The sequence below is a fragment of the Pleurodeles waltl genome, chromosome 9 (assembly GCF_031143425.1).
Source record: "Pleurodeles waltl isolate 20211129_DDA chromosome 9, aPleWal1.hap1.20221129, whole genome shotgun sequence".
Classification (NCBI taxonomy): domain Eukaryota; kingdom Metazoa; phylum Chordata; class Amphibia; order Caudata; family Salamandridae; genus Pleurodeles; species Pleurodeles waltl.
Window position 1 is genome coordinate 800,744,741 of NC_090448.1, and position 1,153,433 is coordinate 801,898,173.

Genomic DNA, 1,153,433 nt, shown 5'->3' on the forward strand with positions numbered 1-1,153,433 from the left:
TTCTCACTGTTTCTAAACCTTCTTCTATCATGTCTAATGTAGGGGCTGCTCTTGAAAATGGTCAATACTACCTATGACAATTTACATTTCAAGAGCCTAAGGAGTCTCTACATAGATAGAGGTTTAGTGATAGGAAAGAACCCTTCAAGAGAATTTCTGTATAACACGCTCATTGAGAATGATAAGTCACTAGCAGGCACTTCACCTGAGTAGTTAGTAGATAGCTCCCATTCTTACTCAGGGAAACCCCTTGAGGGAGGTGTGGAGGGTTCTATTCCAAATCTGCCCCTCAGCAGACCACAAAGCAATGCTGGTAGTAATAGGAGCTCCCATCATAGTAGGGTTGCTTTTATTCCTGGAGGCCAGGTTGTTGGAGTCCAAGCCTTTAGGGACAGATCTCCCTCTGTTGTTTCCAATTTGTCCTCAGTGTCCAAGCATTCCCAACCCACCCACCCTGAAGACAACTTGTTAGAAAGGGAACTCAAAACATTGAGAGTGGAAGAGACCAGACTGAAGCTTAAACAGCAACAGCTGGCTCTAGACAGGGAATCCCTAGACCTGGAGAAGGAGAGACAGAGATTGGGGTTAGGACCCCATGGTGGCAGCAGCAGTATTCCTGATAGTAAACCTGTTAGAGAGCATGATTCCAGGAATATGCACAAGATAGTTCCCCCTTACAAGGAGGGGGATGACATCAACAAGTGGTTTGCTGCACTTGAGAGGGCCTGTATGGTACAGGAGGTCCCTCAAAGGCAGTGGGCTGCTATATTGTGGTTATCTTTCAATGGAAAGGGTAGGGATAGGCTCCTTACTGTTAGAGAAAGTGATGCTAACAATTTTTCAGTTTTGAAGGATGCACTCTTAGATGGATTTGGCTTAACCACTGAACAATACAGGATTAAGTTCAGAGACCCCAGAAAAGAGTCCTCACAAGACTGGATAGACTTTGTTGACTGTTCAGTGAAGGCCTTGGAGGGGTGGTTACATGGCAGTAAGGTTTCTGACTATGAAAGCCTATATAATCTTATTCTGAGAGAGCATATTCTGAATAACTGTGTGTCTGACTTGTTACACCAATATCTAGTGGACTCAGATCTGACCTCTCCCCAAGAATTGGGAAAGAAGGCAGGCAAATGGGTCAGAACAAGAGCGAACAGAAAAGTTCATACAGGGGGTGACAAGGATGGCAAGAAGAAGGATGGTAAGTCTTCTGACAAGTGTGGGGACAAAAGTAAAACTGAGTCTTCATCAGGCCCACAAAAATCCTCTGGTGGGGGTGGTGGGTCCAAATCCTCTTCAAATCAAAATAAAAAGCCTTGGTGTTATTTGTGTAAAGTCAAAGCCCATTGGACAACTGATGCCACTTGTCCAAAGAAAGACACCAAACCTCCCACTACCACAACCCTTACTGCAAACTCTAGTGCCCCTAGTAATAGCAGTGGTGGTGGGAGCAAACCTACTAATAGCCAATCCAAGGGAGTAGCTGGGCTCACTTTTGGTAATTTAGTTGGGGTTGGTCTTGTTAGGGAGACCACAGAGGCTGTGTTAGTCTCTGAAGGTGCCATTGATTTGGCCACCTTGGTTGCTTGTCCCCTTAATATAGATAAGTACAAGCAACTTCTCCTAATAAATGGTGCTGAGGTTCAGGCCTACAGGGACACAGGTGCCAGTGTTACCATGGCAATAGAGAAACTGGTACACCCTGAACAACACCTACTTGGTCACCAGTACCAAGTGACATACGCACATAACAACACTCTTACCCACCCCATGGCTGTTGTGAATCTCAACTGGGGGGGGGGGTGTTACTGGTCCAAAGAAAGTTGTGGTTGCTTCAGATTTACCTGTAGACTGTCTACTAGGAAATGATTTAGAGACATCAGCTTGGGCAGAAGTGGAGTTGCAGGCCCATGCAGCAATGCTGGGCATTCCTGGGTATATTTTTGCTTTGACAAGGGCTCAGGCCAAAAAGCAAAAAAGACAGGGTGACTTGGATCCTGGAACAATGGACCAAGTGCTTCCTAAAGCTAGGGGTAGCAACGGTAAATCCCTACCCACTATCCCTCCCTCTACAGATGATTCTCCTTCTGAGGAAGAAGAATTTACTCCCTGTGCAGAACCTTCACCAGATGAGCTGGCAGCAGACACTGCTGAGCTTTTGGGTGGAGGGGGGCCTGCCAGGGAAGAGCTGAGTGTGGCACAGCAATCCTGTCCCACATTAGAGGGTCTCAGACAGCAAGCTGTCAAGCAGCAAAATGAGGATATCAGTGACTCACATAGAGTTTACTGGGAGGACAACCTCTTGTACACAGAGGCAAGGGACCCAAAACCTGGAACAGCCACTAGATTAGTCATTCCCCTGCAGTACAGAGAGCTCCTCCTAAGTCTGGCACATGACATTCCTTTGGCTGGGCATTTGGGCCAGATCAAAACATGGGAAAGGCTTGTACCCCTGTTTCACTGGCCTAGGATGTCAGAGGACATAAAAGATTTCTGTAAGTCTTGTGTAACCTGCCAAGCCAATGGCAAGACTGGTGGCACACCAAAGGCTCCCCTTATTCCAATACCTGTGGTTGGGGTTCCCTTTGAAAGGGTAGGGGTTGACATAGTTGGCCCCCTTGACCCTCCTACTGCTTCAGGCAATAGGTTTATCTTGGTGGTTGTGGACCATGTCAAAAGCTATCCTGAAGCAATTCCTCTATGGACCACTACAGAACCTGCAGTGGCAAAAGCCCTCCTGGGAACCTTTTCCAGGTTGGGTTTCTCAAAAGAGGTTGTATCGGACAGGGGTAGCAACTTTATGTCTGCATACTTGAAGGCTATGTGGAAGGAATGTGGTGTAACCTACAACTTCACCACACCTTATCATCCACAGACTAATGGACTGGTAGAGAGGTTTAATAAAACTCTCAAAGGAATGATAATGGGACTCCCTGAAAAACTCAGGAGGAGTTGGGATGTACTGTTACCTTGCCTCCGTTTTGCTTGATCTAGGAGTGGTTGAACCTTCTGAAAGCCCATGGGCGTCTCCTGTGGTGCTTGTACCAAAGCCTCACTCAAAAGATGGAAAAAGGGAGATGAGGTTTTGTGTAGATTACAGAGGTCTCAACCAGGTAACAAAAACTGATGCTCACCCAATACCCAGGGCAGAGGAGCTCATAGATACACTGGCATCTGCCAAGTATCTAAGCACCTTTGATTTGACTGCAGGGTATTGGCAGATCAAATTGGCTGAGGATGCTAAACCTAAAACTGCATTTTCAACTATAGGAGGGCACTACCAATTTACAGTGATGCCATTTGGTTTGAAAAATGCACCTGCCACTTTGCAGAGGTTGGTGAATACAGTCCTGCAAAGGTTGGAGGCTTTTAGTGCAGCATATCTAGATGATATAGCTGTCTTTAGCTCCACCTGGGATGATCACCTGGTCCACCTTTATAACGTTTTGGAGGCCCTGCAAAAGGCAGGCCTCACTCTCAAGACTTCAAAGTGCCAGATAGGGCAATGGAAGGTGATTTATCTGGGACACCTGGTAGGAGGAGAACAGATTGCACCACTTCAGGGGAAAATCCAGACAATCATGGATTGGGTTCACCCTACAACACAGACCCAGGTGAGAGCCTTCCTAGGCCTCACTGGGTATTACAGGAGATTCATTAAAAACTATGGCTCCATTGCAGCCCCACTTAATGATCTCACTAGCAAGAAGATGCCTAAAAAGGTACTGTGGGCAGCTAGCTGTCAGAAAGCTTTTGAGGTGCTCAAAAAGGCCATGTGCACTGCACCTGTCCTAAAAAGCGCATGTTACTCCAAGAAATTAATTGTTCAAACTGATGCATCTGAATTAGGGGTAGGGGCAGTCTTATCATAACTTAATTCTGAGGGCCAGGATCAACCAGTTGCTTTTATCAGCAGAAGGTTGACCCCTAGAGAAAAGCGTTGGTCTGCCATAGAGAGGGAGGCCTTTGCTGTGGTCTGGGCACTGAAGAACTTGAGGCCATATCTGTTTGGCACTCACTTCATTGTTCAGACAGACCACAGACCTCTACTTTGGCTAAAACAAGTGAAAGGTGAAAATCCTAAATTGTTGAGGTGGTCCATATCCCTACAGGGAATGGACTATACAGAGGAACATAGACCTGGGAGTACCCACTCCAATGCAGATGGACTCTCCAGATATTTCAACTTAGACAATGAAGACTCATCAGGTCATGGCTAGTCTTATATTCCTTTTTTTTGGGGGGGGGGTTGTGTAGGAAAGTACCATCTTGCCTGGCATGTTACCCCCATATTTCACTGTATATATGTTGTTTTAGTCTATGTGTCACTGGGACCCTGCCAGGCAGGGCCCCAGTGCTCATAAGTATGTGCCCTGTATGTGTTCCCTGTGTGACGACTAACTGTCTCACTGAGGCTCTGCTAACCAGAACCTCAGTGGTTATGCTCTCTCTGCTTTCCAAATTTGTCACTAACAGGCTAGTGACCAATTTCACCAATTTACATTGGCATACTGGTACACCCATATAATTCCCTAGTATATGATACTGAGGTACCCAGGGTATTGGGGTTCCAGGAGATCCCTATGGGCTGCAGCATTTCATTTGCCACCCATATGGAGATCTGACAATTCTTACACAGGCCTGCCAGTGCAGCCTGAGTGAAATAACGTCCACGTTATTTCACAGCCATTTACCACTACATTTAAGTAACTTATAAGTCACCTATATGTCTAACCTTCATCTGTTGAAGGTTGGGTGCAAAGTTACTTAGTGTGTGGGCACCCTGGCACTAGCTAAGGTGCCCCCACATCGTAAAGGGCAAATTCCCCGGACTTTGTGAGTGCGGGGACACCATTACACGTGTGCACTATACATAGGTAACTACCTATGTATACCATCACAATGGTAACTCCGAACATGGCCATGTAACATGTCTAAGATCATGGAATTGTCACCCCAATGCCATTGTGGCATTTGGGAGACAATTCCATGATCCCCCGGGTCTCTAGCACAGAACCCGGGTACTGCCAAACTGCCTTTCCCGGGTATCCACTGCAGCTGCTGCTGCTGCCAACCCCTCAGACAGGTTTCTGCCCTCCTGGGGTCCAGGCAGCCCTGGCCCAGGAAGGCAGAACAAAGGATTTCCTCTGAGAGAGGGTGTAACACCCTCTCCCTTTGGAAATAGGTGTGAAGGCTGGGAGGAGTAGCCCCCCCCAGCCTCTGGAAATGCTTTGATGGGCACAGATGGTGCCCATCTCTGCATAAACCAGTCTACACCAGTTCAGGGATCCCCCAGCCCTGCTCTGGCGCGAAACTGGACAAAGGAAAGGGGAGTGACCACTCCCCTAACCTGCACCTCCCAGGGAACATGCCCAGAGCTCCTCCAATGTGTCCCAGACCTCTGCCATCTTTGAAACAGAGGTGTTTGTGGCACACTGGACTGCTCTGAGTGGCCGGTGCCAGTAGGTGACATCAGAGACTCCTTCTGATAGGCTCTTACCTCTCTTAGTAGCCAATCCTCCTTCCTAGGTAGCCAAACCTCCTTTTCTGGCTATTTTGGGTCTCTGCTTTGGGGAATTCTTCAGATAACGAATGCAAGAGCTCATCAGAGTTCCTCTGCATCTCCCTCTTCACCTTCTTCCAAAGGATCGACCGCTGACTGCTCAGGACGCCTGCAAAACCGCAACAAAGTAGCCAGACGAATACTAGCAACCTTGTATCACTTCATCCTGCTGGCTTTCTCGACTGTTTCCAGGTGGTGCATGCTCTGGGGGTAGCCTGCCTCCTTTCTGCACCAGGAGCTCTGAAGAAATCTCCCGTGGGTCGACGGACTCTTCCCCCTGCAACCGCAGGCAACAAAAGACTGCATCACCAGTCCTCTGGGTCCCCTCTCAGCACGACAAGCGTGGCCCCTGGAACTCAGCAACTCTGTCGAAGTGACTCCCACAGTCCAGTGACTCTTCAGTCCAAGTTTGGTGGAGGTAAGTCCTTGCCTCCCCACGCTAGACTGCATTGCTTGGTACAGCGTGATTTGCAGCTGCTCCGGCTCCTGTGCACTCTTCTAGGATTTTCTTTGTGCACAGCCAAGCCTGGGTCCCCGGCACTCTAACCTGCAGTGCACAACCTTCTGAGTTGTCCTCCGGACTCGTGGGGGTCCCTTTTGTGACTTTGCGTGGACTCCAGTTCAGTCTTCTTCCAAGTGCCTGTTCAGGTACTTCTGTGGGTGCTGCCTGCTTCTGTGAGGGCCCCTGACTTGCTGGGTGCCCCCTCTGTCTCCTCATCCAAGTGGCGACATCCTGGTCCCTCCTGGGCCACAGCAGCATCCAAAAACCCTAACTGAGACCCTTGCAACTAGCAAGGCTTGTTTGCAGTCTTTCTGTGTGGGAACACCTCTCCAAGCTTCTTCATGACGTGGGACATTCAACCTCCAAAGGGGAAGTTCCTAATCCTCTTCGTTCTTGCAAAACACCAAGCTTCTTCCATCCGGTGGCAGCTTCCTTGCACCCTCAGCTGGCATTTCCCGGGCTCCTGCCCACTCTCGACACTGTTGCGACTCTTGGACTTGGTCCCCTTGTCTTACAGGTACTCAGGTCTGGAAATCCACTGTTGTCGCATTGCTGGTGTTGGTTTTCCTTGCAGAATCCCCCTATCACGACTTCTGTGCTCTCTGGGGGTTGTAGGTGCACTTTACACCTACCTTCCAGGGTCTTGGGGTGGGCTATTTTCCTAACCCTCACTGTTTTCTTACAGTCCCAGCGACCCTCTACAAGCTCACATAGGTTTGGGGTCCATTCGTGGTTCGCATTCCACTTTTGGAGTATATGGATTGTGTTGCCCCTATACCTATGTGCTCCTCTTGCAATCTACTGTAACTTTACATTGCTTGCATTACTTCCTTTTGCTATTACTTGCATAATTTTGGTTTGTGTACATATATCTTGTGTATATTTCTCATCCTCATACTGAGGGTACTCACTGAGATACTTTTGGCATATTATCATAAAAATAAAGTACCTTTATTTTTAGTATATCTGTGTATTGTGTTTTCTTATGATATTGTGCATATGACACCAGTGGTGTAGTAGGAGCTTTACATGTCTCCTAGTTCAGCCTAAGCTTCTTTGCCATAGCTACCTTCTATCAGCCTTAGCTGCTAGAAACACTTCTTCTACACTAATAAGGGATAACTGGACCTGGCACAAGGTGTAAGTACCTCTGGTACCCAACACAAGCCAGGCCAGCCTCCTACAGATAGGCTCCTTACTGTCAGACAAAGTGATGCTAATAATTACAAAGTTTTGTAGCATGCACTCCTAGATGGATTTGGCTTAACCACTGAATAATAAAGGATAAAGTTCAGAGATACCAGAAAAGAGTCCTCTCAAGACTGGACAGACTTTGTAGACTGTTCAGTGAAGGCCTTGGAGGGATGGTTACATGGCAGTAAGGTGACTGACTATGAAAGCCTGTATAATCTAGTCCTGAGAGAGCATATTTTGAATAATTGTGTGTCTGACTTGTTGCATCAGTACTTGGTAGACTCAGATCTGACCTCTTCCCATGAAGTGGGAAAGAAGGCAGACAAATGGGTCAGAACATGAGTGAACAGAAAAGTTCATACAGGTGGTGATAAGGATGGCAAGAAGAAGGGTGGTAAGTCTTCTGACAAGGGTGGGGACAAAGATAAAAACATTCTAAGTCTTCATCAGGCCCACAAAAATCCTCTGGGGGTGGTGGGTCCAAATCTTCTTCCAAGAATCAAAAGAAGCCATGGTGTTATATATGTAAAAGTAAAAGACATTGGGCAAGAGACTCTACCTGCCCAAAGAAAAACACCAAGGCTCCCACTACCACAATCCCAAATACGTCCTCTAGTGCCCCTAGTAATAGAAGTGGTAGTGGGAAGTCTACTACAAATAGCCAATCAAAGGGTGTAGCTGGGCTCACCATTGGTAATGTAGTTGGGGTTGGTCTTGTTAGGGATACCACAGAGGCTACTTTAGTCTCTGATGGTGGTATTGACTTTGCCACCTTGGTTGCTTGTCCCCTTAATATGGGTAAGTACAAGCAATTTCCCCTAATAAATGGTGTTGAGGTTGAGGCCTACAGGGATACAGGAGCCAGTGTCACTATCATGATTGAGAAACTGGTTCACCCTGATCAACACCTACTTGGTCAGCAGTACCAAGTGACTGATGCTCATAACACCCTTAGCCACCCCATGGCTGTTGTGAATCTCAACTGAGGGGGGTTATTGGTCCAAAGAAAGTTGTGGTAGCCACTGATTTACCTGTAGACTGCTTACTAGGCAATGATTTGGGGACATCAGCTTGGGCTGAAGTGGAGTTAGAGGCTCATGCATCAATGTTGGGAATTCCTGGGCATATCTTTGCTTTGACAAGGGCTCAGGCCAAGAAGCAAAGAGGATAGGGAAGCTTGGATCCTGGAACAATGGACCAAGTGCTCCTAGAAGCTCGGGTAGAAAGAGCAAATCCTTGCCCACTATCCCTCCCTCTCCAGAAGATTCCCCTTTCGAGGAAGAGCAATCCTCTCCCTGTGCAGAACCTATACCAGATGAGCTGGCAGCAGACACTGCTGATCTTTTGGGTGCAGGGAGTCCTGCTAGAGAAGAGCTGAGTGTGGCACACTAGACCTGTACCACACTAGAGGGTTTAAGACAGCAAGCTGTCAAGCAGCAGAATGGGGATGTCACTGATAGCCATAAGGTCTATTGGGAAGATGACCTTTATACTGGACCTGCCAGCAGATTGGTTGTCCCTTTGCAGTATAGGGAGTTTCTTCTGACCTTGGCACATGGCATTCCGTTGGCTGGGTATTTGGGCCAGAGCAAAACTTGGGACAGATTTGTTCCATTGTTTCACTGGCCACACATGTCAGAGGACACTAAGGTGTTTTGTCACTCCTGTGTGACCTGCCAAGCCATTGGCAAGACTGGTGGCACACCTAAGGCCCCCTTAATTCCTCTCCCAGTGGTTGGGGTGCCCTTTGAAAGGGTAGGGGTTGACATAGTTGGCCCCCTTGACCCTCCAACAGCTTTAGGCAATAGACTCATCCTTGTGGTGATTGACCATGCCACTAGGTATCCTGAAGCAATTCCCTTAAGGACCACTACAGCTCCTGCAGTGGCGAAGGCCCTCCTGGGAATCTTTTCCAGAGGGGGCTTCCCTAAGGAAGTGGTATCAGACAGAGGTAGTAACTTCATGTCGGCATACCTCAAAGCTATGTGGAAGGAGTGTGGTGTATCTTATAATTTCACTACTCCTTATCATCCACAGACAAATGGTCTGGTTGAGAGGTTTAATAAAACTCTCAAAGGTATGATTATGGGACTCCTGTTGCCATGCCTCTTTTTTGCTTACAGGGAGGTACCCCAAGAAGGAGCAGGCTTTAGCCCCTTTGATCTCCTCTTAGGACACCCTTTAAGAGGTCCCCTTGCACTTGTAAAGGAGGGTTGGGAACAACCTTTAAAAGTTCCAAAGCAAGACATTGTGAACTATGTACTTGGCCTAAGATCCAGAATGGCTGAGTACATGAAAAAGGCCAATAATAACCATCAACCCAGCCAAGAGCTCCAAAAGCAATGGCATGACCAGAAAGCTGTCCTGGCACAATACTGCCCAGGACAGAAGGTGTGGGTATTGGAGCCTGTGGCCCCAAGAGCACTCCAGGACAAATGGAGTGGACCCCAACTCATTGTTGAAAAGAAGGGTGAGGTTACCTATTTGGTAGACCTGGGCACTGCCAGGAGTCCCCTTAGGGTGCTCCATGTCAATCGCCTAAAACCCTACTATGGGGGTCATTCTGACTTTGGCGGGCGGCGGGAAACCCCCTTCCATGAGGATGCCGGCTCCAAATGGAACCGGCGGAGTGGAAGGGGTGCGACGGGTGCAGTTGCACCCGTCGCGATTTTCAGTGTCTGCGTGGCAGACACTGAAAATCTTGGTGGGGCCCTGTTAGGGGGCCCCTGCAGTGCCCATGCCATTGGCATGGGCACTGCAGGGGCCCCCAGGGGCCCCACAACACCCGTTACCGCCAGCCAGGTTCCGGCGGGCAAAACCGCCAGAACAAGGCTGCCGGTAAGGGGGTCGGAATCCCCATGGCGGCGCTGCTTGCAGCGCCGCCATGGAGGATTCCCTTGGGCAGCGGGAAACCGGCGGTACACCGCCGGTTTCCCGTATCTGACCGCGGCTGTACCGCCGCGGTCAGAATGTCATGGGAGCACCGCCAGCCTGTTGGCGGTGCTCCCGCGGTCGTTGGCCCTGGCGGTCCATGACCACCAGGGTCAGAATGACCCCCTATGTCTGGGCTGACTTAACACTGCTCATGGCAACTGATGAGGGGCAGGAAGAAGCGAGTGACCCTATCCCTGAGCTCTTGTCTACCACTGAAGCTGATGGCTTAGTGAAGGGAGTGGTGCTTGCAGTTTGCCTTACTGCTGAGTAGAAGGACAACTGTATAAATCTCCTAGGCCAATTTCTGACCTCTTCTCACTGATACCAGGTACCACTGCCTGGCGTAAGCACACAATCAACACTGGAGACAGTTTAACTGTCAAAAGTAAGATTTATAGGCAGCCTGACCATGTCAGAGATTGCATAAAACAAGAGGTACAGAAGATGCTGGACTTAGGAGTGATTGAGCCTTCAGAAAGCCCATGGGCTAGCCCAGTGGTGCTTGTCCCAAAACCTCACAGTAAAGATAGTAAAAGGGAAATGAGGTTTTGTGATGATTACAGATAACTCAATCAAGTAACCAAAACTGATGCTCACCCTATACCCAGGGCAGATGAGCTAATAGATACACTGGCTTCTGCCAATTATCTAATAACTTTTGATTTAACTGCAGGGTATTGGCAGATTAAATTATCAGAAGATGCTAAACCTAAAACTGCATTTTCCACCTTTGGAGGGCACTGTTATGCCCTTTGGTTTGAAGAATGCACCTGCCACTTTTCAGAGGTTTGTGAACACAGTCCTGCAAGGTTTGGAAGCTTTTAGTGCAGCAAATCTAGATGATATAGCTCCACCTGGGATAAGCACCTGGTCCACCGATGGAAAGTTTTGGAGGCCCTGTGAAAGGCAGGCCTTACTATCAAGGCTTCAAAATGCCAGATAGGGCAGGGGAGAGTGGTTTATCTGGTCCACCTAGTAGGTGGGGAACAGATTGCACCACTGCAGGGGAAGATCCAGACCATTATGAAATGGGCTCCCCCTACAACACAAACCCAGGTGAGAGCCTTTTTAGGCCTCACAGGGTACTATAGGAGGTTCATTAAGAACTATGGCTCCATGGCAGCTCCTCTTAATGACCTCACTATTACGAAGATGCCTAAAAAGGTATTGTGGACACCTAGCTGTCAAAAAGCTTTTGATGAGCTCAAACAGGCGATGTGCTCTGCACCTGTCCTAAAAAGTCCTTGCTACTCAAAGAAGTTCATAGTCCAGACAGATGCTTCTGAATAAGGGGTGGTGGCAGTGCTATCACAGCTTGACGCTGAGGGCCAGGATCAACCTGTTGCTTTTATCAGCAGGAGGTTAACCCCTAGAGAAAAGCGTTGGTCTGTCATAGAGAGGGAGGCCTTTGGTGTGGTCTCAGTACTGAAAAAGTTGAGACCATACCTGTTTGGTACTCATTTTATTGTTCAGACAGACCACAAACCTCTATTATGGCTTAAACAAATAAAAGGTGAAAACCCTAAATTGTTGAGGTGGTATATCTCCCTCCAGAGAATGGACTATACAGTGGAACATAAACCTGGGAGTACCCACTCCAATGCAGATGGACTCTCCAGATATTTCCACTTAGACAATGAAGACACATCTGGGCAAGGTTAGCGTTATTGTCCCTCCTTTGATGGGGGTTGTGTAGGAAAGTACCATCTTGCCTGGCATGTTACCTACATTTTTACTTGTGTTCAGTTTGTTTTTGCCTGTCTCACTGGGATCGTGCTAGGACCCCAGTGCTCATAGTTTGTGTCCTGAGTGTGTTCCCTGTGTGGTGCCTAACTGTGTCACTGAGGCTCTGAGTGAAATAACGTCCACGTTATTTCACAGTCATTTTACAGTGCACTTCAGTAACTTATAAGTCACCTATATGTCTAATCCTCACTTAGTGAAATATAGGTGCAAAGTTACTAAGTCTGAGGGCACCCCGGCACTAGCCAATTGTGCCCCCTCATAGTTCAGGGCAATTGCCCCAGACTTTGAGAGTGCAGGGCCACCATTACACATGTGCACTACATATAGGTTAATATCTATATGTAGCTTCACAATGGTAACTCCGAATATGGCCATGTAAAATGTCTAAGATCATGGAATTGTCCCCCATGCCAAATATGGTATTGGGGTGCCAATCCCATGCATCCCCAGTGCTCCAACATGGACCCCGGGTACTGCCAAACTAGCTCTCTGGGGTTTTCACTGCAGCTACCGCTGCTGCCAACCCACAGACAGGCTTCTGCCCTCCTGGGGTCTGGGCAGCCCAGTCCCAGAAAGGTAGGACAAAGAATTTCCTCTGAGAGAGGGTGTTCCACCCTGTCCCTTTGTAAATAGGTGTTAAGGGCTGGGGAGGAGTAGCCTCCCCCAGCCTCTGGAAATGCTTTGAAGGGCACAGATGGTGCCCTCCTTGCATGAGCCAGTCTACACCAGTTCAGGGATCCCCAGCCCCTGCTCTGGTGCGAAACTGGACAAAGGAAAGGGGAGTGACCACTCCCCTGTCCATCTCCACCCCAGGGGTGGTGCCCAGAGCTCGTACAGTGTGTCCCAGACTTCTGCCATCTTGAATGCAGAGGTGTGAGGGCACAATGGAGGCCTCTGAGTGGCCAGTGCCAGCAGGTGACATCAGAGACCCCTCCTAATAGGTGCTTCCCTGACTACGTGGCCAGTCCACCTCTGTGAGCTATTCAGGGTCTCTCCTGTGGGCTTCTCTTCAAATAATGAATGCAAGAGCTCACCAGAGTTCCTCTGCATCTCCCTCTTGCCAATGACTTTTGCCAAGGATCGACCGCTGACTGCTCCAGGACACCTCCAAAACTGCAACAAAGTAGCAAGAAGACTGCCAGCAACATTTTAGCTCCTAATCCTGTCCCCTTTCTCGACTGTTTCCTGGTGGTGTATGCTTTGGGGTCTGTCTGACTTCACCCTGATCTGGAAGCCAAGAAGAAATCTACTGTGGGTCGATGGAATCTTCCCCCTGCCAACACAGGCACCAAACGTCTGCTTCACCGGTCCTCTGGGTCCCCTCTCATCATGATGAGCATGGTCCCTGCAACAAAGGGACTTTTGCAAGGAATCCTTTGTGCACAGCATAGCCCAGGTCCCCAACACTCCATCCTGCATTGCTCAACTCGCTGAGTTGACCACCAGCTTCGTGGGACCCTCCTTTGTAGTGTTGAAATGACTGCCGTGCTCAGTTTTCTTGAACCCGTATTCGGCAGGTGCTGCCTGCTTCTGTGAGGGCTCTCTCTATTGCTGAGCTCCCCCCTCTATCTCCTCCTCCAAGGGGCGACCTCCTGGTCCTTCATGTGCCCGAGCAGCACCCATTTTCTTCAACCACAACCTTTGCAGCTAGCAAGACATGTTTGCGGTCTTTCTGTGTGGAAACAACTCTGCGTTCTCCAGCACGCCGTGGGGCATCTTCTGTGCAAAGGAGAGGTTCCTGGCATCTTCCGTTGTTGCAGAATCTTATGCTTCTTCCACCCAGAGGCAGCCATTTTGCACCTTTATCCGGGGTTTAGTGGGCTCCTGCCCCCCCGGACACCTTTGTGACTTGGTCCCCTTCCTTTTCAGTTCTCAGGTCCAGGAATCCGTCTTCAGTGCTTTGCAGTCAGTTGTGGTCTTTGCAGAATCTCCTATCATGACTTTAGTGTGTTTCTGGGGAAGTATGGTAACTTTACTCCTACTTTTCAGGGTCTTGGGGTGGGGTATCCTAGACACACTTTGTGTTTTCTTTCACTTCCAGCGATCCTCTATACACTACACTAGGCCTGGGGTCCCAAAGTGGTTCATATTCCACTTTCTTAGTATATGGTTTGTGTTGCCCCTAGGCCTATTGCATCCTGTTGTATTCTACAGTGTTGGCACTACTTTTCTAACTGTTTACTTACCTGATTTTGGTTTGTGTGTATAATTTGTGTATTTTACTTACCTCCTACGGGAGTATATCCTTTGACATATTTTTGGCACACTGTCACTAAAATAAAGTACCTTTATTTTTAGTAACTCTCAGTATTGTGATTCTTATGATATAGTGCTATGTGATATAAGTGGTAGAGTAGGAGCTTTGCATGTCTCCTAGTTCAGCCTAAGCTGCTCTGCTATAGCTACCTCTATCAGCCTAAGCTGCTAGAACACTACTAATCTACTTTTAAGGGATAACGGGACCTGGCACTAGGTGTAAGTACCATCAGGTAAGCACTACAAGCCAGGCCAACCTCCTACATCCATCCTGCAACGCTCAACTCACTGAGTTGTTCTCGGGTGGCGTAGGACTTTCTTTTGTAGTGCTGCAGCAACCAAAATTTGTACCTTCTTTGTCCCCGTGTCCTGGAACTCCTGTGGGAGCTGCCTGGCCATTTGTGGGTTCCCTCTATTGAGGGCGATCCCCCCCTGCCTCCTCAGTCCGAGTTGAGGCCCCCAGGTCCCTCCTGGATCCAGGCATCTCCATTTTGACTCAAACCGCAACATTGCTTGAACCAAGGCTTTTGGGACGAATCCAGCACTGCAACTCGCCTGCATCCAACATCTCTAAGTGCTTTGCACCACGCAGGAACCCGCAGCCATCTTCTTTGGTGCACTTCTACAGACTTCTTCTAACCAGAGAATACTCTTTTGCACCATCTTCTAGGTTGGCAGGGGCTCCTGTCCTTCCTGGAATCTTCTGCGACTTCTGGACTTGGTCTCCTCTTTTTAAAGGACTTCAGGTCCAGGAATCCACCATTTGTTGCTTGCAGTCTTTCTTGGTTCTTGCAATAACTCCAATCACGACTTGTAGTGTGTCCTGAGGAAACATGCAATACTTTAATTCTCCTTTCCTGGGCTCTTTGATGGGGTATTTTGCTCACCTTTGTGATTTTCTTACCAGCGCCCCTCTACACGCTACACTTGTCTAGGAAGGAATTCGTGATTCACATTCCACTTTCTTAGTATATGGTTTGTGTTGCCCCTAGGCCTATTTCTTCCTATTGCATTCTATGGTCTTTTCTACTGTTTGCACTGTTCTGTGACTATTTACTTACCTGATATTGGTCTCTATTGTATATATTGTGTTTGATACTTACCTCAAGAATGAGTATTGCCTCTAAGATATTTTTGGTCTTGTGTCACTAAAATAAAGTACCTTTAATTTTAGTAACACGGAGTATTGTCTTTTGTGTGTGGAAGCACTGTGTGACTATAGTGGTATTGCAGGAGCTTTGCATGTCTCGTAGTTCAGCCTGAGCTGCTCAGCTACAGCTACCTCTAACAGCCTAATCTTCTAGAGCACTGACTACATTTCACTATTAAGAGATAACTGGACCTGGTATAAGGTGTAAGTACCTAGGGTACCCACTACAAACCAGGCCAGCCTCCTACACTGGTAGTGCAGCAGTGGGATAAGTACTTGCAATTGCTTTACCACTTTGTTACTAGTGCTTTTCACAAGAAAAGCTTGCTTCAGTACTTAGAGCTGTACATATTTGTACCTAGAAGTCACTTTTAACTTTCAAAAAAGTTCTTTAAAACTTTCTAAAAGTTTCTGAAAAGTTTTCTTTTCCCTAAATATTTGGCCTAATAGCTTACTAACTTTTTTCTCTTTTTCCTAAACTCTTTCTGTCAACATATCTATTGTAGAGGCTACCCCGAGAGTTGTGAAGACAACTTATGAATGTTTGAATTTTAAAAGTTTGAGGGGTCTCTGCATTGAAAGAAGTTTAGGGATTGTGAAGAACCCCAATAAGAAATTCATGTTAAACATCCTCCTGAAGGGTGAATAGGGACTTAGCACTAGTCGGGTACAGTCAGAGGGGGATGTAGAGGAAGATTCCAACCAGGCAGACTCAGGAGAGCATTCTGATAATCCTGGGGAGGGTTCTTCCACTGATCTTTCCATCAACAAACCTCATAGTGTAGCTGGGAGTGGAAAGGGGTCACACACCAGTATGGCTCCCTTCACACCTAGAGGCCAGGTAACTAGGGTGACTCAAGTTAGGGAAATATCTGCCTCTGCCAAGTCCAATGTCACTTCTGTCTCAGAGGTGTCACACACATCTAACCCTGAGGACTAGTCCTAAATAGGGAACTCACAAAGCTGAGGTTAGAGAAGGCCAGACTGAGGCTACAGCAGCAACAGTTGGCCTTAGACAGGGAATCCCTGGCTGCGGAAAGGGAAAGGCAGGGGTTGGGGTTAGTTCCTCATGGTGGCAGCAGCACTTTCAGGAACTCCAGTGTTAGGTAACCTACATTTGATTCCAGAAATCTGCACAAGGTTGATACCCCTTACAAGGATGGGGATGACATCTATGAGTGGTTTGCTGCCCTTGAAAGGGCCTGTAAAGTTAAGAGGGTCCATCGAGCACAATGGGCTGCTATCCTGTGGTTGTCTTTCACTGGCAAGTGGAGAGAGAAACTCCTTATTGTCAGAGAGGATGACTCAGACAACTATCACATATTCAAAAGTGCACTCTTGGATGGTATGGGCTTAACCACTGAGCAATATAGAATAGAGTTCAGAGAGACCAGAAAGGAATCTTCACAGGATTGGATAGACTTTGCAGACTGTCAGTGAAGGCCCTAGAAGGTTGGTTAAATGGCAGTAAGATGACTATGAAAGACTGTATAACTTAATTCGGGGAGAACATATATTGAACAATTGTGTGTCTGATTTGTTGCATCAGTGTCTTGTGGTCTCAGATCTGACCTCTCCCCAAGAATTGGGAAAGAAGGCAGACAAATGGGTCAGAACAAGGGTGAGCAGAAAAGCTCATACAGTAGGTGACAAACACAGCAAAAAGAAAGATGGTGAAAAATCTCAGGACAAGCATGGGGATAAAAGTAAGCATAAAGATCCTTCTTCAGGTCCAAAAAGGTGGGGATAAGTCATATTTTTCATCTTCTTCTCACTCTGCACACACTAAAATGCCCTGGTGCTATGTGTGCAAAGGTAAAGGCCATTGGCCAGGGGATAAAGTCCTGCCCTGGCAAAGCCCCTGAGTCTATCACCAGTAATACATCAAACTCTAGTGCCCTTAGCAGTAGTGGTAATAGTGGTGGGACTACTGGAAATAGTCAAACTAAAGGTGCAGTTGGGTTCACTTTTGCGCCCATAATTGAAACTGGGGTAGACAGTCCCAAGACAGTTTCTGTCACACCTGGTGGCATTGGCCTTGCCACCTTGGCTGCTTGTCCCTTTAACATGGATGAGTATGATAAGTACAGGCAGTACACTTTAATAAATAGTGTTGAGGCCCAGGCCTACAGGGACACAGGTGCCAGTATCACTTTGGTGACTGAAAACTTGGTCTCACCTACACAACACCTGCTTGGATAGAAGTATAAAGTTACTGATGTCAATAACTCCACTCAGTCTCTCCCCTTAGCTGTAGTTCTACTTAGTTGGGGTGGAGTTAATGGCCCAAAGCGGGTGGTAGTATCACCTTGCTTACCTGTAGATTGTCTCTTAGGAAATGACCTAGAGGCCTCAGGTTGGGCTGAGGTAGAGTTTAGGACCCATGCATCCATGCTGTGTATCCCTGAGGAATTTCTTCCTCTCATTTCTGGTGAAATGAAAAAGCAAAGGAGAGAAAAAGGCCTGAAATCTCAGGATCCCTATCTACCAACAGGTAAAAAGTGTATCAAAGTATCCCTTCCCCACCCGGCCTGTGGTTGGAGAAACCTCTCCTGGGGTGGAACTTGTACCAAAGGAGCCCTCAGCTACCACAGTTGTATTCCCAGAGGTAAAAGTACCTCTCTGTGGAACCACTAAAGCAGATGTGCAAACTTGCACCATTTTAGTAAATATGGAGCAACCCTCCAGCCCTCCCAGGGGAGCCTTGCACTGCCTCTAAACACTTAGGACAGCTCTGCCCTAGTGTGGAGCCTATAGGACAGCAGCCCTGCCCTACTCCAACTCAAGAGAAACAGCAACCCTGTTCTCTCTTACAGCCAAGTGGCTAACTTTTTGCCGTGCTATGGCTTTATTGAGACAGCATCCCTGTCTAGCATTCTCTTCATTTGATAGGACCAATCCCACTGCCCAACTTTAAAACATACTAATAGAAACTCTGAGAATTTAAACTCACACTGTTGGTTAGGTAAAAATCTCCAAACAGGGTGGTTTACATCCCCACAGGGAAGTAACTATACAGTGGATGATAAAGGGGGTAACCACTCTGTTGCAGATCTACTCTTAACTTATCAACACTTAGAGAATAAAGGGGGTCATTCCGACCCTGGTGGTAAAACCCGCCAGGGCCGTGAACGACGGAAAGCACCGCCAACAGGCTGGCGGTGCTTTCCTGCCCATTCTGACCGCGGCGGTAAAGCCGCGGTCAGAAAAGGGGATCTGGCGGTTTCCCGCCGGAAAACCCCTGGAAGGGCTGAACCTCCATGGCGGCGCCGCCATGGGGATTCCAACCCCCTTCCCGCCACCCTGTTTCTGGCAGTTTTTACCGCCAGGAACAGGATGGCGGGAACTGGTGTCGTGGGGCCCCTGGGGGCCCCTGCACTGCCCATGCCACTGGCATGGGCAGTGCAGGGGCCCCCTCACAGGGCCCCAGCATGATTTTCACTGTCTGCATAGCAGACAGTGAAAATCGCGATGGGTGCAACTGGACCCCGTCGCACCCCTGCAACACCGCCGGCTCCTTTCGGAGCCGGCCTCTGTGTTGCAGGGCCTTTCCCGGCGGGCCGGCGGGGGCTCCTTTGGCGGGCGCCCGCCGGCCCAGCGGGAAAGCCAGAATGGCCTCCGCGGTCTTTTGACCGCGGAGCGGCCAAATGGCGGTGACCGCATGGCGGGCGGCTACCGCTGCCCGTGCGCGGTCAGAATGACCGCCAAAGTCTCAACTGGCCAAGGTTAGCCTTATTGTCCTTCATTTGGGCGTATGTGAGAAAGTAGGCTCTTTCCAGCATGGCTACTCCCACTTTTGGCCTCTTTGTGAGTGTGTGTCAGTGTGTTTTGCCTATCTCACTGGGGTCTTGCTAGCCAGGCAAAAGTGCTCATAGTTTGTGGCCTAATGTGTGTGTTGTCAGTATTACTTAACTGTGCAACTGAAGTTCTGCTACCCAGAACGTCAGTGCTTATGCTCTCTCTGCTTCTAGATAAGTCACTATAGTTCAGTGACTTCATTTACCAATTCCAATTGGCACACTGGACCCCCATTATAAGTCCCTAATATATGGTACCTAGGTACCCAGGGCATTGGGGTTCAGGGGATCCTTACGGGATCTCCTGGAACCCCAGCATTTCTTTTGCCACCCATAAGGACCTAAGACAATCCCTTTCATATGACTCCCACTGCAGCCTGTGTGAAATAGTGCACACACTATTTCACAGCCATTTTCACTGCACTTAAGTAACTTATAAGTCACCTATATCTCTAAACTCCATTTACTGAAGACTAGGTGCAAAGCTATTAAGTATGAGGGCACCCTTGCACTAGCAAAGATGCCCCCACGCTGACCAGGGCCAATTCATCGGACCTCGTGAGTTTGGGGATACCATTACACGCGTACACTACATATAGGTAAATACTTATACAGTATGTAGCTTCATAATGCTAACTCCGAATATGGCCATGTAAGGTGTCTAAGATCATGGAATTGTCCCCCCATTCTAAATTTGGTATTGGGTGGCCAATCCCATGCATCCTGGGGGGCTCCACCATGGACCCCAAGTATTGCCCAACAAGCTCTCTGAGGCTTGCACTGCAGCTACAGCTGCTGCCACCTCACAAACAGAGTTCTGCCCTCCTGGGGTCTGAGCAGCTCAGTCCCAGGAAGGCAGAACAAAGCATTTCCTTTGGGAGGAGGGTGTTACATCCTCTCTCTTTGGAAATAAGTGTTTACAGGCTTGGGAGGGGTAGCCTCCCACAGCCTCTGGAAATGCCTTGAAGGGCACAGATGGTGCCCTCCTTGTATAAGCCAGTCTACACTGGTTCAGGGACCCCCAGTCCCTGCTCTGGCGTGAAACTGGACAAAAGAATGGGGAGTGACCACTGCCCTGTCCATCACCACCCCAGGGGTGTTGCCCAGAGCTCCTCCAGTGTGTCCCAGGCATTAGCCATCTTGCTTTGCAAGGTGTGGGGGCACTCTGGAGGGCTCTTAGTGGCCAGTGCCAGCAGGTGACGTCAGAGACCCCTCCTGATAGGTCCATACCTGATAAGGTAGACAATCCCCCTCTCAGGGTTATTTAGGGTCTCTCCTGTGGGGTTCTCTTCAGATTCTGCTTGCACGTTTCCTTCAGGACTCCTCTGCAACAACTTCAGCATCCTCTGACCTCGGGTCAACCGTACCCTGCTCCAGGAACCCCTGTAACAGCAACAAAGTATCCACAAGAGATACTTTTCCTCTGCAACTTCAACTTCAACTAGCAACTGCAACAGTTTCCATGGTGTGCACGCTCTGGGGACTCCCAGTCTTCATCCTGCCCCAGAAGGACCGAAGAAATCTCCAGTGGGATGACATAATCACTCCCCTGCTCACGCAGACACCTTCCAAGACGACGACCAGTACCCTTGGGCTCCTCTCACAGTGACGAGTGTGCTCCTAAAGACACATAGGGGGTTATTACAACTTTGGAGGAGGTGTTAATCCGTCCCAAAAGTGACGGTAAAGTGACGGATATACCACCAGCCGTATTACGAGTCCATTATATCCTATGGAACTCCTAATACGGCTGGTGGTATATCCGTCACTTTACCGTCACTTTTGGGACGGATTAACACCTCCTCCAAAGTTGTAATAACCCCCATAGTGTGGACCCCATCGACAGAGACTATCCTGAGGTCCTGCTGACTCAATTTGGAGGAGGTGAGATCTTGCCGCCCCTGAGAGTGACAGTACCCCTGTATACTGCATCTTCTTCACCTCCTGAGGCCTCTGTGCATTATTTTCAAAATTCCTTCATGTACAGCCGGGCCCAGGTCCCCAGCACTCTATCTTGCGATGCTCAACTCGCTAAGTTGTTCTCTGGCACTGTGGGATCTTCCCTTGTTGTGCTGCACCAACCGCATTTTGCACCTCCTTTGTCCCCATGTCCTCTGACTCCTGTGGGTGCTGTCTGGAATTCTGAGGGATCTCTAAAGTGCTGAGAGCCCCCTCTTCCTCCTCAAACAGAGTTGAGGCCCCCTGGTGCCTCCTAGGTCCAGCCACTGCCATTTTGACGCAAAATGCGTATTTATCGTAACCTTGTTGGCGGCTTCCAACACGAAATCATGTCTGCATCCATCTTCACCTCGTGGGACATCTTCTGCATCATGAAGGAACCTGCTGGCATCTTCCTAGGGTGTATTCCTGCAGTCTTCGTCCAACTGGGGACTCTTCTTTTGCACCCTCTTCTGGGTTGGCAGGGTCTCCTTCTCTGCCTGGAACTTCTTTCGACTTCTGGACTTGGTCCCCTTCTTTTGCAGGTCTTCAGATCCAGGAATCCAGCAGCTGTCAATTGCAGACTTGGTTAGTTACTGCAAAATCCCAATCACGAGGTGCACTGTTTCCTAAGGAAACTTGAGGTACTTTACTCCTGCTCTTCTTGGCTCTGGGGTGGGGTAATTTACCTACCTTTACTGTATTCTTACTCTCCCAGCGATTCTGTACACACTACACTTGTCTTGGGTCGGAATTTGTGATTCTCATTCCACTTTCTTAGCATATGGTTTGTGTTGCCCCTAGACCTATTTTCTCCCATTACTTTTTATAGCATTTCCTATTGTTTGCACCATCCTATGTCCAATTACTTGCCTTAGTTTGGTGTCTAACGTATATATTGTGTGTAATACTTATCTCCAGAAAGAGTATTGCCTCTAAGATATTTTTGGTACTGTGCCACCCAAATAAATATCTTTATTTTTGGTAACACTGAGTATTGTCTTTACTTGTGCATAAGTACTGTGTAACTATAAGTCGTATTGCATGAGCTTTGCATGTCTCCTAGTTCAGCCTAAGCTGCTTTGCTATGGCTACCTATATCAGTCTAAGCTACTAGAACACTACTACTTCACTAATAATGAATAACTGGACCTGGTATAAGGTGTAAGTACCCAAGGCACCCACTACAAACCAGGCCAGCATCCTACAATCACCAGCATCACCACACCAAGCAGCTCACTCACCCCACTAGCAGACACCTCCACAACTTCCATGCATGCATCCCCTCTGTCCTCTCCCACCCTGTCTACTGTCACCCCTCTCCTAAAGGACACAAAAGCAAGCACTCAGACACCCAACAACCATCCACCTCACATCAGCATACATCCCATCCACCTGCACCCAAATCCAGAAGACATACACCTCCTACAACTACTCCCTCTACCTCCACTACCATCACTAGAAAGCTTTTCCTTGCCCAACTTGACCTCTTCCCTCCCCCTCCCCCATCCTGCCCGTATGAGCAGTATACCAAAGACCCAGCTCAGCACCTCAGCCAAACAGTCCACGGGGACAGTGGTGACACCACCTCCTCATGGTAGTAAGGATACCACACCTCCAGGCTAGAAGGGGGAGGAGCCTGCACCTCCAGGCAAGAAGGGGAAGGAGCCTGCACCTCCATCTAAGAAGGGGAAGGAGCCTGCACCTCCAGGCAAGAAGAGGAAGGAGCCTGCACCTCCACCAAAGAAGGGAAAGGAGCCTGCACCTCCATCCAAGGAGGGGAAGAAGCCATCAATCCCTGCCAGGAAGGGTTAGGAATCCACACCCCATGCCATGGAGGGGACGAAGCCCTCTACTCCAGTGGAGGCTGTCAGGGTGACACCTCCACCACCACCAGTGGTCACCAGGCCCCCACTGCCAGCTGAGGAAGGGCTGGCCATCGCCACCTGCAGAGGCTGCCCAGGAGGCACCTCCATCTGCCACCACACTTCAGCCATCACCAACTGCAGAGGCTGCCCAGAGGGCACCTCAATCTGCCACCACACTGCAGACATCACCACCACCGGACGCCAAGTAGGCCACCCCCCAGGGGCTGCTGTACGAGGGGCCCCCTCCAGAACCAGTGAGCAAATCACCCACCAGAGCGCCTGTGGCCTTGCACTCCCAGGACAGAGCAATGGGCATGCAGCCCCATCCAGAACCAGTGGGCAAATCATCCACCTGAGAGAATGTGGCCTTGCACCCTCCAGGACAGAGCAATGGCATGTTGCCCCATCCAGAACTAGTGGGCAAATCACCCACCTGAGAGACTGTGGCCTTGCACTCCCCAGGACAGAGCAATGGGCATGTTGCCCCTTCCAGAACCAGTGGGCAAATCACCCACCTGAGAGACTGTGGCCTTGCACTCCCCAGGACAAAGCTATAGGCATGGTGCCCCATCCAGAACCTGTGGACATTTTCCCAAATCCGGCTGAGGTGCCCGCCCACCCGCTATCCCCCTGAGGTGCCTGCCCACTTGAAAACTGATGCCCTGCAGAGTTCTATCCGGTTGAAGTCAGGATTCGAGTTGGGCCAGTGTGCCCTGTGGCCATGTGGGCCCTTGGAACATTGGACTGGGCAGTGTCCCTTTGTGTAAATCTGAACATATTTGTTTCATTGACAAATTTATAATTTATTGGCCGTTGATATGAATACATTCACTTTAGTGGATTACTGTTGTCCTTGCATTATTCTGCTGTGTTTTGGGTGGAAATTGTTTTTCGTGTGCAGCTGAACATGTGTATGGTGTGTTTGTGTATCGGGTGTGTGTTGTGCGTGTGAGTGTCACCCTTGTTTTCCTTCCTCCCTCCCTTGTGTGCTAGGCGGCTGTACTCACCATCATCGTCTTCGTTGGCATTGGTGTTCCAGGTGAAGCATACCATAGAAGATCAGTGCGAAAACTTGCAGTTCAGGTCTCATGGCGGTGTTCTTCCCTGTGTCTCCGATGGTGAGTTGGTTCTCTTCAGTGATGTGTTTCCGCCAGGCTTTTGATGGCGTTGGTACCGCCCCAGAAAAGGTGGCGGTTTGCAGTGTCATAATATGGTGGGCAGCACTTTGTCTCCGGCTTGGCCGTTGGCAGCTACTACCGTGGTGAGTGTTGTTTCCACCCTGGCGGTTGGTGTGGTACATTGGCTGTTTATGGGAGTTATCACCGCCATGGTCATAATTTGGAGGTAGTTACTGGCAGCCAGTTGGCGGTACTACTGCCAATTTATAACTCACCACCAGGGTCGTAATGAGGGCCTTTGTCTTCTTGTTGCGCCATGTAACACACCCCTGGGGTGGCATTAGTTTTGGCACTGCCTCAGATTTACATTTCCTTGTAAATCTGGGACAGTGTCAAAAAGCAATGGGTGTTGCATGGGTAAGTCCACAGCAACATCCATTGCACACCCCACTGCAGAGGAAAACTGAGTCAGGTGGCCCATATTTACAAGGCAGCGTTAAGCCACAAATAGTGACTGAACTCTGCCTTGTATATACAGTATATATGGCGCAGGGCACAGCGCCACCGGAACGATGGAGCTACGGGCTTGTAAATGTTCCCCTACATGTTTATAAAAACCCTAGCCCTTGAAATCAGCATAATCATTTTGCTCAAAGTGCTAAAGGAAATTTATCAACCACAACATTTTGTTGAGGTCTCTCAAGTCTACACTGAGACAATAGTTACTATTATAGGAGTTTCTGTGTCTTCAAGGGGTCGAGTCATTCTCACATCACAGCATTTCTCCAGTTGTTCCCCCGTCCTCCCTCGCATTGATTAACAACCATTGAACTCTGATGAGGACAGGTTTCACATCAACATTCATTATTCTGTAAACATAATTCATCAAACACTTATATTTTCACAGGAAAATTCTGGGAGGTCAATCAGACATTTTCTCTGTAGTATTAATATTATTATCTTGCAGTTGAAATCCAGTATTCAGATCCATCTTGACTTCTAACAGCTTCTCATGTGGCCACCACAAAAAAAGCAATGACCTTTGATTTCCTTCTAAACCTTAAACACAATGGGACATATTTATGAAAAATTATGCACAACTGTGCCATGCCGCACAGTGGCGTAAAGAAAAGGCTAGTGTAAAATAAAAATTATGCTAACCTTTACGACAAGTCATAAACAGAAATGACACTAATGCTGCAAAAGTGGCCCTAGCATGGTTTGCGGCACGTTTTCTGACACTAATCATGCTGGCGTCATTTTTGCTTCAAAAGCGTAAAACAAAACCTGCTAAAATGCCAAACACAAAAAATACAAGGACTCAAGATGGAGAATTCAGGAGAAGAGAGACCCCAGAGAGACCCTAATCAGCCCAGTACAAGTCTGGATGGACAGACAGACTCACAGGAGAAGGGGAAAAGCAAGAGGAAGTGTTGCTTCAGTCAGGAGGAGAATAACATTTTGGTCAGAGAGGTGACAGAGCACCAACATCAGCTCTTAGTCATCTCTAAATTGCCAATAGGTAAGAAGGAGGCCATATGGGAGTCGATAGTCGATAAAGTCAACAGTGTAGCAGAGGTGAAGAAGACTGTGACCGACATTAAGAAGCGCTGGCATGAGTGCAAGTGCAGAACTAAGGAGAAACTGGCCAGCAAACGAAAGGCAGTACTGGAGACCAGAGGTGGAAGTTCAGTACCCCAGGAGCAGCTGGATGAGCTGGAGGAGATGGTGACAGAGATCATCCCAGAGGAGTTAGTCATTGGAGTCCAAGGACAGGACATTGCAGCATATGAAGAACTACCACAAATGCAGGGTAAGTTCCAGTGGGGGCAAACTGGTGACTAACAAATGGTAGAAGGGGAGGCATTGGACCCACTGTATGCATGCAAAAGGATTGCAAGGGGGCACAGTTATGACTAAACACTTGTAATGGGCACACACCTCCCATCCATATGCACAGGCCATTTCTCAAACCCTCATATCACTGTGGCAACTATGTACCATCTGGCCATGTGTAATCCTATGAGACAACAAGTACCAGGCCTTTTGCGCTTGGTGGGCCATCAACTGCCACATGCCTCCCAGCACCATTGGGAATGGCCACAAATGTGTGAATACACCACATATGAGGCATGTCTGTGATTATCATGTGTGCAGCTGTACAAGTAGCTGCCATGTCACCATGCTGCAAGGGTGCCTGTGTACTGGGGATGGCTGTTGTCCTGCATAATATCAGCTGCAAGTGGTCTTACCACTGCACTAAGGGCCATATCTACAAGGCATTAGAGCAATACTTTCATCAGTGTGAATGATTCTAATATGGCCCTAAGTTGCCTATTTCCTTTTGCCATATGAACAACGTTGCACCATGCATGTATATCTTCACTTGGTTAATCCCTGACCCACAGTATTCCTGTGCCAAATATGATATATGCAAGGGAGAAGTATCTACGCAGGGAGTGCAGATAAAATGCTACAGTTAAATCTGAAATATTTCACTGTGCGATATTTTGAAGTCATATGTAAGCCCTGCCAAAGGCAGACGTTCAAGTGACGCGCCAATTGTGATCAATGGTTCGCCCTGTGCTTAGCTGCACTGGTGCCAGAATTTATGTTGCTAATGCTGTGGAAATGTGTGCCATGGTGCACCATATTGGAAAATGGTGCTACCGTTATGTCATAAGTTAAGGGAAAAGGGGGGTGCAAGAAAAGTGTTGCATCAACAGCAATCCACCACTGTTGTGTAAATTGTACCCTATGCATGATGCACAATGCAACACACATTGAACAGCAAACTTCACAGGACATGCAAAGATCTCTGCACACCCTTGTCACTCCTACACCACCCTTGAGTCATTGGACAAATCTGAAGCAAACATAGATGTAACAAATGTGGAAGCCTCCAGAAGCTGGGTGGGTTTCACATGTGTTGCATGGGAATATCCCCAACAATACACATGAAATGCCAACTACATGAATGTCAGGTGTGAGTGGGGCCCATAATTACCAGACCATGAAAAGGTATGCAAGGTGCCTTTACTTGGCATGGTAAAAATGAGCTACTACACTGCACCACTGGAGTGAATGGATACAAATATACACTGGTGGAGCACTGTGATGCCAGTGTCTGGAAAATGTGTCTCATATGTACCCATTTAAGATCGAATGATGCAGTGCAGTAAAACAGCCCAGCTTGCTGGGCTATGGTAGCCACATCATTTCAAATGTGTAGGGATGTGTAGTAGACACTGACATGCAATGCATTCCTGAACTACCCTTGATGATGGGCCAAAAATATCATGGCCAACACCAATACAGCCACGCAGTCAGCATGGTGTAGGGGTGTCCTTGTTGCAGTTCCAAATGCACATGTGCAGGAAGGGACACATCCTGCAACAACAACTGCCTCTTACAACTACTGATAATGATTTCAACACATTGGAAGATGCAAAAACTAGGCCAACAACATCAGTCCTTTGTAGCACTACTACAATGCCACCCCTGAGAGAGTGTTGCAAGCTGATGTACCCGTACTTGAACAAGTCTGAAGATATGTTAGGTCCCTATGCCACCACCACCACATGTTGTGAAAGTGATTGAGGTGGGTGAGCTGTCCATGTGGATCATCCTTCTCACCTTGAGTCATGTGTTCTGCATCCTGCACCACCTCTTGTAAGGAACAACCACCTCTTGTGTATGTGTTTTACAGTAAGGTCTCCCATCCTACATGTTAGAAATGGTGGTTCTGTTTGCCTAAGGTATGCACCTAAGACAGGCAGAACCCACCCACTCTAGTCAGGGTGCAAGCAGTCAGGCTTTTCCCAGAGGCAATGTGTAAAGCGATTGCACAACACACATAACACATGTAACACAATAAATACGCCACAAAGGAAACACAACACCAGGTTATATAAAAATAAACTGTATTGCACAAAACATCATTAGACCAAACACATGTCAGTAATACCCTGCTATATAAGCAGTTGTCAGAACATCACACAGTTGTAGGAGGCTAGCCTGGTTTACAGCGATACAGGTAAGGGGATACTTCCTTAGGAGGTAAGTATTATACACAAATATATACACTAGTAACCAAAAACAGGTAAGTAAACAGTCAGAAAATAGTGCAAATAGTTAAAATCACAATAGGTTGCAATGGGCCTAGGGGGAACGCAAACCATATACTAAAATAATGGAATGTGAAAGTCAGTTTCCCACCTAGGCAAGTGTAGTGTGTAGAGGGCGCTGGGAGTGTAAGAATACACCAAAGGTAAGTAAAATACCCCACCCCAGAGCCCAGGAAAGCAGGAGTAAAACACAGCAAGTTTTCTAAAACACACTAGAAGTCATGATAGAAGATAATGCAAGAACCAGAAGAGACTGCAAGAAACCAGTGATGGATTCCTGGACCTGGAGACCTGTGGAAGAAGGGGACCAAGAACAAGAAGCACTGAAGAGTCCAGGGAGAACAGGAGCCCCTGATAACCCAGATGAAGGTGCAAAAGAGGAACCACTGGTGAGAAGACAAAGTCAGTATTTCACTAAAGAAGACAGATACGGGTTCCTGGTTGGTGCAGAAGATGTCCCACACCAGTTGGATGAATGCAGTTTGGTTTGCGTCACAGGATTCTGCCAAAAAGCCTTTGTAAGCACAAAAATCACGCTTTGTGAAAAATGGTGCTGCCTAGGCCCAGGAAGAGCCAGGTCGACTCTGCCCATTAGAGGGGGGGCAGAGGGGGCTCTCAGCAACTCAGAGAGCCCTCAGAAGACCTGACAGCACACACAGGAGTCCCACAGCATGGGGACAAAGGAGTTGCAAATGTCAGTCATCACAGCACTACACAAAGGGATCCCACACTGCCGGGGAACAACTCATGGAGCTGAGTGTCGCAGAATACAGTGCAGGGTATCTGGGCTATGCTCTGCATGAAGGATTTCTTGGAGAAGAGCACCGAAGTCCTAGGAGCTGCAAAACACTTGTTGCACGGTGGTACAGTCTGCCACGGGGAGGCAAGCTCTTACCTCCACCAAATTTGGACAGCTGGAGTTTTGGACAGTCATGGTCACTTTAGTCTACAACCTGTGTTCCAAGATCCACGCTCATCATCGGGAGATGGGACCCAGAGTACAGGTCATTGCTGCAGTGAGGTGCCTGCTGAAGCAGGGAAGTGACTCCATCACTCCACATTAGATTTCTTTGGTTCTTCTGGTGCAGGATGAAGACAGGCAGTCCTCGGAGCGTGCACAACCTGCAAACTGTTGCAGTTGCTGGCAGGAGCTGAAGTTACAGAGTTGCAGTAGCCTTCTTGGATACTTTGTTGCAGCTATAGAGTTCCTGGAGAAGTTCTGCTGTTGATCTGATGGTAGAAGATGAAGTAAAGGATGTAGAGGATCCCTGCTAAAGTCTTGCAATCTGAATTTGAGTAAACACCCACAGGAGAAATAGCCCTCAAAGGGGATTGGTCACCCAACCAGGTGTGGACCTATCAAGAGGGGTCTCTGATTTCACCTACTGGCACTGGCCAATCAGATGCTCCCAGAGTATCCTAACACCTTGGAATCCAAGATGGCAAAACCCAGGGACACTCTGGAGGAGCTCTGGGCAGAGAGGAGTGGTCACTCCCCTTTCGTTTGTCCAGTTGCATGCCAGAGCAGGGGCTGGGAGTCCCTGAACCGGTGTAGACTGGATTATGCAAGAAGGGCACCATCTGTGCCCTTCAAAGCACTTCCAGAGGCTCTGGGAGGAAACCCCTCCCATGCCTGTGACACCTATATCAAAAGGGAGAGGGTGTAACGCCCCTGTCCCAAAGGAAATGCATTGTTCTGCCTTACTGGGATTGGGCTGCCCAAGCCCCAGGAGAGCAGAAGCCTGTCTGTGAGATGGCAGAAGCTGGGGCTGCAGTGAAAACCTCAGAATACTGGTATGGCAGTACTGGGGTTCCATGTTGGAGCCCCCAGGGTGCCTGGAATTGCCCCCCCAATACCAGAATCAGATTGGAGTACAATTTCCAGTTCCTAGATACCTCATGTGGCCATGTTCAGAGTTACCACTGTGAAGCTGCCTATATGTATTGACCTATATGTAGTGCACACTTATACTGGCATCCCTGCACTCATGAAGTCCAGGAAAATGGGCCTTGTCGATCTTGGGTCACCTCTGCTAGTGCAGGGGTGCCCTCACACACAGTAACTTTGCACCTAGTCTTCAGGAACTGAAGGTTACAGATGTAGGTGACTTATAAGTTACCTGGTGCAGTGAAAATAACTGAAATAGTGCTTACACTATTTGACTCAGGCTGCAATTACAGTCCTGAAGGGGTGTTTGTATGAGTTCCTTATGGGTGGCAAAAGAAATGCTGCAGCCCATAAGGATCTCCTGGAACCCCATGCTCTGGGTACCTAGATACCATATACTAGAGACTTATAAGGGGGAGTCCAGTATGCCAATTTGGAGTGGAGTACTGGGTTACCTGTATGTAATTACAAATTTGGAATTATGAAGAGCATAAGCACTGGAGTTCTGGTTAGCAGGATTCCAGTGACACAGTCAAGGGTACTGACAAAACAGTAAAACATAGTGACATATAGGCCACAAACTATAAGCACTGGGGTCCTGACTAGCAGGATCTCAGTGAGACAGGAAAAACACACTGACAAACAGGCCAACAATGGGGGTAACCATGCTAGAAGAAAGCCACCTTCCTACAACAGTTTCTAGTACTCTGCAAAAGCAGCAGTAGTCACATAAAACACATAGGTTACTGGTTATTCTGCAGCACAAGCAGAAGTCCGATGAAGTATATAGATTACTGGCATTCCGCAACACAAGCAGTAGTCAGATTGTCATCATTATTACCCAAAATACACATGGCACAGTAAACACATCATCATAAATGCCAAAACAATACCATAAATGCACATGAAGTGAAACATCATCAAAAATGCGCATGAAGTATAAACTCATGAGCATGGAGGTCACGACCTCACCATGAAACCCATTCCCCAAATGGTATATGTCAGGGCCAAAGAAAATGCACATATCACCATAAACATAAGTCTAAAGGAGCCACAAACATCGTCTGACATCTACCTGCGCTTCTCTTACATGCAGGGTGGTAAGCCCCAGACTCACATTTGAAGAGCGGGAGCTCCTATGCTCCTATTAGAAGAAAATAGGTAGTTTGTCCAGCACTCAGGGCACCGAGGAGCTCATGCGCTCCTACTATGTGGCACTAGAAGAGAGGGATGAACAGGCCCGGGACCACCTTGACCACCTTGTTGCTGAGTGGTGGGAAAAGAAAAGAGGGGAACTGGGTGGCAGTGTCCACCGGTATGGCTGATGTCTTGTGCACAGTGCGCCTCCTTCCTTTTTGTCTGCCTGGCCATGATGGGGAATGCACCCAAAGCGGGTGCCAGCCTGTGCCCCGGGGGCACCACCCAAAGCTCTTTCAGGAATGAAGCAAAATGCAGGGGAAGAGGGGGCATGCCACACAGCCACTGGAGACCAAAAATGGGGCACAGGGTGGCAGGCCCGAAGCAAGCAGGCCAGCACAAAGGTTTCAAGCAGTGGCAGTTCCTCTTAGTGACCCAGCAGGTCACAGATCAGCACAATAGCAGCAGTCCAAATGCAGTCCCTGGCGAGTCCCTGCAGCAGCATCCTGTGTCCAGCTCAGTCCATTAGTGTCTCCCAGTTTGGGGAAACCCCCCTGTACTTATACTCATTTTGTGCAGTCTCCAAAAAAGGGGAGAAGATGTTCCAACCAGTGCCAACTGATTCCAGGAGTGTCACCCTCTCTCCTTCAGCACACGCTCCAGACATCAGTGGTGGATAAACAAGCCCTTTGTTTGAGGCCAGGGCACAGCCTTTAAAGATGCAGGTGTGCCCCGCCTCCCCTCTCTCAGCCCAGGAAGACCATTCAATATGTATATGCACTTCTTTGACACTTCCACCCTCCCTGTGTACAGGTTGTATGAAACGTATGCACAAAGCCCAGCTGCCACTCTGCCCCAGTCAAGCTGCAAAACACCAGAGTTATAAGCACAGTGACATGCCCACTTTCTAAAAGTGGCATTTCTAAAATGGCAGTACAAATTTCACCTACACCAGTAAGCAGCATTTCTGACCACCATTACAACCACAACAAACATGCATATTATACCCCTCATAGCTCAGACAATACCACCTGGACATTTCCAATGCAATCCTGTAAGAAAGGCAGCACTCACAGCAGTGAGAAACCAAATGGGCTGTTTGTAACTACAAGGACAGGCTACACAACTAGGCATGTGTCATGCCTTTTACATGCAGAACACCCTGCCCATAAGCTAGCTAAGGCCTACCTTAGGGATGACGTGTTTGTAGTAAAAGGAGAGTTCCAGGCCTGGCAAGCAAATTTAGATGCCAGGTCCATGTGGTAGTAAATTGTGCAAGCAGGCCCTGCGGTAGCAGGCTTGATACAAGTTTGAAAGGCTACTTCTGTGGGTGGTGCAAGCTGCGCTGCAGGCCCACTAGTAGCATTTAGTTTACAGACCATGGGTATAGGGATACCACTGTACAAGGGACTTACAGGTAAAATATATGTGCCAATTAGTAGTAAGCCAATCAAACCTAATGCAGAAGGCAGAGCACCTGCACTTTAGCACTTATCAGCAGTGATAAAGTGCTCAGAGTCCTATAGCCAACAACGAAAGGTCAGAAAAAAATAGGAGGAGGAAGGCAAAATGTTTGGGGATGACTCTGTATAAAGGGCCAGGTCCAAACCAGCACAGCAACAATCAGCCCTGAAATGAAGGCATCCTTGCACCCATGCTGCAAGGAGACCTGCATTGCAAGGATGAGTGTTGGTGTGCAGGAAGGCACACCTTCTTGTTTGCAAATCAAGAGGCCACCCTATTTAAATAAAACTAACCATTTGATATTGGTATATCTTATTAAGTGCATCTAGAACCCATACATATGATACATCATTTTCTTTTTACTTTATTTACACTTAAATAATATATAGAAAAATATTTTTCACAAATACAAATGACACTCATTGGTATACAAAATATATGGTACAAGATATCAATTTGATATATAGTACAACAAAATATAACTGTACTCCAACATGTACTCTAGCATCCCCCAATCTAATTCTATCACACTTCAAAATAAAAATCCACTCACCTCTTATTCATACTAAAATAACTATACATACTCAATCACACATCAAGGCACTCATATCTCAACAACCTCTAACGACTTCTATACAAGATTATAGCAGTTCATCAGTAAAATCCAACATGCATAAAATCATATGCTATGTTCATTCATAGTCCGTTTCATCCTTTATTTGATTTGTTTAGTCTTATTATATAGGTCACATGATTTTAACACTAATCAATGTTTGTAGAAAGCTGAAGTGCTGATTCACGTTTTGGGGTCTCTCCTTCTAGGGAACCACCTTCATCAGGCCGGAGCCATCCTTCAACGCAAAAAAGTGTGGGGGGGGGGGGTTTATGGGTTCTCCAATTTGCTATATGGGAGGATATAAAGTTTCTCTCTAGAAACAAGAAAAGCAGAGGGCTCATTACAACCAACTAAGGAGATACCAATTGATGTCACAGGTAGTTGATTCCGGCAAAGAATACCACCACCACCGGTGTACATGCACTACTTTCCAACTGTGCAAACCATACATCTCCAAAAAAGGGTGAGTGAATGTATCCATAACTAGCACCCACTGTAAATAAATGACTGTATTTCACCCAAATTATGATCAACGTATAAAGCAACCGATCCAAAATTAAAGCTAACATGAAAAGGATAATATAATAATCCCCATGCATCCCTATCAGACTGAAAGTCCTTAAATAACCACAATGGTATTACCTTCTAAAGCAGTATTCCGATAATTATATATTATATAGATCATACAATGACCTACTGGGGACCTTATGCTGCTGAGGAAATCACTTCTTGAGTTCCTAACCAGGGTAGAATGCATCCTAGTGGGAGTCCAGAGGTGCCTTAGTCCCAAGAAGGAAAATTCTGCTGCCATCAGAGGAACCCACTCTGTGGTACGTGGACTCTAGCAGTCTCTGGCTGACATAGCTGGTGTCCTGAGGCAGAGGTGTGACCAAATACCCTCCCAAAGTGGCACCAGCATGATTGACAACAGGCTGGGGCTATCCAAACTGTTTTGGAGTCCATGCAGTAGATGCTGGGCTCCCTCACTAATAACCTGGCTGTCCACTACTGTGATGTAGCTGCTGTGCTGCGAAACAGCAGTTACTCCTTGCTGCAGTGATGCCTTACATCTTTCCAGAGATGACAGCTGCCTGGACCTTGGAAACAACATCTCTATCCCCTGATGTGTGTGTGTGCCCCTCAACTTCAACACCACCACCACCTATGGCACAAGAGGCACCGCACACATCAGAGGATAAAGATGTGGAAGGAACATCATTCACCCAAAAAAACACCCAGTAGCTACAGTCTGTGGCACATGGGCAGTATCTCCTTAGTTCTGTGCTTGAGATCATGCCAGTGTTATAACAACTGGCAACACCCCCCTCTTCACTGTCCCACTGTTGACTTATTTTAATTGTCATTGTAGTTGTATTTATATAGCGCTTACTACCCCTGATAAGACATTGAAGTGCTTTTTGGCGAGTAGTACGCTACTCGGGAACCCAAGAGGAAATAGAGGTGTATTAGTATAGGGAAATATGAGTACAGTATTAGTATGATTTGAGCGGAGGATATGTGAGTTTGTTAGATGGATTGACTAGAGTAATGGAGGGAGAGAGGAGGGAAGAGTCCAGAAGTGTTAATTGGGAGTTTATAGTAATAGGATGAGGCTTGGGATGAGGAAAGGATAGGTGGAGGAGGAAGGAGTCTGTGGAAAGGGGTTAGAGAGATTATAGTAGCAAAATAGGTTTTGGATGAGTCAAAGGTGAAATAAGTGAGTAAGAATTTGGTAGGGTTGTTTGGGAGATCATAGTGGTAAATTGAGGTGTGGGATGAGCCCGAAGTGGTAAAGGAGGGAAGAGCTAAGGCAGGGTTATTTAGGAGATCAAAGTAGTAGAATGGATTTGGGATGAGTCAGAATGGGGATGGAGGATATATTGATAGGGTGATTGGGAGGCAAAGTGAAGCTTACAAGAGAGTACATTTTATTTTATGTTTTATTTATTTATTTTTATTTATTTATTTATTAAGATTTATTTATTTAATTAATTAATTTGTATTTCTTTTTTCTGTAGTACAGTAGGACTACAGTAATAAATAGATATGGAAATGCATAGTAAGTGAGTATATGTGAAAGGAATATAATAATGGGTGTAATAATATGAGAAATAAAGTTGTATTGTATACACACAGACTTTCAAGATTTGTAATATTTGATGTTAATTAATAAGTGTATTTTTCTAACATTCATTTATCTTTCCTCAATTTTCAGTAGCAAAATGCTTGCTGTTAAATAGTTAGGATAACATTTCCTCATTGTGATATAAAAAAGAAAGCAGGGGCTCATAAGTATCTAATTTAACAATTTATCTAGGAGATATGCAATGACCTATGAACATGTTAAGCATATAATAATATATACATATATATGTATATACACACACATCTACATATACAAACACACGCATTCACACATGTATATATTTAACCACAAGTAAATATATATTTGTTAAATAGGCTTAAAGAGTATGTGTATAATTTATTATTATGAAATAGTAACTATACATATTTCGTAAAGAACTATACATATCTAGGATACACACATAATCAGATTCTAAGGCCCGTATTTATACTTTTTGACGCTAAACTGCGCTAACGCAGTTTAGCGTCAAAAATTTTTGCGCCGGCTAACGCCATTCTGAAGCACCATGCGGGCGCCGTATTTATTGAATGGCATTAGCCGGCGCAAGCAGACCGGCGCTGCCTGGTGTGCGTGGAAAAAAACCACGTACACCAGGCAGCGCCGGCGTAGGGAAAAATGGCGTTAGGGCGTCTTAAAAATGGTGCAAGTCAGGTTGACGCTAAAAAATCGCCTCCACCCGATTTGCGCCATTTTTAACGACGCCCAGACGCCATTTACATGACTCCTGTCTTAGTAAAGACAGGAGTCATGCCCCCTTGCCCAATGGCCATGCCCAGGGGACTTATGTCCCCTGGGCATGGTCATTGGGCATTGTGGCATGTAGGGGGGCACAAATCAGGCCCCCCTATGCCAAAAAAAATATATAAAAAAAAAACAAATTTATACTTACCTGAACTTACCTGAATGTCCCTGGGGTGGGTCCCTCCATCCTTGGGTGTCCTCCTGGGGTGGGCAAGGGTGGCAGGGGGGGTCCCTGGGGGCATGGGAGGGCAGCTGTGGGCTCATTTTGAGCCAACAGGTCCCTTAACGCCTGCCCTGACCCAGGCGTTAAAAAGAGGCGCAAATGCGGGGTTTTTTGCCCCGACCACTCCCGGGTGTGATTTTTGCCCGGGAGTATAAATACGACGCATTTGCGTCGCAGTCATTTTTTTGGACGGGAACGCCTACCTTGCATCTCATTAACGCAAGGATGGCGTTCACGCAAAAAAATGACGCTCTTTACTCATACTTTGGCGCTAGACGCGTCTAACGCCAAAGTATAAATATGGCGTTAGTTTTGCGCCGAATTTGCATCGAAAAAAACGACGCAAATTTGGCGCAAACGGAGTATAAATATGCCCCTAAATATTTATCAACACAGTCATGTGCAGTCCATTGCTGTTTGGATATGGTGGTTATGTAGGAAAGAGCCAACTCTTGAGTAGTCTTCTGAAGACAAGATAATTGTCCGTGGATCTTATATTTGGGGGTAATGAGTTCCATAGTTTGGCTGCTTGAACAGAGAAGGATGTACCACGTATTGACTTTTTCGTGTATGGTGGTGTTTTAAGGCGGGTTGCCAATCTTGAGCGGAGACTTCTTTGTTGAATGCATTTGGTTATTTTGTTTTTGATGAAAAGCGGTCCTGTTCTATGTATAGCTTTGTGAGTAATACAAAGCAGCTTGAAGGAAGATCTTCTGGCAAACGGTAACCAGTGTAGTGCTCTCAAGACAGGGGAAATGTGTGCTTGTGGCTTTAAATGTAATAGTAGCCTGGCAGCTGAGTTATGAATACATTGTAGTGTTTCCATAATAGATAGAGATTATTTATGGTAGAGGGCATTGGCATAATCCAGTTTAGATAGTACAAGAGAGATAGTAATCTGCACCTTGTGTGGAAATCCGAGATGGGGGAAAATTAATTCAGAGACTTCAAGGTGATGAAGCATGACCTTGCTAATTTGTGCACTTGCTCGTTCATTGTTAACTTGGATTCCATCGTAATTCTAAGGTTTTTTAACTTCCTGGGATACTTGAGGAGGTGGTCCCAGATCGTCAGGACAGGCACCCAGTGGGTCATAATTTTCCCAGTCGCCACATGGGAGTATTTCCTTTTTGGAAGCATTCAGTTTGAGATGGCTCAAAGTCATTCACTGATCAACGACTCTGAGGCAACTGAATATATGTGAGTTTTCAATGTCTTTGTGGCATTCCAATTAAAGTAGTATTTGTGTGCATAGTTGTAGCATGTGAGTTGAAAATCATTAATCAATTCTAGTAATGACATCATTGTAGATGTTGAAAAGCATAGGTGAGATGATTGATCCTTGGGGGACCTCAGCTTTTGTGAGGTAGGGCTTGGACAAGAAGGGGGGGAATAGATAATATTAGTTCTGTTTTGAAGGTAGGATGTAAGCCAGTTGAGAGCAGTCCCTTCTATGCCGGCTTCGTGGAGTCTTTGAATTAGGGTGTCATAATCAACAGTATCAAAGGCAGCTGAGAGGTCCAAGTGAAGTAGTGCAGCAACTCCATTGCAGTCCACTATGTTTTTAAAATCATCCCAGATTGCTATGAGTGCCAATTCAGTGCCTCTCCAGTTTGGTAGTCTAAGAGTATGGAGTTGTCTTCAATGAATTGTAACATCTGGGCAAATGCTGCTCTTTCTATCAGTTTGCAGAGGCAAGGTCCATTTTTAATTGGTCTGTAATTGTTGGGGTCATGCGGGTCTAGGTTTGTTTTCTGTAATAACGGACGTATGTATGCCTTTTTCAGGTCTGCAGGAAAAGTTCCTGTAGTTAAAGAGTTATTGATGATTCTTCTTACAGCTGTGGTAGCAGAAGTAGATAAAAGAATGTTCTTGAAGATGTGTGGTGGACAAGGGTCAGAAGGGCAGCTAGAAGACCTGCTTGTTTTGACCACATCCATAAATTCTCCTTGTGATATTTGTTTAAAGGAGTGCAGAGGCTGGGTTGGTTTGCTCTTGGAGGGGATTTTAGGAAATGGGTTAGTGCTGATGGTTTTCTTCTGTTTTAAATAGGAGTTCAATGCATCTGCCTTGGTTGTGTAATGAATTACCAGTGTGTTTGTGAAACCTTTAATAGTGGGATTACTTCCTTCAATGCATTTAGGTTTTCAAAATTAATTGAGAAAATTATAAAATTGGTGGACTGACCGTGTGATTGGTGCGATGCTTTTAACAGTAACTAGTTCAGGGTTTGCAAAAGTGACATCTAGGATGTGTTCAGTGACGTGTTGTGGGATTGTGTACAGTCTGATGTAGGTTTAATGTGACTAGGGCAGTGGTTATAGCTTTTGGATTGGGCATACTGGGTTTCTCATACCAAATGTTTAGGTACCCAAAAATGCATAGGTTTGAGTATAATGATATAAGGGTTGAGACTGTCTCAAGAAAAGTGTCTGGGAATGTTTGTTAGGTGAAGGTTTGTAAAGGAAAAGAAATTATTGGAGGAAGTTGCTGTAAGGTTGCATCTGGTGAGGAGGGCCTTACAACCTTGTATGGAATGTTGTCTGTTTTACTGAGGTTTATTTCTTGCTTGAATATAATAGCTAGTCCACCTCCTATTTTGCCTATACGATTTTGTGTGATGGTTTGATAGCCTGGAGGAACGGCTTCATGCAAAACTGGAGCAATGTCATCTCCCAACCATGATTCCATTACAAATACTAAGTCAGGTTTTGTGTCAGTGAGCAGGTTGTAGATGTGATGTTTGTTTTGTGAGAGTGATCAAGCATTTATGAGTGGGCGGGTTAGAAAATGTGTGTTTCAGGTGGTGTCATTTTGTTTTGGAGAAGGGTGAGCAGTGTATTTTGAGCTTGTAGCAGGTGTGTTGTTAGTTGTGATAACCATATGAGGGGCACAATAGTCCTGTTTTTCTATATAGTGTTCCTCCTTCCTGCAGGCTTAGGAGGCATTTTGTTGGGGCTGTGTGTATTGGTGGTGGACTTGGTGAGTGTAGTTTTTTTGTACAGGAGCCTTATTGTGTAATAGACAAGGGGATGTGAAGTTGTTAAGAGTGGCGTGTTGTTTAATTTGTTTGCATCTGTTTAGTGTGGAAAGAGTGTGGGTTAGGGGTGGTGTAGGAGCATGTGGATCATAATGTAAGGCTCTAAATTGTGCAATGGATGAGAGGCGGGTGATTGAATGCTGCTGTGTTGGGGTGCTTGTGGTAGATGTTTGTGAAAAGTGAGAATGTAGGAGGAAAGATTGGTCAGGATTTGTATTATTTGTGTAGTTGTGAGGGTGGGAGTGGGTGTGATGGAAAGTATGAAAGGTTGTGTTATTTTGATGTGCTGATGTTTGTGGTTTGTGTTGTTTTTGTGGAATAGTGAGAGGATATATTGATGTAGTGGTTTTCTGTGAAGGACTTGTATGTGACTTAAGGCTGGTGAGTGGCATTAGAATATTTCAGGGGATGTTGATGTGCTTTGGAGAAGATTCTATGAGGTGTGTAAGAGGGGATGGACAAGAGCTAGGGATGTTTGTAATCGTTTTTTTTCACTGGAAGAGGTAATATGTGTGGTAGAGTGGAGTGTAAGGATTGTAAGGTTGTGTGTAAAAGGTGAAGAGAGGGGGAAGGTGTTTGTGGATGGTGTGATGGAAGGCTGGGTTTAGGTATTGTCATGATAAAAAGGGATCCGACAGGAGCAAACAGAGGGTAGTGCTGTTGGTTTATGATAACAGACAGTGTGTGTCCGGATGGCTGAAAGTAATGTATAATGTGGTTTTGTGTTGTGTGGGCGATGGCAGGATGTGCTAGTAGGAATGGACAGAGTTGTGTTTGGTGTGAGAATACAGGTGCCTTAATGTTGTAATTGTGGTGTATATGTGCATATGTGGTATGTGGGGTATTGTGCTGGTTGATGAGACATTGCAATCTGTATGTGGTATGATTCTGGTAAATTAATTGGATGCCTTTGCTGATATTGTGTTTGAATGTTGGAGGATGTGTAGAGAATAAGGTCCTTTCTGGTAAATGGAAAATTGGGCAGCATTTCTGGCCCTAGGCCCGGCTAGTCCCAAACAGGCCACTTACATTGTCCTCTCTGGCTTTAACCTCGTTGCCCGGGCTGAGACGTCCTGAGCCCTAGGCTTAAATAGCCCTATTGGCCACTAGAATCCTAGTCCTAAACCTAACCAATCAGATTTGTAACCCTAAAGTCTAGAGCCAATGGGAGACCTAGCCCTATTAACCAATCGCACCCCTAATCCTGACTACCAATCACAACAGTAACTTTAAAACCTCAGTCTAATAGGAACCCCAGCCCTAGTACCGATCACAATAGAATCCCTAAAACCACAGACTAATAGGAATCCCAACCCTAGTACCAATCAAAATAGAATCTCTAAAACCACAGACTAATAGGAATCCCAACCCTAGTACCAATCAAAATAGAAGCCATAAAATCACGGGCCAATAGGAATCCCAACCCTAGCATCAATCAAAATAGAAGCCCTAAAACCAAGACCAATAGGAATCCCAACCCTGGTACCAACCAAAATAGAAGCCCTAAAACCACAGACCAATAGGAGTCCCAACCCGAGTATCATTCAAAATGGAAACCCTAAAACCACAGACAAATAGGAATTCCAACCCTAGTACCAATCACAATAGAAGCCCTACAACAACTGTCCAATAGGAACCCTAGCCCTAGTGCCAATCAGAACGCAAACCGTAATCCTTAAACCAATAGAAATACTAGTCCTAGCAACCAATCACAACAACATATACAACAACCAATAGAAACATATATAAGGGCCAAGTTAACTTACGCCCAATCCCCTGTGGAAGGAAGGAGGGAGGTGCTGCTCTATTCAGCATCTCCTTAGATACAGACACACTTTCAAGTTAGTAGAGTCTATTTTCCAGATGAGGGACAGATTGAAAAGCACTGAAATACTGCTTGTCGCACTCTCAGATATTTGGCCTTTTCAAGGCAAAAACAAGTGGTGCAGACACTTTCTAAACACAGTTTAAATCACAGAAGCAGAGCAAGCAGTCTCCTTAACATACTCTGGTTAGCCACTGAGGTGTATGCAGCCCTTTTTTAAAAGAAAAGTGAGGTGGCGGTTGGCATTATGCAGTCTTTTGCCTCAAACTAGGAGAGAAATTTCAAACAGTCCCAGGTAAAAACAACAGTTTAAAAAGACCAAGCCGGCTGAAACACAGGGAGCCTACAGTAAACAGGCACGGGTAGTAGTACAAACACTTCTTAACAAATAACAAGAATTCCCAGAAAGTCTGGGGCTCTTAACGGTCTCCTAGGATTTCTTGATCACTGGGCTGTATTAGGGCACAGAGAAAGCTGGGCTCAGAAAAAGGCAGTGCAATCACGCATCACACATGGACTGTCATTGTGGCCAGTCTGACCTATTGCCAATTTGAACACCTCCTCACTGATGTACTACTCTCCTGCACGTCTCATGACGTTATCCTTGGACTCTGACGAGACATCCAATTGTTTGGGATCTATCATAGGGTCAATCTCTTGTACAATATACATCATCAGAAACAAAACTTGCACATGTAAATACTTTTACTAAAGTTACATTTGTGTTGATACTGTGTCTGGTGCCGTAACTGTTTGACCTGTATGCATTGAGTGAAGCCAATACACTGAGTACTGAACAAAAGGAAATGGCTGGTTTTGTGTCACACTAAAAACCACACACAATGGCTGAAACATGATTAAGCTGACCGATAGTACTGTGAACTGGCAAGTACATTCTGAGTCTCCTAAACATGTCATACAACAGGTGGCATGCCAGTTTTGCTATGGCTTGCATGATATACTACATAAGTGTCTGGGAAAAACTAGGATCGTAGCACCAGTAGAACACTGATGAAAAAACCATATTAGACATGTGTAGAACTGTGAGGGACAGCCATGTGTGTCCCAGTAACAATTTCCCAATTTAAGGGGAGTGCAATGACAACAAACTCTAAATAACGAAAGCCTCAATACTTACGAACACAAAGGAATGGTGTAAGAGAACCTGTTTTGGGATGTGTATCCATGAACAACCACAGTGTCACGTACAGTGCTGAACAATGGCTTTAGTAGCTGATATCATACCGTAGTCAACCTGACAGGTACTTGGACATAGGGGATACATAGAGTCACACATGTAAAGTGCCACTGGATGCAAATCCAAAGGCTTTTGTCTTACATGACCTGTGCAGACCTGATACTACCCAGATATAAAAGCATGATGAAGACCATAGTATGCTAAATAACACAATTTAATAACATTAAAACTTTCTTGCCTAAAAAAATTCCTAAACTACTGACTAACCTACACTAACCTGACCTATACTATATTAACATAACTTATCCCTACAGCTAACTTATTTTATCAAAACTTATTCTAAACATGTAATGTCACATGATAAACATCACCCCCCAACTCCCTTAAGAGACATCAGTAAACAAGGACAACGGTGACTAGAGCTAAACATTGGCTAACTAAACATATAGCCTAAACAAATATATTTATTTGCATTTTTTTAATGTTCTATTTTTTTTATTTAAAACCCATACCCACACATGTCCCACCCCTCTAAAAACATCCAAGAACAGTAAAAACACCCAAACCACCCACTAAGATTTGAGACAATGTCTTAAAACTAATCGACCATACGCTAACTAAACTAAACCTAGCAATCTAAAACCCCCAGTAAACAAAAACCTTTAAAACATGGAGAAGGGAAGGTGAGGAGACAAGGAGGGGCAAAACATAAGTGCCTTGAAAGTTTATTTCTGATGTAGCAAAGCATGCAGTACATCTTCTCCTGCCTTGCCTCCAACTTGTGAAGCCTCAACTTGACATCTGCCATATCCTGGTGCATCTCCTATTCAAAGGTCTTTGCCAAGCTTGTGACATCTCCTGAGTACTAAGTAAAGATTCATCATGCTCATCCGATACACCGGTTTTATCACCAAGGACTGTCAAACTTATCATGCTACATAGCTCATTAATGTCCCTCTGCACACATCAGTTACCTAAGATCCATAGAAATTTACCACATTCATCAGAGTAAGGCCTGCAACATATGTGTGGACTCAAAAACTATGGTGCTTCTCCACAAGACCCTTGTGCAACAGGTGCGTCACTGTTTCCCATATAAAAAGTGATGTGTCAACAGTGAAATGGCCTTTTAAGGAATCCCCTATGTGCGTGATCAGACAAGGACAGATGTCTGGACACACTGCTACATTGAATCTACATGTAACATGTATTTTATGTAAGACTGTAGGGTGAATTACTTTCTCATGTGACACAGAGATATATGGATCCGTTCCAATATCCACTCAGCTCACTACATGATGGGCTGTGCCATGACATCATGCATAGTCCTAATGCAACTTGATGGGTCACACAATACTGCCCAATGCCTTTATATGTGTCAATAAGTTCAGGGCCGAGCGTAGGACAACAAAATTCTGCAACACCATCTTATATGTGGGTGCACGCATGCCACACATACTATCAGCACAGTGATCTAGCAACAGCACTGGGTGATACTGCTCATTGTGTGGAGCTGTTTACATTACATCATTGGACATTCTCAGGGCCTTAACTTCTAGAAAATGTACTGAGTTAATGCATACCTCATGAGAATGTTGTATGGAGAACCCTCATGTCAAACGCGCATGTCAAGATCGATGAGGATAACAAGGGTTGTCTATGTTGTCACATCAAATATAGAGGTATTAACAACATGTGTGTTATATGTGGTATAAACAACATGTGTGCTAGTCACAATCAGTGTTCACATGTGTTATGATGGTCTTTGTCCTAACTATCAGAAGTGCTTACATATAGGAGCCACTTGCACGACCGGTGTGTCACTATTCATAGGGGAAATATTGAAGCATTGGCGGCGCAAGGGTCACAATGATGAGCCTCTTAGTGACCTATTCACATATTCCCTATTTATTACATGTCCTGAGACACTGTGTGCTACATGTGACACACAGATCTGGCTAATGTACTGTGACCAACATATTTGCATCCTACATACACATTGTTAAACCAGCACTTCAGGCACATGTCTTGACTGTTCGCATTGTGGTTGTTCACATATGTACCTATTCCAACAATCACAAGGCGCTTGCAGCACACCATGCCACCAATGCATCACTTTGTTGTACTCCACATCCTCTACATGACATCTGACATACTGTCATCTAAGGATGGATAATGTCATCCAAATTGTCACACATGCAAATTGTACATGCTATCAAACACATTATACATCACATACAACCCTTGCACTACACATTAAACATACAGGATGACACTTACTGGTAGTATCGGGGTCCGCAAAGCTTTCTACCTCATTGATGGTGTATGAGGCGGGTCGACCTGCAAGACATGACATGAGACATAGCACTGTGAATGTTGAAATATAGACACCATGGACAAAAATTACACATCAAGCATGTTTTTGGATGGACTTAGGATAGTCAGTTTAGGAAATATTCAAGTCAACCCTACACCATGTCTTTTTGACATCCATTGGTATGCTAGGTGAACATGTACAGAGATGTACTTGAACCATACGTACATGTCTCTGTTACATTGGTAACATTTTCTAGAGGACAGTCCACTGACAATTTTCATAGACGTAGCACATTGTTGTCTCACTCTGCACATGCATGAGTCATGACACACTCATCCATTACTACCTATATTCATGAGTCATTTTTTACATCAGATGTACATGACCATGCAACATACCAGAGTGGGCAAGGCCTTGATGGACATACACCGTTGTGCCTGGTAGCCTTGTACTCTTGTACCATGACACGTGTGTTGGCTTTATGGCACTTCAAAATCTTCTGGCTAAACACAAGGAACAAAGTCAGGAATATGCCATATATTATGACTGAAGTTTGGCGCAGACACACTACTCGCAATCTTGGCCTCTGTCATGACCTGGTGAAGTAACTCCTATTGCCTACATTCATACAAATGCAACATTTTATTAGGTAACATATGAGCTGTACTTACTAAAATTTTCGCCAATCTCTATTCCCAGGTGATCCAGTAGGTTCTGATCCTGGGCAATCAGGTTTGCCCACTGCTGCTTGAGCTGGTGGTATGTACGCTCAACATCAAAGATTCTGATAAACTGCAACACCTCCCCCACCTGCAGCTTCCAAGAATCCATCCTGTGTCCCTGTATCACACGCTGATCCATGGCCACCATATTAGGGAGGTAGTGGCAGACCAGCCAAATGTACCCTCCAAGTTCCTCTGCACTCACCTTCCTTGCGCTTCCCTTCTCTCACATTTTGCACCCAACTATAACCCCTACTAAACCCAACTACCCCAACAAACTTAACTACCCCAAAAACAATACACAGAAAATTACAGGACAAAATGACAATAAACATTGCAAAAAACACTTTAAGGATACAACACAGACAGCAGACAACACAAAAGACTCCGGAACCACCACTGCTCGCTCCAGCACCACACAACCCCTTCCAAGCACAGACAAAAAAGACTGTAAAGGGAAAGCGAAAGTAACTTCACTTTTCCATGGGTCCAGCAAGGAAGTTAAATTGAATCACTTCTTGTGCCTGTGCGCCATGTTTTGATGTAATGCATTAGTTTTTTTTTTTACATCCCTGCGTGTTTTTTGGAGGAGGGCTGACAGGGAATAACGTATGAAATTTTCACACACAGGTGTGTCGCTTCATGGTTTTTTAGGTGTTTGCTGTAAATGAACACATGAGTTTTTTCTTTATCTTTTTGTACACAAATGGTGAAATGTGTTTCTTTATGTATGTTGGTCTGTGAGAGGAGTGATATTGAGTGCAAGTGTACACGTGTTTAATACAATTTTCCACATGCATGTATTCACATGTGCACAATCTGTGTACTGTAAGTGTACATATGTGAGGAAAGTTGCAGTTTGTACATGTCCTCTGTTTGTATCACAACACAGCTTCTGATAGCTGGCCCATGTGTGAAAAATGTTCATGCATATGTTACCTTTTACAACAGTATACCTGCAGATGCTGGTTATGTAGACTGGTATATGATCTGCTGACACAGACCTGTGTAGGTGCTTGTGTGTGACAACATATGGTGTGTACCAAGGGCCTGACATCATGATGTAAGGCAACATGTGTGAAATCCAGTTCCACATGGATGCACATTTCTGGGAGTGACATGTGTTATGCTTGGTATTCATGTTAAATGTTAGTGAGTGGAATGTGTTATCCATGTGTGATGAGTAATTCCTACTACAGTGGTTTGTTTAGAGATGTAACTTCTACAAATGTGCTATAATTTACAGGTAAATGGGAACCATTGTAGCAAAATGCTTTACTCATAGCAATGTTTAACATATTTCCCTATATAGATACATGTGCACTGTATGTAAACGTTAAGAGCTGTTTATTCATAAACAAAATGACATATGTTGCCTGTTTTCATCTGTCCATGTGCTAAGTTTCAGGCCACACCAAGCCTGGCCCACCTGGGGAGGGGCATGTGGTCATTATTGTAGTGTACAATTTGTTAGCACATACACGTTGACTGCACAATTACTCACCATGTAGTTTTGCAAGGACTTCCCTTTTACAACACGAGCTGCATGGGAGGAATGCTGTAATATAAGAATGGCAGGTGACTCATCATTGCACTACCGGCATTTTCAACGCCCCCACAGCCCCATTAGTGCTGGTGTGGCCCGGGATCAGGGTGGTCCCCTCTGCACAGTTCACTGTGCACAGATGGCAGGCCCCCAACTATGTGCATAGTGGATGGAGTCCCCTCTGGGAATTTTGTGCTATTCGGTCTCTCATCCTCAAGTGACATATTGGCACTGCATTGCACAGTCAAGTCAAGAAATCCAAAACAACACCTGAAGTCCTCTGCCCCATTATGTACTGGAGACTCACAAGTTGTTGCTGTCAGCCTTGCCCTATTATGTACTAGGGACTTACAGGTTGTTGCTATCAGCCTTGCCCTATTATGTACTAGGCTCTTACAGGTTGGTTGTGTTTGACTTGTGTTATTGTTTACTCAGAATTAGCATGTCTATGTTTAAATTGTGATTTTTGTTCCCCTTATGCATTGTTAGATCATTGGTAGGTAGTGGAACTGGGTCATATCTGCAGACCCAGGGTACAGATGGTGTCAATTGCCACTTGCATCAGTCACCCTTGTTTGTGCTGGCCAAGCACATAGGTGTAGTTGATGGAAACTTGACCAGGATATTTACTGTCCTACACTATGTGTGTGAATATGTGTCTGGACTTACATGTCTCCAATGTGTTTTTGGTACAGTGAGTATTTGACAATGTGTGATCATTCACACACATTCAAGCCAGTGAGGTAGGCTTCTAGGTGTATGTTTCTGGCACAGTTTCTACAGATTCTCCTTGTTACCAATCTTCCTTATCCTCACTGTCCCTTCCTTCATGCACGTCATGGTAATTTATACCTGTGAGCTTTCCAAAAGGCTGTTGCTTCTTCTACAGGCTAAGTAATATGTGCCACACCATTTGCATTGTTTGCAATATGAGATGACTGACCCCCACATATCTCTCTACACCAGCCACAGCTCTTGTGTAGTGTCTAAGTCACCTCCACATATTGGCCGGAAAAGGTATATATATAGGAGTGTCTCAGCTGTCCTTCCACATTTGTTTGTTTGACAGAAGCACTCACACAGAGCTTCATTCACCATTCATTGTCGCATGCACTATAAGTATGTTTGGATTGTGTTAGTACTCCTGACAGCTATGAGTTGAATATGCATGTCTCAACATGTCTGTCTCTTTACTCACATGTGCAGTTTGTCAAGGCTTTGTGGATTGATTTGACATTGTTTGGCATGAATGCAAGATGATTAAAAGCAGAGTGTGGGTAAGGATTAGAAGTAATGTCTAGTCCACCCTCAGAAACTTTTGTTTTTTTGGTTAAAGGGAGGCTACCATTGTTTTCAATGGGCCTATGGGTGCTTTGCTTGATTAGCATCAACATTTTGTATGCTAATCCTGCAAAGTGTCGGATTAGCATAAAAAATAATGATGCTAATAAGCCTGCCCACGCCCTGGTGCGCCGTATTTTAAATACAGCACACACATGATGACGATAGGGGGGCACTAAGGGACGTAAGAAAGGTGGCGCTGCACTATGTGCAGTGCCACTTTATTGAAAGGTAGCCTCTTTCTAGCCTTGTTACCTCCACTTTTGGCCTGTTTGTGAGTATATGTCAGGGTGTTATTACTGTCTCACTGGGATCCTGCTAGCCAGGGCCCAATGCTCATAGTGGAAACCATATGTTGTTAGTGTTTTTGATACGTGTCACTGGGATCCTGCTAGCCAGGACCCCAGTGCTCATACGTTTGTGTCCTGTATGTGCTCCCTGTGTGGTGCCTAACTGTTTCACTGAGGCTCTGCTAATCAGAACCCCAGTGTTTATGCTCTCTCTGTTTTTAACAATTGTCACTGCAGGCTAGTGACTAATTTTACGAATTCTGATTGGCACACTGGAACACCCTTATAATTACCTAGTATATGGTACCTAGGTACCCATGGTATTGGGGTTCCAGGTGATCCCTATGGGCTGCAGCATTTCTTTTGCCACCCATAGGGAGCTCAGACAATTCTTACACAGGACTGCCACTGCAGCCTGAGTGAAATAGTGTCCACGTTATTTCACAGCCATTTTACACTACACTTAAGTAATTTATAAGCCACCTATATGTCTAACTCTCACTTGGTGAAGGTTAGGTGCAAAGTTACTAAGGCCCTCATTACAACACTGGTGGTCCGAGCCCGCCAGGGCTGTTTTGGCTGAATCACCGCCAACAGGCTGGCGGTGCTTCAGAGGGGATTACGACCGCAGCAGTAGATAATCCGCCAGGGATTACGAGTCCCCCTACCGCCAGCCTTTTCCTGGTGGATTGAACCGTCAGGAAAAGGCTGGCGATAGGGGGAGTCGCGGGGCCCCTGGGGGCCACTGCACTGCCCATGCCACTGGCATGGGCAGTGCAGGGGCCCCCTGACAGGGCCCCGTGCAGCTTTTCACTGTCTGCATAGCAGACAGTGAAAAGTGCGACGGGTGCAACTGCACCCGTCGCACGGCCGCAACACCGCCGGCTCCATTTGGAGCTGGCTCCCATGTGGCTTCCCACATCCCCGCCGGCCCACCGGGGATGTCATAATGGGCACCGCAGGAGTGTGGCCGCATTGGCGGCCGCACGGCGGTTACAACTTGCCGGGCGGCGGTTGCCGGCCGCCAATGTTGTAATGACCCCCTAAGTGTGCAGGCACCCTGGCACTAGCCAAGGTGCCCCCACATTGTTCAGGGCAAATTCCCCAGACTTTGTGAGTGCGGGACACCATTACACGCGTGCACTATACATAGGTCACTACCTATGTATAGCTTCACAATGGTAACTCTGAACATGGCCATGTAACATGTCTAAGATCATGGAATTGTCACCCCACTGCCATTGTGGCATTGGGGAGACAATTCCATGATCCCCCGGGTCTCTAGCTCAGAACCCGGGTACTGCCAAACTGCCTTTTAGGGGTCTCCACTGCAGCTGCTGCTGCTGCCAACCCAGAAGACAGGTTTCTGCCCTCATGGGTTCCAGGCAGGCCTGGCCCAGGAAGGCAGAACAAAGGATTTCCTCTGAGAGAGGGTGTAACACCCTCTCCCTTTGGAAATAGGTGTGAAGGCTGGGGAGGAGTAGCCTCCCCCAGCCTCTGGAAATGCTTTGATGGGAACAGTTGCTGCCCATCTCTGCATAAGCCAGTCTACACCGGTTCAGGGATCCCCCAGCCCTGCTCTGGCACAAAACTGGACAAAGGAAAGGGGAGTGACCACTCCCCTGACCTGCACCTCCCAGGGGAGGTGCCCAGAGCTCCTCCGGTGTGCCCCAGACCTCTGCCATCTTGGAAACAGAGGTGTTGCTGGCACACTGGACTGCTCTGAGTGGCCAGTGCCAACAGGTGATGTCAGAGACTCCTTCTGATAGGCTCTTATCTCACTTAGTAGCCAATCCTCCTTCCTAGGTAGCCACACCTCCTTTTCTGGCTATTTAGGGTCTCTGCTTTGGGGAATTCTGCAGATAACGAATGCAAGAGCTCACCAGAGTTCCTCTGCATCTCCCTCTTCACCTTCTGCCAAAGGATCGACCGCTGACTGCTCAGGATGCCTGCAAAACCGCAACAAAGTAGCCAGACGACTACTAGCAACCTTGTATCGCTTCATCCTGCCGCTTTCTCTACTGTGTCCAGGTGGTGCCTGCTCTGGGGGTAGTCTGCCTCCTTCTTGCACCAGGAGCTCTGAAGAAATTTCCTGTGGGTCGACGGAATCTTTCCCCTGCAACAGCAGGCAACTAAAGACTGCATCACCGGTCCTCTGGGTCCCTGGAACTCAGCAACTCTGTCCAGTGACTCCCACAGTCCAGTGACTCTTCAGTCCAAGTTTGGTGGAGGTAAGTCCTTGCCTCCCCACACTAGACTGCATTGCTGGGCACTGCGTGATTTGCAGCTGCTCCGGCTCCTGTGCACTCTTCCAAGATTTCCTTTGTGCACAACCAAGCCTGGGTCCCCGACACTCTAACCTGCAGTGCACAATCTTCTGAGTTGTCCTCCGGTGTCGTGGGACTCCCTTTTGTGACTTTGCGTGGACTCCGGTTCACTCTTCTTCCAAGTGCCTGTTCAGGTACTTCTGTGGGTGCTGCCTGCTTCTGTGAGGTCTCCCTGACTTGCTGGGCGCCCCCTCTGTCTCCTCATCCAAGTGGCGACATCCTGTCCCTCCTGGGCCACAGCAGCATCCAAAAACCCTAACCGCAACCCTTGCAGCTAGCAAGGCTTGTTTGCAGTCTTTCTGCATGGGAACACCTCTGCAAGCTTCTTCACGACGTGGGACATCCATCCTCCAAAGAAGTTCCTAGTCCTCTTCGTTCTTGCAAAACACCAAGGGGCATATTTATACTCCGTTTGCGCCGGAATTGCGTCGTTTTTTTTACGCAATTCCGACGCAAAACTAACTCCATATTTATACTTTGGCGTTAGACGCATCTAGCGCCAAAGTCCATGGAGTTTGCATCATTTTTTAGCGTGGACACCTGCTTTGCGTTAATGAGATGCAAGGTAGGCGTTCCCGTCTAAAAAATTGACTCCGAGGCATGTGCGCCGTATTTACACTCCTGGGCAAAATTCACGCCCGGGAGTGGGCGGGTCAAAAAAAATTACGTACGGCCGCTTTTGCGCCATTTTTTAGCGCCTGGAGGTGCCCTCCCATGCCCCCAGGGACACCCCCTGTCACCCTTGCCCACCCCAGGAGGACACCCAAGGCTGGAGGGACCCATCCCAGGGACATTAAGGTAAGGTCAGGTAGGTATTTTTTTTTTTTTTGTGGCATAGGGGGGCCTGATTTGTGCCCCCCTACATGCCACTATGCCCACTGACCATGCCCAGGGGACAGAAGTCCCCTGGGCATGGCCATTGGGCAAGGGGGCATGACTCCTGTCTTTGCTAAGACAGGAGTCATTTCTATGGGGGTTGGGAGTTGAAAAAAATGGCGCAAATCGGGTTGAGGCGAAAAATTTGCCTCAACCTGACTTGCCCCATTTTTTGGCGCCCAAGCTCCATATCCCCCTACGCCGGCGCTGCCTGGTGTACGTCATTTTTTTTCACGCACACCAGGCAGCGCCGGCGGCTAACGCCGGCTAACGTCATTGAATAAATACGGCGCCCGCATGGCGCTTCAGAATGGCGTTAGCCGGCGCTAATTTTTTTGACGCAAAACTGCATTAGCGCAGTTTTGCGTCAAAAAGTATAAATATGGCCCCAAGCTTCTTCCATCTGGTGGCAGCTTCCTTGCACCCTCAGCTGGCATTTCCTGGGCTCCTGCCCACTCTCGACATTGTCGCGACTCTTGGACTTGTCCCCTTGTCTTACAGGTACTCAGGTCTGGAAATCCACTGTTGTTGCATTGCTGGTGTTGGTTTTCCTTGCAGAATCCCCCTATCACGACTTCTGTGCTCTCTGGGGTTTGTTGGTGCACTTTACACCTAACTTACAGGGTCTTAGGGTGGGCTATTTTTCTAACCCTCACTGTTTTCCTACAGTCCCAGCGACCCTCTACAAGCTCACATAGGTTTGGGGTCCATTCGTGGTTCGCATTCCACTTTTGGAGTATATGGTTTGTGTTGCCCCTATACCTATGGTGGTCATTCTGACCTCGGCGGTAAAAGGCGCCTACCGCCGGTCAGAAATCCTCCATAATCCCGCCGCGGTCGCAGAAACCCGCCACGGTCATTCTGACCCGCAGAAGGCAAACCTCCGAAAATCCGACCGCCACAACAGACCGCCAGACCAGCGGTCGGCGGAAAGGTGGAGGTGACCAAACCTCCACCGCCACGCCAACAGAAATACGCCCATCCCATTACGACCCACGAATCCACGCGGCGGTCATTCAAACGCGGTATTCCATTGGCGGGACACACCGCCGCGGTCAGAATACACACAAACGAACAAAACTCAGCCACATTGGACGATTTGAATCCCACACACCTGATACACATACACACACCACTCCCACACACACAATACAATATAAAACACACACCCACATCACCCACAAACCCCTACGCTAAAAAATTCGTCAAGAAGGCAAGAGCGAGACACCAGCATCCAAAAAATAACAGCCACAGCCACTCAACACCATCACCCACACACTATCCACACACAAAACAACACACACCACCACACTCAACTCACTTAAATACACATACTCCACCCCACACATCATACACACCACCCCATGGCACCCCAAAGACAACCCCGCTTCACAGACGAAGAACTCAGGGTCATGGTGGAGGAAATCGTTCGGGTAGAGCCCCAGCTGTTCGGCACACAGATACAATACACCAGCATTGCCCGGAGGACGGAGCTATGGCAGAGGATTGTCGACAGGGTGAACGCAGTGGGACAGCACCCCAGAAATCGGGAAGACATCAGGAAGCGATGGAACGACCTACGGGGGAAGGTGCGTTCCATGGTATCCAGGCACAACATCGCCGTGCAGAAGACTGGCGGAGGACCCCCACCTCAACCCCCACAATTCACATCATGGGAGGAGGAAGTCTTGAACATCCTGCATCCTGACGGCCTCGCAGGAGTCGGCGGAGGAATGGATACTGGTAAGTTGAAGCTTCAATACTGCTTCCCCCCCACCTGCATGCCAAACAGACCCCAACCCTCACCCCCATCCTCGAACCCCACCCTCACCCCCACCCCCATCCTCACCCCCACCCTCACCCCCACCACCATCCTCACCCCCACCACCATCCTCACCCCCACCCCCAGCACACCTATTCCCCGCCAATGTCTCACCATCACAACCCACACATCCCAAAACCTAGGCCTGCATGCGTCCACTAAGCATGGACACCCATCACCAAAGCATGCCCAATGCATATACACATCCCCCCCACAAGCCACCCTCACCAAAGCCCCCACACACGAATGCCAGCACTTGGGGACACGAGAACCCATAGATACACCCATATGCCACACATTGAAACTATAACCATACCTCTATACCCCTGCAGGACCCGACCGTCAACACACCGCGGCGGAGGGGCCAGAATTCTCCACACCCCCCACCCAAGAGGCCGTCAGCGATGACAGCAGCTCTGTTGACCTGGACACCGATGACCAGCCCGGACCATCGGGGACCTCTGGACAGTCGGTTCCCCTCACACAGGCCCAGGCCACTACAGACCCAAACCCCTCTGGGAACACCAGCACAGCTCCCACCCAGCGGGCCCATGCCTCTGTCTCCAGGGCGCGTCAATCTGCGGTGTGTCTACCACTACAGGGCACCCAGGATAACCCACCACCCCAACAACAACAGGGACCTGGGGGCAGTGGTAGTGGGCACACCGGCCAGGGGGCAGAGGCCCAGGGAAACAGGGGAGCTCGGAGGGCAGCTGTGCGACAGGGGGGGGAGGAGAGGCCCAGGGAACCCACTCTCCACGAGGTCCTCACCACCATCATGGGAGCATACAACCGCTCCCAGGAGACGATGGCGACGGTACTGGCCCGGTTCCAGGAGATCCAGGTACTGCAGGAGGAACACTATCGGGGGTACAGGGAGGACATCAGAGCCATCAACACCACCCTGGTTACCATGGTAGGGCTGCTGCAGGACCTCGTCAACAACAGGGCGGACACTGAACAACACCCAAGGGCCCCTGCCACTAGCCTGGAAGAAGAACAGCCAACCACCTCCGCCGGCGCTAGTGGACAGGAGGCCCCCGCACAGCAGCAGCCCACCAGACCCCCACCTCCTGCAGGAGAAGAACCACCCCGCAAGAGGGCCCTGAGATCTCGCAAGAAGACAGAGTAGGATGTCAAGACCCCCGCCAGCAATGGATACCACCTGATGTCATCCCACTGTCCCACATTGTCACCCTGTCCATCCTTGAACTGCCCATGCTCCATCTCTCCACAGGCCTCTGGACAATGCACCTGTGTGACTGTTACTCTGGACTCTGCCATGGACATTCCTTCACCATAGCCCCCACCCACTTGAAACCACCCATCCCATTTTGAGCACTTCAATAAACACCTATTTTGCACCAAAATATCTGGAGTCTGGCTGTGATTTCAATAGATTGTAATTGACATGACAGTGCAAATATGTCCTTGTACATGGTGAAGTCAACAAACAGCTGCCACAAAGCTGTAGTCCATGGGGAAACGAAGCACAGGACTCGTAGTGGGGACCCCAGATCTGAAATAGGGAGGGAAAAGCCAAAACTCAGTCATCATACACTGGGGCAAATAGACAGGCAGCAGAGATGCTGGAGAGTAGTTAACATTTACTAAATTATCTTTGAAATGTTACCTGTGTCCTAATGGAAGTACTGTTCAATGATTCTGTCCCTGTTGTCTGTTTCAGCCCCGTCGTCTTCCTCCTCGTCACTCTCCTCAGGTTCCACCGCTGCCACAACACCACCGTCTCGACCATCCTCCTGCAGGAAAGGCACCTGGCGGCGCAAAGCCAGGTTGTGAAGCATGCAGCAGGCCACGATGATGTGACACACCTTCTTAGGTGAGTACATTAGGGATCCACCTGTCATATGCAGGCACCGAAACCTGGCCTTTAGGAGGCCAAAGGTGCGTTCGATCACCCTCCTAGTACGCCCATGGGCCTCATTGTACCGTTCCTCTGCCCTGGTCCGGGGATTCCTTACTGGGGTCAGTAGCCACGACAGGTTGGGGTACCCAGAGTCCCCCACTAGCCATACACGGTGTCTCTGTAGCTGTTCCATCACGTAAGGGATGCTGCTATTCCTGAGGATGTAGGCGTCATGCACTGACCCTGGGAATTTGGCATTTACATGCGAGATGTACTGGTCAGCCAAACACACCACCTGGATGTTCATTGAATGGTAATTTTTTCTGTTCCTGTACACCTGCTCCCTGTCTCTTGGGGGAACCAAAGCCACATGGGTCCCATCAATGGCACCAATTACGTTGGGAATATGTCCAAGGGCGTAGAAATCACCCTTCACTGTAGCCAATTCGCCCACCTCAGGGAAAATGATGTAGTTCCTCACGGATTTCATCAGGGCAGACAACACTCTGGATAACACCTTCGAAAACATGGGCTGAGACATCCCAGAAGCAATTCCCACGGTTGTCTGAAATGACCCACTTGCCAAGAAATGGAGTACTGACATGACCTGCACCAGAGGGGGAATCCCTGTGGGTTGGCGGATGGGGGACATCAGGTCGGGCTCCAGCTGGGCACACAGTTCATGGATAGTGGCACGGTTAAGACGGTAGGTCAGGATAATGTGGCGTTCTTCCATTGTCGACAGGTCCACCAGCGGTCGGTACACGGGAGGATTCATCCGTCTCCTCGCCCAACCCAGCGGACGGTGCCTAGGAAGGACAACATGGAGCACACAGTCAAGCAACCCACAGGTACGTACTCACAGCTAGCACAGTATACGATTCTCTATGCAGTGAATGGCGTGTCTGAGTGGCTATGCAAGGCCTAGGCCTGTGTGACGCAGTTGAAATTGAGCCATGTGGGCCCTGGAAATGGCGGCTGCCTGACCTGTGAAGTGTGACAATGGGATGTGAGGTCAATGCGCTGGCGTGGCACACCGCGGTGGGCGGCGGGCGAAGACCGCGGCGCGAAGCCGCATTGGTTAACATTGAAGCCTATGGGTTTCAGGAGCCAATGGCGAAGGGCGCCGGCGGTGGCGGGACGCACCGCCGCGGTACGCACCGCCGCGGACGTGCCCGCCATTTTCTATCTACTTATCCACTTGCGACTTGAACTTTCACAGGAGAGGACCTATACTGCAAGTGTTGCTGTGACCTCGGTCTGGAAGGGACAATGGCTGCTGCGCCTGGGGAAAGGGCCCCTGCCTTCACTGGAGAGGAGTTGGAGAAACTTGTGGATGGGGTCCTCCCCCAGTATGCGCTACTCTACGGTCCTCCAGACCAACAAGTGAGTTTAATTCAATACGGATTTGGAGCCACTGGCTGGCTTGGGGCCTGGCGGGGGGCCTGGCGGGGATGGGGGGCATGTTGGGCCTGGCGGGGGGCATGGCGGGGGGCCTGGCGGGGATGGGGGGCATGTTGGGCCTGGCGGGGGGCATGGCGGGGGGCCTGGCGGGGATGGGGGGCATGTTGGGCCTGGCGGGGGGCCTGGCGGGGGGCCTGGCGGGGATGGGGGGCATGTTGGGCCTGGCGGGGATGGGGGGCATGTTGGGCCTGGCGGGGGGCATGGCGGGGGGCCTGGCGGGGATGGGGGGCATGTTGGGCCTGGCGGGGGGCATGGCGGGGGGCCTGGCGGGGATGGGGGGCATGTTGGGCCTGGCGGGGGGCCTGGCGGGGATGGGGGGCATGTTGGGCCTGGCGGGGGGCATGGCGGGGGGCCTGGCGGGGATGGGGGGCGTTGGGCCACTGGAAAGGAAAATGCTGAGAAACTTGAACGTGGTATTTCTCCCTCCCTGTACGTGTCACATAGGTCCGCGCCCATGAGAAGATCGGGATTTGCCGTGCCATCGCCAAGGAAGTCCGGGCCCTGGGGTCCACCATCGACGGGGCACCCACTGCCGCAAGAGGTGGGAGGACATCCGCCGCGGGACCAAGAAGACCGCCGAGTCTCTGCTGGGGATGGCCTCCCAACGTAGGCGGGGTGCCTGCCGTCAACTGAGCCCCCTGATGTTCCGGATCCTGGCGGTGGCCTACCCTGAATTGGATGGGCGCGTGAGGGCAGCACAGCAGACACAAGGGGGTGAGTACAAGCATTATCTACTCTGTTGTCGCGCAGTGGAGGTGTCTGGGTGGGGGAGGAGGGCTGGGGGTCCCCCTAGGCCAGGGCGATATCTGTAGGCTGGGCACCCCCGTAAGCCCCTGTGTCCCCAGCCACCACCCTCAGTAGTTTGTCAGTACAGCCATCCCTGGGCCGTGTCATCCATGGGTGCAGTTGTCAACTCTAGGCGTGTAGGGCATGTTCCACGGAATGCGTAGCGTACCCCAAGTGCGCAACTTAGTGCAGGGGGCATCTGTGTCTGTCATGTCCGCTAACTGTACCGGAGATCCATGTACTCAATATCCCTTTATTTCTCTCTCCCCCCCCTTTTTGTTTGTCTTTCTGTGCTTGTGTGCATCAGCATCATCAGGCGGAGGAGAAGTGGCATCGGGGCAGGAGGGAGCTGCATCTCACATGGCCCAGGAGGGCCATGCCACAGAGTCAGACTGGACCAGTGAGACGGAGGGCGAGGGGAGCTCCACGACGGGGACGACTGGACCCTGCAGCGACACGGACACGTCCTCGGAAGGGGGCTCCCTTGCGGGGGTGGCACCATCCGTGCCCCCACCATTACAGGTACAGCCGCCACCCAGCGCACCATCTCCGCCCTCCCAGCAGCCCCTCAGCGTTCGCCCCGTGCCCGCTCTGCCAGGAAGCCGGGCATCTCCTTCGCCCCAGGCACCTCAGGCCCTGCCCCTGTTACCCCCGCTGCCCTCAGTGAGGAGGTCATTGACCTCCTCCGAACGCTCATTGTTGGGCAGACTACCCTTTTGAATGCCATCCAGGGGGTGGAGAGGGAGGTTCATCGCAGCAATGCGTACCTGGAGGGCATTCATTCGGGTCAGGCTGCCCATCAGCGATCGTTCCAGGCTCTGGCCTCAGCACTGACGGAAGCCATTGTCCCTGTCTCCTGCCTGCCTCTACTAACTCCCTCCTCCCAGTCTCCTGTTCCTCTGCCTGTCCCACCCACACCATCAGACCAGCCTGCACACACCTCAACACCCAAGAGAAGCTCATCCAAACATAAGCACCACAGATCACGCAGACATTCACACACGCAACATTCCGATGCAGACATGCCAACAGTCACTACCACCTCTGTGACCCCCACCTCCTCGTCTCCCTCCTCCCTCCCTGTGACGTCTACACTCACACCTCCATTCACCTCACCATCAGCCAGTGTTTCCATCACCAGCACACCCTCCACTCCAGTCCGCACACGTGCAGTCACCACCCCCACTGCCATTTACACGTCCCCTGTGTCCTCTCCCACTGTGTCTGTCACCCCCTCTTCCACACCACACAAACGCAGCCACCCACCCACCCAACAGCCATCCACCTCACGACAGCCTATCCCTCCTGCACCTGCACCCAAAGACAGCAAACGTGACTCACCTACAACCACATCCTCTCCCTCCACTCCCATTCCCACTGTACCTACCACTCTCCATTGTCCCAAGAAGCTCTTCCTCGCCACTACTAACTTCTTTCCTGACCCTGAGCCCCCCCCTCCTTCTCGTCGGGGTAAGAAGAGCACCTCAGCCACCACCAGCCCTGCAGCCCCCTTGACAAGGGTGCAGGGGTATTGGAGCCCGCCAGCCCGCATGTCTGGATCTTCGCCCAGCAGCAAGGGGACAGCCAGCCCACCCCCTGGGAAGAGAAGCAGAAGGAGGAAGGGGCGCCGCAGGAGCCCGCCTTCTACATCCCCCCCGGACACCACCCAGAGACAGTCACCAGCCACAGCTCCAAAGGGAGGAAAGGGCCACAGGCCCACGACTAAGGAGGGCAAGGGCAGCAAGTCGGAGAGGTCAGGCAGCAGGCCTGCTGCCCAGGAGGAGCCCACAACCCCCATAGCCGCAGCCCCGGGAGGAACCGGCACAGCTGCCCCGGGAGAGCCCACCACCCCCATAGCCGCTGCCCAGGGAGGACCCAGCCCAGCTGGCCAGGAGGGCCCCACCACCCCCAGCCCAGGTGGGCAGTGAAGGAGCACCATCCCCGCTGCCCAGGAGGGCACCACCAGGCAATTAGCAGTTGGCCATAGACCGGCCGCCGTCTCAAGAACCGCTGAACTGGGCCCTTCAGGGCAAGGACCGCTGAACTGGGCCCCGCCGTCTCAAGAACCGCTGAACTGGGCCCCGCCGTCTCAAGAACCGCTGAACTGGGCCCTTCAGGGCAAGGACCGCTGAACTGGGCCCCGCCGTCTCAAGAACCGCTGAACTGGGCCCTTCAGGGCAAGGACCGCTGAACTGGGCCCCGCCGTCTCAAGAACCGCTGAACTGGGCCCCGCCGTCTCAAGAACCGCTGAACTGGGCCCTTCAGGGCAAGGACCACTCCGCTGGGCCCCGCCGTCTCAAGAACCGCTGAACTGGGCCCTGCCGTCTCAAGAACCGCTGAACTGGGCCCTTCAGGGCAAGGACAGCAGAACTGGGCCCCGCCGTCTCAAGAACCGCTGAACTGGGCCCCGCCGTCTCAAGAACCGCTGAACTGGGCCCTTCAGGGCAAGGACCGCTGAACTGGGCCCCGCCGTCTCAAGAACCGCTGAACTGGGCCCTTCAGGGCAAGGACCGCTGAACTGGGCCCCGCAGTCTCAAGCACCGCCCCGCTGGGCCCCGCCGTCTCACGCACCGCTCCGCTGGGCCCCGCCGTCTCAAGAACCGCTGAACTGGGCCCCGCCGTCTCAAGAACCGCTGAACTGGGCCCTTCAGGGCAAGGACCGCTGAACTGGGCCCCGCAGTCTCAAGCACCGCTCCGCTGGGCCCCGCCGTCTCACGCACCGCTCCGCTGGGCCCCGCCGTCTCAAGAACCGCTGAACTGGGCCCTTCAGGGCAAGGACCGCTGAACTGGGCCCCGCAGTCTCAAGCACCGCTCCGCTGGGCCCCGCCGTCTCACGCACCGCTCCGCTGGGCCCCGCCGTCTCAAGAACCGCTGAACTGGGCCCCGCCGTCTCAGGAACCGCTGAACTGGGCCCTTCAAGGCAAGAACCGCTGGCCCTTTGGCAGACGTGGCAGGGCAGGATCTATCTCGGGCAGGGCTGCAGGATGTCCTCTGGCCAACTTGCCTCCTCCAGTGGCAGTGGGGTCTGTTATGGACTGTATGGACTGTGGCTTTGCTCTCCCCAGGATGGCCCAGTGGGCAGGCCACCCACTGTATGGACTGTATGGACTGTGGCTTTGCTCTCCCCAGGATGGCCCAGTGGGCAGGCCACCCACTGTATGGACTGTTTGGACTGTGGCTTTGCTCTCCCCAGGATGGCCCAGTGGGCAGGCCACCCACTGTATGGACTGTTTGGACTGTGGCTTTGCTCTCCCCAGGATGGCCCAGTGGGCAGGCCACCCACTGTATGGACTGTTTGGACTGTGGCTTTGCTCTCCCCAGGATGGCCCAGTGGGCAGGCCACCCACTGTATGGACTGTATGGACTGTGGCTTTGCTCTCCCCAGGATGGCCCAGTGGGCAGGCCACCCACTGTATGGACTGTATGGACTGTGGCTTTGCTCTCCCCAGGATGGCCCAGTGGGCAGGCCACCCACTGTATGGACTGTATGGACTGTGGCTTTGCTCTCCCCAGGATGGCCCAGTGGGCAGGCCACCCACTGTATGGACTGTATGGACTGTGGCTTTGCTCTCCCCAGGATGGCCCAGTGGGCAGGCCACCCACTGTATGGACTGTATGGACTGTGGCTTTGCTCTCCCCAGGATGGCCCAGTGGGCAGGCCACCCACTGTATGGACTGTATGGACTGTGGCTTTGCTCTCCCCAGGATGGGCCAGTGGTCATGGAGTCCCCTCGTGGATCTGGCGTCGTGTACTCAAGTGGCTGAGGTGCCCCCCTTCCCTTCCCCCTGAGGTGCCTGTCCTATTTTCTTTCTGATGCCCCTGCAGTGTTCTCTCCGTGGAGTTCTTGTCGTGGGACTGGGCCTTGCCCCTTTGCACAGGACCCCTGTGATCCACGGACAGTGGTTGGACTACATTTAGTAGCTGTATATATTTTGTACATAGTTTATTTATTTATTGGGATTACTGGTGTACATATTTCAATATATCTGCCCGTTTATGATCTCTTCTTTTGGTCTTTGCATTATTTCGGAGGGGGGTGGTTTGTGGGTTGTGACAGTTATCTGTGGGAATGCATTGATGTGTGTGTTGTAGTGGGTGTGGGTGGGTGGGTGTGTGCCGGTAATCTTTTCCCTCCCCTGTGTCGTAGGTGCAGTACTCACCGATGTCTTCCGCGCCGCCGGGCGTGCTCCTGGTATATGAGCAGGAATAGGAGTGCGGGGATGACCTGTAACTCTGGTTCCATACTGCCGGAATCTCGCGTGGAGTGCGTAGAGGTGAGCGTTTTCCCGTTCGTAGTCTGTTTCCGCCGTGTTCTTATCGGCGGTGCTCCCGCCCCGGAAAAGGTGGCAGATTGGTGGGTCGTAATAGGGTGGGCGGTACATTGTCTGCCGCCTGGCTGTTGGCGGGAACCGCCGCGCTGTTTGTTTGTACCGCCGTGGCGGTCGGAGTGTTAAGTTGGCGGGCTGTGTTGGCGGTTCCCGCCAGGGTCAGAATTGCATATTTTAGACCGCCGGCCTGTTGGCGGCTTGGCCGCCGCTTTATCACCGACCGCCAGGGTCAGAATGAGGGCCTATGTGCTCTTATTGCAATCTACTGTAACTTTACACTGCTTGCATTACTTCCTTTTGCTATTACTGCATAATTTTGGTATTGTGTACATATATCTTGGGTATATTTCTCATCCTCATACTGAGGGTGCTCACTGAGATACTTTTGGCATATTGTCATAAAAATAAAGTACCTTTATTTTTTAGTATATCTATGTATTGTGTTTTCTTATGACATTGTGAATATGACACCAGTGGTATAGTAGGAGCTTTACATGTCTCCTAGTTCAGCCTAAGCTGCTTTGCCATAGCTACCTTCTATCAGCCTAAGCTGCTAGAAACACCTCTTCTACACTAATAAGGGATAACTGGACCTGGCACAAGGTGTAAGTACCTCTGGTACCCACTACAAGCCAGGCCAGCCTCCCACAGCATCTCACCAGATAACGAATGCAAGAGCTCACCAGAGTTCCTCTGCACTTCCCTCCTCGCCTTCTGCCAAGGATTGACCGCTGACTGCTCCAGGACGCCTGCATAACCGCAACAAAGTAGCAAGAAGACTACCAGCAACATCGTAGCGCCTCATCCTGCCGGCTTTCTCTACTGTTTCCTGGTGGTGCATGCTCTGAGGGCTGTCTGCCTTCACCCTGCACTGGAAGCCAAGAAGAAATCTCCCGTGGGTCGACTGAATCTTCCCCCTGCTAATGCAGGCACCAAACTTCTGCATCACCGGTCCTCTGGGTCCCCTCTCATCCGAACGAGCGTGGTCAATGAAACACAGGAGCTGGGTGCAAGTGTCTTTGACAGTCTAGCGGCCCTTCTGTCCAAATTTGGTGGAGGTGAGTCCTTGCCACCCCACGCCAGACAGTAATCCTGTGTACTGCGTGAACTGCAGCTGCTCGGGCTTCTGTGCACTTTTGCAAGTTCCTTCGTGCACACCCTAGCCCAGGTCCCCAGCACTTTGTCCTGCATTGCCCAACTCACTGAGTTGGACTCCGAAGTCGTGGGACCGTCTTTTGTTGCTCTGAGTCGAGTGTCGTCGTCAGATCTTCTAAGTGCCTGTTCAGGTGCTTCTGTGGGTGCTGCCTGCTTCTGCGTGGGCCCTCTGTGTTGCTGAACGCCCCCTCTGTCTCCTCCTCCAAGGGGCGAACTCCTGGTCCTTCCTGGGCCCTAGCAGCACCCAAAATCCTCAACCACGACTCTTGCAGCTAGCAAGGCTTGTTTGCAGTCTTTCTGCATGGAAACAACTCTGCATCCTCGAGAACACCTTGGGACATCTTCTGTCCAAAGGAGAAGTTCCTGGCACTTTCCGTTGTTGCAGAATCTTTGGCTTCTTCCACCCAGAGGCAGCCCTTTTGCACTTTCATCTGGGATTTAGTGGGCTCCTGCCCCCCTGGACACTTACGTGACTCTTGGAGTTGGTCCCCTTCCTTTACAGGTCCTCAGTTCCAGGAATCCGTCCTCAGTGCTTTGCAGCCAGTTGTTGTCCTTGCAAAATCCCCTATCTCGACTTTACTGTCTTTCTGGGGTAGTAGGGTAACTTTACTCCCACTTTTCAGGGTCTTGGGTTGGGGTATCTAGAACACCGTTAGTGTTTTCTTACACTCCGAGCGACCCTCTACACACTACACTAGGCCAGGGGTATATTTGTGGTTCGCATTCCACTTTTGGAGTATATGGTTTGTGTTGCTTCTAGGCCTATTTCTCCCTATTGCATTCTATTATGTTCTACAGTGTTTGCACTACTTTTCTAACTGTTATTACCTGTTTTTGGTTTGTGTGTGTATAGTTTGTGTATTTTACTTACCTCCTAAGGGAGTATATCCTCTAAGTTACTTTTGGCATATTGTCACTAAAATAAAGTACCTTTATTTTTAGTAACTCTGAGTATTATTTTTTCTTATGATATAGTGCTAAGTGATATAAGTGGTATAGTAGGAGCTTTGCATGTTTCCTAGTTCAGCCTAAGCTGCTCTGCTATAGCTACCTCTATCAGCCTAAGCTGCTAGAACACCTCTAACCTACTAATAAGGGATAACTGGACCTGGCATAAGGTGTAAGTACCTCTAGGTACCCACTATAAGCCAGGCCAGCCTCCTACATTGCGTGACTCTTGGACTTGCTCCCCTTCCTTTGCAGGTCCTCAGGTCCAGGAATCTGTCTTCAGTGCTTTGCAGTCAGTTGTTGCCTTTGCAGAATCCCCTATCTCAACTTTACTGTCTTTCTGGGGTAGTAGGGTAACTTTACTCCTACTTTTCAGGGTCTTGGGGTGGGGTATCTTGGACACACTTAGGGGGTCATTCCGACCCTGGCGGTCCATGACCGCCAAGGCCGGGGACCGCGGAAGCACCGCCAACAGGCTGGCGGTGCTTCCAGGGCTATTCTGACCGCGGCGGTAAAGCTGCGGTCAGAAAAGGGGAACCAGCGGTTTCCCACCGGGTTTCCCCTGGCCCAGGGAATCCTCCACGGCGGTGCTGCTTGCAGCGCCGCCATGGGGATTCCGACCCCCTTCCCGCCACCCTGTTTCTGGCGGTTCTTACCGCCAGAAACAGGATGGCGGGAACGGGTGTCGTGGGGCCCCTGGGGGCCCCTGCACTGCCCATGCCACTGGCATGGGCAGTGCAGGGGCCCCCTAACAGGGCCCCATAAAGATTTTCACTGTCTGCTCTGCAGACAGTGAAAATCACTACGGGTGCCACTGCACCCGTCGCACCCCTGCAACACCGCCGGCTCCATTCGGAGCCGGCCTCTGTGTTGCAGGGCCTTTCCCGCTGGGCCGGCGGGCGCTCCTTTGGCGGGCGCCCGCCAGCCCAGCGGAAAAGCCAGAATGGCCGCCGCGGTCTTTTGACCGCGGAGCGGCCAAATGGCGGTAACCGCATGGCGGTCAGAATGACCGCCTTAGTGTTTTCTTACACTCCCAACGACCCTGTACACACTACACTAGGCCTGGGGTCCCTTCGTGGTTCGCATTCCACTTTTGGAGTATATGGTTTGTGCTGCCCATAGGCCTATTGTCTCCTATTGCATTCTATTGTGTTCTACAGTGTTTGCACCACTCTTCTAACTGTTTACCTACCTGATTTTGGTTTTTCTGTATATTTTGTGTATATTACTTAGCTCCTAAGGGAGTATATCCTCTGAGATCCTTTTGGCATATTGTCACTAAAATAAAGTACCGTTATTTTTAGTAACTCTGAGTATTGTGTTTTCTTGTGATATAGCGCTAAGTGATATAAGTGGTATAGTAGATTTGAATGTCTCCTAGTTAAGCCTAAGCTGCTCTGCTATAGCAACCTCTATCAGCCTAAGCTGCTAGAACTCTTCTAATCTACTAATAAGGGATAGCTGGACCTGGCACAAGGTGTAAGTACCACAAGGTACCCTCTATAAGCCAGGCCAGCCTCTTACACACTTTTCATAAATCTGCCCCTAAATTAATTGCTACACCAATAATAAAATAGAAACCGAATTCTGACAACGCAGATGTATAACTGCCACCATAACAGTCTCCAATTGATATGCACTATTAACCGAAGTTGTGCGTGCTACCATTAAGATGTTGTTGACTGCTCTTTAACATTAACGAGTCTCTTCCTCAACACTAAAATGGCCACAATTAATGTCATTGTAGTACTTCAGCACGCACTCTAGTGTCGATCTGTAACAATATATGAGGAGATGTAACACAAATGGTTCAGTACATCCGATCCTCTAAGTGCCTAGGTCATGCACTGCAATGCATTTAAACACACATTTTATATGTATATTCGTCCAGAAGATCGAAGGCGAGACTCTATGGTCTGGAGGGATGCATCCAGCAGGCGTTCCCTTTTACGTTTGGCTAGTATCCATGTACAGGTTAATAAACACGTAGCAGTGGATCTAGCTTACACTTTTTGAATCTCGAGTAGTAATCCTAAAGTTGGACTATTTTAGCTCAATGTGTACATTATAGAAATGTAAAAGTCAATACATGATTATGCAGTTACACATATACAATAATATATAAAATATTACATAAACAACATAAAACCTGGACAATTGTAGACTCTTCTTCTATGGGACCATCACCTAAAGTCTATGACTATGTCCTATCTAAACGGAAGAGATACATGAACTGAGCAAACTGCCTCACATTGGTTCCAGAACAGTGATAGTCAAATCAACATTCTCTGTCTGAAAAAGAAGAATAAGAGAAAGGCTGACACTTCATCTGATGTTGTTAGGCCTTCTTGCTAACTGATGAGGTGATTCTCAACAGAAAGGCATAGAAATTCTAGAGATGCACAGTTGTTGCTGTTGACTTCCAGTACCCTAGAGGGTAGAGGACACCTCCTAAAGGTCTGTTAGTATTTGCTGGGGAACAGCTGCAGTTGTGTATTGGAAAGAATTGTTCTTCTTCTAGTTGCAGATGGGAGTGGAGAGCACTCTTGCAGGAGGACATCTTCCCAGAGAAACCCCGCTGTAGTGACCTTGATGAGTGAACTACCCAGAACAGCAGGCTTGTCAGTAGGGACATCCCAGGAGCCATTCTGAGTGCTGGAGTGGATCTCCCTTCGTCTCCAAGTTGAAGGCTTGCATGCTACACTAAAGATTCTAAGCATGATTATTGACCGTGATAACACTCAACCTGGATTAACCTTTCAGTAACGAATTTAACTGCTGGAGTGGTTATCCTAGCATTCCCCGTTTGAGCCTGTCTTGATGGACCAAGAACACCAAGCAAGTCTGTTGCCCACAGGCAACCTCGCCTGGAAGGGCATCTCAGGAGATGACCCAGGTACTGAATGTGGACCCCCCTCTCTACTCCTGTAATTCTGGTACTTCGCTGACAAAGTGAACCACAAAGGCCCACCAGCTTCTTCTTCATGTCATGCTTCTGAAAATAGTGACCTATGCCACCATTACAATGACCTGCTGTGGTATCCATTTTCTAAGCAAGAAAGATGACAAACCTCGGGGTAGAGTTACACAGGTCCAGTTTATTTCAGAACCTGAACCTACTAATGGATCCAGAAACACAGAGATCCAGAGTGAACACAGCTGCCCCAAGAAGAACAGTCTGGACACTCTCGAATCCTTGGCATGCCTGATGATGAAAATGAACAGAAGTGTATTTATATAAAAAAAGAACATGTAAAGGTACATAATAAACCCATCTGTGCCCCTAACTAATTCACTGATGACCTGTTGGTGGGCTCTCATCATGGTTTGTGCAGTGGGTTTGTGCTTGAGATTGAATTGCACCAAAGACTGCAGCCACCCCACTGAATACCATGGAATCCGCAGCTCCGCCTGCAGGTCTGAGAGAGAAAGTGGGGTCCCAGGCATTAAAAGCGCATGTAGTGAGGATGTTGCTTTGGGATCCTGCTGCGCCAGTGACAGTGAAAACTAAAATAGTGCTTTACCCGAGAGACACCTGTGGCTTAGAACTGAAACTGTGTCCCAAACGTTAAGATACTCAGGTACCTTTAAAAAACTGATCTGTGTGTCATTGACATAGTGGCCTGCTTTCACTGCCCACTGTGATCCTGCATATGCGATATGCCTTCATAGATCACTATTGCTTTACTTGTAGCACCTTGATAGAACCCTGTGATCGCTGCATAATCCTTTTGTGATCTGCTAGGTACTAAATGTAATAAATCACTTCTCCCTTTTCATTAAGCTTAAACACTATGCTGGAGAGGTAACATTGAGTTCTCCTATGTAATTGTTGATTTTTTTCAGTTTATACCACCACACTACCTCTCTGAGAAGCCTCGGATTGCTTGCCTCTCTACCGTAAGACTCAAGTGCTGAAAGGCTTGTTCTTGAAGCTCATTTTCAGTAGCTTGAGTAGTTTAAGTCCCAGGACATTATTTGTAAAATTCTGAACCACCTGGGTTGTGACCCAGGGCTGGACTGGCCATAGCGGGCATTGGGTGTTTCCCCAGGAGCCTGAAAGGGTGGTGGCTGCTTTTGTTAGTAGGGGCCCGTTTTGTAGCAATGCTTTAAAAGTACTGCAGAGTTTCTTGTAAATCCAACAGCTTTCAGGAAACAATAAAAGTGTGAAGATAACTCAGGTGATTAATGTTCCTGCTGGAGAGAGATCAGAGTTTTGTCTAGTGGTCGTTTTGACTCTTCGAAAGCAGTTCAAACGGTTACTTTGCCTGCTGCAAAGAACGTGTACTATGCAAATCACAAAACAGTATTTTCTGTGCATAGCTCACTGGGTTACTGCTTTTTTCATAGAGATCCTTTTGTTACTGTGCAGTTCATATGTTACAATCATAATTTAGTACAGTGAGCTACAAACTGCTATCAAAGAGCTACATGCAAACTACGTGGTACAGCTGGGAAAGTTATGTTTTTCCCAGTCTTTCATTATCCTAATTTTGCTAAAAAAGGGTTTGTTTGGGTAGAAATAAACAGTTATTAATAAAGTAAACCCTAACCACTTTGTTAAGTTCTGAATCCTGAGTTTATGCTTCCCCAGACCAAGCACCCTTAAAAAATGCCTACCAGTATGAATTACGTGAATCCTACACCTTGTGGTCTCCTTTGTCTTATGTAACATTTTCTACACACTGACTTACACATGTATGATTCACTGCCTATGTGTGTGTGGTGCTCCAACACCCTACCCCGGTAATAGAGGTGCTATAAAACAAATTAAATATATGTGAGTGAGGAACTATGGAGAGATAAGAGGCACTGGTGGAAGATAATATTGAGGGAATCATTGAGCAGCCGCAATAAAGATTGCTGCATCCTGGTGCACTGTAAGGTCATCATTTACTATGCTTTAAAAACGAATATAATTGACTATATAATGAAAAATGTGTTTTGCCCAAATTTTCTCCCAAGTTCCCTTCTAGTGGTCAGGCTTGCTTCTTGTGCACGCTCACTGCACCCTATGGGGGTAGGTCTGACAACATTTGCCAGGGATGCTTATGGGTTCCCAGTCCAGCCTTGTTGCGACCCAGCAACCCCTGCTTGCACTGAGGTCCCGGAACAGTTCTGACAGACCATGATCCTCAGAGCTCAGTCTAGTGTCTGCATAGCTGGGCTTCATTGTCACACCTTCATTTTAGTCAGAATTTGTAATCCTGTCCGCCCAGACAGAGAAACTTCCTGCTAATAAATCGTATTATTCTCTGTGTGGAGGCGTCAACAACCGTGTCTGTGTCACTCGTTGTCAGAATGAAAATTGAATAAACGCTCATCCCAGTGGTGAGAGAGTCCGAATGTTTTAATCAGATACCCTTCGGTAACAGGAACATCTTTCTCTTTCACATCAGCTATCACCTCAAGAATTGCTTTACTCTTCCACAGGACATTAGAATAAACGTTGCCGTACCTAGACAATCACATACCATTAAATAGAAACACAGAATCATAGCCTGGTAACTGAGCAAAGGAATATTTTTCACTGATCTTTTCTGACTGATATCAAATAAATAACGAGAAGTGAGAAAAGACCAGTTGTACAGTAGTATGTTGAAAAAATATGGTAGGGAACATTTTAGTGACCGGTGGTTTAGTGAAAACCTATTGTGGAAAATTAAAAATTGACACAGAATACTTGTTTGTAGGCACATCAGCCCTATTCTGTCTAGAGAATTGTCATCTCATTAACATTATACCTGGCCGATCTCACATTTAAATCTGGTTATTTTCCAAACACTTTAATTTAGGAATCAGAGGCCCTTCATTTCAAAGTAGTTTAATGCCAGCAATTTCTGATGAAGTCATATATATTCACAGCCAGCAAGCTCTCTTTATGGAAATCCACTCTGTTGCAGGCAACCCCTCTGAGGCCTGTGCCCTCCTTCGGGAAGCCTCCTCATTCGTTGAATCGCTTTTTCTATTCCGGATATCCAGCTGGCTTGATCTTCTCCAAGTCTGTGCTCTTCAGAAGTATCGTTTCTTTTTGTTCTTCATCGCTCACTTCGGTTTTACTGTTTGGTTAGAAATGATGGAAAGGAGAAGAAAGCAAAAGATGCAAAGGTGAAATGTCTTGACAGCAAATGCAAATGCATGTGGTGTAATAAACAACCTAGCTTAGAGGAGCTGAAATATCAGGAATATGAGATGGGCACACATGTTTTGTAGCAGGTCAGACATATCCCAATTTGATCTAAGCTAACTTACTCACTCTTATCGTCTCTGTTTTCTCACACAATATGGGTTTATAGTGATCAAGCAATATCCTCCATTTTGTCTTGAAGACAGGTGTTCTTCGTACTCAGGCAAAAGTGATTTACAACATTGCTAAACACGTAGTTTAAATAGAAATTTCATTGCTGGGCATATGGACTACTTGGCTAGGATGGTCCGATTTTCAAAAGATTGAATCCCTGATAAGCAATTCTTAAAGGAGAGGTGTATGTTTAATTGATTTATCTCTTTCTCTTCAAAATAAAAGCATACGAAGTTCAGTAGTCAATTGAAAACAACTGCTCGTTAGTTGAAACCCTCAACACTACATGCTTTGAGATCCTGTATGCGGAATGCATATGCAGTGGCCGGAGTGGTATGACATCAGGCATCCCTGAGACTAGAATATCACCAATAGGTCTTGATCAAGAGATATGGGATATGAAGTTGAATGTGACATTGGTACACAACATAAAGATTACATTAGTATTAAAAGTTGGTACAACCTTTATTTGTTGCAAAATTTTAATTTTGATTGTGGGTTCATATTGTAGTTCACGGTAATTATTATTGGAGCATAAAAAGTAAGGAGCCCTAAAGGGGTCTGGGAGGGCATTAATTGGACCAACACGTGTAAAGAACGGATTAGTGAGTAAACCAAGCCTCTATATTAAACAACTGAGTAATTAGAATGTTATCTTGCTCTGAGTAGGGATATCAGTGTTAAATTTGGACTGGCCAACAAGAGAGAGGTTTCTAAATATCAATTTGGCAATGTTTTATATGTACTATCTGCTAAATGATAGTGAACTGTTTTGTAGTTGCATGCATAATGTATCTGATAGGAACTTCTAGCTGCAGATTCCTTAACTTTGAATTCTCCCTAAATGTCAGACTGTATTTGGAAGATTTTTGTGAGCAGTACCCCAGCGCACACGTAGGTGGAGTCAATTGGCTCAGCGTCCATCGTCCACGCCACAAAAATGAAGCTGCGGTCCCTATATAAGCGCCACCCAGGCACGCTGACTTCAGTTCTTTTCTTTCCATGCTAGCCAGAGATGATCCAGAGAGAGGTACCACTCCGTTGTTTCATGACTGGTCTTTTTTCGGCTTTTGTTGAACTCTTTTTAAAAATATTTTATTTCCTGGTGTGTGATTTCTTCTGGGAAGAAAGGCTTCAAGCCCTGCAGATCCTGTCATTGAGCAATGTTAATGATGGATCTGCACCTTGTGTGTTTGTGTTGTTTGTTCGAGTGCCGGGCCATGCTTCCGAAGGCTTTGAGGGAGTACTCCCTAAAGCTGATGGCGGTCCAGCACACAACTCCATGCATGTCAAGGTCTCAATTGAGAGAAGGCTTCCAGGATCGTTCAGATCGTGAGCCCTATTTCACCAGGCTAGGCCTCAGGGAAGAATGAGAGCATTCTATGGAATTATTAGAATACCAGCCCCATGAGACTGAAATGGACTTACGTACAGACTTTGGTGCAGCCAAAGTGCATGCTTTCCACCCTTACCATGTCCAGGGAGGAGGACCTTCGTATGCAATGGTGGTGAGGAGGGTATCTGAGGTCCTGGACCTTCAACAACCCTCAGTGACCGTCAGGACTAATCTCTTGACAAAGGTGTTGCAACCAGGAGCTTCCATCTCAGAAGTTCTTCTCCGTTCAATGATGGCCTCACTAATGCCCTACTGGTTACCTAGTCAAAAGACAGCACAGGGTCTCCTGTGAACATAACGATTGCTCGCCACCATTGCCCCACATGTGGAGCCTCACATTTCCTGATACAACACCCCACTCCTGAGAGCTTGTGGGGTCCAGGCCTCTACTTCCCAAAGCGTGTTCCCTACTGCTCCTCTTGATAAGGAATCCAAACGGTTGGATTCATTTGGGAAGAAGATGTTTTCCACCAGCCTTGCATTGTGGTTAGTGAACACCTCTTCCCTTCTTAGGCCACATGTTGTGGATACGGTTGTGCAAGTGCTGCCACAGGTCCAGGAGGAGGCCCGGACTGTACACTAGCATTCTGTTTCTGATGGGAGAGTTGCAGCAAAGTTCACAATTTATTGTGCACTTGACACTATTGACTGACTCGCTAGGCAGAGTGGTTTTTACAACACAATGTTTGATGGACATGGCCTTCGATGGCACCTGTGTCTTCGGAGATAAGGCAGATGTGGCACTCAAGCGCTTCAAGAGATTCTCGTACTACAGCCAGGTTCTTGGGTGGCCCCTCCTAGCTCCCAGTCTGCCTTTAGCCCCCTTCGTGGCTACAGAAGCAATTACCAACTGCACCAATTCCCACCCAACCACTGTGCCGTGCATGCTTCCCAGGCTCTGTGTTGCTGAGTGTGTGGGACCCACTGATCTCATAGGTCAGGTGGACAGCTGTCTGGTCAGTCCGCCGCCCCCCACCCCACAGAAACCTCTAAATCCTCCTAGTGTGTCTCCTCCCCACCTTGGGCCAGTTGGTGCCAGGATTCGCTTTCATCTGCTCCACTGACACTCCATTACTTTAGACAGGCGGGTATTTCAGATAGTCTGAAGGGGCTTCTCTCTCCCCTTTGAGACTAACCCTCCATCCAGACCACCAACTGCCAATCGGATGATAGAGGATTATTTGTCCTTCTCCGCAAGGAAGCTGTGGCTTTCTTAGCCAATGGAGCAATAGAGAAGGTTTCAGTGCCAGAAGAAGGCTATGGTTGCTATTCCTGCTACTTTCTGGTTGGTCCCTAGGAGGGGCAAGGGTCTTTGCCTTATCCTAGAACTACAAGCTCTCAAGAAGGCTGTTGAAGGTGGGACGCCCCCCCCGGTTGTCTTCTCCCATCTCCAGACTACAGCGGACCTCCTGTTTCACTGGGGTTCCCTATAAATGTGTGGATGTCACACCTGACTACCTCTAAGATGCTTAGTTTCACTTGAGCTGATCTAGACATGGTGCAGTTTTGTATTGTTGTAATTGTATTTATATAGCACTTACTACCCCTGAAGAGGCGTCAAAGCCCTTTTCGGCAGGTAGCACTCTACTACGGAACCCAAAAAATATTAGTGGTGGATTAGTATAGTGAAATACAAGTAAAGTATTAGTATAGGGAGGTATGAGTAAATTTGAGGGGAGGACATGTGAGTCTGTAGTTGGTTTGAATAGAATAATGGAGGAATAAAGGAAATAATCCAGAAGTGCTATTGGGAGATCAAAGAAGTAAGATGAGGTTTGGGGTGAGTAAAGAAGAGGTGGAAAATGAAAGAGTCTGTAGAAAGGTATTAGGGAGATCATAGTAGTTAAATGGGGTTTGGGATGAGTCAAAGGAGAGATAAATGAGAGAGTTTAGTAGGTTTGTTTGGGAGATAATAGTAATAAACTGAGGTTTGAGGTGAGCCAGAAGGGGCAGAGGAGGGAGTCTGGGAAGGGTTATTGTGGAGATAATAGTAGTAGAACGGGTTTGGGATGAGACAGTGGGGATAGAGGATAGATTGATAGAGATATAGGGAGATGGTCAGACAGAGTAAAGCTTTCGAAAGTAAAATGTTTTTTTTCTCTTGTACAGTAGGATTAGAGTAGTAAATGTATAGATACATGATTATACAATCAAGGGAATAAATGTGTAAGGAATAATATATTTGAAATAAAGTTGTATTGTATAAACACAGGCTTTCAAGAGTTACGGCATTTGAAGTTAATGTATTTGTGTAATTTTATAACATTTTATCTTTCCTCAATATTTCAATATTGAAATGCTTGTAGATAAATAGTTAAGATAATATTTACCTATTGTGATAGAAAATAAAGCATTGCAGTCACAAATTAAAGATTGAATGGAATGGACACCGCACTCATTGACAAGTGTGAACCAGCATAACCTTTCTTTAATGCAGAGGCAATCCTTTTGTCAGTCTGATTATAGAGAATGCTTACAGTCTTCATAGAAGTGTTGACCACCAGGCTACCAACCAAAGATTCACAGCTACAGACTTATCCATTCTTAGACATACATTCAAATGGGCATGAATCTTGGCACACTGATTTTAGTAGGGTCATGATTTTATCAGGCACCTTTACTTGCATAATTACATCTTGGACATGCTGATGAATGAGTAACTGTGGAGAAAGGGTATGCTGAAATGGTCTCAGAGACTCTGATGAGGTGGAAGGCAACTCCTCCAGAGGAGATTCCATATTATGACATACTGTGCTCACAATCTCTGTCAATAGTGTATTTGTAATGCATTTTACCCCTAATCTTACAGGGGAATTTCCATCTACTCTTCCCTAGAAACAGACCCAGAAGATGTGATGTCATTTTGCATCTGAATTAACATTTAGAGGAGATTTAACACTATGGGTTTCAACAATTCTCAATACTGGTTTCAAAATCATCTGATAATAGCTAAACAGGCCCAAAGTGATTTTTCTATGGGGCAAGAAGAACTAGAATAAAGAACCTTTATATAATGATACTCTACTTGGCGGGAATCCACATAATGTCAATTTGACTCAGCTATCCGCCACAAAGTAACCAGACTGCAAAAGAACTTCTATTTTATTACAAGAAGAATGTGCATTTCATCTGAGAATGCTTGCATGCACAGAACCTGAAAGTCTACAGGCATGCTCAAGAATTCCTTTTTGAATCACATACATACATTTAAGTGCTGTACCTGCAACTGAGCTCATCTGTGTGACTTTGCTTCAACAACTGGATTATTGTGCGGCATACACATAGGAGGAAGACACATATGCTTTCGACCATATGGTAAAAAATAAATGAATAAATAAAACACTTTCCTGTGTACTCTGTATAGGAGAAAGTATTCAGGATCTTATGCCACGGTTTTGGGCTTATCATCCCAAGCGACGAGTCCAGGAGTTTCTATGAGTCTGCAGTTTTCAGCCTCTGTGCTGGATTTTAATGAGACTGACTCTGAAGCTGCTGGGCCTCATGGTCTCCAACATTCTGCTTGTGACACATGCCAGATGGTATATGTGGTCTCTGCGGTGGGACCTGAAGTTCCAATGGGCGCAGCATCAGGGAAATCTCTCCAACATGGTCCAGATCTCAGAGGGAACTGTGAAAGATCTGCAGTGGTAGTTAGCGACTGTAATTGGGCCAGAGGCGGACTTCTCTCCCTTTCCCAACCAGATCTGACAGCAGTGGCAGTGGCATTACTCCTGGGCTGGGACTGCCATCTGGAAGAGACATCTGATCTACTGTGGAAGCGTGACTCCACATCAACATGCCGGATCTCTGTGCGATCCGACTAACACTGAAAAGCCTTTCTTCCCTCTATCAAGGGAAGATGGTCTAGGTGTTCATGGACAACACAACCACCATGTGGTATTGCAAGAAGCAGGACGGGGTTGGGTGTGCACCTTTTGTCAAGAGGCTCTACACCTTTGGACATGGCTGGAACAGCAGGGCATATCCCTCATGGTTTAACATCCTGACCAGCTCTACCCAGCCCAAGCTCTCTGCCCATTGCCAGGCTCTATGCCAATGCTATGCCCTTGCCACCCTTCCAAGTCCCACTGCCCAGGTTCTGTCCCCCACAGTACCAAGGTCTCCTGACCCGAGGGGCCTTGTCACCTGCATTGCCTCTCAGTCCCACTCCCCCACGCTCCTGGCCATTACTGACCGACTCATCCTCCCTCCACTGTCATTCTGCAAACTGATTCCAGGGTCCAGGACTCCCCTCTCATGACCTTAGGTTTGGCACACCAGTAGTCAGTGTTCGTCATACCTCTTTGCTTCTGGTGTGGAAATTTGTGAAAAGAAACTGACATCAGCGTGACTGGGTGGCACCTATGGAGGGACTGCGACATCATTTCTGGAGTGGACGACAGCAACGATGGGTAGGAAACTGATTGACGCCATCTATTGGCGTGCCGGGGTACTGCTCACAAAAATCTTACGGATCCAGTCTGACACCTGGGGAGACTTCAAAGATAAGGATTCTGCAGCTAGATATAGTCTCTACCAAATAAGGTGTAACCTAAGGTGAGCAACTTGTCCTTCTCTGCTCTTGTAATCAAAATAAGTATGTCTTGATGGTCAGTGGAATGACCCTCTGTTGCTTCATCAGTGTGTGAAATTATACAGTCAGCAAAAGCTCATCTCTATGTCTGTGTCATCGTCTCTAAGGATAACTGTGATTTAACTATTCAGATAATTTGTGTGTCAGTTTCCATAACCCTAAGTTCATCTGCAAGTGATCATATCGCAATAAATTGTGCCATGAATGAGACTCAGCCTTTACTACACTGGGATATATGGAAAGCTGAAATGCAAAGAAAGTACTATTTTATTCCACTGTTCCACTAGATGGGAACCCTGATGCTCAAATAACCCACATTCTAAATTAGACATCACAAGAAATAGCCTAGCCTTCAAATTCAAAAGGAAGGCCAGCAAACCTACATATCCATCTAATGCCAGCATTTCCCCTGCTCTTGTGCATAATGATCTATACTTATTGCCTGATTAGTATCAGGGCTGGACACCAGCTTGATCTGATGCTCTACCATTTAATATGCCATGGCAATTTTTTTTTTTCTGAAGCAATTTTATATACCTTATTTAATAATGTGTAAATTCAAAGGGAGACATCGCAATATGCAATTTTGTGTTTCAAGATAGTTTTGCAATGCTTTAGACTCCAAACCTTCTTCTGTTTTCAGAAAAGTGCATGGCACCTACGCCTGTGTTCAACTTGTGTCAAGGACTTTTTTTGCTGCTGAATCATGTGTTCTTGCCTCACAAATCTCCTTTAGACTGTTTGAAAAACATGATTGGTATCAAATATCCCAATGGACTATTTTACAGGATTCCACAAAGTAGACACTGGCAAATGATGCTCAACATATTGGACACTACTTTAGTCCAGAAAACATATTGCATCTAGTGGGAATGTTGCTTTCCCTGTTGTAGTGTTCTTTAAAACATGTGGTTCCCAACTTGTTACTAAGGCCAACTTGTGCACTGGCAGGCTTATTTAAGCATGAACAATATACAACAGGCATTTGCAATGCAATAGGTCTTGCATTTTCTTGAGTTAAAACTACTGGCATTGTGAGTTCATAACTGGACTTTTCTTGCCACATAAATGGCAACAGCAGTAGCTGCAGAGAAAACCCCAGAGAGCTGGTTTGGCAGAACCCGGGTTACATAGTGGAGCCCCGGGGATGCATGACATTGTCTCCCCAATACCACATTTGGAATGGGGGACAATTCCATGATCTTAGACATGTTACATGGCCATATTCGGAGTTACCTTTGTGAAGCTACATATAGGTATTGACCTATATGTAATGCACGCGTGTAATGGTGTCCCCGCACTCACAAAGTGCGGGGAAATGGCCCTGAACTATGTGAGGGCACCTTTGCTAGTGCAAGGGTGCCCTCACACTTAGTAAATTTGCACCTGACCTTCAGCAAGTGGAGGTTAGACATATAGGTGACTTATAAGTTACTTAAGTGCACTGAAAATGGCTGTGAAATAACGTGTGCGTTATTTCACTCAGGCTGCAGTGGCAGTCCTGTGTAAAGGTTTGTCTGAGCTCCCTATGGGTGGCAAAAGAAATGCTGCCGCCCATAGGGATCTCCTGGAACCCCAATACCCTGGGCACCTAGGTACCATTTACTAGGGAAACATAAAGGTGTTCCAGTGTGCCGATTGAAATTGGTAAAAGTGGTCACTAGCCTATAGAGACAAATTTAAATGCAGAGAGAGCATAAGCACTGAGGTTCTGATTAGCAGAGTCTCAGTGACACAGTTAGTCACTACACAGGTATACAGGCTAGCAGAATCCCAGTGAGACAGACAAAAACAAACTTACATACATGTAAAAATGGGGGTAACATGCCAGGCAAGATGGTACTTTCCTACAAATCGGCAGTTTTAAACTGCACACACAGACACTGCAGTGGCAGGTCTGAGCCATGTTTACAGAGCTACTCAAGTGGGTGGCACAACCAGTGATGCAGGTCCACTAGTAGAATTTGATTTACAGGCCCTGGGTACCTCTAATGCACTTTACTAGGGACTTACGAGTAAATCAAATGTGCCAATTATGGAAAAGGCAATTACACATATAACTTACATAGGGTGCACTTGAACTTTATCACTAGTCAGCAGTGGTAAAGTCCCCAGAATACTAAAAACCAGCCAAACAGATTCCAGCACACAGTCAAAACATGGGAAGCAGAGGCAAAAAAGACAGGGGAGACTATGCCAGGGATGCCAGGTCTACATATGTGAACCCCAGCACAGCAATATTGGGGCATTTCAGATCAGGATTGGGAGTATAGACAGAGCTGGGTGGCCCAGTGCTGGAATAACAATAAAGCAGCGGTGAAGAATGAGAAACAGGGTGCTGTGTAATTCCTGGTATTGGAATAATGGGGTGCTGAGATTAGGGTTGATGTGCACTGATACAAGTTGTATGTGGGCTGCAGTACTGGAATAGTAACGGGCACACAAGTTCAGAAGTGAGGTCTGTTAATGGAGCTATGTGTGGAACCTACTATTGGCGTGCCAGTGCAGTGTTAGCCTGGAGGTGCCCTGGTGAAGCTACGAGTGGGGCCCAGCATGGCAGTGGCATAGCCTCTGAACCACAGAAGTGAGGAGTCCTAAAGGGCATGTGTGTGAGCCTTGGTACAGAGAAGAAATGTGCCCTGAATGTAAGAATTGATGGATTCTGGCAGAGCGGTGTTGGTTCCAATCAACAGTGGCACTGGATGTTAGACTTGCGGTGCACTGGCTGAGCTGTGTTTTTCTCTTTTGGATCCATCATTGGCTTGGCAGTGGCACTGAATATTAGAATTAAGCTGCTGTAAAGGAACTGTATGTTTGTGGGGTCCCAGTATGGGAAAGGAAGTGACCTCACCAGGGTAGAACCGAGGTGCACTGATGGAGCTGTGCCCGAGGTCCCAGTAGTGGAGCAGCTGAGGTTACTGTCTGTGAGAACTGTGGTGCTCTGGCAGACAGCATGTGTGGGGTTCCTGGCAATGGCAGGGCTAAGGGTTTGGAGTGTGTGAACTGAGGTGCACTGATGGAGCTGCGTCTGAGGTCCCAGCAATGGAGCAGCAGAGTGTACTGACTGGAAGATCTGAGGTTCTCTGGCAGACAGCGTTTGTCCAGTTCCTGGCACTGGCAAGGCTGGCGGCTTGGAGTGTGTGAACTGAGGTGCACTGATGGAGCTGCATCTGAGATCCAAGTACTGGAGCAGCAGAGTGTACTGCCTGGAAGAACTGAGAAGTTCTGGCAGACATCATGGGCCAGATGTAAGAAACGTTTAGCGACTCGCAAACGGCAAAAATTGCCGTTTGCGAGTCGCTAAATGCGTTTCCCAATGCAGAAATGCATATTGCGAGTCGGAACCGACTCGCAATGTGCATTTCGGAATCGCAAATAGGAAGGGGTGTTCCCTTCCTATTTGCGAGTCTGAGTGGTATGCAATACCATTTGCGACCGCGTATGCGGTCGCAAATGGTGTCGCAGTTACCATCCACTTCAAGTGGATGGTAACGCACTCGCAAATTGGAAGGGGTCCCCATGGGACCCCTTCCACTTTGTGAATGGACCCAAAAATATTTTTTCAGGGTAGGTAGTGGTCCAAGGGACCACTACCTGCCCTGAAAAAAAAACCGAAACTAAAGGTTTCGTTTTTTTTTTAAGTGCAGCTCGTTTTCCTTTAAGGAAAACGGGCTACACTTAAAAAAAAAAAAAACGGCTTTATTGAAAGCAATCACGAACATGGAGGTCTGCTGACGACAGCAGGCCTCCATGTTTGCGAGTGCCTATACTCGCTATGGGGCCGCAATTTGCGACCCACCTCATGAATATTGATGAGGTGGGTCATTGCGACCCCATAGCGAGTTGCAGTCGGTGTCTGAGACACCGTACTGCATACCAATTTGCGAGTTGCAAATTGCGAGTCGCATGGACTCGCACTTTGCAACTCGCAAATATTTTATTTGCTACATCTGGCCCCATGTGTGGTATTCCTGGTACTGGCAGGACTGAAGTGAACTGATGGAGAACCACCCGAGGTCCCAGTACTGGAGCAGCAGTATGTAGTGACTAGAAGAACTGAGGTGCTCTGGCAGACCTCGTGTGTGGCAGGGTAGCACTGGCAGGGTTTATTGCTTTTGAGTGTGTGAACTAAGGTGCACTGATGCAGCTGCACCCGAGATCGCAGTACTGGAGCTGCAGAGTGTACTGACTTCGAAGAATTGAGGAGCTCTGGCAGGCAGCGTATGTGGGGTTCCTGGCACTGGCAGGGCTGAGTGCTTGGAGTGTGTGAACTGAGGTGCACTGATAGAGCTGTGCCCGAGGTCCCTGTCCTGGAGCAGCACAGTGTACTGACTGGATAACTGAGGTGCTCTGACAGACAACACGTTCGGGGTTTCTGACACTGGTACGGCTGAGGGCTTGGAGTGTTTGAACTGAGGTGCACGGATGCAGCTGCACCCTACGTCCCAGTACTGGAGCAGCAGAGTGTTTGGAAGACCAGCAAAGAGGAAATGAGTGTCAAACCACTAAAGCAGTCTGTGTGACTCTCAGACCTTTGAGTTGACATTTCATGTGTGTGTATGTGTAGTGGATATGCAGCAAGTGTGCAGTAGTAAAACTGTGTTTGCGATGAAAATCTAAGTGCATGGACCAGTGGGATGCATTTTTCATGACCTGATGGGGAGAAGATACAGATTCCTTAGACAATGGAAGTGGATTGACTGTATTGCTGTGGCAGGAGAGTGGTGACCCAGACATTGAAGTGAGGTAGGATGAATAAAACGCTTCCTACTGAAATTCTGTAAGGTCCTTGGTAGCAAAAGACTGCTGATTAGTTCTTCTCGAATGATGACGTAGGGCAGATGTTAGGAGTGTAGCAGGCTGACCTGGTTTGTAGTGGGTACCTAAGGTACTTACACCGTATACCAGGTCCAGTTATCCCTTATTAGTGAAATGTAGGCAGTGTCTAGAAGCCAGGCTGTCTAGAGGTATCTGTAGGCAGAGCCGCCAAGAACTAGGAGACATGCAAAACTCTTGAAATATCACTGTAGTCACACAGTACTCACACACAAGAAAGACAATACTCAGTGTTACCAAAAATAAAGGTACTTTAGGGGTTATTCTCCCTTAAAATGTAAGTAAAACACATAAAATATACACTAGCAACCAAAATCAGGCAAGTAAACAGCCATAAAATAGTGCAGATAGTGAAAATCGCCGTAGGCTAGAATGGGCCTAGGGGCAACACAAACCATATACTAAAATAGTGGATTGCAAAACTTGGTTTCCCACCTAGGCAAGAGTAGTGTGTAGAAGGGCACTGGGAGTGTAAAAAAACACCAAAGGTAAGAAAACACCAAAGGTAAGTAAGTAGGAAAATGGCTCCTTCTTGCAAATACCCCCCCCCCCCCACTTTTTGCCTGATATTGATGCTGACTTGACTGAGAAGTGTGCTGGGGCCCTGCTAACCAGGCACCAGCACCAGTATTCTTTCACTAAAAAAGCGCCATTGTTTCCACAATTGGCACACCCCTGGCACACAGATTAGTCCATTGTAAAAGGTACCAGTGGTACGTACCAAGGGCCCTGTGACCAGGGAAGGTCCCAGAGGGCTGCAGCATGTGTTGTGCCACCCTAAGGAACCCCTCACCTAACATGTGCACACTGCCATTGCAGATTGTGTGTGTTGGTGGGAGAAAAAGGTAAAGTCGACATGGCATCCCCCTCAGGGTGCCATGCACACAAAATACTGCCTGTGGCATAGGTAAATCTCCCCTCTAGCAGGCCTTAAAGACCTAAGACAGAGTGAATTATACCACAGGAGAGTGCATAGCTGCATGAGCAATATGCCCCTTCAGTATCTAAGCCAATTCTTAGACACTGTAAGTGCATGGTAGCCAGAAAGAGTATATGGTCTGGGAGTTTGTCAAACACGAACTCCACACTTCCATTATGGCTAAACTGAATCTCGGAAAGTTTGGTATCAAAGTTCTCAGAACAATAAATTCACACTGATGCCAGTGTGGGATTTATTGAGAAATGCACACAGAGGGCACCTTAGAAATGCCCAGCCCAAATACTAGTGCTAGGCTGACCAGTTTCTGCCAGCCTGCCACGTCCAGATGGGTTTCTGGCCACATGGGGTGAGTGCCTTTGTGCACTCTGTGGCCAGGAACAAAGCCTGTACTGGGTGGAGGTGCTTCTCACCTCCCCCTGCAGGAACTGTAACACCTGACGGTGAGCCTCAAAGGCTCATGCCTTTTGTTACAGCACCCCAGAGCATCACAGCTAGTGGAGATGCCCTCCCCTCTGGCCCCTGCCCCCACTTTTGGTAGTGTGGCCATGTTAAGTATATGGTCTGCGAGTTTGTCAAAACGAACTACACAGTTCCATAATGGCTACACTGAACACTGGGAAGTTTGGTATAAAATTTCTCAGAATAATAAACCCACACTGATGACAGTGCTGTATTTATTAGAAAATGCACACAGATGGTATCTTAGAGATGCCCCCTGTATTTTAACCAATCCTTCAGTGCAGGACTGACTGGTCTGTGCCAGCCTGCCACTGTGAGATGAGTTTCTGATTCCCTGGGATGAGAGCTTTTGCGCTCTCTGAGGCCAGAAACAAAGCCTGCACTGGGTGGAGGTGCTTCACATCTCCCCCTGCAGGAACTGTGACACCTAGCAGTGAGCCTCAAAGGCTCAGGCTTCATGTTACAATGCCCCAGTGCACTTCAGCTAGTGGAGATGCCCACCCCCCGGACACAGCCCCCACTTTTGGCGGCAAGTCTGGGGCGATAATGAGAAAAACAAGGAGGAATCACCCCCTCAGCCAGGTCCACCCCTAAGGTGACCAGAGCTGAAGTTACCCCCTCCTTGGAAATTCCTCCATCTTGTTTTGGAGGATTTAGCCCAATTGGGATAGGGATGTGCTCCCCTCCCCAAAGGGAGGGAGCACAAGGAGGGTGTAGCCACCCTCAGGGACAGTAGCCATTGGCTACTGCCCTCCAGCCCTAAACACACCCCTAACACTAGTATTTTCGGGCGACCCGGAACCCAGGAAATCAGATTCCTGGCGACCTAACAAGAAGAAGGACTGCTGACCTGGAAACCCCAAAGAGAAGAAGGAGACGACAACTGCTTTGGCCCCAGCCCTAAAGGCCTGTCTACTGATTCAAAGAACCTGCAACAGCGAAGGCATCCTGCGGGCCCAGCGACCTCTGCCGACTCATAGGGCTGCCATGCAACTCCAAAGGACCAAGAAACTCCGGTGGACAGCGGCCCTGTCTAAATCAAAAAGAAGAAACCATATTTAAAGGGACTCCCACCTCACTCTAGAAGCGCGAGCCCCAAACACTCTGCACCCGACGCCCCTGGCCTGTGTCCAGAGAAACCAATGCTACAGAGAGGACCCTCAGGTGACTCTGACGACGTGTCCATCATGAGACAACCTCTCTGCACCCCCACGACTAGACCTGCAGAGGGAAGGACCCCCCTGACCATGACTGCCCGGTGAAAAGAAACCCGACGCCTGGAAGAAGCACTGCACCTGCAGCCCCCAGGCCCATGAAGAACCAACCACCGGTGCAGCATTGACCCGCAGGGGGCCCTCACCCTTGCCTAGTCCGTGGCTGGCCCTAGAAGCCCCCATGTGCCCTGCCTGCAACGTCTGAGTGACCCCGGGTCCCTCTATTGATTCCAATTACAAACCCAATGCCTTGTTTGCCCATTGCACCCAACCGCCCCTGTGCCGCTGAGGGTGTGTTTTGTGTGCCTGCTTGGGACCCCCCCCAGTGCTCTACAAAACCCCCTGGTCTGCTCCCCGAGGATGCAGGTACTTACCTGCTAGCAGACTGGAACCAGAGCACCCTCTGTCTCCATAGGCACCTATGTTATTTGGACACCTCTTTGACCTCTGCACCTGACTGGCCCTGTGTTGCTGGTGCTGGGTGGTTGGGGTTGCCTTGAACATCCAACGGTGGGCTGCCGCTGCCCCGGAGACTGAACATGTAAGTGCTTTACTCACCTCAAAAACTAACCTGTACTTACCTCCCCCAGGAACTGTTGAATTTTGCACTGTCCACTTTTTAAATAGGTTATTGCCATTTTATGCCAAACTGTGTACATTACTGTTTTGATTCAAAGTCCTAGTCATACCTATGCAAAGTACCTTACATTTAATGTACTTACCTGCAATTTCATTCTTGTGGTTCTAAAATAAATTAAGAAAATAATATTTTTCTATATAAAAACCTATTGGCCTGGGGTTAAGTCATTGAATGTGTGTTCTCATTTATTGCCTGAGTGTGTACAACAAATGCTTAACACTACCCTCTGATAAGCCTAACTGCTCGACCACACTATCACAAATAGAGCATTAGTATTCTCTATTATTGCCTCTGTCAAGCCTCTTTGGGAACCACCGGACTCTGTGCACATTTTGAAATAGTATGTACAGAGCCAACTTCCTACAGTACCCCACCCCAGAGCCCAGGAAAACAGGAATAAAGTACAACAAGTTTCCTCAGAACACACTAGGAGTTGTGGTAAAGGATTATGCAAAAAACAAGCAAGACTGCAAGACACCAATGATGGATTCCTGGACCTGAAGACCTGTGGAGAGAGGAAACCAAGTCCAAGAACAGATGAAGAGTCCAGGAAGAACGGGAGCCCCGGCTAACCCAGATGAAGGTGTAAAAGTGGGTTCTCTGGTTGGAAGAAAAAGTCAGAAATGCACTAAAGAAGACAGCTGCGGGTTCCTGCGTGGTGCAAGAGATGTCCCACGTCGAGTCGTTGGATGCAGGCTGTTTTTTGTCGTTGGATTCCGCCAACAAGTCTTGGCTCATGCATATGTCACGGTTGCCAGGAAAAAGCGTTACCTGGGCCCAGGAGGAACCTGGGGGTCTCAACTCGGACTGAGGAGACAGATGGGGGTCTCTGCACTTCAGAGAGCCCTCAGAAGATGAGGCAGCATCCACAGGAGTCCCAGGACATGGGGACAAAGAGTTGCAAATCACGGTCATCACAGCACTACACAAAGGGATCCCATGCCGCCAGAGAACAACTCAGGGAGCTGAGCGTCGCAGGGTAGAGTGCTGGGGACCTGGGCTACGCTGTGCACGAAGGATGTCTTGGTGAAGCGCACGGAAGACCTAGGAGCTGCAAAACATGCTTTGCACAGGGTTACTGTCTGGCTCAGGGAGGTAAGCCCTTACCTCCACCATATTTAGACAGCTGGACCTTTGGACAGTCAGGATCACTTCGCTCCAATACCTGTGTTCCAGGGATCATGCTCGTCGACCGGAGAGGAGTCCCAGAGTACTGGTTGTCACTGCAAAGATGTGCCTGCTGAAGCAGGGGAGTGACTCTGTCACTCCACAGGAGATTCCTTCAGTCCTTCTGGTGCAGGAAGAAGACAGGCAGTCCTTAGAGCGTGCACAACCTGGAAACTGTTACAGTTGCTGGGAGGAGCTGAAGTTACAGAGTTGCAGTAGCCTTCTTGGATACTTTATTGCAGTTGTGGAGGTCCTGGAGCAGTTCTGAGGTTGATCTGACGGTAGAAGGTGAAGCAGAGGTTGCAGAGGAGTCCTGCTGGAATCTTGTACAGCCGAATCTGAGGAAACACCTAGAGGAGAGATCCTAAATAGGCCTGAGAGGGGGATTGGCTACCTACCCAGGTATACATCTCTCAGGAGGGGTCTTTGACGTCACCTGCTGGCACTGGCCACTCAGAGATCTCCAGAGTGTCCTAACAACTTGGAAAACAAGATGGCTAACGCCAAGGACACACTGGAGGAGCCCTGGGCACCACCCCTAGGGTGGTGATGAACAGGGGAGTGGTCATTCCCCTTTCCTTCATCCAATTTCACGCCAGAGCATGAACTGGGGATCCCTGAACTGGTGTAGACTGGCTTATGCAAGGAGGGCACCATCTGTGCCTTTCAAAGCTTTGCTAGAGGCTCTGGAAGGCTACCCCTCCCAAGCCTGTAACATATATTTCCAAAGGGAGAGTGTGTAACACCCTCCTCCAAGAGGAAATACATTGTTCTGCCTCCCTGGGACTGAGCTGCTCAGACCCCAGGAAGGAAGAACACTGTCTGGGAGGTGTCTGCAGCTGTAGCTCCAGTGCAATTCCCAGAGAGCTGGTTTGGCAGTACTGGGGGTCCTTGGTGGAGCCCCCAGGATGCATGGGATTGGCCCCACAATACCAGATTTGGATTGGGGGGACAATTCCATGATCTTAGACACCTTACATGGCCATATTCAGCGTTACCATTGTGAAGCTACATATAGATATTGACCTATATATAGTGCATGCGTGTAATGGTATTCCGGCACTCACGAAGTCTGGGGAATTGGCCCTGGACAGCGTGGGGTACCTTTTCTATTGCAAGGGTGTCCTCACACTTAGTAACTTTGCACCTAGCCTTCAGTAAATGAAGGTTAGACGTATAGGTGACTTATAAGTTGCTTAAGTGCAGTGAAAATGGCTGTGAAATAGTGTGTGCACTATTTTACACAAGCTGCAGTGGCAGTCCTGAAGAAAGGTTTGTCTGAACTCCTTATTGGTGGAAAAAGAAATGCTACAACCCATAAGTATCCCCTGGAACCCCAATGCCATGGGTACCTGGGTAGCATATACTAGGGACTTATAAGGAGGGTTCAGTGTGCCAATTGGAATTGGAATATGAAGTTACTAAATTATAGTGACTAATTTGGAAGCAGAGAGAGCATAAGCACTAGAGTTCTGGGTAGCAGAACTTCAGTCGCACAGTTAAGCACTACTGACAATGCACACATTAGGCTACAAACTATGAGCACTGGGGTCCTGGCCAGCAGGATCCCAGTGAGACAGGCAAAACATACTAACAAACAGGCAGAAATTAGGGGTAACATGCCAGGAAAGATTGTACCTTCCTACACAATGCATGAGCTACAGCCAGAAAATTGCATTACTAGAAAATCACCCCAAATCACTTCTGAAACCTCATTAGTGAATCATAATCTTTTGCCTTGAAAATGAGTATAGTAGTAGAACTTTGAAATGATCAATTCGTAGGTCACAAGAATGCAGGTAGCAAAATATCTGTTTATTCAGTGTCTTATTTCCTACAATATTTGTATATTTTTAATAAGGGACATTGATTAAAATATCTGTGACTTTTTTTCTTCTGTGACTTTGATACCTATATTTCTTTCTCTGATTTACTTTTAATATTAATTCACATTTCATTTACTCAATTAATTATAGTCCAATTTCTATGCTTGTGGCTCCTAATGGAATATTTCCTTTGGTGGGCCAACAGAAATGGCATCATCAGAGGATATACTTTACACTGTCCATCATGTTTGGGGTCAAACCTACCTGTAAGGCACAAGAAAAAAAACTACTGACCTCGACAAGTTGGAGGAAAACTCCCACCACAAGGGGACCATTAGTTTTTTGCTTTTTAAAAACAAACTCCCACTTTGGAGTTCGTTTTTGAAGGGAAAAAAACTCTTGTAAGTCTGCTGGCTGGCCATCATATCTGACAGTATTGTCTGCCACACTTTTCCTGCATAGACATGGACCGCCACAATAGCAGTTCCTGTCAATGTAAAGAGTTGTCAAAGGGCCGGCAGAAACTCTACATTTGACAAGCATAGTTCCCATAGGTTGGCGGAGGTCTTGTCCTCCACCGTCCCAATAGAATTAACTCCATCCCCCAACCTTTAAATCAGGGTCATAGGCCCACATAGGAGCCTTTTCCATTTGGAAATCATGTTGGCAGCCACAGGAGTTAGGAGTTTTCCAAAACCGAAAAAGGTTTTTTTTTTTAAAACAGCACTGGTTCCTTTAACAATAACAAAAGGGATTTTCTATTTTGAAATGCTGTTATAGGGATGGTGGTGTGCTGTCACTTGGAGGCCACCATCCATGTGATTACAGCCAATCAGAGAGGGTTGCAAATTGGTGCTTGCGTAAAGAATGTTAATTAGGCAGGCTGATCTGCATTCCCTGCCATTTAGTATTTTGTGAACCATCCTAGTAGTACATAGGCCGGGTTGTAAAATGCTATACGATTCACAAAAAGTATGTGCGCAACTTGCGACCTCCACTTTACAAATGAAATAATAATACATCAGGACACCAACTTTAATAAGGAGATGGATCGCAATTATGTTCACTCCTTGTTTGCATTTCTAACTGTTGGCAAATACTTGTTGAAATCTGCATTAGGCATAATAAAAATTAAGCTTTCTAGGCAGCAGCCAGGTAAATAGTGAAGTTCCTCTGCTATTTGCATGGCCTTGCCATGTTGTGCACACTGTCTGCTATGTATAAAATGCTGGTTCCTCTGGGTTAATGTGGGGGTCCTTGGTTTTCAGTTTAGTTCTTTGTAGACACGTCTTAAACGATCCATACTAAAATGTCTCATCTGAATACATAGAAAGTAATGTTCGTGTTATACCCAGTTTAAATAAAAGGAAAATGCAATAAAAGAAAAATCAGAAGTCAACATGTGCTGCACAGTTTATCTAAAAACATTACCATCCTACATACCTCTCCGTGTCTTGTATTGTCTCTGGTAGTGGGAGGTTCAGTGTTTCTGGCAGAAAGTAAGCTCCGATCCCAGCAAGAAAAGCAGCACCCCCATAGATAATCAAAGGCAGGAACTGGAAATAATCACTTGTCATCTGCACAAGTGGAGCCACGATGCCGCCCACACGGGCCATGGTGGTACAGAATCCCATCCCAGTTTGCCTGAATCGAGATACAAAAAAAATAAAGAGCTGCAGTAATCCAGATGGTGTGACTGTATAGTTTCACCTGGAATCACTCAGTAAACAAGCACTGGCAAGGACCATAGGTTTGGTCTTTGCATAATCCATTGGCATTATCAATAATTTTGTTACATGTTGCACAGCAGTCAGTGGCAGCTGGTGACATTTGAAAGAGGTGGGGCGTAAAAGGTGTTGCTGAGTGCACTGCGGTGAGCGAGCATAGCAAGCAGGCCCGACTGACATAAGAGGAGTTCCGGGGGAGTTTTCCCTGGAGAAACTATTTGAAATAAGAGTGGGCAAATGGTGCACCTTCAAGCAAATCTGAGAAACCAAGAAGGTTAAAAAAGCAATTGTGAAAGTGTAGTTATGACTTCAATAAAGAGATTTCATATGATAATAACATAGGTAGCTAATTATTTAATATAACCACTGAACTTCATAACAGAGTGTGAGATAACAATTCTAGTACCTCACAGATTTCTTTATTTATTGATATACTTTTAGAAATGATATTCTTCTGACTCAAAAGTCAACAAGTCAGCCACTAGACCACCACAACTACCTTTGCTAATGTTTTGACAGTTTAAAGTCAATGCAAAGGCTTAATAAACAAGGCTTCCCTAACAAGCAACTCTTCTCTTCATCCTGATTCTGGGAAGGGATGGTGTATGGAGTGTGACATTTTTTTCAAAATTCCTTTTTTCACCTTCAGTTCATCCCCTCCTGTTTACCTCTGTTTACCCTTTTCCTCTCGCCCCTCTCCAACCACTAACCTTTAATTTTATTAACCGTTCAAGGCCCCTCCAATCCCCCAGGGAACTAGGCCTAAGTCACTGAATACCTTTACCATCGAGGTAAATAATACAATTGTTTTCTCATAAAGAAAATTAGGATTGCTATCTGGCTAAGCTTTTGGGAGCACCGCTGAAAGGGCTTGTAAAAACCCTGGGTACACATTCTACAGAGGACTGACCAATGGGCCTGAGGCATCTCGAGGCCTATTACCGAGTCTGTGAGTCAGTTAGGCCTGGAATACCAAAGACACACACGCACAAGCACACAAACACACACTTTACATATCCCTTCTACCTCGCTCCCTCGGGAAACTCACATTGCTAACCTCCTTGGAATGGAACTCAAAACTTTCTAAGGCTTAGTTTCAGCAAATTATGCTCATTTTGACCCTGGGACACTGACAGGTACTTCTGGTTTATAAGGTATGATTTGTTTCCTCCCCTCAACGTACTAATAGCCAGACGAATATTGATTGTGAGTTATTTTGACATGCATGCATCTCCCTATTCCCAAATAACAGACCTTTTATTTGCCCGATCATTCCTGTAACATTATAATTACATACCCCATATTGCAATTTGTGCATTACATTTTGGTAGTTTTAAACAGAGCCGTGTGAGATGGGACCGACAGCATTAGAGCGCCTTACATGACCACCAGATTACATCACACAAGGTTACATTCTAATCATTTTCTTTTTAGGCGCAGGGAGATTACACGATTGCAAACCTCTCAAACCTGAGCTGGGCAATGAAGGAAGCGAAGGAGAGCAGTAGAGCAAGCGAGAAACGAAAGGCAAATTAAGTCCTAAAAACGGATTGTTGTTTGACCACCAAAAAACGGGGGATCATGCAACATGGCTGCATAATTAATGGTCCTGCTCAAAAAGTAGAATTTCTGAAAGTTTGTGCCGCACAATTGTAACATGCAGCGAATGCAAAGCAAAACCAATCCTGTGCTGGCCAGTCTAATTAAAAGTTGGAATAACTAGGAAGAGGCCTGAGGGCGTTTAAAGGGAAAGCATTAATAGAAAAATCTTGACTGTACTAGTAACTGTGGCTCACAGCTGTCTCCTCGGCTTCTATGTCCACCCTCCGACGATCCATGGTTCAGTACAACAATCTCTGCTTCCTGTCTTAAATCTAAAGTGCACAGCTGTCAGCACTGTGATCTTAGGAAATGCACTTGTAAGTTTGTGTGGTGATTTTCGTTTATACTGATTCTTGTTACGGCAGGTACGTTATCCTTTTCATATGCTTTTGCTCTGTGATCTTTCAGTAACTTTACATTTAGGTTTTCTTGACTTCTCTTTCTATAATGTGCCTGTCTTCTTGATCGGCATGACTCCCATTCCCCTCTTCTCCTAGCCCACACTCACCTTCCAGTTATCCCCTCCCACCAAGAAAACAAAGTTGCTTCTGTGGAACGCTCTTCTATTGTACGAGTGCTTCAATTATGCTTTTGTCTTTTCTATATACTGTTTTGTTTTGCGGGTACTATTAGTTTTGCTGCGGTATTAATTCCTGTCTTCATTTTATCTACTGTTTAACTCCATGTTCATGTCTTTTACATTGGCAGCCATAAATGTTTACAGACAACAAGTGATTTATGGTTATTAGGGTGTGAATTTGGTGTGACAAAATAAAAACGTGAAACAAAGAAAGAGGCAGGAGGCGGCAAATAGAGCACAAGACAAAATGATATGGTGAGAAAGAGAGATAATGTAGACGAGAGAGAGAGACAGAGAGAGAAACAAGAGAAGTGCGAAGGAAGGAGAGAGACAAGAGAGACAGAGATGAAGAGTGAGCAGGGTGACAAAAGGAAATGGAGATATATATTTATATATATAGAGAGAGAGGAGGCGGACAGAGGGGGAGAGAAAGAGAGAGGAAGGGCTGAGAGGGAGATGAGAGACAGAGTGAGTAAAAGAGACAGAGTGAGAGAAGGAGAGGCGGAGACAGAAAGGGAGAGCCAAAGAAAGAGAAAGGGTGGAGAGAGAGAGTGAGAGAGAAAGAGCCAGCGGGGTGACAAAGAAGGTTTAGGAAAGTGCTGTCTTGCCTGGCATGTTACCCCCATTTTCACTGTATGTATGTTTTAGCCCCTGTGTCACTGGGATCCTGCTAGGCAGGACCCCAGTGCTCATAGTTTGTGCCCTGTATGTGTTCCCTGTGTGGTGCCTAACTGTATCACTGAGGCTCTGCTAACCAGAACCTCAGTGTTTATGCTCTCTCTGCTTTCTAAATTTGTCACTGCAGGCTAGTGACTAAATATACCAATTCTCATTGGCACTCTGGCACACCCATATAATTCCCTTGTATATGGTACTTAGGTACCCAGGGCATTGGGGTTCCAGGAGATCCCTATGGGCTGCAGCATTTCTTTTGCCACCCATAGGGAGCTCAGACAATTCTTACACAGTCCATGTTATTTCACAGCCATTTTTCACTGCACAGAAGTAACTTATAAGTCACCTATATGTCTAACCTTCAACTGGTGAAGGTTGGGTGCCAAGTTACTTAGTGTGTGGGCACCCTGGCTCTAGCCAAGGTGCCCCCACATTGTTCAGGGCAAATTCCCTGGACTTTGTGAGTGCGGGGAAACCATTACATGCATGCACTATACATAGGTCACTACCTATGTATAGCGTCACAATGTTAACTCCGAACATGGCCATGTAACATGTCTAATATCATTCTGGTATTGGGGGGACAATTCCATGATCCCCCGGGTCTCTAGCACAGAACTTGGGGGCTGCCAAACTGCCTTTCTGGGGTTTCCACTGCAGCTGCTGCTGCTGCCAACCCCTCAGACAGGATTCTGCCCTCCTGGGGTACAGGCAGCCCTGGCCCAGGAAGGCAGAACAAAGGATTTCCTGTGAGAGAGGGTATTACACCCTCTCCCTTTGGAAATAGGTGTGAAGGGCTGGGGAGGAGTAGCCTCCCCCAGCCTCTGGAAATGCTTTGATGGGCACAGATGGTGCCCATCTCTGCATAAGCCAATCTACACCGGTTCAGGGATCCCCCAGCCCTGTTTTGGCACGAAGCTGGACAAAGGAAAGGGGAGTGACCACTCCCCTGACCAGTACCTCGCAGGGGAGGTGCCCAGAGCTCCTCCAGTGTGTCCCAGACCTCTGCCATCTTGGAAACAGAGGTGTTGGGGGCACACTGGACTGCTCTGAGTGGCCAGTGCCAGCAGGTGACGTCAGAGACCCCCTCTGATAGGCTCTTACCTCTCTTGGTAGCCAATCCTCCTTTCTTGGTAGCCAAACCTCCTTTTCTGGCTATTTAGGGTCTCTCCTGTGGGGAATTCTTCAGATAACGAATGCAAGAGCTCACCAGATATCCTCTGCACTTCCCTCTTCGACTTCTGCCAAGGATCGACCGCTGACTGCTCCAGGACGCCTGCAAAACCGCAACAAAGTAGCAAGATGACTACCAGCAACATTGTAGCGCCTCATCCTGCCGGCTTTCTCAACTGTTTCCTGGTGGTGCATGCTCTGGGGGTCACCTGCCTTCACCCTGCACTGGAAGCCAAGAAGAAATCTCCTGTGGGTCGACGGAATCTTCCCCTTGCTAACGCAGGCACCAAAAGACTGCATTACCGGTCCTCTGGGTCCCCTCTCATCCTGATGAGCGTGGTCTCTGGAACACAGGAACTCAATCCAAGTGACTCCCACAGTCCAGTGATCCTTCAGTCCAAGGTTGGTGGAGGTAAGTCCTTGCCTCCCCACGCTAGACTGCAAACCTGTGTACTGCATGATTTGCAGCTGCTCTGGCTCCTGTGCACTCTTCCAGGATTTCCTTCGTGCACAGCCTAGCCTGGGTCCCCAGCACACCGTCCTGCAGTGCTCAACCCTCTGAATTGACCTCCGGCGTCGTGGGACCCTCCTTTGTGACTCTGAGCCAGCTCTGGTCACAAATCTTCTAAGTGCCTGTTTGGGTACTTCTGTGGGTGCTGCCTGCTTCTGTTGGTGCTCTCTGAGTAGCTGAACGCCCCCTCTGTCTCCTCCTCTAAGGGGCAACATCCTGGTTCTTCCTGGTCCTCAACAGCCCCCAAAAACCTCTACCGTAACCCTTGCAGCTAGCAAGGCTTGTTTTCAGAATTTCTGTGTGGGAACACTTCTGCAACCTTTAGCACACTGTGGGACATCTTCTATCCAAAGGAGAAGTTCCTAGCTCCCTTCGTTGTTGCAGAATTCCAAGCTTCTTCCATCCAGAGGCAGCTTCCTTGCACCTTCATCCAGGGTTTCCTTGGCTCCTGCCCCCCCTGGACACTATCGCGACTCTTGGACTTGGTTCCCTTGCCTTGCAGGTTCTCAGGTCCAGGAATCCGTCTTCAGTGCTTTGCTGGTGTTTGTGGTTCTTGCAGAATCCCCCATCACAACTTTTGTGTCCTTTTGGGGAAGTAGGTGTACTTTACTCCTACTTTTCAGGGTCTTGGGGTGGGGTATCTTGGACACCCTGGCTGTTTTCTTACAGTCCCAGTGACCCACTACAAGCTCCCATAGGTCTGGGGTCCATTCGTGATTTGCATTCCACTTTTGGAGTATATCGTTTGTGTTGCCCCTAGACCTATGTTTGCCTTTTGCATCCTATTGTAATTATACACCGTATGCATTACTTTTCTGACTCTTACTTACCTGTTTTGGGTTTGTGTACATATAAATTGTGTATATTACTTACCTTCTTACTGAGGGTACTCACTGAGATACTTGTGGCATATTGTCATAAAAATAAAGTACCTTTATTTTTATTAACTCTGAGTAGTGTGTTTTCTTATGATATTGTGCATATGATATAAATGGTATAGTAGGAGCGATGCATGTCTCCTAGTTCAGCTTAAGCTGCTTTGCCATAGCTACCTTCTATCAGCCTAAGCTGCTAGAAACACCTCTATTCTACTAATAATGGATAACTGGACCTGGCACAGGGTGTAAGTCCCACAGGGTACCCACTATAAACCAGGCCAGCCTCCTACAGAAGGGAACAGAAAGAGCGTGAGAGAAATAGACAGAAAGAGAGTGTGACCCACTTACACTCACATCATTACAGAAAATGGTGTCAGTGACTTCTAAATCCCTGCACATGAGTGTGTGAAATAAGAATAGTATTTCAATTATTGTTATTCTTATGGAATAGAAAAACTCCAAGCTTGATCATCACATAGTAGTGAGTGAATGAGAGCGGCTGAGGCAGCACATGTGTGACCCGAATGCTGTAGTATTTGTAGACAAAAGGTTGAATTATACAAAATGAATGCTTTTGGCTTTTATATAGGTTGTTTTGAAATATTTAAAGAAGTGGGGTGCTTGTGTTCATCAGGGAAAATATTTTGGCAGCTGCTGGTTGTGGGGTGTGGAGGTGACAGCTAGCTGAGGGGTGTGAATTTGAGGTCAGGTTGAGACGTGACTACATGGTTTGACTCCAGCCACAAGATCTTTCTACTGCTCCGCTGGAAGTCACTGACAAAAAACAGGGTAGAGCGGGCATTAATGCCACAGCTGCTCTGCATGCGAAAGTCAATAAGAAATAAAGCTGAATAAAATTCCGAAACAATCTGAGCCCATATCTCAGGAAATGATAAAAACAAGCTGATCACATCTGTACTACAGCAGTCTCTTTAGGGCACTTAAATGTAATTAGGTGCATTTATTGCTGCAAAAACCTCAAGCCGCCTTTGCCATTGCCAATAGAAGTATCAAGGAAGGCCCAAATATATTTTGCAAGGGTCACTTGTGTTGTGTGATCAGTGGCTGTGCCAGTGCGCCTGACGTGCATCATTCTACCACAGAGACAAAGAAAGTACACATTACAGATGGACGAGTCAACATGACGCATTCAGTTGAATTAGTAGTGAAAAAAATTAAAGACAAGTACAGTGCAAAAACAATTTAACAATTTACCTATGGATGCAATTAACAAAGTCGCCTACTTTTGCCTCAGGGGTGGCTGGCTGACTAGTATGTCGTTGTGATCCTACACAGGGCGCTCAGAGTCAGGTCAGGAATGTATTGGAAGACATAACTGACAAATGCGACTCACTTGACTTTGGTCATGCTGCTCCATTGGCAGGCAGAGCCTGCTTACTGACCCCGCGGTGGTAATGTGCAAACTGCACCAGGCCTAGTAACATCATCTCAACCAATCCTGACACTGCACCCTTGCCGTTACACAGCATGAGAGCAGTGTCAGGACTGGCATGAGCAGGCTCACTCACCACTCATTTGGAGACCGGGTGGGGGTTGCAGCTTTGGTCAACCCCCACTCTCTAATGTGAAGATGAATAGAAGCCTTTAGTGCACATGTCGGGCTGGCCGGAGAAGGACAGCTGTCCCAGGTGACATGCGCAGTAGGTGCCAAGTACCGGTATGTATCTCATGCTGTTGTGACTGTCAGTCTATGAAATAAGCCCTGCCCTCTTCAGAGCCATAGTGCTCAAGGCTGTGACAGCATTGGTTGGCACAAGCAAATTATTTGAATTGTTGTAGAGTTCTCTTTGTAAGGCCAGAGGGGCAACATATCAGCATGGCAATGCCCCAGTGCCCTAAGGTAGGAACCACCCCTGACAGCAGTTCAGCTGCTGTGCAACATGGCTGAAAGTAAAAAGAAAAAACACTATGACATGGCCAGTACTGTCTGCGCCATAGTGCTTTTTTTTGGATTGAGCTGTGGAACGTGTTAAAAAACACATTAACAAACACCCAACAGATTTCACATTGGCACAACCTACTGGCTTTGCCAGTGCTTGTTACTAACACCTCTGAGTGACCTCTGGGAAAAGACAACCACTGCCAAAGTGCGTGTCAATGCATATAAACAGGCGTTTAACTTCCCTGCGTCTGTGTACAACAATCCAGAACTCATGTGCTTCCTGCATTGGCCATGTATAATGGGCTGGGTGAAATTGGATGAAACAACATTATGGGCGAGAGGCAAAGAACAGAAACAGTCCAGCAGGTCATGCATATGGCTACAAGCTGATATCATTTTCAAATTTCAACCCCAGTGACTCCATTAACTCGCAACATAAAACATGTGGGTAGTGTGGAATCCGGTGAGGAGTGCACATGAGGACTTTCCTAGGTCTGGAATTTCCTTAAAACCTGCGAGATTACTGGAAAAAACTCAAATGTTTTCAGATTAACAATTTCCTACTTTGTTTTTTATGACTAATTCTTTTTCTTAAAAATGTAAGAAAAAAGAAAAATATAAGATTTTCATTTTTTTTACACAATTTGGAGCTCTAGGGAATATGTGGTGTTACCCACATGCAATGCAGGAACATTTCCTTAGTTTTTTCTGTTTTATTAATCAAAGGTTTTATGTGAGTGGTTTAACGATTCAAACAAAGAGAAAAATGCTTGTCAGGCTGCTCAGCAAACGTTGCCTTGTGATAGGTTTGGGTCTGGAGCCGAGGGAGGCGGGGTAGAACACGCTCCAAGCTCTTCTTTCTCCCTTGACAGGAAGTTCTATGTATTTGAGAAGAGCATTCCTTGTTCGTAATTTCAGTTAAGGAGTAGCACCAGGGAGGAACAGCATGTGGTGTGTATGTTGCCGGTTTTTGGAGCAATAGTCTGGTGGAAATAGAAGATGTTGTACCAGCCGCAGTCATGTTGTCTGGTCCCTTTCCCCGAAGATCCTTAACACACTTCCCAATACTTGAGCTGCAGATTTACGTGAATGTACGTGAATTAGTGATCACAAATGTAAGCATGAGGGTACCGCGGAATCAGGTGAGCCGCATGCCTAGAGGACTTTGAAGAGGGAGTGGCAAGGTTTGGGGGGAGTTGGTGGACACTACAGAGGGTTAGGAGAAGCAACAACAAAGGAGGCAAGAGGGGGTGAGAGAGGGTGAGAGAGACGTAGGAGCAACTATGAAGTTGGAAGAGTGGGAGGGACAGGGCAAGCAATAAGGATAGGAGGGGGTGGATGTGTCAGAGAGGGGTTGCAAACACATGCACTCATATCGAGTGCTAGTGTAAAAAGAAAAAGAAAGTACCTCTCCAAGTGGGCTGCCAGTGGAAGGATACTGGCCGCCAGAATCAGTACTTGGTCCAGGCTTCACAGATGGAGGATGGCTCCATTACTTGATAACTTGAAGCCTAGAAGGAAGATGGAGGCAAAGAGGAGGTGCTGACCAATAGTAAGCAAAGAAACTAGAGTGATGTAGAAGCCATGTGGGAGCCAGCCAATGTTAAGGAAAATTGACATGGGAGCCACTTGAGAGCCAGCCAATGGTTAGCAAAGGTAAGTAATGGATGGCCTCTAATCCTCTTTTAAGATTTTTTTTTAAGCATAAGCACTGTGCAAGCGCAACCTAAAAGTCAGCACCAGTCTGCATAGTTTTGTTTGGTGTTGTGATCATCATATTAGCTCTTATTGTCAAGTCTGGCACTAAGCTGAAATCCTGGTGATTCGAAGTTTGGTAAGACTCTCTCTGCCCGAGAACAAGTCCCAGTCACTGTCTTATGAATTGCGACTCGCAGTTGTTCCCAGGGGAAGGGGGAATGGGATAAGAGAGAAAAGAGACAACAGACTACAGCAGCTTAAGTTTTCCTTCGTGCTTCAGCGGGGAGAATTAACATGTCATCTTTATTCCATGATATTGGGATAGATGGCATTCCTAGGAAGGATGGAGCCTTACAATCAAAGATTAAGTGAGTTAAAATTTGCACATCGCCAAATGTTCCTTTCTACAGTCTAAAGCAGCAATATAACAATATCGACCCATCATCTATGTTACCTCTTAATACTCTCTAAATAAGTTATAATGCATTTTCAGTTGATTAATGACTCAAGGTTAAACCTAAATGTCAGAAACATTTATCTCGGCATGTTCATCTTTGCACAGTTCCAGAGGTTGTGATAGTTCAATAGTTATCAAAGGAAGTCTTTGGAATAGTTTGCCAAGTTTTTAGAAATATTCTTAAAAAAAGTCTTAAACAACTCACTAGTTTCAAAATGAAGGGCTTAATTTAGATTTTGGTGGACGGGTTACTCCATCACAACGGTGACGGATATCCCATCCACCAAAATCTAATTCCCATTACATCCTATGGGTTTTACATTTCAGCAGACGTGATATGTGTCACCGTTGTAACCGAGTAAATTCGAAATCAAGCCCCAAGTCTCGCCAGGTTTGCTAGCTCTGATATCAGACTGTGTTAGTGAAATATTGGTTGACTTTTTGAGAGTATGCGTTGTTCTTTACCTTATCTGGTGCAATGCGGTTTTCATACGGTATTCTTTCTTTTGCATTCCAGAAGCCGCTTCAGGACCCAGACTCGGACAGCATTTGAAGACAGGTAAGTGACAACACTCTCTGCGGCTCTGGGAGGGTGTTGGGAGTTTCAGGCGAAAGGTAAGATGATGTTGCTTCAAAGGAGACTAAGCTAAGTGTGTGCCTGCAGTCACAGTGTGGCATTTATAGGCCACACCTTAAAATGGCTGGCCTTCCACGAGCAGAGCGTAAATCTCACAGAAACACAGGGGAGGCAAGGGAGATGTTCTGCATGATTGGTGCACTGTTATAATTAAATAGGTGCAAATTAGATGGCTAGGAATTAGGCACAAGTATTACAACGGTTATTGCGTTTTTAAAGTTATACATGGGTATGCATGAACAGTACAATTGCAATTGTATTGGGGACAGACATCACCAGCCACCTTGGTCATAAGCCGGATACGCGTGGGGACTGCAGGGGAATGATTACTCAAGGCAAACAAGCAAGACGTGCATCTGCTAGCACAGATGTTTTAATAAAAATTATTAATGAGTGTTTATGTATTTTGAATAATAAGATTGGGTAGGAAATAAAATAGAGTAGAAAAATAATGCACGCATTTGAAAATGTGATTACGAAGAATGGCCTCCAATGTTAACAAAATGTAATATTCAATGATTTAATAATATGAAACGTTGAATATATGTTAGACTAATGCAGTAATATGTCATATTAAAGGTTATAAATTCAACTTTAGCTTTATTAATTGTAGGCCTTAACTTAGTGAGTGGCTTGGCCTACTTGCCAGGCCTCATGTGAAAGCTGTATTTCTTAGGTTTAATAAAATGAATGTTCCAGAGAAAGTTAAACTGTGAATTTCTATTGTACTGTTTAAATGTACTCATAACGGAAGCTTCTCCTGTGAACTGACTTCTAGGAGATTATGTTACTGCTAATGCAACATTTTATGTGTAATGTGTGTGAGACTAACTTTCCCAGGACAAGAAAAATGAAGATACTGACTAGAGTAGAAGCTGCAACAATATTGTTATCTGACAAGCCGGATGATGAGGACACCGCAAGACAAACCAATCAACGGCATGTGAACAGAGTAATATTAAAATTCATAGATTTGGGATTTTAGTTTTATTGGACAGAGTATGAACATACGATTAACTGACCAATAGGGATTTGGGGGTAGTTTTAACAGTTATGACTTAACAAAAGTACACGGAGAGAAGACAGACATTCTTGGCATTACTGCCCATTTTTGATGACCGAGAGGTTACTACTTCCTTATGCGTCTTGACAAAAGACATGCTTAACTTAAATGCTTAAAGACTTTGCCTTTCCTAAATTCTGATGCTGAATCCTGATGCCTTGCTGATCGACTGGTGTCCTGAGGATGAAGACTGATTCTGCTTTGCTGATCCACGCTGAGGATAGGTATATCCAAATTGTGATTATTATGCATATTTGCTTTTTCTTTCTAGGTACCAACTGCGCTGTTTTGATAGAGCCATAGTTAGATTTTACAAATTTGTGTTACTAAATTGTTTTGCATAAAGCCCAACATGCTGATGCTAATCTGATGTTAGTTAAGGATTCTCACTAATGACTTATGATAACAGGGACTAATGCTTGATGAATTTCTCTGCTAAACTTCATATATGTTATCACATTGACGCAGCTGACTCTGCTAATGATTTGCACCATAACTTTAGAATGTGTAGTTGTTCAAGCTTTGATTAGATTACGTTTCTTTCGCCGCTTTGGACAACCAGTATTGTTTCTGTGTGTGTTTTATTTTATTTTGAGATTAATCTACATGACTTTAGCATTGTTAATAAAGGGAAATAAACATTCTAAACCTTTACTGAAGGTGTGGTTATTCATGACTGAAAGGTCATGGTGTGTGACAATTACTGACTCCATTGATTATTGATTTTATTGATTGCTAATGATTATTGACTATTGAGTATTGATTATTGATTATGTACTGGAGCTATGGTAAGAACATCTTAATTGCGAGTCAAAAGGTTCATCGACCTATTTGCGCCCCCTTGTAAGTTTACTTAATAAGGTCAGACCCGCTAACAGAGATGGTAGCAGACTGATGGTTCGTCTCCTTAAGAGCTTACCATAGACGTCCAGTATAGAATAATAGATGAACAGAGACGGTTTTCCTCCTTAAAAGCTTGCCATATTTGACAGGTACAGAGCAATAGGTTTTAACGGAGATAATAGCAGGATTGAAGGTCCCAGAGGTGGTAGCAGAAATCAGTATTACTGAGACTTGGATTTTGTTTTTCAATGATGATAATTGGAGAGAAAATTATGTTCTCTTAAATCCAGAAATGACTTTCCCAGATCCTGGATCCTGATAATGGTTATTTGAGGATGTTCCCTGCATTCTAGTGATAGTATGAGTGAAATAGGTTGCCCTTGCACAGCTTATGCAAATTGCAGGTGAATTGTGTGGTTTGTGAGGATTTTAGTCAGTTTGCGTACTCCAAATGAAGTTGTAGTAAGAGTGTGCCTACTCCGCATTGTGAGAGTAGGGAAGTTGTCAAACTTCTTATGTGTGTGGGGCTTTGTGCTAAAAAATTGCCCACGTGGTTGTTGATGTACGGACCCTGCGTGGTCTAAGACTCCGGAGTATATTGAAAAGTGAATGAGACACTTGGTTATATGTTGTAATCTGTCTAGTTTAGGAGGTTGATCAGGCGTGATCAACAAGTCAGAGTGTGAGTTCAAGTGAGTGCAAGACAATTTTGACTGAGATTTGGCAAGTCCTATGTGCACCAGGACAGACCCATTGATCGGTTGAAAGCAAAATATGCGGGTCGAATTTTGCTTGCGAATCTGGGAGACCGAGAAAGAAGGAGTAGCTGTAAGTGTGGGAAGAGCCATCAGTGAAAAATCCATAAGGTTTCTGAAGCGATTTTGTTACCTTTCCTGTAGTAAACAAGCAGATTTGTTTTGGGGTTTTTGTTTTTTGAATAGTGCTCGCAATATTTGCATTAGTTTTGTGTGATTTGGAGAGAAGGAGGACAAGCTGCAATACTTTGTCAGCCGCAATACGTGTTAGTGTGACGTCATTGGAGCGCGCTGGGATAGGTCAGTTAGAGAGAAGGATCGAGCACAAATTGGCAGCTGTCCGTGAGAGGCAATTGGTTGAGAAACGTAGGTGAAAGGAATCTTTGGATTAAAAGGCACTGCCTGATTTGATTAGAATAACAAAAAGATAGAAAAGATGACATTTTTCAAAGCATAAAGCAGGCGAGGCTACACCGCCAGAAGGTACACCAGCTTACATTGTAATGGAAGAGAAGGGTGTTGCGCCATGTCTTTGGCTAAAGCAATGGTGCAAATTGACAGAAAAGGATGGGACTTAGCATTTCCTACAAATAGGATGTTCAATTTGAGGGTCTTGGAGCATTTACAGGCAGTTCTATATGAATCAAAGCCCCTTCTGAGACCAGCACAGTTTGAGGCATTACCAATTTGGGAGCTAGTAGCCCGACAGCAGCAGCAACTGAAATTTGAGAGGAGGATGAGAAAGGCAGAAAAAGACTCTAGCGGAAGCTAGATGGGACTGTGCTCAGAAAGCTTGGAGAATGGAGACTTTTCAGGGGATTAAGTTGTTTCCGGCAATTACGCAGGAAAATGAGAAGAAAGGAAACAAAGCTACTAGGAAAACTAGTAAAAGTCCGTCCGAGAGTAAGGAGGCTAGTAAGTCTTCAAACGAAGAGGAGGACTCAGACTATGAGGAGTTTATTACACAGTTATTGAGAGATCGACCACCAGCATATACAGTACATGAGAGTGGTCCAAGTACCAGTGTTGACCTGACAGCCCCTACACAGGTTAATGGGACAGTGAGTCTGGTGCAGGTTAATGCTAGCCTGACACAGAATGTGGTGCAAAGGAGTCTTAATGTGTGTACCACTCCTGTAGTACAGACCCAGAGGCAACCACCAAAGGTGCAGAGAATCCTGATCTGCCCATTATGGTAACGACTTTGAACTTAATGGTGCCAACGGAACAGGTCTTTATGAGACCGATACTGGTTCATACTGAGCCAACTCCGATTTTATTGCCCCAAGTACAGCCGCAGGTAATGCCAAGATTTACTCCAGTGACAGGGATACAGTCAGATATGACTTCGATGATGAATCAGAATATGGGAGTTACTCTCCCACAGAGAGTAGGAGCCAGAACAGCCCCAGATGCTATATTGCTACCTATGACTGTTGGTCCAGCAGTGCCATTATTTGCATAGAAGAAGCTGACTATAGGTGAACAGGGAGCAATGTCCCAGAACCTAATGAGGGGAGGACATAAGGAAAACGTTCAGGTAGTCTCTCCTGTGGGACAGGCTTTTGATGGATCAAGATCATTGCTAGACCTTAGTCCATTTGTTACACTTCCAGATACGGTGACAAGGCCAAACGATAGTCAGAGTTTGAAATTATTGACTCCGCAGACTCCGAATGCAGTTGCACAGCAGGTGCCACCGATCCAAGCAAGTAACATATAGTTCAAGGTTTGACAGCTCAGCAATTACCTGAATGGTTAAGCAAGCTGAATACCCCCACAGAGTGTCCCTAAAGGAGAGGAGCTAAGCATGGAAGCGGGTGAACTAATTGAAGGAACTATGGGGGTGAATAGGTTAGAATCCTACACAGAATTGAGATATTTGACCCCAAAGATTACGAGAGAGGTGACAATATGCATCAGAGATTAGCAGATTTGGCAGAGAAATACGGCATTGAAATCGAGAAAACAAAGCATTTGAAAAGAAGTTACAGATTAGATTTTGAAACAAAAGATTTTGAACACATGTGATCTGCCGGAATGAAGGAGCACCTTAAGGAATTGCTTCAAAGTGCTCAGACCTGGGGAGCATTACACATATGGGAAGGCAGATGGATAAAGAAAAGAGACAAGATTAAAAGGGATTCTTTGGAGCTGACTGAAAATGTGCAGCAGGGTAAAGATCGAGTAAAGATTCTACCAATGAGGGAGATTCCAGGACGAATTCTTTTTCATGTTCCATGGAGCAGAAGTGACATTCGGTCATTTACAAATGATTATCCAAAACTAAGAGAAAAGCCAGTAGAATGTCATCAGCAGATAGACAGGTTTGTGAAACTTGAGAAGTGTTTGCGGGAGGACTTGAACACATTACTGGAGATAGTTGTTCCAGCTGACTTGTTTATCAAGTGTAAGGTGAGTGTAGACTGGCCAACAAGTGAACCAGAGAGAGACAAAAATACAGGTGCACCTTGTCCTGAGGTAATGAAATATTACTATAAGGTGATTGAGTTTCTGAAATCGAGAATTTCACCCAAGAATGTTGATTGGCAGAGGACTGACAGGACAGCTCAGGAAGCAAAGAAGTTGATAGATGGTTATTATGTGAGATTGTTGCAGGCATTCAGTGGTACAAAGACAATGGAGGCGAAAGACATGCTTCATTTTGTGTTCAAATTTGTGGAAGGACTGAGAAATAAAATTAGCTAGATGATTAAGAGTCATCTGACTTGCTGGAAAGCAAAGCCGATTGATGAGGTGTTTTAGTATGCGAAACAATGCAGTGACGAGATTGAGTTGAAGCAGAAAAAGTTCAAAGAGAAGTGATGGTGATGCATATTAATGCTGCTCAAACAGGAGTGCAAGGGAATTGTCTGCAGCAGTTACCACAGCAACAGCAGGGAAACATTATGTTTCAGCCTCAGATGAAAGGTAGAGGTCGTGGAGGCAATATGAATCGTAGTCCAGACTTGAATACAGCAGTGGTTCAGACTGATGTGCAAGGAATGAAGAAAATATTGTCATGTCACATTTGCAGAGCCGTTGGATATTGGAAACAGGAGTGTCCAATGATGGTGCAGGAAGGTGTTGTTCAGCAGAGTAATGACATCAATTTATCCCAGAATGTGCGAGGACCGAGAGTGAGAGGACCTATTCCAAATTTTCTGAATAATGTGAATCAAATGCAAAATTTTCAGCCCATGCAGCAGGTGCAAATGCCCCGGGCACAAATGTCACAGTTGCAGCCGATGCAACAGCAGGTTCCCAAGATACAGAGACAGCAAATTCAAATACCTCAATCCCCGATGGTGCAGCAATAGATGATGCTTTCTCAACAGGTCACAACTCAGAGACGTAACAGAAATAGTAACACAATGCACAAATTCCCGTTACGCAGTGAGAATAGAATAAATGATGAATGGACAAGTGACAGTTCAGATTAGGAGCAGTGTGTGCTTGCGACTTCTCTAGAAGTAGATCAAAGAGGGCACTTCGTGAAGGGAAACGTTATGGGTCACAAGGTTTCCTTCTTGGTTGACATGGGAGCTACAGGCTCTACAGTGAGAAGTGCAGAAATCCCAAATTTGCCCCGTTCAGGTAGAACAGTGCAGGTTGTGGGAGTAGCAAACCAGTATTTGACAAACCCGATTACAGATCCAGTTCAAGTTGAGATTGGCAACAATTAGGAATTGCATCCATTTGTAGTCTGCGATTCAATGTCAGGTATCCCTACTGGGAAGAGATTTGTTGTGTAAAACAAGCTGTTTGATTACTTGTTGAAATTATGTAATTGAGATTCAGACGAATAGTGATGATGAAAAGGACCATGCTCCAGAAGCAGAGTGTGAAATTACAAATGAGGAGTTCCCTTTGATTTAATTATTCCTGATGTTCACAGTGAAAGAGCTTCGTCCTGATTTGCAGGGAACGGTAAAAGAGAAGGTGTGGGATCTGACAGGAAAGGAAGTAGGTTTGATAAAGGGAGTGGAGCCAGTCAAGGTTACTTTGAAGCCAAATGCAGTTTTCCCTCAACTTTCACAGTACCACATGCCACAAGATGTCCTTATGAAAGTAGCTCAGACAATTGCACATTTTGTAAAGCAAAGGGTTCTGAAGGAAGTATTGAGCAGTCCATATAACTCACCAATAATGGGTTTGAAAAAGCTCTTTGGGAAGGTCCAGATTGTTCAGGATTTAAGAAAAATAAAGGAGATCGTGTTCAAATGTTATCCTGTGGTGCCAAATCCAGCTGTGATAATATTTCACATTCCATGTGATGCTGAGTGGTTTACTGTCATCAATTTGTCATAAGCATTCTTTTCTGTGCCTCTTCATGAGGATAGTCAATTTCTCTTTTGTTACAAATTCCTGGATCGTGTTTATTGCTGGTGCAGAATTCCTCAAGGGTTTTCTGAGTCACCTTCCATATTCAATTCGATTTTAAAAAAGAACTTGGAGTTGTTGGAATTGCCTTTCCAATCGAATTTATGCAGTACATTAAGGACTTGCTGATTGCGTCCAAAACAAGGGACGAGTGCAAGTATGATACGAGTGCCCTGTTGAACCATTTGGGAAAGAATGGTTACAAAGTGTCTCCACTTAAATTACAGTACTGTCAGAAGGTAGTGAAATATTTGGGTCACCAGATTGAAAAGGGTTCAAGAAAGATATCCAGAGAAAGGATTACAACCATATTGCAGATAAATCCCCGACTACACAGAGAGATGTCAGGATGTTTTTGAGAATGGTAGGTTATTGTCGCCAATGGTACCAAATTTTTCAGTCATTTCAAGGCCATTGCAGAAGCTGACTCATAAGGAAGTCATTGATCCCATAGTGTTAGACCAAGACGAAATGAAAGCGTTCACTGAATTGAGAGAGAGTTTGTGCATGGGCAGCGTTGGGTATGCCTGATTACACAAAATCTTTCACATTGTTTTCTCATGAGCATGATGCATATGTAGGAAAGTGCCATCTTGCCTGGCATTTTACCCCCATTTTTACTTGTATGTGTGTTTGTTTTTGCCTGTGCCACTGGGATCCTGCTAGCTAGGACCCCAGTGCTCATAAAGTGTGCCCTGTATGTGTTCCCTGTGTGGTGCCTAACTGTATCACTGAGGCTCTGCTAACCAGAATCTCAGTGATTATGCTCTCTCTGCTTTTAAAATTGTCACTGCAGGCTAGTGGCTAACTTTACCAATTCTGATTGGCACACTGGAACACCCTTATAAATCCCTAGTACATGGTACCTAGGTACCCAGGGTATTGGGGTTCTAGGAGATCCCTATGGGCTGCAGCATTTCGTTTTCCACCCATAGGGAGCTCAGACAATTCTTACAAAGGACTGCCACTGCAGCCTGAGTGAAATAACGTCCACGTTATTTCACAGCCATTTTACACTGCACTTAAGTAACTTATAAGTCACCAATATGTCTAACCCTCACTTAGTGAAGGTTAGGTGCAAAGTTACTAAGTGTGAGGGCACTAGCCAAGGTACCCCCACATTGTTCAGGGCAATTTCCCCGGACTTTGTGAGTGCGGGGACACCATTACACGCGTGAACTACATATATGTCAATACCTATTGGTAGCGTCACAATGATAACTCCGAACATGGCCATATAACATGTCTAGGATCATGGAATTGTCACCCCAATACCATTCTGGTATTGGGGGAAAATTTCCATGCATCCCCGGGCTCCAGCATGGACCCCGAGTACTGCCAAACTAGCTCTCTGGGGTTTTCTCTGCAGCTACCGCTGCTGCCAACCCTCAGACAGGTTTCTGCCCCCCTGGGGATTGGGCAGCCCAGTCCCAGGAAGGCAGAACGAAGGATTTCCTCTGAGAGAGGGTGTTACACTCTCTCCCTTTGGAAATAGGTGTCAAGGGCCTGAGCGGAGTAGCCTCTTCTGGCCTCTGGAAATGCTTTGAAGGGCACAGATGGAGCCCTCCTTGCATAAACCAGTCTACACCGTTCAGGGATCCCCTAGCCCCTGCTCTGGTGTGAAACTGGACAAAGGAAAGGGGAGTGACAACTCCCCTGTCCATCACTACCCCAGGGGTGGTGCCCAGAGCTCCTCCAGTGTGTCCCAGACCTCTGCCATCTTGAATGCAGAGGTGTGAGGGCACAATGGAGACCTCTGAGTGGGCAGTGCCAGCAGGTGACATCAGAGACCCCTCCTGATAGGCTATTACCTGGTTAGGTAGCCAATCCTCCTCTGAGGGCCATTTAGGGTCTCTCCTGTGGGTTTCTCTTCAGATAACGAATGCAAGATCTATCCAGAGTTCCTCTGCACTCCTCTCTTCGACTTATGCCAAGGATCGACCGCTGACTGCTCTAGGACACCTGCAAAACCGCAACAAAGTAGTAAGAAGACTACCAGCAACATTGTAGCGTCTCATTCTGCCGCCTTCCTCGACTGTTTCCTGGTGGTGCATGCTCTGAGGGCTGTCTGCCTTCACCCTGCACTAGAAGCCAAGAAGAAATCTCCCGTGGGTCGACGGACTCTTCCCCCTGCTAACGCAGGCATCAAACTTCTGCATCACGAGTCCTCTGGGTCCCCTCTCATCTTGATAAGCGTGGTCCCTGGAACACAAGAGCTGGATCCAAGTGTCCCCGACAGTCCAGTGGCCCTTCTGTCCAAATTTGGTGGAGGTAAGTCCTTGCATCCCCACGCCAGACACTAATCCTGTGTACTGCGTGAACTGCAGCTGCTAGGGATTCTGTGCACTTTTGCAAGACATCCTTTGTGCACAGCACAGCCCAGGTCCCCAGCACACTGTCCTGCATTGCCCAACTCGCTGAGTTGGACCCCGACTTCATGGGACCATCTTTTGTTGTGCTGAGACGACCGCCATGCTCAGATCTTCTGAAAGCCAGTACAGGTGCTTCTGCGGGTGGTGCCTGCTTCTGCATGGGCTCTCTCTGTTGCTGAACGTCCCCCCTGTCTCCTCCTCCATGGGGCGACCTCCAAGTCCTTCCTGGGCCCTGGCAGCATCCAAAATACTCAACCCTGAAACTTGCAGCTAGCAAGGCTTGTTTGTGGTTTTTCCGCGTCGAAACAACTATGCTTCCTCCAGCTCGTCGTGGGACATCATCTGACCAAAGGATAAGTTCCTGACACCTTCCGTTGTTGCAGAATCATTGGCTTGATCCACCCAGAGGCAGCCATTTTGCAACTTCATCCGGGGTTTAGTGGGCTTCTGCCCCCCCCGGACACTTGTGTGACCCTTGGACTTGGTCCCCTTCGTTTGCATGTCCTCAGGTCCAAGAATCCGTCTTCAGTGCTTTGCAGTCCATTGTTGCCTTTGCAGAATCCCCTATCTCGACTTTACTGTCTTTCTGCGGTAGTAGGGTAAATTTACTCCTACTTTTCAGGGTCTTGGGGTGGGGTATCTTGGACACCCTTAGTGTTTTATTACCCACCCAGTGACCATCTACACACTACTCTAGGCCTGGGGTCCATTCGTGGTTTGCATTCCACTTTTGGAGTATATGGTTTGTGTTGCCCCTAGGCCTATTTTCTCCTATAGCATTCTATTGTGTTCTACAGTGTTTGCACTACTTTTCTGTTTACTTACCTGATTTTTGTTTGTGTGTATATTTTGTGTAGTTTACTTACCTCCTAAGAGAGTATATCCTCTGAGATATTTTTGGCACATTGTCACTAAAATAAAGTACCTTTATTTTTAGTAACTCTGAGTATTGTGTTTCTTATGATATAGTGCTATATCATATAAGTGGTATAGTAGGAGCTTTGCATGTCTCCTAGTTCAGCCTAAGCTGCTCTGCTATAGCTACATCTATCAGCCTAAGCTGCTAGAACACTAAAAATCTACTAATAAGGGATAACTGGACCTGGCACAATGTGTAAGTACCACAAGATACCCACTATAAGCCATGCCAGCCTCCAACATTGGTGGTGCAGGGGTAGGATAAGTACTTGTAACTGCTTTACCACTTTGTCATTGGTGCTTTTCATTAAAAAAAACATATACCAAATACTTCGGAATAGACACAGTAACCTAAACAGTTTAACTTTCCTTCTCTAAAACTTTCTAAAAAGTTTCTGAAAAGTTTTTGAAAACTTTCAAATGTTTTCAAAAGTTTGAAAAAAAAATTCATTGTTCTTTTAAAAGTTCCAAAAACATTTTTCACTCTTTGTCCTAAACCTTTTCTGTCATGTCGGTCAGTAGAGCTTACTCCCACAGTTGTCCAGGCAACATATGGTAATCTAAACTTTAAAAGTTTGAGGGGTCTCTGCATTGAAAGAGATTTAGCAATTGGTAAGAATCCTACAAAAGATCTTCTCTTAGCCTTCTCCTAGAAAGTGACCAGAACCAGTCTGGCCCATCCCAGGATCAGGAGGTAGAGGAGGGTGGTACCCAGCCTGACTCAGAGGAGTCCCCTGAGGAGGCTAGGAAGGGTTCTTCCAAGGACCTGTCAGCTAACAGGCCATCTAGTGACACTGATAGTGGGATGGGGTCACACATTAGTAGGGCACCTTTCACTCCTAAAGGCCAGGTTACTAGAGTCCAGTCAGTTAGGGACAGGTCCAACTCTGCCAATTCCCACATTTCGTCAGTGCCTCACAATTCCCAAGTCTCCCACCCTGAGGATAACTTAATGGAATGGGAACTCAGAAAGCTGAGGTTGGAAGAGACCAGGCTGAAGGTTAAACAGCAGCAGCTGGCCTTAGACAGGGAATCTCTGTATGTGGAAAGGGAAAGGCAGAGGTTGGGGTTAATTCCCCATGGTGGCAGCAGCAGTGTTTTTCATAGTAATCCTGTTAGAGAGCAATATTCCAGAAACCTGCATACGATAGTCCCCCCTTACAAGGAGGGGGATGACATTAACAAGTGGTTTGCTGCACTTTAGAGGGCCCATATGGTACAGTTGGTCCCTCAACGTCAGTGGGCTGCTATCTTGTGGCTATCTTTCACTGGTAAGGGTAGGTATAGGCTCTTTACTGTCAGAGAAAGTGATGCTAATAACTACAAAGTTTTGAAGGATGCACTCTTGGATGGATTTAGCTTAACCACTGAACAAAGCAGGATTAAGTTCAGAGACACCAGAAAAGAGTCCTCTCTAGACTGGACAGACGTTGTATATTGTTCAGTGAATGCCTTGGAGGGTTGGTTACATGGCAGTGAGGTGACTGACTACGAAAGCCTGTATGACCTAATCCTGAGAGAGCATATTTTGAACAATTGTGTGTCTGATTTGTTGCACCAGTATTTGGTAGACTCAGATCTGACCTCTCCCCAAGAATTGGCAAAGAAGGAAGACAAATGGGTCAGAACAAGAGTGAACAGAAATGTTCATACAGGGGGTGACAAGGATGGCAGGAAAAAGGATGGTAAGTCTTCTGACAAGGGTGGGGACAAAGATAAAAAACAATTTGAGTCTTCATCAGGCCCACAAAAAACCTCCGGGGGTGGTGGGTCCAAATCCTCTTTTCACAATCAGAAAAAGCCATGGTGTTATTTATGTAAAGAAAAAGACCATTGGGCAAGTGATGCCCCTTGTCCAAAGAAAAACACCAAGGCTCCCACTACCACAACTCCAACTGCAACTTCTAGTGCCCCTAGTAATAGCAGTGGTGGTGGAAAGTCTACTACAAATAGCCAATCCAAGGGAGTAGCTGGGTACACTATTGGCAGTGTAGTTGGGGTTGGTCTTGTTAGGGAGACCAAAGAGGCTGTTTTAGTATTTGACGGTGGAATTGACTTTGCCACCTTGCTTGCTTGTCCCCTTAATATGGGTAAGTACAAGCGACTACCCCTAATTAATGGTGTTGAGGTTGAGGTCTACAGGGACACAGGAGCCAGTGTAACTATGCTTATGGAGAAACTGGTTCACCCTGATCAGCACCTACTTGGTCAGCAGTACCAAGTGAAAGATGCTCACAATAACACACTTAGCCACCCCATGGCTGCTGTGAATCTCAACTGGGGGGGGTTACTGGTCCAAAGAAAGTTGTGGTAGCCACTGAATTACCTGTAGATTGCTTACTAGGCAATGATTTGGAGACATCAGCTTGGGCTGAAGTGGAGTTGGAGGCTCATGCAGCAATGCTGGGCATTCCTGGGCATATTTTTGCTTTAACAAGGGTTCAGGCCAAAAAGCAAAAAGGACAGGGAAACTTGGATTCTGGAACAATGGACCATGTGCTCCCAAAAGCTAGGGGAGTAGGAAGGGTAAATCCTTGCCCACTATCCCTCCCTCACCAGTAAATTCCCCTTTTGAAAAAGAGGAATCCTCTCCCTGTGCAGAACCTACACCAGAGGAGCTGGCAGCAGGCACTGCTGAATTTTTGGGTGCAGGGGGGCCTGCTAGGGAAGAGCTGAGTGTGGCACAGCAGACCTGTCCCACACTAGAGGGTTTGAGAGAGCAAGCTGTCAAACAGCAAAATGGGGATGTCAGTGATAGCCATAAGGTGTATTGGGAAGACAACCTCCTGTATACTGAGTCAAGGGACCCTAAACCTGGAGCTGCCGGGAGATTGGTCATCCCCTTGCAATACACAGAGTTTCTTCTTACATTGGCACATGACAATCCTTTGGCTGGGCATTTGGGCCAAAGTAAAACTTGGGACATGCTTATTCCCCTGTTTCACTGGCCTCATATGTCAGAGAACACCAAAGAGTGTTATCGCTCTTGTGTGACTTGCCAAGCCAGTGGCAAGACTGGTGGCACTCCAATGGCCCCCTTAATTCCACTTCCTGTGGTAGGGGTGCCCTTTGAAAGGGTAGGGGTTGACATAGTTGGCCCCCTTGACCCTCCAACAGCTCCAGGCAATAGGTTTATCCTTGTGGTAGTGGACCATGCCACTAGGTATCCTGAAGCCATCCCCTAAAGGACCACTACAGCTCCTGCAGTGGCAAAGGCCCTCCTGGGAATCTTTTCCAGGGTAGGTTTCCCTAAGGAAGTGGTGTCAGACAGAGGTAGTAACTTCATGTCTGCATACCTCAAAGCAATGTGGAAGGAGTGTGGTGTAACATACAAATTCACTAATCCTTATCATCCACAAACAAATAGTCTTGTTGAGAGGTTTAATACAACTCTCAAAGGTATGATAATGGGACTCCCTGAAAAACTCAAAAGGAGATGGGATGTCCTGTTACCTTGCCTCCGTTTTGCTTACAGGGAGGACATCAAAAAGGTGTGGGCTTTAGCCCCTTTGAACTTCTCTTTGGGCACCCTATGAGAGGTCCCCTTGCACTTGTTAAGGAGGGTTGGGAACAACCTTTAAAAGCTCCTAAACAGGACATTGTGGATTATGTACTTGGCCTAAGATGCAGAATGGCCGAGTACATGAAAAAGGCCAGTAAAATCCTTCAGGCAAGCCAGGAGCTGCAAAAGCAATGGCATGACCAGAAGGCTGTCCTGACCCAGTACCACCCAGGACAGAAGGTGTGGGTATTGGAGCCTGTAGCCCCAAGAGAACTCCAGGACAAATGGAGTGGACCCCATCTAATTGTTGAGAAAAAGGGTGAGGTTACCTACTTGGTAGACCTGGGCACTGCCAGGAGTCCCCTTAGGGTGCTCCATGTCAACCGCCTAAAACCCTACTATGACAGGGCAGATCTCACCCTGCTCATGGCAACTGATGAGGGGCAGGAGAAAGAGAGTGACCCTCTCCATGATCTCTTCTCCACCGCTGAAGCTGATGGCTTAGTGGAGGGAGTAGTACTTGCAGATTGCCTTACTGCTGAGCAGAATGACAACTGTATAAATATCTTAAGTCAGTTTGCTGAACTCTTCTCACTGATACCAGGTACCACTACTTGGTGTGAGCATACATTCAATACTGGAGACAGTTTACCTGTCAAAAGTAAGATTTATAGGCAGCCTGACCATGTCAGGGACTGCATTAAACAAGAGGTTCAGAAAATGTTAGACTTAGGAGTGATTGAGCCTTCAGAAAGCCCATGGGCTAGCCCAGTGGTGCTTGTCCCAAAACCTCACAGAAAAGATGGTAAAAGAGAGATGAGGTTTTTTGTTGATTATAGAGGGCTCAACCAAGTAACGAAGACAGAGGCTCACCCTAAACCCAGGGCAGATGAGGTGATAGATACACTGGCTTCTGCCAAGTATCTAAGCACTTTTGATTTAACTGCAGGGTATTGGTAGATTAAATTATCAGAAGATGCAAAACCCAAGACTGCATTTTCCACTATTGGAGGTCACTATCAATTCACTGTGATGCCCTTTGGTCTGAAGAATGCACCTGTCACTTTTTATAGGTTGGTGAACACAGTCCTGTAAGGGTTGGAAGCTTTTAGTGCACCATATCTGGATGATATAGCTGTCTTTATCTCCACCTGGGAGGATCACCTGGTCCACCTGTGAAACGTTTTGGAGGCCTTGCAAAAGGCAGGCCTCACTATCAAGGCCTCAAAGTGCCAGATAGGGCAGGGGAAAGTGGTTTATCTGCATCACCTGGTAGGTGGATAACAGATTGCACCACTGCAGGGAAGATCCAGACCATTATGGAATGGGCTCCCCCTACAACTCAAACCCAGGTGAGAGCCTTTCTAGGACTCACATTGCAGCTCCTCTTAATGACCTCAATAGTAAAAAATGCCTAAAAAGGTATTATTGACAGCTAGCTGTCAAAAAGCGTTTAATGAGCACAAACAGGCCATGTGCTCTGCACCTGTCCTAAAAAGCCCTTGCTACTCCAAAAAGTTCATAGTCCAGACTGATGCTTCTGAATTGGGGGTTGGGGCAGTGCTATCACAGCTTGATACTGAGGGCCAGGATCAACCTGTTGCTTTTATCGGCAGGAGGTTGAGCCCTAAAGAAAAGCGTTGGTCTGCCATAGAGAGGGAGGCCTTTGCTGTGGTCTGGGCACTGAAAAGGTTGAGACCATACCTCTTTGGTACTCACTTTATTGTTCAGACAGACCACAAACCTCTACTTTGGCTAAAACAAATGAAAGGTGAAAACCCTAAATTGTTGAGGTGGTCCATATCCCTACAGGGAATGGACTATATAGTGGAACATAGACCTGGGAGAACCCAAACCAATGCAGATGGACTCTCCAGATATTTCCACTTAGACAATGAAGACTCATCTGGGCAAGGTTAGCCTTCTTGTCCCTCGTTTGGGGGGGTTGTGTAGGAAAGTGCCATCTTGCCTGGAATGTTACCCCCATTTTTACTTGTATGTATGTTTGTTTTTGCCTGTGTCAGTGGGATCCTCCTAGCCAGGACCCCAGTGCTCATAAAGTGTGCCCTGTATGTGTTCCCTGTGTGGTGCCTAACTGTATCACTGAGGCTCTGCTAACCAGAACCTCAGTGTTTATGCTCTCTCTGCTTTTAAAATTGTCACTGCAGGCTAGTGACTAATTTTACCAATTCTAATTGGCACACTGGAACACCCTTATAATTCCCTAGTACTATGGTACCAAGGGTATTGGGGTTCGAGGAGATCCCTATGGGCTGCAGCATTTCTTTTGCCACCCATAGGGAACTCAGACAATTCTCACACAGGACTGCCACTGCAGCCTGAGTGAAATAACGTCCACGTTATTTCACAGCCATTTTACACTGCACTTAACTAACTTATAAGTCACCTATGTGTCTAACCCTCATTTAGTGAAGGTTAGGTGCAAAGTTACTAAGTGTGAGGGCACCCTGGCACTAGCCAAGGTACCCCCACATTGTTTAGGGCAATTTCCCCAGCCTTTGTAAGTACGGGGACACCATTACACATGTGAACTACATATAGGTCAATACCTATGTGTAGTGTCACAATGGTAGCTCAGAACATGGCCATGTAACATGTCTAAGATCATGGAATTGTCACCCCAATACCATCCTGGTATTGGGGGAACAATTCCATACATCCCTGGGGCTCCAGCATGGACCCCTGGTACTGCCAAGCTAGCTCTCTTGGGTTTTCACTGCAGCCACCGCTGCTGCCAACCCTCAAACAGGTTCCTGCCCCCCTGGGGCCTCGGCAGGCCAGTCCCAGGAAGCCAGATCAAAGGATTTCCTCTGAGGGAGGGTGTTACACCCTCTCCCTTTGGAAATAGGTGTGAAGGGCCTGGGAGGAGTAGCCTCTCTTGGCCTCTAGAAATGCTTTGAAGGGCACAGATGGTACCCTCCTTGCATAAACCAGTCTCCACCGGTTCAGGGATTCCCCAGTCCCTGCTCTGGCGTGAAACTGGACAAAGGAAAGGGGAGTGACCACTCCCCTGTCCATCACTACTCCAGGGGTGGTGCCCAGAGCTCCTTCAGTGTGTCTTAGACCTCTGGCATTTTGAATGCAGAGGTGTGAGGGCACAATGGAGACCTCTGAGTGGCCAGTGCCAGCAGGTGACGTCAGAGACTCCTCCTGATAGGCTCTTACCTGGTTAGGTACCAATCCTCCTCTGAGGGCTATTTAGAGTCTCTCCTGTGGGTTTCTCTTCAGATAACAAATGCAAGAGCTCACCAGAGTTCCTCTGTACTTCTCTCTTTGACTTCTGCCAAGGATCGACCGCTGACTGCTCCAGGACGCCTGCAAAACTGCAACAAACTAGCAAGAAGACTACCAGCAACATTGTAGCGTCTCATCCTGACAACTTTCCCGACTGTTTCCTGGTGGTGCATGCTCTGAGGGCTGTCTGCCTTCACCCTGCACTAGAAGCCAAGAAGAAATCTCCTGTGGGTCGACGGAATCTTCCCCCTGCTAACGCAGGCACCAAACTTCTGCATCACCGGTCCTCTGGGTCCCCTCTCATCTTGACGAGTGTGGTCTCTGGAACACAGGAGCTGGAACCAAGTGTCTCCGACAGTCCAGTGGCCCTTCTGTCCAAATTTGGTGGAGGTAAGTCCTTGCCTCCCCACGCCAGACAGTAATCCTGTGTACTGCATGAACTGCAGCTGCTAGGGCTTCTGTGCACTTTTGCAAGACTTCCTTCATGCACAGCACAGCCCAGGTCTCCAGCACTCCGTCCTGCATTGCCCAACTCACTGAGTTGGACCCTGACTTCGTGGGACCCTCTTTTGTTGTGCTGAGATAATCAGCATGCTCAGATATTCTGAATACCTGTTCAGGTGCTTCTGCGGGTGCTGCCTGCTTTTGCATGGGCTCTCTCTGTTGCTGAGCGCCCCCTCTGTCTCCTCCTCCATGGGGCGATCTCCTGGTCCTTCCTGGGCCCTGGCAGCACCCAACACCTTGAACCGCGACTCTTGGAGCTAGCAAGGCTTGTTTGCGGTCCTTCTTTCGTGGAAACAACTCTGCATCCTCCAGCATGCTGTGGGACATCTTCTGACCAATGGAGAAGTTCCTGGCACCTTCCGCTGTTGCAGAATCTTTGGCTTCTTCCACCCAGAGGCTGCCCTTTTGCAATTTCATCTGGGGTTTAGTGGGCTCCTGCCCCCCAGGCCACTTACGTGACTCTTGGACTTGGTCGCCTTCCTTTGCAGGTCCTCAGGTCCAGGAATTCGTCTTCAGTGCTTTGCAGTCAGTTGTTGCCTTTGCAGATTCCCCTATCTCGACTTTACTGCCTTTCTGGGGTAGTAGGGCAACTTTACTCCTACTTTTCAGGATCTTGGGGTGGGGTATCTTGGACACCCTTAGTGTTTTCTTACACTTCCAGCGACCCTCTACACACTACGCTAGGCCTCGAGTCCATTTGTGGTTCGTATTCTACTTTTGGAGTATATGGTTTGTGTTTCCCCAAGGCCTATTTTCTCCTATTGCATTCTATTGTGTTCTGCAGTGTTTGCACTACTTTTCTAACTGTTTACTTACCTTATTTTGGTTTGTGTGTATATTTTGTGTATTTTACTTACCTCCTAAGGGAGTATATCCTCTGAGATATGTTTGCCACATTGTCACTAAAATAAAGTACCTTTATTTTTTAGTAACTCTGAGTATTGTGTTTTTTATGATATAGTGCTATATGATATAAGTAGTATAGTAGGAGCTTTGCATGTCTCCTAGTTCAGCCTAATCTGCTCTGCTATAGCTACCTCTATCAGCCTAAACTGCTAGAACACTATTAATCTACTAATAAGGGATAACTGGACCTGGCACAAGGTGTAAGTACCACAAGGTACCCACTATACGCCAGGCCAGCCTCCTACAGCATGTTCTTTGTCTGTCTTGACACAGGTCCATGGAGGTCTGAATCGTCCAGTAGCATATTTTTCAGCTACTGTGGACCCAGTTGCAACAGCCTTACCGGGTTGTTTGCGCCCAGTTGCAGCAGTTGGTGAGAGCCTTCCACAGTGTGAGGGCATTGTGATGGGACATCCCCTGACTGTAATGGTCCCTCACTCTATACAGATACTATTGACAAGGACGAAAACCTAATATTTGACTGGTGCTAGGTTGACTAGAAATTAAACGAGTATTCTAGGGTCACCAAATGTGTCATTGAAAAGATGTACAGTGCTGACCCCGGCAACCTCACTCCCGAGTGAAAATGCTGAAATTGAGAAAGAGGAAGATGTTGAGCATGATTCTTTTGAAGTAACTGACTTGTGCACAAAACCGAGACCTGAAATTAGAGACACCTGATTGGACGAAAATTACCAAAATGTATTTGTTGATGGTTCTTGTCTGAGAGACAATACAGGGACACTGAGAGCAGGATATGCTTTGTGCACAATTACGGGTACCCTGGAAGCTACTTGGCTTCGAGAAGTGTATTCTGCCCAAGTAGCGGAAATGGAAGCCCTTACTCGAGCGTGCCATGTTTCTGATCAGCTGAAAGTTACAATCTATACGGATAGCCAGTATGGATTTGGAATAGTCCATGATCTGAAGTTGCAGGACTATGTATCATTGGAAAATGGATATGTGGATCAAGTTGCAACGTTTTGCACATCGAACTGTATATCGTTCAAAGACAACTGTTACCTGAAGAAGACGGAACTTGTACAAGTTATGCATTGAAAATCATTGACACTTTGGAAGAATTAAAAGTGTTGCAGAATAAGGTTGACAGGGAGGAAAAACTTTCATGGAGCAAAATGAAATGTGTACAAAGACAAGATGAATTGTGGGTTTCCGAAGAGGGTCAATTGGTTTTGACAAATAGTCTGTTGTCTCAAATGGCGTGGTATTATCATGGTCAAGCACATATTGGGAGGGATGTAATGATTTGTTTGTTCAAACATGATTAGTTCAACCCAAAGTTTAGACAAGTTGCTGAAGCAGTTTGCCATTAATGTGTCATTTGCCAACAACTAAACGCAGGGAAAGGGACAGGGGTTAATTTGCGTCACATTGGAAGAGCGGGAGTACCATTCAGCAGAATGCAAATGGATTTTATTGAGATGCCTGTGTGTGGAGGTTTGAGATATGTGTTGGATGTTGGTGACTGTTTGTATCTTTAGTCACTGGATTGAAGCTTACCCTACACGAAGAAATGATAGTCTCACAGTAGCAAAACTACTGCTTAGGCAACTGATACTGCGTTTCGGGTTTCGGATCTCTTTAGAATCAGATGGGGGAAGTCACTTCAACAATGAAGTAATTAAATTACTGTGTTTAGCAATGAACATTGAGCAGAAGTTGCATTGTAGTTACCGTCCTTAAGCATCAGGACTAGTAGAACAGATGAATGGTACATTGAAGTGAAGAGTTGCAAAGATGTGTGCGTCCACAAATTTGAAATGGCCTGACGCATTGCCTTTAGTATTGATGTCAATGAGAAATACACCTGACAGGTAGACGGGATTGTCGCCGCATGAAATCCTCATGGGGAGAGCAATGAGGTTACCAGTGGTGCCAGCAAATGCACTTGTCAACATTACAGATGATATGGTGTTCGATTACTGAAAAGGTCTGGCTGATGTGGTTCGTTCTTTTTCTCAGCAGGTGGAAGCCACCACACTGCCACCGATCCATGACACAGGACACAACCTGAGAGCTGGGGACTAGGTTGTGATCCAAAAGCATGTGAAAAAGATGTTTTTGGAGCCTCATTGGAAGGGACCTTATCAGGTAGTTTTGACAACTACCACAGCTGTGAGGTGTGGTAGAATTCCAAACTGGATTCATTAAAGTCACATGAAGAAAGTGGCCTGTCCACTGGATCATGAAGATGCGTTGTTGAGAGTACCAACAACAGTGAGACGAGTCTCAGGGCCGGAAGGAGAACAAACGGGAACTGAGGCTGTATCTGAGCCCGTTGAGGGCGGTTCAGTTACCTCCAGGAGGGTGACGGAGAGCCTATTTCAACTGAGGCAGCAGGAGAGCCTAGTTAGAGGAGAGTTTTCCTGCAAGCTGACGATCTTGAGAGACAAACAGAGCAATTGCCAGACCCAGAACGGGAAGGCGTTGAGGTGGATCAAAGCCAATGTGATCTGACTCCTCCTGAACCGGTTGCAGGTCCATCAAGAAAATAAACCACAGAACAAGGAGAAGGTTTAAGTTTGACTCTGAAGAGAACACTGACAAAGGGTCCACTGAAAGGAGATATGTGGCCGGAGTCACAAGTGGAGAAAGGGAAAGAGGTGGTTGTTGAATCAACAATCGAAGAAGAAATAGATACCAGAAGGAGAGAAGATCTAAGAGAAGGAGTGCTGAATGCTGATCGAAAATTGAAAAGAAAGACAATAGCAAGTCCAAGATACGCAGGTCCTGAATGGGCGTATGTTGGAGGCTGGCCTGTTTTGTAGTGGGTACTATAGGTACTTACACATTATACCAGGTCCAGTTATCCCTTATTAGTGAAATGTAGTCAGTGTTCTAGCAGCTTAGGCTGACTAGAGGTAGCTGTAGCAGAGCAGCTCAGGCTAAACTAGGAGACATGCAAAGCTTCTGCAATACTACTATAGTTACACAGTACTTATACACAAAAAAAGACAATACTCAGTGTTACCAAAAACAAAGGTACTTTATTTTAGTGACAGAAGGCCAAAAATATCTTGGAGGCAATACTTCTTCTGGAGGTAAGTATCATACAAAATATATACACTAGAGACCACCATCAGGTAAGTAAATAGTCACAGAATAGTGCAAACAGTAGAAAATACAATAGAGTGCAATAGGAATCAGTAGGCATAGGGGCAACACAAACCATATACTAGGAAAGTGGAATGCGTATCACAAATTCCCCCCTAGGCAAGTGTAGTGTGTAGAGGGCCACTGGGATTGTAAGGAAACCACAAAGGTGAGTAGAATACCCCACCCCAGAGCCCAGGAAAGTAGGAATAAAGTACTGTAAGTTTCCTCAGGACACACTACAAGTCGTGATAAGAGTTATTTTGCATGAACCAAGCAAGATTGCAAGCAACAAATGGGGAATTCCTGGACCTGAAGGTATATGAAGAGGGGAGCCTGGGTTCAAGCAATGTTGTGGTTTGTGACAAAATGGTGCTGCCTGGACCCAGGAGGAACCTGGAGGCCTCAACTTCAACTGAGGAGGGAGAGGGGGCTCCCAGCACTGGAGGGGACCCACAGATGACCAGACAGCAGCCACGGGAGTCCCAGGACACGGGAACAAAAAAGGTGCAAATTACGGTTGCTGCAGCACTACAAAAGAAAGTCCCACACCGCCGGAGAACAACTCAGCGAGTTCAGCGTAGCAGGATGGAGTGCTGGGGACCTGGGCCACGCTGTGCATGAAGGATTCTTGCAAATAGTGCACAGAGGCTTCAAGAGCTAGAGATGATGCAGTGCACAGGGGTACTGTTGCAAACCGGGAAGGCAAGTTCTTACCTCCGCCAAATTTTGACAGCTGGACCTTAGAACAGTCATGGCTGGAGATGAAGTTGCAGAGTTACAGTATCCTTCTTGGATACTTTGTTGCAGTTACAGAGGTTCCTGGAGAAGTATGCGGTTGATCCGATGCTCAGAGGACGAAGCAGGAGTTGCAGGGGTTTTGTTGGTGGAAATTTGCAAGCTGAATATGAAGAGGAACCCACAAGAGAGACCCCAAATAGCCCTGAGGGGGGGGTTGGCTACCTAAACAGGTATGCAGCTATCAGGAGGGGTCTCTGATGTCACCTGCTGGCACTGGCCACTCAGAGATCTCCAGAGTGTCCTCACACCTTGGAAAACAAGATGGCTAATGCCAGGGACACACTGGAGGAGCTTTGAGAACCACCCCTGGGGTGGTGACGGACAGGGAAGTAGTCACTCCCCTTTCCTTTGTCCAGTTTCGTGTCAGAACAAGTACTGGGGGTCCCTGAACTGGTGTAGACTGGCTTATGCAAGGAAGGCACCATCTGTGCCCTTCAAAGCATTTCCAGAGGCTGTGGGAGGCTACCCCTCCCAAGCCTGTAACACCTATTTCCAAAGGGAGAGGGAGTAACACCATCCTCCTAAAGGAAATGCTTTGTTCTGCCTTCCTAGGACTGAGCTGCTCAGACCCCAGGATGCCAGAAGCCTGTCTGTGAGGTGGCAGCAGCTGTAGCTGCATTGCAAGCCTCAGAGAGCTGGTTTGGCAGTACTGATGGTCCATGGTGGAGCCCCCAGGATGCATGGGATTGGCCTCCATACCAGATTTGGAATGGGAGCAATTCCATGATCTTAGACACCTTACATCGCAATATTCTGAGTTACCATTGTGAAGCTACATATAGGTATTGACCTATACGTAGTGCAAAAGTGTAATGGTATCCCTCCACTCACGAAGTCCGGGGAACTGGCCCTGGACAGCATGGAGGCACCCAGCCTTCAGTAAATGAAGGTTAGACATATAGGTGACTTATAAGTTGCTTACGTACAGTGAAAATGGCTGTGAAATAGTGTGTGCACTATTTCACGCAGGCTGCAGTGGCAATCCTGTGAAAGGGTTTGTCTGAGCTCCTTATGGGTGGTAAATGAAATGCTGCAGCCCATAAGGATCTCCTGGAACCCCAATACCCTGGGTACCTGGGTACCATATACTAGGGACCTATAAGGGGAGGTCCAGTGTGCCAATTGGAATTGGAATATGAAGTCACTAAGCTATAGTGACTAATTTGAAAGCAGAGAGAGCATAAGCACTGAATTTCTGGTTAGCAGAACTTCAGTGACACAGATAAGCACTACACACAACACACATAGGCCACAACCTATGGGCACTGGGGTCCTGGCTAGCAGGATCCCAGTGGGACCGGCAAAACACACTGATTAATAAGGTTTTCACTATGAGCACTGGGGTCCTGGCTAGCAGGATCTCAGTGAGACAGTGCAAACACACTGACACACACTCACAAACGGCTAAAAGTGGTGGTAACCACGCTGGAAAGAGGCTACTTTCTCTTGTCGTATGTTACTATGACCAAATGGCAGCAAGAGTTTATGGGGGTCATTCTGACCCCGGCGGTCAGAGACCGCCGGGGCCAGGGTCGGCGGGAGCACCGCCGACAGACCGGCGGTGCCCCGCAGGGCATTCTGACCGCGGCGGTTCGGCCGCGGTCAGATTCGGGAAACCGGCGGTCTCCCGCCGGTTTCCCGCTGCCCAGCAGAATCCTCCATGGCGGCGGAGCGCGCTCCGCCGCCATGGGGATTCTGACACCCCCTACCGCCATCCTGTTCCTGGCGGGACTCCCGCCAGGAACAGGATGGCGGTAGGGGGTGCCGCGGGGCCCCTGGGGGCCCCTGCAGTGCCCATGCCAATGGCATGGGCACTGCATGGGCCCCCGTAAGAGGGCCCCACAAAGTATTTCAGTGTCTGCTATGCAGACACTGAAATACGCGACGGGTGCCACTGCACCCATCGCACCTTCCCACTACGCCGGCTCAATTCTGAGCCGGCGTCCTCGTGGGAAGGCTGATTTGCCCTGGGCTGGCGGGCGGCCTTTTGGCGGCCGCCCGCCAGCCCTGGGCAAATCCCAAAATACCCTCAGCGGTCTTTCGACCGCGGAGCGGTATTTTGGTGGGGGAACTTTGGCGGGCGGCCTCCGCCGCCCGCCGAAGTTGGAATCACCCCCTATGTCTTTTTGTTCTGATAGAGAAGTTCCAGGTCAGTGTTTTGGCACCTGAAGGAAGCTAATGAACTGAACTGTTGAAACAATCTGAGAGAAAACTTTTGAGAAAGAGAATGTTGAAAGTAACCAGAAGAGACATAGATAACCTGATTTGACTTCTGAAACCTGATTTTGACAAAGCTGCTAACCGATTTTGACAAGGGATCTTGGAAGTGAAACTGAACTGTGAAAGAAGAATTGTCTATTTTTGATGTTGGCTGCAAGTTTTTTTCTAAATTTCTTCTGTTTTCTGATTCTTTTACAGATCAAGGGTAACCTTAGTCAACAGGGTAGGGATGCTAGGCACTGTAAATATATGAGCATTGTTTTGGCGATTATGTGTGGGATATTGTTTGTGGTGTCCATTGTGGGTATGTCTGTTCTTGATAAAAGGGAAGCCAACCAAACTTCTGCTTTTGAGACAACTACTGCACAAACGGCATCAGAGAAGTTTAGTTTTGATTAGAAATATTTGCATGAGGATACCAATGCCCAGGGAGAACTTTCTTCTAATGTTTTCTATCGCTCATTGAATGAGTATGTTGAGACAATGGAGGCGAAGAATTGTTTCGTATGTACGCAGATTCCTTCATCAGTCAAGGAAGAAGTCACCTATCATAGTGTGTCTTTAACCTACGGGATAAGTTGTAGTTTGCTACTAACAAGATTTTATAACCAGGACTACATTCAGTACTTCTACTCAAATTACGATGTTGTGTTTATATTTCTTCCTATAATTAGGTATTGGAGTAGAGTAGCTAAGGATAATGACATAGTAATAGTTAGAGGTTTCTTTGAACCTACATTGACGTTTGGCACAGCTTATGCACATCGCAATATTTTGACATGCTTGCTTACACCCTTAGAGAAAAGCTTCTTTGATCACACAGATGACAGGAGGAAGGCATTAAAGGAGATATTAGAAAAAGGCTTAGAGAAAAGGACTTACAAGAATGATTATGCTTATAGTGCAATTAAAACACAAGGGAAATGTTCTTTATATGCACAACACGTAGGGAAACTTTTTATATATAGGCCTAAATCGCTCACTGACACTTTATTTGTGGGAACAAGTGAATGTAGGCATGTGTTTTTGTTTCAGAGAAAATTGACGTTTATGTTGAATGGACAGGACCCTGTTATTCCAGGTATTTACTACATCTGTGGTCTTAATGCTTATTACTGTCTTCCAAGACAATGGTATGGGACATGTTATTTGGGGATAGTTTTCCCAAAGATTTATCAAATGGAAGATCTGAAAAAGTTTCCGAAAGTGACTGAATTACATCACAAGAAACAAAGGAGGGAGTCTTCTTCTGCTATAGTGAGAGAGATATTTGGAGCAGTGATTGCTTCAGTGGGAGTCATTCTGAATTCAATATCGATTCAAAAGTTGTCTACTATTGTGGATAACATGTTAATAAATTTTTCAGGGCCCAGACTCCTGATAGATACTGAATTAGCTGCAAATAGAGCTATGACTCTTCAAAATCGTTTGCCTTAGACATTCTTTTAGCGAAGGATGGTGGAGTCTGCACAATGATTAATTCTAGGCATTGTTGTTCATATATACCAGATAACAGTAAAGAGATAAGAGATTTACTTACTAATCTGACTAATGCAAGTGCTGATTTTAAAGAATTGAAAGAACAAGGTGTTTGGGAAAAGGTTGGCAAGGGGTTTGCTTCAGTAGGAAATTGGCTCAGCAACATTTGGAATGGGATACGATTGAAAATATTACTGGGAATATTAATTGTTGTGGTTTGTCTATTGAAAATACGGTGATTGTGCAAATTATGCAAAATAATTAAAATGAAAAGGTCAAATAATAATCAGAGGAGGGAAGAAAAGTAAAGGGAAAAATTGTATAGGAAAAATTCAAAGGGGAAACAAAAACATGAAGGGATTGAGTTGACAGAATTTTAGCTAGTGCAAAAAATTTGGGGGTAATAGTGTGATGACATATTTAGTCATCAGAGGAGGGTTTGCTAGCGCAGATGCTTTAACAGAAATTATTAATGAGCGTTTATGTATTTTGAATAGTAAGTTTGGGTAGGAAATAAAATAATGTAGAAAAATAATGCACACATTTGAAAATGTGATTATGAAGAATGGCCACCATTTTTAATGAAATGTAATAATAAATGATTTAATAATATGAAATGTGTAATATATGTTAGACTAATGCAGTAATATGTCATATTAAAGGGTATGAATTAAGGGTTAGCTTTATTAATTGTAGGCCTTAACTTAGAGTGTGTCTTGGCCTACTTGCCAGGCCTCATGTAAAAGCTGTATTTCTTAGCGTTTAATAAAATGAATGTTCCAGAGAAAGTTAAACTGTGAATTTCTATTGTACTGTTTAAATGTGCACATAACGGAAGCTTCTCGTGTGAACCGACTGCTAGGAGATGATGTTCTTGCTAATGCAACATTTTATGTGTAATGTGTGTGAGACTAACTTTCCCAGGATGAGAACAATGACAATACAGACTAGAGTAGAAGCTGCAACAATATTGTTACCTGACAAGCCGGATGATGAGGACATTGCAAGACAAACCAATCAACGACATGTGACAAAGTAATATTAGAATTGATAGATTTGTGATTTTAGTTTTATTGGACAGAGTGTGAACATACGATTAACTGACCAATAGGGATATGTGCAGTAGTTTAACAGTTTTGACTTAACACAAGTGCACGGAGAGAAGTCAGCCATTCTGGGCATTACTGCCCATTTTTCCTGACCGAGAGGTTACTACTTTCTTATGAGTCTTGACGAGAGACGTGCTTAACTTAAATGCTTAAAGACTTTGCCTTTCCTGAATTCTGATGCTGAATCCTGATGCCTTGCTGATCGACTGATGTCCTGAGGACGAAGACTGATTCTACTTTGCTGATCCACTCTGAGGATCGGTATATCCAAATTGTGATTATTATGCATATTTGTTTTTTCTTTCTAGGTACCAACTGCGCTGTTTTGATAGAGCCATAGTTAGATTTTACAAATTTGTGTTACTAAATTGTTTTGCATAAAGCCCAACATGCTGATGCTAATCTGATGTTAGTTAAGGATTCTCACTAATGACTTATGATAACAGGGACTAATGCTTGATGAATTTGTCTGCTAAACTTCATGTATGTTATCACATTGACGCAGCTGACTTTGCTATTGATTTTCACCATAACTTTAGAATGTGTTGTTGTTCAAGCTTTGATTAGATTATGTTTCTTCCGCTGCTTTGGACAACCAGCATTGTTTCTGTATGTGTTTCATTTGATTTTGAGATTAATCTACATGACTTTATCATAGTTAATATAGGGAAATAAACATTCAAAACTTTTACTAAAGGTGTGGTTATTCATGACTGAAAGGTCATGGTGTGTGACAACTATGGACTCCATTGATTATTGATTTTATTGATTGCTAATGATTATTGACTATTGTGTATTGATTATTGATTATGTACTGGAGCTATGGTAAGAACATCTTAATTGCGAGTCAAAGGGTTAATCGACCTATTTGTGTCCCCTTGTAAGTTTACTTAATAAGGTCAGACTCGCTAACACATTCCGCATTCCCACGGCCAACACATACAATCGTAACGCTTATATCTTGCTGTAGTACTCTGCTTCTGTGTTAGAATCTTTTTCCCAAAAAATCTTCTTTCTAGGTCCAGCATGAGGGACCCAGTGTATTGAAAATGAATAAAGTGAGTCAGTTCTGAGCTTCACAAGTGCTCCAAGTGAGAGAGGGTCGGCCAAGACTGAGGTCTGCCAATGTACAAAAAAAAAAAAAAAAATATCATACTTTGGACCAGGGCCCTAATTAGTCACGGCGTTTTCATCTTTTACTGGGTAAAGACGTGCAAAGATAGTACCCTATTGTCACATTCCAAAGCTTTACCACAGGTCCGTTTTATGACACTGACAAATCAACATGATAGATCCAGCTGTCTACGTTCGGTTTTACCTGGGCTTGTACAAGAGCAGCAATAACAAGCAGACGAGGTGCCTCTTTCAATTTTTTCTGCCTATTGCATCACTGGTTATAGTCCGGGAAATAGGTGCTATATAAAATGTTAATAGTCTTGTTGCCTGCTTATTTTAGTTATCCTTTGTTCAATAAATCTGTAATTATAATTTTTTTCATGCACATGTTAATATTTGAAATGCAGGAGTTGTGGTCTTAGTTACCAGGCCATGCTCCTTTTGGAGGTTTCTTGTATATGTTATAAGGCCACACTCCTTTTAGTTGCTCCTCAACGATTTCGTCCACTTAAAGCAATGTGTGAGATTTTGGGCAAGTTACGAAAGATAGCACCGCGCTATTTAGATCAATCACATCTTGAAACTGTCTGTATGTCAGTAAAAACAACCTATTAACTTCCTAATTTTGTCCCCAGTTTCCATACTAATTGCATTTCTATGTCTCAGGGTGAAGATCTGTCAAGGGTATCAGTCAGGTAGGTTACCTTCAAAAGGCTCAACACACCTTTCTTTCATTACATATCCTTACCTTTTTACTTGTTTACAAGTTATGTCAACATTGTTATTGACCCTTTATTACACACCCACATTACATAGAGTAAACTGTAGCGGCGAAAAAAACATTTTTCTAAAGCTCCTACAAAAATACATCGAAGCGCCACTTTTGGAATTCTCTGTGCCTTAGAGGGACAACATAGAATGCCCTAGTAAGTGGAATGAGTCATCTGGACCACTTGAAATTAGTTTTGACCCGAGTGGCGACAAACACACATACGCCACGGCTGGGCGTGGGAAGGGTTTTATATAGACACGAATGGGCGTGAAACCGATCACTGCTCTGGCCATGCTGTTACTACCAGTGTGAAGTGTCCGTCATTTCAGCACAACCAGGCACGGCCCGTCCTTCAGGGCAGAGAGGCCACACCCACCCACCTTTTGCCCCTCCATGAAGAGTGGCTGTCAGGCTGAACAAAGGTCAGCCTGATAAACACTCTTCAGGTTCAGCTCAGGCAGCCAGGAACGAGACATGCATGATTTGCGCAGACTCCTGGCTGCCTGAGCTGAACTTTGCTGGGCTGAAGAGGTCACAGCTCCTATGGGCGTGACCTCCTCGGCTCAGCAAAGGTGCCTTGAGGCCCTTCCCCTCGGTGACAGGGGGAAGCGTCACCCATTGACTCTGACCTGGGCACTTCAGGTTTAAGCCCTGAACCGCCCAGGGCGAGTGTCAATCAGTGACACCTTGTCACAGAGTGGGGAGGGGTCAGAAGTCTCACTGACCCCATCCCACTCTGTGACGAAATTGGGACTGCTGCCTTCCCTCACTGCCTGACATAAGGTCAGCCAGCAAGGGAACGCAGCAGTCCCAACCCTCCTGGGACCTCCGAGCTGAAGGTAAGTGTGTGTGTGTGATTTTTTTTAATGAATGTTTGGTGCGTGCGTGTATGTTTGAATGTTGATGAGTGTTGTGAATGGATGTGCGTGTATGTGTGTGAGAATGAATGAGTGTGAGTGTGCTTCCCACCTGCCCCCTCCCTCCTAAAATTGCCAGCCACCACTGAGCACAACCTGCTATGCCCATGCGCACCAGCACAGATAAATCCACTGGCAGCAAGGACCCTGATTACTGCATTCTCCTTCCTCCTCTGGCGCCAGCAGCCCCGACCGGAGTTGAGCTGTGAGCCCAAAACACATGAAGAAACGCTGCTCGTAACCCTTGCAGAAGATCTTTGCAAACGGGGCACGTGGCCTAGGCCCGTCCAGTGACCAGGTCCTGTCCGAAGCAAATTCTCGGCCTAACACAATACCACACCCCTCAACAGAGGAGGCCAGCACAAGGTCTGAGCCCTTTACACCTTGGCTACAGCAGTGTTCCTGCTGCCCTGAATGAGAGGAGAGCCAGAGTCTGTCCATTCCCCCCATGCAGCTTAGGGGGAAAAAGCACTACAAGCCTAATTCAGGAAAGTGGTCTCAAGGGTAAAGCTATTCCTCATGAGTGCATCCTCCGCCAACAGTGTATTACTCTCAAGCACAGTGTGCACAGCGCACCAGAGAGCCACAGCACCTGGGGTTGCTCAAAGATGAGTGTATATCACCAGTTCACCATCAGACACCAGGCACAGCACTGTGAGCCAAATCGCACAACATGCCAGAGGACACCAAAACAGCTTAAGGCCATGCACAAGCCCCGCAGTGCCACCATCACCCACAGCCAACCTACACAACCTGTTCAATGCCCTGCAAGCTAACAGACCCTGCCACAGTGGCGCAGAAGTGAAAGACCTGACCTATCTACAGCAAGTGGCGCTTACATTGATGATGCTAAAACCCCTGACTATGGAAGCTTGACTATCTACAACCCACTAATGATGAAGACCTAGTCCTTCAACGCTGTAAGGTCACAGCCCAGGGACAGAAGAATGAAACTGCCTGAACGCACATCTGATACCCGCTGCCTAAACTGCAGACGAGAAGAACACTCCATTGATAACTTCCCAGCCCAAAAGAATACCTGCTCCAGCTGTCATAAACCAAACCATTCTGCAAGGGTCTGCAGAAGTGGATCAACCAACCCGAAAACCCAGGGGAAGAGCTCACCTTTAAGTCTAACACTCAATGACTTTGAACAGCAAACCCCAACACAACTACGGGCATGTGCAACAAAGGATCAGCACGCACACTACTTAGAGTAGGACGAGGTACTTATGATATCTTTCATGGAACACATGAAAAGAAATAGAAGACCTCAGCCTGTGTGCAATCATTGCATTGCAGAAAGTCAAAGATATTAACATGGGGGCATCTGTGAACCTCATGATCTACCAACAATATACCTGCCTAAAACTATGGCCAGTCCTGTTGCCGTATACAATGAAAATCTAAACATAAGGCATCAACGAGTCACTCCCACTAGTGGGAACTATAGACACTGCCATGCAGAATGGCAACAAAGAAACTCTGGGGAGGTTTCACATTGTTAGAGGAAAATCAGAGACTCTTGTAGGGTGGCACACAGCTTAAGACCTCAGCTTCATGTTCTTCGCCCAGAATATCCAGACCGCCCAACTGGATGACATCATACTCCAGTTCCCACAGTTTTTTCAAAGGCTCTGGTGCCTGAAAGGGTCCCTCTTAAAAAGCTATACATCAACAAGACTGTAAAACCTATAGCCTTGCACCACTGCTGAATGCCTTTCCACCTGGGACCCCTAGTGGAACAGGAGCTCGAGAAGTTAGAAACACTCAATTATTAACATATTAGGTCCCCAGCTTTCAGAAATGAGTTAATGGGGGCCCCCTGGACTGCAAAAATGATTCAGTAGGGGTACCCGGGCTCCAGTAATCATTAAATGGGGGGTGCACAGAAGTCAAAAGGTTGGGAACCACTGCAATACATTGTAATGGGCCTAGGGGCAACGCAAACCATATACTAAAATTGTGGAATGTGAATTTAAATTCTCCCCTAGGAAAGTGTAGTGTGTAGAGGGGCACTAGGAGTGTAGGAAAATACCAAAGGTAAGTAAAGTGCCCCACCCCAGAGCCCAAGAAAGCAGGAGAAAAGGACAGCAAGTTTTCTCAGAACACACTACAAGTCATGATAAGAGATTTTGCAAGAACCAAGCAAGATTGCAAGCAACAACAATGAATTCCTGGACCTGAAGACCTGTGGAGAGAGGAGACCAAGTCCAGAAGTCAAAGAAGAGTCCAGGAAGGACAGGAGCCACAAAAAACCTACAAAAAGGTGCAAAAGTGGATTCTCTGGTCAGAAGAAAAGGACATAAGAGCACCAAAGAAGATGGCTGCAGGTTCCTGCTTGGTGCAGGTGATGTGCCATGTCGAGTTGTTGGATGCAGGGTGTTTGCGTCTCTGGATTCCGCCAACAAGCCTTGGTTCAAGCAAGTATGTGGTTTGGGTCAAAAAGGAGCTGCCTGTACCCAGGAGGGACCTGGGGGTCTCAACTCAGACTGAGGAGACATAGGGGGCTCTCAGCACTTCAGAGAACCCTCGGAAGACCAGGCAGCACCCACGGGAGTCCTAAAACACAGGGACAAAGAAGATGCAAAGTGCGGTCGTTGCAGCACTACCATGTAAGGTCCCACGCCGCTGAAGAACAACTCAGAGAGCTGTGCATCGCAGGATGGAGTGCTAAGAGCCTGGGCTACGCAGTGCAAAAAGGGTTCTTGGAAGAAGTGCACAGAAGCCTAAGGCGCTGCAGAAGACGCAGTGCACAGGGATACTGTCGCAGCACAGGGAGGCAAGCTCTTGCCTCCACCAAATTTGGACAGCTGGACCTTTGGACAGTCTGGGTCATTTTGGTCTACCACCTGTGTTCCAGGGAGCAAGGGCGCTGTCAGGAGAGGAGTCCCAGAGTACTGGTTGTTGTCGCAAAAGGGTGCCTGCAGAAGCAAAGAAATGACTCCGCCACTTCACAGGAGATTCCTTCAGTTCTTCTGGTGCAGGGTGAAGACAGGCAGTACTCAGAGTGTGAACACCTTGGAAACTGTTGCAAATGCTGGCTGGAGCTGAAGTTGCAGGTCACAGGAGTCACCATAGATACTTTGTTGCAGTTACAGCAGTTCCTGGAGCAGTCTGTGGTTGATTCGATGGTCCGACGCTGAAGCAGAGGATGCAGAGAAGTCCTGGAGGAATCTTGCAAATGGAATCTGAGGAAACACCCAGAAGAGAGACCCTAAATAGCCCTGAGAGGAGGATTGGCTACCTACCTAGGTATGCACCTATTAGGAGGGGTCTCTGATGTCACCTGCTGGCACTGGCCACTCAGAGGTCTCCAGAGGGTCCCCACGCCTTGGAATCCAAGACAGCTAATGCCAGGGACACTCTGGAGGAGCTCTGGCACCACCCATGGGGTGGTGATGGACAGGGGAGTGATCACTCCCCTTTCCTTTGTCCAGTTTTGTGCCAGATCAGGGACTGGTGGTCACTGAACCAGTGTAGACTGGATTATGCAAGGAGTGCACCGTTTGTGTCCTTCAAAGCATTTCCAGTGGCTCTGAGTGGCTACACGTCCATAGCCTGTAACACCTATTTCCAAAGGGAGAAGGTGTAACACCCTCCTCCCAAACGAAATGCATTGTTTTGCCTTCCTGGGATTGAGCTGCTCAGTCCGCTGGCGGGAAGAACCCTGTCTGTTAGGTGGCAGCAGCTGGGGCTACAGTGGAAACCTCAGAGAGCTGGTTTGGCAGTGCTGGGGGTCTATGGTGGAGCCCCCACAGTGCGTGGGATTGGCCGCCCAATACCAGATTTTGATTGGGGGGACAATTCCATGATCTTAGACACCTCACATGGCCATATTCGGAGTTACCATAGTGAAGCTACATATATGTATTGACATAGATGTAGTGCACACTTATAATGGTATCCCCACACTCACGAAGTCCGGGGAATTGGCCCTGGACAAAGTGGGGGCACATTTGCTGGTGCAAGGGTGCCCTCACACACAGTAACTTTGCACCTAGCCTTCAGTAGATGAAGGTTAGACATATAGGTGACTTATAAGTTACCTTAGTGCAGTGAAAATGGCTGTGAAATAGTGTGTGCACTATTTCACTCAGGCTGCAGTGGCAGTCCTGATGAAATGTTTGTATACTCTCCTTATGGGTGGCAAAAGAAATGCTTCAGCCCATAAAGATCTCCTGGAATCCCAATGCCCTGGGCACCTGGGTACAATATACTAGTGACTTATAAGGGGGGTCCAGTGTGCCAATTAGAAATGGAATATGGAGTCACTAAAGTGTAGCGACTAATTTGGTAAGTAGAGAGAGCATAAGCACTGGATTTCTGGTTAGCAGAACTTCAGATGACACAGTTAAGCATACTGACAACACACATATGCGACAAACTATGAGCACTGGGGTCGTAGTTAGCAGGATCACAGTGAGACAGGCAAAATACACTGACAAATAGGGTTTTAGCTATGAGCACTGGGGTCCTGGCTAGCAGGATCCCAGTGAGACAGTAAAAACACACTGACAAAACACTCACAAACAAGCCTTAATGGGGTCAACCATGCTAGAAAGAGGCTACTTTTTCACAAAATGTAATATTTTAAGCAGGCAAAGTGTTTCAAACCACCATACATGAAACCTTGTCCAGTCTTCAAGGAGTCTTGAATAAGACAGCATTCTTATCGGCTCAATGGCAAATTGGAGATCACCAGCACCAACTCCAAGCAACCGTGACACAGCTGAGTGAGAAAGGTCTCACCTGCCATCAATAGAAATGATTGTTCTTCCAGACCAAATTAAATTCTTCAGAGACATTTTCACTAAAGAGGGCATCCAAGTAGACCCGCTCAAATCTCAAGCAAGCCAACAAGCACCTGCTACCAAGAACACTACAGAAGTATGCAGCTTCCTTGGTATGGCGACCTACTGTTACTGATTCATCCCCAACCTTGCAATCCTCGCAGATCCTCTCCAAACCCTCACAAGAGCAGACACTTAATGAAGTTGGGACCGCAAAGAAGCCAAGTCATTCAACAAGCTCAAACAAGCACTACTGGACAAAACCACCAGGACCCCGACAAGAAAACAGAACTCGTAGTGTACACAAGCCCGGTTGGCCTGGGACGGTGCTAACCCAAGAAGCAAAAATGGGGTATTGGGCATCCATCGCATTTACCAGGTGGGCCCTCACACCCACTGAAGTAAGTACCCCCAGATTGAGAGGGAAGCCCTTGCCCTAAATGGGACTGAGGGCATTTTCATCTATACCTGCTCAGTGAACCTTTCCAGGTAAGAACCAACTGCTAGTCCCCATATTCAGTTATGACCCCCACACCCATTGCCTGAAACTGAACATTGGGCCATACAACTGAAACAGTAACTATTTGAGGTCATTCATCACCAGGGATCTCACAATCCTGTAGACTTTCTCTCATGGCACCCAGTGCTTGACAAGAATCCTCCAAGAGGTGAAGACTCCCCAAAAGAGGAGTGCTTGAGACTATTAAGCTGAGTGGCATGCCAAAAGCATCAGTCTCCAAGAGATCAGCCAAGCAACAGCAGAGGATAAAGTTCTTTAAAAAGTTGAGCCTACTCTACAAGTAGGAACATGAAGAACATTCCTGAAGCATGCCAAACAGTGAATCAACCCAGATAAAAATAGACTGTCACAATTTTGGAGGTCAAGAATGCGCTCAGTGTCACCCCAGAAGGGGTGATACTACGAGGACACCAGTTGGTAATACCAGCCTCCCTACCCCAACAAATCATCGGGCTAGCCCACAGAGGTCACCAGGAAGTGACCACAATTAAGGGATGCCTGAGGGAGAAGGTCTGGAAGACTGGGAGAGGAAGTTCATGCATTGATACAACGATGTCTGGCCTGTCAGAAGGCAGGTACAGGGGAAGCCTCTGCACGGATGGTGACCAAAGAACTCTGAGACAAGCCATGGTCAAAAGTCAGCTTAGACTTCTCCAGCTTTCCGCATGGGCACATCACAATGCTGCTGGTTGACAACCACTCCTAATACCCCTTTCTAGAGCTAATAGAATCAACAGAGTTCTCCAGTGTATGCCCATCACATGGAAAAGTCTTCAGTCTCTAAAACCTCCCTGACGAAATCAGAAGTGACAAGAGACTGACCTTCCAAGGGTTGGAATTCCAAGACATTATCCAACACCCAGGAAAAAAACACTGTCAGATAACCCTTTCTCACCAGTGGTGCAGCCCTATGACGATGTTAGAGCTTTGTGTGCACCCTAAACAAGACACTGTAGATAGCAACACAAGAAGGACTGAACTCCGAAGTCATCCTCCAAGGGTTCATTGTGGCATACCACAGGGCCCCACACTGCTCTACACAATGCTTTCCTTGAACACTGATGCTAAAAGGAAGAAAATGCAATACGGTTCTCGCTCACCCGGGCTGGAAAGTTGCAGACTATAATCCAGTAAGCACAGAAAAGCAGAGAAAATGAAATAAAGACAAAGTGAGCTGCAGAAGAAGAGCATGCCACCACCACTTGATCCCAAGAGGCAGAGTTTTCAGAAAGGACCTCCTCCCTGGGTGAAAGTTTGGAATGCAAATGAACCAGAGCCATGGGTTATAATGGCAGTAAACAGCACCATGCTAACTGCACACCAAGGGGAAGAAACAGCTGTCAGGAATTTGTCCTGGTTCAAATGGATTGGAGTCCTGGCTGCAAAAATGTACAACTGCATAACCGAGGCAACCATGAGTCACCTTGAGAAGGAGCTTCCAGGGCTCACGACCAAGGGGGACCCCTGCTGGAGAACAGCTCCCCTGAAGACACCTAAAGTGCAAGATCAACAGTCTCAGTAGGTCCAACAGAGGACAGGTGTTCACTTGGCCTCTCCAGGAGTCAGCAAAACAACTTCTGGCCTAAACTTCAAACTAGCCAGAGACTCAAGGACTTTGTGTGGGCCACCCAAACTCATTTGTCAAAGTGATGAATGGAACTGAAGTTGAAGAGGATGTATTGAGCCACCTACCCTGCTTGGAATGACTTTTGACACCTGTGGTGAAGGGCATGCATACCCCACGGACAGGTGCGGCCAGGGATATAAACAAAGTAGTGCAATGACGCTTGTGGCTTGGCCTATGCTTTTACTACCAGTGGTAAGTGTAGGAGGCTGGCCTGATTTGTAGTGGGTACCTTGGGTACTTACACCTTATACCAGGTCCAGTTATCCCTTATTAGTGAAGTAGAAGTGTTCTAGCAGCTTAGGCTGATAGAGGTAGCTATAGCAGAGCAGCTTAGGCTGAACTAGGAGACATGCAAAACTCATGCAATACCACTTATAGTTACACAGTACTTATACACAAGTGAGACAATATATAGTGTTATCAAAAATACAGGTATTTATTTGGGTGACAGTACCAATTTCTTAGAGACAATACTCTTTCTTAGTTACACAGTACTTATACACAAGTAAGACAATATACAGTGTTATCAAAAATACAGGTATTTATTTGGGTGACAGTACCAAAAATATCTTAGAGACAATACTCTTTCTGGAGGTAAGTATTATACACAATATATACACTAGACACCAAAATTAGACAAGTAGTCATAGAACAATGCAAACAATACGAAATCCTATAGAATGTATTGGGAGAAAATAGGTCTAGGGGCAACACAAATCACATACTAAGAAATTGGAATGCAAATCATGAATTCCCCCCTAGACAAGTGTAGTGTGTGCAGAATCGCTGAGAGAGTAAGAATAGAGTAAAGGTAAGTAAATTAGCCCACCCCGGAGCCCAGAAAAGCAGGAGTAAAGTACTGCAAGTTTCTTTAGGACACACCACACCTCATGATTGAGATTTTGCAGTAACCAACAAAGACTGCAAACAACAACTGCTGAATTCCTGGACCTGAATATGTGCAAAAGAAGGGGACCAAGTTCAGAAGTCGAAAGAAATTCCAGAAAGGACAGTAGCCACTGCCAACCCAGAAGAGGGTGCAAAAGAAGAGACGCTGGTTGGACGAAGACTGCAGGAATGCACCCTAGGAAGATGCCAGCGGGTTCTTGCATGATACAAAGAATGACCCACGATGTGAAGATGAAAGCAGATGTGATTTTGTGTTGGAAGTCACCAACAAGCCTTGGTTATAACAAAAGTGCGTTTTGCGTCAAAGTGGCGCTGGATGGACCCAAGAGGGACCTGGGGGCCTCAACTCTTTGTGAAGAGGAAGAGGGGGCTCTCAGTACTTTAGGGAGCCCTCAGGATACCAGACAGCACAAACGGGAGTCCCAGGACACGGGGACAAAGGGGGTGCAAAATGCAGTTGGTGCAGCACAACAAAGGAAGGTCCTACGCTGCCACAGAACAACTCAGCGAGTTGAGGATTGCAGGATTTAGTGTTGGGGACGTGGGCCAGGTTGTGCACGAAGGAATTTTGCAAATAGTGCACAGAGGCCTCAGGAGGTGAAGAAGATGCAGTACACAGGGGTACTGTCGCGCTCGGGGAAGGCAAGGTCTTGCATCCTGCAAATTGCATCAGCAGGACCTCAGGACAGTCTACGTTGATGGGGTCCAATCTCTGTGTCCTGAGGAGCATGCTTATCACTGTGAGAGGAGGCCAAGGTTACTGGTCATCGTCTTAGCAGAGCAGGAGCAGGGGAGTGACTCTGTCACTCCACGGGAGATTTCTTCAGTCCTTCTGGTGCAGGGTGAAGACAGGGAGCCCTCAAAGCGTGCACACCGTGGACACTGTTGCAGTTGCTGGTTGGAGATGAAGTTGCAGAGGAAAAGTATCCCTTGTGGATACTTTGTTGCTGTTACAGCGGTTCCTGGAGCAGGCTGCGGTTGATCCGAGGTCAGAGGATGAAGTAGTAGTTGCAGAGGATTCCTGAAGGAAACTTGCAAGCAGAATCTGAAGAGAACCCACAGGAGAGACCCTAAATAGCCCTGAGAGGGGGATTGGCTACCTTATCAGGTAAGGACCTATCAGGGGGGGTCTCAGATGTCACCTTCTGGTACTGGCCACTCAGAGCCCTCCAGAGTGCCCCCAAACCTTGCAAAGCAAGATGGCTGAAGACTAGGACACACTGGAGGAGCTCCAGGCACCACCCCTAGGGTGGTGATGGACAGGGGAGTGGTCACTCCCCATTCCTTTGTCCAGTATCGCACCAGAGCAGGGGACAAGGGGTCCCTGAACCAGTGTAGACTGGCTTATGCAAGGAGGGCCCCAGCTGTGCCCTTCAATGCATTTCTAATGGCTGGGGGAGACTACCCCTCCCCAGCCTGTAACACCAATTTCCAAAGGAAGAGGGTGTAACACCCTGCTCTCATAGGAAATGCTTTGTTCTGCCTTCCTGGTACTGGGCTGCCCAGACCCTAGGAGGGCAGAACTCTGTCTGTGAGGTGGCAGCAGCTGAAGCTGCAGTGCAAGCCTCAGAGAGCTTGTTTGGCAGTACTGGGGGGCCATACTGGAGCCTCCAGGATACATGGAATTGGCTCCCCAAAACCAGATTTGGAATGGGGGACAAATCCATGATCTTAGACATGGTACATGGCCATATTCGGAGTTACCATTGTGAAGCTACATATAGGTATTGACCTATATGTAGTGCACATGTGTAATGGCATCCCCACACTCACAAAGTCCCGGGAAATGACCCAGAACTATTTGGGGGCACCTTTGCTAGTGCAAGGGTGCCTCACACTTAGTAACTTTACACCTAACCTTCAGCAAGTGAAGGTTAGACATATAGGTGACTTATAAGTTACTTAAGTGCAGTGAAAATGGCTGTGAAATAATGTGTGCGTTATTTCAGGCAGGCCTGCAATGGCCGGCCTGTGCAAGGGTTTGTCTGAGCTCCCAATAGGTGGCAAAAGAAATGCTGCAGCCCATATGGATCTCCTGGAACCCCAATGCCCCGGGTACCTAGGTACCACATACTAGGGACTTGTAAGGGGGGTCCAGTGTTCCAACTGAAATTGGTAAATGAAGTCACTAGCCTATAGTGACAAACTTAAAAGTAGAGAGAGCATAAGCACTGATGTTCTAGTTAGCAGAGCCTCGGTGACACAGTCAAGCACGATACAGACACACATTAGGCCATAAACTCTGAACACTGGGGTCCTGACCAACAGGATTGTAGTGAGACAGGCAAAAACATACTGACATACAGGTAAAAAATGGGGGTAACATGCCAAGGAAGATGGTACTGTTCTACAGTACACAAACAATAATAAACTGAAAAGGCAACACAATAAAAATCCCAAATCAATTTAGAAAAGCAGAGAAAAGAGTAATACATTTTTTGAGTCTACAACCGTCAAAACCAGTCATTATGGCCCAGACTTATGAAGTTTGATATTTTAGGTTTAAAATAGTGCTTAAAAGCAAAAAGCACCAACTGCGGACATCTAGGGGGTGATTCTAACCCTGGCGGTCGGTGTTAAAGCGGCGGCCAACCCGCCAACAGGCTGTCGGTAAAAAAAATGGGATTCTGAGCCTGGCAGGAACCGCCAACACAGACAGCCACCTTAACACTCCGACAGCCACGGCGGTACAAACAAACAGCGCGGCGGTCACCGCCAACAGACAGGCGGCAGACAATGTACCGCCCACACTATTACAACTCACCAATCCGCCACCTTTTCCGGGGCGGGAGCACCGCCGATAAAAACACGGCGGAAACAGACTACGGACGGGAAAACGCTCACCACTACGCACTCCAGGAGGAAGGAGGACAGCATGGAACCCGAATTAAACATCCTACCTGCTCTCGTCTACCTTCTCATCTACCACGAGTACGAAGTCCGGCGCAGACGACAACGGTGAGTACTGCACCTACGACACACGGGAGGGGGAGGACGAAAGGTTACGGGCACACACATATGCGACCCCCCCCCCAACTATGTACTCACCAATGCAGAGCACCAAGTCACAGTGACACCACCCAAACACCCCTGAAAAATGCTAGGACATAATCATATTTGGAATAAATATTTATGTACCAAAAAGCTCCAGAAAATTAGCGTACAACCATGAAAGATATTCACAACAAAACTAATGACGTACACATCAGTGTATAACTGAAGTACCAAGTCCTGCACATCCTACGAATTCAGCATGTCCGTGGGCCAAAGTCTTGAGAAACAAGGGCAAAGCCCACACAGGAGACCTGAGTCCTTTGGAGAGAACACTGCAGGGGCATCAGATGTAAAAACTACAGGCACCTCAGGGGGAAGGGAAGGGGGGGCACCACAGCCACATGAGTCCACGACGCCAGATCCACGAGGAGCCACCATGCCCACTGGACCATCCTGGGGAGTGCAAAGCCACAGTCTCTCAATGTCTCTACAGTGGGTGGGCTGCCCACTGGACCATCCTGGGGAGTGCAAAGCCACAGTCTCTCAATGTCTCTACAGTGGGTGGGCTGCCCACTGTACCATCCTAGGGAGTGCAAAGCCACAGTCCATCAGGTGGATGACAGTCTCCACTGGTCAAGGAGGAGGCATGGTGGGCACAGTGAACCATAAACGGTGCTTGAGACGGCGGTGCCCAGCGGAGCGGTGCTTGAGACGGCGGTGCCCAGCGGAGCGGTGCTTGAGAGGAAGGGCCCAGCGGAGCGGTGCTTGAGAGGAAGGGCCCAGCGGAGCGGTGCTTGAGACGGCGGTGCCCAGTGGAGCGGTGCTTGAGAGGAAGGGCCCAGCGGAGCGGTGCTTGAGACGGCGGTGCCCAGCGGAGCGGTGCTTGAGAGGAAGGGCCCAGCGGAGCAGTGCTTGAGAGGAAGGGCCCAGCGGAGCGGTGCCTCAGAGGAAGGGCCCAGCGGAGCGGTGCTTGAGACGGCGGTGCCCAGCGGAGCGGTGCTTGAGAGGAAGGGCCCAGCGGAGCGGTGCTTGAGAGGAAGGGCCCAGCGGAGCGGTGCCTCAGAGGAAGGGCCCAGCGGAGCGGTGCTTGAGACGGCGGTGCCCAGCGGAGCGGTGCTTGAGAGGAAGGGCCCAGCGAGCAGTGCTTGAGAGGAAGGGCCCAGCGGAGCGGTGCTTGAGAGGAAGGGCCCAGCGGAGCGGTGCCTCAGAGGAAGGGCCCAGCGGAGCGGTGCTTGAGAGGAAGGGCCCAGCGGAGCGGTGCATGAGACGGCGGTGCCCAGCGGAGCGGTGCTTGAGAGGAAGGGCCCAGCAGAGCGGTGCTTGAGAGGAAGGGCCCAGCGGAGCGGTGCCTCAGAGGAAGGGCCCAGCGGAGCGGTGCTTGAGACGGCGGTGCCCAGCAGAGCGGTGCTTGAGAGGAAGGGCCCAGCGGAGCGGTGCCTCAGAGGAAGGGCCCAGCGGAGCGGTGCTTGAGACGGCGGTGCCCAGCGGAGCGGTGCTTGAGAGGAAGGGCCCAGCGGAGCGGTGCTTGAGAGGAAGGGCCCAGCGGAGCGGTGCTTGAGAGGAAGGGCCCAGCGGAGCGGTGCCTCAGAGGAAGGGCCCAGCGGAGCGGTGCTTGAGACGGCGGTGCCCAGCGGAGCGGTGCTTGAGACGGCGGTGCCCAGCGGAGCGGTGCTTGAGAGGAAGGGCCCAGCGGAGCGGTGCTTGAGAGGAAGGGCCCAGCGGAGCGTAGCTTGAGACGGCGGTGCCCAGCGGAGCGGTGCTTGAGAGGAAGGGCCCAGCGGAGCGGTGCTTGAGAGGAAGGGCCCAGCGGAGCGGTGCCTCAGAGGAAGGGCCCAGCGGAGCGGTGCTTGAGACGGCGGTGCCCAGCGGAGCGGTGCTTGAGAGGAAGGGCACAGCGGAGCGGTGCTTGAGAGGAAGGGCCCAGCGGAGCAGTGCTTGAGAGGAAGGGCCCAGCGGAGCGGTGCCTCAGAGGAAGGGCCCAGCGGAGCGGTGCTTGAGACAGCGGTGCCCAGCGGAGCGGTGCTTGAGACGGCGGTGCCCAGCGGAGCGGTGCTTGAGAGGAAGGGCCCAGCGGAGCGGTGCTTGAGAGGAAGGGCCCAGCGGAGCGGTGCTTGAGACGGCGGTGCCCAGCGGAGCGGTGCTTGAGAGGAAGGGCCCAGCGGAGCGGTGCTTGAGAGGAAGGGCCCAGCGGAGCGGTGCTTGAGAGGAAGGGCCCAGCGGAGCGGTGCCTCAGAGGAAGGGCCCAGCGGAGCGGTGCTTGAGACGGCGGGGCCCTGTTCAGCGGTGCTCTTCTCCACGGCGGGGCCCTGTTCAGCGGTGCTCTTCTCCACGGCGGGGCCCGGTTCAGCGGTGCCTATCTCCACGGCGGGCCCTGTTCAGCGGTGCTCTTCTGCACCGCGGGCCCTGTTCAGCGGTGCTCTTCTCCACGGCGGGGCCCTGTTCAGCGGTGCCTATCTCCACGGCGGGGCCCTGTTCAGCGGTGCTCTTCTGCACCGCGGGCCCTGTTCAGCGGTGCTCTTCTCCACGGCGGGGCCCTGTTCAGCGGTGCCTATCTCCACCGCGGGGCCCTGTTCAGCGGTGCTCTTCTGCACCGCGGGCCCTGTTCAGCGGTGCCCTTCTCCACGGCGGGGCCCTGTTCAGCGGTGCTCTTCTCCACGGCGGGGCCCGGTTCAGCGGTGCCTATCTCCACGGCGGGCCCTGTTCAGTGGTGCTCTTCTGCACCGTGGGCCCTGTTCAGCGGTGCTCTTCTCCAAGGCGGGGCCCTGTTCAGCGGTGCTCTTCTCCACGGCGGGGCCCGGTTCAGCGGTGCCTATCTCCACGGCGGGCCCTGTTCAGCGGTTCCTCCTGCTGTGCCTGGATCTCCGTGAACCTGGCCAGTACCGTCGCCATCGTCTCTTGGGAGTGGTGGTATGCCCCCATGATGGTGGTGAGGGCCTCTTGGAGAGTGGGTTCCCTGGGCCTCTCCTCCCCCCCCTGTCGCACAGCAGCCCTCCGAGCTGCCCGGTTTCCCCCGGCCTCTGTCCCCTGGACGGTGTGCCCGCTACCACTGCCCCCAGGTCCCTGTTGTTGTTGGGGTGTTGGGTTAGCCTGGGTGCCCTGTAGTGGCAGACACACCGCTGATTGATCTGTCCTAGAGACAGAGGCATGGGCCCGCTGGGTGGGAGCTGTGCTGGTGTCGGCAGAGGGGGTCGGGTCTGGTGTGGCCTGTGGCTGCCTGAGGGGAACCGACTGCCCAGAGGTCCCCGATGGTCCGGGCTGGTCATCAGGTTCACTGTCGACAGAGCTGCTATCCTCAGTGTGGGCCTGTTCCGGTGGTGGGATGGACACTTCTGGACCCTCCTGGCTGGTGTGTTGTCGTTCGGGTCCTGCATGGGGTAAGAGAGTTTGGTTATTGTTTCTGTGTGTGCAATAGCATGCGTGTTATGGGTGCCCTTGTCCCCCAGTGCAGGCATTCCCTGGAGGGAGGTGTTGTGAGGGTATTTAGTGGGGGGGAGGGGTTAGTGCAGTGGTCATGCTTAGGTGATGGGTGCCCATGATTTGTGTTGGCATGCAGGAGTTGGTGTTGGGATGGGTGGGTTGTGCTGGTGAGACATTGTCAGGGAGGATGTGTGCTGGGGGGTTGGGGGTGAGGGTGGGGGTGTGGGTTGGCATGCTGGTGGGGTGGGGGGGATATAGTAGTTGAGATGGGACTTACCAGAGTCCATTCCTCCGGCTACTCCAGCGAGGCCCTGAGGATGCAGGATGGTCAAGACCTCTTGCTCCCACGATGTAAATTCGGGAGGGGTGGGTGGGGGTCCGCCGCCAGTCTTCTGGACCGCGATGTTGTGCCTGGAGACCATCGATCGGACCTTCCCCCGTAGGTCGTTCCATCTTTTGCGGATGTCCTCCCTATTCCTGGGATGCTGTCCCACCGCGTTGACCCTGTCCACGATCCGCTGCCATAGCTCCGCCTTCCTGGCTATACTGGTGTGCTGCACCTGCGAGCCGAAGAGTTGGGGTTCCACTCTTAGGATTTCCTCCACCATGACCCGGAGTTCTTGGTCCGAAAAGCGTGGGTGCCTTTGGGGTGCCATGGGGTGGTGTGTGTGAGGTGTGGGGTGGTGTATGTGATGAGGAGTGTGTTGGTGAGTGGTGCTTTGTGCTACTATGTGGTGTGTGTGATGGTGTAGTGTGCCTCAGTGTGTCTTGCTATGGATTGTCTGCTGTGTCTCTCTCTCCTTCTCTCAGTAATTATGGTCGCAGGGGTTTGTGGGTGATGTGGGTGTGTGTTTTATAGTTGGTTGATTGTGTGGGAGTGGTGTGTGTATGTGTATCAGGTGTGTGTATTTCAAATTGTCCAATGTGGCTGTGTTTTGGTGATGTGTGTGTATTCTGACCGCGGCGGTGTGTACCGCCAATGGAATACTGCGTTTGAATGACCGCCGTGTGGATTCGTGGGTCGTAATGGCATGGGCGTATTTCTGTTGGCGTGACGGTGGAGGTTTGGTCATCTCCAGTTTATCGCTGCCCGCCGATGTGGCGGGCTGCAGTGGAGGACGGATTTTTGGAGGTTTGGCCGTTGTGGGTCAGAATGACCGTGGCGGTTGACCGCGGCGGTGTTATGGCGGTCTTATGACCGGCGGTAAGGGCATTTTACCGCCGAGGTCAGAATGACCCCCCTAGTCCTTCTAGAGTGGGGCAAAGACAAAAGTTAAGGCCAATCCCGATGGAGCGTATTTCAGATACACGAATTCGGTTGGATCCCGTCAGCTCTTACCTTTGGACTTAGAAAACGTTTGAAGAAAAAGTCTCTAAGTAGGTAGAAGTTCATAGGGGCAAGGCTGCAGGAGTGTTTGAGAAGGGAGAGTTTGCTGCCGGAAAGCCTTGGAGCAAAGCCTTGGTGAAGATTTGTACCTTTGGACTTAGTCATTGAGATGGAAGTAAAAAATCTCCAGTGAGGCGAATCAGAAGGCTATAGCCGAAGACAGTTCCACAAGCTAGGATACCCCTTTAGCAAGGACTGCTGAAATGGATTTGCTGCTGTGGAGAAGAATGTAGTGAAAAAAGCTATGAATACAATCATGCACCAGTCATGCGCCTCAGGCAATTAGGCAAACAGGTTGGTACCAGACTCCTCCTGGTTCTCAAAGCACTTTTTGGCAAAATTTTGTCTGTTCTCAGTTTTGGAAATTGGTCATCAGCACACATTTTAGCACCAGAACCACAGTTCCAGGAGGGGATGGAGACCTTTTGGGGGTTCAGGGCTCACTTAAGCTGGGTCCAGGTGCAGGTTCAAGATGGTGGGAGCCTGTTATGTCCTTGTCAACAGGAGGCCAGAAGGCAAGCCTGTGGAGTCACTTCTGGAAGTCTTGGGTGCAGGTGGAGATGCAGGGCTCAACGGCAAGGCTGGCCTCTCATGGTTCAAGGCAGGCTCCAGGAGGCAAAGTAGTCCTTCCAGATACAGTAGCAGTCTAGCATATTGCACAGTAGTAGGCAGTCATCACAGCCCTTCCGCAGATCCAATAGTGAACTACAAAGTGGGTTAGAGAGCACTATTTTAATACTCTGGTGCCCTGCTCCTAAAAGGTGGGAGAAGTTTTTGTTAAAGGCCCCTTGATGTTCTAGGAGTTCCTGCCCTGCTCCAAGCTGACTGCACTGATAATACAGGGTTGTTAAGCCTGTTGTGAGAAGACAAGCCACATCCTATTCATGTGTAAGGGAGCCTGTGCTTAGCTCCTCACCCCCATCAAGCTCGATAAAGGGCAATTCAGGCTCTGATAACCTCACTATTGTGAGACTGTCTGCGGGGAATTCAAAAAGTCCCAATTGTCCATTGCATCCAGTCATGTGACCTAAGACAGTCTGTAGGCACAGAGGGCTAAGGGCAGATAAATACCAACTTTATAAAAGTGACATTTTCAGACTTGTAATACCAAACTTGACTTTACCATTAAAGAGGGATTATCATTACATTTTCATAGGTACCAAACATGACAGTTCCACCTCTTTTCATTTAGGAATTACAGCTTATAAAATGTAATAAGGATTTCCCAATGCTATCCTATGAGAGAGGTAGTCCTTACTGTAGTGAAAAATTAATTTGGGAGTTTGTTTCTGTCAGGGCATTTTAAAAACTTACAATCACATGTTCTACCTTTTAAATACACAACACCCTGCCTATGGGCTACTTTTGGCCTACCCCAGGTGTGACATATGGAATAAAAAGAGGGTTTAAGGCTTGGCAAAGAGTTTTATATGACAAGTAGACATGGCAGTGGGACACAGCATTCAGGTTGAAATGGCAGGCCTGCGACATTTTAGGGTGCTACTCAAGCGGGTGGCACAATTAGTGCTGCAGGTCCAATGGTAGCATTTCATTTATGGCCCTGGATGTATGGTATACCACTCTATAAGGGACTTACAGGTAAATTAAATATGCCAATCAGGTATATGCCAATCAAGCAATGTTTAGGGGAGCAGGCACAAGCACTTTAGCATTGGCCAGTAGTGGTAAAGCTTACATAGTCCTGAGGACAACAGAGCAAAAATCCAGAACAAATATGAAGGAAGGAAAAAAGCTTGGAGGTGCCCTTTAGAGAAGGCCATTCCCTACTATTTCCCCCTATTTTCATAAGAATACAAGAAGCATTAAAAAAATTGGAATTAGGTATTGTATTCAGATGCCATTCAACAATGCTGCTTGATGTTTTAAACTGAAACCAGTCCATTTTCTATGTGTAACTAATAATGCCTGTTAAATATGTGACAAAGTAATGGAGATTGCCTAGTGACAAAGGCAAAGATTACTGAAATGCATTGATGGCTTATTGCTTTCCGTTTATTTTTGATCTTATCTAGAATAAATGGAATAAATTAATTCACACTGCTTAGAGTGCTGTGTTCTTTAAGGTGGGGAATTAATATATATATATATATATATATATATATATATACTGTGTTAAAAAAATGGAAATTCACTGAAAAAACAAAGGTCACAGGGACGTTATAGTTAGGAAATAGAATTAGAAAAACATAAAAATTCACTTAAAAAAACAAAGGTCACAGGGAAGTTATAGTTAGGCTCACATTTTAAACTCACAAAACCATGGAAATTCACCTGTTATATTTAAAGTTATCTCAAGTTACTATAACTCGTTCCCTAAGATATCTATAACAGGCACCCCTGCCATGCGCAGTTTTTTCATCAAAGGTTTTATTGAAAATATTTTGTCAAAGATGTCATGAGTGCTGTAATTTGTGGCAGGAATTAGCAGTGCATGGCAAGGGCATGAGTTATAAATCCCTTAGGGCATGAGTTATAGTTCCTTGAAATACCTACCTATTACAGCTGAATTTCTATGTTTTTGGGTGTGTAAATTTAGAACCTATCTATAACAACCCTGTAACCTTTGTTTTTTTCAGTGAATTTCTTAGGATTTTTTAAATGCTAATTCCTAAATAAAACATCTCTGTAACCTTTGATTTTTTTTCAGTGAATTTCTAAGATGCCCATTGCAATGCTAGATGGGGGGGGGGTTAGACGCAGGGCCTGGCCTGGCATTGTGCTGCCCCCACCCAAGCTTGCAATGCCAATGCCGCTGCTCCCTCATTACTGCCATGTGAGGCCATTGTTCTGCCACTGCCCTTCCCCCCTGCCCTGAACGGTTAGCTTGCTGTCCGATCACCCTCCTCCCTACCATCTGGTGTCTGAGTCCGTGCACGATCTCCTTCCCTCCTGCTATGCATGGTCATATGTGCAGCCTCAGACCCTTCCTTCCTGCTCTTCATGGTCTGTTCTGCTGCAGCTGTCCCTCCTGTCTGTCCGGTATGGTCAGCTTGCGGCCCTTGCCTTTTTTCCCTTTTCTCAATTGCTTTCCATGGTCTATTGTGCTGCACTTCCATCCAGTCTGCCCTGTGTGGTGTCATGTGCTATCGCAACCCCTGACGTCTGCCTTGTAAGTTCAATTTGGTGCCTCTGCCTATCTCCCTCCTGACCTCTGTTATACGAGCCCTTATTCTTACCACATTCCACCTGCCCTCCATGATCTAATGTACCCTAATTGCCAGCATTTTGAAACTGGTAAGTGTGAGATTTTGAAAAAAGAACCTTGGGATTTGATTTCCCCATTGATTTCCATTGAAAAAGAGGAGATTTTATACCGGGGACAGATAAAATAAAGCTCTTCTGGGCTTAAAAACATCAGGAGTCTCCTGCCTGAATCAGGTCTATTGGCATGTATGGTTGTACTGTGATGACGCAGAAATGAAGGTTTTACATTTATTAGCGTATAAACGTAGTGCTGAAATAATCATGTGTGACTTTAACCGAACTAATAAAGACTGTACGGGGACAAATGTGCCCTCAGAGTAGTTTGCCAACATTTATAAGCGTGCTTTATATAACGTGATGTATTAGAATTGCACTAATCTGACATAATCGTAAACGTGTGCTATGATTTGCTTGTTTGAAATGTTTTAGCTTAGCATAACTTTAGTGGAGGCTTTGGCCTAGTTGCCTTGTCTCACGGTTTAGATGCTCGTATTTTTCCAATGTGCTAATAAACGTGTATTCTTGCTTGAAGCTGTACTTTTCCAGTGAAGATCGGTTCACATGCTTATCTTTAAGGTTTCGTGCCAGCCTGGCATCTTCTTCTTTGCTCCAAGGTCAATCTGCAGGTGCGGACAATGGAAGCTCTGAAAGTGAGTTAATTGGTAAAATATGTTGCAACTTACGTTCCCGACTCCAAGGATAATGTATGCTTAGGTAAAAGCTTGAGAACTGTTGTTTTTGATTGGACAATTTGAAGCCAACCTATGAACCCTCCAATGGAAGACCCTACTGGATTTGAACTGTTGTCTATTTAAACCAGGTGCACAAGAAGAAAGTAGAGAGCGCACGCCCATTACGAACTTTACCAGCCATTATTGAGAGACATCGCCCCATACCCGCCATTTTGCAGGGCATTGCAGCCATTATGGCCCATCTTGCAGACATCGTCATTTTGCCATCTTCTGGAGACTTTAAGTAATTTTCGCCCTAGAGACTTTAACTTTGATTTGCCCCTTTGCATGAAGTAGTAGTTTTATCTTGCCGCCGTGAGGCAATTGCCCCGTCCACCCTGCCCCTTTGCCCCCGTCCCATGCTGATCGAATCCGATACCTGTGAGACGAAGACTTCCTTGAATGCTGATCGAACTTGGTAAATATGAAAGGGAAAATGTACAATTGCATTGTGTTTTCTTTTTAGGTAACCAACTGCTGATTTTTGATAAGAGCCCTAGTTAGGAGTTTTCCAAATTAATGTTGCTAAATTGTTTTTGCATGAAGACCCACATGCTGATGCTAATTTGAGGTTAGATGAGGATTCATTTGATGTACGATGCAATTTGAGACCTTGTTATGCTGACCAATGTATGCAATTAGCTCATTACAGATTATAGTTTTAGTGGTTTGTGTTGCTATTATCGAAGGCATTGTTATTCAAATGCTGCATAGATTGCATCTGTTTCGCCGTTATGGACAGCTATTAATGTTCATTTACATATATCATTTGGTGCTGAGACACATTTATATTGTGCTAGCTTTGTTAATATAGGGAAATAAATGCATTAACTTTGAATAAACTGGTGTGGTTATTCATGGCCGAAAGGTCATGGTTCGCCGAAATGTTTTCTGGATTAATTATGAAGTGTTATGTTGATCAGGGTATTGCTTATGTTCGTTATTGATTATTGATTGTTGATTTGATTGATTACTCTCGGGTGAAGAGTGCCCCACTTGGTCAAAAGATTCATCGACCCAAGAGCGTCCAGATACAGGTAAATTATTAGGTTGGAACGCTCTATCAGTAGATGGTAGCAGAGGACGGTTTTGACTTTTGGGACCCCACTCGAGACATACATGGTGTTGAATTAACGGTTTCGACTTTTGAGATCCCACTCGAGAAGTTGAATTAGATTTTTCTTGGGTAAAACAGATTGAGAGAATGATGATGGGCTAAGTCCCCCGCGACTTTCCCGGGATCTCGGAGCTTGCGAATGGAGAGAATGGAGGTGTGAGATCGGCGTTGGCGGTACTAGTGACGGTATGAGTGAAGTTAGGATTTTGCGCTTGCACAGCTTATTGCCGCAGATTGTGTGAAAAGGTTGCGAGGATTTTAGAGAATAGCGGAGGTGCGACTCCGAGTGTAGGAGTAGAGAAGTCGTCGAACTTCATAGAGAATAGCGGAGGTGCGACTCCGAGTGTGAGAGTAGGGAAGTCGTCGAACTTCACGTGTATGTGGCGCTTTGTGCAGAAAAAGGTCCACGTGGTTGTTGTTGTTGAGACGGGCCCTGCGAGGTCAAGAGACTCCGGAGTATGTTGAAAAGTGTATGAGACACTTGTTTTATGTTGTGGTCTGGTCGGTTTAGTAGGTTGATCGGGCGTGGTCAACGAGTCGGTACGTGTGTTAAGGGAGTGAAAGAAACTTCGACTTCGGGCTTTGACAAATTCTAAGTGCACTAGAATAGATCATTGACAAGTTGAGAGCAGAGTCTGCGGGTCAGATTTGCTTGCGAAAGTGGGGACCGAGAAAGATGGAATAACTGCCGAGGCTAGTGAAAAATCCCTAAGGTCCTGAAGCGATTGTGTTACCCTTCCTGTAGTAAACCGACAGATCTGTTTTATTATTATTTGGTTGCTCGCGATACATGCTAGAAGTTGTTACGAGAGGAGCTGAGTGAAGGAGGACAAGCCGCGAGGCTTTGTCAGCCGCAGTGTGTGTGAGTGTGACGTCACTAGGAGCCGCGCTGGGATAGGTTGGTTGCAGAGAAGGGTCGCGCACGGATTGGACGCAGTCCGTGGGGCTCGATTGGAAGGGGAAAGGCAAGCGAAGAGTATTCCGGGAATTAAAGTCACCTTATTGATTACCAATTTTGTGAAATAAAAGACGAGAAGATTAAATTTTTTAAAGCATTAAAGAGTGCGATGAAGGGGGAGTCTTACATTAAAGCGAGCGTAGGAGAGGAGACGCCACCTGAAGGTACACCAGCTTACATTGTAATGGAGGAAAAGGGGGTAGCTCCGTGCCTTTGGCTAAAGCAATGGCACAAACTGACAGAGAAACATGGGAGCGTAGCGTTCCCGATCCATGGGACATTCAATATAAGGATCCTAGACACAGTTTGAGGCTCTAGCGATTTGGGAACTAATGGCTAGACAGCAACAGCAAAAGAAGTTCGAGACCAGGATGAGAAAGGTAGAAAAGACACTAGCGGACGCTAGGTGGGATAATGCACAGAAGGTGTGGAGGTCAGATATATTGCAGGGGATAAAATTGTTCCCCGCAATTGCTAAGGAAGAAGAGGAGACAGGCAAGAAAGCTACCTGTAAGACAAACAGGAGGTGTTCCAAAGATAGAGAAGACGAGTCAGATGATGAGGAGTTCATCATGCAGTTGCTGAACGACCGTCCACCACCCTATGCAGCGAGTGGGCAAGGTCCAAGTACCAGTTCTGCCCCTCCGGCACCGGTACAGAATAATGAAACTCCGAATTCAGAAACGCCATCGGGATCTAAGGACCCGAGTTTACTGTTCACCCCGCAGATACCGCAGGTTAGGAGAATATATCCAGATGTGCCTATATTGAAACCAGCAGAAAATTATCAGCCGCAGGTCCCAAGGTACTACAGCAGTGACAACAGTACGGGAATGATTCTAGATCCAACCGTAATGGGAGTACAGAATGGTCGAAACCCAACATTGGCACAAGCCGAGTCAACCCAGCTTTTGATGCCTCAAAAGCAGATGCAGGGGGGAACCGTACATGCTCCGATGACGGGGAGTCAGACGGGCATGCCGGCAATGATGACCCATAGTGTGGGAATGAACATGCCTCAGAACCTGGGAAATGGACAGAACCCAGATGCGATATCCCTACCCATTACTGTAGGTCCACCGGTACCTTTGTACACTCAGCCTAACTTAGGTATGAGCGGTCAAGGATCAATGGTGCAGAGTGGGACGGAAAGGAGGTGCATAGAAAACACTCCAGAGACAACTCCGATAGTGGCTCTGCCAACTGGATCTGGGTCCTTGATGGAGTTTAGTCCCATATGTGCTCAGTCAACAGTGGTGAGGTCGAGTCCCCCACTGATGATACCGCTAACATCGAACACTGAGAAGTTGCCGCAACCATCAATGGCAGTCGATGCGAATGCTACACTAATGGGGTTGAATGCGCAACAGCTGACACAGTGGTTCAACAGTCTGAATTCCACACAAAGCTCAGCCAGTGGGAAGGGAGAGGACTATCTGAATAGGGTCAGGTTGAACATGGAAGCAGAAGAATTGGTGGAAGGGACTATGGGTTTGAATAGGTTAGAGTCCTACTCGGAAGAAGAGCTGAGGTATCTATGTCCCAGGATTACGAGAGAGGTGAACAAGGTACATAGAAGGTTGCAAGAAATAGCTGACAAAAACGGGATTGAGATAGACAAGACAAAACACTTGAGCAGGAGCTATAGATTGGATTTCGGGACCACAGACTTTGAACACATGAGGTCAGCAGGCATGAAAACGCACCTTAGAGAATTGCTGCAGAGTGCACAAGTGTGGGGGTGCTTAGACAAATGGGAAAGCAGATGGGCAAAGAAAAAGGAAAAGAAGAAAGACAGTGTCCCAGAGCATAAGGAGAAAAGACCACAGAGTAGTGATGCAATAGCCATGTTACCAATGAGGGAGACAGCAGGGGGAAAACTAGTACATGTACAGTGGCACAGGAGCGACATTCAGTCTTTTACGGATGATTTTCCCAAACTGAGAGAGAAACCGATTGAATGGTATCAACAGACTGATAGGTTTGTGAAGCTTGCAAAATGTCTTTGGGAAGACCTGAACACCCTCTTTGAGATTGTGGTTCCGGCAGATTTGTGGGAAGACTGCAAAAGGGCTGTAGGTTGGCCGACAAGTGAACCAGAAAGAGACAGGGATACGGGTGCACCATCACCTATGGTGATGAGCTTGTACTATAAGGTGATCGAGCATTTGAAGACGAAGGTTGCCGCGAAAAATGTGGATTGGCAGAAGATTGATTGAACTGCCCAAAAGGCTAAAGAGTCGATTCATGGTTACTATGAGAGGTTGTTGAAGGCGTTCAAGAACTACAGTGGCACAGAAACAATAGAGGCGAAGGACATGCTTCATTTTGTGTTTAGGTTTGTGGAAGGGCTGAGACCAGAGATAAGTCAGATGATAAAGACGCATTTGATTTGTTGGCAGTCGAAACCTATTGATGAGGTGTTGAATTATGCGAAATATTGTAGCGACGAAATTGAAGTGAAACAGAAAAGGTTGAAAGAGAAAGTGATGATGATGCAGCTTAAAGCAGCTCAGACAGGTTTGCAAGGGTTGCAAGGGTTCCAACAGCAGGTACCGCATCCGCAGGGAAATATGGTGTTTCAGCCACAGGCGAGAGGCAGAGGCAGAGGAGGTTTTGTGAATAATGGTCCGGATTTGAATACTGTTGTGACTCCGAATGGTGTGCAGGCAATGAAAAGGGTGATGCCGTGTCACGTGAGCGGAATCGTCGGACATTGGAAACGCGAGTGCCCGATGGTGGTGCAGGAAGGTGCAGGTGTTGGTCAGCAAAACAATGATGTCAATGCATTCCAGACAATGAGGGGACCGAAAATGAGAGGTCCAAACCCAAATTTTCAGACCATGAGTCAGCTGCAAGGATTACAGCCTATGCAGCCGCAGCAGATGCAGATGCCCCGTATGCAGATGATGCAAATGCAGCCAATGCAACAGCAGTTTCCCATGGTACCTAATCAGCAAATGCAAATACCTTTGGCACCAGTGAGTCAGCAGCAAGTGATGGTTCCTCCACAGGTCTCGGGTCAGGTAATGAATACAAATGGCACAGTACAACAGTTCCCATTACACAGCGAGAATGGAATAAACGATGCATGGGAGAGTGAAAGTTCAGGAGAGGAGGGAGATTGTGTGCTTGCAGCATCCTTGGAAGTTGATCAAAAGGGTCCATATGTAGAGGGAAGAGTCATGGGTCATCGTGTTTCATTCTTAGTTGACACAGGAGCCACAAGTTCAACTGTTAGGAGCATTGAAGTACCAAATTTGCCACTCTCAGGGAGGACAGTTCAAGTGGTGGGAGTAGCAAACAGGCACCTGACGAACCCAATCACAGATCCAGTACCAGTCAGTATTGGTAACTATCAAGGGTTACATAATTGTGTGTATTAGCGTATAAACGTAGTGCTGAAATAATCATGTGTGACTTTAACCGAACTAATAAAGACTGTACGGGGACAAATGTGCCCTCAGAGTAGTTTGCCAACATTTATAAGCGTGCTTTATATAATGTGATGTATTAGAATTGCACTAATCCGACATAATCGTAAACGTGTGCTATGATTTACTTGTTTGAAATGTTTTAGCTTAGCATAACTTTAGTGGAGGCTTTGGCCTAGTTGCCTTGTCTCACGGTTTAGATGCTCGTATTTTTCCAATGTGCTAATAAACGTGTATTCTTGCTTGAAGCTGTACTTTTCCAGTGAAGATCGGTTCACATGCTTATCTTTAAGGTTTCGTGCCAGCCTGGCATCTTCTTCTTTGCTCCAAGGTCAATCTGCAGGTGCGGACAATGGAAGCTCTGAAAGTGAGTTAATTGGTAAAATATGTTGCAACTTACGTTCCCGACTCCAAGGATAATGGATGCTTAGGTAAAAGCTTGAGAACTGTTGTTTTTGATTGGACAATTTGAAGCCAACCTATGAACCCTCCAATGGAAGACCCTACTGGATTTGAACTGTTGTCTATTTAAACCAGGTGCACAAGAAGAAAGTAGAGAGCGCACGCCCATTACGAACTTTACCAGCCATTATTGAGAGACATCGCCCCATACCCGCCATTTTGCAGGGCATTGCAGCCATTATGGCCCATCTTGCAGACATCGTCATTTTGCCATCTTCTAGAGACTTTAAGTAATTTTCGCCCTAGAGACTTTAACTTTGATTTGCCCCTTTGCATGAAGTAGTAGTTTTATCTTGCCGCCGTGAGGCAATTGCCCCGTCCACCCTGCCCCTTTGCCCCCGTCCCATGCTGATCGAATCCGGTACCTGTGAGACGAAGACTTCCTTGAATGCTGATCGAACTTGGTAAATATGAAAGGGAAAATGTACAATTGCATTGTGTTTTCTTTTTAGGTAACCAACTGCTGATTTTTGATAAGAGCCCTAGTTAGGAGTTTTCCAAATTAATGTTGCTAAATTGTTTTTGCATGAAGACCCACATGCTGATGCTAATTTGAGGTTAGATGAGGATTCATTTGATGTACGATGCAATTTGAGACCTTGTTATGCTGACCAATGTATGCAATTAGCTCATTACAGATTATAGTTTTAGTGGTTTGTGTTGCTATTATCGAAGGCATTGTTATTCAAATGCTGCATAGATTGCATCTGTTTCGCCGTTATGGACAGCTATTAATGTTCATTTACATATATCATTTGGTGCTGAGACACATTTATATTGTGCTAGCTTTGTTAATATAGGGAAATAAATGCATTAACTTTGAATAAAATGTTTTCTGGATTAATTGTGAAGTGTTATGTTGATCAGGGTATTGCTTATGTTCGTTATTGATTATTGATTGTTGATTTGATTGATTACTCTCGGGTGAAGAGTGCCCCACTTGGTCAAAAGATTCATCGACCCAAGAGCGTCCAGATACAGGTAAATTATTAGGTTGGAACGCTCTATCAACTGCCACTATCTTTTCCTTCTGCCCTCAATGGTCTGTTATATTGACATAGCATTTTTTGTCTGTCCTGCATGGTGGCTTGTTGCCCCTGCCCTCCATGGTCTCGTATGCTGCCACTGCCCTTCCCATCTGCCAAGCGTGCTCAGCTTGTTTCCTCTGCACCCATCTCTCTGCCCTCCATTATCCGAGTCCATGCCACTAACACTGCCTCCCTAAAGTATTCTAACGAAAAAGTAGATTTCGAACATTCTATACTTATTGCAAACATTTTGGACCCTTGACATCATCTTGATTTATTAAAACTGTGATACCTAAAGCATTTCTTTAAGAAATGTTATAAATGAGAGGGTCTTATTCCATTAGAAATTGTAGTTAGTGCTCTAAAAAACTAAAATGAGGACTTATATTCTGAGTTCTCAAGTAGTGACAAAGCACTTTTAAATTACTTGCTATCTTTATGCTTTTTATCCAAATGATCAATTGATTATTTGTTACACTCAGGGGAGAGGATGTGGCATGACGGCCAGAGCTCCAGACTTTGCAACTGGGGAACCTGGTTTGAGTTTCGGCATCAGCACAACATCCTGTGATTCTGGGCAAATCAGTTCATTTCCCCATACCAACCAAAATCAATGTGTCCTTCTGTAAAATAACTGATGCTCATTTAAAGCATTCCAATATGTTTGGGTTAAGTCTGCACTAAATACAACTGCAAAAATAAAACAAAGTAAGTGCTTTGAACACTTCTGTGATTGGGCTATACTTGGGCTAAATTGGGGTGATATTTGTGCTATGTTTGGGCTCTTTTTTCTCTGGTGGCCAACTTGGAAGACTTATTTGTTAGAAAGCTCCCTAATTTCCTCATTTACTCCAGTGGCCTCAATAGAAAAGGCTTTCACTTTTCCACTTCTTTTCCATCAAGATGGCATTCAGATGTGCCACACTTTTGGCATACATTAAGAATATTAGTACTCTAGTTGCTCATTAGAACACTGTAAAGCTGCTGATCACCAGGGAGTTAACTGGCAGTCTGCTGCTGGTGTTGAAAGTGCATGTTTCATTCTGCATATCAGAATGTTTTACTGTTTTAAGAGGAAGATATTTGAGAGCTCACTTAAAAGTATGCTAATTCTCCGTTCTACAACACTATCCATAATTTCCATGACAAAATGAACCCCCTCATTTTGTTCCTTTCTAAATTAAATGTTTTGAGTGTTATCAGTTTCAGTCAATCAAGATGGCTTCAGGTGTGCCACACTTTTGTCATAAGTTAGACTGTTAGCACTCTAGTTGTTCTTTAGAACACTCTGGAAGGCGGCAGTAGAATACAAGAGAATCAACTGCTCGTTTTGGAAGTACATGTTTGCTTAGAATGTCAGACTTCATTCTCACACAGCTAATAAAGATCATGTGAATTTACAGAAAACGTGCTCTCATTTTAGTTCCCGGAGCATCTTCCATTTACTCATTGGGAAAATCATGGGGAATCAGTTTTCTCACAAACACAATTCATGAAATCCCTGCAGAAGGCTTTTTCACAGGGTAAAATCACCTTAGAACACACTACAATTCCTAAAATTAGTATGGTACTACCAACAAATGATTTACATGGTAACTAAAATCTGTTGTCACCCTTTATATGTTCTCCTTTTTGTGACCCTCAAAGCTCGCAAATCAATGCAATGCATTTCAATGGGGTGCTATCATGTATAATGGGTTCAAGATGGCTGCTAGCATTTCCTTGGTGAAGTGCTGACAGCCTATTAGATCTCACCATAAGATCTGTGCTTAGGTTCCACCCAGATATGTAAAGTTATTTTTCCTTTACCAACTACAAAACTGCTGAATGGAGTTACACTAAATCACAAAATGGCTTTTTCTGCACTAAGGTCTAGCTTTCTGCCAAATTTGGTGTAATTGCATCAAGCGGATGGGCTGTAGCCGGGTCTATAAATCCCAATGTAAATTGCAAGGGGAACAAGTGTTTTGGGACCCTCCCCCCCTCGTTTTTCTGCCTCTGCTTGAGTGGCGGCTTCGAAATGGGCATGGAGCATTCCATGATTTACATTGCACCAAAAGAAACTTGACTTTTTTTTTACTTGTGAACTAACATGCACTTGGAAAAAATATTTTATTTTGAGACTGTGATGCCAAGACACTATTCGAATGATTTCAACAGACATCACAGCCCTCTACATTGTATTGACATTACAGGTGCATTGTGGTAACAACAGGATTACATCTTTGGTCACATGTCTATTGTGATTTAAGCCACGTAATAATCTGCACTATGACTGCTCACCTGTGAACAATGCTAACTACAACAGCCGAAACACATCAGGGAAGGAAATGCTGCCATCCTGATTTCAATAAACACCTGTACTTCATTGAGTTAGGCTTTGATTTGTTTTCTTTTGCTGGAATGTAAAACACGGGATGCTCCATGCCCATTTCGAAGACTAAGGCGGTCATTTTGACCCTGGCGGTCGGTGGAAATGTGATGGTAGTACTGCCAACAGACTGGGGGTGCATACTGCCACATTATGAAATTGGCAGGTTGGCTTCAGCCAACCCGCCAATGTACCACACCGACCGCCATAGCAGTAGTATCCGCCGGGCTGGAGATAACAAACTCCAACCCAGCGGCTTCTACTGTCCTGCCGGCGGCACAATGCCCCTGCCTACCTCCATGGTTTTCGTGGCATTCGTATTGCCACGAAAACTATGGCGGTAGGCCCTACCAGTGACAGGGAAGGAATTCCCTGTCACTGGTAGGAGGCCCAACCCCCAACACTCCCCAGACAACCCCCACGCCCGCCTCCATCCATGCTCCCCCCTTCCAATCCTCCCCCCTATGCACGCACACTCACAGGCACACACCAAGCATTCACACACTCACTCACACAGGCATACATGCATTCATACACACATGCATCCATTAATTCACGCACACATCCGTACACACATCCAAACTTGCGAGCAGACACGCATTCATATTTGTATTCATGCACGCATTCTCACACATGCAGACACACACACAAGCAACACTACACACTCATTTGCATGCAGGCACACACTCATACATTCATGCACACACCCCCACACACAAACACAACACCCCCTCCCCTGTCGGAAACCCAACTTACCTGAATCCATGGGGTCTTCCGGCAGGGTTCGGGACGGGGCGCTGCTATTTTTCATAATACGGCTGGCGGTGGTCTACTGGCATGGCGCTGCTGGTGGTAGCAGCACCACCTTAACACCGTCCGCCAGCATGGCCACAGCTGGATTTCTGCCCTTCTTGTGGCAGAAATCCAGCTGTGGTCATATTATGGCGGACGGATGTTAGCCATGGCGACGGTCTTTTGGCAGCCGCTGCTGTGGCGGTAGGCGGTACTTACTGCCAAAGATATAATGTGGGCCTATGTGTGTGGACTTTAATTGGGGAGCGTGTCCTTCTCACTCTTGTGCAACACAAATGATTTTCCTGGCATTTACAGCACAGAGGTGAGAAAGGGTGACAGGAGGAGAATTGGCCCGTCTTGCTGATTCTGATTTACTGTGTGTTTTAAAAAGAGACATGGATTTGTCCTTGGCAGCAGTGGAGTGGAGTGAAGTTGGCAATATATAAATCAAGCCTAATTTTGAAAAAAACGAATTACTTTTTTTACTTGTGAATTAACATGCACTTGGAAAAAATATTTTGTTTTGAGACTGTGGTGCCAAGACACTATTAAGCATGATTTAAACAGACATCACAGCCCTCTACATTGTATTGACTTTACAGGTGCGTTTTGGTAATGGCAGGATTACATTTTTGGTCACCTGTCTATTGTGATTTAAGGCACATAGGCCCTCATTCTGACCCTGGCGGTTTGTAACCGCCAGGGCAGAGGGCAGAGGAAGCACCGCCAACAGGCTGGCGGTGCTTCCAGGGCAATTCTGACCGCGGCGGTAAAGCCGCAGTCAGAAAAGGGGAACCGGCGGTTTCCCGCCGGTTTTCCCCTGCCCCAGGGAATCCTCCATGGAGGCGCTGCATGCAGCGCCGCCATGGGGATTCCGACCCCCTTCCCGCCAGCATGTTCCTGGCGGTTTACACCGCCAGGAAGAGGCTGGCGGGAACGGGTGTCGTGGGGCCCCTGGGGGCCCCTGCAGTGCCCATGCCACTGGCATGGGCACTGCAGGGGCCCCCTAACAGGGCCCCATTAAGATTTTCAGTGTCTGCAAAGCAGACACTGAAAATCGCGACGGGTGCCACTGCACCCGTCGCACCCCAGCAAATCCGCCGGCTCCATTCGGAGACGGCTTCATCTTTGCTGGGGCTTTCCCGCTGGGCGGGCGATCTGCTTGAGATCGCCCGCAGGCCCAGCGGGAAAGTTGTGATCACCGCCGCGGTCATTTGACCGCGGTGCGGTGTTTGGGCGGTTTCCGGCCGGCGGGCGGTGCCCGCCGTCCGGCGGGGTTGGAATGACCCCCATAATCTGGACTATGACTCTGCTCACCTGTGAGCAAGGCTAACTACAACAGCCAAAACGCATCAGGGAAGAAAATGCTGCCATCCTGATTAAAATAAGCACTGGTACTTCATTGAGTTGTGCTTCGATATGTTTTCTTTTGGTGCGATGTAAATCACAGGATGCTCCATGCCCATTTCGAGCTGCCCTGTAGAGATTGGGGCTTCCAACTTTTAGAGACTGTGGGCCTCATTACGAGTTTGGCGGTCTTTTAGGAAGACCACCGCGGCAGCTACCGCCAAAAGACCATCTTCTTGGTGGTAATCAAACTGCGGTATTAAGAGTCATACTGTGAAGACTGCCAAAATTCTGCCAAAAATCCTAAATTGCCAGGACACTGGAGGGCGGGAAAGAGTCGGTCCCACCACCAGGCTGACAAAATTCCACCCACCAGATTATAAGCCACAAATCACCACAGAGGTTCTTCCATGGCGGAAAACCATTGGCGGTGCGAACCGTTGCGGTCAGCACTCACATTAGTCAGAACACCACACCACATTGGATAGTTTGAATATCCTACATCCACACACCCGCCACACCTACTTACTGCACTATATAACACATCCCAACACAATCCACAATCCTTCACAACAAAAACGCCATTCAGATAACCAGACAGTAGGCAATATGATAGTTGTAGCACCTTTTCACAATAGGCACGCATACACATTGCACTAAGCTTACACCCCACATCAGCACAACTAACAAAATACACACATTACCAGCACACACAATCTGCCATAACTGTCTTACCCTCGCAGCACAGCACCCACACCTCACCAATTACCCAACACTGCACCCTTATACTCACAACACCCCCACACACCATCTACACAACCACTGCTAGATGTCACACATTAAAGCTGCACAATGGTGTCCTACTGGGAACACAGTATGTGAATATGTAAGGGTAATAGTCCTGTATCTAGATGTTGTGCAAGTGCATCAACTCAGCCGTCTTACTTTCCAACATGGGTCAGTCTATTTCTGGCTTGGGATATTTGTTCTGTGGCCATTACAAATGCTCACTCAGCTGAAGTTGTGTTTTGGTTTGTTTGCTATTATGAGTGTGCCATTGCATTGTTGTCATTGCTATGTACTGGTCCTCACTAGAACAATCTAAATGGTGTAGCTAGTACTTTAGTTGTATATGCATTACATGTGATGTGTTGTGCACATTCCTAGTTTTTACAATGATAGGTTAGTGCATTCTGGGAGTCATAGTGATATGATTAGCCAGTAGTTTCAGGCCATTTGCCAAGGACTGTGAGGGCAGTTGGGTGAGTGGAGTGGTAGCATGCATGAAAGGGGTATTGGGTGATTAGGTGGGAGGTGTTGTGGGACACTTAGCTAATTAGGAAGTATTTCAGAGTATTTGGGTGGTGAGGAAGCATGCAGGACAAAACAAATGTGTAACATGACTGGTGTCGGTACTTACCAGACTCCAGTCCCCCAGGTATTCCAGTCACACCCTCAGGATGCAATATGTCCATGACATTCTCCACTCATGATGTGAACCATGGGGGAAGAGGTGGGGGCCCACCACCAGCCTTCTGCATGGCTATCTGGTGGCATGATGACATGAAACGCACCTTCACCTCTTCCTGATGTTGTCCATTGTGCTTGCATCGCTGCCTACTGAATTGACCCCGTTGACTTTGATTCAGTTGGCTGGCCTTTGTTTAGTTGTTCTTACACTGCCCTCTGTGATTGTCATTGGATGTTTCATGCATGCTATGTAGGACACTGTAGCTGTACATGCATGCATGATGTGATGTGGTGTATCTGGGTATAGTGACTGCAGATATTCCTCTGGGATTTGGTACATGTGGTGACATGGATGTTCTCCAGACATGGATTCATAACATCAGATAGCAGCTGTATGGGACTGCCACATATTGCATCTTCATCAGAGATTGTATCCATTTTGGCATATATGTACATAGGGTTCAGCTAGGCATGCGATTGGAATGGCAGGCGCTATGTGGTCTGTGAATATAGTTGTCTTTACTTGCATGGGACGTGACTTATGGACATGGACTGGTCAGGTGTTGAATCAGAAAATTCATGATATGGTGTTATCAGTCAACTGCTTTTCCTAAAGATGATAGGAGTATGGAGGGTTATGACCAGGATTATAATGGAATTTCATCTTTAGCCAGGGCTTGATGAGCATGCTGACATAGCTTTACAGGTGATTTTATGGAATGCTCTAGATGTGCTACCTTACATGGATTATGATGTCGGTGAGAGAGATGACATAAAGGGGTGGATAGAAGTAACATGTAGTAACATTATGTAGGTTATGTGATTTTCTATGTGGGATTGCCTTGCCAGGAGATGTATCCCTACAGTTGTGCATGTTGTAATGTGTGCATGTGAAAAATGTGATGACCCTAATTCTCCCTCTCTATTTCTCCCTCCCTCTCTCTCTCTCTCTATTTGTGTGCATTAGCATCGGCAGGCGTAGGACACAGGGCACATGTGAGTGGGGATGCTGCTGGCCATGGGAACAGGAGTGCTGATACCACTGACAGTGAGGTACCCAGTGGCCCGAGGGCGAGGGGAGTGCCATGTGGGAGACAGGATCATCATCATCCTCAGAATTCTCTGCCAGCTGACACTCCCTGGCGGTGGCGGACCCATCTGGAACCACCCCCCATCACCATCTTTGTCTGCCACCCCCCTTACTACCACCCCCCTCCCTGTAGCTCCCCACCCAGTTGTCTGTGCCCACTCACCCAGGAGGGTGGGCGTCTCCTTCACTGCAGGCACCATTGCGCTGGTCAGCCCTGCTGCCCTCGGCAAGGAGGCTATGGACCTCCCGAGGTTGATCGCTGTGGGTCAGTCAACCATTGAGAATGCCATCTAGGGACTGGAAACTCAAGTCCAGCAGAGTAATACATTCCTGAAAGGCATTCACGCTCCTCTGGCTGGCCTACAGAGATCCTTTCAGGCTCTGGCCTCCACTCTGACGGCAACTAGTCACCCTAGGTCTTCGGTCCCCCTCCACCTTCCTCTTCCCAATACCAAACCCATCTTACCTGACCCAGCCAAAGCACACAAACAGACAAGCATGCATCCACCTCAACATTCAAGGGTACATTCGACAAATACAAGCACCACAAGCCCCACCACCAGCATGCACACAAACAACACCCACCTGCAAACAAACCAACACTCACTACCTGCACTGACTCCCCACCACCCCGACATCACAGACACAACACCGGACGCACCTACAGACACCACACCAACATTTACCAATCTAGCCACAACTCCTATCCTACCCACAGTCAGCACAAACGCAGACCTTCAGACACCCACCCAAGCCACCACATCCACGGACAAGACTACATGCAGCACATCCACCATGCCTGCAGTCACCACCCCCACAGACAGTCACCATGGCATCTCCCAGCACCTCCAACCCCTCCTCCCACGACACGTAAATGCCCACACTCACCCACTCAACAAACACGGAGCACCCACAAGCACACCTCGCACACACACATGCACCCAAGACATCCACCAAAACTCCTCTTACAACCACTCCCTCCACTCCCTAATCCTTTTGCCATGACCGTTCCTGTGTATCTAAGAAATTTTTCCTCTTGGAGTTGAACCTTCTCCCAACTCCTCTACCATACCATGTGACCCCCATATGCTATGTGTCCCTCCCCAAATCCAGCCCTTCCTCCTCCAAAACCTCCCCTGCCCCCTGCAAGTGCCCATGCCCCTCCCCCTTCCAAGAAGTTGACCCCTCCCAATAGTTCCCAGCCCTCCCCTAAGCCTCCCCAAGCCCGAGCCCAAAGATCCATCTCCCAAACCTCAGCTCAAACCCCACCCCAACCCCCAATCCCTGAGGTGCTTGCCTGCCCCATTGATGCACCTACCTGGCGAGGTTACATGTTAATCAGGAGTCAAGTTGGGGCAATTGGAAGTGCCATGTGTGCATGTTGCACATATGTGTTTGGACTGGCCTATGGTCTTAATCTGTATACATATATATATATATATATATATATATATATATATATATATATATATATATATATATATATACATATATATATTTAAATATATCTGGGCCAACCTGTTGTTGGTTTGAAGGTTACATCTTTGTCCTGCCTTTCTTTTCTTATGGCTTTTTTGATCTTAGCTGATCTTGTTTGTGTGTGTATGTGTATGTTTTGTATGTGGTGGTTGTGCTACCAGTTGTGTCTTGGCAGCATGTCTGGGTGTGTGCATTGCATCTGTCCAGCAGCGATGGGTGTGTGTTGTGTGATGCCCATGTATAAGTTGGGAAGATTTATTTGTGATGGTATTGTGTGTTGGGATTGTGTTGACATGTGTTCTTTGCAGTGTTGTGTGCGTTTGTGAGGTTGTACTGTGCGTGTGAGCGTGTGTGTGGTTGGTATGTCAGATCCATTGTGATATGCATTTGTGGGTTATTATATATGTCTTGTATGGATGTGTGATTGTGTGTGTTAGTTGTCGGATGTTGTTATGTTGTGTTGTATGTATGATTTGTCAAGTGGAGGTGTGAATTGTGGATGCTTAACAATGCTTTTGAGGTTTTGCGGTTGAGGTGCTGTTGTGTAATTCCATGGTATTGCGTGTTGTTCTGTGTGACTGTGCCGGCACTGTGTATCTGGGGGTTGGTATGTGTTTCAGCCGTGTCTGTGTGTGTGTGTGTGTGTGATGGCCATAGTTTGTGTACTATGTATGTGCATCTATGTCTGTGGCTGTGTGTGAGTGTGCTTGTCAGTGTGAGGTTATGTGTGTGTGTGTCACCCTCGCCACCCATTCTGGATGTGTATGTTGTTGTGTGCATGGGTACATTGGGATTTTGCAATAGTGACAGGTTAGTGTGTGTACTCACAGTTGCTGTTGTCGTTGCTGGTTCTGGACTGGTTGGGCAAGCAGGAGCCGTGAGAAGATGTGTAGTTCAGGTTTCATGGCAGCTACAGATGAGTATGGCTTCCTGAAGGTGAGTATCTCCTTTTATAGAGTTAGTCTTCGCCAGGGTTTCCGTGGTGGTGTAACCCCAGTGGAAACCTTGGTGGTGTACATCCTTGTAATCTATCCAGCAGGAACATGGTCTCCGCCGGCTTGCAGGTGGCTACCATTATCCGTGGCGGCCTGAAAGCTGTGGCAGTGCTGGCAGTGGATTCATTGTGTTCTGTTGGGATACCGCCATGGTCATAATTTGGCTGTCTTCTCGCCAGCCTGTTGGCGGTACGACTGCCACCGCCAACATGGCGGTCATGAGAACGCCAAACTCGTAATGACCCCTATGTGTATGGACTTTATTTGGGGAGCATGTCTGGCTCGCCCTCGTACCACACAAAGGATTTTCCTGGTATTTACAGCACAGAGGTGGGAAAGGGTGACAGAACGAGAATTGTCCCTTCTTGACGATTCTGATTTACTTGTGGTTTTTAAAAAGAGACATGGATTTCAATATACACTGGTACTTCATTGAGTTGGGCTTCAATATGTTTTCTTTTGGTGCGATGTAAATCAGGGAATGCTCCATGTCCTTTTTGATGCCCCCCTGCAGGGATGGGGCTCCCAACTTTTTTGGGAGACTATGGGGGTCATTACAACCCTGGTGGACGGTGTTAAAGCGGCGGTAAGACCGCAAACAGGCTGGCGAAAAAAAAAAGGGAATTATGACCGTGGCGGAAACCGCCAACAAAGACAGACACTTTAACACTCCGACCGCCACAGCGGTACAGACAAACAGCGCGGCGGTCCCCGCCAACAGACAGGCGGAAGACAAAGTACCGCCCACAGTATCACAACGTACCAATCCGCCACCTTTTCCAGGGCAGATTCACCGTGGATAAAAACACGGCGGAAACAGCCATTTCAATGGGAAAACGCTCACCTCTACACACTCCACGAGGAAGGAGGACACCATGGAACCGGAACTCCAAATACTCCCTGCGATAATCTTCCCGCTCCTGTACAACCATCATCAACGCCGGCGCTGAAGACACCGGTGAGTACTGCACCTACGACATAGGGGAGGGGGGAGGCAAAAGTCAGGGACACACACACGCAACACCCCCACCCCCACCCCGACCCTCACCCACTACAACACACACACCAATGCATATCCAAACATTACAGTAACAACCTCCAAACCCCCCGGAAGAATGCATAGACAAAAGGAAATGAGTTCAACCATTGTAATATATCAAAATACAGTAACCAAATATAGACAGATATATTTTCACATTCTACAAAATGTACATCACGATTAGTAGTGCAGGTAATGCACCATTCAATGTCCGTGGACCACTGAGCCCAAAATGCATGGGCGAGGCCCACACACGATACCTGAGCAAAATGGAGAGAACACTGCTGGGGCATCAGATAGAAATATAACAGGCACCTCAGGGGGAAGGGAAGGGGGGGCACCTCAGCCAGATGAGTGCACCATGCCAGATACACAAGGGGGCTCCATGCCCATTGATGTATCCTGGGGAGTGCAAAGCCACAGTCTCTCAAGTCTCTACAGTGGGTTGCCCACTGTACCATCCTGGGGAGTGCAAAGCCACAGTCTCTCAAGGCTCTACAGTGGGTGGTTTGCCCACTGTACCATCCTGGGGAGTGCAAAGCCACAGTCTCTCAAGTCTCTACAGTGGGTGGTTTGCCCACTGTACCATCCTGGGGAGTACAAAGCCACAGTCTCTCAAGTCTCTACAGTGGGTGGTTTGCCCACTGTACCATCCTGGGGAGTGGAAAGCCACAGTCTCTCAAGTCTCTACACTGGGTGGTTTGCCCACTGTACCATCCTGGGGAGTGCAAAGCCACAGACTCTCAAGTCTCTAAAGTGGGTGGTTTGCCCACTGTACCATCCTGGGGAGTGCAAAGCCACAGTCTATCAAGTCTCTACAGTGGGTGGCTTGCCCACTGTTCAATCCTGGGGAGTGCAAAGCCACAGTCTCTCAAGTCTCTATAGTGGGTGGTTTGCCCACTGTACCATCCTGGGGAGTGCAAAGCCACAGTCTCTCAAGTCGATAACAGTCTCCACTGGTTCTGGAGGGGGACTGGTGCCCAGAGTGCTTCATCCTGCCAAGGACTGAGGTAGTGGATGCATGTCTCCACTGGTTCTGGAGGGGGACTGGTGCCCAGAGTGCTTCATCCTGTTAAGGACAGACGGAGTGGATGCTGTTCTCCACTGGTTCTGGAGGGGGACTGGTGCCCAGAGTGCTTCATCCTGCCAAGGACTGAGGTAGTGGATGCATGTCTCCACTGGTTCTGGAGGGGGACTGGTGCCCAGAGTGCATCACTCTCCCCGTGACGGTCCCAGTTCCGTCACTGCCCCTCCCGCACATGGGCTAGCAGTGCTTGAGTTGGCGGCACTTGGCCGCAGTTGGGAGCACACTGTTCAGCGGTGCTTGCCCTGTTCAGCGGTGCTTGACTTTGCTGTCTTTGCCCTGTTCAGCAGTGCTTGCCATGGCGGTCTTTGCCCTGTTCAGCGGTGCTTGCCCTGTTCAGTGGTGCTTGCCCTGTTCAGCGGTGCTTGACTTTGCTGTCTTTGCCCTGTTCAGCGGTGCTTGCCATGGCCGTCTTTGCCCTGTTCAGCGGTGCTTGACTTTGCTGTCTTTGCCCTGTTCAGCGGTGCTTGCCCTGTTCAGTGGTGCATGCCATGGCGGTCTTTGCCCTGTTCCGCGGTGCTTGCCCTGTTCAGCGGTGCTTGACTTTGCTGTCTTTGCCCTATTCAGCGGTGCTTGCCCTGTTCAGCACTGCTTGCCCTGTTCAGCGGTGCTTGACTTCGCTGTCTATGACCTGTTCAGCGGTGTTTGCCATGGCGGTCCTTCATTGCCCAGCAGGGCTCTGGCTGCCGGGGCCCTCCTGGGCACTGACTCTGGCGGTGGCCTCCTGGCCAGTGACGATGGGACTGCCCTCCTGGGCACTGACTCTGGCGGTGGCCTCCTGGCCAGTGACGATGGGACTGCCCCCCTGGGCACTGACTCTGGCAGTGGCCTCCTGGCCACTGACGATGGGGCTGGCGGTGGCCTCCTGGGCAGCGGGGATGATGGCGGGCTTCTCCGTCGTGCTGCTCTTCCCAGACTTTGGCGATTTCTTCTGACCCTTCCCCACCTTGGAAGGAGTCACAGCGGAGTGGACACTCCCCCGGGACCCTTGTGAGCGGCTTTGCCGGTTGGAGTCTTCCCCCTGTCCCGCCGGGCACTGTCCAACTTCTGGTGCTTCACAGGGGGGGGACTGGCTGTGCTGTGGCTCCGTGTCACACTGGCTGCCCTGGTGCCCGGTGCACTCCACATACCTCTAACAGGCACCACTGGTACCTGCGATTTTTTGGCTGAGGTGCTAGTACGGGACCTATGAATTGGAGGGGGGGTGGTGGGAAAGAGGTCAACGTTGCTCAGGAAAAGTTTCTTACGAACACTGGGACGGGTAGCTGGAGGGGGTCTGGGAGTGGAGGAAGAGAAGGTGGTTGTAGGAGGTGTAACTTTTGTTGATTTGGGTGCAGGTGCATGCGCTGTAGGCTGTCGTGAGGTAGATGGATGTTGGGTGGGTGTGTGCCCGTGATTGTGTACTTTGGGAGGGGGCGTCACAGACACACTGGGAGAGGACACAGGGGACGTGTGAATGGTAGTGGGGGTGGTGACTGCAGGTGAGCGGGGTGTGGTGGTGGGTGTGCTGGTGCGGGACGTAGTGGCTGTAGTGGTAGTGCATGCAGGTGAGAGTGTAGATGACACTGGGAGGGAGGAGGGAGACGAGGAGGAGGGGGACACAGTGGAGGCAGTGGATGTTGCTGTGTCTGTATGTGTGTGATGCTTGCGTGAGTGCCTGTGGGATGTGTGGTGCTTATGTTTGCCTGAGCTTCCCTTGTGTGTTGACGTGTGTGCAGGCTGGTCTGATGGTGAGCTTGGGATAGGCTGGGGTACAGGGGATTGGGTCTGGGTGGAGGAATTTGGAGGGGGGAGGCTAGAGACAGAGACTATGGCTGCCATCAGTGCTGAGGCCAGAGATTGCAGGGTTCGATGAAGGGCAGCCTGACCAGAATGAATGCCCTCCAGGAATGCATTTGTGTGTTGCAACTCCTTTTCTACACCCTGGATGGCATTCAAAATGGTAGACTGCCCAACAGTGAGGGACCTGAGGAGGTCAATGGCCTCCTCACTGAGGGCAGCAGAGGTGACAGGGGCAGGGGCTGAGGTGCCTGGGGCGAAGGTGATGCCCACCCTCCTGGGTGAGCGGGCACGGGGCGAAGGCTGAGGGGCTGCTGGGAGGGCGGTGCTGGTAGGGGGGGTGGCGGTGTACCTGTAGAAGTGGGGGGCACAGATTTTTCCGCCACCACAAGGGAGCTCCCATCGGAGGACGAGTCTGTGTCGCTGGTTGCTGATCCTGTGACCGCTGTGAAGCTCCCCTCGCCCTCCGTCCCACTGGTGTATTCAGAGTCCGTGGTGTGGCCCTCCATGGCCATGGGGGATGCAGCTCCCTCGTGCTCCGGTGCCACTGTACCTCCGCCTGATGATGCTGATGCACACAAGAACAGGGAGAGCACAAAAAGGGGGGACGACGACAGAAGAAAGACAGGTTGAGTGCATGGCTCACCGCTACCGTTGGCGGACAATACAGACACAGCAGCCCCCTGCACTACGCCACGCTGTTGGGCTCTACTGATGCAGTTCCTGGGATATGGCCTACATGGCTATGGTGGACATCAGCACCCATAGATGACACAGGGGCATGTATGCCTGTACTTGGCATCTACAGAGGTGGGGTGGAGTGCCACATGGCCTGCATTACGGAGGGGCCTAGCATATGGAACTCGCCCTGGCCTAGGGAAACCCACAGCCCTCCTTCCCCACCCAGACACATTCACTGCGTGCAAAGTCCGCTGAATGAGAGTGTACTCACCCCCTTGTGTCTGCTGTGATGCCCTCAAGCGCCCATCCAACTCAGGGTAGGCCACCGCCAGGATCCAGAACATCAGGGGGGTCATGGTACGACGGGCACCCCTCCCACATTGGGAGGCAATCCCCAGCTGAGCCTCCACCGTCTTCTTGCTCCAGCGGCGAATGTCCTCCCATCTTTTACGGCAGTGGGTGCTCTGTCTCTGGTGGACCCCCAGGGTCCGGACGTCCTTGGCGATGGCACGCCAAATATCCTTCTTCTGGTGGGCGCTGACCTACATGACATGTACAGGGGAAGAAGAGAAGTCATTACCAACTGCACAGTCAAAGTGAGTGGCCCACATCCCTACCGTTGCCATGTGGCACATGCATTCACAGTCCTTCATGCTCGCAGAACTCTGCCCCCTTCCTTCTTACTACCAGTCCTCTCCACACAGGCATAGCCCATACAACTTGCTCCCTGTGTACTCACCTGTTGGTCTGGAGGACCGTAGAGTAGCGTGTACTGGGGGAGGACCCCGTCCACGAGCTTCTCCAACTCCTGTGCAGTGAAGGCAGGGGCCCTTTTCCCAGACGCACGAGCCATTGTCTCTTTCAGACCGAGGTCACAGCAGCACTTGCAGTGTAGGTCCTCTCCTGTCGAAGATCAGGTATCGAGTGATTGAACAGATAGAAAATGGCGGTCACGTCCGTGACGGTGCGTATCATCACCGCTGGCGCACTTCGTCATTGGCTCCTGGGACCCATAGGGTCCAATGTTAACCAATGCAGCATTGCGCAGCGGTCTTCGACCGCCTACTGCGACGGTGCACAACGCCAGCGCAGTTACCTCACATCCCATTGTCCCAGTTTAGAGGTCAGGCAGCCGCCATTTCAGGGGCCCACATGGCTTCATTTTCAACTGCGTCACACATACCTAGGCCTGGACTCAACACACATACAGACAACTTTTGGGATTATGTTTCGTGTTCTGTATAGACTGTGGGTACATACCTCTGAGTTGCTTGACTCTGTGGTCGCTGTTGTCCTTCCTAGGCACCGTCAGCTGGGACATATGAGGAGATGGTGGAATCCTCCGGTGTACCGACCGCTGGTGGACCTGTTGACAATGGAGGAGCGACATTTAATCATCACCTACAGGTTTGACCGAGCCACAATCCAGGAACTGTGTACCCAGTTGGAGCCAGACCTGATGTCAGCTATCCGCCATCCCACAGGTATCCCCCCTCAAGTGCAGGTGCTGTCAGTGCTCCATTTCCTTGCAAGTGGGTCTTTTCAAACAACAGTGGCCATGGCATCAGGGATGTCCCAGCCTATGTTTTCAAACGTGTTGTCCAGCGTGTTGTCTGCCCTGCTGAAACACATGAGGAGCTACATCGTTTTCCCTCAGGTGGAGGATTTGGCTACTGTTAAAGGTGACTTCTATGCCCTTGGACATATCCCCAACATCATAGGTGCCATTGATGGGACCCATGTGGCTTTGGTTTCCCCCCACAGGAGTGAACAGGTGTACAGGAACTGGAAGAGTTATCATTCGATGAATGTACAGATGGTATGTTTGGCAGACCAGTACATCTCCCAGGTAAATGCTATGTTCCCTGGCTCAGTGCATGATGCCAACATCCTGCGGAATAGCAGCATCCCTTATGTGATGGGTCAACTCCAGAGGCACCGTGTGTGGTTATTAGGGGACTCTGGTTACCCCAACCTGTCATGGCTACTGACCCGAGTGAGGAATCCCAGGACCAGGGCAGAGGAACGCTACAATGAGGCCCATGGGCGGACTAGGAGGGTGATCGAACGTACCTTCTGCCACCTGATGGCCAGCTTCAGGTGCCTCCATATGACCGGTGGTTCCCTATTCTACTCACCAAGGAAGGTGTGCCAGATCCTCATCGCCTGCTGTATGCTTCACAATCTTGCTTTGCGACGCCAGGTGCCTTTTCTGCAGGAGGATGGTCCAGATGACGGTGTTGTGGGAGCTGTGGAGCCTGTGGACAGTGATGAGGAGGAAGCAGAGGAAGAAGACATTGACAACAGGGACTCAGTCATCCAACAATATTTCCAGTGACACACAGGTGAGAACACATTCTTGCCTACTACAAGTACTTTCACACTTCTACCTCTATCCGGTCTGTCAATTTCAAGCAGTATATGGTAACTGAGTTGTACATTTCCCTTACGGTTTCACAGGTGTGGTTACCAACGTGTGTCATCTGCTTAGATTCTTCATGGACTTGTGATGTGTGACCTAGGTATGTTGACATTACATTTGAGAACGGATTTTGTCACTGTCATAGCTAATACACATTTTCAAAATCACAGACTGACTCAAGATTGTTTTGTGCTTCAAGGGTGTTTATTGAAGTGCTAAATATTGGAGGGGGTGGTAAAATGGTGAGGGGTGATGGTGGAGGAATGTCCATGGCAGAGTCCAGTCTATTAGTCTCACAGGTGCACTACCCATATGGGCATAGGAAGTGGAGCTGGGCCAGTTCCAATATGGACAGGTTTACAAAGTGGGACAGTGGGATGACAATCAGGGTGGTCTCATTTCTTGGCAGGGGTCTTGCCATCGTGCTCTGTCCTGTTCTGGGATCTCAGGGACCACTTGCGGGGTGGTTCCCCGTCTGCAGGGGGTGGGGTGCTGGTGTGGTGGTCCTGTGGCGGGGCGTCCTGTCAACTAGCACCGGCGGAGGTGGTGGGCAGTTCATCTTCCATGCTAGTGTCAGGGGCCCCTTGGAGTGCCACGGTGTCCCTCCTGGTGTTCAATATGTCCTTCAGCACCCCTACGATGGTGCCCAGGGCGGAGCTGATGGTTCTGAGTTCCTCCCTGAAGCCCAAATACTGTTCCTCCTGCATGCGCTGGGTCTCCTGAAAATTGGCCAGGACCGTAGCCATCATCTCCTGGGAGTGGTGGCATGCTCCCATGATGGAGGAGAGGGCCTCGTGGAGAGTGGGTTCCCTTGGCCTGTCCGCCCCCTGTCACACAGCAGCCCTCCCAGTTCCCCTGTGTTCCTGGGCCTCCGTCCCCTGGACCGTGTGCCCACTACCACTGCCCCCAGGTCCCTGTTGTTGTTGCGGTGGTGGGTTATCCTGGGTTCCCTGTAGTGGTGGACACACAGCTGATTGATGTGTCCTGGGTACGGAGTTTTGGGCCCGCTGGGTGGGTGCTGTGCTGGTGTTACCAGAGGGTGGAAGGTCTGTGGTGGGCTGTGCCTGTGCGAAGGGAACCGACTGTCCCGAGGCCCACGATGGTCTGGGCTGGTCATCTGGATCCAGTTGGCCAGAGCTGCTGTCATCACTGTGGGCCTCTTCTGTGGGTGAGATGGAGATGTCTGGACCCTCCTGTCTGGTGACGTTGGGTAGTGGTCCTGCAGGGGTGTAAAAGCATGATTATTGCATGTGTGTGTGTCATGGTGTGCAATGGGTGGGTGAACGTGTACCCCGGTGCTAGCATTCCTGTGTGGGGGCTTGTGAGATGATGGTTGGGGGGGTGTTATGGGTATGTGCAGTGGGCATGCTTTAGTGATGGGTGTCCATGCTTTGTTGTGTCATGCAGGGCTTGGTGTTGGGATGGGTGGTTTGTGTTATTAGTACATTAGTGAGGAGTTGGAGTGATAGGGGAGGGGGTGAGGGTGGGGGTCTGTGATAGCATGCAGGTAGGGTGGGGAATATGATAGTTAAGATTTGACTTACCAGAGTCCATTCGTCCACCAACTTCTCCGAGGCCCTCAGGATGCATAATGGTCAAGACCTGCTCCTCCCATGTTGTTAGTTGTGGGGGAGGAGGTGGGGGTCCGCCGCCAGTCCGCTGTACCGCGATGTTGTGTCTTGAGACCACGGAACGCACCTTCCCCCGTAGGTCTTTCCACCTCTTCCTGATGTCCTCCTGATTTCTTGGTTGCTTTCCCACTGCGTTGACCCTGTCCACTATTCTTCGCCATAGCTCCATCTTCCTAGCTATGGAGGTGTGCTGCACCTGTGCTCCAAATAGCTGTGGCCCTACCCGGACGATTTCCTCCACCATGACCCTGAGCTCCTCCTCGGAGAACCTGGTGTGTCTTTGCCGTGCCATGGTGTGGTGTAGGTGATGTGTGGGGTGGTGTATGTGGTGATGAGTGTGGTGATGTGTAGTGGTGTGTGGTGTTTTGTGCGTGGATGTTATGTGGGTGATGGTGTTGTGTGCCTCTGTGTGGTGGGGTTGTCTATGCTGTGCAGTCTCTCTGGCCTTCGTCAAAAATTTTGGTCATAGGGGTTTGTGGGTGATGTGGGTGTGTGTTTTATATTGTGTTGGGTGTGTGGGAGTGGTGTTTGTATGTGTATCAGGTGTGTGTATTTCGAATTGTCCAATGTGGCGGTGTTTTGGAGATGTGTGTGTATTTTGAGCGTGGCGGTGTGTACCACCAATAGAATACCGCAGTTGAAAGACCGCCGCGTGGATTCGTGGGTCGTGATAGCATGGGCGTGTTTCTGTTGGCGTGATGGTGGAGGATTTTTTTCCGCCAGTTTATCACTGACCTTTGGAGTGGCGGACTTGTGTGGGTGTCTGAATTTCGGCGGATTCCGAGATGTGGGTCATAATAGCTGTGGCGGATTTCCACGGGCGCGGCGGTGTATTGGCGGTCTTCCGCACGGCGGTAAGCGGCTTTTACCGCCAATGTTGTAATGAGGGCCTATGTGCATGGACTTTATTTGGGGAGCAAGTCCAGCTTGCTCTTGTGGATACATATATATATATATATATATATATATATATATATATATATATATATATATATATGTAGTACCTAGTAGCGGTCACCAACATAGTTATGACCATTTTTCCATAGAAAAGGTGCTTTTTGACTTCTCTATATCTTTGGCACCGTTTGCGGAATCTTCACAACATTTTCCAAAAAGAGTGCCCTTGTGTTTCTTGTTGCACACAGAGAGTTTCGAGTTGATTCATCAGGTGGGGACTGAGAAAAAGCAGGGGTGAAAAAAAGTTGGGTTTCCCATGTTAATTCCCACAGTACTATTAGACTCGACTACAGCCTGAACTGCTGGACAGAATTACAACAAATCTGGCAGAATGCTAGCTGTCAGTACGTAGATTACTTTTAGGTCTATTTGGTGTAAATCTGTTCAGCAGTTTTTGAGAAATTTAAGGAAATCCAAATTTGTGTATCTCTGGCCACGAAGCCTTCGCAAGTAATTACAATCTTGTCTAGAGAAATGCACAGCTTTGATTGGCTGCCAACACTTCAAAGCAAGCAGTGTTGGCAGCCATCTTCAGCTAAGTATTTTAAAAAAAGACAAGGGGCCAGGGTGGAGTCAACCTGACCGCTTTGCCCTGGTGCTTGGGGCTAAAAATCACTTAAGAAAAAATAAAACAAATTCTGCAATTTTGCTATGATGTTGTGAATTTGCGGGAAATTGTAAAAAAAAAACAAGCGCTGGCTACTGCACTTGTTTTTTACAATCCCCCGGGTAGGCCACATCCCAGGGGCATTCATATTTTAGAAGCGGGAGGCCACCTCCCCGGGGATCTCATCTAAAATGGATGCACGGGTGCCGCCTGGACTCCCCAACCCCAGGGCAATTTGCAAATTAAGTGGCGCAGGGTTGGGTGGTTATACGGCTTGGCCACAGGGACTGTCCACAGGCCAGGCCCTACGTTCAACCCCAGTCACGCATGGCTGAAGGCCGTGTGTGGTGGTGGTTGGATTAATGTATAGTAATGAAAATTACTTTATATTTTAAAAAAGTAGAAATTCACCTAGAACTTCATGTAGAAAAAAACGAAGGTTAAAGGGACGTTATAGTTAGGAAATAGATTTTTTTTAAAACATAGATATTCGCTTTAAAAAAAAATAGGTTACAGGGATGTTATAGTTAGGCTCACATTTTAAACATACAAAACCATCGAAATTCACCTGTTATAGTTTGAATTATCTCAAGTATCTATAAAGAATGCTGTGAGGTAAGTATAACTTGTGCCCTCACCATGGACTGCTAATTACCCTAGTTATTACAGCAATCATGACACCTTTGATAACATCATTAAAAATATCAACGAAGCATTAGCAGTCAAATTAATGAACAAAGAACTGTGCACGATAGGGGCGCTAGTTCTAGTTACCATAGGGCGCAAGTTATAGTTACCTAAAATAACTATAACTGCTGTATGTCTAAGGTTTTGTATGAGAAAATTCTGAACCTAACTATAATGTCCCTGTAACCTTTGTTTTTTTAAGTGAATATAAATGAATTGCCTAGTGGCAGTTGCCACTAGGTCCTCATAGTTAGGGCCTAGTTTCTATAGATATAGCATTTGTTTTTTACTTGCCTATATCTTTGTGATGAATACTCATGAAAACAACAGAAGGGGTCAGGGTAGAGGTACTCTCTCCCCATGAGGCTGATTAATGGGTGTCTCAGGGCCCCCTTATTAGTTTAAAAAGTTAAATTTGGTCACCATCATGGAGTCGCAACTCTGGCACTCAGTAACCCCGCATGTGCCATGACAGAGTTGCAAACACTGATGAAATATTTTTAAAAAATATATAGATTCACACACTCACTCACACAGTAAGATAGCTACCCCCAAGAGGTGGGGAAACTCAAAACGGTCTATTCTATGGCCCTAATCAGTGCCAGGTTGATACAGAAACATGGAGATAATATATTTGAGCTCTTGGAGTCATCAAACTTAGTATCACTCTGGCAATACCGGAGGGCTATAAACATTTATAGGAAGGACCATCCTCTGGGTCAGGGAGGAGGTATTTCGACCATCCTCAGAGAAGATCTGGAAGGTCAGCCTTTTGATATCAGTAGTCTAGAAGGTACTGAGGTGTTAGGATTTTGTATTTCTTTCACCAAAAATCTGTGTCTGGTGTCCTCCTCTACAGAACCCTGGGACCTGCGGGCCCCTTCCTAAAATCTCTCAGCAACTCAATAGCAGATTTTGTTCAAAGATACTCTCATTTCATGCTTTTGGGTGATTTTAATCTTCACATGGAAAAGAATCTTCTTAGTGAAGTAGCTCAAATGCAGGATTTGATTATGTCTCTTAATCTTAGCCAATACTTTGTTAAACCCACTCATAAGGCTTGTCATGTAATTGACCAAATCTTTTCAAACTTTTCTTTAAATTTGGAGGATCCCATTCCACAAGTATGGTCTAATGACTATTTGATCCGGTATTCCAGGGCTACCTCTAGGAAAACCTTCCCCTAGTCTTTAAATGACTCCTCTCTTAGGAGAAAAAAATGAATCATGAGGTCCTTCCTTCAGTTCCTGGAATCGAATATCCATGCCTTAGAGAGTCAGATTGAGGCAGATGTCCTGGCGGTAGAGAACTGGATCAAGAAGGCAGTGTAGAAATGAGTTTCTCTTCGCTCGCCTCAGAAAAAAAGGACAAAGGTGGCCAGTCCTTGGTACTCAAGTAGCTTGAGTCTACAGAAGAAACAATGCAAAGCTTTGGAAAGGATATGGAGGAAAGCTTATAATGTGTTGGACAAAGAAAATTATAAACATGTGCCAAAAGAATATCATGCTAAAATTAAAACAACAAAATTACAATTCTTTGAGCTAAAAATCATGGAATTGGGGATAAATATAGGAAATTTTTAACATAGTTAAAATAAATGATTTCCCCTATGGCAGTCTTTCCCCCATTACAGACTCTTATTCTTTACCTTCCCTTTACAGGCTGGTGTGAGCAAATAGCAGTCTATTTTCAGTTTAAATTTCAAACCATCCAGGCAAGTCTTCTCTCTGCTTTTCCATTGAGCGAGCTGATTTTGAAGGATATTCAATGGAGCAGACCTCTGCTTTTGAATGCATCTTTTTCTAGCTTTGAACCTATTTCTCTCGAGAACTCTCTAAAAGAGCTCAGGGCTTTGGGATCAGGCACCCCTTTGGATCCATGCCCTGCCAGAGTATGTGGTCCAGCTGCACTGGTAAGCAATACTGTAGTTAATCAGGTGCTGAACTACTCACTGGACTTGGCTAAGGTCATTAGCAGCTGGGACTTGGCTACGGTCCCTAGCAGCTGGAAACAAACCACAATCATTCCCCTTTTGAAGAAACCTTCAGCATATCTGGAGGTTATTGTGAGTTATAGACCCATCTCTTTGCTTCCTGCTTTTTCTGTAATTTTGGAAAATCATGTCAATTCACAACTCTCCATTCACCTTGAAACCAACAAGTTATTATGTTCTAATCAGTTAGGGATTAGGCTCAGGTATAGCACTGAAAGTGCACTTTTGGAGGTCAGTGAATATATCAAAGGCGTACTGGATTGGGGGGGTGGGGGTTGCTGATTACATTGGAGTTATCGAACAACTTTGATACGATTCCTCATGCCTGCCTCCTGAAGTCTTTGTTTTCAGTGGGAATTGCTGGTCTTTTTCGTCCAATCCTCAGGATCTGACAGTAGGGGTCCCGCAGGGGTTGCTTTGAGCTCCACTCTTTTTAATATATACTTAACTTTGCTGGCGGGGCTTGATGAGTCCATTGGTGCTAAGGTTACCTCTTATGCTAACAATACGCAGTTCTTATTCGCTTGTGAGAAGGGCTGCAAGCTACCCATGAGCCAGATCAGGAGGTGCTTGACAGCTGTATTCTACTGGATGCTTAAACATTAATTGAAATGCAATTCTGAGAAGACTGAAATTCGGGTGTTTGGTGATCTGCCTCCCAATTGTTGGATATCTTTTTGGGGCAATAATGCTCCTCCCCCAGTCCTTCAGAATGGGACTGTCAAGAATCTGGGAGTGAAATTTTAAAATCAACTATCCTTTAGGCCTCAGATTAAGGCGGTGGTTGGCACATGTTTTGGGATTTTGGGTTTGTCCATCCCAGCAAAGAAATCAGTGATTCAGGCCCTTATAATACAAAGGCTTGATTATGGTAACACACTCTATCTTGATCTACCTGGATAAACTTCAGTTGGTACAAAATGCAGCAGCTCACCTTCTTCTCAACCTTCAGATGAGAGTGCATATCTCTCCTTACTTATGGGAGCTGCATTGGCTGCCAATCAGTAAAAGAATACTGTTAAAAGCCTCAGTGCTGACACATTACACCCTCTATCATCTGGAGCTAAAAATCTAGGACCCATATTCTGCTTTCATCATCCCTCCCGCAACCTGAGATCAGCAAACAAAGCACTGGCAGTGATTCCAAAAGTGCGAAGGTCCGAATTGGAGACAGGCCCACTTCCTTCCTTGGGGCAAAGGCCTGGAACAAACTACCTCTTGAACTTCAGAACTTTGACCAGTTAAGCTGTGTTTAAGAAACAACTGAAAACATGGCTTTTCAATCAGTGATATATCTGGAGGTCTCTGAATCTTTGACATATGTGCCCTGACACTCTTTTGAGTAGCTGCGTGCATTATAAGTCCATATAAGATAACAAAACATAACACTAATGGACACACTGTCAGACCCATTCAGACACTCAGACATCCACTCACAGCCCCACCCAGACACTTATACACCCATTCAGAACACCACTCAGTCACTCATACACCCATTCACAGACTCACTCATCCACCTACTCAAAGACACAGTGACACTCATACACCCACTCAAATGCCCATTCAGACACTCATACACCCATTCAAAGATATATTCAGACACTCAGACAAACACTCACAGTCCCACTCACAATCCCATGCACCCACTCAGAGACCCACACAGTCACTCATGCATCCACAGAGATGCACTGACCCTCATACCCCACTCAGACTTATTCAGACACCGAGACATCTAATCACAGTCTCACACAACCACTCACAGATCCACACAGATACTCATTCACCCACATAGAGATGCACTGACCCTCATACACCCACTCAGAAACTCATTTAGGCACTCAGAACACCCACTCAAAGACCCACTCAAACACGTATACACCCAGTCACAGACCCAGTCAATTACTCATACACCCTCTCACAGACCCACTGACACACTTATGCACCTACTTACCGACACAGTAGCACTCATACACCCACTCAAATACCCACTCCGACACATTTACCCACTCAAAGGCCTATTCAGAGACTGAGGCACCCACTCTCTGATCCACTCACAGTATCACAGACCCACTCACAGATCCACAGACACTGATTCACCCGCACAGAGAGACAAACTGACCCTCATTCACCCACTCAAAGACCCATTCAGAGACTGAGACACTCACTCACAGACCCACTCAGACACTTATACACCCAACCAGGGACCCAATCAGTTACTCATACACCCACTCACCAACCCCCTGACACACTCATGCACCTGCTCACAGACACAGTGACACTCATACACCCACTCAAATACCCACTCAACATCCACTCGAAGACCTTTTCAGACACTCAGACACCAACTCACACATACATTCAGTCTCACACACCCACACACAGACCCACACAGAAACTCATTCACCCCCATAGAGATGCACAGGCCCTCATATACCCACTCAAAGACCCATTCAGACACTTATACACCCACTCAGAGACCTACTCAGTCACTAATACACCAACTCACAGATACACTGGCACACTCATGCAGCTACTCACAGACAGTGACACTCATACACCCACTCAAATACCTACTCCGATATTCATACACTCACTCAAAAATCTATTCACTCAGACACCCACTCACAGAACCACTTACCCTTTCACACACCTATTCACAGACCCACACAGACGCTCATGCACCCACATAGAGACACACTAATCCTCATAACCCATTCAAAGACACCAATAAATAGTCAGCCATCCACTCAGACACTTATACACACACTCACAGACCCACTGACAAACTCATGCACCTACTAATACACTCAGTGATACTCATACACCCTCTCAAATACAACACAGAAAATACACACATTCAAAGATCTATTCAGACACTCAGACACCCACTTACACTCCCACACAGCCACTCACAGACCCACACAGACACTCATGTACCTACAGAGAGACACACTGACCCTCATACACCCAAAGACCCATTGAGACACTAAGACACCCACTCTTAGACCCACTCAGACACTTTTACACCCACTCAGTCACTCATACACCCACTCACACACCCACTGACACACGTATGCACCTACTCACAAACAAACACTCATACACCCACTCAAATACCAGCTCATACTCTCAAACACTCATTCAAACATCTATTCAGGCACTCAGACACCCACTCGCAGACCTACTCACTTGCATGCACCTACTCACAGACCAACAAAGACACTCATGCACCCACATAGAGATGCACTGACCCTCATACACCCACTCAAAGACCCATTCAGGCACCCACTCAGACACTTATACACCCACTCAGAGACCTGCTCAGTCACTCATAAACCCACTCACCCACACACTCATGCACCCACTGATAGCAACACTGACATTCATACATCTACTGAAAGAAAAAAGTTTGAACAATATGTGGGTGCTGTGCATTGAATTTGTTTTTTTGGTTTGCGAATCCGCAGGGGAGTCGCAACTCTGATTTTTTTTTCTGTTGCTGTCATCTGTCAAGTAAACACCATCTCTTGTATATATTCAAACCATGTCAAAGTGTACATTATTATTGTATATCAAGCCCATGTTATGGTCTATGAGGAAGGCTGAAACAGTTTTAATAACATGGTTTCCAAGCTTTGTCTATCTGTGGGCATATTTCAGCTGACCACTTCCATTTCTGCCTCTGTCATATGTTAGAGAACACAAAGGCAGTAAGAGAGAAAAGGTGCATTAATTGAATAAAGGTATCCTTTATTAGGATTTCCAGTCCTACCCCAGTCAGTGCACCACAGAGCACAATCATGAGGTGAGGTGGTTGGCAATCTCTAATGTTTTCATCCAATGGAAGCAATTGAAGGCACTATAACCCTCTCTGGTCAACCCAAGTAATAGCCACAGTAGGCAAACCTAGATCCCTGCCAATGCTCTTTCTAGTAAACTCACTAGCCCAAAAAATATAGCTGTGACCTACAATCCACACCCTAACCATGTTGAAGGGAAGGAGCATTGGCACAAAGTAGAAGGGTGGAGCTGAATGAGGTAGTTTTCAAAATGTGAGGTGGTTAAAATGGAGGTACTAGTGCATTTTTAAAAAAAGAACAACTTCGATTGAATATTGTACATAGATGTGTAGACAAAAATAGGTTGTGATTAAAATTATGAAGTCAGTGTATCAGTGATTGGCTCTTATTGCTTATAATCAAGAAAACCCATTTTCAATATGCTAACATCCTGTAATAGTCAATCACACATTCTACAGTTCACATTGAAACTAGGCTGCTGCTAAAAAAATGCGATGAACTTTTGAACTACTGGTACAGTGGAGTGTTCTACAGGAGGTTGTTATGGCTGCTGAGGAGAAACAGTGTGGGGAAAGAGGAGTTTTTAAAGCACACATACAATGTTTTAAAAAAGAGAGGTTTTGGTACACAAGGAAGTTTCAAAAATTATTTTTCTGATTCACTATTGTAATTGATTTTGAAATGTAGATGAAACTGTACAAACAAGCAGTGGGAAATATATTTTAAAAACCCCAACTGGAGTCACAACACCATCCCAAAGTTACATGGGTCCACGCTAGGCACCACAATGGTGTTGCTACTTCAGCAGTGCACAGTAGGAAATTGGGCTTCTTACAAAAAATACAAGAAAGGATTAATAGCCCTAACCACTCAGATGTGGGATAACATAAATAAAACATAAAACACAGTTTGTGATTTTCTAACCAGGATACCGAAAGGTAAACAGGTTGTCATTACTGGTCCTGTGGTCTGAGAGTGGTGTACCTTTCTTATTCTAACATTTTATTGTTATACAAAGAAAAGAGTCAAAGTGATATTGTGACAGCATTTTATCTAACAACAAAAGCCATTAACAGGTATGTGAATTAGAGTATTATTTTAAAAACCAAGCTCTGTTTGTAAATAAGAGCCATAAAAGTATGTATCATATTGATAAAACTATATTAAGTTTATTAACTCAGCAATAGGCAGACATAGTGATAATTTTATTCGTATATGAGTAATGTATTTATCATTTTAGAAAATGATTAAAAGTACAAGATTCAAAACCAGGCCTGTTCTGTAGTACTATAGATGCTATGTGCACGCTTTAATTTGCAAATTGAGTTGATATTTATAAAAACCTAGAAAGACTCATAGTTCCCTTATTCTTACAAGGAGGTTATGTGTGAAGTAGGATGTATATTAGTTATAGAGATGGTTGTATTTGCTTATAATATAAGACATATAGGGCATCATTTACAAGGTCCATGGCGAAGACCAGGGTAGCAAGTGCTTTGCTCTGAAACCCCACCCCAATGAGAAAGGTCAGAAATGTGCTGTATCTATAAGACAGAGTACATTTCCGTCCTCTCCCCCTGCACTGGTGCAGACATTTTTGCCTAGTGCCAAAGCAGTCGGCCCGGCTCTATGGTGCAAGGTTGGCTGGCTTCTGGGGATCATTGTTTTTGTGCAGGAAAGCACACCTTCCTGCACAAAAAAAATTACGAGAGGCGTTTTACTACTTCTCTGTGTGGTGCAGAATGTAGGAGAGACAGAAAGAGAAAAAAACAGGGAAAATTAAAGATAAATAACAAAATACATTTTGGAAAAATGTACTGTAGGAATCTGATGAATTCCTAGACTTGTAAATCAGGGAATGCATGGGAATGCATCATATTTCTGTGGCTTCCACATAATAACACACTGATGGATAAAGTGACACCCCATGGGCAGATTTATTTATGCGATGCCACATATAATGACACATTTATACATAGGTTGATTCACCCAGTCATAATATAATCCAGGCATTAACACAGGGAGGCATGTACTTATACATACAATTACACACCCAGGCATAGATGGACCCGTATGTTGACACATCCAGAGTCACGGTTATGTATAGACTAATGTAGCTAGAGGACAGTAATGTAGCTGATGAGATACCCAAGGATGCACCAATACATACCATACTGCAGTGAAGCACACATTCATGGATAAAGTGAAACACTAAGTGAGACAGTCATGCCTATGAGAACACAGAGAGGTTACTCATATTTAAAAATGAAAAGTAACACATGTAGAGTGTGAGAACGTAGTGGTGCGATTGTTTCTATTGCAATGATATGCTTTTGATATATAATTCAACAGTATATGATGGAAAGGTACACATTTTGCTATTTGTTTTAATTTTAGAGATCTGTTCCTGCATTACAAGACATTTCAAGAATGCAGAAAAAAACACAAGCAAAAAGGAAATTGAGGTAAATATACTATTTACTTGCAACACAGAAACAAAAAGAACAACATGTGGATAATGCCACTAAAGAGAAAGGAGCTGCTGGTAAGAAAACTAAAAAAATGTTTAAAATCTGTATGTGGGAATTTGAAATGTTTACAAAATGTAGAACATAAAAAGGACACTTTTTAATCAGTGAAACAAATAAAAGAACTTGTCAAATTACAAGCAAGACTAGAAGACAGCAACAGTTCAAAGAAATTAGAGTGAGAATGTTTTGTGCCAGGGTAGTTCAGAATCGTTTGAGAAATATGAAGGAATAAAAAAGAAGTAGAGAAGTATTGCAACACAAATAATTTATTGAGGCTGTAGCTGATAAGGTATTTGCCTTGAAGAGGAAGTTTATTTTTTGATTATTAGGAGAATGAGAACAGTGGATAAAACAGTGCTGGGTATGAAGAGATGAAGCCAAAGAAAAAGACTTGTTAGTAAAAGTAATTTTTGTAAAATCGTTGGTGTTGAGTAGAAGCATACCTCCAGTACAGAACATTTCTTTAATGAAAAAGCTTATTTGCAAGAGAACACATTAGTACATGAAGTTGATTCAACTGGTGAATATTATGAGGCGAAGGAAAGAAGTTTCATTGAAAAAGAGGAGATTGTTCCTAGGAAATATGAAAGTGGTGATAGCTGAAGAGGTTCAGGGAAGGCAAAGACAGGGCCTTGTTTGCAAATGGAAATATAGCAGTATTGTAGCATTCAGCAGCAATCATTTATTTTGAGCTTTTTTATGTGACTTTTGTATGTAGAAGTCTGAAGCAAAAAAAATAAATTTTGCAAGCCTTAGATCCATGCAAAGTAAGAAAGTATAGTAACTTACAAGGACATCCATTAGTTTGTTTATCAAAGAAAGTGTGCCAAAGCACCTTTCATCACTTTGGAGTGTTGGCAGTTCACCATTCCAGAATACCAAGTTTAGTTACAAGACTTAACTACAGTATGTGAAGACTCCAGCATTATGTTTAGGAGAGATGAATAGAGTACTTTTACATGGTACTGAACAAGAGGAAGAAAATGTTTGTGAGGATGTGCAGCTTTGGTTTCTTAGTCCTGAAAAGGATTCTAGGGAGAATGAGGAGTTTGTAGGTACAGGTAAGAGAGTGCAGGTATTGCTATTGAAAATTTTGAACACGAAATTATAAAGTTTAACACAGCTTGATCAGAAAACTAAACTATGTTTGCATTTGCTGTAGATACACTCACTAAACAAGTCAAACATGAAATGTAGATGTATTTTCTAAAACTGAAGGGGAAAATAGAGAGAAGTGGCAAGAATTTGCTGTATATTTATTTGTAGAGGAGCGCTTTGCCTTGTCCATGCAGATAACCCAAAAAAGATAAAAGATGAACCCAAATTTGGAGCTGACAGTGATGACTCTGTGCAGTCTGTTATAGAACAGTATGTCCATATCAAAACACACTGGTGAAAAAAGTCGCATAAAACAAATGTTGTGTTTCCAAACATATAACTGTGGATAGTACTGTTGTCCTACATGCAGGTCCAAAGGAAATTTTTACACAATATGTCACTTTGATTTCCAAGACCTGTCATTTCAAAAGGAAGAGTAAACAGGTTCTTGTTTTCAGTGAGACATACTCACATGGAAATCACCAAAGAACACATAAAACTTAAAGAGAAACGATGATTCAAAATATATTAATGACTAAGTCCCTCATTTTAACTTTGGTTAAAAGACCTTCGCTGCGGCTACCAGTCGTCCACCATATTATGACCACAGCTTGATTTCCGCCACAAGAAGGGTGGAATTCTGGCTGTGGCCATGCCATCAGATGGCGGTAAGGTGGTACTGCTACCACCAGCAGTGGCACACCAGTAGACTGCCTTCAGCCATATTATGAAAAATAATACAGCCTGGTGGTGTTCAGCTGGCTGGCACTGCTGGCGGTAGCAGCGCCCCGTCTCCTGCTGGAGGAACCCCTGGATCCAGGTTAGTCGGGTCTCCGACAGAGGAGGGGGAGGGGGCAGGGTGTGTGTGTGGGGGGGGGTTGTGAATTTATGTGTGTGCATGAATGCAGGTGGGTGTTGAGTGTTGAATGCGTGTGTGCATGTATGGAAGTGTGAGTGCATATATGTTGTGAAATGTGCATATATGTTGTGAAATGTGAATGCGTTTCTGCGTGTATGTTTGGAAGTGTGTGCGGATGTGTGTGTGATTGGATGTATACATGCATGTATGTATGTGTGAATGAGTATGTGCTTGTGTGTGTGTAGGGAGGGCCTTGGATTTAAGGAGAGTGGGGGATAACTGGAGAGGTAGGAGGGAGTGGGGGGGATTGGAGGGGTGGGGGGACCCCTATCAGTGACAGGGAAGGAGTCCCCTTTCCCTAAAGTGGCCTATCACAGTGGTTTTTGTGGCATTAAGAACGCCATGAAAACCATAGTTGCAGGGGGGGTCACAATCCCGCAGGCAGAACAATGGCGGCCGCCTGGCTGGAGATGAATATCTCCAGCCCGGCCACTGTTACCGCCGTGGAGGTCGGAGTGGTACATTGGCAGGTTGCTTCAGCCAACCCGCTAATGTCATAATGTGGCGGTAAGTACCACAAGCCTGTTTGTGTTACTTACCGCCAAATTATCGCCGACTGCTGTGGTCGTAATCACCCCCATACGTGGGAAAACAGGGCTGATTGCAGAGGCCCCCTGACTTTTTGCCCCCATTTCTCACTTTTTGCTGGTGTTTTCTGACTCTGATGGTGCCCTGGATACTGCTAACCAGTCCCAGGGTCTTTGCTCTGTATAAAATGAGTATGTAAATTAGGCTAATTATAATTGGCTAAGTCAACCTACCTATAAGTCCCTAGTATATGGTAGGGCAGGTAGGTTTAGGGACCCCAGCAAAGGTGGTGCACTACTGAGGTGCCCAGTGTCATTTAAAAGGCAGGTCTGCCTTGCTGGCTGCTTTTAAAATAAGGTTACATGCAAATTCGACTTTGGAATTAAAAGTAGTTCTAAAAGTCTTAAACTACCTTATTGTTACATATAAGTCACACCCCTAGGGTGTGCCCTATGTGCCCCTAGGGCTGAGTGCCATGTAACTATAAGCAGGGACCTTAAAAAATAGTTTTATAGGCCCTGGTGAGGTAAAACATCCAAATTAGTTTTTCGCTCATTGTAGTGAATGGCCTTCATAGGCTTGAATGGGGAGACTTTATTTTAATTTATGAAGTCTCCTTAAGTGACAGATGAAACAAGATTGATATCAAATTAATTGTTAGAATAAATCCCACAACTTACAATTGTTGGATTTAATATAACTTGTTAAGGTAAAGAGTTTTAAACTTTACCTGAAAAGTTGCCAACTTCAGTCCTGCAGTGTTTTGCTGCTTTGATCTGATTGGCCAGCCTTTGGCAGCCTGGCCAGGCTGCCTTGATGAGGTGTGAAGTGGCTTGGCTCAACACGAAGAGATGTGCCTGGGGGAGGAGATCTTCCCTCAGCAGATGAAGAAGCAGAAAGGGGGAGGGCTGCCAAACTGGTCTTTAAAGGCAGGGAAGAACATTTGGAGCAACCCAGCACCTCCCTCACATCTTTCAAAACAAACAATTAGGATCCCCATGATTAGATTAGGAGAGGGCAGGAGAATGGTGTGTTTAAGACTTTTAGCCACACCAGTGGGTGGACTCAGCTAGATGTAACCTCCAAAAATAACTTTGAGCCATGATCGATTTTTGACGAACGTTGCTCCCTGGGATTGATTTTTGCCACACTTCCCAGGAAGTTATCACCACAGGGGGAAGGACCCTGCACCTGATTGGAGAACCAGGACCCCCCTGTTTTTCACCCAGGACCAAGGATAAAACTGGCAGACCTGCACCCACACCTCAGATCCCTACCAGGGAAAACTACAGGAGAAGAAGGAATGCCCTGCTGGATCCCTGACCTGCACCTGACACTGCACTCTGGAGGACTGCACCAGCTGCACACTTGGGCTTCACCACACAATGGACTTTGCCTGGCTTCAACTGGTTCAAGTAGGGACTCCCTGTTTGCTACAGGTGAAAAATTGCTAACTAGAGTCCCCTGCACCAACTCCTGAGGAAACTGACCAGATGACCTCTGTCCAGTGGCCAAAAAGGAGTTTGTGTCAGGTGCATTCTGGGGGTTGTAGTCCGCACCCTCAAGTAGCATCTCAGAGCTTCTGGAACCTTGAGGTGCGCTGTGGACCCCAAAAGAACCTTGAAGGAACATCTTGGAAGAAGATCTAGAAGTTTGAAGAACTTTCGAGAACTTTTGGAAAAAAAGCTCCATAAAGTGACCGAACTGCTGCTGAAACTCTAGCTGGCTTGCCTCAACCCCGACCTGGCCTGACTTGCAGATTGGTCCCGGTAAAGAAAATCTCAGAAACAATTACTGCGTCCAAATGTAGAAAACTGACCGGGACCTCCCAGACAGTGTATCCGAAAAGGGTTCCAGGGACGTCGGATCAAGATTCAGGTTTGCCCGGGTTGAAGGATTTTCATCTCTAAAAAATGACTAAGTCCACAGGTAAAAATCTCCACTGAGGTCTCTCGCAACGTGTATGTGAGGAAGAGTTCCAGGAGGTCGTATTGGACTGGCGACTTGGTCCCGCTGAAGAAAATCTTCAAGAAAACGACTAAGTCCGAAGGTAAACTTTTGACTGAGGCCTCCCGCGAGCTGCAGCCGAGTAGGGCTCCATCATGGTCGGCCTCAAACTTTGACTTTGTCCCGGTCGAGGTGCGACTAGATGACCAGATTGGTGCTATTCGATTCTAAGTGCTAAAAAGCATTAATTCTTTCAAAATTAATATCTCCGGTTCCCCTTATTTGATTTTATTCGTTTTGGTGTAATTTTCAAGATAGAAATATAATCTTTGTTTATAAATTTGTGTTGGATTTTTATTGTGTTTTGTGTTTAACTTATTTACTGTTTAGTGATTTGTAAATGCTTTACACCTATATCTCCTAAGTTAAGCCTTGTTGCTCGTTGCCAAGCTACCAAGGGTTGAGCTGGATTTAATTTATTAGGTCCTAACTGGACCTAAGTGAAGGATACTGGCCTATTGCTAAGTGTAGGTACTTACCTGCCCTTACAAACAATTTGTTACAAACAACTCCATCGCTGTGTCTCAGTATGTCACATTGAACATCACAAAATCGGAAAAACTGATATGAAGGAGATGTGGGAGGAGATTTCTGCAGAGAAAACACTCAGCAAGAAATTGTATTCCTTCAGCTTGAAAATGCTTTCCTATAGGGAACGGGGGTCTTATAAATCTTATGACAGATTGAGTTTGGCAAGTTTGTTCTCTAAATCAAAAGCAATTGTCTGGATAAGTCTTGGTTTAGCTAGTACAAGAAACAGAGTGTTAAAGTATTTCCCTGAAATTCACTACCTACAGGGTTTGAACCAGAAAGTACAGACATTGTAAAATCAGATATGTTGTATACATACTAACCAAGTAGACGCCCACATCTAGAATAGAAGTGCCTTTATGAAATTCTTCAAAACTATAGATATAAACTTAATGTAAGTGAAAACATCGAAGAAGGCAAATTAACAGTACGTGGTGTGACGGATGTTTGGTGAAACATGGAAAATAAAAGCTAATCAACTAATGAAACTCAGCTGCCAAACTCCCAAGCAAAGAGATGTTTTCTATTTAGCACTTTTTCCACTATTTACACCTTGGCACACTGAATTGGAATTACTTAGAGATTATGACTGCTAAGAAGATTGTTTTAATGGTGTCAAAGATAGTATTCAGTGTTCAGTGTTCAAAAATGTCTTACAAATGTTAAATGATGAGATAAAACAGGAAGAAATGATTGCAGCTGAGGTAGTTAAGTACAGTTCTCATAGCAGCCAAAGTTCAGCACCTGTAGGTCAGGATCCACTTGGACAAACTATTATTGAAAATGAAGCTGCAATAGCTATGAATGAAGTGAAAACTGCCATGGAACAAGCTAGACAGGAATTTGTAGATCGGGGACAGTTAGTTGGACAACTTCAAAACAAACAGAAAGAGATTTGTATTGAAGTAAAAGACAAAATAGAGCATGGATTTCTATAACATGACAAAAACCAATGTTATTGCTCATAATTCAAGCTAATGCTATTATATATTAGTGGTCAGGCTGGTACAGGCAACAAGTTTTTAATCTAAGTTATCTATGCTTACCTACAGATTGAACCTTCTTGTGTGTAGTAACAGCACCTACTAGATTAGCTACAAAAAATATCAAAGGACCACCTTACATAAATGACATGCTACCGGTTGAACATGGCAACAAACTGGAATATCATAAATTAGCTGGTGAGGCTTGTCATGAGGTGGCAAGAGTTTTGAAGAAAATGAAACTCTTAATTATTGATTAAAAGCATGGTCTGCAATCTAATTATTTCTTTTGTTCACCTGAGAATGCAACAGATACTAAAAACGAAATACAATATCTTGTTTAGAGGAAAGCATATGATTATTTTTTTAGACCTACTACAACTTACTCCTGTAAAAAGACAGCCTGTTTTCAAAACTCTTTCACATGAAGAGACTCAAAACTCATTAGGAAGTATTGGCAATGTAAATATTTGGCAATATTTTCAATACAAGGAACTTTTTAAAAATATGTATCAAGATTTTTACATGGCGTATGGAACATTCTAAAGGACATTAGAATAGGAGTTCTAACAGAGGAGGCAAAACTGATGCTGGAAAGTCAGCTTATTAAGAAATTGTTTTCCTCTAACAAGATGGCAGCAGCGCGAATGTGTAACTTTTCTAAAGAGGGGAAACATACAGTTTCTTTGAAGCCTATACTTCAAGAGTATGCTGCATTTAATGAAAAATTACTAAAACTGGAGAATGAAGACATTTTAGAGATTATTGCTATTGACAAAATGGAACACCAAGGAGTAACTGTACTTCTGAGTGAAATGTTACAAAATAAATTGAAGTCTTCGGAGAAATCTGTATCCAGGAATGGTTGATTAGAGACATGTTTACATGTCTGTAAAAACTGTAGAGTAATTTTAAGACGTAATTTAAATGTTGAAGAAGGATTGGTAAATTGCCATGCTTAAAGTTGTTGATTTCATTAATTTGCCTAACCATAATAAGGTTGAATTCTTGGCCATAAATTTTGATCAGGTTGATTGCGTGAAGCAAACTAGACAATATGTTGTATGCTTGCAAAAGATATGCAAAAGATATGCAAAAGATATGCATGGCCACCAAAAACAGTTTCCAGTTTGTCTGGCGTATGCTGTAACTATCCATAAGTCTCAAGGTTTAAATGTTGATGCTGCATTTATTAATATTGAAGTACAGTTCTTTGAGAAGGGATGTCATATGTAGCACTGTCACAAGTTTGAACATTATCTGGTTTGTTTCTGGTTGATTTTGATGAGAAGAAGCTTAGTGCAGATGCAAATTGTGTGAGCGAGTACAACAGATAAGGAAGTAAATATGCTCCTCATTTAGGACAGTATCCTGTTTATGAAAAATGGCTATTATGTCCTAAGGGAAAACTAACAAATAATCAAAGAAGATGATAGAAAAGACAGAAAGCAAAGCTAAAGAAGAAGGTGTCAAAAAAGAATTGGAAAGGATGGAGAAATTTTAGGTTACCAATTGGATAACACTAATGGTGCAAACTGCTATGCTAATGTTGTTATCAGTGTTCTTTTCCATCTGCCAAATGTTGTAAATGCAATCCAAGATAAACTACAAAACACATTGTCCACATCACTATTTCACTGCCTTCAGCGCCTCATGAGACAACTGTAATACATTCTGCTTCAGTGATTTGAGAACTAGTAGGGAAATATAGTGGATCTGCAGTACACACAAGAATTTATTATGGTGATCCTTGGAGTTTTAGAAGAAGATGTAAATATTGATGACATGTTTTGTTTGAGTTATACATGGAACCATGAGTGTGATGATTGCTTTTTCTCATCTACAACCGAAATCTAATTTGAGAGATTACCAGTACTTAACTCTGAACGATTCTAAAACTGTGTCTTTTGATAAACTAATAAAAAGGAGTGACCAAAATATGACCTGTCCAAGTTATAAATCAAATCTATTTTTCTCATATACAACCGAAAACTAATTTGAGAGATTACCTGTACTTAACTCTGAACGATTCTAAAACTGTGTCCTTTGATAAACTAATAAAAAGGAGTGACCAAAATATGACCTGTCCAAGTTATAAATCAATTTTTTTTTCTGCATTTCTTATAAAGAGAAGTGGTAAATGAACTATAGCAATGTTTCAACAACGCAGAGCACATGGAAAAACATTGGACACTGAGATTACAAACTTTAAAGGTGAACAGATATTAATATCTGGTAGAACACACTGTACTTGGCTATCATCTTCCACAAAGGCCTTAACAGTACATCTGGAGGTAGTACTGAATATTTAAAGACTCAAACTGGATGGATGAAGTGCAATGACAACAGTCTGCAATTCAAACAAAAACTGCCTTTTAAACTTCCTAATTCTTACCTGCTATTCATTCAGCCAATGTTCTGTGCAAGATTTCTGGAAAAAGTTTAGATACAGTCTTCTATGTTCATATGTACTTCTTAATATATGATTCAGCCTCTAAGGGTTCACGTCTTCAAAAAGATGTCAAAAAATGAAGTATGATTGAAATGTGCTCACAGGATTTCTGCTAAAAAACAAATGTATAGTTTTCTCTCTACGTGGATCGTCACTTTTTAAGGTATCATTCAGCATTTCAGGGGTGATGTCAACAAAAGAATATCTAAAAATAAAGTGTGGATGATTTATTTCCATAGCATTTCTGGAAGAAAATGGGCACATGGGCATCTCTCTACATGAATCATTACTATTTAATACATCATTCTGCCTATCAAGGGTAATGTCAGAAAAAGATAGCCAAAAATGAAGTGTGGTTGAAATACCTTCATAGGATTTCTGAAATAAATTCTATTTACATGGATAAACTCTCTTTGAAAAAAAACATTTGGCTTATCGGGGCTGATGTCAACAAAGGGATATTGAAAAATAAAGTGTGGATGAGATATCTTCATAGGGTTTCAGGAAGAAAATAAATATACGTCTTCTCACTGAGGATTTTCATTGTGTAATAAATCATTCTGCCTATCAGGGTTGATGTCTAAAAAAGGAAGTGGAAAATTAAACAGTGGATTATATTTGTATGTAGTTTTGTACCAGCTACATTAGCCAAATTATTTTTTACATACAATCTTTTCGTTAATGTAGTAAGTATGGCTTTATCAAATAACTTAAAAATTGTATTGAGTGCAATTCACAGTATCATCTACTTGTAGTGAAGTATCGTGGAGATATTTTTTTTTTTTACAATCAACATTATTTTCCCCCCACTGTTCAATGATGATTATACAGTACTCTGTAGGTACTAGTATAAATAAACTGAGATTAGGAAATGGGGAAAATAACATGTTTTAGTGAATTGTCATATACTGCTATAGGATAATTAATGTGTACTGATTTGTTTTACATCTCTTATAAGCATCATACTAACATATTTATATTCTTTTATTCAACAGTATTTAGAGACATATATCATCAAAACTGTAAAGATAATACAGTGGCAGAAAAATATTTGTTTCTGACACAGATTGCCCATTGTTTATTCTTAGTCATTATACTTCATGTGTAACACAATGTTTTTTCTGGTTTCTGACCTATACAGTAACTGGCACACACACTCACTCAGTGTGTCATTTAAGTACTCATACAACTGTACATACATCACTTATACATTCACTTACTCATTTACTCACTCATTCACACAGATGTACTATCACTCAGCCACACTTAAACCATTCACTCATTAGTCACACATGCATCACTACTACAGTCACTTACCTGTATAGCAGTTATACAGTCACATAGTCGCACATAGACCCATTCATGTACCCACTTACTTACTGACACAGCAACTAATACACCCTGTCACTCACCTATAAAATCACTTAAACCCCCACTCACTCACCTAAAACACCACACACACACACAGTCTTTCATGCATACAACCACTGATGCATGCTATCCCTCACACATACAGGTACTCATGCACCCAGTAACTCACACATACACACACTCATACACCTGATTACTCAACTATGCAGTCACCCATGCACTCATTCCCTCACTCATTTACACACTCATGCACACACTGACTCTTCCATACAGCCATTCATCTACCCATTTACTTTACCATACAGCCACTAGTGCACCCAGTTACTCGCCCATTCAGACACTCACACACACCCAGTCTCCCATCCATCAAAGCACTCACACACCCATTCACTTACCCATACAGCCACTCATGCACCCTTTCTCTCACCCATATAGCCACTCATGCACCCAGTCACTCACCCATACAGCCACTCATGCACCCAGTCACTCACTCATACAGCCACTCATGCACCCATTCACTTCACCATACAGACACTCCTGTACTCTATTATTCACACATACATCCACTCATCCAACCACTCACTCACCCATAAAGCCACTCACTCATGTAGTCACTCACCCATAAAGCCACTCATGCACCAGTCACTCACCCTTACAGCCACTCATGCACCCAGTCACTCACCCATGCAGCCACTCACACACCTTGTCACTCACCCACACAGCCACTCATGCACTCATTCACTTACCCGTATATCCCCAATGCACCCAGTCAGTCACCCATACAGCCATTCACGCACCATCACTCAACCATACACCGATTCCTGCATCCATTCACTCACCCATACAGCTACTTGTGCACCCAGTCACTCATACATACAGCCACTCATGCACCCTATTACTCTCCATACAGACACTCACACACCCATTCACTCACAAATACAGTCAGTCATGCCCCCACCAACTCACTGATACAACAACTCATTCACTCTCTTAGTTACCCATACAGACAGTGATGTAGCCACTCACTCACATTTACAGCCACTTATGCATTCACCTACCAATACAACCACTCATGCATTATTTCACTCACCATACAGCCACTCAGACACCCATTCACTCACCCATACAGTCACTCATGCCACCCTATCATTCACCCAGCCAATGAAGCAACCATTCACTAACTCATACAGCCGCTCATGCACCCACTCACCCATACAGTCACACACACACCCAGTCATTCACCCATACATCCACTTATGCACCCATTAACTCACCCGTACACCCACTCATGCACCCATTCACTTACCTGTACACCCACTCATGCACCCTGTCACTCCCCTTTACAGCCGTGTACACACCCAGTCACTTATCCAACAACCATTCACATACCCATTCACATACCATACGGTCACTCATGCACCTAGTCACTCACCCATAAAGCCGCTCATGCACCCATTCACTCACCCATACAGCCACTCATGCACCCTATTACTCATCCATACAGCCACTCACACACACACTCACTCACCCATACAGCCACTCACGCACACAGTCACTCACCCATACACCCACTCACACACCCAGTCGCTCACCCATACACTCACTCATGTACCCATTCACTTACCAGTAGATTCACTTACACACCCAGGCAATCACCCATACAGCCATTCATGCACCAAGTCATTCACCCATACACCCATACACCCATCCATGCACCCATTCACTCACGCATACAGTCACTTGTTCACCCAGTCACTCACTTAGCAGCCACTCATGCACCTATTCACTCGCTCATACACTACTCGTGCACTGTATTACTCACCCATACAGCCACTCACATACCCATTCACTCACCCATACAGCCACTACCACACCCAGTCACACATCCCTACAACCACTCATGCGCCCATTCACTCACCCATACACCCACTCACACACCCATTCACATACCTATACACCCACTCATGCACCCAGTCCCTCACCCATACAGTCATTCACACACCCATAGACTCATTCATGCACCCATTCACTCAGCCATACAGTCATTTGTGCACCCAGTCACTCACCCATACAGCCACTCATGTATCAATTTACTCACCCATGCACCACTCATGCACTGTATTCCTCACCCATACAGCCACTCACATTCCCATTCACTCACCAATACAGCCACTATCACACCCAGTCACGCACCCAAACAACCACTCATGCACCCATTCACTCACCCAAACACGCACTCACACACCCATTCACATACTATACACCCACTCATACACCCAGTCACTCACCCATACAGCCATTCACACACGCATACACTCATTCTTGCACCCTTTCACTCAGCCATAGTCACTCCTGCACCCAGTCACTCACCCATACAGTCAGTCATGCACCAGTCACTCACCCATACAACCACTCACACACAAAGTCAGTCCCCAAAGCACCCACTGACGTACACATTCACTTACATATACACCCATTCACACGCCCACTCAGTCACCCATCCAGCTATTCAGGCAGCCGGTCACTCACATGTACAACCATTCATGCACCCAATCACTCACTCATAGTCACTCGTGCACCCAGTGACTCACCCATACAGCAACTCATGCAGCCATTTACTCACCAATACAGCTACTCACTCACCCATACAGCCACTCATGCACCCTATTACTCACCCATACAGCCACTCACACACCCCTTTACTCACCTATACAGCCACTTACACACCCAGTTACTCACCCATACAACCACTCGTTCACCCATTTTCTTGCTCATACACCCACTCATGCACCCATTCACTTACCCGTACCCACTCATGCACCCAGTTACTCACCCATACCGCCATTCATGGACCAAGTCATTCACCCATACACCCATTCACTCACAAATACAGACACTTGTTCACCCAGTCACTCACTCATGCAGCCATTCATACACCCACTCACTCGCTCATACACTACTCGTGCACTGTATTACTTACCCATACAGCCACTCACATACCCATTCACTCACCCATACAGCCACTACTGCACCCAGTCACGCACCCATACAACAACTCATGCACCCATTCACTCACCCGTACACCCACCCACACATCAATTCCCATACCTATACACCCACTCATGCACCCAGTCACTCACCAATAAAGCCATTCACACTCCCATAGACTCATGCATGCACCAATTCCATGCACCAGTCACTCACCCATACAGCCACTCGTATCCATTCACTCACCCATACACCACTCGTGCACCATAGTACTCACCCATACAGCCACTTACATACCCATTCACTCACCCATACACCCACTCACACACCCATTCACATACTATACACCCACTCATGCACCCAGTCACTCACGCATACAGCCATTCACACACTTATACTCTCATTTCTGCACCCATTCACTCAGCCATAGAGTCACTCCTGCACCCAGTCACTCAACCATACAGCCACTCATGCACCCATTAACTCACCCATACAGCCACTCATGCACCCAGTCACTCACCCATACAACCACTCACACACAAAGTCAGTCCCCAAAGCACCCATTTACGTACACATTCACTTACGCATACACCCATTCACACACCCAGTCACTCAACCATACAGCTATTCAAGCAGCCAGTCACTCACATGTACACCCATTCATGCACCCATTCACTCGCTCATATTAACTTGTGCACCCTGTGACTCACCATACAGCAACTCATGCAGCCATTCACTCACTCATACAGCCACTCACTCACCCATACAGCCACTCATGCACCCTATTACTCACCCATACAGCCACTCACACACCCAGTTACCCACCCATTAAACCACCCACACACCCATTCACTTGCCCATACACCCACTCATGCACCCAGTCACTTACCCATATAGCCATTCATGCACCTATACAACCATTCATGCACCAAGTCACTCAGAAATACAATCATTCGTGCACTCAGTCACTCACCCATACAGCCACTCATATACCCATGCACTCACCCATACAGCCACTCATACACCCTATTACTCATCCATAAAACCACTCACACACCCATTCACTCACACATACAGTCACTCATGCCCACACTGACTCACCCATACACTCTCATAGTCACCCCTACAGACCCATTCACTCACATATACAGCCACATGTGCATTCACCTACCTATACAACTACTCATGCATCTTCTCACTTACCCACACAGCCACTCATGCACCCTAACACTCACCTATGCAGGCAATAAATCCACTCACACACCATCTTACTCACCCATATAGCCACTTATGCATGCGCTCACACATAGAAACACTCATTCATCCTTTTACTCACCTATACAGTCACTCATACAGCCACCAATGCACTCACTCACTCACCCATACAGCCAATCCCAACCAGTCTCTCACTTATACAACCACTCATGCATCCATTCACTCACCCATACACTCACACATGCACCAATTTAATTACCCGTACACCCACTGCTGCACCCTGTCACTCACTCATACACCCATTCACGCACCAATTGACACATCCATACAGTCACTCATGCACCCATTCACTCACCCATACAACCACTCATGCACCCTAGTACTCCCCCATACAGCCACTTACACACCCATTCAGGAACCCATACAGTCATTCGTGCTCCCACTTACTCACCCATAAAGCTACTTACACACCCCCTCATCCACCCATATAGCCACTCATGCACCCACTCATTCACTCATACAGACACTCATGTACCCTCTCAATCTCCAGTACAGCCACTTATGCATGTACTCACTCACCCATGCAGGCACTTATGATCTCACTCATGCATAAAACCACTCACACCATCTTACTCACCCATATAGCCACTCATGCACACACTAACTCACCCAGAGAGACACTCATTCATCCATTTACTCACCTATACAGTCATTCATACACCCACTCAATCACCCATACAGCTACAGACATACCTGAAACTCACCCATGCAATCACTCATGCACCGTGACACTTACCCATACACTGAATCATGCTCCCATTCAGTCACGTATGCAGCCGCTCAGACTTTTTTTTTTACTCACCCAAACAGTGACTCATGGAACCACTTAATCATCTATACATCCACGCATGCACACACTGACTCACATACACAACCATTCACCCAGTCACTCACCCATATTCCCTTTCATAAACCAGTCACCCATACACCCAATTACTCACACATACAGTGACTCATACAGCCACCAACTCATTCATACAGTAGCTGATACATGCTATCACTCATGTAAGCTCTCATACACCCAGTCAGTCACCCTTGAAATCAGTCATGCATTTCTTGCTTAAAATGAAAGATGTGGTCCTAAAAAGAAGCGTGTTTTTGGTTTGTGAGTTTTTTGTTTGTTAATTTGTGTTTTTTAAACTATTTTGACATTTCTTTGGTGTTTTATTTGTATTTTGCAAAAAAAGAACAATACTTGATGGTCCTGTCTGGTCAGCAGATCCACTGAAACCACCTTCACTCTCTAGCCTCTACATTCGCGGTCTTGCATGGTGACTAGAGTGCATTGTGCTAAGATGTTTAAACAACTGGATGTCCCACAAGAATATTTCCTCTCACTTCGTCTCAATAGGATTTTTTGGCAGAGAGTACATGTTACCTTGCGGCATTAACCCTTTTCCCCCCTTCTGGAATAAAAACATTAAAAAAAATCCCTAACTATACTTTTCTTTGTAACTTGTTATTCTTCCTCCTAGGGGCTGCTCTCTTGAATCTGCCATGCCCAAGAATCAACTAAAACACCAAGCCACAAGGACAAAATATTGGGTTGGCAGAGAAGTGTGAAAAAACACAGTCACTCACAAAGTAAATTGCGAAGGGAGGGTTGTCTCACTATGGAAAATGGAAAGGAGCTTAGCCAATGGAATTGCTTTTTCTAGGTCACATGGGGTGCGCCACGCTGCTGCCTTTCCACCACAATGTAACTGCGACTCCTTAAAAACTATTTAAATGTTGATTAAAACTTATTTCTTGTATGCAAACATTATTTTTATTTGTGTAGTACTAAACCGCTTCATGTAATGTAAAGATTAAGAAAGTGTATATATGTTTCTAACATATTTTAAAAAAACCTATCAGAGTCCTGTACATTGCGCAAATCCGGAAATACATGGGGGAACAGTGCGTAATGATGTACCGACTGTCGAAAAAGTAGTAAAAACACAATTAAAATCTTTTTCAAGAATTTCTACGGTAGTTTAATAACAACATTAGTAAACTTTTCATATTAAAGTTTAAGTTTATGTGCGAAAGTTGCGTGGAGCATACGACTTCTAAATTTTTAAAAATAAAATACTACTATATTACTATTAATAGTTGTGAAAAAGCTGTGAATTCTGCATGAAGGCTTTCACCAATTGTCACCTCCTATATATACTTTGTCAGTAAAGTTTATGTTGTAGAGAGTTGCAGCTCAACTGGTACACTAACCGTAAACAATTATTGTAAGCAGCCGGTGTTGTCAGTGATATGAAAAGCGTGAACCCACCTAGGTAAGATTATTTCACACTTTGAGCTCTGCAATGTACACATCACTAAAAACTGGTCTGTATGATAATACAGAGGTGCATGTTACCAATGTTTACCAACACGTCTTGGGCACAGGCCAAGCCATGATGATCTTCAGTCCTCTGGACAGCAGAACGCCATTCACAGTAGTCTTTTGGATTGAAGCATACAAAATACTTCACTCTAGAAAAACCATAAACATTCACTAAAAACCTAAAGATTGCAGGTACATCATAGTTAGGAAAAATAATGTTTAAAAAATGTTGAGATTCAGTGAAAAAAGACAAAGATTTAAGGAATGTTATAGTAAGACTCTAATTTGACACATACAAAACCATAGAAATTTGTCAGTTATAGTTACCTCAGCTAACCATAACTTGCGCCCCATAATGCACTGCTTATGACCTCACATATTACATCACTTTTGACATGGACAGTGACATCACTGATTACATCATCCAGTGCATGTAGGTGTTTGTATAGATAAGTGAGTGGGAGTGTGCGTGGGTGCGAAGGTGACTGGGTGTGTGTTTGCTTGTAAGAGTGAGTGACGAAGTGTGTTTGTCACTGTATCAGTGAGTGAGTGGGTGAGTCAGGATATTCTGGACCACAGTTTTGTTTTGTAGTTTTTGTAATTTATATATAAGAGGTGCAGAGCTTGAAATAAATGGAACTTCAATTTGTTGATCTTTGTGCAGTTTAGGGCTGTGTTATTATACCTTTATGTATTGATTTTCAGAGGCAAGGAGGTGTCTATTAATATAAATGTATTAACTGATTTATTTATTTGTTTGGGAACCTTTTTCTATAGTGCCGACTAAACCCAAAGGTTTACAAGAGTGCTTTGCATAATGCGAAGTTAACAAATTACAGGTTACAAGTGAAATGTTAAAATATTGTAAAAGCAAATAGAACAAAAACAGGGATACTAGAATGTTGTACACTTAAAACAGGTTATAGGGCTAGTGTGTGGGTGAATAATGTTGAGAAATAAGTGTTAAATACAGTAGCACACCATGAACAAATTATAAAATTATATAGATGGCATACTCCTACCAAAATTTAGAACCGTGTAAAGCTGTGGAAAAAGGTTGGCACACAATAACAGTGCAGAATAATAGACTTGACTAGAATCTGACTTGCTTACAGAGAGAATACTTCAAAATTTAAGGCAATCGCAATTACAGGGGACCTCATAGTGTGAAGTGACATTTTAACTAAAGGCCTTATAACTATTTTCTAAATCGAAGAGGATACTATCCGGAGGGTGTGGGGTTGTAGGCCGCTTGGAATTCCAGCCCATCGGGGCACTGCCAAAGTAGGTTGCTTTAAATTCTTTTAACTTACTTTTTATATTTTATGTTTGATGCTTACATTTACTGTTGCATGTTTTTTGCTGCACGTTTTGAGCACAATGCAGAGTACTCAGCACTTCTTTGCATTTATTGGCTAAAAATGTCTTTCCTGTTACCTTGTAGTTGAAGGTTCCACACAAAGAGCTAGCATTTTAATTTAGCATTATTGTATTGTTTTGTGATGTACGTATTACATTTATAGTGTGTGCAGAGAGGATAATTTGATTAGTTACAATGTAGTATATCTGTATATGATGCACTGATTGCTATTGAGTGACAATATTTAAAGTGAACATGTTCCTGAGTAGTACGATTATTGACATTGGTGCCAATGTATGTTGACTTTGCAAGTTGTTATGGGACATTGTAACAGTGATTCTGTCAGTAAGACGATATACTTTGGATAACATCATAGCTCTTGTGGGGAGAGCTTGTTTATTTTAGGAACTTCGGCCCTCATTATGACATTGGCGGTAAATCCCGCTTAGCGCCGCAGTGACGGCCGCCAACATACTGCCGCAGTGGCGAATATCTGTTCCACATATTATGACACACACACAAATCCGACAGAATACAGCCACATACACAAATCCACCAGCCCAAAGGTCGGTGATAAAGTGTCAGTACTAACACCCACATCGTTACGCCAACATAACAACGCCCACCACATTATGACCCATGAATCACCACAGCAGACATCCAACAGCAGTAAACCATTGGCGGTACATACTGCTGCGCTCAGAATGGACACCCACATACAAAACAACACTACTTTGGCTGATACGAAAAACACACACCTGACATTCATACACACACCACACACACACCCACCCACAGTACTATAAAATACACACCCACAGTACCCACAACCTTTACATACAACAATTGCTGCCAGGAGATTGACACAAACAGCACAGAGACAACTATACACACACACACCACTGACACCCATACATCCTTCACGCACCCCACATCACACACACCCCCATATTACTCAAAACACTCTCACCAACACACACCACACATAACCCATGTCCCCAAAAAGGCACCTCCATTTCACTGATGAGGAGTTAAGGGTCATGGTGGAGGAAATTGTCAGGATAGAGCCACAGCTGTTTGGAGCACAGGTACGCCAGATATCCATTGCCAGGAAGATGGAGCTATGGCGAAGAATCGTGGACAGGGTGAACGCCCTGTGACACCACTCAAGAACAAGGGACAACATCGGAAAGAGTTGGAACGATATGCGGGGGAAGGTACGTTCCATAGAAGCAAGGCACCAGCTTGCCATACAGAGGACTGGCGGTGGACCCGCACCTCCTCCCCCACAGCTCACAGCATGGGAGGAGCAAGTCTTGGCATTACTGCATCCTGAGGAAAACGCTGGAGTAGCTGGAGAACTGGACACTGGTAAGTCAACATTTACTACTTATCACCCCCCATACCTGCATGCCAACTCACACCCTCAGCCTCACTCCCATCACTCCACTCCATCCAACACACTGCACCTACATATATGACTAACCCCAATACCTAGCCCTGCATGCCATACCAATGCATGGATAGCCCTCCCAGCCCTGCATGGACACCCATAACCAAAGCATGCACAGCATAGGGAAACTAACAATCACACAATACATCATCATACACAAGCAAAAGTTGGCAAGGCAACAGCAACGATAGAGGGGAAGCCAGGGATGTACACTATGTCACAAACATGAAGCATAATACATCGCTTACATCCCCACAGGTGCCCCAGCCAGTGTCAGTGGAGAGGAGGTGCCACGACAAACCAGTCCCCCAACAGAAGATGCCCCCAGTGATGACAGTAACTCTGGACTTCAGGATCTGGACCAACAACCTGGCCCATCAGGGACCACTGGACAGTCAGTCACCCAAGCCCATTCACAGTCCTCCACAGAGCCTCCCCCATCAGTATCCAACACCACAGCACGCAACCAGTGTACCCACACCTCTGTCCCCAGGACACATCAATCAGCAGTGTGCCCACCTCTACAGGGACCCCAGTACACACCTCATACCCAAGACAATCAGGGACCTGGGGTCAATGGCAGTGGGCACACCGTTCAGGGGACAGATGCATAGGCCAACAGGGACACTGGGACGACCGCTGTGCACCAGGAGGAGGATAGGACCAGGGAACCGACTCTCCAGGAGGCACTCTCTGGGATCCTACGAGCCTACCAACATTCTCAGGACACAATTGGCCAGATCCCTGACAACGTGCAGAAGAACAGGAGGCTGAAGGAAGGACAGTATCAGGGGATCAGGGAGGACTTGCTTGCCATTAACAGCACCTTGATTTCCATAGCAGGGGTGCTGGCAGACATTGCCAACATCATGACAGAGGCAACAGACCAGCAGCAGGCCATTACCACTAGCCAGTCCATCGACCAGCCCTCCACCTCTGTGGCAGCTAGTGGGCAGGAGGCCCCCCCACAGGACCCACAGGCCACCAGCACCCCTCCCCATTCAGAAGGTGAACCACCCCGCAAATGTTCCCTGTGAACCAGACAGAAGCCAGAGACACTTGCCAAGACCACCGCCAGGAAATGAGACTCTCCTGATTGTCCCCCTTGTGTCCCACACTGTCACCTTGTCCACTTTGAACTGCACAAGGGGGCGAAGGGAGCTGGTTTTATGAAGTTGTTTTGAAGTGTTTTTCTGGCTTTTATTAACATTTGTGTGATGATAACTGCATATCTTAACAATGTTTATGATTTTAATTGACTAATAAAGAAAGGACTAACCTAGAAAAAGAATTATCTGGTCTGTCTTTTAGTGAGTAAGGAGATGTGAAGGCAGCATCATGCTGTGACACCACTTTGTGTGTGTCATTTCTGTAGAAAGGAAGCTGTCTGATGACTGGACATATTGTAAATGTTGTACCTGCTGTTTATGTATGAGGTTATGTGATGAGTAATGGAATGTACTATATGTGAGAATGGTTAAGGAGGGACGTTCGACAGCTGGAGGGTTCTGTAGGAGCTGACAGGAGCTAGGAAAAGCAATAATTCAAGATGGGGTATTAATGAGCTCTAATGAAAAATACTTTTATAACTGTATATACTTTCTAAACGTGTTACAACTCTGTCGTCCCATTTCTAGGGGGTGCTGTACGGGGTCAGTCGGAAGCCTTGAACAGTTATCTAGAGTCCCTTGCTGACTCCGGTTTGTTTCTCTTTTGGCCATGGTATACTTGTGTAGTACTACATTTGCTTCCTGGGACTGCAAATCCCATAATGCACAGCCTGGCAGTCAGGAAAGCCTGGATTCTGTTTCCCATTGTTTTCTATGGGAGAAGTCCAGTTGCTCCACTTCACCGGATCCTCTCCTCCAGGACTTGCAAGTGTCTCAAACTACACACACCTGAGATCTCTCCTGTGCAGCCCAGCTTGGAACTGCTTATAAGCAGCCATTTCCTCAATATCCCCGTCGTGCATTGGAGTTCGATTCCTTTGTGTTACAGACCCCTTATCGGACGGTGTTCCAGTTTTTTTCCTGTTCTGTTTCGCTTGATCCTGTTTCCTGTTTCTCTGCTCTGCTCCTGATTGTTCCAGCCAGAATCTGCTCCCTATCTCTTAGCCTTGTACCTGTCTTGTTTCTTCCAGAGCCTGCTCCTTGTTTCTCTGCCCTGCTCCTGCCTTGTTTCAGCCTGAACCCGCTCTCTGTTTCCCAGTCCTGTTTACTGCTCATTCCTACTCCCTGTATTCCAGCCCTGCCCTTGCCTGTTCTAGCCAGAGCCTGCTCTCAGTTTCCCTGTCCCATCTCTGTTTGTTCCAGCCAGACGTTTGCGCCCTGTTTTCAAGTCCTAATCCTGCCTTTGCTTCAGCCTCAGCCTGTTCCCAGTTCTTGCCTCTGCCTCTTAGTTTGTTCCCTTCTGTTTCTGTTTCTTCTTGGTTATTTGTGTCTGGTAAGTGTTCTATCAGTCTTCACCTGTGTATAAGTGTCCTCCTTTGTAGTGGGGTTGGCTCCTGGTTTCCAGGAGGCAATTCCAGCCCCCATCCGTGTCTAGTGTTATATGTTGTCTTTTGTGCCTAACAGTGACAGTGTGCTATTGCTGTTTTCTCAGGAATCGCCACTGTGTTTCCAGCTGGACCCACAAGAGCGTGTCTTGTGTATGTAAGTACTATCCTTGTTTGTGCTCTAGGATCCAGAGACAGAATCACTTCTGCTGCCTCCTTTCGATGGGGCTGGCAGGGTGACTATCTGTAAGAGCAAACTGCACAGAGGCATTGACATTCCCTGTCCCTGTGGGAGGTTCTGCGCCTTACTCTGTGTACAACCCCAGCGTGTTTGTCCATTAGTAATCTGTTTCCCGTTTGTACACACAAGGGTTGCACTGCTTTTACTTTCCAGTGCCAGTCCATAGCTGTCCTTTCTGTGTATGCCTTTAGCTGCTCTTCTGCCCCAGTATACTTCCTCTTTAGGATATTCGGTGACCTCAAGGGGTGTCCCAACCAAAGTCCTGATCAGACCCGCCCGAATTCGTGACAAAACGGGCATAGTTAATAAACCAGTTTACATGAACATGGCAATTTGTTAATAGCCATGTTAACATTATTGTTGAAGTTCACTGTCCATGTGCAGGCAGGTGCATTTGAAAGGATGCATTAGGTATATAGACGTTCAGTTAATTGACTAATGCCCTCATTATGACCCTGGCGGTGAGTGATAAAGTGGCAGTAATACCGCCAACAGGCTGGTGGTAATTACCGCCAAATTATGACCATGGCGGTGATAACTCCCATAGGCAAAAACAACACTCAGCACGGCGGTGGCCGTCAACAGCCAGGCGGAAAACAAAGTACCCCCCACCATATTTTGACTTATCAATCTGCCATGTTTTCCGCGGCGGTACCAACTCCATCAAAAGCCTGGAGGAAACGCATCACCATCTTTGACACAGGGAAGAACAAAGCTGCCATGGAACTGGAACTGCAAGTCTTCCTGATGCTCTTCTACGTCATGCTCCACCTGGAACACCAATGCCGACGAAGAAGACGATGGTGAGTACAGACGCCTAGCACACAAGGGAGGGAGGAAAACGAGAGTGACACACATGCACGACACACACCCGACACACACACCATACACACAACCAGCAGCACACGAAAAACAATGGCACACAATCAATGGCAGAATAATGCAAGGACAACAAGAATGCACTAATGAGAATGTATTGATATAAATAGTTAATAAATAATCCAATTGTATGTGAAACAGATATGTACAAATGTACACAAAGGGCCACTACCCAGTCCAATGTACTAAGGGCCCACATGGCCACAGGGCACTTTCCAAGGCCCAACTCGAATACTGACTTCATCCGGATAGAACTCTGCAGGGGAATCAGTTTGCAAGTGGGCAGGCACCTCAGGGGGATGGGGGATTGGGAGCACCTAAACCGAATACGGAAACAAGCCCACTGGTTCTGGAGGGGGCTCTGTGCCCATTTCCCTGTCCTGGGGAGTGAAAGGCCACAATCTCTGGAGTGGGTGACTTGCCCACTGGTTCTGGAGGGGGTCTCCATGCCCATTTCTCTGTCCTGTGGAGTGCAGTGCAAGGCCACAGTCTCTCAGGTGGGTGACTTGCCCACTGGTTCTGGAGGGGACTCCATGCCCATTTCTCTGTCCTGGGGAGTGAAAGGCCACAGTCTCTGGAGTGAGTGACTTGCCCACTGGTTCTGGAGGGGGCCCCATGCCCATTTCTCTGTCCTGGGGAGTGTGAGGCCACAGTCTCTGGAGTGGGAAACATGTCCACTGCTCCTGGAGGGGGCCCCCTTGTACAGCAGCCCCTGAAGGGTGGCCTACATGGCTTCCGCGTGTGGTGAGGGCTGCACTGTGTCATCTGGAGGTGAAGGCTGAACTGTGGTGGCAGGTGAAAGTCGCTCCTGGGCAGCCTTTGCTGGTGGTGAGGGCTGAACTGTGGTGGCAGGTGAAGGTTCCACCTGGGCAGCCTTTGCTGGTGGTGAGGGATGCACTTCCACAGTTGGTGGTGGGGGCCCCGTCACCACTGGTGGTGGTGGGAGTGTCACCCTGACAGTCTCTGCTGGAGTTGACGGCTTCTTCCACTTCATGGCATGAGGCGTGGAATCCTTACCCTTCCTGGCAGGGGTTGAGGACTTCTTCCCCTTCATTGCAGGTTGTGCGTGTTCCTTAGCATTCCGGGCAGGAGTCAAAGGCTTCTTCCCCTTCAAAGCAGGAAGTGCAGGCTCCTTCCCCTTCATGGCAGAAAGTGTGGGATCCTTCACCTTTTTGATTGGTGGAGTGGGATCCTTCACTGACTTGCCACTACAACTAGGTGATGCCACCACTATCTCCGTGGACTGTTTGGCTGAAGTGCTGGGCTGGGTCATTGGGATCCTGCTCTTCCGGGCAGGAAAGAGGGAGAGGGGGGAAGAGGTCAAGTTGGGCATGGAAAAGCTTCTTAGGGAAAGTGGGGCGGGAGGAGGTGGGAGGAGGGATGGGAGTGGAGGTTGAGGGAGTGGTTGTAGGAAGTGTATGTCTGCTGGATTTGGGTGCAGGTGCATGGGCAGTATGCTGATGTGAGGTGGATGGCTGTTGGGTGTGTGAGTGCTTGCGTTTGTGTCCTTTAGGAGGGGTGGACAGACAGGGTGGGAGAGGACAGGGGGGACACATGCATGGATGTTGTGGAGGTGCCTGCTAGTGAGGTGGGTGTGCTGCTTGGTGTGGTGATGCTGGTGGTGGATGTTGATGCAGTGTATGCAGGTGTGAGTGTGGACATGACTGTGAGGGAGCAGGAGGAGGGGGGTCAGGTTCCGATGGGCACCCCTCCCTCGTTGGGAGTCCATCCCCAGCTGGGCCTCCCCATATTCCGTGCCCAGCGTCTCAGATCCTCCCACCGTTTCCGACAGTGGGTGCTCCACCTGCCATAGACCCCCAGGGACCGTACGTCCTTGCCGATGGCACGCCATAATCCCTTCTTTTGATAGGCGCTGACTTGCAGAAGTAATACAGACAGGAGAACACCATTACACATACAATCCAGCTTGTCACACATATGGCCCACCAATCCCGTTCCATCACCATTGGCACACACATCGCCTGATCCACACCATGTACACCACCACAAGACATTCTCCCCCCATGGCACGATGTTTGCACACACATCTACGTGCATCCTTCCCATATGCATCGCGGCTAAAGTGTTGGTCTGGAGGTCTGGAGGCCCATACAGCAGTCTGTACCTGGGTAGGACCCCATTTACCAAACGCTCCAACTCCTCCGAAGTGAAGGCAGGGGCCCTTCCCCCGGTTACTCGGGCAATGGTAGGTTCCAGACACAGGTCACAGCAGCACACACAGTGTAGGTGTTCTCCTGTTGAAGTTCAGGAAATAAGTGAGGAATCAGATAGAAAATGGCAGTACATCCACGGCGGTGTACACTGTCACCACCGGTGCAGATCCCCATTGGCCACTGTACTCTACAGAGCCCCATATTCTAAAATGAGGAATTGCATTGCAGTGCAAGAACGCCTTCCACCACGAAGTCCAACGTCGGCGTAATTACCTCACTTCCACCTGTCCCTACATACAGGACAGGCGGTCGCCATTTCATGGGGGAGGACAATGGTCATATCTACATTAACTGCTTCACAGCCTAGATTGGGACATACCTCACCATTCCCACTGTCCTATAACATAAATGCACTATTTACACTGAAGTTATGGTTCCATTGTTAAATTTGTGACAGCGTACTCACTCTAGGGTCCAGAAAATTGGCACCAGAAGGTTTTTAACTGGAACCTCTACCAACTAATCCTTTTACCACTGCATAAGCAATTGATCCCTTCCCATATGTGCAAGCTTCCACATAAAATTCAACGGTGAAAGAGTAAGGGTATACTTGAACCAACACTTGTTAAGGTGGGATATGGAGTTTGTGAATCCTGATCCTCCTTAGCAGCCCGCGTGACATAGGTAGCTTGCATGGTCACTTGGAGAAGCCCCTCTTGGTCAGAAACATAGGCCCCAGACTAAGCTTGGGGATTGTCCTCATCAAGGGCCTTAAAAATGCCAAAGAACTGCACCAGGCTGTAGGAAAGTACCATTTTCCTTGGCAGTTACCCCCATTTTTACCTGTATGTCAGTATGTTTTTGCCTGTCTCATCAGGATCCTGCTGGTCAGGACCCCAGTGCTCATAGCTTATTGCCTAATTTGTATGCCTGTGTAGTGCTTAACTGTGTCACTGAGGCTCTGCTAATCAGAACCTAAGTGCTTATGCTATCTCTGCTTTTAAATGTGTCACTGTAGGCCAGTGACCTAATTTACCAATTTCAATTGGCACACTGGACCCTCCTTATAAGTCCCTAGTATATGGTACCTAGGTAACAAGGGCATTAGAGTTCCATGAGATCCATATGGGCTGCAGCTTTTCTTTTGCCACCCATAGGGAGCTCAGACAAACCCTTACAAAAGGCTGCTACTTCAGCCTGTGTGAAATAGTGCACACACTATTTCATAGCCATTTTCACTGCACTTAAGTAACTTATAAGTCACCTATATGTCTAACCTTCACTTACTGAAGGTTAAGTACAAAGTTAATAAGTGTGAGGGCACCCTTGCACTAGCAAAGGTGCCCCCACATAGTTCAGGGCCATTTCCCGGTAATTTGTGAGGGCGGGGATGCCATTACTCGCGTGCACTACATATAGGTCAATACCTATCTGTAGCTTCACAATGATAACTCTGAATATGGTCATGTAACATGCCTAAGCTCATGGAATTGTCCCCCATTCCAAATCTGGTATTGGGGAGCCAATTCCATGCATCCTGGGGACTCCACCGTTGACCCCCAGTACTGCCAAACCAGCTCTCTGAGGCTTGCACTGCAGCTACAGCTGCTGCCACCTCACAGACAGAGTTCTGCTCTACTGGGGTCTGGGCAGCCCAGCCCCAGGAAGGCAGAACAAAGCATTTCATCTGAGAGCAGGGTGTTACACCCTCTCCCTTTGGAAATAGGTGTTACAGGCTGGGGAGGGGTAGCCTCCTCCGGCCTCTGGAAATGCTTTCAGAACCAGTCTACACCAGTTCAGGGACCCCTTCTCCCCTGCTCTGGCACAAAACTGGACAAAAGAAAGGGGAGTGACCACTACCCTGTCCATCACCACCCCAGTGGTGGTGCCCAGAGCTCCTCCAGTGTGTTCCAGACTTCAGCCATCTTGCTTTGCAAGGTGTGGAGGCACTCTGGAGGGCTCTGAGTGGCCAGTGCCAAAAGGTGATGTCAGAGACCCCTCCTGATAGGTCCATACCTGATAAGGTAGCCAATCCCGATCTCAGAGCTATTTAGGGTCTCTCCTGTGGGTTCTCTTCAGATTCTGCTTGCAAGTTTCCTTCAGGAATCCTCTGCAACAACTTCAGACTCCTCTGACCTCGGATCAACCGCAGACTGCACCAAGAAACGCTGTAACTCCAACAAAGTATCTACAGGGGATACCTTTCTTCAGCAACCTCAGCACCAAGTCAGCAACTGCAACAGTTTCCATGGTGTGCATGCTCTGTGGACTCCCTGCCTTCATCCTGCACCAGAAGGGCTGAAAAAATCTCCTGTGGAGTGACAGTCACTCCCCTGCTCCAAGCAGGCACCTTCCAAGATGACGACCGATACCCTTGGACTCCTCTCACAGCGACAAGCATGCTCCTAAGGACACAGAGGGTGGACATCCTCTACATAGGCTGTCTGAGGTCCTGCAGACGCAAGTTGGAGTTCAGAATAGCTGCCCACAACTTGTTGGTATCACTCATGCTTGGGTACAACTAATATGTGCTTCCATCCATCCCATGCCGTTTGGACCCCAGTCTAGGGGGGTTTGTACAGCCACCCTCCAATGTCTTCGCAAGGCAGGGATCACCAACGTGTTCCACCAGAAAATCCAGACTCATGACTTGAACACTGGAAAAGAATGGTATGTGTGCTGGGGACTTTCCGGGTGAACATGTGGTTTTGTGCAGAAGATGACTGAGCAACTTTCTGGCACACTGTGCTCTTCGTGCCCTTGGGGGTGCCGCTACATAAATCTTTTGTGGCCGTCTAATCCACAGCGGGTCAGTGAGGGAGACATGATTCTTTAAAATCACTACATTAGGTGAAAGAGGAATCTGGGAGTTTCTCCACTATATCTGCATTATTCCCATTGCTTGTAAGACCAAATGCCACTTGACTGTGTGGTCTATGTTCGGTGGCAGCATTACCCTCCAACTCAACAAGCTGGCTGCTGCTTGCTCCAGCTGTTACTCTTCCACCTTCAGCACTTAGTGACTGCAAGAAGTCCGATATCTTTGCAATTTTAAATGGCGCAACCAATCCTAGGATTTTGGCCGACTTCCACAATATCCATGGTATTCACAGTATACTTGCCTGGTGGACTCCCTTCTACATCTGGATCCCTCAGTGCGACCAAGTCATAAGTGCCCAAAGGAGAGTTCTTGACTCTTGCACCTTTGGCTGTCCTTTTTGACGCTATCTCTCCTGTCTTTGATTCCTGCTTCCGTTTATTGGACCCTCAGAGTGTGACCTCTCATTTTGTCAGATCTAAGTTTGGTTGCAATGTATGAGGGAGTTGAGATGTCTGATATAGATGCCTGCTGGAGAAAAGGGATTTTTAAAGCTTGTCTGCAGGGTTACCGCTAACAAATTAAATCAAATCTAAGTTGAGATGTGTACCTTTTCCAGGACTTCCAAGCACTGCCTCACCACCCTGAATGCAACCTACTTCTTTGTGTCTTAATATATTACAACCAGGCGGGGCACAAGCATGCTGTGAGCGCAGCCTCACCCCCCCCAGAGTGGCTGTTACTTCCTTGTGTGCTGTGACAGGGGTGCACGAGCAAGCTGGGGACTGTGTGGTCCTGGAGCAAGGATGTCAGTTGGAGACTGTACAATAAGTTGTACTCTTCAGTGGCTGTTTGGTGTCCATTTGGAAACTCACAGGACTCTGCCGACGAAGGTGGGGCTCACCTGGTCGCAAGCCGCACCCAGACCTAGCTGGGCCGCTTCCATAAGACAGGGCTCAATCAGCTATCAGTTGGAACTAGCACCACGGACCCCTTCGACCGCTCCTTACTAACAGAGTTACTGAAATGACTAAAGGTGGTATTTCAAATTATGGGCCAAGACTGGAGCTGGCAGGACGAGGCTTGAGCCTAAGCAAAGGCCTTGCAACTTCTCAGTACCTCACTCCTTGCCTTAGTGGCTGATGGCTGCGTCTCTGGGATAACCCAGGAGGGGTGGATGAGGCAGATGAGGCAGAAAGAGCTGGGCTAGGCTGGTGAAACAACAGTCTCAAGGAAAAAGAGGGAGAGGTAGAGGTCAGCGAGCGGCAGGGAGAGGCAATCAGTCAACCTCAACATTGCGCACTCTTGCATCCCCTCACTTCTTTTCCCTGTCCTTTGTCACCATTGACCTCCAACCTCAAGCAGTTATAACCTCTGGTTCTCTTACTTGCAGGCTTCACCGACTCCCACTGTTTTTTTCGCTGGTCTGCCTCGCCGGGGAGGGCACTTTGCTCCCTCTGCTCCTGGCACCTCCTCCCTTCGCGTTCAAATCATTTGTCATTCTTAGATATTTGCAGATTTGGAAATTTGTACTGAATGTCTTAATCTGACAAGAAATGTCTCTATGGGGGCGTGGTCTGGCCGTGGACACAATGGGCACTTGAGAACGAAGCTCCGCGCGATGGTGGGCCCGAGAGCGGAAAGTGCCATTTTGAGTGTGATAGGGGATGTGCATCCAATACCAGAGCCTGCCTCTACCCGTGTGATGGGGGCTGTGCACACAATACTGGAGCCTGCCTCTACCCGAGGGCCGGGGGGATGACAGCCCAGGGGGAGCCCTACTAACACCGATTGGCCAGGCACCCACGGAGGGGAGAGGCCCAGGAATTGCAGCAGCATCTTTCCAAGGCCATGAACGCCCATCCCTGGACTGACCAGCGAGCCCGGGCGAACACCAGACTGTCCTGTCAGCACAGGAGAGGTGGGAGGCTGCTAAAGCACCAATGCCCCATCCCAATGTCACCACTTCTGCCTTGGCCTCTGGTAGAGCGTCACAGAGACAAGGAGGCCGGTGAAAGGCCTACGCCCGATATGCTCCTTGAAGACGGAGGGAGCACCGACTGACATCAATGACGGCTATCCGCTTGCTCCTCCCATAGCCTGATTTGGTTGCATAAGGGGACTGTGGCCCAAAAAAAGACCTAGTGCTACAAAGGGTTGATGGTTCTTCCCCTGTCGTCCTTGAGGCCCAGTGGATGCCTTCAGGTGTCCTTCTTTCTTTCTCCCGCTCCAACCCAGCTTAATTCTATCTCTCCCGGTTACGCCAGATTTGACACTGCAGCGCGGACTTCATGACCCCTAGCTGCGGCGGGCCTGCCAAGATACCGATCCCTGCATTTTATATTGGTAACTTCTGCCGGAGTGTGTTGCCGCCACAATGTGACTCCTGAGGCCTGGTCGGTCAGCGTGAGCATGGGTGGACTTTACACTTCTTACAGGATCAGAGGTGGCGGTGCCTACTCTGGGACCTACCCCCATTTTCATCTGGCCAGCTCCTCCCCTGGGACTTTTGCCTCTGCTGCTTTGACCCGAAGATACCTCGTGTTTTCTTCTTGCCTTTGGGAATGGAGCTGGACACCAAGCACAACAGTGCGGAGGGCAGGTGCTCATTTGTGAGGAGCACTGGACTCTGACTTTACCTACTTTATCTGCTACCTGACTGTTAATCACACTTGACCTCACCAGTAGTCGCCCAGGCCAACTTCCATCACGGAAGGGTGAAGTGGACCCTTCTGTGGTCGTGATCCCGGAGACCAGCCAGGAGATGCCTTCCAGAAAAGCCTACGGCAAACCTGGCTGTAAACCTACGTGGCACTTCCTCTTCTCTGAAGCTCTTCATCAACCCCGCTCCATAGCCATGGAGGGAGGAACGCCATCACCAGGCCACTCTTCTACCAACTCCAACTCTAAGCAGGACTATGCTGTGGAGGTGGGCTGCAGGATAGAGGGACTGGACTCCAACATCTCTGCCCTAGCGGCTGAGACCAAGTCTATACACCTGGACACTGTGGGATTCCAGAACCGAGTCACAGACTTGGAGCACCGAATCACAACAGTGGAGGCCCATCTGAATGTGATACCGGATGGGAACCAGGAACTCCTTTTCCTGCGCAGCAAAGTGATTGACCTAGAGGACAGGAGCCGCAGGAACAATGCCCATTTTTTTGTTTCCCGGTGCACTTAGAAGAGATGACTGTTGCAGCCCTTCTTCGCAAGACCCTACCCACAATCACGGGCCTCATATTTGACCCCCCCCATTGGAATTTCAGCAAGCATACTGCATGGGCCCGAAGCACCACGACGGGGCGACACAACCTTGCCCCATCAATGCCTGCTTCCTACAACATGAGCAGGTCTGCCAGCTCCTTGCTGCAGCTCGCTCCCATGTCCTCTATCAGCACAAAGGTCAGGAGATATGCCTCCCGGCGGATTTTTCCAAAGGAGACCAATGATTCTCGCAAGGCGTTCTTATCCCTACATTTACAACATTGTCAGCTGGAGATGAAATATGGTCTGTTTGAACCCACACAAATGTGGATCACCAGAAATGGCAAATTAAGAGACTTTTTGACCGTGAAGACTTAAGTCTATTCTTGGATTGCCTTTTAAACCAGACCATGGAAACGAGGCAGTTGGCCTCCCTAACGCCCTCCTGCCATCATAGGCCCGTCCTGCTCCCTAGGATAGCCATTGGCATACTGCAGATGGTTCCCATCACAGAGGCAGAGAGCCTGGGAGACATTCGTGACCTCAGTGCAACAGGGATTAGGCTCTGCTAGAAGTGGCACACCTCGCCCAGTCCCAGGACAGGGACAAATCCTGCTCACCACTGAAGCCTGCACCGACCCCACACTGAGATCCTTGCAACCTCTGCCTCCCTGACCTCATCTTTAACCCAGGGCTCCATCCTGAGCTCTGTACCACCACCCCGGATAATGGATATGTACTCTACTGCACATTTCTGTGGACTATAGGTCTCCTTTTAAAAGTAATGCTTAGAATGGTAAGGCACTTGAAGGCTGTACTGTCCACTGTTGATAATATTCTAGCTTAGTTCGAGACTCCATCTGTTCATGCAGCTCCTTTTCCAGTCAGCCCTAACTATCTAAGAATCTGACCATTAATATGGGTGAGCAATACCTGATGCAATACTGTTGTACCCTGGTACGAATGGGATTGGCCGCCAGTCACCCTTGTGTTTATTGTATGCTCACATGATATTTTCTGATGTGGTCCCTGTTATGTTGCTTTCAAATGTTCACAGCATTTGGCTGATATGTTGCTGATTATGTCATCTTATTTTGTACCGGCCATTGTTGATTATATTCTAGCTCAGATAGAGACTTCATGTATCCATGCGGCTCCCCTCACCATCAGCCATAGTTAGCCACTTGAGGGAACTTTAAGCATACACAGTATATCATAACCTAACAAAACCTGATGCACCATTGAAGTACCCTGTTGTGAGTGGGATCGGCCCCTAGCCATTCTTTTTTATTGCATGCTTACATGATGCTTTCTGATGTGGTTACTGTTACGTTGTTTAAAATGTTCACATCTTTGGGCAGATACGCTGCTCTATGTGTCATCTTATTTCTGTGGCCCATCTACTACCGCTGTTAATGCTGCTTTTCCCAGTCCTTTACAACTGCCCGCACCCCCTACTTCTTTCATGGTCTTCTATGCTCCATCATGCTCCCTCACACTCTCGGTCCGATGCCCTGAACCCACCTGTGGGCCTTTCCTTACTTCCTTTCTCCCTTTTCCCTTCTCTGTTTTCTTCTCCTTTTCCTTTTCCTGTTCCAAATCCTTTTCCTTTTCCTGTTCCTATTCCTTTTCCTTTCCTGTTCCAATTTCTTTTCCTTTTCCTGTTCCTTTTCCTATTCCTTTTCCTATTCCTGTTCCAATACCTGTTCCTTTTCCTGTTCCAATTCCTATTCCTTTTTCTGTTCCTATTCCTTTCCCTTTCCCTTTTCCTATTCCTTTCCTTTCCTTTCCTTTCCTTTCCTTTCCTTTCCTGTTCCAATTCCTTTTCCTGTTCCAATTCCTATTCCTTTTCCTGTTCCAATTCCTATTCCTTTTCCTATTCCTTTTCCTATTCCTTTTCCTTTCCTTTTCCTTTTCCTATTCCTTTCCTTTCCTTTCTTTTCCTTTCCTTTCCTTTCCTTTCCTTTCCTTTCCTTTCCTCCCTCCCCTCCTGCCTGTCTTACGCAGCCATTCCACCGAGGGCCCTTAGGTCCAACTGTTCAAACCCCCTTCCAGGAGTCACACACCCGGCCGACATGGCCTAGTCACCTTCCCACCACCCCGTCAGTGTATTTAACATCCTGTGACAAGCTTTTCTCCTCTCACCTGACAACCTCTCCCGTTGCACTAACACCACATTTTTATATACCCTCTAAGTGCTTTTGCTGCTGAGACGGGCCCGATCAGGGTGCTGACGCCCCAGGTTTGGACTTGTGGTTTATAGATCTGAGCCCTTGTGGCTCGACTTCGACTAGTGTTGAATTTATGCTTCTTTTTCTTCCCTTCCACCTGTTCCCATCCCATCCCTTCCTCTCTTCTCTTCCCCTCCCACTCTTCGTCCTTACTCTTTCTCTACTATCCACTCTTGCTCTCTGAGTCCTTACTGTTGGTGGCCTATCATCATCCTAATGGCTGGGGTCTGCAGAAGCCCCCCTCTATCTATACTTTTTCGCTTTTATTCTTGTATCCTTTTTCCTTTACCGCATATGCCTACCCTCTCTTTTCCTCCTCCTCCACTACACCTCCTCTTCCTGCGTGGTGTCTTCCTCATCCCGGATTGCATGGCATCCCATCCTCCTATTTCCTCTTCCACGTGCCACAAGGTGACCATCCCCCTCACCTCTTACGCTCCTCACCTGTTCCGAGTTCTCACGTGCAATGTCCATGACCTAACCCAGTATGTGAAACATAAGAAAGTTCTTTCCTACCTTCAGTTAAAACATGCTGATGTGACCCTCTTGCAGAACACCCACCTTGACAACATCAAACCAGTAAACTATGACACAACTGGGTGGGGAAGAGGTCCGCCACAGTAGCTGCCTGACCTCATCAACAAGGAAGTGTGGAGTGGTGTAGGAGGCTGGACTGGCTTGTAGTGAGTACCTAGGGGTACTTACACCTTGTACCAGGCCCAGTTATCCCTTATTAGTGTATAGGGTGTCTAGCAGCATAGGCTGATAGATAATGGCAGCTTAGCAGAGCAGCTTAGGCTGAACTAGGAGACGAGTGAAGCTCCTACAGTACCACTAGTGTCACATGCACAATATCATAAGAAAACACAATACACAGATATTCTAAAAATAAAGGTACTTTATTTTTATGACAATATGCCAAAAGTATCTCAGTGAGTACCCTCAGTATGAGGATAGCAAATATACACAAGATATATGTACACAATACCAAAATATGCAGTAATAGTATTAGAAAACAGTGCAAACAATGTATAGTTCCAATAGGATGCAATGGAGACACATAGGGATAGGGGCAACACAAACCATATACTCCAAAAGTGGAATGCGAACCACGAATGGACCCCAAACCTATGTGACCTTGTAGAGGGTCGCTGGGACTATTAGAAAATAGTAAGGGTTAGAAAAATAGCCCACCCCAAGACCCTGAAAAGTGAGTGCAAAGTGCACTAAAGTTCCCCAAAGGACATAGAAGTCGTGATAGGGGAATTCTGCAGGAAAGACACAAATCAGCAATGCAACAACGATGGATTTCCAGTCGAGGGTACCTGTGGAACAAGGGGACCAAGTCCAAAAGTCACAAGCAAGTCGGAGATGGGCAGATGCCCAGGAAATGCCAGCTGTGGGTGCAAAGAAGCTGCTACTGGACAGTAGAAGCTGAAGATTCTGCAGGAACGACAAGGGCTAGGAACTTCCCCTTTGGAGGACGTATCCCCCACGCCGTGGAGAGTCGTGCAGATGTGTTTTCCTGAAGAAAGACCGCCAACAAGCCTTGCTAGCTGCAAATCATGCGGTTAGGGTTTTTGGATGCTGCTGTGGCCCAGGAGGGACCAGGATGTCGCCAATTGCGTCTGGGGACAGAGGGGGCATCGAGCAAGACAAGGAGCCCTCTCAGAAGCAGGCAGCACCCGCAGAAGTGCCGGAACAGGCACTGCAAAGTGGAGTGAAACGGTGCTCACCCGAAGTCGCACAAAGAAGTCCCACGTCGCCGGAGGACAGCTTAGGAGGTCGTGCAATGCAGGTTAGAGTGCCGTGGGCCAAGGCTGGACTGTGCACAAAGGATTTCCACCGGAAGTGCACGGAGGCCGGAGTAGCTGCAAAAGTCGCGGTTCCCAGCAATGCAGTCTGGCGTGGGGAGGCAAGGACTTACCTCCACCAAACTTGGACTGAAGAGTCACTGGACTGTGGGAGTCACTTGGACAGAGTTGCTGGATTCAAGGAACCTCGCTCGTCGTGCTGAGAGGAGACCCAGGGTACCGGTGATGCAGTTCTTTGGTGCCTGCAGTTGCAGGGGGACGATTCCGTCGACCCACTGGAGATTTCTTCGGAGCTTCTAGTGCAGAGAGGAGGCAGACTACCCCCACAGCATGCACCACCAGGAAAACAGTCGAGAAGGCGGCAGGATCAGCGTTACAGAGTTGCAGAAGTCGTCTTTGCTACTTTGTTGCAGTTTTGCAGGCTTCCAGCTCGGTCAGCAGTTGATTCCTTGGCAGAAGGTGAAGAGAGAGATGCAGAGGAACTCGGATGAGCTCTTGCATTCGTTATCTAAGGAAATCCCCAAAGCAGAGACCCTAAATAGCCAGAAAAGAGGGTTTGGCTACTTAGGGGAGAAGATAGGCTAGCAACACCTGAAGGAGCCTATCAGAAGGAGTCTCTGACGTCACCTGATGGCACTGGCCACTCAGAGCAGTCCAGTGTGCCAGCAGCATCTCTGTTTCCAAGATGGCAGAGGTCTGGAGCACACTGGAGGAGCTCTGGGCACCTCCCAGGGGAGGTACAGGTCAGGGGAGTGGTCACTCCCCTTTCCTTTGTCCAGTTTCGCGCCAGAGCAGGGCTAAGGGGTCCCTGAACTGGTGTAGACTGGCTTATGCAGAAATGGGCACCATCTGTGCCCATGAAAGCATTTCCAGTGGCTGGGGGAGGCTACTCCTCCCCTGCCTTCACACCATTTTCCAAAGTGGGAGGGTGTAACACCCTCTCTCAGAGGAAGTCCTTTGTTCTGCCATCCTGGGCCAGGCCTGGCTGGACCCCAGGAGGGCAGAAGCCTGTCTGAGGGGTTGGCAGCCGCAGCAGCTGCAGTGAAACCCCGGGAAAGGCAGTTTGGCAGTACCAGGGTCTGGGCTACAGACCACTGTGATCATGGGCTTCTGCCAACTATGCCAGGATGGCATAGAGGGGGCAATTCCATGATCATAGACATGTTACATGGCCATATTCGGAGTTACCGTTGTGAAGCTACATATAGGTAGTGACCTATATGTAGTGCACGCGTGTAATGGTGTCCCCGCACTCACAAAGTCCGGGGAATTGGCCCTGAACAATGTGGGGGCACCTTGGCTAGTGCCAAGGTGCCCACACACTAAGTAACTTAGCACCCAACCTTTACCAGGTAAAGGTTAGACATTTAGGTGACTTATAAGTTATTTAAGTGCAGTGTAAAATGGCTGTGAAATAACATGGACGTTATTTCACTCAGGCTGCAGTGGCAGGCCTGTGTAAGAATTGTCAGAGCTCCCTATGGGTGGCAAAAGAAATTCTGCAGCCCATAGGGATCTCCTGGAACCCCAATACCCTGGGTACCTCAGTACCATGTACTAGGGAATTATAAGGGTGTTCCAGTATGCCAATGTAAATTGGAAAAATTAGTCACTAGCCTGTTAGTGACAATTTGTAAAGAGAGAGCATTACCACTGAGGTTCTGGTTAGCAGAGCCTCAGTGAGACAGTTAGGCATCACACAGGGAACACATACCTATAGGTCACAAACTTATGAGCACTGGGGTCCTGACTAGCAGGGTCCCAGTGACACATAACAAACATACTGAAAATATAGGGTTTTCACTATGAGCACTGGGCCCTGGCTAGCAGGATCCCAGTGAGACAGTGGAAACACCCTGACATACACTCACAAACAGGCCAAAAGTGGGGGTAACAAGGCTAGAAAGAGGCTACTTTCTCACAAGTGGTACTTCTGTTTCGTAAGTCCTTGCTTATTACAGTAGTCAGGTCATGGTCCGATCCTGATGATTGATTCGCTTTAGTGAAACTGAAACTCGCTATGCCTGTGGTCTGTTTATGCCCCTACAGGCTCTAAGCGTCTGTTTCTACTTCACCGCCTTCTTATAGAGATTGGCACTTCCCAACATATTATATGAGGTAACTGAAATCTTGCCTAGAATACTGTACTTGATGGGATGGGCACCATTGATATTTGCAATAATTCAGATAGAGCCCTCTTGAGGGACTTCTCCTCAGATCACTGTCTGATTGATCACTGGAGGCTTACCCACCCAATAGAGTATACCTTTCTCTCCCATGTCCATGGCACACAGTCACGGCTAGACTATTTCCTGGTCTCACAGAGCAAAGTAGCCTCTGCACCGGACTCCAAGATACTGGAAACAGCACTTTCTGATAACGTCCGGGTCATGTTGATACTGAACTTGGGTCTCACCTCTCCGGGATGTAAACCCTGGTGTCTAGCTGTACATCGCTACTGCACCCCGAGGATAATGGGGGCTCTGTCTCTTCCCAGAGAGTATTATGGACTGGAGCGAAAGCCACAATTCAGGGGTGAATTATGTAGGACGTGGCAAACAAGCAAGCATTAGCCCGTCAGCTTGAACGCGAGGATCAGATCTTCTCTCTTACCTGTCTTTATATGGCTTACCTCGCTACCTGTGTGTCGGAATCTAGAACAGGTGCCAGTAGCTCTCAGTGAGCTCTATACATCTAAGGCAGAACACACGCCCCAATGGCTTAAGACCCGTCATTATGAGCAGGGTGAAAAAGGTGGTCACCTCCTGACGGCACAGCTGTGGCAGCTGGATGTGGCGCAAGCCATTCCTTCTTTGCATGGTTGTATCCTCACAAAACAACAGGAAATTGTCAACAAATTTGCCACGTTCTGCAAGAAGCTATATACCCAAGAGATGATGGCCAGTGCCCAACAAATAATAATCTTCCTGGAGGGAGTACATCTACCCCGACTGTCAACCTAAGAGAGGGCTGTACTGGAGGGAGATATCAGTAAGGACGAGATAGCGCAATCTATCTCCAGCATCCCCTATCACAAATCCCCTGGGCAAGTTGGATTCCCGGTGGAATTCTACAAGTGGGCATGGGAGGAAGTAGTCAACTCCCTTCACCAGGCTCTCTCTCCAACAGAGCTGTGATAGCAGTGATTCCCAATGCCGGGAGAGACTCCTTTCACCGTGGCAGTTACAGACCTATCTCCTTCCTGAATGGACATGTGAAAATCCTTGTCAGCTTCCTGATAGCCGTCTCCGCAAAGTCCTGTTTTCCCTCATACACTGTACACAATTGGACTTTGTTCCAGGGCATACTGCCAGGAACCATCTCGGAACCCAGACTCATGCCATATAGGAAGCTAGCGACCTGGCAAATGAAGCTATAGCCCTCTCCCTTGATGCAGAAAAGGCGTTTGATCGCATGGAATGGGATTACTTGTTTTCTACCCTGCGTAAGTTTGGTCTGGGGGAGCAGTTCATCGCCAAAGTCTGCCTGTTATATGAAGGGCCTTCGGCTCAGGTAAACAATGGTGGCTCTCTCTCTGACCCCTTTTTGATTTGCCGGGCGATGAGGAAAGGCTGCCCGCTCTCACCCCTTCTATTCCTATTGGCTCTAGAACCTCTAGCGGCTACAATCCATTACTCTCCACTTCTCAATGGGATGTCCCTTCCAGGAAGGGGAATCCAGAATCTATCTGCACTCGGATGACATTCTGTTAACAATGAAAGACCTGCAGCGTTCCCTACCGGCCTTCCTAGAGGTCATAGACCGCTTCACGCTCCTATCATGCTACCGGGTTAACTGGGATAAACGTGAAGCACTGTCCCATTCCATCTCCACTATGAACGCAACGGTCGAGGGGTACCTTTTTCGGTAGACACCATTGCATCTGAAATATTTAGGGGTCTTCGTTAATAGAGGACTTGACCGGATGGTGGTGGATAATCTAGATCTCCTCCTTTCCTGCACGTGGCTTGATTTTGCCGAATGGTCGCAACTGAATCTCACCCTATGGGGAAGGGTGCAAGCAGTGAGAATGGTTATGCTTCCACGCTATACCTGTGTGCTGGGCATGCTCCTGCTTCTAGTGCCCCTATCAACTCTTCATCTTATAGATACAGAGATTCATACCTTTGTGTGGGGCTCCTCTCACCCTCTTTTGGCTTCCTCTAAGCTCATGGCCCACCGCTCCAGCAGTGGTCTGGGGCTCCCATTAGTGGAACATTATGCTTTAGCCTTACAGTTATCACAGTTGACGTTTTTGCTCCCTGAGACGCCAAACCCTCTGCAGTGAGTCACCACCGAATGACATCTAACATCCAGTTGGAACTGCCATGGCCTCAGCCCTCTGTCCGAAGACAATACACTCTGGTCTCGACCCCCCCAACTCCATGATCCAAGCCATGCAAAAAGCCTGGCTTAGGACGCACCAACTTTTGGGATCCACCCGCGTCTTCATAAGCACGCCCCCCTGTTGGATACTGATAGTCTGCGCATCGGTGGGATGGTCCTTAGCTGGCCACAGTGGAGCATGGCTGGTAATCATACTCTCGATCAACTCCTAAGTGAGGACAGGTTTAAGACCTTTGAGTGCCTGCAGGAAGAATATGGACTCCATCCTCACCAAAAATGGAGATAACTGCAGCTGCTGCATTGCCTACATTGATGTCTAGGAGCAGAACCTCAGAAACTCCCTCCCTCGCCAGTGGTGTCCTATCATATGACCTGGTGCTGCTTCAAGGGAGTGATGTTGGGTTTCTACGGAGTTTTCACTAGTCATCTTTTTTCGAAACTGCTCTTCGACAGCCTTCACACTAAGGGCCATATTTATACTTTTTGATGCAAAACTGCGCTAACGCAGTTTTGCGCCAAAAAAATTAGCGCCGGCTAACGCCATTCTGAAGCGCCATGCGGGCGCCGTATCTATTGAATGGCGTTAGCCGGCGCTAGCCGACAGGCGCTGCCTGGTGTGCGTGAAAAAAAAAAACGTACACCAGTAAGCGCCGGCGTAGGGAAAAATGGCGTTTGGGCGTCCAAAAATGGGGCAAGTCAGGCTGAGGCAAAAAAATCATCTTAACCCGATTTGCGCCATTTTTTTTTGGCGCCCAGACGGCATTAACATGACTCCTGTCTTAGCAAAGACAGGAGTCATGCCCCCTTGCCCAATGGCCATGCCCAGGGGACTTCTGTCCCCTGGGCATGGTCATTGGGCATAGTGGCATGTAGGGGGGCACAAATCAGGCCCCCCTATGCCACAAAAAAAATTAAAAAAAATACTTACCACAACTTACCTTTTCTTCCCTGGGATGGGTCCCTCCATCCTTGGGTGTCCTCTTGGGGTGGGCAAGGGTGGCAGGGGGTGTCCCTGGGGGCTTGGGAGGGCACCTCTGGGCTCATTCTGAGCCCACAGGTCCCTTAACGCCTGCCCTGACCCAGGCGCTAAAATCCGGCGCAAATGCGGGTTTTTTAGTCCCGCCCACTCCCGGGCGTCATTTTTGCCCGGGAGTATAAATACGACGCATATGCATCGCAGTCATTTTTTAAGACGGGAACGCCTACCTTGCATATCATTAACGCAAGGAAGGTGTTCACGCCAAAAAATGACGCTAACTCCATGAACTTTGGCGCTAGACGCGTCTAACGCCAAAGTGTAAATATGGAGTTCGTTTTGCGTCGAATTTGCGTCGAAAAAAAGGACGCAAATTCGGCGCAAACGGAGTATAAATATGCCCCTAAATGGCTAAACCAACTTCAGGTGAACATAGAGGAAGAGGACTGGACGGACATACTAGAGGCACTAGATAGGGGTGCAAGGGAAGTGTGGTTGAAATTCTGTCTGTTCAAAACACTCCACCATTGGCACTGAAAGCCAGGAAAACTTCACTGGGCGGGACTGCTGCCACACGCAAACTGCTGGCGATACGCAGCTACTCGTTACGACGTTACACACACCCTTTGGGAATGCCCCTTGGTTCAGCCCCTGTGGGAGGAAGTCAGGACCATGCTGAACCCACAATGCACCTACAGACCCCTTTATTCCCTCCTCTCATTCTCCTCCATGACTTTGGATGGTCCTCTGAGTTAACCCAACCACAATGCCATCTTCTACACACGGCTCTTGTGACTGCTAAGATTTGTGTTCTGAGACACTGGAGATCCCCAACACCTCCAACTCCTGAGGTATGGACAGTAGCAATGATACAGAATTCTGCCCATGAACCAGTCATTTATATTCTGCGAGATCAGGCGACGCCCTTCACACAGACCTGGGTGCCTTTTTTGGCGATAATCCTTAACTCATGGAAGGTCTACCACTCCCGGTTCTCCATCAGGCACAAGAAGTAACTGCCACACTGATTCCCCCCTTTTTTTGCCTTCCCCCTTTTCATGTCTCCCCTGTCCCACCACTCCCCTCCACATCCCCCCTCCTACAGACCCGCCAACCGACACAGGACTTACTCTTTTATCATATCTACCCCACCCACCTCTGCCGCCACATGTGCTTTTTCACGCTCCTGGACTTATCTCCGAAAGGGATGTCCTTTGCCAATCTACCATCATACCTCATTGATCATTCCGAAGTCTCCCTCTACTATCCCTATTGTTCATATCTTCATCCACACCCTTGTCTGCTGTCTCCAAGTTCAACCCAACCTCACAACCGTCAAAGGCTTTTCTGTATCCATAGCTTTTTATCTATCCCTGGAACTCCATCTCCGACGAAAATTACCTTTTGTGTTCTCATATCCATCCAAAGGTTGATGTTTTACTATGCTGGGGATCTAAATTATTGTCGATAATTACCTCCCCTCCTATACCCTTTACCGCCCCCTTCCCCCTCTCCTCCCCTTCCCACTGCCCCCTTCCCCTTCCTCTTCTCTTCACGCAACCCATGATTGCTTTTGTTGTTATGTCTTCCTTTGTATAATCTCTGTATTTGCATTGCGATATAATGTTTTCTCAAAAGAAAATTGCTACACAAAAAATAGAGAAAATTGATTTTCTCCCCCAGAGCCTGCCAAGGAAAAGGACCCCTATGCCTGCAGTTTAAATTCAAGCAATACAAACCAAAATGGATGCTAAACTCCAGGCTTACGCCACATATCATCATGCCACCTTACCATAACAAATCCATCGGAGGCACTGCTTTTTCAGTAAAAGCAGGTAAGCTCTGCAACTCACCACTAGCCAACATTAGAAGCACCCAGGAGCATATACTTTTCTGAAGTCAGTTGAATAAATGTTCTAAATAAATCACTACCCACATCCCAGCAACAGAGCCCAAGTGCAATCCTCAGCTTACAACCCATGAAATGCAAACAACTTAACCAGCAAACTTCATTCATTATGCAGGTAGGCTAAGAAGGGCTGGCCAGTGGTTCGTGGTGGCATTATATAGTTATGCACTTGTAAATATAACTGTAGTGGATTACAATAATATTAAAACCATACAATGCAGGGGTCTGCAACAAATTATAACTTGCTGTGAGGGTTGTCCATTACCATCAAAGTACAGCCAAAACACCAGCCATCCCCAAATGAACTGGTGTGAAGTAACTGAAGACATATATCACACATTTCTGAACAATTTGTGGGACTTTAATGTAGTCCACTACTGCAGGCCCCAGATTTCTAAACAACCTGAAAGCCTATTTACATCTAACAAAGACTCTCAGACAAGGGATAACAATAAAAATGCCCATCCCAACAGGTCTCTTCACTTCTCTTTGCTTCCAACCATACAAGCTCTGGACCATAACTGTATACACAGCCTCAGAGTAGACAACCCAGACAATCAATTGCAGTAACCAGATAAGCAGGCTATATCATATTAAATACCATAAAGGGACCAGTAGAGCTGTACAAATTTACCAACATATTAAATACCTTAAAACTACGTCTGTCTTTCACACTTCATGATTCAACACATTGCTAAGTCCTGCATCGCATAACATGATAATTGCATCTCGGTGATAGTCACGTACGACATGGAAACACTTTTTGACATAGGAACAAAACAAAGACAACATCCTTTCAACCACACACTCTACACTGTATCTTGCAGCTCATGTAGGCAAGCGCTTCAGTTCGCCACAATGGTAGTATGCACTATTTAAATGCTGCACTACAATCTAATACAATATTATGACCGTCATGGGTTGCAAGGTTTTTAGGGACAGAAGTGCAAGTTTTAATGTTATAGATTTTTCTTATAGTGAGATGTAAAATGTAGCCAGGGCTCTGCTGAAGAGAGTGTAAGTTGGTTATATCAGCACATGATGTAGACTTGTGAAATGGAATGTGAGTCCTAATGATTTTGAACAAGAATGTGACTCGTGGGACAAAAGGACTTAATTGCCCCCTTCTTGATGACGCAACATTTTTATTTGTTTTGTGCATTGTGACATAAAGTTTGGGTTAACCATATGGGAGAAGAATGTTTGGATTTTAAATAGTTTCATAAGTGGTACACAAGCCTTAATGCTTTTGCATGGTTGCTTCCAACATTAGAGATTGCCACGATTTGGTAGTGACCTCTTCACAAATGTGTTCTTACCAACATGTCAGGAGCACTTTGGGCAAGTATGTACTACCTTCCAACTGACATGTCATGGTGGCAGGTCGCAATCAATCATTTCTTTTAATTATTTCAACAACATACTCCGCATCATCAGGTTTAATTTCCAAAAGATAATTAATGGGCTCCATGAGTAAGACATTTTTCCTGGGCCTATAGAGAGGAGAACCTTGATGTTTTTTCTGCCTGATCCCACTATACATTGTGTGACCCAGGGAAGTAAGATATGCATTGGAACTCCCACATTAAGCATGACAGGACTTTCAGCACACTGTAGTTGGCAGCCTTATGGCTTCCGGAAACCCAGTAGCTGCCCCACCTTTGACTGCTGCAGGGAAGCCATACGTTTGGTGTGGTAGGTTACACTGTGTCGGAGCCCCGTTCAGAAGGTCAGGGGCAAGCAGGGGCTACTGAGCTCAACTGTGGAGGTTGAGTCCTTTCGATCCTGATAGACCTGGGCCTGATTACTATGGATTCTGAGCAACAGGGCCAAGGACCACTTCATCGCTTGCATGTCAGTGGTAGCACAGGTCGGGATGCCAAGGCATCTCAGGGGGCAGGTAAATACGGGGTGAACACTGGCTCACAGCTCAAAATATGTTCACAAGGAGGAGTAAATGACTGTCCAGTAAAAAACTTTTTTTAATGAAAAAATGAGGTTTTATATACTAACATAATATAAAATACAACATTCGTGAACAATACATAAAGTCCATTGAGGTCAGGACTCTTGTGTTGCAATAGATGGGTTCCTCTTTACCGCTCATCTCTCGCTAGCAGTAGTGGTTATTGCTTATTCGCTATACACCACATTCAGGTTAATTTTCACTAGTAGTCAGAGTCTCAGGAATCTCATTCAAACTTCAATTAAAATCAAAATAGTTTCAGTGCAGAAGCACTTTATGTCAGGCAAGTTCCCCAAAGTCCTTTCAGCCTATCAATCAGTCTTACATGCACCAGAAGGACTTGCAGGACCAGAGGGCCTGTGAGTGCCCCCTCCCTCCCCCTTGGGCATTGAGGCTGAATCATCTGTATCTTGTGAGTATTGCACATGCAGTCCTGCAGGGGCAGTAGTCGGGTGTTCTTGAGTTCCTCACATGCGGTCCTGCAGAAACAGGATCCAGGTGTCTTCGATGCTCATTTGATTCCTGTAAATTTCCTTAGGTCCTCTCTGCAAGTGGGAAGTGGGTAATTCAATGCTTCTGGAGCAGATCCTCAGTCGCAACTCAGGCCCTCACGGGTTACCATGGCTGTCTCTTCTGCTCGACGATGGTCTTGATCAGACTACGCTCCTTGCCTTTTTGCCGGTGGCCCCTCGGCATATGGGAGTCACTGTTGTAAGGAAATGCCTCTTTTTGCATGATCACTCCCAATGAAGTAAGCTGATACAGCTGGGTTTTTCAACTTCCAGAATGTGCTGAGGCCTGCTAACCAGACCTGATGCAAGTGTTCTAACCCATTACAAAAGCTATTTTGAATTGGCTACACCCAATTGGCATAAGATGATTTACTTATTGGTCCCTAGTGTATTGTACCAAGGGTACCTAGGGCATGTAAGTCCCAGTGTGACAAAGTGCAAAATGGGTCCCAGCCTGCCACTGCAGCCTGAAAGCAGTTTTAACCTAATATGACGCTCTAGTCTTCAGTGCAGAAAACAATTTCAGCAAATATGAGAGTGGGACCATGCAGCGGGCGCACGCCGTGGACACGCCGATGGCTCACCAAAGGTGCGCCAAATGCAAGCCCTTCTGTGTCCAGAATGCAACATGCGCTGGGACCCCTGGTCATTTTGCTGAATACCAAAATTCTAAGGAGACTTTAGTTGTCTTCAACACTTTAGGTAGTTGCACTAATTGTTCATTAATCAACCTGGAGCTACCTTCTTGCACTTTTTGTTGCACTGCATGCAATTATATGTATGTTAAATGTGGTCAGTTTCGAGAACCTGTCAAAACCACAAAAGCTTAGCAGATTCCTAGGGCACATGAACAACTCCGTAATTGCATATTGACCAACACGCGATCACTGGTTAAACACAGGATGGAACTTTTTGTGCGCCTAGACTCTAACAAACCCAGTTTGGTATTCCTTACTGAAACATGTTTGAATGAATCCTCCAATCTAGACATTGTGGAAGCAATTCCCGGTGGTTATACCACTAGTAGGCTGGACAGAGAGGACAAACACGGTAGAGGTTTAGCCATAATTCACCATGACTCCTTAACCTTATCATGCGATCCGCTTCGCTTATCGAACTGTGAGGCTCTCTCATTTAAATGCAAGGTTACTAAAAAACATACCTTCCACGGACTATCAATCTATAGACCCCCTGGACCTAAGACACCCTTTTTGGAAGAAAGTAGTAACCTTCCAAAGATCACAATACAACACGCTAACTATACTATCCCAGGTGATTTCAATTTTCACCTGGAAGATTTAAGTGACTAGGATGCTGGAGCTTTAATCAAAACTTCATCTTGTTTTGACTTCACTCAGTGGGTCTCTATCACCACTCAAAAACTAGGCCACATTCTGGATGGTATTTTTCAAATGACTGAAACGTTATTATGGTCTGATCATATGGCAGTACAGTGTAAATTGAACATCCCATGATTATCATAAAACGATACCACCAAATCTGCTCAATCTAAAACTGTTCGACAGTGGAACAAATTAGACAATGAAACATTAACAGGGCTTAATCAGACGTCACCATATCTTGGCGTGGAGCAAAATAAATCCACTGTCAGATGCCAAGAGTGGCTAAGCAGGGAATTACTGAATTTAGTACCAGAAAAAACAATAAAATGTAATAGGAGACAACTATCAGCACCCTGGTTTTCACCAGCTCTCAAAGTGTTTAAGCAAAAATGTCGGAGAATGGAAAGAGAGAGGAGACAAGATTACAGTGAGAACAGTACGAAAACAAATTGAGGAGCAATTGGGGAATATAAAAACTTGATCCTGGAAGAAAAATAAAAATATTTTAGATCCAAAATAAAAAAGGAATCAAACTCTCCTAAAAAGCTTTTTAAAGTGCTACAATTTCTTTCCACACCACGCTCTTCGCCGGGTTTTCCTCCTAGTAAGGATTTTTTAAATAAATTAGCTGACTTTTTAAAAACAAGGTTGAAGCAGTTTACAAAGAATATGATTTGAACATCTCCATCTTTGACTCCAGTACAACACCCTCCTGCAGTTCTCAACCAGGTGGACTAGATCATTTTCCCCAATTTAGCATTGACAAGATGGTCAAGCTCATTAATCAGGTCAAATCTGGGGCACAATTCGATCCCTTTCCACCCAAAATTGTGCAGGCGGCTGCACCACATATTTAATTTGGTTCTTTCAAATGGCACTTTAGGTTATCTATTTTGCCTTTGTTAAAAAAGCCCTCATTAGAGCCTAGTTTGGAGAAAAACTATCACCCTATTTCTAGACTCCCTTTTACGGCAAAACTGCTGAACAAAATGTAAATGTATGTATATCAGACTATCTTGAAGAAATGACTCTACTGGAAACAACACAACATGGCTTTAGACCCGATTTTAATACAGAGACAGCTTTAATTGCCATCTCAGAAGAAATTCGATCGATAAAGGAGGAAGAGCAGCTGTGATTCTGCTTGATCTCCCCACTGCATTTGATAGGTCACTCACTCTGTTCTATTAAGCAGCTTAACAGACACTGGCATTTCAGGTTCTGCTCGCAAGCTTATTGCCTCCTTCTTAGATGAAACAGAGCAGACAGTGGCCCTTGGGGATTTTTAATTTAAGTCTTTCTCCCTCCATTGAGGGGTCCCCCAGGGGTCATCACTTAGCCCTACCATTTTTAATGTTACGTGGCCCCTCTGGCTAAACTAATTCTATCCTATGGTTTTGCTTCCGCAGCTTCTGCTGATGATACACAGATTGTAGTCTCGGTCCCAGGTAATGCAGAAGAAGTAGCTGAGAGGTTTAATATCTGTATGAAGGCTATAGCTGGTTGGATGACCTCTAACTCTCTAAACTTGACACTTTCTGGGGCCACTCCTGGTAGCCCCCAGATCTGGGATAACCTCCAATCCTGAATTCTAAGGTAAGGAACCTTGGGATCTTTTTGGATACTGATCTATCTTTCAAGGAGCAGGTTAACAAGCTTTCATTGTCCTGATTCTTTTAACTGAATACTATAAAACATAAAGTGCTTTCTTACATTCCCTTCGAGCATCAAAAATCTGTAATGATGGATGGGGTTATGTCTGAGATCGATTACTGTAATGCTTTATGTATGGGAGCGACACAAGCAGTATTAAAAAAACTACAGATACTGCAAAATGCAGCTGCATGTCTAATCAAGAAAGTGCCAAAGTTTATGTCAGCAGCAAATGCTTAAAAAGACCTCCACTGACTCCCAATAAAAAAGCGGTTGGCTTTTAAAGCACTGGGCCTGGGCCACAAAGCTTTACACTGTGTTAAATCTGGTTACCTATACAAAAAAACAGATGGTACAGTCCAGTTTGACATTTGAGATCTTCAGCATCTTACCTGGTATTGGTTAGCAATATAAGTAAAGATTCATAGGGTGGCCATGGTTTTGTCTGCATGGCTAGACAGCTATGGAATAAAATGCCACTTCATCTCCGAAATCAATTGAGTCATCAGAAATTCTGCAAGCTTTCAAGATCATGGTTATTCACATATTCTTTTTACTAGATTGCTTTTTAGCAGGTTTGGCGAAGTGGCGTTTTTATGTTTTTTATTCTTGCCACCTTATGAAATATTATTTCAGGCAGGTTGATATCATTTTTAGGATGCTATTATATTTGTGCACAGAACTTCTAGCACAAAGACAAACCTGCACACTTTATAAGTACCGCCTCATTCATTAATTCATTCATTCAAAAGACAAGCTTAGAAGGTGAAACCCTTTGGTAGGAAAAGGACAATCACACTTCTGAGGGTTTGCAAGTTTGATCAAGAAGATAGGCTGGCAGTAGGATCAGACAGGAGAGACCAGTACTGAACCTGGTTTTCCCATGAGCATGTAGCCCACAGGTAGCTATGCCTCTAGGTTGGGCTACCAAGCTCCTAACATCCAAGGAAGGAAGGATTCAGACATCCTAGAAGTGGTCAGAATAGTGCACCCTGGGATTGCTAGATGCCACACATAGCCACAAATCATCACACCATAGAGGACCCCTCTGGGCGGTCACAGGCCACCTCTCTGCAGGACCCAGACTTAAAGGAGATATTGCTGGACGTACAGATCAGTTTGCATGCCATCAACGCAAAGATTGACCACCTCACCAGCCGTCTTGACCAATAGATTTCAGTCCTACTAGCTATGTACAAGACTGACCTGGCATCGGGGGAGCTGCCGCTGCCACTCCATGAGGCAGTAATCATCACAATACTCAAGCCCAAAAAGCCTGTGAATCGATTTGACTCATACAGGCCGCTCTTTGCTCACCCTCATGCACACGGCGATAGCCCTGCTCACTGCTGCCAAACTAGACTCCACAAAGGTGTTAGATGTCTTAGAGTGTCCTTTTCTCTTTTCCAACTTTGGCACCTTGGTCTTAGCTAGTGTTTTGTTAGTCTGATTCAGCTATTATACATTTCCCCAATGGCCAAACTACGCTTGAATGGGATGATCTCAAACCTGTTCCTGGTCACGCGTGGCAACCGCAAGGCATGCCCACTGTCCCCAGTTCTTTTTGTGGTTGCAGTGGAGCCGCTGGTTGCCCAGCTGTGGCAGTACCATGCCAATTGGGGGCTCAACTTTATGACCCGCAGGATCTTAGTGTCCATGTATGCAGATGATGTTACACTGTATGTCCAGAAACCTCAAACTAGTGTAGACCTTGTCACTTTTTTTAAAACATCAGATTAGGCGGCTAATCGGGCATCTAAAAAATTCTGGATCAAGTCCATACTATTCCCCCTCACCGAGGGCACACAGCCGTTGAAATCTGAATACCCACTGCAGTGGGCTTCAGAGCCTGTGTGCTACCTAGGCATTTGGATCAGTCATGGCATAATGGACTCTGATGAGCCATTTATGTTAAAGCTATGGTGTTATTTGAGGAACTAATCCTGACCTGAATTTGGTTACTTCTGTTTATAACAGGAAGCATTGCGATTGCAAAAATGATTTGTGTTACCCAAACTTCTATATCTTTTCACTAACATCCCGATCCCACTCACCTCGCAATTCCTCTGGTGCCTGCATTTCAACCTGTTGTCACTAGTCTGGCCTTGAAAACAGCCCAGGATCACATGGAAGACACTCACACTGCCATTCCAACAGGGAGGCCTTAATGCATCTGACATGACATTCTATGCCCGATGCGCTCAGATCCAGTACCTTCACTTGTGGCTGTATGCCACGCGCTTTCAAGCTCACAAGGCAGTGGAGGCGGACTTTGCAGCGTCCTGTTCACTGCCTACTATGCTCTGTCAGTGTTTCAGGCCCCCGCGAGGGGGAATTAACTTGTTTGAAAATGTCTAGTGGGCCTGGGATGGCATGTGGCAATTCTTCAGGATAGCCTGCCTTTTTGCTCCCTCGATACCTCTTGTGCTCAACCCCCAGCTGCTGGCATAGCAAGATGATGGTGCCAGAGCGCGAGCCCATACATGGAGTCTCATCACATTTGCTGACATCTACCTTAATAGTAAATTCTTACCCGCTTTTGAGGCAGACGACTTCCCCTGCCCCACCATCCTATTCTACCACCAGCCCCGTGCTACCTGCTGCATGGCACATGCCACGTTCCCTGTGTCCGCATCCACACTACATGCTCCCTGTCAACTTTACACTCTTCACAAACATCCACCACAAGCACCCCAACACAGAAACATTCATTCACCCGCCTCTCATCCATTGCACAGTTTAGAGCCTTACATCATGATCCACATGCTCCTCCACCACACCTAACCCATACTCCTTCCACACTAAACAGAGGCAAACAAAATAAATAACATGCCACTCTTAATAACTTCGCATCCCCTTGTCTATTACATAATAAGGCTACCCTACAAAAACAGTACACTCTTCATGTCTCTCTCAGCCAGCAAGTCCACCACCCACACACACAGACCCAACAAAATGCCCTTTCTAATCCTGCTGGAAGAGGAACACTATATTCATAAAATTCTCAATTAATTTCGAAAACCTACATGCATGGAAGGAAGTCATCCCACTACTCAAGATTTCACAAACAAATTGGCAACTCATTACACAACCAAGGCAGACTCATTGGACTCCTATTTAAAAGAGAAGAAAACCATCAGCACCAACCCTTTCCTAAAATACCCTCGAAGAATAAACCAACCCAGCCTTAACAGTCCTTCAAACAAATATCACAAGGTGAATTTATGGTTTTGGTCATAGCAAGCAGACCTTCCGGTTGCCCTTCTGACCCTTGCCCACCACACATCTTCAAGAACATTCTTTTATCTACTTCTGCTGCCACACCTGTAAGAAGAATCATCAACAACTCTTTAACTACAGGAACTTTTCCTGCAGACCGGAAAAAAGCATACATTCGTCCATTATTAAAGAAAACAAACCTAGACCCGCAAGCACCAACAACTACAGACCAATTACAAATGGACCTTTCCTGGGCAAACTGATAGAGAGAGCAGCATTCACCCAGATGTCATAATTCATTGAAGACAATTCTATACTTTCAGACTACCAAACTGGATTCCACCCAGGACGAGGCACTGAATCGGCACTCATAGCATTCTGGGATGATCTTAAAAACACAGTTGATCGCAATGGAGTTGCTGCATTACTTCTCTTGGACCTCTTGGCTGCCTTTGGTAAGGTTGACCATGACTCCCTAATTCAAAGACTCCACAAAGCCGGCATAGAAGGGACTGCTCTTGCCTGGATTACATCCTACCTTAAAAAAAGAACTAAGATAATCTATTCTACCCCCTTCTAATCCAGTCCCTATCTCACAAAAGCAGGGGTCCCCCAAAGATCAATCATCTCACCTTTGCTTTTCAACATCTACATGATATCATTACCAGAACTGATCAATGATTTTTATCTCACATGCTACAACTATGAAGATGACACACAAATACTACCTAAATTAGAATACCTCAAAAACATTGAAAGCTCTCTAATCTACAGTTGCCTCAGAGCCGTTGATCAGTGGATGACTTGGAGCCATCTCAGACTAAGGGGCATATTTATACTCTGTCTGCGCCGAATGTACGTCAAAACATTTGCTGCACATTCAGCGCAAACCTTGTCCCATATTTAAACTTTGACGCCCGAGCCCATGGACGTCAAAATTCCGCTGTGTGCATCATTTTTTGGATGCGGCAACCCGCCTTGCGTTAATCATATGCAAGGTAGGCGTTCCTGTCCAAAAAATGACTTAAAAGGCTGTGCGTCTTATTTATGCTTTCGGGCAAAAATGACGCACGGCCGGGAGGCGGTGCCAGAAAATGGCGCACAGCCCGACTAGCGTAAAAAATTAACGCCTGGGACAGGGCAGGCATTAAAATGGGGCAAACACACCTGTATTTAATCAGAACACACAGAAGCAACAGCAGAGCAGCAGAGCAGCAAAAGGGAGACGTGGAGGTGCTTCTCATCCAGACGCAGAGCCCAGCAACAACAACAGCAGCTACCACAACACCAGCAGGGACCCCAAAGGCAGCACAGAAGGCAGGAGAGAATATTCCACCCCAGAACATCCCTTCATGGCCCCAGAGAACATGACATCATCCAGAGGTAGAGGTTGAACTGGCAGGCCATTCAGCAGCTGCTGCAAAACCTAGAGCCACAGTTGGCACCCACCTTGCTGACACCCCGCACCATCCCAACAGAAACCAAGCTGCTTGCTGTACTTCACATGCTGGCAAGTGGCTCTTTTCCAACAACTGGTGCCCTGATTGCCGGAATATTACAGCCATCATTCTGTGCCTTTTTGCCCAAAGTACTGGATGCCATCATTGGACTCACACCCCGCCACATATGTTTTCCTTAACACACTGTAGAAGCAGCAGGAAACAAAACAGGGGTTCTACCTCATTAGTGGCTTCCCACACGTCCTTGGTGCAATCGACTGCACACATGTACGCCTTGTGCCACCTGCTGCAACTGAACACCTCTACCGCCACAGGAAGCACCCACATTCCATCAATGTGCAGGCCATTGTCGATCACCAAGGATTGATCACCAACATCGTGGCAAAATATCCTGGAAGTGTCCATGACTCATTCATCTTCCGTCACTGCACCATCAATCAACACTTCCAGGATGGACGGTAAGGCAGTGGACTACTTTTTGGTAAGTACAGAAACCTACTTATATACACACTGCACAGCAACCTTCTAGGACACACAACACATACACCACAACAGCAACATGTCAACAGGAACACACTGAGGTTGTGACATCGCTATCCATGTTTCATAGGTCACCATTGAACCTGTCACACATCTGAAATTACTGTACAGCCTAATGTTAAGACGTCGATGATCACAACGTTTGGAGTGTGTTGCCTAAATGTCACCTTGCAAATTGTAAGCGTCTCAATTATGTTTACATTAATCCATTGCATAAGTCTAAAGGTATGTGATGTCCAGGGTACATTGATATGAACGTGTTAACAACACTGTCAAATTGAACCTGTGTATGGAACTATCATCTCACCCCCAGTGACGACACAGGGATACCTGTATCACAAGTCACAATGCCAGGGAGGTTACACTGTACTGCAAATCCCAAAACATACTGCTGACAACCGGTCAGCAGCCAAACACTCATTCAGCCAAGGAAACAACACAATGCAGATGGTACATCCTACAAGCCTAGGATGCAACACAATAACACCAAAGAGGCACAGACAACACAATACAACTACTGCCATGCAAGGTGATTTCAATGGGGCAAGCTACATCAACATGATCCCACTCATTTTCTCTTTCAGCTGATCAGGGGTACGGGATCCAGCCATGGATTATGACACCATTTGGCAACCCAAGTACTGCAGCAGAGCGTGCCTACAATGACGCAGAGAGGAGGACACACAGCATAGTCAAGAGGACCTTCGGCATCCTCAAGTCGAGATTCAGCTGCCTCAACATCACTGGTGGTAACATCCTATATTCCCCTGAAATGGTCTGTAAGATCATTCTAACATGTGCCATCCTGCACAACATTTGCATACGAAGGAACATTCCCCTCTTGGAACCACAGCCACACATGCCTGAAGAGGAGGAAGAGGAGGATGGTGGCCTGCAACATGAGGGAGAACAACAAAACACAGCTGCTGGAGTGCGTAGGCGCCAACATATCGTGAACAATTTCTTTTAAAAATAATCACCATCACCAATTTATTAACTAATATAAATAAACACAGATAATAATCACCATATCATGGCCTGGCTAATCATTTGTGCTCACCTTTATCTCTAACTCTCAGAATAAGAGTGTTGCCTCATGGAGTATTGCTGATATACCGTTCAGGACACAGAAAATCCCAGAGCAATTGTGATGCGTATCATACAACGGTCACTTACACACACACACTGTAAATTACATATATCCTGTGCATTTCACCTTTGAAGGGCAATAGCAGAGGATCACACCTATTTCACACATACATGTTGGCAACATGGTTCATCGCAGCATATGGCACACAACTAAGACACCAACACTCAATAAGGGGAAAACAAGCATCATACATGAGGCAGTTGATGTGCTATTCCATCGGTAACAGGAATGTATGACCAAATGCTTGACAGCAGTCCAACTGCACCGATCTTTGCAAGGACTATCTGTGATTAGAGTTCCATGTAAGCAGAACATAGACAGCACAAGTGCCACACATATGACAAGCATTGCGCACATGACATTCCATGTACATGTCAGCCCATTTCCTAACTCCTGACACACCCATGCACCTGGTCACAACCCACCTGTCTGAAGATGTCCCTGGAATAGTAATATGTGTACCCCGATATTCCCTCCTCTACACACACAGACTAACAATAGTAATCCAGTGTGCTACACCCTTTCCTATGGTATACCATTGTCATAGTAAATCTGACTGCATGGACGTAAGGTCAATTAATACACTGGCTTGTAGTTTCTAAGCCCTGTTATCACCTGTAGATTGCTTCCCGTGTGAAAGGTACTGTTGACCATTTCAATGCAAATCTCACCTACAGGACTTGTGAGAAACTGATGCAGCCCACACCTGTGAACACCTCCATGCACACCACCCATTTCAACATGCACTGCCCCTGCTGATGCCTGGAACAGCATAGAAGTTGCCATTTTGTCAAATACACCATTAAGCATTGCTAGTAATGAAGCCGTGTAACACAGCCCTTGGGTTCATGTGTCACCTTTAAAAACACAGGACATACACAATTTTACATGTCAACTGTCTTGCTCCTCCTCCAAACAGTCTTAGTCAGACCACTGATTATGTAACTTGTGAAATTGCTGGATCCTGATTGACCCTGCATCCTGTCAGACTGACTGGCACCTGTCTGTGCTTTACCCTAAAGATTCCCTGTGGCTACATATGGACCACACTTGCTTTACCAAACCTCTCATTCCTCAGAGGGTATTTTGTCACGTGCTTCATCAATGCATACCCAAATACATTGTATTGCATCATTTGCCTTTTAATTGTACCATATTTGTTAAATTGTCTTTGAATACCAAAATCATGGCCCATCCCTTGTCTGGGTCTCATGTATGCATGAATGACAAAGTGTGACAGTGTCCCAGGGCCGTATGCATGGATTGGGTACGGTGCCTCCAGAAGAACCAGCAACCTCTGATAATGTCCATGAAAAGTCCACACATGTTAGGACCCTGACAGTTCACACGCTGAATCACATTGCTCACAACCTATTGATGGGCCGTGCGTGGTGAATAGCTGCAAGAATAATCAGCACAGAGGCTATGATGTTCCCAGATGCAGTGGGAATTTAAGAGGCCAACCTTTGTACAAATGTTGTAATGACACCTGCCGGAACATGACACTTGAGACATTGGGGGTGATTCTGACCGCGGCGGACGGCGGTCGCCGCCCGCCAAGCGGTTCCCGCCGCAAGACCGCGGCGGTCATTCTGGCTTTCCCACTGGGCTGGCGGGCGACCGCCGAAAGTCCGCCCGCCAGCCCAGCGGGAAACACCCTTCCCACGAGGAAGCCGGCTCAGAATGGAGCCGGCGGAGTGGGAAGGTGCGACGGGTGCAGTTGCACCCGTCGCGAATTTCAGTGTCTGCAAAGCAGACACTGAAATTCTTTGTGGGGCCCTGTTATGGGGGCCCCTGCAGTGCCCCCACGACACCCCATACCGCCATCCTGTTCATGGCGGGTGAACCGCCAGGAACAGGATGGCGGTATGGGCTGTCAGAATCCCCATGGCGGCGCAGCAAGCTGCGCCGCCATGGCGGATTCCCATGGGCAGCGGAAAGTCGGCGGTACACCGCCGGCTTTCCGCTTCTGCCCGCGGCTGTACCGCCGCGGTCAGAATGCCCGGCGGAGCACCGCCAGCCTGTTGGCGGTGCTACCGCCAACCTCCGCCATGGCGGTAATTACCGCCAGGGTCAGAATTACCCCCATTATCTCACTCAGCACACCAAGGTTGCCCTGTTGACAGTCTCATTACACGTCTTCAGTGACAGCGTGGGACCATCCCCATGTAGGTTCTCATGTCTTCATTGACTTTACTCACATTGATCTCCAAAGGATACTCAGTAGATACAGGAATAGCTGCCACTGACTCATGATGAGACCTGGACGTAACTGTGACAACATACACCCCTAAAAATATACAGGATCAACATTGGACCATACACATGAACAAGACACCTCTGTGCAATTGATCACTTGAAATATGTGGGCACGTGCTGCCTCGCCTGCTGGTCCACCACAGCCACTGAAGAGTTGTGGCTCAGTTATATGACCTCAACTGTGGCATCATAATACATTTGTTGTTCACCTTTGGCTGTCTGGGCCAATGACATGGTACCCACTTCGTCTATGCATGTGCCTGACTCACTGTGGGATTCACCAACAAGTGCCTAGGAGCATTTACCAGAATTCTAGGACATGGGATGGCTTAAATTGTGGACCATTGACATGAACAAGCATCTGCCATCTATCTGGTGCATGCGTTTCCATTTGTGGTGTCTACGTTACCCAAAATCTTGGAAGTGCACACAACGGATGTTGCTACATGTATGACTAACACATGTCCTCTCTCATTTCCACAATGACTTGCATCTAAGGTTTGGACACACTGACTTCACATTCATACAAGCATATTTGCAATAATACATCTTGTGATGCACACACACTGGGTCAACAACTACATTAGTAGCCACTGCACACACATTGAGCCATAGGCATTGAGGTATTGCACTTATGTGCGTCACCTTGCTATCCTCTCCTGATGCCAAACATGCCCAGACTGTGAAATACATATATGTAGGCCACACATATGGCAATCTAGTGCGTCAGCCAAGCGTCAAAATCCTGTTAAGGAAGTAGCGGGTCATGGTCCACTGCAGTATTTTGTCTCACATGTGAACATACACCATCAACACCAAAGTGGGTGCAGTCAGCCTATCTCAGTTGTGTCCCAAATGTAACATTACATTAAAATAGAAAAAATCCCCAAAACCAGTTCATGCACTGAAATTTTGATGTTTTTAGCGTTATGCGTAAAAAAAAATTCACCAATACAGATTGTGCGTCATATTTTTCAGCGCACAGGATTGAAAATTAGGCTGCATCCAAATAATTGTAAAGACTATATGAGTATGAGTGAAAAAATATGACGCATAACGATCAAAACGGCAGCCATTTTATGCAGGAAGTGATGTCATGGGATATCCTGTTTACAGATTATGTACAGTGGGTGTACTTTCACTTTCACTTTGCAGTCTGTGAATCTTCTAGACTGTGTGGCTGAGTTCAGAGTGTTGTCCAGTGATGTTGTGCTTTTGTGTCCTGTGTGCTATCTTACTTGTTACTTTGTGAAATAATTATTGTTGTTGTATACTGTCTGAGTGTGTTTTGTTTACAATTGTCCGGTACTGTAGTGTATTTGTTGTTTGTGGGAGTCTGTTGTGGGTAGTGCCAGTTTGGGGATAGTTGGGCTCTTTTAGTTGTTAAGCTTACTTCTTTTTTTGTACTTCTACTTTCCCCCTTTTCTCCTTTCTTCTTTTTTATCCCCTATTCCCCTTTTCAGCGCTCAGATGTTGGGTAGGCCACGTCTTGGCAGGATGGGTGAGGAGGAGCTTGGGGGTTCTATATGGCTAGTGTGCCATTTCCTCCCACTCATGATTGAGGCAGGGGGCAGGGTGATAAAGGGGTATGACACTGAGGCACGAAGAATCCGGTGGGGAAAGGTGCTGCATCACTTGCAGCACGTGTATGGGAGCCAGAGGAATGACCACCAGCTGAAGCACCGCTGGGCTGACCTCATCACCAGGGAGCAAGATCTGCTGGACCACCTGGGAATAGTGATTGGTGGCACTAATGGTGAGTACAAATCACGTAAATGTGCACATTTAAAAGCTCTGTAGTGACATCAGATGATTTGTACAATATCTGCCGGCTAAGTTGCTGACTGTGTGGAATGCTGCGGAAACATACAGTGTTATTGATGCACTATGTGAAGGACCACAATTGCTAGCTGTCAGGAAGCACGTGCTCTGCAAACTTACAGGATCCTTTTGCTTAATGTAATTTGGTGCCGCCTTTGTGTCAGACAGCAACACAAAATAGGGGCCAATCATGTCTATCTAGGTCACATTTGCCAGTGAAGTATATATGTACTAAAATATTGGCAAATTTTGTTGACGCAATAGCTAGACTGACTTTAGAAACACTACATGATGCAGAAAATTAGTGCTGGCTTCACGCCAATTGATGATAGCAATGTTGCCCAGACATATGCCTCATGTGTGTCTGGTGAGTGTGTAAGGAAAGCGTTTTTGGAAGTTCTATGAATGTTAGGGATTATTGTGGTCCTTCATCTTTTTGGATACATGTCAGATCTAGATTTTAAAACATCGGGAAAAGGTGTAAGGTGCCCTCAGCTAACATCTTAGACTGGTATTTGGAGTTTGTTGTGCCAAATTCCAATTAGGGATGGCAGTCCAAAGGTATGCATATGGGTTCATATCGCTATGTTAGGTGCAAATCACCATTGCTGGGCCACATCAAATGAAGAAACTGTAACAACATGAATGGTTACAAAAGTCCCTGGCCCTCTGTACATTGTACCTATGTGGCATAAATGTGTCATGGCCACATAGGCTGTTTGACTGGTAATGCAGTCCTCAAGTAACCAGGCTTTGGATGTCTCTCTTGGATGCACATGATGAGACGATTACACACCATTATTATTTCTGCTCACTAATGAAGGAGCATGTTTGCCACCACATGATAGTTAGGGCTACTGCATGTGTGTAATTGTCACAGGAGACCCATGCTATGTACATGTTGGCCGCGATATATCAAATGCAGTATCATCATGTCTGAATGGCTTTCATTACTTATGTCAGCTTACACATTGTTTTTGTCTCTGAAATTCTTGGTCAGTGCACAGATTCTAAGCACATTTCTTCCTTCCATGCCTTACAGGTGGACCGGCACCCTACACTGTGGGAGAGGTAGCTACATTTGAGGACCCCGACCACTCCAGTAAGTGTTGATATGTCTGTTATGTGTTGTGTTTGCTGGTGATGTGTGATGGACTCCTGTGTGTTGAACACATAGCAAGATGTGATGCGCTGGCCAATCATTTGTCTTGTTCAATGAGTGGGATTTCAGTTTCTCAACATTTTTGAGTTGGCCAATGCTTATCCTATTGTATTATCTATGGATTGTAGGTCATTCCTGTAGGCACTGCAATGAGAACTAGGGTGAGTCATGTGGATAACACTTGTATCAACAAGAGTCGCACTGGAACTCATCTCAGATTTAGTCTGCCTGTCAGACCCACATTCTCCCAGATTGGTACTGCAAATCGCTTTCCAACAGACTTCTGCTTCCCTGTTCACCAAAGTACTTATTAAACTGTAGGTTGAACTTCCTAGCAGCATGTACTTCCACATGTAGTGCTACAAGTATGTGGAACTTGAGTGCAATGGCCTATGTGTGCATGCAAATCATGATCATGGGTGTTCTTGCAACTCTGTGTCTGTTGTAAGTCATGCCTTACTGGAAGTATATGATGTGGACCAAGGTCTGCATTTCCTGACATGTGTGACGCTAGGATTGGTCAAGGGTTTGCTGACTCCTAATTGTTGATAGACCTTACCTGTGGTGTGTGTGTAGAGCCAAACACGTGTTGAGCTTTCTATACACTCCTGGGTGTCCATGTTGTTTGGAATTGTTTGTTGTTTCTCCACCCCCCTCAAACACAGGCATGGGTTTGTGAATAGGGTACCTAGGACTGATGCTACCAGTATGTTACATATACATGTGAATAAGTGAATGTTTGGTCGGAACCTAGTATACACACTCAGGTATGGCACATGAGTACTATACTAGCAAGTCCAATTACAACTTGCAGACCATGTGGCTTTAGATTTCCATCCCGTACACTCACATCTGTAGCCCAGGCATTGGCGGAGGATGTGCAGCATGATTGTTAGCTGACAATTGGCAGAACTCAGATGGCAAGTTAATGCCAGTTGTTACCCATCTTGTAGGTTTTGGATGTGCTATGTGTGATATGACCTTTGTAGGCTGGCCTGCCATGTACTTCCTCAGGGACATTCAATGATCTGCATGGTGATATGAGCTGTTACAAGTACCGTAGATGTACTGTCTGATTGACTTCTTGTGCCATTTCACACAATGCAGTTCCTAATGTAAATTGTTTGCCTTTGTCTTCACAGCTGCGAACAATGCACCTATCCATGTCCGTGAGTTTCAGAGGCGGGCCATGAGATACCAACATATCCTGCTGGTAGAGTCGGGGTTCAGGAGGATGGCCCGTTGATACCGGAATGAACGGGCCTCCGGAGCATGGAGGGCTTTTCCACATGTGGCCCTACTTTGCCCACCACAGCCACCACCAGCACAATCACCAGTTCCACCCAGGGGGCACCACCCACAGCTGGGACTGTTGTCCCAATGTCTGCAGTTGTTCCAGGCCCCAGAAGTGCAACACCTTCAGGACAGCCCACAGGCATTGGCTCTACACGCCGACAAACCTCCTCCGCCGGTACCCACACTGTCCCAGCTGCTACACTTGACCCTGCAGCTTTCCAGGCAATGGAACGTAAAATGGACTGTGTGCTATGGAAAATCAGTCACCTACAGCGTGATGTTCAACATATGAACAGGCGTGTGCGGTCCATAAAGCGGACCAACCTCTAGACTTTTGGATATGGACATGAATCCCTCCCCTCACTCCTCTTTCCTTGTTCTCATACTTAGTGGACTTAGGGGGCTTAGTGTTAAGTTAGTATAGGCTGTTAGTTTAGTTAGTGTTAGTGGGTGGGGGTGGGGGGTTCTGAATCTTTCTACTTTGACTTATTAAGTGTGTGGGTGGGTGGGGGGCTATGTTGGGGTTCTTGTTTGTTTAAAAACAAAAATGCAAAAATATCAAAAAATACAAAAAAATATATATTTGTTTAGGATAGTATAGTATGTGTTTAGGTTAGTATCTCTTGTCCTCCATGTGTCTCGTCTCATAAGGGGGTGGGGGGTTGATGTTTAGGACGTTTCGTTACATATGATAAGTAAGTTTAGGTTAGGTTAGTTAGGGACAGTTGCGGGTAATGAGTAGTCAGGGTAGATTAGGGTAGGTAAGACTTTTCCCTCAGTTTCCTCTTCTGTGATTACCATTTAATAAATATATAGTGAACCTTTTACAGTATGTGTTAAATGCTTGTTGATCATGGCTTGGCATTAGTGTACATACATTTTGTAGTATTACATTTGTGTCCTATGCTATGAACAAATCCCAACTGACCTGTAAGATTGGCAGCTACCCCAGAGCTACCTTGCAAAGATTCCAACATTCGTTGCAACCACCAATCACAGTTAATATGGATCCCAACGTGTTTTTGTCAATAAGTATGTTTCCTAAGTCACAAACAGTGCTTCCAGATTTGACTGCAGTGTGATGTGCAAGGACACCCTTATAAGATGAGTTATCGTAAGCACTCTTGTAGTATCGTCTTCATGACTTACATAGATCATTTGTGACACTGTTCAGCATGATTACCTATTTGGATGTAAATTCATGCAGTTTTTGGACTGTTTGCTTAGACTTGTGTGCACTGTTATATGTGTTAGTATTGCATGGAGACAACATTTTGCTGCCACTGTTTGATGACTTAGATATCCCTTGAGGAAGCATTATTCTGTCCAACACAGCATGATGGTGTATGGTTTCTCACTTCATCAGATATTACCCTCAGGAAGGGCAGCGTATGATGCAATCCTGGCCACTGTGCAGATGTCTATGACTACATAATTTCAGGACAGTTGTATTGACAAGCTACGTTATTTGACAGGAGGCACATTTCAGTTATCTACTGCACAGCTGTTGTGTCACATTACCCAGAGACAGATTTGTTGTCTAAGTGCTATTTATTGAAAAGTGCTGTAGTGCTATATGTACATTGTCCATGATTGTGAGTCCATTATAGTGACATCTTCCATTGTGATCCTATTCAAGGGGTAAAGGAAAATGCTTTTGACATGCTGGGGTAATGTTTCAGACAGTGCAGAGGGACAGGATTTGCCAATGAGTAAGAGAGAGACAAGCACAAGGCAGGCTGACAAGATATACAGTGGTTAGCAGAACAGTCATTGAGTACAGTTGTTGTAAAACTGGCATGTTACAAAACGCTGGACCTTGGTAATAGTTGGCCATGTGGCAGGGACTAGTGCTTACGGGTACTTTTCCGTGTGAATGTGATCTGTTCCATGTCTTCTTCTTCTGATGTGTGTGTTGCCTCCTCTGTCCATGGTGGTGGTGGTTGTGAAGGGGCAACACACACCTCAGTGTTAGAAGACGTGGAGTCAGACGTCACTGCTACCTGTGAAGGTCTTAAGGGCAGTACTGCAGCAAGGAGGATCTGCTGATTCTTAAGAATAGCAGCCACATCACGATGGTAGGCAGCCAGGTCGGCCCTGAGGGGGTCATGATTGCATTCTTGCATGCAGTGGAAGGTGTGGGGTGCGAGGTGTTGTGGCAACTCCCTTACTGCAGTGGTGAATTCCTTGACAGTTTCTTGTAGTCCTTGTAGGATGGATGTTAGGGCTTGCATGGCTGCTGCCTGATCTGCAGATGATATCATGCATGAATGCACCCCCTCCAGGCTGGCTGCCATAGTTTGCATCCCCACCTGCACCTCATTGGCCAGCTCCCGCTGTACCCCAACTACAGTTCTCTCAAAGCTGGTGCCTGTGTCATCGGAGTCCTCAGCTGTATTGGAGCTGGCAGGTCTTACAATTGGGGTGGTGGGTGGATCCTCTGCAATGGCTGCTTGTTCTGTGCTCCTCCTTGTGACTGAAGGTGGGGTCTGGAGGGTTCCAAGGACATCTTGGATGGTCTGCTGGGGAATGTTTGTCAGCTCGTCATCCATGTCATCAGGGTATTCTGGGACAGGCATATCTGCAGGAGATCCATCGTCTTCTGAAATTAAATGGGGTACAATTAGTGTGTGTGTAATGTGGCTTTTGTGATGTGACATGCCTGCCTTGTGATGATGTCACATTGTGATCTTGTTTCCTGTTCATTGCTCCAGTCTTTCAGATGGGCATTCTCCCAGGCCTATGGCCCACCTGCATGTCACATGTTTGGTATTAAGTTATTGAACTTCTCAGCATCATCTCCTCTAGTCATGTTTTAGGCCGAATAGTGAATTGCCACCTTCTTGTCCTACTCAGGCCTCCACCTACATCCATTCTAATGGTGAGACATTTCACTGGCTGTGGGTGCTCTGATGGCACTAGCAGCACATTTAACAATCTGGACCTGCCCCAGTCTCTGATCTTTCACATCCACTTATATGTAGTTGACATGTAGCGTATTCTAGGCATAGCATTGTTATGGCACAATATGGATGTTGGCATTGGTAATGTGTATAGCTGATGTTAGGGAATGTGTTGTACATTGGATTGGCCTGATAGTCGTAGCAGTGTCCTATTTCCTCCTCTGACTGTGCAGGTGTATTTCAGTGACCAGTTACATGTGTCCTCCCCCTCAATGCTGTTGTCTGAGCAGTATGCCATTTGGGATGTTACATTGTGACCCAGGCACAGGATGGACCCTGACATATGCAGCATGGGTGTGACCATAGCTCCTAATGTTGATGACATTGGCTGATGTTTGCGACAACTATGGGCATTGACATTTGACAGGACTGGAGCCTTTGTCTTGTTTCAGGGGATTAATGGAGTTGTTATCCTCAACCCTCTAATTTAGGTGTGTATGATCCATGGGGAAGTTACTGCCATTGGCTACTTGAGCTGCACACAGAGCAGAGGTGGTAGTGGCAACTGGTGTCACTGTTACATTCCAGTTGTCGGTATGACTAAAGGTTGTTAATTGGGCCCTAGTTAATGTAGGGGGTATAGTGGCTGACGTGTGCCGGGATGTCAGTTTGACGTTGTGCCCTTCCCTCCTGGCGTGGCTTTACCTTTGCTCCATCGTTGGCATGGCAGTATGCCCCCATGGGACTGTTGTTGGTGTAGTGTTATGGTGTGCCCCAGCTTCTCTCTGTGCTGGCCATGCCCCCATGCCAACCCCCTTTACCCATGCCACTCCATGTATATGATGACTTCCATGCATTTTGTGGTCAGTATCTCCCCCCCTGCTTACAGTTGACATTATTGCATTTTAATTCCCCATTCGACTTACCCTGCATGTGCGTTGTCTCCTGATAGTCTGCGCTGTCCTGTCCTTGAATCCCTGTGACGATCTCCTCAGGGATGACGGCTGCGACCATCTCCTCCATGTTGTCCAGGGCCTCCTGGTGTGCTGGACTCCCACCTCCAGTCTGCAGTGCTGCCTTCCTGTTCCTGGCCATCTTTTCCTTGGTCCTGTGCTTGAAGTCATGCCAGCGTTTCTTGCACTCCATGACTGTTCTGCGTACTTCTGCCACACTGTTGATCTTGTCAACAATTTGTTGCCATATTGCCTCTCTCCTGCCGATTGGCAACTTTGAGGTGACAAACAGTTGGTGCTGGTGTTCCGTCACCTCTTTAACCAGGACTTCCTGTTCCTCTGCACTGAAGCGACACTTTATTTTCTTTTTAAAGTGTCTTGGTTCTTGTGTGGATCCTCCTGGCTGGGTCCTGGTCTGTTTTCATCTTCCTGGGGTCTGTACAGGCATCTGGAATCCATTTTGGCTCTCCTCTGCTGAAATGGCTGTGTTCGCGGGGAATTATGACGCTATTGCGTCAAAAAATGCTGCATATCCGGTGTGCGGTGTCGTAAATCGACCCACAGTCATTTCCGCAACGTTAACCTTGTTTTGCTTTACGACTTGACGCTGCGGTGTACGTAAAAAAAAAAGACTTACACCTGTGGTTTGTGCCGCCGGGCGTCAAAGTATAAATTTGACGCCCGCACGGCGCACCAAAATGGCATTAGCCAGCGGTAATATTTTTGACGCAAAACTGCGCTGGCACAGTTTTGCGTCAAAAAGTATAAATATGGGCCAAAATGCCTTCAAAACAGAAATACTCATATGTGGTGACTGGAAAAATTATGACCCACTATGCGCTTGGCTTGACGATCTCGGACCACCTCCTCAGTTATCCAAGGAAGTTAAGAACCATGGAATCACCAGGGACTTCAAGTTAACAATGAATGCCCAAGTAAACAAATTAGCACAAACAAGCTTCATCACCTTGAAGACTCTACGACTTTTCCCACCTCGGATTTCCACACAAGGTGCAGGCTACTATCTTGCTTGTACTATCCAAACTGGATTATGCCAATGGCCTCTACCATGGATCATCTCTTCCTATTATGAAAAAACTACAACGCATTCAGAACTCCGCTGCCAGGCTACTATTACATGTAAAGCCGCAAGCCCACATCTCCCCTGCCTTGAGAGCACTACACTGGTTACCCGTTGCCAGAAGATGCACCTTCAAGCTGCTTTGTATCACCCACAAAGCTATACATGGAACAGGACCACTTTTTATCAGAAACAGAATAACCAAATACATTCAACAAAGAAACCTCCGCTCAAGATTGGCACCAGCCTTAGAACACCACCATACAAGAAAAAGACTATAGGTGGTACATCCTTCTCTTTTCTCATGCCAAAATATGGAATTCATTACCCCCAACTATAAGATCCACAGATAACTATCTTGTCTTCAGAAGACTACTCAAGAGTTGGCTCTTTACTTCATAACCACCATGTTTAAACAGGTATGAACTGCATATGCCTGTGTTGATGAATATTTTTTATCTGATTCTGTGTATATTTTCTAGATATATATAGTTCTTTAGAAAATATGTATCACTACTATGTCATAGCAGTAAAAAACACATACTCTTTAAACCTGTTTAACTAATGTATATTTACTCACGGTTTAAATATATATTTGTATGTACATATATGTGTGTATTCATGTGTGTATGTGTGAGTGTGGGTATATATATATGTGTGTATGTTATTCTATGCTTAACATGTTCATAGGTCATTGCATAGCTCCTAGATAAGTTGTTATATTAGATACTTATGAATCCCTGCTCTCATTTTATATCACACTGATCAAATGGTTATTATCATTGGTATTTGGCTATTCGAAAATTGAGTAAAGATAAATACATGTTAGAAAAGTACACTTATTAACTTCAAATATTACAAATCTTGAAAGTCTGTGTTTTTACAATACTATTTTTATTCTCATATTATACCTATTATTATATTCATTGGACATTTATTCCCTTACTATGTACTTACATATCTATTTACTTATTACTCTAGTCCTACTGTACTAGAGAAAAAAAAAATAAGACTTAAATTAAAACTATAAATACAACTCAAATTATAAATACATTTAATACATATATATATATATATATATATATGTATAATAATTAAGGATAAATAAATTACATAAAAATAATGAACAAAACTGTGTGTGTGTGTGTGTGTATATATATGTATATATATATATATATATATATATATATATATATGAATTTAAATACAAAATATTATATTTTTACTTTCTTGTAAGCTTTACTTTGTCTACCTATCACCATATGTCATGTCTCTATCAATCTATCATCCATTCCCACTCTGACCCATCCCAAATCCATTCTACCACTTTCATCTCCTAAATAAACCTGTCTAAGCTCTTCCCTTCTCTTCCACATCTAACTCATCCAAACCTCAGTTTACTACCATGATCTCCCAAACAACCCTACTAAATTCTCCCTCATTTATCTCACCTTTAACTCATCCAAAACCCCTCCTGCTACTATGATCTCCCTAACCCTTTCCACAGACTCTTCCCTCCTCCTTCCCCACTTTACTCATCCCAAGCCTAAATACTATTACTATAAACTCCCAATTAACACTTATGGATTCTTCACTTCTCCACCCCTCCATTACTCCAGTCAATCCAGCTAACAAACTCACATATCCGTGGCTCAAATTAACTCATAATAATACTAAAACTGTACTCATATTTCTCTATACTAATCCACCACTAATTCCTTTTGGGTTCCGGAGTAGCATGCTACTCGCCAAAAAGCGTTTTGATGCCTCATCAGGGGTAGTAAGCGCTATATAAATATTATTACAATACAATACAATACAGGGCAGGGATGCTGGTAGCCTATTGGCTAGTGACTGCATTATCCCCCCATCGCACTTGCTGAGCATAATTATGTCACCCCTGAACCTCAGATCACGCAAGATCTGGAGAAAGGACCAAAGAAGGACTGCCCTGCTGTCCCCTAAACTCAACAAAAGAAACTGCACCGTCTTCTGGACTGCACCTGCTGCACCTTGGGCTAGCGAAGAGAGGACAGTGCCTGTGGCTCCTGGCTCATTGAAAAGTTTCTCCTGTGCCCCAGAACAATGAAGTGATTTCAAAGGTGTGTTGGCTGGCTCCCTGGAACTAGCAACAGAGCCATCAAAGCTGAAGAAGCCCATTACGGCAAGTCAGCAGCCACTTTCTACGAATCACTGCTGACAGTTGCTGGGCGCCCCAAGAGTCCAATCCTTGCTGGCCAAAAGTTCCAGCCAAGTCTGCTTGACCCAAGAGTGTCGACTGAGGCCTAATTGATCACCCAAGATGGACACCAGCCTACACCAAAGGATGCTGCTGGACCCGCAGTGTTCAGAGATTGGTGGCTCAGCTGCAGCTTGCCTTCTGCTGTGTCAAAGAGGATGTTCAGGGACTCTGACACCTGTGGCCAAAGTCGCACCACCTTACCTGTGATCCGAAGAATAACCTAAGGACACCTGCAAGGACCACACAGCACCCAGAGTGTTCTTCATCATCTTCAGTATCCTACATCCCGAGCATCACGAACACTTGATTGAAGTCTATGGAGATTGCGATGTAAAGGGTGGAACTGGACTTGAGACTGCTTTGGTGACCAGGTAATTGTCACTCCTTGTTGTCCCCATAACCTTCTCCCTGATGGATTTCAGCTTGGGCTGAAATAGCTGAACACCAGTCTTTCATACTTTGCAAAAGTTTCTAAACTTTATGGTTTCCAATACGTTGCTCTTTGCACTAAAAAGCTGAGATTTACATTTTGCTTAACATTCGATATCTCTAGAACCTTCTTGTGGATTTTGCTCATCTTGGTCTAAAAAAATCATAAAAAAATAATCTATTTTGAAGAATTGGTGGGTGATTTGTTTCGTGTTGTCTGACTTCCTTTTTTCACTTTTTGGTACTTCTAAATGCTTCACAATAATTGCTTTGTTTAAGCCTTGCTGCTCAAAGCCACAGCTACCAATGGTTGGAGCTAAAAGTTTTACAAATGAGCCCAACTGGACCCAAGATAGTTTAGCGAGTGTGTTACATTGTAAGGTCGCACAAACATACCATGTAATGCACCACAATCCTCACATCTGTGCTCACTCTGCACGCAGGCTAACACCCGATCAGCAAATAACCAAACTTTAAGGCAGCTCCACCTGACATACAGAGTTGCCGACTTCACTCCGCACATGGGCTACGGCCCATTCGGTATGGCAGCAATCTTCAAGGTAGACCTGCCTAACTTACATGGTCACCAACTTCACTCCATACATGGACTAAGGCCAGATTAGCACAGCTGTAATCTTCATGGTGGATTACCTGCCACACAGGGTCACCAAATTCACTCCATACATGGAATAGCAGGCATTTAGAAAGCATTGGCAGGAAGCGACATCACAGCAGTTTCTGTCAGTGTTTTTTTAAGTTTGGTGCACAGTTCTGTCTATATGACGGAGCCTTGCACAAAACGTTTCTTTTCTTTCTTTTTTTTCAAAAAGAAAATCCTGAAGCAAGGGTTTTTTTCTGAAAATAAAAACGTAAATGCTCCTCTTGCCTTGGGTATCATCTCTGATGGCGAGGGGAGCATTTAGCAGTTTTCACTGACATTTTCCTCCAGGGTTTCACTGGTGGTGAGCTAGGCAATGAAAACTGACCTCCATTTCTACCCATCGAAATCAGGTGGGCGGAATTAGAGTCTGCCTCCAGGGGCCCTTGACCACAAGGCCATTGTTGGGTTTATCCATGGCATAGATAGAGAAATCTGCCATAACTAAGACTATGGTCAACCCTTATTTAAATTAGGCATGTGGCTGCTATTTTGGGAGGGAACACTGTTGCCGCTGCAACAGAGGTCTCTCTCCACCAACAGTGACATGTGTATCAGAAGGCCTTATCCCTACTCTTTATGATTCTCCTATCCGCCCCATCTCCTTCCTAAGATGTGCCCGAGCCCTTACCAGTGATCTCTTTCTGAATCCGAGAGCACCCTTTGAAGTATATTAAAGAGCCTTGCTCTCATTTCCTTCAGTGCTCACAGGAATGCATCAATCCACAAATCTGTCTGGGTGGCTTCCTCTACCTTCTTATGCTCCGCCAGTCATCCCTAGGTCCCCCAAAATGAAACTCAGCATTTTCTATCTGTTGTACCATTCACAGGCACACATATCCTCAGTACACACATAAAATAGACATGCACTCCACAACATTACATCTTCCTTGTTTACATCTTCCATTTATTATAACATCCACAGGCACACATACACCCAACAAATGCATGTAACACTCACATTGTACAGCACTACCTGCTAACCTGATTAAGGTCAAGGTTGAGTTAAGCACACAGCAGCAAAACTTTACATGAGTGAGTCTGTAGACGTCACTCCAGTGACACAGGTAAAAAGGCCTGTACACATCTATTGATCACTACGTGGTATGTTCCCACCACCATGCTTGTGCTACTTAACTGGCAAAGTTAGTAAACTTTCACCCCTATCAGGATAGCACTTTGGGAGCCCCTCCCAGTCCAAAATAACTGCAACCTGTGGGACAGGCCGGTATAATAGTGCACACTCATGACACATGTTTGCCCATGACAACAATCAGCACCAGGGATCCAGACATCATTGCATTTGGGGTCACACAGGGCTGGGTTACATGTCTATCACCATGCAAAGGACTTTCCTGTCCCAACAGCGACCCCTCCTAGATTGGAACAACCTGAACTGACTTCTAACTTGGAGAGTAAAACCACTGTGAAAGTCCATCAGCATTCCCATTCTGAATGTGCCTCTATGCTCCACTACAAAGTTTAACCCTTGCAAAGAAATAGACCCTATCACAAACTTGAGATTATCTCCTGCCATAGCCATTAGCCATTTCAGTGGCTTATGATTGTTTGCACCTCAAACATAGTGCCAAACAAGTAAGGTGGGAATTCACAAATGGCCCACACTATGGCAAAGCACTCCTCAATAGTCAGTCTGTCAGTCAAAATAACTTTATTCAGCGTTTAACCATAAAAGTATACATACATACATAAAAATCATCATAAAATACAGTACTTATGGCATTCATAAAAAGCAAATCTATTAAGTCTAAGCTTACTGCCCAAGCTTACTAAAACAGTATAAGATAATAATGGCCAGATGTAGCAAATAAAATATTTGCGAGTTGCAAAGTGCGAGTCCATGCGACTCGCAATTTGCAACTCGCAAATTGGAATGCAGTACGGTGTCTCAGACACCGACTGCAACTCGCTATGGGGTCGCAATGACCCACCTCATCAATATTCATGAGGTGGGTCGCAAATTGCGGCCCCATAGCGAGTATAGGCACTCGCAAACATGGAGGCCTGCTGTCGTCAGCAGACCTCCATGTTCGTGACTGCTTTCAATAAAGCAGTTTTTTTTTTTTTAAGTGTAGCCCGTTTTCCTTAAAGGAAAACGAGCTGCACTTAAAAAAAAACCCGAAACCTTTAGTTTTGGTTATTTTTCAGGGCAGGTAGTGGTCCCTTGGACCACTACCTACCCTGAAAAAATATTTTTGGGTCCATTCACAAAGTGGAAGGGGTCCCATGGGGACCCCTTCCAATTTGCGAGTGGGTTACCATCCACTTGAAGTGGATGGTAACTGCGACACCATTTGCGACCGCGTACGCGGTCGCAAATGGTATTGCATACCACTCAGACTCGCAAATAGGAAGGGAACACCCCTTCCTATTTGCGATTCCGAAATGCATATTGCGAGTCGGTACCGACTCGCAATATGCATTTCTGCATTGGGAAACGCGTTTAGAGACTCGCAAACGGCAATTTTTGCCGTTTGCGAGTCGCTAAACGTTTCCTACATCTGGCCCTAAATACTTATAAAAGCGTATATAATGATAAGACAATATAGTAATAAGACAATGCCTATTTTCTCTTAATAAATAGTCACATTACCAGTTCATATCGGTTTCTAATGGTGATAGCGGATTTAATAAAACTAAGAATAGAAATGCAGATTTGTTTGGATGAGAGGCTTTGGATGCCAGTGAATCCTTCTTTGTAGGAAGAAGTGTGCAAGTTACGCAAAATGGGTAATAAAAAGGATTTCCTGGGAACTGAGCAAAGTTTACAGAATAAAATAAAGTGGCAAGTACTTTGTTTCGAGAAGTTATCACAAGGGCATGGCGGTAGTGTTTTTTCCCACACACATTTTATCGGGAACGCCACTCTAAAATGGATCAGATTAAATCTAAAAAGTACGAGTAAAGAGTATAGAAAAGGGGTCGGGAACCAAACAAAATAAGGTCCTAGCAAGTCTGATGATGGAATTTGTATGTATGAATTAAAAGAGCTCAATTTCTCTGCCACTTGGTATCTAAGATTCATAACATACTCTTTATGTCGAAGTTTAACAATTTCTTTCGCATTATCTGGCAGGAGCTCTGGTTTAAAATACATATACTCCAAATCCAAGTTTCGGAAGCCATTGTGAACAAAATTTAGCCATGGAATTTTGTTACAGTTTGTTAGTGAAATACAATCTTTTACACAATCGTGTGTTAAAGTAGCCGCCGGATTTGACCATACTTTTATCCATAGCAAAAGTGGGGCAATATCTATCAAATCTGTAATGTAGCGGATTCCCAGTTCCTCATTCCATAAAATGTTCGCTATGTTCTTAGGTACCATAAGTAACCGATGAAGGAATTTATTCTCTGCAATCTGTAAAATGCTTGGACTGGTATATCCCCAAAGGCCACCCCCATAAATCGCCGCCGAAATACATTTGGAGTTGTAGAGCGTGAGGATCTGGTGGACCGGTCTATGCCCTAATCTGCGGGCAAAGCGAAAGATTGCCTCAACATTTCTTGCCAGTTGTTGAAACTTAAAATTCAAATGGAATTTCCAAGACAGAGTGGAACTTAGATACAGACCTAGATAGCAAAGAGTGTTTTTAGGACCTCAGGTCATAACGTGTGATTTTTTAAAATTGACTTTCAAATCAAGCTCTCGTGTGTGTGTTAAAAAAAGATCCAGGGGAGTCTGTAGACCATTGGCCGTGCGGGCAATTAAAACAGCATCATCGGCATATAATAAAATTGGCAATTGTCTAAAACTCATCCTTGGAAAATCCTTACCATTTTGGACCAAACAATTATACAAGCTGTTTATGTACAGTAAAAACAGGAAAGGTGCCAGTGTGCAGCCCTGTCTAACACCTCGATTGGAAGCAAGGGGATGGGACCTTTCGCCGTGTTGTCCAAACTGAATTAAAATATAGAGGTCAGAGTATAAGCGTTTGATCAAAACTAACAAATCTTGCTCAATCCCCATTGTATCCATTATGTCCCACAGTTTTGCTCTGTTCACCATATCAAATGCACTAGCCAGATCTATAAATGCTAAGTGGATAGGTTCCCTTTGGCAATAACATATTTACTGAGGATAAGATGTAAATTTAGGGCCTGGTCCACTGTGCCAAATCCAGGTCTAAACCCATATTGAATTGGCGATAAAATGTTTGTCCTTACAACCCAATCCTCGAGCCGGGTCAGAATGACACTCCCCAGTATCTTTGCCGTGGAGTCTAATAAAGAGATGGGTCTATAGCAGAAGGGGTCAAGCCTGTTACCCTTTTTGAAGATTGGAACGATTCTTGCCATTAACCATGAGGAGGGGATAGCACTTTGAATAGCACTGTTGAGAACATTTGTGATTAATGGAACCCACAGATCAGGTAGAGATTTAAATAGGTCCACCGGTATCCCATCAGGGCCAGGAGCTTTCCTTAGTTCCATTTTAGTTATTGCTGCACTGATCTCATGTGCCTCAAGTAAAATGCCGCTCTTAACTGGAATTGGAGTAGCCGAACGTGGGAGGCCACATAACTCCCCTCCGTCATTGGGATTATTTGCAGATTGAAATACAGATGAAAAATGGTCTACCCAAACCCCCTCTGGTATCAAACAGTCGTCATCCCTATTTTCCTTTCCTGAAAAATATGGGTGATTAACCACCTTCCAAAACTGAGAGGGATCCCGTAGGTCCGTCGCTGCCATAAGGTCTTCCCAAGCGCTAGTGCGTATTTCATTCTTTCTCTCTTCAAGGACTGATTTATATCGGCCCCTGGCCTGTTTAATTAAATCCCGATTACATGGAATAGTTTTGATCTCTGACTTTAGATCTCTATGGGCAGCCGTACAGGCAGAATTGAACCACCGTTGAGGTTTTGCACCTTTGGGATATTGGGCACACATCAGTGCCTGAGAAATAGTACAGCTTAAAGATTCAAAGGCAGTTATAAGGTGGAATGGAGTGGATTGCAGGGACAAGCAAGTGTTGATGTCAGCCTTATTTTGAGTAATAAGGTTCGTATGGAAAGTGTTAGGGTTTACTCTCTCCCACCTTATGCGAGGGCCAGAATTTCTTTTAAACACCTCTTTCCCTTTATATGCAATCCTAGGTAAGATTACTCTAATTTTAAAGGATAATTTTATACTCAAAGGGTTATGGTCACTGGCACAGTGAGATTTAATTTTAAAATCCACTATTGAACGTGAAAGTGAGGAGTTAATAAAAATAAAATCAATAATGCTGCCGTTACTACTTCCTGTATAGGTGGGTGTTTCTCTTATCTGACTGTTTGCCATATCCCTTGCAAAAGCAAGATCAAATTTATAAATAAGGGTATTCAAGGCATTTCCTAAATTAGAGTGAATAAAATGAGTGAGTGACTCTCTGCCTTCTGTAGCGGCACCACATAAGTGAGGTAATTCATACTTGCATAACTGAGCATTAAAATCTCCAACCCAGATCATATCAAATTCCCTGTCCTGAAGTTTCCCAGCTGAGTCTAGTTGGTCTGTAAGCTCTTCGAGACTTCCTGGCAGAGCAACACTTGGAATGTTATTGTAAAGGTTTAAGAGTAAAATGTCTTTCCGTCCAGATATTGATAATAAAACTACCAAAAAAAAAGCAGAAGACCAAATCAATGAAACCTCAATTTTTGGGAGTAATAATGACACAAGTACCAGAAGGCCGCCACTTGCTCTGCCTGCTCTAGATGGAGTAGCTGGCTGAGATACAGAGTAGTAGCCGTCTAAATGGAAGGGTACCGTAAGCCAAGTTTCTTGAAAACAAGTGATATCAAATGTGGATATAAATTCCAGCCATTCCAAATTTTCAACTTTAGAACGCAGCCCAGCAATATTCCAACTAATTAAAGATAACAATGCGTTACTTTGCTGGGGTATTTTCCCAGACTCCTCAGTTATGACCGTGTCTGTTGTAAAATGTGGAAAGCTAACTAACTCGTCAGACCCTATGGGTGATTCCAAAAGTGTATGCACTCCCATCAGCTCTGGTTCCTGTAAATAATCTTTTAGGAGCCCCAGGCCCTCCAATTGTCAATCAATTGCGTCAAGGGAAGAGTTATTTTGGGTAACCCCAGAGTCAAGGGTGGGGTTCTGTAAAGGTGCCTTTGTTGGAATATTTTTACCATGGGAAGCACTCGTAGGAGGAAGTGATAAAGTGGGCGGCCTGTAGAAAAAGCTTAATGGATAGACTTTGATCCCACCTTCCCCTTTTGGACTCGATGGTAGAGACGCCAACAAATGATTAACACAATGAGAATTTGCAAAATTAATCACTATGCAATCGCCTTCATATGCTTTTTTAGACAAGCCTAACCACTTCACCCTTCTAGCCATAATTATTCTATTATTTAAATCATCTTGATGTCTAAGTTTTTGGCTCATCCAATGTGCACATTTCCTTATTAGCGCATGAGTATCTTCCTTCTGAGTGCAATCAAGAAGAGGAACGTTTGGTAAGACTAAAACATATGGCAAGCTATCCGGAGGAAGCTGTAGAACCTCCTTTGTACTAGTGGAAGATCTAGGTTTAGAAGCAGTTTCAGCCTCGGTAAGGCAATCACACCACCAGCCAGAGTAGACAGGGAATCAGTTAATAAATCATCATGGGAATTGCGGGTAGGTATGCGATGGAACGGGAGTTGGTTGCAATTCATTAAACAGTTAGCCTGCTGAGAGGCATTGGGATCAGACACCAATTTCGGAGTAGAAGGAGGGGAATTTATACTGGATTTTAGAGTGGACTGCTGAGGCAGATATTTAAAAATAGTTTCTTGCAACTGCTCAAATTTGGAATCAATAAGTAATGTTAGCCTCTCCTCTAAAGCCGAAAAAAAAGGTTTGAGGATCGAGTCTAAGTTGGTCAAATGATTGTCTCTTAGAATCCTGCAGTCTGAGCCTAGTTCGCCCAATAATGGAGTTTCCTTTGGAAAAGGGTCGGCCGGGGTATCCAATGGTGTAGAAATACATTCCTTAGCCTTCGTTGGATATTTGAGTAACTTATTACACTTACGGAGTCCTCCAGCTTTCCTTTTTTTGGGGGGAGGGGGAGTGTCAGCTAAATGTTCGATGTTAGCTGTGTTAAAGAGCTGTAAAGAATGCGAAGCATTAACGTCATCTTCAGGCAGAGGCGAATTGAACTCACGGGGATCAATTGAAGAGACTGCAGACTGTATATAAGTCGTAGGTTCTAAAGAGGTTATTTGAGTCAAGTTATTTGCCACCCCAATTCTTTCTTCCACTTGGACAATTTCAGTTTCAATGGCCCCGATAACTGAAGATAAGTAGCTAGTTATTGATGATTGGACGGGCATAGCGTGTGCTCCATCGGCCCCAGGTGTGGTGGTCTTTCTTTTACCCATCGTCTTGCAAATAATGGTGGGGCAAAACGCCAATCTAAGCCGATATGAGTAAAATACAGGGAAGCAATGACAGTGTGAAAATAGTAAATAGATAAGTGGAACTGCTCTCTTAGCGGATCTTACTTAGATGCCCGTTACTTAGGACCTCCTGAGCCGTGAAACCCAAATAAGGGGGGTTATGGAAGAACAATCACAGGAGAGAAAAATACAGTACCTCTTAGGAGTCCAATGAGCCTGATCCTGAAATCCCAAGGGAGTTCTCAGGGGGGTGGCCCAGCCAGCCTCTTCCGGGCGCTGACGGGCGATGGACGGGCCCGCCCTTCGCCCGGGCTTTGCCCGGGGGCCACTCGCGCGCGTCCCGCGACAGCGGGAGCGCGAATCAAGTTTAAAGGGCTCCTGCCCTGTGGACCGCCTCCTGCCTCCAAAACGTGCTTCCCGCGACAGCAGGAGCGCAAATCAAGTTTAAAGGGCTCCTGCCCTGTGGACCACCTCCTGCCTCCAAAATGTGCTTCCCGCGAGAGCGGGAGCGCGAATCAAAGTTAAAGGGCTCATGCCCTGTGGATCGCCTCCTGCCTCCTGTCTCCAAAACACGCTTCCCGCGACAGCGGGAGCACGAATCAAGTTTAAAGGGCTCCTGCCCTGTGGACCGCCTCCTGCCTCCAAAACGTGCTTCCCGCGACAGCTGGAGCGCGAATCAAGTTTAAGGGGCTCCTGCCCTGTGGACCGCCTCCTGCCTCCAAAACGTGCTTCCCGCGACAGCGGGAGTGCAAATCAAAGTTAAAGGGCTCCTGCCCTGTGGATCACCTCCTGCCTCCTGTCTCCAAAACGCGCTTCCCGCGACAGCGGGAGCGCGAATCAAGTTTAAAGGGCTCCTGCCCTGTGGACCGCCTCCTGCCTCCAAAACGTGCTTCCCGCGACAGCGGAAGCGCTAATCAAAGTTAAAGGGCTCCTGCCCTGTGGATCGCCTCCTGCCTCCTGTCTCCAAAACGCGCTTCCCGCGACAGCGGGAGCGCGAATCAAGTTTAAAGGGCTCCTGCCCTGTGGACCGCCTCCTGCCTCCAAAACGTGCTTCCTGCGACAGCGGGAGCGCGAATCAAGTTTAAAGGGCTCCTGCCCTGTGGACCGCCTCCTGCCTCCAAAACGTGCTTCCCGCGACAGCGGGAGCGCGAATCAAAGTTAAAGGGCTCCTGCCCTGTGGATCGCCTCCTGCCTCCTGTCTCCAAAACGCGCTTCCCGCGACAGCGGGATCGCGAATCAAGTTTAAAGGGCTCCTGCCCTGTGGACCGCCTCCTGCCTCCAAAACGTGCTTCCTGCGACAGCGGGAGCGCGAATCAAGTTTAAAGGGCTCCTGCCCTGTGGACCGCCTCCTGCCTCCAAAACGTGCTTCCCGCGACAGCGGGAGCGCGAATCAAAGTTAAAGGGCTCCTGCCCTGTGTATCGCCTCCTGCCTCCTGTCTCCAAAACGCGCTTCCCGCGACAGCGGGAGCGCGAATCAAGTTTAAAGGGCTCCTGCCCTGTGGACCGCCTCCTGCCTCCAAAACGTGCTTCCCGCGACAGCGGGAGCGCGAATCAAAGTTAAAGGGCTCCTGCCCTGTGGATCGCTTCCTGTCTCCAAAATGCGTTTCTCGCGACAGCGGGAGCGCGAATCAAGTTTAAAGGGCTCCTGCCTTGTGGACCGCCTCCTGCCTCCAAAACGTGCTTCCCGCGACAGCGGGAGCACGAATCAAGTTTAAAGGGCTCCTGCCCTGTGGATCGCCTCCTGCCTCCTGTCTCCAAAACGCGCTTCCCGCGACAGCGGGAGCGCGAATCAAGTTTAAAGGGGTCCTGCCCTGTGGACCGCCTCCTGCCTGCAAAACGTGCTTCCCGCGACAGCGGGAGCGCGAATCAAGTTTAAAGGGCTCCTGCCTTGTGGACCGCCTCCTGCCTCCAAAACGTGCTTCCCGCGACAGCGGGAGCACGAATCAAAGTTAAAGGGCTCCTGCCCTGTGGATTGCCTCCTGCCTCCTGTCTCCAAAACGCGCTTCCCGCGACAGCGGGAGCGCGAATCAAGTTTAAAGGGCTCCTGCCCTGTGGACCGCCTCCTGCCTCCAAAACGTGCTTCCCGTGACAGCGGGAGCGCGAATCAAAGTTAAAGGGCTCCTGCCCTGTGGATCGCCTCCTGCCTCCTGTCTCCAAAACGTGCTTCCCGCGACAGCGGGAGCGCGAATCAAGTTTAAAGGGCTCCTGCCCTGTGGATGGCCTCCTGCCTCCAAAACGTGCTTCCCGCGACAGCGGGAGCGCGAATCAAGTTTAAAGGGCTCCTGCCCTGTGGACCGCCTCCTGCCTCCAAAACGTGCTTCCCGCGACAGCGGGAGCGCGAATCAAAGTTAAAGGACTCCTGCCCTGTGGATCGCCTCCTGCTTCCTGTCTCCAAAACGCGCTTCCCGCGACAGCGGGAGCGCGAATCAAGTTTAAAGGGCTCCTGCCCTGTGGACCGCCTCCTGCCTCCAAAACGTGCTTCCCGCGACAGCGGGAGCGTGAATCAAAGTTAAAGGGCTCCTGCCCTGTGGATCGCCTCCTGTCTCCAAAACGCACTCCTCAATAGCTAATCAGTTCTCTGGGGAGGAACCTCCTACTAATGAAGGCAACAGGATACTCCCTACCTTTTCATCAAGTCATCTTGTTGAGCTAGTACCGCTCCAACTTCCTTGTCAGTGGCATCCATCTCTACAGTAAAAGGCAGACTAAAGTCCATGGCTTTCAATACAGGTGTAGTACATAGTTCCTTCTTCAGGTCCTCAAAAGCTTCCTGACACGCATCAGTCCATATAATTTCCCTGGGCTGCATCTTGGTGACCAAAGCAGTCAGTGGAGCAACATTACTTGCACAGTTAACCACAAAGTTACCGTAATAACTAGTGAATCCTAAAAAGGCCCCACCTTTGTCTGGGTAGTAAATACTTCCTACTCCAGTGTCGCGTGGGCTCTCATTATCCTAAATGAGACTACTGGATTTCTACTTAGCAGGGTCTTTCCTGGTGCCGGAGACTGAGTCTGACCCACTAAGAAGGACCTCTGTCACCTTCAATCCGGTTTTGCTCCGGCTAACTAGCAGTGCCTCATCTCTTCCAAGGGGAAGGGATGATTGGGCAGCCGAGCGCATGACATCTTTAGAACTTCTCAGGGAAGTCAAGGTAGCTCAGATTCCAACCAGCTCTCTCATTTATGGTATGATCTCATATACAAATGACAAAGGCAGTTTAAGTTTTATAGATTGTTTTTAATAAAACAACTGCATTTTAGATAATAAGGCATGAGTCGCAATAACCAGAACCATACAACACAGTAAGATTGAAATAGTCACGAGGAGAGTGAAACATAAGAATAACGCTATCATAGTGTTAATAGGTTACTTTCTCTCTAAGTAAGTTCTATTTCGAGCACAGCATGTTAAGCTCTTGGCTTGCCTTTCAGATTCCCTGGGAAGACATCAACCCTCATACCTGAGCAAAGGCCTGTGATCTGGACCAGCATCTGCAAAAGGGCAGTCAGCGTCTAGTTGTGGTTCCCTGGTCAGAATCTCCCTCTTGCCTGTGTTAGGACAGGGAAGTGTTTTTATAACTAACATGTCGATGTATTAACAAAACGTCCCTACGCAAGCTGTAACCCAAAGACTAAACTCCTACCACGTCTATCGGCAATGTCCCAGACTGTATCCTTGACTGAAGCACAGAGTGAGCAAGAATGTGTTATTGAGAACTCCAGTGCTGAAGTAGGCTAAACAGTGTGATATAAAAAATAAAACAAGACCGTAGAACTGGCTTTTTGAATAATAACAGTACGAAGCTGAATAAAATGCATTTAGAGCACAGTGCACAGAGGCCCGATGCTGTGAGCAAGGGAATAAAATACATCCAGGACAAAGTGCACGAAGGCCCAACGTCTGAAGCAAACGCGCAAAGGATACATAAAAATGACCACACTACACCCTCCCCTTGTCGGTAGAAAGTGGTTCTAATCAAAAACGTAACATAAAAAATATGCCCCAGATATAAAAATCTACAAATCTACAAAACATATTTCGACAAGTCCAGAGGACACCAAAGCTCAAAAACTAAATTTAGATTTGTAAGCATGTGACTGAAGAGCCAAATTCATACAATGTCAATTTGGAAGAAGTCCAATTTCAAATGGAAGCCACAGAAAGCAGGATATTCTCCACTTCGGCAAATGTCAAAACCGGAAAAACCACGCCAAACACTACCATGGAGCAGGTGTGTCCCAAAGCCTCAGAACCATCCAAGGCGGCACCCCGTGCAGGGCCCACGAACGAGACAATCCCATCTTCCTCCAGGAAGGGAATCTCGAAGTCTGCCTCACGCAGCAAACGCACCGCAGGGCACATGTCTGGGAATCAGCCCTAACCGGGAACATCAACAGATCAGCATCAACCACTGGGGGGCGCTACAGTGAGAGACAGAGAGCCAGTGCATGTTCACAAGAGCACCAAAGGCATCGAAACACGGGTTGCACACAATCCAAAACCGGTCTGAATGACAGAGACCAGTCACACTCCAAATGTCCCAGGAATGTTGCTGCAAAATGCTGCATCATGCGCTCACGACACAGCTGCGCCGCTGGGAGCGCCCACATTTGTTCTAGTTGCGGCGGGACAGCCATTGCGGAAGAGCAACAGCAACAGCAAAACACCAGCCAATAAAGCCAAAGTTATCGGAAATCCTCCAAAAATGCTTCTGAAAATAGAATGAATAGCCGAAGATATCAAACCGAATATGGAAGAGAAGGCGTGAGCAAAACCAACACCAACGGCTTTGAAAAAATGTGCAATTCCAGCAGTGCTGGACGCATTAAATATACGTCCCACAAGTTCACCAAAGTGGCTCTGAAAGTTAGTATTTAACAGGGACTGTATTTCTGCCGATGACCTCGCCACCTGGAGTGCGTAGGTCTTGCGTGCAGATGTAAGGGCCACATGCTTCTGAAACAATAGAGCCTTTAGTTGACTCAACTTGTCGAAATTCACCCTGGAAGTAGCAATGTGAGGCCAGATATCCGCTACCTCCCTTAATTTAGTGGGGGGAAACAACACATTCCCGCAGCACGTAACGGCCTTGGTGACCAAGACCACGTAAACTATTCCGGCACGCATGCCACAACAGTCTTCACTGTTAAGAAGGACGTAGCTGCCGTTTGAAAGCACCTGAATTGTGTTTTTAATCACAGGGACTGGAATTCCCTTTAGATAGCAAGCCAAGTTCGCAACCGAGGCATTACACGCCCCATGCAAAGACAGCTGCTTACAAACCATCGAATGGCTGACAGAAGTTTTGCATTCACTACCGCTAAGAAAAACCTCTCTCATGCCATTAAGACATCTGTATAAAAAGGGAAGCTTCCACACCTCATGTATATAACTGTCTCCCAATCTTTCATATCTGCCCACCGGAACATGTTTCAAACAAGAAGTGAATTGTAAAGTGGAAATAGACAGATTAATAACCCCGTGTATTGACCATTCGGCTGAGGGAATCTCGGCCACAGTAAAAGGCAACCTCTCCAATTTTTCAATATTCAACATAACATATGTCGCTTCCTTTTTTGCCATCAGCTGTTGTTGATGTGTCAGACTGAAGGAAAAAAAATATTCCCCTGGCTCTGATATGCTGCCACGGAATGCGACCCGCCTTCAGTGTCTGAAGTGTCCAACCCAACTGCATAATAGACCGCATTTGACTCTGTCCATGATATAAAGAAGACATATCAGATCTAATAATGTCTATAGCAGAGGAAACGATGTTGTCAATCGTATATATACACGGTCGGACAGGGTGTGTATTCCATTATCCACAACAGACAATGCCTGTTTTAAATTTTCCTGATCTATTTGCCTCAACCGGGCCGCTGCCTCCTGTTGTGAAAGTTTCCATATCTCATTGTACACTTCATACAAAAAACACTTTCTCCGGGGCACTCTCGGGCCTGACAAAAAATCTTGCAAGTCAGTATTATTAGACGGAAGCGTGAGATGTGCTTTAACTGCATCTAGCGTGGATGATTTTAACCATTGTTGACAAAGCTTCCCCACACTATATGTAGTAATGATATCAGCATGTTCAGGTGATATGTAGCGAGGGTCTGCCCTACTTGTCCTGAAACCCCCGGAGGAAGTAACAAAACGTTGATGACACCCATTAGTGTCAATGGGCCACAATAACCACCCGCCTGGACGTGTCAAGGAAGAGTTAAACGTACCATTCTGGACCCACTCTGTAAGCTCAGTAAAAGTGGCATTAATATGTTGCTGCCAATCTTTCATTTTGGAAGGGACAGATATGCTAGGCATATTCAATTCTCTAATGGAAGCTAAGCCCAAACAGCTAGTCTGTTGTACAGTGTCATTTAAGAATCATTTGGCCAGGAATGATACATGCCCTAAACAATGTTTCTCTACCCCGCATTTGCCAATGTTTTGTTCCCCAAACACTTTTCAAATCAACATTCTTGGACCAATATTCATACCCTTCAATAGACAACTGGGAAACAAACTAATTTGAATACAGAAATTTGGTATCGGTCAACAGTATTTGCTTATCTGCTTGCGGAGTTATCTTAAAATAATACAATTTAGCATTTTTTTGATGATGCCCAGAAATATATGCAAATTTGTCAGAATATGTTTTAGAACTCCCCTGCGGAGGAGTAGGGCAATGTTCCCATTGCATATAGTCAAATATAGTTTTAGGGCTGCTGGCTTTATGAATAAAGTGGTGTCCATAATAATTGTAACAAAACATGTCACCATAATTATCTCTAAACTGGTAAGCATCTTCATTTTCATAGACAGTATAATACTGCAATTCTGTCAACATAGAATCAACTGTCTTCACATCCCAATCATCAGATACAATGCCTGGTATAACTATATCATTCATTGATAACTTTAGAACATACAGTATTTAAATTATCTCAGTGGGACCATATATATCAAACATTACTCTATCCCACACAATCCCATCCGGAATAGGTACAGCAGAAATGTTCACAAAGGACAAGTCTCTTCGAACCTTATGCGATGAAAAATGTGGTGTCAACACCTTCTCCACCTGATTAATCTCTGATCTTTCAGGAAGAAAATGACCATGTATTACTAGAAAAAAGGTAACAACAAACCCTATCCACAGAAAAACAAACATCAGAGTCATGAAATGCCACAGATAGTTCCAAAGAAAAATAAAATACGTATCTTTAAGCTAATACATCAGCTTACGTGGACCCAGGTCTGGTGTTGACGATGACAAAGAGTCCGACATACCATCATCATTGGTATTAAAACATCCGGAGGCAGTTCTCGCAAAAGGTGCCACCGTATACAAAGGAGCAGCAGGTTTCTCTCACCGTGGCACGCTGTAGATAACACCCTCAGTAACATCATTAGTCACTGCAACTTGATCAAAAGAGTCCAAATTATTTGCCGTCAGTGGAACAATCGTAAGATCAGCTTCCACCCTCCCGAAGCTCGGAGAGGAAACAGCGTTGGTGCAAATCACCTGCAGCGGAACATCTTCCCCAGTAGTGAGAGGGATTCGGGAACTACGGGGCGTTCCTCTTGGTCTGCTGTGCAGAATCGGCCACATGTTGTAACTTGACATTGTCGATGGAGACAAAGCGATTTTCCTTGGCACCTTTCAACGGCAGCAAAATCACAGTTCTTGTTCCGTGGATTCCCAGTACAGGGACTGGTGCTCGATACGAAGGGCCAAATTCTTTCTTCACCGCGACCTTTTCACGCACAAGATCCCCAACTCTGGGAATCCAACCAGTAGGCGTTACTGGTTCATCCGTAATTCCTTTGGAGGCAGCACTGGCAGAAGAGTTATCTTCACGGAATTGTTGTAAATCCTGCAAAACAGTGACACGATCATTTATGTCAAACGGTGTTTCCGCCGCCTCCACACCAGGACCATCTAGATCTGGAACAAACATACGTGTTCCGAGCAGGCACTCATATGAAGTACAACCCCCCAGGGACCTTCTAGGCAAGCTATTCAGTGCTCTCTGTACTCCATACAGGTGGGTTAGCCAACTACGACCCGTACCTATAACTCTGGCCGTTAAGGACTGCTTTAAATCGTGATTTAAACACTCCAAGACAGAATTTCCCTCGGGATGAAATGGAGACGAGAACTGGAGTTGGACCCCCAACGAAGCCATGGCGTCCCTGAATGCCTTAGAGGCAAAAGCAGGGCCCTGGTCCAAATGGAAAGCCACAACTGCATATGTATCGACAAAGATGCGCAAATCTTTAATAACAGTTTGACCATCAGCCGAGCGCTGTGGCCACACCCACACAAATCTGGAGCAAGAATCTACAGCTACCAAAATATATTTGTATGCACTATCTGGTGTCAGCGGACCACAATGATCCAAGTACACACACTGTAATGGTTTATTCGATATAAGAAGGGGCGGCTGCTGCGGGCGTCTAGCTGTGGAAAATTTTATTTGTTGACAGATGTCACAACAAAGGACATACTGCTTCGTCTCTTTATAGAGACCAGGTCACCAATAACGGGCCTGTAACAGCGAAATTGTGGCAGCCACGCCAGCATGTGCAGATGCCGCCCCCTCATGTGCTGCAATAATTAATTGAGGTCGCACAATTTTGTTGGGCATGTCGCGTATACCAACGCCTGGAATCTTAACTTCAGCGTTCAGCATACCACCCATTGAGTAATGATATTTAGATGGAAATCCTTTAGGATATGGCGTGCCATCAGCCGTAGCTTTTATGGCTGCCAATATCTCTGTGTCTGGTTTGGAACTCGAACGAGTTACTGCGGCCACAGTGGCAACAGCCACTGCCGATTTGGCGGTTTCATCAGCCAAAGTATTTCCAGCAACGTGTATTCTAACATGCTGGTGTCCAAGTGTATGCACAACATGGACCTTAGGAAGCGTCTCCTTCAGATCCGCAACCTTCCCCCACAGTAACCTGTGTTTTATGGTGTTACCCTTGGAATCTCTGAACCCATTCAACCTCCAGTAATGCAAATATTCATTGAAATACTGAACACAGTAATAGGAATCACAAACAAGCAGAGTAAACTGTGTCGGATCCTCATGTTCCAAGGCTAATAACAGAGCTTTCAACTCAGCCAACTGTGCCGTACAGTCTCCCAATATCTGTGTATAAGTATGTTGGGGGCAGAACTTCCCCCCCTCCATATAGCCGCTCACCACCGCACATGCAGCAGAATACTGTTGTTTAGTTCCCACCGCAGGTTGCACAGAGCCATCGGTGTACATGACCACTTGATATTGATCAATAGGCAACGTGCCAGCAGGAACCGGGTATTCCATTTCATATTGGAGAAATTCCTGTGTCTGCAGTTTTGGGTCAAAAATGTAATCTACATCAGTGGCTGTCAAAGATGTAGCCCATTGTATCCATTGTGGGTGTAATGCCTTCGCATTACTCGCTTTTGTAACAGCCTCTAAAGCTGGAATCGGGGAAACGACAATGATGCGTTGGCTCTGGGCAAGAGGTCGTTCTTTAATCACAGCCATCTGTACAGCAGTGAGAATTTTCTCAGTTTGTGCAAAACGTTGTTCTGCAGCAGAATACAAGTGAGACTTGTATCCTATCGGGACTGTCTCACCCTCATTAAAGGTGACATATACGTAAACCCAACGGCCCCAGCTATAACCCTGATGACCAGATGTGTCTTATCGTCTCGTATGTGTAGATGTTTTGCAGCCAAGAGATCAGTTTGCAAGTCTCGAAGAATATGTGTATGGTCAATCGTCCAAAATCTACTTGAAAAATCTGGGCGAATCAACTCGTACAATGGTTTTATACGTGTAGCATAATCAGGAATGTAGCTTCTGCCAAAATTTAGAAAACCCAACAACGATTGGAGTTTCCTAATCGTATTAGGAGGTTGCAACTGTGCACATTTTTCTAAAAAGTGTGGCGCTAAGCTCTTACCTTCGTTCAACAGCTCATATCCCAGGAAATGACGCTGAGGAAGGAAATTTTCGACTTTTTGAAGTTAAATTTGTAGCCAATTTCAGCAAATCCCACAACAATGTGGGCTACCCGCCTTAAATGTTGTAGTAACTTGTCATCTGTGAGATATCATCAACATATGACAACGCCTCAGGGTCCAGTTCGTGCAATATTTCAGTCACACGAGCCGAAAACAGTCCTGGGCTATTCTTATACCCCTGAGGCAAACGACAAAAAAAATCCTGAGAGCCAAACGCACTAAAGCTCGTAAAATCCCCGCTTTCGGGCGCTATAGTCTGGCAGAAGAACCCATTCGAGATATCTAAAGTGGTTTTGTATTTTTTACGCAGAATATTATTCATAAGTGCTGCACTATGTGAATTTTGTATAGCATATGTGCGTGCATGTCCGTTCAAATGTCTGTAGTCCACAACTATTCTATAAGAATGGTCCGGTTTAGAGACAGGGAATAAGGGATTATTCATCGGCGAGACACAGGGTTCAATTACTCCCTGGTACTCCAATTGTGTAAGTATATTTCTTACCGATGCCCTTGCTTCAAATTTTATAGGATATTGCGGTTGTGGCTGAAGTTCGCCTTTAATCAGAATTACATGATAAGGTGAATCCCTATCCCACCCCACATGATTTCTATATAAGGCGGGTGCTTGTGCCAGAGCCCATTTAATGCTATACGACTCTGCGAGTTCTCCCGGAACAAGTGGTGAGAACGAAGGTGTAATAACCTCCTCCCCAACTGGACAGTCGCGAACAAAGTCTGGGGGCCAATCCTGTTCGGCCAGCAGAATGTCATATATTTTGACTACAAGATCCCAAAAGATGGCGTTTATAGTGCGCTCAATGTCCCCTTCTAATTGTAAAGTTACAGTATAAACTCTATCGGGATCAGAGACACGCATATCTGCTTTTTCGACTTGTATGAAGTCATCAGTTGCTTTCACCTCCAGATGCTCTAGAAAATTCCGGCGAACTATTGTGACCTCTTCCGCGTTGTCTAACAGTGCTAGTGCCCATGTCTTGTTCTTCAAGAGAACTCTCTTCCTGTGTGGCATGTCTAACTGAGACTGCCACCACTTTTTTCTTTTTAAACTGCTGCTTTTGTTGGATCGGTTTCTCTTCCTTCTTGACAGAAACCTCCGATGAGCGTTGTGAATCCTGTCTAGGCTTTATATACTCTGTTCGCCGCTCTGATCGCCCACCTCCCTCATTTCTCTTTTCCGATTAGTCCTGAAAGGAACAATGTTAGCGCCCGCCGGCCCAGCGGGAAGGTTGGAATGGCTGCAGCGGTCTTTTGACCGCGGAGCGGCTCCCGCCAGGCGGGCGGCAACCGCCGCCCGCCGGGGTCAGAATGACCCCCTGTATCCTTGACTGAAGCACAGAGTGAGCAAGAATGTGTTATTGAGAACTCCAGTGCTGAAGTAGGCTAAACAGTGTGATATAAAAAATAAAACAAGACCGTAGAACTGGCTGAATAATAACAGTACGAAGCTGAATAAAGTGCATTTAGAGCAAAGTGCACAGAGGCCCGATGCTGCTAGCAAGGGAATAAAATACATCCAGGGCAAAGTGCACGAAGGCCTAACGCCTGAAGCAAACGCGCAAAGGATACATAAAATGACCACACTACACCAGCACAGACTGAATCTTAGGATTCTATGGGCAAATTTTCTGTTCCCCACCTCCTGCCCAAGGTAGACTACAGTTTTGCCTCCTGTATTCCAGCCATCACTTGTGCTAGATGTCTTGAGTGGTCCTATATTGAACTGCTGAACATTGTGATGCCCTTCAGGTAGGCCATACTGAACTCTTCCAGCCCTGCGAGTACATGGTTAACCAGGCGCTGAAAAGTGGCAGAAGCATTCTTCAACCCAAAGCCCCTAGCATATGTATATCACACATGGAATGCACAACACTAAATTTTCCATGTATTGTACCATTCACAGGCATGCATACACTGAGCACTTGCTTATAGCACACATACGCACAGTGCACAACACTACATACTAACCTGATGTAGGCCAAGAGTGAGTTAAGCTCATGTGGAGCTTCACATGAGTGTGTCTGTAGGCCTCACTCAAATGACACAGGAAACCTGTTCACTACTATTGATCACTACATGGTATGCTTCTAGAACTGAACTTTTGCTACTTAACTCCTGGAAAACACAGCAGCCTTTCACCACTATGAGGATAACCCCTTCTGGTCCATAAAGATCACAATCACTGAGACAGACCTATGTCATGGCTCACAAGCATGATCTGTGTTCGCCCATGACAGCAAACATCAGGACCAGGTATCCAGACATCATTCCAGTTGGGGGCACACAGGACAACAACTTGTAATCTTTTTCTAGTTGCTCAAATGGATTGGGTTAACATTTTTGAGACAATACCTGTCTAGTTAGTGGAACCACAACGCTGTTAAGAATTAACGCAGGTGTAAAATACAGAGTTTCAGACTCTGCTCAACTGTGCCTTACACCATACTGATAGCTAGGAACTACAGAAAATCTGGAACATTAATGATGATTTTCACCATACCACAGGCCTAGAATACTTAAACCATGCTGCCATTTTCAAACTAATGACTGTCACAACATTCCATACTACTCAGTTGTACTCCTGGTGTACTGCTAGAGATGAATAATGTTAATTTAAGAAGCAGATGAGCGATGAGAACTGGGTAATCTTGAGTAGGTAATAGACTGGCCAATTAGTAGATAATCATTACTAAATGTGGTTGCAATAGCCTTCTCTATTATGCATCAAGGATGGTCAACCCATAATTTGTGTGACAATCCCTGTTGTAACTTTCTTCGCCCCCAAGTACCATTTATGGCCCTGATGTGAGAGAGCTTGGCAGGTAACAACAGCAGAGGTTCCTATACCTGGCTTAAGAAAGTGAAACTACCATAAGGAACTAATACTATCACTTGAAGTACAAAAGTCATCACTCGAAGAAGATGATGCAAACAAAGGTGCTTGGGCCTTACCAAACAGATTTCCTGTGGTATTCACACATGTGTAGATAGCATGTGGTTCCACACAGATGTCAAAAGAGACAAGGGTCTCTCTGCCCCTCACTGGACTTTACCACCTAAAAGGTTCAGTATGAAGCCTGCTCCAACCTGCCATAGAACCTAACTGGTCGATTTGTTTGGGGTTGGCCCCACTTGGTCTAAAGAAGTTAGTAAATACAACAGTGGTGTACTTAAAATCCCTACTATCCAGTAACAAAAAGTATAAAAAGTAAATATCAGTATTAGAAATGATAGCTAACATGCTAGCATAAGTGAATGCACAGAATATAACTCGTGTTACAAAAAGGCTCACATAACCCTCTATTTAATGTGCTGCCAATTGGGAGAACCCAAATCGCACAATACTTTTCCTTTAGTGATTCTGAAACAAGTACATCAATAAATCTAACATTTAAGATGCAAATCCGTAACCAAGATTCTGGGCAGGAGTACAGTCAAACTGAAGGACAATAATGGCGGAGCAGGAATGTGATGAAGTGTAGTTATTATAATCAAAATTAACATGAAATATTTGCAAATTAATGCCTAATGATGCAGCATAGAAATTGTATTGCTGTGCTTTTACTAAACGCATGTTTGAAATGTGCCCACGGGGAGTGGCCACCAATTTATACGATGATAAATGCCGGACTCATATTAAATGAGTTTTTCTAACGTGCAATGTGCTGACTTGCTGAAGGACATGTAGCCGTACTTTTCCAAAACTAGAAGATGTGTGTAACCGTAGTAAATTCTTTCTCATGAGACTGGCTTGCTCAAGGAGACATTCTTGCTGACTGCAACAGTGTAAACTTGAAACAGGTACAAGGTCGCCTGAACTGGTAAAGACAATGGAACTACTGACTGAGCCGAATAAAAATTTGTACCTGACATTCTACCCGTTGGAGACGTCAATTACCGGAGCCAATAAACTACTACGTGAGAACTGTTCTAAAGTGACAATCCTAATGAGGAGACTACCTGATTATTGGACGGAGATAATGATGCACCAAATGTTACCCAATTGGAAATTAGGGGACTGTACAACCAGATTGATATAGCCCCGTGACACGAGGAGAAATCAGCCATTACGTGCCTTTTTGCTATCACCTAGCCACTTTGTCACTCTGACTTTGCTGTTTGATTCTTCAAACCATCCTTATCTTTGTCTTGCCCGATTCATACTTTTCCCCCTTATGAGGGAAGTGTCCCGTATTGCCTGTCTTGCTGAACTTTGCTGTGTTTCCTGGCTGATGGTGAATCAACTGATTTCCTGAGGATGAAGACTGACTCTGTATGCTGACCCATTACGGAGCGTAACTATATGATAATGAAATTGTAATTATTTGTTTGCCTTTCCTTTCTAGGTACCAACTGCTTCTTTGATAGAGACCATAGTTTAGATGTTTTCTAAATTTGTGTTGCTAAATTGTTTTGCATGAAGCTCAACATGCTAATGCTAATTCAAGGTTAGTTAAGGAGTTCACTAAAACGGACGCAAATAGACAAATGACTGAATAATGCGCTAATGATACTCTGCTAAAGTTAATCCATGTTGACGTCGTGCTTTGTCCTAATGTTTATGATCTTTGCTTTGATGAAATCTTATTTGAGTTGCCATATTGTGACATTGTTGGTGTGTTTTCTGGTTTTGAGACTAATAAACTTGCTAGTAGAGTGTAACCAATAGGGAATAAATATCATAAATCTTATTAAAATTTTGTGTGGTTATTCCTGACTGAAAGGTCAAGGGGTGTTTTGGGTTTCTTAACGTCATTAACTAATTTTTATTGATTTGCTATTGTGAATATTGATGAGGTTATTGATCTATTTATTGACATGCTGATTAGTTATCTCGTACTAAGGTGTCTTTAATCAGGGTCAAAAGATTCATTGGCCTAAAACGAGTCCCAGAATAAGTAAATTACCTAGGAAGGGACGCGTTATCAGTTCTGGTAGCAGAGGACGGTTTAGGCCCCTTGGGGCCCTAGGACGAGGGACCATTGTTTTAGAAGTGTTTTCGAAATAATGCAAATTGGGGAGACGATGTGCCCCTAAGTCCCAAATGACTTTCCTGGAATCTAGGAGCTTGCCGAAATGAGTTGGGTATGTTCTCGGCGTCCTGGTGATGCCATGAGTAAAGTAGTAATTGCGCTTGCTCAGCTTATGCATACCGCAAGTGAATTGTGAAGTCTGCGAGAATTTTTATGCCAGGTAATGCTTTAGTAGGAGTGGGAGTACTCCGCAGTATGAGAGTAGGGAAGTCGGCAAACTTCATGTAAGTGTGGCGCTTTGTGCTAAAAAATTGTCTACGTGGTTGTTGGTAATGTACGGACCCGGCATGGTCTAAGATTCCGGAGTATATTGATAAGTGTATGAGCCACTTGGTTTATGTTGTAATTTGCGCGGTTTAATAGGTCAATCGAGCGTGGTTGACGAGTCGAGTTTGAGTCAAAGTGTGTGAGTGAAACCTTCGATGGAGATTTGGTAAGTTCTAAAGTGCACTAGGACGAACCATTGACACGTCAAGAGTGAAATTTGCGGGTCAAATTTTGCTTGCAAGTGCTGGATCTGAGAAGGAGAGAGTAGTGGCTGAGCCTTCAAGTGAAATCTTTGTAAAGTTCTGAAGCGATTGTGTTACCCTTCCTGTAGTAAACCGGCAAATTTGAGTTTGTTGTTAAGGTGCTCGCTTGTTTTGTGTGGATTTAGAGTGAGGAAGACAAGCCGCAAGACTTTGTCAGCGCAGTGTGTGTGAGTGTGACATCATTGGAGCCGTGTTGGGATAGGTCAGCTAGTGAGAAAGTTTGCGCACGGATTGGCAGCCGTCTGTGAGAGGCAACTGGTTGAGAAGGTAGGCGAAGAGTGTTCTGGGAACTAAAGTCACTTCCTGATTTGATTCTAAACAAAATAAAAGACGCACAAATGAAGTTTTTCAAGGCTTTAAAGCGTGCTTTGATGGGAGTTGCCTATATTACAGCGAGTGTGGGGGAGCCTACAAAGCCAGAGGATACTCCGGCTTATGCCGTAATGGAGGAGAAAGGAGTCGCACCATGTCTATGGCTAAACCAATGGTGCAAATTAAAAGAGAAAGATGGGTGTTTGGCATTTCCAGAGAATGGTACCTTTAACATAGGGGTTCTAGAGAATTTGAGGAAAGCATTAAATGAGCAAAAGCTGCCTCCGAGACCAGCTCAGTTTGAGGCATTAGCGATTTGGGATTTAATGGCCTTATGACAGAGGCAACAGAAATTCGAGAGGAGAATGAGGAAAGCAGAAAAGACTCTAGCGGAGGCTAGATGGGATAGTGAGACTAAGATGTGGAGAAGGGAAATCATAGACGGAGTTAGGATGTTTCCGGCAATAACCCAAGAGGCCGAAACACAGGGAAGAAAGGCCACTTATAAAACAGACAAGGGCTCTAACAAGCAAAAGGAGACTCAGAAGTCTTGGGTAGATGCAGACGATTCGGATGATGATGAGTTTCTCAATCAGTTGTTACATGATCGACCACCACCATATGCCATAAATGACAACAGACCGAGTACTAGCGCAGGTCCTGTAAGTTCGCCACAGAATCAGGGGATCACGAATACAGTACAGACAAATAATGCTACCACATCAGCTCCGATACAGAATGGTGCTAGTGTATCCACTGCACCCGAGAAGCAGATACAGTTGCAGCCACCACCAGTTCAGAGACTCTACCCTGATGTCCCTTTCTTAGAGACGACTACGAATTTGATGGTGCCGCCTGATCCAGTATACGCGAGCTCAAAATTAGTGCAGATTGAGCCAACTCCACAATTGCTGCCCCAGGCACAGCAACAGGTGGTTCCGAATTATACTTCGGTCACTGGACCGCAGTCAGTTACAGCACCTATAATGAATCAAGCTATGGGAGTCAATGCTCCACCGGGATTAGGGGGTGGACAGTCACCAGCTGCTATATCTTTGCCAATTACCGTTGGTCCGCCAGTACCGCTGTATGCGCAGGCGAAGCCTAGTGTGTGTGACCAAGGAGTAGTGACTCAAGAGGATAAGAGGAGGGTTCTCAGGAAGCTCCCAAGGGATAACACAGGGAGAACAGACTACCAAAAGGTCTAGATCATTGTTGGCCTTCTGTCCTATTGGGGTTCCGTTAGAAACCATGAGACAAGCAGGTTTGGGTCTACTAACTCCACAGGTATTGAGTAAAAATACGTCGCAAACCCCGATGGTGCAGGCTGGAAATATCTTGTTGCAAGGTTTAACTGCGCAACAGTTGAATGAATGGTTAGACAAGCTTAACACTCCACAAACTACTCCTGCGACAGCAGAGCGGTCAGAGAGAGAGGAATACCTGAATTTTGTGAGTGGAAGCAGCTGAGCTAGTAGAAGGGAGCATGGGAGTGAACAGGTTAGAATCATGCACTGAAGAAGAATTAAGATATCTTTGCCTGAAAATAACCAAGGAAGTTAGTAAGCTGCACCAGAGGTAAGCAAATTTGATAGACAAATACGGTATAGACTTAGACAATACTAAACATCTGAAGAGGAGTTATAAGTTAGACTTCGAACCTAAAGATTTTGATCATATGAGATCCACTGGGATGAAGGCACACCTCAAAGAGATACTACAGAGTGCTCAAGTCTGGGGAGCATTAGAGAAGTGGGAAGGCATATGGGCGAAGAAGAGAGATAAGAGGAAAAGAGACTGCCTGGAACAGCAGCAGGCGAAAGCTGTGCCAGACACGGGAACCATAAAAATGTTACCGATGAGAGAGACAGCTGAAGGGGTTCTAGTTCATGTACCATGGTCTAGAGGTGACATTTTGTCATTCACAAATGATTATCCCAGGTTGAGGGAAAAGCCGATAGAGTGGTATCAGCAAATGGATAGGTTTGTGAAGCTTGCAAAGTGTCTCTGGGAAGACTTGAACACACTGTTTGAGATTATAGTTCCAGCTGATTTGTGGCTTGAGTGCAAGATGAGTATGGATTGGCCGATAGCGGAGCCACCAAGGGGCAGGACTACAGGAGCACCGTCTCCTGAGGTGATGAAGCACTACTATAGGTGATTCAATTTTTGAAGCAGAAATTGTCGCCGAAAATTACTGATTGACAGGAAATTGATCGAACGGCATAAGAAGGCAAAGAGTCGATACATGCTTACTATGAGAGGTTGTTAAAGGCATTCAAACACTATAGTGGCACAGAGGTCATAGAACCAAAAGACATGAATCATCTTGTGTTCAGGTTCATTGAAGGATTAAGACCAGAGATTAGTCAGATGATTAAGAATCATTTGATCTGTTGGCAAGCAAAGCCGGTTGATGAGGTATTGCAGTATACAAAATACTGTAGTGATAAGATTGAGTTGAAGCAGCGAAAGCTGAAAGAGAAGGTGATGGTGATGCAAATTAAAGCAGCTCAAGCAGGGATGCAGGGGAATGGAGTGCAGCAGATGGAGCAGCAACCGTAAGGAAATGGAATGTTTCAGCCGCAAACGAGAGGCAGAGGTCGAGGAGGTTTTGTGAACTGTGGTCCAGATTTGAATACTGTTGTGGTTCAAAATGACGTGCAAGAGATAAAAAAGATGTCACCATGTCATGCGTGCGGGGGCGTGGGACACTGGAAGCGGGAATGTCTGATGATGGTGCAGGATGGTGTTGTTCAACAAAGCAATGATGTCGGTGCATTTCAACATACGAGGGGTCCAAGAATGAGGGGTCCAAACACAAACTTCCAAAATAACATGGTTCAAATGCAGGGTCTTCAGCTCATGCAACAAATGCAAATGCCATGTGTACAACCCGTACAGGTGCAGCAAGCACAGCAGCAGATTCCCATGGTACCTAGACAGCAAATGCAGTTGCCTTTAGCTCCGATGGGACAGCAACAGATGATGCTTCCTCAACAGGTCACAGGTCAAACTATGAGTCAAAATAATGCAGTACAACAGTTCCCATGGCGTGGTGAGAATGGAATAAATGATAAATGGTCGGATGACTGTTCAGATAGTGAGGAGTGCAGGCTTGCAGCGTCCCTAGAAGTAGATCAGAGGGGCCCTTATGTGCAGGGAAAGGTGATGGGTCACAAGGTTTCATTCCTGGTTGACACAGGAGCTACACGCTCTACAGTCAGAAGTGCAGAAGTTCCAAAATTGCCGCTCTCAGGGTGTACTATAAAGGTGGTAGGAGTAGCAAATCAACTCCTGACTAATCCAATTACAGATCCGGTCCAAGTCGAGATTGGTACCCTTCAGGGATTACATAGGTTTGTAGTCTATGATTCAAGTCCTGTGTCCCTACTGGGGAGAGACTTGCTGTGCAAGACAAGGTGTTCAATCACCTGGTCCAATGAGGGAATTGAGGTGCAGACAAACAGTGATGATGAAGGGGACGATGGTCAGATCTCAGAACCAGAGACGGAGACCACAGATGAGGAATACCCTTTGATAAGCTTTTTCCCGATGTTCACAGTGACTGATTTGCCGACCAAATTACAGGGAACAGTCACAGAGAAGGTGTGGGACTTGACAGGAAAGGAAGTGGGACTGATAAAAGGAGCAGAACCACTCAAAGTAGATGTGAAGCCAAATGCCGTGTTTCCCCAGGTACCGCAGTACCACATGGCACAAGATGTCCTCATACAGGTGACGCCGATAATTGCGGACTTTGTGAAGCAAGGGGTCTTAAAAGAAGTGATGAGCAGCCCATGTAATTCGCCAATAATAGGATTGAGAAAGCCTTGTGGGAAAACACGAATTGTCCAAGACCTGAGAAAAATTAATGAGATAGTGGTAAAATGCTGCCCCATAGTGCCACATCCAGCCATGATCATTTTCCAGGTTCCATGTGATGCAGAGTGGTTCACAGTCGTGGGCCTGTCTCAAGCATTCTTTTCTGTGCCTCTTCATGAGGACAGCCAATTTCTCTTCAGTTTCAAATTCCTGGACAAGGTTTACAGTTGGTGTCGAATTCCTCAAGGGTTTTCAGAATCGCCTTCCAGCTTCAATCAGATATTGAAGAAGGACTTGGAATCATTGGAACTGCCTTTTAATTCGACTCTAATACAGTACATGGATGATTTGTTGATTGCATCCAAAACAAAAGATGACTGCAGGTATGATACTATTGCCTTACTGAATCATTTGGGAAAGAACGGACATAAACTGTCCCCGAAGAAGCTGCAGTACTGTCAGAAAGAGGTGAAGTACTTAGGCCACCTGATTGAGAAGGAGCCAAGGAGAATATCCAAAGAAAGAGTGACAGCCATATTACAGATGAGTCCCCCGACAACCAAGAGAGATGTTAGGATGTTTTTGGGAATGGTGGGCTACTGTTGCCAGTGGATTCCAAACTTCTCAATTATCTCTAAGCCTTTGGTGAGGTTGACTGTCAAGGAGGTTAAGGATGGCCCGGATACCCTAACTAAGTCTGAGAAAGAGATGAGGGCATTCATTGAACTGAGAGAGTGCATGTGTAGGTCTCCAGCTTTAGGTATGCCTGACTACACAAAGCCTTTTGTACTGTTTTGTCATGAACATGATGCTTGTTCTTTGTCTGTCCTGACACAGGTCCATGGAGGTGCAAACCGCCCAGTAGCATATTTTTCAGCTACTTTGGACCCAGTCGCAGCAGACTTACCGGATTGTCTGCGTGCAGTTGCAGCAGTTGGTCAAAGCCTCACTCAATGTGAAGGTATAGTTATGGGACATCCCTTGACAGTAATGGTCCCATACTCAGTCGAAATACTACTCACCTGATCCAAGACGTAGCACATGACAAATGCTTGTCTAACAAAATATGAAACGATTATACTGGGGTCACCTAATGTGTCACTAAAGCACTGTACTGTATTAAACCCTGCAACTTTGCTTCCCAATGAGAATACAGATGTTGATGATGCTGAGGAAGTAGAACATGATTGTCTTGAGGTAACAGAACTGTGCGCCAAACCGAGACCCGATATTAAGGATATTCAATTGGAAGAAAATGATTACATTATCTTTGTTGATGGTTCATACCTGAGGGACTCAGTAGGAATACTGAGAGCCGGATACGCTGTGTGTACAATCATCAGTATCCTGGAAGCATGTTGGCTCGAGATAGTGTATCCTGCTCAAGTGGCTGAATTGGTTGCTCTAACGAGGGCATGCCATGCCGCTGACAAACTATAAGTGACTATTCTACACTGACAGCAGATACGGATTTGGACTTGTCCATGATTTTGGCCAGTTATGGTCACAGGGGGGTTTCATGACCTCTTCTGGTTCTCCAGTGAAAAATGGTGAAAGAATTAAGGAATTGTTGCACGCGATTCAGTTACCTCTTGAAATTCCCCTGGTGAAATGCAGCGCTCATGTGAAATCACAAGACTTTGTGTCAATGGGAAACGGATATGCAGATCAAGTCACAAGGTTTTGTGCACTGAACTGTATATCGTTCAAAGATCAGTGGGAATTGTTACCTGAAACTGAAAATGAGACATGCACAGGTTACGCATTGAGGGTGGTTGACACAATGGAAGAATTAAAATTGTTGCAGGGACGTGCCAGCAGAGAAGAGAAACGTTCTTGGCTTAAAATGCAATGTGTACAAAGACCTGATGATTTGTGTGTTTCAGATGAGGGGAAAATAGTTTTGCCAAACAGTCTCTTGTCACAGTTTGCAAGGTTTTACCATGGTCAAGCACATATTGGGAGAGACACCATGATCAGGTTGTTCAAAATCGATTGGTTCAATCCAAAATTCAGACAAGCTGCAGAAGTAATCCTTCACAGGTGTATCATCTGTCAGCAGATGAATGCGGGAAAAGGGACCGTGGTGAATTTGAGCCACATTGGGAGAGCTGAAGGTCCATTTTGCAGGATGCAGATGGATTTTATCGAGTTGCCTGTGTGTGGAGGTTTGAGATATGTGTTGGTGATTGTGTGTATCTTTAGTCATTGGATTGAAGCATACCCTACACGTAGAAATGACAGTCTCACAGTAGCGAAATTAGTGCTTAGGGAATTGATACCACGTTTCGGGTTCCCAATCTCTTTAGAATCAGATAGAGGAAGTCACTTCAACAATGAGGTGTTTAAGCTCTTGTGTGCCGCACTGAACATTGAACAGAAGTGTCAGAGTAACCAGATCCTCGGGGTCTGTGCACGTTCCCAAAACGTCTACCACTGAACAGCTCCAAGACTCTGATAGATAAATCACAGAGACTGAGAGAGTCCAAGAGGGGAAGAGGGGATTAGGAAGGGAACAGCTGGGAAGGAGACCTGTAGTAAGAAAAAGGTTAGAACACACAATATGAAAATTATATCTCCTGAAATCAATACTAGACTATGATTCTAAGCCTAGTCACTCTGAAAACATGAACAATCTGAGAGTTAAGTTTAAAATGACTAAGTTTCAAGATGGCCGGATACCTATTGGGGAATCAAGATGAATTAAATGAAAACTTTCTTATTCAAGTACTTTCCTTTACATGAGAATCAGAAAAAACATTCTGACTAAATTTTAAACCAGTCATATAAATCCTGTTTTGAGAATGTATACTAGGACCATACAATATTGCATCTAGAAACTCTGGCCTTCTGTGTACTCTTAAAATGTTTCAACACAAATTGCGCATATTGCAGATATATATTTATATATATAGTAAACACCATAAAAGGATTGTGCACCATGAATAACACAATATGGATTCAGGAAACAAATCACATAACTTTTCAACTCGAATATTACATAATAAATATCTTAGAATAGTAGCATACAATAAACAACATGAATTAAACTCGAGGAGAGAATCGTGCGTCTTGCCAACTCGAGTGTTAGCATGTAAAATACCAAGAAATGGTAGCACGCAATGAATATTAAAGTCAAATCATAATTAATCGAATTGCGCGTCTTGCTGATTCGTAAAACACGATGGAACTGTCAAGGAATAACAGCTCACAATAAATAGCAAGATCAAAGTACAATGAAACAAATAGCACTTCTTTTGCCGATTCTTAAGCCACCATGTAAATGTCAAGAAATAGTAGCACACAATGGACAACAATGTTTAAACACCATAAAACGAATCACGCATCTTGCCGATTCTTAAGCCACCATGTAAATGTCAAGAAATGGTAGCGCGCAATGAATAACAAAGTCAAACCTTTATGAACTAAATTGCGGGTCTTGCCTATTTGTAAACTACCATATAAATGTCAAGAAATGGTAGCGCGCAAGTAATCTGTTACTCATTTAAGAATTTAAACCAAGAATATGAAAATTCTAAATAACGGTGTCGGGACAGTCTAACCACCGTCTTACCGCCTGGAACAATGATCACCAATGAAGGATTAGGGCAGAAGACTGGAAGATCCAAATAGGCCGCCGGGACAGGAGCTCAGGAAGAAGCTGCTGCTCTGCACCGGGACCTCTGAATAGTGAGCACTGGGAGTTGGGCTGGCTCTCTTTTATAGAGTCTTGGCCCAGCCCAGAACCACGCCCAGGCATGTTGCAGGGAAAGTTTCTGGAAGGCCCTGGAAAGGGGCCACACCCTAACACACTCTGAAAACCTGCAGCAATACATTGCAAAGGAACAGTATTTGTAAGCATATTAAAAATAGTTTTTCAGGATTGAACTCTGCAATGCAAAAGGTTAAACCACAACATATCAGCACAATGCATAAATTACTTTGTTTTGAGAGTATTGAATTTTTGCATTTTTGTCACCAATAGAGCGCGTACTGCTCTGGTGTTCGTAGTACTCCCCTCTCCCAGACGTGCTCTAGGGCCTGGTTTGCTCGGATTAAGACGATGAAAGGGTGTCACAAGTACTGGAGCATGAACATCAGATGCGGAAACCCATGAGTTACTTTCAGGACCATAACCTTTCCATGAGATTAAGTACCATAGATTACGCCCTCTCATTTTAGAATCCAACACTTTCTTGACTTAGTATTCTTCTTCCCCTTGAACTAGAACAGGAGCTGGATGAGGGTGGACCTTTTGGACTGCCTTTTTCAAGAGGGAAGTGTGGAACACTGGATGAAACCGTAAGGATCTGGGCAATTGTAGTTTATAGGTCACCGGATTGATTTGCTGAAGGATAGTATAAGGACCTATGAATTTAGGGTTAAACATGTGCTTCTTCTTGAAGTCTATATGTTTTGTGGAAAGCCACACTTTGTCACCTGGTTGATATTGCGGTCCATCACAATGTTTCTTGTCATAATGCCTTTTATATTTTTCTTTGGCTTTTTCTAAATGCTGTTGAATCAGTTCCTGGGTTTGATGTAAATGCTGAATGGTTTCTGACACAGGAGTAAGAGAACTTTCTAGAGGAATTGTGATGGGCAAGGTGTCAGGATGATAGCCAAATAAACCAAAAAAGGGTGTAACACCAATAGAAGTATGGAATGAGTTATTGTAGGCTAACTCAGCTAACCATAGCATAGATGTCCAAGAATGAAGTGCCTTTTCAGATTAGGCACGTAGGTATTGTTTCAAAGTCTGATTTAGTCTCTCCGTTTGACTATCTGTTTGAGGATGGTGACTAGTAGATAGTGTAGATGTCACTTGGAGTGTCTTACACCATGTCTTCCAGAAATTGGAGGCAAATTGCGACCCCCGATTGGAGAGAATAACTTTTGGCAGTCCATGATAACAAACCACTCTGTTCAGTAAAATAGTTGCCAATTCACTAGAAGTGGGCAATTTCTTACAGGCAATGAAATGTCCATATTTTGTGAGACTATCCACTACCACCAGAATTAATGAATGCTGTTGAACCACTGGCAGACCGGTAATAAAGTCTAAAGAAATGTTTTCCCATGGACGACTTGGGATTGGAAGTGGATGTAACAACCCTTTTGGTTTTGAATGACTTGTTTTAGTGCGAGCACAGACTTCGCAGTTGTTTACCATTGCTTTTACATCTTTTGTTAGGGTAGGCCATTAAAAATAGCTTTGGATCAGATCAAGAGTTTTAGGAGTACCTGGGTGACCTGCCGTAGGTATGACATGCAACCAATGAAACACTATCTTGCGAAGTTTGGTAGTGGGTACGAACAAATGAGCGTCGTTAAAGGTAGTCCTTGCTTGATTGACCTTTTGGGGTCTGCTTGGGCCCATGTTTGCCATTTCTTAATAGTGAAAGAGTTGTGAATTTCTTCAAAGAAATCTTCAGTTTTTATGATACATAGAACCTTGTCAGGAGCAATGATAGCTCTGGAGGCTTGAAATGCAGGCAACGTGGAAGACTCTTGGCGGGACAAGGCGTCAGCTTTGCGATTATCTTTACCAGGCCGGAAGGTTACTAAAAATCAAATTCGGCAAAAAACAGCATCCAGCGTAATTGCCGAGGAGTCAAAAGTCTGGCGGAACTCACGAACTGAAGATTACGATGATCAGTATATACTGTGACAGTGTATTTGGCACCCAACAAATGATGTCTCTATTCTTTAAAGGCGTCACGAATCGCCAGAAGCTCTTTTTCAGCAATGACATAGTTCTGTTCGGCTTCGTTCAACTTCCGAGACATATAAGATACAGGATGGAGTTGAACAGTGTCTTTATTTCGTTGCGATAAGACAGCTCCTATTGCTACATCTGAAGCATCAGCTTCCACTATGAAAGGTCGATTCGCATCAGGATGAGTCAAGACTGGGGCAGTGGAGAAAGCTTCCTTCAAAGTAGAGAAGGCTTGGTCAGCTTCTGGGGACCATACAAACTTTTCTTCCTTTCTTAATAGCTTAGTGATTGGAGCCACTGTCTGGGAGAAATTATTTATGAACCTCCGGTAAAAATTTGCAAACCCCAGGAAACATTGTACATCACGAACAGTCTTTGGGGTGGGCCAATCAGATACGGCTTTTACTTTCTTTTCTGTTATCACCATACCTTGAGGGGTAAGAATAACCCCTAAAAACTCAACTGTGGTAACATGAAACTCACACTTGGTTAGTTTGCAATATAAATGGTGTTTTCGAAGGGCTGCAAGAATTTTCTTGACATGTTGGAAATGTTCGTTTTCATTGTCTGAGTAGATCAAAATGTCATCGATGCAGACTATGGCAAATATGTCGAGGTACTGTCTAAGAACGTCATTCAAGAAAAATGTAAATGCTGCTGGAGCATTACACAGACCAAAAGGCATGACGGTGTATTAAAAAAGGCCATATCTTGTCTTGAACGCTGTTTTCCATTAGTCACCCTCTCTCATTCTGACCAAATGATAAGCACCTCAAAGGTCAAGCTTTGTGTAGATTTTTGCTTTCTTTACTTGTTCCAATAAGACTGGAATTAGGGGCAAAGGATATTTATTCTTGATGGTGACTTTGTTCAATCCCCTATAGTCGATGCAAGTTTGAAGTTCTCCATTAGCTTTTGGAACAAAAAACAAAGGCGAAGCTGCAGGAGACTTAGAGGGGCGAATGAAGCCATTCTCCAAAAATTGATCTAGGTATTTTCGTAAATGTTGAATTTCATGTTCTGACAGGGCATATACACGACAGTTGGGAAGTATCGCACCTGGGGCTAGATCAATTTGACAGTCATAAGATCTATGAGGAGGTAGAGTCTCTGCTCCTTTCTCATCAAATACATCTTTGTAAGATGAATACTGTTTGGGCAGCTGAATTTCTTTCTCCGCGGCAGTAGCTATGTAAGAGTTGCAAACTTTTGGTACTTGAATCTTTTGGAGATATTGTTCGTTACATAGCGCAGATGAGAACACGATTTTTCGTTCTGCCCAATTGATCTCCGGATTGTGATGAGTTAACCATGGCAAGCCGAGGATAATCCCATATTGGGGAGCATGGATCACGTCAGAGATGATTCTCTCTTTATGTTTCTTTCTTTGAATCTTATCTTCACAAATCATCGACAAGGGGATAGTCTGAAGAGTTACCGGACCTCCAGTCAAGAGTTTTCCATCGACTGCCTGGATGATTTCTGGGGTCTTCTTTTCAATACATGGGATCCCCCATGCATGAACCAATTGGACATCAACAAAATTCCCAGTAGCCCCAGAATTGACTAGAGCTTTTTTGAAATAGATCTTTTTCTTGACCTGAACTCTTATTTCCAGTTTAAGATGTCTAGATTGTGAAGGGTCCACGGTGACACCCAAGAGCAACCCTTCTCTGCATCTCGGGTGTTTTAGTTTTCCAACTCGACTGGTGCATTGACTGCGACCTTCTGAACTGGACCTTGCTTGTTCTTTGGTTTGATTGGACAATCTTTGGCAAAATTACCTTTTCGCCCACAATAAAGACATTGTCCATTTTTTATGAGGATGTCCTTTTCATCTTTGGTCAAAGGTATTCTGATGGTTCCAATTTCCATCAGTTCTGGCGTTCTTTCTTTCGGAGTTCTAGAGTCTCTGTTATCATGAAGGCGCCATGAATATTTTTCAATCTTTTTGGGCGTTGCTTTACGTTCTGCTAAACGATGATCAAGTCTCAAGACAAGATTTATTAATTCTTGACAGTCTGTAGGTTGTGGATTGATTTGCGCTAAGATATCTTTTAATTCCTCTTTGAGTCCCTTGTAAAACAAGAGCGATTGTTTTTCTTCAGGCCAGAATGTTTCCGCTACCAGCCGGTTAAAGTTGGCTAAATACGACACTAGGGGGGTCATTCCGACCCCGGCGGTCAAGGACCGCCGGGGCCGGGGATGCGGGAGCACCGCCAACAGGCTGGCTGTGCTCCTCAGGACATTCTGACCGCGGCGGCTCAGCCGTGGTCAGAACAGGAAAACCGGCGGTCTCCCGCCGGTTTTCCGCTGTCCTGGATTCTGACACCCCAAACCGCCATCCTGTTCCTGGTGGGTCGCCCGCCAGGAACAGGATGGCGGTATGGGGTGTTGTGGGGGCCCTCACTTTGTATTTCAGTGTCTGCTTTGCAGACACTGAAATACGCGACGGGTGCCACTGCACCCGTCGCACATACCCACTCCGCCGGCTCCATTCGGAGCCGGCTTCCTCGTGGGGAGGGGTTTCCCGCTGGGCTGGCGGGCGGCCTTCTGGCGGTCGCTCGCCAGCCCAGCGGGAAAGCCAGAATGGCCTCCGCGGTCTTTCGACCGCGGAGCGGCCATATGGCGGCTCCCTCCAGGCGGGCGGCTCCCGCCGCCCGCGGGGGTCAGAATGACCCCCTAGGTCTTGATTTCCTTGGCGTAAATCTAATAATTCACAATCTGCTGACTGTGTTACAGTTCTACGATCAAAAACTCTCTCAAATTCATGAACAAAATTTCTCCAGTTATACAACAAGGGACTATTTTTACTCACAAGAGGAATTGCCCAAGTAGCTGCATCCCCAGACAGATATAATAACAAGAAAACTACTTTGGACTGGGCATCAGGAAAAGTATTTGGTCTGCAGGTGAAGTGTAGTTCCACTTGAACCAGGAAAGATTGCACTTTCAAAGAGTCACCTGAGAAATGTTCTGGGGGAGCTAAAGGAATTGCAGAAGAAACATTTAGGGAAATCAGATTACTTCCAGAAGCCTGAGAAGAAGCACCTGGCCAAGACACACCTGTGGGACTTTGTTCCTTCTTCTCTACCTTATCTTGCAACTGACTCACTCTCTCTGCTAAGCTAGTTGTCAATTCTTTGGATGATACCACCTCTGCTTGGAGCTGGGTGATAGCCTTGACTAACTCGTCTAGAGTGGCCATGCTGAGAACATACAGAAGCCAGGAGGATAATAATTTGTGGGCTCACTATTCTGTCAGTCACCAGATCCTCGGGGTCTGTGCACGTTCCCAACACGTCCACCACTGAACAGCACCAAGACTCTGATAGATAAATCACAGAGACTGAGAGAGTCCAAGAGGGGAAGAGGGGATTAGGAAGGGAACAGCTGGGAAGGAGTCCTGTAGTAAGAAAAAGGTTAGAACACACAATATGAAAATTATATCTCCTGAAATCAATACTAGACTATGATTCTAAGCCTAGTCACTCTAAAAACATGAACAATCTAAGAGTTAAGTTTAAAATTAATAAGTTTCAAGATGGCCGGATACCTGTTGGGGAATCAAGATGAATTAAATGAAAACTTTCTTATTCAAGTACTTTCCTTTACATGAGAATCAGAAAAAACATTATGACTAAATTTTAAACCAGTCATATAAATCCTGTTTTAAGAATGTATACTAGGACCATACAATATTGCATCTAGAAACTCTGGCCTTCTGTGTACTCTTAAAATGTTTCAACACAAATTGCGCATATTGCAGATATATATATATAGTAAACACCATAAAAGGATTGTGCACCATGAATAACACAATATGGATTCAGGAAACAAATCACATAACTTGTCAACTCAAATATTACATAATAAATATCTTAGAATAGTAGCATACAATAAACAACATGAATTAAACTCGAGGAAAGAATCGTGTGTCTTGCCAATTCGAGTGTTACCATGTAAAATACCAAGAAATGGTAGCACGCAATGAATATCAAAGTCAAATCATCATAAATTGAATCGCGCGTCTTGTCAATTCGTAAAACACGAAAGAAATGTCAAGGAACAACAGCTCACAATAAATAACAAGATCAAAGTACAATGAAACGAATCGCGCTTCTTTTGCCGATTCTTAAGCCACCATGTAAAATGTCAAGAAATGGTAGCGCGCAATGAACAACAAAGTTAAATGCTCATGAAACGAGTTGTGCATCTTGCCAATTCATAAAACATCATGTAAATGTCAAGAAATAGTAGCACGCAATGGACAACAATGTTTAAACACCATAAAACGAATTGTGCGTCTTGCCGATTCTTAAGCCACCATGTAAATGTCAAGAAATGGTAGCGCGCAATGAATAACAAAGTCAAACCTTTATGAAATAAATTGCGCGTCTTGCCTATTTGTAAACTACCATATAAATGTCAAGAAATGGTAGCGCGCAAGTAATCTGTTACTCATTTAAGAATTTAAACCAAGAATATGAAAGTTCTAAATAATGGTGTCGGGACAGTCTAACCACCGTCTTACCGCCTGGAACAATGATCACCAATGAAGGATTAGGGCAGAAGACTGGAAGATCCAAATAGGGCGCCGGGACAGGAGCTCAGGAAAAAGCTGCTGCTCTGCACCGGGACCTCTGAATAGTGAGCACTGGGAGTTGGGCTGGCTCTCTTTTATAGAGTCTTGGCATAGCCCAGAACCACGCCCAGGCATTTTGCAGGGAAAGTCTCTGGAAGGCCCTGGAAAGGGGCCACACCCTAACACACTCTGAAAACCTGCAGCAATACATTGCAAAGGAACAGTATTTGTAATCATATTAAAAATAGTTTTTCAGGATTGAACTCTGCAATGCAAAAGGTTAAACCACAACATATCAGCACAATGCATAAATTACTTTGTTTTGAGAGTGTTGGGTTTTTGCATTTTTGTCACCAATAGAGCGCGTACTGCTCTGGTGTTGACAAGAAGTTGCATTGTAGCTACCGTCCTGAAGCCTCAGGACTAGTGGAGCAGATGAATGGTACCTTGAAGTCGAGAATGGCGAAATTGTGTGCAGCTACCAATTTGAAATGGCCAGATGCATTGCCCTTAGTGCTAATGTCAATGAGAAATGCACCCAACAAGAAAACAGGACTGTCTCCTCATGAAATTCTCATGGGCAGAGCTGTGAGATTGCCCGCAGTGCCTGCAAATGCTCTTGTTATGCAGATGATATGGTGTTGGACTACTGCAAAGGTCTGGCTGACGTGGTCTGCTCTTTCTCTCACCAGGTGGAAGCAACCACACTGCCACCGATAAATGATCCAGGTCACAATCTGAAAGTCGGTGACTGGGTTGTTGTCAAGAAACACATGAGGAAGTCGTGTTTGGAGCCACGTTGGAAGGGGCCGTATCAAGTGATACTGACAACTACTACTGCTGTGAAATGTGCGGGAATTCCAAACTGGATCCATGCCAGTCACACAAAGAAGGTGACGTGTCCTACTGATGAGGAACTTGAGTTGTGGAAAATAACAGCTGTAGAAAAAGAAGTCTCAGGGCCAGAGAGTAATCAAAGGGGAACTGAGACTGGAGGAGAGCCTGTGGAGGATGGCTTGGTCACTATAACAGCAAACAAGATCCAGAAGGGTAACGGTGAGCCTATCTCAACTGAGGCAACAGGAGGACCGACCCAAAGAGAGGTTCTCCCAGAAGCAGACCGATACGGGTTGGAAGTTGAACCCCTGACAGACCCAGAAGGCGAAGGAGTTGAGGCAGAAGGAAGTCAAAGTGTTCAGAGTCCTCCCGAACCACTTGCAGATCCATCAAGAGAAAACACCATAGCACAAGAGGAGGGCATTGAACAGCAACCTGAAAAGCAGAAGGGTAAAAGAACACTGAGAGGAGATAAGTGGCCAGAATCGAAAACTGAAAAAGGGAAAGTGGTCATCAATGAAACAATAGAGGAAGAGGTCGATACCACAAGGAAAGAAGACCTGAGTGAAGGAGAATTGCAGGGTGACCGTAAGTTGAAAAGAAAGAGAATAGCAAACCGAAGATACGCAGGTCCTGAATGGGCTTATGCAACGTCAGCTGAGTGGCAACAAGAGTTCTTGGTATTCTGTTTTGATCGAGAAGTTCCAGGCCAATATTATGGTACTTGAAGTTGGAGACAAATAAGAGAGACTGTGTTAAGCTGAAATTGAATAAAGTGAAAACCTGAAAAAAGAGATTGATAAATTACCGGGTGTGACACTGTTAACCTCAATTGACTTTGAGAACCGATTGTGACAAGCTGCTAACTGGATTGACAAAAGACCCTTTGAGTGAATGAGAAAGCTGTAAATACTTGCTGAAAAAATACTTTTGCATAAGCTTTGCAGAGAAAAAGAGTTATTAACCATCCTCCTATTAGTTGATTACATTTCTAGTACTTTACTTTCTGATTCTTTACAGATCATGCCTAGGTCAGGAGATGACGTTGAGGGGAATAAGCCCTGTAAATATTTGGGTATTGCTTTGGGTGTTATGTGTGTGATATTCATTATAGCCTTGTTTGTGGAAATGTGGTTGCTGGATGAGAGTGAATCTAATAATGCTACAGTTTCTGAGACTGCTACACTAACACCGTGGGATAAGTTTGAGCAAGATACAATGTACTTGCATGATGAAACTAATACAAAAGGGGAGCTGTCTACTAATGTTTTCTGTTGCTTGCTGAGTGAGTATGTTGACACTATGGATGCGAAGGCTTGCTATGTGTGTACACAAATTACTCTTTCAGTCCAAGAGGGAGTTACATATCACAGCTTGCCATTAACATACGGGATTAGTTGTAGTTTGCTACTAACGCCTTTCTATAATCAAGAAGAAGTGCAATATCTTTATTCGAATTATGATTTAGTGTTCTCTTATGTGCCTATCATAGAAGATTTGAATAGTGTAGATAAATATTATGGTATAAATCTGATTAAGGGATTCTTTGAGCCTAGAACGACAATTAGTGCTTCATATGCGCACCGCAATAATTTGACATGCTTGCTTACATCTGTAGAAAAGAGCTTTCTAGATCACACTGAAGATAGAAGTAGGGTTTTAAAGGGGAAATCAGAAAAGGGCTTGCAGCAGTGATAATTTCTTAGTAACGGTAATAATGGGGTTAGGGAACAAGGGAAGCTAGCTTTAGATGCGAAACATGTAGGTAGGCTTTGCATTACGTGACCAAAGTCATATTATGACAATGTGTTTGTGGGAACGAGTGAATGTAAGCATGTGTTTTTGTTTCAGAATAAATGGAGTTTCATGCTAAATGGAATGGATCAAGCGATCCCAGGGGTTTATTACATTTGTGGACTCAGCGCTTATTTCCGTCTTCCAAAGGGATGGTATGGGACATTTTATTTGGGAATAGTTTTTCCAAAGATCTATCAACTAGATGATTTAAAGAAGTTTCCGAAAGTGACAGAATTACTTTGTGCTAGACAAAAGAGAGAAACTGCTGCTGGTGTAGTAGCAGACATATTTGGAGCAATAATTCCTTCATTGGGAGTTGTTTTGCACTCCATAAAGATTCAAAAGTTGTTTACTATTATGGATAACATGCTGACAAACTTCACAGGTGCCATACTCCTGATGGATACTGAACTTGCTGCGGAGGGGGCTATGACTCTTCAAAATAGGCTTGCTTTAGATATTCTTTTAGCAAAAAGTGGCGGAGTCTGTAAGATGCTTAATGAGCGCCACTGTTGTGCCTACATACCGGATAATAGTAATGAGATTAGAAGTATGCTTACTAACCAAACAAGAGATAGTGCAGATTTGAAGGAACTGAAAGAACCAGGAATCTGGGAAAAGGTGGGAGAGGGATTTGCACGTGTGGGAAGTTGGTTCAGTGGTCTTTGGCATGGGTTCTTTGGAAAATTAATACAGGGAATAGTAATTGTTTTGGCTTGTTTATTTGGACTATGGGTCCTGAGCAAAATTTGCGAAAGAGGTAAAGCAAAATGGGCGAAACATAAAGCGAGGAGGGAAGAAAGGAAAAGGGAGAAAATGTTCAGAGCACGATATGAAAAGGCGAAGCAGAAAGAGGAAATCGAAATGAAAGAATTGAAAAGGTAAAGAATTGTTAAAGAATGGATTTGTGTGATGACAAGTGTCATCAGAGGAGGGATTGTTGGAGTAGTTATTATAATCAAAATTAACATGAAATATTTGCAAATTAATGCCTAATGATGTCGCATAGAAATTGTATTGCTGTGCTTTTATTAAACGCGTGTTTGAAATGTGCCCACATGGAGTGGCCACCAATGTATACGATGATAAATTAAATTGACTAATGATGAATTATTAATGTACTAATGTATGATTTTGTACTAGCATCAAGAGTTATATGTTAAGATGTCACTAAAAATGAATACCTAGGCCTTAGTTAGCATGAGTCGGGGCCTAACTGCCGGACTCATATTAAATTAGTTTTTCTAACATGCAATGTGCTGACTTGCTGAAGGACGTGTGGCCGTACCTTTCCAGAACTAGAAGATGTGTGTATCCGTAGTAAATTCTATCTCATGAGACTCGACTAGCTCAAGAAGACATTCTTGCTGAATGCAACAGTGTAAACTTGCAACAGGTACAAGGTCGCCTGAACTGGTAAAGACAATGGAACTACTGACTGAGCCTGAGAGAATAAAAATTTGTATCTGACATTCTACCCGTTGGAGACGTCAATTACGGGAGCCAATAAACTACGTGAGAACTGTTCTAAAGTGACAATCCTAATGAGGTGACTACCTGATTATTGGACGGAGATAATGATGCACCAAATGTTACCCAATTGGAAATTTGGGGACTGTTCGACAAGATTGATATAACCCTGTGACACGAGGGGAAATTAGCCATTACGTGCCTTTTTGCTATCACCTAGCCACTTTGTCACTCTGACTTTACTGTTTGATTCTTCAAACCATCCCTATCTTTGTCTTGCCCGATTCATACTTTTCATCGTTGCAAGGGAAGTGTCCCGTATTGCCTGTCTTGCTGAACTTTGCTGTGTTTCCTGGCTGATGGCGAATCAACTGATTTCCTGAGGACGAAGACTGACTCTGTATGCTGACCCATTACGGAGGGTAACTATATGATAATGAAATTGTATTTGTTTGTTTGCCTTTTCTTTTCATGCTAATGCTAATTCGAGGTTAGTTAAGAAATTCATTAAAACGGACGCAAATGACTGAATCAATGCTTTGTTGAATAATTCGCTAATGATACCCTGCTAAAGTTAATCCATGTTGACGTCGTGCTTTGTCCTAATGTTTATAATCTTTGCTTTGATGAAATCTTATTCTAGTTGCCATGTTGTGACATTGTTTGTGTGTTTTCTGGTTTTGAGACTGATAAACTTGCTAGTAGAGTGTAACCAATAGGGTATAAATATAATAAATCTTATTAAAGTTTTGTGGGGGTATTCCTGACTGAAAGGTCATGGGGTGTTTTGGGTTTCTTAATGTCATTAACTAATTTTATTGATTTGCTATTGTGAATATTGATGAGGTTATAGATCTATTGATTGACATGCTCATTAGTTGTCTCGTCCTAAGGTGTCTTCAATCAGGGTCAAAAGATTCATTGGCCTAAAACGAGTCCCAGAATAAGTAAATTACCTAGGAAGGGACGCATTATCAAATGCAAGCCCTTGTGTTGAGCTATACTAAGAAGTATCCAAATGTATGGTGCAAAGGAATAAGAATTAATTTAAGGATATCTGCTGTCTCCAGACCCAGATTATATCTATTTCAATGGTATAGCTTCAACAACTATATTGCGAAAATTGCTATGTGTGACTCTTAATGACCAGCAAGCGTGTGGTAAGCAGATGTAACCCCAAGGGTGATTGGTCATGTCTAGAAACCTTCTGTGAAGTACACAAAAGGTGACAGGAGGAATGCTTGCATTGAGTCTACCAATGGCAATCGCTCAGGGTAGGATTCCATCTCATCGCTCTTTTGCCGACCATGCCATCTCTGTCTGAACTCAGCCATATGAAAATCAGTCTTGATCAGGAACAATCCAGTCTGAGTTGCCTGCTCCAGTCCTCCCTCGATTGCAACACATGCTCCCTAAGACCATTTTTTAATTTTTTTTATTGGGGTACATCCGGTGGGTTTAACCTGGTTATAGTGTCACAGTGAGCATGGGGCCCATTCCTTTGTATATCTTTGCCACATAGGGCAGTACATTAAGGACACAAAAGGTGATGGGAGGAATGCTTGCATTACGTCTAACCCCTGGCGATTCCTTGAGGTAGCATTTCAACCAACTGTTTTTTTGCCCACTGTGTCACGTCAGTTTAGGTTCAGCCATAGACAACTTAGTCTTAACCCTGTTCCAATAGGAAAAGTCCATCCATCTCAGGGTCTTGGAGGGATAATGGATCAAGAGGCCAAGCAGGCATAACACAAGTATGACACAGATTTATGAGAAAAGATATCAAGGGTCATCCTGTTCTTCATGCAAGACAAATAGTGGAAATTCAGAGCCACCTTGAGGGATTCATCATATATGCAGTGTTGATGTGATGAGGAAGCAAGCAAAGTTAAAGTACTCTGGGTTCTGTTTAGCAAGAAAATTCAACTTTGTTCACACAATATTGTTTGGACCTTTTGGCTGCTTGTGTGGGTGACGCCCTCCATTCAATAAGACATACAGCAATGCAGTACAGGATGATAGAGGCCTGCCTGAAAGAAGAAGGTTTACTTACCAGGGTTCACAGGGTAGAGACACTAAAGTTTAGAAAGCTTTAGATATGCCCTAAAAGCCAAGGTAATGCCTTAAAATGGAAATCAACACATATCTGGGAGTCCGTACAACTCCAGTCCTTTTCACATGCCAAGCACTAGGGAACTCAAGTCACGGCCTCACATCATAAGCAGGCATGACCTTTTTGGCAACTTCATGCAGAGAATAACCCGGTGTTAGAACAAATAGGTAAACATCATATCAGACAACTGTGTTGTCAAGATTATACATTTAAAGTTGTTTGTGAAATTAATAAAATAATCCCTACCACTTCCTTCTACCAAAACAAATCTATCAAAGGATCACTTCAGTATAGGATAACAGGAAATATAATAGCTCAAAAAGACCAGAGCTGCCTTTTCGTGCACAGTCGAATACTGCACTCACAGAGATCTCTGTTTTACAGGAAAACAGGATTTGCATTCCTTATGTACACATACGCTATTAGCAGTGCTTAATTTGTCACAGCCGCATGTGTTTTTAGAAGTCAGCGCATCTGATACCAAGGCTACTTATCCTTGAACCAACCTCATGGCTCTTCCAACCACTAAAGACACTCCCTACCTCTTTAGCTCACTCGTGTAGGTTCATAATTTCTCCCTGTGATGGTTTTCCGTCTTTCTCTTCCCACTTCCTTCTCCTTTGTGTGTTTTCTACTCTTACTCGCGGTCAATGTCTGATAAAGAAAGATAAGTGCTGGTTCTTAAAAATGAGTGCTAGTGGGCCCCAACCGTAACCACTGGCTTACATTAAGCACTGGATCTAATTGTGCAATCTAACTGTTCTTCTTTCCCCCGTTTTGCACGAAGTAATTTACTTTGATAGATTTTTCTAGAGTAAATCTATTATCCCATTGTCATAAGGCAGAACCTGCACTCTTGATTTCCTACGGAAATGGAAAGTGTTTGGGGGTCCAGGAACATGGTGGCATGGGCGTCGTGTTTTCTATGGTATTGTGTGTTTGAATATCAGATATGGTTGATTACTGTATTAGAATGCCTCTGTCCTTGGCAAGTCACACTGCCTTCATGAAAATGATATATCTACACAAGCTGCTATATCTTTTTATGAACATTCCAAAAAACACACGTTTTTTTGAGAAATATAGGTCCTTGATGAACAGCTGCCACAGACAGGAATCAGACCCGAGTGAATTGGGATACACTGGCACTTCAATATAGGATGAGGGTACTCTTTGCTCTAGACTATGAATTGTGCTCTCTGCAGCACAATTATCCTTTTCTTTGTTTTAGTATTGTGCTCACTCCCTCTCACCTTCCCAGTTATGGAGGTAGCATCGCCCAATTTACCAAGTATTTTTGTACAACACAGTGAGTGTGCTCCTACGATGGATTTCATGGCTTAGTCCCCTATACTCCCAGAGGTTTATATGTATCTACCCACAAACTACCACATGAAAACCCAAATTGCCTGATTTACAAAGGGTAATCTTGCATGTTTGTGTAATTTTATGCCTTTTCAGTATTTACAAAACTGCATTTATTACTAAGGCCCTCATTAGGACCTCAGCATTCTTTTTTCAAGACCGCCGAGGTTCTGCCGGGCTGAAGACCGCCAGTGCAGACGGTCTCCTGCCCAGCGTATTATGACTGCTAGCAGCCCTCCACCCTTTTTCGGATGGAGAGCCGCCAGCAGCCATACTGGCGGTCAGCGGTGAGGTGGAGGCTGCTCCACCTCGACCGCCACGTCATCAGAACACCGCCCACCGAATCACAACCAATGATTCGGCGTGGCGGTGTTCTGGTGACGGGGTGCTGGCGGCGGAGCAGACCCCATGGATCCTGTTCCCTCCTGGAGGATCACCGGACCAGGTAAGGTGATTGTCCGTTAGGGAAGGAGGGTGGGGGTTGTTGTGTGTTGTGTGCATGCATGGGGCTGTGTGTGTGAGTGTGTAGAGGGGTTGTGTGAGTGCGTGTATGCATGCGGTGGGTGTATTGTGTGTATGGGAAATGTAACAAAATGTCTGTGTGCATGTGTGCATGTATGTGTGCGTGTATGTGTATGAGTGGTGTGAGTGTGCCTGTAGGGAGTGTGTGTGTATCTGGGGGGGAGGTGTGGGGGGCCCTACCACCTTTGCAGGGTGGTAGTGGTGCCGTGGATGTTGGGGGAGGGCTCTGGGGAGGGGGTGGAGAAGAGGGGAGGGGAGACCCCAATCAGTGCCAGGGAACATATTCCCTGGCACTGAAAGTGCCTACCGCCATGGATTTCGTGGTGCTACAAAATCACACAAAATCCATGGCGGTATGCAGGGTGCTAATACCGCCGGCGGTATAGTGATGGCCGCTGGGCTGCAGACCAAAGTCTCCAGCCCAGCAGTCATTACCACCCTGGCGGTCAGAGTGTAGAAGGGGCGGTTTGGCATGGCGGTAACTGCCATGGCCGTAATTCCATTTTTTTTTCTCGCTGGCCTGTTGGCGGTATTACCGCCACTTTTACTCCGACCGCCAGGGTTGTAATGAGGGCCTAAATGTATTTGTGTGGAGGCTCTGCAGTAGGGCTAAGAACTCCGCACATAAAACAATAGGCTTTTCTTAGTACTGAGAACTGAAAAAGTGAAAAGTTGCACAAAGGTGCAAGTTTACCTTTGTGAAACAGGCCAAATTGTTTATGTAACTAGCTAAACTGATTTATAGGGACATAATTCTCGAGGGCAACTTTCTAGAGTAACAGCATTTCAACAGCAAGCCTACATGTCTCAATAGTTTCCTAAACTTTCGTCTTTGCTGCAATGTGCAAGCATGCTTTTCACAATTTACCAGGAAATGCATGCCTTAATTATATATTTTTTTAACACAGTGCAACACAGGAAGCTACCTTGCTGTGCTGCACTGCGGTAAAAGGCAGGAATGCACCATATTTAACATTAAACAGCACATTTTTGTCCTTTCATAGTGCATGCTCACTTTTGGCTGACTAGCGCCGTTGTAAGCACCCCTGCATCATGTTGTAGGCAGGATTGTTTTTGTGCACGAAGGGACACCTTCCTTCCCCTGCACAAAAACAATCCTCAGAGACATTTCCACATCCTGTGTCTGCTGCACAATGAAGCACACGTGGAAAAAAAAAAAAACGAGGAGAATAAAGACATGTTTAATGGCATGTGTAGCTGTAGATATACATGCTCTACTGTGTTCCAAACCACAGGATCTAGCAACTCCTCCTCTTAGTGATATTTCGCATGGGCACCAACTTGATTGTTTTCTTTCCACCATTGAGTTCAGACATCTGTGTCTTCTCTCCATCTTTCAACTCACTCCAGATCAAAATCTTTCCTCTATCTTACCCTCTTTTGAGGATATTGTTGTAGCTCATGCATCTTCCACCTTAGCGCTCGCCTCGACTTGTTGGTTTGGGCACCAACCAAGCACCCTACAGGGCGTCTACACCCAACTCAGATATATCTTCCACATGGCACCCACAGACATTCCAACCTGATGGAACAGACTCCATTGCGCTTCTCCCCTCAGTGCCATGCAAAATTTCCACGCAGCGACCAACATCTGGCATGTGATCTCTGCATCTTTCCCCATTATCATGAGGTTGCCTGTGATGCCTGCAAATCTTTCCAATCAAAGAAGACTCTTCGGGACTGGAGAGCACTTCAATTGGAAATGGCGCACAAGACTCCGGGCAGCACCCCGGATATCTCTGGGGAGGAACATGCACAGGAAGAACCCTCGCAAAAGGAGGAGGCCCTTTCCATTCAGGACTTTTCAGGTTCTGACATCCAATTGGACACCAAAAGCCAGGAGCTCACCTCGTGCAACCTGTGAGTACTGTGGCCCCTGCTGCCCACCCCAAGACACTTAAAAGGCCCCTTCTCAAGGTTGCTAGTCTGACACTGCCACAAGGCCATGGTTGGAACCGAAAGATTACTTTGCCTGCTCCACCTTCCGGCTTGGCACCGAAAACATTTGCCAAGACTAAGGCACCATCCTCAGCTTCAACGTCCTTGTCATCAGACTGAGACATTGTTTCCATCTCGATCCAAGCTTCGGCTCTGAGCTGAACACCTCCAGCCTCCACTTTGGTGCCAACCAAACTGCACCAACAGAAATCTTCGGTGCTGAAACACAGAGTCGAGATCATTGCAACGGAGGGGCTCAAGCCGGTCTTCTGCTACCCCTTTTTCAGTGGAGCCTATACTGGAGACTATGGACGCTCATCAGGGCTGCCGCCAAATTCAGGAGGGTACAGGATGTATATTTGCATCCTCACCTGTACTTTTGAAAAGGAGGCTTTCCTTCCAGGAAGCTTTGGACAGTGATCTACCTCAGAAGAAGAGAACCAAGGACAAGGCCACTAGACCGCTCCAGGGTTAGTACACCTAGAGTTGACAAAAAATACAAATCTGCTGCCTCTGACTCTATATAGGTCTCAGGACCCCCCCTGACAATTATTGCTACCACAGCTTGAAAACATACTAAAAGCCAAGCCACTGGAGGCTCTTCTCTTCCTGATAAGGAAAGGAAGAAAATTGATGCTCGGGACAAAAGGGTTGCTGCACAGACAGCCAATCATTGTTTAATCAACAACTCACAAGTATTGTTGTCAAGACACGCCTGGGCTCACTGGGACGAAATGGAGGAGCTCCTCCAGTTCTTACCAGATGAGCACCAGACAAGAGGACAGAAAGTAGTTGTTGAGGAGCATACAATTTCTAATAATTCTATTCACTGTGCCCTGGACTCCGCTAACACCATCTTCCACCCCCCCTCATTCAACACCTTTCTGGGGAAGACTACAACTCTTACATCCACACTGGGACAATATCACCATGGACCAATGGGTCTCTTCATTATCCAACATGGTTATTGTTTAGAGTTCATCACCACTCCTCCCAATATTCCCTGTGGCACTCATAGGCTATCTCAGGAACACCTAGCCCTGCTCAAACAAAAGGTCCAATCCCCTCTTCTCAAAGGGGTCATACAGACTGTTCTGCTACAACACCAAGGGACAGGAGTATACTCCCTATACTTCCTGATTCTCTTAGGCCTATTCTCGACCTCAGACCATTGAACAAATGCAACTGTCAGAACACTTTCAAATGGTTACCCTTCCGGATGTTATTCCACTTTTACAGCAAGGTGACTTTATGACAGCTCTAAATCTAAAGGACCCCTACTTTCATAGTCCCATCCACCCTGCACACCGAAATTACCTAAGGTTCGTTATTGCAGGCAAGTATAGTTCAAGGTCCTGCCTTTAGAGGTCACTACCACTCCTAGAGTCTTCACCAAATGTTTATAAGTAGTTGCTGCACACCTCAGAAGGCAGAACACCCACCTGTTCCTCTATCTAGACGACTGTCTCATCCAAGCCAGTACCTTACAACAGTGCCAACATCACACCCAGTTGACAGTGGTCCTCCTTCACACCCTGGGTTTCTCCCAACCCCATCTTTAACTCTTCAGGTACAGCCTTAACTAGGGGCCATCCTGAATTCAGAGTTATGTTTAGCATACCCTAACCTGGCCTGCAACCAGAGTTTTCAGTCTCTTCTCCCTCAATTTTAGGAGAATCATACTTATACACTCAGGACCATTATGCGACTGTTGGGAATTATGGCATCTTGCATTACCATCGTTCCCCATGCCAGACTGCACATGCATCTCCTATGGCAGTGTCTTGTTAGTGGTCTCAGTCTTAGCACTTTTTCAAAGCATGCTTGCCCGTGCAGCTTTATTTCTGATGCAACCCAGGTACTTTGTGTAACAACAACGTTTCCATTGTTTTCTATAGACTAAGACTCTTTATTCTTTTGAAAATCCATGTCTTGACTTGCGTATGTTGGATTTTTATCGTTTTAGTCTTGTTCGATTTAGATCAATATTGCCTATTTTTCTAAACTGGTGTGGTGTCCATTTTGTAGTGTCTTCACTGTATTACTGTGTGTGTTGGTACAAATACTTTACATATTGCCTTTGAGATAAGCCTGACTGCTTGTGCCAAGCTACCCTACCAATGGGGTGAGCAGGGATTATCTTAAGTGTGTGTCTCCAATGCCTGACTAGAGTGAGAGACCCTACTTGGACAGAGTGCACACTGACCGCCAGCCAGAGACCCAATTTCTAACAATATATATACACGTGTCGGCCCACCCTCAAGCCAAATCCCATTGCAGTCGAAATCCATCAGCCCAGCGTCCCTAGATATGGAAGATGTGTAGCGACAAAAATGAAAATAACATCTGAATGTTGTATAACAGTGAGTATTTCATGCCAGCACTGATTTGTAATGTTATCGGCCTTACCACAGATCATTTCTGAATTATGAAAAAATGACCTGCTTGGCTCACACCTACCTTATCACTGTTGGGTACAGTTCTCCTGTGTACAGGTAGGCACAGTTGAAGGAGGATGCAAGGCAACCTTTACCTATTACAGCCAGTGATGTGCGTAGAGCCTGCAATTCTTTAAAAAAACAAAAAACGGATGTCATTCTAGTTAGAATTCGGAAATGTGATCGTGCAGGATAAAAATAGAAACTTAACTTGATAGTAATTGCTGTCCTCCTGCCAAAGCAAATATTATCTTTTGCTTCTCTCCCCCATGTGTTACAGGAGATCTGTCCAAAGCTAGACTACAGTTGTGCCAAAATTCAGACTAGTCGAAGTCCTAGCTAATGGAATTTAGGATTTATAATTGCATTATGGGGCTACATTCAGAAAATGTATCTTGCATAAATATAAAGGTCCTGAAAAAATGTGTCTGTATGGATGAACTGTATGTTGTAGGGTGTTGTCCTTTTCACTCAAGGGGAATAACAAACACCACTAGAAGAATTACTACTTGAAAAGAGATCAGGAAAAGCTCCCTCGGAAATATGCCATCTTCTTGAGTAGAAACTGAAAATATGCCATGAAGTGGAGCAGAGCAGAGTCATATCTTCAGTTCTCACCTCAGATTTTCTCTCATAACCACCCATAACCACCCATATTTTGCAACACCTTCTGTTGGTGCCCAGAATAGGTTATCTCTCTTACCTGGAGGCACAAAGATGTTCATTAGTACAGCAAGTCCAGCTAATGAGAGAGACCCAGCCTGGGTAACTCTGCGACCAATGTAGCTCATAACTAGCACGCAGAAGAACTTGGCAGGGATGTCAACCACTCCAAAGATGACTTGTATGAGGTAGATGCTGAAACCGAAGTTCTGCAGGTCCATGGCCAGGCCATAGTAGGAGAAACTTGTAGAGAACCTACAGTCGAGGATGTAAGACATGACAGTGTGTAAAGGTGACTGCTTTCTTGATTAGATGCTATGGCTTCACAGTGACTTTTAATAAAATGGAGTGATTATGGTATAGGTGGGTGCATCCAAAACACCAGCATGATAGAAGCAGAGACAGATAACCAGAAATGTTTTTTTGAAAAAATAAGAGTGCAGGCAAACCTTGACTTTAATGCTTCATAGATTTGTTAGAAAAACTGAATTCATTGAACATTCCATCTAGGCAAAATTAAAAACTACCACAATTTTCAAATGTAATGCCATCATATTAAAAGTCAATCTAGCAGACTCTGTACCTTCTACTAATAAATATTTTTTTAAATGTATATCACTCTTGCTACCATAATCTTTCCAATTTGTAGCTCCGCAAATAAGAGGTGCTACATTTACCCAAATTAATTATACTCAAATAATTGGCTTATTTCAATCTGCTAGATGTAAATTGGTCAAATAATATGAAGACATTTAAATCAGAACGCAAAACATTAGCAGTAATACATATTCTATTACAATTCACATTCAGGGCATAATCACACAATGTATCACTCTAGCTCTACGGACATGCTATTGAACATCAATTTAAAAAGTATTACATATGCACTTTAAACACATCTCAAGTACCTGCTTTAGAGTTGGTGTTGGATCTAAAATCTCTGATTTGTGGAGGCACTGCTAAATCCAGAGGAGAATTGAGAGGTGGGATTTCTTGCACAGTAGGGAAAGTAAATGGATCACCCATAGTTTTTCCTCCAGAGTTGGCACTTTCTACTGAAATCACCTGATTTTATGATGACAGACAACCCTTTTTTGGACTATAAGGGGGTCTTTTAGAGTTTTGTGAAAGTAGACCATCTGCTGTAAACAGATGTTTCTGACACTAGAGCCTTAACTGATTCTACTGTCACAAACCTTTAGTAGGTGGCCCATCCACAACAGGGCTACCACCTACAATGCGCCCGAGGGCCTACTCTGTTTAAAACAGGACTTTCTACACAGGTTGCTTTGATGTTTGACAAATGTGATGGTCAAAGTCTTGAAATACAATGTTATGGTGCTCCTATAATTACATTTCTGCCAAAGCTCCTCTCTTCATGTTGACAGGAACATTTTTTTGTGAAAATGCCCACCAGTATGGCAGGGGTCTTATAATATGACAGCTGGACTGGGGAAATAAGTGTGTCAACCTGCCCAGCGGTTTGGCAGTCTTGGTGGGAGCACGTGTTGGTCTTTTTTGTTTGATACTGAGGTGGTACATGGGACTACCACTTGGCTAGGTGAATAAGAGTGGTATTACAACTTTGTCTTACCAACATGGTATGAGACTGGGTCTTTCACAACTTTTTTAAACAATTACGATTGGTGGACTCATGATCAGTTATTGACTTGGAGCCAACATAACTTTATTTCATGTGACTGGAGAATATAAGCAACAGCTATCTAAAAGATTTCTAGTTATTGGTAAAAACAGCGTTTTAACATTATGGGAGAGATTGAAATCCAGCTCCATTCCCCCCTTACTTTACTTATCACTTCTATTCCCCCCATAGTTCACTGAAATGTTTGTGGCATCATCAGATTCATTCCTACCACCCTCATCAACTTAAGAAGTCTAGGCAGTCTTATTGCATCATCACTAATTTGGCATTAGTCAAAATTCACATCCAAACTTTTTCAAAGGAAGGCTTCAAATCTTTGAGTGTCACTGGTTATTTCTCCATAGCACACAGGTTCCATATTTTGCTCCACCCATTGTGATATTAGGTGACTTTGTTACCTTCCATTTTTGGGCTATAGTCAATCGAGCTTCCAGCAGCAGGTGGGTAATAAATTAGCCATTAGCCAAGGACAGTGCATACAGACCCTCATTGCTACCTGTCCCTGAAGGAACATTAGCATGTCCATTGTTAACAAAATATTAGTAATATTTCTAATAGAGAGCCCTCCACAATTATTGGACACCCTCATGTGTTGCTTGTAAATGTTTGAGGGGCAGGTACTATCATAACATTCTTTTATAACCATTTGGACAACTCTGTGGCTCATCATCAAATCAAGATCCAGACTGCAGAAAAGTGGATGCTTAGGTGGAGGGATTGTGAGACTTCACAATATAAAAATGCCACAGTCTCTATTAGGTCCAGTTAATTTCTTAAACAAAATATCCAGCCCAGTCCTGGGTAGCTGTGGTGCACAGCATCCTTAGTCAAAGTAAGACGTGTCACACATTTAGAAGTGCCAAACAACAGGTAAGTAAGAAAAATGGCATAATGACAGAATTAAAATTCAACACCAATTTATAAAATTATGGTGTATTTTTATTTAAATTAAGTACACAAATGACACAAATCTATCCAAGGCAACTGTGTATAGAATTTGTTTAAAGGTAAGTAAATTCTTTTAGGATCAGTGACATAATATTGCTCCAACAAATTTCAAGAAACACAAATATTGGAAATTAAATTTTGATAATAACAATGTTGACTCCTTATACATGACTATAAAAATCACTAACATCAAGCACACAAATATTGTTGACAAAATACACATTTTTACATATATTGATAACAAAAATATTGGAAACACAAATGTCATCATCTACAAATAAACATTGCAAAAATATTAAATACCACAAAATAGACTACATTATTATTGTTATAACAACTAACAAATCCATACAAATCCATAACAAATACACTAAAACATAAATTTTAATATAAACTAATAACATCAAATAAACTCTAAACTTATAATAAACATTTACAATAAAATTAAAATATATCACCCAAAAACTAAACATTAACCCCAAAATTATAGTATGCCAAACAAATATACAATAAATACACCAAAAACATTATTATTAGCTGTAAACATTTCAATACAAACAATAATATATTATATTAAAGCAAATAAAGTTGTATTGAAATAAAAACAATTATATATAATGCAACATAAAACATAAATTAGCATTTACCAAGCAAGGATTTAACTGACAAAAAATCTAATCATAATGACCCAACCAATAAAATAACATTATGAACAACTTTAACCAATGCAATGATTCATCCAATATAAAAGACACACTAATTAAAGCAAATACATACTTCAAAAATACTGCAAGAGAAGGAGACTCTGGCAGATCCTTGCAACAAACTATTATATACATCCCTACAACTACAAATTGAAGTAAGTAATACTTATATTTAAACTACAAAATTGGATGTTACTAAACTACAAAAATTATTAATTACAAGTAACTATTAACACACCCTGTAACTTTTATCATTTAACATGGAGTACCTAAAAGAAAAGAACTTCCAAATGTACAAACTGTTAGAATTTCTCAACTATAGCAAAGCACCAAGAATTTATAATGAAGTAAGTATACATAAAAGATGAATTAGAAACAAACAAACTGTGACCAGAAATAAACCTAACTCCCTAACTCTTGACAAACTAGCAAAAAAATACAATTTTAAATTATTCTAACTTTTTTCCTCTTTCAACAAAAAACAAACACTTGCTCCACGTTAAAACAAGTCACTATGGGCTGATGTAGGAACATTCCGAATTGCGACCCACAAATTGCGAGTCAGAGCGACTCGCAATTTGCAAGTCGCAGTTCGGAATGTTGGATGGTGTCCCTGACACCATCTGTGACTCACAAGGGGGTCGCAAAGGCCTACCTCATGAATAATCATGAGGTGGGTCGCATTTTGCGACCCCCTTGCGGATGGCGGCCCTCACAGGGATGGTGACCTGCTCCGGACAGCAGACCACCATGTCTGTGACTGCTTTTTAATAAAGCAATTTTTTTTTGTTGTAATTCAGCCCATTTTCCTTAAAGGAAAACGAGATGCATTACAAAAACAAAAAATGAATTGTTTCATTTTTTCAGAGCAGGCAGTGGTCCATAGGACCACTGCCTGCTCTGAAAGAATGTTTGCATTGCCATTCACAACGGGGAAGGGGTCGCATGGGCACCCCTTCCCTTTTGCGAATGGGTTACCACCCATTTCAAAAGGGTGCAAACTGCGATTGATTTGCGACTGCGTTCGCAGTCAAAACCAATCCTGCATTGCACTGCGACTCACAATTAGGAAGGGAACACCCCTTCCTAATTGCGACTCACAAACCTGTTTTGCAATTTGGTAACTAGGTTACCGAATCGCAAAACAAGGTTTGTGCATTGCAAAGTGCTTTTTGCACGTCGCAAACAGCGAAATTCGGTGTTTGCGACGTGCAAACTGCTTTGTACGTCTGACACTATGGGCCATATGTACGAAAGCTTTTTCCCATAGACACAGAATGGCCCTATATTCTTAAATATATTAATTACTAACATGCAAACGTTAATCTATATTATAAATTTATATTATTGAACTACTTACAGATATAATGACAGAAGGAACCAAATCACTGCAAACAACTTAATGAAACGTATGCTAAACCTGGATGATGGAAGGGACCTTCAAACTGTGTCCAAAACTGTTAACTCAGATACATTCATGGTGAATAACAAAACACCAATATCCTTTCGTATATGCTTTACTCCCAAACAAGCAAAGCAGTAACTACTATGAACTCCTAAACTGTATAAAACAACAAACAAATATCTACGGCCTCCAAACATATTCATAGACTTTGAACAAGCCACAATTCATACAAATGTACCACCACATTGCCAATCAAGGCTGTTACTGTCACTTTAGTTAAAGTATATGATGACACCTCTAAAACTCAACACTAAGGACCCAATTACGAGTTTGGCAGTTAGAAGGCAAGACTGACCAAGCTGGCAGTCCCTAAAAGAACACCATGGAGGTGGTCTCCAGACTACCGCATTAGGAAGCATATAGGCAGAATCCTTCCCGACAAGCCAAAGTGCTGACCACCATCGGCATGGGGCTCTGCTATCTTGGTGGTCTGTACTCCAGCACCCTCAACACTTTGGCCAACTGCTGAGCCGATTACAAACAAACAGTGGACGTGGCAGTCCCCTATCAGTGGTTAGTTTCTCAGAGGATGAGTTGAAAGTCATGGTAAATGAATTCATAAGAGTAGAGCCACAATTATTTGGATTCCCAGTCAGCACTCTTCTCAGTAGGAAAGTGGAACTGTGGCAAAGGATTATTGACAGAGTGAATGCTGAAGGCACCACCCTGCGCACAATGGAGAACATTAGGAAGAGGTGGAACAACTTGAGAGGAAAGGTGTATTCCCAGGCTTCCATGCAATAGATGGAGGCCAACAAGACTGGTGGTCACCCGCCTAGTGCCCCATTACAGCTGTTTCACTGGGAGGAGAAGGTCTTGGCCAACCTGCATCCTGAGGTCTGGACGGGAATACCTAGGGGAGCAGAGTCTGGTAAGTTTCAACACAAAAACTGTCACTAAACTTCAATGTCCTGCATGCTCACAGGTCAGCCTTTGCCACCATGTCATTCACTGACTTTACCAACATTCAACACGCACAGTATCTGAGATGTAAGACTGTCAATGTGTATTGTTGGACCTAACATCACAGATACCAAGGCCCACCACAAGCCATAAGTTGGAATGGTGCCTGTAAGTGCTTCAATATCAAAAAACATCCCACCACTCAGGGTATGTTTTAACATGTATATGTATGCTCCAACCTAAATGCAGTCTGGCTACAGATATGTAATACCCAACATTTGTCATGTGTTGGGAAGTAGAGAGAGTGATCTGACTGCAACTCCGAGAAGGCCCTGTTTCTGTAACTCCAACCACCAGCCCAGTGTGCACTTACCCAAATAAACCTGTGTGTAATCTCTCAAATGCTCTTCACTCACCTGGGAGTATACCATTTGTCAAGTGTTGGGAAGTAGGAGTGAGGGGCTGCAACTGTTTCTGTGAGTCCAACCACCAGCCCAGTATTCACTTGCCCAAAGGAACCTAATTGTTTTCCCTCAAATGAAATGTAATCATCTGGGAGTATACCAACTGTCTAGTGTGTGAAGTAAAGGGAGTGACCTGACTAGAAGTCCCAGGAGGCCCTGTTTCTATAACTCCAACTACTAGTCCAGTGTTCACTTACCAAATTAAGGTGTTTACTCACCTGGGAGTATACCATTTGTCTAGTGTGTGAAGTAGAGGGAGTGACCTGACTGCAAAGCCCAATAGGCCCTGTTTCTGTAATTCCAATCACCAGCCGACTGTTTACTTGCCCTAAATACACCTGTTTGTGATCTCTCAAATGATTTTTACTCACCTAGGAGTGAGCAATATACAGATCATGCTCTACCTAGCTCCATCTTGACCTTGTATTCCAAGATTAAACTATTGAGGACAGGAATGACACCTTACCAAGTGTGTATACCAAGTATTCCTAAGGCTTTATGCTCCATCAACAGATTGGTAGTGGCAGCCAATATTTGACACAGCACTGCACACATGATGACTGCAGATACATATACAACACAATTGTGTGTTTGCCTGTATCTCACTCATCTAGGCCTCCGAATGGTCAAATGCACATGTTGCCTCTCCAATGTGTTGGCTTCACTTTTGGCAAGATGTCATTTTTATTCCCTAATCCGAAGAGCAACGGATCAGCACATCTAATGAGCTGCTTCAGTCTAATAGTTTAGGCAAGCTTCACATGTCATGTAAAATACTCCAATACAATGGTAACATGGCACAATAGGCTAACCTACAACTTAAGAATGTCCAATGTCTCTACTTACTGTAACACAAAACCTTTGGAAGTAGATGTCACACTTCGACTAATAACAATGTACTCTCTTTCTCAATAGGTCAGGCTGGCTAGCACAGCCCCTGGGCAGACCTCGTCTACCAACCAGACTCCCATTGTACCCCTGAATGAAGCCCTCAGTGATGAAAACACTCCTGGACTTGTGGACGTGGATGACAGTGCTGGCACATCTGGGCCACCTGGTCAGACAGCAACAGTGAGTCTCACTGTGCCCACAACGACAACGACACTTCCCAGCCCTTTGGGGCAAAATCACAGGCAAAAATGCACTCCCCATCCTGTGTACCTAGCACTGTTTCATCCATCTTGTGCCCCCAGTTCTGGATCTTGAGATGCAACCCAATGATCCTTACACTAAGCGTGCAGGACCCAGTTGTAGAGGGGACCCTGTGCCAAGGGCACAGGCTTATGGAGGTAGGGTACGTGGGAGGGATACTGTGGGCCAGCAGAGTGAAGCCCCTGGGGCTTCTGTCGACCAGGATACCATCAGCCACATTTTGGGGTCTATCAGGAGTCCCAAGGCATGATGGGCAGGTGCTAACTGAACTCTGGGAAATGAAGCAGCTGCAGAGGGACATTATCCGAAAATTGGATTACCACAATTCCAACATGGGTATCCTAAAAGAGGTACTGAGGGACAACCACACAACGCTGAGCAGGGCTTTTCAACCACCATCCATCCCTTCCTGTGGGACAACTACCTCAAGCCCAAGTACACCTGTGGCAGCCACAAAAAGGGAGGCCCTGCCAGAGGCCTAACCACCCTCAGACACCCTTGCCTCTGCAGCAGCTGACTCCCTCCCCACAAGCGGGGATGTCCATGCAAGAATTAAGGAGGTGCGAATAACAAAACATCCACCACTGCCAGCAAGAAACCTCTTGCTTAATGTCTTCCTTTCTGGGTCAATCATACACTCTGTGGACTGATCCTGAACCACATTCCAGTTCCAGTGGAAGGAATATTCTGGACTTTGGACTTCCAATGGTGTGGCATCTACTCCAATGATTTCATTTACCATGACTGACCCCTTCACTTTATATTTTTGTTTCTTTCTGTCCCAAATTTATTGTATTAGCATTGTAATAAAATCAGCTGTCACAAACTCATTGTCTGCTGTCTTGAATTTCACATTTAGCTATGTAGATATGTAAGACCATGTGACCCATACGATGAAGATACAAGCTACTTGTAAAAGCAGGGATATGTTGCCTGTGCAGTGTCCAGCTCAGGATTATATCCATTAAACACCAACACATACATACAAGTTTCTCGTTTCAGAAGAGGTTCTATTACATTGTTCAGCACATAAGCTGTCAAGATGTCAGAAACACCGACATTTAGACATGACCATATCACACTGTGTAGGCCACCAAATATACTGGTACAGAGCCCAGAACATTGTAGAAATTGACATCTCAGACATTGTCCTGTTAAATGGGCAAATGATATTGTTGATGTCATCAGCTTGAGCCATATCCCCTAGCTCTCCAAAGGAAGCCCACCTCATAGAATGCAACACCCAGACAGATGTCACTACAACTCCGGTCACAGGGTCATTACAATCCAGTGTTACTGTATCTGGTAGTATGACACAAACAAATGTCAGTGATGTGCCACAGGCACTTTGGCCTACAAAAATGAAACATATTAACAGCTACAAAAAGTTCTGACAAAAAGATTGTTTAGCCAATGTGAAGGGGAACTGACATGAATTTGGCCTACAACAAAATTTTTACTGGCCACATGATAACACAAATGATGCATCATAGCCACCACCAACAACAAACAAGTCCAAACTGGAGAACAAAGTCTGTTAGGAAAATCAGACACAAACATAGCAACATCATCAAAATGTGAATGTGTCGAAAGCTTCCTCATCAAACACCATTTGGCAGATTTAGCATCAGCTCCCTAACTATTTCCTAAAATATACTCCACACATCACAACTACAGTTCATTGTGAAGTTAAAGTCATGACATTTCATGACATACTTGCACTCTTAAGAAGCTGTTGATGAGATCTTCTTGCAAGTCAGCTTCTTTCTCTTCACTACTATCATCTTCATTTGGCATTTCAGTTTCCTCACCCGGTGGTGCCTCACGCTCCCCCTCCTCTGGGGTGGAAGGGATAATCCTCCGTAGAGTGATGTTATGGAGCATGCAGCATGCCACAGTGATCTAACACATGTTCCCGGGTGAGGAGAGGAGGTCTCCCCCAGTTTTGTCCAGACAGCAAAATCTGACCTTCAGGATCCCAAAAGCCAACTCCACTGCCTGCAGTGTTCCTCCATTGGCCTTACTGAAGTGGCTTTCCCCTTGCGTAGTTGGATTCCTCAGTGGTGTTGACAACCAAGAACAGCTTGGATATGCTGAGTCTCCTGTTTTGGAATGAGAAATAAATGCCACAATTAGTCACTCACTTCATGATTGTAACATCTGACATTATACACATAAAATCCGGACAGATGTTACTTACGAACCAGCCATGCCCTCTCTGGTTGCACTTGTGACATTAGTTGGGGTATGGTGCTATTCCCGGAACCAGACACAGACATTTGAGATGTAGAGATCTGACAAGCGGATAACTTGCATGTTGACACAATGGAAGTGCTTCCTGCTGCGATGGATTTGTTCACTGGCCTGCGTACAAAGGCAATATGTGTGCCATCAGTGGCTCCCACCACATGTAAGAGGTGACCAAAACCATATAAGCCAGCCTTCACATTGGCTAACTTCTCATGTCTGGGGAACATGATAGAGCTGTCAACGTGTTTCACCATTGCTGATAGCATGCCTCTTAACACACCACTGAACACAGGTTGGGACATACCACCAGATATGACCACAGTATATTGGATGGACCCTGTGGCTAGGAAGTGTAATACTGCCATGGGTTTTACAATGGCTGAGATGCATGTTGGATGTGTGCTTTCAGGCATCAGAGCTGGCTCCAACTGATGACATGAACCCACAATAGTTTGCCTAATCAGACGAACTGTTTGATGATGTTTGAAGGTCTGGCAATGGACGGTACACTGAAGATTGTAATCACCTCCCTCTCCCAGGTTACTTATTTGTGAAATTAAATGAGTTGGATCATTTGTCTCTGTGTTCACACCAACATACATGATGAATAGGAGCAAAATCATGTGACAAACCATTATTGACTGGAAAAACATTACACATCAAAGCTGTCTACTACTCAAGGGCCAAATGTGACCTGCATGGTTGTTTACACATGTGTCTGCAACATAGATGTGAGCATTACCCAACTATCTGCTCTATATGTGTCCCTTGAAATTTAACAGTCTGTTCAGACTGCCACAAATACCGTCACTGGCAGTTGACAGTGCACTGCCGTAATATGCCATCTGTGACCAGCAACACACTACACTGGTGATTGTGTAGGTGAACCTACACAACAAGGCTGCTTTACATTGTTTGAGATGATAAGACACATATATTGATGTTGTGATACATTTAACAGGGCCCACTACTGTAGCTACAATGGCCAAAATGGCGGATGCCTGACCTGTTTCACTGGACATTAGGAGCCGTCCGTGGCAGAAGTTGACCATGTAGTGGGCAGTTTCAACCATAGCGGACACAGCCATAGGCTAACACTGGTGACTGTGACATTGCGACCCAACGGCTGTGGCCGTCAGTGGTGAACTGCATACATGTATGCCACATTTTGCTAAATCACTCACTTGACTCCTGACACTGATGCCATCAACACTTCCACCACTTCAGCTGCTGTGTGCCACTTCTGGGAACAATCATGCCAGGCCAACCAGGTGAAAGGGTCACTATCTTCTCTCCTGAGGAGCTGGAGAGGCTGGATGAGGAGGTCCTTCCCCTCTATGGTCAACTCTATTGATCACTAGAGGAGCAGGGAAGAACCTCATAAGCATATTTGACTCTGTTCAACAACAGCCTTTCCTTCCTCATAAGCTACAATGTGCCTCTGAGTGCCAGTGAGACTTTTTTGGGTGCTTGTTGTCACAGTTTGTGTTCCTTACAAGGGATGTACATGGTGTTGGTAGTAGAGACAAGTACTCTATGTATTGCACATTACCATTTTGTGTGTTGTGTGATATGTGATAAGCCCTAGATCTTCCTTCTGTTGCATTCATACATCTATTCACAACCATTCAATGACATTTCTTTGGCTATGATGTTTGTAAATGTAAAACAACATGTATGTGCATTATAGCATGAGCTGGGTATGTATGCTGTTTGAGTCATATGAGGATTTTGTTAGCAATATGTATAGTCTCACAGATCATTCAGCCCACAACTGGCCTTGCCAAACTGTTGTATGAGAACCATGTAAAAAGTACTATGCCCTTCAGAGTGCTACACAATCCTGAACTGAGATAGAGGATGGGCACAGGATGTACTGTCATGCATGGAAATGCTAGAAATGTGTTTGTCATGTAGATTTTGTTTGCTCAGCCTGCAGAGACCAAGGTCTGTCAAATGTTTTTCCCAGTATGGGACACTGACCAGGCTGGGGGAGAGTTACTGTGGCTATGTAACTGCGACACCAGGCCCACACCCTCTAGACCTGTGGGAACTTGGATGTGGCCAAAATTAATATTCAGTGGCATGACTTGGCCTGAAGTCCTATGTACATTGACTACATTAGGAATGGGTATTGAGGTAACCCCCTGACTAGGACATACTTCAGTTGACCCTCATTGGCAATGTGTGTCTTTGACCTATGACAGGTCCTTTACTCCCACAGCTCTGTTGTCACCCTTACATAGGTCTTATTTGTACATTATAGATGTATTGCACACATGACAAACCTACAGTGCAGATAGTTGGTTAATTCAGGTGAGGGCATGACATGTGACTCATTAGCTTGGCTACATTCAACCAATCAGACCAATCATACTTTAGTATGTTGGATGCCGTCTCTGTAGGATTGCCACATATGGTAAAAGGTGTGTTCTGTGCTACAGGTACATACCTCACAAATTCACTCTAAAGTGGTATGAGATTGCATTGGCTAGGCCACATGTCCACACATGCACAGGTAAGAGACTTCCCGTGCCACCCATGGCAGCCCTTTCCCTGTCACTAAAGTCTTTTATAGTCTGTACTATGGTAGTTGGTTGTAGGGACTGTATGCATTGCATGCATTAATTCAATGTGGCTGGATGTAAATGTGTCTGTCCAGTCAGGCCCAAGGAGTTTGTCCTTCTGAAGGTCCCAGTGTTGTGTTGGGTGTCACTGTGGCTCACATTACAGCATATGTTGCTTCAACCTGGGCTTCCTGATATCAGTGGGCTTGCCTGGTCAGTGTAGGCCATGAGCAAGGTAGTGTGTGAGTCATAAGATGACTCCAAAAGCATGCATTTATGTCCCTGTACTTATCAGCATGTGTGCTTTACAATTTTGGTGTGTTGACAGTTACAACATTTTTGTGCTTGGTGTTACTGAAATGTGTGTGACACAACCAGTTTGCCAAAAAAAATGGAATTGTAGCTTCTTCATATGTCTATTGCATCCATGCAGGTTGTGAGAAAGTAGCCTCTTTCTAGCCTTGTTACCCCCACTTGTTTGCCTGTTTGTGAGTATATGTCAGGGTGTTTTCACTGTCTCACTGGGATCCTGCTAGCCAGGGCCCAGTGCTCATAGTGAAAACCCTATGTTGTCAGTATGTTTGTTATGTGTCACTGGGACCCTGCTAGCCAGGACCCCAGTGCTCTTGGGTTTGTGGCCTATATGTATGTGTTCTCTGTGTGATGCCTAACTGTCTCACTGAGGATCTGCTAACCAGAACCTCAGTGGTTATGTTCTCTCTGCTTTCCAAATTGTCACTAACAGGCTAGTGACCAATTTCAACAATTCACATTGGCATACTGGTACACCCATATAATTCCCTAGTATATGGTACTGAGGTACCCAGGGTATTGGGGTTCCAGGAGATCCCTATGGGCTGCAGCATTTCTTTTGCCACCCATAGGGAGATCTGACAAATCTTACACTTGGCCTGCCAGTGCAGCCTGAGTGGAATAAGGTCCACGTTATTGCACAGCCATTTACCACTGCACTTAAATAACTTATAAGTCACCTATATGTCTAACCTTCCCCTGGTGAAGGATGGGTGCAAAGTTACTTAGTGTGTGGGCACCCTGGCACTAACCAAGGTGCCCCCACATCGTTCAGGGCAAATTCCCCGGATGTTGTGAGTGCGGGGACACCATTACACGCGTGCACTATACATAGGTCACTACCTATGTATAGCGTCACAATGGTAACTCCGAACATGGCCATGTAACATGTCTAAGATCATGGAATTGTCACCCCAATGCCGAGACAATTCCATTATCCCCCAGGTCTCTAGCACAGAACCTGGGTACTGCCAAACTGCCTTTCCGGGGTCTCCACTGCAGCTGCTGCTGCTGCCAACCCCTCAGACAGGTTTCTGCCCTCCTGGGGTCCAGGCAGCCCTGGCCCAGGAAGGCAGAACAAAGGATTTCCTCTGAGAGAGGGTGTGACACCCTCTCCCTTTGGAAATAGGTGTGATGGCTGGGGAGGAGTAGCCTCCCCCAGCTTCTGGAAATGCTTTGATGGGCACAGATGCTGCCCATCTCTGCATAAGCCGGTCTACACCGGTTTAGGGATCCCCCAGCCCTGCTCTGGCACAAAACTGGACAAAGGAAAGGGGAGTGATCACTCCCCTGACCTGCACCTCCCAGGGGAGGTGCCCAGAGCTCCTCCAGTGTGCTCCAGACCTCTGCCATCTTGGAAACAGAGGTGTTCCTGGCACACTGGACTGCTCTGAGTGGCCAGTGCCAGCAGGTGACGTCAGAGACTCCTTCTGATAGGCTCTTACCTCTCTTAGTAGCCAATCCTCCTTCCTAGGTAGCCAAACCTCCTTTTCTGGCTATTTAGGGTCTCTGCTTTGGGGAATTCTTCAGATACCGAATGCAAGAGCTCACCAGAGTTCCTCTGCATCTCCCTCTTCACCTTCTGCCAAAGGATCGACCGCTGACTGCTCAGGACGCCTGCAAAACCGCAACAAAGTAGCAAAGACGACTACTGCAACCTTGTATCGCTTCACCCTGCCGGCTTTCTCGACTGTTTCCTGGTGGTGCATGCTCTGGGGGTACCCTGCCTCCTTTCTGCACCAGGAGCTCTGAAGAAATCTCCCGTGGGTCGACGGAATCTTCCCCCTGCAACCGCAGGTAACAAAAGACTGCATCACCGGTCCTCTGGGTCCCCTCTCAGCACAACGAGCATGGTCCCTGGAACTCAGCAACTCTGTCCAAGTGACTCCTACAGTCCAGTGACTCTTCAGTCCAAGTTTGGTGGAGGTAAGTCCTTGCCTCCCCACGCTAGACTGCATTGCTGGGTACCACATGATTTGCAGCTGCTCCGGCTCCTGTGCACTCTTTTGGGATTTCCTTCGTGCACAGCCAAGCCTGGGTCCCCGAAACTCTGACCTGCAGTGCACAACCTTCTGAGTTGTCCTCTGGTGTTGTGGGACTCCCTTTTGTGACTTTGAGTGGACTCCGGTTCACTCCTCTTCTAAGTGCCTGTTCCGGTACTTCTGCGGGTGCTGCCTGCTTCTGTGAGGGCTCCCTGACTTGCTGGGCGCCCCCTCTGTCTACTCATCCAAGTGGCAACATCCTGGTCCCTCCTGGGCCACAGCAGCATCCAAAAACCCTAACCGCGACCCTTGCAGCTAGCAAGGCTTGTTTGTGGTCTTTCTGCGTGAAAACACCTCTGCAAGCTTCTTCATGACGTGGGACATCCATCCTCCAAAGGGAAAGTTCCTAGTCCTCTTCGTTCTTGCAAAACACCAAGCTTCTTCCATCCAGTGGCAGCTTCCTCGCACCCTCAGCTGGCATTTCCGGGGTTCCTGCCCACACTCTTGGACTTGGTCACCTTGTCTTAAAGGTACTCAAGTCTGGAAATCCACTGTTGTTGCATTGCTGGTGTTGGTTTCCTTGCAGAATCCCCCTATCATGACTTCTGTGCTCTTTGGGGGTTGTAGGTGCAATTTACACCTACCTTACAGGGTCTTGGGGTGGGATATTTTTCTAACCGTCACTGTTTTCTTACAGACCCAGCGACCCTCTACAAGATCACATATGTTTGGGGTCCATTTGTGGTTCGCATTCCAATTTTGGAGTATATGGTTTGTGTTGCCCCTGTACCTATGTGCTCCTATTGCAATCTATTGTAATTTTACACTGCTTGCATTACTTCCTTTTGCTATTACTGCATAATTTTGGTATTGTGTACATATATTTTGTGTATATTTGGCATCCTCATACTGAGGGTACTCACTGAGATACTTTTGCGATATTGTCATAAAAATAAAGTACCTTTATTTTTAGTATATCTGTGTATTGTGTTTTCTTACGATATTGTGCATATGACACCAATGGTATAGTAGGAGCTTTACATGTCTCCTAGTTCAGCCTAAGCTGCTGTGCCATAGCTACCTTCTATCAGCCTTAGCTGCTAGAAACACCTCTTCTACACTAATAAGGGATAACTGGACCTGGCACAAAGTGTAAGTACCTCTGGTACCCACTACAAGCCAGGCCAGCCTCCTACACAGGTCAACGCCCATCAGAAGAAAGAGATTTGGAGAGCCGTCACTTGGAAGGTGTGGACCTTGGAAGTTCATAGCTGGCAGAGCGCCCACTGTGGCAAGAGTTGAGAGGACCTGAGACGCTGAGCCCAGAAGATCGTTGAGGTCCAGTTGAGGCTGTCCTCCCAGCGTGGGTGGGGAGCACACTGGGGCCTGAACCGCTCATGGCCTGCATTCTGGTGGTGGCCTACCCCGAGCTTGATGGGCATTTGAGGGAAGCACAGCAGCTACAAGGGGTGACTCCTAGGCATATTCCTGCCTGTTACATTGCCACGTTGATGTGTGAGAGTCTGCCATGTCCCACTGAAGATTGGAGATGGGCCATGTGTGACACACAAGATGAGTTATTGTTTGTGTAGATATGGAAGTTGGTGCATGCTGATGTGCCTTGCCTATTGGCCCAGTAACCTAGGACCCACAGAGTACAGCCTACTAACAATATACTCTTCAGGGCCAACACATGCCTGAGTACAGTGATCAATCAGGTCATGTTGTTTGTTGTTGAGGGTGTCATTTGTACTCAACAGTCCACTTGTCTTCAGTGTGTCAGCCCCAACAGCAAACAACATGAAGTAATAAATCACTGTATTTACCCATGTGTCTTCTCCAGTGAGTATATTGGTCCACGGAGCACGGCCCCCATACTAGATCGATGGCAGTGCGTTGATTTGATGTTGAGTTAAGGGACACGGGTAGGTGTGTGGTCTTATCGTCAGTTGCGTCCATGGCAGCATTGATTTTGTGCTTCTTCTATCAGCTGCAGAAGTGGCAGGGCGTGTAGGATCAGCTCCATGGCAGCACAGGGTGTGTGAAGCTGCCTACAGGGGAGTTTGTGTCTTACATGCCTCTGTTTCCGTCAGCTCAGACGTGTGTGTTGGACTGCCACAGTCATGGCAGCAGAAAGCAACATCCTATGTCCTACGGAAACAGTAGCAGTCTGTCCTAAGACACCTTCATTGGCCTATCTCACTGCTGCCGTGCTCTGTGCTGTCTGGCAGTGCTGGTGGGACCTCAGTAGTCTTTCTTCTATGGAACCGCAACTGAAGGTGGTCAGACCTCTGCCCGCCCAAAGTCGTAATCAGGCCCTAAGTGTAGATTATGCTACTAATAACCAGTTCACCTTTGAAGAAAAAAAACTGTAGCATTAGCCTACATCCCTGTCACAGAGGTAGTCAACTGCTATAACTTACTAATAGAAAGCTCTTTCTTCCAACAAAATGAAGACAAACTTAGTCCCCTAAAATACTTTTTCGAAGACACATGGGTTGGTAAACTGTATCGTTCCAGAGATAGATGCAAGGCAAATTCCAGGTACCATGATAAAATGTTTATGAGAGCACCTTCGCACAGGAAGACAAAACAAACAATACAGTGGAAGGATGGCACAATACCTCCCAATATACACTAGGCAGAACAACCTGTTACCCAAATTGGCTCTAAACTTAGCAGACAAACTAAAAAAATGTGAGACATGGTACAATGTAAAGTAAAATTTTCATAAATGACAAATGACTAGACTACTTAGAAACATTAGCCACATCTATCCTCAAAAATACATATTAACACACCAAAAAATTCAAAATCTACAACATACTCTGAAACTAAATACATTTTAATAATAGTATGAATATTTTATTACATAAGTGAAAGAATTATAAAAAATCTAACATGTTGTAATCAAGGACATGATAACAAAAACAAAAAAATTATAATAAAAAAGATGTATAAAACTAACCAACTATCTAACTAACCTAAAAACTAATCCAACCCATCACGTCAAATACATACAACACATAATCCAAACAATTCCACATAATATTAACAAAAACATTACAATATCACATTTGTCATCCACAACAAAAAATTGTATCAGACTTAGGGCCTGATTATAAGTTTGGTGGTCTGAAGATCACCAAACTGGTGGTGCAGTCTGACCGCTGCAATCCTGGATTATGATCCTGGCGGTCAGACTGCCAGGAGACTCCCACCCCTGCCGAGATCAGGGATCCCGATGGGTTGGCGGTGGCGAAAGTCATGGTCAGACACGGCGGTACTACGTTCAGCACCACCATGCTGATCACGACTTTAATTTAATTTCTGCCAGTCTTTTCATGGCAGGGCTCCTGCCATGAAAAGGGTGGCAGAAAGGCAGAGGTGAGGCCACAGGAAAGCCCCTGCACTGCAAAACAATGTCGCAGGCAGTGCAGGGGCTCCCTTTCAATACTCTTGGAACATGCACGCTCTGCTATGGCAGACATTGTGGATTCCGAGGGTGCTGTGTGCGATGGCATTAGCCTTGGCTCTCTGAGAGAGGCGAGGCCAATGACGCTGCAGTGTTTCCACCAGTCATCCCGGCAGAAACATCATAATATGACGGTGGTAAGGCCGGTGGACAGGCGGCCACCTCCTCACCACATTATTGGAGTTCAGGCAGTTCAACAGCTGAACTCATATTGAGGCCACTGTTTTGTAGCTGCAGATTTTTCACCATCGCCACATAACAAAGAATAGTAATCATCCAAAAAAGGAAGGAAACAAATAGAAAAAGCCCCCAGGAAATGTAAAAATATTAACAATGCAAGTGAAATCCTGCTAAGCAAACTAAAGTCTGTACGGTCCATTAAAAAAAATAAAAATATTTAAAAAAATAACCAGTGCAGGAAAGCAAGAAGAAAAGGAAATCTAAGTAAATACAATTGGTTTGTAATAAAACAGAACAGATTTCCTTTAAAAAATGTACACTCCATCTTCCCATCAAAATCGTTCATAGACAAAAACGTGTAAAAGAAAAGTTAAACACCCAGACATACAATACAGTGCAGAACCTAATATACACATATATACCATATAGTCATCAAAACGTAAGTAACAACGCATATTTCAAAATTACAGGCATACAATATTAATACATTTTAACCCCTTCTGTGCTGAGGACAGAACCTTCTGTCCTCGCACTCGCCCGCAGGGGAAGCGCTGGCACTCCCACGTGGGTGACAATTTCAACCCCTTGTCAGTGATCTGATGACATTGTCGAATGCATGGTGCATCGGCGTCATCAAATGCAACTGAGACATGCTGAAAACCATTTGCTTCCAGTGCATCTTCAGGAGAGAATGAATTTTAGGTGAGTCTTCTCCAGGCGCACTTGGGAGGGGGAAGAGACACAGTGGGAAAGGAAAGGGTTTTTCCTTTTCCCTAGTGTCTGTTTGGAGCGGATTCTGCTCCACGATGGCGGTGAGGGCCGAGATCCTGAAGCAGGATTCCACCCACTGGGCCATGAGGGGTTTCTTTTGTGTTGGGGGCACAACCCCTTGGACAAGGGTCGCTCACCAAGGGGACAATTGCATCCATGTTTCTGCCCACTTGTGGATTAGATTGGCCCTTTTTTGGGCCAATCTGCCCCACGGGGTGGCCAAAACCCACTAGAACACAAGGGATATTTTTATACACTATGAAGTACACGTAGCGGCCCCATGGGCAATGGTTGCCACCTTTGGGGAAGAATTTATGTAGTTATTCCTCCCTCCACCCATAGGGCAGGTCAGCCATTTTTAGGCTGATCCGCCCACTGGCGAGAGAAGCCCACTCAACCACTAGGGTTTTTTGTTGTTGTTAGGGGAGCGATCCCTTGGCCAAGGGTCACTCCCATTTGGGGGCATTTTTTTTTATGTGGATCGGTCCTTAGGGTGGGGCAGAAGGCACTAGACACCAGGGATTTTTGCACAATTCGTTTTTGGGAATATATTTTGGCTGTTTCTGCCCTTGGGAGCAGATTGGTGGTATTTGTTGGCCCACTAGACACCAGGGAACATTTCTGTGTATGTGAACTGGAGTTCAGCTGAGTGTACTGTGTTTGGGTGCGTGTGTACTGGTACTTGGCTGGCACTGTGTGTGGACTTGTGCTTGGTTGGTGGTGTATGCGGACTAGTGCTTGGCTGGTGGTGTGTGTAGACTGGCTTCTTGCTGGTAATGTGTGTGGTTGGCACTTGGGTGTTGATGGGTATCATTTTACAATATTAACTGTGTTATTTCTTTTCATCATTTGCATTTGTAATTGTAATGTTTTATTTCTCCTTTTTATTCTGGTATAAAACAATTGATTTCCTTTGCTGCAATTCCTGCTTGCGGAATCGGCACTCATATATCTGAAGGTTGGGTAGTTGCATGTGTTTTGTAAGAAAAAGTTTTTTGTACTGTTTTCTCTAAATGAGTATCATTGAATGCGTGTTTTATGAATGGTATAATAATAACAGCATATTTAGTTTCTGTTTTATTGTGTCTGGAATTATCCTTGGATTTGTGTATGCTGTGTATTGTGTTGTCTTGTTTGTAATGTTCTTTTGTGTTTCCTTTCTAGTGGGATATTGTTGGTGCTTTCTGTGTCTGTTCAGAGTAGATGCTGGTGAATCTAGGTGTCTCCGGCAAGTGTCTCTGGCAAGTGAGTGGTACAGTTTTTGTTTATTTAAGTATTTTTGATAAAGCCACACTTTGTGTATTACTTCTTTAGCACAGTGTTGGTTATTGTTGACTTATTTGTCAAGTTACTTTTATTAATAAGGATTATGGCTACCTGCAGGATTACCACTCAGCAGGTAGCTGGTTTGCTTTTCAAATCTTCCTCTGAGCATGATTATGAGACTGACTCTGCATTTGAGGCAGAGGAGGCACTGCAAGATTCTGGCAGGGACTTTTCTGTCCAAGAGGAATCATCTGATGATGAAGTCACCCTCAGTGCAGAGGAAGTGCCTGTTTTAGAGGAGGACACTGATGTGCCAATGGTGCAGCAAGAGGCAACTGGATTGTAGCCTGTCAATGAAAGGCTTCTGATTTGTATTGCTGAACTCTGGGTTGTCTCAAACATGGTGCAGCCAGCGTTGCCTGCCTTTACTGGTGTCGTAGGGTGTAGAGTGAATACTGAAAACTTTTTGCCTATAAATTTATTTCAGTTGTTGATGTAAAATTAATTTTTTGATACCATTGTTGACTAGACTAATTTGTATGTTGAACAGTATTTTAGGGACAACAGTGCCAGACTTAAACCAAACTCTACGGCTAGCCAATGAACTCCCACAAATATGGATGGGTTGACAAAGCTCTTGAGTTTAACTTTTTTGATGGGCTTGATAAGGAAACCAATGTTGTCTTCATGTTGGTCTACTAGTCCCTTGTTGGCAACGGCTATATTTCCTGAAACCATGAGTCGTGATCAGTATTTGCTTCTGCTTCAGATGCTGCATTTTGTTGCTAATGCTTTAGCATTGCCACAAGATCACCATGATTGTGACGTCTTTTTAAATTAGGGTCTGAACTTGATCACTTTTAGATCAGTCTTTATAGATCTATGCTCCAGGAAAAGAAGTAGCTGTGTATGAGTCTTTGGTCCTCTTCAAGGGCTATTTGGTTTTTAGGAAGTATATTCCTAGCAAATTATTATAGAATTAGCCTGTATATGCTGTCTGAGAGTAGGACTAGATATGTCTATAATTGCAGGGTGTACACTGGTAGGGATTGCAGTATTGACCCACCAGGTTGTCCATCTACGTTCGGAGTTAGTGAAAGAATTGTGTGAGGCTTATATTTGGTATAAGAAGTTGGCTACTGATCTCCTCCATTTAGCAACCGCTAATGCTTTTGATGTGTTCAAGGATTATTCTCCAGAGTCAAAGATTATTTTGGTTAAGTTTCAGGAGTTTGTAATAGTCAGCCTTGTTGCAGTGGAACAAGCATGTTTTCCAAGAGCTGGAGTGGTGGAGGATGTGGCTAGATTAAAAGATCACCACTTTTTTATCACATTCCTCCACACCCAAAAGTTTAGTCCCTGTAAGCGATGTAGAGCCTGTATGCGAAGAGGCATGTAGAAGGAGAGTAGTATGCACTGCCCTGATTGTCCTTCTAAATCTGGGCTGTGTTTTCTGGCTTGTGTTAGAATGTACTGCACGCAAAATACTTTTTGGGAGCACCTGTGAGCATTGTCTGTTCTGTATTGTTTTATATTTTTGTTCAGTTTCACAGTTGGCATTAGTGTGCTGTATTAAGTTAGAGCTGTTGTGTTTGTAGTTTTGTATTTACATACAATTGGTTTGTGTTGTATTTTTTGTTTAAAAAATGTGATGGCGGTGTGCATGGACTGGCGCTTGGCTGGCGGTGTGCTGTGACTGGCGATTTGCAGGCTGTGTGCCTCAGCTGGCACTTGGCTAGGGGTGTGCGTGGGCTGACACTTAGCTGGCGGTGTGTCTGGGCTAGTGCTTGGCTGGTGGTGTGAGTGAGCTGGTGCTTGGCTGGCAATGTATGTAAGATGGTGCTTGGTTGGCGGTGTGTGAGTAGTGACCTGCTGCTGGTCACTACACACACTGCTAGCTAAATGCCAGTCCACACACTTCATCAGCCAGTGTGATTGCTGTCAGACATGTGGGCATATGAAAGTGATGGGCACTTGAATGGCGCTGTCTGTTGGTGAGATTGTTGTGATGTGCTGGGACTGAGACATGAATGGTCTTGTATGTGTCACATATCAAAGGTGTATGAATGGATTGTAAAGCAGTTGGTGGCAGGACAAAGCTTTACAGCTCATGGGCTGCCAGTCATTGGTTCAGTTTTTGACCTTTCAGTTATTAACAGTGCATTTCATTTTTGTGAAATCCTTTGTTAAACTTTTATATATTGAACCATCACTCCCCCTCGGCCCAAATCCAACCAGTATGTTTTTTGTACTTGATGAATATGTGGTTGTGCAGAAATAATTGTCTTTTCTTCTTTCTCTGCCAGGGTGTACATTGTCTCTACATTCTCTTTTGTTGTGAATGTCGTTATATGCTGGGCCCGCAGCTTGTGGAGCCGTTGGAAATTGGAAACGGGAGTGTCCAAAGATGGTGCAGGAAGGTATTGTTCAGCAGAGTAATGACATCAACTTATTCCAGAACGTGAGAGGACCGAGAGTAAGAAGTCCTAATCCAAATTTTCAGAATATGTGAATCAAATGCAGAAATTTAAACCCATGGCGCAGGTGCAAATGCCACGTGTACAAATGCCACAGTTGCAGCCAATGCAACAGAAGGTTCCCATGGTAGAAAATTCAAATACCTCAAGCCCCGATGGAACAGCAACAGATGAAGCTTTCAACAGGTCACAGGTCAGAAGCTTAACCAAAGTAGTAACACAGTGCACCAATACCCGTTACACAGTGAGAATGGAATAAAAGATGATTGGACGAGTGACAGTTCAGATGAGGAGCCGTGTGTGCTTACATCTTCCGTAGAAGTAGATCAAAGAGGTCCCTATGCGAAGGGAAAGGTTATAGTCACAGAGTTCCATTCTTGGTTTCCACGGGAACTACACACTCTACAGTAAGAAGTGCAGAGGTTCCAAATTTGCCCCTTTCAGATAGAATAATTCAGGTTGTGGGAGTAGCAAATCAGTATTTGACAAACCTGATTACAGATCCAGTTCAAGTTGAGATTGGCACCTTCCAGGGACTGCACAAATTCTTAGTCTGTAATTCAAGTCCAGTATCCCTACTGAGAAGGGACTTGCTGTGTAAAACGAAATGTTCGATAACTTGAGATTCAGACGAATAGTGATGATGAAGGTGACCAAGCCCCAGAGTTAGAAAGCAAGACTACAAATGAGGAGTACCCTCTGACTGAATTTTTCCCAATGTTCACAGTGAAACAGCTTTACCTTGTGTAGGAAGTTGGCCCTGTATGCACTATTTTAAAGTAAGGAATAGTATGCACAGAGTCCAAGGGTTCCCCTTAGAGGTAAGATAGTGGCAAAAAGAGATAATACTATTGCTCTGTTTTGTGGTAGTGTGGTCGAGCAGTAGGCTTATCAAAGGAGTAGTGTTAAGCATTTGTTGTACACACACAGGCAATAAATGAGAAACACACACTCAGAGACAATCCCAGGCCAATAGGTTTTTGTATAGAACAATATATTTTCTTAGTTTATTTTAAGACCACAGGTTCAAATTTTACATGTAATACTTCAAATGAAAGGTATTGCAGGTAGGTACTTTAGGAACTTTGAATAATCAAAATAGTATATACAGTTTTCACATAAATCACATATAGCTATTTTAAAACTAGAAACAGTGCAATTTTCAACAGTTCCTGGGGGGAGTAAGAGTTTGTTAGTTTTTGCAGGTAAGTAAACCACCTACGGGGTTCAAGTGTGGGTCCAAGGTAGCCCACCCATGGGGGTTCAGAGCAACCCCAATGTTACCACACCAGCAGCTCAGGGCCGGTCAGGTGCAGAGGTCAAATGGTGCCCAAAACGCAAAGGCTTCAATGGAGAAGGGGGTGCCCCGGTTCCATTCTGCCAGCAGGTAAGTACCTGCGTCTTCGGAGGGCAGACCAGGGGGGTTTCGTAGGGCACTGGGGAGGACACAAGTTAGCACAGGAAGTACACCCTCAGCAGCACGGGGGCGGCCGGGTGCAGTGTGCAAACACACGTCGGGTTTCCAATGGAAATCAATGGGAGACCAAGGGGTCTCTTCAGCAATGCAGGCAGGCAAGGGGGGGGCTCCTCGGGGTAGCCACCACCTGGGCAAGGGAGAGGGCCTCCTGGGGGTCACTCCTGCACTGGAGTTCCGATCTTTCAGGTCCTGGGGGCTGCGGGTGCAGAGTCTTTTCCAGGCGTCGGGATCTTGGAGTCAGGCAGTCGCGGTCAGGGGGAGCCTCGGGATTCCCTCTGCAGGTGTCGCTGTGGGGCTCAGGGGGGGCAACTCTGGCTACTCACAGTCTCGTAGTCGCCGGGGAGTCCTCCCTGAAGTGTTGTTTCTCCACAAGTCGAGCCGGGGGCATCGGCTGCAGAGTAGCAAGTCTCACGCTTCCGGCGGGAAACGCAGTTGTCTTGAAGTTGCTCCTTTGAAACAAAGTTGCAGTCTTGGGTGAACAGAGCTGCTGTCCTCGGGAGTTTCTTGGTCCTTCTAGAGCAGGGCAGTCCTCTGAGGATTCAGAGGTCGCTGGTCCCTGGGGAAAGCGTCGCTGGAGCAGTGTCTTTAGAAGTGGGGAGACAGGCCGGTAGAGCTGGGGCCAAAGCAGTTGGAGTCTCCGTCTTCTCTGCAGGGTTTTTCAGCTTAGCAGTCCTCTTCTTCCTAGGTTGCAGGAATCTCAGTTCCTAGGTTCTGGGGAGCCCTTAAATACTAAATTTAAGGGCGTGTTTAGGTCTGGGGGGTTAGTAGCCAATGGCTACTAGCCCTGAGGGTGGGTACACCCTCTTTGTGCCTCCTCCCAAGGGGAGGGGGTCACATTCCTATCCCTATTGGGGGAATCCTCCATCTGCAAGATGGAGGATTTCCAAAAGTCAGAGTCACCTCAGCTCAGGACACCTTAGGGGCTGTCCTGACTGGCCAGTGACTCCTCCTTGTTTTTCTCATTATCTCTCCTGGACTTGCCGCCAAAAGTGGGGGCTGTGTCCAGGGGGCGGGCATCTCCACTAGCTGGAGTGCCCTGGGGCTTTGTAACACGAAGCCTGAGCCTTTGAAGCTCACTGCTAGGTGTTACAGTTCCTGCAGGGGGGAGGTGTGAAGCACCTCCACCCAGAGCAGGCTTTTGTTTCCGTCCTCCGAGAGCACAAAGGCCCTCACCACATGGGGTCAGAAACTCGTTTCTCAGCAGCAGGCTGGCACAGACCAGTCAGTCCTGCACTGAACAACTGGGCAAAATACAGATGCCCTCTGTGTGCATTTTTTAATACATCCAACACTGGCATCAGTGTGGGTTTATTATTCTGAGAAGTTTGGCACCAAACTTCCCAGTATTCAGTGTAGCCATTATGGAGCTGTGGAGTTCGTTTTTGAGAGACTCCCAGACCATATATTCGTATGGCTACCCTGCACTTACAATGTCTAAGGTTTTGCTTAGACACTGTAGGGACATAGTGCTCATGCACCTATGCCCTCACCTGTGGTATAGTGCACCCTGCCTTAGGGCTGTAAGGCCTGCTAGAGCGGTGATTTACCTATGCCACAGGCAGTGTGAGGTTGGCATGGCACCCTGAGGGGAGTGCCATGTCGACTTAGTCATTTTCTCCCCACCAGCACACACAAGCTGGCAAGCAGTGTGTCTGTGCTGAGTGAGGGGTCCCTAGGGTGGCATAAGACATGCTGCAGCCCTTAGAGACCTTCCCTGGCATCAGGGCCCTTGGTACCAGGGGTACCAGTTACAAGGGACTTACCTGGGTGCCAGGGATGTACCAATTGTGGAGACAATGGTACATTTTAGGTGAAAGAACACTGGTGCTGGGGCCTGGTTAGCAGGGTCCAAGCACACTTCTCAGTCAAGTCAGCATCAGTATCAGGCAAAAAGTGGGGGGTAACTGCAACAGGGAGCCATTTCTTTACACAAGACCCCCCAGCCCACAGGCCAGGAGACTCAGCCAAAGCTGGGAGAGTCTTCCTAGTCTGTCAGGCGAGGAAGAGTAGATGAAATAGGCTGGTTTGTTGCAGGGCCTACTCTGCCTTACATCCTCCTGTTCAGGTCATTCCCTCTGGGGAACTGACCCACTTCCACAGTGATAGGACCTAGTCTGAATCGCCTCTTGTCTGTGTCTTTAATGTCTCCACCCATTCTCTCTATTTTGGGGTTAGAGGTATCCACCTCTGCTAATCTTATCTTAGCCAGGGTCACCCCTAGCTTACCCAAAGAGGTTACTCAGAGCTGGAGTAACCCCACCATGACCAACAGGGTCAGGGGGCCTAACTTGCTATTTGGCATGGGGTCAGACCACCATGCCAAGGATAGTGCAGCCATAAAGGCTAACACCCAGCAGAGGCCACTGACAGCTGTCAGTGCCCAGAACCACACCTTTAGCTCTTCACCTACAAGGGAAGGGGCTAAGTTACAGGCTTCTTTGGGTTCAGGGTGCGTGTCTGCTATATTAGAGTGAGGGGTTACCACATCTTGTAGTAAACACCCTTCTTCCACTCTTTCTTCTGTTAGCTGAGGAGCCACCCACTCAGGCTTAACAGTTGCCTGACTAGCCAGGACTTCTTGTGGGTCAGGTTGGACGTTACCAGTGCCACTTGTGGAGTTCTCCCCTACTGGAGCAGAATCTCCTTGGCTTGCTGGAACCTTTGCTAAAGGGTGTCCACCCTTCCTACACTGTTTTCTTTTCTTTTTCTTCTGGGGCCTACTTGCAGTAACTGCAGAGGCAGCACCTCCAGAATCCTTGGGAGAGGACTGGCACTGGACCAGTTCCTCTCTTGGGCTCTGACTAACCTCTGGGTAGTCATTTCCAAGGAGACAATCAAGGGGGAGGTCTGTACTGACTACCACCCTTCTCCAACTAAAAGTCCCACCCACTTCTATGGGCACAAAAGCCACAGGCCTATCAGTGACCCTGTCTGGGCTAACTCTTACTCTGGCAGTCTCACCTGGGATGTACTGGTTTGAGAACACCAGCCTGTCATGTACAATAGTGTGAAAGGCACAAGTGTCTCTCAGGGCAGTGGCTGGGATTCCATTCACCAGTAGGTGGTGGAAGTGTCAACTTCCCTCTGGAATCTCCAACTCACCTGTGGGGCCCTTTTTCCAGTTGAAGGCTATGAAGACCTCCTCATCTGAGGAGTCATCCCCAATGGCTACACTGGTCACCCCTGGGATTTTGCTAGGGGGTTTGTTTTTGGGACAAGAAGTGTCCTTGGTGTGGTGCCCTGTCTGTCTACAGTTTTGGCACCATGCCTTAGTGGCATCCCAGTTCTTACCCTGGTACCCACCTTTGTTTTGGGTTGTGTCTTGGGGCCCACCTACCTGTTCTGGTTTTTGTGGGCCTACAGAGGACTCTTTTTCTTTTTTTTTAGTGTCAGCCACTTTCTCCTGGGGAGGCTTTGTAACCCCTTTCTTTTGGTCACCCCCAGTAGAAGTTTTGGTTACCCTAGTCTTGACCCAGTGGTCTGCCTTCTTTCCCAATTCTTGGGGAGAAATTGGACCTAGGTCTACCAGATACTGATGCAACTTTTCATTGAAGCAGTTACTTAAAATGTGTTCTTTCATAAACAAATTATAAAGCCCAACATAGTCATGCACTTCATTTCCAGTTACCCAACCATCCAGTGTTTTCACTGAGTAGTCTACAAAATTAACCCAGGTCTGGCTCGAGGATTTTTGAGCCCCTCTGAACCTAATTCTATACTCCTCAGTGGAGAATCCAAAGCCCTCAATCAGGGTAGCCTTCATGAGGTCATAGGATTCTGCATCTTTTCCAGAGAGTGTGAGGAGTCTATCCCTACACTTTCCAGTGAACATTTCCCAAAGGAGAGCACCCCAGTGAGATCTGTTTACTTTTCTGGTTGCACAAGCCCTCTCAAAAGCTGTGAACCATTTGGTGATGTCATCACCATCTTCATATTTAGTTACAATCCCTTTAGGGATTTTCAACATGTCAGGAGAATCTCTGACCCTATTTATGTTGCTGCCACCATGGATGGGACCAAAACCCATCTCTTGTCTTTCCCTTTTTATGGCTAGGAGCTGTCTCTCTAAAGTCAATCTTTTGGCCATCCTGGCTAGCAGGAGGTCAACTTCACTGAGGCTATCCTCAGTGATTACAGAGGTGCTGGACCCTCCTGTGAGGGAAGCAGGATATCTGACTATCACATTTGGAGACAGGGCTAGAGGGGCCCTGATCTCCCTAATTAGGACTGGAGGGGGGAGTCTCCTCAAAGTCACTAACTTCCTCCTCTGGGAGGTCATCCTCAGAGGGGTTGGCTTTTTCAAACTCTGCCAGCAGCTCCTGGAGCTGTTGTTTGGAGAGTCTTAAGCCAACTGGGATTTTCTTTATTTTGCAGAGAGACCTTAGCTCCCTCATCTTAAGATGAAGGTAAGGTGTGAGGTTGAGTTCCATCACATTCTCTTCTGCACAAGACATTATGGGGGTCATTCCGACCCCGGCGGACGGCGGGCGCCGCCCGCCGGGCGGAGACCGCCAAAAGACCGTACCGCGGTCAAATGACCGCGGCGGTCATTTTGACTTTCCCGCTGGGCGGGCGGGCGACCGCCAAAAGGCTGCCCGCCCGCCCAGCGGGAAAGCCCCAGCAACGATGAAGCCGGCTCCGAATGGAGCCGGTGGAGTTGCTGGTGTGCGACGGGTGCAGTGGCACCCGTCGCGATTTTCAGTGTCTGCTTTGCAGACACTGAAAATCTTAATGAGGCCCTGTTAGGGGGCCCCACGACACCCGTTCCCGTCATCCTGTTCCTGGCGGTTTTTACCGCCAGGACCAGGATGCCGGGAAGGGGGTCGGAATCCCCATGGCGGCGCTGCTTGCAGCGCCGCCGTGGAGGATTCTCTGGGGCAGGGGAAAACCAGCGGGAAACCGCTGGTTCCCCTTTTCTGACCGCGGCTTTACCGCCGAGGTCAGAATTGCCCTTGAAGCACTGCCAGCCTGTTGGCGGTGCTTCCTCCGTCCCCGGCCCTGGCGGTCCATGACCGCCAGGGTCGGAATGACCCCCTATGTTTCTAAAAGATGGAATACTTTTTAAGAATCTAAAACTATTTCTAGAAGTTAATTCAAACTTTCACAAAACTTTTAAACTCAAAAAGAAATGCTAACAGGGACTAACACAAGGCCCTAGCAGGACTTTTAAAAATTTAGAAAAATAGCACAAATTGCAAAAATCAGTTTCTAATAACAATTTTTGGAATTTGTCGTGTGAGCAGGTATTGGCTGAGTAGTCCAGCAAATGCAAACTCTTGTACCCCAACGCTGATCCACCAATGTAGGAAGTTGGCTCTGTATGCACTATTTCAAAGTAAGGAATAGTATGCACAGAGTCCAAGGGTTCCCCTTAGAGGTAAGATAGTGGCAAAAAGAGATAATACTAATTCTCTGTTTTGTGTTAGTGTGGTCGAGCAGTAGGCTTATCAAAGGAGTAGTGTTAAGCATTTGTTGTACACACACAGGCAATAAATGAGAAACACACACTCAGAGACAATCACAGGCCAATAGGTTTTTGTATAGAAAAATATATTTTCTTAGTTTATTTTAAGAACCACAGGTTCAAATTTTACATGTAATACTTCAAATGAAAGGTATTGCATGTAGGTACTTTAGGAACTTTGAATAATCAAAATAGTATATACAGTTTTCACATAAATCACATATAGCTATTTTAAAACTAGACACAGTGCAATTTTCAACAGTTCCTGGGGGGAGTAAGAGTTTGTTAGTTTTTGCAGGTAAGTAAACCACTTATGGGGTTCAAGTGTGGGTCCAAGGTAGCCCACCGTTGAGGGTTCAGAGCAACCCCAAAGTTACCACACCAGCAGCTCAGGGCCGGTCAGGTGCAGAGGTCAAAGTGGTGCCCAAAACGCATAGGCTTCAATGGAGAAGGGGGTGCCCCGGTTCCATCCTGCCAGCAGGTAAGTACCCGTGTCTTCGGATGGCAGACCAGGGGCGTTTTGTAGGGCACCAGGGGGGACACAAGTTAGCACAGGAAGTACACCCTCAGCAGCACGGGGGAGGCCGGGTGCAGTGTGCAAACACACGTCGGGTTTCCAATGGAAATCAATGGGAGACCTAGGGGTCTCTTCAGCGATGCAGGCAGGCAAGGGGGGGGGGCTCCTCGGGGTAGCCACCACCTGGGCAAGGGAGAGGGCCTCCTGGGGGTCACTCCTGCACTGGAGTTCCGATCTTTCAGGTCCTGGGGGCTGCGGGTGCAGAGTCTTTTCCAGGCGTCAGGATCTGGGAGTCAGGCAGTCGCGGTCAGGGGGAGCCTCGGGATTCCCTCTGCAGGCGTCGCTGTGGGGACTCAGGGGGGGGCAACTCTGGCTACTCACAGTCTCGTAGTCGCCGGGGAGTCCTCCCTGAAGTGTTGTTTCTCCACAAGTCGAGCCGGGGTCGTTGGGTGCAGAGTAGCAAGTCTCACGCTTCCGGCGGGAAACGCAGTTGTCTTGAAGTTGCTCCTTTGAAACAAAGTTGCAGTCTTGGGTGAACAGAGCCGCTGTCCTCAGGAGTTTCTTGGTCCTTCTAGAGCAGGGCAGTCCTCTGAGGATTCAGAGGTCGCTGGTCCCTGGGGAAAGCGTCGCTGGAGCAGTGTCTTTAGAAGTGGGGAGACAGGCCGGTAGAGCTGGGTCCAAAGCAGTTGGTGTCTCCGTCTTCTCTGCAGGGTTTTTCAGCTTAGCAGTCCTCTTCTTCCTAGGTTGCAGGAATCTCAGTTCCTAGGTTCTGGGGAGCCCCTAAATACTAAACTTAAGCGCATGTTTAGGTCTGGGGGGTTAGTAGCCAATGGCTACTAGCCCTGAGGGTGGGTACACCCTCTTTGTGTCTCCTCCCAAGGGGAGGGGGTCACATTCCTATCCCTATTGGGGGAATCCTCCATCTGCAAGATGGAGGATTTCTAAAAGTCAGAGTCACCTCAGCTCAGGACACCTTAGGGGCTGTCCTGACTGGCCAGTGACTCCTCCTTGTTTTTCTCATTATCTCTCCTGGACTTGCCGCCAAAAGTCGGGGCTGTGTCCAGGGGGCGGGCATCTCCACTAGCTGGAGTGCCCTGGGGCTTTGTAACACGAAGCCTGAGCCTTTAAAGCTCACTGCTAGCTGTTACAGTTCCTGCAGGGGGAGGTGTGAAGCACCTCCACCCAGAGCAGGCTTTTGTTTCCGTCCTCCGAGAGCACAAAGGCCCTCACCACATGGGGTCAGAAACTCGTCTCTCAGCAGCAGGCTGGCACAGACCAGTCAGTCCTGCACTGAACAATTGGGTAAAATACAGGGGGCATCTCTAAGATGCCCTCTGTGTGCATTTTTTTATAAATCCAACACTGGCCTCAGTGTGGGTTTATTATTCTGAGAAGTTTGGTACCAAACTTCCCAGTATTCAGTGTAGCTATTATGGAGCTGTGGAGTTCGTTTTTGAGAGACTCCCAGACCATATATTCTTATGGCTACCCTGCACTTACAATGTCTAAGGTTTTGCTTAGACACTGTAGGGACATAGGGGGTCATTCTGACCCTGGCTGTTCGAGACCGCCAGGGCCATAATGACCGCAAGCACCGCCAACAGGCTGGCGGTGCTTTTTTCCCCATTCCGACCGCAGCGGTAAAGCCGCGGTCGGACCGCCGGGGCTGGTGGTTTTCCGCCATTTCTGCCCCAGCGGCTATAATCCGCCAGGGCAGCGCTGCTTGCAGCGCTGCCCTGGGAATTATGACCCCCTTACCGCCAGCCTGTTTCTGGTGGTTTTCACCGCCAGGAAGAGACTGGCGGTAAGGGGTGTCTTGGGGCCCCTGGGGGCCCCTGCACTGCCCATGCCACCGGCATGGGAAGTGCAGGGGCCCCCTAACAGGGCTCCGGCCAGCTTTTCACTGTCTGCCTAGCAGACAGTGAAAAGAGCGACGGGTGCAACTGCACCCGTCGCACGGCCGCAACACCGCCGGCTCCATTCGGAGCCGGCTCCTGTGTTGCGGCCTCATTCCCGCTGGGCCGGCGGGTGCAAACTTGGTTTGCGCCCGCCGGCCCAGCATGAATGTCAGAATGGGGGCCCGTGAGTGCGGCCGCATTGGCGGCCGCATGGCGGTACCGCCGCCCGCCAAGGTCGGAATGACCCCCATATTGCTCATGCACCTATGCCCTCACCTGTGGTATAGTGCACCCTGCCTTAGGGCTGTAAGGCCTGCTAGAGGGGTGATTTACCTATGCCACAGGCAGTGTGAGGTTGGCATGGCACCCTGAGGGGAGTGCCATGTCGACTTAGTCATTTTCTCCCCACCAGCACACACAAGCTGGCAAGCAGTGTGTCTGTGCTGAGTGAGGGGTCCCTAGGGTGGCATAAGATATGATGCAGCCCTTAGAGACCTTCCCTGGCATCAGGGCCCTTGGTACCAGGGGTATCAGTTACAAGGGACTTACCTGGGTGCCAGGGTTGTGCCAATTGTGGAGACAATGGTACATTTTAGGTGAAAGAACACTGGTGCTGGGGCCTGGTTAGCAGGGTCCCAGCACACTTCTCAGTCAAGTCAGCATCAGTATCAGGCAAAAAGTGGGGGTAACTGCAACAGGGAGCCATTTCTTTACACCCTGATTTGCAGGGAACAGTTAAGGAGAAAGTGTGGGATTTGAAAGGAAAAGAATAGGCTTGATAAGGGGAGTTGAGACAGTTAAGGTTACTGTGATGCTGAATGCAATTTTTCCTCACCTTCCGCAGTACCACACGCTGCAAAATGTCTTTAAGAAGGTTGCCCAGATAATTGCAGACTTTGCAAAGCAAGGAGTTTTGAAGGAAGTATTGAGCAGTCCATGTAATTCACCAGTAATCGGTTTACAGAAGCTCTGTGGGAAAGTTCGAATTGTCCAGGATTTGAGAAAAATTTATGAGATTATGGTCAAATGTTGTCCCATGGTACCAAACCCAGCTGTGATAATGTTTAAGATTCCATGTAATGCTGAGTGGTTCCCTGATTCATTGATTTGTCACAAGCCTTCTTTTCTGTGTCTCTTCATGAGGATAGTCAATTTTGCTTTTGTTTCAAATTTCTGGATCAAGTTTATTGCTGGTGCAGAATTCCTCAAGGGTTTTCAGAGTCACCTTCCATATTCAATCAAAGCTTGAAAAAGAATTTGGAGTCATTGGAATTGGCTTTTCAATCGACCTTGTTGCAGTACATTGATGACTTGCTGAATGCATCCGAAACAAGGGACGAGTGCAAGTATGATACAATCGTCCTGCTGAACCATTTGGGAAAGAATGGTCACAAAGTGTCTCCGTTAAAATGCATATTATCAAAAAGTAGTGAAATACTGGGTCACCAGATTGAGAAGAGTTCAAGAAAGATATCCAGAGAAATGATTACAGATAAATCCCCTGACTACACAGAGAGATGTCAGGATGTTTGTAGGGATGGTAGGCTACTGTCACCAATGGATTCCACATATTTCAGTCATTTCAAGACCATTGCAGAAGCTGATTCATAAGGAATTCACTGATACTATAGTGTTAGACCAGGCTGGAATGAAAGCATTTAATGAATTGAGAGAGAGTCTGTGCAAGGCTCCAGCTTTGGGCATGCCTGATTAAACTAAACCTTTCACATTGTCGTGTCATGAGCATGATGCATGTTCTTTGTCTGTCTTGACACAGGTCCATGGAGGTGTAAACCGCCCAGTAGCCTATTTTTCAGCTACTTTGGACCCAGTTGCGACAGCCTTACAAGGCTGTTTGCATGCAGTTGCAGCAGTTGGTCAAAGCCTTACACAGTGTGAAGGCATTGTGATGGGACATCCCCTGACTGTAATGGTCCTCACTGTTTTGAGGTTCTACTTACAAGGACGAAAACCCAATATTTGACTGGTGTGAGGATGACCAGATATGAAACGAGTATTCTAGGGTCACTAAATGTGTCATTGAAAAGATGTACAGTGCTGAACCCGGCAACCTTTCTCCCAAATGAAAATGTTGAAATTGGGCAAGTGGAAGATGTTGAGCATGATTGTCTTGAAGTAACTTATTTGTGCACAAAACCGAGACCTGACATTAGAGACACCCGATTGGAAGAAAATGACCAAATTATCTTTGTTGATGGTTCTTATCTGAGACACAATGCAGGGACACTGAGAGCAGGATAGGCTGTGTGCACAGATACTGGTATTTTGGAAGCTTTTTGGCTTCGAAGAGTATATTCCGCCCAAGTAGTGAAACCGGTAGCCCTTACTAGAGCATGCCATGTTTCTGCTCAGCTGAAAGTCACCATCTAAATGGATAGCCAGTATGGATTTGGAATAGTCCATGATTTTGGCCAGTTGCAGTCACAGAGAGGTTTCATGACCTCATCTGATTCACCAGTGAGAAATGGTGAGAGAATTAAAGAATTGTTACATGCTACTCAAATGCGTGAAAAGATTGCCATGGTGAAATGCAGTGTACATCTGAAGTTGCAGGACTTTGGGGGTTATTCTAACTTTGGAGGAGGTGTTAATCCGTCCCAAAAGTGACGGAAAAGTGACGGATTTACCACCAGCCGTATTACGAGTCCATTATATCCTATGGAACTCGTAATACGGCTGGTGGTATATCCGTCACTTTACCGTCACTTTTGGGACGGATTAACACTCCTCCAAAGTTAGAATAACCCCCTTTGTGTCATTGGGAATTGGATGCGCGGATCAAGTCGCAAGGTTTTGCGCATTAAACTGTATATGATTCAAAGACAAGTGGTAACTGTTATCTGAAGAAGATAAAACCAGTACAAGCTATGCATTGAAAGTAGTTGACATTTTGGAGGAATTGAAAATGTTACAATATAATGCTGACAGGGAGGAAAAACGTTCATGTAGCAAAATGAAATGTGTGCAGGGACAAAATGAATTATGGATTTCAGAAGAGGGTCAATTGGTTTTTCCAAATAGTCTGTTGTCTCAAATGGTGAGGTACTATCATGGTCAAGCACATATTGGGTGGGATGCAATGATTCGATTGTTCAAACATGATTGGTTTAACCCAAAGTTTAGACAGGTTGCTGAAGCATTTTGCCATTGTTGTGTCATTTGGCAACAGTTTAACGCAGGGAAAGGGACAGTGGTTAATTTGAACCACATTGGAAGAGCGGGAGGTCCATTCAGCAGAATGCAGATGGATTTTACTGAGATGCCTGTGTGTGGAGGTTTGAGATATGTGTTGGTGATTGTTTGCATCTTTAGTCAATGGATTGAAGCTTACCCTACACGAAGAAATTATAGTCTCACAGTAGCAAAACTACTGCTTAGGGAACTGATACCGCATTTCGGGTTTCCAGTCTCTTTAGAATCAGATAGGGGAAGTCACTTCAAGAGTGAAGTTATAAAATTACTGTGTGCAGTATTGAACATTGAGCAGAAATTACATTGTAGTTATCGCCCTGAAGCATCAGGACTAGTGTAACAGATGAATGGTACCTTAAAGTCAAGAACTGCAAAGGTGTGTGCATCCATGAACTTGAAATGGCCTGGCGCATTGCCTTTAGTGTTGATGTCCATGAGAAACACACCCGACAGGAAGACAAGATTGTCACTGCATGAAATCCTTATGGGCCGGGCCATGAGGTTGCCAGTGGTGCCTGCAAATGCATTTGTCAACATTACAGATGATATTGGCCCTCATTGCCCCACACCAAGATCGGACCGCCAAGCGGCCACCAATGCAGGCGCACCCCTGCCGCGGCCATTTGGAGATCCCTGCTGGGCCGGCTGGCGGAAACCTAGTTTCCACCCACCAGCCCAGCGGGGATCTCGGCCGCAACACAGGAGCTGGCTCTAAATGGAGCCTGCGGTGACAATGCTGAATGTTGAAATAATCTGAGAGAAAAGTTTTGAGAACGAGACTGTTGAAAGTAACCAGAAGAGACATTGATAACCTGGTTTGACATTTTGAAACCTGATTTTGACAAGCTGCTTACTGATGTTGACAAGGGATCTTGGAAGTGAGACTTAGAGCTGTAAATAACTGCTGAAAGAAGAGTTGTCTATTTTTGACTTTCCTACAGTTTTTCTAAATTTTCTTCTGCTTTCTGATTCTTTACAGATCATGAGTAACATTATTCAAGAGGGTAGGGATAATAGGTGCTGTAAACATATGAGTATTGGTTTGGCAATTATGTGTGAGATATTGTTTGTGGTGTTGATTGTGGGTATGTCTGTTCTTGATAAGAGTGAAGCCAACCATACTTATGTTTCGGAGGTGACTACTTCACTAACGGCAATAGAGAAGTTTAGGTTAGATGAGAAATATTTGCATGGGGATACTAATGTACAAGGAGAACTTTCTTTTAATGTCTTCTATTGCTTGTTGAGTGAGTATGTTGAGACGATGGATGCGAAGAATTGTTATGTGAGTACGCAGTTGAGGATGGAGTTACTTATCACAGCTTGTCATTAACTTACGGAATAACTTGTAGTCTGGTATTAATAAGATTTTATAACCAAGAGTACATTCAGTACTTTTACTCAAATTATGATGTTATGTTTTTGTTTGTTCCTATAATTAGTAGAGTACCTAAGGATAATGATACAATAATAGTTAGAGGGTTCTTTGAGCCTACATTGATGTTTGGCCAGCTTATGCGCATCACAATAATTTAAAATGCTTGCTTACACACTAAGAGAAAAGCTTCTTAATTCACAACGATGACAGGAGAAAGGCATTGAAGGAGAAGCTAGAAAAAGGCTTAGGGAAAAGGACTTACAAGAATGATTATGCTTATAGTGCAATTAAAACGCAGGGGAAATTAGCTTTAGATGCACAACACATAGGAAAACTTTGTATATATGGGCCTAAATCACCACTGACACTTTGTGGGAACGAGTGAATGTAAGCATGTGTTTTTGTTTCAGAATAAATGGACGTTTATGTTGAATGGACAGGACCCGGCGAGTCCTGGAATTTATTATATCTGTGGTCTTAATGCTTATTACCGTCTTCCAAGAGGATGGTATGGAACATTTTATTTGGGCACAGTTTTCCCAAAGATTTATCAAATGGATGATTTGAAGAAGTTTCTGAAAGTGACTGAGTGACATCATATGAGACAAAGAAGGGAATCCTCTTCTGGTATTGTGGGAGATATATTTGGAGCAGTGATTCCTTCAGTGGGAGTCATTCTGAATTCGATAAAGATTCTAAAGTTGTCTACTATTGTGGATAACATGCTGACTAGTTTTTCAGGAGCCATACTCCTGATAGATACTGAGTTAGCTGCTGATAGAGCTATGACTCTTCAAAATCGTCTTGCCTGAGACATTCTTTTAGCGAAGGATGGCAAAGTCTGTAGCATGATTAATTCTAGGCATTGTTGTTCGTATATTCCTGATAACAGGAAGGAAATTAGAGGCTTAATTACTAATCTGACTAATGAAACTGCTGATTTGAAAGAATTGAAAAAACAAGTGTTTGTGAAGAGATTGGCAAAGTATTTGCTTCAGTGGGAAATGGGCTCAGCAACATTTGGAATGGGATACTATTGAAAATATTACAGAGGATATTAATTGTTGTGGTTTGTCTAATTGGAATATGGGGACTGTGTAAATTATGCAAAAGGATTAAATTGAAAAGGTTAAAGAATAATCAGAGGAGGGAAGAAAAGAAAAGAGAAAAATTGTACAGGAAAAATTCTAAAAGGGAACAAAAGTATGAGGGGATTGAACTGACAGAATTTTAGCCGATGTGAAAATTTGTGGGTGGTAGTTAGTGTGATGACACATTTAGGGGGTCATTCTGACCCTGGCGGTAAAAACCGCCAGGGCCAACGACTGCGGGAGCACCGCCAACAGGCTGGCGGTGCTCCCTTGGGCATTCTGACCGCGGCGGTACAGCCGCGGTCAGAAACGGAAAACAGGCGGTGTACCGCCGGTTTCCCGCAGCCCTGGGGAATCCTCCATGGCGACGCAGCTTGCTGCACCGCCATGGGGATTCCGAGCCCCATACCGCCATCCTTTTCCTGGTGGTTTTGGCCGCCAGGAAGAGAATGGCGGTATGGGGTGTTGTGGGGCCCCTGGGCATGGGCACTGCAGGGGCCCCCGTAACAGGGCCCACAAAGATTTTCAGTGTCTGCCATGCAGACACTGAAAATCGCGACGGGTCGCACCCCTTCCACTCCGCCGGCTCCATTCGGAGCCGGCATCCTCATGGAAGGGGGTTTCCCACTGGGCTGTCGGGCGGCCTTCTGGCGGTCGCCTGCCAGCCCAGCGGGAAACTCAGAATAACTGCGGCGGTGTTTTGACCATGCAGCGGTATTCTGCCGGCGGGACTTTGGCGGGCAGCCTCCGCCGCCCGCCAAAGTCAGAATGAGGGCCTTAGTCATCAGAGGAGGGATTGCTAGTGCAGGTGCATTAATAAAAATTATTAACGAGTGTTCATATATATAAGTGATTTATGTAGCAAATATAATAACATAGAAAATAATGCACGCATTCGGAAATGTGATTACGAAGAGTGGCCGCCAATGTTCACGAAGTGTACTTATTAATATCCTAACATTGTGAGAAGTTGAATATATGTTTGACTAAATGTAGTAATATGTCATTTTAAAGGTTCTGCAGTATGCTTTAGTTTTATTAATTGTAGGCCTTAACTTAGCGAGTGTCTTGCCTATTTGCCAGGCATCATGTCAAAGCTGTTTTTCCTAACGTTTAATAAATGTCTGTCCTAGAGAGTTAAACTGTGATTTCATTTTGCATTGTTTAAATGTGCTCACCACGACGTTTTCTCATGAGAACCGACTGCTAGAAGATGCTGTTCTTGCTAATGTAACATTTTGTGCGTAATGTGTGTGAGACTGACTTTCTCAGGAGGAGAACATTGGAGATAATGCCTGGGCGTGGAAGCTGCCACAATATTGTTATCTGACAAGCCGGATGACGAGAACATTACAAGACAAACCAATCAAAGGCATGTGACTGGAGTAATGGTAGAATTCATAAGTGAGAACATGCGATTAACTGACTAATAGGGATTTGGGAAATCATTTTTTTAGGTCTCAATATAATGACACTGCACTGAGAGCAGACACTGTCATTGTCCATTTTCCTGCTGGCCTAAGGGTCAATTTTTCTTGTGCGTCTTGATAAGAGACATACTTAGCTTTAATGCTTGAAGACTTTGCATTTTCTGAACTTTGACGCTGAATCTTGATGCCTTGCTGAGGACGAAGACTGACTCTGCTTGCTGATCCACATTGAGGATAGGTATTATGAATTAGACTGTTGAATATTATGTAAATTTGCTTTTCCTTTCAAAGTACCAACTGCACTGTTTTGATCAGGCCATAGTTAGATGTTTTCCAAAGTAGTGTTACTAAACTTTTTGCATGAAGCCCAACATGCTGATGCTAATCTGATGTTAGTTAAGGATCCTCACTAATGTAATTGTGCTAAGAGGTAATAATGCTTGATGAATTTTTCTGCTGAATTTGAATGTATTTAATTACTTTGACGCAGTTGACTTTGCTATTAATTTGCACTGTAACCTTAGAATGTGTTGCAGTTCAAGCTTTGATTAGATTACGTTTCTTCCTCCACTTGGAGAGCCAGTATTGTTTCTGTATGTGTTTCATTTGATTTTGAGATTGATCTACATGACCTTAGCATTGTTATTATAGGGAAATTATGGAAATGAATATTCTAACTTTTACTAAAAGGTGTGGTTATTCATGACTGAAAGGTCATGGTGCGTGACAATTACTGACTGTATTAATCATTACTGTTATTGATTGTTGTTGATTATTGATGTTGTGTATTGGTTATTGATTATTGATTTGCATGTACTGGAGCTATGGTGAGAATATCTTAATTGCGAGTCAAAAGGTTCATCGACCTATTTGCGTACCCTTGTAAGTTTACTTATTAAGGTCAGACGCGCTAACAGTGTGAATGGTCTTGTGTCCATCACATATGAAAGGGATGTGAATGGCCTGTAAAGCAGCTGGTGCCTTGTTGGGGATTTACAGCTCACTACCTGGGAATCACTGGCTCAGTTTTTTTAACTTTCAATTATTAACAATGTATTTAGTTTTTGTGAAATCTCTTGTTAATAAAATTTTACTTTCTGAACCTTCACCTACCCTCTTGCCAAATCCAGCCATAATGGTTGTGTACCAATAAAGAGAGGGAGAAGAGAGCGCTCGCTCACCTTTCCAATTTACTATCAACAACCACAAGAAGCAAGCAGGCTACCAAGTCTCTTGCTTGTGTGATATCCCAAACACTCAAATAATGAAAGTTACTGTTTTAACCTTTGTTCAAGGTTACCATGATTAAAAACATGCCATATTGATAAGTAACCACAAGACAATTTTATTGCATGTCTCCTTTCAGTTGGGAATTCAACTCATGAAAAAAAACCTGCTCTGTTCTAATCAAGCGTCAAAGCACAACCCTGACAGGCTAGGTATCTCGGGTGGGATCCCAATATGAAGCATGCCACCAAGTATGTTGGTGGGTGAGGGGTCTTTTTAACAAAACCTAAGAGCGTTTTTTTTTTACAATTTGTGTGTTTGGGACATCACAGATGTAATAGACTTGGTAGCCTGTTCACTTCTTGTCTAGGGAAAATCCAAAACTCAAGATATGTTTGAAAACTAGACACCAAGGGGAGTACAGGGTAATGTGCCTCTCATTAATCCCAACATGTGTTCCTACACACAATGCCTTGCAAACCTCACAATTTAACTAAAATCGTAATAAAAAACCCTGCTCGTTTGGAAAAGCTTTGGTTCCCCCTTAAACTCTACACATTTTTGGCCCTTCTAGGTGGAAGGAAGTTTGTAGCTCCCCTCAAGATTCCAGAACGTTCCACCACAGAAATTAGGAAAATTAGTTTTTTACATTTGCAAAGGACTCTGGGTGACAGAACCTGGTGATAGCCACACAAGTCACCCCATTTTGGATTCCCCTATTTGTCTAGTTTTACAAAATGTGCACGTTTGCTAGGTTTCCCTTGGTGCAGACTGAGCTAGGGCCTAATCTTCACAGTTAGGCAAATTGCTAAAAAAAAGGGTCTGTTTTCATTGGAGAAATGTGATGTTTCAATGTTGGTTTTTGAGACGTTTCTTGTCGCGGCCACTAGGCCTACCCACACAAGTTAGGGATCATTTTTGTCTGGAGATTTGGGTAAGAATGAGTAGTAGACCAAGTGTTATTACCACTTGTGTTTCTCTGCATTTGCACCTTTCAAATGTAAGACAATGGGCCTGATTACAACTTTGGAGGAGGTGTTAATCCGTCCCAAATGTGACGGATATACCACCAGCCGTATTACGAGTTCCATAGGATATAATGGACTCGTAATACGGCTGGTGGTATATCCGTCACATTTGGGACGGATTAACACTTTCCTCCAAAGTTGTAATCAGGCCCCATGTGTAATAAAGAAGTCATTTTGAAAATTGTCCTCTAAATCACATGCTAATATGGGTACCTACAGTTTCAAAGATGTGAAAATAACCAATGCTTCTAAACTCCATATCTTGTGCTCATTTCGGAAATACATAGGTTTCCTTGAAACCTATATTTCACTCTGTATATTTTACTGAATGAATTGCTGTATACCTATTAAACCTGGCACTCAAAGAAAAACCACTGCAAGATGCAGGTCAGTTATTGGCTCTGGGTACCTCAGGTTCTTCGTGAGCCTACATGCCCCTATATATCTCCGCAATCAAAAGGGTCCAGCGGACATAACGGTATATTGCTTTTGTGTTGGACATTAAAGGGGTGACATTTGCTATCCCCCCTCCAATATAACCCAACTTGGACAAGGTGTTGCACATTAAAAGGGTGACACTTACTATTCCAACTCTAATATCAACTAACTCATGGAAGGTGTTTGACACTAAATGGGTGACATTTACTATTCCCACTCAAAAATAAACCAGGGAAGGTGTTAGAAATTAAAGGGGTGATATTTATTAGTCCCACTCCAATCTAAACACATTTAGGGAATGTGTTGGACACTAAAGGGGTGACATTTACCATTCCCACTCCAAATCTAACAAACATGGGAAACAATTTTTTCCTTTACAAATATTTGTTTTTTATATCATATTAACACATTTATTAAAAACTAATATTCTTCATTTAAACATATAAATAAATACATATATAATACTTTATAAAACTTTAAAAAATATTTTACATTTAAAAAAAGTTATATTTTATTTTCTAAAAAAACATTGTTTTACATCTTATTTCACAATTAACTTAAAAAAATACAGTAAAATACATTTTACAATTAATAAAAAAATTGCATAACATAAAAATGATTAACTTACAATTACAAATTAAAATACACAATTGTTAATAATCTCCCCACACTTATCCCCTATTAACCCAGCATCCAGATACTAAAAAGAATGCCATAATTAATAAAAATAAAAAAAAACAATTAGGAAATTATAATTTACTAAATGAAAAACATTTAAAAAAATGAAAACGTAATAAAAATAATATGAGCACATAGAATACAAAAATACAATAAAATACATACTATTGACATTAAAAACAATAACATATTCAATGATATTAAAATAACACTTGAAACAATATTTTTACCTTCAATATTCCTATCCACAATATACTTGAAATCCCAATATTCTTGACACAATATTTCTGCAACACAATATTTATTACTTTTATAATATTTTGTCCTAACACATTTGTTTAAGTTCTAATAAATCTTTGTAATCTGCATTTCGGTTCCAGAGGCAGGAGCTGGCACGACTATTGATCCTCTCTTCTATTATCCGCAACAGGTTGGGAGCCAGTCACAGAGACCACTTAAATCCAGGGAGACTGTTACTTATCAAGTCCATCAGTCTCAGAGTTCTCAGAGCAGATTTCACTGGATTTGAGGATCCAGCCAAGAAGTACTGTTGCTGGGGATGAAGGATGCTGAGAATGCTGATGATGCTAGCGATGTTGAAGATGCTGTTGTTTTGGAAGAGATGGGATGAGTGTTCCTGGAGCCATCCTGGCATCCCTCCCATGCTGCCCCAGTGAAGTCCATTAAAGGTCTAGTTGCCACTGGTTGACTAGTCTCTGGTTACAGCAGTCAACCACAGGTGAGTGTCTCTGTCTCGCAGGAGGACCAGAGGCTGCTTCGACAATGTCCATGGGTTGCACGGACATGGGTACACCATTGGCAGGTCAGGATCTGGTCTCCTAACAGGCAAGTTGGCATCCCTCAGCATCATAGGTGATCCTAGGAGGCAGGGCTCTCACAAGTGCAGACTTCAATCAACGTTTGTGGCTTTGTAGTTGCAACAGGGAGTCAGCCAAAGGACTCTTGGAGTCACTTGTTCTGGTCTGGCATTTGAGGACAACTTTTCCATGAGTGGGCACCACAGGCTCAGTCATCTTTTTTTGGCCCTCCATTTCAGAAGGTGCAATCCAGACTTTGAAAACTCTGAAAGTCAAGGATGCTGGGAGGAGGCAGTTGTCATACCAGCTGCCTCCCCCTCAGTTGTAGTATGATGTTTCCGCTGGGCTGACCCACAGGAACATTGTATTACAATGTTTCCGCTGGTCAGAATACCGTAGCACATCAGAACCCTCAGAATGCGCACTCTCTGCAAAGCAGGCAGTGCCCATTTCTAGGGTGCCTGGAAGGTGGAGCTCTGTTTCCACCATCCTTTCCTTTGTGGGGTCTCCGCCATGGAAAGGTTGGCGGAAACAGGAGCCATGATCAGCCCGGCGGCACTGAGTTCAGCGCCACCATGGCTTACCACAAGTCTGTCTCCCATCAGCCCATTGGAAACCTTTTTCCCAGTGGTGACAGTGGTCTGACCACCAAGGTCGTAATGTGGTGGTCAGACCACCTGGAGTGCGGTGGTCTGACCGTCACTGCGTGGCTGGCGGTCTCAAGACCGCCAGCCTCGTAATGACGGCCAAATTTTGGGTCAGACCAAACGTTTCCAGTATCCCAATGAGCCTTAGATTGGATTGCCTGGATCTATTTTCCAAATCCACTGTCTTCACTTGCAGTATATCTTTAAAACCTTGTTAGTAGACAATGGGCGTGAATGCTGAATGTCCTCCAGGATAGATATCCTCTGCTTGGCCTCTGAAAACCTGGTGTTCAGTACATGCAGACTATTATCTATCAAATCCAGCCTCCTCTCTATTTTCTCCACCATCTGTTTATAAACAGCTCTCATTTCTTGAACCTTTATCTGCAGCTTCTTAAGGAGGAAGCATATTGGGGCAGCGAAGTTCCCAAGATTCTCAAAGTTTTGCACAATTGCTCCGAGCACCTCTAAAGAGTCAAAAGTAGGCATTTGGGCATGTACATAGCCACCCTCCCTATCTGAACAGTAAGCTGAGCCCAAAATGCCTTTGCAAGTGAGGTATAAGACCCTGTCAAATATGTTTTCTGTGAAACAACAATTTGTTCGCAAATTTAAAATACCTGCGATTCATATTGAAACCCCCTTGGTGTGATGTTCTCATCTCTCTTCCTGTCTCCCACCATCTGCTATTAGGAATCGGGCAAAGATTCATATTTCTAAGATTTTCCTGGCTCAGGATAGAATAAAGTCAGTGGTAGAGATCTGTTCTGGGAATACCTTGCAGGAAATTTAATTTAGCTTTTCTCATGGACAAATGATCTCCACTCTTAGTAGCCTCTGTCTATATGAGGTTTACAGTTTGGCTGGGTTGGTCGGGAAACTGCTCAGACTTGATAAAGTGAACAATTCTCTGGGCTTTTGGCATAGGGAACGTTGGCCTGACAGCTTCTCAGTTACCTCTAACATTTGGGCAAGATGGCAGAGGCATACAGAGATGGAGATTGATGAGGAGACTTGGTCGAAGTACTCCAAGTGCGGATTCACAATGTTGCCGGGAGGAGGGATATTTTCCTAGGATGATTGTTTTGTAATGCCTGGGTGCTTTATTACACTCCAGAAAGGCTTAACAAATGTTCTGCAGCACCATCAGAACATGCCCCAGGTGTAAGGGAGTGGGAGCCTGGTGGCATATGTTTATGACTTGCAGACTGTCTCTGAATTTTGGTCACAGTTTTTTTAGTACATTGCTTCTAAGGTTGTATGTGAGGTTAAATCTTCAGTCAGTAATATCTTGTTCGGCCTCACTGTTCCTTCACTGATGGGGGAACAATGTGCTCAATTTATTTTTATCTTGACTTTAGTGGCATCTACTATCATCACCAGCCTTTGGAAGTCATAGTGGGAACCCACATTTGAGATGTGGTTAAAGACGATGAAGAAAACTAGCACAAGGGAATATTCGTATTTCACTTGTGTAAATAATTCACAATGGTTTAAGAAGATCTGGGGCTCTTCCTCTGTGGAAGATGAGTTTTAAACAAATGGATGTAGACCCAGGGGCTCATTACAAGTTTGGAGGTCCCAACGCAGGACCGCCAAACTTGTGGGGAGAATGCCACAACCATGGAAGTGGCGTCCCCCCCACCATATCACAAGATTTCTGCTGGCCTGATCTGGCTGACCGATGGAAATCTTGAAATAGAGCATTCCTGCCGGTCTGACCAGTGGGAACAGTGCTACAAGGTAGAACAGAGGGGCCGACCAGAACCCTCAAAATGACCACTGTTTGCAAAGCAGACAGCGTGCATACTGATGATGCTGTGCAGGGGGTGGTCCCTGCGCCGCCCAAGTCATGGGCATGGTCAGTGCAGGGGCCGCCCCGTGGCCCAATGCACTTGTTTTCCACCAGCCTTTTCATGGTGGGGAAACTGCCATGAAAAGGCTAGTGGAGAGCAAGGTTCTAATCAACAGGGTGGCACTGAATTCAGCGCTGCCCTGGTGATTCCAACCAAGACCGTCATCAGCCTGTCAGGATCATGGATCCTGGCAAGAATGGCAGTCTGCTGGCAGATCCACCCGCCAAAATCAAAATGTGGAGGTCAGACCGCCACAGACGCGGCCGTCTGACCGCCACTTCAAGGCTGTATTTCCAGCTACAAATAAAAATCTAAAAAAAAAAAATTATCTGTCATGATTTTCTGAGATTTTCACTTTGCAAGTCTCAAAACAGAAACATCCTATTAAAGGACAAGCGTAGATAATCTCACTATTCTTTGGTTTGGTTGTCTAGCCTTTTTTAGTAATGCTTCCAACAAAGTTAGGTGTATTTGCTATAAAATAATCACACATCACAAATAACTTTATGGTAAGGTTTCTGTTTATTGATGCAATGCTTTTGTTGCTCCTAACAGTGCTGTACACGCTGCTACCAGTTGGGTGTATAATTAATTGTAACCTGAAAAGAGCTACAGTTAAGCCAATAAGGATACTATGACACAGGAGCACACATTCATCAGAAAATATTGTACATGTTTGATATTGTGTTAAAGAAATAATCCCTCCATTCTTTGTGCTCAACCTTCTTTATTGCTATCACACTTACGGTACTATGACAAGTCTTGATTGAGAGATAATATATGCATATACATCTGTCAGCCGATGCATTAGTTATCTGGTCAAGACTTTTCAAGACCCCAATTGTGACAAAATTAAGGGGGTCATTCCAATGTTGGCGGGCGGCGGAGGCCGCCCGCCAGAATTCCCCCCTCCGAAATACCGCGCCGCGGTCAAAAGACCGCGGCGGGTATTACAAGTTTTCCCCTGGGCTGGCGGGCGGTTGCTGAAAAACTGCCCGCCAGCCCAGGGGAAAACGACCTTCCCACGAGGATGCCGGCTCGTAATCGAGCCGGCGGAGTGGGAAGGTGCGACGGGTGCAGTGGCACCCGTCGCGTATTTCAGTGTCTGCAAGGCAGACACTGAAATACTTTGCGGGGCCCTCTTACGGGGGCCCCTGCCGTGCCCATGCCATTGGCATGGGCACGGCAGGGGCCCCCAGGGGCCCCGCGACCCCCCCTACCGCCATCCTGTTCATGGCGGCTTTCCCGCCATGAACAGGATGGCGGTAGGGGGGGTCGGAATCCTCATGGCTGCGGAGCGCGCTCCGCAGCCATGGAGGATTCACACGAGCAGCGGAAAGTCGGCGTGAGGCCGCTGACTTTCCGCTTCTGACTGCGGCTGAACCGCTGCGGTCAGAATGCTCGTTGGAGCACCGCCAGCCTGTTGGCGGTGCTCCCGTGGTCGGTGGCCCTGGCGGCCACCGGCCGCCAGGGTCAGAATGACCCTCTAATTCTGGAATTTTGCAGACTTCAAATAAGTATCATAACTTAACTCGAATCTAGTCATGACAAAGTGGCCACAGGGAAGTATGAGTGATTAATTATATAAAGTAAGATCTTTGAGAGAGGACACAAAATAAACAATCAAGTGCTTCTATGTGAAAGGAGAGTGACTATCAAGATAGTAGAAGTGTTGTCACCCTGCGAGTCCATTTACCTAGATAAGTGTTGGAAAATTGCTCATTACATGCAATTAAATTTATCAAATAAGTGCGTTGTTGCAGATTCTGTGTAGTATTTAAGTGGTGCCATGATAAGCTGTAAAACAAATGATGGAAAAATAATTTATTCCAATCTATTTTATTCATAAATAAATTGATGATCAGCAGTGTGGAAGCCTCAAAATATTGTTACTGACCTTTCATGCATAAACTAGATCCGGATGTGTAAGTACATCATGGCGGCAGGCTGTAAGAATGATAATCTTTTGTGTTGCTGAAAAAGAGATTACGGCTCACTAACAAAGCAGGCTCTGTACGCCAATGTGCATATGCCTGCCATTTTGTAGCAGTGTGTTGTCAAACATGTGGATATATATAGAAATAGCATCATTAGAAGATGGGGGTTGTTGGTGTACCCCCAAACCATTGTGTAGCAAAAAGTGAAAATACTGTGGAATAGATAATAACCTAATAACATATACTTAATGAAAAGTGACAGTCCTGTATGGATGATAATTGTAAGAGAGTCAGCTAGGAACACATATATACAGGAATAATAGTGAACTGAAAGTGAAGGAGGTATATATAAGTAAGTAATTGTCCATTTTAAGAATCAACTCCTGTCATAATGTTTCACAACTGGTACCTCAGCTATTACCACATCAGTGATTTATGGTAAATGTGCTTCTTCCAAAGCATATTCATATTAAAGAGAGCTCTTGAAGCAGAGAGATCACACAATCCAAAGATAACAAGGAATAATGTACATTCTTTTTTCTTTCAAATACCACAGGGCTCATATATCTGACTGACACCGCATTAATATTTACACCATAAAAAAAATGGGAACAGAATTCCTGTATACATATTATTTTTAGTAATATATTTGTAACCTACAAAGAGGAATAAGCCCATGAAGCAGTGTGTAGGATTTAATCTGTGAGGAATACATGTAATTCCTTCTCTTGATTTATACCTTTGTTCACAACCCAAAATCTGATGATCCAACTTGTTTCCAATTTGCATAGAGAAAGAGTCCTACTACCCCCTCTTGGGTGCGGTTTCATCCAAGCAATGGTATGAAAATGCACCTTGTGAGTTTCACTTCACTCTATATAACAAAGTGCATTAACAAATAATGGAATAAACTACAAACTTTGTATTGGAATTTGTTCCAAATGGTATCTTTTGTGTTATACTGAAAACTGGTAGTTTTGTCTTGTGCGTAATGACATATGTGGCAATATGCACCTATAGGTCATGCTAACCATGTATGGCCGGAACTAGGAGGCTGAGTATATAAAATGCTTTAGCACAGCATATCCCATAATGTCTTGCCTCTACTATATGTTATCAGTGGTTATGAGGTACAAGGTTTGAGAGGGTGCTGTCTATAGTCAATAAGTGCCAATGTTTGTATACATTTTTTTATAGTAGTCTGCTAACTAAATTACATCTAAAAGATCTCCTGAGTCTGCAGCTAGGTCCCATAGATTACCCACTTTGAACTAAGAACCAGTGATAGGTCAATATTTTAATGCATATAGATTTTGTAATGGCAGTGTGGTGTGTTTTAACGTAGAAATCTCTACATGACCATGTTCTTCATTCCACCTTCCTTTCCTTACAGGTTGCTGCTTCTGTTGGTTCTGGAAGCTAGTACAGGTAAAGATGTGAGGTCTCCGAGTAAACAGCTTTGCTAGTTCCAAGTTGTCTCATCATTTGGGTATTCGCGCATGAAGCAAAATGGATTCTGCCAGAGGCAGATGCTATACTGACTCTGAATTTTGGTATTCCAGTTCCTGAAAAGGGAGATAGCAAACGTCTTCATCTCAGGATTCAGATTCTGATGGGTCAACTTTTGGTGGGCTGCATCTATAAACAGTAACTGGTTTGTATATTCCATTGACGATCTTGTGGCTTTTTATAATTCCATGAACAGAGCTGTACAGATTTTAAAGCTGAACCTTAGATATTTTTTTTAATGATCCAAACAAGACCACAGGTTCATCCTATAGTTTGACTTGCTCCTAGATTTGAACTTTTGCGGTCTATGATGGATAGCTTTTTAAATTCATTCTCTAGTCATGCTATAAAATGTTGTCGGGAGAAGTTTAGATCAGTTGACTTGGATCCCAGTTTCTTGAAGAAGGTGATACCTCCAATTCCTTAGTCATGTTGAAGAAGAAGTATAATGTGGCTGCCTTGACTTCCTCCAATTACTCAAAGACAGACAACTAAAATTGAGGTTTAATGGGCAGGAATGTATGCTAGACTTTGTCCAGTATAGTGTTAAAAGTCAGTTCTTCTGCACTTTTGAGCTGCTATGACTGCACTTTATGTGTATTGGGCATAGTGAAAGAAGGAATTTTGACTTTAGGTAACTTGATCTGAAGTAGCACAAAACACAGGTGGCCAAGCTTCAGCAGACATTAGTCAGGGAATTTCAGTAAGAGATTCCTCATGGCTTCTGTTTTGTGTTCGCCACCTGATGCACAGCAAAGGAAGCTAGTGTGGGCTTTCAAACAAGCATCGCTTTTAGGCCCTCAAGTAGATTAACTGTAGGAGGCTGGCCTGGTTTGTAGTGGGTACCTAAGGTACTTACACCTTATACCAGACCCAGTTATCCCTTATTAGTGAAATTTAGGCAGTGTCTAGCAGCTTAGGCTGTCTAGGGGTAGCTGTAGCAGAGCAGCCAAAGCTCAACCAGGAGACATGCAAACCTCTTTCAATGGCCACTATAGTCACACAGCACTTATACACAATCAAAAATACTCAGTGTTACCAAATAGAAAGGTACTTTATTTTAGTGACACAAGGCCAAAAATATCTTAGAACCAATACTCCTTCTGGAGGTAAGAAGTATACATAATATATACACTAGTAACCAAAATCAGGTAAGTAAACAATTAACGAATAGTGCAAACAGTGAAAAACACAAAAGGTTGGAATGGGCCTAGGGGCAACACAAACCACATACTAAAATAGTGGAATGCAAAGGTTGGATTCCCCCCAAGGTTAGTGTAGTGTTTAGAGGGGTGCTGGGAGTGTAAGATAACACCAAAGGTAAGTAAAGTACCCCACCCCAGAGCCTAGGAAAGCAGGAGTAAAGTACCGCAAGTTTCCTCAGAACACACTACAAGTTGTGATGAAGAATTATACAAGAACCTAGCAAGACTGCAAGCAACTAACGGTCGATTCCTGGACCTGAAGACCTGTGGAGAAAGGAGACCAAGTCCAGAAGTCAATGAAGAGTCCAGGAAGAACAGCCCACCTGTTCACCTGGAAGGAAGTGCAAAAACGGATTCGCTGGTTGGAAGAAAAGTACAGAAATGCACCAAAGAAGATAGCTGCGGGTTCCTGCTTGGTGCAAGAGATGTCCCACGTCGAGTTGTTGGATTCAGGCTGTTTGCATCGCTGAAGTCCGCCAACAAGCCTTGGTTCATGCAAGTATCCATTTTGCGTCAAAGAGGAGCTGCCCAGACCCAGGGGGGACTTGTGGGTCTCAACTTGGACTAAGGAGACAGAGGGGGCTATCAGCACTACAGAGAGCCCTCAGAAGACCAGGCAGCACCCACAGGAGTTCCCAGACATGGGGACAAAGGAGTTGCAAAGTGTGGTCGTTGCAGAACTACACAGGAGGATCCCACGCCACCGGAGAACAACTCAGAGAGCTGTGCGTTGTAGGATGGAGTGCTGGGGACCTGGGCTACGGTGTGCACGAAGAACTTTTGTAAGACGTGCACAGAAGCCCAAGGAGCTGCAGAGGATGCGATGCACAGGGGTACTGTCTGGCACAAGGGAAGTAAGCTCTTCCCTCCACCAAATTTGGACAGCCAGGGTTACTTTGGTCCACCACCTGTGTTCTAGGGATCATGCTCGTCGGAGAGGAGTCCTAGAGTGGTGCCTGCTGAAGCGGGGAAGTGACTCTGTCACTCCACTGAAGATTCCTTCGCTTCTTCTAGTGCAGGGTGAAGACAGACAGTCCTCAGAGTATGCACACCTTGGAAACGGTTGCAGTTGCTGGCTGGAGCTGAAGTTGTAGGTCACAGTAGCCTTCCTGGATACTCTGTTGCAGTTACAGAGGTTCCTGGAGCAGTCTGCTGTTGATCTGACTGTCAGAAGCTGACGGTCAGGATGCAGAGGAGTCCTGGTGGAGACTTGCAAACTGAAACTAAGGAAACACCCAAAGGAGAGACCCTAAATAGCCCTGAGAGGGGGTTTGACTACCTACCAAGGTATGCACCTATCAGGAGGGGTCTCTGACTTCACCTGGTGGCACTGGCCACTCAGATGCTCTAAGAGAGTCCCCACACCTTGGAATCCAAGATGGCTAATACCAGGGACGCTCTGGAGGATCTCTGGGCACCACCCCTGGGGTGGTGATGGACAGGGGAGTGGTCACTCCCCTTTCCTTTGTCCAGTTTCACGCCAGAGCAGGGACTGGGGGCCCTGAACTGGTATAGACTGGATTATGCAGGTAGGGCACCGTTTATGCCCTTCAAAGCATTTTCAGGGGCTCTGGGAGGATAACACTCCCTTTCATGTGACATATGTTTCCAATGGGAGAGGGTGCAACACCCCTCTCCTAAAGGAAATGCATTGTTCTGCCTTCCTGGGATTGAGCTGCTCAATCCCCAGGAGGGCAGAAGCCTATCTGTGAGGTGGCAGCAGCTGGGGCTGCAGTGGAATCCTCAGAGAGCTGGTTTACCAGTACTGGGGGTCCATGGTGGAGCCCCCAGGGTGCATGGAATTGCCACTCCCCAAATACCAGATTTTGATTGGGGGTTCAATTTCACAATTTTAGACGCCTCACATGGCCATATTAGGAGTTACCATTGTGAAGCTACATATAGGTATTGACCTATATGTAGTGCACGTGTGTAATGGTGTCCCCGCACTCACAAAGTCCAGGGAAATTGCACTGAGCTATGTGGGGGCACCTTTGCTAGTGCAAGGGTGCCCTCACACACAGTAACTTTGCACCTAGCCTTCAGTAAATGAAGGTTAGACATATAGGTGACTTATAAGTTACCTGGTTCAGAGAAAAATGGCTGTGAAATTGTGCTTGCCCTATTTCACCCAGGCTGCAGTGGCAGTCCTGAAGAAAGGTTTGTGTGAGCTCCTTATGGGTGGCAAAAGAAGTGCTGCAGCCCAAAAAGATCTCCTGGAACCCCAATGCCCTCGGTAGGCACCATATACTAGGGACTTATAAGGGGGGGCCAGTGTGCCAATCAGAATCGGAATATGGAGTCACTTAACTATAGTGCCAACTTTGGTACACAGAGAGAGCATAAACACTGGAGTTCTGGTTAGCAGAACTCCAGTGACACAGTCAAGCATACTGACAACACATATAGGCCACAAACTATGAGCACTGGGGTCCTGACGAGCAGGATCCCAGTGAGATGGTAAAAACACACTGACAAACAGGCAGAATTTGGGGGTAACATGCCAAGAAAGATGGTACTTTCCAACATTAACAAATCCTAAAAATATAGGAAAGAGGAAGAAATTCTAAAGCTGGTTGGCCTGGAAGTTAAAGAGGAGTTTCCACAGGTACAATTTAAGTCACGAGGTAAAAGCAAACAGCACTCACAGATTGCATTTTAAAAACAAGGCCAGGACCATAATACTCAGCAGCATTATTTTCACACAAAAAAGTCTTCCTGGGGGCTAGGCAATGGTCAGTAGCCTTCGATTGCAGCAGGTTAAATATCAAAAACAACTGACAAGCACCCCTGTGGGAGGTATCATGCAATCATTTCCTTGCACTGTAGAAATTACAGAAAATTGGTGGCACCAATGGGAATTATGCCATGTTTTCCATCTCTTCCCCACAGAACCCTCTAAGGACTTGAATCCTGCAGTGGTGGACCTGATCGTTCAGGAGTCACTAGTAAGTCAAGTGAAATAAAATGAGTGCCAGGTTATCAGTAGGGAAAGGGAGTCTGTTCCATTCTCTTTTCATCTAGAATAAAGGTGTCAAATTAAGATTTCCATCCATCACATTTTAGAACTAGAATAGGTGAACAGATGGGTGAAGAGATAAAAATTAATGATGTTGATTCTTCATCAACTTTTCCCCACATTTTCAGCAAGGTAACTGGGTGCGAGCCCCACACTGACACATCACATGTTTTCAAGTAACCATAGGCAATGGTCACAGATTGTTGCTGTGATTCAAAATTTGCAAGAAAGATTACCAGTACAAGGTTCTACCTTTTGGCTTCATGTCTGCTGCCAGAACTTTTTCAAAAGTTGTGGCATTAGTTCCCACATACCTTCGTGGAAGGGGAGTGTTTATTTATGGATACCTGGCCAATTGGTTGATCAAAGCATTCACTCGCCAAAGACGTCTTCAAGACCATGCTTCTCTAGAGGGGTGGGGAGATCACTGGGACAATCTGGTGACTTAGGCTGTAGAGTAAAAGGTAGCATATCACCACTGAGTTGACAGCAGTTCACCTGGCATTGACGTCTTTCCTGCTGGTGATTCAGTGTAACTGTTTTTTGCTTAAGAGCGACAATATGTCACCTGTGTTCAATATGAATAAGCATTTAGGTAAGTGTTCCAGGATGTTTTCTCAGGATCTTTAGCTATTTAGCACTTAAATTTGGCAATATCAATTTTTTGTGACTGTGAATCACCTTGCAGGTTTGCAAAGTACAAACATAGATGAGCTGTCACCTTATGTCCAAGTATGCAAATTAACTGTAAAAGAGAAATTGCAAGCAGGGAACTTTTCTTTTCGTGGGCATTCCGAAATAGTTTTTTGTCAGTTGAAGAAAACACAAAGGGCCTGATTACAACTTTGGAGGAGGGTGTTAATCCATCCCAAATGTGACGGATATACCACCCGCCGTATTACTAGTCCATTATATCCTATGGAACTCGTAATACGGTGGGTAGGATATCCGTCACATTTGGGACGGATTAACACCCTCCTCCAAAGTTGTAATCAGGCCCAAAATATCCTATTTATGCTTTTAGGTTTCTCTAACTTCAATTCTTGAGGAATACACTTTTGATAAGTTGGTCAGAAGGCTTTCTCTACAGTTTTCTTCAAATCCTGCATCTTCATAAATCGATCACCAAGTTGAGACTCAGCAAGGCAAAGTTGATTCTCATCGCTCTGAATTGGCAATGCCAGTAGTGGTATCAGTGTCTTCTTCAGATGTCCCTACTACAGCACATCAGGATCCCTTTTAGGCTGCAACTGCTGCACTGGATGTCATGTGGCATCTTCTATCCCAGCCTTCCACCTCTGAACTTGACTGCCTGGTTTCTGAGATCTTGCAATATAGACATCTGACGTTACCTCATGACAGCATGACCAACCTCAGGAACAGTGAAGACTTCTTTCATGAGGTCTTCATATGCATACAGGCAGAATAGATTCTGTTTCTGGTGCCTAAAGACCAAATGGACCCCAGAGCAGGTCAGGAAAAAGATGCCACCACCCTATCTTTTTTTTTTTTTTAATATGACTGATTGCAGTGCTTATCTTAAGTCTTCTTCTTAGGCTTAGGTATCTTTTTCTCTATTTGAGTGATTAAGGATTTCTGGAGGGTCTCAAAAGATGTTTCCTCTAGATACAAGGGTTACTCCTCCCTGTGAATTCAATGTCATATATTTGATTTGATGGGCGAGGCCATTCCTTTTAACCAATTGTATAATGGCCATTTACAGAACCTTTCATGGACAATTCCTTTTTTAGTTACTGTTACACATCAGGAAGTTGAGTGAGCATCAGGTTATGTGTACTGATCAACTGTACACAATGGGGGTCCTTACGACCTCAGCGGTCTTTTTTCAAGACCGCTGAGGGACTGCCGTGCTGAAGACAGCCTGTGCGGGTGTTTTGCCGCTCGGCCTATTATGACAGTTGGCAGCTCTCCATCCCTTTACGGACGGAGAGCCGCCAACAGCCATACTGGCGGGATGCGGGGAAGTGGAGGTTGCTCCATCTCCACCGCCACACCAACAGAACACCGCCCAGCGAATCACGTCCTGTGATTCGCCGTGGCGGTGTTCTGTTGGCGGTGTGGTGTCGGCGGAGCTGCCCCCATGGCTACCGTCCCCTCCCGGAGGATCGACGGAACAGGTAAGTCGATCGTCCGTTATGGGAGGGGGTGGGGGGTGTTGGGTGTTGTGTGGGTGCATGGGGGTGTGCATGTGTGTATGTAGAGGGGGAGTGTGAGTGCGTGTATGCTTGTGGGGGTGTTGTGTGTATGGGAATGAGTGCATGTATGTCTGTGGGTATGTCTGTATGGATGTGTGCGTGTATGTTTGAATGTGGGTATGCGTGTCTGACTGTGTGTGTTGATGTTGGCATGTATGTCGGGGTGTGTGCGTGTGTGTGTTGGTGGTGCCTGCATGCGTGTCGGGTGTGTGTGAGTTATATGATGTTGTGGGTTGGGGTGGCGAGGGGTGTCCTGCCACCTTTGGGGGGTGGCAGGGATGGTGGGGGGGTGTAGGGGAGGGAGTAGGGGTGGGGGTGGGGGGTGGGGGCGACCCCTATCCTTCCCTGGCACTGATAGTGCTTACCGCCATGGATTTCATGGCGGTTCAAACCGCTGGAAATCCACGGCGGTAAGCCGGGTCCAAATACTGCCGGCGGTCTCCAGCCCGGCGGTCGTCTCCGCCCTGGCTGGCGGAACGGAGAACCGGCGGATGACCATGGCGGTAACCGCCATGGTCATAATTCCCCAAGGTAAGACCGCCAGCCTGTTGGCGGTCTTACCGCCGGTTCTCCGCCATCCGCCAGGGTCGATATGACCCCCAATATTCTTCAAAGTGTCATTAAAAAGATGTTTTAGATTTTCACACTAATCCGACTATTTTCTTGCTTGCTTTTCTCTGAAATCCAGCATTCCTTGGGAGAGAGGGCTTTACTTTCCCTTGATGTCTATAGAGTTCTACTTCATTATTTAGATGGCACTATAGAGATACGTAAGTTGAAACAGCTCCTTATCAATCATGGTGTTGTGTGGATAGGACTAGCCTCCTCTAAACACACCATAGCTCAGTGATTAGTTTTTTTACTGTTACTTTTGATAACACTATCGCATAGGTCTTCACTGAGTAAGCCAAGGACCCATTCCAGAATGAAAGGTGGCTATTGCAGTTCTGATGAGAAATGTCCCTATTTCTGAGATTTGATAGGCCACCATTTGGAGTTCAGGCCATACTTTTGCTAAAAGTTTTTCTCAGCACTCAGATTCCAAGATGGAGACCTTAGTGGACCAGATTAGTACAGACAAGGTATAAGAAAGAAAATGGAATAATTAGTGGGGTGGGCAAAACATACAATTCCATTTGTGGAACTGGCATTTTTTGGGCCATTCCATGCCACTGCAGAGTTTTAGTCAAATTCTGGCAGTCGCCACGTGGCAGAATTGTTTTCTTGCGAGGCTCCAGAATATGCGAGCTGGCAAGCACAAACAAGATTTGGCATCCCCTAGCCCAATTGTCACTTGGAGACTGCCATTGAAATAGATTTGATGCTTCTTAAGTAGATTTCCTAAAAAAAGCGGTAGCACGATCAGCTCAAATGGGCGTGCGCTCTTGCACAACACATGGTGCCATTTGCACTGGTTTTCAGAACTGCTCACACTACCATTGCTAAATTGCAGGCATCACGAGCTGCATTTTGTCTGCCCATTAGTGGGATCCCGCAGAATCTCAGAGTTTTTCTGTAACTCTGTGGAATTCCACAGAGTGAAACTCTGCATGTTCTATTCACCCCTAGTAAAAAGGTACATGGTCCCAGAAGATTGTGTAGTCTATCTAATCAACATATATAAGTTAGGTGATTACCCATAGTGGAGGTGCTTTTGCTCACCTGATAAGATTTTGATGTAATGGCACTGAAAGTCATAGAAACCACAGTTAACCTTTTCTTTTGTAGATTTTCACTTTGATTTAGTCAAGCAAAATACTTAGGCCCTCATTACAACTTTGACGGGCGGCAGAGGCCGCCCGCCAAAGTTGCGCCGCAGGAATACCGCACCGCGGTCTGAAGACCGCGGCCGGCATTCTGAGTTTCCCGCTGGGCAGGCGGGCGGCCGCCTTAAGGCCGCCCGCCAGCCCAGCGGGAAACAACCTTCCCACGAGGACGCCGGCTCGGAATCGAGCCGGCGGAGTGGGAAGGTGCGACGGGTGCTACTGCACCCGTCGCGTATTTCACTGTCTGCTATGCAGACAGTGAAATACAAGCGGGGCCCTCTTACGGGGGCCCCTGCAGTGCCCATGCCATTGGCATGGGCACTGCAGGGGCCCCCAGGGGCCCCGCGACACCCCCTACCGCCATCCTGTTCCTGGCGGGCGAACCGCCAGGAACAGGATGGCGGTAGGGGGTGTCAGAATCCCCAAGGCGGCGCAGCATGCTGCGCCGCCTTGGAGGATTCTGACGGGCAGCGGAAAACCGGCGGGAGACCGCCGGTTTTCCTGCACTGACCGCGGCCAAAGCGCCGCGGTCAGAATGCCCTAAGGGGCACCGCCAGGCTGTCGGCGGTGCTCCCGCCAACCGCGAGCCTGGCGGTCACAGACCGCCAGGCTCGTAATGAGGGCCTTAGTGGGCAAAATTCTATATGGGAATCCCTGGTTGTCTCCTGGCTTTCCTAAAAGAACCTCGCAGGGAAACTTGGGCAGTAGTGGAATTGGATATGAAGAATGGGTCTTCAGGATCCCAATAGAGAATGGTATAGACAAAGCTGATTATTGGCACCAATTTTATTTTCCTTTTATCTTGTGGATCTTCTAAGGGGGGGCCTATGCCTTCCCGATAGAACTGGGGGGGGAGGGGAAGGGGATGTAGTGTGTCTCCTATATGCAGATGATTTGACAGTTGTTGATTTGACACAGGTGTGTTTAAGAAAGACACAAAGTTTTTAGAAAATATTGTGTTTCTAGTGATTTAACTATCAATATGGAAAAAACTAAATTATGAATCTTGGGAATAAGACCAAGCCCTTCACTCGGTTACTTGGAGATAGAATTGGAAGAGTAGCTTCCTCATATAAGTATTTGGGCATGACATTTAATGGAAATCTAACCCAGAATGCGCATCTGGAAGCTACAGATCCTCGGGCTTTAACAACAATAGGGGGCCTAATGCATTTCAGAAAAGAGTTTAGAGGGTTTGTCGCTGTCTTCTTATTTACAGCCTGCAGGCCAATGTTCTCTCACAATGTCTACATGGGGTGCAACTCTTATGCCTGGGTACAAACCATAACTAGGAAAAGAGTGAAGAGAAATGTTTAAAAACATTAATCAGCCTCCCTGAAGGGGCAATGGTTCAGGCAATAAGAATGGAATTCAGACTGCTATTCTGAAATTTTGTGGCATAAAAACTAACATTCTATTCCTAGTATAAACTATTGTGTGCTTCTAATCTAAATATTTACCCTGTGCACTATGGAAATCTGCAACAGTGAGCTGCAGTGGGCAAAAAAGTAAAAAGCCCAATTCTTGCGTATAGAAGGAATTTTGAATATTGGGGATTTTAAGGGCAGGGATCCCCCATTTCTTTTTTTTTTAAATTAAACGAAATCTGTATGAGGGAGTTGACCCTTGCTGACTTACGCTATTTGGCTATTTGGCTTTTTGGCCACAAATAAATCTACTTTCTAGTTGATTTATTCATGCCAGACTGACTCAGTTTACCCTTACCTATCGGAATTGCCCAATCCACTCATGTGGATGTTCTTATTGAAATTCCCACTGCCATGAAATTTCTGTATGTAAGTGTTTATAAGTAGTTTATTGGATAGGGATAGTAAATGTACATGTGGATTACGAGAAAATGTCAATGTTAATTTAGAGTTTGATTGTTTACCATTTTTATCAATGAGAAACTTCATTTTGAAAACCATCCTTCGTGAAGTATGGTACAGGGCATAGAAGAGAAGCGATTAGGGTGCTGTAAAATAAGGAATATTTTTGGATGTAACATGTTCGCTGCGTAGGTTTCTAAGGGAAGTATTTAGTTGATGGTGTTCTTGTTGACTTTATCAGTATGGTACCAGAACATTGCGGCCTAAATACTTTCTGTTAAAAATACTGCTTTATAAATATTTTTGCAAAAATATTGCCCCAATGGGGTAAATAATAGAAACACCCAGATTTTATTATAGGTAATGGGTCTGATTCATTCATAAAATATAAACTGTGTACAAAAAGCAAATCTCTTCTGATACAACATCACTTTATAATTAATATAAAGCAATTGTTTGCCTGCTATAGCAATCAAGTTCTTCTATTTCACTCACTTTTCACGCAGCAAGTAAAGGTTGGCGACCACTGTTAAATTCAACATGCTGAAAAACACAGATTTTGAAACCATTAGTGCTAATGATGTGCATTTGTTATTGATATAGATGGGGGAGCTGACATGGGTGAGCTGGGATATTTCATCCTAATCACCTGTATAATATGTATAGTTTGGGAGCCTCTGCCAATTCTTTCAGCTCCTTATTTCTCCTTCTGTTATATTTCACTAGTTGAGGCATTACTACAGGCCACTAGTTTTCACATGAAACAACAAGATGTTTCTACCTTTTTGGAGCAATAGGCAATTCTGAAAGAAAAATAAACCTGCCCTGTTATCACCACCCCACCCTGGCCATGTTGGTCAGGTAGACCTCAACCACTGATAATAATGTATATATGGTACTGCCAAGAAGGGAGTTCTACAATGAAATCTAGCAATATGAGATGCCATGGTGAATTTGGTACAGAAGGTGCTGCAACAAACCTCTTGATCTTTAAGGGACTGTCTCATTTTGACCGCACACTGCAAATTTTCGCAAAGAACTCTACAGTCACTTTCAACCACAGCTCCAGATAGCTTTATTTACAAGTTCTTGAGTTTTTTATCCCTGCAATGTCTGTGCATGGTGTTTCATAGCAGACCTTTAGAAGAGTATGTATTCTTGTTACTGGTTCCATTACCTAAGTTTCATGTACTGAATGTTGTTTCTTTAATCTCGTGGAGGCACATTCCTTAATCCATTCTCGCTGTCGTATTTTTGTACAGCCCCTCTTATCTGACAAAGTATTTCTTGAAAACGGGTGTATTACCCTTATGTCTTTCTTCAATAATTTGTTGTGACAAAGTATTTGCCTTAACTTGTCTGGATCTTGGTAGATATCTGATGTTATCAAGTTCTTATAGTTTGTCTGTACTGTCATGGAAGTCCAAGCATTCCAAATAGCAACACCAAAGGTCCAATGCTTCCTTGATTGCCAGCAATCACATATTGTACAGCTCTTTTGGACAAATGATAAGGTATTAGAAAAGTAAGCAACTAGATGCCGATCATCAGCCTTTGTATGAGTCTAAAAAAGGATGGCTTCAAGGCTGACACATCAGGCACTAAGAAAATGGCCTTTGTGCAATTTAGATGAGGAAGAATGGGAGGACATGTGATGGGTGCCTTGAAGTTTTAAAAATCATCTTCTTGCTCTTTCTCCCCCACAAAAGGTTGCTTTTCTTGGTGAGTTCTATGATCAGTTTGACAATCTTGGAGACATTTTTGATAAAATGGCAACTGAAATGAGCAAATCCCAAAAATGTCAGCCCTTGTTTAATTCAAGTAGGATGCACCCACTCTAGAACTGCTATGATCTTGCCAGGATCCATTTGAATCCCTGATCTGATGTGACGAGCCCATGAAAGATAACTCATTTGTCTCAAAAGTACATTTCTCTGCCTTCTTGTACACTAAGGCCCTCATTACAACCTTGGTGGTCGTCCCAGAAGGCCACCGAGGCTGTGGGCACCAGCATACCGCCAGTGCTCCCTATTACGACTTTTACACTGGACCAGCGGGCGGTAACAGTGTTACCGTCCGCTGGACCAGCGGAAAAGTCACATCAACATTGCTGCCAGCTCATAACAGAGCCGGTGGCAATGCTGATGTGCACCGGGTACAGTAGCACCCGTTGCGCATTTCACTGCCCGGAATTCGGGCAGTGAAATGCGCAGTGGGGCTATGCCTGGGGGTCCCTGCACTGCCCATGCCAAGTGCATGGGCAGTGCAGGGACACCCTGAGTCCCCTTAACGGCAGCATTTCTATGGCGGTGTCTACCACCATAGAAAGGCTGGCAGTAAGGGGAGCCGAAATCCCCAGGGCAGCACTGCTTGCAGCGCTGCTCTGGCAGATTACAACTGCCAGGACCGCCATGGTGGTATACTGCCGGTCCCAGTGGTGTTACTGCGGCAGTACTGCCACAGTCCAAATGTAGTGTCCTGTACCGCCAGCCTGTTGCCAGAACGAACGCCACTATAGCCCTGGCGGTCACCGACCGCCTGGGTTATAATGAGGGCCCAAGTGTTGTCTAAGCTGCTTAGAACCTCTTTTGCATGTTGGTTATGTTGTTCTAAGGTCTCTGAAAACACTACAATTTCAATTATGTAAATCACTGTAAATGTGCCAAAGAAATCATTGAAAGCTTATTGACAAAGTCACTTAAAGCAGCTGGGCCCCTACACAGTCTGAAAGGCATAACTAAATATTCAGAATGCACATGCTTGGTATTAAATGCTGATTTCCATTAATTTCTTTCTTTTATATGCACTTATTTACCTGCCCCTTGCAGAGCCATTTTCATAATACATTTGCTGTTTTGGATTGGTCTACTAGAACCAATATTATCAGTAGGGGGTGTCTGTTTTGAATGTTAATGGCATACAACTCTCTGTAATCCACACAAAGCATGTACTCTCATCAGCTCTCAACTTTAACAACATAGGTGTGCCCAATTAAAACCTGTCTAGAAATTGTCCTCTAAATAAGTTCTTCTTTTGTTCAGCCATGTTAAACCTTTGCATTTGAGATACGATCAATTGAGCTGTCATAAATATTATAGGGTGGCAGCTCTTTTGTTGTCTTCTTATTGACAATGTGTTGAAAGAATGTATAAACATCCACAAGCAGGTTCCCACATGTTTGTTTTGTGTTGTTTCACATTGTAAACAATAGAAGAGTTTGTTGTATCTTCATGATTTTCCTCAACAGGTTTTCAGCGGATAACTTCAATTTTATTTCTTGCCAGTTGATCTCTGGGTTAATGTTTGTAAAGCAAGTTAGGGCCCAGTTATCAGACTCTTAGGTGACCCCATTCTCAAAAGCTACTATGGCAAGGTGAGTTTCCCAACACATACCCAGAACCTATGAGTTCCATCTACTCCTAAAATGGATTCTACCAAAATTGTTTTTCTAGTAATGGGACAACGTTTTTATTTGATTAAACATATGGATGCTCCACAGTAAATCATGCTGGTTGTCGTTTGGAGGTCTCTTGCTGTGGAAAGAAGGGCTTGCAGGTGAAAATGTCATCTCTTATTGGCCAAAATTGAATAAAGGAAAGGCTTACAAGAGATTTAGCCTTTGCGTTTTCCTGTGATGAGGGACCTTGAAGTGCAAAGTGGCCATTTTTTTCTGCAATACAGTCAAGTCCTTCCCTCCTACATTATATTTCTTTTTTGTGTTTTATTCTTATATATCTTATCTACACAGATTTGTCTGCACTAATCATGGTTTTATAGCCTCATTGTTGTTGGCTTTCTTTTATTCTTCTAATTTCAATACAAGATAATTTAAGGGATTAAATACTGTCAGTTGACTGGCTGCTAGGGATAAGGGACCCTTAATTTCATCCTTCAGACCATTTTAAAAGGCTGATGATGATGCGTCAGTGAGTGTGTCTTCAGACTTGAGTTGAATTTTGATATATTGCAAAAGGTCTTTACTTCATCATTTTAAGAATGATAATCTTGTATAAACTGATAGTGACATTCAAATTTGGTTAAAACACTTGAAGATCTTTACGAAATCTTCCAAATGAGATAATATAGGGCTTTCACTGTTAATTAATGGTTCCTTGGTGAGATAGAATAATAAAAACATTTTCTTTTTGGTGGTGATTATAAAAGCTTGTGTGGGAATAAAAATGACATTGAGCCATAAAAGCCTGAAATTGCTGCAGGTCCCTTGAATATTTCTCTGGGGGGATCCAGAACCTTGACGGGAATTAGATTTGAAGTAAACATGTTACTTACAGTAGAAGTGCTTGTCTTTCCAAAAGCCATAGTTGTTGCAGGAGTGGTAACCATTGATCCTGTCACAAAGGTATCTTGGTTATTAGTAAGTCAGGTATATTCTTTTACAGAAAGGTAAGCTCTTTTTAGCCATCAACTTTCATTAAGTCACATATAGTTGCAACCTTATACAATTAATGTTCAGATTCTAAGCATGTGGCTTATATTGTACTTCTGTGCTGGTAGACACATTTTAATGTGTACAATTATTGTATTTAACTGATCAAATCACAACAACAAAAAAGGTGCAGCACTGGCACATAAGACTCAGGCCCTCATTCCGAGTCTGGCCGCCAGACTCACGGTGGCGGTCTTACCACTGCTGGGCCAGCGGGAAAGACCGCCATATTACGACTTCGGTGATTTTGCTGAAGTCAAACTGCCGAAACGTTGCCCGGACCGCCAGGGCCGTCGGAACGCCAGGCCAGAGGTGAGCACCTCCGGCCCGGCAGTAGCCGTCATACCGCCATCAGTATTAGGACTCGGCAGACCGCCTGCATTTTCGTGGCAGTCGCACTGCCACAAAAATGCTGGCGGTCATGCATCCAGAGACAGGAATCTCCATTCCTGTTGACGGCAGACACACCTCCACACAACCATACACCTACATTCACGCACCCCCACTCACCTATGCATTCGCTAACATACACCTCCAAATACTCGCACCCAAACACACACTCAGATACACCCATTCACTCACACACGCACTCAGACACAAGCACTTGCATGCACGCACTCAAACTGACACCCCCAGGCCCCCACCGCAATCACACAAGCATACACGCACTCAGAAACACAACACCCCCCTTGGCATACAAGCACTCACAAATGCACACACAGACACCCCACCCCCGCATTCATACATGCATGCAGACTCCACACACATTCACACAACACCCCCGACCCGCCCACCCCCCCTTCTCAGATGATCAACTTACCTGCTTTGGCGAAGTGGCCGTCCGGGAGGGGATGGGTCCCAGCGCATTCCACTGTCACCACTGAAGCACAGTGCAGGACACTGCCACACCGTATTTCGGATTGCCTCTATTAAGATGTCGGCCAGGCAGACTGTGTCAGATTTCCACCAGAAATCGGGCGGTAATTGGCACAACGTCATAATATGGCAGTCTTCAGACGCCTGCAGCTTCAGCGGTCTTTCGCAAAGACTGCCGAAGTTGAAATGAGCACCTTAGTCTTTGTTGATTCATGTAGGAGAAATAAGAATGGAAAGGTTGCAGCAGAGTTGTATATTTATGCTAAAGGGAAGAAATTCGAAAAGAGAATAGATTTCAGACTATCAAATGTTCTGAATGAAGTTCTGATTGTATTGCAGGAAAATTATCTAAGGCTAAGTTTTTTTTTTAAAGGTTGATTAACATTAAGGTGTTTTGTCTAGAATTTTTTTAACCAGACTGCCACATTGACAAGGGTGAGAGATATAGGGAGAGAGAGTTGTGTAGAAGATGTGAGTTAGATTAGTAAATCCGACTCCCACTCCCAATTATGCACTTTCCCCAGTGTTTGTTAGATTACAGTTTGAATAGTAAATCTGACCCCACTAATATATGCACTGTCATCAGTGTTTGTTAGATTGCAGTTTGAAAAGTAAATCTGACTATCCCTAATGTATGCATTTAACTCAGACTTTGTTAGACCTAAGTTAGAATGGCAAAACTGACCCCTCAGTCCTTCCCTTAGTTATGTACTGTCTCCAGTGTTTGGTCGACTAGAGTTAGAATAGTAAATCCCACCCTCCAAAAGTAAACATTTTCCCCATGTTGGTTAGACTGGATTTAGAATCATAAACCTAACTCCCGCCCCCCCACCAAACTTTGCACTTTCCGAAATGTTTGACAGACTGAATTAGATTAGTAAACCTACCCCCATGTATATTCTTTCCCCAATGTTTTTACGCATACTGGATGCTTAGACTTACAGGAGTGACTCCAGATCCCACACTGCATCTGCCAGCCTGCCAGCAGCCTGAGAACCGGTGTGCGGAGGAGGGGCCACCCACACCTGAAAGGCTTTAAAAGATGACTCCTTCACCCGTGGCGCGGGACATGCCCAGGTGCAGCCCAGGCAAAGACCAGGCCAAGAGCAGGCCCGTCTGCGTGCAGCCAGCAAGGATGGGCTGGGTCACCCCTCTGAGGTGAATGATTAGACTATAGAAGGTTTAGTGAGCCTCCTCTTTTGTTGTACCCCTAATTTAAAATGCGTAAACGTAAGCTAATGGGATGTACTGCTTCATTGTCAAAAGCCCCACATAAATCTACTAGCATTGATACCATGCTGTAGTGGGCAAATGAAAATCGCCCTAACTGAGCATAGGGTATCTTTTGGACAAGGGATCAGCATTATTATGCTTAATGAAAGTAATGGCATGAAAGTAGTGGCTCCAGGGAAGCGAGCACCACTAGGTGAGAGGGGGCATATTACTTGTCAAGAGTCCCCTACTTTGCTAGGACCAAGAGTTAATGTGACAATCCCCGAAGCAGCCTCAGTGCCCATGAGGCGTAACAGCCTCTCTCCCACCGCTGAACCCATAACTAAACAGTAACAAGAGTGCACTGGAGTACTGAGGGGAAGGGCCCAACCTTACCATTTGGCGGCCAAGGTTTTGTGCACACACCCTATACTAAACATTAATTTTGAGGAGATTTATAGCAGGATTTCAGCTGTTTTTAAACCTAAATTAAAACCAATATGGGATTGGCTAGAGTCTACTGAAAATTTAATAATAGATGCATTTAACTCCGCTACATCTACAGGATTAGGTTATCCCATTACTAATGTGACTCATGTCTCTAGCGCATGTAGCGGGGTCTTCAGACAGTATGGGGGCTCTACCACCCACCATACCTTCACTGAATGAGAAGGGCAACAAAGACTTGTTGGTGGCTACCCATGGAGTGGAGGATACCGGTAATAACTCTCAATCCCTAGTGAGCAGGCAAGCTCACATAGTTCATAACGATGCTCGAAGTATCTGCATAGACAAAGAACCGAGATCCATGATTTTGAACTTACCCCTGGAAGCTAGTCCCTACGTTTTGATATTGGCCGGTGTGCTGCCTGTGGAAAACAGTCAGGTGGAGACATGGACTGCATTATGGAACAAAGTGATTCACTGGTTAAGGGTTCATAGGAATTTCAATCCTGCAAGAAGAAGAGACATCCTAATGGTATGGAGGGTGAAGTGGATTTGCCCTTCCTGAAAAAAAAATGGCAGGAGATTGTGTTGTTATTAGTTTTAGGCAACCGCACAGCATGAGAAATTTATTAGGACATTATGTGCTGGGGTCATCAGCTAGTTCAAAGATTCTCACCATCTCCCTGGGCCATTTCTATAAACCACCCAGCCACTTAGGGCAAACATCTCAGGGACTAGTGCCTTCATGGGGAGTACCCTGCAGTGACAGGAGTTCAGCGTTAGCTGAGATTAATTACATTGATTGACACAGTGTAGGCCGCCTGTCAGAACTCCACCCCAGTGGATGTTGAAATAAATGTCACGTCAAAGAAAGTGGTAGCCACTTCTGCGTGTCCAGTGGCTTTTAGTAATTATACAGAGTTAGACTGTCCTAGCAGCTCCACCCCTGCACTGGTTCACCCAGCAATAGGTATGACTAATACTGCCCTTCTGTATTTGGAACCCCTGTTGTAATATCTACCTCTTCACCCTCTCCAGCCAAACAGTTTTTGATAAAAATCCTGAGCTGAAATATTGCTGGACTGCGTTCTAAGCTCTATATCCTGGACTAGGTTTTATTTATAAGGTCCTATGACATTGTATTATTGCAAGAGACCTGGAAAACTAATTTAATAGCATTTGAGGGCTTTGCATATTATAGCTCACCGGCATTACCAGCATGATCAAGTCGATCTTCTGGCGTATTATCCATCATGGTCAAGTTATTGCTTGGGGGATGTTTAGATGCAGTGAAGACCCTTGGTGGAGATTTCCTAGCAGGTTGGTAGGGGGATTGATGCTATTGCTTTTAAATTTCTATAATAACGACTTCTTCAGTGTGCCCAATCAGAAATTCCATGGTCTGTTTGATTTTATAACAGGTACGGTGGAGCACAAATTACTACAAGGCCGACAATTATATATTTGTTTAAGCTGGAGACTTCAATGCTAGTCTGTTGGCTATGCGTCTCAGGCCCAGATCTAAAAACAGTGGTGTCAGTGGAGTGCTAGGGGGACAGGCACATAGAGACCTCGCGAAACTATTCCCGCTAATGGTTAGCCTGTTGCAGTCAGTAAAGCCCCAAACCTCGGCGCTGTAAGCATCATCACCCTGCGCTCTGGCAATATAGATATTAATTGCCGGGGAGACAGTTTTTGCTGTCGTACACCTATAGAAATGCAGGATGGATGCTGCACCGTGCTGCAGATGACCCACACTATTGTTAACCTGTTCTACCCAATTCAGGTTATCAGTGAGCCTTACACCCAGATAATCTATGGAACAAACCTTATCCAGGAGATTCCCTTCTACGTGAATGGTACATTTCTTCCGCGCTCCTGAACGGAGCGCCATTAACTTAGTTTTATTGTGGTTCAACTCTAAGTCGTAGTCTCGACAGAAGGAGTTAAATCTATTGATGAGAATTTGGAGGCCCATAGGAGATTTAGAAATGAGAAGGGAGTCATCTGCAAAAAGAAGAATCGGGATTTTTTGGGCGCATAGGGTAGGGGCATCATTCTGGCATGTCATTAAAACCTATACCACCTCATTAATGAAAATAGAGAATAGAAATGGTGCCAACACACAACCCTGGCGAACACCCCTATTTATGGGGATTTTGTCCGTTAGTTCGCCTAGGTTACCCCATCTCACTTGCGCGTATGTATCCTCATGCAGCCGCTTCAGGAGTTGGATTAAGTTGACTGGAGTCCCTATTTTTTGTAACACCTCCCACAGCTTTTCCCTCAGGACTAAGTCAAATGCTGATCTCAGATCAACAAAGGCAATATATAACGGTTGTCTTGCAAGGGCTGTATATTTCCAGTACAGGACGGCCAGTCTGAAGGTCTGGTCTGGTCTACTGTTCTGATCCTTGATCGAAATCCAGCTTTAAGTGGAGAAAGGATGTGCTGGTCTGTGGCCCAAAGAGTTAACCTGCCTAGAAGTTGCTTGGCAAATATTTTTTGAAGATTGTCAATTAGACTGATTGGTCTATAATTTGTCGGGAGGTTTACGTTACCCTTTTTGTGAATGGGAATGATTTCGGCACCCTTCCATGTCATAGGGATCTGCCCCCCTTCAGTGATTTTGTTAGAGAGTGTTTTGATATACCAGGTCCAAACTGTTGGCTCAGAAGAGTAGAGATCCCCCGGAATTTTGTCTGGGCCTGGAGCTTTCCCAAGTTTTAGAGAGCGAATAGCCTCGGCAGTTTCTTTGATAGTGAAACGGATGTGACCCTTGGAGTCCTGTAAGGCCCCTTCAAGGAGGGCTGGCCCAAGATGCGCATCAAAAATAGGGAGGGGGTCTTGGCCTGCTTCCCCTATGGCGGAGATCGTAGGGGTCTCAATTTTATCAAATAGACTTAAAAAATGTTCAGCCCATCTTTCTGGCTGTATGTGACTTCTTACGCCAATCCTGCCCTCTTTCTCTCGCTTGCCTAACAATTCCCAGAACAATTTGTTGTTGTTGGATTGGGTAGCGTCCAACAATTCCTGCCAGATTGTTTCTTTCCAGATTTTTGTGGCTCGGGTTATGGATTCTTTGTAAGTGCGTCTAGCTAGTTGTATTTCCCCATGGGTTCCTTCCATGAGGGCGCTTTTTAGTCCCATCTTAGCCATGTGGCAGGATTCATCAAACCATGAGCTAGAGGTGCCTCCTTGATGTCTTACCCCAACCTTCCTGTGGAAAATACGTTGTAGTCTTGTGATCATATTTTCATGTATGGATAAGAGTGGGATGTCATTAGAGTCATAGTCGTGGTATTGGGCCAAAATATCTATAAAAGCCAGGTAAATCTCACGTAACAAATAAGAATTTGACTGGACCTTTGGCCACCTGACCTTCGTAGATGAGATGTTCAAGGTGGGAATAGGGACCATGGTAATTTGATTGTTCGAGGTTCTACCAAAAACATCACCTGACATAGAAAGTAACAAGGGATAATAGTCACTTTCGCTTCTAACGTCCACCTTCATATCTTTCAGGAAGGGCCACAATCTCACATCCACTAAAAAGTAGTCAATTACGCTTGTGGTTAAACCTCGTTTGAAGGTGGGTGCAGTATCCAGGTCAGAGGGCATGCGGCCATTAAATGCCCTAAGGCGATGCTTCAAACAGAGAGATGCCAATTGGATAGCTACACAGGAATTAAAACAAAAACAATCGCTAGTCAGCTGTGGAATCCCCCATGTTTGGTCTTCATCCTCTGTGAGACCAGTTAGTATCACAGAGGGTTCAAAGGTACAATTTACATCCCCGGCTATTATCAGATAAGAGGTTGGTTGTAGGGTATCTAGGAAGTCAAGTAGCTGTTTTAGAATCTGGGACTCAACCCCTCGAGAAACCAATCAAGCATAAACATTGATAAAAATTATATTAAAGCTCTGTTGGAACGTAATTTGTAACCCCATCAAATCTGGACTATCAAATCTTAGAATCTTATGTGTGCATTGCACATTTTGGTTTATCAGCATCAGAAGTCCTCCTTTTGCTCGACCCGTCAGTTTTGTAGATGGTTGGGCAGCCATGTTAAAAGAAAGGAACCCATCTATGGTAATCTTCTCCTCAGCCCATGTTTCTTGGAAGAGGCATATATCTTGAGTGTTTATATATGAACACCAGTCAGTATCGTCTAATTTCCTCCCAAGACCGGCTAGATTCCATGTCATGATTGATAGGCCTTTTCCCTCAGCGACAGAACTTAATGACTATGAGTTGGACTTTTCAGGAATCAACTCTTTGTCGGTAGGTCCATCAGAGACCAGCAAACTGGGTTCCTCTGGATTAGCCCCTGGGGTTGCTTCCTGAGCTGTTGCCAGTCATCCAGGGTTGAGCCGGGTAGGGTCTGCACACCTAAACTGGTTGCTGGTAACATTACGACATGAGTGGCTGGAAACTTGTGGCTGGCCTTCCGCCTCCAATACTGTCTCTAAAGTGATGCATCCCCTCCTTCGTTCCATAAGATGATAGGTTCGGTCACTGAATAGAATAAGACTCTCAACCAAGGGTCTATTGTGAAACTCGATTGAGATTACGTCGTGAATTGACCCTGAAGGACACGACCGCTTAGTGTTGCGGATATCTGAACGTATGACCGATAAACAGTTTCTTTGATGTCATAGCCAGTGAATTACCTTGTTGGCCCTAGACTCGTGGTCCCCACTAAGCCCCGGTAACAATTTCGGGACTTGTTTTAAGAAAAGAGTATTTGTCCCAGACTTGGGGCATTGGGTGTTCAACAATATGGCTGGGTTGCAAGGAGTTCTCTGATAGGGAGGGGCACTAGAGGAACCGAGGGAAGATTTGGGAGCAAGTGAGAAACTGGCATTGGATATGACATGGGGTCTCCTAGATGGGGGATTGTCAATCTCTTTACGGCTCTTTGATGACAGGTAGTTTAGAAAAACTGGGGGGCCGCTGTTGGTAGCGATGTGGTTTTGGTAATATCCCCCTCGTCTGGTGATTTTCTACTATGTTGGTGCGCCTGTGTAAAATTGTCTTTAGAGCATGTTGCATCCCCATCTAGGCCAGCCCAGTCTGTCTTCCCCTTTTGATGATCAATAGCCTGGCCCCCCTGAACAAGACAGATAGATGGAATTTGGTCAGACACTGTGTGACCTCCGTTCGCCCCATCATTCCTTAGATGGCATTTGCATCCACACTCTAATTTCTCCTGCAAGCATTTAGCCAATTGTAGCACCAAAGACCTGACTTCTTCCACTCTCTGGAGTATAAGGACGTTGCTAGGCTCAGTAGAAGGATGCGTTAAAGGGGGAACGGGGTACAAGGGATAGCCTCTTTATTGCGATCGTCTGCAGTGGGATCGTGAACTCTGAGTATTTCGTCCTCCTCAGCTAAGACCTCAAACCGGTTCCTACAGTGTATATTCGGTTTGATCACAGGGCTCAGTGGTATGACATGATTAGGATTATTTCCCTCTGTTCCCACTTGGGAAGACCCACACCTGTGCGCCGAGTCGTTTGCCATATTTCTTATATCATTTGAGGGGGGAGTAAATAAATGGTGTGTTGTTGATGGAGTCGCACCACTATTAATCGGTGCTGGATCCAAGCCTTGATCCTTTGTCTTTTTTTTGAAGTAGTCTTGTATCCTCCCATGGTGGGCTAGAGCATTTTTTTCAGGCAGGGCACCATTATGGCTAGATGAACAATTTAGTATTGCCTCAACCTCTTCAAATAACAAGTCAATCTCATCAAAAGGTTTTTTGGGCTTGGTGACCGGTTTAGCAGAGCGCTTTCTCTGCTTTTTATGGTCAGACAAAGGATCTAAGGGATCAGCAGCTTTCCTTTTCCCCATGGAATCGGTGGCGTAGCGACTGTAAGGTGCCAACAGATTATATAATTGGGTCTTACTTGGTATATAAAGCAAGAAATGAAATAAAGTGGGCCCAGCCCAGCCTCATCCAGCCGAAGACGGGCGTAGACGAGCCCGTCTTGGCCCGGTCTTCGCCTGGGCGCGCACCCGCGCACGTCACACGAGGAGCGCGCTTTTTAATAGTTGCAGGAAGCGGAGATCAGCCAATTGGGGGGAAGCGTCCTGGTCCCCCGGCAACAGAGTCTTTCAGCGTCCCGCAAGGAGAGCGCTTTTTAATAGTTGCAGGAAGCGGAGATCAGCCAATTGGGGGGAAGCGTCCCAGTCCCCCAGCAACAGAGTCTTTCAGTTGCAGGAAGCGGAGATAAGCCAATTGGGGGGAAGTGTTCCGGTCCCCCGGCAACAGAGTCTTTCAGCGTCCCGCGAGGAGCGCGCTTTTTAATAGTTGCAGGAAGTGGAGATCAGCCAATTGGGGGGAAGTGTCCCGGTCCCCCGGCAACAGAGATAAGACTGTCATTATTAACACCCATTAAACAAGCACACCAGCCTAATCGTTGGTTCGATCATTAATTTTCACAGGAAAATCGTCTGTTGCAAACAGCTTTAAACATGAGGTCTGGTGACCCAGTTTTGGTTGCATCCCAGCACAAGTATTATAAAGCGGTTACAACTAAGCGCGAGAAAGACGTAGTTAATCTTCATTGGGCTGTTTCAGCTGACATGGCCCGGATCAAGGACAGCCAGACATTTTGGAGGGCTGTGTCTCATATGGAGGGGCCCGCGGAGATGAGACACGCTCTAGTCTCCGCGGGCATAGTCGGGACGGGGGAAGTGACATAGGGACGTAGAGCAGGATATTAGGTACGTGGGGGAGGGTCTAGGTTAGGGGATAAAAGGGGGCGCTGGGGAGGGATCAGCCTCTTTCCGCGCCAAACAAGTAGAGGTGCGGAATTTGGCCACCCATTCATCCGGCATATTCATAAGGTGGTAGTTAGGGCATAGCTCAGTTGGGGTGATTGTTGTAGGTTAGTAGGGAGGTTTTTGAGGAAGTCAGTTAGGGGAGGTTTGTAAGACAGGAGAGTGGGACAGTAGATAAGGGAGGGTGGAGAGTCAGATGCGGGCTTGGCCACCCTTCCAGGATAAAAATAAGTAGGCGAATGATCACAGCATGCGGGATGCACAAACCAAGTAGGGCATGAAAGGAAAAGGGGAGTGTTTTGCGGAAAAGGTGGTGGTTTTGAAGTAAAAAGATGAGCGGGGAAAGGTTAAAGGGTGGGATCTGTTAAAGTTGGGGTGTATGCGTTTAAAGTTAAAACATGTATTATTGTTACAATCCTGTCCTAATAAATTACCGTTTACACTAACGACTGGTATCACTGAAGTATGTCCGATGTGCACCAAAGATCATGGCCGAACTCCCATCGATTGCTATATAAACGGGGCGGATTGGGCGTTGAACTTTGAGAGGATTTATGCTGCTGCAGACATCGAGGGTGGGGCATTTATATTAAGGCATTCTCAATCCTTCCCCTGCGTTTCTTTGCTGGAAGTCATGGTGGCTATTCAGGAAAGCGTGGGGGGTAAGGCGTCAGGACCTGATGGTGTCCCAGTTGATTTGGTTGAATGCAATATGACTATATGGGAGCCTCTGTTGACAAATGTATACAATTGCTTGTCTCCTTCACTAATCCCTGATTTGTGGGCAACCTCAATATTGTCCGATCTTTAAAAAAGGGAATAGTTCGAAACCAAAATGCTACAATCCAATTTCTCTGATCGATATTCCTGCTAAAATCCCTGGTAGAGTGCTGTATAATCGAATATTGGAATGGATTAATGGTAACATTTTAACTGCTTCTCATTTCACCTTTCGTAGGGGAGTAGGCACAGTAGAGCAGTGCCTAACTCTTCATTTTATAATTGGAAAATATAATATGACGAATCAGTCCCCACTCCACTTAGCTTTCATGGACCTGTCGGTTGTTTTTGATTGTGTAAACCACTGGAAGCTGTGTTGGGCCCTCATTAAGGCCCATATTTATACTTTTTTAGCGCTGCATTTGCGCCGCTTTTTGACGCAAATACGGCGCAAACACACAAAATACTATTGTATTTTGTAGGTTTGCACCGCTATTGTGTTAAAAAATGACGTAAATGCGGTGCTGAAGAAGTATAAATATGGGCCTAAGTTGGGTAAAGATCAGGCCCTGGTACACTTTTTTGGTGTGACTGCACACTGGTTCGAAGGCACGGGTTAGGTTCGGTGATAAAGGGGAAGTGTCTGACATTATTAACATTGACCCCGGGGTGCGTCAAGAATGTGTGCTGACTCCATTGTCGCTCATTTTGTATATAAATAACCTTAATTTGGAGCTCATGAGGAGCACATCTGATGTGGCCATGATAAGTGGTGCTCTCCTTCCTGCTATACTGTATGCGGATGTCGCAGTTTCAATAGCACATACTCTTAAAGCCTTACATATTTTAGTTAATTTGCTTGTGCAATTTATGGCAAACCTTGAACTGAAGACTAATTTTTAGAAGTCTTTTATTATGTCTTGCGGGGTGAAAGGAGTTGGTTGTCCTCAATTAAGGTTGGTTTGAACACTTTATTCAGCACTAACACCTTTTCCTACTTGGGGGTCACTTTTAGCTCCAATGGTACATGGTCCCACAACATTACACAGAACAGGGTTAAGTTTTCTAGGGTAGTGTTACACCGGACATCTTTTGGAGTGTTTCCCCTGTCTTTTTGCCTTATGACCTCTTGTTTTTATGATATGCTAGACTTGGTTATTGCTGGTTTATTGTCTCTGCTCACTTTACCACTGCAGATCAGTGCTAAAGTGCAAATGCTCCCCGTGTAAATTGTATTGGTGATTGGTGTGTCCATGATTGGCATATTTGATTTACTAGTCCCTTTTACTACATGTAAGTCACCCCTAAGGTAGGCCCTAGGTAGCCCCATGGGCAGGGTGCAGTGTATTTAAAAGGTAGGACATTTACTGGTGTGTTTTACGTGTCCTGATAGTGAAATACTGCCAAATTTGGTTCTCACTATTGCAAGTCCTATCTCTCCCATAGGGTAACATGAGGACTGCCTTTAAATATCTTTTAAGTGCAGTTTCCCATTGGGAGCAGGTAGCGATCTGGAGTTTGGGGTCTCTGAACTTACAATTTAAAAATACATCTTTTGGTAAAGTTGTTTTTTAGTTTTTCAGTTTGAAAATGCCACTTTTAGAAAGTGGGCATTTTCTTGCTTAACCATTCTGTGCCTCTGCCTGCTTGTGAAATCAACGTCTGGGTCAGGCTGACAGATGGACTGTTTGTGATCTCCCTCTAGAAAGTGACACAAAGGGAGATGGTGAGTGTCCTGCCTGATGAGTCTCCTGGGCTAGAGTGGGGAGAGAGGAGTTGACACCTGCACCTTAAAGAGGTGTGCCTGTCAATTGCACTGCAGCTGAAAGGGCTGTGCCTGTCTTCACACAATGCAGTCTCCAACTCCCTGGTGTATGTCTGGGGCCAGGACTGGGCAAGGCAGGATCTTGTAAAAAACAGAGACTTTCTTTTGAAGTTTGCCTGCTTCAAAGGCAGAAATAGATGTAAGTAGTGGATCCAAAACCCCCAGACTTTTAGAACACTTCTGGATCAAGAGGAACCTCTGCCAAGGGGAAGAGCTGGAGGAGGAGTTCTGCCCCTTTGCTGTGTGTACTTTGCTGGGTTGACCTAAAGCGTGCCTTTTGTTGGAAGTCTCAGGGACACTGAAGACTTCAGATTCATCTGTCTACAGTACTGGGAACTATGGGCCTTATTTATACTTTTTGGTGCAAAACTGCACTAACGCAGTTTTGCACCAAAAAGTTTTGCACCGGCTTGCACCATTTTTTAGCACCAGCTGGGCACCATATTTATAGAATGGTGCAAGCCAGTGCAAAGGGTAGTCTAGCTTTAAAAAAAAATGACGTTAGGCAGGTTTGAGTCAAAATAAATGACTCTAACCAGATTAGCATCATTTTTTGACGCTAAGGGGCATATTTTTACTCTAATTCAGTGCAAAACTAACTCCATATTTATACTTTGGTGCTAGACCCTTCTAGCGCCAAATTGATGGAGTTAAAGTCATTTTTTGGAAGTGGAAACTTACCTTGCCTTAATGAGATGCAAGGTGGGCGTTCCCGTTAAAAAAATGACTCTATGGCCTTAACGCCATATTTATACTCCCATGCAAAAATGGTGCAAGGGAGGGAGGAGGGGTCAAAAAATGGGGCAAAGCTTGCTTTGCCCCATTTTTTAAAGCCTGGGTCAGGGCAGGCGTTAGGGGACCTGTGGACCTATCTCCATGGTGGAACACCATGTAATAAGCCCACAGGTGTCCTCCCCAGGCCCCAGTGGCACCCCCACCCACACCAGAGGGACTGCGGAGGATGGGGGACCCCATCCCAGGTAAGTACAGGTAAGATTGCATTTTATTTTTGAAAGTGCCATAGGGAGCCCTGTAATGTGCCCCCTTCCCCCTAGCGCCTTGAGACCCGCACGGGTGAGTAGCGCGCTTTATAAATATTTATGATTTGATTTGATACATGGCACAGGGTGCAATGGCCATGCCCAGGGGACCCTTGTCCTTTGTGCTGGCCATTGGGGTGGTGGGCATGACTCCTGCCTTTTCTAAGGCAGGAGTCATGTCGCATGGTAGGTTTAGCACCATAAAATGACGATAATCTGGTTAGAGTCATTTTTTTTACTCTAACCTGCCTGAAGTCATTTTTTGGTGCTAAACCCTCTTCTTCTATACTTCCAGCCCCACCCGACTAAAGTCATTTTTTTTTACTCTAGCCTACCCTTTGCACCGGCTTGCACCATTCCATAAATATGGTGCCCAGCTGGTACACAGAAATGGTGCTAGCCGGTGCTAAACTTTTTGGTGCAAAATTGAGTTAGTGCAGTTTTGCAGCAAAAAGTATAAGTTAGGGGCAATATTTTGTACGTTCGCTCCACTTTTGCGTCATAAAATAAAGTTAATACGGTGCAAAAAAAAGTATAAATCAGGGCCTTGGTGCTAGACGGGTCTAGTACCAAAGTATACATATGGAGTTAGATTTGCATTGAATTAGAGTAAAAAAAAATTGGTGCAAACAGAGTATAAATAGGCCGCAGAGTATTAATATGCCCCTAAATATGGCGTTAAGGCCATAGAGTCATTTTTTGCACAGGAACGCCTACCTTGCATCTCATTAAGGCAAGGTAGGTCTCCACTTTAAAAAAATGACTTTAACTCCATAAATTTGGCGCTAGAGGAGTCTAGCACCAAAGTATAATTATGGAGTTAGTTTTGCACCGAATTAGAGTAAAAACAATGACACCAATTCGGTGCAAACAGAGTATAAATATGCCCCTATGTGTTTTTTGCTCCAACAGAAAAAAAACACCACTATGATGTCAACAACCCCGCTGCCTGCACCGTGACCTGGCGATGCCGCACTTCACACTGCCCTGCTTCGCTCTGCAACCCTGGTCTCACTGATGCCGCACCGTCACCGAGCCGCTGCTTGCACCGTGACCTGGTGGCCCCATACTCCACATCAGCTTGCTCACACCACAACCTTAGTTTCCCCGATGACACCGCTGTAAATTGACACTGGCGCCGCTGCCTGCTCCGTGGCCTGTGGACACCACTCACGAGGTACGCAAAGCACTGTCCCATCCTTCACTGCAGCTCTGCTCCACCGATGCCAGCAGCGTCAATGCCAACAGATGGCCCTGTCTGCACAGTGACCCATGGGTGCTGCAGGGAGCCTGCCCGGTGACGTACTACCACCTAGGGTCTACCAACAACATCACTTCAGCAACAACAATGCCCCTGCCTGCTCGCATCCTGGAGACACTGCATGCCACACCGCCACACTTCACACCGCTGCCCTGGTGTCACCGATACCGCTGGAGGCCGTCACTGAGCTGGTGCCTGCACTGTGACCTGTGGGCACCGCACATCGCATCGTCCCACTTCACACTGCAGCCCTGATACCATCAACGCCAGCTCATCTGACTTCATCATCAGTCAGGAGTTTAATCTGCAACGACGATTCCTGTACTGACCTCTGGAACGGACATCAGCAACGCCGCACTCCGGAACTCATCACGAGGATCACGACACCATGCATTTCCAAGGTACTGTTTGCGGGTCTTCCTGACACTGTAGCTGGCTAGCAACCCTGCAGTCAGCCTGAACTGTTGGATTTTTTGTTCACGATGCTATGATAGCCCCAGAAGGAGCTAGGAACATCAAGGAACTGTATTTTTAAGTAACTTTGCAAAATTCATATATTTATTACTGTATGTTGGATTTTTCTCATTTTGGTCTTGTTTTACACAGATCAATATTGGCTATTTTTCTAAAATTGGTGTGGTGTCCTTTTGTAGTGTTTCACTGTATTACTGTGTGTTATGTACCTATTCTTTTCTCATTCCTTCTGAGATAAGCCTGGCTGCTTGTGCCAAGCTTCCAAGGGGGTGAGCAGGAGTTAACTGAACTGTGTACTTCCCTTATCCTAACCAGAGTGAGGGTCCCTACTTGGTCAGGGTGTAAACCAACTGCCAACTGGAGACCCCATTTCTAACAAGCAGTAGACTCCATCCTTAGTTTACCGTCCCTAAAAGGAGGGAGGGCACTTGCACTATTGCTGAAGATTTATTCCTCCCAGTGCATACGTATTGCGATATATGGGGCAGGAATTTGGGTCATAAGTGACCAATTAACCCTTCAATGGGAGAACTGGTTCCTGAGAAGAGTGTTCCCAATCCAGGTATCGACACCCCATTTTATTTGCCAAAGGAATTAGATATAATTTATTTTAGTGACTACATCCACCCGTGTCAAGTCCTTCTGTGGTTATCTATTTTACACACGGAAGCAGCATCCTTAACAAGAAGTATAGTGGCTGATTGCTTGTCCTGTGACTGGGGCCTTTCTATACCTTGGTTGGCTTTTGTGGAAACATTTTTGGAAGATATCAGCTTCACGGATACCTTTTGTGCTATGTCGTGATGCTGTGACGCCGAAACGGCGAGTTTCTGGTGGGCGTGGCCGCAAGGAGCAGCGTGGTTGTGAACGCTGAATGCCGAGAGAGATCTCCTTCTCTCTACCGCCTGCCGCCCCCCCTCGACGTATAAGGGGACAGTGTTGGTGGCAGCAGAGACGGGGCTCAGCCCCACCATTTGTGACCAGGGGTTTGGTGTTTCCCTGGGGCTCCTTTGGTGCTTCTTTGATGTTCCTCTTTCCCCGTGGCCCACTTCCACACCCGTTCTCGGGTCGGGAGCCAGAACTCAGGAGCCAGGAGCCACTTGTTGAGGCAGGGGACTGGTGGACCAGTGTTTACCGGTGTTCAGTTGGGAGCCTGAAGTTGAGTGGTGAAGGCCAGTATCTTTCTTGGTGAACTTTGGAGTTGGTGTTGGTGTTCGTGAATACTGGAGCACTGGTATTGAGCACTAGAGTATCGCATAGCCTGTCCTTTAAAACATTGGGATTTGAACCCATGCACCCTGGCTTATCGTATTGTTTTTTCTCTTCCAAAACACATCTAAGCCTCACATACTGATTTACAGCTAAAAAATGTCGAACGGCAGGAGAACTTTATTAAACGGTTTCGAAACTGAGTACCCTTTGAGCGTGCTCGTGCCCCCCTGGCCCACGGCGATAGAAACTCAGAATACAGTAGTGGAGGGGTAGGGGGTGAGTTTGCACTCAACATTGTGTTGAGGCAGTGGTGCCTGCGTGCCTGCTGGTCAGCTGTACTCGCTATTGGCTTCTTATCTCCAGTCCAAGTGGATTTGATTTACGCATCTCTATTATGACTTCGATTTCAGGGATCCACAAAAGAAAGAAATCATGACCTTAAAGAAACTTCTCTCTGGATGTCTGAGGCCTGGAAGGACTTTCGTAAAAACTAGATCTAACCCTCTTCAAAATAAAAGCATCTCGGTTTTACAACTGAAAGGTCAGAACCAGTTATTCTCTTTCTGGGAGAAAGGTAAATCTTCCCAGATTGAGTTACAGCATGATCGCTCAGTGGGCTCTTCAGAGGGCATGGAGGTAAGCGCACCTTCATCCCAAATAGCCTTAAAAGATGTCTGCCCAGTAGCAAAAAGGTAGGGAGGAATAAAGAGGAGCTAGACATTTCGTTATTGCCAACAGTAACCACAGAGCACAGTCAGAGTTCCCAGATTTTCCAAAGTTTGTTTGAATCACAGCCTCCTCTACCCTCCCCAACTCCCCACTTGTTTAATAACTCTTCCTCACTGGCCCAGTTTATGGCAGCACCCCACAACCCTGGTGCTCAGACGAAGGTGGTGGACTTGTTGATTACTGACTTTCAAGATTTTACTTTGCCCGATTTGGATCAAGATTTTTGTAGTAGACATGGGCTCTCAGAAAAAGGCCACTCTTCGCCTTCTGGGGGGCCTTTGTCAACACTACCTCCTACAGGACTTCATCTGTTCAATAGTTCTACCTCTTTACAAGACTCTGTATTCTCCCGTTTATCTGTGAGTGTAGTACAAGATTCAAGTGGTGTTTTGCCTAGCCAACTGCCAGATCAGGAAGTTAGTTTCTCTGCCTCCTTGAACAGTCTGGAAAATCTGCTCTCTTCAATTTTAAAACTTTTGGAGAAATTTGTAGGTGGGTCTGATTGTATTCTTGAATCTGTGATGGCTATCCTGAAGGAGCTGACCAAAGATAATAAAAATTGGCATTTACCTCAAAATCCTTTAGAGGCATGGTCAACGTCAGCGGGGTTAATAAAGGATTGGGCCCGCCCTAAGGAGGGCCTCGGAATTGAGGCAAGTACACAAACTTCAAAACCTTATAGGAATAAACAACGTGCTAAACAGTCCTTGCAGGAGAGTCCACTGGACTTTATCAGATGTATCTTTGATTCACCCCAAGTTACTACCAAGCAATAGAAACTTCTTAATCAGCCCACCCAGGAGATATTTCCAATCTTTAAAATCTCGTCTAATCCTAAAAAGGGCTACCCGGACTCGTAACCTTCTCTAAAAGGAGTGGAAGGAAAATACGAGGAAAATAAGAAAAGTAAGAGGAAGAACTTAAAAAAGGAGATAAATCAGAAAAAGCTGACTTGAAGGTTCATTAAAAAAGGCAGAAGAAAAGTACACTTTCCTGATGTAAGTGATGCTTTCCAAGCTCGATTGGAGTCTTCAAACGTGATTACTCAACCTACTCTGGAACTTTGCCCTATACCAGAGCTTACTCTTTCATCTTTGCCATCCCCAAACGAGTATGGTGGGGTCACTGGGCTGCTTCCTGTTTTGAACCAAACAGCTCCAGTATTTCTGCTTCCGAGGCCTTCGAGACATTCTAATGATAGCCTATTATTGGAGGGCTCCCCTGTGGGGGGACACTATGGGGCCTCCCTTACCCTAGATTTTTCCCCACTCTTTGATGGTGACTTAATTTTGAACAGGTCTACCATGTTAAATTGTTTTTCAAATTCTAGTATATTGAAGTCAATCCAAAGTGAAGACATTGCTTTGGTTTTGTTATTGGATTCTGACGTAGGATGTAAATCAAGGATTACATTTCATTGCAAGCGGGTGATTAACTTGGTCCTTCAAAATGCTGACTTCCTGCAATGTCGGGGTGTTGATGTGGTTTCTATTTTAGGCTCTAGTTATAGTGGGTTGGGCGATAGGAGGGGTGGGGAAACACCTTCAGATAGGCTCACAGACTGTCATTTAGTCTCAGAGGCCCCTAATCTGCCAAGCCATTATGAGTTCAGGCCCTTAAAATCTCACTAGTGGGAAATAATAGGAAGGTGTCTCTGCAAGAGATATAGGTTGTCCCTGATCAAGGTATTACTGATTTGGATTAGTGGAGCTAGTTCCAGGGTGTTTTAAGCCAGGCATGGGGGTCCAGACACCCTCCAGCCACTTTGACTAGCGCAGGCCTAAACATTATCTCTTGGAATATAGCAGGGGTAAAATATGCGAAGGAAAAACTATTGTCCCTTAGCTCTCTAAAACCTGATTTGATTTGTCTGCAGGAGACATGGTATGATAAAGATCTAATTTGGGGCAATTATTATGTCATTGACTGTAAGGCTACTCCTTCGAGGAGGGGGAATGCCAAGGGAGGAGTGGCTTGCTTGCTCTCAACTAGACTCAAATGGAACTAGACTTTGAATACTTTAAAGATCCCAGTAACCTTTTTATGGCCTTATCTCTCCTGTTGCTAAATAATACAGGGGTTACCCCTCTGCTATTGGTAAATGCGTATATCCTGCCTGATGCGGACTATGATGCTCTGCTACAAAAGGTCTGTCTGTATATAAAAAATGCTTTTGTCAGTGATACTTCCTCATCTATAGTCTTAGTAGGTGACCAAAATTGTAAGATATCTAATCATGCTTTATCGCAGGTTCACGAGGCTCAGAGAAAGACAGCCTTGTGAATTCCTGCCTGCCTCTTCCCTTCATTGATTAGATTGAATAAAAGAGGAAAACATTTTCTTAAGCTCCTCATGGAAAGAGACTATAATTTTGCAAATGGGAGATCTCTATCCCCTGCCTCTTTTACGCGTGTGGCTCTAGGGGGAAAAGCAATTTTAGACTGTGACATTGGGGTACTGTGAATATTCCTTGCTAGTTGATTGAAAGGTCTTAAACACTCAGCTTAGTGATCATAACCTCATCCAATTCACATTAGAATTCAACCTCTTAATGACGGGGGCATGGGAGCTGGAGGGGGCAATGCCGGTCTTTGGTAAAAAGACAGGAAGGATCCAGTGGGACCCCAGGAGTCACTGGAATCAGTGGTTGTAACTTTGGATACCTGGGAGGGGAATGAACTGCAAAACTTTACAAAATTCATAAATCAGTTGTTATCCTAACACCCCCCGAATGTCCCTAAAAGTGGCCAGGAGACTATTCCACGTCCCCTACTCACTTTAAATAGAGAAATAAATAGTTGGGTTTGGGCACAGTATTTAGATTACTCTCTTATAAGAAATTCCATGGTGGCTCTATAAAAAATGAAAAGGAAGCATATGAAGCTATGTTTTGCGAGAAAGGCCTGTAACAAGCTTTGGATTCCCCTTAGAGAAGCAGCAGTAAAGGGGCAAGTTAGAAGTTTTTAGGCCCTAGTCGGCAAGGGGTGTGGAACTAAAATTCGGCCTTCTCCCATTGCTATATCTCCTGCCCAGTGGTCCAAATTTATCGCCTCCCATGTATTCCATCTCCTTTCCGACAGTGAAAGAAATAGAGCAAGTCATAGGCTCTATGCGTTATTCTGCTGCAATGGACCCTGATAATGTGCCCATTTCCGTACTAAAACAAGACAGGGGCCTTTGGAGTAAGATTTCATTTGTGAATCTTCGTAGGTGCTTCCTTTCTTAAAGTGTTCCTCCCTCATGGACTGGCAGCATCAGTATTCCTCTATTTAAGAAGGGCGACCGTAATTGCCTTGCTAATTATCAGCAGATCGCCCTCTTAAATGCAGTAGTAACATTTTTCGCTAAATGTGTGCTCTCTAGACTTGTTGATTGGGCAGAGGAGAATAGCATTATCACCCTGGAGCAAACGGGGTTTAGGCGTAATCATGGTACAAAGGATGACATTGCAATGTTACAACTTATTTCAGAAAAATATGTAAGATTAAGAGGTGAAGCGGTCTATGCCGCTTTTATCGATTTTACTACGCCTTTCGATAAAGTAGATAGAGCTTTATTATAGAGAAAATTGTCTACTTTGGGTATCCCTTCCCCCCTTCTTGAGCTATTGATTGCTCTTCGTTCTTCTACCTGTGTAGAATTATTTTGGGCGGGGACAGAGGCCTCTCGTCTGAGTTGCTCTCTTTGAATGGTTTAAATCAGGGATGCCTTTTAGCTCCCATGCTCTTTTCATTATAAATCTCAGATCTGCCCTTCTTTTTATCCCAGTGTCAGGGTTTTCCCCCTCAAATAGGCGGACGTTCAATTAATTGTTTACTGTACGCCGATTATATTATTATCTTTGATTTAACACTTAAAGGCTTCCAGAACTGCCTTTAATCTTTGTCACAGTTCTCTGAGTCACATTTTTTAAACATCAGTGTTTCAAAGACTAAGATTTTACACTTCCATGGTAACAGGAAAACAAAATTCTCAAAATTTTCATTGGGCATTAGGTAACCTAGAATTGGAAATTGTGAATTCATACTCCTTTTTAGGGAAAATTGTTTGTGGGAATCTTAGTGATACTGCCCATATTACTTCTAATAAATCTAAAGCTGTGACACAAGCAAGAGGTTTGGGGGCACTGTATATGGCTGTGGGAAGAAGGCACTTGGCACACCTTTTAGCAGCCTATCGTGCTAAGATCCCTGCTTCTCTCCTCTATGGTATGGAATTTATAGATTGTTCCAAATGGGTTTTTTAAAATCTTTTGGAAGGGAAGATTCTCAGAAAGCTCCAATCGGTAAATACAGCTGTATTGGTGGCTGGAACTGAGCTTAAGAAGTGTGTTTGTCCAGGGACTAGCCGGGGTCATACGTTGTCCCTCCATAAAGCTGAGGGTAACACTCCGAGGGCCTTATTGCAAAAAGGAATCTTTGAGCAAAATAATGCCTTTAGGTATACCTTTTGTAAAAACCTTACATACGCCCTAGACATGCTTGGGGTAAAGCTTAATCAGATCTTGGCTTCCTCTTCTTTGAAAATTAAAAGTGGTTAAAAAAAGAAAACATGGTCCTTAAGTTATCGATTGGATTTAGAAAACTGTGCAAAAAGATTTTTTTTATTGTAGCAAAATCTTCAGTACTAAAAAAAGCACAACCGTATGTAACATGGAATCTGTTGCATGGAGTGAGGCATTTTTGGTTGTCGCTGTGTTTGAGGTTGATACCACTGAATGTGTTGTTGGCAAAATGGTATGGCTCAGCTAAAGAATGTAATTTTTGTTTTGCCAAAACCCAAGATCTAAATCATTCCCTCGCTCCCTATCAACGCAAATGGCTAAGACCTATTTGTTTCCAGCTTTCTGTGATGTTGGTATGTGAGTTTCTTCATGCCTTGAATGTTCCACCAAATGAATTGTTTTGTCATAGAATTTTTATTTAAAAAAATTATTTTTTACATCTATTTGAAGGATATGCATAATGGCACTTTATGAGTGGATGGAAAAGTTGTGTGGGAGCTTTGTTCGATTTGACCTTTGATCAATTTGTTCTATCATATTTGCTCATGTCGGGCAGTTAGCCAATGCTATTGTATACTTTAGAGACTTTTTGGATAATCCTTGTACTAGGGGAAAGTATATGTTCTATCTTGTCAATCAATCAATCAATCAATCAAAAGATTTGTAGAGAGCGCTACTCACCCGTGAGGGTCTCAAGGTGCGGGAAGGATAATCGGGAGGGCAGGGGTGGGTCTGTCCTCCTTGGATGGATCCTGCCAAATTGGACTGTAGTATATAGCACTTAATGGTATAGATGGGTTGTTGGGTGAGCTCTCCGGCTCTTTGAGTTTTTAAGTTTGTTTGTTATTTATTGTATTGTTCATTTTACCCTTGTTCTATTATGTGGACCTCGCTTAAGAGTTCCTAAGCATAAATAAATAAACTGACTGACTGGCTATGTCATCTGTTTCTCCCTCAGGCAAAAAGCAAACCTACGCCCTGCTGCTTGAGTGTGCGCAGTTAAAGACAATGAGGGCAGAGGGAAAGACAGTGACTGTTGCAAAGTAGTTGCAATTTACTATTGAGGCCCATGCCTCAAGTTAATTATGGAATACTATTAGCAGCTGGGATTGAGTTTTATTATTTTCCCTTAAGGTGAGTATAATGCAATATTAGTTGTGGTTCCTATTGAACTTTCAGCCCAAGCTTGATTCTAGAATATGCCCATGTAATAATTCTTCTAAGCAATCCATGATTCACTTTTTATTCTTTTGTGGTTGCCATAAACTCTGCACAAAATAATAATCCTAGTTCCATTTTTGACGCTTCAAAACTTTCAACACTGTGCTCAGGCCTATTGCTCACTGCTAAAATTAGAGAATGAGGAAACTTGCCATTGGGTAAGTTTGTCTCTGCGAGCAGTGGTACGTTCTAGAAGCACTATGTGTTTGGAGTAACTACAGTATGTATTTTGGCTGTTTATTAATGCTGTGGAGCACCAATCCTGCAACTGCCTTCCATCTTATATTTGTGTCAGTTTCTTTTTTCAGCATTCCTTAATTTTAATGATTTGATATTAAAGTGCAACGTTTTACAGATTGTTTTATTTGTTTTACATTACTTATGTCCATGTGTTTTACATATGATTGAAATCACCTTGTTATTGCTGTGTGCTTTTATAGCTGTGTTTCAGCTGAATAAAGTTGTTTTGTCTGTCTGTCTCTCCACGTATACTTGAGTTATAATAGTAAATGTGAGTTTCCTTGTGTACCCACTTTTTCATGTGTTTTTTTACACTGGAGTTGGAATAATAAGGGTCAGATTAAAGTGCCCCTTTCCGGTGGCGCTAACCACTGCTCTATATATGTACGAGGAGGTGTAACAACACTTTTTGTGGCATTACATCTCCTTGTAAATATATCCCCCCTCAGACGCAGTTTTCTGCGTCAGAGAGACATGCAAGGGGTGTTTCAGTGGGCGTTCCAATGCAACACCCACTGCTTTTGACGAAGCCCCAGATTTACGAGAAATCATAAATCTATGGCAGCAACAAAAACTGATGCCACCCCAGGGGTGGCGTTAGCATGTCAGAAAGATGAGGAATGCTTTTATTCCTACTCGTTTTTTGCTTTTCCTATGTCGGCTGCATTCTGCAGCACACACAGAAGAAGCAAAATGCCATGGATGATTGTTTATGTCCAGGAAGTTGCGCCCTTCCTGCACATAAAAAATCATTCCAAAATTACACTTTGGTGCTTCTATGCGTGGGGCATTTTGCAGCACACATAAATCTGTATTATAGATTGTTGATGTGCAGGGAGGGACACCTTCCTGCACATAAACAATCTTTTGCCTCAATGCAGACACCCTTGCACTATAGTGCAAGGATGCCTGTGTTGGCGCAGGCATCTTAATTCAGTGCTGGTGCAGGGGGAAACACAGGGGTGCACTGTATTCCTGTAAATATGGCACATCCATTTAGTTTCTCCTTTCAAGGCACACACCAGTGGAAGATAAAAACATCATTGCACATTTGAGGGACAGATAACATGGTGTAATCCATCTTCATCACTCTATTGGTTTACTATAGTAGGATTTTATTGGAGAATGTATAGATATAGGATTTATTTTTCTGTCTATGAATGTGATACTATATTGTGAATGAGTTATATAGATTAAAATGTTTTTTCTTAGAATAATCAACTAGTAGGTATTTCTATCTAATGTATTTTTGAGGATAATCACATATATATGAAATACTCCTAGTATAATGTATTACATTGAGGGCAGGGAAGAGTTCCTGTTCTGTGTGATACATTACGGATGGAGAATCATGAAAATCGATAAACTGGTGCCTTGCTTTATGGATCGAACAGTGATGAGATTGAAGCCCTCAGGAGGGGTAGCTTGACACTACTGTTTAGGTCAAAACAAGGAGTTTTCAGCAGAAATTTGGATACAAGTGGTGTGTTTTTTCCAAATATTCCCAGGTGCATCATAACCACATTCTTGACTTGAGACAAACATTCTAGGTCATTTTGGATGAAATTGTCCTTAATGAATTTCCTGTATTATGCATTCACAAGCATGAATCAGTGCAGTGGGGTCAATATTTGCATCTTATTCCCCATTCCATAGAGCCATATAGGTGATATCATTCTGAACGAGTGGTAATACTAGTACCTAGTATTACCAACACCCTGGTGTCAGTAATACTGTATATGGAGTTACCCCATAGAAATACTGGGTTGCTTATAAAGGGCCACTGTGCGTATATGGATGAACAGTTCAAATGGCTGTTTACTTCCCACACTTGTTATATAAAAGCTGGCGGTCTCATTGTGACATTGAGCATTAAACTGGATAGCCTCTTCCAATTCCTTTATGAGGCCATCAAATGTCTGTATATCATCTCTAGCAAAAGTTAATTAATTTGAGATATAGAGAATTAAGCATTGTTAGAAATGGGGTATCTGGTTGGCAGTCAGCATGCACTCTGTCCAAGCAGGGACCCTCAGTCTAGTCAGGGTAAGGGAGATACACAGCACTGATAACCCCTGCTCACCCCCTTGATAGCTTGGCACAAACTTTCAGGCTTATCTCAGAGGTAATGTGTAAAGTATTTCTACCAACACACACAGTAACACATTGAAAACACCACAAAATGATTCCACCCCAGTTTTAGAAAAATAGTCAATATTTATCTATCAAGACCAATATGACAAAAATCCAACATACACAACCCAATTTATGAATTTTTAAAGTAAAAAGATTCTTAATCCATAAAAATCAATTGATGCATTGTTTTAGCACAAAGTACCTAATATGCATCAAAAATAAAGCCGTACGGGCGAGTGTGCATCAGAAAAGCAAGTGATGCATCGATTCCTTACTCGCAAGTAAGGCCGTGCGTCAAGTCTTCTCCGCCAGGCAAGCGATGCAACAATTCTTTCCTCTCAGGGAAGAGATACGTCGATTTCCGGACAAGCAGCCTAAGGTCTGTGTGGTGGTGTTGCAGGTTGTGATGTTCAGGGACGATGCATGGAAAATCCGGACACATGGCAGTGATGAATCCACGCTGAGCGGGCGATGCGTAATTTTCTCTGGCGCTGTGTACATTTTTCAGCTGCGGTGCAGGTGCTGAGTCGATTTGTCTGCTGCTCGGCTCCGGTGTGATTATTTTCATACTGGGTTAACCAGCTTCTCCTTTCAAGAACCCAGGGACTGGATGTGGCACCTCTTGGCAGGGTAGGGATTACAGCAAGAGAAATCAGGTGCTGGCAGATGAAGTCTTTGATGGCCCTGACACTTCGAAACGGGGGGTAAGCTCAGTCCAAGCCCTTGGATAAACTTCACAAGCAAGATACACAGCAAAGTCCAGTCTTTGTCCTCTTTAAGGCAGGCGCAGCAACTGCAGGCCAAACCAGCAAAGCACACACAGCAAAGGGACAGCACTTGTCCTTCAGCTCTTCTCCTTGGCAGAGTTCCTCTTGATCCAGAAGTGTTCTAAAAGTCTGGGGGTTTGGGTCCACTACTTATACTCATTTCTTTCTTTGAAGTAGGCAAATTTTAAAGGAAAGTCATTGTTGTTTACAAGATCCTGCCTTGCCTAGGCCTGGCCCAAGACATACACCAATGGGATTGGAGACTGCTCTGTGTGAGGAGAGGCACAGCCCTTTCAGGTGCAGGTGTCAGCTCCTCTCTCCCCACTCTGGTCCAGGAGACTTATCAGGATATGCAGGACACTCCTCAGCTCCCTTTGTGTCACTGTCAGAGGGAATTTACAAACAGCCCAACTATCAGCCTGCCCCAGACGTGGATTCAACAGGCTGGCAGAGGCACAGAATGGCTACGCGAGAAAATGCCCACTTTCTAAAAGTGGCATTTTCAAACTGACACTCTAGAAGACAATTCTACCAAAAGATGCTTTTTTAAATTGCGAGTTCAGAGAACACAAACTCCATATCTCTATCTGCGCCCAATGGGAACCTGCACTTAAAAGACATTTAAAGACACTCTCCATGTTAACCTATCAGTAGTGAAAAATGAATTTGGCAGTATTTCACTAACAGGACATGTAAAACACGCCAGTACATGTCCTACCTTTTAAATACACTGCACCCTGCATATGTGGCTACCTAGGGCCTACCTTAGGGTTGACTTACATGTAGTAAAAGGGACGGTTTGGGCCTGACAAGTGGGCACACTTGCCAGGTCGAATTGACAGTGCAAGACTGCACACACAGACACTGCAGTGGCAGGTCTGAGTCATGTTTACAGGGCTCCTCATGTGGGTGGCACGATCAGTGCTGCAGGCCCACTAGTAGCATTTGATTTACAGGCCTGGGGTACCTCTACTGCACTTTACTAGGGACATACTAGTGAATCAAATATGCCAATCAGGACCAACCAATCATAATCACATCGGGATCACTGTCACTTTAGCACTGGTCAGCAGTGGTAAAGTGCCCAGAGTACCAAAACCCAGCAACAACAAGGTCCAGCACACAGTAAAAAATACAGGAAGCAGAGGTAAAAAGATAATCGTGAATCAGGCTTCCCCGATTTGGGAAATTACTGCCATCACTCTATGACTCACAGTTATCTGGCATTTAAGGCCTCAGTTGAAAGAATTAAGCAACCTGAGCTTTTCCCAATGCATTCCTCTTATCATGAGGAATTATACTGACTTTACATCTACTGTGCTCTGGATCCCAGAGAAAAAGGTGGATATGGCTAGGAAATTATTTTTCAATCCTTTACTAGTGGATGATTTACCTGAATGATTAAGGTAGATAATCAATAAAAAATCGAACTACACTATAATCTCTTTCTCTCTCTCTCCCTCTTTCTCTCTCTATAGATATATATATATATATATATATATATGGATATATATATATATATATATATATATATATATGTGTATTTATATAGATAGATATATCTATATATCTATATATATATGTGCATATATATATATATATCTATATATATTTTATTTTTACTCATAAGGGGAATTGCCCCATGGGCAAGGGCTGCTCCCTGGGGGGGGGGGAATATTTTTAGCCCATTTATACCCCACCTGGGGCCAGATCAGCCTAATATAATTAGGCGATCTGCCCCCGGGAGGGGCAGAAACACCCTAGACACAAAGGATAATATTTTTTTTGTTTATTTTTTTTTTAAATGTGGGGAGCGACCCTTTAGGCAATGGGCCTCCTCAGTGGGCCAAATTACTTTTAGGCCATTTATGCACCCCCAGGGGCAGATCAGCCTAATATAATTAGGCCGATCGGCCCCCAGGGGGGGCAGAACCCACTAGAGACCACAGATTTTTTTTTTAATACTTGCGCATATGGGGAGCGGCCCCTTAGGGAAGTGCAGCTCTCCAGTGGGGAGCAAAATATTTTTAGGCCATTTCTGCCCCCCCTGGGGGCGGATAGGCTGATCTGCCCCGGGAGAGGGGTGGGCAGAAACCCCCTTGACAGCAGGGATAATTTTTTTTATATTTCTTTTTTTTCCCTACCTGTGGGGACTGACCCGTTAGGCAGGATCGCTCCCCGGGGGGGGGGGCAAATTATTTTTAGGCCATCTCTGCCCCCCCTTCCCCAGGGGGAAGATCCGCCCCCAGGGGGAGCAGAGACCACTAGACACCAGGAAATTATTTTTTTAATATACTTACGCATAAGGGGAGCGGCCCCTTGGGCAAGGGCCGCTCCCCAGGGGGCAGAATATAATTAGGCCGATCTGCCCCCGGGGGGGAAGAAACTTCTAAATGCCAGGGATAAATATATTTTGTTATTTCCTTTATGTTTTTATGTATGGGGAGCAACCCCTTAGGCAAGGGTCGCTCCCCTGGGGGACAAATTGTATTTAGGCCATTTCTGCCCCCCATTGGGGGCAGATCAGCCTATTTTTGTTAGGCCAATCTGCCCCCAAGGTGGGCAGAAACCACTAGACACCAGGGATTTGTATTTTTTGTGTCAATTTCACGCAAGGGGTGCAACCCCTTAGGCAAGGGTCATTCTCCTGGGGGGCAAATTAATTTTAGGCCATTTCTGCCCCCCTTGGAGGCAGATCGGCCTATTTCTATTACGCTGATCTGCCCACGGGGGGCAGAAACCACTTAGGCACCAGGGATTGGTTTCTGTGTATGTGTGTGTTTTGTTTGGGGGGGCAGCCCCTTGGGCAAGGGTCACTGCCCATAGGGGGCACTTTACTGTTGGCCATATCTGCCCCCCTTAGGGGCAGATCGGCTGATTTTTGGAAGGCCCATATGCCCCCCAAGGGGGGCAGAAAGCCCACCAGAGACCAGGGAAGATTTTTTTTCAAAATAAGATGGCGGGGGTATTTCCATACCCCCACCCCAAATAAATGGAGCGAAAGTTGTTTTGCCCACCAGTGGGCAGATGGGGCAATTAACTCTGATCCACACCCGGGGGCAGAAAGTCTACTAGATGCCAGGGAATTAAAACAAAAATAAATAGTGGGTTGGTCGCTACCAAACAGTATGGGCCTGGTTATACCCCCACCACAACTGAAGGGGATAACAGTCTTTCAGCTCTCCCCCGCACACTAAAACATCTTATCCCACGGCAAGCAAGACGACATTTGATTATTTTGGGTTTTGGTTTTACATTTGGGCCATGAGAGCTTGGCTAACTCTCAAAATTGTCCCACTTGGAATGGTGAGGGCTGCACATTTTGGACTTTAAGACGCTGCTATGTAGAAAAATCCACAAGACCTAGAAACATCTGAAAACTAAACATCTGGGTAATTATAGGGTGGTGTGCTTCACATGCACTCCACACCATTTTCTTACCCACAATGCCCTACATACCTCCGACTGAGCTGGAAATCACAAATTTTTCCAACATTTTTGTGATGGAACCTTCCGGAATATGCAGGAATCCACAAAATTCCTACCACCCAGCATTGTCTCATCTATACTGATAAAAATTCTGCTGCACTTGTCACCCTAAAAGTTTTTTTTTTTTTTAAACTGCCCTTTTCGACCCGCTTTGGTTCCTGCTCAATTTCAACATGTTTTTGGCTCTTCCCTGTCACAGGCACTTGCCCCACCTACACAAGTGAGGTATCGTTTTTACAGAGAGGCTGAGAAGAACGTTGGGTGGTAGGGAATTTGGCCCGGTGCGGTGATCCCACACAGAAATGTGGGAAAAATTTGCTTTTTTTTAGCTAAATTTGAGGTTTGCTGAGGATTCCGGGTCAGAAAACATTGAGGGATCCACTCACGCCACACCTCCCTGGACTCCCTCGGGTGTCTAGTTTTCAGACATGTCTTGGTTTGGTAGGTTTCCCTAGATGGCTGCTGAGCCCAGGACCAAAAACGCAAATACCCCCACCCTGCAAAAACAGGTAGTTTTGTATTTGATCATTTTGATGGGTCCAGATAGTGTTTTGGGGCATTTCCTTTCGCGGGCACTAGGCCTACCCACACAAGTGAGGTACCATTTGTATCGGGAGACTTGGGGGAATACTGGGTGGAAGGAAATTTGTGGCTCCTCTCAGATACCAGAATTTTCTGTCACCAAAATTTGAGGAAAAAGTGTTTTTGGGCCAAATTTTGAGGTTTGCAAAGGATTCTGGGTATCAGAATCTGGTGAGAGCCCCACAAGTCAACCTATCTTGGATTCCCCTAGGTGTCAACTTTCCAAAAATGCACAGGTTTGGTAGGTTTCCCTGGTTGCCGGCTGAGCTAGAGGCCACAATCCACAGCTAGGCACTTTGCAAAGAAAACAGCTCTGTTTTCTTAGGGAAAATGTGATGTGTTCACATTGTCTTTTGGGGCATGTCATGTTGCGAGCTCTAGGCCTGCCCTCACAAGTGAGGTATAATTTTTATCAGGAGACTTAGGGGAATGCTGGGTGGAAGGAAATGTGTGGCTCGTCTCGGGTTCCAGAACTTTCTGTCACCGAAATGTGAGTAAAAAGTGTTTTTTGGCCAAATTTTGAGGTTTGCAAAGGATTCTGGGTAACAGAACCTGGTGAGAGCCCCACAAGTCAACCCATCTTGGATTCCCCTATGTGTCTAGTTTTAAAAAATGTGAAGGTTTGGTAGGTTTCCCTAGGTGCCGGCTGAGATAGAGGTCAAAATCTACAGCTAGGCACTTGGCAAAGAATCCGTCAGAAAATGTGATGTGTCCCTGTTGAGTTTCCTTACGCGAGCATTAGGCCTACCCATGGAAGTGAGGTACCATTTGTATCGGGAGACTTGGGGGAACATAGAATAGCAAAATAAGTGTTACAGCCCCTTGTCTTTCTCTTCATTTTTTCCTTCCAAATGTAAGAAAGTGTGAAAAAAAGACGTCTATTTGAGAAATGCCCTGTAATTCAAATTCTGGTATCTGAGAGGAGCCACAAATTTCCTTCCACCCAGTATGGGCACCCCGGAATTCAGAGATGTGCAAATAACCACTTCTTCTCAATACCTCATCTTGTGCCCATTTTGGACATACAGAGGTTTCCTTGATACCTATTTTCAGTCTTTATATTTCACCAAATGAATTGCTGTATACCCGGTATAGAATGAAAACCCATTGCAAGGTGCAGCTCACTTATTGGCTCTGTGTACCTAACGTTCTTGATGAACCTACAAGCCCTACATATCCCCAAAACCAGAAGAGTCCAGCAGACGTAACGGTATATTGTTTTAAAAAATCTAACATGGTAGGAAAAAGTTATCGAGTAAACATTGAGAAAAATGGCTGTTTTTTCAACTCAGTTTCAATATTTTTTTTATTTCAGCTGTTATTTTCTGTTGGAAAACCTTGTAGGATCTACACAAATGATCCCTTGCCAAATTTTGAATATTTTGTCTACTTTTCAGACATGTTTAGCTTTCTGGGATCCAGCATTGGTTTCACACCCATTTCTGTCACTAAGTGGAAGGAGGCTGAAAGCACAACAAATAGTAAAATTGGAGTATTTCCCAGTAAAATGCCAAAATTGTGTTGAAAATTGGGTTTTCTGATTCAAGTCTGCCTGTTCCTGAAAGCTTGGAAACTGGTGATTTTAGCACCACAGTGCGTGTATGTCTGTAGGTATGTCTGTACGGATGTGTGCGTGTATGTTTGAATGTGGGTGTGCGTGTCTGACTGTGTGTGTGGATGTTGGCATGTATGTCGGTGTGTGTGCGTGTGTGTATTGGTGGTGCCTGCATGCGTGTCAGGTGTGTGTGAGTTATGTGATGTTGGGGGTCGGGATGGGGAGGGTGGCCCTGCCACCTTTGGGGGGTGGCAGGGGTGGTGGGGGTAGGGGAGGGAGTCGGGGTGGAGGTGGGGGAGACCTATCAGTGCCAGGGAAGGAATTCCCTGGCACTGATAGTGCTTACCGCCATGGATTTAATGGCGGTTCAAACCGCTGGAAATCTACGGCGGTAAGCCGGGTCCAAATACCGCCGGCTGTATAGTGACGGTCGCCGGGCTGGAGACCCAGGTCTCCAGCCCGGCGGGCGGAACGGAGAACCGGCGGATGACCATGGCGGTAATCGCCATGGTCATAATTCCACAAAGTAAGACCGCCAGCCTGTTGGCGGTCTTACCGCCGGTTCTCCGCCTTCCGCCAGGGTTGTAATGACCCCCATTGTGTCAGTCGGGGTATGGCACAGTGTGATTGGGGTGGACTGATTACATGCAGGAGTCATTATTGCAACTGTCAGTTGTTTGCCAGTGGTTGAGTGGTTACACAGAGCTAGGGAGAAGACAGAGGTGGAGAGATGAAGGTTGTCAGAATGAGTGGATCTTTGGTGTAACCCTCGGGCGCTCTGTGGCTCTGCTTTCTCACCTGGAATGTTAGAGGCCTAAACGATTGCAGGAAACTGCGTAAAGTGGCAGCCTATCTTAAACTGCATGCAATAGATGTCACTATTCAGAAGGAAATCCACTTAACCCCTGAGAGCAGCATGTTAACATTTCGTAGATTGCAGGGGCACTACTACGCCACGGGGTTCACCACTCATACTGGGGGGTACTGATTTGGACACCTAGAGGCTCAGGCATCAAATTGCAGAGTATGGATGTTGACCCGGAGGGGAGGTATGTGGTGGCGCGCTGCAGCAAGGATGAATTGTTAATCCTATTAGTCGGCATACATGGTCCCAATTACGGTGAACCACAATTTTACTATACTTTACATGCTCTTTTACCTCAGTGGTCTGGTGTGCCAAAGTTGTGGGGTGGAGACTTTAATTGTCTATTGTGTCCTTAAATAGACCAGTCTAAGAGCCCAAGTCGGCGCCCGTCGGCTGTAGCACGGGATATTGTAAACATTGTAGCGCAAGGCCGGATGCCTAGTGGAACTTTTCCCCCAACATTCCAGGATACACAAATATTCCTCAGCGCAAAACATACATGTAGGCATAAATTTCTGGTTGCTGTTTCATGAGCTGCTTCTGTGGGTGTACAGATGCGAACCACTACAGCGCACATACCCCAACCACTCCCGAAGTTCTGCTGTAGTTGGGGTCCCCACAGCGTGCTCCCTTTTTGTGCCACTTCCCCCATTTTAGTTATTGGACATGGCCTTCAGGGAAGATCTACTCCAAGCAATAGAAGATTTATTTCACATGAATGTGGGATCAGTAGATAAGTTTGTCACAATATGAGGAACCTTTAAAGTCTTTATTAGAGGAGTTATGTTATCAAAACACACTGGGGTTCTCCGTTCCATTCGCAACAGTTTATTCACACTAGAGCAAGAACTGGCTGCCCTGGAACGGCAACATAGAGACTCAAGGGAGAGGTGTTTCCTAGCTACCATCAAATCTAAGATGGATGAATACCACGACGTAGGAAGGTAGCCTCTTTCTAGCCTTGTTACCCCCACTTTTGGCCTGTTAGTGAGTATATGTCAGGGTGTTTTTACTGTCTCACTGGGATCCTGCTAGCAAGGGCCCAGTGCTCATAGTGAAAACCCTATGTTGTCAGTGTGTTCGATATGTGTCACTGGGATCCTGCTAGCCAGGACCCCAGTGCTCATAAGTTTGTGGCCTATATGTGTTCCCTGTGTGGTGCCTAACTGTGTCACAGAGGCTCTGTGAACCAGAACCTCAGTGTTTATGCTCTCTCTGCTTTTAAAATTGTCACTGCAGGCTAGTGACTAATTTTACCAATTCTGATTGGCACACTGGAACATCCTTATAATTCCCTTGTATATGGTACCTAGGTACCCAGGGTATTGGGGTTCCAAGAGATCACCATGGGCTGCAGCATTTCTTTTGCCACCCATAGGGAGCTCAGACAATTCTTACACAGGACTGCCACTGCAGCCGGAGTGAAATAACGTCCACGTTATTTCACAGCCATTTTTCACTGCTCATAAGTAACTTATAAGTCACCTACATGTCTAACCCTCACTTGGTGAAGGTTAGGTGCAAAGTTACTTAGTGTGTGGGCATCCTAGCACTAGCCAAGGTGCTCCCACATTGTCCCCGGACTTTGCGAGTGCGGGGACACCATTACACGCATGCACTACATATAGGTCAATACTTATATGTAGCCTCACAATGGTAACTCCGACCATGGCCATGTAACATGTCTAGGATCATGGAATTGTCACCCCAATACCATTCTGGTATTAGGTGGACAATTCCATGCATCCCCGGGTCTCTAGCACAGAGCCTGGGTACTGCCAAACTTGCTTTCCGGGGTCTCCACTGCAGCTACTGCTGCTGCCAACCCCTCAGACAGGTTTCTGCCCCCCTGGGGCCTGGGCAGCCTGGTCCCAGGAAGGCAGAACAAAGGATTTCCTCTGAGAGAGGGTGTTACACCCTCTCGCTTTGGAAATAGGTGTGAAGGGCTGGGAAGGAGTAGACTCCCCCAGCCTCTGGAAATGCTTTGATGGGCACAGAAGGTGCCCTCTCTGCATAGGCCAGTCTACACCAGTTCAGGGATCCCCCAGCCCTGCTCTGGTGTGAAACTGGACAAAGGAAAGGGGAGTGACTACTCCCCTGACCAGCACCTCCCAGAGGAGGTGCCCAGAGCTCCTCGAGTGTGTCCCAGACTTCTGCCATCTTGGATGCAGAGGTGTGAGGGCACAATGGACAACTCTGAGTGGCCAGTGCCAGCAGGTGACTTCAGAGACCCCTACTGATAGGTGCTTACCTTTCTCAGTAGCCAATCGTCCTCTGTGGGCTATTTAGGGTCTCTCCTCTGAGCTATTCCTCAGATAACGAATGCAAGAGCTCACCAGAGTTCCTCTGCACTTCCCACTTCGACTTCTGTCAAGGATCGACTGCTGAATGCTCCAGGACGCCTGCAAAACCGCAACAAAGTAGCAAGAAGAGTTCCAGCAACATTTTAGCACCTCATCCTGGCGGCTTTCTCGACTGTTTCCTGGTGGTGCATGCTCTGAGGGCCGTCTGCCTTCACCCTGCACTGGAAGCCAAGAAGAAATCACCTGTGGGTCGATGGAATCTTCCCCCTGCTAACGCAGGCACCAAACTTCTGTATCACTGGTCCACTGGGTCCCCTCTCATCCTGATGAGCATTGTCCCTGGAACACAGGAGCTGGGTCCAAGTGTCTCCCACAGTCCAGTGGCCCTTCTGTCCAAATTTGGTGGAGGTAAGTCCTTACCTCCCCACGCCAGACAGTAATCCTGTGTACTGCGTGAACTGCAGCTGCTCGGGCTTCTGTGCACTTTTCCAAGACTTCCTTTGTGCACATCTTAGCCCAGGTCCCCAGCACTCCGTCCTGCATTGCCCAACTCGCTGAGTTGGACTCCGAATCGTGGGACCCTCCTTTGTGACTCTGAGTTAACTGCTGTCCTCAGATCTTCTAAGTGCCTGCTCTGGTACTTCTGCGGGTGCTGCCTGCTTCTGCGGGGGCTCTCTGAGTGGCTGAGCGCCCCCTCTGTCTCCTCCTCTAAGGGACGACCTCCTGGTCCTTCTTGGGCCCCAGCAGCACCCAAAATCCTTAACTGTGACTCTTGCAGCTAGCAAGGCTTGCTTGTCATCTTTCTGCGTGGAAACAACTCTGCATCCTCCAGCACACCATGGGACATCTTCAGACCAAAGGAGAAGTTCATGGCTCCTTCTGTTGTTGCAGAATCTTTGGCTTCTTCCACCTGGAGGCAGCCCTTTTGCACCTTCATTCGGGGTTTAGTGGGCTCCTGCACCCCCTGGACACTTGCATGACTCTTGGACTTGGTCCCCTTCCTTTAAAGGTTCTCAGGTCCAGGAATCCATCTTCAGTGTTTTGCTGGCAGTTGTTGTCCTTGTAGAATCCCCTATCTCGACTTTACTGTCTTTCTGAGGTAGTAGGGTAACTTTACTCCTACTTTTCAGGGTCTTGGGTTTGGGTCTCTTGGACACCCTTAGTGTTTTCTAATAGTACCAGCTACCCTATACAACCTACACTAGGCCTGGGGTCCATTCGTGGTTCGCATTCCACTTTTGGGGTATATGGTTTGTGTTGCCCCTAGGCCTATTTCTACCTATTGCATTCTATTGTGATTCTACATTGCTTGCACCACTTTTCTAACTGTTACTTACCTGATTTTGTTTTTTTTGTACATATAATTTGTGTATATTACTTACCTCCGAAGGGAGGGTATCCTCTGAGATACTTTTGGCACATTGTCACTAAAATAAAGTACCTTTATTTTTAGTAACTCTGAGTATTGTGTTTTTTTGTGATATAGTGCTATATGATATAAGTGGTATAGTAGGAGCTTTGCATGTCCCCTAGTTCAGCCCAAGCTGCTCTGCTATAGCTACCTATAACAACCTAAGCTGCTAGAACACCTGTTTTCTACTAATAAGGGATAACTGGACCTGGCACAAAGCGTAAGTACCACAAGGTACCCACTATAGGCCAGGCCAGCCTCCTACACACAAGTTGGTCCAAAGTGAGGTGAATCACCTAGGGAAATAAGCGGTGGCTCAGGTATATGGTGGGGGGGCGCGTCTGGGTGCCACTCTGGCAGCCGTAATGTCACCCAGCCGGGACAGTGAGGCCATACTAGAGGCACAGGATGAGCAGGGACACATGCTACATTCTACAGAGGCCATAGCAGATCGCTTTCATAGGTATTATACCCCGCTCTACGAGGAATGGCCAGTAGCAGAGGAAGGTGCTACTGCAGGCTATTTGGCTCATATGGTCACGAACTGGCTCACCAATGAGCAGAAGAAGCGGCTGATGGCTCTGCTAGAGCCTAGAGAGGTCCAGGCTGCGCTGAAGGACATGCCATCTGGGAGGGCTTGGGGTGCGGTTGGCCTCACAGTGGCCTTCTACAAGGCCTACCAAGATGTCTTTATCCCCTATTAGTTACATTGTTTTAGAGCTGGTTACTGATGGTCTGACTCCCCCCCACCAGGAGAGAAGCTTTGCTTGCCACACTCCTTAAACCAGGGAAACCCTCAAATGGGTGTTCCTCTTACAGACCACTGTCCCTTTTGAATATGGACATGAAAATATACACAAAAGTACTTGCCAGTTGTCTGGCACAGATCCTACCATCAGTGGTTGGGGTGGAGAAGGCAGTATTCGTTCCAGGGTGCTCACTAATATATAATCTTAGTACTTTCTTTGGGGTGGTACAGAGTTTGAATTCAGACACACGCGTCTTTGAGGTTTTTATGGATACAAAAAAGGCATTTGAGTCAGTGGCCTGGGGCTTCATGAGAGCGGTAAGGCATAGAATTGGAGCTGGAGAGTTATTCATACAGCTAATCAACGTGCTTTATGCACAACCTACATCACGGGTATGCATTAATGGGACGATCTCAAGGCCTATAGCCATTGGTCAGGGTACCCAACAGGGATGCCACTTTTCCCCCTGCTCTATGCATTAGTGGCAAAGCTGCTGGTGTGTGTGTTGCAGGATTATCACTTACATCATGGCCTTCTTTATCCTGGCTACAGATTGTCTTGGCATATACTGATGATACATTGCTCTATATTAGAGACCCAATCCGCAATTTGTCGACGGTGCTGGCGGAGGTTTCAGGGCTCCGTTTAAACAGGGATAAGTCCCTTATTTTCCCACTCACACCTGCAACAATCGGTGCATGTGGAATATCTGTTGCAGTGGACCACTGATGCCATTTGCTTTTTGGGGATCAGGACACTGTGCTACTAGAAAACTATGGGAAAGCGATACAAAAACTCAGAGTCTGTTGACTGCTAGATGAGCCTGCCACTCTCACTAACCCGGCACATAGGCATTATGAAGATGGTAGTACTCCCCACTTTCTGCTCCTCTTTATGAACATTCCACTCTTACTATCGCAGACACTATGGGAAACGCAGCACACATTAATGATACAACTGGCCTGCGCTGGGAAGCAGCCGTAGGAGAGTTTGGAATCTCTCACCTTGTCATACAACAAGGAGGATTGAATGCACCAGATCTTGAAGCCTAATATTATGTGGCACAGAGAGGTTATGCCCCTTAGTGGGTGCATGGCCCCACAGGATCTGCCCCATTTATGCATGGAGTGTTTTTTGGCTGCCACTCTTGTTCCTGACACAGGTGTTTTTCTGTAAGTGGGTATGCCGGTACCCAGCCTTCGATTCTCTAAATGTCACAGTCAGTGGTTGGCGTGTACCTGGTGGAGCAACAGACGGGCACATTTTTGTATTCTCCCTACCTTTGCTTAGCCTGGTACTTGTGGTTTCCACTGGGGCACAAGAGGGGGTGGTGTGGGCTTTTAGCTCCCGTCATATACACACAATGGGAGATTTCTTTGACGAGTGGTGATGCGTAGTTGGGACCAGGTCAGAACTCACGTTGTGGTACCTACTACATTGATGCAATTCCACTAAAATAGAGCTAGGTGGGCCTTGCTTGGGCTTCTTGGAGGAGAATACCAGGAACTTCTTGAGCTGGTCGCTTTGACCCATACCTGCATTGTGGCCAGGCTTTATGCTTATATGCAGGAAGCTTGTAGGCCATGCCTAACAAAACTAGATGAGAATGGCAGAGGGACCTACAACTAACCATAAAAGACACCCAGTGGCAATATTGATGCTTGGTCACACAGGCAGTTTCCCTTAATAGAAGGCACAGACTCATTCACTTCAAGTATAAGAACCAAGTTTATTACACTCCGGCCAGACTCGCTAGATATGGGTTACAAGAGAGTGCACAATCTATGTGATGTAGGGCAGACAATGCTGGCTTTGTGCACCTTGCTTGGTATTGCCCAGGAGTTCGGGAATTCTGGGAAGAGGTTTTCCTGGCACTGGAGGCCATTGCGGAGCTTACCTTGGCTAGAAAGCCATTATTAGACTTTCTGGAGTACGACAGAGATGTCCTCAAGTCATACAGACAGCTGTGGCCATGGGGCTGTTGCTGGTAAAGCAGAGAATTGCTATTCGATGGGCCAGTGGCCCTTCATTTTGTCAAAGGAATGGCACACCAATGTATACTGCTTCCTAGTTGTAGCAGACCGTGCAACATATGGAGATCATATAGAACCTATCTGTGTAGACTCAATGGCACAGACACCAGAGACGGGCGAAAGAGGAGGCCAGGACGAATAGATCACCATAGCATTTTATCCACTTGTAAGGGGCATGTCCGGAAATTTTGATTTAACTATGGCTGTGATTGTCTCCAATAGTGCCTGCCACCCGGTATTTGGATTTCTGATCTTTGGCCTCTGTCAATTGTGATGCTTGTGGTTAATGTTGTGCCTATCGTTCTCACCTTTGTTGCTGCTGAAGTCCATGCCAGGAGACGTTCCTCCTCTACGTTATTAACTGGATGTCTACACTTTGTACTGCCAGATAACTCTGTAATAACTGCTAAAACGACTGTTCCCACTTACCCTATTTATCCATGATATGACTGTATGTAATCAATGAATATCAATAAAATCTATAAGGAAAAAAACACTTGAAATTTTTAGTAAAAAAGTTGAAGTAACATTATAGTGAAGGGTGGTAATAATTTGATAACCTTACTTTACAAAAACTCTAGACATTCACTGACAACTCAAAGGTTAAAGTCATGTTACTTTACATTGAACCCTAGAAAACAAACCTTAAAGTGACACTATAGTTAGGACTGATAATAGTTTACTTTGCGTTAAAAAAAAAAAAGAGTCCTAAAGATTCACTGAAAAAACAAAGGTTAAAGTGACGGCATAGTTAGGCTAGGTAATAATATCTTAGTTTACATTACAAACTCCCCAGAAATTCACTGTAAAAAACAAAGGCTAAAGTGAAGGTATAGTCAGGTGACAATATCAGTTGAAAAGTAACATTTAAAACTCAAAAAACACTGAAAGTCACCAATTAAAGAAATCTCTCTATGCACTGATTATGACCTCACATACGACAATACTCATGACATGTTCAATGAAATCGTTGACAGCATCTCAAATGACATCACTGAAGCTATAATCCAATGAATAGAACAGTTTGCTACACGTTTATCATACATGAAGGTATTTAGCAAACTACATAATGACCACATTTGCTATAGCCTCTGTACTGTTATTGAGTGTAAGCTATTGCAACATGGATGACCATGTAAGGTGCCTCCAGTGCCTAAAGTGAGTGAGCGCTCTATGAATAGGTGGGCGCAAGTGAACACTGTGCCCTAATACTTGGACTATCCAGATGAAACTTTTTCAGACTGCTTTTGTTTTTTAGATAATTAAGAAGCTCAACAGAGTAATACTGCTTACAGGCAAGAAATTTCTTTTTTTTCTTGTAACGAGAGAACTTAATTTCCATCAATGTTTATCATCTGGTAGGTAATGGGCGCGTTATTTGCTCTCTGTCTTTTGGCTTCGAGTTTGAGTTTGAACCATGTGGATCTTTTTTGTTTAGTATTAACCTTTCTGCAGAAAGGCAGGCAACTTTATTAAAATTTGAAGTGGTCCAGTTATCATATTTCTGATATCTCGACACTAGACATCATGAAAGGGTTATTTGACTTAAAGAGGGAATTTCTGCAAGTTGTACTACTTCAACTATACTATGAAGGACATTTGCAGAGTAAAACATTTGTCCATACTGCTTTTTCCTCACACTATGAGGAGACATTTACAGCTAGAACATGAAATCTGCTCACACTGCACTGTTTTCTCCTCACACAATGAGTAAGTATTCACAGCCAGCATATGAAATCTGTGTACACTGCTCTATTTACTGCACCTACACCATGGCCTAAATTAAGAGTTAGGCAGAGCGAAATTACTGCACGGTTTTATGGGTCATTTTCATGCCCTGTCATTAAGTATTTTCCGTATACAGATAAATCACATACACTGATTGGCAAAATTGCATGCAAAATAGTCACATGCAAAAATCCACTCAGACTTACCAGTTGTAAAATCACCTGTGTACGTTTTAAACTGCTGTTTTGAGTTGAGTGGTAAGCCTTTATACATGAAGATTTATCACCTAAATTTATTTCCTGATCAGAGGATGTGGAAATCATTGCCCAAAGGACAATATAATTACAAAAAGGAAAATCATTGGCGAAAAACAACCAAACTTCATAAATATAGCGATGACACACTATAAAATGTAGAAATATGTATTTTTTGTTATTTAAAGTAATGGCATATTTATTTGTTTAATGATTAGAATTTCACCTTGAGAAAATGTGTGCAACATGTTTTATTTAATTCAGCTAATGTATAACAAACAAAAGTACCTTAACCCATCTGTTTTTATAATAATGTCCCTCCTAAAGAGAAACAAATTATAATAAATGTGAGAAACTGGGTTGTTGGTTGAGGGGGGTAAAACTCTACTCAAGCAACAGCCACAACCCTTGTCAGGGTGAAACAAATAAAGCCACACAATGAATCTGTGCTTAATCCTGTGATAGATTGGCACAAAGTAGTCAGGCTTAATTTAGAGGCAATGTGTAAAACATTTATGCAGCACTTACACAGTAATAAAGTGAAAACAGAATACAAGAAAATTCCTGCGCTAATTTAGAAAAATAGAGTAAAAGTTAGCAATCTATTTAACACCAAAATGACAAACATCCAATCAGTAGAACTGGAGTTAAGAATTTGTAAAGATTCAAAGTGTAAAACAGAACCTAAAAGATCAAAATGCCAACTACAGACAAGCCCAGGGCAAAGTTGAAAAGGATGGCTGATCACAATGAAGCGTGGCTCGGATATCTGAAGTTTGAGAAGGTAAAGTTCAGTGGGTCAAGGCAGCTGCCGGTGTCTGAGGAGGCATATTCGGGGAGCTGATGGACGAAACTGCAGTGAAAATATCTCGATTCGGACTTAGGGCGTGATTTTGATGATGATGGACGAGTTACTCCGTCACAACTGTTATGTATATCTCATTTGCCAAAATATAAATCCCATAGGATATAATGGGATTTATTTAATAAGACGGATATCCGTGACCGCAGTAATGGAATAACTTGTCCCCCAAGATCTAAATCAGGCCCTTAGTCTCTTTTATGAAAGTTGAAAATCTACAGAGCGACAAAGCTGCAGGCTGTAAGAGGGCTCCACTAAGCTGGATACCCCCACTTCAAGGAGCCGCTGAACAGAATTTGCTGCTTGGAATGATGTAGCAGGGACTGCTGCAAAATCAGGCTGACCAATGATGTACCCTGGGTGGATCGGCGAGCATGTAGGTCCCAGTCTTCTTTTGTTTCTATGATCATTTTTTGGCAGAAAATGTTTTAAGTCCTTAGTTTTGGATTTGGGCTGTCTCTGCATCTTTTCCACCACTTCTAAGGGACCAGGATTAGAAAGGCACCACTGGGGGTGTTAGGACTGATTCAGCCTGGGTTTGGGTGCAGGTTCAAGATGTTTGGAACCTTTTATATTCCTAAGGCTCTGATCAGGAGGCCAGCCAGCTAGGCCGTGGGGTCAATCTGGAAGTCTTGGGTTTAAGCAAGATAGTAGGTCTCCAGCAGCAGGGCAGTCCTCTGAGGGCCCAAGGTAGGGCTCAGGCAGCAGTACAATCCTCTGATGGCCGCAGAGCATTTCGCTGACATCCACAACAGGTCACAGACAGTAGTCCACTGAGAGTCTTGAATGTTGAATGTTTCTGTAATTAAACATGAGCACCCTGCAGAAGCACGCTCTGAGGACTCCCTGTCGTCACCCTGCACCAGAAGAACTGAAGGAATCTCCCAGGAGTGATGGAGTCACTTCCCTGCTCCTGCAGGCACCCTTCTGCAACAACAACCAGTTATCTGGGACTCCTCTCCTGAAGACGAGCATGCTCCCTGGAACACGGGTGGTGGACCAACATGACCCAGACTGTCCTAAGGTCCAGCTGTCCTACTTTGGTGGAGGTAAGAGCTTGCCTTTGCGGTTTGCGACAGTACCCCTGTGCACAGTGCCATCATTGTAGTGGGTACCTAAGGTACTTACACACCTTATACCAGGTCCAGTTATCCCTTATTAGTGAAATGTAGTAGTATTCGAGCAGCTTAGGCTGTCTAGAGGTAGCTGTAGCAGAGCAGCTTAGGCTGAACTAGGAGACATGCAAAGCTCCTGGTTACACAGTCGTATACACAATAAAAGACAATACTCAGTGTTACCAAAAATAAAGTTACTTTATTTTAGTGACACAAGGCAAAAAATACTTTAGACACAATACTCCTTCTGGAGGTAAGTTTTATATACAATATATACACTAGAAACCAAAACTCAGGTAAGTAAATAGTCATAGAACAGTGCAAACAGTAGAAAATACAATAGAATGCAATAGGCCTAGGGGCAACACAAACCATATACTAAGAAAGAGGAATGCGAATCACAAATTCTACTAGGGAAGTGTAGTGTGTGGAGGGGTGCTGGGAGTATAGAAAACACCAATGGTAAGTAAAATACCCCACCCCAGAGCTCAGGAAAGTAGGAATAAAGTACTGCAGGTTTCCTCACAACACACTACAAGTCTTGGTAAGAGATATTGCAAGAACCAAGCACGACTGCAATCAATAAATGTTGGATTCCTGGTCCTGAAGACTTGTGAAGAGAAGAGAACAAGTCCAGAAGTCACAGAAGATTCCAAGAAGGGCAGGAGCCCCTGCCAACCTAGAAGATGGTGCAAAAGTGGATTCTCCGGTTAGAAGAAGTCTGCAGAAGAACACCAAAGAAGATGGCTGCAGGTTCCTGCATGGTGCAGGAGATGTCCCACGTTGAGATGTTGGATGCAAGTTGATTGCATTGCTGGATTCGTCCAACAAGCCTTGGTTCAAGCGAGGTTGTGGTTTGTGTCAACATGGCGCTGCCTGGACCCAGGAGGGACCTGGGGGTCTCAACTCAGACTGAGGTGACAGAGGGGGCGCTCAGCATTTCATAGAGCCCACAGAAGACCAGGCAGCACCCACGGGAGTCCCAGGACACAGGGACAAAGAAGATGCAAAGTGTGGTCATCGCAGCACAACAAAGGAAGGTCCCACGCTGCGGGAGAACAACTCAGTGAGTTGTGCATCGCAGGATGGAGTGCTGGGGACCTGGGCTACACTGTGCACAAAGAATTCTTGAAAGAAGTGCACAGAAGCCCAAGGAGCTGGAGATGACGTGGTGCACAGCGGTACTGTCATAGCACGGGGAGGCAAGCTCTTACCTCTACCGAATTTGGACAGCAGGACCTTCGGACAGTCTGGGTCACGTTGGTCCACCACCTATGTTCCAAGGAGCATGCTCATCATCAGGAGAGGAGTCCTAGAGTACCGGTTGTAGTGACAGAAGGGTGCCTGCAGGAGCAGGGAAGTGACTCCATCACTCCACTGGAGATTCCTTAGGTTCTTCTGGTGCAGGATGAAGACAGGCAGTCCTAAGAGCGTGCACACCTGGGAAACTGTTGCAAATGCTGTCTGGAGCTGAAGTTGCAGGTCCCAGGAGTTGTCCTGGATACTCTGTTGCAGTTACAGCAGTTCCTGGAGCAGTCTGCGGTCGATCCGATGGTCAGAGGCTGAAGCAGAGGATGCAGAGGATTCCTGGAGGAGTCTTGCAAGCTGAATCTGAGGAACCACCCAGAGGAGAGACCCTAAATAGCCATGAGAGGGGGATTGGTTACCTACCCAGGTATGCACCTATCAGGAGGGGTCTCTGATGTCACCTGCTGGCACTGGCCACTCAGAGGTCTCCAAAGTGTCACCACACCTTGGAATCCAAGATGGCAAATGCCAGGGACACACTGGAGGAGCTCTGGGCACCACCCCTGGGGAGGTGAGGGACAGGGGAGTGGTCATTCCCCTTTCCTTTGTCCAGTTTTGCGCCAGAGCAGGGACTGGGGGTCCCTGAACTGGTGTAGACTGGCTTATGCAAGGAGGGCACCATCTGTGCCCTTCAAAGCATTTCCAGAGGCTCTGGGAGGCTACCCCTCCCAAGATGGTAACACCTATTTCCAAAGGGAGAGGGTGTAACACCCTCCTCCCAAAGGAAATGCATTGGTCTGCCTTCCTGGGAATTTGCTGCTCAGTCCCCAGGAGGGCAGAAACATGTCTTTGAGGTGGCAGCAGCTGGGGCTGCAGTGGAAATCTCAGAGAGCTGGTTGGTCATGGTGGAGCCCCCAGGATGCATGGGATTGGCCCCCAGTACCATATTTGGAATGAAGTGACAATTCCATGATCTTAGACACCTCACATGGCCATATCCGGGGTTACCATTGTGAAGCTACATATATGTATTGACATATATGTAGTGCACATGTGTAATGGTATTCCTGCACTCACGAAGTCCGGGGAATTGGCCCTGGACAGTGTGGGGGCACCTTTGCTAGTGCAAGGGTGCCCTCACACTTAGTAACTTTGCACCTAGCCTTCAGTAAATGAAGGTTAGACTGATAGTTGACTTATAAGTTACTTAAGTGCAGTTAAAATGGCTGGGAAATAGTGTGTGCACTATTTCACTCAGGCTGCAGTTGCAGTCCCGAAGAAAGGTTTGTCTGAGCTTCTTATGTGTGGCAAAAGAAGTGCTGCAGCCCATAAGGATCTCCTGGAACCCCGATGCCCTGTATACCTGGAAAAAGTGCTGAATTATCAGAAGCCATCAAATCTCAAAGTATAAGTTGGAATACCGCAGCAATGCAACCCACTGCCTCTGTTGAACATCCTCACTAAGACTCAAAGGGCTTGATTCTCAACTACCTTATGCAAAATGTTGTTCTGAGGGGTAAAAAATGTCTTGCCACTTGGCCACCACCACAGTTCTGCTCTAAAGCAGAGCTTTTCTGAAATGTATTGAATGCATGAAAGGCCTCCATGCAGGCTGACAGCATTCCCATCTCATATTAAAAGCAGTGACAGTCTCAGTTTTGTGGCAAATTATAATAATAATTTGTATATAAATAGGGCTGCTCAGTGGCTGCCTGCAGTGGCAAACCGCTGGACAATGAGTCTCATTTTCAATATTGATATTACAAATGGAACAAGTAGTGGGACTTTCTTGGATCAATCCATCTGTAAACTTATGCAGAAGGAAAATCTTTAAAAAATAGTTCTCATAAAGCACGAGTGATAGATCCCCGTAAAAGTGGCACCCATGGACCACTTTAACATACATATATGTAGGTCCAACAGCAGATCTGTAGATAACATTGAGATGGTCCCAAATGCATTTATCCCATTATCTGAAATTGTTCAAAAGACAAGGAAGATCCAGATCTGTTTGAAGGACTGGACCAAAAATGTTTGAGTCCGCTGTCAAGAGAGTCATCTTTATGTGTGCCAATTAGGAAAATGTGCTGAATTATCAGAAGCCATCAAATCTCACAGTTGGAATACCGCAGCAATGCAACCCACTGCCTCTGTTCAACATCCTCGCTAAGACTCAAAGGGCTTGATTATGAACTACCTTAAGCAAAATGTTGTTCTGAGGGGTAAAAAATGTCTTGCCACTTGGCCATCCTTGCAGTTCTGCTCTAAAGCAGAGCTTTTCTGAAATGTATTGAATGCATGAAAGGCATACATGCAGGCTGACAGCATTCCCATCTCATATTAAAAGCAGTGACAGTCTCAGTTTTGTGGTATGGCAACACTCCCAGCAATCTGAGATCCCCAGGATCCTTGTTTTAAAAAAAATATATATTAACATTTCAAATGTCCAACAGTGATGGACATTTTGCAGCAATAACATTGCTTATTATTCAGGCCCAATATTCCTACTCATAAGTCAATTCTCAGGATATAGTCCTCAGGCCCTAACTACGTGGCTTCCAGCATGACACTCGGTTTCACCCCATTAGGCAAGTTACTGTGACCAGCAAGACAACTGACATATAACAGTTCTATTCAGTGAAGTCTTAATAGTATAGGAGGGAGGAAGAATCACAACACTGGTGAACTCTATATCCAGCATTGTCAATATTACTACATACAGTGAGCAACATGTACACCATAAGCCTCCCCCCCAATCCATTCCCAACTCCCAGCTTCCAATCACTTAACAGGTCAAGAAAAAATATATAAAATAAAATATGGCAGTAGGAGCTGTCATGCGTACTTTGTCATCTCTCATACCATGGAAAGCCTCTGAGTATCGTTTGTTTCCCTCTCCCTCCTCTTTCAACCTTCCTTTTCTGCTATGCAGTTATGCAACCTTCTTGGTCTGATCCTCCTCTGTTGACTCCACTAGTGCCTGAGTCATAGTACTCCAGGATAACAAATTGTCTGCCATACTCTCATCCCTTCAGAATCTCTGCATATGAGCCTACTCAGCACCCGCCCAATCCACCATGTCCCTCCTATCTATGGCTTATTCTCTAACATTTCCATTCTTTCATCACTTTTACAAGTTATCTCACACTGAAATGTTTGGTGGTAATGCTCTCATAAGAGAGAACATTAAACTCCAGCTATATAGGTGTCTCTCCAGCAGGATTTGATTATGCTTATCAACCTTATTTAACACCACCACCAAGTGACGTACTAATATTTCATGAAACTGAAATAATTGTTTCTCTATCTACATCATCAGTCCCGTTCCCTCTACTTTCTCCCTTAATTCAGGAATCGCAGCTTCGTCCCCGCCTCTCCTGAAGACGTGCCAGGCCAAGATCAGTGAGGCCCCAAAAATAAATAATGTATGTGCCTGGGCCTTATATCTAGCTTCTATGTTCTCAACTCTAGATGAGCAATTCTTAGATCTTCTACATTGCGGGATAGCTCTCAACTCTGAACAATGGTACCAGTGCAAAGGAGCTTCCTGCTTCGCTCTTTCTGCCCACCCCACAACTCCCTACATTGATATAGGTTAACTTCTTACCAAACCATGGAAAGACAGACAGTGATTCTGCGGATCGTGGGCGTGCGCACTAGATCGATGACAGTGTATGTCGACTTGGTAGACGTCAAATCTTTCTCCATGTTGCATTTTACAATCTAAATTGGAGGCAAATAGCACAATACATCACTTTGAACATTCATTATACAACAGAATTGTTGGAATGGCCCCAGCCCACATTAATACCCATGTACTCAGCACATAATGTTTTCTGTTCTGGATTTTCATTTGACATTTGAAAAGTTTTTTTCCGTCCATTGCAGTCACAGGTTGGTTTAATTTAACGTATTTGATTTATGTTTCTATCAACAATGAGAAAAGCCAGCACTGCTAAAATTTGGGCCAATTATTCTATATTTTTTACGCAATGCAGCACAAGGGAACTTCCTGCGTCCCGTGAAAGGGGGAGAGAGCAGAAATGCTCAATGTTTACGACGATATGGAGTATTTCTTCGGTCTCATTGCGCTGCACACTGTGTGCTGCCTAGCACCAACACATGCACTCTTGAACCACAGCCTATGGGTACCGAGCTTCGGGCAGGATTGTTTTTGTGCAGGAAAGGACTCCATGCACAAAAACAATCCTGAGAGGTATAGTCCTCTTTATATGTGTGCTGCAGAATGCAGCACCCATGGAAAGAGAAAGTAACAAGGAGAAATACAGATATTTCTCTTTGTTGCACCTCTGTCGAGTAGGCACACCATTTTGACTCAAAGACAGATTAACAGGTCTTTTTAAACGCCCATGTTACACACATGTAACACCTGCCGAACGCGAAGTAACACAAGGCAGCACTATTCGCTGCATCACTTTACTTTGTATTAACTGAAAAGCACAAAAGGTCTTTGATTAGCTTTGTAAATGGTAAACGTGATGCAGACCCCGACACAAAATCATACTAAATCTGGGCCTGAGTGTTTTTATTTTTTAATCAGGAGAGCGCGTATTAGTGAACAGTTTATAGACATATCTGAATGTCCCTGATATGGGATGTGCATACAGTTCACAAGAAAGCGTGCAGGCACCCTTAAACTCTAAAGATGATGTGTAGTTCAGAGGCACAGGCTTAAGTGCATTATATGAGAGTGGGGTGCAGTGTGCTGCAGAGGTACCGGGAGATGTAGAATTGAGGTATTTGGAGCGACTCCACAGGAGAAACACCAAGACGTGCCCCTTAGCAAGCATAACATCTCCAGTGAGCGTTTTTTTTTTTTTCACCGGCAATATTTCCATGCTGGAAATTTTCAGTCCAGACTTACAATGGTAAAAACAAAACACTAAGGGCCTCATTACGACCCTGGCGGGCGGGGGAGAAGTGGCGGTAATACCGCCAACAGGCGGGCGAAAAAAAAATGGAATTATGACCATGGCGGTTACCGCCATGGTCATACGCCACATCTCCACTCCGACCGCCAGGGCGGTGATGACCCCTGGGCTGGAGACTTCGGTCTCCAGCCCGGCGCCTGTCACCAGACCGCCGGGGGTATCAGGACCCTGCATACCGCCATGGATTTTGGGTGGTTTGGAACCCCCACGAAATCCATGGCGGTAGGCACTATCAGTGCCAGGGAATTCCTTCCCTGGCACTGATAGGGATCTCCCCCACCCCCCTCCTCCACCCCTAGTCCTCTCCCCACACCCCACTGCCACCCCCCAAAGGTGGCAGGACCCCCCACCCCCAACATGCACATACACACACCCCTACACGCACATACACTACAACAACACATACCCGCACACATACAAACAGACATTCACACATATCGACCCGCACACATTTCCCATACACACAACACCCCCCACATGCATACACGCACTCACACACCTCCTCTACATATTCACACGCACACCCCCATGAATGCACACAACACCCCCACACCCCCCTCCCCTAACGGACGATCAACTTACCTTGTCTGTTGATCCTCCGCGAGGGGATCCCTGGGGGCTGCTCCGCCGCCAGCACTCCGTCACCAGAATACCACCACGCCGAATCATGGAACGTGATTCAGTGAGTGGTGTTCTGATGACTGGGCGATGGAGCAGCCTCCATTTTGCCGCCGACTGCCAGTATGGCTTCTGGCGGCTCTCCATCCAAAAAAGGACAGAGGGTTGCCAGCAGTCATAATACGCTGCACGGAAAACCACCTGCACTTGCGGTCTTCAGCACGGCGGTACCTTGGCGGTCTTTGAAAAAGACCGCTGAGGTTGAAATGAGGGCCTAAGTCCCAGGACACAAATGTTTAGTAACTACTGAGTGAGAATAGACTGAATGTGTCACGAGTGACACTATGGGACATAGAAAAAAAATACACACATTTCCTCTTGATGAAATTTAAATTGTGAGTTGTTTTTATATATTGGTTTAAAGTCTTCTGAGCTTCCACTGCATTCAGAACAAAAGAAAAGGGCCTTAATTAATATATATATATTTTTGTATTTTACTTTGCTCTTCTCACAGAATGTTATCGTTCCATTCAAAGTATAGTGAATAAGTTATAGAAAGAACTATGTGGTCCTCATACAGACCCAGTTGAGAAACTTCTGTTGCATGTAAGTGCAATTTGTGTACTTGATAATCTTAATTTACATAACCAAAATTGTTTTCAGGTTCACTCAGTGAGCTAACGTTCACCCCTGACACCTGAAGGTCACCTGTTCAAATCCCAGCAAAGTAAATTCAGGCTACCATCCTTCCGAGGTCAGTAAATTGTGTACAATTAATTAGATAAATCTGGCACTTGTTATTTACACCACTTACAATGTCCAGCATAAAACACTATATCAAGCCAGGTATTTAACCTAATTCACTAAATGAACAATAGTGTGCTTCTTCTTGCATGTATAAATTGCTCACTAGGAAGTCCTGCCGCCATGATGGAATTTTGAAATGGGGCAATAGGCTACCTGGAGGCATGCATTGGTGGGTCCACCAGCAATGCTGGTAAACGTCCACAACATTGAATGCTTTTGTCTATTTAACAAACATTTTCAGCCACTTCCCCAACCTGAAAATGCTCCCAAATTTACTCCAAGCACATCCAGGAGTTAATGAATTTTTAGGAAACATCCTTAAAATCGATGGGTGTGTAAGTGACCATTTAAAATATTCAATAAAAAGAGACATGCTTTTTGTTAGACCAATAAAGTGGTACATTGGACTTATGGCAGACTGGGAGTACCAGAGCTGTTTTACAACCAGATTAATCTTGCCTGTAGGGTTCCATGGGTGGGCAACACACCGAAGCTTGATGAAACTGACTGTATAGTCATTAACTTTAAAGATAGAAGTGTGGCTAAAGAGACTTTGACCAAATTACACTTTGGTGGGTCATCTTCATGAGCTATTAACCCCGTCAGGCTTGTTTATTTCTTCAAGCCTGAGGATGGCCTGTCTATTCCAATGTTACCTGGCCATTCCACCCTCAATTCCAACAGGTTTGCGCCCAGCTCACAACTGGACCAGATGGACTGACTCCCCGCTGTAATGATTTCTTCTGACCCCTACAATTTGCAGGTTGGGAGCAGCTTGCCAAAGTCCGGCATAGGCTTTACGTTTTTCTCACCCTCTAACCTCTAGCATGGACCATGTAAGCAGCAAAGCTCAGCTCTCACTGATAGTCTCATGGAATGGAGCTAGCTTGGCAAGCAAGTGAGGCAGTCATGATTGGCATGAGTTTGTTGACCACTACACTGTCATGTGTTTACAAGAGATATGGCTCACTGGCTCTGTATTTATGGACGGGTATACCTCTTATTTTACACTAGCAATTCTAAGCACAATTGGCAGGGATAAAGGTGGCCTCATTACCTTCATCTGTCTAATATTCTCTGCCTAGGTCACATGGTCAAACCCTGGCGCTGCGTATTATCTGCTTATTCTTTTCCAGTGCCTACCAACCCAATTGGTATTAATAAACATATACAACAGCATTTTTGAGACATCCAAGGTGGATTTGGCCAGTTCACTACTCAAGGACATCGACATATGTACTAGAAGCATACAAGGGAGTTATGTGGTGGTACTTCTAGGGCACTTCTATTTGAGACCTTGCCAGTTTTCTCATCCAAGGCCTATAGGCTGGTGGACAATGCTGGAAACCCAATCACCCACTTTGTTCATTGTTGGCTTGGGGATGAATCTAATTTAGTCCTGACAAAAAATAATCACATTTTTTCCTTCGATTGCTTAACTTCGAAATCGATTACCTTACCTACCTTTGTTGGGAGGGGTACTCCTAGCCAGACTGATTTTATTCTTTTTTGACAGACACTGAGAGACTGGATACTGGATTATAAACTTGTCGATTCGCCCCTTAGTGACCATATTTTGTTTGCTCTTTCAATTCATGCTTCATTTTCTGCCAAACTGTTCACTCTGAGCAATCCTCTCCCTCTCTCATTCTCTAAGAATGGAGGGGTCATCAAGAGGTTGTCTAAAGTGGGCAAAGTTTCTTTTTCTACGATTCTGGTGGTTTTCTCACTCTTCAACTTCCTGAGATGTCTAGCTGATGTCTGTAAACATGGGGGTAGATTTGAGATAATTCACTGCTTTGAAAGGATTTGCAACAGAGCACATGATTTGCTCCTGGCCCCAATCAACTCTATCAAAAGGAAGCCAGGGAAATGGTTTGACGTACATTGCAACAAGGCAGACAACCATCTACTGGTGATCCTTAAAAAAATCCTAAAGATCAGGAAATGGCACTTAGGTGCAGGTTCCTGATAGAAACACCCTTAGAGCTAGGAAAATCATTTTAAGAGAGGAAGCCTACTCTTCCCTATTACAGGAGAGTGAGCTAAGAGATAGCAAAGCCTTTTGGGCAATGGTAAATCGTAACTATTTTGAGAATAACAATGATTCAGGAATTGTTACAGTGATCCCTCCTGATATTTGAGTCGCCCACTCCATGAATCTCTATGCTGACCCAGATGCAAAGGTTATTTCCGCCACCCCCAGGCGAGGCAGTCGCTGGCTCGCCCTGGAAATCCCCAGACTCCCTTATGCCCTCCAGGATCTTGGCTGTATCCTCAGCTGGCCAGGAGATTGAGCTGAGCGAGGTTATGCTAGCACTGGACAGCTGTCCAGCCAGGAAAGCTCCTGCCCATGATGGGATCCTCTCTGATCTGTTCAAGGCCAAAACCTCACTGTGGGCTTCACTCCTGACTAATGTTCTCAATGCGGACCCAGCCACAGGCCAGCCAAAGACCTGGTCTCACACCATCATTGTCCACATTTTTAAAAAGGGGTCAAAAGGAGATCTGCATTGTTATCGCCATATCTCTTTGATTAATTAGACTGCAAAAATCATGGGGAGAATACCGCTGGAACACTTACAGACATGGGCTAATGAACACAACGTGCTCTCTAAGCTACAACTTTGTTTCCGTCCCGGCCTGGGAACAGTGAAGCAGTCTCTTAACCTATACCTTCTAATCAGAAAATATACTGTGGCCAAAAACAGCAAGTTATATCTGGCATTTCTGGGATGAGCTCCACTTTCGACTCCGTTAATAGAAGCAAATTGTGAAGAATTATGTCAGATATGGCGGTAGACCGATATATAATTTATTTCTTAAGACAACTCCATAATGAAGTTACTGCTAGTATGAGATATGTCAGGGAGCAGGGGTGGGGTGTCTATTGCAGCTATTAATCTTGCCACGGAAGTACACCAGGGTTGTATGATGGCTCCATTTCTCCTTTCATTATGTGCAAATGACCTGGGGGAGCAGCTCTTATAGCTTGGTTAGACTGCCTACACATAGGAGGTTGCAGTGTCCCTGATTTATTCTACACTTGCGACAGAGTCTTAATATCTAGGACTGTTAATGGTTTTCGGGGCCCACTGGACTGTGTCTGTAAATTTATGATGAGCGTAGACCTGAGGATTAACCAGGCCAAAACGTATGTTATGGTGTTTGGTGCTAGGAAGGAGAGTCCTGCCTTTATAGTCAGTAGTGACGAAGTCTGCACTGTCCTTGCTTTCTCCTATTTAGGAATTCCTTTTGATAAGCACGTCACTTGGGGTCCACTGAAGACTAACAGAATTTCAGATTTCTCTAAAGCTGTGAAGGCTGTCCTTAATTTTGCCAACAGACTAGGCCAGAAGCCAATCAGGGAACTCACAGCGATCTATGACGCTAAGTGCTGTGCAGTTGCCTCCTATGGGGCTGGGGTGTGAGGCATTAGCGATCAGGAAGGGCTGGTAAGGTTTGAGAATGGGTTTTATGAAAAGGTTACTAGCAGTCCCTAAAAGCAAGAGCTCCTTTACATGTAACTCTGAGGTCAGGATAAGGTACATTAGTGGTGTCATAAAATATCAACCCCTTGTTTTGTTGCTCAGAATCTGGACAAGGAGCCAGACCTCCTTGAACCGGGCTGTGCTTGCTGACTGCCTGAAACTTAATCAATGGCTAGACATCCCTTGGATAAGGTATATTCGGAACACCTGCCTTAGCTCGGGATGGGAAGATTTTTTTCAGCTCCCTCTGTAGTATGAATGCAAGCTCCCTAATCACACTGAAAAACATGTTTCTATCTGATTGGATGATAAAGTGCGGAGGGAGGTTGACAAGTCAACTCTCCAGGCATAAATGGAGATTCCTGCTACAATGGTACTGAACTTTATCTTGGCTGGATGTGTAGCCAGCATCACAGGTTTTTGCTGTTTAGATTGAGCACTGTTTGCTTTCTTGCTGCCTTTCGCCTCCAGGGCTCTTACTTCACAAGCGTACTTAAATGTCCCTGCGATGGCTGATGTGCACACAGCACTTTTCACTTTATGTTCTTTTGTAAATTTTATATGACATTGAGAAAACACTACCTTTTACCTTTTTTAAAACAGGCCAACATACGAAATAGTAGAGCCGCTTGTACTTACTTGCAAACATTGGCAATTGTGAGCATCTGTTTCTTAACCGCTGTTTACATCCAACGTGCTATAAAGCAGAGGTACACTGTGGTCATGTAATGAGTTTCAACTTTTCACATTTCTAATTTTTATTCTGTTTGATCTTATGGCTCTTTTATGATTAAAACTCTTGAACTATGAGGATCTGTTGCTTTTTAATTGCTCTTTATATGTTCAATGTGCTTTAGAGCAGAAGGCAGTTGTTGTTATGTGTCAAGCTTAACCTTTCTAACCTCTATTTTATTCTGTATGTTTTGAAGGTTTTCATGATTCTTTCATGGTCAAACTGTTTGGACGAATAAAGATTATGAATTGAATTGAACCCCTTTGCCAAGCTTTAAACTTCATTTTTATTAAATCTAAGCCCTCCATAAAGAAGGCTGTAGACAACCCATAGAGTAGAGTGCATTGTAATTAAAAAGTTGGACATGTACTTTTAAGTTTCACATGTCCTAGCAGTGAAAAACACCCCTATTTGTTTTCACTACTGGGAGGCCTACCTCTCCCATAGGATAACACTGAGTTAATTTATTACATTTAAAACGTGATAACTTTTGATTTGGAGCATATGTACACTTAAAAGAATTGTTTTTAAAACCTCTTTAATGATATAGCAGGCTTTTAAGTCACATTGGTATTTTCTTGTCCTAACCATTTGGTGCCTATAGTCTGTGTCCTGGGCAAATTCTTCTGAAATATATCACAACCATGTATTTGACAAAGTATGAAAATATTGCTTGATATTTTTGTAATATCTAAGGAAGCAATTTATTTGTCCTTGGTGATGCACTACTACTACTACTACTACTACTACACCACTACTTGGCGATGGATCATTAATGTTGTTAAATATTCCTCTGTGATGGCCGAGGAAATGTACAACTTACACTTTAGATTGGATAGCACTAATCACAGGTTCCTTATAATGGGGAATTATGAAAATTACATATAGTTTTAAATAAGAGTACAGCACTACATTACCCCTAAAAAGTAATTATCTTTGTAGATACATAACAACACCAATAGTCGTGCCATGATGTTATTAATTTGGTTTTCTGAGGAGTTTTATTGCATTACAACAAATATTTTAAGCTTTTTCTTCAATTTAATACCATGAAATGATTTGGAATGCTATGCTATGTATGTAAGGTTTTATGTATGTGATGTTTTATGGTCAAATTCAACCAAATAAACTGTGTCCTGGGTCACATAAAAAAAACTGTCTGCCCCCCTGTTTTTTGCCTTTAAAAAAAGCATGATGTCAGAGTGCGCGCCCAGCAGTATTCCAGTGTTTGTTTCTTAAACAATCTCTCCCTTACCTGGAAAGTAGACTCTGCTAGCTTTGAAGTGTGGATTCAGCCTGTCTGTATCCAAGGAGATTCTGAATAGAGCAGCAGTTGCCTTTCCCCCTGACCACAGGGACTGGACTTCGCTGATTGGCTCCCTGAGTCCCTGCTGCACCTGAGCCCCGCCACCCCACACCTGCTCTGGCCCCTTAAGTTTGTGGAGGGAAACCCAAGACAGCCACCTCCATTTTGTGAGCCTCTGCATCTCCCCTGTGTCCTGATACAGCCCAGTGTTCAATGATTGCAAAAAGACCTAGGTAAGGAGCCCTGAGATTTTTCTGGGTAAGTAGTATTATTTGTTAAAAAGTGTTTATTTCAGTTACCTGTGTCTGTTTTACTGTGGACTCTGTGTTTCAGGCAGCCTGTCCTCTTTTAAAGTTGTGTATTTTTTTAAGTAGTTTTTGCCATGACTGTGTGAATTGCCTTGCTAGTTTGTGACACATAACCCCCCCCACTTTTTTCTTCTAAGTAAAAAGGCTACATACATCTTGCAGAGTGTGTTTTTAGGAGACTGTTGTAATCTGTTTCTGTGATTTAAATTGTGCTTAAAAACTGTCTGCCCCCCTGTTTCTTGCCTTTAAAAACAAAAAGCCCGATTTCAGAGTGCACGCCCAGCAGTATTCCAGTGTTTGTTTCTTAAACAATCTCTCCCTTACCTGGAAAGTAGACTCTGCTAGCTTTGAAGTGTGGATTCAGCCTGTCTGTATCCAAGGAGATTCTGAATAGAGCAGCAGTTGCCTTTCCCCTTGACCACAGGGACTGGACTTAGCTTATGGGCTCCCTGAGTCCCTGATGCACCTGAGCTTCGCCCCCCCAACACCTGCTCTGGCCCCTTAAGTTTGTGGAGGGAAGCCCAAGACAGCCACCTCCATTTTGTGAGCCTCTGCATCTCCCCTGGGTCCTGATACAGCCCAGTGTTCAATGATTGCAAAAAGACCTAGGTAAGGAGCCCTGAGATTTTTCTGGGTAAGTAGTATTATTTGTTAAAAAGTGTTTATTTCAGTTACCTGTGTCTGTTTTACTGTGGACTCTCTGTGTTTCAGGCAGCCTGTCCTCTTTTAAAGTGGTATATTTTTAAAATTTGTTTTTGCCGTGACTGTATTAATTGCCTTGCTAGTTTGTGGCACATAACCCCCCCCTTTTTTTCTTCTAAGTAAAAAGGCTACATACATCTTGCACTTTTAGGAGACTGTTTTAATCTGTTTCCGTGATTTAAATTGTGCTTTAAAACTGTCTGCCCCCCTGTTTTTTGCCTTAAAAAAAGCCTGATTTCAGAGTGCGCGCCCAGCAGTATTCCAGTGTTTGTTTCTTAAACAATCTCTCCCTTACCTGGAAAGTAGACTCTGCTAGCTTTGAAATGTGGATTCAGCCTGTCTGTATCCAAGGAGATTCTGAATAGAGCAGCAGTTGCCTTTCCCCCGACCATAGGGACTGGACTTCAGTTAACTTGCTCCTTATATAAGTTCCTATTGGTTGTTGCATATGTTGTTTGGAGATGGTCTTTCCATGGGTTGCCAGGGCTGGGGTTATGATTGGTGGATAGGGCTGAGATTCTGATTGGCTGTTGGTTCTAGGACTGTGATTGGTGGATAGGGCTGAGATTCTGATTGGCTATTGGTACTAGGGCTGTGATTGGTGGTCAGGAATTGGGCTATGATTGGTGATAAGGGCTGGGTCACCCATTAGTTGTTTGAATCAGGACTTGAAATTGGATTGGCTGGGCTTAGGACCAGCTTCTTATTGAACAGTAGGGCTATTAAAAGCTAGGACTCAGGGCGTCTCAGCCCGGGTGTCGAGGTAAAGGGCGGAGAGGACAAGGGCAGCTGCCTGTTTGGGCCTGTTCGGGACAGGTAGGGACTGGGGACTAGGGCCAGAAATGCTGCCCAATTATCAATGGACCAAGAATGGTTGCAGCCCCTACACATCCCTCAACATTCAAACACATACTTTACAAAGGCATTCAACTCATGCATCACAAACAGACCACAGACAGATTGCATTGTCCCGTCACCCAACACAATATCCTTTATACAACACATATACACATATCCCCCACAACTGCAACAGTCAAACACCTTCATTCTCACAGCAAACACTACTCTGTCCACTCCCACTAACACAACCTGCCATCACCCACACAACACAAAACTACAGTTTACATTTCTCTCAGTCTCAGCCTTCCAGTTACACACTTTTGGCTCATACTAACCAACAACACTATCCGCCGTTTGCTCCACACAGACCACCTGTCATCATAACAATGCCCAAACCCTGCCTTCAAACACACCATCTACAAACACTCTTCCCCTGTCTTCACCAATTACACACAACCATACAATCCCCACATTTCACTCCACCACACATATTACTTCTTCCACTCATCGCAACTAATACTAACTCCCCTGACACACATCCATCACCTCTTACACACCTCCTACATTCATCTCCAACACCCCATCTAACACTCAAATTCCACTCACCAGCACTAACTCACATACAGATCCCTCAACAAAAACAACTACACCAATATCCCCTCTCACTATTCCACAAAAACAATACTGACCACAAACATCAGCACATCAAATCAACACAAACTTACATTACACTTATCGTCATACCAACTCCCACCCTCAGGACTACAAAAAAATACAAATTCCATCCTATCTCCACCCCTACTTTCTCACTCTTCACAAACACCTACCACAAGCACCCCAACCCAGCAACTTTCATTCACTCGCCTCTCATCCATTGCACAATTTAGAGCCTTACATCATGATCCACATGCTCCTCCACCATCGCTAACCCATACTCCATCCACACTAAACAAACGCAAAGAAAATAAAAAACATGCCACTCATAGCAACCTCGCATCCCCTTGTCTATTACATAATAAGACTACCCCACAAAAAAACAGTACACTCTTCATGGCTCTCTCAGCTGCCAAGTCCACCACCCACACACACAGACCCAACAAAATGTCTCCTTAACCTGCTGGAAGAGGAACACTATATTGAAAAGCAAGACTATTGTGAGCCTCAAACAGTTATTACAACTAGCAACACTCCTGCTTCAAGCTCAGATTATACTACTTACCCTTCTCCTAAACAAAACAACACTACCACTAACACACCTTTTCTAAACTGCCAGCTCATAAATGCTCGATCACTATAAAAAAACAAGCACCACATCTACGACCTGCTCACAGACACACAACCTGAATTACTATTCATAACTGAATCCTGGTTGGGAGATGACATGTCCCCAGTGTTGCACGAAGCCGTTCCTCCAGGCTATCAAACCATCACACAAAACCGTATAGGCAAGAGAGGAGGTGGACTAGCTATTATATTCAAACAGGCATTGAACCTCAGTAAAACATACAACATCTCCATACAAGGTTGTGATGCCCTCCTTACCAGATGCCACCCTCTTCCAACTTCCTCCTGTAACTTTCTCCTCCTTTACAGACCTCTACCTAACAACTCCACATTCCCAGATGCTTTTCTAGACACAGTCTCAAACCTTATTACACTATACTCCAACCTATGCATTCTTGGGGATGTAAACATTTGGTTTGACAAACCCAATATGCCCCTTCCAAAAGCTATCACCACTGGCCTAGTTGCATTGAACCTACATCAGATTGTACACAATCCCACACACATCGCTGGACACATCCTAGATGTCATTTTTGCTAAGCCTGAACTAGTTTACTATTCATAGCATCATGCCAATCATATGGTCAGACCACCACTTGATAACTTTCCGACATACAACTCCACAAATCAACACACCCCACAACTACTTACATACATGCACCTATCGACCATGGAGCAAACTCAATTTGGATGACTTAGAAACACAACTAACAGCCAACACAGATCTAGATACAATTAATTCTGTGCTAAAACTTTATGAGTGGCTACAAGAAGCTTTTGATATCCTAATACCACTCAGAAAAACTAAACACGACAAAAGAAAACCAACACCTTTGAGAAACACAGAACTTCAAACGATAAAGCAACTAATCAGAAAGTTGCAGCGTACCTGGCTCAAAACAAACAACAGTCAAGACAAACTGCAGCTACACAAACTTAACAGGATATACAAATCATCAATCAAAAAAGCTAAAAAAAAGGTACTACTCACACAGAATTCAAAATGCTCAATCTACAACCAAGGAATTTTATACAATTCTCAATGAATTTCGAAAACCTACAGGCATGGAAGGAAGTCATCCCACTACTCAAGATTTCACAAACAAATTGGCAACTCACTTCACAACCAAGGCAGACACATTGGACTCCTATCTAAAACAGAAGAAAAACATCAGCACCAACCCCTTTCCTAAAATACCCTCTAAGGATAAACCAACCCAACCCCTACAGTCCTTCAAACAAATATCCCAGGGTGAATTTATGGATTTGGTCAAAGCAAGCAGACCGGTTGCCCTTCTGACCCTTGCCCACCACAAATCTTAAAGAACATTCTTTTAACTACTTCTGCTGCCACACCTGTAAGAAGAATCATCAACAACTCTTTAACTTCAGGAATTTTTCCTGTAGACCTGAAAAAGGCATACATACAACCGTTATTAAAGAAAACAAACCTAGACCTGCAAGACCCCAACAACTACAGACCAATCACAAATGGAACTTTCCTGGGCAAATTGATAGAAAGAGCAGCATTCGCCCAGATGTCACAATTCATTGAAGACAATTCTATACTTTCAGACTTCCAAACTGGATTCCACCCAGGAAGAAGCACTGAATCGGCACTCATAGCAATCTGGGATGATCTTAAAAACACAGTCGACCGAAATGGAGTTGCTCCACTACTTCTCTTGGACCTCTCGGCTGCCTTTGATACGGTTGACCATGACACCCGAATTCAAAGACTCCACGAAGCCGGCATACAAGGGATTGCTCTCGACTGGATTACTTCCTATCTTAAAAAAAGATTTATTATCATCCACTCACCCCCCTTCACGACCCAACCCTACCTCACAAAAGCAGGGGTCCCCCAAGGATCAATCATCTCACCTTTGCTTTTCAACATCTACATGAAATCTTTACCAGAATTGACCAATGATTTCCATCTCACATGGTACATCTATACAGATGACACATCAATACTACTTAAATTAGAATGCCCCAAAAACATTGAAAACTCACAAGTCTTCAGTTGCCTCAGAGCCGTTGATCAGTGGATGACCTGGAGCCATCTCAAACTAAATACCTCCAAAACAGAATTACTCATATGTGGTGACTGGAAAAATTATGACCCTCTGTGCGTCTGGCCTGACGATCTCGGACCACCTCCTCAATTATCCAAGGAAGTTAAAAACCTAGGAATCACCATGGATTCCAAGTTAACTATGAATGCCCAAGTGGACAAATTAGCACAAACAAGCTTCATCACCTTGAAGACTTTACGATGCATCTTCCCCCACCTCGGATTTCCACACAAGGTGCAAGCTACTAACTCGCTTGTACTATCCAAACTGGATTATGCCAATGGCCTCTACCATGGATCATCTCGACCTATTAGGAAAAAACTAAGACATATCCAGAATTCAGCAGCCAGGCTACCATTACATGTAAAGCCGCAAGCCCACCTCTCCCCTGCCTTGAGAGCACTACACTGGTTACCCGTTGCCAGAAGATGCACTTTCAAGCTGCTTTGTATCACCCACAAAGCTACACATGGAACAGGAACGCTTTTTATCAGAAACAAAATAACCAAATACATCAAACAAAGAAACCTCCACTCAGGATTGGCACCCCGCCTTAGAACACCACCATACAAGAAAAAGACTATAGGTGGTACATCCTTCTCCGTTCAAGCAGCCAAACTATGGAATTCATTACCCCCAACTATAAGAGCCACAGATAACTTTCTTGTCTTCAGAAAACTACTCAAGAGCTGGCTCTTTCCTTCATAACCACCATATTCAAACAACTATGGACTGCATATGCCTATGTTGATAAATATTTTTTCAGATTATGTGTATATTTCTAGTTATGTATAGTTCTTTAGAAAATATCTATTGCTACTACAGTATGTCATAACAATAAAATACACACACACTCTTTAAACCTGTTTGACTAAGTATATTTTACCCATGGTTCTAATTATGTATTGCATGCGCATATGTGTGTGTATTCATGTGTGTTTGTATGTGTGTGTGTGTATATATATATATATATATATATATATATATGTTGTTTCTGTGCTTGGCATGTTCGTAGGTCATTGCATGGCTCCTGGGTGGGTTGTTATACTCGATATCTATGAATTCCTGCTCTCATCTTATCACACTTATCTACCAATCATTATATGTCATGTCTCTATCAAACTATCCTCCATTCTCACTCTGACTCATCCCAAATCCTTTCTACTACTTTCATCTCCTAAATAACTCTGCCTAAGTTCTTCCCTCCGCTTCCACATCTAACTCCCCAAACCTCTCTCTATTACCGTGACCTCCCACACAACCCTACTAAAGTCTCCCGCATTTATCTCACCCTGCTACTATGCTCTCCCTAACCCTTCCACATACTCTTCCCTCCTCCATCCCTCTTTACTCATCCCAAGCCTTTGGGTTGAGTAAATGAAGGATATACTCCCAATGAACACTTCTGGATTTCTTTCCTCCTCCACCCCTCCATTACTCCAGTCAATCTTCTTGTTGGGTTCCAGAGTACCGTGCTACTCACCGAAAAGCGCTTTGACGCCTCGTCAGAGGTAGTAAGCGCTATATAAATATGATTACAATACAATACAATACATGACTAAAGGTAGTTGGCATTTGGACTGTGTGTATTCCTCCCAGATGGTACGACAAAGGGGGACAAGGTGTTGACAAGGAGGGCCATCCAGACAGAATGGGAGGGGCTGATCCCTGCCTCAATGGCATTTCAAAGGTGCTGCCTCCAGCACACTCACCAAGAAAGTCACCCTAGTATTTGGTCATCCCAGATCTCTTGGAGCCTGGGCATGGAGGAAGGAAATTCCAAAACCATCTGTGGGTCTAAAAGTCCAGTGGTGTATAAATAGGGCTTACAAGACAGGGCACGGATGGCAGAACTATTCCTTGGGTCACATATGTTACTGGATATGATAAAGCATCTGACGGTTAAATTGTTCATATTTTGTATAATTATCAAAGACTGAAATCAATGGCAGCACAGCTTGTCTTGCAAAATATAGATCTTAACCATCTCAGTTAAATGGCACATGGAGCATCTCTGCAAGGCAAATCACGCACAGAACAGATACAGATTGGTGAATGGAGAACCATGGGAGGCAGAATGCTCACTGAGCTCTGCACTATTGTAAAAGAGACAATGTGAGACACTGTGATTTGCAAAATAACAGACTGAAGGAATAGGTGAGGTGTGTAGCCGTTGTGATAGCAGTGTTCATGAACACATTGTGAATGCGGGGTAAAGATACCTTTTAACCTCCACATTCTGCTGTGGGTATCAGGTGCCATGTTGCAGCAAAAAACAGGTGAAAGGAGAGACAAAACAGAAAGACAGAATGAACACAATTGCACTTCAAGCAGCACTTCCATGTGGCAGGGTCAGTCTCCCTGAAAGGCTGACTCTGCTACTGACTTAGCGGAAGGAGATAGATTGCAACCAGCGGACTGATGATATGTACTATGGAAGACCTTAAACAGAAAGAGAAAAGTACAGCACCAATTGATATGCTACCTACCAAGTTGCAATGAGATAGTTCTAATAAAGATGAGAAGCAACTTGTTGGTAAAAACGTAAATGAACACCCTGAATACACCAAAGGTACACATCAAGGAGGTGTTGATAAGCAAGCTACAGGATGAATCACATGGCAGAAGACAGCTTTATCCTGTGGCAAGACGTGTGTTAAGGTACAGAGTTTACCTATGTTAAATACAGGGAATATTGATTTATTGACCACAATGGGACTGAGGTTTTTACAAGATGGTTGCATTTCTAAGATGGGAACCTGTAGCAAAACAGAGATTGGTCACAAGACAATTAAAAGTGGCAAAAGAGCCAGAATGTGAACAAATGACTAGAGGAGGTCTGCTTAATTGAAAAGGGGGGTAGGCAAATCAAGCAAACGCCAAACCGCCATTGTTGATAGGTCTGTGCAGAAGTAGCTAAAACCACAAAAACCATAGAAGAATGCTACAATAATTAACTTTTACAAGATGCCGTTCTTAAAACCTGTAATCTTAGAATGTCCACTGAGAAAATAACAGCTAAAATCCCCATTGCAATCACAAATTAATGCAACCAGCTCATACACCCCCTCCTCAGATGACAATTTACAAAAGCAAGATACTGAGAAAATCCAGGAGAAAAGCAGTAAACATAATGAAAAATTAGAAGCAACATGTTGAGTGAACCATCTACATCATTTTTAAATGTACCCCAACTGATGTACCAATCGAAGAAAAGATCATTTTCTCACACAAATATGCAACAGAGAGACATATTGCCACATCAAAGTAGCTACAGGCAGGATTACGCAAAAGTGGAATTAATTAAATCCCTTTGGCACCCAATTGGAAGTGAGGCCTCGTGCTAAGAATCATCAACATAGTATGCTCTCCTGCTACTAAGAGATTTTTCATATCTTGAGAGACTAGGGCAAGAAAATAGCTGAGGGACATTCAGATAACTTACTTTTCACAACCCTGCCACTGGTAGCAAGAATGTCCAATGAAATTCAATGGTTGAGCTAAGGTAAAGAAAATCAAGACAATGTTTCATTGCTCCTGAAGTCGAACTCTTTTAAGAGCCTTAGAACAGCTAACCATGGTGTCCGGAAAGAGTCATTCTGCAGGTTCAGCTTCAGAAAGACTTGTCGGATGCCTTGGACTGGCTTGCTTTTGTAGACTTTCCAGTTCCTCCAAAGGCTCTGAACCAAAGACCCTTGAGGTTCCCCAGCACCTTCAGAACTTACCAATATGGCCAAAACTGGAACATATGTTAATTAACATCAAGAATGTGGTGTTGACATGGTAGTTTTGACTGGCCTATGACTGGGCTATGGGTCCAGTTTAGAGTATGGTGAACAGGGTACTCCATCTCAAATGCACCAGAGTACCCTGCCCTTAATAGGTCCACCAGCCTCATTTGTTGAAATGCCTGCTGGCTTTGTCAACTGGTGCCATGGTCTGTCAGATTAATTATCCCCATCAGAGGAGTGCAGGGAATCGTCTGGTTTGGAAGGGCCAGGCAGGGAGTCAGGGGACTGAGGAGGTGGGTATTCCATAAATGACTTTTTGAGGTATGAAAAGGCTTCTAAATTGACACCATCTTACCCTGTGCGTTTTCATTTGGGTTCTAGGATCTGTGCCTGCCCTGGAGGTGTAAGGACTGAGGGCCAAGCTTGGTTTTCCCTTGTGAGGGGTAAAGGGCATTGGGATGCCATCAAATCCAGTTTCCTCTCCACGGGGGCAGCTACTTGAGTCACAACTTTAAAGATAGAGGCGTCCATTATCTGACACAAAATTGTCGTCTATTGGTAGATAGGAGATCTGCTCCTCTTCCACACATTCCCCAGAGGGATCTTCTAATTGACGTTTCTCAGTCATGTTGGAAATTAGGTGAGGGGGATGATGGTCAAATATGCACCAGTCTAAAAGCACCTTTTGTGTTAGATCCCTGAGGGCACTTAGGGCTTGGGAAGGAGGTCTGAGATTTACATGCACCACAGGCAGCAGAAGAAATTTGGGATGTAATTGGCTCCCTTTCTTGTTTTCTAAGGGAAGAGAAATAACGCAGAGCGTTATAATTGCCTGGGCCACGTCCCTTTCACAAACTCGTTTGTGAGGCCTTACCCACAATGGGTGTGAGGCTTCAGGCTGGCGCTTAATTTCTATTTGTTTACAAAAAGACAGCTCCCACTAAGCATGGGGAAGTTGGAGTCTTCCCGGCAACAGCGGCAAATGATCGGGCGTCAGTTTCAGTTGCTCTGGAATTTGAAACTAATGCGTATCGGCTGCCAGGGTGTGAAGCACAGAGCATGAAATGTCAAGAATGTTGGAAGCCCTCTGGTGGTTAGAAGACCACCCCGCACTCAGAGTCGAGTGCTCATTGCTGCGAAGGAGCAAAATTGTTCCAGCGGCAATTGATCAAAGTAATGGGAAAACAGAAGTATTGATGATGCAAATAATTACAGAAAAACTCAACACGTTATCACTGTACTAGTAAAATTGTAAGATGAGTGGTACTTATCTTGCTACTGGAGCAGTGAGGAAAGAGGAAGGAAGGACTACTACACGGGTTCTTCAGGAACATGGCAACAGCTGATTAGATGACATCTGCTCGAACTGTCCGTTGTTTTTTTCCCAGTTTCTCATGGGAAATGCTGTTCTGATTGTAGGAGGCTGGCCTGGTTTGTAGTGGATACCTAAGTACTTACACCTTATACCTGGTCCAGTTATCCCTTATTAGTGAAATGTAGTCAGTGTCTAGAAGCCAGGCTGTCTAGAGGTAGCTGTACCAGAGCACCTTAGGCTGAACTAGGAGCCATGTAAAGCTCCTGCAATACCACTATAGTTACACAGTGCTTATACACAATAAAAGACAATACTCAGTGTTACCAAAAATAAAGGTACTTTATTTTAGTGACACAAGGCCAAAAGTATCTTGGAGGCTATACTCCCTTAGGAGGTAAGTATTATACATAAAATATACACTAGTAACCAAAATCAGGTAAGTAAACGGTCATAAATTATTGAAAATAGTGAAAATCACCATAGGTTGCAATGGGCCTAGGGGGAACACAAAGCATGTACTAAAATAGTGGAATGTGAATGTTGGTTTCCCACCTAGGCAAGAGTAGTGTGTAGAGGGGCACTGGGAGTGTAATAACACACCAAACGTAAGTAAAGTACCCCACCCCAGAGACTCGGAAAGCAGGAGTAAAGTACAATGACCTGTGTTCCAGAGATCATGCTCGTCGTCAGGAGAGGGGACTCAGAGTACCGGTCGTCGCTTCAGAGAGGTGCCTGCTGAAGCAGGGAAGTGACTCAGTCACTCCACGGGAGATTCCTTTGGTCCTTCTGGTGCATGATGAAGACAGGCAGTCCTCGGAGCATGTACGACCTGGAAACTGTTGCAGTTGCTAGCAGGAGCTGAAGTTACAGAGTTGCAGTAGCCTTCTAGGATACTATGTTTGCAAGTGGTAGAGTTCCTGGAGCAGTTCTGTGTTGATCCGATGGTAGAGAGTGAAGCAGAGGTTGCAGAGGATTCCTGCTGGAGTCTTGCAGTCCGAACCTGAGGAAACACCCAGAGGAGAGACCCTAAACAGCCCTGAGAGAAGGATTGGTCACCTAACCAGGTAAGCACCTATCAGGAGAGGTCTCGGATATCATCTGCTGGCAGTGGCCACTCAGATTCTCCCAGAGTTCCCTGACCATCCTGAAAACCAGATGGCAGAACCCAGGGACACTCTGAGGGAGCTCTGGGCATCACCCCTGTGGTGGTTATGGACAGGGGAGTGGTCACTACCCTTTCCTTTGTCCAGTTTTGCGCCAGAGCAGGGACTGGGGGTCCCTGAACTGGTGTAGACTGGATTATGACTGGAGGGCACCATCTGTGCCCTTCAAACCATTTCCAGAGGCTCTGGGAGGATACCCCTCCCATGCCTGTAACACCTATTTCCAAAGGGAGAGGGTGTAACACCCCTCTCCCAAAGGAAATGCCTTGTTCTGCCTTACTGTGATTGGGCTGCCCAATCCCCAGGAGGGCAGAAGCCAGTCTGTGAGTTGGCAGCAGCTGGGGCTGCAGTTAAAACCACAGAAGACTAGTATGTGGGCATGTCCCAGCTACACCCATTGTATTTTGACGCTGCCTAAGATTTATGAGATTTAGTAAACCTAAGACAGTGCTAAAATCTAACGCTACCCTCAGGGGTGGAGTTAGCAAGGCACAACGAAGAGGAATACGTTTATTCCTCCTCATGTTTTTGCTTTTTCTATGTGGGCTGCATTCTGCAGCATACATAGAAAGAGCAAAATGCTAGAAATGATTGGTTATGTGCGGGAAGGTGTCCCCTCCTGCACATAAACAATCATTTGAAAATGATGCTTTGATACTTCGGTGTGTGCTGCATCCTGCAGCACACACAGAAATGCCAAAGCACCATTAGTGATTGTTTATGTGCAGAAAGGGACACCTTCCTGCACATAAACAATCACACTCCTCAACGCAGACATCCTTGCACGATAGTGCAAGGATGCTTGCGTTGGCGCTGGCAGCTAAATTGAGCACCAGCGCAGGGGACAACACAGGGGTGTGCCGTATTCACTTAAATATGGACCTAAATGGCTACTTTAAAGATACTTAGCTGGAGGGGTAAGAGTCCTAATTACCAAGACAAATGTAGAGCAATAAGTACATAAATGACAGCGTATAACTTACTGATTGCCTACTTACAGGAGACACCTATAGCCTACACTGAAAGCTATAAGTTGAACTTGCCAGTGCTTTAAAAGGAATTTCAATCTACGTGAGCTTTAGGATCATATAAGTAGCTCTTATACCAGGAGACACTCAATGGTGATTGCTCGCATAAAATGTAATTTATATCATTTTATTATATGTTTGATATATGGCTCCAAAAGAAATGATTCAAAAATCTTCAACTCATTAGCAGTAGAATGCAACTTGGATGGGCCATACATTTGTGCTGATATTCTAATTGTATGTTGAACAGACCAACTGATGTTACCAATCCTCAAAGTGAAGACTGGAGTGCATTTGTAGTTGACTTGGTGCAAGATGTTTCGAATTCCTAACATTCCTCTGTATATGATGATTGGTCATCACAAGCCATAACTTCTATGATAGCTGTATCTGGGCATGACATGGTTTGGGCCAGTAGTTTTAGGATGGGACTCTGCCCGCTTTGAATATATCCATGCCAAATTTGCTTTGTCAGTGGGTGCGTGTTTAATGATTTGGAGATCAGAGATTCCTACAAATGGTTAATAACACAGAGTTTCAACTTTTCCACTGATGCAAATATTAGAATGATGGTCAGGCTTGTGTGAGTTTAAAAATTATATCCTTTGTGTTTTGAATATATGGTTGATACCAATGTGGATCTGGCTGACACCTGGTCATATAAACCAAATATGACTGTGACAGTGTCTTTTTTTAAATCAATCAATCAATCAATCAATGCATTTATAGAGCGCGCTACTCACCCGAGAGGGTCTCAAGGCGCTGGGGAGGGGGGGTGAGTTACTGCTGCTCGAAAAGCCATGTCTTGAGGTGCTTCCTGAAGGTGAGATGGTCCTGGGTAGTTATTAGGTGTGCGGGGAGGGAGTTCCATGCTTTGGCTGCCAGGTAGGTGAAGGATCCTCCTGCGGTGGTTCTGCGGAACATGGGATGGTGGCGAGGGCGAGGCTGGCTGAGCAAAGCTGACGGGTGGGCGTGTAGAAGGAGAGGCGGCTGTTGAGGTATTCGGGCCCATGTTGTGGAGAGCTTTGTGTGCGTGGATGAGGAGCCTGAGGGTGATCCACTTGTTGACGGGGAGCCAGTGCAGGTGTTTCAGGTGGGCGGATATGTGGCTGTGGTAGGGGATGTCGAGGATGAGGAGTGCGGAGGCGTTCTGTATGCGTTGAAGACGTTTCTGTAGCTTTGCGGTGGTCCCTGCGTATAGGGTGTTTCCTTAGTCCAGACAGCTTGTGACTAGGGCATGGGTAACTGTCTTTCTGGTTTCGGTGGGGATCCATCTGAAGATTTTTCAGAGCATGCGTAGGGTGTTGAAGCATGATGACGAGACGGCGTTGACTTGCTTGGTCATATTGAGGAGGGGGTCCAGGATGAATGCGAGGTTGCGTGCGTGGTCTGAGGGGGTTGGTGCGGTGACCAGATCCGTGGGCCACCAGGAGTCGTCCCAGGCGGAAGGGGATTGTCCGAGGATGAGGACCTCCGTCTTCTCTGAGTTCAGCTTTAGGCGGCTGAATTTCATCCATTCCGCAACGTCTTTCATTCCTTCCTGTAGGTTGATTTTGGCGGTGGTTGGGTCTTTGGTGAGGGAGAGTATCAGCTGGGTGTCGTCGGCGTAGGAGAAGATGTTGATGTTGTGTTTGCGTGTGATGTCGGCGAGGGGGCTCATGTAGATATTGAAGAGGGTTGGGCTGAGTGAGGAACCTTGGGGTACGCCGCAGATGATCTCGGTGGGTTCTGATCGGAAGGGCGGGAGGTAGACTCTTTGGGTTCTGTCGGAGAGGAACAAGATGATCCAGTTAAGGGCCTGTCCTAGGATTCCAGTGGAGCAGAGGATTGTTATTAGGGTGCGATGGCACACGGTGTCGAAGGCAACCGAGAGGTCCAGGAGGATGAGGGCGTTGTTTCTCCGTTGTCCATCAGAGTTCTGATGTCGTCTGTGACTGCGATGAGGGCGGTTTCTGCGCTGTGGTTGGCCCGAAATCCTGATTGGGAAGGGTCGAGCGAGTTGTTAGCTTCAGGAAAATTGGTCAGCTGCTTCCTTACATTTTGGAGATTGTCATGGTTACTGGTTTACCGCTTAAGCACTACAGAACTGCTTAGATGGTTCTTACACTCCCTCCAGCCTATATAATCGAAAATACAAAAATAATTCCAGCTACCCTAGGAACGACAAGTCAAAGCTGATGATGTGCAAATATTTGCTCTTTGTAATAAACAGAATAAATTCTGGTCTGCTATACCCTGTAAATTGAATTGTGTATTACAAATTGATTTTCAAGGTAATCATTCTAACATAACGCTTGGTTTAGATGCTCTTATGTATCTGTCGAATATTGTAGTATGCTTTGCAAAAACAGTGGCCGCTCGCCTTAGCTTTGTTAAGCCTGGATGGGCACTGAACCTGTTTTGCATACAGGGAGGCTGGCAGTGGGAACATACATGAAACGAAAGTTACCATTAAAAATGGCAAGGGTCGCAGTGGGGAGGGCAAAGGAATATCCATATGAGTTTCAGTCACCAACTGCTTCAATAGGAAATAGGTTATCATATAAATTTAGCTTTATATCCATGGGATATAACCCATGTCAGATTTAAAGGACTTAAATAGGTTGTGAAGAATTCAATTTGTATTTCTGTTTTTTTTAGATGCCTCAGAATATAATACCTAAAGTAAGGGCATAGAAAGCTGCGGCGCTATATCAGAGTCTGATTCGCTCATTCCTTGAGCATTCCCAGAGAGGGTTTTTTTCTCTCATAAAGTGTTGCAGGAACCTGCTCATGTGCAGAGCTAATCAGTGTTCATGAATGTAAGTGAAGGTCCATGGGGAGAAACATGCTTGCGAACACAAGGGACATGTAGAACAAGCAACAGCTGCCCTCTCTTTCACACATGTGGACACATTGGCACAGATATACAACGCAGAGCAGGGCTAACATCAGACACTTGCAAACAGGGTTGGACTGGCTGTAGAGCAATCTGGCAGAGCCAGAAGTGCTGGTCAGACAGGCTACTATGTGGGCAGATTTTATGGCTATTTGAAGGCCTGTTTTATCGTCTGGTGGGCCTCTTTTTTAGTGTTGATTTTTCTGTTATTACTGTGTTGGAGAGCAACTATAATGAGCCTAGGCCTCACTTAGGCTGCATAACACAGAGCCACAATATTTGACTCTTACACTTAGTGGGGTAGTATGTGCTTCCGTCTTGAGTAGCTGTGAGAAAGTAGCCTCTTTCTAGCATGGTTACCCCCACTTTTGGACTGTTTGTGATTGTGTGTCAGTGTGTTTTTACTGTTTCACTGAGATCCTGCTAGCCAGGACCCCAGTGCTCATAGATAAAAACCTATATGTCAGTGTGTTTTGCCTGCCTCACTGGGATCCTGCTAGCCAGGACTCCAGTACTCATAGTTTGTGGCCTAATGTATGTGTTGTCAGTAGTGCTTGACTGTGTCACTGAGGCTCTGCTAACCAGAACTTCAGTGCTTATCCTCTGTCTGCTTTTAAATTTGTCACTGTAGGCTAGTGACTTCATTTACAAATTCCAATTGGCACACTGGACCCCCCTTATACATCCTTGGTATATGGTACCTAGGTACCCAGAGCATTGGGGTTCCAGGAGATCCATATGGGCTGTAGCATTTCTTTTGCCACCCATAGGGATCTCAGACAAACCCTTGCACAGGCCTGCCATTGCAGCCTGCGTGAAATATTGTGCACGTTATTTCACAGCCATTTTCACTGCACTTAAGTAACTTATAAGTCACCTATATGTCTAACCTTCATTTGCTGAAGGTTAGGTGCAAAGTTACTAAGTGTGAGGGCACACTTGCACTAGCAAAGGTGCCCCCACATAGTTCAGGGCCATTTCCCCGGACTTTTTTGAGTGCGGGGACATCATTACACGCGTGCACTACATATAGGTCAATACCTACAAGTAGCTTCACAATGGTAACTCCGAATATGGCCATGTAACATGTCTAAGATCATGGAATTGTTCCCCCATGCCAAATCTGGTATTGGGGAGCCAATTCCATGCATACTGGGGACTCCACTATGGACCCCCATTACTGTCAAAACAGCTCTCTGAGGCTTGCACTGCAGCTACAGCTGCTGCCACCTCACAGACAGGGTTCTGCCCTCCTGGGGTCTGAGCATTTCCTCTGAGAGCCGGGTGTTACACCCTCTCCCTTTGGGAAATAGAAATTGGGAAGGGGTAGCCTTCACCAGCCTCTGGATATGCTTCGAAGGGCACAGATGGTGCCCTCATTGCATAAGCCAGTCTACACTGGTTCAGGGACCCCTTGTCCCCTGCTCTGGCACAAAACTGGACAAAGTAAAGGGGAGTGACCACTCCTCTGTCCATCACCACCCTAGGGCTGGTGCCCAGAGCTCCTCCAGTGTGTCCCAGACTTCAGCCATCTTGCTTTGCAAGGTGTGGGGGCACTCTGGAGGGCTCTGAGTGGCCAGTGCCAGCAGGTGACGTCAGATAACCCTCCTGAAAGGTCCTTACCTGAAAAGGTAGCCAATCCCCCTCTCAGGGCTATTTAGGGTATCTCCTGTGGGTTCTCTTCAGATTCTGCTTGCAAGATTCCTTCAGGAATCCTCTGCAACTACTTCATCATCCTCTGACCTCGGATCAACAGCAGCCTGCTCCAGGAACCGCAGTAACAGCAACAAAGTATCCACAAGAAATACTGTTCTTCTGCAACCTCAGCAACTGCAACAGTTTCCACAGTGTGCACGCTCTGGGGACTCTCTGTCTTCATCTTGCACCAGAAGGACCGAAGAAATCTCCAGTGGGGTGACGGTGTCACTCCCCTGCTCAAGCAGGTACCTTCCAAGATGACGACCGGTACTCTTGGACTCCTCTCACAGTGATGAGCGTGCTCCTAAGGACACAGAGGGCGGACATCATCAGCATAGACTGTCCTGAGGTCCTGCTGACACAATTTGGAGGAGGTAATACCTTGCCTTTTTAGAGAGCAATGGTACTCCTGTGTACTGTGTCTTCTTCACCTCCTGAGGCCTCTGTGCACTAGTTGCAAAATTCCTTCATGCACAGCCTGGCCCAGGTCCCCAGCACTCCATCCTGTGACGCTCAACTCGCTGAGTTGTTCTCCGGCGGTCTGGGACCTTCCTTTGTTGTGCTACATCAACTGCATTTTGCTCCTCCTTTGTCCCCGTGTCCTGAGACTCCCGTGGGTGCTGGCTGGCATCCTGAAGGCTCTCTAAAGTGCTAAGAGACTCCTCTTCCTTCTCACACAGAGTTGAGTCCCCCAGGTCCCTCCTGGGTCCATCCTGCGCCATTTTGATGCAAAACGCACTTTTGTTGTAACCAAAGCTTGTTGGCGAAATCATGTCTGCAACGATCTTCACATCATGGGATATCCTTTGCATCACACAGGAACCCCGCTGGCATATTCCTACGGTGCATTCGTGAAGTCTTCGACTAACCAGGGACTCTTCTTTTGCACCCTCTTCTGGGTTCGCAGACTTGGTTTGTTGCTGCAAAATCCCAATCATGAGGTGTAGTGTGTCCTAAGGAAACTTGCAGTACTTTACTCCTGCTTTTCTGGGCTCTGTGGTGGGGTAATTTACTTACCTTTACTATATTCTTACTCTCCCAGCGATTCTGCAAACACTACACTCGTCCAGAGGGGAATTCGTGATTTGCATTCCACTTTCTTAGAATGTGGTTTGTGTTTCCCCAGACCTATTTTCTCCCATTGCATTCTATAGCATTTCCTGTTGTTGGCATTGTTCTATGACTATTTACTTGTCTAATTTTGTCTAGTGTATATATTGTGTATAATACTTACCTCCAGAAGGAGTATTGTCTCTAAGATATTTTTGGTACTGTGTCACCCAAATAAATACCTTTATTTTTGGTAACACTGAGTATTGTCTTTACTTGTGTGTAAGTACTGTGTAACTATAAGTGGTATCGCATGTGCTTTGTATGTCTCCTAGTTCAGCCTAAGCTGCCCTGCTATAGCTACCTCTATCAGCCCAAGCTGCTACTGGACCTGGTATAAGGTGTAAGTACCCAATGTACCCACTACAAACCAGGCCAGCCTCCTGCAGTGGCTACATCACCTTTTATTTAAACCATTGGACCACGTCCGGCCCTCTGGGTTCAGAATGAATACAATGTACAGTGGTCACTATTGGAGTGTATGAAACTCCAGGAGTTTTGCAAGGGCTCACAAATGAACCTACCTCATTAATATTCATGAGGTAGGTCCCAATTTGCAAGCTATTGCAAATAGCTACAATCACAGGGATGGTGGCCTGCAGGGCTCAGCAGACCACCATGTGTGTGATTGTTTTTCAATAAAGGACAATTAAAGGAAAACAGGATATGTTTAAAAATATAAAGTTTTCTTTTCATTTTTAAAGAGTAGGCAGTGGTCCATGGTACCACTGCCTGCACTTAAAAAAGAATGTTTTTGCATGCATTCAAAACGGGGAAGGGTCCAGGGGCCCCTTCCCCTTTGCAAATGGGTTACCTCCAATTCGAAATTGGTGATAACGGCAATTGTTTTGAGACCACATTCACAAAACTATCATACATACCTCTGTGATTCGGTATTAGAAATGTTTTTCCTTCTCCTGGGCATCCTTTCAGTAGGTGATGAGCCATTCTACAGCTACCACACATTTTCTAGCTTGTTTTGACACCAGTGGCTTTGGGTGGTCTTCCAGGCCTTCGTTGTATAGTAACTATGTACTCATCTTTGTCTTTTACCATCACGGAGACTGCTAGGTTGAATGCGCTGCATGCAAGCTCGGATTCCATTTCTCTGGCCCTAGTGTCTGCTAGCTCATGAGATCGGGCCAGGATGAAGATGTCATCCAGTGCAATGCCAGCCTGCTTCAGGATCACTTTCCTTAGAGCAGACGAGCAGCATCCTTGTATCAGTTGAGCTTTGATTTCATCTTGTTTGTCTATCCCCGTGCAGGTGCTCGCCAGTTTATGTAACCATGCAGATAATGTGTTGAATGATTCCCCTTCTGCCTGGCAAGCCTGTCAGAGTTTGAATTGTTCATAATCAGGGTTTAATTGGGGCTCAAAATGCCTGTTGAGGATGGCTACTGCTGCGCTGAAATCATCATCGGATCCAGTGTTAGGCAAGTTTTCAAATGACTCATACAGTTGGTCACCTCTGGTATGGTCACCTCTGGTATGGAGCATCATATACCTTTGCAACTAGTCAATTTGTTTTGGGTGTCGCATGAAAGTAACGCCACAAACGTCCTATCCACTTGTACCATTTTAGCACAGCTGTTGCGGGGTCCACTATTTGGCTATCCGGCAATAATGAGGTGTCTGACGTATGCAAGCAGGGCTGGGGTGCTGGAGCTGCTGCTCCCTCAGGTGGTGCTTACTGGAGTTGTACTGTCAATGTGATTGTGCTTGTTGATTCTCTAATTTTTTTAATGTCATGTATGTACCTTGATCTCTTCAAATCCCCCCAGCTCTAGTGCTTGTATCTCTTCTGTCTTTATGGTACCTCACTGCAATTTGTGTCTGTTATCCACACTTTTACTTTAACAATTATTCACTTTTGTTTTTCTTCACAGCTCTCCAATGTGCCCCAGCTCCAAATTCCAAGAGCCTTCCATTCCATTCCTGTTTGTTTCCTTGCTTACTCTCCTCAGTGGGCATAGCTGGAGGCTCATCACTGCTCTGGCTGTCCTGCACTGGCCTCCAGTTGCAGCGGTGTGCCCGCTTGCAGGGTGAGTGCGAAGCTGCCGATCTGCTTTTGGCGCTCATACCCTTACAAGACTGCTGGATTCGGGGTGGCAGCACCACCGGATGTGGGTGACTGAGTCAATTGTCAATCCCACACCGTCTTGGCAGCTGTCGGCTCAACCCTTTCGGCTAGCTAGCAGCACGTCACCCAAACATAGGAAGCAAACATGATTTGTGGAAGCCTGACAGATGACACTCAGTGACTTCTCAGTTAAAGTTGTGGTCGATAACTTTCAACCCTTTCTCTCGTTAGCAAAGGCCTCATACGCACACATAGGCCAAAGAAAAGATGCAGGATGGTTTTCAATACATTTAGTGAAAAGACAGCAATCTACGATAAAATATTTGAGCTGCAATTATTAGGACAATGAAACATAATAGTATTAGGATTGTTGTGACCAATGAGAAGATAACAAACAACACCAGCATATTGGAATAATATATATATATATATATACATAAATTTTACCTATCCCCTAACTCCTAAGTGAGAGCATAGCGGTGAGAGCCCAATCTGTCCATACTTAGGGCCTGATTACGACATTGGCGATCCAAGGACCGCCATGCCGCAGTGGCGGTCTGATCCCCGTACTTGTGGCGGTCCAATGGCAGACATTATGAGCACCCTCTAAATGCGCACTGCCTGCTGTGCAGACAGTGCGCATTTCGAGGGTGCTGGTGCCTCCTGGTGCAGCTGCTTTGCCACTGGCTCTATTATGAACTGGTGACAATGCTGCACAGTGTTCTTGCGAAAACCTTGGTTTCCTCTAGTCAGCCCAATGGGAAAGTCACAATGGGGATGGCGAGGAGGACGCTAGCAGGGCAGAGACCACCCCATAGGGAGTTTGGCACACAGGTGTTTCAGTCTGCCAAATTCTTAATCGGCCCCATTGGTCCGTGAGAGGAGCACCCACCCCCATTACCTGTAAAATAGGGGTCTCCTCGCTGTCTCCTTAGCTGGTTGTAGAGACAGTGCTGAGGTCAGCAGTGAAATGGCATGCAGCATGGATGGATATCCTGGCCAGAATGACTTCCCTGTTGTCCCTTAGCCTGTACAGTGTTCTTATAAGAAACATATTTCTGCACCGTGAAATAGGCCTGACGTGGGCCTAAGTGTCGGACTGTTTACATATTCTTGTGGTGACAATGCTCGCTGGATTGTATTGTTCTTGTCAGCCTTGGCCTGAGGTACATGGTGAAATGTCATGCACAGAAATAATAACAACGCATTGGCAGGATCACAGCTGATTAGAAAAATAAAACATCATTGCTGTAAAGCTGGCTAATTAAAAATTAATAAAACTGAATAAATGAAATCAATGCACATACGAAGGTGTGAGGGCACAGGCCGCAGGCCTAAGCTAAGCTAAAATATGTGTGCCCATTCAATGTGTAAAATGAGCCCACAGCAAGTGCAGTGCAGACATGCTACTTGATCTGGGGAAGTGAGAAGTCACTCTTTATTAGGAGTGTGCCACCAGATGAGGCTGCGCTAGGCCTCCGATGATGCAGCCGGTGATGTTGGGCCTCACAAATCCTTCTCCCACTACAGCAGGTGAGCCGTGGAGCAGCTCACAGTAAAGGTAGGCACTCTCCGATGCTTCAGGAATGCAGCAAAAGAGTTCCACCTCACCAGCAGTGTGGTGGGGGCAACTATCATGAACCTAGACCACACTTAAACCACGTAACACTGAGCCACAATAAGTAACTCTGACACCTAGTAGAGTTGTATGTGATCTAGCCTCGAGCGGCTACAGCACCTTTTATCTTAACCATCGGGCCACGCCCAGCCCTCCGAGTGCACAATGAATACAATGTATAGTAGTGGCTGAGTGACTCACTGCAATTACCACAAACGTTGCCTGCAGCAATCACAAATGTATGCAGTATCTCATACCTATCAATATACCTTTCAGCGTGTCTTAACAAGTTAAAAACAGACACGTACACTTTGCAAACGTTGGCCACTTTTTAGCTATCTGTTTTGCTAACTGAGACCACTTTTATTTTGGTGCCTGTGCCTATTTTCTGTCCCAGCTGGACCCTGATAGCAAAGAAAACTTTGTGCAATGGTTTTTACTGCGCCAGGCAAAACAACCTTCACTGTTAAGACTGCTTTTATTTAAACCTGACCTAGACCTCCGCCTTCAGCCCCACACACGCAGAGAAAAAATTTAGTGCAAACAGCAGAAGGCAAACTTCCCTCATACAGTTGCGATTGGTGAACTTTGTACGTGGTGTGGCTTAACACATCCCATCTTGTGAGCGAGCCCGACAAACAAGCCTAAATTCTGTAAGAGTGTTGGAGAAGGTTCATTCCAAGTCCCGAGAAAATGTTTAAAAATAAAATAAAATTGAGAAATGGTGCATATTGCACCACAATTGACAGTCATTCATAGAAAATTCAAAGTATAATGTTTCAAGGAAGCTAAGCTCTCCCAAGGGGCATCTGGGACAAGTGCACACCTTCACCCTGGGACATCGTTGGAAAACAGTAACACTTTAGCACAATTTCTCCAAAACAATGGCTAAAAAGCCTAGGCTCACATCAATTTTCTAAATGCATAAAAAACTTCCCTTATCGCTTTTGATTTTACCCTCTCTGTTCCGTTTACATAGCTTACTACTCATATATTACGACTGGGAATTGCATTGAAGTCACAAGTTTGAACAATAAAATGTTATACAGATCCCCACTCTCAAGCCTTAAATAGCAGAGATTTCCCTCATAATGCAAAGATTTTACAAGCGCTGCCAGAAGAAGAACCACTCAAGTGTATAATTAGACCGTAAATAGTAACTATGAGTAATGATAGCTAGATCATGAAAAGCTTCAGTTTATATTTTGAAACAGAAATCATGCAATACCAAATCAGCAACAATATGAATTGTTAAAAATGCACTCATTCGGAGCCTGCGTGAGCCGCCAACCAAGATGGCCGTCTGACCTCACAGCTCTGCGCATCGTCGGACACTTTTTTACCGCGTGAGCAGTTTTTTCCTTTTTTTTGATGGCGATTTGTTCATAATAGCTGTGGGATGTTTTGGTGAGCATTTTCAATGTTTTTATGGTTCCCTAGCTTATTTTCTGACTCTTTCATTACGCTTTTGCATTTTTCCTCATGAGAGAGGCCATTTTGAATAATTTTTGCTCAACATTACAATTTACTTATCCGTTTTTTCTTAGAGTATTTGATGGCTCTGCTTGCAGTTTTTTGCGCAAGCCATGTAATTTATTTTTGCTGTCTCATCAACATATTTTCGAAGTTCCTGTGTCACTCATTTCCTTATTGAACGTTTTTATTTTTATATGGGCAAACTAAAGAAAATAAAATCTCTGTTGTATCCGTTCTCCTCAACTGACAAACTTTCGCAGTTTTTACAATTGGACACTTCTGCTGCAGCATCTTCTTCTTCCATGACAAACATGTCTTCCTCATCCTCTTCTTTGCCTAAAGTTTCTCAGAATATTTCTACAACTACTCATAAGAGGGTCAAACAGGACTCACCTTCACCAGTAAAATCTCCCTCACCGATCTATCTTGAACTTGTGCTTGACGAAAAACGCACATTGCGTCCTTTTATCGAAGAAACTAACTCTCGGATACACAATCTTGATACTAAGTGGTCTCAAATGGAAGTGAGAGTCTCTGCTTTGAAGCAAAGAGTCAGTGATGTGCAGGATGAAACACATAAAATTACTAGTTTGGAGAAGGAAGTGGTAGCTTTGAAGACACTGGCGGAGGATTTGGAAAACAGAAACAGATGCAATAATCTTTGCCTTTATGGATTACTGGAGGGTCCTGAAGGGAGTGACCCAATTTCATTTTTTGCTTCATTCTTTCCACAGTTGCGGGGCCTACCATCTTCTACAGTATTGAACATCCAAAGGGAGCACCGCATTGGTCATCGTCCTCCGCATTCCTCCACATCTAAACCAAGAGGCGTGATTATTTTCTTTCTTGAATTTACAGATCTATTGAGAATTCTTAATGCTGTGAAAGTCAAAAAAACAAATCTCTTGGCAGGGAAGTAAAATCTTCATCTCAAGGATGTGTCCAAAGCTACAGCAAACAGGAGGAAAGAATTCTTGGATCTTCGTCCACAGCTTCGTGACTTGGGAGCTCGTTTTGGATTATTCCATCCTTGTTTGTTCAAAGTGACATATCAAAATAAGACCACTTCATTTACCTCCCCTGCAGCTCTTCTTGATTTTCTAAGACTACACTCTACAAACCCTATGGAAACAGCTGGTCCTTCTACACGTTGACCATATACGTTTCTTAATCTATTATGCCCTTGTTCATTACTATTACGATATAGTTGATGGTCCTACATATGCAATTTATACATTATACTATATTGATGTGACTACAGGCCCTCTTTGTTAATGTATTGTTTTCTTTTCACAGGTTCCTGGTGTTCTATAATCATTTTTTTAACTCTTAACTTTTGTCCGTTGATGCATTCCGTTCCGTTGCTGTGCCGTCTTCAGTCTGTGCTGTCATCACCCCTCCCCTATTGTTCATTCATCTCAGGTATGTTTTTGCAGTCATCTTTATTTGGCATGTACTTTCTCTTCTTTTTTTCATGAATATTTTCCATCTTTTTTCTTGCTGTTTTCCCTTTACTCTTCTCTTTCTTTGTTTTTCTTGTTTTCCTTTCCCCTATATGTACTTTCAATTATTTATGGTACATGACCTTTCGTGTATATATATGGATATGTGACGGAAAAATTCAGAGGTATTTCTTGGAATGTCAAAGGATTTATTAACCCAATTAAAAGGCAGAGAATTTTATCCCATTTAGCCAAATATAATCCAAACTTGTTTTTACTTCTACTTCATCTACAAAGATAAATGGTGTAATTGTGCTCTGCCATAAAAAATTATCAGTTAAGGTTATTTCGCAAGACTCGGATTCCAATGGTAGATGGCTCTTTGTGAGGCTAAGTATCAATGGGGTTTATAATGACTATTGGTAATATTTATGGTCCTAATAACTCAGATTATCTTTTCTGGCCTAATATTACTAAACAATGTTTGCTTTATAATGATTAATTTTTCCTTCTTGGAGGGGATTGCAATAACATTATTGATCCTTTTATAGATAGGCAATCTGTAATTAAATTTTCTCCCCATAAAATGCATAAACAATTTAAGGCATTTTTCTCACAATGTAATTTAATTGATTCATGGAGAACCTGTAATCCTGATAGTAGGGATTTTTAGTTTTATTCTCCACCACATGGCTCTTTATCTAGACTTGATCATATTTTTGTTTCTAAATCACTATCCCAAAATCTTATTAATTCCTCCATTGAACCTATGGTAATATCTGATCATGCTCCAGTCTTCACAGATTTTGATTTGCTCCCGGTACATCCCAAATCCAATAGGTGGTGATTTAATAATTCTTTGTTGCTTGATTCTAAATTTTCCACTTCCTTTGCTGCCTTTGCAGAGGAATTTTTCCGATTTAATGAGGATTCTCATGTTTCTCCACAATTGTTATGGGATTCATTTAAGGCTGCGGCTCGTGGTCATATAATAAATTTTGTCTCTAATTAAAAGAAAACTTTTAATGCACAGCATCAATCTCTGCTTCTCAAAATTAAACAGTTAGAACATAAATATTATTCTTCCTTCTCTAATTTTAATCTACAAGAATTTATTCAAGCAAAATTACAATTTAGCAAAATCTCAATGGATAATGCCTCCTCTTTTCTTGTACGTAGTAGTGCCCGTTATTATGGAGGTTAAAATAGATCGGGGAAACTTCTGGCTAATTATTTAAAAATACGAAAGCAGCGCCACACTGTGAAGTCTATAGTTACAGATACTGGTGAATCCCTTTTTAAGGATGAAGATATTTTAGCTGAATTTGTTAATTATTACCAGACACTTTATACTCCTGAGTCATTTGCGACCTCCTTACAGATTGATGATTATTTAAAGAACATTCCAAACCCTAATCAGACGCTTGTTGATGCTACTTCACTTGAAGTAGATATTTCTTCATTAGAAATTTTTAAAGCCCTTCAATCTCTCAAAAAAGGTAAAACTCCTTGTCCGGATGGATTTACAGTGGAATTTTTTCTACATGTTTCTAACATTTTACTTCCCAAACCTTTTCAGCTTTTTCACTTCTTCATTGGTTCTGGTTGTACAAGGAGAACATTTCCAGAAGCTTCTATTTGCTTAATTCCAAAGGAAGTTAAGGATCAAACTTTCTGTAAAAATTATAGACCAATCTCTCTTCTCAATACAGATTATAAAATATTTGCTTAATTATTAGCCTCACGTCTTGATACCCTTTTACCTGCCCTGATCAGTAAAGAGCAAACGGGTTTTGTCAAAGGTAGAGTTGCTCCTGACAACTCTAGAACATACTTCAATGTACTCAGCAAAGCTCCCGCTCTTTCGTACTCTTTAGCAGCAATTTCTTTAGATGCTGAGAAAGCATTTGATTGATTAGACTAGTCTTTTCTATTCAAAGCTTTACCCTGGCATGGTTTAGGGCCTCATTTCATTTCATTTATCTCTTTGCCTTGTCAGTCCCCAATGGCATTGATATTGGTGAATGGGAAATTGTCCAGATACTTTGTATTACGTCGAGGTGTACTTCAAGGGTGTCCACTCTCTCCACTCCTATTTATTCTAGCTCTAGAGCCCTTTCTACCCTGTATTAGAAATAACATTAAAATTGAGGGTTTCCATTATGGCGAGAAACACTTAAAATTAACGGCACATGCAGATGATATACTTTTATATATCTCAAATCCTGAACTCTCAATACTGTTTCTACTTCGGAGATTGAAGGCTTTTCTTTGATTTCAGTTTATAAGATAAATTCGGATAAAACTGAAATCCTTCCTCTAACAAAATTTTGTTTTAGATCCTCGTTTGATATTACTGCCTTTCACTGGAATTCTTCCAAGATTAAATATTTAGGTATTTGGTTCACCTCATCCATTAAAAAGTCCATTGTAGTAAATATCTCAGATGCTTTAGAGAACGTTGATAGATCTATTTTGTCATGTAATCCCTTATTTTGATCTTGGTGAGGTCATCTTGACTATATCAAAATTATGATTTCTCCTAACATTTTATATATCCTATCCATGATTCCGCTTCCTCTACCTATTACTTTTTTTAAACAATTGGACTCCAGATTGTCTAAATTCCTGTGGAACAATAAGAAATCTAGAATTTCCCTTAGTCACCTTTGTCATTCTAAACGGTAGGGAGGAGACATTGTTCCTGATTTCAGACTATATCACAAATCCTTTTGTTTGCGTCAAGCTTCTAGCTGGATCTCCCTGTCAGGCTCTATGTTTACTCCCTTATGGTTGGATATTGAATGTTCTTTTCTTCTGCCTTTTTCCCCTTGTGTGGTGGTATCCTTTTCTTATAATATTTTGCGTATCTCCTCCTCCCTTCTTAAACATACTTGTGCTCTTCTGCATTCTCACTATTTACCTCCATCCGTCACTTATTCCTCTTTTCTGAATTCCCCTATTTGGCATAATAGTCTCATCACTATTAATAAAAAACCTTTATGTTGGAAATCCTGGAGACAAAGAAATATAGCGTGGGTCAAGGATTTATTCTCCATTGATACTCCACTTTCTTTTTCACAATTCCAACTTCTATTTCATTGTCCCAATTCATTTATGGCTAAATATCTTCTTCTTATTAATATTATTCTTGATGTACTTTTTTCCTTGACTTCCCCTCCTTCTTCTTCGGAATTACCCTTTTCTTTGTCCTCCTTTCTTACCTCATATCCTAAGGCATCAAATATTTATAAACTTTTTCATTCTCCTGTTTTGACAAATCCTAAATCTAAAATTGAGTCTCAATGGGAATTGGATTTGGAATGTACCTGGACTGTTTCCTTCTGGAATAAGGTGTGGCATCGATCTTATAAAATATCTAGATCAGCTTCCTTCACACATTCACTTTTCTCTCTTTACCACAGACTTTATTTTACCCTTTCTACTATAGCAACATTTCCTGTATCCTCCACTTCAAACTGCTGGTCCTGCGATAGCCCAAAAGGAGATCTTATGCACATCCTTTTTGAATATCCCCCCACTGTCTCTTTTTGGAGAAAAGCTTGGCGTCATCTTACCGCAATTTTTCGTTTGCGATCCCAATTATCTCCCTCTGTGCTTTTTCTAGGTAGCCTCTCTGCTGACATTGTTTCGGATGATGATAATTTAAAGCTGTTGGATCTCATGCTAGCTTTAGCCTTTCAGCAAATTACTCTTAATTGGAAACATTCATCCAACATTTCCTATAAGGCTTGGTGGTATAATGTTTGCCACTACCATAGTCTAGATATTGCTTTTACCTCTTTATGCTGCCCCTCCATAAATAGAGTTTTGTATTGGTTACTTTTGACTGATTATCTTAATGCTGTTGCTTGTAATTCTACTGATTGTACATTATCTGAGAATTTTAAGCCACCATGAATTCTTTATTTTCTCTGTTCTTGAGTGAATTTAAATTTAGCTTAACTTTATCTTTATTGAATGTCACTTTTTTCTTTTTTTAGCTTTTTAAGACCCAATGTATCTTTCTTATTTTAACTGGTCTTGTTCCGTTTTCATTGTTTCTCCCCCATTTTATACTTTAACATTTTAAACAGCTTTTACAATTCCTTTAAAAATTATATCATTATCATTGTGACAAATATCTTGTATTGTTATTATGTGACCCATATGTATTTTGATTTTAATAAAGCTGATTTACCTCTAAAAAAATGCATTCATTTAATATTATTCAGTAAAACAATATTAATACCCACTTTACATATACCATGGGACTATCAGTGTCGGACTGGCCTATAGGGCAATCTGGCAGTGGCAGAAGTGCTGGCCTGCCAGGTCAGTGTTTGGGACGTTATTTTAGCCGTTTGTGGGTCTGTTTTATGGTCTGGTGAGCTGCTTTTTACTATAGATTTCCCTGATATCACCACAAACTGCCTGCAGCAAACACTAATGCATGCAGTCTCTCATACCTTGCAAAACATCTTTACAGTATGCCTTTACAAGTTCAAAACTTTCCCGATTAGCAAACGTGGTACACTATTTTATCTATCTAGTTCACTAATGGAGGCCGCTTTTTATTTCGGTGTCCAGGTCTATTTTCTGTCGCAGTTCGACCTTGAACTACAGAGATAATTTCCTCAGAATTAGCATGGTTTATAATTCTTTGTCAGTGTGAAATAGAGTGTAAATGTATTAGTATGGCCATAAATGTCAACTGTTTACTTGCTGAAAGCAGCAAGAGGAATTGCACAGGGCAGCAGCAAAACAAGCTTTCTTCATACAGAAAATGGGTTCTGCAAAGGTAGAACAACACCAAGCTTCAGTGGTGCACCCATGTGCAGCACACACAGTAACAGTAAAAGCTTGATTGCATTCATAGGAAACATTGTCAAATGTTCAAAAGAACCATACAGTTTCCGGGAACATTTCCCCTCAAGCAGACAGAACATTTTTGGCACAGATAATGTCACACACAAGTAACAAGCCCAGGAGAAGCAGCAATCAAGCAGGTTTCTTTGAAATATGAGAACAGGTGTTATACGTTCTCAGTAGTATTGCAAATCCAGGCTGTATTGCTAGAAAACTGCTTTTGGTTGAGAGTGTGTTTTAAAGGTACACATAATACTAAAAACAGTGCTTAATTTGAGCCAGTGGTTTGCAGTTCTCGCCAACAACATTTAATTGTCATCACTGGCAATTATGACAGTCTGCCACATGGTGGCCACTGTATGTTTAAATTAGAGATGACCAAAACAACAGTTGTTTATTAATTCAAGATACTTTAAACATTACTAACCCTTGCCACCCAAACCATTCTTACAGCTTTGGGGTCCTGCAATAGTGTGGATTGTTACACTTGTAAGGAAGGAAGAAAATTGGCAGCAGTGGTGCTGCTACAGTGCAACGAATGACTGAGAGGTGAGACACTACTCACTACAATAGATGACGGATGGAGTGGTGCATGCCCCTGTGTATGTGCAGAGTTGCCTAAGGGTATATATTTTATTGGTTATTACCCAATTGGTATAACTTTACTTACTTATAAGTTTCAAGTATATGGTACCACTGGTATCCAGGGCATGAAATTTAAACTATCCCACGACAGCTACAGAACCTATTGTGCCACTCTCAATGTGACAACGTGAAAACATGTCTTCCAACCTCCCACTGCAGACTGGCAGTGCAGTTTTAAACTTCTAACTCAACTTTGCCATTTAATCTAATGGCAAAGACCAAACATACCTTTTTTATATATACTTCACCTCTACAGCAGACCTGTCTAGTACTAAGGCGCAGAGTGCTTTATAATAAAGAGTAGGATATGTATTTTTGTGTGTCCTAACAGTAAAACGCCCAAACTGTCATTTTTACTGCTGGATAGGCAGTAGCCCCATTGGCGAGCACGTGCTTACATCCTGACAACTCAGCTGTGCTAACTTCTGAATGGGACCACTAAATTTGATACTTCATGATATCAAAATATCTGCTACATTTAACCCGACTTGATGCCCAAGTCGCATTTACTGAAACGTTTAATAAAATATAACTTTTAGAAGGTTGCTGCTCTGTTGCCCAAGCTTTCCAGTGACCATTTACAGATGCTAGCCAGAAGTCAGCCTTCTGCTCTCCTGAGGATAAGTGTGAACAATTCCCAGGAGCAAAAACAATATAGGCCTGCCGTTGTTAGAGTTGTTACCTCTCCTTGGCAGGAAGCCACACAAGGTGTGAGCCTAAAAGGCGAGCTTCAAAGGTGAAGCAGCCTTGAAGGGCAAATGGTGGACACACACAAGATGGGCAGCTCTTTTGTTGAAGTAGATGGGTTGGTATCTGGGACACACAAAGGGGAGGCCAGTCCCCAAACCAGTTCAGTTTTTTCGTGGGTGTGTAGCCCTTAAGTGGCCACACCTTTAGGGTAGGTTACTAAGCTGTACACTCCAAGAAAGGGGCTCTACCTTCTTGGTAGTGGGCAGAATAGTGCACTTTGGGATATCTAGATGCTACACACCTCTAGGAAGTCATCATCAGGCTGGGAGGGTCCTAGTAGCCCATTGGCTAGTAACCTTCTAATCCCGAGTGCAATTTCTGGGTATATATCTAGCACCCTTGGCACCCTGACCGCAGATCATACCTGGACTGAAGAGACAACCAAAGAAGGTCTACCCTGCTGTGTTATGGACCTGACAAGAGAGGCTGCACCAACCACTGGTCTGCACCTGCTAATCCTTGGGCTAGCAAAGAAAGGACTGTACATGTGTTGCCTGGCTCATCGAAAAGTCACTCCTGAGTCTCAGACAGAAGAGGTGTACTCCAAGAGCTAGTTGGCTGGCTTTCTGTTACAGCACCAGGGTCAAAAAAGCTGAAGAAGCACGTCCTGGCTAGTCAGAAGCCACCATCGCCTGATCGCCACTGACATGCAGTCCCATCATTCAAAAGTTGCACCCGAATCTGCCAGACCTGAGAGAGTCAGAGTGCAGTTTTGGAGCATGATACAGACACCAGCCTTTACTAAAGGGAACCACTGGTTTCACTGTGACCAGAGACCAGTAGTCTAGTGGCAACTGGACTTTTGCTGGACCAAAGTGGGCTTGGAGGGACATCGACCCAGTGGCCAAAGTCACTCCACCTTCAAACATGGAACAAGAAGTAGCTCCAGGAAGACGCCTGTTGACCGCACAGCATCTGCAGCATCTCCTGTATCTCTTGCATCAGTACCACTCTGTTACAGTTAATAGCAGTTCATCCAGTAAACCTGGAACTGGATTTAAGACTGCTTTGGGAACTCTATTTCTGTCCTACAACTCCTTTCTGGCCACTTGACCTCCCCCTGCTGTACTTGGTCACGCAAAGTAGCTCAACACAATTCTTTAAAAGTTTACAAAGTTTTCGAACTACTTAATAATCTAGATCTCCAAAGCCTTCCAGACAATTATGTTTCTTTAGGTGCCTAAAATTTAAAGAAACATAATATGTTTTTATAAATTGTTGTTGTATGTATTTTGTGCTGTGTTCATTTCTTAATGCATTGCTTTGGTACTTGTAAATGTTTGGTTAAGCCTGACTGTCTGAAGCCACAGCTAGCTAAGGTTGAGCTAAGGTTTAAAAAATAAGCCTGCCTGGACCCAAGTAAGTATCAGGAGTGTATTACACAGAGAGGTCACACAACTACACCATGTAATACAACACTTTCCTCACAGAAATTACTAGAGGAGGAAAAAGTGGAGCAAAGAAAAAAGCGTAAGGGAAAATAGGAGATGAATGGGGTTGAGAAAAGAGAGAAAAGGGGGGTTGGAAAAGCAATACATAGGGAAGAATGATAGAAAAAAGTTAGGAAAGAGAGAAAAAGTAATGTAGGAGAAAGAAAAGGGAAAATACACCATATTTAAAGAAGGTAAATGGACACAGCTGATAGAAAAACTCTGATACAGCTATCACAAATAACAGGAATGATACGGCTTGACTATGATACTCGTCTAGAAATTAGCTGTCTTGGCTGTCCTGTTTTCAGAGGCCAACAGATTCTCAGATTCGTGAAAGATTGAGCTGTGGGAGATGGAGCTGAATTGTAGTTTGCAATAAATTGCTCATTTAGAAACAAAAGGGAACATCATCTTGTTGCTAATATCTCTTGGCCCTCCATACCTCCAATGTAATTTTTTCCACTTCTTCTTTTTTGCCATTTACTTTTGCCACTCGCTTCAGTGCCTGGACAGCATCTTCCATTTTTCCTGTTAGAATCTGCCAGCGGGCTGACTCCGCAAACCACCTGCAATAATACAAGCAAACAGCATCTCAAAAGAGTATCCAAGTCATACATTTGTTTGACCTTCTGACTGATTGTCATAGGACCTCAGTGTTTTTATATATTCTTCATGTGATAGCACTCCAGTCTCAGAGTTACTTATTTTAATACAGTGAGAATGATTGCATATATATATATATTATTCACTGTATGCAGTGAGAACAAACCAGTTTTAGATGTATTGACTGTGTGACAGGGGAGCACCCCCAAGTCAGAAATACCTATTGTGTAACAGTGAGATTGCTTCAGTCATAGGCATTCTCCATATGTGACAGGAGAAAATATAATAACTTTGAGACACTTGAGGACGTATCTAGTGACTGTGATGCATTTACATTGCTTAAGTGGCAATAAACGAGTGGGGGAGCTATAAACTGTGTTGTTTTTGTAGTTAAAGCCAAGGAGACGTACCAGGAGTACAAGAAGAATATAAAAAAAGGCAGTGAGACAGCAAGTTGCAGCCAGCGCCAATCTCTGATTCCATAAGCCACAGCTACGAGGATCAGCTGTCCAATGGAGTAGCAGTATCCGTTCATTGTTCCTGTGATGGTTCGGACTTGAGTTGGGATCCATTCCAAAGCTGAGATAGTTACCCAAAAAGAGAAAACAAGAAATGGCAAATTAGGAAACCCCATATAACTAGGCATCACACTGCTACTAAAATGGTCATAAATTGTCCAAAATGGTGTGACCAATTTGCCTTCAAGTGCTTCATTTCCATTTCACCTGACTTCCTCTTCCCATTCCTTACAGTGAGCGAGGATCCTCACACAATTAATGATTTTGCAAGCTGCTCCAAAGGGATTTTCTTATGTTTTAATATCTAGGCCCTCTGCCCCCCCCCCAGCTTCAAACACTTCTCAGTCTGTTTGTTTTCCTGTACAGGTTGAGGATGAGTTGTTAGTTGGACACTTTCTATCAAAAATAATTTAAATAAGTTTGAGGACACTTGCTGTAGTGTCTGCAGGTTGTAGTGATGTTATCTGGAGATGCCCATAGATGGTGCTGCACAAGGTGTTGGCCCTCCAGATAATGGTTTATGGTGGCAGGGCCCCTCCCCCACTACCAGCACTTGCAGGTACTACTTTTTAACCTAGAGAACTTGTGGAATTGGTTCATTAAGTATCACCATTCTGAATAATAAATGCATTCTGTGAAAGGCGATTGTGTATGGTGTGCCCCAATTACCTCCTTTTTGTTGCCCCAAGTTCTGCCACTATATTGAATGATAAGTTGTATGTGAAGGAATGGGGCCACATGATAGAATTATCGCCTCCTGACATTCGCATGGCATTTGGAGGGTTTAAATTGTTTTGATGGGTTATTTAAAAGATTGTGTCCGGTATACGATAGAGTAGGGCACACTAAAGGCTATTTAGAAAAGACAGGTTCTAGCATACCAGGATGGAGGAATCAGGGGGCATGGTTTTGACAACTGGGTTAACGTGGTTAATCTCGCTTGTTGATACAATCGCCCCACAAACTTTGAATTTAGAGCACCTTTTTGACACTCATAAATCATTATTTGAGTATAAACTTGGAGTGGTGAGTTGTTATGAACGCAAACTTGTTGTTTAACCAGGGACCATTCCTATAGTTCATAAGGTACCAATGTCCTGCTGAGTGCTAAGAGTCAACTAATAGACACTTGTGTAGTGAGAAAGTGATAGAACCAGTTTGCTCCTCTCAGTGGGTCTCTCTTGTAGTTGAGGCAAAAAAGTGAGACAAGGCTTTGTGTGGGCCTTAGGTTGACTGCTATCCCTTACCTAAGGGGGGGGGAGACAAAAGTATTTCAACCTTGGATCTGGGAGCTGTCTACCACCAGGTCGAACTCGGTGGAGAGTCTCACTCACTAACAGCATTCGATACCCCACTTGAGGCATATAGATTCCTTCACATGCTATTCGATCTGGCCTCTGTGGCCTTAATTTCCAAAAATGTGTGCTCAAATCCTAGTTGGAATGAAGAACGTGTTAGCTAATCAGGAAGACATACATTCACTGAAACGGAACAGGATCATTTTGCGCACAGTGTTAGACACTTTGAATGAACATGGTTTACATGCCAATTTTCATTAAAAGAAGTAGTATATTTAGGGCATCAAATTTAAGCAGAAAATATCAAATTAACATCAGGTGCAAAGAACAATGACCAGTTGGCCTCCTTTTTAGGTCTCTGAATTGTTTTCACTCTTTATGGGTAATTTTGTATTACAAACAGCACTTCTAAAAAAATGATTACATAGTGGTATTAGATGTTATTGGGGAGGGAAAAATTATACTTTCAAAATTTGAAGGGATTAATTGTGAATGCTCTTGCACTACAAGCTTTCAGAGATGATTTTCCATCTACAATTACTGAGAATGCCAGTGCAGTCAGTGTGAACGTGGTCAGATAATACAAGGTAAAGAAAATATCGTAGGTTCCACATCCTGATATTTTTCATAGGCTAAACGCAACTGTGGTACGATAGAGAGGGAAGGCCTGGCTTGCATATAGGCCACTAATAATTTTTCAACTCATTTGTGAGGAAGAGAGTTCTCAGTCACAGATCACGAGCATTTACTGTATTTGTTGAGCAACAAACTTCTCTGTAAATCAAGACAAAAATCTGTCAGGCTCCTATGTACAATATACAAATTTAATATAACTGTTAAACACATTATTAGAGAAAAATGTTTAGAGCGGATTTCTAATCAAGATGTCCTTCGGAAACAGTTTCAGATAATCATACTATGAAAGACAATAAATATGCAGTAGAATTGGCTTTCATGTCCAAGGAAAATCTCTCTTGAGATGACTGATTGTGTTTTTCCAATAAAGACGCCTGTCAAATGCTACTAAAGAAATTCATTGTTCAAGGCTGGCTCAGGGAATATTGTTTGGAGAGTGAAGTTAAGTTATATTTCAAGGTCAGAGGTGAACTAACCATTAAAGGAGGGTTATTATTTAGTGGGAATTTGCTGATTCTCCCAATGGAACTAACAGTACATTTGATAAAGTTTACACACATTGGGCATGTTGGTTTGACAACAAGTTGTTGCCAAATGGGGTCCTGGATGGGAAGAGTTTGTGACAGGGTTCCTAGTGCAAATGATTTATGTAGAAGAGTAAAGGAAATGCAAGCCGGAAAACAGAGATATGAGTATTTGAAAAAACTAAAGAATTGAATGTTCAACTTGGAGATGCTGTTCTTCCATCAAAACAGTTAACTACAATCTGATCCATTAAGTAATTATCCAACGTTCCGTAAAACTCACATGTGGAATTAAGGATTCTTAATTCTGCCAAGAACCCATCAATCAATTTACATTAATGTTGAAGTGATTAAAAAAAAGCTGTGACTATCTGAAAATTACACTTGTATCATCAGTATTTCCCCCATTCTATACACTGCTTCCACGATCTCATCCCAAACAAGTTGGGGTGTAGGTCTTGGCACATGTAAATGATTCTCTGACCCTCTGTTCCTACGCAATTACTCCTCTAAGCTTCAAATTTAGTACCATCAATGGCAATCAAATAACTGTAAAAGGTATTGTACCATTGTTTCCACTTTAATCTCTGCATGCCTGGTTCGGCAACAAATATGGTTAGAAGATTTGCATTTTGCGTAATCAAATCCTAACTACATAATGATGTTTTATTTCATAAATAGTGTTTATGCAAAGTCTTATCAACACGTTTAACTTTATGATCAAAAAGTGACACATTAAAAGCAAACCAGTTGCACAGTGTAATAATAACATACGCTTACAGACAAATGCCAAAAAAGAAATGAGGGAGCTGTCTTCCATTAAGCTACTGGTTCACTTTGAACAATCATAACAAAATTTCAGTGCAAGAATAAGCCAATAAGATGTTGACTCTAATCTTTTCAGAGACTTTGGAGCATTGAGCTTCACAACTCAGAGTCCAGTAATGATCAACCAATGAGAAGTGATGAGCCTCTCACGGAATCAAAGGAAATGCCTGAAAGTAGCCCCACTTGGTTCTCAATTGCTTCCAGAAATTCTGACACACTGTGGTTTTCCTGTACAGCTTTAGAAAGTGCTTTACAGCCTGTTGTTAGGGGTTGAGAAGTATATGCACTATAAACCCCTTCTCTTAAGGCCTGATGCCTGAATATATTTTTGAGAGCTTCATCCACCTCCTTTCCTGAAGGATCTTTTAGGATACTCTCTTCTGCCATGGAGAATCTGCCAACAAGACCTTCCAAGTCAAACAGGATTACTTTAGAAACCATCCTCGAGTCATTGGATGATAATCCAACTACACTAGAAGTTATTTTCACATTATCAGGTATCATCAATTGTCGATCTTCCAGCTCCGTGCGTCGAAATTTTCCAGCCGCAATGCCGGTGGCGTGTCGATTTCTGCCACGAAGCCAGTGGTGCATCGTTTTTCAGCCACGTCTCGGTAGGTGCGTCAAATTTTTCCCCGCATGCCAGTCTGTGCGTGGACTTTCAGTGTCGATCTGCCAGCCCCACCTTCCAAGGCCACAGGGACTGGATAGGGCACCCTTGGCAGGACAAGAGTCTCTGCAGAGAGTTCAGGTGCTGGCAGGAAAAGTCTTTGATGGCCCTGAGACTTCAACAACAGGAGACAAGCACAGGACAAGCCCTTGGAGATTTCTTCACAAGCAAGAAGGTACACAAAGTCCAGTCTTTGTCCCCTTGCACAGGCAGAAGCAGCAACTGCAGGATAGCTCTACGAAGCACAGTCTCAGGCAGGGCAGCACTTCTCCTCAGCTCTTCAGCTCTTCTCCAGGCAGAGGTTCCTCTTGATGTCCAGAAGTTATCTAATTTCCAGGGGTTTGGGTGCCCTTCTTATACCCAGTTCTGCCTTCGAAGTAGGCCTACTTCAAAGGAAAGTCTCTCTTGTTTGTGAAATCCTGCCTTGCCCAGGCCCCAGACACACACCAGGGGGTTGGAGATTGCACTGTGTGAAGACAAGCACAGCCCTTTCAGATGTAAGTGACCCATCCTCCCCTCCCTCCTAGCACAGATGGCTCATCAGGATATGCAGGCAACACCCCAGCTCCCTTTGTGTCAATGTCTAGAGAGAGGTGCAAACAGCCCAACTGTAAACTGACCCAGACAGGGAATCCACAAACAGGCAGAGTCACAGAATGGTTTAAGTAAGAAAATGCCCACTTTCTAAAAGTGGCATTTTCAAACACACAATCTAAAAAAAAAAGTTACTAAAAGATGGATTGTTGAATTGTGAGCTCAGACACTCCAAACTCCACATGTCTATCTGCTCCCAAAGGGAATCTACGCTTTAATCATATTTAAAGGTACCCCCCATGTTAACGCATGAGAGAGATAGGCCTTGCAACAGTGAAAAATTAATTTGGCAGTATTTCACCATCAGGACATTTAAAACACATTAGTACCTGTCCTGCCTTAACAATACACTGCACCCTACCCCTGGGGCTACCTAGGGCCTACCTTAGGGGTGTCTTACATGTAAGAAAAGGGAAGGTTTAGGCCTGGCAAGTGGGTACACTTGCCAAGTCGAATTGGCAGTTGAAATCTGCACACACAGATACTGCAGTGGCAGGTCTGAGCCATGTTTAAAGGGCTACTACTGTGGGTGGCACAACCAGTGCTGCAGGCCCACTAGTAGCATTTGATTTACAGGCCCTGGGCACCCCTTGTGCACTGTACTAGGGACTTACCAGTAAATCAAATATGCCAATCATGGAAATCCAATCAACAATACAATTTACACAGAGAGCACCAACACTTTAGCACTGGTTAGCAGGGCTAAAGAGCTCAGAGTTCTAAAGCTAAAAGAAACAGGCCAGAAAAAATAGGAGGCAGGAGGCAAAAAGATTACGGGTGACCCTGCATAAGGAAAAAAGTCCAACACGACCCCCTACCAGCCTAAAGCCAGAGGAGACCTTGATGGACTTTCCTGACTGCGGCGATAGAACAGGGTCCTAGGCCCACAACAGCAGGGGCATGTTCCAGTTCTACGCCTTCCTGACTTCAGTTGGATCCCTCTGTCCATACCGTCAGGGCCCACTAAGCTAACCCATAGGTGTAGAAAGGTAGCCTCTTTCTAGCCTTGTTACCCACACTTTTGGCCTGTTTGTGAGTATATGTCAGGGTGTTTTTACTGTCTCACTGGGATCCTGCTAGCCAGGGCCCAGTGCTCAAAGTGAAATCCTATGTTGTCAGTATGTTTGATATGTGTCACTGGGATCCTGCTAGCCAGGACCCCAGTGCTCATACGTTTGTGGCTTGTATGTGTTCCCTGTGTGGTGCCTAACTGTATCACTGAGGCTCTGCTAACCAGAACCTCAGTGTTTATGCTCTCTCTGCTTTTAAAATTGTCACTGCAGGCTAGTGACTAATTTTACCAATTCCGATTGGCACACTGGAACACCCTTATAATTCCCTAGTATATGGTACCTAGGTACCCAGGGTATTGGGGTTCCAGTAGATCCCTATGGGCTGCAGCATTTCTTTTGCCACCCATAGGGAACTCAGACAATTCTTACACAGGTCTGCCACTGCAGCCTGAGTGAAATAACGTCCACGTTATTTCACAGCCATTTTACACTGCACTTAAGTAACTTATAAGTCACCTATATGTCTAACCCTCACTTGGTGAAGGTTAGGTGCAAAGTTACTTAGTGTGTGGGCACCCTGGCACTAGCCAAGGTGCCCCTACTTTGTTCAGGGCAAATTCCCCGCACTTTGTGAGTGCGGGGACACCATTAATCAATCAATCAATCAATCACAATATTTATAAAGCGCGCTATGTACCCGTCAGGGTTTCGAGGCGCTGGGGGGAGGTGGGGGGCGTGGAGCGCTGCTGTTTAGCGGTCGAAGAGCCAGGTCTTGAGGAGCCTTCTGAATGCGAGGAGGTCCTGGGTCTGGCGTAGAGGTGTGGGGAGAGAGTTCCAGGTCTTGGCGGCGAGGAAGGAGAAGGATCTGCCGCCGGAGGTCTTGCGCTGGATTCGGGGTACGATGGCGAGGGCGAGGTTGGCGGATCGGAGTTGACGTGTTGGAGTGTAGAAGTTAAGTCTGGTGTTGAGGTAGGAGGGTCCGGTGTTGTGAAGCGCCTTGTGAGCGTGGGTGAGGAGTTTGAAGGTGATCCTCTTGTCTACCGGGAGCCAGTGGAGTTCCTTCAGGTGAGGGGAGATGTGACATCGGCGGGGTATGTGGAGAATCAGTCGGGCGGAGGCATTTTGGATACATTGGAGTCGTTTGATGTCTTTGGTTGGGATGCCTGTGTAGAGTGCGTTGCCGTAGTCAAGTCTGCTGCTGACGAGGGCCTGGGTCACCGTCTTTCTGGTTTCTGTTGGAATCCACTTGAAGATTCTGCGGAGCATTCGAAGGATGTTGAAACAGGAGGAGGAGACAGCGCTGACCTGTTTGGACATGGTGAGGGCGGAGTCCAGGATGAAGCCGAGGTTTCTTGCGTGGTTGGCAGGGGTGGGCGGGGGTCCGAGGTCGGAGGGCCACCATGAGTCGTTCCAGGCCGAGGGAGTGCGCCCGAGGATGAGGACTTCCGTCTTGTCGGAGTTGAGTTTCAGGCGACTGTTGTTCATCCAATCGGCGATGGCTTTTAGTCCCTCGTGGAGGTTTGTTTTGGCGGTGAGCGGGTCTTTGGTCAGGGAGAGGACGAGCTGGGTGTCGTCGGCGTAGGAGATGATGCTGAGATGATGTTGGCGGGCCAGTTTAGCGAGGGGGGCCATGTAGACGTTGAACAACGTAGGGCTGAGGGAGGATCCTTGGGGGACGCCGCAGATGAGGTTGGTCGCTTTGGAGCGGAAAGGGGAGAGACGGACTCTCTGAGTTCTGTCGGAGAGGAAGGATGAGATCCAGTGGAGGGCTTTATCTTGGATGCCGGCTTCCTGGAGGCGGGTCAGTAGGGTGGGGTGGCAGACTGTGTCAAAAGCGGCTGATAGGTCGAGGAGGATGAGGGCTGAGGTTTCGCCGTTGTCCATTTGATGTCAGATGTCATCTGTGGCGGCGAGGAGAGCAGTCTCAGTGCTGTGGTTTCGTCTGAATCCGGATTGTGAGGGGTCCAGGATGGAATTGTCTTCGAGGAATAGGGTGAGTTGAGTGTTGACGATCTTCTCGATGACTTTAGCTGGAAAAGGGAGGAGAGAGATCGGACGGAAGTTTTTGAGATCGTTGGGGTCGGCTTTGGGTTTCTTGAGGAGGGGTTGGATTTCTGCGTGTTTCCAGCTGTCCGGGAAAGTGGCGGAAGTGAAGGAGAGGTTGATGATCTTGCGGAGTTCGGGGGCGATGGTGGCGTTGGCTGAGTTGAATACGTGATGAGGGCAAGGGTCCGTAGGGGAGCCTGAGTGGATGGTGTTCATGGTTGTTATGGTTTCTGCATCATCCACGTGGGTCCAGGCGGTGAGGCGGCAGTCGTGGGAGGAGACGTCGGGGGTGGGGTCTGGCGGTGGACCGGTGTTGAAGCTGTCGTGGATGGTGGCGATTTTCTGGTGGAAGAAGGTGGAGAGGTCGTCGCAGAGTTTCTGGGAGGGCGGGATGTCGTTGGAGTTGGCTTTTGGGTTGGAGAGTTCCTTCACGATGCCGAAGAGTTCTTTGCAGTCGTGGGCGTTGTTGTTGATGCGTTCGGTGAAGTGGGCGCGCTTGGCGAGGCGGATCCGTTGGTGGTGTTCACGGTTGGCGTTTTTGAGGGTGGCGAGGTTGTCGGGTGTGCGTTCTTGGATCCATTTCTTTTTGAGCTTCTGGCAGATGCTTTTGGAGGTGGTTAGATCGTCTGTGAACCAGGCTGGTTTTTTCTTTCCTTGGATTGCAGTGGGTTTCTTGAGTGGGGCAAGGGTGTTGGCGCAGTCGAGGATCCATTGATGGAGATTGATGGCGGCTGTGCTCGGGTCGGTTGCGTCGGGTGGAGGGTTGTTGATGAGGGTGCTGGTCAGTTGGTCTTGGGTGACTTTGCCCCAGCGGCGGTGAGGAGGTAGCTGGATGCGGTGTTGCTCTGTGATTTTCTTATAGGTGAAATGGACGCAGTGATGGTCGGTCCAGTGGAGTTCGGAGGTGTGGCTGAAAGAGATGTGGTTGCTTGAGGTGAAGAGGGGGTCAAGGGTGTGTCCGGCGATGTGGGTGGGAGTGTTGACGAGCTGGTGGAGTCCGAGGTTGAGGAGGTTGGAGGTCAGTGATGCGGTGTTGGCGTCGTTGGCGTTTTCCAGATGGTAGTTTAGATCTCCCAGGAGGATGTAATCAGTGGAGGCGAGGGCGTGGGTGCTTGCGAGGTCGGCGATGGTGTAGCTGAAGGGGGCTCTTGGTCCTGGAGGGCGGTATATGAGGGTTCCTCTGAGGGTCGTGTTGGGGTCAGTGTGGATCTGGAAGTGGAGGTGTTCGGCTGTCTTGAGGGTGTCGTCCGAGTGGGTGTGGATTTTGAGGGTAGCTTTGTGAGCGATGGCTATTCCGCCTCCGATTCCATTGGTTCGATCTCTTCTGATGATTTTGTAGCCGTCCGGTATGGCGATGGCGATGTCCGGAGCCGAGGAGTCGTTCCACCAGGTTTCGGTCAGGAAAGCCACGTCAGGAGCAGTGGTGTCGAGCAAATCCCAGAGCTCGATGGCGTGTTTTCGTGCGGAGCGGGTGTTGATGAGGATGCAGTTCAGGTGGTTGGGGTTGAATATTTTAGTAGTTGGATTAGTCGTTCTGATGCAGGAGAAGTTGCAGGTGCGGCAGGAAAAAGGTCCTTTAGTGTGCTTCGGGGACGCCCGGAAGCATTCAGTGGAGGGGCCGGGGTTGAGAGCGCGGAGTTCGTTGGATGAGTAGCGGATACGGGGGGCGCGGGGGCTGGGGGGGTGGCGCAGGGCGCGGTCCATGCACGGATGGGCGCAGACGGGCTTGCCTCTGGCGCGCCTCCGGCGCGCCAGCGGCGCGGACGCGCAGCGCCAGCCATTAAGAAGGGAGGGGGGAGGGAGGAGCAGCTGGGAGGCGGGAGGGAGCGGCAAATGGGGGCGCGAGGGGGGCAGGGCCGCAGGGAGGCAGCGGCAGGGAACAGGGAGCGCACAAGGGGCACAAACACTGAAAACGAGCAAAAATACAAGCAGTTACAGTAAGAAAAGCACACAATCAGAAATACAATAATGGCACAATACACGATCGGGGAGACAGCAATTCAGGGGGGCACAAAGGGGGCAGAAGCGCCGGCGGCGAGGCGCTGAAAAAGCGAAAAAGCCAAAAAATAACTTACAGGACGGCGGAAGCGGCACACGGGTCAAGTGAGCCCACTAGCCACCAGGGATGAGGCGCAGGAGGATGCCTGCGGGTGGAGGAGGGCCTCGAACACGCAAACGGCAGCGTGCTCGTGGGACAGAGGGCAGCAGGTTGGTGCTGCGGTCGTGGGGGGCGAGCTCAGGACCTGAAACAGGTCAGAGTTCGCTCACTCGCGACGCGCAGCGCCAGCCATTAAGAAGGGAGGGGGGAGGGAGGAGCAGCTGGGAGGCGGGAGGCGGGAGGGAGCGGCAAATGGGGGTGCGAGGGGGGCGGGGCCACAGGGAGGCAGCGGCAGGGAACGGGGAGCGCACAAGGGGCAAAAACACTGAAAATGAGCAAAAATACAAGCAGTTACAGTAAGAAAAGCACACAATCAGAAATACAATAATGGCACAATACACGATCGGGGAGACAGCAATTCAGGGGGGCACAAAGGGGGCAGAAGCGCCGGCGGCGAGGCGCTGAAAAAGCGAAAAAGCCAAAAAACAACTTACAGGACGGCGGAAGCGGCACACGGGTCAAGTGAGCCCACTAGCCACCAGGGATGAGGCGCAGGAGGATGCCTGCGGGTGGAGGAGGGCCTCGAACACGCAAACGGCAGCGTGCTCGTGGGACAGAGGCAGAGGGCAGCAGGTTGGTGCTGCGGTCGTGGGGGGCGAGCTCAGGACCTGAAACAGGTCAGAGTTCGCTCACTCGCGACGCGCAGCGCCAGCCATTAAGAAGGGAGGGGGGAGGGAGGAGCAGCTGGGAGGCGGGAGGCGGGAGGGAGCGGCAAATGGGGGTGCGAGGGGGGCGGGGCCACAGGGAGGCAGCGGCAGGGAACGGGGAGCGCACAAGGGGCAAAAACACTGAAAATGAGCAAAAATACAAGCAGTTACAGTAAGAAAAGCACACAATCAGAAATACAATAATGGCACAATACACGATCGGGGAGACAGCAATTCAGGGGGGCACAAAGGGGGCAGAAGCGCCGGCGGCGAGGCGCTGAAAAAGCGAAAAAGCCAAAAAACAACTTACAGGACGGCGGAAGCGGCACACGGGTCAAGTGAGCCCACTAGCCACCAGGGATGAGGCGCAGGAGGATGCCTGCGGGTGGAGGAGGGCCTCGAACACGCAAACGGCAGCGTGCTCGTGGGACAGAGGCAGAGGGCAGCAGGTTGGTGCTGCGGTCGTGGGGGGCGAGCTCAGGACCTGAAACAGGTCAGAGTTCGCTCACTCGCGACGCGCAGCGCCAGCCATTAAGAAGGGAGGGGGGAGGGAGGAGCAGCTGGGAGGCGGGAGGCGGGAGGGAGCGGCAAATGGGGGCGCGAGGGGGGCGGGGCCGCAGGGAGGCAGCAGCAGGGAACGGGGAGCGCACAAGGGGCAAAAACACTGAAAACGAGCAAAAATACAAGCAGTTACAGTAAGAAAAGCACACAATCAGAAATACAATAATGGCACAATACACGATCGGGGAGACAGCAATTCAGGGGGGCACAAAGGGGGCAGAAGCGCCGGCGGCGAGGCGCTGAAAAAGCGAAAAAGCCAAAAAACAACTTACAGGACTGCGGAAGCGGCACACGGGTCAAGTGAGCCCACTAGCCACCAGGGATGAGGCGCAGGAGGATGCCTGCGGGTGGAGGAGGGCCTCGAACACGCAAACGGCAGCGTGCTCGTGGGACAGAGGCAGAGGGCAGCAGGTTGGTGCTGCGGTCGTGGGGGGCGAGCTCAGGACCTGAAACAGGTCAGAGTTCGCTCACTCGCGATGCGCAGCGCCAGCCATTAAGAAGGGAGAGGGGAGGGAGGAGCAACTGGGAGGCGGGAGGGAGCGGCAAATGGGGGCGCGAGGGGGGCGGGGCCGCAGGGAGGCAGCGGCAGGGAACGGGGAGCGCACAAGGGGCAAAAACACTGAAAACGAGCAAAAATACAAGCAGTTACAGTAAGAAAAGCACACAATCAGAAATACAATAATGGCACAATACACGATCGGGGAGACAGCAATTCAGGGGGGCACAAAGGGGGCAGAAGCGCCGGCGGCGAGGCGCTGAAAAAGCGAAAAAGCCAAAAAACAACTTACAGGACGGCGGAAGCGGCACACGGGTCAAGTGAGCCCACTAGCCACCAGGGATGAGGCGCAGGAGGATGCCTGCGGGTGGAGGAGGGCCTCGAACACGCAAACGGCAGCGTGCTCGTGGGACAGAGGCAGAGGGCAGCAGGTTGGTGCTGCGGTCGTGGGGGGCGAGCTCAGGACCTGAAACAGGTCAGAGTTTGCTCACTCGCGACGCGCAGCGCCAGCCATTAAGAAGGGAGGGGGGAGGGAGGAGGAGCTGGGAGGCGGGAGGCGGGAGGGAGCGGCAAATGGGGGCGCGAGGGGGGCGGGGCCGCAGGGAGGCAGCGGCAGGGAACGGGGAGCGCACAAGGGGCAAAAACACTGAAAACGAGCAAAAATACAAGCAGTTACAGTAAGAAAAGCACACAATCAGAAATACAATAATGGCACAATACACGATCGGGGAGACAGCAATTCAGGGGGGCACAAAGGGGGCAGAAGCGCCGGCGGCAAGGCGCTGAAAAAGCGAAAAAGCCAAAAAACAACTTACAGGACGGCGGAAGCGGCACACGGGTCAAGTGAGCCCACTAGCCACCAGGGATGAGGCGCAGGAGGATGCCTGCGGGTGGAGGAGGGCCTCGAACACGCAAACGGCAGCGTGCTCGTGGGACAGAGGCAGAGGGCAGCAGGTTTGTGCTGCGGTCGTGGGGGGCGAGCTCGGGACCTGAAACAGGTCAGAGTTCGCTCACTCGCGACGCGCAGCGCCAGCCATTAAGAAGGGAGAGGGGAGGGAGGAGCAGCTGGGAGGCGGGAGGGAGCGGCAAATGGGGGCGCGAGGGGGGCGGGGCCGCAGGGAGGCAGCGGCAGGGAACGGGGAGCGCACAAGGGGCAAAAACACTGAAAACGAGCAAAAATACAAGCAGTTACAGTAAGAAAAGCACACAATCAGAAATACAATAATGGCACAATACACGATCGGGGAGACAGCAATTCAGGGGGGCACAAAGGGGGCAGAAGTGCCGGCGGCGAGGCGCTGAAAAAGCGAAAAAGCCAAAAAACAACTTACAGGACGGCGGAAGCGGCACACGGGTCAAGTGAGCCCACTAGCCACCAGGGATGAGGCGCAGGAGGATGCCTGCGGGTGGAGGAGGGCCTCGAACACGCAAACGGCAGCGTGCTCGTGGGACAGAGGCAGAGGGCAGCAGGTTGGTGCTGCGGTCGTGGGGGGCGAGCTCAGGACCTGAAACAGGTCAGAGTTCGCTCACTCGCGACTCGCGACGCGCAGCGCCAGCCATTAAGAAGGGAGGGGGGAGGGAGGAGCAGCTGGGAGGCGGGAGGCGGGAGGGAGCGGCAAATGGGGGCGCGAGGGGGGCGGGCCGCAGGGAGGCAGCGGCAGGGAACGGGGAGCGCACAAGGGGCAAAAACACTGAAAACGAGCAAAAATACAAGCAGTTACAGTAAGAAAATCACACAATCAGAAATACAATAATGGCACAATACACGATCGGGGAGACAGCAATTCAGGGGGGCACAAAGGGGGCAGAAGCGCCGGCGGCGAGGCGCTGAAAAAGCCAAAAAACAACTTACAGGACGGCGGAAGCGGCACACGGGTCAAGTGAGCCCACTAGCCACCAGGGATGAGGCTCAGGAGGATGCCTGCGGGTGGAGGAGGGCCTCGAACACGCAAACGGCAGCGTGCTCGTGGGACAGAGGCAGAGGGCAGCAGGTTGGTGCTGCGGTCGTGGGGGGCGAGCTCAGGACCTGAAACAGGTCAGAGTTCGCTCACTCGCGACGCGCAGCGCCAGCCATTAAGAAGGGAGGGGGGAGGGAGGAGCAGCTGGGAGGCGGGAGGGAGCGGCAAATGGGGGCGCGAGGGGGGCGGGCCGCAGGGAGGCAGCGGCAGGGAACGGGGAGCGCACAAGGGGCAAAAACACTGAAAACAAGCAAAAATACAAGCAGTTACAGTAAGAAAAGCACACAATCAGAAATACAATAATGGCACAATACACGATCGGGGAGACAGCAATTCAGGGGGGCACAAAGGGGGCAGAAGCGCCGGCGGCGAGGCGCTGAAAAAGCGATAAAGCCAAAAAACAACTTACAGGACGGCGGAAGCGGCACACGGGTCAAGTGAGCCCACTAGCCACCAGGGATGAGGCGCAGGAGGATGCCTGCGGGTGGAGGAGGGCCTCGAACACGTAAACGGCAGCGTGCTCGTGGGACAGAGGCAGAGGGCAGCAGGTTGGTGCTGCGGTCGTGGGGGGCGAGCTCAGGACCTGAAACAGGTCCTGATACACGCGTGCACTATATATAGGTCAATACCTATATGTAGCGTCACAGTGGTAACTCCGAACATGGCCATGTTACTTGTCTAGGATCATGGAATTGTCACCCCAATACCATTCTGGTATCGGGGGGACAATTCCATGCATCCCCGGGTCTCCAGCATAGAGCAAGGATACTGCCAAACTATTTTTCCGGGGTCTCCACTGCAGCTACTGCTGCTGCCAACCCATCAGACAGGTTTCTGCCCTCCTGGGGCCTGGGCAGCCCAGTCCCAGGAAGGCAGAACAAAGGATTTCCTCTGAGAGAGGGTGTTACACCCTCTCCCTTTGGAAATAGGTATGAAGGGCCTGGGAGGAGTAGCCTCTCCTGGCCTCTGGAAATGCTATGAAGGGCACAGATGGTGCCCTCCTTGCATAAGCCAGTCTACAGCAGTTCAGGGATCCCCCCAGCCCTGCTCTGGCTTGAAACTGAACAAAGGAAAGGGGAGTGACCACTCACCTGACCAGCACCTACCCGGGAAGGTGCCCAGAGCTCCTCGAGTGTGTCCCAGTCCTCTGCCTTCTTGGATGCAGAGGTTTGAGGGCACAATGGACAGCTCTGAGTTGCCAGTGCCAGCAGGTGACGTCAGAGACCCCTCCTGATAGGTGCTTACCTTTCTCAGTAGCCAATCCTCCTCTGTGGGCTATTTAGGGTCTCTCATGTGGGTATCTCACCAGATAACAAATGCAAGAGCTCACCAGAGTTCCTCTGGACTTCCCTCTTCGACTTCTGCCAAGGATCGACCACTGACAGCTCCAGGACGCCTGCATAACCGCAACAAAGTAGCAAGAAGACTACCAGCAACATTGTAGCTCGTCATCCTGCCGTCTTTCTCGACTATTTCCTGGTGGTGCATGCTCTGAGGGCTGTCTGCCTTCACCCTGCACTGGAAGCCAAGAAGAAATCTCCTGTGGGTCGACGGAATCTTCCCTCTGCTAACGCAGGCACCAAACTTCTGCATCACCGGTCCTCTGGGTCCCATCTCATCTTGACGAGCGTGGTCCCTGAACACAGGAGCTGGATCCAAGTGTCCCAGACAGTCCAGTGGCCCTTCTGTCCAAGTTTGATGGAGGTAAGTCCTTGACTCCCCACGCCAGACAGTAATCTTGTGTACTGCGTGAACTGCAGCTGCTAGGGCTTTTGTTCACTTTTGCAAGACTTCTTTCATGCACAGCATAGCCCAGGTCCCCAGCTCTCTGTCCTGCATTGCCCAACTCACTGAGTTGGACTCCGACTTCGTGATACCCTCTTTTGTTGTGCTGAGACGACCACCATGCTCAGATCTTCTGAATGCCTGTTCAGGTGCTTCTGCGGGCGCTGCCTGCTTCTGCGTGGGATCTCTCTGTTGCTGAGCACCCCCTCTGTCTCCTCCTCCAAGGGGCGACCTCCTGGTCCTTCCTGGGCCTTGGCAGCACCCAAAATCCTCAACTGGAACTCATGCAGCTAGCAAGGCTTGTTTGCGGACTTTCTGCGTGGAAACAACTCTGCATCCTCCAGCACGCCGTGGAACATCGTGTGACCAAAGGGGAAGTTCCTGAAACCTTCCGTTGTTGCAGAATCTTTGACTTCTTCCAGCCGGAGGCAGCCCTTTTGCACCTTCATCCGGGGTTTAGTGGGCTCCTGCACCCCCTGGACTCTTGGACTTGGTCCCCTTCCTTTACAGGTCCTCAGGTCCAGGAATCCGTCTTCAGTGTTTTGCAGTCAGTTGTTGTCCTTGCAGAATCCCCTATCTCGACCTTACTGTCTTTCTGGGGTAGTGGGGTAACTTTATTCCTACTTTTCAGGGTCTTTGGGTGGGGTATCTTGGACACCCTTAGTGTTTTCTTACACTCCCAGCGACCCTCTACACACTACACTAGGCCTGGGGTCCATTCTTGGTTCGCATTCCACTTTTGGAGTATATGGTTTTTGTTGCCCCAGGCCTATTTCTCCCTATTGCATTCTATTGTGTTCTACATTGTTTGCACTACTTTTCTAACTGTTACTTACCTGATTTTGTGTGTATATATATATTTTGTGTATATTACTTACCTCCTAAGGGAGTATATCCTCGGAGATGCTTTTGGCATATTGTCAGTAAAATAAAGTACCTTTATTTTCAGTATCTCTAAGTATTGTGTTTTCTTATGATATAATGCTAAATGATATAAGTGGTATAGTAGGAGCTTTGCATGTCTCCTAGTTCAGCCTAAGCTGCTCTGCTATAGCTACCTCTATCAGCCTAAGCTGCTAGAACACCACTAATCTACTAATAAGGGATAACTGGACCTGGCACAAGGTGTAAGTACCACAAGGTACCCTCTATAATCCAGGCCAGCCTCCCACAATAAGCACTGAGGTTCTGATTAGTAGAGCCTCAGTGAGACAGTTAGTTACTAGACAGGTACACTCATTCAGTCCAAACTATGAGCACTGGGGTCCTGGCTAGCAGGATCCCAGTGAGACAGGCAAAAACAAACTTACATACATGTAAAAATGGATGGTACTTTCCTACAAACTGCAAGTCACGTGGTGCAAGGGGGTACTGTCTTGCTTGGGGATGCAAGCTCTTACCTCCACCAAAGTTGGATAGCTGGTCATTGGGACTGTCGGAGTCACTTTAGTCCACCACCTGTGTTGCTGGATCCACACCTGTCATCTGGAGAGGGAACCCACACCACTGATCGTTGCTGCAGAGTGGTGGCTGCTAAAGCAGGAAAGTGACTCCGTCACTCCACAGGAGATTCCTTTCATTCTTCTGGTGGAGGCTTAAGACAGGCAGCCCTCGGAGGATGCACAACCTGGAAAGTTGCTGGCAGGAGCTGCAGTTACAGTGTTGCAGAAGTCATCTTTACTTCTTTGTTGCAGTTTTGTAGAGTTCCTGGAGCGGTCAGCTGCTGTTCTGTCAGTAGAAGATGAAGTAAAGGATGCAGAGGATTCCTGCTGGAGTCTTGCAATCCGAATCTGAAGAAACACCCAGAGGAGAGACCATAAATAGCCCTGAAAGAGGGATTGGTCACCTAACCAGGTAAGCACTTATCAGGGGAGGTCTCTGACGTCACCTTCTGGCACTGGCCACTCAGATGCTCCCAGAGTGCCCCACCACCTTGAAATCCAAGATGGCAAAACCAAGGGACACTCTAGAGGAGCTCTGGGTTCCACCCCTGGGGTGGTGATGGACAGGGGAGTGGTCACCCCCTTTCCTTTGTCCAGTTTCACACCAGAGCAGGGACTGGGGGTCCCTGAACCAGTGTAGATTGAATTATGCAAGGAGGACGCCATCTGTGCCGTTGAAAGCATTTCCAAAGGCTCTGGAAGGCTACCCCTCCCATGCCTGTAACACCCCTCTCCCAAAGGAAATCCTTTGTTCTGCCTCCCTGAGCGTGAGCTGCTCAAGCAACAGGAGGGCAGAAACCTGTCTGTGAGGTGGATGCAGCTGTGGCTGCCTGGAAAACATCAGTAGGCTGGTATGGCAGTACTGGGGGACCATAGTGGAGCCCCCAGAGTGCATGCAATTATGCAACCAATACTAGAATCAGTATAGGGGTACAATTCCCAATTGTTAGACACCTTAAATTGGCATATTCAGAGTTATCATTGTGAAGATGGACATAGGTATTGACCTATATCCAGTGCATGCGTAAAATGGCATCCCTGCACTCACAAAGTCTGGGACAGTGGGCCTGGATGACGTGGGGGCACCTTTGCTAGTACAGGGGTGCCCTCACACACAGGTACTTTGCACCCAGCCTTCAGGGTTGGAAAGCCTGACATATAGGTGACTTATAAGTGGCCTGGTGCAGTGTAACTGCAGTGAAAGGGTGCATGTACCATTTCACACAGGCTGCAATGGCAGTCCTATAGAAGCCTTTGCATTGGCTCCCTATGGGTGGCAAAAGTAATGCTGCTGCACATAGGGATCCCTTAGAACCCTAATGCCTTGGGTACCTACGTACCATATACTAGGGACTTATAACGGGGTGATCAGTATGCCAATTTGGGATGAAATACTGGGTTTCCAGTATGTAGTGACAAATTTGGGAACAGAGAGAGCATAAGCACTGGTGTCCTGGTTAGCAGGATCCCAGTGACACAGTCAAAACACACTGACAAACATGCAATAAAATGAGGGTAACCATGCTGGGAAGAGGCTACTTTCTCACAGGTAGTACATGTGGTCAACTGGCAATCAGCCAGGGATGCGCAGGTGGCTAAGCTTTTGAAGGTACTTGTGCTAAGCTGCTTGCGTCATGACATAACTTTCAGGGTGAAGCACATTCATTGGGTGGACAATGAAATTGCAGATGCATTGTCTCATTCGCAGTGGGAGAAGTTCCTTTGTCTTACCAGGGACACAGAGCTCAAGAAGGTACCGCTGCCCCCAGCATTTTGGACGATAGGAGACAGGGGATGCTTCAACTGGTGTTGAATTCACTGGCAATATCCACGAGGCAGACATACTTGCAAGCATGGTGACTATTTGTGGCAAATGGACACGCATGCATTGTAGGCACTGGAAAAGGGCAGAAGATGTGGTTGAGTACATATTGACCCTGATTGAACTGGGACAGTCACTGGTGGCAATAGCAGGGAAATCAGCGGGAATAGCCTTCATGGGAAAACTATTTTGAGGGTAACTCCCATCTGCAGGGCTACTGAGGATGGCCTTGCTTGAAGGGTGGGAGACAGAGGTGGGGAAAAAAGGGACAACGAGGAATACAGTTACGGTAACTATGCTGAAGGAGATATTGCCCACTCTGAACACAGTGTGCTTTGATGAGGAGGAAACATTGCAGTTTAGCTCCTTACTGGTGTGGATGTTTTTGGGGGCCTTTAAGGCATCTGAGCACTTAGTGGGTAGACGAGGACAAGATCAGGTGTTTGGGGGAATACAGTTTACAAGCAACTCAATTTGGGTATGGTTACACAGGTCAAAGACCGATCAGAGAGGCCAGGGTAGAAGTGTGAGACTGCAGGTATACCCACTGAGGACCCTTTGCCCAGTACACTGGGACAGAGCTTTAAGGGCAAGAAGGAGATCAGCTCATCAAGCGGTATCCGTTCACCAGAGTGGTAAGCTTGTCACACCATTTCAGTTGCTTTTAGTTTTGAGAAAAGCAGTCTCAGCCATAGGTTTGGAGGTATCCTTGTTTGGTACCCACTGTTTCAGAAATGGGCTGGCTATGGAGGCGAATAGACAGGGCTTGGGAAAGGAGCGCATTGTGAAAGCGGGCAGATGGGCCTCCAATTGTTTGAAGCGATATGTGCACGTGTGGAGGGGGGGAATGCTAAACATGAGCAGTTGGTTACATATGTTGTTTGTGTTTTACAGGTTCAGTTCTGGGCCAGGAGAGTGAGGGTCTGCTGGTATGTCTGTTGGGACATTTATTAATCAAGTGGGCAAGCAGGCAAGCTCAACAGAGCAGCCAGGGAAGCAATTTGGGACATGATACCCACCAGATCGGCATGCAGTAGCATGGGAAAGGAGGTATGAGATAGCAGGAGCTCTTACTTTTTCTGAATAAGTTAATCTCTATGGGCCAGTGCCAGGACCTGCTGTTTGTACATTTGACCTAGTCTGTGAAAAATATTTAAATGCACTCAAGCAGATGAAAAAAGACCTACGCGAGATACAGAGGCAGGGGCCAGGGTGCCATATTTTATGGACAGTTTTTGTTCTGTAGAGGGTGTGGCGTTGGGCAAAAAGGCTGGGAGCAATTGAGCGGGCGAGGGGAAAAATCAATAAGGAGATGAAGAGTTTCTGTGTAGAGAGAGGTATTACGGTCATGAAACACACTCACTTAAGTGTAGGAGGCTGGCCTGGTTGGTAGTGGGTAACTTGGGTTCTTACACCTTATAACAGGTCCAGTTATCCCTTATTAGTGAAATGTAGTAGTGTTCTAGCAGCTTAGGCTGATAGAGGTAACTATAGCAGAGCAGCTTAGGCTGAACTAGGAGACATGTAAATCTCATGCAATACCACTTATAGTTACACAGTACTTATACACAAGTAAAGACAATACTCAGTGTTACCAAAAATAAAGGTTTTTATTTGGGTGACACAGTACCGAAAATATCTTAGAGACAATACTCCTTCTGGAGGTAAGTATTATATGCAATATATACACTAGACACCAAAATTAGACAAGTAAATAGTCATAGAACAATGCAAACAATGGGAAATGCTATAGAATGCAATGGGAGAAAATAGGTCTAGGGGCAACACAAACCATATACTAAGAAAGTGGAATGCAAATCACGAATTCCCCCCTGGACAAGTGTAGTGTGTGCAGAATTGCTGGGAGAGTAAGGATATAGTAAAGGTACTTAAATTACCCAGAGCCCAGAAAACCAGGAGTAAAGTACTGCAAGTTTCCTTAGGACACACTACACCTCGTGATTGGGATTTTGCAGCAACCAACCAAATCTGCAAACAAAAGCTGCTGGATCACTGGACCTGAATACCTGCAAAGGAAGAGGACCAAGTCCAGAAGTCGAAAGATGTTCCAGGATGGACAGGAGCCCCTGCCAACCCAGAAGTGGGTGCAAAAGAAGAGTACGCGGTTAGTCGAAGACTGCAGGAATGCACCCTAGGAAGATGCCAGTGGGTTCCTGCATGATGCAAAGGATGTCCGACGACGTGAAGATCGTTGCAGATGTAATTTCGTGTTCAAAGTCACCAACAAGCCTTGGTTATGACGAAAGTGGGTTTTATATCAAAATGGTGCTGGATGGACCCAGGAGGGACCTGGGGGCTTCAACTCTACGTGAGGAGGAAAAAGGGACTCTCAGCACTTTAGAGAGCCCTCAGGATGCCAGCCAGCACCCCCAGGAGTCCCAGGACACTGGGACAAAGGAGGAGCAAAACACTGTTGATGCAGCACAACAAAAGAAGGTCCCACACCACCGGAGAACAACTCAGCGAGTTGAGCATCGCAGGATGGAGTGCTGGAGATCGGGGCCAGGCTGTGCATAAAGGAATGTTGCAAATTGTGCCCAGAGGCCTCAGGAGGTGCAGAAGACGCAGTACACAGGGGTACCATCGCTCTCTGGGAAGGCAAAGTCTTACCTCCTCCAAATTGTGTCAGCAGGACCTCAGGACAGTCTACGTCGATGATGTCCACCCTCTGTGTCCTTAGGAGCACGCTCTTTGCAGTGAGAGGAGTCCCAAGGTACAGGTCGTCGTCTTGGAAGGTGCCTGCTGAAGCAGGAAAGTAACTCCGCCTCCCCACAGGAGATTTCTTCGGTCCTTCTGGTGCAGGTTGAAGACAGGCAGTCCCCAGAGCGTGGAAACTGTTGCAGTTGCTGACTTGGAGCTGAGGTTGCAGAAGAAAAGCATCCCTTGTGGATACTTTGTTGCTGTTACAGCGGTTCCTGGAGCAGGCTGCGGTTGACCTGAGGTCAGAGGAAGATGAAGTAGTTTCAGAGGATTCCTGAAGGAAACTTGCAAGCAGAATGTGAAGAGAACCCACAGGAGAGACTCTAAATAGCCCTGAGAGGGGGATTGGTTACCTTATCAGGTATGGACATGTCAGGAGGGGTCTCTGACGTCACCTGCTGGCACTGGCCACTCAGAACCCTCCAGAGTGCCCCCACACATTGCAAAGCAAGATGGCTGAAGTCTGGGACACACTAGAGGAGCTCTGTGCACCACCCCTAGGGTGGTGGTGAGGGACAGGGGAGTGGTCACTCCCCTTTCCTTTGTCCAGTTTCGCACCAGAGCAGGGGATAAGTGGTCCCTGAACCGGTGTAGACTGGCTTATGCAAGGAGGGCACAATCTGTGCCCTTCAAAACATTTCCAGAGGCTGGGGGAAGCTACCCCTCCCCAGCCTGTGAAACCTATTTCCAAAGAGAGAGGGTGTAACACCCTGCTCTCAGAGGAAATGCTTTGTTCTACCTTCCTGGGACTGGGCTGCCCAGACCCCAGAAGGGAAGAACCCTGTCTGTGAGGTGGCAGCAGCTGTAGCTGCAGTGCAAACCTCAGAGAGCTAGTTTGGCAATACTGGGGGTTCATAGTTGAGCACCCAGTATGCATGGAATTGGCTCCCCAATAACAGATTTGGAACGGGGGGACAGTTCCATGATCTTAGACATGTTACATGGCCAAAATCGGAGTTACCATTGTGAAGCTACATATAGGTATTGACCTATATGTAGTGCACGTGTCTAATGCTGTCCCGCACTCACAAAGTCCGGATGAATGGCCCTGAACTATGTGGGAGCACCTTTGCTACTGCATGGGTGCCCTCACTCTTAGTAACTTTGCACCAAACCTTCAGCAAGTGAAGGTTAGACATATAGGTGACTTATAAGTTACTTAAGAGCAGTGAAAATGGCTGTGAAATAGTGTGTGTACTATTTCATGCAGGCCCCAATGGCAGTCCTGTGTAAGGGTTTGTCTGAGCTCCCTATGGGTGGCAAAAGAAATGCTGCAGCCCATATGGATCTCCTGGAACCCCAATGCTCTGGGTACCTAGGTACAGTATACTAAGGACTTATAAGGGGAGTCCAGTGTGCCAATTGAAATTGGTAAATGAAGTCACTAGTCTACAGTGTCAAATTTAAAAGCAGAGAGAGCATAAGCACTGAGGTTCTGGTTAGCAGAGCCTCAGTGACACAGTCAAGCACTGCTAACAACACACACATTAGGCCACAAACTATGAGCACTGGGGTCCTGGCTAGCAGGATCCCAGTGACACAGTAAAAACACACTGATACACAATCACAAACAGACCAAAAGTGGGGGTAACCATGCTAGAAAGAGGCTGCTTTCTCACACAACCCCTCCCCCCCCAAACAAAGGACAATAAGGCTAACCTAGGCCATTTGAGACTTTATTGTTTAAGTGGTGATAAGTGGAGAGTAGATCTGCAATAGAGTGGTTACTCCCTTTATCATCCACTATATGGTTACTTCCCTGTGGGGATGTAAACCACCCTGTTTGGACATTTTTTCCTAACCAACAGTGTGAGTGTAAATTCTCAGAGTTCCTATTAGTATGTTTTAAAGTTGGGCAGTGGGATTGCTGCACTGGGCCTATGTCAAATGCAGCAAATGCTAGATAGGGATGCTGTTTCAATAAAGCCATTGCTGGGCAAAAACTTTGTCCACATGGCTGTAAAAAAGAACAGGGTTGCTGTTTCTTTTGAGTTGGAGCAGGGCAGGGATGTTGTCCTGTAAGCTCCACACTAGGACAGGGCTGCTGTCCTAAGTGTTAAGAGATAGTGCAGGGCTGCTGCACTAAAGTTTCTCTGGGAGGGCCGGAGGGATGCTCCATATTTACTAAAATGATGCAATTTTGCACATCTGGATTAGTAGTTCCACAGAGAGGTATTTTTAACTCTGGGAGTCTAGCTGTGGTAGCTGATGGTTCCTTTGGTACAGGTTCCACCCCAGGAGAGGTTTCTCCCACCACAGGAATGGTATCCTTAGTGGCAGGGTGGGAAGGGATACTTTGATACCCTTTTTACCTGTTGGTAGAGAGGGATCCTGAGACTTCAGGCCTTTTTCTCTCCTTTGCTTTTTCATTTCACATAAATGAGAGGAAGCAATTACTCAGGGATACCCAGCATGGGTGTATGGGTACCAAACTCTACCTCAGCCCAACCTGAGGCCTCTAGGTCATTCCCTAAGAGACAATCTACAGGTAAGCTGGGTGATACCACCACCTGCTTAGGGTCGGTAACTCCACCCCAACTAAGTTGAACTACAGCTAAGGGAAGAGACTGAGTAGAGTTATTGACATCTGTAACTTGGTACTTCTGTCCAAGGAGGTGTTGTGCAGGTGACACCAGGTGTTCAGTCACCAAGGTGATACTGGCACCTGTGTCCCTGTAGGCCTAGGCCTCAACACCATTTATTAAGATTGACTGCCTGTACTTATCCATGTTAAGGGGACAAGCAGCCAATGTGGCAAGGCCAATGCCACCAGATGTGACAGAAACTCTCTTGGGACTGTCTACCCCAGTTTCTATTATGGTCCCAAAAGTGAACCCAACTACACCTTTAGTTTGACTATTGCCAATAGTCCCACCACTATTACCACTACTGCTAGGGGCACTAGAGTCTGATGTCTGATGTCTTAGTGGTGGTAGGCTCAGGGGCTTTACCTGTGCAGGACATATCTCCTGGCTAATGGCCTTTATTTCTACACACATAGCACCAACGCTTTTTCTGATTGTGTGAAGAGTTTGAAGAAGATGAAGATGTTTTATCCCCTGCCCTACCCTCCCCCCCAGAGGAGTGTTTTGGACCTGAAGAAGGATCTTTGTTTTTACTTTCATCCCCATGCTTGTGCTGAGATTTTTCAGCATCTTTCTTTTTGCCATACTTGTCAAATCCTGTATGAGCTTTTCTGCTCACCCTTGTTCTGACCCATTTGTCTGCCTTCTTTCCCAGTCCTTGGGGAAAGATCAGATCTGAGTCCACAAGATACTGATGAAACAAGTCAGACACACAATTATTCAAGATATGCTCTCTCATAATCAAGTTATATAGGCTTTCATAGTCAGTCACCTTACTGCCATTTAACCAACCTTGTAGGCCTTCACAGAACAGTCTACAAAGTCTCTCCAGTCCTGTGATGACTCCTTTCTGGTCTCTCTGAACTTAAGTCTGTACTGTTCAGTGGTTAAGCCAGGACCATCTAAGAGTGCACCTTTAAAAATGTGGTAATTATCTGCATCATCCTCGCTGACAATAAGAAGTCTGTCTCTCCCCTTGCCAGAGAAGGATAACCAAAAGATAGCAGCCCACTATACATGAGGGACCCTCTGAACTTTACAGGCCCTCTCAAGTGCAGCAAACCACTTATAGATGTATTCACCGTCCATGTAAGGGGGGACAACTTTGTGCAGATTTCTAGAGTCAAATGAAGGTTCCCTAACATTTGTATTTCTAAGACTGCTACTGCCACATTGGGGAACTAACCCAAAAACCTGCCTCTCTTTCTCCACAGCCAGGGATTCCCTGTCTAAGGCCAACTGTTGCTCCATTAGCCTTAGTCTGGCCTCCTCTAACCTCATCTTTCTGAGTTTCTTATCTAGGGACTGGTCCTCAGGTTTAGAATTATGTGAAGCCTCTGAAACAGAGGTAACATGAGAGTGTGCAGAGGCAGACCGATCTCTACCAGGGGCCACTCTAGTGACCTGGCCTCTAGGGGTGAAGGGAGCCCTACTTGTGTGTGAACCCTTCTCACTACCAGTTATACTAGGGGGCTTATTGACAGATAGGTCTGTGGAAGTACCCTCCCCAGGATTGTCATTCTGCTCCTCTGAGCCTTCCTGGTTGAAGTCATCCTGTACCTCTTCCCCTGTCTGATCTCGACCAGTGCTGAGTCGCTGGTCATCTTGGAGGAGAAGATTTAAGAGGAACTCCTTACTGGGGTTCTTCCCAATCCCTAAACTTCTTTCAAAGCAGAGACCCATCAAACTTTTAAAGTTTAGATTCTCATAGGTATTCTTGACAACTCTTGGGGCAGCTTCTACAGAAGACATATTGAAAGAAAAAAGTTTAGGAAACTGAGTAAAAAGTTAGTAGACTAACAGAGCTAACTTTTTAGAGAAAAGAAGAAAACTTTTCAAGTCCTTGTAAAAACTTTTGCAAAGTGTAAAGAACTTTTTAGAAAGTTAGAAAATTGTTTCTATGTATATATTATAGATGCTCTACGTATTGGAGCAAGCTTTTCTTGTGAAAAGCATAGGTAACAAAGTGATAAAGCAATTGCAAGTACTTATCCCACAGCTGCACCACTAATGTAGGGGGCTGGCCTGGTTTGTAGTGGGTACCTTGGGTACTTACACCTTATACCAGGTCCAGTTATCCCAAATTAGTGAAATGTAGTAGTGTTCTAGCAGCTTAGGCTGATAGAGGTAGTTATAGCAGAGCAGCTTAGGCAGAACTAGGAGACATGCAAAGCTCATGCAATACCACTTATAGGTAGACAGTACTTAAACACAAGTAGAGACAATATTTAGTGTTACCAAAAATAAAATTAAATTACCCCATCCCAGAGCCCAGAAAAGCAGGAGTAAAGTACTGCAAGTTTCCTTAGGACACACTGCATCCAGTGATTGGGATTTTGCAGCAACCAACCAAGTCTGCAAACAACAACTGCTGGATTCTTGGACCTGAAGACCTGCAAAGGAAGGGGACCAAGTCCAGAAGTCGAAAGAAGTTCCAGGAAGGACAGGAGCCCCTGCCAACCCAGAAGAGGGTGCAAAAGAAGAGTCCCCAGTTAGTTGAAGACTACAGGAATGTACCCTAGGAAGATGTCAGCAGGTTCCTGTGATGCAAAGGATGTCCCACGATGTGAAGATTGTTGCACACATGATTTCGTGTTGGAAGTCACCAACATGCCTTGGCTACGCCAAAAGTGCATTTTACATCAAAATGGCGCTGGATGGACCAAGGAGGGACCTGGGGGCATCAATTATGTGTGAGGAGGAAGAGGGGTCTCTCAGCACTTTAGAGAGCCCTCAGGATTCCAGCCAGCACCCCCGGGAGTCCCAGGACATAGGGACAAAGGAGGTGCAAAACACAGTTGATGCAGCACAACAAAGGAAGGTCCAATGCCGCCGGAGAACAAATCAGTGAGTTGAGCATCACAGGAAGGAGTGCTGTGGACGTGAGCCAGGCTATGCATGAAGGAATTTTGCAAATAGTGCACAGAGGCCTCAAGAGGTGCCGAAGACACAGTACACAGGGCTACTGTCACTCTCTGGGAAGGCAAGGTCTTACCTCCTCCAAATTGTGTCAGCAGGACCTCAGGCAGTCTATGTCAATGATGTCCACCCTCTGTGTCCTTAGGAGCATGCTCGTCGCTGTGAGCGGAGTCCAAGGGTACAGGTCGTCATCTTGGAAGGTGCCTGCTGGAGCAGGGGAGTGACTCCATCACCCCACTGGGGATTTCTTCGGTCCTTCTGGTGCAGGATGAAGACAGGGTGTCCCCAGAGCGTGCATACCATGGAAACTGTTGCAGTTGCTGACTTGGAGCTGAGGTTTCAGAAGAAAAGTATCCCCTGTTACAGTGGTTCCTGGAGCAGGCTGCGGTTGATCCGAGGTCAGAGGATGATGAAGTAGTTGCAGAGGATTCCTGAAGGAAACTTACAAGCACAATCTGAAGAGAACCCACAGGAGACACCCTAAATAGCCCTGAGAGGGGGATTGGCTACCTTATCAGGTATGGACATATCAGGAGGGGTCTCTGATGTCACCTGCTGGCACTGGCCGCTCAGAGCCCTCCAGAGTGCACCCACACCTTGCAAAGCAAGATGGCTGAAGTCTGGGAGACATTGGAGGAGCTCTGGGCACCACCCCTATGGTGGTGATGGACAGGGGAGTGGTCACTCCCCTTTCCTTTGTCCAGTTTCATGCCAAAGCAGGGGACAAGGGGTCCCTGAACTGGTGTAGACTGGCTTATGCATGGAGGACACCATCTGTGCCCTTCAAAGCATTTCCAGAGGCTGAGGGAGGCTACCCCACCCCAGCCTGGAACACCTATTTCCAAAGGGAGAGGGTGTAACACCCTGCTCTCAGAGGAAATGCTTTGTTCTGCCTTCCTAGGACTGGGCTGCCCAGACCCCAGGAGGGCAGAATCCTGTCTGTGAGGTGGCAGCAGCTGTAGCTGCAGTGCAAGCCTCAGAGTGCTGGTTTGGCTCTACTGGGGGTCAATAGTGTAGCCCCCAGGATGATGGAATTGGCTCCCCAGTACCAGATTTGGAATGGGGAGACAATTCCATGATCTTAAACATGTTACATGGCCATATTCCGAGTTACCATTGTGAAGCTACATATAGGTATTGACCTATATGTAGTGCACACGTGTAATGGTGTCCCCTGTAGGAGGGTGGCCCGGCTTATAGTGGGTACCTTGTGGTACTTACACCTTGTGTCAGGTCCAGTTATCCCTTATTAGTAGATTAGTAGTGTTCTAGAAGCTTAGGCTGATAGTGGTAGCTATAGCAGAGCGGCTTAGGCTGAACTAGGAGACATGCAAAGCTCCTACTATACCACTTATATCACTTAGCACTATATCACAAGAAAACACAATACTGAGAGTTACTAAAAATAAAGGTACTTTATTTTAGTGACAATATGCCAAAAGCATCTCAGAGAATATACTCCCTTAGGAGGTAAGTAATATACACAAAATATACACACAAACCAAAATCGGGTAAGTAACCAGTTAGAAAAGTAGTGCAAACACTGTAGAACACAAAAGAATGCAATAGGAGACAATAGGCCTAGGGCAACACAAGCCATACTCCAAAAGTGGAATGCGAACCACGAATGGACCCCAGGCCTAGTGTAGTGTGCAGAGGGTTGCTGGGAGAGTAAGAAAACACTAGGGGTGTCCAAGATACACCACCCCAAGACCCTAAAAAGTACGAGTAAAGTTACCCTACTACCCCAGAAAGACAGTACAGTCAAGATAGGGGATTCTGCAAAGACAACAACTGACTGCAAAGCAATGAAGACGGATTCCTGGACCTAAGGACCTGCAAAGGAAGGGGACCAAGTCCAACAGTCACGCAAGTGTCCAGTGGGGCAGGAGCCCACTAAACCCCGGATGAAGGTGCAAAAGGGCTGACTCTGGGTGGAAGAAGCCAAATATTCTGCAACAACGGAAGGTGCCAGGAACTTCTCCTTTGGTCAGAAGATGTCCACGGCGTGCTGGAGGATGCAGAGTTGTGTTCACGCAGAAAGACTGCAAACAAGCCTTGCTAGCTGCAAGAGTCACAGTTTGGGATTTTGTGTGCTGCCAAGGCCCAGGAGGTCGCCCCTTGGAGGAGGAGACGGAGGAGGCGCTCAGCAACAGAAAGATCCCATGCAGAAGCAGGCAGCACCCGCAGAAGCACCTGAGCAGGCATTCAGAAGATCTGAGCATGATGGTCATCTCAGCACAACAAAAGAGGGTCTCACGAAGTCAGAGTCCAACTCAGTGAGTTGGGCAAAGCAGGACAGAGAGCTGGGGATCTGGGTTATGCTGTGCATGAAGAAAGTCTTGCAAAAGTGCACAGAAGCCCTAGCAGCTGCAGTTCACGCAATACACAAGATTACTGTCTGGCGTGGGGAGGCAAGGACTTACCTCCATCAAACTTGGACAGAAGGGCCACTGGACTGTTTGGGACACTTGGATCCAGCTCCTGTGTTCCAGGGACCACGCTTGTCAAGATGACAGGGGACCCAGAGGACCGGTGATGCAGAAGTTTGGTGCCTGCGTTGGCAGGGGGAAGATTCCGTTGACCCACGGGAGATTTTTTCTTGGCTTCCAGTGCATGGTGAATGCAGACAGCCATCAGAGCATGCACCACCAAGAAACAGTTGAGAAAGCGGGCAGGATGAGGCACTACAATGTTGCTGGTAGTCTTCTTGTTACTTTGTTGCGTTTTTGCAGGCGTCCTGGAGCAGTCACCGTCGATACTTGGCAGAAGTCGAAGAGAGAAGTGCAGAGGAACTCTGGTGAGCTCTTGCATTCGTTATCTGATGAGAAACCCACAGGAGAGACCCTAAATAGCCCTCAGAGAAGGATTGGCTACAGAGAGAGGGAAGCACCTATCAGGAGGGGTCTCTGACGTCACCTGCTGGCACTGGCCACTCAGAGGTCTCCATTGTGCCCTCACACCTCTGGTCCAAGATGGCAGAGGTCTGGGACACCCTTCGGAAGTGCTGGTAAGGGAAGTGGTCACTCCCCTTTCCTTTGTCCAGTTTCACGCCAGAGCAGGGCTGGGGGGATCCCTGAACCGGTGTAGACTGGCATATGCAAGGCGGGCACCATCTGTGCCTTTCAAAGCATTTCCAGAGGCCAGGGGAAGCTACTCCTCTCAGGCCCTTAACATCTATTTCCCAAGGGAGAGGGTGTAACACCCTATCTCAGAGGAAATCATTTGTTCTGCCTTCCTGGGACTGGGCTGCCCAGGACTCAGGGGGGCAGAAACCTGTCTGAGGGTTGGCAGCAGCGGTAGCTGCATAGAAATCCCCAGAGAGTTAGTTTGGCAGTACCCGGGCTCTATGCTGGAGCCCATGGGATGCATGGAATTGTCCCCCCAATACTAGAATGGTATTGGGTGACAATTCCATAATCCTAGACATGTTACATGGCCATGTTCGGAGTTACCATTGTGATGCTACATATAGGTATTAACCTATATGTAGTTCACGCGTGTAATGGTGTCCCCGCAGTCCCGGGAATTTGCCCTGAACATTGTGGGGGCACCTTGGCTAGTGCCAGGGTGCCCTCACACTATGTAACTTTGCACCTAATCTTCACTAAGTGAGGGTTAGACATATAGGTGACTTATAACTTACTTAAGTGCAGTGTAAAATGGCTGTGAAATAACGTGGATGTTATTTCACTCAGGCTGCAGTGGCAGTCCTGTGTAAGAATTGTCTGAGCTCCCTATGGGTGGAGAAAAAAATGCTGCAGCCCATAGGAATCTCCTGGAACCCCAATACCCTGGGTCCCTAGGTACCGTATACTAGGGAATTATAAGGGTGTTCCAGTGTGCCAATCAGAATTGGTAAAATTAGTCACTAGCCTGCAGTGACAATTTTAAAAGCAGAGAGAGCATAAACACTGAGATTCTGGTTAGCAGAGCCTCAGTGATACAGTTATGAGCACCGGGGTCCTGGCTAGGAGGATCCCAGTGACACAGGCAAAAACAAACATACATACAAGTAAAAAATGGGGTAACATGCCAGGCAAAATGGTGCTTTCCTACATCCCCGCACTCACAAAGTCTGGGGAATTGGCCCTGAACTATGTCGGGGCACCTTCGCTAGTGTAATGGTGCCCTCACACTTAGTAACTTTGCACCTAACCTTCAGCAAGTGAAGATTAGACAAATAGATGACTTATAAGTTACTTAAGTGCAGTGAAAATGGCTGTGAAATAGTGTGTGCACTATTTCACGCAGGCTGCAATGGCAGTCCTGTGTAAGGGTTTGTCTGAGCTCCCTATGGGTGGCAAAAGAAATGCTGCAGCCCATAGGGTTCTCCTGGAACCCCAATGCCATGGTTACCTAGGTACCATTTACTAGGGGCTTATGAGGGGGGATCCAGTGTGCCAATTGAAATTGGTAAATGATGTCACTAGCCTACAGTGACACATTTAAAAACAGAGGGAGCATAAGCACTGAGGTTCTGATTGGCAGAGCCTCAGTGACACAGTCAAGCACTACTGACAACACACACATTAGGCCACAAACTATGAGCAATGTTCAGCACAAATTTGTTTTACTTAGAGTTGCTATTAGGATAAGCTGCAAGGGAGTGTAAACTCAACAAGCATTCACGTAGAAGGTCAAATTGCAGGATTGCAATAAGGCTTTGGGGGAGAAGGGAGGGTAGGGGTTGGGGTTACAAATAAACTGTTTATATAGTGAGGCAAAGGCCTAGGTTATTACATTAAGGGCACCTGTTTTCAATAAAGCGGCCTTTTCCACATAGCCAATTGTCAGTCTTGGTTTGCTCCCCTATTCCCCAATGGACACCTTCGGCCTTTTCTACCTTATATCTAGCTGCTGTGATTTGCCTCATAAACTTCTGGGAGCACGCCTGTTTCTAACTTGTCAAAAACTATGCCCTTGGCAAGCCTGCTGCTCCTGATTGCTTCTGGACCTCTCCTCTGGTCGAAACACACTCTGCATTATGGGACCACCATTAAGTAATGGTGACTAGACAGTGCATGATTGTACATTAATTCCGTCTACCACTGGTAACAGAATTTTTAAGAAGCCATGCACAGCCCTCTCATTACACTTATGTTACGATAAATTACACAAAGGTATTCGGACCCTGATCACCACTCGAGTCCATTGTCTCGAAGACCTGTTGTTTTTTAATATTGCCTGGGAGAAGTCGGGTTCATGTGTCAGTTACCAGTCCCTGGGTATTCCTGCAGACCATACTTCCTTTTTCACTAAGTTAACCAGACAGTTGTTTGCATCTCCCCAGGTCTGCCACGAAATATTTGAAAGGTCAATGTGCACCAAAATACGCTCAATGAAAACATTTGTGAATGTTGAAGTGGTTTGAGAAAAAACAGTTGAAATATTTTTATGGTTGTAGAGGTTTTTGTGGATCCTTTTGACCTGTTTTCTCTCAACTTGGTGTTGCTTATCTTCATGTCTTTTTACTGCGCTTTCTCTTGTTGCTGTCTTTTAAGTGTATTTTGCGTAGCAGTATAGCTGGGGCCACTAGTATTGTGCGTTTTCTCCAGCCGCACTGTTTACTGCATAATTATGGGTTTGCCACATGACCTATCATCTGCTATACATTTTGCAGATAGTCACAAAAAATTGCTTCGATTTCATCTGGCTCAAAAATTACTAAAACGCTTCAATATGTTTTGCCGCAAATGAAAGCCCTTTGTAAAGTTTGAAGGTCACCTTTCTGCTGTTTATTGCTGCATTTGGACAACACACTAATACTAATGATGTAAACCCTTTGCCCAGATAGTGCTAACGTGTAAAACGATTAGGCAATATTATCACAAAATGTATCAGGTGCTCATTTTATCAAAACAAACACTGCCTAACAGCAAAGATCGATATGTTTATGTCAAAGCAAACATTGCACCAGGTAGTCCTTGGCTATAAGGGGACTGCTTGTTGTGTGGGTGTACAAGAGCAGAATGCTATCACTTAGTCATATAAAACATTGGATGAAGTGGGCTCACTCTGCCCCATGCTTTATGGTGTGGTGGAAGAAAGCAAAATTCTAAAGCAGCCCAAAGCCTGGAAAGGGCGGATTGAAAGCCCCTGTGAAAATGTACATATTGCATATATATTTTCATGAAAAATCAAAGGTCTTGGCTAACACAGGACCTACTAGGTTATAATTTTCTTTTCCTTTTATAGTATTATTATGTAAATATTTTTTATTGTTTTGTAAAACTCCATCATGTCACTAATTCCATCTTTACAGCTGGTTGAAACAAAGCTTAAACAATTTTACAAACCTGCCCACTCTTAAGTGCTGCATAGACTTCCCACAGTATCTTTCCATTCATAATGTGATGGCTGAACAAGGGTGTTTTTGTGTGGGTTTGTCTCTCCTTTACCTCACTCTACTCTGAAACAATCTACTCTGCACCACCACTCAACTCTACACCACTGCAATCCATGCTGCACCATTCCTCTCTGCACCACTCCACTCTGCACCATTCAACTCTGTACCACTCTACTCTTGGCCACTGCACTCAATGCCAAAGCACTCTACACAACTATACTCAGAAACAATGCACTCTATGCCACTGTACTCTACACTAATTTACTCTGCACCACTGCACTCTAAACCACTATATTCTGTTCTGCAACACTTTATACCACTGCTCTCTACACCGATTTACTTGATGCCACTGTGCTACACACCACTCTGTCCTACTCTGCACCACTGTGCTCTACACCACTGCTCTCAATGGCACTAAACTCTGCATCACCCTATTCCACCGCACTTTACGACAGTCTACTCTGCAACACTGCACTCTCTGTCACTAAACTCCATTTCATTCGACTCTCTGCCACTGCACTCTACACCACTGCAGTCTACTCTATACCACTGTTCTCCACTCTATACAAATGAATTCTATGCAACAACAATCTACTCTGCATCACTCTACACTATGCCACTGCACTCTATCCTGCACAGCTTCACTCTGCACCTCTCCACTCTATGCCACTGCACTCTGCCAGTTCACTGTGTCAATCTAATCTGCTTTGCACCACTTCATGATATTGTACTCGGTGGCACTCTACTCTATGCCACTGCACTGTACACCACTTCCCTCTACTTTGAAACATTCTACTCTATGCCCCTGCACTCTACACCACTGCATTCCACTCTGCACTATTCCACTCTACGCCACTCCTCTCTACACCACTGCACTGTACACCACTGAACTCTATGCCAATGCATTCTACACCACTTTATCCAAAACCAACACACTCTACACCACTGCACTGTTCACCCTATCCACAACTCTGCAACACTGTACTCTACTGCACTCTACGACACTGTACTCTGCAACACTGCACTCTCTGCCACTCTACTCTGCACCACTCTACTCTGGGCCACTGTACTCTGCCACTGCACTCTATGCCACTGTACCACTCTAGGCCTCTCGAGTCTACTGTCTACCACTGCACTGTATGCCATTGCACTCCATGACACTTCACTCTACACCTCTGTACTATACTCTGCACCACTACTCCATGCCTATGAATACTGCTTTACTATGTAACTCTGCGCTCTTTGCCACTGCACTCTACACCACTCCAGACTCTAGGCCAGTCAATTCTACACCAGTGCACTCTGCTACTCCACTCTACCCTGAAACAAAGCACCCTATGCCTCTTCACTCTACTCTGAAACAATCTACTCCACACAAGTACACTCTGTGCTACTCTATGCAGCAACACTCTGCACTAAGCTACTGCACCCTACCCTAACTCTACACTAAACTGCTGCACTCTACACCAATTTACTCAAAACCAATGCACTCTACGCCAACTACTCTGTGCCACTGCACTCTATGCCACTATACTCTACCCTGCAGCACGCCACTCTACACTATTGCGGTCTACATCACTGCACTGTAGGCCACTCTATTCTACTCTGCACCACTTAGCTGTACACCACTGCTCTCTATAGCACTCAACTCTGCAACACTCTACGCCAATACACTCTACACCACTGCACTCTACTCTTCAAGACTGCACTCTACACTACTCTGCACCACGTATCTCTATGCCACTACTCTCTATGTCACTCTAGTCTACTCTTTGCCACTGCACTCTACGTGACTCTACACTACTGCACTCTACGTCACTCAGCTCTACACCCCTGCACTCTATCCTGCACCACTCCACTTTACCCTGCACCACTTTACGCTGAAACAATCTACTTTACAACTCTGTAGTCTACAACACTCTACTATGGGCTGCTCCACTTCATTCTAGTCTATGCCACTGCAATATACGCTGTGTCTCTTGACTCTACTCTGCACCACTCTATGCCAATGTACTCTACACCACTTTACTCAAAACCATTGCACTCTGTGCCACTGCACTCTATGCCAATTTACTCAGCACGACTGTACTTTACACCACTTCATTCTAGGCCACTCTACTCCACTCTGCAACACTCCACTCAATGTTGCTCTCCTCCATTAAAATCTATTCCACTGTGGCACTCTACTCCACTCTATAGTACTCTACGATACTGCTCCTCTCTACAACACTCGAAGAAACTCCCTCTAAGCCACTTCATGCCACTTTACTCCACCCACTTTCTACGACACACTACTTTATTCTAAGCCACTCCACCATGTCACTCTACACTACTCCAGTCCATGCTACTCTATGCCACTGTATTCTGACACTCTATGCCACTCCACTCTATAAAAATCGACTCCGCTGCCACTCCACAACACTCTAGGCCTTTCTACTCTATGCCACTTTACTCCACTCTACACTACTCAACTCTGACTCTCTACTCCACTCTATGTCCTTCTACTTTAGGACACACTACTCACTCCACAGCACTATGCCACTCTGGTCTACGATACTCCACCCAACTCAACTCCACACCACGACTTTGTAAGCCACTCCATAACATCCCACTCTACTCTATGACTGTCTACTTTACAACACTCCACACCACACTCCTTTAAGCCACTAACTTTTAAGCCTTGCTATACATCTGCCAAGCTGGTGTACAGCATGGCTAAAACATACTGGCAAAGCCAATAGCTCTCACATAGGCGAGACCTATAGGCTTTGCCAATGCTTGTTCTCATTAGCACTCCACTAGAATGCATGTTTTCCTGCTCTCTTCCTCACTTACTGCACTCAACCTGATGTGCAGCCATTCATCAGGTGCTGCATGGGGCCCCTCTTCCACTGTTTGTTTTTGCTTTCTATTTATTCCCCTGCTTCAAGCTCCTTTGTTGCTACCCTTCCCAATACCCATAGACCCTATGGATTTACTACTCCTACCACCCATTTCTCCTTTGGTCTCCTCCTGTCGCAGTCCTTAAAAATAATATTTTTTTAACGGCCTGGCAGCTCTTTGCTCATTTGCTGGCTGGCCTATTCTGTTTCCAACAGGTTTTTACTTTATATATTTTTTTATTTACCTGCCTTCCAAGTGAAGTTCCCATCTTGCAATTGTAAACAAACCAATAAATAAAACAATGGCTGTTTTCATGCAGTATTGACATGTATGCATGATGATGCAAGTATGCACATATCATCCTTCTTTGTCACCATAGTCTCATGCTGTGCACACATGGTATTGGAGCGCTCATCATTTCACTCTTTTTCGGATTTTTCTATTTTTGCCAGTGCTGCATTGGCGAGCCATTTGGTTGAAAATATGAGACTTGCCAGTGATTGTTTTTGTAGCAGCTATCTGCTCTGCCAACAAACTAATAAAACAGTGGATTTCTTAACTTCCTGGATATGTCAAACAAGATTTGCCAATTACTACTCGTCATCATCCTATAATAATACATACCCATACTGAAATCACCATGCAGTAATGCAGCCAGACCCAATCACAGGGTACTACATCCTCATCCTCAAGTCCTCATCGATTAGTACAGTCCCATTTTAAAGATATCATGGGGTCATTCTTAAGTAATAGAGCCTTATTCTGCTGCCATCTCAAGATCATTCTGTAATAATACAGGCCCATCATGAAATACTCATTAGATCATGCTGGAGCAATACAACCTAATCCTGAAATCATCATGGGATCATCCTACAGTAGTAAATGATCATCACATGTTTTCCACTGAAGTAATCAGGACCCAATCCTGGAGTAATACAGCTTAATCCCTAAATCCTCCTGGGATCATCCTGTAGTAGTAAAAGATCATCACATGTTTTCCACTGAAGTAATCGGGAACCAATCCTTGAGTAGTTTGGCTCCATTACAGCAAGCGTAGAGGCAAGATCCACTGTCAATTTTGTGGCCTCATGCAATTGTGTGTGCCTTTCCACCAATTTTAGTAATTGCTCAGGTACTGACAAAGGTGTGGAGGGAGAAGGCAGAGTTATTTTGATAGTTCCAAACTGGCCCAGAAGGGTTTAGTTTCTGCTTCTTCTTTACCTGTGTAGTATTGCTGGAAACTTTCATTAATTTCGTCACTCCTTCAGTTTCTGGGGTTGACAACTGCGACCATGAAGCCCTTTTGGCTCAGTATTTGAAAGATGAGTAGAGCAATCTGCAATATTAACGGTGCCCAGAAAGGGTCAGCTTGGAAATTCAACAGGGTAGAAGTATTTCTAGATTAACATTGTATGTGAGGCACTGAAAAAAATATTACCTGCTTTTTTTTGCAAGAGGTATGAAACCAGAAGATTGTCATCCCCTAAATAGTTTAGATTTTTGAGGATTTTTCTGATGAAAGTGTCAGTGTTGACTTTAAGGGCACCGTGAACACGTCTACATGTTTTTAAATCTATAGGATCTGAACTTTCCAATAGTATACCTGTAAAAGCTATACTACTACTTAGTGTACAGGCTTTAAACTGATTGTTAATGTAAGGTCCCTCCATGAGATTTACACCTAGTATTGAAGGTTTTACAGAAACAACACCTTGAGCCTATTTCCACTTTTTTGGATTTGTTATCTCCAAAAGTGTTAGTTTTAGAACACTAACATCTGGATGTAGAATGAGAGAGCTAAGAGCTCTTTTGGATTACAAGCTGTACTTGCAATTTCTGACAACAAAGTTCTAATGTGTAAGGCATCTTTTCATCCCAAGGTATTGTCAAGATGTAATTTATCACAGAGGTAGTTCCTAATGTTCTTTCATATTCAGTTCCATATCTGGGTCTACATGTCCTTGAAGTGCATAGAGCATTAAAAGACAATTTTGAAATAAATGTCAGGATTGTGAAAGACTGATGCAATCTTTGTAATATATGGAGTCCTGGAAGGAGTGAGACACCAGCTACAAGAACACTTAGTAGATAGATTGATCTGCATCATTATCATAAAGCCTTACTCTAAAACAGTGTTCCCCTGGCACTGAGATTACTACTGTAGATGGCACAAGGTACTCTGTTTTACACCTCTGATATGATGGCATCACCCCTGGCAGGAATCACCCCTGATGTTAGAAAATTTCACTTGCAAACACAACATTTTTACATCATCATCTAGGGTTGAGGAAATATTTTTACCAATATTTTACAACCAGTGAAAGTTCACACCATACCAGTACAAATATATTACAGTAGGAATATAGTTTAAGCATACTTACATGCCTACCTGCAATTAGTTCAGCCCCTGTAAGCTGGAATCAAAACAGTTTTTAGACCAAAAATTGACAAACGAAAATGCATCCTGATCTTCTACTGAATTTAATGCAGAAAAATATATATGTATGTGTGGGTGTTTGTATTTATATATTTATGCTACACCTTGAAAAATTATGCAATTTTTTAAAATCCTGTAATGCTGCATTGCACACAAGATTGCTTTGCCATCATTCATTCCTTCATTGTAAATTGCTGTAATATCCACTTCAATAATGTTTGTGGAATGGAAAATAAAACAAATAAATTCACTATTTAATTTTGTTTTTACTGTTTGAATTTTGTAGCCTACAAAGCAGGTATCCTAACAATGTCTGTTCTAATTGCCCTCAAAACCAGGATGTGTAACCTTGAAATCTGACTGTCCCATCTTGGTACTACAAAGACTTGATGATTAAATTGGTTTTGAACCCTCACAATTCGAGGAATGCTGAAAAGCATGAAACGGCAGACACTCAAATCTGAGGACAGATATTGAGAAGACTCCACAGGGTGGTGTCCATGAGCATCTTGCCTCCTCTGAGATTGAATCTCGGCGTAACTTTCTGGAAACACCTAGTGCTCACCTACTCCCTCAAATCAGTCAAACCTCTGCAGGAACCCATCAGTGATAATAGTTACATTGCTGCACGCACAGACAGTGATATGGACATGGAACCACATTCAACTGCTTCCTGAACAGATACAATGTTCTTCCTTCAGTGTCTCCTAACTGTAGCTCATCGGACCTTCCCAGAGCAGTGCACGTGCAGAAAACATTCTCAGGATACATGACATTCACTTCTCAAACACAGTCAGGAAGACACCATAACACCAGCATTGTTTCTATCCCAGCTGTTATTATTAACATTCATGTTTATATTAAAAGCGTCAAGGCTAGTGAGTTATAATGCAGGCAGTGCTGTAACTTTTGCTCCTAGTTCTTACCACTGGTGAAAGTGTGCAGATTGTCATAATGATTCTGATGCAAATGCAGGGCCATCCTTTATCTTATATTTCATTTAATTGGTTGTCTTTGTTTAGTGCTAGTGCAGCCTGGTGGATACTTCAAATAGCTGTCAAGGAAAGGGAAAGGGTTTGTAAATTAAAAATGGAAATATGAGCAAAAGATGGGCTGTGTAAACTCTACTGTCAGTAGTGGTTTGACTCAAAAGCTGAACGGATGCTTATTGGAAGAAATGTGTCTTCAATCATATCTTCATATTTAAATGGTTCTTTTAGGAACAGAAGGTAACTTATGATCTTTCATCTATTGACCATGAGTCTTGCATATCCCTGAAAAGTTCTACCTACTACTGAAAATGACTTTTTGGAGAGGCAGAGTAAATTATTTCAGTGCCATCCACTCTCAATACTTTATCAACCATGTTTGAAAAGCATATAAGATGTTTGAAAAGCATAATAAAATGCCAAACAGTTGGACCAATTTTTTTGACTTCATGACTGAAGTCGCCATTGGGATGAAAACCAACTGCCCCAGTTGGACCAATTTCTCTTACTTCATGACTGAAGTCGCCAGGTCGACGAAAACCAACTGCCTCAAGCTCAACACAGACAAGATAGAAGTAGTAATCTTCACCCCACTCTAGGATGCTACCTGGAGGCCTGCCAAATTTGGACCAAAACCCCTCCTGGCAATCTATACAAAGAACCTCAGAATAGTAATTGACAACCAATTCATTATAGCTGGTTAAATTAACACAGTCTCTGTCTCCTGCTTCTGAACACTTTAGATGCTGAAGATCTTCAATTTATTCCGTATCAACTCTGAAAGAACCATTATCTAAGCACTCATCACCCTCATCACCAGCAAGCTGGACTACAGCACTGCACTCTATGCTGGTATCAACACTCAACAGACTAGAAGACTCCAGACCATACAAACCTCAGTGGCCAAGCTCAGTCTCAACCTCAAACCCTGCACTCATATCACCCCGCACCTCAAAGAGCTCCACTGGTTCCCAAACCACAAACGAGCAGACTTCAAACTCCTCATATGCATATACAAAACCTTACACAACATTGGGCCGATTTACTTCAACAACACATGAACTTTCACAGCCCTACCAGACAGACGCCTCTATTCAGCCGGACTTCTACTCGAACACCCTGCCCATTCAAATCAGAGCCTCCTTCTCAGTTCTTGAATTCCGTCAGAAGCTGAAGACCTACTCGCCATCTAGCCCTGAAGTAAATGTGTGGCAGCTCTATTACTGTCCATGGTAATTTTCTGGTCACCACAGATGAAAATGGAACCAGATTACATCAATTTCCCAGGTTTAAACACTGTTTGCTAGCCTGAAATGAAATTGTTTTCTATCTGTTTTCCTAGGAAAGGGCCCTTTAGAATTAGTCTGCAGCTGATTGGGTATGCTGGAGCTAGATTATTTTACTTGAGTAGTCGGGTGCAAGTTATAGTTAGCTCACTGATCTATAACTGGTGAATTTCAGTGTTTTTCTGTTTTTAAACATTAGTACTTGCTTGACTTTATCAACTAACTACAACGTCACTTTAACCTCGGTTTTTTTCATGAATTGTGTTTTTTTCATGAGGTAAGGTTTTACTAAACCCAACTATACCATCACTTTAACCTTCCTTTTTTCAGTGAGTTTTTTTAAATCATAATTTCATTTGGTACTCATGCGGTTAACTTCCTATGTGTAAATACTTCTGTTGTGTTCATTGCAGTTTGATCACAGGGTGTGACCTTCGGCCTACCCTACTTCCACACCTTTGTAAGAATTGAAGAGAATTCTCTGTGCACACTTAAATTAGCAGCATGTACAGCTGCTTGGATGTTTTTTCAAAGATTTTTTTCAATCATTTTTCTAGCTTCCCCTTTTAATATTTTGGAACCTTTTTGTGTTTCAAACTTTACAGTAATGTTAAACCTGTTTTGTATTTTCTTTTTAATTATTTATGAAAGTGACTTTCATTTATTTTAACTTGTTTCAAAAATATATATATATTTTTAAATAAATGTACTTGCAATGCTTCTTCAAGTGTGTCCACGTCGCTTTATCAAAAACAGGTTTGTTGATTACGCCCTAACAGACGACCTGGTGGCCTTCTTTGCAGCATTCCCGCAAGTACTGCATGTTTTCACCCTGATGTTTTTTTCTGTTCGACGACACCAACAGCAAATTAAAGAATATTCTGCTTTTACAGACTTCTAAGCATCCAGAATATACAGTAGTCTCTTTTTTTAAAATTAAGCAGAACTATTCATCCTCCATTCATGAATCAGCTTGTAAAAACGATATGTGTTTTTGTCTTTTTTATATTCCAATATTTCAATTTAATGGCACATGGAATGCTCAGTGTTCAACATCAAAAAAGCTGTAAACGTTGGTGGTACAAGATGATCGATTGAATATCTACTCTGTATATGTTGGTCTCTTTTAGACCTAATTAGCAAGTATCGTAGAGAAACACTTCTTAAAGCTAACATTAAAACTAACGTGCAGGCTGTTACATTTTGTTTTTCAGCGAGGATTCATTGGTAAATCTACAAAACTGTTGTAGTCTAAACTTTGAAACTCAGTTCTTCTTTTTGTGTCAAGAATGAACTGCCCTTGTATATTGATGTTTATGCTTTTATTTGTATGTATATTTTTTTATCTGTCATTGAAAGGTCATATTTATTTTTTCATGCAGTAAATTATTGTTGCATTACATACCATTACAAACTCTTGTTCTGCTGTTGGATGATCCATTGAGTACTCAGCCTGGGCTACTTCTTTAGGTACATTGATCTCAGATGTTTTCACATCTCCAGTGTTCCCATTGAGTACTGGCCAAACCATCTTCTGTGCTGCTTTAGCTGGCAGATGTTACATGTGACACTATGGTGGTCATTATCATCCTGGCGGTCTGCTGACCTACAGGGTAAAGAGGCTGTAGCACCCCCAACAGGCTGGCGGTGCATACCACCTCATGATGACCATGGAGGGTTTGCTGCTGGCAACCTGCCACAACTCCACTGAACCACCGGGCCTGATATCTTCATCTTCGACCTGGGGGCCCCCAGAGTGCCACGGGCAGTATTGTGACCCGGCCTACCGCCATGTTTTGCACGGCGGTAGTCCTGACACGCAAATCATGGTGGTAGGGCTACTGGTAACAGGGAATTCTTTCCCTGTCACCAGTAGGTGGGTCCCTCACCCCCCCCAGCAAGCACTTGACCCCTCTACACCCCCCATACAAACACATCCATACTCTAACTCCTCACCCCCTTATATGCGCACATACCCGCAGACACGCACACACTCACACACATGACACCCATTCATGCACCCGCAGACAGGCACACACCACACAACTGCCCCCACAACCATAGATGCATTCACTCATACATCCCAACACGCATTCATACACACATCAATACAGATATCCAAACATTCATTGAGGCACGCACACACACTAACATGCAGACATGCAATCACACATTAATTCACACACTCAGTCATGCACACGCAACACCCCCAACCCCACCCACCTCCCCTGTCGGTCGATCACCTTACTTGGTGGTCGCGGTGGTTGTCCGGAAGGGAATGGGGTCCATGGCACTTGCTCCATTGCCAGCTACCCGTCACTACAACACCGCCATGCTTATTACTAAGTCGTAATAGGTGTGGCGTGTTGTGTTGATATAGCAGTGCCAGCGGACGAACCTCCACTGCACCGCCACCCACCTGTATGGCCGCTGGCGGCTCTCCACCCAATTTATGGAGGAGAGCCGCCAGCAGTCATAATATGGCCGTCTGTAGACCGCTATCACTGGCGGTCTTGTGGCTGTCGGAACTTCAGCGGTCTACGTTGTCGACTGCCGAAGCCATAATGACCACCTATGTTTTTTAACCCACCAGGCTAACTGAAAAACTGCCACAGTGGTGACTGGTTTTCATGCTGGGTGGTAGGTGATGCAGTGGAAGTTGTTTTCACTGCAGTTATTTCATCATCCTTGGTGTCTAGAATACCTTTCAGCATACTGGTTGCAGTAGTTGATGCCTGGTTCTTTCCAGTGCCTTTGGACGACATGATGGAATCAGTTTGTTTGTGATAAAACCAGAATGTCTAAATTAGCAAGGAGAATTGGTTTTCAGGAAATGTGTTTCTGATTGTTTCATTTGCTTGTGGGTATGTTTTTGACTGTTCATCTTGAAACCAATCTGTTGTCTCCTTTCAATTTATTTTATTAGTTTTTTTGGACCTTCCTTAGGTCCTATGGTACTTTTCAGGGACCAGTATAGATACATTGGTAGACTGTTGCAAGAATTGTGTGTGTGTGTGTTTTACAGCCTGTTCCTGGTCCCAAAGGAAGGAAAAGGTTACCACAGGACCCAGACATTTTTGCAAAACTTGAGTTTGCTGTGAATAGGTCTTTTGGTTTAAAGTTGGAGTCTAGAGATTTTCTGTCAGGTTCCAAAATATGTACTGATTTGCTCTTTTTTTACTATTTGTTCTAGCTTCTCCTTAATTTTGTCAATTTTCCTGTGTCACAGTACCTTTAAAGGAACATTAGGAACGATGTGAGAACAATGACTTGCAGTACAAGCGTTTGTGATTGGTTCCTGCCTCTGTTACATCATTTGAGTGCTAGACGTCTTTGGTTTAACAGATATTTAACAGAGGCCTAGCATTCTTTATATTTTCTTTGCCTTTTGGGGAGAAAAAATTAGAAAAATGGCTTCTGGAAGAGAAAAGGAACATCAGGAGAACCAAGAGGACCACCACTGTCCATAGTGTAAACATTTTTCAGTATTGGAAAATGGGAAAAGAAGGTCTCTGTAAAAACAGTGACCTTTACTCTTTGAAAGAAGACTGTTAGCTAGGGCACTGGAAAGAAATATAGCTTCAGAACCTCCAGAACACATAAGCATCTAAATGACTGGCATTCTTGGCAGTTCAATTGTGCCAAAAGATGCTGGCAAGATGAAGAAGTTGTCTCCACTTCATCTGCACTTATGCCGCTTGTGACAGCTCTGGGAGATTCAGATGTGTTGGTGGTGTTTGGGGTTGACTCACAGCTCCAAGGCCTGCAGTGACTGTTCTTCAGCGAACCTGAAGGCCAACCAAGACCCAACAAGGTGAAACTTTGTATCGCCAAATATAAGGTGAGACTGCTATGAGCTGCAGTCCAAGTCCAAGGTCCAGCTCCGTTCCTGCTCAGGTAGTCACTGAATCTGCTGCAGAGGCCAGTATTTATTGAGCTCAAATCATTCATTAAGTCCGAAAGGAAACACAAGAAATCAAAGTGAATTTCAGCCTCCTCTTGCAACTCTCATTCACCTGAGTAGACATGGGGGTGGCGCCATGGTTCTCTTTCTTGCTTCTGGATTTGCACGACTTAGGAGCCAATCTTGCAACTGATTGCAGCACAACCCAAGATTCACCACGGTTTTTGGGATATTAGCGCCAATGTTGGTTACATTGATGCCGGAAGACGAAGTGCCTATTATGATTTCTAATTTCAAGTTGGTGCTGAGTCGACCTTTAGAAAGTCTGCATCCAGTGGCTGTCGGGGGTACCTCTTCCCTCACGTGATCTACTGCTGCCATCCCGACAACACTCATCCTACATTCTCTGTTTGGCATGGAATCGGACAATGGTTATGAAGCAGGGGATAACATTGGTCAACCATACACTGAAGTGAACTTGTATAACAACCTCCAGGATTCTAGTGATATTAATTACTCCCTTGAGTTGGTAGTTCCTCTTGCCCACAGGTCATGCAACTAAGGAGAGTGCCTTCTACCCCAGGGTAATGCGTAGGGGGTCAAGGCCTTGACCTCCAACTCCCCATCTTGTAGGTCAAGACCAATATTCGTAGGAAGGTGCTTCAGTCTGGGCAAACATCCACTTAGCGCCTCTTGCCTTTTAACACAGCCCTGAGAGATACCTTATTGGGGGCATAGACCAACCCTTGCTCTGACCTCCAGTCAACCACCAAATTGTGCAATGCCATCACCCTGGCCCAGATCACCTTGCAGTTTTATTCCAGCACCCTGAAAGCTTGGTGGTGTCCGTGACAAAGACTAACCCCAACATGTCCCCAACTACTGCCCCAGATAATCTGAATATGTTGAAACCTTTGACAAGAGAGTCTTATCGTCTAACAACTTGGTGCTTAGGTCAGACAATGCCAGCTGTTTGTTGGGACACTACCCCCATGCCCTTTGGGACTCAGTGGCTTAAGTCCTCCGTGTCCCCAAACATCGCTGACCTGTCCTTGACTAGATCACACAGGACAGTAGGGACATAGCCAAGTTCACAATTCATTGTGGCTTGGATACCTCTGATTCTATTGAGCGGGTCATAGACACCAGTGTTGCCATTCACCACCATGCTTGGCTGCAGTCCACTTGTTTTTCAAGTGATGTCCAGTAATCCCTCATGGCCACAGCTCACTACCTAGGTTCATCTGCTCCACTCCACTAACGTCATCAGCCCTACTGCTTCTTAAGCGGCGTTGACAAGAGAATACCATACCACCAGCCAGTCTAACCACAGCATAGCATCCAACAGTTTTGCAGTCAGCCATGGCTGTGGTGCCCACTGCACCTGCAACAAAGGTCAATGAGATGCCCCGTCCCCAGCCCTTTCTGCAGCCCCATCAGCCAAACCTCTTTAGTGTGACCTTAGTGGAGCACAGCTGCCCAGTGGGAGGCAGGATCCAATGATTCTTGCCAGGTTGGCAGGATATAACATAAGACAGGTGGGACTTGCAAATAGGTCAGAAGAACTATGCCCTACCCATCTTTTCCACACCGCTGCACCTTCCATTGTCCCCCTGAACGACTGGCAGAAAACGATCTTTCCATTTTGTGGAGGGAAGTGCAAACCCTTTTGGCCAAGGAGTTATAGAAAGGGAGCCTGCACCAGAAGTAAGAAGTAGTTGTTCTTCCCGCTACTTTCTGGTGCCCATGAAGGACGAAGGCCTTTATCTTATTTTAGATCTGCACCCTCTCATTGCTTTCAGCTGGAAAGGAAACATTTAAAATGCGCATTTTGTGGCCCAAGTATTGTCTGCCCTCGTTCCTAAAGACTGGATGGTTGTATTGGAATTCCAGGATGCCTATTTCCATATACCCATCCTGCAGACCCATTGCCGCTACCCACAGTTCATGGTAGGAGAGGAGCTCCCCTTTAGTCTCAGAAATGCCCTTCAAGTGTTTACGAAAATGAAGGTGGTGATGGCAGCACACCTTCAGAAGTCAGGGATGCTAGTCTTCCACTGTCTGGAATACTGGCTGTTGAAGGTGGGTTCACCTGAGACAGTTGGCAGCAACCTCTAGACTACAGCAAACCTCCTGTCATCTGAAGTCGCAGTGGGCCCAACATTAAGGGGACCTCTCCGACCATGTTCAGATTTTTGAAGAGACTGCAAAAGATGTGATACATGGTTACTAAACAGAGATTGTATCAGCAGCAGACCCCTCTCCCTTCCTCACCTAAAGCTGACAAGCATTGTTGCTAGTTCAGGGTGGCCATCTGGGAGAGCTGTAAATTAGAGACCTCTGGTCTTTGCCGGCAGCCCGACTCCACATCAACCTTCTGAAGCTGAAAGCCATTGACTTGGTATTGAAACATTCCTGCCATCCATCAAGTGAAGGCTGGTGCAGGTGCTCACAGACAACACTACCACCATGTGGTACTGCAACAAACAGAGTGGGGTAGGGTCACGGACCCTATGCCCGAAGGTCTTGCACCTCCGGAAATGGCTGAACCTCCAAGGAATTTTTCTGGTGGTGAATGACCTGGGAGGGCACTCGCATGCCAGCAGATGAGCTCAGCTGAGACATCTTGCAGATCACAAGTGCCTGTCACACCTGGAGGTGGAGCGGGGTCTTTTCCACAAATGGTAAAAACTTTGACTTGATCTTTTTCAGCTGTGATAAGCCCAATGTCAGCACTTGTGCACGTTGGAGTTTCCAAGGCACGTATCCCTCATAGATGCATTCTGCCTCAAGTGGACTTTAGACTCTACTATGGCGGTGATTCTAACCGCGGCGGGCGGCGGTCGCCGCCCGCCATGCAGTTACCGCCAAATGACCGCACCGTGGTCACAAGACCGCGGCGGCCATTCTGGCTTTCCCGCTGTGCTGGCGGGCGACTGCCAAAAGGCCGCCCGCCAGCACAGCGGGAAAGACCCAGCAACGATGAAGCTGGCTCCGAATGGAGCCGGCGGAGTTGCTGGAGTGCGACGGGTGCAGTACCACCCGTCGCAAATTTCAGTGTCTGCTAGGCAGACACTGAAATTCTTTTTGGGGCCCTCTTACGGGGGCCCCTGCAGTGCCCATGCCATTGGCATGGGCACTGCAGGGGCCCCCAGGGGCCCCGCGGCACCCCCTACCGCCATCCTGTTCCTGGCGGGAGACCCGCCAGGAACAGGATGGCGGTAGGGGGTGTCAGAATCCCCATGGCGGCGGAGCGCGCTCCGCCGCCATGGAGGATTCTCAAGGGCAGCGGGAAGTCGGCGGCACACCGCCGACTTTCCGTTTCTCGCCGCGGCTAAACCGCCGCGGTCAGAATGCCCAGCGGTGCACCGCCAGCCTGTTGGCGGTGCTACCGCGGTCATTCGCCCTGGCGGTTTTTACCGCCAGGGTTAGAATGACCACCTATGTCTTTCCGACAATGCTTTGAGTTTCAGGACCATCTCAGTGGTCCCGGATTAGACACAGAGATTATGGTATCCATATATCCAAAAATTATTCTTTATATTCTCGAAGAGATGGGGTCCCATGGACACCCCCTCTACTTCCCGAATGGGTTGCCATCAGATTTAAATTGGTGGTAAAGTATGACCAAAATTCTTTTGCAAAACAGTAATACATACCACACCGATTCTGCATTTGGAAGGGATGCCCTATACACTCCCTTCCAAATACCGAGTCGGAAATGCAAAATACGGTTCAGTAACAAGTTACCGGGCCGCATTTTGTACATTTTAAAAATGCTTTGTACATCTGGCCCTTCATCTTTTCTCTTTACACAACCAGCTAGAAATCACCCTGACTAACGCAGTCTACTCCTGCCTGCAAAGGATCAATCGAACACCAATCTCAGTTTGTACAAGCTCACATTATAAGTTTAACCCCGTAACTCCTGAGGCTTTTCCACCCCCCAATAATGAGTACGTTTTGTAAAAAAAAAGGGGAATAGTACTCTCCTGGCACTATCGAACCCATTATGTGAATTCTCGACCTGCTCAAAATCACCCTGACTAGCACAGTCTACTCCTGTCTGCAAAAGATCAAACGAACACCAATCCCAGCTAGTATAATCTCACGATAGTAGTCTAACCCCCTTAACTTCTGAGGCTTTTCCACCCCTATTGCTCAGTCCTTTGTGGCAATTTCAGGTACGTCATGATTACGCTTCATAACCTTCTTTTCACATAAAGCATCAACGCCAAATTTGTATCCTGTTTTCCAACCACCATTGGAATTTGAAAGGTATCCAGGATTTGTGGGTTCCACTGGAAGAGATCAAGAAATTAGGCAAAATAAGGATGAACTTTGAGTTATTCTATAAAAATTGGGAACATGTTCTCCACAAAAAAGTGTCTGGTTTATTTTTTTAAAGATGCATCAGCAAAACCTTTGCTGTGCTAAAATTCCCTTCATCCCAGATTTCAGAAACATGCAGGGCTGTATCAAAAAACCATTTCTTTACAACAGTTTTGGCATTTTTCTAAGAGAGAGCCCATATTTCCCAAGTTTTGTGCTTTCAACCTACTTCCAGTTTGGGGTGAAAACAGTTGAGAAACCCTGCAAGGGGTCATTTGTTTAGAACCCTCAAGGTTTCCCCCAAGAACCTAACGGTTTAAATAAATAAATATGAAAAATGAGAAGGAAAAAACAGCCATTTGTGCTGATGTTTTCATTAGTAGCTCCTTGCCACTACAGCCAATTTACAAAAGCAATACACCAATATGTCCACTACATGCTTCTGGTTGCAGGGACATATAGGGTTTGTAGGTCCTCTAACAACCACAACAACTGAGTTGCACCCTACAATGGTTTTTCATTGTGTACCGAGCATAAAGCAATTCATATGGTAAACTATAAAAATGAATATGAAGGAAAATTATGTACTCCTGAAATGTAAAGTAGATGCTGAGTTTAAGGGCAGTGATTATTTGTACCTCTCTAAATTTGTGGCTACCCCTATGAGCATGTGAATCAGAGGGTATTTACAAAATGTCTTCTTTCTTACAATGACTTACATTTTAAAGGCACAAATGCATAGATATCCAATTTGAAATAACAAATGTTCTACTACTTTGTGTTCCCATACATCTCCCAATATAAATGGTACCCCACTTGTGTGGGTGGGCCTAGTACCTGTGACACAAAATACTCAAAAACACGGCCTGGAGTCATCATATTTTCGATGTGTTTACAACGTGGGGGAGCTGCAGATTTCAGGCCCTAGTTCTGCCGTCACCCAGGAAAACTTACCATAGTCAGACATTCCTGAAAACTAGACTCCCAGGGGTGTCCAGGGTAGTGTGAGGTCTGTGGTTCTAATGAGGTGTTTTTACCCAGAAGCCCTTGCAAACTTCAGTGTGTGCATCAACACGCATTTTCCTCACATTTTTGTGAAGGAAGGTTTTGGAATCTGTGGGAATTCACAAATTACCAGCTGGCATTCCATAATGTCTCCCGATAAAAATGGTACGTTACTTGCATGAGTGGACCTTGCGATCGCAACAGGAAAAGGGCCAAATCGCAACATGGACAGAATACGTTTATCCACCCAAAAACTGACCATTTTCTACAATTGGTGGCTGGAAAAGTTCGGCCATAGCTCAGCTACACCCACGGAAATCTTCCATAACTGCACATTTCTGAAAACTACACACCCAGGGGAGTGTAGGGTGGCATGAATTGCATGGCACTCCTCAGGTTTTGCAACCCAGAAGCCCTACAAGTGTAAAACTGTGACAGAAAGGTCTGGAACTTGCATGGAGCACAAATATACTACCACTCATTGTTACTTCAAAACTCTAAATAAAAGTGCTACCTCATTTGTGTGGATGGGTCTATCCCCCACACAGGAAAGGGCCCAAAACACAACATGAACACAATAACTTTTTCCACCGAAAACCAACCTTTTTTAAGCAATTTGGGTAGCTGTGGATTTTGGCCACTAGCTCAGCTGACAGCTAGGGAAACCAACCAAACTTGCACATTTCTGGAAACTAGATACCTGGAGTTGCTCAGGATGGTATGACTTACATGGCTCTCCAAACGCCTTTTACCTAGAAGCCCTTGCAGACCTACAACTTTGGCTCAAAACACACATTTTCCTCAAGTTTCTGTAGCAGAATGTTCTAGAATCTGCAGGGAGCCACACATTTTCTTCCACTCAACATTTCCTCATGACTCCCAATAAAAATGGCACTCGACTTGTGTGTGGGTTTAGCATCCATGACAGGAAAGGGCCCAAAACTCAACTTGGACACATCAACTTTTTCTTCTTAAAAGCAACTTTTTTGCAATTTGGATAGCTGTGGATTTTGGGCCCTAGCTCAATCGGCATCCAGAGAAACTTACCTAACCAGCACATTTCTAAAAACAAAACCCCCAGGAGGGGACAGAAAGGTATGCCTCATGTGGATCTCACCAGGTTATTATTACCATGTCCTGCAAGCCGCAAACTTTGGCTGCAAACACACATTTTTCTCACATTTCTTTGAGGGAATGTTCTAGAATCTGCAGGGAGCCACAAATCTCCTACTACCTAGCATTCTCTTAAATCTCCCGATAAATATGGTATCTCACTTTTATGGATGGGTCTAGTGGCTGCAACAGAAAAGCGCCCATAATGTAAGGTGAAGACATCAACGTCTTGCCAACCACAAATGTTGCCTAAAATTGCACATTTAATCCCCATTCTGTCACGTAAGCCTCCAGAATCTGCAGGGCTCCAGGAAATTCTTACCACTCAGTCCACTTGTCCTGATAAAAACGCTTCCCCACTTGTGTGGCTAGGCCTAGTGCCTACAGCAGGAACATATCAACCAGAGGATGTGGGAATGTACCATCTTTCTTGGCATGTTACCCCCCAATTTCTACCTGTTTGTCAGTGTGTTTTGCCTGTCTCACTGGGATCCTGCTGGTCAGGACCACAGTGCTCAATAAGTTGTGGCCTAATGTGTGTGTTGTCAGTAGTGCTTGACTATGTCACTGAGGCTCTGCTAACTAGAACTTCAGTGCTTATGCTCTCTCTGCTTCCAAATTAGTCACTATAGATTAGTGACTTCATTTACCAATTCCAATTGGCACACTGGACACCCCTTATGAGTCCCTAGTATATGATACCTAGGTACACAGGGCATTGGGGTTCCAGGAGATCCTTATGGGCTGCAAAATTTATTTTGCCACCCATAAGGAGCTCAGACAAACCCTTTCACAGGACTGCCACTGCAGCCTGCGTGAAATAGTGCACACACTATTTCACAGCCATTTTCACTGTACTTAATTAACTTATAAGTCACCTATATGTCTAACCTTCATTTACTGAAGCCTAGGTGCAAAGTTACTAAGTGTGAGGGCACCCTTGCACTAGCAAAGGTGCCCCCACACTGTCCAGGGCCAAATCCCCGGACTTAGTGAGTGCGGGGATACCATTACACGAGTGCACTACATATAGGTCAATACCTATATGTAGCTTCACAATGGTAACTCTGAATATAGTCCTGTAAGGTGTCTAAGATCATGGAATTGTCCCCCCATTCCAAATCTGGTATTGGGGGGCCAATCCCATGAATCCTGGAGGCTCCACCATGGACACCCAGTACTGCGTAACCAGCTCTCTGAGGCTTGCACTGCATCTACAGCTGCTGCCACCTCACAGACATGGTTCTGCCCTCCTGGGGTCTGAGCAGCTTCAGGTCCAGGAATCCAAAATTTGTTGCTTGCAGTCTTGCTTAGTTCTTGCAATAACTCTTATCATGACTTGTAGTGTGTCCTGAAGAAACTTGCAGTACTTTACTAATACTTTCCTAGGCTCTGGGGTGGGGTATTTTACTCGCCTTTGTGGTTTTCTTACACTCCCAGCGCCCCTCTACACACTTCATGTGACTAGGGGGGAATTTGTGATTCACATTCCACTCTCCTAATATATGGTTTGTGTTGCCCCTAGGCCTATTGCTTCCTATTGCATTCCATTGTATTTTCAATTGTTTGCACTATTCTGTGACTATTTACTTACCTGATTTTGGTCTCTAGTGTATATATTGTGTATAATACTTACCTCCAGAAGGAATATTGCCTCTAAGATATTTACCTGGTATAAGGTGTATGTACCTAAGATACCCACTACAAACCAGGCCAGCCTCCTACATTGGTGGTGCACTGGTGAAATAAGTATTTGCAATTGCTTTACCACTTTGTTACTAGTACTTTTCACAAGAAAAGGTTGCTCCAGTACTTAGAGCTATACATAATTGTACCTAGAAGTCACTTTTAACTTTCTAAAAGTTCTTTAAATATTTCTAAAAGGTATTGAAAAGTTTTCTTTTCTCTAACAAGTTAGGCCTAATAGATGATTAACTTTTTACTCTTTTTCCTAAACTCTTTCTGTCAACATGTCTGTTGTAGAGGCTACCCCTAGTGTTGTGAAGACAACTTATGTAAATTTGAATTTTAACAGTTAGAGGGGTCTCTGCATTGAAATAAGTTTAGGGATTGGGAAGAACCCCAATAAGGAATTCCTCTTAAATCCCCTCCTGAAGGATGACCAGGGACTTAGCACTGGTCAGGTACAGACAGAGGGGGAGGTAGAGGAAGATTCCAACCAGACTGACTCCGGAGAGCAGTCTGAGATTCCTGGGGAGGGTCCTTCCACAAATCTTTTCATGAACAAACACCCAGGTGTAGCTGGGAGTTGGAAGGGGTCACACACCAGTAGCGATCCCTTCACACCTAGAAGCCAGGTAACTAGGGTGACTCAAGTTAGGGAAAGATCTGCCTCTGCCAATTCCGATGTCACTTCTGTCCCACACTTCTAACCCTGAGGACCAGTCCCTAGGTAGGGAACTCAGAAAACTGAGGTTAGATGAGGCCAGACTGAGGCTACAGCAGCAACAGTTGGCCTTAGACAAGGAATCCCTGGCAGTGGAAAGGGAAAGGCAGGGGTTGGGGTTAGTTACCCATGGTGGCAGCAGCAGTTTCAGGAACTCCAGTGTTAGGGAACCTACATTTGATTCCAGAAATCTGCACAAGGTTGTTCCTCCTACAAGAATGGGGATGACATCTATAAGTGGTTTGCTGCACTTGAGAGGGCCTGCAAACTTCAGAGGGTCCCTCAAGCACAGTGGGATGCTATCCTGTGGTTGTCTTTCAATGGCAAACGGAGAGACAGACTCCTTATTGTCAGGGAGGATGACTCAGACAACTAACACATTCTCAAAAGTGCACTCTTGGATGGTCTGGGCTTAACCACTGAACAATATAGAATAAAGTTCAGAGATACCAGAATGGACTCTTTACAGGATTGGATAGACTTTGTAAACTGATCAGTGAAGGCCCTAGAAATTGGTTAAATGACAGTAAGGTGACTGACTACGAAAGCCTGTATAATTTAATTCTGAAAGAGCATATATTAAACAATTGTGTGTCTGATTTGTTGAATCAGTATCTTGTGGACTCAGATCTGACCTCTCCCCAAGAACTGGGAAAGAAGGCAGACAAATGGGTCAGACAAGGGTGAGCAGTAAAGCTCATACAGGGGTTGACAGAGACAGTAAGTAGAACTATGGTAAGTCTCATGACAAGGGTGGGGACAAAGATAAACAATCTTCAGAGTCTTCCTCAGGCCCACCATAATCCTCTGGGGTGGTGGGTCCAAATCCTCTTCACACAATCAGAAAAAGCCATGGTGTTACTTATGTAAAGTTAAAGGCCATTGGGCAAGTGACCCCACTTGGTTCAAAGAGAAACACCAGACCGCCCACTACCACAACTCCCACTGCTTCCACTAGTACCCCTAGTAATAGCAGTGGTGGAGGGAAGAAACTACTAATAGTCAGTCAAAGGGTGTAGCTGGGCTCACTTTTGGTAATGTAGTGGGGGTTGGTCTAGTTAGGGAGACCACTGAGGCTGTTTTAGTCTCTGATGGTGGACTGACCTTGCCACCTTAGTTGCTTTTCTCCTTCACATGGATAAGCACAAGCAACTACCCCTAATAAATGGTGTTCAGCTTGAGGCCTACAGGGACACAGGTGCCAGTGTCACTATGGTGATTGAGAAACTGGAAGCCTCTGAGCAAAACCTACTTGGTCATCAGTTCCAAGTAATTGACACCCATAACAACACTGTTAGCCACCCCATGGCTGTTATAAATCTCATCCGGGGGGTGAGGGGGAGGTTAATGGGCCAAAGAAAGTTGTGGTATCCACTGACGTACTTGTAGAGTGTCTCTTAGGAAATTATTTGGAGACTTTAGCTTGGTCTGAAGTGGAGTTGGAGGCCCATGCAGCAATGCTGGGCATTCCAGGGAATATCTGGGCTCAGGCCAAGATGCAAAGAGGACAGGGAAACTTGGATCCTGGAACTATGGACCAAGTGCTCCCAAAACTAGGGGTAGGAAGCGCAAACCCATGTCCACTATCTCTTCCTCTCCAGATAATTCCTCTTTTGATGAGGAGGAGTCTACTCCCTGTGCAGAACCTACACCAGAGGAGCTTGAGGCTGACACAGCTGAGTTTTTGGGTACAGGGGAGCCTGCCAGGTAGGAACTGAGTGTGGCACAGTGCCCTGTCCCACACTAGAGGGTCTCAGACAGCAAGGTGTCAAACAGCAAAATGGAGATGTCAATGTGCCCACAGAGTTTACTGGGAGAATAATCTCCTCTATACTGAGAGAATAATCTCCTCTATACTGAGGCAAGAGACCCTAAACATGGTGCCACCAGTAGACTGGTCATCCCTTTATAGTATAGGGAATTCCTCCTAACTCTGGCAATTGACATTCCTTTGGCTGGACATTTGGGGCAAAGTAAAACGTGGGACAGACTTGTTCCTCATTTTCACTGGCCTCATATGGCAGAGGACACCAAGGAGTTTTGTTGCTCCTGTGTGACCTGCCAAGCCAGTGGCAAGAATGGTGGCAACCCAAAGGCCCCCTTAATCCCACTGCCAGTGGTTGGGGTGCCATTTGAGAGGGTAGGGGTTGATATTGTTGCCCCCCTTAACCCTCCTACAGCTTCCGGCAATATATTCATCCTTGTGGTGGTGGACCATGCCACAAGGTATCCAGAAGCTATCCCCTTAAGGACCACTACAGCACCTGCAGTGGCAAAGGCCCTCCTGGGAATATTTTCAAGGGTAGGTTTCCCTAAGGAAGTTGTATCAGACAGAGGTAGTGTCAGGAATCCCAAAGGTGCCTCCTGCATTATCTGTCAGCATCCCCAGGGATTAGGGTTAAATCATATCTCTGTTCTTGGTTAAACCTTCATGTTTCTAAGCAAACATAAAAACAAAAATAAAACAATTGGTTTTATCAATGCTTGTTTTACCAATGCTTGTTTGCTAATGTGAGCAGTTGTAGACACGTGCTTCTCATTGGGTGTTTTGACTCATCCACATGTGGAAACATAACTGCTTTCCTGATTGACTATAAATAGCAGAGTGAAGCATGCCTCCCTCCAGCACTCCGGAAAAGACTGAAGATAAGTGACTAGTATTTTTCAGGGAGTTTGTTCTTTGAGCGCCGCGCTTTCTAGAACAGCTGGTGTATTTCAGACCTCGTATTATGGGCAGAGTTCTTATCTTGGAGAGACAAATGCATTTCTGAACATTTTGCATTATTATTGTAGTTTCTTGCCTAAATGTGCTTCAGGAAATCTGCTTGAGCTCAAGTACTACAAAAAGTGACAGTGCAATTTTAAAAGAGCATTTACGTGACTTTTCTTTCTCTAATAGCATAACTCTTGGATTTAAATTGTGTGATTCAGGTTTGAGGAATATGCTTTTTTAATGGTTTTTCACACACACAGTGAAACCAAACCAACCTGTGCCACCCTAACTGTTTGAACCCAGAGTGGACATTTGTATTTCTTGGATTGTTTTTGTTCTTTTTAGTTTAACCTATGCATGCAGGAAAGTTATATGTGATATAATTAAAGCCCTTGTTCAGTTTTCTTGTGCATGATAAGTGCAACTCCAGCTTTAATTGTAGTGTGCAACAGTGAATCTCTGTGAAGCCAGCCCTAGTGTTGCAGTACTTATTGTTATGGTACTCAGTTTGGGTGTTAGTAATTGTGCCAACAGTTATTTTTATCCAAGAAAAGTTCTGGAGCATCCCGGTGTTCTTCTTCCGCTCCCCTACCCATATCAGAAAGACAGATTCAGTTTCAAGGAAGTTGAGTGCATTAACTCTACTATCACTCTGTCAACAATGACCTGCACCCCCCCCCCCCCATGATACAGGGTGCCTGGCTGGACCGGCAAGACGTGGCAGTGTTTTGTCTCTTTCTCTTCCACTCACCCTTTACTTTTAGGACATCTTCCAGGGTTTCTGTGTCCACCAGGAAGTGCCCAGAGGTGTTCCAGGAGGTCGGGGCATACCATCGCCCCTGCAGACATCCTGTTTTTCAGGTCAGTGGCCCCGTGTCGACAGGTAGCAGCTTCAGGCCTGCATACCTCAAAGCTATGTGGAAAGAGTGTGGTGTAACATACAAATGCACCACCCCTTATCATCCACAAACAAATGGATTGTTTGAGAGGTTTAATAAAACTCTCAAAGGCATGATCATTGGAATCTCTGAAAAACTCGGAAGGAGATGGGATGTCCTCTTGCCATGCCTCCTTTTCGCCTACAGGGAGGTACCCCAGAAAGGAGTGGGCTACAGCCCCTTTGAACTCCTCTTTGGTCACCCTGTTAGGGGTTCCCTTGCTCTTGTGAAAGAGTGGTGGGAGCAACCATTGAAGCCCTCTAAACAAGACATTGTGGACTATGTACTTGGCCTAAGATCCAGAATGGGTGAGTACATGAAAATTGCAACTAAAAACCTTCAGGCCATCCAAGAGCTCCAAAAGCAATGGCAAGACCAGAAGGCTCTCTTGACAGAGTACCAGCCAGGACAGAAGGTGTGGGTATTGGAGCCTGTAGCCCCAAGACCAATTCAGGATAAATGGAGTGGACCACATCTCATTTGGAGAAGAAAGGTGAGGTCACCTACCTGGTAGACCTGGGCACTGCCAGAAGCTCCCTTATGGTGCTTCATGTCAATCACCTTAAACCTTACTATGATAGGGCTGATTTAACCCTACTCATGGCCACAGATGAGGAACAGGAAGAGAGTGACCCTCTCCCTGACCTCTTCACCAACACTGAAGCTGATGGCTTAGTGGAAAGAGTGGTGCTTGCAGACTGCCTCACTGTAGAGCAGAGGGAGGACTACAAAAACCTCCTAGGACAATTTTCTGACCTCTTTTCCCGCATACCTAGAACAACTACCTGGCGTGAACATACAATTGATACTGGAGACAGTTTGCCTGTCAAAAGTAGAATTTATAGGCAGCCTGACCATGTCAGAGACTGCGTTAAATCTGAGATGCAGAAAATGTTAGACCTGGGAGTTATTGAGCCCTCTGATAGCCCCTGGGTCAGCCCAGTGGTGCTTTTCTCCGAATCTCATTGCAAAAAAGGAAAGAGAGAAATGCAGTACGAGACCGCCAGGGCTAAAATGATGGAGCACCGGCAACAGGCTGGCGGTGCTTCCTGGGGGATTACGACCACGGTGGAAGCACCGTAGTCGCACCTTAATCAGCCAGGGCAGCGCTGCTTGCAGCGCTGCCCAGGGGATTACGAGTCCCCGACCGCCAGCCTTTTCCTGGCAGTTTGAACCGCCAGGAAAAGGATGGCGGTACGGGGAGTCACGGGGCCCCTGGGGGCCCCTGCACTGCCCATGCCACTGTCATGGGCAGTGCAGAGGCCCCCTGACAGGGCCCCATGTGGCTATTCACTGTCTGCTATGCAGACAGTGAAAAGCGCGACGGGTGCAACTGCACCCGTCGCACAGCCGCAACACAGCCGGCTCCATTGTAAGCCGGCTCCCATGTTGCGGCCCACATCCCCGCTGGGCCGGCGGGCGGAAACCAATGTTGTAATGAGGCCCTTAATACTGTAACCAAAACTGATGCTCACCCTATATCCAGGGCCAATGAGCTCATAGATACACTAGCTTCGGCCAAGTATCTAAGCACCTTTGATCTGACAGCAGGGTATTGGCAGATCAAGTTATCAGAGGATGCAAAAGCAAAAACTGCATTTTCTACCATAGGAGGGCATTACCAATTCCCAGTTATGCCCTTTGGTTTGAAGAATGCACCTGCCACTTATCAGAGGCTGGTGAATACAGTCCTTCAAGGTTTGGAAGCTTTCAGTGAGCATATTTGGATGATATTGCTGTACTTAGCTCCACCTGAGAGGATCACCTGGTCCACTTCTGGAAAGTTTAGGAAGGCCTATCAAGGCTTCAAAGTGCTGGATAGGGCAGGGGAAAGTGGTTTATCTGGGCCACCTACTAGGTGGAGAACAGATTGCACCACTACAGGGGAAGATTCAGCCCATTATAGACTTGGCTCCCCCTACTACTCAGACCCCCTACTACTCAGACCCCTACTACTCAGCCTTCTTAGGTCTCACTGGGTATCACAGGAGGTTCATTAAGAACGATGGCTCCATTGCAGCACCTCTTAATGACCTCACCAGCAAGAAAATGGATAAAAAGGTATTGTGGACAGCTATCTGTCAGAAAGCTTTTGAGGAGCTTAAGCAGGCAATGTACTTTGCACCTGTCTTGAAGAGCCCAAACTACTCCAAAAATTCATTGTTCAAACAGATGCTTCTGAATTAGGGGTAGTGGCGGTACTATCACAACTGAACTTAGAGGGCTAGGATGAACCTGTTGCTTTCATTAGCAGGAGGATGACCCCTAGAGAAAAGGGTTGGTCTGCCACAGAGAGGGAGGGCTTTGCTGTGGTCTGGGCACTGAAGAAGCTGAGTCCCTACTTGTTTGGGACTCACTTCATTGTTCAGACAGACTACAAACCTCTATTATGGCTTAAACAAATGAAAGGTGAAAACCTTAAATTGTTGAGGTGGTCCATTTCCCTACAGGGGATGGACTATAAAGTGGAACATAGACCTGGGAGTACCCACTCCAATGCAGATGGACTCTCCAGATATTTCCACTAAGACAATGAAGACTCATCTGGGCAGGGTTAGCCTTATTGTCTGTCGTTTGGGGAGCGCGGTTGTGTAGGAAAGTACCATCTTTCTTGGCATGTTACCCACTTTTTTATCTGTATGTCAGTATGTTTTTGCCTGTTTCACTGGGATCCTGCTGGTCAGGACCCAAGTGCTCATAGTTTATGGCCTAATGTGTATGTCTGTATAGCGCTTGACTGTGTCACTGAGGCTCTGCTAATCAGAACCTCAGTGCTTATGCTCTCTCTGCTTTTAAATTTGTCACTGTAGGCTAGTGAATTCATTTACCAATTTCAATTGGCACACTGGACCCCCCTTATAAGTCCCTAGTATATGGTACCCAGGTATCTGGGGCATTGGGGTTCCAGGAGATCCTTATGGGCTGCAGCATTTCTTTTGCTCTCCCTAATGAGCTCAGACCAACCCTTTCACATGATTGCCACTGCAGCCTGCGTCAAATAACACACACGATATTTAACAGCCATTTTCACTGCACTTAAGTAACTTATAAGTCAGCAATTTGTCTAACCTTCACTTGCTGAAGGTTAGGTGCAAAGTTATTAAGTGTGAGGACACCTTTGCACTAGCAAAGGTGGCCCCACATAGTTCAGGGCCATTTCCCTGGACTTTGTGAGTGCGGGGACGCCATTACACGTGTGTACTACATATAGGTCAATACCTATATGTAGCTTCACAATAGTAACTCTGAATATCGCCATGTAGGTGTCTAAGATCATGGAATTGTCCCCCCATTCCAAATCTGGTATTGAGGAGCAAGTTCCATGCATCCTGGGGGCTCCACTGGGGACCCCCAGTACTACCAAACTAGCTCTCTGAGGCTTGCACTGCAGCTACAGCTGCTGCCACCTCATAGACATTGTTCTGCCCTCCTGGGGTCTGAGAAGCTCAGTCCCAGGATGGCAGAGCCAAGCATTTCCTCTGAGAGGAGAGTGTTACACCGTCTTCCTTTGGAAATAGGTGTTACAGGCTGGGGAAGGGTAGCCTCCCCCAGCCTCTGAAAATGCTTTGAAGGGCACAGATGGTGCCCTCTTTGCATAAGCCAGTCTATACCGGTTCAGGGGCCCCTTGTCCCCTGCTCTGGTGTGAAACTGGACAAAGGAAAGGGGTGTGACTACTCCCCTGTCCACCACCACACTAGGGGTGGTTCCCAGAGTTCCTCCAGTGTGTCTTAGACTTCAGCCATCTTGCTTTGCAAGGTGTGGGGGCACTTTGAAGGGCTCTGAGTAGCCAGTGCCAGCAGGTGATGTCAGAGACCCCTCCTGTTAGGTCCTTACCTGATAAGGTAGCCAACCCCCCTCTCAGGGCTATTTTAGGGTCTCTTCAGTGGGTTCTCTTCAGATTTTACTTGCAAGTTTCCAGCAGCAATCCTCTGCAACTACTACTTCATCCTCTGACCTCAGATAAACTGCAGCCTTCTCCAGGAACCGCTGTAACAGCAACAAAGTATCCACAAGGGATACTTTTCTTCTGCAACTTCAGCTCCAGGCAGCAACTGCAACAGTTTCCACGGTATGCATGCTCTGAGGACTCCCTGTCTTCATCCTGCACCAGAAGGACTGAAGAAATCTTCCGTGGGTGACGGAGTCACTCCCCTGCTCATGCAGGCACCTTCCAAGTCGACGACCTGTACTCCAGGACTCCTCTCACAGTGATGAACGTGCTCCTAGAAAGACGGCAGGTAGACCCCATCGACACAGACTGTCGTGAGGTCCTGCTGACGCAATTTGGAGGAGGTAAGACCTTGCCTTCCCTGACAGTGACAGCACCCCTGTGCACAGCGTCTTCTTCACCTCCTGAGGCCTCTGTGCACTATTTGCAAAATTCCTTTGTGCACAGCTTGGCCAAGATCCCCAGCAACCTATCCTGCGATGCTCAACTCTCTGAGTGGACCCCCGGCAGCGTGGGACCCTTCTTTATAGTGCTGCACCAACTGCATTTTGCACCTCCTTTCTCCCTGTGTCCTGGGACTCCCGTGGGTACTGCCTGGCATCGTGAGGGCTCTCTAAAGTGCTGAGAGTCCCCTCTTCCTCATCACACAGAGTTGAGGCCCCCAGGTCCCTCCTGGGTCCAGCCTGTGCCATTTTGACGCAAAACGCAACTTTGTCGTAACCAAGGCGTGTTGGCGACTTCTAACACGAAATCACGTCTGCATCCATCTTCACATTGTGGGACATCCTTTGCACCACACAGGAACCCACTGGCATCTTCCTAGGGTGCATTCCTGCAGTCTTTGTCCAACCGGGGACTCTTCTTTTCCACCATCTTCTGGGTTGGCAGGGGCTCCTGTCCTTTCTAGAACTTCTTTCGACTTCTGGGTTTGGTCCCCTTCTTTTGCAGGTCTTCAGGTCCAGGAATCCAGCAGTTGTTGTTTGCAGACTTGGTTGGTTACTGCAATAATACATATCATGATGTGTAGTGTGTCCTAAAGAACCTTGCAGCACTTTAATCATGCTTTTCTGGGCTCTGTGGTGGGGTAATTTACTTACCTTTACTGTATTCTTGCCCTCCCAGCGATTCTGCACACATTACACTTATGTAGGGGGGAATTTGTGATTCGCATTCCACTTTCTTGGTATATGGTTTGTGTTGCCCCTAGATCTATTTTCTCCCTTTGTATTCTATAGCATTTCCTATTGTTTGCACTATCCTATGTCTAATTGCTTACCTTATTTTGGTGTCTAGAGTATATATTTTGTATAATACTTACCTCCATGAGGGGTATTGCCTCTAAGATATTTTAAGTACTGTGTCACCCAAATAAACTACCTTTATTTTTGGTAACACTGAGTAGTGTCTTTACTTGTGTAAAAGTACTGCGTAACTATAAGTGGTATTGCATGAGCGTTGCATGTCTCCTAGTTCAACCTAATCTGCTCTGCTACAGCTACCTCTATCAGTCTAAGCTGCTAGAACACTACTACTTCACTAATAAGGGATAACTGGACCTGGTATAATGTGTAAGTACCCAAGATACCCACTACAAACCAGGCCAGCCTCCTAAACTAATCTTCAACTCTTGGAAGGAAGCTCAGGAATGTAGATTCAGTTCGGGCAGATTTTTTTCTCTATGGGGCAAATTTAAATCTCCTAAGCCTCATTCTGCAGCACACATAGAAATAGGAAAAAGCCTCCCAGGTTTGTATTAGTGCAGGAAAGTGCACCTTCCTGCACCAAACAAATCCTGCATGCAATGCAAGCACCATTGCACCATGGTGCGAGGGTGCTTGTACTGGTGCTAGGGTGCCAAAATGGCACGAGCACAGGAGGCAAGGACAGGAATGGTTCGTATGCCATAGATGCAGCACATTCCTGTCCTTTCACTTTGAAGCTGGTCAGTGCAGCAAGGTGACTTGCTGTGCTGTCCTGTAGGAGGCTGGCCTGGCTTGTAGTGGGTACCAGAGGTAATTACACCTTGTGCCAGGTCCAGTTATCCCTTATTAGTGTACAAGTGGTGTTTCTAGCAGCTTAGGCTGATAGAAGGTAGCTATGGCAAAGCAGCTTAGGCTGAACTAGGAGACATGTAAAGCTCCTACTATACCACTGGTGTCATATGCACAATATCACAAGAAAACACAATACACAGAAGTACTAAAAATAAAGGTAATTTATTTTTATGACAATATGCCAAAAGTATCTCAGTGAGTACCCTCAGTATGAGGATGAGATATATATACAAGATATATGTACACAAACCAAAATTGTGCAGGTAATAGCAAGAAAAGTAATGCAAGCAATGTAAAGTTACAGTAGATTGCAATAGGGGCACATAGGTATAGGGGCAACACAAACCATATACTCCAAAAGTGGAATGCGAACCACGACTGGACCCCAAACCTATGTGAGCTTGTAGAGGGTCGCTGGGACTGTAAGAAAACAGTGAGGGTTAGAAAAATAGCCCACCCCAAGACCCTGAAAGGTAGGTGTAAAGTGCACCTACTACCCCCAGAGAGCACAGAAGTCGTAATAGGGGGATTCTGCAGGAAGAACAAACACCAGCAATGCAACAACAGTGGATTTCAGACCTGAGTACCTGTAAGACAAGGGGACCAAGTCCAATAGTCGCGACAGTGTCGAGAATGGGCAGGAGCCAATGAAATGCCTGCTGAGGGTGCAAGGAAGCTGCCACCTGTTGGAAGAAGCTTGGAGTTCTGCAAGAAAGAAGAGGACTAGGAACTTCCCCTTTGGAGGACGGATGTCCCACGTCGTGATGAAATTTGCAGAGGTATTCCCACACAGAAAGACCGCAAACAAGCCTTGCTAGCTGCAAGGGTTGCGGTTAGGGTTTTTAGATGCTGCTGTGGCCCAGGAGGGACCAGGATGTTGCCACTTGGATGAGGAGACAGAGGGGGCACCCAGCAAGTCAGGGAGCCCTCACAGAAGCAGGCAGCACCCGCAGAAGTACCCAAACGGGCACTTGGAAGAAGAGTGAACCGGAGTCCACGCGAAGTCACAAAAGGGAGTCCCACAACGCCGGAGGACAACTCAGAAGGTTTTGCACTGCAGGTTAGAGTGTCAGGGACCCAGGCTTGGCTGTGCGCAAAGGAAATCCTGGAAGAGTGCACAGGAGCCGGAGCAACTGCAAATCACACGGTACCCAGCAATGCAGTCTACCGTGGGGAGACAAGGACTTACCTCCACCAAACTTGGACTGAAGAGTCACTGGACTGTGGGAGTCACTTGGACAGAGTTGCTAAGTTCCAGGGACCATGCTCGTCGTGCTGAGAGGGGACCCAGAGGACCGGTGATGCAGTCTTTTGTTGCCTGCGGTTGCAGGGGGAAGATTCCGTCGACTTACTGGAGATTTCTTCAGAGCTCCTGGTGCAGAGAGGAGGCAGGCTACCCCCAGAGCATGCACCACCTGGAAACAGTCGAGAAAGCCGGCAGGATGAAGCGATACAAGGTTGCTAGTAGTCGTCTTGCTACTTTGTTGCGGTTTTGCAGGCGTCCTGAGCAGTCAGCGGTCGATCCTTTGATAGAAGGTGAAGAGGGAGATGCAGAGGAACTCTGATGAGCTCTTGCATTCGTTATCTGGTGAGATCCCCAAAGCAGAGACCCTAAATAGCCAGAAAAGGAGGTTTGGCTACCTAGGAAGGAGGATTGGCTACCAAGAGAGGTAAGAGCCTATTAGAAGGAGCCTCTGACGTCACCTGCTGGCACTGGCCACTCAGAGCAGTCCAGTGTGCCACAGACACCTCTGTTTTCAAGATGGCAGAGGTCTGGGACACACTGGAGGAGCTCTGGGCACCTCCCCTGGGAGGTGCAGGTCAAGGGAGTGGTCACTCCCCTTTCCTTTGTTCAGTTTTGCGCCAGAGCAGGGCTGGGAGATCCCTGAACCGGTGTAGACTGGCTTATGCAGAGATGGGCACCATCTGTGCCCATCAAAGTATTTCCAGAGGCTGGGGGGGGCTACTCCTCCCCAGCCCTCACACCTATTTTCAAAGGGAGAGGGTGGTACACCCTCTCTCAGAGGAAGTCCTTTGTTCCGCCTTCCTGGGCCAAGGCTGCCTGGACCCCAGGGGGGGCAGAAACCTGTCTGAGGGGTTGGCAGCAGCTGCAGTGGAGACCCCGGAAAGGCAGTTTGGCAGTACCCAGGTTCTGTGCTAGAGTCCCGGGGGATCATGGAATTGTCACCCCAATGCCAGAATGGCATTAGAGTGACAATTCCATGATCTTAGACATGTTACGTGGCCATGTTCGGAGTTACCATTGCGACGCTGTACATAGGTAGTGACCTATGTGCAGTGCACGCGTGTAATGGTGTCCCCGCACTCACAAAGTCCGGGGAATTTGCCCTGAACGATGTGGGGGCACCTTGGCTAGTGCCAGGGTGCCCACACACTAAGTAACTTTGCACCCAACCTTCACTAGGTGAAGGTTAGACGTATAGGTGACTTATAAGTTACTTAAGTGCAGTGGTAAATGGCTGTGAATAACATGGACGTTATTTCACTCAGGCTGCACTGGCAGGCCTGTGTAAGAATTGTCAGAGCTCCCTATGGGTGGCAAAAGAAATGCTGCAGCCCATAGGGATCTCCTGGAACCCCAATACGCTGGGTACATCAGTACCATATACTAGGGAATTATATGGTTGTACCAGTATGCCAATGTGAATTGGTAAATTTAGTCACTAGCCTGTTAGTGACAAATTTGGAAAGCAGAGAGAGCATAACCACTGACGTTCTGGTTAGCAGAGCCTCAGTGAGACAGTTAGGCATCACACATGGAACACATACAGGGCACATACTTATGAGCACTGGGGCCCTGCCTGGCAGAGTCCCAGTGACACAGACTAAAACAACATATATACAGTGAAATATGGGGGTAACATGTCAGGCAAGATGGTACTTTCCTACAAGTCCTGCACCACTTAGGGATTAGGAACTTGCTGCAGCTGGATCCAGGGGCTGGTGCAGGATGTTGGGGAGCCCTTTATGTCTCTCAGGCTCAGATCAGGAGACCACAGACTATCTCATCTCTATTAGCGTATTTATGCCATAAGGTACTAAAAATAGCATTTTGGTAAGAAAACCTTTTCCAGAGTCATAGAAAATAACGATTGAAACCAGACTGAATTAATCTATGGTTAGTCATTAGACATAGTAAGGGCTCGCATAATATAACTGGACACAGACTTGTAAATGGTACATGATTGTGATCTAATGCAAAGTGCATCTGTGCAAGATGTAATCAAAAACTGTTCAAATATTTATTCTATAAATGCTTACCCTTGGTGCATAATAGTCTAAAGTGCATTATTGACTCATTATAGTCCACTTTACAGAGTTCAGAGTCGATGCGGCTGTTGGAGAATTTGGCAGTATACATTTTGATGGGCAAGATGCCTATGCCAGTTTTAAATATAATGTGCAACGTGCAACGGGGCTCATATCATTCAGATAATGTTCCATGCCCATGTTGTGCTTTATGTGCAAATAATTGTGAGCTAAAATAGACATGAACACTGACCCAATACAAGGCTTGAGTTTAGTATGCAGAAATGCTTCTTTAACCATGGGAGCAGTAGTTCTGCTAATATGGGCTGGCTCTAGCAAAAATGCTCAAGGCTGAGGTTTTGAATGTTTGTTCTTACTTAGCTTGCCTAGGGGTTGTGATGAATTCTCCCTAAGGAGGAAACTTCAACTGCTTTCAGATAGGATTCTCCATAGCGATTGTGATTTAGGCGCAACCAATACAGGTCCGGTCAAGGGCTATAACCTTAGAAATTGGGACTAAGCACATTTCCAAGCGCAAGGGAAGAAGCTGTGTGCCAAAGCTCAGATGTAAAGCAATCTCAAGAAAGCCTTTTCCATCTTTTGAAGCTGTTTGCTGTTACTATACCCACAATAATTCTGCACCATAGGTTGCTGCTGGCACTGGTTCTTGATTGTATACTTGAAGAGCAACACCCAATGAGTGGCAGCCAATCCTATTCTTAAGCCTTAGGATTGCATTGGCAGACCACTGTAAGGTACGAGCTGCCTTGTCAACATGAGCACGCCAGGACAACTTGTTAAATGAGATCCCCAAGTAGTCATGAACCTTAACACCCCTGAACTGATGTCAAAACAGGGGGTACGTTCTCCCCTGCTTCCGTAGTGAACATAGGCACGTGTCTTTGTGCAATATTGTGATATATTTGTAAGAGATATTTTTCAATTCCTTGTTCTTTGAGCTATTCCCATAACGTTGATCTATTTACCAGGTCAAAGGCAAATTTAAGGTTGATAAAGTAAAGGTAGAAGTGGTGTTTGAGTATCTTTCCCTTTTTAATGTGTTCCATAGATAATTTTATGGCTTGGTCGATAGTACTAATGCTTTTGCGGAATCCCACCTGTGCATCTATGGGGACAGTATTCTTGTCCACCCAGGCCCTTAGCCTGTTCAGAAGGTCACACCCAAAGATTTTTCCTCTACTGTTCAAGAGCGATATTTGCCTGTAATTACATTGTAGCAACTTTTTTCCTTTTTTGTGGAATAGAACTATGATGGCAGATTGCCAGGAGCATGGGGCATTGCTTGATCTCAAAGCTGTACTGAATATCTTAGTCAGGGCCGCAGACCAGGCCTTGTGCTCAAGGCACACATATCGTCTTCCTCACGGTCTAGGCTGTGTGCTTTGTTAGCCTTCTGGTCCAGGATTTCTCTTTTTAGTTCTGGGCGTAAAATAATTAACTGTCCTGTTGGTAGGGGAACGGTATAATCAACCAGAGCTGGTGTACTGTAATCATTTAATGATCTACCCATGTCTGTGCAGGAATATGGTGATCCTGAGATTCTGAACCTTCCCCAAATATTCCAGTGATTTTCCTCCAAAGGTATTTGCATTCTTTTATCCTGCTGCATTGATCAGGTCATGCCACACTTCTTGCTGGCAGTTCAATTTCAATTTCTTGCCCCTGAGTAGGACTTTATATTCTCTCCTTATGGCCCTAAATTAACTACAGGGCTATGAAGCCTTTAGTGTAGAGACAGGACACAGTCTATTCAAACTCCATACTGACCTTGGGTGCTAAGCAAGGCAAGTAAAAAACTTGAGATGTTTGAGTATGGATTCAAGCTAGCCTGGCTGATGAGGGGTGGAACCCCAAAACCTGTCCCGAGATGCTTGTTTCCGGTCCAGGGAAGGAGAGGCCTGGCAGTTCGGCTTGGACTATTCCCATGGGAAGCAGGGTCAAGACTGATTTGCATAAGGCTGGGTCTAAACTGGGGTGGCATGGTGAGCAAAAGAACAATGGATTCAACCCAGATCTTTGACGGGGGTGAGCGTTTAAAAAGTACAGAACTCCGGCACCATTCTTTGGTGTTGCTAAAGTCACCGTAAGTGCCCAGGGTATGCCCAGGGTATGGGTCCCTTGCTCACTGTGCCACTGGATTCAAGCTAGTCTGACTGCTGAGGGGTGATACCCCAAAACTGTTATCACAATGCTTGTTTCCAGTCCAGAGAAGGCCTGGCCTGGCAGTTCGAGCTGGACTGTTCCCATGGGAAGTGGGCCAAGAGTGATTTGCATATGGCTGGGTCCAAACTGGGTGGCATGGTGAGCAAAAGAACAATGCATTCAACCCAGATCTCTGACTGGGGGTGAGTGTTTGAAATGTTTCAGCACTCCGTCCATCATCCTTTTGTGTTGTCTGAGTATGCAAGGGCACCTGATTGGACCCTCGGTGGATCCTTTAAAACGTTCCTATTTGACTATTGTGATTGCAGGGTTGGCGTCACATCTGATTACCATACTTGGCAAGCTTGATGCATTGGAGGGTAGATTAGCTGTGTATAGTACATCAATACCTCTAGTGCTCCTTAATATTTTTTGTAATTTACTTTACAGGTACAAACACTATAGATTTTGCATTTATACTCGGTGGGGTGAGGGAGCAGGGCGGTATCAGGAATAGGATGAGGTTTATCCAAATTCTAAAGGTATTGGTCTATTCCTTATAACCCAAGTAATTACATTTGCAGCTGTCATCACAAATGTGCTATACCTAGCTCTTAACCAAAACAAAAAAGACACAACATTGCATTAGCTGTGTCATAATACCTGTGCCAAGGACAGCAATGTGAGGGACATCAGACAGCGAATCATGTTGTATGGGGAGGTTCTGCCCCTAGCTGTAAACTGGAGACAATATTGTTGTTACTATTGTTGCAATTCTTTGCAGCTTGCAGGTGTATAGAGTGGCATACATGAGAAGTTGACAGGATAGGTGTGTCAGCCTGAAGCAGTGCATCTGTTACTACACAAAGACACAAGACAATTCTTTGCAAGTAAAACATTTTACATGGCAATAGATTTTTTTAAACTAATCAGTGCTTTATTTGATGAACTCTCTGAAATGCCTGCACTAACTTTTTGCACAGTCGCAGTTAGCCCAAGATTTCTCCAGTGCCACTCGCAGAGGATGACACATTATACATTTCAGGAGCATTTTCAGATAGTTAAAATGAAGTGCGCATGGTCGAAATTGAATTTGCACTTAGAAAAATGTGTTAAATATTCAGAATAAAATGTTTAGTAAGTGTGCATGCACCTCAGCTGAGTGGCAGAGACACTAACATTAAGCAAATCCTTGCTCACAGAGCGAGGGAAAATTACAATCTCAACGGTTACTATGTTAAGGTTTAGTAACAAGAGTTGATGATCCAAAAGCATGTACTGATATATCATTATCCTGTTCAATCCAGCTAACAGACACCACTCAAATTAACTCAGACTTCCCTATACTAATTCACCATTAATCCTTTTTAGGTTCTGGAGTAGAGTGCTGCTCGCCATAAAGGGCTTTGATGCTTCGTCTGGGGTAGTAAGCACGATATAAATACAATTACAATTACTATGTGAATACCACTGTTAGTTGGTAAATGTTTAAAACAAGTGGACAATGGACCCACAAGTAAGTGGGGTTGGAACCAGTCCCTCACTCCCATCCTGCCAGTGATGGCCCATCCAGTCACACCTAAGTTCCCGATTGTGTGTGGCTGTCTAGGAGGAGTACACAAAGCCCAATTGTCAACTACAGCCAGTATGTGACACAGATGCAGGCTGCAGGAACCAAATGGCCAAGGCAAAAAAATGCCAACTTTCAAAATTGTAATTTAAAATCCAATTTCACCATAAGTTAGTATTTTAAATGCCAATCCTAGAGACACCAAACATAAAATGATTAACTGTTCCCATGTGGACATTACAGTTCTAAAATGTAATTCGGTAACTCAAATGTTATCCTTTGGGAAAATTGCACTTCTAAAATGTAATAAGGTAATTCCTATGTTATCCTACAGGAGAGGTAGACCTTGCAGTAGTAAAAACTAAGTTTTAGAGTTTTTTACTAACAAGAGAGGTAATTCCTAAAAGTACTTGTCCCAGTTGCTAAATACATTGTAACCTACCAACTGGGCTGATCAGGACCTATCCTAGAGATTACTTATTTGTATTAAAATAGAAGGTGTTGGCATGGCAAAAGGTTTACTTTACCAGGTCTATACCACAGTTCAAAACTGCACACATGGGCTGCAAAGGCAGGCCTAAGAAATGTTTAAAGTGCTACTTAATTGGGTGGCACAATCAGTGCTTCAGGTCCACTAGTAGCATTTAATTTACAGGGCCTGGGCACATGTAGTGCCACTCTTATAGGGACTTTTAAGTAAAATAAATATGCCAATAGAGGAAAAGCCAATCTGACATGTTTTAAGGAGTAGGCACTTTTGCATTAGCAGTGGTAAAGTGCAAAGAGTCCTAAGACCAACAAAAATGAATTCAGCGAATATGGAGGAGTGAAGGCAAAATGTTTGGAGATGACGCTGCAGAAAGGACCAAGTCCACATCATGGTTAAGCTAACTTGAAAGATACTCACTGAATACATTTGTGAATTATATGCTAATGTTGATATTGATGCAAACATTTTAATTATGGAAAATCTCCTGGAGAACTGTCAGCATGCCAGCTTGAGGGGAGACTTCATGGGGAACTCCAGTGCCCATAGTCCCCCCTCATCTGATTCTGCCAGTCCACCCCACCCCACCCCCACCACCAGCAACACCTCAGTGGCAGCCACACAGCCCTCAAAGGAAGCTCTGCCTAAATTTCTGACAAGGCCTAACTGCCTGCTTGCCTCCTCCTTTTACTACATACCTTTTTATGAGGAAAATGATAACTCCTTTGAAGCCATGGTCTATCGAGCTGCTTAGCTGCTTGGGATTAGAGAGACTGGCTCATAGGGCAGAGTGCTTTGATCTAAGCATGCTCCTTAAGCTATCGGGCCTGTTCTGTCCATTTTGTCTTCTTGTTGAGATGTGAAAGTCCCCTGCATGGTGGACAACATGCACCCCTTCCTTGAGTTATCCAACTAAAAGTAAATCTAGTATCCTGACTTTGTTTTGGCCCCCAGTGACCATTTGTCTGACTTCTAGTCCCTTGAGGGAATAGTTCCAAGATAACAGTAACCACCATACAAGAACTGCCTCATCGAGGATTATAGACTGACCTATGGGTCACAGATTACAGGATTACATGAAAGCTGCTCTACTTTGCCATAGTGAGTCTATACTGTGTCTAAGGGGGTCATTCAGACCCCGGCGGGCGGCGGGAGCTGCCCACCTGGAGGGAACTGCCATATGGCCGCTCCGCGGTCGAAAGACCGCGGAGGCCATTCTGGCTTTCCCGCTGGGCTGGCGGGCGACCGCCAGCAGGCCGCCCGCCAGCCCAGCGGGAAACCCCTTCCCACGAGGAAGCCGGCTCCGAATGGAGCCGGTGGAGTGGGAAGGTGCGACGGGTGCAGTTGCACCCGTCGCGAATTCCAGTGTCTGCTGAGCAGACACTGGAATTCAAAGTGGGGCCCCCAGGGGCCCCACGACACCCCTCACCGCCATCCTGTTCCTGGTGGTCGGAACCGCCAGGAACAGGATGGCGGTGAGGGGGTCGTAATCCCCCATGGCGGCGCAGCAAGCTGCGCCGCCATGGGGGATTCCCAGGGCAGCGGAAAACCGGCGGGAGACCGCCGGTTTTCCTGGTCTGACCGCGGCCAAACCGCCGCGGTCAGAATGCCCTGCGGGGCACCGCCAGCCTGTTGGCGGTGCTCCCGCATCCCCGGCCCCGGCGGTCCTTGACCGCCGGGGTCGGAATGAGCCCCTATGTCTCAGATTTTCTATTTCCCTGTGTAGAGCTCCATAGAATCTCCAGAGTGCTTGGTAGAAGTGCTACTTTTTATGTGCCATGTTATGTTCTGTGGAGGTTAAAGTACTTCTTTTTTTTCCTAAAAGAAAATGGCTAGGCTGCATGTTTTCTTCTGTCACCTATTGCTTGCTTGCTTGCTTGACTCTGAGACTCTACCCCCACACTACTTTCCTGACACACATTGGCTGCTCAACCTCAATACCATTACAGTAGGGGTGTACTGTGCCGTGCTATGGACCGCAGAACACCAGTGACAAATACTCCCAACCACAAGTTTGAGGCTCTATAGCCCCTATTTACAGTGATGCCCCTGATTTGGTTCTGACACTTCTCTTTTTACTTATATGTCTACTATTGTTACTAAGAGTGGACTCTATTGGTGACGTCATGAGTGCCACATTCTCAACACACAGTTGATGAAATGGCACTGAAGAAAGCAAGTCTCACACTGGGAGTTATTTTGAACAATGAAAAAATAGCTAGGGGAAGCTCTGATTAAAGGCTTTTTGTCTAAAGCAATTGGAACTCTCTGCAAGAAAACTGCAGGCACTGAACTTTCTATTTGTGCTTCTTCATCTCCGCTGTCTGTAGATTCCACAGGCTGACAGCACACTCTGTTTCCAAAAGCACTCTACTGTTTTAAACTTCATACTGACCTTGGGTGCCACACATGGTAAATAAAGATCTTGAGATGTTTGAGTATTGGATGGTACCTGGTTGGACCTTCAGGTGGATCCTTTAGAACTTTCCTCTTTGACTATTGTGATTGCAGGGTTGGTCACATCTGATTACCATACTTGGCAAGCTTGATGCATCAGAATGTAGATTAGTGTATGTGTATAATACCTTAATAACTCCAGTATTCCTTAGTATTCTTTGCAATTTACTTTACAGGTACAAACGTTACAGATTTTGCAATTTGAAATCGGTGTGGGGGTGGGAGATCAAGGCAGAATCAGGGATAGGAAGAAGTCAATCTGAATTCCAAAGGTATTTGTCTATTGCTTATACCTCAAGCAACTACTTTTGCAACTGTCCTCACAAATGTGCTGTTCCTAGCTCTTAACCAAAACAAAAAAGATACAAAATTGCATTCACAGTGTCATAATACCTGTGCCCAAGACATCAATGTGTGGACATCAGACAGCGCATCGCGTTGTTTGGAGAGGTTCTGCCCCTAGCTGTTATTTGGAGACAATGCTGTTGTTACTATGTGATTGGCACTGTTAGTGGGTAAATGTTTAAAACAAGTAGACAATAGACCCACGTGTAGCTGGATAAGAGTAGTCCATTTGGGCCCTTTTTTTCATAAACTCCGTCTATGGTTCTCTTAGCCCATGTTTGATACTCTTGTACATCAAGTTTCAACCGCATCTCATGTGGTCAGCATAAGGCCTCAGATCAGAAGCCTGTCCCCTGATTGTAACCTGGATCAACTCCTAAGAAGGAATCTCAGAGCCAGTATGTGTTTCACAAGGGTGAGGGTTAGGTGACAAGAAATTCATAGATTTAATTCTCTGAATACGTTTGATGACCCTTCATCCCTGGCTTGTAGTCTGATGTCACTACCCATCTATTTGAAGACAGTGGGAATTGTCAGTTATATATGTATATGGTGTATAAAAATACATAAGTCAACTGAGTATATCATCACATTCTGATCTAATTCTGACATGTGAACGGAGTAATGGTAGAATTCATACATTTGGAATTTTAGTTTTATTGGACAAAGTGTGAACATGCGATTGACTTACCAACAGGGATTTGGGAAATAGTTTTACTAGTTTTAATATAATGACACTCTACTGAGAGAATACAGATTAATTTCCCATTTTCTTGCTGGCCGAAAGGTCACTATTTTCTTTTGAATCTTGACTAGAGACGTGCCTAACTTTAATGCTTAAATACTTAGCCTTTCTGAACTTTGATGCTGAATCCTGATTGCCTTGATGATCGACTGATGTCCTGAGGACGAAGACTATCTCTGCTTGCTGATCCATTATTATGAATTAGACTGTTGATTATTCTGCATATTTGCTTTTCCTTTCTAGGTACCAACTGCACTGTTTTGATGGAGCCACAGTTAGATGATTTTCCAAATTTGTGTTACTAAGTAATTTTGCATGAAGCCCAACATGCTGATGCTAATCTGATGTTAGTTAAGGATCCTCACTAATGAAATTATGCTAACAGGGAATAATGCTTGATGAATTTCTCTGCTGAAATCGAATGTACATAATTACTCAGACGCAGTTGACTTTGTTGTTAATTTGCACTGTAAGCTTGGAATGTGTTGAGGTTCAAGCTTTGATTAGATTACATTTCTTCTGCTGCTTTGGACAGCCTGTATTATTTCCGTATGATTTTCATTTGATTTTGAGATTAATCTACATGACCTTAGCATTGTCAATATAGGGAAATAAATATTCTAACTTTTACTAAATGGTGTAGTTATTCATGACTGGAACATCATGGTGCGTGATAATTACTGACTCCATTGATTATTATTGTTATTGATTGTTGATGATTATTGATATTGTGTGTTGGTTATTGATTATCGATCTGCATGTACTGGATCTTGATAAGAACATCTTAATTGTGAGTCAGAAGGTTCATCTACCTATTCGCCTCCCCTTGCAAGTATGTTATTAAGGTCATATGCGCTAACAGAGATGGTAGCAGAGGATGGTTGGTCTCCTTAAGAGCTTATCATAGACGTCCGGTACAGAGTAACAGGTGTTAACAGAGATGGTAAGAGAGACTGATGGTTAGTCTCCTTAAGAGCTTATCAGAGACGTCCGGGACATAGTATCAAGTGTTAACAGTGTTGTTAAAGAGAGGTGAAGGTTTGACTCCTTAAGAGCCTGTGATAGATGTCCCGAGATAGTAACAGAGGTGAAGGTTCATTATTATTGAGATTTGGATTTTGTTGTCAATTATGCTAATTGGAGAGAAAATGATGTTCCCCTAAGTCCAGAGGTGACTTTCCCAGAATCCTGGATCCTGCTAATGGTTGTTTGAGGATGTTCTTGGTGTTCTTGGTGACAGTGTGAATGAGGTAGGTTGCACTTGCACAGCTTATGCAAATCGCAGGTGAATTGTGGGGTTTGTGAGGGTTTAGGGAGTTTGCGTAATCCAAATGAAGTCATAGAAGGAGTGTGCGTACACCGCAGTGTGAGAGTAGGGAAGTCGGCAAACTTCATATGTGTGTGACACTTTGTGCTAAAAAATTGTCCACTTGGTTGTTGATGTATAGATTATGCTAACAGGGAATAATGCTTGATTAATTTTTTCTACTGAATTCGAATATATGTAATTACTCAGACGCAGTTGACTTTGTTATTAATTTGAGCTGTAACCTTATAATGTGATGTAGTTCAAGCTTTGAAAAGGTTTGTCGACCCATAGGCGTCCCCTTGTAAGTTTATTATTAAGGTCAGATGCACTAACAATAATATCCATAATGCTAGGAAGAGGAAATGTGTCCATGATTACCTCCTTATTGAGTGCCCCTAGACCGATCCACAGACAAATGTCCCATTTGCCTTATGTGCCACATCCACAGGAGCCAACCACTCTGTGGCCAGCCATTTGCTGACTCTCACATTCCTTGCACTAAGCATCCAGAACAATTAGCAGTATCCTCTAGACCATAGACATAATGAGAACGGGACGCGTATCATCGGCACCTGGGGGCAGGAGGAGCCAGCGGCAGCTTAGGAAAGGGCAGGAGCCCTTTAAAGCCCTCGTAGCGCTCCCGCCTCACGGACGCGCATCATCGGCACCTGGGGGCAGGAGGAGCCAGCGTCAGCTAAGGAAAGGGCAGGAGCCCTTTAAAACCCTCGTAGCGCTCCCACCTCGCGGGACGAGCGCGCTCGGCGCCCGGGCAAGCCCGGGCCAAGGGTGGGCCCATCCTGTGACCGTCGGAGACTGGAGGAGGCTGGGCTGGGCCTCCCCTCTTTCACCTACAGTAAGAGACCAGCCTGCTACCCAAGAGAACAGAGACCACTCCACACATTTCAAAATGAGTAGTATTATTACCATTCAGCTCCACTTATACCAGACCCTTTTTCAAGTTCCCCTGCTGTTATTGGAGGCGAAGTATCAAATAGTTGGTAAACAGGCATAGGGAAACGCAAGGCATCAGAACCCCCACGGGGAAAGGAGAAAAACACAAAGAAACTTAGGAATGCAGGCGAGAGTTGTACGACATCTGAAATTGATGACCTTATAGAGGAGGTAGAGTCTTTACTAAGCAATAGGACCACCCCTCGGGAGGGCTCTGATAAAAAGATAACTTCCTATTATACAAAGAAAACAGAACTAGGGAAAGGGAAATCAATTGATAGGAAAGAGAGTGACGGCCAGCAAGAGGAAAACCTATCCCCGCTATCAGGATAGCTAGGCACAAAGATGATATAACACGGGCCATATGCCATCCTCCAACTACACTAGAAAGCACTAGGAAGAAGGGCTATGTGCAGAAGAGCGACATTGTGTGTTCTAATAAGTATGCAGTCCTAGCAGATTCTGCTATTAACAAAGCACAGAAGGTCCAGGAGGGGAAATCCGTGGGTAAGCACGATCAAACTACCCCCTTAGTACAGGTAGCCATAGAGAAGACACCATCAGCTAACCAAGACCCGGAAGATTGCTTAAAATACAAAACAAGGAGCTTAACAGATCCTTATGATCTAAGGATTGGATTAATGCAGGAAGTCAGGGAGCTAAAACTCGAAGTAGGAACTTTTTCAGCTCTCGTGGAAAAGGGGGCTTTATGGGAACCCATAGAGATCAATGTGCAGAGGAGACTTCAACAGTATCATTACATTTACAAGGTAGACCCATATCCCCCCAAAGTTTGAATGTCCAGCCCAACCCTACTACAACCATAGCTAGTGCTCCACATGCACCACAAGGATGCGCGAAAGGGGACAATGAGTGCAATATTGGGTCACACAATCATTCTGTAGCTAGGGTAGGAGAGTTACAACAAGAATCCTGGAACTTCCTAAGGGAGATCCGCCTGAAAACAGGGTTACAAGAAGAGAAGGTGGAACGCACATTGAAACCCTATACCCTAATACAAAATGATGGTGTGCCCTCTACTACAAGGAGTAGACACCTTGAAGGAAAACTAAGGCCTCCTAGGGCTGATGTTGTTTATTTGCTAAATGTCCAAAAATTGGCCCAAAATAGTATAGAGGATGAGGACTCCCTAAAGAACAAACTTATACACTGGATCAGATATAAACGACATTGCTTATCCCTAATCCGCTCAGATATTGTGAGGGCGGAAAGAATGCCAGGAGAGGCTGGGAAGCAAGATGTTGTTGCTCTGACTCTAAGAGATGAAAGACTAATTGAAGGTCTGATTATTATGGAACGGAGAGCCAGTGCTCCCAAACAAAATGCCATGAGGTTTGGCCTGGATCCACTTACCTGCAAGTCTATAGCTCAGAGGAGTAACCACAGAAATGGGGGAGTGCAAATGAGAAAAGGAGATTCTGATCTTAAAATAGTTGATTGACTAACTCAACCAGACCAAGTATATTTGGGACCGATTAGAAATCCAATAGTAGTAGAGTCCCAGGAAGAAAACAATCACTAAGTTACAGGGGTAGGGAGCCTCGAGGGGCATTTGTCCCGTAGAAAGGAACCAAATATATCTCAGAGCCCTATTACCAATGATATGACCTCAACTGGAAGGGGATTAGTTACTATGGTCTCCTGGAATGTAGCAGGCCTAAAAAGTAAGCTTATAGACCCTGATTGGCACGATTATATTGAACAGTTTCATGTTTGTCTGGGAGGATCAAAAATGGCATGACCTCTTAGAGGCAGCCAAATGCAACGATGCAGTAGGTTTTTGGAAAATAGCTACTCACGGTAGGAAAGAGGGGACATATAACACTGAACATCATACAGGTCCCAGAGCGTGGGTCAACCATTTTACGTATCTCTATTCTGATTTTCCCGAGCTTGATTCACATTCTTCCCTGTATAAAGAACTACCCTCCTGGGGCATTTTACCTCACATACAGTTTAGCTTGGAAGAAATGGTGACTGCCATAGAAGCGATCAAAATAGGCAAAGCCCCAGGTTTGGATAAAATCCCTGGGGATCTGTTTAAACATAATATAGAAGTCTGGGAACCCTATGTAAATCTACTCAGCAATGCCATAGCAAGGGGAGAGCCAGTTCCTGAGACATGGAAAGGTGCAGAAATAATCTCAGTCTATAAAAAAGGATCTAGGGAGGACCCTGGGAATTACAGGCCAATTAGCCTTATTGATGTCATGCAAAAAATGTATGCTAGGCAGCTCCTGAATAGAATAGGCTGCTGGATAGAAGAAAATAGCATTTTGACAATATACCAGGCAGGTTTTAGGCAGCAGACAAGCACAATTGATCAGGCCTTCAGACTACTAGCAATAATGTGGAAATACACAAAATTAATGAAGGGCCATCTTTATATTGCGTTTGTGGATTTGCGTGCGGCCTTCAATCAGGTCCCAAGAGACTCTCTATGGGCTGCGTTAGGGAATCAGGGTATGCCGGGGAATCTCTTGTACCAGATAAAGAGGTTGCATGAAAATACATACGCAAAGGTACGGTGGGGTCCAAATGGAGAGCTGACTGAGCCAATACCTATCAAGAGGGGAGTGAGGCAGGGCTGTGTGCTTGCCCCAACCCTCTTTTCAGTATACACCAACGATCTGGTAAAGTATCTTAAACGGAGTAATCACGACTCGCCAAGATTGAATGGAGATCCAGTTCCTGCTCTCCTTTTTGCAGATGATACCATCTTACTATCCCAAACTCCCATGGGTCTACAGACCCTTCTAGGAATGTTTAGTAAATATTGTAGTTTGAAGGGGCTAGAAATAAATACAAATAAGACAAAATATCTGACTGTCAATTCCCACAAAGCACTTAAAAGAAGTATCTTGATCAAGGGGCACGAATTGGAATGAGTAAAAAACTTTAATTACTTAGGGATATTGTTGGATGCTAAGTTGTCCTGGATGCCGCATGTTAACAAAGCTGTAACTTCTTTAGTTCACAGCTCTACGGCGATAAGTAACAATTATAAAAGTTCAAGAACTGGAATTGTTTCACCAGTGTTTGAGGTCTATAGATATAAAGCGCAGGCTGCTGCTTTATATGGTGCTGAACTTTGGGGAATTGCAAACCTAACCTCACTAGTATCCCAAGAAAACAGCTTTATGAGGGGGGTATTGGAATTGCCACCATCTACTCCACTGATCCCTCTTACTTATGACTTAAACATGAAGCAAATAGGTAATTTGGCAGTTTTGAGACCACTGCTTTATTGGTGTAGGCTCTGGACAATTCCTGAACTGATTCATTATAGGCAAGCACTAATTGAGATAATGGACCGTGATAAACCAGTCTCCCTTTCATGGCTCTATCATATAAGGTACTGGTTTTATAACCTAGGGTGAAATCTTATTGGGACAAACCCCATACACTTACATTACAATCCAAGACTCGATTAAAGCAAGTATACTGGGAGTATTCTTCGACTAGTCTTTTCCGTAGCAAGGACCTGGGTAGACTGACCTCAAGATTTTTAGACATTAAACCAACACCAAGAGCTGAAGAATGGATAGATATAATCCAGCCTAGGCGAGCTAAAGCACTATTTATGAAGTTTCGATATGGGATCCTTCAGATCAAGACATTTACTATTAAATGGGGCCCCCAGAGCAAGAATAACCATGAGGCGAAGTGTGGGTTGTGTGATATGGAGACCATTGAAACGGTGCAAAGCCTACGATAAGCCAAAGAAAAAATTGATTCAACCCATTTGTAGAAATGTAGGAACTAGAAATTACAATGAAGCGGCTAGACTGTTAAGGTCTAGCATTATCCCATCTATTGTTTTTGGAATAAGCCGCTTTCTCCTAGCAACTTCATTCATTAGGGACAAGGAGGGCCTGAGGTTTTAGTAAGTCTAGATTTAACAAATACTCATAGATAAATCTTATGACGTTTTATATGGCTAATGGGTTTCCCATCCTGTAAGTTAAAAGATCCCCGGTAGTTATTTTGTTCAAGAGGCAATTTTAGTTTTTATATATAAAGGAATAATATAGCTATTTTTGTATTTTAGGAATACTATTCCACACCTATTAATTGATTTTATAAAAGGGTTAAATAGCTTTCTATCTGAAAGCTAATAGAATAATGGTATTCCATTGGGCAGGACACTAATTTTAGAAATTCCTAACTCCTTTAGTGTAAGAAATGATTATAATTGATTGCTATTTATTGATCTTAGGAACATTATCTGTCATTTATGTAACTGTTTTTAGTATTTATATTATTATTTGCTATTTAATGATGCTTCTTTTGATTGTTTTATCCTTTTATGGCTGATAGCCAAATAAAGGTTTGTTGATGATGATAATGAGAACTGGCACAAGCTTTGAGCTTTATTTTGTTTACAAGGTTCCTGAAGCAAACTAATCCAGATGAGAAAACATCCTGAAATAAATTCCCAAATTTCTCATACTCCTCATCCACCTGATGCACACATAGCTGTTGATGCACATTTGGATACAAATAAACACCCAAATCTTTTTTGTGGTCCAAAAGTGCCATGTATACCCTCCCAGAAATGATCCTTCTTGAATTCAAGTTCACTCCAACAATAGCCTTCATTGTCAATTTTCTGCCCCTTCCCCATATCCTCCAGATCTAACGTCTATGTGGTGTTATGTCATTTTCTCTCATAATACTGTTTAAAGAACTTTTCAGGAATGACGCTAAGCATGAAAGAAGAGTCAGACTTCATATCCTTAGCTCCCTCCTCTGTCTTGACTACATCTTTGAGAATGACAACAACATTTTATCCATATCGTAGAACAATTTCCTTATGCGTTTCCCTCACATCCATTCCTTTGACATTCTTATCAGCACTTCTCTAGCACTTTGGGGGTCATTCTGACCCTGGCGGTAATTACCGCCATGGCGGAGGTCGGCGGTAGCACCGCCAAGAGGCTGGCGGTGCACCGCTGGGCATTCTGACCACGGCGGTTCAGCCGCGGCCAGAAACGGAAAGTCGGCGGTGTACCGCCGACTTCCCGCTGCCCTTGAGAATCCTCCATGGCGGCGGAGCGCGCTCCGCCGCCATGGGGATTCTGACACCCCCTACCGCCATCCTGTTCCTGGCGGGTCTCCCGCCAGGAACAGGATGGCGGTAGGGGGTGCCGCGGGGCCCCTGGGGGCCCCTGCAGTGCCCATGCCAATGGCATGGGCACTGCAGGGGCCCCCGTAAGAGGGCCCCACAAAGAATTTCAGTGTCTGCTTTGCAGACACTGAAATTCGCGACGGGTGCAACTGCACCCGTCGCACCTTCCCACTCTGCCGGCTCCATTCTGAGCCGGCGTCCTCGCGGGAAGGGTGTTTCCCGCTGGGCTGGCGGGCGGACTTTCGGCGGTCGCCCGCCAGCCCAGTGGGAAACCCAGAATGACCGCTGCGGTCTTTTGACCGCGGTACGGTCTTTTGGCGGTTCCCGCTTGGCGGGCGGCTACCGCCGCCCGCCAAGCTTAGAATCACCCCCTTTGTGTGGCCTTTCTGCCTACACCTGTTACACACCACTTGAGCAGCTGGACATTCATGTAACCAAACTGTCCACACCTAGAGCACTGCCTTTTAAACTTTCCAAGGATCCTGATTTTAGTCTTTGCCTCCTCTATGTTCACTTCTGATTTTACCACACTCTCTGTCCAAAGTTGCTCGACCCAGTCCAGACCATCATGTGCTTAACTCCCTTAGCTGTGGAAATCACATTCTCTAAAGGAGGCTCATCCTTTATCCATAGATCCCCACGAATCCCAGTACATTTACAATTTAACAAGAATTGATCACTTATTCTTTCTTCTGTTAAAGCTTCAAATGTACACAAAGTAGCCATCATCCGGGCAGCCATAATGAATTCCTTGACAGTTTCATGGTCACTTTGCACCCTACATCCAAACACTGGTACCTTTCAGGAATAGTGCTCACATAAGGTAAATAGTGTAAGTCAAGGTTCTTGATTACCACCTCATATTCATTGAGACCATGTCCCTCCTCCTGACTCAATTCTGGCAGATTTTCTGACACATGCTGACTCTCTTTACATAAGGGATATAACGCTTACCTCCTCACCACCCTCCAAATTAACAGCTGACATGCATGCATAATTGTCACACTCCTTCCATTTTGCAAATTTTGCAGGGGGTTCTCCATGGTAGGCCAAGAAGAATGGTGGAGGAGTAACGTTATGCAAACCACCCTCTAATTTGAAGGTTAAGAGAACAGCCCTAGTAGTAAAAACAGTAAATATGCCCATGTGCTACTATAAACAACAGACTTGTTCCCAACTAAAATGCCTGTTCAAAAAGAAACTTGATGACACCGTTCTAGCTCAGAAATGATCAGAAGACGTCTCAAATGTCGCTAAGGAAGCATAGGACTGTACCAGATTTTCTTCTTCTTAAAAAAAATATATAAAATTACCCAAAATGTTCTTGAAATACTCCAGCAGAACTGGCTTCTGGGCACACCCACAACTTGGATTCCATTACAGAAGGAACACTCAACTGAAATCACTCGTAGGCTCTCTTAAATGCCTTACACTTTGTAGAATAGAGGTTTGGGTTACAGCTGAATGACAGGTAGGTCTGCCCCCCCCTGGGCATTGGGGGTGAAAGGTAGGCTGCGGCAGGTATGCTCCCACATCAAGGGGCAGGGCTTATGCCACAAAATGAGGGGGAAGAGGTTTGTCAGGCTCTCTATGACGAGGAGGTTGGTCGGGATGACCTTGGTTTAGGTTCTAGGTGCTGCTGCGCATCGGATTTACCATCTTTCTAGCAGCTGTCCAGCTTACGTTGTAATGCGGACTTGGAAGAACACAATACGGCTCATTTACCTTGAGGGGAACAGAAGGCATGGCACAGTATGGCTGGCTATACAGTCTCATGGGACCAGGCGTTTGGCACCCCACAAAGTTTTGGCAAGACCTCATTGGGGGAACAGCAAAAGAGTACAGACAGAGAACAAGGTCCTAGTACTTGTTTATGAAAGGGTTGATTCAGGTTGGGGGGAGGACAGGAAGAAGTGCATCTGCTGCAAGCCAGGTATGTGAAGTAAACCGAGGTGGGGAGGTAAGAAAGGGGTACAAAATAAATCGTTTACTGACTGATTTCAGTCAGTAAACAAGAGGTGAGTGCTGTAATTAGTGACCCACATTCGGGGACATTGGGGGATCAGTCAGAAGAGCAGGCGCGGGTCCTAGCACTACCTCTATGGAAGGGGAGAAGGTAAGCCTGGTTTATAGGGCAAAGAGAGTAAGGAGCTAAAAGTAAAGAAACTCCCTTTCATGGGGGTGCATAAGCCTATAGGGGCACACCTGATATTGTCTACAAAGGAGAAAATATGGAAAGGGGTATATGTGGAGAGGTTTAAGCTATAACATAGAAAACATTGCTAATCCCAAGGTCACCCTCAGACTGGTGCAGCATCTTAACTTTGCTTTCAGAGTTGTCAGGTATAGCAGGACTTTTTGAAGGCTGCTGGGTTTGGCTCTGTCGGTACTATCCCTGCCACACCATCACAGAGGATTATCTGCAGGAGTATGGGAGGATTCGCACATATGGTGTCCGTTTTTAGACTTTTTACGGCATTCCCATGCACACCCAGTTGGAAATGGATTGGAATGTGAGATGTATTCTGATGCATCAGAAGATGTTGGATTTGGAGTATATTGGCAGGGTCGATGGAGGAACCGGCAGCCAAAAGTAGGTTGAAGCTTTGCCTTTTTGGATCTTTTTTCTTTGGTTGTGGCCATTAATCTGAGGGGCCAGCTGCTGCAACACAAGAAAGTTCCATTTCGAGTAAACAACATGGCAGTTGTGAAAGTTATTAACAGGCAGTTGACAAGGGATCCCCAGGTGCTAAAGTTGCTCAGAGTATTTGTGCTGGCATGCGTGCTGCATTACATTTTGTTTAAAGCCAAACATGTACCGGGACTGGACAATGACATTGCAGCTGCTTTGTCTCAATCACAGTGAGAGAGGTTCTATGGACTCTCCTCAGAGGTGGAAGGGGATAAGACCCACATGCCACCACATTTGTGGACAATAAAAGAAAAAGGATGCTCCAGTTGGTGGTAGGGTCCCTGACTGTGTCCACTTGGAGGCTTGTGCTCAGGCATGGGATGAATTTCTAAACTTGGGGGCTTGTAAGAGATCAGTAGAGTTGGGATGGGTCAAAGATGTGGTACAGTTTACAATGGGGCTGATTGAAAAGGGTCATTTATGGGTAACTATAGTGGGAAAATTTGCAGGCATCGCTTTTATGGGCAAGCTGCTATGGGGCTACACGCCCAAAGCGGAGGAATTGGGAAGGAGGATACTGGAAGGATGGGCCAGGGAACAAGGTCGCTCTGGGTTGCTGAGAAAGCCCTTGACGTTGGAAATCTTTTGGCAGGTACTAGGCTGTTTCACATGGATTTGCTCATCATCGCTACTGGAAGGCACAATGGTTTCCACATTAATGACGTTGATGTTTTGTGGAGTTTTAGGGTATCAGAACTTTTGGGGACTCAGAGAGGAAAGGGTTTACTTTGGGAAGAAGTCAGCTTCTAGCCTCAAGGGGTGGTTTGCACAGTTCTAAGACAGATCAGAGGCCACATGGAGTGACAGTGCTGCTGCCGGCTCACCACAGAGAGGAGATTTGCCCATTACTATGGGATGGAAGGCTTCGGCAACTCAGTTCTGTGACAGGCTATGTTTTTCTGCATGCAAATGGTGAACGGGTAACCTCCCTCTAGTTGCTGGAGATTTTGTGGAAAGCACTTGTGAGTTTTGGTTTGCCAGTGAAAGATTATAGCATGCATTCTTTTAGAATTGAGGCAGCTACAGAGGCGGGGAGGAGGGGATGCTGAAAGGAGGACATTAGGGAGCCGGTAGGTGGACTTCTGAGTGTTTTTAACATTATCTGAAGTTGGGAGGATGGGGAACAGAGGATGTTTAGTCTATGCTACGTTTTTCTAACTGCCTTTTCATTTCCAGGTTTGGTTGCGGGTACACTGTTTGCCGGATTGACAGTTTGTATTATTGGACATTCATTCGTAAAATGGGGACGAGCAACGGGAGCTGCAACATTGGGGTTTGCCGAGAATTCCTATTTTTTGTTCAGGCATGGTAAATGGGGTATGAGATGGAAGGAACTATCGTCTTTATTTAATAGGTTGCGGACAGGACCGGTGTGCCCAGACATTTATTGTTATATTTGGGAGAGAATGATTTAGTGCTCGAAAAAGGATTGCCCCTGCTGTATGCCATGAAACAAGATTTGAGGAAGATTAAAGTGCAGTAGTCTGGTTGTTTCACCATTTGGACCAAATTTATTGCTATGAGGAACTGGAGAGGTACAAATGATAAGGCATGAAGGAAGATTAATAGAGAAACATGGTGTTTCTGTAGGGACACAGGGATGTGTGTGTGGGTCACCCAGAATTGCGTTATGAGGCAGTTGAGTTCTTTGGATGCAATGGTGTTCATTTATACAGATTTGGCATAAGGTTATACCTTTTGAAGATCAGGGAGTTTTTGGCTCGAACATTGCAGTTACAGGCATGAGGTCTATAGGTGGACTTTTGGGGAGGGGCAGAAAAAAGCAGCTGGTGCCTTTTTCTTGTGGCGGGTGGCCCACAAGTTTGCAGGGATTTACCAAAGGTATTGTAATTGACTTTAGTGAACCAGGCTGTAAGCGAGGACCTGCACAAGTTCACACCAGAGAGAGAGAGCAGACTTTAGGGCTATATGACAGGAAGTCCATGTTTAGTCATGTTCACTGTTGAACGGAGGGAAGTTCAAGTGTGACAATCAACTGAGTGCAGTAGGTCATGACATATAGATTTCTTGGGACGTTTAAGGGGATGGTGGGACTTTAGGGTTGGGGGATAGATGGCATGGGATTTTGAATTTATAGTGAGATTTTAGTTTTGTAAGGCAGTAAGCCCAGGATGTTTTTGTGATGCGCAACTGTTTGATTAAAGCAGACATTTTCACATACAATAGGAGGGTCAGTGGTCTGTCTGCTGTATCTATTTTACCCAATAGGAGTTTGGGGGGCAGCAAACCGACAAAAAATGTATGAAACAAAGAGTGTGATGAAGGCTGTAGGTGGGGCTGGCCATTGATTTATACTGATAGCAGCCTACATCAATTATAAGAAAACCGGTTCCTGTGACAAGTATTGGGTTCACAGCAGTCCACCTCTATATTATCAGTAGATCAGGATCCTTCAGTACAATAGCTGGAGGATACAATCAAATGTGACTCCTAGAGTTATGGGTTTCTGTCTGGTCGAATCAGTTTGCCTATGTGATCAGATCAATCTGGTTAGATATACTTCATATGGATTCTTTCAATGTCGTGCTCTGGCTTGATATTTTAAAGTTGGGCTGGAAAAGATTAGCTGCTGGAACTCTATAGGTATTACGATAAGATAGTGCCTTCTTTTGAGGTAAACGTTGCTGACCTGTTTTAGCATGTAGCCACCTCAGAGATAAGGCATTTGATGAAGGCCCAGTTCTTGCTTAAAATACATCCGTGGCCAGGACCGGTACTTCAGCAGGCTTCCAATCCCTGTTAGAGAAACCTTTTATAAGTTTGGCATTCTTCCAGAAATGCAGAGTTTCACTAAGTTTTGTTTCATTGTAACAAGTTACTTTCAAAGAGCGCTACTGTTGAAGTGTGTGTCCATAGTTACCATTGTTGAACAGGATGTATTAAAATGAACCAAAATGTATATAAAGATGGCCGGAGCAGATGTGCACTCATCCAAAACAGCCATCTCTCAATGCATCTTGTAATTCTTAAAACATAGGTTTATGATTGGCAGAGGTATGCACCCTGTTCAAGCAGGAACCACAATCCTAGTCAGGGGAAGTCAGATACACAGTAAAAGTTTACTGTGCTCACCCTCTGATAGCTTGACACAGACCTGTCCGGCTCAATTAAGACGCAATGTGTAAAGTATTTGTGCAACACTTCAAACATAAAACAGTCAAAACACCACACAAAAAGACACCATGCCTGGTTAGACAAATAGAGCTTACTTTTATGAGTAGAACAAGGCCAAAACAACAAAAATCAAATGAATAGAAATCAAAATACGAACTTTTAAAGAAAAAACTTCAATATAATGCTTAAAAGCATAAAGCACCAATTAGGAGTAATTGGTTGTGTTAGACTGGAGTAAATCCAAATGTTCTGACCCACTGTAATGGAGCGTGGGTCAGATACAGTCCCAGGTAAGTCCTGCTGAAGTTTTACCTTCTCACAGTTGAACAAATTCACATTTGCGTGGAAAATGTTCACCATGAGCAAGGAGAGAGTCGCTGGCGGTGGTCCGTGGGCACGAAGAGTCAGAAAGGCTTTGTAGACTGGCAAATTGGATCCTCGTGTTCATGAGTGGTGAATGCTTGCTGTGTGAAGAGACAAACTTCCAGTGGCTCGTGCTGATTCTTCACATGAGTGGCGTGGTTCAGGTGCGAGCTGGCCCATTCACGGTCATAAAGAGCCCAAAGGCTTGATTTCAAGTAGCCACAAAAACACTTTTAAAGTCCCAGGAATGGAAGGCGCTTCTTGGGGGTCAGGAGCTTGTTGAAGATGGGTCCAGGAGCTGTGCACGTGTGGTGGAGGTCTTTTGTGTCCCTGAGACTTCAGAAGAACAGGAGCCAAGCCAGCAAGCCTATGAAGTCACCCTGGGTTCAAATAGATGAGTCCAATCCTTCCTCAGCAAGGCAGAGGGGAGCAGGCAGCAGGGCACCACAGCAGAAAAGCAGTCCTTCCAGAGCAGCAGTCCAGAGTGGCAGTCCTTGTAGGAGCACAGCAGTCCTCCTTCCTGGCACAGTTCTTCTCAGGTCCAGATGTGTACTGAGTTGGTGGTGTCAGAGGCCAAGTACTTATGCCCAGTTGTGCCTTTGAAATGAAGGAGACTTCAAAGAAGGGTCTTTGAAGTGCACATAGGCTCCACCTTTCTGCCCTGGCTCCAGAATCACTACAGGGGTTATGCTGCTCTTTGTGAGTGGCAGGACACTGCTCTTTCAGGTGCAAGTGTCAGCCCCTCCAACCTATCCTGCCCAGGATGGCCCATCAGGATTCAGATGGCCTATCAGTCATAACTAAGCATCCTTTATAGGTGGTTTTCTAGAGGGAATGCACAAGCCCAGCTGTCCCCCAGAGGTGCATTGGAGACAGGCGGTTGGCACCAAATGGCTAAAGTAAGAAAATGCCAACGTTCTAAAGGCGGCATTTTCAGAACTGCAATTTAAAATCTGAATTCACCATAAGTTGTAATTTTAAACTGTGAGTTCAGAGACATGAAACCTGACAAATGTATCACTTCCAGATTGGGAATTAATATTTATAAGATGTAAAAAGGTAATCCCACTGTTATTCTATGGGAGAGAAGGCCTTGCAGTAGTGAAAAATGAATTTGGGAGTTGTTCACGGCCAGGGCATGTAATACTTAAAAGAACATGTCCTGACATTTCATTACATTGCAACCTGTCATGTGGGTCATATAGGGTCTACCTCAGGGGTGACCTATGTTTCAAAGGGAGGTTTTAGGTTTGTCAAGAGGTTTATCCTGCCAGATCGACCTTAGCAGTCTAAAACACCACACACATGCTCTGAAAATGGGAGGTCTGTGACATGGTCAAGTGGCTACTTATATGGGTGGTACAATCAGTGTTGCAGGCCCACTAGAAGCATTTAATTTACATTCCCTGTGCGCATGTAGTGCATTGTACTAGGGACATATGAGTAAATTAAATATGCCAATTGGATTTGTGTTGGAAAGTGAATTATTGGTAAAGGCAGGTAAGTACCTACGACTAGCACTAGGCCACTAACGCCCACTTAGGTCCAATTTGGTCTCAATAAATTAAACCCAGCTCAACCCTTGGTAGCTTGGCAAAGAGCAATAAGGCTTAACTTAGGAGACAGATGTGTAAAGCATTAAAAAATCACAAAACAGTAAATAAGTAAAACACAAAACACAATAAAAATCCAACACTAATTTATGACAATAGAATATATTTTTATCTTTAAAATTACACCAAAACAATTAAAATCAGATAGGGGGAACTGGAGATATGATTTTTCAAAGAATCAATGTTTTTAGTGCTTACAAACTAAGGGGGCTGATTTGAACTTTTTGCCGCAAACCTGCGTTAGCACAGGTTTGCGGCAAAAAGTATAGTGCCAGCTAGCGCCATTCACCGGCCCGGTGCCATATTTAAGGAATGTCGCTGTAGGAGGCTGGCCTGGCTTATAGTGAGTACCAATGGTACTTATACCTTGTGCCAGGTCCAGTTATCCCTTATTAGTAGATTAGTAGTATTCTAGCTACTTAGGCTGATAGAGGTAGCTATAGAAGAGCAGCTTAGGCTGAATTGGGAGGGAACAAAGCTCCCACTATACCACTTACATCATCTAGGTACTATATCGTAAGATACAAAATACTCAGGGTTACTAAAAATAAAGGTACTTTATTTTAGTGACTATGTGCCAAAAATATCTCAGAGGATATACTCCCTTAGGAGGTATGCAAAATACACAAAATATACACACAAACCAAATCGGGTAAGTAAAACAGTTAGAAAATAGTGCAAACACTGTAGAATACAATAGGATGCAATAGGCCTAGGGGCAACACAAACAATAAATTAAGAAAGTGGAATGCGAACCACAGTTGGACCCCTAGGCTAGTGTAGTGTGTAGAAGGTCGCTGGGAGTGTAAGAAAACAATAAGGGTGTCCAAGGTACCCCACCTCCAGACCCTGGAAAGTAGGAGTAAAGTACTACTGTTTCCCCAGAAACACACTAAAGTCGTGATAGAGGATTTTGCAAAGACCACAACAGACAGCAAAGCACTGAAGACGGATTCCTGGACCTGAGGACCTGCAAAGGAAGGGGACCAAGTCCAAGAGTCGAGAAAGTGTCCGGTGGGGCAGGAGCCCACCAAACCCCGGATGAAGGTGCAAAATGGCTGCCTCCGGATGGAAGAAGCTGAAGATTCTGCAACAAAGAAAGGTGCTAGGAACTTCTGCAGAAGATGTCCCACGGAGTGCTGGAGGATGCAGAGTTGTTTCCTTGGCAAAATACTGCAAACAAGCCTTGCTAGCTGCAAGAGTCGCAGCTGAAGAAAAAGGGTGTTGCCCGGGCCCAGGAAGGACCAGGATGTCGCCACTTGGGAGAGGAGACAAAGGGGGCCCTCAGCAACGTAGAGAGCCCATGCACAAAAAGATAGCACCCACAGAAGTCCTTGAACACAGGTTCAAGAAGTCTGAACACTGCAGTTGTCTCAACACTGCTAAAGAGGGTCCCACAAAGCCGGAGATCAACTCAGGGAGCTGAGCATCGCGGGACAGAGTGCTGGGGAAGGAGGCTTGGCGGTGCATGAATGATTTCATGGGAATGTGCTCAGAAGCCCTTGCAGCTTCAGTTCACATGGGCAACAGGATTACTGCCTGGAGAGGTGAGGCAAGGACTTACCACCTCCAAAGTTGGACTGTTGTACCACTGGCCAGTCTGGGTCACTGGGGTCCACCACCTGTGTTCCAGGGTCCATGCTCGTCAGGATGAGAGGGGTCTCAGAGTACCAGTGACACTGAAGTTTGGTACCTGAGGGAGCAGGGGGAAGATTCTGGCGACTCACAGGAGATTTCTTTGTGGCTTCTAGTGCAGGATGAAGGCAGGCAGCCCCCAAAGCATGCACCACCAGGAAACAGTCAAGAAAGCTGGCAGGATTAGGCGCTACAATGTCACTGGTAGTCTTCTTGCTACTTTGTTGCAGTTTTACAGGCATCCTGGACCAGTCAACGGTCGATCCTTGGCAGAAGTCAAAGAGAGAGGTGCAGAGGAACTCTGGTGAATTCTTGCAAGTCGTTATCTGAGGAAAAGCCCACAGGAGAGACCCTAAATAGTTCTCAGAGGAGGATTGGCCACTTAGTCAGGGAAGCACCTATCAGGAGGGGTTTCTGAAGTCACCTGCTGGCACTGGCCACTCAGAGGCCCCCAGAGTGCCCTCACGCCTCCTGATCTAAGATGGCAGAGGTCTGGGACACACTGGAGGAGCTCTGGGCACCACCCCTGGGTTGGTGATGGACAGGGGTGTGGTCACTCCCCTTTCCTTTGTCCAGTTTCGCACAAGAGCAGGGACTGAAGGTTCCCTAAACTGGTGTAGACTGGCTTATGCAAGGAGTGCACCATCTGTGCCCTTCAAAGCATTTCCAGAGGCTGGAAGAGGCTACCCCTCCCCAGTCTTTAACACCTATTTCAAAAGGGAGAGGGTGTAACACCCTGTCTCAGAGGACATTCGTTGTTCTGCCTTCCTGGGACTGGGCTGCCCAGACCCCAGTAGGGCAGAACCATGTCTGGGAGGTGGCAGCAGCAGTAGCTGCAGAGAAAACCCCAGAGAGCTTGTTTGGCAGTACCCAGGGGTACATAGTGGAGCTCCGGGGGTGCATGGAATTGGCACCCCAATACCAGATTTGGCATGGGAGAACAATTCCATGATCTTAGACATGTTACGTGGCCATATTCCGAGTTACCATTGTGAGGCTACATATAGGTATTGACCTACATGTAGTGCACACCTGTAACGGTGTACCCCCACTTACAAAATCTGGGGAAATGGCCCTGAACTATGAGGGGGCTCCTTTGCTAATGCAAGAGTGCCCGCACACTTAGTAATTTTGCACCTAACCTTCAGCAACTGAAGGTTAGACATATAGGTGACTTATAAGTTACTTAAGTGCAGTGAAAATGGCTGTGAAATAACTTGTGCGTTTTTTCACTCAGGCTGCAGGGGCAGTCCTGTGTAAAAGTTTGTCTGAGCTCCCTATGGGTGGCTAAAGAAATGCTGCAGCCCATAGGGATCTCCTGGAACTCCAATACCCTGGGTACCAAGGTACCATATACTAAGGAATTATAAGGGTGTTCCAGTGTGCCAATTGAAATTGGTAAAAGTGGTCACTAGCCTATAGTGACAAATGTAAAGGCAGAGAGAGCATAAGCACTGAGGTTCTGATTAGCAGAGTGTCAGTGACAGAGTTAGTCACTACACAGGTAAACACATTCAGGCCACAAACTATGAGCACCGGAGTCCTGGCTAGCAGGATCCCAGTGAGACAGGCAAAAACAAACTGACATACATGTAAAAATGGTGGGTAACATGCCAGGCAAGATGGTACTTTCCTATAGGCGCTAGACGGCGCTAAGGCCCTGTTAGCGTCCTTTGAAAGGACGTAAACAGGGTCTGGGAGGCGTAGGAGGAACTGGGGCTTGTGTGCCAAATTATGGCGCTACACTCTTTAGAGGTGAAAAAATTGCCTCTAAGCAGTGTAGCACCATTTTCTGGCGCACAACCTCCATGGACATGGCTCCTGCCTTAGTAAAGACATCGACCCCAGGGCATGGCCATTTGGGCCACCGCCATGCAGGGGGCCCCAAGTCAGGGACCCCGAGCGGCGTAGGATAGAAAAAAAAAATTACCTACGCGGACTAACCTTCGGATGGGTACCCCATCCGTGGGTGACCACCTGATGTGGGTTGGGTTGGGTGGGGGTGTCCGTGGGGACAGGGAAGGGCACCTGTGGGTAATTTCCATGGTCTCAGACACGGAAATCTGCCTCCGGGTCCCCTTACGCCTACCCATACCCAGGTGTTAAATAATGACGCTATGCAGGCTTAGCGCCATTATTTAAGGCCCACCTCCTCCTGTGCGTTATTTTTTCACAGGAGGAGAATAAGGCGCTAGGGCCTTTGAGGCATTTTTTTCCCGGGAATGCCTACCTTTCATCTCATTTACGCAAGGTAGTTTTCCGCATGCAAAAATTGTTAACTCCAATATTTTAGCGCTAGACATGTCTAGCACCAAAATATAAATATGGAGTTTAGTTTGTGCCGGATTTGCATAAAAAATGACTCAAATCCGGCGCTAAAAACGTCACTCTGGTTATCAGGTTGCACTAGAATAGGGCAAAGTCAAAGTTTGAGGTCAACCACAATGGCGCCCTGCTCGGCTACAGCAAGCGGGAGGCCTCGGTCAAAAGTTTACCTTCAGACTTAGTATTCATCTTGAAGATTTTCTTCTGCTGGACAAAGTCACCAATCCGATCCAAACTCCCTGGAGCCCTCTTTGGATACGCATCACAGGAGACTTCCGTGAAAAGTTCTACCTTCGTACTTAGACGATTTTTCTGGACTGAAATCTTTTAAACTTTTTACTTTCGGATTTTGTCACTTTTTTGGAGCTTTTTCCTTCCGAAGGGGGTTGACCCTCCACAGCAAGCCAATTTTAATAGGAGGTCATTGAATCACCTTTCCAGGAGCCCCTGTTGAAATCCTGTAAGTCTGGGGCTTTGGAGTTTTTCAGCAGGACAAACCTGCAAGTCAGACAGGGTCGCAGTTGAGGTAAGCCGGCTTGACTCAACACGGTGGGTCGGTCCCTTTATAGAGCTTTTTTCCAAAAGTCCTCCAAACTTCTGGATCTTCTTCCAGAAGGTCTTTGTAGGTCCTCTAGGAGTCCACAACTCACCCGAAGGTTCCAGAAGCTCTGAATTGTTCATTGAGGGGTTAGGACTCCAACTCCCAGAATCCACCTGGTTCAAATCCACAAATGACCACCAGTCACTGGTCAGCTGGTCAGTTCCTTCAGGTTTTGATGCAGGGGTCTCTGGTTAGCTATTTTTCAACTGTAGCAAGCAGGGAGTCCCTTCTTGAACCAGTTGAAGATGGGCAAAGTCCTTTTAGTGGTGAAGCCCAAGCGTGCAGCTGGTGCAGTCCTTCAGAGTGCAGTGTCCAGGTACAGGTCAGGCGGTCCAGCAGGGCAGTCCTTCTTCTTCTAATGTTGTTCCTTGTAGATATATGAGGTGTGGGTGCAGCGCTGCCACGTTTATCCTTGCTCCTGGGGTAAAAATCAGGGGGGGGGGGGCAACTGTCCAATCACAGGCAGTCCACTAACCCCTGGATGACCACTTCATGGGAATTGTGGCAAAAATCAATCCCAGAGAGAAACATTCTTCAAAAGTCCAAAATGGCTGAAGCTGAATTTTGAAGGTTAGGTCTGGCTGAGCCCACCCACTGGTGTAGGCAAAAATCCTTAACACACCCTTCTCCTGCCCTGCCCTCGCCTAATCTAATCAAGAGGGCACCTGGTTGCCTGGGTTTACAGGAAATGGGGGAGGTCCTGAGCTGTTCCAAATGCCCTTCTCTCCTTTGAAGTCCAATTTGACTGCTCTCCCCCCATCCTGTTTCACCAGATCTTCTCCCCCAGGAACTTCCTTTGTGCTCAGCCCGGGCCACTTCACACCTCATCAAAGCAGCCTGGCCAGGATCCCAGAGGCTGGCCAAACAGAGAAGTGCGCTACACAGCGGAAACTGGTAACTTTTAAGAAGAGTTCTAAAAGGTTTTCCCCGAACTAGTTATATTAGATACAACAATGACAAGTTTTTGCATTTATTACAACAATCAGCTGGAGACCAAACTTGCCATATCTAGCTCCTTTAGAGACTTTATTAATTAAAATAAAGTCTCCCTATTTTAGCCTATGGAGCCTATTCACTACAATGAGGGAAAAACGATTTTGGCTATTTTTCCTCACCAGGGCTTATAAAACATATTTTATAAGGTCCCTGCTTATAGTTACACTGCATCCAACCCTGGGGGAACCTACAACACACCCTAGGGGTGACTTATATGTAAAAATAAGGTAGTTTAAGACCTTGGAAGTACTTTTACTTCCAAAGTCGAATTTGCAGGTAACTAATTTAAAAGCAGCCAGCAAGGCAGACCTGCCTTTAAAATGACCCGGCATCTCAGCAGTGCACCTATGGGTGCACCACCTATGCTAGGGTCCCTAAACCTACCTGCTCTACCATAGACTAGGGACTTATGGGTAGGTTGACATAGCCAATTATAATTAGCCTAATTAGCATACTCATTTGACACAGACCACAGGCCTTGGGACTGGTTAGCAGTACCCAGGGCACCATCAGAGTCATGAAAACACCAGGAAAAATGTGAAAAATTGAGGCAAAACGTTAGGGGGGTTCTGCAATCAGTCCAGTTTTCTCACAATATGAGCCAGTGTTACCATGTTTAGAGGAGAGGGAGCACATTAACTTTAGCACTGGTTAGTAATGGTAATGTGCTCAGAGTCCTAAAGCCAACAAAAACGAGGTCAGAAAAAGAGGAAGAGGTAGTCAAAAAGTTTGGTGTGACCCTTCCGACAGTAATGTTTTAAAACTTTTTCCAAGATAGCTGCCACAGATGCACACGGATAGGACACAAAATTGTTAGAGTGTGATGTACATGAAGGCTGTCACTATCTTCGTGGAATGAATTTGGAACTGTGAAGTAACCGACTGGTCTGGAGCATTAGAAACACCAGTGACAGTTTTGATCAATGGCAGCTACTTAGTACCAGGGTTTATCCGACTCTTGAGTAAGTAACCTCAGAATATCCACATACCCATACACCATTCCATACTGTTCAGGTTTTAGAATCTGCATTGCCTCATGGGCTCTAAACAGTAGTGCTGCTCTGAAGCCATAGTAGTACCAGTGCTTGATTTGCACTTGTTTTTTCCGGTGCTGAGCGCCGGCACTTATTGTTGAGGGCCGGGGCTTATTCTTCTGCCTCAAGCATTTGCTGCGAGCAAAAGACACACATGGGAAAGACGGAGGAAAAGAAAAACGAAAAAGTGTCACAATGGGAGAAAGCAGAAAGCTGCAAAAGTGAGCTGAAGGGGCAGTGAGTGGCTTTATATGGATTGAAGAGGCCCGAGATGGCTTCAGGATTACACTGCCTCAGTATTCCATGTTCCCACATTTAATTGCAGCAGGCGCGTGCTTAAGAAGAGAACTTTGACTACCGACACCTTGTTATTTATAAATTAAGCACTGAGTAGTACATGTTCACTCTTGCATAGCCGTCTTGTAGGAAAGTCTTCCTTACCATATCACAGCACTGCTGTAAAAGGAGCCAAAACTGAATCACATTACCTGAAACTTGCGTTTTTGTATATGGGTAACAATACGGTTTAGTGTACGATCTTTCTCTACAGCACTGCGCTGATATTTGAAAAAAACAGCGCTTCAGTGCTTGACTTCTGCTCAGAAGGCATGTGCACCGTATTCTTAAATGACTTCACTTAGATACCCTCAGTCCATTGTGCTTCAGACACGTCATCGTGTTGGATAGGCTGTAAAGGTCATACACAATACTTTCGCCATGCCCAATGATGCATATATTACTTACACTGTGGGTTTCACCTGTGTTTCCTTTATTTGCCAATACATTTGTTAGTTTGTTCAAAAGTCATACTATAGGAAAACTGTTTTTTTGTTCTTAGTGCGACAGTTATTTTTTCGGAACACTGTTTATTGTACAAATAATTGCTAAACAAAATTCAAGTTAATCCTTCCATTAGCATAGGATATTTTCTATATTGAATGCGGCTCTCCAGTGACATTCAAAACGCATTGTCAAAGCCATTGTTTGAGAGGCATGTTGCTTTTGCCAGTGTGCGATCTACGTTTCTTAATATTCTTTTAAACACGAGCCACTGAGCTGCTTAATATAGCCAAGGCAAACTTTACACTTCTTTTTTTGCATTTAATTCGTGTTTAGTCTTTAGTTGGTGTTGAGGTCAGTGGCCTATTCACTATTATCTTCTCATTGATATTTCTCTTCTCGCAGTATTGTAGTGTTTTATTTTAGCTAAATGGAGGTTCCGTGAAACCTACCTTTAGGAATCAAAATCCTTTCTTGACAACAGACCCTATATAGTTTCCCTTTTGAAAAAATGTATTCTCTGTCATCAAGTCGTTATTCAAAGCACCACGATGTGGTCACACTTCTCCTGTACCGAATGCCTTCCACAGGATAACGCTTTGAGTTAAATTCAAGGTCTTGCGCCTTCTGCAGACATGGACCTCCTTTCCTAGCAAATGCATTCTTTTCGAAACAACTTGCAAGAAAGACACGGTCATCTTCTAAGAGGAGCTCCCTGCTTCTCTAAGAAACTCCTTATTAACATAACACAACACACCAGAACATATCTTCCAACTTTTAATATGGAAACTCACAACCTCTAAGCTAGGTTCACATTTACTGTGGAGCTTGAAGTCGTTCCTTATCCCTGAACATTAGCATGCACGATAAGGCACCTTCAAGCAAGTACTTCTGCTACACTATCTTCTCTTTATATTTACAGTATTTCCTTTGATGAACTTGGAAGCTCTCTTCTTTTATAAAACTAAAGTAAGCAATTGCTGTGGTGTGCAATTGCAAAGGATGCGACAGGTCAAGCAAAATATAATCTTTGTTCAGGATTTCAGAGTGTTGGTAGACACGAATGTAATGTTATACTCTGGGAACACAGTACTCATGATGGATCTACTACAACATGCATTCGGGAAATTGTAAAGAAAATGCTGCCTGTATTGTAGGTGCGCCCCCCAGGCTGTGTCAGTAGTTATCGTCCTGTGCTGAATGATGGGTCCATGATAATTTCATAATATTTTGCATCAAATGAATGATGACGTCATGGAGCGATTATGAGGTTCAGTCTCCTGGAAAAGAGAGGCTTTGTGTTTTTTTCCACACTGTTGGTTTTTGGCCCAGTGGAGACCTCTTGACTAGAAAAAATGAATAAAACACACCTGGAACAAAGGAGTAGGGCAGCTCTGAGGCAGGTTTGATGATGGCACAGAGATCTACAAGCACATGCTATGGGGAGTTTGGAGGGAAGCCGACCACAGGGAGGTGTGCACCACAGGCAGATTTGGAGGGTGGCACAGTCCAGAACTGCCATTTTGTATTGGGATACAGCAATAGCCCATTGTAGCCCAAGGAGTACATAGGGGTTTCAATTGGGCTCCCTGTCACCATATAAGGTTCAGGGGACCTGGTGACTTGTTGCAGGGAGACATCCTTATTGGCATTCTTTCAAGTATAGGTGTTAGTCTTGCATGACGTCTGGTTAGCTTTGCAGTGCAAACACTGTTGAATTTAAAGTGATGCTCAGCACTTTCCTGAGCCCATGGTAGAGGTCGAAAGTAAAGTGGCTGAGACGATGCAGCTCCTCAAGGAAGCCAGGTGACTTGACTTCGTGGTTGGCAGTGAGACAGTAGTGGGGACGGCATGCCCAAGTCATCGGGCTTCTGCCCACATGGCCGCTGGTGTGGACGCATGCTTACTGCCACCTAAAGGGCAAGCTGCAACAAGGGATGGCCAGGGGAGTGGCTCTTCGTGGTGCGCAACAAAGAGGAGCGTCTTTAGTGGTGGCAGGTGGAGCTGCACTGCCTGTCCGCACAGGGCAGGCCCCAGGGGGTGTCGAAGGTTGTGGGAGTGTAGTGACTGGGCATAGAGGCTTGGGCGCCAGGGCAGGAGTGCCAGGTAGTGCGTCAGCGCCCTGTGCTGAGGAGACAAGTGAAGTGGCCGCACCATGCACCAGGCACGTTTATGGAGCAGAGGGTCAGAAAGGAAGCCGGCGGTGTCTGTAGACCCTCCCGCAAGGCCGGTGGAATATAAAAGAGGCAGGTTTGGCAAGAAGGTCGGCGGAATTCACAGAGTCGAGGGATATGCAGCACAACAGCAAGGTGCAGGGACAAATGGGAGATTTGGAAATGAGAACATATTGGGTGGATTGTGGGGAACCGCCTGCTCGTGGAAATATTATGCAAGGGCAGGCAGAGGACATAGGAAGAGCAGACCCATCTGGCAATGGGAACAGCAGAGGTAGCATGAATTGGGGGAAATACAGGTATGGAGAGGCCCTGGAGATGGCAGGGCTCCTGTGGGAGAAGCATGAGAGGTGGGGGAGGCCCGCGACCACTACTGTAGCAGCCATGTTAGAGTGGAGCTGGGATGAAGAAGAGACAGAAGGGAGGGTTCAGGAGGGGGCAAGAAGGGAGGGCATTAATTAGGAACAAGGTGCAGTGGAGTTTGGGAGGTAGAGGGGTGGGTTGGGGTGCAGGGGAAGGCAAGCGTGCAACATCAGGAGTTGGCAAATTGTCTTGGGGCTCAGCAGAGGCCAGAAATCAGGGGCACCAGGTGCAGGGAGCCAGTACACCAGACTTGTTTTTTCCCACAGGTAAAGGAGCGGCACAGGTTTCTGGACTCAATAGAGCTAGTGGCGGCTCAAGAGCATCAAGGTGAAGTGATGGCTGGGCCCAGTACAGTTCGCCAGACATCATTGATGGACCTGTACGTGGCAAACAGAATAAGGTCTGGAATGAACTCTTCGGCCCCACCAACTAGAAGGTCTTGGACGGCCTCTAGTTTTTCCTGATGGGCAGGACAAGCAGAGGGTGTTGGCAGAACAGCATGGAAGGATTAATTACCCCCCCAGGCGCAATTGTTGGCCCACAGCTCCAGTTCATGTTTCAGGTTATGAAAGGAAACTGCGTGCAGGCCCTAGTTGGGCCAGGATGGAGGACCCGCTAGGGGCCACACTGGTGGATTATGATGTTGAAAGCCTGGAGGAAGGTGAGGTTTGGGAAGAAGGGGTGATGGAGTTGGCAGGGGTATGGTCAAGGGGGTGCAACTAATGTCTTGTCAGGTGTGTTACAGGAAAATACAGAACGGAGAAGGGCGTTGAAGGTGCAGACACCCCTGGTGAGGCAGCAAGTAGCAATATGGGCACTGACCCTAGAGCCAGGTAAGGGCAAGACAAGCGGTGGTGGTCTAAGGATGGTATCCACGGGCATGTTGGGGGAGATCACAGGGGGACGGGGGAGCGGCTGTGGAAAGGGAGGTATGTAATGGATGTAGGCTGGGTACGGATGGCATAAAGGGTGAGCAAGGGTCCAAATAGGTTCCAGAAGAAAGTGGGGACAAAGGTGCAAGCAGTGGGGAGGGTTGAGGGTGAAAAAACGAAGAAAAGGAAGCGCTGGACAGCAAGGAGCTCAGGATGAAGAAGCTACCCTACATGGAGGTCATAAAACCATTGGGACTTCATTTGATGTTGACCACAAAAGAAAAAAATTGGAAAGGAGAACATGTGGAGATGCTAAAACTCCTACACAGGGAGGTGCACTCCAAGGATGGGTCAAAGGAGGAAGAATACAAGCTTGCCCCTCACAATTGAAAATTGGACTGCAGCATTCATATTTTATGTCAGCGTTTATTGTGAGAAGTTTCTGGTGCGCTGCATGGCCATTTTTAAGTTCATGGACGTGATCCGGAAGGCTCAAATTACAGGTGGTGGGAATGCGTAGGTACAGTATGATGAGGAAATCAGGGCACACCTGGCGCGGGATCCAGAGGCAAAGTGGAGGGAGCTGGAGTCTGATCTTTGGCAACACGCCATGGGGGGTGTGGAGTTGGGGAAAATGATATTTACAGTGAGTGGTTTGCAGACTGTGTATTGTCCTTTCAGGGATCCCCCACCTGGGGAGGGGTGGGCATTGCATAGCTAGGCCAGACAGAGTCAGGGGGCACCTGCTGGGATCTCAATAAAGGGATGTGCATGCTGGAGTACTGTAAGTTTTGCCACAAGTGCTCCAAGTGTTCAGACAGGCTTGCCCTTGTCCATTGTTTTGGCGCGGGCTGCGGGTACAAAGGACAGAGCTCCTGGCAGTGGCAGCCACATTTTAGCAGGGGGGGTCACATCAGCAGCAGCGGCAGGCCTGCGGCAAATGGGGTGGGAGGGGAGCACAGGGATTTAGGACAAAAGGCTCATACTCCAATATAATTTGAACAAGTTGGAGTACTGGTTGGTTTTATGATTGTGTGGCTGAGGCAAGTTTTCCACAGTGCTTGTTCACATGGCAAACAGGTCATCAGTCAGTGACACACTATTTGGATGATTTATTTTTTGTGGGAGCACCCGGCTTGGTGCACTGCTAACAGCTGCTGGTAAGATTCCAGGTGCTCATGGGTGAGCTTGAGTTTCCATTAGTACCAGAGAAGACGGTGGCCCAGGAACGGTGTTGACTTCCTTTGGCACCAAAATAGATTCCCAATGTAGGAGGTGCAGTTACCACAGGAGATATAAAAGACAATGCTCAAATTGATGATGTGTATGATGGAGAGGGAAAAAGTGAAGGTGAGGGAGATTCAGGTTTTTCTGGGTCACCTAAATTTTGCATGTAGGGTGGTCAGGGGGGATGGAACCTTTGTAGGAGATTGGGGCTAGCTCACTCAGGTCTGTCGCTGCCTCATCATCATGTGAGGCTATCAGTAGGGGATAAAGGAGAACTTCAGATTTGTTGCTTTTTCCTTCAGTGGGATCCCGTTAACACGACAGGAGAACTTGGAATGGGGCCTACAGATATTTTCAGATGCAGCAGGTGTTCTGGATTTCAGAGTGTATTGGCAGGGCAGGGGGTTTGTGGAGTTGTGGCTGGAACAGTGGAGAGGCAGGAGCATAGCTTTCTTGGAGCTGTTCCTATTGTTGGTAGCACTCACTTTGTGATGGGAGGAGCTGGTGTACAGGAGGGTGTTGTTTAGGGTGGACAAAATGTCCATAGTACAGAATGTCAACAGGCAGTCACCAGGGGATGCACAAGTTCTGAAATTACTGTTTTTGTGTTGGGTTGCTTGCTGTACTACATTTCTTTCTGGGCACAACATGAGCCTGGAGTGGACAATGACATTGTAGATGTTTTGTCTCAGTCACAGTTGGCGGGGGGGGGTTTCCGTGGGTTGGCCAAGGGTGCCAACTGAGACGTGACGGCCATGCTGAAGAAGTTGTGGTCAGTAGGCAACACAGGATGTTACAGCTGGTGGTAGGGTCCATCGCAGAGTCGACACAGAGAACTTACAGTCAGGTTTGGGTAGAATTTCTGGTGTCAGGAGAGCAGGGCAGGGAGGAGGGTTGTTTGCTGGCTGAGGATGTGATTCAACTCATGCTGGAATTAATTGAGAAGGGTTTATCATGGGTTACTATTACTGGGAAGTTTGGGGAGTTGCTTTTTTGGGCAATTTTTTGTGGGACTATGCTCCCTCAGTGACAGGATTGGGGCACATATTGCTAGAGGGGTGGGCACGAGAACAGGGTTGCTTGGGAGGTCCAGGAAACTGCTAACTTGGATTTTGTTCAGTAAGGTTTTGCCAGGGTTGCCGGGGTGCTTTTCACCTGTGATAAGGTTGATGTGGCCAGAACCTGCAGGAAATTTCACAGTGAATGGGGTCTAACAAGGGCCTCCATTAGAAGTGAACAGTAATCAGATTTCTTGACTGTTCAAGTCTAGGTTTCCACAACTCTAATAAAGGTGACAAAAATACGTTTTGATGAATGGTGGAGCACCGTCAGCTTGACTATCAGAAAAGGATTTTTGACAATGATGCAATTGGTCGACATGGTGTAGGAAGAGTTTCCTAGTTTAGGGGGTCCATTATTATACTATTCCCACTGGCACATTTCCTGCCTGTTTCAATATGAAAAATGAGCAGCCCTCTATAGAAAATTGCACAATTGTATGTCATGCACTGGGAAGAAGCTCTCATCTGCATCTGAGACATTAATTTAGTTTTTCCTCCAAAAACACATACCCCTTCTTTGAGGGTATGTAGTAATAGATCCACCATGGCATGGTGGACACACTCACAATGGGGTGAGATCCACTTTGGGGGAATAGCCTGTTGACACAGTGACCAACTTTAGAATTAGATCTGGAAGGCCACACAAGCCATAAAGCATCTTACCCACATTAGTCTAAATGAGGCCCTAGGTGATGAACACACTTTTCCAAAACTGTATTCCAGTTTTTCTTCACAGAGGACATGGAAAGTTCAGCTTTTGTATATGCATATAGATGCTGTTGACTAATCAAGCAAACATTTATCCTCCACACATCCCAAGGCAAGTCCCTTAATATGCCCAGAATTTATATAATAAATGACACATTATTTTTACCTTTGTCTTCTATTACTCTAGTTACATTATCAATCATTTTGTACTTATGAGTATTAATCTACAATTTAACAACCTTAAAATGTTTATTAACAATGGTGTTAAATCATTGGAATTCTACTGTGGAAGATGTTGGTAGCTACACATCTCTTCCGTTTAGTTCCTTACCTTAAACCCATATTACTCAAGCACATCACTGTCACTTACTTAGACATACGCAGTTCAGAATAATCCCAGACAATGCCATTCCAGTTAGAAAGCGGAAGATGCAATAGGAGATGTAATTTGGAGAGAAAGCAGCACTAGACCCGGCCACCGCCATTTGCAAGTAGGACCAGATGAGAAGAGCACGCCGCCCATATCTGTAGAGGCAATGAACACAAAAAAAGTGTTTGTGGACAGCGGACCATGATGCGCTAGGCCTTTTGGGATCTGTGTGGAATGCTGTATTTATAGGTGCAATAGTATTCTTCTGGTTTAGATATGGGTGATCCTATCTCTGTTCATGTGCTTATGAACTTCTGCAGCAACATTTTATAATCTTCTGAAGCACCACATTCAGATAACACCTCTCAATAGAGAAGATGTGATCTAATGGGTACATTGTTGACTATGAAACAAAAATCCTGAATTCACATCCCTGCTTCTCCTTTTTACAACTCTGAGTGAACTTGAGCATTTAACCTAGGTGTACCACAATTCTCTTACATAATAAAATAGGAAGCAACAAACAAGCATTAAGTGCCTTACAGAAAACTGGAAATGTACACTTCTACTATACATTTACATTGAGACAAATTAGTTTGTGGTGCTCTGGGTTTAACCAATGTAGCTCTGTAGGGGGTCTGTAGTTTGAAATAATGCTCACAAATCGCTAGGTTTTGTGAACACTTAACAGGTATTGTAACACAGGCAGGTCACATGTAGGGGTTCGCAAAGGTATGTAGTCTCTTGACATAAAGTCCACCATCATTAAGTCTCAGCTCTAGACAGCACGCATGTGCTGTCTCAAACTGAGACATGCTGTATCTACTTTGTGGGCTACAGCCCGCCCATTGGCTTGTCATTTGCTGGCTCCCACATCGCTCCATTATACCTTCTCCTCATTTGTGAATGACTTGCATGCATCAATCCGCTTCCCATCTCAAGGCCTCCCCAAGAGCTGAGACTAAGTGCTACCATTTATGCATATCAGCCATTTTGGGAAATGTTTGGGCACTACTGTTATCTTTCTCTAACAGCCCTTTTCATGAGCACATATGTTTTCACACTTGCTGTTTACTGTTCTTGTATGTTTGCACGTGCTGCTAATGCACATAAAACAACCGTTGTCTTATCACCAAAATGTCAGCTCCTGCCAGGTTGGTAGTCTTTCACAAGAAGTATTTGTTGTTTCAGAGTGCGAGAACTCCAGAACGCTTTCTCCTGCCAGGTGGCCGGTGTCTCTCTTTCAGGCCTCGCATGCAATAACCATCCTGTTCACCTCCTCACCTTGGTTTAAGTCCTGCCCCTTGACAGCTTCTGCGAAAACGATCACAATCAAACAGCAGCACCCTGTATATCCAAAGGCTAAAATAACTCAGTCTCTTTGCTTACAGAACCAGCAGTACTTCACACACTTCAGGGTCTGCTCGCCATGATAATGCGTGCCTCCCAGACAGTCTTTGGCCCAACTGTTATTCAGGTAAAAACAAGTTATAAAAACAAAAGAAGTACAAAAAAATAGACTGTTATATACTTGAAAGCATAATAAGCTTAAATTAAAACCAATTAACAAATCTGTTTCTTCTGCGGCCGCACAGCTGTACTCCTTATGTAGGCCCCTTCCTGATGGCATCAACTACACCCCCACCAATATGGTGTCTTAGTTGGCCCGATGAGGTGGGGAAAAAATGCCTGCAAGTATCAGCACAGCTTTAATCCCAGTCATACAACTAATAATACGCCTTTCTCAGAAAAGGAAGATATCCAGGTGATGCCTGATTGACTCCCTCTCTTTGAGTCATCCTTACCTTCGACACAACGAAATAAGGTACCCTATCAATACTCATGGCTTTGGCTCACATTATCCTTGACCTGTTTTAGTCTTCTGAGAGAGTGACAGTAGCCTTTATAAGAATAAGAGTCCCTTTTCGACCAGTAATCACTACTTCTTGCAAGAACAGCCTCAAACTCCTCGTGCCATGCACCATCCTATACAGAAGGATTCATATTGCCAAAGATGATTCCTTTCACATAAGGTTTACGGCTTTTATTGCTTGAGAGCATTTCTAAAATTTTGCATTGTTGAGCCCTATATGCAAATCATTGTATTGGGTGGTGGTTTTAATATTAATTAAATTGCCAACTATTAGTTGTTGTGAATTCTTATTTTGTCGTGTTTCTTTCCTCTTTAAGGTTACAACACAGCCCATTCCAAGACGGATGCGTGCAAAGTACACACTTTCTAAAGTCTCCCTCATGCCTGCTTGCCCATTTCCCTTTGAAGTATCTTTTCTATTTCAACTTGGGACCAAGCTTTCTTTCTGTGGCAGTACATTCACCTCACATGCCTAACACCCAAGCTCTTACCACCATTTTCGCATCACAAACATCAGGAAAAAGAAAAAAAAAACATTGTCAAAGCCAATAAGTTTTGGCAATCTGAGAGCTATAGACATTGGCAATGTTAATGCATTTCTGTAAATTAATAAAAATAGCCCCAGAGCGATACACCAATACATTTACATTGCCAAAGTCTATCCCTCTTGGTTTGCTGAGACCTATTGACTTTGCCAATGCTTGCTTTAGGTCTCATAAAGCCATTGCCGGGCCTTTTGAGTCCAATTAACCCAGACTGAGCTTTGGTCCACCTCCTTGAAAACGGTAGCTTGCTTGCTTCAGCCCCTAACCCGTTCATTTGACTCATTGTTATTCCCTTTGGCACAGCACACAAGGGTATTTTAATTTCAACATCTTGCTGCATAATGTTTGGCTGTACCCTTGATCATATTCCAGTGCTTCTGCTGGAATGTATGAAGGTCCATTTTACATGTCAAAAGTACACTCAATCACTACACTTTAGTGTTACAAACATTTTTCTCATCATTTAGAAAGCACTCGAATGTGAGACTGAATATACATTGCCTAGCTTTAGTAACAGAGAGTTTCAATATTGTTAAGGACACAGAGGCAAGGATTATAGTTTCCTTCTTCTCCTTTATTCAAATAGCAGCCATGTCAAAACATCAATAACAACCACAACTCCCATGAACATCAGTGAAAAAGTAATCAAAAGTTCATCACCCAAGCAACCAATCAGAGTGCTCCATAGTCCATTATAGGTCACCGTTAGCACCTTCCCTTCCTCTTTCTTCAAACAACGAGCAGCTGGAAGCCAAACCTTATTCCTATTTGCCCTTATCATTTCCTATGAGGTAACCAAAATCACAACATTACAGACATTTGCTTGTAAGAAGCATGCCCATAAACATTTACTTTGGTATGATTTGAAGCATCCTTTAATCGGGGAGGCAGGGCAGAGGGGGTATTGTTGATCCATGAGCCCGGGTGGGATAATCCTCGCCTCCATGTTCTTAATAGAATTGAAACTTTACATTTCGAAAGCTTGAAGATTTTAGATTCTGTGTCAGGATCAGAGGCGTGGATTGTGCTTGTTCAAAGAGATGCCATAGAATGAAGTGGTTTAAGGTGAAAACTCTTAAAGACAGAGTCTGAAGACCAATCCCCTGCATTCATGATATCTTCCAACCAAGCTCCCAATGAAAAAACCTTTGGAGACCATAGCTCCTCTGGTGGAATGAGCTCCAAACTATTGGGTATCGATGTCAGCCTCTTGCATCGCCCACTTCATCCCCCTGGCTATGGTAGGAGAAGAGACAGCTTTGTGAAGTTCAGTAAGGGCACTGAAGAGCTACCATTCCCCAGGGGCATGGAACCCCTCCATCAGAGATTCTTAGGTCTTCAAACATTTAACCCAACATAATTTTGAGAAATCTGGAAAGGCCGGATATGAAATTATTTTGGAATCCATTTTGGTCCTCCTAGTAACTTAAAAGGTCACTCCTTCTGGAGTAAAATCTTTGCCAGTAAAGTCCAACGCTCTGATATCAGGGACAGTGCAAGAGAGCAAACATAAAAGAGATACTAACCTGGCTGATAACTGCTTCCAAGAAAAGAGTTGGTTGCTCAGCCAGGAGATGAAAAGATTAAGCAAAATGTTCACATCCCAAAGGGATGAGTAACGTGGAGTCGGGGTGTACAAAGACAAACCTCCCTAAGGACTTTTCAGGTCAACGAGTGTTCCCCAATCGGGTGACCATCGATCGGGGCATAAGGTGAAGATAACACTGAGCGAAAGAAATGCATCGTTCTATAAACCATACCTTCAGCAATTAGGGAGGCTAGGAAGTTCAGAATGTGGACAATGGAAGCCCCCACGAGATCCGAGTTTCGTTGACAACACCAACCCATCCATCGGGCCAGGCTGATCGATATTTGTTATTTTTTAACTGTGCTACTTGCCTATGCCTTGGAGAGAAGGTCCACAGCCTGCAGCAAAAGGCCTGGAAATTGCCAGCGTCCCCGGTAATCCTCCATCTCATGAGGTGCAGGGAACCCTCCAGGACTAGATGATGGGGATTGGAGGACAGATCCCCGAGAAGATTAGGAAACAGGGGTAGACAGATTGGGAAATCCCAGGAAAGTTCCATCAGAACTGGAAACCACATTAGCGATCTCCAAAGAGGGGTGATCACTACAACCCCCCGTTGGCACCTGAGTTGACAGCCTCATGATCATTGTGAAGTGGGAAAGGAGTAACCTTTCTCCTTCTCTCACTTCTGCCAAACGCGTCCCTTGCTAGGGCCAAAGGATCCAATCTCCACCTGAAATATCTGTTCAGTTGATTGTCTAGATGAGATGCAAAATGATCGACCGAGAAGGGGCCCCATCAATAATTCAATGGCTGAAAGATCACGTGGTCAATTTCTCATAAACTGAGATACCTCAGATACCTGGACTGCCAATTCGCCACTAGATTGTCTGAGCCTGGCAGATTCTCAGCTGTGACCGAAACTCTTTTATTTAGGCAGTATTCCCAAAAGCTCCTGGACAGATCCTCCAGCATCTAAAACACGTCCCCCCAGGTGATTGATGTAGCAGACTGCCGCTACATTTGTCCATCTTGAGGAGGACAGAGCATTGGACCCAATTCTTCACCCAACATTTGACAGCAATTCGAAACAACTGATGCGAAGAGAACTCTCTTGTTCTGACCATTTTCTACCTGTGGACAAGCCCCCACAGCAAGCGCACTAGCCTACTCCACTGGCATCTCACTCTATAATCAGGTCCTTTTGGGATCCGATGATGGCATGACCATTACAAGCCTCCATGTTCGCTAGCCAAGAGCAAATTTCTGCCCATGCCTTTTCGGAAAGAGGGATGGATTGAGATTAGGTGGGACCTTTCCGCAGGTGGGATATTTTATGGCGTTGAAGGGCACGGCAGTTCAGAGGCCCTGAGAAAAATCACTCGGATAGAGAATGAGAGAATACCAACCACTTGAGCAATATGCTGGAGAGTAGTTACCTGATTGGCTAGGACTTGAGTAAGCTCATGTAGTATCTTGGACATCTTCCTGTAGGAGAGACTGAGGGTGGCTTGAAGTGAGTCGACTACAAAGCCCGAAAACACAAGGGACTGTGTCAGTACTAGCACTGACTTCTGATCATTTATGAGAAACCCTAAGTTCTGGAAGAGGGAGACTGTCCAGTGAAGATGGAAGCTCAGGTTCTATTGGTTTTGGTTCATCAACAGGTAGACAATGAGACAGATGCCCATGACCACCAGTTGGAAAAGTTTGGTAAAACAACCACGTTGCCAAAGACAGCCCGAAGAGAAGGGTTGCAAGCTCACAGGTGACACCGTGCCATTGAAACTGGAGGAAGTGGCAATAAGGGGGAAATATAGTGACTGTAAGATAGACGTCCTTCAGATCTAACTGCAGCAGCCAGTTATTGGGAAAGAGCAGATCGCGGAGAAAGTGAATGCCATCCATTTTAAAATGACGGTAAACCACCCATTTTTTGAACTTCCTGAGGTTGATGACTAGGCACTTTCCACCATCCTGTTTGTCCACCAAAAACTAGTTATGGAGGCACCTCCCAGGGATGAGGGGTTGTATGGATGATGGCCCCTTTCTACAGCAGCTCCTGAAGCTCAGCTTTAACTAAAGAGGTTACGTCTTTGAAAAACCAAAGCTGGGGAGGAGCCCTGTCATGGACCGAGCAGCCACAAAATTCCAGCTGATACCCCTGCACTGTTTGCAAAAGCCAAGCAGCTGACGTTAGGGACTGCCAATTGTGGAGGTTCTGCACAAGTCTGCCCCAAACCAAGGAAAATGGGGATTACATGCACCGTGAGAGATTCCTTGCTGATGTCTACCTCTGGAACACCAAGAGGGGATCTGCTGCTGCCTGCGACCAGCTGAGCATCCCCTTCCATGGCCACCACAGAGAAAACCCTGAGAGGGGTGAAATCTTCTAAATTGAGGGCTGGGCCTTGTCTAGAGATGTGAACGTGGCAACAAACCAGCTGAGTTCCTCAAAAGGTCCCCCTGAGCTACTGGGCCCCCCTCAGAGGTGGCCATGTCCCTCACCTTAGTGTCACGTTGAATTAAAAGGGAACATCTCCACTCTGTGGATATGGTGAAGTTGGTATTGTCAAGAAAATGTATAGCCCTCTGCGCCCATCCCAAGAGGAGTTCGGGGGAAATCAAGGAACCCGAAGCCTTGGCGTTCTCCTCCATATCCATAATCTTAGTTAACGGACCTGCCAGGTCTAGCAGTTTGTCCTGGCAGGAACACCAGAATCAGGTGATTCCTTTTTTTAGGATCACTTATATATTTTGAAAGAAAGGTTACCATGCGTGGATCACTGTCGGGGTAAGGGTGTCCTTATCAGCCAACAATGGTCGAGGGCACTCCTACCTGATGTGGTTATGTACCTCTTTTTCAAGAGGTTTTTTGTCAAACTTTCAGCCATGTAGGTGGCCACCTTGTCAGCTGGGATCTAATCAGACAAACATGGGTAGAGGAACTGATCAGTGTCCAGCATATAGGATTCATTAAGGGGGTCATTCTGACCTCGGCGGTAAAAGGCGCTTACCGCCGGTCAGAAGACCGCCATAACACCGCCGCGGCCACGGTAAACCGCCACGGTCATTCTGACCCGCAACTTGCAAACCGCCAAAAACCGGACATCCACAAAAGTCCGGCACACCAAAGGTCAGCGAAAAAATGGCGATGACCAAACCTCCACCGTCACGCCAACAGAAATACGCCCATACCATTCCGACCCACAAATCCACGCGGCGCTCTTTCAAACGCGGTATTCCATTGGCGGTACACACCGCCGCGGTCAAAATACACACACACATAGAAAACTCAGCCACATTGGTCAGTTTGAAACACACACACCTGATACACATACTAACACCACTCCCACACACCCAACACAATATAAAACACACACCCACATCACCCACAAACCCCTACGACCCGAAATTATTGACGAAGGCTAGAGAGAGAGCACAGAATAGACAATCCCACAACACAGAGGCACACAACACCATCACCCACACAGAATCCACGCACCAAACACCACACACCACCACACGCACCACACTCATCACCACAAACGCCACCCCACACCTCATCCACACCACCCCATGGCACCCCAAAGACACCCCAGGTTCACTGACGCAGAACTCAGGGTCATGGTGGAGGAAATAGTCCGTGTAGAGCCCCAGCTCTTCGGGGCACAGGTGCAGCACACCACAATTGCCAGGAAGATGGAGCTATGGCAAAGGATAGTGGACAGGGTCAACGCGGTGGGACAGCATCCACGCAATCGGGATGACATAAGGAAGCGCTGGAACGACCTACGGGGGAAGGTGCGTTCCATGGTATCAAGGCACAACATTGCGGTGCAGAAGACTGGCGGCGGACCCCCACCTACTCCCCCAGAATTTACAGCATGGGAGGAGGAAGTCTTGCACATCCTGCATCCTGAGTGCCTCGCAGGAGTAGGCGGAGGAATGGACTCTGGTAAGTCAAATCTTCACTACTGCTTCCCACCCCCACCCCACCTGCATGCCAAATCATACCCCCACCCTCACCCCCACCCCCATCACACCAACTCCTTGCAAATGGCTCACCATCACAACCCAGCCATCCCAACACCAAGCCCTGCATGCGACCACAAAGCATGGACACCCATCACCAAAGCATGCCCACTGCACACACACATCACCCCCACAAGCCACCCTCACAAAAGCCCCCACAAGGGAATGCCTACACTTGGGTACACGGACACCCACCCATCACACGAAATGCCACACACAGAAGAAATAACCATACCTTTATACCCCTGCAGGACCGGAACGCCACCACACCGCCACGGAGGGTCCAGAGATGTCCATCCCACCCCCAGAAGAGGCCCCCAGCGATGACAGCAGCTCTGTCTCCCTGGACCCAGATGACCAGCCCGGCCCATCAGGGACCTCTGGACAGTCGGTTCCCCACAGACAGCCACAGGCTACACCAGACCCAACCCCCTCTGGGAACACCAGCACAGCTCCCACCCAGCGGGCCCATGCCTCTGTCTCCAGGACACGTCAATCAGCGGTGTGTCCACCACTACAGGGCACCCAGGTTGACCCACCACCCCAACAACAACAGGGACCTGGGGGCAGTGGTAGTGGGCACACCGTCCAGGGGACAGAGGCCCAGGAACACAGGGGAACTGGGAGGGCTGCTGTGCGACAGGGGGGGGGACAGGCCCAGGGAACCGACTCTCAAAGAGGCCCTCTCCTCCATCATGGGAGCTTACCACCACTCTAAGGAGACGATGGCGACGGTACTGGCCAGGTTCCAGGAGATCCAGGCACTGCAGGAGGAACGGTACATGGGGTTCAGAGAGGAACTGAGGAATATCGGTTCCGCAATGGGGACCATCGTCGTGGCCCTTAACCAGATAGTCACCACATTGCGGGACCATGTGGCACCCCAAAGGGCCCCTGTCACTAGCCCAGGCCAGGAACAGCCTACCACCTCTGCCGGCGCTAGTGGACAGGAGGCCCCCACACAACAACAGGCCACCAGAACCCCACCTCCTGCAGAAGAAGAACCACCCCGCAAGCGGAACCTGAGATCTCACAAGAAGACAGAGTAGGATTGCACGACCCCCGCCAGCATAAGATACCCCCTGATGTCATCCCACTGTCCCACATTGTCACCCTGTCCAACCTTGAACTGCCCCTGCTCCATCCTTCCACAGGCATATGGACAATGCACCTGTGCGACTGAGAACTGGACTCTGCCATGAACATTACTCCACCCCCACCCATCACCGTTTTACAATCATGTACCTATATGTAGCACTTAAAATAAATCACTTATTGCACTTAAAATAACAGGAGTCTGCTTGTATTCTTAACAAATGTATCACACATAACGGTGCAATAATGTCCAGTTACTTTGTGATGACAACATACCAATTTCAATAAGCTTTAGTCCATGGGCAAACAAAGCAGAAGTCACGCAGTGGGTCATACAGCTCTGAAAAGGGAAGGGAAAGTCACAAATCAGTTAACAGGAACTGGGGGGAAACACAGACAGTGGAGACACATGAGCCCTTAAGTAAATGTAAAATGGCGTGGGTGATTCTTACCTGTGTGCTACTGAAAATATTGTCGTATGACTGTATCCCTGTTGTCCGTGTCGTCCCCGTCGTCTTCCTCCTCTTCACTGTCCACAGGCTCCACAGCTGCTACAACACCACCATCTGGACCATCCTCCTGCAGAAAAGGCACCTGGCGTCGCAAAGCAAGATTGTGAAGCATACAGCAGGCCACGATGATATGGCACACCTTCTTTGGTGAGTACATTAGGGATCCCCCTGTCATATGCAGGCACCTAAACCTGGCCTTCAGGACCCCGAAGGTCCTTTCTATGATCCTCCTAGTTCACCCATGGGCCTCATTGTACCGTTCCTCTGCCCTGGTCCGGGGATTCCTCACTGGGGTCAGTAGCCACGACAGGTTGGGGTAACCAGAGTCACCAATTAGCCACACACGGTGTCTCTGTAGCTGTTCCATCACATAAGGGATGCTGCTATTTCGCATGACATACGCGTCATGCACTGACCCAGGGAACTTGGCATTTACATGGGAGATGTACTGGTCAGCCAAGCAGACCACCTGGACATTCATCGAATGATAACTTTTTCTGTTTCTGTACACCTGCTCACTTTCTTTGGGGGGAACCAAAGCCACATGGGTCCCATCAATGGCACCAATGATGTTGGGAATATGTCCAAGGGCATAGAAATCACCCTTCACTGTAGCCAAATCGCCCTCCTCAGGGAAAATAATGTAGCTCTGCATGTATTTCATAAGGGCAGACAACACTCTGGACAAAACCTTAGAAAACATAGGCTGAGACATCCCAGATGATATGGCCACTGGTGTCTGAAAAGACCCACTTGCCAAAAAATGGAGTACTGACAGAACCTGCACCAGAGGGGGAATCCCTGTGGGTTGGCGGATGGGGGACATCAGGTCTGGCTCCAGCTGGGCACATAGTTCATGTATAGTTGCTCTGTCAAGCCTGTATGTAAGTATGATATGTCGTTCTTCCATTGTCGACAGGTCCACCAGCGGTCGGTACACGGGAGGATTCATCCTTCTCCTCGCAATTCCCAGCGGACGGTGCCTAGGAAGGACAACATGGAGCACAGAGTAAAGCAACCCACAGGTTCGTTCACACAGCTTGCACAGTACACAAATCGCTATGCATTGAAAGGCTTGTATGAGTGGCAATGCAAGGCCTAGGCCTGTGTGACGCAGTAGAAATTCCGCCATGTGGGCCCTTGAAATGGTGGCTGCCTGACCTGTGAAGTGTGACAGTGGGATGTGAGGTCAATGTGCTGGCGTGGCACACCGTGGCGGTAGGCGGTCGAAGACCGCGGTGCTAAGCCGCATTGGTTAACATTGCACCCTATGGGTTTCAGTAGCCAATGAGGATGTGCGCCAGCGGTCGCGGTACGCACCGCCGTGGGCGTGACCTCCATTTTCAATCTGATTAATCACTCGAGACCTGATCATCCACAGGAGAAGACCGATACTGCAAGTGCTGCTGTGACCTCGGTCTGGGAGATACAATGGCTGCTGCGACTGGGGAAAGGGCCCCTGCCTTCACTTCTGAAGAATTGGAGAAACTTGTTGATGGGGTCCTCCCCCAGTATGCGCTACTCTACGGTCCTCCAGACCAACAGGTTAGTACACAGGGTGCACGTTGAATGGGCTATGCCTGTGTTGAGTGGGGTGTATGTGAGATGGTGGGGAGGGGAGCGAATGAGGAGTGCAACGCACGAAAGATGAGAGCATGTGCCACATGGCAAGGTTGGGGAGGGGGGGGCCACTCACATTGACCAGGCAGAAAAGTGATGATATTTCCTTTACCACCCTGTACATGTCACATAGGTCAGCGCCCATCAGAAGATCGACATTTGGCGTGCCATCGCCAAGGACGTCCGGGCCCTGGGGGTCCACAACAGACGGTGCACCCACTGCCGAAAGAGGTGGGAGGACATCCGCCGCGGGACCAGAGTCTCTGCTGGGGATGGCCTCCCAACGTAGGAGGGGTGCCAGCCGCCAATGGACCCCCCTGATGTCCCGGATCCTGGCGGTGGCCTACCCCGATTTGGATGGGCGCGTGAGGACATCACAGCAGAAACAAGGGGGTGAGTATCAGCACATTCTGCTATCTTTGCGCGCAGTGAAGGTGTCTGGATGGGGGAGGAGGGCTGTGGCTATCTCTAGGCCAGGGCGCATTCTGTAGGCTAGGCCCCTCCGTTAGGCATGGCCCTGTGCCCCCGCCCCCCACCTCTGTAGGGTGCCAAGTACAGCTATCCATGGTCCGGCCTCACCCATGTGTGCATTTGTCGTCCATAGACCTGTAGGCCTAGTCACAATAACTGAGTAGTGTACCCCGATTGCGCGGCCTAGTGCAGGGGGCTTCTGTGTCTGTCCTCTCCGACAACGGTGTTGCCAATGCATGCACTCAACCTGTCTTCATTTCTCCCCCCCCCCCATTTTCTTTGTCTTCCTATTCATGTGTGCAATAGCATCATCAGGCGGAGGAGAAGTGGCATCAGCGCACGAGGGAGCTGCATCTCACATGGCCCCGGAGGGCCATGCAACAGACTCCGAGTACACCAGTGAGACGGAGGGCGAGTGGAGCTCCACGACGGGGACCCGTCAAGACGTCAGCGACACCGACACGTCCTCGGAAGGGAGCTCCCTTGCGGTGGCGGCAACATCCGTGCCCACCGCCACAACAGGTACAGCCGCCACCCAGGGCACCAGCCCCGCCCTCCCAGCAGCCCCTCCGCGTTCGCCCCGTGCCCGCTCGGCCAGGAAGACGGGCATTTCCTTCGCCCCAGGCACCTCAGGCCCTGCCCCAGTTACCCCTGCTGCCCTCAGTGAGGAGGTCATTGACCTCCTGCGGACGCTCATTGTTGGGCAGTCTACCCTTTTGAATGCCATCCAGGGTGTAGAAAGGGAGGTGCATCGGAGCAATGCATACCTGGAGGGTCAGGCTGCCCATCAGCGATCGTTCAACGCTCTGGCCTCAGCACTGACGGCAGCCATTGTCCCTGTCTCCACCCTCCCTCTTCTGACTCCCTCCACCCAGTCCCAGTCTCCTGTTCCTCTGCCTATCCCATCCACACCATCAGACCAGCCTGCACACACCTCTACACCCAAGGGCAGCTCATCCAGACATAAGCACCACAGATCCCACAAGCATTCACCCAAGCAACATCCAGATGCAGACATGCCAACAGTCACTACCACCTCTGTGTCCCCCACTTCCTCATCTCCCTCCTCCCTCCCTGTGACGTCTCCACTCACACCTGCATGCACACCACCATCGGCCAGTACTTCCATCACCAGCACACCCTCCATTACAGTCCGCACACGTGCAGTCACCACCCCACTGCCATTTACACGTCCCCTGTGTCCTCTCCCAGTGTGTCTGTCACCCCCTCTTCCAAACCACACAAACGAAGGCAGCCACCCACCCAACAGCCATCCACCTCACGACAGCCTCCGTCACAAGCACCTGCACCCAAAGACAGCACACTTGACTCTCCTACAACCACATCCTCTTCCTCCACTCCCATACCCACTACACCTACCCGTCCCTGCCCTTCCCAAGTGCTTTTCCTTTCCAACCTTGAGCTCGTTCCAATCACTGACCCATCCCCTCCATCTGGTAAGAGTCAAAAAAGCACCTCAGCCACCACCAGCCCTGCATCTACTATGACCATAGTGCAGGGCTATTGGAGTCCACCAGCTCCTAGGGCAGGAACATCGGCCAGCAGCAAGGGGACAGCCAGCCCACCCCCTGGGAAGAGGACAAAAAAAACTAAGGGCCGGCGCGACAAGCCTGAGACAGCTGCCACCAAGGACAGTAGCCTTGCCCCGGCACCTGCCACATCATCAAAGGGAGGCAAGGGCCACAGAGCTTCAGCGAAGGAGGGCAAGGGCAGCAGGGCGGAGAAGTCAGGCAGCAGGCGAGCTGCCCAGGAGGGCCCAACCAGCCCCATTCCGGTTGTGACAGACGACACCCACGGGCCCAGGACTCCATCACAGGAGGGCCCTGCGACCGCAAGGTCGGATGGCAACTGAGCGGGAAGTCTTGGCCAGGTCTGGCTCCCTAGAAACACAGGACAAGCACCGCTGAACAGGGGCCTGCTGTGAGAAGAACCGCTGAACAGGGGCCCGCCGTGACAAGAAGCGCTGAACAGGGGCCCGCCGTGAGAAGGACCACTGAACAGGGGCCCGCCGTGAGAAGCACCGCTGAACAGGGGCCCACCGTGAGAAGCACCGCTGAACAGGGGCCCGTCGTGAGAAGCACTGCTGAACAGGGCCCCGCCGTGAGAAGCACCGCTGAACAGGGGCCCGCCGTGACAAGAACCGCTGAACAGGGCCCCGCCGTGAGAAGCACCGCTGAACAGGGGTCCGCCGTGAGAAGCACCGCTGAACAGGGGCCCGCCGTGACAAGAACCGCTGAACAGGGCCCCGCCGTGAGAAGCACCGCTGAACAGGGGCCCGCCGTGAGAAGCACCGCTGAACAGGGGCCCGCCGTGAGAAGCACAGCTGAACAGGGGCCCGCCGTGACAAGAACCGCTCCCCTGGGCCCTTCCTGTCAAGCACCGCTCCGCTGGGCCCTTCCTGTCAAGCCCCGCTCCACTGGGCCCTTCCTGTCAAGCACCGCTCCGCTGGGCCCTTCCTGTCAAGGCCCGCTCCGCTGGGCCCTTCCTGTCAAGCACCACTCCGCTGGGCCCTTCCTGTCAAGCCCCGCTCCGCTGGGCCCTTCCTGTCAAGCCCCGCTCCGCTGGGCCCTTCATCTCAAGCACCGCTCCGCTGGGCCCTTCCTGTCAAGGCCCGCTCCGCTGGGCCCTTCATCTCAAGCACCGCTCCGCTGGGCACCGCCGTCTCAAGCACCGCTCCGCTGGGCCCTTCATCTCAAGCACCGCTCCGCTGGGCCCTTCATCTCAAGCCCCGCTCCGCTGGGCCCTTCATATCAAGCACTGCTCCGCTGGGCCCTTCATCTCAAGCACTGCTCCGCTGGGCCCTTCCTGTCAAGGCCCGATCCGCTGGGCCCTTCATCTCAAGCACCGCTCCGCTGGGTACCGCCGTCTCAAGCACCGCTCCGCTGGGCCCTTCATGTCAAGCACCGCTCCGCTGGGCCCTTCATCTCAAGCACCGCTCCGCTGGGCCCTTCCTGTCAAGGCCCGCTCCGCTGGGCCCTTCATCTCAAGCACCGCTCCGCTTGGCACCGCCGTCTCAAGCACCGCTTCGCTGGGCCCTTCCTGTCAAGCACCGCTCCGCTGGGCAACGCCGTCTCAAGCACCGCTGGCCCATTGACAGTGCCGGTTCTGTGTCGAGCAGGGCTTCACGAAGCACTCTGGGCACCATGCCTCCTCCATTAACAGTGCAGTCGGTAATCCATCTGATGGACTGTGGCTTGGCACTTCCCAGGATGGAACAGTGGGCAAGCCACACACCGTAGAGACTTGAGAGACTGTCGCTTTGCACTCCCCAGGATGGCACAGTGGGCAAGCCACCCACTGTAGAGACTTGTGAGACTGTGGCTTTGCACTCCCCAGGATGGGACAGTGGGCATGGAGGCCCCTCGTGGATCTGGCGTCGTGGACTCATGTGGCTGAGGTGCCCCCCCTTCCCTTCCCCCTGAGGTGCCTGTAGTTTTATCATCTGATGCCCCAGCAGTGTTCTCTCCAATGGTATCTGGTCTCCTGTGTGGGCTTTGCCCATGTGTTTGTGCACATTGGCCCACGGACTATGGAACTTTGACAGAATGGGCAGGACTTATTGCCTATGTATATATTTTTAACTATGTTCATTCCTTATTTTGTATCTTTCATATTGCATATTTCCCATAACTTCAATGGAGCTATTTATACATATATTTTATAGATCATTTTAATTGTGTCTTTGCATTATTCCGGTGGGTTTGGGGGGTGTCACTCTGACTTGTTGCTCTGGATTGGGGTGTAGGTATTTGGGGTGGGGGGTGGGTGTATGGCGTATGTGTGTGCCCGTAAGCTTTCCTCCTCCCCCCTCCCCTGTGTCGTAGGTGCAGTACTCACCGTTGCCGTCTGCGCCGGCGTTCGTACTCCTGGTAGATGAGCAGATAGACAATAGCTGGTAGGATGTTTAATTCGGGTTCCATGCTGTCCTCCTTCCTCGTGGAGTGTGTAGAGGTGAGCGTTTTCCCGTTCGTAGTCTGTTTCCGCCGTGTTTTTATCGGCGGGGCTCCCGCCCCGGAAAAGGTGGCAGATTGGTGAGTTGTGATAGGGTGGGCGGTACATTGTCTGCCGCCTGCCTGTTGGCGGTGACCGCCGCGCTGTTTGTCTGTCCCGCCGTGGCGGTCGGAGTGTTAAAGTGGCGGCCTGTGTTGGCGGTTCCCGCCAGGGTCAGAATTCCATTTTTTGGACCGCCTGCCTGTTGGTGGGTTGGCCGCTGCTTTATCACCGACCGCCAGGGTTGGAATGACCCCCTATATGCCAGGAGTGTTGCATCACCAGAAGGGGAAGTGTCTGAATGCAGATGATATGGTCTGGCTGGTTCGAAGACGTATGGGTAATCGTTTACTCCTGGCAACTGGGCAGGGGAAGTGGGCTCTGGTCAGGCAATGGCGGGGGTGGCAGGGGTTAGAAGGGTCTGCGGGCTTGATGGCTGCCTGATCCAGACAGGTGCCTTTAATGCGGCCAAAGGCATCTAGATTGACACCTGTGCGTTTCCTAGAAGGCAGAGGTTTCTTGGTACCACCCGAGCCTGAAGGGGAATAAGCACCTTTGGGTCTGACATCGGGGCAAGGAGGTTAAGGCACTTCGCTTCGAGATTCATAAGCTTACACTCCAGCGGCGCCATAGGTTCCGAGAAACCTTGTGGATGGAAGCATCCATGACGTCACAGAAATGCTCATCCACGGGGAGGTATGTACTGGCCTCCTCCTCAGAGTAGGAGTTGAGTATCTCCTGCATTGCTGAGGCTATATGTATATATATAGGCAAAGCCAAACTAGTGGGTGGGGGCAGATGGCACCAATTCTGCAGGGAATCACTGTTGCCCTCAAATGGTAGGGGTTTACGCACAACCAAAAAAGCATGGAAGACCAACCAATCTGGGTTCAAATAGGAGGCCTGGGTGGTGTTTCCCCAAAACAGCGCTAGCACCCAACCACAAAAGGGTCAAAGACCCTATATACCGACATGAGCCAGGGCGTAGAACAGAATCATCCAAGGTCACTGACCTCTTATACAGACCAGGGCGTCAAACTGCGCATGCATGAAAAATAGCCAGAATTCAAGGCCCTTGCGAGGTACTACAGACCCCTGCCCTGGGCGTATCACTCCAGGCCAGTGCAGCAGTAACGGCAGGCTGAGGGCATCTCTCTGTATGCTGCTCTGACAATTTAAGACAGCTGGCAGAGATGCGGAAGTCATACAATCCAGGAGGAAACCTCGCAGAGACGTGCGGGCACCCCCAAGCAGTCAGAGGACCTCACTCCACAGCCCCGATGTCCCAGAGAGACCAATGCCGCGTACAAGCGAGAGCCCTTCCGCAGGTCCAACCAACACTCCTAAAAGGAGAAAGGTGAACACCACACTAACGGACAGTATAAACCAGCACTTCAGCATATAATATAAAACAAGCACTGCCAAATAATAAGACAAAAGAGAACTTATCTGACAGCTGTGAGGAGCAGCGAAGAAAAAGGAAGAGAGTGTGCTGACTGTCACCTATAATGGACTATAGAGCACTCTGAAAAAATGCATGATCTTGCAACACTTTGTGCATACATCATGAGATCAGGACATCTGATTGCCAGCACTCAAGTTCTCCAGCTATTTCTGCCTTTGTATGTGCCCGCTTCGCTGCTGCAGCAGTTTGAAAATGAACTTCTGCTGCTGTTCAGTGTGCCCAACAGACCCTGATACAGGGCCACTACTAACAAGCAATGGCAAAGAAAATGCGCCTGACTTATTACTCAAGGCTTTTCCTTTGCTTGTTTAGAAATCTATTTAGATACAATTAGTAGCTAGTTAAAACAAATGCTTTGGACCGCTCAGGGCCATGGGAGTGAATTACTGTTACCTTCTGGCTGCCGTCCATTCCTTTCCCTCTTGGAAGCCCCGAACCATAAAGCAGAATCTGAGGACCCAGTGGTCCCCTGCCCTAAACCTGCACATTGTTCCCAGGAGATCTGCTGTTTCTTGCCTGCCCATCCCCATTGCCAGCAGGGAGCAGCAACCCACTCCTGAAGTATTCACCTTTCATCCTCCCCAACACTGCCATGACTGCTCTCTTAGGCGCTTACTAGCAATTTCAATTCCTATATGTTGTCATTTTCTGCTCCAAGATTGCCCGCCTAGTGATATACAGGAGCTGGAAATGGAAAGTGTTTTTCAACATGCATGTGTAAGCAACATAAGCGGCCACTGAAAAAAACGTGCACACCCCTTGGTTAATTTGTATCAATGGTAATTGTTAAGGTTACAGGTTCATTAACATATAAAATAACACAGCAAAGAGAAATAACAATAACAAGTTACAGTACAGTATTTGCAGTCTCCATGAACTAAGTGAACAATGTCTTAGAGTTTATGCGCATACCGAAGGAAACCAGTCAACACAAGGGCAACAAGCCAAGGAGAACAGTGGGCTTACTTTAGACCTGAAATATATCTGGATAAGTCTATCTGTGTAGCTAACCAGGTTTTATGACCTCATATGAAATGTCAAAAAGGGAGCAAGGAAAGGTTAATTATCAGCAAATGTCTAGAATAAAATGGGTGTGCTCGGAAATGCAGAGCCATCACCATCTCAGCTGAACTTTGTAGGAGGAGTTCTCTTGAGCCAAAGGCCTACATCTCTTGTGAGGGGTTTCGGGAGCTTAGAGGATGTTTATGAATACCTGATATCATTGAGGTTGCTTCTTCAGCAGCCCACTTGCATCTTGTATCAACTCATGCTTTATTGTGATGTGGCACTCTGTGGACTGTACTGACAAAGTCGTCAGCAGAGGAATCAAGCAAAACTTCATCAGGGACACAGCCTTAGTGCTAGACAGGAGGAAGCAACGTCCACTTAGATTTTCTCTCCACATGATCTTCAGAACGGTACACATCAGTCTAGATTTCATTTCCAAACCAAGTTTGTCAGGAGTCCAGTGCCAATCATTGACCAGTGCACATGTACAATTTGAAAAATTCCTGTAACCAAGGTTTGTCAGACTGTCCTTCTCAGAGAGCAGTATGTGATAGCAGGGTTCTGTACTTCGTGGACTCTTTCTGGGGCTTATCTGGAAGCAAACTCTATGTACTTGCTCCACATAGGGTTGAAACGAAAACAGTGGATAACGAAGAAGTGGCAATGAGGTTTTCCACTGTGGGCTGCACTTATCATCCATTTTCCAAATCCCATTCTTACAACAGATGTTTTTAACCAGTCAGGGTAACCCTAAACGCAGGTGCCCCAGTAATGTTGGCTGAGCCTTATACTCTAATTCATACACATTAATGTTCAGAGAGTCTAGGCCAGGAATTGCTGAATAAAATGTTCAGAGACATAACAAATAAATGCTACTAGGTACTGGTCGGCCCTGAGCTTCTGGATGTCAATTTATATGTGGAGATCGATAGGCAAATCATTTGGATGCACCTTTTGACCCCAAAAATCTATACATTATGCCTCCACCAGCCAGGGTTTCAGTGGAAGGGGTCAGAAAAAAGGGGCATAGGAACCACTGGGATCCTCCACTCTCTAGGGCCATGTTAGAAATTAGGTTTGTGGCTGACAGTGGTATGCACAGTGATTAAGCAGGAGCCCCAATACTAGGCAGGGTAAATCACAAACACATCCTAAATTAACCTGTGCTCACTCTCTGGTAGCTTGAAGCTTTGCACAGAACAACCAGGGCAGTCTGGCTTAACTTAAGAGACAATGTGTAAAGTATTTGTGCAACACTTCAAACAGTGAAATCAACACACAAAAAGATACCACACCTTATTAGAAAAAATATAACTCAATATAATAAATAAAAGAAGACCAAAACGACAAACATTGAATTAGTAGAAACTGAGTTATGAATTTTTAAAGATTGAACTGAAAAATAGCGCTTAGAAACAAAAAGCTTCACCTGGACATATCTGATCGCACTGGATTGGGTCAAAGTCAAAAGTTCAGGTCGACAGCAATGTTGTGCAGGTGGGATAGTGGGATACTGGGACCATCCCTAGCCCACTGCAAAGTACCTTAATTTCATCATCGTTGAAGACAAGACTCGGGATGCACAGTGTTGAAATCTATTCTTGCAACAGCTGCAATGATGCCACAGTGAAAGAGATGCACCAGTTCTGAGTCCTTGCGTCTACAGTGACACGTGGATTCTGCTGGAACAGCAATTCAAACCCACTTCCAAGGGTCCAGGACTGGGTTGGCACTACCGCCCCTGGCTTTCTGCCTGTATCTCCCAGGGGTCAGCCCAATTTAATGACAAGTATGGCCATCCTGGGAGTGTACTGTGTCTGGTCCTCTACCGCTAGTGTTAGAAGTGTGTCCATCCCCAACATGGCCATCTACCTCCACAGTTAACCCCTGTACTCCTCACAAACCTTGTGCAGCCGTTGAGCTACTTCACATGCCTAAAAACACTTATCAATATAATCTCCAACCACATAGCTGGGCACTAAATCTTTGGGTAAGCTGACCTTTCCTTTTCCAGTGGATACTGCAGGTATCTTTCCACCATTGCTTCTGGAATTACTCTGTTTAGCTCACAAATCCAGCTCTCTCATACTGAGCTCATGTGCAGTCTGTCTCTCCTCCATGGCCAGTCTCTGCTCCTCCAGAGCTTGCTCCTTCTCCAATTTAGCAAGCTTCAACTTAAGCTTTCTCTCTTCCCGCCGATCCTCCATCTCATCTGGGGACAGGCTCCTTGAAGACACAGGGCAGGGATTGTCAATCATGTGAGTAGGTTACCCCCTCCTCTACAGTCTGCCTTCCAAGGTTCTCCTACTGGTCTTGCTCCATTTCTCTCTCGTCAGCTGTTGGGGCCTGGTGGGCCTCTGCCCATGCCCTCAAAATCTTCTGGAGCTCTGCCTTCTTTATGCTCCTCTTGGCAGGCACCCGCCTATCCTCACAAGCTTTGCGCTGGGCCACAGTGTAGCTCTCCAGGTTAGCCAGCTCAAACTCCATCTTTGCAGTTGAGGTTCCAGTCACAACAGGCAGGATGAGAGAGGATGCATTTGGAAAATCAAAAAGGCCAATCAAGGAGAATTTATTCGAACTGGTCTTAACCCTTTCACCGCTAAGCCTTTTTTTGGCTATTTGAGGTAGTTCAAACTTAGGCCCCCATAACCTTTTGTCCACATAAGCTACATGTCTTTTTTTCTAACATCCTTGGGATTCTAAAAGTACCCAGGGTTTGTGCATTCTCCTGGGGAGGACCAAGAAATAAGCCAAAATATATGTCAATGTGTGTGTTTGGGCAAAAATGGGAACAAAGTGCTGCAGAAGAAAACATCTACGCCCATATTTATACTTTTTTAGCACCGCATTTGCGCCGCATTTTGACGCAAAAACGGCGCAAACTTACAAAATACAATTGTATTTTGTAAGTTTGCGCCGCTTTTGTGTCTAAAAGTGACGCAAAAAAAGTATAAATATGGGCTCTAGTTTTTTCCCTGCAAATCGCATCCGCAAAGAGTTTGCAGTGCTAATATCAACATCTTTCCAGCTTTCAGGAACTTGTAGATCAGAATCAGAAAACCACATTTTTCAACACAGTTTTGGCATTTTATTGGTACATATCCCATTTTTCCTATTTTTTTTGCTTTCAATTTTCTTCCAGTTAGCGAAAGAAATGGATGTGAAATCAGTGGTGGATCCAGCCAGGAAAGCTGTACATTTCTGAAAAGTAAACAAAATTCTGAAAATAGCAAGGGGTCATTTGTGTAGATCATTGAAGGTTTTCCTATACAGTTGAAATAAAGAAATATTGAAACTGAGTTGAAAAAAACAGCCATTTCTGTCTACATTTTAATCTGTAACGTTTCCAGCCATGGCAGATATTCAAATGCACTATACCGTTACATCTGCTGGACTCTTCTAGTTTCTGGGATATATAGGGGTTGTAGGTTCACCAAGAACCCAAGGTACCCAGAGCCAATAAATGAGCTGCACCTTACAATGGGTTTTCATCATGTATCGAGTACACAGCAATTCATTTGGTGAAATATAAAGAGTGAAAAATAGGAATCAAGGAAACCTAAGTATTTCCAAAATGGGCACAAGACATCAGAATTTCAAAGTAGTGGTTCTTTCCACATCTCTGAATTTGGGAGTATCCATACTAGCGTGTGAATTACATGTGCAAATGCAGAGAAAGACCATTGATAATAAAATGTGTACTGCTATTATATGTTCCCCCAAGTCTCTTGATAAAAATGGTACCTCCCTTGTGTGGGTGGGCCTAGTGCCTGTTGAAGCAGATATGTTAATTAGAAATTATTAATGAGTGATTGTGTGTTTTGATTAACAAGGAAAATGTTCGAAAATTAAATGTAGGGAAATTAATGTGCATAATTGAAAATGTGCCCACGAAGAGTGGCTGTCAATGTTCACAAATTATATTACAAATGACAAAAAATGTGTAATTACTGAAATGTGTAATAATAATGTAGTAATATGTCATATTAAGATGTATAACCTATGTTTCGCATTATATTTTAGAGTTAACTTAGCCGAAGTTGTGGCCTAGTTTTGCCAGACCTCATGCAGAAGCTGAGTTACTAGTGCACTGTAGAGAAGCTGATGTGTTGAACTGACCCTGAACAGCATACTCGAGTCCAGTATCCCTACTGGGAAGGGACTTATTGTGCAAGACCAGATATTCAATAAATTGTTCAACTACTGGAATAGAGGTTCAGACAAATAGTGATGATGAGGAAGAACAAACTCCTGAAACTGAGAATGAAAGCATTATTGAAGAGTACCCGCTGATTGAGTTCTTCCCGATGTTTACTGTAAAAGAACTGCATGCAGACTTGCAGGGAACAGTACAGGAAAACGTGTCGGACCTGACAGGTAAAGAAGTGGGTTTGATCAAGGGAGTGGAGCCAATTAAGGTCACTTTGAAACCGAATGTACTGTTTCCGCAGCTTCCACAGTATAACGTGGCACAGGATGTTCTGATGAAAGTGGCGCAGATAATTGGAGACTTTCTGAAACACAGTGTTTTGAAAGAAGAGTTGAGCAGTCCATGTAATTCACCTTTAATGGGCTTTAAGAAGCCGTGTGGGAAAGTGTGCATGGTGCAGGACTTGCAAAAAGTGAATGACATAGTGGTCAAGTGTTGTCCCCTAGTGCCGAACCTAGCAGTAATATTGTTTCAGATTAAATGCGATGCAGAGTGGTTCACAGTGTTTGATCTGTCACAAGCTTTACTTTCTGTGCCTCTCCATGAGGATAGTCAGTTTCTTTTTATTTTCAAATTCCTAGACAGAGTCTACTGCTGGTGTAGGCTTTCTCAAGGGTACACAGAGTCATCTTCTTTGTTTAATCAGATTTTGAAAAATAATCTGGAGTCATTGGAACTACCATACTAATCGACTCCAGTGCAGTACATTGACGACTTACTGATTGCCTCCAAAACGAGGGACGAGTGTAAGTACGACTCGATTGCCCTGTTGAATCATTTGGAAAAATTTGGACATAAAGTGCCACCTTTGAAATTGCAGTACTGCCAGAAGTCAGTAAAATATTTGGGACACCAAAATGAGAAAGGGTCAAGGAGAATTTCCAGAGAGATGATTACAATGATACTGCAGAGAAGTCCTACGACTTCACAGAGAGATGTGAGAATGTTTCTGGGAATGGTAGGTTATTGTTGACAGTGGATTCCAAACTTTGCTGAGATTGCCAAACCATTGCAGCAGTTGACACATAAGGAGGTTACAGATCCAATTACACTAGATGAGGACCAAAAGAAAGCATTTACTCAGTTGAGAGAGAGTTTGTGCAGAGCTCCAGCATTGGGAATGCCTGATTACACGAAGCCATTCACATTGTTTTGTCATGAATGTAATGCTTGTTCCTTGTCTTTTTTGACACAGGTCCATGGAGGTGCTTATCGCCCAGTAGCCTATTTTTCAGCTACCTTGGACCTAGTCGCAGTAGCTTTACCAGGTTGTCTGCGTGCAGTTGCCGCAGTTGGTCAAAGCCTTTCACAATGTGAGGGAGTAGTGATGGGATACCTTCTGACGGTAATGGTCCCTCACTCTGTTGAGATTTTACTGACAAGGACGAAAACACAGTATTTGACTGGTGCCATATTAACAAGGTATGAGACGATCATTCTAGGTGCTCCAAATGTAACATTGAAAAGGTGCTGACATTACTTCCAAGTGATATGGTTGAAACTGAAAAAGAGGAAGACATTGAGCATGATTGTCTTGAGGTAACTGAACTGTGTTCCAAACCAAGGCCAGATATCAGAGATACACGATTGGAAGAAAATGACCAAATTGTCTTTGTTGATGGCTCATGTCTCAGAGATGGTACAGGCACATTGAGAGCAGGATATGCTGTATGCACAATCACAGGTACATTAGAAGCTTCCTGGCTTCGAGTCGTATATTCTGCACAAGTAGCTCTTACTAGAGCGTGCCATGTTTCTGCAAGACAGAGAGTCACAATCTTTACTTACAGCCAATATGGATTTGGAATTGTTCATGATTTTGGTCAATTCTGGGCGCAAAAAGTTTTCCTGACCTCTACTGGTTCACCAGTTAGAAATGGCAACAGAATAAAAGAATTGCTGTACGCAATACAGTTACTGCAAGAAATTGCTGTGGTAAAATGCAGTGCACATAAAAAAACACAGGACTACATCTCACTAGGAAATGGATATGCGGATCAAGTTGCAAGGTTTTGCGCATTGAACTGTATATCATTCAAAGATAAGTGGGAATTGATGTCAGAAGAAGATAATACATGTACAAGTTTTGCATTGAAAGTGATCGATACTTTGGAAGAATTGAAAACATTGCAAGGTAATGTTGACAAGGAAGAGAAACGTCTCTGGTCCAAATTAAATTGTGTCCAATGTCCTGATGAGATTTGGGTTTCTGAGGAGGGTCAGATGGTCCTGCCCAATAGTTTATTGATGCAATTGGCCCGTTATTATCATGGTCAGGCACACATTGTGAGGGATGCCATGGTTCGATTGTTTAAGATCGACTGGTTTAACCCTAAGTTTAGGCAGGCAGCAGAGGCAGTATGTCATTGCTGTATAATTTGTCAGCAGTTAAACGTGGGAAAAGGGAGAGTAGTGAATTTGAGCCACATTGGTAGAGCAGGAGGTCCATTCAGCAGAATGCAATTTGATTTCATTGAGATGCCTGTGTGTGGAGGTTTGAAGTACGTGTTGGTGAGTGTGTGTGTTCTTAGTCACTGGATCGAAGCATACCCTACAAGAAGGAAGACAGTCTCACAGTGTCAAAGTTGTTGCTTCGGGAGTTGATACCACGTTTCGGGTTTCCGATCTCTTTAGAATCAGATAGGGGAACTCACTTCATTAACGAGGTGATCAAACTCTTATGTGCAGCAATAAACATTGAGCAAAAGTTGCATTGTAGCTATCGCTCTGAAGCACCAGGACTAGTGGAACAAATGAATGGTACCTTGAAATCAAGAATTGCAAAGATGTGTGCAGCTAAGAATTTGAAATGGCCAAATGCATTGCCTTTGGTGTTGAAGTCAATGAGAAACACACCTGACAGGAAGACAGGGCTGTCACCAAATGAGATCCTCACGGGCAGAGCAATGAGATTACCAGCAGTTCCAGCCAATGCACTTGTAAACATTACAGATGATATGGTGTTGGACTACTGCAAGGGTCTGGCTGTTGTGGTTCACTCTTTCTTGCAGCAGGTGCAGGCCACTACCCTGCCACCCATCCACGATCCAGGGCACAATCTGAGAGCCGGAGACTGGGTCTTTCTCCAAAAACATGTTCGCAAGAAGTGCTTAGAGCCGCATCAGAGAGGTCTTTATCAGGTGGTCCTGACAACTACGATAGCTGTGAACTGTGCAGGACTTCTGAACTGGATGTACACGAGCCATACAAAGAGAGTGGTATGTCCGCTGGAGCACGAAGAAGCAATGTTGAGAGCACCAACATCAGCGAACCCGGTTGCCACACCTGAACCAGAAAAGGAGCCAATAGAGCCTGAAGTTGAACTAGGGCTAGTGGAAGATGGTTTTATTACCCCTGCAAGAGACTGAAGTGAAGAATTACAGGAAGGTGTGGAAGAATCAATCTCAATGGATACAGTAGGAGAGCCTAGCTCAGCAGAGGTTCTCCCAGAAGCAGACGGTGCTGAAAAGCAGACAGAGCAAGTGCCAGACCAAGAGGGGGTAGGAGTTGAGACGGATCAAAGTCAAGGTGATCCGACTCCTCCTGAGTCCGTTGAAGGTCCATCAAGAGAAAACACCATAGAAACAGAGAAGGAGAAGAGTCCAATCCTGAGGAGAATATTGACAGAAGGATTGAGAAAAGGAGATAATTGGCCTGCATCGCAGATAGGGAAGAAAAAGGAATTGGTCATAAATGAAACAATAGAGGAGGAAGTAGATACTACGAGAAAAGAAGAATTGAGTGAAGGAGAACTATGTGGTGATCGAAGGTTGAAAAGACAGAGAATACCAAGTCGACGTTACACAGGTCCTGAATGGGCGTATGCAACTACGAACGAATGGCAACACAAGTTTATGTCTTTTTGTTTTGATAGAGAAGTTCTGAGTCAGTACTTTGATGTAACCTGAAGGTGATCGGAGAGCTGAATTGTTTTGCTAATCTGGAGAAACCTTAGAGACTATTGAGAAATAGACCGAAAGAGACATTGATAACCTGATTTTACACTGAAAACCAGATGTGACAAGCTGCTAATCAATTTTGACAAGGAAAAAGGGTTCCTGAGTGTAAGACTGAACAATGAGAGAAGAATTTTCTTTTTGGTTTTTACTGCACTTTATATAAGAATTACTTCTGCTTTCTGATTCTTTACAGATCATGGCTGAGTAAAACAATCAAGGTAGAAATACTAGGTGCTGTAGATATATGAGTGTCAATTATGTGTGGAATCTTGTTTATTGGGATGATTGTGGGAATGTCTGTTGATGATATGAAAGGAGCCACTCATACTTCTGATCCTGAGACTACTACACTAACAGCTTTAGAGAGGTTTAAGTTGGATGGGAAATATTTGCATGATTATACTAATGCTCAAGGAGAGCTTTCTTCTAATGTTTTCTATTGCTTGTTAGTGAGTGTGTTGAAACAATGGATGCAAGGGATTGTCTTGTGTTTACGCAAATTCCTATATTAGTAGAGTAAGGAGTTATATACCACAGCTTACCTTTAACCTACGGAATAAGCTTTAACTCGCTACTAAAAAGGTTCTATAATCAAGAATATATATAGTATTTTTACTCTAATTATGACTTGGTGTTTTCGTTTTTTCCTTTAATTAGATATCTGAGTAGAGTAGCTAAAGAGCATGATATAGTCTTAGTTAGAGGATTCTTTAAGCCTACACTAACATTTGGAACTGCATATGCACACAAGAACAACCTCACATGTTTGCTTACACCTTTAAAAAAGAGCTTCTTAGGGCAGACTGATGACAGAAGAAAAGCATTAAAAGAAAAATTAGAAAAAGGTTTAGAGAAAAGGAAATTAGCATTAGATGCATTACACGTAGGGAAGCTTTGTATATATAGGCCAACATCACGCACTGACACTTTATTCTATTTGTGGGAGGGAGTGCGTGTAGGCATGTGTTTCTGTTTCGGAGTAAGTGGGCCTTTATGCTGAATGGTCAGGACAACTTTGGTGCAATGATTCCTTCAGTGGGAGTCATCCTGAATTCGATCAAGATACGAAAGTTGTCTACTATTGTGGATAACATGTTGCCAAATTTTACAGGGGCAATACTCCTGATAGGTACTGAATTAGCCGCGGATAAAGCTATGACGCTTCAAAATCGGCTTGCTTTAGACATGCTTTTAGCAAAAGACGGCGGAGTCCGTAAAATGATTAACTCTAGGCATTGCTGCTCATACATACCTAACAATAATAATGAGATAGGAGACTTACTTACTAACCTGACTAACTCGTGTAAGGATTTAAAAGCATTGAAGGAATCAGGTGTTTGGGAAAAGGGTGGAAAAGGATTTGCTTCAGTGGGAAATTGGCTTAGTCAAATTTGGAATGGGGTATTATTAAAAATCATACAGGGAATATTAATTCTGATTGCTGGTATATTAGGATTATGGGGTTCATGTAAATTGTGTCAAAATATTAAATTAAGAAGAACTAAAAATAATCAGAGGAGAGAAGAACGAAACAGGGAAATAATCTTTAGGGAAGATTTGAGAAGAAGACAAAATACTTATGAAACAGAACTATGAAAACTATTGATGATAAAGAATGGTGTGATGACATATTTAGTCATTAGAGGAGGGACTGTTGAAGCAGATATGTTAATTCGAAATTATTAATGAATGATTATGTGTTTTGATTAACAAGAAACATGTTAGAAAATTAAATGTTCACAAATTATATTTAAAATGACCAAAAATGTGTGAAATAATGAAAATATGTAATAATAATATAGTAATATGTCATATTAAGATGTATAACCTATGTTTTGCATTATATTGTAGAGTTAACTTAGCCGAAGTTGTGGCCTAGTTTTGCCAGGCCTCATGCAGAAGCTGAATTACTAGCGCACTGTAGAGAAGCTGATGCGTGGAACTGACCCTGAACTGCGTATGTTAATAAAGTCTGCTTAGCTAGAATTTTCTGCAATGTACCAATGGACAGGAGATGATGGAAGTAGGCATGTAACAAATTTGGTTTAAGGCAGACTTGATGTACTTTCCCAGGATTTGAACAATAGTGACACTGACTGGAGAAGAAGATGCAACATTTTCTATACCTGATGAGCCGGATGATGAGGACATCGTACAGTGAACCAATCAACAAACTGAGAACTGAGTAATATTAGAATCCATAGATTTGCAAAATTAATATTATTGGGTAGATTAATTGACCAGTTAGGAAACAGGGGGATGGAATGGGTAATCTTAATAAAATGTCATGACAGAGGGAAAATTCTTCAGACCTTATTCAGAAATTTGATGCGATATTGGGGGAGAAGATATTCAAGACTTGGTCATTGGGCTCATGCTCTTGAAAGGCTGATGCGTTGCTGATCGATTGATGACCTGAAGACGGAGACTGACTTTGTTGCTGATCCATTCCGTGGATAGGTAGCTATGACAATGTGACTGATTAACTTTCTGCCTTTCTTTCTAGGTACCATCTGCGCTGTTTAAATAGTTTTTCTCTTAGCTAGATGTTTTCCAAATTCATGTTCTAAATTGTTTTCGCATGAAGTCCCATATGCTGATGCTAATCTGGGTTAGGTATGGTTCCTTTGGGTGACGTTGACAGTGACAAATGATTGACAAACTGATTGCTGAACTCTGCTATAAATGTGGATATATTCACCTTTGTTAGCTTATGCTGAAGTATTAGAGCATATGTTTTTGCAAGTTCTGATTAGATTATGTTATTGGTGGTCACTAATGAATTAACTCTGAGTTGATTGAATAAAGTTTGAATTAACTCGATGCATTATAATTGTAACTAATAGGGAAATAAAATTTGTTAAAATGTATATTGAGTTTTGGTTATTCCTGAAATGTTGCTATAATTGTCTAATGATTAATGATTCTCTTAGTGATTATTGATTGATTATATTGAATATTGATAACATTAATCACTACATGGCTAGGATGCTCCAGGCGATCCAAAATGTTCATCGGCCTATACGCGTCCCCTTGTAAGTTTACTTACTAAGGACCAGGCGCGCCAGCATGCCTGCAACAGAAAACACCCCAAAACACAATGTGGACACATCAAATTTTTCCACTGAAAATGGATGCGTTTTTTGCAAAGTGCCTATAATCTAGCTCAGCCGGCAAGTAGGTAAACCTAGCAAACCTGTACATTTTTGGCATCTTAACTCCTAGGGGAATCAGGATGGGGTGCCTTCTGTGGCTCTCACCAGGATCTGCTACCCAGAATCCCTTGCAAACCTCAACATTTGTCTAACAACACATTTTCATCAGATTTCTGTGATGGGAAGTTCTGGAATCTGAGGGAAGCCACAAACTTTCTTCCACCTAGCATTCTCCCAGGTCTCTCGATAAAACTAGTACCTCACTTATGTGGATAGACCTAGTGCCTGCACCAGGGAAGGGCCCAACACATATTGTGGAGACATTTCTGAAAACTAGGCACTCGTGGGAGTACAGGGAGGTGTGATTTGTGTGGATCCCCCAGCATTTCCTTACCAAGAATCTCTTGCAAACTTCAAATTTAGGTAAAAATACACATTTCCATTGCATTTTTGTGTGGGATCACATCACTGGCACAAATTTCCTACCACCCACCGTTCCCCTCGATCTCCTGATAAAAATAATACCTCATTTTTGTAAGTGGGCCAAGAGTCCATGACAGGGAAGGGCCAAAAATGTGTAGGAATTGAGGGGGTTCAAAAGGGCAGTTTTTCTTACATACATTTTTAGGCTGACTCTGCTTTGAGCACCCACACAAGTGGGGCATATTTTTTATCAGTACAGATGGGGCAGTGCTCGGTGGTAGGAATTTTGTGGATTCCTGTAGATTCCAGAAGTTTCCAACAGAGAAATGTAGGAAAAATGCGTGATTTCAGGCAAAGTTGGGGGTTTGCAGGGCATTGGGGATAAGAAAATGGTGAGGGGTGAATGTGAAGCACACCAGCCTGGACTCTTTCAGATGTTAACTTTTCAGATGTGTCTGGGTCTTTTAACTTTTTCTAAGTGGCAGCGTACCCAAGTCCAAAAATAGCAACGGCTCCCCATTGCAAGTGGGACAATACTGGGAGTTAGCCAAGCTCTCTTGGGCCACATGTAAAATCAATACCTAAAAGAGTCAATTGTCCTCTTGCTTGCCACTAGGATGAGATGCTTTAGTCTGAAGGAAGGGGTGAAAGACTGTTTACATATTTGGGATTGGTTGGGGGCTTTGGTAAGCCCATTATGGGCAGCCCCCCAACCCAAAGTTTAAAAAGAAAGTAATCCCTGGTGCCTGGTGGGCCTTTTGCACCCCCTGGGGGTCAGATCAGGGGCTATTGCCCCCATCTGTCCCCCGGGGGGCAGAAAGATTGTTTACATATTTGGGGATGGATGGGGGCACTGCCATGCCTATCTTGGGCAGCCCCCCACCTCTATACATTATTAAAAAAAATTCTATGGTGCCAATCTGCCCCTCGGGTGGGGGGGCGAAAGACTGAATTGTCCCCAAAAGGTAATGAGGGAGCAAAAGCCCTTGCCCAAGTGGTTGCTCCCCCTCCCCGGTGTCTAGTGGATGGATCCCGGTTTGGGGATCGCCCTCCTTCAGCGATCCCCAAGTAGGGATCCACTAGGGAGTGGTAACATTGGAAAGGGGAGATTCTCTCCTTTCCAACAATACCTCTCCCACCTGCCTCATTGCTCTGGGTGCTGAGATAGCCCCTTGAGCACAGAGACAGGGAAAGTGAAATAAGCTGATCAGCTTATTTCACTTTCGTTTTCATTGAAATGACATCAACATGACGTGAGCGCTGATCGGAATTTCAATGAAAACCCAAAACAGCCTCAGTAGGTTGGGAACTCATTCCCCACCTCCTGAGGCTGTATTAGCACAAAGGAAATCCCTCTGGTTCCTGCTGTAAAAGGATTTCCTGCTTGTGTGCAGAGGGCGGCCTGGGGTTGTCCTCCGCACACAAGCACCGTGACTGAGGACAGCCTCTGGACTGGGTCAAAGTCATGGGGGCTTACAGGGACCTGCCTTGGCCCACTATAAAGTACCTTAGTTGCCTTTTCGTCGAAGACGAGACGTGGGATGCAGGTGAGGAGCTGTTTCATTGCTGGTCCATAAAGAAAGGCCATGCGTCAGTTCAGAGCGTCGCACCGGTGAAGATGTGTTGAGAATTTAGTTGGTTTGCTGCACAGTTGGCAATTCATCATAGTCGATCCTCACAATGGCAGAGATATTCGCTGGTTCTGAGTCCTTGCGTTGACTTGCATTGACTTGCGTTGTGTTGACCGCAAAGCTGGAACAGCAGATCAAACCCACTTCCAAAGATCCAGGATTGGGTAGGCATCTCTTGGCAGGGCAGACTCACAGATGGCAGAGTCCAGGTGCTGTAGCAGGTGAGTTGGAAGTCTTTTATGTCCCTGAAACTTTAGAAAACAGCAGCCCAATCAGCTGGTCCTTGGAGTCACTGTGGGTGTTGGGTTGAAATGATGTGGCTCTAGTCCTTCTCACCCAGGCATGGGTGGCAGCAGACAGCTGCTCTGCACAGCAAGAAAGCAGTTCTTCCAGAGCAGCAGTCCAACAGACTGACAGCCCTTCAGCAGCACAGCTGTCCTTCTTCCCGACAGAGTAGCTACATGTCCAGAAGTGTACTGGAAGTCCAGTTCTAGTACCCAGTGGTGATACAAACATGACAGACCCATCCCTTCTCAATTAGCAATTAAAGATGATTAAATGTAATAAAGAATCCTCAAAGTTATCCTTTGACAGGGGAAGACCGCACCATAGTGAAAGTACTAATTTGAGAGTTTTTCACTGCCAGGGCATGTGAAACATAAAGGTACATGTCCTGCCTTTTATTTACATAGCATCCTGCCCTATGGGATCCCTATGGACTACTGTAGGGGTAATATATATGTAATAAAGGGGGAGTTTAGGGCTTGGCAAGGTCGACATGGCAGTATGATACTACATGCAGACTCTAGTGGCAGGCCAGAATATGTTTTAGAGTGCTACCTACGTGGGTGGCACAAGCAGTGCTGCAGGCCCACTAGTAACATTTAATTTACGGGCCAAGGACACATGCAGTGCACTTTACTAGGGATTCATAAGTAAATTAAATGTGCCAGTTAGGTATATACCAATCAAACCATGTTTTAGGGAGAGAGCACAAGCACTTTAGCACTGGTTAGCAGTGGTAAAGTGCAGAGTCCTAAGGCCAACCAATTCAGTAAAATGCGAGGCAAGCAGGCAGAAAGTCTGGGGAAAGACCACACTAAGACTGTCTGGTGTAACAGTCTCTTTTGAGGCAGGTTCATAGCTATGGCAGGGTATCTGTTTCTTTTCAGGAAAGTGTAGCACAAGCAGACCTGCATGGGACTGCTGCAGTTTACTGCTACTGCTCACTCCTCCACCTCTAGTCTCGAGACTAATGCCTCCACCCGGCACTGCTTAAAACTGCAGCTTTCTTTGCCTACACGGTTCTTGGCTGTGATTTTTTACGGTGATTTTTGCAAAGGCGGGTGCTGGGCGCCACCTGGTACTGTGTTTCGTGCTTTGCATTGCATGCAGACTGGTGGTAATATCTTTCATTTCGCTGAGTTCCCAGATTTGCATCTGAATACATGGATGACACTGGATTACTGAAACAACTGAAGAGCGGAGAGGGAAGCCACAGCCAAAGATGTGTGATGGTGGTAACAATATCAGCAGAGCGTCTTGCATCACTCTGTGTGCTTACCTGCCCCTACCATGCCCCCTCACCAATGCCATTGACTGGAGGAGGTTTGTAACTTTCAGAGCATTTCTACCTATAACGACTCTCGCAGGCATTACTCTCCTTTGACTACTCCTCTGTGCTATTGAACTCCTAGAAGACTTAAGGGTATGAGGCCCCAAGTCTCCAGGTGCTAGGAGTATAATCTGTGGGTCTGTTACCCACAGAGGAAATTGAGTGGGCCCCTGAAGGCTGTAGGCCGATGAGGAAAGCCAGAGGCAAAAGATGTGTGATGGTGGTAACAAGACTGGCCAGAGGTGAATGTGGTTGCAGGCGTAAGAGCCGTTGCCCCAGGGTTAAAACGCGGTGGCGCAGAAGCAGCTGCACTAGGTCTTGGTGTGGCTTGCATCACTCTGTGTGCTCCACCCACCCCTACTCTGCGCTCTCCCCACATCAAGGACTGGAGGAGGCTTGTATATTCCGGAGCGTTCTTATTTGTAATGACCCTCGCAGGTATTATTTTCCTCAAGCTACTTTCTGAGATTCTGGTCCTGGTTTTATTAGGCGTAAGTATGACAGTAAGAAAACAGATTATGTCAAAATAACAAAAGCTAACTTACTAAGAAATAGAGTGCCTCATTTGGGAATTTTAAAAGGGGGTGGCATAATACTGGCATATTTTCAAAAACAATCTGAGGAAAATTCTAGCTCTGGGCTGGTGGCAGAAGCAGGGCTGGGCAGGAACTCGACAGCCGAGAGTGCTCGGCCGTCGCCATCTTTAGAAGAGATGTGAAGGCTTCATTCCCTGAATCACAATCATGGGCCCTTATCTAGGGAAGAAAAAAAAAGTCCACTTAGGCACTTCCCACTTACTGACAGCTCACTTACCCGCTTTGATATGTATGCCCAATTGATCCCTCCAGAATCTCGGTCTTCTATCATGTTGGACTACAGTCTACCTGATATTTCAGTTTTTAACCCAGATTGCATGGACACAACAGGGATGTGGAAATACTGCCTGAAAATCCAAAATTGCAGAGGAAGTCTTTAGATATGTTTTCCAGTACCACAAGTTTGACAAACTCTGCACTATTAAATATCTCTGTATCTCCTGACCTGTCCCTGAACCCACCTATTAATCTCTCAACTGATTAAATGTGTATTTCTAAGTCACTGCAAAGCTTAGAGCGCATTTTGTCGTCCATCTTCTCCTTATTGAAAAAAATCATGGATAGCTTTGATCACATTTTGGATATTTTGACAGTAATACCTAAAGAGCTACCCGTAAAACCAACTGATGCTGGTAATGCGATCAGGGCAAAGAATATGACATCCAGTTTTAGGGAGGCCAGCATCCAAGTGCTGAGTCCTATGATCAAAACCCCAGTCGTTGGTTAAGAGACATGACCTGTCAGTAGATTTATCCCATTTGGAAAATCTTTTTAAAGAAGATGATCCTGCGGCTCCAGAAGCTACAAATAACGGGACAGAATTATCTAGCCAGGCTTTCAAGTTAGGGAAAAGTAGTGAAGTCTTTCCAATCTTCAATAAACTTAAAATGGAAAAACTGGCCACCACTTGTCAGGAATCTGACATTAAGCTCTGCAAAGGAAAGTGAAAAAACAAAGGTTAAAAAGAAATTAAGACAGATAAACAAGAAAAATTCAAGAAGGGTCAAATTCCCTGAGTCAGATCTGTACTGTTAGGTGCTTGCTGTCCAATTATCATTAACAATGGACAGTGCCTCGGATCCTCGGGGGTGGACCCTCAGACAAAGTTGAAGCTATCAAAAATGGGGAACAACTGCCCCTTTCGTCAGTTTGTACAGATGGGCTGTGATCAGCCCTTCTCAGGTAATGGCACATCACTTCTGAGTGCCAGAGTAGAAGCTTTGAGGCCAGAAGCTGATCAAATGTGGGGTAAGGAGATCAAATCAAATCAAATCATTAGCATTTATAAAGCGCGCTACTCACCCGTGCGGGTCTCAAGGCGCTAGGGACAAAGGGGGTGGTTATCGCTGCTCGAACAGCCAGGTCTTTAGGAGTCTCCGGAAAGCGGAGTGGTCCTGGGTGGTCCTGAGGCTGGTGGGGAGGGAGTTCCAGGTCTTGGCCGCCAGGAAGGAGAAAGATCTCCCACCCGCCGTGGAGCGTCGGATGCGAGGGACGGCGGCGAGTGCGAGGCCAGAGGAGCGGAGGGGGCGGGTGGGGACGTAGAAGTTGAGGCGTCTGTTGAGGTATTCTGGTCCCTTGTCGTGGAGGGCTTTGTGTGCGTGGGTGAGAAGTCGGAAGGTGATCCTTTTGCTGACTGGGAGCCAATGCAGGTGTCTCAGGTGTGCGGAGATGTGGCTGTTGTGGGGTACGTCGAGGATGAGGCGGGCTGAGGCGTTTTGAATGCGTTGCAGGCGATTTTGGAGTTTGGCGGTAGCGTAGAGGGTGTTGCCGTAGTCCAGGCGGCTCGTGACGAGGGCGTGGGTCACGGTTTTTCTGGTGTCGGCGGGGATCCAGCGGAAGATCTTGCGGAGCATGCGGAGGGTGAGGAAGCAGGCGGAGGACACGGCGTTGACTTGCTTGGTCATGGTGAGAAGGGGGTCCAAGATGAAGCCGAGGTTGCGGGCGTGGTTTGCGGGGGTCGGTGCGGTGCCGAGGGCCACCAGGAGTCGTCCCAGGCGGACGGGGTGTTGCCGAGGATGAGGACTTCAGTTTTTTCAGAGTTCAGCTTTAGGCGGCTGAGCCTCATCCAATCTGCGACGTCCTTCATACCCTCTTGTAGGTTGGTCTTGGCGCTGAGGGAGAGTATAAGTTGGGTGTCGTCGGCGTAGGAGGTGATGATGATGTTGTGCTTGCGTACGATGTTAGCGAGGGGGCTCATGTAGACATTGAAGAGTGTCGGGCTGAGTGATGAGCCTTGAGGTACGCCGCAGATGATCTCAGTGGGTTCTGAGCGAAACGGAGGGAGGTAGACTCTTTGGGAGCGGTTTACGAGGAAGGAGGCAATCCAGTCCAGGGCCTGGTCTTGGATCCCGGTGGAGCGGAGGCGGGTGATTAGGGTGCGGTGACAGACGGTGTCAAAGGCAGCCGAGAGGTCGAGAAGAATGAGGGCGACTGTTTCACCGTTGTCCATCAGGGTTCTGATGTCGTCTGTGAGTGAGATGAGGGCGGTTTCAGTGCTGTGGTTGGTTCGGAATCCGGTCTGTGAGGGGTCGAGCAGGTTGTTGTCTTCCAGGAAGGTGGTCAGCTGTTTGTTGACGGTCTTCTCTATTACTTTGGCTGGGAAAGGCAGAAGGGAGATGGGGCGGAAGTTTTTCAGGTCGCTCGGGTCAGCCGTAGGTTTCTTTAGTAGGGCGTTGACTTCGGCGTGTTTCCAGCATTCGGGGAAGGTAGCAGAAGAAAAAGAAGAGTTGATGACGGTCTGGAGGTGCGGGGCTATGATGTTGTCGGCTTTGTTAAAGATGAAGTGCGGGCAGGGGTCCGAAGGGGCGCCGGAGTGGATAGAGTTCATGATGGATTTGGTTTCTTCCGTGCTGATGTGGGTCCACTTGTTGAGGGTGATGGTCGGGGATGTGGGTTCGGTGGTGTTAGGTTGGGTCTGGTGTCCGAAGCTGTCGTGGAGGTCGCTGATCTTGCGATGGAAGAAAGTGGCGAGGGATTCGCATAGATCCTGTGAGGGCGTGACGGCGTTGGCGTTGGCGCTGGGGTTGGAGAACTCCTTGACGATGCTGAAGAGTTCTCTGCTGTTGTAGCTGTTTTTGTCCAGTCTGTCGGTGAAAAAATTCCTTTTGGCAGTGCGGATCAGGTGGTGGTGTTTGCGGGTAGCGTTCTTGAGGGCGGTCATGTTGTCAGCGGTGCGGTCCTTGCGCCAGGCTTTCTCAAGTGCGCGACAAGTTTTCTTTGATTCTTTGAGGGTGTCAGTGAACCAGAGGGGTTTCTTGGTGTTGTTCTGTCGCTGCGAGCGTTTGAGGGGAGCAAGGTTGTCTGCGCAGTTGGAGATCCAGTTTGTGAGGTTGAGGGCTGCGACGTTGGGGTCGATGGTGAGGGTGGGTTGGTTGGCGGCGAGTGCGGCGAAGAGTTGCTCTTCAGGGATCTTGTTCCACTGTCGGCAAGGGATGGGTTGAGTGCGGAGGTGGCGGGTCTCGCGTCGGAATGTGAAGTGGACGCAGCTGTGGTCGGTCCAATGAAGGGCGGAGGCGTGGCTGAAGAAGACGTGTTTGCTGGCGGAGAAGATAGGGTCGAGTGTGTGTCCGGCGATGTGGGTGGCAGTGTTCACCAGTTGTTTGAGGCCGAGGTTGGCGAGGTTGTCGAGCAGGGTGGTGGTGTTGGGGTCGTTGTTTTGTTCCAGATGGAAGTTGAGGTCGCCTAGGAGGATGTAGTCCGGTGAGGCGAGGGCGTGCGGGGAGATGGAGTCGGCGATGGTGTCGCTGAAAGGGGTGCGAGGTCCGGGAGGACGGTAGACGAGGGATCCTCTGAGGGTGGTCCTCGGGTCGGTGCGAATCTGAAAATGCAGGTGTTCAGCGGCAAGAGGGGAGTCTTCAGTGGAGGTGGTGACGCTGATGGAGTCTTTGAAGACGATGGCGATACCTCCTCCTACTTGGTTGGTGCGGTCTTTCCTGGAGATCTTGTAGCCTTCGGGGATGGCGGTGGCGATGTCTGGAGCAGAGGAGGCGTTCATCCAGGTCTCCGTGATGAAGGCGACGTCCGGTGCTGTGGAGTCTAGGAGGTCCCAGAGTTCAACAGCGTGTTTGTGAACGGAGCGAGCGTTGACTAGGATGCACTTGAGGTGGTTGATGGCACGTGGGCTTGTGGTCGTAGTTGTTGCGTGGTGGAAGATGCGTTTGCAGGAGTTGCAGGCGAAGGGTCCATGGGTGCGTTTGGGGTGAGCTTGGAAGCAGGTGTTGGAGCGTCCTGGGTTGAGGGCATGGAGGGTGATGGGGTCATAGCGGATCATCGGGGCTTGGGAGCGCTGGGGACCAGGGGTCATGGCGCTGGGCGCGGGCCAGGCGCAGACGGGCACAGACGGGCTTGCCTCTGGCGCGCCTCCGGCGCGCCAGCGGCCGCCATATGAGGTAGGAGGGGGGGGGAGGGGTCAGCTGGGGGTGAATGGGAGCTGGGGGGCGGGGGCGTGCAGGAGGTCGCGGCGGGAAAGCGCGAGGGAGGGGGGGGGAAAGGTAGAGTGAGAAGAGCTGGGGGAGGGGGGTTTAATGGTGGAGGGGGGAGAGTGTTAGGAGGTTTAGGAGATTAGGGAGAAAGATAGGTGTAGGGTTGTGAAGATAGGGGAGGGGGGTTGTAGAGGTGGGTGAGGGTGAGAGGTAGAGTGAGGCGATAGGAAGATAGGTAATAGAGGGGGTGGCGGGAGGGGGGGAGAGATAGAGAAATAGGTAGAGAGAAAAGGTAGATAGAGAAATCAATAGATAGGGAAAAAGATAGAGAGATAGGAAGATAGGAGGAGGTGGAGAGTAAGGGAGTTGGATAGTGGGATAGAGAGATGGAGAGATAGGTAGATAGGAGGAGTGAGGGAGGTAGAAAGTGAACGGGTTAGATAGGGGAGGTAGAGGGGGGGATGCGAGTGGGGGAGGGGAGGGAGGCAGGAGCAGGAGGGCAGGCGCGGGGAGAAGAGGACGGAGGAGGCAGAAGAGCCGAAGGCAGAAGACAAGAAGACAAGAAGAAAAGAAGAACAGAAGAAAAGAAGAACAGAAGAGCAGAAGACCGGAAGGACTGAAGACCGGAAGAGCAGAAGACCGGAAGAGCAGAAGACACACAGAAGAACACAGAAGAACAGAGAGGAGTACAGAAGAACAGAGAAGAATACAGAAGAACACAGAGGAAGACAGAAGAAGACAGAGGAAGACAGAAGAACAGAGAAGAATACAGAAGAACACAGAGGGAGACAGAAGAACACCGAGGAAGACAGAAAAACACAGAGGAAGACAGAAGAAGACAGAGGAAGACAGAAGAAGACAGAGGAACACAGAAGAACACAGAAGAACACGGAGGGAGATACAAAAAACGAAGAAACAGAGTGCAGAATACCACAGCAGAAGATGAGGAAGAAGAGAAGAGGAGAGAAGACGGGGAGAAGAGGAGTACAGAAGAAGAATACAAACGAGGAGCGAGGAGGAAGAACAGAGAAGAAGGAAAGAGGAAAAGAAGCAGGAGAGAGGGTGAGTAGCGCGGGGCAGAACGAGGGGCTGGGAGGTGGGGGGTACTTACTGTGGGGTGGGTCTCAGGAACTCAGGAACCTGGAGGAGCTGCAGCGGCAGGGGGAGCGACCTACCCTTGGGTCAAGGGTCGCTACCACTGTCGCGCAGCGGCCGCCATATGAGGTAGGAGGGGGGGGAGGGGTCAGCTGGGGGCGAATGGGAGCTGGGGGGCGGGGGCGTGCAGGAGGTCGCGGCGGGAAAGCGCGAGGGAGGGGGGGGACAGGTAGAGTGAGAAGAGCTGGGGGAGGGGGGTTTAAGGGTGGAGGAGGGAGAGTGTTAGGAGGTTTAGGAGATTAGGGAGAAAGATAGGTGTAGGGTTGTGAAGATAGGGGAGGGGGGGTTGTAGAGGTGGGTGAGGGTGAGAGGTAGAGTGAGGGGATAGGCAGATAGGTAATAGAGGGGGTGCCGGGAGGGGGGGAGAGATAGAGAAATAGGTAGAGAGAAAAGGTAGATAGAGAAATCGATAGATAGGGAAAAAGATAGAGAGATAGGAAGATAGGAGGAGGTGGAGAGTGAGGGAGTTGGATAGTGGGATAGAGAGATGGAGAGATAGGTAGATAGGAGGAGTGAGGGAGGTAGAAAGTGAACGGGTTAGATAGGGGAGATAGAGGGGGGGATGCGAGTGGGGGAGGGGGATGAGGCAGGAGGGCAGGCGCGGGGAGAAGAGGACGGAGGAGGCAGAAGAGCCGAAGGCAGAAGACAAGAAGACAAGAAGAAAAGAAGAACAGAAGAAAAGAAGAACAGAAGAGCAGAAGACCGGAAGGACTGAAGACCGGAAGAGCAGAAGACCGGAAGAGCAGAAGACACACAGAAGAACACAGAAGAACACAGAAGAACAGAGAGGAGTACAGAAGAACAGAGAAGAATACAGAAGAACACAGAGGAAGACAGAAGAAGACAGAGGAAGACAGAAGAACAGAGAAGAATACAGAAGAACACAGAGGGAGACAGAAGAACACCGAGGAAGACAGAAAAACACAGAGGAAGACAGAAGAAGACAGAGGAAGACAGAAGAAGACAGAGGAACACAGAAGAACACAGAAGAACACGGAGGGAGATACAAAAAACGAAGAAACAGAGTGCAGAATACCACAGCAGAAGATGAGGAAGAAGAGAAGAGGAGGGAAGACGGGGAGAAGAGGAGTACAGAAGAAGAATACAGACGAGGAGCGAGGAGGAAGAACAGAGAAGAAGGAAAGAGGAAAAGAAGCAGGAGCAGGAGAGAGGGTGAGTAGCGCGGGCAGAACGAGGGGCTGGGAGGTGGGGGGTACTTACTGTGGGGTGGGTCTCAGGAACTCAGGAACTTGGAGGAGCTGCAGCGGCAGGGGGAGCGACCTACCCTTGGGTCAAGGGTCGGATGGTAAGCAGTCCCTATGAAGAAGTAGACTGGCTCCTCCAATTAGTTGACACCTTTGCTGACTCGGATACATAATTTGTTTCAAACAGATCTCACATACTATCTCTTTTTAATTCATCCCACAGCTGGTTAAAATATCCTCTAAGGCAATCTCCCTGGTTGCTCTACATAAATCCAGTGTTATTGCTTCCTTTTGGCCATGTGTATGGGTGCATGTCTTGAACTCTCTGCATTTCTCCTCCTGGAGTGTAGCAGATGAATTCTTGAACTCTCTGGATGAGCTGTGGTGGTCTGGCTTTGATATATATGATACATTTATTCAACAGCCTGTGTCTGCTCAGAGGCAGCCAATTTATGATGTAGTTCTTGATGAGCGCAGATCGCCACAACTTACCCAACACACCTATGACCCCTGGTTAGGAGTTTGGAAAGCTTTGAAGGGGTGAGGTCAGAAAGGATCTTCATTGTTAAAATAGAGAAGGGGAGGCAAGTCTTTACTAACCTGGAAGACTTATCTAACAACAACAATAACACTTGGAATTGGGTTGCGGGAAAAATTAAATAAAAAAAGATGATGACTAAACCACTATTTCCTGATGAAGGTGGAGTTAACCTTGTGTTCTGGAATATTGCCGGTTTGAAAAGGAAGTTTGAATCTCTTCAGTCTACTTTTCCAAAAAGAATGTTTTGATTATAGCTTTGCAAGAAACCTGGGAACAGGAAAACGTGCTACTAAGGCCCATATTTATACTTTTTTAGCGCCGCAATTGCGCTGCTTTTTGATGCAAAAACGGCGCAAACTTACAAAATACAATTCTATTTTGCAAGTTTGTGCCATTTTTGGGTCAAAATTCGGTGCTAAAAAAGTATAAGTATGGGCCTAAGTGTTTATAAAGTTTTTAGTGTGAACGCAGCAAAGGGTCAATTTGGCCACTCTGGGGGGGTCATTGCAGTTTTACTGTCTGTAGAATAGGAACTAGAGGGTTTTTTTATTTGAAGAATTTACTAACTTTATGACTGTGTCAGTTTCTGGCATGCTATTAAAACAGTAGAATAAAATGAAGAAGAAGGGCCATCCCGATTTAATATTAATTACTACGTATTAGCACCAAAAAGATGAGAAAATCAATTAAAAGAGCTTGCAGTTCTAATGGAAAAGGTTCAGTTGCACTTGCTGATTTTGAAAATGTTATTGATGGGCGACTTTAATGCAGAGACACCACCTAACCCATTGAAGGATGAATTTCAACTAGAGAAAGATGATGCCTCAGGTGTTCCTTGTCAGGTTTCGTCAAATCAACAGGGTATAGGATTGGTTGCCAACTGGTGACATTGTTAGACAGTTTAAATATGTCTACTATAATGCCAGATGTTTAGGGAAACAGCTGACCCTGACCACTTTTGATAATGGGAGGGGGGGGGCTTCACTGACCGACTATGTAATAATCTCTTCCGAAAATTTCAGTTTAGTACAGGACCTAGTTGTAGGTGATTTAGCAGGCAGCGATCACAAACCTTGTGTGCTCTCACTGCATAGAGGTGCTTACTTAGGAGATCATTGACAGCCAATCTACTGCTGGAATGAGCGTAGATTGGTATGGACAGGAAAATTAAACCTTTACACTATTAATGGATTAAGTGAACTGTTGAACACTCAGACTAATTTAACCCCACAGCACAGAGTGCAAGATTTTAAGAACTTAGGGCCATATGTACAAACACATTTTCCCATTGACACAGAATAGGTAAAACCCTTTGATACATCTGGCCGTTAATTGCCTTCTTGAGAGAAGTGGCAAGTACGGTCTAAAATAGTGGCTGTGGCAGGAAGGGTACATCCGGCGCGTCTTAGGCGTAGGCTAAGGTGACATTAAATAAGAATATAAGAGAAGCTTATAAAACAGGAGGGGCTGATAGGGAGTGCCTAATTAACCAACATAGGAAAGCCTATAGGAAAGACGTAAGAAGAAAGCCTATAGGAAAGACATAAGACGCATAAGGTGGGAAGAAAAAGAGAATGGACGAAGGCAATTATCTTCCTCTGATCAGATAACCATAAGTGCTCTGGAACATAGGTAACAGGGTGTTGGTGTTGTCTAAAGAAATTGTAGCAGCTGACGTTTCCAAAGAAGTATAGGTGAGGTCTAAATCGGAGTTGTACAAACTGAAAGATGAAAATTCAGGAATAAGGGGGAGCACGTATGGTCTATCTGAACTGGGTTGCGGATAGCTATTTGGTTCTGTCAGTAAGTGTAGGAGGCTGGCCTGGCTTATAGTGGGTACCCGATGGTACTTACACCTTGTGCCAGGTCCAGTTATCCCTTATTAGTAGACTAGTGGTGTTCTAGAAGCTTAGGCTGATAGAGGTAGCTATAGCAGAGCTGCTTAGGCTGAACTAGGAGACATGCAAAGCTCCTACTATACCACTTATATCATATAGCACTATATCATAAGAAACACAATACTCAGAGTTACTAAAAATAATGGTACTTTATTTTAGTGACAATATGCCAAAAATATTTCAGAGGATATACTCCCTTAGGAGGTAAGTAAAATACACAAAATATACACACAAACCAAAATCAGGTAAGTAAAACACTTAGAAAAGTACTGCAAACACTGTAGAACACAATAGAATGCAATAGGAGACAATAGTCCTAGGGACAACACAAACCATATACTCCAAAAGTGGAATGCGAACCACGAATGGACCCCAGGCCTAGTGTAGTGTGTAGAGGGTCACAGGGAGTGTAAGAAAACACTAAGGGTGTCCAAGATACCCCTGCCCAAGACCCTGAAAAGTAGGAATAAAGTTACCCTAGTACCCCAGAAAGACAGTAAAGTCGAGATAGGGGATTCTGCAAAGACAACAGCTGACTGCAAAGCACTGAAGGCAGATTCCTGGACCTGAGGACCTGCAAAGGAAGGGGACCAAGTCCAAGAGTCACGCAAGTGTCCGGGGGGGGGGGGAGGAGCCGACTAAACCCCGGATGAAGGTGAAAAAGGGCTGCCTCTGGGTGGAAGAAGCCAAAGATTCTGCAACAACGGAGGGTGCCAGGAACTTCTCCTTTGGTAAGAAGATGTTCCACGGTGTGCTGGAGGATGCAGAGTTGTTTCCACGCAGAAAGACTGCCAACAAGCCTTGCTAGCTGTAAGAGTCACGGTTGAAGATAATGGGTGCTGCCAGGGCCCAGGGAGGACCAGGAGGTCACCCCTTGAAGGAGGAGACAGAGGGGGTGCTCAGCAATAGAGAGATCCCATGCAGAAGCAGGCAGCACCCACAGAAGCACTTGAACAGGCGTTCAAGAAATTTGAGCACAGCGGTTGTCTCAGCACAACAAAAGAGGGTCCCACGAGGTCGGAGGTCAACTCAGCAAGTTGGGCAATGCAGGAAGGAGTGCTGGGGACCTGGACTGTGCTGTGCACAAAGGAAGTGTTGCAAAAGTGCACAGAAGCCCTAGCAGCTGCAGATCACACAGTACACAGGATTACTGTCTGGCGTGGGGAGTCAAGGACTTACCTCCTCCAAATTTGGACAGAGCGACCACTGGACTGTCGGGGTCACTTGGATCCAGCTCCTGTGTTCCAGGGACCAGGCTCGTCAAGATGAGAGGGGACCCAGAGGACCGGTGATGCAGAAGTTTGGTGCCTGCGTTGGCAGGAGGAGGATTCCGTCGACCCACGGAAGATTTCTTCTTGGCGTCCAGTGTAGGGTGAAGGCAGACAGCCCTTAGAGCATGTACCACCAGGAAACAGTTGAGAAAGCCGGCAGAATTAGGTGCTACAATATTGCTGGTAGTCTTCTTGTTACTTTGTTGCAGTTTTGCAGGCGTTCTGGAGCAGTCAGCGGTGGATCCTTGGCAGAAGTTGAAGAGAGAAGTGCAGAGGAACTCTGGTGAGTTCTTGCATTCGTTATCTGACGAGAAACCCACAGGAGAGACCCTAAATAGCCCTCAGAGGAGGATTGGCTACCTAACCAGGAGGGGTCTCTGACGTCACCTGCTGGCACTGGCCACTCAGAGGTTTCCATTGTGCCCTCACACCTCTGCATTCAAGATGGCAGAGGTGTGGTACACACTGGAGGAGCTCTGGGCACCACCCCTGGGGTGGTGATGGACAGGGAAGTGGTCACTCCCCTTTCCTTTGTCCAGTTTCACGCCAGAGCAGGGGCTTATGCAAGGAGGGCACCATCTGTGCCCTTCAAGTATTCCCAGAGGCAAGGAGAGGCTACTCCTCTCAGGCCCTTAACACCTATTTCCAAAGGGAGAGGGTGTAACACCTTCTCTCAGAGGAAATCCTTTGTTTTGCCTTCCTGGGACTGGGCTGCCCCAGGAGGGCAGAACTCTGGGTGAGGGTTGGCAGCAGCAGTAGCTGCAGAGAAAACCCCAGAGAGCTAGTTTGGCAGTACCCGGGGTCCATGCTTGAGCCCCGGTGATGCATCGGATTGGCACCCCAATACCAGATTTGTCATGGGGGGACACTTCCATGATTTTAGACATGTTACATCGCCATGTTCGGAGTTACCATTGTGAAGCTACCCATAGGCATTAACCTATATGTAGTTCACACGTGTAAGGTGTCCCCGCACTCACAAGGTCTGGGGAAATTGCCCTGAACAATGTAGGGGCACCTTGGCTAGTGCCTGGGTGCCCTCACACTAAGTAACTTTGCAAGTAACCTTCACTAAGTGAGGGTTAGACATATAGGTGACTTATAAGTTACTTAAGTGCAGTGTAAAATGGCTGTAAAATAACGTGGACGTTATTTTACTCAGGCTGCAGTGGCAGTCCTGTGTAAGAATTGTCTGAGCTCCCTATGGGTGGCAAAAGAAATGCTGCAGCCCCTAGGGATCTCCTGGAACCCCAATACCCTGTGTACCTAGGTACCATATACTAGTGAATTAGAAGGGTGTTCCAGTGTGCCTATCAGAATTGGTTACATTAGTCACTAGACTGCAGTGAAAATTTTAAAAGCAGAGAGGGCATAAACACTGAGGTTCTGGTTAGCAGAGCCTCAGTGATATAGTTAGGTACCACACAGGGAACACATACACGGCACAAACGTATGAGCACTGGGGTCCTCGCTAGCAGGATCCCAGTGACACATATCAAACACACTGACAAATAGGTTTTCTACTATGATCACTGGCGCCCTGGCTAGCAGGATCCCAGGGAGACAGTAAAAACACCCTGACATATACTCACAAACAGGCCAAACGTGGGGGTAACAAGGTTAGAAAGAGGCTACCTTCCTACAGTAAGCAGCATTGAAGCTATAATAAAAGGGGTTGAAACGTTCCAGGACTCAAGACCCTGATGGGCTATCTTCTGATATTATTAAACTTACCCTAGTTTGTGGGCTCTAGTTCTGGCCCTGGTGTTTGAAGCGATAATTATGGATCAGACTTAACAAAAACCTGGAAGGAAATATCGAGGTCCTGTTGTGTAAAAAGGTGAAAACGACCAGTCCTCAGGTTATCGTATGATTTTCCTGTTTGGCGTCTCTAGCAAGATTTACGTGAAACGTCTGCTGGGGTTATTGGATGATTGGGTAAGTGATGCAAAGATCTTATCGAAGTCAAAAAGGGTATTCAACAATAGGTGGCTCGTCAGTGTTAAGTCTTTTGGTTGAAAAATGTGTCTTTAAAAGGAAACAGTCATTCTATGGCCCATCTGTATACTTTTCCAAGCAAAACTGCATTCGTGCAGTTTTGCGTGAAAATGTATAGCGCCGGCTAGCACCATTCCAAGACGCCAGCCGGGTGCCATAATTATGAAATGGTGCTAACCTGCACTAATGCCCTGTTAGCATCCTTGTAAAGGACACTAACAGGGTGGTGGAGGCGTAGGAGAAACAGGAGCTTGTGTGCCGTATTGTGGCGCTACACTGTTTAGAGGCAAAAAACCTGCCTCTAAGCAGTGTAGCGCCATTTTCTGGTGCACAACCCCCATGGACATGGTTCCTGTCTTAGTAAAGAAAACAACGTTAAGTCCGTATGGAGTTAGATTTGCGCTGAATTAGTATAAAACAATGACGATAATTCAGCACAGAATCTAAATATGAGACTATGGGGGTCATTATGACCCTGGCGGCCGGCGGTATGTTGGCGGTAACACCGCCAACAGGCTGGCGGTGTTCCGCCAGCAATTATGACTGTGGCGGAATTGCCACAGCCATACCGCCGGCACCTCCATTTTCCCGCCAGGATTCCGCCTGGCGGTCATAATCCCCAGGGCAGCGGTGCAAGCACCGCTGCCCTGGGGATTATGAGTCCCCGACCGCCGGCCTGTCCGTGGCGGTACACACCGCCATTGAAAGGCCGGCGGTAAGGGGACTTGGGGTGCCCCTGGGGGCCCCTGCACTGCCCATGCACTTGGCATGGGCAGTGCAGGGGCCCCCAGGCATAGCCCCTTTGCGCATTTCACTGCCCGAATTTCGGGCAGTGAAAATTGCGACGAGTGCTACTGCACCCGCTGCACATCAGCATTGCCGCCGGCTCTATTACGAGCCGGCTGCTATGTTGATGTGACATTTCCGCTGGGCCAGGGGAAATGTCATAATAGGGAGACAGGAATACCGCCGGCAATGGCGGTATTCTGTCTCCCGCGGCCTCGGCGGTGTTTTCAAAAGACCGCCGAGGTCGTAATGACCCCCTATGTGTCATACATCGATTTGACCCCAGCATTTGATACTATAAATATGGCTTTCATCTGGGAAAAGATGTGTAAATGGAAGTGCCCACTGGGACAACTAAAGCTTATGATCCAACTTCATGAAGGATCTTGGACAAGGGTGGATGAGGGGGCAATGGGGCTCTCTCTAGAAGAATACCCACTCCCAGTGGACTCAGATAGAAGTGCTGAATTGCTCTGCTTCTGATTTATATATGTATATATATTGTGGATGATGTGGTAGGATTAAACTAGGTTTGGTTTTTTTCCATCTAAACTTAGACCTGAGACAATTTCAGTATTGTTATATGTTGATGATACTGTGTCATTAGACCTTACCCAGTTGGCCTTCAGAAGTAACTGAATGTTTTTGCTGAATACTGTAGTGCCAATGATTTCAAAATAAATATGGACAAAACAAAAGTTATGGCCTTCTCAAAAGGAAGGGTGCAACCCATTAGGTTCAAGTGGTGGTTAAGTGGGGAAGCTCGTACTAAAGCCAGTGCAGGTTGTTTATATACAAGGGGGGAGGGAGCACACTGCCTCTCAACTCTGCACAGTTCACCCCATTGCATCCTGGTGAATGTAGTACTCTTACTTTAAAGTTGCTGTAGTTGTTTTAACCAAAGTTGGTTCAGGTAGTACTGTTATCTCTTGATACGTGTTTCTGGGTTTAGCCCTTCATCAGCAGATAGCATGTGTCTAGAGATATACAGCACTAGCTGTACCCACTAAGGTGAAAATCTACAGACTACAAATTGAGTAGGCATGACGTTGTGCTGCATTTGTCATAATGGAATAGGGCAAACTGCATGCTAGAATGTAAGGCAGTGTGTTCCCAACTGTTTCCTGTTTAAAAAGGCTCCCTTGAGCCAGCACGCTGATGAGCTTTGGTTGATGCACCCGTGTGCCAGTGAGTGGTACTGAGAACTGAGAGGCCTTTGGCAGCTTTTTCAGCAACCCCAGAAAAAATCCTACTGCTCTCTACTGATGAAGGTCTAAACCAAGAAACACATGTCTAGAGATATACAGCACTAGCTTCACCCACTAAGGAGAAAAACTAAACTACAATTGAAGTAAGCACGAAATTGTACTGCATTTACCATAATGCAGTGGGGCAAAGTGCATACTAGAATGTGAGGCACTGTGCTCCCAACTGTTTCCTGTTTAAAAATGCTCCCCTGAGACAGCAAGCTTTCGAGCTTTGGTTGATGCACCTGTGTGCCAGTGAGTGGTACTGAGACATGAGAGGACTTTGGCTGCATTTCCAGCAACCCCAGAAAAATCCCTGCTTTCCTCTACTGATGAAGGGCTAAACCCAGAAACACATTTCTAGAGATGTACAGCACTAGTTGCACTCACTAAGGTGAAAAACTACAGAGTAGAAATGAAGTAAGCACAAATTCGTACTGCATTTACCATAATACAGTGGGGCAAACTCCATGCTGGAATTCACATTCACATTGACAGTGTGCTCCCGACTGTTTCCTGGTTAAAAAGGTCCTTTATACAGGCTCGACCTTTCCCTGGGGCATAAGTCAGTTGAAGTTCTGAGGGACACCTATAATGCAAAGGTTGTTCATTTATTTATTTATTTATGGCTGTGATAGTATACCAGTAAAGTATATTAGGAGGTTACAGGGTATTGAGACTAATACCTGGAAAAAATGGCTGGGCCTGCCCAGTGTAGACAGCGGTGCTGACTTTATTTTTGTTCATTTATTATTTTTAATTAATATTTGTATTATTAAAACAGGTATTAGTGCAGGGCTTAATTAATTGTACAAATTGAATAGATATGGCAAAAATTCAGTCAATTTTACTAACACCTACATTTTTAGAGGGTCCTGGGGATCCCATTATCCAATGGGAGGATTGGCGTGAAGCATTCAAGACGTTTTGGAAGCAATGGATGGTTGTGCACTTACATCTAAAAGGAAGTTATAGATGTTGAAATATAATTTGTGGGGTTGAAGGTAGAAAGGTTTTGAAAATTTTACCGGGTATTAGAAATACAGAGCAAGTTGGGGACGATAATTCTGATATGGAAGAGAAATTGTTTGACGAATATGATAAGGCAATAGGAGCTTTAGAAGAACATTTTGGTAGGAAAGTAAGTGTGGTGGTGGAAAGACCATTTTTTTTCTCGTGCACAAGGTGTGGACTAGTCTGTTAACCAATATGTGTCTGTGTTATGTAACTTGGCTGTTACATGCCAATTTAAAGGTTTACAAGATGACATTATTCGAGACCAGTTGATAAATCTAACCATTAATGTAAAAATTCAAGAAAAATAATTAGGCATGAAAGAACAAACATTGGAAAAGGCTATTGGTGCGGCTAAAAGAGTGGAGAGCACATGTAGGTATATCAAAGAATTGAAAAATTGTGACAGTATTTGCAAAATAAAAGAGATGGGATTTAGAAATACATTTAAAGAGGAAGGAAACAAACTTGTAATTAGTGAAAATTACAAGAAATTGTGTTATCTCTGTGGGAGTGTAAAGCATTTAGGGCCAGATGTAAGAAGGCTTTTGCACCTCGCAAACGGCGAAAAATGCAGTTTGCGAGGCGCAAAAGGCTAAACGCGATGCAGAATCACATATTGCGAGTCGGTACCGACTCGCAAAATGTGAATCCGACTCGCAAATAGGAAGGAGTGTTCCCTTCCTATTTGCGACCGCATCGTGATGTAGAGTTGCTTTGTGACCGCGAAAGCGGTCGCAAACCAACTCGCAGTTACCATCCACTTGAATTGGATGGTAACTCATTCGCAAAAGGGAAGGGGTCCCTATGGGACCCCTTCCCCTTTGTGAATGCCCACAAAAATATTTTTTCAGAGCAGGCAGTGGTCCTATGGACCACTGCCTACTCTGAAAAAAACCGAAACCAAATGGTTTCGGAATTTTTTCTTTTTGCAGCTCGTTTTCCTTTAAGGAAAACGGGCTGCAAAGAGAAAAAAAAACTGCTTTATTAAAAAAACAGTCACGGTCATGGTGGTCTGCTGTGTCCAGCAGGCCATCATCCCTGTGAGTGCCTAGACTCGCTATGGGGTGGCAAACTGCAACCCACCTCATGAATATTCATGAGGTGGATCTTTGCGACCCCATAGCGAGTCGCAGAAGGTGTCTGAGACACCTTTCTGCATCTCGGCTTGCGAGTTGCAATTTGCGAGTCGCTATGACTCGCAAATTGCAAGTCGCAATCAGATACCTACCTACATCTGGCCCTTAGCATCAGCTGGCAATTGCCCATGAAAGTGTTACAAATGTAAAAGAGTTGCTAGGGTGTGTAAGAGTGAAGGAAGTGTTACTAAAGTAAACTGTGTAACTCACCAAAGAAGAGTTGAGCAACCTTATTTGGAGAATAATTCTGATTTGGAGGAAGAAGTGGAGGTGTTGATGGTACAGGAAGTGGAGGATATATTCACATTGGAATCGTATAATGCAGAATATCGCCCTCCAAAATGTTATGTAAATATATGTGGGAAGGAAATATGTATGTGGGCAGATTCTTGTTCTCCTTATACATTAATCAGCAAAGATATATGGCATGAGTTGGGAGACATGGAATTACAGGAAACATACATTCAACAAGAAGGTTATGGTAGGGTAGCATGCCAATTATTGGATGCTTTTAAACCAAATTGTTGTTTAATAATAGAAGTGCTATATTTGTGATTTATGTGGTGGATTAAGGAAAGTTGTTGTTAGGGTAGAGGGACCAACGTGCTTTAGACATAAAGTTGGATCCAAATGAGGATATCAAGTGTTGGTAAGTGCTACTGATGATATGACCATGTGGGCACAAGAATTTCCCAGATTGTTTAGTAAAGATATAGGTTGTTTAAATAAATTTGTGCATAAAATCATATTGAAGGATAATGTTACACCAGTTTTTCACAAAGTGAGAAGTGTGCCTTTAGTGTTGAGGGGTCCTTTGAAGGAGAAATTTAAAAGATTATGTAAACATAATATAAAAATGTGTGTGGATTTGAGGGACTTAAATACTTGTATATGGGTTGATCCTTATCATCCTTTGCCTAATATGACAGAATTGTTGTCAGGTGTGACTGAAGGAAGATATTTTTCAACTATTGATCTGTCAAACGCATACCATCAAATTATGTTACATAAAGAATCTCGTCATCTGACGTCATTTGTAACACCGGAAAGGACATTTCATTTGAAAAGAATGCCTTTCGGTTTGGCACCTACTTCAGCTGTTTTTCAGTGAATGATGCAAAGGTTGTTGGGAGATTTCAAACAAATAAGATCATAATGGGATTTTATGTGAAGTATTATCTGTTTTAGATGAAGCTGGTTTAAAAGTTGAATTGAGTAAATGTAAATTTGCTGTTCAAGAAGTGGAATACTTGGGTCACACGTTGTCAAAACAATGCATAAGACTTAAGTATAAATTGAAAGAAGCTATTGAAATGGTCCTAAGTCCATTGGATAAAGATCAGTTACAATCATTTTTAGGACTGGCTGAATTTTATGCTAAGTTTGTGGATCATTTTGCGGATAAAGCATAACCTTTGAGGGAATTAATGAAAAAAGGGTATAAATTTGAATGGTCAGTAGAATGTGAAAGGGCTTTTAATGTAGTAAAGAATTGTATTATTAATGCAGTAGCATTAGCGCCATATAAACCAGATGATAAATCAATCATTGAAACTGATGCAAGTATGCATGCTTTAGGTGCTGTCCTTATGCAGAGAAATGGGAATGGTCATGAAAGAGTAATTGCATTTGCATCAAGAACACTGAAAGGTGAAGGATTAAATTATTCCACCACTGAGAAGGAAACTAGGGTGAACTTGGTGAGTATTCAACATTTTAGAAAGTTTGTATGGGGCTCTGATTTTGAATTATGGACTGACCACAAACCATTAATTGATGTATTCACAATGAAGGGTGCAGGAAAGACTACTCCACTCATTGCAAAATGGCTATTTAGATTGCAAGAGTATACGTTCACAGTGAAATATATACCCGGTATAAAAAATGTCAAGCCGATTTCCTATCACGTTGTCTTTTAGAAAAGATATGTCATGAAGAAGAGAAAGACATTTTAGTAACAGATGTAGAAAGTGCAAGTCTTAAAGCGATTTCCGAACAAGAATGGAAGCTTGAAATAGAGAAAGGTGAAGCATGTCAGAAAATAATAGATGTGTTGCCAAGTCATTGGAAATTGGAATGGAACAAAATAGATCAAATTGCCAGTTAGAAATTTGTCTGGGCGGAATTATCACGTATCAATGGGATATTGAGACGGGGTGACAGATTGTTAGTTCCTGAACAATTACAAATCAAAGTATTATCTGCGTTACAGGAGGGACATGGTGGTATGTCTGCTATGAAGTGCAAAGTTCGATTGGATTTCTGTTGGCCGGGATTAGATCATGATGTGGAAAGATTTGTAAGAGGGTGCCTGGCATGTGCGAGTAGTGACAAGTCACACAATACGATAGGTACACCAGTGATAGCTATGGAATATCATGAATGTGCATGGCAGAGACTTGGGATAGATGTGTGTGGTCCATTTGATATATTAGGAACTGATACAAGGTATGTTGTGGAGTTGATGGATTATTATTCTGAGTGGCCAGAAGTTACTTTTGTCAGGGAAGTGAAAGCTAAAGTAACTATAGAGTTTTGTAAAGAAGTGTTTAGCAGTGAAGGATATCCTGAGATTTTTGTTTCTGACAATTGTCACCAATTTATGGCAAAAGAATTTGAGGAATTTTTAAAACACAGTGGGATTATTCATTAAAAAACTGTTGTATATCATCCTTGTGGAAACGGTTTAGTTGAGAGATTTAATACAGTGTTAGGAGAAAATATACAACTATCTATGACAAGCAAATTGGATTGGAAAGAAGAGATAAAGAAAATGGTTTCGAACTATCGCACAACACCACATACCTTAACTGGTAAAACTACATTTGTATTGTTAAGAGGTAGGAAGGCCTGTACTATAGTTGTTCCAGCTTAGATGAATAACGGTAAAATTGAATATGAGAAAATATGAGGGAGTGTGTAGTTAGGAAACAGCAAAAGTATTTTTCAAAATTGGTGATGTAGTAAAGGTAAGGTGATTTCAGGATTATAGGAAGGGTGAATCAAAATGGTCAGATTTAAGGAAGGTTCGAACGGTAATGGGATATTCTGTTATTTTGGATTATCGGAAGGGATGGAATTTAAGGAACATTGTGAAGTGTAGCAACTTTGAGGCAGATCAATTTGTGAAAGGAAACCGTCTGATAGTAACAGAACAAACAAGGTTAAACAGAGATACTATGAAATGTAGGAAAATGTGTCATGAGGATGGAAACATAAGGAGAAGTAGGGGTCAAACGAAAATTGCAAGAAGATTTATAGATTAGGTTTAAATTAGGAAAAGTATATTATGTATGTAGTTTTTATATATATATATATATATATATACATATATATATATGATATAATGATATATCACATGGAGTAACAGTTATGTATGTTTTTTTATTTTATTGATAAGGGAGATATGTGGTATATTGCAAGTTTATAGGTATTTGGATGGTTATCTTATGAACATGTTACCATGACATTCAGAATGTGGAAGTGGAATGTAGAGTGGGTAAAGGGGCAGTTGGTGTTGGCCTGATCCCTGGGCTGGCTGTATATATATCTTAGTAAATAAAGAATACTTATTTGAATAAGTAGACGTCTGCTAATTGAAGAAAGAAGTTGTTTTAGGCATGCCGTGTGGATCTGAGAAGAGTGCTCTGCTGTTAGAATTGGGCCTTATTAATAAAGTTTTTAAATACAAACAGCGGTTCCTTAATAATTGGGCTTGTCTCCTAAAGTTGGAGGAAGGCTCCTTAAGACAAATGTTAAAGTCTTGCTTTCAGGAGAAGTATTCAGGACAGTGGGTTGCTAATATCTGGGTTATTGCGGCCTTGCTGGACATTACAGTTGGGTATGAAGTGAAAAATATGTCTGTAAGCCACCAGAAACATGTAATAAAACACATGATAAATAAGTGCTCCAGGAAGGGAGACATAGATGATGTTTTTTAATAGGTCCAACCTGAATCATCTAATGGAATCACACTATGGTTGGCATAACAAGCCTAATCTGCAGGATATTAAAATCGACCACTTTAGGAAGTGGACCTTGAAGGTTAGGTTAGGGCAGGTCCCGTCCTTGATAATGTGGAAGTCAGCTAGACAGACTGGGGTGGTCAGCGTTACCTTTTGTCAAAATGTACCTTTGTCATTTTCACACAAAATTGTATTTTGTACTGGTTTCTATAAAAGTAGAAGTTGAAAAAGTCTGCTGCTCCCTGGTTTTGGAAGTCTTCTGGGATTTGTGATTTAATGTCAGACATTTTAAAGTAATAATATAACACTGTGCTATGCAGTTGGGACATTTTTGTGTAATGTTGATGAAGAGATAGTGGTATTGAGTACCTCATAGCATTAGATTCATTTATATGTTGAAACACTGAGCTCTGACCTGCTCATTCATGTAATTATGTAATAAAAAATATACATGATGGAGGGTGAGCCCAAACTCTCTAAATTCAATTCTTTACGCTAGACTGTGTGACCTTCCAAGCTTCTTAAATGTATGTATGGGAAGCACCCAGGTACATTAATGCTCTCATCATATCACCTGGATATCTTTGGATATTTGGATGTTTGGAAGGTCACACAGTCTAGCATAATGAACTGAATTTATAGAATTTGGGCTCACCCTTCCTTGTGTATATTTTGTATTAGAACTTGGGAAGTCTTGGGTTTTCTTTATTAACTTCTGACTCCTTCTTAGGTATTGTTGTTCATGTAATTATGTACTGGGGCTTCAGTGAATTTGATCCAAATTGACTAGTGGTATAGTTAGAGGGAGGAATAGGACGGGTCAGGACTGTATTCGGGCAGATGTACTTGTATTTTGCACAAATGTACAAAATACACAATGTAATTTGCACAAAAGCACAAATGTTAGAGTTATAATTGTCTTTTTAAATTTGTAAAAATTTTATTTGGATGGTTTGAATAGTGGAAAGTTTTTAGATGTATTTGTATGTAACGATTAGTATATTTTATTTTACTGAATGCTATGTACTGTAAGTTTAGCGTTTGTATGGCCTTTTTGCCATGATATCAAATGACTAATAACAAACTAGGTCTAACAGTCCACCAAAGTGTGAAGCTGAGGAGCACCAATTGCAGTGTGCAATAGCCAGATAGCAACAGATGCACATCATCGCGGTTACTTTTGTCCTCACATGCTAACTCAGATTTGAGATATATTGGTCATTCTGTCCTCCACAACAGGCCTCAACACATTATCTCTCTGGGGTGGTGTGAGAGAACATGGCTGATTGCAGAGGCCCCCTAACTTTTTGCCCCCATTTTCCACTTTATGCTAGTGTTTTCCTGACGCTGATGGTGCCCTGGGTACTGCTAACCAGTCCCAGGGCCTGTGCTTTGTGTAAAATCAGTATGCAAATTGGGCTAATTATAATTGGCTAAGTCAACCTACCTATAAGTCCCTAGTATATGGAAGGACATGTAGATTTAGGGAACCTAGCATAGGTAGTGCACCCATAGGTGCACTGCTGAGGTGCCCAGTGTCATTTTAAAGGCAGGCCTGCCTTGCTGGCTGCTTTTAAATTAAAGTTACTTTGGAATGAAAAGTAGTTCCAAAGTCTTAAACTACCTTATTTTTACATATAAGTCACCCCTAAGGTGTGCCTTATGTGCCCCTAGGGCTGGGTGCCATGTAACTATAAGCAGGGACTTTATAAAAATAGTTTTATAAGCCCTGGTGATGTAAAACAGACAAATTTGTTTTTCCCTCATTGTAGTGAACGGCCTCCATAGGCTAGAATAGGGAGACTTTATTTTAATTTTAAAAATCCCTTTAAGTAACAGATACCAGAAGTTTGGTATCAAATTAATTGTTATAATAAATCCCATAACTTCCAGTTGTTGGATTTAATATAACGTGTTCAGGTAAAGAGTTTTAAACTTTACCTGAAAAGTTGCCAACTTCAGCCCTGCAGTGTTTTTACTGCTGTGCTTTGATTGGCCAGCCTCTGGCAGCCTGGGAAGGCTGCCTTGATGAGGTTTGAAGTGGCCTGGCTCAACACAAGAGATGTGCCTGGGGGAGGAGATCTCCCCTTACGAGATGGTGAAGCTGGAAGGGAGAGGGCTGCCAAACTGGTCTTCAAAGGCAGAGAAGGACCTTTGGAGCAACCCAGCAACACCCTCACATCCTGTAAACCCAGACAATTAGGTGCCCCCTTGATTAGATTAGGAGAGGGCAGGAGAGGGGTTTGTCTAGGATTTTTAGCCACACCAGTGGGTGGGCTCAGCCAGATGTAACCTCCAAAAAGCACTTTCAGCCATGATGGATTTTTGAGGAATGTTGCTCCCTGGGATTGATTTTTGCCACACTTCCCAGGAAGTGGTCATCACAGGGGGAAGGACCCTGCCCCTTATTGGAGAACCAGGATGTGAGAAAGTAGCCTCTTTCTAGCCTTGTTACCCCCACTTTTGGCCTGTTTGTGAGTGTATGTCAGGGTGTTTGTCACTGTTTTCACTGTCTCACTGGGATCCTGATAGCCAGGCCCCAGTGCTCATAGTGAAAACACTATGTTTTCAGTATGGTTGTTATGTGTCACTGGGATCCTGCTGGTCAGGACCCCAGTGCTCATAGGTTTGTGGCCTATATGTATGTGTCACTGGGACCCTGTCACACAGGGCCCCAGTGCTCATAGGTGTGCATGTACATGTTCCCTGTGTGGTGCCTAACTGTCTCACTGAGGCTCTGCTAACCAGAACCTCAGTGGTTATGCTCTCTCATTACTTTCAAATTGTCACTAACAGGCTAGTGACCATTTTTACCAATTTACATTGGCTTACTGGAACACCCTTATAATTCCCTAGTATATGGTACTGAGGTACCCAGGGTATTGGGGTTCCAGGAGATCCCTATGGGCTGCAGCATTTCTTTTGCCACCCATAGGGAGCTCTGACAATTCTTACACAGGCCTGCCACTGCAGCCTGAGTGAAATAACGTCCACGTTATTTCACAGCCATTTTACACTGCACTTAAGTAACTTATAAGTCACCTATATGTCTAACCTTTACCTGGTAAAGGTTAGGTGCAAAGTTACTTAGTGTGAGGGCACCCTGGCACTAGCCAAGGTGCCCCCACATTGTTCAGAGCCAATTCCCTGAACTTTGTGAGTGCGGGGACACCATTACACGCGTGCACTACATATAGGTCACTACCTATATGTAGCTTCACCATGGTAACTCCGAATATGGCCATGTAACATGTCTATGATCATGGAATTGCCCCCTCTATGCCATCCTGGCATTGTTGGTACAATTCCATGATCCCAGTGGTCTGTAGCACAGACCCTGGTACTGCCAGACTGCCCTTCCTGGGGTTTCACTGCAGCTGCTGCTGCTGCCAACCCCTCAGACAGGCAGCTGCCCTCCTGGGGTCCAGCCAGGCCTGGCCCAGGATGGCAGAACAAAGAACTTCCTCTGAGAGAGGGTGTGACACCCTCTCCCTTTGGAAAATGGTGTGAAGGCAGGGGAGGAGTAGCCTCCCCCAGCCTCTGGAAATGCTTTGTTGGGCACAGATGTGCCCAATTCTGCATAAGCCAGTCTACACCTGTTCAGGGACCCCTTAGCCCCTGCTCTGGCGCGAAACTGGACAAAGGAAAGGGGAGTGACCACTCCCCTGACCTGCACCTCCCCTGGGAGGTGTCCAGAGCTCCTCCAGTGTGCTCCAGACCTCTGCCATCTTGGAAACAGAGGTGCTGCTGGCACACTGGACTGCTCTGAGTGGCCAGTGCCACCAGGTGACGTCAGAGACTCCTGCTGATAGGCTCCTTCAGGTGTTAGTAGCCTTTCCTCTCTCCTAGGTAGCCAAACCCTCACTGGCTATTTAGGGTCTCTGTCTCTGGGGAAACTTTAGATAACGAATGCATGAGCTCAGCCGAGTTCCTCTGCATCTCTCTCTTCACCTTCTGATAAGGAATCGACCGCTGACCGCGCTGGAAGCCTGCAAAACTGCAACATAGTAGCAAAGACGACTACTGCAACTCTGTAACGCTGATCCTGCCGCCTTCTCGACGGTTTTCCTACTTGTGCATGCTGTGGGGGTAGTCTGCCTCCTCTCTGCACCAGAAGCTCCGAAGAAATCTCCCGTGGGTCGACGGAATCTTCCCCCTGCAACCGCAGGCACCAAAAAGCTGCATTACCGGTCCCTTGGGTCTCCTCTCAGCACGACGAGCGAGGTCCCTCGAATCCAGCGATGCTGTCCAAGTGACCCCTACAGTCCAGTGACTCTTCAGCCCAAGTTTGGTGGAGGTAAGTCCTTGCCTCACCTCGCTGGGCTGCATTGCTGGGAACCGCGACTTTGCAAGCTACTCCGGCCCCTGTGCACTTCCGGCGGAAATCCTTCGTGCACAGCCAAGCCTGGGTCCACGGCACTCTAACCTGCATTGCATGACTTTCTAAGTTGGTCTCCGGCGACGTGGGACTCCTTTGTGCAACTTCGGCGAGCACCGTTTCACGCATCCTCATAGTGCCTGTTTCTGGCACTTCTCTGGGTGCTACCTGCTTCAGTGAGGGCTCTTTGTCTTACTCGACGTCCCCTCTCTCTGCAGGTCCAATTTGCGACCTCCTGGTCCCTCCTGGGCCCCAGCAGCGTCCAAAAACGCCAAACGCACGATTTGCGTGTAGCAAGGCTTGTTGGCGTCCATCCGGCGGGAAAACACTTCTGCACGACTCTCCAAGGCGTGTGGGATCCATCCTCCAAAGGGGAAGTCTCTAGCCCTTGTCGTTCCTGCAGTATTCACAGGTCTTCAGCCTAGTAAGAGCTTCTTTGCACCAACCGCTGGCATTTCTTGGGCATCTGCCCATCTCCGAGTTGCTTGTGACTTTTGGACTTGGTCCCCTTGTTCCACAGGTACCCTCAGTCAGGAATCCATCGTTGTTGCATTGCTGATTTGTGTTTTCCTTGCATTTTCCCTCTAACACGACTATTTTGTCCTTAGGGGAACTTTAGTGCACTTTGCACTCACTTTTCAGGGTCTTGGGGAGGGTTATTTTTCTAACTCTCACTATTTTCTAATAGTCCCAGCGACCCTCTACAAGGTCACATAGGTTTGGGGTCCATTCGTGGTTCGCATTCCACTTTTGGAGTATATGGTTTGTGTTGCCCCTATCCCTATGTTTCCCCATTGCATCCTATTGTAACTATACATTGTTTGCACTGTTTTCTAAGACTATACTGCATATTTTTGCTATTGTGTATATATATCTTGTGTATATTTCCAATCCTCTCACTGAGGGTACACTCTAAGATACTTTGGTATATTGTCATAAAAATAAAGTACCTTTATTTTTAGTATAACTGTGTATTGTGTTTTCTTATGATATTGTGCATATGACACTAAGTGGTACTGTAGTAGCTTCACACGTCTCCTAGTTCAGCCTAAGCTGCTCTGCTAAGCTACCATTATCTATCAGCCTAAGCTGCTAGACACCCTATACACTAATAAGGGATAACTGGGCCTGCTGCAAGGTGCAAGTACCCCTTGGTACTCACTACAAGCCAGTCCAGCCTCCTACATTGGTTGTGCAGTGGTGGGATAAGTGCTTGAGACTACTTACCACTCTTGTCATTGTACTTTTCATAAGAGAAAAATATACAAAACAAGGTCAGTGTATATACACATAGCCAAAAAGTTTTGCATTTCCTCTTTTCACTCTTTTCTAAGTGCTGAAAAGTACTCCTAAACTTTCAAAAAGTTCTTAAAAGTTTAAAAAGTTTTTTTCTGTCTTTCCAAAAAGTTCTGAAAACTTTTTTCTCTTTTTCTATCACTTTAACTCTCTCTAAAAAATGTCTGGCACAGGCAAAAATGTTGAACTGTCCAAACTTGCATATGATCACCTTAGCTGGAAAGGAGCAAGGAGTCTCTGCATAGAGAGAGGTTTGAGTGTAGGGAAGAATCCTTCCCTAGAACTGTTAATTAATATGCTTAGAGTACAGGATAAGGCCATAGGTGCCCCATCTGTTGAAAAAGTACCTAATAGTTCCCAATCAGATTCAGGGACTCCCCCAGGAAAAGATTCAGGAAAGAAACTTCCTAGCCTGCCCATTACTAGACAATCTAGCATAGATGGTAATGATGATGAGCCACACCATAGAAATAGTGTTGTCTCACATCATAGCAAAAGCATTTATTCTCACCATACTGGTAGTAATGTTTCTGTAAACCAAGCTGTTAAGTTGGCTTCTGTAAGGGACAGGTCTCCTTCTGTTCATTCCCATCATAGCTCTGTTTCTAGAAATGTCCCTCCCACCAACCCTGATGACAGAATGTTAGAGAGGGAACTCAATAAGTTGAGGGTGGAACAAACCAGACTGAAGCTTAAAAAGCAACAGCTGGATTTGGATAGACAGTCTTTTGAATTAGAGAAGGAAAGACAGAAGTTGGGTTTAGATACCCATGGTGGCAGCAGCAGTATTCCCCATAGTCATCCTGCAAAAGAGCATGATTCAAGGAATCTGCACAAGATAGTTCCCCCTTATAAGGAGGGGGATGACATTAACAAGTGGTTTGCTGCACTTGAGAGGGCCTGTGTTGTACAGGATGTCCCTCAAAGGCAGTGGGCTGCTATCCTATGGCTATCATTTAGTGGAAAAGGTAGGGATAGGCTCCTTACTGTGAAAGAAAATGATGCCAATAATTTTACAGTTCTTAAGAATGCACTCCTGGATGGTTATGGCTTAACCACTGAACAGTACAGGATAAAGTTCAGAGAGACCAAAAAGGAGTCTTCACAAGACTGGGTTGATTTCATTGACCATTCAGTGAAGGCCTTGGAGGGGTGGTTACATGGCAGTAAAGTTACTGATTATGAAAGCCTGTATAACACAATCCTGAGAGAGCATATACTTAATAATTGTGTGTCTGATTTGTTGCACCAGTACCTGGTAGACTCTGATCTGACCTCTCCCCAAGAATTGGGAAAGAAGGCAGACAAATGGGTCAGAACAAGGGTGAACAGAAAAGTTCATACAGGGGGTGACAAAGATGGCAATAAGAAGAAAGATGGTGAAAAATCTCAAGATAAGCATGGGGATAAGGGTAAAACCAAAGATCCCACTTCAAATCTTAAACACTCTTCAGAGGGTGGGGATAAAACAAATTCTTCCTCTTCTTCCCAACCTGCACACATTAAAAAGCCTTGGTGCTTTGTGTGTAAAAATAGAGGCCATAGGCCAGGGGATAAGTCCTGTCCAGGTAAACCCCCTGAGCCTACCACCACTAATACATCAAGCTCTAGTGCCCCTAGCAGTAGTGGTACTAGTGGTGGGACTGCTGGCAACAGTCAAGCAAAGGGTGTAGTTGGGTTCACTTATGGGTCCATAGTGGAAACTGATGTAATCAGTCCCAAGACAGTTTCTGTCACACCTAGTGGCATTGGCCTTGCCACACTGGCTGCTTGTCCCCTTACAATGGATAAGTACAGGCAGACAGTTTCAATAAATGGTGTTGAGGCCTTGGCCTACAGGGACACAGGTGCCAGTTTCACTTTGGTGACTGACAACCTAGTGCACCCTGATCAACACATCATTGGACAACAGTATAAGATTATTGATGTCCATAACTCCACTAAGTTTCTTCCCTTAGCTATAATTCAGTTTAGTTGGGGTGGAGTTACTGGCCCTAAGCAGGTGGTGGTATCACCTAGCTTACCTGTAGACTGTCTCTTAGGTAATGACCTAGAGGCCTCATGTTGGGCTGATGTAGAGTTTTATGCCCATGCAGCCATGCTGGGCATCCCTGAGGAATTGTTCCCTCTCATTTCAAGTGAAATGAAAAAGCAAAAGAGAGAAGGCCTGAAAACTCAGGATCCCTCTCCATCAACAGGTAAAAAGGGTATCACAGTATCCCCTAACCACCCTACCATTCAGGATACTATGCCTGTGGTGGGAGAAACCTCTCCTGGGGTGGCACCTGTTCCAAGGGAATCATCAGCTGGCATAGCTGGACTCCCTGAGGTAGAAGTACCTCTCTGTGGGATAACTAACATTGGTGACAAAAAGAGCACCATTTTAGTTAACATGGAGCATCCCTCCAACCCTCCCAGAGAAACTTTAGTGCAGAAACCCTGTACTGCCTCACAACACTTAGGACAGCATCCCTGCCCTAGTGTGGAGCTCATAGGACAGCATCCCTGCCCTGCTCCAACTCAAGAGAAACAGCATCCCTGTTCTCTCTTCCAGCCAAATGGACAAAGTTTTTGTCCAGCTATGGCTTTACTGAGACAGCATCCCTGTCTGGCATTTCCATCATTACAAATAGGTTCAGTGGATAATTCCCACTGCTCTAAACTAAAACTTACTGATAGAAACTCTGAAAATACATCTTCACATTGTTGCCTAGCTAAAAAACTTCAAACAGGGTGGTTTACATCCCCACAGGGAAGTAACCATATAGTGGATGATAAAGGGAGTAACCAGTCTATTGCAGAGCTACTCTCTACTTATCACCACTTAGACACTAAAGTCTCAACTGGCCAAGGTTAGCCTTATTGTCCTTCGTTTGGGGTGGGGTTGTGTGAGAAAGTAGCCTCTTTCTAGCCTTGTTACCCCCACTTTTGGCCTGTTTGTGAGTGTATGTCAGGGTGTTTGTCACTGTTTTCACTGTCTCACTGGGATCCTGATAGCCAGGCCCCAGTGCTCATAGTGAAAACACTATGTTTTCAGTATGGTTGTTATGTGTCACTGGGATCCTGCTGGTCAGGACCCCAGTGCTCATAGGTTTGTGGCCTATATGTATGTGTCACTGGGACCCTGTCACACAGGGCCCCAGTGCTCATAGGTGTGCATGTACATGTTCCCTGTGTGGTGCCTAACTGTCTCACTGAGGCTCTGCTAACCAGAACCTCAGTGGTTATGCTCTCTCATTACTTTCAAATTGTCACTAACAGGCTAGTGACCATTTTTACCAATTTACATTGGCTTACTGGAACACCCTTATAATTCCCTAGTATATGGTACTGAGGTACCCAGGGTATTGGGGTTCCAGGAGATCCCTATGGGCTGCAGCATTTCTTTTGCCACCCATAGGGAGCTCTGACAATTCTTACACAGGCCTGCCACTGCAGCCTGAGTGAAATAACGTCCACGTTATTTCACAGCCATTTTACACTGCACTTAAGTAACTTATAAGTCACGCATCCTCATAGTGCCTGTTTCTGGCACTTCTCTGGGTGCTACCTGCTTCAGTGAGGGCTCTTTGTCTTACTCGACGTCCCCTCTCTCTGCAGGTCCAATTTGCGACCTCCTGGTCCCTCCTGGGCCCCAGCAGCGTCCAAAAACGCCAAACGCACGATTTGCGTGTAGCAAGGCTTGTTGGCGTCCATCCGGCGGGAAAACACTTCTGCACGACTCTCCAAGGCGTGTGGGATCCATCCTCCAAAGGGGAAGTCTCTAGCCCTTGTCGTTCCTGCAGTATTCACAGTTCTTCAGCCTAGTAAGAGCTTCTTTGCACCAACCGCTGGCATTTCTTGGGCATCTGCCCATCTCCGAGTTGCTTGTGACTTTTGGACTTGGTCCCCTTGTTCCACAGGTACCCTCAGTCAGGAATCCATCGTTGTTGCATTACTGATTTGTGTTTTCCTTGCATTTTCCCTCTAACACGACTATTTTGTCCTTAGGGGAACTTTAGTGCACTTTGCACTCACTTTTCAGGGTCTTGGGGAGGGTTATTTTTCTAACTCTCACTATTTTCTAATAGTCCCAGCGACCCTCTACAAGGTCACATAGGTTTGGGGTCCATTCGTGGTTCGCATTCCACTTTTGGAGTATATGGTTTGTGTTGCCCCTATCCCTATGTTTCCCCATTGCATCCTATTGTAACTATACGCGTGCACTACATATAGGTCACTACCTATATGTAGCTTCACCATGGTAACTCCGAATATGGCCATGTAACATGTCTATGATCATGGAATTGCCCCCTCTATGCCATCCTGGCATTGTTGGTACAATTCCATGATCCCAGTGGTCTGTAGCACAGACCCTGGTACTGCCAGACTGCCCTTCCTGGGGTTTCACTGCAGCTGCTGCTGCTGCCAACCCCTCAGACAGGCAGCTGCCCTCCTGGGGTCCAGCCAGGCCTGGCCCAGGATGGCAGAACAAAGAACTTCCTCTGAGAGAGGGTGTGACACCCTCTCCCTTTGGAAAATGGTGTGAAGGCAGGGGAGGAGTAGCCTCCCCCAGCCTCTGGAAATGCTTTGTTGGGCACAGATGTGCCCAATTCTGCATAAGCCAGTCTACACCGGTTCAGGGACCCCTTAGCCCCTGCTCTGGCGCGAAACTGGACAAAGGAAAGGGGAGTGACCACTCCCCTGACCTGCACCTCCCCTGGGAGGTGTCCAGAGCTCCTCCAGTGTGCTCCAGACCTCTGCCATCTTGAAAACAGAGGTGCTGCTGGCACACTGGACTGCTCTGAGTGGCCAGTGCCACCAGGTGACGTCAGAGACTCCTGCTGATAGGCTCCTTCAGGTGTTAGTAGCCTTTCCTCTCTCCTAGGTAGCCAAACCCTCTTTTCTGGCTATTTAGGGTCTCTGTCTCTGGGGAAACTTTAGATAACGAATGCATGAGCTCAGCCGAGTTCCTCTGCATCTCTCTCTTCACCTTCTGATAAGGAATCGACCGCTGACCGCGCTGGAAGCCTGCAAAACTGCAACGTAGTAGCAAAGACGACTACTGCAACTCTGTAACGCTGATCCTGCCGCCTTCTCGACGGTTTTCCTGCTTGTGCATGCTGTGGGGGTAGTCTGCCTCCTCTCTGCACCAGAAGCTCCGAAGAAATCTCCCGTGGGTCGACGGAATCTTCCCCCTGCAACCGCAGGCACCAAAAAGCTGCATTACCGGTCCCTTGGGTCTCCTCTCAGCACGACGAGCGAGGTCCCTCGAATCCAGCGACGCTGTCCAAGTGACCCCCACAGTCCAGTGACTCTTCAGCCCAAGTTTGGTGGAGGTAAGTCCTTGCCTCACCTCGCTGGGCTGCATTGCTGGGAACCGCGACTTTGCAAGCTACTCCGGCCCCTGTGCACTTCCGGCGGAAATCCTTCATGCACAGCCAAGCCTGGGTCCACGGCACTCTAACCTGCATTGCACGACTTTCTAAGTTGGTCTCCGGCAACGTGGGACTCCTTTGTGCAACTTCGGCAAGCACCGTTTCACGCATCCTCGTAGTGCCTGTTTCTGGCACTTCTCTAGGTGCTACCTGCTTCAGTGAGGGCTCTTTGTCTTGCTCGACGTCCCCTCTCTCTGCAGGTCCAATTTGCGACCTCCTGGTCCCTCCTGGGCCCCAGCAGCGTCCAAAAACGCCAAACGCACGATTTGCGTGTAGCAAGGCTTGTTGGCGTCCATCCGGCGGGAAAACACTTCTGCACGACTCTCCAAGGCGTGTGGGATCCATCCTCCAAAGGGGAAGTCTCTAGCCCTTGTCGTTCCTGCAGTATTCACAGTTCTTCAGCCTAGTAAGAGCTTCTTTGCACCAACCGCTGGCATTTCTTGGGCATCTGCCCATCTCCGAGTTGCTTGTGACTTTTGGACTTGGTCCCCTTGTTCCACAGGTACCCTCAGTCAGGAATCCATCGTTGTTGCATTGCTGATTTGTGTTTTCCTTGCATTTTCCCTCTAACACGACTATTTTGTCCTTAGGGGAACTTTAGTGCACTTTGCACTCACTTTTCAGGGTCTTGGGGAGGGTTATTTTTCTAACTCTCACTATTTTCTAATAGTCCCAGCGACCCTCTACAAGGTCACATAGGTTTGGGGTCCATTCGTGGTTCGCATTCCACTTTTGGAGTATATGGTTTGTGTTGCCCCTATCCCTATGTTTCCCCATTGCATCCTATTGTAACTATACATTGTTTGCACTGTTTTCTAAGACTATACTGCATATTTTTGCTATTGTGTATATATATCTTGTGTATATTTCCTATCCTCTCACTGAGGGTACACTCTAAGATACTTTGGCATATTGTCATAAAAATAAAGTACCTTTATTTTTAGTATAACTGTGTATTGTGTTTTCTTATGATATTGTGCATATGACACTAAGTGGTACTGTAGTAGCTTCACACGTCTCCTAGTTCAGCCTAAGCTGCTCTGCTAAGCTACCATTATCTATCAGCCTAAGCTGCTAGACACCCTATACACTAATAAGGGATAACTGGGCCTGGTGCAAGGTGCAAGTACCCCTTGGTACTCACTACAAGCCAGTCCAGCCTCCTACACAGGACCCACCTGTTTTTCACCCAGGAGCAAGGATAAAACTGGCAGACCTGCATCCACACCTCAGATCCCTATCGGATTCCAACAAGGAAGAACTACAGGAGAAAAAGGACTGCCCTGCTGGACCCCTGACCTGCACCTGGACACTGCACTCTGGAGGACTGCACCAACTACACACTTGGGCTTCACCACTAAAAGGACTTTACCTGTATTCTACTGCTTCAAGAAGAGACTCCCTGTTTGCTACAGGTACAAAGGAGCTGCCCGGAGTCCCCTGCATCAAGTCCTGCAAGCAGAGCCCAGCTGACCAGCGTCCAGTAGCCATTTGTGGATTCTGAGAAGGTGCATTCTAGGAATTGTAGTCCCAACTCCCAAGGAGCAACTCAGAGCTTCTGGAACCTTTAATCTAGCTGTGGACACTTCAAGGACACAAAAAGGACCTCTGGAAGAAGATCCATAAGTTTAGAGACGTTTGGAGCAACTCCATAAGTTGAAGAGGTGCATTGTGGGAGTTGTAGTCCCAGACCCCAAGAGGCACACCAGAGTCTCTGAACCCTTGGCTGGTGCTGTGGACCACTTTCCTGAATCAAACACTTCTGAAAGTATGTGTGGCAGTGTTACCTCATGGGTGGCCTGAACTCTGGACTTTGTTCCTTTCCAGTGTAACCTTTTTAACCCTTTGAGCTCTAGTTGCTTCTATGCGCTAGAAAGCATTAATTCTTTAAAAAATTCATATCTCCGGTTCCCCTTATCCGACTTTATTCATTTTGGTTTAATTTTAAAGGTAAAAATGTAATCTATTTTTATAAATTGATTTTGGATTTTTAAACTGTTTCCTGTGTTTTATTTAATTACTGTTTTGTGATATTTGAATGTTTTACGCTTTGTCTCCTAAGTTAAACCTTGTCGCTCGTTGCCAAGCCACCAAGGGTTGAGCTGGGTTTAATTTACTGAGACCTAACTGGACTTAAGTGAAGGTTAGTGGCCTATTGCTAAGTGTAGGTACTTACCTGCCCTTATTAATATCCCATTTTCCAACAGGTGGGGATTATAGAGAAGTGTCTACACCTCTTTTGGGGCAGTAGGAAAATAACTTTTGAGGCTGTAACAAGTGTGGTTTAGCAAAAGATAAGTCAGACCATCCTAAGTTACTTCTGGTCCACCTGAATATGGACTATGTTTTGATTTAGGGCCTCATTGGAAAACATTATTGTTGTGTCAATGGCTGTTCTGTACTATTTTGGAGCAAGTCCTAATCCATTGGCAATTCATTGAATCTCATATGGCAAGCTGAACTCACCCACCTTTCTTTGTAGACCTACAGTAGTGACTTGAAGAACATCACCTCCTTACTGTGTACACAGGAATTAGTGGGTCAGGATTCCAGCACCTCCTCTCCATTGTCCACACCTCTTGAGAATGGAATTTAGACAAGGAGAACTTAAAGTAATCTACTTCTCACTTGTTTGACCAGGTCACTTGCCAGCCTGTAGCGTCCTTGAGACCCTGTCCTTCCTCTAGAATGTAACCCATTCCTTCCTGGGTCCCCCTGATGAGGTGCGCTTTCTACCCTGCTACATTCACATGGTTTTGAAGGGCGAAGGTCCCACATTGTTGGCCTGTGAGCTTCATTCTATGAACAACTTTATCCTCAGTTACCTGAGAGGATACCACTCCACGGAAAACCTGCATATTTAACATACAGTCACTCTGCTGCAAAACACACTAATCAGGTCAAAACTATTTCCTGACAGTCATTCTGGAAAATATATCTTGCATAGCCCCTTTAATCATCCTTCCTGAAGGAAATGCATGTTTTAGCTTCTACCTTGACCTCCAAATGTATGGCTCACCATGGGATATGCAGAGTATTGCACTTCCAAGATTTGTATGCTTAATTTGCCAAGTATGTTTATATTTGCTCAAAGGTAATTGGGTTGGGTGAGGCATAAATTAAATTCCTCTCAGCCTTGAATAATGCCAGGTAGTGAGGGAGATAAAGGCGGACATTATGAGTTTTCAAATTCCCTTATGGCCAGACCAAAATGCTTCTCAGAGCTTCATTCCAAAGCTGTCTGTAACCTGTACCACACATGCCTGAGGCTTGCTTGCTCCCTTCACCTGCACAGGGTCTGTAGCCAGTTCCGTACACTCATCAGCTGTTGAGGACCGAAGCCTACTTAGCACAAGATCAGCAATTCAATATCTGTACCTCATTGTTCCTCCTTTTTCTACAACTTATACTGCAACTTTTCGAATTCCAATCCATTCCAAAATATCACCTGATTAAACAGCTGATGACCACTGCTGAAATACATACATAATGTGTGCACTGTCTAAGGAGCATTATTCTGAAGCACATCTATACTCTATTCACTGCTACAGACATGTCTATCAAGAACAATTTGGTGCAGGTGTCCAAGCACAGGCAATGACAGTGACAGCTGCACCACCACTGCTGATGTTCCTAGTACGAGTGCTTCCGGTGTTTAGGTCAGTTTGATGCTTTGACCCATATTGCATCAGGTCCATTGATTTGAGGGGTACACCAGCTGATCTTATTCTTCTACCATTGATGCCCAAGAAATCTGGATAGAAACCCAGTAACCAATAATCTCAATGCCAATTAGATGATTCTTTCAAGCATTACATTTCAGCCACAATCAAGGCATTTAAACCTCTGTCCCTCAAGCCCTATCAGTGGAGAATAACAGAATTTATTTGTAGGTGGCCACGTTCACTTCAAAGGAAACACAAGGCCATTAAAGAGGCACATCAGTTGGGTAAAGAAGCATGTTACTGTACCTTCAGTCTGCAATCTATGTTAAAAAATATAGGACTTCAAAGAAAACTCTTAACGCCTCAGAGAACCACCCCACATAATTTGCCAAGGTGATTGCCTCTTTGCCAACAGGCAAAGCTGTGTCCTATGAAATGAACAAGCAGGTCAAATTCCACATAACTACAGGAAGAGACTTATAATTTAGGGATCTCTCCCTGCCATAAACTACTGACAATATTTATTTAGTTTTAGTTAAATAAAAAATAATGTTTTCATAAAAAGCCTTCTTTAAATATTTCCTTAATCTTGATGTCCCTCTATCTTGGTGATAGAGGAAGGTGAAAGCAAATCAGCTATTGATTTTATTTTATTTTATTAATAGGAGATTTTAAATCAAACGTATTGGGTCACATAACCAATAGTATGATCATCTTGACTGTTTGTGCAGTTTACCACTTCCTTGTTTGCCTGTTCAAAGAAGAATAGGAATAATGATGAACTTCCAAACTAGGGAACCTACTGGGCATGTATCTGCATGCATTCCAATTAGGCACACAAATATTGCTGATCATAGAAGGGATGTATTTGGTTACACCCATGTTTCCCTCTCATTATTTACCAGGAGATCACTGTTCAACTATGAATTGAAAGTCATGCCTCCCTAGAGGTTACTGGAATTAGGGTCCTGTTGAATTTCATCACTACATATTGTTGGGCACTTTAAAGAGTATATTTTGCTCCTAAACGTAAATACTGAAACAGAGCCTTAGCATGTGTTAGCACGTCGGTCCTTAATAAGTAAACTTCAAGGTGACACGTGTAGATCGATGAATCTTTTGATTCGCTTGGAATCACCTTCTTATAGTACTCAACATAATACACAGTAATCAATTCACAATAATCAATAATCATCAGACAAATCATTAATTAATAATCAATTTACGTCAGTATTGTCACACCATGACTTTTCAGCCATGAATAACCACATCTTAGTATAAGTTTAGTAATTTTATATCCATTTAGTTTACATTACTATACTAAGTCATATGAAATTACTACTAAAACTTAATTTCTATGCACATAAGAACAATTTTAATTAGCCCAAAAGACGCCAGAAACATAATCTGATTAAACCATATATTACTACACATTCTACAGCATCAGCGCAGATCAATAAAAGCATCAGCTTCAGTATTTCAGCTCTATCCATAAAGTTCAGAAAAATAGTCCATCAACCATTTGTCTCTGTAATCTGTCAGTCGTCAGATAGAAAAACCCTCATCTAACCCAGATTTGTATCAGCAAGTAGGGCTTCATGCAAAATAATTTCGGAACACAAATTTGGAAACATCTAGCTAAGAATACTAGTAAAACAGTGCAGTTGGTACCTAGAAATAAAAGGCATGAAAATACATTTCAGTCATATTGTCATATCCACCTATCCACGATATGGGTCAGCAACCAGAATCAGTCTTCGTCCTCAGGTCTCAGTCAATCAGCATCGCATCAGGCTCTCAGTCAGAGAGTATGAGCCTAATTACAAAATGTAAAATCTCTTCTTCTCCCTCTGTCACTCTAGATCTTTAGTCTCACAATCTGCCTCCTAACATTGTATTGTTATATCATAGTCACCCAAACTCTCCCCTAATTTCCAATTGGTCAATTAATTGTATGTTATTACTATGTCCAATGATTCAACTGTACCCAAATCTATGAATTCTAATAATTCCCCTTTCTCATGTCGCTGATTGGTTCACCTTACAATGCGCTCATCATACGGCTCATTAGGTATCAACTTTGTTGCATCTTCTTCTTCAGTTAGTGTCTCCATTGTTCGCGTCCTGGGAAAGTCCATCTAGCACATTTTACAGACAATATGAAACATTACTAGAACAATCATCTCCTGTCCGTCGGTTCCCACAGAAAACTTTGGTTAAGAAATTTATTAAAACAATGAGCATTTCACAGTTAGTTCACTCTGTCAGCATTTTCTATGAAACACTAAGAAATACAGCTTCTGCATGAGGCCTGGCAAGACTACGCCAAGACACTTGCTAAGTTAAGGCCTACATTAATAAGCTAAAGCATAATTCATAACCCTTAATATGATATATTATTACATTAATACATTTTCAATATTTCATATATGTTAATCATTTGTTTAGTATATTTTGTGAACATGGGTGACCATTCTCCGAGGTCACAATTTCAAACGTTATTTTTCTAAGTTATTTATTTTCTACAGAATTCATTATTCAAAATATATAAACACTCATTAATAATTTCTAATTAAGACATTTGCGTTAGCCATCCCTCCTCTGATGGCTAAATGTCATCATACCTCTTTTACCACCCACTATTTTTATAGTTCTATCTCCTCAACATTTTGTCTTCTTCTCTAATTTTTCCTATTGATTTGTTCTCTATTTCTTTCTTCCCTCCTCTGATTATTTTTAGACATTTTCAGTTAATTTATTTGCATAATTTACATAACCCCCATATTCCTAATAGGTAACCTATCACAATTAATATTCCATGTATAATTTTCAATAGTGCCCCATTCCAAATATTACTTAGCCAATTTCCCACTGAAGCAAACCCTTCACAAACCTTTTCCCAAACATCTGGTTCTTTCAACTTCTTCAAATCACTGCTTTAGTCAATCAGATTAGTAAGTAAGGGCCAGATGTAGCAAAAGAACATTTTGCGAGTTGCAAATTGCATGTCAGACAGATTCGCAATTTGCAACTCGCAAAATTGTATGCAGAAAGGTGTCTCAGACACCTTCTGTGACTCGCTATGGGGGTCGCAAAGACCGACCTCATGAATATTAATGAGGTGGGTCGCATTTTGAGACCCCATAGCGAGTCTATGCATTCACAGGGATGGTGGCCAGCTGAAGACAGAAGACCTCCATGTCTGGACTGCTTTTTTAATAAAGCAGTTTTTTTTTTTTTGAATTACAGCCCGTTTTCCTTGAAGGAAAACGAGTTGCAATACAAAAAAATAATGAAACCATTTGGTTTCATTTTTTCAGAGTAGGCAGTGGTCCATTAGACCACTGCCTGCTCTAAAAAATTATTTTTAGCGACATTCACAAAGGGGAAGGGGTCCAATGGGGACCCCTTCCCGTTTGCAAATGAGTTACCACCCATTTCAAGTGGGTGTTAACTGCGAATTGCTTTGCGACCACTTTCGGTCTGCATCGCGGTGCGAGCCGCAAATAGGAAGGGAACACCCCTTCCTATTGTGAGTCGGATTCACATTTTGCGAGTCGGTACCGAATGTGAATCAGCATCGCGATGGCTGTTTTGCATGGTGCAAACTGCGTTTTTCGCAGTTTGCGACATGCAAGCCGGTTCCTACATCTGGCCCTAAGTCTCTTATTTTCTTACTGTAATTTGGTATGTATGAGCAGCAATACCTAAAGTTAATCATTTTACAGACTCCCCATCCTTCGCTAAAAGAATGTCTAAAGCAAGACAATTTTGAAGTGTCATAGCTCTATCCTCATCCAATTCAGTATAAATCAGGAGTATTGCCCCTGTAAAACTTGTCAGCATGTTATCCACAATAGTAGACAACTTTTGAATCATGATTGAGATCAGGATGACTCCCAGTGAAGGAATCACTGCACCAAATATGTCTCCCACTACCGCGGAAGAGGACTCCCTCCTCTGTCTCTTATGTTGTAACTCAGTCACTTTTGGAAAACTTTTCAAATCCTCTGATATATCTTTGGAAATACTATCACCAAATAACATGTCTCGTACCATCCTCTTGGAAGACGGTGGTAATAAGCATTAAGTCCACAAATTTAATAAATTCCCTGAATTGCAGGGTCCTGCCCATGCAACATAAATGTCCATTTGCTCTGAAACAAAAACACATGCCTCCATTCACTCGGACCCACAAATAAAGTGTCAGTGCGCGACTTTGGCCTCTATATACAAAGCTTCCTTCTGTGTAATACATCTAAAGCTAATTTCCCTTGCGTCTTAATTTCAGTGCAAGCATAATCATTCTTGTAAGTCCTTTTCTCTAAGTCTTTTTCTAATTTCTCCATCAGTGCCTTTCTCCTGTCATCAGTATGATCTAAGAAGCTTTTCTCTAATGACGTAAGCAAGCATGTGAGATTATTCTTGTGAGCATAAGCTGTCCCAAACGTTAGTGTAGGTTCAAAGAATCCTCTTACCAATACTATGTCATTATCCTTAGCTATTCTACTCAGATATCTAATAGTAGGAACAAACAAAAACACGTCATGATTAGAGTAAAAATATTGAATGTACTCCTGGTCGTAAAGCCTTGTTAGTAATAAACTACAACTTATCCAGTATGTTAGCGGAAGACTATGGTAAGTGACTCCTTCCTCGACTGATGAAGGAATCTGCGTACACACAAGACAATCTCTTGCATCCATTGTCTCAACATACTCTCTCATTAAGCAATAGAAAACGTTAGAAGAAAGTTCTCCTTGAGCATTAGTATAATCATGCAAATACTTATCATCTAGCTTAAACCTCTCTAAAGCGGTTAGTGAAGTAGTCTCAGAAGCAGAGGTATGGTTGGCTTCTCTCACATCAAGAACAGACAGTCCCACAATCAATACTATAAACAAAATCCTGCACATGATTGCCAAACCAATACTCAGGTATTTACAGCGCCTAGCATCCCTAACCTGCTTATCAAAATCAGCCATGATCTGTAAAGAATCAGAAAGCAGAAGTAACTTAGAAAACGTGCAGCATAAATCAAAAATAGACAATTCTTCTTTCAGCAGTTCAGTTTCACTTCCAGGAACCCTTCTCCTTGTCAATATTGGTTAGCAGCTTGTCATATCAGGTTTTTAAAAAAATCTAATCAAGTAATCAATGTTTTTCTGGTTAGTTTCAACAGTCTCTTTCTCAAAAATATTTCTCAGATTGTTTCAACAGTTCAATTCATGAATTTTCTTCAAGTCACCTCAAAATATTGACTTGGAACTTCTCTTTTAAAACAAAAAGACATGAACTCTTGTTGCCATTCGTTTGTAGTTGCATACGCCCATTCAGGACCGGCATATCTTCGACTTGCTATTTTCTTTCTTTTCAATTTCCGATCACCATTCACTTCTCCTTTACTTAATTCTTCTTTTCTCGTGGTATCTACCTCTTCCTCTATCGTTTGATCGACAAGCACCTCTTTCCTTTGCTCTACTTGCGATTCAGGTAATTTGTCTCCTTTTCTTGAACCTTCTGTCAGTATTCTCTTCAGGATTGAACTTGAATCTTTTTCTTTCTCTGTGGTGTTTTCTCTTGACGGACCTGCAACAGGCTCAGGAGGAGTCGGATCACCTTGTCTTTGATCCAGCGCAACTCCTTCCCCTTCTGGGTCTAGCACTTGCTCTATTCGCCTTTCAGAATCATCTACTTGTAGGAGAGCCCCCACTGTGCTATGCTCTCCAACTGCGTCAGTTGAGATAGGTTCCCCAGCACCCTCCTGAAGGTCTTCACTTTCATCTCTCACAGGAGTGATTGGACCGTCCTCAGGAAGCTCCGGTTCAGCTTCAGTTCCTCCTTGTTCTTTCTCTGCTTCCGGTGCCATAATTTGTCTCACAGTTGTTGGTACTCTGAATAAGGATTCTTCATGATCCAGTGGACATGCCACTTTCTTTGTGTGACTCGGATGAATCCAGTTCAGGATCCCAGCACACTTCACAGCTGTTGTAGTTGTTAAGTTTACTTGGTACAGTCCTCTCCAACTAGGTTCCAAACACGTCTTGCGCACATGTTTTCGGACAGCAACCCAGTCACCAGAGCTCAGGTTGTACCCTGGATCATGAATTGGTGGCAGTATGGTGGCCTGCACTTGCTAAGAGAAAGAGCGAACCACATCAGCCAGACCCTTGCGGTAATCTAAGACCATATCATCTGTAATATTGACAAGTGCATTGGCTGGAACTGCTGCCAACCTCATTGCTCTCTCCATGAGGATCTCGTGGGGTGACAATCCTGTCTTCCTGTCAGGTGTATTTCTCATAGACATCAGCACCAAAGGTAATGCATCAGGCCATTTCAAATTCGTAGCTGCACACATCTTTGCAATTCCTGACTTCAAACTACCATTCATCTGCTCCACTAGTCCTGAGGCTTCAGGGCGGATACTACAATGCAACTTTTGCTCAATGTTCAATGCTGCAAACAATAGTTTTATTACCTCATTATTGAAGTGCGTTCCCCTATCTGATTCTAAAGAGATCGGAAATCCGAAACGTGGTATCAATTTGCTAAGCAACAACTTTGCTACTGTGAGACTATCATTTCTCCTTGTAGGATATGCTTCAATCCAGTAACTTAAGATGCACACAATCACCAATACATATTTCAAACCTCCACATGCAGGCATCTCAATGAAATCTAATTGCATTCTGCTGAATGGGCCTCCTGCTCTTCCAATGTGGCTCAGATTCACCATGGCCCGGTTTCCTGCATTTAATTGCTGACAAATAACACAGAGATAGCAAACTGCTTCTGCTGCTTGTCAAAACTTGGGGTTAAACCAATCAATTTTGAACAGATGAACTATGGTATTCCTCCCAATGTGTGCCTGACCATGATAGTACCTCGCCATTTGAGATAGCAGACTATTTGGCAGAACCATGTGACCCTCCTCAGATACCCATAACTCATCCTGTCTTTGAACACATTTAATTTTGCTCCGTGAACGTTTCTCTTCCTTGTCAACATTACACAGTTTTTAATTCTTCCAGTGTGTCAATCACTTTTAATGCAAAACTCGTACATGTAGTGTCTTCTTCAGATAACAATTCCCATTTGTCTTTGAACGATATACAGTTCAATGGGCAAAACCTTGCGACTTGATCCGCATATCCATTCCCCAGTGACACATAGTCCTGCAACTTTAGATGTGCACTGCATTTCACCACTGCAATTTCTTCAGGCAATTGTATCACATACAACAATTCCTTTAGTCTCTCACCATTTCTTACTGGTGAACCAGCAGAGGTCAGAAAACCTCTCTGCGACCACAATTGACCAAAACCATGAACTATTCCAAATCCGTATTGCATATCTGTATAGATAGTGACTCTCAATCTAGTAGAAACATGGCACGCCCTAGTAAGAGCTACCAGCTCTGCCACTTGCGCAGAATATACTCGTCAAAGCCAGGAAGCTTCTAAGGTACCGGTAATCGTGCACACAGCATATCCTGCTCTCAGTGTCACTGTGCTGTCTCTGAGACAAGAACCATAAACAAAAACTATTTGGTAATTTTCTTCCAATCGGGTATCTATAATACCAGGTCTCAATTTTGTGCACAACTCAGTTACTTCAAGACAATTATGCTCAACATTTTCCTCTTTTTCAATTTCAGTAGTGTCAATTGGAAGTAAAGTTACCGGGTTCAGCACAGTACATCTTTTCAGTGTCACATTAGGTGCTCCCAGGATGCTCGTTTCATACCTTGTCAATCTAGCGCCAGTCAAGTATTGTGTTTTCGTCCTTGTCAGTAAAATCTCAATCAAGTGAGGGACCATTATAGTCAGGGGATACCCCATCACTACTCCTTCACACTGTGAAAGACTCTGACCAAGTGCGTCAAACAACCTGATAAGGCTGCTGCAACTGGGTCCAAGGTAGCTGAAAAATATGCTACTGGGCACCTCCATGGACCTGGTCAAGACAGACGATGAACATGCATCACGCTCATGACAAAACAATGTGAATGGTTTAGTGTAGTCAGGCACACCCAACGCTAGAGCCCTGCACAAACTCTCTCTCCTTTAAGTGAATATCTTCATCTGTGCCTGGTCTTACGATATGGGATTGGTGACATCCTTATGTGTCAACTTCTGCAAGGGCTTTGAAATCTCTGCAAAATTCAGGATTCACTGACGACAATAACCCACCATACCCAGAAACATCCTGACATCTCTCTGTGAAGTCGGAAGTCTTATCTGCAATATCATTGTGATCCTTTCTCTGGATATTTTCCTTGACCCTTTCTCAGTCTGTTGACCCAAATACTTTACTACTTTCTGGCAGTACTGTAACTTCAGTGGTGAGACCTTGTGACCAAACTTTCCCAAATGATTCAACAGGGCAAATGAGTAATACTTACATTCGTCCCTTGTCTTGGAAGCAATCAACAAATCATCAATGTACTGCTCCGGTGTTGATTGAAAAGGCAATTCTAATGACTCCAAATTCTTCTTCAAGATTCGGTTGAACAAGGAAGGTGACTCACTGTACCTTTGTTGAAGTCTACACCAGCAGTAGACCCGATCTAAAAATCTGAAACTAAAGAGAAACTGACTATCCTCTTGAAGAGGCACAGAAAAGAACGCTTGTGACAAATCAACCACTGTGAACCATTCTTCATCGCATGGAATCTAAAACATTATTACAGCTGGATTGGGCACTACAGGACAACATTTGACCACAGTGTCATTTATTTTTCTCAAATCTTGAACAATTCAGACCTTCCCACATGGCTTCTTCAAACCCATTATCGGTGAATTACATGGGCAGCTCAACACTTCTTTTAGAAATCCCTGCTTCACAAAATCTGCAATTATCTGAGCCACTTTCATCAGAATATCTTGCGCCATATCATACTGTGGAAGCTGCGGAAACACTGCATTTGGCTTCAAAATAACTTTAATCAGTTCAGCCTCCCCATATCAGACCCACTTCTTTCCATGTCAAATCCCAAACGTTTTCCTGCACTGTTCCCTGTAAATCAGAATGGAGCTTTCTCACTGTGATTATCGGGAAAAACTCAATCAATGGGTACTCTTCGTTGGTAGTTTCGCACTCAGTTTCTGGAGCTGGGTCTTGCTCATCATCACTATTTATCTGAATCTCAATTCTATCATTTGAACAAGTAATGAGACACCTTGTTTTACACAACAAGTCCCTTCCCAGTAGGGATACTGGACTCGAATCACAGATTACAAACGTATGCAGTCCCTGAAATTTGCCAATCTCTACTTGCACTGGGTCTGTAAATGGGTTCGTTAAATACTGATTCTCTGCTCCAACAACCTGAACCATCCTTCCTGAAAGGGGCAAATTCAGGACTTCTGCACTCCTCACTGTTGAGCGTGTAGCTCCTGTATCCACCAAAAATGAGACCTTGTGACCCATTACCTTTCCCCTCACATAAGGTCCCCTCTGATCTACTTCTAAGGAAGTTGTAAGCACACATGGGTCCTCATCTGAACTATCGTTCATCCATTCACCATTTATTTCATTCTGACTATGTAACGGGAATTGGTGTACTGCATTATTACTTCTGTCTTGCCTCTGACCTGTGACCTGTTGAGTGAGCATCCTCTGTTGCTGTTCCATCAGGGCTTGAGGTATTTGAATTTGCTGTCTAGGTACCATAGGAGCCTGCTGCTGCATTGGTTGCAACTGTGTCATTTGTGCACGGAGCATTTTCACATGCTGTATGGGTTGACATTTGTGCATCTGATTCACATTATTCAGAAAATTTGGATTAGGACCTCTCAGTCTCCGTCCTCTTACATTTAGAAATGTATTGACATTATTATTTTGCTGAACAATACCCTCCTGCACCATCATCAGACACTCCTGCTTCCAGTGTCCGACGGCTCTGCAAATGCGACATGGCAACAACCTCTTCATCCCCTGCACATAATTCTGAACCACAACAGTACTCAAATCCTGACCACAATTCACATTGCCTCCACGAGCCCTACCTCTCATCTGAGGCTGAAACATGATCTGTTGTACAAAAGTTCCCTGCACTCCTGTTTGAGCTGCCTTAATCTGCATCACCATTGCCTTCTCTTTCAACTTTTTCTGTTTCAACTCAATCTCATCACTACAGTATTTCACATACTGCAACACCTCATCAATCGGCTTCGCTTCCCAGAAAATCAAATGACTCTTAATGATCTGACCTATTTCAGGTCTCAATCCTTGCACAAACCTGAACACAAAATGCAACATGTCTTTCGGCTCAATCGCTTCCTTGCCACTGTACCCCTTGAACGCCTTCAACAATCCTTCATAGTACACATGTATCGACTCCTTTATCTCCTGCACTGTCCTGTCAATCCTCTGCCAATTAATATTATTGGGCGAAATCCTCATCTTCAGGAACTCAATCACCTTATAGTAATGCTTCATTACCTCAGGAGATGGTGCACCTGTGCTCTTATCTCTCTCTGGCTCGCTTGTTGGCCAATCTACAGCTCTCTTACACTCAACCCACAAGTCAGCTGGAACCACTATTTTCAATAAGGTATTCAAGTCTTCCCACAGACATTTCGAAAGCTTCACAAACCTATCAGTCTGTTGATACCACTCGACTGGTTTCTCCCTCAATTTTGGATAATCATTTGTTAATGACAGAATATCACTCCTACTCCAAGGTACATTAATAAAATGTAACCCTGGGATTTCCCTCATTGGTAAAATCTTTACTGGATCCTTATCCTGTTGTACAGCCTCTGTCACTTTCAATGAATCTCGTTTCTTTATATCTCATTTCTTTACCCATCTACTGTCCCATTTCTCCAATACACCCCAAACCAGAGTACTCTGCAATAGTTCTTTAAGGTGCACCTTCATTCCGGCCAACCTCAAATGTTCAAAATCTTTTGCCTCAAAATCTTACCTGTAGCTTCACTTCAAATGCTTCGTTTTCTCAATTTCCATGCCATGCTTTTCTACCAAATCTGCTAATCTTTGATGCACCTTGCCCACTTCTCTTGTGATTCTCAGACATAGGTATCTCAGCTCTGCTTCTGTGTAGGACTCTAACCTATTCACCCCCATTGTTCCTTTGATTAATTCATTTGCTTCCATGCTCAGTCTGACACAATTAAGCTGCTCCTCATCCTTGGAAGCATTCTGTGGGGTATTCAACCTGTCTAGCGACTCAGTCAACTGCTGAGCTGTTAATCCATGTAACGAAATGTTACTCGCATTCATCTTTGGCACCTGTTGTACTACTGCATTTGAAGTCTGCGGAGCCAATAGCTTCAAGCTCTGACCTGCACTCGGTCCATTCATGGCATCGGGAAGTGCAACAAATGGACTGAGATCCAACAATGACCTCGATCCATCAAAGGTCTGACCCACAGAAGTGACTACTTGAACATGTTCATTTATTCCCCTCCTCATTAGACTCTGCGACATCTCTCCCTGTTTACCTGTGATTGATTTCTTCTACACAAATAATGGCACCGCTGGACCAACAGTAATAGGCAGCGATATTGCATCTGGGGCTGCTCTGGCACCTGCACTCTGCGGAAGAGTAACTCCCATACTCTGATTCCTTACAGGAGTCAAATCTGACTGTGTCCCTGTCATTGGCGTAAACCTCGGCATCCCCTGCGACTGTGCCTGGGGAACAAAATCGGAGTCTGCTTAGTCTGAACCAACAGTGGTCTTGGAACCACTTGTTCTGTAGGTACCACTAAGTTTGAAGTTGTCTCTAGAATTGGTACATCAGGATAAATTCTCTGTACTGGCTGCGGATGCATCTGTGCCTCAACTATTTAAGCAGTCAACACATCTTGCACTACACCATGTGTCTGACCATCATTAACCTGTATGGGACCCACTGTCCCCATTACCTGTGCTGGGGCTGTTGGATCAGCACTAGTACTTGGACCCCCTCATGCACTGCATATGGTGGAGGTCGGTCTCTCAATATCTGCGTAACAAGATCTTCAGCATCTGATTCCTCTTCCACTATAGAAGACCTCTTTCCTTCCTTTCTCCCATATGACCTCTTAATAGTTTTTCTAGTTGCTTTCTTTCCTTCTGTCTTATCCTCCTGTGTAATGGCAGGAACAATTTAACATCCTGCAATGTCAGTGATCTCCATTTCTTCTGTTCTCAAACCCATCTCGCTTCTGCCAAGGTCTTTTCTACTTTTCTTACTCTCCTCTCGAATTTCATTTGTTGCTGCTGCCTAGCTACTAGTTACCAAACTACTAGTGCCTCAAACTGTGCTGGCATCATAAGGGGCTTTGATTCATACAATGGCATCCGCAATTGCACCAAAGTTCTCAAATGAAACGTCCCATCCTCAGGAAACGCTCAGCTCCCATTTTTCTCAGTCAATTTGCACCATTGCTTCAACCAAAGACATGGCGCGCCACCTCTCTCCTCCATCACAATGTAAGCCGGAGTATCTTCCGGCGGTGTAGGCTCCCCTACACTCACTTTAATGTACGTATCTCCCTTTAGGGCACTCCTTAATTCCTTGAAAAACTTCATCTTTCCTACTTTTTGTGTATTCAAATCAAATTAGGAAATTACTTTTACTCCCAAGATTCCTTTCACCCTCGTTCTCAATCAATTGCCTCTGACGGACGGCTGGCAATCCCTGTGCCACCCTTCTCACTAACCAACCTATCCCAGCATGGCTCAAATGGCGTCACACTCACATGTACTGCGGCTGATAAAGTTGCGCGGCTTGTCCTCCTACACTCAGAATCATCCAAAACGAATGCAAAATATTGCGAGCACTAATCAAAACGTATAATCAAAAACAAATTTGCTGATTTACTACTGGAAAGGTAACACAATCGCTTCAGAAACCTTAAGGATTTTCACTGATGGCCCTTTCTCTCATGCAGCTATTCTTCTTTCTCGGTCTCCCACAATCGCAAGCAAAATTCGACCCACAAATGTAACTCTCAAAAGGTCAGTGGGTCTGTTCTGGTGCACATAGGACTCGCCAAATCTCCGTCAAGACAAAATTCTCTCACCCACTTTAACTTACACACTGACTTGTTGACCACGCCCGATCAACCTACTAAACCAGACAGATCACAACATATAACCAAGTGTCTCATACACTTTTCAATATATTCTGGAGTCTTAGACCACGCAGGGTCCTTACATCAACAACCACGTGGACAATTGTTTATCCCAAACCACCACACAAATGTGAAGTTCAACGAAGTCCCTTCTCTCATACTACAGAGGACGCACACTCCTACTAAAACTTAATCTGGAGTATGCAAACTCCCTAAATCCTCTCAAACGTCACAATTCACCTGCAATTTGCATAAGCTGTGCAAGTGCAACCTATCTCTCTCTCATTCTATCACTAGAATGCCAAGAACATTCCCAACACTACTAGCAGGATCCGAGAATCCGGGAAAGTCATTTCTGGGCTTAAGGGGACATCATTCTCACTACAAATGCCATCTTTATTATTTTAAATTTTATTCTAGTATTGTGTGATTTATGCTTTGATGGTTTAAATTAACCGAATAAAGCGATGTGTTGATGATGATGATGAAATGCCATCTTGAAAAACAAAATCCAAATCTGAATAATAATGAATTCTCAATATGTCAATCTTAAACTATCACCATAACTCCTATAACAAGCCTTCCTAGGAAACTAACCATAAGTCTGCTGCCAAAAACTGTTGTAGCATCGGTCCTTAATAAGTAAACTGACAAGGTGGTGAGTATAGGTCGATGAATCTTTTGATTCGCTTGGAATAACCTTGTTATAGTACTAAACACATTACACAGTAATCAATTCACTATAATCAATAATCATCAGACAAAACATTAATCCATCATCAATTTCATCAGTATTTCCACACCATGACTTTTCAGCCATGAATAACCATACCTTAGTATAAGTTTAGTAATTTTATTTCCCTTTAGTTTACAATTATAACTCATATGAAATTAATAGTCAAACTCAATTTCTATGCACATAAGAACAATTTAATTAGCCCAAAAGACGCCATAAACATAATCTGATTAAGGCGTGTATCACTACACATTCTACAGCATCAGCGCAGATCAATAAAAGCATCAGCTTCAATATTTCAGCTCTATCCATAAATTTCAGCAAAACAGTCTGTCAACCATTTGTCTCTGTAATCTGTCATACCTAGAAAGAAAAGGCATGAAAATAATTGTCATATCTACCTATCCACGGTATGGGTCAGCAACCAGAATCAGTCTTCGTCCTCAGGTCCTCAGTTGATCAGCATTATATCAGGCTCTCAGTTATAGAGTAGGAGCCCAATGACAAAATCTCAAATCTCTTCTTCTCCCTCTGTCACCCCAGATCTCTAGTATCACAATCTGCCTCCTAAAATCTGAAGGCTTTTCCCTGTCATGTTGTTATATCAAAGTCACCCAAACTATCCCCTAATTTCCAATTGGTCAATTAATCATACTTTATTAATCTGTCCAATGATTTAACTGTACCAAATCTATGAATTCTAATATTTTTCCTTTCTCATGTCGTTGATTGGTTTGCCTTATGATGCTCTCATCATCCAGCTCATCAGGTATCAACTTTGTTGTATCTTCTTCTCCAGTCAGTGTCTCCATTGTTTGCGTCCTGGGAACGTACGTCTAGCACATTTTACATACAATATGAAACATTACTAGAAACATCATCTCCTGTCCACAATTTTTTAAAACAATGAGCATTTCACAGTTCACTCTGTCAGCATTTTCTATTAAACACTAGGAAATACAGCTACTGCATGAGGCCTGGCAAGACTAGGCCAATACCCTTGCTAAGTTAAGGTCTACATTAATAATCCAAGGCATAATTCATAACCCTTAATATGATGTATTACTACATTAAACTAATACATTTTCAATACTTCATATATGTTAATCATTTATTTAGTATACTTTGTGAACACTGGTGGCCATTCTCCGAGGTCACAATTTCAAATGTGCAAATTAATTTTCTACGTTATTTATTTTCTACAGAATTCATTATTCAAAATATATAAACACTCATTAATAATTTCCAATTAAGACATTTGTGTTAGCATAGAATATATTTTGATAATGGCCCACTATTATCTGTGCGGCTCTAACAATGCTTTTGTGAATGTACGGCTTTACTTTGTGAACAAAAAAGCTGTAAATCCAACAACATGTAAGTAACAACAGCAAGTAACGAGCAAAAAAAAGTAAGGGCGATTAGTGATTAGCCTTTTCCTGGAAGCAAATACAATGTAATTCAGTCAGTAACGTAGAAACATCAAAAAGCACACAGTGACTATGAATTTACAAGTTAGAAATCGCATTGCTTCTGCAGTCTCACAAAATGACTACTTGAGCACCATCCCATGAGTGGGAAAGTTAATGAGACAATGGGACAAACCTCAAAATGCCATTGCCTTGATGGACAGATTATCCAAGCAATGGCAAATCTTCAAAAAACTCTAAAAGCCAGTGGCTGGAGTGGGCTGCCCCAAAGCCCATGCTCCTTGTACAAGTTCTGCCATGTACTTTTATAGGTATTGGTAACATAAAGTCTTTCAGATTGAAAGCCGTCTTAAGTGAGACTTAAAAATGGTGACCTAAGCTTCTGCTGGAAGTTGTATAAAAGATAGGTCATGGGATCTTCACTGTTTGCACAAACTAGGCTTAAAGTTATTTTGCAGAGCTATGAAATTTGTGAATAATTTGATTGCTCATTGTGATATAAAATGATTAAAAACTGTAACATTCCTTTTAGTTTATTTCTAATTTTAAATTTGTTTAGTAGAGCCTTAGTGTGATCTGACAAATTTGATTTTAGATTTTGTGCTATGGTAGGTTGATTGTTGATTGAGAATTACGTATTATCATTTTTTTACCTTTAAATGTGTGATGGTATTAACTTTTTTAATGTTGTAATTATTCCCTTGCCTTCATGCCAATTCAGCTTTTACCAGCAATGTTTTCAACTGTGGCACAATTGTGATCAATTTGCTTCCTTCCTTCCTTTATTGAAGAGTATAGCAGAGAACTTAATCTCACTCACTGTGATTGTAACATGCATATTTGGAGTCTGAAATGAGCTGTCACTTATAAAAGACTAAGGGCCTGATTTAGATCTTGGCAATTCTGGTCCCACTGTTAATTTTCCATCAGATTCACCGCCCACCGACTTGGCGGTCCTCAAGTTCAACTTAGATAATGGCAGGACAGAGTAATGTTCACCAGCATAGGAGTCTGCTGCCCCATTGACGGGGCACCTCTTATTGCCAGATAACACTCGGTTGAGGCTATCTGAGGCTCAGCTGCAATACATCTAAATACGGAGGTCGGAACCCTGTCAGCTTGATAGAGTACTTGAAACCGCTGCTGTGGAGGAATGGCCGGACTCCCGCCAAGATCTAAACCAGGCTCTAAGCCTCCCTGAACCCACTTGACCAGTCCCGGGCCCTTCGCGGCACGGCAGGCTGGAGCCCAGGATGGCAGGTCCTGTGGGCCCGTGGAGGCTTAGGGCCTGATTTAGTTCTTGGCGGTTCAGGTCCAGCCGTCGCTTTTCTGTCGGATTCACAGCGTGCCAGATTGTTGTTCTATTCACTCTATTTAGATGATGGCGGGGGGAGTAATGTTAGCCAGCATAGGAGTCCACTGCCCTATCGGCAGGGCACCTCTCACGTGACGGACAACACTCCGTCTCGTCAGTCAGAGGCTCAGCCGCAATACATCTCAATATAGCAGGCGGAACTCCGTCAGTTGATTGAGTACTGTAATCCACCACCCCAGAAGGACGGTGGGACTCCTGCCAAGAACTAAATCAGACCTTAAATGTTGTCAAGGGCTAGAAAGTGAACTTTAAATGCTGCTCTAATCAGAGTTCTGCTCTATGCATAGGAATCCATGGTCCAGGTAGAGGCTTCAGAAAACTATCCCACTACAGGGGTAACTCCCCTTCAGGCCCTTTCAATTGAAGGAGCTGTATTAAGAGCACACAAGAGTGGTGTCCCAATATCTTTGTAGGTCATGCATGTATTTAATACAGCCTTGATGTTACTTTGTTGGTTTTTGCATATATTTTGATACGTACATAAATTCCCTGATGTCACTTTAGGTGTTGTCAGCACTGGCAAAGGGATGTCAGCGAACATATTGATCAGTTATCACTCCAAAGAGTTCTAAAAAATTCTGAGTCCTTGCACAGTTTTATGTTCAATCTTGGCGCATAGGTGGCACCCCAAACACACCAGAGCTCTGTGGAGCTAAATGACACCTTGGCAAAGACCATGAACACTAATATTTCTGTTGACCAGCAATGGTGGCCAGTCTTCAAACATGGTCCCTGAGTATGAAGAGGTCAGAATATGGGTAATTACTATTTGCCACAACTCGTAAATACAATTACCCTGGGTCGGGTTGTTACTGTGTGCGGTAAATATTTCCTACTCCACATTTTTCTGGGCAAAATGAGTAGTTGCATGTGAAAATGATGGTTTCCACATAGATCATCTCATGTATCACACTTTTTCGATACATTTCCCTTGATAACTTTGCCAAGTTTCTGTTGGTGAAATCTGTCAGGGGAAAACGTGTGAGGGTGCACTCTTTACCATTTTTCTATTTTTGGTAGCAGAATAATTTCCCTGAAATCAGGGCCATAATCAGGAGGTTATGGATAAAAACATTGATGAGACCTGCAGTGCAATGAGTATGTTTGATCCTTTGATGAATGAAAAACTGAAGCAATATAAAGTGAGCACAGTCAGGTCAAATCAGTCAGGTCAAATCATTGATGTGCAGCCAGTCGCATCTCCTTCGCTCAACTCCATACAGCGTCACTCAGACACCAAAGAAATTCTAAAGTGGCTAATACTGCAATACAGATTGGGGTGGAAAGTGCCATTTCCCTCCACTCTGTGTTTGGAGGACACCCTAGTGCACAGATCAGGGATCTTAGTCAGGAAATCTTGTAACACAATTTGCAAGCCTTCGTCACTACCATGTTTTCTAATCTGCTGGGAGATAGCCATGGAAAGGTACATCTGGACAGGATTCATATGGTGGACCCTCAGCAGTCCGGTCAGATGCAAAGGCATTAAGATATCTTGTTTAAATTCCATGATTTTTCTTAGATTGAGGCCATTTTAAAGAAAGCTAGGGAGGCTAGGGAATATCTCTTTTCAGAATTTCAAATACTCATTCTACAGAGGATATCGCCCAAACTACTTCACAGCGTGGAGCTGAGCTCCGGGAGATTACAGGCAAGCTACATGGTGATAGCATCAGGTACTGTTGGGCCTTTGGTCTTACCTTTCAGTTGGACAGTAAACAACATTATGTCACAGAAGAACCTCAGGCTTGCCGCCTGCTGGGCATCCCAGAGCCTGAGATTACCTTGTACCCTCTATGGCAGTGAAATGGTACTGATGCATCTTCCATCAAGCGGGATGGGACAAGTTGAAGCTGCCCAGGAGGTTGTGCCTCTTCAAGTCAAGACTTAGGGGATCAAGAATGGCACCAATGAACATTGTGCAGGACTTCCATATGACATCATTCCAGGATGGAGGGAAGGGGTCTGGGCTCTTTTCAGATTCTGAGAAGCCTATACTTTCACTGTTTTTGAACACTTGGCCCAGGGACACCAAGCGGGCCTCATACGTTTTTCTTTTTGAGGCTGTTGGCTGTGGATGGAGCAGAGGAGAATCAAGGTCGATCCTCTCTGTATTCGAGATATTGGGGTAAGTTTCTCCAGGGCAAAGAGGAGGGGTTCCCATGCCCCCAGCTGCATCACAGCTGGGGTATGGGTATGCCCACAGACAAGTTTAGGTGGGGGATATACTCCTGTAATTCTTTCTACAATTGTTCTGCTTGTTTATGGAAATGTATATTTGTTGTTTCAATCCTGCGCACTACATCAGTCTGCCTGCATGCAGGTCATTCTTGTAACTACTTTTCATGGTGACTATCACTGCCTTAAACGTGAGGGGTCTTAATTCCCACAATAAGAGAGGGGCTATCTGGAAGTCTCTCACGGATCAACAGCCAGACATTATTTACTTACAATAAACACATCTATTGAAAATAGACCAGGCGCATTTCTAGCACAGGATGTATCCTGTTGCCTTATTCACTTCTACACCTACTCAGCAGCGAGGGATAGCCATCCTAATCATGTGTAATTTCACTTTCATATTATTGGAGACTAGAGCAGGTACATAAGGAAGGTATCTGATCTTATTTGGGTCCCATTATGGACTCCTGGCCACTTTGGCAAAGGTGTAAGCCGCTTATTCCTCCCACGATTCCTACCACGATTCCTACCAGTTTCTTGTGACTTTAGCACGTGTTGCAAAGGGCCACGTTGTTGTTACTGGGGACTTCAATGCTGTGTGGGATTTAATAAATTCAGATTCACTTATTAGTGTTTTTGGAGAATCTACATTTTCCATGGAATAAAGTGTCATCCTTAAGTAAGGAGCTGCATCTACACCTCTTTAATTAACCAAAGATTAAAGTGACGTAATTGCTACCTTAGGTTTTAACACCGCAACATGTCTAAGAAAAATACATGTTAATATAATGTAATACACTGTTCCAAGAGAGATGAATGAAAAGAAAACAAGGGAGTCCTAATCAATAGGAGCAAGAGTCCTCACACACCATATTAGGTGTCATGCTTCATCATCGGACAGCTCCTCGTCAGACCGGCGCTGCAATGTCTGACGGGCAGCCCCCGAAGGGGGGCTCTTTGCCGGAGGTCTTTTATTATCGATGATGCCGCGGAACCAAATATGAGTCCGAAGAGAAAGGAGAAAGAAACAAAATAGAGAATAAAATTGGCTCAGAACCCTCACTAAATATTCATTTATTCTTTGATGTTGGGTGATGGCCAAGATTAAAAAAATATAACAAGGGAGTGAAATAGAGATAATGCTCAAACACTCACTAGAAACAATAATAGAATGTGGAGGAAGTCGGTAATTAACAGACGTTCCTCAATATACGGTCAACATGTTTCGCGTCTCTTTTGGTCCACACGGATCCTGTGACGCTTCTTCAGGACCCACTATATCATTAGACTTCTCCATTAAGAAAAACAGATAATATAGACTCCTGCATTCTGACACTCACAGTCAAGACGTCAACAGTCACTTACTCAAGTTCACTTTAACCCAGACTTGCTGTTCCTATCAGTCACCCTAAGGACATGAAGTGAAGAGGTTAAAATTGCATAGCTTCTTCATCAACAATCGATCGTCATAATGAAGGAATGACCAATTCGATCAAGCCAATAATGTAATAGTGACAAACTGTGCAACACAAAGTGATAAAGTGGATGGTAGCAACCCATGCTAGTAATATGCAGGAGGGCTTACCATCCCAACTAGAGAACGAGCTTCATGGGATCACGCAGGCCTGTTGCCAGGTTAACAACAGATCTGGTCATGAGATAAACAGAAGTATAAACAAAAAGACAAATATCTCTGTTACCAACTAGTTAATAAAATCATTCACATTGACACAGAGAATTTACAAAACAATTTTTTGACACAGAGAATATCCCAAAATTAATTGACTCATCAAGTCAAAAAACACTAAAAATCTCTAAAATGACATACTCAAGAGGTCGTTAGTGCTGATAATGATCGTCACACACTCAAGGTAGATCAATGGCCACAATTCAATATGTATAGACGTGGTTCATACCAAGTGAAGGTCCACACTTAAACACAGATATAATATACTAAGCAGTCACATTTAAGGAAATGTTGAATAATGTAGAGTGCAATCAGAGCCCCAATGTCATAAAACTGAAGTCAGTATATCTGTAAATATTGTAGGAGAGTGTAGTAATCTTTTAAAGTAAGGGGGCCCAGTTAGTGCTCTGTATGCTGGGCATCTCTCGTTAACAGACAAAGATAGTCCACCATCTCAACCAAAGATCCCGAGCTCGGGGGATCTGTGCCAATATTTTGTATAACAAGTCTCATCAAAGCGGCAGGAAAACAAAACGAAACAAAACACGGGACCCGAACTTCGGGACCAGTTCAAAAAGTAGCAGCGGCGCGTTCAAACGACCGCTACAACAGGTCCATGTCACTTACTTGTAGTTAGACCGCTGTCTAATATGGCACCTACCCCCTGGCTGCGCTCCCGAAAGTAAAGGGAGCCAAACGACCGGAGGTATAAATAGTACGCGTGCAGAGCGCGCGAAGAACAGAAGCTGTTCTTGTTGCTGAGCAACAAACACACGCGCGGTTGGCTAGAGCCGACGCGTGTGATGCAAAAAAATAAAAGATAAAAAAGGGACTCCAGTATTAGGTTGCTACAGTAAGGAAAAGGTGGCGGTCATTTTGAGCTAGTGTTGACTAGAATGTAATGTATAGATAACCCAATGTAAATCAAACCAGAAACATTGAAGAACAGGGCTATCTATGACCCGAAATATATCAATCACTATCAATATTGTAACAGTTGGTCATACAACATAATGATGTACTGTCGTTTGATTAATCAAGATATCAGGACATTGATGGTACATGTTTCCACAACAACCATGGTCACACGGAGCCAGGGCAAAGTCCCACAAACAAAGACTTAGTGGTCAATTTGTCCTCAAGACCTCTTTCTCTTATTGAAATGAGGGCTCTGAACATAGGTCTGGGCTTTGTACCCACTCCTAAGGATGACCTATTTCGGTTACAATGCAAACTTTCGCAGTTCTTCAGAAAAATCAGATTGCAATTCTGCTTTAGAGATAGACCTACTGACGACTCTCCTTCAGACTCCGGTCTAAAGAAACCTTCCAAATTCATGCCACCCTCATCGTCAATGCCTTGGGAGGTCTTGGCTTTTGAGAAAGCAGTCACCACTGACATAACTAAAATACGAACCAAGCACAAATTTGTCAACATACCCAAAGCCGAGAGTGAGGCCCTCAGAGATTTAGCAACTGACACTAACATTATCATTAAACCAGCAGACCAGGGTGGGGCAATTGTTATAATGAACGCAGAGGAGCACAGACAGGAGTGTCTACGCCTTTTGGGTGACTCTACTTATTATGCTCAGATTGACCAGGATCCCACAGCTAGATTGCAAATTAAGATCCGTGGTATGATAGAAGAAGCCTGTGGTAATTCTTGGATATCACAGAAAGAAGCAGAATTTCTGGATACTGAAGATCCCCGTACTCCGTACTTCTATTGTCTCCCGAAGATTCACAAAGGAAGGTCTCCCCCCCCAGGCTGTTCCATAGTTTCAGGTATTGGGTCTGTCCTCGAACCCCTATCCACATTTTGTGATCACTTTTTACAGCCCCTTGTACAACAATCAGTGACTTACCTCAGGGACACAAAAGATGTCCTCAATCTCATTGAAACCATAAACTCAGCAGTTAACGTGAATGCGCTCATTACCCTTGATGTTGAGGCATTATACACTAACATTCCGCAAGAAGCTACACTTAGGGTAGTTGAGTCATCCCTCCTGTCTGCTAGATTGAATTCAGTAACCCCAGTTCATTTCATTATGCATTGTGCTAGCTTAGCCATGACAAGGAACTTTTTTCAATTTGAAGACAAACTTTTTCACCAGATTCAAGGCACTTCAATGGACAGCACCTTTGCCCCCACCCTAGCATGTATGTATATGTATGACTTTCAAAAATGTTTTATTTTGCCAGAGTCCAACCCTTTTTTTGACAATATCAAATTATGGCGTCGGTATATAGATGACATTTTGGTTATCTGGCACGGTCCTACCTCAGAAGTAGATAAGTTTACAACATGGGTCAATGGTCTGGACCCCTTATTGAATTTTACATCCACTGTTTCTACTACTGAGATTCCTTTTTTAGACCTGGTGATCAGCATTGAGGAAGGGAAATTGAAGACTTGGACTCATCATAAAGTCACTGACCGTAATAGCTTATTACTATATGACAGCCATCACCCTAAGGCACTCAGAGACAATTTATCGTCTGGGCAGTTTTTGCGCCTCCGACGGAATTGCAGCAACTTGCATTCATTTGATATTCAAGCTGCCGATCTGCAGACTAAATTGCATGATCGCCATTATCCCAACAGAGTGATAAAGACGGCCTACAAACGAGCCAAGTATAGTGACAGGGACTCACTATTACAATTGACCCCAAAATCCACGGACACGAAACTTACTTGCGTATCTACATTTACGCCATTATCGAATACCGTCAAGAAGATAATCAATAAAAGATGGGCTGTTCTCTGCAGTGGAGGTGAGAATATCTCAAAACCACTGTTTGCTTTCAAAAGGACCACCAACATTAAAGACATGTTGGTTCATACTCGACCTAGATCCCTCATTACCCCGACAAGTCAAAGGTCTCTCTGGGATCTCCCCCTAGTTAAGGGCCATTTTCCGTGTGGAAACTGTAACGTGTGTTCACTCACTGAACGGACAGACATCCTTGATTTAAAACCTATCTTGACATGGCGATTGATGAAACATACCAATTGCAATACTCGCCATTGCATTTATTTGATTACCTGTCCCTGCAATTGCCGATACGTCGGGATGACTACACGAGCTGTCAAAGTAAGGATAAATGAACACCGTAGCAACATTCGCTATGGACGTGCCACAACCAAACTTAGTATTCATTTTATGGAAAATAATCATACACCAGATGATATGTGGTGGGTTGTACTACAGACCTGTGCACAAAAAGAGACCCGTCCACTCTTCGAACTTGAACAGCGCTGGGTGTATAGACTCAACACCCATCGTCAAGGGTTAAATGATGATATACCCTGGTTTAACCTTTCCCTTTAGGCAGCTTTTGGGCCTACTAGCTATCGTTGTTGATCGACAACCTTTTTTTGACCATGGTTGTTGTGGAAACATGTACCATCAATGTGCTGATATCTTGAGTAATCAAACGACAGTACATCATTATGTTGTATGACCAACTGTTACAATATTGACAGTGATCGATATATTTCAGGTCATAGATAACCCTGTTGTTCAATGTTTCTGGTTTGATTTACATTGGGTTATCTATACATTACATTCTAGTCAACACTAGCTCAAAATGGCCGCCACCTTTTCCTTACTGTAGCAACCTAATACTGGAGTCCCTTTTTTATCTTTTATTTTTTTGCATCACATGCGTCGGCTCTAGCCAACCGCGCGTGTGTTTGTTGCTCAGCAACAAGAACAGCTTCTGTTCTTCGCGCGCTCTGCACGTGTACTATTTATACCTCCGGTCGTTCGGCTCCCTTTACTTTCGGGAGCGCAGCCAGGGGGTAGGTGCCATATTAGACACCGGTCTAACTACAAGTAAGTGACATGGACCTGTTGTAGCGGTCGTTTGAATGCGCCGCTGCTACTTTTTGAACTGGTCCCGAAGTTCGGGTCCCGTGTTTTGTTTCGTTTTGTTTTCCTACCGCTTTGATGAGACTTGTTATACAAAATAATGGCACAGATCCCCCGAGCTCGGGATCTTTGGTTGAGATGGTGGATTATGTTTGTCTGTTAACGAGAGATGCCCAGCATACAGAGCACTAACTGGGCCCCCTTACTTTAATAGATTACTACACTCTCCTACAATATTTACAGATATACTGACTTCAGTTTTATGACATTGGGGCTCTGATTGCACTCTACATTATTCAACATTTCCTTAAATGTGACTGCTTAGTATATTATATCTGTGTTTAAGTGTGGACCTTCACTTGGTATGAACCACGTCTATACATATCGAATTGTGGCCATTGATCTACCTTGAGTGTGTGACGATCATTATCAGCACTAACGACCTCTTGAGTATGTCATTTTAGAGATTTTTAGTGTTTTTTGACTTGATGAGTCAATTAATTTTGGGATATTCTCTGTGTCAAAAAATTGTTTTGTACATTCTCTGTGTCAATGTGAATGATTTTATTAACTAGTTGGTAACAGAGATATTTGTCTTTTTGTTTATACTTCTGTTTATCTCATGACCAGATCTGTTGTTAACCTGGCAACAGGCCTGCGTGATCCTATGAAGCTCGTTCTCTAGTTGGGATGGTAAGCCCTCCTGCATATTACTAGCATGGGTTGCTACCATCCACTTTATCACTTTGTGTTGCACAGTTTGTCACTATTACATTATTGGCTTGATCGAATTGGTCATTCCTTCATTATGACGATCGATTGTTGATGAAGAAGCTATGCAATTTTAACCTCTTCACTTCATGTCCTTAGGGTGACTGATAGGAATAGCAAGTCCGGGTTAAAGTGAACTTGAGTAAGTGACTGTTGACGTCTTGACTGTGAGTGTCAGAATGCAGGAGTCTATATTATCTGTTTTTCTTATTGGAGAAGTCTAATGATATAGTGGGTCCTGAAGAAGCGTCACAGGATCCGTGTGGACCAAAAGAGATGCGAAACATGTCGACCGTATATTGAGGAACGTCTGTTAATTACCGACTTCCTCCACATTCTATTATTGTTTCTAGTGAGTGTTTGAGCATTATCTCTATTTCACTCCCTTGTTATATTTTTTTAATCTTGGCCATCACCCAACATCAAAGAATAAATGAATATTTAGTGAGGGTTCTGAGCCAATTTTATTCTCTATTTTGTTTCTTTCTCCTTTCTCTTCGGACTCATATTTGGTTCCGCGGCATCATCGATAATAAAAGACCTCCGGCAAAGAGCCCCCCTTCGGGGGATGCCCGTCAGACATTGCAGCGCCGGTCTGACGAGGAGCTGTCCGATGATGAAGCATGACACCTAATATGGTGTGTGAGGACTCTTGCTCCTATTGATTAGGACTCCCTTGTTTTCTTTTCATTCATCTCTCTTGGAACAGTGTATTACATTATATTAACATGTATTTTTCTTAGACATGTTGCGGTGTTAAAACCTAAGGTAGCAATTACGTCACTTTAATCTTTGGTTAATTAAAGATGTGTAGATGCAGCTCCTTACTTAAGGATGACACTTTATTCCATGGAAAATGTAGATTCTCCAAAAACACTAATAAGTGAATCGGAATTTATTAAAGACACAGAGAATAACATTTTGCATAAAGTCACTTAATTTGCCACTCTAAGCAACTCTTTTAAAGATTGACAAAGTCAGAGACAATATTCCAAAACAGAACATCTCAGCACATAAAAGATTTACATCACTGTAGCTCTTCTTTATTAGGCTTCACTAGCGAAAAAATTTACTTCTAAAACATATAACAGAGTAGACATAGCACTATTTGGATTTTTCAAACGGCGACTTTAACTATGAACTGATAACAGAAAAAAAAGTACAGTACCATAATGTAAGCAACAAACAACTTTCTAGCATCTAAAATGTACTGCAAGAACATACAAATCATTATTTCTCAAAAACCTTAAAACACTTTGAACTTGCTTTTTTATTCTTTTATTTTTTACACATTACCTTTAAAAGACCACTCCCAAAGGAAGCATCTGTGTCTTTAATAAAGTTCAGCAACACAAAAGGATGAGGGACGAAGTACAAGTGCAAACACCCAACCCCAATCACAGATCTGGGTTTAATCCATCATTTTTTTCTCACCATGCCACCCCAGTTTAGACCCAGCCATATGTAAATCAGTCTTGACCCTGTTCCTCATAGAAACATTCCAGCCTCTACAACCACACCAGGTTCTCCCTGGACCAGAAACAAGCAACCTAGGACCAGTTTCAGAACATCACCCTTCATCAGCCAGGCTAGCTTGAACCCAGAGTCACAGTGAGCATGGGACCCATGTCTGGGCATACCCTTACAACTTAGGCAACTTTAGCAATACAAAAGGATGATGGACGGAGTGTTGAACAATGTAAACACTCATACCCAGTCACAGATCTGGGTTTAATCTATTGTTCTTTTGCTCACCATGCCACGCCAGCTTGGACCAAGCCATATGCAAATCAGTCTTGACCCTGTTCTTCATGGGAACAGTCCAGCCCGAACTGCCAGGCCAGGTCCTCCCTGGACCGGAAACAAGCATCCTGGAATGGGTTTCCGAGTATCACCCTTTATCAGCCAGGCTAGATTGAATCCTGTGGCTCAGTGAGCACAGGACCCATGTCTGAGCATACCCTTCCCACTTAGGGCAACTATAGCAACACAAAAGGATGATGGACAGAGTGCTGGACAATGCAAACTCTCACCCCCAGTCACAGATCTGAGTTTAATCCATCATTATTTTATTTTGTGATATTGCCTTGTGCACCCTAAGTGGCTAGAGTAAGCCCAGACCTGGGTCGCTTGCTTGCTGCGCCACTGGATTCAAGCTAGCCTGGCTGATGAAGGGGGATACCCTGAAACCAGTCCCAGGATGCTAGAATCTTGCCCAGGGAGGACCTGGTTTGCCAGTTCCGGCTGGACTGCTCCCATTGGGAGCAGGGTCAAGACTGATTTACATGTAGCTGGGTCCGAACTGGGGTGACGTTGTGGGTTAAACCAGATCTGTGACTGGGGGGAGTGTTTGAAAAGTTTCAACACTCCGTCCATCATTTCATTTTGTGATATTGCCTTTAATAAAGTTCAGACATACAAAACATGACATTCTCAAATGAAAATGTAATTTCACCTGAGTATATAAAATAAAATGTTATAAAGAAAAGTTATATACCTTAAATGCAAAAAAAACGTACACAAGCATACAAGGAATAGTAGTGTCCAGTCAATATGAGTAGCGCCCTAAGTGGCTAGGGTATGCCCAGACATGGGTCCCTTGCTTGCTGCGCCACTGCATTCAAGCTAACCTAGCTGATGAAGGATGATACCCTGAAACCGGTCCCAGGATGCTTGAATCTTGTTCAGGGAGGACGTGAAGTAGTTTGGGCTGGACTGCTCCCATTGGGAGCAGGCTCAAGACTGATTTGCATATAGCTGGGTCCGAACTGGGGTGACGTGGCAAGCAAAATAATGATGGATTAAACCCAGATCTGTGACTGGGGGTGAGTGTTTGACAAGTTTCAACCCTCCGTCCATCACTTAATTTTGTGATATTGTCTTGTGCGCCCCAAGTGGCTAGGATATGCCCAGACGTGGGTCCCTTGCTTGCTGCACCACTGGATTCAAGCTAGCCTGGCTGATGAAGGGTGATACCCTGAAACTAACCCCAGGTTGCTTGAATTCTTTTGTGTGAGGACCTGGCTTGGCAGTTTGGGCTGGACTGCTTCCATTGGGAACAGGTTCAAGACTGATTTGCATATAGGTGGGTCTGAACTCTGGTGACATGGCAGCAAAATAAAGATGGATTAATCCGAAATCCGAAATCCGAATGAGGGTGAGTGTTTGAAAAGTTTCAACACTGTCCATCATTTTATTTTGAAATATTGCTTTTGGCACCCTAAGTGGTTAGGGTATGCCCAGATGTGGGTCCTTAGCTTGCTGTGCCACTGGATTCAAGCTAGTCTGGCTGATGAAGGGTGATACATTGAAACTGGTCTCAAGATGTTTGAATCCTGTCCGGGAGGACTTAGCTTGGCAGTTCGGGCTGGACCGCTCCCATTGGCATCGGTCAAGACTGGCTTTTATGTAGGTGGGTCGAATCTGGGATGACGTAGCAAGCAAAATAATGATGGATTAAACCCAGTTCTGTGACCGGGGGTGAGTGTTTGAAAAGATTCGACACTCCGTTCATCTTTTTATTTTGTGATATTGACTTGTGCACCCTAAGTGGCTAGGGTATGCCCAGACGTGGGTCCCTTGCTTTCTGCACCACTGGATTCAAGCTAGCCTGGATAATGACTGGTAATACTCTGAAACTAGTCTCAGGATGCAAGAGTTCTATTCAGAGAGGACCTGGTATGGCAGTTTGGGCTCTAATTTGAGGAAACGCGAGTCAAATCTCATTGCAAATACTTCTACTATCCAAGCCTCTCTTTGGTTCATGGTTCACTTGGTTCCTGCTAAATTATAGATCTTTTCGCAGCTCAAGCAAAAGAAGTTACTCCCTAATCAGCCGGTGGGGCAAGGCTTAATTATTAATGCAGCAAACAGTATTTTTAACAAGCATCAAAAAACAACAATTACTAAGCATTTAAAATAATAAAGTCAAATTTTTGTCAAACATAATTTATTCTACAGATGCTGCATAAAAGTAAAAGCTATTACACTTAGGTGAGAAACATTTAGGGTGCTTCAATTAGTTGCTTAGCCTCTCTACAGACACATCTAATGTTTTTTTAAGATGGCCACTTCTTTTGTAAGTGTTGCACAAACTTGTGGAACTGTTGTTTCTCGTAGTAGGATATTTCCATGCATGCGCTGCTGTATGTCAACAAAGTGGGTACGGGGCAACAGAATAGTTGTACAGCTGGCTGTGCAGCTTGGAGAGTTGTTGCAACACGCAGGTGTCCAATGTGAACCTTGTGAAAATCTACAATGTAAGCTGTGGAAAATGTCTGCCAGAGGTGAGTTTGTGTGGTGGTCCTGGCAGGGGGGTAACCCGCTTCATCCCTTCCTTTGGCACTCACCCTACTTACCAGTCTCGGCAGCCCATCACCCACTTTTCAAGCAGCACGAATAGTAGTGACCATCACATATCAGCCAACATAACTTCCAGCCAGCAGCAAATACCAACCAACCATTCATTTCCATTCAACTTCCTTTCAAATCGCTGTCTTACTCCCAGGACCTCTGACTACTTTTTAGCAGTCGAGGATTACAGTGGAATACTGTATTTGAGTATTATGACCCGTGGAGTGCATTTCAGGGTACAACTGGACATAGAGGTTGTAGAGTATGATTCCTATGTCATACTGGATTTATGTTGCACTTCCTTTACCACCTCCTGGAGTAAGCCATGGCTGCACACTAGTGCCACGGTTGCAAAACAGGTTTACAAAATGAATAACTCTCATCTCCCAATGTAATTTAAAAAACTCTTAAGCCCCAAAACACCAGTGGTAAATATCAGAGCTCACCACAGTTCTGCCCAGTAACTGTTTACTGCGATTGAGCCAAAAGTAAAACTCTGAATTTACAATGCCAATAGCTCCAACTCAAGAAAAAGCGAGATCTATTGCATTCAAAATGCTTGTTGTTTTTGAAATGCGCCCTGTTTTCCTTTATGGAAAATAGGCTGCATTCTAAAAAAAAAGTTGCTTTATTTAAAAAAAAACACAGACATCGTGGTATGCTGTCCCAACAGGCCACCATCCCTGTGTTCTTGCCCATTCCCAATGGGTTGCAAATTGCAACCTGCCTCATGAATATTGATGAAGCAGGTCAATTGTGACCACATCGGGATTCGCTAAATGTGTCTGTGACACGTTAGTACATTTTCTTTTGTGACTCACAAAGTGCGAGTCACAAAAATTGCCAATTTGTGAGTCACAAAAGGAAATGGTCCTATATCTGGCCCTAGATCCCTTGGTTTTACTGTCATTATAACTAGGTATTTTTGCTAAATGGGCACTCACTCATATCTCATGGTTACTTTTCTGGGGAATCATGCTTTGTGTAATGATGTAACCATGTGAAACCAAAAATAAGGTAAGAGAAAGCTTGAGTATATTCTTAACATCCCAACTCGCTCGGTTCAATTGCCGCCCAAGCCTCCGACCACAACATTCCAAATTCCCCCATTCTAGAACACAGGTTGCATCTTGTGATCGTTGTCCATCACAAGATACCAAGAGAAGATGCCACACTTCTTCCCCATACCCAACAGTCAAAACAACAAATATGTTTTTTCTTTTTTTAACAAAAGCTTGCAGGATTACATTCAACAAAATAATGTTACCTGAAGGAACTATAAAACAAAATACATAGACGTTTACATAAATAGTATTATAGTGCGCTAAAAGTGTCTCCCTTGGTAGAAAGTTTTACACTTAAACACTACTTGCTCACGAAATCCTTTAGATAGTTAGGATGTTTCCTTGTCCTAAGATTTCTTCTTTCCACCTTTAAATCCTCACTATGGGGCACAGGGTCACTTCATACATTATCACTCTGCACGACCTCTTTACCACTAACTTCAGTTTTGCATATCATAGGTGTCACCACCACAACACAATTCAAATTCCACACTCTTCCATCATCCGTCTTGACTGCATTTTTAAATAATTTGTGGATCTTCTGTCCTCGATATATGTTGACCATTGTGCACAACCCGCTGGTGCTCTGATTTTTACTGAATCTACTACCCTTACTGTTACATCCTTAACTCTCCTTCGATCATCCAAAAACAGTTCCCTCTTATCTTGTCAATGTCTTCGTATCTCCATTCAACCACACCATTATACTTAGATGTAATTCATTGTGTATGCTGTAATCCTTTCTTGTAAAGTACTTCTCCAATCCAACCTATTAACTTTTGCCAGTTGAATACTTTCCTTTAGTGTTTGTTTACTCTTCTTATGGCCCCATTTGTTTCGTAATGATACTCCAAACGTTTCTTATGTACAAATCCACAATCTTGTAACTCTCAAACTCCTGTGAACAAAACTGAGGGCCATTGTCAGACAGAATCGAATTAGGAAAGCTTTTAAATACCTTCTTCAAAAACTTCACAAGCTTTTTGAGGAGATATCATTTGCACAGGGTACCTCCACCCACCTGGAATACAAATCAAGTAAGACTATCAGAAATGGAGTGCGTTGTTCTCAACATAGGAGACCTACTATCACCAATAATACTTCATCCCAATGATGTTTTGGAAGGTGGCGAACCTCCATTGGAATGTGTTTAGTTGTAAGAATTTTGTCACTGAGATTACATTAAACACAATCACGGACACATTTTTCCACTTATGCGTCTGTAGCAATGCCACCAAAAATACGACCACAGCCTTTCTTTCATTTTCACTATCCCCAAGTGTCCCTCATGTGCTAGTAAGATCACTCTGTTCCTAAATGAATAAGGTGGAATAAGTCTAGTTCCTGTCAACAAAATGAAATTGTCAACGGCCAATTCATCTCTCATCAACCACCAAACCTTCCCTAATGCATGTATCTTACCTTTTGACTTGCCCATTTCCTTGATAACTTCTACTAAAATCTTATCCCTTAATAATGCTGTCCTCCACTCATCTTCTGAAATAGTGCCATTGGTACTCTCACACACACTCACGTCTTCTTCAACATCAGTCTCTTGGTAGTTTATGCCCTGAGCTTTCTCATTGTCATTGAGTGGTTACACCAACCACAACAATCAGCAGGCTGATTTTTTATACCTGAAACATATTCCACTGTGAACTTAAACTCCTGTAATGAAACCATCCATCTTCTGATCCTTGAGAAGATTTAATCTAAACCTTTCTTCATGAACACCTCTATCAGAGGTTTATGATCTTTGCGCACTTTGATCAGCATATCCCACACAAGATTCTGTAATTTGTTCAGAGCCCCAAAAAATTGCTAGTGCTTTCATTTCAATAAAATAATAGTTGATGTCAGAACCTCTTAAACTCCTAGGGGTATGTGTAATCAAATATTCTTTTCCTCCTCTCTTTGTATCAGCAAGGCCCCTAAATCCATTGAACTGGAATCCGTAATTACAAATGTTTCATCCCCTAGTATAAAAGCATGCAAGTCTAGTGCATTTTTCAACTCTTCGGACTAGCATAATGCTAGTCTGATGGTCAGCTGCTTTTTTGGGCTAATGTCTGCATTTTTTAGAATTGTCTATAAAGCCTGATTCGTTTATTTCTGCTGAGCACACTGTTCTTAAATTTTGATTCTATTTCAGGACCAGAGGCTCCGATTATGCTATCTCTCTCTTTACTGTCCAAATACAGCAGCCAATCAGTTAACAGTTAACATAAAACTACACATCCCATGATGCTTTAATACAGGTTCACATGCCCCAATCACCAACCACGACCTCTGTCCATAAATACCATGACCCCAAATGTCACTCCCTCTTTCTTTGCTGCTCCGCAACGGATAAGTACTATCCTTTTCTCCTCTTCATTGAAAAAAATTGTTACGATGCCATGTATGTTTTTCTGTATTGTTTTAATGACAGTGATGCGATTTCGCTCGCTCGTTTGTTCTTCCTAGCGCTTCATGCGCTAGTATCACATCGGCTTTGTGACGATTTTTAGTCCCCTCTTTTTTTGTAGAGTGGGAGCGGGAGCGTACTATGCACATCATGCGTAGTCTTTCTTTTATTATTTTCTTTTCCCCATGTGCCTGCGCTGCTACACTAGCCGATCCTTTCTGTTTGACTTCTGAAGGAGATCGGCTCGTGTTTGCTGCTCGCGTTATAGGGGAGGCCCGTTTCTCATATTCCCTCTGTGCTCCCTGACGCCCAGCATGTACTAAGCGCCTGGGTTGTAAAATACTAAAAGGCTTGGCCTAGAGTGCTCAACAGGCTGCTCCCTCCACGCCTAATTGGGTCCACACATTTTTCTATCTGCCTGTAAGCGGTTTTTGCAATCCCCCTTTTACTTATTGGTATTTTCCCATTAATAGTATAATTTGCTTGATCCACATTAACATTATGGCTCAATGGAGTGAGCAGGAAGCAGGGTACTACCCTGAAGACATTGGTAATCAGCTGGAGGTTAACCTAGTTGAAGCCCTTGATACTAGGGTTCAGCAGTCTGATAATGATATCCTAGTGAGAGCGTTAGGGCCCTTTTCGGGTCAACTATTTGATTACGCCTGTTCCCAGGGTTGGCTTCATGGGCAGCAACCCCACTCTGAAGGGACTAAATCAAAGTCAAAGTCTAAACCAAAACATTTAGAAGAAACTGATGCTCCTTCTGGGGACTTACATGCTGACATATTTGAAAAACTGCGTAAAAAGCGAGCTATCGAACATAACTATAGCTCAAGAAACGATTCTACCTTCTCCCCATCCTCTTTGGATAACGATTCTTCTTCTAAGGATTCTGATGACTCTGAGGCTCCAGGTCCCAGTAAGAAAGCAAAGAAACAGGTGCCTCCTCTTCATGTTTTGGATTTTGACCCCACTGAGATTGTACACCCCGGATCATCCAATTGGGCCTGTCCTCTGAAGTGGCACAATATGTACACTACAATATTAGACAGAGTTTTGACAAAGAGGTATGGTCACGCTTTTTGGCAGAATGCCCTAGACCAGATTTAGAAAATAAAGTGTCTGACACTTCTAAAATTGACCCAACCATGGTCACTTTCATGAAAAAATTCGCAAAGGATCCAAAGAAAGGACTGGATAGGTCTTGGCATCTCTGTCAGGATAAATTTCTTGATTTAACAGGTCCATTAACTAAGATCCTGGATATGGCCTTTCTTGTCTTGGAGTCTGACACTCCTGTGGACACTGATGTTCTGATTGGATGGGCTCAGAGAGCCATTTGTCAACTGGGCAACATAAACTGCGCAATCTCTCCAGAGCACATGAAATCTATTCTCATGCGAATTGACCTGAAGCTAACTGATTTAGCCTCTTCTGAGACAGGCCCGGCAGTGGATGGCCTTCTTTTTCGGTCAGCTTTTATCAAAGAGCTGGCCTAGTTTTGTTGTACCTTTTCTTCGCTTGATAAGGCACAAATGTCCCTTAAAAAGGTATTCAGAAACGGCCTTTTGTCAGGGCCGGTCGTTATGGAGGACGTATGCCCGGCCGAGGAGCTTTCTCAGGTCCTCATAACTATTGTCCCAGAGGGAGAGATGGTTGGTATGGAGACCAATCAGAATATACATTTTACCCCACTCGCTCCAGAGGAGCTAGGTCCAGATTTCGGACAGGACCCCGTAGGGGACAACAAGGAGTAATCCAAGAAGCTGGTTACTCAGGTGAGCATTATACCCTATTCTCAGGTGATTCTTGGGGGCAGAGTGGGATTGTTTCTAGAAAAGTGGATAAAGATTTCTGGGGATCCTTGGATTCTTCAGACAGTTTTGGGTTTTCATCTAGAGTTTATAGGTACTCGGACACAACTAACCCCTCCTCTTCAAATGACTTTTTCCCACGCAGATCAGACTTTTATAGACGTAGAGGTTCAAGCCTTGTTAGACAAAGGATCAGTACATTTTTAGGCTCCTCCCATTTCTGTGGGAGACAGGAGGGGGTCATCGTCTAGTATTGAATCTAAAGGATTTCAACTATTGGATCTTGTACAGACTTTTCAAAATGGAAGGGGTTCACATGTTAAGGGATATTCTATTAGAAGTAGACTGGATGGTCCGCCTGGACCTAAAGGATGCTTACCTTTCGATTCCCGTGTTTCCACCCACAGGAGATTTCTGAAATTTCTTTGGAAGGGCCAATGTCTGGAATTCAATGCACTTCCGTTGGCCTGTCGTCAGCCCCTTGGTGCTTCACAAAACTGTTAAGACTAGTGATGGAATGGTTGAGGACCAAGGAAGTTCGATTGATCATCTATCTAGACGATATTTTACTGATGGCTCAGGACCTTCAATCCCTTCTGACTTATTTAGACTTGACCATCAGTCTTTTACGGGATTTGGGTTTCCTTATCAATGTGAAGACGTCGTTATTGAAACCGACCCAAGTGATAGAGTTTCTGGGATTCAAGATAGACTCAGTCTGCTCTCAGCTAATTCTCCCCTCGCAAAAGATTTGCAATATCAAGAGGGAGCTGAGGTCTGCATTTTCCAGTCCGACTATTTCTATGAGGAACATTGCGAGAATAGTGGGTCTTCTGGCCTCATCTATTCAGGCAATCTTTCCAGCCCTTCTTCACTACAGTGCTTTGCAGAGACTAAATATCAGACATCTGCAACAGGGTCTGAGTTATTCGGAACTGATTCCTTTAACAGTTGAGGTCAAGTCGGAGATTCTTTCGTGGCTCCAACACATGAAAGCCTGGAATGGCAGGGCCATTTTCGGTTCTCACCCAGAAGTGGTGATCAAATCAGACGCCACTTGTTGGGGTTGGGGAGCCCGTTTTGCTCCTTGGTGACCAGGGGACGTTGGTCAAAATTGGAACAGACTCTTCATATCAATTGTCTGGAACTCCTAGCAGGCTCCTTTGCCATAAATAATCTTTCTCCTCAGAAGACGGACTGTTGCATACTGCTGAGGATGGACAACATCTCAGTGGTGAGGTATGTCAACCCGCTAGGGGGGACGAAGTCCAGCATCCTCCCAGAGATTGTCAAGGATTTCTGGCACTATTGTCTCAAACATCGCCTGATTGTCCTAGCATAATATCTCACGGGAGTTCAGAATACAATAGCAGACTGGAATTCCAGGTTTCTGACGGATTCCAGCGATTGGAGACTGGATCCAGGGATTTTCTTTCAGATAATCTGAGATGGGGCCCTTGTGAAGTGGATCTTTTTGCATCTCGCCTCAATTCTCAGATATCAAAATTCTTCAGTTGGCGCACAGATCCTCTGGCCCTGGCGACAGATGCCTTTCTTCAGGATTGGTCTGTTTCGGGGGTATGCTTTTCCTCCTTTTCTGATGATATCCAGGGTCCTGTCTCAGGTTCGGAGACAGAAAGCAGACATTATATTAGTGACTCCATTTTGGAGAGCTCAACGTTGGTTCCCAATTGTTCTGCAGTTAGCTTGTGCTTGCCCTCTTCTCATTCTTTCTCGTAAGCATCTTCTCTTGAGCCCGAAAGGCCTTCAACATCCACTGATCATATCAGGGATAATGACATTGATGCCTTGGATGGTTTCAGGCCGAGATGGAATTCCCGACAACAGGCTTCAGATTTCATCAGGGAGGCTTGGGCCTCAGGCACTCATAAAAGATATTCATCAGCATGGGGCAGATGGAATGGTTGGTGTGATGGAAGAGGTATTAATCCCGTGGAGTCAGACGTTGAGCTGATTGTAAATTTTCTAGCAGAATTGGCTGGTTTAGGTTTGGCTTATAGAACTATTAATAATTTCAGATCAGCCATATCAGCTGGCCATGTTCATATTGATGGTAAGCCTGTAGGTGAACATCCTTTTGTCTGTAAATTGTTGAGGGGTATTCGTCAAGCTAATCCTCCTCAAACCAGATATTCGGTATTGTGGGATGTGAACATTTTATTGAGGTTTTTAGACGCCTGGCCGGCCAATAAATATTTGTCTTATAAACAGATTTCAGCAAAACTGACTGGGTTATTATGTCTGATTTCATGTAAGAGGGTTTCTGATGTCAAAGCTTTGGATTTGGCTAGTGGGGTGTATTCCCCCGAAGGTGTTACTTTTACTATTCCCAGAAGAACAAAAACTAATTACAGGTCAGTAACTTATCCAATGTATCCGGATAATTCAAAACTATGGCCCTCATTCGGACCTTGGCGGGCGGCGGAGGCCGCCCGCCAAAGTCCCGCCGTCAAAATACCGTACCGCGGTCGCAAGACCGCAGCGGGTATTTTGACTTTTCCCCTGGGCTGACGGGCGGCCGCCGAAAGGCCGCCCGCCAGCCCAGGGGAAAACGACCTTCCCACCATGAAGCCGGCTCGTAATCGAGCCGGCGGAGTGGGAAGGTGCGACGGGTGCTACTGGACCCGTCGCATATTTCACTGTCTGCTATGCAGACAGTGAAATACTAGCGGGGCCCTCTTACGGGGGCCCCTGCAGTGCCCATGCCATTGGCATGGGGACTGCAGGGGCCCCCAGGGGCCCCGTGACCCCCCCTACCGCCGAACTGGATGGCGGTAGGGGGGGTCGGAATCCCCTCGGCGGCGCAGCTAGCTGCGCCGCCTTGGAGGATTCCAATGGGCGGCGGTACACTGGCGGGAGACTGCCAGTGTTGCCGGTCCGACCGCGGCTTTACCGCCGCGGTCGGAATGCCCATTGGAGCACCGCCGGCTTGTCGGCGGTGCTCCCGCGGTCCACCAACCCGGCGGTCATTGACCGCCGCGGTTGGAATGAGGGCCTATGTGTAGTCCAATGTTTAAAGGATTATGAGGTGGTAATTTAGACATGTTGCTAATGGTCAGTTACTAATTTCTTTGCAAAAACCCTTTAAAACAGTTTCTTCAGCCACTCTATCAAGATGGATGAGATGGTTAGTGAGTGAAGCGGGTATAGAAACCAGTCAATTTGGAACTCATTCTGTTAGAAGGGCTATGGCCTCCAAAACATATGCCTTAGGTTCTCGTGTGGAGGAAATTATGAAGGCAGCTGATTGGTCTTCTGAATCTACGATTCGTACATTTTATCATAAACCTGTGGTAGATGTTGCTACTGTGGTAATTGAGCAGCTTTAAATGAGCATAATCGAGGATTATCCCTCCCTTAAATACATTGGGGGTTATTCTAACTTTGGAGGAGGTGTTAATCCGTCCCAAAAGTGACGGAAAAGTGACGGATTTACCACCAGCCGTATTACGAGTCCATTATATCCTATGGAACTCGTAATACGGCTGGTGGTATATCCGTCACTTTACCGTCACTTTTGGGACGGATTAACACTCCTCCAAAGTTAGAATAACCCCCATTGTTATGTCACATGTTCAAAAAATATTTATATATAACATTGATACTGTTGATTTTATTTTTTTCTCCCTTATTAATACATTAGATAGTTCAAAGTATTATTGACTATTTTAACGTTATGCAATATCACCTTCTATTATTTTACGTTTATAGGGTCTGATCAGAAGACTACCTGAAGTACATTCCATTTGTGTGTAGATGACGTCATCTATATGTGGATCAGTTCCTTTAGAAGTTTCTGCTACTTCTGGCTCCTGTTGAGCTCTTTTGGTGTGTCCAGATCTGGTTTGGAGGATCGATAAAACAGCGACTACGTAAGAAGTTTTGTTTCGGAAGTTTCAAAGATTATCTGACTTTGGCAAAGAAAGAGGAAGTGACATTTGGGGTCATGGTATTTCTGGACAGAGGTAGTGGTTGGTGATTGGGGCATGTGATCCTGTATTAAAGCATCATCGGATGTGTAGTTTTTTGTTAATTGTTAACTGATTGGCTGCTGTATTTGGACAGTAAAGAGAGAGATGGCATAATCCTCGCCTCTGTGTCCTTAATAGAATTGAAATTTCTTGACGTGTAAGCTAGATTTTTTTTTATTTCCACTGATATAATCATGTTTTTGTATCAGTAGCATAACCTTTTAATGTGGTTCTTTCCTCAGTCTGGCGCAGCTTTTGGTTGCCAATTGAGTGGAGGAAAGACAAGCGTATTGAGTCACCTCCGGTCAGACAGCGGGCTAGTGTTGTGAGGGGAATGCCTATTTAACCAGATGGCTGTATAGACGCGCAAGGACATGCTGAGCGGGTGCGCCAAAGGCAAACCCGTCTGCATCCGGACTGTTTCTGGCACATAGATCCCTCATCTGGTTAACCTGGACATGCCGCCAGTCATCAGTTAATCCACAGACTTTTTACTGAGATTATATAGGAAGACCAAGTTGGCTTCTTGTGCGCCTTTCTCTTTTAATGACGTATTAATATTGACAATGCAGCTGCAGGTCGTGGGGCTTCAAAGTCTGCTATTTAGTTCAGAGAGTAATACGCTGACTGGGAGGACCTAAAACTGTTGAGTCAGAAATTAAGTTGAAGAGGTTTCTCATCAACAATAGATCCTTAGTAAAACATAAAGTGGAATTTTCAGATTTTCTGTTGTCACATGACCTTGATTGGGTTTTTGTAACAAAATCATGGGCCAGTGAAACCTCAGGCCCGGATTTAGTTAATGCAATTCCACCAGGCTAGTCCATCTTAATACTGAACAGAATGAATAGGCAAGGGGGTGGACAGCAGTCGTCTTTAAAGCTTATTATCAGTACCAATTGGAGTCTGATTTAGGCACTAGCCTTTGTGGGCATTTTACTTTAAGTTTAATCTGTTGGCCAATAGCTCCTTCACTGGTATGTTGGTGTATAGACCTCCAGGGTCTAAACGTCTCTTTCCAACTGAGATAAAGAATCTGATAGAACCATTTCTGATTAATGGTAGTCTGTGTTGGGTGACTTTAATTTCCACCTTGATGAGAGTGCTAATACAAGCTCCAAAGCACTAATTGAGTCCCTCTCTGGTCTGGGGCTGTTCCAGCTGGTCCAAACATCCACTCATGATGCAGGATATATGCTTGATGGTATTTTTTCAAATGACTCATGGTTTTCGTTCCAGTCTGTTTTTCCCCTTCGCTGTTCAGATCATGGAGCAGTTGCTTTTTTATTTGTACCTCCTTCCGCAGGTGGGAGATATTTAGCATTTAATGCTAAAGTCTGCAGGAGGAATTGGAAGGGAGTATCTGCAGAGGCTTTGGCTACTGCCTTAGCTAGCATGCCTGTTGAGATACAGGATGATGTGGGTAAGGGGTCAGAAAAACTTGCAGCCTGGATGGGTACAGCTGCCAATATGGTAGCCCCTACAGGGAAAGATAAGCTGGGGAGGATTTCCCTTTCTGCCCCTTGGCTTAATAAAAGACTAAAAGCTATTAGGCAGGTTTGTCACCGTCAAGAGTGGGTCTGGAGGAAGAACTATCAGGATCATGAAAAAGCTGCTCATAAAACCAGGATTAGGGAATATAAGATAGCCCTTAAAGAGGAGAATTTCTTATATTGCACCAGTAAAGCTGAATCTGCTACATCCAATAAATATTTTTTTAAGGTGGTGTAGGAGCTGTCTTCTTCTCCGTCGGCTGGACAATTTGATGGTCCACCAGATTTTTGCAATCAGTTGGCTGACTTTTTTCAGCTCAAATTTACCAATATCTACGGCGAGCTTGAACTATCCAAACAAAATTGCATGTGGCAGCCCCCAGATTCTGAGCCTCAGATAGAACCTCTTCTTACTCCAGAGCTAATAGACCAAGAGTCAACCCTACTCACGTTTTTTCCTTTTCCTACCCCTGAAATGGTGGCACAACATCTTCTGAATACCAAATCATGTAGGGTTTCAGACCAACAAAATTCAAGTCTATTATTTTCTAAGGTTGTAGAGCGCGTGGCGACCCAAAGGCCTTCCAGCGCTAGAACAGACATCAGAAGTTACCAGATCACCACAGAAGAGGAAATTGGTTACTAAACAGCCAGGTTTTCAAGGCCTTACGAAAAGAGAGATTGTGGGCCAATTGATGCAATTCTAATAGAAGGGTGTTCCACAGTTTGGGGGCCAGTTAAGCCATTGACCAGTCTCCCCATATGAACCTATGAATCTTGGGAACCTTTAGTATATGTGCTATGGAGGCTCTAAGGAGCCTCCCAGGAAAATATGGGGCTAGAGGGTTTAGCAATAGGGTGTCTCTCTTATGAAGTGACCTGTGCAAAATGCATAACACCTTGAATTGCACTCACTGCTCCACCGGGAGCCAGTGTAGATCTAGCAAAGATTTTTTGCAAGACTGGTATCTTGTGATGTTCATAAGAAGCTGAGCAGTAGTGTTCTGGACAACCTGCAGCTTTTTGATCACATATTGAGGCAAGCCAAGGTAGAAGGCATTACCATAATCCAGGCATGAGATTACAAGGGCATAGATGATCAATCTTCTAGTTTAAAAGGCAGAGGAGAGTGAGAACCTTCCTGAGCAGTCTCAGAATACCAACACAATTGGTAGCAAGTTTGTTTGACTTGGTGGTCCATCGTGAAGCTGTAATCCATTCACATTCCAAGGCTCTTTATTGCACTATGTGGGCTAGGAAACCTACCTAGGCAGCAAGGAGGTATATCTAAAGGTTAAAAAGAGTAAGGTTCAGGGAAGAACCCTAGGACAACCCACAACTCAAAGAAAAATTGTCAGAATAATAGGATTGAACTAAAACCTGAAAAACTTCTGTTCTCCAAAATGAAGGTGAGCCATTTCAGTGGTCTGCCATTGATACCCACTTTTGATTGAAAGTCTAAAAAGATAATGGGTGCCAAACCACATTGATTCAACAGTCCTCTGAGTTCCTTGACCACTGCCAGCAAAGCTGTTTCTGTGCTGTGCTGGGGTCTAAACCCCATTTGAGTAGGATGGAGGACTTCATTGGATTCAAGGAACGCCGAAAGATGTTTATTAACATGTTTTTCCAAGGGATTAAGAATGCGAAGGGGAATTGGTTCAAGAGGGGACCCTGATTTTACTGCCCTTAAAAGGTCTGCAAGAAGACTCACAGTTAGATTAGGAAAGAGACTACCTTCTTGTTGCTCTTGGAGGTGCTTTCTAGGAGGAGAATCATCCATGTTTGGCCTGTCAAGGAAGTAGGAGTAGGTGTTCATTCTCTTCTTTGTTGCCGGTAGGAACGTATCTGATGAGCTAATAATCTACTCATTAAAGCTGTAGGTGGGCAGGATAATTTGGTAAGAAGGGTCGGGTCTCATTGCCTCCAGGGCAGCTGACCAATCCTTGGGGTTCAACTTGGGCCAAAGCCACTTATGCTGTCTGGCCAGTAAAATGGAAGCAGGGAGTGAGGAGATGGAAAGAATGATACAGAGTAGGAAGTGGTTTGACAAAGTTAATCCCGTCCTCCCTTACCAGTGTTACAAAGTAACCACGTAAAACTAGCAATAAGGTAAGAGAAAGCTCAAGTTTATTATTAACACCCCAACCGGCTCGGTTCCAACTGCAGCCCAAGCTGCCGTCCAAAACATTCCAAATTATTCCCATTCTGGAACACAGGTGGCATATTGTGATTGTTCCATATCAGGAGATGCCAAGAGAAAGAGATGCCACACATTGCAACCCTAAAATCTAAAAAAGAAACAACTTTGGGTATACACTTCAATCCCCTTTGTCTTCAACATCATATGATGATTTTATTATGTAATGTATTGAACCTACCATTTTTAATGCACAGTTTCCTTTTAGAAAACAGATTTGACCTCACATATAAAGAATGTCCCCAAGGACATCAAAACACGTTGGCGATAGTTACTTGACATTGAACATTTCATTTTATTTTATTTATTTTTTGCTCCTAGCCGGAGTTAATAGTAGCTGCAAAAAATGATGCAGTGGAATCTCTTGGATTCCACTGCGCCATTTCCCTGTGCATATAATATGCATGATGCATGCATAATGTGGCGCAAAAGGTTACAAAATGGTCCAATGCATTCATTGCACCACTTTGTAAGTACTGTGCAGTGAGTTTTGAAGCCTAACACCACATTAGCGTAAACAATGACAATAATGTGGCTCTAGTGCTTCTTAAATCTGGGACTTCCTCCCTCTCTCAGCAGCAGGATGGATGCAAGGCACTTCATGCCAGACACTTAGGGCAAGATGTAGCAAAAGTTTGCGAGTCGCAAATGGCCCTAATCGCTATTTGCGACTCTGCAAAATCGGAAATGGGATGCATAAATCCAATTTCCGACTCGCAAAAAGCGATGCGAGCCGTTACCGACTCGCAAAATTTGCGACCCAATTTTGCGACCCGCAAATAGGAAGTCGCAATTTGCGAGTCTAAACCATATGCAATAGCAACTCGCAAATTGCGACTAGTCGCAAAAAGCCCAGTTTGCATGTCCAATTTACCACTAACTCAGAGCAGGTGGTAATCATTACCAAAGTATAAAAGGAGACCCAGAAGGCATCTGGGTTACTCAAGATGGCGGAGATATACCTGATAGCAGTGAGGAGGAGAGCCCACGCAGCCCAGCAGAGGAGGAGGAGGAGCCAGAGACAGGAAAAGATTTATAGAACAAGGAAGACACTCTTCCAGCAAACGGAGGAGGAAATATATACAATAAATATAGACTTAGCAGCGCAGCTATACTAGATTTAATTGAATTACTCAAACCACAGCTAGAACGCCAGACTCTGCGCGGCTGCGCCATCCCTACGCATGTGCAAGTGCTTTTCTCACTGCACCTCTTGGCCTCGGGGAGCTATCAGGGGGTCATTGCTGTGGCAGGTGGGGTATCCCAAAGTGCACTATCAAGGTTCCTCAGGGCTTTCCTAGATGCCTTACTCACACACATGTCTCAATACATATACCTACCAAGGAATGAGGCAGAAATTAACAGCACTAAGTTGGACTTTTACCGGATTGCTAACTTTCCCCATGTCATAGGGTGTGTAGATGGGACATATATTCAAATATGCCCTCCTGCATACCTGGAATATCTGTTCCGCAATAGAAAGTGTACCCACTCACTCAATATTCAGGTTGTTTGTGACGCCCATTATGTCATCACTGACATTGTAGCGAAATTTCCAGGCAGTACTCATGACTCCTACATTTTTAGGCACAGTGGGATACACCAACGCCTGGAACGTTGGGAGTTTGGAGACGGATACCTCCTAGGTAGAGCTGCATACACCTTGTAGACATGCACACAGATCAATTTGCACACCTACCAGGACTTTCTAACAGTGTACTTTTTGTGCCCAACAGGTGACAGTGCATATGCCTTACGGCCATGGGTACTGACTCCGTACTTAACACCCAGCAATGAATGTGAGAGGCGATACAACAGTGCACATAAGAGGACCAGGAACCTGATAGAAAGAACCTTTGGATTGCTGAAAGCACGGTTCAGATGCCTTCACCGAAGTGGTGGTGCCCTTCAGTATACCCCCATAAAGGCATTCAAAATAGTTGTCGCATGCGCTATCCTGCACAACATTGCCACCCGACGTGGGCTACCTCTACCCCTGCAGACCCAGATTCTGAGGATGAAGAGCAAAAGCAACCACATCGCCATCATGGGGATAGGAGCATCGCAAATCAAGGCAGACTGAGACGGGAACACATTGCAACACAATACTTTGGAAGGTACGTACCAACTTCTACCATACTCACCAATTGAACAAACACTCCATTTGTTAAGTGGAACAAAAAAAATTATTTAATATGTTCAAAAACCGAACTACATACAATGAAAAACTGTTCAGGGACTTCAAAAAGCCCACCTGGCATGGGACACATTGCCATCATGTGCCCCAACATCAGGGACAGTGGTTAGTTCACAGCCTACGGCGGCCTCTGCCAGCCTGGCTGGTACCAGGTTGCTCAGCAGTGCTCTGCCTCGAACTCCCACTCCGGAGCACCCTGGTGTCACCAGCAGAGACACTGCTGACAGTGGAGCCCTCCTCGCTGTCTTGTGGGGTGTCCCCTGTACCCCTGGACACCTGCCGTGCCTCCATGAGGTCTATCACATGGGTGATCCGGCCCAGGCCCCTTGCCACATCACCTGCAGAGTGGCCCATTTCAACCTGGAGGCCGACTGTTCTCCTTGACAGCCCAGTAGTGTTCACTGCCAGCCTGCAAATAGAGGAGGCCATCCTGTCCAGCCTTTGGAGCAGCTGGCGGTCCCTGCGCCGCGCACCCTCACTCTGAGTAAGCAGTCCAGCCACCAGTTCACGCATTGACAGGGCTAGGTCACCAGTGTTGTTGCCAATTACCTCCAGTTGTGCATGAACCTGCTGCATGCTGTTTTCATTGTTCCTTACGAAGCGCTGCAGAACCCCACTAATCCGCCCTAACATTTGATTCTGCAGGCGCTGACCACGTAGCAGTTGTGCCTCTATCAGTGTGGTGGATGGAAGCCCTGACTCTGCCTGCAGCCCTGCTCTCCTCATCCTGCGTCGCCTGCGCAGCGGTGGATGCCCTGTGATGTGTGCTGTGGCACTCCTGGTTGTTGCTGGTGCAGGCTCCGAAACCACTGTTGCAGCGGGTGTTGCCATAGAGGGGATGGTGTTGGTGGTGCAGGTGGGAGTGGTGGCTGCTCCTGTTGTCTCCTCATGGGACTGACTGACCAGTGGCACCTGGCTGCTGTGGCTGGTGGTGGTGTCTTGTGGAAGACCTGTGGGACATGGGGAAAACACTGTCAGTGTCTACTATCTGTTGCACACTTCCTAATAAAAATTTGCCTCTTAACAGCCTACTTGACTACATTGCCCATAATGCATCATGCTGGTATCTGCTACTCTGAAATGGAGCTATCTTGGTTGTGCATGCCCCTGTGTACATGGTGGGTGGGGGTATGGCATTGATGGGGGTACAGGCATATCACATGGTACTCACCGGTTGATGTTCTGGGCTCAGAGGTGTCCAGTTCTCCAAATCCTGTTACAGACTCCGGCTCCAGGGTCTCCTCCACCCTTTCCTCCAGGGGTGTGGGTGGTGGTATGGAAGATGGTCCCCCTCCTGTGCCTCTCATCTCCCGGAGCCTTTCTGCCACCCTCTCCTTGGTCCAGGAGCGGAGGTCGTACCACCTCTTCTTTATTTCATCCACACTCCTGTGGCTGACCCCCAGGGAGTTTACCTTCTCCTGAATTTCCGGCCAAATTAGTTTTTTGGCAGAGTCTGGCACATTGAGGGCTGCCTTCCCAAAGAGCTCATCATGGTGCTGACAGCATTCCTCTGTGAGCACCTCCAGCTCCTTCTCTGCAAATTTCAGCTTTCTCTTTCTGGGAGTGTCAGCCATGGTTGCTGTTGCTCTGTTAGCTGTGCAGCAGTTAAAAAGGGTGTGGTCCTCCCTCCTCCCAGGTGTATTTGTAAACTTCCTGGCTGTGATGTCATCATCATGTGCCAGTAAGTGTTTCCAGAGTGTTCTGGAGTGGTTTCTGGAGTGTTCTGCAGCACCTGCATTCAATTTTCAGAACAGTCGCAATTTGCGACACCCGCTCGCAAATTGCGAGTGTGTTTTTTGCGCGGTCACAGAAAGCGAGCTCGCAAGCAGCGGACTCGCTATCTGCGGTGCGACTCCGGGTGCGAGTCGCAATTTGTCCCCACAAATTGTACCTGCATTCAGGTTAGCGACACGCAAATTGCGAGTCGCACATGCTCGCAAATTGCGAGTCTCTAATTTTTTTGTACCTACATCTGGTCCTTAATTTCTTTCAGAAAGGACGTTAGCTGTCTGGCAGACACCAGCTCTGGTGCATTAGGTTTATGAATTCTCTGTGTGACATTCCCTTCCATGGTTATTAAAAATGTAAGACTGGAACAACAAGTGGGTTACTAGGTCCCACTTTTGTACAGGTTATGAAGAGAGGTGATGTGGATTCTCTGTCTCCACTTTCAGAACCAGTTTGGGTTCATTCTCTTTTCATTTGTCCTCTTCAGGCTGATCTCCAGGCACATCTTTTGTGCAGAGTGATGATTCTCTGGAGCGTCCACAACAGAGGCATAAACAACTGTGGTCTTTCTGCACCAAGCTCACCAAAGGCCACATTGACAGTGATTAGGAAAGAAACAAAAGGCTGAGGGCCTTCTTTCACTGAATAACATAAACAGGAATCCCACCTTTCACCCCTACCATCTACCAAATGGCTATGCTACAGGAGTCTAGTCTGCAGTCCCTCCCAGCAAAAGGACGTAATCAAATTTCTAAAGGAGCCCTTTCTCCACTCTTCACTCTTCATTGACTGGCTCTCCAAGTTGGGCCCCCGAAGGCACCTTAATTAAAAGAAAATACTTACCTATACTTACCCTACTTACCTGGGATGGGTCCTCCATCCTCCCTCTGGTGTGGGTGGGGGTGTTCCTGGGGCTTGAGGAGGGCACCTGTGGACATGGTGTTTAACCATTAAAATGGGTCCACAGGTCCTCTAATGCCTGGGCTGACCCAGGTGTTCATGGTACAAAGCAAGCTTTGCTCCATTATTTAGCCCATCCGCCCACCCGTGTGTCATTTTAGCACGGGGGGATAAATATGGGTTATGGGGTTAGCACCATTCTTTAGATGGGAATGTCTACCTTGCATCTTATTGATGCAAGGTAGTTTCACGCATTAATAAAATGGTGCAAACTCCAATATTTTCACGTACGATGTGTCTAGCATCCAAATATAAATATGGAGTTAGTTTCGCGCCAAAAAAATATGCAAATTCAGCGCAAATGGAGTATAAATATGCCCCTTTGTAGGAGAGTAGAAGGTCTACATGAAAAAAGTGTCAGCCCACCTTTGGTGCGATTGGTTCAATGTTTGGCCTGTGGTGGTACCATTAAGTCACTGGTTTGAAAGGAAACTTTTGTCCTTTTCACCCTTCAAGGCCAGACCAACTGACTGTGAGTCTGTGACAATGCTAATTTTTCATGGGAAGAATGGAATTAAATTGCAGAGAATCATGGTTGCTAAACTGTAAGACTATGGCTTTAGAATCACAATGATTGGCAGGACAATTGGTATCACATTTCAGTTTTCCTAATGCAAACAAATGATTTTTGCCGATTCTTACCAGCAGCACTAAAAAATGACTACTGTTGATGCTAAACAGCAAAAAAGACCTGATGGCATTTACTTGTGCATGTGTCATTACCCATAGACTGCATTGACAACATTTAAGGATACAGTGACAAGCTGTTGGGTTCACAATGTGAATGGAGGTCAATAGTTGCCAAAATACAAAGTGGAAAAAAGAACAGATGATGGATGCAATGCTGAACAATGCAAATATTTACCCCCAGTCACAAAGTTCTGAGTTTAATCCATTGTTTTTTCGACCACCACCCCACCCCGGTTTGGATCCAGCCATATGCAAATCAGTCTTGACCTTGTTCCCCATGGGAACAGCCAAGCCTGAAATGCCAAGCCAGGTCCTCCCTAGACCAAAAACAAGCCTCCTGGGAGCGGTTTCGGGGTGTCACTCCTCATCAGCCAGGCTAGCTTGAATCCAGTGGTGCAGTGAGCACAGGACCCATGTCTGGGCATACCCTTCCCACCTAGCGCAACAAAGGCAAAAAGAACAGACGATGGATGTAAAGCTGATCAATGCAAACATGACCCCGTCCCAAAAATCTAGGCTTAATACTTTGTGCCTTGTAAAAGAACAGACGACGGACGGAATGCTAAACAAGGCAAACATTCACCAAACATTCACCACCACTCACAAAGAGAGAGAAGGTGGTCCTTCCTGCACAAATCAATTTTTCCAACAGCTCAGACACCCTTGTTCCATTGGGCAGGGGTGCCTGTGTTGGTGCTAGGCACCAATTTGTGCGCCGGCAGAAAGGACAGGAATGTGCCATATTTCATTAATACAGCACATTCCTGCCCTTTCTTTTTGGCACAGGGCATTGCAGCAAGAAGCTTTGCGGCACTGCCCTGTGCCAAAATGTTGTAAATGAGGCCCTAAGTGTGTGACCCAAAGTTTTGCTCAGCAGCTCACAGTTGGCTCTGTCAAAGATCCGGGGACTGAATATGACAGCTAGTAAGCCTGATTCCTTTTCATGCTCCTTTAATAGTCAAACCCAAACTCCCTGCCTCTTTATCTCCGTCTTGCAGGTTCTTTTCCATCCCTGTTTTCCAGTGGCGGCCGGCAGCTTTAGGAGGGAAGGGGCGGGCGGGACACACACACACACACACTCATTCTTTCACACACAGACACGCACGCAGACACATCCATTAACAACACTCATACCATTCAAACATGCATGCACGCACCAAACATTCATTTTAAAAGATCGCACACACTCATTCTTTCACACACACACGCATGCATGCACGCATGCACACCCATTAACAACACTCATAACACTCAAACATGCTCACGCGCATCAAACATTCAATTTAAAACATCACACACACACACACTTACCTTCAGCCTCCAGGTCCCAGGAGGGTTGGGACTGCTGCCTTTCCTCATTGGGAAGGCAGCAGTCCCAGCCTTGTCACAGAGTGGGATGGGGTCAGTGAGACTGCTGACCCCACCCCACTCTGTGACGAAGTGTCACTGATTGACACTCGCCCTGGGCACTTTAGGGCTTAAACTGAAGCGCCCAGGGAGAGTGTCAATTGGTGACGCTTTCCCAGGAGAGGGCCTCGAGGCACCTTTGCTGAGCCGAGGAGGTCACACCCACAGGAGCTGTGACCTCCTCAGCCCAGCAAAGTTCAGCTCAGGCAGGCAGGAGTGTGCGCAAATTGTGCATGTCTGCTCCTGGCTGCCTGAGCTGAACATGGAGAGTGTCTGTCAGGCTGACCTTTGTTCAGCCTGACAGAAACTCTTCATGAGGGGCAAAAGGTGGGGGGGTGTGGCCCCTCCGCCCTAAAGGACGGGCCGCCACTGCTGTTTTCTCCCTTTGTTACTGTTATTCTATCTTTTTCTTCCTCATTACCCTCATTTGTACTTTTCTCTCTCGAGCGAAGGATCAAAGGAAGAACATGTTCAGGTGGCAATAATGAGTGCCAGTGGGCCTCACTGGCAACCACCGGTGCAAATTATGCACTGGATGAAAACAATCTTTTTTCACCCCAATATACAGTGCTTTACATAAGGTGGACTTGCCAGTTCTCAACTCAAACAATGATTGAAAAGAAACACTGAAAAGGGTCCCTACTCGAAATTTATTCAAGAACCCTTGAGGTAATTGTAGTCTGTGATGCAGAACATGTTACATTTACACATTTTATTTCATGCTCAATGTTTTTTTACATTATTTCCTAGCAATACTTTCTGTTCCAAGATGCGTTTCTATAGTTTTGTTTTTTTATGTAACAAATGAATCTTGTACATGGGATACAGTGTACTTAGCGGCCTCTAGGTGTCTGGGCGAGTTAAAGATGTTAATGTATCTGAACGGAGAACAAGTACGGGTGGCAATATTGAGTGCCAGTGGGCCTCACTGGCAACCACTGGTACAAATTAAGCACTGGATGAAAACAATCTTTTTTCACCCCAATATACAGTGCTTTACATAAGGTGGACTTGCCAGTGCTCAACTCAAACAATGACTGAAAAGGAACACTGAAAAGGGTCCCTACTCGAAATGTATTCAAGAACCCTTGAGGTAATTGTAGTCTGTGATGCAGAACATGTTACATTTACACATTTTATTTCATGCTCAATGTTTTTTTTACATTATTTCCTAGCAATACTTTCTGTTCCAAGATGCGTTTCTATAGTTTTGTTTTTTTATGTAACAAATGTATCTTGTACATGGGATACAGTGTACTTAGCGGCCTCTAGGCGTCTGGGCGAGTTAAAGATGTTAATGTATCTGAACGGAGAACAAGTACGGGTGGCAATATTGAGTGCCGGTGGGCCTCACTGGCAACCACCGGTACAAATTAAGCACTGGATGAAAACAATCTTTTTTCACCCCAATATACAGTGCTTTACATAAGGTGGACTTGCCAGTGCTCAACTCAAACAATGACTGAAAAGGAACACTGAAAAGGGTCCCTACTCGAAATGTATTCAAGAACCCTTGAGGTAATTGTAGTCTGTGATGCAGTCGATGTTACATTTACACATTTTATTTCATGCTCCATGGTTTTTTCCATTATTTGTTAGCAATACTTCCTGTTCCAAGATGCTTTTCTGTAGTTTTGTTTTTTATGCAAAAAATGAATCTTGTACATAGAATACAGGGTACTTAGCGGCCTCTAGGTGTCTGGGCGAGTTAAAGATGTTAATGTATCCGAACAAGGGGTATGATTGTAATGTTTTCAGTTGAAGATGCAGGCAGTGCAAATTTCTGACAGTGTCATAAAGGTGTTCCGACTATATTCTCACCAAGTCCTCGGCCGACCTCGCAGCAGAACATACAGAGCAGTGGTCACATATGCCATTGCTATGGGAAAGTGTGTGAATAGTGCACAGCTGTTCAAATATAGACAAGGCTAGAGGAAAATAAAATGCAGCAGAGCACAAATCCTAAAAAAGAAGTGGGGGATTAACCAAGATAGGCAGTAAGCAGGTGGCATCATGGCTCTTGACATCATAGCCCATGACTTTGCAGCACTTGACATCGCACATGGCATCACAAGCTATGACTTTACAGGAAGTGACATAAAAAGTGACATCAGATCTTAAGACCTCACACAAATGTTAAGTGGGTCTCTTGGGCGTATATTTGAGCTCATTACGAGTATTCACACAAACAATCCTGATTTAGGCAGAGGACTCAGGCTTTTGTAAACTGCACATAAAACCAGGTTGCCTTTTGTCAGTGTAAAGCTTCTTTTCCAGAAGTATTGAATAAACTACTTCCGCCACCAGCCTACTCCACCAGGCATAATATTCTGTATGCAACAAATTTCCATGCAGATGTGATTGCTTTAGCTGCCTTCGCTCTCCAGAGGCGAGACCGCTCTCTTATGCAAAGTGTGCTTACTGAGCCCTACCCACCACTTAATGTGTCTGTGGTGAGAATCTGCACTCATTTTCACCAACAGACCATGACGCAAAGCAAGATAGAAAGACAAAACGGGAAGAAAGGAGACAGAGAGATAGGAAAACAATACTGAAGGAAGATAATAAATTGAAAAAAGAACAAGCAAGAATAGGCAAGTGTAGAGTAGTAAAAGAAAAAGGTTATGGCAACCTTGGCATTCAGCAATAGAACCTTAAGAAAAGTTTGGGGCTCTGCATTTCTGTTATTACAAATTACACACTGCCTCAACCTCAAATGCCACCTCCACATTTAGCAGCAGACATCACTCATGTTCTTATTTTTGGCATAATTATATCTAAACCACCCTCACATTCACCAGTGGAACCTGACATTTAACTCTGGAATCAGTACAACCAAAATACCCACACATATCGGACCATAAATTTCACAGTAAGATGTATCATCTCCACATCAAAATAAGTGTAAGCCACCCGGTATCCAGAGATGAGAATGAATTGTGACAAATGTAACATATAGTTAAAAGGCACATGCAATTCTAGTCCCAACTGGCCCTTTCAAGAAAATATTGGCCTTCATAAAGAAATATTGCTAGTTTGTATAGATAAACTATCCAATGGGGAGCTATAGGAACAGCGAGAGACACCGAAAACGATGGCCAGTAATCAGAATCCCTACTAGACTATGCTTGCTAATAAAACTTGGCATATCCAATGCATGTTACACTGTCAAAATGGTGCACTGTTGACGGCCTACTTGACCTACTTGTTTACAGTAACACTAACATGTGTACTCATCTATTCACTGTACACTCATCCTGCAGGAGCCAGCCCTAAGTCAGCACACAAGGGGGCATATGTATACTCCGTTTGCGCCGAATGTTCGCCAAAAATTTTGACGCACTTTCAGCGCAAACGTTCCCCCATATTTAAACCCTGACGCCCGAGCCGGCGCACAAGGAAAATGGCGCTATGTGCGAGAGTTTTTGGAAGCGGCACCCCGCCCTGCGTTAATGACATGCAGGGTAGGCGTTCCCGTCCAAAAACCGACGCGTTGCGTCGTATTTATGCTTCAGGGCAAAAATCACTCCCGCGCGACAGGCGGCGCAAAAAAATGGCACAAAGCACGAATATCGTGAAATTTTAACGCCTGTGTCAGGGCAGGCGTTAAAATGGGGCAAACACACCTGTACTTAATCAGAACACACAGAACAAACAACAGAGCAGCAGAGCAGCAACAGGGAGACATGGAGGTGCTTTTTCTTCAGCGTGCACGTAGACGCAGAGCCCTGCAGCAACAACAGCAGCTACAACAACAACAGCAGGGACTCCAAAGACAGCGCAGAAGGCAGGAGAGGATATTCCGCCCAAGAACAACCCTGCATGGCCTCAGGGAACGGGACATCATCCAGAGGTACCAGTTGAACTGGCAGGCCATTCAGCAGCTGCTGACAAATATTGAACAGCAATTGGCCCCCACTTTAGTGACTCCATGCACTATCCCAACAGAAACAAAGCTGCTTGCCGTACTTCACCTGCTGGCAAGTGGCTCCTTTCAGACAACTGGTGCCCTGGTTGGTGGAATATCACAACCCTCATTCTCCGCCTTTTTACCCAAAGTACTGGATGCCATCATTCGCCTGACACCCCGCCACATCTGCTTCCCTAACACAGTGCAGAAGCAGCAGGAAACTAAACAGGGGTTCTACGCCATCAGTGGCTTTCTGCACGTCCTTGGTGCAATCAACTGCACACACGTACGCCTTGTGCCACCTGCTGCGAGTGAACACCTCTACCGCAACAGGAAGCACACACATTCAATCAACGTGCAGGCCATAGTCGATCACCAAGGACTGATCACCAACATTGTGGCTAAATATCCTGGGAGTGTACATGACGCATTCATCTTCCGTCACTCCACCATCAACCAACACTTCCAGGATGGACGGTATGGCAATGGACTACTTGTTGGTAAGGACAAAAAACAAACTCATATACACACTGCCCAGAAACCCTCTAGGATAAACAACACATACACCACAATAGCAACACCTAGACAGGAACACACTGAGGTACTCACATCACTAGCCATGTTTCACAAGTCACCATTGAACCTCTCACACATTGGAATTTACTCTACAGCTTAGTGTGAAGACATTAATGACTGTGGTTGCCTAAATGTCACCTTGCAAATTTGAAGGCTCACAATAACCTGTACACTAATACAATGCATAAGTTTAAAGGGATGGGATGGCCTGGGTATGTTCATATGAACGTTTCTAATACACTTTCATGTTTCAACTCTGCATGGAACTATCATCACATCCCCAGTGAGGACACACGGACACCTGTATCACAAGTCACAATGCAAGGGAGGGCACACTGTACTGGAGAAACCAATACATCCTGCTGACAAACAGTTAGCCAACAAACACTTGCTCAGCCAAGGAAAAAAAACAATGCCAAAGTTTTCACCAACAACCATAGGTTGTCATTAGTACACAAAATAGTCACAGACAACACAACACAACTACTGCCATCAAAGATACGTACAACAGTGCCTCCTACATCTAATTGATACCATTCTGTGTTTCTCTTTCAGCTGATCAGGGGTATGGCATCCAGCCTTGGATAATGACACCATATGGGAACCCAAATACTGCTGCTGAGCGGGCATACAATGACGCCCACAAGAGGACACGCAGCATTGTGGAGCGGACCTTTGGGATCCTAAAGTCAAGGTTCCGCTGCCTTGACATCACTGGCGGTAGCCTACTCTATTCCCCAGAGATGGTCTGTAAGATCATACTCACTTGTGCCATATTACACAATATTTGTGTAAAAAGGAACATTCCCCTCCTTGAACCGGACCCAGACATGCCTGAGGATGACGAAGAGGAGGATGCTGGCCTGCAACAGGAGGGGGAACAACCTAACACAGCAGCAGGAGTGCGTAGGCGCCAACAGCTTGTCAATATTTTTTTTTCATAATTTATTATAATCACTTGTATTCCACACTTGTAAATAAACACAGATTAGAGACACCACATCATGCTTTGGCCTATTCATTTCTGACCACCTTTATTTTGAAATTGCTGAAGATGAATGTCGTCTCATTGAGCAAGAATGCTATAACATTCATCACACCAAAAAAAAAACATCACAAATGTATGCACAGAGGGTAGGATGTGACATGATACATTACCATACACAGAGCACAACAGGAGTACAAATGTGGCAATTACACATGCCGGATCCAAACAACTGAAACAGTCTCTCATCCAGCCCAAAATTGGAGATCATTTGAAAGTCACATCACACGTGTTCAGAGACAGGGTGGGACCATCCATGTGTACGTGACCATGTCATCAATGGCTTCTCTCAAGTGTGTGATGTGAGCAATACCCAAATGGTACAACATCAGCTGCCACTAACTCAGGAGGAGACCTTGAAGTCACAGTGACAACATACACCCAGACAGGTGATAGTGGATCCACATTCCCACACACATGTACACATTTGTCATACAATCAACCTAATATATGAAAGTAGACCATCACAGTTGTGTCCCAGTTTGAACCTAGCAGGAAGATTGCAACATGCCACTAAACCAGTTTATGCAGAAAGGGACACAGACAACAACAAAATTATTCTCATTATCACATCGGGAACGCTGAGAGTCTTGCAAACATAGTCATTTGAAAATGGTATGCAAGTTTGCTCCAATTCATCATTACTGCAAACGTCAAATGGGCTAATGAGATGAATGAATGGTCAACAGTCATTCATACCATATGGCCTTACATTAGCCTGCTGCTGCAGGTTTGCCATGATATAATAAATATACTCCATGGATACAGTAGCTATTCTGGATGGTCAAATCCTAGGGTGCTGGGGGCCTAAGTCCACCTCTACCGCCCCCAAAACATACAAGAATCATGTACTTGTGAACTAAACACATGCATAAGGCACATGTGTGGCCTACATGTCATAAGTCCAACACAAATCTGAAACACAAAATCATAATGGGACATGGTTAGCCCCATAAAAACTGTAAGTGACTCTTCCACTCCCTGTTAGGACTACAGATAAAAGCATCACCATCCTAATTGTGGACACATTTTGGAGAAGGAATACATCATGGTATCCCATCCATCATTTCAAAATAGCCATCAGCAATTAACCCAAATATGTTGACAAATATGGTCAATACATTAGTTAACGTATCCAAAACATTACAGTGTGAATGCCTTCTATACATAAAACAACGGACATGTGTCATATCCATACACAAATGTGTATCACATCGCACCGTTTGACCATGACAAATCACCTTTCCAAAGGTAAAAACATGAAGACATAAGGAAAAATTTGCTCCATATTCTACGCATACAGCATGGGCGGCATAATTTGTTCACGTACATGAGTGCACACAATGCAGAGTCAAATACGAATGTATCCAAAAGTGTCTTAATATTTCACCTTCAAAGTATAATTTACATCATCAATTTTTTGGACTCTGCATCATGTGCACTACTGTACGTGGAAACATAATGACGCCCATGATGTATGCGTGGTAAAATTGACGCGACATGGACAATATGTTGGTCATCTCATGTACATTAAAAAAAAATAATATTCATATCATATTTTTTGACTCCGCATCATGTGCACTACTGTACGTGGAAAAAAAATGACGCCCATGATGTATGCGTGGTAAAATTGACGCTACATGGACAATATGTTGGTCATCTCATGTACATTGAAAAATATTAATATTCATATCATATTTTTTGACTCCGCATCATGTGCACTACTGTACGTGGAAAAAAAATGACGCCCATGATGTATGCGTGGTAAAATTGACGCTACATGGACAATATGTTGGTCATCTCATGTACATTAAAAAATATTAATATTCATATCATATTTTTTGACTCCGCATCATGTGCACTACTGTACGTGGAAAAAAAATGACGCCCATGATGTATGCGTGGTAAAATTGACGCAACATGGGCAATATGTTGGTCATCTCATGTACAATAAAAAATATTCATATTCATATCATATTTTTTGACTCGGCATCATGTGCAATGTAATGCGTCAAAAAAAAATGACGCACAATTGTGTATGCGTGAAAATATGACGCATAACGGGAAAATAAAAACGGCGGCCATTTTATGCAGGAAGTGATGTAATAGGATATCCTGTTTACCAAATCTGTACTGGGAGTTAACTTTCACTTTCACTTTGCAGTCTCAGATTTATCTAGACTGTGTGGTTGTGTGAAAGGTGTTGTCCTGTGTTTTACTGCTTTTGTGTCCTGTGTCCCTTGTATTTTGTCTTTTTGTCAATCTATTCTTGTTGTATAACATTGTCTCTGTCTGTTTAGTCTTGTTTTGTCTATTCCTGTGATAGTTTGTATTGTCTGTGGGAGTCTGTTGTGGGTAGCATAGTTTGGGGGGTTAGTTGGGCTATTTTTCCACTTTTTCTTTTTCTTTCACACCTCTACCTTTCCCCATTTCCCACTTTTACTTTCATATTTCATTTGTCCATTTTTAGAGCTCTAAATATGTCAGGTAGGCCTCGCCTGTCCAGGATGGGTGAAGATGAATTGGGGGGATTCATATGGCTAGTTAGCCATTTCCTCCCACTGATGCTGGAGGCTGGGGGCCGTGTGATACAGGGGTATCACACGGAGGCTAGGAAAATCCGGTGGGAGAAGGTGCGCCATCACCTGGTCCGGGTCTACGGGAGCATGCGAAATGTCCATCAACTCAAGCACCGCTGGGCAGATCTGATCACCAGGGAACAGGACCTGCTGGACCACCTGGGACTCCGGATTGGTGGCCATGTTGGTGAGTACAAATCAATTACATGGGAAAATTAGAAATCTGTGTGGGAACATGTGATGATTGTTACCCAATCTGCTAAATAAGTAGCAGACTGTGTGTAATGCTAGGTAAACCTAGGCCCATGGTTATACACATATATCCCCATTTTTGCAAAACATTTTCACGCAAGAACAGCAGAAAATTGCAACTTCTAACTGTATTTTGCTAAGTAGCCCCCTCTCTGCGTAACAAAATGATGCAAATGATGCGCTACAAAGGTATACATATGTGCCCTAATGTGTATTTGTTGCAGAATGTGTATGAAGACCAATGCTACCAGTCCGATGGCTCATTTTTGCAACACATACCAGATGCCTGTAGCTGTATGTAATGTAGTGTTGCATTTGTGTCAGAAAAGCAACACGTGAACGGCTCTATTTGTACTCTACTGGTCATAATGGCCAGTGAGTAAGTCATGTTGAAACAACATACCTACATATGTAGACGCCATAGCTAGACAGAAAATTAGATACCCATGATGATGCTATACATGTGTGTTGGCTTCACGTCACATGAAGTTAGTTATGTTGTCCACACATATGTCACATGTGTGTGTGGTTGCTGTGTGTTGAACATGTCCACCTAGCCTGTTTGATTGTGAGGGGTCATGCAGTCCTCATGGAACCAGTTTTGGAATGTCTCTCTGGGATGCACATGCTGAGATGTATGGATAACATTATTGGTGGGGCATACTAATGGAGGATTAACTTGGCCAACACATGACTGTCCTGGCCACTGCATGTGTGTAGTAGGGTGTGTCACTGTAGCAGGAGACTCATCCAATGATAATGTTCAATACAAAGTCATCCATGCAGTATGAGCATGTCTGAAAGTCTATCATTACCATGTCATATTCACACAGTGTCATTGTAACTTAAATTATTTGTCAGTTCACCCAGTCTGAGTATATTCTTCCTTTCATGCTTTACAGGTGGACCAGCCCCGTACACCGTGGGAGAGGTGGCACATTTTGACGAACCCGATACCTACAGTGAGTGTCGCCTGAGTGCCATTTTCATTGTTTGGTAAGAAGCATGATGGATTACTGTGTGTTCAAGAGAATTCATGATTTGATGCGCTCGCCGTTCATTGGCATTGTTGTTTTAGTGTGATATCAAATAGGACTTCTGTTTCTGTAAAGCAATACCTAGCCATCTCTCAGTTTGAGGGGCTGTAGGTCATTCCAGTTGGGCGGCAATGGGGAATGGTATGACTCATTTGGAATACACTGGTCAATGTTAGACTTGGTCAGGGACTTGCCATGAACTGAGTCTGCATATCAGACTGACAGTCTCCCAGATAGCTTAGGCATATGGCTTTGATGACAAGTGCTTCTTCCTAGTTGAGGATGGACTGTGTACACTGTAGGTCGGATCTTCCGGGGGCATGTACTTCCACAAGGTGAACTAGAAGTGTGTGTGACTTGAGTGCAATGGCCTAGGTGTTCTGTGGAATCATCAGAATGGGTGTTCTACCTCCTCTGTGTGTGTTGTAAAACATGCCTCACTGATAGTATGTCATGTTGGCCTAAGTCATATCATTTTGACATGTGTGGACCTGGGATGTGACAATGTTTGGCTGACTACAACGTGTTGCTAGCCCTTTATAGGTGTTGTGTGTGAAGGCACATACTTGTGGAACTTTCTAAACACTCCTGGGTGTGCATTGAACATGGGATTGTTGGTTGTTCTTCCCACACCACCCACAAAGACTGGGATGTTACTGTGAAACAGGGTACCTAGGACTGTAGCAACCAGTATGTTACACGTACTTGACACCTTTTGTGACTTGAGTGAGTACCTAGGGCCAGATGTAGCAAAATGTCTACACGTTGCAAATGGCATAAATTTCTGTTTGTGAGTTGCAAACGTCTGTTTCCGATTCCAAATTGTTATTGGTGGTCATGAACATATTAGCAAAATGCTTTTCAAATTGCTAAATATTAAGGGGTTTACCAGACCTACTTGCAACTCACAGTGGTAGGCAATCCCATTTGCAACCGAGTACGTGGTTGCAAAGTGAGTCGCTGTTATCATCCACTTGAAGTGGATGGTAACCCACTTGCTAACTGGAAGGGGTCCCCATTGTAACCCTTCACCTTTGTGAGTGGACCAAAATAATCCTGCACAAAACAGCCAGTGGTCTAAGGGACCACTAATTACCGTGAAATGATCCAAGATTGAATTTGTTGTGATTTTTAACTAATTGCAGCTCATTTTCCTTTCAGGTAAACGGCCTACACTTGGGGAAAAATAACCTGCTTTATTTAAAAGCAGTCACGTCCATGGAGGTCTGCTGTTCCCAGCAGGCCTCCATCCCCGTGAGTGCCCATAGTCGCTAAGGTGGCGCAACTTGGAACGCACATCATTGATGTTCATGAGGTGGGTCTTAGGGACCCCATAGCGACTCGCAGACGGTGTCAGAGACACCGTTCTGCATTGCAAATTGCTAGTTGCATTTTCCAAATTCCTACATCTGGCCCCTAGTGTGGACATATGATTCTGGGCCAGGGGTTCAATCTTAGCACACAACTAATTCCAAATGCCATTGAGTGAGGAGTGTGATTGTTATCACATAGAATGACATATGTAGTGAAGTCAGTATGCGGAAGAGGTGGTGCCATAATGTCAAATGCCTTAGGTATGATTTGGATGAGTAGTTTAGGGTGATGTCATACATCATGTAGAGACATGGATATGCTAGGTGTGATATGCCCTTATGTATGCATGCTTCACATGTACTTCCTCTGAGCCTTTCCGTGAACTATGTTGTAACAATTGCTGCAACCAATACATTTCTAGTAATGGACAAATGACCCATTGTGGTATTCCACCCACTGGAAATCCAAAGCTAAATATTTGCCTTTTCTCTTCACAGCTGCAAACCTGAGTGCCGCTGATCGCAACCATTTTGAGCGCCGTGCGATGAGATACAGGCACATCCTGCAGGTGCAGTGTGGGTATCGGAGGATGGCCCGCAAGTACCATTCAGATCGGGCCTCCGGGGCGTGGTGGGCCACACCACAGGCTCCCCCAACGGTGCCACCAACAACCACCGACACTACATCCACCAGGTCTGCCCAAGTGGACCCAGCAACGGACCAAGCATCTTCCTCCAGACCTGGACCCAGCCGTGTGGTGGGAGCAGGACTGTCCCGTGGCCACACAACTCCTGCCACAACATCCACCTCCACCGGCACGCAAACCAGCACTGACCCTCCTATCGACCCAGCGGCCTTCCAGGCATTGTCCCGAAAATTGGACAAGTTGATTAGAAAGGTGGACAACCTGACGGAGGACATAAATGAGGTCAAAAAGAAGGTGCGCTCCATCAGGCGCACACTACGGAGGGCAAATCTGTAGTACGTTTGCCCTCCTGAACTTTTACCCCTCCCCTCTCACCTCTTTCCTATTTTATACTGTTAGTTGGGTTTGGGGGGTTAGTTATAGGATAAGTGTAGGTAATTAGCTTAGTTAGTGTTAGGTAAGAGGGTGGGGGGGTCCTTATTCTTTCTATCTTCTATTTTTGTGTGGGTGGGTGGGTGGGGGGCAATGTTGGGATTCCTGTTTAAATAAAAAATAAAAAATAAAAAAAAAATACCCCCAAAAATATATGTTTGTATAGGATAGTATAGTATGTGTGTAGGTTAGTAAGTGTTGTCCTGCATGTGTCTTGTCTCATAATGGTGGGTGGGGGGTTGATGTTTAGATCGTTTCGTTACATGTGTAGAGTAAGTTTAGCTTAGGTTAGTTAGGGACAGTTGTGGGTTAGTAGTAGTCAGGTTAGATTAGTGTAGGTTTACCTTTCCCTTAGTTGCCTCTTTTATTACTTCTTTGAAATAAAAATTTAGTTAACCCTTTACATGATGCGTTAGGTGCTACATTATCATGGCCTTGACATCAGTGTAGCAGAATGTTTTAGTATGACATTTGTGTCCTATGCTCGCTATCCTCAGGCTATTGAGGTTTAACATGCCAGCTACCCGTGTGCTAACTTGGTAAGTATCCACCATTGGTAGTGTGCATTGATCATCAAGGTTTTGGGTTGGCATGTATCCTACTTCACAAAGAGTGCTTCCAGACTTATTATTGTAGGTAAATAGATAGGTCGGACAGCAGTGTGAAGTTCAGGGAGATCTTCGTAGATGAGGATTTGTTCACACTCTTGTCTTGTTGCTGTCATTGCTGACCTACATCATGTGTGTACTGATTCAGCATGAATTTCCTTCATGGAAGTATACGCCGTAAGGGTGATTGATGCAGTGTAATTTGTTTATGATTCCTTACATTTTACAGCATTATTTCTAATTTTAGTATTGCATGGTGCCTACATTTCTCAGCCACCATTAGTTGTCTAGAATAGCTATAGATGGTGCATCATTCTGTCCAACACAGCATGATTGTGTGTGCTTAGTCCCTTCATCAGTTATTTTCCTCAGTATAGTAAGGCTATGATGCAATCCTGGCCGATGCACAGATGTTTCAGTATACATGAAATCAGGACAGTAGTATAGAGAATCTACATGGTTGCCACACAGCCACTTTGGAGTTATGTACTGCACATTTGAAGTGTGAAATAACACAGAGACACAATAGGTGTGCAAGTGATATTTATTTATAGGTGGTGTAGTGCAAAATGTCCATTCACAATGTTAGCTGAGTCCGTTCTGGTGCATTCTTACATGGTGATCCTACAGACGGGGTGTGGATGATGCTCCTGACATGCTGGGGTGATGTCACAGACAGTGCAGAGGAACAGGAATTGCCAAATAGTAGGAGAGAGACATTCACTGGCAAAAGGGACAAGTCATACAGTGGATTGCCGAACAGTCATTGAGTGTAGTTGTAGTGAGACTGGCATGTGTCAAAACGTAGGACCTTGGTCAGAGTAGGCCATGGTGCAGGGACTAGGGCTTCCGGGTACTCTTGCGTGTGAATGTAATCTGTTCCATGTCTTCTTCTTCTGATGTGTGTGTTGCCTGGTGTGTCCTTGTGGTTGTTGGTTTTTAAGGGGCAACACACACCTCAGTGTTAGAAGACATGGAGGCAGACATCCCGGGGGCTGCTCCCTGTCGAGTAATGAAGGGCAGTACTGCAGCAAGGAGGGCCTGCTGGTTTTTCAGAATGGCCGCCACATCACAATGGTAGGCAGCCAGGTCGGCCCTGAGGGGTTCTAAGTTGCATTCGTGCACACGTTGACTGGCTTGCAGTTGGAGTTGTTGTGTCAACTGGATGACAGCTGTGCAGATTTCCATCTGTGTTTTTAAAAGTTCCTCCAAGAGCGATGTTCGTGCTTGCATTGCAGCTGCCTGATCTGCAGTTGACAACATGCACGAACGCACCCCCTCAAGGCTGGCTGCCATAGTTTGCATCCCCACCCGCACCTCCTTGGCCAGCTCCCGCTGGACCCCAATGACTGTTCTTTCAAAGCTGGTGCCAGTGTCGTCAGAGTCCTCAGCTGTGTTGGAGCTGGCAGGTCTTACAATTGGGGTGGCGGGTGGTTCTCCTGTGGTGGCTGCTTCTTCTGTGCTCCTCCTTGTGACTGAAGGTGGGGTTTGGAGGCTTTCAAGGACCATTTGAATGGTCTCTGGTGGGAGGTTGATGGTCTCGTCATCCATGTCATCAGGGAACTCATGGACAGGCAGATCGGCAGGAGATCCGTGTTCCTCTGCCATGAAACAGGGTACAATTAGTGTGTCTGTGTTGTGACAATTTTGCACTAAGATACAAGCCTTTGGATGCCTTAACTTTGTACTCTGTGTTTGTCTTGGTATCTGCTGTCCGTCATAGGGCATTGTTGTAGGCCTATGGCCCACCTGTGTGTCACATGTATGATATGGAGCTATCAGACATGTCTGCCAGGTCGCCTCTATGTGTTGCTTTGTAATAATTTAGGAATAGGCTTTTTTTTGTCCTACTCCTCCCTCGGTGTTTAACTATTGTTATGGAGGGACATTTTGTTGGGTGTGCTCTCATTATCCTACATGTGATTCTTGGCTTTCTAAGCAGCAGGATAGCTAATGGTGTGGGGGACTAAGTCTGACCCACTTGTAAATAACTCTGTCACCCAGATATTTCATTTTGCTCAGACTAACTAGCAGTGCCTCTGGTCTCCCACATCAAAGGAATGTTTAGACATCCGAGCGCATGACATCTTTGGAACTTCTCAGGGAAGTCGTGGTCACTCAGATCCTACACAATTATGTCTTTTCCGGTATGTTCCCATACACAAAGGACAAAGACAGTATTTGTTTAATATGAAATTTCATTGTACAACTGACTTGTAGAAATTTAGGTGTGAGCCCCAATAACCCAAACAATACACACTGTTAGAATTGAAATAGTCCGCAGGAGAGTAATACATTAGTACACAGCTATCATGGTGCCTAACAGTTTCTACTCTCCCTCTGCTTGTTCTATGTATAGAACAGCATGTTAAGTTTGGAGCTTGCCTGTCTGAATCACAGGGGAGACATCATCCCTCATATCAGAGGAATGGGCTGTGATCTGGTTGTGCATCAGCAGCAAGGCAGGCAGCATCTAGTTGTGATTTTCTGTTTGGAAACTCCCTCTTGCGTGTCTTGGGACAAGGAAGTGATTTTAAAAGTCATATGTCATGGTGATGACAAAGTTTCCCTACGCAGGAATGCCAAACCTTAACCCCTACCACATCTATCAGCAACATACCAGACTGTATCCTTGACTGGGGCACAGAGTGAATATGTTCTGGCAAACTCCAGTGCAGAAGTAGGCAAAACAGTGTGATTTGACTAATTGACCACACCTTAAGACTGGCTATTTGCTACATTAACTGATAGGAAGGGCAATGAGAATCATTTAGTGCAAAGTGCTCTGAGGCTCTTAGATGTGAGCAAATAAGTATAAGTACATTCAGGGTAAGATGCACAAAGGCCTAAAGCCTGAAGCTAATGCGCAATGTATACGTTTCACTTGCCACAATACACTTTGACTGACTGTGGGTGTTGTGACTGCCCTGCCAGCACACTTGCCTCTCAGGCCCTGCCCCATACACTTTTTATTCACATTGCATGAACTGTACATGTTACGTGGCATTACCTATGCATGTCAATGTTAGGATGTGGTATGGATGTAAACATTGCTGATGTTTGAAGATGATGTTGGGTCATGTGTGTCTTACTGGATTGGCCTGTTTATCGTATGAATGTCCTATTTGTTTGTCAGACTGTGCAGGTGTGTTTCAGTGACCAGTTGCCTGTGTCCCCTCCTCAATGTTGTTGTCTGAGCAGTATGACATTAGTGATGTAGCCTTGTTAGCCAGGCATGTGAGGGACCCTGACGTATGCAGCATGTGTGTGTCGTTAGTGCTGTGTGGCTCCTATTGCTGGTTACTTAGGCTTATGTATGTGTCAGGTATGGACATTCGGCATTTGAGTGTACTGGTACCTTTGTCTTATTTCTAGGAGTAGTTGCGGATGTCATCCTCACCCCCTAATTTAGGTATGTATGTTCCAAGGGGGGGGGGGTTCCTGCCATTTGGTACTTGTTGTAATTACAGGATGTCCCCATGGGACTGTTGTTGTTGCTGTATTTTGTCGTGCCCCAGCTTCGGTCAGTACTGGGCATGCCCCCCTGCCGTGCCCCTTTACCCATGCCACTTCATATATGTGCTAACTTACATGCATTGTGTAGTAGGTATCCCCCCCCTGCTTACAGTCCCCATTATTGCATTTGAATTCCCCATGCGACTTACCCTGCATGTGCGTTGTGTCGTGGTAGTCTGCGCTGTCCAGTCCTTGAATCCCTGTGACGATCTCCTCCAGGATGACGGCTGCGACCATCTCCTCCATGTGGTCCAGGGCCTCCTGTTGTGCTGGACTCCCCCCTCCAGTCTGCATTGCTGCCTTCCTGTTCCTGGCCATTTTCTCTTTTGTCCTACGTTTGCAGTCATGCCAGCGTTTCTTACACTCAGTGACTGTGCGGCGTTCTTCAGCCACACTGTTGATCTTGTCCACTATTTGTTTCCAGATGGCCTCTCTCCTACTGAGTGGCAATTTTGAGGAGATGAAAAGTTGGTGCTGGTGTTCCGTCACCTCTTTCACCAGGATTTCCTGCTCCTCTTCACTGAAGCGACACTTTCTTTTTTTTTAAAAAATGTCCTGGTTCCTGTATGGATCCTCCTGGCTGGTTCCTGGTCTGCTCTCATCCTCCTGGGGTCTGTTGGGGCATCTGGGATCCATTTTGGCTCTCCTCTGCTGAAAGGGCAGTTTTCGCGCAAAAATGTAACGCAATAGCGTGAAAAAAAACAGCGTTTTCACAATTGCGCTGTCGTAAATCGACCCACAGTGATGTGCGTCGCATTTACGTTGGTTTCCTTTACGACAGACCGACTCTGTGTGCGTCACGAAATAATGACTCCCACCTGTTGGTTGCGCCGCCGTACGTCAAAGTATAAATTTGACACCCGCATGGCGCTTCAAAATGCCGTTAGACGGCGCAAATTTTTTTTACGCAAAACTGTGTTATCGCAGTTTTGCGTCAAAAAGTATAAATATGGGCCAAGATCTTTTATTTCATACATAGCATAACTCCGAATTACCTCAGTGTCCCAGACCTAACAGCATCATAACAACAAAGCTACGCTGTGTGATTGTGTTATGATACAGTGCTTCGCAAACGTTGCAGCATCGCTGCAGTAGGTAGGTGTGAGACAGGAAAAAAACAATACCACTCATACCCTGAGAGGGTAACCATTTGGCAAATTTAACAAAGCCATATTCAGCACTCTCAAATTTCTAGAGCTACAAAAAAGCAACTTGTCTTCCTTTCAATGAAAACAGATCTTCAAAATTGTGTGATTGGAATTTGTGAATAAAGCACATCATTTCAAATCTTTGAAGATCGTTTTTGCTGTGGTGTGACAGATTTAGATACTTCTGGAGGAGCAAGCAGGATTATGCAAGACAGTCCTTATTTGAAGTGAAAAACGCAGTTGCGGTTCTGCATGTCACCCACGCTCTAACGTGATGTGCCAAGAATTAAAGACAAAGCATTACCCTTTGAAGTTAAAGAGGAAAAATAAGGAGATGTCCACCTAATGGATGAAATGAACCATGTGGCAGCAGAAATCTTGTGATTGATCCCGGCTTCCCAGGTTGACCTAATTGTGTTATCCTAGGCAAATCTTGTGTTTGATTCAATAAGCTGTACTGTTGCACTATATCTAATAAGACTCTAGGCCACATGTATGATGCATTTTACACTTGACTTTTATATGGCCAGCCACACTCTAACCTCATGTACAAGAATTTAAAACAAAAAATTAACCTTTGATTTGATATAGGAGAAATAAAGATATGTCTATTTAGCACTTGAATTGTACAAAGATGGGGACAGGGGTGATGATTGAGGACTGTCACCCTGGAGCACTGCTCTATCAGGAAGAGTGCTGTCACCCTGTGCAATGTTGTGACCTGAAGGTAGATTTCCGTGTGCACCCTGTTATAAACCCCATATGCCAGGAGGAGGCTCTGGTGAATCGAGAGAGCTGTCGCCCTGGAAAAGCGTGCAGCTGTGAAGGAGAAGAAAGTCATTACCAGTGGAGTAAGAGCAGTGATTCAACCACCCAACAATCCTGGAGGTTCTAAGACCTGTTGCTGGAATTAGGGAGGTTTACATTGTAGGCAAAGGAGCACCTCTACCGTAGCATCAGGACTTCTGCTCACCACCAGGCCATAAACGTGTGACAGGGCACACTGAATCTCCACTCCAGCAAGAGCTGGTAAGACTGAATACTGGGCCATTAGGCCTCGGGGGCAACTTGCTTTGACTGACATGCTACGCGGCGGAGGCACATTGACTTTCTAAGGCTTCTTATTTCTAAGACTTGAACTCACTAGCTCCAATGTCACCTCACATAAATGGGGAATATCCACGATTCTCTGACAGGGCAGGTGGGACTTAAGAGCTGACCCAGGGAAACCAATTGTCCCTCCCTTAAGCAGACTGTATATTATGTTTATACAAAATACTTTGGTGGATGTATGGGGATACCCATACACCACCCATGTAATCCCTACTCGACACTCGGTAACACAGGGCAGCGCAATGCAATGCTGTGTGTTAGTTTCTGATTTGTTTTTTATTTATAAAGTCACACAAAAACTATCCTATGAGGCTATTTCCTCTTTGCATGTGTGCTGCAGCACAAATAATGAGGAGAAATAAAGATATTTATCCCTGTTACGCCAGTCTCAGGTAGATTCACACGTTTGATGCAAACCTTTGTTACAAATCTGTGTAAATATGGGTTTGCATGAAAATGCATTGGTGGATGAGCAGGAACTCCAATGCACCAACCATGTTATGCCAACATGATGCAAAGTAACGCAAGGCAGAGCAATGTGCTGCCTTGTGTCAATTTTTCTATTTTTATTTTTTACCAAGCCACGCAAACAGGATTTGTGTAGCACTGTGAATCCTATAAAAGATTTTAAGTCAGGGTAGTGCCAGAAAAGTGACACAGCCCGACGCAAAATCTGGGCCTCAACTTATACATTTATATTTTTAAACCCTACTACAAATAAATTGGCAACAATGAAAAATGTGACAGTAGATATGTTCTGCTTAATTGGTTACAAAATCTGAATTTTAAAATACCTTATGGGGTTAAGGCACCTGCTGCTCATATTTTTGTGTTCCCAGTTAATCTGAGGGAATAGTAATGGTAGGATAATTCTGGTGGTTAACACATTTGCTGGAAACATCCGTGCTTTTTCTAGTCCCAGTTTTGGCATATGTTATACCTGGAATCCTTGGTGTGGTCTCCCCTAACTTTTTGCCTCTACTTCCCAGGTTGTTGCTCTGTGCTGGATGCTGTTTTTGCTCTTTTTGTTACTCTGGACACTTAACCACTGCTGACCAGTGCAAGTGCTCCCTGTGTAAAATGTATGTGTAATTGGCTTTTCCATGATTGGCACATTTGATTTACTATTAAGTCCCTGGTAAAGTGCACTAGAGGTGCCCAGGGACTGTAAATCAAATGCTACTAGTGAGCCTGCAACACTGGTTGTGACACCCACATGAGTAGCCCTGTAAACATGGCTCAGACCTGCCTCAGAAGTGTCTTTGTGTGCAGTTTTAAACTGCCAATTTGACTTGGCAAGTGTACCCACTTGCCAGACCCAAACCTTCCATTTTTATACATGCAAGGTACTCCTAAAGTATGCCCTAGGTAGCCCCATGGGCAGGATCAGAGTATGTTAAAGGTAGGACATGTACTGATCTGTTTTACATGTCCTAACAGTGAAATACTGACAAATTCAGTTTTCACTGTGCAAGGCCTATCCTTCTCATAGGTTAACATGGGGGCTACCTTTAAATATTCTTAAAGTGTAGATTCCCTTTGAGAGCAGATAGAAATATGAAGCTCGGTGTATCTGAAATCACAATTCAAAACGTTTTTTTTTTTAATTATTTGTTTGAAAATGCCACTTTTAGAAAGAGAGCATTTTCTTGCTTAAACCATTCTGTGACTCTGCCTGTTTGTGGATTCCCATCTGGGTCAGACTGCCAGTTGGGCTGTTTGTTAATCTCCTCTAGACAGTGACACAAAAGGAGCTGGGGTGTAGCCTGCATATCCTGATGAGCCATCTGAGCTGGAGTGGAGGGAGAATTGGTCACTTACACTTGAATGGGCTGTGCTTGCCCTCACACAATGCAATCTCCCACCCCCTGTTGTGTGGCTGGGGCCTGGCCTGGGCAAGGCAGGATCTTGTTAACAACAGAGACTTTCCTTTGAAGTTTCCCTACTTCAAAGGCAGAAAGGGGTATAAGTAGTGGACCCAAAACCCCAGACTTAAGTTCACTTCTGGAACCAAGAAGAACCTCTGCCAAGGAGAAGAGCTAAAGAGCTGGGAAGTACTGCCTCTGTCTGTGACTGTGCTTTGTTGGGCTATCCTACAGTTGCTGCTTCTGCCTGTAAGGGGACAAAGGCCCTCATTACGATCATGGCGGTTTGCCAGCATGGCGGGCCAAACCGCCATATCACGATCAAGGTGAGGGGCGGCAGCCGTCACCCACAGCCAGGCTCCCGCCGTCAGGCAGCCTGGTGGCAAGTTGAAACACCATCCGCCAGGGTAGCTGCGCTACCCTGCGGATTATGTTTCATTTCCCACCGGCCTTTTGCCAGGAAAAGGCTGGCGGAGGGGGTGCCCTGGGGCACCCTTGGGGGCCCCTGCACTGCCCATGCAGTTGGCATGGGCAGTGCAGGGGCCCCGGTGCAGATCCCCATCGCGCAGGTCACTGCCCGATTTTCGGGCAGTGATCTGCATGACGGATGCAACTGCACCTGCCGCACAGAGGCATTGACGGTGGCTCCATGTGGAGCCGTCGTCAATGTCCCGGCCGAGCCTTTCTGTGAGCCGGTGGGCAGAAACAAGGTTTCCGCCTGCCGGCTCACAGAAAAGTTCATTATCTGGCTGGCGGGGTTCCGGGGCCGCTGGCGGTCAGTGTTTTGACCGCCAGCATGAACACGGAGGTTGTTTCCACCGTGTTCATAATGACCACCAAAGACTGGACTTTTTTGTGCATTCCTGCTTGAGAAGAATCTCCAAGGGCTTGAACTGAGCTTGCCTCCTGTTTTGAACTCTCAGGGCCATCAAAGACTTGCTCTGTCAGCACCTGGAATCTCTGCTGAGACTCCTGCCCTGCCAAGTGGTGCCCTATCCAGTCCCTGGGCCTTTGAAAGGTGAAGTTGGCAGAACAAGAGCTGAAATCCATGCACAGAACTCTGTTCGGGGACATTTTCGATGAACCATCTGTAGGAAAGTACCATCTTGCCTGGCATGTTACCCCCATTTTTCACTGTATATATGTTGTTTTAGTTGTATGTGTCACTGGGACCCTGGTAACCCAGGGCCCCAGTGCTCATAAGTGTGCCTGTATGTGTTACCTGTGTAGTGACTAACTGTCTCACTGAGGCTCTGCTAATCAGAACCTCAGTGGTTATGCTCTCTCATTTCTTTCCAAATTGTCACTGACAGGCTAGTGACCATTTTTACCAATTTACATTGGCTTACTGGAACACCCTTATAATCCCCTAGTATATGGTACTGAGGTACCCAGGGTATTGGGGTTCCAGGAGATCCCTATGGGCTGCAGCATTTCTTTTGCCACCCATAGGGAGCTCTGACAATTCTTACACAGGCCTGCCACTGCAGCCTGAGTGAAATAACGTCCACGTTATTTCACAGCCATTTTACACTGCACTTAAGTAACTTATAAGTCACCTATATGTCTAACCTTTACCTGGTAAAGGTTAGGTGCAAAGTTACTTAGTGTGAGGGCACCCTGGCACTAGCCAAGGTGCCCCCACATTGTTCAGAGCCAATTCACTGAACTTTGTGAGTGCGGGGACACCATTACACGCGTGCACTACATATAGGTCACTACCTATATGTAGCTTCACCATGGTAACTCCGAATATGGCCATGTAACATGTCTATGATCATGGAATTGCCCCCTCTATGCCATCCTGGCATTGTTGGTACAATTCCATAATCCCAGTGGTCTGTAGCACAGACCCTGGTACTGCCAGACTGCCCTTCCTGGGGTTTCTCTGCAGCTGCTGCTGCTGCCAACCCCTCAGACAGGCATCTGCCCTCCTGGGGTCCAGCCAGGCCTGGCCCAGGATGGCAGAACAAAGAACTTCCTCTGAGAGAGGGTGTGACACCCTCTCCCTTTGGAAAATGGTGTGAAGGCAGGGGAGGAGTAGCCTCCCCCAGCCTCTGGAAATGCTTTGTTGGGCACAGAGGTGCCCAATTCTGCATAAGCCAGTCTACACCGGTTCAGGGACCCCTTAGCCCCTGCTCTGGCGCGAAACTGGACAAAGGAAAGGGGAGTGATCACTCCCCTGACCTGCACCTCCCCTGGGAGGTGTCCAGAGCTCCTCCAGTGTGCTCCAGACCTCTGCCATCTTGGAAACAGAGGTGCTGCTGGCACACTGGACTGCTCTGAGTGGCCAGTGCCACCAGGTGACGTCAGAGACTCCTTGTGATAGGCTCCTTCAGGTGTTAGTAGCCTTTCCTCTCTCCTAGGTAGCCAAACCCTCTTTTCTGGCTATTTAGGGTCTCTGTCTCTGGGGAAACTTTAGATAACGAATGCATGAGCTCAGCCGAGTTCCTCTGCATCTCCCTCTTCACCTTCTGATAAGGAATCGACCGCTGACCGCGCTGGAAGCCTGCAAACCTGCAACATAGTAGCAAAGACGACTACTGCAACTCTGTAACGCTGATCCTGCCGCCTTCTCGACTGTTTTCCTGCTTGTGCATGCTGTGGGGGTAGCCTGCCTCCTCTCTGCACCAGAAGCTCCGAAGAAATCTCCCGTGGGTCGACGGAATCGTCCCCCTGCAACCGCAGGCACCAAAAAGCTGCATCTCCGGTCCCTTGGGTCTCCTCTCAGCACGACGAGCGAGGTCCCTCGAATCCAGCGACACCGTCCAAGTGACCCCCACAGTCCAGTGACTCTTCAGCCCAAGTTTGGTGGAGGTAAGTCCTTGCCTCACCTCGCTGGGCTGCATTGCTGGGAACCGCGACTTTGCAAGCTTCTCCGGCCCCTGTGCACTTCCGGCGGAAATCCTTCGTGCACAGCCAAGCCTGGGTCCACAGCACTCTAACCTGCATTGCACGACTTTCTAAGTTGGTCTCCGGCGACGTGGGACTCCTTTGTGCAACTTCGGCGAGCACCGTTTCACGCATCCTCGTAGTGCCTGTTTCGGGCACTTCTCCGGGTGCTACCTGCTTCAGTGAGGGCTCCTTGTCTTGCTCGACGTCCCCTCTCTCTGCAGGTCCAATTTGCGACCTCCTGGTCCCTCCTGGGCCCCAGCAGCGTCCAAAAACGCCAAACGCACGATTTGCGTGTAGCAAGGCTTGTTGGCATCCATCCGGCGGGAAAACACTTCTGCACGACTCTCCAAGGCGTGTGGGATCCATCCTCCAAAGGGGAAGTCTCTAGCCCTTGTTGTTCCTGCAGTATTCACAGTTCTTCAGCCTAGTAAGAGCTTCTTTGCACCAACCGCTGGCATTTCTTGGGCATCTGCCCATCTCCGAGCTGCTTGTGACTTTTGGACTTGGTCCCCTTGTTCCACAGGTACCTTCAGACAGGAATCCATCGTTGTTGCATTGCTGATTTGTGTTTTCCTTGCATTCTCCCTCTAACACGACTATTTTGTCCTTAGGGGAACTTTGGTGCACTTTGCACTCACTTTTCAGGGTCTTGGGGTGGGTTATTTTGCTAACTCTCACTATTTTCCAATAGTCCCAGCGACCCTCTACAAGGTCACATAGGTTTGGGGTCCATTCGTGGTTCGCATTCCACTTCTGGAGTATATGGTTTGTGTTGCCCCTATCCCTATGTTTCCCCATTGCATCCTATTGTAACTATACATTGTTTGCACTGTTTTCTAAGACTATATTGCATATTTTTGCTATTGTGTATATATATCTTGTGTATATTTCCTATCCTCTCACTGAGGGTACACTCTAAGATACTTTGGCATATTGTCATAAAAATAAAGTACCTTTATTTTTAGTATAACTGTGTATTGTGTTTTCTTATGATATTGTGCATATGACACTAAGTGGTACTGTAGTAGCTTCACACGTCTCCTAGTTCAGCCTAAGCTGCTCTGCTAAGCTACCATTATCTATCAGCCTAAGCTGCTAGACACCCTATACACTAATAAGGGATAACTGGGCCTGGTGCAAGGTGCAAGTACCCCTTGGTACTCACTACAAGCCAGTCCAGCCTCCTACATTGGTTGTGCAGCGGTGGGATAAGTGCTTTGAGACTACTTACCACTCTTGTCATTGTACTTTTCATAAGAGAAAAATATACAAAACAAGGTCAGTGTATATACACATAGCCAAAAAGTTTTGCATTTCCTCTTTTCACTCTTTTCTAAGTGCTGAAAAGTACTTCTAAACTTTCAAAAAGTTCTTAAAAGTTTAAAAAGTTTTTTTCTGTCTTTCCAAAAAGTTCTGAAAACTTTTTTCTCTTTGTCTATCACTTTAACTCTCTCTAAAAATGTCTGGCACAGGCCAAAAAGTTGAACTGTCCAAACTTGCATATGATCACCTTAGCTGGAAAGGAGCAAGGAGTCTCTGCATAGAGAGAGGTTTGAGTGTAGGGAAGAATCCTTCCTTAGAACTGTTAATTAATATGCTTAGAGTACAGGATAAGGCCATAAGTGCCCAATCTGTAGAAAAAGTAGCTAATGGTTCTCAATCTGATCCAGGGACTCCCCCAGGAAAAGGTTCAGGAAAGAAACTTCTCAGCCTGCCCATTACTAGACAGTCTAGCATAGTTGGTACAGAGGTTGAATCACATCATACTGATGATGTGCTCTCACATTATGCTGGTAGCCAAGCTGTTAGGGTGCCCTTTGTAAGGGACAGGTCTCCTTCTGTTCATTCCCATCATACCTCTGTATCTAGAAATGTCCCTCCCACCCACCCTGATGACAGATTGTTAGAAAGGGAGCTCAATAGATTGAGAGTGGAGCAAACCAGACTGAAGCTCAAGAAGCAACAGCTGGATTTGGATAGACAGTCTTTAGAAATAGAGAGGGAAAGACAGAAGATGGGTTTAGATACCCATGGTGGCAGCAGCCGTATTCCCCATAGTCATCCTGCAAAAGAGCATGATTCCAGGAATCTGCACAAGATAGTTCCCCCTTATAAGGAGGGGGATGACATTAACAAGTGGTTTGCTGCACTTGAGAGGGCCTGTGCTGTACAGGATGTCCCTCAAAAGCAGTGGGCTGCTATCCTATGGCTATCATTTACTGGAAAAGGTAGGGATAGGCTCCTTACTGTAAAAGAAAATGATGCTAACAATTTCCAAGTTCTTAAGAATGCACTCCTGGATGTTTATGGCTTAACCACTGAACAGTACAGGATAAAGTTCAGAGATACCAAAAAGGAGTCTTCACAAGACTGGATTGATTTCATTGACCAGGCAGTGAAGGCCTTGGAGGGGTGGTTACATGGCAGTAAAGTTACTGATTATGACAGCCTGTATAACTTGATCCTGAGAGAGCATATTCTTAATAATTGTGTGTCTGATTTGTTGCACCAGTACTTGGTGGACTCTGATCTGACCTCTCCCCAAGAATTGGGAAAGAAGGCAGACAAATGGGTCAGAACAAGAGTGAACAGAAAAGTTCATACAGGGGGTGACAAAGATGGCAACAAAAAGAAGGATGGTAAGTCTTCTGACAAGGGTGGGGACAAATCTAAAAATGAGTCTTCATCAGGCCCACAAAAACACTCTGGTGGGGGTGGTGGGCCCAAATCCTCCTTTAATCAGAACAAGGAAAAGAAACCATGGTGCTATTTATGTAAGATAAAAGGCCATTGGACAACAGATCCCAGTTGTCCAAAGAAAGGCACCACAGCTCCTACCACTACAACCCCTACTGCTACACCTAGTGTCCCTACTAATAGCAGTGGTGGTGGGAGCAAACCTACTAATAGCCAATCCAAGGGAGTAGCTGGGCTCACTTTTGGTAATTTAGTTGGGGTTGGTCTAATTAGGGAGACCACAGAGGCTACTTTAGTCTCTGAAGGGGCTATTGACTTAGCCACTTTGGTTGCTTGCCCCCATAACTTGGAGAAGTACAAGCAACTAACCCTAATAAATGGTGTTGAGGTCCAGGCCTACAGGGATACACAGGTGCCAGTGTCACAATGGTGATTGAGAAACTGGTGCACCCTGAACAACACATACTTGGACACCAGTACCAAGTAACCGATGCTCACAACATAACACAAAGCCACCCCATGGCTGTTGTAAATCTCAACTGGGGGGGGTATCTGGTCCAAAGAAAGTTGTGGTAGCTTCAGATTTACCTGTAGACTGTCTATTAGGGAATGATTTGGAGACATCAGCTTGGTCAGATGTGGAGTTGGAGGCCCATGCAGCAATGCTGGGCATCCCAGGGCATATTTTTGCTTTGACAAGGGCTCAGGCCAAAAAGCAAAAAGGACAGGGAAGCTTGGATCCTGGAACAATGGACCAAGTGCTCCCTAAAGCTAGGGCTAGTAGAAGCAAACCACTTCCTACTATCCCTCCCTCTACAGTGGATTCTACTTCTGAGGAAGAAGAATTCCCTCCCTGTGCAGAACCTACACCAGAGGAGCTGGAAGCAGACACTGCTGAGCTTTTGGGTGAAGGGGGGCCTGCCAGAGAGGAGCTGAGTGTGGCACAGCAAACCTGTCCCACATTAGAGGGTCTCAGACAGCAAGCTGTCAAACAGGCTAATGGGGATGTCAGTGACTCACACAGAGTTTACTGGGAGGACAACCTCTTGTACACTGAGCAAAGGGATCCTAAACCTGGAGCTGCCAGGAGATTAGTGATTCCTCAGGAGTACAGAAAGTTCCTCCTAACACTGGCACATGACATTCCCTTAGCTGGGCACCTGGGTCAAATGAAAACTTGGGACAGATTGGTACCACTGTTTCATTGGCCTAGGATGTCTGAGGACACAAAAGAATTTTGTAAGTCCTGTGAAACCTGTCAAGCCAGTGGCAAGACAGGTGGCACTTCAAAGGCACCCCTTATCCCACTGCCTGTGGTTGGGGTTCCCTTTGAAAGGGTAGGGGTTGACATAGTTGGCCCCCTTGACCCTCCTACTGCTTCAGGCAATAGGTTTATCTTGGTGGTAGTGGACCATGCCACAAGATATCCCGAAGCTATTCCTTTAAGGACCACTACAGCTCCTGCAGTGGCAAAGGCCCTCCTGGGAATATTTTCCAGGGTGGGCTTCCCAAAGGAAGTAGTATCAGACAGAGGAAGCAATTTCATGTCTGCATACTTAAAGGCCATGTGGAAGGAGTGTGGTGTAACTTACAAGTTCACAACACCCTATCATCCACAAACAAATGGACTGGTGGAGAGATTTAATAAAACTCTCAAAGGCATGATTATGGGACTCCCTGAAAAACTCCGCAGGAGATGGGATATCCTTCTACCATGCCTCCTTTTTGCCTACAGGGAGGTACCCCAGAAAGGAGTGGGCTTCAGCCCCTTTGAACTTCTTTTTGGACACCCTGTTAGGGGTCCACTCACACTTGTAAAGGAGGGTTGGGAACAACCTTTAAAAGCTCCTAAGCAGGATATTGTGGATTATGTACTTGGCCTCAGATCAAGGATGGCTGAGTACATGAAAAAGGCCAGTAAAAACCTTCAGGCCAGCCAAGAGCTCCAGAAGCAATGGCATGATCAGAAGGCTGTTTTGGTTCAGTACCAACCAGGGCAGAACGTGTGGGTCTTGGAGCCTGTGGCCCCAAGAGCACTCCAAGATAAATGGAGTGGTCCACACACAATTGTTGAAAAGAAGGGTGAAGTCACCTACTTGGTTGACTTAGGCACTGCCAGGAGTCCCCTTAGGGTGCTCCATGTCAACCGCCTGAAACCCTACTATGACAGGGCTGATCTCACCCTGCTCATGGCAACAGATGAGGGACAGGAAGAAGACAGTGATCCTCTACCTGATCTCTTCTCTTCCACAGAACAAGATGCTCTTGTGGAAGGTGTAGTTTTGGCTGATTGTCTTACTGCTGAGCAGAAAGGTAATTGCATAAATCTCCTAGGACAATTTTCAGAACTCTTCTCCATTGTGCCAGGCACCACTTCTTGGTGTGAGCACACTATAGATACTGGAGACAGTTTACCTGTCAAAAGTAAGATCTATAGGCAGCCTGACCATGTCAGGGACTGCATAAAGCAAGAGGTTCAGAAAATGTTGGAACTAGGAGTGGTTGAGCACTCTGACAGTCCATGGGCTTCTCCTGTGGTACTGGTACCAAAACCCAATTCTAAAGATGGAAAGAAGGAAATGAGGTTTTGTGTAGACTATAGAGGTCTCAACTTGGTAACCAAAACTGATGCTCACCCTATACCCAGGGCAGATGAGCTAATAGATACACTGGCATCTGCCAAGTATCTAAGCACTTTTGATTTGACTGCAGGGTATTGGCAGATCAAAATGTCAGAAGATGCTAAACCTAAGACTGCATTTTCTACCATTGGAGGACATTACCAGTTTACTGTAATGCCTTTTGGTTTAAAAAATGCACCTGCCACTTTTCAGAGGTTGGTGAACACAGTCCTGCAAGGGCTGGAAGCTTTCAGTGCAGCATATTTGGATGATATAGCTGTCTTTAGCTCCAGCTGGGATGATCACCTGGTCCACCTATGGAAAGTTTTGGAGGCCCTGCAAAAGGCAGGCCTCACTATCAAGGCTTCAAAGTGCCAGATAGGGCAGGGTAAGGTGGTTTATCTGGGACACCTTGTTGGTGGGGAACAGATTGCACCACTTCAGGGGAAAATCCAAACTATTATTGATTGGGTTCCCCCTACCACTCAGACTCAGGTGAGAGCCTTCCTAGGCCTCACTGGGTATTACAGGAGGTTCATTAAGAACTATGGCTCCATTGCAGCCCCTCTTAATGACCTCACATCCAAGAAAATGCCTAAAAAGGTATTATGGACAGCAAACTGTCAGAAAGCTTTTGAGGAGCTGAAGCAGGCCATGTGCTCTGCACCTGTCCTGAAAAGCCCTTGTTACTCTAAAAAATTCTATGTCCAAACTGATGCATCTGAATTAGGAGTAGGGGCAGTCCTATCACAACTTAATTCTGAGGGCCAGGATCAACCTGTTGCTTTTATTAGTAGAAGGTTGACCCCTAGAGAAAAGCGTTGGTCTGCCATTGAGAGGGAGGCCTTTGCTGTGGTCTGGGCTCTGAAGAAGTTGAGGCCATACCTGTTTGGCACTCACTTCATTGTTCAGACAGACCACAAACCTCTACTTTGGCTAAAACAAATGAAAGGTGAAAATCCTAAATTGTTGAGGTGGTCCATATCCCTACAGGGAATGGACTATACAGTGGAACATAGACCTGGGAGTAGCCACTCCAATGCAGATGGACTCTCCAGATATTTCCACTTAGACAATGAAGACTCATCAGGTAATGGCTAGTCTTATTGTCCTTCGTTTGGGGGGGGGTTGTGTAGGAAAGTACCATCTTGCCTGGCATGTTACCCCCATTTTTCACTGTATATATGTTGTTTTAGTTGTATGTGTCACTGGGACCCTGGTAACCCAGGGCCCCAGTGCTCATAAGTGTGCCTGTATGTGTTACCTGTGTAGTGACTAACTGTCTCACTGAGGCTCTGCTAATCAGAACCTCAGTGGTTATGCTCTCTCATTTCTTTCCAAATTGTCACTGACAGGCTAGTGACCATTTTTACCAATTTACATTGGCTTACTGGAACACCCTTATAATCCCCTAGTATATGGTACTGAGGTACCCAGGGTATTGGGGTTCCAGGAGATCCCTATGGGCTGCAGCATTTCTTTTGCCACCCATAGGGAGCTCTGACAATTCTTACACAGGCCTGCCACTGCAGCCTGAGTGAAATAACGTCCACGTTATTTCACAGCCATTTTACACTGCACTTAAGTAACTTATAAGTCACCTATATGTCTAACCTTTACCTGGTAAAGGTTAGGTGCAAAGTTACTTAGTGTGAGGGCACCCTGGCACTAGCCAAGGTGCCCCCACATTGTTCAGAGCCAATTCACTGAACTTTGTGAGTGCGGGGACACCATTACACGCGTGCACTACATATAGGTCACTACCTATATGTAGCTTCACCATGGTAACTCCGAATATGGCCATGTAACATGTCTATGATCATGGAATTGCCCCCTCTATGCCATCCTGGCATTGTTGGTACAATTCCATAATCCCAGTGGTCTGTAGCACAGACCCTGGTACTGCCAGACTGCCCTTCCTGGGGTTTCTCTGCAGCTGCTGCTGCTGCCAACCCCTCAGACAGGCATCTGCCCTCCTGGGGTCCAGCCAGGCCTGGCCCAGGATGGCAGAACAAAGAACTTCCTCTGAGAGAGGGTGTGACACCCTCTCCCTTTGGAAAATGGTGTGAAGGCAGGGGAGGAGTAGCCTCCCCCAGCCTCTGGAAATGCTTTGTTGGGCACAGAGGTGCCCAATTCTGCATAAGCCAGTCTACACCGGTTCAGGGACCCCTTAGCCCCTGCTCTGGCGCGAAACTGGACAAAGGAAAGGGGAGTGACCACTCCCCTGACCTGCACCTCCCCTGGGAGGTGTCCAGAGCTCCTCCAGTGTGCTCCAGACCTCTGCCATCTTGGAAACAGAGGTGCTGCTGGCACACTGGACTGCTCTGAGTGGCCAGTGCCACCAGGTGACGTCAGAGACTCCTTGTGATAGGCTCCTTCAGGTGTTAGTAGCCTTTCCTCTCTCCTAGGTAGCCAAACCCTCTTTTCTGGCTATTTAGGGTCTCTGTCTCTGGGGAAACTTTAGATAACGAATGCATGAGCTCAGCCGAGTTCCTCTGCATCTCCCTCTTCACCTTCTGATAAGGAATCGACCGCTGACCGCGCTGGAAGCCTGCAAACCTGCAACATAGTAGCAAAGACGACTACTGCAACTCTGTAACGCTGATCCTGCCGCCTTCTCGACTGTTTTCCTGCTTGTGCATGCTGTGGGGGTAGCCTGCCTCCTCTCTGCACCAGAAGCTCCGAAGAAATCTCCCGTGGGTCGACGGAATCGTCCCCCTGCAACCGCAGGCACCAAAAAGCTGCATCTCCGGTCTCTTGGGTCTCCTCTCAGCACGACGAGCGAGGTCCCTCGAATCCAGCGACACCGTCCAAGTGACCCCCACAGTCCAGTGACTCTTCAGCCCAAGTTTGGTGGAGGTAAGTCCTTGCCTCACCTCGCTGGGCTGCATTGCTGGGAACCGCGACTTTGCAAGCTTCTCCGGCCCCTGTGCACTTCCGGCGGAAATCCTTCGTGCACAGCCAAGCCTGGGTCCACGGCACTCTAACCTGCATTGCACGACTTTCTAAGTTGGTCTCCGGCGACGTGGGACTCCTTTGTGCAACTTCGGCAAGCACCGTTTCACGCATCCTCGTAGTGCCTGTTTCGGGCACTTCTCCGGGTGCTACCTGCTTCAGTGAGGGCTCCTTGTCTTGCTCGACGTCCCCTCTCTCTGCAGGTCCAATTTGCGACCTCCTGGTCCCTCCTGGGCCCCAGCAGCGTCCAAAAACGCCAAACGCACGATTTGCGTGTAGCAAGGCTTGTTGGCGTCCATCCGGCGGGAAAACACTTCTGCACGACTCTCCAAGGCGTGAGGGATCCATCCTCCAAAGGGGAAGTCTCTAGCCCTTGTCGTTCCTGCAGTATTCACAGTTCTTCAGCCTAGTAAGAGCTTCTTTGCACCAACCGCTGGCATTTCTTGGGCATCTGCCCATCTCCGAGCTGCTTGTGACTTTTGGACTTGGTCCCCTTGTTCCACAGGTACCTTCAGACAGGAATCCATCGTTGTTGCATTGCTGATTTGTGTTTTCCTTGCATTCTCCCTCTAACACGACTATTTTGTCCTTAGGGGAACTTTGGTGCACTTTGCACTCACTTTTCAGGGTCTTGGGGTGGGTTATTTTGCTAACTCTCACTATTTTCCAATAGTCCCAGCGACCCTCTACAAGGTCACATAGGTTTGGGGTCCATTCGTGGTTCGCATTCCACTTCTGGAGTATATGGTTTGTGTTGCCCCTATCCCTATGTTTCCCCATTGCATCCTATTGTAACTATACATTGTTTGCACTGTTTTCTAAGACTATATTGCATATTTTTGCTATTGTGTATATATATCTTGTGTATATTTCCTATCCTCTCACTGAGGGTACACTCTAAGATACTTTGGCATATTGTCATAAAAATAAAGTACCTTTATTTTTAGTATAACTGTGTATTGTGTTTTCTTATGATATTGTGCATATGACACTAAGTGGTACTGTAGTAGCTTCACACGTCTCCTAGTTCAGCCTAAGCTGCTCTGCTAAGCTACCATTATCTATCAGCCTAAGCTGCTAGACACCCTATACACTAATAAGGGATAACTGGGCCTGGTGCAAGGTGCAAGTACCCCTTGGTACTCACTACAAGCCAGTCCAGCCTCCTACACCATCTGCAACGCAGCTGATAAATTACGTGCCACCCTCTATGCAGCTGAAATCGACCCTCTGAGGCTGGAGAAACGACGCAACACCCACTTGCAGCTGCTGATAACGACAAAAACTCCAAGCAGCGCAGTTTTCTAAAACCGTTTGACCAGATTTCTCACGCATCGTCTCAGGGGTCAAACTCATCATGAACCTGTGTGGATCCGAGGTGCCTTGTCCAGAAATCGATGCATCGCACTCTTGTGAGGTATAAAAACGATGCAGGCACCTACCCATCTGGAGATGAAACAACGCACGGCCTCACTTGCGAGTAAGAAATTGTCGCCTCGCTGACTTTTCCGATGCACGCTTGCCCGTGCGGCGTTCTTTTTGATGCAAACCAGGTACTTTGTGTAAAATCAATGTTTCCATTGTTTTCTATGGAGTAAGACTTTTAAAATTTATATCTTGACTTGTGTATGTTGGATTTTTGTCATTTTGGTCTTGTTTGATTTAGATAAATATTGCCCTTTTTCTAAACTGGTGTGGTGTCCATTTTGTAGTGTTTTCACTGTATTACTGTGTGCGTTGGTATAAATACTTTAAATGTTGCTTCTGAGTTAAGCCTTTCTGCTCGTGCCAAGCTACCAAGGGGTTTAGCAGGTGTTAACCAGGTGTGTTTCTCCTTTACCCTGACTAGAGTGAGCATTCTTGCTTGGATGGGGGGAAACCTGACTGCCAACCAAAGACCCATTTCTAACAACTCAAAGTAGCATACAGGGATAAAGGGTCTTCTGCAGAGCATATCATGTAACATGAAGATAACAGATTTTTGTTTTATTTAGATTGGTATGTGGGTTACTGCTTTTTACACAGAGACCCTTTTGTTAATTGCAGTTGCATAGTAATCAAAGGTGGCTCCTCTGTTAAGGTGGAGCAGTGCCGCCCCACTGCTTTGTTGTAGGAAAGTACCATCTTGCCTGGCATGTTACCCCCATATTTCACTGTATATAGGTTGCTTTAGTCTATGTGTCACTGGGACGCTGCCAGGCAGGGTCCCAGTGCTGATAAGTATGTGCCCTGTATGTGTTCCCTGTGTGATGCCTAACTGTCTCACTGAGGCTCTGCTAACCAGAACCTCAGTGGTTATGCTCTCTCTGCTTTCCAGATTTGTCACTAACAGGCTAGTGACCAGTTTCACCAATTCATATTGGCATACTGGTACACCCATATAATTCCCTAGTATATGGTACTGAGGTACCCATGGTATTGGGGTTCCAGGAGATCCCTATGGGCTGCAGTATTTCTTTTGCCACCCATAGGGAGATCTGACAATTCTTACACAGGCCTGCCAGTGCAGCCTGAGTGAAATAACGTCCACGTTATTTCACAGCCATTTACCACTGCACTTAAGTAACTTATAAGTCACCTATATGCCTAACCTTCACCTTGTGAAGGTTGGGTGCAAAGTTCCTTAGTTTGTGGGCACCCTGGCACTAGCCAAGGTGCCCCCACATCGTTCAGGGCAAATTCCCCAGACTTTGTGAGTGCGAGGACACCATTACACACGTGCACTGTACATAGGTCACTACCTATGTACAGCGTCACAATGGTAACTCCGAACATGGCCATGTAACATGTCTAAGATCATGGAATTGTCACCCCAGTGCCATTCTGGCATTGGGGGGACAATTCCATGATCCCCCGGGTCTCTAGCACAGAACCCGGGTACTGCCAAACTGCCTTTCCAGGGTCTCCACTGCAGCTGCTGCTGCTGCCAACCCCTCAGACAGGTTTCTGCCCTCCTGGGGTCCAGGCAGCCCTGGCCCAGGAAGGCAGAATAAAGGACTTCCTCTGAAAGAGGGGGTAACACCCTCTCCCTTTGGAAATAGGTGTGATGGCTGGGGTGGAGTAGCCTCCCCCAGCCTCTGGAAATGCTTTGATGGGCACAGATGGTGCCCATCTCTGCATGAGCCAGTCTACACCGGTTCAGGGATCTCCCAGACCTGCTCTGGTGCGAAACTGGACAAAGGAAAGGGGAGTGACCACTCCCCTGACCTGCACCTCCGAGGGGAGGTGCCCAGAGCTCCTCCAGTGTGGCCCAGACCTCTGCCATCTTGGAAACAGAGGTGTTTGTGGCACACTGGACTGCTCTGAGTGGCCAGTGCCAGCAGGTGACGTCATAGGCTCCTTCTGATAGGCTCTTACCTCTCTTGGTAGCCAATCCTCCTTCCTAGGTAGCCTAACATCCGTTTATGGCTATTTAGGGTCTCTGCTTTGGGGATCTCACCAGATAACGAATGCAAGAGCTCACCAGAGTTCCTCTGCATCTCCCTCTTCACCTTCTGCCAAAGGATTGACCGCTGACTGCTCAGGACGCCTGCAAAACCGCAACAAAGTAGCAAGAGGACTACTAGCAACCTTGTATCGCTTCATCCTGCCGGCATTCTCAACTGTTTCCAGGTGGTGCATGCTCTGGGGGTAGCCTGCCTCCTTTCTGCACCAGGAGCTCTGAAGAAATCTCCCATGGATCAACAGAATCTTCCCCATGCAACCGCAGGCAACAAAAGACTGCATCACCAGTACTCTGGGTCCCCTCTCAGCACAACGAGCGTGGTCCCTGGAACTCAGCAACTCTGTCCAAGTGACTCCCACAGTCCAGTGACTCTTCAGTCCAAGTTTGGGGGAGGTAAGTCCTTGCCTCCCCACGCTAGACTGCATTGCTGGGTACAGCGTGATTTGCAGCTGCTCCGGCTCCTGTGCACTCTTCCAGGATTTCCTTCATGCACAGCCAAGCCTGGGTCCCTGACACTCTAACCTGCAGTGCACAACCTTCTGAGTTGTCCTCCGGCATCGTGGGACTCCCTTTTCTGACTTCAGGTGGACTCCGGTTAACTTTTCTTCTAAGTGCCTGTTCAGGTACTTCTGCGGGTGCTGCCTGCTTCTGTGAGGGCTCCCTGACTTGCTGGGCGCCCCTTCTGTCTCCTCATCCAAGTGGCGACATCCTGGGCCACAGCAGCATTCAAAAACCCTAACCATAACCCTTGCAGCTAGCAAGGCTTGTTTGCGGTCTTTCTGCGTGGGAGTACCTCTGCAAACTTCTTCACGACGTGGGACATCCATTCTCCAAAGGGGAAGTCCCTAGTCCTCTTCGTTCTTGCAGAACACCAAGCTTCTTCCAACAGGTGGCAGCTTCCTTGCACCCTCAGCTGGCATTTTCTGGGCTCCTGCCCACTCTCGACACTGTTGCAACTCTTGGACTTGGTCCCCTTGTCTTACAAGTACTCAGGTCCAGAAATCCACTGTTGTTGCATTGCTGGTGCTTGTTCTCCTTGCAGAATCCCCCTATCACGTCTTCTGTGCTCTCTGGGGGTAGTAGGTGCACTTTACACCTACTTTTCAGGGTCTTGGGGTGGGCTATTTTTCTAACCCTCACTGTTTTCTTACAGTCCCAGCGACCCTCTACAAGCTCACATAGGTTTGGGGTCCATTCGTGGTTCGCATTCCACTTTTGGAGTATATGGTTTGTGGTCCCTATGCCTATGTGCTCCTATTGCAATCTACTGTAACTCTACATTGCTTGCATTACTTCCTTTTGCTATTATCTGCATAATTTTTGTTTGTGTACATATATCTTGTGTATATAACTTATCCTCATACTGAGGGTACTCACTGAGATACTTTTGGCATATTGTCATAAAAATAAAGTACCTTTATTTTTAGTACTTCTGTGTATTGTGTTTATTTATGATATTGTGCATATGACACCAGTGGTATAGTAGGAGCTTTACATGTCTCCTAGTTCAGCCTAAGCTGCTTTGCCATAGCTACCTTCTATCAGCCTAAGCTGCTAGAAACACCTCTTCTACACTAATAAGGGATAACTGGACCTGGCACAAGGTGTAAGTACCTCTGGTACCCACTACAAGCCAGGCCAGCCTCCTACATTTGTGCATTGCAGAAAAAGTAAAAATAAAATGATAAAAATGAAATGTCATTATCGTTTTATTTTGCCTCGGGATCCAGGCTAGGGCAGGGAGGGGCTGGACTGGTTCGGTGGAGGAGTGGAATGAACATTATGGGGGTCATTCTGACCCTGGCGGTCACGAGAGCACCGCCAACAGGCTGGCGGTGCTCTCAAGGGCATTCTGACCGCGGCGGTTTGGCCGCGGTCAGAAAGGGAAAACCGGCGGTCTCCCGCCGGTTTTCCGCTGCCCTCAGGAATCCTCCATGGCGGCGCAGCTTGCTGCGCCGCCATGGGGATTCCAACACCCCATACCGCCATCCTGTTCCTGGCGGTTCGCCCGCCAGGAACAGGATGGCGGTATGGGGTGTCGTGGGGCCCCTGGGGGCCCCTGCAGTGCCCATGCCAATGGCATGGGCACTGCAGGGGCCCCCGTAAGAGGGCCCCACAAAGAATTTCAGTGTCTGCTTAGCAGACACTGAAATTCGCGACGGGTGCAACTGCACCCGTCGCACCTTCCCACTCCGCCGGCTCCATTCGGAGCCGGCTTCCTCGTGGGAAGGGGTTTCCCGCTGGGCTGGCGGGCGGCCTTCTGGCGGTCGCCCGCCAGCCCAGCGGGAAACACAGAATCACCGCGGCGGTCTTCGGACCGCGGAGCGGTGTTCTGGAGGGGGAACTCTGGCGGGCGGCCTCCGCCGCCCGCCAGAGTTAGAATGACCCCCTATGTGTGCATGATTTTTTGGCAGGCTGTGTTGGGCCAGCCTAAAGGTCATGCACACTTGGCACTTCTCCACCCAGCTGTATTGCACAGCCAGGAGAAGAACGTGCACAGGCTCCCACTCCCTGTCTGAGTGCTGAACCAGGCCGCTCAGGCCAATTGTGAAACTGCTGTCATACTGGTGACAACAGCGTTGAAATTTGCTTGGGGAGTCTGGGAACCTGTGTGTTTCCGTGCTGCAGGAAGTCAGGGAAGAGAAGAGGACAAAGGAGAGATGGAACTGTGTCTACCAACGGAAAAAAGGAGTGCCCCCCTTCTTGTCACTTCCATTGCATAGCAGTCGCCACTAATAGTAATCCCTCTAATACAACACAGTGAGCTATGAGTGATATGTGGCTCTTACACCTTGTAGCCCTCGCTGCCTTATGTAACATATCCTGTACATTGAATTACAGACTTGTATAATTTATTGTCAAAATATTGTGTACTTATTATGTAAAGCGCTCTGACACCCTGCATTCGGATGAATAGAGCTAGAAAAGAAATAAAAAATATTGGTAATAATTTTAAATAAATTGTTATTTTGTACTGGGACCAGGGCGGGTCCTCCACTATGGTGGAGAAGTGCCCCCTCAGCAGCAGCAGCTGTAAAACTTTTACAGTAAAAACATAATAAACTACATTTATTATGGTTTTACTGTAAATGGGGTGGGGCCATTGTGCGTGAGAGCACTCCCCCCTCAGTGTGCATGTATGTTTGGAAGGCCGTCTCGGGCTGGCCAAACATACATGCACCCTAGGCTCTCTCTAACCCAGCACTGTGTTGCTGGGTGGAGGAGAGAAGGCATAGACTCTCACTGTGCTTCGGAGCACCCTGGCTTGGTGCTCCGTCCAATCCTAACGCTGCTCTCATGGTGCCAGCAGCATGAAAGCAGCTTTAGGATTGGACACAGGGCAGGCTGGGAACCTGTGTCTGCAGTGGAGGACCGGAGCGGATCAGAGCGATGCAGCGGAAAGGTATGTTTTTTTTTTATTATTGTATAGTTTTTTTGTCTCCTCCCCTCCATACTCTGCCTCAACCCTTTTCCCTTCTGCAAGCTACAACTGACTGGGACAGAGTAACATCTGACATTCTTACAGTGCATCATATCTGTTAAATAGGGGATCTGAGGAAAGTCAAAATTGAGCCTCTCTTAAGCACCTGTGAAGTGCCAACAACCTGTGTGCTTTTGTTTCCTTTTTACTGCCTTTACATCTAGGTGTGAGGCTACAGGCAGCTCCCAGCTTGGATACTCGAACAAAAGGAGGACTAATAGCTTTGGTTATGGCCCAGCAAGAGGCTGAAATAACAGAGCCCTCTCCCTGCTTGCACGTTGCTGCTCAGAATGAAAGCAGACAACAAGCAGGCACTGCTGATTGTATCCTGATTTTTTAAAACTACGCCAGAGGAATTCAGCATATTATATAGTGGGGAAAACTTCTTGGTAGGGTGGACAGCATCCACCCTGTGAAAATAGTGGGCTGACACCATCCGTCCACGTGCACCCCTGACTTGCCCTAAAATGCAGGGCTCATTTATGCATTTGTGTGTGGGTCTGTGTGTGTGTATGTGTGTGAGAGACTAAAAAGTCCAGAGTAGTGAGTGAAAAGACAATGATTGACTAGAAGGAAATTAAATGCAAGACCTGCGCATGGAGAGACTTTAGAAAGAGTTGTCGAGAAAAAACACTTGAGAAACAAATATATATCAGGAGCGGCTGGCAGCGTTTTGTAGGGGCGGGGCTGTGCATGAGGGGGTAGTTTAAAAAAAACAACACCGCCACCACCACACCACTCCTCTGTTGCAGCTGCAGGCACAGGCTCCCAGCCTGCCCTGCGGCCAATCCAAACGCGGCATGACAGCAGCATTCGGATTCGCCGGAGAGCCCAGCTAGGGCGCTCCCAGACAGACTGGGAGCATGTGCTTGCTCTCTCCAGCCCGGCAACACAGTGCTGGGTTGGAGAGAGTAGGTGCCATGTGTGTATGGCCTGCCCAAGATGGCCGGCCAAACACACATGCGCACTATGGGGGAGTTCTGAGCGCTCCCTCTCAGCCCCCATCATAACCCCACGCCCGCCCCTTTTACTACAGGACAATAATAAACTGTTTATTATCATTTTATAGTAAAAGGTTTACAGTTGCTGCTGCTGGCAGGGGGACAATGCTCCTCCACTGTAGCAGAGGAGCCTCGTGTGTAAAGGAAGATTGCAGAAGAAAGGTGTGTGAAAGGAAAACTAGGACTTGTTATTTATTTGAAATTGAAAAAAACTCAGTGCTGACAAATTCTGGTCAACCCAGTAGATCTGACTTATTTTAGATATATGTGTTAATTTTCTTAAGATGTATTTGGAAGCGCTAACAGAAAACACGGGTGGAGGCACCCGACTGTTGTCTGATGTCAGACTTTGTCACCAGCTGTACCCTTTCCTGATGTGCTACAGCTTTGAGTTGTGGGGTTGCAAAATGGGAACAAGACCCTAATCCACATGGTTTTGCCACACCCATTTTTTAAATAGGGCTCCTGTCTCGTAAAGAATTCCTGGTTCCTCTGACTTGGTCATGCCTCTTTTAAAGATCCAACTTCCTCCGTTTTTATCCCACTTATAATACAAGCTCTATGATACTTCGAGATTGCTCATACGAGAATGAGAAATGTAGTGAGGCGGCAAGACAAGACAAGTTTCTATTTTGACTGATGGATTCCCATATCCTTTGACACCTGATTATGAGAGTATGGAGAAATGCCTTTCTGACTACAAATAAGTAATGGAAGGACAATAACATAGACTTTTCCATTTTTTGTAGTGTAGTAAAATGTACCTGTCTGATAATCCTCCAAACACTACTGCTCCCACCAGCACTCCCGACATATACACAGATTGCGCCATCTGTCGCATCCGGCGGGAATCGCACACCAAATCCCACTGTGAGAAGAGAGAGAAGAGAGTTCAAGCGAGACAAATCAGTATACAGTGGCATGATCACGCAGCCACCAAGGAGAGTTTTCTTCCTTGTATAAAGGCAGTCATCTCAAGTTGTGGCAGGCGGTTACTAAATGTTTAGCTTTGTTCACTCTCTTGAATTTTATATAGCTTCTTTAGGAAACCTATAGCGTTTGTATGTTATCATCTTAAGTCTATGATCTGTGTATAGTGCGGTCACAATGTGCAACTCGTCCCCATTAGAGAGAAGATTCATGACAACTTAAAGTATGTGGATCACCCACAGGTAGCCCTTTAATTCCAGTGAACACATTAAAACAACATGTAGCATATTAGCGTATGCCACTTGTAATCAATCAAACCAAAGACCCCCACAAGGGACAGCAGAATTCAATAGACAAACACTTAAGATATCAAAGAAATGAAAGATATGACTTCAAGCATTTTGCATATTGTTTACGAGGACAGCAGGCAGCAGATTGGTCACAGCACTCATGGAGACAGTCTCTTGCCCCTAAGGCTGCAGTGTGCATTGTGCTGGCAGGCCCCAATACGCACCACCACATGGGCATTTAAGTAAAGCAGCAGAGGACATCATCATAATACCACTGGCACAACAGCTTTTGGCATTCCTCCAATCCAGAAGGGTGCTCCCAGCAAATCCTAGGGCACCGCATAGCGCATCGGCCCCGCTGAGGTACCTGAACACAGGCGTAGCCCCCAAAGTTTCAACCAGGCATCTAGGGCAGGACAAGATAGTCCAGGTCCACCGGCAGGTCAGCCCCCCTCTCTCGCCAGCCTATTGCCCACACACTCACACCCCGCTCAGGGGTCTGTCCAGCTAAGAGTCCATATGTGGGGTATTCCCCGCTATTTTCAGCCCTGAGGGACGGGTGGGTGGGATCCGTTTGGTAGGCGTGACAACGGACACCTCTGGAGATCCAGTGGCAAGAAGGGCGAGGCCAGGGTTGAGCCCCGTTTAAGTATCTTCCCACGGCAGGTCCCCCTGCGCCTCTGGATGATGCGCTTCCTGTCCTGACCTTGTCTCCTCTTCGCTCCCCCTCCTCTGCCGGTCCTGCGATGGGCAAGGGGGAGGACTCCTGCCTATGGCGCAACTAAGGGTGCCTCTCCCCCAAGTACTGGGAGGGGGGTGCCTAGGAATATTACCTTAGGGCCCTATTCCAAGAGCGCTAGTAGTCTCAATTTTAGCTCAAAATCCCTGATTTAGACCAAAATAGCACTATAAGTTAATCTCTACAAGGAGTTCAAAATATGCCCAGAAACATGGGTCAGTATTTGTGGAAAATAACGGGAAACTGTTGCAGTAACAGCAGTTTTGCACGTTAGTGCCTATTTTGCATGTCAAAACGCATTACAACAGCACATCTGCAGGATTGGTGCAATGGTGCATTTTGAAGGCAATAAGGTGCTTGCAAAGTATTTGTAGGTCACACAGAGATTTGTGATGTATATTCCTGCCTTGACTTCCAGAGTATCGTTTGAAAGGACAGCAATATATAAATCTCTGTTTCTAAGACTGCCAAACAGTTGTACAACCACGTTTTGGTCATTTTGAAGCTTTGAGATCTTGTCAGTTGAAGAGATTCACATGAGGATTCTAACATAGTCTAGTTTGGGAGCTAATTAGGGTGCAGATCACTGCTGAGTGGAAGCTATTGGTACATAGGATTCTGCCAGTGGTGAAAGCTGGCTGCTTTGGTGTTGCATCTGACTTGCTAGTCTTTGATAGAGCCAGTGCCTCAATGCCGCCTCAGGATGTTGGCACACTTACCTAGGCTAGGAGAGTCGTTTGAAGCGGGAAAGTAGTGTGCGGTAAATGGTGAGGAGATGTTTGTGAGCTAATAAAGGGGCTGCAGGCTTTTGGTTGTAGAACTTTAGCCAGCATTGCCGGATCTATTTTAAAATAGTGTCGATGCAACTGAAAAAGCCAATAGAAGAAAGCATCACCATTGAGCAAGATTTAGGCATCATCAAATTCTGAGTGGAATTTGTGTCCAAGGTACCCAAGACTGTGCACTAAGGATGTGATTTAGCTGTTAAGCAGAATGGAGGAATATGGAAGCCCTAATTTGTCCACCAGTGACTTTAGAACTATTATTTGTAGTCATGCACTGGTGTGGAGAAAAGTAAAACAAGGACAAGAATGCAAAGTGATGTGAGATAAAACCCTGGAAAGCCTATTACCTGTGGGCTGTAAAGCAACCTGATACTCCCTACTCCAGAGTTACCGAAACGATGGGCATCAGTCATTCTGCAGGATGGAAATACTCCTGATTACGTGTTTTTGGCGAATAACGTGTTGAATTAGGTTCTATCACAAGGGCTTCGGTATGTTCTAGACATGCACTGTTAAGGCAAATCTTGTAATTCTGATGCGACCAGTAACCCCTGTTGCTCTCCCTTTCAGGATTACCAGGGTACTCATAACAAACCTTTATCCACGCACACAAAGCACTGCACAACACCGGACCCACCTACCTCAACAACCGACTCGGCTTCCACACCCCCACCCGAAGCCTCCGCTCAGCCAACCTCGCCACAGTCCCCTGCATACGAAAAACCACTGCCGGCGGCAGATCCTTCTCCTACCTCGCCGCCAAGACCTGGAACACCCTCCCCACCATCGTACGACAGACCCAGGACCTGCTGACATTCAGAGGACTCCTCAAGACCTGGCTCTTCGACCAAATGCAGTGATTGATTGATTGATTGATTTATGGAGTGGTTGAAAATGTAATTTCTTGACAAGAGACACTTCAAAGTTCTCTAAGGACAATTAGCAGCAGGGAACCCTACATAGATGTTGAGCTAGTTTTATATGATTACAGTTCAGGCTCTTCTGTAACCCTGCACTGTCTCTTTAATCCCAGTCATATTCGTTCACTCATTACCTTTTTGGCCACTAAGCCCCACAGTAGTAGTTTTTAATGAACAAATCTGAAAAGGATGAAAGGCCGAGTTCGTTTTGCCTAGACTTTGGAGTTGTGACATGCAAAACACAGCAGATGGTAACAGTGAAGATTAAATTGAGAGGCATCTTTCTAAGTTGTTCAGCAATGCCACCTTTTTTCATCTTCACTATTTCACTCTCAAATTTAGAGCTCTGCTATAGGCAGCTTTAGCTGTATGTTGACTAGATCTAAGGTTCCCAAAACAGATTTAGAGTGCATGAGGGTTCGCCCTCTTGAACATGATTGTATGACTTTGTTCTCTATCTCTTTTGTCTGTTCTTGATTTGATGGATTTTCTCCATAATTTTGTGTTTGTCCCATCCGGAAGCGTTTTGGTCTCCTGACTGGACGAAGTGTATCCTTGCATTGTATCCTTGTGAGGACTCGGTTTTTATTTAATTTGCTAATGACCACTTCTTGGGAATGCATGTGTTTTCTTGTTTCCTCCCGTTGCTTTTGCCCCACCCTTAGTTGGTCTCCTTTAACTCTCCCTCTTCCTGATGTTTCTCTTCCCTGAACCCAGCTGCTCCCTGTGTTACATCATATTTATTTATTCATTTATGTTCTGGTGGGGCATTCTCGTCTGTTTTTTTCGGGCACTTGTTTTCACTTTTTAAACATTTTAATTTGCCATTTGAACATAGCTCTCCACCATGTTAACACGATAAAAAATGTCTGGCATAGGTCATAACGCATACAAACGTACACATCACAACACAGTGCTTTGGCGGTCATATTGAAATGAGTTTACTTGAATAGAGAATCTATGTTAAGGTTGCCGGTAATGTGTGCACTTGCCTCTTGACCCATACGTTTGCATGCCAATGGTGAGAAGCACTGGCAAAGCCAGAAGACCAGCCTTTTGGAGCCTAGACGTATTAGCTATGCTAATACTTTTATAACATCCTCTTTGATATTTGTCAACCATATTGCAAAACATATTCCTTTCGAAGCCTGCCCCCTTACATTCTTTCCTACTACCACTGATGTTCTCTCAATCCACCTTTTTCACTAAATGTACTATTGCTTACCTTAAATTTTGGCATCACTTTGGCAAAAGTGTTATTAGGAATTACTGGACTTGTAATAACATTAATAATAAGTGCAGGGTTTTAAAAATATCCTTAGATGTCAGCCACCTGAACTGTTGAATGTCATTGTTGACAAATGTCAAGACTGCCTAATCTTTATTGCTCTGAATATGTCCTTCACTACTGGATAGATAAACATTTTTGGGTGGTGCTATTACATGTCATTGGTGGTTCGTATTGTAAATTACCTTTACCGCTTTATTATGAAAGCAGATTTGAGGGGGTGAAAATGTGATGCGAATATTTGTGCATACAGAAGCAGAAAGACGTCTTTAGAGGTATATTAGAAATTGAGTCTTTGGTTGGCAGTCCCTGTGCAAGCAAGGATCCTCACTCAAGTCAGGGTAAAGGAGACACCCTCAGTTAACCCCCACTCGCCCCCCTTGGTAGCTTGGCACGAGCAGGCAGGCTCATCTTTAGAAGCAATGTGTAAAGTATTTGTACCAACACACACAGAAACCCAGTGAAAACACTACAAAATGACACAAGGTTTAGAAAAATAGGGAATATTTATCTAAACAGAACAAGACCAAAGTGACAAAAATCCGACATACACAAGTCAAGTTCTGAACTTTATAAACAATAAAGGGGTCATTATGACCCCGGCAGTCGATGGTAATATGGAGGAAAGTACTGCCAACAGGCTGGCAGTACTTTCCTCCATATTATGACATTGGCTGAAGCCAAACCGCCAATGTACCACACCGACCGCCATGTCGGTAACGGCCCCCGGGCTGGAGACATCAATCTCCAGTCCGGCGGCCGTCACTTGCGCCATTGGTTTTCGTGGCTTCCTTACAGCCACGAAAGCCATGGCAGTAGGCACTATCAGTGACAGAGAATCCCTTCCCTGTCACTGATAGGGTTCTTCCCCGCCCCCTCCCCCTCCACAGGTTCCCCCCACCCCCCTTCCTCTCCAGACCCCCCCTTCATACACACCCCTCCCTTCACACATGCACACACGCATACACACACCCATCCCCACATTCATCCATGCATGCATACATCCATTCACACACACATCCACACACACTTACATACATACACGTAGACACGCACTCACACAACTCCACATACATGCACTCACACCCCCAAACATGCACACACATACAACATGCAACACACACACGCATGCACAGATATACACACACACACAGTAACACCCTCCACCCCTCTCCCCTGTCAGAGCACCCACTTACCTGTGTGCAGGGAGTCATCCGACAGGAGACGGGACAGGGCGCTGCTGCCAGCAGCAGCGTTTGCCAGCGGAACACGGCCAGGCCATATCATGTCTCATATTGCTAGGGTGCATTTCTGCAGTCTTCATCCAACCAGGGATTATTCTTTTGCACACTCTTCTGGGTTGGCAGGGCCTCCTGTCCTTCCTGGAACTTCCTTCAACTTCTGGACTTGGTCCCCTTCCTTTGCAGGTCTTTAGGTCCAGGAATCCAGCAGTTGTTGTTTGCAGACTTGGTTGGTTGCTGCAAAATCTCAATCATGCGGTGTAGTGCGTCCTAAGGAAACTTGCAGGACTTTACTCCTGCTTTGCTGGGCTCTAGAGTGGGGTAATGTACTTACCTTTACTGTATTCTTACTCTCCCAGCGATTCTGCACACACTACACTTGTCTAAGGTGGAATTTGTGATTTGCATTCCACTTTCTTAGTATATGGTTTGTGTTGCCCCAGACCTATTTTCTCCCATTGTATTCTATAGCATTTCCTATTGTTTGCATTGTTCTATGACTATTTACTTGTCTAAGTTTGGTGTCTAGTGTATATTTTGTGTTTAATACTTACCTCCAGAAGGAGTACTGTGTTACAAAAATAAATACCTTTATATTTGGTAACACTGAGTATTGTCTTTACTTGTGTATAAGTACTGTGTAACTATAAGTAGTATTGCATGAGCTTTGCATGTCCTCTAGTTCGGCCTAAGCTTCTCTGCTATATGTACCTCTATCAGCCTAAGCTGCTACAACACTACTACATTTCACGAATAAGGGACAACTGGAAATGGTATAAGATGTAAGTACCCACTACAAACCAGGCCAGCCTCCTACAACAGCCACAGAAACAACCTGGGAAGTTGAGGCAAAACGTTAGGGGAGACCATGCCAATCATGCAGAGTCTAGCAAGTGTCCCCTCCAGCTGAATATGGATAGCAACTACCCAACCTCATGGGAGTTCTTATGATAAGGCAGAAGAAACTGGACAAACCATCAGCATTGGCATGGTCGGTGCCAGGGCAGTGTTCCATCGTAAAGTCCGTTCCCTGTAGAGAGAAGGACCACCTGAACAATCTGGGATTTTCACCCCTCATCTGCATTAACCATTCGACGGGTCTGTGGTCTGTCTGAACCCGGAAATAAGTCCAAATCAAGTAGGGTCTTAGCTTCTTCAGTGCCCAGACCACAGCAAAAGCTTCACGCTCAATTGCACTCCACCTACGTTCCCAGGGAAGTAACCTCTTGCTAATGAAGGCCACAGGTTGATCTAGGCTCTCTTCATTAATCTGTGAGAGTTCTGCTCCAATACCATGCTCCGAGGCGTCTGTTTGCACAAAAAATTCCTTGGAATAGTCAGGTGTGGTGCACATGGCAGCCTTCAATGCATCAAAAAGCTGTCTGGCAATACTCAGTCCAGATCACAATTCTGGGCTGCTTTTTGGAAGTTAACTCAGTCAAGGGAGGAATAATTGTGCCATACCCCTTGACAAACCTCCTATAGTATTCACTGAGACCTAAAAAGGCTCTTACCTCAGTCTGGGTCTTGGGGAGGTCCCAAGCCAGAATGGTTTCAATTTTAGGCTGTAGGGGTGCTACCTGCCACTCTCCACTCCCACATACACCACAGAACCCTACCCTATTTGGCACTTGCTTGCCTTAATAGTGAGGCCTGTCTTCTGCAGGGCCTCCAACACTTTAGAGAGGTGTTGCAAGTGTTCCTCCAATGTAGAACTGAAGACAGCAATGCCATCCAGGTAGATGGCACTGAAATCATCCAGTCCAGCCAACACCTGGTTGACCAACCTCTGAAAGGTGGCATGGGCATTGTTCATCCCAAAGGGCATCACCCTAAACTGGTAGTACCCATCAGGTGTTGAGAATGCAGACCTCTCTTTAGCCCCCCCAGTTAGGGCAATCTGCCAATATCCAGAGGTAAGATCAAAGGTACTTAGGTATTTTGGCAGCTCTCAACCGGTCAATGGCTCATCAGCTCGGGAGATGGGGTGCGGGTCAGTCTTGGTGACCGCATTGAGTCCCCGGTAATCCATACAGAACCTGACTTCTGAATTGTAGGAAAGTACCATCTTGCCTGGCATGTTACCCCCATTTTGACTGTATGTATGTTTGTTTTTGCCTATGTGTCACTGGGATCCTGCTAGTCAGGACCCCAGTGCTCATAAAGTATGGCCTGTATGTGTTCCCTGTGTGGTGCCTAACTGTATCACTGATGCTCTGCTAACCAGAACCTCAGTGTTTATGCTCTCTCTGCTTTTATTGTCACTGCAGGCTAGTGACTAATTTTACCAATTCTCATTGGCACGCTGGAACACCCTTATTATTCCCTTGTACATGGTACCTAGGTACCCAGGGTATTGGGGTTCCAGGAGATCCCTATGGGCTGCAGCATTTCTTTTTCCACCCATAGGGAGCTCAGACAATTCTTACACAAGACTGCCACTGCAGCCTGAGTGAAATAACGTCCACGTTATTTCACAGACATTTTACCCTGCCTTTAAGTAACTTATAAGTCACCTATATGTCTAACCCTCACTTGGTGAAGGTTAGGTGCAAAGTTACTTAGTGTGTGGGCACCCTGGCACGAGCCAAGGTGCCCCCACATTGTTCAGGGTAAATTCCCTGGACTTTGTGAGTGCGGGGACACCATTAAACGCGTGCACTACATATAGGTCAATACCTATATGTAGCGTCACAATGGTAACTCCGAACATGGCCATGTAACATGTCTAGGATCATGGAATTGTCACCCCAGTACCATTCTGGTATTGGGGTGACAATTCCATGCATCCCCGGGTCTCCAGCATAGAACCCGGGTACTGCCAAACTAACTTTCCGGGGTCTCCACTGTAGCTACTGCTGCTGCCAACCCCTCAGACAGGTTTCTGCCCTCCTGAGGCCTGGGCAGGTCCTGGGAAGGCAGAACAAAGGATTTCCTCTGAGAGAGGGCGTTACACCCTCTCCCTTTGGAAATAGGTGTAACGGGCCTGGGAGGAGTAGCCTCTCCTGGCATCTGGAAATGCTTTGAAGGGCACAGATGGTGCCCTCTCTGCATAAGCCAGTCTACACCGGTTCAGGGACCCCCCCCCCAGCCCTGCTCTGGCGCAAAACTGGACAAAGGAAAGGGGAGTGAACATTCCCCTGACCAGCACCTCCCAGGGGAGGTGCCCAGAGCTTCTCCAGTGTGTCCCAGACCTCTGCCATCTTGGATGCAGAGGTGTGAGGACACAATGGACAGCGCTGAGCGGCCAGTGCCAGCAGGTGACGTCAGAGACCCCTCCTGATAGGTGCCTGCCTTTCTCAGTAGCCAATCCTCCCCTGTGGGCTAATTAGGGTCTCTCCTGTGGGCATCTCACCAGATAACGTATGCAAGAGCTCACCAGAGTTCCTCTGCACTTCCCTCTTCAACTTCTGCCAAGGATCGACAGCTGACTGCTCCAGGACGCCTGCATAACCGCAACAAAGTAGCAAAAAGACTACCAGCAACATTGTAGCGCCTCATCCTGCTGGCTTTCTCAACTGTTTCCTGGTGGTGCATGCTCTGAGGGCTGTCTGCCTTCACCCTGCACTGGAAGACAAGAAGAAATCTCCCATGGGTCGACGGAATCTTCCCCCTGCTAACGCCGGCTCCAAACTTCTGCATCACCTGTCATCTGGGTACCCTCTCATCCTGACGAGCGTGGTCCCTGGAACACAGGAGCTGGGACCAAGTGTCTTCGACAGTCCAGTGGCCCTTCTGTCCAAATTTGGTGGAGGTAAGTCCTTGCCTCCCCACGCCAGACAGTAATCCTGTGTACTGCATGAACTGCAGCTTCTGTGCACTTTTGCAAGACTTCCTTCGTGCACAGCCTAGCCCAGGTCCCCAGCACTCCGTCCTGCATTGCCCAACTTGTTAAGTCGGACTCCAACGCGGTGGGACCCTCCTTTGTGACTCTAAGCCGACCGCTGTCCTCAATCTTCTAAGTGCCTTTTCAGGTGCTTCTGCGGGTGCTGCCTGCTTCTTCATGGGCTCTCCATGTTGCTGAGCGCCTCCTCTGTCTATTCCTCCAAGGGGCAACGTCCTGGTCCTTCCTGGGCCCTAGCAGCACCCGAAATCCTCAACCATGACTCTTGCAGCTAGCAAGGCTTGTTTGCAGTCTTTCTGCGTGGAAACAACTCTGCATCCTCCAGCATGCCGTTGGACATCTTCTGACCAATGGAGAAGTCCAAGGCACCTTCTGTTGTTGCAGAATCCTTGGATTCCTCCACCCGGAGGCAGCCCTTTTGCACCTTCATCCGGGGTTAAGTGGGCTCCTGCCCCCCCTGGACACTTGCGTGACTCTTGGACTTGGTCCCCTTCCTTTACAGGTCCTCAGGTCCAGTAATCCGTCTTCAGTGTTTTGCAGTCAGTTGTTGTCCTTGCAGAATCCCCTATCTCGACTTTACTGTCTTTCTGGGGTAGTAGGGTAACTTTACTCCTACTTTTCAGGGTCTTGGGGTGGGGTATCTTGAACACCTTTAGGCCCATATTTATACTTTTTGACTCAAAACTGCGCCGGCGCAGTTTTGCGTCAAAAATATTACCGCCGGCTAACGCCATTTTGGTGCGCCGTGCGGGCGTCATATTTATACTTTGACGCACGGCGGCGCAAACAACAGGTGGGAGTCATTATTTTTGACGCACAACGCGGCGTCAAGTCGTAAAGGAAGACGACGTTAACGCAGCGGAAATTACTGTGGGTCGATTTACGACACAGCAAACCGGAAATGCGCCGTTTTTTTTTACGCAATAGCGTAAAAAAAAAACAGCGAACACAGCCCTTTCAACAGAGGAGAGCCAAAATGGATCCCAGATGCCACTACAGACCCCAGGAAGATGACAGCAAACCAGGAACCAGCCAGGATGTCCCACACAAGAACCAGGACACTTTTAAGAAGAAAAGAAAGTGTTGCTTTAGTGCAGAGGAGCAGAAAATTCTGGTGAAAGAGGTGACGGAACACCAGCACCAACTGTTTGACACATCAAAGTTGCCAATCAGTAGGAGAGAGGCTATATGGCAACAAATTGTCGACAAGATTAACAGTGTGGCTGAAGTACGCAGGACAGTCATCGAGTGCAAGAAATGCTGGCATGACTGCAAGCACAGGACCAAGGAAAAGATAGCCAGGAACAGGAAGGCAGCACTGCAGACTGGAGGTGGGAGTCCAGCACACCAGGAGGCCCTGGACCACATAGAGGAGATGGTCGCAGCCGTCATCCCAGAGGAGATCGTCACAGGGATTCAAGGACAGGACAGCGCAGACTACCAGGAGACAACGCAAATGCAGGGTAAGTCGCATGGGGAATTAAAATGCACAGAATGTCAACTACAACCGGGGGGGATTCCGACCACTAAATGCATGGAAGTCATCTAATACATGGAGTGGCACGGGTAAAGGGGCACAGCAGGGGGGCATGGCCCGTTCTGAGGAGACCTGGGGCACACCATTTCACAACACCAACAACAGTCCCATGGGGGCATGCTGTCATGCCAACGATGGAGCAAAGGGAAAGCCACGCAAGGAGGGAAGGCCACTACGTCAAACTGACATCCCAGCACACGTCAGCCAACATACCCCCTACATTAACTAGGGCCCTATTAACAACCTCTAGCCATACCGACAACTGGAATGTAACTGCGACAACAGGTGCCACTACCACCTCTGCTCTGTGTGCAGCTCAATTAGCCAATGGCAGTAACCTCCACATGGATCATACACACCTAAATTAGGGGGTGAGGATGACAACTGCAACAATCCCCAGAAACAAGACAAAGGCCCCAGTACTCTCAAATGTCAATGCCCATAGTTGTCGCAAACATCAGCCAATGTAAACATCAATAGGAGCTACACAGCACTAAGGACACACCCATGCTGCATATGTCAGGGTCCATCCTGTGCCTGGGTAACAATGTAACATCCCAAATGTCATACTGCTCAGACAACAGCATTGAGGGGGGGACACATGGAACTGGTCACTGAAATATACCTGCACAGTCAGAGGAGGAAATAGGACACTGATTCGATTAGCAGGGCAATCCAGTGTAACACACATTCCCCAACATCAGCAGGACACATTACCAATGTCAACATCCATATCGGATCATAACCTTGCCATGCATAGGATATGCCACATGTCAATTACATTTAAGTGGATGTGAAAGATCAGAGATTGGGGCAGGTCCAGATTGTTAAGTGTGCTGCCAGGGCCATCAGAACACCCACAGCCAGTGAAAGGTTTCACCATAAGAATGGATGTACACGGAGGGTCGAGTAGGAAAAGAAGGTGGCAATTCAATATTTGGCATAAACCAACACCTAGAGGCAATGAGGCTGACAAGTCTGAAAACTCAATAACATACATGTGACACACAGGTGGGCCATAGGCCTGGAAGAATGCCCATCTGAAGGACTGGAGAAATTAACACAAAACAAGATCACAAAGTGAATTCATCAAAAGGCAGGCACGTCACATCTAAATTGCCACAACACAGACACACTAATTGTACCCTGTTTCATTGCAGAGGAAGATGGATCTCCTGCCGATATGCCTGTCCCAGATTTCCCTGATGATATGGATGACGAGCCTATAAACATTCCCCAGGAGACTATCCAAAAGGTCCTTGACACCCTCCAGACCCCACCTTCAGTCACAAGGGGGAGCACAGAAGATGCAGCCATCGCAGAAGATCCACTCACCACCCCAATTGTAAGACCTGCCAGCTCCAATACAGCTGAGGACTCAGACGACACTGGCACCAGCTTTGAGAGAACTGTAGTTGGAGTACAGCGGGAGCTGGCCAAGGACGTGCGGGTGGGGATGCAAACTATGGCAGCCAGCCTTGAGGGGATGCGTTCATGCATGATGTCATCTGCAGATCAGGCAGCAGCTATGCAAGCCCTAACATCCATACTGCAAGGACTACAAGAAACTGTCAATGAATTCACAACTGCAGTAAGGGAGTTGCCACAACACCTTGCACCCCAAACCTTCCACTGCATGCACGAATGCAATCATGACTCCCTCAGGGCCGACCTGGCTGCCTACCATCGTGATGGGGCTGCTATTCTCAAGAATCAGCAGACCCTCCTTGCTGCAGTACTGCCCTTAAGACCTTCACAGTGAGCAGCGACCGGGATGTCTGACTCCACGTCTTCTAACACTGAGGTGTGTGTTGCCCCTTCACAACCAACAACAACAAGGACAAAGCAGGCAACACACACATCAGAAGAAGAAGACATGGAACAGATCACATTCACAAGGAAAAGTACCCAGAAGCACTAGTCCCTGCCACATGGCCCACATTTACCAAGGTCCTGAGCATTGTAACTTGCCAGTCTTGCAACAACTTTACTCGAGCACAGTTCTGCAAACCACTGTATAACTTGTCACCCAGCCCAGTGATTATCTCTCTCCTACTCATTGCCAAATCCTGTCCCTCTGCACTGTCTGAAACATCAACCCCAGCATGTCAAAAGCATTTAAAATGTCACTATAATGGACTCACAATCATGGACAATGTACAGATAGCACTATAGCACGTTTCAATAAATAGCACTTACACAACAAATCTGTCTCTGTGTAATGTGACATATCAACTGTGAAGTAGATAACTGAAATGTGCCTACTGTCAAATTACGTAGCTTGTCAATACAACTGTCCTGATAATATGTAGTCAGAGAATTCTGCACAGTGCCCATGATTGCATCATACTCTGCCCTTCCTGAGGGACAAATCGGATGAAGTGAGAAACCATACACCACCATGCTGTGTTGGACAGAAGAATGCTTCCTCAGGGGATAACTAAGTCATCAAATAGTGGCCGCAAAATGTGGTAAACATGCAAAAATAACACAATAAACATGCCACACTAATCTAAGTAAACACAAAAAAACTGCACAAATGAAGGTGTCTGAGTTAACATACAAATAGGTAATCATGCCGAACTGTGTCACAAATGATGTATGAGGGTCATGAAGACAAGAATACAAGATTGCCAATGAGAACTCATCTTATAAGGGTGTGCATGATCATCACACTGCAGTCAGACCTAAAACTGTTTCCCCAATATCAAGTCTGGAAGCATTGTTAGTGGCTTTGAAAACACACTTATCAACAGAAACACTTTGGGATCCATATTAACTGTGATTGGTGGTTGCAACGAAGGGTCGACACTTTGCAAGGTAGCTCTAGGCTAGCTGCCAATCATACAGCTCAGTTGGGATTTGTTTGTAGCATAGGACACAGATGTTATAGTACCAAATTGATGTACACTGAATCCAAACCCACAATCAAGTACGATTCAACACATACTATTAAGGGTTAACCAAATATTTATTAAATGCTAATCACAGATGATGAAACTGAGGAAAAAATCTTACCTACCCTAATCTACCCTGACTACTCATTACCCACAACTGTCCCTAACTAACCTAAGCTACACTTACTTATCACATGTAACAAAACGTTCTAAACATCTACCCCCCACCCCCCTTATGAGACGGGACACATGGAGGACAACAACATACTAACCTAAACACATACTATACTATCCTATACAAATATATATATTTTTTTGTATTAATTTTTTTTAACACACAAGAGCCCCAACATAGGCCCCCACCCACCCACCCACGCACTTAATAAGTAAAAATATAAAGAATGAGGACCCCCCACCCACTAACACTAACTAAACTAACAGCCTATACTAATCTAACACTAAGGGCCATATGTACGAACACTTTTTCCCATAGTCACAGAATGGGTAAAAATCTTTGCTACATCTGGCCCTAAGCCCCCTGAGCCCACTAACTATAAGAACTAGGAAAGACGAGGGAGGGGAGGGAATCATGTCCATCAAAAAAGTGTCTAGAGGTTGGCCCTCCGGAGGGTCCTCTTAATGGAATTAACCCGCCGGTTAATGTGCCGCACGTCCCGGCTCAGGTGGCTCAACTTGCGCAGCACTTTGTCCATCTTATGTTCCATTCAGTTGAAGGCTGCAGGATCAACAGAAGGAGCAGTGGCAGTCTGGGTACCGGTGGAGGAGGTCTGTGTGGGTGTTGTGCAAGGCCTAATGGGCTGTCCTGCACCGGTGGCAATGCTGGGGCCAGGAAGTCCAGCAGATGTTGGACCAACAGTGGCAGCTGTGGATGGGGCCACCTGTCTCTGATTGGTGGTTGTGCTGGTGGTGGCTGTGGTGGGCAAAGTAGGCCCACCCTGTGGGAAGGCTCTCCATGCCCCGGAGGCCCGTTCATGGCGATATCGCCGGGCCATCCTCCGGAATCCCGACTCCACCAGCAGGATGTGCTGATATCGCATGGCCTGGCGGTGAATTTCACAGACCTGGTCTGGAGTCATGTTAGCAGCTGTGAAGACAAATGCAGATATTCTACATTAGTAACTTCATTGTGTGAAATGGCACAGCAAGTTAATCAGACATTACATCTACTGTACTTGTAACAGCTCATATCACAATACAGAGCATTGAATGTCCCTGAGGAAGTATATGGCAGGCCAGACTACAAAGGTCACATCACACAAAGCACATCCATAACCTACAAGATGGGTAATATCTGGCTTTGACTTGCAATCTGAGTTCTGCCAGTTATCATCTAAGACTCATACTGCATATGCTCCGCCAAGACCTTGGCTACAAATGTCAGTGTACGGAAAGCAAAACTAAAGCCACATGGTCTGCAAGTTGTAACTGGACTTGCCAGTATAGTACCAAGTGCCAAACCTGAGTGTATGTACTGGTATGCAACCAAACCGTCACTTATTCACATTTATGTGTAACATACTGGTAGCATCAATACTAGGTACCCTATTCACAAACCCATGGCTGTGTTTGAGGGGGGGCGGTGGATACACAACTATAATTTGCCAACAACATGTACACCGAGGAGTGTATAGGAAACTCCACACATGTTTGTCTCTACAGACACACCACAGGTAAGGTCTATCTACAATTAGGAGTCAGCAAACCCTAAAGCACTCATAGGGCCACACATGTCAGGAAATGCAGAACTTGGTACACAACATATACTTCCAGTGAGGCCTGACTTACATCAGACACAGAGTTGCTAGAACACCCATAATCATGAATTCCATGCACACCTAGGCCATTGCACTCAGGTTAAACAGACTTGTTGCACTACATGTGGAAGTACATGCTGCTAGGAGGTTCTACCTACTGTTTCAAAATAATGTAGGTAAATAGGGAAGCAGATGTCTATTGGAAAGCTATTTGCTGTACCAATCTTAGAGAATGTGGGTCTGATAGGCTGACTAAATTGGGGCTGACTTCCAATGCGACTCTTGGTGATATAAGTGTCATACACATGACTAACCCCTGTACTCACAGTGGGGCCTACAGGGATGTCCTACAATCCCTACATGATACCAATGGATACGCATTGGCAAACTCAAAACATGTGAGAACTGCATTCCCACTCATGGAACAAGAGAAAAGCTTGCCCAACGCATCACACCTTGCTATGCGTCCAACTCACACGAGTCCATAACCAGCAAACACAACACATAACAGACATATCAACACTTACTGGAGTGGTCGGGATCCTCAAAAGTCGCCACCTCTCCCACAGTGTAGGGTGCTGGTCTACCTGTAAGGTATGGAAGGAAGAAATGTGCTCAAAATCTGTGCACAGTGCAACAATTTCATAAACATTTACAATGTGTAGGCTGAATAAGGAAATGGCAGCCAGTCAGACATGATGGTACTGCATCTGATATATCACGGCCAACTTGTACATAGCATGGGTCTCCTGTGACAGTTACACACATATCTGCACACATACATTGGCCCTAACTATCATGTGGTTGCAAACATGCCCCATAATTGGTGAGCACTAAAGAATATGGAGTGTAATCGTCTCATCATGTGCATCCAAGAGAGACATCCAAAGCCTGGTTACTTGAGGACTGCATTACTAGTCAAACATGCCTTGTGGCCATGACACATTTATTGCACATAGGCCCAATGTACAGAGGAAGGGGCAGGGACTTTTGTAAGCCATCCTGTTGTTACAGTATAGTCAACTGATGTGGCTCAGCTATGGTGATTTGCACCAACCATGGAGATGTGAGGCCATGTGCATACACTTGGACTGCCATCCATATTTGGATTGTGGCTCAACTAATGCCAACAAACATCTTAAGATGTTAGCTGAGGGCACCTTACACCTTTTCACGATGTTTTCAAATCAAGAACTGTCATGTATCCAAAAAGATCAAGGAACACAATAATCCCACACATTCATAGTACTTCTGTGAACGCTTTCCTTCCACACTCACCAGACTCACATGAGACATATGTCTGAGCCACTTTGCTATTATCAATTGACGTGAAGGCAGCACTCATTTTCAGCATCATGTAGTGATTCTAAAGTCAGTCTAGCAATTGTGTCAACATAGTTGGCCTAAATGTTGGTACATCTGTACTTCTCTGTCAATAGTACCCTATATAGACATGATTGGCTCATATTTTGTTAGCTGTTCTGACAAAAAGGCCGCACCAATTTCCTTCATGGAAAAGTAACCTGTAAGTTTGCTGAGCATGTGCTACCTGACAGCTAGCAATTGTGATCCTTGCCATAGTGTATCAATGATCCCCTTATATTTCCCCAGCATTACACACTTTCAGCAAGTTAGCTGGCAGACATTGTACTAATTCCCTGATGTCACTACAGAGCATTTAATCGTGCACATTAACGTAATTCGTACTCACCAACAGTGCCACCAATCATGAATCCCTGGTGGTCCAAGAGATCCTGCTCCCTGGTGATGAGGTCAGCCCAACGGTGCTTCAGCTGGTGGTCACTTCTCTGGCTGGCATACACACGCTGCAGGTGATGCAGCACCTTTCCCCACCGGATTCTGCGCGCCTCTGTCGGATACCCCTGTATCACCCTGCCTGGATCATGAGCGGCAAGAAATGCATCACCAGCCAGATGAACACCCCCAACTCCTCTTCCCCCATCCTGCCAAGACGTGGCCTACCAGACATACTTATAAGTGAAATGGAATAGGGGGAAAAGAAATAGAAAGGGGAAAAGGGGGAAAGTAGGGGTACAAAGACAGAAAAAAAGTAAACCTAAACACTAAAAGAGCCCAACTATCCCCAAACAAACACTACCCACAACAGACTCCCACAAACAAGAAAAACACAAGATAAATGGGCAAATGTAGACAAAACACAGTAGTACGGTATACACCAACAATATTTATTTCTCAAATTGACAATATAGATAACACACAGGACAAAAACAGCACAAAATCTCAGGACAACACTCTCTACACAGCCACACAGTCTAGAAGGATCATAGACTGCAACGTGAAAGTGAAAGTACACCCACTGTACATGATCTGTAAACAGGATATCCTATTACATCACTTCCTGTATGAAAAGTCCCGCCTTTTTCGCGTTATGTGTCATTTTTTGTTTACCAAAACTGTATTTGCGTAATTTCTTTGTACGCACAGACGTGAATAATAACCCGCATCCACATAATGATACATGGACTGTACAAATATCTGGATGCGGGCTAAATTTCACTCTTGTGCGTCAAAAAAATGACGCAAATACAGTTTTGGTTGTCAAAAAATGACGCACAACGCTAGGGACGTCAAAATTACAGTGCATTAACTGGTTTGGGGCATTTTTACTTGTTTTTTGGGTAATTTACATTAGGGGCACATCAGAGATTGGCCAATTGAAGACAGTATGGTGTTGATGGTGAATGTTCACATGTGTGACATCATACTGCAGTGGAACATGATCCACTACTCCCTTCACAGTATTTTTACAGTTGGCTGACGCAATAGATGGTCATAAGTGTGGCTTACATATATGTGTTGCACAAATTGGGCATGTTTGGCATAAGGAGAGGATAGCAATGTGACGCACATATATACAATACCTAAATGCCTTTGGCTCAAATTATGTGCTTTGACAACTGATGTGTTGGTTGACCAAGTGTGTGTGTATCACATGAAGCATAATTGTACATATGGTTGTATGAATGTGACATCCATGTGTCCAATCCTTAGATGCAAGTCATATTGGAAATGAGCGAGGGCATGTGTTAGTCATACATGTAATAACACCTGCAAAGTGTACTTCCAAGTTTTAGGGTCACGTAGACACCACATGTGACATAGCATGCACCAGATGGATGGCAGACGCTTGTTCATGTCAATGGTCCACATTTTCTACATCCTATGTCCTAGAGTATTGGTAAGAGCTTCCTAGGCACTACTTGGAGAATCCCACAGTGAGTCATACACATGCATTGAGGAAGTGGGTACCATGTTGTTTGCACAGACAGACAAGGGTGAATCTCATATGTATGATCACACCACAGTTGAGGCCATAGAAGTGAGCCCCAACTATCAAGTGGCTGTGGTGGACCGGCATACAAGACAGCACGTGTCCACTTATTTCCAGTGATCAATTGCACATAGGTGTCTTGTTCATGTGTGTGGTCCAATGATGATCCTGTAGATTGTTTGGGGTGTAATTTGTCACAGTTCCGTCCAGGACTCATCATGAGTCAGTGGCAGCTATTCCTGCATCTACTGATTATCCTTGGTTGATCAATGTGAGTAAAGTAGATGTGGACATGTGAACCAACATGTGGATGGTCCCACCCTGTCACTAAAGACGTGTAATGAGACAGCCAACAGGGCAACCTTGGTGTGCTGAGTGAGATAATGTCTCAGATGTCATGTTCCGGCAGGTATCATTACAACATTTGAACACAGGTTGTCCTCTGCACTTCCCACTGCATCTGGGAACATCATAGCCTCTGTGCTGATTATTCTCTCAGCTATTCACCACACACGGCCCATCACTATGTTGTGCGCACTATGATGCTGTGTGTGAACTGTTATGGTCCTGACATTTGTGTATTATTCATGGACATTATCAGAGGTTGCTGGTTGTGCTGAAAGCCCCGTACCCAATCCCTGCCTACGGCCCTGGGAAACTGTCACACTTTGTCATTCATGCATACATGCAACCCAGACAAGGGATGGGCCATGAATTTTGCTTTTCAAAGAGGATGTAACTAAAATGGTACAGTTAAAAGGCAGATGATGCTATACAATGTATTTGGTTATGCATGGAAGAAGCCCATGCCCAATGCCCCCTGATGAATGAGGGGTTTGCTAACGCAAGTGTGGTACATATGTAGACACAGGGATACTTTAGTGTGACACACAGACAGTTGCCAGTCAGGCTGACAGAATGCAAGGTGATTCAGGATCCAGTTACTTGACAAGTTACGTGATCAGTGGTCTGACTGAGACTGTTTTGAGGACAAACTAGACAGTTGACATGTAAAACTGTGTATGTCCTGTGTTTTTGAAGGTGACAAATGAACCCAAGGGCTGTGTTACATGGCTTAATTAGTATTAATGCTTGATGGTGTATTTGACATAATGGCAACTCCTATGCTGTTCCAGGCATCATCAGGGGAAGTGCTTTTTGAAATGGGTGGTGTGCATGGAGGTGATCATAGGTGTGGGCTGCATCTGTTTCTCACCAGTCCTGTAGGTGAGACTTGCATTCTAAGGGCCAACAGACATGTTCACAAGGGGGAGCAATATACATGTGCTAACAGGGCTTTGAAACTAGAAGACAGTGTATACATTGACCTGACGTCCTTGCAGTCAGATGTTCTATGACAATGGCATACCATAGGAAAGAGTGTAGCACACTGGTTTGCGAATGTTGGTCTGTGTGTGTGTAGAGGAGGTAATATCAGGGTACACATCTTAGTATTCCAGGGACCTCTTCCGACAGGTGTGTTGTGACCAGGTGCATGGGTGTGTCAGGAATTAGGAAATGGGCTGACATGTACATGGAATGTCATGTGCGCAATGCTTGTCATATGTGTGGCACTTATGCTGTCTATGTTCTGCTACTAGGGAACTCTAGTCACAGATAGTCCTTGCAAAGATTGGATGCAGTTGGACTTACTGCTGTCAAGGGTCTGGTCAGGCATTCCTGTTACTGATGCCAAAGCACAATGACTGCCTCATGTATGAGGCTTGTTTTCACCTTATTGAGTGATGGTGTCTTAGTTGTGTGCCATATGCTGCGTTGGACCTTGATTTCAACATGTATGTGTGAAATAGTTGTGGTCCTCTGCTATTGGCCTTCAAAGGAGATATATACATGATATATGTCATTAAGAGTGTGTGTGTATGTGACCATTGTATGTTAGGCATCACATTAGCTCTGGGATGTTCCGTGTCCTACTCAGTATCTCAGCAATGCTCCATGAGGCAACACTCTTATTCTGATAAGTAGAGATGAAGGTGAGCAAAAAGGAATAGCCAGACCATGATATGGTGATTAGAATAGGTGTTTATTTAAATCTGTTAACTAAAGTGGTGAAGGTGATCATATTCAAAAGAAATTATTGACAATCTGTTGCCGTCTGCGTATACCAGCGGCCGTGTTCTGTAGTTCCCCCTCCTGTTGCAGGCCAGCATCCTCCTCTTCCTCCTCTTCAGGCATGTGTGGCTCTGGTTCCAGGAGGGGAATGTTTCTTTTGATACAAATGTTGTGCAATATTGCACATGTGAGGATGATCCTACAGACCATCTCCGGGGAATATAGGAGGCTACCACCAGTGATGTCGAGGCACCGGAACCTTGACTTGAGGATGCCAAAGGTCCGCTCGACAATGCTGCGTGTCCTCCTATGGGCGTCGTTGTAGGCACACTCTGCAGCTGTATGCCTGGATGCCATACCCCTGATCAGCTGCAAGAGAAAATGATTGGGATCATGTTGATGTAGCTGGCACTATTGAAAAGACCTTTCATGGCAGTAGTTGTCTTGTGTTGTCTGTGACTCTTTTGTGTACTAATGTGGCATCCTATGCTTGTAGGATGTACCATCTGCATTGTGTTGTTTCCTTGGCAGACTGAGTGTTTGTCTGCTAAACGTTTGTCAGCAGTATGTTTTGGGATTTGCAGTACAGTGTGCCCTCCCTAGCATTGTGACTTTTGATACAGGTGTCCGTGTGTCTTCACTGGGGGTTAGATGATAGTTCCATGCACAGTTAAAATTGACAGTGTTGTTAACACGTTCATAACAATGTACCCTGGACATCCCATACCTTTAACCTTATGCAATGGATTAATGTAAAGGTCATTGGGACACTTACAATTTGCAAGGTGACATTTAGGCAACCACACTCATTGACGTCTTAACATTAGGCTGTACAGTAATTTCCGATGTGTGACAGGTTCAATGGTGACTTAAGAAACATGGCTAGCGATGTCACGACCTTAGTGTGTTCCTGTTCACATGTTGCTGTTGTGGTGTATGTGTTGTGTGTCCTAGAGGGTTGCTGTGCAGTGTGTATATAAGTAGGTTTTTGTACTTACCGACAAGTAGTCCATTGCCATACGGTCCATCCTGGAAGTGTTCATTGATGGTGCAGTGACGAAAGATGTATGAGTCATGTACACTCCCAGGATATTTAGCCACGATGTTGGTGATCAATCCCTTGTGATAGACTATGGCCTGCACGTTGATGGAATGTGTGTGATCCTGTTGCGGTAGAGGTGTTCAGTTGCAGCAGGTGGCACAAGGCGTACATGTGTGCAGTCGATTGCACCAAGGACGTGTGGGAAGCCACTGATGAGGTAGAACCCCTGTTTTGTTTCCTGCTGCTTCTGCAGTGTGTTAGGGAAGCAGATGTGGCGGGTGTCAGTCGAATGATGGCATCCAGTACTTTGGGCAAAAAGGCAGAGAATAATGGTTGTGATATTCCGCCAACCAGGGCACCAGTTGTTTGGAAAGAGCCACTTGCCAGCCTATGTAGTACGGCAAGCAGCTTTGTTTCTGTCGGGATGGTGCGGGGTGTCACCAAAGTGGGGGCCAACTGATGTTCAATGTTTCGCAGCAGCTGCTGAATGGCCTGCCAGTTCAACCGGTACCTCAGGATGATGTTGTGTTCCCTGAGGCCCTGAAGGGTGGTTCTTGGGCGGAATATCCTCTCCTGCCTTCTGCGCTGCCTTTGGGGTCCCTGCTGGTGTTGTTGTAACCTCTGTTGTTGCTGCTGGGCTCTGCGTCCGCGTGCATGCTGGATTAGTATCACTTTCATGGCTCCCTGTTGCTGCCCTGCTGTTTGTTCCGTGTGTTCTGATTAAATACAGATGTGTTTGCCCCATTTTAACGCCTGCCCTGACCCAGGCGTCAATTTTTTACGCAAATCGGGCTGTGCATCATTTTCTGGCTCCGCCTCCCGGCCGTGCTTCATTTTTGCTCGAAAGCATAAATACGACGCACGGCCCTTTAAGCCATTTTTTGGACGGGAACGCCTACCTTGCATATAATTAACGCAAGGCGGGTTGCTGCATCCAAAAAATGACACACACAGTGGGATTTTGTCGTCCGCGGGCGTCAAAGTTTAAACACGGGGCAATGTTTGCGCTGATTGTGCGTAAAAAATTTTGACGCACAATCGGCGCAGACGGAGTGTAAATATGCCCCTTAGTGTTTTCTTACACTCCCAGCGTCCCTCTACACACTACACTAGGCCTGGTGTCCCTTCGTGGTTCACATTCCACTTTTGGAGTGTATGGTTTGTGTTGCCCCTTGGCCTATTTCTCCCTAGTGCATTCTATTGTGATTCTGCATTGTTTGCACTACTTTTCTAAGTGTTACTTACCTGATTTTGCTTTGTGTGCATATAATTTGTGTATATTACTTACCTCCTAAGCAAGTATATCCTCTGAGATACTTTTGCCATATTGTCACTAAATAAAAGTACCTTTATTTTAATAACTCTGAGTATTGTGTTTTCTTATTATATAGTACTAAGTGATATAAGTGGTATAGTAGGAGCCTTGCATGTCTACTAGTTCAGCCTAAGCTGCTCTGCTATAGCTACCTCTATCAGCCTAAGCTGCTAGAACTCCTGTATTCTACTAATAAGGGATAATTGGACCTGGCACAAGGTGTAAGTACCATAAGGTACCCACTATAAGCCAGGCCAGCCTCCTACATGAATTGGCACCAGGAGCAGCAGGCTTAGGGTCCAAAACCACTGGGCTGCCCAGGGGCTACTGGACAATTCAGTAGCCTCCAACGCTAACATTTTAGAGACTTCGGCCTTCGCTACGACACTGGCGGTGAGTGATAAAGTGGCAGTAATACCAGCAACAGGCTGGCGGTAACTACCGCCAAATTTTGACCATGGCGGTGATAACTCCCATAGACATCCAATGTACCGCACCAACCAGCAGGTTGTAAACAACACTCACTACGGTGGTAGCCACCAACAGCCAGGCGGAAGACAAAGTACTGCCCACCATATTAAGACACTGCAAACCGCTACCTTTTCCGGGGTGGTACCAACATCATCAAAAGGCTGGCAGAAACGCACCACTGAAGAGAAAGGACTCACCATCAGAGACAGAGGGAAGAAGAACGCCGCAATGGAACCTGAACTGCAAGTTTTCCTGATGATCTTCTATGTTATGCTCCACCTGGAACACCAATGCCAACGAAGACGACAAGGGTGAGTACAGCCGCCTAGCACACAAGGGAGGGAGGAAAATGAGAGTGACACAAACACGCACAACACACACCGACACAAACACACCAGACATACAACCAGCTGCACACGAAAAACAATGTGGCCCAATACACGGTAGAATAATGCAAGGACAAAAGGAATGGATGAAAGTGATTGTATTCAAATCAACATCTAAAAACATTATCTATTTGTCAATGAATCAGATAAGTACACATTGACACAAAGGGACATTGCCCAGTCCAATGTTCAAAGGGCCCATATGGCCACAGGGCACAGTCTAAGGCCCAACTCAAATCCTGACTTAATCCAGATAGAACTCTGCAGGGGCATCAGTCTGCAAGTGGGCAGGCACCTCAGAGGGTGGGGGGAGTACCTCAGCCGGATGTGGGAACAAGTCCGCTGGTTCTGGATGGGGCAACATGCTCATCGCTCTGTCCTGGGGACTGCAGGGCCACGGTCTCTCAGGTGGGTGACTTCCCTACTGGTTCTGGATGGGGCAACATTCCCAGTTCTCTGTCCTAGGGAGTGCAAGGCCACAGTCTCTCAGGTGGGTGACTTGCCCACTGGTTCTGGAGGGCACGCCTTATACAGCAGCCCCTGGAGGGTGGCCTATATGGTGTCTGCTGGCGGTGACGGCAGTAGTGTGTTGGCAGATGGAGGTGCCTCCTGGGCAGCCTCTGCAGGATGGTGATGGCTGCAGTGTGGTGGTGGATGGAGGTGCCTCCTGGGCAGCCTCTGCAGGTGGTGATGGCTGCAGTCAGGTGGTAGATAGAGGTGCCTTCTGGGTAGCCTCTGCAGTTGCTGATGGCTGCACTTCCTCAGCTGGCAGTGGGGGCCCCATTACAGCTGGTGGTGACTGAGGTGTCACTCTGGCAGCCTCCGCTGGAGTAGAGGGCTTTGTCTCCTCCATTACATGGGGTGTGGATTCCTTACCCTTCCTGGCAGGGGTGGATGGCTTCTTCCCCTTCTTGGATGGAGGTGCAGGCTCCTCCCTCTTCTTGCCTGGAGGTGCAGGTTCCTTTCCCTTCTTCGATGGAGGTGCAGGCTCCTTTCCCTTTTTCGATGGAGGTGCAGGCTGCTTCCACTTCTTCGATGGAGGTGCGGTATCCTTACCACCACTAGTAGGTGGTGCCACTACTGTACCCGTGGACTGTTTGGCTGAGGTGCTGGGCTGGGTCTTTGGTACCCTGCTCATACGGGCAGGACGGGGAGGGAAGAGGTCAAGTTGGGCAAGGAAAAGCTTTTTAGGGACGGTGGGGCGGGAGGAGGTAGGAGTGATGGTAGTGGAGGTAGAGTAAGTGGTTGTAGGAGGTGTATGTCTGCTGGATTTGGGTGCAGGTGCATGGGCTGTATGCTGATGTGAGGTGGATGGCTGTTGGGGTTGTGAGTGTTTGCGTTTGTGTCCTTTAGGAGGGGGGACAGATAGGGTGGGAGAGTACAGACGGGGCACGTGCATGGCTGTTATAGAGGTGTGTGTGCTGCTTGATCTGGTGATGCTGGTGCTGGATCTTGATGTAGTGCATGCAGGTGTTTCTGTGGACATGACTAGAAGGGAGGTGGAGAAGGAGGAGGAGGAGGAAGGGGGGACGGTGGAGTGCAGTGGATGTTGTTGTGTCTGCAACTGTATGGTGTTTGCGTGAGTGCTTGTGTGATGAAGTGTGGTGCTTGTGTTTGCCTGTGACACTCTTGAGTGTTGTCTTGTGTACATGCTTGTCTGTATGTGTGCCTGGGATGGGATGGGGTTGAGGAGAATAGGACTGGAAAGTGGTAGTTGGAGGGGGGACGGTAGAAACAGGGACAATGGATGCCATCAGAGTGGAGGCCAGAGCCTGAATTGATCTCTGTTGGGCCGCCAATTCACAATGGTTGACTGCCCTACAGAGATGGATCTCAGGAGGTCAATAGCCTCCTCCCTCAGGGCAGCAGGCCTCACTGGGGCAGGGCCTGAGATACCTGGGGCGAAGGAGATGCTCACCCTCCTGGGTAAGAGGGCAGGGGCAACTCGCTGAGGGGCTACTAGGAGGGCAATGCTGGTATGGGGGTGGTGGCTGTACTTGCAGCTGGGGGGTCACAGAGGTGTCCGCCACCACCAGGGAGCTCCCATCGGAGGAGGTATCTGAGTCTGTGTTGTCTCCTCCAGTCTCCGCCGTGGTACTCCCCTCGCCCTCCGTCCCACTGATTCCCTCGGAGTCGGTGGACTCTGCCTCCTGGGTCCTGTGAGATGCAGCTCCCTCCATCGCCGGTGCCCCTGCTCCTCCGCCAGATGATACCAATGCACACAAGGAGAGGATGAAAAAACAAGAAAGGAGGGGGCGATACAAAAGATATGCTGGGTCAATGTCTGCACCAACACCACTATTGGCAAACACATCACCGTCACACACAGGGAACAGGCTTAAGCACTATGCATTGCACTACCAGTGATATGGCTAGTTACTAAGGCAAGATGAGGACCACACACTGCCAACTGCAGCACTCCTGGGACCCATGGTGCCCTGCTTGGACTGCTAACAAGCTAGGTTACCTGTATTTGCCATACACCAATTACCCTTCAGATGACCCATGCTGCAATGTCTGGCCTCGCCTTGGGGGCACCCACTAACAAACATCCACCACCCGGATACCACCCCACCTGCCAAAATATGTAATGAACACCACTGTTCTCACCCCCTTGTGGCTGCTGTGAGTCCCTTAAGCGCCCATCCAGCTCAGGGTAGGCCACCGCCAGTATGCAGGGGGGTCAGGGTCTGACGGGCACCCCTTCCTCGTTGATAGGCCATCCCCAGTTGGGCCTCCGCGGTCTTCCATGGCCAGTATCTCAGGTCCTCCCACCGTTTCCAACAGTGGGTGCTCCACCTGCCATAAACCCCCAGTGTCCGCATGTCCTTGGCGATGGCATGCCATATTCTCTTCTTTTGATGGGCGCTGACCTGCAGAGGCAATACAGACAGGAGAACACCATTAAACAAACAGTCCAGCCTGTCATATAAATAGCCCACCATACCCGTTTCCATCACCATTGGCACACATATAGCCCAGCGCACACCATGTACACCACCACAAGACATTCCCCCCACCCCCCTTACACGATGCTTGCACACACATCTCCACAAATCCTTCCCACATGCATCATGCCCAAAGTGTACACACCTGTTGGTCTGGAGGCCCATACAGCTTCCAGTACTGGGGGAGGACCCCATCCACCAGTCGCTTCAACTCCTCCAAAGTGAAGGCTGGGGCCCTTTCCCCGGTAACACTGGCCATGGTAGGTTCCAGACACAGGTCACAGCAGCACAGGCAGTGTAGGTCTTCTCCTCTTGAAGGTCAGGAAACAAGTGAGGAATCAGGTAGAAAATGTTGGTCATGTCCATGGCGGTGTACACCGTCACCGCTGGCATAGATCCCCATTTGCCACTGTACTCTAAAGAGCCCCATATTATCCAATGAGGAATTGCAATGCGGTGCAAGACCGCCTTCTGCCATGACGCCCAACGTTGGGGGAATTACCTCACTTCCACCTATCCCCACATACAGGACAGGCAGTCACCATTTCAGGGGGGGGAACAGTCATATCGACAATAACTTCATCACAGATTAGATTGGCACATAACTCGCAATTACCACTGTCCCAATACATAAGTGCACCATGCGGACCTCAGTTGTGGTTTTATTGTTCCAATTGTGATAGCCTACTCAGTCTTGTGTCCCTTAGATACCTACCGCTGCAGATGCATACGAGGTGGAGACATACCCCCGTGTACAGACCCCTGGTGGACTTAGCTACACTGGAGGACAGGCACATTATCCTCACCTATAGACTGGACAGGGCCACAATCACAGAGCTGTGTGCCCAATTGGAGCCTGACTTGATCTCATCTATCTGTCATTCAACTGGGATCCCCCCTCTTGTGCAAGTGCTATCAGTGCTCCATTTCCTGGCAACAGGTTCTTTCCAAGTGACAGTGGGCTTGGCAACAGGACTGTTACAGGCAATGTTCTCAATCATGCTGGCAAGAGTATTGTCTGCCCTGGTAAAACACATGTGCAGCTACATTTCCTTCCCCCTGATAGAAGATTTGGCCACTGTGAAGGCTGAATTCTATGCAATGGGACATATCTCCAATATTATACTATTGATAGGACACATATTGCGTTTGTCCCAACCCCCTACCCTCCCGGCAGAATGAACAGGTGTTCTGGAATCATAAGAGTTTCCACTCACTGAATGGGCAGATGGTGTGCCTGGCGGACAACTACAGCTCCCATGTCAATGCTAAGTGTCCTGGGTTGGTGCATGATGCCTTTATTCTGAGGAATAGCTGCATCCCATATGTGATGGCCCAACTACAGAGGCACAGGATGTGGCTAATAGGTGAGCCTTGGTCCTCACCCACTGTATGTTAGTGTGTGCCTCTGGTGTTAACCCCCATAGAATTGTGGGAGGCTAAATGTGCTCCTTCAATACTTGCAGGTGCCTCTGTCTACCCAAACCTATTGTGGCTGCTAACCCCTGTGAGGAATGCCAGGGCAGGGGCAGAGGAACGTTATAATGAGGCACATGGGCGAACCAGACAGATCATCGAGAGGACCTTTGGGCTCCTGACAGGTGGATCCCTGTGCTAGTCACCCGAGAAGGTCTGCCAGATAGTAGTGACATGCTGAATGTTGTACAACCTGGCCCTCAGATGGCATGTATCCTTTCTGCAGGAGGAGGAGCCTGGAGATGCCCCTATGGGAGAAGTAGACCCTGAGGACAGTGAGGATAAAGAGGCTGAAGATGAGGACAACAGAACATCAGTTATCTGTAAGTACTTTCAATGACACACAGTTGAGATAGTGAAACTGCACATTTCCATGACTATTGGTGTATTCTGTATGGCTGTAGCATGATGGCATTTACTTCCATTTATCGCTAGTTACTGTCACCTATGGTTTGTCATTTTACAGATGTTGGTGATATAACAACTGTGTACTGATGTACTGACTACAGCCAGCTACAGGTCATTAATTCTATGCTCTAACAGAGTACAGTTCATTTGCAATGGATGTGACTGTTTCCATAAATACACATTTTTAACACATGAAATACTAGTAATCGAGTTGTGTTCAAGTGTGTTTATTGTAGTGTTAATAAATTGAGGTTAAAGTGCAATGGAATGGGTTGATGATGGAGAAAAGTCCAAGGAATTGTTCCAGTCTGTTTGTAGCACAGGTGAAGTGTCTATGGGGCCATTGGAAGGGGAGCAACAGCAGTTCAAAGTGGACAAGGTGACTGATTGGGACAAAAGGGGGACAATCAGGAGAGTCTCATTTCCTGGCGGGGGTCTTGGCAAGTGTCTCTGGCTTCTGTCTGGGTCGCAGGGAAAGTTAGCGGGATGGTTCACCTTCTGCAGGGGGAGGGATGCTGGTGGTCGTGGGTCCTGTGGCGAGGCCTCCTGCCCACTAGCGGCAGTGGAAGGGCAGGGCTGGTCAATGGACTGGCTAGTGGTAGGGGCCCGCTGGTGTTCTGTTGCCTCCCTCATGATGTTGGGCATGTCTGCCAGCACCCCTGCTATGGAGATCAGGGTGGTGGTGATGGCCTGCATGTCCTCCCTGATCCCCTGATACTGTTCCTCCTGCAGCCACCTGATCTCCTGCACGTTGTGAAGGATCTGGCCCATCGTGTCCTGGGAAGCTCCCAAGATTTTGGAGAGTGCCTCCTCCTGGCTCACAGAAGTTCTCCCAGTGTCCCTGTTGGCCTATTTCTCTATCCCCTGAATGGTGTGCCCACTGCCACTGTGCCCAGGTCCCTGATTGTCTTGGGGGCGAGGTGTGGACTGGGATCCCTGTACAGGTGGGCACACTGCTGATTAATGTGCCCTGGGGACAGAGGTGTGGGTACGCTGGGTGGGTGCTGTGGTATGGGATACTGAAGGGGGAGGCTCTATGGTGGTCTGTGAGTGGGCTTGGGAGATCGGATGTCCAGTGGTCCCTGATGGGCCAGGTAGGTCATCCAGATTGAGAAGTCCAGAGTTACTTTCATCACTGGGGGCATCTTCTGTTGGGGGACTGGATAGTCGTGGCACCTCCTCTCCACTGGCATTGGCTGGGGTACCTGTGGGGATGTAATTGATGTATTATGCTTATGCGTATGACATATTGTACATCCCTGGCTCCCCCTCTATCGTTGGTGTTGCCCTGCTACCTTTTGCTTGTGTATGATGATGTATTGTGGGATTGTTAGTTTCCCTATGTTGTGCATTCTGTTGTGATGGGTGTCCATGCAGGGCTGGGAGGGCTGCCCATGCATTGGTATCGCATACAGGGCCTTGCATTGGGGTTAGTCATATGTGTAGGTGCAGTATGTGGGATGGAGTGAAGTGATGGTGAGGGGATGTGATGGCATGCAGGAATGGGGGTGATAAGTAGTAAATGTTGACTTACCAGTGTCCAGTCCTCCGACTACTCCAGCAAGTCCCTCAGGATGCAGAAATGCCAAGACCTGCTCCTCCCATGCTGTGAGCTGTGGGGGAGGAGGTGGGGGTCCACCGCCAGTCCTCTGTATGGCGAGCTGATGCTTTGCTGCTATGGAGCTAGATCCAAGTCACCCTGACAGTCCAGTGGTCCTTCTGTCCAAATTTGGTGGAGGTAAGTCCTTGCCTCCCTACGCCAGACAGTAATCCTGTGTACTGCGTGATCTGCAGCTGCTAGGGCTTCTGTGCACTCTTGCAAGGATTCCTTCGTGCACAGCCTAGCCCAGGTCCCCAGCACTCCGTCCTGCATTGCTCAACTCACTGAGTTGACCACCGACTTCGTGGGACCCTCTTTTGTTGTGCTGAGATGACCGCCGTGCTCAGATTTCTTGAACACCTGTTCAAGTGCTTCTGTGGGTGCTGCCTGCTTCTGCATGGGCTCTCTCTGTTGCTGAGCGCCCTCTTTGTCTCCTCCTCCAGGAGGTGATCTCCTGGTCCTTCCTGGGCACTGGCAGCACCCATTATCTTCAACCACGACTCTTGCAGCTAGCAAGGCTTGTATGTGGTCTTTCTTCGTGGAAAGACCTCTGCATCCTCCAGCACGCTTTGGGACATCTTCTGACCAAAGGAGAAGTTCCTGGCACCTTCTGTTGTTGCAGAATCTTTGGCTTCTTCCACCCGGAGGCAGCCCTTTTGCACCTTCATCCGGGGTTTAGTGGGTTCCTGCCCCCCTGGACAATTGTGTGACTCTTGGACTTGGTCCCCTTCCTTTACAGGTCCTCAGGTCCAGGAATCCGTCTTCAGTGTTTTGCTGGTGCTTGTGGTTCTTGCAGAATCCCCTAACTATTCTGTCTTTCTGGGGTAGTAGGGTAACTTTACTCCTACTTTTCAGTGTCTTGGGGAGGGGTATCTTGGACACCCTTACTGTTTTCTTACAGTCCCAGCAACCCTCTACAACCTCCCATAGGTCTGGCATCCATTCCTGATTCGCATTCCACTTTTGGAGTATATGGTTTGAGAGACTTAACTGTCTTTCTGGGTTAGTAGGATAATGTTACTCTTACTTTTCAGGGTCTTGAGGTGAGTTATCTTGGACACCCTTAGTGTTTTCTTACACTCCCAGCGACCCTTTACACAGTACACTAGGCCTGGGGTCCATTCGTGGTTCACATTCCACTTTTGGAGTATATGGTTTGGGTTGCCCCTAGGCCTATTGTCTCCTATTGCATTCTATTGTGTTCTACACTGTTTGCACTACTTTTCTAAGTGTTGTACTTACCTGATTTTGGTTTGTGTGTATAATTTGCGTATTTTACTTACCTCCTAAGGGACGATATCCTCTGAGATACTTTTGGCATAGTGTCAATAAAATAAAGTACCTTTATTTTTAGTAACTCTGGGTATTGTGTTTCTTATGGTATAGTGCTGTATGATATAATTGGTATAGTAGGAGCTTTGCATGTCTCCTAGTTCAGCCTAAGCTGCTCTGCTATAGCTACCTCTATCAGCCTAAGCTTCTAGAACACTACTAATCTACTAATAAGGGATACCTGGACATGGCACAAGGTGTAAGTACCATCAGGTACCCACTATAAGCCAGGCCAGCCTCCTACATTGGTGGTGCAGCGGTGGGATAAGTACTTTTAACTGCTTTACCACTTTGCCATTGGTGCTTTTCATAAGAAATATATATACCAAATACTTCAGAATATACACAGTAACCTAAACAGTTTAACTTTCCTTCTCTAAAACTTTCTAAAAGGTTTCTAAAAACTTTTAAAAGTTTTCAAAAGTTTTTCTCTGTTCTTTAAAAAGTTCCAAAAACGTTGTTCTCTCTCTGTCCTAAACCTTTTCTATCATGTCTGCAGTAGAGCTTACTCCCACAGCTGCACAGGCAACATATGGGAAACAAAACTTTAAAAGTTCGAGGTGTCTACATTGAAAGAGGTTTAGCAATTGGTAAGAATCCTATAAAAGATCTTCTCCTTAGCCTTCTCCTAGAAAGTGACCAGAACCAGTCTGGCCCATCCCAGGATCAGGAGGTAGAGGAGGGGGTACCCAGCCAGACTCAGATGAGTCCCCTGAGAATGCTGGGGAGGGCTCTTCCAAGGAGCTGGCAGCTTACAGGCCACCTAGTGACACTGGTAGTGCGAGGGGGTCACACATTAGTAGGGCACCTTTCACTCCTAAAGGCCAGGTTACTAGGGTGTGGTCAGTTAGGGACAGTTCCAACTCTGCCAATTCCCACATTTCTTCTGTGTCTCACAATTCCCAAGCCTCCTACCCTGAGGATAACTTAATGGAAAGGGAACTCAGAAAGCTGAGGTTGGAAGAGGCCAGGCTGAAGCTTAGACAGCAGCAGCTGGCCTTAGGGAATCTCTGGATGTGGAAAGGGAAAGACAGAGATTGGGGTTAGTTCCCCATGGTGGCAGCAGCAGTATTTGTGATAGCAATCCTGTTAGAGAGCAAGATTCCAGGAATCTGCATAACATAGTCCTCCTTTACAAGGAGGGGGATGACATTAATAAGTGGTTTGCAGCACTTGATAGGGCCTGTATGGTACAGTTGGTCCCTCAAAGGCAGTGGGCTGCTGTCTTGTGGCTATTTTACACTGGTAAGGGTAGGGATAGGCTCCTTACTATCAGAGAAAGTGATGCTAACAATTACAAAGTTTTGAAGGATGCACTCTTGGATGGATTTGGCTTAACCACTGAACAATACAGGATTAAGTTCAGAGACACCAGAAAAGAGTCCTCTCAAGACTGGACAGACTTTGTAGACTGTTCAGTGAAGGCCTTGGAGGGTTGGTTACATGACAGTAAGGTGACTGACTATGAAAGCCTGTATAATCTAATCCTGAGAGAGCATATTTTGAACAATTGTGTGTCTGATTTGTTGCACCAGTACTTGGTAGACTCAGATCTGACCTCTCCTCAAGAATTGGGAAAGAAGGCAGACAAATGGGTCAGAACCAGAGTGAACAGAAAAGTTCATACAGGGGGTGACAAGGATGGCAAGAAGAAGGATGGTAAGTCTTCTGACAAGGATGGGGACAAACATTAAAAACATTCTGAGTCTTCATCAGGACCACAAAAATCCTCTCGGGGTGGGTCCAAATCCTCTTCTCACAATCAGAAAAAGCCATGGTGTTATTTATGTAAAGTAAAAGGCTCTTGGGCAAGTGATCCCACTTGTCCAAAGGAAAATACCAAGGCTCCCATTACCGCAACCCCAACAGCAACCTCTAGTGCCCCTAGTAATAGCAGTGGTAATGAGAAGTGTACTACAAGTAGCCAATCCAAGGGTGTAGCTGGGCTCACCATGGGCGGTGTAGTTGGGGTTGGTCTTGTTAGGGAGACCAAAGAGGCTGTTTTAGTCTGTGATGGTGGTATTGACTTTGCCAGCTTGGTTGCTTGTCCCCTTAATATGGGTAAGTACAAGCACCTACCCCTAATTAATGGTGTTGAGGTTGAGGCCTACAGGGACACAGGAGTCAGTGTAACTATGGTTATACAGAAATTGGTTCACCCTGTAGGAAAGTACCATCTTGCCTGGCATGTTACCCCCATATTTCACTGTATATATGTTGTTTTAGTCTATGTGCCACTGGGACCCTGCCAGGCAGGGCCCCAGTGCTCATAAGTATGTGCCCTGTATGTGTTCCCTGTGTGATGCCTAACTGTCTCAATGAGGCTCTGCTAAACAGAACCTCAGTGGTTATACTCTCTCTGCTTTCCAAATTTGTCACTAACAGGCTAGTGACTAAATTCACCAATTCACATTGGCATACTGGTACACCCATATCATTCCCTAGTATATGGTACTGAGGTACCCAGGGTATTGGGGTCCCAGGAGATCCCTATGTGCTGCAGCATTTCTTTTGCCACCCCTAGGGAGCTCTGACAATTCTTACACAGGCCTGCCACTGCAGCCTGAGTGAAATAACATCCACGTTATTTCACAGCCATTTCCTACTGCACTTAAATAACTTATAAGTCACCTATATGTCTAACCTTCACCTGGTGAAGGTTGGGTGCAAAGTTACTTAGTGTATGGGCACCCTGGCACTAGCCAAGGGGCCCCCACATCGTTCAGGGCAAATTCCCCAGACTTTGTGTGTGCGGGGACACCATTACACGCGTGCATTGTACATAGGTCACTACCTATGTACAGCGTCACAATGGTAACTCCAAACATGGCCATGTAACATGTCTAAGATCATAGAATTGTCACCCAAATGCCATTCTGGCATTTGGGGGACAATTCCATGATTCCCCGGGTCTCTAGCACAGAACCCGGGTACTGTCAAACTGCCTTTCCGGGCTCTCCACTGCAGCTGCTGCTGCTGCCAACCCCTCAGACAGGTTTCTGCCCTCCTGGGGTCCAGGAAGCCCTGGCCCATGAAGGCAGAATAAAGGACTTCATCTGAGAGAGGGTGTAACACCCTCTCCCTTTGGAAATAGGTGTGAGGGCTGGGGAGGAGTAGCCTCCCTCAGCCTCTGGGAATGCTTTGATGGGCACAGATGGTGCCCATCTCTGCATAAGCCAGTCTACACCGATTCAGGGATCCCCCAGCCCTGCTCTGGCGCAATACTGGACAAAGGAAAGGGGAGTGACCACTTCCCTGACCTGCACCTCCCAGGGGAGATGCCCAGAGCTCCTCCAGAGTGTCCCAGACCTCTGCCATCTTGGAAACAGAGGTGTTTGTGGCACACTAGACTGCTCTTAGTGGCCAGTGTCAGCAGGTGATGTCAGAGGCTCCTTCTGATAGGCTCTTACCTATCTTGGTAGCCAATCCTCCTTCCTAGGTAGCCAAACCTCCTTTTCTGGCTATTTAGGGTCTCTGCTTTGGGGAATTCTTCAGATAACGAATGCAAGAGCTCACCAGAGTTCCTCTGCATCTCCCTCTTCACCTTCTGCCAAAGGATCGACCGCTGACTGCTCAGGACGCCTGCAAAACTGCAACAAAGTAGAAAGACAACTACTAGCAACCTTGTATCGCTTCATCCTGCCGGCTTTCTCGACTGTTTCCAGGTGGTGCATGCTCTGGGGTAGCCTGCCTCCTCTCTGCACCAGGAACTCTGAAGAAATCTCCCGTGGGTCGACGGAATCTTCCCCCTGCAACTGCAGGCAACGAAAGACTGCATCACTGGTCCTCTGGGTCCCCTCTCAGCACAACGAGCGTGGTCCCTGGAACTCAGCAACTCTGTCCAAGTGACTCCCACAGTCCAGTGACTCTTCAGTCCAAGTTTGGTGGAGGTAAGTCCTTGCCTCCCCACGCTAGACTGCATTGCTGGGTACCGCGTGATTTGCAGCTGCTCCAGCTCCTGTGCACTCTTCCAGGATTTCCTTCATGCACAGCCAAGCCTGGGTCCCTGACACTCTAACCTGCAGTGCACAACCTTCTGAGTTGTCCTCCGGCGTCGTGGGACTCCCTTTTGTGACTTTGGGTGGACTCCAGTTCACTTTTCTTCTAAGTGCCTGTTCAGGTACTTCTGTACATGCTGCCTGCTTCTGTGAGGGCTCCCTACATTGCTGGGCACCCCCTCTATCTCCTCATCCAAGTGGTGATATCCTGGTCCCTCCTGGGCCACAGGAGCATCCAAAAACCCAACTGCGACCCTTGCAGCTAGCAAGGCTTGTTTGCGGTCTTTCTGCATGGGAGCACCTCTGCAAGCTTATTCACGACGTGGGACATCCATTCTCCAAAGGGGAAGTTCCTAGTCCTCTTCTTTCTTGCAGAACTACAAGCTTCTTCCAACAGGTGGCAGCTTCCTTGCACCCTCAGCTGGCATTTCCTGGGCTCCTGCCCACTCTCGACTCTGTCGCGACTATTGGACTTGGTCCACTTGTCTTACAGGTACGCAGGTCTGGAAATCCACTGTAGTTACAATGCTGGTGTTTGTTCTTCCTGCAGAATCCCCCATCACGACTTCTGTGCTCTCTGGTGGTAGTAAGTGCACTTTACACATACCTTTCAGGGTCTTGGGGTGGGCTATTTTTCTAACCCTCACTGTCTTCTTACAGTCCCAGCGACCCTCTACAAGCTCACATAGGTTTGGGGTCCATTTGTGGTTCGCATTCTACTTTTGGAGTATATAGTTTCTGTTGCCCCTATACCTATGTGCTCCTATTGCAATCTATTGTACCTTTACACTGCTTGCATTACTTTTCTTCCTATTACCTGCATAATTTTGGTTTGTGTACATATAACTTGTGTATATAACTTATTTTCATACTGAGGGTACTCACTGAGATACTTTTGGCATATTGTCATAAAGATAAAGTACCTTTATTTGTATTACTTCTGTGTATTGTGTTTTCTTATGATATTGCGCATTTGACACCAGTGGCATAGTAGGATCTTTACATGTCTCCTAGTTCATCCTAAGCTGCTTTGCCATAGCTACCTTCTATCAGCCTAAGCTGCTAGAAACACCTCTTCTACACTAATAAGGGATAACTGGACCTGGCACAAGGTGTAAGTACCTATGGTACCCACTACAAGCCAGGCCAGCCTCCTACACACCCTGACCAGCACCTACTTGGTCAGCAGTACCAAGTGACTGATGCTCACAATAACACACCTAGCCACCCCATGGCTGTTGTGAATCTCAAATGGGGGTGTTACTGGTCCAAAGAAAGTTGTGGTAGCCACTGAATTACCTGATTGCTTACTAGGCAATGATTTGGAGACATCAGCTTGGGCTGAAGTGGAGTTGGAGGCTCATGCAGCAATGCTGAGCATTCCTGGGCATATGTTTGCGTTGACAAGGGCTCAGGCCAAAAAGCAAAAAGGACAGGGAAACTCAGATCCTGGAGCAATGGACCAAGTGCTCCCAAAGGCTAGGGATAGTAAGGGTAAATCCTTGCCCACTATCCCTCCCTCTCCAGAAGATTTCCCCTTTGAGGAAGAGACATCCTCTCCCTGTGCAGAACCTACACCAGATGAGCTGGCAGCAGAGTCTGCTGAGCTTTGGGGTGAAGGGATGCGTGCTAGGGAAGAGCTGAGTGTGGCACAGCAGACCTGTCCCACACTAGAGGATTTGAGACAGCAAGCTGTCAAACAGAAGAATGGGGATGTCAGTGATAGCCATAAGGTGTACTGGGAAGAGAACCTCCTGTATACTCAGTCAAGGGACCCTAAACCTGGGGCTGCCAGGAGATTGGTCATCCCGTTGCAGTATAGAGAGTTTCTTCTTACCTTGGAAAATTACATTACTTTGGCTGGGCATTTGTGCCAAAGTAAAACTTGGGACAGGCTTGTTCCCTTGTTTCATTGGCCTCATATGTCAGAGGACACCAAAGAGTTTTGTCGCTCTTGTGTGACCTGCCATGCAAGTTGCAAGACTGGTGGCACACCAAAGCCCCCCTTAATTCCACTTCCTGTGTTTGGGGTGCCTTTTGAAAGGGTAAGGGTTGACATAGTTGGACCCCTTGGCCCTCCAACAGCTTCAGGCAATAGGTTTATCCTTGTGGTAGCGGACCATGCCACGAGGTATCCTGAAGCAATCCCCTTAAGGACCACTACAGCTCCTGCAGTGGCAAAGGCCCTCCTGGGAATTTTTTCCAGAGTGGGCTTCCCTAAGGAAGTGGTATCAGAGAGAGGTAGTAACTTCATGTCATCATACCTCAAAGCAATGTGGAAGGAGTGTGGGGTAACATACAAGTTCACTACTCCTTATCATCCACAAACAAATGGTCTGGTTGAGAGGTTTAATACAACTCTCAAAGGTGTGATGATGGGAATCCCTGAAAAACTCAGAAGGAGATGGGATGTCCTGTTACCTTGCCTCCTTTTTGCTTACAGGGAGGTACTCCAAAAAGGAGTGTGCTTTATCCCCTTTGAACTCCTCTATGGGCCCCCTTTGAGAGGTCCCCTTGCACTTGTTAAGGAGGGTTGGGAACAACCTTTAAAAGCTCCTAAACAAGACATTGTGGATTATGTACTTGGCCAAAGATCAAGAATGGCTGAGTGCATGTAAAAGGCTAGTAAAAACCTTCAGGCCAGCAAGGAGCTGCAAACGCAATGGCATGAACAGAAGACTGTCCTGACCCAGTACCACCCAGGACAGAAGATGTGGGTTTTGATGCCTGTGGCCCCAAGAGCACTCCAGGACAAATGGAGTGGACCCCATCTAATTGTTGAGAAAAAGGATGAGGTTACCTATTTGGTAGACCTAGGCACTGCCAGGAGTCCCCTTAGGGTGCTCCATGTCAGCCGCCTAAAACCCTATTATGACAGGGCTGATCTCACCCTGCTCATGGCAACTGATGAGGGACAGGAATAAGAGAGTGACCCTCTCCCTGATCTCTTCTCCACCACTAAAGCTGATGGCTTAGTGGAGGGAGTAGTACTTGCAGATTGCCTTACTGCTGAGCAGAAGGACAACTGTGGAAACCTCTTAAGTCCGTTTAATGAACTCTTCTCTCTGATACCAGGTACCACTACTTGGTGTGAGCACACAATCAATACTGGAGACAGTTTACCTGTCAAAAGTAAGATTTAGAGGCAGTCTGACCATGTCAGGGACTGCATAAAGCAAGAGGTACAGAAAATGTTAGACTTAGGAGTGATTGAGCCTTCAGAAAGCCCACGGGCTAGCCCAGTGGTGCTTGTCCCAAAACCTCAGAGTAAAAATGGTAAAAGAGATATGAGGTTTTGTGTTGACTATAGAGGGCTCAACCAAGTAACCAAGACAGATGCTCACCCTGTACCCAGGTCAGATCAGCTGATAGATTCACTGGCTTCTGTCAAGTATCTAAGCACTTTTGATTTACCTGCAGGTTATTGGCAGATTGAATTATCAGAAGATGCTAAACCCAAAACTGCATTTCAACCATTGGAGGGCACTATCAATTCACTGTGATTCCCTTATGTGTGAAAAATGCACCTGCCACTTTTCAAAGGTTGGTGAACACAGTCCTGCAAGTGTTGGAAGTCTTTAGTGCACCATACCTGGATGATATAGCTGTCTTTGATTCCACCTGGGCTGATCACCTGGTCCACCTGTGGAAAGATTTGGAGGCCCTGCAAAAGGCAGGCTTCACTATCAAGGCTTCAAAGTGCCAGATAGGGCAGGGGAAAGTGGTTTATCTGGGCCACCTGGTAGGTGGGGAACAGATTGCATCACTGCAGGGGAAGATTCAGACCATTATGGAATGGGCTCCCCCTATAACTCAAACCCAGGTGAGAGCCTTTCTAGGCCTCAGAAGGTACTATAGGAGGTTAATTAAGAACTATGGCTCCATTGCAGCTCCTCTTAATGACCTCACTACTAAGAAGATGCCTAAAAAGGTATAGTGGACAGCTAGCTGTCAAAAAGCTTTTGATGAGCTCAAACAGGCCATGTGCTCTGTACCTGTCCTAAAAAGTCCTTGCTACTCCAAAACGTTCACAGTCCAGACTGATGCTTCTGAATTAGGGGTTGGGGCAGTGCTAATACTGAGGGCCAGGATCAACCTGTTGCTTTCATCAGCAGGAGGTTGACCCCAAGAGAAAAGCGTTGGTCTGCCATAGAGAGGGAGGCCTTTGCTGTGGTTTGGGCACTGAAAAAGATGAGACCATACCTGTTTAGTACTCACTTTATTGTTCAGACAGACCACACACTTCTACTTTGGCTAAAACAAATGAAAGGTGAAAACCCTAAACTGTTGAGGTGGTCCCTCTCCCTACAGGGAATGGACTATACAGTGGAACATACACCAGGGACTACCCACTCCAATGCAGATGGACTCTCCAGATATTTCCACTTAGACAATGAAGACTCATCTGGGCAAAGTTAGCCTTATTGTCCCTCGTTTGGGGGGGGGGGGGCGTGTAGGAAAGTACCATCTTGCCTGGCATGTTACCCCCATTTTTACTTGTGTGTCAGTTGCTTTTGCCTGTGTCACTGGGATCCTGCTAGCCAGGACCCCAGTGCTCATAGTCTGTTGCCTGTATGTGTTCCCTGTGTGGTGCCTAACTGTATCACTGAGGCTCTGCTAACCAGAACCTCAGTGTTTGTGCTCTCTCTGCTTTTAAAATTGTCACTGCAGGCTAGTGACTATTTTCACCAATTCTGATTGGCACACTGGAACACCCTCATGATTCTCTAGTATATGGTACCTAGGTACCCAGGGTATTGGGGTTCCAGGAAATCCCTATGGGCTGCAGCATTTTTTTTGCCACCCATAGGGAGCTGAGACAATTCTGAGAAATAAAATCCACTTGATTTCACAGCCATTTCACACTGCACTTAAGTAACTTATAAGTCACCTATATGTCTAACCCTCACTTAGTGAAGCTTAGGTGCAAAGTTACTAGGTGTGAGGGCACCTTGGCTATAAGTCACCAATATGTCTAACCCTCACTTAGTGAAGGTGAGGTGCAAAGTTACTAAGTGTGAGGGCACCCTGGCACCAAGGTGTCCCTACATTGTTCAGGGCAATTTCCCCAAACTATGTGAGTGCGGGGACACCATTCCACGCGTGCACTACATATAGGTCAATACCTATAGGTAGCTTCACAATGGTAACTCCGAACATGGCCATGTAACATGTCTAGGATCTTGGAATTGTCCCCCCATGCCAAATCTGGTATTGGGGTGCCAATCCCATGCATCCCCGGGGCTCCAGCATGGACCCCGGGTACTGCCAAACTAGCTCTCTGGGGTTTTCTCTGCAGCTACCGCTGCTGCCAACCCTCAGACAGGTTTCTACCCTCCTGGGGTCTGGGCAGCCCATTCCCAGGAAGGCAGAACAAATGATTTCCTCTGAGAGAGGGTGTTACACCCTCTCCCTTAAGGAATAGGTGTTAAGAGCCTGAGAGGAGTAGCCTCTCCTGGCCTCTGGGAATGCCTTGAAGGGCACATGTGGTGCCCTCCATGCATAAACCAGTCTACACCGGTTCAGGGAGCCCACAGCCCCTGGACAAAGGAAAGGGGAGTGACCACTCCCCTGTCCATCACCACCCCAGGGGTGGTGCCCAGAGCTCCTCCAGAGTGTCCCAGACCTCTGCCATCTTGAATGCAGAGGTGTGAGGGCAGAATGGTGACCTCTGAGTGGCTAGGGCCTGCAGGTGACATCAGAGACCCCTCCTGATAGGCTTTTACCTGGTTAGGTAGCCAATCCTCCTCTGAGGGCTATTTAGGGTCTCTCCTGTGGGTTTCTCGTCAGATAACGAATGCAAGAGCTCACCAGAGTTCCTCTGTATCTCCCTCTTTGACGTCTGCCAAGGATCGACCTCTGACTACTCCAGGATGCTTGCAAAACCGCAACAAAGTAGCAAGACTACTACCAGCAACATTGTAGCACCTAATCCTGCCAGCTTTCTCGACTGTTTCTTGGTGGCACATGCTCTGAGGGCTGTCTGCCTTCACCCTGCACTGGAAGCCAAGAAGAAATCTCCCGTGGGTCGACGGAATCTTGCCCCTGCTAATGCAGGCACCAAACGTCTGCATCACCGGTCCTCTGGGTCCCCTCTCGTCTTGACGAGCGTGGTCCCTGGAACACAGGAGCTGGATCCAAGTGACCCCGACAGTCCAGTGGTCCTTCTGTCCAAATTTGGTGGAGGTAAGCCCTTGCCTCCCCACGCCAGACAGTAATCATGTGTACTGCGTGATCTGCAGCTGCTAGGTCATGTGTGCACTTTTGCAAGGATACCTTCGGGCACAGCACAGCCCAGGTCCCCTGCACTCCGTCTGGCATTGCTCAGCTCGCTAAGTTGACCTCCGGCTTCGTGGGACCCTCTTTTGTTGTGTTGAGATGACCGCTGTGCTCAGATTTCTTGAACACCTGTTAAGGAGCTTCTGCGGGTGCTGCCTGCTTCTGCGTGGGCTCTCTCTGTTGCTGAGCGCCCCCTCTGTCTTCTCCAAGGGGCGACCTCCCGGTCCTTCCTGGGCCCGGGCAGCATCCATAATCTTCAACCATGACTCTTGAAGCTAGCAAGGCTTGTTTGTGGTCTTTCTGCATGGAAACAACTCTGCATCCTCCAGCACGCCGTGGGACATCTTCTGACCAAAGGAGAAGCACCTGGCACCTTCCGTTGTTCCAGAATCCTCGGCTTCTTCCACCCGGAGGCAGCCCTTTTGCACCTTCATCCGGAGTTTAGTGGGCTCCCGCCCCCCCTGGACACTTGCATGACTCTTGGACTTGGTCCCCTTCCTTTGCAGGTCCTCAGGTCCAGGAATCCATCTTCAGTGCTTTGCCATCAATTGTTGTCTTTGCAGAATCCTCTATCTCGACTTTACTGTCTTTCTGGGATAGTAGGGTAACTTTACTCCTACTTTTTATGGTCTTGGGATGGGGTATCTTGGACACCCTTAGTGTTTTCTTACACTCCCAGTGTTCCTCTACACACTACACTAGGCCTGGGGTCCATTTGTGGTTCGCATTCCACTTTGGGAGTATATGATTTGTGTTGTCCCTAGGCCTATTGTCTCCCATTGCATTCAATTGTGTTCTACAGTGTTTGCACAACTTTTCTAACTGTTTACTTACCTAATTTTGGTTTATGTGTATATTTTGTGTATATTACTTACCTCCTAAGGGAGTATATCCTCTGAGATACTTTTGGCATATTGGGGGTGATTCCAACTCTGACGGGCGGCTACCGCCGCCCGCCAGGCGGAAACCGCCATTTGGCCGCCACGCGGCCAAAATTCCGCGGCTCCCATTCTGACATTCCCGCTGGGCTGGCGGGCGCTAACCAAGTTAGCGCCCGCCGGCCCAGCGGGAATGAGGCCGCAACACAGGAGCCGGCTCCGAATGGAGCCGGCGTTGTTGCGGCGGTGCGACGGGTGCAGTTGCACCCGTCGTGCTTTTCACTGTCTGCCATGCAGACAGTGAAAAGCAGGCCGGGGCCCTGTAAGGGGGCCCCCGCACTGCCCATGCCAGTGGCATGGGCAGTGCAGGGGCCCCCAGGAGCCCCAGGACACCCGTTACCGCCAGCCTCTTCCTGGCGGTGAAAACCGCCAAAAACAGGCTGGCGGTACGGGGGTCAGAATCCCCAGGGCAGCGGTGCCCTGGCGGCTTCTCCCAGCCGGGGCAAAAACGGCGGATGACCGCCGGCCCCGGCAATCCGACCGCGGCTTTACCGCTGCGGTCGGATTGGGATTGAAGCACTGCCAGCCTGTTGGCGGTGCTTCCGTCATTCGTGGCCCTGGCGGTCCAAGACCGCCAGGGTCAGAATGACCCCCATTGTCACTAAAATAAAGTACCTTTATTTTTAGTAACTCTGAATATTGTGTTTCCTATGATATAGTGCTATATGACATAAGTTGTATAGTAGGTATTTTGCATGTCTCCTAGTTCAGCCTAAGCTGCTCTGCTATAGCTGCCTCTATCAGCCTAAGCTGCTAGAACACTACTAATCTACTCATAAGGGATAACTGGACCTGGCACTAGGTGTAAGTACCATCAGGTACCCACTATAAGCCAGGCCAGCTTCCTACAAAATAGGACCCACATCACCTCCCCTCACAGACCATGCCAGAAACCACAAATCACCCTAGATGACAAACTAACAATGTCCAAACAGGCAAACACCATAACCTCTTCCTGCTTTCTCAAACTAAGAATGCTACTCAAGATCTTCAAGAGGCTTCCAAATAACATGAGACACACGGTCACAAAGGCCCTCATAACCAGCAGACTGGACTATGGCAATGTACTCTATGAGGGCATCTCCAACTAACTCACCCAAAGTCTCCAGACCACCAAGAATGCTGCACCCAGACTCATCCTAGATATCTCCTGCAATGCACACATCTCTTCGTACCTCAGACAAGTACACTGGCTATCCATTCTGAAATGCTGCCAATTCAAGTACTCATCCACGCCTACAAAGCCCTCCACAATGTCAGACCTGCCTACCTCAACCACCACCTTCACTTTTACCACCCAACCAGACAACTATGCGCAGCCTCTCTCATACTTTCAAAAATCCCTTTCATTTGCAGAAGCAAAACAGGAGGCTGATCCTTCTCCTACACCATCACAAAGACCTGGAATGACCTTCCCCAAAACATCAGGATCTCCCCCTCCCAACTCGACTTCTACAAGAAACTGAAGACCTGGCTGTTCAACTAGGAGCTCTGCTCGGCCTCCACTCCTGCATCAGAGCCTGGATACCCTCACTGGGGATAGGTTACGCTGTACAAATTGGCTTAACATAACATAACATCATTTTGATTGGCTGGGTTGTATAATTCCAATACTCACATTTTAGGAACTACTATTTTCTTTTTCCTCAAGTGCTCCGTTAGAGTGCATGTATTTTCTTGCACTATCTCATTCTCATATGCTGCTTCCCTTTCAAATACCCCTCTATTGCTTCCCCCAACCCACTCTTCCATTGCTCCCCTACTCTTCATAGTCAAAGCAAATGCTTTGATTTAGTATTTTTTTTTAAGGCCTGGCAGCTACTATTTACTGCCTGGCTAATCCACAGTGCACTAAAAACTAAAAAGCATTTTATCACATTTTTGTCACACCCCAAGCCCCCTAACCAGTTCCCTTCCATCTGCTCTACCATTGCTCCCCCTCACTCACAGTCCTTTAAATAGATTTTATTTTATCTTTTGGCTGCCCGGCAACTGCTATGTGCTGCCAGACCATTTTGCATTCCAAAAAATACCCTTTCCTGCAAAACAACACCAGATTTACAAGAATCTGGTGCAACAGTACTGATGCGCCAGGTTTCTCGTGCCCACTCCACGCCACCTAACGACACCATGGGTGCGCCATATTTACAATACACCGGACCATGGTGCATGTTAGGCAAATAGCTTCAACATTTTAGATGCTATTGTGGAACTTTGCTGCACTAGTGTCAAAAATGTTGACGCTAGTGCAGCAAAGTGCAAGGAGGCCCATTGACTTCAATGGGTGCGTCCTTTTAATGCCTTCTTTGAGCAGGCATTAAAAATGACGCAAAAAACATTCAATGAAAACGTGTAGATTTAATTGTGCCATTTTTGCGGGTCTCCTAATGCCGGAATGCCGCCCTTGCTTACATTATACCTGGTGTAGGGATAATGTGGCGCAAGAGTTCGCAAAGTGGATCAATGCATGTATTGTGCCACTTTGTAAATATGGCACAGTGATTTTTGCTTTGTTGAGCCACATTAGGGTAAAAAAAATGACGCTAGTGTGGTGCAAGGAGGATCTGGGGCCTTGTAAATCTGGCCCCATGTTTTTTTTAAATTTACTGATCCCAGTGGTATTTGCTATTCTGGACTGGTAAATTTAAAAAATGTTAATAAAAAAAAAAACACGTGGCCTGCGTCATTCCGCTGGTGTGCGCTTGAGGGGCGAGAGATGAGCGTACTAATGTAATCACACTTTTGTTCTTTTTTGGCCGATGCCGCAGAGTATATGCAGAAAACATTGGCAAAGCCAATAGGTCAACAAGATGAGAGGCACTGGACTTGGAAATGCTTGTTTTCTGAAGGTATTGTTGCGAGATGAAGAACGTCTTGAACACTTCTGTTAAGGATGACACTTATTTATTACGGTTACTCATTCAGTGTAATATGAGAATATGGGGTGGTATGACTTTTGCGTATTTATTTGTTTTTGAGTTTTTACTCGAATCCAATTTTCCCTCCTGTCACATTAGAGGAATGAAGATATGTTTTCACTTGCTTCTGCATTTAACGTTTCCTTATGACTGAGTACAGAAACTCTGCTCTACTACAAATGCGGTGTTTAACTGTCATGCATTTTGCAGCATTTGCTTTCTTGCAATTACAATCGTGTTGTCATACAGTGTAAAACTAACATTAAACCAAAAATTGTAATTCAGAAAAAAATGATTTTAAATATATATCATGGCAACAGCCTGATCTCAGGGACATGTTTGCAATGTCTTTATCATCTGGACTTCTGTGATGCTGGCAGTTAGAGCCTGGCTACCCAGATCTTTATTATATCCCACAATCACGTGGTTCCTTATGTCAAAATGGTTCCATTCTGGGATTAGTTGTACCTCAAGAAGAAGGATGAAATGATTTGCACCTTGGCAACCCAGTACTTATTACTCTGTGGCTTCTGGTGCCTGTGACAAAGTTCAACTCATGAAACCCATTGTATTCAGAAGCATACGTAGTGATGATGCTTTTGGTGAAGTTAATGCCAAAGAATAGAAATTCACATGTTCAGAACAAAAGACTCATATTTATCTCAGATATTATTATTGATGTATATATTCTCCTTTTGTTTGTGTATTTATGCATGTCATGTATTATATTATGATACTATCAACCACTGGTGGTCTTACAATAATTTCACTGATGCGAATCTGCAACATTTCAAAACTATATGAATTACACTGCTGCCTTTAAAATGTGCATTAACATCGGCACTATCTGAACTCACAAAATGCAGTTCTTACAACAATCAATCGTAAAATCGTAGTTTTGGGGCGAAAGTGATGGCACAAATGACAGTTCATAGTTGGCTATTGTAATGTAGGTAATTTGTAAATGAGGCAAAACTGTATGAACACACGAGCAGTCTGTATATTGCACCTTTTTTCCTATCGACATCCTGCCAAGCCATAAGGTGTACAAATAATACAAGGAATGTAATATGTTTTCCCATGTCCCACACTTTTATTTGAAACATCATTAAATGCTAGAGCATGAAGACACCGAAGGGCAGGACATTGAGGTTGCTAGCAATGACGATTTAAATCCCTGCGAACACATACAAACGTCACTAAAATTTAAAGGGTCCCACATCTCCCCAAGAAGTAGCAACTGACTTAGTGGTATTTAGCCACAACTGATTATTGTATCCAGAGGGCCGACAAGAGTACCTATTGAAAGCAACATATTGTTGCCTTTCCCTCTGTTTTGACAAAAAATAAACTGAAAACGACAGCGTCGGAAGAGAAAATCTTAGAAACAGAGATTATGGACCTACTCGATACATGTTGGTGTCTCAGGAGTGCAATTGCTTAATCTCTTACCTCCGTGATGATTGTGGAAGCAAATTCACTCCGGTCATAAATCCATCCGTCCAAGCAGGGTTCGACGTCTGCTCTAGTAGTATTGTCACGTGTGATGTTGGGGTTCACAAATCTCCACTGAGCTTTGGTGAACCGCAGACATTTCTCAGGTCTCTGATTGTCATCCAGCGGGATGAAAGCTCTCAGGGCCTCTGCAGAGCCCAACTTCTCTGTCACGTTAGCCCAGTTCATGTCATTTTCTGTGGCATGGATCTGGCAGTGATGACCAGGGAAGGCAGCTGTGAAGTTCTGTAGCAGGTTGTGGCTGGCCATCATCAGTATGGGGATTGCTAGCAAAATAACCTGAATAAACTGGAAGCGGCCCATGCCGCCGACCTGGTCGAGGAGATCTCCAAATGACATGGTGTCTCACACAGGAACACGACAAACTAATTTAATCTGAGGTAAATTTGTGGGATTATGCCCCTCCCAAATCAATTTGTAGGGGTTAATAGAATAATTATGTATGCCTTTAAAGTGTGCAGAAGTGAATATATATAGACACCAGGAGTGTCTTCACTACTAGCAGATGGTGCTAGCTGTTTGTCTCCAGTCAATTGCAGGCTAGAGTTGCTCCTATTTTCCAGACAGGCCAGTGCTCTGATTTACCCTGGCTTGGAATGGCTGGAGTTTGCTCTATATTTGCCTGTCTACTTCTGCCTCCTGATGTCCAGTCCAGTCAGCAATGCTCGTGTCCTGATGAAAGAGGCGAACTGTCTCCTTGGCCTTCTATGGAGAAATCGCACTTTCTTAGTCTCTGGACTGGGGAGTTGTTTGTTGAGAAGGAGGGAGGTAACGGTTTACATTCCCAATTGGCGGCAGGGTGTCGAAATGATTCTTTCCTAGATTATATATGGTTTTGCTGCCTTGCCAAGTTAAAGTTTTACTTTTATTAAGTAGGATTAACTGCGATAGAGAGAACAAGTAACAGAGGGTATTTCGTTTATGTGGAGTAAAGTGCATACACAGGAAAAGATTGTGCCGTGGCTGAGTTAGCAGAGGGATTTTGCAAGTACTGTTACCAGGCAATGGGTTTAAAGGTATTTACAAGTTGCAATCGTCAAGCAAGTCAAACACTTGTAGCACCTTTGATGTGACATAATCAGAGCCGGACTAGGAAATAAAATAGGCCTGGGCAACAAAATAAAAGTGGCTTCCTTTACTGTATCAACTACCTAAACATTTGGCTCACATATACAAATTGTGGCAGTTTTGAACTTGTAAAGACACGCTAAACTGGTGTTTTGCAGGTTATGGAAGATTGCATACATTTTTGATTGCTTCAAGCAATGTTTGTGGGAATATCTTGGAAATCAGCATTAAAAAGCGACCCACCATGCCATAAATAAGCCCAAAAAACAGCAATAAAACGGACCCACGCACTGATCTGCCAAACCAGCCATTCTGGCACTGCCAGATCGCCCTATAGACCAGTATGAATCTGGACATAATGGAGATTATTGGACGCTCAGAGGTCAAATTCTGGTTGTCAGGTAAGCTGGACATTGGCAGTTGTCGCCCATCATTTTTCGTTCCATCACACCCACATTCAATTTGACTGAGGAACACAGGGTTAACCGAAAGAGGAGACAAGGTGAACAACTGAAAGAAAAGTCAATGTTCAAACAGCTGCACTTCATCTAGTGACTGTCACCCCATAACCATCAAGATGGGACTGTGATGCAAAAACAGCCCTGAACATATTTGATAGCAGCTCCATATTGCATTGAGCTGATGACCCAGGCAAGCAGGAGGGTTTGGAAGGTTCTCTCTTCATAAAAGTAGTTTAACAAAGCAGTCCACTTCCGTATGGCTTTTCCAAATGTATTGGATAAGATACTACATATATAGTGAATAACCTATGAAAAGTTCCAATAATCTAGTGACTGGCATAGTACTCAGAAAGACTATCTGCAACAGCAAAGCGTGTGTCAGGGCTGTTTCTTGGGTTGGATGGGTTTAGGATCCCTCAGCCCATCCACACTTGAAAGCAAACCTTTGGCCTCTAGCCTTTAGTGGTTTCCCTTTAACCCCTTACTGAAATGGATTGCATCTTTCCTCACTCGTTTTTCACTTGGCTGAAGGGTCAAGCTTCGTTTGTTCTTTTTTGCGCACCTGGAAAGAACAAAAGCAAGCAAAAATGTAATTGACAAGTTCAGTGGACAGTTGAACAGACATATGGAATGTAGTGTCTGATGTACAAATCCTCTTTTGTGGTTGCAAAGCCTGCGATACGCAAAACTGTAGGAAAGTACCAGCTTGCCTGGCATGTTACCCCCATTTTTTACTTGTATGTATGTTTGTTTTTGCCTGTGTCACTGGGATCCTGCTAGCCAGGACCCCAGTGCTCATAAAGTGTGCCCTGTATGTGTTCCCTGGGTGGTGCCTAACTGTGTCACTGAGGCCCTGCTAACCAGAACCTCAGTGTTTATGCTCTCTCTGCTTTTAAAATTGTCACTGCAGGCTAGTGATTAATTTTACCAATTCTGATGGCACACTGGAACACCCTTATAATTCCCTAGTATATGGTACCTAGGTACCCAGGGTATTGGGGTTCCAGGAGATCCCTACGGGTTGCAGCATTTCTTTTGCCACCCATAGGGAGCTCAGACAAATCTTACACAGGTCTGCCACTGCAGCCTGAGTGAAATAACGTCCACGTTATTTCACAGCCATTTTACACGGCACTTAAGTAACTTATAAGTCACCTATATGTCTTACCTTCACTTGCTGAAGGTTAGGTGCAAAGTTACTAAGTGTGAGTGCACCCTGGTACTGCCAAACCAGCTCTCTGGGTTTTTTTCTTCAGCTACCGCTGCTGCCAACCCACAGACAGGGTTCTGCCCTCCTGGGGTCTGTGCAGCCCGGTCCCAGGAAGGCAGAACAAAGAATTTCCTCTGAGAGAGGGTGTTACTCCCTTTCCCTTTGGAAATACGTGTTAAGGGCTGGGGAGGAGTAGCCTCCATCAGCCTCTGGAAATGCTTTGAAGGGCACAGATGGTGCCCTCCTTGCATAAGACAGTCTACAACAGATCAGGGAACCCCCAGTCCCTACTCTGGCGCGAAACTGGACAAAGGAAAGGGGAGTGACCACTCCCCTGTCCATTACCACCCCAGGGGTGGTGCCCAGAGCTCCTCCAGTGTGTCCCAGACCTCTGCCATATTGAATCCAGAGGTGTGAGGGCACAATGGAGGCCTCTGAGTGGCCAGTGCCAGCAGGTGACGTCAGAGACCCCTCCTGGTAGGTGTTTACCTTACTAGGTGGCCAATCCTCCTCTGAGGGCTATTTAGGGTCTCCCCTGTGGGCTTTTCCTCAGATAACGACTTGCAAGAATTCACCAGAGTTCCTCTGCATCTCCCTCTTTGACACTCTGCCAAGGATCGACTGCTGACTACTCCAGGATGCCTGCAAAACTGCAACAAAGTAGCAAGAAGACTACTAGTGACATTGTAGCACCTAATCTTGCTGGTTTTCTCGACTGTTTCCTGGTGGTGCATGCTCTGGGGGCTGTCTGCATTCACCCTGCACTGGAAGCCAAGAGGAAATCTCCCGTGGGTCGACGGAATCTTCCCTCTGCTAACGCAGGCACCAAACTTCTGCTTCACCGGTCCTCTGGGTCTCCTCTCATCATAATAAGTGTGATCCCTGGAACACAGAAGCTGGATCCAAGTGACCCCAACAGTCCAGTGGTCCATCTGTCCCAATTTGGTGGAGGTAAGTCCTTGCCTTCCCATGCCAGACAGTAATCCTGTGTGTTTATGCTCTCTCTGCTTTCTAAATTTGTCACTGCAGGCTAGTGACTAAATTTACCAATTCTCATTGGCACACTGGTACACCCATATAATTCCCTTGTATATGGTACTTAGGTACCCAGGATATTGGGGTTCCAGGAGATCCCTATGGGCTGTAGCATTCCTTTTGCCACCCGTAGGGAGCTCAGACAAGTCTTACACAGGCCTGCCACTGCAGCCTGAGTGAAATAACGTCCACGTTATTTCACAGCCATTTTCACTGCACATAAGTAACTTATAAGTCACCTATATGTCTAACCTTAACCTGGTGAAGGTTGGGTGCCAAGTTACTTAGTGTATGGGCTCCCTGGCACTAGCCAAGGTGCCCCCACAACGTTCAGGGCAAATTCCCCAGACTTTGTGAATGCGGAGACACCATTACACATGTGCACTATACATAGGTCACTACCTATGTATAGCGTCACAATGGTAACTCCGAACATGGTCATGTAACACGTCTAAGATCATGGAATTGTCTCCCCAATACCATTCTGGTATTGGGGGGACAATTCCATGACCCCCCGGGTCTCTAGCACAGAACCCGGGTACTGCCAAACTGCCTTTCCGGGGTTTCCACTGCAGCTGCTGCTGCTGCCAACCCCTCAGACAGGACCCTCTACAAGCTCACATAGGTTTGGGGTCCATTCGTGGTTCGCATTCCACTTTTGGAGTATATGGTTTGTGTTGCCCCTATACCTATGTGCTCCTATTGCAATCTATTGTGATTCTACACTGTTTGCATTACTTTTCTTGCTATTACTTACTTAATTTTGGTTTGTGTACATATATCTTGTGTATATAACTTATCCTCATACTGAGGGTACTCACTGAGATACTTTTGGCATATTGTCATAAAAATAAAGTACCTTTATTTTTAGTAACTCTGTGTATTGTGTTTTCTTACGATATTGTACACATGACACCAGTGCGATAATAAGAGCTTTACATGTCTCCTAGTTCAGCCTAAGCTGCTTTGCCATAGCTACCTTCTATCAGTCCAAGCTGCTAGAAACACCTCTTCTACACTAATAAGTGATAACTGGACCTGGCACAAGGTGTAAGTACCTCTGGTACCCACTACATGCCAGGCCAGCATCCTACAGTGGTTGTGCAGCTGTGGGATAAGTACTTGTAACTACTTACCACTTTGAGATTTTGTACTTTTCATAAGAGAAAAATATACAAAACAAGTTCAGTGTATGTACACCTAACCAAAAGTTTTGCTTTTCTTCTCTTACACTTTCTGCTAAGTGCTGAAAAGTACTCCTAAACTTTCTAAAAGTTTCAAAAAGTTTGAAAAAGTTTTTTTTTCCTGTTCTTTAAAACGTCCTGAAACTTTTTCTCTCTTCTCAACTGTCCCTAAACCTTCTTCTATCATGTCTGATGTAGGAACTTCTCTTAAAATGGTCAATACAACATATGACAATCTTAACTTTAAGAGCCTAAGGAGTCTCTGCATTGATAGAGGTTTAGTGGTAGGAAAGAACCCTTCTAGAGAATTTATGTTTAACATGCTCATTGAGAATGATAAGGCACAGGGTGGCCCTTCATCTGAGAAGTTAGTAGATAGCTCACACTCTGACTCAGGGGAGCCCCTTGAGGAAGGTGTACAGGGTCTCTTCCAAATCTGCCCCTTAGCAGACCACCTAGCAATGCTGGTAGTAATAGAAGCTCTCACCATAGTGGGGATGCTTTTGTTCCTGGAGGCCAGGTTGTTAGAGTGCAAGCTGTTAAGGACAGGTCTCCCTCTGTTAATTCCAACATATCCTCAGTATCCAAGCATTCCCAACCCACCCACCCTGAAGACAAAATGTTAGAAAGGGAACTCAACAAGTTTAGAGTGGAAGAGACCAGACTGAAGCTTAAACAGCAACAGCTGGCTCTAGACAGGGAATCCCTACATCTGGAGAAGGAGAGAAAGAGGTTGGGGTTTGGACCCCATGGTGGCAGCAGCAGTATTCCTCATAGTAATCCTGTGAGAGAGCATGATTCCAGGAATCACCACAAGATAGTTCCCCCTTACAAGGAGTGGGATGACATTAACAAGTGGTTTGCTGCATTTGAGAGGGCCTGTATGGTACAGCGGGCCCCTCAAAGGCAGTGGGCTGCTATCCTATGGCTATCTTTCAATGGAAAGGGTAGGGATAGGCTCCTTACTGTTAGAGAAAGTGATGGCAATAATTTTGCAGTTTTGAAGGATGCACTCTTGGATGGATTTGGCTTAACCACTGAACAATACAGGATTAAGTTCAGAGACACCAGAAAAGAGTCCTCACAAGATTGGATAGACTTTGTTGACTGTTCAGTGAAGGCCTTGGAGGGGTGGTTACATGGCAGTAACGTTTCTGACTATGAAAGCCTGTATAATCTTATTCTGAGAGAGCATATTCTGAATAACTGTGTGTCTGACTTGTTCCACCAATATCTAGTGGACTCAGATCTGACCTCTCCCCAAGAATTGGGAAAGAAGGCAGACAAATGGGTCAGAACAAGAGTGAACAGAAAAGTTCATACAGGGGGTGACAAGGATGGCAAGAAGAAAGATGGTGATAAATCTCAGGATAAGCATGGGGATAAGGGTAAAACCAAAGATCCTTCTTCAAATCCTAAACACTCTTCAGGGGGTTGGGATAAATCAAGTTCTTCCTCTTCTTCACAACATACACACATTAAAAAGCCTTGGTGCTTTGTGTGTAAAAATAAAGGCCATAGGCCAGGGGATAAGTCCTGTCCAGGTAAACCCCCTGAGCCTACCACCACTAATACATCAAACTCTAGTGCCCCTAGCAGTAGTGGTAATAGTGGTGGGACTGCTGGCAACAGTCAAACTAAGGGTGTAGTTGGGTTCACTTATGGGTCCATCATAGAAACTGGGGTAGTCAGTCCCAAGACAGTTTCTGTCACACCTAATGGCATTGGCTTTGCCACACTGGCTGCTTGTCCCCTTACAATGGATACGTGAAGGCAGACAGTTTGAATAAATGGTGTTGAGGCCCAGGCCTACAGGGACACAGGTGCCAGTATCACTTTGGTGACTGAAAACCAAGTGGCTCCTGAACAACACATCATTGGACAACAGTACAAGATTATTGATGTCCATAACTCCACTAAGTTTCTTCCCTTAGCTATAGTTCAGCTTAGTTGGGGTGGAGTTACTGGCCCTAAGCAGGTGGTAGTGTCACCTAGCTTACCTGTAGACTGTCTCTTAGGTAATGACCTAGAGACCTCAGGTTGGGCTGAGGTAGAGTTTTATACCCATGCAGCCATGCTGGGTATCCTGAGGAATTGTTCCCTCTCATTTCTACTGAAATGAAAAAGCAAAGGAGAGAAAAAGGCCTGAAAACTCAGGATCCCTTTCCAACAACAGGTAAAAAGGGTATCACAGTATCCCCTAACCACCCTGCCATTCAGGATACCATTCCTGTGGTGGGAGAAACCTCTCCTGGGGTGGCACCTGTACCAAGGGACCCATCAGCTGCCACAGCTGAACTCCCTGAGGTAAAATTACCTCTCTGTGGGATAACTAATATTGGTGAGGAAAAGTGCACCATTTTAGTTAACATGGAGCATCCCTCCAACCCTCCCAGAGAAACTTTAGTGCAGAAACCCTGCACTACCTCACAACACTTAGGACAGCAGCCCTGCCCTAGTGTGGAGCTCATAGGACAGCATCCCTGCCCTGCTCCAACTCAAGAGAAACAGCAACCCTTTTCTCTCTTACAGCCATATGGACAACGTTTTTTCCCAGCTATGGCTTTACTGAGACAGCATCCCTGTCTGGCATTCTCATCACTAGAAATAGGTCCAGTGGACAATTCCCACTGTTCTAAACTAAAACTTACTGATAGGAACTCTGAAAATGTATCTTCACATTGTTGGCCAGCTAAAAAACTTCAAACAGGGTGGTTTACATCCCCATAGGGAAGTAACCATATAGTGGATGATAAAGGGAGTAACCAGTCTATTGCAGAGCTACTCTCCACTTATCACCACTTAGACAATAAAGTCTCAACTGGCCAAGGTTAGCCTTATTGTCCTTCGTTTGGGGGGGGGGGTTGTGTGAGAAAGTAGCCTCTTTCCAGCCTTGTTACCCCCACTTTTAGCATGTTTGTGAGAATATGTCAGGGTGTTTTCACTGCCTCACTGGGATCCTGCTAGCCAGGGCCCAGTGCTCATAGTGAAAACCCTATGTTGTCAGTATGCTTGTTATGTGTCACTGGGACCCTGCTAGCCAGGACCCCAGTGCTCATAAGTTTGTGGCCTATATGTATGTGTTCCCTGTGTGATGCCTAGCTGTCTCACTGAGGCTCTGCTAACCAGACTAGTGACCAATTTTATCAATTCACATTGGCATACTGGAAGACCCCTATAATTCCCTAGTATATGGTACTGAGGTACCCAGGGTATTGGGGTTTCAGGAGATCCCTATGGGCTGCAGCATTTCTTTTGCCACCCATAGGGAGCTCTGACAATTCTTACACAGCCCTGCCACTGCAGCCTGAGTGAAATACTGCCCACATTATTTCACAGCCATTTTACACTGCACATAAGTAACTTATTAGTCACCTATATGTCTAACCTTCACCTGGTGAAGGTTGGGTGCAAAGTTACTTAGTGTGTGGGCACCCTGGCACCAGCCAAGGTGCCCCCACATCGTTCAGGGCAAATTCCCCGGACTTTTTGAGTGCGGGGACTCCATTACACATGTGCACTACATATCTGTCACTACCTATATGGAGCGTCACAATGGTAACTCCAAACATGGCCATGTAACATGTCTAGGATCATGGAATTGTCCCCCCAATACCATTCTGGTATTGGGGGGACAATTCCATGCATCCCCGGGTTTCTAGCACAGAACCCGGGTACTGCCAAACGGCCTTTCCGCGGTTTCCACTGCAGCTGCTGACAACCCCTAAGCCTGGCTTATAGTGGATACCTTGTGGTACTTACACCTAGTGCCAGTTCCAGTTATCCCTTATTAGTAGAATAGAGGTGTTCTAGCAGCTTAGCCTGATAGAGGTAGCCATAGCAGAGCAGCTTAGGCCGAACTAGGAGACATGCACCGCTCCTACTATACCACTCATATCATATAGCACTATATCATTAGAAAACACAATACTCAGAGTTACTAAAAATAAAGATACTTTATTTTAGTGACAATATGCCAAAAGTATGTCAGAGGATATACTCCCTTAGTGGGTAAGTAATATACACAAAATATATAGACACAAACCAAAATCATAAGTACCAGTTAGAAAAGTAGTGCAAACAATGTAGAACACAATGGAATACAATAGGGAGAAATAGGTCTAGGGGCAACACAAACCATATACTCCAAAAGTGGAATGCGAACCATGAATGGACCCCAGGCCTAGTGTAGTGTGTAGAGGGTCGCTGGGAGTGTAAGAAAACACTAAGGGGCATATTTATACTTTTTGACGCAAAACTGCGCTAACGCAGTTTTGCGCCAAAAAAATTAGCGCCGGCTAACGCCATTCTAAAGCACCATGCAGGCGCCGTATTTATTGAATGGCGTTAGCCGGCGTTAGCCGACCGGCACTGCCTGGTGTGCGTGAAAAAAAACCACGTACACCAGTAAGCGCCGGCGTAGGGAAAAATGGCGTTTGGGCGTCCAAAAATGGGGCAAGTCAGGCTGAGGCAAAAAAATCGTCTTAACCCGATTTGCGCCATTTTTTTTTGGCGCCCAGACGCCATTAACATGACTCCTGTCTTAGCAAAGACAGGAGTCATGCCCCCTTGCCCAATGGCCATGCCCAGGGGACTTCTGTCCCCTGGGCATGGTCATTGGGCATAGTGGCATGTAGGGGGGCACAAATCAGGCCCCCCTATGCCACAAAAAAAAAATTAAAAAAATACTTACCACAACTTACCTTTTCTTCCCTGGGATGGGTCCCTCCATCCTTGGGTGTCCTCCTGGGGTGGGCAAGGGTGGCAGGGGGTGTCCCTGGGGGCTTGGGAGGGCACCTCTGGGCTCATTCTGAGCCCACAGGTCCCTTAACGCCTGCCCTGACCCAGGCGCTAAAATCCGGCGCAAATGCGGGTTTTTTAGTCCCGCCCACTCCCGGGCGTCATTTTTCCCCGGGAGTATAAATACGACGCATATGCATCGCAGTCATTTTTTAAGACGGAAACGCCTACCTTGCATATCATTAACGCAAGGAAGGTGTTCACGCCAAAAAATGACGCTAACTCCATGAACTTTGGCGCTAGACGCGTCTAACACCAAAGTATAAATATGGAGTTAGTTTGCGTCGAATTTGGGTCGAAAAAGACGACGCAAATTCGGCGCAAACGGAGTATAAATATGCCCCTAAGGGTGTCCAAGATACCCCACCCCAAGACCTTGAAAAGTAGGAGTAAAGTTACCCTACTACCCTATAAAGACAGTAAAGTATAGGGGATTCTGCAAGGACAACAACTGACTGCAAAACACTGAAGACGGATTCCTAGACCTGAGGACCTTTGAAGGAAGGGGACCAAGTCAAAGAGTGATTCAAGTGTCCAGGGGGGGCAGGAGCTGACTAAACCCCGAATGAAGGTGCAAAAGGGCTGCCTCTGGGTGGAAAAAGCCAAAGATTCTGCAACAACGGAAGGTGCCAGGAACTTCTCCTTTAGTCAGAAGATGTCCCACGGCGTACTGGAGGAAGCAGAGTTGTGTTCACGCAGAAAGATTGCAAACAAGCCTTGCTAGCTGCAAGAGTCAAGGTTGAGGATTTCGGGTGCTGCTAGGGCCCAGAAAGGACCAGGATGTCGCCCCTTGGAAGAAGAGACTGAGGGGGCGCTCAGCAACTCAGAGAGCCCATGAAGCAGGCAGCACCCACCGAAGCACCTGAACAGGCACTTGGAAGAAAAGTGAACCGGAGTCTACGCAAAGTCACAAAAGGGAGTCCCACGATGCCGGAGGACAACTCAGAAGGTTGTGCACTGCAGGAAGGAGTGCCGGGGACCCAGGCTTGGCTGTGCACAAAGGAAATCCTGGAAGAGTGCACAGGAGCGGGAGCAGCTGCAAACCACACAGTACACAGAAATGCAGTCTAGCGTGGGGAGGCAAGGACTTACCTCCACCAAACTTAGACTGAAGAGTTACTGGACTGTGGGAGTCACTTGGACAGAGTTGCTGTGTTCCAGGGACCACGCTTGTCAGGATGAGAGGGGACCCAGAGGACCAGTGCTACAGTCTTTTGGTGCCTGCTTTAGCAGGGGGATGATTCCGTTGACCCACAGGAGATTTATTTGGAGCTTCTGGTGCAGGGCGAAGGCAGGCTACCCCAGAGCATGCACCACCAGGAAACAGTCGAGAAAGCCGGCAGGATCAGGCGCGACAATGTTGCTGGTAGTCGTCTTGTGACTTTGTTGTGGTTTTGCAGGCGTCCTGAGAAGTCAGCGGTCGATCCTTTGGTAGAATGTGAAGAGGGAGATGCAGATGAACTCTGGTGAGCTCTTCCATTCGTTATCTGGCGAATTCCCCAAAGCAGAGACCCTAAATAGCCAGAAAAGGAGGTTTGGCTACCAGGTTAGGAGGATTGGCTACCAAGAGAGGTAAGAGCCTATCAGAAGGAGCCTCTGACATCACCTGCTGGCAATGGCCACTCAGAGCAGTCCAGTGTGCCCCCAATACCTCTCTTTCCAAGATGGCAGAGGTCTGGGACACACTGGAGGAGCTCTGGGCACCTCCCCTGGGAGGTACTGGTCAGGGGAGTGGTCACTCCCCTTTCCTTTGTCCAGTTTCATGCCAGAGCAGGGCTGGGGGATCCCTGAACCGGTGTAGAATGGCTTATGCAGAGATGGGCACCATCTGTGCCCATCAAAGCATTTCCAGAGGCTGGGGAAGGCTACTCCTCCCCAGCCCTTCACACCTATTTCCAAAGGGAGAGGGTGTAATACCCTCTCTCAGAGGAAATCCTTTGTTCTGCCTTCCTGGGCCAGGGCTGCCTGGACCCCAGGAGGGCAGAAACCTGTCTGAGGGGTTGGCAGCAGCAGCAGCTGCAGTGGAGACCCCGGAAAGGCAGTTTGGCAGTACCCGGGTACTGTGCTAGAGACCCGGGGGATCATGGAATTGTCCCCCCAATACCAGAATGGTATTGGGGTGACAATTCCATGATCTTAGACATGTTACATGGCCATGTTCGGAGTTACCATTGGGACGCTACACATAGGTAGTGACCTATGTGTAGTGCACGCGTGTAATGGTATCCCCGCACTCACAAATCCTGATAATTTGCCCTGAACGATGTGGCGGCACCTTGGCTAGTGCCAGGGTGCCCACACACTAAGTAACTTTGCACCCAACTTTCACCAGGTGAAGGTTAGACATATAGTTGACTTATACGTTACTTAAGTGCAGTGGTAACTTACTGTGTAATAACGTGGACGTTATTTCACTCAGGCTGCACTGGCAGGCCTGTGTAAGAATTGTCAGAGCTCCCTATGGGTGGCAAAAGAAATGCTGCAGCCCATAGGGATCTCCTGGAACCCCAACACCCTGGGTACCTCAGTACCATATACTAGGGAATTATATGGGTGTACCAGTATGCCAATGTGAATTGGGAAATTTAGTCATTAGCCTGTTAGTGACAAATTTGGAAAGAAGAGAGAGCATAACCACTGAGGTTCTGGTTTGCAGAGCCTCAGTGAGACAGTTAGGCATCACACAGTGAACACATACAGGTCACATACTTATGAGCACTGGGGCCCTGCCTGGCAGGGTCCCAGTGACACATAGACTAAAACAACATATATACAGTGAAATATGGCGGTAACATACCAGGCAAGATGGTCCTTTCCTACTCTGACTAGCAGGATCCCAGTGACACATAGGCAAAAACAAACATACATACAGTAAAAATTGGGGTAACATGCCAGGCAAGATGGTACTTTCCTACAGACTCCCGCTAGATTGCGGCAAGAAATTAAAATAAAATGTCAACCCGGGCTGCATTGTTTAATTAACGCGAGGGAGCACGCAGCCCCTCTTCCTAAGCCACTATAGACACCGAAGCCCAACGCTGCAGCTGAAATGTCCCAAAAATGAGAAGAGGCCATATGACTCCACTCCCTGAGCCACCAAAGGCCCCATGGACCCCATCCCTGAGAGCTGTTTCTTTAATGAAGGGGAGGGAAGGCATTGTAGACCCTGGGGAGCCTATTCCCTGGAGCCAATAAATGTTTTAGATGAGTAGGGGGGGGTTCATGCCCCTCCCCGATCCTTTAAATTGGTCCAGCTCACATACTGTGTCCGGGGGAGCCCACCAAGGGACACAGGGGTTTCACTGCCCGCATGGACTCAGGCAGGGAAACTTGTATTTCTACCACCTGGTGGGAGATTTTTAATCTTCCGACAAATGGGAGCATGCTTGAAATCTGGTCCCAGTGGGTAGGAGCTTTAAAAATGCTTCAGCTGGCTGAGAGCAGACTTGAGATCTGTTTCCATGCCCATACCATAGTGAGCAGGGAAAACAAATCAACAAATTGCTCCTGCCTGGAGGGAGTAGCATACCTACCTGCTCCCTGTGGGTGGGAGCAATGCCCACTCCTGCAGCATGCGAGGAGCCTGCAAGGGCCACAAGGACCTTGGGGCTCCCCTGTGGCCCTCAACATTCATATCTCAGGTGCCCTGGGTGGGCTTTAGGACACCCACCTTTAAATAATACAGGCCCCACGGAATGGTGTCCCTGAGGCCTGCTCCCCTCATCTTTAAACAAAAAACGACCCTGTGGGGTGGAGTCCACAGGCCCCAATGAGGCTAGGATGAGGAGAAATTATCTCCCCCTTCACTTTTAAAAACGGACAGTGTGTTTTCTCTATAATTGCACATTAAAAAATGACCTGAGATCCTTTTCTGGTGGTGAAGGCATTGTTGATTTATTGGGGCATAATCTCTCCTATAGTGACTGTCCAAGACAAGTAGGTTCTCTCTTCTCTTCTCCTGGTCTGAGAGCAGATTCAATGATTCTCCCTTTTAATTGCTGCTGAGTATTTAAAGGCATCTATTCACCTACAAGCTCCACCTGTTTGGAGTCGATCCCGCCACACTAGTAGTATGCAGCGGTGTTTCCACCATTTTCCAGGCTGACAGACAGTGTGATTTCTCTACAATTGCACATTGAAAACAGATCTGAAATCTTTGATAAAGGTGAATGCATCATTGATTCATTCATTCACGATTATGGGAAAATGTGATAGAAAATCCACAGACTTATTCATGCACTAATACATGCACTCCGAGGCTCAGGTGCGCACTCACAAATCCACTCAGACATTCATGCACCTATTAGGCCCACTCATTGACTCTCACACACACTTTCAGCCCCACTCACACACTCACTCACACATCCACTGACAAGTTTAAAAATATAGATATTTGAATCCACAGATGAAATCTGATTGGCTGCCACCACATCAACGAAGATGCGGCGGCAGCCATCTTTATACTCCCAGTCCTGTAAAAGCCTTCAAAAAAGATATAAGAGGGCAGGGTAGGGATACCTTGCCCCCATAAGGTTGGTGGTGGAGTCCCCTCAGGCCAAAAACACAATTTCAGCTACATAAGCTTTAGAAGCTCTAAATTTATAGTTATCCTTTACATTTATCATTTACGCATTGCTTTCAAATTATTATGTCATACTTATAACTCACATGTATAATAATGCACTATCTTTAGATTAATATACCTCACCCACCTCCATGCACAGTTGTGTCACCTCACGGGCTACATTATATTTACTATACCTCGCAACTGTACCATGCACTGAGTTCTGGCAAATCATGTAATTTCAGATGTCATAAGTGTTGTTATTAATGCAATGATTTCACATGATATAGCTTATGTGATCTGCAACGGTACAGCTAGTTTATGGAGAATTTTTGTGAAAGCCCTGTACTCCATTATTTTATTAAATAACATTTAGAAACTTATAAGGAAACCAATAAGTATTTACTAAAGTAGTAAAAGGTATAAGAAAAATACTAAACCTAATACTTACCGAGATCGGAAGGTGTATCCCAGAACGCAGGCAAACTTAACCTAAAAACAGCATGGCTGCTTTTAACTTTTAAAGGGCAGTCATTAGCCTATCACCTAATGACTTGTCATTGCTATGTACTGCGGTAATACTGCGAAATCCTGTAACATTTCAGAAAAATTCTGTGGCAAGAGCTATCACTAAGTTAAAAAACATTATAACTTAAAAAAATACTTATTCTACTTACCTGCAGTATACAATCATCTGCGCACCCTAATATCTAATGATGCCAAATCCTAACAAAATCTGACTGGCTGTTTTCATGCTATGAGAAACACAGAAGCTATATGTAAAATCCACTGGATTTCAAGCCCATTTTGGGACCACTCTTTTTCCCTGAAACTCTTTGACCAAACGCTGCAAAACTTTCAGTCCTCAACAGGTGCAACAACAGGTCTGCAAAGTTTTGCGAACATTCGTCAAATGGGTGCAAAGTTACTAATGAACAAAAAATGAAAAAATCCTCTCTCTCTTTCTCTCTATGATTCGTGGGAGCAGCACAACTAATAGTAAACAGAAAGTAGAATGGGCATTCGGTGAAATCAATGAAAATAGTGAGGTTTAAAGTACTATAGGCTACGGCTAGGTTGCGGTCCAGTATTAGAAGTGCCATACAGCTGGAATACTAATGCAACTTTGCTCCTATATGGGATTCCCTGGGCACCCCAGAGTGTGTCAATGCCAAACTGGCTCTACCAATTAAGTCAGCTGGCACTCAAACAAGGGGTCAATTTAAATCTGATGGAAAACGTCTCCCTGGCGTGGCTTTTGGCCATAATGGATGGAACCTCTCAAGGTTCAAGTAGTTCCACCTAAAAAGTTGGTCCCAGAACTTGAGCTTAGATATCAGAACTTTTAACCACTTTGGAGGACCAGATATTCAAAAAAACTGTCTGGGAATAAGGAAGTATCATCATGTTATTGGGAGCTGTTGCAAAATCTGAATGGGGACTTTACACTCTCGGAAGAGCTCTGGTGAGGACAGTTGCCCAAGACGCAGCTCCAAGATCAATCGCAAGTATTGATGCTCACACAATATGATATTGTTAAGCCTCTTTTTTAAGTAGGAATCATTTTTTTCCCTTCACAGGGCTTACTGAATGTCATCAGGATCGTGAAGATGGTAAAGGGGGCCCTGCTAAATGCATGAAAGGCGGGCAGGAGATCCAACAATTTTGGGAGAATGTTGATAAGACAGTCACAAGCATAGTGTAGATGAACTTAAAGGTAAGCCTCTGACTAATAATCTTCGGGGCAGCAGAGGAGTTGATAAGGCTCAGACACGACGTGTCCAAGCTGCTCTTTCATATGGTACTTTTGGCCCGAAGGGATATTTGTAGGAAATAGGCGACCAATCTCCCTTCCTTGTGTACAGATTGGCTTAATTATCTTTCCTACATATCAACAATGGATCTTGCAGAGGGTCTTTCTAAGAGGAAAAGGTTTTGGGTCCCCCTGTTGAGGTGCTGGACCTGGAACATTGAAGATTTTGGTTAACACTGTAGTGAGCTCACAAATTGCCTAATGATTACACCTGCGTCTATGGTTGAAGCTATGCGGCTCTTGGTTTGTGGTAACCCGAAAGGTAGGACAAACACCTCCATAGCCTTTTTTTCTCACCCATACAGTAGAAGGGTGTGGCATTGGAACAAGGGAATTGCTTTGGAGCCTGAGGTGAATGAAGATCAAGTAGGCATAAGACAGCTATGATAACTGCATGAGAGACAAATGCAAATGTTCCTTCAAGGTAAAGGGATCAGAATAAATGGCAACATTGTACTGCCGTGACAAAAAGTGCAATCAGAGCCTGTAAGTGACAGTCCATTGAGAAGGGTGTAGCAGAAGAATTCTCGGTTGTAACCCTAAAGCCGGTTATCAAGCATACATAATGGCAAAGTTGTTGTATGTCAACAAGTTGGTAGTCTCCTATCATTAAACAGTCACTACCTACTGTTGCCTCTTGCTCTGCAACTCCTGGCGCTCCATCTACAACCATGCAGACCACTACCAAGATCACACTCATCCTACCAACCTCTAGACCTGAAAGCACTGCACCAACATGTATCACAAATACAATAGTTGAGGAAACGAGTGCCCTTGTAGTGATCCCCACTTCAGTGTCCGAAAATTCATCTACTACCGGTCATCGTGCAGGAAAGGGAGGAATGGGAGGGAGAGAATATGTAGTTCTAGATAAATGGGTAGCTTCGAGGCCAGAGGTCCACATGTAGATGTTAACCTGTGTAATGTTAAGCTACGCAATCTAATGTTCACACAGTATCTTTTGGAATATGTAAAAAAGTGAATGTTTTTGTGGCAGAGGATGTTTGCATTTATATATTTTGGTTAACTACTTTTAACATTTTTGTAAAAGTGACAGCCTTTCTATAGTGGTTTGTAAATGTTAACACCTGCTTCTAACTGGCGGAATACTTTGGATGAATTTCTTCAGATCCTTCCAGTGCCCCCACATCTTGTATTATAAGGGAAACATTTTTTCTGCATGCAGTTTTAACGCATGCTGTATTTCAGCTGGTTTTATTGCTAATTACTTCCACACCTGATGGAACCAAGTCAACCATCGCTGCATAATCTCATACAAGGAAAAAGGTAATTCGGGCTGAATACAAGTAACGAATTAAAACGTGTTAAATCGGCGCCGACTGACTTGTAAACAGACCCTTAGATGTACTTGTACCACAAGCTTTTAAATTGCCTGTCTGTATGTTGCGATATCTTCACTGGGTAAATTACCAAATGTAGTGTCCTGCTGGACACGTTCTAGTGTTTTGGCCAGCCTCTCTGCTGAGGGCTGGCCTCCCACATACACCCCACACCCACCCAGCACAGGCAAGCTCTCTTGTGTGAAAGTCTGCAACACTCTCTTACTGTGTTGCTATGATCCTCTTAATCAGTGATATGATTATTCTGTGTTGTTGACTTGTAATGATTATGGCTGCATAAGGGTAGTGCACTGGCACATGACAGTCACACATCGGCGGTCAATTATCCTCAAAGACCCTACTCCATTACCTTGCAGAATGGCTCAAAATTGCGTATTTAATTACTTTTCCGTTCTCTTACTTGCATACAGCTATCTCGTGTACAAAGTAATTTGTTAATGTTACGTATTCATTTGGACCCATTTTGATGCAATTCATCAAATTCATGTATTGTGAAATCCAATTTCACTTGTGTTTGGCAATAAATCACACCAACACTTTTTAACGTTGGTGGTTCATTGTCCCATCAATTAAAATTATGAAATCAGTCCCAGTGCGTTTCTCGCTTACAACAGTCATCTAGCCAATTGTACCACATCAAAACCTCAGATGGCCTCAACAATCCTGGGGAAGATGCAATGTTCTGGGTGTGAACTTCAGGAGCCTGTTGAAGAAGCTCTCAGGGAGGAGACACGCATTTGGCAACTGTGCCGAACAGTCATAGACAATACTAATTTAGTGTGCTCTACCAGTAAACAACAGAGGATTGTAAATAATTATTCAGGAACCTCAAATGTCAGGTCTGGAATTTAACGGCACAGGTGCATCTATCCCTGGACTGCATCAGTAGATTGTGGAGGAGAGTGTCAGGTGTATCATCCGCCCCAAAAGCCTTCAAAGACTAACAGGCGGCATACAAGTAAGAGGTAACACTGACCTTGACCAGATCCTACCAGCATTTACCACTTTTATTATTTAGGAACACTAACACAATGGTTTCCAGTGACATTGAAAGCTGGCCAATACCAATTTAAAACTAAATATTTCGTGCCTAAACTATATGTCTGCTCTCCACGTATATGTATGACATGCTCGAACATTTTGTCATGGGATACAAGAACTTGGTTGAGCTGTGGCACACATCCTGAAATTGCAAGCTACGTGTGGCACTATACCTGTGGCTTTCCAAGAATCTATTATGGGATTCAACAACAAAGCAAAAAAGGTCTGACTTGCTTTGCCATGTACGGCCATCTAATAACAATTACCAGTGTTCACCAGTATAATGGTACTTTGCAGTAAACCACAGCCTGCACATGTCATTGTGTAATGTTCTCACAAAGTAGCTGAGATGCTTCACCTAAAGTAGGAGGTGCACCTATACAGGAGGACTAGTGTCAATTGGATTTGCAAAAAAGTAACAGAAACAACAACCTGTTGTAATCCATGACATCGCTTACAGCCAGCAAACTTTCTGCATCTTCCACAGTTGCAATTGCCACTTCCTTAGGTACACACCCAGGGCCGCAGTGTCTATTGTAACCAATCTGCCATTTTGATGGGCACATGTTTTACTTCTGATGCAGGTGACGTAGAGCTGGGAAAGCCAGTTCAGACTGATTTCAGCACAGGAAATATTTATTTTAGAGATTGACATACTCCTTTGACGGAGGTGAAATTAATTTAATCACCCGTCATAATGATTGTAATGTATTTTATTCTTTTTTCAACGTAGGTCATATTAATCTTAATATAGAGAATCATGAATTTTTGTTTTAGCTACTGTCACATTTATTTTAAAGTGTGTCATATAATTTCAATATATTTTATCGCATTAATTTTCTCACATACCAAACAAATTGAAATGTGTAATTTTCCTCTCAATAAAAGTGGATTATTGGTAAGGGAAGGTAAGTACCTACATTTAGTAATAGGCCACTAACCCCAACTAGGTTCAGTTAGGTCTCAATAAATTAACTCCAACTGAACCCTTGGTAGCTTGGCAAAGAGCAGCAAGGCTTTATTTAAGAGACAAAGGGGGTCATTATGACCCCGGCGGTGAGTGGAAATGTGGTTGTAGTACTGCCAACAGACTGGCAGTACATACCACCACATTATGAGAATGGCGGGTTGGCTGCAGCCAACCCTCCACTTCTCCACTCATACGCCATGGTGGTATCAGCCACCGGGCCAGAGATGTCAATCTCCAGCCCGGCGGCCGGCATAGTACCGCCGGCGGCATTATAAGCCTGCCTACCACCATGGTTTTCGTGGTGATAGCAATGCCACGAAAACCATGGTAGTAGGCCCTGTCCGTGACAGGGAATTCCTTCCCTGTCACCGGTTGGAGGCTCCCCCACCTCCCCAAACACTCACCTGACGCCCCAAACCCCCCTCCATCTAAACTCACACCACCCCCTCCGATCCTCATATCTCCCCCCACCCTCTCTGATCCTCACACTCACCCCATCGCATACACACACACACACACGCAGACACGCACCACGCATACACCCTATCACTCACACTGGTATACACGCACTCATTCATGCATACCTCCAGACATGTTCGCACACATTCTTACATCGATCACACTGACATGCATACACGCACTCACTTCACCATTCATACACACTCACTCACACGTTCATGCACACACTCAACACCCCCACCCTGCCACCCTGCCACCCCTCCCCTGTCAGAAGCCCGACTTACCTTGGGCGAGGAGGTCTTCCGGCAGGGAAGGGGGAGGGGCACTGCTACCGCCAGCAGTGCCCCGGCAGCAGAACACCACAAGGCCGAATCACAGGTCATGATACGGCTGGAGGGGTTCAACTGGCGTGGCGGTGCTGGTGGTAGCAGTGCCAGCTTACCACCGCCCGCCAGTATGATCACTGCTGGATTTCCACCCTTCTTGTGGCGGAAGTCCGGCAGTGATCATGATATGGCGGACAGATGGTCGTTGTGGTGACAGTATGTTGGTGGCCGTCACCGCGGCGGTAGGCAGTTTTTACCTCCATTGTTATAACGACCACCAAAGTGTATAAAGCATTCAAATATCAAAAAACAGTAATCAAATAAAACACAGGAAACAGTTTAAAAATCCACACCCATTTATAAAGTTAGGAAATATTTTTATCTTTCATTTGACACCAAAACATATAAAATCTGATAAGGGGAACCGCAGATATGAATTTTTAAATAACTAATGTTTAGAATCTAAAAGCACTGCTCGGGATATCTGGTTGGACCACGACCAGGGCAAAGTCAAAGTTTTAGGCCGACCGTGATGGAGCCCTGTTCGGCTACAGCAAGTGGGAGGCCTGGGTCAAAAGTTCCCCTTTGGACTTAAGCCCTCATTACGAGTTTGCTGGGCGGCGGAGGCAGCCCACCAAACTCATACTGCCACCTGAACGCAAGTGCGGCAAGAACACCGCCTGCCTTATTACGAGTTCACCACAGGGTGGGCGGAAAAGCATTTCCACCTGCCCGGCCCTGCGGTGAACAGGGCCTTAACATTGACACCGGCATGTAATCGATCCGGCAGCAATGTGGCGGTGGGGCGGGTGCAGTAGTACCTGTCGCGCTTTCCACTGCCCGTAATTTCAGCAGTAGAAAGTGCAATGGGGCTGTCCATGGGGGCCCCTACACTGCCCATGTCAAGTGCATGGGAAGTGCAGGGGCCCCCAGGTGGGCCCTGATTCCCCCATTCTGCCAGCCTTTTCATGGCAGTCCAACCAGAATGAAAAGGCTGGCAATTGAGCAGTTGTAGTCCCCAGGGCGGAGCTGCATGCAGCGCCAACCTGGCGGATTACAACCGCTGAGATCGCTAGCCTGTCAACTGGCGGCAACATGACAGAGTCGGTGGTTGGACCGTGGCGGCTCTGCCACAGTCGTAATGTGGTAGTCGGACTGACATGACAGTGGCAGTCCGACCGCCAACGCGAGGTAGGCAGTTTTAAGAATGCCAGACTCTCAATGAGGGCCTTAGTCTTCTTCTTGAAGATTTTCTTCAGCGGACAAAATCACTCTTCGGATACATGACGCAGGAGACCTCAGTGAAGAATTAGATGATTTTTCAGGATGGAAATATTTGTCCGGGCCAAAAATGAATCTTGATCTGACGTCCCTGGAGCCCTACTCGAATACGCTGCACGTGAAGTCCCGGTCAACTTTTTACTTTCAGACTTTGTCACTTTTTTGGAGCTTTTTCTCTCCAACGTCAGACCACCCTCCACAGCAGCCCCCGGTAACATCCTGGAAATCTGGGGCTCCAGAGCTTTTCAGCCAGACAAACCTGCAAGTCAGGCCGGGTCGCGGTCGACGTAAGCTGGCTTGACTCCCGACAGCCAGGCTGCCAGAGGCTGGCCAATCAGGGAAGGGCACTACAGAGCTGAAGTTGGCAACTTTCAGGTAGAGTTTTAAAACTCTTTCCCTGAACGAGTGATATTAAATCCAACAATGGCCAGTTGTGGGATTTATTATAACAATCAGTTTGATGGCAAACTCAAAATATTTGGCTCCTTTTGGGACTCTATTAATTAAAATAAAGTCTCCTCATTGTAGCCTATAGAGCCCATTCACTACAGTGAGGGAAAAACAAATCTGTCTATTTTACCTCACTAGGGCTTATAAAACAATGTTTATAAGGTCCCTCCTTATAGTTACATAGCACCGAACCCTAGGGGCACTTGGTGTACACCTTAGGGGTGACTTATATGTAAGATATGGTCGTTTCAGACTTTAGAAGCATTTTTAACTACAAAGTCGAATTTGCATATAACTTTAGTTTAAAAGCAGCCAGCAAGGCAGGCCTACCTTTAAAATGACACTGGGCACCTCAGCACCTATGGGTGCACTACCTATGCTGGGGTCCCTAAACCTACATGCCCTACCATATACTAGGGACTTATAGGTAGGTTGATACTGCCGATCATAATTAGCATAATTTGCATATCTACTTTACACAGAGCACTGGCCCTGGGACTGATAAGCAGTACCCATTGCACAGCCAAGCATCAGTAACCACCAGTATCTGTCAAACAGTTTGGGGGTGGCCAGAGCAAAAAGGAGGATTTTCCTACACATATTATATTCATTTGGGTGTGTTTTATATTCTTTTTGATATGTGCTACTCATTTTAGGAGGTATTACATTTGTAAGGTTGTAACTTTGCCATGAATTGCTTCCTGTACAGCACTCTACCCAAAGTTGGAGAAAGAGGTGGAAAGGTTAATGTTAGAATTTTGATGTCAATGGAGCAAGTAATTACATACCCAGCATGAAGGAAACTGTGCCTCTGCCATTATTTTCAGCTTTCTCTCAAAGGTACTATTACAGAGGCATTGCGATGTAGAGAATTGCCAGTTAACACCTCTGAAATCATTAGAACTACATGGCTTTTAGTGGTGGCAATTAGTCTTTCCATTGCGAATGTAACCTGTTTCACTAGTTTAATCCAGTGATTTATGTAGACCTAGCGTTTCCCATGCATATTCCAGTGTCTGCTGATCTGAGTTGTCCATGCCAAGTCATCCTTTTGAAGTATACTGCCAATGTCTTTTGAGGCTCCACTCTTAATTGGAGGGGGTGTTTTGTTTTTCATTTCTACCGTTATTAGATGAAGGAAGATGCCATTTCTTTCGAAGCTAGGTACACAATGGCAGCACAATAACCAGTGCCTAATTTGTGAAAACACAAGTCCTGTGATCCCACATTTTTAGGTCTAGCATTTGCCAAAACCTTGTGATTTTGCTTACAGTATAGTTAACATACTTACTTACATATATTGACCTCTCTGCTCCATTTAGAACTGATGAAGAAAGAACCAAGTTGCTTTCAGTCATGAATGCAAAATGGCAAATCGATGTTTTAATTCCTTAAAATTAAATATGGCACACTAAGCCAAACAAAGCACTTCCAGAGTTTTCAAATCCAAATTCCGTGTTCCCCGTCTCTGTTAATGTCATTGGTCTGATTTATCAACGAACCGAAGTGCAGTCAATCGAGCGCATTCAGCACATGTATGAGTGGTAGCAGCATGCACTAACATTTTAACCCCTTCGCTACCAGGCCTTTTCCCCCTCAGGTGCCAGCCATTATTTTGGCTATTTGGGGCAGATCGCCCTTAGGCCCTCATAACCTTTTGTCCACGTAAGCTACCCAGGCAAAATGTGCATCATTTTTTTCCAACACCCTAGGGATTCTAGAGGTACCCAGAGTTTGTGGGTTCCCCTGAAGGAGTCCAAGAAATTAGGCAAAATACAGCAATCTTTTGTTTTCCAAAAAATTGGGAAAAAAGGGCTGCAGAAGAAGGTTTGTGTTTTTCCCCCCTGAAAATGACATCAACAAAGCATTTGTGGTGCTAAAATCACCATCTTCCCAGCTTTCAGGAACAGGCAGACTTGAATCAGAAAACCAAATTTTTCCACACAATTTTTGCATTTTACTGGGACATACCCCAATTTTTTTATTTTATATGCTTTCAGCCTCCTTCCAGTTAGTGACAGAAATGCGTGTAAAACCAATACTGGATCCCAGAGAGTTAACCATTTCTGAAAAGTAGACAAAATCCTGAATTCAGCAAGGGGTCATTTGTGTAGACCCTATAAGGTTTCCCTACAGAAAATAACAGCTAAAATAAAAAATATTGAAATTGAGGTGAAAACAAACAGCCAATTTTCTTCACGTTTTACTCTGTAACGTTTTTTCTTCGATGTCAGATTTTTTAAAGCAATATACCGTTACGTCTGCTGGACTCTTCTGTTTGTGGGGATATATAGGGCGTGTAGGTTCATCAAGGACCCTAGGTAGCCAAAGTCAATAAATGAGCTGCACCTTGCAATGGGTTTTCATTGTATACCGGTTATATAGCAATTCATTTGCTGAAATATAAAGAGTGAAAAATATGTATCAAGGAAGCCTCTGTAATTGCAAAATGGGTACAAGATGAGGTGTTGAGAAGCAGTGGTAATTTGCACATCTCTGAATTCCGGGGTGCCCATAGTAGCATGTGAATTACAGGGCATTTCCCAAATAGATGTCTTTTTTACACACAGCCTTACATTTGGAAGGGAAAAAAAGAGAGAAAGACAAAGGGCAGTAACACTTGTTTTGCGATTCTGTGTTCCCCTAAATCTCCCGATAAAAATGGTACCTCACTGGCGTGGGTAGGCCTAATGCCCGCAACAGGAAATGCAACATGGACACATCACATTTTTACATTGAAAACTGATGTGTTTTTTGGAATGTGCTTAGCTGTGGATTTTGATCTCTAGCTCAGCCGGCATCTAGGAAAGCCTGCCAAACCTGTGCATTACTAAAAACTAGACAACTAGGGGAATCCAGGATGGGGTGACTTGTGGGGCTCTCACCAGGTTCTGTTTCCCAGAAGCCTTTGCAAACTTCAAAATGTGGCCCAAAAAAACGCCTTTTCCAAATATTTTGGTGACAGAAAGTTCTGGAATTTGAGAGGAACCACAAATTTCCTTCCACCCAGGGTTCCCCCAAGTCTCCTGATAAAAATGGTACCTCACTTGTGTGGGTAGGGCTAGTGCCCACAATAGGAAATGCCCCTAAACCCCATGTGGACACATCACATTTTCCCAAAGAAAATAGCTGTTTTTTTTGCACAGTGCCTAGCTGTGGATTTTGTCCCCTAGCTCAGCCAGCACTTAGGGAAACCTACCAAACCTGTGTATTTTTTAAAACTAGACACCTAGAGAAATCCAAGATGGGGTGACTTGTGGGGCTCTCACAAGGTGCTGTTACCCAGAATCCTTTGCAAACCTCAAAATCTGGCCAAAAAAAGCTTTTTCCTCACCTTTCAGTGACAGAAAGTTCTGTAATCTGAGAGGAGCCACAAATTTCCTTCCATCCAGCGTTCCCTCAAGTCTCCCGACAAAACTGGTACCTCAATTGTATGGGTAGACCTAGTACCCGCGACAGTAAATGCCCCAAAATACAACGTCGACACATCACATTTGCCGAAAGAAAAAAGAGCTTTTTTTGCAAAGGGCCTAGCTGTACATTTTGGCCTCTATCTCAGCCGGCACCTATGGAAACCTACCAAACCTGTGCATTTGTGAAAACTAGACACCCAGGGGAAATCCAAGATGGGGTGTCTTGTCGGGCTCTCACAAGGTTCTGTTACCCAGAATCCTTTTCAAACTTCAATATTTGGGCAAGAAAACGCTTTTTCCTCACATTTCGATGACAGAAGGTTCTGGAATCTGAGAGGAGCCACACATTTTCATCCACCCAGGCCCAGGGTTCCCCCAAGTCTCTTGATAAAAATGGGACCTCCCTTGTGTGGGTTGGGCTAGTGCCCGCGAAAGGAAATGCCCCAAAACACTATGTGGACACATCAAAATGATCAAATACAAAACTACCTTTTTTTATGGGGGGGCACCTGCGTTTTTGGTCCTGGGCTCAGCAGCCATATAGGGAAACCCACCAAACCCAAACATTTCTGAAAACTAGACACCTGAGCGAGTCCAGGGAGGTGTGACTTGCATGGATCCCCCAGTGTTTTCTTACCCAGGATCTTCAGCAAAGCTTAAGTTTAGCAAAAAAATCACATTTTCCCACATTTCTGTGTGGGATCACCGCACCGGGACAAATTTCCTACCACTCAACGTTCCCCTCGGTCTCCCGGTAAAAATGATACCTCACTTGTGTAGGTGGGCCAAGTGCCTGTGACAGGGAAGAGCCAAAAACATGTCAAAATTGAGGGGGAACCAAAGCGGATCCAAAAGGGCAGTTTGAAAAAATAATTTAGCCTGACAAGTGGAGCAGAATTTTTATCAGTATAGTTGCGACAATGCTGGGTGGTAGGATTTTTGTGGATTCCTGCAGGTTTCGGAAGGTTTCATCAGAAAAATGTGGGAAAAATGTGTGATTTCCAGCAAAATGTGAGTTTTGCGGGGCATTGTGGGTAAGAAAATAGTGCGGGTGCATGTGAAGCACACGACCCTGGACTCACCCAGATGTTTAGTTTTCCGATATGTCGACATCTTGTGGATTTTTCTACATTGCAGCGTCCCAAAGTCCAAAAAGTGCAGCCCTCACCATTCCAAGTGGGACGATTTTGAGAGTTAGCCAAGCTCTTGTGGCCCAAATGTAAAACCAAAACCCAAAATAATTAAATGTCCTATTGCTTGCTGTCGGACAACATGTTTTAGTGTGCAGGGGAGAGCTGAAAGACTGTTACCCCCTTCAGTTGAGGTGGGGGCATAACCATGCCTATACTGGTTGGTAGCCACCACCCCAATATATATATATTTTTTAATTCCCTGCCATCTAGTAGGCTTTCTGCCTCCCGGGCAGTGGATTGTGGATCGGGGATAATTGCCCCATCTGCCCACCGGTGGGCAGAACAAATTTGTCCCTGGTGTCTAGTGGATTCTGCCCCCAGGAGTGGCAGAAAAGGCATACAAAATAATTTGCCCTCCCTGGGGAGCGGCCCTTGCCCAAGAACTCCAGTACTCATGATCTCTCTGTTTTTAAATTTGTCACTACATATTAGTGACTCAGTATTTTACTCCAAATCGACATACTGGACCCCCCTTATAAGTCCCTAATATATGGTACATAGGTACCCAGGGCATTGAGGTTCCAGGGGATCCTTATGGGCTGCAGCATTTCTTTTGCCACCCATAAGGAACCCACACAAAGGCTTCTACAGGACTGCCATTGCAGCCTGTGTGAAATAGTGCATGCACTTTTTCACAGGCATTTTCACTGCACCAGGTCACTTATAAGTCACCTACATGTCAGGCCTTCAGACCCTGAAGGCTGGGAGCAGAGTTCCTGTGTGTGAGGCACCCCTGCACTAGCAGAGGTGCCACCACGTTGTCCAAGCCCATTTTCCCCGACTTCATGAGTGCAGGAACGCCATTTTAGGTGTGTACTGTACATAGGTCAATACCTATGCACAGCTTCACAATGGTAACTCCGAATATGGCCATGCAAGGTGTCTAACAACTGGGAATTGTACCCCAATCCAGTATTGGTTGCACAATTCCATGCACTCTGGAGGCTCCACAATGGACCCCCACCACTACCATACCAGCCTTCTGAGGTTTCTACTGCAGCCCCAGCTCAATCCCAAGAATGCAGAACAATGCATTTCCTTTAGGAGGGGGGTGTTACACCCTCTCCCTTTGGAAATAGGTGTTATAGACATGGGAGGGGTATCCTCCCAGAGCCTTTGGAAATGCTTTGAAGGGCACAGATGATGCCCTCCTTGCATAATCCAGTCTACACCGGTTCAGGGATCCCAAGCCCCTGCTCTGCCGGACAAACCTGTACAAAGGAAAGGGGAGTGACCAGTCCCCTGTCCATCACCACCCCAGGGGTGGTACCCAGAGCTCCTCCAGAGTGTCCCTGGTTTTGCCATCTGGGATTCCAAGGTGGTGGGGCACTCTGGAAGCATCTGAGGGGCTAGTGCCAGCAGGTGACGTCAGAGACCCCTCCTGATAGGTGCTTACTTGGTTAGGTGACCTATCCCCCTCCCAGGGCTATTTAGGGTCTCTCTTTTGGGTGTTTCTTCAGATTCAGATTGCAAGACTCCAGCATGAATCCTCTGCATCCTTTACTTCATCTTCTACCGACGGATCAACTGCTGATTGCTCCAGGAACTGTACAAAACTGCAACAAAGAAGCAAAGACGACTTCTGCAATACTGTATCTTCAGCTCCTGCCAGCAACTGCACCAGTTTCAGGTCATGCATCTTCCAAGGACTGCCTGTCTTCAGCCTGCACCAGAAGAACCGAAGGAATCTCCCACAGAGTGACAGAGTCACTACCCTGCTTCAGCAGGCACCTCTCTGCAGCGACGACCGTTGGCTTGGGTCGCCTCTCCAGATGACAGGTGTGAATCCAGCAACATGGGTGGTGGAATAAAGTGCCTCCGACAGTCTCAATGTCTGTCTGTCCAAGTTTGCTGGAGGTAAGAGCTTGCCTCCCCACGCAAGACAATACCCCGTGCAAGTGTGACTTGCAGTTGCCAAGGCTTGTGTGCAACCTTCCAAGAAGTTCTTTGTGCACAGCACAGCGTAGGACCCCAACACTCCCTCCTGCAACGCACAGTTTCCTGAGTAGTTCTCCGGCGGCATGGGAATCCTCTGTGTTGTGCTGCATGGGCCTCCATTTGCACCTCCTTTGTCCCTGTGCTGTGGGACTCCTGTGCATGCTGATAGCTCTCTAAGTCGCTGAGAGGTCCCTCTGTCTCACCCTCTTGGGTAGAGGCCACAAGAACCCTCCTGTTCCCAGGCAGCACCATTTTCAGCTAACCGCAAGCTTTGCGTGTACCAAGGCTTGTTGGCGGAATCCAGTGACGCTAACCAGACTGCATTTATCTTCGAGCGTGTGACATCTCCTTCACCATCCAGGAACTTGCATCTGTCTTCTTTGGTGCAATACTGACTTTGTCTTTTCACCAATGGTTCTTCTTTTGCACCTTCTTCTGGTTTAATAGGGGCTCCTATTCTCCCTGGAGTCTTCAGTGCTTCTTGGACTTAATCCCCTTCTTCCACAGGTCTTCAGGTCCAGGAATCCATCGTTGATTTCTTGCAGTCTCTTCTGGTTCTTGCATTATCTTTTATCATGACTTCTAGTGTGTTCTAGCAAACTTGCTGTGGTTTACTCCTGCTTTTTTGGGCTCTGGGGTGGGGTATTTTAATTACATTTGGAGTTGTCTTACACTCCCAGCGCCCCTCTACACACTACACTTGCCTAGACGGGAAACCGTCTTTCGCATTCCACTATTTTAGTATACAGTTTGTGTTCCCCCTAGGCCCATTGCAACCTATTGTGATTTTCACTGTTTGCACTATTTTCTGACTATTTACTGATCTGTTTTTGGTTACTAGTGTATATACTTTGTAATTTACTTACCTCCTAAGGGAGTATAGTGTCCAAAGTATTTTTTGCACTGTGTCACTAAAATAAAGTTCCTTTACTTTGGTAACACTGAGTATTGTCGTTCATGTGTGTGAGTACTGTGTGACTATAGTGGTATTGTAAGAGCTTTACATGCCTCTTAGTTCAGATTTGGCTGCTCTGCCTACAGCTACCTCTAGACAACCTGGCTTCTAGACACTGACTACATTTCACTAATAAGAGATAACTGGACCTGGTATAAAGTGTAAGTACCTTGGGTAACCACTACTAACCAGGCCAGCCTCCTACAACTGTCATCTGTGCTGTGTGGAGATGTGATGGGTGAGTGGTGTGAGTAGGTGGCTGTGGTGTTATCAGTGATGGTTGTGGATGTGATGGTGGTGGGGGTGTCTGTTGTTGTGGTGGTGGGTGCGGTGTCTGTTTGGATGCGTGCCTGTTTTTTGTATTTGTGCTTGTATGTGGATATGCTGCTTGGGTCTGTATGAGTGGGTGTGTGTAAATATCTGTGTCTGCTTTGGACAGGTGTGGAAATGAGGTATTGGTATAGGGAAGGGGTGGAGAGGGACACATTTTGGGGGGACAGGAAGCTGCACTGAGGGAGAAGGCCCAAGTTTGAAAAGATCTCTGAATGCCAGACATTGCACCGTGACTGCCTTCTTGGAAGGCCACCATCTGCTGCCGATGGCTGCCTTGCCCCTGGATAGCATTCAGAATTGTAGGCTGAACCACAAAGATATTTCTCAGGTGGCCAATAGCCTCCTCACTCTGCATAGCTGGGGGACAGGTACAGGGGCTGGGGTGCCTGGGGTGATGGACATGGCTCCATTCTTAGGGGAGCGGGCCTGGCCAAATTGGTGAGGAGCAACAGGGAGGGTGGAGATGGAACTGGGGGTGGAAGAAAAGGATGAAGTAGGAAAGTAGGAACAGATCCTGTGGGGTTCTCCACCACTCTGTCTACTGGAGGATGACTCTGAAGATGATGAAGTCGAGCTGGCATCCTCTGTGGGTTTAAACTATTGTTTTTTTTGCTCACCATGCCACCCCAGTTTGGACCCTGCCATATGCAAATCCGTCTTGACCCAGGTCCTCATGGGAACAGTCCAGCCTGAACTGCCAAGCCAGGTTCTCCCTGCACCGGAAACAAGCATCCTGGGACCGGTTTCAGGGTCTCATCCTTCATCAGCCAGGCTAGCTTGATACCAGTGACTTAGTGAGCCCGGGACCCACTTCTGGGCATACCCGGCACAGTTAGGACAACTAAAGCAAAAAAAACAGATGATGCCGAGAATGTTGAACAATATAAACATTTACGCCCTGCCGCAAAGGTCTGAGTTTAATCCATTGTTTTTTTGCTCACTGTTAGAAAGGGGGTCTCTGTTTGGCAGAGGTATTCAGCTTTGTCCAAATAGGGACCACAATCCTAGTGAGGGTAAGTCACACACAATCCAAATTATCCTGTGCCCACCCTCTGGTAGCTTGGCACTGAGCAGTCAGCCTTAATTTAGAAGGCAATATGTAAAGTAATTCTTCAATAAATCATACAGTAGCACAGTGAAAACTCTACAAAAATACACCACACAGTTTTAAAAAAATGTAAAATATTTATATGGTTAAATTAAGGTAAAAAAATGAAGATTCAATAAGCACAAGTTGAGATATCACTTTTGCAAGATTAAAAAGAGTCTTGAATCTTAGAAATCAACAGTTGTCTCTGGTTTGCACAAAGTACCTGGTTTGCGACAAAATTACCACGCAACGAGACTGCAGAGGAGGAGATGCATGGAAAAATAAGGTGTGCATCGGATTTTCCGACGCGACACAGACAATGCATTATTTCTTTCCACGCTGCACGGGCCTTTGCGTCGATTTCCGGTGTGCTGTCTTGGTTCCTCACTGCAAAGCAGGGATCTTTGGATGTCCAGGGACAATGTGGGGAAAATCCTGGGTGTGCTGAAAGAAGTCACAGGCATTGCGTCAATCCGGTAGGCGATGCATAAAATTTTCTGATACACAGCAGGCGCTGCATCGATTCTTCACTCAGGAAGTTGGGCTGCGTCATTCCAGCTCGACTGTGCGTTGATCTTGTAGGGCAGTGCGTCGAATTTCCGGTCGCAACGCAGGCACTGCATCGATCTTCGCTCGGCAAATTGGGCTGCGTCGCTCCATTTCAGCTGTGCAGCGATTTTCTTGTTGCAGGGAAGGCGGTGCGTCATTTCTGGCAAGCTGTGTGTCAATTTTTGGTGCACAAGGAGTTTCCTTGAGGAGATGAAGGTTTTTTGGCCCTGAGACTTCAGAATAAAGAAGGCAAGCTCAATCCAAGCCCCTGGAGAGCACTTCTCAGCAAAGTCAGAGGCAGCAGGGCAGCAGGGCAGCAGAAGGGCAGCAGTCCTTCACAGCGAAGCAATCTAGATTAGTCCTTTGGGCAGCCAGGCAGTTCCTCTTGACAGGTTGCAGGTTCAGGTCCAAAAGTGTCTGAGTTGGTGGGGTCAGAGACCCAACTGATATACCCAAAAATGCCTTTGAAGTGGGGGAGACCTCAAAGAGTAGTTCTGAAGTGCACAAGGTCCCCTTTCAGTACGGGTCTGTCTGCCACGGTCCCAGTAGGGAGTTAGGTTAGTCCATTGTGTGAGGGCAGGGCACTAGCCTTTGAAATGTAAGTGTCAGGCCCTCCACCCTCCCAGCCCAGGAACACCCATTCAGTATGCAGATGAGTGCAGGTGTGACTGAGTATCCTGTGTTTACGGTTGTCTGGGCAAAATGTAGAGGGGAGCTGTCAACCAGCCCAGACGTGTACTGGAGACAGGCACAGATAGATTTTAAGTGCAGAGAAATGCTCACTTTCTAAAAGTGGCATTTCTAAAATAGTAATATAAAATCAAACTTCACCTAAGCAGGATTTTGTATTACCATTTTGGCCTTGTTAAATATAACCTGGTTACCCCTTTCTGATCAGAATCTAACACTCAAACAATATACGAGGGTAGCCCTAATGCTATCTTATGAAAGGAGCAGGCCTCACAGTAGTGAAAAACCAATTCAGGAGTTTTCCACTACCAGGACATATAAACCACACATCTACATGTCCTGCCTTTTAGCTGCATAGCACCCTGCCTTATGGGTTACCTTGGGCCTACCTTATGGGTGACTTAAATGTAGAAAAAGGAGTTTTAAAGCTTGGCAAGTTCTTTTAAATGCCAAGTCAAAGTGGCAGTGAAACTGCACACACAGGCCTTGCAATGGCAGGCCTGAGTCATGGTTAAGGAGCTACTTATCTGGGTGGCACAACCAGTGCTGCAGGTCCACTAGTAGCATTCAATCTACTGGTGTAAGAGGCTGGACTGGCTTGTAGTGAGTACCTAGGGGTACTTACACCTTGCACCAGGCCCAGTTATCCCTTATTAGTGTATAGGGTGTCTAGCAGTATAGGCTGATAGATAATGGTAGCTTAGCTGAGCAGCTTAGGCTGAACTAGGAGACGAGTGAAGCTCCTACAGTACCACTAGTGTCATATGCACAATATCATAAGAAAACACAATAGACAGATATACTAAAAATAAAGGTACTTTATTTTTATGACAATATGCCAAAAGTATCTCAGTGAGTACCCTCAGTATGAGGATAGCAAATATACACAAGATATATGCACACAATACCAAAAATATGCAGTATAGTGTTAGAAAACAGTGCAAACAATGTATAGTTACAATAGGATGCAATGGGGACACATAGGGATAGGGGCAACACAAACCATATACTCCAAAAGTGGAATGCGAACCACGAATGGACCCCAAACCTATGTGACCTTGTAGAGGGTCGCTGGGACTGTAAGAAAACAGTGAGGGTTAGAAAAATAGCCCACCCCAAGACCCTGAAAAGTGAGTGCAAAGTGCACTAAAGTTCCCCAAAGGACATAGATGTCGTGATAGGGGAATTCTGCAGGAAAGACACAAACCAGCAATGCAACAACAATGGATTTCCAGTCGAGGGTACCTGTGGAACAAGAGGACCAAGTCCAAAAGTCACAAGCAAGTCGGAGACGGGCAGATGCCCAGGAAATGCCAACTGTGGGTGCAAAGAAGCTGCTACTGGACAGTAGAAGCTGAGGATTCTGCAGGAACGACAGGGGCTAGGAACGTCCCCTTTGGAGGACGGATCCCTCACGCCGTGGAGAGTTGTGCAGAAGTGTTTTCCTGAAGAAAGACTGCAAACAAGCCTTGCTAGCTGCAAGTCGTTTGGTTAGGGTTTTTGGATGCTGCTGTGGCCCAGGAGGGACCAGGATGTCGCCAATTGCGTCTGGGGACAGAGGGGGCGTGGAGCAAGGCAAGGAACCCTCTCAAAAGCAGGCAGCACCCGCAGAAGTGCTGGAACAGGCACTACGAAGTAGAGTGAAACGGTGCTCACCCGAAGTTGCACAAAGGAGTCCCACGCCGCCGGAGGACAACTTAGAAGGTCGTGCAATGCAGGTTAGAGTGCCATGGGCCCAGGCTGGACTTTGCACAAAGGATTTCCACCGGAAGTGCACGAAGGCCGGAGTAGCTGCAAAACTCGTGGTTCCCAGCAATGCAGTCTGGCGTCGGGAGGTAAGGACTTACCTCCACCAAACTTGGACTGAAGAGTCACTGGACTGTGGGAGTCACTTGGACAGAGTTGCTGGATTCAAGGGACCTCGCTCGTCGTGCTGAGAGGAGACCCAGGGTACCGGTGATGCAGTTCTTTGGTGCCTGCGGTTGCAGGGGGACGATTCCGTCGACCCACTGGAGATTTCTTCGGAGATTCTAGTGCAGAGAGGAGGCAGACTACCCCCACAGCATGCACCACCAGGAAAACAGTCGAGAAGGCGGCAGGATCAGCGTTACAGAGTTGCAGTAGTCGTCTTCGCTACTTTGTTGCAGTTTTGCAGGCTTCCAGCGCGGTCAGCAGTCAATTCCTTGGCAGAAGGTGAAGAGAGAGATGCAGAGAAACTCGGATGAGCTCTTGCATTCGTTATCTAAGGAATTCCCCAAAGCAGAGACCCTAAATAGCCAGAAAAGAGGGTTTGGCTACTTAGGAGAGAAGATAGGCTAGCAACAACTGAAGGAGCCTAACAGAAGGAGTCTCTGACATCACCTGCTGGCCCTGGCCACTCAGAGCAGTCCAGTGTGCCAGCAGCACCTCTGTTTCCAAGATGGCAGAGGTCTGGAGCACACTGGAGGAGCTCTGGGCACCTCCCAGGGGAGGTGCAGGTCAGGGGAGTGGTCACTCCTCTTTCCTTTGTCCAGTTTCGCGCCAGAGCAGGGCTGAGGGGTCCCTGAACCGGTGTAGACTGGCTTATGCAGAAATGGGCACCATCTGTGCCCATGAAAGCATTTCCAGAGGCTGGGGGAGGCTACTCCTCCCCAGCCTTAACACCTTTTTCCAAAGGGAGAGGGTGTAACACCCTCTCTCTGAGGAAGTCCTTTGTTCTGCCATCCTGGGCCAAGCCTGGCTGGACCCCAGGAGGGCAGAAACCTGTCTGAGGGGTTGGCAGCAGCAGCAGCTGCAGTGAAACCCCTGAAAAGGCAGTTTGGCAGTACCCGGGTCTGTGCTACAGACCCGTGGGATCATGGGATTGTGCCAACAATGCCAGGATGGCATAGAGGGGGCAATTCCATGATCTTAGACATGTTACATGGCCATATTCGGAGTTGCCATTGTGAAGCTACACATAGGTAGTGACCTATATGTAGTGCATGCGTTTAATGGTGTCCCCGCACTCACAAAGTCCGGGGAATTGGCCCTGAACAATGTGGGGGCACCTTGGCTAGTGCCAGGGTGCCCACACACTAAGTAACTTAGCACCCAACCTTTACCAGGTAAAGGTTAGACATATAGGTGACTTGTAAGTTACTTAAGTGCAGTGTAAAATGGCTGTGAAATAACGTGGACGTTATTTCACTCAGGCTGCAGTGGCAGGCCTGTGTAAGAATTGTCAGAGCTCCCTATGGGTGGCAAAAGAAATGCTGCAGCCCATAGGGATCTCCTGGGACCCCAATACCCTGGGTACCTCAGTACCATATACTAGGGAATTATAAGGGTGTTCCAGTGTGTAGGAAAGTACCATCTTGCCTGGCATGTTACCCCCATTTTTCACTGTATATATGTTGTTTTAGTTGTATGTGTCACTGGGACCCTGGTAACCCAGGGCCCCAGTGCTCATAAGTGTGCCTGAATGTGTTACCTGTGTAGTGACTAACTGTCTCACTGAGGCTCTGCTAATCAGAACCTCAGTGGTTATGCTCTCTCATTTCTTTCCAAATTGTCACTAACAGGCTAGTGACCATTTTTACCAATTTACATTGGCTTACTGGAACACCCTTATACTTCCCTAGTATATGGTACTGAGGTACCCAGGGTATTGGGGTTCCAGGAGATCCCTATGGGCTGCAGCATTTCTTTTGCCACCCATAGGGAGCTCTGACAATTCTTACACAGGCCTGCCACTGCAGCCTGAGTGAAATAACGTCCACGTTATTTCACAGCCATTTTACACTGCACTTAAGTAACTTATAAGTCACCTATATGTCTAACCTTTACCTGGTAAAGGTTAGGTGCAAAGTTACTTAGTGTGAGGGCACCCTGGCACTAGCCAAGGTGCCCCCACATTGTTCAGAGCCAATTCCCTGAACTTTGTGAGTGCGGGGCCACCATTACACGTGTGCACTACATATAGGTCACTACCTATATGTAGCTTCACAATGGTAACTCCGAATTTGGCCATGTAACATGTCTATGATCATGGAATTGCCCCCTCTATGCCATCCTGGCATAGTTGGCACAATCCCATGATCCCAGTGGTCTGTAGCACAGACCCTGGTACTGCCAAACTGCCCTTCCTGGGGTTTCACTGCAGCTGCTGCTGCTGCCAACCCCTCAGACAGGCATCTGCCCTCCTGGGGTCCAGCCAGGCCTGGCCCAGGATGGCAGAACAAAGGACTTCCTCTGAGAGAGGGTGTTACACCCTCTCCCTTTGGAAAATGGTGTGAAGGCAGGGGAGGAGTAGCCTCCCCCAGCCTCTGGAAATGCTTTGTTGGGCACAGATGTGCCCAATTCTGCATAAGCCAGTCTACACCGGTTCAGGGGACCCCTTAGCCCTGCTCTGGCGCGAAACTGGACAAAGGAAAGGGGAGTGACCACTCCCCTGACCTGCACCTCCCCTGGGAGGTGTCCAGAGCTCCTCCAGTGTGCTCCAGACCTCTGCCATCTTGGAAACAGAGGTGCTGCTGGCACACTGGACTGCTCTGAGTGGCCAGTGCCACCAGGTGACGTCAGAGACTCCTTCTGATAGGCTCCTTCAGGTGTTAGTAGCCTATCCTCTCTCCTAGGTAGCCAAACCCTCTTTTCTGGCTATTTAGGGTCTCTGTCTCTGGGGAAACTTTAGATAACGAATGCAAGAGCTCATCCGAGTTCCTCTGCATCTCTCTCTTCACCTTCTGCCAAGGAATCGACTGCTGACCGCGCTGGAAGCCTGCAAACCTGCAACATAGTAGCAAAGACGACTACTGCAACTCTGTAACGCTGATCCTGCCGCCTTCTCGACTGTTTTCCTGCTTGTGCATGCTGTGGGGGTAGTCTGCCTCCTCTCTGCACCAGAAGCTCCGAAGAAATCTCCCGTGGGTCGACGGAATCTTCCCCCTGCAACCGCAGGCACCAAAAAGCTGCATTACCGGTCCCTTGGGTCTCCTCTCAGCACGACGAGCGAGGTCCCTCGAATCCAGCAACTCTGTCCAAGTGACCCCCACAGTCCAGTGACTCTTCAGTCCAAGTTTGGTGGAGGTAAGTCCTTGCCTCACCTCGCTGGGCTGCATTGCTGGGAACCGCAACTTTTGCAGCTACTCCGGCCCCTGTGCACTTACGGCAGAAATCCTTTGTGCACAGCCAAGCCTGGATCCACGGTACTCTAACCTGCATTGCACGACTTTCTAAGTTGGTCTCCGGCGACGTGGGACTCCTTTGTGCGACTTCGGTGAGCACTGTTTCACACATCCTCGTAGTGCCTGTTTCTGGCACTTCTCTGGGTGCTACCTGCTGCTGAGAAGGCTCCTTGTCTTGCTCGACGTCCCCTCTCTCTCCTGGTCCAATTTGCGATCTCCTGGTCCCTCCAGGGCCACAGCAGCGTCCTAAAACGCTAACCGCACGATTTGCAGCTAGCAAGGCTTGTTGGCGTTCTTTTGGCGGGAAAACACTTCTGCACGACTCTCCACGGCGAGAGGGATCCGTCCACCAAAGGGGAAGTCTCTAGCCCTTTTCGTTCCTGCAGAAACCTCAGCTTCTTCTGTCCAGTAGAAGCTTCTTTGCATCCACAGCTGGCATTTCCTGGGCATATGCCCATCTCCGACTTGCTTGTGACTTTTGGACTTGGTCCCCTTGTTCCACAGGTACCCTAGATTGGAAATCCACAGTTGTTGCATTGTTGGTTTGTGTCTTTCCTGCATTATTCCTCTAACACGACTTCTTTGTCCTTAGGGGAACTTTAGTGCACTTTGCACTCACTTTTCAGGGTCTTGGGGAGGGTTATTTTTCTAACTCTCACTATTTTCTAATAGTCCCAGCGACCCTCTACAAGGTCACATAGGTTTGGGGTCCATTCGTGGTTCGCATTCCACTTTTGGAGTATATGGTTGGTGTTGCCCCTATCCCTATGTTTCCCCATTGCATCCTATTGTAACTATACATTGTTTGCACTGTTTTCTAAGACTATACTGCATATTTTTGCTATTGTGTATATATATCTTGTGTATATTTCCTATCCTCTCACTGAGGGTACACTCTAAGATACTTTGGCATATTGTCATAAAAATAAAGTACCTTTATTTTTAGTATAACTGTGTATTGTGTTTTCTTATGATATTGTGCATATGACACTAAGTGGTACTGTAGTAGCTTCACACGTCTCCTAGTTCAGCCTAAGCTGCTCTGCTAAGCTACCATTATCTATCAGCCTAAGCTGCTAGAAACCCTATACACTAATAAGGGATAACTGGGCCTGGTGCAAGGTGCAAGTACCCCTTGGTACTCACTACAAACCAGTCCAGCCTCCTACACAGTATGCCAATGTAAATTGGTCAAATTGGTCACTAGCCTGTTAGTGACAATTTGAAAGAAATGAGAGAGCATAACCACTGAGGTTCTGGTTAGCAGAGCCTCAGTGAGACAGTTAGGCATCACACAGGGAACACATACCTATAGGTCACAAACTTATGAGCACTGGGGTCCTGACTAGCAGGGTCCCAGTGACACAAAACAAACATACTGAAAACATAGGGTTTTCACTATGAGCACTGGTCCCTGGCTAGCAGGATCCAAGTGAGACAGTGAAAACACCATGACATACACTCACAAACAGGCCAAAAGTGGGGGTAACAAGGCTAGAAAGAGGCTACTTTCTCACACAACCCCCCCCCCCCAAACGAAGGACAATAAGGCTAACCTTGGCCAGTTGAGACTTTATTGTCTAAGTGGTGATAAGTAGAGAGTAGCTCTGCAATAGACTGGTTACTCCCTTTATCATCCACTATATGGTTACTTCCTTGTGGGAATGTAAACCACCCTGTTTGAAGTTTTTTAGCTAAGCAACAATGTGAAGATGTATTTTCAGAGTTTCTATCAGCAAGTTTTAGTTTAGAGCAGTGGGAATTGTCCACTGAACCTATTTGTAGTGATGGAAATGCCAGACAGGGATGCTGTCTCAGAAAAGCCATGGCTGGGCAAAATCTTTGTGCATATGGCTGGAAGAGAGAACAGGGATGCTGTTTCTCTTGAGTTGGAGCAGGGCAGGGATGCTGTCCTATGAGCTCCACACTAGGGCAGGGATGCTGTCCTAAGTGTTGTGAGGCAGTGCAGAGTTTCTGCACTAAAGTTTCTCTGGGAGGGTTGGAGGGATGCTCCATGTTAACTAAAATGGTGCTCTTTTTCTCACCAATGTTAGTTATCCCACAGAGAGGTACTTCTACCTCAGGGAGTACAGCTTTGCCAGCTGATGCTTCCCTTGGAACAGGTGCCACCCCAGGAGAGGTTTCTCCCACCACAGGAATGGTATCCTGAATGACAGGGTGGTTAGGGGATACTGTGATACCCTTTTTACCTGTTGATGGAGAGGGATCCTGAGTTTTCAGGCCTTCTCTCCTTTGCTTTTTCATTTCAGTAGAAATGAGAGGGAACAATTCCTCTGGGATGCCCAGCATGGCTGCATGGGCATAAAACTCTACATCAGCCCAACCTGAGGCCTCTAGGTCATTACCTAAGAGACAGTCTACAGCAGAGGTCTTCAAACTGGGGGGTGAGCCCCCCTTGGGGGGCCTTAAGTGATCCCAGGGGGGGCGCCAAACTCTGGCAAAAAGAAATATTATACAGATAATATGCCTTTGTTTTAAGCAGAAGCATGTTATTGCAGTTTTAAAAAGGTAACAGTACTTAACTGCAATGTTTAAATAGGTTTAGATATATTTAAACAGTGCCATCTTTCTAAAATAAATGTGAAAAATTCTGAGGGGGGCCCCAAAGATTTTTATTTTTCAACTGAGGGGGCGCGGCATTAAAAAGTTTGAAGACCTCTGGTCTACAGGTAAGCTAGGTGATACCACCACCTGCTTAGGGCCAGTAACTCCACCCCAACTAAACTGAATTATAGCTAAGGGAAGAAACTTAGTGGAGTTATGGACATCAATAATTTTATACTTTTGTCCAATGATGTGTTGTTCAGGAGCCAGTAGGTTTTCAGTCACCAAAGTGATTCTGGCACCTGTGTCCCTGTAGGCCAAGGCATCAACACCATTTATTGAAACTGTCTGCCTGTACTTATCCATTGTAAGGGGACAAGCAGCCAGTGTGGCAAGGCCAATGCCATTAGGTGTGACAGAAACTGTCTTGGGACTGACTACCCCAGTTTCTATGATGGACCCATAAGTGAACCCAACTACACCCTTTGCTTGACTGTTGCCAGCAGTCCCACCACTAGTACCACTACTACTAGGGGCACTGGAGCTTGATGTATTAGTGGTGGTAGGCTCAGGGGGTTTACCTGGACAGGACTTATCCCCTGGCCTATGGCCTCTATTTTTACACACAAAGCACCAAGGCTTTTTAATGTGTGCAGGTTGAGAAGAAGATGAAGAATTTCTTTAATACCCACCCTCTGAAGAGTGTTTAAGATTTGAAGTGGGATCTTTGGTTTTACCCTTATCCCCATGCTTATCTTGAGATTTGTCACCATCTTTCTTCTTGCCATCCTTGTCACCACCTGTATGAACTTTTCTGTTAACTCTTGTTCTGACCCATTTGTCTGCCTTCTTTCCCAATTCTTGGGGAGAGGTCAGATCTGAGTCCACTAGATACTGGTGCAACAAATCAGACACACAATTATTAAGTATATGCTCTCTCAGGATTATGTTATATAGGCTTTCATAGTCAGTCACTTTACTGCCATGTAACCACCCCTCCAAGGCCTTCACTGAATGGTCAACAAAGTCTACCCAGTCTTGTGAAGACTCCTTTTTGGTTTCTCTGAACTTCATCCTGTACTGTTCAGTGGTTAAGCCATAACCATCTAGGAGTGCATTCTTAAGAACTGCAAAATTATTGGCATCACTTTCTTTCACAGTAAGGAGCCTATCCCTACCTTCTCCACTAAATGATAGCCATAGGATAGCAGCCCACTGCCTTTGAGGGACATCCTGTACAACACAGGCCCTCTCAAGTGCAGCAAACCACTTGTTAATGTCATCCCCCTCCTTATAAGGGGGAACTATCTTGTGCAGATTCCTGGAATCATGCTCTTTTGCAGGATGACTATGGGGAATACTGCTGCTGCCACCATGGGTTTCTAAACCCAATTTCTGTCTTTCCCTTTCCACTTCTCAGGACTGTCTATCCAAATCCAGCTGTTGCTTCTTGAGCTTCAGTCTGGTTTGTTCCACTCTCAATCTATTGAGCTCCCTTTCTAACACTCTGTCATCAGGGTGGGTGGGTGGGACATTCCTTGAAACAGAGGTATTGTGAGAATGTACAGAAGGAGACCCATCCCTTACAGAGGGCATCCTAACAGCTTGGTTAACAGAAACATCACTTCTACTATGATGTGAAGGAATATTCTTGCTATGATGTGAGACAACACTATCAGTATGGTGTGACTCTACATCAGTACCAACTATGCTAGGCTGTCTTGTAATGGGCAGGCTAGGAAGTTTCTTTCCTGAATCTTTTTCTAGGGGTGTCCCTGGATCAGATTGTGAACCATTAGCTACTTTTTCAACAGATGGGGCACCTCTGGCCTTATCCTTTTCTATAAGCATGTTAACCAATAGTTCTCTGGGGGGATTCTTCCCTACACTTAAACCTCTTTCTATGCGGAGACTCCTTGCTCCTTTCCAGCTAAGGTGATCATAAGCAAGTTTGGACAGATCAACAGTTTGGCCTGTGCCAGACATTTTAGAAAGTGTTTTAGTGACAGAGAAAGGAACAAAAAGTTTGTCAGAACTTTTAGAAAGACAGAAAAAAAACTTTAAAAACTTTTTAAGAACTTTTTGAAAGTTTAGAAGTACTTTTCAGCACTTTAGAAAAGAAGTGAGAAAAGAAATGCAAAACTTTTTGGTTAGGTGTACATACACTGAACTTGTTTTGTATATTTTTCTCTTATGAAAAGTACAATGACAAAAGTGGTAAGTAGTTACAGAGCACTTATCCCAGCACTGCACAACCAATGTAAGAGGCTGTACTGGCTTGTAGTGAGTACCTAGGGTTACTTACACCTTGCACCAGGCCCAATTATCCCTTATTAGTGTATAGCGTGTCTAGCAGCTTAGGCTGATGGATAATGGTAGCTTAGTTGAGCAGATTAGGCTGAACTAGGAGACGAGTGAAGCTCCTACAGTACCACTAGTGTCATATGCACAATATCATAAGAAAACACAATACACAGATATACTAAAAATAAAGGTACTTTATTTTTATGACAATATGCCAAAAGTATCTCAGTGAGTACCCTCAATATGAGGATAGCAAATATACACAAGATATATGTACACAATACCAAAAATATGCAGTATAGTATTAGAAAACAGTGCAAACAATGTATAGTTACAATAGGATGCAATGGGGACACATAGGGATAGGGGCAACACAAACCATATACTCCAAAAGTGGAATGCGAACCACGAATGGACCCCAAACCTATGTGACCATGTAGAGGGTCGCTGGGACTGTAAGAAAACAGTGAGGGTTAGAAAAATAGCCCACCCCAAGACCCTGAAAAGTGAGTGCAAAGTGCACTAAAGTTCCCCAAAGGACATAGAAGTCGTGATAGGGGAATTCTGCAGGAAAGACACAAACCAGCAATGCAACAACGATGGATTTCCAGTCGAGGGTACCTGTGGAACAAGGGGACCAAGTACAAAAGTCACAAGCAAGTCGGAGACGGGCAGATGCCCAGGAAATGCCAGCTGTGGGTGAAAAGAAGCTGCTACTGGACAGTAGAAGCTGAGGATTCTGCAGGAACGACAAGGCTAGGAATGTCCCCTTTAGAGGACGGATCCCACATGCCGTGGAGAGTTGTGCAGAAGTTTTTTCCTGAAGAAAGACCGCAAACAAGCCTTGCTAGCTGCAAGTCATGCGGTTAGGGTTTTCGGATGCTGCTGTGGCCCAGGAGGGACCAGGATGTCACCAATTGCGTCTGGGGACAGAGGGAGCGTCGAGCAAGACAAGGAGCCCTCTCAGAAGCAGGCAGCACCTGCAGAAGTGCCAGAACAGGCACTACGAAGTAGAGTGAAACAGTGCTCACCCGAAGTTGCACAAAGGAGTGCCACGCCGCCGGAGGACAACTTAGGAGGTCGTGCAATGCAGGTTAGAGTGCCGTGGACCCAGGCTGGACTTTGCACAAAGGAATTCCGCCGGAAGTGCACGGAGGCCGGAGTAGCTGCAAAAGTCTCAGTTCCCAGCAATGCAGTCGGGCGTGGGGAGGCAAGGACTTACCTCCACCAAACTTGGACTGAAGAGTCACTGGACTGTGGGAGTCACTTGGACAGAGTTGCTGGATTCAAGGGACCTCGCTCGTCGTGCTGAGAGGAGACCCAGGGTACCGGTGATGCAATGCTTTGGTGCCTGCGGTTGCAGGGGGACGATTCCGTCGACCCACGGGAGATTTCTTCTGAGATTCTAGTGCAGAGAGGAGGCAGACTACCCCCACAGCATGCACCACCAGGAAAACAGTCGAGAAGGCGTCAGGATCAGCGTTACAGAGTTGCAGTAGTCGTCTTCGCTACTTTGTTGCAGTTTTGCAGGCTTCCAGCGCGGTCAGCAGTCGATTCCTTGGCAGAAGGTGAAGGGAGAGATGCAGAGGAACTTGGATGAGCTCTTGCATTCGTTATCTAAGGAATTCCCCAAAGCAGAGACCCTAAGTAGCCAGAAAAGAGGGTTTGGCTACTTAGGAGAGAAGATAGGCTAGCAACACCTGAAGGAGCCTATCAGAAGGAGTCTCTGACGTCACCTGCTGGCCCTGGCCACTCAGAGCAGTCCAGTGTGCCAGCAGCACCTCTATTTCCAAGATTGCAGAGGTCTGGAGCACACTGGAGGATCTCTGGGCACCTCCCAGGGGAGGTGCAGGTCAGGGGAGTGGTCACTCCCCTTTCCTTTGTCCAGTTTCGCGCCAGAGCAGGGCTGAGGGGTCACTGAACCAGTGTAGACTGGCTTATGCAGAAATGGGCACCATCTGTGCCCATGAAAGCATTTCCAGAGGCTGGGGGAGGCTACTCCTCCCCTGCCTTAACACCTTTTTCCAAAGGGAGAGGGTGTAACACCCTCTCTCTGAGGAAGTCCTTTGTTCTGCCATCCTGGGCCAATTCTGGCTGGACCCCAGGAGGGCAGAAACCTGTCTGAGGGGTTGGCAGCAGCAGCAGCTGCAGTGAAACCCCTGAAAAGGCAGTTTGGCAGTACCCGGGTCTGTGCTACAGACCTGTGGGATCATGGGATTGTGCCAACAATGCCAGGAAGGCATAGAGGGGGCAATTCCATGATCCTAGACATGTTACATGGCCATATTCGGAGTTACCATTGTGAAGCTACACATAGGTAGTGACCTATATGTAGTGCACGCGTGTAATGGTGTTTCCGCACTCACAAAGTCCGGGGAATTGGCCCTGAACAATGTGGGGGCACCTCGGCTAGTGCCAGGGTGCCCACACACTAAGTAACTTAGCACCCAACCGTTACCAGGTAAAGGTTAGACATATAGGTGACTTATAAGTTACTTAAGTGCAGTGTAAAATGGCTGTGAAATAACGTGGACGTTATTTCACTCAGGCTGCAGTGGCAGGCCTGTGTAAGAATTGTCAGAGCTCCCTATGGGTGGCAAAAGAAATGCTGCAGCCCACAGGGATCTCCTGGAACCCCAATACCCTGGGTACCTCAGTACCATATACTAGGGAATTATAAGGGTGTTCCAGTATGCCAATGTAAATTGGTAAAATTGGTCCCTAGCCTGTTAGTGACAATTTGAAAGAAATGAGAGAGCATAACCACTGAGGTTCTGGTTAGCAGAGCCTCAGTGAGACAGTTAGGCCTCACACAGGGAACACATACCTATAGGTCACAAACTTATGAGCACTGGGGTCCTGACTAGCAGGGTCCCAGTGACACATAACAAACATACTGAAAACATAGGGTTTTCACTATGAGCACTGGGCCCTGGCTAGCAGGATCCCAGTGAGACAGTGAAAACACCCTGACATACACTCACAAACAGGCCAAAAGTGGGGGTAACAAGGCTAGAAAGAGGCTACTTTCTCACAACTGGCCCTAGGCACATGTAGTTCACTTTACTAGGGACTTACAAGTAAATCAATTATGCCAATTGGGTATGAACCAATGTTACCATGTTTAAGGGAGAGAGCATATGCACTCTAGCAGTGGTTAGCAGTGGTAAAGTGCTCAGAGTCCTAAAATCAGCAGAAACAGGGTCTGAAAAGTTGAGGGAGGCTGCAAAAAGTTGGGGGATTATCCCCCCAATCCTATCAGGTCTAACATGCGACTCCCCCCCAGCTAAAAGTGGGGAGAGCTACCCAACCACTTGGGAGCTCTCATCGCTAATGCGGAAGTATCTAGAGAGACCATCAGCATTGGGGTGGTCAGTCCCTGGGCGATGCTCCACTGTAAAGTCCATCCCCTCTAGGGAAATGGACCACCTCAAGAGTTTAGGGTTTTCAACTCTCATCTGCATGAGCCATCTGAGGTGCCTGTGGTCTGTCTGAACCAGGAATTGAGTCCCAAACAGGTAGGGGCTCAGCTTCTTCAGTGCCCAGACCACAGCAAATGCTTATCTTTCTATAGCACTCCACATCTGTTCCTGTGGTAATAGCCTTCTGCTAAAAAAAGGCTACTGGTTGGTCTAGGCCCTCCTCATTCAGCTGTGCTTGAACTGCCCCTATGCCGTTCTCCAAAGCGTCTGTCTGCACAATGAACTCCTTGGAGTAGTCAGGGACCCTGAGCACAGGTGCCATGCACATGGCTTCCTTTAGAGAGTCAAAGACTTTCTGACAACCCTCTGTCCAATTCACCAACCTAGGTTGTTTCTTAGATGTGAGTTATGTTAAGGGTGACATTATGGTGCCATAGCCCTTAACAAATATGCAGTAGTGCCCGGTGAGACCCAAGAAGGCTCTCACCTCTGTCTGGGTTCTAGTGGTTGCCAGGCCCTGATTGTCTCAATCTTGGCCTGGAAGGGCTACACCTTGCCACCACCTACTAGTTGTTTCAAGTACACCATGGAACCCTGCCCAATCTGGCACTTACTGGCCTTGACTGCCAGGCCCGCATGTTGCAGGGCCTGGGGCACCTCTTGGTATTCCTCCGAGCTGGAACTGTAGACGGTAAAGTCATCTAAGAAGGCTGCGTAAAACGCTTCCTTGCCAGCTAGGACCCTGTTACCCAACTGTTGGAAGGTAGCGGGGGCATTCTTTAATTCAAAAGGCATTACTCTGAACTGGTAATGTACCTCAGGAGTAGAAAAAGCAGTTGTCTCTTTGGCCCCCTCAGACTTAACGATCTGCCAGTACCCTGATGTGAGATCAAAGGTACTGATGAATTTTGCAGCACCTAGCCGGTCTACGAGCTCATCAGCTCGAGGTTGGGGTGAGCATCTGTCTTCGTTACAGAGTTGAGAGCCCAGTGGTCCACGCAGAACCTAAGTTCTGGCTTGGCACCAGGGGTGGCAGCCTTGGGATCCAGCACCCCAGGATTGGACCAGGGACTGCTGGACTTCTCATTTACCCCAAAAGCCAGCATCTTGGCAAATTCCTCCTTGATGCTGGTCTTCACCCTGACTGATAACCTATAAATGTTGTTCTTTACAGGGTGACTGAGTAGAAAGGTAGCCTCTTTCTAGCCTTGTTACCCCCACTTTTGGCCTGTTTGTGAGTATATGTCAGGGTATTTTTACTGTCTCACTGGGATCCTGCCAGCCAGGGCCCAGTGCTCATAGTGAAAACCCTATGTTGTCAGTGTGTATGTTATGTGTCACTGGTATCCTGCTAGACAGGACCCTAGGCAGGACGAGGTGACGTCAGAGACCCCTCCTGATAGGTGCTTACCTCACTAGGTTGCCAATCCTCTCTGAGGGCTATTTAGGGTCTCTCCTGTGGGCTTTTCCTCAGATAACGACTTGCAAGAATTCACCAGAGTTCCTCTTCACCTCTCTCTTTGACTTCTGCCAAGGATCGACTGCTGACTGCTCTAGGACGCCTGCAAAACGGCAACAAAGTAGCAAGAAGACTACCAGCAACATTGTAGCACCTAATCCTGACGGCTTTCTCAACCTTTTCCTGGTGGTGCATGCTTTGGGGGCTGCCTGCCTTCATCCTGCACTGTAAGCCATGAAGAAATCTCCTGTGGGTTGATGGACACTTCCCCCTGCTTCAGCAGGCACCAAACGTCAGCATCACTGGTACTCTGGCACCCCTCTCATCCTGACAAGCATGGTCCCTGGAATACCAGAGGTGGACCCAAGTGACCTAGACTGTCCAGAGGTTCAACTGTCCAAATTTGGAGGAGATAAGTCCTTGCCTCCCTGTAGGAGGCTGGCCTGGCTTGTAGTGGGTACCAGAGGTACTTACACCTTGTGCCAGGTCCAGTTATCCCTTATTAGTGTAGAAGAGGTGTTTCTAGCAGCTTAGGCTGATAGAAGGTGTAGGAAAGTACCATCTTGCCTGGCATGTTACCCCCATATTTCCTGTATATATGTTGTTTTAGTTGTATGTGTCACTGGGACCCTGCCAGCCAGGGCCCCAGTGCTCATAAGTTTGCCCTGTATGTGTTCCCTGTGTGATGACTAACTGTCTAACTGAGGCTCTGCTAACCAGAACCTCAGTGGTTATGCTCTCTCTTTGCTTTCCAAATTGTCACTAACAGGCTAGTGACCAATTTACATTGGCATACTGGAACACCCTTATAATTCCCTAGTATATGGTACTGAGGTACCCAGGGTATTGGGGTTCCAGGAGATCCCTATGGGCTGCAGCAATTCTTTTGCCACCCATAGGGAGCTCTGACAATTCTTACACAGGTCTGCCACTGCATCCTGAGTGAAATAACGTCCACGTTACTTCACAGCCATTTACCACTGCACTTAAGTAACTTATAAGTCATCTATATGTCTAACCTTTACCTGGTTAAGGTTGGGTGCTAAGTTACTTAGTGTGTGGGCACACTGGCACTAGCCAAGGTGCCCCCACATCGTTCAGGGCAAATTCCCCGGACTTTGTGAGTGCGGGGACACCATTACACGCGTGCACTATACATAGGTCACTACCTATGTATAGCGTCACAATGGCAACTCCGAACATGGCCATGTAACATGTCTAAGATCATGGAATTGTCACCCCAATGCCATTCTGGCATTGGGGAGACAATTCCATGATCCCCCGAGTCTCTAGCACAGACCCGGGTACTGCCAAACTACCTTTCCCGGGGTTTCACTGCAGCTGCTGCTGCTGCCAACCCCTCAGACAGGTTTTTGCCCTCCTGGGGTCCAGCCAGGCTTGGCCCAGGAAGGCAGAACAAAGGACTTCCTCAGAGAGAGGGTGTTACACCCTCTCCCTTTGGAAAAAGATTTCAGGGCTGGGGAGGAGTAGCCTCCCCCAGCCTCTGTAAATGCTTTGATGGGCACAGATGGTGCCCATCTCTGCATAAGCCAGTCTACACCGGTTCAGGGATCCCCCAGCCCTGCTCTGGCACGAAACTGGACAAAGGAAAGGGGAGTGAACACTCCCCTGACCTGCACCTTCCCTGGGAGGTGCCCAGAGCTCCTCCAGTGTACTCCAGACCTCTGCCATCTTGGAAACAGAGGTGCTGCTGGCACACTGGACTGCTCTGAGTGGACAGTGCCAGCAGGTGACGTCAGAGACTCCTTCTGATAGGCTCTTACCTGTGTTGCCAGCCTATCATCCTTCCTAAGTAGCCAAACCTCCTTTTCTGGCTATTTAGGGTCTCTGCTTTGGGGAATTCTTTAGATAACGAATGCAAGAACTCATCAGAGTTCCTCTGCATCTCTCTCTTCATCTTCTGCCAAGGAATCGACCGCTGACTGCTCTGGGCGCCTGCAAAACCACAACAAAGTAGCAAAGACGACTACTGCAACCTTGTATTGCTGATCCTGCGGCTTTCTCGACTGTTTTCCTGGTGGTGCATGCTGTGGGGGTAGTCTGCCTCCTCTCTGCACTAGAAGCTCCGAAGAAATCTCCCGTGGGTCGACAGAATCGTCCCCCTGCAACCGCAGGCACCAAAAGACTGCATCACCGGTCCTTTGGGTCCCCTCTCAGCACGACGAGCGTGGTCCCTCGAACTCAGAAACTCTGTCCAAGTGGCTCCCACAGTCCAATGACTCTTCAGTCCAAGTTTGGTGGAGGTAAGTCCTTGCCTCCCCACGCTAGACTGCATTGCTGGGTACCGCGTGATTTGCAGCTGCTCCGGCTCCTGTGCACTCTTCCAGGATTTCCTTTGTGCACAGCCAAGACTGAGCCCCCGACACTCTAACCTGCAGTGCACGACCTCCTGAGTTGTCCTCCGGCGTCGTGGGACCTTCTTTTGTGACTTTGGGCGAGCTCCGGTTCACTCTTCTTCATAGTGCCTTTTCCGGCACTTCTGCGGGTGCTGCTTGCTTCTGAGTGGGCTCCTTGTCTTGCTGGGTGCCCCCTCTGTCTCCTCACGCAATTGGCGACATCCTGGTCCCTCCTGGGCCACAGCAGCATCCAAAAACCCTAACTGCGACCCTTGCAGCTAGCAAGGCTTGTTTGCAGTCTTTCTGCGTGGGAACACCTCTGCAAGCTTCTTCACGACGTGGGACATCCATCCTCCAAAGGGGAAGTTCCTAGTCCTCTTCGTTCTTGCAGAATCCACAGCTTCTACCATCCAGTGGCAGCTTCTTTGCACCCTCAGCTGGCATTTCCTGGGCATCTGCCCACTCCCGACTTGAGTGTGACTCTTGGACTTGGTCCCCTTGTTCCACAGGTACTCTCGTCTGGAAATCCATTGTTGTTGCATTGCTGGTGTTGGTCTTCCTTGCAGAATTCCCCTATCACGACTTCTGTGCTCTCTGGAGAACTTAGGTGCACTTTACACCTACTTTTCAGGGTCTTGGGGTGGGCTATTTTTCTAACCCTCACTGTTTTCTTACAGTCCCAGCGACCCTCTACAAGCTCACATAGGTTTGGTGTCCATTTGTGGTTCGCATTCCACTCCTAGAGTATATGGTTTGTGTTGCCCCTATACCTATGTGCTCTCATTGCAATCTATTGTCACTGTACATTGCTTGCATTGCTTTCTATTGCTATTACTGCATCATTTTGGTATTGTGTACATATATCTTGTGTATATTTGCTATCCTCATACTGAGGGTACTCACTGAATTACTTTTGGCATATTGTCATAAAAATAAAGTACCTTTATTTTTAGTATATCTGTGTATTGTGTTTTCTTATGATATTGTGCATGTGACACCAGTGGTATAGTGGGAGCTTTGCATGTCTCCTAGTTCAGCCTAAGCTGCTCTGCTAAGCTACCTTTTCTACCAGCCTAAGCTGCTAGACGCCTCTTCTACACTAATAAGGGATAACTGGACCTGGTGCAGAGTGTAAGTACCCCTTGGTACCACTACAAACCAGGCCAGCCTCCCACATTGGTTGTGCAGCGGTGGGATAAGTGCTTGCAACTACTTACCACTTTGTCATTTTGTACTTTTCATAAGAGAAAAATATACAAAACAAGTTCAGTATATGTACACCTAACCAAGAAGTTTTGCTTTTCTTCTCTTACTCTATTGCTAAGTGCTGAAAAGTTCCTCTAAACTTTCAAAAAGTTTCTTAAAAAGTTGAAAAAGTTTTTTTCTGTTCCTTAAACAGTTCTGAAACTTTTTCTTTCTTTTTCTGTCCCTTAAGCCTTTTCCTATCATGTCTGGTACAGGTCAAACTCTGGATCTGGCCAGCACAGCTTATGACCACCATAACTGGAAAGGTGTAAGGAGTCTCTGCATTGATAGAGGTTTAGGGGTAGGGAAGAATCCCTCTAGAGAACTGTTGGTTAATATGCTCATTGAAAATGATAAGGCCATAGCTGGCACATCAAGTGACAGATTAGCTGATGGTTCACACTCTGATTCTGGGGTAGCCCCAGCAAAAGTGTTAGATGGGAACCTTCCCAACCTGCCCCTTAGCAGGCCACCTAGTATGGCTGGTACTAATGTGAGCTCTCATCACAGTAGGGATGTCACTCCTTTAGGCCAGGTTGTAAGAGTGCCAACTGTTATGGACAGGTGTCCCTCTGTTCATTCACACCATTCTTCTGTGTCTAAGCATGCCCAACCCACCCACCCTGATTACAGAGTGTTAGAAAGGGAGCTCAATAGATTGAGAGTGGAGAATCCAGGCTGAAGCTTAAAAAGAAACAGCTGGATCTAGGCAGGGAAGCATTAGACTTAGAAAAAGAAAGACAGAGGTTGGGGTTTGGACCCCATGGTGGCAGCAGCAGTATTACAGATAGTAATCCTGTAAAAGAGCATGATTCTAGGAATCTGCACAAGATAGTTCCCCCTTACAAGGAGGGGGATGACATTAAGAAGTGGTTTGCTGCACTTGAAAGGGCCTGTGTTGTACAGGGGGTCCCTCAAAGGCAGTGGGCTGCTATCCTATGGCTATTTTTCAGTGGAAAGGGTAGGGATAGGCTCCTTACTGTGAAGGAAAGTGATGCCAATAATTTTACAGTTTTAAAGAATGCACTCCTACATGGTTATGGCTTAACCACTGAACAGTACAGGATCAAGTTCAGAGAAACCAAAAAGGAGTCTTCACAAGACTGGGTAGACTTTGTTGACCATTCAGTGAAGGCCTTGGAGGGGTGGTTACATGGCAGTAAAGTTTCTGACTATGAAAGCCTGTATATCTTAATCCTGAGAGAGCATATTCTTAATAACTGTGTGTCTGATTTGTTGCACCAATATCTAGTGGACTCAGATCTGACCTCTCCCCAAGAATTGGGAAAGAAGGCAGACAAATGGGTCAGAACAAGAGTGAACAGAAAAGTTCATACAGGGGGTGACAAGGATGGCATGAAGAAGGATGGTAAGTCTTCAGACAAGGGTGGGGACAAATCTAAAAATGAGTCTTCATCAGGCCCACAAAAACACTCTGGTGGGGGTGGTGGATCCAAATCCTCTTCTAATCAAGTAAAGAAACCATGGTGCTATTTATGTAAAGTAAAAGGCCATTGGACAACTGATGCCAGTTGTCCAAAGAAAAGCACCAAGCCTCCCACTACCACAACCCTTACTGCTACACCTAGTGCCCCTAGTAATAGCAGTGGTGGTGGGAGCAAACCTACTAATAGCCAATCCAAGGGAGTAGATGGGCTCACTATTGGTAATTTAGTTTGGGTTGGTCTTGTTAGGGAGACCACAGAGTCTGTGTTAGTCTCTGAAGGTGCCATTGATTTGGCCAACTTGGTTGCTTGTCCCCTTAATATGGATAAGTACAAGCAACTTCCCCTAATAAATGGTGTTGAGGTACAGGCCTACAGGGACACAGGTGCCAGTGTTACCATGGTAATAGAGAAACTGGTCCACCCTGAACAACACCTACTTGGTCAGCAGTACCAAGTGACTGATGCTCATAACAACACCCTTAGCCACCCCATGGCTGTTGTGAATCTCAACTGGGGGGGGTTACTGGTCCAAAGAAAGTTGTGATTGCCTCAGATTTACTTGTAGACTGTCTACTAGGGAACGATTTAGAGACATCAGCTTGGGCAGAAGTGGAGTTGGATGCTCATGCAGCAATGCGGTGCATTCCGGGGCATATTTTTGCTTGACAAGGGCTCAGGCCAAAAAGCAAAAAGGACAGGGTGACTTGGATCCTGGAACAATGGACCAAGTGATCCCTAAAGCTAGGGTTAGTAAAGGTAAATCACTACCTACTATCCCTCCCTCTACAGTAGATTCAACTTCTGAGGAAGAAGAATTTCCCCCCTGTGCAGAACCTTCACCAGAGGAGCTGGAAGCAGACACTGCTGAGCTTTTGGGTGGAGGGGGGCCTGCCAGGGAGGAGCTGAGTGTGGCACAGCAGACCTGTCCCACACTAGAGGGTCTAAGACAGCAAGCTGTCAAACAGCAAAATGGGGATGTCAGTGACTCTCACATAGTTTACTGGGAGGACAACCTTTTGTATACAGAGGCAAGGGACCCAAAACCTGGAGCAGCCAGGAGATTGGTTATTCCCCTGCAATACAGAGAGTTCCTCCTAACTCTAGCCCACGACATTCCCTTGGCTGGACATTTAGGACAGATGAAAACTTGGGACAGGCTTGTGCCCCTTGTTTCATTGGCCTAGAATGTCAGAGGACACAAAGGAATTTTGTAAGTCCTGTGTCACCTGTCAAGCCGGTGGCAAAACAGGTGGCACCCCAAAGGCACCCCTTATTCCACTGCCTGTGGTTGGGGTTCCCTTTGAAAGGGTAGGGGTTGACATAGTTGGCCCCCTTGACCCTCCTACTGCTTCAGGCAATAGGTTTATTTTGGTGATAGTGGACCATGCCACCAGATATCCTGAAGCAATTCCTCTAAGGACCACTACCCCTCCTGCAGTGGCAAAGGCCCTCCTGGGAATCTTTTCCAGGGTGGGCTTCCCAAAAGAGGTGGTATCAGACAGGGGTAGCAACTTTATGTCTGCATACTTAAAGGCCATGTGGAAGGATTGTGGTGTAACATACAAATTCACCACGCCTTATCATCCACAAACAAATGGACTGGTTGAGAGGTTTAACAAAACTCTCAAAGGAATGATAATGGGACTCCCTGAAAAACTCAGGAGGAGATGGGATGTCCTGTTACCTTGCCTCCTTTTTGCTTACAGGGAGGTAGCCCAGAAAGGAGTGGGATTCATCCCCTTTGAACTCCAATTTGGGCACCCTGTAAGAGGTCCTCTAACACTTGTAAAGGGAGGTTGGGAACAACCTTTAAAAGCTCCTAAGCAATACATAGTGGACTATGTACTTGGCCTAAGATCCAGAATGGCTGAGTATATGAAAAAGGCCAGAAAAAACCTTCAGGCCAACCAAGAGCTCCAAAAGTAATGGCATGACCAGAAGGCTGTTCTGATTCAGTACCAACCAGGGCAGAAAGTGTGGGTCTTGGAGCCTGTGGCCCCAAGAGCACTCCAAGACAAATGGAGTGGTCCCCACATTATTGTTGAGAAAAAGGGAGAAGTCACCTACTCGGTTGACTTGGGCACTGCCAGGAGTCCCCTTAGGGTGCTCCATGTCAATCGCCTGAAACCCTACTATGACAGGGCTGATCTCACCCTGCTCATGGCAACAGATGAAGGACAGGAAGAAGAGAGTGACCCTCTCCCTGATCTCTTCTCTTCCACAGAACAAGATGCTCTAGTGGAAGGTGTAGTTTTAGCAGATTGTCTTACTGCTGAGCAGAAAGACCACTGCATAAATCTCCTGGGTCAGTTTTCTGAACTCTTTTCTACTGTGCCAGGCACCACTTCCTGGTGTGAGCACACTATAGATACTGGAGACAGCTTGCCTGTCAAAAGTCAAGATCTATAGGCAGCCTGACCATGTCAGGGACTGCATAAAACAAGAGGTTCAGAAAATGCTTGAACTGGGAGTGGTTGAGCACTCTGAAAGCCCATGGGGCTCTCCTGTGGTACTTGTACCAAAACCTCATTCCAAAGATGGGAAAAGGGAAATGAGATTTTGTGTGGATTACAGAGGTCTCAACCAGGTAACTAAAACTGATGCTCACCCTGTACCCAGGGCAGATGAGCTAATAGATACACTGGCATCTGCCAAGTATCTAAGCACCTTTGATTTGACTGCAGGGTATTGGCAGATCAAGTTATCAGAGGATGCTTAAGCAAAAACTGCATTTTCCACCATTGGAGGGCACTACCAATTCACAGTAATGCCCTTTGGTTTGAAAAATGCACCTGACACTTTTCAGAGGTTGGTAAATACAGTCCTGCAAGGGTTGGAGGCTTTTAGTGCAGCATATCTAGATGATATATCTGTCTTTAGCTCCAGCTGGGATGATCACCTGGTCCACCTATGGAAAGTTTTGGAGGCCCTTCAAAAGGCAGGCCTCACTATCAAGGCTTCAAAGTGCCAGATAGGGCAGGGGAAGGTGGTTTATCTGGGACACCTTATAGGTGGGGAACAGATTGCACCACTTCAGGAGAAAATCCAAACTATTATAGATCGGGTTCCCCCTACAACTCAGACCCAGGTGAGAGCCTTCTTAGGCGTCACTGGGTATTACAGGAGGTTCATAAAGAACTATTGCTCCATAGCAGCCCCTCTTAATGACCTCACTTCAAAGAAAATGCCTAAAAAGGTATTGTGGACAGCTAACTGTCAGAAAGCTTTTGAGGAGCTGAAACAGGCCATGTGTTCTGCACCTGTCCTAAAAAGCCCATGTTACTTCAAGAAATTCATTGTTCAAACTGAAGCATCTGAATTAGGGGTAGGGGCAGTCTTATCACAACAAAATTCTGAGGGCCAGGATCAACCGGTGGCTTTTATCAGCAGGAGGTTGACCCCTAGAGAAAAGCGTTGGTCTGCCATAAAGAGGGAGGCCTTTGCTGTGGTCTGGGCACTGAAGAAGTTGAGGCCATACCTGTTTGGCACTCACTTCATTGTTCAGACAGACTACAAACCTCTACTTTGGCTAAAACAAATGAAAGGTGAAAACCCTAAATTGTTGAGGTGGTCCATATCTCTACAGGGAATGGACTATACAGTGGAACATAGACCTGGGAGTACCCACTCCAATGCAGATGGACTCTCCAGATATTTCCACTTAGACAATGAAGACTCATCAGGTCATGGCTAGTCTTATTGTCCTTCGTTTGGGGGGGGGGGTTTGTGAGAAGGTAGCCTCTTTCTAGCCTTGTTACCCCCACTTTTGGCCTGTTTGTGAGTGTATGTCAGGATGTTTGTCACTGTTTTCACTGTCTCACTGGGATCCTGATAGCCAGGCCTCAGTGCTCATAGTGAAAACACTATGTTTTCAGTATGGTTGTTATGTGTCACTGGGATTCTGCTGGTCAGGACCCCAGTGCTCATAGGTTTGTGGCCTATATGTATGTGTCACTGGGACCCTGTCACACAGGGCCCCAGTGCTCATAGGTGTGCATGTATATGTTCCCTGTGTAGTGCCTAACTGTCTCACTGAGGCTCTGCTAACCAGAACCTCAGTGGTTATGCTCTCTCATTACTTTTAAATTGTCACTAACAGGCTAGTGACCAATTTTACCAATTCACATTGGCTTACTGGAACACCCTTATAATTCCCTAGTATATGGTACTAAGGTACCCAGGGTATTGGGGTTCCAGGAGATCCCTATGGGCTGCAGCAATTCTTTTGCCACCCATAGGGAGCTCTGACAATTCTTACACAGGCCTGCCACTGCAGCCTGAGTGAAATAACGTCCACGTTATTTCACAGCCATTTTTCACTGCACTTAAGTAACTTATAAGTCACCTATATGTCTAACCTTTACCTGGTAAAGGTTAGGTGCAAAGTTACTTAGTGTGAGGGCACCCTGGCACTAGCCAAGGTGCCCCCACATTGTTCAGAGCCAATTCACTGAACTTTGTGAGTGCGGGGACACCATTACACGCGTGCACTACATATAGGTCACTACCTATATGTAGCTTCACCATGGTAACTCCGAATATGGCCATGTAACATGTCTATGATCATGGAATTGCCCCCTCTATGCCATCCTGGCATAGTTGGCACAATCCCATGATCCCAGTGGTCTGTAGCACAGACCCTGGTACTGCCAAACTGCCCTTCCTGGGGTTTCACTGCAGCTGCTGCTGCTGCCAACCCCTCAGACAGGCAGCTGCCCTCCTGGGGTCCAGCCAGGCCTGGCCCAGGATGGCAGAACAAAGAACTTCCTCTGAGAGAGGGTGTGACACCCTCTCCCTTTGGAAAATGGTGTGAAGGCAGGGGAGGAGTAGCCTCCCCCAGCCTCTGGAAATGCTTTGTTGGGCACAGATGTGCCCAATTCTGCATAAGCCAGTCTACACCGGTTCAGGGACCCCTTAGCCCCTGCTCTGGCGCGAAACTGGACAAAGGAAAGGGGAGTGACCACTCCCCTGACCTGCACCTCCCCTGGGAGGTGTCCAGAGCTCCTCCAGTGTGCTCCAGACCTCTGCCATCTTGGAAACAGAGGTGCTGCTGGCACACTGGACTGCTCTGAGTGGCCAGTGCCACCAGGTGACGTCAGAGACTCCTGCTGATAGGCTCCTTCAGGTGTTAGTAGCCTTTCCTCTCTCCTAGGTAGCCAAACCCTCTTTTCTGGCTATTTAGGGTCTCTGTCTCTGGGGAAACTTCAGATAACGAATGCATGAGCTCACCCGAGTTCCTCTGCATCTCCCTCTTCACCTTCTGATAAGGAATCGACCGCTGACCGCGCTGGAAGCCTGCAAACCTGCAACATAGTAGCAAAGACGACTACTGCAACTCTGTAACGCTGATCCTGCCGCCTTCTCGACTGTTTTCCTGCTTGTGCATGCTGTGGGGGTAGTCTGCCTCCTCTCTGCACCAGAAGCTCCGAAGAAATCTCCCGTGGGTCGACGGAATCTTCCCCCTGCAACCGCAGGCACCAAAAAGCTGCATCTCCGGTCCCTTGGGTCTCCTCTCAGCACGACGAGCGAGGTCCCTCGAATCCAGCGACACCGTCCAAGTGACCCCCACAGTCCAGTGACTCTTCAGCCCAAGTTTGGTGGAGGTAAGTCCTTGCCTCACCTCGCTGGGCTGCATTGCTGGGAACCGCGACTTTGCAAGCTTCTCCGGCCCCTGTGCGCTTCTGGCGGAAATCCTTCGTGCACAGCCAAGCCTGGGTCCACGGCACTCTAACCTGCATTGCACGACTTTCTAAGTTGGTCTCCGGCGACGTGGGACTCCTTTGTGCAACTTCGGCGAGCACCGTTTCACGCATCCTCGTAGTGCCTGTTTCTGGCACTTCTCCGGGTGCTACCTGCTTCAGTGAGGGCTCTTTGTCTTGCTCGACGTCCCCTCTCTCTGCAGGTCCAATTTGCGACCTCCTGGTCCCTCCTGGGCCCCAGCAGCGTCCAAAAACGCCAAACGCACGATTTGCGTGTAGCAAGGCTTGTTGGCGTCCATCCGGCGGGAAAACACTTCTGCACGACTCTCCAAGGCGTGGGGGATCCATCCTCCAAAGGGGAAGTCTCTAGCCCTTGTCGTTCCTGCAGTATTCACAGTTCTTCAGCCTAGTAAGAGCTTCTTTGCACCAACCGCTGGCATTTCTTGGGCATCTGCCCATCTCCGAGCTGCTTATGACTTTTGGACTTGGTCCCCTTGTTCCACAGGTACCTTCAGACAGGAATCCATCGTTGTTGCATTGCTGATTTGTGTTTTCCTTGCATTCTCCCTCTAACACGACTATTTTGTCCTTAGGGGAACTTTGGTGCACTTTGCACTCACTTTTCAGGGTCTTGGGGTGGGTTATTTTGCTAACTCTCACTATTTTCTAATAGTCCCAGCGACCCTCTACAAGGTCACATAGGTTTGGGGTCCCTTCGTGGTTCGCATTCCACTTCTGGAGTATATGGTTTGTGTTGCCCCTATCCCTATGTTTCCCCATTGCATCCTATTGTAACTATACATTGTTTGCACTGTTTTCTAAGACTATACTGCATATTTTTGCTATTGTGTATATATATCTTGTGTATATTTCCTATCCTCTCACTGAGGGTACACTCTAAGATACTTTGGCATATTGTCATAAAAATAAAGTACCTTTATTTTTAGTATAACTGTGTATTGTGTTTTCTTATGATATTGTGCATATGACACTAAGTGGTACTGTAGTAGCTTCACACGTCTCCTAGTTCAGCCTAAGCTGCTCTGCTAAGCTACCATTATCTATCAGCCTAAGCTGCTAGACACCCTATACACTAATAAGGGATAACTGGGCCTGGTGCAAGGTGCAAGTACCCCTTGGTACTCACTACAAGCCAGTCCAGCCTCCTACATTGGTTGTGCAGTGGTGGGATAAGTGCTTTGAGACTACTTACCACTCTTGTCATTGTACTTTTCATAAGAGAAAAATATACAAAACAAGGTCAGTGTATATACACATAGCCAAAAAGTTTTGCATTTCCTCTTTTCACTCTTTTCTAAGTGCTGAAAAGTACTTCTAAACTTTCAAAAAGTTCTTAAAAGTTTAAAAAGTTTTTTCTGTCTTTCCAAAAAGTTCTGAAAACTTTTTTCTCTTTGTCTATCACTTTAACTCTCTCTAAAAATGTCTGGCACAGGCCAAAAAGTTGAACTGTCCAAACTTGCATATGATCACCTTAGCTGGAAAGGAGCAAGGAGTCTCTGCATAGAGAGAGGTTTGAGTGTAGGGAAGAATCCTTCCTTAGAACTGTTAATTAATATGCTTAGAGTACAGGATAAGGCCATAAGTGCCCAATCTGTAGAAAAAGTAGCTAATGGTTCTCAATCTGATCCAGGGACTCCCCCAGGAAAAGGTTCAGGAAAGAAACTTCTCAGCCTGCCCATTACTAGACAGTCTAGCATAGTTGGTACAGAGGTTGAATCACATCATACTGATGATGTGCTCTCACATTATGCTGGTAGCCAAGCTGTTAGGGTGCCCTTGGTAAGGGACAGGTCTCCTTCTGTTCATTCCCATCATACCTCTGTATCTAGAAATGTCCCTCCCACCCACCCTGATGACAGATTGTTAGAAAGGGAGCTCAATAGATTGAGAGTGGAACAAACCAGACTGAAGCTCAAGAAGCAACAGCTGGATTTGGATAGACAGTCTTTAGAAATAGAGAGGGAAAGACAGAAAATGGGTTTAGATACCCATGGTGGCAGCAGCAGTATTCCCCATAGTCATCCTGCAAAAGAGCATGATTCCAGGAATCTGCATAAGATAGTTCCCCCTTACAAGGAGGGGGATGACATTAACAAGTGGTTTGCTGCACTTGAGAGGGCCTGTGCTGTACAGGATGTCCCTCAAAAGCAGTGGGCTGCTATCCTATGGCTATCATTTACTGGAAAAGGTAGGGATAGGCTCCTTACTGTAAAAGAAAATGATGCTAACAATTTCCAAGTTCTTAAGAATGCACTCCTGGATGGTTATGGCTTAACCACTGAACAGTACAGGATAAAGTTCAGAGATACCAAAAAGGAGTCTTCACAAGACTGGGTTGATTTCATTGACCAGGCAGTGAAGGCCTTGGAGGGGTGGTTACATGGCAGTAAAGTTACTGATTATGAAAGCCTGTATAACACAATCCTGAGAGAGCATATACTTAATAATTGTGTGTCTGATTTGTTGCACCAGTACCTGGTAGACTCTGATCTGACCTCTCCCCAAGAATTGGGAAAGAAGGCAGACAAATGGGTCAGAACAAGGGTGAACAGAAAAGTTCATACAGGGGGTGACAAAGATGGCAATAAGAAGAAAGATGGTGAAAAATCTCAAGATAAGCATGGGGATAAGGGTAAAACCAAAGATCCCACTTCAAATCTTAAACACTCTTCAGAGGGTGGGGATAAAACAAATTCTTCCTCTTCTTCCCAACCTGCACACATTAAAAAGCCTTGGTGCTTTGTGTGTAAAAACAGAGGCCATAGGCCAGGGGATAAGTCCTGTCCAGGTAAACCCCCTGAGCCTACCACCACTAATACATCAAGCTCTAGTGCCCCTAGCAGTAGTGGTACTAGTGGTGGGACTGCTGGCAACAGTCAAGCAAAGGGTGTAGTTGGGTTCACTTATGGGTCCATAGTGGAAACTGATGTAATCAGTCCCAAGACAGTTTCTGTCACACCTAGTGGCATTGGCCTTGCCACACTGGCTGCTTGTCCCCTTACAATGGATAAGTACAGGCAGACAGTTTCAATAAATGGTGTTGAGGCCTTGGCCTACAGGGACACAGGTGCCAGTTTCACTTTGGTGACTGAAAACCTAGTGCCTCCTGAACAACACATCATTGGACAACAGTATAAAATTATTGATGTCCATAACTCCACTAAGTTTCTTCCCTTAGCTATAATTCAGTTTAGTTGGGGTGGAGTTACTGGCCCTAAGCAGGTGGTGGTATCACCTAGCTTACCTGTAGACTGTCTCTTAGGTAATGACCTAGAGGCCTCAGGTTGGGCTGATGTAGAGTTTTATGCCCATGCAGCCATGCTGGGCATCCCTGAGGAATTGTTCCCTCTCATTTCAAGTGAAATGAAAAAGCAAAGGAGAGAAGGCCTGAAAACTCAGGATCCCTCTCCATCAACAGGTAAAAAGGGTATCACAGTATCCCCTAACCACCCTACCATTCAGGATACTATTCCTGTGGTGGGAGAAACCTCTCCTGGGGTGGCAACTGTTCCAAGGGAATCATCAGCTGGCATAGCTGGACTCCCTGAGGTAGAAGTACCTCTCTGTGGGATAACTAACATTGGTGACAAAAAGAGCACCATTTTAGTTAACATGGAGCATCCCTCCAACCCTCCCAGAGAAACTTTAGTGCAGAAACCCTGTACTGCCTCACAACACTTAGGACAGCATCCCTGCCCTAGTGTGGAGCTCATAGGACAGCATCCCTGCCCTGCTCCAACTCAAGAGAAACAGCATCCCTGTTCTCTCTTCCAGCCAAATGGACAAAGTTTTTGTCCAGCTATGGCTTTACTGAGACAGCATCCCTGTCTGGCATTTCCATCATTACAAATAGGTTCAGTGGATAATTCCCACTGCTCTAAACTAAAACTTACTGATAGAAACTCTGAAAATACATCTTCACATTGTTGGTTAGCTAAAAAACTTCAAACAGGGTGGTTTACATCCCCACAGGGAAGTAACCATATAGTGGATGATAAAGGGAGTAACCAGTCTATTGCAGAGCTACTCTCTACTTATCACCACTTAGACAATAAAGTCTCAACTGGCCAAGGTTAGCCTTATTGTCCTTCGTTTGGGGGGGGTTGTGTGAGAAGGTAGCCTCTTTCTAGCCTTGTTACCCCCACTTTTGGCCTGTTTGTGAGTGTATGTCAGGATGTTTGTCACTGTTTTCACTGTCTCACTGGGATCCTGATAGCCAGGCCTCAGTGCTCATAGTGAAAACACTATGTTTTCAGTATGGTTGTTATGTGTCACTGGGATCCTGCTGGTCAGGACCCCAGTGCTCATAGGTTTGTGGCCTATATGTATGTGTCACTGGGACCCTGTCACACAGGGCCCCAGTGCTCATAGGTGTGCATGTATATGTTCCCTGTGTAGTGCCTAACTGTCTCACTGAGGCTCTGCTAACCAGAACCTCAGTGGTTATGCTCTCTCATTACTTTTAAATTGTCACTAACAGGCTAGTGACCAATTTTACCAATTCACATTGGCTTACTGGAACACCCTTATAATTCCCTAGTATATGGTACTAAGGTACCCAGGGTATTGGGGTTCCAGGAGATCCCTATGGGCTGCAGCAATTCTTTTGCCACCCATAGGGAGCTCTGACAATTCTTACACAGGCCTGCCACTGCAGCCTGAGTGAAATAACGTCCACGTTATTTCACAGCCATTTTTCACTGCACTTAAGTAACTTATAAGTCACCTATATGTCTAACCTTTACCTGGTAAAGGTTAGGTGCAAAGTTACTTAGTGTGAGGGCACCCTGGCACTAGCCAAGGTGCCCCCACATTGTTCAGAGCCAATTCACTGAACTTTGTGAGTGCGGGGACACCATTACACGCGTGCACTACATATAGGTCACTACCTATATGTAGCTTCACCATGGTAACTCCGAATATGGCCATGTAACATGTCTATGATCATGGAATTGCCCCCTCTATGCCATCCTGGCATAGTTGGCACAATCCCATGATCCCAGTGGTCTGTAGCACAGACCCTGGTACTGCCAAACTGCCCTTCCTGGGGTTTCACTGCAGCTGCTGCTGCTGCCAACCCCTCAGACAGGCAGCTGCCCTCCTGGGGTCCAGCCAGGCCTGGCCCAGGATGGCAGAACAAAGAACTTCCTCTGAGAGAGGGTGTGACACCCTCTCCCTTTGGAAAATGGTGTGAAGGCAGGGGAGGAGTAGCCTCCCCCAGCCTCTGGAAATGCTTTGTTGGGCACAGATGTGCCCAATTCTGCATAAGCCAGTCTACACCGGTTCAGGGACCCCTTAGCCCCTGCTCTGGCGCGAAACTGGACAAAGGAAAGGGGAGTGACCACTCCCCTGACCTGCACCTCCCCTGGGAGGTGTCCAGAGCTCCTCCAGTGTGCTCCAGACCTCTGCCATCTTGGAAACAGAGGTGCTGCTGGCACACTGGACTGCTCTGAGTGGCCAGTGCCACCAGGTGACGTCAGAGACTCCTGCTGATAGGCTCCTTCAGGTGTTAGTAGCCTTTCCTCTCTCCTAGGTAGCCAAACCCTCTTTTCTGGCTATTTAGGGTCTCTGTCTCTGGGGAAACTTCAGATAACGAATGCATGAGCTCAGCCGAGTTCCTCTGCATCTCCCTCTTCACCTTCTGATAAGGAATCGACCGCTGACCGCGCTGGAAGCCTGCAAACCTGCAACATAGTAGCAAAGACGACTACTGCAACTCTGTAACGCTGATCCTGCCGCCTTCTCGACTGTTTTCCTGCTTGTGCATGCTGTGGGGGTAGTCTGCCTCCTCTCTGCACCAGAAGCTCCGAAGAAATCTCCCGTGGGTCGACGGAATCTTCCCCCTGCAACCGCAGGCACCAAAAAGCTGCATCTCCGGTCCCTTGGGTCTCCTCTCAGCACGACGAGCGAGGTCCCTCGAATCCAGCGACACCGTCCAAGTGACCCCCACAGTCCAGTGACTCTTCAGCCCAAGTTTGGTGGAGGTGAGTCCTTGCCTCACCTCGCTGGGCTGCATTGCTGGGAACCGCGACTTTGCAAGCTTCTCCGGCCCCTGTGCGCTTCTGGCGGAAATCCTTCGTGCACAGCCAAGCCTGGGTCCACGGCACTCTAACCTGCATTGCACGACTTTCTAAGTTGGTCTCCGGCGACGTGGGACTCCTTTGTGCAACTTCGGCGAGCACCGTTTCACGCATCCTCGTAGTGCCTGTTTCTGGCACTTTTCCGGGTGCTACCTGCTTCAGTGAGGGCTCTTTGTCTTGCTCGACGTCCCCTCTCTCTGCAGGTCCAATTTGCGACCTCCTGGTCCCTCCTGGGCCCCAGCAGCGTCCAAAAACGCCAAACGCACGATTTGCGTGTAGCAAGGCTTGTTGGCGTCCATCCGGCGGGAAAACACTTCTGCACGACTTTCCAAGGCGTGGGGGATCCATCCTCCAAAGGGGAAGTCTCTAGCCCTTGTCGTTCCTGCAGTATTCACAGTTCTTCAGCCTAGTAAGAGCTTCTTTGCACCAACCGCTGGCATTTCTTGGGCATCTGCCCATCTCCGAGCTGCTTATGACTTTTGGACTTGGTCCCCTTGTTCCACAGGTACCTTCAGACAGGAATCCATCGTTGTTGCATTGCTGATTTGTGTTTTCCTTGCATTCTCCCTCTAACACGACTATTTTGTCCTTAGGGGAACTTTGGTGCACTTTGCACTCACTTTTCAGGGTCTTGGGGTGGGTTATTTTGCTAACTCTCACTATTTTCTAATAGTCCCAGCGACCCTCTACAAGGTCACATAGGTTTGGGGTCCCTTCGTGGTTCGCATTCCACTTCTGGAGTATATGGTTTGTGTTGCCCCTATCCCTATGTTTCCCCATTGCATCCTATTGTAACTATACATTGTTTGCACTGTTTTCTAAGACTATACTGCATATTTTTGCTATTGTGTATATATATCTTGTGTATATTTCCTATCCTCTCACTGAGGGTACACTCTAAGATACTTTGGCATATTGTCATAAAAATAAAGTACCTTTATTTTTAGTATAACTGTGTATTGTGTTTTCTTATGATATTGTGCATATGACACTAAGTGGTACTGTAGTAGCTTCACACGTCTCCTAGTTCAGCCTAAGCTGCTCTGCTAAGCTACCATTATCTATCAGCCTAAGCTGCTAGACACCCTATACACTAATAAGGGATAACTGGGCCTGGTGCAAGGTGCAAGTACCCCTTGGTACTCACTACAAGCCAGTCCAGCCTCCTACAGGGTTGTGTAGGAAAGTACCATCTTGCCTGGCATGTTACCCCCATATTTCACTGTATATATGTTGTTTTAGTTGTATGTGTCACGGGGACCCTGCCAGCCAGGGCCCCAGTGCTCATAAGTGTGCCCTGTATGTGTTCCCTGTGTGATGACTAACTGTCTCACTGAGGCTCTGCTAACCAGAACCTCAGTGGTTATGCTCTCTCTTTGCTTTCCAAATTGTCACTAACAGGCTAGTGACCAATTTCAGCAATTTACATTGGCATACTGGAACACCCTTAAAATTCCCTAGTATATGGTACTGAGGTACCGAGGGTATTGGGGTTCCAGGAGATCCCTAGGGGCTGCAGCAATTTTTTTGCCACCCATAGGGACCTCTGACAATTCTTACACAGGCCTGCCTCTGCAGCCTGAGTGAAATAACGACCACGTTATTTCACAGCCATTTACCACTGCACTTAAGTAACTTATAAGTCACCTATATGTCTAATCTTCACCTGGTAAAGGTTAGGTGCTAAGTTACTTAGTGTGTGGGCACCCTGGCACTAGCCAAGGTGCCCCCACATCGTTCAGGGCAAATTCCCCGGACTTTGTGAGTGCGGGGACACCATTACACGCGTGCACTATACATAGGTCACTACCTATGTATAGCGTCACAATGGTAACTCCGAACATGGCCATGTAACATGTCTAAGATCATGGAATTGTCACCCCAATGCCATTCTGGCATTGGGGAGACAATTCCATGATCCCCTGAGTCTCTAGCACAGACCCGGGTACTGCCAAACTACCTTTCCCGGGTTTCACTGCAGCTGCTGCTGCTGCCAACCCCTTAGACAGGTTTCTGCCCTCCTGGGGTCCAGCCAGGCTTGGCCCAGGAAGGCAGAACAAAGGACTTCCTCAGAGAGAGGGTGTTACACCCTCTCCCTTTGGAAAAAGGTGTCAGGGCTGGGGAGGAGTAACCTCCCCCAGCCTCTGGAAATGCTTTGATGGGCACAGATGGTGCCCATCTCTGCATAAGCCAGTCTACACCGGTTCAGGGATCCCCCAGCCCTGCTCTGGCACGAAACTGGACAAAGGAAAGGGGAGTGACCACTCCCCTGACCTGCACCTCCCCTGGGAGGTGCCCAGAGCTCCTCCAGTGTGCTCCAGACCTCTACCATCTTGGAAACAGAGGTGCTGCTGGCACACTGGACTGCTCTGAGTGGCCAGTGCCAGCAGGTGACATCAGAGACTCCTTCTGATAGGCTCTTACCTGTGTTGCCAGCCTATCCTCCTTCCTAAGTAGCCAAACCTCCTTTTCTGGCTATTTAGGGTCTCTGCTTTGGGGAATTCTTTAGATAACGAATGCAAGAGCTCATCAGAGTTCCTCTGAATCTCTCTCTTCACCTTCTGCCAAGGAATCGACCGCTGACTGCTCTGGACGCCTGTAAAACCGCAACAAAGTAGCAAAGATGACTACTGCAACCTTGTATCGCTGATCCTGCGGCCTTCTCGACTGTTTTCCTGGTGGTGCATGCTGTGGGGGTAGTCTGCCTCCTCTCTGCACTAGAAGCTCTGAAGAAATCTCCCGTGGGTCGACGGAATCGTCCCCCTGCAACCGCAGGCACCAAAAGACTGCATCACCGGTCCTCTGGGTCCCCTCGCAGCACGACGAGCGTGGTCCCTGGAACTCAGCAACTCTGTCCAAGTGACTCCCACAGTCCAGTGACTCTTCAGTCCAAGTTTGGTGGAGGTAAGTCCTTGCCTCCCCACGCTAGACTGCATTGCTGGGTACCGTGTGATTTGCAGCTGCTCTGGCTCCTGTGCACTCTTCCAGGATTTCCTTTGTGCACAGCCAAGCCTGAGCCCCCGACACTCTAACCTGCAGTGCACGTCCTCCTGAGTTGTCCTCCGGCGTCGTGGGACCTTCTTTTGTGACTTCGGGTGAGTTCCGGTTCACTCTTATTCGTAGTGCTTGTTCTGGCACTTCTGCGGGTGCTGCCTGCTTCTGAGTGGGCTCCTTGTTTTGCTGGGCGCCCCCTCTGTCTCCTCACGCAATTGGCGACATCCTGGTCCCTCCTGGGCCACGGCAGCATCCAAAAACCCTAACAGCGACCCTTGCAGCTAGCAAGGCTTGTTTGTGGTCTTTCTGCGTGGGAATACCTCCTCAAGCTTCTTCACAACGTGTTACATCCATCCTCCAAAGGGGAAGTTCCTATTCCTCTTCGTTCTTGCAGAATCCACAGCTTCTGCCATCCAGTGGCCACTTCTTTGCACCCTCAGCTGGCATTTCCTGGGCATCTGCCCACTCCCGACTTGAGTGTGACTCTTGAACTTGGTCCCCTTGTTCCACAGGTACTCTCGTCTGGAAATCCATTGTTGTTGCATTGCTGGTGTTGGTCTTCCTTGCAGAAATCCCCTATCACGACTTCTGTGCTCTCTGGGGAACTTAGGTGCACTTTACACCTACATTTCAGGGTCTTGGGGTGGGCTATTTTTCTAACCCTCACTGTTTTCTTACAGTCCCAGCGACCCTCTACAAGCTCACATAGGTTTGGGGTCCATTCGTGGATCGCATTCCACTTCTAGAGTATATGGTTTGTGTTGCCCCTACACCTATGTGCTCTCATTGCAATCTATTGTGACTGTACATTGCTTGCATTGCTTTCTATTGCTATTACTGCATAATTTTGGTATCGTGTACATATATCTTGTGTATATTTGCTATCCTCATACTGAGGGTACTCACTGAGATACTTTTGGCATATTGTCATAAAAATAAAGTACCTTTATTTTTAGTATATCTGTGTATTGTGTTTTCTTCTGATATTGTGCATATGACACCAGTGGTATAGTGGGAGCTTTGCATGTCTCCTAGTTCAGCCTAAGCTGCTCGGCTAAGCTACCTTTTCTATCAGCCTAAGCTGCTAGACACCTCTTCTACACTAATAAGGGATAACTGGACCTGGTGCAGAGTGTAAGTAGTGTAGGAAAGTACCATCTTGCCTGGCATGTTACCCCCATATTTCACTGTATATATGTTGTTTTAGTTGTATGTGTCACTGGGACCCTGCCAGCCAGGGCCCCAGTGCTCATAAGTGTGCCCTGTATGTGTTCCCTGTGTGATGACTAACTGTCTCACTGAGGCTCTGCTAACCAGAACCTAAGTGGTTCTGCTCTCTCTTTGCTTTCCAAATTGCAGCAGCTTAGGTTGAACTAGCAGACATGTAAAGCTCCTACTTTACCACTGGTGTCATATGTACAATATCATAAGAAAACACAATACACAGAAGTACTAAAAATAAAGGTACTTTATTTTTATGACAATATGCCAAAAGTATCTCAGTGAGTACCCTCAGTATGAGGATAAGATATATACACAAGATATATGTACACAAACCAGAATTATGCAGGTAATATCAAGAAAAGTAATGCAAGCAGTGTAAAATTACAGTAGATTGCAACAGGAGCACATAGGTATGGGGCAACACAAACCATATACTCCAAAAGTGGAATGCGAACCATGAATGGACCCCAAACCTATGAGAGCTTGTAGAGGGTCACTGGGACTGTAAGAAAACAGTGAGGGTTAGAAAAATAACCCACCCCAAGACCGTGAAAGGTAGGTGTAGAGTGCACCCACTACCCCCAGTGAGCACAGAAGTTGTGATAGGGGGATTCTGCAGGAAGAACAAACACCAGCAATGCAACAACAGTGGATTTCTGGACCTGAGTACCTGTAAGACAAGGGGACCAAGTCCAATAGTCGCGACAGTGTTGAGAGTGGGCAGGAGCCCAGGAAATGCCAGCTGAGGGTGCAAGGAAGCTGCCACCTGTTGGAAGAAGCTTGGAGTTCTGCAAGAAAGAAGAGGTCTAGGAACTTCCCCTTTGGAGGATGGATGTCCCACATCGCGATGAAGCTTGAAGAGGTGTTCCCATACAGAAAGACTGCAAACAAGCCTTGCTAGCTGCAAGGGTTGTGGTAGAGGTTTTTGAGTGCTGCTTTAGCCCAGGAGGGATCAGGATGTCGCCACTTGGAGGAGGAGACAGAGGAGGTGCCCAGCAACTCAGCGAGGCCTCACAGAAGCAGGCAGCATCCGCAGAAGTACCTGAACAGGCACTTTGAAGAAAAGTGAACCAGAGTCCACCCGAAGTCACAAAAGGGAGTCCCACGACGCCGGAGGACAACTCAGAAGGTTGTGCACTGCAGGTTAGAGTGTCGGGGACCCAGGCTTGGCTGTGCATAAAGGAAATCCTGGAAGAGTGCACAGGAGCCGGAGCAGCTGCAAATTACGCAGTACCCAGCAATGCAGTCTAGCGTGGGGAGGCAAGGACTTACCTCCACCAAACTTGGACTGAAGAGTCACTGGACTGTGGAAGTCACTAGGACAGGATTGCTGAGTTCCAGGGACCACGCTCATCGTGCTGAGAGGGGACCCAGAGGACCAGTGATGCAGTCTTTTGGTGCCTGCGGTTGCAGGGGGAAGATTCCCTCGACCCACGGGAGATTTCTTCAGAGCTCATGGTGCAGAGAGGAGGCAGGCTAACCCCAGAGCATGCACCATCTGGAAACCGTAGAGAAAGCCGGCAGGATGAAGCGATACAAGGTTGCTAGTAGTCGTCTTGCTACTTTGTTGCGGTTTTGCAGGCGTCCTGAGCAGTCAGCGGCCGATCCTTTGGCAGAAGGTGAAGAGGGAGATGCAGAGGAACTCTGATGAGCTTTTGCATTCGTTATCTGGTGAGATCCCCAAAGCAGAGACCCTAAATAGCCAGAAAAGGAGGTTTGGCTACCTAGGAAGGAGGATTGGCTACCAAGAGATGTAAGAGCCTATCAGAAGGAACCTCTGACGTCACCTGCTGGCACTGGCCACTCAGAGCAGTCCAGTGTGCCACAGACACCTCTGTTTCCAAGATGGCAGAGGTCTGGGACACACTGGAGGAGCTCTGGGCACCACCGCTGGGAGGTACTGGTCAGGGGAGTGGTCACTCCCCTTTCCTTTGTCCAGTTTCGCGCCAGAGCAGGGCTGGGGGATCCCTGAACCGGTGTAGACTGGCTTATGCAGAGATGGGCACCATCTGTGCCCATCAAAGCATTTCCAGAGGCTGGGGGAGGCTACTCCTCCCCAGCCTTCACACCTATTTCCAAAGGGAGAGGGTGTTACACCCTCTCTCAGAGGAAGTCCTTTGTTCTGCCTTCCTGGGCCGGGGCTGCCTGGACCCCAGGAGGGCAGAAACCTGTCTGAGGGCTTGGCAGAAGCTGCAGTGGAGACCCCGGAAAGGCAGTTTGGCAGTTCCCGGGTTCTGTGCTAGAGACCCGGGGGATTATGGAATTGTCCCCCCAATGCCAGAATGGCATTGGGGTGACAATTCCATGATCTTAGACATGTTACATGGCCATGTTTGGAGTTACCATTGTGATGCTGTACAGAGGTAGTGACCTATGTACAGTGCACACGTGTAATGGTGTCCCCACACTCACAAAATCCGGGGAATTTTCCCTGAACAATGTGGGGGAACCTTGGCTAGTGCCAGGGTGCCCACACACTAAGTAACTTTGCACCCAACCTTCACCAGGTGAAGGTTAGACATGTAGGTGACTTATAAGTTACTTAAGTGCAGTGGTAAATGGCTGGGAAATAACGTGGACGTTATTTCACTCAGGCTGCAGTGGCAGGCCTGTGTAAGAATTGTCAGAGTTCCCTATGGGTGGCAAAAGAAATGCTGCAGCACATAAGGATCTCCTGGGACCCCAATACCCTGGGTACCTCAGTACCATATACTAGGGAATGATATGGGTGTACCAGTATGCCAATGTGAATTGGTGAATTTAGACACTAGCCTGTTAGTGACAAATTTGGAAAGCAGAGAGAGCATAACCACTGAGGTTCTGGTTAGCAGAGCCTTAGTGAGACAGTTAGGCATTACACAGGGAACACATACAGGGCACATACTTATGAGCACTGGGGTCCTGCCTGGCAGGGTCCCAGTGACACATAGACTAAAACAACATATATACAGTGAAATATGGGGGTAACATGCCAGGCAAGATGGTACTTTCCTACACAACCCCCCTCCCCCAAACGAAGGACAATAAGACTAGCCATGACCTGATTAGTCTTCATATTCTAAGTGGAAATATCTGGAGAGTCCATCTGCATTGGAGTGGGTACTCCCAGGTCTATGTTCCACTGTATAGTCCATTCCCTGTAGAGATATGGACCACCTCAGCAATTTAGGGTTTTCACCTTTCATTTGTTTTAGCCAAAGTAGAGGTTTGTGGTCTGTCTGAACAATAAAGTGAGTGCCAAACAGGTATGGCCTCAACTTTTTCAGTGCCCAGACCACAGCAAAGGCCTCTCTCTCAATGGCAGACCAACGCTTTTCTCTTGGAGTCAACCTTCTGCTGATTAAAGCAACTGGTTGATCCTGGCCCTCAGAATTCAGTTGTGAAAAGACTGCCCCTACCCCTAATTCAGATGCATCAGTTTGAACAATGAATTTCTTGGAGTAACAGGGGCTTTTTAGGACAGGTGCAGAGCACATGGCCTGTTTGAGCTCCTCAAAAGCTTTCTGACAGCTAGCTGTCCACAATAACTTTTTAGGCATCTTTTTACTTGTGAGATCATTAAGAAGGGCTGCTAAGGAGCCATAGTTTTTAATGAATGTCCTGTAATACCCAGTGAGGCCTAAGAAGGCTCTCACTTGGATCTGTGTTGTAGGGGGAACCCAATCCATGATTGTTTGGATTTTCCCCTGCAGTGGTGCAATCTGTTCTCCACCTACCAGGTGTCCCAGATAAACCAACTTTCCCTGCCCTATCTGGCACTTTGAGGCCTTGATAGTGAGGCCTGCCTTTTGCATTTTGCAGGGCCTCCAAAGCATTCCAAAGGTGGACCAGGTGCTCATCCCAGGTGGAGCTAAAGACAGCTATATCATCAAGATATGCTGCACTAAAAGCCGCCAACCCTTGCAGGACTGTGTTCACCAACCTCTGAAAAGTGGCAGGTCTATTTTTCAAACCAAAGCGCATCACTGTAAATTGGTAGTGCCCTCCTATAGTTGAAAATGCAGTCTTAGGTTTAGCATCCTCAGCCAATTTGATCTGCCAATACCCTGCAGTCAAATCAAAGGTGCTTAGATACTTGGCAGATGCCAGTGTATCTATGAGCTCATCTGCCCTGGGTATAGGGTGAGCATCAGTTTTTGTTACCTGATTGAGACCTCTGTAGTCTATACAAAACCTCATCTCTCTTTTTCCATCTTTTGAGTGAGGGTTTGGTACAAGCATCACAGGACTCGCTCATGGGCTTCCAGAAGGTTCAACCACTCCTAGATAAAGCATTTTCTGAACCTCTTGTTTTATGCAGTCCCTGACATGGTCAGGATGCCTATAGATTTTACTTTTGACAGGCAAGCTGTCTCCAGTATCAATTGTGTGTTCACACCAAGATGTGGTGCCTGGCACAGTTGAAAAGAGTTCAGAAAATTGTCCAAGGAGATTTATGCAGTTGTCTTTCTGTTCTGTCCTCCACTAAAGCATCCTCTTCAGTGGAGGATAAGAGATCAGGGAGAGGGTCACTCTCTTCTTCCTGTCCCTCATCTGTTGCCATGAGCAGGGTGAGATCGGGCCTGTCACAGTAGGGTTTTAGGCGGTTGACATGAATCACCCTATGGGGACTCCTGGCAGTGCCCAGGTCTACCAGATAGGTAACCTCCCCCTTTTTCTCAACAATTAGATGGGGTCCACTCCATTTGTCCTGGAGTGCTCTTGGGGCCACAGGCTCCAATACCCACCACTTCTGTCCTGGTTGGTACTGAATCAGAACAGCCTTCTGGTCATGCCATTGCTTCTGGAGCTCTTGGCTGGCCTGAAGGTTTTTACTGGCCTTTTTCATTTACTCGGCCATTCTGGATATTAGGCCAAGTACATAGTCCACTATGTCCTGTTTGGGAGCTTTAAAAGGTTGTTCCCAACCCTCCTTCACAAGTGTTAGTGGACCTCTTACAGGTTGTCCAAAGAGGAGTTCAAAGGGGTTGAAGCCCACTCCTTTCTGGGGTACCTCCATGTAAGCAAAAAGGAGGCAAGGTGACAGGACAACCCATCTCCTCCTGAGTTTTTCAAGGAGTCCCATTATTATACCTTTGAGAGTTTTATTAAACCTCTCTACCAGTCCATTAGTCTGTGGATGATAAGGAGTGGTGAATGTGTAGGTTACACCACATTCTTTCCACATTGCTTTCAAGTATGCAGACATAAAGTTGCTACCCCTGTCTGATGCAACCTCTTTAGGGAAACCCACCCTGGAAAAGATTCCCAGGAGGGCCTTTGCCACTGCAGGAGCTGTAGTGGTCCTTAGAGGAATTGCTTCAGGATATCTTGTGGCATGGTCCACAACCACCAAGATAAACCTATTGCCTTAAGCAGTAGGAGGGTCAAGGGGGCCAACTATGTCAACCACTACCCTTTCAAAGGGTACCCGAACCACAGGTAGTGGAATAAGGGGAGCCTTTTGGTGTGCCACCAGTCTTGCCACTGGCTTGGCAGGTCACACAAGACTTGCAAAAATCTTTAGTATCCTCTGACATTCTAGGCCAGTGAAACAGGGGGACAAGCCTTTCCCATGTTTTGATCTGGCCCAAATGCCCAGCCAAAGGAATGTCATGTACCAGAGTTAGGAGGAACTCTCTGTACTGCAGGGGAATGACCAATCTCCTGGCTGCTCCAGGTTTTGGGTCCCTTGCCTCGGTATAGAACAGGTTGTCCTCCCAGTAAACTCTATGTGAGTCACTGACATCCCCATTTTGCTGTTTGACAGCTTGCTGTCTGAGACCCTCTAATGTGGGACAGGTTTGCTGTGCCACACTCAGCTCTTCCCTGGCAGGCCCCCCCTCCACCCAAAAGCTCAGCAGTGTCTGCTGCCAGCTCATCTGGTGAAGGTTCTGCACAGGGAGGAAATTCTTCTTCCTCAGAAGGAGAATCATCTGTAGAGGGAGGGATAAGGGGTAGAGATTTACCCTTGCTACCCCTAGCTTTAGGGAGCACTTGGTCCATTGTTCCAGGATCCAAGTTACCCTGTCCTTTTTGCTTTTTGGCCTGAGCCCTTGTCAAAGCAAAAATATGCCCAGGAAGGCCCAGTATTGCTGCATGAGCCTCCAACTCCACTTCTGCCCAAGCTGAAGTCTCTAAATCATTCCCTAGTAGACAGTCTACAGGTAAATCTGAGGCAACCACAACTTTCTTTGGACCAGTAACCCCCCCCAGTTGAGATTCACAACAGCCATGGGGTGGCTAAGAGTGTAGTTATGAGCGTCTGTCACTTGGTACTGCTGACCAAGTAGGTGTTGTTCAGGGTGCACCAGTTTCTCTATCACCATGGTAACACTGGCACCTGTGTCCCTGCAGGCCTGAACCTCAACACCATTTATTAGGGGAAGTTGCTTGTACTTATCCATATTAAGGGGACAAGCAACCAAGGTGGCCAAATAAATGGCACCTTCAGACTTTAACACAGCCTCTGTGGTCTCCCTAACAAGACCAACCCCAACTAAATTACCAAAAGTGAGCCCAGCTACTCCCTCGGATTGGCTATTAGTAGGTTTGCTCCCACCACCACTGCTATTACTAGGGGCACTAGAATTTGCAGTAGGGGTTGTGGTAGTGGGAGGTTTGGTGTTTTTCTTTGGACAACTGGCATCAGTTGTCCAATGGCCTTTGACTTTACACAAATAACACCAAGGCTTTTTAGGTTGATTTGAAGAGGATTTGGACCCACCACCACCAGAGGATTTTTGTGGGCCTGATGAAAACTCAGTTTTTCTTTTGTCCCCACCCTTGTCAGAAGACTTACCATCCTTCTTCTTGCCATACTTTTCACCCCCTGTATGAACTTTTCTGTTCACTCTTATTCTCACCCATTTGTCTGCGTTCTTTCCCAATTCTTGGGGAGAGGTCAGATCTGAGTCCACTAGATATTGGTGTAACAAGTCAGACACACAGTTATTCAGAATATGCTCTCTCAGAATAAGATTATACAGGCTTTCATAGTCAGAAACTTTACTGCCATGTAACCATCCTTCCAAGGCCTTCACTGAACAGTCAAAAAAGTCTACCCAGTCTTTTGAGGACTATTTTCTGGTGTCTCTGAACTTAATCCTGTATTGTTCAGTGGTTAAGCCAAATCCATCCAAGAGTGCATCCTTCAAAACTTTGTAGTTATTAGCATCGCTTTCCCTGACAGTAAGGAGCCTATCCCTACCCTTACCAGTGAAAGATAGCCACAAGATAGCAGCCCACTGCCTTTGAGGGACCAACTGTACCATACAGGCCCTCTCAACTGCAGCAAACTACTTGGTAATGTCATCCCCCTCCTTGTAAGGGAGGACTATCTTGTGCAGATTCCTGGAATCATGCTCTCTAACAGGATTACTATAAGGAATACTGCTGCTGCCACCATGGGGTCCTAACCCCAAGCTCTGTCTCTCCTTCTACAGGTCTAGGGATTCCCTATCTTAGGCCAGCTGTTGCTGTTTAAGCTTCAGTCTGGTCTCTTCAACCCTCAACGTTTTGAGTTCCCTTTCTAATATGTTGTCTTCAGGGTGGGTGGGTTGCGAATGCTTGGACACAGAAGATAAATTGGAAACAACAGAGGGAGATCTGTCCATAACTGACTGAACCCTAATAACTTGGCCTCCAGGAATAAAGACTCCCCTACTACGATGGGAACCTCCATTACTACCAACATTACTAGGTGTCCTGCTAGGGGGCAGATCTGGTACAAAACCCTCCCCACCTCCCTCAAGGAGATCCCCTGAGTCAGAATGGGAACCTTCTATTATCCTCTCATTTGAAGTGCCTGCTTGGTACTCATCATTCACAATAAGCATGTTATATAGAAACTCTTATGTAGGGTTCTTTCCAATCACTAAACCTCTATCTAAGCAGAGACTCCTTAAGCTCTTGCAATTCAAATTGTCATAAGTAGCATTGACCATTTTAAGAGTAGAGTGTTCTACAGACATGATAGCAAAAGGTTTAGAGACAGTGAAAAGGAAGAAAAAGTTTCAGAACTTTTTAAAGAACAGAGAAAACTTTTAGAAGTTTAGAGAAACGTTTCAGAACTTTGTAAAAAGTTTAAGAGGAGAAAAGCAAAACTTTTTGGTTGGGTATACATACACTGAACTGTTTTGTATATTATTCTCTTATTAAAAGTACACAATTACATAGTGGTAAGTAGTTACAAGTACTTATCCCACCGCTGCACAACCAATGTAGGAGGCTGGCCTGGCTTGTAGTAGGGAATCAAAGGTACTTACACCTTGTGCCAGGTCCAGTTATCCCTTATTAGTGTAGAAGAGGTGTTTCTAGCAACTTAGGTTGATAGAAGGTAGCTATGGCAAAGCAGCTTAGGCTGAACTAGGAGACATGTAAAGCTCCTACTATACCACTGGTGTCATATGCACAATATCATAAGAAAACACAATACACAGAAGTACTAAAAATAAAGGTACTTTACTTTTATGACAATATGCCAAAAGTATCTCAGTGAGTACCCTCAGTATGAGGATAAGATATATACACAAGATATATGTACACAAACCAAAATTATGCAGGTAATAGCAAGGAAAGTAATGCAAGCAGTGTAGAATTACAGTAGATTGCAATAGGAGCACATAGGTATAGGGGCAACACAAACCATATACTCCAAAAGTGGAATGCGAACCACGAATGGACCCCAAACCTATGTGAGCTTGTAGAGGGTCACTGGGACTGTAAGATAACAGTGAGGGTTAGAAAAATAGCCCACCCCAAGACCCTGAAAGGTAGGTGTAGAGTGCACCTACTACCCCCAGAGAGCACAGAAGTTGTGATAGGAAGATTCTGCAGGAAGAACAAACACCAGCAATGCAACAACAGTGGATTTCAAGACCTGAGTACCTGTAAGACAAGGGGACCAAGTCCAATAGTCGCGACAGTGTCGATAGTGGGCAGGAGCCCAGGAAATGCCAGCTGAGGGTGCAAGGAAGCTGCCACCTGCTGGAAGAAGATTGGAGTTCTGCAAGAAAGAAGAGGACTAGGAACTTCCCCTTTGGAGGATGGATGTCACACGTCGCGATGAAGCTTGCAAAGGTGTTCCCACGCAGAAAGACTGCAAACAAGCCTTGCTAGCTGCAAGGGTCGTGCTAGAGGTTTTTGAGTGCTGCTGTGGCCCAGGAGGGACCAGGATGTTGCCACTTGGAGGAGGAGACAGAGGGGGTGCACAATCACTCAGGGAGCCCTCACAGAAGCAGGCAGCACCTGCAGAAATACCTGAATCGGCACTTGGAAGAAAAGTGAACTGGAGTCCACCTGAAGTCACAAAAGAGAGTCCCACGACACCGGAGGACAACTCGGAAGGTTGTGCACTGCAGGAAGGAGTGTCAGGGACCCAGGCTTGGCTGTGCATGAAGGAAATCCTGGAAGAGTGCACAGGAGCCGGAGCAGCTGCAAATCACGCTGTACCCAGCAATGCAGTCCAGCGTGGGGAAGCAAGGACTTACCTCCACCAAACTTGGACTGAAGAGTCACTGGACTGTGGGAGTCACTTGCGACCTCTGACCTGATTTCGGTCAAGAGCTCGCACCCCCACGTCCGCAGCACCACCCTGCTGTGCCCGTGTCCCTGACCCTCGCTGCTGCTAGCATGTTCGAGGCCCTCCTCCACCCGCAAGCATCCCCTGCGCCTCATCCCTGGTGTCTAGTGGGCTTCTGGTAAGCGTCGCTAGACTCGTGTGCCATTTTCACCGTATTTGTGACTGTTGTACTGTATTCTGTGCCTTGCCTTTTTGCGCTTCTTGCCTCCATTTGTGCCTTCTTAGGCTGTTGTATTCCTCTCTTTGCCCCTTGTGCGCCCCCACCGCCGCTTGTCATTTGACTCGTGTGCACTGTGCCGTTGTTCATCGTATTTGTGACTGTATTCAGTATTTACGTGCCTTGCCTTGCTTTTTTGTGCTTTGTGCCTCCAATTGTGCTTTTTTAGTTAACTGTTATTCTGCCTTTCGCCCCTTGTGCGCTCCCCCTTGCCGTTTTCTCCCTGCTGCTGCCTCCCTGCGGCCCCGCCCCCCTCGCGCCCCCATTCGCCGCTCCCTCCCGCCTCCCAGCTGCTCCTCCCTCCCCCCCTCCCTTCTTAATGGCTGGCGCTGCGCGTCGAGGGTGAGCGACCTCTGACCTGATTTCGGTCAAGAGCTCGCACCCCTACGTCCGCAGCACCACCCTGCTGTGCCCGTGTCCCAGACCCTCGCCCACGCCGCTGCTAGCGTGTCCGAGGCCCTCCTCCACCCGCAGGTATCCCCTGCGCCTCCTCCCTGGTGTCTAGTGGGCTTCTGGTAAGCGTCACTAGACTCGTGTGCATTGTGCCATTTTCACCGTATTTGTGACTGTTGTACTGTATTCTATGCCTTGCCTTTTTGCGCTTCTTGCCTCCATTTGTGCCTTCTTAGACTGCTCTATTCTGCTCTTTGCCCCTTGTGCGCCCCCCCGCCGCTTGTCGCTTGACTCGTGTGCACTGTGCCATTGTTCATCGTATTTGTGACTGTATTCAGTATTTAAGTGCCTTGCCTTGCTTTTTTGAGCTTTGTGCCTCCAATAGTTAACTGTTATTCCGCCTTTCACCCCTTGTGCGCTCCCCCTTGCCGTTTTCTCCCTGCCGCTGCCTCTCTGCGGCCTCGCCCCCCTCGCGCCCCCATTCGCCGCTCCCTCTCGCCTCCCAGCTGCTCCCCCCTCCCTTCTTAATGGCTGGTGCTGCGCATCCGCGCCGCTGGCGCGCCAGAGGCGCGCCAGAGGCAAGCCCATCTGAGCCCGTCCGCGCCTGGACCGCGCCCAGCACCACCCCCCCTTGTCCGCACAACCCCCGCACCAACAGACGCCGCTACTCGGCCAGCGAACTCATCGCCCTCAAACACGGCTCCTCCACAACATGCTTCCAGGCCACACCGAAGAACACCAAAGGACCCTTCTCCTGCCGCGCCTGCAAGTTCACCTGCAACAGAACAAGGAAACCTGCAACAACCAGCACAAACCACCTCCACTGCATACTCCTCAACACACGCTCCGCACCAAAGCACGCCATCGAGCTCTGGGACCTGCTCGACACCACTGCCCCAGACGTAGCCTTCCTGACCAAAACCTAGTGGAAGGACTCCTCAGCACCTGACATCGCCATAGCCATCCCGGACGGCTACAAGATCACCAAAAGAGATCGCCCCAACGGAATCGGAGGAGGAATAGCCATCGCCCACAAATCCACCCTCAAAATCCACACCCACACGGACGACACCCTCAAGACCGCTGAACACCTGCACTTCCGGATCCACACTGACCCCAACACCACCCTCAGGGGTACACTCATCTACCGACCCCCAGGACCATGAGCACCCTTCAGCAACTCTATCGCCGACCTCACGAGCACCCACGCCCTCGCCTCTACGGACCACATCCTCCTTGGAGACCTCAATTTCCACCTGGAGAACAACAACGACGCCAACACCACATCTCTGATCGACAACCTCTCCAACCTCGGCCTCAGACAACTGGTCAACACACCCACCCACATCGCCGGCCACACGCTCGATCCAATCTTCTCCGCAAGCAACCACGTCACCTTCAGCCACACCACCGAACTCCACTGGACCGACCACCACTGCATCCACTTCACATTCAAGAAGCACACCGAACACCACCGCACCCAACTACCACCTCACTGCCGCTGGAGCAAAGTCACCGAAGACCAACTGGCCAGCACCCTCACCAGAACCCGCCCACCGACCCACCGACCCAGACACCGCCGCCATCAGCCTACAACGGTGGATCAACGACTGCGCCAACACCCTCGCACCTCTCAAAAAGCCCACCGACAACCGAGGAAAGAAAAAAGCCACCTGGTTCACGGACGAACTCATCACCTCCAAACGCACCTGCCAGAAACTAAAGAAGAAATGGCTCCTCGAACGCACTCCAGACAGCCTGACAGCCCACAAGGAAGCCACCCGCAAGCACCACCAGCTAATCCGACTCGCCAAATGCTCCCACTTCACAGAACGCCTGAACAACAACGCACATGACAGCAAAGAACTCTTCTGCATCGTGAAAGAGCTATCAAACCCTAGAGCCAACGCCAATGACATCCCACCCTCCAAAGAACTCTGCGACGCCCTGTCCACCTTCTTCTATCAGAAGATCGCCGACATCCACGACAGCCTCAACACCACGCCTCCGCCAGACCCCACCTCCGACAGCTCCACCTACACCAACCGCCTGACCGCCTGGACCCAAGTAGATGACTCGGAAACCTGCAAGATCATGAACTCCATCCACTCAGAATCCCCCTCAGACCCATGCCCCCACCACGTCTACAACAAAGCCGACTCTACCATCACCCCCAACTTCAAAGGATCATCAACATATCCTTCGAAAATGCAACCTTCCCGGAAAGCTGGAAGCACACTGAAATCCACGCCCTCCTCAAGAAACCCAAGGCAGACCCCAACGACCTCAAAAACTTCCGCCCGATCTCGCTCCTCCCCTTCCCGGCGAAGGTCATCGAGAAGATCGTCAACGCTCAGCTCACCCACCACCTCGAGGACCACACCATCCTGGACCCCTCCCAGTCTGGTTTCAGACGCAACCACAGCACCGAAACCGCTCTCCTCGCCGCCACAGACGACATCAGACAGCATATGGCCACTTGCGAAACATCAGCCCTCATCCTCCTGGACCTCTCCGCTGCCTTCGACACGGTTTGCCACCCCACCCTACTAACACACCTCCACGAAGCCGGAATACAAGAAAAAGCCCTCAACTGGATCTCCTCCTTCCTCCTGGCAGAACCCAGAGAGTCCGACTCCCTCCCTTCTGCTCTGAAGCCACCAACATCATCTGCGGCATACCCCAAGGCTCCTCCCTAAGCCCGGCGCTGTTCAACGTCTACATGGCCCCCCTCGCACAACTGGCCCGTCAGCACAACCTCAACATTCTCTCCTACGCCGACGACACCCAGCTCATCCTCTTCCTCACCAAAGATCCACACACCGCCAAAGCCAACCTCCATGAGGGAATGAAGTCCATCGCCGAATGGATGAGAAAAAGCCACCTGAAATTGAACTCCGACAAGACGGAGGTCCTCATCCTCGGACACACCCCTTTGCCTGGGACGACTCCTGGTGGCCCACCGCACTGGGACCCCCTCCAACACCAACCAACCACGCACGCAACCTGGGCTTCGTCCTCGACTCCGCCCTCACCATGTCCAAGCAGGTCAATGCAGTTTCCTCCTCCTGCTACAACACCCTCTGCATGCTCCGTCGAATCTACAAATGGATCCTGACGGAAACCAGAAAAACTGTGACCCAGGCCCTCGTCAGCAGTAGACTAGACTACGGCAATGCTCTCTACACAAGCATCCCAGCAAAAGACATCCGATGCCTCCAATGCATCCAAAACGCCTCCGCCCGACTGGTCCTTGACGTACCCCGCCAATGCCACATCTCCCACCACCTGAAGGACCTCCACTGGCTCCCCGTGGACAAGAGGATCACCTTCAATCTCCTCACCCACGCTCACAAGGCACTCCACAACGCCGGCCCAGCCTACCTGAACAGCAGAATCAACTTCTACGTCCCCTCCCGCCAACTGCGCTCCGCCAACCTCGCCCTCGCCATCGTTCCCCGCTTCCAACGCAAGACCTCCGCCGGCAGATCCTTCTCCTTTCTCGCCGCCAAGACCTGGAACGCCCTCCCGACAGCCCTGCGACAGACCCAGGACCTTCTCACCTTCAGGAGACTCCTCAAGACCTGGCTCTTCGACCAGTAGCAGCAGCCCCCTCCCTCAGCGCCTTTAAACCCTAACGGGTGCGTAGTGCGCTCTATAAATATTGTGATTGATTGATTGATTGATTGATTGGACAGGGTTGCTGAGTTCCAGGGACCACGCTCGTCGTGCTGAGAGGGGACCCAGAGGACCAGTGATGCAGTCTCATGGTGCCTGCAGTTGCAGGGGGAAGATTCCATCAACCCACGGGAGATTTCTTCAGAGCTCCTGGTGCAGAGAGGAGGCAGGCTACCCCCAGAGCATGCACCACCTGGAAACAGTCGAGAAAGCCAGCAGGATGAAGTGATACAAGGTTGCTAGTAGTCGTCTTGCTACTTTGTTGCGGTTTTGCAGGCGTCCTGAGCAGGCAGCGGTCGATCCTTTGGCAGAAGGTGAAGAGGAACATGCAGAGGAACTCTGATGAGCTCTTGCATTCGTTATCTGGTGACATCCCCAAAGCAGAGGCCCTAAATAGCCACAAAAGGAGGTTTGGCTACCTAGGAAGGAGGATTGGTCACCAAGAGAGGTAAGAGCCTATCAGAAGGAGCCTCTGACGTCACCTGCTGGCACTGGCCACTCAGAGCAGTCCAGTGTGCCACAGACACCTCTGTTTCCAAGATGGCAGAGGTCTGGGACACACTGGAGGAGCTCTGGGCACCTCCCCTGGGAGGTGCAGGTCAGGGGAGTGGTCACTCCCCTTTACTTTGTCCAGTTTCGCGCCAGAGCAGGGCTGGGGGATCCCTGAACCGCTGTAGACTGGCTTATGCAGAGATGGGCACCATCTGTGCCCATCAAAGCATTTCCAGAGGCTGGGGGAGGCTACTCCTCCCCAGCCTTCACACCTATTTCCAAAGGGAGAGGGTGTTACACCCTCTCTCAGAGGAAGTCCTTTGTTCTCCCTTCCTGGGCCAATGCTGCCTGGACCCCAGGAGGGCAGAAACCTGTCTGAGGGCTTGGCAGCAGCAGCAGCTGCAGTGGAGACCCCGGAAAGGCAGTTTTGAAGTACCCGGGTTCTGTGCTAGAGACCCGGGGGATCATGGAATTGTCTCACCAATGCCAGAATGGCATTGGGGTGACAATTCCATGATCTTAGACATGTTACATGGCCATGCTCGGAGTTACCATTGTGACGCTGTACATAGGTAGTGGCCTATGTACAGTGCACGCGTGTAATGGTGTCCCCGCACTCACAAAGTCTGGGGAATTTGCCCTGAACGATGTGGGGTCACCTTGGCTAGTGCCAGGGTGCTCACACACTAAGGGCCAGATGTAGGTAAGTCACAAATTGCGACTTGCAATTTGCGAGTCATAGCGACTCGCAAATTGCAACTCGCAATTCACGATGCAGAAACGTGTCTCAGACACCTTCTGCAACTCGCAATGGGGTCGCAAAGACCCACCTCATTAATATTTATGAGGTGGGTCGCAGTTTGCGACCCCATAGCGAGTCTAGGCACTCACGGGGATGGTGGCCTGCTGGGGTCCATTCGTGGTTCGCATTGCACTTTCTTAGTATACGGCTTGTGTTGCCCCTAGGCCTATTGCATCCTAATGTATTCTACAGCGTTTGCTCTACTTTCTGACTGTTTTGCTTACCTGATTTTGGTTTGTGTGTTTATTTTGTGTATTTGTCTTACCTCCTAAGGGAGTATATCCTCTGAGGTATTTTTAGCACATTGTCACTAAAATAAATTACCTTTATTTTTGGTAACTCTGAGTATTGTGTTTCTTATGATATAGTACCTATATGATATAAGTGGTATAGTAGGAGCTTTGCATATCTCCTAGTTCAGCCTAATCTGCTCTGCTATAGCTACCTCTATCAGCCTAAGCTGCTAGAACACTACTAATCTACTAATAAGGGATAACTGGACTTGGCACAAGGTGTAAGTACCATCAGGTACCCACTATACGCCAGGCCAGCCTCCTACACGTCCCAATAACACCTCATAGCCTTAGGGAGGATGTGTGAACATGCCTGTCAAGGTCTTGTTGAATCTCTCCACAAGACCATTGGATTGAGGATGGTAAGGGGTGGTGGACCGGTATGTCACCCCACACGCATCCCACATATACTTCATATATGCAGATACCTCTGTCAGACACAATCTCCTTTGGGAATCCCACACGGGTAAATATCCCCATCAGAGCTCTGGTTCTCATCAGTGCAGTCACTGTCCTCAGAGGGATTGCCTCTGGGTAGCGGGTGGCATGGTCCACCAAAACCAGGATAAACCTGTTGGCTCAGGCAGTCAATTCAATTCAATTTATAACTTTATTTCGGCTGGAAGCCATAAAAGTAAACAATACAAAACATAACATGATTGTGCAACATGTCGATTGATGACACAGTTTACTTTGGGAATCCTAAAAGATACACGAATATAAACTATTGTTAAAATTTTAACGTCCCAAAAGATATAAAAATATTAGGTCATTGTAATTTGACTCCCGTCAATTAAAACTTATCAAAATAGATATAATCTAAAACCAAATTATTAAAAGCACGTGATTATAACAATTCTCTTGTTCATATCTCCCTATGTTCTACAATTACCTCACTGCTGAGGAACCAGTTTTATAATTTATCTCAGTTGTTTGGTATAAAGGGAGGAAATTCCATAGTTTACTTTAAGAGCCCTAGAAAAATAATGGAATCACAAAGTTGTCAAAAAAAACAGAGCAAATCATCATTATTCTTAAAATCCCAACCATTGTGTCTTTAGCTTCAGCCAGTTAAGACCTGTTATATAAAGTAAATATAATCTAAAACCAATATATTAAAAATACATGTTTATGATAGTTCTCTTGTTCTTATGGCCCATGCACTTCGCAAATATCTCGCAACAGAAAAAACTATTTTATCATTGGTGTCGTTTGTTAGAAATCGTAATGCTGTATTCCATTCCCTTATCCCAACTGCCCTACATAACGGAGCAATCCACTTTTTCCTAGGTACCAGATATCTAGGGCAGAAAAACATAAAGTGACTCTTTTGTCTTTTGACAATGATGGCAGTATATTAAGTTGCAGTCCTCCGATCTCCATTGCGCTGTAAATGTCTTGAGCGGGAGGGTCCCTAATCTGAACTTGATGAATAGTGTTTTAGTATAGGGAGGATTTACATTATCCATATAGGCCTCAAATTTGGAGCTGCATATATGGTCTAAAAACTGTAGAGTCAGACTGCCATGATTTTTTAACCAAATTTGGGCCAAAATGCTCTCCCATTAGCACCTTTTTACACGCTCCTTTGTTTCCTTGGTCAAATTGTGAGGAGCACTCCACACCTCCTCCATCTTAAGGAATTTACACGTATCTCTAATGTGTCTGAACCAAGGGATCTTTAGTACGCTGTCACTTACGAGAAATTCATCTAATGCTATATGGAGGGTGGACCGATACTCTGAGGTCCAAAGACGAATCCAATACATTAGTGGTATTAGTGCAATTTCATTATGTATTTCATTTAGGGCTAAGTCAAATCTGAGCGGGGTGAGAGGGGTGCTCATCGGCAACTTCAGGAAGTTTTGTATAAAGTGATTTTCTACTGTGGTCAGACACCTAGAGTTAGTATGTCCCCAAAGCTCAGCACCATAAATTGAGGCTGCTACTGCCACTGCTTTGTAAACGGTGATGGCAGGTGTTATCTCCCCTTCCGAAGTATTTGCTATTTTCCTCGCTATCACTGTTGACCTTTGCCTAAGTACTGTCAGACTCTTCCTGATCTGTGCCGACCAACGTTGGTCGTCACTTAGCCTAATCCCCAAATAATCAAATTGGCTGACTCTCTCCACTGGTTGGCCTGCTATCATCATTTTTCCCCTAAATAATTTGTGCGGGTTAAAAACCATGAACTTTGATTTTGTTGGGTTAATTTCAAGTCCTCTGCTAGAGCAAAAATTATAAAAGGTGTCCAATTCATTTTGTAAGCCCATAGGTGTTCTTGAAATTAGTAAAGTGTCATCGGTGAACATTAAAATGGGAACGGGGGCTCCAGCTAACCTTGGGGCATCATGATTACAATGTAGCAATTGGTCCAGAGCACCGTTGATGTAAAGGTTAAACAGTGTAGGTGCCAAAATGCACCCCTGCCTAACCCCTCTATCGACAGGTATAGCTTCCGTTAGATCACCGCTTTCTGACCAGCGCACGTGAGCATAAGTCCCTTCATGTAGATATCTAATCAGTCTTAGTAGTTCATTATTGGGTTGATAACTCTCCATGACTTTCCGTAATGTATCCCGAGGTACCATATCAAAGGCAGCTTTTAAATCGATAAAAGCTACATACAAATGGCTTTTATTAAGTGACAGGTATTTCCAGCAAAGAAGGTTGAACCTAAATGCCTGGTCTATTGTACTCAACCCTCTTCTGAAGCCTGTCTGAGAGTCGGAGAGAATTTGAGAATCCTCTATCCATGTCTGTAATCTATTCAGTAGCTGCTTGGTGAATATCTTTTGGCTAACGTCAATAAGACTGATAGGCCTATAGTTGATAGGTTGTTCCCTTGGCCCTTTCTTATAAATAGGGACTATAAGTGCTCCTTGCCACGTAGTAGGAAGTCCTCCCCCCCTCAGTATCTCATTACTAAGCGTATTTATATACAGTGACCATGTTATTGGTCGGGAGAGATATAAATCCCCTGGAATACCATCAAGACCAGGGGCCTTCCCTTTACGTATTGATTGGAGAGCCTCTGTTGTTTCTTTTAGGGAAAAAAGGTCCAGATCAAATTTGGGTGGTGTTGTACTCCCCCACGTTAAGGCATTGGCAAAGAAGTCATTAGGTTTTCGGAGAGATGGAATAGTACTACTAATATGTGGTTTTCTGTATACATTTGAAAAATGTGTCACCCAAGTTTCTGGCTGGATTACAGGGTAGTTTTCCATTCCTTGGGAGCTACTTTTATCTGCCACTAGTTTCCAGAATAAATTGAAATCCTTCTCCTGGAGCGCCTCAACCATCCTATTCCAAAGCCTAGTCGCCCACTCTTTTTTTGCGTTCTTGAGTACATCTTTATATACAATCCTGTTTTTCCTTATCTCTCGACAATTCCCTTCCTTGAGTGCTCCCAATAGCTGTATTTTAGCCTGACGGCAGGGGTTGGAAAACCACCTTGATGTTCTAATCCCAGTCTCTGTCCGCCTCCTTACCGTCTGGAAATGTGGTTTTAATCGGGTAATCAGGATACTATGGAGATGGATCAAATCTACCAATATGGTATTTGTATGTTTCAATGGGGAAAGTGATGTTGCAACTATTCTATAAACTAATAGCTGGAAATTTACATCACCTTCAACCCGTTCCCATTTCACATTTTTACAATCATTGGTCCTAGTGAGTGCACTATTTATTCAGGCAGTCTTCTGGTCCAAGGAACCAATGACGTTGATGGCCACCCTTTCAAAGGGGATGCCAACGACAGGGAGTGGGATCAGGGGCCTTGAGCCTTTCCCCTGTCTTCCCATAGCCTGGCAGGTTGGGCATGACCTACAGAATGCATCTGAGGCCACCGGCATTCGGGGCCAATAAAAGTGGGTGATAATCCTGCCGAAGGTCTTGTTTTGCCCCAAATGTCCTGCCAGGGGGATGTTGTGAGCCAGACCCAGTAGGAAGGCCCGGTAGCACTCGGGGGCCACCAGCAACCGTGCTGCCCCAGTCTCTGGTACCTTAGGCTCACTGTAGAAGAGATCATTTTCTCAATATATATGGTGATCGCCAGAGGCTTCACCTGCTGCATGAGCTGAAGCCTGTTGCCTCAGACCCTCAAGAGAGGTGGGCATTCCTTCTGCGCTTGGCAGAATTCCTCCCTGGTTGGACAACCCTCAGGTAGGTTACAGAGGGCAGCAATGTCCTCCCCAGTTGGCTCAGGGGCCTCGTCCTCAGGGACCCCGTCAACCCAGTGGAAACCCCTTGCCCCTCTCCTTGGCAGCTGTCTAGGCCATTGTTCCAGGCTCCAGATGCCCTTGACCCCCTTCCCCGGCAGCCATGGACCTTGTGGTCATGCAGACCCACTCAGGCAAACCTAACATCTCCAGGTGAGCCCTTAGCTCTAGCTCCTTCCAGGTAGTATGCTCAAGGTCATTGCCTAGCAGACAATCTACAGGCATGGCAAGACTCACAGCTACTTTCAGAGTACCAAAGACCACACCCCCACTCAAAGGGAACCAGAGTGACCATTAGGTGGCTCTCGCGATTGTCAGCGACTATGACCTGGTGGAATGTATTAGGGATGACCTGCTCTGCTTTCACCAGCTGACCCCTGACAGTAGTCATAGTAGCTCCTGTGTCACGCAGAGCCTCCACCCTTTGCCCATTAATAGTGACCCACTGCCTATACTTGGAAGTATTAGCAGGCATTTAGGGTGTTGCCACCATTTTCACCTCTCCCACGGACACTAGGGTCACCTCTATCTGTTCCGTAAAGCTAACTGGGACCACCTCCTCCCCGAGCGCTACACTAGCCAACCCAGGTGTCTGTCCTCCAGTGGTGGGCTGTGACTTCTTGGGTTACTTAAAGTCACCCTTAGAGTGATCCTACTTGGAGCACTCTGCACATTGGGGTACAAACCTCCCTGTTTTATGGTCAACAAGCCCTTTCTTTTTAGAATCAGACTGAGACTGGTTACCACTACTCCCTTCAAATTATTTTGGGGACCTTTTGAGAACACCTTATTTTAAAGTTTTTCTCCCCCCTCTTTCTTCTGGTGGGAACCCTGACCACCTTTGTGGGTCCCCCCCGATACCTTCTTGGACATTCTGATGCTAGACCAGAGATCCGCCTTCTCAGAAAGCTTCCTGGGATCGGTCAGCTTACTGTCAACTAGGTGCTGGCGCAACACTGTAAAGAAAATACTGATCATATGATCTCTCAGGATCAAATTAAATAACCCCACATAATCATTTACTTTACTGCCCCACACCCATACATTCAGTGCCTTACAAGAAACATCAAAAAAGTCTACCCAAGCTTGTATATAGAGTTGTTTACTGTCCCTGAATTTCTGGCAATACTTTTCAGGAGTCAGTCCAAACCTGGCAAGTAAAATAGCTTTCATGAGCAGGTATGTGTTCTGATAATTCTTTTATAATGTGAGAAGTGTGTCCCTCCCAATTATTGGTACATGTTTCCAGAAGCTTGCCCCCCATTGCTCTTCAGGAACCCCACAAGCCCTTAGTGCAACTTCATAGGCATCCAACCATTTGTGAATGTCATCTACCACCACATAACTTGACACCTCATCTGTGGGCATACAAACCTTTTTGTCTGCAGCAGGGCCTGTATGTAAGCTGCCACCATCACTGCTGGACTCAGAGTGCCTAGACTTGAGGTCCAGCTCTTTGAGACTCAGTTCATGAGACAGAAGAAGTTTCCTTTCAGCCAAGGCTCTCTCAGCCTCTCTTCCTGCTTACCTTTCCTCTGCCTCCATGTTTAATCTGACCAACTGCAGTTGACACTCTCTCACCTCCCTCCTTTCCTCTGTGGTTAGGCAGTGACTTGAGACACTGCTCTCTGATTTAGTAGGGGGCACAGATCCAGGGGTCTCATCTCCTACTGCTGGTGGCAAATCCTCTAGAGAGCCATCCACTGGCTCTTCCACTACAACATTCTCTTGTGAAAGGGCTTCTGCCCAGGCCCTCAGTGCTTCCTCCTTCTTGGAGACACCCCGGGTAGGTAATCCCATCCCCTTGCAGAACCCTTTCAGCTGGCTGACAGTGTATGTCTCCACCTTGGCTAGGTCAAACTCTCCAGCTCCTACTTGAGACCCAGCCAGAGACATGTTGTTTAGGATAAGATTAAAATGTCAAGCAGGGAAAATTGCAGCAAAATGAGAACAAATCAAATTGACCTTTAATTGTGGGTAGGTATTATACACGTAGCTATTGTATGTCACTGCACAAACACAAGTCCTATCCTCACCGCTGATCACCAATGTTAGAAATAGGGTCTCTAGTTGGCAGAGGTAGTCACCTTTGTCCAAATAGGGACTATAATCCAGGTCAGGATAAATCACACAAAATACAAACTATCCTGTGCCCAACCTCTGGTAGCTTGGCACTTAGCAGTCAGGCTTAACTTAGAAGGCACTGTGTAAAGTATTTGTGTAATAAATCATACAGTAACACAGTGAAAACACCACAAAAATGCACCACACAGTTATAGAAAAATATAAGATATGTATCTGGTTAAATTAAGGTCAAAATAATAAAGATTCAATAAGCACAAGTTGATAGATCACTTTTGAAAGATTAAAAAGAGTCTTGAATCTTAGAAATCAACAGCTGTCTCTTGTTTGCACAAATTACCTGGTTTGTGTCAAAATTACCACACACGGAGACCGCAGAGAAGGAGATTTGTGGAAAAATAAGGTGTGCAAAAGATTTTCCGACATGGCACAGATGATGCGTTGTTTCTTTTCACGCTACTTGGGGCTTTCCGGCACGTAGTCTTGGTTCCTCACTGCAATGCAGGGATCTTTGACCATCCAGGGAAGATGCCGGAAAAATCCTGGGCATGCAGGAAGAAGACACAGATGTTGCATCGATGCGTCAACTGTGCATCGAATTTCCAGTCGCAACGCTGGCGCTGCATCGATCTTAGCTCAGAAAGTTGGCATGCGTCATTCCAGTTCAGCTGTGCTGCGATTTTCTCAGTGCAGGGCAGGCTGTGCGCCGTTTCCAGCAAGCTGTACATCGATTTTCGTGCACAAGGAGGTTCCTTGTAGAAATTAAGTCTTTTCGGCTCTGAGACTTCAGAAAACAAGAGGCAAGCTTAATCCAAGCCCTTGGAGAGCACTTCTCAGCAAAGTCAGAGGGAAGCTGGGCAACAGTAGGGCAGCAGACCTTCACAGCAAAGCAGTCCAGATGAGTCCTCTGGGAAGCCAGGCAGTTCCTCTTAACAGGTTGCAAGTTCAGATCCAGAAGTGTCTGAGTTGGTGGGGTCAGAGACCCAGGTAATATACCCAAAAATGCCTTTGAAGTGGAGGAGAATTGTTGGTTTTGAAGTGCACAAGGTCCCCTTCCAGTACAGGTCTGTCTGCCTGGGTCCCATTAGAGAGTTAGGCAGTCCATTGTGTGAGGGCAGGCCACTGTCCTTTGAAATGTGTCAGGTCCTTCACCCTCCCGGACCAGGAAAACCCATTCAGTATTCAGATGAGCGCAGGTGTGACTGAATATCCTGTGTTTGTGGTTGTCTGAGTGAAATGCACGAGGGAGCTGTAAACCAGCCCAGACATGGATTAGAGACAGGTTGCAGGGCCCAGATGGATTTTAAGTGCAGAGAAATGCCCACTTTCTAAAAGTGGCATTTCTAAAAACAATAATATAAAGGGGCTCTTTATGACCCTGGCGGTAGGTGATATTGTGGAGGTAGTAACGCCAACAGGCTGGCGATACATACCGCCACATTATGACATTGGCGGGTTGGCTGCAGCCAACCGGCCAATTTACCATTCCTACCGCCATGGCAGTAGCAGCTGATAACAATCTCCAGCCCAACAGGCGCTATTGTACCACCTGCGGCATTTTGAGCCTGCCTACCACCATGGTTTTCATGGCGTTCACAATGCCATGAAAACCATGGCGGCAGGCTCTACCAGTGAGTCAGAAAACCCCCCACCCCTCTCCCCTGTCAGAAGCCCAACTTACCTGCATCCAGGAGGTCTTTCTGCAGGGAACGGGATGGGGCGCTGTTACCGCCAGAGGCGCCCACTAGCAGAACACCGCCAGGCATATCATGTGTAATGATACGGCTTGCAGCAGTCTACTTGGGAGGCAGCACCTTACCACCAGTATGGCCACAGCCGGATTTCCACCCTTCTTGTGGCAACGTAGGAGTTTTCCACTACCAGGACATATACATCACACATGTACATCTCCTGCCTTTTAACTACCTAGCACCCTGCCCTATGGGCTACCTAGGGCCTACCTTAGGGGCTTATATGTAGAAAAAGGGGAGTTTAAGGCTTGGCAAGTACTTTTAAATGCCAACTCGAAGTGGCAGTGAAACTGCACACACAGGCCATGCAATGGCAGGCCTGAGACATGGTCAAGGGGCTACTTATGCGGTGGGCACAACCAGTGCTGCAGGCCAACTAGTAGCATTCAATCTAAAGGCCCTGGGCACATGTAGTGCACTTTACTAGGGACTTACAAATAAATCAAATACACCAATTGGGTATGAACCAATGTTACCATGTTTAAGGGAGAGAGCATTTTCACTTTAACACTGGTTAGCAGTGGTAAAGTGTGCAGTGTCCTGAAACCAGCAACAACAGGGTCAGAAATGAGGCTGGCAAAAAGTTGGGGGATGACCACCCTAAGGCTGTCAGGTCTAACATTCACCTTGCCTCCCTAGTTTGGACCCAGCCATATGAAAATCAGCCTTGACCCTGTTCCTCAGGGGAACAGTCCAGCCCGAGCTGCCAAGCCAGGTCCTCCCTGGAATGGAAGCAAGCATCCTGGGACTGGATTCAGTGTATCACCCTTCATCAGCCAGGCTAGCTTGATTCCAATGGCATAGAAAGCCTGGGGCCCACGTCTGGGCATACTTAGAGCAACAAAAGCAAAAAGAACAGATGATGGACGGCATGCTGAACAATGCAAACATTCACCCCAAGTCACAAAGATCTGGGTTCAATTCATCATCAGTTGTTTTTGCATTTGTCACCCCAAGTGGAAAGGGTATGCCCAGCTGTGAGTCCCGTGCTTGCTATGCCACCATATTCAAGGTACCCTGGCTGATGAAGGGTGATACCCTAAAAGCTGTCCCAGGATGCTTGTTTCTGGTCCAGGGAGGACCTGGCCTGGCAGTTCAGGCTGGACTGTTGCCATGGGAAACAGGATCAAGACTGATTTGCATATGGCTGGTTCCAAACTGGAATGGCATGGCAAACAAAAAAATGATGGATTAAACCCAGATCTGTGACTGGGGTTGAATGTTTGATTTGTTCTGCATTCCATTCCCCATCTGTTGTTTTTGCATTTGTGGTCCCTAGTGTGAAGGGTATGCCTATTCGTGGGTCCCGTGCTTGCTATGCAACCGGATTCAAGCTATCCTTGCTGATGATGGGTGATACCCTGAAACCGGTTCCAAGATGCTTGTTTCTGGTCCAGGGAGGACCTGGCCTGGCAGTTCAGGCTGGACTGTTCCCATGCAGAACAGTGTCAAGACTGAAGCAGACAAGAGGATCCTGCACAGTGAGCATGCAGGGTGCTTAGGTGGGACCAGGTATCCCAAAGAAGAAAATAAAACGAAAGAAAAAGAAAGCTGTGCTGCAGCATGGAAAGGATGCAGCCACAGTTGAATATTAATTATCCACTTTCCAGGCAAGGACTACCCCATATTGCCCTGCAGGGCTGAAGTTGACTAATTATTTTTCGCCTCTTTTTTGCACCCCAGGACACAGGGGTCCCACCAAAGAGCAGATTGAGGGGGAGTGGCAGGGGTGCATCAGCTTCCACTGACCCGCCAAGGAAACCTGAAGTACTCTTCAAAGGTGACCCTATGTTTGTAGGGCCTCTGAAAGGAGGACGAAGTTTGGATTTTCTTTTAAGTTCACAGCACTGACTAGGATGGAGCTTCAACCCTATAGCTGTGACTAAAGCACGCCACTCTGTGCAGGCTGATTCTGTTGCTGCAGTTATGTGCCTTTATCTGTTTTGTTGTTACACAATTTGTCTACATCTAGCACAATAATCAATCAAAAGTTAACATACAACGCGTGTAGTTCTCACAGGCTAAGCACTACAAAGACATGGATACATACTTTTTTTGAACATCTGCTGACCATCCTCATCCCTGACCATGTCCTACACTGACTAAGTCAGCCCACTAACATCATGTAGCCCTGGGCCATCCTACATGTACTGTGATGTGAGCTACTATGAAACATGACACACCATTGTGAGCCTCCGAAGAGTACACTGCTTGTGCATTATTATACAAACACCTTTCCAACCAGGCCCATTGGCGTGATGCATACAGTCCATAGAGCCCACAACAGTAGTATAGACTACATCCTAGGACTTAGGTCACTATGGAAGGGCTGCCATGTGTGTCAGTGAGAGCTTCCTCTCTGGGGATGTGTGGACAAGTGGACTACTGAATGTGATATCATACTATGTCTGATTGAGTTTATGTTATATGTACCTGTTTTGCTTTCCTTATCTTATGAACAAGCAGACAAAACTTATATGGAATGCACTTCTAGTTTAAAGAAGACATTTATTGTTATTACTTCACCACGAGGTTCCTGAGAGACGAGATTAGAAGGTTGGAAGCACATGTTTAAAAGTAGTTGCAGCAATGAAAGCAAAATATATCAAAGTACTTCTCAATTGAAATGTACACAGCAAATACATGTGATCATATTATAGCATAACTTCAAAGCAAAGAATAAAAGTCAAAATGTCATCACCGTAGGGCCTATCACTGCTCGTCATCCTTATCATGCCTGCAAGTTGATGACTACTGTTCAACTGCGAGAAAGAGATTTTCCACCCAAACGGGAGGTCAGGCAGCTGACGTCTGCTCCTGACTGAAGTCCTGAAAAATTCCCCTTGCTGCTGCCCAGGGACACCGTTAAAAAGCCTGCTAACAGATCCCTTCCTCTCAGAGTTGGCAAATAAACAAGCCATTGGAGATTGGCCAGCCCTCCTAAACCTCTCCTCTTCCCAAGGCTGAGTAGAAAGGAAAACACAAAATATACGCTCTATTATCATGTTAGGGTTCGTGTGAATTCAGTACGAAAAACATAGCTTGGTCTACAATGTGGAAAAACACAGGTCATCTGCAATATCTCAACGGAAATGTCTAACTCCTCGATAAAGCCAATAGGCAGCTAAACTGAATACAAAAATGTAATGTCTAATGCCACGTCAAAGCCAACAGGCAGCTAACCTAAATAAAAAATGTAATGTCTAATGCCACGTTAAAGCCAATAGGCAGCTAAACTGAATACAGAATGTAATGTGCTACTGATGAACATTGAACAACTAATATGCGCAGTGGTGAAACACAAAGTCATTGGTCAAACACAATTAATGGCATAACATCTCCACCCTATGACCAACGACTTTTGTTTACATTCCTCTTATTTCAAACAAAAACAAAACAAAAAAAACATTATAAGCAAATCAGATTTGAATGATAAAAAGCAATCACTGTAGAGCAATGGAAGTGGATTAACATATTAATCTCATAACCTTTCAAATGAGATACATCTACAATGAAAAGACTGAAACTTACATACTCTGATTGGGATAATAACTGATTGAATAGTGACTCTAAAACAGCAAGTTGATGTAGCATTCGTTCTACTCATGTAAATGTACACAGTCCACCTGAAAGGTTTGCTGGAATGTACATGAAAGTCAGGGTTCCACACGAAAAAACACAAACAGTTAACTGGCAATGTTGCTTAGTTCCAGTGGAAGAATGTAATCAAACAAGTTGACAAACTTTATATTGATCCCATGTAGAACTTGAACTGCAGGCGCCAATTGCACAAAATGGATCAATGGGGTTTGTACTTTAATCAATCAGGTTCAGGTTGGGGGTCTGGTCCCTCCCCCGACCCCACACGCAAACACCCGAATGTAGACAACACAGCACACTCATGGTCAGTGGCGTGTCGTGGTAGGATCTGCAAAAGAAAGAAATATGACTTTTCTTGCAAATAACATTTGTCATCTGGAATATGTTCCCATTTTTTCCTGTCCTGGTCTCATGATCAACAGAACATTGTTGGGACCCTTTGCTATAATTTCTGCAGGTTCTTGAGGGTCACGTAGGGATTCAACCCACACTTTAGCACTGAGGTTTTTATCTGCTGCACCACAGCTTCCCTTTCCTTGCCGTGTCAGAAGGGCTGGGGCAGACTCCTTCCTTACCAAACCTCCATTCACTGCACTTATGACAAGATGGGCAATTCTGTCTCCAATCTGTATGAATGAATCAGATTTTCATCTAGTTTTCAGCATCATTTTGATTTCGACTTGATAATCTGCTGCAATCACTCCCCCTAAAACCTGATCAATTTTGCCATATCTGTCCTGGTAATTTTCCTCCCCCCAACTGATCTTTGACTGTTAGTGGGACAGATCTCTGTTGTGCGCGCTGACAAATAGGACATTGCAAAATCACAGTTTTTATCAAATCTAGGGGAATGTGCATCTTTCTAATTTCTGCCCACCTGTCAGTGGCTTTTTTTTCCAGATGTCCACATTTCTGGTGCGCCCACTTAGCCATCGTCACCAAGTCAGAATTCTGGGTTGACACTTCTGTCTCTGAAATTTTGGCTTTAACATCTGCAAGGGAATTGAACCAGTTATGTACAAGCCATGTGGAAAACCAAACGGCTAATCCATTGGCAGTGAACCAAGAATCAGTGTAAAAATGACATGTCTCAAGCAGCTCTTGCTTTAAAGTCTGACACACATTGTACAACTCTGCATATTGGATAGTTTTTCCTTCTCCTGTGGTAGAAAACAACTTTTCAGTAACTGGATTGTATAATACTGCTATCTATTGTCTTTTAGTATCCATGCATTTCAATGAATCATTAGTTAAACAAACATGCTTTTTATCCTCAGGGGACAAGAATTCAAATGGTGCGCTCAATTTCACTGGTGACTCTTTTGCCTGTGGCACTCCCTGCAACCTCTCCTCATCCTGTAAAGGGGCTTGTGACACCTGTTCATGTAGGACTGCAGTGACTCGAGTCCTGTTTTGTATGTACCAGATCCAAAGTATGACACAAGCCTCTTCTGCCTGTCCTATACTGTGAGATTTAGGTGAACTCATCACCCACTGCATGATTGGGAGTTCAGGTTTCAGAATTACATTATCGTTTAATGTCATTTGCTCAGTATTCACTAGAGCCCAATAACAAGTCAAAAGCTGTTTTTCAAAAGGATTACATCACTCCACAAAGTCAGATAGTTTTCTAATCCAAAGTTCCAGGGGCACTCTTGTCCTCCTCTGTCTCTGCCACATATTTAAGTTGGTATATGGTCCCTGATTTACATGTAAATTGGTATTTCCCTCTTGCACTGTGCACAAATCTAAAGTCTGTTGAATTATTTCATTTGCCAAATCAAAAGCACGCAGCTGCTTCTCACTCCGTTCAAACTCATGTTTTTTCATAGTTACTTTGTACCAAAGTGTTAAGATTTTACTCAGATGAGGGCTATATTGTTTCCAAAAATCAAACAATCTCATGAAACTCGGTGTCTCTTGCTTAGTGCAAATAGTAAGAAACTCTAAAATCTTTTGTTGTACCTGTGACAACATCTGTCTATTTTCTGGATTCCACTGAATTCCCAGAAACTGCACATTTTGCGACAGTGCCTCTGCCTTGTCTGAATTAATTTTACATATCGTACTTTGCAAAAGCGATCTGAATATAACATTCTCAACTTCGTGCTCAGTGTAATCTTTTAAGGAATTCACTTCAACTGCCAACAACCGTGGGCTGCTCTGCACACAGAGATCTCTGCTGTGCTCCTGAGACTCACACTGTCCCCCACCATTTTTAACCTCCTCATTACTGGAATGTGAAAAGCCAGATTCTCCTGCAACAGCTCTATAAATTTCAGTTTTATCTTGCAACAATTTGTTCTGGCTAATTTGCTCACGTAAATTCTTATTTTTATGTTCTAACTGCCTGCATCTCCCATGCATTTTTCTATAAGCAGACAAAAGTATCCAAACCCTTCTGTCAAGAACAAAAGGAACAGAATTTCTTTCAAAAAGCACATTTTCTAAATATGAAAAGACTTTTGCTTTATCCAAGCACTCATCCCAAGACTCACAAAGGGGGTCATTACGACCCTGGCGGTTGACGGAGAAGTGGTGGTTTTACCGCCAACAGGCTGGCGGTAAAACGTTTGGAATTATGACCATGGCGGTTACCGCCATGGTCATCTGCCACCTCGCCGATCAGACCGCCATGGCGAAGACGACCGCTGGGCTGGAGACTTGGGTCTCCAGCCCGGCGGCCGTCACAAGACCGCCGGCGGTATCAGGACCCGGCTTACCGCCATGGAGTTCATGGGGTTTGGAACCGCCATGAAATCCATGGCGGTAAGCACAATCAGTGCCAGGAAATTCCTTCCCTGGCACTGATAGGGGTCTCCGCCACCCCCCACCCCCTCCCCCGAGTCCGTCCCCAACACCCCCCACCCCCCTGCCACCTCCCACCCCCCTGCCACCCCCCAAAGGTGGCAGGACCCCCCTCCCCACCCCTACCCCGACATCACAAGACAGACACACACCGACACACATGCAGACACCACAACACACATTTCGGCACACACACGAACAAACATGCCAACAGACACACACACTGTCATACACGCACACCCTCATTCAGACAGACACGCACGCATTTCCATTCACACTACACCCCGCATGCATACACGCACTCACACACCCCCTCTACATACTCACACGCACACCCCTATGCACCCACACAGCACACCCCCCACCCTCCTCCCCAAACAGACAATCAACTTACCTTGTCCGTTGATCTTCCGGGAGGGGACGGGATCTATGGGGGCTGCTCCACCGCCACCACACTGTCAACAGAACACCGCCACGCCGAATCACAGAACGTGATTCGGTGGGAGGTGTTCTGTTGACGTGGCGGTGGAGGTGGAGCAACCTCCACTTCCCCGCTGCCCGCCAGTATGGCTGCTGGTGGCTCTCCGTCCGGAAAAGGACGGAGGGCTGCCAGCAGTCATAATACGCCGAGTGGAAAACCGCCACCACTGGCGGTCTTCAGCACGGCGGTCCCTCTGCGGTCTTGTGAAATGACCCCGAGGTCAAAATTACCTCCAAAGTCCTGCTAAACAAGAAAACATGTGTCTCACAGCACCATAAGGCAGTTTAACTTCACATGCATTTTCAAACATGGTCCGCCATGCTTCTTTAATTCTCTAAACAACAATAACAATTACACTTTTAAATCGTGCACCTCCAATCTCTAACTTGACTCCCAGACTGACGACTAACGTCAATATGTTCTGCTTTCCTTATCTTATGAACGAGCTGACAAAACTTCTCTGGAATGCACTTCTAGTTTAAAGAAGACATTTATTATTATTACTTCACCACGAGGTTCCTGAGAGACGAGATTAGTAGGTTGGAAGCACACGTTTAAAAGTAGTCGCAGCAATGAAAGCAAAATATATCAAAGTACTTCTCAATTGAAATGTACACAGCAAATACATGTGATCATATTACAGCATAACTTCAAAGCAAAGAATAAAAGTCAAAATGTCATCACCGTAGGGCCTATCACTGCTCGTCATCCTTCTCATGCCTGCAAGTTGATGACTCCTGTTCAACTGCGAGAAAGAGATTTTCCACCCAAACGGGAGGTCAGGCAGCTGACGTCCGCTCCTGACTGAAGTCCTGGAAAATTCCTCTTGCTGCTGCCCAGGGACACCGTTAAAAAGCCTGCTAACAGGCCCCTTCCTCTCAGAGTTGGGAAACAAACAAGCCATTGGAGATTGGCCAGATCTCCTAAACCTCACCTCTTCCCAAGGCTGAGTAGAAAGGAAAACACAATACGCTCTCTTATCTTGTTAGGGTTCGTGTGAATTCAGTACGAAAAACACAGCTTGGTCTACCATGTGGAAAAACACAGCTCATCTGCAATGTCTCAACTGCAATGTCTAAATCCACGATAAAGCCAATAGGCAGCTAAACTGAATACAAAAATGTAATGTCTAATGCCACATTAAAGCCAATAGGCAGCTAACCTAAATACCAAATGTAATGTCTAATGCCACGTTAAAGCCAATAGGCAGCTAAACTGAATACAGAATGTAAAGTGCTACTGATGAACATTGAACAACTAATATGTGCAGTGGTGAAACACAAAGTCATTGGTCAAACACAATTAATGGCATAACAGTACAGACATCACAGGACCAACCTTGTGCCATATGTGGCACTGTTACAGGGATGGCATCAGCATACCATTGTATATCCTGGTTGAAAGGTTGGATGTAAAAAAGCTGCTGATACACATATCAAAAACTTTTCTGAAGTAACTCACTATCTGCACTGTCAATGTGTCACATGTGAAATAGGCCTGTACTGTGCAAGCATGGCGTATGGAAAAGTGAAAACTAACCCATGGGAGTAAGGGGCCTATCATTAGCAAATGACACACAATGACAATGTGGGGAAATGGAATGAATATCAGGTCAAGGGGATACCCCAGTCACCATTTCAAATGTAGTCAATGTAACACCAATCAGGGCTACTATTCTTTGTGAAAACTCATTTTGTTATCATGTCTACATGGATGTTAGAGCATACTGAATCCTCACGAACATCACATTTCCACCAGTTCACCATATACAATTTCAGCTTGTGGCCATCCAATACGTGGCCTCAAGGCTGTGTGGCATTCTGATGAGGTCTGTGAGTGATTGTTAGCTCCCATACAACAGTTTGGTACACCCACCAAACATCTTCCTCAAATGTTTTTTACAGAATACATTACAGCTCTTGCTGTAAATGCTATGGCCCTCATTATGACCACGCCGGTGAGTGATAAAGTAGCATTAATACTTCCAAAAGGCTGGCGGTAAGTACCACCAAATTATGAACATGGCGATGATAACTTCCATTGACAGCCAATGTACCACACCAACAGCAAGGGCGGAAACAACACTCACCACGGCGGTGGCCACCAACAGCCAGGCGGAAGACAATGTACCACCCACCAAATGAAGACACATCACTCTGCCACCTCTTCCGGAGTGGTACCAATGCCATTAAAACCCTGGCGGAAACGCATCACTGAAGAGAAAGGACTCACCATCGGAGACACAGGGAAGAACAACTCCTCCATGGAACCGGAACTGCAAGTCTTTCCGATGATCTTCTACGTAATGCTCCACCTGGAACACCAACGCCGACGAAGACGACAACGGAGTACAGACGCTTACAACACAAGGAAGGGTGGAAAGAAAACGAGAGTGACACACACAGGCACGACACACACCAGACACACACCACACACATGTCCAGCTGCACACGAAAAACAATTTGTCCCCGAAAAACTGCAGAATAATACAAGGACAACAGGAATGGGTGAAAGTGATTGTAATCAGCTCAACATCAAAATAGCTAATTCAATTTGTCAATGAAACAGATATGTACACATGTACACAAAGGGACACTGCCCAGTCCAATGTTCAAAGGGCCCACATGACACAGTCTAAGGCTCAAATCGAATCCTGACCACATCCGGATAGTACACTGTAGGGACATCAGTTTGCAAATAGGCAGGCACCTCAGGGGGACGGGGGGTGGCACCTCAGACGAATGTGGGAACAAGCCCACTGGTTCTGGAGGGGGCTCCATGCCCATTGCTCTGTCCTGGGGAGTGCAAGGCCACAGTCTCTCAGGTGGGTGATTTGCCCACAGGTTCTGGAGGGGGCTCCATGCCCACATCTCTGTGCTGGGAAGTGCAAGGCCATAGTCTTTCAGTTGGGTGACTTTCTCACTGATTCTGGATGGGGCAACTTGCCCATTGCTCTGTCCTGGGGAGTGCAAGGCCACAGTCTCTGGATTGGGTGACTTTCAGCCCACAGTCTCTGGAGTGGGTGACTTTCCCACTGGTTCTGGAGGTGGCAACTTGCCCGTTGCTCTGTCCTGGAGAGTGCAAGGCCACAGTCTCTGGAGTGGGTGACTTTCCGACTGTTTCTGGAGGGGGCAACTTGCCCAATTGCTCTGTCCTGGAGAGTGCAAGGCCACAATCTCTGGAGTGGGTGACTTTCCCACTGTTTCTGGAGGGGGCAACTTGCCCATTGCTCTGTCCTGGGGAGTGCAAGGCCACAGTCTCTGGAGTGGGTGTCTTTCCCACTGGGTCTGGAGGGGGCAATTTGCCCATTGCTCTGTCCTGGAGAGTTCAATGTCACAGACTCTGGAGTGGGTGACTTTCCCTCCGGTTCAGGAGGGGGCAACTTGCCCAATGCTCTGTCCTGGGGAGTGCAAGGCCACAGTCCCTGGAGTGGGTGACTACCCCACTGGATCTGGAGGGAGCAATTCGTACAGCAGCCCCTGGAGTGTGGCCTACATGGTGTCCGCTGGTGGTGACAGCTGCAGTGTGGTGGTGGATGTAGGAGCCTCCTGGGCAGCCTCTGCACTTTCTGATGGCTGCAGTGTTGTGGTGGATGGAGGAGCCTCCTGGGCAGCCTCTGCACTTTCTGATGGCTGCACTGTGGTGGTGGATGGAGGAGTCTCCTGGGCCACCTCTGCACCTTCTGATGGCTGCAATTCATCAACTGGTGCAGCAGGCCCCGTGACAGCTGGTGGAGGTGAAGGTATCACCCAGACAGCCTCTGCTGGAATAGAGGGCATAGTGTCCACCAGTTCATGGGGCATGGATCCCTTACCCTTACTGGCAGGGGTGGGTGGGCTCTTCCCCTTCCTGCCTGGGGGTGCAGGCTCTTTCCCCTTCCTGGCTGGTGGTGCAGGCTCCTTCCCTTACTTGCCTGGTAGCGCAGGCTCCTTCCCCTTCTTGCCTGCTGGTGCAGGCTCCATCCAGTTCTTGCCTGGTGGTGCAGGCTCCCTCCCCTTCTTGCCTGGTGGTGCAGGCTGCTTCCCCTTCTTTGATGGAGGTGTGGTATCCTTACCACCACAAGTAGGTGGTGCTACCACTGTCGCCGTGGACTGTTTGGCTGGTTGGCTGTGTCCTTGGTACCCTGCTCATGCGTGCAGGACGGAGGGAGGGAAGAGGTCAAGGTGGGAAATGAAAAGCTTTTTAGGGACGTTGGGGCGGGAGGAGGGAGGAGTAATTGGAGTGGAGGTTGAGGGAGTGGTTGTTGAAGGTGTATGTCTGCTGGGTTTGGGTGCAGGTGCATGGGCTGTATGCTGATGTGAGATAGATGGCTGTTGGGTGTGTGAGTGCTTGCGTTTGTGTCCTTTAGGGTGGGGACAAATAGGGTGGGAGAGAACAGAGGGGATGCGTGCATGGCTGTTGTGGAGGTGTCTGCCAGTGAGGTGTGTGTTCTGCTTTGTGTGGTGATGCTGGTAGTGGATGTTGATGTAGTGTATGCAGGTGTGAGTGTGGACGTGACTGGGAGGGAGGTGGTGGAGGAGGAGGAGGGGTGTGAGAAAATAGCCTCTTTCTAGCATGGTTACCCCCAATTTTGGCCTATTTGTGAGTGTGTGTCAGTGTGTTTTTACTGTGTCACTGGGATCCTGCTAGCCAGGACCCCAGTGCTCATAGTAAAAAACCTATATGTCAGTATGGTTTGCCTGTCTCACTGGGATCCTGCTAGCCAGGACCCAGGTGCTCATAGTTAATGGCCTAATTTATGTGTCTGTATAGTGCTTAACTGTGTCACTGAGGCTCTGCTAATCAGAACCTCAGTGCTTAATCTCTCTCTGCTTTTAAATTTGTCAATGTAGGCTAGTGACTTCATTTACCAATTTCAATTGGCACACTGCCCCCCACCCCCTTATAAGTCCCTAGTATATGGTACCTAGGTACCCAGGGCATTGGGGTTCAAGGAGATCCTTATGGGCTGCAGCATTTGTTTTGCCACCCATTATGAGCTCAGACAAACCCTTTCACAGGACTGCCACTGCAGCCTGCGTGAAAATGTGTACACAATATTTCACAGCCATTTTCACTGGATTTAAGTAACTTTTAGCTCACCTATATGTCTAACCTTCACTTCCTGAAGGTTAGGTGCATCCCAGGTCTTTTTTAATGCGGGACACCATTACATGCGTGCACTACATATAGGTCAATACCTATATGTAGCTTCACAATGATATCTCTGAATATGGCCATGTAAGGTGTCGAAGATCATGGAATTATCCCACTATTCCAAACATGGTTGTGGGGAGCCAATTCCATGCATCCTGGGGGCTCCACTATGGACCCCCAGTACTGCCATACCAGCTCTCTGAGGCTTGCACTGCAGCTACAGCTGCTGCCACCTCACAGACAGGGTTCTGCCTTCCTGGGGTCTGAGCAGCTCAGTCCCAGGAAGGCAGAACATAGCATTTCCTTTGGGAGAAGGGTGTTACATCCTCTCCCTCTGGAAATAGGTGTCATAGACTGGGGAGGTCTAGCCTCCCCCAGCCTCTGGAAATGCTTTAAAGGGCACAAATGGTGCCCTCTTTGCATAAGCCAGTCTACACCGGTTCAGGGACCCATTGTTCCCTGCTCTGGCACAAATCAGGACAAAGGAAAGGAGAGTGACCACTCCCCTGTCTATCACCACCCTAGGGGTGGCGCCCAGCGCTCCTCGAGTGTGTCCCAGACTTCAGCCATCTTGCTTTGCAAGGTGTGGGGGCACTCTGGAGGCTCTGAGTGGCCAATGCCAGCAGGTGATGTCAGAGACCCCTCCTGAGAGGTCCTTACCTGATAAGGTAGCCAATCCCCCTCTTAGGGCTATTTAGGGTCTCTCCTGTGGGTTCTCTTCAGATTCTACTTGCAAGTATCCAGCAGGAATCCTCTGCAACTACTACTTCATCCTCTGACCTCGGATCAACAGAAGCCTGCCCCAGGAAGCGCTGTAACAGCAACAAAGTATCCACAATGGATACTTTTTTTCTGCAACTTCAGCTCCAGCCAGCAACTGCAACAGTTTCCAGGGTGTGCATGCTCTGAGGACTCCCTGTCTTCACCCTGCACCAGAAGGACTGAAGAAATCTCCCATGGGATGACAGAGTCACTCCCCTGCTCACGCAGGCACCTTCTCAGTCGACGACCGGTTCTCTTAGACTCCTCTCACAGCGATGAGCATGCTCCTTGGAACACAGAGGGTGAACCCCATCAACACACACTGTCCTGATGTCCTGCTGTCACAATTTGGAGGGGGTAAGACCTTGCCTTCTCCCAGAATGACAGTATCCCTTTGTACCACGTCTTCTTCACCTCCTGAGGCCTCTGTGCACTATTTGTAGAATTCCTTTGTGCACAGCCTGGCCCAGGTCCCCAGCACTCCATCCTGTGATGCTCAACTCACTGAGTAGATCTCCGGCGGCGTGGGACCTTCTTTTGTAGTGGTGCACCAACTGCATTTTGCACCTCATTTGTCCCCATGTCCTGAGACACTGGTGGGTGCTATCTGGTGCTCTGAGGGCTCTCTGAAGTGCTTCTCCTCACACAGAGTTGAGGCCCTCAGGTCCTTCCTGGGTCCAGATAGCACCTAGTTGATGCAAAATGCGGCTTTGCCGGAACCAAGGCATGTTGGAGGAATCCAGCGCCAAAACTCTCCTGCATCCAACTTCACAATGTGGGACAACCTTTGCATCACGCAGGAACCCACTGACATCTTCCTAGGATGCATTTCTGCAGTCTTCGTCCAACCAAGGACTCTTCTTTTGCACCCTCTTCTGGTTTGGCAGGTGCTTCTGTCCTTCCTGGAACTTCTTTCGACTTCTGGACTTGGTCTCCTTCTTTTGCAGGTCTTCAGGTTCAGGAATCCACTGTTTGTTGTTTGGGGACTTGGTTGGATCTTGCAATAATTCCAATCATGAGGTGTAGTGTGTCCTAAGAAAACATGCATGTCTGGCCTGGCCCTAGGGGCACCCACTAACATACATCCACCATCCAGATACCACCACACCAGCCAAAATAGGTAGTGATACCCACTGTACTCACCCCCTTGTGGCTTCTGTGATGCCCTCAAGCGCCCATCCAGCTCAGGGTAGGCCACCGCCAGTATGCAGGCCATCAGCGGGGTCAGGGTCCGCCGGGTAGTCCTTCCTCAATAGGAGGCCATCCCGAGCTGGGCCTCCATGGTCTTCAGTGCCCAGCGTCTCAGGCCCTCCCACCGTTTACGACAGTGGGTGCTCTGTCTGCCATAGACCCCCAGGGTTGCACGTCCTTGGCGATGGCACGTCATAATCCTTTCTTTTGATGGGCGCTGACCTGCAGAGGGAATACAGACAGGAGAACCCCATTAAACAAACAGTCCAGCCTGTAACACATATGGCCCACCAATCCCGATTCCGTCACCCTTGGCACACACATCGGCCAGAGCACACCATGTACACCACCACAACTTATTCCCCCCAGATGACACAATGCTTGCACACACATCTCCATTCATCCTTCCCAAGGTGTACTCACTTGTTGGTCTGGAGGCCCATACAGCTGTCCGTACTGGTGGAAAGACCCCATCAACCAGCCGCTCCAACTCCTCCGAAGTGAAGGCAGGGGCCCTTTCCCCGGTCACACGGGCCATTGTAGGTTAAAGACACAGGTCACATCAGCACACGCACTGTAGATCTTGTCCTGTTGAAGGTCAGGAAACAAGTGAGGATTGAGATAGAAATTTACGGTCACATCCGCGGCGGTGTACACCGCCACCACCAGCGTAGATCCCCATTGGCCACTGTACTCCATAGAGCCCCATATTATCCAATGAGGAATTGCACGGCGGGGCAAAACCGCCTTCCACCACGACGCCCAACGTCGGCGAAGTTACCTCACTTTTACCTGTCCCTACAGACAGGACAGGCGGTCGCCATTTGGGGGGGACAGGCATATCGACAATTGCTGTGTCACAGATTAGATAGGCGCATACTTCGTCATTAACACTGTCCCCATAAGTGCACCATATGGACTGCTGTTGTGGTTTTGTTGTCTAAATTGTGACAGCCTACTCACTCTTGTGTCCCTCAGATGCATACCGCTGTGGATGAATTGGAGGTGGAGACATACCCCCGTGTACAGAGCCCTTGTGGACTTAGCTACACTGAAGGACAAGCACATTATACTCACCTATCAACTGTACAGGGCCACAATCACAGAGCTGTGTGCCCAGTTGGAGCCAGACCTGGTCTCACCTGCCCACACATATTGCGTTTGTCCCCCCTGCCAGAATGAACAGGTGTACAGGAGTCATAAGAGTTTCCACTCACTGAGTGTGCAGATGGTGTGCCTGGCAGACCAGTACATCTCCCATGTCAATGCTAGGTATCCTGGGTCAGTGCATGATGCCTTTCTCCTGAGGAATAGCAGCATCCCAAATATGATGGCCCAAGTACAGAGTCACAGGGTGTGGCTAATAGGTGAGCCATGGTCCCCACCCACTGTATGTTAGTGTATGCCTCTGGTGTTGACCCCATAGGATTGTGTGTGGCTAAATGTTGTCCCTCAATACCTGCAGGTGACTCTGGCTACCAAAACCTATTGTCGCTGCTGACCCCTGTGAGGAATGCCAGGCCAAAGGCTGAAGAACGTTATAATGAGGCACATGGGTGAACCAGATGGATCATCAAAAGGACCTTCGGCCTCCTGAAGGCCATGTTCAGGTCCCTCCATCTGACAGGTGGATCCCTGTGCTACTCACCCGAGAAGGTCTGCCAGATAGTCGTGGCATGCTGCATGTTGCACAACCTCGCCCTCAGGCACCTTGTACCTTTTCTGCAGGAGGAGGAGACAGGAGATGTCCCTGTGGCTGCAGTAGACCCTGATGACAATGATGATGAAGAGGCTGAAGATGAGGATGAGGACAACAGAACACCAGTTAGCAGTCAGTACTTCCAATGACATACAGATGAGACAGTGCAACTTCCAATTTCTATAGCTATTGGTATATTCTGTGTGACTGTGGCATGATGGCATTAACTTCCTTTTACCTCTACTGTCACCCATGGTTTATCATTTTACAGATGTTGGTGCTATGACAACTGTGTACTGATGTGCTGACTACAGCCAGCTACAGGTCATTATTTCTATGTTCTCACAATGTACAGTTAATTTGCTATGGATGTAACTGTTTCCATAAATACACTTTTTCAACACATGACATACAAGTAGTCGAGTTGTGTTCAAGGGTGTTTATTTTAGTGCTAACAACTTGAGGGAAAAGTGCAATGGAACGGGGTGCAGTGTCCAAGTGGCCATTGGAAGGGAGGCAACGGAAGTTCAAGGTGGACAAGGTGACTGATTGGGACACAAGGGGGACAATCAGAAGAGTGTAATTTCCTGGTGGTGGTCATGGCAAGTGTCTCTGGCCTCTGTCTGGGTTGCAGGGAATGTTTACAGGGTGGTTCACCTTCTGCAGGGGGAGGAATGCTAGTGGCCTATGGGTTCTGTGGCGGGGCCTCCTGCCCACTAGCGGCAGCGGAAGTGGAGGGCTGGTCAATGTTCTGGCTAGTGTTAGGGGCCCGCTGCTGTGCTGTTACCACCCTCATGAGGTTGGCCATGTCTGCCAGCACCCCTGCTATGGAGATCAGGGTGGTGTTAATGGCCAGCAAGTCCTCCTTGATCCCCTGATACTGTCTCTCCTGCAGCCACCTATCCTCCTGCACGTTGTCAAGGATCTGGCCCATCGTGTCCTGGGAATGTTGGTAGGCTCCAAGGATCACGGAGAGTGCCTCTTGGAGGGTCGGTTCCCTGGTCCTGTCCTCCCCCTGGCAGACAGCAGTCCTCCCAGTGTCCCTGTTGCCGTGTGCCTCTGTCTCCTGAACGGTGTGCCCACTGCCACTGACCCCAGGTCACTGATTGTCTCGGGTATGAGGTGTGGCCTGGGGTCCCTGTACATGTGGGCACACTGCTGATTGACGTGCCCTGGGGACAGAGGTGTGGGTAAGCTGGGTGGGTGCTGTGGTATGGAATACTGAAGGGGGAGGCTCTATGGTGTCTGTGAGTGGGCTTGAGTGATCGGATGTCCAGTGGTCCCTGATGGGCCAGGTAGGTCATCCAGATCCAGGAGTCCAGAATTACTGTCATCACTAGGGGCATCTTCTGTTGGGAGACTGGATAGTCGTGGCACCTCCTCTCCACTGACATTGGCTGGGGTACCTGTGAGGATGTAAGTGATGTATTATGCTTCAAGTGACTTTTGTACATCCCTGGCTTCCCCTCTATCATTGGTGTTGCCCTGCCGCCGTCTGCTTGTGTATTGTGATGTATTGTGGGATTGTTAGTTTCCCTGTGCTGTGCATGCTTTAGTGATGGGTGATGGGTGTCCATGCAGGGCTAGGAGGGGTGTCCATCCATTGGTACAGCATGAAGGGCTTGGCACAGGGGTTAGTCAGATGTGTAGGTGCAGTGTGTGGGATGTAGTGGAGTGATGGGAGTGAGGGTGAGAAAGTGAGATGGCATGCAGGTATGTGGGGTGATAAGTAGTAAATATTGACTTACCAGTGTCCAGTCCTCCAGCTACTACAGCGAGTTCCTCAGGATGCAGTATTGCCAGTACTTGCTCCTCCCATGCTGTGAGCTGTGGAGGAGGAGGTGGGAGTCCACCGCCAGTCCTCTCTATGGCGAGCTGGTGCCTTGCTGCAATGGAACGTACCTTCCCCCGTAGGTCGTTCCACCTGTTCCTGATGTCGTCCCTTGTTCCTGAATGCTGTCCCACGGAATTCACCCTGTCCACGATCCTCCGCCATAGCTCCATCTTCCTTGCAATGGATATCTGCTGCACCTGTGCTCCAAACAGCTGTGGCTCTACCCTGACAATTTCCTCCACCAGGACCCTTAACTCCTCCTCAGTGAAACGGGGGTGCCTTTGTGGTGCCATGGTTGTTGTGTGGTGTGTGTTGGTGAGAGTGTGTTAAGCAATGTGGCGGGGATGTGTAATGTGGGTGCGTGAGGGATGTATGGTTGTAAGTTTTGTGTGTCTAGTTGTCTAAGTGGTCTTGCTGTCAGTGTTGTGGCTATGATTTGTAATCGTAAGGGGTTGTGGGAAATGTTGGTGTGTGTTTTATAGTGGTGTGGGTGTGGTGTGTGTATGGGTGTCAGGTGTGTGTTTTTGGTATTGGCCAATGTGGTGTTGTTTTGTATGTGCGGGCCCATTCTGAGCGCAGCGGTATGTACCGCCAATGATTTACCGCCATTGAATGTCCGCCGTGGTGATTCGTGGGTCATAATGTGGTGGGCTTTGTTTTGTTGGCGTAACGGTCTGGGTTTTGGGACCGCCAGTTTAGCATTGACCTGCGGGCTGGCGGATTTGTGTATGTGGCTGTATTCTGTTGGATTGGTGTGTGTGTGTCATAATATGGTGAATGGACATTCGCCACCGCGGAGGTATGTTGGCCGCTGTCAGTGTGACGGTAGGCGCCATTTACCGCCAATGTCATTATGAGGGCCTATATGTGTTTGCACACTTGGCATGCTATGAATAGTAAATATATCCTGGGTATCATGAAATGTATACATGCATAGGAGTCTACAAACACCACGAGTCAAATCTAGGGCTTTCCACATATCAAACATCCCAGTGGTGTTGTTAAGTACACAATGTGTAGTGTTGGACAATCCTTTACATGATTGTCCTATGTGGGACCACAAAATATTACAATAATAATCAGACTTAACTCTTGAACTCAGAGGATTGTCATCAGTTGGAGCCTGATCTCTTCCCTCACAACATTAATCCCACATGTCTCACACCAATTTTGAAAGTTATGGCAGTTTTTTATTTCTGGCCACAGGTTCCTTTCACTACACTGTGGCAATATCTTGAGATTTGTCACAACCACGTTTCTGTGGGGTACTACAAGACGTGTTTTCGGCAATGAAGCTACATCCAGCTCCCCAGATGTGAATATTTAGCCACTGTGAAGGTTGGCTTCTATGGATTTGCTCGCCTACATGTGGTTGGAGTCATTGATGGCACCCATATTGCCTTAGTACCACCACAAGCCAGGGAACACGTTTACCATAATGGGAGAAACATCCATTTTATCAACATGCAAGTTCTCTGCTTATTGAATTTGTACAATGTGCCCGTTTCCATGGTTTAGCCCATGATGCCTTGGTACTGTGGAACAGCACCATACCCCAGCTCAGGTCAGAACTACTACCGGAGAGGGCCTGGCTTGTTGGTAAGTATCATCTGTCCTAACTTTGTTTGGGTAATGTCAGGTAAATTAATCACAAAATGTGTAACTTAGTGTTGTACTTATGTCTATTTTCATCTAGGAGACACAGCCTACCCAATCATCCATGGTTGTTGGCACCACTGAGGAATCCAACAACAACAGAGGAAGTCTGCTTCAGTGGGGCCCATGGAAGGACATGACAGCCAGTAGAGCAGGCTTTTGATCATCTCCTGAAAGCCATATTTAGATGTCTGGATAAACCTGGGGGTGCCCTACTCTACTCACCCGGGAAGGTATGTCAAATCACTGTGGCCTGCTGCATTCTCCACAAAATCACCCTGCAATGGAACAACCCATTATATCCCAGAGGTTGGAGGCCATGAAGTGCCACCTGGTGAGGATCCTAAAATGTCAAATGATTATGAAAGTGGTGAAAAGGGGCTGATTTGCATGAACATCTAATCAACAACTTCTTCTCAAGAGTGTAAGTATTTTTGTCAAATGCCATAACTTTGACTGTTACAGAAACTCTTTTTGTGATGATGAGAAGAGTATGCTAAGGGAAAATATTTAGGAGGGCAACCTCTGGGAAATCCATGTTGAAGGTGTGTGTTGAACAAGGTCTTGACACATGGCAATTTTGTTTGTGTTGCTTTGTTTAGCTCAGATGTTTTGCCATGGACTGTGTTCTCCAGAAGTTGACTATGTGAATTGCCTAATATGTATTATTTAAAAGGTAATTTATTTGTTTTGGTCTGTTTTATGTACATTCACCATGGCATCTTCATTTGACATATCAGAGTTGTGACATTTGCAGGTATATGAGGCTGTTTGGCTGTACAAGGGGGCAGTGGTTGCTCCTGGGAATGACAGACTTTGGGTGTACACATCCTGTACCAAGAGAGATTACACAGTGATAGGAGGGAAGTTATGAGGAATCCATTGGACTTGTCCCTTGTTGTTTGGTGGTCCTAATGCAATATGTATGCCATCATGTTCTCCAACAAAATGTTGATGTTGAGACAAATGATGCTATTCTCCCTTCACATTTGCTAAATCCTCATTGTGTGTAATGTGAATGTAGTTGTTGATGTGTCTCTTCGTTGTAGGGAAAAGTAATGGTGGCGCACCGCAGAAATTTGTTTGTGACATTCCACCAGATACTGAAACAATGGATTGGAATGATCCTGTGATCAGAAAATGTAATACTGCCATTGGTCTATTGGTGTTGCTGATGTGGGATTCCATTTGTGTGCTAGGGGATATTGTTCCAGATGATGACACAGACCAATTTTATTTTGCATATTAAATAGGGCATTGCCAGTGTTACCTCCTTCTATGTTGTTAATGTCTACAAGTGAAAATGTAACCACTGGCACAGATTATGGATGTCATGCATGATTTGCTATGTTTCTGACATAATGCCAGCCTATTACTGGTACAATGGCATAAATATGGTATATGAGAACACATTAAGTACATGCAACATATCCATGTTTACACAAGTAGATATTATTGCCATTTTAAAGTTCATATGGGAGAACATATATACATGGCTAGATGTGAGATATACGACAGCCAGTGAGTTCCAGAATAGTGGATTTATTTAAGCGAACAAGGAGAAAAGAAACATTGTGGAACTAAACAGGAAAACTGTAAAGTGAAGAAGTCTGTCATGGTGAATGAAACCATAGTTGTAGATGACAAATTGTTGGTAGTTCAATGTCCAACATACTACTGCCATCAAAAAGGTGAAGTGTCCAGAAATAGTCCACAGAGTGAATGTGTTACGCGCACTGAGGAAATTAAGTTTGAGGTTTCTTGCTGGTAGTGGTGGAGGTCTTGCAATTCCCACCTCCTGGTAATTTGCATGGACGTCTCCCCTATCAAGTGTGGGGGGGATTCACTGCTGCAGGGACAGTTTAGGGAGTACATGTTTGAGCTGTGGATCTCCATCTCATGGTGTACGTCCCTCTGTAGCTGTATCGTCTCCCTGATTTCAGTGAAAACCTGACCCACCACGCAATGGGACTCATGATAGGCTCCTAAGACTTGGTTGATGGTGGCCTGGGTTTGAGTAGCCCCAGAGGCCTCACTCTGCTGACCCACTGTTACACTCCCTCTGGTGTGGTGTGGACGTCTCTTCTGTGGCCAAGCTCTAGGCAGGGGTTCTGCCAGATAGGCCTGTTGTGAAATAGAAAACATTGTTATTTATAGAAGTGTGGTACCTCAATATCGTTTTGTGGCACAGTAATTAGAAACCTAGAAAAGCAAAATAGGTAGAGATTACTATTGTGATATATTTTAGTGGTATTAAATAAAAAAAGAATAAGAGATACACCTTATATCTCCCAAACATTCATGCAAAAACACAGTGGAGAGGTAACGTGTATTTGTGTATTTGACCTTTCCAAGGCCTAGCTCTGTACAAAACAGGCGATCACACAAATTGGTTGTATATCTAGCATTAGTCATCATGGCCCTCATTCTGACCTTGGCGGTCTTTTCGCAAGACCGCCGAGTTACCGGCGCGGTGAAGACCGCCGACCGCGGCAGTATGCCGCTGTGCGCATTCTGACCGCTGGGAGCGTTCCGCCGGAAAACCGCCAGCAGCCACACTGGCGGTCGGCGGGAAAGTGGAGACTGGTCAACCTCCACCGCCACGCCAGCAGAACACCGCCCACAGAATTACGACCCACATTTCTGTGTGGCGGTCTTCTGTTGGCGGTCTTCTGTTTGGCGGTCACCTCACCGTCGCCTCCCGGAGGACCAACGCACAAGGTAAGTTGACCGTCCGTGAGGGGAGGGGGTTGGGGGGTGTTGTGTGATGTGGGCGTGCATGGGGGTGTGCGTGTGAGTGTGTAGAGGGGGTGTGTGAGTGCGTGTATGCGGGCGGGGGGTGCTGCTGTGTCTATGGGTAATGTGTGCTGTTCGGCAGGTGCACATGTCTGCATGTATGTGTGCGGGTATGTGTCCCCGTTGTGTATGTGTGTGTAGGGGGTGTGTATATGTGCATGTTGGGGGTGTGTGCATGTCGGGGTGCATGTATGTGCATGTCGGGGTGGGGGTGGGGAGGGGGTTTGTACCACCTCTGGGGGGTGGCAGGGGGGTGGAGGGTGTGGGGGGAGGACTCGGGTGGGTAGTGGGGGGTGGGGGAGACCCCTATCAGTGCCAGGGAAGGAATTCCCTGGCCCCGATAGTGCTTACCGCCATGGTTCGCACGGCGGTTCCCGCCCGCAAGAAACCGCGGCGGTAGGCAGGGTCATAATACCCTTGGCGGTCTTGGGACGACCGCCGGGCCGGAGTGCGCAAACTCCAGCCCCGCGGTCATGACCGCCGTGGCGGTCGGAGTGGAGAAGTGGCGGTCGGTCGCGGCGGGGACCGCCGCGGTCAGAATGCCATTTTTAATACCGCCGGTCTGTTCGCGGTCCGACCGCCGTCTCTCCGCCGACCGCCAGGGTCAGAATGAGGGCCCATGTGAGGATTGCAGAGTCAATGGGTCACCTTCACCTTCTAATCAGTTGAGTTAACTTCATGCCCAGAAAATATTTGAGCCACGCACTTGGTATGGTGTCACGCATTCCATTAATTATTTTGGTTGAGGAGACCAGGGCAACATGAATCAAAGTAGGCAGAAATGTCTACTCTGAGTAAAGCATTGTATGGAAATTGGTCACTCCATAAGAAAGGAACATCAGTTGTAATATGTCAGACAAGTGTAAATGGGCAAAATCACAATTTCGTCTTCTTTTGAGTTACAGAAACAGAGTTACTTGAATCCAGTGGCATGGGAAGCACGGGACCCACATCTGGGCATACCCTTCCCACTTAGGGCGACAAAGCAAAAACAACAAGTGATGGACGGAATGCTGAACATTGTCAAACATTCACCCCCAGTACAGTGATCTGGGCCTAAATCCATCGTTTTTTTGCTGCCCATGCCATTCCAGTTTGGACCCAGCCATATGCAAATCAGTGCTTCCCATGCCACTGGATTCAAGCTAGCCTGGCTGATGAGGGGTGAAATCCCGAAACCGGTCCCAGGATGCTTGTTTCCGGTCCAGTGAGGACCTGGCTTGGCAGTTCGGGCTGGACTGTTCCCATGGGGAACAGGGTCAAGACTGATTTCCATATGGCTGGGTCCAAACTGGAATGACATGGGCAGCAAAAAAATGATGGATTTAGGCCCAGATCACTGTACTGGGGGTGAATGTTTGACAATGTTCAGCATTCCGTCCATCACTTGTTGTTTTTGCTTTGTCGCCCTAAGTGGGAAGGGTATGCCCAAACGGGTCCCGTGCTTCCCATGCCACTGGATTCAAGCTAGCCTGGCTGATGAGGGGTGAAACCCCGAAACCGGTCCCAGGATGCTTGTTTCCAGCCCAGGGAAGACCTGGCCTACCAGTTCGGGCTGGACTGTTCCCATGGGGAACAGGGTCAAGACTGATTTGCATATGGCTGGGTCCAAACTGGAATGGCATGGGCAGCAAAAAAACGATGGATTTAGGCCCAGATCACTGTACTGGGGGTGAATGTTTGACAATGTTCAGCATTCCGTCCATCACTTGCTGTTTTTGCCAAGCAGCAGAAACATCACAGGAAATACCCTCCCAGGAAACCCAAGGGCCAACCATGCCACCACAAGAAGCTCCACAGCAGGCACCCAAAAGTAGTCCTAGGCCAAGATATGGCACTGGAAACCCAGCTAAGAACAAGGCCCCCTCCAACAATTGACTCTGCTACTAATGCAAAGCAACCATCCCACCCATTCACCAACAACACTTAGCTGAGGCAAATTTGAAGTACTGTTCGACAAAATGGACCCATCGAAACCATCCAACATGGCTGCCACCACGTTGGTTTTGAGGACACCCAACCCTTACGACTCTCATCACTGTACATAGCACTATTCACTCAATTCTACCAATAAAACACATTTCACACCTGTAACACTGTCCCCTGTCTTAAATCGTGAACAAAGTAGAGTATGGATGTAACTGGCCGAGAACAACTTTATTGTCAATTTGTGCTTGATGGTGGTACTGTGTGCCCAAATGTTGGCAAGGAGGGAATGCATATATTTTTTGTCAGTACCATGCAGTAGTGGTCCATGTATCGCCTATCATGACCAATCCCCCCTTTATGACAGAGCACACTGACAGTATTTGTCACTAACCCCAATGACAGGCTTAAGTCCCACACAGTTATTGGAAGTAGAGTTGTATCAGTTGCTTCCTGGAATTGACATCTTCCCCTTCTTCATCCTCACCATCACTCTCCTCACCTCTCTAAGGTAGCTGATCAGGACCTATAGCACCCTCCACCTCCAAAAGGGGGATTGAATTTCTCACTGCCACGTTGTTCAGCATGCAGTAGGCCACCACTATTCTACACACCTTATCAGGCCCATAGGCCAGGGAACCCCCAGATATATGTAGACACCGGAATCTAGCCTTCAGGACACCTATAGTACGCTCTATGACCCTCCTAGTACGTCCATGTGCCTCATTGTATTTCCTCTCTGCATCCGTCCTGGGATTACTCACTGGTGTCAGGAGCCAACGCAAGTTTGGATAGCCAGAATCACCTACAAAATGGTTCAATACAGACTCGTCATTGTTATGTCCTTTAGTCAGGCAGGCTGGGTTTCTGCAATGTGTCAGTTAGTGACAGGCAAACTTACCTATGATCCACCCTCTGTCCTCTTGCAGTTGTTCTATCTTCTGTGGCACACTACTGTTCCTCAACACAAATGAATCATGGACTGAACCTGGACACATGGCATTCACATGGGAAATGTACTGGTCTGCAGTGCACACCAATTGGATGTTCATGGAGTGAAAGTTCTTTAGAAGAGCTGGTTGACAACAGAAAACCTAATTTGAAGCCGCACTTTCCTATAATGTGAGGTATTGTACCGGTGCTCAATACATTCTAAACATACCTGTTGTCCAGTATGTATAATGGAACAAGAAAACTTGTACCAACAAAATTTTATATTTAAGATGAGAATGGAGCACACACAAACAAAGTTCATAAATTCTCAATTCTGTTCATGGATCCTTACACTTAGAGAGTTTAAGCAATTTAAAGATTTTAAGCAACAAACATAATGTAAAGCAAATGTGGCATCAATATGACAAGTGATAATTACAAAAAGTGTATTATTCCATTGACAAATTTAATATATATAATACAAATATAACACAATTCCATGAAATAAATACAAAAAATTATGACAAAACTAATACTGTACAAAACTGGTGTTACACATAAAAACTTGGCAGTGTTTTCTCACACATTGCATATTTGAGTCAATGGTAAAATATTCCATCTTTTTCCTTTGCATCCAAATGAAAGAATTGATCTTGAAATTCAACCAAATTCAGCCGACACGTGTCTCGTCCTGGGAAGGACTTTATCAAGGCTTATTCTTTTTAAGTTTGTTAAATTCTATTCAAATTGGGATTTCCAAATTTCTTGCGAAATCACGGCAAGTCTGTACTTATTGGTCTTCAATGAAGTGAAACGTTTGGTATTTATTGAGTGTTTAAGGTCACAAAAGCAACCTATATTGTCAGGAGTTGGTCAGAGGTCAGAAATGTATGGTATCATCAAGGATGAAATGATATGTCTTGTGAAACCAGAACTCGCATATCTTACAGCTTTGTTACCAGATCACGCGATGCATCTGGCAGAACGGATGATTCAAAGATCAATTCTTACAGTTTTCCCCGGAACATGGAGCACTGACAAAGGTAACTTGCAATAATCACGAGACAAGAATATGAGCAGGCAACATAAAGTGAAAGTTTTTCCTGTTTCTGTACACCTGTTCACTCACTCTTGGGGGGATGATGGGTATGTGTGTGCCATCGATGGCACCTATGATATGGGGAATGTTTGCAAAGGCATAGAAGTCAGACTTGATGGCAGGGAGGTCAGTACTTTGGGGAAACCGCACATAGGATTGCAGATGTTGTACAAAAGCATTCGGAAATCTTGTCAGTACCTGACTATTGGCTGTGAGAAACCAGCACCCATGCCCACCGTCACTTGAAATGAGCCTGAGGCCAGGAAATGGAGTGCAGAGAGCACCTGCACCTCAGTTGGAATGGCATGCTGATTAAAATTTCCCGGAGTTAGTACAGGATCCAGTAATGCACAAAGGTCCTGAATAGTTGCACATGTGAGTCTGTAAGTGATTATGATGTGACGCTCCACCATGGTCCCCATATCCACAAGTGCTCTGTACACCGTTGGGGCCCTTCCCCGCCACAAGGGTCGGTACCTACGAGGGGTTTCAAAAAGGAGTGATGTAGACACATACATTGGCACACTTCTCAACATTTCTGCACTGCATTGTTCATTGTAGTGTCTCTACAAAAACTGCTACCTGACAAATATACATGAACATCACTAGGAGGGAACAGAGTAATTCATGTGTGCTACTATACGGAATGGATAGAGGCCTAGGTGTGGCTAGTAGGCCCTGGATTGTGAGTAGTAGAAAATTGAAGATGCGTAGGTGATGGAAAAATGTCTGCCCACTGTAGATCTGCCCCTTCGTCATGGAAGTGACCTCATACTGCTAGTGGTTGACGTCACCGCGTAAGGCGGTGTTGACTGCTGTTCGCAACCTCATTGGCTAACATGGATGCCAATGGGGAATCCTGGCATATCATGATCGCCGCTGGCGGTGACGGTGCATACCGCCGCGGAACGTATGCGCGTTCGTCATCGTTTGATCACTTGACTCCCTGATCTCGTGCTGACAGGTACTCCACTCTGTGTACTGCTGTGGCCTGCCTCTGGCTATGGATGTGCCATGTGGTGGAGGTAAAAGGTCCCCGGCCTTCACCCAGGAAGAACTGGAGAAGCTAGTGGACGGGGTCCTGCCCCGGTACGGCAAACTCTACGGACGGCCAGAGGTACAGGTGAGTCCGGGTTTGGGGGGCACTGTGTGTGTAATGGATGGTGTGGATTGCACATATGTGTGCTCCTCTGAGCTGCAATGGGCCATGGTGCATGGAATGCTGCGTGCGACTGTCCTGTATGTCTGAGAGTACTGTCAGTCCAATGTTGGACAATTTGTCAGCTGTTCCTATCGTGCAAGTGCCTGACCTCTGTCTTCCATTTCTGTGTCGCCCTTCTAGGTCAGCGCCTACCAGAAGAGGGCACATTGGCATGCCATCGCCAAGGAGGTGCGGACCCTGGGGGTCTACAACCGGCGGAGCACCCACTGTCGAAAGAGGTGGGAGGACCTGCGGCGCTAGGCACGAAAGATCAGTGAGGCCCAGCTGGGGAAGTCCTCCCAATGTGGAAGGGGTGCCCGTCGGGCACTGACCCCCCTCATGCGATGGATCTTGGTGGTGGCGTACCCAGATCTGGATGTGCGCTTGAAGGCTGCACAGCAGTCACAATAGGGTGAGTACTCATTTCACATACTGCAGTCTGGAAGGATGACTGGGTGTGCAATAGGGCTCATGCTGCTTAGAGCAGGGAATTTGATCGGTGTCCATCTACTGTATGTTCCCCAAAGGGTATAGGGGTGTCCCTGTCAGGTTTCACCTACCTCAGCTCCATAAGTATTTCAGTGGATGGGTGTAGAGCAGTATTCTGGTCAGTAGTCAGGGGCATGGCCATGGGCATAGTTTACGGTGCTGCCTGCTGGGTGTGTTTGCTCAGTGGGTGCATGTCTGGCCATTCTGTATCAGCATTCAGCTATTTACAAGTATCTCTCCTGTTTTGTCTCCCCATCCCTGTTCTCTTGTGTTGGTTTGGTACAGCATCAACATCAGGTGAGGGAGCTGAGGCATCGGCAAGTGGGGAGGCAGCGGCCCACGGATCCTCTGAGGCAGAGATAACTGACGCCCAGGGGACCAGTGGGTGGGAGGGCGAGGGGACTTCCACGGGGGAGTCTACTACCACAGGAGGTAGTGACTCTGAGACCTCCTCCGATGGGGGTCCTCTGGTGAAGGCGGACCCTAGTGCACACACCACTACTGTGAGATCTTCCGCCACCACCATACCATCACCGCCCTCCCTTCTGCTCCCCACAGAGTTGCCCGTGCCCGCCCACCCAGAAAGGTGGGCGTCTCCTTCGCCCTAGGCACCTCCTCCCCTGCCCCAGTAAGCCCTGCTGCCCTCACAGAGGAGGCTATTGACCTCCTGAGAACCATCTCTGTAGGGCAGACAACCATAGTCAATGCCATCCAGGGGCTAGCATGGATGGCATTCACGGTGCAGTGTCTGCCCTACAGAGATCTTTTCAGGCTCTGGCCTCCTCTCGTACAGCAGCCAGTTTCCCTGGCCATTCCGTCCCCCCTCCAACCTCCTCTACCCCTTCCAGCACCCCACTCACTTCACCCGTCCAAAGCACACAATCAGAACCACTGACTGGCACATCAACACACAAGAAGCACACTTCAAAACACAAGCACCACACCTCCCACCACAAGCATTCACACAGCCAACAGACATCTGCATGCACAACAACGTCCACTTCCCCCAATGTGCCCACCTGTTCTGCCTCCCTGTCTGTCCCCTCTACATCCACACCCTCATGCACTGCACCTTCACTCACTGTTACTGCTCCTCTTCCTGCACTCACCACAATAGCAGACAGCCATACATGCACCCCATACACCACACCTGCACTCACCACCTCTACTGTAGTTGACACATGCAGCACACAACAGAATTGCAGACACCCACCCAACATACATCCACACTAGCTGTCTGTCTTCTCCCACTGTGTCCACCCCACCACCTCCCAAGACACAAAAACGCACCAAGACACCTACCCATCAGACATCCACCACACAACAGCATACTGAGCAGTCACCTGCACCCACTACATGCACAACTACACCCCATACATCCACTCTCTCTGCCCCCACTCCTACGCCCTCATCCACGCCCACCCCAATTGCTCCCAAGAAACTTTTCCTCTCCCGTGCTGACCTCTTACAACCCACTGGCCCACCCTGTCTTGTCCCCAAACATACCCACCTCCTTGTCCTTTCCGCTCCTTCCACATCACAGCCCTCCCTGGTCCACCCTTCCCATTCCTGTGCCCCTTCCCCAGTGAAGAAGAAGGCCCGGTTAGAGCCTAGGCCATCCAGCTCCACCTGAGCCAAACAGCCCCCACCCCCTTCAAAGGAGAAGCTTACCCCCCTCCACCTTCCACAAGAAAGTCAAAGCCCCACCCCTATCGAAAATCCCCACCCCCTGCCCCCCTTCCGTGAGGTGCCTGCATCCCCACATGGTGCCCCGTTCTGTGGAGTACTGTCCTGCCATTTGATAAAGTTTGTTTTGACCAATGACTTTGTGTTTCACCACTGCGCATATTAGTTGCTCAATGTTCACCAGTAGCACATGGTATGTTTTGTTCAGTTGAGCCGCCTATTGGCTTTGACATGGCATTAGCCATTGCTTTCTGTATTCAGTTTAGCCGCCTATGGGCTTTGACATTGCATTAGCCATTACATTCTGTATTCTGCCTATTGGCTTTGACATGCTGTATCCAGTCTAGCCGCCTATTGGCTTTGACATTGCATGCCTATTGACTTTGACATGATGTATTCAGCTTAACTGCCTATTGGCTTCAACATGATATTCAGCTTAACTGCCTATGGGCTTTGACATGATATCATATATTACATTTTGTATTCAGCTTAACTGCCTATTGGCTTTGACATGATATTATACATTGCATTTTGTATTCAGCTCAGCTGCCTATTGGCTTTGACATGATATTATACATTGCATTTTATATTCAGCTCAGCTGCCTATGGGCTTTGACATGATATAAGACATTGCATTTTGTATTCAGCTTAGATGCCTATTGGCTTTGACATGACACTAGACATTGCATTTGATATTTAGGTTAGCTGCCTATTGCCTTTAACATGACATTGCATTTGATATTTAGGTTAGCTGCCCATTGCCTTTAACGTGGAGTTCTGTATTTTTCCAAGCTGTGTTTTTGCACCAGAGAACCAAGATGTTTTGCTCTCACAGTAGACTAGACCTGATAAGAGAGAGTACATGGGCGTCGTTTCTCTTCCCTTGAGCTTGGGAACAGGAGTAGTCTTGGAGACCTGGCCAGTCTCCAAAAGGCTTGCTCAGTTTCCCAGGTCTGAGAGGAGGGGGCACACCTTTGTAACGAATGTAACAGGCTGCAGAGAGTCAGATTCGAATCTGCCGGACCTCGTGCTGGAGCTTGGCGCCAGTTGCCAGCATCCCGTGTGGGTAGATGACACTCTTTCTCGCGGCTGACAGGGGTCTCAGCTTGCAGACCTTAGAAAGATGTAGCTGTAAATAGTTCCTACACGGTGAAGTATTTGTTTTGCTTTGCATTCAATATCTTATAAATATAACCTGCTGTGTATATTGCAAACTGATATATTTTGTTTGATTAACGCGGACTTGAAAGCTACTAATTCGTCATTCATTCATAAACATTGTGGTTGGGGAAGAATAAAATAACAATAAAAGTCTTCTTTGACCTCACAAGTGCATTTCTAGTGTGTTATGTTAGTGCTTAGAAACTAAATAAGAGGAAAGCACTACAATTGGTACCAGAAGTGGGGCCGGTCATTAAGAGGTGATTAAGGGGTTTGACGAGTTAGTAGATTTCTAAGTGCACACTTTAGAAAGTGTAATTGTTTTTTTGTTGTTTGGAGAATTACAGAAATTGTTTTCTGTTTGGAGAATCACAGTAGCACGGCAGACCATGTCTGAGAATACATGTGTTGATGAACTGCCTGATGGTGCTAAGAAAAACTGTGAATTGTTTTCTGTTTGGGGAATTACAGAAGAAAATGCATGTGTAGCTAAAAGGCCTGATAATGTTTTGAGAAATAATTCCCGTTGTATATATGTAGAAAACGTGTGTTTTGGAAGTAATGATGACAGAAAGGTCTGGATACCTTTATCTGCTTACAGAGAAATGCAGGAGAAATGTAGGAAGTTGGAACATGAAAATAGGAATTTACGTGAGCAAATTAGCCAGGATACGATAATTCAAAATAATGCTGAAAGTTATAAAAATGAAGAATCTTTCTTGTCCCATTCCAGTAATGAGGGGGTTAAGACAGCTCCGAGCTGCACTGAGTTTCCGTGTGAGCCAGGGTTTTTGGCAGCCAAAGTGCATTCCTTAACTGATAACAGGGACGAGAGACCAGAATGTGATTTACGAGTTACGTTGCAAAATGCACAAGTAAAACGAAGGATTTTAGAGCAAGACACCCCGAGTTTCATTAGCTTGTTTGATTTTTGGAAAAAGAATAGCCCTCATTTGAGAGAAATCCTAACACTTTTGTATATGGTCACTGTGAAAAATAATATGCAGCTGCGCGCGTGTGATTTGGCAAATGAAATAATGCAGACTTTAGGTTTCTGCGCAGTGCAAGAAGGAAATACTTATGTATATTTAAATCAAGAACAAGGAAAGAAAATAGTGCCCCTAGCTAGAATCATACAATGCATCTGGTACTTGCAAGACAGGGCTAGAGTACCACAGGTAAAAGAATTATCAATGAAATTGTGTGCACCATTTGAATTCGTGTCCACTGAAGATAAAAAGCATGTTTGTTTTACTAATGATTCATTGACTGAAATGTTGCTTTCTGGCACAGTAGAAGGAACAGCGTTGTATAATGTGTGTCAGATTTTAAAGCAAGAGCTACGTGAGATGTGTAATCTTTATGCTGATTTTTGGTTCTTTGATAATGTTTTAGCCACATGGCTTGTACCTAACTGGTTCAATTACCTTGCAGATGTTAATGAGAAAAATTCAGAGAGAGAAGTGTTCACCCAGAATTCTGCCTTAGTGGGGATGGCTAAGTGGGTGCCCCAAAAATGTGGGCAGCTGAGAGGAAAAGCCACTTACAGGTGGGCAGAGATGAGAGAGATGCACATTCCCCTAGATTTGATAAAAACTGTGCAGCACGCACAAAAGCAATCTGTCATGCAAGCAGTCACAGAGCAGTTGGGGAGAGGAAAGTTACCAGAACAGAAATGGCAAATTGATCAGGTTTTAGGGAGAGTGATTGCTGCAAATTACCAAGGAAAAATCGAAATTATGCTGATACCTAGAAAAGAATCTGATTCATTCATACAAATTGGAGACAGAATGGCCCAAATTGACAAAAGTGCAGTGAATGGAGGTTTGGTAAAGAATGAGTCTGCCCCAGCCCTTCTGACAGTGCAAGAAAAAGGAAGCTGTGGCGCAGCAGATAAAAACCTCAGTGCTGATGTGTGGGCTGAAGCCCCAAGTGACCCTCCAGAACCTGCAGAAAATATAACAAAGGGCCCCAAAAACGTCCTGCTGATTATAAAACAGGGAAAGAAAGAGGAAGGGTGCAGTTTAAATGAAAAATGTTATTTGCAAGAAAAGTCATACTTGTTTCTTTTGCAGATCCGACCACGTTTCGCCACTGTCCCTGAGTGTGCTGTGTGGTCCCCCTTCCGGTGTGTGCGTGTGGGGTCGGGGAAGGGACCGAATCCCCAACCTGAACCTGGCTGAGTAAAGTGCCAGCACCATGGATCCATTTTGCGCAAACTGCGCCTTCAGTTCAAGTTCAACTTGTTTGCTGTGTTTTTTTTTTTTCCCCTCTCGTATGGAACTCTGACTTTTGCTTATCTTCCAGAAAACCTTTCAGGTGGACCGTGCACCTTTACATGAGCAGAACTCATGCCACATCAAATTGCTAACACTGTTGAATTAGAGACTCATTCAGAAAAAAAAATAATAATAATAATTGCCCAGTCTTTTCTATGTAGATGTATCTGATGTGAAAGGTTATGAGATCAATGTGTTAATTCACTTCTATTGCTTTACAGGGATTGCTTTGATCATTGAAATTTGATTTGCTGATAATGTTTTTTTTTTTGTGCTGATGTTTTTTGTTTTTGGTTTGACACAAGAGATATGTGAAACAAAAATTCATTGGTCAAAGGGCGGAATGTCCTGCCATTTGATAAAGTTTGTTTTGACCAATGACTTTGTGTTTCACCACTGCGCATATTAGTTGCTCAATGTTCACCAGTAGCACATGGTATGTTTTGTTCAGTTGAGCCGCCTATTGGCTTTGACATGGCATTAGCCATTGCTTTCTGTATTCAGTTTAGCCGCCTATGGGCTTTGACATTGCATTAGCCATTACATTCTGTATTCTGCCTATTGGCTTTGACATGCTGTATCCAGTCTAGCCGCCTATTGGCTTTGACATTGCATGCCTATTGACTTTGACATGATGTATTCAGCTTAACTGCCTATTGGCTTCAACATGATATTCAGCTTAACTGCCTATGGGCTTTGACATGATATCATATATTACATTTTGTATTCAGCTTAACTGCCTATTGGCTTTGACATGATATTATACATTGCATTTTGTATTCAGCTCAGCTGCCTATTGGCTTTGACATGATATTATACATTGCATTTTATATTCAGCTCAGCTGCCTATGGGCTTTGACATGATATAAGACATTGCATTTTGTATTCAGCTTAGATGCCTATTGGCTTTGACATGACACTAGACATTGCATTTGATATTTAGGTTAGCTGCCTATTGCCTTTAACATGACATTGCATTTGATATTTAGGTTAGCTGCCCATTGCCTTTAACGTGGAGTTCTGTATTTTTCCAAGCTGTGTTTTTGCACCAGAGAACCAAGATGTTTTGCTCTCACAGTAGACTAGACCCGATAAGAGAGAGTACATGGGCGTCGTTTCTCTTCCCTTGAGCTTGGGAACAGGAGTAGTCTTGGAGACCTGGCCAGTCTCCAAAAGGCTTGCTCAGTTTCCCAGGTCTGAGAGGAGGGGGCACACCTTTGTAACGAATGTAACAGGCTGCAGAGAGTCAGATTCGAATCTGCCGGACCTCGTGCTGGAGCTTGGCGCCAGTTGCCAGCATCCCGTGTGGGTAGATGACACTCTTTCTCGCGGCTGACAGGGGTCTCAGCTTGCAGACCTTAGAAAGATGTAGCTGTAAATAGTTCCTACACGGTGAAGTATTTGTTTTGCTTTGCATTCAATATCTTATAAATATAACCTGCTGTGTATATTGCAAACTGATATATTTTGTTTGATTAACGCGGACTTGAAAGCTACTAATTCGTCATTCATTCATAAACATTGTGGTTGGGGAAGAATAAAATAACAATAAAAGTCTTCTTTGACCTCACAAGTGCATTTCTAGTGTGTTATGTTAGTGCTTAGAAACTAAATAAGAGGAAAGCACTACAAGTACCCAGCACTTGTGGGAGTCAGGTGTGGCCCATTGTGGCCCATGACAATCGGGATTTTAAGGACTGGCCATTGGCCCTGTTTGCAGTGTTTGCTCAGTGAGCTTCTTATTAAAGTTTCTGTGTGGCCGGTGTTTGGGCTGCATGCAGTTTCACCCTGGTGTTTGTTTTGATTTTTAATGCGTGTGGGGCTATTGTATATACTATGGTCAAGATGCATTTGCCTTCGGTCGGGTGCATACCTCTTGATGTGGGGTGTATGACTTGTGCTGCTGGGAAGGGTTGGGGGCGCTGCAGAGTGGGTGGAGTGGGTGGGTATGTAACTGTGCCCTTTCCTCCCTTGTGTTGTAGGTTGCAGTACTTACCGTCATCATATTCGTCAGCGGTCTCGGTCGTGTAGGTATATGGCAAGGAGCAGGGCTGGCATGATCTGCAGCTCTCTGTCCATGGCTGCTGCTGCACTTTCTGTGGAACTCCGGTGGGTGTTTCCTTATATTTGCTTCATTTCTGCCTGGCTTTGTGTGGCGGTGGTTCCCGCCCCGGAACTGACGGCAGAATGGTGGTTCATAATTTGATGGATGGGTTGGGCCTTTCCGACGGCCTGTGGGTGGACTCTGCCATCATCGGTGGGACTCCTCTCCTGGCGGTGGGTGGTTCGTGGGATGCGTAGCGGAACGGACCGCCATGTTCGTAATGAGGGCCAATGTGCCAAAAATATCTCAGAGGATATACTCCTTTAGGAGGTAAGTAAAATACACAAAATATACACACAAACCAAAATCAGGTAAGTAAAACAGTCAGAAAGTAGTGCAAACACTGAAGAATACAATGCTATGGGCAACACAAACCATATACTAAGCAAGAGGAATGAAACCCGTAGGCTACTGTAGTGTGTAGAGGGTCACTAGGAGTGTAAGAAAACAGTAAGGGTGTACAAGATAACCCACCCCAAAAACCTGAAAAGTAGGAGTAAAGGTCTACTACTTCCCCAGAAACACACTAAACCCGTGATAGAGGATTCTGCAAAGACCACAACAGACTGCAAAGCACTGAAGACGGATTCCTGGACCTGAGGACCTGTAAAGGAAGGGGACAAAGTCCAAGAGTCACGAAAGTGTCCAGGGGGGGCCGGAGCCCACTAAACCCCAGATAAAGGTGCAAAATGGCTGCCTCTGGATGGAAGAAGCTGAAGATTCTGCAACAACGAAAGATGCTAGGAACTTCTCCTTTGTGCAGAAGATGTCCCATGGAGTGCTGGAGGATGCAGAGTTGTTTCCTTGGAGAAAGACTGAAAACAAGCCTTTCTAGCTGCAAAGGTCGCGGTTGAAGAAAAAGGGTGCTGCCCGGGCCCAGGAAGGACCAGGATGTTGCCACTTGGGAGAGGAGACAGAGGGAGCCCTCAGCAACGTGCAGAGCCCATGCACAGGAAGGTAGCACCCACAGAAGCACTTGAACACAGGTTCAAGAAGTCTGAGCTGAGCAGTTGTTTCAACACTACAAAAGAGTGTCCCACAAAGCCGGAGGTCAACTCAGGGAGTTGAGCAATGCAGGACGGAGTGCTGGGGACCTGGGTTTGGCTGTGCACAAAGGATTCCTTGGATAAGTGCACAGGAGCCCTAGCAGCTGCAGTTCACTTGATTCACAGGATTACTGTCTGGAGAGGAGAGGCAAGGACTTACCTCCTCCAAATTTGGAGAGTTGGACCTTTGGACAGTCTGGGTCACTTGGGTCCACCACCTGTGTTGCAGGGGCCACACTCGTCAGGATGAGAGGGGTCCCAGAGTCCCAGTGACGCTGAAGTTTGGTGCCTGCTGAAGCAGGCGGAAGATTCCTTCAAAACACAGGAGATTTCGTCATGGCTTCAAGTGCAGGATGAAGGCAGACAGCCCCCAAAGCATGCACCACCAGGAAACAGTTGAGAAAGCCGGCAGGATTAGGCGCTACAATGTCGCTGGTAGTCTTCTTACTACTTTGTTGCAGTTTTGCAGGCGTCCTGGAGCAGTCAGCTGTCGATCCTTGGCAGAAGTCGAAGAGAGAGGTACAGAGGAAATCTGGTGAATTCTCTCAAGTCGATATTTGTGGAAAAGCCCACAGGAGAGACCCTAAATAGCCGTCAGAGGAGGATTGGCCATCTAGTGAGTTAAGCACCAATCAGGAGGGGAATCTGATGTCACCTGCTGGCACTGGCCACTCAGAGGCCTCCATTGTGCCCTCACACCTACTGATACAAGAGGACAGAGGTCTGGGACACACTGGAGGAGCTCTGGCCACCACCCCTGGGGTGGTGATGACAGGGGAGTGGTCACTCCCCTTTTCTTTGTCCAGTTTCACGCCAAAGCAGGGACTGGGGGTTCCCTAAACCAGTATAGACTGGTTTAGGAAAGGAGGGCACCATCTGTGCCCTTCAAAGCATTTCTAGAGGCTGGGAGAGGAAACCCTTCCCCAGCCTTTAACACATATTTCCAAAGGGAGAGGGTGTAACACCCTCTCTGAGAGGAAATCCTTTGTTATACCTTCCTGGGATTGGGCTGCCCAGATCCCAGGAGGGCAAAACCGTGTCTGTGGGGTGGCAGCAGTGGTAGCTGCAGAGAAAACCCCGGAGAGCTGGTTTGGAAGTACCCGGGGTCCAGAGTGGAGCCCCAGGGATGATGGGATTGGCACCCCAATACCAGATTCGGCATGGGGGGACAATTCCATGATCTCAGACATGTTACATGGCCATATTCGGAGTTACCATTGTGAAGCTACATATAGTTATTCACCTATATGTAGTGCACACATGTGATGGTGTCCCCGCATTCACAAAGTCCGGGGAAATTGCCCTGAACTATGTGGGGGCACCTTTCCTAGTGCAAGGGTGCCCTCACACTTAGTAACTTTGCACCAAACCTTCACTAAGTGAGGGTTAGACATATAGGTGACTTATAAGTTACTTAAGTGCAGTGTAAAATGGCTGTGAAATAATGTGGACGTTATTTCACTCAGGCTGCAGTGGCAGTCCTGTGTAAGAATTGTCTGAGCTCCATATCGGTGGCAAAAGAAATGCTGCAGCCCATAGGGATCTCCTGGAACCCCAATACCCCGGGTACCTAGGTACCATATACTAGCAAATGATAAGGGTGTTCCAGTGTGCCAATGAGAATTGGTAAAATTAGCCACTAGCCTGCAGTGACAATTTTAAAAGCAGAGAGAGCATAAACACTGAGGTTCTGGTTAGCAGAGCCTCAGTGATACAGTTAGGTACCACACAGGGAACACATACAGGGCACACTTTATGAGCACTAGGGTCCTGGCTAGCAGGTTCCCAGTGAAACAGGCAAAAACAAACATACATACAGTAAAAATGGGGGTAAGATGCCAGGCAAGATGATACTTTCCTACACACCATCCCCCCCAAATGAGGGACAATAAGGCTAATGAGTATTCATTGTCTAAGTAGAAATATCTGGTGAGTCCATCTGCATTGGAGTGGGTACTCCCAGGTCTATGTTCCACTGTATAGTCCATTCCCTGTAGGGAGATGGACCACCTCAACAATTTAGGGTTTTCGCCTTTCATTTGTTTTAGCCAAAGTAGATGTTTGTGGTCTGTCTGAACAATAAAGTGAGTACCAAACAGGATTGATCTCAACCTTTTCAGGGCCCAGACCACAGCAAAGGCCTCCTTCTCTGTGGCAGACCAACGTTTTTCTCTAGGGGTCAACCTCCTGCTGATAGAAGCAACAGGTTGATCCTGGCCCTCAGTATTAAGCTGTGATAGCACTGCCCCAGCCCACAATTCAGAAGTATCAATCTGGACTAGGAACTTTTTGGAGTAGCAAGGGATTTTTAGGACAGGTGCAGAGCACATGGCCTGTTTGAGCTCATCAAAAGCTTTTTGACAGCTAGCTGTCCACAATACCTTTTTAGGCATCTTTTTACTAGTGAGGTCATTAAGAGGAGCTGCAATGGAGCCATAGTTCTTAATAAACCTCCTATAGTACCCTGTGAGGCATAAAAAGGCTCTCACCTGGGTTTGATTTTGTAGGGGGAGCCCATTCCATAGTAGTCTGGATCTTCCCCTGCAGTGGTGCAATCTGTACCCACCTACCAGGTGGCCCAGATAAACCACTTTCCCATGCCCTTTCTGGCACTTTGAGGCCTTGATAGTGAGGCCTTCCTTTTGCAGGCCCTCCAAAACTTTCCACAGGTGGACCAGGTGATCATCCCAGGTAGAGCTAAAGACAGCTATATCATCCAGATATGCTGCAGTAAAAGCTTCCAACCCTTGCAGGACTGTGTTCATCAACCTTTGAAAAGTGGCAGGTGCATTCTTCACACAAAAGGGCATCACAGTGAATTGATAGTGCCCTCCAATGGTTGAGAATGCAGTTTTAAGATTTGCATCTTCTGATAACTTAATCTGCCAATACCCTGCTGTTAAGCCAAAGTGCTCAGATACTTGGCAGAAGCCAGTGTATCAATCAGCTCATCTGCCCTGGGTATAGGGTGAGCATCTGTCTTGGTTACTTGGTTGAGCCCTCTATAGTCAACACAAAACCTAATCTCTCTTTTTCCATCCTTACAGTGAGGTTTTGGAACCAGCACCACTGGGCTAGCCCATGGGCTCTCTGAAGGCTCAATCACTCCTAAGTCTAACATTTTCTGAACGTCTTGTTTAATGCAGTCTGACATGGTCAGGCTGCGTATAAATCTTACGTTTGACAGGTAAACTGTCTCCAGTGTTGATTGTATGCTCACACCAAGTAGTGGTACCTGGTATCAAGAGTTCAGAACACTGACTTAAAAGATTTACACAGTTATCTTTCTGCTCAGCAGAGAGACAATCTGCAAGTACTACTCCCTCCACTAAGCCATCAGTTTCAGTGGTGGAGAAGAGATCAGGGATAGGGTCACTCTCTTCTTCCGGTCCCTCATCAGTTGCCATGAGCAGGGTGAGATCAGCCCTGTCATAGTAGGGTTTTAGGCTGTTGACATGGAGCACCCTAAGGGGACTCCTGGCAGTGCCCAGGTCTACCATGTAGGTAACCTCACCCTTTTTCTCTACAATTAGATGGGGTCCACTCCTTTTGTCCTGGAGTGCTCTTGGGGCCACAGGCTCCAATACCCACACCTTCTGTCCTGGGTGGTACTGGGTCAGGACAGCCTTCTGGTCATGCCATGGCTTTTGCAGCTCCTGGCTGGCCTGAAGGTTTTTACTGGCCTTTTTCATGTACTCAACCCTTTTTGATCTTAGGCTAAGTACATAATCCACAATATCTTGTTTAGGAGCTTTTAAAGGTTGTCCCAACCCTCCTTAACAAGTGTAAGGGGACCTCTTACAGGGTGCCCAAAGAGGAGTTCAGAGGGCCTGAAGCCCACTCCTTTTTGGGTTACCTCCCTCTAAGCAAAAAGGAGGCAAAGTAACAGGACATCCCATCTCCTTCTGAGTTTTTCAGGGAGTCCCATTATCATACCTTTGAGATTTTTATTAAACCTCTCAACCAGGCCATTTGTTTGTTGATGATAAGGAGTAGTGAACTTGTATGTTACAACACACTCCTTCCACATTGCTTTGAGTTATGCAGACATGAAATTACTACCTCTGCCTGACACCACTTCCTTAGGGAAGCCCACTCTGGAAAAGATTCCCAGGAGGGCCTTTGCCACTGCAGGAGCTGTAGTGGTCTTTAAGGGGATGGCTTCAGGATACCCAGTGGCATGGTCCACTACCACAAGGATAAACCTATTGCGTGAAGCTGTTGGAGGGTCAAGGGGGGCAATTATGTCAACCCCTACCCTTTCAAAGGGCACCCCAACCACTGGGAGTGGAATTAAGAGGGCCTTTGGAGTGCCACCTGTCTTGCCACTGGCTTGGCAGGTCACACAAGAGCGAAAAAACTCTTTAGTGTCCTCTGACATATGAGGCCAGTGAAACAGGGGAACAAGCCTGTCCATCAGTTTGGACAGAGTTACCAATCTATTGAGGTCAACAATCTTATTAATACCTCTCTGAGGGACAGCATAGTGCCTGACCATTGGAAACAAGCTATTGTCAAGCCACTCTTGAAGAAAACCAGCCTAGATCCCAAGATCCTGAGCAACTATAGACCAATCTCATTACTGCCCCTAATTGCCAAACTGGCGGAGAAACATGTACACGCTCAGTTATCCACATTCCTGGAAGAAAAGAATCTTATACATCCTACCCAGATGGGTTTTAGACCTAAACATGGTACAGAAACTGCTCTGATCGCCATAACAGAAGAGGCAAGGAAGAGGATGGATATAGGTATGGAAACCGCGATTATCCTCCTTGACCTAAGTGCGGCCTTTGATACAGTTGATTTAAAAATCCTCATAGAAAGGGTACAAGGATGTGGAATTGCCGGTTCCGCGTTAGACTGGATTGGCTCCTTTTTATATGGGAGGTCATTTCAGGTACTCGATAGAGAGTGTATTTCTAGGAGCACCTTCAGTAGTTGTGGTGTTCCTCAGGGCTCGGCCTTAAGTCCATTACTTTTCAACATCTACATGAGGCCATTAGCAGGCATAGTTGAGCCTTTCGGATTGAACCTAGTTTCATATGCAGATGATACGTAGCTGATAGTCTCCTTTTCTAATTCCCACCCAGATATGGGCTCAGCTCTAGGTCCATGTATGAAAGCAGTTGCAAGCTGGATGGCTGATAGTAAACTAAAGCTTAACGATGACAAAACGGAGGTTATGTTTTTTGGAAATAAAATTCCTCCTTTAAACTCCAGCCTATTGAGAGGAGTATCGACCCTCCCCCCCCTAAAGGCCTCATTAAAAGCTTAGGGGTATGGCTGGACCCCCTTCTCTCAATGGCCCAACATGCGAATAGAATAGCAGGAACTGCTTTTGCTCTGCTAAGGACCCTGAGGAAGTTTCTAACTATTTTACCTTTCCCAGCTAGAAGAGTGGTTGTCCAGGCACTGATTGGTGCTCGGATTGACTAAGGTAACGCTTTGTTTATTGGTTCCCCGAAATATGTAATTCAGAGATTGCAAAGGGTACAAAATGCAGCGGCTCGTCTGCTATTGAATATTCCTAAACAATATTCAATACGGCCGGGAATTGTTTCCCTACACTGGCTCCCGGTAACTGAAAGGATTCAGTTCAAGACCCTGTGCCACTTTCATAGATCCATATTTGATAAGGGACCTGAAATGCTGAAAACCCTGGCCCAGGCTTATATTCCAGCTAGGCCACTTAGATCCTCCTCAGCTAACCTGGCCATAATTCCAACCACGAGGAAAGCCAGAGGGGGAGGAAGATCGGTAGCATATCAAGGCGCTTTGCTTTGGAATAATCTTCCTCTCAAGATGAGAGCAAACCCTCAAGACATGTCGTTCAGAAAGGAACTGAAGACTTGGCTATTTAAAACCTAAATCCCATGAATAAATTTAAACAGTATGTCACCGTTATGGCTGTTTAAGCGCTACGAGGCCGTTGGCAGTTAGGCGCTATATAAACCTTTATAACATAACTTTGGCTCCTTTGCACAGAAGATGTCCCACGGCGTGCTGGAGGATACAGAGTTGTTTCCACGCAGAAAGACTGCACACAAGCCTTGCTAGCTGCAAGAGTCATAGTTAAAGGTTTTGGGTGCTGCCAGGGCCCAGGAAGGACCAGGAGGTCGCCCCTTGAAGGAGGAGACAGAGTGGGAGCTCAGCAACACAGAGAGCCCACTCAGAAGCAGGCAGCACCCGCAGAAGTACCTGAACAGGCATTCAGAAGATCTGAGCATGGCGGTCATCTCAGCACAACAAAAGGGAGTCCCACGAAGTCGGAGTCCAACTCAGCGAGTTGGGCAATGCAGGACAGAGTGCTGGGGACCTGGGCTAGGCTGTGCACAAAGGAAGTCTTGCAAAAGTGCACAGAAGCCCTGTAGTGTGGTTAGTTTTACGTATCCTTTGCGCATTAGCTTCAGGCTTTAGGCCTTTGTGCACTTTGCCCTGGATGTATTTTATTCATTTGCTTGCAGCTTAGAGCCTCTGTGCACTTTGCTCTAAATGCTTTTTATTAGGCTTCGTACTGTTATTTTTCAAATAGCCAGTTCTACGGTCTTGTTTTATATTCATATCACACTGTTTAGCCTACTTCAGCACTGGAGTTCTCCATAACACATTCTTGTTCACTCTGTGCTTCAGTCAAGGATACAGTCTGGTACATTGCCGATAGACGTGGTAGGAGTTTAGTCTTTGGCATTCCTGCATAGGGACATTTTGTGATCACGCTGACATGTTAGTTATAAAAACACTTCCTTGTCCCAATACACGCAAGAGGAAGATTCCGACCAGGGAACCACAACTAGACGCTAACTGCCTCGTTGCAGATGCTGAACCAAGATCACAGGCCTTTGCTCAGGTATGAGGGCTGATGTCTCCCCAGTGATTCAGAAAGGCAAGTTAGAAGCTTAACATGCTGTGCTCGAAATAGAACAAGCAGAGGGAGAGTAGAAACTATTAGACACCATGATAGCTTTGTTCTTATGTTTTACTCTCCTGGTGACTATTTCAATCCTACTGTGTTGTATGGTTCTGGTTATTGCGGCTCACGCCTTATTATCTGAAATGCAGTCGTTTTATTAAAACATTATATAAAAACTTATACTGCCTTTGTCATTTGTATATGAGATCCTACTGTAAATGAGAGAGTTGGTTTGGATCTGAGTGACCACGACTTCCCTGAGAAGTTCCAAAGATGTCATGCGCTCGGCTGCCCAATCATCTCTTTCCCTTGGAAGAAATTAGGCACTGCTAGTTAGCCGGAGCAAAAACCGGATTTAGGGTGACAGAGTTCCTTCCACGTGGGTTCGACTCAGTCCCCCACACCGTGATCGATCCTGCTGCCTAGAAATCCAGTAGTCTCATTTAGGATAATGAGAGCCCACGCGACATGGCGCCCAACGTGGTGCTGAGGATTTCCGCCGCCACGGAATAGGTACATCCTATTACTTAGTGGTTGGTTGTTCAAGCTTGAACTTTGAAAGGAAAGCCCCGATATTGGTGTGCCTTCTCTGACCTAGTGCTGTTTTTTACAAATGGCGAATCCTAATGTAGTGAATCGTGACATTAGGATTCGCCATTTGTAAAAAACAGCACTAGGTCAGAGAAGGCACACCAATATCGGGGCTTTCCTTTCAAAGTTCAAGCTTGAACAACCAACCACTAAGTAATAGGATGTACCTATTCCGTGGCGGCGGAAATCCTCAGCCCACGGGCGTCTCCGCTAACGGGACCGAGGAGTCAATATATATATGAGACCGAGAGAGTCAGCCGGACCTAAAAATTAGAGCCAGACCAATCGTTGGTGGCACCATGTCACGTGGGCTCTCATTATCCTAAATGAGACTACTGGATTTCTAGGTAGCAGGTCGTGTTTCCAGCAGTTGATGGGGGTACGAACACTTTTCACGAATACACTGTTGCGAATGTCCCTGGACAGTACAGGGCTTATGCATACTTAGAGATTCCTTTATCTTATCAAGAACACCATAATTAACTTGATGGTGCCCTCCCACACACAGTAGCACCAGTTAGGTTAGGTCCCTTAAGTAATGAAGGTCCTATCTGGCCTTTATTGGCTACATACACACCATATCCTGCGGTTGCTAATTTGGTAGTGGCTGACGTGCGTCGTTTATATATGGATTTGGCAGCTACATACAGAAGACTGGTTCAGTTTGTCATGCAAGCATTAAATACTAATGCAGCGCGTGCTGCTCCGGTGCACCCACAAGCAGTGGTTCCGGGTATTAATCCGGCCACTGTGCACTCAGTTATGGGTAAAGTACTGGCTAAACGTGAGGAAACTCCATTTTGGCTGGCGCAAAAAATTAATACGTTGGAAGCTGTATTTCCCCATACGGGACCTCAGGATAAACATAGAATATTGATGATGTGTTTGCCGTATGGGATGGTTCCTCCGGTGGACCTTTGTAATACCTGGGGCACGGTGTTTGCCGCGCTGTACACTACGGCACACGGTACACCGACATTAGCTAATTTACCGGAAGTGCTTAAACAAATTCAGGATGAATATGGGGCTGCCCCTGCCTTAGATTTGGGCATGCAGTTGATGGGCAATTTTGCCGCAGTTTCTTCTATTATTTTGAGTAATCTCAAGGGAGAGGCAGTAGCACTAGCGGTGCGAATGCGTCTTCGGGACGTTCTGCAGATTAATCAAGAGCGGGAACTCCTGAGAATAATTGCAGAAACATATTCTAGTATTGGTCGCGATAGCCTAGGGGCTAGACCACAAAAATCCCAATTACAGGGTAAAAATAATAGAGACAATGCTAAACAACAGCAACCTGAGGGTACTAAAAAGCGCTGCGATAAGAAACAACAGCAAACACCTAAGAAAGATGGGGGACAGTCTCTGCAACCGGAGTCCCCGCAGAATAGGTATAATCTCAGGAATATGGATAATTTGAAGACGCCTGATAGATATCAGTATACTGATACACGCCAATCTCGGTCCTTTCAGGACTCCTCGGACAAGAGAAGTGAGAGAGGTGGGCAGTCAGAGCGGAGAGCTGAGTACGTGAAACCGAGACAGGATTCACAACGCTCAACAGAGGTTTCTATTAAGCAAGAAGAGAAACCACTCCAACAAAAGCAACAATTTAAAAAGAAGAAAGTGGCAGCAGTCTCAGTTAGACATGCCGCTCAAGAAGAGAGTTCTCTTGACGAACAAGACATGGCCGTTGGCACTGTTAGACAGCGCGGCAGAGGTCACAATAGTTCGCCGGAGTCTTCTGGAGGTGAAAGCAACTGATGACTTCATACAAGTCGAAACGGCGGATATGCGAGTCTCTGATCCTGATAGAGTATATAACGTGACTCTGCAATTAGAAGGGGACATTGACCGCATTGTACACGCCATCTTTTGGGACCATGTGGTAAAATCGTATGACGTTCTGCTGGCCGAACAAGATTGGCCGCCTGACTCTGTTCGCGACTGTCCAGTTGGGGAAGAGGTTATTACACCTTCCTTCTCACCACTTGTTCCGAGAGAACTAGCGGAGTCCTATAGTAAAATATGGGCTCTAGCACAGGCCCCCGCTCTATATAGAAATAATGTGGGGTGGGATAGACAATCACCTTATCATGTAATTCCAATAAAGGGCGAACCTCAGCCGCAGCCGCAGTATCCTATTAAATTTGAGGCAAGGGCATCGGTTAGGAATATTCTTACACAATTGGAGTACCAGGGTGTAATTGAGCCCTGTGTCTCGCTGATTAATAATCCCTTATTTCCAGTTGCTAAACCGGACCATTCATATAGGATAGTGGGGGATTACAGACATTTAAATGGACATACACGCACATATGCAATACAGAATTCACATAGCGCAGCGCTTATGAATAATATAGTGCGTAAAAAATACAAAACAACGTTAGATATCTCGAATGGATTTTTCTACCAAAATATAGCGCCCGAATGTCGGGACTATACCAGTTTCAGTGCGTTTGGCTCTCAGAAAAAGTTTTGTTGTTTGCCTCATGGGTATAAGAATAGCCCAGGACTATTTTCGGCTCGTGTAACTGAAATTCTGCACGAGTTGGACCCTGAAGCGTTATCATATGTTGATGACATATATTTGACAGACGATGAGATTCTGCAACATCTAAGGCGTGTGTCTCGCATTGTTGTGGGGTTTGCTGGAATTGGCTATAAGTTTAATTTTAAGAAATCGAAGATTGCCTTCCTCAGCGTCATTTTCCTGGGATATGAGTTGTCGAGTGAGGGCAAGAGCTTAGCGCCACATTTTTGGGAGAAATGTGCTCAATTGCAGCCTCCTAATACAGTTCGGAAGCTCCAGTCATTGTTGGGGTTTCTGAATTTTGGCAGAACTTACATTCCTGATTATGCTACGCGTATAAAACCTTTATATGAGTTGATTCGACCAAATTCTTCAAATAGATTTTGGACAATTGAGCACACACATATACTACGAGATTTGCAAACTGATCTCTTAGCAGTTCAACATTTACACACATGGGACAATAAAACGCATTTAGTCATCAGAGTGATACCTGGGGCTGTTGGGTTTACATATGTCACCTTTAATGAGGGTAAGACAGTCCCAATAGCATACAAGTCCCACTTGTATTCTGCTGCAGAACAAAGATTTGCACAAACTGAGAAAATACTCACTGCAGTACAGATGGCCGTGATTAAAGAAAGACCTCTTGCCCAGGGCCAACGCATTATTGTCGTTTCCCCGATTCCAGCCTTAGAGGCTGTTACGAAAGCGAGTGTTCCTAATTCGAAAGCTTTACACCCGCGATGGATACAATGGGCTACGTCTTTGACAGCCACAGATGTAGATTACATATTTGACCCTAAACTGCAGACTCAAGAATTTCTTCAATATGAAATGGAGTACCCAGTTCCTGCTGGCACATTGCCTATTGACCAATATCAGGTGGTCATGTATACCGATGGCTCTGCGCAAACGGCGGTTGGGACTAAACAACAGTATTCTGCTGCATGTGCGGTGGTGAGCGGTACAATGGAGGGGGAAGTGTTCTGCACACAATCCAAAACCGGTCTGAATGACAAAGACCAATCACACCCCAAATGTTCCAGGAGTGTTGCTCCAAAGTGCTGCATCATACGTTCATGACACAGCTGCGCTGATGGGAGGGCCTTCATTTTTCCTTGTTGTGGCGGGATAGCCATTTCGGAAAAACAACAGCAATAGCAAGATGCCGGCTAATAAAGCCAACGTTATCGGAAATCCCCCAAAAAAACAACTGAAAATTGAGTGGATAGCTGAAGGTATCAAACCGAATATAGAGGAGAAGGTGTGAACAAAACGAATACCAACAGCTTTGAAAAAATGTACTAATCCAGCCGTGCTGGACGCATTAAATATACGTCCCACGAGTTCACCAAAGTGTATCGGAAAGTTTGTATTTAACAGGGACTGTATTTCTGTGAAGACCTTGCCACTTGAAGTGCACAGGTCTCTCACGCAGATGTAAGGGCCACATGCTTCTGAAACAATAAAGCCTTGAGTCTACTCAACTTGTCAAAATTAAACTTTGAAGTAGCAATATGAGGCCATATATCAGCTACCTCCTTTAATTTAGAGGGGGGAAACAACACGTTCCCACAGCATGTAACGACTTTAGAGACCGAAACAACTTAAACTATTCTGGTCCGCATGCCACAACAGTCTTCACTAGTGAGAAGGACGTAGCTACCGTTTGAAAGCACCTGGAGCGTGAGTCTGATCAAGGGGACTGGAACTCCCTTCAGAGAGCAAGCCAAGTTTGCAACCGAGGCGTTACACGCCCCATGCAAGGACAGCTGCTTACAAATCATCGAATGGCTGACTGAAGTCTTGCATTCACTACCGCTAAGAAAGACGTCTTTCATGCCATTGAATCATTTGTATGAGAAGGGAAGCTCCCACACCTCACGGTTGTAACTATCTCCCAACTTTTCATATCTGCCTACTGGAACGTGTTTGAAACAAGAGGTGAATTGTAATGTTGAAATAGGCAGATTAATAACCCTGTGTATTAACCACTCTGCCGAAGGTATTTCGGCCACAGTAAAAGGTAGTCTTTCTATTTTCTCAATGTTAAGCATGACATAAGTCGCTTCTTTTTTAGCCATTAGTTGTTGTTGCCGCGTTAAATTAAAGGAAAAACATATTTCCCTAGCACTGATGTGCTGCCACGGAACGCGACGCTCTTTCAACGTTTGAAGTGTCCAATCTAACTACATAATAGACCTAGTCTGACTCTGCCCATGGTATAAAGAAGACATATCAGATTGTATAATGTCTATAGCAGAAGATACAATGTTGTTAATTATAGATATCTAGTCGGACAAAGTGTTAATCCCATTATCCACAACAGCTAATGCTTTTTTCAAATTTTCCTGATCTATTTGCCTCAACCGGGCTGCAGCATCTTGTTGGGAAAGTTTCCATATTTCACTATATACTGCATACAAGAAACACTTCCTACATGGTATCTTGGGGCATTACAAGAAATCTTGTAAGTCAGTGGTGTTAGACAAGAGATTGAGGTGTGCTTTAACCGCATCTAGTGAGGATGATTTAAGCCACTGTTGGCACAATTTCCCTACACTATATGTTGTAATTATATCAGCATGTTCTGGTGATATATATAGCGTAGGTCTGGCCTACTCATCCTAAAACCCCCGGGGAGTTAATAAAACGTTGATGACACCCATTGGTATCTATGGGCCACAATAACCTCCCGCCTGGACGTGTCAGTGAAGCATTAAACATACCATTCTGGACCCACTCATTGAGCTCATCTTTTGTTGCATTCGTGTACTTTTGCCAGTTGTCAAATTTTGCAGGGGCAGGTATACTGGGCATGTTTAATTCTCTAATTGTTGCTAAGCCTAAACAACTTGTTTGTTGTACTGTTTCATTTAAAAAATCATTTGAACAGGGATGAGGCATGTTCTAAACAATGTTTCCTTTCCCTTGATCTACCAATTTTTTGTTTCGCACACACTTTTCAAATCAATATATTTGGACCAATATTCATAACCTTCTATTGATAACCGGGAAACAAAGGATTCTGAATATATAAATTTTGTATTGGTCAATAACATATGTATATCTTTAGTAGGAGTTACTTTAAAATAATATGACTCAGCATTCCTTTGATGATGCCCAGAAAAATACGCAAACTTTTCACTATAAGTTTTAGAAATCCCTTGCGGTGGAGTTGGACAATGTTCCCATTGCATGTAATTAAATATCGTTTTAGGACTACTCGCTCTATGTATGAAGTGGTGCCCATAATAATTATAGCAAAACATTTCACCATAATTTCCTTTGAATTGGCAAACATCTTTGTTTTCAAAGACAGTATAATATTGTAATTCTGTCATCATAGAATCAACTGTTTTCATGTCCCAATCATCAGAGACAATGCCCGGTATCACTATATCATTCATTGATAATTTTAACACATATGGTATTTGAAAGATTTCCGTGGGACCATATATATCGAACATTACTTTGTCCCAAACAATCCCATCGGGAATTGGCACAGCAGATATGTTCACAAAAGACAAGTCTCTTCGGACCTTATGTGATGAAAAATGTGGTTTCAAAACCTCCTCCACATGTTTGACCGCCGATCTTTCTTGAAGAAAATGACCACGTATTAACAGAAAAAATGTTATAACAAAACCAATCCAAAGTAGAAATGCTAGGACAGTCAAAGAGAGCCATACATAGTTCCATGGAAAAATAAAGTATGTTTCTTTAAGCCAATGTACTCGCTTACGTGCACCTGACAGGTCAGCTGTCGAAGAGGTGAATGAGTCCGATAAATCATCGTTGAAGTCGGCAAAATAACCAGAGGAAGTTCATGCAAATGGTGTAGCCAATGTCAGTGGTGGAGTTGGTGTTTCCTGTGGTGGCACACGGTAGGCAGCACCATCCGTCTGGCTTGTAGTCGTGTTGACTTGATCAAATGTTCCCAAATTGTTCGTTGTTAGTGGAACTAATGCAAGATCATCATCTACCCTCCCCAAGCTCGGAGAGGTATCAGTGTTGTTATAAACAACTTGTAGCGGAACTTCTTCTCCAGTAGTGAGAGGGATTCAGGAACTACTGGATGTTCCTCTTGGTTGGCTGTGCAGAATCGGCCACATGGTGTAATATGACATTGTGAATTGAAAAAATATGATTTTCTTTGGCACCTGGCAACGGTGGTAGGATAACAGTTCTAGTACCGTGTATCCCCAGTACAGGGAGTGGTGCTCGATAAGAAGGCCCAGATTATTTTTTCACAGCGACCTTTTCACGTACAAGATCCCCAACTCTGGGAAACCAGCCGGTAGATGTTACAGGCACATCCTTGATTCCTGTGGAGGCAGCACTTTTAGAAAAGTTGTTTTCACGGAACTGTTGTAATTCCTGTAAAACTGTGACACGTTCATTTATGTCAAATGGTGTTTCTGCTGCCTCCACGCCAGGACCCTCAAGATCCGGAACAAACATTTGAGTTCTGAACAGGCACTCATATGAAGTACGACCCCCCAGGGACCTTCTAGGCAGGTTATATAGTGCTCTCTGAACTCCATACAGGTGGGTAAGCCAACTACGACCCGTACCTAAGACTCTGGCTGTTAAGGATTGCTTTAAAACGTGGTTTAATTGCTCCACAACACTATTTACCTCGGGATGAAATGGAGACAAGTACTGCAGTTGGACCCCCAATGAAGCCATGGTGTTCCTGAATGCCCTTGAGGCGAAAGCAGCGCCCTGGTCCGAATGAAAAGCCGCAACAGCATATGTACCAATAAAGACTCGCAAATCTTTAATAACAGTCCGAGCGTCAGCCGAGAGTTGTGGCCACACCCATACAAATCTGGAGCATGAATCAACAGCGACTAATATGTATTTGTATGCACTATCAGGAGTTAGTGGACCGCAGTGGTCCAAGTACACACACTGTAACGGTTTGTTTGAAATCAAAAGGGGTGTCTGCAGCGGGAGTTTGGCCGTAGAAGCTTTAATTTGTTGACAGATGTCACAACAAAGGACATACTGCTTAATCTCTCTGTAGAGGCCCAGCCACCAATAACGGGCCTGTAAGATTGAAATTGTAGATGCCACACCAGCATGTGCAGATGCCCCCTCCATGCGCTGCTTTGATCAATTGTGTCTTATTTCTTTTTTAGGGATGTCACAGATGCCTATGCCTGGAATTTTAACTTCAGTGTTCAGCATACCATATAGTATTGATATTTATTAGGGAATCCTTTGGGATGGGGCTTACCATCAACCGTAGCTTTTATGCCAGCCAAAGTGTCTGTGTCTGGTTTGGAACTCAAACGAGTCACTGCAGCTACAGTGGCTACTGCCACTGATGACTTTGCGGCTTCATCAGCCAAAGTATTTCCAGCAACGTGTATTCCAACGTGCTGGTGTCCAAGTGTATGCACAACATGGACTTTCGGCAGCGTCTCTTTCAGATCTGCTACCTTCCCCCACAGAAGTCTGTGTTTTATGGTGTTGCCTTTGGAATCTCTGAACCCATTCTGGAGCCAATAATCTCAATATTCATTAAAGGACTGGACACAATAATATGAATCACACATAATCAGCGTAGGCTGTGCCGGATCCGTATGTTCTAGTGCCATCAGCAGAGCTTTTAGCTCAGCCACTTGAGCTGTACATTCCCCTAAGGTCTGTGTAAAGGTATGTAGGGGACAGAATTTATCCCCTTCCATATAGCCACTTATGACTGCGCAAGCAGCAGAGTATTGATGTTTAGTTCCAATATCCGGTTGTGAAGAGCCATCAGTATACATGACTCTATGATATTGATCGATGGGCAATGTGTTTGCTGGAACTGGATATTCTACTTCATATTGTAGAAATTCCTGAGTTTGTAACTTTGGGTCAAAAATGTAGTCTACATCAGTGGCTGTTAAAGACGTAGCCCATTGTATCCAACGTGGATGTAGTGCTTTCGTGTTCGGACGCTAGCTTTTGTAACAGCCTCTAGGGCTGGAATCGGAGAAATTACAATAATGCGTTTTCCTTGGGCAAGAGGTCTTTCTTTAATAACAGCCATCTGCACAGCAGTGAGAATTTTTTCTGTGGGAGCAAAGCGTTGTTCAGCTGCTGAATACAAATGTGATTTGTATGCAATCGGGACTGTTTCACCTTCATTAAATGTCACATAGGTGAAACCGATGGCCCCAGCTATTACCCTGATGGCCAAATGTGTTTTGTTGTCCCTTGTGTGTAAGTGTTTTTCTGCTAGCATGTCTGTCTGTAACTCTCGAAGAGTGCGTGTATGTTCAACTGTCCAGAATTTATTTGAAAAATCGGGACGTATTAAGTCATACAATGGTTTTATGTGCGTAGCATAGTCCGGAATGTAGGTTCTTCCAAAATTTAAGAAACCCAACAATGACTGGAGTTTTTTTATCGTATTCGGTGGTTGTAATTGTGCACATTTTTCTACAAATTGTGGCGCTAGGCTCTCCCCTTCACTCGACAGCTCATGTCCCAGGAACAGGACGCTGAGGAAGGCAATTTTTGTTTTTTTAAAGTTACATTTGTAGCCAAGTTCTGCAAACCCTACAGCAATGCGGGCTACTCGTCTTAAATGTTGTAGTAACTCAACATCCATGAGATATATATAATCTACATATGGCAATGCTTCAGAGTCAATCTCGTGTTAAATGGCAGTCACATGAGCCACAAACAGTCCTGGGCTGTTCTTATACCCCTGAGGCAAACAACAGAATTTTTTCTGAGAGTCTAGTGCGCTAAAGCTTGTTAAGTCCCTGCTTTCAGGCACTATATTCTGGCAGAAGAACCCATTTAAAATGTCTAAAGTTGTTTTGTATTTTTTCTGCACTATGTTGCTCATTAGTGCAGTGCTATGTGAATTTTGTATAGCATATGTGCGTGTATGACTGTTTAAATGTCTATAGTCTAAGACTATTCTATATGAATGGTCCGGTTTAGCTACTGGAAATAAAGGGTTATTCATCAGCGAGACAGGGTTCAATCACACCCTGGTACTCTAGTTGCGTTGGTATTTCTCTCACCGTTGCCCTTGCTTCATGTTTTATGGGATACTGCGGTTGTGGATGAGGTTCACTTTTAATGGGAATGACATTGTAGGGGGAGTCCCTATCCCACCCTACGTGATTTCTGTATAACGCGGGTGCCTGTGCTAGAGCCCATTCAATGGAATAGGATTCAGCGAGTTCCTCTGGAGCAAGGGTCAAGAAGGAAGGTTTAATGACATCTTCTCCATATGGGCAGGTACGGACAAAGTCAGGTGACCAATCTTGTTCGGCCAACAAGACTTCATACACTTTGACTATGTAATCCCAAAAGATTGCATGTATTGTGCGTTCAATGCCTCCTTCTAATTGCAGTGTTACTTTGTACACACTATCAGGCTCGGAGACCCGCATGTCCGCTGTTTCTACTTGTATAAAGTCATCAGTTGCTTTCTAGAAGATTCTGGCGAACTATTGTGACCTCTGACGCGCTGTCTAGCAATGCTAGAGCCTAGTTCTTGTTCTTCAAGAGGACCCTCTTCCTGTGTGGTATGTCGAACTGAGACTGCTGCCACCTTTTTCTTTTGAAATTGTTGTTTTTGTTGGACAGGTTTCTCTTCCTTTTTAACAGAAACCTCCAAAGAGCGTTGTGAATCCTGTCTCGGTTTCACGTACTCTGTTCTTCGCTCTGATTGCCCACCTCTCTCGTTTCTCTTTTCCGATGAGTCCTGAAAGGAATGAGATTGGCGTGTATCAGCATATTGATATCTATCAGGCGTTTTGATATTATCTCTATTTCTGAGATTATACCTATTCTGTGTGGTCCCCATGCGTGGAGATTCTCCCCTTTCTTTTTTGGTGTTTGTGGCTTTTTATCCCAGCGTTTCTTATTACCCTCAGGTTGTTGTTTGGAAGTATCTTTATTTGTTTTACCCTGAAATTGAGGTTTTTGTGGTCTAGCCCCTAGGCTATCTCGACCGATGCTTGTATATGTTTCCGCTACTATTTTGGGCAGTTCCCATTCCTGATCTTGTTGCCGAAAGTCATGGAGCCGCATGCGCACTGCGAGTGCAACTGCTTCCCCTTTAAGATTACTTCAAATGATTGAGGATACTGTGGCAAAGTTGCCCATCAGTTGCATCCCCAAATCTAGGGCCCGGGCAGCCCCGTATTCATCTTGAATTTGTTTGAGCACTTCCGGTAGGTTGGCAAGTGGTGGTGTACCGTGTTGTATAGAGTGCAGAGCATACCATGCCCCATGTATTACAGTTTTCTACTGTAGGGACCATCCCAAAGGGCAAGCACATTGTTAATATTCTATCTTTATCCTGAGGTCCCGTATGGGGAAATACTACCTCCAGCGTATTTATTTTTTGTGCTAGCCAAAACGGAGTTTCCTCTCGTTTGGCAGGTACCTTACCCATATTCGAATGTACAGTTGACGGATTTATACCTGGTGCTACTGCATGTGGGTGTGCTGGAGCAGCACGTGCTGGGCTTGTATTTAAAGTTTGCATCACAAATTGTACTAATCGTCTGTATATTGCATATAATTCAATGTATAAGCGACCAACCTCAGCTACTGCTAAATACCCAACCGCAGGATGTGGTGTATGAGTGGCCAATAAAGGCCAGGTAGGACCGTCATTACTTAGTGGACTTAACATAACTGGTAATATTGTATGGGATAGGGCGCCATCGAGCCAATTATTATGTTCTTGATAAGATAGAGGTATCTCTAAATATGCATACGCTCTGTAATGTCCGGGCACGTTCGCAATTGTATATGTGTGAAACATATTTGTGTTGCCATCAAATGCTGGAAGTGTGACCCAAGAGTAAAAAAACTCTGTTCTATAAGCTGCGTGGGCGTCCACCACAAACGAGACTGGACCTCCCTGGGCCGTTAGGCCATTTGCTAATAAGTGTGCTGTGAGAGGTTGTCTCATGTTAACAGCTATTTGTACAATTTGGGGATTCACCATGTTCGAAGTACTATGAGTTCAGAGAAGGCACACCAAGATGTTTTTTTTTCCTTTTAAAGTTCAAGCTTGAACAACCGCCAGCTGTAATAGGTTTACCTATATGGCTGTGGTGGAAATTCTCAGTACCACGGACGTCTCCATATACGGCACTGAGGTCTCATTATATGAAATGAAACTGAGATACTCCGGTGAACCCGAAAATTAGATCCTGACTAAACGTTGGCGGCGTCATGTCACATAGGCTCTCATTATTCTAATGAGACTACTGGATTATGAGCAGCAAAATCGTCCACAGTGTGGGAGACTAAGTCTAACCCACGGTGGATGACACTTGTCGCTCTAAATCCGGGTTTTGCTCTGGCTAACTAGCAGTGCCTCATCTCTCCCAGAAGGTAGAGACGATTGGGCAGCTGAGCGCATGACATATTGGTACTTCTCATGGAAGTCTTGGTCACTCAGGTCACAACCGGTTCTCTCATTCACAGTTCGGTCTCATATATAAATGTCAATAAAAGCAGTTTAAGTTTTAAAAATTGGTTTAATAAAACAACTGCATTTTGGATAGCAAAGCGTGAGATGCAATAACCAGAACTACACAACACAACAATATTAAAAAAGTGATGATCAGAGTGAAGCACAAGTATAATGCTATCATAGTGCCACTAGAATCGATGGACTGTTCCCTATCTAAATCTTATTTCGAGCACAGCATGTTAAGCTCTAAGCCTGCCTTTGAGGTTCTCCCGGGAGGACATCAACCCTCATACCTGAGCAAGGGCGTGTGATCTGCGTCAGCATCTGCAGCGGAGCATTTGGCATACAGTTGTGGTTCCCTGGCTGGAATCTCCCTCTTGACGTGTAATAGGATTAGAAAGTGTTTTTATAATTAACACAGTAGATGTTCTAAGAAAATATCCCTACGTAAGGATGTGTATTTTCTACAAATGTTGGAGACTAAACTTCTACCACGTTTACCGGCAATGCACCAGACTCTAGCCTTGACTGAAGCACAGGGTGATCAAGAATGCGGTGTTTGAGAACACAGTGCTGAACTAAGCAAAACAGTTTGATAGAAGAAAATAAAACAAGACCGTAAAACTGGTTATTGTAAAAATAACAATGCAAAGCTGAATAAAATATATCTAGGTTAAGGTGCACAGCAGCCTAGTGCATTAAACTAACGTGCATGGAGCTATACTTAAAATGGCTACACAACAAGATTTGTCAGAGTAACTCTGCCGGCTCGCGGAACTCTGCAGAATTTGGTGGAGTTCAGTTCAGTTCAAATCTTTATTTCGTCCAGGAATGTGGCCATAAAAGTGCAAGAAATATGATAAATACAAGGTAGTACAGTGTAGGTTAAAAAAGTACAACATAGTGAAAGACACAATCTTAACCCATTTGCTGTTAAGCCCCCACCCTTAAAACATTTTGTCCACATAAGCAAACCATGCCAAATGTGTGCCCTTTTTTCCCAACATCCTGGGGATTCTAAAGATACTCTGAGTTTGTTGATTCGCCTTGAGAGGACCGAGAAATGAGCCAAAATATGGCTTCCTTTTGTTTTTTTGGGGGAAAATGGGAAAAAAGTGCTGCAGAAGGAAGCATCTGTTTTTTCCTTGCAAATGGCAGCAACAAAGGGTTTGCAGTGCAAAAATTATCATCTTCCCCGTTTTCAGGAACAGGTAGGGCGGAATCAGAAAACCAAATTGTTTTGACATTTTACTGGGACATACATAATTTTTCCTAATTTTTTTGTGCTTTCAACCTTCTTCAGTTAGTGACAGAAATGAGTGTGAAACCAATGGTGGATCCCACACAGCTATACATTTCTGAAAAGTAGACAAAATTCTGAATTCAGCAAGGGGTCATTTATGTACATTTTTCCACTGCAAACTTATCTTTTTTTTTTGCAGTGTGCCTAGCTGTGGATTTTGGGCTCTAGTTCATCTGGGACCTAGGGAACCCCAGAAAACCTGTACATTTTTGAAAACTAGAACCAAGGGGAATTCAGGATGAGGTGACTTGTGCAGCTCTTACCACATTTTTCTACCCAGAATCCCTTACAGACCTCAAAATGTGTCTAAAAAACAAATTTTCCTAACATTTTTGTGATGCAGAGTTAGGAAATCTGTAGGGAGCCACAACTTCCTTCCACCCAGCATTCTTTCAAGTCTCCTGATACAAATGGTACCTCACTTGTGAGGGTAGGCCTAGTGCCTGTGACAGGAAACTCCCCCAAAAGCAACATGGACACATCACATTTTTCAACTGAAAACAGACTCGTTTTTTGCAATGCACCTAGCTGTTGATTTTGGGCTCTAGCTCAGCTGGCACCTAGAGAAACCTAGTAAACCTGTAATTTAAAAAAAAAAATGAACAGCAAGGTGAATCCAGGATGGGAGGACCTGTGTGGCTCTTTTCACATATTTTTACCCAGGATCTCTTGCAAAGCTCAAAATGTGGCTACGAAACACATTTACCTCACTTTTCTGTGATCCAAAGTTCTGGAATCTGAGGGGAGCCACAAAGTTTCTTCCACCCAGCATTGCCCCCAGTCTCCCAATATAAATGGTACCTAATTTGTGGGTAGGCCTAGTACCCGTGACAAGTAACGCCCCAAAACATAACGTGGATGCATCACATTTTTACACTGAAAACTGACTCAATTTTTTCAATGTGCCTAGCTCTGGATTTTGGGCTGTAGCTCATCCGGCACCTAGGGGAATGTTAGAAATGGAGTTTCAGGTTGGCAGTCACTTTGCACCCTGTCCAAGCAGCGACCCTCACTCCAGTCAGGGTAAAGGAGATACACACCTAGGATAACCCCTGCTCACCCTCTTGGTAGATTGTCACAAGTAGTCAGGCTTATGTGTAATATATTTGTACAAACACACACAGTAACACAGTGCAAATACCACAAAATCACTCAACATCAGTTTAGGAAAATAGCCAATATTTAACTGAGTAAAACAAGACCAAACTGACAAAAATTCAAAATACACAAGCAAAGTTATGAATTTTCAAAGATTAAACTTCAATATAGCGCTTAGAAACACAAATATTTCAATTTGGTGTTATCACGACGTCGTGACTTATTCGTTCCGAACAATCTGATGCCAATTGCACCGGTCACAGAGTCTTACAGACCCCCAGGTACAGTACCTTTGGTAACAATGAAACAGCCGGTGCACAGAGTCGGGGAGGTGAGGCATTGCTGGATCTTATGTGGCGTTGGTTCCTTACTGCAGAGCAGGGGAGGTGATGCTGTGTCGATGCAAAGCTTCGGTTCCTTACCTTCCAGCAGGGTTGACGTCCGGCAGGTCAAGATGTGGTGGGGCGACCTCACAGGGTCTTGTTCACACCACGGAGCTGCAGGAGCAGCGGCGGAGTCGGGTGTCACAGATGTCAGTGACACTCTAGCAGGGACCATTGCTTCGGTCGCAGGCGGCATCATGAGGTCAGGCACAGGAGTCGGTGCAACTGGTTTTTCTTGTTTTTCAACCAGCTTTCATTCTCAGGGGCCCAGAGACTGGAATCAGCACTACCTGGCGGCTTAGGATCCACAGTAAGCGAACCCAGAGGCAGATAGATGAAGTCTTTGCCGTCCCTGAGACTTCCTAACAGGAGGCAAGCTCAGTCTACGCTCTTGGAGATACTTCACAAGCAGGATTTCAGAAAGCAAAGTCCAGTCTTTTCCCTCTTAGGCAGAAGCAGCAGCAGGCCAGCACAGCAAAGCAGAGTGTCAGGTCCCCCTCAAGCATCAAGCTATTTTCCTTGGCAGAGATTCCTCTTGATCCAGAAGTAATCTAAAAGTCTGAGGTTTTGGGTCCACTACTTATAATCATTTCTGCCTTTGAAGTAGGTAAACTTCAAATGAAAGTTTCTGTTGTTTACAAGATCCTGCCTTGCCCAGGCCTGGCCCCAGACACACACCAGGGGGTTGGAGACAGCATTGTGTGAGGTCAGACACAGCCCTTACAGGTGCAGGTGTCAGCTCCTCCCTCCCTACTCTAGCCCAGGAGACTCATCAGGATATGCTGGAAACACCTCAGCTCCCTTTATGTCAGTGTCTAGGGGGAATTCACAAACATCCCAACTGTCAGTCTGACCGAGATGTGGATTCCACAGCTGGCAGAGGCCCAGAATGGTTAAGCAAGAAAATACCCGCTTTCTAAAAGTGGCCTTTTCAAACTTACACTCTAAAAACCAACTTTACCAAAAGATATATTTTTAAATTGTGAGTTCAGAGACCCCAGGCTCCACATCTCTATCTAAAACTGTACTAAAATATTTGAAGACAGTTCCCATGTTAACCTGTGTGAGAGATAGACCTTGCAATAGTGAAACCTGAATTTGGCAGAATTTCACTATCAGGACATGTAAAACACACAACTACATGTCCTTCCTTCTAAATACACTGCACCCTGCCCATTGAGCTACCTAGGGCCTACCTTAGGGGTGACATACATATAGTCAAAGTGAAGGTATGGGTCTGGCAAGTGGATACACTTTCCAGGTCGAATTGAAAGTGCAAGACTTCACATACAGACACTGCATTGGCAGGTCAGGGACATGTTTACAAGGCTACTCATCTGGATGGCACCATTAGTGCTGCAGACCCACTAGTCACATTTTATTTCCATGCCATGGGCACCTCTAGTGTACTTTACTAGGGACGTACTAGTAAATCAGATGTGCCAATCAGGGATTACCAATCACCAATGCAATTTAGACAAAGAGTACTTGCACTTTAGCACTGGTTAGCAGTGGTAAAGTGCCCAGAGTATCAAAACCAGAAAAAGCGAATTAAAGCACAGGGACCAAAAACAGGAGATCAGAAGCAAAAAGTACAGGGAAACCATGCCAAGAGCTGCCAGGTCTAATAGGGAACATAGCATAACCTGTACATTTTTGGAAACTAGACACCTAGGGGAACACAGAATAGGGTGACTTGTGTGGCTCTCACCACATTTTTGTTACCCAGAATCCCTTGCAAACCTTAAAAGTTGTCCAAAAAGCATATTTCTCCCACATTTATGTGATGGAAACCACTCAGCATTCCCCTTGGTCTCCATATAAAAATGATACCTCACTTGTGTGGGTGGGTCAATTGCTTAAGATAAGGAAGGGACAAAACATGTCAAGACTGAGGGGGCACCAAAGCATGTTCATAAGTGCAGTTTTTTAAAGTAAATTTTTAGGCTTACTCTGCTTTGGACATCCACACAAGTGAGGTATTTTTTTTATGGGGCGACCAAGGGGTACGCTAGGTAGTTGGAACGTTGTAGTTTATTTTTATTTGGGGAAGTGATATGGCACAGAAATGCAAGGAAAATGTGTGATTTTAGTCACATTTTGAGTTTTGCAGGGCATTGTAGGTAAGAAAACATGTTGGGAGACACAAGAGGCACACCACCCTGTACTTCCCTGTGTGTCTAGTTTTTGAACATATCTAGAGTTGGTAGGTTTTCCCTAGACAATAAGCGAGCATGCTACCACGTCCCTTACTTCTGTGATTTCCTAAACACTCAAATTGTTAAAAAAAAAACACCCTTAGGTGTTGTTAAAAAGACCCGCATCCTTCATCATTGAGGTCCCACTCGGGACACCTAGGGTGTCAGGGGTGTGCCTCGACGCCAGATTACAGAGGAGCAGGTTTTTTTCATGAGTTGAATTCCCATCTGAGAGGAGAAGTGTAATAAAAAACTTGTATGGCTTCCTATCATTATTTTTACACATACATACTTGTTGGATTTGGCACGAGGGCGAGTGATGGTTCAATATTTGAAATTGTATTAACAAGAGATTTCACAAAAAATAAAATGCACTGTTATTAATTGAAAGGTTAAAACACTGAACCAATGACTCACAGCTCATGAGCTGTAAAGCAAGGTCAAAGCACCAACCGCTTTACAGTCTATTCCCACACGTTTCAAATGTGACACACACAAGATCATTCACACAGCCAGCTGCAGGTCCAGCACATCACAATACTCTCATCAACAGACAGCGCCATTCAAGAGCCTATAACTTTCATTCGCTCACATGCTTGACACAACAATCACACCTGTTGGCAGAGTGGGTGGACTAGTGTTTGGATAGCAGTTTGTATAGTGACCAGTAGCAAGTTACTACTTACACAATACCAGCCAAGTCCCAGCTCACACACACTGCCATCCAAGCGCCAGCCCACACACCGACAGCCAAGTGCCAGCCCACACACATTGCAAGCAAGTGTTGTCGATCTCCCTTAAAAGTTTCTTCAGCGCTGAGATCTGCAGGTAGCTGTTGTTAAACTCCCACAAAAGAGATCCATTCTGTAGTGATACACATGTAAGCAGTTAATTGACATCTGGTCCACATGTCTGACATCAGGTGGACAGTGTGAAGAACACTCTGCCAGGTTTTTAGCATATCCACATTTAGAAACAAGACGTTTCAGAAATCTACATTTTTCTAAATGTGGATATGCTAAATACCTGGCATGGACCGGGCTCTCCAGGACCGGCTTTGCAGAACCCTGGTCTAAGAGAACATGACAAATGGCAGGCAGGGGGTGAAGGGAAAACAAAAAAGAAATAATATTTGCTGGTGTATCACTGGGGACTATGAGAAATCCATTGAGAGGTGAGGAGGTGCAGGGGAAAATAGAAACATTTCATTGAATATTATTAATGTTGTTCATACATATACTAAAAAAGATCTTCAAGCAGATTAAACTGATATTAGGGAAAAAAGTAAACAAATTAAATAATGGTATAGACCTCTTCTATCAATGTTCCTAGAAATTGTCTTTGAAAACTGGAATATAGAGACTAATACACTAGGTGGCTGGCTGAAAATGACTGCCGGTCACGTGGTCAAACAACAGTAAGCAATGAGGCATGGAGAACAAAGTACACATGCAGACCTATGGCAAAACATACTGGATGCCTGCACAAAATGGCTGCTGGCCAGAGGTTCACACAACAAAAACAAGAAGCAAAGAAGCATGGAGAAGAAAGAACATAATCAGGCCTATGGTAAAAGTACTCTGAGTGCCTACACAAAATGGATGCCAGCCACATGATCAAACATCAACAGCAAACAATGCAGCATAGAGTACAAAAATGCAGGTCCAGAGCAATTGCACACTGACTGGCTAGACGAAATGGCCGCTGGCCACATAGTCAAACAACAGCAAGCAAGGAGGCCTGGAGAACAAGGAACACATGAAAGCCTATGGCTAAAGCACACTGACTGGCTAGACAAATCGGCTGTCAGCCACATGGTCAAACAACAGCAAGCAAGGAGGCAGGGAGAAAAAAGTACACATGCAGGTCTATGGTAAAAGCACACTGACTGGCTAGACAAAATGGTTGCTGGCCACATGGTCAAAAAACAACAGCAGCAAGCAAGGAGGCATGGGGAACAAAGAACATATACAGGCCTATGGCTAAATCACACTGACTGGCTAGACAAAATGGCCACAGACCACAGGGTTAAACAACAACAACAGCAAGCAAGGAGACATGGAGAACAAAGAATGCATGCAGACCTATGGCGAAAACACACTGACTGTCTAGACAAAATGCTCACCGGCCTCATGGTAAAAAAATAATTATAGCAAGCAAGGGTGCATGGAGAACAAAGAACACATGCAGGTCAATGGCAAAAGCACACTGACACGCCACCAGCCACATGGTCAAACAACAACAACAAGCAAGGAGGGATGGACAACAAAGAACACATGCAGGCCTGTGGATGGACACTGACTACACAAAATTACATGGAGAACAAAGGCAAAAGGGTAGTTTATGGCACACACACACACTACTGAGACAAAGGAGGCATGGTAAACAATGAAGAAAACACTGCCATTAATTCAGCATTGGCAAAAACAAAAATTAAATCAGCTATGAAAAATATTTACAACAACAAACATCCTCCCAAGGCATGATGTCATATTAACCCACCAAAATAAACTTTTTGCTGAAAACGAAACGTGAAATATCAAAAATAAAATAAATTAGCATTTAATTCAATGTGATTCATTGACTAAATAATCATAGTTTTTTAAAAAAAAACACGTATCACAGAAACAGTGGTTCCATATATCCAATGCCTAGTACTGACTGGATGGTCTGTGGGCAGACTAAGCCACACGGTAAAATAAATTAATAGAGCAAATTTAACAATAAGAGAGAAAATTGACTTTACTTATAAAAGATCCAAAATGAAATGCAAAACAAATATTAGGCCCCTATTGGAACTCCAGGCCACCGACCACAATCAAATTTAAAAATTGAATAAAAGTACAAATATAATACTGGTGCATGCAATCAATCAAACAACACCAAATACAAACATTTTTGAACTTATAGTGATGTGACAAAAACAAAGTCCTTAAAATCCAATAGTATATGCAGCAGACAAAGGGAGTGATCCTTTCACCTTGAAATCCAAATGAAAAGAAGTGACCAGGAGATGGACAAAGCACTGGGAGGAGCATTCTAGACAAGAAGAGGAAGCTGCAGTCTATGGGGCACTTCCATCCTATTGAAGAAAAAAAGTAAAATAAAAATAAAAACTTTTGGCACTAAAACACAACTTGAACTGTCCCTTGGAGTAGAATTTTAACTCAAAAAGGTTTTAACAGCTTCTTGAGTTTAAAATCTACTCAAGAAGCAGAGAGGCGACCGCTCGCAATCGCTGGCATCACAAAACAACAGCAGAAGGCTCTGTGGTGACCTGAAGCCTCGCTAGTGGATGGGGAAATCTCATTCACACGCGCAAGCAGGGCCTTGCACGTGCCAACGGATAAATAATTCCACCATGCACTGGACAGCAGAAATACACAGAAACACTGCATTACACACCTAGCACAAAGTTATCTGAGTTCCCCCAACTGCACAAGCGGAATCAATTTTTCCTCCTGGGGCTACTAATTATACTGTCTGGTACCATTCATGCTCATATCTCCTGAGTCAGTTAATATATATTAACTGCCTGGGACAAATGAGGCACATGTTATCTGAGACAATAATACACATACTACATGGAGCCATTGCTACACATACAGCCTCTGGTCAGCGATATATATTTCTGTCGCCAGGGGTGCACACGTGACCTATGGCAAATGATGCAGAAGCCTTCTGGAACCATTGATGAAGGAACGGACTGGGATAATCAGTGCATATGTCACATAAACCTATGATACATAAACTATCCAAGACTCTTGCTGTTCATCTTTCTTGGTTCCTAATTTTATCTCCGCCCTCAGTGCTTCAAACTGGGAGGATAGTGAGCCGGTCCAGTGCTATTTAACTAATGCTGCAAGGCCCATGGTAGGGACTTCAGCTAACCAGAAAAGCACTGAGGTTAATACTGCACGTTCTGGGGAGTATAGTACTGGAACTAACATGTGTCAAATGTCTTTGCCTGATCCGGCCCACATAGCCCATCATAAAAAAAGGGCAAAAAATCACCATCAAAGCCTCAAGTATTTCCAACCCCAAAGAATACTGGCTGAGGCAATACCATAGCGAACTACTATAGTTGTAGTAATACTATTATTGGCTCTCCTTATACATTGTCTACTATTCCCATTTTCAATCAGCAGCCGGGAGAGCAGGGAGCACAGGGAGAACCCAGGCATGGGAGAACCCTTGTTGGGTATTGTGATGTACAGCAGCATACAACATTGTATCCATTACTAGACACAAAAGACTGTACTGAGGAGCCCTATGTACCATCAGAAGTAGCACCATAAGGGAACATAATCTGTAATGAGGCAACTCAGAATCAAGCTCTCCAGGGCACAGAAGCAGGAACACTGTCCCTCTCCAATGACAACCTTGACTATAATTCAGGACTGGAAAAGATTAGGCCTAATTTCCAAAAACCCAACATGGTTTTTATTATGAAGGAGGGCACTGAAAAGATTCCTGTCGTGTTAACTTCCGGTTCAGTTACAATTGGCGCTCCGACTGCCGTCCCAAATATCATGGACAAGAAATAAGAGCTCTCACTAAAAGTGCAGTCATTGCAGTCACAGTCATCTCCCATTCCTTCAGATGGAAAGAATGATTTTATATCAGATGCATAGGGCTCGCATCTATTTAGCTTAGAGCTTTCTACATTAGACAACCCTAGTATTAGCAGGACTGACCCTCAAATGAGTAGCTTAACATCTGCTGACCTAAATTTCCTAGACGAAAACCATCAAAACTTTGTAAAAGGAGACTTCCTGTGTCAAAATAATGGCCAACGTATAAATCAGGCCCTAAATCAGGTCCTAAATGGGAAGAACTTTTCTCTGTATCGATCTATACTTAGCATCATGAAGGTTATGTATACAACATTGATTCAATTGCGAATGCGCTCATGATGAAAATGTCAAAATTGGATAGCCAATTAGAGCTCACCAGGCACTTTACAGCCTCTGTAAAGACAGTAGACCATAGGATAGCCCTAGTGGAGGGTGCTAAGAAGGAAAACTTAAGGCTGCAATTTACTCAAGACTTCAAAGAAAGTCAAAATTGCTCTCCCTTGTTGAGAAATTTTTTGGAAGTCCCCAGGTCCATAAATGACATTATTGAGGATTGTAGGTCTAATTTTAAAAACCCGACAAGTGTTGAACCCATTATAAGAGAACCACCCACCCCAGAAACCTAACAGCTGACCCAGTGTTATCATCTCTTGAGCAAAAAGCAAAAGCCCACATAGAACTTCAGACCTTTACCGGAGATACACTTGAGGAGTTAAGCATGTCTGATGTGTCCATCGTAGACGTAACCTCTCCTCCTAGAAGGAAGGCACAAAGGAAGAGGATCAATACAAAAAGGAAAACTAAAGTTACTGGGAAAAAAGCTAAAGGCAAAGGGGGTGTGGTTGAAAAACCTAAACACTTTTTATTGCACTCAAAAGAAAGAAAGCATTCTCAATTCCTGTCGCTAGTTCTCACAGATCCAGAGATCCATGCTAAACAAAATGTCTTAGATGGTACTTTAGCAAAATAAAATCTGACAAATGATGACTTTCTAAATCAAAATCCAGGCTTGCTGTGCGGCAAAACTTGTGCCCTTCATTCCTATATAAAATGAGTACCAACGGGATATTGGTCAAGTACCATATCAAAAACGGGGGGCACGAATAGGGGAGTAAAGACAATAAGGGCCAGATGAACAAAGCCCTTTTGCATTTCTTAATGGTCCGTATCGGTATTTCGGGCCATTAAGAAATGCAAAACAGCCTTTTCTCATGAACAAAGGCCCTTAAGGAATCACAAATTGCGATTTCTACCTTGTAGAATTCGCAATTTGCAATTCCCAGAATAGGAATTTGCAAATAGAGATTCCCTATTTGCGATTCCTATTCTGATGTACAAAGCATTTCCAAAATGTGACTTAGGGCCAGATGTAGGAACCGTTTTGCATTGCGCAAACTGCGGAATTCGCAGTTTGTGCCATGCAAAACGGGCATCGCGATGCACATTCCCATTTTGCGAGTCAGTACTGACTCGCAAAATGGGAATGCGACTCGCAAATAGGAAGGGGTGTTCCCCTTCCTATTTGCGATTCGCACCGCAATGCAGAATTGCTTTGTGACCGCGAACGCGGTCGCACAGCAATTTGCAGTTAGCACCCATGTGAAGTGGGTGCTAACTCATTTGCAAAAGGGAAGGGGTCCCCATGGGACCCCTTACCCTTTGTGAATGTTGCCAAAAATATTTTTTCAGAGCAGGCAGTGGTCCAATGGACCACTGCCTACTCTGAAAAAATTAAACCAAATGGTTTCATTTTCTCGAGGGTATTGCAACTCATTTTCCTTTAAAGAAAACGGGCTGCAATACCAAAAGAAAAACTGCTTTATTGAAAAAGCAGTCACAGACATGGTGGTCTGTTGTTTCCAGCAGGCCACCATCCCTGTGAGTGCAGGGAACCACAAGGGGGTCGCAAATTGCGACCCACCTCATTAATATTAATGAGGTGGGTCTTTGCGACCCCCTTGCGATCCGCAGGTGGTGTTCAGGACACCATTCTGCGTATGGTTTTGCGACTCGCAAATTGCGAGTCGCTCCGACTCGCAATTTGCGACTCGCAAAACCATTTCTTTCTACATCTCGCCCTTAGTCATTTAGGAAATGCATTTACCACTGACTTGAAGTGGGTGGTAACTAGGTGCAATTAAAAAAAAAAAAGCACCCCAAAGTGCTTTTTTTAAATTGCAATAGAGCACACACATGACCCTTAGGTATATGTGTGCTCTACAGGTGCAGCCCTATTTTTGGGGTGCACCGGGGGAGGGGGCTTTTGCCCTTTGCTATCCCTAGTTTTGCATTTCCTAAATACCCATTTCCTAATAAGAAATCTCTATTTAGGAATTGCAAAGCCGGCCCATTGACTAAAATGCAATGGGATTTCTTAATACCGATTTCCTAATAGCGATTCCTACATAGTAGGAATCGCTATTAGGAAATCGGTATCCTTGTACAGAGCATTTTGCATTTCTTAAAGAGCAATTTCTATGAAGTGACCATTTAGAAAATGCAAAATTGCATTTTTGTACATCTTGCTCTAAATGTGGCAAGAGTAGTGGCATCTCATATCAAGGATGAGGCACCATTACAGACATATAATCTAATGCAATGCCCAATTGGAAATAGATATAATCAAGGTGAAAATATCACTAATGCAGAATATCCCACTAATGTAGAATACTCTGCCATAGCACATTTATCAGGTGCTCCACAGGTAGTAATACCATTAGGCATTCAGAGCCTCACACCATTATAGATCGCTCAGCCTCAGATATTATTAAAGCCCACCGAAGCATTCTAACAATACGTTAGAGCATATAGAATGAAGCATAAGGAAGGCCATTCATGGATGTTCTGACAAAGGGCCCCTACCTCTATCAACATTGCTACCTGAACAAGTATGGTCTGATGACCCACGGCCGTGAGAAGAAGATTTATCTACGAGCCCCACGAGAGCGACCAGGGATCACTGCAGCTATCAAGATCAAATGTAAGGGGCGGGCCTCCAAGGGAACTTAGGCAATTCAATAGAATGGGAAATAATCAATTTAGGGGAGCTAATTATTTACGAAGTAAAAACAAGGAGCAGGTAGCTATAATTATATTTACCCCACAGTACATCTCGAGATGAAGTCAAGACATTCCTAATTGATGTAATATCCTGCACCTTATTAACTCCTTGCAGGGTATGCAGCATTTTAGATCAAATTATTTAATGTCAGTTAGATTCACTCATTTGAACAGGCTGAGTGACAGAGCATGCACAGAAACAGTTTGGGCTTCCACAAGGATAACAAACGAAATTCAAAGTCATAGGGGTTTAGTGCAGTTCTGGGGTGTTAATATTGATCTCCAAGAAAAAGAATTGTATCCTCTTATAATTTTAGAACAAGCTAGCACGGAAAATCGAGAATACAAGTACAAGCGCAATTATAATTCAGGCTCAGTATTACAAGCTACAATACGTTGGCATCAGCAGCTACCGAAACAGTCTAACCTGGTGAATTTAAAGGTCCGCATAGCAAATAGTACTTCACTGAATAAAGCCTGTCTAGTTTCCCAGCCACAGCTAAGACTGCCATTGGTTGAACAAGAAGGAAGACTCCAGTAGGATAAACCGGAAATTGTTGACCTGGAAACCAAACTAAAAATGCACTAAAAATCCTAAACTGGAATATAGCAGGTTTAAAGGCCAAAATGGAGTACAAGGACTGCTTGACAATACCGAAACATGCCATATTATACTGAATAATAACACACAAATTATCACTTTAAAAGATAACGCTTGGTCACTAGTGATCATGAATATATTTTTTCCGCCATGTGGCGGGACTCAAATTAAATCAGATATCTTGCTCTTTAAAGAGCACCTTTTGAAGAAAAGATTGGAAGTAGAGCTGAAGCCATCAATCGATATTTGCCTGGGAGTATTTAATCAGCCACGCAAGAATTGTATGTTGATCTGTGGTGATTTCAAAGCTGATCCACACCCTAAAATGTGGAAAGAATCAATAGCTGATGAAGACAGCGCTTGGAATGTACCACCATCCCCTGTAGAGCGCTGCCACAGCACAGACATAGGCAAATTGATCTTCGAAGCGTTAATCAAGGGTGGCATGAGCTCACTGAACGGGAGAACCATTTCAGATAAATCTCTCAAATCAATATTTCAAATTGATGGGAGGCAAAGTGTAATAGACAGTATGGTGATAAATAATGAAGCATGGCATTTGATCATTGACATGAAAGTGCTTGACACGATTAAGAGTTATCACGATCCACTTCTCCTGATGCTGGCACACCTAAATTCAGACTCTTTGGCACTCATTTCTACTAAAAAATCAAGCTGCTCTACAATTGCTTTAAGATCAAATTGAAAAAATATCACATTAGCTGATGATAAGTGTGATTCATATAGCTATACCTCCAGCTATAAATAGATAGCACTACATACCATGCTTTAGCATCACCTGTAAATCCCCCAGCACAGCAGCTTTGGCAGCAAAAGTTTAAAGAACTGCTAGTTAAAAAAACGCAGAACGGAAGAGCAGACTTAGCACTGTCATCGAAAATGTACCACTGAAGGATCAAGGCTGGTTTGCTGAGGAATGTCTAAATTTGAAAAAAAGCTTTGTCGCTGGCCCTAAAGAACGGGCATTTGAGTAAAAAAAATGGACAACTGTTAATCGATAGTAGAAAGCAATGTAAAGGACTGTTAAGGTATAAAAAGAAGTGCAAGCACCGAAAAACCTATTAGAAGCAATATCCTCAAGAAATCCAAAAATATTTTGGGAACATATTAGAAGGGGCAGTGAAGGTCTGCTAAATAATCTGTAATTTAATATTAGTCCACAACTCTAGATAGATTACTTTACTGCCTTATACCAGAACAATGGTGATACCTAATTGCAAGTATCCAATGACTCATTAGGGAATCACTAGGCATTACATGGGGTGATTCCTACTTAAACGATCCACTCCAGTTATTAAAAGATAGAGGGATATCAGCCCTAAAGCATAAAAAGATTAGGAATGAAGCTTCCATTCAACATATCACAGGCAGTGCCCAAATAATGATAGGTCCTAGGGATCTTGTGGCTAATTATCGGCTGATTTCACTGCTTAATGGTATGGGAAAAATATTCGGAAAACTGTTGTTGTCCCCTTTGAACCAGAGGCTTGAGGAAAAAGATCTAATATCACCATATCAAGCATGTTTCAGGAGGGGCCAGAGTACAGTAGATCAAGTTTTCAGGTTGAATTTAATCTGCTCAAAATATGTTTGCCTAAAGAAATCTCTGCTGTACCTGGTGTATGTCGACCTAAAACCAGCCTTCGATAGAGTTGACCGACCCATACTGTGGCAAACTTTGAAGGAAATGAAAGTTCTAGAAAAGATCTTGAACCTATTAGTTGCATTATATTCTGGCAAAAACACTAGGGTCAGATATAGCACTAAGGGTGAATACACAACAGAGATCCAGATTCAGCCAGGTGTCAAACAAGGTTGTGTTCTCACATCAACTCTCTTTAACAGCTATATAAATGATGCTGTAAAACCCCTGAAGGATCTTAACCTCGATGTACATTCATTAGGTAGCAAAATCATAGCAATACTGGTCTTCGCTGATGATGTGGTGCTCTTGGCTAGAGCAGAGATATTGATGCATGGATTGCTGAAAGGGCTTGCCTCCTTTTGTGTCTCTAGAAAAGTGACCATCAATGTTGGGAAAACTAAATATATGGTTCTCAATCAAAAACAGAAGCAGCAAGACACATTTAAGGTTTATAACAAATCCTTAGATCAGGTACCTACTTATGACTCTGGCTATGTGATTGGATGGAAAACTTTCGTAGAGCCCGCAGTTATCCAAAAGCAACTCCTCATTGGCCCAACAAGCTGGAGCAGTGCTGTGATTTTCAAAATCCTTTGGTAATCACTCTGTGAGCTTGGCTTTGTTGTCCTATAAAATGAAAGCAAGGGCGGCAAGCATTTATTGCACCGAGTATAACAAGGCCACAGAAATGCAAATTACTGAAACCAATTTTCTAAGATGAATGTTGCATCTGGGCCGCGGAACGCTAATGGATGCTGCAAGAAAAGAGCTGCATATAGGGAAAATTAAAGATTATATCGCACTGCCACCAGTAAAATACTGGTTCCACATTTAGGACAAGGAGCAACTTGTCTCACACAGGCCAACATTAATAGACATCATGAGGTTTATCCATCTGTCAAGTGTCCTAATTAATATTGGTTTAGAGGAATTCTGGCTCCATCATGAAAACTTCACGAAGGCCACCCTGGAAGTGGCTATAAAAGCATACTGGGACAACAAAAATCTGATGGGCTGCAATCAACCTGGCCCCCTTCTAAAACATTGTCGGCATTTCATCAAGTGAATGAACCCACCATCTTCACTGCTGACATTTGCCCAGTGGAAAAAAAGATGTCTCTACTTAAAATTCTGCCTGGGTGTACTGCTGGTGGCCACAGTAACTAAGAAGTGGTCCTCAAATCCTGTGGAGGGGAGTGATTTTTGTCCTTGTGCCCTGGGTGGTCGAGAAACTTTATCCCATTTCCTTTTGCTATGTCATTTTACCCTCCGTCCTCGCAAGCAATATTTACATCAACATTTTTCAAAAGCATAAGATCACAAAGTGTAGGGAGGCTGAAGCCCTGTGCAGGTGAGCTGATGCAAGAGCCATTGTGATCGCTGCATTATCCTACATTTTTATTGCATGGAAACAAAGATCAGAAGCACATCAAACATTGTAAACAGACTTAGAATGTTTACCAAGTTGCTATGGGATTTTTATAACTTATTGAGGCTTATTATTCACTCAAGAGCCTGGTTTGGTAACTGGTGAAGTTTTATGTGAAACTGTGGTCCCTTATTTCCTGAATTTCAAATTTTGGTATATCCTTGCATTAGTAGTGGTAGGTCTGCAGTTCTTGCAATTGGTTTTAAAAATGTGTAATATTTTTTATAGGAGTACAAAAATAGATAATCAACCTATATGGTTAAGCAACATTAGAAGGTTGTTTAGTGGATGGGTTTTAATGGCCTTTTAAATGTTCTAGTAACGTATGTGGGGTTACTTGCGTTTTGTTTGGTGACGGTACTTCATACTTGTTGTGTTCCTAATGTAAGGTATGATTATTAATTAGAATTTTGGTGGCTGTCCCTTGGCCTACAGCTAGCGAGAGGGCAAACTCTTGGAACTTATATGTTTACTATATTGTGACAGATGCTGCAGCACTGGGTTGGGAAAGTGTACTAGTATTTTTAGGCCTGTAGTACCACAGAATATTTTCTGGTTATACTTTTCTCTACCAGCTTTGACGCTGCTACATTATGCACTTTATGTTTAGCGTAGTGTAGACCATAGCTAGTTTTCAATTTTTGCTCTATCATCAAATTTTGCACCATTACAGTTGTAATGGCTTGATACAATTCTTTTTATGACGAGATGAAATTTATTAATTGGTTGAAAATGAATTGCATATTTTTACTGTCTAGTGATCATATCTATTTAAAGTTAATTTGGGGTTATTTTATGGAGTACATGTGTCTATTGACATAATATTTAAAAGTTTAAATTTATAACTCAATTACTTCTCATGGCCAATTAAGCTGAAACAATAAGGATTTTGATTTGATTTTCATAAAATGTACTTCTTAGCAGGCAGATCAAATTGAAGTCAAGCCCAATAAAAATAGTCAATTTAGAATTTGAACAAAATCAACTCAAATTAAGGCCAAACGTGAAAGCAATAATTGTGATCCCACAAGAAATCACCAATATCATCACTGGTGATGGAATCCAGGGAAGATCCGACTCCGGAAAACGATAACCTAAGTAGCTCATCAGTAGGAAAAGTGAGAGATTACTCATGTTTCATTGCCTCAGCCATAGGTCCGACTGAGGAGCCAGCATTCCATGCAGTGCCAGTCGTTAGAGCACCTGGAGCCACTAAATCCACAAAGGACGGCTCATAGGAAGCATCCCGTAGCAACCGCAATCTCAATGGGCACAACTGGCAATGAACCCTCATCGAGAACACAATCAGACCCACCTACAAAGGAAATAGGCGCTGCATGGCAAGACACACTTTTGACACATGTTCAAATGGGCACCACAAGCATCGAAAGATGGGCTGCACACAATTGAGAACTGGGCTGAATGACAGTGACGAGTTTGACTCCAGTTCTTCCAGGAGTGGTGCTCCTAAATACTACATCATGCTACATCCTGTGTTCACGACACAGTTGGGCTGGTGGGAACTTCATCATCCTCTTAGATGTGATGGGGCAGCCATTGTGAATGAAAAACAGAAACAGCAGAATACCACCAATTAATGCCAAAGTTATTGGGAATCCCCCAAGACACCTGAAAATAGTGAGTGAATGGCTGAAGATATTATTCCAAAGACAGTCTAAAAGTTGCTGACAAAACCAGAACCAACAGCCTTAAAAAGTGTACAATCCAAGCGGTATTGGACGCATTAAAGATGTGACAAATCAGTTCACCTAAATGTTTTGGAAAGTTGCTATTTCATAGGGACTGTATCCCTGTGGAAGACCTTGCTACTTGAAGATCATAGGTCTTGCGGGCAAATGTAAGTGCCACAGGTTTTTGAAACAAAAGGGCCTTCAGTCTGCTCAGCTTGTCAAAATGTAAATTAGAAGTAGCAATATGAGGCCATATTTTGACCTCAACCAACATTCATAGCCTCCTATAGCCAACTGGCAACCAAATAAATCAGAAAAATCAGTTTTGTGTCAGTTAACAAAATGTCCTGCAGTTTTGAAGGTAGCAATTTAAAATACTAAGACAGCCTTTTTAACATCATGCTCAATAAAGTACAAGAACAATTCTACATATGTTTTAGGACTCCCTACTGATGGACTCGGACACTGTTCCCATTGTGTATTATTGTAAACTGATCTCAGGTACTGGTTCTGCACAGGTAATAAAGTCTGTAGTGATTGTAACAAAACATTTCCCTATAGTTCGCAGTTTTCATATAAGCATCTTCACTTTCAAATACAGTGCAATATTCAAGCTCAGAATCAATCAACAGTTTTACTTTTCAATCATCAGAAACATCCCCTAGTGTTATAAGGTTATTCATAGATACGTTAAATACATATGGAGTTTGTATAATTTACATAGTGCCGAAGATACTGAATGGTGCTTTATCGTAAACAATCCCATCAGGAATTGGAACAGCTGAAATGTTCACTAGGGACAAGTTTCTTCGTACCTTATGTGAGGTCATATACAATTTTAAAACCTCATCCACAAATTCCACAGCAGAGCGTTTAGGAAGATAATGACCATGTATCAGTAAGAAGACAATTTCAAAACCAATCCGAAGCAGGAAGGCAACCAAAGTCAAAAGTATCCACAGATAGAACCATGGATGGATCAACATGTACAGCTTATGTGCTTTTGATACAGGTGCTGCAGATGATGTTGAAGAGATTGAAACCGAGTTGTTGATGTCGGCAGAGTAACCAGAAACAGTTTGTGCAAAACCTGGAGCTGGTGCAGTTGAAAGAGAACTGACAGATGTATCCCTTGGTGGTTCACAGTAAACAATTCCATCCACTTAAATTGAATTTGAATAATATAATTCAGAATGTTGGACATTTCTTGTTGTTGATGTGGTAACAGGATTCAATGAATGTTCATTTTCCACCCTCTCCAAGCTCAGAGAAGTATCTTCATCATTGTTTAGTGTTTATAGAGGTATATCCTGAATGGCAGTGAGAGGGGTATGAGAACTAACCCGGAGTCCTCGTGGTAAACTGTGCAGGACTGGCCACATGATGTAATTTGACACTGTCAATAGAAATGAAGGGGTTTTCATTAGAACCAGGCAGCAGTGGTAGAATGACAGTTCTGGTGCTGTGTGTACCCAGAACTGGTACCAGTGCTCTACATGATGGGCCAAATTCCTTGTTTACAGCAATCTTTCCTTGCACTAGATCCACAACTTTTGGAATCCAGCCTGTTGATGATGTTGGCAAATCCCTCATTTCCAAGGTGGTGGCATGTGCAGATGAGTTTTATCACAGAACTGTTGTAATTCTTGCAAGACAGTGGCACATTTACTTATATCTAAAGGAATTTCTGCCATCACTGTGCCAGAGCCATCAAGATCCTAGGTATGTCAAACAGGACTTCATATGGCGTACGTCCTTCCAAAGACCTTCTGGGCAGGTTGTTTAGAGCTCTCTGGACTTCAAATGAGTGTTGCAGCCAACTGTGACCCATACCTAGTACTCCAGCTGTTAAGGGTTGCTTTATGTCTCGGTTTTTCTGCTTCACAACTGAATTTCCCTCAGGATGGTATGAAGACGAGAAAAGGTGTCCCTGTTAGACCCCCGCCTTAGGGTGGTTTTCCCCCAACCTTTTGTATGCCTCAGTTCATTTTTCTGATCAAATTTTTGCTGGTTTTAGGACTCTGCGCACTTTTCACTTCTGACCAATGCTAAAGTGCTTGTGCTGTCTCTGTTAAACATGGTAGCGTTGGCTCATACTGAATTGGCATATTTAATTTACCTATATGTCCCTAGTAAAGTACACTAGATGTGCCCAGGCCCTGTAAATTAAATGCTACTAGTGGACATGCAGCACTGATTGCGCCACACACATAAGTAGACCCTTAACCATGTCTCAGGTTTGCTATTGCTAGGCCTGTGTGTGCAGTTTCACTGTCACTTCGACTTGCCATTTTAAAATACTTGCCAAACCTTAACTTCCCCTTTCATCACATATACGTCACCCCTAAGGTAGGCCCTAGGTGGCCCACAGGGCATGTTCTAAGTAAGAACAAGGCGGAACATGTACTTATAAGTTTTACATGTCCTGGTAGTGGAAAAAAAAAAAGTTGTTTTTCACTACTGTGAAGCCTGCTCGTCTCATAGGCCAGCATTAGATATTCCCTTTTATGCTTTCAAGTGGTAATTTATGACTTGAGAGGAATAGACTTGTCATATTTGGTATGGCTGGAATGGTAGTAAGAAATCTTACTTACTGATGAAGTTAGATTCTACCTTATTATTTCAGAAATGCCACTTTTAGAAAGTGGGCATTTCGCTGCACTTACTGCCATCTGTGCCTTACAGCCGGTCTCCAATCCAGGTCTGGTCTGTGCTGGTTGAAAGCTCCCCTTGTACAGTCAACCCAGACAGCCATAAACACAGGACACACAGCTGCATCTGCATTCATCTGAATGCATATGGGTTTCTCTGGGCAGGTAGGGTGGATGGGCACTTTCTTACACTTCAAAGGCCAGTGGCCCGCCCTCACAAAAAGGACTGATAACCCCCCATAGGGCATCTGACAGACAGGGCTAGATTGAAAGAGGAATTTGTGCACTTCAAAAAACACTCTTTGAAGTTTCCTTCAATTCAAAGGTACTTTTGGGTGTATGTACTGGGTCTGTGAGCCACACAAAGTAGACACTTCAGGACCTAAAATGAGCTTGGCCAAAGGGACTGCCTGGCTACCCTAAGGACTCATCTGGACTGTTTTGCTGGAAGGACTGCTGGCCTGCTTGTTGCCCTGCTGACCCCTGACTCTGCTGGAACAACTGTGCCTTCCTTCTCAAAAGCTCTCCAAGGGCTTGGAGTGAGCTTGCCTCTTGTTCTCAGGTCTCAGGGCTATCAAAGACTTCACCGAAGAGAAGAAAATCCAGTGTGTTGGAAAATTGATGCATCGCCTGCAAAGGTCAATGCAACGCCTGCCGGATCGACGTGGTGCCTGTCTCGCGGCTGGAAAATCACTGCATCACCTGCTTGATAAACGCAGCACCTGTTGCTTCTTCTCAGCGCAATCTGAATTTTCCACGCATTGTTCATGGGCATCAAAATATTCTAGCATCAAAGTGAAGAAGCTAGACTGCACACCTGGAAACCTACGCATCACCTTGCAGCATGGAAAGAAACAATGGATCACCTTTGCGGTGCTAGAACAATTGACGCACCACTTTAATTTTTGACACATCTCTTCCTCTGTGGCCCCTCTGAATTGTTATTTTTGTTGCATCCCAGGTACTGTGTGTTAAAAGAATACAACCACTGATTCTTACGGATTGAGACTCATTGAAACCTTAAAAAAGTGATATCTTGACTTGTGCATATTGGATTTTTGTCGTTCTGGTCTTATTTTATTCTGATAAATATTGTCTATTTCCTAAACTTGTGTGGAGTACATTTTGTGGTGTTTTCCTGTGTTACAGTATGAGTTATTGTACGAATACTTTACACATTGCTTTCTAAGTTAAGCCTGCCTGCTCGGTGCTAAGCTACCGGAGGTTGATCACAAGATAATTTAGGTTGTGTTGTGACTTACCCTGATGACGATTGTGGTCCCTACTTGGACAGGGGGGCATACCTCTGCCAAATAAAGACCCAGTTTCTAATATTGGTGATCAGCAGTGAGGATAGGACTTTGTGCAGTGCCATACAATAGCAAGGTGTACACCACCTACCCACATTTAAAGGCCATTTCAATGTTTTTTTCTGTACTTTTTCCTTGCTTCACATTTTTCATTTCATCCTATACATCATATCTCTGGCTGGTTTTACAAGTGGAGCTATGGAGTTGACTTAGCAGGACAATTACAGTGTTAACCATTTGAAAAGCTTCTGCAAAATGATTGGGGTACCTACCCAAGGAGCCACCAAGTAGATGGAGTTTGAAAAGGCACTGAGGGCCTGGGCAGAGTCCCGTACCCAAGGGGATGATGAGTTGGAGGAGCCAGGGAATGGCTCTTCCGAAGAGCTACCTGCACCAGTAGAGAGGGACACCTCTGAAATTGTGCTGTCTGGGAGGGCAGGAAGCAGTATCTCAAATCATGGCCTGACTGCAGAGAAAAGAAGAGCATAGAGATAATTTCAGCTGCAGTTGGCAAGATTAAAAATAGATTCTGACTGGGAAGCCAAGCGAGCTGAAGCTGAAAGAGCTGAAAGGGAGGCTGAAAGAGTCTTTGCAGAGAGGAAACTACTTCTGGCTCACGAACTGAGTCTAAAGGAGCTAGAATTCAAGGCCAGACAGGCCCCTGATTACTCCAAGGAATTAATTGTGCAGGTGGATGCATCAGCGTATGGCATAGGGGCAATCTTAGCACAGCTGAATGAATAGGGCCTAGAACAGCCAGTGGCTTTAATTAGCAGTAGGTTACTCCCACAAGAACAGAGGTGTAATGCCATTGAAAGAGAAGTGTTTGCTGTGATTTAGGTACTAAAGAAGCTGAGACCATACCCGTTTGAGACTCACTTCTGGGTTCAGACAGACCAAAGACCCCTCGGATGGCTCAGGCAGATGAGGGGTGAAATCCTACATTCTTGAGGTGGCCCTACACGGACTGGGCTTTACGGTGGTGCATCGCCCGGGGACTGACAACGCCAATGCTGATGGTCTATCAAGATTCTTCCCTCTTAGTGAAGAGAGCTCCCAAGAGGTTGGATAGCTCTCCCCACTTTCAGCTGGGGAGCATTGTTAGACCTGACTTCCTCAGGGTGGCCTTCCCCCCAACTTTCGTTTCTATGATCTAATTTTTGCTGGTTTTAGGACTCTGCACAGTTAACCACTGGTGACTAGTGCTAACATGCTTGTGCTCTCTCCCCTACCCATGGTAAGATTGGCTCAGACCTAATTGCCACTTTTAGATTACCTATATGGCCTGACTAAGGTGCACTATACTATGCCGGTGTGTGCAGTTGTACTGTCACTTTAACTTGCATTTAAAGCTACTTGCCAAGCCTTACATTCCCCTTTTATTAGCTTAGAAGTCACCCCTAAAGTAGGCCCTAGGCAGCCCACAGGGCATAGTGCTATGTAAGAAAAAGGCAGGACATATACTTCTAAGTTGTACATGTCCTGGTAGTGAAAACCCCCCAAAATCATTTTGCACTACTGTGAAGCCTGCTCCTCTCATCGGCTTGCATTAGAGATTCCCTTATATGCTCTTAACTCATAATTTATGATCTGAGATGAAGAGATTTGTCATATTTGGAACGGTTGGAATGGTAGTGAGAATTCCTACTTACTGGTGAAGTTGGATTCCACCTTACTATTTAGAAATGCCATTTTCATTTCAGAAAGTAGACATTTCTCTGCACTTACTGCCATCTGTGCCCTACAGCCTGTCTCCAATTCATGTCTAGTCTATGCTGCTTGACGCAGGACCCTCAGCTGCATCTGCATTCATCTGCATATAGATGGGTTTCCATGGGCAGGAAGAGTGGAGGGTCTCACTTCAAACGACAGGGGTTGGCCCTCACACAAAGGACTTATAACCCCCAATGGAGATCCTGACAGACAGGCCTGAGATGAAATAGGAACTTGTGCACTTCGAAACCACTTTGAATTTTTTGGGATATGTATACTGGGTCTGTGAGGCCACCAAATCTGACACTTCTTAAGGTGCAATGGGACTGAAACCGAAGGACTCCCTGGCTACCCAAAGGACTCATCTGGACTGTTTTGCTGGAAGGACTGCTGGCTTGCTTCTTGCCCTGCTGACCCATGACTCTGGTGGAAGAAATTTGTCTTCATCTTCAAGTGCCCTCCAAGGGCTTACATTGAGCTTGGCTCCTGTTCTGAGGTCTCAGGGCTATCAAAGACTTCACCAAAGAGAAGAAAATCCAATGTATTGGAAAACGCCTACAAAATTCGAAGCAACACCTACCCAGCTGCAGTCTCGTGGCTGAAAAATCACTGCATCACCTGCCGGATCGACGCAGATTCTGTTGCCTCTTCACCATGCATTTTTTTTTATTTTCAACGCATCGTCCCTGGGTGTCAAAATATCTCTGCATCGCAATAAGGAACTACAGCTGCTGATAACGCGTCCCAATCTATATACTTTATCTTATATGGGGACTCGTTTTAGGCCAATGAACGTTTTGACCCTGATTGGAGACTCCTTAGGATGAGATATCCAAATAACATCTCAATTGATAGCTCAATGACCTCATCAATATTCACAACAACTAATCAATCAAACTACTCAATAACATTTAATAAGAGTCAAACACACCAGGACCTTTCAGCCGTGAATAACCACACACACCTAGTAAGATTAAGATATTTATTCACTATTTGTTACAATCTACTGCATGTTCATTAGTCTCAATACCAGTAAACACATCAACAAAACTACCATGTGACAACTTGAATAAGACTTTATTAAGGCATAGATCATGAACATTAGAACAAAGCACAACGTCAACATGAATCAACTTTAGCAGAGTATCATCAAAAAGAGCAGTTGGTACCTAGAAAGAAAAGGAAAACAGACAATTACAATTTACCATCACAGTTACCCCTCCAAATGGGTCAGAATACAGCGTCAGTCTTCGTCCTCAGGACATCAGTCGATTCGCCATTAGCCAGGATAGAACAGCTAAGTCTCAGCAAGGTATAGCAAGGAAGAACTCTTCCCTCATAAGGAGGAGAAGTAAGTATCGGGCCAGGAAGAAGGTGAGGATGGTTTAAAATATAAAACAGCTAACGTCTCTCAGAACAGCAATGATGGTGAAGGATGGCATGGTAATGGCAAAGAATGGCTAAGAATCCCCTCAAAAGAATGGCTGATTTTTCCTTGTGTCACGCCGTTATATTAAACTTGTTGAACAAGTCTCTAATTTCCAATTGGACAATATTTGGTGCCTCGTTATCTCTGTCCAATGATCCATCACACACCTTACCAGAATTTTCACCTAAGACAGTTCTCACATAGTTTATTGGCTCCTGTGATTGACGTCTTCAACGGGTAGAATGTCAGGTAAGAAAAGTTACACTTGTCGCTCCAGTCAGTAGTTCCATTGTCCTCTCCTAGTACAGGCGACCTAGCACCTGTGGTGAATTACACTGTTGCATTCGTCAAGAATGTCTCATTGAGCAAATCGGGTCCCACAAGAAAGAATTTACTACGGTTACACACATATCTCTAGCTTCTGGAAAAATACAGCTTCATGTCCTTCAGGAAGACAGCACATTGCACGTTAGGAAAACACATTTAATATGAGACAAGGCAGCTAGGCCCAGACCCTTGCTAACTAAGGTCTAGTGGTTAATTTAGCAAAACCTTCATACATAACTCATATTGCTAATATAAAGTCACACATTAGTACATTATTAATTCATCGTTAGATTGTTTCATTAGTCAACGTATACATTGATGGCCACCCCCGTGGGCACTTTTCAAATGCGTATATTAGTATTACATTAGCACATTTTCTATGCAGCTTCATTAGACATTATTTTGCAAGCATTTCATGTTAATATTGATTATAAAAGTCACACTCCAACAATCCCTTCTCTGATGACTCTTGTCATCACACAAATCTTTCTTTCGCAGTTTATTCATCTTCTGAATTCCTTCATCTCAATTTCTTCCCCCATTTTGGTCACATCAAATTTTTCTCTGAACAATTTCTCCCTTTTCTTTTCTTCCGTCCTCTGATTATTTTTCACTCTTTTCAATTTATTTCTTTTGCTAATTTTGCATGCCAACCATAATCCAAATAAACAAGCCAAAACAGTCAATATCCCCTGTATTATTTTTCCTGTCAACACAAGGTCAATGCACGCTCTACGGGCGTCTAGAATGCAAAAACCAAACACTCTCAAGATAATGTAGTCTATGCATTGTAATGATATGTTATTGTTTAACCTTTTGCATTGCAGAATTCAATCCAAAAGATTAATTTTTAAGGTGCTTATAAATACTATACATTTGCAATGTATTGCTGCAGGTTTTCAGAGTGAGTCAGGGTGTGGTCCCTTTCCAGGGCCTTCTAGAAGCTTTCCCTGCAGCATGCTTGGGTGTGGCTGTGGGCTGGGCCAAAACTCTATAAAAGGGAGTCATCCCAGCTCCACATGCTCACTATTCAGAGGTCCCGGTGCAGAGCAGCAGCAACTTCCTGAGCTCCTGTTCCGGTAGCCTACCTTGACCTCCCAGGCCTCTGTGCTTCATTTTTCAGTGGTGATTTCTAGTCAGGGCGGTAAGGCGGAGGTTGGGCTGGGCCCCCGACTCCGTATTCGTTGACGCTCTAATTCTTGGGCCTAATTTTGGATGTTAATAACATTTTGCTCCTGCAAGTGTAACTGTGCATTTAAAACTTTTCACTTGTATGCACGCATTTGAATCGGCAAGACGCACAATTCTTTTCTTGAGATTAATTTGTGTTATTCATTGTGCGCTACCATTCCTTTACAGTTTCATGGGAGCATTCGAATCGGCAACGCGCGCGATTCCCTCATGGTGTGTAATTCTTAATATTCACTATACGTTACCACTTTCTTGGCAGTTCCATGGTGACATCCGAATCGGCAACATGCGCGATTCAACTCTTGTGTAAAATTCTTGGTACTCATTGTGCGCTACCATTTCCAAGGCATTAAATGGTGGCATTCGAATTGGCAAGAAGCGCAATTCTTTTCTTGTGTGCCTTTCATGTTATTCATTGTGCGCTACTGTGAGAAGGTAGCCTCTTTCTAGCCTTGTTACCCCCACTTTTGGCCTGTTTGTGAGTGTATGTCAGGGTGTTTGTCACTGTTTTCACTGTCTCACTGGGATCCTGATAGCCAGGCCTCAGTGCTCATAGTGAAAACACTATGTTTTCAGTATGTTTGTTATGTGTCACTGGGATCCTGCTGGTCAGGACCCCAGTGCTCATAAGTTTGTGGCCTATATGTATGTGTCACTGGGACCCTGTCACACAGGGCCCCAGTGCTCATAGGTGTGCATGTATATGTTCCCTGTGTGGTGCCTAACTGTCTCACTGAGGCTCTGCTAACCAGAACCTCAGTGGTTATGCTCTCTCATTACTTTCAAATTGTCACTAACAGGCTAGTGACCAATTTTACCAATTTACATTGGCTTACTGGAACACCCTTATAATTCCCTAGTATATGGTACTGAGGTACCCAGGGTATTGGGGTTCCAGGAGATCCCTATGGGCTGCAGCATTTCTTTTGCCACCCATAGGGAGCTCTGACAATTCTTACACAGGCCTGCCACTGCAGCCTGAGTGAAATAACGTCCACGTTATTTCACAGCCATTTTACACTGCACTTAAGTAACTTATAAGTCACCTATATGTCTAACCTTTACCTGGTAAAGGTTAGGTGCAAAGTTACTTAGTGTGAGGGCACCCTGGCACTAGCCAAGGTGCCCCCACATTGTTCAGAGCCAATTCACTGAACTTTGTGAGTGCGGGGACACCATTACACGCGTGCACTACATATAGGTCACTACCTATATGTAGCTTCACCATGGTAACTCCGAATATGGCCATGTAACATGTCTATGATCATGGAATTGCCCCCTCTATGCCATCCTGGCATTGTTGGTACAATTCCATGATCCCAGTGGTCTGTAGCACAGACCCTGGTACTGCCAGACTGCCCTTCCTGGGGTTTCACTGCAGCTGCTGCTGCTGCCAACCCCTCAGACAGGCAGCTGCCCTCCTGGGGTCCAGCCAGGCCTGGCCCAGGATGGCAGAACAAAGAACTTCCTCTGAGAGAGGGTGTGACACCCTCTCCCTTTGGAAAATGGTGTGAAGGCAGGGGAGGAGTAGCCTCCCCCAGCCTCTGGAAATGCTTTGTTGGGCACAGAGGTGCCCAATTCTGCATAAGCCAGTCTACACCGGTTCAGGGACCCCTTAGCCCCTGCTCTGGCGCGAAACTGGACAAAGGAAAGGGGAGTGACCACTCCCCTGACCTGCACCTCCCCTGGGAGGTGTCCAGAGCTCCTCCAGTGTGCTCCAGACCTCTGCCATCTTGGAAACAGAGGTGCTGCTGGCACACTGGACTGCTCTGAGTGGCCAGTGCCACCAGGTGACGTCAGAGACTCCTGCTGATAGGCTCCTTCAGGTGTTAGTAGCCTTTCCTCTCTCCTAGGTAGCCAAACCCTCTTTTCTGGCTATTTAGGGTCTCTGTCTCTGGGGAAACTTTAGATAACGAATGCATGAGCTCAGCCGAGTTCCTCTGCATCTCCCTCTTCACCTTCTGATAAGGAATCGACCGCTGACCGCGCTGGAAGCCTGCAACCCTGCAACATAGTAGCAAAGACGACTACTGCAACTCTGTAACGCTGATCCTGCCGCCTTCTCGACTGTTTTCCTGCTTGTGCATGCTGTGGGGGTAGTCTGCCTCCTCTCTGCACCAGAAGCTCCGAAGAAATCTCCCGTGGGTCGACGGAATCTTCCCCCTGCAACCGCAGGCACCAAAAAGCTGCATCTCCGGTCCCTTGGGTCTCCTCTCAGCACGACGAGCGAGGTCCCTCGAATCCAGCGACACCGTCCAAGTGACCCCCACAGTCCAGTGACTCTTCAGCCCAAGTTTGGTGGAGGTAAGTCCTTGCCTCACCTCGCTGGGCTGCATTGCTGGGAACCGCGACTTTGCAAGCTTCTCCGGCCCCTGTGCACTTCCGGCGGAAATCCTTCGTGCACAGCCAAGCCTGGGTCCACGGCACTCTAACCTGCATTGCACGACTTTCTAAGTTGGTCTCCGGCGACGTGGGACTCCTTTGTGCAACTTCGGCGAGCACCGTTTCACGCATCCTCGTAGTGCCTGTTTCTGGCACTTCTCCGGGTGCTACCTGCTTCAGTGAGGGCTCTTTGTCTTGCTCGACGTCCCCTCTCTCTGCAGGTCCAATTTGCGACCTTCTGGTCCCTCCTGGGCCCCAGCAGCGTCCAAAAACGCCAAACGCACGATTTGCGTGTAGCAAGGCTTGTTGGCGTCCATCCGGCGGGAAAACACTTCTGCACGACTCTCCAAGGCGTGGGGGATCCATCCTCCAAAGGGGAAGTCTCTAGCCCTTGTCGTTCCTGCAGTATTCACAGTTCTTCAGCCTAGTAAGAGCTTCTTTGCACCAACCGCTGGCATTTCTTGGGCATCTGCCCATCTCCGAGCTGCTTGTGACTTTTGGACTTGGTCCCCTTGTTCCACAGGTACCTTCAGACAGGAATCCATCGTTGTTGCACTGCTGATTTGTGTTTTCCTTGCATTCTCCCTCTAACACGACTATTTTGTCCTTAGGGGAACTTTAGTGCACTTTGCACTCACTTTTCAGGGTCTTGGGGTGGGTTATTTTGCTAACTCTCACTATTTTCTAATAGTCCCAGCGACCCTCTACAAGGTCACATAGGTTTGGGGTCCATTCGTGGTTCGCATTCCACTTCTGGAGTATATGGTTTGTGTTGCCCCTATCCCTATGTTTCCCCATTGCATCCTATTGTAACTATACATTGTTTGCACTGTTTTCTAAGACTATACTGCATATTTTTGCTATTGTGTATATATATCTTGTGTATATTTCCTATCCTCTCACTGAGGGTACACTCTAAGATACTTTGGCATATTGTCATAAAAATAAAGTACCTTTATTTTTAGTATAACTGTGTATTGTGTTTTCTTATGATATTGTGCATATGACACTAAGTGGTACTGTAGTAGCTTCACACGTCTCCTAGTTCAGCCTAAGCTGCTCTGCTAAGCTACCATTATCTATCAGCCTAAGCTGCTAGACACCCTATACACTAATAAGGGATAACTGGGCCTGGTGCAAGGTGCAAGTACCCCTTGGTACTCACTACAAGCCAGTCCAGCCTCCTACATTGGTTGTGCAGTGGTGGGATAAGTGCTTGAGACTACTTACCACTCTTGTCATTGTACTTTTCATAAGAGAAAAATATACAAAACAAGGTCAGTGTATATACACATAGCCAAAAAGTTTTGCATTTCCTCTTTTCACTCTTTTCTAAGTGCTGAAAAGTACTTCTAAACTTTCAAAAAGTTCTTAAAAGTTTAAAAAGTTTTTTTCTGTCTTTCCAAAAAAGTTCTGAAAACTTTTTTCTCTTTGTCTATCACTTTAACTCTCTCTAAAAATGTCTGGCACAGGCCAAAAAGTTGAACTGTCCAAACTTGCATATGATCACCTTAGCTGGAAAGGAGCAAGGAGTCTCTGCATAGAGAGAGGTTTGAGTGTAGGGAAGAATCCTTCCTTAGAACTGTTAATTAATATGCTTAGAGTACAGGATAAGGCCATAAGTGCCCAATCTGTAGAAAAAGTAGCTAATGGTTCTCAATCTGATCCAGGGACTCCCCCAGGAAAAGGTTCAGGAAAGAAACTTCTCAGCCTGCCCATTACTAGACAGTCTAGCATAGTTGGTACAGAGGTTGAATCACATCATACTGATGATGTGCTCTCACATTATACTGGTAGCCAAGCTGTTAGGGTGCCCTCTGTAAGGGACAGGTCTCCTTCTGTTCATTCCCATCATACCTCTGTATCTAGAAATGTCCCTCCCACCCACCCTGATGACAGATTGTTGGAAAGGGAGCTCAATAGATTGAGAGTGGAACAAACCAGACTGAAGCTCAAGAAGCAACAGCTGGATTTGGATAGACAGTCTTTAGAAATAGAGAGGGAAAGACAGAAGTTGGGTTTAGATACCCATGGTGGCAGCAGCAGTATTCCCCATAGTCATCCTGCAAAAGAGCATGATTCCAGGAATCTGCACAAGATAGTTCCCCCTTATAAGGAGGGGGATGACATTAACAAGTGGTTTGCTGCACTTGAGAGGGCCTGTGCTGTACAGGATGTCCCTCAAAGGCAGTGGGCTGCCATCCTATGGCTATCATTTAGTGGAAAGGGTAGGGATAGACTCCTTACTGTGAAAGAAAGTGATGCCAATAATTTTACAGTTCTTAAGAATGCACTCCTGGATGGTTATGGCTTAACCACTGAACAGTACAGGATAAAGTTCAGAGAGACCAAAAAGGAGTCTTCACAAGACTGGGTTGATTTCATTGACCATTCAGTGAAGGCCTTGGAGGGGTGGTTACATGGCAGTAAAGTTACTGATTATGAAAGCCTGTATAACACAATCCTGAGAGAGCATATACTTAATAATTGTGTGTCTGATTTGTTGCACCAGTACCTGGTAGACTCTGATCTGACCTCTCCCCAAGAATTGGGAAAGAAGGCAGACAAATGGGTCAGAACAAGGGTGAACAGAAAAGTTCATACAGGGGGTGACAAAGATGGCAATAAGAAGAAAGATGGTGAAAAATCTCAAGATAAGCATGGGGATAAGGGTAAAACCAAAGATCCCACTTCAAATCTTAAACACTCTTCAGAGGGTGGGGATAAAACAAATTCTTCCTCTTCTTCCCAACCTGCACACATTAAAAAGCCTTGGTGCTTTGTGTGTAAAAACAGAGGCCATAGGCCAGGGGATAAGTCCTGTCCAGGTAAACCCCCTGAGCCTACCACCACTAATACATCAAGCTCTAGTGCCCCTAGCAGTAGTGGTACTAGTGGTGGGACTGCTGGCAACAGTCAAGCAAAGGGTGTAGTTGGGTTCACTTATGGGTCCATAGTGGAAACTGATGTCATCAGTCCCAAGACAGTTTCTGTCACACCTAGTGGCATTGGCCTTGCCACACTGGCTGCTTGTCCCCTTACAATGGATAAGTACAGGCAGACAGTTTCAATAAATGGTGTTGAGGCCTTGGCCTACAGGGACACAGGTGCCAGTTTCACTTTGGTGACTGAAAACCTAGTGCCTCCTGAACAACACATCATTGGACAACAGTATAAGATTATTGATGTCCATAACTCCACTAAGTTCCTTCCCTTAGCTATAATTCAGTTTAGTTGGGGTGGAGTTACTGGCCCTAAGCAGGTGGTGGTATCACCTAGCTTACCTGTAGACTGTCTCTTAGGTAATGACCTAGAGGCCTCAGGTTGGGCTGATGTAGAGTTTTATGCCCATGCAGCCATGCTGGGCATCCCTGAGGAATTGTTCCCTCTCATTTCAAGTGAAATGAAAAAGCAAAGGAGAGAAGGCCTGAAAACTCAGGATCCCTCTCCATCAACAGGTAAAAAGGGTATCACAGTATCCCCTAACCACCCTACCATTCAGGATACTATTCCTGTGGTGGGAGAAACCTCTCCTGGGGTGGCACCTGTTCCAAGGGAATCATCAGCTGGCAAAGCTGGACTCCCTGAGGTGGAAGTACCTCTCTGTGGGATAACTAACATTGGTGAGACAAAGAGCACCATTTTAGTTAACATGGAGCATCCCTCCAACCCTCCCAGAGAAACTTTAGTGCAGAAACCCTGCACTACCTCACAACACTTAGGACAGCATCCCTGCCCTAGTGTGGAGCTCATAGGACAGCATCCCTGCCCTGCTCCAACTCAAGAGAAACAGCATCCCTGTTCTCTCTTCCAGCCAGATGGACAAAGTTTTTGCCCAGCTATGGCTTTTCTGAGACAGCATCCCTGTCTGGCATTTCCATCACTACAAATAGGTTCAGTGGACAATTCCCACTGCTCTAAACTAAAACTTACTGATAGAAACTCTGAAAATACATCTTCACATTGTTGGTTAGCTAAAAAACTTCAAACAGGGTGGTTTACATCCCCACAGGGAAGTAACCATATAGTGGATGATAAAGGGAGTGACCAGTCTATTGCAGAGCTACTCTCTACTTATCACCACTTAGACAATAAAGTCTCAACTGGCCAAGGTTAGCCTTATTGTCCTTCGTTTGGGGGGGGGTTGTGTGAGAAGGTAGCCTCTTTCTAGCCTTGTTACCCCCACTTTTGGCCTGTTTGTGAGTGTATGTCAGGGTGTTTGTCACTGTTTTCACTGTCTCACTGGGATCCTGATAGCCAGGCCTCAGTGCTCATAGTGAAAACACTATGTTTTCAGTATGTTTGTTATGTGTCACTGGGATCCTGCTGGTCAGGACCCCAGTGCTCATAAGTTTGTGGCCTATATGTATGTGTCACTGGGACCCTGTCACACAGGGCCCCAGTGCTCATAGGAGTGCATGTATATGTTCCCTGTGTGGTGCCTAACTGTCTCACTGAGGCTCTGCTAACCAGAACCTCAGTGGTTATGCTCTCTCATTACTTTCAAATTGTCACTAACAGGCTAGTGACCAATTTTACCAATTTACATTGGCTTACTGGAACACCCTTATAATTCCCTAGTATATGGTACTGAGGTACCCAGGGTATTGGGGTTCCAGGAGATCCCTATGGGCTGCAGCATTTCTTTTGCCACCCATAGGGAGCTCTGACAATTCTTACACAGGCCTGCCACTGCAGCCTGAGTGAAATAACGTCCACGTTATTTCACAGCCATTTTACACTGCACTTAAGTAACTTATAAGTCACCTATATGTCTAACCTTTACCTGGTAAAGGTTAGGTGCAAAGTTACTTAGTGTGAGGGCACCCTGGCACTAGCCAAGGTGCCCCCACATTGTTCAGAGCCAATTCACTGAACTTTGTGAGTGCGGGGACACCATTACACGCATGCACTACATATAGGTCACTACCTATATGTAGCTTCACCATGGTAACTCCGAATATGGCCATGTAACATGTCTATGATCATGGAATTGCCCCCTCTATGCCATCCTGGCATTGTTGGTACAATTCCATGATCCCAGTGGTCTGTAGCACAGACCCTGGTACTGCCAGACTGCCCTTCCTGGGGTTTCACTGCAGCTGCTGCTGCTGCCAACCCCTCAGACAGGCAGCTGCCCTCCTGGGGTCCAGCCAGGCCTGGCCCAGGATGGCAGAACAAAGAACTTCCTCTGAGAGAGGGTGTGACACCCTCTCCCTTTGGAAAATGGTGTGAAGGCAGGGGAGGAGTAGCCTCCCCCAGCCTCTGGAAATGCTTTGTTGGGCACAGAGGTGCCCAATTCTGCATAAGCCAGTCTACACCGGTTCAGGGACCCCTTAGCCCCTGCTCTGGCGCGAAACTGGACAAAGGAAAGGGGAGTGACCACTCCCCTGACCTGCACCTCCCCTGGGAGGTGTCCAGAGCTCCTCCAGTGTGCTCCAGACCTCTGCCATCTTGGAAACAGAGGTGCTGCTGGCACACTGGACTGCTCTGAGTGGCCAGTGCCACCAGGTGACGTCAGAGACTCCTGCTGATAGGCTCCTTCAGGTGTTAGTAGCCTTTCCTCTCTTCTAGGTAGCCAAACCCTCTTTTCTGGCTATTTAGGGTCTCTGTCTCTGGGGAAACTTTAGATAACGAATGCATGAGCTCAGCCGAGTTCCTCTGCATCTCCCTCTTCACCTTCTGATAAGGAATCGACCGCTGACCGCGCTGGAAGCCTGCAACCCTGCAACATAGTAGCAAAGACGACTACTGCAACTCTGTAACGCTGATCCTGCCGCCTTCTCGACTGTTTTCCTGCTTGTGCATGCTGTGGGGGTAGTCTGCCTCCTCTCTGCACCAGAAGCTCCGAAGAAATCTCCCGTGGGTCGACGGAATCTTCCCCCTGCAACCGCAGGCACCAAAAAGCTGCATCTCCGGTCCCTTGGGTCTCCTCTCAGCACGACGAGCGAGGTCCCTCGAATCCAGCGACACCGTCCAAGTGACCCCCACAGTCCAGTGACTCTTCAGCCCAAGTTTGGTGGAGGTAAGTCCTTGCCTCACCTCGCTGGGCTGCATTGCTGGGAACCGCGACTTTGCAAGCTTCTCCGGCCCCTGTGCACTTCCGGCGGAAATCCTTCGTGCACAGCCAAGCCTGGGTCCACGGCACTCTAACCTGCATTGCACGACTTTCTAAGTTGGTCTCCGGCGACGTGGGACTCCTTTGTGCAACTTCGGCGAGCACCGTTTCACGCATCCTCGTAGTGCCTGTTTCTGGCACTTCTCCGGGTGCTACCTGCTTCAGTGAGGGCTCTTTGTCTTGCTCGACGTCCCCTCTCTCTGCAGGTCCAATTTGCGACCTTCTGGTCCCTCCTGGGCCCCAGCAGCGTCCAAAAACGCCAAACGCACGATTTGCGTGTAGCAAGGCTTGTTGGCGTCCATCCGGCGGGAAAACACTTCTGCACGACTCTCCAAGGCGTGGGGGATCCATCCTCCAAAGGGGAAGTCTCTAGCCCTTGTCGTTCCTGCAGTATTCACAGTTCTTCAGCCTAGTAAGAGCTTCTTTGCACCAACCGCTGGCATTTCTTGGGCATCTGCCCATCTCCGAGCTGCTTGTGACTTTTGGACTTGGTCCCCTTGTTCCACAGGTACCTTCAGACAGGAATCCATCGTTGTTGCACTGCTGATTTGTGTTTTCCTTGCATTCTCCCTCTAACACGACTATTTTGTCCTTAGGGGAACTTTAGTGCACTTTGCACTCACTTTTCAGGGTCTTGGGGTGGGTTATTTTGCTAACTCTCACTATTTTCTAATAGTCCCAGCGACCCTCTACAAGGTCACATAGGTTTGGGGTCCATTCGTGGTTCGCATTCCACTTCTGGAGTATATGGTTTGTGTTGCCCCTATCCCTATGTTTCCCCATTGCATCCTATTGTAACTATACATTGTTTGCACTGTTTTCTAAGACTATACTGCATATTTTTGCTATTGTGTATATATATCTTGTGTATATTTCCTATCCTCTCACTGAGGGTACACTCTAAGATACTTTGGCATATTGTCATAAAAATAAAGTACCTTTATTTTTAGTATAACTGTGTATTGTGTTTTCTTATGATATTGTGCATATGACACTAAGTGGTACTGTAGTAGCTTCACACGTCTCCTAGTTCAGCCTGAGCTGCTTTGCTAAGCTACCATTATCTATCAGCCTAAGCTGCTAGACACCCTATACACTAATAAGGGATAACTGGGCCTGGTGCAAGGTGCAAGTACCCCTTGGTACTCACTACAAGCCAGTCCAGCCTCCTACAGCTACCATTTACAAGGCATTAAATGTTGGCATTCGAATCGGCAAGAAGAGCAATTCTTTTCTTGTGTGCCTTTCATGTTATTCATTGAGCGCTACCATTTTCTTGGCAGTTCCATCATGACATCTGAATCCGCAACATGCGCGATTCAACTCTTGCGTGAAATTCTTGGTATTCATTGTGCGCTACCATTTCTGAGGCACTAAATGGTGGCATTCGAATCGGCAAGAAGCGCAATTCTTTTCTTGTGTGCCTTTCATGTTATTCATTGTGCGCTACCATTTCCGAGGCACTAAATGGTAGCATTCGAATCAGCAAGAAGCGCAATTCTTTTCTTGTGTGCCTTTCAAGTTATTCATTGTGTGCTACCATTTCTTGGCAGTTTCATGGTGGCATTCGAATCGGCAACACACACAATTCCTTCCTTGAGTGTGAATTTTGATATTCATTGTACGCTATCATTTCTGAGGCATTTTAATAGTGGCATTCGAATCGGCAAGACGCGCAATTCTTTTTTCTTGAGAGCTTTTCATGTTATTCATTGTGCGCTACCATTTCCGAGACACTAAATGGTGGCATTCGAATCGGCAAGAAGCGCAATTCTTTTCTTGTGTGCCTTTCAAGTTATTCATTGTGTGCTACCATTTCTTGGCAGTTTCATGGTGGCATTCGAATATGCAACACGCGCGATTCCTTCCTTGAGTGTGACTTTTGATATTCATTGTACGCTATCATTTCCGAGGCATTTTAAAGGTGGCATTCGAATCGGCAAGTCGCACAATTCTTTCCTTGTGTTTAAAAGATGTAAATTACTGTGCGCTACCATTCTAAGATTTTTCCTTGGTAGCATTTTTGAGTTGACAAGTTGTGTGATTTATTTCCTTGAATATACATTGTGTAATTTCATGGTGCACAATACTTTATGGTGTTTAGTACACATATAAAAACCTGCAATGTGCGCAAGTTATTTTTCCCATGCTAAAGAAAGTGCTTGAATCTGAAAGTTCTATTTAACCTTTTCTTGTCTCCTTCCCAGGTATTTGGTCATCAAAAATCCTAGTCAGTTCTAGAATTTTTCTAGGGTTGTCTCATGTTTTCAGAAATGACAAAGCTAAGAGTTATAGCATGGTACTAATTTCATGAGATGTAATTTTGATGTTGTGTTTGAACCTCTTGCTTCCTACAGGTCTCCTTCCCGACTGTTCCCTTCCTAATCCCCTTTTTCCCGCTTGGACTCTCTTAGACTCTGTGATAAATCTAATCAGAGTATTGGAGTTGTCTAGTGGTGGAAGTGTTGGGAACGTGCACAGACCCCGAGGATCTGGTGACTCTGAGATTTCCCAATATTCAAATGCCAAATATTACTAAACCAACTTCCCACTTTAGCAATTCCCTTTACAACCTTCTCCCAAACTCCTGGTTCTTTCAGTTCCTTCAAATCTGCACTATCTCTTGTTAGGTTAGTAAGCATACTTCTAATTTCATTACTATTGTCAGGAATATAGGTACACCAATGTCACTCATTAAGCATCTTACAGACTCCGCCATTTTTTGCTAAAAGAATGTCTAAAGCAAACCTGTTTTGAAGAGTCATATCCCTCTCCGCAGCAAGTTCAGTATCTATCAGGAGTATAGCTCCTGTGAAATTTGTCAGCACGTTATCCACAATAGTAGACAACTTTTGAATCTTTATCAAATTCAAGATAACTCCCACTGAAGGAATTATTGCCCCAAATATGTCTCCTACTACACCAGCAGCAGTCTCTCTCCTTTGTCTAGTACGATGTAATTCAGACAATTTCAGAAACTTCTTCAAATCCTCTAACTGATATATCTTTGGGAAAACTATCCCCAAATAACATCCCTTTGGAAGACGGTAATAAGCAATAAGTCCACATATATAATAGATCCCAGGGATCGCTGGATCCTGCCCATTGAACATGAACGTCCACTTACTCTGAAACAAAAACACATGCTTACATTCACTCGTTCCCACAAACATATTGTCATAATATGACTTCTGTTGCGTAATGCAAAGCTTACCTACGTGTAGTACATCTAAAGCTAATTTCCCTTGTTCCCTAACTGCACTATAACTCTCACTACTAATAAAAGATCATTGCTGCAAGCCTTTCTCCAATTTCCCTTTCAAAGCCCTTCTTCTGTCTTCCGTGTGATCTAGAAAGTTTTTCTCTACAGGTGTAAGCAAACATGTCAAGTTATTGCGGTGTGCATATGATGTACTAATTGTTAGTGTTGCTTCAAAGAACTTCTTAGCTAGTTTTATGCTATAGTATTTAGCTACACTATTTAAATCCTCTATGATAGGCACATAAGAAAACACAAGGTCGTGATTAGAATAGAAATACTGAATCTCTTCCTGGTTATAGAAACGTGTTAGTAACAGACTACAGCTTATCCCATAGGTTAGAGGCAAGCTTTGATAGGTAACTCCCTCTTGTATCGAAACAGGAATCTGTGTACACACACAACAAGCCTTCGCATCCATAGTATCAACATACTCACTCAGCAAGCGATAGAAAACATTAGTAGATAGTTCCCCTTTTGTGTTAGTTCCGTCATGCAAATACTTCGAATCTTGCTCGAACCTCTCCCAAGCTGTTAGTGTAGCAGTGGTCTCAGGAACTGTAGCATTGTTAGTTTCACTCTTATCCACCAAAGGCATTCCCACAATCAAAACTATTATGAATATCACACACACGACAACCAAAACAACCCCCAAACATTTGCAACGCCTACTTCCCTTATTATCATCTCTAGTGTTAGGCATGATCTGTAAAGAATCAGAAATTAAAGTACTATTAGTTCAAACAACAACCAACAGAGGATGGTTAAAGTCTTTTTTTTCTTTTTTTTCCAGCAAAGCTAAGCAAAGTATTTCTATAGCAAGTATTTACAGTTTTTCATTCACTCCCAGGATCGTTGTCAATTCAGGTTAGCAGCTTGTCAAAATCGGTTCTCAAAGGTCGATTTAGGTTAACAGTGTCACATCCGGTAATTTATCAGTCTCTTTTCTCAGCTTTCTTTAATTCAATTTTCACATCCGCACAGTCTCTTCCTCTGGCCAGACTCAGGTGCCAAAGTACTGACCTGGAACTTCTCGATCAAAACAGAATGCTAAGAACTCTTGTTGCCATTCAGCTGACGTTGCATATGCCCATTCAGGACCTACATTCCTTCTGTTTGCTACTCTCTTTCTTTTCAACTTGCGATCACCTTGCACTTCTCCTTTGCTCAGGTCTTCTTTCCTTGTTGTATCAACCTCTTCTTCTATTGTACCGTGAACAACCACCTTTTCTTTCGTCACTTGCGATTCTGGCCACTTATCTCCTTTCAGCGACTCTTTGGCCTTTGATCTGCCTTATGGCAACTCGTTGCCCTCCTCTTGTTCTATGGTGTTCTATTTTGATGGACCAGCAATTGGCCCAGGAGGAGTCTGGACACTCTGACTCTCTTCCGCCTCAACTCCTTTGCCTTCCGGGTCTCTCAAGGGCTCAACTTCAAAACCGCATCCGTCTGCTTCTGGGAGGACCTCTCTCTGGGTCGTACCTCCTGGCGCCTCAGTTGAGATAGGCTCACCGTCACCCCTCTGGGTCTCGTTTGTTGTTTGAGTGATCAAGCCGTCCTCAACCGGCTCTCCTTCTGTCTCAGTTCCCCTTTGATTATTCTCCGGCCCTGAGACTTCCTTTTCTGCTGTTGTTACTTTCGACAACTCAATTTCCTCATCAGTTGGACACGTCACCTTCTTTGTGTAACTGGCATGGATCCAATTTGGAATTCCCGCACACTTCACAGCAGTAGTAGTTGTCAGTATTACTTGATACAGCCCCTTCCAGCGTGGCTCCAAACACAACTTCCTCACGTATTTCTTGATGACCACCCAGTCACCAGCTTTCAGATTGTGACCTGGATCACTTATCGGTGGCAGTGTGGTTGCTTCCACCTGGAGAGACCACGTCAGCCAGACCCTTGCAGTAGTCCAACACCATATCATCTGTGATATTCACAAGGGCATTTGCAGGTACTGCAGGCAATCTCATAGCTCGATCCATGAGAATTTCATGAGGAGACAGTCCTTTTTTTCTTGTTGGGCGTATTTCTCACTGACATTAGCACTAAGGGCAATGCATCAGGCCATTTCAAATTTGTAGCTGCACATATTTTTGCCATTCTCGACTTCAGGGTACCATTCATCTGTTCCACTAATCCTGAGGCTTCAGGGCGGTAACTACAATGCAGCTTCTGCTCAATGTTCAATGCTGCACACAATAGCTTAACAACCTCATTGTTGAAGTGACAAACTCTATCTGATTCTAAAAAGATCGGAAACCCGAAACGTGGTATCAATTCCCTAAGCAACAACTTCGCTACTGTTTGGCTGTCATTTCCACGTGTGGGGTAAGCTTCAATCCAGTGACTAAAGATACACACAATCACCAACACATATCTCAAAACTCCGCACACAGGCATCTCAATAAAATCCAATTGCATTCTGCTAAATGGACCTCCTGCTCTCCCATTGTGGCTCAAATTTACCACTGTCCCTTTCCCCGCATTCATCCGTTGACAGATGATGCACCTGTGACCAATCACTTCGGCAGCTTGTCTGAATTTCGGGTTAAACCAGTCAATTTTGAACAATCTGATAATGGCATCTCTCCCAATATGTGCTTGTCCATGACAAAACCTTGCAAACTGTGACAGAAGGCTGTTCGGCAAAACCATTTTCCCCTCGTCTGAAACCCACAAATCATCTGGTCTCTGTACACATTGCATCTTAAGCCAGGAGCGTTTCTCATCCCTGCTGGCACGTCCTTGCAACAATTTCAATTCCTCCAACGTGTCAACCACCCTCAAAGCGTAACCTGTGCGTGTCTCATTTTCTGTTTCTAGTAACAATTCCCACTAATCTTTAAACGATATACAGTTCAATGCACAAAACCTTGCGACTTGATCCGCATATCCATTTCCCATTGAGACAAAGTCTTGTGATTTCACATGAGCACTGCATTTTACCACGGCAATTTCATAAGGTAACTAAATCGCGTGGAACAACTGCTTCATTCTTTCACCAGTTTTCACTGGAGAACAAGAAGAGGTCAGGAAACCCCTTTGGGACCATAGCTGGCCAAAGTCATGGACAATTCCAAATCCATACCTGCTGTCAGTATAGATAGTTACCCTCAGTTTGTCAGTGGCATGGCATGCCCTAATAAGAGCAACCAATTCAGCCACTTGAGCAGAATATATTATTTCAAGCCAAGATGCTTCTAGGATACCAGTGATTGTACACTCAGCGTATCCGGCTCTCAGTACTCCTACTGAGTCTCTCAAACATGAGCCATCAACAAAGATAATGTAGTCATTCTCTTCCAATTGGGTATCTTTAATGTCAGGTCTCGGTTTGGTGCACAGTTCTGTTACCTCAAGACAATCATGTTCTACCTCATCAGCATCTTCAACCTCTGTATTCTCATTTGGAAGCAAAGTTGCCGGGTTCAGCACTGTACATCTTTTCAAAATTACATTTGGTGACCCCAATAAAATTGTTTCCTATTTTGTCACGCTTGCATTTGTCATGTGCTGCATTTTGGTACGGGTTAACAAAATCTCAACCGAGTGTGGACCATTATTTTTAAAGGATGTCCTATCACTATGCCTTTGCATTGTGTAAGGCTTTGACCAACTGCTGTTACTGCATGCAGACAGCCCGGAAGGCTACTGCAATAGGGTCCAATGTGGCTGACAAATATGCTACAGGTCGGTTTGCACCTCCATGGACCTGGGTCAGGGCAGACAAGGAACAAGCATCACGTTCATGACAAAACAGGACAAAAGGCTTCGTGTAATCAGGCATACCTAAATCTGGAGCCCTACACATACACTCCCTCAACTCAATGAATGCCTTCATTTCTTTCTCAGACAAAGTTATGACATCTGCCCATCTTTAATCTCCTTAACAGTCAGTCTCACCAATGGCTTGGAGATAACTGAGAAATTTGGGATCCACTGACGACAGTAGCCCACCATTCCCAGAAACATCCTAACATCTCTCCGAGATGTTGGGGGATTCATATGCAATATGGTGGTCACTCTTTCCTTGGATATTTTTCTCGACCCCTTCTCAATTAGATGACCTAGGTATTTCACCTCTTTCTGACAGTATTGCAGCTTCTTTGGGGACACTTTATGTCCATTCTTTCCCAAGTGATTCAGTAAGGCAATAGTATCATATTTGCAGTCATCTCTCGTTTTGGATGCAATCAACAAATCGTCAATGTACTGTACTACAGTCGATTGAAAAGGCAATTCCAACGACTCCAAATCCTTCTTCAATATCTGATTGAAGATAGAAGGTGATTCTGAAAACCCTTGAGGAATTCGACACCAACTGTAAACCTTGTCCAAGAATTTGAAACTGAAGAGAAAATGGCTGTCCTCATGAAGAGGCACAGAAATGAATGCTTGGGACAAATCTACAACTGTGAACCACTCTGCATCACATGGAACCTGGAACATAATCACAGCTGGATTCGGCACCACTGGGCAACATTTCACCACTATGTCATTGATCTTTCTCAGGTCTTGGACAATTCGAAATTTCCCACAAGGCTTTCTCAGTCCCATTATTGGTGAATTACATGGACTGCTCATCACTTCTTTCAGGACCCCTTGCTTCACAAAGTCTGCAATTATCTGCGTCACCTGTATAAGGACATCTTGCGTCATATGGTACTGCAGTACTTGGGGAAACACAGCATTAGGCTTCACACTGACTTTGACTGGATCTACTCCTTTTATCAGACCCACTTCCTTTCCTGTCAAGTCTCACACTTTCTCTTTGACTGTCCCCTGCAGATCTGCTGGCAGATCTGTCACTGTAAACATTGGGAAAAAGCTTATGAAGGGGTATTCATCGTCTGTTGTCTCCGTCTCAGGCTCGGAGATCTGTCCATCATCCCCTTCATCGTCACTGCTTGTCTGCACCTCAATCCCTTCATTGGAACAGGTGATTGAACACCTCGTCTTGCACAATAAGTCTCTTCCCAGTAAGGACACAGGACTTGAATCACAGACTACAAATCTGTGCAATCCCTGGAAAGTACCAATCTCAACCTGGACCAGATCTGTAATCGGGTTTGTCAGGAGCTGGTTTGCCAATCCTATTACCTTTATTGTATGTCCCGAAAGAGGCAACTTCGGAACCTCTGCACTTCTGACTGTCGAGTGTGTAGCTCCTGTGTCAACCAAGAATGAGACCTTGTGACCCATCACTTTCCCTTGCACGTAGGGTCCACTCTGATCTACTTCTAGGGATGCTGCAAGCCTGCACTCCTCGCTATCTGAGCTGTCATCCGACCATTCATTGTTTATTCCATTCTCACCACGCAATGGGAATTGTTGTACTGCATTGTTTTGACTCATCCCTTGACCTGTGACCTGTTGAGGAAGCATCATCTGTTGCTGTCCCATTGGTGCTAAGGGCAACGGAATTTGCTGTCTAGGTACCACGGGAATCTGCTGTTGCACTTGCTGCATCTGCACTGGTTGGACACGTGGCATCTGCACTTGTTGCATGGGTTGGAGACCCTGCATCTGAACCATGTTATTTTGGAACTTTGGATTTGGACCCCTCATTCTCGGTCCTTTAACATTTTGGAATGCCCTAACATCATTGCTTTGTTGAACAACACCCTCCTGCACCATCATCGGTCATTCCCGCTTCCAGTGTCCAACGCCCCTGCAAGCGTGACAAGGTAACACCTTCTTTATCCTCTGCACATCATTTGGAACTACTACGGTGTTCAAATCTGGACCACGGTTCACAAAACCTCCTCGACCTCTGCCTCTCACCTGCGCCTGAAACATCCTGTTTCCTTGCGGCTATTGCACCATCTGCTGTAAACCATTTCCCTGCATCCCTGCTTGAGCTGCCTTAATTTGCATCATCATCACTTTTTCCTTCAACTTTCTCTGCTTCAACTCAATCTCATCACTACAGTATTTCGCATTCTGCAACACCTCATCAATTGGCTTCGCTTGCCAACAGATCAAATGATTCTTAATCATCTGACAAAAATCAGGTCTCAGTCCCTCAACAAACCTGAACACAAGGTGATTCATATCCTTCGGCTCTATAACCTCTTTACCACTGTAGTGCTTGAACGCCCTTAACAACCTCTCATTGTAGGCATGTATCTACTCGTTGGCCTCCTGTGCCGTACGATCAATCTTTTGCCAATCAATATTTTGGTGCAAAACTTTCTGCTTCAAAAACTCAATCACCTTATAGTAGTACCTTATCACCTCAGGAGATGGTGCTCCTGTGGCTCTGTCCCTTGCAGGTTCTGCTGTCGGCCAATCCACACTCCTCTTGCACTCGAGCCACAAATCAGCTGGAACTATAATCTCAAAAAGGGTATTCAGGACTTCCCAAATACACTTCACAAGCTTCACAAACCTGTCTGTCTGCTGATACCACTCTATTGTCTTCTCCCTCAGCCTGGGGAAGTCATTTGTGAAAGACAAAATATCACCTCTAGACCACGGTACATGTACAAGAACCCCTCCAGCCATTTCTCTCATTGGTAACATTTTTATTGTCACAGTATCCGGCACGGCTTTCGCCTGCTGCTGTTCCGAGCAGTCACCTTTCCTTTTACCTCTTTTCTTCGCCCATCTGCCTTCCCACTTCTCTAATGCTCCCCAAACTTGTGCACTCTGCAGTATTTCTTTGAGGTGTACTTTCATCCCAGTAGACCTAGTGATCAAAATCCTTAGGCTCGAAGTCTAACCTGTAACTCCTCTTCAGATGTTTGGTATTGTCTAGATCTATGTCGTATTTGTCTGCCAGGTTCGCTAACCTCTGGTGCACCTTGCTCACTTCTTTGGTTATCTTTGGGCACAGATACCTCAGTTCTGCTTCAGTATATGATTCTAGCCTGTTCACTCCCATGCTCCCTTCAACTTGCTCAGCTGCTTCCATGCCCAACCTTACAAAATTCAGGTATTCCTCTCTTTCCGACCGCTCTGCTGTTGCAGGAGTAGTCTGTGGCAAACTTAGCTTATCTAACTATTCATTCAATTGTTGTGCAGTTAAACCTTGCAACAAGACATTTCCAGCCTGCATCATTGGTGTTTGTGGCACATTCGCATTTGAGATCTGCGGAGTCAGCAGTCCCAAACCTGATTGTCTCATGATATCTGGAGGAACCCCAATCGGACTGAAGTTTAACAGGGATCTAGATCTCTCTATTGTCTGTTCCACTGGAGTCACCCCTTGAGAGCTCCCTATGAACCCTCCTTTGGGTCATTATTCCCTGATCACACATGATAGGCTTTGCTTGTGCATACAATGGTACTGGTGAACCAACTGTAATAAGTAAGGATATGGAGGCTGGCGCCTGCCTGCTTCCCAAACCCTGTGGAGCATTAACTCCCACGTTCTGATTCATTACGGGTGCTGTGACTGACTGTGGTCCTGCGACCGAAGTGCAATTCAGCAACAATTGTTGCTGTGCCTGAGGCAATCAAAGTGGAGTTGGCTGAATCTGCACTAACTTTGATCTCGTATACGCCGGATCAGGCGGCACCATCAAGCTTGTAGTTGTCTCTAATATTGGGACATCAGGGTAGAGCCTCTGAACTGGTGGTGGCTGCAACTGTGTCTGCATTTCTGGAGCTGTAGACACACTGACACTATTCTGTATCGGAGCTGGTGTTGCAACATTGTTTACCTGCACCTGGTTTGTTGTTCCCTGGTTTTGCGTCAAAGTTACAGGACCTGCACTAGTACTTGGTCTATTATCATCTATGGCATATGGTGGTGGTTGATCATGTAACAACTGATTGAGGAATTCATCATCATCTGAAACCTCTGTGTCTGCCCAGGACTTCTTGTTCTCTTTTGCTTTTCTAGATCCCTTATCCGTCTTACAGGTGGCTTTACGCCCTTGCGCTTCACCTTCTTGAGTTATTGCTGGAAACATCCTAACTCTGTCTATTATCACCCTTCTCCACATCCTGTGCTCACTATCCCACCTAGCCTCCGCTAGTGTCTTTTCCGCTTTCCTCATTCTCCTCTCAAACTTTTGTTGCCACTGTCGTATGGCCATCAGTTCCCAAATTGCTAATGCCTCAAACTGTGCTGGCCTCGTAGGTGGCCTTTGCTCATTTAACGCCTTCCGCAAATTCTCTAAAATCATTATATTGAACGATCCGTGCTCCGGAAAAGCTAAACACCCGTCTTTCTCTGTTAATTTGCACCACTGCTTTAGCCAAAGGCATGGCGCGACTCCCCTCTCCTCCATTACGGCATAAGTTGGTGTATCCTCTGGCGGTGTAGGCTCCCCCACACTCGCGGTAATGTACACATCTCCCCTTAAAGCGCTCTTTAGAGCCTTGAAAAACTTCATTTTTGTGTCTTTTATTTTCTAACAATTGAATCAGGAAGTGACTTTAATTCCCAGAACTCTCTTTGCCTATCTTCTCAATCAATTGCCTCTCATGGACGGCTGCCAATCCGTGCTCGACCCTTCTCACAAACTGACCTATCCCAGCGCGGCTCCAATGATGTCACACTTACCCACACTGCGGCTGACAAAGTATTGCAGCTTGTCTTCCCCACTCTCTATACCCACAAAACTAATGCAATATATTGCAAGCACTAACAAAAACTCAAATTTGCCGGTTTACTACAGGAAAGGGTAACACAATCGCTTCAGAACTTTACAGAGATTTCACTTTCAAGCCTCGGCCTCTACTCTCTCCTTCTCAGATCCTGCACTCTCAAGTAAAATTTGACCCGCAAATTCTACTCTCGACTTGTCAATGGTTTGTCCTAGTGCACTTTAGAACTCACCAAATCTCCATCAAAGTTCTAATTCACTCACATTGACTCAAACTCGACTCGTCAACCAGGCCCGATTGACCTATTAAACCACGCAAATTACAACATAAACCAAGTGTCTCATACACTTATCAATATACTCCGGAGTCTTAGACCACGCAGGGTCCGTACATCACCAACAACCACGTGGACAATTTTTTAGCACAAAGCGCCACACTCACATGAGGTTCGCCGACTTCCCTACTCTCATAGTGCGGAGTGCGCACACCCCTACTAAAACATCACCTGGCCTAAAATTCTCACAAACCTCACAATTCACCTGCGGTATGCATAAGCTGTGCAAGCGCAAACCCTATGTCACTCATACTAGCACTAGAGCGCCGAGAACATACCCAACGCACTGCGGCAAGCTCCGAGATTCCGGGAAGGTCATTTGGGACTTAGGGGCACATCATCTCTTCAATTTGCATTATTTCAAAAACAATTTTCAAACAATGGTCCCTCGCCCTAGGGCCCCAAAGGGCCGAAACCATCCTCTGCTACCAGAACTGATAACGCGTCCCAATCTAGATACTTTATCTTATATGGGGACTCATTTTAAGCCAATGAACCTTTTGACCCTGATTGGAGACTCCTTAGGACAAGATATCCAAATAACATCTCAATTGATAGCTCAATGACCTCATCAATATTCACAACTAATCAATCAAACTACTCAATAACATTTAATAAGAGTCAAACACACCATGACCTTTCAGCCATGAATAACCACACACACCTAGTAAGATTAAGATATTTACTCACTATTTGTTACAATCTACTAGCATGTTCATTAGTCTCAATACCAGTAAACACATCAACAAAACTACAATGTGACAACTTGAATAAGACTTTATCAAGGCATAGATCATGAACATTAGAACAAAGCACAACGTCAACATGAATCAACTTTAGCAGAGTATCATTAGTACATTATTCAACAAAGTATGGATTCAGTCATTTGTCTATTTGCATCCGAATTTTAGTGAACTCCTTCACGAACCTCTAACTAGCATCAGCATGTTGGGCTTCATGCAAAACAATTTAGCAACACGAATTTGGAAAACATCTAACTACGGCTTTTAGCAAAAAGAGCAGTTGGTACCTAGAAAGAAAAGGCAAACAGACAATTACAATTTATCATCATATAGTTACCCCTCCAAATGGGTCAGCATACAGCGTCAGTCTTCGTCCTCAGGACATCAGTCGATTCGCCATCAGCTAGGATAGAACAGCTAATTCTCAGCAAGGTATAGCAAGAAAGAATTCTTCCCTCATAAGGAGGAGAAGTAAGTATCGGGCCAGGAAGAAGGTGAGGATGGTTTAAAATATAAAACAGCTAAAATCTCTCAGAACAGCAAAGGATGGTGAAGGATGGCAGGGTAATGGCTAAGAATGGCTAAGAATGCCCTCAAAAGAATGGCTGATTTTTCCTCATGTCACGCCGTTATATTAAACTTGTCGAACAAGTCTCTAATTTCCAATTGGACAATATTTGGTGCCTCGCTATCTCTGTCCAATGATCCATCACACACCTTACTAGAATTTTCACCTAAGACAGTTCCCGCGTAGTTTATTGGCTCCTGTGATTGACATCTTCAACGGGTAGAATGTCAGGTAAAAAAAGTTACACTTGTCGCTCCAATGAGTAGTTCCATTGTACTCTCCTAGTACAGGCTACCTTGCACCTGTTGCGAATTACACTGTTGCATTCAGCAAGAATGTCTCATTGAGCAAGTCGGGTCCCATGAGAAAGAATTTATTATGGTTACACACATATCTCTAGCTTCTGGAAAAGTACAGCTTCATGTCCTTCAGGAAGACAGCACATTGCACTTTAGGAAAACACATTTAATATGAGACCAGGCAGCTAGGCGCAGACCCTTGCTAACTAAGGCCTAGTGATTAATTTAGCAAAACCTTCATACATAACTCATATTGCTAATATAAAGTCACACATTAATGCATTATTAATTCATCATTAGACAGTTTAATTAGTCAACGTATACATTGGTGGTCACTCCCCGTGTATATTAGTATTACATTAACACATTTTCTATGCAGCTTCATTATACATTATTTTGCAATTATTTCATGTTAATATTGATTATAAAAGTCACACTCCAACACTGCTCTTTTGAAAACCAACGCATAGCCTTGCAGCATGGAAAGAAACAATGCATCGCCTTTGCCGCTGAAAAAATCAATGTATCGCTTTACTTTCTGATGTATCTCCTCCTCTGTGGCCCTTCTGCTCCATTATTTTTAACACATCCTAGGTGCTGTGTGTTAAATGATACAATCACTGATTCTTAAGGATTGAGACTCATTGAAACTTTGAAAAAGTGATAACTTGGCTTGTTCCCAATTGGATTTTTGTTGTTTTGGTCTTATTTTATTCAGATAAATATTATCTATTTTCCTAAACTGGGGTGGGGTACTTTTTGTGTATTTTTCACAGTGTTACCCTATAAGTTGTTGCACAAACACTTTGCCTTCTAATTTAAGCCTGCCTTCTGTGTATCAAGATACCGGAGGGTGAGCACAGGCTAATTTAGGTTGTGTTGTGACTTTCCCTGACTAGGATTGTGGTCCCTTCTTGGACAGGATGCATACCTCTGCCAACTAGAGACTCAATTTCTGTAAGTCCTGATAAAACTTGCAAATCTTTAATAAAACTTCCAGCGTCAGACGATCGTTGTGGTCATACACATACAAATTTGAAGCATGAATCAAGAGTGACTAAAATATATTTGTATGCACCATCAGGTTGTAAGGGACCACAATGGTCCAGGTACACACATTGAAGTGTTTTTTTGGAAACTAAGGGGCATATTTATGCTCTGTTTGCACCAAATTAGCATCATTTTGTTACTCTAATTCGGTGCAAAACTAACTCCATGTTTATACTTTGGTGCCAGACCCGTCTAGCACCAAATTTATGGAGTTAAAGCCATTTTTGGAAGTGGAAACCTACCTTGCCTTACTGAGATGCAAGGTAGGCATTCCCGTGCAAAAACGACTCTATGGCTCTAACACCATATTTATACTCCCGTGCAAAAATGGTGCACAGGAGGGAGGAGGAGTCAAAAAATGGTGCAAAGCTAGCTTTGCCCCGTTTTTTAACTCCTGGACAGGTCAGGCTTTAGGGGACCTGGGGGCCTATTTCCATGGTGAAACACCATGGAATAGGCATGCAGGTGTCCTCCCCAGGCTCCAGGGGCACCCCACCCACACCAGAGGAACTGCAGAGGATGGGGGACCCCATCCCAGGCAAGTGCAGATAAGTACAGGTAAGTATTGCATTTTATTTTTTAAGGTGCCATAGGGGGGCCTGTAATGGGCCCCATACATGGCACAGAGTGCATTGGCCATGCCCAGGGGACCATTGTCCTCTGTGCTGGCCATTGGGGTGGTGGGCATGACTCCTGCCTTTTCTAAGGCAGGAGTCATGTGGCATGGTAGGTTTAGCACCATAAAATGACGCTAATCTGGTTAGAGTCATTCTTTTTACTCTAACATGCCTAAAGTCATTTTTTGGTGCTAAACCCTCTTCTTCTATACCGCCAGCCCCACCAGACTAAAGTAATTTTTTATTACTCTAGCCTACCCTTTGCACCGGCTTGCACCATTCCATAAATATGGTGCCCGGCTGGTGCACAGAAATGGTGCAAGCCGGTGCTAAACTTTTTGGTGCAAAACTGCCTTAGTGCTGTTATGCACCAAAAAGTATAAATAAGGTCCTTAGAGAGGAGTCTGTGGTGGGCGTTTGCTGGTGGACAATTTAATTTGGTGGCAGATGTCACAACAAAGGACATACTGTATGGTCAATTTGTATAGACCAGGACACCAATGCAATGTATTGGGCACCTAAGTGGTAGGAATATTTGGCAGGATGTGCCTTAGGTAAGTGTTTGCTGCCAGCCGAAGCCTTCACAGCAGCCAGTGTTTCATCATCCAGTCTTGTATGAGAATGAGTAATTGCAGCAACAGAATCCGTAGCTACTGCAGATTTGGCCGCCTCATCTGTCAAAGTATTTCCTACAACATGTACTCCAACACATTGGTGACCCAATGTATGAACTACATGGGCGTTTGGTAGCTTGTCTTTAAGATCTGCTACCTGGCCCCACAAGAATTTGTGTTTGTTGGTGTTCCCTCTTGAATCTCTGAATCCATTTAGGCGCCAATAGTGTAAGTATTCATTGAAGGACTGGACACAGTATCACACATTATCAAAATCAAAAGGTCAGGATCCTTGTGCTCCAGTGTCAAAATTAGAGCCTTAAGCTCCGCAAGTTGTAAAGTGAGGTCCCTAGGGTCTGCATGTAGGTATGTTGAGGGAGGAATATACCACCCGTTACTACCCCGCTCACTGCCGCGCGAGTATTGGTGTTTGGTATCTACAGCTGGTTGGGCTGAACCATTAGTAGAAATGATGATCCAGTATTGTTCAAGAGGCAAGATGTTTGTAGACATTGGGTATTCAAGTTCATATTGAAGATATTCTTGGGTGTGAAGTTTTGGATCAAAAACATAATTAACATCAGTGGCCATCAGAAACGTTGCCCATTGGATCCAATGTAGGGGTAATACTTTTGCATTCAGGACGTTAGCCTTGGTAAAGTCTCAATGGCTGGTATTGGGATACTGAAAATGATTTACCCTGGACAAGTGGGTCTTTCTTTTATGACAGCCATCTGAACAACAGTCAGAATTATTTCTGTGGGTACAAAACGCTGTTCTGCATTGGAATTGAAATGTGATTTGTAAGCTACTGGTACGGCGTCAACCTCATTGAATGTTACAAAGGTAAACCCGATGGCACCAGGAATTACCCTGATGACCAAGTTTGTTTTGTTGTCACATTTATGCAAGTGTTTAGCTTCAAGCATGTCTTGTTGTAATGCCATAAGAAAGTGTGAATGTTCAGGTATTCAATGTGTACTTGAAGAGTCTGGATGAATTAAGTCATTGAGAGGTTTTATGAGTTATTCTGGAATGTATGCTCTGCCAATGTTAAAAAAGCCCAGAGATGACTGTAGCTTTTTGATGGTGGTGGGAGGTTGTAACTGTGTGCACTTTTCTAGAAAGTGGGGTGCCAAGCTCTTTCCCTCATCGGATAATTTGTATCTCAAAAATAGGACACTGAGAAAAGTAATTTCGGTTTTCTTGAAATTAAATTTGTAGCCCATTTCAGCAAATCCCACAACAATGCGGTCCACCCGGGCTAGGTGTGTTCTGAGGTCACCATCTGTAAGGTAGATATCATCTACATAGGGCAACGCCTCGGGGTCAGTATCATGTAATATTGATGTTACATGGACTGAGAACAATCCTGGACTGTTCTTATGCCTTTGAGGAAGACAGCAAAATTTCCCATGAGAGTCAAGCGCATTGAAGGCATTCAAATCCCTACTTTCAGGTGCTGAGTTTTGGCAGAAACAACTGTTGCAAATATCCAACGTTGTTATGTATTTTTTGTGCACAAAACTGATAATAAGTGATGTGTGCATTTTGTATTGAAAATGTCCGTGTGTGACTGTTAAGGTGTCTGTAATCTAAGATTATTTTAAGATTCTTCTGTATGAAGTGGTCTTGCTTAGCTAAAGGAAGCAGAGGATTATAAATTGGTAATACGCAGGGTTCAATTACTCCCTGTTACTTGAGTTATGAGAGTATTTCTCTCACTGGTGCTTTAGCTTATGTTTAATGGGGTATTGTGGTTGGACCTATAGTGTTGATCTAATTGGTATAACATGGTAGGGAGAATCTCTATACCCACCCTACATGGTTGCAGTACAGGTCTGGAGCCTGCTCCAATGCCCAATCTACGGGGTACATTTCTTTTAGTACATCTGGAACGAGGACTGAGAAGGAAGGCAAAATGACATTTTCCCCTCCTGAGAGATTATGGACAAATACAGGAGGCCAGTCTTTTTCTACCAGGAAGATATTATAGCTAAAGATATAACTTGAACTATGTGCTCTATGTCTCCCTCGATCTGTATTTTTAGTCTGTATACCCTATTGGGTGGGGCCTCATGCCTGCCCGCAGTTTTGACTTCACAAAATGTGTTTGTTGCTGTCACATCCAGAGCTCTTGAAGATTCCTGTGAACTATTGTGATTGCGCTGTCTCGCAGAGTCACTGCCCACGTGCTGTTCTTCAGTAAAGTTCTCAATATGTGTCACATTTTTTGCTGAAATGGCTGCAAACAGAAACTTTTTTAAATTGGGGTTTCAATTGAGGTAGTTCCTCTTCACTTTTGACTGAAACTACAAATGAGGGTTGTGACTCCTTTCTCAGTTTCACATACTTGTTTCTGTGTTTTGGCTACCCTCCTCTCTCACTGCATTTGTCGGGTGAGTCCTGAAAGGAACGAGATTGGCAAGTGTCAGTGTATTGCATCTATCCACAGTTTTTTCAAGTTTTCCTATTCCTAAGATTATAGTGCTTCTCAGAGGTCTCTGACTGCTGAGATTCTGCTCTTTGTTTTTGATTATCTTTGCTAGGTTTTTGTGTATCCAAGCATTTTTTAGAGCCCTCTTTTGCTTGCTTGGTAGAATCCTTATTGGATTTACTTTGTAATTGTGATTTACCCGGTCCGGTTCCCAGACCATCTCTACCTATACTAGTATATATTTTGGCGATAATCTTAGACAGCTCCCATTATTGGTCCTCTGGAGGAACATCCTGGAGCTGCTGGCATACTGCCATTGCTACTGCTTCCCCTTTAAGATTACTTAATAATATTGAGGGCACTGTGACAAAAGTTCCCATCAATTGCATTCCCAATTCCAAGGCAGGGGAAGCCTTGTATTCGTCGTGAATTTGCCTTAACACAACATGGAGAAAAGAGAAAAGGACATGCTCTTACTACTGAGAAGAACAGTTGTGAGATTTAGAAGTAGCATGTAGCAGCATTTATATAGCAGTTTTTTGCCTGTCATAAGATACTAAAGCACTCTCTGCGAGGTCGAGTTCCATAGTTTGTTATGAATAGTGAGTTATAATGCCTCTACATGGAAAAGAGGAGCTAAGGTTTTGAAAAAGGATAGATTGAAATGAAATAATTACAGGCATATCTAAGATACAATGTAATTACAGAAAGAAAGAAATAGTGATCTCACGGAACCAGAAAGATTTGCTATATGCTTATCCAGTAGGCAACAACAGGGTGCAATGGTCCATGGCAACAATACACTTAAGAAAAGAAGCAGACAAAAGTAACACCAGAAAAAAACTGAATTTATTTTGAGGAAATTTACATTTGGCAGTTCCTGCCTAGGTGACGCCACGTACTACTGCGGCGTCCCTTGTGCGAGCCGTGGTTGGGCTGGGAGTCCACGTTTTGGGATGCCGGTACTGCTGCATCTCATTTTTTGGTCCTTGCATTGCATTTTATGCCGCACGGAGGCCCGCGAGTCCCATTTCGGGCTCTGGGTCGTGCCACGGCCCCTGGCAGCCTCCCTGATGCCCTTCCAACTTACCTTCACTTGGGTCCTCTTCTTTTTTCTTCTTTCTTCTTTCTTCATGTCTTCTTTCCTCTTGGGTGGCCATATTGTCTTCTTCTATTTGTGGTTCTTCCAAGCAAGCGTTGTTTCTTTCCTTTTCTACTTGGCTTTTCTTCCCATTCACTCCTATGTCGCGTTTCCCAATCCAAGATGGGTTGCACGTTCTTCCTGTTTGTCACTTCCTGTTTTATGGTATATAAGCACTGCAGTTCCCTCCTTCTTTGAGTTGCAAACACTTCCGTCTTGGTGGTGATCCTCACTCCTGTCTCCAGTTTTTTCTACTTGCTTTTTCAGATTTTTCCTTGCAGATTGGACTTCTAATTCTGCCTTTTTTCATTGGTTATCCTCTTTTTCAGGAGCTCCTGTGGTAGAGGGTTTTTCCCATTACTTGGGTTTTTCCTCTGGGACTCCTTCTGGAGGGTCTGGTCTGCCTTGGCGTTTTCCTGTCGGCAGCACCGTGGCTACTGAAAGGGGTCACCCTTATCTTGGCCAATCCAGAACCAGTAAGAAACCAGGCATCCTTCTGAGTATTACAGTCTACGGCGGTAAGAGACGAACAGACTGTGACAGCCTAAGAGTGTCTTTAATACAAGTGACTGAATTTTATTTGTTTTACTCCTGTTGGGGTTATACCATCATCCTGTTGTGTTTTATCTTTTCCCAAAGTTGCCTCTGCTTTCAGTCTTTTTTGCCTGAGTAGACTCCGGGGTCAGATCTAAGATAGTAGCAGGCTGAGATAAAATCTGCCTGGACCGAAAACCCCAAACTTCTCCTCTCTTCTTCATCTAAAGAGTAACCTCTCAGATGTGTATTGGATGTTCTGTGTGCAGTAGAATATAGTGTAGCAAATACCGCACCCCATGTGGCACAATTGTCCACAGACTAAACCATCCCAGAGGGCAAGCACATTGGAGGATTCTATGCTTATCTTTGGGTCCCATATGGGGAAACACTGCTTCCAGTGAGCTTATTTTGGGCGCTAACCAAAGCAGAATTTCTTCACGTTTGGTGGATACTTTACCAATTATTGACTGCACAGTCACAGGATTTATTCCTGTTATAGCCACATGTGGTTTCACTGGAGCAGCCCTTGCTGGGGTGGTGTTTAAGTTCCACAATACAAATTGTATTAAGCCTCTATATATTTTTACCAAATGATTATGTAAGCAGCGTATATCTTCTCCTGGCATGTTTCCTGCATTAGGATGTGGTGTAGATGTGACCACTTCTGGCCTTGTAGGTCCTTATTTACTTAAGGGGCCTAGGCTAACGTTTTGTGGAATGTGTGGTAGGTCGTCATCAAGCCAATTTTGGTGTTCTTGATAAGATAGTGTTATCTCTAAATATGCAGATCGTCTGTTCTGTGGAGGGGTATTTGCTACTGTATAGTTATGAAACGTATATGAGTCCCCATCTGCTGCTGGAAAGGTAACCCAGGAATAGAAAATTTCAGTTCTGTATGCTTCATGTGTTTCAACCACGAACGTAACTTCCCCACCCTCATCAGTGAGGCCATGATTGAATAGATGTTGTGTGAGAGGTTGTCTCATGTTTGCTGCAATTACTACCTGTTGAGGGTCCGCCATATTAAAAAATGATCAGTTCAGAGATAAAAACATCAATGAGGGAAAATCATTTTTTAAGGTTCAAGCTTGAACACCCTGCAGCCTAAAATGGGTACTACCTATTTAGCTAAAAGGATATTTCCCTAAAATCACAGATGTCTCCGTATAAGGTGATTAGGGTGCCTTTAGCATGTAAAGAGACAGGGATATGCAGTAGATCTGTAAAGTTAGTGTCTAACCAAGGTTGGTGGCACCATGTCATAGGACTCTCGCCAAGGGGGCGAGACTTTTGGTTTTGGGCGGCAGCACCACCATGTGTGGGGAGAGAGTCTATCCCGCATCGTCTAGTAGCTGTCGGCCTAACCCTTTCAGCTAGCTAGCAGCACCTCACCCAATCCTAAAAAGTAAAGGTGATCTGTGGCAGCCTGATGAATGACTCTTGGACTCCTCGGGGAAGTTGTGGTAGAACAGATCTTCCCCTTTTTCTCTCAGTTACATAAGTCTCATACATGCAAAGACAAACAGAAGCAGGACTTGGTTCAATATATTTTATTGAAGCAAATGCATTCTATGTAAAAAGGCATGAACTATGATTATTAGAAGGATGAAACACACCATAATTATCATTGTGACCAAAAACGTGAAACAGATAAAATGTCCCAACATCCCGTCACACTAGTGAATCTAAAATCCCTATCTGTACTACTAGGATCTACATGAGAGTGTTAGCAGTATTAGCACATATCTACCTATACTAGTCTCTGCAAGGAAGCCCCAGCTCCATATCTCAATAATAAGCAGGGTTTTTTGCTTGTGATCTGCTTGCAGGTCTCCACAGTAGCTGGAGGGACCAGGCCAGGTTCAGCAGAGCTGCGAAGAGATGGCACAGAGTAAGATGGATGACTTGAATGTCCACTCTAACCTTGTTTTTGCCAGTGTGCTGTTGTTCTGAGAACTGACCTGACATGATAATGTGTCTTTCCTGTGTAAGAAATAAATTGTACTCTTGGACATGCAATACTTGGTAGATTCTCATATGCAGCCCTGGGCAGAGCACAAGATGAAAATGTTGTGCAAAGAACTAATAACAGTTTCTGCATGGAAAAGCAGCTGATGAAAGATAATCAAACACCCCAGCTAAAATGAAGTTATACTGAAATATTAACAAAGAATACATGAAATGAACTAGGCAAAAGGTACAGGCCCGAAGCTAAATAAGTGCACCCAAGCAAAACGCTTAAATAACCCCACAAGAAACCAGGTCCTGACATTCCTTATGTGCAGGCCATTCATTCCAATGCACAGCTGCTGCTTAAGGCTATTGATCCTGAAACTCTACCAATTTACCTTCACTTTAGCGTGCTGTGTGAGTAAGTTATAGCTGCTGTCGGTACAACACTTCCACACTGGCTAGTTTTGCAGACCCAAGCAGCTTTTCTTCCTAACATGGTGACTCCCTTCCATGTTGGCCCATCAGTCACCTTGCTTCCATTCTTTGACTTGCTTCATCAATAGAAGAAGGCAAAGAGGCTCCATCACCTTGATTCTACAAGGCAATTGAGCTTTCACACCGACAAGATAAAACATCATCTGGTAATCAATCAGGTCATTTTGGACTTTTCAGGTGTAAAGAAGGGCAGGGTGGTTCAAATGAGGAACTTGTGAAGTTGGATAATAATCTGCATTAAGTTCTGTTACACACTGACCCAAAAGCAGCCCTCTAATGGCCTGGGTGCCCATTCCACCAGGGTCAAGGTTGTGATAAGAGCATTTACATGAGGAGTGCCTTTTCTTGATATCTGCCAGGCTGTGTCGAGGGCATCAGTGGGTGCAGGTACATATGTTCACAAAACACTACTCCCTTTACAAACCAGGTCCAATGAAAAGGTCACTTCTCACACTCAGCCCTGCAGGACATTATGGTCTGAGCCTACTTCCTAGACCCCCACATTTGAGAGGCACTGCTTTGGTATGTATTCTAATTGTGATCAATCTGCAGTTACAATAATGCAACAGAATATGTTGCTTCCGTTCAGCAACACTTTCTGCTAAAAATTGTATTTAACTGTGGAGTCCTCTCTACCCTTTCTCCTTCCCATACTGGACGATGGCTTCTTTAACATCTAAAAAGGTCTCAATTTAGAGATTGGCACACTGTCACATATAATTGTTCTATGCTCTGGTCTGAGGGTGCAGAAAGGGAAAGACTAGAATCTGACGTCAGAGCCCAGGGTTGATGCTTATATTCAGCTTGACTCAGAGTAGTGTTACACAACACCACTTCTTAGTGCATAGGGGCCCGCTGTTTACATTTTGCAGATGCAGTCTGGCACCTGAGAATATTTTAAAGGTGAGGAATGTGCAGTTAAACAGAATAGTAACCAGAAAGAACATTAGTGAAGGTCTGTAAATTGTTCCTTTTGACAATACATCAGATGTTAATGGGCATTTGCTTATAATTAGATTTGGAATTGCGAAGTGAAAATGCACTCCCTGGGAGAAGGACTTTATTGATATCAAGGGGGCTCTAGGCTCTCGTCAAGAGGGACATTCATTATGCCTCTGGTGAGCAGAGAAAACAGTGAAAGAAGACAGGGCATTGAGGCACTCTGTAATTAGATCTAATTAGTGTCCTTTGTCACTCATGCAATGGCTGCGACTAAGTCTCAAAGGGTGATGCGGTGATCCAAATAACCCTTGAAACTCCCCCACCCATTTCCGATAAAGAATAAAACTGTAGAGAGACCTCATTGCCAGTAAAACATTTGCAAAAGAGAAAACGGAACATAACTGCAATATTTGACTTGTGAAATATACGCCCAGGCCTGTTAGTTTTATTGTATAATTGTGAGAAAATGTGTTTGCCGTTGTTGTGGTAGTGACGGGGTTCGTTTTATTTTTTTACACAAGAAGGGGCTGTGCAGTAAAATGTTTAGGGACCACAGACCACTCCGTTGGTCTATTTCTGATGATTCTTTTGGCATATCACATATGCCACAGTAAGCAAACAAAATTGATGTCAGTTGTAATTTAGTGTCAGTTGATTGAGTGAATGACTTTGATAACTGAAAGCCACTGCCACATGATGTGCCTTTCACTGTTCTACAAGTGCCACAGTGTACGATCCAGTCAATAACGTAAGTCTGCTCATTTCGACCATCAAATGAGAAAGCTCTTTTAATTTGAACTGAAATAGCTACTCAGCAATATGTGCTTAAACGTAGCCATATGTAAAATGATTACAATAACTTCGAATAACACTGACCTCCTAAGCTGCTATAACTTGTAATGACACTTAACTATTGTCTTGTTGAAAGTCTCGAGGCATTGAGAGAAGATAATGCTGCAGGGCCTAGAGTTTCAAATGAATACTACAGTGCATGCATAGACAGGCAAATTGTGGAGTATGTGGAAATGCAAGGGAATGGAATGCTTGATTGCACAGCAAATAAGGGAGATAGTAGAGCACAAGGAGAGTTAAAGAAGTCAAAGTTGTTAACGCAAATGTCTTGACTAGAAATTATTAACGAATGTTTATGTATTTTGAATAATGAAAAATTTAGAAAATGATTAATGTAGAAAAATAATGTGACCTCGGAGAGCGATCACCAAGATTCATTAAGATTCACAAATTTTATTTAAAGAGCAACTAACATATGTGAAATATTGAAAATGTATTAAAATAACGTAGTAGTATGTTATATTGAGAGACATAACTTATGTTTTACATTATATTGTAGAGCTTTACTTAGCCAAAATTGTGGCCTAGTTTTGCCAGGCCTCGTGCAGAAACTATTATATATTTACGTTCAATAAAAAAGATGCTGACAAATTGAACTAACCGTGAACTGCTTATTGTTTAATAAAATTTGCTTAGCTGAAACCTTTGCATGAACCAACGGACAGGAGATGATGGAATTGGAAATGTAGCAAAAATTTTGTAAAACCCTCTGAGTGTACTTTCCCAGGACTCGAACAATAGAGATACTGACTGGAGAAGAAGATGCAACATTTTCGATACCTGACGAGCCGGATGATGAGGACATTGTACAGTGAACCAATCAACAACCTGAGAACCGTGTAATATTAGAATTCATAGATTTGAATTACAAAACTTATTGGGTAAAGTAAAATCTTGTGATTAATTGACCAATCAGGAATTAGGGTATAGTCTGGGTAGCTTTGACATAACAACGTGTCAGAGGGGATCATTTTCAGACGAGACCTTATTCCAAAATTGATGCAATATTGGGGAGAAGATTTGAGATTCTGTCATTGGGCGTCATGAGAGCCTGATGTGATGCTGATGGATTGATGACCTGAAGACGAAGAGTGACTTTGTTGCAGATCCATACCGAGGATAGGTAGCTATGACAATGTGACTGAATTACATTTTGTGCCTTTCCTTTCTAGGTACCAACTGTGCTGTCTAATAGTTTTCTCTAGCTAAATGTTTTCCAAATTCATGTTGTAAACTGTTTTCGCATGAAGTCCCACATGCTAATGCTAATCTGGGTTAGATGAGGCTCCTACTCTAAGACATAAACAACCACAGAGACAAATGATTGATGGACTGATTTGCTGAACTCTGCTACTTATGTTGACTTATTCACCTTTGATTCATTTGTTGACTTATGCTAATGCTTTAGAATGTATTCTGATGCAAGTTTTGATTAGGTTATGTTTTGGAACCTTATAATGAATTAATACGGAATTGTTGACTCTAATAAAGTTTGCACTAATGATTAGTATTGTAATAAATAGGGAATAAAAATGACCAAACGTATCTTGAGTTGTGGGTTTCATGGCCGAAGAGTCATGGTGTGATGTTTATTAACTGCTGATTAATGACTAGCCTAATGGTTATTGATTTTTGTGTATTGATTACTGAGAAAACATTGGTCACATTGTAGCTAGAATACTCCATGCAAATCAAAAGGTTCATCGACCTATGCGCGTCCCCTTGTAAGTTTACTTATTAAGGACTAGGCACGCTAACAAAGTGCATACAGTGTCAGAAATGCTGTGGCTCAGGGAGAGTCAGGAAAACCTTGTGTAAAATGTAGTGAAACGAATGTTGACAATTGAGGGAAATTTATGAAAATGTTGAAATATAAATAGATGAGACAGAGGTTAGGAAAACTTCGACTGTAGACATTACATGTATACTAGTAGCTAGCTTTCCCCGGATTTTCCACTTTTTCCTCTAAAGTTATGCTGAGTAGAAACTCCTTAAAAGCACAGACTTTAGTTAATGAAAGCTTGATTGCCCAGTTACAGTTATCATTCAATGTGTTGTGATGTTTTTGCTAGGCTTTGATGGCGCGTGGGTGTGTTATGAACAGTAATCGTGATACAAAAAAACACAAGAAAGTACCCATCACATCCTACTTGGAATCTGCGTAATGCTGTGGAGTAATACAAAAATAAAATATATTTTTGGGTGTGTTTTTTTAATGTCTTCTAACTAGCAGTAAACTAGTAATAAGATGCAGGATATACAACAGTTATCCAGTGCTATCATTTTCATTTTCACATGTAATTCGCTAATCATATGCTTCTTAAACCAAGCTCAGCAGAGAGATGTTTTGAAGTGTCGCTTTTTAAAGTTCTGTTTTAGCACTATTGAGTGCTGTCTGCCGATTATATCTGTTAAAGGGTCAATTCCTAGAAGAAAGAGAATTAGGTAAAGCTCTCTGCAAGTTACACAGTGATCTGAAATCAGTGCGTCTGAGCAGCTGACAAGTTATTGAATGACAACCTGCTTTCGAGCTGTGTTTTAATGAGGATATGGTTGGTTAGAGCGCTCAAAGGTCACTCAATTGTGCCATGTTATTTATTTTCCCTTATGTCATCTTGGTCGGAGGTCACAAGGTAGCTTTCCATAATCAGGGGTGCGTGCCATATGATGTGATTTCTTTTGAGGTGATCACAGAGCCAAACATCATTTGAGATGATTTCATAATTCTGCCTATTATGTAACTTTTGTCAATTGGGCTTTTGAGAACCTACAGAATTGTCCCCTGTGAGTAGGTACACTGCCTGTGAATGTTCTCTTATTTGTAGATTATCTTGTAGGCCCCTTAAAAAATCAAAGTGCAAGTATAACGGAATAAGACTTCTTGAATATGTATTGTGCACTAATAGATAACATTTTCAAAACTTAAACATTGGTCTTTGAGAACTTGAAGAAGAAACAGGCTAGATTCTTAGGTAGTAAAAAATAGACCACTGTGAAGGTGTATAAACATTTGGAGTGACTTTTAATAATGTGTTAATTTGAAGTAGTCAGGGACAATATTGACTTCGATGGCAGGACATTATCTATACTACCTATCTTAGGTATTTTTACGTCAAAAGTTGGCCCCATTGTATTGGATGGTTTTCTGGCAACTAGGCTAAGCCCTGCCCAATCCTGATAGATTGGAGGATAGATTAGTCGAGAGACATTTAGTTCTCCCCCGTACAGTTTTTCAGGCAGTCTGGACTAAATGTGGCCTCCAGCTTTTAAAACTAGTGCTAGTGCTGCCATGCAGCCCTATTTGCTTCCTTCAAATTTGTACAAAAAGATATTTTTGGTTGAAGGGTCTTGTTTAAGCAACTTATAACCCAGCTACATGGGTTGCCTCATTTCATGCCTAGGTGCGCAATTTTCTGATGTATTTTTAGTGTTTTTCAATGTTTTCAAAAACTGTAAAAATCAGTTGTTAGTGTTGTTTACTATTTGTTGCTCTGTGTGAAGATTTTTTTAGTGCTTAAAACAATTTAGCTTTTATTTCCGTCCTTCCCTTATTCATTCTTTTTTTTATTTTTCCCTTCTTTCTTTTTTGCCCCTAGTTCTCTTTTTGTGACTTTTCTTTATATATTTGCTCCTTTAAAGAAACGTTTCACTATTTCCATCGCCTTCCTGCCTATCTCATTTTCACGGACTCAAATTCCTCTTTATAGCAGTGTAGTCCTACACTATGTCCAGGATGTAAATGGATGGGGATAACTTTTCACATAATAAAATTTGATTACACCAGATAAAATGTAAACGATAAAGATTTAACACACTTTTCTGCTGCTCTACTCGTCTGACAAATGACAGTGATTAACATAATCAAGATGTTCTACTGTGGTGTGCTTAGTGCTCTGTTATTGCTAACTAGTGTCAGACTGCCCTGCTTTTGTCTCAAATTACCAAGAAAAGTATTAATAAATGTAGAAGTACTGCATATTTTTTCTCTACAAGGTCATAGCTGAGACGTCAGCTAAGAATTTCATATGCAGACAGCTAGCTGCATGGTCCATGCTGACAGCAAACTCTGCTGTTGTGCAGGATGCCTGGGGGTTGCCTGTGCGTTTAATATCATGGATGAAGTTTGCTTTGATTTGTTGAACCATTTTTATAGAATTTAGTTTTTATTTGAAAGCCGAAGCAAGGGCCGCTAAGAACTCATGTTTACAGAGCATGTGGGCATTTGTTTATTTGACAGCAGAAGAGGGGCCTATTCCATTTGTTTATTTGACAGCAGTGGAGGGACCTATTCCAGGCATGTGCAAGAGTTGCAAAAGGCACTTTGCCTTCGTGCTGTACGCAGCAGTGACTGTTCTGGTGCATTTTCTATCGTGGGAAAAAGTACAAGCATAGAGCAGTTTGATCCCATTAAATAAATACATCACTATAATTTTTACTGGTGATTTAGTCGAAGTTAGGTCGTCTTTCAGCATGATAGGTTACAATCCTCATTTTTACAAGGTGGCAGTCGAAATGAACATTGAACTTGATGATCCTAGGTCTGTATCCTGAACTTATTTTAATTCAGTATGCAGTCTCAGTTCGGCTCCATATACCTATTTGTGTTTAAATTAAGCATGTGCTGAACTCACAGTGTATAACTCAATGGAAGGGTAGCTGCATCGCAAGGGCAAGGTATCAGTTCTTTCGCAGCAGACACTTTAGATGGATAAGTCACCAATAGATGAACGAGGCCCAATCTGAAACTCAACAAATAGTATCTTTGATGGTGGGGAACCTTTAGCAGATTTGGCTCAATATTCGGTGTTGTACAAAATGGGAGGTACGCCACCGCCATCCCTTTCTTTAGATCGGCATCCCACCGCTTTTCATCTATGCGTCTGAACAGTTCACTTTTAACCGAAGGTCTAAACCAAATTTCTATATCCTTCGGATTATGAAACAGTTCTGATCTATCAATGGCATGAAGTTAATTCTTTGCATGCATAAGCCACTTAATCTTATGTACCCTTGCCGGTTTTAAGCAGTCAGTAATCACCATTTGGGTCAACGGTGCTTCTGGTCTAGACCAGACTGACAGCTAAATGAAAATAGGAGCCATTTTTATTACATCTTCCACGTAGTGTAATCTTAGCTCCTCGTGCACTACAGTGGCAGGTATTCTCGGAGGAAATGGCATAAGCCTTACCAGGAATTTATTTTCACTACTCTGCAAGGATAGGATGAAGGGTCAGTGTGACCCCATACCCTGGCCCCAAAAGTGGCAATTAAAGTGGGTCTAGTTTGATAAATAGTTATTGCTGCATCTAGGGGCATGGAGCCTATCTTAGAAGCAAATCACATAGGGACACTATTGCTTGTTCAAAGTATGTGACCTTGGCCCCCTTAAAATGCATCTTAAATATTCCTACTATCAAATGGTACCCCCAGGTAGGGAAATGTGGGAACATATTTGAGGAATGTTCCACCGATATGGAAAGAGGTTATCCTGTTACGAGATTACCCACAAACAATTGCATACAATTTAGTTTTATTAGTAGAAAGACCCAAGTTGGACATGAAGGTCGCAAAGCTGTTTAAAGGTTTCTGAAGGCCCCTTCCTGTTCACACCATGAGGACACAATCACCTGCGTACATAAATACTGGTAGTTATTGTGTCCTCCTCCCAGGAGGATCAGCTGCAGTTTCAAACAAACAGTCCTCAAGGCCATTGATGTAAAATCTAAACAGGAAGGGTGCCAGCGCACAGCCTTGTCTGACACCCTTCTTTATCTTAAAATAAGGGGTACAGTCCCCATTTGCCCCATACCTAATCCTGCCTTCTACATCTGAGTGCAGCTGGGCAAGTAAATGAACAGTTTTGGGATTGGTGCCTATACTTAAAAGCATAGTCCACAACTTCCCCCTTATGACAATTTCAAAAGCTGTGATTAAATCCATAAAGGCCAGAAATAGACAACCCTGTTTGGAAACCACATATTTATTCATTATTAAATGCAAATTAAGGCACTTATCCACTGCCCCTGAACCCTGCGGAAAACCATACAGAGCAAGGATTAGAATGCCGTTTTTGCTAGTTTAATTTTCTAGTTGGTCAAGCAGCACTCTACCAAGTATTTTGGTTGTAGCATCAACTAAGGATATTGGCCAGTAGCAGTGCGGGTCACTTCTGCCTCCCTTCTTGAAAATTGGCACAATCGTTGCCTGTGACCCTTACTAAGGAGGGGCTGTATTAATTGCACTCCTTAGTACATTAATTAAAATTGTGGCCCAAAATGTCAATAGAAAGATCAACAGGGACCCCATCTGGTCCTGGGGCCTTATGACTAGGGCAACTATTTACTACTGATTTTACATCCCAAGTTTAATTGTCAGCTCTTCTGAATATACTAAGCTAGGTGGATGTAATACAGCACCACACTCAATAGCTGCATGAGCGTTAATATCATAAAGCTTGGAGTAATAATTAATCCAGTCATGCTCAGGAATGGATACTTCCATGGCAGAACTAAGGCTGCCAGACAAAAAAGAGGCGTTAACTATCTTCCAGAACTGTTCTACATCATTCCTTGTGGATGCACTAACCAGCTGCTCCCAGGCCTCCCCTCTAATTTCCTCTTTCCTTTGCCTAATGGCTGCTGTATACAACATCCTGCATTGCTTTATAACTGATGGAACCCATGGGGAGCTCTTGAGGGCATACAAAAAATTAGCATGACCTTGCGAGCAAGTTTTTATCAAACCACTTATTAAACCTCAGGGGGTGTCAAAGCTTCAGTGCAATTAGTTGCTTTCTAACTTTCGTACAAACATCGGAAAATGCATCAAGAACCTCACCTGGGTCAGGCACATAGCCTGAACTGGGCCCTGCGGTTTGCCACTAGCTAAGCCACATAGTAATTGGAGTCAATGTCCCTCCACTTCCGTTTTATCCCCCCTTTCTAGTGTATTTATTGGGACAATCCATCAGGACGAACTGGTGTCAAAGCATCCTCACATTTAAACTTAAGACCAGTGGATTGTGGCCACTAATTGCATAATTCAGGATCTGAAAGTTTACGCCCTCCCTAGACCAAGACTTGGACAGTGCAACAAAGTCAATAACAGAGCCACTTCCTCTCTCTTTGTGTATTTTACTTTCTGTGAGATTTCTGCTGCCACTAGATCAAGTCCCAGAGTGAAGTTGTAGGTTATAAGGAGCCTATTCAGGTTATCACCACAAAGGTTGTGGGTGAAGTACAACTATTAGAAAAATCATTGACACCTAAAACACCAACATGGTCATCAGCAATTTACCAGAGTTTGTGGTTGAAATCCGCACCCCATATTATTATATAATCCTCTTTCAAATGTGACAAAAACACTTCTATAGTACAGGGTAAAGAATCAGTTTCTTTAGCCTGCTACTAGAAATTGTTTTGTGATAAAAATTGATAAGAATAACTAGTTATGAAGGACAAATTATTTGAAAGTAGGGGAAATCCAAATAGGTCTTCACTACCTTGGCTGCTCAAGAAGAACTTATTAAAGTTAGAAGACTACCTCTATGGTGCCTAGAGGGAAATGGAATTGTAGGTGTCGATATGGATTAAAAAACATTTATATAAGTATTAGTTTGTGACTAGGACTCCCAGAAGCATACAGTCTGCTGTTTTGTAACTAAAGAGACCCAGTTTCCATTTATCAATTAATTACTAATACCAGCAAGCTTTCCAAAAATGACACTCAAATGGGGGCCATAGTTACATCATTAACTAAATCTTGTGCTGCCAGAGCCCCAACAGACAAAGAGCCAGTTCCATCCTTCCCTTTCTTGAATGATTAGGAGGGTAAGTGAGGCCACCGCCCATATTATACTCCCCAGTTTCCAGTGGAGCTATACACTAGATTTGGCCAGTTGTTGCAAGTAATAGATTAGATTAGCAAACTAGATCATCATGGACAAGAATACTCCCAACTACTTCTGTACAAACTCTGGGACTTGATAACGCGTCCAGCCCTTATAAATTACCTGTACCTGGACACGTTGGAGGTCGGTGAATCTTTTAACCGAGTCGGGCTCTCTTCATCCTCAAATAATCGAGTCACTCAGATCAATAATCAATAACTATTGTAATCGGTAATCAATACTCAATTAATAGATCAATATAGCACATCAGAAATCAATAACAGTTGGTATTTCGGCACACCATGACCTTTCAGTCATGAATAACCACACCAGTTTATTAAAAGTTAGTGAATTTATTTCCCTGTATTAACAAAGCTAGCACGATGTATATATGTCTAAAAAACAATTTATATATGTATATGAACATTACTAGCTGTCCATAACGGCGGAAGAAACGTAATCTACGCAAAATCTGAATAATGATACACTCTGTTATCGCAATGCAAATCACTAATATGACTAACTGTATTTGACTAATTTCATACATTGGTCAGCATAACAAGATTTCAAATTAGCATGATACATCGAATGAATACCTCGACTAACCTCTAATTAGCATTGGCATGTGGGACTTCATGCAAAACGAATTTAGTCAACACAAATTTGGAAAACTTCTAGCTAGGACCCTATCAAAATAGCAGTTGGTACCTAAAAGGAAAAACACAATGCATAATACATTTATCCTTTCATATTTACCAAATACAATCAGCATTCAAGAAAAGTCTTCGTCCTTCAGGTACCGGTTGATCAGCATGGGGCAAATTTCAAAGGGGCAAAGTTAAGGGCAAGCTTCCTTGCAGCGGCAAGGAGAATGGGGCAAAGTTACTGCATGGGCAATACGGGGGCAAATCAAAGTTAAAGTCTCTAGGGTGAGAATTCTTAAAGTCTCTTTCTCTCAGATAGAGAAAAGGGCATCAGACGTCGTCCAAAATGGAGTCTGGCATCAGGCTTCAAACTGGCATCGAGGAAAATGGCTGACTTCTCTTTGTCCGGTGGGTTTAAGTAAGAAACATTCCAAATTCTGCAGGGTCTTCCATTGGAGGGTTCATAGGTTGGCTTCAAATTGTCCAATCAAAATTGTCTTTTACTAGCGCTCATTTATGCATACACTGGCCTTAGAGCCTTGGAACACAAATTGTAACATGGTTTGCCAATTATTTTACTATCTGTACCTTCATTGTCCGCACCTGCAGAGACTGACCTTGTATCAAAGGGGATGAAACCGGCCTAGTACGAAACCTTGGAGATAAGTGTATCAGTCAGCTCTACTGGAAAAACACAACTTCAAGCAAGAATATATGTTTCATTAGTTCAAGGAAAAACCACGCAGTTAGAATTTGAAACCAGGCAACTAGGCCAAAGCCTGTACTAAATTTAAGCTAAGCAAAACAGTTTTCAAACAAGAAATCATGGCATACATTTGCGATTATGACGTATTACTACATTTTCAATACTTCATGATTAATAAAGCTCGTTTACAATGATGGCGAACTACCCCGAGGGCACAATTTCCCTCGTACATTATTTTCTTTACTAAAATCACACTTCATTATATGTATTGATTACACGGTATGTATGAATATATGTCGGACCTTCTTTTTCTGCGTCATCAGACTCATAGCTCAATCATCACCAAGCTCGATCTCAGCTCCACCTGTCAGTCAATTGACCTCTTCCAGGGCGACAAAATGATTCAATGTTGATATATTAAATTTCCTTCTGTTTGAAGGATTATCAATGGGCCTTGGTTTGTAAAAATATCCCAAAGGGACCAGCTGGATTCTGTGAGGAAGGGCATGGAGATTGGCCAACGTATTCACTGTATGCCCCACTAGGCTTGTTTACAGAAATTATTTACCACACAGTCTCCCAGATCCAACTTGGGAATGTTGTTCAGCCATTGTACCCTTCAAACCTCTATTATTCCCTTTGAGAGGAAATTGCTTGTAATACCTCCAAGGGTGGTACCCAGCAAATGGATCGCCTTGTTCTTTAGCTGTTGGTCTGATTCCATAAGAGATGGGTCCAAAGATGGAACATTCTTCAAAACAACGACATATGGCATACACTCTGGAGGGAGCTGTAGATCTGCAGTTTTCTGTTTTGGACCCTTTCTGATAGGGCAAGATTCGAGCGTACTAAGAGGGCAGGCTTTTTCTCCAGGGCCCAGTTTCAGACCAACATTCTGGGGCTGATTTACGATATATTGTTTTGGAATAGCCAAATCTGCAAGTGAGGTCTGAAACTAATCCCCCTCTTATCATCTTCCACATTTACAGTAATCACAAGAGGAATGGATTTGGCGCTGCAAAAGTGGAGCCTACTATTCGCGGGTAAATCAGATGATTTAGACTGCACATGTGTAAGGAGCTCCAGCAAGTCTCTAATAATACTTTACAGTATTGCAGTCAGGGGGAGACAATAGTCTAGAAAATAGTCTCGCTAGGCGGCAGGACTCCCCCAATGCAATTGTTTTGTTTATCGACTTCTCTTGCACTGACAGTTGGATCTCTGACTCTTTTAACTCATTTGGGTCAAGTGCCCTTCCTTTACATGTTGAATGATACATTTTAGTGCAAGTCTTCCACAATTTTTCACTTCATGCTCCATGAGTGAACCAGCTTTTTTACTTTTAGTAGGTGGAGAGACTGCTTTAATCGGGTTAGGACTTTTCCCAGTCTGGTGCTGGAGCCCTTACAGCTCTGTGGTAATATCTAAACCCCCTACAAACTTACAACAGTTCGACAAGTCAGAAGTGATTCCTCTGGACTCATTTGTTTGCACCCCCCACTTCGGCCCACAGGTCAATTATTGACAGATTAGCACTCTGTCTATCACAGCAGAGGAGTGACAGAGACTTCTTAGCAGCCCCCAACCTCTCCTCCACAGAGTCAATCTCGGAATTAATACTGACATGGCTATTGTTGGGTAATTTGTTATGAGCCACCCCCTGAGTATGAGTTGAATTTACAGCATAGTTATTTCCGTCAAAATCTAGCAGAAGCTGACAAGTTGAAAATTAGACTCTCAAGCCAAGAGGGGTGGCCCAGCCCAGCCTCCTCCAGTCGCCAATGGGCGCAGGATGGAGCCATTGCCATGCTATATAGTGCTAGGAGAGGGCGTGTTCTTCCTCCTCCCTTGGCCAGTTACTGGTTTGCCGATGGCGGGGACTTTGAGTCCTGTGCTGGTGGCAAGTCTGGAAGGTGGTGTTACCTGTGCAGCAGGAGCCCGTGATGCATTATATAGACCTAGGAGGGGCCGTGGCCTTCCTCCGCCCTCGGTCAGTTACTGGAGTGATGATGGATGGTACTTTGAGTCCTGTGCTGATGGCAAGCCTGGTTGACTGTGTTTACTCACTCATTTTCTATGTGCAGTGCCACCTCCCCCACATGGTGACAGTAGGCAGCAGACCTGGGAAGTGATTTGCCCAGTGGGAGTGGAGGGTGCTCTGGGGGCAAGTGCAATGATGTATGTGCCAGAGCACTGGCATTGCATGCATCCAGCAGCAACTGATGCGCTCCTGGGTAGAAATCTTGGACAGGAAACACAACCTGCTGGTGTCAAAGTTGTGGGGCTTGGTAAGTAAAATCTTTGTTTTCTAAAAATTCCAATTTTGTTTTCAAGCAACATGATTGCAGGTAAGGTAAGTTTACATGATGGTTATCTATCTATCTATCTATCTATCTATCTATCTATCTATCTATCTATCTATCTATCTATCTATCTATTCACTGAAAAAACAAAGGTTACAGGAAAGTTCTAGTTAGGAAATGGCATTTAAAAAAACATAGAAATTCACATAAAAAAATCAAAGCCTCTGGACAATCATGCGCGGAAGGACGCCTGAGTTCACCTTGAACTGCCTTCGGGCGAAGGATTACAAATATATTAACTGCAGTTTTTCTTGCTTACAGAAAGTCATTCAGATCAAAAAAGCAGAAATTGTTCACCGTCTTCGAAACAGGAGTCAGCGGAACATTCAGGCATACAGTGTAGTAAGAGACGATATCAGCAAACTGGGCACCCCAGAGAGGCTGCACCATTCATCATCATAGGCCATTGCTGACCATTGATTTTGATACTTTGGTCTAACTGGGGGGCACAGGGCAGAATCTAAACAATATTTGTTCTACCTGTTATCTGCTATAAAAAATCCGGGGAACTACCTACTTAGCTAATAGTATTTATTGTTATAATCCTTTCCTAACACAGGAGGGTTCCTATTCAGCCTAAAGGTATGGCTTTATTATTGTTGCTATGAATGGTTATTGTTTGAATTATTCTTATGATTATTGATGTCATTATTCTTGTTATTGTTGCTGTTGTAGTTCTTCTCTTTATTACGATTATATTATTATTATTTTTATTATTATCATTATTATTATCATTGTTGTTGTTATCATTATTATTATTATTAGCGTCATCATCAGTTTACAACTTTGTTTAGATGCATACACTTAAAGGAAACATCTGTGTAAATATGAAAATGTGGTCTGACAGAGAAATATGGGCAGCAACAAAACATACTCTGCTACAGGAAATTGCTCAGTTATGTCATTATCATCACACAGGGCTTCTGTATTGAAATCAGTATTTACCACCAGACTTATCTAGTTTTGATGAATCATCTGGAGTAATAAACCTGACAGCAGTGAATTTATGTAAAGACGAGGAGATGCAGAATTTGTGAATTTTCTCCTTTAGTCGCTCTCTCTGGAAAATAAGGAGACATTGATGTCAATAAAATTAAAAAAGTATCCCACCCATTAAAGGGCCACTTTTAGAAGCTGCTGTCGGATAAAAAGGACCCTGTTACATTATTCTTATTGTTATGGTGTTCTGTTTATGACTAATTAGTTTATTTGTTCATATATTTGCCATGCAGCATCTCTTGGGGTCTGCCTTTGAGTCACAGTACCTGTACTACTTTACCTTATTTGGCTTGTGTTTGTGCTTATCTACTGTTATTACCAGTGGCGGCTCCTTCATTAGGGTGGAGGAGAGTCGCCCCCCACCAGCAGCGTCAACTGCAAGACCTTTACAAGAAAATGATAATAAACTGTGTTTATTATAATTTTCTTGTAAAGGGGTTGGGCCATGGGGGGGATGAGCAGTAAGGGGGAGTGCAGAGCACTTCCCCTCAGAGCACGTGTGCTTGGCTGGCCATCTCGGTCGGCCAAACACATGCACAGTAGGCTCTCTCCAGCCCGGCAACTGGAGAGAGCATGTACAGGCTCCCAGTCTGCATGGGAGCACCCTCACTGGGCGCTTCCAACCAATCCTGACTCTGCTCTGAGCAACATCAGGATTGGTCGCAGGGCAGGCTGGGAGCCTGTGCCTGCAGCAATGAAATATAGGAGATGGAGGAGCGATGCAGCGATGTTTAGGTGTGTTTTAAAAAAAACGTTTTTAATGTTTATATCCCCCCGTCTCCGCGCGCCACCCTGCCCCTTCTTCACCCCACGACTGATTATTGATTCCTGAGGTTGCCCATACCAAGTTCTCTGTTACTTTTTCGATTTTACCTTACAGTTACTGCAGCCTTCATGCATGGCCCTCTGCCTATGTCCGGGACTCTTGCTGCACTGGTGGAGCTCTGTACCAGTGCTACAGCAATCAGGCTATTATGCCCTCCATCACACCATCACTTCTCCCTCACTTAGCATACCAACATAGCAACATACCAATGGTCATCCACATGCACCCTTGTATCGCTGGGGTGCAGATTTCAGTATAGGGCAGTAATGAAAACTTTTTCATCCACTTAATCAAGGGCAGAAACAATATATAATGCAATAATAATAATGGATAATTAGTGAAAAAGAAACTGTCATGAAAGGAACAGCTTAATGATTTATTCAAAATGTGCGTTTGCCAACAACGTTACCTCTGCAGATCCAAGTCAACTAAGCAACTTGATTTAGGTGCATTCCTCTTTTTTGCCTCTTAGCCTTCTCTCTCCCAGCTGTTCATATGTAATATGTAAATTACGCTAGGTGGATCTACTTTGCTCCCCTCCATCTTTCTCTCCTCATCCCACCTAGTGACTGAGTTCTCCAGATTAGTGTGTGCTCAGACCACACATTTGAGGTTTCTTTTGAATCTGCCCTTCGTGCACTTTGTTTCATAATGTCAAACATCCAATCCCCGTGTTTGCCATGTTTGCTAATATCCTGTTCCTGCCTTATTCCAGTCACCCCAAGCTGCTTGCAGTCATTAAACTGTGATGAGATGGCCACTGATATTTTAGTTTCTGCAACACCTGCTGCCAAATGTAAGGTCACTTGGGTGAAGGGCCACTTCAAAGCTAGTTTAAAAGGGTTCTTGGACTTGGTCCACCCTCATTCCTATAGTTTCCTTAGGTAATACGTATGAGGACTTAACTTCCTTAACTATGGGCTGTAGAACTGGGTCTCAACATCCATAAGTACCTACATGTATTTCCTTAAATATTGTGTTTTTTCCCACGTATGTCCATTATCTCCCTCCCCCTTCGTTAACATGTGCCATTTCAAATTTGTACACACATTTTTACCTTTGGTATGTATATTTCACTGTTGAAGACAACACTGCACTATTGGCTGTGAAAAGAAATTGTATTAAGAAGCGAACACACAACACTTACATACTTGCCTAAGGGGAATTCCCTCTTTATTTCATTTTCGCATATGTTGTATTGTGTATTGTTTATTAGTTTGAACGTGCATGCGGGAGTTGGGGTAACAATACGCCACCCACCCCCCTGTTTCTGTTTTAGACACTGTTTTCACAGGAATATAACAAGTTTTTCTCTCATTCTGTACAATGTATTACATTTTTATCTATGTAATATGTCCTAGTCGTGTTTTTCCCATCCTCTGACATACTGTGCATGCATACCTTTTGTGACTATACATATGTGCTTGGTGGCGGTTCATTCTCTGTTTTCCTGTTTTTTCCCCTCTTCTCTCCTTTTTTCCTTTTTTCCTCTTATCTTCTTTCTTTCTTGGGTTTATTCATGTCTGCTTTCTATCACATGTCTCTCATAGTTATTTCTCTTAGTCTTCTCTCCACCCACCTTTTCTATATTTTTATACGTTTAATCGTATTGGAGAGCTCATTAACCCCTGCATCGATGTGGCCTAGATCCTTTTTATATTACCACTTTTTTTATATTACCTACAGTTTTTAGGGGCCCACCCAGGTGACGGAGTTTAACAACCTCCGCTGACTTAGCCTACGTCGCTTATTATTATGCTTTGTATACATGTCCGATTTTGACCTGGCACTTACTTAGTACTCCCAACATGGCGTCTTCGGAGTGCCATTGTTCAAGGCTAGGTGTTGTCTCTACATTACGTATGTAGTCCTTTTTCTATTTTTTAACGTGCTAACATAGACGCCAGCCCCAACCGGGGCGCGTATTCACAAACCACAGCGTTATCACACGCGAGCTTCTTCTATTTTATTTATTTTATTTATTTAATGCGTTTTTATATAGCGCGGACTTTACCCGAAGGTGTCAGAGCGCTTCACAATAGGCAAAGTAAAGATACAAGAGGAGACAAATTACAAGTGAGCCTGTTACAAAAACAAGCGTTACATTACAGGAGGCAATCGTGATAATTGTGCACGTATCAAGAGCAAAAAATAAACGAGGTAGCAAACGATACGTTATGAGAGGAAAAAGTGACGTGTGCAGGTTACAAGAGTAAATAAAGTACGAATAGAGGTAAAAAAGTTGCAATCAATGGTAGACACTCAAAACACTAAAACAATAGTTACGTTACATGAGGCAGTGGTGGCCGTTGTGCATGTATCAAAAGCAAACAAGATATAAGAGGTAGCAAATGATACGTTGAAAAGGAAAGGTGCCGTGTGCATGTTACAAACGAGTACAAGATACAGGTAGAGGTAAAATACTGCACTAAATGGCAGACACTCAAAACACAAAAACACCCTGGGAAGGCACTTCTATAGGCATGGAGAACAGAATATCCTATAATGGAAGGACTTCCTTCTGAAAACAGAGGGCTTGAATTAACTTAGGAAGTGTCTTTGAAGGAGGAGAGCTTTGAGGTCAGTTTTGAAGGCCTGGGAAGAGGTGGTGGTCCGAAGCTGAGGCGGAAGTGAGTTCCAGATTCTCACCGCGTTGCCTGAAAAGGATTGGGCCATCAATCTTTCCTTCTTGAAAATGGGAGGTTCAAGCAATAACTTTTCTGCATTACGTGATGGTCTGGAGCCCCCAGAGAGTTTCAGTTTATTCACCAGGTAGCGAGGGGAGGAGGAGTGCAAGGCTTTGTGGGTGATACATGCAGTTTTGTAGATAGATCAAGCAGATCAAGAGATTCTACTCTTCCTCCCTGATTCTCTGGATTGAGAGGCCAGGTAAGGGGGCGCACATATGCCGTACCACTCATATTAGGAGCGGTGACGAACAACAAGACGTAAAGACTTGTTAGGGGAGGACATTTTCTCGCTGTTTTTTGACGGGCGCGTCTCCCGGGTTATTTACAAACTTTGTATACGGGGGGCACTCGTCTTTTCATACTTTATAGGAATTTGTTTTAATCTCAGAAGCGTGTGCGTTAGGTTAAGGACACCTCTCTTAAGATATAGCACCCGTTATTACTCAGTGTGTATAGACTATCTGAGCACGTTTTTGGCCATTTGTATCCTTGATCATAACCTCCGTTGGGGTTATTTCTGATTCATTTCAATAGACATCAATACTATACCTGGGCCTCACGCAATTTTTTTTGGGGTAGCTCATTCTTATGTGTGTAATGGTTTATACCTGTTTATGGGGTTAGTTTTTTTAGTTTCTATATGGTTTTGCTATCTATGTCTTTGTATATGGCAGGCTCTTCTGACTTACATATTGCTCTTTCCTCTGTTTTTCTGTTATACAGGTGTGGGCTTATCAGGGCCCCTACACTTGCCATCCATCATTATTGTTTTTCGGATGCCTTCAACCCGTTCAGTCCTCATATTTTAAGGACCGTTACCTCCCTATGCATTAAGGGACGGGTCTGGACACTGCTGTCATCAATCATCTTTTTGGTATGACTAAATCAGCCTTTTTTCTCTTTCCTATTTTCGCACGTTTGTTTCCAGCAGGGACCTTTTAGACTTGTCCTTGTTTTTCTTGGGCCTCTTCCCTGTTCTTTTTCGTTTTCACATGACTCATTTGGGGATTCATTCCTAAGGACCTTAGCATTGGGCCTTGCTTCACAAAAGTTCCTTATTTTAACTTTGCGGGGGCACCAGTAGCTCTCTCCAAGAGCGTTTCTCTGTAGCATTATTTCTTTTCTCCTTTTTTTATTCTTCAATCTCACCTTTTATGGTACCTAATATCCACATTGGGGATCTGTGCACTCTTGCCCACTAATGTGTTTGTTTATCTATTTATTTTTTCTCACCTCTCCTCTCTCTTCACAGGCACTTTCTGGTAGCGATTTTCATTAAAAAAAATCCCTAACACTCTCCAGCTTAGGAGTATCTCTATTCCAAGTTGTTTGTCACGCCCAAGAGCTATATATTCCATGGAGAACATTTTTGTTTTGATTTCATTGATTTATGACCGTATTTTGCGCACCTACCGGATGGTAGTATTTGTAAGTCTTAAGAGATCCCATTTTTCTTGTTTCTAGCCTTGAAAAAGTCTGTGTAGACGAAACACGTGTTGGCTGTTTCTGAACATTGATGTGTTTCCTCCCAAACATGGGGATTTGATTATCTCTGAGCATTGATTGTTTTTTTCTCAACACAAAGGAATAAAGAAATCTGCAATTTTCTTCATCGTGGACTCATTATTCGAAGTGCCCTGGTTGTGCTTTTGTTTTCCTCTCTACTGGTGACCAGTGAAGAGGAACTGCTTGCTACTGGTTCTGCCAGGTACCAGAACTGATGGACTTTTTTCTTCATTTTCACCCTCCAAGACTATGATGGCAAACTAATTTTTTACCCAGCCTAACCATGTCACTATGATTAGTGGGGTCGTTCCTCCAGTCCTCTCCTGGTGAGAGCAGAATCCTTCTTTCATCCTTTTAATTACTACAACTATGTAAATGCCCAAAATTACATTGAAGCTCTGCTCATTTGGCCCAACCCTTATATGTTAGTAGTAAGCAACTTTCTTCTCGCCCTTTTCCAGCTTGATAGCTTACCAAAAGGCCCCCAAGCGGTCGTGATGCAGAAGAATATGGCGTGGGGTTAAAAGCTTAGGGTAGGTAGGCCATAGGGTCAGGGTTGGAGTAAATTTAGGCCCTCATTATGACCCTGGCAGACAGGTGAGAAGTGGCGGTAATACCGGCAACAGGCCGGCGGAAAAAATGGAATTATGACCATGGCGGTTACCACTTCTCCACTCCGACCGCCATGCCGGTGACGACCGCTGGGCTGGAGACTTCGGTCTCCAGCCCGGCGGCCATCACCAGACCGGACCCTGCATACCGCCATGGATTTCGGGTGGTTTGGAACCACCTTGAAATCCTTGGCGGTAGGCACTATCAGTGCCAGGGAATTCCTTCCCCGGCACTGATAGGGTCTCCCCCATCCCCAACCCCGAGTCCTCCCCCCAAAACCCCCTACCCTCCTGCCACCCTCAAAGGTCGCAGGACCACCCTCCCCACCCCTTCCCCCAACATTGAAACACCCCCCCACCCTACACGCATACAGACACCACCATTACACATACCTGCACACATGCCAACAAACATACACGCACACATACATACAGACATCCACGCACACATACTCACAGACATACAAACAGACATGCACACATTTTCAAACACACAACACCCCCGTATGCATACACGCACTCACACACTCCCTCTACATACTCACATGCACACCCCCAGGCACGCACACAACAACCCCCCACCCCACCTCCCCTAACGGAAGATAAACTTACCTTGTCCGTTGATCCTCGAGGAGGGGACGGGATCCATGGGGGCTGCTCCACTGCCAGCTCCCCATCACCAGAACACCGCCACACCGAATCATGGGACGTGATTCAGTGGGCGGTGTTCTGATGACAGGGCAGTGGAGGTGGAGCAACCTCCACTTCCCTGCCGACCGCCAGTATGGCTGCTGGTGGCTCTCCATCCGAAAAAGGACAGGGGGCTGCCAGCAGTCATAATACGCTGCGCGGAAAACCGCCTGCCCTGGCGGTCTTTAGCACGGCGGTTCCTCTGCAGTCTTCGAACAAGACCGCCGAGGTCGTACTGAGGGCCAAAGTAATTTAATATTGCTTAACGTTAAAAAAAAACATAGAAATTTACAGTAAAAAAACAAAGATTACAGGGACATTATAGTTAGGAAATAGAATTTAAAAAACTTAGAAATTCACTAAAAAGTAAAGGTTACAGGAACATTATGGTTAGGTTCAGATTTTACACACACAAAACCATAGAAATTGAGAAGTTAGAGTTATTTCAAGCAAATATAACTTGTGCCCTAAGGTAACTATAACTCGCACCCCTGTCATGCACAGTTTTCTCATTAATAATTTTACAGTAAATGTTGCAGTGATATTATCAATGATGTAATAGAAGATGTTATAAGTGATGAAATATTTGTGGTAATTATCAGTCCATGGCAAGGGTGTGAGTTATAGTTACTTTAGACTACGAGTTATAGTTACTTGAGATCATTCTAACAGGTGAATTTCTTTGGTTTTGTATGCCTAAGATGTGAGCCTAACTATAACTTCCCTGTAACCTTTAGGGGCATATTTAAGAAAAGTGTTGCTGCATATTTTTGCACCCCTTTGCACCTCCCTGACGCCACCATGTGTGCACCGTATTTAGAATACGGCACACCCTGGTGGTAGGGAGGGGACTAGCATCAGAATTTTTTTTATGCTAGTCCAGGGCTTCGCAGGATTAGAGTAAAATATGTTGACGCTAATCCTGCAAAGCTCATTGAGGCCCATTGTAACCAATGGTGTGCCTCCTTTTAACACCTACTGTGAGCAGACGTTAAAAGTGCTGAAAATAATGACACAAATAAATCTGTTATATTTCTTTGCTCCATTTTTTCGGCCCCCCTAATGGGGGAACGCCTCCCTTACATACAATATGCCTGGCAGAGGCATAATGTAGCGCAAAGGGTTACAAAGTGGCACAATGCATGCACTGCAACACTTTGTTAATATGGCGCTGGGATTTTTGACTCGCTGGACCAGATTAGCATTAAAAAAAATGGCACTAATGTGGCACAAGAAGGCGCTAGAGGCTCCGAAATATGCCACTTTGTTTTTTAAGTGAATTTCTGTTTTTTTAAATTCTATTTCCTAAGAATAAGGTCCCTTTAACCTTTGTTTTTTTCAGTGAATTTCTATGTTTTTTTTTAATGTCAAGTAATTTTCATCACTATAAATTAGAGAGAGAGAGGAAAAAAAAAAAAAGAAAGCAGTCCAAGGTCTTGGACTGATATTGCCCCCTGTTCTGAAGTCTCAGGGCCATCAAAGACTTCCTCTGCCAGCACCTGGACTCTCTTGCTGAGACTCCTGCCCTGCCAGGTAGAGCCTAATCCAGTCCCTGGGCCCTTGAAAGGAAAAGCTGGTGGAACCAAGACTGAAATCTACACACAGGAACTGTGCGCTAGAACAATCGACACAGCACCTGCTTCATGGCTGAGAAATCACTACCTGCATCGTGGCTGGAAAATTGACGCCACACCTGCTGGCGGCTGCCAAAATCGATGACATCAACCAAGCAGCGTGACTCTTCACTACTGTGCGCCGAAATTTTGCATGTATTATCACTGGGTGTCAAAACCACAGTAATCTGTGTGGACCAGAGGTTGCCCGTCTGGAAATCGATGCATCTCTCTTCTGCGGGAGAGAAAAACGAAACATCGCCTACCCGACCAGAGAAGAAATTACGCACTGCCTCACTTGCGAGTGAGGAATCGACCATTGCTGACTTTTCCGATGCACACTCACACGTGCAGCTTTATTTTTTTATGCAAACCAGGTACTCAGTGAAAAAACAATGCATCCATTGATTTCTATAGATTAAGACTCTTTTCAATTTAAAAAGTCATAACTTTGCTTGTGCATGTTGGACCTTTGTCGTTTTGGTCTTGTTTGGTATAGATAAATATCACAATTTTTCTAAATTGGTGTTGTCGCGTAGGCTCTCATTATTCTAATGAGACTACTGGATTTGGAGCAGCAAGATCATCCACGGTGTGGGAGACTGAGTCTGACCCACTGCGGGTGACACCTGTTGCTCTAAATCCGGGTTTTGCTCCGGCTAACTAGCAGTGCCTCATTTCTACCCGGAGATAGGGATGATTGGGCAGCCGACTCATGACATATTATACTTCTCAGCGAAGTCGTGGTCACTCAGGTCGCATCCGGTTCTCTCATTCACACTCCGGTCTCATATATAAATGACAATAAGAGGCAGTATAGGTTTTAATGAATGATTTAATAAAACGACTGCATTTTAGATAGCAAAGTGTGAGCTGCAATAACCAGTACGACACAACATGACAATATTAACATGGTGACGAGGAGAGTGAAGCATAAGAATAAAGCTATCATATTGCCACTAAGATTTATGGACTATTTCCTGTCTAAGTCATAATTTGAGCACAGCATGTTAAGCTCTAATTCTGCCTTTCAGGTTCCCCCAGGAGGACATCAATCCTCATGCCTGAGCAAAGGCCTGTAGTTTGCGTTAGCATCTACAGCGAAGCATTAAGCAATCAGCATACAGTCGTGGTTCCCTGGCTGGAATCTCCCTCTTAACGTGTTATGGGACTAAGAAGTGTTTTTGTAATAACACAGCTGATGTTCTAAGAAAATGTCCCTACGTAAGGCTGTGTGTTTTCTACGAATGTTGGAGACTAAACTTCTACCACGTTCATCGACAATGTACCAAACTGTAACCTTGACTGAAGCACAAAGTGATCAAGAAGTCTTGTATGAGAACACAGTGCTGGACTAAGCAAAAACAGTTAGATAGATGAAAATAAAACAAGACCGTAAAACTGGTTATTGTAAAAATAACAATTTGAAGCTGAATAAAATATATCTAGGTCAAAGTGCACAGCGGCCTAGTGTGTTAAACTAACATGCATGGAGCTATAACTAAAATGGCTACACAACAGTGTTGTGTCACTTTTGTGGTGTTTTCACTGTAGTACTGGCGTGTTGTTACAAATACTTTACACATTGTCTTTCAGATAAGTCTGACTGCTTGTGCCAAGCTACCAAGGGGTTGAGCAGGGGTTGTCTGAGGAGTATAACTCCCTCTACCCTGACTAGAGTAAGGGTCCCTGCTTGGACAGAGTGCAAACTGACTGCCACCCAGAGACCCCCATTTCTAACACTCACCCTGTTTTTAAAGAGACCACGTGCATTTTTAACAAAAAAATAAATAAAAGACTTGTCTAACTTCTCAAAGTCTTTTGTTCAACTGCTCATTTGTTCTTAATCATGCAGTTACAGGGGATTGATACAAATGTTACAATTTGCAGTACACATAAGGGAATTTAATTCTATTTTTAAATGAGCTCACAGTTGAAACGCAAGCCTCAGAACAAATGTCATACTATTTGTAAAAAAACAATAATATGCCATATTCTCATTCTTTAAATTCAAATCTAGCCCAAGTGGGCAACTACTTCACGATCATGTAATGTACTTCCATGATCCTAAATGTATTAAATTCTAGTCATACAGCATTATCTATATTTCTTTCAGTAATCATGTCTTATCCTTCCCACAATCAATCATGACCTACTGGGCCATAACCCAGCTCCTATACTCCTTAAGGTTTCTCTTTCTTAATGAAAAAGTTCAAAAATTGCCTATCAAGCAGAAAAACTTAGCTTAAGCATTACGACACATGAGAAAGAGAAAGGAAGAACTAATCTCATTCTCCTCAAACAAGTCCATAAAAATAAACATAAAGTGAAAATGTGAAGAAAATAATACATTGTTAAAACCATTGTTATGAGGCTGGGTATACTATTTTCTCCCAGATAGTTCTAACAACTAGACCAAAGTGACGTAATGGTAAAAAGAAGAGAGGAAAGTATGTTGAAAGAATGGGACAGCGGAGATACAACATCTAGGAGGAAAAGGTCTTACTCCATACAGTTTAGGTGTCTACGTGGACAACTAGCTCCTTACTCATGTTAAGTCTATTTTTAACTTTAACCTATGTAGTGCTAGTGTGAGAAAACTGAGCTGATTGCAGAAGCCCCCTAACTTTTTGCCCCCATTTTTCACTTTTTGCTGGTGTTTTCCTGACTGATGATGCTGTGGGTACTGCTAACCAGCCCCAGGGCCTGTGCTCTGTGTAAAATGAGTATGCAAATTAGGCTAATTATAATTGGCTATATCAACCTACCTACAAGTCCCCAGTATATGGTAGGGCATGGAGGTTTAGGGACCCCAGCATAGGTGGTGCACCCATAGGTGCACTGGTGAGGTGCCCAGTGTCATTTTAAAGACAGGCCCACCTTGCTGGCTGCTTTTAAAGTAAATTTATATGCAAATTCGACTTTGGAACTAAAAGTACTTCCAAAGTCTTACACTACCATATTTTTACATATAAGTCACCCCTATGTGGTGCCCTAGGTGCCCCCAAGGTTGGGTGTAGTGTAACTATAAGCAGGGACCTTATAAAATATCCCTTACAAAAGTGAGAACCCACGTAAATAATTTGTGAAGTGCACAGTCTTTATTTATAAGTCCATAAAACCATTCAATTTATAAGTCCATAAATCCATTCAAGAACTGTTACATACTGCGGTGGACTTCTCACCTCTGGATACCGGGTTGGCGAATACAGCAAGTCTTCTACAGGTTCTGGATACTCCCAGATAAGGGCGACCCCCTTCTAGTAGCCACGGTGCTGCTTGACAGGCTATGCCAAAGCAGACCGTACCCTCCAGAAGGAGCACCAGAGGGAAAAAACCCCAACACTGGGGAAAAAACCTCAAACAGGAACTCCTGAAGAAAAACAGGACTAAACAACAGGAAACAAAAATAGGCAAAAAATCTCCCAAGGCAAAAGCAGGAACAAAGAACAGGCAAAAATCTCCCAAGGCAAAAAGCAGGAACAAAGAACAGGCAAAAATCTCCCAAGGCAAAAAGCAGGAACAAAGAACAGGATCAAACAGCACATCCAGAAGGAAGTGTTTGCTACGCAAGGTGGAACAAGACTGACTGACTTACAGTATATACTGAGAAAACGGAAGTGACATCAAAGGAAAAGGAAAGGACACCATCTTGAATTGGGAAGAGCCCATAGATCAGTATAGGAAAAAGAAAGTAGTATAAAAGAAAAACAGAGCATGCTGGGACAAAAACAGGAAGAAGACAAGATGGACACAACATGGACAGAGACAGGTAAAAAGACCAGACAAACCCACCAAAAACAAAAAGAAGAAAAAAGGGCTACAGGTAAGTGTAGCGCGACCGGAAGCGAAATATATGCTTCCCAGAATGTGTAGTCAAAAAACGCAGGGAACGGTGCTCCGAGTATCGGTTGCACGTTCCATCCGCGAGGACAGAAAGAGACACCGCGTCTGAGCGCAGTGTTACAAGAACAAAGAGTAAGAGTTGAGCCAAACAGAACCAGTCTTTGAAGTAAAATATATGCAGAAACTCAATATGAGACCGTTGCAGCAGCCAACACATGTTTCGCCCCCTGTGGTGATTCCACCTGGGGCTTTCTCAAGGCACTGTGATATTCATGATTATACCGCGCATCATTTTGATCTTTGGTCCTAATACCAGCAAACGGGAATCCCACAGAAATTTCTGCATCTATTTTACTTCAATGACTGATTCTGTTTGGCTCAACTCTTACTCCTTGTTCTTGAATGGATTTATGGACTTATAAATAAAGACTGTGCACTTCACAAATTATTTACGTGGGTTCTCACTTTTGTAAAGGTTTGGACTCTTTTCTGAAGGGGTTACGGTCCATACCCCTTAACTTTGAGTTCCCACATATATAAATAAAATCTAATTGGGCATTTAATCAGGAAGGGATTTTTGGACTTTCCACATACAATAAGAACCTTATAAAATATGTTTTATAAGCCCTGGTGAGGAAAAATAGCCACATTTGTTTTTCCCTCATTGTGGTGAATAGGCTCCATAGGCTAAAATAGGACGATTTTATTTTAATTAATAAATTCTCCAAAGGAGCAATATTTGGCAAGTTATGTCTCAAACTGATTGTTACAATAAATAAAACAAATTACCATTGTTGGATTTATTATAACTAGTTCAGGGAAAGTGTTTTAGAACTCTTCCTAACAGTTACCAGTTTCAGCTCCGTAGTTCCCTTCCCTGTTTGGTCAGCCTCTGGCAGCCTGGCCAGGCTGCATTGATGAGTTGTGAAGTGGCCTGGGCTGAACACAAAGGAAGTGCCTGGAGTAGGAGCTCTGCCTCAGCAGATGGTGAAATATGATGGGGGAGAGCAGCCAAACTGGTCTTCTAAGAATGGAAGGACATTTGGAGCAGCTCAGGACCTCCCTCATTTCCTGCAAACCCAGACAAAAAGGTGCCCTCTTGAATAGATTGGGAGAGGGCAGGAGAGGGGTGTGTTAAGGACAGTGGCGGCCGGCAGCTTTAGGAGGGAGGGGGGCAGGCAGGGCACACACACACACACACACACGCACACACGCACATTCATTAACAACACTCATACCATTCAAACATGCACGCACCAAACATTCATTTTAAAACATCACACACATACACACACACACACACACACACACACCTTCAGCCTCCAGGTCCCAGGAGGCTTGGGACTGCTTCCTTCCCTCATTGGATGACCTGAGGTCAGCCAATGAGGGAAGGCAGCCGTCCCAGCCTCGTCTCAGAGTGGGATGGGGTCAGTGAGACTGCTGACCCCACCACACTCTGTGACGAAGTGTCACTGATTGACACTCGCCCTGGGCGCTTCAGGGCTTAAAACTTAAACCTGAAGCGCCCAAGGCGAGTGTCAATGGGTGACGCTTTCCTTGTCACCCAGGGGAGGGCCTCGAGGCACCTTTGCTGAGCCAAGGAGGTCACGCCCATAGGAGCTGTGACCTCCTCAGCCAGGCAAAGTTCAGCTCAGGCAGCCAGTAGTCTGTGCAAATCATACATGGATCACTCCTGGCTGTCTCAGCTGAAAATGAAGAGTGTCTGTCAGGCTGGCCTTTGTTCAGCCTGACAGACACTCTTTATGAGGGGCAAAAGGTGGGGAGGCATGGCCCCTCCACCCTAAAGGACGGGCCGCCACTGGTTAAGGATTTTTAGCCACACTAGTGGGTGGGCTCAGCCAGACCGAAGCTCCAAAATTCAGTTTCTTCCATTTTGGATTTTTAAGGAATGTTGCTCCTTGGGATTGATTTTTTGCCACACTTCCCAGGAAGTGATCATCCAAGAGGGTAGTGGCCTGCCTGTGATTGGACAGTTGTCCCCCCTTGCTTTTCACCCAAGGAGCAAGGATAAATATGTCAGAGCTGCACCCACGCCTCAGATCCCTACAAGGACCAACAACAGAAGAAGCAGGACTGCCCTGCTTGACCCCTGACCTGCACTTGGTCACTGCACTCTGAAAGGCTGCACACTTGGGCTTCACCACTAGAAGGAGTCTTCAACTGGTTCAAGAAGGGACTCCCTATTTGCTACAGGTGAAAAATAGCTAACCAGAGTCCCCTGTATCAAAACTTGAAGGAACTGACCAGGTTACCAGTGGCTCATGGTCATCTTGGAGTTTGAACCAGATGCATTCTGGGAGTTGGAGTCTTAGCGCTTAAGGAGCAACTCAGAACTTCTGGAACCTCTGGGTGAGCTGTGGACTTCCAAAGGACCTTTAAAGACCTTCTGGAAAAAGTTTCAGAAGTTTGGATAAGATTGAAGAACTTTTGGTAAAAAGCTCCATACAGGGACTGTCCCGCCGTTGACAGTCAAGCCAGCTTATGCCGAACGCAACCCGGCCTGCCTTGCAGGTTCATCCTGCTGGAAAGCTCCGGAGCCTCAGACTTTCAGGATTTCACTGGAGTCTCCTGACAAAAGCAATTTGATGACGTTGACTCGGCTTGCTGTGGAGGATCATCCAAAGTCGTAGAGAAAAAGCTCCTAAAAAGTGACAAAGTTAGAATGTAGAAGGTTGACCAGGACTTCCTGCGCAGCATATCCGGGGAGGGCTCCAGGGACATCTGATCAAAATTCAGCTTTGGCCCAGAAGAAGATTTCCGTCCCAAAAAATCATCTAAGTCCGAACTTAGAATTCTTCATCGAGGTCTCCTGCAACGTGTATCTGAAGAGGCCTACAGGGATGTCGGATTGGATTGGTGACTTTATCCTGCTGATGAAAATCTTCAAGAAAAAGACTTAGGCCCATATTTATACTCCCTTTGAGCCGGATTAGATTTGTTACGCTAATCCCGTGCAAACTTAACACCATATTTATATTTTGACGCTAGACCTGTTTAGCGTCAAAATATCAGAGTGTAAGTCATTTTCTCCATGTGTGAAACCGCCTTGTGTCAATGATATGCAAGGTAGGCGTTCCCGTCCAAAAAATGACTCAAACACCCGTGCGCCATATTTGTCCAACTGGGTAAAAATGATGCACGGAAGGGAGGCGGAGCTGGAAAATGATGCAAATCCCGATTTGTGTCAAATTTTAACACCTGGGTCAGGGTAGGCGTTAAAATGAGGCAAACACACCACTACTTAAGGAAAACTCACACAAGCAACATTATTGCTCAAGAAGGACGACATGAAGGTGCTACTCATACAGCATGCCAGAAGACGCAGAGCACAGGACCAACAGCAGCAGCTACCACCACACCAGCGTTGACCCCAAAGGCAATGCAGAAGGCAGGAGAGGCTATTCAGGACCAGGACAACCCTCCTGGGCCTCAGGCAACATGATATAATCCAGAGGTAGAGATTCAACTGGCAAGCCATACAGCAGCTGCTGCGCCAAATTGAGCCCCAGTTAACAGCCAGCTTGCGGGCACCCCACATTATTCCACCGGAGTCAAAGCTGCTAGCTGCCTTGCACATGTTGGCAAGTGGCTCATTTCAAACTACTGTCGCCCTGGTTGCCGGAGTCTCCCAGCCCTCATTCTCCGCCTTCCTTCCCACGGTACTTAATGCCATCATCTCCCTCACACCCTGCCACATCAGCTTCCCCAACACACCGCAGAAGCAGCAAGAGACCAAACAGGGATTTTACCAAATTAATGGCTTCCCGCACGTGCTTGGTGCCATTGACTGCACACATGTCTGGATTGTGCCACCTGCTGGAACCGAGTACCTATACTGCAACAGAAAGCACACCTACTCCATCAATGTGCAGGCCATTGTTGATCACCAGGGATTGTTCACCAACATCATGGCAAAGAATCCTGGGAGTGTACGTGATTCCTTCATCTTCCACCACAGCACCATCAATCAGCACTTCCAGGATGGACGATATGGCAATGGCCTTCTTCTTGGTAAGTCCACAAACCTAGTAATTTACACACAGCACAGCAACCCTGTAGGGCACACAAGACATACACCACCATATTGACACGTGGGCAGGAAGACACTGAGGTGTGACACTGGTAGCCATGTTTGATATCCTGACCCAAAGGGATCCACACCTTTTGTACAAATGACACCTGCAAATAACAATAGATGCCACTCTAGAGCCACAAGGGACCAATATAAAATCACACAGTGACAATGACATGGCCTTAACTGGCAGTACAACTTGGAAGATTATCCATTCAATATCAGATAAGGCCACAGTCAATCCCACACCCTTCAAAGCAATACGTTATGTGTAAGAGGTGTGCAATGTGTATTGCTGCAGGTCAAACACCATGAGACACATAGCATGATAACGCTGACTCAAATGAAGGTGACATGGAATTATTGAGGCAGTACCAACATCCCACATCACCCCTGGGGTGACATTGCCAGCTAACAATAAGTTGCTGTGGACTGTGCAATGAAAACATGATGATGTGACACTAATGCAAAGTGCACACTGCTACACATACTGAATGAGACAATTCCACATCTACATAACAGATGTACAGGGAGATGGACCTTCCTACACTAAAAGCTTCACCCCCACAACTAGGTTAGCCAGCTCACCTGGAGCAAGTTCAGTAGTGTAGGTGCACGGTTGCACATGAGCCAACTGGGTGAGGGAACAAAAACAGGTTTGCATAGAACTAGTCACACATGGGATAATTGTGTGTTGTAAATACTGAACACTTCAGTGCTGCCAACTTATGGAGATGTGTTGTGCATTGTCACCTAGCCAAATCAAAGGGCCTCACTGTTGCATTTCACCTGCAATTACATATGTCTAATTGGATGGGATGTCCAGGCCATGTAGTGCAACCATGTTACCACCACAGTGGAATCTATTGTGTGAGTGGAAGTATCATGTCACCTCCAGTGAATGCACACGGACACATCTTTCTCACTACATAACGCATGGGAGATACACACTGAACTGCAAGTTTCTAAATATACCAGAGATATCAGGTCAATTAGCCAAACACCAGTTTTGCTAGTCAAACAACCCAATGCAGAAAGAACCTCACAGAAGCCTAGGATCCCACACAATACCACAAACATATGAGTCACAGACGATACAAGAGAACAACTGCCATGCAAAGTGGCATTCCCGGTGCAACGAACAACAAAATACTCACCCCCATTTTCTCTTTCAGCTGATCAGGGTTACGGGATCCAGCCATGGATCATGACCCCATTTGCCAACCCAGGCACAGCAGCAGAGCGTTCCTGTAATGAGACACATCATAGGACAAACACCATAGTTGAACGGACTTTTGGCATCCTGAAGTCCAGATTCAGGTGCCTGGACATCACCGGAGGCAGCCTCCTATGTTTCCCAGTAATGGTCTGCAAGATCATTTTGACCTGTGCCATCCTGCACAACATTTGTGATAAGAGGAACATTCCCCTATATGAACCTGAACAACAACTGCCTGAAGAGGAGGAGGATGCTGTCCAGGTAAAATGAGGGGGGGACATCCTAACACAGCTGCAGGAATGCGTCGCAGACAGCATATAGTACAAACATATTTCCAACAATAGTCACTATCACCACTTTGTTATGATATGGAATTAAACACCTCACTTCATCACTCAATCATTCTCTGGGTAAATATTTATGCATCACATGATCTCTATGAATCATAATCAGAATATTGCCTCATGGAGCATTGCAGAAAGACAAATTTGCATACTTCAGGTGCCACATCACATTTGATGGGTATGAATGTACAGTAAACATCACACACAGTTTTTATGAAATACATCCTATCTACTTCACATTTGAAGGGCAATCTCATAGGACCACAGTTATGAAACACATCCATGTTGCCAACATGGTCCATTGCAGCATATGACACCCAACTAAGACACCATCAATCATAAGGTAAAAAAGTGCATCATACATGAGGCAGTGGATGTGAAATTGCATTAGTAACAGGAATGTATGACCAGACCCTTGACAGCAGTAAGTGTGACATCAACTATCTCTGCAAGGACCACGTGTGACAGGAAGTGCATAAAACCTGAAAATGGATAGCACAAGTGCCCCAGGTATGACAAGCAATGCTCACAAGACATGCCCTGCGCAGTCCATCCCAGGTAATAAGTCTTGCCACTGCTATGTTTTAAGTCTCTGTCCACCCTTCTCTAGGGGGCGCTGTAAATGGACTATCTGCACCCTGGGAATCATCATCTACACTCACCCAGACTCCCATTCTGACTCCTGTGTGCTTTCCTCTTCAGTATGACATGCCATAGTTCTACTTCATCAGTCTGCATGGACTTCAGGTCCCATAATGCACTGCCTAGTAGTCGGTGAGACCTGTAATCTGCTTTCCATTGCTTCCCATGTGAAAGGTCTGGTTGGCCCCTTATACTGGATTCTCAACTCTAGGACTTGTGAGAGACTGAAGCTGCACACACTTTTGAGCACTCTCATGCAGCCGAGCCATTTGACTCTGCCCTGCCCATGCTGCTGCCTGGAACTGAATAGAAGCTACCATTTCCTGAATCTCCTTGTTGTGCATTGGAGTACAATTCATTTGTGTACCAGAGCCCTTGTGGGATTGTGTTACAGTGCAAAGGACACCAAAAACTGCTCTTTGTTTCCACAGTGTTGTTCCTGCTTGTTCAAGTCAGACTCTGCTCACTGTGTATTTGCCTTGTTCATGTTTGTTCCTGACAGAGCCTGCATCCTGTTAGCCAGACTGGTTCCAGTCTTTGCGTTAACCAGAGAAGTTCCCTGTGGCTACATTTGCCTCATAGTTGTTTTCCTTGCCCTCCGTTTCCTCTTGGGGTATTGTGTCTGGTAGGTCTACGATCAGTCCTCAAATGTATAGAATAGTTTAATTCGTTTTCTTATCTTATTTTGTTCTGGGACATGTTTTCAAAGGGGCAAATCCAGGCCCCATCCGTTGTCTGGTTTTGCATATATTCATTAGTGCCAAACAGTGACAGTGTGCTATAGCTGTATGCCTGGATTTGGTACTGTGCCTTCAGACCTACAAACAAGGGCTTCTAATGTGTATGTGAGGACAATACATGTTTGTGCCCTGACGGTCCAGACACAGATTCACTTCTGCCGCCACCTTTTGATGGGGCTTGCATAGTGGCTAGCTGTGAGATTAATCAGCACAGAGGCACTGATGTTCCCTGTTGCAGTGGGAATTTCAGAGCCCTACCCTGTGTACAAATGTAGTGATGAAACCTGCCTGTTTGTCCATTACTGATCCATAATGTATTTGACCACACCAACGTTGCTCTGTCGTCACTCTTCTGAAATTTCTGCTGTACCATAGCTGCCCTATTCCTTTGTATGCCGTTACATGATCTTTGGCTTTAGGTCAAATCTGCTTTGAAGGATACTCAGTTAATTCAAGGGTTGGCTCCACAGACTCCTGACTAGACCTGCACGTAACTGTTACACCACGGAGGCCAATACTGACACAGGGTACACATGGCCACACACTTGAACTGGACACTTTTGTGCAATGAACCACTGGAAATATGTGAACACATGCAGTATGGTCTGCTGGACCACCACAGCCACAGGAGGAACATAGGTCATTTACATTAGTCAAACTGTGGTGTACATAACAATGTTATGATTGGATTTGAGACTCTGTGTCACAAACACTGTACCTACCTACCATGTTCAAATGCCTGACTCATGGGTAGTATACACACAAGTGACCATGAAGTGGGAGCCAACATTTCATGAGATGTGAGGTGTAGGAAAGTCCTCCTTTTTGCCCTGGTCACCCACACACTTTTTGGACAGGTACTGGTGGTTACTGACTCTTGGCTGTGCCCTGGGTACTGCTTACCAGTCCCAGGGCCAGTGCTCTGTGTAAAGTGGATATGCCAATTAGGCTAATTATAATTGGCAAAGTTAGCCTACCTATAAGTCCCTAGTATATGGTAGGGCATGGAGGTTTAGGGACCCCAGCATAGGTAGTGTCCCTATAGATGCACTGCTTAGGTGCCCAGTGTCATCTTAAAGGCAGGCCTGCCTTGCTGGCTGCTTTTAAAATAAAGTTACATGCAAATTCGACTTTGGAATTAAAAGTTGTTCCAAAGTCTTAAACGACCTTATTTTTTACATATAAGTCACCCCTAAGTTTTGCCCTATATGCCCCTAGGGCTGGGTGCCATGTAACTATAAGCAGTGACCTTATAGAAATAGTTTTATAAGGCCTGGTGAGGTAAAACAGCCAAATTTGTTTTTCCCTCATTGTAGTGAATGACCTCCATAGGCTAGAATGGGAAGACTTTATTTTAATTTTAAAAGTCCCCTTAAGTAACAGATACAATAGTTTGGTATCAAATTAATTGTTATAATAAATCCCACAACTTCCAGTTGTCGGATTTAATATAACTTGTTCAGGTAAAGAGTTTTATTCTTTACCTGAAAAGTTGCCAACTTCAGCCCTGCAGTGTGTTTGCTGCTGTGCTCTGATTGGCCAGCCTCTGGCAGCCTGGCCAGGCTGCCTTGATGAGGTGTGAAGTGGCTTGGCTTCACACAGAGATGTGCCTGTGGGAGGAGATCTCCCCTCAGCAGATGGTGAGGCAGGAAGGGGGAGGGCTGCCAAACTGGTCTTCAAAGGGAGAGAATGACATTTGGAGCAACCCAGCAACACCCCCACAACCTGCAAAACCAGGCAATTAGGTGCCCCCTTGATTAGATTAGGAGAGGGCAGGAGAGGGGTGGGTTTAGGATTTTGAGCCACACCAGTGGGTGGACTCAGCCAGATGTAACCTCCAAAAATCTCTTCAGCCATGATGGATTTTTGGAGAATGTTGCTCCCTGGGATTGATTTTTGCCACACTTCCCAGGAAGTGGTCAGCACAGGGGGAAGGACCCTGTACCTGATTGGAGAACCAGGACCCCCCTATTTTTCACCCAGGAGCTGGAATAAAACTGGCAGACCTGCACCCACACCTCAGATCCCCATCAGATTCCAACAAGGAAGAACTACAGGAGAAGAAGGACTGCCCTGCTGGACCCCTGGCCTGCACCTGGACCCTGCACTCTGAAGGACTGAACCAGCTGCACACTTGGACTTCACCGTAAGAAGGACTTGGCCTAGCTTCAACGGGTTCAAGGAGGAACTCCCTGTTTGCTACAGGTGAAAAATTCCTAACCAGAGTCCCCTGCACCAACTCCTGAAGAAACCAACCAGCTGACCACTGTCCAGTGGCCAAAAAGGAATTTGCACCAGGTGCATTCTGGGAGTTTTAGTCCACACCCCCAAGGATCATCTCAGAGCTTCTGGAACCTAGGGGTGAGCTGTGGACCCTAAAAGAACCTTAAAGGAACATCTGGAAGAAGATCCAGAAGATTGGAGAAGTTTGGAGAACTTTTGAAAAAAAGCTCCATAGAAGGACTGACACGCCACAGCAACTCTATTCGGCTTGCCTCAACCGCGACCTGGCCTGAATTGCACGTTCGTCCCGGTGAAGAAAATCTCCAAAAAAAAGACTACGTCCGAACGTAGGAAGTTGACTGGGACCTCCCAGCCAGCGTATCCATGGAGGGTCCAAGGATATCTGATCAAGCAAGATCCAGGTTTGCCCCGGTCAAAGGATTTTCATTTAAAAAAAACAACCAAGTCCGAAGGTAAAATTCTCCACCGAGGGCTCCCACGACGCGTATCCGAAGAAGAGTTCCAGGAGGTTGGATTGGACTGGCAGGTTCGTCCCGCTGATGAAAATCTTCAGAAAAACGACTAAGTCCGAAAGTAAACTTTTGACCAAGGCCTCCCGCGGACTGTAGCCGAGCCGGGCTCCATCGCGGTCGGCCTTAAACTTTGACTTTGCCCCGGTCGAGTGGCGACCAGATGACCAGATTGGCGCTTTTTATCTTCTTGCTCCTCTACCAGGAGCACGAACGCCGGCGACGAAGACCACTGTGAGTACTGCACCTACGACACAGGGGAGGAAAAAAACATGGACACACACACGCAACACGCAACATGCAAAACCCCCACCCTCACCCACTATAACACACACACTAATACATATTGATACATTACAGTCACACCCCGCCAAACACCCCGGAAGAATGCAAAGACAAAAGCAAATGAGTGTAACCATTGTAATCTATTAAAATCCAGTACGCAAAAATATATATACACTATTAACAAATATATACACCAAGAATAGAAGTCCAGGTATTGCTCCATTTAAGTCTGTGGAACACTGGGCCCACACTGCATGGTTGAGGCCCACACAAGGTACCCGAACATGACGGAGAGAACACTGCAGGGGCGTCAGATAGAAATAAAACAGGCACCTCAGGGGGAAGGGAAAGGGGGTCACCTCAGCCGGTTGAGTGCACGACGCCAAATCCACGAGGGGGCCACATGCCCACTGTTTAATCCTGGGGAGTGCAAAGCCACAGTCTCACAAGTCTCTACAGTGAGTGTGTTGCCCACTACTATATCCCGGGGAGTGCAGAGCCACAGTCTCACAAATCTCTACAGTGGGTGGTTTGCCCACTGTTCAATCCTGGGGAGTGCAAAGCCACAGTCTCTCAAGTCTCTACAGTGGGTGGTTTGCCCACTGTTCAATCCTGAGGAATGCAAAGCCACAGTCTCAAGTCTCTACAGTGGGTAGGTTGTCCACTGTTCAATCCTGGGGAGTGCAGAGCCACAGTCTCTCAAGTCTCCACAGTGGGTGGTTTGCCCACTTTTCAATCCTGGGGAGTGCAAAGCCACAGTCTCGCAAGTCTCTACAGTGGGTGGGTTGCCCACTGTTCAATCCTGGGCAGTGCAAAGCCTCAGTCTCACAAGTGGAATACAGTCTCCACTGGTTCTGGAGGGGGCTTTGTGCCCAGAGTGCTTCATCCTGCCAAGGACAGAGGTAGTGGATGTAAATCTCCACTGGTTCTGGAGGGGGCTTTGTGCCCAGAGTGCTTCATCCTGCTCGTGACGGACTCAGTAGCATCAGTGCTCTTGGCGCTCATGGGCCAGTGGTGCTTGTGGCGGTGGTGTCCTTGGCAGCGGTGTCCTGTTCAGCGGTGTCCTTGGCTGCAGTGCTTGTGGTGGCGGTGTCCTCTTCAGTGGTGCTTGTTGCGGCGGTGTCTTTGGCAGCGACTCAGCTGCTGGTGGTCCTGTCTGGGCCTGCGGGGCTGCTGCTGGCGGTCCTGTCTGGGCCTGCGGGGCTGCTGCTGGCAGTCCTGTCTGGGCCAGCGGGGCTGGTGCTGACGGTCGCCTCCTGGCCAGCGGGGCTGGTGCTGGCTGTCCTGTCTGGGCCGGAAGGGCTGGTGCTGGCTGTCCTGTCTGGGCCGGAAGGGCTGGTGCTGGTAGTCCTGTCTGGGCCAGCAGGGCTGGTGCTGGCGGTCCTGCCTGGGCGAGCGGGGCTGGTGCTCGCGGTCGCCTCCTAGCCAGCGGGGCTGGTGCTGGCGGTACTGTCTGGGCCTGCGAGGCTGGTGCTGGCCGTCCTGTCTGGGCCAGCGGGGCTGGCAGTCCTGTCTGGGCCAGCGGGGATGGTGCTGGCGGTCGCCTCCTGGGCAGCGGGGCTGATGGCGGTCGCCTCCTGGGCAGCAGGGCTGATGGCGGTCGCCTCCTGGGCAGCGGGGCTGATGGCGGTCGTCTCCTGGGCAGCAGGGCTGATGACGGTCGTCTCCTGGGCTGTGGGGCTGATGGCGGTCTTCTCCGCCGTGCTGATCTTCCCAGACTTGCTGGGTTTCTTGTGCCCCTTCCCCACCTTGGAAGGTGTCGCAGCAGACTCCACACTCCCACCTGTACCCCTGGGAGTGGCTTTGGTGGCTGGTGTCTTCCCCCTCTCCCGCTGGGCACTGGCCAACTTTTGATGCTTGACAGGTGGGGGACTGTCCGTGCTGTGGCTCCTTGCCACACTGGCTGCCCTGCTGCCTGGTGCACTCAAGAATCCAGTGACTACTGGCACCACTGATCCCGCCGACATCGTGGCTGAGGTGCTAGGTTGGGACCTGAAGATTCGGGCCCTAGGAGACTGACGGGGTGGGGGAGGTGAGGGAAAGAGGTCAAGGGTGGACAGGAAAAGTTTCTTGGGAACACTGGGACGGGTAGATGGAGGAGGTTTGGGAGTGGAGGAAGATGTTGTGGTTGTAGGAGGTGTACGTTTGGTGACTTTGGGTGAAGGTGCATGCCCTGGAGGCTGTCGTGAGGTGGATGGCTGTTGGGTGGGTGTGTGCCTGCGTTTGTGTAGTTTGGGAGGTGGCCTCACAGAGACACTGGGAGAGGACACAGGGGATGTGTGAATGGTAGTGGGGGTGGTGACTGCACATGAGCGGGGTGTGGTGGTGGGTGTGCCGGTGATGGAAGTAGTGGCTGTAGATGTAGTGCATGCAGGTGTGAGTGGAGACAAGACTGGGAGGGAGGAGGGAGACGAGGAGGAGGGGGACACAGTGGAGGCATTAGATGTTGCTATGTCTCCATGTGTGTGATGTTTGCGTGAGTGCCTGTGGGATGTGTGGTGCTTATGTTTGCCTGAGCTTCCTTTGTGTGTTGAGGTGTGTGCATGCTGGTCTGATGGTGTGCTTGGGGTAGGCTGAGGTACAGGGGTGTGGGTCTGGGTGGAGGAAGTTGGAGGGGGGAGGCTAGAGACAGGGACAATGGCTGCCATCAGTGCTGAGGCCAGAGTCTGAAAAGCTTGCTGAAGGGCTGCCTGACCAGAATGAATGCCCTCCAGGAATCCATTGGTTTGTTGCAACTGCCTCTCTACACCCTGGATGGCATTCAAAATGGTAGACTGCCCAACAGTGAGGGACCTGAGGAGGTCAATGGCCTCCTCACTGAGGGCAGCAGGGGTGACTGATGCAGGGCCTGAGGTGTCTGGGGCGAAGGAGATGCCCACCCTCCTGGGTGAGCGGGCACGGGGCAAAGGCTGTGGGGCTGCTGGGAGGGCGGTGCTGGTAGGGGGGTGGTGGCTGTACCTGTAGATGGAGGGGCACAGATGGGCCCGCCACCACAAGGGAGCTCCCACCAGAGGACGAGTCTGTATCACTGGTATCAGCTCCTGTCCCCGCGGGGGAGCTCCCCTCGCCCTCCGTCCCACTGGTGAAATCAGACTTCGTAGTGTCGCCCTCCACGGGCCATGTGGGATGCAGCTCCCTCCTGCTCCGGTGCCACTGCTCCTCCGCCTGATGATGCTAATGCACACAAGAACAGGGAGACCACAAAAAGGGGGCGGGTGACGGAAGAAAGACATGTTGAGTGCATGCATTACCGGTACTGTTGGCGGACACGACAGACACAGAAACCCCTGCACTACGCCGCCCACTTGGGGTCCACTATTCAATCCCTGGGACCTGGCCTACAAGGCTATGGCTGGCATCTGCACACATGGATATCACAGGAGCCTGACTAGGTGTAGTTGGCACTGTACACAGGTGGGGTGGGGTGCCACCAGGTCTGCCTGAAAAAGTGGCCCTAACAAGCACACTCGCCCTGGCCTAGGGAAACCCACAACCCACCTCCCCCACCCAGACACCTTCACTGCACACTGAATCAGCAGAATGAGAGTGTACTCACCCCCTTGTTGCTGCTGTGATGCCCTCAAGCGCCCATCCAACTCCGGGTACGCCACTGCCAGGATCCTGAACATCAGGGGGGTCATGGTGCGACAGGCACCCCTCCCACATTGGGAGGCCATCCCCAGCTGGGCCTCCGCCGTCTTCTTGCTCCAGCGGCGAATGTCCTCCCATCTCTAACAGCAGTGGGTGCTCCGTCTGTGATAGACCCCCAGGGTCCAGACGTCCTTGGCGATGGCACGCCAAATATCCTTCTTCTGGTGGGCGCTGACCTACAGGAATTGTACAGGGGAAAAAGAGAAGTTATTACCAACTGCACCGTCACAGTCATTGGCCCCCATCCCTACACTTGCCATGTGGCACATGCACCCACTGTCGTTTCATGCATTCCTCATTCTCCCCCTCATCTTTCATCCACCCCACTTCACACAGGCATATCCCATACAACATGCTCCCAGTGTACTTACCTGTTTGTCTGGAGGACCGTAGAGTAGCGTGTACTGGGGGAGGACCCCATCCACAAGTTTCTCCAACTCCTCCGATGTGAAGGCAGGGGCCCTTTCCCCAGACGCACAAGCTATTGTCTCTTCCAGACTGAGGTCACAGCAGCACTTGCAGTGTAGGTCCTGTCCTGTCGAAGATCAGGTATCGAGTGATTGAACAGATAGAAAATGGTGGCTACGTCCGCGGTTGTGTGTACCGTCTCCGACGGCATACATCGTCATTGGCTCCTGGGACCCATAGGGTCCAATGTTAACCAATGCAGAATTGCGCCACGGTCTGCGACCGCCTACCGTGACGGTGTACAACGCCAGCGCAGTTACCTCATATCCCATTGTCCCACTTTACAGGTCAGGCAGCCGCCATTTCAGGGGCCCACATGGATTTATTTTTAACTGCGTCACACATAACTAGGCCTTGCCTCAACACTCATACATGCAAATTTCGGATTATGAATCGTGTTCTGTGTAAGCTGTGTGTACGTACCTCTGAGTTGGTTGACTCTGTGCTCGCTCTTGTCCTTCATAGGTACCGTCCGCTGGGACATGTGAGGAGATGGCGGCATCCTCCGGTGTACAGACCGCTGGTAGACCTGTCGACAATGGAGGAAAGACATGTAATCATCACCTACAGGCTAGATCGTGCCACAATTCTGGAACTGTGTGCCCAGTTGGAGCCAGACCTGATGTCAGCTATCCGCCATCACACAGGAATCCCCCCTCAAGTGCAGGTGCCAGTACTCCATTTCCTTGCAAGTGGGTCATTTCAGACAACAGTGGCCATAGCATCAGGGATGTCCCAGCCTATGTTTTCCAACGTGTTGTCCAGAGTGTTGTCTGCCTGGCTGAAACACATGCGGAGCTACATCATTTTCCCTCAGGTGGAGGATTTGCCTACAGTGAAAGGTGACTTCTATGCCCTAGGACATATCCCCAACATCATAGGTGCCATTGATGGGACACATGTGGTCTTGGTTTCCCCCCCTCCCCGCAGGAGTGAACAGGTGTACAGAAACCAGAAGAGTTATCATTCGATGAATGTGCAGATGGTGTGTTTGGCAGACCAGTACATCTCCCATGTGAATGCCAAATTCCCTGGCTCAGTGCATGACGCTTACATCCTGCGGAATAGCAGCATCCCTTATGTGATGGGGCAACTCCAGAGGCACAGTGTGTGGCTATTAGGTGAGCACCTGGAAGCAAGTCAGTAGGAATAGTTGTCTGGGTCAGAGAATATCCCTACGGGTTAGTGTGTGTCTAACAGTTGTCCCTCGCCTTTTTCAGGTGACTCTGGTTTCCCTAACCTGTCATGGCCACTGACCTCAGTGAGGAATCCCAGGACAATGGCAGAGGAACGCTACAATGAGGCCCATGGGTGAACTAGGAGGATTATAGAGAGGACCTTCGGCCTCCTGAAGGCCAGGTTCAGGTGCCTCCATATGACAGGTGTTTCCTTATTCTACTCACCAAAGAAGGTATGCCAGATCATCGTGGCCTGCTGTATGCTTCACAACTTAGCTTTGCGACAACAGGTGCCTTTTCTGCAGGAGGATGGTCCAGATGGAGGTGTTGTGGCAGCTGTGGAGCCTGTGGACAGTGAAGGCGAGGAAGCAGAAGAAGAGGACATCAACAACAGGAACTCGGTTATCCTGCAATACTTCCAGTGAGACACAGGTAAGAAGACAAACCTGCCTACTACATGTAATTTAACACTACTACCTCTCTACTGTCTGTCCTTTTCACCCAGTGTATGGTCACTGAGTTTTCACTTTCCCTTACGATTTCACAGATGTGGGTCCCACTGTGTGACATCTGCTTTGTTTCCTCCTGGACTAGAGCTGTGCGACATAGGTATGTTGACATCACATTTGAAAGAGCATTTTGTCACTGTAATTGCTAATACACTATTTCAAAATCACAGACAGACTCCAGATTGTTTTGTGTTTTAAGTGAGTTTATTTAAGTGCTCAATATTGGAGGGTGCTATAAAATGGTGAGGGGTGATGGTGGAGGAATGTCCATGCCAGAGTCCAGTCTATTAGTCTCACAGTTGCATTGTCGAAAGGGGCATAGGAAGTGGAGCTGCGGAAGTTTGAGGATGGACAGGGTGACAAGGTGGGACAAAAGGATGACATTCAGGGCAGTCTCATTTCTTGGCAGGGGTCTTGGCATCGTTCTCTGTCTTTGTCCTGGATCTCAGGGACCGTTTGCGGGGTGGTTCTCCATCTGCAGGGGGTGGGGTGCTGGTGTGGTGGTCCTGTGGCGGTGCCTCCTGTCCACTAGCACCGGCGGAGGTGGTAGGCAGGTCATCATACAGGCTAGTGTCAGGGGCCCCTTGTTGTGCCACAGTGTCCCTCCAGGTGTTGAGGACTTCCTTCAGCACCCCTACAATGGTGCCCAGGGTGGAATTGATGGATCTGTGTTCCTCCCTGAAGCCCAAATACTGTTCCTCCTGCAGCCGCTGGGTCTCCTGAAACTTGGCCAGTACCGTTGCCATCGTCTCCTGGGAATGGTGGTAGGCTCCCATGATCTTGGAGAGGGCCTCGTGGAGAGTGTGTTCCCTGTGCCTGTCCTCCCCCTGTCCCACAGCAGCCCTCCCAGTTCCCCCGTGTTCCTGGGCCTCTGTCCCCTGAACGATGTGCCCACTGCCACTGCCCCCAGGTCCCTGTTGTTGGGGTGGTGGGTTAGCCTGGGTTCCCTGTAGTGGTGGACACACTGCTGATTGACGTGTCCTGGGGACAGAGGTAATGGCCCGCTGCGTGGGTGCTGTGCTGGTGTTTCCAGAGGGGGGAAGCTCTGTGGTGGCCTGTGACTGTGTGAGGGGCGACTGTCCTGAGGTCCCAGATGGGCCGGGATGGTTGTCTAGATCCAGTTGGACTGAGCTGCTGTCATCACTGTGGGCCTCTTCTGTTGGTGGTGTGGACATGTGTGGACCCTCCTGTGCGGTGACGTTGGGTAGGGGTCCTGCAGGGGTGTAAAAGCATGATTATTACATCTGTGTGTACCATGGTGTGCAATGGGTGGGTGACCGTGTACCCCAGTGCTTGCATTCCTGTGTGGGACCTTGTGTGATGATGGTTTAGGGGGGTGTATGGGTATGTGTCGTGGCCATGCATTGGTGATGGGTGTCCATGCTTTGGTGTTGCATGCAGGGTTTGGTGTTGGGATGTGTGGTTTGTGATAGTGGGACATCTGTGAGGAGTTGGAGTGATGGGGGTGAGGGCGAGGGTGGGGGTATGTGATAGCATGCAGGTAGGGTGGGGGATAAGGTAGTTAAGGTTTGACTTACCAGAGTCCATTCCTCCAGCTACTTCTTTGAGGTCCTCAGGATGCAGAATCGCCAAGACTTGCTCCTCCCATGTTGTTAGTTGTGGGGGAGGAGGTGGGGTCTGCCGCCAGTCCTCTGTACCGTAAGGTGGTGTCTGGATACCACGGAACGCACCTTCCCCCGTAGGTCGTTCCACCTCTTCCTGATGTCATCCCTATTTCTTGGGTGTTGTCCCACTGCGTTGACCCTGTCCACTATTCTGCGCCATAGCTCCATCTTCCTAGCTATTGAGGTGTGCTGCACCTGTGATCCGAATAGCTGTGGCTCTACCCGGATGATTTCCTCCACCATGACCCTGAGATCCTCCTCAGAGAACCTGGGGTGTCTTTGCCGTGCCATGGGGTGGTGTGGGTTATGTGTGGGGAAAGTGTGGTGTGATATGTGGGGTGATATTTAGTGGTGTGTTGTGTGGGGTGCGTGGATGTTATGTGGGTGATGGTGTTGTGTGCCTGTGGATGCTTGGTTGTAGATTGTAGTGTCTCTCTCTGGCCTTCTTTCGGGATTTTGGTCGTAGGGGTTTGTGGGTGATGTGGTTGTGTGTTTTATATTGTATTGGGAGTGGTGTGTATGTGTATCTGGTGTGTGTATTTTGAATTGTCCAATGAGAATGTGTTTTGTAAATGTGTGTGTATTTTGAGCGCGGCGGTGTGTACCGCCAATGGAATACTGCGGTTGAAAGACCGCCGCGTGAATTCGTGGATCGTGATAGTGTGGGCGTATTCCTGTTGGCGGTGGAGGTTTTGTTTTCGCCAGTTTATCACTGACCTTTGGTGTGGCGGACTTGTGTGGGTGTCTGAATTTTGGCAGATTCCGAGCTGTGGGTCATAATGGCCGTGGCGGAATTCCGCTGCAGGGGCGGTGTGTTGGCGGTCTTCCGAACAGCGGTAAGCAGCTTTTACCGCCAATGTTGTAATGATTCCCATAATCTATTTTTATAACCTGGTTTTGGATTTTTAAACTGTATCCTATGTTTTATTTAATTATTGTTTTGTGACATTTGGATGCTTTACACTCTGTCTCCTAAGTTAAGCCTTGTCGCTCGTTGCCAAGCTACCAAGGGTTGAGCTGGGTTTAATTTACTGAGACCTAACTGGACCTGAGTGGAGGTTAGTGGCCTATTGCTAATTGTGGGTACCTACCTGCCCTTACCAATAACCCATTTTTTTACATTTTTGGTGCGCAGTGGTGGGATCCTGTACTTGTGTTCAGTTTCACATTACAGTTTTAAGTAAAACAAATTAAAAATCCTTTAACTTGTCCTAGTGTAAAAATTGCTTTTAATTTTTAATTTGGATTAATTTCAATTATTGAATTTTTGTGATTTTCTAAATTCTTGTTTCCAATTTTTGCAAAAAGCTTTTGTTGACACAAAACTAGGGAACCATGGAGCTTGATCTGGCTAGTCTACCCACACTGACAGTAGTCCAGCTTAGGGGGTTGTGTACTGCAAGATAGATGGTTGCCTGCAACCACTTACCTCCGGAAGCATGTCCTGATTAAATCCCTGACAGCATGGGCTGAGGCCCAAGAGGTAGACTCAGAGGAAGCTCCTGAGGAGGAAGAAGCAGGGGAGGATGCTAGCTCCAACCACTCAGGGGAGGGAGGGCATCTGAGCCTAAGTGAGGAGGAGAAAGACCAGTCCTCACTACACACAGTCACTAGGGTCATACCCAAAGCTAGTTGGGGGAAGGGGGTCCCTTCAGGAGGAGAGAACCTGTCCCTCAGGGAAAGAGAGCTGGAGGCCCAGCTGGCATTTATAGCTTTGGAGGCAGAAAAGCTGGCCCTAGAAAAGAAAAAGTGGGCAAGGGAAGAGAAAAGAGATGGTGGCAGCGACAGAGAAGCTGAGGTGTCCATTGGTCGGGGTTTTTGCCCCAGATTACCCAAAGGGGTGGTTCCTGCCTATGTAGAGGGGGATGATATAGATAAGTGGCTGGGGGCCTTTGAGAGGGCCCTCCAGATGAGGAGAGTTAAGCCTCAGTACTGGGGTTCACTTCTTTGGGAGTTGGACCCCAACTCTGGGAGGGATAGGCTCCTAACCTTGAGGGGGGGAGGAGGCAGATTCATTCCCCAGTATGAAAAGATGCTTGATTAAAAAGTTTGGTCTGACCCCAGAGCAGTATAGGCTCAAGTTTAGGGACACCCAAAAGACAAGCACAGTCCTGGGTGGACTTTGTGGACATCTCAATTAAAGCACTAGAGGGCTGGATACAAGGCAAAAAGGTAAGTACCTTTGAGGGGCAGTACAATTTGATTATGAGGGAGCACCTGCTAACCAATTGTATCCAAGAGAAGCTCTGTCAGTATCTAGTTGATTCTAAGTTGACCAACCCCTAGAGAGCTGGGGGAGGCAGCAGATGACTTGTAAAGAACTAGGGTTAACCAGAAGCCCCCAGGGGGTGATCAGAAAAAGGGAGGACATGGTTCTTCTCAGGGGAAGAACCAAGGGAAAGATGATAAAAAGCCAAAGGAGTCCTCACAAGAGTCCCCAAAACTTCTCAGGGTGGGGGAGCCGTGAGCCATTCCACTTCTAAGGTGAAAGGGTATCAGGGGAAGCATTATGATCCTGTTAAACAGGAAAGTTTCAGGAGCTTGCTAAGGCCGGTAAGTGCTTTGAGTGTCATCAACCTGGACACAAAAGAGGAGATGCTATCTGCTCCAAGAAGCCTCCCACTGGTAGGCAATCCCTGGGGATTACTAATGTAGGGATGGGGGGGAAGTTGGCCCAGGGCTGGGATCAGGGTACACAGAGGTGTCACCTTAGTATGTGTGGGTGGGGTGGGCATTGCAACTATGGCCACCTTACTTCCCAGCATGGAGAGGTATAGGCAGAGGCTTAACGTCAATGGGACTGAGGTGGAAGCTCTGAGAGATATAGGAGCCAGTGTGACAATGGTCACAGAGAAGCTGGTTTCTCCAGAACAGGTCTTACCTGGTGTCTTCACCAAGTAACTTATGCAGATAGCAGAACCAAACTCCATCCCATGGCCATGGTGAGCCTGGAATTGGGAGGTGTGACTGGCCTGAAGAAGGTAGCTGTAGCTCCTGCACTCCCAGTAGAGGGTCTGCTAGGAAATGATCTTGAAGCATCTGAATGGTCAGAGGTGGAGAGAAGGGTCCATGCACAGATGCTGGACCTCCCTGAATGGATGTGTGCTATGACCAGGTCACAGGCAGCACAACAGGGAAGTGCTGGGCACTTGGACCCTGGAACAATGGGCCAAGCCTCCTAGAAGAAGAGAAAGGACACTGGGTCTGGCATGCCAGCCCCCACAAGTACAGAGGATCAGGAGGAATCCAAACCTGATGGGGAGGATCAGACCTCTGAGGGAGGGCCACTTCCCCTGCAAGCTCTGCCTGACTTGGCAGACCTGCAGGTGGCAGGTGGGCCCACCAGAGAAGAGTTGTGCCAGGGACAAAGAGAGTGTCCCACTCTTAAGGGCCTAAGGCAGACTGCTGCCAGGCAAGAACAAGGGGATACCAGTGGGACCCACAAGGTTTACTGGGAGGATGGAGTTCTCTATACCGAGGCAAGGGCACCAAACCAGGGACAACCAGGAGAGTGGTGGTCCCCAGAAGTATGGAGAATACCTCCTCACTTTAAGCCATGATATTCCCTGAGCTGGACATTTGGGACAGACCAGGACCTGGAACAGGCTGGTCAACCTTTTTTATTGGCCCCAAATGTCAGAAAAAGTCAAGGTGTTTTGTAGCTCCTGTGTTACCTGCCAAGCCAGTGGCAAGGCAGGGGGCAAGCCAAAGGCTCCCTTGATACCACTGCCAGTGGTTGGGACTCCCTTTGAGAGGGTGGAGATTGACATTGTTGGTCCCCTAGACCCACCAACTGCCTCAGGCAACAGGTACATTTTGGTGGTTGTGGACCATGCCACCAGGCACCCTGAGGCAATACCCCTCCGGACAGTCACTGCTCCCACAGTGGCTAGGGCCCTACTTGGTGTGTTCACCAGAGTGGGGTTCACAAAGGAGGTGGTCCCAGATAGGGGGACACATTTTATGTCTGCCTATCTAAAAGCCATGTGGGATGAGTGTGGTGTTACTTATAAGTTCCTCGTATCTAAACAGGGTCCCTGAGCTAGATACAGAGAGTAACACACAGGGAAGCAATACTATGAGTATAACGTAGTTTACTCTCCATTAACATTGCAAACATAGGAATGGAAATCTTAAATTCAAATATACAAAATACAATATATTTCAATTTAGATATTTATTATAGCTAATTAAACATTCAGTTCGCACATAATATAATCAACATAGAATCAACCAAAAAAATATATAATACAACCCCCTACCCTAAATGAAACATACATATATGAAAACATAAATAACATAACAGTAAATACGCAAAAATAAACAAATAACACAGAACCAACAAAATCACAAAATAGTATACATACAAATTTACAACTGCGAACTGAATGTTTAATTAGCTATAATAAATATCTAAATTGAAATATATTGTATTTTGTATATTTGAATTTAAGATTTCCATTCCTGTGTTTGCTATGTTAATGGAGAGTAAACTACGTTATACTCATAGTGTTACTTATAAGTTCACCACCCCCTATCATCCACAGACCAATGGTCTGGTGGAAAGATTTAATAAGACCCTGAAGGGCATGATCATGGGTTTGTCTGACAAACTCAGGAGGAGATGGGATGTTCTTCTCCCATGCCTGCTGTTTGCCTACAGAGAGGTGCCACAGAAGAGGGTTGGATTCAGCCCCTTTGAATTACTCTTTGGGTACCCTGTAAGAGGCCCATTGTGCTTGGTGAGAGAGTCTTGGGAGAAGCCTCTCAAAGAGTCCAAGGAGAATGTGCTGGATTATGTGCTGGGCCTGCGGTCACGCATGGCTGAGTACATGAAGAAGGCAAGCAGAAACCTGGAGGCCAGCCAAGAGCTCATGAAGCTCTGGCATGACCAGAAGGCTACCATCCCTGAGTATCACCCAGGACAGCTGGTGTGGGTTTTGGAGCTCATGGCTCCTAGGGCACTTCAGGCCAAATGGACTGGGCCCTATCCAATTGTGGAGAGAAAGGGTGAGGTCACCTACTTGGTGGATCTTGGCACCCCCAGGAATCCTCATAGGATCCTGCATGTCAACAGATTGAAACCCCACCAGGACAGGGCAGACATGACCATGCTGATGGTCACTGATGGAGGGAAGGAGGAGGAGAGTGAACCTCTGCCAGACCTTTTGTCCTCAAATGAACAAGATGGGTCAGTAGAGGGAGTGGTACTCTCTCCCACGTTGACAGACCAGCAACAAAGAGACTGCAGAAAAGTTTTGGAGAAGTTTGCTAGTCTGTTCTCCCTGACCCCTGGACTCACCAATTGGTGTGTCCATTATGTTGACACTGGTGACAGCTTACCTGTCAAAAACAAGCTGTACAGACTTTCTGAACAGGTCAAGGCCAACATCAAAGCTGAAGTGGCTAAGATGTTGGAGCTCAAGGTAATTGAGCCCTCTGACAGTCCTTGGCCCAGTCCAGTGGTACTGGTGCCCAAACCTAATCCCCAAGGTGGGAAGAAGGAATTGAGATTCTGTGTGGACTACAGAGGTCTAAATGCAGTCACTAGGACTGATGCTCACCCCATACCTAGAGCTGATGAGCTCATTGATAGGTTGGGGGCTGCCAAATTCCTGAGCACATTTGATCTGGCCTCAGGATACTGGCCGATTGCCTTAAGTCCAGGAGCTAAGCAGAGGTCAGCAGTTTCCACACCAGAGGGTCACTTTCAGTTCAAGGTAATGCCCTTTGGCCTGAAAAATGCTCCTGCCACCTTCCAACGGTTGGAATCTTTCAGTGCAGCTTATCTGGTTGATATAGCTGTATTTAATTCCACCTGGGAGGACCACCTGGTCCACCTGAAGGAAGTGCTTTAGGTCCTGCTTCAAGCAGGCCTGACTATCAAGGCAAGCAAGTGCCAGATAGGGCAGAGCTCAGTTGTGTACCTGGGCCACCTTGTTGGTGGGGGCCATGTACAACCTCTCCAGCCCAAGATCCAGAATATCCTGGATTGGGAGGCTCCTAAAACCCAGACTCAGGTCAGGGCCTTTCTTGGCTTGACTGGGTACTACAGGAGGTTTTTTCAGAATTATGGGACCATAGTGGCCCCTCTGACTGAGCTTACCTCCCAAAAACAGCCCAAGAAGGTCATTTGGACCCCAGAGTGTCAGAAAGCTTTTGACACCCTAAAACAGGCAATGTGTTCAGCACCAGTGCTACTGGCCCCTGATTTTAGCAAGAAGTTTATGGTACAAACAGATGCTTCAGAGGAAGGGTTTGGGGCAGTGTTAGCACAAGTTAATGAAGAGGGCCAAGATCAACCAGTTGCCTTCATCAGCAGGCGACTACTCCCCGAGAGAAAAGATGGAGTGCCATTGAGAGGGAGGCCTTTGCTGTGGTCTGGTTCCTTAAGAAGTTGAGGCCATACCTGTTTGATGCGAATGAGGGGGGAGAACCCAAAACTGTTCAGGTGGTCCATTTCCCTGCAAGCGATGGACTTCACTGTGGAACACAGGCCTGGGACTGCCCATGCCATTGCAGATGGACTTTCCAGGTTTTTCCACTTAGCTGATGAGGACTGCCAGGGTGTAGGTTAGTACCCATCACCTTTCATCTGGTGGGGGGGCAGTGTAGGAAAGTCCTCCTTTTTGCCCTGGTCACCCCCACACTTTTTGGACAGGTACTGGTGGTTACTGACTCTTGGCTGTGCCCTGGGTACTGTTTATCAGTCCCAGGGCCAGTGCTCTGTGTAAAGTGGATATGCCAATTAGGCTAATTATAATTGGCAAAGTTAACCTACCTATAAGTCCCTAGTATATGGTAGGGCATGGAGGTTTAGGGACCCAAGCATAGGTAGTGCCCCCTGTCAGGATACTTCAATTCGATTTCCTCAGAAGCAGAAGATAACTCCTCAGTCCCGACCCGAGCTACTCACAACGAATATTAATCCTTCGTGCTGAGTACCCCGGAGGGGGAAAGGGGAATGGGATGGTAGAGAGACTGCCACAAAGATGATGAACGCCAGTACTCAGTCTGCCTCTTCACATCTAAGATTGGATACAGCACCTGCAAGAGTCAGTCGCAATTACTAGGGACATTCAGCATCAGTTTTTCACTTTCTGCTCTCAACACTTAATTCTCTTTAATTCTATTATTTCTTCACTCACCCTGAGTTCTCTGTAGCCTTGCTTCTCTCTATAAATGATAGCTCTTCTTAAAAAAATGCTTATTACTGATTCTGGAAGAACTTCTCAACCTTTGTTAGAGATTGGTTTTATGTTGCTATATATATATATAGTTGGTGATAATGCGTTCTTCAAATCAGCTGATGTTATTTAATTTCTCCTGTCTTATTGTGACTTCTGTCAATACTTGTATTTGTAAATGCTTGTTTATTAAAGTTCGTTTCTCCTTTCTTACTTCGACATTTGTTGATAACTTGTATTTGTAAATGCTTGTTTATTACAGTTAGTTTCTCCTTCCTTACTTCGACATCTGTCGATTAGTTGTAAATGCTTGTTTATTTAAGTTTGTTTCTCTTTTAAACTCTATTTTGGTTTATTACCATTGAATTTGTAAATGCTTATTTGTTAACAGTTCGTTTCTCCTTTAAACTTGGCCTTTGTTTATAACCTTGACATTTGTAGATACTTGCTCTTTTAAAGTTCGTTTTTTCTTTGACTTTAATATCTTAAACAAGAACCTTGTAAACATAAGGTTAATTCATACATTAACTCTGTAGCCTTGCCGACTTCCACGGGAACGGTCTACTATCAAACTCTTCGAATAAACCTTGACAATATTTATCCGTTTTCTGTAATATAATCTTCAAATGTAATTTTACCTCACAGGAGTTTCTGTTCTGAAGCGCGCTCTCTCTCCACACAGCTGATTCCTGTCAGACCTCAGTTGAAGTGCAAGGCTTCCAGCTGGAGAGCTCGTAACCTAGCAGCCAACCGATTGCAAGACTAGAACTGTAACTAACCTTCAGGACACACAGCGGCCATCTTGGATCATCTCTTCTTGATTCTTCCTTTGAAATAAGCACAAGATTACTCTGCAAACCTTCTTTCAGTTTGGGCTTTGCTTTCTCCACTGAGGATATCTCTTTGCTTTTCTCATGCACTTCTTTGATTTGACTTGGCAAGTTTGTGTGGTCATGACACCCCCATAGGTGCACTGCTGAGGTGTCCAGTGTCATTTTAAATGAAGGCCTGCCTTGCTGGCTACTTTTAAATTAAAGTTGCATGCACATTCGACTTTGGAATTAAAAGTAGTTCCAAAGTCTTAAACTACCTTATTGTTACATATAAGTCACCCCTAAGGTGTGCCCTATATGCCCCTAGGGTTAGGTGCCATGTAACTAAGCAGGGACCTTATAAAAATAGTTTTATAAGCCCTGGTGAGGTAAAACAGCCAAATTTGTTTTTTCCTCATTGTAGTGAATGGCCTCCATAGGCTAGAATGGGGAGACTTTATTTTAATTTTAAAAGTCCCCTTAACTAACAGATACCAATAGTTTGGTATCAAATTAATTGTTATAGTAAATCCCACAACTTCCAGTTGTTGGATTTAATATAACTTGTTCAGGTAAAGAGTTTTAAACTTTACCTGAAAAGTTGCCAACTTCAGCCCTGCAGTGTTTTTGCTGCCGTGCTCTGATTGGCCAGGCTGCCTTGATGAGGTGTGAAGTGGCCTGGCTTCACACAAAGAGATGTGCCTGTGGGAGGAGATCTCCCCTCAGCAGATGGTGAGGCAGGAAGGGGGAGGGCTGCCAAACTGGTCTTCAAAGGCAGAGAAGGACATTTGGAGCAACCCAGCAACACCCCCACATCCTGCAAACCCAAGCAATTAGGTGCCCCCTTGATTAGATTAGGAGAGGGGTGGGTTCAGGATTTTTAGCCACACTAGTGGGTGGGCTCAGCCAGATGTAACCTCCAAAAATCACTTTCAGCCATGATGCTTTTTTGAGGAATGTTGCTCCCTGGGATTGATTTTTGGCACACTTCCCAGGAAGTGGTCATCACAGGGGGAAGGACCCTGCACCTGATTGGAGAACCAGTATCCCCTGTTTTTCACCCAGGAGCAGGGATAAAACTGGCAGACCTGCACCCACACCTCAGATCCCCATCATATTCCAACAAGGAAGAACTACAGGAGAAGTCGGACTGCCCTGCTGGACCCCTGGCCTGCACGTGGACCCTGCACTCTGAAGGACTGCACCAGCTGCACACTTGGGTGTCACCACAAGTAGGACTTTGCCTGGCTTCAACTGGTTCAAGGAGGGACTCCCTGTTTGTTATAGGTGAAAAATTGCTAACCAGAGTCCCCTGCACCAATCCTGAAGAAACCAACCAGCTGACCACTGTCCAGTGGCCAAAAAGGCGTTTGGGCCCGGTGCATTCTGGGAGTTGTAGTCCACACCCCCAAGGATAATCTCAGAGCTTCTGGAACCTTGGGGTGAGCTGTGGAACCCAAAAGAACCTTAAAGAAATATCTGGTAGAAGATCCAGAAGATTGGAGAAGTTTGGACAACTTTTGAAAAAAGCTCCATAGAAGGACCGACCCGCTTCGGCAACTCTATCCGGCTTGCCTAACCGCGACTTGGCCCGACTTGCAGGTTTGTCACGCTGAAGATAATCTCTAAAAAAGAGACTAAGGGGGTCATTCCGACCCTGGCGGTTGACTACCGCCAGGGCCGGGGACCGCAGATGCACCGCCAACAGGCTGGCGGTGCATCCATGGGCATTCTGATCGCGGCGGTACAGCCGCGGTCAGAAGCGGGAAACCGGCGGTGTCCCGCCGGTTTCCCGTTGCCCTAGGGAATCCTCCATGCCCTAGGGAATCCTCCATGGCGGCGCTGCAGGCAGCGCCGCCATGGGGATTCCGACCCCCTTACCGCCAGCCTGATCTGGCGGTTGTGACCGCCAGAACCTGGCTGGCGGTAACGGGTGTCGTGGGGCCCCTGCAGACACTGAAAATCGCGACGGGTGCAACTGCACCCGTCGCACCCCTTCCACTCCGCCGGCTCCATTTGGAGCCGGCATCCACATGGAAGGGGGTTTCCCACTGGGCTGGCGGGTGGCCTTCTGACGGTCGCCCGCCTGCCCAGCGGGAAACTCAGAATTACCGCGGCGGTCTTTTGACCGTGCAGCGGTATTCTGACGGCGGGACTTTGGCGGCCGGCCTCCGCTGCCCGCCAAAGTCAGAATGACCCCCTAAGTCCGAACGTAGGAAGTTGACCAGGACCTCCCAGCCAGCGTATCCGAGGAGGGCTCCAAGGACGTCGGATCAAGATCCAGGTTTGCCCCGGTCGACGGATTTTCATCTTGAAAAAACGACCAAGTCAGAAGGTAAAAATCTCCACGAAGGCGCCCACGACGCGTATCCAAAGAAGAGTTCCAGGAGGTCGGATTGGACTGGCAGGTTTGTCCCGCTGAAGAAAATCTTCAGAAAAACAACTAAGTCTGAAGGAAAACTTTTGACCGAGGCCTCACGCGGGCTTTAGCCGAGCTCTTTCGCGGTCGGCCATAAACTTTGACTTTGTCCCCGTCGAGGTGCGACCAGATGACCATATTGGCGCTTTTTGTTTCTTGGCGCTAGAAAACTATAATTATTTAAAAATTCTTGTCTCTGGTTCCCCTTATCGATTTTATCTGTTTTTGTGTAATTTTAAAGATAAAAATATAATCTATTTGTATAAATTGGTTTTGGATTTTTAAACTGTTTCCTGTGTTTTATTTAATTACTGTTTTGTGATATTTGGATGCTTTACACTCTGTCTCCTAAGTTAAGCCTTGTCGCACGTTGCCAAGCTACCAAGGGTTGAGCTGGGTTTAATTTACTGAGACCTAACTGGACCTAAGTGGAGGTTAGTGGCCTATTGCTAAGTGTAGATACCTACCTGCCCTTACCAATAACCCATTTTCCAACATGAGGGGTAACATATCTGACATAGCCCTCATCAGCCGTCCTCGATCTTTCCTGTGTATAGTTTGTCAAGGGAAATGTATTGTCCCCAATGTCAAGCAAGTACACACAGCATAAGAGGCAAAAGATATTACAAACACATATCATTACTGATGTACCTCATTGATTGGCATCTGATGGTTATACCCATTTGTAACACATTCATACATGAACATTACACCAAATGTTTTGCATGCCATTCCCACAGAGGTACACAAATAATTTTAACAGACAATTCACACACAAAACACACAGGCCATGAATCATTTTTTAGTAGCGTAGCCTTGCTGTCCTCTATTTATGCAACACCTGCGCAAACTTGAAAAATCCATTTTAATTTCCAAAGTTTGTGCTGCTGTTGCGTCAGTTAAGAGAGCTAATCCTAAACAACAACATGAGTATTATGGGCCGCAGTAGTATGGTCTGCCACATGGGCCCAAACACTAGAACATACACTGCGTGTCATACCATCCTATCTTTGTCTAGTTATAGGCTGCATGCATGTTAAAATTTGAAAAATGCTGCAAACACAGTTTAAGACAGAATTTTGGACGCAAATGAGAAAACAAATGACGCTATTGCGCCAAAAAATGGTGCTCATGCACATTATACATCATTTGGTCCCTAGCGTTAATTCCACCTGCGCGCCTCAGGCATGCGGATATCCATTGAAAATGTATTGATCCATGAATGCGTGGGATTTTAACGTATATGCGTAAAAAAATATTGACGCAAACCCCGTAAGCATCAAATATTTAAACACAAGACAAAAATGGGCCGCAAATGAGACAGGAAGTGATGTAGTAGGATATCCTGTGTGCAGAAATGGTACAGGGGGTGTACTTTCACTTTCACTTTGCATTCTGTGATTATTCTAGACTGTGTGGCTGTGTTTTAGACTGTCTCTCTGTGGATTTTGTGATTTTGTCTCCTGTGTGCTCTATATATTGTCTTTTGGTGTTTGGTGTCTTTTGTATCCTGTGTAAGTGTATTTGTATTGTTAATTGTATTTATATTTGTCTTTGTACTGTTGGGAGTCTGTTTGTGGGTAGTATTAGTTGGGGTAGTTTTGGGCTGTCTTTGGTTTAGATAATTTTCCTTTTTCTACCACCTTTTCCTGTTTTTGCCTCTTTCCTTTTGAATTATTGTTTTGGTGTGATGTCAGGAAGGCCACGGCTGGGCGCATGGGTGATGAGGAGCTAGGGGCATTTGTGTGGCTGGTGTGCCACTTCCTCCCCCTGATATTGGAGGTGGGGGGCCATGTGATATAGGGGAATCACACGGAGGCAAGACGACTGAGGTGGGCAAAGGTGCTGTTCCACCTGAGGCGCATTTTCAACACCCAACGTATTGTTCACCAGCTGAAGCATCGCTGGGCTGACCTGGTGGCCCGAGAGCAGGACCTGCTGGACCACCTGGGTGTGGTGATTGGTGGCCCTGTTGGTGTGTACCAAATTGACTAATGTGTACAGTACAATGCTCTGGAGTGACAGTAGCAGATGTTGTGACATGCTGCATGCAATGTTTGTGGACATGTAGAATGCAAGTTGAACAAACTGTGTGTACCAGGAATGGGAGGTATTTCACATGGTAATACATGGAACAATACAGTCCACAGTTTTGTGGAACCATGTCCGAACAGTATTCAGGGCCATATGTACCAAGCTCTTCAATACCTTCACTATTATCTTAGTCCCATATCTCTACTTTGTTTGCGCTGCATTTGCATAATTTCTGGACTCCGAAGTAGCTCACACTTGCTACATTCAAATTTATTTTGCTAATTTGCGCAGCTGTTACGTCAACAAATGAAGCAAATGCGACACAAAATAAACTACACATCTGGGCCTAAGTTCACTGTTTCTGTGTGTTTACGCCTGGACAAATAATCATTTACATGGCCAAACCCAAATGGGCCATTATGGTACCAGATTTCATCATCACAAAACAGGGTCATCTCGTGGCATTTCGGAGTAGGCGTTGAAATCCTATCATTGAGTAGCAGGGCCCAACACCATTTTTTGCTTGGACACAATAGCCGGGACTGAGCTATTGCAGTTACCATCTGTGTCACTTTGGTGCCAACCTATTTTATAAAGTGAAAGGGTCAGCATGGGATCCCTGCTCTTTGTGAATGCATGGTCACAAACTATTTTTCAGCATGATGTTGTGCAAGGGACCACTGACTGCTTCCATTATACTATTTTAGTGAAGAAATAGGTTGTTAAAATAATTTTGGTACACCCCTGCTGAAATATAGCAGCATTTCTACAAATGTAAACTTCTCAGTATGAAGGCAGTCACAGACATGGTGGTCTGCTGAGCTCTGCAGGCCAGCATTCCTGTGAGTGCCACCATTCCCAAGGTGCTTTTAAATAGAGACCTACCTCATCATGATTGCAGAAGTAGGACATTTGCTACTCCATTTTTCATTAGCGAACCGTGTCATTTCAGGTGTACTACCTCTGTTCAACCAACTTGCTAACTGTAAGTTGATGAATCTGGCAATGTGTGATTCACAATACCTAATATAGGTACACATGGCCCAGAGTGACACATTCCAGGTACAATGACTACACCTGTGCCCATGCATTCTGTCAACGATGATCAACTAAGACACTGTCAACATACATCATTTTGCAGTTTTGAAACAGAAAAGTGACCAATCCATGTTTAGCGTAACATTGTCATTAATTACAACACAGGATCCCTGCCATCATGTTGTCAAAGGGGGCATATACGGCTTAGGGTACACTGCCAATGCGGCATATGTAACCTACATACAACACTGGCACACCTATTATGGACCACTGAAAGCACAATAATTAATGAAAGCAAATCAAATCCCAATTACAAAAGATGAAATGGGGTACCATCTGGAATGTATTATCCAAAAAATTGAGTAATCATGTTTGGCACTACATGATGGGTTAGGGCCAGTGCATGTGTGCATATGTGTGTCTACCACTCATTGGAGTGACAGTGTCAATGCACGTTTGCAGTGGTATGTCTGTTGTGGTGTCTACATGCCTGATGTGCAGCTCTATCATATAAAATGTCTCACACAGTGATTTGTTGTTCCAACTTTTGTACAGTAAGCAGACATTGAGCGCATATCACCCTTCCATGTTTTACAGGTGGACCAGCCCCCTACACCATAGGTGAAGTGGCTCGATTCGAGGACCTAGACGTATCCAGTATGTGTGAAAATGTTTGTCCTGTGTTGTGTTTGCAGCTGTTGTGTGATTGACTCCTGTGTGTTGGACTCATTGCAAGATATGATGAGCTGGCACATGATCTGATATGTGACTTGACAGGAGGTTGATATAGTGTTCCATGGAAGAGTTAGACATTCACTGGCAGAGAGTCATATATTGGGAGTCCAGTCCTGTGCAATAGGCATGGGCAGTTGAACAAGGTGATTTGTAGCCTCATATATGCCAAAAATTGATTTGGAGGTGGACAGTGTCATAATTTAGTCAGCAAGTCATACCCTAATTCACACAAAACAGTGATGCATCAGTTTTACACAAACACTTGCACATCCCTGTTAAGTAATTAACATGTAGGACTGTATGGGTGAGTGTCCCACAGCATCTAGCTCCACATGTTGTACTCCATTTACGTGGCACTTGAGTGATATGTTATAGGCGTGCATGCAGGTCAAGGCTAGATGGGTGCTTGCATCAATTTGGTTGATTAAGGAAATGAGTCAGTGAGATCTGATGTTGATGATTGTCCACAAATAGAAACATGAATGTAGATGTGATTATCCAATGGTTGGCTCAATCCTAGTTGGCAGATCTCCTTACCTGTGGTACACAGACTAAAACCATGTACAGCTGGACAAAGCTTTGTGGTTGTCCTTGATGTTTGAAAATATGAATTGCATGCCCATCCCCCCTGAGGCACAGGGTTAGGGGGAGAAAATATATGTAGCTAGGTGTGCTGGTCACAGTGTAGATGACAGATATGTACTTCAAGCATTCACGTGTGTCAAACTACAATGGCCCCTTATGATTACCAACTGCATACCATCCTGCCAGTTCCATAAACAAATCACAGGTCTTTTGTGCCTTGAATTTGATCCAGAAGATAGAGATTAGTTGGTCTGTCACATGTTGAGTACTAGCAGCATTTGTTATGTGACCAATAGCACTACATATATGCATAGATCAGTTAATTAAGTACACACCTTGTTGTGCATTGCTATGCTGTTAGATAGTTGATGGGTAGGCTGCGTTGGCATGTCATTCCTCAGGGACATTCTCTCATCTGTACTGTGATTTTTACTGCATGTGCTATTTGTGAGGAAGTGTTAGATTATCATCTGCACATGTATCACACAATGATGTCACTAATGTTTGCCTGTCTCTATTTTTACAGCTGCCCACGTGAATGCACAGGAAATCCGTGAATTTCAGCGGTGGGCAGTGTGGTACAGACACATCCTCGATGTGGAGGCTGGGTACCGTATGATGGCTAGGCCGTATCGTCACGAGAGAGCCACAGGGACATGGAGGGCTTTTAGCCAAGGGGGGCCACCATTGGCCACAACAGCCGCCACCACACCAACTCCAATCACAGTGGACACTGGAATGACAGCCACTCCAGCTGGTCCCTCATCCTCATCAGCACAAGGCCCAACAGCAGCACTATCTGCACCACCACCTCCATCCACGGCACCAGCACCTGCAATATCAAGTACTACTCAGACCACCACAGCTGGAGTAATGGACATGGCAGCTTTCCGCAACCTCCAACGTGACATGCAACGTATGTTGAGGCACATGGACAGTCTACAGCAGGAGGTGGACTGCAATAGCAGGAGACTGCGATCAATATAAAAAATACTGAGGAGGGCAAATCTTTGAGTTGATTGTTCCTCACCCCTAATTCCGTCCCCTCCCTCCTCTTTCCTCATACTGTTTTTTAGTGGGTTTAGGGGGCTTAGTGATAGGTTACAGTAGGTTGTTAGTTTATTTAGGATAAGTGGGTTGGGTGTGGGGAAGTTATATTATTACATGTTGGTTTGTGGGTGGGTGGGGGTTGATATTGGGGTTTATGTGTATTTAAAAACAAATACAAATAAATATATATTTGTTTAGGATTAGTTAGTACGTATTTAGGTTATTATATGTTGTCCTGCATGTGTCCCGTCATATAAGGAGGGTAATGGGTTGATGTTTAGAATCTTTAGTTACTTGTGGCAAGCAAGTTTAGCTTAGGGTAGTTAGAGCCAGTTGTGGGTAATGTATAGTTAGGATAGGTTAGCTTAGTTCAGGTTTTTGACATAGTTTTCTTTCATACATATATCATAAAGTTTGATGTACTCCTTTACAGTATGTGTCATATGCTTGGGGATCATGGCCTTTGCATGAGTGTACAGTGTCAGATTTGTGTTTGCCTGTGTGTTCCATACTGCATCCACATTCCATTCTTGACATGGTTATACCCTCTTCCAAATGAGCTGTCACTTTGGTGGCCACAACAAAGCTACTTCTCTGTGCATCTGCCATCCATTGGAACCACCACTCAAGGTAACTATGGTCCCCAATGTATTGTGAAGGTTGGTGTGATGTTAAACCTGTCATCGGTTGAGTCCTGTGTTGGAATCCTGGGCACTGTGGGACGTCTTCCTGCAGCCTAATGTTCATGTGAACTCTAATAAACTGAGTGGTGTCATAATCGTATGAAGTTCAGTATACATAAATCACACCTATGATTTATTACATTGTACTCCCAGGTGACGTTATTGTCCAAACACTCGTACACATCCATTCCTGCTACATGGTGTGGGTGTGGTGTTAAAGTTTAGAGTCATATGTCACATACATAATGATTGTCTTGTAGGGGATGTGAACAGCATTGAGTTTCATCTTGTAGATACTTTGGGCCTGACATATACATTTCTACACAGCATTATAGTGTTTGTGATGCTTTAACTTCAGAAATAAGCCAAAGGCAGCACAGATGATTATAAAATCCAGAGCCTTGTGCATAGGTATCAGCTGAGATTCTTTCTACAATATTAGATTGACATTTTATGGCCATTGACATGTTACATGCATCACAAATCTCCTGCACAGTTGATGAGTCACATTACACTGAGACAAAGTGGTTGTGTTGGTGCTGTTTATTTTAAAGTGCTATAGTGCAATATTTACACAGTCCAGGATTGTAAGTCTTCTACTGTGACGCAACACAAGTGCATGGTGAGGGACATGTCGTTGGACATGCTGTGATGGAGTGTCATTCAGTGCAGAGGAACATGAATTGCCAATTGGGTAGTGAAAGACAATTGAAGTCCATAGTGGTAAGGTAAACAGTGTGTTGGAGAACAGTGCATGTTACCAACTGTAGCAAGACTGGCATGTTATCAAGTCCAGGACATAGGAAAATCACTGCCCATGTGGCATGGACTGGTGCTACCAGGTACTCCTATGGCTGAAGGTAATCCGTTTCATGTCTTCATCTTCTGATGTGTGTGTATTCTCCTCTGCCCTTGGTGGTGGTGGGTTTGAGGGGGCAACACACACTTCAGTGTACTCTGAATTTCCAGTAGCTGCCAACTGTGGGGCTATTAAGGGCATAACTGCAGCAAGGAGGATCTGCTGGTTATTGAGTATAGCAGCTACCTTGCTGTGGTAGGCAGCCAGGTTGGCCCTCAAGGGGTCATGATTGTAGTCATGCATGCAGTGAAATGTTTGGGAAGCCAGGTGTTGTGACAACTCCCTAACTTCTGTGGTGAAGTCCTTCACACACTGTTGTAGTCCTTGCAGTTGGGATTGTTGGACTTGCAAGACTGCTGACTGCTCTGCGGATGTCATCATGCACATGCGCATCACATCATGGCTGGCTGACATATTTTGCATCCCCACCCGCACCTCCTTGGCCAGCTCCCGCTGTAATCCCACTACTGTCCTCTCAAATGTGGTCCCAGTGTCATCAGAGTCCTCAGCTGTGTTTGAGCTGGCAGGTCGTACTATTGGGGTGGTGGGTGGGTCTTCTGAGATGGCCGCTACATCTGTGCTCCTCCTTGTGACTGAAGGTGGGGTCTGGAGGGTTCGCAGGACATCTTGGAGGGTTTCCTGGCTAATGGTTGTCAGCTCGTCATTAATGTCATCAGGGTAGTCCAGGGCAGGCATATCCATATGGGGGCCATCATCCTCTGCAATGAGATATTGTACAATTAGTGTGTCTGTGTTGTGTCAGTTGTAATGTGACGTCACTGACTTCCTATTAGTGGAACATTGTAATCTTGGTTCCTGTTCATTGTTCCTGTCATTAATATTGGCATTCTCAAAGACCTATGCCCCACCTGCATGTCACATGTAGTGTGGGCAGTTTGGGGAATTGTCTGTGTCACATCCTCTAGGTGTAGGTTCTATCCAAATTGTGTCTTGCCACCTTCTTGTCCTACTCACCCCTCCCTCTACTTCCATTAGCATGGTGAGACTTTGCATTGCCTGTGGGTGTTCTGATGCCGCTTACACCACACATAACAATATGAGACTGACCCAGTCTATGATATTTCACATACGCCTATACGGTGCCGAGACCTTGCACATACCATGTATTGCAATGGCATGACACAATACAGGTGTCAGCATAGGTAGTGTGTCATGTTGATGTTTGCCAATGTGTGCTACATTGGATTGTACTGATGGGCCTGGAAGTGTTCCATTTCCTCTTATGACTGTGCAGGTGTGTTTCACTAGCTAGACACATATGTCCTCCCCCTCAATGCTGTCTTCTTAGCAGTATGACTGTTGAGATGTTGCAAGGTGGCATTGCAGCTATTGTAACACAGGCACGGGGTAGACCCTGGAATGGGCAGCTTGGGTATGGCATTACTGCTCTGTACTTCACAATGTAAGTAACAATACATTATGTTTATTGCACCTATAAACATGAGCATTTGACAGGATTTACACTTTGTTAGGAATTGGAGGGGATTGATCATGTGTCCTACTTGACCAGCACACACAGCACACGTGGTAGTGGCAACTGTTGTCAGTGGAAAATGCTGCTTGAGTAAATGGCCTGAGACTGGGCATTGTCCCCTAGTTCACGTTCTGACAATACCAGCTGTCCTGTGACAGCAGCCCAGTTTTACATTCTACCCTACCTTCCTGGACTGGCTTTGCCTTTCCAACAGCCTTGCCATGGCGGAGTACCCCCATGCAAAGGTTGTTGGTGTTGTGTTGTGCCCATGGATTCCCTGCACAGCCCATGCATCCGTGCCAGGCCCCTTTGCCCTTTCCACTGCCTGATTTTCATGGCTGACATGCATTGTGTAGTAGGTATGTACCTCCACCTGCTTGCAGTTAACACTCAGGCATTTTTGTCCCCCATGCAACTTACCCTGCATATGTGTTGTTTCCTGGTAGTCTGCCCTATCCTGTCCTGCAATTCCTGTGACGATCTCCCTTAGGATGACTGCTGCCACCATCTCCTCCATCTCGTCCAGGGCCTCCTGCGGTGCTGGACTTCCACCTCCAGTCTGCAGTGCTGCCTGGCAATTTTGAGGTGATGAAAAGTTGATGCTGGTGCTTGGTCACCTCTCTGATCAGTATTTCATGCTTCTCTTCACTGAAACAACACTTTCTTTTCTTCGTGTCTCTCCCCTGGGTCTTGTCTGTGTCCTCCTAGCTGGTTCCTGGTAGATTGGGGTCTCCCTGGGGTCTCTCCTAGCTTCTGGGATCCATTTTGGGGCTCCTTAGCACTGTTTGCTGCATTTGCGCCGCTTTTTTATGCTAATGCAGTGAAAAATGGCGCATATCCGGTTTGCAAGGTCGCAAACCAGATTAGAGTAATTTTACCAGCGTTAACGTTGTTTTGCTTTATGACGCAGCGCAATGGTTAGAGTAAAAAAAAAAATGACTCTAACTCGTGCTTTGCGCCACCATGCGTCAAAGTATAAATTTGACGCACGGGTGGTGCTAAGAAATGGCGTTAGCCCGCGTCAACTTTTTTGACACAAAACTGCGTTTGCGCAGTTTTGTGTCAAAGAGTATAAATACGGCCCTAAATCCGAAGGTAAACTTTTGACTAAGGCTTCAGCTTGCTGTTGCTGAGCAGGGCTGCATCAGAGTCAGCCTCAAACTTTGACTTTGCCGTGGTCTAGTGCAACCAGCTGACCAGATTGGCGCTTTTAGTTTCTGTGTGCTAGAAAATATTAATTCTTTGAAAATTCATATCTCAAGCTCGCCTTATCTGATTTTAATGGTTGTGGTGTCATTTAAAAGATAAAAATATACTCTATGTTTATAAATGTATAAATTGGTGTTGGATATTTATTTTCTTATGTGTTTTACTTATTTACTGATTTGTGATTTTTAAATGCTTTACACACCGGTCTCTTCAATTAAGCCTTGTCGCTCGTTGCCAAGCTACCAAGGCTTGAGCGGAGATTAATTTATTGAGACCTGACTGGACCTAGTGGCGGATAGTGGCCTAATGCTAAGTTTAGATACTTACCTGCCCTTACCAATAATTCACTTTCTAACACTTGGGGCCAGATGTACAAAACGTTTTGCATGGCGCAAACAGTGAAATTCGCTGTTTGCGGCATGCAAAACGCACATCGCGATACTCATTCCCATTTTGCGAGTCAGTAACTTGGTTTCCGACTCACAAAATGGGAATGCGACTCGTAAATAGGAAGGGGTGTTCCTCTTCCTATTTGCGATTCGCAACGCAATGCAGAATTGCTTTGTGACGGCGAACGCGGTTGCAAAGCAATTCACAGTTAGCACCCATGTGAAGTGGGTGCTAACCCATTCGCAAAAGGGAAGTGGTCCCCATGGGACCCCTTCCCCTTTGTGATTGGCTCTGAAAAAAAAATTAAGAGCAGGCAGTGGTCCTGTGGACCACTGCCTGCTCTGAAAAAATGATACCAAATGGTTTCATTTTCTTGAGTGTATTGCAACTCATTTTCCTTTAAGGAAAACAGGCTGCAATACAAAAAGAAAATCTGCTTTATTAAAAAAGCAGTCACAGACATGGTGGTCTGCTGTCTCCTGCAGGCCACCATCCCTGTGAGTGCAGGGAATCGCAAGGGGGTCGCAAATTGCGACCCTCCTCATTAATATTAATTCAGAGACACCTTCCTGCATATGGGTTTGCGACTCGCAAATTGCGAGTCGCTCCGCCTCGCAATTTGCAAGTCGCAAACACGTACTTACCTACATCTGGCCCCTAGACTCTTATCTCTTTCTCTCTGTTATTTCTTGATTCAACGTCCAGTCACCCTATGGTTAATTTAGAAGTGGTGGGCTAACGGGCATTTTTGATTTTGATTCGTGATCACCCTGGAGAGTTATGAGAAAGAACAAGAGGTCTTCCTTTAGCAAAAAAATGGAAATGAGAATTCAAATATATGAAGATTAAATACAGAAATGAAAACACTGGAAGTTCACAACAGATAAAGTGGATTATGAGGACAGATGTGGCCTCAATTTTGCTAAAAAGTATGACCAAATGGCCATGAACATGAAGATGAATCACGCACCCCAAGTACAAAGGGTTGGTGTATCGGAAGACAGCTCAGGTTTGAACTCAGATATTGAACCATACTCAATAGTAACACTGGTGCATGCACACCGCTTCAATGGATGGGACACATTTAAAGAGTACAGGGTGCTGCAACAAGGAAGACAGGCAGTACCTAGATACTTCAAAATAGGAGATGGAGGCAAGCCAACCAGAGGCAGAGGAAGAGGACCAAGAAGAGGAAACAAATCCACCAAGGGTGCAATAAGGAGCAACACTGACACAGTATGAATGAAAACTCAGGTGCTCATTCCGAGTTTGGCGGTAACCGAACCACCACGCCGATTGCAGTCTTGTGACCGCATGCAGAGTGGCGGGGCAGACCACCAAATAATGAGTAGCGTGGTGAATCCTATGCAATACAGACAACACACCACCAGCCCCGCCACCGCAGACGAGCCGCATCTGCCAGCGAAAGACAACTTCAGGCAGGAGGCAGCCAACGTCCCGCCCTCCATATTCCAAGTAACCACTCTGCCAGGATATTCCGTGGGGCCATCCCGCCATGAAAAACCTGGCGGAAACAGAAAGTATAAATGGAAACACCCACCTCCAGGTATAGAGACGCCACTGCGGCCACCATGGCAACTGAACTGCTAGCCTTCCCAGCGTTGTATCTTGCCATACACCTTCAGGACCACCGACGACGACAAAGATGACAACCGTAAGTATACCTAGCACAGAGAAGAGGGAAATGGCAGCGATACACACACACACGGAACACACATACCCCCACACAGTGAAGGCCACACACACGCACACACAAATATACCTTAATGACAAATATCCAATACACACACAAAGCCACAAAGATACGTGCCAAACATACAGCACAACGCACATCAACACCACCAACACACCCCATAACCACACAACGACAGCTACCCCTCAAACACCTCAACAATGGCATAGACGGGCACGTTGTGTGACACCACACATGCACACACACCATGACCTCCATGTAGCAATGACACACTATCAATAGATGTGAACACACATCCAGACAAACATATAGCTGACACAACACGTACAACCAACAATCAAGGAAATACATACATCCAGCACTAGACACACGGGCGCACACAACACCCCATACAAACACACAAGCAAGCAGACACACACATCACAACATCCCCATGGCCCAAACCATCTACCAAGTGAATGAAACAACACAGACACAATCCACATACAGACACCACACAGCTATGGATACAGACGTCACACCACAATGTTGAAGGAAACCAGGACAAGCATCTCATCTTACCAACCACAGCAATGTGGGTAGTTGTATTGGAAAATTAACTATATATAAAGGTGCCAATGGCAAGTTCAAATGTCCAATTTTGCAGGACACATTGTCAATAATGAATGGCCAAACCTGACTCCTGACTGAAGCTAGTTCTCCACTTCATAGGGGCAGCAATGGGACAGGCAGGCACCTCAGGGGTGTGGGTTGGTGGGGGAGGCTTGGAAGTGGAAGGGGCATGTTTTGGCTTGGGCTTGGGAGTGGTGATCTTGGCACTGGAAGGTGTGGATTGTTTGCTGGGTGGAGGAGAAGGGGAAACACCAGAGGGGGGACCCAAGGAATGGGAGATGGAAGGGCTTGAGAGGGGCAGGGGGACACGCTGTTTACGGGGAAGACGGGGTGGGAGAGGAGTGGGGAAGAGGTCAAGGGCAGCAAGAAAAACTCTCTTAGGTACACGGGGCGGTCACATGGTTGAGGGAGAGGAGTGGAGGTATACGGAGTGCTCGTCTGACGTGTCTGTGTGCTGTACATGGATACTGGTGTGTGCAGTGTCTGGATGTGTGTGTTGACTCAATGCTGGGTGGGTGTGTGGGTACATATGCATTTCTTGGGAGACTTTAGCAACACAAAAGGATGATGGACGGAGTGCTGACAATGCAAACACTCACCCCCAGTCACAGATCTGGGTTTAATCCATTGTTCTTTTGCTCATCATGCCATCCCAGTTTGGACCCTGCCACATGCAAATCAGTCTTGACCCTGTTCCTCATGGGAACAGTCCAGCCCGAACTGCCAGGCCAGGTCCTCCTTGGGCCGGAAAAAAAGCAGTCAACACTTACCCCCCTGGTGGCTGCTGTGCTGCCTTCAAGTGCCCATCCAAATCAGGGTATGGCACCGCCAGTATGCGGAACATTTGGGGGGTCAGGATCCGACGTGCACCCCTCCCAAGTTGGGAGGCCGTCCCCAGCTGGGCCTCTGCGGTCTTCCGGGCCCAGCGACGCAGGTCCTTCCACCGCTTCCTGCTGTGGGTGCTCCCCCGGCAATGGACCCCCAGGGTCTGCACTTCCTTGGCGATGGCTCGCCACAACCCTTTCTTCTGGTGGGCGCTGACCTGATTGGGAAACAATGAGAAAAGGGGATTCATGATGTAAATGACAACAATCCAGCAGTGAGCATAGGTGACACACAACAAACACTGCTCATGCACACTGGCAATGTCCCATACATATCATGTGCATGCTACACACCTGGTCAGTCATGACATGTGAATGAGCACACACATACATCATCAAACAACACACAACTTGTGGAACCATGGACGTTGTACTGACATGTTGTCCTGGAGCTCCATACAACCGCCAATACAGGGGTAGAACCCCTTCCACCAGTTTGCCCAGCTCCTCTGTTGAGAAGGCTGGGGCCCTTTGCCCTGTAGTGCATGCCATTGTTGCTCCAAGAGACAGAACACGGCAGCACACAAAGTGGAAGTATGAATCGCCCGAATGCCGGCGTTGATTGTCATTGGTTCCAGTCTTCCATTGACATCAATGTTAACCAATGAGGAGTTGCACGGCAGTTCTGACCGCACTCCGCCATGACGACTTCCGCTGGCGGAACGAGGTCACTTCCAGCAGTCCAATGCATGCCAGACACGCAGATGCCATTTTAGTTTGTGACATTACTGTCCTGAGTTTACACAGATTTACTACCTCTCTGTCAACACAAATACATACTTCAGGTCTGACGGGGTGAATATGGACACATGTAGTGCGTGTCTAGTGAAATATACAGACTTGGCACAACAATTGTCTGTATCTTTGACTAGTAAGGAAAAACACAGGAAAGGTGTAGATGTACATGTCCTGTACACGTCAGTCCACACAGTAATCATGTGCCATCGTCTGGTTGGGTATGGATGGTAGAGTAATGTGCACTGACACATTACTGGCAACTTGCATGCGTATTGCATAATGACTGTTGTGTGTCATACTGTATAGCCTACATTGTGACAGACATCCTGATTGTAGTTTGTATCCTGCACAGATTTGGCCAGAATGAGTGAGGAGGAATGCACCAATTTTCCGGACATTCGTTGATCTGGAAACAATGGAAGAGAGCCACATCATCCTGACCTATTGACTGATCCGTTTGCGCATCAGGGAACTGGTCGCCCAGTTGAAGGCAGACCTTCTGTCAGGTTTGAGGAATCCCCATGCCATCCCTCCAACAGTCCAGGTGTTGTCAGTCCTGCATTTCCTGGTGAGTGGCTCATTTCAGAACACATTGGGACTGGCTGCAGGCTTTTCACAGCCTCAGTTCTGTAAGGTATTTCAAGATGTGCTGGATGCCCTACTCAAGCATGTGCACAGGTACATTAGGTTCCTACTACCACCAGATTTTCCCACTGTGAAAGCAGCCTTCTACATCATCTCAAATGTCCCACATGTAATTGGGGCCTGTTAGACCTGACAGCCTTAGGGTGGTCACCCTTAACTTTTTGCCTGTCTCCCTCCACTTTTTAGATACTGTTTTTGCTGGTTTTAAGACTCTGCACACTTTACCACTGCTAACCAGTGCTAAAGTGCATATGTTCTCTTTACTTATAAGTCCCTAGTAAAGTGCACTATAAGTGCCCAGGGCCTGTAGATTAAATGCAATTAGTGGGCCTGCAGCACTGATTGTGCCACCCACTTAAGTGGCTCCTTAACCTTCTCTCAGGCCTGCCACTGCAAGGCCTGTGTGTGTGGTTTCACTGCCAATTCGACTTGGCATTTAACAGTACTTGCCAAGCCTAAAACTCCCCTTTTCTACATATAAGTCACCCCTAAGGTATGCCCTAGGTAGCCCATAGTCCAGGGTGCTGTGTAGGCAAAAGGCAGGACATGTACCTGTGTAGTTTACATGTCCTGGTAGTGTAAAACTCCTAAATTTATTTTTACACTGCTGTGAGGCCTACTCCCTCCATAGGCTAACATTGGGGCTACCCTCATACATTGTTTGAGTGGTAGCTGCTGATCTGAAAGGAGTAGGAAGGTCATATTTAGTATGGTCAGAATGGTGATACCAAATCCTGCTGACTGGTGAAGTTGGATTTAATATTACTATTTTAGAAATACCACCTTTAGAAAGTGAGCATTTCTCTGCACTTAATTCCTTCTGTGCCTTACAATCCACGTCTGGCTGGGTTTAGTTGACAGCTCCCCTGTGCATTCACTCAGACACACCCCAAACATAGGATACTCAGCCTCACTTGCATACATCTGCATTTTGAATGGGTCTTTCTGGGCTGGGAGGGTGGAGGGACTGACAATTACATGTCAAAGGACAGTAGCTTGCCCTCACACAAAGGACTGCCACATCCCCTACTGGGCCCCTCGCAGACAAGATTGAACTGAAAGGGGACCTTGTGCACTTCTAAGCCACTCTTTGAAGTCTTCCCCACTTCAAAGACACATTTGGGTATTTAAACAGGGCCTCTGCCTTTACCAACTCCAACACTTCCTGGAGAAGAGAACCTGAACCAGAATCCACAGCCTTCACAGAAGAAATGCCTGGCTGCCCAAAGGACTCACCTGACTGCTTTCTGTGAAGGACTGCTGCCTTGCTGTTGCCATGCTGCCTTGCTGCTCTCTGGCTGTGCTGAGAAGTGCTCTCCAAGGGCTTGGATAGAGCTTGCCTCCTGTTCCCTGAAGTCTCAGGACCAAAAAGACTTCATCTGTACAAGAAGGACTCCTTGTGCGGCAAAAATCAACACACAGCCTGCCAGAAACTATGCACAGCCTGCATCGCAGTGAAAAATTCAGCGCACACTGAGCTGGAATGACGCAGTTCAACTTCGCAGCAAGAAGATCAATGCAGCGCCAGCGTAGCGCCTGGAAATTCGACGCATGGCCCACTGGATCGACGCATAGCTGAGCCCAAACGATGCAGCCCGACTTCCAGAAGAGGAATCCACACAGCGCCTGCCGTGCGGTAGAAATTTGCACTCAACGCCCGCCGGATCAACGCAGCCCCTGTGACTTCATCCTGTCAGCGCCAGAAATCTACGCATCATCCCCGGGGTGTCTGAAAACCCCTCAACCAGAAGAGGATCCACAACCGAGAGCCGGAAATGGATGCAAAGCCATCCCTACATGAAAACTAAAGGACGCATCACCGTGTGCGGCCTGAGAAATCGATGCACACCCCCTTGTTTTCAACGCATCTCCTCCTCTGCGGGTCTTTGCAGAGATTTTGAACACGAACCAGGTACTTTGTGCTTGAAAGAGACATTTATTGCTTTTAAAAGACTAAAGACACTTTACATCACTTTTTCAGTGATATCTCAACATATACTTATTGCATTTTAATTGTTTTTACCTGCATCTTATCAGATAAATATTATATATTTTTTTAAACACTGTGTGGTGTATTTTTGTGGTACTTTACTGGGTTATTGCATGATTTATTGCACAAATACTTTACACATTGCTTTCTAAGTTAAGCCTGACTGCTCAGTGCCAAACTACCAGATGGTGGGCACAGGATAATTTGGATTGTGTGTGACTTACCCTGACTAGAGTGAGGGTCCTTGCTTGGACAGGGGGTAACCTGACTGCCAACCAAAGATCCAATTTTAACAGGGCCATTGATGGGACTCACATTGCCCTGGTACCTCCGAGGATCAATGAACAGGTTTATAGGAACAGGAAGAGTACATATTCACTCAATGTACAAGTGGTGCATCTTGCAGGCCAATACATAACACACATGAATGCTAAATTCCCTGGATCAGTACATGATTTCAACATCCTGAGGAACAGCAGTGTCCCTGCAATAATGTCCCTGCTACAGGGCGAAAGGGCCTGGCTCATAGGTATGTGTACTGCTCTGCATGTCAGACGTCTATACCCTTCATGATCCAATCAGCACTCCACCTAGCAATGTCACCTATGGCCATGTTTCCTTTCCCACACAGGTGACTCCGGATACCCCAACCTGCCCTGGCTCCTGACACCTGTGAGACATCCAACTACATTAGGGGAGAGCAAGTATAATGAGGCACATGGCCGGATGAGGCGTGTGATTGAACATACTTTCAGTCTCTTGAAAGCCAGATTTCATTGTCTCCGTGTGTCTGGTGTTGCACTACCAGGGAAAGTCTGCAAGATCATTGTTGCATGCTGCATGCTCCATAATCTGGCCCTCAGAAGGCACATCCCATTGTTGGAGGAGGGAGACATTAATACTGGAACTGTGTTTGTGAAAGGTGACTCTGATGCTGAGTGGGATGCAGAAGAGGATGAGGCACATGACAACAGGACTGACATGATTCGTCACTACTGTCCTTGATGTACAGGTATGTCTGCATTACAAATCATCTGCACATGGTAAATGTATTGTTGAAGGCAGTCTGTAGGCAGTATTGTATTTGCATGCATCAATGTATGTGTGGAGACTGGAGCCTTACATATTGGTTGATGACCTTGAAGGGTGGGTGACTCATTATGAGGGGTAGTTGAAATGCAAAGCTGCTAACTTCATTTGTGGGATGCTGGTGCTATTGTGGTACAGCCTTATAGTTGTTGTGAAGGTTTAGGTTCCTCAGACTGCCTATTTGGGGTTATGTTTGGTCACTCTTGTCCTGCTGCTTAGGCATATCATGCTTTGTCATCTGTTGGGTGTCAGGTACCTGTTCATGACTACTTGGGGAGTTGTGCAATTGAGGATGTGACCTATGTATCATCTTTCCTGTACCACGCGTGTGTGAATGCCAATGCAGTCCCTCATTCATGGTGTAACATAGCTGCTGGGACACTCATCCTGTGTTTGTGCTCAACTGCTATTGATGTATGACTGTAGTTTACATTCCTACCACCTTGTACTTTATTCCCTTTATTTATCCCTCTTCAGGTGACATCTCTGTTTGCAGTCTGCTTGCTCTATTTGCCTGTTGGTGTAGTTGACAGTGGATGTTAAAACAAAATGGATGTAATTACACACCTGCTGGAGTATCACAATACATATGTAACTTGGACATCTGTGTTTTGTAGACCTGTGTATTATGTGTTTGTTCTTCAACATATGTGACAATACTAACAATAAAGAGACATGAACCATGACTTGTGTTTATAAGTGTTTATTTAGTGTAGCATTTCACAGTCCAGATGAGTGGGATAGTGGTCTAGTTGATGATCAGAGTGCGTGGTCTAGCCTTTAGGTTCAGAGGTCCTGTGACCATTAGCCTCGGAATTATGCGACCTTGGTGTTGAACAGCCAACAGGGTGTAACAGTGGCACACAAGGGTGACATTTCAGAAGAGGGATCACTTCCTGGTGGGTGGAGTGGTCTTGGCCTGGGGCCCTGCAGGATGTCTGGATGGGCGACCTCTTTTATGGGTAGTTCCTCAGCTGCAGAGGTAGGGGTGCTGTTGTCCTGTGGGTCCTCCTGCTACTTCCATTCCAGTAGCAGGTGCCGATGTTGAGGGCAGTGGTGTTGACTGACTACTGGATGGGTCCTGCTGTTGGGTGGAGAATATCTGCAGGATGCTGTTGCGTTCATTGAACTCCCTTAATATGGAGGCCATGGTGGCATTGTGTGCCTGCCACTGCTGCCTGGCCTCCTGGTGGTATTCTTCTTGCAGCCTCTGTGTGTCCTGCAAGGTGGTGAGTATCTGGCCCAAATGGTCCTGGGTTTGCTGGTAGGCTTCCAGGACCCTGGAGACGGCCTCCTGGCCAGTCGTGTCTTGGACCTGCCTCATCCCTTGTCCCACAATTGTCCTCCCACTGGCCCTTGCCCCTTGTGCCTATGCCCCTGGTGTAGTGTTCCCCCTCCGACTGACACCAGCACAGTCATTGTCTTGAGCTTGCACAGTTGACTCCTGCCCCTGTCCTGTGGGGCATACTGATGATTGATGTGACCTTGGGACACAGGTATGGGAAGGTGGGCTCTGCTGTGCACTGGCTGCCACAGGGGAGGTGGTTTGGGTTGTGGGAAGGGTGAGGCTGTTGGTGGTGGACTGACCACTCATGCCTGATGGGCCAGGTGCATTGTCTGAATCCAGACTTGCGAATGGATCCTCCCCTATTGGTGTTGCATCCAGGCCTGGGCTTCCTGTCACTGGGATCCTCTGTTGTATGTCAGTACTTGGGAGACCTGTGAGATGAGAGGTAATGTGTCAGATGATGTTATTTATGAGTTGACACACATGGTTGAATTCCCTCATTCACTGTATTTGCAGGGCAGTACTGGCATTGACAGTTTGCAGTCCACTGCTTGTGTTCCCATCAGCGGAAGGTTGCAATGGTCCTAATTTGCTGTACAGTTTACATTTGTCTTGCTACTGTAATTCCCATGTACTGATGTGCATTCCTACCACATATTGGTGATGGAGAGTGACATGATTAACGTGCAATTGCAGAGATGGATATGGACGTAGCAGTCAGGCAAGGGTAGGGAGTGTTGCATTGTAGTAGTTGTGGTATTTTCTGCTGTGTCAGGCATACATGCACTAGGTCGGGCTGTGAGGGAATGGCGTGAGTGGGGAGATGTGACATGCAAGTGTGGGTATGGGGCCAATGATGGGATTGTGCACGTTTGGGTGGTTTGAAGGGGTGAGAAGGTGGTAGGGGTACATGCTGTGTACAGGGACATGGTGGCCAGTGGGTACAGTGGACTTACCAGTGTCCAGTCCAGTAGCAATTCCAGTCAGGCTTTACGGATGTAGTATGGCCAGGACCATCTCCTCCAACTGTGCCATTTCTGGAGGGGTGGTGGTGGTCGGCCACCAGTTCTCATGACGGCCACTTGGTGCCTGGAACCACGGCCCGTACCTTTCCCATCAGGTCGTTCCACCTCTTCCTGATGTCCTCCCTTGTGCGTGGATGGTTCCCCACTGCATTCATCCTGTTGACTATCCTCTGCCACAAGTTGTTCTTCTGGGCTATGGATGTCTGCTGGACCAGTGCTCCAAACAGTCTCTGCTCCACTTTGACAATTTCTTCGGACAATTACCCTGAGCTCCTCTTCAATGAATCTGTTTTATTTTGTGTTGCCATGGTGGTTGTGAATATGTGTAATGATATGTGTGTGTGCTCTGTGGTGTTTTTATGCGGTGGTGTGTTGTGTGCTGCGAGCTTAGTATGATGGTGCCTGTGGTATCTAGGTACAGTGCCTCCTTTCAGAGTGTCCTTCTCTCGCTCTATCTGGGTTTCAATTTGCAAAGGGTTCTGGGTATGTGTGGGGGGGTGTTTTGTAGTGCTATGGACAGGTGCGTGTATGTGTTTCAGGTGTTGCTATTGGTGTTATCCTATCTGGTGCAGTGTTGCTGCGGTGGTGTCTTCTTATTTTCCTGCTGCGGTTTGGACCGCCAATGGATTACCACCGTGTTGGTTTCCACGTTGCTGATTTATGTATCGGAATTTGGCGGGTGGTATTTTCTCGGCGTGGCAGTGGTGGTGGGGCAACCACCTCCTTCTTTCCGTCATTTGGGCAAACTGTGTTGTTTTTCAGATCAAAATTTGGCGGTGTCATGCTGGTCACTCGTAATACGGCGGCCTTCACTTCGCCATCACTGGCAGTGTTTCGGTTGCTTTTTGCATGGCGGTCTTTGGGTATGACCGCCAAACTCTGAATGAGCACCTAAGTCATCAACCTAACTAATAAAGAACTTATGAGGGAGGAAAAACAAATATTGAATCTAGGACTTTCCTTTTGCTCTACAACAAAGTTCAATTATACAGGAAATCAGATTGACCTGTTCAAATTCATCTTGAAATCGAAATTAATAAAAGCCCATGCATTGTCAAAGGATAGGAATTTTAGAGCAAATACGTGCCGTCCAGAACAAAGATACTAGTTATGCCATTGGCAGACAATATTTGTTGCATCCACAAAGTGATTGGAGAACTCTGAAATATTATGGCATTGCTAGTGTATTGAAACATGAAGAGGCGGTGAAAGGGAACTGAAACTAAGTAGACTGGAATCCCGCCTCATTATATAATTTTGGACTAGAACTCCCTATGTGTTGAATAATGATGGGGAAAAGCTTGTGCACTTGTAATAAATGGTGAGACCAGACTGAAACCCTATGAATGAGTATGTATTTAGGCAAGTTTTGCTTTAAGGGACACAGAGAATTACTATCAGCCATGTGATATGCTAAAGCGATATTAGACCAATAATTTGTATTCAGGAAGTGACAAAATTGGAGTACAGGTTTGATATCACCAAGGGAAGGACTGAGCTTGAAATATGATTGATTAAATGAGATCCATATTAGATGGATATATTTTGATCATATATTATGGTTGGATTATATGTGACAGGGTGTTTGCAGTCATGTAAATATGTGTTTAAAGGAATTATGCTGGTGAGATACCTATAAGGGCACAAAAATGAAGTACAGGGTTTTGAGACTACCAAAATGAGCACTGAGCTTGCAGTATGGAGGGTGAATTGAGTGCTGGAATGAGATTAATATATTTTTTGTCACAAGGAATTAATGGATTATATGTATTTGTTATATATGACATAGATTGTTGTCAAATGAGTGCAATTTTTCTACGATTTGAGAAAAACTAGTTATATTGATATAATTTAACCCCTGTAAACATTTATATATGTTAAGAGAATGTAGGGTGGCTAGGAAATATTGCTGTGCTATGTATTTGTTATAACAACATCTATTTTGAGTGCCCAATCAAAGCAACATGCAAAAAGGATGAGGAAAGAAGAATACAACTGATTTTATGATTATATATACATTGGTATGTACACATTTGTTTTTAAAGTGATATATGTTTAATGTTGAACTTCAGTTCCCATAATGCCTCATGGTGGACGGCATAGGAAAGATGGAAAATAGTAAGGGACAAGGGACTCATATACTGTGAGCAAGACATGAAGACGAAATGGGTTGGTGTGTGGAAGATGGTAGCTTGAATAAACAAACACAATTGAGACAGAGAGACTTCCTGAAGTGCGGCATTCTTTGTTGTTGGAACCAATATCGCATCTCCAACGCCGGCAGAGTAAGCATGCAGCTTTGGGACCACATTTAAAGCAAATATATATATATATCTTCCACACAAGTGAGTTTTAACTCACATCCGGCTGCACCAAAAAATAGTTCTGCCACTGCCACCACGAAAGGACGACCTTCCAATCCATAAACACTTATCTTTTTATTCCAAATAAAGTGCAAGTGCAATACCGCTTCCAAACAAAACTGGAATGTCAACGCGTTTCGGCTGACGCCTTCTACTGCACTCACACATTATAACTATAACTCGTGCCCTAAGTAACTATAACTTGCATTTGCCCCGCACTGCTAAATACCCCACATATTACATCGCTTATGACATCATCTATGACATCATTGATAATATCAATGTTACAATTGCAGTAAGAATATTGATGAGAAAACTGTGCATGGCATGGGTGTGAGTTGTAGTTACCTCACTGCACAAGTTATAATTACTTGAAATAACATTAACTATAACATCTACAATTCTATGTTTTTGTGCATATCAAATCTGAACCTAACTATAAAGTCCCTGTAACAGTTGTTTTTTTAATTAATATAGACAAATAGATATATATACGCATATATGTGTACATATGTGTGTGTGTGTATATATATAATAAAATACACACACATACACAGATATGCAAATTATAATTTTGGATTCGTGCTAGATCTATTATGATATTCGGCAAAGTAGGTGTACTTTAATTTACTTTTAATAAAGAGAGACAAGCTGACGGATAGTGAGAGAGAACATGCAAGTAAATAGCATGAGAGGTATCAAGGGTGCGATTACTGTTCATAGGGATTACATTTAGTAGTAACTCAATTTATATTTTCTTAATTTTAATTTCATTCCTTGATTTTTTAATGTAAGTGTTTTGCAGATAATCGCCAGACTGGGTGGAAAGACTTTAAAATGAGACAAAGGCAGATGAAAATAACATGATAATTGGGCCACAAAACTATACCGTTTTTCTATCAGAAAGCTATGTTGTTCGCAGATTTCTGCAGCCAGTTAATGATGGTGAAATTTATGAGGTACCCAGGTTTGGATTACCAGTCATGGAGTAAATAAACAAGAGTTTCGAATTGTAGTTGTGGATTCTGACTGGATCTAGTATGATAATCGGCAAAGTAGGTGCTGATAAGAAAGGGCGACAAGTGGACAGATAGTACGAGGGAAAGTGGAAGCATGGTATAGCATGCGAGGTACCAAGGAAACGATCACCTTGCAAGGTGTTTACATTCAATAATGACGCGATTAGTATTTTTAATTTTAATTCTACTTTTTGAAATACATATTTTGTAGAATTGCACAATAATTGTCAGATTAGGTGGTAAGGATTCGTACTGAGACACGGGGAGATGAAAAATGACACTGGGCCAGAATTTAGTTTTTTCCTTTTACTATCGGTTAGTTGGATTGTACGTACATTTTTCCTGGTGGTTAAATAGTAATACATGAATATGGGTCCACTTCAGGTGGGTTGAATGCATTAATTGTTGGGAGCATGTATAAAAGCGTGAGTTCTGCACGACACCGTGATGGTATGCTGTGACGGAGGGAGGACTTTATCGGAAAGCTATGCGGTTAAGTAAATGAGTCAGCGTTGTTGGCTTGTTAAGATTTATGAGGTACCGGCGGGGTTTAGAAACTAGAAAGCGTGTAACGGTATGTGTGATAGGAAGCTAACTAGTTTGTTACAAGAGAGAGATGGGAGGAGTACGGCAGAATTGGGCGAGGAGAGGGGATTTGGATCGTGGCTGTGTGTGAGGGAGGTGCCGAAGATTGGTGATGGAAGAAATGGCAATGGCGCATCTTCCAGAGATTGCGGTGTGCTACAGTGAAGTTCAAGGGAAGTAGCCCAATGGGTTGTCATAGCTTAAAAGAGATGAATGGAGTAATCATGAATGGATTATTGAGAAGAATTTATAAGAGTTGGTTCCTTGAGGGATAGAATGCCAGTTTTAATAAAGGGAGAGCTAAGTGCTAGAGATATTTCTGAGAGACGGAAGAGGATATGAGCATAGACGATATGACGACCGGCCCATTAAGTGATGTAATGGGTATGAGCAGTTATAAATATTTTAGTCTCTAAATTTTGAAGAAATTGATACCGCGTGTCCAAAAGACAGGAACGTAGGCTATAACTACTTATGTAGGCACCCTTCCAATGGGGAGGTTAGAAATAAGGACTGAGGAGTACACAGGATCCGTGCAGACACATGCCTTTGAACCAAAAAGATTGGTTAAAGTGAGATATTGGTATATTAAAAAGAAAACTAAATGGAAGGGGATATTGGAGTTTTGTGAATAGCTAAGCTGCACAGGACTTTTTCAGATACGACCAGGATTATACCAAAATGTCAAGTTTCCTATATTTTGGAGGATGTGATTATTTCCTCATATTGAAGTAAGTGTGTTATTATTTTGTATTATTTAGACTGTCCAAAAAAGTTCATGTGTAGAGGATTAAAATTATGTTAATATTATTGTCTACAGGAAGTAATTTTACAGAAGACTGTGATATTTACTGGTCAGAAGATGTGCTGTTGTATTTCAGGAGAGAAAAAAGTGTTTACAGTCGAATGTGGAATTTCTCTTAAGGTAATGAGAGAGCGTAGTTTAAACATTACCTATTTTAGATGTGAAATGCTCATATTAACAACGCTGCATAAATAATATTATTAGTTGAAACGTATTTTAAGCATAGAAGGAATATTGTACGCATAAACTAATATCGACTATAAGAAATAATTGCTTGTATTATGATTAATAGAATATGTTAACACGTACGAAAATTGCATTTATTAGAATCCATAAGCCTAAATTAGCATGAGTCAAAAAACTAGCTGTGTAACTCTCATATTAAAGCATATTTTTCTGTTTCTCCAGTGTGCTGACTCGCAAAAGGCCATGACCCAGCATTTGTTCTTTTCCTCCGCTTATTGTATCATTGACTGTTATATTTCTCATCCGCATGCTAGTTGCTTTAGTATAAAATCATACGCTTCGCAACAAGAATATGGACACATTCAAGGACACTTAATCACGGTAAAGAGAACTTTTGACCCGAAGAACGTGCCAGAAAATGAAGTAACCCCGGATGTGCCACCTACGAAAAACGTCAATTATGAAGACCAATCAAAGTGTAAAAATTTATCATAAAATGACAAATGTATTACTTAATGTATAATTTGATAGGTTACAGATAGTGGGGTGAAGTGATTATCCAATAGAATTTTGGGGGAATGTATTATGAAAAAGGGATAAAAACCCATGACACAAGAGACTAGCGGCATTAGGTAGGGAATGATATCGATTGCATCCAGAAACTCTGTCACTTTATTTGGTGATTTGAGACTTAGACAAAACCATCCTCACCCATAGACCGTCCCATTACACTTTCCTCCTTATGAGGGAAGTGGCCCCTGCTCTTACACTAGATAGACTGACGGCGATCAACTGATGTCCTGAAGACGGAGACTGATCCTGTATGCTGACCTATCCCGAGGAGGGTAATTATATTGTTGCTATTGAAATTCACTTATTTGCCTTTCCTTTCTAGGTACCAACTGCTGTGTATTGACAATTCGCTGATTGCATCCAAAACCAGAGACAGTTGTAAATATGATACCATTGCATTATTGAATCATCTGGGAAAGAATGGACACAAAGGGGGATATTCCAACTTTGGAGGAAGTGGTAATCCGTCCCAAAAGTGACGGTAAAGTGACGGATATACCACCAGCCGTATTACAAGTCCATTATATCCTATGGAACTCATAATACGGCTGGTGGTAAATCCGTCACATTTGGGACGGATTACCACCTCCTCCAAAGTTGGAATAACCCCCAAAGTGTCACCCAGAAAGTTATAATACTGTCAAAAAGAAGTGAAATACCTGGGACATTTGATTGAGAAAGGATCTCGGAGAATATCATAGGAAAGACTAACAGCTGTTTTGCAGATGAATCCCCCAACAACAAAAAGAGACGTCAGGATGTTTTTGGGAATGGTGGGCTCGTCAGTGGATACCCAACTTCTCAATCATCTCAAAGCCTTTAATAAAATTGACAGGAAAGGAAGTAAAGGATGAGCCATAAACAATAACTTTGAAAAAAGAGGAGCTTGAATCATTTGTGGAACTAAAGGAATGCATGTGCAGGGCACCAGCATTAGGAATGCCTGACTATGAGAAACCTTTTCTGTTGTTCTGTCATGAACGTGATGCTTGTTCTTTGTCTGTTTTAACACAGGTCCACAGAGATGCAAATCGCCCTGTAGCATATTTTTCAGCTACTTTGGACCCTGTCGCAGCAGCCTTATCAGGTTGTTTGCGGGCAGTTGCAGCAGTTGGTCAAAGCCTTATACAATGCGAAGGCATGGTCATGGGATACCCTTTGACAGTAATGGTTCCACATTCAGTTGAAATTCTGTTGACACGAACTAAGACACAACATATGACAAATGCACGACTCACTAGATATGAGACGATTATACTGGGGTCACCAAATGTCACACTAAAGAGATGCACGGTGCTGAACCCGGCAACCTTACTTCCCAATGAAAATACTGAAATCAAAGATGGGGAAGAATTTGAGCATGATTGTCTTGAGGTGACTGAACTTTGTACCAAACCTCGCCCAGACATACAGGATACCCAGTTAAAAGAAAACAATTGCATTATGTTTGTTGATGGGTCCTGTCTAAGAGATTCAGCAGGAACATTGAGAGCTGGTTACGCAGTATGTACCATAACTGGCATTGTCGAAGCCTCCTGGCTCGAGAAAGTGTTTTCTGCACAAGTGGCAGAATTAATAGCTCTTACAAAGGCATGCCACGCAGCTGTAAATCTGAAAGTCACTATCTATACTGACAGCAGATATGGGTTTGGAATTGTGCATGATTTTGGCCAACTCTGGTCACAGAGGGGTTTCATGACCTCCTCTGGTTCTCCTGTGAAAAATGGTGAACAGATAAGAGATTTGTTACATGCGATTCAGTTACCTCTTGAAATTGCCGTGGTGAACTGTAGTGCTCACACCAGATCACAAGATTTTGTGTCTATGGGAAACAGCTATGCAGATCAAGTCGCAAGATTTTGTGCATTAAACTGTATATCGTTCAAGGAACAATGGGAGTTGTTACCACAACCTGAAAACAACATGAGTTTAAGTCTAGCATTACGAGTAGTTGATACCTTAGACGAACTGAAAACATTACAAAGTCGTGCTAGCAAAGAAGAAAAACGTTCCTGGCAGAGAATGCAGTGTGTACAAAGGGCAGATGATCTATGGGTTTCAGAAGAGGGAAAACTGGTTTTGCCAAATAGTCTTTTATCACAGTTTGCCCGATTATACCATGGACAGGCACATCTGGGAAGGGATGCCATGATCAGATCCTTTAAGATTGATTTGTTCAATCCAAAATTCAGACATGCTGCAGAAATTACGATCAGGTGAACGCTGGAAAAGGAACTGTGGTAACTTTGAGCCACATTGGGAGAGCTGGAGGTCCATTCAACAAAATGCAAATGGATTTTATCGAAATGCCTGTTTGTGGAGGATTGAAGTACATGTTGGTGATTGTATGTGTTTTCAGTCATTGGATTGAGGCATATCCCACACGTAGGAATGACAGTCTTACAGTTGCAAAACTACTATTCAGGGAGCTGATACCAAGATTCGGGTTTCCGGTTTCTATAGAATCAGATAGGGGGAGACACTTCGACAATGAGGTGATTAAACTTTTGTGTGCCGCACTCAACATTGAACCAAAGCTGCATTGTAACTATCGCCCTGAAGCATCAGGACTAGTTGAACAGATGAATGGTACCTTAAAATCAAGAATAGCAAAAATGTGTGCTGCAACAAACATGAAGTGGCCAGATGCCTTACCTCTAGTACTGATGTCTATGAGAAATACCCCAGATAAGAAAACGGGACTGTCACCCTATGAAATCCTCATGGGCAGAGCAATGAGATTACCAGCGGTACCTGCAAATGCACTAGTGAATATTACAGATGATATGGTATTGGATTACTGCAAAGGTTTGGCTGACGTGATTCGCTCTTTTTCTCACCAGGTGGAAGCTAACACGTTGCCACCAATTGGCGAACCAGGTCACTCTCTGCAAGCTGGAGATTGAGTGGTTGTCAAGAAACACGTGAGAAAATCGTGTCTTGAACCGTGTTGGAAGGGGCCGTATCAAGTAATATTGACGACCACCACAGCTGTGAAGTGTGCCGGGGTTCCCAACTGGATACATGCCAGTCATACGAAAAAGGTAACGTGTCCTGTTGAAGAGGAACTTGAAGTTTCCGGTACAGCAACTTCAGGAAGAGAAGTCACAGAGTCAGAGATTAGTCAAGAAGGAACTGAGACTACTGGAGAGCCCACTGAGAACAGCCTTGTCCCTCAAACTGTCAATGAGTTCGAGAGAGGTGACAGAGTGCCTATCTCAGTCGAGGCAGCAGGAGAACTAAGCCAAGGAGAGGTTCTCCCAGAAGTAGACGAGTACGGGTTAGAGTCCGAACTCAACAGAGAACCAGAAGACGAAAGAGAAGGAGAAACTGTAGATACAAATCGAAACGTGTCAGAGTCACCCGAACCAGTTGAAGGTCCGTCAAGAGAAAACACCATATCACAAGAGGAGGGTGCTGTACAACGTCCTGAAGGAAAACATCGAACCAAGACACATAAAGGCGATAATTGGCCAGACAAGTCACATCCTAAAATAGGAGAGATATCGAATGACACAATAATAGAAGAAAGTGATACTTCACAAGCAGATGATCTGAGTGAAGGAGAACAACAAGGTGAACGAAGGTTAAAAAGAAAAAGAATAGCAAACAGAAGATATACAGGTCCTGAATGGGCATATGCTTCAACCTCTGAATGGCAACAAGAATTCTTAGCATTCTGTTTTGATCGAGAAGTACCAGGCCAATATTACAATACCTGAAGATATTCAAAGAAAAAAAATAAACTCGACTAAAATTTAAAATTGTAAACGCTGAAAAGAGAAAGAGACTTTAGAAACTACTGGAAGTGACACTAAAACCGGATTTGACTTTAAAGAAATCTGATTGCGACAAGCTGCTAACCGGAATTGACGAAAAAGGGTCCTGGAGTGAGTGAAGACGCTGTGATATACGCAAAGAGGTTTTTTTTTTTTTCTCTTTTTTCCTCAAGTTGATTGTTGATCTGCTATTCTGATTCTATACAAACATGGCTTATAGTAGCAAAGGGAGTAAGGTGTGTGGTTGGTTAGGTCTTATAATAGGTGTTGTATGTGCAGTAATGATTGTGGGAGTGATTGTGGGAATGCCATGGAGAGAGAAAGAAACTATTAATGCAACTTCGAAACCTGAAACTACCACTACTAAACTATCACCGTGGGAGAAATTTGAGCAGGATGCAAGACATATGCATGAGGAAACTAATGCAAAAGGGGAACTTTCTACTAATGTCTTCTATCGCTTATTAAATGAGTATGTGGAAACTATGAATGCGAAAGATTGTTATCTGTGTACTAAAATTCCTTCATCTGTGCAGGAGGGAGTTACTTATCATAGCCTGCCTCTTACTTATGGAATTAGTTGCAGCTTGCTATTAACAAGATTCTATAATCAAGAGCATGTGCAATACTTTTACTCAAACTTAGATGTTGTGTTCTCTTTCGTGCCTGTGATTGACTTCCTAAATAAATTAGCTAAAGAGCATGATATAAAAATAGTTAGAGGATTCTTTGAGCCAACACTTACATTCGGAACTGCTTATGCACATCGCAACAATTTGACTTGCTTATTGTCTCCTGTAGAGAAAAGCTTTTTAGATCACACAGATGATAGACGCAAGGCACAGAAAGAAAGATTAGAAAAAGGATTAGAGAAGCACACTTATGCAAATGATTATGCTTACACTGCAATCAAAACGCAAGGCAAACTAGCTATAGATGCATTACACGTAGGAAGGCTCTGTATATATAGACCAAAATCTGATCAAGACAATTTGTTTGTGGTTACGAGTGAATGTAGGCATGTGTTTTTGTTTCAGAGTAAATGGACCTTTATGTTAAATGGACAAGATCCAGCGATCCCTGGAATCTATTATATCTGTGGATTAAATGCATATTACCGTCTCCCTAAGGGATGGTATGGAACATGTTATTTGGGAATAGTATTCCCAAAGATATACCAGATTGATGACTTAAAGCAAATACCTAAAACGTCTGAATTACAACATCCTAGTCAAAAACGAGAATCAGTAGCGGCTGTCATTGGTGATATATTTGGAGCCATAATCCCATCAGTAGGGGTTATCTTGAATTCTATGAAAATTCAAAAGTTGTCCACTATAGTGGATAACATGTTGACAAATTTTACAGGAGCCATACTCCTAATGGATACTGAACTTGCTGCAGAAAGAGCTATGTCTCTTCAAAATCGGCTTGCTTTAGACATTCTTTTAGCAAAGAGTGGAGGTGTCTGCAAAATGCTTAATGAGCGTCATTGTTGTTCATTCATACCAGATAATAGCAAAAAGATTAGAAGCATGCTCACTAACCTTACTAGAGATAGTACAGACTTGAAGGATCTGAGAGAACCTGGTGTTTGGGAGAAATTTGGGAAAGGAATTGCCCGAGTGGGAAGCTGGTTTACCAACATTTGGAATGGGGTATTGGCAAAAATAATGATGGGTCTATTAATTGTTTTGGTTTGTTTATTAGGATTATGGGGGGCATGTAAAATCAATGACATAGTAAAAAGAAATTGGACTAAAAGAACCAGACGAAATGAAGAAAGTGAAAGAGAGAAAATGTTCAATGAAATATAGGAAAGTTCTCATAAAGGGCAAGATGTTGAAATGCGTATCATGCGCAAAGTGAAGAATTAAGATCAAAGAGAAAGATTGTGTGATGACGAGCGTCATCCGAGGAGGGACTGAGAGATCGTAGTTTAAACATTACCTATTTTAGATGTGAAATGCTCATATTAACAACGCTGCATAAATAATATTATTCGTTGAAACGTATTTTAAACATAGAAGGAATATTGTACGCATAAACTAATGTCGACTATAAGAAATAATTGCTTGTATTATGATTAATAGAATATGTTAACACGTACAAAAATTGCATTTATTAGAATCCATAAGCCTAAGTTAGCATGAGTCGAAAAAATAGCTGTGTAACTCTCATATTAAAGCATATTTTTCTGTTTCTCCAGTGTGCTGACTCGCAAAAGGCCATGACCCAGCATTTATTCTTTTCCTCCGCTTATTGTATCATTGACTGTTATATTTCTCATCCGCATGCTAGTTGTTTTAGTATAAAATCATACGCTTCGCAACAAGAATATGGACACATTCAAGGACACTGAATCGCGGTAAAGAGAACTTTTGACCCGAAGAACGTGCCAGAAAATGAAGTAACCCCGGAGGTGCCACCTACGAAAAATTTCAATTATGAAGACCAATCAAAGTGTAAAAAGTTATCATAAAATGACAAATGCATTACTTAATGTATAATTTGATAGGTTACAGATTGAGGGGTGAAGTGATTATCCAATAGAATTTTGGGGGAATGTATTATGAAAAAGGGATAAAAACCCATGAAACAAGAGACTAGCGGCATTAGGTAGGGAATGATATCGATTGCATCCAGAAACTCTGTCACTTTATTTGGTGATTTGAGACTTAGACAAAACCATCCTCACCCATAGACCGTCCCATTACACTTTCCTCCTTATGAGGGAAGTGGCCCCTGCTCTAACACTAGATAGACTGACGGCGATCAACTGATGTCCTGAAGACTAAGACTGATCATGTATGCTGACATATCCCGAGGAGGGTAATTATATTTTTGCTATTGAAATTCACATTTTTTCCTTTCCTTTCTAGGTACCAACTGCTGTGTATTTTTGATTAGGGACCTTAGCTAGATGTTTCCAAATTGGTGTTCTAAATTGTTTTTGCATGAAGTCCAACACGCCGATGCTAATTAGTGAGTAGATGAGGCATTCATCTTGACTGACATAACTGACATGACTGACGTGGTGCTATGCTGAACTAAACACCTATGAGGTTCTACGCGTTAGATTTGTAAATTGTCATATTACTATCTTATGTTTGAGATCTTTGCATTATTACCCCATTGTGATTATGCCCTCTCGCTTCTTGACTTTTGAGATTAATACGTTTGCTATTAGATTGTAATCAATAGGGAATAAAATTCACAAAACTTCAATAAGGTGTGGTTATTCATGACTGAAAGGTCATGGTTGCGCCGAAGGTTTAACTAATGCCTAAAGTGAAATATATTGGGGGGATATATGTTGACAATATTGTTGATGTATTGCTTGATGTATTGATCAGGTATCTCGTCTTACGGTGTCTCACCACTGGGTCCAAAGATTCATCGGCCTAAAACGAGCCCTAATGTGTATAAATTAACATAAAAGGACGCGTTAGCAGTAACTATGTGCAAATTTAGGTGGGAAATGTTGATTGGAAAACTGGAATAACTCAAAAAGTCTTGGGCATCATGAATCACTGCTACGTACAGAGAAATTCAAAATCTTCTACATATTTAATGCTGTCCCCTGGGGAAGCTGGTGGGATAGTTATCAAACAGTTGTAAGTGCTGGTTACAGTATGGTATGTGCTTAAATAGATGAATATTCATGGTTACAATGGAAACGTATGAATTATGATTATGTATGATGCTAATTGTTTTTACTTCAGCAGTGTCTGACTATGCGTGATGGTTTTGTGTGTATTTTGTGAAGAAGAACTGATGTATAATTTAAGTATTTTAAACACCCCTGAAGAAGTGCCTTATGGCGAAACGCGTGTTGGCTATATGTGCTGTATAAAGAGATTTAACCAGTGACACAGTGAACAAAGACTAAAAGAAGAACTACAAAAGAGTTTGCATTGTGTGCTCTTGTGTCTATCTCAGTATTGTTATATATACACACACACACATATCTTATCAACCCCTAGGTCAATCAAATACTATTACCAACTCTTGTCACCAAAAATACCCTTACCCAACCTAATCCCTAAAATTACCCTTACCACCCAAATACCCCTACCCACCCTAAACCCTAATAGGACCCAAGCCACCCAAATACCTGTACCCACCTTAAAAGTACCTTGCCACTCAAGTACCACTACCCACCGTAAAACCTTCAAATGACCCTTGGTACCCAAATGCCTCTACCCATCCTAAAATTATCCTTGCTACCCATATACCTTTACTAACCCTAAAATAACTCTTGCCACCCAAATACCCTCACCACCGAAATTCCCTGACCACCCTAAAAATACCTTATCCACCCAAATACCCTTACCCATATATATATATATATCAATCAATCAATAGTTTATTCGGTCCAGATTTGGACCATTTGAGAAGTTAAAAGTAATCATACATACAAAAAAATAAAAGCCATAAACCATTGCATAATAAAAAAATAAAAAAGACATTGGCAATTAATACAGGAAAAAAAAAAAGTTCATAAAACTACATAAAAAGTTTCATAAATAATTAAGACAAAACTCTCAAAATAGTCTCTGGATCTTACCCTATGCAAGACGCTGAATGCTAAAATGATACTAATCAGTTGTTAAAAGCATAAAAAACATTCTAAAACGGGTTTATACATAAAATAAGACATAAAAACTACATACAATAGCTCCTATTAGCAAAAGTTAGAAGTCAACCAGTGGGAAATGATGCCCTAAGTTAATCAGTTCTATTGAATAAGTTGATCAAATAAATTGCATCTTGCCATTTATAAAATTATATATGCTGAGGAGCTATAGGTCACTTCAGTTGGGGTAACCCACTAGACAGCGTGCTCGGGGATACAGTCTTTTATCGCACTAATAGTTTTATTTAAAATCCCAGACTAATATAACAGGGTACTAGTTCGCTAACTTCTAGACCGTTCTTCAACCGGTGGATTAAGATCTATAGTGATCCTGCTGCGGATTTTCCATGCTGCTGCCAGATATTTAGAAACAGAACTCACTATCAGCATGGAAGTATCATATTTGCATATTCTATATACACTGTTACGGTTTTGTGATAACAGTGTTTTGCACAGAGGGGTAATCCACTTCCCTGGAGGGCATTTGTACAGAGGACAGAAAAATAGGACATGCTCAGAAGTTTCCTTGCATAGATGGCAGTTTATGCATTTGTCAGATAAGGAACTATTAGTCGACCAGCAAGCCGTGAAGCTGTTGACTGCCAATGTTCCATATCTGAACTGAAGTAATAAAGAGCGAGCACGGGCTGGTATAGGGAGATCCAGGAAGCTTTCAGGCAGAGGTTCGTGCTTAACCAGCAGAAACTCTGCTGTCAGCCGACCTAACCCATTTGAGCCGAGAGATTCCTCATAGATCTTTTCCCAATAACGGTCTTTGATCAGGCGTTTAGCGTTACCAGGAATCATCTCGGGATTCTCCCAATAATGGGATAAATTCAGTTTAACCCAAGCCGCTTTCATCTCCCTTAGCCACCGCACTTTTTCCCATCCATAGCGAGGTGGCAATAGTTCTTTAACTGCTGACCTGAAGGGTTCGAGTTCATCCGTTTTCCATAGTCTGACCCAGTACAGAAGTGGTCTTAAGTATGCTGTATCTTTAATACTATTTAGACCCAGGTCCAGTCTTAGGGGGAGCATCGGTGTGCCCTTCCCTAGTCTGGATATGTGTCTAAGGAAATTATTTTCTTTGATTTGAAGCGTGTTCATTTGTCTGTGAGATCCCCAAAGTTCCGCTCCATATAGGGCCGCGGCACGGATTTGGGCTTTGTATATTTCAGAGATGAGGGTCAGAGGGGGGCTTGTTGCAGCGCTAGCTTTACGTCCTATCACTCCACATCTTTGGCTGATTGTTAATTCCCCTTTCCTTATAGCTGGATCCCAGCTGCCCTTATCAGATAGTCTGATGCCCAAATAATCGTATTCCATTACCCTCTCCAAAAGAATTGAATCCATCTTTATATTTGCTCTAAGCTTCTTGTTCGGGGCTCTGTATATCATGAGTTTAGTTTTCTTAAGATTTATGTCTAACCCGTAATCTCTGCAGAATACACGCAAACTGGTTAACCAGATTCTGGATTCCCATGGGTGATTTAGACAGGAGAATAGTGTCATCTGCATAAAGTAAGCATGGAACTTTGGTCCCGGCCAGCTTTGGGGAATCATTAGTGCAATTTGCTAAATACTTAATACAATTATTTATGTATAAAAGAAAAAGGTTTGGGGCCAAAACACACCCCTGTCTGACTCCCCTCTCAATAGCCACTGATTCTGTTAGATCACCATTCTTGCCGCTCCTAATTTGAGCATAAGTATTCTCGTGTAGTCGGGTGATAAGTTTCAGAAGGCCATGTGGGACACCCATATTGGCTAGAGTCAGCCATAACTGATTTCTAGGGACCAAATCAAACGCGGCTCTAAGATCAATAAAAACTACAAAAAGGTTGCCCCCTCCTACTTCCACAGTCTTCCATTTTTTTGGTAAAAATCTTAGCACCTGATCTATGGTACTAACTGCTGGCCTGAACCCTGCTTGCAAATCAGAAATGGCATTGGTTTCCAGAATCCATTCTTCTAGACGGGACAAAATTTGCTTTGCAAAAAGTTTTTGGAAGTTGTCGAGTAAGGAGATTGGGCGGTAGTTAACAGGGTTAGAGGGGTTACCTTTCTTAAAGATGGGAACTATCTCTGCTCCCATCCAGGAGCTCGGGACAGGTGCTCCTGCAGTTACCGCATTGGAAATGAGGTTCAGATATGGGGCCCATATATCTGGGTTTGTCTTGTATAAATCGCCTGGTATTTTATCAAGGCCGGGGGCCTTTCCCCATTTCAATGAAGCGATCGCAGCCTTAGTTTCTGCCAGGGTAAATTCAATTTTGGGGGTCACAGTAATCATGGTATGGGTCAGTTCCCTGGAAGTAACACCAGTGATCCCAGAATATAATCGGGAAAAATGATCTGTCCACTCTACAGGGAGTATTGAGGCACCAGGCGAACAATTAGGTTCTTCGCTGGCATCAGCCACCAATTTCCAAAATTTCGAGGTGTCATTTATTTTAGCAGACTCCAGGAGGGAGACCCATCTAGATTCATCCCACGTCCTACGGGCTCTACCTTGTTCCTGTTTATAATCTTTCCTGGCTTCCCTTATATGATCTGACTGGCATCCTCTTAAAGCTCTCAGCAGTTTGTGCTGTGCTTTCCTGCATGCGGCGTTGAACCACCTTGCGTTACACTTCTTTTTAACTTCTTTTGCAGACTCTTTGGTAAAAAGATTTTTAAGAGAATTAAAAAATTGTGTGTGGGCTGCTATAAGCCCACCACTATCTTCTAAAGACTGAGATATACGATCCATATGATCAGCCAACTGCCTGTACGCAGATGCCAAGGTGGCTGTGTCGGTGTTCAGGGATTCCCATCTAACATTTTGTCTATTGTTGGTTAGTGCGAGCTGTTGTTCGTGGGTCTTGGAACAGAAGACTTCAAGTAGGGGTAATAGGTTCCTAAGAGTTAAAATCAATGGTTCGTGGTCACTTTCCTCATGTTCTACAATGTTCATGTCAGCCATATAGCCCCACAGACGGATGTCAAGCAGAATATAGTCTATCTGGCTCTTTTGTGCCCCGTGCCTGAATGTAGGGTGAAGATTAGGGTCCGAGCGGGAACGACCATTGCAAGCCCGCAGGCCATGTGCCAGTGTAATATCCACAACCTGATGTGTTAATCTATTTATTTTTGGTCTTTTGCTTGATACCAGTTGAGGGATACCCCAGTAGGCGTCTTCATCTTTGTATAGTTCCTGGGCCAGCGAGTAGGGTTCAAAAGTAACATTAAAATCTCCAGCAATAAGAATAAAGTGGGAAGGTGATTTACAAGAAAGAAAGCTGTCCAAAATAGTCAATGTGTCGGACTCGTATTTACTACCCAGGCTCCTATTATAAATATTGATTATTAAAAGTGGTTTCTCACTAAGGGATGGTATTGATAAACCCATTAAATCAGGGCAGCCCAAGTCAATTGTTTCAATCCGACATTTAAAGGAACAGCTGAGACATATAAGCAGGCCACCTGAGGGTCTCCCTGAATTCACCTTAGTTGCTGGGACCCAGTAACCTTTGTAACCAATTCTGTATTTGGGCTCCAATGCCCATGTTTCTTGGAAAAGACATATTTTATGTTCGTCTATAAATTTGCCCCATTCAGGGTTGTTCATTTTATTCTCCAACCCTGCAATATTCCAACTAAGGATGGTATCTAGGCCATCTGTTTTGTCATGGGGAGCTTCGGCCACAGGGTTCTCTCTTGCAAATGGGGCACCGTGGGGAAGTTTTATACCCTTTTCAATCGTATCTATACCAGCCATGTTTGGGTTTCCCACTACAGTATTGCCCAAAATATTTCTTGCCCCGTCTAGATCGGGGGGTGGCGTGAGCAGTTCGAGTGTCTGAAATGGTGGTGAATCTCCAAGTTTACTAAGATCTAATAAATCTGTCGCTAAATTGATCTCAATCACCTTGCGCTCCTTATTTGCACCCCCAATACAGATTTCAGAACACTTAGAAAGATCTGACTGAGCAAGTGCGGAAATTGGCGTAGGGTCTCTGGTGTCTACAGTAGGGGTTTGTTCGACCTCAGGGTTGCCTTGCCCTATTTCGTGAGTTTCATTATTTCCGACTATAGGGTACTTTTTATCCCAATTGTTTGAACCTTGAGGCTGAAGTGAACTGTACTCAGTGCTGGCTTTTAGTCAATCATTTTCAGAAAGCGAGAGCGAAAAAGGGCTACATCTCGGCTGAGAGTCAGGCAGCATCTGTACCCTGGTGGGACCTCTGGGTGACATTGTTACCCCCTTAGTAGTTGGTACAGCTTTGTGAGGGTAAAAAGCCTGGAGCCTACAAAGTGAGATTACTCCCCCTAGAGGGTTAGAATGACACACATTCAAGGAAAGCTGTTGGACAAGGGAAGGCGCATCGAAGTTAATAACAATACAGTCCCCTGTACCGGGGTTTTTGAGTGGACCCACCCAACCCACCCTCCTCACCATTAATATTGAGGGTATCATATAGAAAGCAAATCTAGCGTATCTATGTAGCCAGTGGATGACCTTATTTTTCAGTTCTGTAAATGATTCGGGAAGCTTCCGGTGGTAGGTGTAAAGTTCTCATATTGGTTCCTAGATCCCTATGCATCGGGTCTGCTGGAGGGTTGGTATGATCCTTGTGCAGTTTTGTGCCCATGTTGATGGAAGAAGCAATTTCATCAGTCCGCCTTGGGAAGAGGGGGTCACTCTTTGAGTGCCAAGGTTTAGGGGGATTGGCCAGTCTAGCAGTAGAAGCCTTCACTGGTTGATGCGAAGAATCAGGGCAAAGTGATTGAGAATTGTGAACCGTGCTTGATGATAGAGGATGGCTACTGGCACTGTTGACTGGAGGGCATGGGTGAAAATGTTGTTGCGAATATTGTAAATCCGATGAGGAAGAGGTGATTGGCTGGTTAAGTTTGATGAGAACGTCGAGTTTCTCCTCAATAGCTGATAGGCGAGTTGTTATAGGGTGTCGTTTTTTGGAGAGCTCGTCTTTTATAAAATCTATTATAAAAGCTATGTCTAGGCTGCCGTTATTGGTAGCTTGGGCAGGTGTGCAGTCCTTGGTCCAAGTAGGCACGGCATGATTGGGGGAATTCAAAACACGGGCCCGTTTATTCTTTAAGTTCACCTCCCCTCGTTTCCTTTTGCCCTTTGAGCTATGCTTTGGGGAGGGTGCAACTCTATCTGGCATAGGCTGTGTAGTTTCTGAAGAATATATGGCTTTGTCCAGGGGCTCTGTGATAGACATTCGGGTAGTTTGGGTAGTTGGTGGTGGAGTTGCCGGGGCAGGCTGGAAAGCTGGTGGGTAAAAAAGTTGTGGTGGGGTTTTCAATGGAGCATCCGTTGGTGGGGGAGCAATCAGACGGCGCTCCACCAATTCAATTTCTTTTTCTAATGCCCCTACCGCTTTTTGGAGGAAGCCATCTAGAGTCTTGTTGTTGCCGGCTTTTTCCAAAGGCATCCCCCCCTTCCGTCTACCCATCTTGTTTTGGTAAGACACTTGGGTCCAGCCCCAAAGTTTGACAGTCTATTTCCGTAGGTGCTCTTCCTCTCCTTTTCCCACCCTATTTTGCTCTACTGGGGCTTTATTTAGAAAAGCTGAGACGCCAGGAGGGCCTAAAGTACTGCTCACCTATATTAGGAAGGTGTCCGGGTGGGTAAAGTATGTTCGTCCGCTGGTCACCAACCTCGGAAGGCAGGATGAAAATGGTATGGCCCAGCCCGGCCTCCTCCGGTCGCTGACGGGCGCAGGACGGGCCCGCCCTTGGCCCGGGCTCCTGCCTGAGACAAACTGCTTTCCGCCCCCAGCCGGTGTCTTTAGCGCGTCCCGCGAGGCGGGAGCGCTTCTGTAGATTTAAAGGGCTCCTGCCCGAGACAAACTGCTTTCCGCCCCCAGCCGGTGTCTTTAGCATATATATGTACCTATATAAAAATAGATATATTAAATATAGACATCAATATAGGTATACAGATAGATAATAATATATAGGTGGATATCTTTGCAGCAATGATTGTGGTCAGAGGCCACATGTGCGCTTTGGTGTAAAAAGGTCATTTTATTCATGATCTTGGTACCATGTTCATGCAAGAAGTTTTTAAAGATCAGAGTGCACCACTTAATGAATGCACTTTCAGCATCAGAGAATGTTTGCAGTTGTGTTTACTGTCTTTGTTCCAAACAAAGTGGGAATGATGTAATAATAATATGCCTGGGTTTATCAATATACTGAGCTGAGTGCATCAGTGGCCAGAACCCAGAGTAATCAAAATTCCATGCAAGGCAGCAAGACAACTTGTTGTGCTGCATCAAAGGCTGCTCCCTCCTTGTGTTGGCACACCAAGTGCTGCCTAGTATGCCCAGGCAGACACCTTTGCCCCATGATGGTGTAAGGGTGCCATGTAGCGTGGCACGGCACTCTGGATTGTTTTGTGTAAGAAGGGACACCTCCTGCACAAAAACAATTCTCAGAGGCAAAAGCATCACAAACCCTTCATAGAATAGTCGTGCATTGTGCCAGTCTCATGGAGAGGGTGCAGAAAGTTAGGAATGTAGGAGTGGAGTGGAAGTCAAGTGAATGATACTGCCAATATTCTGTTCCAATGCCAGCTAGGCAGGTCCTCGCTTGGGCTGATTTAAGGAATAATTGTCAACTCATCATGTCACTCACTCTCACAGTGGTAGTATGTGAGGGGTGTTTTGTAGCTTACGTTCTTCTTAGTGACTTTATGTGGCTCATAGTCAAAATTTCCCCAATGTGCAGTATGCAAAGAGGGGCCAACTTGAATCATCAAAGGGGGTGGGGGGCAGAAAAGCAAAGGTTATTCTTTGGAATGTATGAATATTGTAAAATGTTTTTTTAGGTTTAGGATTATGAAACAAAGGAATAGCTGTCTGATTTAAGAGGTACAATGCTGTGCCAGTCAAAACGTTTTTGTATAGAGTACCACCACACATTGTATCTTATTCTCTTTCTTTCATAAGCATCCCAGGGCACCTGGGCTGGCTGTCATCACCACCAGTGCTTCTGCGGGTGTGGCCAGTGACAGTGCCAGGGCAAATTGTTCTGCTGCCCCCGTAAATCAGGCTTATTATTTCTTACTTTCTATTCCCACTAATAAACTTAGGCCTTTCTGTATACTTACTAGGTTTTTTCAACTCTTATTGGATGTTGTTTGTTATCCGTGCATTTCCCTGTGTTTTTTTGTATTTCCTGCTCCCGCAGCTGACTTCTGTTATCTGTAGCTTTCTTCTGCTCCTTTGTTTTGCAAGCTTCCCCTTGACCTTCCTTTACATGTACTGTTTAGCAGTAAGAGGAGAAATGATTTTCAGTAACATAAAGAGAATTTCAGCCAGGCCCAAGTACTCTAGTCACCAAACATGTTGGTGGTTTTCATGATCAAACAGTCAAAGCGTACATGAGCAGAGATGGAGTGGTTATCGTGGTCATAGACCCACAATGTTCTCTTTTACTAGCAGTTTCCATGACAATGCAACGTGGCAGGAATAAGAACACAACCATATCATTTGCCCTTTGCATTCCCTTCTACCCCTAAACCTTTCATGGCCTTATGCCCTTCCCTTATTATACTTACATTAGAAGTGGGCATATGAGTGGTGGTATGGCTGAGTGAGTGATGGTATGGGTCTATGAGTGAGTGGATGTATGGGTCTCTGACTGGCTGTATGAGTGGCTGTATGGCTCTGTGAGTGGGTGTGAGTGGTTGCATGGGTCTGTGAGTGGGTTTGTGAATGTCTGTGTAGATCTGTGAGTGGGTATGTGTGAGTGGTTCTGTGGGTGTAGTGGTGTTCAAAACCTCAATGGAAAAAATACATTTTGGGCCCCTATTTTTCTCAGCCCACCGATCACCCAAAACTTTCCAGACAGCAGCTGAAGTGACAAGGCCACTATTTTTGACAAATTAGCAAAGATTTGATAAAACAGCACCAAATCTATTAGCAAAATAAACAACACTCTGGCCCACATTTTAACTTTGGCGGTAAATGCTGGCTACCGCCGTGGCGACGGCCGCCAAAAGACCATCGCCGCGGCTAACATCCATCCGCCATATTATGACCACAGCCGGATTTCCGCCACAAGAAGGGTGGAAATCCGCTGTGGCCATGCTGCCAGATAGTGTTAAGGTGACGCTGCTACCACCATCAGCGCCATGCCAGTAGACCGCCATCAGCCGCATTATGAAAAATAATACAGCGTGGCAGTGCTCAGCTGGTGGATGCTGCTGGAAGTAGCAGTGCCCCGTCTCTGCCTGGAAGACCCCCTGGATTCAGATAAGTCAGTTATCCGACAGGGGAGGAGGGTGGGAGGTGTTGTGTGTGTGTGGGGGTGTGTGTGCATGAATGTTGAGTGCGTGCGTGCGTGCATGAACATGAATGGGTAGTGTTGCTTGCATGTGTGTGTGAATGTGTGAGACTGCATGTTTGACTGCAAATGTGAATGCGTGTTTGTGTGTAAGATTGGATGTGCGTACAGATGTGTGCATGAACGAATGGATGCATGCATGTATGCCGGTGTGATTGTGTGAATGCGTGGTGTGTGCCTGCGAGTGTGCGTGTATGGGGGGAGGATTGGAAGGAGGGAGAGTGGATGGAGGGGGTGGGGGGGTTATAGTAGTATGGGGAGTGTTGGAAGGGGTGGGCCTCCTACCAGTCATAGGGAAGGAATTCTCTGTCACTAGTAGAACCTACCACCATGGTTTTCATGGTGTTGCGAACGCCACTAAAACCATGGCGGTAGGCAGGGTCATAATGCTGCCGGCGGGACAGTAGCACCTCCAGGCTGGAGATTGTTATCTCCAGCCTTGCGGCTGCTACCGCCATAACAGTCGGTATGGTACATTGGCAGGGTGGCTTCAGCCAACCAGCCAATGTCATAATGTGGCGGTATGTACCGCCAGTCTGTTGCCGGTACTACCAGCACATTTCCACCGACAGCCGGGGTCACAATGACCCCCTTTGTCCTTTGGAATTAGGTCCTAACTATAACTACCTACTTGTGACCGCTAATAGTTAATATGCATGTATAGGTGTGTGTGTATATCTCTATCTTTCACTATATAAGTTTATGAATATTTTTTATTTTTTTTTTCACTTAAAAAAACAAAGGGTACAGGGATGTTATTGTTAGATTGTGTTTCTACTCACAAAACAAACATACAAATTCAGCAGTTATTGTTATAATTATAGTTATACTTAGGTTTAGAAATGATAACTCATGGCCTAAAATATCTTTATGGTATGAATTATAGTTTCTTCATATAAGTATAAATATAACTGCTGAATTTCTATGGTTTTGTGTGGGTAAAGAGTCACCCTAACTATAACGTCCCTATGAGCTTTGTTTTTTTCCAGTGAATTTCTATGTCTTTTTATTAATGTAAAATTATATTACCACATGTTAAAAAAACTAATGCTGTTGACTGCTTTTGGCAGTGCCTGGTGGGGTCTGGCTTCAGAGCCTGACCTTGAAGGCAGCAAGGAGAGGTGGAAGGAGCAAAGATCACGGAACCCCTGTGGGAATGCAGACAAGGGGTCAGAAATCGAGACAACAATGAGGATTAAGAATAATGTGGTGAATTTCTCTCAACACCCATTATGCCCTTTGGAAATAGAGGTATTACGGCGTGGACTATCTCTTTGCCCTTTGAGCAACTTTGATAAAGTGCAGAATAGACCTTTTCCATTTTGTAAGGAAATTAAAACTCAACAAATTTTTCAAATTGAAAGGGGATGATAGACCAAAAAAGCAGAGGGTGGTGCAACTGAGCAATCTTACAGTTGGTGACATAGACATGTTATTTTCCCTGTTGGAGTTAGATTTACAATCAGAATCTGTGTGGGACATGTATTTAATAAGTAATCATTGGGCATTGATTTAGGAATTGTTCCAACCAATTCAAGCCCAAATCCATCTTTAATCCCACCCTCCCTTTTGATGCCATCGCCACCTCTGAGAGTGTAGTGATTAAGGATTTTAAGAAGATGACTAGACAAAATAGGGGGAGGATGGATAATCGTACTAAATGTGAAAGGTTAGCCATGAGTACATTTGAGGGAGATGACAGCATTGTAATTCGTCAGTATGACAAGGGTTGCAGTGTTGTCATCCTCTCTAAAGAAGCTTGTTTACAAGAAGACCTGAGACAATTGAATGACGGAGAAAGTTATATAAAGGTATCCAAACAGGAAATGGAGGCTTCCAATCTGTTATACTATGATATGCTATGTGATTGGAAGGGCTGTGGCCTTATTGAGTGGGATGAATACGCCTCTCTCCTCAATCAACCTCATAGACTACCTCCTATGTACTTGTTGCCGATGCTACATAAAAATCCATCTCGCCCTGGGAAGACCTATTATCTCCTTGGTTAGGTCCCTTTTAGAAAACACATCTAAATACATAGATTATTTTCTGCATTCCTTTTGTATCCTCACTGCAATCATATGTTCAGAACAGTAAAGGTTTATTGCAGAGAATTTAGGATATTCCTTGGGAGTAGAGCTGCTGTTTGATTATGTTGGATGTGTACAGTAAATACATGAGTATTCGCCAGGAGGATGGCATGCATGCTTGTATTTTCTGAGGGCACTATCCATCTCCCTATTTTTTCACACTGAAATGTTGATCTCTATGATTGAGTTCTGTCTGAATAATAACTTTTTCTCTTTTGACAAGCAACAATACAAACTGATATGTCAGACTGCCATGGGCACCTGTTTTACTCCCAGTTTCGCCAATCTGCTGATGGGGTGGAGGGAGCAGCCGGAGTCCATGATCCTAGAGGGGTTTGGCACATACATTGTACTTTGGTTATGATATATCGATGATATTAGAAATGGGGTCTCTGTTAGGCAGTCAGGTTGCAATCTGTCCAAGCAGGGCCTGTCACTTTAGTCATGGCAATGGAGATACACACTTAGATAACCCTTGCTCACCCCCTTGGTAGCTTGGCACAAGCAGCAAGGCTTATCTCAAAGGCAATGCGTAAAGTATTTGTACCAACGCACACAGTAATACTGTGAAAACACTGCAAAATGTACACCACATCAGTTTAGAAAAATAGGCAATGTTTAAGTAAAACAGGACCAAAACAAATAAAAAATCCAACATACACAAGTAAACTTAGGAATTCTCAAAGTAAAAAGAGTCTTACTCCATAGAAAACAATGGACAAATTGTTGTTACACAAAGTACCTGGTTTCCATAAAAAATAAACTGCCCGGGCGAGTGTGCATCGAAAACGTCAGCAATGCATAATTTTCTCACTCATAAGTGAGGCTGTGTGTTGTTTTCCGTACGAGGCACCTCGGGTCTGCGCAGGTTTACAATGATTTTTGAGGCCCAGCGATGATAAGTGAGAAATTCGGCCGCATGGCGAAGGATAACCACGCTGCATGGGGTTTGCATCGTTTTCCGCAGCTGCAAACTGGTGTTGCATTGTTTCTCCAGCCGCGATGCAGATGGCACATCACTTTTACAGCCATGTTCCAGGTGGTGCGTCAAAATTTTCCCCTGCGGCTTCCTGTGTGTGGATTTCAGTCCTTGTTATACCAGCTTCACCTTTCAAGGACCCATTGGTACCAGTTTGCAGGGCAGGATTCTCAGCAGAGAGTCCAAGTGCTGGCAGAGGAAGTCTTTGATGGCCCGGAGACTTCAAAACAGGAGGCAAGCTCAGTCCAAGCCCTTGGATATTCTTTGCAAGCAGGAATATACCACAAAGTACATTCTTTGTCCTCTTTCGGGCAGGAGCAGCACCTGCAGCCAAGCTCACAAAGCACAGTCACAGGCAAAGGGGCAGTACTCCTCCTCTAGCTCTTCAGCTCTTCTCATTGGCAGATGTTCCTCTTGGTTCCAGAAGTAAATTGAAAATCTGGGGTTTTGGGTCCACTATTTATACCCCTTTCTGTATTTGAAGTAGGCAGACTTCAAAGGAAAGTCTCTGTTGTTCACAAGATCCTGCTTTGCCCAGGCCTGGCTCCAGACTTGCACCAGGGGGATGGAAACTGCATTGTGTGAGGTCAGACACAGCCCATTCAGGTGTAAGTGACCATCCCTCCCTCCACTCTAGCTGAGATGGTCCATCAGGATATGCAAGCTATACCCCAGCTTCCTTTGTGTCACTGTCTAGAGGGGATTCCCAACAGCCCAACTGTCAGTCTGAATCAGACAGGGAATACACAAGCAGGCAGAGTTACAGAATGGTTTAAGCAAGAAAATGCCCACTTTCTAAAAGTGGCATTTTCAAATTGACAATTTCAAAACCAACTTTACCAAAAGATCAATTTGGAAGTTGTGAGTTCAGAGACACCAAACTCCACATCTGCCCCCAAAGGAAAACTGCACTTAAAAGAGATTTAAAGGCAGCCCCCATTTTAACCTACGAGAGAGATAGGCATTGCAACAGTGAAAACCACATTTTGCAGTATTTCACTGTTAGGAGATGTAAAACATATCAGCACATGTCCCACTTTTAACATACACTGCACCTTGCCCATGGGACTACCTAGGGCCTACTTTAAGGGGGCCTTACATGCATAAAAAGGGAAGGTGTGAGTCTGGCAAGTGGGTACACTTGCCAGGTCGAAATGGCAGGTTAAAACTGCACACACAGACACTGCAGTGGCAGGTCTGAGCCATGTTTACAGGGCTACTCGTGTGGGCGTCACAACCAGTGCTGCAGGCCTACTAGTAGCATTTGATTTACAGGTCCTGGGCACCTCTAGTGCACTTTTCAATGGACTTACTAGTAAATCAAATATGTCAATCATGGAAACGCCAATTACACATACAGTTTACACAGGGAGCACTTGCACTTTAGCACTGGTCAGCAGTGGTAAAGTGCCTGGAGTACCAAAAACAGAATCCAGCGCACAGCCAAAATCATGGGAAGCAGAGGCAAAAAAGACAGGGGAGACCATGCCAAGGATGGCAGGTCTAAAAGATTACCTCTTCCTGATAGGGAAAGAGGAAGAGGATCAGAATTTGTAATTTATTGCCAAATTAAATGACAACAGTTACAGTTTGAAGGGAATAACAGTAAGACTAGTGTAGAATTTTTGGATGTGAGGGTGTCAGTTGAGGATGACAAATTAACATCTACATCGTACAGTATTCTGTTTGGTTAATTTTTGTGAGCTCGAAGAAACTATAGCTCGAACCAGGCCTTTAAGGAAGAGCTTAAAGCTATCTTTCTAGATTTGGAGAAACCAGGTACCAGGAAGTTGTCTTGAAAAATGCACTAAGAGAGCTCAGGGTGTAAGTAGGTACACCCTTCTGGGCCCTAGACCTGCTCAGATTTCAGAGGCTCTACAAGTAATAAGATTTATTACTACTTTCAGTAATGGGGCTAATGCTTTTAGGAACAGACTTATGAGACAGTGGAAAAGATACTCTTTATAGAGGAAGCTTTAAAAGACTTGGGCCCTTATTTATACTATTTTAGCGCCGCGTTTGCGCCGCTTTTTGATGCAAAAACGGTGCAAACTTACAAAATACAATTGTATTTTGTAAGTTTGCACCGTTTTTTGCGTCAAAAAGCGGCGCAAATGCAGCGCTAAAGAAGTATAAATATGGGCCTTAGTTTGTAGATCATCCCACCATCCCTTTTAGGAAGGGGAGATCCCTGAAGGACGAACTGTCCAACAATGAGATTATCAACAGACAGCAGAAAACTAGAGAGGAATTAAGGGTTTTTACAGATCTGAAAGCTGCAAATTTAGCCAAAACGTGAAGCAATATCGCTCCCCTCTGACTAATACACATAAATCCATGGAGGAACACTTAACTTGTCATTTGGACTATTGTGTATATGCCTTAGTTTGCCCTTGTGGGAAGTACTACATAGGGAGTACCATTTTCTCAATAAAAAACTAATATTGGAGCACATGCGTGCCATACAAAGTAAGGATAAGTAATACCCTGTTGCGCAACATTTTGAGATTGCACACACAGATAATAGGGATCTATTATAATATTTTGCTTTGGACGGGATACCAGTAATTAGAAGAGGTAGCAACTGTGTGCAAAAATTAAGGCAATTAGAATCGAGGTGTATACTAGAATTAGACAGCAAGGTTCCAAAGAGTTTTAATTCAGATGAGGAGATGTTTATTCCCCTGGGAAATTTGGGTACATGTTTATATGCTGACTTTTCTTCCCATCGAATGGTATTGTATACGTCGGAACATTTATCAATAGAGGTTGAGAATAGGCATATAATCAATAATTGTCTTTCCTGCTGTTTCCATTTAGTTGGTTTGTTTATGTAAATGGATATGTAGATTTTGATATGGTGTTTTAATATGTTGTTTTGTTGATGCAGAGTGGGGCAAAGTCGTGGATAGACTCAATCCCTGTCTCTCTGCTGTATTGGATGACCATTATGGAGCGCCACATCTTGTGTGATGCAACAGAGCCACCATACTGTATAAAGAGCAAAAAAAGCTAAGATATCCACCTTTATTAGTTTGATTTGTGGGCACGTAATGTTGTATAGAATTTAGTTTGCAGACTTTGACAATATCATTGCCCACTGGGGCAGGACTGGATATTGCACAATATTTTGAGGCTCAGCCGTTAGAATTGTGCCACATTGGAACAAACAAAAATTGATCATTGAGTGATTCCTCATTATTTATTTATTTTTGTTCTCTTTCTACCTTTTTTCTCTAGTCTCTCTTTTTTCTCCTTCTTTCCATTTGATATGTTAAGGCAGTAAAAGGAGCATTGCTATGTTTTATTGGTCATTATAGTCTGTTATCATACTTTGGGATGGTCATTGCAGAAATATTTGTCCTCTTTTATTGCAGAAATAATGTTGTAGCTGTATAAGCTTGAATAGGTAGGGACGTATCCAAGATGGCTGCCGCATGTGTCCCACTTGGTTTGGTCTGTCATTTATCTTGATGCCTTATTTTCTAATGGACTTTTTAAAGATACTACTGGGAACATACTAGCTCACTCGTGATCAAGGGGGCATGACCACCTAAATATGTTGGGTTTGTTGTAAGCTGCACTGCAAGTATAATAAAACTATGCATTAGTACTGGCAGAATTGTGGGTTTGCTTTCCTGGTAAGTGCATGTGACTCTCATCAGTGGGAGTTGTTGTTTGCTGTAATTTTCAAGTGCCTCGCCCGGATGCGCACCAATGCCACAATGGGTCCGGGCAGTGAGGATTTCATAAGTGTATGTGTGTACATATATATACATATACACATTACCTACCGGTAGTCACCAGTAGGTAGTTATAGATAGGACCTTGTTTACATAGAAAAGGTGTTTTTTGTGTTGCCTATTTCTTTGGTGCCGTTTGACGATTCTTCATGAAAATTTCCAAAAAAGGGTGCCAGTGATTCTTGTTGTGCATGTAAGGTTTTGAGTTGATATGCCAAGTGAGGACAAAGAAGTAGAGGGTGTCAAAAAACTTGTGTTTCCCATGTTAATTCCCATAGGAGTTTTGAACACAACTACTGCCCGAACTGTTGGAGGAATTAAATCAAATTTGTCAGAAAAGTGGTATTTTGTACAAAGACTATGCTTTTGGATATTTGGTGTATATCTGTTCAGTAATTTACAAGAAATATAGGAAAAACTAAATTTGCATATCTCTGTCCGTGAATAAATCAGGAATATTCGCAAATGCTCAAATAGAAGTGCTGTAATTGGCTGGCCACAACCTGACTAGAAAGTTCAGCCACAATTTTATGTTATGGAAGAGGGTCCCCAGAGCTGAAATAGAAATGATAAGTGGTATAAGGGTTCAGGGTGGAGGTACCCTGACCCCAGGGTTGTGATCAAGGGGTGTTTGAGGGTCAAAATATGGGGTTAAAATGATTTTTCTTCACCATGTGTGACATCATCGAATATTCTCGATTATTAAAGGATATTGATATTTGCTAATAGGCTAAAAAAATTTTACAGATTAATTCATAAACTAATTAATTCACTCATACATGCACTCAGAGACTCACACACCCACTTAGACACTCACATGCCCCCTCACGGATCCACTGACAGAGACAGGCCTGGTGGTTAACCCCCGCTGCACACAGCCAAAGGCCATGTGCAGCGTGCGATTGGGTGCCTATAGGGGCTTGGCTGCAGGCCCTGTGGCCAACCCCCACTGCGCACTTCCATGGGACATGCTCTGTGGTAGTTCCATTAACATAGACTAATGCAAATTACTTTAAATGAAAGAAACATAGAAATTCACTGAAAAAAAGCAAAGGGTTACAGGGACATTATAGTTGTGTTCTGAATTTACTCATACAAAACTATAGAAATTCAGCTGTTAGAGTTATTTCAAGTACCTATAACTTGTGCCCTAAGGTGACAATAACCCGCACCTTCGCCATGCACAGCTAATCACTCCACACATTATATCATTGATTACATCTTCTATGGCATCTTTGATATTATCACTGCAACATTTGCAATAAAATTATTGATAAGAAAACAATGCATGGCGAGGGCACAAGTTATAGTTACCTTAGGGTAAGCATTATAGTTATTTGTAATAACTCTGACTATAATTGCTGAATTTTGATGGTTCTGTACATGTAAATTTAGAACTTAACTATAACATCCCTGTAACCATTTTTTCCCTGTATATATATATTTGTATATATATATATATATATATATATTACCTACTGCCAATACCCTGCAGTTAAATCAAAAGTGCTTAGATACTTGGCAGAAGCCAGTGTATCTATTAGTTAATCTGCCCTGGGTATAGGGTGAGCATCAGTCTTGGTTACTTGATTTAGACCTCTGTAGTCAACACAAAACCTCATTTCTCTTTTACCATTCTTACTGTGTCTGTTTTGGGACAAGCACCACTGGGCTAGCCCATGGGCTTTCTGAAGGCTCAATCGCTCCTAAGTCCAGCATTTTCTGTACCTCTTGTTTTATGCAGTCCCTGACATGGGCAGGCTGCCTATAAAACTTACTTTTGACAGGTAAACTGTCCCCAGTATTGTTGTATGCTCACACCAAGTAGTTCTACCTGGTATCAGTGTGACGAGGTCAGAAAATTGTCCTAGGAATGCAGTGGTCCTTCTGCTCAGCAGTAAGACAATCTGCTAGCACCACTCCCTCCACTAAGCCATCAGCTTCAGTGGTGGAGAAGAGATCAGGGAGAGGGTCACTCCCTTCACCTGTCCCTCATCAGTTGCCATGAGCAGGGTTAAGTCTTTTAGGCGGTTGACATGGAGCACCCTAAGGGGACTCCTGGCAGTGCCCAGTTCTACCAAGTAGGTAACCTCACCCTTTTTCTCAACAATTAGATGGGGTCCACTCCATTTGTCCTGGAGTGCTCTTGGGGCCACAGGCTCCAATACCCACACCTTCTTTCCTGGGTGGCACTAGGTCAGGACAGCCTTCTGATCATGCCATTGCTTTTGGAGCTCTTGGCTGGCCTGAAGGTTTTTAGTGGCCTTTTACAGGTACTCAGCCATTCTTGATCTTAGGCCAAGTACATAGTCCACAATGTCCTACTTAGGAGCTTTTAAAGGTTGTTCCCAACCCCCCTTCACAAGTGCAAGGGGACCTCTCACAGGATGCCCAAACAGGAGTTCAAAGGGGCTAAGGCCCACTCCTTTTGGGGTATCTCCCTTGTAAGCAAAAAGGAGGCAAGGCAACAGGACATCCCATCTCCTTCTTAGTTTTTCAGGGAGTCCCATTATCATGCATTTGAGAGTTTTATTAAACCTCTCAACCAGACCATTTGTTTGTGGATGGTAAGGAGTTGTGAACTTGTAAGTTACACCGCACTCTTTCCACATAGCTTTGAGGTATGCAGACATAAAGTTACTACCTCTGTCTGACACCACTTCCTTAGGGAAGCCCACTCTGGAAAAGATTCCCAGGAGGGCCTTTGCCACTGCAGGAGCTGTAGTGGTCCTTAAGGGTATTGCTTCAGGATACCTAGTGGAATGGTCCACTACCACAAGGATAAACCTATTGCCTGAAGCTGTTGGAGAGTCAAGGGGGCCAACTATGTCAACCCCTACCCTTTCAAAGGGCCGCCAATGACAGGGAGCGGAATTAAGGGGGGCTTTATTGTGGCACCAGTCTGGCCACTGGCTTGGCAGGTCACACAAGAGCGACAAAACTTTTTAATGTCCTCTGACATATGAGGCCAGTTAAACAATGGAACCAGCCTGTCCCAAGTTGTACTTTGGCCCAAATGCCCAGCCAAAGGATTGTCATCTGCTAAGATAAGAAGAAACTCCCTATACTGCAAAGGGATGACCAATCTCCTGGCAGCTCCAGGTTTTGGGTCCCTTGACTCGGTATACAGGAGGTTGTCTTCCCAACACACCTTATGGCTATCACTGACATCCCCATTCTGCTGTTTGACAGCTTGCTTTCTCAAACCCTCTTATGTGGGACAGGTGTGCTGTGCCATACTCCGCTCTTCCCTAGCAGGACCCACTGCACCCAAAAGCTCAGCAGTGTCTGCTGCGAGCTCATCTGGTGTAGGTTCTGCACAGGGACAGGATTCTTCTTCCTCAAAAGGGGAATCTTCTGGAGAGGGAGGGATAGTTGGCAAGGATTTACCCTTACTACCCCTAGCTTTTGGGAGCACTTGGCCCATTGTTCCAGGATCCACGTTTCCCTGTCCTTTTTGCTTTTTGGCCTGAGCCCTTGTCAAAGCAAAAATATGCCCAGGAATGCCCAGCATTGCTGCATGAGCCTCCAACTCCACTTCAGCCCAAGTTGATGTCTTCAAATCATTGCCTAGTAAGCAACCTACAGGTACTTCAGTGGCTACCACAACTTTCTTTGGACCAGTAACGCACCTCCATCAGTTGAGATTCACAACAGCTGTAGGGTGGGTAAGTATGTTATTGTGAGCATCAGTCACTTGGTACTACTGACCAAATAGGTGTTGATCAGGGTGAACCAGTTTCTCTATCACCATAGTTACACTGGCTCCTGTGTCCCTGTAGGTCTCAACCTCAACACCATTTATTAGGGGAAGTTGCTTGTACTTACCCATATTAAGGGGACAAGCAACCACGGTGGCAAAGTCAATGCCACCATCAGAGACTAAAACAGCCTCTGTGGTCTCCCTAAGAAGACCAACCCAAACTACACTGCCAATAGTGAGCCCAGCTACATCCTTGGATTTGCTATTTGTAGTAGACTTCCCACCACCACTGCTATTACTAGGGGCACTACAGGTTGCAGTTGGGGTTGTGATAGTGGGAGCCTTAGTGTTTTACTTTAGACAAGTGGGATCACTTGCCCAAGGGACTTTTACTTTACATAAATAACAACATGGCTTTTTCTTATTGTGAGAAGAGGATTTGGACCCACCACCCCCAGAGGAATTTTGTGGGCCTGATGAAGACTCAGAATATTTTTTTATTGTGAGACACAGAAGAAATGTGGGATTTGGCAGTGTGAGACCTGTCCCTAACTGGCTGGACTCCTGTAACCTGGCCTTTAGGAGTGAAAGGTGCCCTACTTGTGTGTGACCCCCTCCCACTACCAGTGTCACTAGATGGCCTGTTAGCTGGCAGGTCCTTGGAAGAACCCTCCGCAGCATCCTCAGGGGTCTCCTCTGAGTCTGGCTGTGTAACCCCCCTCCTCTACCTCCTGATCCTGGGATGGGCCAGACTGGTTCTAGTCACTTTCTAGGAGAAGGCTAAGGAGAAGATCTTTGGTAGGATTCTTATCAATGCCTAAACCTCATTTTATGCAGAGGCCCCTCAAACTCTTAAAGTTTAAACTACCATATGTTGCCTGGACAACTGTGGGAGTAAGTTCTACTGCAGACATGATAGAAAGGGTTTAGGACAGAGAGAAAAAAGTTTAGAAACTTTTAGTGAAAAGAGAAAAACTTTTTAAAACTTTTGAAAACTTTTGAAAACTTTTCTAAAACTTCTTAGAAAGTTTAGAGAAGGAAAGTTAAACTATTTAGGTTAATTGTGTATATTCTGAAGTATTTGGTGTATGTTTTCCTTATGAAAAGCACCAAATGACAAAGTGGTAAAGCAGTTACAAGTACTTATCCCACCGCTGCACCACCAATGTAGGAGGCTGGCCTGGCTTATAGTGGGTACCTGATGGTACTTGCACCTTGTGCCAGGTCCAGTTATCCCTTATTAGTAGATTAGCAGTGTTCTAGCAGCTTAGGCTGATAGAGGTAGCTATAGAAGAGCGGCTTAGGCTGAACTAGGAGACATGCAAACCTCTTACTATACCACTTATATGATATAGCACTACATCATAAGAAATACAATACTCAGAGTTACTAAAAATAAAGGTACTTCATTTTAGTGACAATATGCCAAAAGTATCTCAGAAGATATACTCCCTTAGGAGGTAAGTAATATACACAAAATATAGACACAAACCAAAATCAGGTAAGTAAACAGTTAGAAAAGTGGTGCAAACACTGTAGAATACAATATGATGAAATAGGAGACAATAGGCCTAGGCGCAACACAAACCATATATTCCAAAAGTGGAATGCGAACCACGAATGGACCCCAGGCCTAGTGTAGTGTGCAGAGGGTCACTGGGAGTGTAAGAAAACTCTAAGGGTGTCCAAGATACCCCACCCCAAGACCCTGAAAGGTAGGAGTAAAGTTAACCTGCTACCCCAGAAAGACAGTAAAGTCGAGATAGGGGATTCTGCAAAGGCTACAACTGACTGCAAAGCACTGAAGATGGATTCCTGGACCTGAGGACCTGTAAAGGAAGGGGACCAAGTCCAAGAGTCACGCAAGTGTCCAGAGGGGGCCAGATCCCAGTAAACCCCGGATGAAGGTGCAAAAGGTCTTCCTCCAGGTGGAAGAAGCTGAAGATTCTGCAACAAAGAAGGTGCCAGGAACTTCTCCTTTGCACAGAAGATGTCCCACGGCCTGCTGGAGGATGCTGAGTTTTTTCCATGCAGAAAGACCGCAAACAAGCCTTGCTAGCTGCAAGAGTCGCGGTGGAAGAAAATGGGTGCTGCCCGGGCCCAGGAAGGACCAGGAGGTCGCCCCTTAGAGGAGACAGAGGGGGCGCTCAGCAAAACACGCCCATGAAGAAGCAGGCAGCACCCGCAGAAGCACTTGAACAGGCGTTCTAGAAATCTGAGCACGGCAGTCATCTCAGCACTACAAAGGAGGGCCCACGAAGTCGGTGGTCAACACAGCGAGTTGAGCAATGCAGATCGGAGTGCTGGGACCTGGGCTATTCTGTGCATGAAGAATTCCTTGCAAAAGTGTACAGACGCCCTAGCAGCTGCAGTTCACACAGTACACAGGATCACTGTCTGACGTGGGGAGACAAGTACTTACCTCCACCAAATTTGGACAGAAAGACCTCTGGACTGTCTTGGTCACATGGATCCAGATCCTTTGTTCCAAGGACCATGCTCGTCATGATGAGAGGGGACCCGAAGGACCGGTGATGCAGAAGTTTGGTGCCTGCGTTAGCAGAGGGAAGATTCAGTTGACCCACTTGAGATTTCTTCTTCGCTTCCACTGCAGGGTGAACGCAGACAGCCCTCAGAGCCTGCACCACCAGGAAACAGTTGAGAAAGCCGGCTGGATTAGGCGCTACAATGTTGCTGGTAGTCATCTTGCTACTTTGTTGTGGTTTTGCAGGCGTCCTGGAGCAGTTAGCGGTCGATCCTTGGCAGAAGTTGAAGAGAGAGATGCAGAGGAACTCTGGTGATTTTGTGAGCTCTTGCATTCGTCATCTGAAGAGAAACCCACAGGAGAGACCCTAAACACCCCTCAGAGGAGGATTGGCTACCTAACCAGGTAAGAACCTATCAGGAGGGGTCTCTGAAGTCACCTGCTGGCACTGGCCACTCAGAGGCCTCCATTGTGCCCTCACACCTTTGCATTCAAGATGGCAAAGGTCTGGGACACACTGGAGGAGCTATGGGCACCACCCCTGGGGTGGTGATAGACAGGGGAGTGGTCACTCCCCTTTCCTTTGTCCATTTTTGCGCCAGAGCAGGGGCTGGGGGATCCCTGAACCGGTGTAGACTGGTTTATGCAAGGAGGGCACCATCTGTGCCCTTCAAAGCATTCCCAAAGGCCAGGAGAGGTTACTCTTCTCAGGCCCTTAACACCTATTTCCAAAGGGAGAGGGTGTAACACCCTCTCTCAGAGGAAATCCTTTGTTCTGCCTTCCTAGGACTGGGCTGCCCAGACCCCAGGAAGGCAGAAACCTGCCTGAGGGTTGGCAGCAGCGGTAGCTGCAGTGAAAACCCCCGAGAGCTAGTTTAGAAGTACCAGGGGTCCATGCTGGAGCCCCGGGATGCATGGGATTGGCACCCCAATACCAGATTTGGCAGAATGAGGTAATTCCATGATCTTAGACATGTTACATGGCCATATTCGGAGTTACCATTGTGAAGCTACATATAGGAACTGACCTATATGTAGTGCACGTGTGTAATGGTGTCCCCGCACTTACACAAAGTCCAGGAAAATTGCCCTGAACAATGTGGGGGCATGTTGGCTAGTGCCAGGGTGCCCTCACACTTAGTAACTTTGCACCTAACCTTCACTAAGTGAGGGTTAGACATATAGGTGACTTATAAGTTACTTAAGTGCAGTGTAAAATGGCTGTGAAATAACGTGGACGTTATTTCACTCAGGCTGCAGTGGCACTCCTGTGTAAGAATTGTCTGAGCTCCCTATGGATGGCAAAAGAAATGCAGCCCATTGGGATCTCCTGGAACCCCAATACCCTTGGTACATAGGTACCATATACTAGGGAATTATAAGGGTGTTCCAGTGTGCCAATCAGAATTGGTAAAAATGGTCTCTAGCCTGCAGTGACAATTTAAAAGACAGAAAGAGCAGAAGCACTGAGGTTCTGGTTAGCAGAGCCTCAGTGACACAGTTAGGCACTACACAGGGAACACATATAGGCCACAAACTATGAACACTGGGGTCCTGGCTAGCAGGATCCCAGTGACACAGGCAAAAACAAACTGACACACAAGTAAAAATGGGGGTAGCATGGCAGGCAAGATGGTACTTCCCTACACACATCATCCACACACACACCATACACACAACCAGCTGCATACGAAAAACAATGGCACACGATACACGGCAGAATAATTCAAGGATAACAAGAAGTCAGTAATGAGAACGTATTGATATAAACAGCTAACAAATTAACTAATTGTTCAAAAAACAGATATGTACAGATGTTAATAAAGGGCCAATGCCCAGTCCAAAGTACTAAGGGCCCACATGGCCACAGAGCACGGTCCTAGGCCCAACTCGAATCCTGACTTCATCCAGATAGAACTCTGTAGGGGCTTCAGTTTGCAAGTGGGCAGGATCGTCAGGGGGATGGGCGATGGGGGGCACCTCAGCCAAATACGGGAACAAGCCCACTGGTTCTGGAGGGGGTTCCATGCCCATTTCTCATTGCTGGGGAGTGCAAGGCCACAGTCTCTGGAGTGGGTGACTTTCCCACTGGTTCTGGAGGGGGCTCCATGTCCATTTTTAATTGCTGGGCAGTGCAAGGCCACAGTCTCTGGAGTGGGTGACTTTTCCACTGGTTCTGGAGGGGGCTCCATGCCCATTTCTAAGTGCTGGGGAGTGCAAGGCCACAGTCTCTAGAGTGGGGAACTTGCCCACTGCCTCTGGAGGGGGGCCCTTGTAGAGCAGTCCCTGGAGGGTGACCTACAAGGCTTCCCCTGGTGGTGATGACTGCACTGTGTCCTCTGGAGGTGAAGGCTACACAGTGTCAGCAGGTGAAGGTGCCTTCTGAGCAGCATCTGCTGGAGGTGAGGGCTGCACTGTGTTGTCAGGTGGAGGTGCCTCCTGGGCAGCCTCTGCTGGAGGTGAGGGCTGCACCGTGGTGGCAGGTGAAGGTGCCTCCTGGGCAGCCTCTGCTGGAGGTGAGGGCTGTACTTATTCAGCTGGCAGTGAGGGCCCCGTGACTACTGGTGGTGGTGGTGTCACCCTGACAGCCTCCACTGGAGTCGAGGGCTTCTTCCCCTTCATGGCAGGAGGTGTTGGATCCTTAACTTTCCTGGCAGGGGTTAAGAGCTTCTTCCCCTTCATGAAAGGATGTGTAGGCTTCTTAGCCTTCCTGGGGGGAGTCGAGGGCTTCTTCCCCTTCATGGCAGGAGGTGCCGGCTTCTTCCCCTTCATGGCAGGAGGTATAGATCCTTACCCTTCCTGGCTGGTGGAGTGGGATCCTTCACTGACTTGCCACCATGACTAGTCGGCATGGACTGTTTGGCTGAGGTGCTGGGCTGGGTCGTTGGGATCCTGCTCTTATGGGCAGGACGGGAGGGAGGGGGAGGGAAGAGGTCAAGTTGGGCAAGGAAAGGATTCTTAGGGACAGTGGGGCAGGATGAGGGAGGAGGGATGGGAGTGGAGGTTGAGGGAGCGGATGTTGGAGGTGTATGTCTGCTAGACTTGGGTGCAGGTGCATGGGCAGTGTGCTGACGTGAGGTGGATGGCTGTTGGGTATGTGAGTGCTGGCTTTTGTGTCCTTTAGGAGGGGGGACAGACAGGGTGGGACAGGACACAGGGGACGCTTGCATGGATGTTGTGGAGGTGTCTGCTAGTGAGGTGTGTGTGTGCTGCTTGGTGTGGTGATGCTGGTGATGGATGTTGATGCAGTGCATGCAGTTGTGAGTGTGGACGAGACTGTGAGGGAGGTGGAAGAGGAGGAGGAGGGGGAGGTAGTGGATGTGGTTGTGTCTGCAACTGTCTGGTGTTTACGTGAGTTCTTGTGGGATGAAGTGTGGTCCACGTGTTTGACTGTGTCACTCTTCTGTGTTGTCTTGTGTGCATGCTTGTCTGTATGTGTGCAAGGGATGGGTTGGGGTTGAGGAGACTGGGACTGGGAAGTGGTAGTTGGAGGGGGACGGTAGGAACAGGGACAATGGCTGCCATCAAAGAGGAGGCCAGAGCCTGAATCGATCTCTGTTGGGCCCCCAATCCACCCTGGATGCCCTCCAGGAATGCATTGCATTGCTGCATCTGGGATGCCAGCCCCTGGATGGCATTCACAATGATTGACTGAGGATGGCTCTCAGGAGGTCAATAGCCTCCTCACTCAGGGCGATGGGGCTCTCTGGGGCAGGGCCTGAGGTGCCTAGGGTGAAGGAGATGCCCACCCTCCTGGGTGAGCGGGTACAGGCAACTCACTGAAGGGCTACTGGGAGTGCGGTGCTGGTACGGGGGTGGTGGTTGTACCTGCAGCTGGGGTGGTCACAGACGTGTCCGCCACCACCAGGGAGCTTCCATCGGAGGAGGTATCTGAGTCTGTGTTGTCACCTCCTGCTGCTGCCGTGGTGCTCCCCTCACCCTCTGTCCCACTGGTTCCCTTGGTGTCGGTGGACTCTGCCTTCAGGGTTCTGTGGGATGCAGCTCCCTCTGTCGCTGGTGCCCCTGCTCCTCCACCAGATAATGTTAATGCACACATGGACAGGATGACAGAAGAAAAAAGGGGGGGAGAGAGAGAAAGAAAACACTGGGTCAATTACTGCACCAACACCACAGTTGGCATACACAGCACCGTCACACACAGGGATCAGCCTTGAGCACTATGCATTGCACTGCCAATGATTTGGCTAGATGCCACGGAAAGATAAGGGCCACACACTGCCGACTGCATCCCTCCTGGGACCCACAAAGTCCTGACTGACATGGAATGCTAACAAGCTACCTGAATTTGCCATACACCCATTACCCTTGAGCTGGATCACACTGCAATGTCTGGCCTGGCCTTTGGGGTGCCCACTAACTCACACCCACAACCCGGATCCTATACCACTTGCCAATTATTGTAGAAATGCCCACTGTACTCAACCCCTTGCGGCTGCTGTGATGCCCTCAAGCACTCAACCAGCTCTCGGTAGGCCACTGCCAGCATGTGGGCCATCGGGGGGGCCGGGTTCCGACGGGCACCCCTTCCTCGTTGGGAGGCCATCCCCAGCTGGGCCTCCACAGTCTTCTGTGCCCAGCGTCTCAGGTCCTCCATCCGTTTCCGACAGTGGTTGCTCCGCCTGCCATAGACCCCCAGGGTCGGCCCTTCCTTGGTGATGACACGCCATAATCCCTTCTTTTGATGGGTGCTGACCTGCAGAGGTAATACAGACAGGAGGACACCATTACACATACAATCCAGCCTGTAACACATATGGCCCACCAATCCCATTTCTGTCACCATTGGCACACACATCGGCCAGCGCACACCATGTACACCACCACAAGACATTCCTCCTAGATGACACGATGCTTGCACACACATCTCCATGCATCCTTCCCAAGGTGTACTCAGCTGTTGGTCTGGAGGCCCATACAGCAATCTGTACTGGGGCAGGACCCAATCCACCAAACGCTACAACTCCTCCGAAGTGAAGGCAGGGTCCCTTTCCCCCGGTCACATGGGCCATGGTAGTTTCCAGACACAGGTCACAGCAGCACACGCAGTGTAGGTGTTCTCCTGTTGAAGGTCAGGAAACAAGCGAGGAATCAGATAGAAATGGCGGTCACATCCGCAGTGATGTACACCGTCACCTCTGGCCCAGATCCCCATTTGCCATTGTACTCCATAGAGCCCCATATTATCCAATGAGGTATTGCACGGCGGTGCAAGACCGCCTTCCGCCACGATGCCCAACGTTGGCGGAGTTACCTCACTTCTATCTGTCCCTACATACAGGACAGGCGGTCGCCATTTCATGGTGGCAGACAACAGTCATATCAACCTTAACTGTGTCACAGCCTAGATTAGCACATACCTCGCCATTCCCACTGTCCCATCACATAAATGCACTATGTACACTGAGGTGGGGGTTCCATTGTTCAAATTGTGACAACCTACTCATTCTTGTGTCCCTTAGATACCTACCACTGCGGATCTCGAGACGGGCCACTCACCTGAAAGCATGATGTCTGCAGGGGCAATGGTATGCCCCCTGACCTCCTGGAACACCTCTCAGCACTTCCTGGTGGACACAGAAACTCCTGCAGGTGTCCCAAAAGGAAAGGGGGAGTGGAAGAGAAAGAGACAAAACACTGCCACATCTTGCCAGTCCAGTCAGGCACCCTGTATCTTTGGGGGGCAGGTCGTTGTTGACAGAGTGATAGTAGAGTTAGTGCACTCAGCTTCCTTGAAACTGAACCTCTATTTCTGATATGGGCACAGGAGTGGTAGAAGAACACCGGGATGCTCCAGCACTTTCCTTGGATATTAATATCTGTTGGCACAATTACTAACATTGCATTACCAAAAACCCAAACTGAGTACTATAACAATAAGTACTGCGACACTATAGCTGGCTTCACAGAGATTCACTGTTGTACACTACAATTAGAACTGTGGTTGCACTTATCATGCACAAGATAGACAAACAAGGGCATTAATTATATCACATATAACTTTCCTGCATGCATAGGGTTAAACTAAAAGGAACAAAAACAATGCAAGAATACAATGTCCACTCTGGGTTTAAACAGTTAGCGTAGCACAGTTTTGTTTGGTTTTACTGTGTGTGTGAAAAACCCTTCAAAAGCAGATTCCTCAAACCTGAAACACAGGCATGAATGACACAATTTAAATCCAAGAGTTATGTTATAAGAGAAAGAAAAGTCACGTAAATGCTCTTTTAAAATTGCACTGTCACTTTTTGTAGTACTTGAACTAAAGCATAATTTCCTGAAGCACATTTAAGTAACTACAATAATTATTTAGAATGTTCAGAGATTAATTTGTCTCTTCAAGATAAGCACTCTGCCAAAATACACGGTCTGAAATACACTAGCTGTTCTAGGAAAGCGCAGAACTCAAAGAACAAACTCCCTGTGGTATGCTAGTCACTGAGCTGTAGTCTTTTCTGTTGTGCTGGAGGAATGTCTGGTGTCAGTCGGTATAAGAACGAAGAAAACAATTGCCGCAAAAGTCCTGAATGCGAGGATGACAGCAGGGGCTGGACTGCCAAGTCAGATGCTGAGATCAGGAAGCAAAACAAAGCCAAGCAGGGAGGCAGGCTTCACTCTGCTATTTATAGCCAATCAGGAAAGCAGTTGAGTTTCCACATGTAGATGAAAATAAACGTCACCATGCCCAATCAGAAGCACATGTCTACACCTACTCACATCAGCAAACAAGCATTGGTAAAACAAGCATTGATAACATTGATAAAACCAATTGTGTAACACAGCACATTGTGTTTACTTAGAAAACATGAAGGTTTAACCAAGAACAGAGATATGATTTAACCCTAATCCCTGGGGATGCTGACAGACAATGCAGGAGACACCTTGGGAATTCCTGACAACTAGAAGTAGAATATAAATAATCTAATGGTTCTACCTTGTTTGAAAGAGAGCGTAACACACTACCAAAACTGAGGCTTTTTTAATTTAAGAAAGCTATTTATTAGATAATAGTTTAGCATTTTCTGTTGAAGCAGATGGTCATGCATGTGAGCCAAAACAAGGTACACCAGTAGGAAAGATAGCACCTAGAAAGAGGACAAGTTCATTAAAGATGGGATGTTACAATTACAAGCCCCTGCTCTGGTGTACAGTGGTAGTTCAGCAATATTTGCAACATAAAAAATGACTCTATTGACAAACTAAGGATATTTTAAAAGAAATCTAGCAGTGAAACTATGAAGCAGGAAACTAGACTTATGCAAACCCTTGTCCTGCAGAGTTACACATTTGTAAAATATACAAGGACATTTGTTGGCTTGTTTATCTAAGCTGGCGTTTGGCAGTACCTTCCATAACATGTAGATGTTTTCTGTCTATCAGATGAAAATGCCGAATCCAGTCAGAAGGTTTTACTTTGTAAAAAGACAGCTCTGCATTTACAAGCCACAAATCAGGCTCTGTTACATGGGGCTCACCCTGATGTAACTGGTATTACAGTTGATATACAAATGACTTACCTTGGTCCTGAAACAGTAAATGAACAACATGAAGTGGTAATTGAAGGTAGCAGTGAAAGGGAGAGTACACAGATTGTATTAGACAAGTTTAGGAAAGAAATAAGGGATTTTCCACCACATCAGCAAACATTTCAAACAAAATGTGTGTGTTGCCAGTGTACTCACTACTATGCACAAACAAGAAAATTGGATATCTGTGTGAACACTGAAGAAAGTGGCCTTGTACAGTGGTTTAAACTTGCACTGTACTCAATAGCTGAGGAGCAGTTCGATCTATGTACTAACAAGTATTGTATAAACAAAGTGGATGATAAAATGGCAGCAAGAGGTATAGACAACAAGGTAGAAATGTTTCTAATGCCCATTAAACCTCAAAAGTTCAATGTACGTGAGAGTATTCTCATACAGCCAATACATCCTTTCGAAGCCATAGTGGAAATTCAGACAAAACCTGAAAGATCAACTGCTACAAAGTTAGTAAGAGGAAAAGCTTTATATTCTTCCTTAGATTTTAAGAAACATATGAAATCTCTTGTAGGTAGAGAAGTAGACAAACCACTATTGATTCCAGTGAAGGGTGCATCAACAAAGAAGAAACAAATTTGGCAAGAACTGATTAGTATTAATAAATTGAAAAACACCATACAATATCTCAAACTGAAAATGCTTTTTTATATAAATATAAAGCTGTAGAGCAACATATGTGTTCCCTGGACACACCCTCTTCAACGTCTAACCATAATGGAAAGTTTGAAAGAGTAAATTATAATAGAGCAGGTCTTATGGGCAATGCTTTAGAAATATATCAAGTGAAGCAAGCTAATGTACTCATGAAGGAAAAGAGTTTATAAGCCCAATGTGTTCCACCTTTTTCCAGCACAAGGAGGTGAATATGATGATCATTCAGTGTAGATTCCTGCTTCAGAGTACAGGTCAACTAGACTGCATTCTGAAGAGCTGCATTTCAGACAAAACATTCCATATATTTTTCATCTTATCTTTGAAAGTGAACTGTCTGTTGTGCCTTATGCAGTAGCACATGTTGTGGAAACAGGAGCAAGATTCCTAAATATGCCTGCCAGAGATTTTGTTCAGAAATTGCATGGCCAAGATGAAATTATTGAGTTCAATCTCATAAATCGTGAGGTATGTCAATGTAGAAAAAATGAGTACTTGCTAAAGTGCATGCTAAGTCCGTTAAGCGTCCCACTTAATTCTGAAATATGCTGAGTATGCTTGAGATGATCTACATGACTTTCTCAAAGACGTTAACTCAACCATTGCTGGTATCAGTTTTAAAATGCCTAGAGAACTATTCTCCATGAATCTGGCAAATGTCTGACTATGGGGGTCATTCCGACCCTGGCGGGCGGCGGGCACCGCCCGCCAGGCGGAGACCGCCAGAAGACCGCACCGCGGTCAAATGACCGCGGTGGTCATTCTGACTTTCCCGCTGGGCGGGCGGGTGACCGCCAAAAGGCCGCCCGCCCGCCCGCCCAGCGGGAAAGCCCCAGCAACGATGAAGCCGGCTCCGAATGGAGCCGGCGGAGTTGCTGGTGTGCGACGGGTGCACTGGCACCCGTCGCGATTTTCAGTGTCTGCTTTGCAGACACTGAAAATCTGAATGGGGCCCTGTTAGGGGGCCCCTGCGGTGCCCATGCCAGTGGCATGGGCACTGCAGGGGCCCCCAGGGGCCCCACGACACCCGTTCCCGCCATCCTGTTCCTGGCGTTTTTTACCGGCAGGACCAGGATGGCGGGAAGGGGGTCGGAATCCCCATGGCGATGCTGCGAGCAGCGCCGCCATGGAGGATTCATTGGGGCAGGGGTAAACCGGCGGGAAAACGCCGGTTGCCCTTTTCTGACCGCGGCTCTACCGCCGCGGTCAGAATTGCCCATGAAGCACCGCCAGCCTGTTGGCGGTGCTTCCGCGGCACTCTGCCCTGGCGGTTTTCAACCGCCAGGGTCAGAATGAGGCCCTATATGTTTCAAGCTATATTCAACTTCATATCCACCAAACAAATTTCCTCTAGATGAGGTTGTTGACTGCTTTTGGAAACACTATTATCAAGCCTGAGGTGCTCCATAAATTCACACACTACTGCAGGTAAAAGAGGGAACTAATTTTGTACATGATACTGATGAATCATTATTGTCATTCATTGAGCAGTACGTTCATGTAAAATTTCCAATGGGTCTCAAAACAAGAACCTTGGGCAGCTAGTGTTGCGATTCCAGTCCTACAGTTGTGGAACAAACTGTTGTTACAGGTATAGAGCCAAAAGGAAATGATGTACAAAGTGATGTTTTGGATTTCTTAGGCCTGCTATCTCAAAAGGAAGAATGGATAGTTTAATGTCTGCATTCATACATACTGTCACTGGCAAATCTCCATCTAATACATACAGTACTAGAAGAAGTGAGGTTCAAAACCTACTAATGACTACAACCCTTTTATCTTGTCTGTGTGGAATGCAAACAAGGACATTCAGTTTGTAGCAGGTAATTCCATTGCTGCTATTATATATGGTACATCATACATTACAAAGTCTGAAATGACAGACATGAAAGCACTATGGGAAGAGATTTCTAAAGAAACATCTTTAACAAAGAAGTTGTACAGCTGCAGTTTGAAGATGCGTTCTCACATGGAAATTGACTCTGTGGAAGCCTGTGATTGATTGAGCTTGTCTAATTTTTGTGATAAACCCAAATTTATTATTTAGATCAGTTTAAGCCCAGATTTATATGCAAAGTTGTGCTGAAGTCATTTCCTGAGAGTAATTATCTTGCACACTCTGATCCTGATTGTACTGACATGGTGAAAAATGAATATGATGGACACTGAGAGTCTCATTAAGAGTTTGGCAGTCCCACAGCGGGACCGCCAAACTCACAGAGAGGATGCCATCGCCATGGCAATGACTCCCCCTGAGCGTACTAAAATGTTTCCTCAGGGCTGACAGGCGGGAATATTGTAATAGGCGGTTCCCAACAGGGCTACGATATTGGCCTCGGAGCCGAGGCAAATATCATATCACTCCAGCACCCTTGGACTGCGCATTGTCAGCAAAGCAGACAGCGCGCATTCCTACAGTGGTGGGCAGGTGGGACCCTGCACTGCCCATGCCATGGGCAGAGCGGGCCCCCTTGTGGCTCCTGGCTCCGGATTTCAGGCAGCCTTTCCATGGTGGGATCTCCACTATGGAAAGGCTGACGGAAAGCAGAGTTGTAATCAGACAGGCTGCGCTGAGTTCAGCACAGCCCTGGCAGGTTACAACTGAGACTGCAGTCGGACCATCGCTATCCATGTTACCAGTGGGGACGGCGGTCCCCTGGTGGGTCCGCCCCCAGGGATGTAATGTAACAGTCTGACTGCCATAGTTGCAGCGGTCCAACCATCACCACGAGGCTAGTGGTCCTTGGATTGCCTGCCTCATAATCAGGCCCTTACTAACCTAATCGTAGTGTTAATTTAAAAACCTCTGTCTCTATGAGGTGGTTCAGTTCTACACATACAGAAATAATAATGAATAAAGCATTGAGATTGGCTGGTTTGCTGTATCTGGTGTAATGGCTATTTAGTGAGACACAACAAAGCAAGTCTCATCAACGACTGTAAGCTGAGTCGCGACAGCACAGATAAAAGTGAATTCTTTTACTTGGTTCTTCTTCAATTCTTTATAGCATGTAGCACTGAAGAATAACTATTAGGTCAATATGACTGCTATGAAGATGCTTTTGATGCAATTAATGAGCACATTCAGGGGGTGATTCTGACCGCGGCGGACGGCGGTCGCCGCCCGCCAAGCGGTTCCTGCCGAAAGACCGCTCCGCGGTCAAAAGACCGCGGCGGTCATTCTGGCTTTGCCACTGGGCCGGCGGGTGACCACCGAAAGTCCGCCCGCCAGCCCAGCGGGAAACACCCTTCCCACGAGGACGCCGGCTCAGAATGGAGCCGGCGGAGTGGGAAGGTGCGACGGGTGCAGTTGCACCCGTCGCGAATTTCAGTGTCTGCAAAGCAGACACTGAAACTCTCCGTGGGGCCCTCTTACAGGGGCCCCTGCAGTGCCCATGCCATTGGCATGGGCACTGCAGGGGCCCCCAGGGGCCCCGCGGCACCCCCTACCGCCATCCTGTTGGAACCGGATGGCGGTAGGGGGTGTCATTCTCAAGGGCAGCGGGAAGTGGAGGATTCTCAAGGGCAGCGGGAAGTCGGCGGTACACCGCCGACTTTCCGTTTCTGGCCGCGGCTGAACCGCCGCGGTCAGAATGCCCAGCGGTGCACCGCCAGCCTGTTGGCGGTGCTACCGCCGACCTCCGCCATGGCGGTAATTACCGCCAGGGTCAGAATGACCCCCTCAATGTCCTGTGTTTCCAATGAATCTACAAATATTGAGTGCTGAAATTCAACAAGAGGAAACCATAGCAGCTGAGGTTTCACAAGGCAGCCAGAGTTCAGGTACTCCTAGTCAATAACCTCTTGGTCAGCCTATTAATGAAAATGAGGCAGTTGCAGCCATAAGTGAGGTGGAAAAGCTGTGGCTCAAGTGGCTATTGAGACCATTAACTTAGAAAAATTGCTATCTCAAGTAAATGAGTAGCAGCTACAGGTTTTCCAAATAGTAAAGTAAACAGTTGACCATGGAATTCTATGTAAGCATTCAAAATGTGCATTCACCATGTTTAGGCCTAGGCACAGAGAAAAATGTATTGAAAAACATTCTCTCTGTGTATGTCCATAAAAAGACAGACTGAATTCTACTTCGAACAGAACCTACTTGATTAGCCACATACAACATAATAGGGATTGCATTGCATTGTCTTTTAATGTTGCCAGTGGATTATGACAACAAGCTCGAGTACCATAGGTTTTCTGTTGATGCCTGTCATTAAGTGTAATGATTTCTAAAGAAACTGACAATTTTAATTATTGATGGAGTTAGCATGGTCTTAGAATTAAAGCTAGGCTGTATTCATTTGAGAAAGCAAGCCTTCTCACAACTGACTATGCCATTCTTTTTGGTGATAAACATGCTATCGTTTTTGATGATCTTCTACAGTTGACACCTTTAAAGGGTCAACCAGTCTTTAACAAACTGTTCAATGAATAGGCCAGAAACTCTTTAGACAGGATTGGAAATGTTCACATATAGTTACATTTCCAATGCACAGAATTAACTGAAAGCACAAGATTGACTGCAGATGTTGAGTATGGTAATATATTGAAAGACATAGGAAAAGGAATAGTGACTAAAACGGGTAATCATACTTTAACTACTCTTTTCCCACAGAAGAAGCCAACTGCAGATGTATTGGAGGAGCTTCTTAAAATATTCAAGCAGATTGTGGCTTCATGCCAACATTGGACGACTGAGGACAGTTTAGTGCAGAAGTGATTCAGTTAGAAAGGCAGAAGATTATTGAGCAGGCCTGTATAAATTAAATAGAGCATTTGAGGCTTAAACTTTCCACTATGTTAATCCGTGGTAAAGAAGCTTGAGTAGCTTGAAAAAAACAGTTTAATGTGGTTTATAGACTGGGAAATGTGGTAGAGTTCATCGCATATTCCAAAAGATGTAACTTTGAGTATGTTTTGATACGTTTTGATCATACATAAGCACTAAAACAAATGGGTAAGTACAGTGTAAGATTCTTGTTAGTGAAATACCTCTATGTGCCTAGGAAACAGTTTCTTCTGTGTTTGGCCTATGTTGTCAACATTCAATCAATCAATCAATCAATCAATAAATTCAGCTTTATTTCTCTTTAAAAAAAACATAAAAGCACATAAAAGCAACACATAAATGCATGTGAAAATACATTATATGGCTTCTACTGTACAAGAGACACAAATATATATGATATTTACTAGTGCGAAAATTCATAGGATTTACATAAAATATGTTCCTTGGCTACATTAAGTTAGTCCAAAAATACATCCCCAATGTAAACAAGCATTTGCAATGCAACGGGTCTCGCATTTCTCCGAGTTGGAGCTATTAGCATTTGTAAACTCCCAACCGGACTTTTCTTGCCACATTAAATGGAAAAAAGAGCGCGATTGCGCTGCTACAGTTCACTCGTAGTGAAACCTATCAGAAAAAGTGCAATTATCTACGTAACCCGCAAAAGTGCAATTAACTATGTTACAGGGTCGATGTCATGCAAGTCGCTCGATTTCTGCCAAGCGAGATCGCGCTGCGAAAAAAGATAAAAAGTAGTCTACAAACTGGATGGAAAACAGCGAGCCTCATATGTTTTCAGTACTTGGTCGCTGCGCTCGAGGAGGGCTAACCACTGGAAAGGCATGACGTATGCATGCCTTCCACTAATGAAAGCAAGCAGATTCTAAAAGGCAAGCCCACGAGCCAATGAAAGACTCTGACGTGACATAGACAGGGCTCCAAGCCCTTTTCTAACTACTACAGCATACTGCAAGCAATACGCATGCGCAAGTGCATGCTAGCGCAGGCTCAACCCTAAAAACTGCTCAGACTGAGAGGTGGGGGCCCCAACTAACAGGGGTGGGAAGGGGTGCTTGGTCAGACTGAGAAGGAAAGAGCACTGCAGAGAGTAATTCTCAGACCTGGAAGGCGTAATAAACCTAGACTAGCAAGAAATGAGTGCATTGAGCTAGCTCTCCATGCAAAGAGGTAAAACAGATGTGTGAGCAAGCAGCATGTTTGTGCAACAGACATCCAACTGTGTGTCCACAAGAAAGCATGTGCTTTACAGGAGTAAGCATGTGGAAAAGGCAGCGTGAATGGAAGCCAGTGGGAGCTGCCGGCAGTGGGTGGCTTTTAAGGAAACAACGTGAGCAATGAGCAGCGTCGGCTCATAGGCACTGTGTGGAAGTGATAATATGGAACATAAAACGTTTTTTAAACAACTTTCATTGCAAAGAAGATGAGAAGCCCCCTAATTGTTTGAATGTGTAAGATCGCATAGGCGACTAATCCAGTTATTCCTAATGAATTTATATACTTTTGGCAAATGTTCACCTTTTAAATGACAATAATTAAATTTCAATGCTCTCCTATTTGTTGTTGATACGGAATTTAAGACAAGATGATTAAAATGGAACAGAATCATGTTTTTTCACGTGGGAAGGAGGGGTAAAAGTAAAGTCTGCTGATACACCAAATGTACCAAGCTTATGGGCTACATCTTCTGTCCTACTAACTAACCTACTACTAACCGCAGAGGGTAGAGTACCCATGGAAATATATATTTGTAGCTTGTGCCATCACAAATATATGCTTTGAAGAGTGCACAAACTAGTCTCATCCTTCCCCCAAATCTCTCAAAAGTTGCCATCCTTTTTCACCCCTTTCCCTTCTCCCCCAAAGCACATGCCTTGCTTGCAGGCAGCATAAAATAGACAGCAACCACAAGCACAGCAGGAGGTAGCCTGAGTTAGTGCCACATTTGGCGACCCACTGATCTACTTTAACTTTCTACGGAAACGTGTGGGGCTAAAAGCTTATTTTGTATGGACATAACCAAAAACATACTGGGGGTCATTAAGACCATGGCGGCCGGCGGTAAGCTGGCGGTAACACCGCCAACAGGCTGGCGGTGTTCCGCCAGCTATTATGACTGTGGCGCAATAGCCACGGCCATACCGCCGGCCCCTCCACTATACCCCCAGGCTTCTGCCTGGCGGTCATAATCTGCCCTGGGGATTATGAGTCCCCGACCGCCAGCCTGTCCGTGGCGGTAAACACCGCCATGGAAAGGCTGGCGGTAAGGGGACTTAGGGTGCCCCTGGGGGCCCCTGCACTGCCCATGCACTTGGCATGGGCAGTGCAGGGGCCCCCAGGCATAGCCCCATTGCGCATTTCACTGCCCGAATTTCGGGCAGTGAAATGTGTGACGGGTGCTACTGCACCTGCTGCACATCAGCATTGCCGCCGGCTCTATTAAGAGCCGGCAGCAATGTTGATGTGACTTTTCCGCTGGTCCTGCGGATGGTCACAATGTTACCGTCCGCTGGCCCAGTGGAAAAGTCATAATAGGGAGCCAGGAATACCGCCGGCAATGGCGGTATTCTGGCTCCCGCAGCCTCGGCAGACTTTTTCCAAGACCGCTGAGGTTGTAATGACCCCCATTGTGTTTTAGTGCAAACTGATCAGTGTCTTATAAGGAAACAAAACAATGTGTCCTAGTGTAATATGAGGGGTTCTCATGTAAAACGCTCCAATATTTTTGCGTTGAGTAAGCGCTATAATAAAACCTAAAAATTTTTTTTTTTCAAAACATTGAGTTAGATGTATTACACTCTAAAACAGCTAAAAGTTACAGACAGGCGCCAAGAAGCCCCACACAAATGTCAAGTAATAACTTCTACTGAGCAAATATAAGGGTAAAATGAAACACACTGCCTGTGATAGCTAAATGAAACCTTTTTTTTTGTTGCTAAAAGTTAGTTAACTTACGCTGCAAACTGCTTTATGCTTTGAGTGACCATTCACTACAGGTTACCCTTATTCCCTGGGGCGGACTTCAACCAAATGCACGTTTTTTAAACACTGACTCGAAAAGCTCTTTTTCAGCATAATACGTAAATTACTTTAAAAGCAGATGCACGCTGCCTTGCAACTTCCAAAAAAGCACTGAAATAAAGGGGCATATTTATACTCCGTTTGCGCCGGAATTGCATCGTTTTTTTTTACGCAATTCCGACGCAAAACTAACTCCATATTTATACTTTGGCGTTAGACGCGTCTAGCGCCAAAGTCCATGGAGTTTGCGTCATTTTTTAGCGTGGACACCTACTTTGCGTTAATTATATGCAAGGTAGGCGTTCCCGTCTAAAAAAGTGACTCCGCGGCATGTGCGCCGTATTTACACTCCCGGGCAAAATTCACGCCCGGGAGTGGGCGGGTCAAAAAAAATGACATACGGCCGCTTTTGCGCCGTTTTTTAGCGCCTGCAAAAGGCAGGCGTTAAGGGACCTGTGGGCTCGAAAGGAGGTGCCCTCCAATGCCCCCAGGGACATCCCCTGTCACCCTTGCCCACCCCAGGAGGACACCCAAGGCTGGAGGGACCCATCCCAGGGACAATAAGGTAAGTTCTGGTAAGTATTATTTTTTTTTTTTATGTGGCATAGGGGGGCCTGATTTGTGCCCCCCTACATGCCACTATGCCCAATGACCATGCCCAGGGGACAGAAGTCCCCTGGGCATGGCCATTGGGCAAGGGGGCATGACTCCTGTCTTTGCTAAGACAGGAGTCATTTCTATGGGGGTTGGGAGTGGAAAAAAATGGCGCAAATCGGGTTGAGGCGAAAAATTTGCCTCAGCCTGACTTGCCCCATTTTTTCACGCCCAAGCTTCATATCCCCCTATGCCGGCGCTGCCTGGTGTACGTCGTTTTTTTCAACGCACACCAGGCAGCGCCGGCGGCTAACGCCGGCTAACGTCATTGCTTAAATACGGCGCCCTCATGGCGCTTCAGAATGGCGTTAGCCGGCGCTAATTTTTTTTACGCAAAACTGCGTTAGCGCAGTTTTGCGTCAAAAAGTATAAATATGGGCCAAAATGTTAAAACTAAGCCACTCAGTTACCGAAAAAATTCCCGATGAAATTAAACCCAAGCTTACAGAACCTGTGACAGATAAAATGTGTGTAACGTGAGCAGCTGTATTCGTGGCACCAGGATGGAGTCAAATGTGACCTAAGTTAGAAGAATGCTTGCAGGCCTTGCTCTGCCCGCTTGAATATATTTGCCAATACATTAGCATGCCCGTAAAGATTGTTATCGCGGTTACAAGTGCCATTTGGGTTTCTTTGTAGGCACAGAGGGATGTGAGGAGGAAGAGGAAGACAGAGAAAAGACAATCAGTAACAAAGAGAAGCTATTCCCTGTGAGTGAAGGGTGATTCCAGGGATTTGACCCCCTCTTAGTGACCAGGAGCCATCAGATGACGAAACGCTGCGTGGGCTTTATGAAAGTAAAAAAAAGTGGTTTGGAAAAGAGGCTGTCTTTAATATCTGAAAATCTGTTGACAGCAGCAAAGAAATGGTATTTACTGAGAGGAGCAGGATATAATAAGCGAGATCCTGCTGCGAAAATAGAGGAAAAAAAGTCCATAAACCTGACGGTAAACAGCGAGCCTCGCATGTTTTCTGTACTTGGTCGCTGCGCTCGAGGAGGGCTATCCACCGGAAAAGGCATGACGTATGCGTGCCTTCCACTAATGAAAGCAAGCAGATTTTATCAGGCAGGCCCACGAACCAATGAAAGAGACTGACGTGACATGGACGGGGCTCCTAGCCCTTATCTAATTCCTAAAGCGTCTCACAAGCGATACGCATGCGCAAGCGCATGCGACGCAGGCTCGACCCTAAAAATGCTAGTACCTGGCTTCTCAAATTGCTTCAATTTGCCTCCAGGTTGGCAGACTAACTAGTTTCACCCAATAAAAAGACTCCATACTACTAAATGTACAATATAGGAAAGAAAATACTTGGGGACATATTTATACTTTTTTACTGCCGCATTTGCGAAATTTTTGGACACAAAAGCAGCGCAAACTAACAAAATACAATTGTATTTTGTACATTTCCACCGATTTTCAGTAAAAAAACAACGCAAATGTGGTGCTAAAAAAGTATAGATATGGGCCTTGATTTGATAGTAAGAACATAGAAGCAAATAAAACACAGTAAGGTCATCTGTGAAGCAATAAGACACATACTGATATTTAAACAAAAAATGATCTAGCTATGAAGACTGATCCTCATATAATTGTACGGCCTGTGGAAGCCACTGAAGTGGGGCTGGCATCAAAACATTTTTCTAGGGCGAGCACAAACAACGAAATCCCTTGCGGCCAGCCATGCTAGGCCATACCCCCCTACTTTCCAGAAATGTCACTCTGCCCCCCACCACCACCGGTGAATGGACTTAATCAGCCCCTACATTAAACACTAGAATAACAGCTGTTCTCTGGGCTATGAGTTGCCAGGAGTCTGACCCTAATCCGCCAAGCACACCCAAGATATTTCACAATAGTGAAAATAATGGTGCTACCAGTGTCTGTTGTTAAGACTCTCAAGGCCTCTATGTGTCCTCTTTCTCCCAGCTTGCTGCAGGTTGGTATTACCCACTTCCATCTCGCACGGCATAAATCAGCATATGACCAGGAAGTGTGGAATAGATTCTTCTGATGAGAAATAGAACAGGCAACTAGTCAGGGGTTTGCAATGATTTCCGTCTAGAACAGAAGGAATTTACAGGCAGGGAATCCACCCTAAACTGGACACAAAGTTTCCTGTCGGATGAGTTGCTATTCATATCCAAGTATAGTACATAGGAATAATTGGCTTTATGTTTAAGGAATACTTCTGTGCACCTATGCAGATGGGTGGCCATATTTTATTCATTTACCCTAGCATCCCGGTAGGATGCCTTAAGTCCCTGCTTTGTTAGAATTGTAGTAATAGCTTCCTCTAGCCAACACGAGTCTAGGCCCAAGGTCACTATACAGATACCAGAACCATTAAATCACAAGGGTTAAATATGGACAGCAATGAGCTATATAGACCAACAGGTTTTTTAAGAGGGTATGATTTATGGTGCGCTGTCTCGCATTGGGTCTCTGTCTGGGCTGTAGGCTTGGATGAGAGCAAAGTAAATGCAGAATGTTTGTGTATTAGAGAGTACAATTAATTGAGCTATCTGTATGGTCTGCATCTAGGTCAGTATCTAAGTACAAAGTACAAGTTTCATTAAACAGCTCAGAAAAGTAAACTTATCAAAGTGTACAAGGTAAAGGATGGAAGAAAAAGTTATGATTAGAAAAAAATCAGAACATGGTAAGTTTGCCATTTTCAGGTATTTCTAAAGTGAACGGTTACTGTGATGTAGTTGTCAATGTTTTATTTCAAGTTACCTGTAGTAATGGAAGAACCAAAAGAAAAGAAGGACAGGCCATTATGCAGAGAGCTGTCAACTCTCGGGAGGACAGTGAAAGCTGACAAAGGTGCATCTCATCCCGCAACGAGTATGTGTGATTGTGTTGACATATGTACAGGTGCCACACAATTTACTTTAAAATCCTAAGGAAATGCTCAGCAATTTTGTATGGTAGTGCTAAGTATTTTAGACAGCATATTCCCATCAATGAAATGTCTGGAATCATCCACTATTGGCAACAAGAGTGTGTTAGTTGCCAACATTCTTTAAGAAGTCACATTGATTCAGAGGGATTTGTGTATCTAGCAATATCCAGTTGTAAATCAGTTGTAAATTAGTGAAGAAAACTGCAAAATATTTCAGGTCCAGAGTGTGGAGCAGAAATGCTATCTAGTTTAGTAGTTAGAGTGAGTAGCAAATATATCATCTGATGCTACAAAGGAGTAGAGTAAATGGCAGTAAAATAAATACACATACCACTAACTTTAAAGCTGGCCAGATATCAATGCCTGGAAAACATGCATTATTGTCTCCATTGTTTTCCATCAGGGAAAGACAATTAGATTACTGTGGGCACCAAAGACATCAGAAGCATCCTAATGCTTATTTATTTTACTTATATCTTAGCTGTAGGCTGCTAGGTTTGTCACGGTCTGGGCTGGGAAATTAAGTAATAATGAATGAACGATTTGTAAATAATTTGTAATTATTTAATTGAATGTAGTCATGTAAAATATGGAATACAGGTTTATTGTTCTGATATTGTAGTTATGAGATGCTAGGCTTTTAGGGTATAGGGCGAGAAGGTATTTAATGAATAATTACTTACTATTGTTTGTAAATTAATTATCGAATTGAATTTTAAATATTTAAAGTATGGAATATTTAATATTAATACTTATACTTATTAATACTTACTACTTTAACACATACTTTAGTTGTGGGCAGCTAGGTTTGTAGGTATCTAGGCTTGAAATTTAATTAAGTAATACTTCATTAACAAATAGTTACTCAATTTTAATTAATTATTTAAATGTTTTTAAATATGTTAATAATGGAATGCTTTTTGTGAGTTATATTTTAGGTGCAGGCTGCTAGGTTTGTAGAGTTATAGGGTGGGAAGTTAATGAATGATCAAATGACACATATTTATTAATTGATAATTCGTTATTATACTTAACAGTAATTATGTAAATTGATTTGTTTGTTTCTTACATGCATATATTTATATTAATATTTCTTATATTAAGAGCTTAATATTTTCTACCTTTATGGTGATTATATATGTAATGTGTGAAGTACTTTCCCATCCCTTGTTTAGAATGGAATAGCCAAAGTAAAATTAACATCTGTGCAAATTGACACTTTCCCTACTGTTGGCCTGTTTGGATTGGGGTGAGTAAATCTCACCCCCTCCAAAATGTCTTTATTTATGCTTGTTTACAAATGTACAGATTCATATAGATATAGTATTACATTTTAGTGGAATATAACTAATTCACATTATATTAAAGTTAGATATTACAATATTAAGCATTTACTACTTTAAATCTTTTTTTTATTAAAAATCAATAGGAACAATATTTGTCTATTTTTGGACGAAATTAGTGTCAGTGATTTTTATTTCTGATATTTTTGCACTTTCCATTATAAGGATAGGATCACAATATTATGCTAAACTATATTTTTGACACAATATTATTGTCAACGATTTTGTTTACCATGATATTGTGTCAGACATCCATAATAAAATATACTAAAAACCCAATGGTTAAAGTGACATTATAATTAGGTTTAGTTATTATATCTTAGTTTACATTTAAAAAAAACTTAGAAATTCACTAAAAAAAACAAAGGTTAAAATGATGTTATTGCTAGTTGAAAATGTCAATTATAACATTACATTTTATATTTTTAAAAAACGAAAATTCACCAATTATACTTAACTGAAGTAACTATAACTCATTCCCTCGCCATACACTGATTTCTTTCCTAATATATTATATCCCTCATGACATGCGCTAAGACATCATGACATCATTGATAACACCAATGCGACATCTGAAATAATGTAATTGATGACAACAATATGTGTAGTGTTGATGTGAGGTATAGTTATTTCATTTAAATTCAACTGGTACATTTTGGAGGTTTAGTTTGAAGTGCAATGTTTGAACTGACATTTACAGCTAACTATATTGTTACTTTAACCTTTGGTTTTTCAGTGAATATATATTTATGAGGCCATAGTATATACATCCATTGTATGAATAGTTAACTGTCACTTGTGGACTGCACCACGTATTGTGCAATCCTCTAGTTTGAAAACAAACATGGATACAGGCCTCACATTGTAGCTTGACTGCTGCAGTGTAAAACTGGCAACGTGACCATCTAAAATAACCCTTTTTAACAGGTTAAAAACTATTTTTCCAATATTAATAAGTCATCACTATATAGAACTTGTAGGCCACAAGGTATGGTGCTTGATTTTTAAAATGGGTCATTTAGAAAATTAATGTTACCATGCAAGTTGCCTGTAATCCTTTGCGGCTACAAGGAGAGAACAAGTTGTAAGAGACCTTATCCCTCAACTGAAAAGTAGAAACTAAACCTGGACTGGAACTTGCTTGTGGTCTCTGTTGGAGTGTGTCCTAGCCCTCTAAGTGATTCCCCTGATGGTCTATGAGCTGTAGAAGTTATCAAAAGGAACTGATCCCGAAACACTGAAATGTTGGGACTTGAAAGACTAAGGGCTGGATTTATATATTGGTGGTAAGCATACTCTGTTACAATGATGACAAAGTATCCTTACTTCCAACATAATGATTCACCACCAAATTTAGATGTGAGCAGACATTAGTATGGCAATGGCGGCGCCTACTGGCCAAACTCTAGTGATGGAGTAAGGACGTCAACGAAATGGGTATATGCCTACCTGTCTAATTTAAATGGGCGGACATATATCCATTTTTTACTGCCCTTCACTGCAAGGAAAACCGTTGTATTAATGGGCAGTAAGAAAATAAAAATGCTTCCCTCGCCATGGACTATGAGGCCTATTGCAAGGGAAATATATTTTTTATTTTCAAAAGAAAATCCTACTTCGCAATTTTCTTTCTGAAAATAAATAAAAAACTAATTTTGAAGGGATGACTCTGTCATGCTGATGGAGCCGTGCTTAAAACCTTTTTTTAAAAGCATTGGTAGGAAAGGACATGATGGCCATTTCTACATTTGGTGGCTGGGTACTCCCTCAAGGCAATGGAGTACTTTACTTTATTGCCCTCCCGGTGCTAACCCTGCCTACCAACATATAAATTACACTATAAGTCAGAAGGTAAAATCTTTGTCCAGGATGAACCTGGTTTGTGTATCAAACTGGCACTCCATTGTGGTCATGTTGAAATTACACCTTGGGCCTAATTATGAGTTTGGCAGTCGGCTTTGCCAGCCACCAGACCCGTGGTGAGGAGACCACAGTTGAGGTGGTGGTCTCCCCACCGGCCCGATTACTACTTTCCCAATGGGAAAGGAGTGGCAGCATTGCCGCTTGATCATGATAGATCCGGCGGAAATTCTGCTGCATGCAGGGGGCATCAGCAACCTTAAAAATGCGCATTGTCTGCACAGTAGACATTGTGCATTTTGAGGGTGCAGTGCAGGGGCCCCCTGTGGCCCCCTGCACTTGTTTTCCACCAGCCTTTTAATAGCAGTTAAACCTCCATGAAAAGGCTGGTGAAGAACAAGGTTGTCATCAACAGGGCGGTGCTCGTTTCAGCGCCGCCCTTGCTGATTACAACCTACACTGTCGTCATCCAGTCGGGATTGGAAATCCTGTTGGGGACAGCTGTAGGTTGGTGGGTCTGCACACTAACCTTGTAATATGGCGGTCCGACCACCACCATGAGTTCGGTGGTCTATTGACTACCAGACTCATAATGAGGCCCCAAGTGCCAACCTCAACCATTAACTAATGTTAGTGTTTTCTGCTTTTTGACCATATTTTCCTTCACATCTTTATCAATTCAATTCTCTAATTTGATTTTTGTTGTTCTGGTGTCCGTTTGTTTATTAAATTTTTCTCTATTTTTCTAATTCAGTTTTATTTCTCGGTGCTTTGACTTACTTACTGATACTGCATAAATACTTTACGAATACTCCTAAGTTAAGGATATCTGCTTTGGGGGGAGTGGCCTGATCGTCGACCATAATGGCCGCGCGGGCCTAAAGGTCCCAGGGAACGCTGTCCGCATTCCGGCCCTGCAGGCAGCACATACAGAAGGAGGGCTCCGTGCTGACATGTGCGAGCTGGAACATTCGGGGACTGAACAACCCTAAGAAGGAGAAGATGATACTTTCAGGAGACACATCTGGCCCCTCTCTCAACGCACTGCTATGCTGCACAATAGGGCCAACACAGATTCTTTGCATGCTATAGCTCATACTCACGACTGGCTAAATTAATACATTTGAGTATCCCTTTCAATTGCCGAGCTGTGGATGCCGATCCCGAAGGGTTCTATTTGATGGTGCAGGGGGATCTGGCTGGGAGGTCGGTTTTGCTGGCCAATGTTTACGCCCCAAACACTGACTTACCAGAATTCTTCTCTAATCTTCAGAGCAGATTAGACCACACAATGGTGGATCATATTATTAAGGGGGGCGATTTTAATATTGCCTATGACCCTTTGCTAGACACAGCTGCCTCCGCTGGCGTGACCAAACCACACTCCGTTCAAGTACTGACAGGCCTCCTGGACATGTTTTACTTGGCCGATACGTGGCGTGCTCAGCACCCGCATGTCTCGGACTACACATTTTAATCTTCATCACACAACACATGGACCCGCATAGACCACTGGTACCTTCCCCCCTCTGTGCTACTGTGGGTGATGGAAATTTTTCACCTCCCCCCACTCTACCTACTAACATGCCAACCTTTAGAACCTGGCGATTCCCAGTAAATGCGTTGCACGATGAACTGTTTCGCACTGAAATGAGGGCAGCTATCACAGATTTTTTTTCATGGAATATTGGTTAGGTTCATCGATATTCCACACTGTGGGAATCCTTTAAGACATGCATAGGGGGTGTCTGCATTGCTAAGCATGCTGGTGTACTCCAAGCCCCGCGGGCGGAACTAGCAAATGTTGAGGAGAAACTCATAGACGTAGATAACCTGACACGCCTTCGGACTGAAGCCACTGACTTGATTGAGCGATTGGAATTACTACAGCAATTCAATGACCTGGCTGCACTAGAAGCTACGCATCTTGGCAAATATGCACAGGCCCGCCGATATGGTGAGGGGAAGAGACCTGGGCATACCTGCTCATATACTACACTCTTAAATATCAGGCGTCATATATCACATCCTTCCAATGTGCAGATGGCACCGAGGTGACAACCAACGAGGCAATTGTCTACTATTGTCTGTTATATACCCTCCTGCCGCAGATCTTGTACAATACTTGTCGGACACAGCCATGGTGTGGCTGGAGGAGGGTCAACAGCAGTTTCTAGAAGCCCCTATTAGCTGCAAAGAGATCTCCCAGGCCATAGATTCCTTGAGAGGACGAAGGCCGCGAGGTTTTATTTTTTTCCGGGAATTTCTATAAAGCACACAAAGATATTCTAACCCCACACTTCCTTGAGGTATATGCAGAGTCACTGGAGCTGGGGGTGTTTCCCCCCTAGTCTCTGAGAAGCTGCAATAACATTATTGCTGGAACCTGGCAAGCTTTCTTATGTATGAGCCTCTTGTAGGCCACTGTAGTTGCTGAATAATGATAATAAGATACTGCAAAAGTTGTAGCTACTTGTCTCTCTCTCCTTATGGACCAAATCATTTCCCCTGTGTAATCTGGGTTTGTTCCTCATCGCTCAACAGCAATTAATTTGTGCACATTATTCAGAGACATCATACAGATTTCTTCAAACCTGCCGGCGGCGGAGGTACTTTTGGATGTCGAGAAAGCATTCGACTCACTTGAATGGGCTTTCCTGCATGCTACTTTGTCAAAGCAAGGGATGCCAAGAGGATTCAAGGGCTTGATTTGGCTGCTCTACTCCACCCCTACTGCTAGGCTGCGCATTAATGGCACTCTCAAAGAGCCTTTCACTGTTACATGAGGCACACAACAGGGGTGCCCGCTGTCACCTTTGATATTTATTATTGCTATGGACCCACTGGTGCAATATTTTCAGGAGCGTCAATTGGATCTGGGCTTAAGGTTCCACAATGGACCTCTTCTGGCATCCCTATATACTGATGATATTCCTTTGTTTGTCTGACACCCTTCCCTCAATCTTATCAGGGAGGTGATTCGATTTGGTGCTTTTTCTGGGCTGACTACAAACTGGGTGTAGGAGTCTGGCCTAGCTTATAGTGGGTACCTGATGGTACTTACACCTTGTGCCAGGTCCAGATATCCCTTATTAGTAGATTAGTAGTGTTCCAGCAGCTTAGGCTGATACAGGTAGCTATAGCAGAGCAGCTTAGACTGAACTAGGAGACATTCAAAGCTCCTACTATACCACTTATATCATATAGCACTATATCATAAGAATCATAATACTCAGAGTTACTCAAAATAAAGGCACTTTATTTTAGTGACATTGTGTCAGAAATATCTCAGAGGATATACTCCCTTAGGAGGTACGTAAAGTAAACAAAAATATACACACAAACCAAAATCAGGTAAATAAACAGTTAGAAAAGTAGTGCAAACACTGTTGAATACAATAGGATGCAATAGTCCTAGGGGCAACACAAACCATACACTAAGAAAGTGGAATGCGAAGCACTTAGGAACCCCAGGCCTAGTGTAGTGTGTATAGGGTCGCTGGGAGTGTAATAAAACACTAGGAGTGTCCTAGCTACCCCACCCCAAGACCCTGAAAAGTAGGAGTAAAGTTACCCTACTTCCCCAGAAACACACTAAAGTTGTGATAGGAGCTTCTGCAAAGACAACTGACTGCAAAGCACTGAAGATGGATTCCTGGACCTGAGGACCTGCAAAGGAAGGGGACCAAGTCCAAGAGTCACGAAAGTGTCAAGGGGGACAGGAGCCCACTAAACCCCGGATGAAGGTCCAAAATGGCTGCCTCTGAGTGGAAGAAGCTGAAGATTCTGCAACAACGGAAGGTGCCAGGAACTTCTCCTTTACACAGAAGATGTCCCATGGCACGCTGGAATATGCAGAGTTGTTTCCGCGCAGAAAGAATGCAAACAAGTCTTGCTAGCTGCAAAGGTCATGGTTGAAGAAAATGGGTGCTGTCCGGGCTGAGGAAGGACCAGGAGGTCACCGCTTGGAGTAGGACACAGAGGGGGCGCTCAGCAGCACAGGGAGCTCATGCGGAAGCAGGCAGCACCCGCAAAAGCACTTGAACAGGCATTCAAGAAATCTGAGCATGGCAGTTGTCTCAGCACTACAAAGGAGGGTCCCACGAAGTCGGTGGTCATCTCAGCGAGTTGAGCAATGCAGGAAAGAGTGGTGAGGACCTGGGCTATGCTGTGCACAAAGGATTCCTTGCAAAAGTGCACAGAAGCCCTAGTAGCTGCAGTTCATGCAGTACAAAGGATTACTGTCTGGCGTGGCGAGGCAAGGACTTACCTCCACCAAATTTGGACAGAAGGACCAGTGGACTGTCGGAGTCCCTTAGATCCAGCTCCTGTGTTCCAGGAACCATGCTTGTCGATATGAGAGGGGACCCAGAGGACCGGTGAAGCAGACGTTTGGTGCCTGCGTTAGCAGGGGGAAATTCCGTAGACCCACAGGAGATTTCTTCTTGGCTTCCAGTGCAGGGTGAAGGCAGACAGCCCTCAGAGCATGCACCACTAGTAAACAGTTGAGAAAGCCAGCAGGATTAGGCGCTACAATGTTGCTGGTAGTCATCTTGCTACTTTGTTGCAGTTTTGCAGGCGTCTTGGAGCAGTCATCGGTCGATCCTTGGCAGAAGTCGAAGAGAGAGATGCAGAGGAACTCTGGTGAGGTCTTGCATTCATGATCTGACGAAAAACCCACAGGAGAGACCCTAAATAGCCCTCGGAGGAGGATTGGCCACCTAACCAGGTAAGCACCTACAGGAGGGGTCTCTGATGTCACCTGCTGGCACTGGCCACTCAGAGGCCTCCATTGTGCCCTCACACCTCTGCATTCAAGATGGCAGAAGTCTGGGACACACTGGAGGAGCTCTGGGCACCACCCCTGGGGTGGTGATGGACAGGGGAGTGGTCACTCCCCTTTCATTTGTCCAGTTTCACACCAGAGAAGGGGCTGGGGGATCCCTGAACCGGTGTAGACTGGTTTATGCAACGAGGGCACCATCTGTGCCCTTCAAAGCACTCCCAGAGGCCAGGAGAGGCTACTCTTCTCAGGCCCTTAACACCTATTTCCAAAGGGAGAGGGTGTAACACCCTCTCGCAGAGGAAATCCTTTGTTCTGCCCTCCTGGGACTGGGCTGCTCAGACCCCCGGAGGGCAGAAGCCTGTCTGTGGGTTGGCAGCAGCGGTAGCTGCAGTGAAAACCCCAGAGAGCTAGTTTGGCAGTACCCGGGGTCCATGCGGGAGCCCCAGGGATGCATGGGATTGGCACCCCAATACCAGATTTGGCTTGGGGGGACAATTCCATGATCTTCGAAATGTTACATGGCCATATTTGGAGTTACCATTGTGAAGCTACATATAGGTATTGACCTCACACTTAGTAACTTTGCACCTACCCTTCACTAGGTGAAGGTTCGACATATGGGTGACTTCTGAGTTACTTAAGTGCAGTGTAAAATGGCTGTGAAATAAAGTGGACGTTATTTCACTCAGGCTGCAGTGGCAGTCCTTTGTAGGAATTGTCTGAGCTCCCTATGGGTGGCAAAATAAATGCTGCAGCCCATAGGGATTTCCTGGAACCCCAATACCCTGGGTACCTAGGTACCATATGCTAGGGAATTATAAGGGTGTTCCAGTGTGCCAATTAGAATTGGTGAAAATGGTCACCAGCCTATAGTAACAATTTTAAAGGCAGAGAGAACATAAGCACTGAGGTTCTGATTAGCAGAGCCTCAGTGACACAGTTAGTCACTACACAGATACACACATTCAGGCCACAAACTGTGAGCACTGGGGTCCTGGCTAGCAGGATCCCAGTGAAACAGGCAAAAACAAACTTACATATATGTTAAAATGGGGGTAATATGCCAGGCAAGATTGTACTTTCCTACACCTGGCATATGGCCGTTACCTCTGAAAACATAGCACCAGGGCTTTTTATTGTGTGTAGAGTGAGAAGAAGAGGAAGATGGTTTATCCCCACCCCCAGAGGAGTGTTGTGGACCTGAAGAAGGATCTTTGTGTTTACTTTCATCCCCATGCTTATCCTGAAGCTTTTCACCATCTTTCTTCTTTTCTTTGTCACCCCTGTATGATCTTTTCTGCTCACCCTTGTTCTGACCCATTTGCCTGCCTTGTTTCACGATTCTTGGGGAGAGGTCAGATCTTAGTCCCAAAGATACTGGTGTAACAAGTCAGACACACAACTATTCAATATATGCTCTCTCAAAATCAGATTATACATACCCTGGTAATCAAACACTTTACTGCCATGTAACCAACCATCTAAAGCTTTCACAGAACAGTCCACAAGGTCAACCCAATCTTGTGAAGATTATTTCTTGGTTTCCCTAAACTTGATTCTGTATTGCTCTGTGGTTAGGCCAAAACCATCAATGAGTGCAGTCTTTAAAATGTTGTAGTTGTCTGCAGCGTCCTCCCTAACAGTGAGGAATCTGTCCCTCCCTTTGTCAGAGAAGGACATCCAAAGTATAGCAACCTACTGCTTTGAGGGACCCTTTCAACTTTACAGGCCCTCTCTAGTGTATGAAACCACTTTTGAATACCATTCCCCACCTTGTATGTGGGAACAATTTTGTGTAAGTTTCTGGAGCTAATGTTGTCCTCCCTGATCTCATGAGTCCTGAAACGTTCAATGATGCTGCCACCATGGGAACTAACCCCAACCCCTGTCTTTTTCTTTCTACACCTAAGGCTTCCCTGTCTATTGCCAGCTGTTGCGGTTTCAGCCTCAGTCTGGTCTCCTGCAAACTCAGCTTTCTGAGTTCCCTATCTAGGGAGTTGTCCAAACGATTGGATATGTGAGACCCTTCACAGACTGAGTTGATGTGAGAATTAGCAGAAGTAAATCTCTCCCTAACTTGTGTAATCCTAGTGACCTGGCCCTTAGGTGTGAAGGGTGCCCTACTTGTGTGAGACCCCTTCCCACTACCAGCTACACTATGTAGTTTGTTAATGGAAAGATCTGTGGAAGGAACCTCACATGGATCTTCAGGAACGTCTCCTGAATCTACATGGTCAGAATCCCTCTCTACCTCCTCTTCTGGTTGTACATGACCCTCAGGATGCTCCTGGTCATCTTATAAGAGGAGATTCAAGAGGAAATCCTTGTTAGGTGTTTTCCCAATCCCTAGTCTTCGTTCTAAACATAGACCCCTCAGACTTTTGAAATTAAGGTTTCCATAAGTGGTCTGGACAATCCTTGGGTTGCCTCTACAGAAGACTTAATGATAGACAAAGTTAGACAGAAGCGAAAGAAGTTAGCAAACTATTTATTCTAACGTTTTAGAGGAAAAGAAAAACCTTTGAGAACTTTGTAAAACTTTTTTAAAGTTTGAAAGAAGTTTTTGAAAGTGAACAAAGGACTGCTAGGTATAATTGTATTTAGCTCTAAGTAATGGAGTTCACTTTTCTTGTGAAAAGCACCAGTAACAAAGTGGTAAAGCAATTGCAAGTACTTATCCCACTGCTGCACCACCAATGTAGGAGGCTGGCCTGGTTTTTAGTGGGCACCTAAGTTACTTACACCTTACACCAGGTCCAGTTATCCCTTATAAGTGAAATGTAGGCAGTGTTCTAGCAGCTTAGGCTGTCTAGGGGTGGCTCTAGCAGGGCAGCCAAGGCTGAACTAGGAGACCTGCAAATCTCCTGCAATACCACTATAGTTACACAGTACTTATACACAATAAAAGACAATACTCAGTGTTACCAAAAATAAAGGTACTTTACTTTAGTGACACAAGGCCAAAAATATCTTAGAGGCAATTCTCCTTCTGCAGGTAAGTATTATACACAATATATACACTAGTAATTAAAATCAGGTAAGTAAACAGTCATATAATAGTGCAAACAGTAGAAAGTACAATAGATTGAAATGGGCCTAAGGGCAACACAAACTATATACTAAAATAGTGGAATGCGAATGTCGAATTCCCCCCAGGCAAGTGTAGAGCAAAGAGGGGCACTGGGAGAGTAAGAAAACACCAAAGGTAAGTAAAGTACCCCACCCCAGAGCCCAGGTAAGAGGGAGTAAAGTACAGCAAGTTTCTGCAGAACACACTACAGGTCATGATGAAGAATTATGCAAGAACCAATCAAGACTGTAAGCAACATACAATGGATTCCTGGACCTGAAGACTTGTGGAGAGAGGAGACCAAGTCCAGAAGTCGAAGAAGAGTCCAGGAAGAACAGGAGCCCCTGCCATCCTGAAAGAAGATACAAAAGTGGATTCTCTGGTTAGGAGAAAAGTACAGAAATGCACCAAAGAAGATGGCTGCGGGTTCCTGCTTGGTGCAAGAGATGTACCACGTTGAGTTGTTTGATGCAGGCTGTTTGCGTCACTGGATTGCGCAAACAAGCCTTGAGTCAAGCAAATACGCGATTTGCGTCAAAGAGGAGCTGCTTGGACCCAGGAGGGACCTGGGGGTCTCAACTCAGACTGAGGAGACAGTGGGGGCTCTCAGCACTTCAGAGAGCCCTGAGAAGACCAGGCAGCATCCACAGGAGTCCCAGAACATGGGGACAAAGTAGATGCAAAGTGCGATCATCACAGCACTACACTGGAGGGTCCCACGCCACCGGAGAACAACTCAGGGATCTGTGCATCACAGGATGGAGTACTGGGGACCTGGGCTACGCTGTGCATGAAGAACTTTAGGAAGAAGTGCACAGAAGCCCAAGGAGCTGCAGAAGACGTGATGTACAGGGGTACTGTTGCTGCAGGGGGAGGCAAGCTCTTACCTTCACCAAATTTGGACAGCTGGACATTTGGACAGTCTGGGTCACTTCAGTCCACCACCTGTGTTCCAGGGATCATGCTCGTCGGCAGGAAAGGAGTCCCAGAGTACCAGTTGTCATCTCAGAGAGGTGCCTGCTGAAAGGAGATTCCTTTGTTTTTTTTGGTGAAGGGTGAAGACAGTCAGTCCTTAGAGCGTGCACACCTTGGAAACTGTTGAAATTGCTGGCTGGAGCTGAAGTTGCAAGTCACAGGAGTCGTCCTGGATACTTTGTTGCAGTTATAGCGGTTGCTGGAGCAGTCTGTGGTTGATCCGACGGTGAGAAGCTGAAGCAGAGGATGCAGAGGAGTCCTGGAGGAATCTTGCAAACTGAATCTGAGGAGACACCCAGAGGAGAGACCCTAAATAGCCTTGAGAGGGGGATTGGCTCCCCACCCAGGTATGCACCTATCAGGAAGGGTCTCTGATGTCACCTGCTGGCACTGGCCACTCAGAGGTCTCCTGAGGGCCCCCACACCTTGGTATCCAAGATGGTTAACACCAGGGACACTCTGGAGGAGCTCTGGGCGCCACCCCTGGGGTGGTGATGGACAGGGGGTGGTCACTTCCCTCTCCTTTGTCCAGTTGTGTGCCAGATCATGGAATGGTGGTCCCTGAACTGGTGTAGACTAGATTATGCAAGAAGGGCACCATTTGTGCCCTTCAAAGCATTTCCAAAGGCTTTGGAAGGATACCCCTCCCATGCCTGTAACACCTACTTCCAATGGGAGAGGGTGTAATACCCCTCTCCTAAAGGAAATGCATTGTTCTTCCTTCCTGGGATTGAGCTGCTCAATCCCCAGGAGGGCAGAAACCTGTCTGTGATGTGGCAGCAGCTGGGGCTTCAGTGGAAACCTCAGAGAGCTGGTTTGGCAGTACTGAGGGTCCATGGTGGAGCCTCCAGGGTGCATGGGATTGGCCCCCCAATACCAGATTTGGATTGGGGGGTCAATTCCATGATCTTAGACATCTCACATGGCCATATTCAGAGTAACCATTGTGAAGCTACATAGTGCACACTTATAATGGTATCCCCTCACTCACGAAGTCCGGGGAATTGGCCCTGGACAATGTGAGGCACCTTTGCTAATGCAAGGGTGCTCTCACACACAGTAACTTTGCATCTAGCCTTCAATAAATGAAGGTTAGACACATAGGTGACTTTTAAGTTACATAGTGCAGTGAAAAATGGCTGTGAAATAGTGTGTGCACTATTACACTCAGACTGCATTGGCAGTCCTGATAGAAGGATAGCATGAGCTCCTTATGGGTGGCAAAAGAAAAGCTGCAGCCCATAAGGATCTCCTGGAACCCCAATGTCCAGGGTACCTAGGTACCATATTCTTGGGACTTATAAGGGGGGGTCCAGTGTGCCAATTAGAATTGGAATATGGAGTCACTAAACTGTAGTGACAAATTTGGTACACAGATAGAGCGCAAGCACTGGAGTTCTGGTTAGCAGAAGACCGCGGGGGGCATTTCAACTTTCCCGCTGGGCCGGCGGGCGATCTGCAAAAGATCGCCCGCCGGCCCAGCGGGAAAGCGCCTTCCACGAGGATGCCGGCTCCGAATGGAGCCGGCGGAGTGGAAGGTGTGCGACGGGTGCTGTGGCACCCGTCGCGCTTTTCAGTGTCTGCTAAGCAGACACTGAAAAGCAATGTGGGGCCCTGTTAGGGGGCCCCTGCAGTGCCCATGCCATTGGCATGGGCACTGCAGGGGCCCCCAGGGGCCCCACGACACCCGTTCCCGCCAGCCAGGTTCTGGCGGTGTAAACCGCCAGAACCAGGCTGGCGGGAAGGGGGTCGGAATCCCCATGGCGGCGCAGCTTGCTGCGCCGCCATGGAGGATTCCCATGGGCAGCGGGAAACCGGCGGGAGACCGCTGGTTTCCCGTTTCTGACCGCGGCGTTACCGCCGCGGTCAGAATGCCCATGAATGCACCGCCAGCCTGTTGGCGGTGCATTCGCTGCCCTCGGCCCTGGCAGATTCAATCCGCCAGGGTCAGAATGAGGGCCTATATTTAGGAGGCAAGTAATATACACAGTGGCGGAGGAGCCAAGATGGCGGCCAGGAAGGACGCTTAGTTAAGCGCTCCGTCTCGGGCTCGCCAAAAATAATCGCAGGGCGCTCCCGGGGCGCCATTATCTAAATGCGGAGACGGGATCTGCTCCGCGGAACCCTGCTCCCCACCAACAGAGCCGACTGAAGCTGGGCGGCCGCGGGCGCGGCCGCCGGAGAATCGGAAGCCTCGGAGGAGCCGCGGCCGCCATCTTTGCTGAGGCAGCGCCCCGAGACCCGACCCGCGGGACCCAATGCACGGTGGGTGCGTGGCGGCGGAGAGGGATCGCATTGAGGAAGGGTGAGCCTAGATCTGGGTCCTGCTCCCCCCTCGCTCCCCCCCCTCCTCATCATAGTTCCCCCCGCTCGGGCAGAGGGGGAGCGGACGCTGTGGCCCGCTGCCCGAACCACTGGAGTGTGCCCCCCAACATCTGTGTGCGAGGCGCGCCCGCAGAGAGGACCCGGGGGCTGCAAGAAACACTCGAAATCATAGCCCGCGGGGCACACACGCGGCCGGACTGGGCCTGGAACTGGTTTATGGTGCGCGGCGCCGCTTCATTGTGAGAGCGACCGGCAGCGGCGGTGATCCCACGAGCACTCGGAGCTCGTTCAGCGAACCCCCACGGGGGGATCTCCCCCCACCTCACCGGAGGATCCAATGCCTGGAACCTGTTGTCGGCGGGGGAACTGGTAAAAGCAACGTGGGTCTGGCCCACCCCCCTCTCTTCTGCCCACGCTGGTCGGCTGGCCCAGTGCCAGGGGGGACCCTGTCCGCGCAGGCCAAAACCTACCTCGGAGGTAACCAGGAGGGCCGAGGTCCCAGAATGTGGAGTACCCATCGGCGGTGGCCGTGAGGGCGCGTTACCCCCGCCCGGCCTACCCGGAGAACGCAGGTGACCGCGTGGGTGCGTGTGAAACGAGAATACACAAACAGCGAGGCGCGGGTGCGCCACCAGCGAAGTCATCCGCCCGGTTGCACTGAGTGGTGCAGTACATCTACCCAAAGGACGCTTAAAAATCAGGTAAAAATGGCCGGGAAGTCCAAATCAGCAAAAAGCCAAGATCGAAGCACACACGGACCAGCATCCGGCGACCAACAACTTATACCAACCTTACAGTCACTGGAAAGCACACTCCAGGCCCACTCCTGACAATTCGAGAAAGTGCTACAGGCAATTATGGACACTAAATCCTCACTGGAGAGCAGGATAGACACAGTATCGCAAGACCTGAATCTACTCAGAGTAGACCATCGCAAATTATCCAAAAAAGTGAAGTCAACGGAAGAGGTGCTAAGTGAACTGACTCCCACAGTAGCAGACAACCAAAAACAAATTCTCCACCTAGACGCAGAAGTAAAGACACTGCTGAGAAGAGCAGAGGAGGCGGAGGGCAGATCCCGCAGTAATAACATACGGTTCCTGGGAATCCCTGAAAAATCACTGGATCAAAACTCAGAACTCTTGCTGGAACAATGGCTAATTAAAGAGGTTCTGAATGGGGCCCCATCAAAGTTCTTCTCAGTGGAAAGAGCGCACAGGATCCCGGGACGTCCCTCGGTTCCGGGCCAACCCCCAAGACCGTTAATAGCCAGGTTCCTGAACTTTAGAGACCGCGATGCTATACTGCAGCAGTTCCGCAACAAAGGCCCATTCTGATACGAGGACTCAGTTGTCAGTGCTTATCCAGACTTCACTCAAGAGGTGCAAAAACAACGAAAACTCCTACTTCAAAATAAAGCAGCGCCTTCGTGAACATGACATAAAATACGCATTACTATTCCCTGCCAAACTAAGAGTGTCAACAGATGAACGCACCCATGTGTTCACCTCTCCGGAGGATGCCTGGACGTGGATCCACGCCAAGGGGCTCGCCCGCCCCCAAGAAGCGGATGGCACTGACAAGGACTGGTCAGTATCCTCTTCCCAGAAACGCACTAAGAGGCGCACCAGGGGACAACCTACGGAGAAACAGGCCGCAGAGGAGAGAGCCAAGGTCCTGAAAGAAAAACCCCTGCTGACACAGAACTCCTTTGAGACTCTGAGGACGCACCCCGAGGAAGGCTCAGAGTCGGACTCGATCATCTCGGACTCTACACTAACAGATGTGCTAAAAGGCCCAGAGTTTACCCCCAGAACCGCAGATGCACTCTGAGAGAATATCGCTGAGTCACCTCCCTGCCGGAATTGGCCGCCACAAATAAGGAGCAGAGCGGGACATTGCGTGCGCCACTGGATGTGGGTGACTACCGCATCTGAACCTATGTATCTTTTTTCCTTGAAAACTGCTCCCACACCCAGATTGCGCACAGCTGGCGGCGATGACACTCGGGGGGGAGGGAACAGCTCACACCGGGAGCACCCCAAACCATCTGCAGACTGGGTCTGCGGAAGGATGTGAGCCCCATAATGAGCCGCATCCGGTTGGTAAAATTGCTCCCCCACAGACATCCACATGGACACAGGTTTGCTCGCACTCCAACGGGGTGCGCAGTTTATTACAAGTTCACAGTTGGGGAAGGGACCCAGTTGGGGAGGGAAGGGGGGTAATAGTTAGTTTGTACACTACAGCTCCATTCATAACACAGGGAACATTGCCTAGACTAATGGGGCGGACCGCAAACGTGCTGGGGTGGGGGGAACCGGCTGGGTCACAATTGTAGGCAGAGTGCCAGATGCACCCTCACAAAATAAAACATGGCTCAATCCGCAGTCCACAGCATGCACAATTACGAAATGGTCACCTGGAATGTCAGGGGACTGGGCATTCCGAGTAAAAGGTCCTGGGTGCAAGCACGACTCAGGCGCCAGGGTATACACATCGCAATCCTACAAGAGACTCACATGCGAGACCCAGACCTGCAAGAACTGCGGAGCAAATGGGGGGGACAGATAATAGGCACATCTTACTCGACCTTCGCGAGGGGGGTCCTCAAATGGATAGCAGGCGGCGTCCCCTTCCTCCAAACATCATACAGGATAGATCAGGAAGGCAGGTATGTGGTAGTGGATGGTCGACTTGACGGCAAACAATTATCACTAATAGGGATATATGCCCCCAACAACGTGTCATCTGAATTTCTGGGTACACTCACCCCAGCATTATTAGTGAATCCGGAAGCACCTGCCATATGGGGCGGGGACTTCAATTGTATACCGGACCTGGCGCTGGACAGGTCAAACCCCCCCACACAAACGACAGCCAATAGATACACCAGACGCCCACTACACGCGTGGGCTAGCGATATGGGCCTACACGACATATGGCGCGTGAAGCACCCACTACAAAGGGAATACTCATTCTACTCAATACCACATAAGGTACATACCAGGATAGATATACTGTGGGGCACCCAGGAAATCTGCACAATCGCCAGCGGGATAGAATATCTAGCTAAAACACTATCGGATCATTCGCCGCTCAAAGTAACCCTGAACTGGGGCAGGAAGCGCCAAGCGATCCCTACATGGAGACTTCAGGTGGAAGCCCTCCAGGATCATGCATTCACAGACGCGCTGAACACAGCGCTAAAACAATATTGGGAACTAAACGCTGGTTCCACAAACCTAAGAGCAGTGGAGTGGGACGCGCACAAAGTAGTGGTTTGCGGTCACTGTATTTCAACCACATGGGGGGTGAGTCATACACACCACGCAGAGGTCAGCCAGTTGGAAAAAAAATTAAGAGGACTAGAAACTGCAGTAGCCCGCAATGAAAAACCATGCACGACATTAAAAGACGCGCGTGCAGAATATGCAGTCGCTGACACCACACTTTGCCAACATGATCACAAATACCACTTGATGCGACTTCAAATGGAAGGTGATAGATCAGGTAGGCTACTCGCGTGGCTTTTACGCGAAGACCGGCAGCGCCCCCCTATTGGGGCCATAGAGACAGGCGCAGGTACACTGGCAATCACACAGGAAGAAATCAACGACATGTTCAGGGAATACTATACAAACTTATACACCAAACGCACTTCATGCACTACCCAACAACTTAGGTCCTTCCTGGCGGGCTCACCCCTGCCCCAACTCTCACGGGCAGATGGGGACACACTAGAGGCCCCCCTGACACTGGGGAACTCAACATGGCCCTTGCGCAATTGCCTGGGAATAAAGCACCAGGCGCAGACGGCCTTCCATCAGAATACTACTCCACCCTTGTGACGCTCCTTAACTCACATCTCCTGAAAGTATTCGAAGAGGCCTGGGCAAGTGGGACCCTACCCCCAACGCTGAGGGAGGCAATGATAGTGGTCCTCCCCAAACAAGGACGCGACCCCACTGATGTTAAATCCTATAGACCTCTGTCGCTACTAAATTTAGACTGCAAAATACTTGGTAAAATACTGGATAACATGTTAGATCCCTACATGCACATCCTGGTACACGAGGACCAAAACAGGTTCATCCCGAAACGCAACACTTTTCTTAACATTCGGAGGCTGCTGAGCGTGATGGGCGATACTCTCCCGCATGCATACGAGGAAACGGTGATCTCACTTGATATTGAGAAAGCGTTCAACACATTAGAATGGGATTTCTTGTTTGCCACCATGCAGCAAATGGGTATTGGCCCAAAATTCACACTCTGGGTACGTATATTGTACACCAACCCACAGGCTAGGGTGAAGACGAGTGGGGTCATTTCAGGGAGCTTCCCGATTAACAGGGGCACAAGACAGGGATGCCGCCTGTCCCCCCTGTTGTTTGCCTTGGTAATGGAACCACTGGCCGCACGCGTCCGTGCAAAGAAGGAGAGGTGGGGGGTAATCAGGAACGGAACCTACCACGCCATATCACTATACGCAGATGATGCCCTGATATACATACGAAGGGGGGGGGGAGGTGTTGTCCTCGGTGATGTCACTGCTATATGAGTTTGGAGGGATCTCCGGCCTAGTAGTAAACTGGGGAGAATCCTGTATATTCCCACTAGCCAGCTGGCCCTTATCGAAACAAGATAGTGCCCCATTAGGCCACCTAAAATGGTGCTTTGACACATTTAAATACTTAGGGGTTAACATCTATCACAGAACAGAGGACCTTAAGGATGGTAATCTAGGAAGAGCGGTGGCCTCCATGAAGGGTTCAATGCGATTTTGGAATAAGTTACCACTCTCACCACTGGGCAAGGTGGCCTTAGCAAACATGCTGATACTACCTAGACTGTTATACCACCTCGCCCTGCCGCTCATTATTCCCAAAAGTTTCTTTAATGGTCTGAACGCTGTCTTACTGCAGCTTGTGTGGGGAGAGGGCAGAAGGCGGGTCGCACTCACCACGCTTCACCGTCCGGTCACCGCGGGTGGACTGGGCGCCCCCAACTTTGAGCCTTATTTCGCAGCCGCGCAGTTACAGTGGATACTGAACTGGATCCATAGGCCCAACTCGGCGGAATCCATTTGGCTAACATCCCGACTTTAGGGAGTCCCCCTCTCGTATGGCTCACAAATAAGCAAATAAAAAGCGCACGCGAAAACCCATTGATGGCGGTGGCCCACGCATGCTGGAGGAGGTATATTCAAAGAGATGCAAAAGAACTTCCCTACTCGCCACTCCTCCCACTAGAACGACTTCCAGGGTGGGCTGAGGCTGGATTACACTCGCCCGCATCCTGGACGGATGCAGGCATACACACAGTGGGAGACTGCTTTGAGGAAGGTAAATGAATGTCTTTCGAATCCATGCAAGCCCTCACAGCGGTGAGCCTGGGACAATTCCTGGCCTATCACGCTATATGTCACGCAATTAGAAAAATATGGGCAGCTGGAGAACTAGAACCAGATAGCTCTCCCGCACTACACCACATGCTGAGCTGCGACACCCAAGCAAAAGCAGTCTCGAGCTCATACAAACTCCTGAATAAACCCCAGCACTCAATTTGCCAAAAGCCAGGAAGAGGTGGAATGCCGTACTGCCTGCCCCGGTCTCATGGGAAGAATGGCCGAAAGCCTTAAGCCACACCCGCGAGGTCTCAAGGAACCCCAGATTCCACTACACGCAGTTCAATTACATACACCAAACATATTTAGCACCGGCCAGGATCAAACGCAAGTTCCCCGGGTCGGACCCGCCCTGCCCCAGATGTAAAACCCCAGAGGTACAGTTCTACCACATGGTCTGGGAGTGCCCCGGATACAAAAGGAATGGGCTGGGGTGTTAAAAATATTAGCAGAAATGACGGGCCTCGACCTGGACTTGAACCCCAAGTCCTGCCTACTTGGTCTCAGGACAAGGGCGAAAAACCACAAACACCTACATAGGTTTGTAGACCTGGCTTATGCAATGTATAAAAGATTGGTAGCTATGAATTGGAAAGCCCCCAATACACCCGACTTGAAAGCCTGGCTTACCCTTACACTGCGATGGGCCCGTGCTGAGTACCAGGTACTAACTAAACTAGCGCATGGGGGACTGCGACATGCGGGTTGCGAAACTTGGAACACACTAGTTTCTAAGCTAGAGGCAAAAAACGAGACGAGAAGCCCCCGTGAACTGCAAAGCAACGTGAATGCCCAGGCAGTCACTGGCATGTAGCCGGCCACAAAGCAGCATTCCATTAGGGGACGCACACAACCTAATCAGCAACACCTCACTCCCCACTGACAATACACCAAACCTCCATGCGCAAATACTTCACATAGTATCCACTGGCCAGTATACCTAAACTACCTGACACTAGCACCCTCACAGCCGGCCCTTCCCCCCCGCACAGAATCTAAGACTTCATCCTGTGTAACTGTGGAGCCTCTCCGCATCAAAATGCGCTAATTATCGGCGTAGGCAATAAATCAAACACACTGGTTAGACCATCCGGACCTGGAAGTGTACAAAGTGTTTTTGTTATTTGTTTATTTCAAGTCGTGCAAATTTAAAAGATCTGCTAAAACCACTAATATCCTGTCATTGATAATGCATGTATGTAGCACAATGTTTGGCTCTTTTTGAAAAATTCAATAAAATATGTTTAAAAAAAAAGTAATATACACAGTATATACACTAAAATGCAGACATAGCTGTAAAAACGGGTAGAAAACAGTGCAAATAGTGAAAATTACAATAGGTTGCCATGGCCCTAGGAGGAGCACAAACCATACACTAAAATAGTGGAATGCGAAAGTCGGTTTCCCACCTAGGCAAGTGTAGTGTGTAGAGGGGTGCTGGGAGTGTAAGAAAACACCAAAGGTAAGTAATAGAACCCACTCCAGAGCCCAGGAAAGCATGGGTAAATCACAGGTAGTTTCCTATAACACACAAGAACACATGATAGAAGATAATGCACAAACCAGAAGAGACTGCAAGAACAACGATGGATTCCTGGACCTGAAGACCTGTGGAAGAAGGGGGCCAAGTCCAAGAAGCACTGAAGAGTCCAGGGAGAACAGGAGCCCCTGCTAATGAAGGTGCAAAAGAAGAACCACCGGTGAAGAACAACAGTCAGTACTGCACCTAAGAGGACGGATGCGGGTTCCTGGTTGGTGCAGATGATGTCCCACGCCAGTTAAGTGATTGTAGTCTGTTTTGCGTTGCCGGTTTTCGCCAACAAGCCTTGGCACACGCAAAGCATGCGGTTATGGAAAATGGTGTTGCCCGGGACCAGGAGGGATCTGGTGGCCTCTACCCTGGAGGGGGAAACAGAGGGGGCTCTCAGCAACTCAGAGAGTGCTTATAAGACCAGGCAACATGCACATGAGTCCCAAAGTATGGGGACAAAGAAGGTGCAAATAGAGGCCTACACATCATGACAAAAAGGGATCCCATGCCACTGGAGAACCACTCAGGAAGCTGCACGTCGCAGGATGGAATGCTGGGGGCCTAAGCTGTGTTGTGCAAAAAGAACTTTGGGAAAGGTCGCACACAAGCCTTGGCAACTGCAAATCACGAAGTGCACAGGGGTACTGTCTTGCGTGGGGAGGCAAGCTCTTACCTCATCCAAAGTTGGACAGCTGGACCTTGGGACTGTCGGGGTCACTTTAGTCCACTGCTCTTGTTGCTGGATCCATGCTCATCATCAGCACCATCTGTGCCCTTCAAAGCATTTCTGAAGGCTCTGGGAGGCTACCCCTCCCATGCCTGTAACACCCCTCTCCCAAAGGGAATGCTTTGTTCTGCCTTCCTGAGCTTGAGCTGCTTGAGCAACAGGAGGGCACAAACCTGTCTGTGAGGTGGCAGCAGCTGGGGCTGCCTAGAAAACCTCAGAAGGCTGGTATGGCAGTACTGGAGTCCACCGTGGAGCCCCCAAAGTGTATGGAATTGTAAAACCAATAGTAAAATCAGTATTGGGGTACAATTCCGAGGTGTTGGACACCTTACATGGCCATATTCAGAGTTACCATTGTGAAGCCGGACATAGCTATTGACCTATGTCCAGTGCACGCGTAAAATGGCGTCCCCGCACTCAAGAAGTCTGGAAAAATGGTCCTGGACGACGTGGGCGCACCTCTGCTACTGCAGGGGTGCCCTCACACATAGGTATTTTGCACCTAGCCTTAAGGGTTTGAAGCCCTGACATAGAGGTGACTTATATGTGACAAGGTCCAGTAAAAATGGCTGTGAAATGGTGCATGCACCATTTCACGCAGGCTGCAAACATAAGCACCATAAGACACACCACTTGCATACACACAAGCAACATCCACCTGCCTGCACAGCAACAGTCACTACCTACCCTGTCATCCCCACCACCCCAGCATCAACACCTGACACACCTGCAGACACCACACCAACATTCAGTTCTACAGCCACCACACCTATCCTACCCACAGACACCACAACAGCAGAGCCTCAGACATCCACCCCAGTCACCACGCCTGCAGACACCACAACCACAGACATGCATATCTGCAGCACATTCACCAGTCAGCACCCAAACAGACAGCTACCCACCCACCACGGCATCCTCAGCACTACCACCCCCCTCGGCCCAAGACATATAAGCGCTCTCACTCACCCACCCAACATACACCAACCACCCGCAAGCATACCTCCCACAAACACCCACCCAAGACATCCATACTAACACCTCTTAGAACCACTCCCTTTACCTCCACACTGAAACTCTTTTGTCATGACCATCTTCGTGTATGTTAGAAAGGTTTCCTCTCGGAGTTTGACCTTTTCCCTACAGTTCTTCCCCTCTGACACCCCTAAAATATGTATTTCCCTCTCAACCTTCTATCTCCAAAGCCTCCCCTATCCCCCTGCCAGTACCCATGCCCCTCCCCCACCAAGAAGTCAACATTTTCCAAGAAGAACAACCCTCCCCAAGCCAAAACCAAACCCCCTTCCCAAGCCTAAGCCCAGCCCAACCTGCCCAAGCCTAAGCCCAACCCCCCCACCCCCAAAAGTCCCTGAGGTGCCTGCCTGCCCACTTGATGCCCCTACTTGTGGAGGTTACATGACAGTCAGGTTGTCAAGTTGGGGCACCACTTATTTATAAATATTAAAAAAAAATATATATATATATATATATATATATATATATATATATATATATATATATATTTATATATACATATATATATACAAAACAAAGTTGTCCCCGGACAGAAAGCGCTCTCCCAACAAGTTGCAGTTTGCATTTTATTTTGGAAAGTAGCAAAACCAGTCACCTTCAAAGAATTCTTTACATTTCCCAGACCTTACGCGTTTCAGACATCTCGTCCTTGATCATAGGCCACATGCATGGATTGAGCAAATAATTGCTGGCACCTGATTCCTTCATTAAATACTCTGGTGAGTTGCACATTGCATTTTGGTAAAGGTAGTCCTGCACGTTTATGTTGTATCTGTAGTAGATATACATCTTTGCCTTAGTAGGTTGCTCTTGCCAAACACACATTAAAATACATTTTGAAAACCTTAGTAGGCGAATGCAAAGCACAGTTACCAAGTTTGCTGAAATTGTTCCTTCCTGTTTTTCCAGTGTATGACGATATAGTAAAGTCACACAGACCTGCTTTCTATCTGCAGTGCTATCTGCAGTGGTGCTGCTTTCACGGCTGGACAGACCGTAAATCATGAACAAAACAAAGTTGTCCCCCTACAGAAAGCACACTTCCAACAGGTTGCAGCTTGCATTTTATTTTGGAAAGCAGCAAAACCAGTCAGTCACCTTCAAATAATTTTTTACATTTCCCAGGCATTACACGTTTCAGACATCTTGTCCTTGATCACAGGTCACACTACCCTCTGATTTGCCACAAGAATCCAAATTATTAAAGTACACTGTTCCAGAGGGATAACCACAGGTCAGGAAGGCACTACTAAAAGTACAAGTCAGCACCCTCACACACCCAATGGGTGTCATGCTTCATCATAAGGCCTGCTCCTCATCAAGCTAGCCCTGCAATGCCCGACAGGCCTCTCTTTAGGGCTCTTTGCAGAGATATGTTTGGTATATGCCGTGGTTAGACAAATGACTAGACTCAAACCTACGAGGAGAAGTGAAGAGCTAAAGAAGGTGTATTAAAATGGGCTGTAGACTCTTGAGTGAATGAGATTATTATTAATAAGGGGTCTAGGTCAAGGATAAAAGCAGAGGGAAATCATGTTCCTCTACTCTACCCAGAAGAAAGAGAAGTAGGGAAAGGAGAGATCATCCAATCACCTTAATTAGTGGTCAACATGTTTCACACATATATTGTCCCTACGGATCAGTCGGTGTTTCTTCAGGACCAAAAACAAATCCAAAAGAGAAAACTCCTAGGCTTCACTTAGGGAACTAGAGTGAGTGTAAGGTGCATGAAAAAATAATAATGTAGAACTTACATTAGGAGATAAGAAAAAACCTAAATAGGGTTTGTCCTGGGGAAGAAAATCAGAAAAGGAGATACAAAACTATAATTACATAAATTAAAAACTGCGACATACAAACAGAGCAATGACACTCAGCGGTAGCATGCACGCACACAGTGACCCAATGTACTATTATGATCATTCACAATCCCACAAATTCTGTGTGCAAGTAATAATATTTACTGATAAAAACATGTAAGTGTAGATATAGTGAGTTCAAGGTCTTACCCTCCTATATTAAGGAACGGGCCCCTTGGGACAATGCGAGCTGAGGAACTACATAGCTCTGGAATAGACAAAAGCTTGGAAGTGAAGTATGTAGAAGGGACATCCATCATGTCAAAACAAAAGTGAGGAAAGAGGTGGACTCTTTACAAAAGTACATGTAATGGAACGGTGTCCAGATGGCATCTAAAGTCCATCCAAATATCAAATCATGAATCTGTACATTGTCCTGAAGTTGGTGCAAGGAAAAGGATAAGGTTTGCACTCATACTGCAGTAAATAATGAACATATCAAGTGGAAAACAAGAATATGTCCATAGAGACCCCGCGGTAACATGTGAAAATACAGATGTAAACACGGAGACTACCCTTCTCACCCACATGTCTACAGCGTAGCCGCTTCAAGAGTTGTTTTATAATGTAAGTACGGAGACAATCTCTCACTCACAAGCATACAGTGTGTCCGCGTCAAGGGTCGTCATTCTAATGCAAATAACCTCGAATCACAGGGAAAAGAAATATAAAGTCTGTTTGAACATAAAATCGGTGACTGCCCCACTCACCCACAGAATGAGATAAAGACCCATGGGAGAAAGTCTCCCTATCAGGTGATGAAGCCCATGCTGGCAGTTAAATGAGGACGAGGGAGCGGGGCATGCAAAAAGATAGAATCATTCTCACAGATTCCATATGCAGTCCTCATGCCGAGACCCACCCGGCAGCCCCAAACCTGGAAGTGGGGGAATTGCATATGCCGCCATATATGAGTCATCAGCGTGAGCGTTTAGTATGGAGCATATGAACCAGCAACAACTAGAATGTCACCTGTATCAAAACGTGCATGGTGGAGATGCCACCAGTATTTGGAAAAGGGAATCGTAACAAGTATGGTCCTACTGGGAGAAGCCCATGAACACAGATTAGTGCATCTATAGGAAAAAATCCCTGGGGCAGACATGGCAGTGAGTATTGATGCCCCAGTGGGTGTGGAAGGCTGGTCATGGCTGAGACTGGAAGGGAGTATGGGGAGAGGGGAAAATTATATTTTTTTGGAAAACTGGATTGGATGAACCTTAGTATAGCAAAGTTTCTGCAAGACAGAAATAGAAAAGACTAGACACAAGGTGGAAAAAACTCCATTAACCCAATGAGGGAATTACCCGGGAACACTGACATGTGCGGCCACACAGGAAAATGTCAGCTGTTCCAACAACCATAATTAGTGATTTGGAATGCTCTAATAGATATATAGTTTTAAGCACTCATGAGATTAAATATGTTGATGCTGTCATACCTTGGTTACTCCCCAATAAAGAAAGAGACATCTTTACTCAACAGTTACAGTCCTTAAAGGGTGAAATCATGTTTCTGCAAGAATATATGGGCAGACCAGCCAAAGACCTAAATGGTAAATTGGATACATTATCAACAAATTATTTACATTGGTTGGGAAATTGGAAGTCTCTGAAGAGAGGCCAGGGTCTATACACTCAAACCAGCCTGTACCCCTTAGAACATAGCACAAAGAGAAAGCTGCCACTCATTTTGACATTAGTAGTCAAATCAATGAAAGGTTTGTTCTTCTGGAAAACAGGACAACAGGAGAAAGCACATTAAGTGGACAGGGCATTTTGCAAGGGGGGACACTTAGCCAATACTGTCACAGTTAATAAAAGAAGGGGACGGAGAGCTTAACAGAATGAACAGTTTGACATCTATATGGTGAGTATTCTGAAACTGTCTTTTGACAGAAGGGAATCACAAGATGTGCTCATAAACAAAGTAATACATTGATTAAGGTCTTCCAGATGATGCAGATCAGTTATGAGAGAGGACATCCTCAATGCAAGGCGCCTGAGGAACTCCAGTAAATACTATGACACAATAGGGCTGAAACTAATGTTCCAATCCTTGAAAGAGGGCTCAATCTCCCTTGAGCTAAGATTTTTGGCCTGCCTTACCAACACAAATAAGATGAAAGCTTTGCAATCCTAATGAGATCAGGCCCCAAAATGCTATTAGGAACCCAGATTCTTCTTCAACTGCCAGAGCCCCTTTGTATGGTCCTAAGGGTCAGCCAGACGATTTGCTAGCCGTTGATTGACAAAAAGGAAGCATAAGTAATATAGGGATTCCTTCTATAAAATCTGGGAAAAGGTTGGGTACAATGCTGTATACATGTACCTTAAGTCAAGGTGAAACCCATTCGAGAGCTATTTCAAACCTTCAACCTGTAGGGATCAGTCAAGAAGGCCTGGAGGACAAGTCTAAAGATGGTGATACTTATACACAGGGAGGGCAATGGTGGTACTAGACTGTGTAAGACTGTTATCATGGAACGTTGCTGAACTAAGAGCTAAACTCTCAAATCCAGAATGGGGGAGTTTCATTGGCTCACACCATATGATGCTTCTGCAAGAAACCTGAGTGACTGAGCCAGTTTTTAGATCTGGATTTTTGTCTTACACTTAAAATGCCATTCCCTCGGCTACAGGAAGGGTCTCAGGTGGCCTTTTGATTTGGTTACGTCTGGATCTCTTCATAAAGTAAAGGTTGTTCCCTCCAAGAGAGGAGCAATTTACTGGGATTAGGAATCACTATTCCCACATGCCAAGGTATCAGATATATTGCTATAGAAAATATATATGTAAGATCGGTTCCCTCAAGCAGTTTTTCCACTACAGTGGATCAACTATTTGATATGATTGATAAATTGCACAGGGGAGCGTTACAAATTATAGTGAGGGATTGCAAATTACAATTAGCCCCAAGGATGGCTGAGTTTGAATTGTTAGCTCCCATATTTAGATCTTGCCCCTTAGTTGGTGTTGGAAAAAACATCTGATGTAGCATTGCAGTTATTTGACTTGGTAATGGCCCATGGTATGAAAATAGTTATTGGAAACACAAAATCTGACTTCCCTCCCCGTTTTACTTCTAAAAGGGGATTGACAATTAGAAATATAGATTACATCTTTCTGGATGGACTGCTATGGCTGTATTTAATATATTTGGAGATTATCCCAAGAGTGGAAAGTGATCATCAAGCGTTAAGTGCTACATTGGAATTTTGTGTTTTAAGCACCTAAATCAAAAGTTAAGTATAAGCACTGATATGATCCAGACATCCACCAATTGGAAGAATCTGAAATGGCCAGCAGTTATGAATAATACTACAATATTGATGCAAATATGTAGTCTTTTTGAGAATATGCTCTCTCCACTAATGAATGACGAAGATGGAAAGGCTAATCTTTCCAATCTTAATACTCAATTGATGGACAAAATAAGTAATTTTTCAAAAAAAATAGTAAAAAGACGAGTCTGCCAAAAAACCCTACCTACTTGATATGCCAAAACATGCCGGAATGCTAAGAATACTTTCCTAGTAGCCATTAAGACAGACTCACAAGCACAAAAAGGTGCAGCAAGGAGGATTTATAAAGCTTCCTTGATGGAAGCAAAAAATGGTGGGAAATTGCTCAGCGGGTTGAACAAGCAGTGGCACAGCAGCTCAGATACACAACAACTTTCAGAAAACATAATTCGGAAAAAACGCGTACTATCAATGACCACCTAGATTCAGTAGCCCCCCCCTAATAAAAATGGATGGTTCATTATGAACGTTTATACACAGAGTGGGATCAAAAAAGGGCAAACCCGATGATATGTGACAGCGACTCACATACCAACCGAGATGACCCAGTAAGCTTAGTTTATACTCCAGGAGATATATTTCAGGGAGAAATTAGGTTTTCTACCTTTGAAACAGCCAATGCTTTAAAACAGATGAAAAGAGAGAAGGCCCCTGGATTAGACGGAATCCCTGGAGATTTGTACCTCTCTAAGTATGAAGTATGGGCTTCCTACCTTAATGCCCTTAGTAACGCCATCTTGAGGGGGAAGGGTATCCTTTCTTCTTGGAGAGGAGCAGCTATAATCCCTCATTATAAGAAGGGGACTAGAGTTGAGCGGGCCAACTGTAGATCTATAAGTTTAATAGACACCAGTCAGAAGATTTTCTGTGGACAAGTATTGGCTAGACTTCAATCTTGGCTCTATGATAACTTAATACTTGAGGATGCACAAGCAGTCTTTAGGGCTAAGGTCAGTACCCTTGATCAGGTCTTCCATTTTATGACCATCTATAGGAAGTATTTGAAGCAGGATCACCTAAATGTCCCTTTTATAGATCTTTGAGCTGCTTTTGGCCTGGTGCCGAGAGATAATTTTTGGAAGGTTTTAGAGGATTATGGCATTCCAGGTGACTTCTTGTGGATTTTAAGAGCCTTGTATAAAGACACTTATGCTAAATTTAGATGGAATAGAGGCAAGGACCTTACACCTAGGATTCCTATAAACAGAGAAGTTAAACATATATATAAATGGCATGGCAAACTGGTTATTGCAGTGTATCCATGACGCACCAAAAATTGCTGTAACCTCTGTCCCACTCCTCATGTTTGCGGACAATACACTTTTAACATCCAGAACCCCTATGGGGCTACAATGTGAGCTGGGCACTTTTGCTGCCTTTTGTCTTGAAAGGGGATTAGAAATAAACCTGCATAATTCTAAGTTTATGGTCAATATCCCACATCCGTCCTACAGAAACAAAGTTTCTATTAGTGGTGTTCCTCTTGAACAAGTATAAAATGTTGCCTTTTTATGGATAAGAATGTCTGATAGAATACACTGGGGCCCACAAATAGAAAAAAGTAAGACTACTCTTTATCAGAGGGCAATGAACTGGGGAGAACCTATAAGGTAAAGGATAGGGGATCTGTGTCAAACGTATATAGAGCTGTGACCATGACAGCAGCCACATATGGGGCTGATATTTGGGCTTATGCCAGGGTGGAAGCGCTGACACATATGGAAAATAAGTTTGTTAGGGCTTTGTTCAATCTTCCCACAAGTGGACCCCCTCTACTACTGATGTATGACTTATCTTTAAATAATATCCACCATTCGATCCCCTTAGTACCTCTTTTGTTTTGGATAAGGGTTTGGGACATCAGAGGAATCTTTCCCCTCTAGGAAATCATTAGCAGAACTGGCTTCTCGAGGCTCACAAGCACAAACACCTTGGCTGAAAAATATAGAACATCTGAGTAATATGGTAAATATGAGAAAGCTATGGAGAGAACCAGGGGCAATGGGGAAAGATGTCATACAAAAACTGAAAAAGTAGTATTAGAAGCATTTTGCACTATGGGTTTGGAATGACCAAAAGGAAGGGAGTTTGTCAGCACAGTTTTTGATGCACAAATGTACTCCTAAATTTTAATTCTATGTTGCCAGAGTTTCAGTCAAAACACCTTTATGTACTGTTTAGGGTTTACCACTACGAACCTTTACAGCAAAATGGGATAAAGTAGCTTGTACTTCTATCCATAGTGCATATTGTCTTTTACACACAGAGACCCAGGCCCACTTATTTTTTTTTCTGTCCTCTTTACGTCCAAGCTCAGAAGAAATGGTTTATGCCATTATGCAGATCTATGGGCATGAGACATTATTGGGCAGTGCTGTGTATTTTAAAGAGCGAGACATGGGAAGTAATTGTGTTCACTGTCTCTTGGTATCTGCAGTGGGCATGGAGGCTCAGATTGAGAAATGGCACTTTAAAGGCTTTGTAATTGGTTGGGATAAGGCAGTTTAGTTATATGGAATGGGGCCGGTCCAGTATTATATAGAAAGTGCAGAATACTCTGTGTTTTGTTTGTGTGGTTATTTAATAAGGTCATTTGGAATTTTTTATTTGATATTTTAAAAATTTTGTGTGATTTTATTTTGTTTTAATGTCGATATGCACTTTTATGGCTTTGATCTGAAATGAAGTATTATATTGATTGATTGATTGATTGATTGATACTACCAGTTCCCATGGCCTGTAAACTAAATGCTACTTGTGGGCCTATTGTACGTATTGTACAACCCACTAAAGAAGCACTTTAAACATGTCTCAGGCCTTCCACCGCAGCCTGTAGTGTAGTTTTAAACTGCCATTCCAACCTGGAAAAATAAACCTTTTGCTAGGTGTAATACTTCCTTTATAATACATTTAAGTCACCTGTGAAGTAGGCTCTGAACTCAGGGCATGGAATATTGTAATTAAAAAAAGTCAAACATGTATGGCTGTGCTTAAATACTGAGCAGGGAAAAACTCTTAAATTAATTTTCCACTGATGCAAGGTCTATAACTCACATTGACTAACACCATGTTGCCTTATTACATTTAATAAGTGCTAACTTTAGATTGGGAGCAAATAGAAATATACTGTTTGCAGTCAATTGAAGTGTAATATAAAATCCTTTTAAAAGGTGAAAGTCAGTTACAATTCTGAAAATGCACTTTTACAAAGTTGGCATTTTCTTGTCCCAGCAAACTGTGAATTTCTGCTAGTGTCCTAGGCCACATGACTCTGAACAGCTCTGCTGTTGGGGTTTGTGTTTTACTTCAAGACAGTGACAGAAAGGAGTTTAGATGTGGAAAGGATTACATATCCTGGCAGGATGGCTGGGGAGAAGGTGAGCCTAGCCTCACTTACACTTAAAAGGGCTTTACCAGCACAAACAAAAAGAAACCTGACACCAGGTAAGCCTCTCACCTCACACAGTTTGGAACCTTGACCAGGGGAAGGGGTAGAACTTTCCTGAACCAGTGTTGGGGGTAGAAGAGAGATTCCTTCCACACAAAGACTGAAGCCAGCTTTAAATTCTAGACCACCAGAACCACTCATCAAAACACTCCTGGAACTGTGGAAGATTCAGATGACGGACTGCCTTGCTGCCACAGGACTGCGGTGCTGCTTGAAGTACTGCCTTGCTGAAAAGGAAGATTGGACTTGCTTGCCTTCATCCCAGGCTACCTAGAGTGACTACAAGGGTCAGTTAGCTGACCTCTTGTTTGGCCTACATGGATAGGGACAGAACAAGGCTCAGCAGCCTCCCTGCAACTGCCCAGCTGATCTGCTGCATCTGGACCTGCCTAAGCCCTGCTGCTGGCCTCTGCTGGAGTCAGTTCTGATCCCACAGTGGAGCTCTTCAGGTCCTGGACACTTTGTTTGCATCAGTGGAAGCTCCTCCTGGGAAAAAAGGTAAAAATTATTCACGTTTGAGCTACATGAGACAGCGATGGGGTCTGTTCATGTCAAACTCTGGCATCTCTGATGACCAGCAATGCAAAGCTCTTGTGAAACCTTCACTTTGCACCAGTAAACGTCAATGCAAAACCTGCTCTTCCAGCTACAGCAATGACAACCTGTGATGACTTCTGATGCAAAACTAAGTAGTGACCTTCTTTGAAGCCTGACCGTCTCTTTGTGCTGCAGCGAACATTGTCTGTGACACGACTAACTCTTTACAATACAGCGAGGACCATCCATGATGCTCAACCTTCTCCTCCCTACCTCCTCCATCTTGAATGGAATTCTTCTTGCTGGACTTGCAAAGTAATTTTTCAGCTGGACTATCCGGGTCCATGTATCTGACCCGAGCTACGGCATGGTCGGCCTAAACATTTGACTTTCCCCTAGCTCGGCACAACCAAATGACCGCAAGTGGCACTTTGTGCTTTCAAGAAATATTTTCACTAAAAAGTTTAAAACTGAATATCTCTGGTTCTACTGGTTGGACTTTTGTCATTCTAATATCTATTCATTTATTATAATTTACTCGGGTTTGGGATTTTTCTTTTGTTGTTTTTTCCCTTCATTACTGTTTATGTGCTGCACAAATACATTACACATTGCCTCTAAGTTAAGCCTGACTGCTTTTGTGCCAAGAAAACAGAGGGTTAAGCAGAGGTTAATTGTAGGAGGTTGGCCTGGTTTGTAGTAGGTACCAAAGGTACTTACACCTTATACCCGGTCCAGTTATCCCTTATTATTGAAATGTAGTCAGTGTCTTGAAGCCAGGCTGTCTAGAGGTAGCTGTAGGCAGAGCAGCCACGGCTGAACTAGGAGACTTGAAAAGCTCTTACAATACCACTGTAGTCACACAGTACTCACACACATCAAAGACAATACTCAGTGTTACAAAAATAAAGGTACTTTATTTTAGTCACACAATTCCAAAAATACTTTGGAGACTAGACTCCCTTAGGAGGTAAGTAAATTATACAATATATGCATTAGCAACCAAAAACAGGTAAATAAATAGTCAGAAAATAGTGCAAACAGTGAAAATCACAAGAGGATGCAATGGGCCTAGTAGGAACACAAACCATATACTAAAATAGTGGAATGCGAAAGTCGGTTTCCCACCTAGGCTAGTGTACTGTTTAGAGGGGCACTGCGAGTGTAGGAAAACACCAAAGGTAAGTAAAATACCCCACCCTAGAGCCCAGAAAAGGAGGAGTAAAACACAGCACGTTTCCTAAAACACACTACAAGTCATGATATAAGATAATGCAAGAACCAGAAGAGACTACAAGACACCAACAATTTATTCCTGGACCTGAAGTCCTGTGGAAGAAGGGGACCAAGCCCAAGAAGCACTGAAGAGTCCAGGGAGAACCGGAGCCCCTGCTAACCGGGATGAAGGTGCAAAAGAAGAACCACTGGTGAGAGAAGACAAAGTCAGTTTTGTACCAAAGAAGACAGATGTGAGTTCCTGGTTGGTGCAGAAGATGTCCCAGGCCGGTTAGATGAATGCAGTCTGGTTTGCGTCGCTGGATTCCGCCAACAAACCTTGGCACACGCAAAGCTTGCAGTTAGCAGAAAATGGCGCTGCCTGGGACCAGGAGTGACCTGGTGGCCTCTTCCCAGGAGGGGGAGACAGAGGAGGCTCTCAACAACTTAGAGAGCCCTCAAAAGACGAGGAAGCGGGCACAGGAGTCCCAGACCATGGGGACAAAGGAGGTACAAATGGAGGCCCACGCAACACGACACAAAGGATTCCCACGCCGCCGGAGAACCACTCAGGAAGCTGTGCATCACAGGATGGAGTGCTGGGGGTTAAGCTGCAAGTCACACGGTGCATGGGAGTACTGTCTTGCGTGGGGAGGCAAGCTCTTACCTCCACAAAAGTTGGAAAGCTGGACAGTGGGACTGTCAGAGTCACTTTAGTGCACCACTTGTGTTGCTGGATCCACGCCTGTCGTATGGAGAGGGGACCTAAGCCACCGGTTGTCGCTGCAGAGAGGTGCCTGCTGAAGCAAGGAAGTGACTCCATCACTCCAAAGGAGATTCCTTCAGTTCTTCTGGTGCAGGCTGAAGACAGGCAGTCCTCGGAGGATTCACAACCTGGAAACTGTGGCAGTTGCTGGCAGGAGCTGAATTACAATGTTGCAGAAGTCATCTTTGCTTCTTTGTTGCAGTTTTGTAGAGTTCCTGGAGCAGACAGCGGTTGATTTGTCAGTAGAAGATAAAGGAAAGGATGCAGAGGATTTCTGCTGGAGTCTTGCAATCTGAATCTGAAGAAACACCCAGAGGAGAGACTCTAAATAGCCCTGAGAGGGGGACTGGTCACCTGACCAGGTAAGCACCTATCAGGAGGGGTCTCGGACATCACTTGCTGGCCCTGGCCACCCAGATGCTCCCAGAGTGCCCTACCACCTTGGAATCCAAGATGGCAAAACCCAGGGACACTCTGGAGGAGCTTTGGGCACCACCCCTGGGGTTGTGATGGACAGGGAAGTGGCCACTCCCCTTTCCTTTGTCCAGTTTCGCACCAGAGCAGGGACTGGGGGTCCCTAAACCGGTGCAGACTGGATTATTGCAAGGAGGACACCATCTGTGCCCTTAAAAGCATTTCCAGAGCCTCTGGGAGGATACCTCTCCCATGCCTGTAGCACCTATTTCCAAAGGTAGAGGGTGGAACACCCCTCTCCTAAAGGAAATGCATTGTTCTGCCTTCCGGGGATTAAGCTACTCAAGCCCCAGGAGGGCAGAAGCCTGTCTGTGAGGTGGCAGCAGCTGGGGCTGCAGTGGAAACTTCAGATGGCTGGTTGGGCAGCACTGGGGGTACAATGTGGAGCCCCCAGAGTGCATGGGATAGTGCAACCAATACTGGAATCAGTATGGGGGTACAATTCCCAGTTGTTAGACACCTACTTGGCCATATTCTGAGTTACCATTGTGAAGCTGTCCATAGGTATTGACCTATGTACAGTGCACACTTTAAATGGTGTTCCCGCACTCACGAAGTCTGGGAAAATGGGCCTGGACAAAATGGGGGCACTTCTGCTGGTACAGGGGTGCCGTCACACACAGGTACTTTACACCCAGCCTTCAGGGTTGGAAGACCTGATATATAGGTGACTTATAAGTGACCTGGTGCACTGAAATTGGCTGTGAAATGGTGCATGCACTATTTCACACAGGCTGCAATGGTAGTCCTGTAGAAGCCCTTGTATGGCCTCCTTATCGGTGGCAAAAGAAATGCTGCAGCCCATAAGGATCGTCTGTACCTGAATGCCCTCCGTACCTATGTACCATATACTAGGGACTTGTAATGGGGGTCCAGTATGCCAATTGGGAGTGAAATACTGAGTCACTAGTATGTAGTGACACATTTAGAAACAGAGAGAGCATGAGCAATGGAGTTCTGATTAGCAGGACACCAGTTATAATTTAGAAAACCGTGAAACACACTGACAAGTAGGCCATAAACCATAAGCACTGGGGTCCTGACTAGCAGGATCCCAAGTGACACAGTCAAAAACACACTGACATCAGGCAGAAATTGGGGGTTACATGCCAAAAAGAGTGTACTTACTTTCTTTAATTTAGTGACATTTGTGATCCACCTTGACAAAGACTGTGCTGCCTGGGTTGGGCTTCAACCCTCTAAACAAACAACCCATTTTCTTACATCCACCCTCTCAGAAAGGCTGGCATTGCAAATATCCTTGAATCCATGAGCACCAAAAAAATTGAAAAAAGCCATTTGTAAAACAAAGTATAGAATACATAGACAGATCAGAAAATCAAGTGCCAATGTTGTTAAATACGAGTGAACGCTTTTTTGTGAAGCACCATTTTGTTACAGACATTGACAAGAGAGAACCTCGTGAGTTAAGCCCTTGAGCCTTCAATATGAGGTCAAGAAAAGCACCACAAAGCCAAGAAACTGCAAGAATTGCGGAACACCCACAACTTCCAACTGACGAAGCTGAGGAAAAGGAGGAAGAATTTGTTAAAGCACCAGCACCTTCAAGACCTTTTGAACATGGCACAAAAGACTCTGTTTCCACCTACCTGCTAAAAAAAATTAAGCATGCCATTGCAATAAGTGGCATAAATATACACTTATGTCCTGTATGTTCAAATTAATTTATATGTGCTAAAATGGAGAGACAAACAAGTAAAGAACATAAAAATTAGGCTGTGCCTCCCGAAGTACTGGAACCTTTACAATCACAAGATGACCCACATTTAAAGATGTGGGCCGCAGACTTTTTACAGTTAAAAAAAATGCTTTTTAGTGGAAAATAAAAAAAGCACTTGATCTGCCATGATTCAACATCAACACAAGACCACAACTAAAATAATTTTAAAAATCGAAATTTTACATTGATATGTTTAAAGAACATAACTTGAAAGCCCAGCGGAGAAAGGAGAGTCTCCACAAAGATAGAGGTGGAAAAAGTGATACACTTTCCTTAAAAATTCCCTCAACCACCAGGATTACCCCTTGGTAGAATGCTTCATCCAAGGGTTTCTTCCCATTCCACTAAGGAACGGGCATGCAGCGACCTACAGATACGTGGGAGCATTTTGGAATATAGACTATCGGGGTCATTAATGTGGGAGGCTGGCCTGCTTTGTAGTAGGTACCTAAGGTACTTACACTTTATACCAGGTCCAGTTATCACTTATTAGTGAAATGTAGGCAGTGTTCTAGCAGCTTAGGCTCTCTGGGAGTAGCTGTAGCAGAGCAGCCAAGGCTGAACTAGGAGACATGCAAAGCTCCTGCAATAACACTATAGTTACACAGTACTTACACACAATAAAAGACAATACTCAGTGTTACCAAAAATGAAGGTACTTTATTTTAGTGACACAAGGCCAAAAATATCTTAGAGGCAATACTCCTGGAGGTAAGTATTGTACACAATATATACACTAGTAACCAAAATCAGGTAAGTAAACAATCATAGAATAGTGCAAACAGTAGAAAGTACAATAGATTGCAGTAAGCCTAGGGGCAACTCAAACCATATACTAAAATAGTGGAATGCGAATGTCCAATCCCCCCTAAGCAAGTGTAGTGTATAGAGGGGCGCTGGGATTGTAAGAAAACACCAAAGGTAAGTAAAGTACCCCACCCCAGAGCCCTGGAAAGCAGGAGTAAAGTACTGCAAGTTTCCTCAGAACACACTACAAGTCATGATGAAGAATTATGCAATAACCAAGCAAGACTGCAAGCAAAAAACAATGGATTCCTGGACCTGAACACCTGTGGAGAGAGGAGACTAAGTCCAGAAGTCGGAGAAAGAGTCCAGGAAGAACAGGAGCCCCTGCCAACCTGGAAGAAGGTGCAAAAGAGGAGCTGCTTGGACCCAGGAGGGACCTGGAGGTCTCAACTCAGACTGAGGAGACAGATGGGGCCATCAGCACTTCAGAGAGCCCTGAGAAGACCAGGTAGCACCCACGGGAGTCCCAGAACATGGGGACAAAGAAGATGCAAAGTGTGATCGTCACACCACTACAATGGAGGATCCAACGCTGCCAGAGAACAACTCAGGGAGCTGTGCGTCACAGGATGGAGTGCTGGGGACCTGGGCTATGCCCTGCACTAAGAACCTTCGGAAGAAGTGCACAGAAGCCCAAGGAGCTGCAGAAGACGCAGTGCACAGGGGTACTGTTGCAGCACAGGTAGGCAAGCTCTTACCTCCACTAAATTTGGATGGCTGGACCTTTGGACAGTCTGGGTCACTTCGGTCCACCACTTGTGTTCCAGGGATCACGCTCGTCGACAGTAGAGGAGTCCCAGAGTACCAGTTGTCATCGCAGAGAGGTGCCTGCTAAAGCAGGGAAGTGACTCTGACACTCCATGGGAGATTCCCTCAGTTCTTCTGGTGCAGGGTGAAGACAGGCAGTCCTCAGAGTGTGCACACCTTGGAAACTGTTGCAAATGCTGGCTGGAGCTGAAGTTGCAGGTCACAGGAGTCTTCCTGGATTCCTTGTTGCAGTTACAGCGGTTCCTGGAGCAGTCTGCGGTTGATCCAACAATCAGAAGCTGAAGCAGAGGATGCAGAGGAGTCCTGGAGGAATCTTGCAAACTTAATCTGAGGAAACACCCAGAGCTTTGAGAGGGGGATTGACTACCTACCCAGGTATGCACCTATCAGGAGGGGTCTCTGACGTCACCTGCTGGCACTGGCCACTCAGAAGTCTCCAGAGGGTCCCCACACCTTGGAATCCAAGATGGCTACTGCCAGAGACATCCCCTGGGGTGGTGATAGACAGGGGAGTAGTCACTCCTCTTTCCTTTGTCCAATTTTGCGCCAAGCAGGGACTGGGGGTCCCTGAACCGGTGTAGACTGGTTTATGCAAGAAGGACACAGTTTGTGCCCTTCAAACCATTTCCAGAAGCTCTGGGAGGATACCCCGTCCATGCCTGTAACACCTAGTTCCAATGGGAGAGGGTGTAACACCCTTCTACTAAAAGAAATGCAATGTTCTGCCTTCCTGGGATTGAGCTGCTCAATCCCCAGGAGGGCAGAAACCTGTCTGTGAGGTGGCAGCAGCTGGGACTGAGGTGGAAACCTCAGAGAGCTGGTTTGGCAGTACTGGGGGTCCATGGTGGAGCCTCCAGGGTGCATGGGATTGCCCCCCCATGCCAGATTTGGATTGGGGTGTTAATTCCATGATCTTAGATGACACCTCACATGGTCATATTCGGAGTTACCGTTGTGAAGCTACATATATGTATTGACATATATGTAGTGCACGCTTAAAATAGTGTCCCTGTGCTCACGAAGTCTGGGGAATTGGCCCTGGACAATGTGGGGGCACCTTTGCTAGTGCAAGGGTGCCTTCACACACAGTAACTTTGCACCTAGCCTTCAGTAAAAGGAGGTTAGACATATAGGTGACTTATAAGTCACATAGTACAGTGAAACATGGCTGTGAAATAGTGTGTGCACTATTTCACTCAAGCTGCAGTGGCAGTCCTGAAGGAAGGTTTGTATGAGCTCCGTATGGATGGCAAAAGAAATACTGCAGCCTATAAGGTACTCCTGGAACTCCAAGGCCCTGGGTACCTAGGTACCATGTACTAGGGACTTATAAGGGGGGTCCAGTATGCCAATCAGAATTGGAATATGGAGTCACTAAACTTTAGTGACAAATGTGGTAAGTAGAGAGAGCATAAGCACTGGAGTTCTGGTTAACAGAACTTCAGTGACACAGTTACGCATAGTGACAACACACATAGGCTGGAAACTATGAGCACTGGGGTCCTGGCTAGCAGGATCCCAGTGAGACAGGCAAAACACACTGACAAATAGGTTTTAAACTATGAGCACTGGGGTCCTGGCTAGCAGGATCCCAATGAGACAGTAAAAACACACTGACAAACATTCACAAACAGGCCAAAAATTGAGGTAACCATGAAAGAAAGAGGCTACTTTTTCACATAACCCACTCCAAACGAAGGACAATAAGGCTAACCTTGGCCAGTTGAGACTTTATTGTCTAAGTGGTGATAAGTGGAGAGTAGATCTGCAATAGAGTGATTACTCCCTTTATCATCCACTGTATGGTTACTTCCCTGTGGGGATGTAAACCACCCTGTTTGGAGATTTTTACCTAGAAAACAGTGCAAGTGTATATTCTCAGATTCTCTATTTGTAAGTTTTAAAGTTGGGCAGTGGGATTGTTCCACTTAGCCTATGTCAAGACAAGGTTGCTGTCCTAAGGAAGAGAATGCCAGACAGAGATGCTGTCTCAGTAAGGCCATAGCTGTGCAAAATGTTTGCCCATGTGGCTGAAAGAGAGAACAGGGTTGCAGTTTCTCTTGGGCTGCAGCAGGGCAGGGCTGCTGTCCTATAAGCTCCAAACTAGGACAAGGCTGCTGTCCTATGTGTTCAGAGGTAGTGCAGGGCTGCTGCGCTAATGTTTCTCTGAGAGGGCTGGAGAGATGTCCATATTTACTAAAATTGTGCAATTTTGCACATCTGGCTTAGTAGTTCCACGGAGAGGTGTTTTTGCCTCTGGGAGTCCAGCTGTGGTAGCAGAGGGCTCCTTTGGTACAGGTTCCACCCCAGGAGATGCTTCTCCCACCACAGGAATGGTATCCTTAGTGGCAGGGTGGGGAAGGGATACTTTGATACCCTTGTTACCTGTTGGTGGAGAGGGATCCTGAGATATCAGGCCTTTTTCTCTCCTTTGCTTTTTCATTTCACCAGAAATGAGAGGAAGCAATTACTCAGGGATACTCAGCATGGATGCATGGGTCTTAAACTCTACCTCAGCCCAACCTGAAGCCTCTAGGTCATTCCCTAAGGGACAATCTACAGGCAAGCTAGGTGATACCAACACCTGCTTAGGGCCAGTAACTCAACCCCAACTAAGTTTAACTACAGCTAAATGGAGTTATTGACATCAGTAACTTGGTACTTCTGTTCAAGGAGGTGTAGTGCAGGTGACACCAAGTTTTCAGTCACCAGAGTGATACTGGTACCTGTGTGCCTGCGGGCCTGGTCCTCAACACCATTTATTACAGTTGGCTGTTTGTACTTGTCCATGTTAAGGGGACAAGCAGCCAAGGTGGCAAGGCCAATGCCACCAGGTGTGACAGAAACTGTCTTGGGAGTGTCTACCACAGTTTCTATGATGGACCCAAAAGTGAACCCAACTATACCCTTTGTTTGACTATTGCCAGTAGTCTCACCACTATTACCACTACTGCTAGGGGCACTAGAGATTGATGTATTAGTGATGGTAGGTTCAGGGACTTTACCTGGGCAGGACTTTTCCCCTGGTCTATGGTCTTTGCCTCTGCACACATAGCACCAGGGCTTTTTATTGTTTGTAGAGTGAGAAGAAGAGGAAGATGATTTATCCTCACCCCCAGAGGGGTGTTGTGGACCTGAAGAAGGATCATTGTGCTCACTTTTATTTTTTTGCAGGAACCCGCAGCCATCTTCTTTGGTGCTCTTATGCAGACTTCTTCTAACAAGAGAATCCTCTTTTGCACCATCTTCTAGGTTGGCAGGGGCTCCTCTCCTTCCTGTAATCTACTGCAACTTTTGGACTTGGTCTCCTCTCTTTACACGTCTTCAGGTCCAGGAATCCACCATTTGCTGCTTACATTCTTGCTTGGTTCTTGCAGTAACTCTAATCACAACTTGTAGTGCGTCATAAGGAACTTGCAGTACTTTACTCCTACTTTCCTAGGCTCTGGGGTGGAGTATTTTACTCACCTTTGTGGTTTTCTTACTCTCCCAGCGATTCTCTACACACTACACTTGTCTAGGAGGGAATTCATGATTCGCATTCAGTTTCTTAGCATGTGGTTTGTGTTGCCATAGACCTATTTTCTCCTATTGCATTCTATAGTATTTTGGACTATCCTATGACTATTTACTTACCTTATTTTGGTGTCTAGTGTATATATTGTGTATAATACTTACCTCCAGAAGGAGTATTGCCTCTAAGATATTTTTGGCCTTGTATCACTAAAATAAAGTACCTTTATTATTAGTAACACTGAGTATTGTCTTTCTTGTGTGTGAATACTGTGTGACTACAGTGGTATTGCAAGAGCTATGCATGTCTCCTAGATCAGCCTTGGCTGCGCTCCCTATAGCTTCCTCTAGACAACCTGGCTTCTGGACACTGTCTACATTTCACTAATAAGGGATAACTGGACCTGGAATAAGTTGTAAGTACCTTAGGTACCCACTAGAAACCAGGTCAGCATCCTATAAAGAGTTACAGAAGCAATGGCATGACCAGAAGGCTGTCCTGACAGTGTACCAACCAGGACAGAAGGTGTGGGTACTGGAGCCAGTGGCACCCAGGGCACTCCAGGGCAAATGGATTGGACCACACATAATAGTGGAAAAGAAGGGTGAGGTTACTTATTGAAGGGACCTAGGCACTCCAAGAAGTCCTCTTCGAGTACTTCATGTGAACCGCCTAAAGCCCTACCATGACAGAGCTGACTTAACCCTGCTCTTGGCCACTGATGAGGGACAGGAAGATGAGAGTCGCCCTCTCCCTGATCTCTTCTCCAACACTACAGCAGATGGCTCAGTGGAAGGAGTTATCCTGAAAACTGCTTTTCTGAAAAGAAGAAGGAAGTCTGCAGGAACCTCTTTGGTCAGTTTTCCGAACTCTTCTCTGACACCTGGTCAGACCACTTGGTGTGAACACGCTATTGATCCTGGAGACAGTTTACCTGTCAAAAGTAAGATTTATAGACAGCCTTACCATGTCAGAGACTGTATTAAATCTGAAGTTCAGAAAATGTTTGACTTGGGAGTGATTGAGCACTCTGATAGCCCTTGGGCCAGCCCAGTGGTGCTTGTACCCAAACCTCATCCTCAGAATGGAAAAAGGGAGATGAAGTTCTGTGTAGATTACGGGGGGCTCAACACAGTCACAAAGACTGATGCTCACCCTATACCCAGGGCAGATGAGCTTATTGATACACTGGCATCAGACAAGTATCTAATCACTTTGATTTGACTTCAGGGTATTGGCAGATCAAACTATCAGAAGATGCTAAACCTAAGACAGCTTTCTCTACCACTGGGGGGGCATTATCAGTTTACTGTTATGCCCTTTGGTTTGAAGAATGCACCTGCCACTTTTCACAGGTTGGTGAACACAGTCCTCCAAGGTCTGGAAGCGTTTAGTGCAGTATATCTTGATGATATTGCTGACTTCAGCTCCACCTAAGATGACCACCTGGTCCACCTTTAGAAAGTTTTGGAGGCTCTGTAAATAGCAGGCCTCACTATTAAAGCCTCAAAGTGATAGATAGGGCAGGGGAAGGTGGTTTACCTGGGACACCTGGTAGGTGGAGAACAGATTGAACCACTACAGGGGAAGATCCAAACTATTTTAGATTGGGCTCCCCTTACAACATAGACCCAGGTCAGAGCCTTTCTTGGTCTCTCTGAGTATCACAGGAGGTTCATGAAGAATTATGGCTCCAATTTTGCCCCTCTTAATGATCTCACCTCTATGAAAATGCCTAAGAATGTATTATGGACAGCTAGCTGTCAGAAACCTTTTGAGGCTATGTGTACTGCACCTGTCTTAAAAAGGCAAAACTACTCCAAGAAGTTTATAGTCCAAACTGATGTTTCAGAGGTAGGGGTTGGGGCTGTTTTATCACAACTAAATTCAGAGGGCCAGGATCAACCTGTAGTTTTTATCATTAGAAGGTTGACTCCTAGAGAAAAGCGTTGGTCAGCCATAGAGAGGAAGGCCTTTGCTGTGGTCTGGGTCTTGAAGAAGGTGAGAACATACCTTTTTGGGACTCACTTCATTGTTCAAACAGACCACAAACCTCTCTTATGGCTCAAACAAATGAAAGGAGGAAACCCTAAATTGTTGAGGTGGTCCATTTCCCTACAGGAGATGGACTTTACAGTGGAACAAAGACCTGGGAGTAACCACTCCAATACAGATGAACTCTCCAGATATTTCCACTTAGACAATCAAGACTCATCTGGGCAAGGTTAGCCTTATTGTTCCTCGTTTGAGGGGGGTCGTGTAGGAAAGTACCCTCTTCTTGCCATGGATACCCCCATTTTCTGCCTGATGTCAGTGTGTTTGACTGTGTTCACTGGGATCCTGCTAACCAGGACCCCAGTGATTATGCTCTCTCTCCTCTAAATTCTGTCACTGCATACTAGTAACCCAGTATTTCATCCAAAATTGGCATACTGGTGCTCCCTTATTAGTCCCTAGCATATGGTACCTGGGTACGCAGGGCATTGGGGTTCCAGGGGATCCCTATGGCCTGCAGCATTTCTTTTGTCACCCATAGGGAGCCCATGCAAAGGGTTCTGCAGGACTGCTATTGCAGCCTGCGTGAAAAGGTGCATGCTCCCTTTCACTACCATTTACACTGCACTTGGGGCCAGATGTAGCAAGGGTTTTGCGAGTCGCAAACGGCGAAAAACGCCGTTTGCGACTCGCAAAAGCCACTTTGCTATGTTGAAATGCATTTTGCGAGTCGGATCCGACTCGCAAAATGCATTTCCGAATCGCAAATAGGAAGGGGTGTTCCCTTCCTATTTGCGATTCGCAATGGTATGCAATTCCATTTGTGACCGCGTATGCGGTCGCAAATGGAGTCGCAGTTACCATCCACTTGAAGTGGATGGTAACCCATTCGCAAACGGGAAGGGGTCCCCATGGGACCCCTTCCCCTTTGTAAATGGACCCCAAAACATTTTTTCAGGGCAGGGAGTGGTCCAAGGGACCACTCCCTGCCCTGAAAAAACCGAAACAAAAGGTTTTGGATTTTTTTAAATGCAGCTCGTTTTCCCTTAGGGAAAACGGGCTACATTTAAAAAAAAAAAAAACTGCTTTATTTAAAAGCAGGTCGCTAACATGGAGGCCTGCTGACTACAGCAGGCCTTCATGTTAGCGAGTGCCTATACTCGCAATGGGGCCGCTATTTGCGACCCACCTCATGAATATTCATGAGGTGGGTCATTGCGACCCCATTGCGAGTTGCAGTCGGTGTCTGAGACACCGTACTGCATACCAAATTGCGAGTTGCAATTTGCGAGTCTTTTTTCGTACATCTGGCCCTAGGTCACTTATAAGTCAACCTTATAGCGGGCCTCCAGCCCTGAGGTCAGGGTGCAGAGTACCTGTGTGTGAGGGCACTCCTGCATAGGAGAGGTGCCTCAACGACCTCCAGGACCATTTTCCCAGACCTCGTGAGTGCGGGGACACCATTTTATGCGTTTACTGGACTTAGGTCACTACCTATGTCCAGCTACATAATGGTAACTCCTAACATAGGCATGTTAGGTATCAAATATGTAGGAATCATACCCCAAGGCTTTTGCAAGCATTAGTTGTATGATTCCATGCTCTCTGGGGGCTCCTTAGAGGACCCCAGTACTGCCATTGCAGCCTTCAGAGGTTTTCCAGGCAGCCCTAGCTGCTGCCCCCTCACAGACAGGTTTCTGCCCTCCTGTTGCTGAAGCAGCTTGAGCCCAGGAAGGAAGAAAAAAACATTTCCTTTGGGAGAGGGGTGTTACACCCTCTCCCTTTGCAAATAGGTGTTACAGGCTTGGGAGAGGTAGCCTCCCCAGCCCCTGGAAATGCTTTAAAGGGCACATTTGGTGCCCTCCTTGCATAATCCAGTCTACACCGGTTCAAGGACCACCCAGTCACTGCTCTAGCATGAAACTGGACAAAGGAAAGGGGAGTCACCACTCCCCTGTCCATCACCACCCCAGGGGTGGTGCACTGAGCTCCTCCACAGTTTCCCTGGCAATAGCCGTCTTGGATTCCAAGGTATGGGAACTCTTTGAAGACCTTTAAGAGGCCAGTGCCAGCAGGTGACATCAGAGACCCCTCCTGATAGGTGCATACCTGGGTAGGTAGCCAATCCCCCTCTCAAGGCTATTTAGGGGGGTCTCTCCTCTGGGTGTATCCTCAAATTTGGTTTGCACAATTCCTCCAGGACCCCTCTGCATCCTCTGCTTCAGTTACTGACCGTCGTATCAACCGCAGACTGCCCCAGGAACCACTGTAACTGCCACAAAGTATCCAGGAAGACTCCTGTAACCTGCAACTTCAGCTCTAGCCAGCAATTGCAACAGTTTCCAAGGTTTGCACACTCTGAGGACTGCCTGTCTTCACCCTGCACCAGAAGAACCAAAGGAATCTCCTGTGGAGTCACTTCCCTGCTTCAACAGGCACCTCTCTGCAATGACAACTGGTACTCTGGGACTCCCCACCTGTCGACGAGTGTGTTCTTTTTGAACAGAGGTGGAGGACCAAAGTGTCCCAGACTGTCCGAAGGTCCATCTGTCCAAATTTGGTGGAGGTAAGAGCTTGCCTCCCCGTGCAGCAACAGTACCCCTGTGTAGCTTGTCTTCTGCAGCTCCTTGGGCTTCTGTGCACTTCTTGCAAAAGTTCTGCGTGCACAGCGTAGCCCAGGCCCCCAGCACTCCATCCTGTGACGCACAGCTTTCTGAGTTGTTCTCTGGGGGCGTGGGACCCTCCTGTGTAGTGCTGCAACCAATGCAATTTGCAACTCCTTTGTTCCTGTGTTCTGGGACTCCTGTGGGCGCTGCCTGGTCTTCTGAGAGCTCTCTGAAATGCTGAGAGCCCCCTCTGTCTCCTCAGTCTGAGTTGAGACCTCAAGGTCCCTCCTGGATGCAGCAGCTCCTCTTTGACACAAACTGCGTACTTGTGTGAACCAAGGCTTGTTGGAGGAATGCAGAGACGAAAACAGCCTGCATCCAACAACTCCACGTGGGACATCTCTTGCACCAAGCAGGAATATGCAGCTATCTTCTTTGGTGCATTTCAGTACTTTTCTTCCAACCGGAGAATCCACTTTTGCACCTTCTTCCAGGTTTGTAGGGGCTCCTGTCGTTCCAGGACTCTTCTTCGACTTCTGCACTTTGTCTCCTCTCTCCACTGGTCTTCAGGTCCAGGAATCCATTGTTGGTTGCTTGCAGTCTTGCTTGGTTCTTGCATAATTCATCACAACTTGTAGTGTGTTCTGAGGATACTTGCTGTACCTTACTCCTGCTTTTCTGGGCTCTGAGGTGGAGTACTTTATTTACCTTTGGAGACTTCTTACACTCCCAGCTCCCCTCTACACACTACATTTGCCTAGGGGGAGTTCAGCATTGGCATTACACTATTTTAGTATATGGTTTGTGTTGCTCCTAGGCCTGTTGCAATCTATTGTATTTTCTACTCTTTGCACTATTCTATGACTGTTTACTTACCTGATTTTGGTTACTAGTGTATATATTGTGTATAATACTTACCTTCAGAAGGAGTATTGCCTCTAAGATATTTTGGCCTTGTGTCACTAAAAGAAAGTACCCTTATTTTTGGTAACACTGAGTATTGTCTTTTATTGTGTATTAGTACTGTGACACCATAGTGGTATTGCAAGAGCTTTGCATGTATCCAAGTTCAGCCCTGGATACTCTGCTACAGCTACCCCTAGACAGCCTACTCTGCTAGACACTGCCTACATTTCACTAATAAGGGATAACTGGACCTGTTATAAGGTGTAAGTACATCAAGTACCCACTACAAACCAGGCCAGCCTCCTACACAGCCCATAAGGATCTCCTGGAACTCCAATGCTCTAGGCACCTAGGTACCATCTACTAGGGACATATAAGCAGGATCCAGTATATCAGTTTGGAGTGGAATACTGGGTTACCAGTATGTAAGTACAAATTTGGAGCCAGAGAGAGCATAAGCACTGAAGTTCTGATTAGCAGGACTCCAGTGACACAGTCAAGCATACTGACAACACAGTAAAACATACTGACTTGTAGGCCACAAACTATGAGCACTGGTGTCCTGACTAGCAGGATCACAGTGACACAGTAAAAACACACTGACAAACAGGCCAAAAATGGGGTTAACCATGATAGAAAGAGGCTACTTTCTCACATAACCTCCTCCCCCAAACGAAGAACAATAAGGCTAGCCCTGGCCAGTTGAGACTTTATTGTCTAAGTGGTGATAAGTGGCGAGTAGATCTGCTATAGAGTGATTACTCCCTTTATCATCCACTGTATGTTTAGTTCCTTGTGGGGATGTAAACCACTATGTTTGGAGATTTTTACCTAGCAAACAGTGCAAGTGTATACTCTTAGATTCTCTATTTGTAAGTTGTAAGTGATTTAAAGTGGGGCAGTGTGAAATTCCCTCTGATCCTATGGCAAAACAGTGTGATGCCGCGGACTACAGCTGCATCCCGCTTTCGGACTGCGGTCGGGCCGGCAGTTTGCATTTCAGGACGCCGTAACCACCGTGGCCCGTTTTCCTGTGCTCTTATTGCTGTGGTGCGGCCCAGGCAGCACATTTCGTGCTCTGGGTCACGCCACAGCCCCTGACAGCCTCCCTGATTTTCCTTTTACGTACCTACTTGGGTCTTTCCTCTTCTTTCCTCCTTTTTCTTTTTCTTTTTTTTCTGTCTTAGTTTCTTCTTCTTCGCCTTCTTGGTCTTCCATATTGTATTCTTCCTAGGAGTTCTTTTTCCCAGAATGCCTTGTTTCCTCTTCCTTTTCTGCTTGGTCTTTCTTCTCATTTATTTCTATGTGGTCTTTCCCAATCCAAGATGGTGTCATACTTTCTTCCTGTTGTGTCACTTCCTGTTTCATGGTATATGAGTACTGAAATTCCTTTCTTCCTTGTGTTGCGAACACTTCCGCCTATGTGGTGATCCTCGCTCCTGTTTCCAGTTTTCTCCGTGCTCCTGCTTCTTCCTGCAGAATTATGTTCTATTTTTTTCCCTTTTTTCATTGTTTTTTCCTCTTTTTCAGGAATTCCTGTGGTAGAGGTTTTTTCCCATTTTGGGGGTTTTTCCTCTGGTACTCCTTCTGGAGGATACGGTCTGCCCTGGCATCTTTTTCAGTCAGCAGCACCATGGCTACTAGAAAGGGTCGCCCCTATCTTGGCCAGTCCAGAACCAGTAAGCAACTGGGTCTTCCTCCTGTGTCCACCTCAAACCTCGATATTCTGGAGATCCGCATAAAGTAAACGAATCCCTGGACTCTTTGACAGTCTTCTTTGCCTTTCGACCCCTCCAATTTTTATCTGAAAAAGCCAAGGTGGGTGATCAGTGCCTTGTCTGGCCCAGCACTAGCTTGGGTGACCCCCTTGGTATCTGCTGAGGATCCTATATCATCTAATTGTCCTGCCTTTCTTAAAATCTTTAAGCAGATGTTTGAATGACCCGGGTTGGAGGCTGCGGCTGAAGAAGCATTATCTGATATAAAGCAAATATTACAATACATAACCGGATTTCAGCAGTTAGCAGCTGAGACCACTTGGGTGGAATGCACTTCTGTAACCTTGTTCAACGAGGACTTTGAGAAGAAATCAAAGATGAATTGGTGCATTCTACTCAATTTAGATCTCTGAAAGAACTGATGGATCAAGCATTGAATATAGAGTATAGGCTGCTGGAACGTAAGACGGAAAGGCGAAAGACTTGCTCACAGTATCAGTCCAGATTACCTTGTTCCACAGCCCATCGTTCTGACGAAATCCATCCTGAGGCGAATAAGTCTAAAGAAGAAGAACCTGTGCATATAGACCTAATCCATGGTCCTTTCTCTGAATCAGAGAGAGAGGCTAGGTGACGAAAGGACCTTTGTCTTTATTGTGGCGCTGCTGGCCACTTGATCTGGATGTGTCCTGTCCAATGTTCCCTTTAAGATGCACGCGTGGGATCCACCACCGCACAGGCCCCTTTGTCAAGCGCGCACGTTTTTGCAACGACACGTCGCTGCCTGCATCATGCAGGAGAGAGAGGACGTCAGCGCTGTCTTTACAAAATAGACAGCGCGAAAACAGGGTCACTCTTCGCGGCCGAGCAGGAAGGACATCTTCAAAGACTTCCGTTGAGCAGGATGAAAACCAACCCGAGGACAGATCACTGAACAAACGGAGTACCTGATTAAAGCAGGTACGTGTATTTAGAGGGCCTCCGGTGCACAGCAGGCATCTGCTCAATCTGTGAAAGAAAAACGCGCTGAGAACATGCGAGGCACAGCAGAGTTTCATTTGCTTCACACAGTACGAATGGTTAATTGGGGGTTGAGAAGTGGCAATGTTCATTGTGTGTGAATTGAAAAAAAAGCCAATGTTAACATATTAGTCGCCGGAACTCCATTTCAAATTAAGGTTTTCCTTGTTTTTAAAAAAAAATGTGTTTCTCCTAAATTGTCAATTATAAAGTCTAATGAAATGTCACCTTTCGGCAGAATTCAGTGTTATTTTCATTCATGGCACATTAGGTTAGAACCTGGTGGCAGGCCGAAGCCACATAACGGCTCAGCTTGCTTTGCGCTCCAGAGTCCAAGAGGGCCGCGGTCTAAGCAAGAGCCAGACATCTGGCTCAAGTCTGGCTCAAGCCTTTTGCCCCCGACCGCTATTTTTTAGTCATCATTATCAGCTTAGAGTTCTATTTTCTCCTTCTCACCTAGTGCAATTTCAATCATGCTGACTGCTCACTGTGGCGTCTTGAGCTAAGCAAATCCTTCCACTCGTGAGGTCACACTTTTTAAACAACATTACACTTCATGCTTGACTTCTCTCACAATATCAGAATTTCGGATGAAAGGTCAACACCTTTTAGCGCTGGAACTCATGCATATGAATGATGGAGTTCTACAGCTGGGCAAAAAAAATATTGCTACAACTCTTGGAACAAATAGGTGACGGTGAAGGCAAGACTGTACAAAGTCACACCTTGCGTGAAATATTCACACCTTACCGGCGGCCAGCTAGGGCTTGTATAGCTAATACATGTATTTACCAAAAATTCTGCAAATATTTGCAGACCATTATAGAAGACACAGGATAATATTTTTTTTACTGTTGCTGTCAGCTTGAATATTAAGGTATAATAAACCCCACCAGGCACAATGACTGCAGGTAGGATACTTGCAGTGCTGTGTCTTGACTCCAGACAAACCCCCTGTCGAACCCTATTTAACACTCTAGAAATCACACGTGGTGTCTTCACATCATCAGGGCACATAGTAATAAACAGCAAGGCCTCACGGAAAAGGACATATGCATATGCAAAATGAAATCCAGAACCATACATGCAGAAACTCTGCCAAAAATGCAGTAAATAGCAGACCTGCTGATTCGCAAAACCTGACACACACACCTCAAGTCAAAGAAATTATTCAATACATCTCTGTAACTTTGGAGTAATTTACACAACACAGAGACCACAGAGAGATAATACACATTATAAAGCGCAAACATAGTGATATTGCCGTTTCTCGAAAAAACATACACAATTTACTCAATAATAGAAGACGTGACTCAAACTCCTCAATGTCAATGTCAATCATTCCTGCCACTACTGTAAAGAATTGGTCTACTGACAAAGCCCAAAGTTAGTAGTGATGTGCTAGTTTATGTTTATATTTATGTTTCAGGGTCATGTGTCAGAAGGAAAAACACACCTGAGTCTGCCTATTCATACAAATATAAAAATATTTAATACAGTTTTTGGAGAACGTCAAACAGTACACAAAACTAGAATCACTATGGCTCAGTTACCACACAGGGACCTCAATGAAACACCCACAACCCAAATCAAGCCAAGAAGTCTTTGCTACTATGGTCTGATCACCTGCGCACAGGCCCCTTTGTCAAGCACGCACGTTTTTGCAACGTAACGTCGCTGCCCGCATCATGCGGGAGAGAGGACGTCAGTGCTGCATTTAAAAAATAGAAACAGTGCGAAAACAGGTCACTCTTCGCGGCCGAGCAGGACAAAAAACCACCGTTAAAAAAGACCAGAACTGTGTGAACTGGGAGCTGTACATCAGAAGGGGTTCTCATCTTGGGCAGAATTTGCTTTCTAACAGTGCTTCAATTGTTAATAAAAAGGTGCCGGTGCCCAAAGCCCTCCTCTCAAACACGCGGCTTCCGCAATTAAATGTGTGAACATGGAATACTGACACGGCGTAATCCTGAAGCCATCTCGGGCCTCTTTAATCCATATAAAGCCCCTCCCTGCCCCTTCAGCTCACTCTAGCAGCTTTCTATTTTCTCCCTTTGTGACACTTTATTGTTTTTCCCTCCTTCCGTCTGTCCCATATGTATCTTTTGCTCGCAGAAAATGCTTGAGGCAGAATAAAAAGCCCTGACCCTCAAAAATAAGTGCCGGAGCTCAGCACCGGAAACAACAGGCACAAATTAAGCACTGCTTTCTAACTGTGAAGGCATGTAATACTCAGATAGGTACACTCACTTATTTGTTTTTGACCATCTTATTCAGTCAAAGAAGTTTATTCTTTGACTGACCATCTTATTGATATTTATCCATATTTATTTTGTGTTTGAGAATAAATGGAGTCATAAAATAGTATATTGCCATATATAAGTGATAAACATGCCCTCATACTTTGACGCATGTCACATTTTAGCAAACTAAGCTTTAAGATATAGCAAAAACTACACCCACAGGTCAAGGGCAATGCAAGGGCACAATGAATACTCTATAGAAATGTCTTTGTATCACCCTGTCTCTAACTCCACCCAGTAGCCACTCCCCCTTGCTCAATTTAATTAGTACCACCGCTTCATGTAATTGTTCTGTGGAGGATGGACTGCAAAAGTAGAGTAATGTGAATGTAACCTTTTTTACACTGGTTTCATGGGGGACAATTTGTTCAGAATGAAACCGGATTTGTGTTTTTAACCTTCTACCGCCCACGCACATTGAATCTGGAAGCTATGTATAGCAAAATAGCATTAATTACTACAGTGTTTTATATCACATTGTTGTGTGTCTCATCAATGCAAAAAATAGAAGGTGGTGTGTTATTGCGGGTATGTAAATGAAGGTAGTGTCACTCACATCAGAGCTTTACGGATGTAGAATGCTCACGGTTCCACCAGATTCTTCCGCCTTAGTGATGAGAGCTCCCAGGGGGCTGGGTAGCTCTCCCCACTTTCAGCTGGGGGGGGGCACATGTTAGACCTGACAGCCTTAGGGTGGACATCCCACAACTTTTTGCCTGCCTGCCTCCCTCCAATTTTTTGACACTTTTTTTTCTGGTTTTAGGACTCTGCGCACAGT

At 45.8% G+C, this 1,153,433-nt stretch overlaps 2 protein-coding genes across 2 annotated transcripts; one reads left to right on the forward strand and one right to left on the reverse strand.

Annotated features, from left to right (window-relative positions):
- Positions 1–70,069: 70,069 nt before the first annotated feature.
- Positions 70,070–767,563, reverse strand: LOC138259999 (solute carrier family 22 member 6-A-like). The gene is made up of 10 exons (XM_069208045.1): positions 766,715–767,563; positions 719,284–719,387; positions 560,774–560,928; positions 457,205–457,373; positions 456,634–456,757; positions 415,441–415,556; positions 304,559–304,773; positions 303,878–303,986; positions 89,078–89,278; positions 70,070–70,320 (listed from the first exon to the last, which is right to left on the reverse strand). The coding sequence occupies exons 1-10, from the start codon at positions 767,114–767,116 to the stop codon at positions 70,227–70,229; spliced, it is 1,689 nt and encodes a 562-aa protein (XP_069064146.1). The 5' UTR covers positions 767,117–767,563; the 3' UTR covers positions 70,070–70,226.
- Positions 767,564–887,820: 120,257 nt separating this feature from the next.
- On the forward strand, positions 887,821–892,771 carry LOC138260000 (uncharacterized). Its single transcript, XM_069208046.1, has 2 exons — positions 887,821–890,423; positions 890,950–892,771. Exons 1-2 carry the CDS (start codon positions 889,264–889,266, stop codon positions 891,059–891,061), a joined length of 1,272 nt encoding a protein of 423 aa, XP_069064147.1. The 5' UTR covers positions 887,821–889,263; the 3' UTR covers positions 891,062–892,771.
- Positions 892,772–1,153,433: the final 260,662 nt, after the last annotated feature.

Coding starts and splice junctions, on each gene's coding strand:
- LOC138260000 (XM_069208046.1), top strand. CDS start 889,264: ATGTCTGAGAATACATGTGTTGATGAACTGCCTGATGGTGCTAAGAAA. Junction 890,424..890,949: donor AGAGGAAAAGCCACTTACAG/GTGGGCAGAGAT, acceptor TTTCTTTTGCAG/ATCCGACCACGTTTCGCCAC.
- LOC138259999 (XM_069208045.1), bottom strand. CDS start 767,116: ATGTCATTTGGAGATCTCCTCGACCAGGTCGGCGGCATGGGCCGCTTC. Junction 415,557..456,633: donor TGGAAAAAATTACATTGGAG/GTATGGAGGGCC, acceptor CCTCCAATTTAG/ATTGTAAAATGCAACATGGA. Junction 303,987..304,558: donor GAACATCTTTGTGCCTCCAG/GTAAGAGAGATA, acceptor GTTTTTTTAAAG/AATTGCAGGCTCTACGCACA.